Here is a 1138372-nt window from a genome sequence, read left to right on the forward strand (position 1 = left end):
TGCGACCCCATGAACTGCAGCATGCCAGGCTTCCCTGTCCTTCACCGTCTTCCAGAGTTTGCTCAAACTCATGTTCATTGAGTCAATGATGCCATCCAACCATCTCATCCTCTGTTGTCCCCTTCTCCTGCCTTCAGTGTTTCTCAGCATCAGGGTCTTTTCCAGTGAGTCAGCTCCTTGCATCAGGTGGCCAAATTATTAGAGCTTCAGCTTCACCTCAGTCTTTCCAATGAATATTCAGATTGATTTCCTTTAGGATTGACTTCTTTGATCTCCTTGCTGTCCAAGGGACTCTTCTCTAACACCACAGGTTGAAAGCATCAATTCTTCAGCGCTCAGCTTTCTTTATGGTCCAACTCTCACATCCATACATGACTATTGGAAAAACCACAGCTTTGACTATACAGACCTTTGTCAGCAAAGTAATGTCTGCTTTTTAATACGCTGTCTAGGTTTGTCATAGGTTTTCTTCCAAGGAGCTAGTGTCTATTAATTTCATGGCTGCAGCCATCATCGTCAGTGAATTTGGAGCCCAAGAAAATAAAATCTGTCATGTTTACATTGTTTCCCCATCTATTCACCATGAAGTGATAGGACTGGATGCCATGATCTTAGTTTTTTGAATGTTGAGTTTCAAGCCAGCTTTTTCACTCTCCTCTTTCAACTTCATCAAGAGGTTCTTTAGTTCCACTTGCTTTCTGCCATAAGTGTGGTGTCATCTGCATATCTGAGGTTACTGATATTTCTCCTGACAATAATGATTCCAACTTGTGCTTCACCCAGCCTGGCATTTCGCATGATGTACTCTGCATATAAGTTAAATAAGCAGGGTAACAATATACAGCCTTGACATACTCCTTTCCCAATTTTGAACTAGTCCATTGTTCCATCTCACTATAAATTAGTACTATATAGACTTTGAAATTGTTCATATTTTATACCTAAAGACAAGATTAAAAAGTAACTAAAATGAATGAAACCATTATTGTGTATTGCCATGTTTATGGCTATTGTGTATAGCAATCAGATTACCTTTAAGTAATTCACATAACTCTTCCTTAAAAATGAAAACTAAACAAAACAAAAAGGAAGCATACTCAGAAGAAATCACTCCCTTCTTTACACTTTGTATCTTGTGCACATTTTACCATTGCACTTGCAATATTCCAAAGATGTACAGTGATTGTTGATATATAATAAATATTCAATAAATATTCTTTGAAGAAAAGACTTGGAGAAAGAAAAGCATTCAAGCAAGGGTAGAATAGTCTACTGAAAATTAGTTCTTCTAAATACACAAGAGCTCCCTAGACAATGGGTAAGACATTTGTTCTTAATTGAGAGGAAGGGTATTAAGACAAAGGGATGTAAGATTATGCCTTCTGTCATTAAGAAGACTGACTTAGATTAGGGAGCTATGATTAAAAGTTTAAAAATGCCTTGTGTTCAGTATGTATGTATATGTGTGTGCTCAGTCGTGTCCTACTCTTTGCAACCTGATGGACAGTAGCCCACTGGGCTCCTCTGTCCATGGGATTTCCCGGGTAAGAATACTGGAGTGGGTTGCCATTTCCTTCTCGAGGAGATCTTCCCGACCTGAGGATCAAACCCTTGTATCCTGCATTGGCAGGCAGATTCTTTACCACTGTGCTCCCTGGGAAGTCCCTTGTGTTCAATACAAGTAGTACAAAACTCCAGGTAAGTAAAAGTCAAATGAATGATAAGGACAGTATACTCAGAGAGATGGCAAGATCACTGTGGCCCAGATTAGGGTAGGTGACGTCTTCACTTAGATTCACCTTCTACAGGAACCCTGGCCTGATGACCTAAGATTGAGTTGGATAGTCCTCTCAAGGTCTTGCTCTCATAGTATGGAGGTTTTGAAATTGCCTTTTCTGTTTCTGCCACTGGGCAAAATGTCTTTGAAGGTAGAAACTCTATTTTATTCACCATCACATCTTCAATAGCTTTCATTATGCTTGGCAAATAAAAGGCCAAAAAGAAATGGTTTCTGAAAGACTGAGTACATGAGTGAATAAAAAAATCTTTTGACTGAATATTAAAGCTTTTGGAAAAGGTATAGGGTTTGACATACAGAAAAAAGGAAAACAATGTGAGTAAAGGTGGAGAAACAGAAATGATGTGTTGACAAAACAGTGACTGGACTAGAAGTTCCAGGAAGGAGAATTTAGAATACAAAACTAGAAAGTAGGTTGGGTTTGAATATCAGAGTAGGAATTTTTGTAATTTTACTTATTTATGGCTGTGCTGGGTCTTCATTGCTGCACGAGCTTTTCTCTGGTTACAGCAAGCTGGGGTTGCTCTCTAGTTGCAATATGAGGGCTTCTCATTACAGAGGCTTCTCTTCTTGCAGGGCACTGGCTGTAACTGCTCGGGCTTCAGTAGTTGCAGCTCATGGGCTTGAGAGCACAAGCAGGCTCAATAGTTGTGCCTCATGGGCTTAGTTGCTCCATGGTATGTGGGATCTTCCGAGATCAGGAATCGAACCTGTGTCTCCTACATTGGCAAGTGGATTCTTTACCGCTTAGCCACCAGGGAAGACCCCAGAGTAAGGATTTTTCACTTGATGTTCTAAGCAACAGGAAGGCAATAAAGTTTTAAATTGGGAGATGATAAAATCAGTGAAATTCTCCAGGAAGTTCAGTGGCAAAGAATGGGATGGTTTAGTTGAATGAGGGGAGGGAAGATACAGAGGTCAATTAAAAGACAAATCCCAGTCAGACGCACAGTTCAACTTTCTGTTGTCTCATTCTTACATATGAAGAGATAACCAAGCATTTGATGAAAGCTACAGCCTTAAAGAAAAAGATAAAGACACATAAATAGAAAAAGTGGCCTGGCAAAAACAGCTAATGCAGGGAGTAGGATAGAACTTTTAAAACAAAAATGCAAATAAAATCAAATTGAAATGACATATTCCTAAAACATGAATGAGATGCCACAGAGAAGAAAAAGTCAGAGGACAAACCTCATTCTCAGGAAGCGAAAATACAACTGCCAAAAACATTTAAAAACTTGGAAGATAAAACAGGGAGATTTGGCAATATGGAATAAAAAAGATATAAAGGTAAAAAGCAAGAGAGAAAGTTAAGAAATAAGAGCTCATTCGAAGAAGCCCCAACTGACTAAAAAGCATTTTGGAAAGAAAGAACAACACAATAGAAAAGCTAAATAGAAAAACACTGTCTTCACATTGCAAAAGCCTATTGATTGCACAAATTCAAAGCTTTGTGTCTTTGAAGAGTGGGAAGAAGGCAACAGTAAGTAGCTAGAATGGTGGGCATGACGCAATATGTGGAAGGGGATGATGGGAGAGAGAGAAGCAGGGGCCAGTTCACGATGAATAGGGAAAATAAAGAGAAAGTAAAAACTCAGATACACCACTGGGGATGTGTAAAGATAAAATCCTAAAAGCTTCTAGAAAGAAATTTCACACACACACATACATGCACAATCTTTGTCATCAAAGCCATGAAAGGTAAGCATGCCTCAGACTTCTCATCAGCAGTAGTGCTGTCAAAATTCTAAGAGAAAATGAGTTTCCACCTAGAATTCTATGTCCAGCCTAACTACCAATTATGTGGAAGGCCAAATAGAAGACTTTTCAAATATGTAAGAATTTGGAAATTTTACTCCCAATGCATCTTTTCTTAGGAAGTATTTGAGTACAGCAAAATGGAAATAGAGATCCGTAAGGCTAATCGAGGAGAATGACGAAGGGAAGTACCATCATGGCATTTATTTAGCAGAAACTAAATAAAGAGAAACTCCTTCAATTATCCAGTAAACACTTATTGTGCTAGGCACTCTTCTAGGTGCTAGAAATTCATTGTTACTTCACAAAATCATCGTAATGCTTCCATTCTGACATGGGAGACAAAAGAAGTGAACAAATACGTATATAAGCTAACTGTTGGAAGTGATCAATGCTGTGATGAAATATAAAGCAGGGAAAGGAGAGGTATGCTGGTTCAGTCATGGTGGATAAGGATAGCTTCTCTTGTGGGGTGGCACTTGAGGGGAGTCTTGAAAGAAATGAGGAACTGGGTCTAGGAAAAGCTGGGGAAGGTTATTTCAGGAAGAAGAAACTGGAAGTGCAAGAATCCAGAGGCAGAAACGAGCTTTGTGTCTTTGAAGAGTGGGAAGAAGGCAACAGTAAGTAGCTAGAATGGTGGGCATGACACAATATTTGGAAGGGGATGATGGGAGAGAGAAAAGCAGGGGCCAGTTCAGGAGAGCCTTTTCTGTCTTGTTAACTGTGCCCATAAGTCATTGAAGGGTTTGGGGCAAGAGAACAAAGTGAACAAGAACATGGAGGAATACAGGAAAAGGAGAAATCCGTGTGCTTGATGGTGTGATTGAAATAATGGAAAACATTAAGGATTAAGCCAGAGAATGAAAGGAGGAAAAAAAAAAAAAGGAAGGTAATTTGAAACTATAGGGGGAAACAGTGATAGAAACAAATAAGTAGAATTATCACACATTATGTGCCTCTCCATGAAAGATATTTAACTCAATACAAAAATAGAAATATTTTTCAGTGACTTTCAATTTTTAGGATGGATTTGGGGAAGCATAAAACAGAGGAAGCAGAATAGCACAGTAGTTATAAGCATGCTATTCTAAAAGCAGACTGCCTGAATTTGAATCCCAGCTTTGCCATTTATTAGCTGTATGACCTTTGGAAAATTATTTAACTTCTGTTCTTCAGTTTCCTTACCTAGAAAACGGGAATAATAAAAGTACCTACCTCAGACGGCTGTAAGGAGAAAATGAGTTGATATTGTAATGCAGATAGAACAGTATTTGCACATAGTTGCCATTTCATTAGTGTTTTGTGGGACTTTCTCGGTGGTCCAGTGGCTAAGACTCCATGCTCCCACTGCAGGAGGCCCGGTCAGGAAACTAGATCACACGTGCTGCAACTAAGACCACGCATACCCAAATAAATAACTATTTCCTTACATTATAATTGTGGTATGATTAGAGGGTAGTAGAAAAGTGTTCCACCTGAATTTCCCTCCTACATGTATGAAATTCCAATATCAGAAATTTTGCCCAAGGCTCTACAATTTTTTAGAGTCCTCTGTGAAATAAAAATTCTCTTGAGAGGAATGGCATCTTAAACTCTCATTTGCTGCAAACGAGTTTGACTTAATCAAATCCTTTCCAACCTCAGTCCTTGTCTGAGCACAAAGGCAGCATGGTGGGCAGCCGAGATGGGGAGAAGGGTCCATTTGCCAGGAGAGTAAACAGCTTCAGAAAGGGAGGTTCAAAAGGCGACTAATGCGGACGACTAATGCGGACAACTCCAAGACAAACAACCTCCCCATGTGGACAACCAATGGAGTCCTGGCTCCTGTTTCTCCACCACCAGTCCTGGCTGTGTAACATTGACATGTTTGAACCAAGATAGACTCCAGCATGAATTCCAGGTTTGGCGCAGGCTCCCAGTTATTTATTAATGACTGGAAAACCATGTTATTTCTGGGTCTGCCATGGAGTCAAAACCAGGGACCACTTTCTTCACATTTATTTTTGTCCAAGGCTGACTGGCCCCTGTAGTGGACTTGATCCCAAAGGGTGGTCCCTGAATCAGCTCAGCCTCAAGGCTTTGGGATGGGCTGTTTATTCAGGCAGGAAATGGTTCCCAGAAATTCCACCCGCCTTTGGGAGTGGTTGCCTTGGGAGGCCTTTTGATCCCCTCAGACTGGGGCCTCTGGCTGGCCAAACTCCCCTACTATTTCCACAAAAACAGTGTCTGCATTTGAGTGGAAAGAAAATGTGGAAAAGTTAGGACTTGCCCCTTTTCAAGATGAGAATTTCGGATCCATAAGCAATCTGCTTTGAGAGTTGATGAAATCTGAAATATGGCCATTTACAGGTAACTTTTTTAGGTTTTCAGTTTTCATTTGGAGAGAAATGTGATACAGGAGGAAACTGTGCCGGCTTAAACCATTGCCATCTGTATCTGCATTTAAAGTATAGAAATCATAAAATTTTAAAGCTGGAAGAGACTTAACATCGCCTAGTCCCCCTCCCTTCTTTATGTGTATGAGGAAGCTAAAATATCAAGTAACTGAGAGTGACATTAAACTCAGGTGTGTTGACTTCCAGGCTAGCACTTCAATTCATCAGACACTATCTGCAACCTGGAGGGGATTGGAAATATACTCTATGAGCTTTGGTAAAAGCACTATATTTCTTTGTCTGATACCGTTATCTACCAAAATGTAAAAATAAGTTCAAATGTTGTAAAATTTTTAATAGTTCTTAAATGGCTGAAAAATTTTAACGACTACAAAAATTTAACACCATCTGCAACTCACAGATGCCTGTAACCTATGACATGTCCTCTGAGAAACTACAAATTAGCTCACCTTAGGAGTTGGTAAAGCCCTCTGAGGGGGAAGTAATTAATGGGGAAAAAAAAAAGTATTATATATCTCTTTTGCAGTCCCTCTCCTATCCAGTTGGCCCAGCTTAGGTGTCTAGGTATTTGTGAAGGAAAAAGAAACTAAGAAGCTGAGGGTTGGCAACAGCCAGGTAGGTCTAGCAGGACACAGCATGTCCCCTATATTATGGGCCCAAGGGTTCTGGATCGAGAGCACCGGGGAGCCAGAGACAGAAAGCAAGGATGGGAGAGAACAGGAAAGTTTGGAAGCATACAGGTAGGAATCAGACACACAAGACTGTTCTGTGCTCAGCTCTCAGACTTCCTGTGGTCTTTCTATGGCCTAGGCTGTAAAGTGTATCCACCCTGAAATATGGAAACACTAATATGTAATCAGACTGATAAAATGAGCAAATGTAGAAAAACAAAGTGAGTGCTGAAGAGGGTGGAGGTAGGGATGGAGTAGGGAATACAGGATGCCAGGGAAGAAAGCAAACTTTCCTCGGTAAGGCAATGTCAGTGAAAAATAGCCTCTGCTACTCAACACTTTATCCCTCTCTCACTGACTCATTGCTTAGACTCTTTAAAAAATGAACCTTATTTTTTAGAGCACTTTTAGGTTCACAGCAAAACTGAGTGGAGGTACAAAGAGTTCCTCTCCTGAGCACAACCCCTCACCCCCCATCACTTTCAAGATCCAGCACCAGAGTGGTACATTTGTTACAGTCGATGAACTTACATTGACAGGTCATTATCACCCAAGTCTATAATTTATACTAGAGTTCACTCCCAGTGTTTTAAATTCTTTGGGTTTTAAAAAGCAATGAATGTAATCCATTATTTACAGTATCATACAAAATAGTTTCACTGCCCTAAAATTCATCTGTACTCTGTCTATTCATCTGTCCCTCCCCTGTAACCCCTGGAACATACTGATCTTTTTATATGTTCAGAGTGTCATACTGTAGAAATCATAGAGTTTGTAGCCTTCTCAGATTGGCTTCTTAGCAGTAGGCATTTGAGGTTTCTCCACATCTTTTTTGGCTTAATAGATCATTTTCTTTTAGTGACAGAAAACATTTCATTGGATATACCACAGTTTATTTATCCATTCACTTACTAAAGAATGTCTTGATTGCTTCCTTTCCTAATGATGTATGATATTGAGCACTCTTTTATATGCTTACTTGCTATCTATACATCTTCCTTGTTGAGGTATTTATTTAAGTCTTTGACCAATTTTTTATTCATATTATTTTTTAATGTTGAGTTCTTTGTATATTTTGTACAAGTCCTTTCTCAGATATGTCTCTTGCAAATATTTTCTCCCATCTTGTGTCTTCTCATTCTCTTCATAGTGTCTTTCACAGTGCAGAGGTTTTTAATTTTAGTAGTTTCTAGTTTTTAATTTAAAATTAAAATTTTTAATTTTTAGTTTTTTAGCTTTTTTAAATTTAACTTTTGTTTTTAATTTTAGTTCAGTCATGTCCAGCTCTTTGTGACCCTATGGCTGGCAACCTGCCAGGCTCCTCAGTCCATGGGATTCTCCAGGCAAGAACACTGGCATGGATTGCCATTTCCTTCTCCAGGGGATCTTCCCAACCTAGGGATCAAAACTTTATCTCCCATGTCTCCTACACTGCAGGATGATTCTTTACTCCTGAGCCATCAGGGAAACCCCTGATTGAAGTATAGTTTATCAATTATTTCTTTCATGGATAATGCCTTTGGCATTGTATTTAAAAAGTCATTCCCACACCCAAGGTTATCTTGATTTCCTCTGACGTTATCTTCTAGAAGTTTTATAGTTTTGTATTTTACAATTATCTATGAACTACTTTGGAGAAGGCAATGGCACCCCACTCCAATACTCTTGCCTGGAAAATTCCATGGACAGAGGAGCCTGGTAGGCTGCAGTCCATGGGGCTGCTAAGAGTCAGACACGACTGAGCAACTTCACTTTCACTTTTCACTTTCATGCACTGGAGAAGGAAATGGCAACCCACTCCAGTGTTCTTTCCTGGAGAACCCCAGGGACGGGGGAGCCTGGTGGGCTGCCCTCTATGGGATCGCACAGAGTCTGACACGACTGAAGCGACTTAGCCGCAGCATGAACTACTTTAAGTTAATTTTTGTGAAGGAAGTATGGTCTGTGTCTGGATTCATTTTTACATATGAATGTCCAGTTGTTCCAGTACCATCTCTTGAAAAAACTATCTTCCTTCCATTATTGCCTTTGTTTCTTTGTCAAGGTTACTTGCTTGTATTTTTTATTGAGATTGCCTTGAATTTAGTTGGGAAGAACTGACATCATGACCAGATTTGGTCCTCCTATCCGTGAACATGGAATATCTCTTCATTTATTTATTTTGATTTTATTTCATCAGAGTTTTGTAGTTTACCTCAAATAGATATTGTATATGTTTTGTTCAATGTATACCTAAGTATTTCTTTAGTATTTCTTTTGGAAATATTAATGGAAATAGTACCGTATTTCAATTTTAGTATTTCAATTTTTACTTGTTCATTGCTGGTATAAGAAATTGACTGACTTTTGTATATTAACCTTACATCCAACCAACTTGCTATAATAGCTTATTAGTTCCAGAAGGTTTTTCATCTGTTCTTTCAGTTTTTCTACACGGACAGCTTATGCTCTTTTAAGTTTTGTTATACCTTGGTTTTGTTTCAGTTACTTCAAAGCAGTGAAGCAGCAGAGTTGGAGGAAGGGGTTTGTGAGCAGAGACAGTTTTCCCTCTGATTCCCCAGACTGAACTGAACAGAGCTGCAAGATCAGGTTTGTGTTTAGGTCAAAGCACTTGGAAGGATAGTGAAGGAATGAGATAGTGAGTGAATGAGGTAATTATTTCAGCAATTTTTCAGATCTTTTGTCTGATTTTTCAGAGAAGTTGGCTATTGTTTCTCCTAAGTGCTTTCTTTGCCTAAACAGCCATGGGTGGCTGGAGATGCCACCTTGTTCTTAGGACCTTGTACAATGCTTCTAAAATTTCTAACATGAAGCTGTCTTGTCCTCAAGTTTGCTCTTTTGCAACCCTGCCTACCCAGCTGGTCTCCAGAGAGACATCTCCTTAATGGAGCAATCTCAGAACTTAAAAAAAAAAAAAGAGAGATAACTTTGCTGCTTTATCCCATTCCCCTCTCCCAACCTCCTGGAAGTCCTGGGCCAAGTCAGGTGGCCTCTACCAGCAAATATTTACAAATGTTTGTTCAACATTGATTTGGTCAGGATATGGGTAAATTTTTTCGATCAATAAAAAAATGCATTTAGAAACATATTTACTGCTAATTCACTTCCACTAGCTGAAGAACAGGAAATGTTCTAAAAATTTTTTAACAGTCACTTCCCATTTTTCTGAAGCTCTCTTCTCTCGTGTTTTGTTTTGCTTGTAATTTTATGAACTAGAAAACATTTTGAGAGACATGAAAGGGTGAGTAAAACAAACCACTCACTCTCAAAGAGCCCTAGGTCATACATTAACTGATTCAGGAATTTCAGCTAACCACTAGTGCACATGTTCACCTCAAAAATACCCAAATTAGAGTGGCTGCTACTACTAAAGAGTGCTGTTTTCATTTCCTTTTGAAGGGAGTGTCCACCTCAGTAAGACTAGAACCAATTTTCATTTCCTTAGCTATATAAGGACTTGATAGAAAAACCAGAGTTAGAGTACATTACTTTTCAGTTAATTCCAGTGAAATATTGAAGTTGATTTGTTTTTGCCAATGTTATTTTACCATTCTTTGACTATCACCCTTCCCCCACCCACTTCCTTTCACAGCTGCCTATGGGCCTGCCTTTTTAATCTGGCTCTGAAACTTTCTGACCTAGTCCAGTCACATAATTTCTTTCTAAAATACTCTTCCTTGACTCCCTGACTTGAAGCTGACAATTTACTCCTGAATAATTTAACTCCTTTCTTGGAACCACCTCCCTTAAGATTTCTCCTCACCTTTGCTTCTGAGGATGGGAAGAGAGTAAACACGTTAGAGGTTCGCTGTGTAATTGGCTAAGAAATAACATGGACCTGACAGCAAGGACTTTTCCTCAGTCAGATGTAATATAACCTTGTTTGATCTGTATTCATCACAGTATCCACCTTTAGTGTGAACTAGTGTGGTGGTTTGACTAGGATACTCTCCTTTGATCAGGAGGTGATGGAGGTAGGAAAAGAAGAGACACAATTGATTCATACAGTAATTCTACCTAGACTGCTTTATAGCAATACCAACTGTACTTCAATTCAGAATTCCATATTTTACAAGTATATTTGGCAATACTGTACTGGGAGATAACTTGGAAATATGCATCAAACTATTAGAATACCTACATTAACCAAAAGTCTTGGTTGCCTAAGGACAAAAAAGTGAAATGTGCAAGTATTAGTTGCTCAGTCATGTCTGACTCTTTGTGATCGCATGGACTGTAGCCCTCCAGGCTCCTCTACCCATGGAATTCTCCAGGCAAGAATATTGGAGTCCATAGCCATTCTCTTCTCCAAGGGATCTTCCCAATTCAGGGCCTGAACCTGCGTCTCCTGCATTGCAGGCAGATTCTTTACCATCTGAGCCACCAGGGAAACAAACCAGCTCCAATTATTTTAAGCAAAAAGGAGAAGTTATTAGGTCAAATAACTGAAAAAGGCTATAGTTTTTCCAGTAGTCATGTATGGATGTGAGAGTTGGACTGTGAAGAAAGCTGAGCACCGAAGAATTGACGCTTTTGAACTGTGGTGTTGGAGAACACTCTTGAGAGTCCCTTGGACTGCAAGGAGATCCAACCAGTCCATCCTAAAGGAGATCAGTCCTGGGTGTTCTTTGGAAGGAATGATGCTAAAGCTGAAACTCCAGTACTTTGGCCACCTCATGCGAAGAGTTGACTCATTGGAAAAGACTTTGATGCTGGGAGGGATTGAGGGTAGGAGGAGAAGGGGATGACAGAGGATGAGATGGCTGGATGGCATCATGGACTCGATGGACGTGAGTTTGAGTGAACTCCAGGAGTTGGTGATGGACAGGGAGGCCTGGCATGCTGCAATTCATGGGGTTGCAAAGAGTCGGACACAACTGAGCAACTGAACTGAACTGAATTGAGAAAGTCTAGAGGAGCACCTTGCTTCTGGAACCAGGAAGTTGAATGTTGTCATCAGGAATCTTCCTTCTCTTCCACCTTTCAGCTGTGCTTTCTTCTATGTTGGCATCATTGTTGCAAAGATGTCTTTTGTCAGTTCCAATCTCAAATAGTCTGTGGTACCCATAATTTCAGAAGAAAAGAGATGTTTTTATCCAAGTATCATTATCAGATGTAGAAAAATTCTCCCTTATTGACCCAGCTTAGATCATATACCATTCCTGGACTAGTCACTTTGTCTGGAGTGGTAGGAAACAGGATACTGATTAATCCCAGCCATGTGACAAAACATTCTACCAGGTGGTTGAGAAGCAGTTCCTGAAAGGCAGTGCATGTGTGGCATGTGAGGTCAGTTCTGTCATGAAAAAGGGAAAGAATTCTAGGCAGGCAGAAATAGGGGATATCTATATCCAAGGTTCTTAATCTTCTATGTATTTACTTTTAGGAAATAATCAGGAATGTGAGAGAGTTTTAAGGTTATTCATGACAGAATTATTTAAAATAATGCAAAACTAGAAAGAATTGAAATATTCAATAATGAGGGATTAGCTGAATAAATTATGGTACGATGTATTCAAAGGAACACTACACAGCCTTTGAAAAATGTGCTGTCGAAAAAAAATGATATGAAAAAATTGTTCATGGCATGTTGTTAAGCATGACAATTGTGTGCAGTGTACCAATGTATACACATTTCTACATATGTGCACATTTTATCTAAAAAAACATATTGCATAAATGTTTTGAAAGATTGTAGGAATAGATGATGTTGATTACCTCTCGGTGAAATTAGGAGTAATTTTAAGCATTCTGATATTTTCTTTATTTTCTACAATAAATATGTATTTTTTAAAATTAAAAACATTACTGAAAAACTTTTAATTCTTCACTACCAATTAAAAACTGATCATGCTATTTCTTTCTGGGAAAGAAGGAGCTGAAATAGAGATCCTAATTACTGGTAAATAGCAAACTCTACTGCAAGGAAACTAATTAGGAGAATAAATTATTCACCAGTTTTCTAAGATTAGCTAAGACCCAAATGTATTCTCCATTATGTCACATTTCCGTATTTCGATGCTTTATTTGTGTGCATACCACTGAGTCTTTCAGAATTAATCAACCGGCCAGATCCATACTCAAAGCACCAGGCCAGATAGCCTCACAGAGGGACACTCACGGTTCCTTCCTAAATTTTACTCTTGAGTGTATTTGGAGAAAGTGAAATGTATTTCCTGCAGTTAGAGACCAAGACTTTTTCTTGATCGTATTAAAAACATTCAGATTGGAGGAAACGACTTCGGCAAAACAGACAGCGATAAGCATCCTAAGTGAACAAACCTTAGCTCCTGAATTGCTTATTCACTTGTTTCAGTTTTTCCTGGGGAACTCCCTTTTTGAATGAGACTTGGCATCATCCTGAGAGCTTCTGAGTTAACTGACCCAGGAGAGAGGATCAAATAATTGGTCCCTCCCCAGTCATGGCACCCCACTCCAGTACTCTTGCCTGGAAAATCCCATGGACGGAGGAGCCTGGTAGGCTGCAGTCCATGAGGTCGCTAAGAGTCGGACAGGACTGAGCGACTTCACTTTCACTTTTCACTTTCATGCACTGGAGAAGGAAATGGCAACCCACTCCCGTGTTCTTGCCTGGAGAATCCCAGGGATGGGGAAGCCTGGTGGGCTGCCGTTTGTGGGGTCGCACAGAGTCGGACACGACTGAAGCGACTTAGCAGCAGCAACAGCCCCAGTTTACAAATATCAATGAGCCAAATCTTTACAAGCCCAGAGGGAAAACTTTAATTATGCCAGTGACTGTTTAAAAAGAGCAAAATTAGGAGAAAGGATGAAAGCAACACTCACATTCACTGATTTCTGCCATTACTCGTGTACATCATTTCACCTGGAAACTAGCCCCATTCCTTTTTGAATTACCAAACCAGTGGCAGAAGCCCCTTTGTGGCTCTGACAGTAAAGAGTCTGCCTGCAATGCAGGAGACCCAGGTTCAATCCCTGAGTTGGGAAGATCCCCTGGAGAAGGAATTGGCAACCCACTCCAGTAATCTTGCCCGAAAAATCCCATGGATGGAGGAGGTATAGTCCCTGGGGTCGCAAAGAGCTGGACATGACTGATCGACTTCACTTTCACTTTCAAACCAGTGGCAGCTTGATGTCATGCGAAGATGGCTTATAGGGTGCTCGCTAATGCAGATGATGCTTCTGTTTCTTGTCACACTTGCACCACAAGACACAACTACTCGTAGAGGCTTTTTCAACAAAAAGTCCCCTTTATCTGGCAAAATTGTTGTTGTCACTGGAGAAGGAAACTTAACAAAGTTTATGCAATGAAACAAGGCCTATCCAGGGGTCCCCAAACTCTGGCATCTAATGCTTGATGATCTGAGGTGGAGCTGACATAAAAATAATAGAAATAAAGTGTACAATAAATGTAATGAGCTTGAATCATCCCCAAACCATCCCCCCACCCAACCTCTGGCCCATGGAAAAATTGTCTCCCATGAAACTGGTTCCTGGTGCCCAAGAAGCTGGGCAATATCCTTTCTTCTTCCTTATTAACAAAACTCCAAATTTCTCTGGGAGGACAACATGTTCAGCTAAAAACCTCCATTTCCCAGGTTGTCACACATGGGGATGTACCACTCAAATCCCCTCGTTTCTGTAAAGGATTTGCTACCCATGTCAAAGTTGCCAGTTACCTCCTGGCAACTTTCAAGCTGAGATCCTGCTCTCCTCCTGCTCTCTTCGGGCTCTCCTCAGCCCCCAGCCAATGTCTAGCAGGATGAGAATACAAAGCCTAGCCATTTCTACCCAACACAGGATTCCCCTAGTGGGCAACACTTGCTGTCACTGAGCTGGCAGACACTGTTAGATTTACATCAGGGCATGCTGACTCCCCCTGCCTAACTGGGCTGCCTGCTTCTTTCACAGGTGTTACTCCCCATTAAACCATTCTCACTCCTCACTGTCTCAGCACCTACTCCCTGAAGAACAAAACTGGCCACACCCAGCTTCCTTTGCGGTTTTGGGCAGCCACCTGACACAGTTCTGATCAGTGAGATCTAAGTGGAAGTTGATAGGTGGGAGTCTAGAAAACCACTGTAATCAGAAGCAGTTTCAACTGACACACACCTTTTGCTCTTTGCTGTTTTCTTCTTTTTTGCCTGGGACACAGATGTGTTTTAAACTGTGGAGCAGCCGTCTTGTGACGAGGTAACAAACACTAGGTCTAAAACCCCATACTAAAAATGGCAGAGTAGAAACCCAGAAAGAGCCTGGGTCCTAGAAGGCAGTGTGAAGAGATCATACAAGTCTTGTGTGCCTCTAGGTTTCTTATTTGTGTAACAGATAACTTCCTTACTTGTTTAAGACTTGGTATACAGGCTTTACAGTGGACTGCAAATCTATGACTTGAACATCTACGTTGCCCTGGGAAATGAAGGGTTTTAGCTGGACATGTTGCCCTCCCAAAGAAATCTGGAGTTCTACTAGGCCATCGTGCAGGCCATTGTTGTATCAGATACACTTAGTTAAGTTTCCTTCATAAGTGACAAGAACTGTTTTGCCAGATTCCAAGGACATAGGAAAATGCTCTTGATATTAAGCATGTTAAGCAATACCAGTAGGTTACAGAGCATGTGCAGAGCATGGTCCTCATCATCTTGTGCGAGTATACATACATGCACACATGCAGATATCTGTTATATACACATTTTACACACATTATAGACATTTCATCTATACAAAGCTAAAATATGTGCTTAAGAAGGGGAGGAGCGTGGTGATATCCAGCCAAATGAGCTAAGTCAGCCTCGTTCAGTGAGGGGACTGGGAATGGCATCACTTTACCTTCCCCTTCTCTAATGGCCTAACTCATGAGGAACTAAACCACCAGCATGTGAAATATTTTGTGTGCAGACATAAAGCAAATGCATATCAGTTGTATAATACCCATATTGATTTACCTAGGAAACTGTAAAGCCAAACACTGCATGTAATTTAAGCCAAGCATCTCTTTTCCTAGTAGAATACAAGAATTACAAATGTCTACCTTTTCATCATCTGGAAAATCTCAGTCAGTGACAAGAAAAGACACCCAATCTTTAAATTTCTGAAAAAGGAAAATCAAGCAGCCACCCATGCATGGGGGAGTGCAAAGGATTTTGAATTAGAAATTAGGAAATCTGGATTGCAGGCCTAGGGTACTGAATCACTTCATCTGCAAAGATGGTAATATGGCCTACCTTAACCTTTTTCACAGGGTGCTGTGAAAATCAAATGAGATGATTGTTATTGTTCAGGCACTCATTCATGTCCGACTCTTTGCAACCCCATAGACTGTAGCATGCCAGGCTTCCCTGTCTTTCACCATCTCCTGGAGTTTGCTCAAACTCATGTCCATTTGGTTGATGATGCCATCCAACCATCTCACCCTCTGTTGTCCTAAGTCAATAATAATAACTAAGGCTCTCTGTATGCCAGGCACTGTTTACATACTTTTATATATTTTAACTCATTTAATCCTTGCACCAGCCCAGTGATATTATGTGATGTGACTATGGGACCCAGAATGCCCAGAAGGCCATTCACCCAATTTATGGGTGGACACAAATGTGTATTTATTATGAAACGAATAGGCTTCAGCATAAGGCTGAATTTTGCAATAAGACATTCATGATCTTTAATGCAAAATGACAAACGTAGACGGTGTATTGGGGCTTCACAGGTGGCACTAAAGTTAAAGAATCCACCTTCCAATGCAGGAGACATAAGAGATGTGGGTTCAATCCCTGGGTTGGGAAGATTCCCCGGAGGAGGAAATGGCAACCCATTTCAGTATTCTTGCCTGAAGAATCCCATGAACAGAGGAGCCTGGTGGGCTACAGTCCATCTGGTTGCAAAGAGTCAGACATGACTGAAGTGACTTAGCACACACGCAGACAGTGTATTAAAAAGCAGTGACGTGACTTTGCTGACAAAGGTCCATATGGTCAAAGCTATGGTTTTTCCAGTAGTCATGTACAGATGTAAGAATTGAACCATAAAAAAGGCTAAGTGCTGAAGAATTAACGCTTTTGCATTGTGATGCTGGAGAAGGCTCTATAGAGTCCCTTGGATAGCAAGGAGAGCAAACCAGTCAATCCTAGAGGGAATCAACCCTGACTATTCATTGGAATGACTGATGCTGAAGCTTCAATACATTGGTCACCTGATGCACAAAACCAATTCACTGGAAAAGATCCTGATGTTGGGAAAGATTGAAGGCAGAAGGAGAAGGGGGCAACAGAGGATGAGATAGTTAGTTACCATCACTGACTCAATGGGCATGAATTTCCACAAACTCTGGGAGATAGTGGAGGACAGAGGAGCCTGACGTGCTGCAGTTCATGGGGTCACAAAGAGTTGGACACGACTGAACAACAACAACACATGCTTCACTGGTGTTTCACATTTCAGAAAATGTTTAATTTTGATTGAATTGAACATTGAGACACTTGTAGATTTTCGTGCTTCTAATTATTTCTAAGAAAAGAAGACACAGGTAAGGAAAACTGCTGAAGATGGAGGGATTTCTTTCACCTTTTCCTCACTTCTTTGCCTTATCTCAGAAAAGAAGGAAACTCACATGCTTCTTTCCTCTCTCACTTCACTCCTTTTTTTGTCTCTCCTCATAGGAGAGACTGAGATGCTTGGTCAGAGTTGGGAACATTTCTTGGACCAGTTTAACTGGTGGCTAGACCTGTTTTTGAGGCTAAAGGGGTGTGCCTGGGGTTTTCAGGGTCAGAGCTCATGACTGTCCTGTCATTTCATTCACTTCTGAGCCCAGATTTGGCCTTGCTTCCTGTCAGAGTGACAAGCACACGTGGGCAGGGCCTGGAGCCTACCTTTTAAAAAGGAACTTGTGGTCTTTGCTGTTTGCCCATTTGGCTAAGCGACCCAGGGGCTGTTCTAAAGGCCCCATCTGTGTTCATCCCAGCCACGTGCTTCAATATGCAGGTACCAAGTCTACTTACTAACCTGTGTGCAAAGGAGGAAACTCTAGCACAGCCTCAGCCAGACTCAAAATTCAGTCTCTAACTCTGCAGTTTATCACACCCTTGCCTTTGGGGGAAGGGACTATTGAGAGTCCCTTGGCCAGCAAGGAGATCAAAATGGTCAGTTGTAAAGGAAATCAATCCTGAATATTCATTGGAAGGACTGATGCTGAAGCTTTAGCTCCAACCCTTTGGCCATCTGATGTGAAGAACTGACTCATTGGAAAAGACCCTGATGCTGGGAGAGATTGAAGGCAGGAGGAGAAGGGGATGACAGAGGATGAGATGGCTGGATAGCATCACCAGCTTGATGGGCATGAGTTTGAGCAAGCTTCAGGAGTTGGTGATGGACAGGGAAGCCTGGTGTGCTGCAGTCCATAGGGTCACAAAGAATTGGACATGACTGAACGGCTGAATGGAACTGAACTGACGTAAGCAAAGATATAAAAGACATTGAGAATACTGGCTGGCATACCATAAGCCCTAGTTATTTTATGATATGCCAGGCAGTGTTCACTGACTTGTGCAGCTAAGACCAACTCATCTGTTCTTTTCTCCTCAGAGGCCAGGCCTGGTCTCAGGTAAGGACAACAGAAGTCAGCATATCTGTCACGGTAGTCCTGAGTGAAAATTGATCTCACTTCATGATCATATCCCTCAAGGAGGAAGTCTTTGCCTTCAGCCCCATTTTCCACAAGAGTTAAATGTCCTTGGTCTGAATTCCAGCTCTTTTGACCAGGTCTTTTGTGCTTGTCTCTAGACCTCTCTGATGCCAGTCATTTATCCATATGGGTCTTTGCTAATTCTCTCTGCTGCTCCCTCCTTCTACACTGCTTGGATAGAGATGATTTCTTAGACAATGGTTCTGACCTTTTACTAATAGAACATGACCATAAAATGTTTGGGTTAGTATTGAGTTCAATTGCATAAAATAGAAAACTAAAATAAAGAGTGTACACCAGTAAGAAATTTGTTTTTTCTCATGTAAAATAAATCCAGGCTCTAGAGTTGCTCTGTGACATCATGTGTTTACCAATCTCCTTTCTCATTCTGTAATACTGTCCATGGGCTTCTCCTGGTGGCTCAGTGGTAAAGAATCCTTCTGCAATGCAGGAGACACAGGTTCAATCCCTAGGTCGGGAAGATCCCCTGGAGAAGGAAATGACAACCCAATCCAGTATTCTTGCTTGGAGAATTCCAGGGACAGAGGAGCTTGCCAGGTTACAATGCATGGGGTGTCAAAAGAGTTGGACACGATTTAGCGACTAAACACACACACACACGCACAATCCTGTCCATAGTGGTCAGTTTTACCCTCATGTGGCCTACTGACTACCCGGCAACAGCTGCACACGAGAGTTCCAGGCAAGGAGAAGGAGGAAGAGAAAAGGAGAAGTGTGTGCCTGCTAGGTAAGTCAGTTCCCTTTTAAGAACTTCTGTAGATGCTTCACCCAAGGGCTTCTGACATCTCACTGACCACCCCAATCTACAATGGAGGTTCGTAAATATGCTTCTCAAGATTGCCAGATAAAATAGTTCCTGGGACATTCTTATACTAAGAAATTATTCATTGCTAACTGACAGTCTTATGTTTTTAATTTGTTAGGCTTGCAAACGTAATATTTTTATTTGACAGGACACACTGTCATACCCAACAAGATGGGCATCGAATGGGAAATAGAGCAGTCAACTAGCAGTCCTTGCCATGTTGAGCCTTCTGTTTACTTCTGTAGATTCATCTTTCCTATTTTAATTCAGATTTCCACTCCCTGCAGGCAATGCTAAGTCACTTCAGTCTTGTCCGACTCTGTGTGACCCTGTGGATTATAGCCCACCAGGCTCCTCTGTCCATGGGACTTTCCAGGCAAGAATACTGGAGTGGGTTGGCATGCCCTTCTCCAGGTTCCTCTCCCTATCCCTAGAGTGATTAACCAATTTTAGTTTTACTAGGGTTCCTCATCTACTACAATTCTAGTATCAATATAATAATATCTAATATCAATATAATAATAAAATTTTATTTGAAGTTTTCCTTGAGAGGTGATTAGAGGGAGAGGCATTTAGCTCAACTGAGTGTTAAAGAAAACCAAATGCTAATATAATGTTAATATAATTAGCATTAATTATAATGCTAATATAATTAATTTCATAGCCTAAATATTTAGGTCCATGTCCCTAAATAAAATGTCTTCTGTCTCACAGTTTTTATAGTACCTAACTCTGGTTTTTGGAGAAGGCAATGGCACCCCACTCCAGTACTCTTGCCTGGAAAATCCCATGGACGGAGGAGCCTGGTAGGCTGCAGTGCATGGGGTCGCTAAGAGTAGGACACGACTGAGCGACGAAAGAAATGGCAACCCATTCCAGTGTTCTTACCTGGAGAATCCCAGGGACGGGGGAGTCTGGTGGGCTGCCATCTCTGGGGTTGCACAGAGTCGGACACGACTGAAGTGACTTAGCAGCAGCAGCAGCAGCAGCAACTCTGGTTTTTAATCATTAATTTAAAGGTAACAAGTATAGGAACAAAAAATGGTGATGTAATTATGTTAAAAGGAAGGCAGAAGGAAAATTGAGGAAAGTGTGGAGAAGTGAGCTGTTTCATCATTCATTATAACAGGATGTCAGCACACCATGTTTAACACTGATAAATTATAAATAGTTAAATATATATATATTTAAAGATCCCTTTGGGTTTTTCTGGAGTAAAGCAGGAAGTTATTGTCTCTTTTTGCTGTACTTCTGCTTTTAATATTTTTTTATTACTGGAGAATAATTTAGTTTATAATGTTGTATTAGTTTCTGCTGTACAATGAAGTGAAGCAGCTATATGTGTGTGTGTATATATATATATATATACCCCCTTCCTCTTGGATGTCCCTCCCACCTCCCCCTCATCTCACTCCTCTAGGTCATCACAGTGCACTGAGCTGAGCTCCCTGTGCTTAAAGTAGGGAGCTACCTGTCTCTTTTACACATGGTAGTGTGTTTATGTCAGTGTTACTCACTCAGTTTGTCCTCCCCTCCCCTCCCCCACCCCACGTCTAAATGTCCATTCTCTTCATCTATGTCTCTTCCTGCCCTGCAGATAGGCTCATCTGTACTATTTTTCTAGATTTCATATATATATATGTGTTAATATACGATATGTTTTTCCTTTTCTTATTTATTTCACTCCATATGACAGACTCTAGGTACATCCGTTGCCTTACCATATAAATCATAGTATTCAACTTTTAAAAATTCTGTGATTTAATTAGTTCACTGAAAATTAAAATGTCGAGGTGAGCTCTGACTGTGTGTGGAATGTTATCTTCCTAGAATAAACAAGATGGTGTAGCAAGAGAACTGTTGGAATTAATCAACAATAGTGACCAACGGAGTGAGCCCTGGTAAATGAACCAGGTGAAAGGTGTGCTTGGTGTCCGTCAACCACCACGTTTTTCTTTTTACAGACTTCCTTCTTTTCTGTTCACCTGAGACCTAACATTTCCATTCTTCAAAAACCTCTCATCTGCAAGGGTCAGAAATTCATCGACTTCATTGTAAATGACCAAGAAGCTTAAAGAATTCCTTTCTTCATGGGTGGTTGTTAATGTCCAGTCACTAAGTCATATCTGACTCTTTGTGACCCCATGGAGCACAGCACACCAGGCTTCCCTGCCCTTCACTATCTCTCAGAGTTTGCTCAAACCCATGTCCGTCGAGTTGGTGATGCCATCTAACCATCTCATCTCCTCTGTTGTCCCCTTCTCCTGCCCTCAATCTTTCCCAGTATCAGGGTCTTTTCCAATGATTTGGCTCTTCGCATCAGGTGGCCAAAGTATTGCAGCTTCAGCTTCAGCATCCGTCCTTCCAATGAATATTCAAGGTTGATTTCCGTTAGGATTGACTGATTTGATCTTGCTGTCCAAGGGACTCTCAAGAGTCTTCTTAAGCACCACAGCTAATTCTTCATAGGTATTTTGATTAAAAAGAAGGTAAAAGAACAAAACTGGCCAGAACTCTGGGTCTCAGTTGTTAGAGAAAAGCTCTCTAGGGCAGCAGTTTTCCCTAAGACTCTTGATGTCAGGAGGAGGAAGTGGTGAGACAAGGTTTGCCTGTTGGTAAGGCTGTCACGCTAGGAATCTTTCTTCTGCTCTAGAACTTTGAGTGATATGATTATTCTATGGAATTACATCATTTCTCCAACTTATGTTTACAGTTAAAAAAAAAACAAAAACAAAAACAGTCTTGGGCAGAGTAGATAAACCTCTAATTCAGAGCCCTATTTCAAATCAAGCCACTGTAACACAAATGTAGGTTTAATAAGGGCTGCTTTGAAATAGATCACTTTGTAATAACTACAAGGTATATTATCCCCACTACTTCTAATAGAATTGCTCCAACTTAAACATGTTACTACAGTATAGGCAAGATTTAATGTAATTTGGGGTCTCCCATGGTGGCTCAGACTATAAAAGAATCTGCATGCAATGCAGGAGACCTGGGTTCAATCCCTGGATCAGGAAGATCCCCTGGAGAAGGGAATGGCAACCCACTCCAGTATTCTTGCTTAGAGAATTCCATGGACAGAGGAGCCCAGTGAATTACAGTCCATGGGGTCACAAAGAGTCAGACAGGACTGAGTGAGTAATACTTTAACTTTCAATGTGATTTTTAAACTTCTTTATATCGGTAGAATGGAAAGAATATTTTATTCCTTTTTAGTTATGCAGATTTAAAAACTGAAGTAACTTTCCATTGTTTTTTCTCATTCTAAAATAATACACATTCATTGTAAAAATGAAAACGATGCAAAAGTATACATAATATACTGTGGCAGATTGTATTTTCCAAAGGAGGCTTCACCAGTCACAGTGCATCCAACACACTTTTCTCATAATGAGATGCTGACACTTTTCCCTCAAGAACAAAGTCTAGAACTCACAGAAGCAGAGAACAGATTGGAGGGTTTTGCCAGGGGCTGAAGTTAGGGGTGGGGGAAACGGTAAATGTGGTCAAAAGAAACAAACTTCTGGTTTGTAAGATGAATAAGTTCTTGGGCTATAATGTACAGAATGAGGACTACAGTTCATAATACTGTGTTGTATATTTTAAAATTGCTAAGAGAGATTTTTAAAGCTCTTGCCACACACAGAAAACAATTGTAGCTATGTGTTAACTTATCCCATTGCAGTAATCATCTTGCAATATATACACATATAAAATCACATCACATACCTTTAAACTAATACAATGCCATGTGTCAGTTATATCTCATTAGCTGGCAAAAAAGAGAATAGGGTCAGATTCCTCACCTCGGACCTGATCAGTGCATTTGTGCTCAGTTGGGTCCGACTCTGCGACTGCAGCTCACCAAGCTCCTCTGTCCATGGAATTCTCCAGGCAAGAATACTGGAGTGGGTTGCCGTGTCCTCCTCCAGGGATCTTCCCAACCCAGGAACTGAACCCGTGTCTCCTTCATCTCCTTCGCTGCAGGCAGGTTCTTTACAGCTGAGCCATTGAGGAAGCTCCCTGGGCCTGGCCAGACCTTTGTAACTGCCTTCGACTAGTAGAAAGGTGGAAGCAACTTCCAAGGCTAGGTCATCAAAGGCAGTGTGGCTTCTGCCCTGCTTCTTGATCTTTCAGCCCGTATCTTTGGAGCCCTGAAAAGTCATGTAAGAAGTCCGACAAGGTAGTTGGACTATCACTCTGGAGAAACCACATGGAGAAACCACAAGGGGAGAGATGAATGAATGAACAAGCCTTTGGGTTGACCCCACCCCCTGATTATAATCTGAGTATAATAGAACCACCCTACTGAGCAACTTCAAAAATCCAGATCCACATAAGCAATGGGAGTTGATGAATAAATACTGTTGCTTCAAGCCACATGTTTTAGGGTGAATTGTGATGCAGTGCTAGATAAACAGAACAGCTTCATTTCTCATCCAAGATGTAACTGCAATTACTAGCTGAGTTATATCCATAAAGACATTTTGTTAAATTTTTAACAAACTTAAAAAATACTAATAAGCTCATAGTATGTGTATTATTATATAACCTTTCTCTCCACTTAACACTATATCAGTGTGGAAGCGTTCCCTTTTCTCCACATTCTTGCCAAGATTTGTCATTTGTAGACTTTTTGATGATAGTCATTCTGATAGGTGTGAGGTAATAGCTCATGGTGGTTTTGATTTGCATTTCTCTGATGATTAGCAATGTACATATGTGTATATATATCAGTTGTATTTGACTTTTTGCAACTCCATGGATTGTAGGCTGACAGGCTTCTCTGTCTATGGAATTCTCCAGGCAAGAATACTGGAGTGGGTTGCCGTTCCCTTCTCCAGGGGATCTTCCTGACACAGGACTGGAACCTGGGTCTCCTGCATTGCAGGCAGATTCTTTACCATCTGAGCCACATTTATCTCTCTATATGTATTATTACATAACCTTTTTATCCACTTACTATATCTTTGTCTATCAGCATTTGGATCAACATCATCCTTTTTTTCTAGCCAAGCCAAGCAGCATGTGGGATCTTAGTTCCGGAAACAGGGAAAGAACCCGTGTCCCCTGCATTAGGAGCTTGGAGGCTTAACCACTGGATCACCAGGGAAGTCCCATGTCATCCTTTAATATCCACATAATACTCCACTGTATGGATATCCCATAATTTATTTCCCAATCCCTTAGTGACATGTATATGTATATATTTCCAGTATTTTTAAAATAAATATTTATGTATTTCATAATAAAACTATAATCATATTATCATACTATTTGGTAAACTGTTTTTACATTCAACACATCATAGTTCTCATAATATTTATTTTAACTCTGGAATAATATATGTCATTTGAATGTACCGAATTTATTTAAATGAGTCTCTTGCTGGACATTTACACTGTTCTTGATTTTAAAAATGCTAAGTTAAACATCATCACATGTGAATTTGTATGTGTTTGTCCCATTATTTATCCTAAATGTTTAAAAATAAAAAAGCTAAACCAAACGGTACAAACATTTTAAAAACTTTATACAAATTGCAAAATCCATATGAAAAACATTGTTCTAATTCATTCTCCCAACAACGGGAAATGAGGAGGTATATTTCTCTATAATCTGTTAACTCTGATAATTTAAGAATAATTTACCGAGTTGTAAGTTGGTTTATAATATTACATCAGTTTCAGGTGATTCACAACACAGTGATCCAACATTTTTATAGATTATACTCCATTTAAAGTTATTATAAAATACGGTCTCTATTCCTTGTACTGTACAATGTATCTTTGTAGCTCATTTATTTCTTACATAGTAGTTTGTACCTCTTAATCTCCATCTCTATCTTGTCCCTCCACTTCCTTTTTCCCCTGGTAAGCACTAGTTTGTCCCCTTTATCTGTGAGTCTTTCTGTTTTGTTATATTCATTCATTTGTTTTAGTTTTAGATTCCGTGTATAAGTGAAATTATACAGTACTTTTCTTTCTCTGACTTCCCTGGTGGTTGGAGAAGACTCTTGAGAGTCCCTTGGACTGCAAGGAGATCCAACCAGTCCATTCTGAAGGAGATCAGCCCTGGGATTTCTTTGGAAGGAATGATGCTAAAGCTGAAACTCCAGTACTTTGGCCACTTCATGTGAAGAGTTGACTCATTGGAAAAGACTCTGACGCTGGGAGGGATTGGGGGCAGGAGGAGAAGGGGTCGAAGAGGATGAGATGGCTGGATGGCATCACCGATTCGATGAACATGAGTTTGGGTGAACTCCAGGAGTTGGTGATGGACAGGGAGGCCTGGCGTGCTGCGATTCATGGGGTCACAAAGAGTCGGACACGACTGAGCGACTGAACTGAACTGGTGGCTCAGACGGTAAAGCGTCTGCCTACAATGCGGGAGACCTGGATTCAATCCATGAGTCGGGAAGATTTCCTGGAGAAGGAAATGGCAACCCACTCCAGTATTCTTGCCTGGAAAATCCCATGGATAGAGGAGCCTGGTAAGCTACAGTCCATGGGGTCGCAAAGCGTCGGACACAACTGAGCGACTTCACTTTCACTTTTCTTTCTCTGACTTATTTCACTAAACATAATATTAATATCCTCCAGGTCCATTCAGGTTGTTACATACAACAAAATTTCCTTTTTTTTTTTAAATCTCTGAGTAGTATTCCATTGTATGTATATATCACATCTTCTTTATCCATTCATCTGTTGATAGACACTGAGGTTGCTTCCATATCTTGGCAATTGTAAATAATGCTCTATGAACACTGAGGTCCATGAATGTTTTCAAATTAGTGTTTTTGTTTTCTTTAGATATATACCTAGGTGTGAAATTGCCAGATCATATGGTAGTTTCATTTTTAGTTTTTTGAGGAACACCTATACTGTTTTCCACAATGGCTTCCACCAATATTCACATTTCCACAGCAGTGTATGAGTGTTTCCTTTTCTCCACATCCTTGCCAATGTTTGTTATTTTTATACTTTTTGAGGACTGTCATTCCTGGCAGGTGTGAGATGATATCTCATCATGGTTTTGATTTGCATTTCTCTGATGATTAGCAGTGTTGAGCCTCTTTTCATGTGTCTGTTGACCATCTGTATGTCTTCTTTGGGAAAATATCTATTCAGGATTCTGCTCATTTTTAAATTGGGTGTGTTTTTGTTTTTGTATGAGTTGTTTATATATTTTGGATATTAATCCATTATTGATCGTATCATTTGCAAATGTTTTCTCCCATTCAGTAGGCTGTCTTTCATTTCGTCAATGGTTTCCTTTGCTGTGCAAAAGCTTTTATGTTTGGTCAGGTCCTACTTCTCACTCTGTTCATCCATTCATCTCACAAGTTGTTTGACCATCTTTAGGATCATGACCCTGGATTCATTCTCCTGTAGATTGCCAGTCTCCACTTCAATTAGTTCTTCCAGGATTTTATCTTGTTCTTTCATTTAGAACATGTTCTACCTATTGCTTCATTTTGCCTAATTTGCTGGTTTTATTTCTCTGTATGTGGTGTATTGGTTATGTTTCCTGACCTTTAAAAGAGGCCTTTTGTGGGAGATATCATATTCATCCCAACAGCCCACTCCCCTCTGGTCACCAGGACTATACATTCTAGGGGTGTCTCTTATGTGGGTTGCAGGGGTCCTTCTCTTGGGGGCAAATTGGCTATATGGGTGGTCTGGTAGGTGTGGCTGGCCCTCTGTCTGATTGGTTGCCAGGCCCTGCCTTGTGCTGAGGCTGCTGGCTATTGGTTGGCAAGGCCAGGTCACAAGGTGGCTGGCTCCAGGAACCCTGGGAGCTCCCAGGGCTAGTGCTGCTCCTTTGTGGGCAGAGTCAGGTTCTGGGCTGGGTGATTGTAGGGTCAGGTTCCTAAATGTAGTGTCAGTCAGCCAACCTGCTGGTGAGTGGAGCTGGATCCCGGGGACCAAGGTCTCTCAGAGGTGGTATTGGCCTGCAGGTGGATGTGACTAGCCTGGGGGTAGTGGTGGGGGAGGGGGTGAGTTGAGAAGACAGCGGCAGGGGGTTGTTGCGGCATGGTGCAGGCTGACTGCAGAGATAGGGCCCAGGGGCTCTGGCGGCAGGCTCCTGGATGTCCTGAAGCTGATGTTGGCCATTGATGGGTGGGATTGGATCCCCAGGTTGCTGGCAGAAGGTCCCAGAGTGTCTCAGAGCTGGCGTTGACCTGCTGATGGGCAGGCTGCAGGGCCAAGGTGGTCCTGAGGCTGGTGTTTGCCCATTGATGGGTGGGGTCACGGCCCAGGGCATCCCAAATCTGGTGCCTGCCAATCGGTGGGTGCAATCAGGTCCTGGGTTAGAGACCCACTGGCAGAGACAGCTGGGTCTTGGAGGGGTAGTGTCAAGCTGCTGGTGGGTGAGGCCAAAGCCCTGGGTGTTCTGGGACCAGTGCTGGGTCCCTGGTGGGTGCAGCTGGGTCCTGGGATCTCTGGATGCAAGGCCCTGGGGGTCTTGGAACTGGTGTTGGCCTACTAGTGGGTGGGGTCAGTTCCTGACACAGCTGGCTGCAGGACTGTGGTGGCCCTGAGCTGGAGCCTGGCCATTCATGGGTAGAGCTGGTACCAGGGTCTCTGGCTGTAGGGTACAGGGCTCCCAGATCTGGTGTTGACTCAGATCATTTAAAAATGTTTTAATCTTTGCTGGTCTCAGTGGTTAAATTATTTCACTTTTGTTTTAATTTATGTGTTCAATTATTTTACATTATAAGATACAGCTGACCTTAGTTTGGGTGTGTACTGTCTTTGGAGATTACTGGAGTTAAAAACTTCAGCACCACAGTAAATCCTCTCTAGAGAATTCAGAGCTCTCCTGCCTCCTGGGCCATCCTACTATGGCCTTGCATAGCGATGATTGGATTTTTCATATAGTATCCTTTTGCTTTAGCATTTTTGGGATTTCAAGAATATTATTTTTTAATGCCTTTTAAATATCATGCATCTTCTAAAAAGAGCCAAGCCTGATTATAAAACACTCAATGTATTATATTAATTATAAGAATATATTTATATTTTTTAAAAATATTTTAATTTGGCCTTAAAATTTTGCATTTTCATATCTCTAGAAAATTAACCTCTCGCCAGTTTGAATGTTCGTGCCACTTGAGAGGTTATTTTCAGATTTTTCCTCTTTAACATTCCTATTGGGTCCATTTATTCTTGTTATCACTCTATCTAAAGCTTATACTGGATTTGAACGTGTCATTAATTTGGAAATTGGTCTTTTTCGGTCTGCAGGGAGTTGTTTTTTGTTTTGGTCTATAAGCATTGAAAAATCCTAGAAAATGTTAATGTTTCAGATTTATAATATATGTAAGATCATAACTGTTATCTGTATGATTTACAGTTTAAAATGCCTTCATGTATATAAAATCTCATTGTAATGTTGAGATACTAACAACTCTGGGAGTGGGAATTATCATCCATGTTGTTCAGAAAGGAATGGACATATGTGAGGGGCAATGATTTATTTGTCCAATAAACTACAGAACTGCAGAAAAAAAAAAAAAGAATCCATCTGCCAATTCAACAGACATGCGTTCGATCCCTGGTCTGGGAAGATCCCACATACCATGGGGCCGATAACCCATGCACCATAACTTCCAGGCCTGCACACCCTCGAGTCCTTGCTCCGCAACTAAAGAAGCCATTGTGATGAGAAGCCCACACACAGCAACTAGAGAAAACCCTCGCACAGCAATGAGGACACAGAGCAGCCAAAAATAAATAAATACATAAATAAAAATTTGAAAAAATAAAATGACGGTATTAGGTAGTTGTGACAGAAATCTTACAGCCTGCAAAGCTGAAAATACTTATTATCTGGCCCTTTACTAAAAAAAGCTTGTTAATCCTTGTCTATTTTTAGTAAGAAAAGAGATGTGCCCTTTGGACTTAATCCATTCAACCTCTCACCTCATAAAATCTGCAAGCATTAGAATTGTGAAAAGGAATATTCGTCATAAAATAGAATCTCAGTTCAGGAAGTGTCAGGTGTCAGCTAAGGGCCTTGTAGGAAATTCATGTACAACTTAAATGTCTAGGAAGTGTCTAGTTATCATTGAAAAATAATGACCTGACATTTGAGATTTGTAGATAATTTTCTCTGAACTTGAATAATAGGAGTCTGCCATTAGTGTCCAGCTCAGCTGGAATTAGTCTTTCCTCCCTCAGTGCTCCAGAATATTTCATTCTCTCTGTTACAACATCTATTTCAATTGGCCTTGCATTAATTTATTTTCATGAGTATACTTCCAGACTAGGGTTATATACACCATGTGTTAAGAAACTCTTTTGTCCAACCCTGGAGTCTCCATGAAGTTTTCCCAAAGCAAATATTGATAAATGGTGGTTGAATGAATGTCACTAATGCAAATGTGAAAAATAGGTTTATGATACACTGATCTTTTGAAACCATGGGCAAACCCTCAGCAGAGATTCTTGATACTATGCTTCACGCATACACATTTTCAATCCAGTTTATTCTGCTTATATCTGTTTCACTTGTTCATATATGTGTACAGAAAGGAAGTCATCTCAAGAATGCCTCCTAACAATAGCACTCTGTTGTTAAAAAAATAAAAAAAGACCAAGACAAAACAATTTTCTTGAAAAAGTAAATGCCTTGTCCGGGGTCAAGCAATTTTCTCAGGAAACTGACATTATTGTCAACCGGAACACCCTTCTGGACTTCATTTCCTTAACTCTTCACTGTTAAACTTCATCAGATAATGAATCTTATTTAGCAGTCCAAGTGACAGTTGATCCAGTAGGCCTCCAGTTTTCATCTACGTGAAGTCACAGTTGTAGTCCAGACCCACTACATTTAGACATGAAGCAACCTTAGGTACTTTATTTGCCTTTGAGGGAGTGGTGTGCTGCGTGCTAAGTCACTTCAGTTGTGTCTGACTCTTTGTGACCCCATGGACTGTAGCCTACCAGGCTCCTCTGTCCATGAGATTCTTTAGGCAAGAATACTGGAATGGGTTGCCATTTCCTTCTCCAAAGAGAGGGGGTGGGGAGGCAAGGACAGCTGTCTCACAAAATCCAAGAAGGAGGTGAATAACCTAATAAGGGGGAAATTGGGATGCAGCAGAGCCTCTGGAACCATGGGAACCAGGGACTGGAAAGCTGCCAGAATTCTCTCCTTCTCCATTTGGAATCTCTGCTTCCCTCCACATCACCCTCAGTCTCAGTGTAGATCAATCTTCTCTATCAAGAGGAAACCTAACGTTACACAGCTCCTTTCTCTCTCTCTTTCAAGTCTTACAGCTTTATTCCTAAAGAGGAGCAGTGTCTCGATTTTAATTAGAAAAATCCCAGGGAAAACCTGGGCCCAGGTTGGATCAAAGCTAACAGGAGATGTGTCGTATAAAAACGACACTCTTATCCTAGATGAGGGGGCGAAGAGGGAGATAGGGTGGAGAAGAGACTGCGCCTTTCCTAGGAGAAAGGGGCTAGAAAGGTATTGGGTTAACAACTCTGTCCATGTTCTTTGCTATGTTTGAGGGCATGGATTGTCCTATTTACAAACAAATCTCTAAGATTCTGGAAAGACAAAAAAATGGCTAGGAAAGAGCTGCCCACTGGATACTCAGAGAAGAGACTTCCAGCATAGTGGCTTCAGTGAAAGGTAGGGAGAGATGACATGTTTATTTGAAGCACAATTCCTTGATAACTCAGTTGGTAAAGAATCCGCCTGCAGTGCAGGAGACCCCGGTACGAGCCCTGAGTCGGGAAGATCCCCTGGAGAAGGGATAGGCTACCCACTATAGTATTCTTGGGCTTCTTTTGTGGCTCAGCTGGTAAAGAATCCGCCTGCAATTGGGGAGACCTGGGTTCGATCCCTGGGTTGGGAAGATCCCCTGGAGAAGGGAAAGGCTACCCACTCCGGTATTCTGGCCTGAAGAATTCCATGGACTGTATAGTCTATGGGGTCGCAAAGAGTCAGACACGATTGAGCAACTTTCACTTTCCGTGAAAGTAGGCTTCCCATCAAAGGACATCAAGAAAAATGGACAAGAAAGGACTTCCCTGGTGGTGTAGTGTTAAGACTCCACTGTAGGGGATGCAGATTCAATCCCTGTTTGGGGAACTAAGATCCTACATGCCTTGTGACATGGCCAAAAAAAGAGAGAGAGAGAGAAACTGACAAGAAGCACCTAACATGTAGCACCTGAAACAGAGCCTACTGGGAAGGTCTGGTCTGTTTTCCTCATATGAAAGACTATAACTCCACCGTGCCTTATGGCTTCTGCAAGCACTGCCCAGGACTGCCACCAAACCATGAGGGCCTTTGTGCAAATTAGAAAGGCATGCCTTCCTTGAGCTGACCCAACACCTGGCCACCTCCCTAGCACCCTGCCAGGATTCTTGTGTTGAGTGTTGGATTTCAGCCAACTTATACCCCTCAGCCTGGATCCTTCCAGCCCAGGGTCCCACCTGCACAAGCATCTCTGGCAGTCCAGGCCACCCAGAAGGAAGTGAGGCAGGCAGGCTATCCCTTGTTCAAAAGCAAAACTTCTAGCATCAGTAAAAGTAAGGCTCAGTGGTAGCTTTGGCTTGGTGATGGAAGACAGTAGAAGGAATGGCAACAATGGCTAAATTAGAAGGCCTCTAGGAACAGACAGCCCACTCCCGGGTACCAGAGCCATAGGGACATTTCTGGTAGTGGAGAGGCCAGCCACAAACTCCACGGACTGAGTGACAGCAGAAGCAACGTTAGCTTCTGAGGCTATTGGGCTGATTCAAGGAGGAGCAGTGATGAGGTTCTGTGCACACTTGTCTCTCCCACTTACAAACAGGGTTTTTTGTTTTAAACAGGAATTAATCAATTAACTAATGAAGAATTTATATAGCGAAATGCCTTGATAGAGATGAAACATTTTTATCTCCTTCAAAACCATATGATATCACTTCTATGTGGAGTCTAAAATATGACACAGGTGAACTTATCTATAAAACAGAAACAGACTCACGGCCATGGAGAACAGACTGGTGGTTGCTAAGAGGAAGGGGTGGGGGAGGGATGGATTGAGAGTTTGGGGTTAGCAGATGCAACCTAGTATACATAAGATGGATAAACAACAAGGTCTTACTGCCCAGAACAGGGAACTATATTCAATATCCTGTGATAAACCTAATGGAAGAACATGAAAAAGAATATATATATATGTGTGTGTGTGTGTGTGTGTGTGTGTGTGTGTATTTGAACATATGAATCACTTGGATGTACACCCAAAACTAACACAACATTGTAAATCAACTATACTTTGATAAAATGAATTTTAAAACTTTTTTGTCTCCTTTGATTTTACCTTTGAAACATCAAAAATAACTCCCCTTTGAAGGGCATGGTTGCGTAAGGATTTAGGGAAGCTGTACTTAAAAAAGGTAATGCAGGATTTAGGAAAGCCATTTTTATAAGATTGGATTCAACGTTGTAGGGTAGTTTGTCTTCAGAGAGAAGCCACACTCTCATCCTTCTCAAAGAGTGAGGAGTCAGTCCATTTAAGGTGCAAAAGAAAAGCACTGGCCCCCGGAAGCAGAAACAGGAGAAGGGAAAATGATCAAGGTTAGGGTCTGCGGGTGGGGGACACCAGAATTTGGGTGTGCCGCCTTCTGATAGCAGCTGGAGATCAGCTTCCACCCTGGAGGTCCTGAGCACCACGAGCCTGGGCGATCAGGGTACAGTTCTGCCACAAACGGGCATCAGGCCAGTGCCTGGAGCAATGGCCATAATAGCAGAGCCATCATCCTGGCGATGCAGTCCAGGGAATGAGGCAGCCTGCCACTATGCTGTTAGAGTCCCGTTTATTTTTGTCCTTCGAAGGAGCCGCCCATGAATGTTCCAGTCACAGCATGAGTCAGAGTCTTGTTCCCCAAGAGCTGCTGCAACGCTGCCTCCATTCCACCCTCTCCCCCACTTCCTGGACTCCATCTGAGAGCCGCTCACCAGGGCTGTGTATGAATTAGGTGCGAGCTGGCTCTCCAACTCTGACGCTTGCACGGAGCCACAAGGGGCGGGGAAGTGGGAAAGAACTGCACACTCTTTACGTGTGTCTGTGACAAAAGGTAGCACTCAAACCACTGAAGGAAAGAACGGATCATTTAAAGGTTTTGGGTAAACTGACTAGCAATTAGGGGAAAAATATTAGCTCATTACTTCACTCTATCTAACTAAATACAGGCTTTTATTTTATACTCGAGGACAGTTGATTAACAATGCTGTGTTGGTTTCAGGTGTACAACAACGTGCTTCAGTTACACATTTACATGTATCTGTTCTTTTTCCTGGAGAAGGAAATGGCAACCCACTCCAGTACTCTTGCCTGGAAAATCCCACGGATAGAGGAGCTTGGTAAGCTACAGTCCATGGGGTCGCAAAGTGTCGGACACAACTGAGCGACTTCACTTTCCACTTAGGTTGTTACAGAATATTGAACAGAGTCCCCTGGGTTATATAGTAGGTCCTTGTTGGTTATCCATTTTAAATATAGCAGTGTGTACATGTCAATCCCAAAGTCCCTAACTATCCCTTAATGTAAACATTTTAGACATAAAAATTATTTAAATAGGAAGAACGATGACAAGTAAACAATGTTAAGTACAAACAGTTGGAAACTTCTGTGTGGCAAAATTTTTAAATTACATGTAAGTTTCAAACATAAGTGACAAACAGGAAAATAATAATGCGAGGCAAAGGGTTGCTACTCATAATATTAACAGAGCTCATACAATGCATGAAAAATTGAAACCTCAATAGAAAAAATGGGCAAAAGTGACAAACAGGTAAGTAAAACACATTGGTCAAAAATATATGAAAAAATCTTCAACTTGGCTAATACTCAGAGGCAAATTGAAACAATAACAAGATAATTTTCACCTGTCAGATTAGCAAAGATTTTTAATTGCCTAAACACACACTAACAAGGTTGGAAGACATGTATACTTCATGTTTTTTCCATTGGAGTATAAAATGGCACAACTTTCCCTGAGGGAAATCTGATAAAAAGTATCAAAACATTAGATATACATTCTCTTTGGTGAAGCAATTCTGCATGTAGGACTTTAATCCAAAGAGATCATTACATTTCTGTCCTCAGTAAAAGACAGAAATGGTATGGACCTAACAGAAGCAGAAGATATTAAGAAGAGGTGGCAAGAATACACAGAAGAACTGTACAAAGAAGATCTTCATGACCCAGATAATCACGATGGTGTGATCACTCACATAGAGCCAGACATCCTGGAATGTGAAGTCAAGTGTACCTTAGAAAGCATCACTACGAACAAAGCTAGTGGAGGTGATGGAATTCCAGTTGAGCTATTCCAAATCCTGAAAGATGATGCTGTGAAAGTGCTGCACTCAATATGCCAGCAAATTTGGAAAACTCAGCAGTGGCCACAGGACTGGAAAAGGTCAGTTTTCATTCCAATCCCAAAGAAAGACAATGCCAAAGAATGCTCCAACTACCACACAATTGCACTCATCTCACACGCTAGTAAAGTAATGCTTAAAATTCTCCAAGTCAGGCTTCAGCAATACGTGAACCGTGAACTTCCTGATGTTCAAGCTGGTTTTAGAAAAGGCAGAGGAACCAGAGATCAAATTGCCAACATCCACTGGATCATCTAAAAGCAAGAGAGTTTCAGAAAAACATCTATTTCTGCTTTATTGACTATGCCAAAGCCTTTGACTGTATGGATCACAATAAACTGTGGACAATTCTGAAAGAGATGCGAATACCAGACCACCTGACCTGCCTCTTGAGAAATCTATATGCAGGTCAGGAAGCAACAGTTAGAACTGGACATGGAACAACAGACTGGTTCCAAATAGGAAAAGGAGTTCGTCAAGGCTGTATATTGTCACCCTGCTTATTTAACTTCTATGCAGAATATATCATGAGAAATGCTGGGCTGGAAGAAGCACATGCTGGAATCAAGATTGCCGGGAGAAATATCAATAACCTCAGATATGCAGATGACACCACCCTTATGGCAGAAAGTGAAGAGGAACTCAAAAGCCTCTTGATGAAAGTGAAAGAGGAGAGTAAAAAAGTTGGCTAAAGCTCAGCATTCAGAAAATTAAGATCAAGGCATCTGGTCCCATCACTTCATGGCAAATAGATGGGGAAACAGTGGAAGACTATTTTTCTGGGCTCCCAAATCACTGCAGATGGTGACTGCAGCCATGAAATTAAAAGACACTTACTCCTAGGAAGGAAAGTTATGACCAACCTAGATAGTATATTCAAAAGCAGAGACATTTCTTTGCCAACAAAGGTCCGTCTAGTCAAGGCTATGGTTTTTCCAGTAGTCATGTATGGATGTGAGAGTTGGACTGTGAAGAAAGCTGAGCACCAAAGAATTGATGCTTTTGAACTGTGGTGTTGGAGAAGACTCTTGAGTCCCTTGGACTGCAAGGAGATCCAACCAGTCCATTCTAAAGGAGATCAGTCCTGGGTGTTCTTTGAAAGGAATAATACTGAAGCTGAAACTCCAGTACTTTTGCCACCTCATGCGAAGAGTTGACTCATTGGAAAAGACTCTGATGCTAGGAGGGATTGGGGGCAGGAGGAGAAGGGGACGACAGAGGATGAGATGGCTGGACGGCATCACCAACTCGATGGACGTGAGTCTGAGTGAACTCCGGGAGTTGGTGATGGACAGGGAGGCCTGGCGTGCTGCAATTCATGGGATCACAAAGAGTTGGACACGACTGAGTGACTGAACTGAACTGGTAAAGCAATTGTGCATGTAGGACTTTAATCCAAAGAGATTATTACACATCTTGAAAAGATGTATTCAGACTTTATCAGTTTGAAAAATAAGAAATAACTTTAATGTTTCTTAGTAGGGGCTTCCCTGGTGGCTCAGATAGTAAAGAATCCGCCTGCGGAGCAAGAGATCTTCCTTGGGTTGGGAAGATGATCCCCTGGAGGAGGGCATGGCAACCCACTCCAGTATTCTTGCCTGGAGAATCCCATGGACAGAGGAGCCTGACAGGCTACAGTCCATGGGGTCGAAAAGAGTGGGACATGACTGAGCAACTAAGCACAGCACAGTACAGTAGGGGCTAGTTAAGTAATTGTGGTACTTGCATTTATGGACTGCTTTACAGCCCTTGAAAAGAATGATGTAGTCCTCCCCTGGTGGACCAATGGTTTAGAATCCACCTGCCAATGCAGAGGACATGGGGTCGATCCTTGGTCCAGGAAGATCCTGCCTGCCGCAGGGCATCACAATGAGAGAGTAGCCTCCATTTGCTGCAACTAGAGACAGTTCAAGCACACTAATGAAGACCCAGGGCAGCTAAAAATAAATAAATAAGAATGATGTGAATCTATATCAACACAGAAAGATGACTTCAATGATTGAATCTTTAAGGACTGTGCCATTCAGTCATATCAACTATTATCCTTCCTTATCAGCAGAGTTTTTGATAAATTACTCCTTATTAAATTGGCACTTGGTTCATAGCTTTGCAAATGACTATCATCCAAGGAGACTTAAATATCTGCATGAATAACCCATCATCCAAGGAGACTTAAATATCTGCATGAATAACCCCTACCCTTTCCAGTCTCAGGAATTCTTGAATTTCTCATTTACAATAAAATACAATAGATGTTACTGTGTCATCAACTGGTTTCTTGGCCACAGATGAGGCACAAATTGCCTCATCTCTAAAATTACTAAATCAGGCGTACTTCTCTCTGACCACATCCTCTTATCCTCTCAACTAGCCTGCTCAATTTTCATGATACATTTGTTTTTATTTTGCTTCAGATCTTCTAGTCCACCCCTCTATTCATTGAAGACTTAATGATCAACAATTTCAAGCATTCTCTTGCCAATATTTTAAATTCCTTCACCTCATTATTCACTGTGCACCTGTTGCAAAATCGCCTACCCTCTGTGATTAAATTATCTTTTCTTGTTGTTTTTTTCATACCCTGGCTACCAAGCAATACTAGAGTGTCACCTCCTGAAAGACAGGTACCACTATTCACTATTGTTCACTAATTTCAACTGGGCCCTTGCTTGAGTTCTGTTCCCACAAAGGTAAAGCCTGAATCACAGATCTGGATGCAAATGGTTTATTTTGAGATATTCCCAAGTAGAGGAATGAAGAGAAGAGAGAGAAGAGGAGAGAAAGAGGGAGAGAGGGGAATGTTAAGAGCAGATTACTACTGTGGCAACTGAAGCTCAAGTCCACCTGCACCTCAGAGAGACCAAAAGAGCTAGCCTTTCTTCTCTGCCATTGGTGGAGGTCTGCTCTCAGGGGCATTAACTCCCTCTCATTCCAGGCTACCTTGTGCACAGGTCACACAAGCTCCTAGCCAGAGGATGCCCCCAGGCAGTTGTGTTTGCAATAGAAAACCATCAGCATGTTTGCAGAACTGTGAGTGCCAGGGGATGTCAGTGGGCCACCCCTGCAGCCTCAATGTGGCCTAGCATCTTACCCTGTTACCCTGCTGCTGCTGCTGCTAAGTCGCTTCAGTCGTGTCCGACTCTGTGTGACCCCATAGACGGCAGCCCACCAGGCTTCCCCGTCCCTGGGATTCTCCAGGCAAGAACACTGGAGTGGGTTGCGATTTCCCTCTCCAATGCGTGAAAGTGAAAAGTGAAAGTGAAGTCGCTCAGTCGTGTCTGACTCTAGCAACCCCATGGACTGCAGCCTACCAGGCTCCTCCATCCATGGGATTTTCCAGGCAAAAGTACTGGAGTGGGGTGCCATTGCCTTCTCTGCCCTGTTACCCTAGCCACCTTCAAATCCCTCCCTACAACCATTTCAAAATTCCTTATCACTTCAAACCTCTGCAATTGATTTTGCCTCCTAATTCACAGAGAAACGTGGAAGTCCTCAAAAAGGAATTCATCGAATTTCTGCCAACAGTTCTACCACTCTGTCTACATCCACACCCATCACTTCTCCTTCTGCCTCTTCAGTAAAAGAGGAATCCCTCACCCATCAAAGGCCAACACCTGCCTCTCTTTGACTCTCCCTTCCACCTTCTATGGTGACTCTCCTCAACTGATTGCCTTTTCTCTCTCTTGAATCTTCAACCTCTCCCTTGCCTCCTCTCTTTAACCTTAAACAAACAACCCTCCCTAGAATTCATTTCCCCATTCCACCTATGGTCCTGTCTCTCCTCCTCTTCACATGAGATTTATTGAAAGAGCATCTTATGTACCTGGCCTCTAGTTTCTCTCCTCCTGTTCCTTTCTTCCTGTTCCATAGTAAGGGCTCTACCACGGTCACAAATAGCCTCCTTGTGGCAAAAGTCAGAGGATTCCGGTCCTTGTCTCTCTTGCCATTTCAGCACTCCATTTCAGCATTTGACTCTGAAGATTAGTTTCTCCCTGGGCTTCTAAGACATCTAATTCATTGGGTTTTGCTCCTTTCTCCCTGGTCACATTCCTTCAGTGTCTTTACCCATCTTCTAAAGGATGCTGTCCTCAGCTCTCTAGCACTCCACCAGTGCTCTCATCCACTTCCACACCTGTAATCACCACACTAAGGGGGATGACTCGTAGATCTACAGTAGATCTACAAAAAAACCCCAGACTTCTCTGCTGAACTCCAGACCTAAATTTGCATTTACTTAACGCACACACTTGGAGAAGGCAATGGCACCCCACTCCAGTACTTTTGCCTGGAAAATCCCATGGATGGAGGAGCCTGGTAGGCTGCAGTCCATGGGGTCGAGAGGAGTCGGACACGACTGAGCTACTTCACTTTCACTTTCATGCATTGGAGAAGGAAATGGCAACCCACTCCAGTGTTCTTGCCTGGAGAATCCCAGGGACGGGGGAGCCTGGCGGGCTGCCATCTATGGGGTTGCACAGAGTCGGACACGACTGAATCGACTTAGCAGCAGCAGCAGCAGCAACGCACACACTCAAATCCGTCACTTTGGCCAACTTATTAAACTTCCCTTAACCTACATTCTTGGGTGTAAAATGAAAATGAGATACCTATCTCTTGTGATCTTCAAACAGTTTTTTAATTTTGAAGTAACTATAGATTCATAGAAAGTTGCAAAGACACTATGGGGATGTCCCCAGTGCTCTTCCCCCAGTTTCCCTCAGTGGTTACATTTTACATAATAATTCAGTTCAGTTCAGTACAGTCGCTCAGTCGTGTCCGACTCTTAGCGACCCCATGAATCGCAGCATGCCAGGCCTCCCTGTCTATCACTAACTCCCGGAGTTCACTCAAACTCATGTTCATTGAGTTGGTGATGCCATCCAGCCATCTCATCCTCTGTCGTCCCCTTTTCCTCCTGCCCCCAATCCCTCCCAGCATCAAAGTCTTTTCCAATGAGTCAACTCTTCGCATGAGGTGGCCAAAGTACTGGAGTTTCAGCTTCAGCATCATTCCTTCCAAAGAACACCCAGGGCTGATCTCCTTTAGAATGGACTGGTTGGATCTCCTTGCAGTCCAAGGGACTCTCAAGAGTCTTCTCCAACACCCCAGTTGAAAAGCATCAATTCTTTGGTGCTCAGCTTTCTTCACAGTCCAACTCTCACATTCATACATGACCACTGGAAAAGCCATAGCCTTGACTAGATGGACCTTTGTTGACAAAGAAATGTCTCTGCTTTTGAATATACTACCTAGGTTGGTCATAACTTTCCTTCCCAGGAGTAAGCGTCTTTTAATTTCATGGCTGCAATCACCATCTGCAGTGATTTTGGAGCCCCAAAAAATAAAGTCTGACACTGTTTCCACTCTTTCCCCATCTAGTGCAACATTAAAACCAGGAAACTGACATGGGAATAATGTGTGCAGTTCTATACCATTTTATCACCAGTGTGGCTATGTGGAACCACCACTGCAATCGTGATACAAAACTATTCCATCACCACAAAGAGCTCCCTCATTTGCATCTCAGTGTTCCTTTTTTAAAGTCTCATCAGATCCTTGTGAGAATGGACATATATGTTATTTGGGTTTGTGTTCTCAGAGTCTCACACATGGTGCCCTGCTCTCAGAAAGTACAGCTAAATGTTTGTGAAAGCAAGGATGGAAGAATGGAAAGGGCATCTGGTCCATGGAGGCCAGGGAGAGTTGCCTGGGATCCAGGGCAGACTATGACAATGCTTAGCTCCAAGCCAGTGACCAGGGACCTGAGGACAGAGACCTCTTCCTTGTGAATAAGGAATCTCCTTTATCTCCTGGTGAATAACATGTTAGCAGATGCAGCAAGAGTCAGAATGGTGAGGCTCGTGCGTGCATGCGTGCTAAGTCGCTTTAGTTGTGCTGGACTCTTTGCAACCCTGTTGGACCAGAGCCCACGAGACTCCTCTGTCCATGGGATTCTCCAGGCAAGAATCCTGGAGTGGGTTGCCGTGCCCTCATCCAGGGGATCTTCTTGGCCCAGAGATTGAACCCACATCTCTTATGTCTCCTCCATTGGCAGCTGGGTTTTATACCACTAATGCCACCTGGGAAACCCTGGTGAGGCTCATCTCACATTAATTCTGACAGTTAATCATACTTCTGTCTGTCTGTAGCAGGGGCTTCCCTGATGGCTCAGACAGTAAAGAATCTGCCTCCTATGCAGGAGACCTGGGTTCAATCCCTGGGTCATGAAGATCCCTTAGAGAAGGCAAGGTCATGAAGATCCCTTAGAGAAGGCAACCCACTCCAATATTCTTGCCTGGGAAATCCCATGGACAGAGGAGTCTGATGGGCTACAGCCCATGGGGTCGAAAAGAGTTGGACACGACTGTGACTAACACTACACTGTCTGTAGCAGAGAGGAAGGACTTTCTCTATTCAGTCCCTTTTGTGGGAATCTCTGACATCACACCACATGGCCAGTTACTGTCTTCATTCTACCTAATGTCTGCCCTGCTCTCACATCACCAGCACTTCCTGTGCATACTGGAAGAATCAGGGAGACCATCTTGACTTCAGCTTGTCTACTACTAGGCTAGCAAGTGGGGCAACATTTGTCTCAAGGCTCAGCACTTTTGTTCAGTCCTAGGACATGATCTTAAAATTTTGCTTACTAGTAATTGCTCTCGATATATAAGTAATATTTTTGTTATCCAGTAATTATGATAGTCAGTAGGAGAACTCTAAAACTGGAAAGAGAGGAAAAGCCAGACAAAAATAGCTAGAAAAACTACATAGACAATTACACATACATTCATGGCTAAACTCGCCCCACATTAAACGTGCATGTATTTGTTTATCATCATATCATTATTCCTATTAGAAGGAAAAATAAGGAAATATTTATCCAACATGTTCCATGTTATTATAAGATTTTAATCAGAGCAAAAGTCAATTTGGGTTCCCTTAAATAGTGTGGTTAAATCTTCCAAAATGAGAAACACTAGCTTGGAATCTCTTTGTCAGCAATGAGCAATTTGTGTTGTCTAGTCTGCAAGTCTCAAAGGGCAGTTATTTGATTTCCAAGCCTTAAACTCATTTATCAGTGGTAATTTATAAACTTGGCGCAACAATTTGTGAGCTTCCAGCAGGGTGGTTTGGAAACAATCCATATGGGAATTCATTTTCTTTTTTTTTTTTTTTCAGCCTGGCTGCGGGGCATAGGGGATCTTAGTTCCCTGACCAGGGATCAAACCGGTGCCCTATGAAATGGAAGCCTGGAGTTTTAACCACTGGACCATCAGGGAAGTCCTAGAAATTTATTTATAATGGAGGAAATGAGAGGCAATACATGGGTCTCTTCATCTAGGAAATGGTTGGGGGCAGTGTCAGGAAGTACAGTGGGTCTTGTACATTAAGTGAAAGACCCATTGGTATCTGTCAGCGTGTGTTTGATGTTAAAGACTGTTGTTTGCAGAAAGCACACACACAGGATGGACGTGGTTAGAAAGACAGGGATCTTGTTTTACTTACTGGCATTTCCTCAGTGCTCAGGATAGTGCTTGGTGGTTGGTGGGCTCTCAGAAGATTTTGACTGAATGAATAGTCAACACTTATACCACATGCAAGGGAGAAAGAACAAATCAATAGGTGTTCAATTATCAACCAACCCAAGGCATCCTGGGTAATAATGTCACAACACAAGACTTAGCCACACAGCCTGTTGGGTCACAGCAAAATGAGAGAGGATTGAGAGAGAAACAAGGAGTCAGAAGAATAAGATCAGAGGAGACAACCAAAACAGCTCTGGAAAACTTCCGTGGTTCAGGGCCAGCTTCGGTTGGGTTTGGGCAAGTCAGTCCAGTCTGGAGAGTAGGGCATGACAGTGTGAGTCCCAGTAATAGGCTAGAATCAAAGTCAGGTGGATGGAGAACAGTCCAGTCCTAGCAGAACCTGAGTCACTGTGCTGTAGGGCAAAAATTGGCACAGCATTGTTAATCAAATAAATAAACATACAAAGCAAAAAAACAAAAGCAAAAAGACCACAAATTTAAAATAAACTAGCAAGGCAGCCAGGCTACATTTCCCCTTTTTTACTAAGTAGCCCCAGATTTTCTGTTGCAATTACATACTTTGCTCTCTGAAGAATGTATTTTCACCCCCAGTGTTTTCTGCTACTTTACAGATCTGTAAAGTAAGTATGAGCTTCAGGGAGAGGAAGGATGAGGAGTAGAAAGAGGAAACAGAGAAAGGAATGGGAGAAATTAAGACATCCCTGTACCACTTGTGCCAGGGCTGAAACAATGAGTGCTGATGCCCCACCTCCCAGTTACTGCCCAGTATCCTGCCCACTCCTGGCTTCCTGTCTGCCACAATGCTACAACTGCAACAAACCACAACCACTGGAGAGCCAGCCTAGGACAGAGAAGTCTTGCCCACTGCATCCCAACACAGCGGCCACCTTTGTTCTGAGAGCCTGGCTTCCCGCTCCATACACACTGAAGTTCCGCTCTCCTGCAGTTACTTGACCTTTTAGGGCTTTTTCCTTTGTAGCATGAGCATCTCAGTCAGTGAGACAGAGCTGGAAGGTCATCCAGTCTAGAATGCCTCTAAAGCCAAAGCTAATAAATAGCTGAAAAATGGGTCAATGGTGGGAAAGAAAGACTCTGTGTGTGTCTATGTGTGTTTTTAAACTAACAGGAAAATCATTGCAAATAGAATTCCAGCAGGACAAATTCATACCCAACAGGAAATTGTAAATGGTTCTAAGAAATAGCTAAGAACATAAACTGTTTGCAGGAAAAAAAAAAAAAAAAACTGAGGGATGACATCATTGCCTCTAAAAGGAATCAGTGTCTTAAAAAATAAATAAATAGACTGACCCATGAGGCGAAGGGATAACCAGAGCATATCTAGATTATTTGCCCTGTATTTTTACAGCAAGATTAAAAAAAAAAAGATTTCAAGCATGATTCTTAGAGAGTGAATCAGGGAGACCATCTTGATAAAACTGGGAAGAGAGGAAAAACATAGAAGAAAATAGCTAGACAAACTGTATAGACAATTACACGTGCATTCATGGCTAAACACGACCCACATAGAACGTGCATGTGTGTGTGTATCATCAAATTACTATCCCTATTAAAAGGAGAAAGAAGAAAATATTTATCCAACATGATCCATGTTATTGTAAGATTTTAATCAGAGCAAAAGTCAATTTCTGTCTACATCCACACCCATCACTTCTCTTTTCTCCTCTTCAGTAAAAGAGGAATCTCTCTTGCTGTCTCGTATACAGGGTTATCGTTACCATCTTTCTAAATTCCATATATATGCGTTAGTATACTGTATTGGTGAGACACTGATGTATAGAACAGGCTTATGGACTCTGTGGGAGAGGGAGAGAGTGGCAAGATTTGGGAGAATGGCATTGAAACATGTGAAATGTCATGTATGAAACGAGATGCCAGTCCAGGTTCAATGCACGATGCTGGATGCTTGGGACTGGTGCACTGGGACGACCCAGAGGGATGGTATGGGGAGGGAGGAGGGAGGAGGGTTCAGGATGGATTTTCTTTTAAAAATTTAGAAAAAAAAAATATATATATATACACTCCATGTTATAAGAGAAAAAGACTTAAATAAAAATGAATTTAAGTAAAATTAAAAAAAAATACTTTGCTTTTGATCATGTAAACACAGGTTTCTATGACACTGTCCAATAACTAGCATCTACTGAGAACCAACTATTTTTCAGAAATTTTACATTTAAAAAACCTCTTAGAACCCCCTGACAGGTAAATACTGTCATGCTGTGTTTACAGATTCTTTCAAACTCAGTTCAATAAAGACCAGCCTTCCTGGATGACTCTTCACGTAGGTCCCTCAACCAACATGATCCAATAAAATTCTCTGTTTATAGCATGTGAAAAAAAAAAAAAAAAGAATGAAACCCCCCCCCAAAAAAAAAAAGAGGAATCTCTCTTCCATCAAAAGCCAACGCCTCTGCCTCTCTTTGACCCTCCCTTCCATCTTCTTGGTAACTCTCCTCGATTAATTGCTTTTTATCTCTCTTGCAACTTGTCTCTTTCATCTGCCTGCAGCACAAGAGACCTGGGTTTGATCCTTGGGTTGGGAAGATCCCCACAAACAAATCAAATAACTTGGAACTAGCAGATGTAATTTCCAAAATGAGAGACTATTGCATATATGGGAGCAAGAATATCAGTATCTCACTCAGATGTGTTGATCTCTCAGAAAGGAAAGGCTTTGACTTCTCCTCATAATACTTTCTCTGGCCAAGTTAGTGTTAACCAGGGTCCAGATGGGAGGCGAAGCAGCTGGAGCTTCCTGAAAGGTTCACTCAGTGATAAAGGTGGTCTTGGAGTCGAGCCCAGGGATCTGTTAGCAGAAAATAGGATGCTAGTGAAAGGCTTGGGCAGAGAGCAGGAGAGATAAGTCTCAATGAGTTGAAATTGGTTTTAAGAAGTTCATAGGGCTTCCTGGTGGCTCAGTGGTAAGGAATCCATCTGCCAATGCAGGAGACTTGGGTTTGACCCCTGATCTGGGAGGATCCCACGTGCTGTGGAGCAATCTAGCCTATTTGTCACCACCACTGAGCTTGTGCTCTAGAGTGCTGGAGCTGCAGCTACTAAAGCCCTTGAGCCCTAGAGCCTGTGCTCCACAAGAGAAGCCACCACAATGGGAAGCCAAGGCACTGTAATGAAGAGTAGTCCCCACTCATCACAACTAGAGGAAGTTTGACCAAAGCAATGAAGACCAGGCATGGCCAAAAATAAATAAGTAAATAAATAAGGAGTAATAATAATAATACCTAATTTATGAAGTTATTAGGAAGATTGAAATAATTAACACTGTTAAAGCATGTATCTGGCACATGGAAGCTTTTTTTTTTTTATTAAAAACTTGTATCAAGTGCCAACCACTAATCAAATGCTGTTTTGGGTGCTGAAAATGCAATGGTGAACATGCAGCTTCTATTCTAGTGTAACAGCACTTAATAAACCAATAAACAACATAGTAAATAATACAGTGGCATGTAATAAGAAGCACTCTAAAAAAAATAACATGATGAGAATGCTTTTTTGCATAGGGTAGTAAAGAAAGCCCTCTATGAGGAGATGGTATTTGACATAGATCTGAACATGGTGAGGGCACACATCGTGAGGATATCTAGGTGGAAAAGTATTCTAGGCAAAGGAAATAGCATGTACAAAAGTCCTGAGGCAGGTATGTGCTTGGGAACTTCCCAAGAGAGCTGGAAGACCAGTGTGCCTTGAGAAGTGTGAATAAGGAAAAAGGGTAGGAAATGAGATCAGAGAAGCAGGCAGTGGCCAATCATAGAGTCTTATAGGCTGTAATTAGGACTGGATTTTGTTTAAGATTAGTCGTAAGCCACTGGAGAGGATTGAACAGTGAAGTTATCAGGCATATCTGTAGAAGGATTGTGAGGATGGGAATGAAAGCAAGGAGAGCTGTTAGGTAGGAATACTCCAGATATGAGATGATGCCTTAGACTGGGTGGTGTCTGTAGAGGGGTAGTATAGTTGTATTGGAACTAATAATATGCTGATTGTTAGGTTGGTCACAAGGTGTGACAGAAAAAGGAAGCACAAAAGTATCTGTTCTGAGGAACTTGCAAGAATGGTGTCACCATTCACTGAGATGAATATCATTCAGGAAGTAGCTTTTTGGGGGAGGGGAGGTGTTGAAAAGTTTGGTCTTGATTGGTTTAAGAAGATGTGAGAGATATGTGTGTGTGTGTGTCTGTGTGTGTATACATACATGTAATGGATTATTACTCAGCCATAAAAAAATGAAATGATGCCATTTGCTGCAACATGGTTGGACTTAGAGATTATTATACTAAGTGAAATAAGTCAGAGAAATACAAATATTATAAAATATCACTTATATGTGGAATCTAAAAAAGAATACAAATGAATCTACAGACAAAACAAAAACAAACTCACAGACATAGACAACAAATTAATGATTTCCAAAGAGGAAAGGCAGGGAGAGGGATAAAAAATATGAGATAAACAGATATAAATTACAATACATAAAATAGATAAGCAACAAGGATTCACTGTATAGCACAGTGAATAGTTAAAATAATTACTCAATATCTTACAATAAATTATAATGGAAAATAATCTGATACATATATATGAATACATATATATATATGTATACATCTGTAAACATATTACATATATGTATACATATATATGATTCTGTATGATAGGCTAAACTTTAACTCAGATGACCATTATATCTACTACTGCAGGCAGGAATCCCTCAGAAGAAATGGAGTGGCCATGATGGTCAACAAAAGAGTCTGAAATGCAGTACTTGGATGCAATCTCAAAAACGACAGAATGATCTCTGTTCGTTTCCAAGGCAAACCATTCAATATCACAGTAATCCAAGTCTATGCCCCAACCAGTAATGCTGAAGAAGCTGAAGTTGAATGGTTCTATGAAGACCTACAAGACCTTTTAGAACTAACATCCAAAAAAGATGTCCTTTTCATTACAGGGGACTGGAATGCAAAAGTACGAAGTCAAGAAACACCTGGAGTAACAGGCAAATTTGGCCTTGGAATACAGAATGAAGCAGGGCAAAGACTAATAGAGTTTTGCCAAGAAAATGCACTGGTCATAACACCCTCTTCCAACAACACAAGAGTAGACTCTACACACGGACATCACCAGTCAACACCGAAATCAGATTGATTATATTCTTTGCAGCCAAAGATGGAGAAGCTCTATACAGTCAGCAAAAACAAGACCAGGAGCTGACTGTGGCTCAGACCATGAACTCCTTAATGCCAAATTCAGACTTAAATTGAAGAAAGTAGGGAAAACCACTAGACCATTCAGGTATGACCTAAATCAAATCCCTTATGATTATACAGGAAGTGAGAAATAGATTTAAGGGCCTAGATCTGATAGAGTGCCTGATGAACTATGGAATGAGGTTTGTGACATTGTACAAGAGACAGGGATCAAGACCATCCCCATGGAAAAGAAATGCAAAAAAGCAAAATGGCTGTCTGGGGAGGCCTTACAAATAGCTGTGAAAAGAAGAGAAGTGAAAAGCAAAGGAGAAAAGGAAAGATATAAACATCTGAATGCAGAGTTCCAAAGAATAGCAAGAAGAGATAAGAAAGCCTTCTTCAGTGACCAATGCAAAGAAATAGAGGAAAACAACAGAATGGGAAAGACTAGGGATCTCTTCAAGAAAATCAGAGATACCAAAGGAACATTTCATGCAAAGATGAGCTCGATAAAGGACACAAATGGTATGGACCTAACAAAAGCAGAAGATATTAAGAAGAGATGGCAAGAATACACAGAAGAACTGTACAAAAAAGATCTTCATGACCCAGATAATCACGATGGTGTGATCACTGACCTAGAGCCAGACATCCTGGAATGTGAAGTCAAATGGGCCTTAGAAAGCATCACTACGAACAAAGCTAGTGAAGGTGATGGAATTCTAGTTGAGCTATTCCAAATCCTGAAAGATGATGCTGTGAAAATGCTGCACTCAATGTGCCAGCAAATTTGGAAAACTCATCAGTGGCCACAGGACTGGAAAAGGTCCGTTTTCATTCCAATCCCAAAGAAAGGCAATGCCAAAGAATGCTCAAACGACTGCACACTTGCACTCATCTCACACGCTAGTAAAGTCATGCTCAAAATTCTCCAAGCCAGGCTTCAGCAATATGTGAACCGTGAACTTCCTGATGTTCAAGCTGGTTTTAGAAAAGGCAGAGGAACCAGAGATCAAATTGCCAACATCTGCTGGATCATAGAAAAAGCAAGAGAGTTCCAGAAAAACATCTATTTCTGCTTTATTGACTATGCCAAAGCCTTTGACTCTGTGGATCACAATAAACTGTGGAAAATTCTTCAAGAGATGGGAATACCAGACCACCTGATCTGCCTCTTGAGAAATTTGTATGCAGGTCAGGAAGCAACAGTTAGAACTGGACATGGAACAACAGACTGGTTCCAAATAGGAAAAGGAGTTCGTCAAGGCTGTATATTGTCACCCTGCTTATCTAACTTGTATGCAGAGTACATCATGAGAAACGCTGGACTAGAAGAAACACAAGCTGGAATCAAGATTGCCAGGAGAAATATCAATAACCTCAGATATGCAGATGACACCACCCTTATGGCAGAAAGTGAAGAGGAACTAAAAAGCCTCTTGATGAAAGTGAAAGTGGAGAGTGAAAAAGTTGGCTTAAAGCTCAACATTCAGAAAACAAAGATCATAGCATCTGGTCCCACCACTTCATGGGAAATGGATGGGGAAACAGTGGAAACAGTGTCAGACTTTCTTTTTCTGGGCTCCAAAATCACTGCAGATGGTGACTGCAGCCATGAAATTAAAAGACGCTTACTCCTAGGAAGGAAAATTATGACCAACCTAGATAGCATATTCAAAAGCAGAGACATTACTTTGCCAACAAAGGTCCGTCTAGTCAAGGCTATGGTTTTTCTAGTGGTCATGTATGGATGTGAGAGTTGGACTGTGAGGAAGGCTGAGTGCTGAAGAATTGATGCTTTTGAACTGTGGTGTTGGAGAAGCCTCTTGAGAGTCCCTTGGACTGCAAGGAGATCCAACCAGTCCATTCTGAAGGAGATCAGCCCTGGGATTTCTTTGGAAGGAATGATGCTAAAGCTGAAACTCCAGTACTTTGGCCACCTCATGCGAAGAGTTGACTCATTGGAAAAGACTCTGATGCTGGGAGGGATTGGGAGCAGGAGGAGAAGGGGATGACAGAGGATGAGATGGCTGGATGGCATCACTGACTCGATGGACGTGAGTCTGAGTGAACTTCGGGTGTTGGTGATGGACAGGGAGGCCTGGCGTGCTGCAATTCATGGGGTCGCAAAGAGTCGGACACGACTGAGCGACTGATCTGATCTGATGAAATTTATAAAGATGGTAATGATGACCCTATATGCAAGACAGCAAAAGGGACATAGATATAAAGAATAGACTTTTGGACTCTGGGAAAAGGTGAGGGTGGGATGATTTGAGAGAAAAGGAATTGTGAAATATGTGAAATAGATGACCAGTCCAAGTTTGATGCATGAAACAGGGAACTCAAAGCTGCTGCACTGGGAAAACCCAGAGAGATGGATGGGGAGGGAGGTGATAGGGGAATTTGGGATGGGGGACACATGTACACCCATGGCCGATTCATGTTAATGTATGGCAAAAACCACTATAGTACTGTAAAGTAATTAGCATCCAATTAAAATAAATAAATTAAAAAAAATAAAGAATAGATACATGTACAGAAAAAAAAATTGTCCCTGATTTTCCTTCTGGACAATGTTACTCAGGAAACAAGAAACACATAGACATATTCACCCACACGTATACCTTTCTCAGAACTGGGACAGACACTTTCTCATTCTAGATTTCTAAACAAAGCCCTGGAGGGAAAATTTCTACCCAAACTTAAAGGATTAAAGAAAGTAATGACACATATCATTCTAAGGAAATTCATGCCATTTTTTCTCACATATATCCAGACTTATGAGCATTCCACCCAGAGAAGGAAAAAATGTCAGCATTAGTTAGAACAAGTTACCACTGTACCTGATTTATTTCTCATTCCAGGGTAACCGCAAACAGATGCCATAATAATTTCACTTTAATCAACCATTGTGTGACTAATCAAAATACCAAAACACTACCATTTTTAACAGGACTGTCTGAATTTCCTAAAGTTGTCCCCTGCAAAGGCTGCTTGCCAGAACACTGGAATACTGCTGACGTACTCCCAAGGAAAGCATCATGCACAGAATGACGTTATATCATTTCAGAACTCTGAGGTTTTAGAAAATTTCAAGTACTCTTGGTTTGAGTGACATTGAGTCAGAACCTAATGGGTTTTGGTACACAGTCATAAGAATTCACAAATTGAACACCAGATATGTCATTTTTATTATTAATTTTTTCCTGATTATTAAAAACAGTGCATGTCATTACAGAAAATTTAGGAATGCAGAAAAGTGCGTAATAGGAAAATATAAATGAAGTTGCTCAGTCATGTCCGACTCTTTGCGACCCCATAGACTGTAGACCACCAGGCTCCTCCATCCATGGAATTTTCTAGGCAAGAGTACTGGAGTGGGTTACCATCACCCATAAAGAATCACCTGGACATAGAACTATTAGTATCTTGTATTTTTTAGTTGAAGTAGAGCTGATAACATCTTACTGTATTTTTTAATGTATTTTATTTCCAGACAATTTTTAAATGTTTATAAATTGATGCGTGTGTGTTTTCTTTCTAAAACATTCAGAACATACTGAAAAGCTATAACCTGAGATTTTATTGTACCATAAACATTCTCCCAAGTCAATCAACATTCATGAAAAATCTGAGTTTACTGGTTGTGTCATATGGATTTACCATACTTATTAAGGATTTCACATTATTGGGCTTTATTTTTCTGAGATTAAAAAAAAGAAACCCTTGTATTTAAATGCTTATGAAAACTTGTAAAATTATTGTACTAGTAAATTCTTAGAATTAATGGGACAGAGGATAGTAATTTTTTTAACTTGTTATTTTATATTGGAGTATAGCCAATCAGCAATGTTGTGATAGCTTTAGATGGCAACAAAAGGACTCAGCCATACACATGCATGTATCCATTCTCCCCCAAACTCCCCTCCATTGAGGCTCCCGCATAACCATGAGTAGAGTTCCCTGTGCTGTACAGTAGGTCCATCTAGAGAGAGGATAGTAATTTTAAAGGTCCTGATAGAGAAAGGTAGTAACAGTCTACATTTCCACCAAACTTATACCTATTCTGAGTATTGTCTTGTTTATATTAAAGACTAAGACTCAGGAACAAACAGAAAGCCTCCAACAGTCATAATCAAGCACATGTCAGATTGTAGGTAAACCCACCTTTCCTGAATAGACAACTGAAATTTCTGCCATGGAATTTCTAGTTGAGTTTCACATTTACAGGCATATTTTAAAAAGCAATGCTTTCCTTCTTCCTTTCTGGTGTGTGTGTGTTTCCAGTGAACATCTATAAGTTTTATGATTAGGAAAACAAGACCTAAGTTAAAAACACAAGGATATGCCTTGAACTCAATAGTTCTACAGATAAAATCTTGCTGAATTAGTACACCTATTATACACATCATTCAGAATAAAACATAATAGAACACAACCAGAATACTTACTTTTCTTACATGTCAAATGGGATCCAAGGAAAGAAAGATTATTTGTTATTTTTGTTTGTTTAGTTTACAAAAAAAAATGTAGAAAACAACACAACCAGCATATTTAAAAGAAGCACTGCTTCAGTTTTTTGCTCAAAATGGAAATGATCCTTTTCTTCTAAAAATGTGTTAGAAATCCCAAAACCTTCCTTTGACCCTCCACCCACACCTATCTCTTCCACCATCTCTCTCCTCTACCCATAAGACTTTTTTTTAAATTAATTTATTTTAATTGGAGGCTAATTACTTTACAATATTGTCCCATAAGACTTTTGAAAGTCATCTACACTTGCTTGAAGCTGTCACTTCTTCAGTCTCCTTTCAGTTCATAGTTGCATCATATCTCTGTTCCAACTATTCCCCTAAAACATGGTGTGTAAATGCAATCAGTGACCTTCCGCTGAGAAATCCATTGATTACATGTTGTCCTTATTTTAGTGGATCTTTCTGCTGAATGTAGTGCTGGAGACTACTTCTTCCTTCTTGAAAATCTCAACCCTTGGCTTTATTGACTCTGTATACTCTTGAGGATCCTTAAGGCCTTCCAACCCTGTCTTCTTGCACTTTCCTAAGCTCCTCTTCCACCACTCACTCCACAGGTCTTGATATTCTCCCAGTTTCTCGCTGGCTCTTTTCTTTTTGCTCTGTGTGTCCTTCCTGGCAGACCTCACACACTCTCATAGTTGTAACAGTTCCCTGAATGCCAAGTCTCCCAAACCCATTCTCTGTCTAAGGTCTCAGACACACAAATCTGTCTGTTCAATATATGCTTTGAAATTTACCACCACAGACAACGCGAGTGAATGTGTCCCAAATTCTCCTCCTCTTTACAGGTTTCCCCACCATTCTTTGTTGGTGACACTACTTAAGGAGTAATGTCCAACTCTTTTTGACTCCATGGACTGCAGCACTCCAGGCTCCCCCGTCTCTTCCCCCGTCTTTCACTGTCTCTCGGAATTTGCTGATTCGTGTCCACTGAGTCAGTGATGCTGTCTAACCATCTCATCCTCTGCTGTCCCCTTCTCCTCTTACCCTCAGTCTTTCCCAGCATCAGGGTCTTTTCCAGTAAGTCTTCTCTTTGCATAAGGTAGTCAAAGTATTGGAGCTTAAGCTTTACCATCAGTCCTTCCAATGAATATTCAGGGTTGATTTCCTTTAAGATTGACTGGTTTGAATTCCTTGCAGTCCAAGGGACTCTCAAGAGTCTTCTCCAGCACTACAATTCAAAAGCATCAATTCTTCAGTTCTCAGCCTTCTTTATGGTCCAACTCTCATAATTTCATGTCTTAAATATCTCTTAAATCAGTCCTTTTCTCTTCAAACAGTGTCATTTAATCTAGATTCAGTTCTTTATCATCTCTCATATGAACCATTCCACCAGCCACAAAATTTGCCCTCTCCTTCCAGAATGGCTCTCTTCAAATCCATCCTCCAATAGCTTACCAGGGCTCTAATAGCAAAATCTAACTCTGTGACCCTCCACATAAACCTCGATGGTTTCTACAGCTGTTATAGCAAAGAATCCTCCCACCCCACAGACCAACTCCAATCATTCAATGGTAATTTCTAGACTTTTGTGTTGAGAAGGACTATGAAGCCGTGTCAGAGGTTCATAATGAACAGTGGCTGTCATTGGTAAGGGAAGAAAGAGTAGTGGCCCTTATTCTGTGTATTTGCTTTTTTCTGATGAACAGAACTAGAGTTGGTTCTGATGAACCCAACTCTTCCATCTTTACCATTTGGTACTTTCTCCTCTCTCTTTACACTGTACAGCTTCAAGTCCCATCCCTTATCACTCTGTTTCTGGAATCTGTGCTTTTGTGAAAGAGCTATCCCTACGTGGAACACCTCTCTCTACCTCCCATACTCCCCGCTCCTGACTAACTTTATCCCGTTGTTTGAGACTCAGGCCCGAATGCATATATCTAGTATACTTTGGAGCATTCCATATGGCTCAGTGGTAAAGAATCTGCCTGCCAAGGCAGGAGATGCAGGAGACGTGGGTTCAATCCCTGGGTCAAGAAGATCCCCTAGAAGAGGAAATGGCAAACTACTCCAGTATTTTGCTTGGAAGAACCCCATGGGCAGAGGAGCCCAATGGGCTACACTCCATAGGGTCACAAAGAGTCAGACATGACTGAGTGACTGAGCATGAGCACAAGTATATCTTCACTGACTCCCCATGTTTCCAGCCAAGTTTGGGTGAAGTGTTCTTTCTCTATGTTTCCTCCAAATTCCAAGTTTCCCTCTAGCACTACATATTGTCTAGTTATGCATCTATCCCCATCCCCAATATGCTGTCAACTACTTGAAATGTATGCAAATTCTTTGCAAATCAATGCAAAGTCTTTGTCATGTTCCATCCCCCAAAGGTGACATCTATTTCTTCACCTCCTTGAAGCTGGACAGGCCTGGGCCTAATCTTTAAGAAGACTGGCAACTTCTAATTTTTCCCTCTGTGACTCAGCTTCCAAACTGTGAGGAAGCCCAAGCAGCCATAGAAGGACAAAATGTGGAAGATAACCATCACCCTTGGCTGGCAGCCTTAGCTAGTAGCTTTATTCAGCACCAACTTGCCTGTCACATGAACAAACTGTCTTGAAAGTGGTCCTCCATCCTTCCGGAGCAGTTGAGCAACCCAGGTCACTCTGGTCAAAAGAAACAGAGATGACTTGTCCTTACAAGTCCTGACGAAATTACAAAATCATAGACAAAGGGATGAATGCTATTGCTTTAAACCACAAGATTTAGGGGTGGTCTATTTTACTGTATTAGATAAAACAAATGATGTGGTTCTATTGACTGAAATTGGTCTTTGATTGTGACTTTTCCTCCCTTGATAATCATATTGCTTTCTTTCACTTAACTTCATACTTTGATTTTCCCTTGTTTAATTCTGGATAATATTCTCAGGTAATTAGTTAGGATTATTTCTCAACATTATAAAATGCTATGGAAAAATGCACATATTTGATGTATGTCGTTTCCCAGTTTTCAGCAGTATGATAATAATTTTTCATTAGGAAGATATACTTTTTCAAAGACTTGTCCAAAAACATATCAGGTTGCCTTTTGGTAAAATAACCGAAAATTTATTAAACAGAAATATAAAGGCATGTAGTACTCCTGTGCCTCTGACCAATACATCTTACTCAGGTTGGGTAGAGTTCAGCTGTGTTGTCTAACTCAATGAATGGACTTCTTTGTGAAAGGTCATCTGCCTAATGCATGCAGCCACATTAACTAAAAGCACTAACCATCTTACTTCTGTCCATTTGAAGCACTCTAGTATACATAGCTCTAAGAGTAGATAAGATATTCCATGCTGTAAGACTCTAATAGGATAAAAACTTCCTTCTATTCCTAACTGCTTTAAAAATTCTGACTTTCAAAAAAAAAATTCTGACCTTCAAAAAAAGAAGAAATCCTGGACAAAAGTAAATTCAACATCACATCAGGCTTGAATGTTAATTCAGTTCAGTTCAGTTCAGTCGCTCAGTCGTGTCCGACTCTTTGCGACCCCATGAATCACAGCACGCCACGCCTCCCTGTCCAACACCAACTCCCAGAGTTCACTGAGACTCACGTCCATCGAGTCAGTGATGCCATCCAGCCATCTCATCCTCTGTTGTCCCCTTCTCCTCCTGCCCCCAATCCCTCCCAGCATCAGAGTCTTTTCCAATGAGTCAGCTCTTCGCATGAGGTGGCCAAAGTACTGGAGTTTCAGCTTTAGCATCATTCCCTCCAAAGAACACCCAGGACTGATCTTTAGAATGGATTGGTTGGATCTCCTTGCAGTCCAAGGGACTCTCAAGAGTCTTCTCCAACACCACAGTTCAAAAGCATCAATTCTTCAGTGTTCAGCCTTCTTCACAGTCCAACTCTCACATCCATATATGACTACTGGAAAAACCATAGCCTTGACTAGACGGACCCTTGTTGACAAAGTAATGTCTCTGCTTTTGAATATGCTATCTAGGTTGGTCGCAACTTTCTTTCCAAGGAATAAATGTCTTTTAATTTCATGGCTGCAGTCACCATCTGTAGTGATTTTGGAGCCCAAAAAAATAAAGTCTGACACTGTTTCCACTGTTTCCCCATCTATTGGCCATGAAGTGATGGGACCAGATGCCATGATCTTTGTTTTCTGAATGTTGAGCTTTAAGTCAACTTTTTCACCCTCCTCTTTCACTTTCATCAAGAGGCTTTTTAGTTCCTCTTCACTTTCTGCCATAAGAGTTCACTTTAATTATCTGCATATATTTAACACATCGTTTGACAACTTTCATGTGACAGCTACAAAACTCAGCATCCTTTTGCCTTAAAGCCAAGATATGTTTGGATGTTTATAGGTCTACTTTTCACTTTTAGGAGGAAGGAGATCTGTTTTGTTCATGTGTTTGTAGTAAACCATCTCTCCTAGTCTTCCCTATATAGCCTATTAGCGTAAGTGAACCCTACCCCTTAATATTGTCTTCCTTCTAGGGACAATGTAGACATTTCTCTCTTAAGTGACCATCCCCACTCTCAGTTGGGAATTGACATTACTATACATTTGGCAATGTTAGTCATTCATTCAATCAATAAAATTTTTTGCTGTTTCAGGCATTGTTCTGAGAACTTTATATTTGGCCATGAAACAGAGACAAGGTCTAGTCTCATGAACCTTAAATTTCAGGGGTAGGGTGTGATTTTAGCCAATTAAAAAAATTGAACAACTTCCCTGGTGGCCCAGTGGTTAAGACTCCATGCTTCTAATGCAGGGGGTTCCGGTTCCATGCCTGGTCAGGGAACTGAGATCCCACAGTGCTGTGCAATGTGGCCAAAAATGTTTTTAAATAACTTTTTTAGGAACTTTGGTTTTAAAAATAAATAAAAAATTAAGTGAACAAGATAATTTCAGGTAGTGTTATGAAGAATATATAGTTCTGTAATGTGGTAGAAGGGCTTCCCTGGTGGCTCAGCAGTAAAAGAATTCACCTGCAATGCAGGAGACACAGATTTGATCCCTGGGAGAGGAAGATCCCCTGGAGGAGGGCATGGCAACCCACTCCAACATTTTTGCCTTGGAGAATCCCATAGACAGAGGCACCTGGTGGGCTACAGTCCATGCAGTCACAATGACTTGGATATGACTGAAGCAACTTAGCACACATGCAGTGTGCTAGAGAGTGTCGGGGGTGGGGAGCTACTTCAAATTTGATGTCAAGAGAAATCTCTCTAAGCAGGGGACCTACAAACGTAAGCCACCCTTCCTATTCCCAGCCTGGTCTGACAATGAGGGATTGAGACAAGGAGAAAAGCTAGCTGAACTTCATTATGAAATACCTAAAAGCCTTCTTCAGAGGTAGTGGGGAATGGAAATAATCTTCAGGAGATACTTTTGATGTGAGCTGATTTTCTTTTCTTCTCCTCCCACTTCTTCTGGTTGGAGCTAAGAGAGATGACGTCGAAGTCCCAGATTTCAGGAAGCAGGCACAGTCTGTTTGTTTCCTAAGGCAGCCATCATAAACTACCACAAACTTAAACAACTGGAAATTTATTCTCTCGTGGTTCTGGAGGCTAGACATACAAGTTCAACTTGTGAGCAGGGCCCTCCAAAAGACTCTAGGGAAGGATTCTTCTTTGTTTATTCATAGCTTCTGGTGGTTGCCAGCAATCCTTGGTGTTCCTTGGTTTGTGGCATCATAACTTTAATCTCTGCCTCAGTTTTCACACACTGCCTGACTCCCTGTATCTCCTCTGTGTCTCTTTTTATTAAAAAAATCAGTATTTTTAATTAAAAAATTTCCCTCTTTTTATAGACACGTGTCATTGGATTTAGGAGGGCTTCCTTAGTGGCTCAGCTGGTAAAGAATCAGCCTGCAATGTGGGAGACATGGGTTCGATCCCTGAGTTGGGAAGATCCCCTGGAGAACAGAAAGGCTATCCATTCCAGTATTCTGGCCTGGAGAAATCCATGAACTGTATAGTCTATGAGGTCACATAAAGTCAGACACAACTGAGTGACTTTCACACACCCTAACCCAATATGACCTCATTTTAGCTTGATTGTATCTGCAAAACCCTATTTCAAATAATACCATACTCATAGGTTCTGGGTAGACATGAACTGGGAGGAATTATTCAACCAATAACAGAAAGTCAGCTGGAACTCTCATCAGTGGGAGGAAATAGACTGCAACAACTTGATGTCATCCAGAGACTAAAGAGGAAGGAAAAGTGTGAAGACCTACTGAGAGGCATGGTCTGTGGAGTCTTGCTGTCTAATTTTAACTTTGCTTCTAATGTCATCAATCTCATCTGTTATTCTCAAGAATTGAGTTGTTTGTCAAACTGCTAAAGCCTCTTAGGAAGTGCTTCAGGAGAAGGCCCAGAGTAGTTGAGTCCATGATTAAGCAAAGTGGGTGAGGAGATCACAGCAACCCAGAGAGGCAACTGCCACACAGCCAGGTGGATCAGCAGTCTTGTTCTGAGAAGACAACAAAAATCAGGACTACTTGGGTGTCCTCAGAACTGCTTGGTGACAAAATCTTTAATGTTACAGGATTCATTCACAAACAGCATTCCTCAAATACCTGCTATCTGCCAAGTACCTTGTTGATGCTGGGGAAAAAATGCTGAAGTAACAGAAGCTGGTCCCTGCTCTGGAGAATTTTATTGCCATCAAGGATGGTGAGAATTTGAAGGGTGATGTTCTTCAGATGTAAAGGAAAATGTGACTGCAGGAGCTGAGTTGAGGACATGACTTACACTGATTATAAAGTGATAGGACTTCCTTCATGGAGTGGTAGATTAGAATCTGCCTTGCAATGCAGAGAACACCATAGGTTTGATCCCTGGGCTGGGATGACTCCACATGCTGCAGAGCGACTAAGCCCATGTGCCACAACTACTGAGCCCATGTGCCGCAACTACTGAAGCCCACATGCCTAGAGCCTGTGCTCCATGGCAAGAGAAACCATCACAATGAGAATCCTGTGCACTGCAACAAAGATTAGCCCCTGCTCACTGCAACTAGGGAAAATCCATGCAAAGCAACGAAGACTCAGAACAGCCAAAAATAAATAAAATTATTTTAAAAAACTAAAGTGATGGCCAGCACAACCAATGTTTGTTGATTGCCTCTCACATGCCAGGCACTACGTTGGATACCAGCATTCAAAAGCAGCATCCACCCTATTCCCCGTCCTTTAGCTTCTCCTTCACTGTTTCATGGAATCTTTAGACAGAACAAATTCTAAGACATTGATGTCCCTACAACCTCCCTCAAAATAATCACTTTAAATGGTGTGCTTTGTTTAGAAATAGCCCCATAATAGTATCAAATATCAAACATTTGATCACTCAGCATTCCAGCCTGAAAAACACAAATCAATGCCTCAGTGTCCCTCTTCTTAACTTCTATTTAAATCCCTTAGTACTGGCACAGAGACACACAGCACAGTTTCTGGGACAAGGCAGACATTCATTCACATTCAAAATCACTCTGCACTGGGTACTAACCAAATGTTAGTTTCTGTTTCCTTCCTAAATAAATATCACAGGTCTGCTTGCTGGTCCTAGCAACGAGTACAGAATAAAAGAAATAAAATTCTGATGAGTGATCTCACTAAGATTTAGCCAAAGAAAGAATCACTGTAGTTCAAAATTTCAGAAAAGTTATGCCTTCTCAAGATCTTACAAGAACTCACCTCCAGGTTTTCTTTAATGTTGTATTTCCCTCTGGATCATAGTTTCTGTTGTGTAATCCTCTGGTCCTCTCTTCTTTCTTGGCTTCTCCTTGGATCCCCCATCCAAGATAGAGAGTCCTCACTATTAAGTTGGTTAACTACATTCAACTTGTATTACTTCTGTCTAAATAAAATTTAGATGGGCAACTTACATCTATTGTATAAGAGCTTGTAGAAATCAATGTCTAAGCTGTCACTTGTGAACATACCTCATCTGATGTGACTCACTTTTCTTTCACAATAATGCACACCATGATATTAGGGAGAAATATCAACAACCTCAGATATGCAGATAATACCACTTTAATGCCAGGAAGTGAAGAGGAACTAAAGAGCCTCTTGATGAAGGTGAAAGAGGAGAGTGAAAAAGCTGACTTAAAACTCAACATTCAAAAACCTAAGATCATGGCATCTGGTCCTATCACTTTAAGGCAAATAGATGGGAAAACGTGGAAACAGTGTCAGATTTCATTTCCTTGGCCTCCAAAATCAATGCGAACAGTGACTGCAGCCATGAAATCATGACATTTACTCCTTCAAAGAACAGCTATGTCAAACCTAGACAGTGTTTTAAAAAGCAGAGACATCACTTTGCCAACAAAGGTCTGTATAGTCAAAGTTATGGTTTTTCCAGTAGTCATGTATGGATGTGAGAGTTGGACCATAAAGAAAGCTGAGCACAAGACAATTGACACTTTCTAACTGCAGTGCTGAAAAAGACTCTTGAGAGTCCCTTGGACAGCAAGGATATCAAACCAGTCAATCCTAAAGGAAATCAACTCTGAATATTCATTGGAAGGTCTGACGCTGAAGCTGAAGCTCCAGTACTCTGGCCATCTGATGTGAAGAACTGACACATTGGAAAAGACCCTGATGCTGGGAAAGATTGAGGGCAGGAGGAGAAGCAGGCAGCAGAGGGTGAGACGGTTGGATGGCATCACTGACTCAATGGACATGGGTTTGAGAAAACTCAAGGAGATAGTGATGGACAAAGAAGCCTGGCATGCTGTAGTTCATGGGCTCGCAAAGAGTCAGACACAACTTAGCAACTGAACAACAGCAACAACAATGACATCAGAAGAGAAGGCAGTGTAATGAAAGACCAGGGCTTTGGGATCAGGTCTAGTTTTGAGTCCCTGTTCTTCCATCTGCGGCCTGAGTGGACATAGACAAGTTCCTTAATTTTTTTCAGCTGGAAATCATAGTATATTTTTGAGCTATAGTGAGAACTGGAAACAAACTATGAAAACTGTCTGGCAAGTGATAGGCAGTTAATTCCTGGAAGTTATTCCTATTATTCTAGTCATGCCCAGTAATCTACATAATCTCTTGGATCTATTTATGGTTGCTTCTGACATTTCTACTTTTGCCTTTTTTATATCGGTTATGAATGTACTTGTAAAAATAAACCTGGTGTATTCCAAATGCAAGGGGGGAAAAACCCAATTAAGATTACATTACATAAAATTGAGTACTGGAATTCAAGCTGTGAGATAAAGTTTAAACAGATTAACTACCACGAGCTGGTGGTGAGGTCATAGCTTAAAATAATTTGGCAGAGTTAAACCAGACTAGCACAAACAGACTTCTGAATTGGCACATATCACAAAAGGTGGTTCTCTTATGCCCAAATATAGAGGTTGACTCATGCAGTCTGGGTGAAACATCTGAGGAACCAAGTGATATCATTCAAGGAGGCAGGATGACATCATTCTGCAAATGTTTCTTGTCTGTCTGGTTTTGGCCTTGAGACTTCTGGGACTTTTGTGTCTCATGATTTCCAGCAGTTGCTCTTAAACTCTCCCCTCCTCGAGGGAGGCAACATTAGTCCTCGCCTATCTTTATATTTCCTGCATGTTATAAATATTTTTCCACGTCTGGCACAGTATCTGGTTTCTACTCTTCTCGTTCTAATCAAACTGGTCTCAAAATGGTTGCTAAAAATAGTCTAGTTGCCCAATCCAGTGGATCCTTTTTAGTTTCCTTCCCTCTGGAACTGTGGGCTGTGGTTGACATGTGGATCAACTCTTCTTCCTCACCCCTGTCTTTGCTTCCTTATTCCTGTCTCATGATTCTCTGGATTCTGAAGATAACTTCTTACGAGCCTTCTTCACTTGTTTCTCTTCTGTAACTCGCCCTTAGACGTTCTCCAGGGCTATCATTCCAGCTTCTTCTCTGGCCCCTGGGCCCCTTGGCAAGCTTATCTCCTGGCTCCCCTAGTCTCAATCACTGCTTCTGCAATGACCTTCTCCAAACCAAACCCGGACAGCTCACTGTCCCAGCTAAGAACCTTCCATTTTCACCGTTGCTTTCAAGTTGGATCCACACTCTAGGAAGAGTGTTGACTCCTTCATAACCTGGTCTCAGCAAATCCTCTGACCTTCCTCTCCCACCATGGAGCTTCTCTGCCTATGGTCATGCTACTTCTCTGTTTCTCCACCCTCTGCATCCAAAAATCTCACAGATCCTCTAAGATCCCATTCAAAGTCCATCTGTACAAAGTCTTCCTTAGGAGCTTCCTCCCTCCACCCTGGTGGAATTAGTGGCTGCCTCACCATATACCATGTTTGCCTACTTCTAGCAGAGCTCTTATCGTATTTTGTTACTGTCTGTCCTTCTCTTTTTTGTCTGTACCTGTAGACGATGATTTCTTGAAAGCAGAGATTTTACCTTCTTTGTCTTATTATTATTCGTACCCCCCCCAGCACAGGCCTTGCAGATAATTACATTCAAGAAATACTTCTCCATTTGAACTGAATCTATTTTTTCAAAATCAGTCTTCTAATCAGATTCAGTTGCTTTGCTACCTGCAACAGAGGAAAGAGAGAAACGCAAAGTATCTGCACTCAATGTATGTTAGGCCATTGGACTTTCTTGGCAAAACTCTTTTCCACACTCTCTATATAATTAAACTGTGGGCAAAGAAAGGCTTGTGTTACATGCTTTTTTATGCACAACCAGCTCCAAGGTCAGCTAAATTCCAGTGCAGAATCATCAGACAGATCCAGCATATCTAATCAACTCTATGTGAATCAAGGGCCTCTTCCACGAAGTTGAATAAGCCCTTCTAGGACATCAGGGTATCATTTAGTAAATTTCTTCTCCTAGCAGATTTAAATAGGGCTTGGATATATGTTATAATAGATGCACATAAGCTCTAATTTTGTTCAGCAAAATTAATGGTTACTTAAAATTAAGTCTGGATCAACTAAATTGTATCATGTATCACTCAGACAGAAATAAAGCTCATGATAATGGTTGTGGAGAGCACTGTTTTTCTACTTGCACCTGCTCCATTCAGTCAAGATCTGCTTCACCACCTATCTCTGTATAGGAATATCTAATGGAGTTCTTTAGCTCCGGATTTCATAAAGGCATCAGAAAAAGCCCACTGTGAATGACTGAATTTCTACTGCTTAATAAGGGTGCACACAACGTATAATATATGTTTCTATAAAACAATGGATAACATATATTAAGCAATACCATACATATGTCAAGCCCTGGCTGTATTTCTTACAAGGATTATATCATTTCCTCACAATAACCATATGGGGGAAATTGGTATTATCTCCATTTTATAAATGAGGAAACTGAAGGTCAGAAGGTCAGTAACTTCCAAATGTTACAAAACCACAGTGAAGTGAACTAGGAGTCAAAGACTGCCTCTTGCTCCAGTGAATTTAGAAGATAGAGAGATGTCAGTAACAAGCACCTGTTTATGAAGGGAAGGATGATGACTCATAGCCATGTTAATATGGAAACGTGGTCGGTCAGGTCTCAATCTTTATGCACTTTCTTCTGGCCCAATATTTTTCAATTACAGGTACAGAAGACTTTATTTCTTTTTGGAGTGGGAAAGAGAGAGATGTCGAGGAAGTTCAAGTATATGGATGCACGTTTTCTTGCTCAAACCTCAGCTTATGACTATGTTTGGATAAATGGAGGCTCTGCTCAGTATCCCTTAGGATCTTGATGGTGGGTCTGAGTGCACCTTAGCAGAAGCCACTCTGCCTTTGCGTGGATTTCTCTTCCCCCGCTCTAGGGGAGCTCTGTAGCATGGGCCCAGTGGGCTCTAGTACAAGATATCAAGCACTGTCATTCAATCGCTTCATTAAAGTGGACATTTCTTTTGTAAACTGACATTTGTCTTTCATATTTCTAGTGTCAACTGGAAAAATACTCCCATATCATTTTTGAAGTGTAAGAGCTATAATATTGAACTGTATCTCTAAGAATAATTGTTACTATCTCTCAAATAAATCACTTCAAGTCTATCATTTAAAATAGAATTGAAATTATTATGAAATGCAATGATTAATGCATTGCATTAGCTAAAATTGCATTTTAAAAAATCTTAAGTGGATTACCAACAATCATTAATAATAAAACCACAGAAAAATACAAAGCATTTGACAGCACACTGTATTACTGAGGGTGTGAGAAAACAGACATTCTTGTATATTGCCAGTAGGCGTAGCAATTGAATTTTTTCATAGACAGCAATTTGGAAATAACTATTGAAGTTAAAAATGCATTTACAGATGATTCACAGGTAATTCACTGTAGCTTTGTTTGTTTGTAGCAGCAAGAGACTACAGCCTAACTATCCATCAATAAGGTATATACAATGCAAACCTAAAAAGACTGAGGCAGCTCTGTTGGTGATAAGGAATGAGAGCTAAATTACACACGTGTGTGTTTGTACCATTGGTGTGCTGGCTAATGTTCAATCACCCACCTCCCCAAGTGTAGTTCCACGAATGCTGGTTGACAAGTAAGATGAAAGTGAACCACTGAAGATGTATGGAGCTTCATTGGTTCCTCAGTGATGCAAGTGACTTCTTTGTTGGAATGGACAATAATTTCAAATAACAGAAGAGCATTCCCTCAATTTTTTGTTATATTCACAATGACAAACACTTCGGTTTAATTTGTATTCTTAACATATTTACCATCTCCAGACAATCAATCAAACAAAAAATTAAGCCCTGATTTTTATGATTTGCTGATTTCTGGTGGAAATACTCCCACAATGGCCAATTTCAAGTCGCCAATGTGACATCACTGAATACAGAGTTGGGAAAAAATACACATGCCTACACGGAGGTCATTATATAGCATTTACCCCTTTCAAATACAGTAGATGCAAATAATCTCACAACAAACATATAATAGTAAAATATAGTAGATTAATTAGGATGTGATGAGTTTTTAGTATTTCTTATCTGTTATAACTCAATTGTAAGTTTATTTTGAAATAGTGGCTGTGTTCAATAACCAACACACAAAATTCCTGAAAGTTTAACAATCAGCTCTCATGAGTTGATATGAGCTGGCACCAACATACCACCACATATACAATGAGATAGTGTCCCACCAGGAAACAGAAAGCACACTTAGAGGAAAATCTGAAGAGAATCTGTTGAAGGGTATGATCGAGGTTGAGGAAACACAGAGAGAGGCTGACAGATGTGTGAATACACACAAAAAAATAATTGTACACTTAAAGTGAGTGATGTGTATGGTATGTGCATTATACTTCAACAAAGCTGTTTTGAAAACATGAGAGAGCTGCTGGGGCCCCCGGGGACTAACATTGACACCAAGTCGTTACCATCCCTAAATGTTATGGGGCAAGAGGAGGGAACAGTGTTAACAGAGCCTGTGTGAGATAAAGACCATGAGGAGGGGCTCCCCGCAAGAGCTGCAGTTGTGGGTGGATTGATCCACTGCCCCAACAGCAGCTCTGAAGCAAACAATGTTGTGGAGGAGGATAGTGCAGACTTTCTCCTCTCCTGCCCTTCAACCCACCATGCCTCACGTTGGCCAAACTCAGCTCCAAGTCAGAGGGCAAGGCAACCTCAGTGATGTTTGCATACAAGTCAACACCTTAGACTCCTTGGAAGGAAAGCTATGACAAACCTAGATAGTGTATTAAAAAGCAGAGATATCACTTTGCTGACAAGGGTTTGTACGGTCAAAGCTATGGTTTTTCCAGTAGTCATGTATGGATGTGAGAGTTGGACCAAAAAGAAGGCTGAGCGCTGAAGAACTGATGCTTTGGAACTGTGGTGCTGGAAAAGACTCTTGAGAGTCCCTTGGACAGCAAGGAGATCAAACCAATCAACCCTGATTATTCATTAGAAGGACTGATACTGAGGCTGAAGCTCCAATACTTTGGCCACCTGATGCAAAGAGCCAACTCATGGGAAAGACCCTGATCCTGGGAAAGATTGAAGGCAAAAGGAGAAGGGAGCGGCAGAGGATGAGATGGTTAGATAGTCTCATGGACTCAATGGACATGAATCTGAGCAAACTCCAGGAGATAGTGAAGGACAGGGAAGCCTAGCATGTTGCCGTCCATGGGGTTGCAAAGAGTCAGACATGACTTAACTGCTGAACAACAATAACCCCTTAGAGCACAGAGCAGATCCATAAAAGGTAGATAAGGAATCTGAGGACCAACAGAAAATGATCACACACACGCGTGTGCACACACACACAAGTATTTGCTAATAAAGTATATGTATAGAATATTTCTGGAAGAAACACAAGAAAATTGTTAGTACTGCTTGGCTCCAGGGAAGGAGACAGATGAAAGACATAGGCTTTTTCAGTCTATAATATTTTGTAGCTTTTGCATTTTGAACCTTGTGAATATACTACCTATTTCAAAAAATTAGTAACATTAACATTTAAAAAATAAATACAGAAACAATGAAATTTGTGGTAGTCGTTAAGGCTGGTCACGAATAGCCTGCTACTTTTCCCCCAAGTGCAGAGTAGGACTGTAATTCCCAGTGTCTGTTGAAGTTAGGTGTCACTACATGTCTTATTTGAAGGATAAAATATGAGAACTAATGTGCATCACGTCAGGCAGAAGCTTTAAGAGCCAGTGCATGTATTGCCATTTCCTCTTTTTGCCACCTCATGAGTCGTGGACGCATCGCGGAACCTTTGTCAGCCGGAGTCCAAGATATACAAGGAACAGACACCCTCCCTCCTACCCCACCACGCTAACACTGGACTTTTAGTACGACTGAGGAATAACCTGTGTTGTTTGAAATTATTGAAATTATAAGGTTGTTCGCTACTAGAGCATAAAATGGCCATAAATGTACATTTATTTTTGGCTGTGCTAGGTCTTCGTTGCTGCACATGGGCTTTCTCTAGTTGTGGTGAGTGGGGACTATTCACTACGGTGCTCGGGTTTCTCATTGCAGTGGCTTCTCTCGTTGCAGAACTCAGGCTCTAGGTACACGGGCTTCAGTAGTTGCAGCACGTGGGCTCAGTAGGTATGGCACATTGGCTTAGTTGCTCTGCAGCATGCAGTATCTTCCCAGACCAGGGATCGAACCCATGTCCCCTACATTGGCAGGCGGACTCTTATCCACTGCACCACCAGGCAAGTGCTAAACTGGTCTACTTTTGCTGATAAAAAATGGAGCCAGATGACTCCTGGCATTATTTTCAAAAAAAAAATATTTTATTTAAATGTACATAAAATAAAGAATATGTACATTTAGCCTCTTGTCTTAAAAACAATACATATATTTGGACCCATGGAAATACCATGGATTTTGACAATATGAATTTTATGAATGTCAATTCTAACTTTACATTCAGCAATTTATATCAATTGCCTCAAACAAAAATGCATTTTGACCAAATAATTCTGCGCTAAGTCAATTCAGTCATGTGTGACTCTGAGTGGCCCAATGGACTGTAGCCCACCAGGCTCCTCTGTCCGTGGGATTCTCCAGGCAAGGATGCTGAAGTGGGTTGCATTTCCTCCTCCAGGGAATCTTTCCAACCCAGGGATCGAACCAGCATCTCTCACGTCTCCTGCATTGGCAGGAAGGTTCTTTACCACTAGCACCACCTGGGAAGCCCTGAACAATTCTACTCCTAGGAATTAATCCTAATGAAATAACCAATAATAAGAGCTAAATTTTATTGAACAATTATTATGCAACAGACACTCTTCTAAGAGGTTCACACAAATTAATTTAGTATGCTTATAACAATCATATGATGCATGACATTATTACCTAACACTGTTACAGTTTTATACAAAGAGACTGAAGCTTAGAAAAGTTGAGCAACTTGTCAAAAATTATACAACTAATAGGCAGAGTAGCCAGGATTTAAATCAATCAACTCGATTCCCAAGCTTATGTAAAATTTCAGCCACTATGATATATTGCTACTTTTTTTCCTATTTCTTCTTTAACCTACAGACTTCTTAATTTTCAAAGGTATGGTCTTTTCCTAGTGATCTTGTTCTTCTCAAGTTTACTGAGGAATATCTGATAGATATAGTCATATATATTTAAAGTACATGACATGATGATTGTATATATTATTATTATTTCATTATATATATATTGAAATGAAATAATTGCCAAGATCAAGATAATTAATACATCCATCACTTAGTGGTGAGGATGCTTAAGATCTATTCTCAGCAGCTTTCAAGTGTACAGTACCTTATTATCAGCTGTAGTCACCATGCTGTACAGTAGACACTCAGAACTTGTTCTTCTGTAATCGAAAGTTTGTGCCCTTTGACCTACATCTCTCCATTTCCCGCTCCCATCCACCCCTGGTAACCATCATTCTATTTTCTGTTTCTATTAAATTGGCTTTTTTTTTTCTTTTTGGTTTAAGATTCCACATGTAAATGGTACCATAACTACTGCTACTTCTTAAATAGCTTTAAGGATATAAATCATAGGACTGCTTTAGAACCTTGAAGCTGGGAAGCAAATCAAGTGTCCAAATGTGAGACAATGTTGAATCAATTGCAGTCACACTGAGTGCTGGAATCCATACCACGGAGAGGCAGTTGCTTCCTACAGATCACAGAGAGGCACAGGGAAGATGATTGCAATATACAGAACAAGAATAAGTTTTAAAATTCTTGTCCTAATTTTCAAAAAGTATAAACATATACTTTGTTGGTTTCGAGCTTTGGAGTGGAGCCCAGAGCAAGACAAGGATCTGAGCAAGTCCAGTTTTCAGTCTGGAAAGCTTATTCTTGGATAGTGGATCTTGCATGAGTTTTTCTTCTAAGTATCTCCATGCATTTTTTGATTTTCTGTAATACCACATGTAAATCCTATATTTAATAGTGCTATGTGAGCTCAGTGTGGCACTGTTAAATATAGGATTTACATGTGGTATTACAGAAAATCAAAAAATGCATGGAGATACTTAGAAGAAAAACTCATGCAAGATCCACTATCCAAGAATAAGCTTTCCAGACTGAAAACTGGACTTGCTCAGATCCTTGTCTTGCTCTGGGCTCCACTCCAAGGCTCGAAACCAACAAAGTATATGTTTATACTTTTTGAAAATTAGGACAAGAATTTTAAAATTTATTCTTATACTATATATTGCAATCATCTTCCCTGTGCCTCTTTGTGATCTGTAGGAAGCAACTGCCTCTCAATAGGCTGCAGTCCGTGAGGTCACTAAGACTGAGCGACTTCACTTTCACTTTTCACTTTCATGCATTGGAGAAGAAAATGGCAGCCCACTCCAGTGTTCTTGCCTGGAGAATCCCAGGGACAGGGGTGCGGGGTGGGCTGCCGTCTGTGGGCTCGCACAGAGTCGGACACTACTGAAGTGACTTAGCAGCAGCAGAGCTCACATAGAAGATCCTGAAACAAGAGCTTGCCCACAATGACTGGTTTGGTCAACGATACCAGGGAACAGGAGTAAGAATGTGAAAGTGAAACTATTTCTGGTAAATTTAAGGTTCTTTCTTCATTGTGAAAGAACACAGAGATGAAATAACAGGTAACAAGTGGATTTATTTAGAGAGAAGCACATTCCACAGACAGAGTGTGGGCCATTACAGAAGGTGAGAGAGCTTTGAAATATGACATAGTTAGCTTTTATGGGCTGGGTAATTTCATAGGTTAATTAGTGGCAGGATTATTCCAAATATTGGGGGAAGGGGTGGTGATTTCCAGGGACTGGGTTGCCGCCCACTTTTTAGCCTTTTATGGTCAGCCTCAGAACTGTCATGGCACTGGTGGGTGCGTCATTTAGCATATATTGATGGTGTGATCACTCACCTAGAGTCAGACATCCTGGAATGTGAAGTCAAGTGGGCCTTAGGAAGCATCACTACGAACAAAGCTAGTGGAGGTGATGGAATTCCAACTGAGCTATTTCAAATCCTGAAAGATGATGCTGTAAAAGTGCTGCACTCAATATGCCAGCAAATTTGGAAAACTCAGCAGTGGCCACAAGACTGGAAAAGGTCAGTTTTCATTCCAATCCCAAAGAAAGGCAATGCCAAAGAATGCTCAAACTACCACACAATTGCACTCATCTCACACGCTAGTAAAGTCATGCTCAAAATTCTCCAAGCCAGGCTTCAGCAATATGTGAACCATGAACTTCCAGATGTTCAAGTTGGTTTTAGAAAAGGCAGAGGAACCAAAGATCAAATTGCCAACATCTGCTGGATCATGGAAAAAGCAAGAGAGTTCCAGAAAAACATCTATTTCTGCTTTATTGGCTATGCCAAAGCCTTTGACTGGGTGGATCACAATAAACTGTGGAAAATTCTGAAAGAGATGGGAATACCAGACCACCTGACCTGCCTCTTGAGAAACCTATATGCAAGTCAGGAATCAACAGTTGGAACTGGACATGGAACAACAGACTGGTTCCAAATAGGAAAAGGAGTACGTTAGGGCTGTATATTGTCACCCTGTTTATTTAACTTATATGCAGAGTACATCATGAGAAACGCTGGGCTGGAAGAAGCACAAGCTGGAATTATGATTGCCGGGAGAAATATCAATAACCTCAGATATGCAGATGACACCTCCCTTATGGCAGAAAGTGAAGAGGAACTAAAAAGCCTCTTGATGAAAGTGAAAGAGAAGAGTGAAAAAGTTGGCTTAAAGCTCAACATTCAGAAAATGAAGATCATGGCATCTGGTCCCATCACTTCATGGCAAATAGATGGGGAAACAGTGTCAAACTTTAAATTTGGGGGCTCCAAAATCACTACAGATGGTGACTGCCATGAAATTAAAAGACGCTTACTCCTGGAAAAGAAAGTTATGACCAACCTAGATAGCATATTAAAAAGCAGAGACATTACTTTTCCAACAAAGGTCCATCTAGTCAAGGCTATGGTTTTTCTAGTGGTCATGTATGGATGTGAGAGTTGGACTGTGAAGAAGGCTGAGTGCAGAATTGATGCTTTTGAACTGTGGTGTTGGAGAAGACTCTTGAGAGTCCGTTGGACTGCAAGGAAATCCAACCAGTCCCTTCTAAAGGAGATCGGTCCTAGGTGTTCTTTGGAAAGACTGATGCTGAAGCTGAAACTCCAACACTTTGGCCACCTCATGTGAAGAGTTGACTTATTGGAAAAGACTCTGATGCTGGGAGGGATTGGGGGCAGGAGGAGAAGGGGATGACAGAGGATGAGATGGCTGGATGGCATCACTGACTCAATGGACATGAGTTTGAGTGAACTCCAGGAGTTGGTGATCGACGGGGAGGCCTGGTATGCTGCGATTCATGGGGTCGCAGAGTCGGACACGACTGAGTGACTGAACTGAACTGAACTGAATGTATTACAATGAGCATACAGTGAGGCTCAAGGTTTACTGGAAGATGAATCTTCTCCATCTAGGTTCAAGTTATTTCTAACTAGTTTTTGTCATGGCCTATAAGCCATGTTTTTCTTTTAAAGGTTGTGCCCTGCCCCCTTCCCTCTTGTTTCAAAATCAAGGGTGTGACGTGTTACAAAACTGCTCACCACTATGGGAAATTGAGGTGTTCTTTCTAGAACCCTCTCTAAAGAGCCAAGTAGAATGGACCTCCCCACCATCTGTCTGAGGCACATAAGACAGGTCCTCAGCTCCTTCTCCATAGGTCAAGGGTTTTAAGTCCTTCCTATTTCCAAGTTTGCACGTTTGTCAGAAAAGCTAAGAAGTTTGCTGAAGATGACCCACTGCAGAGCAGAGAAGCCTTTGAGCAGCAAACTAGAGCTATGAAGGGCAGCTGACATGAGGTGTTGGAATGGAACTGAGGTGAACAAGTGAAATGAGAGGTGAGCCTTGAGACACAAGAGGTGCACCATATATAGCTTTATGAAGTTTAGGGATTGAAATTCCTGACTCTTCCAGTCATGACTCTCTTCTTAGTTAGACTGTGATAAGACCCATGTCTTATCTTGGTTTTCTTTTACAGTAGAGCTTCATTGTAGAATAAAATGTCAAGTGGGATTTCCTGAAACTATTAACTTCTGCATCCAGCCAAGATAGTAAATAAGAAACTAAGTTACATCTCAGAGGAGCATGACAGAGATCAGGGCCGTCCTCAAAGATTGAAAGGCTACCCTGCTGGCTCAGTGGTAAAGAATCCATCTGCCAATGCAGCAGACACAGGTTCAATCCCTGGGTCAGGAAGATCCCCTGGAGGAGGGTATGGCAAGCCACTCCACTATTCTTGCTTGGAGAATCCCATGGACAGAGGAACCTGGTGAGCTACAGTCCACAGGGTCACAAAGAGTCAGACACAACTTAGCAAATAAACAACAACAATAAAGATTTAAAGGGTGCAGAGGTGGTGGTGCCCATTTAATTATTGTTCTGGAATCTATGAAAACCAGATGGTGGATGATCATGCATTATGTAAATGTAACAAAGGAGTAGCCCAGTTGCAGCTGTTGGGCTGGATATGGGACCTCTACTGAAGCACATTAATAGAACCTCAAGTATGTAGTGTGTGGTTGATCTGGTGAGCATATTATTTTTCATATCAATCAAAAGAGGAACTGAAAGCAGTTTTCAATTGGCACAAAATGACAATAATACTGTTCATGGGGTTCTCAAGGCAAGAATGCTGATGTGGTGTGTCTAGTCAAAGCTATGGTTTTTCTAGTAGTCATATATGGATGTGAGAGTTGGACCATAAAGAAGGCTGAGCACCGAAGAATTGATGCTTTTGAACTGTGGTGTTGGAGAAGACTCTTGAGTGTTCACTGGACAGCAAGGAGATCAAACCAGTCAATCTTAAAGGAAATCAATCCTGAATGTTCATTGGAAGGACTGATGCTGAAGCTGAAGCTCCAATACTTTAGCCACCTGATGCAAAGAGCCGACTCATTGGAAAAGACCCTGACTCTGGGAAAAATTGAGGACAGGAGGAGAAGCAGGCAACAGAGGGTGAGATGGTTGGATAGCATCATTGGCTCAATGAATGTAAGTTCGAGCAAACTCTGGGAATAGTGAAGGACAGGGAAGCCTGGCATGCTGCAGTCCAGAGTCAGATATGACTGAGCAACTGAACAACAATATAGTCTCCAGACTGCCCCAGGACTATGTTAATTCTCCCATTTTCTCTCATAGGGATCCATGCTATTTGGACATTTCACAAAATTACATTGGTCTACTATTATGAGGAAATGTTAATGAACAAGAAGTGCCATGTACCCCTGGATTCGATATGCCTTGATGAGACACATCGAATCCAGAGGGTGAAAAGTCAGCCCTAGAAAGATCCAGAGGCCTGCCAGATTAGCAGACTACTTGTTTGTAGACTATTCCACACTGAGGTACACTCCTTCAGTGCATTTACAGGGTGACTTGGAAGGCTGCCAGCTTTGGAGTGGAGCCCAGAGAAAGACAGGGGTTTGTAGCATGTCCAGTTTTCAGTAAAAGCAGCCTTGCAGCTTGGGTCATATGCCTCAGCAGATCCCATGGTAGCAGGAGTACCAGTTGAAGAAAATATGCCATGTGAGTTCTTGGGCAAGTCCCAGTAGGAGGATCACAATGCAGATCTCTAGGGTTCTCAAAGAGATGCCATGCCACTTGCTGCAGAGAATAGGGAGAGAAAAACAAATACCATATATTAATGCCTATATGTGAGATCTAGAAAAATGGTTCAGATGAACTTATTTGCAGGGCAGAAATAGAAATACAAACATAGGCAATGCATGTGTGGACATGGTGAGGAGGACGGGTGTTGGGATGAATTGGGAAGTTAGGGCTGACTTTGTGCACTGTACATTGTGATGTGTAAAAGAGATAGCTAGTGGGAAGAAGCACAGGGAGCTCAGTTGGTGCTCCGTGATGACCTAGAGAGGTGGAATGGGGCGGAGATGGGGAGGAGCTCCAAGAGAAGGAGATACATGTAAACATCGAGCTGATTCATGTCTTTGTAGAGCAGAAACTAACACAACATTGTAAAGGAACTATACCTAAAATTTTTTAGAAATGCAGCTCCTGGCAGGCTACTGGGCCCTGATGTAGTCTAGCCTCTACCATGGGACATCAAGTGACTCTGTGTCCGGAATTGCTCATCATGAGCTGGATGCTCTCGGATCCCCAGGTCACAAGTTAGGCAGGCCTAGCAGCAACGCAGTATTGTAAGTGAGAAGCAGTACCCTGGAGACTGTGCTTGAGCAGGTGCAGAAGCCAAAGAAACTTTGTGAAAGATGACCCCAACCCCCAGAAAAGCTATTTAATCTCTCCTGACCTCAGTGTCCTTCTGAGGATGGATGTGCCAAGGTGGATGATACTTTAACTAGGCTCTTGAGAGGCCTGTCAAGTACCATTGTGCAGCCTGTGAACTGTGCAAATGCACTGAGTAGAGGAGGTGAGAAGAGGCTGACATTCCAGTTGGGCTCAAGTCCCTGGGCAGCATCTACCAAGCAGAGGTACCCATTTCTAATTTGCACAAGGCCCCGTATGGGCTACTTCAGGCCTGTCTGTTGTCAGTTTTAAATGAGATCACAGATGTAAGGCACCTATTAAGAGTAAGCGGTCATAAGTGGTAGTTGCTGCTGTATTCTGGTGTCTCCAAGTCCATCAGTTACTGAAAGCTTAAGTTAAAAGGGTGGTGCTAGTGGTAAAGATGGAGAAGGCAATGGCACCCCACTCCAGTACTCTTGCCTGGAAAATCCCATGGACAGAGGAGCCTGGTAGGCTGCAGTCCATGAGGTTGCCAAGAGTCGGACACAACTGAGCGACTTCACTTTCACTTTTCACTTTCATGCATTGGAGAAGGAAATGGCAACCCACTCCAGTGTTCTTGCCTGGAGAATCCCAGGGATGGGGGAGCCTGATGGGCTGCCGTCTATGGGGTCGCACAGAGTCGGACACAACTGAAGTGACTTAGCAGCAGCAGTGGTAAAGAATCTGCCTGCTGAAGCAGGAGACCCAGGAGATGCAGGTTTGATCCTTGGGTTGGGAAGATCCCCTGGAGGAGGAAATGGCAACCTACTCCAGTATTCTTGCCTGGAGAATCCCATGGACAGAAGAGCCTGGGGGGCTACAGTCCATAGGGTCACAAAGAGTCAGACATGACTGAAGCAACTTAGCATGCATGCATGCATGCTAGTTAAAAGTAGAAGTCAGCACTGAAGCCCCACATGACAAAAATGGTCACAGAGGAATGGCATGTCTCTGACAGAATCAGCTTCCCCACTGGACTCTAAAGACCATGAGGTGGGGATCTGCCTCACTCACTCCTGGATGCTCCTGGGACTTAGTAACACAATAAATACTAGTTGAATGATTGGGTAATTGAGAGGAAAGGATAATTTTACTTTTTGAAAAAAAAAAAAAAGTAACAGCATCTTTGAAAATATTTGCTTGGACCTCTTCTTGAGTATCTTTCCATATCTTGATTTCAGCTTGCCAGTTCTCAGAGTTTTCTGTAGTTTTGAGGCCACTTCTAGAATAAATCTAGGTCAATGTTCAGACTAACTTGCTTTAACTGTCTAGAATTTAGAGAGAGAATCTTCAATAAGGCAACCAAGCAAAAACAGTCCCACAGAATCTCCAAGTTCAGCTCTTTATCTTGTTTACTATGTAATCAAACTATATCTCTTGGCCCATTTATGTTACACTGATCAAGTTTTTAAAGACACCATGAAATTAAAAGATGCTTGCTCCTTGGAAGAAAAGCTATGACAAACCTAGACAGCATATTAAAAGCAGAGACATTACTTTGCTGACAAAGATCCATCTAGTCAAAGCCATGGTTTTTCCAGTAGTCATGTATGGATGTGAGAGTTGGACCATAAAGAAAGCTGATCGCCAAAGAATTGATGCTTTTGAACTGTGGTGTTGGAGAAGACTGAAGAACTGACTCATTGGAAAAGACCCTGATGCTGGGAAAGATTGAAGGCAGGAGGAGAAGGGGATGACAGAGGATGAGACGGTGGGATGGTATCAGCGACTTGACGGACATAGTTTGAGCAAGCTCCTGGAGTTGGTGATGGACAGAGAAGCCTGGCATGTAGAAGTCCATGGGGTCACAAAGAATCAGACACAACTGAGCGAATGAACTGAACTGAACTGATCAAGTTTAAGTTTGATTCATTTAGAGTTATCCAGCTGACCTTTGTTGTCACTTTTAGACTATGTAGAAAGAGTCTGATTACTTCCATTAAGCTTTAATTACTGAACTGTGTGATTGGTTGATGAGTTGAGAGATAAGTTTCCGATAGAATCTTCTCTGGTCCTATCTAGACTCTTCTCCTTTGCAATTGTGCAGTGGAGAATCAAACTTCCCTGGTGGCTTAGATGGTAAAGAATCTGCCTGCAATGCAGGAGACCCAGGTTCAAAGCCTGGGTCAGGAAGATCCTCTGGAGAAGGGAATAGCTATCCATTCCAGTATTCTTGCCTGGAGAATCCCATGGGCAGAGGAGTCTGGTGGGCTATAGTCCATGGAGTTGCAAAGAGTCAGACATGACTGAGCAACTAACACACTTTGGAGTCCAGCAAAAGAATGTTTTCAGTTCAGCAAATTTAATTTTCCTCTAGTTACCTCTGATTTAGTGTACGTGGTCTGAACTAGCTCTAAAATACAATATGATGCGATGAGATGCAATGTGATAAATTGTGATAAGCCTTACTCTTACTAGTCATTTATTCTGTGTGTGCTCCCTCTCTTCTGTTCCATTGCCTGGTTGAATTCCTCTGTTCCTCCTACCTCACCACTGACTGGGCTGATACACTTGTCAGAATTAAATTTTACATGTTGCACCAACAGTTTTAAACATCTCTGAGGCCTCCAGGCCCTGTGACAGAAAAAGCAAGAAGGAGCTTCACAAACTTCCCCATAGAAGGGCAACCTCATTGAGGATCAGAAGGGCAACCTCATTGAGGATCAGAAGGGCCTTTGTTCTTCCTCAGAACAGTTAATCTCTCTTGCTAAATTTGCCTTCCACACTGTCCCAGAGACTTCTGAAGAGTTCTGTTCTCGGAGCATTTCTTTAGTCGCTCCCAAGATGTTTTACTGTCACAGTAAGCCCTGTTTTTTGCTTGCTTTAGTTGCCTGTTTAAAGGTTGCTTTTAGAATAGTCTTCTTTCAAATTAATCTTTATATTCACTAACTTGGATGGTGAACAAGCAGTATTATGTTGTCATTTCTCTATGAGAACAGAATTTCCTAGAATTAATTATATTAAACACAAGATAGCAACATATTGGGAAATTTTAAGAGAGCCCATATCTGCAAATGCAGTTTAAAAATCTTTTCTCCTTAAGTAAATTTTATTAACTCTACTTACTTCGCAGAAAAATGGTAACAGGAAGGAGGAAAAAAATTACATTCTGCATAATAATTGTGTTTTAGAAAGCCACATTTTTAAAATCACAAAAATGTGAAGAGAGGACGATACAGATTTCTGTAGGTAAGGTTTGCCATTTTGGGTCTTAGCAGAATAATTGATGCCTGGCATTCTATTCCTGATCTAAGAAGTTCTAGATTCCTTTCTTTTCAAAAAGATTGGCTAAGACTCACTCCATTCCCAGAATCTTCTCAATGCTCACCAAATTCTCTTTCTCGGATACCCTAAGCTGTTCAATTAACACCTCAAGTCTCATTTCTCAGATAGCCCAGGAAAATGACAGCAGGGCTAATCCTTGTAAGGGAATGGCTAAGAGCATGAATCCTAACGCTAGACTAGCTCTACCACTTACTACCTGTGTAATATTGGGCAAGTTGACTAAGTTCTCTGTGCCTCGTTTTCCCATTTATAAAATGGGGATAGCTATATTACGTACCTCAAAGCATTATTAGGAGGAGTCAATGATTTTATCTACTTAAAATTCATAATAGTAGGGAGTAAGAACTGTAAGAATGTTGTTAAAAAGAATTTTATCTAACAACGTCTAATCCTGACTTTTTCTCTCTAAAATCTTTTGATTATACAAGATAAACCAACATTAAATATTAATTATCCACAACATAAAAACAGTATTTTTACCCCATAAATCCACTGGAAGAAATTGTTAGTAATTTTTAATGTCTGCTAAGTCACTTCAGTCATGTCCGACTTTGTGCAACCCCATGGACTGCAGCCTACCAGGCTTCTCCATCCATGGATTCTCCAGGCAAAAACACTGGAGTGGGTTGCCATTTCCTTCTCCAATGCATGAAAGTGGAAAGTGAAAATGAAGTCACTCAGTCGTGTCTGACTCTTAGCGACCCCATGGACTGCAGCCTACCAGGCTCCTCCATCCATGGGATTTTCCGGGCAACAGTACTGGAGTGGGGTGCCATTGCCTTCTCCCTTTAATGTCTATTATATTATAAACATATTGAATAAGTATCTTTATCACTGGTTATAAACAAACTAGATGTTTAACAATAAATGAAGATATCAAGATAATATATAATTTGTATATATATAATATATAATTTGTAAAATGAAGTACAAATTTATTTTCAATATATTTAAGTGAAAAAAAGCAGGTTACATGAAAATAGTATGTATATGATTCTGTTTTTTTCATTATTTATTTATATATTATCTTTTTACTTTTGGTTGCACTGGGTCTTCGTTGCTGTGAGCAGGGTGTACTCTTCATTGTCCATGTGGGTTTCTACTCTCAGTGGCTTCTCTTATTGCAGAGCATAGGCTCTAGGGTGGGTGGGCTTCAGTAGTTGTGGCACACAGGCTTAATTGTCCCATGGCATGTGGAATTTTCCCAGACCAGAGACTGAACTTCTGTCCCCTGCATTGGCAGGCTGATTCTTATTCACTGTACCACCAGGAAGTCCTGATTCTAATTTTTTATTGAAACAATATGTACCAAATAACAAGGTTAAAAAAAGCCTGAACAGATAGACACCAAAATGTTCATAGTAGTTATTTTTAAGTGATGAAATGATGAATGGCTTCTATTTTCTTTTTTTTCAAAGTCTGGATCTTCTAAATTGTCTTCAAGGCTATTAATTACTTTTGAATAAAATGTGTGTGTGTGAGTTGCTCAGCCATGTCTGACTCTTTTCAACCCCATAGATTGTAGCCCACCAGGCTCCTCTGCCCATGGAATTCTCCAGACAAGAATACTGCAGTGGGTTGCCATTCCCTTCTCCAAAAAAACTAATCATAAGAATATAGCTTAATTGTGGAAATTTATTTTCTCTCCATGGGAATCTCTAAAGAAAATGGCGAAATGCATTGAATTCCTCGAATTAGATATAATCACAACTTCCATAAACCTCAAATTTAGTAAGATTTCTTAAATCCCATTGCCTTTAAACGACTTAAGACACTAAAAGGTAAACAATCTTGCACTTATTAACTTGGATATTTTAGTCATTTGTTCTCACTTTCTTTTTACATTGTACATGTGCTTAGTCACTCAGTCATGTCCGATTCTGTGCCACCCCATGGACTGTAGCTCACCAGGCTCCTCTGTCCATGAGGATTCTCCAGGCAAGAGTACTGGAGTGGGTTGCCATGCCCTCCTCCAGGGGATCTTCCCAACCCATGGATTGAACCCAGGTTTCCCACATTACAGGCAATTCTCCACCATCTGAACCACCAAGCAAGCCCATGAATACCTATATTAGTTGTGGATAATTAATGTTTAATGTTGGTTTATTTTGTATAATCAAACCTTTAAAACAACTTACTACACTAAATTTGAGAACTGAAACAGATTTTCTGTGAATAAAATAATTTTAATTACTTCAATTTATAAAACAGCAGAAATAAAAAGTTTTAAGGTACTAATTATGAGACAAGATAGATGACTACTTAATTGAATACATTTTCCAAAAATCAGAGAGAAAAATTAAATATAGCATCTTATGGAACAGAATAGAGAGCCCAGAAATAAGCCCGCACACCTACAGCCAATTAATCTTCGACAAAGGAGGCAAGAATACACAATGGAGAAAAGACAGTCTCCTCAGCAAGTGGTTTTGGGAAAGTTGGACAGCAGCAGGTAAACCAATGAAGTTAGAACACACTTTCACATCATACACAAAAATTAAAATGGCTTAATGACCTAAACATAATACATGACATCATAAAACTCCTTGAAGAAATCATAGGCAAAACATTCCCTGATATAAATTGTACTAGTGTTTTCTTAGGGTTAGTCTCCCAAGGCAATAGAAATAAAACAATAATAAACAAATGAGATATAATCACACTTACAAGTTTTTGCACCACAAAGGAAACTATAAACAAAACAAAAAGATTACCTACATAATGGGAGAAAATATTTGCAAGTGATGCAAACAACAAGGGCTTAATTTCCAGAATATACAAACAGCTCATGCAACTCAAAAACAACAAAAAAAACCCAGTCACAAAGTGAGCAGAGGGCCTAAATAGACACTTCTCCAAAGAAGAAATACAGATGGCCAACAGACACATGAAAAGTTGCTTCAGATCAGATCAGATCAGTCGCTCAGTCGTGTCTGACTCTTTGCGACCCCATGAATCGCAGCACGCCAGGCCTCCCTGTCCATCACCAACTCCCGGAGTTCACTCAGACTCACGTCCATCGAGTCAGTGATGCCATCCAGCCATCTCATCCTCTGTCGTCCCCTTCTCCTCCTGCTCCCAATCCCTCCCAGCATCAGAGTCTTTTCCAATGAGTCAACTCTTCGCATGAGGTGGCCAAAGTACTGGAGTTTCAGCTTCAGCATCATTCCTTCCAAAGAAACTCCAGGGCTGATCTCCTTCAGAATGGACTGGTTGGATCTCCTTGCAGTCCAAGGGACTCTCAAGAGTCTTCTCCAACACCACAGATCAAAGGCATCAATTCTTCGGTGCTCAGCCTTCTTCACAGTCCAACTCTCACATCCATACATGACCACAGGAAAAACCATAGCCTTGACTAGACAGACCTTTGTTGGCAAAGGAATGTCTCTGCTTTTGAATATGCTATCTAGGTTGGTCATAACTTTCTTTCCAAGGAGTAAGCGTCTTTTAATTTCACGGCTGCAATCACCATCTGCAGTGATTTTGGAGCCCAGAAAAATAAAGTCTGACACTGTTTCCACTGTTTCCCCATCTATTTCCCATAAAGTTGCTTAACATTGCTAATTATTAGAGAAATGCATATCAAAACTGCACTGAGGTATCACCTCACACTGGTCAGAATGGCCATGATTTAAAAGTCTACAAATAACAAATGCTGGAGAGGGTGTGGAAAAAAGGGAAACTTCCTACCCTATTGGTGGGAACATAAGTTGGTTCAGCTGCAATGGAAAATAGTATGGAGGTACCTCAGAAAACTGAAAATAAAATTACCATATGATCCAGCAATCCCACTCCTGGGCATATAACCAGACAAAACTATAACTCAAATAGATACACACATCCCTATGTTCATTGCTAGTCTCCTCAGCAAGTGGTTTTGGGAAAGTTGGACAGCAGCAGTCCAACTGTCCTAGCACTATTCACAATAGCCAAGATACAGAAACAAGCTAAATGTCTGTCAGCAGATGAATGGATAAAGATGTAGCACATATATACAGTGGAACACTGCATGCGTGTGTGCTAGGTCGCTTCAGTTGTGTCCAACTCTGTGCAACTCTGTGGACTGCAGCCTGCCAGGCTCCTCTGTCCATGGCATTCTCTAGGCAAGAATACTGGAGTGGGTTGCTGTGCCCTCCTCCAGGAAATCTGCCTGATCCAGGGATTGAACCTGTGTCTATTATGTCTACGTACATTGGCAGGTGGGTTCTTTACCCACCTGGGAAGCCCCATAGTGGAATACAACTTAGCCGTAAAAAAATAGTGAAATAATACAACTTGAGATTGTCATACTAAGTGAAGTCAGAAAAAGAAAGCCAAGTACAGTATGATATCATGTATATGTGGAATCTAAAATATAACACAAATGAACCTATCTGAGAAACAGAATCATGGACATAAAGAACAGACCGGTGCTTGCCAAGCGGGAGGGGTTTGGGGGAGGAATGGAGTGGGAGGTTGAGATTAACAAATGTAAGCTATTATTAATATACAGAGAATGGATAAACAACAAGGTCCTACTGTATAACACAGGGAATTATCTTCAACATCCCGTAATAAACCATAATGGAAAAGAATATTCAAAAAAAAAAAAAAGAATGTGCACATATGTATGTATAACTAAATCACTTTGTTGTAAAAAAAAAAATCAAAAAGTAACATGGCATTGTAAATCAACTGTATATGTGTGTGTACATGCATCCATGAACAGTCATGTCTGACCCTTTGCATCCCCATGGACTGTAGGCCACAAGGTTCCTATGTCCATGGGATTTCCTGGGCAAGAATACTGGAGTGGGTTGCCATTTCCTCCTGCAGGGAATCTTCCTGACCCAGGGATCTAACTCTCATCTTCTGCATCTTTGGCAGTGGCAGGCAGTTTCTTTACCACTGAGTGACCAAGGAAGCTCAAATCAACTATACTTCAATTTTTAAAATGTGTAAAGGTTGCCATCTTAGCATTTAGGAGATTACACGTGTCACTTCTGGTTTTGCCTTTCTTCAAGTGTGACTTTGTTTCTCCTCAAGCTCAGTTGTAATATTTTTCCAGGCTCATCTGTGACCCTTGTGGTTCTTCCTTTAATCACCCTTTAAAGTGTTCAACAGATTAAGTAAATTCCTTGCAAAATTGCCAACTGCTCTTTTTCCTTTTTTTTTTTCTTTTTAAATTACATTGGGGATTATCTTTCTATATCATACTAAAAACCATAAACCTAAGAGCCACAATGAATCAATACATTGGGGAACTAATAAATCAATACATTTAAATTTGACAGAAGTCAGTTGATTTTTGTTCTCGTACAAAACTGAGAAACCAATTTCTGTCACTTATTAAATCAACAATTACAGTAATTTACATACTTTTTCCCCCCAATATTTATTTCAACCTTGCTAACTCCATGCAACCCTCCTCTCTAGCTAGTTTACTCATTTTTGTCTCTAAGAGGAATTCCCCACTGGATTGTTGAAAACCTGCTACCTTTGTTTCCCTTGAATTTGTTCTCTGACTTTTCTCTGAAAGAAAAAGTTCTGAAAAGATGACCCAGTTTTTCAGAGTGAATAAAAACTTTCTTCACCCACAGTAGAAATCTTATAGTATTTTTTCCCCCAGGGCTATAAGACAGTGGGAAAGGAATATTTTTTTCTTATTTAGAAGTACTGAATAAAAAGTTTAAAAAAGTTTAAAAGATTTTCTTACTTAGAAAATCTACTAACCAAGAATCAGTAGAAAACATCCAGAAAACTACAAAGAGGTTTAAAAAAAATTAAGTCAAAGACTCTTCTCTTAAAATATAATTTCTCTAACTACTGAAAGGTTCAATGAGTATTTCTATTCCAGATCTTATAGTATAAAGAAAGACATGGGTTCTTATTTGCAAAACTATTCCACAGATATTGCTTTTATATATTCAAAATATACTCCCTTTTGCTCCCTTTGGAAATCTGTAACTCTAGATAAAATTACTTTTCACTTAGGTTTTATTGAATGGAGCCACATTAGATAACTTTTATTTCCAATTGTTGCTTTATTATTTATTTTGAATCACTGTAAAGAAAACATTGCTTGGACTTCCCTGACTGTCCAGTGATTAAAACTCCAAGCTTCCACTCCATGGGTCACAGATTCGATCTCTGATCAGGGAACTAAGATCCTGCATGCTGCGTGGCCAAGGTGGGGTGGGGGGGTTGGAGGTGGGTGGGGGGGAATTTCTTCTATCAAAATTTTCCTAAAACTCCAAATATATTTGGTCACTTTTCATTGGGCTGTTCTTATTTGTTTTTTTAAAGTTTATTCTTATTTCAAAATAAATACATGTATATATAATAAGGAAAATATTACTATTTTAGTAGTAAAATAAAATGAAAGTTTACCAGCCCTGAGTCAGAGATAATCACCATTAATATTTTGTTGTATACCTACATACATATAATTCATTATATCTCTTCAGAATTTTCATGGGGTAATTAAGTAAGAAACAAACAAACAAAAAAATATTTCCCCTCAGCTATAATCAATGATCCATTTCCATGATCTTCTGTCAAATAGTAAATTATATAAACATTTATTGAGTCACTGCTGTCTGCTTCTTGCAAAATGGCACGATTCCTTAATGTTTCCACATAAGCAATATTGCCACCAGGTTCAATTATTTTACTTTAATTATCTCTTATCCTTATTTTAAATTCTATTGGATTTTTCCTTTATCTCATAGATTGTATCTGTGTGCTATTAACTCAGCATTTCCATCTATAGAAATCACTAGCAATCCTGATTTTATAATCTGTCATTTGAGCTAAACCTCCTACTTTTGTGTCCTCAACATACTTGAAAATAATTTCTTCTAAGCCTTCATTTAAATTGTTCGTTAAAAATGTCAAACCATTTGTAGAACAAGATAAAGCTGGCTAAAAAACAAATCAAAACAAGGAACTTCCCTGGCAATCCAGTGGTTAAGACTCCATACTTCTAAAGCAAGGGGTGCAGGTTCAGCCCCTAAATGGAGAACTAAGATCCCACATGCCACACAGCGCAGTTTAAAAAATAAATTTAAAAAGACAGACATAGAGAGAGAGGACAAGAACAAAGTAGCTCACTACACAATTCCAGTGTAAAGACACCTGGAGAACAATAAGAAAGTGCGCTGTGGATGCACAGCCGGAAGTCCAGTTTAAAAGAAGGCAAGGAACTGAATCTACACTGTGACCAGAAACAGTACCCACCCTGAGAAAAAGTGTTAGAATGAGGAACTGAATTCAAACAAAGGGAGGGTTATACACCTATATGATTGCAAAAAATTGCATGCTTATGCCATGTAAGTTTGCCTGGAATGTTACGATAAAAATGCTTTTTACAACCAGTTGGAGAATGGAAGGAAGATTTGATTGCTGAGGTTTCAGTCAGCAGTGTGTGGACTAGTGTACATGGCACCTGTGTGCAAATTAGAAAAAAAAGGCCTCTTCCCCAGGCTGCCAGAGCTCCGCACAGGGCTTGGCAAGAACAGTAGAGGTTGGACTTCTGCCCTCACTTGCCCCCTTGCCAGGAGTCCACGTGCATGGACACAGAGGAGTTTGCTGCGACTCTACAAACCACATCTCTGCTTTGCCAGCGGCTCCTTGTTAGGCTCTGACAATACGGGGCGCTAGAGGGAGCCGGAAGGGCTGGAGGAGGAAGAAGGGCCTGTGACCCTCCAGCTGGCTATGGTTATTGCCAGCAGCACCCCATTAACTCTTATTCCCCGTAGTAGCAGGTAGATCCAGTATGCAGTTTTCTCAACACTTGCAGGACAAGTTGCCTCAAATCCCCTCAAGGACACTAGGCAGCCGACTCTTCCTCAGAGTTGGGTCCCAGCTCAGCAGGGCTCCTCCTCTGACCCAGAGATGCCAGTGCAGCCTGAGAAGCACCCTCTTCCTCAGATGGCTGAATTTCAGCTCCTCAGGGCCCCTTCTCTAAGTTTCTCTGTTTTAATAATCATTCCAATCTCTTGTCAACCGTTTCCTTGATCCTGAAGGTAATTAACAGTTTCCTGTAGTTGCTATGTGGGCAGTACGTTCGATTTCTCTTTATACCTTTATGGTTACCAAGTTGACAATCTTATACCTAATTGACAGTTCATTATATTAAATTCTTTTTGCCAAATAACTGTGCAGTTCCTGTCTCTTGACTAGACTCTGACTGGTGCAAAGAGGAAGGTGCAGTGGAACAATAAAGGGTACAATCTGCATATGTGGTCTTTTTCAGACATTACTTGAACTGCCCTAACAGCCAGATTACTCAAAAAGGGCAAACTTTCCATCAGCCTCTTGAGCTGGGGATTATTGCCAGAATCAAAAAGCTAGCTGGCTTAATTGGCAAACTCTCCTTAGAGAATCCTGGTTGGGGAGTGATAAACCCAGCTTACATCTTTCCAAAGAGGTTGTATGAATCACAAACAAGTTATTCTACAATAACAAACAACTCTCCAATTAGCAATGGCTTAGAAGAGCAGTCCCCAACCTTTTTGGCACCAAGAATGGTTTCATGGAAGATAATTACCCACCCACCTGGGAGAAGGTTGGGGCGGGATGGTTTCCATATGATTCAAGTGTATTACATTGATTATGCACTTTATTTCTGTTGTTATTACATCAGCTCCACCTCAGATCATCTGGCATTAGGTCCCAGTCATTGGGGACCCCTGGATTAGAACATTTACCTATCTTAAAGGTTTCCTGGTGGCCAAGGATCTGCTGCAGCTCTGCCCCATGGTTCTGCTCCAACTATCTCCTTCATTTCAGGGCTTGAGCCAAAGATGATGCCCCTCCTTGTCTCTTAGCAGAGGGAAGAGGGTAGGAATGGAACCAGGCAATGGCTGCTGTGTCTATTAGTCAAAGCTAATCAGGTAGTCAAAGCCATTATCAATAGGGCAGGTTGGATAAATGATTAACAGAATCTTCCCTTGCTGTGTAAGAATTTGACCTTCAGTTAACGCACTAACTCGGTTCCCCTGGACCCAGAGGAGAGTAATGTGTTAACAGTGTTCTTCAACAACAATGCTCATAGTAAATATGATCTCAGATTGGAAACTGCATCTGTCCTGAGAGGAACTGGACTTCCATGGTGGCTCAGTTGGTAAAGAATCCTCCTGCAAATGCAAAAGATCCAAGTTCGATTCCTGGGTCAGGAAGATCCCCTGGAGAAGGAAATGGCAACCCACTCCAGTATGCTTACCTGGGAAATTCCATGGATGCCAGTCCGTGGAATTTCAAGAGTCAGACATGACTTAGCGACCAAACCAACCAATCAACAACTGGGAGGAAATATAAATGCATAATAGATCCCTGATGGAGGCTGTGTAGATTTAGCTTGCCTGAGTGTGGTGACAGTTTTCACTGAGCAGGTCCTTGTGGGGATGCTGAAAGCTGTGCTTCTGAAGTTTTAAAGGAGACATTGGCTCCTGTGGGGCGTGCGTGGGTCCTGCACCAGTCCCAGGTATGTCACATCTTGCACTCGAGCTGTCCCCAGGAAGCTGTGTGATTTGATGTCCCGTAGAAAAGCATCACTGGATGCTTCCCTGCTGGCAAATTGTGGTTCCTGTCCTATGTTCTTCTGCTGAATCTGATGCCAAAGTAATCGATGGTAGTTTTGTGCATCTAAATATTGAGTTGAATCTAAGAATATGCCATGGTGGGAAATGTAGATGGAAAATGTATCAATATAGTCTCCCACAGGGAAGCACTACAAGGCTGTAGGCTCTTCTTACAGGGAGAGGAGCAAATAATTAGGTGGTAATAAATTCTCCTGTCTAGCTCAGACGGTAAAGAATCCACCTCCAATAAGTTGGACATGACTGGACGACTAAGTACACATAATAAACTCTCCAAGGGAGATTCTCCTACAGGACCCTGGCACCTTTCAGCAAACAATTGATTGAGAACTACTGATCAATAGAGGCAAAATGGAAAGAGTAATGGGTTTGTGATCTCAAAGATCTCTGAAGCCTGCATCTCTTGCTTGCTGCTTATAACTTGAGTGATTGAGCATCAGAATCCTCACCTATGAATATATTATCATTCTGGCCTTGTGACTAAAGATAAAAAAGTTGAAACAAGCAAAAAAAAAAAAAAAGTGGAATTATTTGTCCATGTGATTGGAAGGGGCTGGGATGCAGTCATAATCTAATTAACTTGAGTTTCCAGGACTCACTTTGTCTCCCCATCTCCAATTTTTTTTCTCTTCTTGCTAACCTACTTCAGGGAGGATTTTTTTTCACATGACAGAGCTATTGGCAGTTCTTGATCACAGTCTTAAAATGAGCATATAAAAGTCTTTTTACATTTATGATTTCATTTTACTATGTGGCTGAGTTCTCTCATTACCGCACTGGTCTTAACTAGGTTGTCTATATTTAGGCAGATTGTTCTGCTGTTTGCAAACTAAAGGCAATCCTTCTTGCTAGAGAACCTGGAGCAAACGTAGAAATGACTAAGCTGATTATCATAAAGTACTATGAATGGTCAGGACCATGGAGATCATCTAGTCCATTCATTCTGTTGTTCATTTAACCTTTGTCTAACCTGTCCTCGTATAACTTTGATCTAACTTTCCCTGGTGGCTCAGATGGAAAGGAATCTGCCTGTAATGCAGGAGATCCAGGTTTGAGCCCTGGGTCTGAAAGATCCCCTGGAGAAGGGAATGGCAACCCACTCCAGTATTCCTGCCTGGAAAATCCCATGGACAGAGGAGCCTGGAGGGCTACAGTCCATGGGATAGCAAAGAGTTGGACACAATTAAGCAACTAACATTAACCGTCTAGCATCCTTCCCAAGATGCTGGCTTACCCATCTCTTGTTCTTGTTCAGATAATGCCTTAAAAATCTTTCCATTTTTATTAAGAATTTTCACAAACTTACTCTTATTCTGGACTTTAGTCTTTGCAGCCATCCTACTGTCTTTTTACATTTCTCCTACTTTTTCTTCTTTGGAATTTTTCACATTTATGCAATGAGATAATGTTTTAGAGTGTTCTCCTTTTTTTCCCTATTACATATGGTATTTCTTCGAATTTTTGTAAATCTGCTTTGTCAAACCTATTCATTCTGTTGGGATGTAATTGTTGTTGTTTAGTCACTAAGTCATGTCTGACTCTTTTTCAACCCCATGGACTATAGCCCACCAGGCTCCTCTGACCATGGAATTTCCATGGCAATCATACTGGAGTGGGCTGCCATTTCCTTCTTCAGGGGATCTTCCTGACCCAAGGATCAAACCTGCATCTCCTGCATTGGGAGGCAGATTTTATTTCATAGTAATTTCCCTGATATAATCAGTTTTTTCTTTCTTATCGGTGGGAAAAAAATTAGAATGTTGAGTTTCCCTTTGATTTTCTCTACTTTCTAAGAATGTTTCAGTTAGAGTTCTCGCAACAAAGAAAATAAATCTAATTTGCTTAAGGAGAAAAATAATTTGGGGAGGGGTTGAAAGTTACACAATAGGCAAGAAGACCAAATAAACAGACTCAGGCAGGAACATACATGGACAAAGTGCAGCTAAGACCCTGCCAATAGAGCCATCTGTGTAGGGTGCCCTATTGGCACTGGCCCTGCTGGAGAGTCACAGCTGTGCTGCTGGCATCTGCTCCCTCTGGACACTTAGCCTAATGCCTCTGAACTCACGGTGTCTCTGTAGATACAGTAAAATTTGTTCAGTCATGTCCGACTATTTACAACCCCATGGACTGTAGCCCACCAGGCTTCTCTGTCCTGAATTATCAGAATTAGCTATTAACTTGGACAGCCAGGAGATCAAACCAGTCAATTCTAAACGAAATCAGTCCTGAATATTCACGGGAAGAACTGATGCTGAAGTTGAAGCTCCAGTACTTTGGCCACCTGGTACAAAGAGCTGACTCACTGGAAAAAACCCTGATGCTGGGAACCATTGAGGCCAAGAGGAGAAGGGGCCCATAGAGGATGAGATGGTTGGATGGGATCATCAACACAATGGGCATGACTCTGAGCAAACTCCAGGAGATAGTGAAGGACAGGGAAGCCTGGTGTGCTGCAGTCCATGGGTCTGCAAAAAGTGAGACACAACTGAGCAACTTCAACAACTATTAACTAACCAGAAAGACTGTCCTTTCCTCCAGTTTCCATATCAATCAGAGCTCTTCATTTTTTATTTCTCCCCTTGTGATTCTCTCAAAGATGTTCATGTATTGGGCTACCAAAACAATAAGCGACCATTATAAAAATATCCAAGAAATGCAAGGATTTGTCAGTGTCATTTCTTTAACATAATTAGTTTTCAGGGTGTTGGTATGTTTGAATTCCTACATTACCACTCTAATCTGTCCTCTGTAGTTTTCAGAATTCATGAGGAAAACATCTTTTATATAATTTATTATCCTATGGCCTCATTATAATCTAACGAAAATAGCATTTTTGTTTGGCCCTGTTTTTATCCTAGTCTGAGGTCTTATGAAAGGTTAAAACTGTGTTTGGTGGGGAGAAAATTACCAAATAAAATTGAGAAGCACTACAAACTCAAAGTGTAGAAGCACTACAAACTCCCTTTTGAAAATTTTCAAACACAATAGCGTATTAAAGGTTTAGAGAAATCGTGAAGTAAATCAAATTTTTAAGGTTAATTAAAATCAATGGATTTTAATTTAAAATGAATTAAAATTAAATGAATTTAATTTTAACTCAATTTTTACCTTTCTTATTCGAGTACTGTTATAGTTACTTGACTGTTGGTCTTCAACTTCATACTATTCTCCTTCCTGCCTCTCAGGGGTTGGAAGCCTGAAAACCACATCTCCCAGACTCTCCCATCTGCTGGGTCTGATTAGGTTCTGGCACAGAAAGTCCTGGCAAGAGGTTAGAAAGCAGGAGGAGCCAAGGAACCCTAATTTCCTCCTCTGCTCTGGCTCCGGCAGCCAGCCAACTGGCCATGGCAGGTCATCACGGGCCACACAGGTTGCTGTAATGGTGGCATGGTCATAGCAACAGCGCCAGAGGACAAGTAGCAGCTCCAGCAGCAAGCCTATCAGCAAAAGCCAGAAAGCTGGTTTCCAGAATCCTGAACCATCACTTGGACTGCTGGCTTCACGTGAAGTAGCAGCTGTGGTGGTTCCAGCAGCAGTGCGGCAGAGATGCTCTCAAAGTCTCAATAGCACAGCACTCACAGGATTCAGGCAGCATCCTTTTCCCTTTCGCTCCTCCTGCCATGCAGGTTGACAGCTTCCTGGACTTACTGATATCTGGGGAGCGTCCTTTCACCTCTTTGAACCTTCAGCCCTTCTAACACTTTTGCAATCTCTATATTAAAGGCTAAAGGCTGAGTTGTTTCCACTGTTCTGGTTAGACACGGAAAGATACAAACAGTATTTCCCTCCCAGCAAACATAAGAACTTTCATAACTACAGTATTCTGCCTGACGTTCCAATACTTTGGCCATCTGATGCCAAGAGCCAACTCATTGGAAAAGACCTTGATGCTGGGAAAGATTGAAGGCAGGAGGAGAAAGGGATGACAAAGAATGAGATGGTTGGATGGTATCACCAATTCAATGGACATGAGTTTGAGCAAGCTCCAGGAGACGGTAAAGAACAGGGAAGCCTGGCGTGCTGCAGTCCGTGGTGGTGTAAAGAATCGGACGCCACTGAGTGACTGAACAACGAACAACATTCTGCTTGACATGGTTTAGGAAAGGCAAACATCCCAAATCATCTCTACCTTTCTTCTGTTCTCTAGTTGTTGATTTTTCTATACATAGGTACTTTGACTATTTACAATGAGTGAGAAAAAAATGGAAGAAATTAAAAGTGGAGTTACAGTAAGATCTTCTATTTTCTTTAGTGTGAATCATCATGTGTGCTTAAAGATCAGATTTATAAATAGGGATACCAAATTCCAAATCCTTGGTGAAGTTTACTAAGAGAAACTAACATTTCACAGATGAGCCAAATGCTCCTAAGTGTAAAAGTTTTGGTTCTCAAATATCTTAAGGAAAACCATACACATTTCAGCACTGTAATAAGAGTAAACAAGCTGGAACCAGTTTTGCCCTTTAAGGCACTTCAAAGGAAAGGTGTACCTCAGCCACTCCTATTCTTTTTTTCTAGAAGGTAAATAAAAGTGACTAAAGCAACTGGTAATCCCAAGCCTGTATTTTTCCTATGTGGACAAAAAAGACCTCATAAGGATTTTGAGTTTCATTATTCATAATGAGCCCCTCCTTTTATTCTTATAACATGCCAAGCTTGTTCCCAGTGCCTGAGCCCTGGCTCAGTTGGTTTTTTTTAATGATCAAAGTCCCAGCTAAAATTGCCACCCCCACAGATAGGTCTTCCCAGACAACTGCACTTGACTTCCCCACCACACCCCAGCATCTCTCCTATCAGCCTGTATCCATCACCCTGTTTTATTGTCTTCTTAGCTCCTACTTACACTATCTGAAATGACCATTCTGATGTATTTGCTTATTTGTTAATTGCTCATCTCCTCACTCTAGAATGTGATCTCTTTAAAAGTAAAGACCTGGTCTGGCTCACTCATCGCCGTATCCCAGAGCAGTCCCTGCACACACTGGGGATGCTACAAATATTTGCATCATGAATGAAAAACTAGCTGACCTCTTCTATTATACTCAGCTGTTTAGGCCACTCTGCTGGACTCTCTACCATGCTAAGACAGTCCCTGCTCTCCAGAATTTTGAGAAACTACCACATCCAGTGTGACCCAATTATCCTAAATATAAAGTTTGGGTCCATAAACAGCTACTGATAGAGATGGATCTTAGTACCATGTGAAAGTAATAAAACAATATATTTTTTGTTGTTCATTTGCTAAGTCGTATCTGACTCGTGGACGCCATGGTCCCTTGGGTCACAAAAGAGTCAGATATGACTTAGTGACTAAACCACCACCACCATGGACTGTAGCCCACCAGCCTCCTCTATCCATGGGATTTCCCAGTCAAGAATACTGGAGTGGGTTGCCATTTCCTACTTCCAGGGATCTCCCCAACCCAGGGATCGAACTCACAGCTCCTACATTGACAGGTGGATTCTTTACCTCTGAGATACCAGGGAAGCCCGAAAACAACAGTAAACAGAAAATTAAATAATTAATGTATGTTTGTTCACAAAGGTTCAAAGTTCAAATTTATATGCTTATCTAGATTCCATAAATTCTCTGCATTTATTAAATGAGGTATAAGATTATGTAAGAGTTCAAGGTTTTATGAGTCTTTTTCCTATACTTACAAGATTCAGGATGGAGTATTAGGAAGTGTCCTGAGTTTGGAATCAGAGGGCCATGGGCTCTGGGTCAATGGACAGTTAACTGCTGACCCTCAGTATTTCCTTAGAAGTAGTGATTTCTACCTCACAATAATCACGGAGCTGTGGGAGGTTCAAGAAATAAAAGAAAACCAATTATAAATAATGTTTATTGGTTACTTCATATCAGACCAAATACTTGACATTTATTATTCATATCAACAGCATAATCCTTTGAGGTTGGTCATTATATTTCTTATTTTAGGGATTCAATATCTGAGTGGTGATGTCACTTAACCAAGGTCACATGACTTGTAAGTGGTACGGCCAGGGCTCAGACCTGGAGCCTATATACTAAACTGTTACATCTTATGGCTTCTACAGAGAAAAGAGTTGTTCAACAGCTGATGTATCAATAATCTTTCAAGAAGTTCTTGCAACAGTAATCGGAAGCCTGCAAAGTAAGATCCTATTTTCCTAAGCTCAGCTTACATCTATTGACCCTGAAGCCGACGCTTCTGGTATTCTCAGTAGCTGCATCTAATTTCTAGCAAAATCAAGGGAGTAAACTTCAATTCAGAGTCACTATATAAGTCCTGGATTCTGTATAGCGTGCTTTATTGGCAACTATTCCTTTGTTTTGATTTACCAAAACCAAAAAAAAAAAAGGCTGACATTGAACTTGCATCTCAAATCTGAAAAAGCCTCTCTGAATTCCTATGTATCAACCATTGTTAGAAAGAACAAGTATAAATCAAGGGAATTAAGTTTAATCCCCCTAATAAATAAAGAGAGCCCCAGCCAGGGTTAGGGGGAAATCTATTCCAGCAGCACTCTCAGGAAAGATAGAGATTTACTATACTGTTTGGTGTTATTTGCTGAAGTATTTAGAATAAGCCACCATCTGAGAGAGTAGACTACGTCAGGAAGGAGCTTAACTCTTCCAAAATTAAACTGTGTATTCAATCACTTATTGGATTTTTTTTCCTCAAAAAGCACCTGTGTTTAATAAGTAATTTCTTCACTGTGGGTTGAGAAAAATAATTTTAAGATCACAAGTATGACCCTGGTGTCTAAGGATTTTCTTAAATTTTAGCTCTCGCAGAAGAGTGTACTTTAAGTAGAGTCTTCCAACTTTCCCCAATCTTGGGTCTGAGAAATAAACAACATTAATATAAACAGTCTAGAATCAACTGACAAGAAAATGCTTCATTGTCATGCTCATCAGGGTCATGTGACTTATGATGTACCTCCAGAGTATCAGAATTCTTCTTGCCATAATAAAACAACTAAAATAAAATACCAAGCTATACCAGACCTCAAAGGGGAAAGAGTAAGAAGAAAAAAATGTAACCACTGATGGTTACATCTGCCACCTCATTTCTCTCTCCTAGACCCTTAAGCAATCTTAGCAATGTAAAAGTACATTGTCTTATTTTTCTTTTGAGGCAGCAGTTCTCAAACTTTAGTTTCAAGAACATTTTATACTCTTAAAAATTATCAAGAACTCTGAAGAATTTGGGGTTGGATGATATCTAATAAATGGGAAATTGTTAACATTCAGGCACACCGCAGGGATATTGTACCTCAGAGATACTGTGGATTCTGTTCCATCACATAAAACTAAGCTCACAATAAATCAAGTCACACGAATATTTTGGCTTCCCACTGCACATAAAAAGTTACGCTTACACTATATTGTAGTCGCATTTTGTCTAAAATATGTACATACCTTCATTTAAAACTATGCTATTGCTAAAAAATGCTAACCATCATGTGAGCCTTCAGTGAGTCATAATCTTTTTGCTAGTGGAGGTTTTTGCATCGATGTTGATGGCTGCTGACTGATGGGGCAGTGTTTGCTGAAGGTTGGGGTGGCTGTGGCAATTTCTTAAAATAAGGCAATGAAGTTTTCTTTCACAAATATTTCTCTGTAGCATGTAGTGCTACTGAGATGACCTAATAATTAAGTATAAGGGTTGCTTTATTATCATATAGGCGTTATGATCCCCAATTTTTATTGGACACCCCATCCAAACAAATGTTGAGCTGCTATTCCTGATATATTCATATTTATTTTTTATAAACTATAGGCATAATACTGTGCTAATATATTTCAGTTGTCATACTTCTAAAGACAGAAATTTTGAAAGGATTTAAAACTATTCTTACGACTTCCCTGGTGGTCCATTGGTTAAGAATCCGCCTTGAAATGCAGGGCACACAGGTTCCATCCCTGGTCAGGGAATTAAGATCCCACATGCTGTGGAAGAACTAAGAGCAATGAAGATCTGTCATGCCAAAACTCAGACTGACACAGCCAAATAAATATTTTTAAAACAAATTTAAAATTACTCTTTAATATTTTTATTTTATGTTTTATAAAACTTTTCTTGGACTTCACCAAAGAAATTTTAGTGAGAGAAATATAATTGAATAGCTTTGTTTCTATAATATTTGGTTTGGGACTATGGGATAAAGTGATATAAAATTCTGGTTTCAAGTTTAGTTTATTCTAATATTTGGTAATAATGGCTCTGACAGCTAAAAAAGATCTTGCAAAATATTATGGATTCAAACATAAAGGTTAGCTGCATTTACTAAATCAGTTCATCCACCTATTATAAAAGTTTTGGTTTTTTTCCAGCATTTAAGTAGTAAATTTCCACCTGCCCAGATGTCAATACATTGTTCTTGCAAAGACTAAAACTTTTTCTATTTCCAAATTTTAAATAAATTCTTTCAAAACTAACATTTGGGAAACTTTTAAAATAGATCAGATAGTTTTATTTTAGAGATACTGTAAGTGTTTAGATAGGAGAGTTTTTATAGATGATGAAAATCATTTTTGGCCAAAAACACTGCATAATAACAAGGTCTACTGTCCAGAGAACTATATTTAGTATCCTGTGATAAACCGTAAGGAAAAGAATTTAAAAAGAAAAAAAGAATGTATATATGTGTATGACTGAACCACTTTGCTATACAGCAGTAATTAACACAACACTGTAAATCAGCTATGCGTGTCTGCTAAGTCACTTCAGTCATGTCCGACTATTTGCAACCCTACGGACTATAACCTGCCAGCTCCTCTCTCCATGAGATTCATCAGGCAAGAATACTGGAGTGGGTTGCCATGCCCTCCTCCAGGGAATCTTCCCAACCCAGGGATCAAATCTGGGTCAATCTTCAACAAAAAATAAAAACAAAACAGGAGAATGTGTCCAGGAGAATGATGCTAGACTACTGTACCTGTATAGTCATTTACCCTCCATAATAACCCCATGAGGTAATTAGCAATATTATTGCTATTTTTCAGCTCTGCATGGACATAGGTAACCTGCCCAAGGTCGTACAACTGATAAGTGGCAGGGTAGTGCATGCACCTATACTATTAATCACTTTTTACTTTGTCTCTCCTGCCTTCACCCAGAAAGTAGCAGGTCCCTGCTGTGTGACCTGTGCAATGAACGTGGACATAAAAGATCATTCACCATCCAGAAGAAGTGCTCAAGGAACTTCCTCTGTGGTCATCACTAGGACTTAACAACTTCTCTATGAAGAGCCATGTTATGTCCCTCTCCTTTTCAGACAAGAGTAGACATTTGGTCACTGTTGTTTATTTTAGTCTCTAAGTCTGTCTGACCCTGCAACTCCATGAACCACAGCACACCAGGCTTCCCTGTCCTTCACAGTCTCTCGGAGCTTGCTAAAACTCATGTCCATTGAGTCAGTGATGCCATCCAACCATCTCACCCTCTGCCATAATCTTCTCCTTCTGCCCTCAATCTTTCCCAGCATCAGGGTCTTTTCCAGTGAGTCAACTCTTTGCATCAGGCGGCCAAAGTATTAGAGCTTCAGCTTCAGCATCAATCCTTCCAATGAATATTCAGGGTTGATTTGCTTTACGATTGATGGGTTGGATCTCCTTGCTGTCCAAGGGATTCTCAAGATCTCCTCCAGCACAATTCAAAAGTATCAATTCTTCGTTGCTGTTTTCTTCACAGTCCAATTCTCACATCTGTACATGACTACCGGAAAAACCATAGATTTGACCATAAAACCTTTGTCGGCAAAGTGATGTTGTCTCTGCTTTTTAATATGCTGTCCTGGTCATAGATTCAAGTTGCTGGCTCCAGCAGGACACTAGTTCAAATCAGAATCACAACACCAGCTTTGAGTGGATTCCAGAGGACTTGTGATATCTGCTACCAAACCAGCTAGTCCTCAGAGAGGGCAGTGGCAACCCACTCCAGTACTCTTGCCTGGAAAGTCCCATGGACGGAGGAGCCTGGTGGGCTGCAGTCCATGGGGTCGCTAAGAGTCCGACACGACTGAGTGACTTCACTTTCACTTTTCACTTTCATGCATTGGAGAAGGAAATGGCAACCCACTCCAGTGTTCTTGCCTGGAGAATCCCAGGGACGGGGGAGCCTGGTGGGCTGCCGTCTATGGGGTCACACAGAATCGGACACAACTGAAGTGACTTAGCAGCAGCAGCAGCAACAGTCTTTAGGTTCCCTTCTAGGACACATCAGCTTCCCGAATAGAACCAAAGTTCAGGGTCAAGCTGCCCTCTTGTGGTAAAAGATTGTTGCCTGTTTGGTCTCAGAAGACCCAATCTGCATCATTAAAGCATCAGTGCCTTAAGGGAGTTTCTTTCCCTCCATCTAAGGCCTTTTTCAGGCAACCAGAAGAAGAAAAAAAATGCAACCCTCCATAGGCAGGGGCAAGGATGAAGAGACAGGACATGGCCGTAGGCAGTTCACCTTTCTAAATTCCACTTAGTGTTGAAGTTTTGAGGAGTTCAGGAGACAGAGTGAGAGTCAGTCTTGTGGAAACACATCAAAATTCCTTTTCCAACAATATCTGCAGTGGCTAATAGCAAGCCAGTTCTGCTGAACGGTTCTATGAAGACCTAGAAAACCTTCTAGAACTTACACTCAAAAAAGATGTCCTCTTGATTATAGCAGACTGGAATGCAAAAGTAGGAAGTCAAGAGACACGTGGAGTAACAGGCAAATTTGGCCTTGAGTACAAAACAAAGCAGGTCAAAGGCTAACAAGAGTTTTGCTAAGAGAACGCACTGGTTGTAGCAAACACCTTCTTCCAACAACACAAGAGAAGACTACACATGGACATCACCAGATGGTCAGTACTGAAATCAGATTGATTGTATTATTTGAAGCCAAAGACGGAGAAGCTCTATACAGTCAGCAAAAACAAGACCGGGAGCTGACTGTGGCTCAGATCGTGAACTCCTTATTGCCAAATTCAGACTTAAATTGAAGAAAGTAGGGAAAACCACTAGACCATTCAGGTATGACCTAAAGCAAATCCCTTATGATTATACAGTGGAAATGACAAATAGATTTAAGGGACTAGATCTGATAGAGTGCCTGAAGACTATGGACAGAGGTTCATGACATTGTACAGGACGCAGTGATCAAGACCAGCCCCAAGAAAAACTAATGCAAAAAGGCAAAATGGTTGTCTGAGGAGGCCTTACAAATAGCTGAGAAAAGAAGAGAAGCTAAAGGCAAAGGAGAAAAGGAAAGATAATACCTATTTGAATGCAGAGTTCCAAAGAATAGCAAGGAGAGATAAGAAAGCCTTCCTCCGCGATCAATGCAAAGAAATAGAGGAAAACAATAGAATGGGAAAGACTAGAGATACCTTCGAAAATTAGAGATACCAAGGGAACATTTTGTGCAAAGATAGGCACAATAATAGACAGAAACGGTATAGACTTAACAGAAGCAGAAGATAGTAAGAAGAGGTGGCAAGAATACACAGAAGAACTATACAAAAAAATCTTCATGACCCAGATAACCATGATGGTATGATCACTCACCTAGAACCAGACACTCTGGAATGCAAAGTCAAGTGGGCCTTAGGAAGCATCACTACAAAGTGCGTGGAAGTGATGGAATTCCAGTTGAGCTATTTCAAATCCTAAAAGATGATGCTGTGAAAGTGCTGCACTCAATATGCCAGCAAATCTGGAAAAGTCAGCAGTGGCCACAGGACTGGCAAAGGCCAACTTTCATTCCAATCCCAAAGAAAGGCAATGCCAAAGAATGCTCAAACTACCGCACAATTGCACTCATCTCACATGCTAGCAAAGTAATGCACAAAATCCTCCAAGAGAGGCTTCAATAGTACATGAACCGTGAACTTCCAAATGTTCAAGCTGGATTTAGAAAAGGCCGAGGACACAGAGATCAAATTGTCAACATCTGCTAGATCATAGAAAAAGTAAGAGAGTTCCAGAAAAAAATCTACTTCTGCTTTACTGACTATGCCAAAGCCTTTGAATGTGTGGATCACAACAAACTGTGGAAAATTCTTAGAGATAGGAATACCAGACCACCTGACCTGCCTTCTGTGAAATCTGTATATAGGTCAAGAAGCAACAGTCAGAACCAGACATGGAGCAACAGAGTGGTTCCAAATCAGGAAAGGAGTACATCAAGGCTGTATATTGTCACCCTGCTTAATAACTTATATGCAGAGTACATCATGTGAAATACTGGGCTGGATGAAGCACAAGCTGGAATCAAGACTGCCGGGAGAAATATCAAAAACCTCAGATATGCAGATGCTATCACCCTTATGGCAGAAAGCGAAGAAGAACTAAAAAGCCTCTTGATGAAAATGAAAGAGAGTGAAAAAGTTGGCTTAAAGCTCAACATTCAGAAAACTAAGATCATGGCATCCAGTCACATCATTTCATGGCAAATGGGAAACAATGGAAATAGTGACAGATTTCATTTTGGGGGGCTCCAAAATCACTGCAGATGGTGACTGCAGCCATGAAATTAAAAGATGCTTGCTCCTTGGAAGAGAAGCTATGACCAACCTAGACAGCATATTAAAAAGCAGAGACATTACTTTATCAACAAAGGTCCGTCTGGTCAAGGCTATGGTTTTTTCAGTAGTCATGTACGGATATGAGAGTTGGACTGTGAAGAAAGCTGAGCACCGAAGAACTGATGCTTTTGAACTGTGGTGCTGGAGAAGACTCTTGAGAGTCCCTTGGACTGCAAGGAGATCCAACCAGTCCATCCTAAAGGAAATCAGTCCTGAATATTCATTGGAAGGACTGATGTTGAAGCTGAAACTCCAGTTCTTTGGCTACCTGATGTGAAGAACTGTCTCACTAGAAAAGACCCCGATGCCAGGAAAGATTGAAGGTGAGAGGAGAAGGTGATGACAAAGGATGAGATGGTTGGATGGCATCACTGACGCAATGGACATGAGTTTGAGTAGGCTCTGGGAGTTGGTGATGGACAGAGAATCCTTGCGTGCTGCAGTCCATGGGGTTGCAGAGTCGGACACGACTGAGAGACTGAACTGAACTCTGCTGAACTCAGTCACAAGTAAAACAATGTGTTATGCTGCTTTAAAATGTGCCACCTTAAACCTTTTCATTGAAAACACAACCCTTAAATGTAGTTTACATAAAATGTTGAGTTGTATTAAATACATGCCTCTCTACTCAAGGAAAGAATATTATTACACTACATTAAAAGACCCTCTTTTAGCTTCTTTGATAGCACCAATTTCTTTCCATCAGAAAGGTAATCACTGCCTTGCATTTTCTTTGGAATCTCCTTGCTTTTCTTTAAGTTATATAAACATACATTTATAAGCCTGCCTGAACATATGCACCCCTGGCCAAGAAGACATGCAAGCCTAGGGATCATATACATAAATGTATGAAATTTATAAGTCAAGCTAGTAAAGTGTCAATTTAAAAAATAAGTTTTGTCCTCCTGCCCAGAAAAGTGAACCTTCCTGAAAACCTAGACAGCTAGATTCAAATTTCTGATTATCAGTAAGGTTGAGCATTTTTGCACCTTTATTGGCCATTCTTCTGCTGTGAAAAGATTAAGTGTCTTGCAATTTTTTAATGGGTTAGTTGTTTTTTTTTTTTTTTTTGACTGATTCATAGATGGGTTTTATATATTTTAGATCCTAACCCTTTGTCCAGTTACAAATGTTGCAAATATCTGCTCTGCCCCAAGTTGAGCTTGTACTTTCATTCTTCTCAGAGTATTTTTATAAACACGAAGTCTAAATTTTAATGCATACAATTAATGCCACACTGTGCTCAGTTGTGTCCAACTCTTTCCTGTCCCATGGACTATAGCCTGCCAGGCTCCTCTGCCCATGGAATTTGCCAGGCAAGAATAGTGGAGTGGGCCTTTTCTAAATTAGTTAATATATATAAAGGTTTGAAGCAGTATGATACACATTGCTTATTGCTCACTGTAATTTTTATATTTTCTTTTATAATGTGAACTTTTTAGTTTAAAAAAATCCTTTCCTGGCCTGAAGTTACACAGATATTTCCTTAAGAATGTCTTTTTAAAGTTTTAGATATTTGCCCTTCACCTGCCAAGAATTTTTTCTTTTTCATAACAGCTTTATTGAGAAAAATTAGCATAAGTCACCCTTTTACAGTATATCTTTTTTTTCATTAAATTCACATTTGTGCAAGAGTCACCACTATCTAACTCCAGAAAATTTTCATCACCCCAAAAAGAAACCCCAGAGGTACTTTATGACTTTAATATATAGCATGTATATAACCAATATTCTAGCACAATTTCTATTCTTTCCCCAGTGATTTGCAACCTCATCTCTGTCACAAGTCAAGTTTTCGTATCTGTGAGGATCTGTTAGAGCTCTGCCATTGGTCTGTTTATCTATCCTTGCACGAACAAATGCTGTCTTAATTAGTAAATACTATTAAAGCAAGCTGTCATTGTTATTTTTTCATGAGAATATTAATTTCTACTGACACTTTGTACTTCCGTATAAATTTTAGAAATAACTTGTCAACTTCCACAAGAATCTCAGTTGGAAACTTAAAATTCTGTTAATTCATGAGGAAAACTGATATATTTATAATATTGACTCCTGTTTCATAAAGATATTATTCTCCATTTATTCCAGCTCCAAAAATGCTTGAAAATAGTTCTACAATTTTTCAATTTTTGTTCTATTTCTCCTTAAATGTTTTACATTTTTACTGTAAACTTGAAAGGTTTTTTTGCTATTGAAAATGTTTTTTTAAAAGCTTTTTTTCCTACGATTTGTTGCCAATGCAGTGTACATTGTTTTTAATGTCTAACATGCAAAACCTCCTGACGTCTATTTATGTAATCTTTTCTCACTAAGCAATTATTTCATCTTTAAATAATAAGAAATTTTGTTTCCATTTTATAATTTTTCTTTTTAAAGCTTAAATAGGTTATTACTGTCAGCATAAAATGAATCAGTTCAGTTCAGTCGCTCAGTCGTGTCCGACTCTTTGCGACCCCATGAATCGCAGCACGCCAGGCCTCCCTGTCCATCACCAACTCCCGGAGTTCACCCAGACCCACGTCCATCGAGTCAGTGATGCCATCCAGCCATCTCATCCTCTGTCATCCCCTTCTCCTCCTGCCCCCAATCCCTCCCAGCATCAGTCTTTTCCAATGAGTCAACTCTTCGCATGAGGTGGCCAAAGTACTGGAGTTTCAGCTTTAGCATCATTCCTTCCAAAGAAATCCCTTCAAGATGTGGTTAATAGCAGGCATCCTTGTCTTGTTCCCAAACTTAAAGGGAATGCATTTGATATTTCAATATGTTTGCTGTATTTTGTAAGTCACTTGGCCGCATTAAAATTTTGTTTCTCCTTTGCTATTTTTTTCATAAATGTTGAATTTTATCATGTTTTTCCTGCACCAAGGTAAATGATTTTGATTTTAATCTGTTAATGTGACAAATTACATTACTATTTTAAATCAAAGATCCCATGAATTCTGACACATACCATGACTTTATGCTCCATTAAAGAATGAAACAACAGCTCCAGCTCCCCACTGAATATCCAATTTAAGATACAGTTAAGAAAATTTAGGCATTTTAGAATTGACAAAATACAAAGTAAATCATGAAGAAAAACTCCCATGCACTCTTGAGATTAGACACAGACTGTGATGCACACAATTTTTTCTTCTTTAGCATTTCACACTATTTAAGTCATCTCTCTTTTTTCCTTAATCAAACTCACCTAGGTTGTTCATTACCTTAGTCTTTTTGAATCCCAACTTTGGGCTTTTCTTATTCTCTCAAGGTATAGTTGCCTTCTTAGTTTTCTGTTATGATTTAGTATTTCCTTCTTTCAGTTCAAAGTTTAGCTGATTAATTTTCAGCTCCCTTTTTTCTAATATAAGCAAGGAATACAATATTGTACCTCCTAAATGCTGTCTTAGCAAATGCAACAAGTTTCTATATGTAGTTTGGTTTTATTTAATTCTGAATTATGTTCTAACCTCCACTATCATTTCCTCTGATCTCCAAGTTGTCTCTTAGTGTTAGTTTTTTAGCATTCATCTTAATTTTATCCTGAACATGCACACAAGATATTCTGAATCAGATAGATTTATTACTGGAAGTAAATGCCTCCACACCCTTTACCCCAGACTTAGACCTGGGGCTATGTGTTAAAGAGTCATGGGATTTCTTTTCCTACACAGTGAGTGGTGTTAAAACAAACTCAGACTTAAGTATAAGACTTTGGGACACCAAAGGAACTACTGTAAACAGGGGCAAGGAGGCTACAGCAACAGGATTCGCAGATTGGCTGGAGAATCCTGTTGCTATCGCCTCCTTGCCCATTTGCAATAGTTCCTCTGGTGTCCCAAAGTCTTGTACTTAAGTCTGCAAGCTGCTCAAAAACAGATCGTGTATGTGTGCTCAGTCATGTCTGACTCTCTGCGATCTCAAGGACTGTAGGCCACCAGGCTCCTCTGTCCATGGGATTTCCCAGGCAAGAACACTAGAGTGGGTTTGCCATTTCTTCCTCCAGAGGATCTTCCCAATCCAGAGATTGAACCTATGTCTCCTGCATTCTTTAGCAGGTGGATTTTTTTCCCACTGTGCCACCTGGAACGCTCAAAGACAGATCAGATCCTTTTAATAGGAACAAGTAAGCAAGGCTAGAAAGATCTGGGTGTGAGGGAGGGAACGGGAGCAGATGACAGAATGGGACAGTTGATCAGGGAAGGTCTTTTCTGTGGTCCATTTTCAGGAGGTGTGGCTGAGGACGGTCTCTTCCACATTCCAGGGCTGGCTCAGGCCGAGGGTGGATTCCAGTTCAGGGGAATGTGGGGGACAGCCTAAAGTGTAATCAAGTCAAGTTAGAGGGCATTTTGTACAGAGTGGTCTTTGGGAACAATCAGTTCAACAACCAATTCATAAGATCAAAAACAGGAATCTGGAGGGTCTAGGTCTGGCTGCGTCACAGGTAGTCAAAGGAGTCATCCACTCATGGTACCTTAGTCATATTGGAAAGGTGGTTCTCTGCAGGAAGCCATTTCCTGGAATACAGTAGGGGGATTTCTTCACTGTTCTGCCCATATATTTATTTCAGCTCTGAGGACCTCCTAATCCAATAGCCACAAAATGGTGCCTAAGAGAAGCTGCTGCAAACAATCTTTATGAATTATTTTCTACAATCTCTATGCATATTTCAGAATATGTACTGTCCTCTTTCTTTAACACTTTAAACTGGGGGTGGAGGTGGGGGTTGGCAATGCCAATTTCAAATATAAGAAGTTTCTTTCAGGGAAGAGTAATATTTTAACAGTAGTCAGTCTACCATTTAAGGCTGTAACTTATTTCTCTCTTGGGGTTAACTGCATTGAGTATGCTCAGTCATTCAGTTGTGTCTGCTTCTCTGCAACCCCATGGACTATAGCCCACTAGGCTCCATTCCAGACAAGAATACTGGAGCAGATTGCCATTTCCTACTCCAGGGGATCTTTCTGACCCAAGGATCAAAACCAAGTATCTTGTGTTTCCTGTGTTGGCAGGCAGATTTTTTACCACTGTGCCCTGGGAAGCCCAAATTGTTTTGAATAGGGTTCATTATTTTGAAGACTACTTTCTTTTGTGAGCTCCTTTACATCCTTCATTCTAGTGTTTAAAAATAAAATGAACTTTAAGTGATGTCAGAGAGAATAAGCTTAACATTTAAAATTATTTGTTAGGATGGATAACATTTAACAATTTAAAAAGTTAATGATTCTCTAAGTTCTCTTACTGGAGCTAAAATGTACTCTCTAAGCAGTATTTTTCAAAAACTGTAGAAGTGCTTCATTATGATGGAATTCAAGGAGATCCGAGAGTTGGATGCATAAGTATACTTGAAAAAGCAGACACAATGTCAGCAATAACAAAGGGCTGGACTTCGCTGGCGGCTCAGTGGTAAAGAAACTGCCTGCCAAAGCAGGAGACACGGCTGCCACCCCTGGTCCGGGAGGATCCCATATGCCTCGGAGCAACTACGCCCGTGGGTAACAACTACTGAGCCTGTGCTCTACAGCCCAGGAGCTGCACTACTGAGCCCACATGCTGCAATCACTGAAGCCCAAGTGCCCTAGATCACATGCTCTTCAACAAGAGAAGCCACTGCATTAAGAAGCCCGTGCACCACAACTAGAGAGTCGCCTCTACCCAACACAGCTAGAGAAAGGCCCACGCAACAACAGACCCGGCACAAGCAAACATAAACAAATACAATTTCTTAAAAAGGGCCAGTGGAGATAATGATATTGAAGTAGTAATAACTGAGGTAGTGGAAGCATGCTCTGGTCAAATAGAATGCAGCAATAAAGGCTGAGAGGTTTACAGTATCAGAAAACAAACTCTGGATAAATAAGAAGAATGAGAAGGAATCTATGACTCAGGAAACATACTTCACTATATTTCACTATGCAAATTAAGGAGAAAAACGGGGTGGGGAGGGGGGAACAGGCAAAGAAATAAGAGGGGAAAAGTTGAGAATGAAGAAAATTCTTCTCATAATAGCATGAGAATTACACAGAGACAATTTCTTATTAGAAACAAATGTGGAGATGAACTAGAATGGGGTTTGAGGTTCTAGGAAAAGAGGAAAAAGCCTCCAAAAGTGACCTAATATCTAGCCATATTAACTTTGTTTCTTAAAAAGCAACGTGGTTTCAGAGTCATTTCTTGCTCAAGTTCTAAATTTATACCATGTCACCATTAAAGACGTAGAGGGATGTCAACCTGAATTCAAAAGTCCATGCTCTCTGCGTTTACCACCTCTTGAGGGATGTTTTGATTTGTAAAGACTGCAGAAACATGACAAAAATAAAGACAGAGATTATGTCACAACAGAATTTTATAGTACAGCTGTTTATTAATTATATTATGAACATTAATGCAACACTGGCCTCAATAATTTCACTCAGATAATAAAAAATAGTTGTATAGTGACAGTTTTTTAAAGCTGGTTCATTCATGATTTTACAAGCTTATTTATTAAGAGTGAAAACAGAAAACTACTTAAAATAGCTGAAAAGATAACATGTGTCATAGTGCTCAATGTTTCTGGAACTGCTGGTAAGGTTTACACCTTAATCTGAGGCAGAATTCTTACTGGCATTGCAACAGTCCTTTCCTCACCTGCAGTATGTGCTCACTGGTGCTATGAGTCTGGAAGAGACTGGCTATGGGTGCCGCTTCTCGTCTTCAGCTGGGACTGTGCAATATCAGCAAGTGCGCTCTGTATCTTTTCCAGAAGCATGTCCCCTCGGTAGACAACATCCTCCAGACTGGTAGCAGCCTCGTGGTTTTCCTCTTCCAGCTTATATAAGCTAGCAGCCTTTGTGAGAAAACACAAATTTAAGAATAGTTTGAGAAATGAAAAACCTGGGAAACTGATAAATGTTGAGGAGGAAACAAATCGCAGCGCACGTATTTCCTTTTAAATCTGATGACTATGCGACCACTGTGATGAGATTTTTTTGCCAGTGGCAGAAATCCTAAGATCAGATATTACTTGAGCGTCCTCCCTGTATGAATTATTTAAAAGATGACTTTTCAATTAGAGATCTCTGGATGGCTACATGAGACTCCTTTCCACATTGCTTTCAGACACTGCTATTCTACTCCATATCCAGAATGGTCCCTGTCATGTCACTATTGGCAAGGAAAAGAATCCGACTGAGGAAAATGGCAAGTTTCCTTGTAAGTCAAAACTGGACAACTATATATTTTCAGCACAGTCTTAAATAGGCTGCAGTAATTTACAATAAAACTCCCATTTTAAAATTTAGAGTAACTTTGAATATTGTAATATAAGGTACTAAATCTATTTCCTTGAATTCAAAATTCTATTCGTAAAATTCTCAAAGGAAAAGAGATTTCTACCTGTAAAGCAGCTGTAGATTCTTCACTGGGTAAGGAATCTATCAGAACATCAATGTCTTTTGCTGTTCGTGCAATCAGCGCTGCAAAAAGCTGGGCATATTCTAGAAAAAGATAGCACTCACTGAGGACATTAGAGAATCTCAAGTTTTCAGAAAGAGAAATTAAAGTTTAATAAAACCTTGAAAACTTCATTACTTTTTCTGTATTAGGCTTCTAATGATAAAAGTATAATTTTAACACATCAATTCTATGTCTGATAATTAGCTTTAATGTTAACTCAAATTAAAACTTAAGCATAATGTATTATCATTTCATTATTATGGCAATATAGTGGTCCCTTGAATAAAGGAATTTGAAAATTGGATGCTATTTTTATTAAGGTCCCACAAGTAAAAATTCAGCTAAATTCACACAATTCCCCTTTAGAGGAGTAAAAAAATCTGTTATTTCACATGAAAAGAATTACGAGTTGTTATGTAAATTTACTGTAATGAATTCATTTCTTTTATGACAAACTTGTAATATTCTCAAACAATAACATTTTTAGAAAGCCAAAAGTAAGTTGAATCTTTCAATAAATCTGATTTTAAGGTATTACAGGTAATGTGAGAGTCAAACTAAGAGAAGCCAAGAAAATCTATTTACCTTCTGTAGGGTTAGCCGGCTGATCTTTGTTAATGGCTGTCTGAATATTACTAAAGGAGGCAGGAGGGCCACACTGCTGCAGCACTCCAATGGCATTACAAAACTGATCTGCAAGCTGGAGGCAAAGGAAAGGTGGCCAAGTTAGAATGGATTTATCCTCCTTAAGGATTTTATTGGTAACAGCGGCAGCAATGTTTCTATAATGTTCTCTGAGCAAAAATAAATAAAACAGAAAGGAGTCATTCTGGATAACAGAAACCAATTACTAACAATGATTAAACGTTTTTGTTTTTTTTTTTAATTAAAAAAATTTTTTTTTATTTTGTACTGGGGTATAGCTGATTCATAAACATTTTAACCATGCAAAGAAACTAAATTCTCAGTGGCTCAGTCATGTCCAACTCTTTGCAAACCCATGGCTCCTTTGTCCACGGGCTTTTCTCAGGCAGGAATACTGGAGTCAGTTGCCATTTCCTCCTCCCGGGGATCTTCCCTACCCTGGGATGGAACCCCAGTCTCCTGTGTCTCTTGCACTGGCAAGCAGATTCTTTACCGCTGTGCACCTGGGAAGCCCTAAAGAAACTATGTTTGGTATCAATTTAGTTTAGACAGTTAAAAAGAAAAACAAAATAATCTTTCTTTTCTTCCCAAGGTAACAGAATGATAAAAGAAATATATGCCAGTACTTTCTGCAAGCACAAGTAAATACTTTGGGGGAGCAGTGGTGGAAAAGAGCACATCTGACACCAGCTCGATGGACATGGGTTTGGGTGACTCCAGGAGTTGGTGATGGACGGGGAGGCCTGGAGTGCTGCGGTTCATGGGGTTGCAAAGAGTCAGACACGACTGAGCGACTGAACTGAACTGAACTGACAGGCAAACATCTCAGAATGGCCCCAGGCTAAATTTTTAAATGTGACTCATATACAAAGTATTATGACCCCTTTTCTGAAACCAGAGTAATTACAAGTAGAAAGAAACAGTGGTGGGAAAAGACTGCACCTTAAGTATGTCTGAAATGTTTTTCTCCAGGAATCAAAACTTCTAGTGCTCTAAAAGTATTTCTCAAGCAGTTCGAAGACTGAGAATACCAAGTCCTTACTTACTGAAACTGTGTCCCATGGGGTTAAATGGAAGCTGGCACCTTAAATGAAAGACTGGAGTACGTCTTACAGAATAGCAGGTAAGGAAACAGCTTGTGACAAAACCCTTTGTTTGTAACCTGCCTCTAATGATTATGTTTGCTTTAGCTTTCTTTCCCTAATTGCATACCTTCCAAGCTTCACACAGCCCGCGTAATACAGCGCCAGACTTCTTACCACCCCCAACAGATAATGCTCCTGATGTGTGGGTCACTATAGTAAAAGGGACTTAAGCTGTTTTTCAAAAATTTGAAAAATTTGGAGTAAAGTCCTGCCCAGTTCAGACCAGTTAAGAACAGTTGGGAACAATGACCCTACCTGGGTCTCCTGCATTGCAGGCAAATTCTTTACCATCTGAGCTACTACGGGAAGCCCCAAGAACTGCTCCTGTGCAGAATACTGATTACCTTCTCCCTACCTCCAATCATCTTACCCCATGCCTGAGGCCACCCTACTTCTTTATCCCATAAAATCTCAAGCTTCTTTATTTTCTATTTGTTTCCCACCTCCACCCCCCACCCCCGGCCAAGAGGCATGTGGGATCTTAGTTCCCTGACCAGGGATCAAACCCATACGCCCTGCATTGGAAGTGCAGAATCTTAACCACTGGACCACCAGGCAAGTCCTCCAAATCTCAAGTCTCTCGCCTTCTGGGAAGCAATCTGAGATCTGCCCTCCTATCTTGTCACTCGGCTACTTCCCGAATAAATAAACCCCTTCTCTGGCTGCAAAATGATGTCTCAGCCTTTGGCCAGATGTGGATCCAGCAAACAAACTTAACTTTGTTAACATTACCATCTCCAAACCTAAGACTCCTATCCTCCCCACCAACTTCTCTCCATAGTCCTGACCACTCAAACTGCAACTCTTTGTCTCCAATCAGTGAATCAGCGTTTCCACTAAGTTTCACTGCCATTATTTGAATGACAGAACTCAAAAGTCAACTATTTCCTTTAGTATCTAATTTGTATTGAGAATCTTCCAGTCAACCAGTATACCTTCAGACTCTTAACTTTCATCTTCAAATCCTGCTAATGTTATTACAAATCTTTTCCTTTTCCTTCTACTATCACTGATGCTGTTAGTGAAACTAATTACTTCACACAAGAACTGTTTACAGTAGCTCCTTATTATTTTCTAGGTTATTTTACTCTGCTCCAAAATTCTGAGCTCGCCCCAGCATGGTTTTCAAGATAAATCTCCAAATCTTCAGGCTATTTCAAAGCTTTCAATAATCGAACTCAACCCTATTTGTTCATTATCTACTGCTGCTACTAAGTCGCTTCAGTCATGTCTGACTCTGTGCGACCCCATAGACGGCAGCCCACCAGGCTCCCCCCTCCCTGGGATTCTCCAGGCAAGAACACTGGAGTGGGTTGCCATTTCCTTCTCCAATACATAAAAGTGAAAAGTGAGAGTGAAGTCACTCAGTTGTGTCTGACTCTTCACGACCCCATGGACTGTAGCCTACCAGGCTCCTCCATCCATGGGATTTTCCAGACAAGAGTACTGGAGTGGTCATTATCTACTACTCCTTTATATATGCCTGACTAGTGAAAATTCATTCCTGACTACACTGCTTTTGTTCACATTTTTGCAAAGGTATTGGGTGGCAGTAAGTGCTCTGAGCCTGTACAAATATAGATTCTGATTCTGGTAACTGGAGTTTGTTAACTGAGAACATTCTCACATTAGGTTAAATACAATGCCTGTTTGTTCTGTACATATGAAGCTCTCAAAGTCCATTTACTCAACAAATATTTATCAAAATAATTCTAGAGACTTCCCTGGTGGCTCAGTAGTAATGAATCCATCTGTCAATGCAGGGGACACAAGTTCAATCCCTGGTCTGAGAAGATTCCACATGCCACAGGGCAACTACACTCCTGCACCAAAACTACTGAGCCAGCACTCTAGAGTCCCTGACCCGCAACTACTGGGAAGCCCACTTACCTAAACAGCAAGAGAAACCACTGCAATGAGAAGCCCGGGCACCACGCCACACCCTGCCCACAGCCTCCACTCAGTGCATCAAGAGAAAGCCTGTGCACACTGGTAAAGACCTAGTGCAGCCATATGTAAATAAATAATAAATAAATCTTAAAGGAAAAAAAACTTAAAAAAAATCAGCTCTATAAGCAGCACTGTATATATAACTGTATTAACATTATAGTGATAAAGTGAACAAGACAGTTTGCTCTCATGGAGTTCTCAGAGGGTAAAATAACTTTATTTTAAAGATTTTACAAATAATTATGCTTCAGATAAATCCTAAAAAGATTCCCTCTACTTTAGTTAATATCACTCAACAGTCCACTTCAGCACTTACAGCCGAAAGTTCAGTTCAGTCGCTCAGTGGTATCTGATTCTTTTCAACCCCATGCACTGCGGCACACCAGGCCTCCCTGTTCATAACCAACTCCCGGAGTTTACTCAAACTCATGTTGGTGATGCCATCCAACAATCTCATCCTCTGTCATCCCCTTCTCCTCCCGCCTTCAATCTTGCCCAGAATCAGGGTCTTTTCTAGTGACTCAGTTCTTCACATCAGGTGGCCAAAGGACTGGAGCTTCAGCTTCAGCATCAGTCCTTCCAATGAATATTCAGGACTGATTTTCTTTAGGATGGACTGGTTGGATCTCCTCAGTCCAAGGGACTCTCAAGAGTCTTCTCCAACACCACAGTTCAAAATCATCAATTCTTCAGCACTCAGCTTTATTTACAGTCCAACTGTCACATCCGTACACGACTACTGGAAAAAAAAATGGTCCTTCACTAGATGGACCTTTGTTGGCAAAGTAATGTCTCTGCTTTTTAATATGCTGTCTAGGTTGGTCATAGCTTTTCTTGAAAGCAGCAACCACCTTTTAATTTCATGGTTTCAATCACCATATGCAGTGATTTTGGAGCTCAAGAAAATATTCTCTCACTGTTTCCACTGTTTCCCCTAAATGCCATAGTCTTAGTTTGTTGAATGTTAAGTTTTAAGCCAGCTTTTTCCTCTCCTCTTTCATTTTATCAAGAAGCTCTTTATTTTCTCTTCCTTTCTGCCATAAGGGTGGTGTCATCTGCATATCTGAGGTTATTGATAACCCAGCAATCTTGATTCCAGCTTGTGCTTCTTCCAGCCCAGCATTTCTCATGGTGTTCTCTGTATGTAAGTTAAATAAACAGGGTGACAATATACAGCCTTGACGTACTCCTTTCCCGATTTGGAACCAGTCTGTTGTTCCATGTCCAGTTCTAACTGCTGCTTCTTGATAAGCACACAGATTTCTCAGGAGGTAGGTCAGGTTGTCTGGTATTCCCACCTCTTGAAGAATTTTCCAGTTTGCTGTGATCCACACAGTCAAAGGCTTTGGTGTAGTCAATAAAGCAGAAGTAGATGTTTTCCTGGAACTCTCTTGCTTTTTCAGTGATTCAGCGAATGTTGGCAATTTGATCTTGGGTTCCTCTGCCTTTTCTAAATCCAGCTTGAACATTTGGAAGTTCACTGCTCACGTACTATTGAAGCCTGACTTGTAGAATTCTGAACATTACTTTGCTAGCATGTGAGATAAGTGCTACTGTGCAGTAGTCTGAACATTCTTTGGCATTGCCTTTCTTTGGGTTTGGAATGAAAACTGACCTTTCCTAGTCCTGTGGCCACTGCTGAGTTTTGCAGATTTGCTGGCATACTGAGTGCAGCACTTTCACAGCATCATCTTTTAGGATTTGAAATAGATCAACTGGAATTCTATCACCTCCACTAGCTTTTTTTGTAGTGATGCTTTCTAAGGCTCACTTGACTTTGCATTCCAGGATGTCTGGCTCTAGGTGAGTGATCACACCATCATGATTATCTGGGTCATAAAGATCTTTTTTGTATAGTTCTTCTGTGATTCTTGCCACCTCTTCTTACTATCTCTTGCTTCTGTTAGGTCCATATCATTTCTGTCCTTTATTGTGCCCATCTTTGCATGAAATGTTCCCTTGGTGTCTCTAATTTTCTTGAAGAGATCTCTAGTCTTTCCCATTCTATTGTTTTCCTCTATTTCTTTGCATTGATCGCTGAGGAAGGCTTTCTTATCTGTCTGTGCTATTCTTTGGGATGCTGCATTCAGATGGGTGTATCTTTCTTTTTCTCCTTTGCCTTTAGTTTCTCTTCTTTTCTCAGCTATTTGTAAGGCCTCCTCAGACAACCATTTTGCCTTTTTGCATTAGTTTTTCTTGGGGCTGGTCTTGATCACTGCATCCTGTACAATGTCATGAACCTCCATCCATAGTTCTTCAGGTACTCTATCAAATCTAATCCCTTGAATCTATGTCACTTCCACTGCATAATCATAAGGGGTTTAATTTAGGTCATACCTGAATGGTCTAGTGGTTTTCCCTACTTTCTTCAATTTAAGTCTGAATTTTACATAAGTTCATGACCTGAGCCACAGTCAGCTCCTTGTCTTATTTTTGCTGACTGTATAGAGCTTCTCCCTCTTTGGCTGCAAAGAATATCATCAAACTAATTTCAGTATTGACCATCTGGTGATGTCCATGTGTGGAGTCGTCTCTTATGTTGTAGGAAGAGGGAGCTTGCTATGACCAGCGTGTTCTCTTGGCAAAACTCTGTTTGCCTTTGCCCTACTTCATTTTGTACTCCAAGGCCAAACTTGCCTGTCACTCCAGGTGTCTCTTGACTTCCTACTTTTGCGTTCCAGTCCCCTATGATGAAAGGGACATCGTTTTTTGGTGTTAGTTCTACAAGGTCTTGTATGTCATCACAGAACCGTTCAGCTTCTTCGGCATTAACGGTTGCGGCACAGATTTGGTTTACTCTGTTATTGAATGGTTTGCCTTGGAAACGAACAGAGCTCATTCTGTTGTTTTTGAGACTGCACCCAAGTACTGCATTTCAGACTCTATTTAACCTAACATTCCAGGTTCCTATGCAATATTGTTCTTTACAGCATCAGACTATACTTCCATCACCAGTCACATCCACAACTGGGCATTGTTTTCGCTTTGGCTCCCTCTCTTCGTTCCTTTTGGAGTTATTTCTCCACTCTCTTCAGCAGCATATTGGGCATCTACCAACCTGGGGAGTTCTTCTTTCAGTGTTCTATTTTTTGTCTTTTCATACTGTTCATGGGGTTCTCAAGGCAAGAATACTGAAATAGTTTGCCATTCCCTTTTCCAGTGGGAACTCCACACCATGACCCATCCATCTTAGGTGGCCCTACATGGCATGGCTCATAGTTTCATTGAGTTAGACAAGGCTGTGATTCATGTGATCAGTTTGGTTAGTTTTGTGTGATTGTGGTTTTCAATCTGTTAAGATTAGGTAACCATGGGTTTTAAAAAAGAGGTGTCCTTATATGATGTTGGAAACTTACTGCTCTGATGTGGCTGGTGGGATGCTCAGACCCTGTAGAGAATGCAGTGGTATTTCTAGAGCCAGAAAATTCTGCCTACAGCTGAAAACACTAGATTAATTACAACTCCTAACCGCATACTGCTTTTGCAGTATTTAAATGTTTTGAGTATATGAAGTCTTTCTAACCAGACTGTAAACTCCTCAAGGAGTAACTCTATGTAACCATGACAGTGTTTATATATACCAGGCAACCATACCAGATAACCTAGAGGCTTTCCTCCAAAATCCAATAATCAACCATGGCGTTAAGGGCCATATTCACTTTGTCCTTACTATCCTTCTGGCTATGAAACATATATGAACATGCAACATTTCCCCTAAAATAATGTTTGTATCCAGCACACATTACAATTTAATTTTGTAAAGCCTCAAAGAAGTATCTCCCCAAGGGAGACTGGTTGGAAGCCCAGGCAAGTCACCAAAGGTAGAATTCATCTTGGTGAATTTATCAACATTTAGAGGCTGGCCCTTATACAAAATAGATCCATTTCTCACAGGCAGATTCACATTCTTCAAGTGTACAAACACTGAGTGATAACAAGAATACCAACTTATTAGCTTCCAGTGAGAAAAAACTGGCAAGAGCCTAGGGTCAAGAGACTAGTTTGACTTTCCAGCCAACATCTACAGGTATCTAACCTGGGACATCAAATTATAAACAGAATGACAGAAGTGTAACTACCAATGAAAAACAATTTAGCTCTTAATGGTAATAAGTATATGAATGCTTTGGTTTGCATATACTTTCCATGTAGACATAAACAACAGGAAAAATAACCAGAAAGATCGAAGTAAGGGGGGCTACTTACAATACCTGCCCTTTCATAGGGAGGAGACTCATTGGCAGATGTTTTAAAAATCTTAAAGATATACAAAGACCGTAAGATTCACTATTATAAAGATGTCAGTTTCCCTTAAACTGACTAGCTGGGGGTGCGGCCGAGAGATGGAACCAACTAGGATGAAACAAAACTTTTCACATTAGTATCACTACAGCCCCAATCTGAAAATTATAGCCAAAGAATACTCTCGGCTAACATGTAATGACAAAGATCCAATCATTAAGAACACGGATTTATCTCGGTGGGTTAAAATTCATAAGGGAAAAAAAGCTTCCGCTTCCTCTCTCCTCCCGGCAAAAAAAAAAAAAAAAGGAAAGATCCATAAGCACCACTGACAAGAAAATAAAACCGGCCCCAGAGAACAAGGCAAGCCGGTGAACCCTGACAGTCCACGCAGTGAGAGCCCCCACTTGGCAGGCGAAGAGGCCGCTGGCTCCCGCCCGGCCCCGCAGCCGCCTCAGACCTTCCAGACGGAGGCGCCGCCTCCAGCCAACCCCAGCGCTTGTTGCTGAAGCCCAGCCTCAGTCCACTTCCCACTTCCGAGTTTCGTCCCTCACACCTCTTTCTCCGCTATGCTTTCTCTCGGCAAGGAAGACGACGGAATTAATCGAGTGCAATTGCTCACCGAGTTCACAGCGTCCTGCAGCTGCGTGAGCCGATCCGCCATGTTCCTCCCGCAAACAAAGAGACGTGAAAGCCGCTTCTCCTACGCAATTGGACAGTCATGGCCAATCACACGGCTGCGTTCTTGGAGGGGGTGGAGTCAAGCCAAAACCCAAACCCCGTAGCGAAGGGGCGGGGCTTTCCCGAGCCTTAATTTTGTTCAGACTAACTCCACTTGAAATTAAGAGATGCAGCCTAGAAATTAAAAGACGCTTACTCCTGGGAAGAAAGTTATGACCAACCTATACAGCATATAAAAAAGCAGAAACATTACTTTGCCAACAAAGGTCCGTCTAGTTAAGGCTATGGGTTTTCCAGTGTATGGATTTGAGAGTTGGACTATAAAGCTGAGCGCCGATGAATTGATGCTTTTGAACTGTGGCATTGGAGAAGACTCTTGAGAGTCCCTTGGACTGCAAGGAGATCCAACCAGTCCGTCCTAAAGGAAATCAGTCCTGAATATTCATTGGACGGACTGATATTGAAGCTGAAACTCCAATACTTTGGCCACCTGATGTGAAGAGCTGAGTCACTAGAAAAGACCCTGATGCTGGGCAAGATTGAAGGCGGGAGGAGAAGGGGACGACAGAGGATGAGATGGTTGGATGGCATCACCGACTCAATGGACGTGAGTTTGGGTGAACTCTGGGAGTTGGTAATGAACAGGGGGACCTGGCGTGCTGCAGTCCATGGGGTCGCAAAGAGTCGGACATGACTAAGCTACTGAACTGAACTGAACTGAACTCCACTTAGGATAACCCTGCTGTGCCATTGTCTGTAGTCAGTGGGTTGTCTCGAGTCTCGGTTTTGGAGGCCACATGTTTTCTCATGACTTAAGTGTTAAACACTATACAGAGATTGTTCGATTGTGGGGTTTTTAAATGTAATTTTCCTTACCCTCCTTTGTATCCATTCTTAAACATTGCCTTAAATACTTTACCTATTTTATGTTGCTTTAGCTTTCTAGGTGACCACAAACATACACAGATCAGATCAGTCAGATCAGATCAGATCAGTCGCTCAGTCGTGTCCGACTCTTTGCGACCCCATGAATCACAGCACGCCAGGCCTCCCTGTCCATCACCAACTCCCGGAGTTCACCCAGACTCACGTCCATCGAGTCAGTGATGCCATCCAGCCATCTCATCCTCTGTCGTCCCCTTCTCCTCCTGCCCCCAATCCCTCCCAGCATCAGAGTCTTTTCCAATGAGTCAACTCTTCGCATGAGGTGGCCAAAGTACTGGAGTTTCAGCTTTAGCATCATTCCTTCCAAAGAAATCCCAGGGCTGATCTCCTTCAGAATGGACTGGTTGAATCTCCTTGCAGTCCAAGGGACTCTCAAGAGTCTTCTCCAACACCACACTTCAAAAGCATCAATTCTTCGGCACTCAGCCTTCCTCACAGTCCAACTCTCACATCCATACTTGACCACAGGAAAAACCATAGCCTTGACTAGATGAACCTTTGTTGGCAAAGTAATGTCTCTGCTTTTGAATATGCTATCTAGGTTGGTCATAACTTTGCTTCCAAGGAGTAAGCGTCTTTTAATTTCATGGCTGCAGTCACCATCTGCAGTGATTTTGGAGCCCAGAAAAATAAAGTCTGACATTGTTTCCACTGTTTCCCCATCTATTTCCCATACACAGCAAGCAGCTAAAGAATACTTGCGAGTCATGATACCGATTTTCATTTTAAGAAATATGAATTAAAATTCAGCAAGCGATCAGGACGGACTTGGTTCAGGTGCCCCTCTGTTGCATTTGGGTGCAGAGTGCCTTAGTCAAGTGGAGGCTGGAGGCGTATTTAACTATGGGTGTGCTGGGGAAGTTGACATACATGAGATGGAAAGCATCCAAAACAAGTACTAAAGGGAGCTGTAATGTCTGTGTTGAGAGTACGAACAAGAGAGGTCTTGTGGGCAAAAGCGAGAGGAGGAAGATGAGCTAGGTAACGGATAAGCAGTTTGTGTGTTAGCGACCTCTGTAAGGAACAGATCAGGCTTAGTGGAGAGGAGAGTGGAAGTCTCACTGTGTAGTTAGAAGAGAAGAGGTTCCTAGAAAATAAGCCAGGTGCAGAGGTGGGGCAAGTTCAATTTTAAAAATGATAAAAAATAAATAAATAAATAAAAATGATAAACTGTGCAATTTAAGCTTACACTCAGGCATCCTAAGGGTATCAGTCTGAAGAGTGATACTAGAAACTTGGTATTTAAGGGAAGTTAGCCTGGGGATAGTCTGGAAAGAAATGGGGCTGGAATCAGCTAATGACAAACTCCCAGATCCTGCTCCTCAGGCAGATTATCCCTGGGGATAATCTCCCAGGGCTGGGGGTGGGTTGAGAAAACTATCCACTGGGAGCTTGGCTTGTTGGATCTATTCCAACCTTCTGTTTCACCCCCACACCCACCCCCATCTCCAAACAATGGACAAACCTGCTGGGACCTAATTAGGAACCTCTCCTGGTTTCCCCAATTCATGGGATAAATGAGAGAGAATTCCAGTTTGTCTTAACTGCAATGTGGGTTAAGCTTGTGACCCTCTCCACTCGGCCACAGCTGAGAGTGTGCATTACTGAATGCCTGCCATGTGCCAGGAAGTATGTCAGGGGTGCTGAGTTTGCAAAGATGAATAAATCAGGGACTCACAAGGAGAAGGGGTTCGCAGTTAAACCTAAGCAGAAAGGGCTGAGTATCAACCTAAGATTTCTCTGGAGTTACTGGAAACCGTAAGAAAGAGATCTTAGGTTGCTGTCAAGCCCTTTCTGCCTGGGTTTCAAGGTCGACCATAACCTGGCTCTAGTAAACCGATCTCCTCATCTTGCAGTCATTTTCTGAATGAAATAATCACTTCAGATTTTTCAGCCACAGCTTCTGAAAACCCTTGTTTTTCCCAGGCTTCTTCAGCCTCTTCTGGCCACAGAACCCTTAAGAATTAGATGAAAACTGTGGCCTTTTCCCCAGATCAGGCTCTCAAAATTTTGCGTACATTTAAGGGATTTATGCCAGAGAAGGCAATGGCAACTCACTCCAGTCATCTTGCCTGGAAAATCCCATGGATGGAGGAGTCAGGTGGGCTGCAGTTGGACACGACTGAGCGACTTCACTTTCACTTTTCATTTTCATGCATTGGAGAAGGAAATGGCAACCCACTCCAGTGTTCTTGCCTGGAGAATCCCAGGGACGGGGGAGCCTGGTGGGCTGCCATCTATGGGGTTGCAGAGTCGGACACGACTGAAGCAACTTAGCAACAGCAGCAGCAAGGGATTTATGAATCTCTTGAAGCTGTGAACTTCAGGTAATAACTCCTCAGCCTAATACAGTCTTAGATATGTAGCTCAGGATGTCTCAACAACACCTCTATTGACATTTGGGGTTGATTATTCTTTGTCCTAGGGCTGCTGTCCTGGGCATTGTAGGATGTTTGCCAGCATCCCTGTCCTCTATGCTTGAGATGACGGTAGCAACGCCCTCCCCATTCCCCAGTCGTAACAACCCAGAATATCTCCAGATAGTCCCAAATATCTCCTGGGAAGTGTGGGGCAAAATTGCCTCCAGTTGACAACCATTCCTGGTGGCTCAGATGGTAAAGAATCTGCATGCAATGTGGGTGACTCAGATTCAACCCCTGGGTCAGGAAGGTTCCCCAGAGTAGGGTATGGCAACCCACTTTAGTACTCTTGCCTGGAGAATTCTGTGGTCAGAGGAACCTGGCGGGCTACAGTCCATGGGGTCCAAAGTGTTAGAAATTACTGAGCGACAAAGGTTTTATCAAAACAATTTCTTTGCTGTTATTTAATTCATACTCTATCTTTTAAAGTTTTGCTCAGTTCAGTTCAGTCGCTCAGTTGTGCCCGACTCTTTGAGACCCCATGGACTGCAGCACGCCAGGTTTCCCTGTCCATCACCAACTCCCAGGGCTTGCTCAAACTCATGTCCATTTAGTCAGTGATTCCATCAAACCATCTCATCCTCTGTCATCCCTTCTCCTCCTGCCTTCAATCTTTTCCAGCATCAGGGTCTTTTTAATGAGTCAGTTCTTCGCTTCAGCTGGCCAAAGTATTGGCGTTTCAGCTTCAGCATCAGTCCTTTCAATGCATAGTCAGGTTTCCTTTAGGAAACCTGATTTCCTTTAGCATTTTTTAGTAAAATGTTTTACTATTTTCATGCAAATTTTTTAAATTACTAGAGTCCACATGGACTCCCTTCTCTCTCTTTTTGTGATTTTGACATTTTTTTCACATGCTTTTTCATTGATTTTCTTGAATACCCAACTGGATTATATGGTTTTAAGAGGAGGAACCCAGTATTATGTTTCTCTTATTCCCAGGAGGCTCAAACAGTAAAGAGACTGCCTGCAATGCAGGAGACCTGGGTTTGATCCTTGGGTTGGGAAGATCCCCTGGAGAAAGAAATGGCAACCCACTCCAGTATTCTTGCCTGAAGAATCCCATGGACAGAGGAGCCTGATGGGCTACAGTCCATGGGATCACAAGAGTTGGACACAACTGAGCAACTAACATTGTATTTTAAACACAATTTTGGTATGTTCTGTTAAGCTTTATATTATTAAAAGTTTCAAATATACACAAAAGTAAAGAGAACAGTATAGGGAACACTCATGTACACATCATCCAGCTTCACTTTTTTTTTAATCAACTTATAGCCTATCTTGTACTATTTTAATTTGTTTAATCTGTAATGACATTTTTTCAGAAAAAGAAAACTTTAACAGTTCTTTAACTTGACATTCTAGACCCTTAACTACCTTTATTAACTATTCAGTCACAATTTATTTAACTTCTAAACTGTTTCAAGGACTCTGCTGAAATACTGTAAGCATTTGCTATAGTAGACTACTTGCAATTCCCTATAGATGCTCTGCTGTTTCACATGCCTGTGAACATCATATAAGACACATTAATTCTCTTTTCCTGTATGAAAAGCCCACACTTCATTCCTACCTTGATTTTGTTCCCTTGTTGATCACCCATTTAGCTTTAAACCTCAGTTTATTTTTTGATAATACATTTCCTGAAACCCTAGAGTAAGTTAATTGCTCCCAATCTTTACCACAATTGTTCCTTGTACTTCTGCTATTACACTTAACAAATTGAGGTTTAATTATCCATACATGACTCTCATTCACTCACCACCATTAGCTACTTGTGAGCAGGAAACATATTTTAATTGCTTCCATATTTCTAATACCTAGCACCTAGCATTTAGCCTGACACATAGAAGCCACTGAATGCATATTTATAGACTAAGTGAATGAATTTCCTAGCATAATGATTTCTGTATAAATTAGTAAATAACATTTATTGAATTTAATTTAATAAACAGAGTCCAAAGAATGTAACCAGCAGGAAAAACAAAAGTATTAAAAAATACAAACAAAAAAAAAATACAGAGCTAAGGTAAGTTTAGAATGAGATAGGATAGGAACTTCCCTGGTGGTCGAGCGGCCAAGACTCCATGCTTCCAACGCAGGGAGCCTGGGTTTGATCCCTGGTCAGTAAACTAGATCCCACAGCCACAGTGAAGATCCTGCATGCGGCAACTAAGACCTGGAGCAGTGAAATTTAAAAAAAAAAAAATTTTTTTTTAAAAGAATGAGATAGGATAAATGGGAGAGCTTCATATAGAACCTTTCCTGCCTTTCCCCTGAAACCCTATTCCCATCTCCATCCAAATGTCTTCAGTTCAGTTCAGTTCAGTCACTCAGTCGTTTCCAACTCTGTTCGACCCCATGGACTGCAGCAAGCCAGGCTTCCCTGTCCATCACCAACTCCCAGAGCTTGCTCAAACTCATGTGCATTGAGTCAGTGATGCCATCCAACCATCTCATCCTCTGTTGTCCCCTTCTCCTGCCTTCAATCTTCCCCAGCATCTTGCATTTTGTCAAAAATCTAGGATAAATTGACCACCTTCCTTTCTTTTCTAAACTTTAAGCAGTCCTTAAGGCTCTAGTTATCTATTTCTTGGATCTGTCTTTGGTTTCAATTCTTAGGAATAAAATCTCATCTGCAAAGCTTCTGGGCTCATTTGCTTCACAGATTGCCAGTGGAACTCTGACATGAGCAAGGAACCCCAGCCAATACTCTTCCCAAGCTGTTACAGTATTCCAGAGCCAAGGTAATGAGATCCTCTTCTGCTTACTGACATATTTGTTATCATCTGTCTTATGCAGGTACGGGGAACTGCAATGCAAAAATGTGGAGAAGGGAGAATAGGGTTAGTTCAGGGAAGTGAAACTAATTCAGCATGGCCAGCACACAGGAGTTGAGTTGCACCAAGAACCTGGAAAGCTGGATGGGCACTACGTCATGAAAAACATGTCATTCTCAGGAAGATGGACTGTTACCCTGAACGATTTTACCAGAAAACCTTCAGAACAGTATCTTTTAAAAAAAATTATTTTCTTAATCAAAAGCTATATACATTCATAGAACATTTTACAAAAGACAGAAAATCATTCTTTTTAAAAAAATTAATTAATTAATTTTGGTTGTGCTGGGTCTTTGTTGCTGTGCACAGGCTTTTTCTAGTTGTGGCTAGTGGAGGCAACTCTCTAGTTGCGGTGCATGGGCTTCTCATTGCAGTGGCTTCTCTTTGTAGCAGGGTCTAGGCTCTAGGGCTTGTGGATTTCAGTAGTTGTGGCACATGAGATTAGTAGTTGTGGCACACAGGCATAGTTGCCCTGAGGCATGCAGAATTTTCCCAGACCAGAGATAGAACCAGTGTCCGCTGCATTGGCGGGTAGATTCTTTACCACTGGACCACCAGGGAAGTCTGAGAAAATTATTTTTAATTCAATCACCTGGAGATAATCTATTTTAAACATTGTGATAATGTTCTTTCAAACTTTCTGACATATAAACATGAATGCATATCAAAAAGAAAACAAATAAAGCTTATACTATATATTTTTTTTATTGCTTTTTGTCTTTTCATAAACATTTCCTGATCAATCAGTTGCCTTTTAAAGCATGATTTTTGATGGGCTACACAGTATCCTATCACATGGATGCATTACAGGTTATTTAATTACTTCCTTATTGTTGAGGATTTAGGCTGTTTTAGTTCTTTTTGCTCGGAGAAGGCAATGGCACTCCACTCCAGCACTCTTGCCTGGAAAATCCCATGGACGGAGGAACCTGGTGGGCTACAGTCCATGGGGTCGCTAGGAGTCTGGACGCGACTGAGTGCTTTCACTTTCACTTTTCACTTTCATGCATTGGAGAGGGAAATGGCAACCCACTCCAGTGTTCTTGCCTGGAGAATCCCAAGGATGGGGGAGCCTAGTGGGCTGCCATCTATGGGGTCGCACAGAGTTGGACACGACTGAAGCGACTTAGCAGCAGCAGCAGCAGTTCTTTTTGCCATAGTAAATAGCACATTGAACAGTTTTGTACACTATATATATAAAATTTTTATACATATTTACATACTTAAATCTAAAAGTGTAATTATCACACTAAAGCTATGAGTATTTTTAAGATTTTTGATGCAGCTCATGCTATAAAAAGGTGTATGAAATTACACTGTCACTAGTTCCGTCATCGGAGAAGGCAATGGCACCCCACTCCAGTACTCTTGCCTGGAAAATCCCATGGATGGAGGAGCCTGGTGGGCTGCAGTCCATGGGGTTGCTAGGAGTCAGACACGACTGAGCAACTTCACTTTCACTTTTCACTTTCCTGCATTGGAGAAGGAAATGGCAACCCACTCCAGTGTTCTTGCCTGGAGAATCCCAGGGACGGGGGAGCCTGGTGGGCTGCCGTCTATGGGGTCGCACAGAGTTGGACACGACTGAAGTGACTTAGCAGTTCCATCATAGAATGTCTTCTCAAATCTTTCATCCTCACTCAAAGTTCTTGTTCTTTTAAAATATTTGCAGCTTAGTTTCTTGACTTGATTTTGTATGTATGTTTGTTACTAGTAAATTTGAACTTATTTTTCATGTGTTTATTGGGCATTTGTGTTTCTTTTTATTTTTTTAAGATTCCCTATTCATATTGTTTGCTAACTTTTATTTTTGGCTATCAACTTGATCATATTGCTTATGGTGTTTTTGACTTTAATATAATTAAAAATGTTAAGTAGCCAAATCTACCCATCTTTTTCTTTATGGCTTCCTCCTTTGCTTTTTTGCTTAGTAAGTTCCTCCACTTTCATGCTGCCAGATTCCAAGAGATTTTTGCTCAAATAAATTCTTAAAAGAGTGGGAGAGCTGAGATATATAATTTATTTTTTGGTTATGCTGGGTCATTACTTCTAGCCATCTTTTCCTAGAGTTGAAGAGTGGGAGCTACTCTTAGTTGTGGTGTGCAGGTTCCTCATTGTGGTGGCCTCGCCCCTTGTTGAGCACAGGTTTCAGTACTTGCAGCACCGTGAGCTCCAAAGTTCTGGCTCTCCGGCTCTAGAGCATGGACTCAGCAGTTGTGGTACATGGGCTTAGTCACAGCTTTAGAATCCTCCTGGCCCAGGGATTGAACCCATGTCTCCTGCATTGGCAGGCAGACTCTCATCCACTGTGCCATCAGAGAAGTCCCAATTTGTTTTTAACATGTATTTCCTCTAGCTCTTTTAAGATCTTGTGACAATGTGAGAGTTGTAATCCTCCCTCCCTGATACAGTTAATCAGTTATCAGACACAGTTTATTGCATGCTCCATCCGTGGATCCAGATGCTACCCTTATAATTGCTCCTATCATCCTCTTGGTATTTCATCTATTGAGAGTTACTGGAATGAGGACAGTAATAAAAACCATAGGAATAAACAGTAGTACTGCAGCTGTGAACATTTAGACCAGGCAGAGGAAGGACAGGAAAAGACTTGTGCCTGTTAATATTATGATGATTGCTATAGGTTTTTAGTTTGCTGCTGTGCTGCTAAGTCACTTCAGTCGTGTCTGACTCTGTGCAACCCCATAGACACCAGGCTCCCCCATCCCTGGGATTCTCCAGGCAAGAACACTGGAGTGGGTTGCCATTTCCTTCTCCAATGCATGAAAGTGAAAAGTGAAAGTGAAGTCGCTCAGTTGTTTCGGACTCTTTGTGACCCCATGGACTGCAGCCTACCAGGCTCCTCCGCCCATGGGATTTTCCAGGCAAGAGTACTGGAGTGGGGTGCCATTGCCTTCTCCGGGTTTTTAGTTTAGTAGTGGATTAACCAAATATGTAACTTTCAACATGATTGTTCATTGAAATACATAACTGAAAAAGTAAGAGAAGTCGCTCAGGAGTGGGTTGCCATTTCCTTCTCCAAGGGATCCTCCTGACCCCAGGATCGAAACCAGGTTTCCCGCTTTCTAGGCAGATGCTTTACCGTCTGAGCCACCAGGGAAATCCTCAAAAAAGTGAAAGAGCAGGAAAAATAAAGCAGGGCACTCTTCCCCAAATAACTTTAAATCTATAAACCTAATTCCACCATCGTCTCGCGAGCCATCTAATCACATGGACCACTGTTTTTTAACAGCCCTCGGGTATAAAATTTGAGAGAGGAAGTTCAGATGAAGGTCTTGAGTCTTCGCTTGGAGAAAACGAAACTTCAATTTTAAGCGTGGCGCTTATCACTATCGCAATAAGTACTACAGACACAGCATCGCCCCCATATTTTCATACTAACCTCTCCCTGGAGGCTAAGGTAATTGCGACAGGGAGAAACGATCATCTCTAGCGTTTTGATCACCAGATTCCTCTTTTTTTTCCCTTTTGCAAAGGACCGTTAAACGTGGTACCGGAGACGTTAGGCCGCAAAAGAAAGGGTTATTTTTTTTCCTCGAATGGTGGCTTTCGTAAGTGCAAAGATACCAAAGTTGAGAGACACAGGTTACACCAGAGAACTTCCTGAAGTCGCCGATGCTCCCGGGGTGGGAGTCTGAGAAGCTTGGCCAGCCGAAACAAGGCTCGCGCTGCCCGGACAAGCCCCTGGATCCCGCGCGGCTCCCGGCCCCGCCCCGGCCCGCCCTCGGCCCCGGTCGCCCCCGCCCAGGCCCGGCCCAGGCCCCGCCCCCGAGGCCCAGCCGCCTTGAAGTGAAGGTCTGGAGTGAGTGAGAGGCCGCCCAGCCGGGCTAATTGCCGGAACTGGAACGGTCTGCTGGGCCCCGGGCGCGCGGGCTCTTCGGGGCTGGCAGGTGTGCAGCGAGTGCATCTGAGAAGTGATGGCCCCAGGCGCGGGCGACCCAGGGTAGCGCTGGCGAGACGGCGGGGCCCGGCCCGGGCAGCGATGGGGCTCCTTCGGCTGCTTCTCATCGTGGTGCTGGCTTCGGTAACCCGGGGGGCCTGCGGAGCTGAGATCGTCGGAAACTCCAGCGAGGGTAAGGTCGGGGGCGCCTGACTTCTGCAACCCAAACTTGGTCTTGCATTTATTGCAGAGTCAAAATCCGCCCTTGGGGTCAGTCCACTACGCCGGGGAGGCGGTGCGTTCAGAACTGGCAGGAATGGATCGAGATCCTTTCCTGCAGGAGGCAAGTCCTATTGGCTAAGAAGGCCCTACTGTCAACCTCCTAATCTATACTGGGGAAATGGGAAGAGATAGGAAACCCGCTTGTTCAGACACATTATTCTCTCCCTTACGGCGTAGCCATGTTTGCAGGTTTAATTTAACACCGTAAAACACCCCCTTGCTCGCAAGTGGCTCATCTGAACCTCTGGACTGCGAAGCTTAATAAGGCCAAGCCGCCGCGGTTCTTGTACTCCCCCAATCTAGATGCTTTTCAAATTCGTTATCCTCGGCGGAGTTTCAGAGGAAAAGTGAACCCAGAATGGGACTTCAGTTCATAGGTCATGTGCTTGGTGAATGGATCTTAGCACTAGTTGGTGTTTTGTTAATGTAAACTGTAAAAAGCACTAATTGTACCAAGCTGATAATCATGTGCTTTTCCGTGTCGTGAGGTCAAGCGTATTTTGGTTATGTATTGAGCTTAAGAGACTAGTTGTAGTTCTGAAACATGACATTTTCTGAATAAATGTGATTGTGCTTCTAAATGCTTATCTGTGAAACGTTCTGTGCAAACTGAATCCTAGAATTTTTGCCTAGGACTTAAGACCAAAGCTGAAAAGGGCAGTTATACTTTTGAAGAAAAAGAAAAAAAAAGCCTTGTTTCTAACAGGGCACTCACATTCACTGCGTGCAGTGTGTGCCAGGTGCTTTTCATGGCAGTGTTGTTCACGCCTCACAACCCTATGAGATAATTACTGTCCCTCACTGGTGGAGGATGAAGCTGAGACCCAGGATGATGCTCACTACAGGAGTAAACAGCTCAGTGGGGCACAGGTAGCTATGAACCCGTGTGTCATGTAAATTTCATGGTCCTCCCCTTCTACAAAGCTGCCCTCCAATGAGAATGCTTTATCTAGTATGGTGCTCTACCCTTAATTCTTCTCTGAATTCTTATTCCTTGAAGTAGAATCTCTTCTCCCTTCCTCATCAGGCCAGCTCCATTCTTCCAAGGAGAAGAGTCTGAGAGATTAGAATGTGCAGATGATCAGACTCGTGAAGTAATTTGAGAAATTAATGTTTTTCAGATGCTGTTTCTCACCTCCTTTCTGTGATTACAGCACTAGCATTTCCTCAGCCACGTTATTCTTCTGTCCTTGCATCAGTATTGTTGTTCTGGGTAGGAGAAGGGCAGCATGTGGGAACTTGACTGCTGAGTGGTAATGAAACCTGATATTCTCCACATCTGTCAGGTAGAGATCAGAGTGGGAATTAACAGACACTTCAGCACTTGCATGATCCTCCTGGAAAACGGCTGGATTTCTATTGGAAGATTCTGATAACTTGAGTGAAGTGAGTGAGTGAAAGTCGCTCAGTCGTGTCCAACTCTTTGCGACCCCATGGACTATACAGTCCATGGAATTCTCCAGGCCAGAATACTGGAGTGGGTAGCCTTTCCCTTCTCCAGGGGATCTTCCCAACCCAGGGATCGAGCCCAGGTCTCCCGCGTTACAGGCGGATTCTTTACAGCTGAGCCACCAGGGAGCAAGTGCCATAAGTTAGAAGGATTTACCCATTTTATAGCAGGATAAGCTAACTTGATACCTTGTGTGGTGGTTTAGAAGCTAAGGGAAACTTTAAAGGTAGCAGATTGAGTTTCTAGGATGTCTGAGGATGGTGACCAGTGGGGCACAGGAGATGAATCATACATCTGAACAGTTTTCCCTTCTCTTGGAGTGCCGGTTCCCTGCTACCCTTAACACCTTTAATTCAGTATTATTTCAGGTTCATATCTAGTAACTCACATGGAACTTACCCAGTAATTGGAGTTTAGCATCGTGCCCTTTGAACCTTCTCAAGTGCCTTGCAGGCCACTTGTGTAGTTAGTTGCAAGTGTTCTCTTTCTCTCAAAAGTGTGTATATGTTTGTATTTCTTTTCATCTTTTAGGGCTAATGAAAATCCATAAGAAGATATCAGTGAGAAATTGGGAGGGCAGTTGAATGCCAGCCAGCTCAAGTGGCAGAACTATTTTTAATACTCCATCTGAAGAGAATTATGAAGTGTTGACAGATCTCTCCTACAATTTGTTGTGTTAAAGCACAAACGTAAAGAGATATGTTTTAGTAAAATAGTAAAAAGGAAGAGTTGGAAAATGTTAAGGTTGCACATTTAGGTTCTGATTGAGAAAGAAAAGGAAAATATTGGAATTAGGCAGCTCCTTTTAGAATGGTATTATTGGAAAGAAGGCATTCCCAGGTGGCTCAGTGGTAAAGAATCCACCTGCAATGCAGGGGACGTGAGTTTGATCGATCCCTGGGTTGGGAGGATCCCCTGGAAGAGGAAATGGCAAGCCAGTCCAGTGTTCTTGTCAGGGAAATCCCATGGACAGAGGAGCTTGGTGGGTTGCAGTCCATAGGGTTGCAAAGTCAGACATGATTGAGCCACTGAGCACGTGCACACACACACACACACATTTTTTTTTTTCCACACACACATATTAAAAACAAAAAATGACTCTGGGGTAGGAAAGGAAGAAGACTATGAAAATAGAAAAGGATCCCCTGCTGTGGGTTAGATGGCAAGAAATATTTTTGGCCGAAAAGGCAGAGGTACTGCCTTTTAGAGAAGAGCTACAACCTGAGTGCTCTGTCTCCTGATAGCCATTTGCCCTGTAATATCCTTTGATGTGCTGTCTTTCCCATCCACCCCCAAGTCATAAGACCTAAATATCCCTCATAAAATGTTTCTGATGCATCCTTTTCCAGATGACTTTGAGGTGCAGTTAAGTTCCTGTTAACCTCTTCAGGATGTGTTTTGTATGTGTGTCTTCTTTTGCCATGTATGTTTTTATGACTAGTGATTGAATGCAGTTTCTGCCAGGCGGGATTGTTAAAGTCGTCTTGACTTTCAGTGTTTTTCCCTGCCACTCTATGGAAGTCACTTTCTCAATGCTGTTTATAATGGATATGCTGAGCATTTATCCATGTTAGACCTCTTCTTTTCACTAGTGTATTTGTAACAGAACCATACTGACTGCCTTCATATTTTTTTATTGGTAACTACATGAACCTCTGAAACACTGGAAAGCCAATGGAAGTTAATAATGATGTTTTGTTGTGCAGTACTGGATAGTTTACAAATATTTTTCCCATTTGATACTTTTAGCAGCCATTTGATGTATGCAGTACAGTTGCCTGCATTTTACCACGAGGGAACTGAGGTCCAGAGGAAATAATTCCTTGCCCAAGGTCACAAAATTCAGCCATCATTTACCAAACACTTATCATGTGCCAGTCAGTTGCCTGGGACTGTTTGAGGCCCTGAAATATCAAATATGACAAAGCCCTGCAAGTCAGGACTCAAACCGTAACTGGTTTAACATGCAACCTTCTATAAAAATTGTGAAATGGCTCTTGGATTGCCTGTGTAATGCTGCCAAAGAATTTTCACACAGAAGTTAGATAAAGGTAACTAAGGATAGGAAAATATATAATTATCCTTCCCTGGTTCATCAAGCATTGTGTTAGGAGTTCTCACACCTGGAAGAACATTAGAATCACCTGGAGTGCCTTGAAAAAAGGCATGTTGATAAAGAGACAACTAGAAATTGAAATATAAAATAAAAAGCAAATTTATAATACCATCAAGAAACATTAAATATTTAGAGATGATTGTAATGGAATATGAAACAGTCTCTACACAGAAAACTATACAATGTTCTTGAGATAAATTAAGAAACTTAATAGAGGGATATCTCAAAATCACAGAAGACTCCCGTGTTATAAAAATATTATAAAGATATCATTTCTTCCTAAATTAATACTTTCAGTGCCATCCCAATCACATTTCTACAGGTTTTTGTTTTGTTTTGTGAAAATTGACAAGTTGCTTTCTAACATTTATGTGGAAATGAAAAAGGGCAAAAAATAGTCAAGACAGTCTTGAAGAACAAATTTGGGGCAGAAATTAAGACTGTGATATTGATGTTAGGATAGGCAAATAGACCAATGGTACAAAGTTAAGAGTTCAGAAACCCACACCTGGTCACTTGACCTATGTCAGAGGTGGAATTTCTAAGCAGTAGGAAAACTACTTTCAACAAAGTTGCTATGTCAGCAGGATATTCCTATGGGAAATGAACCTTGACTCTAGCCTCACACCCTATGTAAAAGTCAGTTTCAGGTTGATTTTAGACTTCAATGTGAAAGGTAGAACAAAGTTCTAGAGGTTAACATGGGGAATGTATCTTTATGATCTTGAATTATGCTGGCAGATAATTCTTTAAAATAATAAAGGAAAAACTTGAGAAACGGGACTACATGAAAACGAAAACTTCTCTTCATCTCAAGGTAACAGGAGAGTGAAAAGACAAGCTATAAGAGTGGAGAAGATATTTGTAACATATCTGACAGAATACTCATATCAGTGATGCCTACAGAGTTCCTAAAATTCAGTAAGGACAGATAATCCAGTTTTTCACATGGGCAGAAGGCTTAAATAGACTGTCTTATTGGAGAAGGAAATGGCAACCTACTCCAGTATTCTTGTCTGGGAAATCCCATGGACAGAAGAGCCTGGTGGGCTACAGTCGATGAAGTCACAAAGAGTCGCATACAACTGAGAGGCTAGACAACAAGACCCTTTCACAGAGAGGATATTTAAATAGCCAATAAGTAAAACAAACTATTCTTACCAAGTGTTGGTGAGCATCTTGGATTACTGAAATGCTCTTTCATGGATTGATAAGGGTCAAAATTGGCAAAACAATATTGGATAACTCGGAGAGTACCTACTAAAATTGAACATAAGTAAACCCTGTATCCTGATAATTCTACTCATAGGTTCTCCCAGTAGAAATGTGTACATGTACACCAAAAGATACATACAAGAATGCCTAAGTGGAGTGATTTATAATTACTCCAAACTAGAAATAATCCAAGTGTTCATTAACAGAATAGATAACTACATTGTGGTGCGTTTATTTCGGGACACATACAACCATGGAAGTGAGTGAATAGTGGTTACTACAGCAACTGGGATGAATCTCACAAATAAGCTGTTGATTTCTTAAAAACCAGCCATAAAAGAATTCATGACGTATGAGTCTGTTTAATTAAATTTCCCAAAGAGCCCATCTGTGGTTTTAGAAGTGAGGATCACGGTTACCTCTGGGAAGGAGGGAAGAGACAGTGACTGGAAGGAGAGGTTAGAATGCTGTTTCTTGACCTGGATGTGTAAACTTTGTGCCCTTATCTGCATGCATTTATTACAATAAATATGTGCTTTGTAATTGATACTTGGGCCCTAACCCCAAGGATTTTGATTTAACTGATCTGGAGAGGAATCCAGGCAATGATATCTTTAAAAAAGCACCTTCAGATAATTGTAATGTACAACTGAAAATTGCTTTCTAATAAGGACACCTCATGAGTACTATAGAAAATATGAAAAACAGGGAATGTGTAAAGAAAATATTATTTAAAGTATACCCCAGAGATACATGCTTTTAATACCCTTACTTATTTGTCAAGTGACTGGTTTGTTAAATATTTAACCAGTTTGTTAAATGCAGTGTCTCTCCCCTTTGTTCTCTGGCTTCTGCTTGGTTCTTGCCAGAGGCATTTGACTGGGGAAAGAGGGTTGGTGAGGCATCATCTTCCTTTTGGAAGCTTTTGGAAATCTGTAAAGTAATAGATGAAAGTTGTAATTGTTTCTGAAATGCTACATGTTTTTCTTGAAGAAGTCAGAAGCAAGGGCTGTCACTTACTGTTTTGGTGCTGGTCATTATATTTTCTTACAGAAGCTGTTTGTTTTCATTTCTCATTCTCTTAAGGAGAACAAGACTTCTTAGATATTTTAACCATTTAGGATCAAAGGTGATCTGCTACACTGTCACAGCAAAAACCTTCTCAAGTAGGTGTATTGCTGATATATACACATATATGTATATCTATATATTTTGGTAAGATATATATAGAATGATTTTATTTCTTGTGCTTCCCAGGTGGCTCAGCGGTAAAGTATCCATTTGCAACGCAGGAGATGCAGAAAACCTGGGTTCGATACCTGAGTCTGATTCCTGGGTTGGCAAGATTCCCTGGAGCGGGAAATGGCAACTCACTCCAGTTTTCTTGGCTGGAAAATCCCATGGACAGAGGAGCTTTGTGGGTCCATGCTGTTACAAAAGAGTCAGACACGACTTAGTGACTATACAACAGCAAAATTTTATTTCTTATTTATTATTCATGCTGGAATGGTAACAGCGTATATATTTATTAATAAGGGATTGGTTGGGGACTTCCTTGGCATTCCAGTGGTTAAGACTTTGCCTTCCAATGCAGAGTATGGGTTTGATCCTTGGTTGGGCAGCTAAGATCTCACATGCCTCTCGACCGTAAAAACCAAAACATAAAACAGAAGCAGTATTGTTATAAATTCAATAAAGACTTTAAAAATGGTTTACATCAAAAAATAATAAAAGATTGGTTGAATAATCATGGTGACATAGAATGTAATGTTATATAACCTTTAAACTGGTAAAACTAGGATTGTCTGTTGATGTGGAAAGATACCTAAGATCTAGAAGATGGGCTATACCAAGACATATTTGTGTTTTTCTTTTTCCCATTTACATGGAGATGCTTATGCTGATATCTCCTAAATCCTGGAAGATTATACCAATCTGTTAATAGTAAGTTTTTCTGCACAGTGTACTTGCTGGAGGAATTAACTTTCTCTACATTTCTTGCATTTTTGTTGTTGTTCAGTCGTGTCTGACTCTTTGCGACTCCATGGACTGCAGCACACCAGGCTTCCCTGTCCATCACCAACTCCTGGAGCTTGCTCAAACTCATGCACACTGAGTCGGTGATGCCATTCAATTATCTCATCCCCTGTTGTCCCTTTCTCCTTTTGCCGTCAGTCTTTCTCAGCATCAGGGTCTTTTCTAGTGAGTCAGTCCTTCTCATCAGGTGGCCAAAGTATTGGAGCTTCCGGTTCAGCAGCCATCCTTCCAATGAATATTCAGGGTTGATTTCCTTTAGAATTGACTGGTTTGATGTCCTTACATTCCAAGGGACTTTCAAGAGTCTTCTCCAGCACCACAGTTCAAAGGCATCAATTCTTTGGCGATCAGCCATTTTTATTATCTAACTCTCACATCCATACATTACTATTGAAAAAAATCATAGTTTTGACTATACACACCTTTGTTGGCAAAGTAATGTCTGTGCTTTTTAATACACTGTCTAGGTTTGTCAAAGCTTTTCTTCCAAAGAGCAAGCATCTTTTAATTTCATGGCTGCAGTCACCATCTGCAGTGATTTTGGAACCCAAGACAGTAAAGTCTCTCACTATTTCCATTCTTTCCCCATCTATTTGCCATGAAGTGATGGCATGATCTTATTTTTAAATATGATCAGCCTTTTTAAATATGGTTATATATGACCTGAAAAAAATGTTACCATTTTGAGGGAAGAACATAAGTGACAGAAGCGTTGAGAGTGTCGCCATTTTATCTAGGTTGGATGTGTCCATATTTTATAAGTTTCAGAAGAAGAGTTAAGGTAGAACTTGTGTTTTGAGTGCCATCAAAGAAGGAGATTTTCTCCAGATTGTGCATTTTCTTTCTGGTAAGAACACCTCATGATCACTGTAGAAATTTTATAAACAATGAAATGTGTAAAGAAAACTTGGGAGAATTCTCTGATGCTCTAGTGGTTAGAACTCTGCACTTTCAGTGGGGAGGGCCCATGTTCAGTCCCTGTTGTGGAACTAAGATCACATAGTCCAAAAAAAAAAAGAAAAGAAAAATCACTTAGCATACGTTCCCAGAAATACCTACTTTTATTACCTCTAGTTATTTTGTTAAGTTACCAGTTGTTTAGTAATATATTTTTATTTCTATGGTTGTGTCTTTCCCTTCTGTCTTTTAAATCACTGGAAGTTTTTGCTTCTTCAAGTATTTCTGAGTTGTGATAGATTAAGGAAATCTTAAGAAAACCAAGATTTCACTAGTTGATAGCATCAATCTCTTTTAGGGCTTGTAAAGGTTAGAAATGGTTTTTCCAGTAGTCATGTATGGATGTGAGAGTTGGACTGTAAAGAAAACTGAGCACTGAAGAATTGATGCTTTTGAACTGTGGTGTTGGAGAAGATTCTTGAGAGTCCCTTGGATTGCAAGAAGATCAAATCAGTCAATCCTAAAGGAAATCAGTCCTGAATACTCATTGGAAGGACAGATGCTGAAGCTGAAACTCCAATCCTTTGGCCACTTGATGCGAAGAATTGCCTCACTGGAAAAGACCCTGATGCTGGGAAAGATTGAAGGCAGGAGGAGAAGGGGACAACAGAGGATGGGATAGTTGGATGGCATCACCAACTCAATGGACATGAGTTTGTGCAAGCTCTGAGAGTTGGTGATGGACAGGGAAGCCTGGCGTGCTGCAGTCCATGGGGTCACAAGGAGCTGGACATGACTGAGTGACTGAACTGACTGAAAGGTTCTACAGAGCATTTTGATTCAAGGCCCATGTAATGGGAGACAGAGATAAAGATTATCAAAAGAGTTTCCAAGACAGGCTTAGGGGCAAATTTAAGTGTTAAGTGATAATAACCTTTATGAATTTGCTTACATCAGTTTTGGTCACAGTACCCAAGAGGCAGAGTGACTAGTTCAGCAGAATACTTAAATAAATATTTGTCAAATAGAGAAAATGGGGTGGGGAGGCTCTGAAAACACAAAAACTGAAAATGTAACTAGAAAATGCAGGCCAGTAAATGAACTGAGTGCTGTGGACAGTTCAAGGATGGAAATCTAATTGATTCCTAGGATAACAAATTGATCCTGCTCTGAGTTTTGCAGACTAGAATTTATGGATAATTTTAAGACTTGGAAGATGGCGGATGGATGATACCAAAATTAAAGTGCAAAACATGAAAGGTTTTTAGGGCCATTTCCTGAGATCCACTTAATTTTATATATAATTTTGGTTTCCTCGTAAAGTAATCTGGAGACGGAAATGGCAACCTGCTCCAGTGTTCTTGCCTGAGAAATCCCATGGATAGTGGGCTAACATCCATGGGGTCGCAAAGAGTTGGACATGACTTAGAGACTGAGCACAATAGAGTAATCATGGTGATGGGAAGGCCTAGGATATATTAAAGTGCTTTCCTTACTCCCTTTAAAAAAACAAAACAAGAAACTCACCACTTTTTCTGTTGATTCTATTAGTCACTTCTTAATATTTTTACCTCTATTTGGGCTGGAGTTTTGTTCCACATAAAAGATGAAATGTCTTTCTTGTTACATAAATAAAAAATACACCACATTCATTAAAATTTTCTCTGGATTTTTAGAAATTATAACCACAAATAACCTTTTGTCATCAGTTAAAAAATTAAGTTACAAAGGTACTCTAGAGAGTAACTTTTATTCTGGGCCTCTCTGGTGGCTCAGTGTCTGCCAAGCAGGAGACATGGGTTCTATTCCCAGGTCGGGAAGATCCTCTGAGGAAGGAAATGGCAGCCCACTCCCATATTTTTGCCTGGGAAATCCCATGGACAGAGGAATCTGATGGGCTACAGTCCAGGGGGTTGCAAAGAGTTGGATTCAACTTAGGAACTAAACAACAACAACAACAAAAACCTTTATTCTCATCCACTATTTATATGTTCTGTTTGGCTTTCTTGGTTAGCCTTTCTTAATAGTCTCTTTTTTTTTAATCATCCAGATGGAGTACTTGTTTTAACAACAAAAACAGCAGAAGTATTGAAAAAGTTAGTTTTCTTTGGAAATGGTATATAAGAATGAGTTAGGAAGTTATTTAGTGTCTAGAGTGTTTCATTCAGCTCCAACTGACTCAAATTTCTTTCTTTAAAAAAAAAATGATTAATCCACTCTAAGACTCTGGTGAATATAATCTTTACCTCATCGACTCCTTTTCATCTATATTAAATTGAAATCTTTTTGTTTATTTTTAGACTCCGACACCCAAGCCAGCTTATGTAATGCTTGTGAACTCTGCTGTTTATGCAGAGATACACTGACTCTAGGGCAGAGGGTGAGATGGGAACCCAGAACCACACAGAAGTCAAAGCAGCCATTTAGTGGATTCCTTGAGAATTAGGTTGGAAAAGAAGAGAAGTGGTGAGCAGCTACAAGGAAGACACACAGAGTGAATGAAATACATCCAGACAGTGGAGGCAGGTCAGCAGGTGGGAAAGCCTAGATGAGGTGTTGGAAAACTTGTTATAGCCTACCTTTTATGTGGACTCTGAACTCGATCCTTCAACAAACAAAAAACTCCTTGAAGACCTGTTTTTCATGAAGTACCTGGTGTGGACACTCAATATACATTTTTGCCCACATTGATGACACTTTCCTTTACAAGCTGAGTAATATAGTCCTATTAGACAGATGAAGACATTGAGGTTTAAGGGAATTAAGTAACTTTTCTGAGATCACATAGCTAGTAAAGGGTGGGATAAAACTGAAGCCAGATGTGTCTCTCTCAGTTCAGTTCAGTCACTCAGTCATGTCCGACTCTTTGTGACCCTATAAATTACAGCACGCCAGGCCTCCCTATCTATCACCAACTCCCGGAGTTCACTCAAACTCACGTCCATCAAGTCAGTGATGCCATCCAGCCATCTCATCCTCTATCGTCCCCTTCTCCTGCCCCCAATCCCTCCCAGCATCAGAGTCTTTTCCAATGAGTCAACTCTTCGCATGAGGTGGCCAAAGTACTGGAGTTTCAGCTTTAGCATCATTCCTCCCAAAGAGCACCCAGGGCTGATCTCCTTCAGAATGGACTGGTTGGATCTCCTTGCAGTCCAAGGGACTCTCAAGAGTCTTCTCCAACACCACAGTTCAAAGGCATCAATTCTTTGGCGCTCAGCCTTCTTCACAGTCCAACTCTCACATCCATACATGACCACTGGAAAAACCATAGCCTTGACTAGATGGACCTTTGTTGGCAAAGTAATGTCTCTGCTTTTGAATATGCTATCTAGGTTGGTCATAACTTTCCTTCCAAGGAGTAAGCGTCTTTTAATTTCTGGACTGATTTCAGAATATATTCTTTAGTACCAGTGCACTTACAATCGGTGGTAACTCATGAGGGCTGTTAATCCTTAAATTCAGGGATTCTGTTCTGAATAGAGCTGTTATTGCTGCTACCAAAAGAGGGATTTTCCTGGGCTCTGGAAGCCGAGCACCTTGAACATCCTGGTGTTTGCATCTTTGGAAATAACCTTTCTTCCCCTTCAGTTCTCAGTTCCACCCTTCCCAGATGAGTCACCTTGGGCGTGGGTGGGGGGAGGTTTATGAGGGGGTTGAGGGGTTGCTGCTTCTGCCTTTTAAGCTTCATTGTCCTCATTAGTGAATAGGGCTCAACAGTTTTTTCTGAGGATTAAATTAACCTTGCATGTGTGTTTAAGTATACAATTCCTACAAATTGGTTACAGAGAGGTATGAATGTTATAATGAAACATTTCTCCCCTTGTAGGTCTTCTGGAATTTTCTGTGGGGAAATTTAGATACCTGGAGCTCAAGAAGCCCTTTCCAGAGGAAGCTATTTTGCGTCATATTTCCAGCAATGTCACTTTTGTTATTTTCCAAATACACTCACAGTATCAGAATACAACAATTTCTTTTTCTGAGGTAAGTACAAAGAGTTACTTCCATAAAAGCCATTTCCACAGTTTGGTATCTTGTATTTAGTGTGAGCATTAGAAATTAACGCCTCTTTATGTGTTAAATTTTTAAAAGATCAAGATTGAGTCCTGTCATTAGGCTGGCTAGGAGGTGAATATTTCACGTCTTTCTTGAATAGTGACCTCTGACCTAAAAGGGGTGATGCTGCTGAGTTTGGGGGGAGGCCGGCTTGTACCAAATGTCTTCTGCCTGCAGTTAAGCTTTCCCCATATTTCCCACCTTTTCTTTTTCTTAATTCTACTGGGTCCTCAGTGATTTTTACCTCAGAATACATTTTAATGGATTTCTGTGGTCTTTTAGCCGTTTAGCCTTGAAGTTTACTAAGACACCTAATAGGATCAGCTTTATTCTTTAGAGTTTCATTGAAACAAAAGAATCGTAACTCTTAGTTTAACCAGAGCAGTGCTGTGCTCCCAGCAGCATTTGGGACCCTCTTACAGAGGTCCTCACTAAACCCCTGAGCCTCAACCTCGTCTCTGGGAAGTTTTCAAATATCCTGAATCAGCTGAAGCCATTAAGGCTTTGCCATTTCTGTTACCCTTTACAGATCTACTTATTTTTAGTCCATATGACCCCTTAGACTAATACATGAATTTCACTCTGTATGAAGTTGTACTGCATTTTTGTCTGTCCTCAGCCTACCTTTTGGCTTCCCTTGTAGCTCAGCTGGTAAAGAGTCCGCCTGCAGTGCAGGAGACCCTGGTTCGATTCCTGGGTTGGGAAGATCCCCCTGAAGGAGGGTATGGCAATGGACTCCAATATTCTTGCCTGGAGAATCCCCATGGACAGAGGAGCCTGGCGGGCTACAGTCCATGGGGGTCGCAAAGGGTCAGACACGACTGAGAAACTCAGCACAGCACAAGCCTACCTTCTATTATTCTGGAATTTGCTAAACGAAGCTGTCTTCATCCAGTCTCTATATATTTTATGGACATTCGTCGTTGTGTCTTTCACACTAAGTGTTTTATAATTTTTGTTCCTGCCTTCCTGCCCCTACCACAAACGTTTTGAAGATGTGTGTGTGTGTGTGTGTGTGTGTGTGTGGTGGTTTGATAGACTAGATATGGGGGCTTTCCTGCAGGCTCTGTGGTAAAGAGTCCTCCTGCCAATGCAAGAGACATGGGTTCAATCCCTGATTCAGGAAGATCCTACATGCCACGGAGCACAACTAAGCCCATGTGCCAGAACTGTTGAGCTGTGCTCTAGAGCCTGGGAGCCACAACTAGCGAGCCCATGTGCTGCATCTGCTGCAGCCTGAGCACCCTAGAGCTGGTGCTCTGCCACAAGGGAAGCCACCATCATGAGAAGCCTATGCCCTGCAACTAGAGAGTAGTCCCTGCTCGCCACAAGTAGAGAAAAGCCCATGCAGCAATTAAGACCCAGCACAGCCAAAAAGTAATAGACTAGAAGTAGAAGGGTTTGATCGAGGAAACGAGGAAAAAATAAATTATACTAGTTGAAGATATAATAGTGTATATGACCCATTCATTGATTTTGCGGGAGTTCTTTGCAGCCAGAGCAGAAATCAAAGCATGTTGAATTTCATAACTTTCTTAGAAGGAAAAAACATTCTCATTCTTCAGGGGGAAGCCAAGTTTTTTTATGGCACTAAATTCAAAGGGAAACTTTCTATTCAGGCACTTACCTAGAAGACACAGTAAAATGGCACATAGATGACTTCCTTCTTAATAACATCACAGCAAAGACGATTTCCTTCTTAATAACATCACAGCAAAGACAACGTTTGAAGGAAGAGACGGGATGGAGAAAAAAATGCAGTTATATTTATTGCATGCCCAGTGTGTGCTAGACCAGTGATCCTTGAGCTCCTGGGGCCAAAGACTTGGTGTCTGCTGAAATTGTGGACTCTCTACCTGGCAGAATGTATGACTACATCTGTATAATTACATGGGGGTCTCTGGAAATGCATTGAGCCTCCTAGTTAGGACCCCTTGCATTTGATTTTCCATGTAGTTAATTTAATTCTTGTAACAGTTCGTCCAAGCAGTCCTAATGTTTATCTTTACTTTGGAAGAAACGGTGAAGAAACCCCTCCACCTAAAGAAACCCTTTAGGTGACGGGGTACCTGCATGACTGATGTGACAAAAGTGGCCTGGATGAGCAGCATCTTGGGTCTCAGTTTTCATGCAGAAAGGATCTTGCTGCTGCTAAGTCGCTTCAGTCGTGTCCGACTCTATGCGACCCCATAGATGGCAGCCCACCAGGCTCCACCATCCCTGGGATTCTCCAGGCAAGAACGCTGGAGTGGGTTGCCATTTCCTTCTCCAGTGCATGAAAGTGAAAAGTGAAAGTGAAGTCGCTCAGTCCTGTCCGACTCTTTGTGACCCCATGGACTGCAGCCTACCAGGCTCCTCCGTCCATGGGATTTTCCAGGAAGAGTACTGGAGTGGGCTGCCACTTAGTTATCCTTAATGATAACCATGTTCCTTTCTTGGGCTGCCTTTAGTTCTCACTAAATTTATACTGCTGAGAAGATGATAACCAGAACTGTGCATAATTCTAGAAGGGAGTAGTCTGCATGAAGAGAGCTGTTTCTGTTGTAACTTCCTGATGACTTGTGGCATCTTGGAGTTTTGGGGTCATCTTGGCAGTGAGTTCTTTGAAACTTCTGACCCTTAAGTTCCTTGGTCATTCTCTCTTATGCTTGTCAAATTGAAACTCATGTGGCTCTTTTTTCTTCCCATTTCCTTCTTGTTCAGTTGCTCAGTTGTGTTTGAGTCTTTGTGATCCCATGGACTGCAGCCCACCAGGCTTCCCTGTCCTTCACTATCTGCCAAAGTTTGCTCAAACTCATGTCCATCGAGTCAGTGATGTCATCTAACCATCTCATCCTCTGTCACCCTCTTCTCCTCTTGCCCGCAATCTTTCGCAGCATCAGGGTCTTTTCCTTAACTTTAAGAAAACACTCTGAATCTACTACCTCTCAACTTTAGTACTTTGTTATTCAAGAAGCTTTCCCAGCAGATGGGGGAAGGGGATGAGAGAGTATGGGGGTGTAAGGAAGAGTAAGAACAGGGCATAAAGAAGATGATCTCTGTGTTCACTGTCTTGGTGATGGTTTCCCAGGTGCCTGCATTTATCAAAATGTATATTGGTATACTCTATGTGTAATTTATAATATGTAAATTATAACTCTGTTTTTTAAAAAACTTTTCAAGGACTGAACTCTTCGGGGGCAGAGCTTCTATTTTTTGTCTTGGTAGTGGTCAAGTTAATTTGTATATTGGGACCACGAATGGAGGCCACCCTAGTGACTTGGCCCACGTCACAAATCTAAACCTAAGACTGCACTTACAGGGAATGCCTGTCAAGGAAACCTAACTTACACTGATCACAATCCTCCAGCTCAGCCTAGCCAGCTCACTTTACCCTAGAAAATAGGACTTGCTCGTCTTCTGACTAAATCCCAACCTCCTAACCGAGCATGCTCTTCTAATGCTCTAAAAAGCTAGTTCATGCCCCACATCCCTTGGGAAGCATGCTCCACATCTAGTGAGGCCCTGTCCTCCCCCAATCCGTCAGTGGTGTTCCGCTGAATAAAGGACATCAGACTTGTTACTAAACTGTTTTAGTTTTGTCATGTCCATGGAAGTCCTTAACCCAGTAGTCTTAGTACTTGAAATGCGTGCGAAGTCAATTCAGTCTCGTCTGACTCTTTGTGACCCCATCGACGGTAGCCTGCTAGGCTCTTCTGTCTGTGGAATTCTCCAGACAAGAATACTGGAGTGGGTTGCCATCCCTTCCTCCAGGGTATCCTCCCAAACCAGGGATCGTACCCTCATCTCTTATGTCTCCTGCATTGGCAGGCAAGTTTTTACCACTAGTAACACCCATGAAGCCAAGAACTTGACATAGTGAATCCTAACTGAAGGGACTGAAAAGCTTGGGAATGTTATTGTGTATCTGCTATTCCTGATCAAAGAGTGTATATTTTAAATAATTCTTCCAGTGTATTTGTGGGTACACGCACATAGAAGTGAAAATAATTCTTTAATCATCTGAGGAAGGTCTTTTTTACCCCTTTTTGGTTTTGAGAAGCTTTAGAATAGGGCATGCACGCTAGATTCACTCTGGCATTGAAGCACTTTGTTCAACTGCTAATTCGCAATGACTCTTCTTTCCTTGTTGCAGACTCTCCTTCCTAATGCCTCGGAGACGGGCACTGACAAAGGACTGGTTTCCATTCTTAGACCAGAGCAGAGTATGTGCACTTGGCACTTGGAGACATTAGACCCTGAGCCTGTCCAAAATGTGGCCATTCCACTGTCCTACTCGGAAAGCGGTAACCTTTCTATCATCCACTCCTTATTACTGTCCAGAATGCAGGACTTGTGGGTGAGAATTTAGAGATAACTATAATCCTATTAAAAGTGTTTATTATAAGTATAGTACTTTGAATTAGGAAGGTTTTAACAGCAGGGGAGTCAGAGAATTAGCATGATGAGTGAAAGCCCAGGAAGGGACTAGGACTAGAAGAACACATGTCTTCATTTGGAAAACACTGAAGGAGCCCTTGGAGAAACTGTGACAGACATGTCAAGAGGAGGGGTTGATTCATGTTGATGTATGGCTGAGACCAATACAATATTGTAAAGCAATTATCCTTCAATTGAAAATTAAAAAAAAAAAAAAAAAAAAGGGCAAGACATGGTTCTCACACATTAGTTGATGGTTCTAGGCCAAGGAAGGTGTGGGAGAAGAATGGGGTATTTGGAGAATGGTGGACAGTGGATGTGGCTGGAGCCAGAGTGGGAAGGTCCTAGTTTATAATGTGAGGTCTTCACTCTTTGCTGAGGCAGCAGAGAGACTTTTGAAGCAGAGGAAATGACCTGATGCCTTTCCTCTCTCAAAAGGTTAACCCTAGAAGCAATGCGGGGAGTGGATTGGAGGGGGCATAACAAAGTCAAGACAATACAACTTTCAGGACTCAAAATGAGAAATGAAGATCTGAACAGAGGCCCTGAGAAGGGGATAGAGAGGACAGGCTGGATTTGAGAAATTTGGAATATGGAATCACAAGATACAATGACCAGTGGTTATGGATTATTAAAAGTGGGGAGCACAGACTTCCCATTTGGGCAGCTTGGAGATGATCAGAATAGTGATCAGATGGGGTATTTGTGGTGCTGGATGTCCTAGGTGGTTGGGATGGGGTTACATGGTGACTTCAGTTTGGCACGTTGACTCTGAGACACTTTTAGGACATCTGGATGGACTTGCATAGTAGGCAGCTGAAAATAAGGGCCTAGGGTGGAGGAGTGGGGTTAGATATCCAACTGAACAGCAGAATAGCTGTTAGTAAAGTCATGGAAGTGAGTGAGGTCATCCAGGCATGAACTTAGAGATTTAGGGAGGAAAATTATAGCAAATAATTTCCTAGTGCCTGCCACAGTTTTGCTGAAGAATAATTAGAAGACTAAGGAGTAGACAGGACAGTGAGAAAAGAGACTGGATGCCCAGCATTATAAGAAGTGGTAAATAGGACTTTGCAGAGAGGTCAAGAGAGTGACTGAAAATGTCCCTATGGTGGCACAATCCAGAGTCAGTGGTGGCCTTTAATGAGAGTCATTTTAGTGACACCATGAGGATGAAAACCAGATCGTAGTGATTGAGGAGTGAAGGTGAAGGGAGGAGATTTACATTCTCTTGAAGTTTGGTGGTAAAGGGAAGGCGAGGTTGCAATAACTAGAAAAGGAGGTAGAATTCCAAAAAGTGATGGGAGTTGAAGAAAAACAGATATATATAGCCAAAGGGTAATCACTTGATTTAAAAAAAATGATAGATGTCAAGCTTTCATCAAGGTCCGTATACAAAGAAAATTAATGAGCAGTGGAGTGTCAGTTACAGTACACATGCTTTTCTCGGGTGTGGTAAATGTTTGTAAATACAGGAAAAGAAGAGTGTGAAAGAAGAGCATAGAATTCTGGGGCAGAGTCCACTGGGAAGCGGTGCACACTGGGTGTCTCCATTGTGGAGCTGCAGAATTCCAGCAGTTGATGGAAATTAAGAACCAGCTGTGGGAGCGATTGAATGAGTTTATGAAGCTGAGATCTTAAAGTACTTTAAACTGGTTTACCTTCTTGTGTCTTAACTTCTCCTCTTGAGCCCACCACACACAGTTCTTTGCATGGAATTGAACTAATGTCAAGTGACTTCTTTAAGTTTTGTCTTGGTTAAAGGTTGTGAATAGGATTCCTAATAAGAGCTGTTTTAACCATATTATGAATGTAAATTAAATACCCTAAGGGGATTCCCAGGTGGTGTTAGTGGTAAAGAACCTGCCTACCAATGCAGGAGATGCAGGTTTGATCCCTGGGCTGGGAAAATCCCTTGAAGGAGGGCATAGCAACCCACTCCAGTATTCTTGCCTAGAGAATCCCATGGACAGAGGAGCCAGGTGGGCTATGGTCCATAGGGTCACAAAGAGTCAGACACAACTGAAGCGGCTTAGCATGCAGGCATGCAAATACCCCAAATTTATTTTGTGTTTAATTGTGCACATGCTGTGTCTAATACATGAACCTGGGGTTCTTGAGATCTTTTATTTTTTCCTCTTTTATGTATACACAAAGACTCTTCCAGCGAGGAGGAGAGGTTGACACCATCTTTCTTCCTGTTGAAAGAGTTAAGTGAAAAGTGGACACCCTTTTCCTATTTACCAGGATCTAATGAAACCTTCTCAGAATCTAAAGAAAATGTGTTTAGGAAATGCACATATTCAACAGTTGGCATACAATTTCCAGGTGTTCACGGGGCTCCTGAAACCCATTCTTGGACCCCAGCTTCAGAATCGCTGTCTCTTCTGATGTTTTCAACTCTAGAGCAGAGGTTGGCGAACTGCAGAGCACAAGGCAAAGCCAGCTCACGGCCTGTTTTGTGCATAAAGTCTTATTGGGACCCAGCCATTCACTTACATATCATCTGTTGTGATATGTAACATATCAGGTTGCAACATATCAGGTTGCTTTCCTGCCACGGGGCAGGGTTGAGTAGCTGCCACAGAGACCAGAGAGTCTGAACAGCTTCTAAAACATTTACTATCTGGCTCTGTACAGAAAAGGTCTTCCACAGCCCATTACCTCATATAACTTTACCCTCAGTCCATGAGGTAGTACAAAGCTAGAAGCTCTCCACTGAACTTCTGTGTTGGGTGTTCTTGTAAGAGTGGGGTTCTGTTTTTCTGAGTGTGCTTTGAATATATAAGAATCCTAAGTAACTTCCTGGTTTCCCATCCAGATCCTATCCCTGGTGGCTGTAATTTGGAGTTTGATGTAGATATCGATCCAAACATTTACTTGGAGTATAATTTCTTTGAAACAACTATCAAATTTGCTCCAGCAAACCTAGGCTATGCGAGGTATGTCTGTCTCCCAACTCCCAAAACTCTTTTTAGGATAAGCATGACTCACTGTTGTGTAGACTGAGTAAATTCTCTCAAAATCCATAGTTCTCCTTAGCAGACTTGAACTGCTTTTTTTTTCTCCCAAACAGAAGTAATTTAAGCTTTGTTGTTAATACGTAAAGTGTCGTTTACAGTTAGTATTGTTTCCCTCCTTTCTTATGAAGAGCCAAATGTTGTCTTTATTAGGAGCTTAGAAGTACATCTTAGTTTTTGTAAAGAATTTTAAATATAGAAAGCATTTTGGGGACTCCCCTGGTGGTCCAGTGGCTAAGACTCCGTGCTCCCAGTGCAGGAGGCTGGGGTTTGATCCCTGTTCAGGGAACTAGACCCACATGCCTCAACTAAGAGTTCACACGTTACAACCAAATATCCCATGTGTGGCAACAAAAACCGGATGTAGCCAAATAAATAAACATTAAAAAATAAAGCATTCTGCAGCTGTGAAACATGCCTATGTTTGTAAGGATTTATTCTTTTAATTAAAACTCTGCCCTAATTTCTACTGTAAGAGTAATGATAGATAACATTTGAATACTCTCTGTGTATCATTCACAGTGCTACCGAATACTCTATGTTCTTTGTCATTTAATCCTTAGAATTTTATGAAGAAGGGGCTGTTGTTCTTATTTTACCGAGTGGTGCCCTAAGGGTTGTTGAGATTCAGTGACTTGCCCACATACACACGGCCAACACGTAGCTAAGCTGGCAGCTGATGCAGCCTGACTGATACTCATATCTGGTTAATTAACCATACATACCGCTTCTCTTTCCTTAGTGATGCCAAACTGGGAATCGCTGTTGCAGAAGTTTGAAGTTTTGATTCCTTTTTACATTAGTAGATGAGATTTGTAGCATGAGAGATTAATGTTCAGCTTTGTTGGTTGATTTTAGAGGCGCAGATCCTCCGTCATGTGACGTCAAGATGGGCCCGGACTCCAGGTGGAGGTTGCAGTATGATGTCTATCAGTATTTTCTGCCCGAGAACGACCTCACTGAAGAGGTGTTGCTGAGACATCTGCAGAGGATGGCCGAGGTGCCTCAGGTGCAGGCCAATGCTGTCAAGGTAAGTCTGATGCCTGTAATTCCTGTAGCCAGACTGTGACACCTTTGTAAGAGCTGAGAAGGGGAGAAGCTACCAGGAGCTTATTATTATTACTATTTTTACTGTTTTCTTGGTCTTTCTAGGATTCTCATTTTATCCTCTTTGATTTCATTGTCATCTTGGGAGTCAATTCCAGTGACATCCCAGAGTAACATTGGCTTTTGAGGAGGTGCATGTAAATTTTGTTATGTTTTGTTGCAGCCATGACTGTGGCTGGTTATCTTGAACTATGGGTGGAAGTGGGTGGTCATTTTCTATGTACTCCCATAACTATTAGATTTAAAAAGTTGGGAAATATAAAGTGTATAGTGTTTTGAGAAGAAATAATGTGAAACTATTTAAAGATATATGCATTATCCTTACTATTTAAATGCAAGTACAAAGTTTGTAACTTGCAGCAAAAATTTTCTCTGAGCTTTTGAACCCCTGAAAACTCTTGCTACTCCTCAAGTGTGGGGGTATAGGCTGGCAGCACTGGCATCACGTGGGAATTTGTTAGAGTCATAGATTCTTAGGCTCCACCCCAGACCTACAGAATCAGTGTCTGTATTTTACGATCCCCAGGTGATTCCTCTGCACATTAAAGTTTGAGACTTATACTCTCGATCATTTCTGTGGAGGGCAGGATTTTGTCTTTATGTCTTAAAAGGTACCTGATATCAGTCTGATAAACAAGGACATCTGTCAGTCTGATAGTTAGTGAGGAGCATTTTTCCAGACTGTTATGATCTTCCCAGAAAGTTGCAGACTACCAGATTATATAGAAGGAAGCAATTGAAATAGGGCAGCTGTGGGCCTTCCCTGGTGATCCAGTAGCTAGGACTCTGTGCTTCTGATGCAGGGGATCTGGGTTTGATCCCTGGTCAGGGAACTAGATCCCATGTGCTGCAACTAAAGATTCCACATGCCGCAACAAAGAATGAAGGTCCTGGATGTCACAACTAACACCCGGCACAGCCAATATAATTAATTAAATTTAAAAATATTGTGATTATTCACATATTAGGAGCTCAATTCGAAAAGTTTGCCTTTGTACATAGGAAATTTCAAAGACCACTTTTATTCTCATGAAGCATATAAAACGTCATATAACAGAGTCTTTTTAGGTTGCTTTTTTTTAATTTTAGGCTGTACTGCACAGCTTAGCGCAGGACTAAGTTCCTAGTTCCCCAACTGGGATCAAACCCAGACCCTTGGCAGTGAGAACCCAGAGTCCTAACCACTGGACTGCCAGCTTCTAAGAAGCTTCTAATTATTCACCCCTGAAACTCTTAATATTATAGTTTTCTCTCTTCTGTTAGTAGGAACCTATCTGTGTGTGAGGGCTAAGTGGAGCTTTTGTTTTTATTACATGTATCCCCTATCTAAAAGAATGAAACTAGAACACCTCCTAACACCATACACGAAAATAAACTCAAAATGGATTAAAGACTTAAATGTAAGGCCAGAAACTATAAAGCTCTTAGAAGAAAACATAGGCAGTACACTCCTTGACATAAATCAAAGCAAGATCCTCTATGACCCACCTCCTAAAGTAATGGAAATTAAAAAAATAAATGGGACCTCATTAAACTTAAAAGCTTTTGCAGAGCAAAGGAAACTATAAACAAGGTGAAAAGACAACAACCCTCAGAATGGGAGAAAGTAATAGCAAATGAAAAAACTGACAAATAATTAATTTCCAAAATATATAAGCAGCTCAATACCAGAAAAACAGACAACCCCATCAAAAAGAGAGCAGAAGAGCTAAATAGACAGTTCTCCAAAGAGGACTTGCGGATGGCTAATAAACACAGAAAAACATGCTCAACATCTCTCATTATTAGAGAAATACAAATCAAAACTACAATGAGATCTCATGAGATACCACCTTACACTGGCCTGAATGACCATCATCCCAAAATTTACAAACAATAAATGCTGGAGAGTGTGTGGAGAAAAGGGAACCCTTTTGCATTGTTGGTGGGAATGTAAATTGATATAGCTCACCATATAACCCAACAATCCCACTACTGAGCATATACTCTGAGAAAACCAGAATTTAAAAAAAGATACATGTACCCCAGGGTTCATTGCAGCCCTATTTACAATACCTAGGGCATGAGTCAGTGCTAATGAGGTGGATGAACACCTATTACACAGAGTGTAAGTCAGTCAGAAAAACAAATATTATATATTAATGCATAGATATGGAATCTAGAAAGCTGGTGCTGATGGACCGATCTGCAGGGCAGCAGTGGAGATGCAGATATAGAAAACAGACTTGTGGACACAGTGGAGAAAGGAGAAGGTGGGACGACGAATTGAGAGAGTAGCATTCAAACATATACATTGCCATGTGTAAAATGGACAGCTAGTGAGACTTGGCTGTGTGATGCAGGGAGCTCAACCCTGTACTCTGTGACAACCTAAAGGGCTGGGAGGTGGGAAGGAGTTCCAGGATCGGGGGACACGTGTATAACTATGGCTGATTCATGTTAATGTCTGGTAGGAACCATCACAGTATTATAAAACAATTATCCTCCAATTAAAAATAAATACAATTTTTAAAAACCAACCTTTAAAAGGGAATTATTGAAGTGAAGGACTAGAAGATAACACGGCTATATGTAATTTTTCTTATGCCTGTTAGACAAAATAAGTGGGTGCTCTCTGTGAGCTGTTAACCCCCACGACCTTTGTTGGCGCTGGCTCTCAGTGATCACTAGTGTTTGTTGGGCCCTCACTCTGTTTGGAGTATTGACAGGAGACTAGTGAGCAGGATGTATAAGGTTTCTGCCCTTATGTCTTTTATAGTCTAGCAGTGGAGAAGGCAATGGCACCCCTCTCCAGTACTCTTGCCTGGAAAATCCCATGGACAGAAGAGCCTGGTGGGCTGCAGTCCATGGGGTTGCGAAGAGTTGGACACGACTGACCAACTTCACTTTCACTTTTCACTTCATGCATTGGAGAAGGAAATGGCAACCCACTCCAGTGTTCTTGCCTGGAGAATCCCAGGGATGGGGGAGCCTGGTGGGCTGCCATCTATGGGGTCGCACAGAGTCGGACACGACTGAAGCGACTTAGCAGCAGCAACAGATGGGAAAAATTCTTTTACTTCGTCCTAACTAGTACATTTTACTTAATCATTATATCACATTTTACTTCAATTATTAACATATGCAAAGTCTTTCGATGTTTTTGTGTAAGAGCTTGATCATGTCAGCACGAACAGACTGTGTAGGGTAATCTTTCGACCAAATGAGTTGGTAAACTATTATATATAGGATGGATAGATAACAAACTGCTATGTATAGCAAGTGCATGCCTGCTAAGTCACTTCGGTCTAGTCCGGCTCAGCGACCCTATGGACTGTAGCTTTCCAGGCTCCTCTGTCTATGGGGATTCTCCAGGCAAGAATAGTGGAGTGGGTTGCCATGCCCTCCTCCAGGGGATCTTCCTGACCCAGGGATCAAACCAATATCTCTTAAGTCTCCTGCATTGGCAGGCGAGTTCTTTACCACTAGCACCACCTGGGAAGCCCGAGGTATAGCACAGGGAACTATATTCAGTATCCTGTGATAAACCAGAATAGAAAAGAAGATGAAAAAAATATATGTGTGTATAACTGAGTGACTTTGCTTTATAGCAGAAATTAACACAACATTGTAAATCATCTGTACTTCAATACATTAAAAAAAAGTCAAATGGCCTGGTGTAGGATTTAAACAAGAACAATGCTTTCATACTAGAATTTAATAGCACATGTAGGTGGGGTTATAATAGAAAAGCTTGTGGGGTTTGATTTTTTTAAACACTAATCATGCATTATTTTTGGCTTCAGGTGGTCACCCTCACAGCTGACGATAAGACAAGTGTTTCCTTCTCCTCTCTCCGGGGACAGGGTGTCATTTACAACGTCATCGTTCGGGATCCATTTCTAAACACGTCCACAGCTTACGTGCCCACTCACACGTACGCTTGCAGCTTTGAGGCAGAGGAGGGTAATTGTTCTTCCCTTGGTGAGTATGTAGATTTCAATTGTGAACTTTCTTCTTTGGCCTTGAAGAGCTTTATCAACTAGTAAAGAACCTCAGGATATTTACAAGTGCTTTTGTCTCGTTTATTCATTCATGCATTAAGCACACGCCTCCTGAGCACCTGTGTTACTCTGCTCTGTGTTCTAGGCACTAGGATAGAGGAGTGAACAAAATGGACAAAATACCTGCCCTCCTGGAGCCTGCATTTTAGTGGTGGGGGAAGGAGGCAGGCAAAAGACATTTGTAAAATACACAGTACCTAAGATAAGTGATGAGGACTAAGGAGCAAGAATTAAGTAGGAAAGGGAGATAACCAGTGAGGGTGAGAGAATTTGAGAAGCTAGCTAGGGAAGTCCTTACTGAACTGGTAGCTTTAGGGGGAGACCCATGGCAAGGCGAGGAGCCATGCCCATGTCTGGGGTGGGGAGTGGGTTGCCAGGCCGAGGAGACAGCCAGCACAGAGCCCTCAACTGGGAGCCTGCTGGTGTGGCTGCAGGAGCGGGCAGCCTCACAGGTCTTCCTTTGAGCTACAGCTTTTATTCCGAGTGCAATGAAAAAGCATTGGAGGGCCTGAGCAAATAATACTATGATCAGTCTCATATTTTAATGGGATCACTCTGGTGCTTTTCTTGAGAAAAATCAGGGGCAAGAGCAGAAATAGGGAGATTGATGAGGAGGCCATCATAGTGTCCAGGAGAGAGAGGACAATGGCACTCAGGGTGTTGTAACATCATCCTGTGTGTGTGTATTTAGCATTTTATTCTGAAACAGTTTCACAGAAAAGATGTAAAAATAATTCAAAGAATTCTGTATAATCTTCACCAACATTCCTCAAATGTTAGTTAACATGTTTGCTGTTTGCTTTTCATGCTTTATCTAGACATACACACATATCTACATGTTTTCCCCCTGAAGCATTTGAGAGTAAGTTGCAGACATAAAGACCCTTTCACCCTAAAATATTTCTGTTCCTTATACAGCCATAGTGACATTATCAAAATAAAATGAACATTGATATACTACTGTTACTTAATCTATAGATGTCAAATTTCATTGTTTGTTCCACTAATGTCCTTTATAACCAAAGGAAAAAAATTTTTTCTGGTCTGGGGTCCACTTCAGTATTATATGGTGCTTTATCTTCTTTAATCTGAAATAATTTCTTAGTCTGTTTTTGTCTTTCAAAAAACTTTACCTTTTTGAGGCATACAGGTTAGTATTTATTTTTGTAGAAAGTCTTCAAATTGGGTTTATCTGATGTTTCCTCCTAACTAAGTTCAGATGATACATTTTTGGCAGGAATACAAAAGAAGTGATGGAGTGTCATTCTCTGCAGACACCTGATGTCTGTCTGTTCCATTCCTGGTGGTCATGATCCTGAGTACTTGGTTAGGGGTGTCTGCCAGGTTTCTCCACTGAGAAGTAACCATTTTTCCCTTTTGGAGAGATACTTCAAATGCAGGCAAATAACCGCTTCTCAAATTCTTCACTTGTTGGCTGGAGGATCCAGTGAACTTGCCTGAAATATTACCAGCGGGTTTGCCAAATGGCATTTTGCTCTATTTATCATTTCTTTCATGTTCATAGCTGTAGGAAAAAGGAGGGGGTCTCGGGACTGAGCTGATGGGCCAGCTAAGAAAGAGACTGGAAAAAGACCTTTGGATGTAGCAACAACTGGAGGCTGCTGGTGCCCTTGGGAGTGTTTCAGAAGAGCCTGATTGGAGTATGTTCAAGAACAAATAGGAGTAAAGAAATTGGAGAAAGAGTTCAAAGAGCTCTTTCAAGGAGTTCTCTATAAAGAATAAAGTCTGTTGGTTGTGGGAATTCCCTGGTGGCCCAGTGGCTAGGACTTGGCGCTTTCGCTACTGAGGCCCTAGTTCAATCCCTGGTTCGGGAACTAAGATCCTACGAGGTGCACAGTGTGGCCAAAAAATAAAATAAGTACGTAAATAAAGTCTTTTGGTTGTGTTCAAGCAGGGATTAATTTTTGCTCTTCTCTGCTAGAGCTGTATCCCACCCAGTTTTCCAGTGCCACGTGCAAGAGCCTTGAGAGATACAGTGCAAGAAACCAGGCAGATATAAGTTCTGTGGTTTGATGGCTAAGCTAGATCTTGTCTGGGTTTTTCTGTTCCTTTTCCCCTGAACTCTTTGCACCAGGGCCCCTCCTGATCAGAGCACTCTGGGCCCTGGCTTTCCACTTTAGATGGAGGAGAGGGAAAGGTCCCATCTGATTGTTCCTTCAACTCAGGGTGGAACCCTCCCGGTCATGTGAGTTCTATCACTTTCCTTTTCAACCTCGATGCACACTAGGATGACCTTCCTGAGCTTGGAGTAGGGAGGATGTATCCACGTTACCTCATTAAAAAAAAAAAAAAAAAATTTTATTGGCGTATAGTTGCTTTACAGTGTTGTGTTATTTTCTGCTGTAGAGCAAAGTGAATCAACTGTACATATATACATGGATCCCCTCTTTTTTGCCATTTAATTAAAACTGTTGCCTATGCCATTACCTATAGCGATGCTGTGATGACTAAAAACACTGGAAACGTTGGCTCTCCTCCATCCTCCCCTCCCACTCTCTATTTTACCTCTCAGTTCTACTTATGAAACCTTGTCTCCTCTCTGGTTTGCTTATATGTTTGACTTTCTCTCTCTCTCCTTCCTGGTGTTGTGATCGGAGATTCTTAGTTCCCCTCTGCTGTCTAATGTCCTGGAGGAACCTGGACATCTAAACTGGGTCAGTTTTTATCAGGCCACTTGCTGTCTCTGGCGATTGTACTTGTTGGAAACTTCCACTAGATTTTCACTAGAAAAAATTATCCCACTAAACTGCATGTTTTTGTTATAATGATTGAATTGTAGAGCAGCAGTCAATCACAGGGCAGGAGGAGAAGGGGGCGACAGAGGATTAGATGGTTGGATGGCATCACCAAATCAATGGACATAAGTTTGAGCAAGCTTCAGGAAATGGTGAAGGACAGGGAAGCTTGGTGTGCCGTAGTCCATGGGGTTGCCAGCAGTCGGATGTGAATTAGCAACTGCTGCTGCTGCTGCTGCTAAGTCTCGTCAGTCATGTCCGACTCTGTGCGACCCCATAGACGGCAGCCCACCAGGCTCCCCTGTCTCTGGGGTTCTCCAGGGAAGAACACTGGAGTGGGTTGCCATTTCCTTCTCCAACGCATGAAAGTGAAAAGTGAAAGTAAAGTCGCTCAGTCGTGTCTGACTCTTCGAGACCCCATGGACCACAGCCTACCAGGCTCCTCCGTCCATGGGATTTCCCAGGCAAGAGTACTGGAGTGGGGTGCCATTGCCTTCTCCGAACAACAACAAATAGGTCTGAAATAAGCAGGATGTGGCAGTAACTCTCATTTCATCTTTCCTTTCAGCTCTTCATTCACAGAGAAACTGATATGTAGCTATACTCTATGCCCTGCACGTTCTGGCCTTCTATCTTGTGTTCTTTATCTAAAAGATAAAGTCTATCTAGGTCTTCATGGTATCCACTGGAATGCTTGAGTATTTTGTGTGTTTTGGCTTGTAGTTGGTTTGTAAATACCTCACATAAGTTTGTGTAGGTGCTGGGTTTTTATTTTTAGTTCAGAAATTATTTTCTTGTGTTTATCTCAGAGGAGTCATGATGGTGGTGAATTTAGTGGGCCTATTTTTCCCTTCAGTAGGGTTTATCTTTTGAATTCTAGTTTTTGTATTTAAGTTTGCACTGCTTGAGGATCACAGGATTAGATTCTTCTGCTTCAGGGAGCATATTGTGCTTTATCATTTGTTATTAAGCTATATTTTTTTATGCAGAGCATAAATTGATAATGCGTAATTGATAAAATCGGTAGTGACTTGTTCACGCGTGACTTGTAGAATAATACATGTTCTTTTATTTTATTGTGAGTTTCGGTTAACTTCGTTTGTTAGGGAAAACTTCGGTGAACTTTCATATACCATTATCCAGCCTTAACAATTTTGATTCATGGCTGTTATCTTGTTTCAGTTATACACCCACCCATGTCTCTGCCCCTCCACCCTCCTTTATCCCTGGATTTTTTTAGAGCAGGTACCTAATGGTCATTTTGCTTATGGAATTTTGGTATGTGTGTCTTAAAGAAAAGGGCTATTAAAAAAAAATAGCCACAGTAGCATTAATACGAGTTTCAATGAAAAATATTGAAGGTAATTCCTTAATGGCATCAAATTAACAGCCAGTGTTTACCTCTTCCCAGTCTTGTTTTTCACCGTTCATTGGTTTGAGTCAGGTTTCACATGAGGTCTGTACGTTGCATGCAATTGGTGTGTCTTATTCCCTTGATGCCATAGTTCTCCCTCCCCACTCTCTCCTTTCTTTTTCTTCTAGTTTCTTTGTGAAGAAACAGAATTATTTGTTTTAGGCACACGCTCTTTCCTTCTCTTTTCCTCCATTCCCTTCCCCAAACGTGTCGCAGGTAGAATTGCAGACCCTTATCAGGAATCAGCTTTGTCTGATTTCTTTTTCTGTGGGACCTGCAGCCATTGGTATTCATCACCCACATAAAGTCACTAGAGGTGGCAAGAATGTTTCTAAAATAACTTATATACCTATGGAATAAATTATCACTTCACTCTACATTTTTTTCATGAAGCTTTTGTTCTGTACTAAATAGATACAAAGTGTCAAATTGGATGTATTATCCACTTAATTTTTACTCCTTTTAGGAAGAGTATCTACCAAAGTCTTCTTCACTCTTTTTGCCCTGCTTGGCCTCTTCATCTGTTTCTTTGGACACAGATTCTGGAAAACAGGTATTTTGTCTAAGATAGTTGCTACTTACATGCCTTGTGGTTTGTTTTTTTTTCCCCTGAAATGCTGCTGGGGAGTTTATGACCTGTAAGGAGAGTAAGCAACTGGTTATCTCCACTATTTTCATTGATTTGTAGCTGGGGTCTTTTAGTAAACATTTTACTGAATTACAGTGCATTTTAATTTTTTCTCTTTTCTCCACTAGGGAGTGCAAACTCCTCTTATTAAGCAGGGTATAAAGTTTGATTTGTGCATCCACCTTTATCAATTGCTAGAATGACTAGTTAACCAAAGATTACTAATTAGAAATCAGAATGTCTGTATACAAAATATATGTGGATTTTGGTGATGGTGATGGACGTGGTTTTGCACAAATCAGGCTGCAGATCAGTGAGGTTGAAATGTCTGTACAACCCTGGGAGGTTCAAACCGCAAGTGGGAACTCCACGATCTGCTCAGTGAAACCCAGTGAAGGGAGGAGAATATGAAATGTGCTTATTAAGTTGACTTGAATTCTTTGGATTACCTTTTGTATAACTAACGTTTGCATGAGTGCTTAGTCACTCAGTCATGTCCGACTCTTTGCAACCCCATCGACTGTAGCCCACCAGGCTTCTCTGTCCATGGGATTTCCAGGCAAGAACACTGGAGCACGTTGCCATTTCCTCCTCCAGGGGGTCTTAACTCTCCTGTGTTTCCTGCATTGCAGATGGATTCTTTACCCATTGAGCCTAATGTTTGTAGTTACTAAAAAATAAAAAATGAATCCTTCATGTAATTCATTAACAGGGGATATAATGTTATAACAAGGGGAGAGTGAACGTCATCCTCATCTTAGAAAACTGTTTGAACTGATAAGTTGTTTGAAACAGCAACTCCTTTCCTTCCATTGCTACCTTTTTTATCTTAATTGAGAAGAGGATATTGTGAAGAATATTTAATTGCTCAAAATGTAGAATGACCCTATAGTACAGAATTTAATTGTTAAGCTGTGTATGTAGAGTTTAAAAGATACTACTAGGTTTTATGGTTAAAGACAATAGTCGATGTTCATATTAAACAAGAGAGGATGAGTTAAAAGAAGACATAAAAGTCACATTTTGCTTTGGAATATATTTTTTAAGCCTTTCAAATTCTATTTTTGCTCATGTAATGAAGGGCTCCCAGGTGGCACTTCCACCTGCCAATGCAGAAGACACAAGAGATGTGGGTTCGATGCCTGGGTTGGGAAGATCCCCTGTGGTAGGAAATGGCACCCCACTCCGGTATTCTTGCCTGGAAGTTTTCATGGGCAGAGGAGTCTGGCAGGCTTCAGTCCATGGAGCCACAGAGTAGGATGTGGTTGAGTGAGCACAATGAACTGAAATCTAGTGTGTAATTTCAGATCAGACATAATAGCAAATGTACTATTTTTGTTTTAAATCAAGACTATAAATATATTAAACCAAGCTATGAAATTAACAATTAACTGATCAATCAAAACTGACCTATATACAAAAAATGTATCCAATAGTTAATACTTTAATTTGTACCCATTTAATAAAAATATTTACTCCCAATGACTTCTGAACTTTTCCTGCCTTTTAGATAATTATTTCTTTTCTTTGAATGCCTTCATGTATACATTCTGGGGACTGAAGAATGTATTTGTAGATTAGACATTTAAATTGCATTTACTAACTGTAGCTTTTTTTTTTTTTTTTTTGCTTTCTTGGTGGTCTGCTACTAGAACTATTCTTTATAGGCTTTATCTTCATGGGATTCTTCTTTTATATACTGATTACAAGACTGACACCTATGAAGTATGATGGTAAGTGAACATAATATAGTTTGATGGAGGTTCAGAAAGCAGGGTGCTATTTGCACCCAGCACCCCTTGTATAGGTTGACCAGTACTGAGTGTGCTGTTCGCCTATGTGTGTAAAATAACTGGCCACCTATGCTCTACACATCTTCTGAACTACTCCTTCAGACCTTCTCTCCAAGGTTTTTAATCTGCGTGGGGAATTCCTTGGTACTCAGGGAAATGAAGGGCCATGTGGATTATAAGCCTGTGTTCCAGCTATGTGGTATATTGACAATATGACATTTACAACAGAGTGTTAGGATTTTCTTTACCTCAAAACAAACACAACCCTCCTTCCTTGTCATGCTCAACAGAATGCTTGTCACCCCTTCTTCCACAGTCCCAGATAGAGGTTGTACCAGACCATGCCTGTCACTCATCCTCAGAGGCTTAGCTCCCGGCTGGTTTCCAGTCTCAGACGCTCCCTAGAGAGGGCCTCTCCATGTTGGTTTCATGGCACTGCTGATGCACACTTGGTGCCCGACCCAGAGAAAGGCTAGTCTAGGCTGGCTTTGGTAACGTTAGCACATCTGAGCATGCATCTGAGAAGCTCTGATTTAACTGTCCATCCACTCTCCTTGTGCAGTCCGCCTGATTGTGACAGCCATCGCCGGAAGCATCGGTGGAATTTTCTTGGTGGCTGCTTGGTGGCGATTTGGAGTCCTCACGCTCTGCATGCTGTGTGTCGGACTGGTGCTGGGCTTCCTCGTCGCGTCAGTGGCTTTCTTCACTCCCCTGGGTAGGAGATGTATAACTCATTTTATGTGTGTGCAGTTCATTGTCAGAGACTTTATTTCACCTTTCCAGTACACGTCCCTCCCCACTCCTCGTCAGGGATTTGGGGCCTCTCCTGAGAGTTCTGGAAACTTGCACTGACAGTGTGCCACTTTAGGGAAAGCCAGTACCACTAAGAATCCCCCTTTCCTCAAAGGCGCCCTATGTAGATGAATTCTAGAACATCTTCAGAGGTTGCCTTGGACCTACGTGTCATAAGGGGTCTGTGTGTATTTCTGTTGGTTGAAATTAATGGAGGTAAAAGGAATTCTTTATATATGGCAGAACAGTGGTTTTCAGTTTTTAAAACCCTGCAACTCTTTCTTCGAGTGAGTCTTAAGCAGAAGCCTGATACAACCCACAGATAAATTTGGCACTACTCTGATGGCAGCTGAGCCAGGGAGCCTGATGCTCTGTTGCCAGTCTTATCTTGTACCTCTAACCCCTGCTCCCACCCTTTGCAAGCCCTGAGTGTTCCTGAGGGACCTACTTGTAGTCATCCTAGCACGGTAGCACAGGGATGGTTTGGGGGATTTTAAATTATTCAGTTTCTATCCATTTAAAAAATCTAGGTAATGCGTAAGTTAACTCCCTTTTATAGGGGATGAAAGATTTTCCTTTTAACCTTCTAGGTTCTTTGGCTGCTCTAATAATTCAGTTGACATAAGACGGATTAATAGGAGAAAAACAAATTTAATTCTGTACCACAGGAGTCCCATAAAAATAGAAGACTCAAAGGCAGTCAGGCAGTTGAGGCTTCTCTGCCATCCTGAGCTAAGAATTCAGATGGAGTCTGAGGCTTCCGAGAGGTGGAGGGCACTTCACAGGAATGTAAGAAGGGCAGGTGTTTGGTAATCAGATGTCTGCCATTGCAGATGTAAAGCTGTCTCTGGTAATTGCTTTCATTCTGGGCCAGGCTTGTGATCTAAATTCTTTTAGGCAGTAAAGGGAGAGAAAAGTTTCCCCTGAATCTGCTGGGTCTTGATTGCCTTCAGCTCAAAATAATCCACATGCCAAAGGGACCCATTTTGGGGTGTCTGTTCTGCTCCCCTTCACTTTGTAGTTGTATGATAACTTACATTTCTTCAGTGGTAAAAAATCCTCCTGCCAGTGCAGGAGAGACAAAAGACGTCGGTTCAATGCCTGGGTCAGGAAGATCCCCTGGAGAAGGAAATGGCAACCCACTCCGATATTCCTGCCTGGAGAATCCCACGGACAGAGGAGCCTGGTGGGCTGCAGTTGATAGGGTCACGAAAGTCAGGCACAACTGAGCACACACACACTATGCATAAAATAGATAAATAACAAGGCCTTACTGTATAGCACAGGGAACTATATTCAGTATTTTGTAATAACCTATAATGGAAGATACTTCAAAAAAGAAACGTGTGTGTGTGTGTGTGAGAGAGAGAGTGAGAGTGGGTGGGTGGTATAGCCAAATCAGTTTGCTGTACCCCAGAAGCTAACATGACATTATTAATTAATTATATTTCAAGAAAAAATAAAATTTTATAAGAGGGTATCTATGGCCAGAAGTACTCTATTAGGCTATTTTCTACTTCGGATAATGTTTAGTTCTTATATTAAAAAATTTTTAAATCAGAAAGAATTGGTGACCTGTGTGTTTACTGACAATTCCAAGGCCCTTTGCTCTGATTTTAGCAAACCTATAGCCAAGTTCATTCCAGGCCCCCTTACAGGTAGCTCTTTATCTACCTGCAAAGTAGCATTGTTTAGATTTGGCTAAATCACAGACTCTCAGGGATGTTTATTGAAAATGTACATTCAGAGCTCTACTCTAGAAGCGCCAACCCAAATACTATTTAATAAGCTTCCTTTTTGTTAACGTTTAGAAGATGGAGGGATGGTGGATTAGTCTTTTGTAGTTAATGTGTTGAACCATCTTATTTTTAGTAGTTAATGTATGAACTATCTCATCCCTCAAGGACATTTAGGGTAAGTGTGACCTTAATTAGAGTGGGTGCAAACTCATATTTCTAAGCACTAAAATTTGGAAAAGATTTGGTTGACTTCTAGATTTAATGAAATTACTGTTTTCACTTTATTATGTGTCCTCTGAATGGGTCAGTCTTCTCATGCCTGGCATCATAACTACTATTGTTAATCTCTTGTATTCCTTTTTTTAAGTCACATGTGCATGTTGTGAAGGATAGCATAGGTGAACTGGAGATACGATCCATCCATTCACCTCACTGAAGCATGTTGCAGTTTGCTTTCTGAGAACATGGGGTCTCCAGGTCAGAGCCCTTCACTATGGACCTCCAACTCTTTCAGGATACGTGGGTCTCAAGATACAGGGACATCTCCAGTTGGACCAAGGGATGGTGCCAGTGTCAGTATTAAATAATTGTCAGATTTACATTTTTGTTATTTAAACATAATTTATAATAGGAGTTCTAATAGATCCGTCCTGGGTCACCCCAAGGTGCACTGCACTTTAGAGAAGGGTTTTTAGTAGGATGGATTAGCTCACGTCTTAGCTAAATGATTAGCTCACATCTTTCCTGATGCCTGAGAAAAAATCACATCTTCCAGTGTACAGTGGATAAACAGGAAATGCATTGATGGTCAAAATCTACTAAACAGAGTCTGCTCCTTATATGGGATTTCATATATCAAGACATGATTGAGCGACTGAACTGAACTGACTGATGATCACTCTGAATGCCACTTATATTTTTTACTTCACAGTACAAAATCAGGGAATTATATAAATTTATAGCTAAAAGGGATGATTTGAAGCTTGGAGATAAAGTGGTTCAACCTTTTCATTTTAAGGATCAGGAAACAGGCCCAGCATCACAGCTGGTGAATGATCGAGCTTGGGCTAGTCCAGCCTCTTCTAAGTTATCCTGTAATAAATGCAGAGCATAACCTGCTTGATTTTTCCTCCTACCCCTCTACTTTCTTAGGACACATCCTTCAAAGAGGATTGTATTGATAGTTAAGTGAAAAGAAATCAATTCATTTCATAGTGCCTGTTTGTTACTTTAAACCTTCAGGGTATGTCTGTGTTCATATGTTGAGAAAATGAAATTTCACTTGGCGAACCTGTTGTTTACTCCTGATTTCTTTCTGCTTTTCCAGGAAACCTAAAGATTTTCCGTGTTGACGCAGTATTCTGGGTGACCTTCTCTTGTATAGCCATTTTCATTCCAGTGGTTTTCATGGGCTGCTTAAGAATAGTAAGTGTTTCATCAGGTCAGGATATTCACCCTATTTTCCTGAGCCTTCCTTTGTTCACTTATTGCATCATTTTGCATTTCTGTTCACTAGAGAGAGCTGTCTGTCTGTATCAGAGGATTGATTTTGAATAGCCTTGTTACTGTGAAAGCAAGAGAAGTTCTTGTTACAATGATCACATTATTTTTTTCCAGTAAGTGGTGCAGGTCATCACACTTCTAACAGCAGGAGCAGAGAAGGTACGGTGATGCAGCCACCTGATGGATTGTACATTTCTGCTGTCTCTCCAGGAGATTCTTCATCTACTTAGAATTTATCATTGAAGCTATTTTAGCGGGAAGACCTTTTCTATGATGAGGGAAACTGTGTTTTATGAACCATAGATGTTGAAAGTTTTTTTCAGTTTATCTTCTTTTTTTCATAATTTTATTTATTTATTTTCCAGCCAAAATAAATTTTAAAAAGCACTGGGTCTTCATTGCTGCAAGTGGGTTTTCTCTAGTTGCGGTGAGCAGGGACTTGTTGCAGTGTGCAGGCTTCTCACCGCGGGGGCTACTCTTGTTGCTGAGCACAGGCTCTCAGACACTCGGGCTTCAGTAGATGTGGCATGTGGCTCTGTAGTTGAGGTTCCCAGACTCTAGAGCACAGGCTCCATAGTTATGGTGCACAGGCTTGGTTGCTCCAAGGTATACTGGATCGTCTCAAATCTGGGATTGAACCTGTGTCTCCTGCATTGGCAAGTGGATTCTTTATCACCAAGCCACCAAGAAAGCCCCCAGTTTATCTTTTCAGGTAACCTTTATTCAGTTCTAAGATTTGGTCCATTTTCATATGCCCTGAAGGAGCAGGAGTGATTCCCTGCTCCTCAGGGTTGAGGCCAGTGATGAAAGCTATAAAAACTATTATTGTCCTACCAGAGGTGATGCCTGAACACTTCTGCTTTTCCACAGCTGAACATACTGAGCTGTGGATTCATTGGCTCCTATTCGGTGGTCTTGGCCGTGGACAGTTACCTGTACACAAGCCTTTCTTACATCACTTTGAACATACTCAGGAGAGCACTCCATGTGGATTTCCGCAGAGCTTTTGTGAATGTGCCTTTTCAAACAAATGGTAAGACTCTAAATCCAAGAACCAAGTGATGGTCAGGTAGGGAATATTGGCTTACCTGTGCTAACAAGAGCTCTTATAACCAGATTGAAAGAAGGTTAACGGGACATAAGGAGGAAATTCACACTATCCAGATGGTATTAGAGCCCTATGTTAATGATTACTTATGATCATAGGAGCGAAGAATTTAAATTTGTAAGGTGGCTGAAATTCATACTTCTGAAAATCTAATAAATGAACTTATTAAGAAATTTCTAAACCAGGATTACTAAGGTTTATCTAGTCATTCCCGTTTGTCAGAAAAATGCTGAGAATAAAGCTGTTTGGCACCTTATGAATTGAGGGTAGTAGGGTGAGGGGTGAGAAGGACAACCTGATTTTTTTAGTTATTCCCTTGTTTCCTTCCTACAAAGAAGCACATAATTTGCTAATAAAAAGAGAAAGTGGTTTTCAGTCAGTAGTTGTGTTTTTCCTCAATTGTAAGAGTTGACCCATTAAAGATTTTCCATTAAGTTTTTGAAGGAAAAAAATGGCTACTAAATCAAATGTTCACAAAGATTGCAAGATATGTTGGTTTCAGAATGTTAAAATAGGGAGGATGGTAAAGCAAGACTTAGAATCGAAGGTATAGAAGCATGATTGCAATTGTTTTGAATGTTTAAGGTCAGCTTTTTCCCTCTGCTATCCTGAACCTGCCCTCATTGTTTAAGAGGTTGATGGTAGAGACCTTGAAATCCACGTGTTGTGGAAGTTTCAGTATTTGGCCAAACCTTTTACTGGAAGCTCAGTACAGTTTGTTGAATCTCTTCATGCATTTCTATATCTACTCTATATGAGTGGGGTGGGGTCCCATACAGGATGGAATGGGAAAAGAAGAGCATGGTGGTCTCTGATGTTCCATGTTGTGTGTCTGTGAGATCACTGCCTTTCCTCTCCACTCTGGAAAAACACAACAAACAACTCTGCCTTTGAACACTATGCCTGTAGTCATAAAATACTGGAATGCCAAGGCTCCAAACAACTGATTCCTTTATAACTCTGGACTTTCCAATGCCTGTAATAGGAAATTCCTATCTTGAAATGTAAGACTATAGTTTCCTTGCTTATTCCCTGGCTTGTAAGTGAGGAAATACACATATATTTGGACATCCTCACCATTAAGTGTAGTATTAACTGTGAAAAGACGATACAGATTGAAGCTATAAAATGTCTTAACATCTGTGCTTGGTTTTAAAATACAAGAGTTCAAACTGTGCTTTTCTACTGTTCTGTAGACTTTATTGTCCTGGCAGTATGGGGGATGCTGGCTGTAAGTGGAATTACGCTACAGATTCGAAGAGAAAGAGGGCGGCCGTTTTTCCCTCCCCACCCATACAAGTTATGGAAGCGAGAGCGTGAGCGCAGAGTAACGAACATTCTGGACCCCAGCTACCACATCCCTCCACTGCGAGAGCGACTCTTCAGCCGATTAGCCCAGATTGAAGGGCTCTTCCAGAAGGAGCAGCCAGCAGGAGAGAGAACGCCCCTGCTTCTGTAGATGCCAGAACGCTTGGTCAGGGCAATCTAGAAGTACAACCCAGGTACCTTTTCAGGTTCGGTGTTGCTGCCTGGCTGCTTCAGCAGTCTCTGGGGCAAGTCTGCTAAGAAACCGGCTCTGCATCTGTGCTTTGTACAGTACTGTGGTCTCTTTATTGAAAGAGGGTAAGGGCATGCCTGGGAGATGACAGTAATTCTAAGTGAGAGTGAGAAAGGTGGTCATAATGTTGGTGGTAAGGAGGTTTTTCTTTATTACCAAATTTTTAAGAAATTACATTTTTGGTTTATAAGTTATGTGTCAATTTACTCCGTTAAGTATACACTTAAAAAAAATTAAAAATTGTTGTTCTGTAAAGCCATGGTGGGTTTTTTTGCCTTCTTTTTTTTTTTGTAACTCCTTGAACAATTCTCTCACTTAAGTCTGTCTAAACTTGGGGACCAGGGCACGGAGGGCGGTTTTATTTAAATAAATTTTTATTTGCCACTGTGTTTGTAGTTTTGGAGATTTGGTATTGCATCTTTGAACTTCAGAGTACAAAGTGGGGAAAACTAACTTATTTTCTGACTACAAGCAATCTGATTACTTAGTTGCACATAAATATCATATATTATCAAAAATTACCCTTTTGTTTATCTTCATGATAAAATACATATTTACCCTATCGATCATTTTTAAGTGTATATATAGTTCAGTTGGTACCCCTCATCTTTGCCTTTTAGTGCTTAAAATAGTAATTTAAATAGCTGAAATATTTCAATTATTTGAAAAGAGGTCAATTTATATAGATAATGAAGCTCTTATATGGATGACTTATTTATATTCCAGATAAAAAAATGACTTTTTTCCTTTCAAAACCTTTTAACATAGTTTTGACAGCTGATTTCTAATTTAAACTGCATTCAATGACATATAAATTATTTTATTTGGGGGAGATAAATTGGCCCCTAGCTTCATCTATAGTCCCATTTATAAGGAAACCTTTAACATATTTGCATTTTGTAGTTCTTTCTGCTAAATTAAGTTGTTAGAGCATTGGTACAACTTCAAAAATATCAGTATGAAGTCTTTGTCCTATCTGTGTTGTAAATTGATGAGAGAGAAGGGATTTAGGTGTTGAATAAAGCTGCTTTCAGTGAGGCCCCTGGATTCTGTGAGACGAGTCCCTTCAGTTCCGACTTTGTTGCATCACAAGAAAGCACCCAGACGCCCGGGGCTGCATCCTTGCTCCTCATGGCCTTCTAACAACTGTCAGAGTCTCCGCCAGGGTTCTACCTTGTATCTGAAGCTCGTGACTGAGATGCCTGAGTAGCCGTGAGGTTGGTTATGGTTGCCCTACTTTGTGAGTTAACCACTATTTAAATGATGCTGCTTTTACAGGTTTTTCAATATACAATAGGTTTTGAGGCTTCCGGTAACTGGAAACTTTTCAGCTTTGCTCTTAAAAGTGTTATGGAAAGCCTGAGACAAAATGAAAAAAAAAATGTATAATAATTTCTTGCATTGAAAAATTGAAATTACACAGGTGTTCGTTTACTATTTATTTTGTAATCTTCACTGTTTATATAACTTCAAAAAACACTTGAATGTGAAGGAAAAAATTGTGGGCTTTTTTTTATGATTCACCATAGAGATTCTGTATTCTGCTATATCATAAATTCTAACAAAGTGACCTGGAATATTTGTGTTTTTTTTTCTATACCGTCAAAATGTCTGCCAGTAAAGATTATAAAGACAAAACATGCTTTCTTGGAGAGGGGAGACAAATTGTTTAAAGTTTTTCATGATAGTTTGTGAGTAATAAGCCAGTTTGTTTAATTTTTTAATAATAAATACCTATTTTGAAACAAATGCAAAAAAGTCTCATTATTATAAAATTCTTATAAAATTTTTTATCATCTGTATTTGTACAAAAGTAATAAGACATGAGGACAGTTTAATAGCTATAAACACAAGTATTTAATTTGGACAAATAATTTTTTATTTCAAAAAATCAGTTTAACAGAAACAGACTCACAGACTTAGAAAACAAATTTATGGTTGTAGGACGGTGTGGGGGTAGGGGGTGGGAAGGTTGAAGGGAGGGGATAGTTAGGGAGTTTGAGATATACATGTACACAGTGCTATATTTAAAATGGATAACCGGCAAGGACCTATTTTATAGCACAGGGAACTCTGCTCAACATTACATAACAACCTAATTGGGATAAGAATTTAAAAAAGGATACATGTGTATGTTAAAAAAAAAAATCAGTTTAAGCATAAATGGAATGATAGGAAATGAAGGAAATCTGGGATAATGCGTTAAAGGTTATATCCTTTAGTAGACGGAAAGCTGTTGTCTTTAATGCATTAGTTTGTGTTGATGTCATTAGTACTTTAGTTGAGTCAAACAGAAAAATAATAGTGTTGTCAGAAACTTGTTTCTACCATTTAAATGTTTTAGTTCTGATTAATCTATTATGGATTAGCTATTAGGTTGCCAAACCACAGCAGCTAACCAGTGCTATAAACCTGTTGAGTTCTATATAAAGTGGGATAGAAAACTGATTCTAACAAAGAAATTGCTACAATGTTAGAGCAGGAATGGACTTTAGATACAATGTTATCTGATCTTAACATGTAATCATGTTATTTTGTACTCGAGGAAATTCTTAGGGAGTAAATTATATAAAGTCACAGTTATCAAATAGTGCCCAGACCAAAATTTGAGAACTCCCTATCCAAATGTGCTTTACACTCTTATTGTGATGAAAATGTGAATCATTGATTTTTTTTTCAATTTTCTTCTGTTGTTAGTGAATTCTTAGGAAGCTCCTATGCTCCTAATATTGCCATGATCTCTTCTTCTAGGAAGGTGTTAATTTTGCACAGTGAAAACATGTTTTTTCCAAGTTACGGTCATGGACCATTTTATATTCATTATAAAGTATATAATAGATATTTAGTTTCCAACTCCATAAGTATTTCACCACAGCAGCATTTGTAGTGAATTTTTTGGTATCAAGTTCACTCCTTGATGATGTACTTGGTACCTGTTGTTAACCTTCATTAAAACCCTAGAATTCTTGGCTCTTGCCGGGAGCCAGCACGGGAGTCCCCACCCCATGACAAGTTCATGTGGGAGAGATCTGGTGGGCAAGGCAAGCCAGAACTCGAGGGGTGCCTCTCTGGGCCTGCCTGAGCATCTACCCCAAAACCTGAGCCTGTCTGTTTTACTGCTTCATGACTTTCACCAACTCCTTTGCCAGTCACAAGGGGCTATCCCCAACCACTCTTATCTGTAAGAAAAGCAACTTAGAGCTCTAGTTACTAAGTCTCCAGGGTATAATAAGGTGTGTTCCAATTGTGTTTCCCTCAGAAAGCCTTCTAACCTGCCTAACAGGTTTCCAGACTCCTACAGCCATGTATGTGATTGTAGTCTCCCAACCATATGAGACACAAGGAGACTCAGTTACTTTAACAATGCAGAGCCTCTCGGGAAATTGTTAAAACAGAACTGATAGAAGATTTCTTTGTGGAATTAATGCCTGCTGCCAAGTTTCCATATTTCCCACCCTCTGTGTCCCTGAGAGTGTATTGATTAATATAGTTGATATATAAGAAATATAAGTAGAAGCTTTAATGTTAATAATAACCTTGGACCCCTAAGCTAATAAATTCTTCCCTTATTACCCCCACTGCACCCTTGCCCCATAGGAATGCAACTCTGCCTAGTGCTTTTGGGGAGTGGTACTAAACTCTAAAGTCACCTTTGGAGAAAATAAGTTTTTCTGGTTGACTAATTCTTATCAGAATAAAAATGTTAGCAGGTCTCCTGACCAGAAGATGATGTAAATCATAAAACCTTTGTATCTGAAGAAAAGCCTGGTTTCAAGGTCTGCTGACCTTGCATGACTTTACATCCCCTATTATCTTCTATGTACAACTTTGGGTATAAAAGCCCCTGCTGGAAATAAAGCTACGGACCCTGCTCACTAAGCTCAGTCTCCCCGTGTCGTTCTTTCTCGTCTCCTTTTCTTTCCTTTTGTCTCTACTCTTTCTTCTGGCCAACGTAATTGGAGCGTGGGGGTATATTAATTTCCCATGTAAATCAATTATAATTAGGCCTCTGATTCTCTCCACTGATGCTATCCCATTTCGCCAACGCTGTCATCTGGAGGGAATCCCTGGATCCAACCGGGGCTGGACCCCAGTAGGCTCTCATTTCCTGAAAACTGTAAGCTTTCCCACTGTGATCCAGTCCTTAGGAGCAAGGCTGCCTGTGTTTTCCTTTTTGACATGCATTGAATTGTGCCATCCACCCAAAAATTATATGTTGAAGCCCTCACCTGCCAGTATTTCAGAGTGTGACTGTATTTGGAGAGAAGTGAAAAGTGAAAGTGTTCATTGCTTTGTCGTGTCTGACTCTTTGTAACTCCACGGACTGTAATCCATGAGGCTCCTCTATCCATGGGATTCTCCAGGCAAGAATCCTGGAGTGGGTTTCTATGCCCTCCTCCAGGGGATCTTCCTGACCCAGGGATCGAACCCAGGTCTCCTGCATTGCAGGATTCTCCCACATTGCAAGCAGATCTTTACTATCTGAGCCACGGGGGAAGCCCATTTGGAGAAAGGGCTTTATTAAAGAGTTAATTAATTAGGTAACCGAGCTTCCCAGGTGGCTCAGAAGATAAAGGATCTGCCCACAATGCAGGAGGCCCTGTTTGATCCCTGGGTCAGGAAGATCCCCTGTAGTAGGAAATGGCAACCCACTCCAGTATGCTTGTCTGGAGAATTCCGTGGACAGAGGAGCCTGGTGGGCTACCGTCCATGGGACTGCAAAAAGTCAGAAATGACTGAGTGACTAACACTTTCACTTAGGTGAAAATGAGGCCATCAGGGCGAGCCCTTAATCCTATCTGAAAAAGATTAGAACATACAAGGACTCTGGGACAAAGTAGGTGTGAGCACACAGTGAGATGGTGGCCACCAGCCAGCAGAGGAGAGTGGCCTCAGATGAAACATATCTTGATCTTGAACTTGCAGCCTCAGAACTGAGAAAGTTTCTGATGTGATGTCGCCCGGCCTGTGGTATTTTTGTTATGGCAACCCTGGCAAATTACTACACTTTACAAGTCCATTTAATCCTGCTTGTTGATTGGAAGACACCTGTGCAGTCTGGCTACTGCTTTTGCAAGGACCATTCTTTATGAAACTGAGGTAGAGAGGGGTTCAAGTTAGTGGATACTTGGACTCACTAGGGACCCTATAATCATGGCTCTGGGGAGGCTGGCAGTTCTGGATCAAGCTACATCAGCACCAGGGACAAAATTTAAAAAATTGTAATACCATAATACTCTGATTTGGACCTCACCTTCATTCATCCATGCAATATTTTGTTAAGTTCCTAAGTGCCAGGCATTGGCAAAAATCAGGCCCAGTCCCTGCTTCAGGGCTTAGCGTGTGATGAGGCAGACACTAAAATAGTTATACAAAAGAAATACAATACACAATGGAAATTTACCATGGAATTGGAGGTAAAATCTGGGATGCCAGGGAAGAATTCCTTGAGGAAATGACATTTAAGTGCAGACCTTGAGGAGGATCTTCGTTTTTTGAATGTTGAATTTTAAGCTAGCTCTTTCACTCTCCTCTTTCACCCTCATCAAGAGGCTCTTTAGTTCCTCTTTACTCTCTGCCATAAGGGTGGTGTCATCTGCGTATCTGAGGTTATTGATATTTCTCCCGTTAATCTTGATTCAAGCTTGTGCTTCATCCAGCTGGTATTTCACATGATGTAACCTGCGTGTAAGTTAAATAAGCAGGGTGACAACATACAGCCTTGACGTACTCCTTTTCCAATTTTGAACCAGTCCATGGAACAATGGATAGTTAGAACAATCGTTCTAACTATTGCTTCTTGACCTGCATACAGGTTTCTCAGGAGGTAGGTAAGGTAGTCCCATCACTTCACAGCAAATAGAAGGGTAAAAAATAGAGACAGTGACAGACATTATTTAATTGGGCTCCAAAATCACTGCGGATGGTGACTGCAGCCATGAAATTAAAAGACGCTTGTTCCTTAGAAGGAAAGCTATGCCGAACATAAACAGTGTATTGAAACACAGAGACATCACTTTGCCGACAAAGGTCCATATAGTCAAAGCTATAGTTTTTCCAGTAGTCATGTACGGTTGAGAAAGTTGCACCACTATAAAGAAGGCTGAGCACCAAAGAAGTGATGCTTTCAAACTGTGGTGTTGGAGAAGACTCTTGAGAGTCCCTTGGACAGCAAGGAGATCCAACCAGTCAATCCTAAAGGAAATCAGTCCTGAATACTCATTGGAAGGACTGATGCTGAAGCTGAAGCTCCAATACTTTGGCCACCTGATGTGAAGAGCTGACTCATTAGAAAAGACCGTGATGCTGGGAAAGATTGAAGGCAGGAGGAGAAGGGATGACAGAGGATGAGATAGCTGGATGGCATCACTGACTCGATGGACATGAGTTTGAGCAAACTCTGGGAGATAGTGAAGGACAGAGAAGCCTGGCTTCTCTGTCTGCAGTCCATGGGATCGTAAAGGGTCGGACACGACTTAGTGACTGAACAACAACAGCTGGAGGATGAGGGCTTCCCTGGTGGCTCAGATGGTAAAGAATCTGCCTGCAATGTGGGAGACTCGGGTTTGATCCCTGGGTTGGGAAGATCCCCTGGAGAAGGGAATGGGAACCCACTCCAGTATTCTTGTCTGGAGAATACTATGGACAGGGAAGCCTGGAGGGCTACAGTCCATGGGGTCACGAAGAGTCGGACATGGCTGAGCAACCAACAGTTTCACTTTCACTGGAAGATGAGTTAGGACCACAGGGAGGCATAGTGCATTCCATGCGGTAGAGGAAAACCATGAACAAAGCCTGGGGGACTTCCCTTCTCATTTTGGAGATGCCCCAGTGGAATCTCACTTGTATGCCCACCAGTCATTATAGCCCTTCATTTTGGTGCTTGGCAGAATCAGCTCTCCCAGTCTCAGCTCTTGTCATTTTGAGCAGTTGATCCAGACAGGATGTCATTTTTTTTTTTAATCAAGTTACAATTGATACATAACATTGTGTAAGTTGAAGGTGTACCATATGCTGATTTAATACATTTATATATTACTATATAATTATCATTAGAGCATTAACTAAATCTCTATCATGTCACATAATTCTTTTTTGTGGTGAGAAGAGTTAAGATTTCATTTATCAGCAACTTAGAGTATTGCTGACTGTAATCATTATGCTGTGAATTAGATGTCCAGAATGTATCTATTTACCTTCTCATTTTAAGTTTATATCTTTAAACATTCTCCCCAGCTCCCCTTGCCCCTACCCCTGGTAACCACCATTCGACTTCTGTTACTAGGAGTTTGGCTTCATTAGATTCCACAGATTAGTACCACAGTTGTTTGTCTTTCTCTGCTGACTTATTTCACTGAGCATAATGCTGTCAGGGGTCATCTGTGTTGTCACAAATGGCAGACCTTCCTTCTTTCCTATGGTTAAATAATATTTGATTACATACATATGCAACATCTTTGTCCATTCATCCACTGAGGGACACTTAGGTAGTTTCCCTACCTTGGCTATTGTGAATGATGCAATAAACACAGGCATAAAGATAATTTTTCAATATCCTGTTTTCCTTTTTGTGTGTGTATGTGTGTGTATATCTAGAAGTGGGATTGCTGGATTATATACTGGTTCTGTCTTGATTAATCATCAGTCTTCTGTTCCTCATTACATTTTAACTGTTTTACAAAACTGCACAGAGCACACCTTGACTTTTTTATTTACCTTTTTCCATTCCTCCCAAGACCCTAGAATTTATCGATCATTCCCTGGCAGAATCCCAGTGACTCACAAGCCGTGACCCTTGGAATCACTCCTTCTATTCCAGAGTCCTGTACACACAAGTATAATAATATATGACACTACTTCCCCTGGAAGGAGGTTAATAAATGGCCACATTTTTTTTGAAGTCTTTTCCCTTTGAAGTCTTTAAGGAGGAAAAAGCCTATTTCACATGAGGTTTCATGGCTCCTCCTCTAGTGGATTATCTTTTGCCCAGATTAGCTTCAATGTGCTCAGCCTGCCTATAGTCATGGTGCAGGATCTGGGAGCTTTGAGGACAGGGGCAGAGGATCAGAAGCAGCTGCAAACAGCAAGGAAGAAAATGTAGTAAGCTCCCTGCTTCTCCATGGGTGGTGTATATCACGTAAAACACACCAGTGATTTTCTTTCTACTGAATAGAGATGTTTTTCACCTCTTGCATAATATGTATGTCTAGAGTCCGCATGAGCTGGGAACAAAAACCTTACAATTATTGAGATAGGTCTTAAAATGAACATATTCTAGGGGAAGTTAATATTTGAGAAATTCATTCATGTTCTCTCACATCAGCTTTTGGTTTGACAGGACTGAGCACTTCATCCCTGCTGCTGCTGCTGCTGCTGCTAAGTCGCTTCAGTAGTGTCTGACTCTGTGCGACCCCATAGATGGCAGCCCATCAGGCTCCGCCGTCCATGGGATTTTCCAGGCAAGAGTACTGGAGTGGGGTGCCATTGCCTTCTCCGACTTCATCCCTGAGTGGTACTAAAATCTGAGATAAAAATCCTCTGGCACTGAAAGCAACCAAGGACGACTAGCCCTGTTCATCAGCTATTTATACAAATCAAAGCAATGTGCTGAGGTTCAGGGTTACATACAAACATAATAAGGACAAGCTCTTACGCTATGCTAAGTCACTTCAGTCGTGTCCGACTCTGTGCGACCCCATAGACGGCAGCCCACCAGGCTCCCCCGTCCCTGGGATTCTCCAGGCAAGAACACTGGAGTGGGTTGCCATTTCCTTCTCCAATGCATGAAAGTGAAAGTGAAGTCACTCAGTCGTGTCCGACTCTTAGGGACCCCATGGATTGCAGCCTAACAGGCTCCTCCGTCCATGGGATTTTCTAAGCAAGAGTACTGGAGTGGGGTGCCATTGCCTTCTCCGAAGGACAAGCTCTTAGGGAATGCCGATTCTAATGAGCTTTCTTCTTTGTTTCAGTTCAGTTCAGTTCAGTCATTTAGTCGTGTCCAATGCTTTGCAATCCCATGGAATGCAGCACACCATGTTACCTTGTCCATCACCAACTCCCGGGGCTCACTCAACCTCACGTCCATTGAGTTGGTGATGCCATCCAACCATCTCATTCTCTGTCATCCTCCGCCTTGGATCTTTCCCAGCATCAGGGTCTTTTCCAAAGAGTCAGCTCTCCGCATCAGGTGGCCAAAGTATTGGAGCTTCAGCTGCAACATCAGTCCTTCCAATGAATACTCAGGATTGATTTCCTTTAGGATGGACTAGTTGGGTCTCCTTGCTGTCCAAAGGACTCTCAAGAGTCTTCTTCAACACCACAGCTCAAAAGCATTAATTCTTTGGCACTTAGCTTTCTTTATAGTCCAACTCTCACATCCATACATGACCACTGGAAAAACCATAGCTTTGACTAGACGGACCTTTGTTGACAAAGTAATGTCTCTGCTTTTTAATATGCTGTCGGGTTGGTCATAACTTTTCTTCCAAGGAGTAAGCACCTTCCAATTTCATGGCTGCAGCCACCATCTGCAGTGATTTTGGAGCCCAAGAAAATAAAGTCAGCCACTGTTTCCATTGTTTCCCCATCTATTTGCCATGAAGTGATGGGATCAGATGTCATGATCTTCGTTTTCTGAATGTTGAGTTTTAAGCCTATTTTTTCACTCTCCTCTTTCACTTTTATCAAGAGGCTCTTTAGTTCTTCTTCACTTTCTGCCATAAGGGTGGTGTCATCTGCATATCTGAGGTTATTGATATTTCTCCCAGCAATCTTGATTCCAGCTTGTGTTTCATCCAGCTCGGCATTTTGCATGATGTACTCTGCATAGAAGTTAAATAAGCAGGGTGACAATATACAGCCTTGACGTACTCCTTTCCGGATTTGGAACCAGTCTGTTGTTCCATGTCTTGACCTGCATACAGATTTCTCAGGAGGCAGGCAAGGCGGTCTGGTATTCCCATCTCTTTCAGAATTTTCCACAGTTTGTTGTGATCCACACAGTCAAAGGCTCTGGCATTGTCAATAAAGCAGTAGATGTTTTTCTGGAACTCTCTTGCTTTTTCGATGATCCAGCGGATGTTGGCAATTTGATCTCTGGTTGCTCTGCCTTTTCTAAATCCACGGTTCACGTACTGTTGAAGCCTCTTGGAGAATTTTGAGCATTACCTTGCTAGCATGTGCTACTGCTGCTGCTAAGTCGCTTCAGTCGTGTCCGGCCCTGTGCGACCCCATAGACAGCAGCCCACTAGGCTTTTCTGTCCCTGGGATTCTCCAGGCAAGAATATTGGAGCGGGTTGCCATTTCCTTCTCCAATGCATGAGTGAAAAGTTAAAAGTGAAGTTGCTCAGTCATGTCCCACTCTTCGCAACCCCATGGACTGCAGCCTACCATGCTCCTCCATCCATGGGATTTTCCAGGCAAGAGTACTGGAGTGGGGTGCCATTGCCTTCTCCTGCTAGCAAGTGAGATGAATGCAATTGTGCAGTGGTTTGAACATTCTTTGGCATTGCCCTTCTTTGGGATTGGAAAGAAAGTTGACTTTTTCCAGTCCTATGGCCACTGCTGAGTTTTCCATATTTGCTGACATATTGAGTGCAGCACTTTCACGGCATCATCTTTCAGGATTTGAAATAGCTCAACTGGAATTCCATCACCTCCACTAGCTTTGTTTGTAGTGATGCTTCCTAAGGCCCATTTGACTTTACATTCTAGGATGTCTGGTCAAGGTGAGTCATCACACCATTGTGGTTATCTGGGTCATGAAGATATTTTTTTGTATAGTTCTTCTGTGTATTCTTGCCACCTCTTATCTTCTGCCTCTGTTAGTTCCATACCATTTTTGTCCTTTTTTGTGCTCATCCTTGCATGAAATGTTCCCTTGGTATCTCTAACTTTCTTGAAGAGATCTCTAGTTTTTCCCATTCTATTGTTTTCCATTCTTTGCATTGATCACTAAGGATTTCTGTTAGAAAACTCAAATGTAGCCTATTGATACGCAAGAAGTAGGTCCTGTGTTTCAAGATCAGTGCATTTTTATTTTAGGCACAATCCTATCCATTGATATTGATTTCAATATAGCGAATTTTCTGAAGGCTTTTGGTTACTCTAAAACAGTGGCCTTACTCTTTCCCTTTTACTCATGTGGAAAAAGACTTACAAGGGATATCATTAACTGAAAAGAAAAACCATGGTGAAAAAGCAAGGCAACTTACTAGACATGGGTTTTAGGACGAGGTTGACTACTCTGAATTGTATATTTTCCACATGTTGGATTTTTTACCACGTACAGTTCTTTTTCCTTTATGTGAAAAATAAATAACAAAAGTGAACATAATCTAACAAAGCTCTGGGAATTTATACACCAGACATTACAGTGCAAAAGCCTATACATATATGTTTATTTATATAAATGTTTAATGCAGCATTTAACAAAAACTGCAATCTGAATAAACACCAATAAGAGAAATAGTTGAAAAAATTATAATGTATTTATCCAATGATGGTTACAAAATACTGGTTTGTATGTTAAAGAATTTAGTTGGCTAGAGTATGTTAACAATAGAATAATTTGTTAGAATACTGATGTTGTTTGCTTCTGGACATTTCTCCCATGCATTTGATTCTTCAGTCAGTTCAGTTCAGTTGCTCAGTTGTGTCCGCCTCTTTGCAACCCCATGGACTTAGTCGTTTTATGTGCAACTTAGTATTACGGTTCTTATGCAAATTTAGGCACTTATTTTTTCCTTCCTGTTGTTAGAATCAAGCCACAGGATATAATAAACCTCACTGAATGGGTATCAATAATTTAGATTATTTAAAAAACTAAATTTAACTCTTTTCCTGTTGTATTTAGGTTGAATCCAGTTTAACTAAATCATTATCATAATGTGGCTTTAGCCAATGGAAGCAGTGGTGATGCTGAGAAATGCTAAGATTCTGATACACAGTTGACCCTTGAATAACAGGTTTGAATGGATTTTTTTTTCAATAGTAAATACTACAGCAGTACATCATCTATGGTTGGTTGATCCACAGATTCAGACCCTCACAATACAGAGGAACACCGGATATGTTATACTCAGATGTTCAACTGTGTAGAATCAGCACTACTAAACCCCGTTATGGTTCAAGGGTCAATGGTATTTAGAATGGAGATTCGACAGGATTTGCTGATGAACTTGGTGCAAGATTTAAGACGTGGAGTCAAAGATGCCATCAAGGATTTTGACTCTAGGAGTTGGAAAGATGGAGCAGTCATCAACTGAGATGGGGAAAAATACAGAGAGATTTGAGAGTCAGAAAGGAATTCAGCTTTGGACACCTTAAGTTTGATATTTCTCTTAGTCACAGTTGGAGGAGTCTAGAGTTAACGAGGTCTAATGAGAGCTGTAAATGTGAGAGTCATCTAGCATATAGGTGGTATTTAAAGTCCCAAGACTGGATGAGATCAGCAAGGAAGTGAGTGAGATTCAGAACAGGAATGAGAATCAAGCCCTGTGGTTCTCTGTTAAGAAATCACAAAGAAAAGAACAAAGGAGAATGAGCTGCAGCCAGTGAGTTAAAAAGGAAACATCTCCTCAAATACCAATTAGAAATTCTTCTTCCTCAACAGTTCACTAAAAATTGTACTCTTGTTTTACTCTGAAAGTCAAAAAAGGTAGTAGTCACCACAAATTAAGGACCTGTGATCTTCCATTCATTAGAGTCAGTTTAGGAACACAACACTTTGGAAGATATCTTGATGTTAATATCAATTTGAGCAGAAAACATTTTATCTGTGAGCATGTACATAAGTGGTTTTTCAGAATTGTATTCCTTTTATAAAATAAATAATATGGTAGATAGATGATAAATAATAGATGATATATTCATTTCCTAAGTCTGCAGTAACAAATTATTACAGACTGGTACAGGCTGGGTGGGAAGCTTAACAGAAATGTCTTCTCTCAGAGTTCTGAAAATCAAGAAGGCCATAAGCCTGGGATCAAGTGGAGCGGATCCTTTCTGGAGGCCTGAGGGAGACGAGGTCATTCCATGCCTCTTTCCAAGCTTCTGGAGGCATCTCATAAACCTTAGGGTTCCTTGATGTGCATAACCCTCTGCCTCTGTCTTCACGTGACTTTCTCCTTGTGAGTTTCAAATCTCTTCTTTTCCTATAAGGACACTAGTCATTGGATCTAGGATTCATACAATATCCAGGAGGATCTTATCCTGAGATCCTTAAACCTGTAAAGACTGTATCTGCAAATATGCTCACATCCATAGGTAGAGCAGTTAGTACCCGGACATATCACAAAAGACATTTTTAAACCCACTACAGATGATCCAAAGGTCTGCAGAATCAGCACTAAGTTGCTGGCCAGTTCCCAAGGAATACAGGTAGAAGCTGTTGCTAAGTACTAATTTTGTGGTAAGGATAAACAAACAGCCCTAAAAAAATACCTACAAGTAAAAATAAATGTAAGTATTGTTTTCAAATTAACTTGGAGACCATACCAATTTTAATTACTCATCTTTATTGATAAAATAGGTTCCTAGCAGTACATAGTCTCAGACATAAATTTAAGGGTTCTGCTTAAAAAAAAAATGTATGGGATAGAACACTGTTGCTATATAATAAAGTACATGTTTTTAAACACCAAGTTCTTAAAATAATATCCAAGTAAGAAGACCAAGAATAAATTAATTCAACCTATTTATTTATAAAAATAATTATTTGTCAAGTAATGTTTTATAATAGAGCTGCCCCAACAAATTGCCTCAGACTTAATTTCAATTGTGTAGCTTATTTTAATTCTGACTTGGGATAAAAACTCTATGAATGCGCCATCAAATTAAAGGATATTTTCCCAAAAACCAATAGAGAAGTTTAAAAATAAAATTTATTACTTGTTTATAAAATACCAATCAAGGCCTCTGAATGAGAAAATAAATCTGTTTAATGTTTGGGCCCATTGTCTATTCAATCAGTCTCCTCAACTATTCCAAACTTAAGATAAAAAAATTCTGAAGTGAAAAGCAGTTTTTAATTTTACCATATATGAAATTATACATAAAAGTTACCATGTGATTATTAACAAATTATACACTCCAAAGTAGAATGTTCTACCATGCATATTTTAATATATATTCAATATAAATGAGTACAGTATATTTAATAGTATTTGACATTCTTACCTTTTTTCTATAATCATCACGAAATATGAAAATTTTAGATTTTGATTGATGTCACCACATTTCTATTTCTAGTGGCTTTTAAAAACTTACATATTGGACATACATTTTGTAAAAAATAAAACAAATACTTATAAATCCAGATTTCCCCCTCTTCCCCTGGCACTCCCCAACCCTTTGACTGAAAGGTTACAAGAAATATCTTTTGCTTATGTTTATGAAAACCAGATGGAGCTTTAGACCTAGCAAAAAAATTTTTTATTTTAATTTACTGTTTCTGTATCTCTTAAGAGCAATTACTTAAAAAAAAAAAAAGGGTTCTGAGGCAGAGCAATTCCCAATTTACTGTGAAATTACCATACCTAGCTTGCTATATCAAACATTTCAACTGTTAGCTAAATGAGCTACATAATATCCTTAAAGATCAACCAGAGAAGAGAAAAATCTCATCTTCCTTACTGATTTAGAGCCAAAACTTATTCAAAGAAGTAGTTTAACCTACTAAATATGTCTCTTATAAGCTCTTCTTTCTTAGAAAGTAGTATTTCTTCTCTTTCATTCCTGAAATGATATCTCATGTACTTAAGCAAGTCATGGACAAGTGTCAGCTCATTATGATGATAAATGAGCTCAAATTAAATTATCTCTTTTATTTATGGTGCATATAAAACATTCCTAACAGCCTTTTAAACTGAACTTTGTTTGACAAAAATTTAAATTAATGAGAAGGTCGATAGGCAATCATTAAAGCTGAAGTCTCATGGTACATAAGCTATTTGTTAACTTTCACCAAATAGGAAGAAAATAATTCAGTATGATGATTTTTCCATTCACAATACTGTGGCAAAATTTGTATATTAAAATTGGGATATTTTTTTATGAATTCCAAGACATTTGTTGGGAATATTCATGTTTATCTAAATGTCAACTGAAAGCCAACAGCACTGCTGAAAGCTCGTTAGGTTCAGTAGTTGCTGTGAAAATCTTTAATTCTGCCAATTACATTTAATTGGCAGAATTACAAAATTCTTGTAATTCAAATTTTGTAATTTTGTAATTATAAAAATTACAAAAATCTTGTTCACCAATTAACAAAGGCTTAATTTCTACTTTTCAATTATATTTGGAATAAAGTCTATGACCATTAACTATGTATTTTCTCATTGCTATCTTTTAAATGTCCTTGCCAGTGCACTGTACATATTACAGAAAAACAAAACAAAACAAAGGGTAACTTGAGATGGATTTTGCTGTTAATTCATTCACTTAACAAGCCAGTCCCAGTGAGTGTGCTGGAACCTTGTAAGAAGTTCACAGATTTAAAAAGCTCTTCAGCTCTTCCTCAGACTGAGGTCACTACTGGTTACTAATGCTGACAAAGATGTACTTTCTGACACATCCTCTTTCCTAAGGTTCAAAAATGATTCTCGAGTTATTTGAAGAATCTCTCTCAAGCCTTTATTTTCTTGCTATAAGGAAGGAAACAAAAAGAAGCAGTCAGCACGGTGGCTATAATAGTAAAAACATATCTTAAGAAAAACCAAACATATGAAGGTATGATAAATAAAAGCAAGTACTGTAACTGGCAGAAATGTATTAAATCAGTGGGTCCCCAACCTTCTTGCCAACAGGGACCAGTCTCATGGAAGACAATTTTTCCATAGGCTGGAGGCGGTGGGTGGGAGGAGGGAAGGAGTTGGTTTCAGGATGATTCAAGTGCATTACATTTATTGGGCCCTTTATTTCTATTATTGTTATTACATCAGCTCCACCTCAGTTCATCAGGCAGTGGATCTTGGAGGTCAGGAAACCCTGTATTAAATGATATATGCCTTTACCAACTTGAATCCAGAGAACAGTTTTTTAAAGAGGTAGGGATTACGTGTTCAGTGTCTTCCACCACTGTGAAGGCTTTTTATTTATGCAGCTTCAATTACAGAACTTCAGAAACTGCCTTATTTTATAACACAGTATATATAGATGAAGAGGAGCTTTCCTGGTGGCTCAGTGGTAAAGAATCTGCCTGCAATGCAGGAAACGTGGGTTTTAACCCCTGGGTTGGGAAGATCCTCTGGAGTGGTAAATGGCAACCCACTCCAGTATTCTTGCCTGAAGAATTCCATGGATAAATGAGCCTGGTGGGCTACAGTCCATGGGGTCTCAAAAGCATCAGACACAACCGAGCACTTAAACAATGACATAGATGAAGAAAATAACATCTAGATTTTTATTTGTGTAAACTCAGAAAGTCTGTGAATAATACCCTGGGGCTAACACCTCTTAGTACTTTAATACTTTTATTATTTTCCATGATAGCATGGAATTCAGGGCAAGCCTGGTTTGCTTTCCTTGTGGGGATTTAACAGCAGCAGGCTGGCTGAATATATTGTGCTGTTTTTTAAGAAGGAAAGTAAGCGACCAAATTGAGCACTAGTAAATGACTTTGCCCTTATCTTCTAGATTAGCTACTGTAAGTCCATGGGGTTGCAAAGAGTTAGACATGACTGAGTAACCGAACTACTGTAAGAAATTTTTAGACATTTAAAAATAACTATCATAATTTATTCTCTACAGCCTTGTCTTTCTTTCTAAGTTTCAATGGTATAAAGCAGGCATCAGCAAACTATGGCCGGAATTGAGGCCTGTTATTGTACATTAAACTGTACTGGAACACAGTTGACTCCAATCTTATTTTGTGTGTGTATGGCTGGTTTTTCGTTTCAGTGGCAGAGCTGAGTACCTACAACAGAGACTGCCTGGTTTTCAAAGCTGAAAAGATTTATTATCTGGCCTTCTACTGAGAAAGTTTGTTTGCCTTAGTCACAAAGAATGAGAGAATTTTGTACGGTTATAAAAATCATTTTTGGTCCCCTATAACCAATTTCTCCACCATGATTTCAAAATGAAGGTTTTAAAATTATAAAGGGCACCTCTTCTACCAATTTGAGCTATTCAACAATGGTGCTTTTGCTACCACAGAATAAAGGACAGATGCGATAAAAGCTTTTATGTGAAGTGTTAGTTGCTCAGTTGTGTCTGATTGTTTGCGACCCCATGGACTGTAGCCCTCCAGGCTCTCTGTCCATGGGATTTTCCAGGCAAGAATACTGGAGTGGGTTGTCATTCCCTTTTCCAGTGGATCTTCCGACCCAGGGATTGAATTGAGGTCTCCTGCATTGCAGGCGGATTCTTTACCATCTGAGCCATCAGGTGGTAAGAAAGTTTTTATATCCCTAGAAAAATACAAGTGGCCAAAGAATATTATTTGTGGATTAAAAAAAATTTCCCCCTGCATCATTGTGATCTCTGATAAAAGAGACAGTTTAACAAATTACTAAGCTGAAGAATTATATTCACCTAATAACAGAAGCAACACAGGATCAAAAAGTCAATTTTCTCAGTGACTGGTATAAGTTTATTACTGATCTTTGACTCCTACATTACTATATAAATGGTCTTGCATTATACACCCAAATAACCAGTACCCAGATTAGGAAAAAGAACATTACTAGCATCCCAGAAAGTAAATATTTAAAAATGAGATATATTTTCTGGCATAGATCTTTGTACAAATAGTTTTCACCTACATGTGCTAACTTACTTCAAGTTGAAATATTCGTTCCTGTTCCTTGCAACCCTGTTGCTCATCAATTTCAATGGCTTTCCTCATTACTGCTGCCATTTCAGTTATCTGGTCAACATGTGCTTGTAATTCCTAAAAAAAAAGGAGATGGAAGCTGTAAATCAATGAAACGCTTAAAAAAAAAACCTCTTTTTATAAAATCTACATTACTACTTGATATGAATGTTAATACCTTTACACTGCCATTTAACATAAACTTAATATATCAAACAGGTATTTACAAGACTGTTGACTGAAGATAAATGTCCTTGTGAAGTCAGATTTCTGTTAGGACTAGATTAAGGATAAGCAGCACAAGATATCTAAACCCACGAACAGGAAAAATACTCATTTCACATTCCTCTCACCACAAATGATCAGCAACATTTTCTTTTTCGTACCTACATGCCCCATGACCAAACTAATGGGAAAGATACACATTCAATATCTATTCCTTCCTGAAGTCTTCATGATTTATAAATATATCCTATGTTATCCATCCCTAAAAACTGATCTCAATTCAATCTAGAATCTTTTCCAGACTATCATCTTCACTGACAGCAGGACCTATACATTGCTTGTGTTTCCCTATTATTTAATGTTAGGTATATAATAGATGATATCTTCTTCCCTTCGCTCAGTAGTGTCCGACTCTTTGTGACCCCATGGACAGTAGCCTACCAGGCTCCGCCGTCCATGGGATTTTCCAGGCAAGAATACTGGAGTGGGCTGCCATTTCCTTCTCCAGGGGATCTTACCAATCCAGGGATCAAACCCAGGTCTCCTGCATTGCAGACAGATGCTTTACCGTCTGAGCCACCAGGGAAGCCCAATAGATGATAAGTATTGAGTAAATAATAAGTACTGAATAAAATGAACAGAGTTCTGCTTTTTTTATTCTTTTTTGCACACCTATGGTGTGCAAGCACTATACTAGGTGAGAGGAATGGGAACATTTCTGTTAAGAGAAATGTTAACAGAAATGTTCCCTGATTCCAAAGAGCTTACAGTTAATGAAATGAGATGGACAAAAGGTTTTGTAATTTCTCTGTTGTTTATAATCAGCAGGGACACAAGACTAATACTTTTTTAAATGAATAACTTCTATAGACCATTGCTCACTGGCAACTGAGGCTTACTCTGTTATACTAAGGCCAAAACTTAAATATAGAAGTTGACAGTTTCCCACATAAACATGCAGTCTCTTAAACAGTTGTATATATTCTATTTGGAAAAAGGATTTGAACAAGACTCCTCAAAACCTACAATACTAGTAAACTGTGGAAGGAATATAAATATTCAAACAGACAACAAATAGGAATATCTTTAGCAAACCACACGTTTAATATCTTAAGTAACAAAAATACAGATCCTTATATATTATTTTAATATAATCTATACAAAGCTAGTACACAGGAAGAAGGCAAAATAAACTACACTGTATAGTGCGATGCTATTTAAATTGAAATTACTTGAAGTCAAATACATTTTAAGAAATTAACAATTCAGCCCCTCAGTTGCACTGCTGACATTTAATAGCCACATGTGGCTGGTGGCTTCCAATTTGAATAGCACAGATAAAGAACATTGCCATCACTGCAGAAAGTTCTATTAGACAGCTCTGGATTAGACTATGATGGTAAGAATGATATCAAGACAAGCAACTGTCATGTCCTATAACAATTAAAAAAATAATAATTACAATCCCTCCTACCATAAAGGGAGCCTAACGTTTAAAAGCAAGTCAAGTACAGGTAACTGCAGCAGCAAGTCGGATAAGGATAATGAGTAAAAATTTTTAATACCAACAGCTTTCTCAGTTTATGATTTGATGTCTTATATGGCAACTACAAGGAAACAAATAATCATTTGCTTCTAAAATGGAAGAAAACAAGAAACTACTTTTTTCAGGACAGTCTGTTCTAACAAAACCATCATAAGAAAAAAAACCTCAATACAAACAGGAGGGTATTTTTACAGGCTGGTTCCTGGATGATCCACTTATTACAATAAGATCTTTAGGGAAGTATCATAGATCTCTTAAAAGGCACAATAGGGCAAGACCTGTGCTTTCAAAATGTTTTAAAAGCAAGAAGTGCTAGCAACAAAATCTTTGCACTCTCTTGAAATAGCATTCGAGGAAAAAAAAGACAAAACACAACAGACACAATGGAGAGGCTGCTACTATACTTAATTGTAACACCTAAACAAAGGTAATTTTATTTTATTGTGAATGCAAATTAAAGGACTATAAACTATGGAAAATCTGAATTAAAACAGTTCATTTAATTGACTAAACAAAACTTTTACAAAGCCAGATTAAAATTACTGTCAAGAAAATGTCTTTGATGTCCAGAAAGAGGTAAACCATTTGAAGCTTCCTAAAATTTTGCAGCTACAGTTAACTAGAACAACAAAATGAAAGGCTGGCCTAAAGAACCTTCTAAAGCCTGCAATTACCTAACAGGCTATGTATAATGCAATATACAGCGAATTCATGACAGATTTAAAGTTTCTACACTGAGTATTTTTGCAAGGCTATCAAAAGCATAGTGTTTTTTAAAAGCAATTTCATTTATTTGCTGATTTAATTTGGGAGAATTCAATGTAAAGAACTTTTTAAATGCCCCCCCATCCACACCCCCAAAATTGACTGTTTTATTTAGTGTACATTCTGATTTGCTTCCAAGTGCCTCCTCTCCAGTCCATGTTGAGGTGCTTCAAGGATGTGTCGAGATGCACCAAGGAAGAATCCTTCGGAGCTGTTACGATGCACCATGTCAATCTGTAGTACAGAGTCATTATAATGTTAATACGGACAATATCCGTAATTTAAAAACTGAATGAGTGTTAGTTCATGCGAGTTAGCCAACTGTTGGAAATGTTTGTTTTTTTAAGATTTCCAAAAAGGTAGTAGTTCAAAAATAATGTAAAAATGAGTGTTTGAATGAAAATGAGTTCTCCTCAAACTTTTTATTGGCTTTTAAATGTGTGCTCAAAAACTTCTAGGTGAGGGCAGAATTCTGTTACGTAGTCTCAACAGAGCCTCTTACTCCAAAATGCTGTTAAGTGTAACTCTGTGTTTTACCCAAAAATGTGTTATAAAATTATTTTTGTGTTTAGGTGTATCAGAGCACTAGTACCTAAACATATCCTGGAAGCTCATATTTATCGTGCAAGTTTCTCTGCTCACCCATTTCTGCTTGTTAAGCCCCCAAATTAATTCGAGGCTAGATTTAGATGGATTTACTACCTTTCCTTGCCACTTTCCTAGATTCTCCTCGTGAGAACTAATCTTGCTTTCTCTAGTACTCCAGTAATAATCCAGATCTCTATTTAGGATTCATCACATCCTACCTTATGTTAGATAATCATGTTTGTATCTCTATCTCCCAATGCACTGAAAGGTCCTATGGTAGAATAATAAAACTTATTCATTCATCTCATTAGGATAACTAAGCCAGTGCAAGTGTTAATAAATATTTGTTTGAATCAAAGCATCTCCTTTTTGGGAAAAATCAAAATCACAAACATTAATATGTATTAGTTAGAATTAATAACAAGTAACTGAACTGTTATTTCATGGAAGGCAAGAATCAGCACTTAGAAGAAGAATTTCATCTGCATAATGAAAAAGGATGGCTTACAGCTATCTTAAGACATGTTTAACTTGCTAATTAATAAAACAGCTGTAATGAATGGTAAAATCTAATGTGTTTTAGAAAACATTTGCTTCTGACATAGCTGCTACCACAAGGGACTAGCTACCTTCAGTATCTTATTCTTAAGCACTTGCTTGCCAGAGTATTCTCTGTAGATCTTAAAAAATTTGTTAGGTCGTTAAACACAAGGGCTTTTTGGAATGTCTCAAGAACATACTTATTTTACCAATAATTTTAAGTCAGTTCATATTTGTACTTAAAAAAACCTCTTAAATTACATATTCAAAATAAAATGTTTTTATAATGATATTAACAATAGATACATTTTATACTCAAAAGATTGCCACTTAACAATCCAAGGTTCCTTTTGGTTAGGAGATAAATAGCATAATTACATAATATTAAAACCACATTTGTTAATTTATTATTATACTATTTGACACAAGAGCTATTACTAACTTCCTTAATATGGAAAGTTGAATTTACATGTTAAAGCAATTTACTAAATATTTGTTTTTAGTAGAATTAATAATAAAAAATACCTAAAAGCACCAAGATGGAATAAATATTTTAAAGAATCTAAAAAGTGTTTTAATAATTAAGATAAAAATACGTTGTAACAGTCAATACTTCTTAGATAACACTCGTTATAACTAATAAAAAACAGTTAGCTCATCATTATCCAATAGAGATAATGGCCTTGTAATCACAATCTATTCTAATATTTTTCACACCAGCAGTTAAAAATCAGTTTAAAATAAAATGTAAATGGTAAAGGACTATTCTATCTTTTCATAGCAGCTGCTAGCAAACACAGGAATCACAACTAGTAAGATGAACAGCAGAAACAATGTTGATTTCTAGCCAGTTCAGCTCTGTCTCTAAAAATGTTGTTGAGTGGTATGTGATGGAGGATGGGATGGGTGGGAAGGCAATATATAGCATATTGTTTCTTTTCCTCCCCCCACCCCTTGGTGCTTCCATTAATAATCAGGAGTATCTATAGTCTGGATGAATTAGCCTCATTCAGAAGACAGTCTTAAAAACAAATCTAACTTTAGCTGTTTTCGGATTTTTAAAAAGGTTTCTGGCATTTAATTTTCATTTTTGCAACATATACCAATTCACAAGTTAGAAAAAATATTTCTTTGAAGCAGGTAACATTATAATTTTGAATAATTTGAATTGAATAGACTTACCTTTATTTCCCAAATAATGTTTACTTTATGATACATATTATAAGCTACTAGGGAAGAATGGGAGTTTGAAGACTAAATCAAACAGAAAATGACACATAACATGAAAAAAATAAGGAGAAGAAGAAAATGTCAAAAAGAGAAGTATTCAATATCATGTAAGACACCTGTGATTTTTTAAAAATCTGAACACAAGTTAATTGATTGTCCTTTTTGCAAATTATATTTACAGAATGGGATTACCTTAGTGTGTTGCTCTTTTAACTTCATTATTATTCCTGGATCATCTTTTTTGCTAGCCATTAGCAATCTAAACATTTGCTCTCGATACTTGCTCATTATAAGTTCCAAGGCAGATTGATGTTCTTCCAGGGATGTACGTAATTCTATCAAGAGTAACAGCATCTTTTATTTAAACTTGAGTTTAAAATGCACAATGTATTCTCTTCTACATCACATTTTTTAAAACTTATAAAGGGGGTATTAGAATGTTTCATAAAGAAAACATGAGGTACAAAAATCTAGCCATATGGAAATAAAGGACACCAAATGGAGTCCTTTATTAGTTTTCAAAATAACCATTTTAAGCTCATTTTTTTGAGAATCACTGTAACAACTATTTACTGAACAACAACTGAGTGTCAGATCATGCTCTGTATTAGGAATACCAAAAGGCCATAGAGTTCAGAGTCTAGTGGAGAAAACAAAACATAAATAATTATAACGCAATGTGGTAAAGTGCAGAGTGGAGCTCTACCCTAATACATATAAAAAGTCTGTGAGGAAAAATTGGTGGAGGCTTCACAGAAGTATAGTAGTGAGATGAATGTACGTTCCTTCAGTTGAAAATAAAGGACAGGGCATTCTAAGCAGGGAGGCATGGAAGTGGATGGTATGTTCGGGACCTCGTTCAGGGTGGCAAGAGCAAAGGTCTCATGGAGAAGGGAGGTATGGGAAGAATACGAAAAAGGCGGCTTAAGAGTCAGCTCTGAAGGCCTCTGAATAAGGAAACAGCACACAGTGAGGGTTCTTAAGAGAAGGAACAACATGACCAGATATGTTTTTGTAAAATCAGTCTGATGATTGTGCTGAAGATGGACTGGAGCGGAAAGAGACTGAAATCAAGGAGACCAGTGAGAATACTTCAGGCCGGAGACTATAAACACCTAAGCTAGGGGCCAAAGCGGTGGGACTGCAGAATGAAACTGAGTTATTTCACAGGTAATAATTTCAGTGGTACAAATGGATATTGAAGGTGAGAGCCTAAGATGATTCCAAGTAAGGCAGACAGAAATATGTGTAATTGAAGCATAATGGACTAGAAAAAGTAACTTTAACTGGCTATTTTCCCATTTAAAAAATATTAACTGATCTGAATTCAATAGTGCAATTGGAGATTAAAGCTCACTTTTGATATGCTATAACAGTGATAATATAGCTTGCCTTTGTTCTCTTGTTGCAGTTCTCTGATTTGTCTGTTTTCTTGCTGGATTCCCATAACTAATGTGGACCGTGGCCGATGTCTTGCAACTTCATTAAGTTCTTGAATTTCTTCTTGATACTAATGAAAAGATTTTTTTTTCAAGATGTAAGAAAATATATTTGAAAATACGTATCTTACATATGTGTATATATGTGTGTACATTTCGTAAAGAATTTTTACAGCTCAACAATAAAAAGAAAAAGAACCCAATTTAAAAAATGGGCAAACGACTAATTTCTGAGGATGCAATGGACATCATGGTGTCTAAAGTTAACAATACTATATTATATATTTGGAATTTTCTCACCACATACAGTAATTACATACAGTAATTACGTGAGGTGACAGAAGTATTAACTAACCTCATGGTTAGTAGGTAATGTTCCACAATATATACATGTGTGTTGTATACCTTAAACTTACACAATGTTGTACATCAAGTATATCTCAATAAAGCTAAAAAAAATGGGCAAAGGATTTGAAGAGACATTTCTCTAAAGATGATACACAAACACATGTATATGTTTTTGTGGTCAATATAACACATGAAGATACTTAACATCTTTAGTCATTAAGGAGACACAGCTCAATATAACAAGGAGATAGCACATGACAGCCACCAGGATGACCTTAGTCAAAAAACAAGTAATAACGAGTTTAACAGAGGATGTGCAGAAATTGCTAACGCCTATATATTGTTGACAGGAATGTAAAATGACGTAGCTGTTTTGGAAAACAGACAGGCAGATCCTCAAAAAGTTAAACACAGAGGTATAAGACCCTTCTATTCTACAGCTAGGTATATACCCAAGAAAACTGAAAATAGATGTCCACATAGAAATGTATACACAAGTATTCACAGCAGTATTATACATAATTGCCCCAGAAGAAAAACAATCCAAATGTTCACCAACCAATGAATAGAAAAAGACAAGGTGCTATATCCTTACAATGTATTAATATTTAGCAATAAAAAGGAATGAAGTACTGATACATACTAGAACACAGATGAAACTTGAAAACTTTAAAAAACCAGTCACAATAAGCCACATACAGTACTATTCCATTCATACGACATGTTTAAAACAGGCAAACCTATAGACTGACAGATTCATGGTTGCCAGGAACCAGGGAAAGGGAGACTTAGGGAGCAGCTCTAGGGATAATGAAGTGTTCTAAAATTAACAGTGATTATGGTTGCAGAGCATGTGAATATACTAAAATTCAATCAACTGCACCCTTCAAAAGGGTAAACTGTAGGGGACCTCCTTGGTGGCCCAGTGGTTAAAACTCCACGCTTCCAGCAGATGTGGGTTTGTTTTGTGGTTGGGGAACTAAGATCCAGCATGCCATGTGGTGCAGCCAAGAAATTTAAAAATAGGGTAAATTTTATGGTATGATTCTTAACTCTGGTTGTCAACCTCCCCCCCCCGCCCTTTTTACAACTCAATACAAGATATGTATGTTCACTGGAATGCATGAGTCAAGCTAGACAGGGAGGTATGTAAAGTGTTTAGGGCAGAAGAGTTGCAAAACAAAATATGGGGCTGGCCAAAAAGTTCAGGCTTTCCCATAAGATGTCATGAACTTTTTGGCTAATCCAATAGGTAAACTTGCTTCACTTTTTCAGCAGCTTTGTTAAAATCAGTACCCCCAGGTTGCTGCTTCCTTTTACAAAAGAGATGTGCTTCACGAGAGTACGCTATAAATATATATTTTCCTACAGTGATTTCCATCATAGTTTCAGAGATTCTATAGTTCTCTTAAAGTTAAAATCTTAACTTAAAGTTAAAATCAAAAGAGGGCTTAAAATAGTAGTTCAACTTCACAGCCCACTGGAAAGTTCTTATACACAATGGTAAGGATAACAAGAAGTGAAGCCCTTTTCATTTCTTCCTTAATTGGCAGCAGTAAATGAAAAATAAGGTAGCAAGTATAAATGAATAGGGCTTCTCAGGTGGCTCAGTGGTAAAGAATCCATCTGCCAATGCAGGAAATGCAAGTTCAATTCCTGGGTTTGGAAGATCCCCTGGAGGAGGAAATGCAACCCACTCCAGTATTCTTGCCTAAAAAATCCCATGAACAGAAGAGCCTGGTGGGTTATATAGTCCATGGTGTTGCGAAGAGTTGGACACGACTGAGCATGCACACACACACAAATGCAGTAACTGCAAAAGGTGAAAACAAGATACTGCTTTGCATCATCTTCAAAAACTATTATTAAACAGCACCACCAAAATATTCTTATAAAAATATTTCTACATTATAAAAATAGCAGACAGAACAAAATATGAGTCACTATTAGTAAAATATATTATCTTGTCTTTGTCAAATGTATTTAGACCTAAAAAAATTCATGTATTTTCCAAACTCAAATCTGCATCACTGTAGGAAATTAAGTGATCAAATCTACAAGTTTTAGAAGATATATATATATAGACACATACATGTCAGTTGACCTTGACAAAATTATATTTCAATCTAAAGTAAACTAAAACACACAAGTCAAGCTACTTTTAAACTTCAGAAAACATTAAAAATAAAATACTAGTTAAGCAGAAGTTTGTACTAAAAGCAACACACAAATGTCAATGACTGTCTTTTAAAAATAGAATAAACAGGGGAAAAAAAAATCAAACCTGCTTCATAGCTTCTACTCGCTTGTTGAGAGCTGTGGTTTGCTCAATCAAAGATTCTGCTGCATCGTCGTGGTCTCTCAACCTTTCAACAAGGGCTTTAGCATCAGCAAGTGCCTTCTCAATGGTGCAACTCATTTCTAAAGGAATACATAGGATTAAAAATGAAAAACATTCAAAAGAAAGCTGGCATATCAATCTTATTTTTAGTTCCACTTTAACACACATTATGCTTAAGCTACATTTGTTAGCGAATCGTTCACTGTCTCAGCATGAAAAACATCTAAGAACACCTGTGGTTTTGATTCTGTTAAGATGGAACAAACTTAAAATTTATAACATTCAAAAAATTATACACAACATATATAAATATATAAAATTATATATTACATATATACACATATGTGTTTATATATATATATATAAAGTTTGAGAACAAAATCAGAATGTATTTAAAACACCTTAAATATACAGTGGGGACAAAAGTGTACATTCACCAAATACATTTTATGTTATATAGACTCCTCTATCCATAGGATTCTTCAGGCAAGAATAGTGGAGTGGGTTGCCATTTCCTTCTGCAAGGGATCTTCTCAACCCAGGGATCAAACCCATGTCTCCTGCGACTCCCACATTGTAGGCGGATTCTTTAGCGCACTGAAGAACTGATGCTTTTGAACTGTGATGTGGGAGAAGACTCTCGACTTGCACTGCAAGGTGATCAAATCAGTCAATCCCGAATATCCACTAGAAGGACTGATGCTGAAGTTGAAACTCCAATACTCTGGCCACCTGATGGGAAGAACTGACTCACTGGAAAAGACCCTGATGCTGGGAAACATTGAAGGCAGGAGGAGAAGGGGACGACAGAGGATGAGATGGCTGGATGGCATCACCGACTTGATGGACATGAGTTTGAGCAAGCTCCGGGAGTTGGTGATGAACAGGGAAGCCTGGCATGCTGCAGTCCATGGGGTTGCAAAGAGTTGGATAAGACTGAGCAACTGAACTGAATGTTATATAGAAACTGTGCTCTTCATGAGGGCAATCCCTATCTTGCCATTTGTGAAAAAAGGTCATTTTATTATTTCGTATTCTACAGTCAGTGACTGTCAGGTCTCTGACCATATGACCCTTCCTAGCCTCTGCTTGGTCAGGTGACCTCAGACACCACCGACAAACGTACACTACTAACCAGCCAAAGCGGCCTCTACGTGTCATGCTACGCTAAAGGATCAACCTCCTTCTGGAGGAACTTCAGCTTCTCATATAAAAATTCTTAATAATTCTAACTCTTGCACTTTCCTTAGTAAATGGCAAAGGAAGTGTTAACTTAGAACAACACTGGCCATTATGGAAAACTTCTGATATGTTAAAATCAATAACTAAAATGTATAAAAGGAGCTGAAAAACTAGGAGACAAAACATAACACAGCCAATAGTTAGCTTCTTCAACTGATATGCTGAGACCTCAAAACAAAATTTTTATTTTAAAATCTCTCAAAAACTTTTAACATTCTGACACTTATCACTCTTGAATTTTTCTCTTTCTACTGTTTTGCTTTATTTTCTGTTAATATATGAGCCACCCTTTAAGATTTTCTCAAAAAATAAAATTACCTTGTAATGTTTCTATGTCATAAGCCAAATCTATAGCAATTAAATTAAAACTCAGGTGTAGAACAAAGTTAAGGGCTCTAATTAAGGATTTTCACCAAGTTTAGGAAGACAGAATTTGCTACAGAATATAGGTCTTCTTAAGATACTACTACATGGGACTCGTTAGGTTAATTGTTAGCCCCTCAGATTCAGAAAAATGCAGCAAGAGATTTAAATAACCCAACTGTGTAACATTTTAAAAGAAATAAAATACAACACATCCCACCATTTTAGCAGGCTTTCATTAAGATTATATCTAGCAAAGATTCAAAATTGCAAACTAAATAAAGATGAAAAAAGATTCAAACAGCATTCGTGGTTGTACCCAACAGCTGAAGCAGAGAGTATGTTGTCCTGTTTTTATAAACAGGTTCAAAGCTGAATAAGAAGATTTAATCAAAATAAAACTGCCAATTTATAAAATGTTCACTATATGACCAGACATTTCCAGAGAGCTTTAAGAATTAAGTTGGAAATTAATACAACTTCTGTCTCTCTAGATAAAACAACCAAAAGATTTGTCTTCAAAGATTTAGGAGATTTAGATAAGGGCACTTCAAAATACAACAGCAAAAGGGCCACTAAAGGAACCAATTCTTACTATAGGTTAAAACATGAAAGGACAGTCATTAAAATCTAAGATGTCTTCCAACAAGGCCTTGCCCTTCTGGAATTACCTAAAATTAGAGCTAGGCAATAATACAGCTTTCTCATTTATATGGGGGTCACTAAATCTCCATGAGTGACGGAGTGTTAGTCGCTCAGTTGTGTCCGACTCTTTGTGACCCACAGACTGTTGCCCTCCAGGCTCCTCTGTCCATGGGATTCTTCAGGCAAGAATACTGGAGTGGTTAGCTACTTCCTGACCCAGGAACTGAACCCGGGTCTCCTGCATTGCATATTCTTTACCATCTGAGCCACCAGGGAAGCCCCCATATCTCCATATCTCCCATCAATTCCACTAACTACAGAACATCAGATTTTTTAGAGTAAAATTACATTTAAAAACAGAAAAAAAATGTCTTACAGTAAAAATAACTGGTTGCAACAGATGTTGAAAGAAAATAAAAAAGCAAAGTCTAGAGAAAGCTGTCACCCCACTCCAGTACTCTTGCCTGGAAAATCCCATGGACAGAGGAGCCTGGTAGGCTGCAGTCCATGGGGTCACGAAGAGTCAGACATGACTGAGTGACTTCACTTTCACTTTTCACTTTCATGCATTGGAAAAGGAAATGGCAACCCACTCCAGTGTTCTTGCCTGGAGAATCCCAGGGACGGGGGAGCTTGGTGGGCTGCCGTCTATGGGGTTGCACAGAGTCGGACACGACTGAAGCGACTTAGCAGCAGCAGCAGCAGAGAAAGCTGTAAAAGATTTGAGAGAAGTTTATCTTGATTTAACAGAAAAACTCAGGTATGAGGATCTTGACATGTAAATGTCCCAACATGTAAATGACATTATTGGGACTAATATCAGAAGAAACCTCTTTATGCTTTGTAATAACATGACATCTACAAACAATAGCTAGGATGTTTCCAAATAAAATGCACTGAAGTTCCCACACAGCATGAGGTGACAGGTGACCGAATACCTATACTGTAATTCAGTAAGCTGCCCTCTCCCCATAAGCTATGCTCTCAGAATTCTGTGGGCAAAGGAATCTGTAGATTAACTGAAACAGAGCCCTGATCTAGATGCAATCTTTTCAGATAATGACAAATCTTTCTTTCTGAAATATGAAAAAGTTAAGCTGTGTCTGGGGTTACCAACTTGACAACAGGTTAGACAGGGAGATATACGGGCTTCCCTGATGGATCAGACGGTAAAGAATCTTACCTATCCTCAACGTTTTGCCTTTATCTTTAGTTCATTTGCTGTTTATTTGCATGTGTGGAAGATATCTAATTATATTTTCCTTTTCTCATAGAGACAACCAATTGTCTCATTTCCCATTTTTTGGACAGTACATTTCACCCCCACTGAATTTTACTGCCACATCTGTTGTATGTTTTCTCAATAAATGTATTGGTATGTTTCTGAGCTCTCTATTTCTGGATCTATTTATCTATCAGTACGCTGCCTCAGCTGTTAGATTCCAACTGTTGGTAGCTTTCTGAACCTAAGGGATACAACCTTATACCGAATCTTGCTCACTGGGATAACTGTTATCCCCATTTTATCAATGAGGAAACAGACTCAGGACTTGAACAGAAAGGAGCAGACTGACAGCACCATGCAGCAAGGAAGGAGCCAAGAGACTACCAGAAATAGAACTTCTGATCCCAGTCTAGGGATGTTCATCAGCCAAGATGGCTCTCCAGGGCTCTGCCTGCCTCTACCTATATAAAAACTACCGTGGTGTCCTGGGTGGAAAAACAAAGCAAATTCCTTGATGCTACTCCACCAATGAGACTTCCAAAATATTATATAAACTGCATTTCAAACCAGCTGTAAAAAATAAATGGAAGTGTAAACGAAGATGAAAAAATAACAAATTCTAATATCCTCCCTCATAACCAATAAGAAGCCTAGCACTTATTTTAACCAGTCATCACAGTTAATCTGTAAGACTGTTAAAAAAAAGAAAACAGGCCCCAAATGGAGTCACTTATGCTAAGCCCCATATCATCAAACCAAGACTTAACTTACAGTTTTGGCCTCTTCCAGAAATGGAACCTTAAATCACTCAATCAGGAATCACTGTGAGGTCGCTTGCCTGACAGACCCCTGCCATCCCCTAAAGGAAAGTGACCTTGTCACATCCAACCTGCTTTTTGCTAGTATAACTTCCTTGTTCCTTTTCCTGTAACAGTGTCTCATTTTGTACAGCTCCTTGGAACTCCCTTCTGCTAGGTGGGGTGCTGCCTGATTCATGAACTGTTGAACAAAGCCAAAAAGATTTTTAAACTTTACTCAGTTGAATTTTGTTTTTTAACAAGACCAACTAGGCTTTTTAAAACTATAATTAACATCCACTTAAAAAAACATTCTCTAGATTGCATAATGAAATACTCCTATCAAAATGAACTACATTTAAAATCTGTTTTGTAACTATAAAAACTTATTTATTCAGGGGAAGTGTTAGCTACTCAGTCATGTCCAACTCTTTGTGACCCCATGGACTGTAGCCCACCAGGCTCCTCTGTCCATGGGATTCTCCAGGCAAGAATACTGGAGTTGGTGGCCATTCCCTTTTCCAGGGGATCTTCCCAACCTAGGGATGGAACCTGGGTCTCCTGCACTGCCAGCAGATTTTTTACCATCTGGGTCACCAGGTAAGCCCAATTCTATTCAGGGTAAAGAATTATAAAAAGCAGGTAATTAAAAGCATACTTTTATTAGCATTTTAGATAAGCAGTGACATAAAATTTCTAAGAATCTGCATGTTTATTTCCTGTATGTGAAACCACAGAGAAGTTTAAAATATTTTATAATATGCATTTACTTTGCCACATTTTTGGAAACCACTGTGCTTCTCTCCCTCCCCGAGTCCTCCCTTTTCGTTGGTAACTGCAGTGGGAGGAAGATTTGTTTTCCCATTCTCCAACAAGTTTTAAATTAAAAAAAAACAAACTCCAATTAAAAAAAAAAAGATATTCTCAATTTATGTTTTTAAGTGTGCATCTTAACTAGTCAAACTTAACTAGTGTACTTACTTACATTATCTTCTACAGGTAGGTTCAAATTGCAGGTAAAAATTTTTTAAAGCAGTTCCTGGTCCTACTCTCCTCCACCCTCCGCCCCCCTCCCCCATGTTAAGCACATTCTCGCCCACTCTACCAACCAAAGATATTTGCAGTCAGACTCCTGGCAGAGGGTTCAGAACATTCTGCTGCTGATAAAAACCACCACCCACCCAAGAAAGAAACTGCCAGCTGTTTACTTTTAGACTTTGGTTAAGAAAAATTTAAAGAAATTAAAATCATTCTTCTTTCTCCTTTATCCACAAATCCATTATCCTATACCTGGAACCACAGAGAAATACTGTGACCACTGACATACCACAGATGTGTCTATAAATGTCAACAATCTAGTTTAAAAATTTTTATTGTTCGGGCAGGTGCCTCTAAAGTTACTTTGTAGAAAATATTAACTGTCACCCATGGAGGTACAAAAATGAAAGGCATAGTCATGGTTTTCTTAGAAATTTACAGAGATCAAGGAGAAAACATGTAAATTATAAATTATGTACTTTTAAAAAGCACCTTACACACATGTCACTGTATTTGAAAGCACAAAAATTTTTCACTATCCTTGAAAATAATGGAATGAACACATTTAGAGTTTTATGAAGCAGCTTTTTGAAGAAGATGAATTTTTAAAGTTAGAAGAAACAGAATTTGAAAGCAAGGACACAGGTGAAGTTTTATTTTTTTTTAATTACATATTTCCTTGGAATTGTGACTAAATATAAGTTCATATACATATATGTTCAAACAAGTATGACAATTTAAGAAGAAACTAATCTAGCCTAAACCAGTTATTTCTAACCTATGGCCAAGGAATCACTGGAAGGGTGGCACAGATGTACATGCACTAAGCATGGTCTGTAGTCTAAATATTTCTCTCATACCTATATATCCCACCAGTTTTAATAGACAGAGACTGCTAATAATAAAATACAAAATCATGTAAAAGCATAATAGCTTCGTGCCACGATGCACAATCTCAACTAACAGATACTAAAAATACAATTACTTGTGTGTTAGTGGTACAGAATTCCTCATACTCAAAACTGGTCAGCGTTTTTTAAACTAATATATAAGGTTCCTCTGGCTCTAAAATTCTACATTTTTTGAGGATGCTAAGGACTCCTACTTGATGAATCTTCAGAACTATTATATTATAAATGGGGCTTCCCAGGTGGCTCAGTGGTAAAGAATACACTTGCCAATGCAGGGGACTTGGGTTAAATCCCTGGGTCAGGAAGATTCCTCTGGAGTAGGAAATGGCAATCTGCTCCAGTATTCTTGCCTGGAAAATTTCAGAAACAGAGGAGACTGGGGGACTATAAACCACAAGGCTACTAAGAGTTGGCCAGTGAACAACTAAGCACGCACACTCACATTATAAATAAGTATACACATGTATATATTAATACAAATAATGCCTGCTATGTGCCAAGCAATGAATTAACTTTTGCTACAAAGATGAGTAGGATGTGATTCCAGACTCAAGCTCAAATTGGCACGAGACAAGATACCTGAATAAATAATGTTATACAATCTAAAAGTTCTGTAGAAATACTGTTTCAAATGCTTTGGGAGAGCCAGTGGTACTATCAGTATCACCTGGGGGAGCCGGAGAAGACAATGGTCTATGAATTAGATTTTGATAGGTGGTTTTATAAAAAGGAAGAGGAAGCATTCAGGACAGATGGTACAGCACATACAAAGGCAGAGAGCTGTAAAAGTGCTTGGCGTGTTTGGACAACAGCAGTCTGGCGTGAACGAATATTGAGGTACTGGCAATATAAAACAGAAAAGGTAAAAATGGATTGGGACAGACAGTAAAAGGCGCTATGTGATACGCTTAACGAATAGGACTTAATTCTGTCAGCGGTAAGGTTATTGAAAAAGTTTCAAGAAAGGATTGACATAAACAGATTTGTATTTCAGAATGGTAACCAGGGGAGGAGGCTGGTGGGGAAATCATCTGGTTTTGAAAGAAGAAATAGCACAGTGCAGTACAAGCGGAAATACAGTCAAGGATGAGCCTTGGGTTTCTAGTGCAGACAACTGGATGGATACCAGTACTATTATCCGAGACCGGATACAGAAGAAAAGTAAGATGAAAACCAAGAAAAAGGTAGGATTCTTCAGAGGGCAGTTTAAAGACAGTTGGTTATCCGCGAAGAGAACTAGGAAGAGTAATATTTCTTGAAGGGTGGTTTCAAGAAAGGGAATGGTTCTTACGCAAAGAGGTAAATTGAAACCTGAAAAGGAACCCTCTTCCATCCCGGCAGACAACCCCCACCCCGCCCCGCCAACGGTGAGCTGCCAGGTGGGCTAGGCAGGGAGAAAACAGAGAACAGAGGTGTGTCCACACGGGTTAGGGCCAAGGCTTTTCATCGAACTTTCTGCACCTGAGTTCCGGAAAGAGGTGCTTAGAGCTGAGAACAGGAAGTACCGCGCCCAGGAACGGGCAGCCGGTGGTTCAAAAGGTGGTGCAAAAGGGGAAGGAAAGCCTACGACTCGCTACGCCCGCTCGCCTCCCAGGATTGATTCCACTTACTCTGGTCTCAATCCCTCGCAGCCGTCAGCTGTGGCGGTTAGGACTCAAAGCCTCTGCCAACAGGGACCTATGCACTCAAGGGAAGAGACTCCTCCCGCCTGTTCAGCTTCCTCAGCGAGCAGACGCAGAACCCAGAACAGGCAATGCAGGGCTGGCTGCGGGGATCCAGGGGTTCGTCCCCATCACTGGCAAGGAGAAAACCTCCGGCGACCGCCTCCGACCAGCGCTCTCAAAGCGCTTTAACCTCGCGAGACTTCCTTCCTCGCGTAACGGTGGGGGGTTGGGGGGTGGGGGCAGACCTCAGCGATTTATTTGAGGCCTCAAGCTAGGCATGCGCAAGTCGTAGGGGCGGGCCACTTTACGTCCCTCCCCGCTAGTCCACACTCGGGCTTTTGCTCGGCCTCTCGCAAAGTCTCGCGAGTTTTGCTAGGGGAAACGGGCTGGGTGGAGAGACGGAGCAGGGAGATCTAGTGGGAGCCCTTTGCTCTTAGGGGGCCGTGACTGGTTTAGCTGGTGCTGTGGTTGGTACTGCGCTCTTGGGGAGGCTCTCAGGTCGCCGGGATCAGTCTTCCCAATGGGTGATTGGGAAAATTAGCGGGTAGAAAATCTTGAGGGTCGGAGGCAATTTTTTTTCTTAGCTCCGCCCTCTTCCTGTTAGAGACCTGGGCGTCTGGCCCGCCGAGGGGGAAGGGCAGCTTGGCGGGGCTATCGAAGAGTGCTTTGCGCACGCGCCAGTCCGAGTGTGTGAGTGTTTGTGTTCACGCGCAGGCGCGCGCGCGCTCCTGCATTTAGGAAGCCTGGGAAGGACCGGTGTGCTAAGAGATGAACGGGGAAAGCATAGTCCCCTGTCTTTGGTACCAGTCACTCCTGACTGTGCGCTGACCCTCCCCACCCAGCCAGCAGCCTTTTCCAGAGAGGCTGTGGTCCATAGCCTCTGTTCGTTTTCACTGCAGGACCAGGCACGAAAGTAAGCGAACCTCGATCCTGAGGTCTTCCCTATCCACTCACCTTGTACTTTCTACCCCCCACCTTCCAGCAGAGTGTGTCTAGGTTTCTCAAAGAAGAGTTTTGCATGAAGGGGAAATACGTTTGAAAGCAGTAGAAGAAAATAGGTAGATTGTAAAAAGTCAGTTCGTTTTGATGAGCACTTTTGCTCTGTTTACCATGTGCTTTTCGAATGTGGATTTGTCTATTCAGTGTAAGATTTTCTTAGCGAAGCAAGGGAGTTGCTATAAGAAAAGTTCTTGAAGTTCCTCCTCCCCACCAGCGTGATGGTAGCACCTAAGTTTTTCTGTTCTACATGATAAATTTACCGTGGTGTTTCATAAGCTAAGGGGGAGAACGTGAATTTGAGGTCCTTATCCTAATGCGAAGACCTGATACACAGTTATCCTAGGAGATGTTTGTTATGTTTGGGACTTCCCTTTGTTGTCACTCCTCTTTCCAGTTCATTCTTTCTCCCCCTCTACCCTTCTTCAGAAGTCTTGGGATTTTTTTTGGAGGGAAGCCCCAAAATACTGACTGAATTAAGTTTAGAGATTTATATGTAATTGATGTCAATTAACAAGGATGATCAAACGTGTATTTGAAGAGTACTTGTCGTGTATTATGTTTGATATTGTGTAAGAGAAACAATTCGATTATTTGTAAAAATATTTCCTGCTGACAAGTTTAAGTGCATTCCAAAAGCGAAAAATGTATGCATGGATTGCAGTGTTCCCTGCCTCCGGTAGAATAACAGGTTAATATGGAGCAGCTCATCCCTTGAATTGATAGTTACTTTATTGTCATGACCTCATTAAATCTTGTCCTTTGTTGGATAAATTTCATTGAATCTTGATTATTTATGTTCCCTACCAAATCATCTTGAGGAAAAGAGACAGTCATTAGAAATAATTTAAGAGATTAAATGTTATATATAAGATGTTTGGCTAATATATTTTATCCTTTACAGGTTGAAACAAGATGAAGATTTTTTCTGAATCTCATAAAACGGTGTTTGTCGTGGATCACTGCCCTTACATGGCAGAGTCATGCAGACAGCATGTCGAGTTTGATATGCTGGTGAAGAATAGGACCCAAGGAATCATCCCATTGGCCCCCATATCTAAATCGTTGTGGACTTGCTCAGTAGAATCTTCCATGGAATATTGTAGGATAATGTATGACATATTTCCTTTCAAAAAGCTGGTGAGTGTGAAGTACAAGGAAAATCATGATTTTGGGGGTGTACTTAACTGCTTGTTACATTTTTAATATATGAATTTGCTATCAATTTGAGTTACTGTTTATTTGCTACTTTAAAAATGTGGTATATGGAACGCCCCTTTGGGATTAATATGTTACATATATTTAATCGGGGCCAACAATAATAATAACAGCTTACAGTTACAAAGCTCTTCTTACATGTGCTTCATATTTATTAACTCCTATGACTCTCACAACAGTCCTATGCGGTAATTACTGTAATTAATGGGACAATATTCAAACTATGTAATAACCAGAATGGAACAGACACTGACCACTGAGAACTGTTGCCAGCATAAGCAGAAGGGATGTTGGCTGAAAGCACTTTGTCAGAGTATGTTGGTGTGTTTCATGTGAATATTAGTCTTGTTTATTATTGCCTTGTTGGAGATGCAGAAACTGAGGTCAAAAGAAGCAATTGCTCTGAGTCATATAGCTAGTTAGAGGCAGAACCAGAATTCTCAGAACCAGGCTGCTTACAGTTTTAGTGAAAGTGTCCTAAACCGCCGCAGGGTTTGGCCATCTTGTAAAGAAATACTCTTAAGAATGCTAAGTGGAAATTGTTTTTATCAGTACGAAGAGAAATGTAAGATTGATAAAAATTTCTAGTATGAAAATGATCTTCAGGTTTCAGAATCTCAACTGTTGTATTTAAGGGAAGTCATTTGGTTAGCCACAGTGGATGATGTGTTTTCTGTCTCATTTGGAGCAGCGTAGGCTGGGACCTCTTGTTTAGTCACTTCAGTCATGTCCAGTTCTTTGCGACCCCATGGACTGTAGCCTGCCAGGCTCCTCTGTCCATGGGATTTCCTAGGCAAGAATACTGGAGTGAGTAGGCTGGGACCTAGCCAGTTCATAGACTGGCATAGGCAGAGGAGTAACAGTCAGGCTGAACATGGAAAGTCTAATATATATTACACATTCAGATGTATTCTAAATTAAATATAAATTGCTTTTAGTCCCTCTGTAAATTGTGTATCATGTAGGATAAAAAAAAAGTATGAGAGGAAGCATAATGTAGTGGTTGAGGGCATAGGTTTCGGTTCAAGTTCTGACATCATTAAGCAACCAGCAGTGTGACCTTGATCTTTTTGCTTCATCTCTTCAAGCCTCAGTTTCTTCCCTAGTCAGCATAACACCTCCTTCCTATGATTGTTGTAAGATTTCATTGCAGTAATGTGAATAAAAGGGCCAGTAAGACATGTTCCTGTCAGATAAACCTCAGGAGAAAAGGTTACTTATCAAACTTACTGGGAAATCAAAACTAGTATTTCACAGACAATAAGAAAAAAGATCATGAATTAGACCGTATAGTTCAGTGAAGAATAAATAATCTCACCCTCCTCCCAAAAGAGAACACAGCCATATTCTGATGTATTTTCTAATATGTCCTTACTGTCATCATCTTACCTGATAGTATTTTTTGGTTTGCATTTTACTTTAAAATTTAGAATGAAGTCCAAATCCATTCTTCTGGCCTCCACTGCCTTATGTGATACAACTCCAGCATATTTTTCTGACCTTGTGGTAGTACACAGAGGCTTTTGCATTTGCAGTTTGCTGTACCTAGTATTCTCTACCTCCATTTCTTTCCCTGGCTGTTTTCTTTTGGTCATTTTCGATTCCCCTCTTGCCTGGAGAATCCCAAGGACAGGGGAGCCTGGTGGGCTGCTGTCTATGGGGTCGCACAGAGTCGGACACTCCTGAAGCGACTTAGCAGCAGCAGCAGCAATTGCCACTTTTATAGAGAGCCCTTTTCTGATCAACTGATCTAAAAAAGCTAAACAATTTCTTTTTCATATCATTTATCATTCTCTGAAATCATCTTGTTAGTTTATTTTTGTTTGTATTCTTCCTGCCCTGCCCTCTGTCTTTCTACATCTGAGAACCCCGGATGTTCCCCACGTTGTGAGGGGCAGAACTGTTTTCCTGGTACTAGGTGTTCTGTGTATGTATGAATGAATCAGTCAGCAAACTAGTGCTAGAGACTGCACTTCAATTTGTGTTTGTATTACATATATTAAAAGATATTTATAATTAAATATTTTAAATATGTAATTGAGTGGAATTGGAGTTGAATACTAATTATTTCTTTGAACTCTATTAGGTGAATTTCATTGTAAGTGACTCTGGAGCACATGTTTTAAATTCTTGGACTCAAGAAGACCAAAATTTGCAGGAGGTATGCTTAGGTTTCTTTTGTTTTTTTGCTTAGGTTTTGAGTTGTGGCCATTTTTGAAAATATGTGAGTACAGTAATACTTCCTTAAAAATAATTTTTTTACTGGTGTAGTATTTGCATGTAATTATAAAATACCAACTAACACTAAAAGAAAAACAGCTATCTACCTTCCAGTCTTTCCCCACTTCCTAGAAGCAAGCTTTGAACTCTCTAGCTCATCTAGTATTTACTTCCATATTTCTAAATAACATTTTTACTTCTATTTATAGAGTTCCTAATTTAAATCTTATTTATCATTATTGTCAATGAAGATTTACCTTTTATACTTTCTCTTGCATATGCCACTATGACTGCCCAGTTCCATTCCCTGGTTTTCTCAGTACTGTTATATCAGAAGTTTTGGTTAATTGAAAATTCCATGTTTACATTATGTCTACGTAAAGGGTTATCCACTCCTAAGCCAAGTAGTGTATGTGATTGTTTCATTTGTTTTGTGTTTTGTTTAAGGTTTTATTAAAATATAGTTGATTTATAGCTCTGTATAAGTTCAAGATGTACAAGCACAATGATTTGACTTCTCTGTTATTTCCTTTCTTGTACAATTTTTTTATGTATTTCTGGAATTTATATTTACTTTTTTCGCTTTTAATATAGTTAGTTTTCTGAGAATATATTGCTGTTTTCCTCATGTCTCTACAAAAAAATTTCGATGTTTTTATTATTGGCGAATTAGAAATTAGGCGGTTTGATTTTTTTTTTTTTCCCCTTGAAAAACTTCGTGGAGCTCAGTCTTGGGCTGCAGCTGGAACTGGTTGCGTTTCTAGGCCTGTTGCTTGCTGTCGTCCTCCTTGCTCCCTGCCTTTCAGTTCCCAATTTTTTTCCTCTTTTTTTTGGTGTGTGTGTAATCTCTTGTTTTGGGAGGATATACTCTCCAGAATTTCTGTAATTTACCTTACAGTTTATTCGTACTAGAGATATAAAAATTGAAGTTTGGAAATAATTTTTTCTTCAAAATCCTGAGGGCCTTACTCTGCTGTTATATAGTTTCCAGTCTTGTCAAGAAGTCAAATATTTTTTCCTTTGTAAAATGGAAATATTTCTTTGTAACGTTTTAGAATATTTTCTTTCTCCCTTTTGTTCTGAAATTTCTCAAGTATTCGCCCCAGTGTGGGTCTTTTGTCATTCACTGAGCTAGGGTTTATTTTCTTCCAGAGAAATTTCCCTGTACTGTTTCTATGATAGTGTTCTTGTCTTTGTGTTCTGCATCTCTCTGGAATCCCTATCAGTGGGAAATTGGACTTCCTGAATTAATTCCCTTATTCTTTTTCTCCTTGGTCCTCATTGTTCTTTCTGAGCCTTTTACCTATCTCCTTTTAATCCTTATATGGAACTTTTTATTTGATCATATCTTTAATTTCCAAGAACTTTTACTTATGCTTTAATTATGTACATGTTTGTCATTTTCTTTTCTTGCTTTATGGGTGTAATTTTTTAATATGAAGGTACTAGTAATTTATTTGATGTTTTCTCTTGATCTCTTTGTGTTTTCCGTGTTCTTTTCATGTTGAGGCTTTTCTTAAATGCCTGCTAATACTTGGGTAATGCAGTCTTGTTTAAAAGAAAGGCACTCAGCAGCAGGTGAGAAGATCTGCATGTTATGAAGTAGGTATTGCTGACTGGTCTTTGTCATAGTTATCTAATTGTTCTCCCTGGGAGATCTCTGGGTGTCAGAATGGACAGATCACCTCTCTGGGACCACCCAGGGTCTCCAGGGAAGACCTTACACTCTTCTATCTCTATGCTGTAAACCTGATTATCAGCTTTCTGGGAACCAGGGGAGATGGTAGGTAAAATATCGAACTTCCACTCAGTCTTTCTGGTTTTGGTCTGGTACTGTGCTGTCCAATGTACCAGCCATATGTAGCTACTATTAGCTATTAAATAGCTACTATTTAAAATTAAATTTACTGGAAAAGACCTTGATCCTGGGAAAAACTGAGGGCAAAAGGAGAAGAGGATGACAGAGGATGAGATGGTTGGATGACATCACTGACTCATTGGACATGGATTTGAGCAAACTCAGGAAGATAGTGAAGGACAGAGGAGCCTGGTGGGCTGCAGGTGATGGAGTCGCAAAGAGTCGGACATGACTTAGTGACTGAACAAAATGCAGTTAAAAAGTTCAGTTTCTCTGTAGTACTGGCCATGTTTCAGATGCTCAAATAAAATACATGTGGATAGTGGCTACTGTACAGCACAGATATAGAATATTTCCATCATCACAGAAAATTCTTTTGGGCAGCACTGGTCTAGTGTCTTACCCTTATATTTTGCTGCACTTGGTGAAATCCTTGTTTGGTAACTTCCTGGTTCAGTTCCTCCAAGGGATGTGATTCTGTGTCTGGGGAGAGGTGGTCATTTGTATGGGTAGGGTGTAAGTTTGGGATTCAAGTTGTACTTTATACTGACGTCAACTTGTTCAGTTTTCAGTATCTTGCTCACTCTTGCTTTGTGTGGTACTTGATACCTCAGTTTCTGAACTTCTCCTAGATTCTGAAAAGCGTATCATCTTGCTTTTCCCCTGTAGGCGCTTAGATTCAGCTAATTCAGTGTTGCTAAGTCGATTACCTGTCCTCCATACATTCTTGCTGACATCTCTTGTTTATTCTCTTGTCTGCTCCTCCATTCTCTTCATATTTGTGAGTTTATTGGGGTTCCCCCCTCTGCCCCCCTGCCTTTGGTGTTTGCTTTTTAAAATTAAATTCCTTTACTACAGTTTTAGTGGGGTTTTAGGAGGAAGCAGAAATAAACCCATGCTCAATACATCAAGTTTATGCTTTTTAAACATGTGTCTAAGGATACTGAGTTTGTGGTAGATTGCATTCTTTGCTGTTGTTTAGTTGGATAGCAGACTTCAGTCTACAAAGTTCTTCACTGATGAATATGAGCAAGAGAGACAAGCATTAGTGAAATATTTTAATACATTATTTTGAACTATTTCATGTTAAAAATTCTCTGTTAATGGATATCCTTTAATGAAAATAGCTCAGTTGTGTCTGACTCTTTGCGACCCCATGGGCTATACAATCCATGGAATTCTCTAGGTCAGAATACTGGAGTGGGTGGCTATTCCCTTCTCCAGGGGATCTTCCCAACACAGGGCTCAAACCCAGGTCTCCCACATTGCAGGCAGATTCTTTATCAGCTGAGCCACCAGGGAAGCCTTTAATGGAATTAATCCCATATAAATGGGGGTTTTAAACTGAATACTTACGAGAAAATGTGTTTATCACAGTGTTTGGTCTTAAAATGTTGTGATTAACATAATATATAAACATTTCTAATCTTCTTTTCTTTTGAGGTAACTCACTGAAGGTGACAGGTGGGTAGGAGGGCTGTTCTTTGGCTTGTCTTTGCATTTATATCACTCCAGAATGATCTTTATTCTTTAATTGCTTGAAAAAAATATTAAAGATTGCATTCATTCCCCCTGTACAATCTCTTAGAAATAGCATGTATTCTGTTTTGTTCTTTCAAGAGGTACTGTGAAAGAAGGCTGAGGCTTCTCTAGTTGTATATGAATAAAAATAAGTACAAATATGTATAGATTTTCCTTACTGCACCTCTGCAGTGCAGTAAAAGGTATGCATTTGATAATGGTAGATATACTGATGATATGAGAATTACTGTAGTACTTCCTTCTGCTTTCTGAAGGTAAAGAAATATTATATCATACTATATCACAAGAGTTGCTTTTAGATTATGAACTGAAGGGAAACTAGTTGTGAATGCAACCATATAGCAAAGCATTGGTGTTCAGGATGATACAAAGTAATTGACATTTTGTATAAATTATGTATCATCATCTCCATGTTGACACATTTTATGTTTAGCTTTAGTTATCCATGTCACACCTTTCTCTAGTTATTTTGAATAATCATGAGAAAAAATTGAAGTAGATTGATTGAAGAATGTTTAGGCTGGAAGGATTGTAGACATTTTTTGCTTTGGCTCTTTCTTCGTGCTGGTGAAGGTACTGAAGTCCAGGGGGCCAGAGGTAGTTTGACTTACATGCTTAGATTCAGGGCTTCTTCTCTTACATCTCATAATGCTATCCTCTCTGTACATGGTAGATGTTACTTAAAAAATGTGTCAAATTTCAAGAGTCTTGTTTTTGTTAGCTAAATTTAAGTGAAGTCTACAAGTATCATACTAGTGTGGGGCAGGTTCTATTGGTTTCACTTTCAGCGACCCCATGAATCGCAGCATGCCAGGCCTCCCTGTCCATCACCAACTCTCGGAGTTCAGTCAGACTCACGTCCATCAAGTCAGTGATGCCATCCAGCCATCTCATCCTCTGTCGTCCCCTTCTCCTGCCCCCAATCCCTCCCAGCATCAGAGTCTTTTCCAGTGATTCAACTCTTCACATGAGGTGGCCAAAGTACTGGAGTTTCAGCTTCAGCATCATTCCTTCCAAAGAAATCCCAGGGCTGATCTCCTTCAGAATGGACTGGTTGGATCTCCTTGCAGTCCAAGGGACTCTCAAGAGTCTTCTCCAACACCACAGTTCAAAAGCATCAATTCTTTGGCGCTCAGCCTTCTAAACAGTCCAACTCTCACATCCATACATGACCACAGGAAAAACCATAGCCTTGACTAGACAGACCTTTGTTGGCAAAGTAATGTCTCTGCTTTTGAATATGCTATCTAGGTTGGTCATAACTTTCCTCCCAAGGAGTAAGCGTCTTTTAATTTCATGGCTGCAGTCACCATCTGCAGTGGTTTTGGAGCCCAGAAAAATAAAGTCTGACACTGTTTCCACTGTAAGGCAGAGCAAGGATTTAAGCCCATATTTATCTGACACCAAAAGTTATAAACTTTTCTTTATGCTGCTTTCCTGTGACCACAGCACTCCTCTCCTAAAAAGCAGTTTCTCCTGTGAACCAGGAACTTTTATAGTGATGTGTACACAGTATTTTTTCTTTTTGGATTATTGTTTATGAATAGGTAATACCTATGTAGTTTAAAAATAAAATTTGCATATATATTGGCCTGTGTACATATGTACATACATGTGTGTGTAAATAAAAGCTAGGCTTTGAAGAATTTCCCACTTGTCCCCTGCTCCAGTTAGTGGTATACTAGAGCCTGCTTATGTAGCTTGAGAGAGCTGAGTGTGTGAATCCCATCTCACCTTTGCACTCAGTGAAAGATTGAAATAAGCTATCATGGGAGTTTTTAACCATAGATACTGGCAAACACTACAAATTAGGAATTTTTTTTCGTTAAGAGAACTGGTTTACCGGCACATCGTTTATCCCCATCACTATTAGTTTTTAACTGGACCTTCGAATGTATCTTTATGCATACATAGAACAAAGTCCTCGCTCTTTCTTTTAAAGATTGTTTTAGTTATTTTGGATCCTTGCAGTTCCATATGAACTTTCAAATCTGCTTATCAGAAAAGTCACCTGAAATTCTGACAGGGCTTATATTTAATCCTAGTTCAGTTTGGGTAGTATTGTCATCTTAACAATAATAAATCTTCCAATCCAGAAATGTAGAGTGTTTTCTATTCATTTAGATCTTTAATTTATTTCAAGAATATTTCTTAGTCTCAGAGTATAAAATTTGCATTTCCTTTGTTAAATTTATTTCTAAGCATTTTATTCTTTTTGATGCTATTGTAAATGGAATTATTTTCTTAATTTCACTTTTGAATTTTTCTTTGCAAGTGCATAGCAGTGTAGTTGGTTTTGTCTTTTGATCATATACTTGCAACCTTGCTGAGTTTTATTATTTTTAGAAAATTTCTAATGGATTCCTTAGCATTTTCTCCATGCATGATTATTTCATCTGCAACATAGCGATAGTTTTACTTCTTCCTTTCCAATCTGAATTCCTTTTACATCTTTTTCTTTCCTAATTGCCCAGGAGAGAACCTCTAGTACAGTGTTGAATAGACATGGTGAGAGTGGATATCCTTCTGTTTCTAATCTTAGAGGGAATGCATCTATTAAGCATGATATTATGTGTAGGTTTTTCATAGATGCCTTTTATCTGCTTGAGAAAGTTCCCTTCTGTTTCTAGTTTGTTAACTGTTTTTATCATGAAAAGATTTTATTTTATTTTTTTACTTTGGCTCATTTAATCCTCTCTCAACCCATGAAAGGATTTTAGATTTTTGTCAAATGCTTTTTCTGGAGCTAATCATATGGTTTTTAAAAATTCTATTGATAGCATTTGCATTAATTAATTTTTAGATGTTAAATCAACTTTGCATTCCTGGGATAAGTCCCACTTGGTCATGGTATATAATTCTTTTGAAATGTTGCTGGATTCAGTTTGCTAGTATGTTGTTGAAGACACTTGTCTCCATGTTTATAACATACATTGGTCTATAGTTTCCATTTCTTGTGATGCCTTTGTCTGACTTGTGCTTATTCTTGTCAACGTAATTGTTTCCCCTTTTACTTAGCTGATGGCAGCATTAGCTGCTGTTGGGCCTCCTAATCCACGGGCAGATCCAGAATGCTGCAGTATTCTGCATGGTCTCGTTGCAGCAGTGGAAACCCTCTGTAAAATTACTGAATACCAACATGAGGCTCGTACTCTGCTGATGGAGAACGCAGAACGTGTTGGAAATAGAGGACGGATAATTTGCATTACTAATGCAAAAAGGTGAGATGTTAATCACAGTAATTCTTACTGAGGAATTTTTCATGTCCTACTATAGTTTTTAATTTAAAAAAGTAGAGGCAACATGTTAGCATTTAAGCATATCACATGTGGCCTTTCTAATATCACAGCTGTGTTCCCAGTTCTAAAATATCCAGTTCACCTCAGTGAAACTGTTTGAATTGTTATGATGTAGGTCAATTTGACTTTTTTCCCCTCTCTAGGTTTTCATTCAGTTGGTTGTTTGATATTGTGAATGAGCATGCTACAGACAATCCTTATCGCAGTAATTAAAGTGCCTGTAACATGATACCACAGCTGAATAGTGTGTTTAATTAATTTTTTTCTCTTATTGTTTATTTAACTTGTTTATATCTTTTTCTATCCCATAGTGATAGTCATGTGCGAATGCTTGAGGACTGTGTCCAAGAAACAATTCATGAGCATAACAAACTTGCTGCAAATTCAGATCAGTGAGTAAAATCCATAAATGGAATAAATATTCCATTTTTATGGTCCTGTTTATTTCATTATAATTATTCCAGTAATTTGATTAGTAATTGGTAGCATTCCCTTGACTTCTCTACTGGCTCTACAAATTAGTCAAAACATGTGTTTGATCAGCAACTTCTTGTCCCATTTTCCCTTTCACTATAAGATTTTACTTTTTGCTCACAGGAAAGGTGAGCAGAAGGATAATATAATAAATAAATTTATAATGCATATTTTTAATGGCTAGATCTCATACTCTGTTACAAATCTATAAAATGCCAAATCAAAACATTACAGCTAATTACATTGTATGAATTTTTTAAAAAGAAAAAAGCTACTAAAGACATGTTTGGGACAATTGTAGTGTGGAGTATATGTTAGATTGAGCTACTATTAAATTTCTAGGTGGAGTACTGGTATTATTGTTAACAAGTAGAATTATTCTCACTAGGAGAAGGAAGTATGCTCAGGTATGTAGGAGTGAAGTATCATTGCCTCTGCAACTTACTCTTAAATGACTTAGTGAAAAAAAGAAACTGTACATCTATTTAGTCATTTATAATGAAAATGAATGTAACTAACAGTGAATATAGGTTAAGGATATATGGGTGTTCATTGAATAGTTCCTTTCTTTTAATTTTTCTGTAGGTTTGGAAATTTTAAAATAAAAAGTTGGCTCACAGATACAGAGAACAAACTAGTAGTTAGTGGAAAGAGGGAAGGGTGGAGGGGCAAGTTAGGGGTAAGGATTAAGAGGTATAAACTACTGTATATAAATAACTAAGCTACAAGGATATAGTGTACAACACGGGGAATATAGCCAATATTTTGTAGTAACTATAAATGGAGTATAATTTTTTAAAATTGTGAATCACACTGTGTTGTAAACCTGCAACTTTTATTATTGTACATCAGCTGCACCTCAGTTTAAAAAATTAAATAAAATAAAATGGAGGGGCAAACACAGATAAAAAGTTGGGGTAACTTTTTAGTATTACAGATCCTGTATTCTTGGAAATAACCAATTATAGGTCATATAGTTGCCTGATTTTGCCCTTAAAAACGCTAGTATGTATGTGTATGCTCTCAGTTGCAGCCTACTGTATGTACTGTAGCCTGTCAAGCTCCTTGGAACATGGAATTTTCAAGGCAGGAATAGTGGAGAGGGTTGCCATTTAAATACTAGTGAAAGGGAAATTAATACACAATATATTCATTTTTCTCTGTGGCAGTTATCTTTTGAAAATTATACCAGAATGTAAGAATTTTTATCCTTCAAACACACAGAAAATGATCATTTTTGCATTTGAATTAAATTCATAAAAATTATTCGTTAAATGTTCATAGAAGGATAGCAATTATACAGTATTTCCGAATATTTAGCTTTTATGTTAACTGTACTAATCTGATTTATACACTGTTTTAGTATATTAAATGTTTATGGTTTACCTGCCTGAATTCTTTCCATAGTATGTGTTCTTATATTTTAAGTGAAAAGTTTTTCTTTAAGTCTCATGCAGATTCAGAAATGTGAGCTAGTCTTGATCCACACCTACCCTGTTGGTGAAGACAGCCTTGTATCTGATCGTACTAAGAAAGAGGTAAGTAGAGGTCATGGAAGAAGAGGTCATTGTTAGTTATTAATGATAAACACAAGGCTTAGCATAAGAATGATCAGATTGCCAACATTTTCTGCTAAGAAAATTTAGTTTTGAAATCTACCTGTATGGCAAAATACCTGGATTGGTGCTTTATGTTATAATTGTAGATTTTGAAAGTATTTTCTGTTTTGCTTGCCTCTTAATGTTTATTTCAAATAACTTCATTGTCAAACCACACATAATCTGTATTGTTTCTCAAATTTCAATTACTGTTTGTGTGTGTGAGTTGCTCAGTTGTGTCTGACTCTTTGTAACCCCATGGACTGTAGCCTGCCAGGCTCCTCCATCCATGGGAGTTTTCTAGGCAAGAATACTGGAGTAGGTTGCCATTTCCTTCTCCAGGGGATCTTCCTGACCCAGGGATTGAACCCAGGTCTCCCACATTGCAGTCAGACTCTTATCATCTGAGCCAAATTGCTTTAATGACTTCTTATTCTGGAAAACTTTCTTTTTTTTCCTCATTAGAAGAAAAATACACTCTTTAGTCAAAATATACTCCTATAGAAAAGAAATTAATTTTACCTGTCCAGAAGGGAAAAGACTAATTTCCAACCTTAGTTTTACTTTTCAAATAAATTGGCACAATTTTAAAGGAAAAGATGAGTCTGTTGATTATTAAATGGATTCACATAGCATAGACCATATCAGTGGTCTGTGTTTAGCAATACAGATATATGTGTTTATATAATGATATTAAATGTATATGTTCTTATTTCTGTTTTTTTTATTTAGCATTATTTATTATAAACATCTAAAGTATTAATGAATTTTTTTTATAACTTAAAAAAAATTTTTTTTATTACTATTATTTTTTAATTTTTTTTTTAGGTTATCTCTGTCATTGTATTTTAGGTGATTTCCAGTGTAAACCCATTTTTTTGTTAGCTTTTTTGTAACTCTTGATAACATGACAGTACTTTGACTTTATGATAAGTAAACAATTTACCTACGATACATATTACCCTGGAATGAATAAAATGTTACCTTGTTATAAGTGACTTTTGGCTGCCTTATTACATTTATTGGTGACAAAATATGACATTTGTAGTGATTTTCATTCTTTGTAATGAGCAGTGTTATCTGCAGAGGTTTGTCTTCTTCACAAAATTAATTATTCTACAGTATTTCTGTGGGTCACTTCAAATCAATTTTGCATATAGATAAATAGAAGTAAAACTTATAAATTAAAATATATATTTAAATCAAAGATTATTCTACTCTGAGTTTCAAGAGGACAGAGATTTTCCCTGTTCACTGCTGTATCCTCCAATAACTCACAATTTCTAGTAATCAATATAGTAAGTTCTCCTTACCTGTTGACTGAATGAATGAATAAATATGTATTACTAAGATAATGATTATGATTAACTTATGGATCTTTTGTTTCCTATCTCAAAAGTTTTAAAGTACTTAATTTTTATGGGTTGAAGTAAAATATTTAGCCCTAAGTTACAATGTATTAATGTTTTGTGTGTTATTTTTTTCATACTTCTCTATAGTTGTCCCCCGTTTTAACCAGTGAAGTTCATAGTGTTCGTGCAGGACGGCATCTTGCTACCAAATTAAATATTTTAGTACAGCAGCATTTCGACTTGGCTTCAACTACTATTACTAATATTCCAATGAAGGTAGGCAGTTCTTTTTCTTGTTATTTTGAAAACTGCTTTGCTTTTTAAATGTTTGCTTGATATGTATTATTTGTTTTAATGAACCTTAATTCTTTCTTCCCATATCATATTTTCTGTTTTGCTAGCCCACATTCAGTGTCTTTGACCAGGTTAGTAAATAATGAAAAGCAACATGAAAGGATCACAGAACAAAATGCACTATTTTTTTCCTAATTTGAACCTTCTGTATCAGCTTTTTTGTTTTTAATTTTGTTCTCATTATTTTCGTCAAAATATAATTTTCATCTGAAATGATTACTTTTTTCTGTGATTCTTTTCCTGACAGTTGTTATTAGATTTAACTCACTTCGTGTGTTCTAGTAGATCTGTTTCCTTTATTTTTGTTCTTCCATACACACTATAAAGGTGTTTATAACTGATAGGTCTAACTAGGGGAAAAAAGTTTATGATTTTAAACAAGTTTATTATTCTAGTTGAAAAACTACCATATGAGTCTTATGATTTTACTAAAGGATTTTCTTAGGAATCTATTACTAACTTTCATTTTCATTATGGGCTTACCTGATGACTCAGTGGTCAAGATTCTGCCTGCCAATGCAGGAGATGTGGGTTCAATCCCTGGGTCGGGAGGATCCCCCGGAGAAGGAAATGACAACCCACTCCAGTAGTCTTGCCTGGGACATACCACAGACAGAGGAGCCTGGAGCACTACAGTCCATGGGGTCACAAAAGAGTCAGACACAACTTAGTGACTAAATAACAGCAGCAACAGCGTTTTCATTATATTACTTAGTTGTCTTAAGACCAGTACGACGCCTGGCCTATAGAAAGCGTCACATGAATTTTTACTGAGTGGAGTTAAGTTTAATTGTATTGTTTATGTCTACAAACATAAAGTAGCCAGTATATCTAAACATTTAAATTCATTTCTTATAAGTCCAGTTGTATTTTTTTGCATATTATAAAAACAAATTTGCATGAGAAATGTAATATTTTCATTATTAATTCCTTCCTTATACCAGTGGGAGGCTCTTCAGTGGAAATCATAGCCTTAATAGATCAGTTTCGGTGAGGAAGCAATTAAGTAAAATAGCATAATAGATACACTTTATATAATTTCATGAGTTGTAAGCAAAATCCTCTGAGGATGATAGATACATTACTTTTAAAATCTGACCATATTTGTGTGTTACTGGTGTGACTCCTCAATCTCTGTCTCTTTCTTGTAAATAGATAATACTAAAGTTTCTATTTACTGTTTAGTGAAAACAAGTTGCTGAACTTGTTTATTAGTCTATATTTGCTATTTTATATAATTGGTGCTTGTTTAATTTACTATAGGAATTTAAAGATGCTATTTCCTCCTTTAAACAACTATTGTACAATTAGCAAACTATTTGAGTTATGTCATGTTTGCGTATAAAAAAGTATTGGCAGGACAATGCATTCAGAGTAAAAAAAAATCTGAATTTCTAGATTAGTCATCTACGTTAATTCTGACATAAAAACCATTACTTTATTGCTGAAATGTAGCCAGTAGTTTTTTTCATATAGTTTATATTGAATTGGAAAATTATTGCATCTTTAAATAGATTAATTACTGAGCACATTGTCCCATTATTATAGCTAATTACTGTTGAGTATATTTGATCTCACTTTAAGCAAAATGAATAATTAATTCATTTTTTAAAAATCAAAGCCAAGTTATTTTTAATTTTGCTTTAAGGAAGAACAACATGCTAACACATCTGCCAATTATGATGTGGAGCTGCTTCATCACAAAGATGCACATGTAGATTTCCTAAAAAGTGGTAAGTAAGAGACATTGGAAAGTATTATTTTATAAGATCTAACATAGGAAAACATACTAACAGCTTTGAGATGTTCTTGAGTAACTAATCTGATGACTTTAGTTCATCCCTTTGCAAACTTATCTGACAGTGTCACCCATTAATCGCCATGGAACCTAGTGTTCTATTGAGTATACTTTGGGAAAGATGAGGCTAATGGAACAAATACAGGTAAACCTTGTTTTATCATGCTTTGCTTTAGCAGATGTAGCTTTTTTTTTTTTTAACAAATTGCATGTTTGTTGAACAAATCTATTGTTGTCATTTTTTAATAGCACTTGCTCACTTCATGTCTCTGTGTCACATTTTGGTGATTCTCACAATATTTCAGACTTTTTCATCATCATTATATTTGTTACGGTCACCTGTGATCGATGGTCTTTGATGTTGCTGTTGTAGTTGTCTTGGGGTACCACAAACTGTACCCATATAAGACAGAGAACTTATCCATAAATGTTTCTGACTGCTCCACAAACTGGCTGTTCTCTGTCTCTTTCTTCTTGGGCCACCCTATTCCCTGAGACACAAAAATACTGATGTTATCAGATTAGATAATCTCCAGGTCCATCCGTGTTGCTGCAAATGGTGTTATTTCATGCTTTTTAATAGCTGAGTAATACTCCTTGGTATGTATGTATCATACCTTCTTTATCCATTCGTCTTCACTGGACATTTAGGTTCTTCTGTGTCTTGACTGTTGTAAACAGTGCTGCAGTGAAAATTGGGCTGCATGTATCTTTCTGAATTAGTTTTCTCTAGGTACATGCCCAAGAGTGGGCTTGCTGGATCATAAAGTAGCTCTATTTTTAGTTTTTTAAAGAACGTCAGTACTGTTCTCCATAATGGCTGTGTTAATTTACATTCTCATCAACAGTGTAAGAGGGTTCCTTTTTCTTGTCAACTTCACCAACATTTATTGTTCGCAGATTTTTTTTGATTATGGCCATTCTGATACCTCATTGCAGTTTTGATTTGCATTTCTCTAATAATTAACAATATTGAGCATCTTTTCATATGCCTCTTGGCCATGTGTATATCGTCTTTGAAGAAATGTCTCTTTAGGTCTTTTGCCCATTTTTTGATTGGATTGTTTTTTGATATTGAGCTGCATGAGCTGTTTGTAAATTTTGGAGACTAATCCCTTGTCCATCACATCATTTGCAAATATTTTCTCCCATTCTGTGGGTCATCACTTCATTTTGTTTATGATTTCCTTTGCTGTGAAAAAGCTTTTGAGTTTAATTATGTCCCATTTGTTTATTTTTGTTTTAATTTTCATTATCTGGACATCTCTCGCTTTAAATCAAAAACTCAAAATGATTAAGCTTAGTGAGGAAGGCATGTTGAAAGCCAAAATAGGCTGAAAGTGAGGCTTCTTGTGCCAAACAGTTAGCCAAGTTGTGAATGCAAAGGAAAAGTTCTTGAAGGAAATTAAAAGTGCTACTTCAGTGAACAGAGAAATAATAAGAAAGTGAAACAGCCTTATTGGTGGTGACATGCAGAAGGTTACAGTGGTCTAGATAGAAGATTAGCCACAATATTGCCAAAAGCCAAAACCTGATCCAGAGCAAGGCCTTCACTCTTCAATTCTGTGAAGGCTGAAAGAGATGAGGAAGATACAGAAGAAAAGTTTGAAGCTAGCAGAGGCTGGTTCATGAGATTTAAGCAAAGAAACTCTAAAACATACAAATGCACGGTGAAGCAGCAACTGCTGATGTGAAGCTGCAGCAAGTTATTCAGAAGATCAAGCTCAGTAATCACTGAAGTTGGTTGGCTATACTAAACAACAGATTTTCAGTGTAGATTAGACAGCCTTCTTTTGAAAGAAGATGCCATCTAGAACTCTCATGGCTAGAGAGAGGTCAGTGTCTGACTTCAAAGCTTCAGAGGAAAGGCAGACATTTTTATTAGGGTCTAATGCAGCTGGTGACTTTAAGTTTAAGGCAATGCTTATTTACCATTCTGAAAATCCTAGGGCCCTTAGGAATTATGCTAAATCTATTCCACCTGTGCTCTATCAGCGTAACAACAAAGCCCGGATAATAGCACATCAGTTGACATCATGGTTTACTGATTCTAAGTAACAACAGGGTCTTCTGGTTTTAAGCCCACTGTTGAAACCTACTGCTCAGACAAAAGGGTTTCTTTCAAAATGTTACTGCTCGTTGCACAGTACGTCTGATATCTCAAGAGCTCTGATGGAGACATCAGTGAGATTAATGTTTTCATGCCTACTAACACAACATCCATTCTGCAGCACATGGATGAAAGAGTAATTTTGACTTTCAAGCCTTGTGTTTAGCGACTCAGTCATGTCTGACTCTTTTCAACCCTATGGACTGAGACTTGTCTGTCCATGGGATTTTTCCAGGCAAGAATACTGGAGTGGGTTGCCATTTCCTCCTCCAGGGGATCTTTCTGACACAGGGATCAAACCCACATCTCCTTCCTGCCTCTCCTACACTGGCAGGTGAATTCTTTACCACTTGAGCCATATGGGAAGCCCTTCAGAAGCCTTACTATTTAAGAAATATATTTTGTAGAACTATAATTGCCTTTGATAGTGATTCCTCTGATTGAGCTCAGCTAAAAATACTGGATCATTGAAAAAGCAAGAGAGTTCCAGAAAAATGTCTATTTCTGCTTTATTGACTATGCTAAAGCCTTTGACTGTGTGGATCACAATAAACTGTGGACGATTCTTCAAGAGATGGGAATACCAGACCGTCTAACCTGTCTCTTGAGAAACCTATATGCATGTCAGGAAGCAACAGTTAGAACTGGACACAGAACAACAGACTGGTTCCAAATAGGAAAAGGAGTACGTCAAGGCTGTATATTGTCACCCTGCTTATTTAACTTCTATGCAGAGTACATCTGCATAGATGTTTCTCATGTTTCTTCATGAGAAACGCTGGGCTGGAAGAAGCACAAGCTGGAATCAAGATTGCCGGGAGAAATATCAATAACCTCAGATATGTAGATGACCCCACCCTTATGGCAGAAAGGGAAGAGGAACTCAAAAGCCTCTTGATGAAAGTGAAAGAGGAGAGTGACAAAGTTGGCTTAAAGCTCAACATTCAGAAAACTAAGATCATGGCATCTGGTCCCATCACTTCATGGGAAATAGATGGGGAAACAGTGGAAACAATGTCAAACTTTATTTTTTTGAGCTCCAAAATCACTGCAGATAGTGATTGCAGCCAGGAAATTAAAAGACATTTACTCCTTAGAAGGAAAGTCATGACCAACCTAGATAGCATATTCGAAAGCAGAGACATTACTTTGCCAACAAAGGTCCATCTAGTCAAGGCTATGGTTTTTCCAGTAGTCATGTATGGATGTGAGAGCTGGACTGTGAAGAAAGCTGAGCACCGAAGAATTGATGCTTTTGAACTGTGGTGTTGGAGAAGACTCTTGAGAGTCCCTTGGACTGCAAGGAGATCCAACCAGTCCATCCTAAAGATGATCAGTCCTGGGTGTTCATTGGAAGGACTGATGCTAAAGCTGAAACTCCAATACTTTGGCCACCTCATGTGAAGAGTTGACTCATTGGAAAAGACCCTGATGTTTGGAGGGATTGAGGGCAGGAGGAGAAGGGGACGACAGAGGATGAGATGGCTGGGTGGCATCACCGACTCGATGCACATGAGTTCGGGTAAACTCCGGGAGTTGGTGATGGACAGGGAGGCCTGGCATGCTGCAATTCATGGGGTTGCAAAGAGTCAGAGGACTGAGCGACTGAACTGAACTGAAAAATGTTGAAAACCTTCTGGAAAAGATTTACCATTCTAGATGTTGTTAACATTTATTGTTTGTGGGAAGAGGTCAAAACATCACCTTAACAGGAGTTTGGGAGAAGTTGATTTCAACCCTCTCAGATGACTTTGAGGAGTTTAAGACTTCAGTGTTGTCATTATTTTGACATCTGTTGACTAAACTCCATTCAGGCAAAAAGTGTTCACTTATATCTCATATATTTAACTTATAGACTCCTCATTTTATGTTTTTTCTAATAAATTTATTGGGATTCAGAACAATGAGTTATGTATTTTAGATTCCTGAAGGTTTAGTTATATAACTACATTATTTTATCATTTAATAGTGTCAGAGGGAAACAGTTGTAGATTCTTGAAATGTAAAAAATTTTGCTGTTGGTTTTTAGTGTAGTGAATAAAGTGATTTAAGTTATTAATAACAAATTTGGAGGAAAATAAAGTACCTATTTTAATAATAACTAATATCCAAACTCTGGTGTTTTTCTAATAGCCTTAGTAAAAAAGATGTTCTCCCAGACTTATTTTCTCTTATAAAGCTTAAACTCTTTCAGAAATCTTGGCACATGTTTGAAGTTTGTGATCTATTTAATAATGTTAATCAGTATTTCTCTAAATTATTTTTAAAGGTGATAACCATTTAAGTGGCAGCAGTAGAGAAGGCTCATTTAAAGAAACAATAACATTGAAATGGTGCACACCAAGGACAAATAACATTGGTAGGTACTTAAAAATAATTGAAAGTGAAAAGAATAAATCAAAAGGTTCTTTTTAAGTATTAGGTAGGGTTCATTTGTTTCTTTTTGAATTTTTGTTTTTCATTATTTTAGGGGCTCAAAGAACAAGTTTTTGTTTTTGCTAATTTTTCTCTTTTAATTGTAGAAATATTTCTTTATATTCTTTCAAATCAGTATTTTCTTCTATTTCAGAATTACACTATTGCACTGGCGCTTACCGAATTTCACCTGTAGATGTAAATAGCAGACCTTCCTCCTGCCTTACTAATTTTCTTCTAAATGGTAACTTTATTTGTTTTTACTGAGATCATTACAAGTGAATCATTAGAATATGTGAAAATGTGAATTTTGGAAAAGCTTAAATATAGTCTATAACCAGTTTATTTTCCAAAGCTGTTTGGCTTCGGTAGCTAAGTCACGTTCAACTCTTACAACCCCACGTACTGTAGCCTGCCAGGCTCCTCTGTCCATAGGATTCTCCAGGCAAGAATACTGGAGTGGGTCTCCATTTCCTTCTCCAGGGGATCTTCCCGACCTGGTCATCAAACCCAGGACTCCTGCATTGCAGGCAGATTCTTTACCAACTGAGCTACGAGGGAAGCCCAAAGCTGTTTTAAAATTGTATAAATACCCTTTAACAGTTTTTACTAATGTTTAAAAATAAGTTGACTTTATGTCTTTCAGACTGTTGTATCTAAGTAAATTTATTTAGTATATTTTTTGGTATTTTTATTTTAAAAAATTGACATTTAGAGTCTTAAGTTGATTTTTTTGGAAGATAGAATGATATAGATTATCATGGCCTATTGAATTTTAAATTATAAAATATAAATGAACTTATTTCTCTTTACTATTCCTTTATCATAAATAAATATTCTATTTTCAGTAATACGTGATGTGATTCTTAAGAGATATAACTTTAAAGCTGTGGTTTCTTCGAGTAAAAAAAAAAAAATTTTAGGCCAAATTATTGAATTCCATTTACTAAATCTAAATTCCATTGACTCTTTTGGTGATTCTTATAATAACTAGGTTTTGGAACCACCATAGTAAAGAGTTACTCTGCCTTTATCATAAAGTTAATTCAATTGTTCTATTAAACACAGTTTGATTATCAGATTAGGTAAAGTCCAGATTAAACAACATTTGGTCATGTAAAATAGAAAGTAGTAACAGTAACTGTGCTGATAGGGAGGTATTGTAGAAGTGAATTAAGACTTGCTTTCTCCCTAAAATGGTTTGTAGCTTTGATAATCTGAGGGTTGTATAAGAGTTGTCCCACTTTTGTCTTGATGTTTGGGAAGAAAATTTTTATATGAACTTGTAACTGAATGAAACCAAACATACCAGAGACCACTAAACTTATTCTGGAAAACTGTCGTACATACCTGTGTAAGCTTGGAGTAACCAAGAGAAGGCTAAGGCTAGCATTCAAATTTTTAGAACTTGACATGCAGAGAGACTGAATTAGCAATGCTAGTTAAAATATGAGGGGCAATAAGTAAAATGAAAAATCTAGATGTCAATCTTATGGGAAAAATTAAGAGCCACTTGAATTCCATCACTGATAAGAGTCATCTTGTTTTTAACAGGCCGTTCTGTTTTGTTGGAACAACCACGAAAATCAGGTTCCAAAGTCATTAGTCATATGCTTAGTAGCCATGGAGGAGAGATTTTTTTGCACGTCCTTAGTAGTTCTCGATCCATTCTAGAAGATCCACCTTCAATTAGTGAAGGATGTGGAGGAAGAGTTACCGACTACCGGATTACAGTAAGACACTAATATCTATAAATTTTGAGTCGATCATTCAGCGAACATGTAGAGGGCCTATTGCATGCTAAGACCTGTAGCAGAAAGAAGTTTAGAGAAGTTGATTTTTTATTACTTTTTTAATTAGATGAATTTCCTGCAGTACTTGCTCAAAAGAGCTATTTATTTATCACTATGTCATCTTCCCTGTGTACTCAGTGTATGCTGAGATGTATGTGGATAGCACTGACGTGATGGAATTAATAGGAAAGAATGGAAATTGATTTGAACAATACCTTAGGCTGAATTTTAATTTCTAGTAACTTAAGTGCCAAGCATAAACCTTTGATTTGGATTCTGCTACTTTGAAATAACACTGTCAATTTTTGTGTTATTGATAGGTACATACAGGGCAATTGGGTCTATTTTTGATAGAAACTGTATTGTTCTGATTTGAATTTTTCACTCCCTACCCATCTATTATATTGGATATTTCATGACTGTCTACTTTTTAAGGTGGTTATAACAATTAAATGTGAATGTGAACAATTAAATGTAAATTACCTATAATTCCATCATTAAAGATAAACACTGTTAACATTTTGATATTGTGTTAAGAAAATTTTTAAGTAGAATGGTATTTTAATGTGCTGAACTTAGTCTTTTATCTGCATATAATAGAAAAGAGATAAATTATAGATGTGAAGAAAAATCAGTGGTTTTAAAAAGTGGAAGGAACCATGAATGTATTTATGTTTGAGACTTTCTTCTCCATTGAGTAAAGGCTGGGTTTTATGTTCAAAAAGAAAAGAAAAAATTAGTGTGTGGAGGGTGGGCTGCTAGAGAAAATGCTTTGTTGTATATCACAGGACAGAAGACATCAGGGGAACAGACTGTTACATGTAATCCACACTGAAACACTAGAAAATAGTTTCTAATTTTATCTTATTTGGTTATCATTAGGATTTTGGTGAATTTATGAGGGAAAACAGATTAACTCCTTTTCTAGACCCCAGATATAAAATCGATGGAAGTCTTGAGATTCCTTTGGAACGAGCAAAAGATCAGTTAGAAAAGCACACCCGTTACTGGCCTATGATTATTTCACAAACCACCATTTTTAATATGCAAGCGGTAAGTGTGAAATAGTTTGTTTTTCTTTTGGATTAATGATATATCATTTATAAATAACATTTATCAAGCAAAGAATAAAATTATATGAGTTTGTTACAGTTAAACAATTACAGTTAAACAATAGAAAATGGAAATGATTAGCTCTCCATGGTGATGTTTAAAATCAATTCAAGTTCTGTCTAGATGCTTTGATACTCATTTTTCATGACAGATTTTCTTTTTCTCTCCTTTTTTTTTGAATCTGACAGGTAGTTCCATTAGCCAGTGTTATTGTGAAAGAGTCTTTGACAGAAGAAGATGTATTAAACTGTCAAAAAACAATATACAACTTAGTCGATATGGAAAGAAAAAACGATCCTCTGCCTATTTCCACAGTTGGTACAAGAGGAAAAGGCCCTAAAAGGTGGGTTTTTTTTCTTTCTTTCTCATATATCACACTTACTTGATGCTTGTTGTTTTTTTTTTCTTTTTTTTAGCTGACTTATTCCACATGTAAGTTATGTGTTTGGGAGTGTGTTTCTACACATACATAAGATTAAGGTGAAATGTAAAAAACACAATAATAGATGAATTAGACACATTATCAGTTAGAATTGTACCACTGGAAGAGAAAGGAAGCCCATGTTTAATTATCTCTTTTAACTTCATCATTAACAACTGAGACTTGGATATTATTTAAAGAGTATTTGTAAGGACATTATTTTTAAATCTTTACTTTAGAGATGAGCAGTACCGAATCATGTGGAATGAATTAGAAACCCTTGTCAGAGCCCATATCAACAATTCGGAGAAACATCAAAGAGTCTTGGAATGTCTAATGGCATGTAGAAGCAAACCCCCAGAAGAAGAAGAACGAAAGAAACGAGGAAGAAAGAGGGAGGACAAAGAGGACAAGTCAGAGAAAGCAGTGAAAGATTATGAACAGGAGAAATCCTGGCAAGATTCCGAGAGGTGATTTGTTGATATTAACATAGTCCGTGGTGCCTTCTGTCATACGACACTCTACATGTAACACATTTGAACATTCAGACCTTATTTATTAGTAATGCATTTAATGTGTTTATTGTACTTTATAGCTGTTATTTTATTATTCTTCAAATCTGGAAGGTCTTTCTTGGGCTTAAAGAGGTTTTGTTGTTTTGGTTTGGTTTTTTTGCTATTTAACAGCAAAGGTAGTGTTTAATTTTTCCTAATTAACTTCTGAAAATCATAATACATGATTTTTGTTATCAGCAATTGCTTTTATGTGTTATGCATATCAAAGGCATAGTTTTATTTATTTAGTGAATATTTTTTAAATGCCTATCATATGCCAGACATTTGGCATAAGATCCCTACCCTGGAAGGATGAACAGTATTTTGTAGAGGTTGACCAAGTAAGTGAGCAATTTATAGCAAAGTGTGAAAGACACTGCTATAAAAATAGGCATAGGAAAAACACTTGAAAGCATAGAAGATCATAGTCCCATCCTGGAAACCTTCCTCATTAGTACATTCTTTTTCCTCAGAAAGGTGTCAGGGTAAATTTGAAAAAAACAAAAAATAATAAACGTCTATAAATAAAAAAAATCATGACGTAGTAGTTGGATTCATCTTTTGTCTCCTTGCCAGAAATCAGGAAAGAGCCAGGTAACTATCGTAATGGCAATAGTTAAAAGCAGAACCTACATGGAAAGTTTCAGACATGTACAGCAGTAGAGCAGTCAGTCATCGATTATCTGCTTTCAATAGTTAATGAATTCGTAGCAGACCTCATTTCATATATATCCACATCCATTCCCCTCACCACCCTCCACTTTCCCCATGTGAATATTTTGAAGCTAATACTGAAAAGTGTTTTATTTCATTCATAAGTAGGCAGAACACTTTTATTCTCTTTGACCTTAGAAATTCACTTCTTCCTTAGGGCTGCTGAGTTTCTGACACAAAATTGTCTTGCTTTCAGAAGAGGAGGGAAGAGTATTCTCATTCCGATCCCATTGATCTTCAAGTACATGAAATTCAAGATAAGCTTAGAGTTAAGTTCCTAACTTATGGAACATAAATACATTTTCACAGTACATAAACTAGTGGGAACAAATTCTAGTAGATTTCTTAATCTTAGTTCAATTTGAAATAGTATTTTGTCCATATCTTTAGAAAAAATAAAATTGTAGATTATTTTCCAAAGATCACATTATTTCTGATCTTTTGCATTTTACCTTCCTAAATTCCCCCCCGCCTCCTTCTTTTTACAATTTTAGCACCATTTTCAGAGAAGGCGATGGCACCCCACTCCAGTACTCTTGCCTGGAAAATCCCATGGGCGGAGGAGCCTGGTAGGCTGCAGTCCATGGGGTCGCAAAGAGTCGGACATGACTGAGCAACTTCACTTTGACTTTTCACTTTCATGCATTGGAGAAGGAAATGGCAACCCACTCCAGTGTTCTTGCCTGGAGAATCCCAGGGACGGGGGAGCCTGGTGGGCTGCCGTCTGTGGGGTTGCACAGAGTCAGACACAAATGAAGCAACTTAGCAGTAGCAGCAGCAGCACCATTTTACAGCTAACAACATTACTGAATAATGACACTATGATGAAGAAAAAGGAAAAGTTGTATTTATATTCATTTAAGTTCTCTTACCTGATTGCAAATTGAGGGTTAGCTTCTGATTTGTTCCTGATTTGTTCCTAGGCTTATGTTGTGAGAGCACATATCTTAATAAGGCTGATTTGCAAAGTCTAGTTTAATTACTGAGCCATTTAGATTTCTAAGAATGTAAACTTGTTAAGTTTTTTTTTTTTTAATGTGTAAGTTTTTATTATTTGTCCCTCTAAAAGATTAAAAGGAATCTTAGAACGTGGGAAAGAAGAGCTGGCTGAAGCTGAAATTATAAAAGATTCACCTGATTCCCCAGAACCTCCAAATAAAAAGCCTCTTGTTGAGATGGATGAAACTCCACCGGTAGAAAAATCAAAAGGTAAGGCAGAACTGTGGTAACTATGTAAAAAGTTTTCCAATTTAGTTCTGTTGTACAGAGTCCTCTATGTTTTATGTGAGCAAGAGCTGCTCACGGCTCCTCATGTCACTTCAGTTCAGTTCAGTTCAGTTGCTCAGTGGTGTCTGACTCTTTGCGACCCCATGGACTGCAGCACGCCAGGCTTCCCTGTCCATCACCAACTCCCAGAGCTTGCTTAAACTCATGTCCATCAAGTTGGTGATGCCATCCAACCATCTCGTTCTGTGTTGTCCCTTTCTCCTCCTGCCTTCAATCTTTCCCAGCATCAGGGTCTTTTCTAAGGAGTCAGTTCTTCGCATCAGATGGCCCGAGGATTGGAGCTTCAACTTCAGCATCAGTCCTTCCAATGAATATTCTGGACTGATTTCCTTTAGGACTGACTGGTTGGATCTCCTTGCAGTCTAAGGGACTCTCAAGAGTCTTCTCCAACACCACAGTTCAAAAGCATCAATTCTTTGGCACTCAGCTTTCTTTATGGCCCAACTCTCACATCCTTACATGACTACTGGAAAAACAGTGGCTTCGACTAGATGGACCTTTGTCAGCAAAGTAATGTCTCTGCTTTTAAATATGCTGTCTAGGTTGGTCATAGCTTTTTATTGTAGGCCTTAGTTATCTTGAAGGTAAACTAAATTCAGTTCTTTCAGGGTGAATGGGAAATGATATGACAGAGGACTGGGTTTTTAACCACTGCACCCTTACTAATACAGAAAGAACTCAAGGCTGGCCAGGTTACAGTTATTGGTAGCTCATCCTAGGGAGGTTTGTTTGTTTTTTTATGTACTACTATTGTAGTATATATTGTAATACATCTTAATATCCTCCAGTTCACTAGTTTCTTTGAAATTAGAAATAGAGGCAATCTTAACAAATTTGTCTTTCAGGCATTTGCCAGGGTACCTGCAAAATAATAGGCTTTAAATAAATATCTCCTGGTAAATTATCCTGTTACTCATATGCCACTGCTGATTAGGATGCAGTTAATTTAGGTTTATTCTAAACAATGCTTCAACATTGTTTGGAAAATACAACTCTAAAAATTGTTAGTAGTAGCAAAATGTTGCAGGCAACTGAAACATGTATTAGTAAGAGAATGACTTAAATGATGGTGTGTCCATAGGGTGGAATTTATAAAGCCCCAGAATTACTATTGTCACAAATGTCTACTCTTCCCTCTCGCTAAGGAATATCATTTCAGATTTTAACTTAGATAACTCCTTTTTCAGGAAAGACTTCCCTCACCTCCTTTCACACTTATCTGTGTTCTTTTTGATGATAGCCATTCTGACAGCTGAGAGGAGATATCTTATTGTGGTTTTGATTTACCTTTCCCTGATGACTAAGAATATTGAACATCTTTTCATGTGCCTGTTGGCCATCTGCATTTCCTCTTTGGAAAAATGCATATTCAGGTCCTCTGCCCATTTTTAAATTGGGTTGTTTGTTTCTTTGATATTGAGTTGTAAGAGCTGTTTATATATTTTGGATATTAACCCATTATTGGTCATATCAATTGCAAGTATTATATAGCATTCAGTAGGTTTGGTTTTATTTTGTTGATGGTTTCCTTTGCTGTGCAATCTTTTAAGTTTAATTAGGTTCCATTTGTTTATTTTTCCTTTTGCTTAGGGGACAGATCAGAAAAAAATCATTGCTATGATTTATTTCAAAGAGTATTCTGTCTGTGTTTTCCTCTAGGAGTTTTATGATTAATGGTCTTACATTTAGGTCTTTAATCCATTTGTATTTTATTTTTGTATATGGTGTTAGGGAATGTTTTTTGCCTCTTCATATTGTGTAGAAAAGAGTTAACTGTAGCAGGCCTGAAGCTATATCATCATTAGAAAAGCCTGCTTGCATGTTTGGCCCTTGGCTGACATCTGGGAATATGGCTTTCAAAACATTCCCCAAATAATGAAGTTATGTCTGAATTAAACACCTGCTTTCCTTCTGGGAGTCTGGAATTTTGGTAGTTGTAGTTAGGAAGACAATGCATATGTGCCCAGCCTCTATAAAAACTTTGAACTCTTGAATCTTACTTTTCTGTGCTTTTCTGACAGAAATATTGTACACACATGGCTGCATTTTTGCCTCTGGAGGAAGTATGCACTCTGTATGAACCCTCATGGGAAGGAGAGAACATGGAAAGCCTGTAGATGGATTTCTCTAGTCTTTGCCTATTGTGTCTTTCTGCCACACTGGGCTGGCTATGTGTTCTTACTCTGCTGCTGTAATGATTCTTAGCTATGACTTTCACTTGATTTTAGTTATTTGAGTCCTTCTAGCAAATCACTGAACTCTAGCAGGTGGTGTTGGAGATCCCTAAACACATACAAATTTTAGAATAAAGAGAAGATGATATTGCTTAAATTCATATAAAGTGAACAAGAATTAGGGGTAAATTTGTAAACTTGTAATCTTTGAAGTCATGAATTGTTCTACTTTTTTTCTCTTCTTTCAAATATTACACCAGGGCCAGTGTCCTTATTATCTTTATGGAGTAATAGAATCAACACTGCCAATTCCAGAAAGCATCAGGAGTTTGCTGGACGTTTGAACTCTGTTAATAACAGAGCTGAGTTATATCAACATCTTAAAGAGGAAAATGGGTTTGTATTATTTATTGTAGAAATTAGTTTTATTAATTGCCTTATTATAATTTTAAAAAATAAACACTGCCTGTTTTTTGTGTTCAGCAGTTTTGATAATGTTACTTAAAAAGAGAAAAAAATCACTTTCTTAAATTTTTGGTGTTTGTAAAAGACCTGGTATTATTCATTGTAACCATGAATGTTCAATAAACATCATAGAGGGAAAAATCATAAAGAAAACTTAGTATGTAGCACTGACCCTTGTATAAAATGACAGGGAGAAAATATTTTCCTAGTAAGTAGTACGGTATTAGGAATATTGAGTTTAATTGAATAAATCCAAAGTCTACAAATAATTGAAGATTTATTAGGATAAATATAAAATAATTTAAATGGTTATTTTAATTGCTTTTTTAGAAGAAATTTTCTTAAAAATGTATTGATAAAGAAATTTCTTTAGTAGAAAAGGAAATAAATTCTTGTCTAAATGGTAAAGATTTTTTCCTTTAGTTTTACTTTGAGCAGTATAGTGAAAAAACCAGTGGCCTTTGAAATGAAAGCTTGGGAAAGTCACGTGATCTCTCTGGGCCTCCCTTGATTTTCACTCATTTGCAAAACAAGGAAGTTAAACTAACCATCAGGAACCCTCAAGTTAGTTATTTTCTAAAGTGCTTACATTCTTCTGTTCTGTGACTATATTAGATTTTAATTTCATTTAAAATTTAGATAAGGAGAAAAAATACGGGTAGTTAATATTTTATCTTACCAGCACTTTTTTTTTCCCTCCTATTTTTCAGAATGGAGACAACAGAAAATGGAAAAGCCAGCCGGCAGTAAAGAGTGACTTGAGCAACTGAATTTAGTATACTGCATAGATATTTTGGATGGAATTTGATATAAGAACTTTTACAGCAAGATTGTATAGTTATGTTGCCTGGACTGGTTTTTACATTTTTAAAATATTTCAACTAACTTTATCTTTTTTGTATTAATTGTAAAATTGGCACATATGTCAAAAATATACATTTGTCCTCCCAAATTAAACAAATTTATTTTATGGTAGAGGGTGTTCCCTCTGGAAATGTTTTTTAAAAAATTCTTAGGCTTCTCTTTGCCAAATAAAACTATTAAAATATCTAAAATGCAAAATATTGGAGTGTTCTTTTAAATTAAAAATTATATTCATATAATGGCTGAGAATTTTGAGAAATTTTTAAGACATTTTAACAATTTGGGTGATATTTACAGTATTTAATATAAAATATTGCCTATGAATCTGCAACATATGTGGTGCTTTTCCAAAAACTAATGTTTTTGTTTGCTTATTTTGTATTTTATTTTAGATTATTTTGTGTGTGTGTGTGTTGCCCTTTTAAAAGCAGAGTTTGCAGGTAGTTTTCAGTTTGGGGATGTTAACATTAATATGTTGGATGATGTTATTTATTCCTTTTCTGCCAAAGACTTACTGTCCATTAACTTTTCATATTGAAAAAGAAGCATGAAGGAGATTGCTTTGCAGACTTATTTACCTGTATTGGATGATGTTATAATTCTTTTTCTGCTAAAAACTTACTCATTAACTTTTCATATGGAAGGAGAAGGATGAAGGAGATTGCTTCTGTGGATTTAAAGAAAAGTTACCCTGTTGCTTATTTTAATCCCTGAATAGAATCTTGGTCTCCTCATCTCTCAGAAACGTCTGGGTTATATGGTATATGTTTGGTGAGTCTTATTCCTGTGCTGCTTTTGGAAGCTCATAACATGTTGCAAGAAACATGTTATTTCATTGTTAAATGCTAATTCTAGGCTTTTTATTTTTCTTTGAGTTTCTATTAGAGAATAGGAAAAGCTCTTGGTTTAAATATAGAAATTCAATATTTTCTATTTAAAAAAAAAATCACTTGTGCTTAAATAAGAGTTCACCAGGTTCTCTTGTCAATCCAGTGAAATTTGCAGTGTTCTTCTTTACCCATCCCTGTGTGATTCTGAGCCGTTGTATCTGCCCTCTCCCCTAAGCTCGTGCCACCTTAATCCCTACCGCTGTGTTTAGACACACACCACTCCAAAGCATGACCAGAACTAGCTAGCACCTAGACTTGCAAGACTTCAGGAGTTGTAACCCAGTGCTAAATTATTGCATCATATTTACTTGTTTCTGCCTTATCCGTGATACCCATTTAACTTGTACCAAGTTGAAGTCCCTAGTTTAGTTCTTTTTTTTTTTTCTAGTTTAGTTCTTAAATCAAAAATACTTTCTTTATAACCCATTTGAAAAAGACTCTTTTTTTACTCTCAATTTGTGCTTCTTCCTTTCCCATGTGCTAAGGCAATGCTCCTTTGTTGACAGACTTATCTACATTTCAGTCTTCATTTTTAAGTAGTATTTTTGCATATATACTGCTGTTACTGTGTTCTACTGACTGGGAGGATATTTCTGTGGCTGCATTTTGAACTACTGTAGGTATTCTATATATTATTGGGGTTAATATTCTCCAGTAGACACATTCTTCTCTGTCTAACTATATGCCTTTTGAGCACCTAAAATTGAGCTCCTCCTTCATCTCCCACAGAACATCAGGCTATGTATTATTGGTCTTATCCTGCAATACCTATTACAGCCTTTTGGTGGAAGTGACTGTTTTAGGACAAAAATAGAAGAATGATTGGTGAGTTTTTGGTTCTTCTAAAACAGGATCCATATTGAGGATTTAGTAGTCAAGAGAAGTGGACAAAATATAAATTTAAAAAATTATTACCCTTCCAATACTGGAATCTAAGCTTAAGTCCAGACTTAATGATCGTGGGAACCAAAGTTACCCTACAGAGAACAAGTACACTTTCAATTCTAAACATTTTGATGCCAGTATCTTGGGAGCAAAAGATGTCCCTTATTTTTGTCCCCTGACTCCCCAGCACCACCAATGAAAGTTTGACATCCATCCATGGACAAAAGTCCCTTTGAGGGAGCTGTGGAATTCTGCATCCTATGACAGCCTGAGAAGAGTCTCAGCCACCTGTGTGTTGAGGTAGACTCAGCTGTGGACCATGCAGTGGCTCATGAAGAGGCTCCAAACCCTCAGCTACACTGTGGGAGCCCCTGGAAAACACTATCTTAGGCAGTCACCCATGGACATGAGAGCCTTTGTGGAATTCCAAGTTTCTAGGTGAGAAGTTTCAGCACACCACTGAGTAAAAAAGAAAGTACATCTGGAGGTATTGGAGTAGATAAGAGAAACAGCTTGACCTTACCTGCATCACCCTTCTCCAACGTGACACAGCTTAGGGCCAAAAGAAATCTTAGTATGGAGAAAGAGTGTATGATCGCCCAACTTCCCCAGTGGTGTTAACTCTTAACAAAAGTTAAGGGACAAAAGTATTAAAAGTAACCATAGCTACAATCCCAAAGAAAGGCAATGCCAAAGAATGCTCGAACTACCGCACAATTGCACTCATCTCACACGATAGTAAAGTAATGCTCAACATTCTCCAAGCTAGGCTTCACCAATATGTGAACCGTGAACTTCCAGATGTTCAAGCTGGTTTTAGAAAAGGCAGAGGAACCAGAGATCAAATTGCCAACACCCACTGGATCATCAAAAAAGCAAGAGAGTTCCAGAAAAACATCTATTTCTGCTTTCTTGACTATGCCAAAGCCTTTGACTATGTGGATCACAATAAACTGTGGACAATTCTTCAAGAGATGGGAATACCAGACCACCTGACCTGCCTCTTGAGAAACCTATACGCAGGCCAGGAAACAACAGTTAGAACTGGACATGGAACAACAGACTGGTTCCAAATAGGAAAAGGAGTACGTCAAGGCTGTATATTGTCACCCTACTTATTTAACTTCTATGCAGAGTACATCATGAGAAACACTGGGCTGGAAGAAGCACAAGCTAGAATCAAGATTGCTGGGAGAAATATCAATCACCTCAGATATGCAGATGACACCACCCTTATGGCAGAAAGTGAAGAGGAACTCAAAAGCCTCTTGATGAAAGAGGAGAGTGACAAAGTTGGCTTAAAGCTCAACATTCAGAAAACTAAGATCATGGCACCTGGTCCCATCACTTCATGGGAAATAGATGGGGAAACAGTGTCAGACTTTATTTTGGGGGGCTCCAAAATCACTGCAGATGGTGACTGCAGCCATGAAATTAAAAGACGCTTACTCCTTGGAAGAAAAGTTACGATCAACCTAGATAGCATATTCAAAAGCAGAGACATTACTTTGCCAACAAAGGTCCGTCTAGTCAAGGCTATGGTTTTTCTGGCAGTCGTGTATGGATGTAAGAGTTGGACTGTGAAGAAAGCTGAGCGCCGGAGAATTGATGCTTTTGAACTGTGGTGTTGGAGAAGACTCTTGAGAGTCCCTTGGACTGCAAGGAGATCCAACTAGTCCATTCTAAAGGAGATCAGCCCTGGGTGTTTTTTGGAAAGAATGATGCTAAAGCTGACACTCCAGTACTTTGTCCACCTCATGCAAAGAGTTGACTCATTGGAAAATTGGGGACAGGAAGAAAAGGGGATGACAGAGGATGAGATGGCTGGATGGCATCACTGACTCGATGGACGTGAGTTTGAGTGAACTCTGGGAGTTGGTGATGGACAGGTAGGTCTGGCGTGCTGTGATTCATGGGGTCGCAAAGAGTTGGACACGACTGAGCAACTGAACTGAACTGAACTGATAGCTACAATAATTTGTTAATAAATATACAATATAAAAGATGATTGTGACATCAAAAGCATGAAGAGGGGAATAAGTATAGAGTACCTACAAACCAATATCTACAGTAGACTCACAAAACATAAGGAGCAGGGAATCAAAGCATACCACTCCAGAAAATCATCGATTCACAAAATAAGGTAGCAAAGAGAGGAAGAAAGGAACAAGAGAAATACAAAATAGCCAGGAATAAAGATGACATTACCAAGTCTTTACCTATCAATAAGTACTCAAAAAGTAAATAGATTGAATTCTCTAATTAATTGAAGACATACAGTGACTGGATGGATTTTGAAAAAATAAAAGACACAACTGTATACTGCCTGCAAGAGACTCCTTCAGCCTTAAGGACACATAGGCTCAAAATGAGAGGAAAGCAACATTCCATGCAAGTGAAAACCAAAAGAGAGCAGGGTAGATATACTTTATATCAGACAAAATAGACTTAAAGCCAAAAATGATGACAAGAGACAGTCATTATATAATGATAAAGGGGTCGATTCACCAAGAAAATATCAGAATCATATATTCACCCATAATTGAGCACCTTAAGCAAATGTTAACTGCTCTGAAAGGATAAATATTGTATTATAACAATACAGTAATGCCTGCCGAGGTCCAGCCCTGGCTGATCCAGGGTATTCGAAGGAGAGAAGGCTTAGGCAACCTATTCAAATGTTAATTAGAGATATAAAGAGTAAAAGAATGAGGATAGCTCAGTAGGAAAATTCAGTGGAGAAAAGAGGCCGAGTAGCTTGGTTTACGCGGAAAATCAATATAATCCGTGGCACCAGGTTAGCTCTGACCACGGAGGCCGCAGGCGCCCTCTCGAATAGCGGAAGGTGCCCCACCTTAGACACCTTCTCGAGTGGGTCTTAGAAGCCCAGGCAAATAAATGGTCGCAGAGGATATCCGTGCTCCAGATGGAGACTTCAGCCAGAATGTGAAAAGAATGACATGGGGAGACCAAGCGTTGGTGAGCAAGGCCCGTAGCTTTATTTTTAACAGGGGCTTATATACCCTAAGTTACACATAGAGGATAATAGGGGATGCAAAGTCTTTGATCCTTATCAAAAACCAGGGTTTCTTTCCTGCAAATTTATCGTATACAAATGGTTTAGGTGATTTACATCATCTTCTGGCCAGAAGGCCTATTAACATTTTATGGCTCTTGACAAAGACTTATCAATCGTAAGACTTATTTTCTCTAAGAGTAATTATTTTAAGGTTTGGCGCCATCTTCCGAAGATAAAATTGCATTCCTATAGGGCGGATGTGTAATGGGTTTACAACAAAGGAAAGAATTTATTACCTTAAGGATCTAAAGTTACTAACACCAAGGCCACTACTTATTTTTTCTACATACCAACTATTAATTAATACATATTCAAGGATACAATTCAGGGGATGTGAAAACTTGGCAACAAGCATTGGCTCATCAATGAAATCTTTTACTAGTTTTATTCTGACAGTTTCTAACTCTCTGAGAGGCTCTAAGCTATTTGAATATCTTAAGCTTCCCGTGCCTCTCGAGGCTGGGAGACTGTAAACAATCGTATGCATAGCTGTAGGACTCCGGGTAAACTTGTCAGGAGAGTTAGAGAGCCAGTTGAGGGGTTTGGATTTAAACACTCCTAATTGCCCAGGAACTTTATTAATTGGAGCTGTAAGTTAACTCTTTGACAGAGAGAGCGAGATGGTGGTGGGGGACAGCCCCCAGTAAAGTCAGAGGTGAGAGCACAAAGCAATAAAGTAGGCAGACTCTGGTTTTTGGGGGGTAGATGCTCGAGAATATCCGGGGGGACTCCTGAGGCTCGATCCCGCCATTGCGTATGCCGAGCCTCCTTCCTCATGACCTTTGTCACAAGTGGAATGTCTCTCACTGGCTCCCGGCACAGTAATAGCAGGGGACTTCAGTACCCTAATTTCAACAATGAATGAGTAATTCAGATAGAAAACTAATCGTTAACTGAACCAAGCAGTCACACAAAATATTTCATCCAACTGCAACAGAACACACATTGTCCTCAAGAACACACACAATATTCTCCAGGATAGTTCACATGATAGGTCACAAAGAAAATCTTTGCAAATTTAGGAAGAGTGAAGTGATACCAAATGTCTTTTATGCCCACAGTGGTATGAAACTGAAAGTTGATAACAGGAGGAAAGCTTAAAAATTTACAAAAATGTGAAAATTAAATAACGCTCTCTTGAACAATCAATAGGTCAAGGAAGAAATCAAAAGAGAAATTTTTAAATATCTTAAAAATGGAAATTCAGCATATCAAAACATATAGTATGATGCAAAAGAGAGGACTTTGTAGCGATAAACACCTCTATTGGAGAATAAAGATCTGAAGTAAACAACCTAACTTTACACCTCATGAAACCAGAAAAAGAAGAAGTCCAAAGTAAGAAGAAGGAAGGAAATAACAAAGATCAGAGCATAAGTAAATGAAATAGAGGTCAGAAGAACAGCAGAAGAAATAAAACCAAGAGGTGGATTTATTGAAAAGATAAAATTGACAAATATCTAACTAGACTAAAGAAAAAAGACTCAAAATGATAAATGAAAGTTGAGACATTATAACTGATAATACAGAAATACAAAAGATGTTGAGACTGCTCAGTTCAGTTCAGTTGCTCAGTCGTGTCCAACTCTTTGTGACCGCATGAATCGCAGCACGCCAGGCCTCCCTGTCCATCACCAACTCCTGGAGTTCACCCAGACTCACGTCCATCGAGTCAGTGATGCCATCCAGCCATCTCATCCTCTGTCGTCCCCTTCTCCTCCTGCCCCCAGTCCCTCCCAGCATCAGAGTCTTTTCCAATGAGTCAACTCTTCGCATGAGGTGGCCAAAGGACTGGAGTTTCAGCTTTAGCATCATTCCTTCCAAAGAAATCCCAGGGCTGATCTCCTTCAGAATGGACTGGTTGGATCTCCTTGCAGTCCAAGGGACTCTCAAGAGTCTTCTCCAACACCACAGTTCAAAAGCATCAATTCTCCAGTGCTCAGCCTTCTTCACAGCCCCACTCTCACATCCATACATGACCACAGGAAAAACCATAGCCTTGACTAGATGGACCTTTGTTGGCAAAGGAATGTCTCTGCTTTTCAATATGCTATCTAGGTTGGTCATAACTTTCCTTCCAAGGAGTAAGCATCTTTTAATTCCTAGCAGTTGAGACTGCTAGGAATAACTATATGCCAACAAACTGTATAACACAGAAAAAAAAGTGAATTCCTAGAAATATACAACCAGACTGAATCATGAAGAAATAGAATATCTGAGCAGACCAATCATAAGCAAGGAGATTGAATCAGTAATAAAAAACATTCGCCAAAGGATAAGCCCAGGACCAAATGATTTCACTGGTAAATTCTACAAAATTGTTAAAGAAGTAATGCCAACACTTCTCAAACTCTTTCACAAAACGGAAGAAGAGGAAACATTCTGAAATGCATTCTATTAGGCCAGCATTATCCTGATACCAAATCCAGACAAGAACACTACAAGAAGAGAAACTAGATTTTATGGATATAGATGCAAAAATTTTCAACAAAATGTTAGCCAAACCAAATTCAATGACAAATTAAAAAGTGTACATACACCATGATTAAGGGGAATTTAGCAAAGATGGCTCAACATATAAAAATCAGTAAATGTGATGCATCACATTACTCAAATTAAAAAAATCATAAAATCACCTCAATGGATGCAAAATAGCATTTAATAAAATACAACATTCTTTTATGATAAAAGTACTGAACTAATTGGAAATAGAAGTAACATATCTCAACACAATAAAGGCCTTATATAACAAGCTCACAGTTCACAACATACTCATTGATGAATGGTTGAAAACTTTTTCTCTAACATAAGGAACAAGACTAGTCTTATTCAGCATAATACTGGAAGTCAGAGTAATGAGGCAAGAAAAATAAAAAGCATTCAAATTGGAAAATGAGGTAAAACTGACTTTGTTTGCAGATGATATAATCTTAAATAGAAAATCCAAAGACTCTACCAAAAAAGAAAAAGAAAAACTGATAGAACTAATCAAAAAGCTCAGTAAAGTTGCAGCATAAAACATCAACATACAGAATTAAATTGCATTTATGTACACTAACAATGAAGTATCTGAAAAGAAATAAAATTTCATTTACCATAGTATCAAAAAGAGTAAAATACTAAAGAATAAATTTGACTGAGAAATGAAAGGTCTATATACATTGAAAACTATGACTCTGGTGAAAGAAACTGAAGAAGACACAAGCAAATGGAAACATATTCCATGTTTATGGATCAGAAAAATTAATATGGTTAAAATAGCCATACTACCAAAAGCTATCAATAGATTCAGTGCAACCCCTATCAAAATTCTAGTGGTATTTTCACTTTTTTTAAAAAAGCTTTTTTTTTTTTTTTAGAACAAGGGTTCTAAAATTTGTATGGAGTCATAAAAGAATCCTGAGAAGGAAGAACAAAGGTGGAGGCATCACAGTTGCTGATTTTAAACTATACTACAAAGCTATAGTAATCAAAGCAGTATGGTACTGGCATAAAAATATGTACATTGAAAAATGGAACAGAGTTGAGAGCCCATAAATAAATTCTCATATGTATGGTCAACTGATATTTGAAAAAGGAGCAAGAATACTCAATAAATGGTGTTGGGAAAACTGGATAACAACATGTGAAACTATATCCCTATCTCACAAAAATTAATTTGAAATGGATTTAAAACTTAAAAACAAGACATGAAGCCACAAAACTCCTAGAAAAAGATACAGAAGGGAAACTTACTGATAACGATTTTTTGGATATGAAACCAAAAGCACAAACAACAAAAGCAAAAATTATTAAGTGGGACTACCTCAAGCCCATGGTCGGGAAGATCCTTTGGAGAAGGAAATGGCAACCCACTCCAGGATCCTTGCCTGGAAAATCCCATGGACAGGGGAGCCTGGTGGCTACAGTCCAGGGATCTAAAAGAGTTGGACACAACTGAGCGACTGAGCATAGGACCTCAAGCTAAAGAGCACAGCAAAAGAAACAATCAATAGAATTCAAAAGCAGCCTTTGATATGGTGGAAAATTTTGCTAATTATGTATTTGATAAGGGGTTAATGTATAAAGAACTCATATAGCTCAATGGCAGAAGAGGGATTGAGTCAACATTTTTCCAAAGAGGATATACAAATCATCAGTTTAGTTGCTCAATTGTGTCCAACACTGCGACTCCATGCACTGCAGCATGCCAGGCTTCCCTGTCCATCACCAACTCCCAGAGTTTGCTCAACCTCATGTCCATCTAGTCAGTGATGCCGTCCAACCACCTCATCCTCTGTCGTCTACTTCTCCTCCTGCCTTCAATCTTTCCCAGCATCAGGGTCTTTTCTAAGGAGTCAGTTCTTCCCATCAGGTGGTCAAAGGATAGTTTCAGCTTCATCATCAGTCCTTCCAATGAATGAGTACTCAGGGCTGATGTCCTTTAGGATAGACTGGTTGGATCTCCTTGCAGACCAAAAGACTCTCAAGAGTCTTCTCCAACACCACAGTTCAAAAGCATCAGTTCTTCAGTGCTCAGCTTTCTTTATGGTCCAACTCTCACATCCATACATGACTACTGGAAAAACCATAGCTTTGACTAGATAGACCTTTGTTAGTAATGTCTCTGCTTTTTAATATGCTGTCTGGATTTGTCATTGCTTTTCTTGCAAGGAGCAAGTGTCTTTTAATTTCATGGCTGCAGTCACCGTCTGCAGTGATTTTGGAGCCCAAGAAAATAAAGACTGTCACTGTTTCCTTGTTTCCCCATCTATTTGCCATGAAGAGATGGGATTGGATGCCATGATCTTAGTTTTTAAATGTGGAGTTTTAAGCCAGCTTTTTCATTCTCCTCTTTCACTTTGATCAAGAGGCTTTTTAGTTCCTCTTTACTTTCTGAAACAAGGGTGGTGTCATCTGCATATCTGAGGTTATTGATATTTCTCCTGGCAATCTTGATTCCAGCTTGTGCTTCATCCAGTCTGGCATTTCACATCATGTACTCTGCATAAAAGTTAAACAGGGTGCTCATATACAGACCTGATGTACTCCTTTTCCAATTTGGAACCAGTCCATTGTTCCATGTCCAGTTCTAACTGATGCTTTTTGACCTGAATACAGATTTCTCAGAAGGCAGGTCAGGTGGTCTGGTATTCCCATCTCTTGAAGAATTTTCCACAGTTTGTTGTGATCCACACAGTCAAAGGCTTTGTCATAGTCAGTAAAGCAGAAGTAGATGTTTTCCTGGAACTCTCTTGAGTTTTTGATGATTCAACAGAGGTTGGCAATTTGATTTCTGGTTCCTCTGCCTTTTCTAAATCCAGCTTGAACATCTGGAAGTTCATGGTTCACATACTGTTGAAGCCTCTCTTGGAGAATTTTGAGCATTACTTTGCTAGCGTGTGAGATGAGTGCAGTTGTGTGGTAGTTTGAGCATTCTTCGGCATTGCCTTTGGGATTGGAATGAAAACTGAACTTTTCCAGTCCTGTGGCCACTGCTGAGTTTTCCAAATTTGCTGGCACATTGAGTGCAGCACTTTCATAGCATCATCTTTTAGGATTTGAAATAGCTCAACTGGAATTCCATCACCTCCACTAGCTTTGTTTGTAGTGATGCTTCCTAAGGCCCACTTGACTTTGCATTCCAGAATGTCTGGCTCTAGGTGAGTGATCACACCATAGTGGTTATCTGGGTCATGAAGATATTTTTTGTATAGTTCTTCTGTGTATTCTTGCCACCTTTTCTTGATATGTTCTGCTTCTGTTAGGTCCATACTGTTTCTGTCCTTTATTGTGCCCATCTTTGCATTGATCACTGAGGAAGGCTTTCTTACCTCTCTGTGCTATTCTTCAGGACTCTGCATTCAGATTGGTATATCTTTCGTTTCTCCCTTACCTTTAGCTTCTCTTCTGTTCTCAGCTATTTGTAAGGCCTCCTCAGACAACCATTTTTCCTTTTTGCATTTGTTTTTCTTGGGGATGTCCTTGATCACTGCATCTTGTACAATGTCATGAACCTCTATCCATAGTTCTTCAGGCACTCTATCAGATCTAATCTCTTGAATCTATTTGTCACTTCTACTGTATAATCATAAGGGATTTTATTTAGGTCATACCTGAATGGTCTAGTGGTTTTCCCTACTTCCTTCAATTTAAGTCTGAATTTGGCAATAAGGAGTTCATGATCTGAGCCATAGCAAGGTCCTGGTCTTGGTTTTGCTGACTGTATAGAGCTTCTCCATCTTCAGCTGCAAATAATATAGTCAATCTGATTTTGGTGTTGACCATCTGGTGATGTTCATCTGTACAGTCGTCTCTTGTGTTGTTGGAAGAGGGTGTTTGCTATGACCAGTGCGTTCTCTTGGCAAAACTCTGTTAGCCTTTGCTCTGCTTCATTTTGTACTCCAAGGCCAAACTTGCCTTTTACTCCAGGTATCTCTTGACTTCCTACTTCTGCATTTAAACCCCCTATGATGAAAAGAACATTCTGTTTTGATGTTCTAGAAAGTCTTACAGGTCTTCATAGAACTGTTTGACTTCAGCTTCTTCAGCATTAGAGGTTGGGGCATAGACTTGGATTGCTATGATATTGAACGGTTTTCCTTGGAAACAAATGGAGATCATTCTGTCATTTTTGAGATTAGACCCAAGTACTGCATTTTGGACTTTTGTTGACTATAAGGGCTATTCCATTTCTTCTAAGGGACTCTTGCCCATTGTAATAGATATAATGGTCATCTGAATTAAATTCATCCATTCCAGTCCATTTTCAGAGAAGGCAATGGCACCCCACTCCAGTACTCTTGCCTGGAAAATCCCATGGACGGGGGAGCCTGGTGGGCTGCAGTCTATGGGGTTGCACAGAGTCAGACATGACTGAAGCGATTTAGCAGCAGCAGCAGTCCATTTTAGTTCATTGACTCCTAAAATGTCAATTCTTGCTATCTTTGTTTGACCGCTATCAATTTACCTTGATTCATGGACCTAACATTCCAGGTTGCTATGCAATATTTTTCTTTATAACATTGGACTTTGCTTTCATCACCAGTCACATCCACAACTGGGCACTGTTTTTGCTTTGGCCTCTTCATTCTTTCTGGAGTTATTACTCCACTCTTTTCCAGTAGCATATTGGGCACCATTGACCTGGGGAGTTCATCTTTCAGTGTCCTATTTTTTTTTTTTTTTTGCCTTTTCATACTGTTCATGAGGTTCTCAAGGGAAGAATACTGAAGTGGTTTGTTATTCCCTTCTCCAGTGAACAACGTTTTGTCAGAACTCTCCCCCATGACCCATCTGTCTTGGGTGGCTCAAAATGGCATGGCTCATAGTTTCATTGAGTTAGACAAGGCTATGGTCAATGTGATCAGTTTGGTTGGTTTTCTCTGGTTGTTCAACAAGATGGCAGAGTAAAAGGACGTGCACTCACCTTCTCCTGCAAGAACTGCAAAATTGCAAATTACTGTGAGTGTCCATGAGTCTACAGTGGAGGCATGGGTTGACAGGATACAAATCATAGTGTATGGTAAAATTTTCACAGTCCTGTGATAATTGCATGGTTTGTTTGAGGAACTATTACAGTCATAAATAGTGTGATATTTTACTCCCAAAATTTCATGTTTATATGAATATTGTTCAAAATCACTGCGTGGACATGTGCAAACCTCGTTAATGCATATATCTGTTAACATGTGGATTGACATTTGTGTATCATGCAGTAAGACTGAAAAACACACAGCATAGTTTTAGAGGAAAGTTGCCAGTGTTTGAATTCTTGAATACTGCTCCTGTATCCTGACTTTACAGTACTAAGTGCTGTTAGTTGAGGGCAAAACAATCTACAGTAGTTTGTTCTCATTGTTTTACGAGGCACTGTGTTATTTGCTTTGTTATTTCTGTAACACTTCAATTAAAGTCACCAGCACAATTGCACATGTGTGGAGAACAAAACTGTCCAGATGTTAACTTTATTATGGAGGTGTTGCTAATGTGAGCAAATCTAGAAATGTCCATATTATTGTAAAGATTTGAAGTACTAGACTTAATCCTGAGAACTCTGAATTTATTCTTATTAGGTTTCATTTCATTGAGATATAGTTCTATTATTAAAGTGAGCATATTAGATTGAACCATATAAAATTGTCATTTTAAAAGTAAAAACAAAATTGAATATTGGCCATTTCATGTAGTTTGATTTATAGATTTGTTTTTATATTCTGACCAAATATTTGGTAGAAACTAAATTTAGTAGCTTGTGCATATTGAAACAAGTTCCTCCTCGTGAAAGGTACAAACTTAATTTAGGGCCTTATTTGTAACATTTTAAATTAATTCCACCACTGCCCTGAATCAATTTAAAAATTAAAAGCTTCAAAGGACCTATGGCTTATTCATGATGATGTTTGGTAGAAACCAATGTAATACTGTAAAGTAATTATCCTTCAATTAAAAATAAATAAAATTTTTTAAAAGCTTCAAAAGAGAAGCACATTTTGAATTTAAATGCCCCTGTAATTTCTTTCTTAGTAAGGAATGGGGTAATACTCAACTATTTAGATTTGAATATTAAAAGAAGAGAGAAATATTATCCTATTTAAAAGCAGACATCACATTAAATTTATGTACTTACCAGATTCAAGAACAGTCCTTCAGAATACGTTTTAAGTTGTAGAAGAGGAGGGAAAAATAAAGGTCAAAGAGGTTAGAATAAAAAAGTGCCACAAGAGTTACAGAGATGTTCAGAAGACTGAAGATTTAGACAAGGCCAACCAAAAGATATGCCAACCAAGATGTTGGCAGTTAACTTCCAAAAAGCCATTTCCATGGAGTGGTGGGAGTAGAAACTACACTTTAGTGATTAAAATGTTACTTGAATGAAGTTAGAAAGGGAGGATATGAATCAGCTCTTTCAGAAGTGTGGAGGCCAAAGTGCTCTTGCCAGGTATGGTAGCTCAATAAGAGAACAGAACTGAGGGAAGGTTTGTTGTTATTTTTTGGTAGTCTTTAAAAAAAAATCAATATCATGTGCTTGTTTGTGAACTAAGGGTAAGAATACAAAGGAGTCATTTTAACAATATTCTTCCCATCCACGAGCATGGTACGTCTATCTGTGTCACCTTCAGTTTCATCAGTGTCATAATTTTCTGAGTACAGGTGTTTTACCTCCTTAGTTAGATTTATTGGCAGGTTTTGGATTTGGGGTTTTTTGCCTTTTTTGTTTTTTGTCTCTTCCATATAGCTTGCAGGATCTCAGTTTCCTGACCAGGGATTGAAGCCAGGTCACAGCACTGAAAGTGCTGTATTCTAATCACTAGATCACTGGAACTCCCAATTCTCAGGTATTTAATTCTTTTGGTTGTTATTGTAAATGGGATTGTTTTCTTAGTTTCTCTTTCTGATAGCTTGTTGTTAGAATACAAAAATGCATCATATTTCTGTATATCAATTTTGTATCCTGCATTCATTGATGAGTTCTAGTAGCTATTATGTTGAAATCTTTAAAATCGTCTATGTAAAGTATCGTGTCAATGGCAGTCAGTGACAGTTTTATGGCTTCCTTTCCAATTTGGATCCTGTATTTCTTTCAGTTGTCTGATTGCTATGGCTAGAACTTTCAATACTATATTGAACTAAAATGGTGAGAGTGGGCATCCTTATCTTGTTCCTGATCTTAGAAGAAATGCTTTAAGCTATTCATCACTGAGTATGATGTTAAGTGTGGGTTTGTCATCAATGGTTCTTATTATGTTGGGGGAGGCTCCCTCTATTGGGCCCTGATGGCTCAGATGGTAAGGAATCTGCCTGCAATGCAAGAGACCCAATCCCTGGGTTGGGAAGATCCCCTGGAGAAGACAATGGCTACCAACTCCAGTATTCTCCATGCCTGGAGAATCCCATGGACAGAGAAGTCTGGTAGGCTACAGTCCATGGAATCTCAAAGAGTCAGACACGACTGAGTGACTTCCACTTTCACTTTCAGGTTCCCTCTGTGCTCACATCCTGGAGAGTTTTTAATCATAATGGATATTTAATGTTGTCAAAAAGCTTTTTATTCATCTATTAAGATGATCATATGATTTTCAATTCTTCAGTTTATTAATGTGGCATATCACATTGATTGATTCGCAGATATTGAACAATCCCTGCATCTCTGGGATAAATCCCAATTGATCAAGATGTATGATCCTTTTTTAGTGTATTTTTGAATTCAGTTTGCTAATACCTTGTTGAGGATTTTTGCATCTATGTTCATCAGTGATAATGACTTATAACTTTCTTTTAGTGTGTGTGATATCTTTGTCTGGTTTGGGTATCAGGGTGATGCTGGCCTGGTAAAATGAGCCTGGAAGCATTCCTTTCTCTGAAATTTTTTGAATAGTTTGGGGGCTTCCCTTGTAGCTCAGTTGGTAAAGAATCTGCCTGCAGTGCAGGAGACCCAGGTTTGATCCCTGGGTCAGAAAGATCCCCCGGAGAAGGAAATGGCAACCCAGTCCAGTATCCTTGCCTGGAAAATCCCCTGGACAGAGGAGCCTGGTGGGCTGCAGTCCACGGGGTGCAAAGAGTTGGGCACTACTGAGTAACTAACACTCACACTTACACTTTGAGAAGGATAGGTGTTAACTCTTCTCTAAATGCATGGTAGAATTCACCTGTGAAGCCATCTGGTCTAGGACTTTTGTTTATTAGGAGTTTTTAAATTACTGACTCAACTTCATTACTGATAAGTGTTTTATTCATATTTTCTATTTCCTCATGATTCAGTCTTGGGGAAAGAATTAGTATTGTTAAAAATAACCATACTACTCAGGTCTACAGATTCAATGCAATCCCTATCAAAATACCAATAGCATTTCTCACAGAGCTAGAACAAATAACTAAAATTTGTATGGAAGCACAACAGATCTTGAATAGCCAGAACAATCTTAAGAAGAAGAATGAAACAGATGTATCACCTCCCTGATTTAAAACTATACTACAAAGCTATAATTATCAAACAGCACGGTACTGACACAGAAACAGATGCTCAGATCAATGGAACAGAATAGAGACCCCAGAAATGAAATCATGCTTATATGGGGAATTGATCTACAACAAAGGAGGTGAGAATATACAATAGGGAAAATATAGCCTCTTCAATAAATAGTTTTGGGAAAACTGAACAGCTACATGCAAAAGAATCAAACTAGACTACTTTCTCACACCATATACAAAAATGAACCTAAAATGAATTAGGACTCTAAGACTTGAAGCCATAAAACTTCTAGAAGGAAATGCTGGCAGTATGTTCTTTGACATCAGTCTTAGCAATATTTTTGGGGGGGATATGTTTCCTTACACAGAGCAACAAAAGTAAAAATAGACAAATTAAACTATATCAATCTAAAAGGCTTTAGCACAGCAAAAGAAACCAACAACAAAATGAAAAGGCCACCTATTGAATGAGAGAAGATATTTCCAAATGATAAATCTGAAAAAGAGTTAATATTTAAAACATACAAACAACTTATATAACTCAACGTTCAAAAACCAAAAAACCTAATTTTAAAAATGAGCAGAGGGCCTGAATAGGCAATTTTCCAAAGCAGACCTATAGATGGTTAACAGACACATGAAAAGATATACAACACCACTAATCATCAGGTAAATGCAAATCAAAACCACAAGATATCATCTCAGACCTGTCAGAAGAGTATTATCAAAACATCAACAAATAACCAGTGTTGGCAAGGATGTGGAGAAAAGCAACCGTTGTGCACTGTGATGAGACTGTAGATTGGTGCAAACACTGTAGAAAACAGCATGGAGATTCTTCAAAACACTAGAAATATGATCCACCACTTTTACTTCTTTGCATTTACCCAAAGAAATTGAAAACACTAATTAGAAAAGATACATGCACCCCATATTCATTGCAGAATTATTTTTAATAGCCAAGATGTGGAAGCCGCCTAAGTAACCATAGTTGATGAATGGATAAAGAATATGTGGTTGTTGTTGAGTTGCTAAGCCATGGTCCAACTCTTTGGACCACCCCATGGATTTCACCATGCCAGGCTTAGAAAATCGGGCTTCCCTGGTGGCTCAGATGGTAAAGAATTACTCAGCTGTAATAATGAAATTTTGCCATTTGTGACAACATGGATGGACCTTGAGGGTATTATGCTAAGTGAAATTAAGTCTGATAATACTGCACAGTCTCACTTATATGTAGGATCTAAAAGCAAAACAGATGAACAACCATAATCAAACAGAGTTATAGATTCAGAGAACAAGCAGATGGCTGCTGGAAGGAGGTGGGTCCAGGGAGGACAGAGATAGGTAACATAGATTAAGAGGTACAGACTTTCAGTTCCAGTATAATGAGTGAAGGGTATGAACTGCACAGTGTCAGGAATGTAGTCAGTAACTATGTGATATCTTTGTATGGTGACAGATGACAAGTACACTTATTATGGTGACCTTTTGAAAAGTACAGAGATACTGAATCACTATATTGTGCACAAAGACCTAATATAGAATTGTAGGTCAATTATACTTCAAAAACAAACTAATAAACAAATACGAATAGAGGCTAGATTTGTAGCTACCAGAGGGGGAAATAAATGAAGGCGGTCAAAAGGTACCAACTTCCAGTTGTAAGATAGATAACAAGTACCAGGGATTTAAGATACAACATGATAAAGATAATTAACACTGCCATACATAATAAGTGAAAGTTATTAAGAGAATTAATCTTGAGTTCTCATAACAACAAATATTTTTTCTCTTTATTGTGTTGTATCTATAGGAGATGATGAATGTTCTCTAAATCTATCGTGGTAAATCATTTAATGATACATGTAAATGAAATCATTGCTTAAACAGTGCTGTATGTCAACTCCAGCACTTTTATTTCTATCTCAATAAAACTTGAAAAAAATTAAAAAATACATGGAGAGGTAAGCCTTTACTCATTCTTTCCTATTCATAGTCAAATCTTAACCTATTGCAGACTTTATTATTTATAGTTAAATTATGCCATCATGCTGAGGTTGTAAATAATGTCTTGTGTTGGCAGTTTATAGCATTTTGTACACTGGGAAATGCTGTTCCAGTGATCCAATTACTTTCCATAATGGATGAGTCTAGATGATTTGTTTAAGATAGTGGTGGCCTGGATGACATAAATTTATAATTGATCATCAGGCTTCTAAGGCGAGGCAAGTAATTAGAATTAATTGGTAGTATGTTAATACAATTAATGCAGAGGATGAAGTATTTATTGCTTTTTATTGTTCATTTTACCTGCTTTCTAGATCAGTCATCCCTCTTTGTTGCACAGTTGTTGGCACATCTGGCCTTCTCCCTTCTCCTCTGGCTAATGAGATCCACTTCATTATGAAAGCTGGTGTTTTGGAGGCTGGAAGACTGCCTACTCTTGTGTCTGTGGCAGAGATTGCATTTTCTCTGTAAGGTTGATGTTGAGAGGCAACCGTGCCCGTCTCTACAATCCAGGTGAGGGTGGAACTTCACACTCCAGGATAGGGGGCTTTCTCAGCCTTAGAACATACATTTCTTGGTCTGAATTATTTATTGTTTCTCCTTTGAAACATCAGGGACTGAGGAAAAAGAAAAGTCTTATAGTTTCTACAGAAATGGTGAGCAACACCTGCCACTCCTGCCACAGTCAGTATACACATACTTACTAACAAAGCCAAAGGCAGATTTTTAATCTAGGGGCTATTTTCTGTGTTAAATGAGGTAAGATGACTGTTCTCAATTAACACACCATTGTCTGGCTCCAGAATAAGGCAAATTCCACTCTATGTGATATTTTCAATTGTGCCAATTTTATATTCTGGGGACATAGCAGATGCAAAGTTTGGGTGGACGTTTCCATCAGACCTCCTAAGTTTAAACATCATTTCCTGAATTTTTCTGTTAGGACACCTTTTCAGAGAACTGCCATTGACTACACATAAGGTTCTGTTATTCCAGCATATAATAATAGATCCTGGTCTCAGGGTGGTTAATATAATTTGTTCAGTGCTGCTGGAGTTTAGGTAGTCAGTGAGTTTAGCAAAAAACAAACCAATTAAATTGCAGCCAGCTTTCGGGACCCAAAGGATAATCATTTACTGATCTCATTGCAAGTGTCAAGTGAGTTGAGCTCCCATCTTCCTGATCATGAAAAGTGTAAGGAGGAATTGGGAAATAGGATCCGTGCCCAACAGTTGCTGTTATCAATTGAACTGGATTAACAACTGTTGGAAACATGTTTGGTTGACCCAGAAGGAACAAACAAGAAACACATGTCAACAAATACCATTTTTATTTAAATATTTAACATTGTCTTGATGGTTGACTTATTTCTCCCTATATTCCTTTTTGGGGCTGATGCATGTGTGCATATGTGTGTGTGTGTGTGTCTGTGTGTGTGTCTGTGTGTATGCATGCTCAGTTGTGTTCTACTCTCTTTGACCCCATGGACTGTAGCCTGCCAGGCCATCTGTCTATGGAATTTTCCAGGTAAGAACACTGGAGTGGGTTACCATTTCCTCCTCCAGGGGATCGTCCCGACCCAGGGATTGAACCTGTATCTCTTGTGTCTCCTGCATTGGCAGGTGGATTCTTTACCACTAAGGCATCTGGTCCCATCACTTCATGGGAAATAGATGGGGAAACAGTGGAAACAGTGGCTGACTTTATTTTGGGGGGCTCCAAAATCACTGCAGATGGTGATTGCAGCCAGGAAATTAAAAGACGCTTACTCCTTGGAAGGAAAGTTATGACCAACCTAGATAGCATATTGAAAAGCAGAGACATTACTTTGCCAACAAAGGTCCATCTAGTCAAGGCTATGGTTTTTCCAATGGTCATGTATGGATGTGAGAGTTGGACTGAGCACCAAAGAATTGATGCTTTTGAACTGTGGTGTTGGAGAAGACTCTTGAGAATCCCTTGGACTGCAAGGAGATCCAACCAGCCCATCCTAAAAGAGATCAGTCCTGGATGTTCATTGGAAGGACTGATGCTGAAGCTGAAACTCCAGTACTTTAGCCACCTCATGCGAAGAGTTGACTCATTGGAAAAGACCCTGATGCTGCGAGGGATTGAGGGCAGGAGGAGAAGGGGACAACAGAAGATGAGATGGCTGGATGGCATCACTGATTCTATGGACATGAGTTTGAGTAAACTCCTAGAGTTGGTGATGGACAGGGAGGCCTGGTGTGCTGCGATTCATGGGGTCGCAAAGAGTCAGACACGACTGAGTGACTGAACTGAACTGAACTGAACTAGTAGCTCCAGGAAGGAATGAAAGGGTCTGACTTCTTTCTTTGTTTTCAGCCTTCCTCCTTCTACTCAAGGATCAGGCTCATCCATTATAAGCTATCTACTCTCTCTTCTGTTTTCTTTCTCCCACTTTTGTCTCCCTCTCCTCTACTTTTCTTCATTTTCTCCCTTATAAACAATTGGTAGATTTCACATCACAGCCTTGATGCTGCTTATTATATTTATGGAGTTAGTTTCTAAATTTCCTAATCTTCTCAGTCTTTTTATAGTATGGAAGAACATCTTGAGATTAGTTCATTAATAGTATCAAATAACTAAGTCTGGGTTGGAGGGCTTCAGAAACAATTCAGAAGTAATTTGGCAGTCAGTTCAAATTTCTAAACTGATTGTGTGTGTGTGTGTGTGTGTGTGACTTAAAAGCTCAACAGGGACATTTCTTAAAGTTTAGGATATAAGGGACTTCCCTGGTGGTCCAGTGGCTAAGACTCCACGTTCCGAATGCAGGGGGCCAGGGTTTGATCCCTGGTTAGGGAACCAGATCCCACATGCTGCTAACTAAGAGCGCTTAGGCCTCGACTAAAGGTCTCACATGCTGCATTGAAGATCAAAGATCCTGTGTGCTACAACTAAAACTGGTGCAGCTGAAAAAGAAAATATTAAAAAATAAAGTTCAGGACATGAAAGTTGTATAATTGAACAGAAACACAGTAATAGCTAGTATTCTAATTTCAATGAATACATTTAAATCTCAAAGAAGCTAGAAAACAATTTAAGTTTTGCACAGCAAAGGTTTGGTGTTGTTGGAGAAAGAAGATGAGGTGCCTGATTATTGCAAAAATGGAAATATGCTGAAATATAACAAAGGCAGGTGGCTTTAGATACTGCGAGTTGCATTAAGTTGGAAAGAAGAGCGTCATACTAGGGAAAAAGAATGAATCTAGAAGACAGAATGGGGCAACTACTTAATGAAGAGAAACACTATGTTGAAGTGAGATCTGAGCACTGTTGCATATTTCATGGGACAGCCTAGCTACTAAGGAGGTAAGTTCCAAACAGGCTCAAGTTCCATCAGCTTTCCCTCCTTGGTGATAGAATTGCTTACCTCGGGGTGACATGTCCTCAGGTTTCTGAGATTCAGAATGGAGAGCACATGTTTTCAGCATCTATGTTGCAAGAAGTAATTCATATTGAGTGAGAGACAAACTGGTTATATTTTGTCTAAATGATGTCTCTGAAAAGATGATGCTGTGAAAGTGCTGCACTCAATATGCCAGCAAATTTGGAAAGCTCAGCAGTGGCCACGGGACTGGAAAAGGTTGATTTTCATTCCAATTCCAAAAAAAGGCAATGCCAAAGAATGCTTAAAATACTGCACAACTGCCCTCATCTCACACACTAGTAAAGTAATGCTCAAAATTCTCCAAGCCAGGCTTCAGCAATACGTGAACCGTGAACTTCCAGATGTTCAAGCTGGTTTTAGAAAAAGCAGAGGAACCAGAGATCAAATTGCCAATATCCACTGGATCATCAAAAAAGCAAGAGAGTAGCATCTTCATGAGCATAGTTATGTGTCTTAGACTTTTGAAGTTTCTCAGAAGAATCATTCATTCTCCACTTGTGCAGAGACACTTTCACCTCTTAGCATGAATGTAAATACAAAATTTGTATGGGATAGCACATTTGACTCAACTCTTTGGCTGTGGCAAACTGCTTGTTTCACCAAGCTTGGAAAGAAAGTTATGACCAACCTAGACAGCATATTAAAAAGCAGAGACATTCCTTTGTCAACAAAAGTCTGTCTAGTCAAGGCTATGGTTTTTCCAGTAGTCATGTATGGATGTGAGAGTTGGACTATAAAGAAAGCTGAGCACCAAAGAATTGATGCTTTCGAATGTGGTGTTGGAGAAGACTCTTGAGAGTCCCTTGGACTGCAAGGAGATCCAACCAGTCCATCCTAAAGGAGATCAGTCCTGGGTGTTCATTGGAAGGACTCATGTTGAAGCTGAAACTCTAATACTTTGGCCATCTGATGCGAAGAGCTGACTCATTTGAAAAGACCCTGATGCTGGGAAAGATTGAAGGCAGGAGGAAAAGGGGATGACAGAGGATGAGATGGCTGGATGGCATCACCGATTCAATGGACATCAGTTTGAGTAAACTCCTGGAGTTGGTAATGGACAGGGAGGCCTGGTGTGCTGCGGTTCATGGGGTCACAAAGAGTTGGACACAACTCAGTGACTGAACTGAACTGAACTGAAAACTCTGGAGTGAATCCAAATAAAATGGTGAGCATCAATTTAAATTAAATTTTTAATTCAAATATAGGAATTCTCCCAGAATTAAAAATCATACATGAAAATTTCCATGAAGTTATCATACAAATATGCTTCAATATGAAACAGGTTCTAAGAAAATCACTCTGATATGAGTTACCTAGTTCACAAAAGAGAAGATGGGCAGAGATGATAACAGGTTACATTTAAAGAACATTCATCCAATGCCAGGCACTGTGCTAAGTGTATATTTCATTTTATCTTCACAACAAATATATGGGGATAATAATTATCCTCAATTTATAAATGACGAAAATGAAATAATAAAATTAAGTAGCTCCTCAAGGTCACACAATAGTATATTATAGAACTATATTTCAAACCCTTGTCTGACTGTAGATACTGGATTTTTAATCAATATTGCCTGTGTTTAGAGTATATGATGAGAGAGAAGATGGTCTTAGCTTTACCAATAGAGATTAAATTCGTTAGCAAGACTTTTTCTAATGATGAGGAACCACAAGGTTGCAACAGATGATTAGCGTCTTCTGAGATAATTTAAGAATAATAATAACTAGACAGCATGGCCTAAGTGATGGTTTAAAGTTCCTTCCAGTTTTGTTAATCTTTGGTAAATCTGAATTGTATTTAATGTGTAGAGGGTAGAAAATGGATATCACATCTTTTTTAATTTTTAAAAAAATTTATTTTTTAATTGAAGGAAAATTGCTTTACAGAATTTTGTTGGTTTCTGTCAAACCTCAGCATGAAATCAGCCATAATGGATACTGTATTTTGTTGAATTTTCTTACATAATATTTTATTACAAGTTTTTCCTCCTGAAAATCACTACGCTCCTTGTAGAAATATTGGAAAATACAGAAACCATAAAGAGAAGAAAACAAAAAACTTATAATGTCCCCACAGTTGACATCAGGCACTATATTTGAATCTTAACACTCTATTTTAATCTGAATATTTTAACCAACATTAGCTGATTACTACCTGTTAGTATAAAGATTCACTGAAAAATATAACAAATAGAAAACTAAGCAACTACCACAATCTTACTTTGCATGTTGTTAACATCAGAAACAGTGCCATATTTTGTCAATAAGTTTTGGGAGGTATGTGAGTGACTTATCACCATTTCAGTAGAATCAAGGTTAAACATTATGTTACCTGTTGAAGTCTGGCTAGTTCTGGAGAATTTGCCAAAAACTAAATATTCTATGCCTGAATACCAGTCACTAGGAAAATGCAGTACAGTCTTTGAGCCCATACTTTCAGGTAACTCAAATGTATTTACAAATTTGGGAAGCTCAGAAAGGGATAAATCTGATAAATGCATCAATGATGAGATCTCCTTAGATTAAGATCGAGTTCTCATAATCACATCAGATGATGAGTCTTCTTCTAATTGGTTGTTGGTGAAACAAGCAATTTGCCACAGCCAAAGAGCTGAGTCAAATGTACTGTCCCATACAAATTTTGTATTTACATTTATGCTAAGAGGTGAAAATGTCTCTGCAGGAGTGGAGAATGAATGATTCTTCTGAGAAACTTCATGAGTCTCAGACACATGACTATGGATGTGCTTCTATCCCAGCTGGCTTGACCAGAGCAACTACCTAAACTTAAGGGGAAGATGGGAGGCTGCCCTTGTTGAGTCTGAATATATCAGGAGGATATTCATTTCAGTTCAGTTCAGTCGCTCAGTCGTGTCCGACTCTTTGCGACCCCATGAATTGCAGCACGCCAGGCCTCCCTGTCCATCACCAACTCCCGGAGTTCACTCAGACTCAAGTCCATCGAGTCAGTGATGCCATCCAGCCATCTCATCCTCTGTTGTCCTCTTTTCCTCCTGCCCCCAATCCCTCCCAGCATCAGAGTCTTTTTCAATGAGTCAACTCTTTGCATAGGTGGCCAAAGTATTGGAGTTTCAGCTTTAGCATCATTCTTTCCAAAGAACACCCAGGACCAGTCTCCTTTAGAATGGACCGGTTGTATCTCCTTGCAGTCCAAGGGACTCTCAAGAGTCTTTTCCAAAACCACAGTTCAAAAGCATCAGTTCTTCAGCACTCAGATTTCTTTATAGTCCAACTCTCACATCCATACATGACTACTGGAAAAACCATAGCCTTGACTAGACGGACTTTGTTTGCAAAGTAATGTCTCTGCTTTCGAATATGCTATCTAGGTTGGTCATAACTTTTCTTCCAAGGAGTAAGCATCTTTTAATTTCATGGCTGCAATCACCATCTGCAGTGATTTTGGAGCCCAAGAAAATAAAGTCTGACACTGTTTCCACTGTTTCCCCATCTATTCCCCATAAAGTGATGGGACCAGATGCCATGATCTTAGTTTTCTGAATGTTGAGCTTTAGCCAACTTTTTCACTCTTCTCTTTCACTTTCATCAAGAGGCTTTTTAGTTCCTCTTCACTTTCTTCCATAAGGGTGGTGTCATCTGCATGTCTGAGGTTATTGATATTTGTCCCAGCAATCTTGATTCCGGCTTGTGTTTCTTCCAGCCCAGCATTTCTCATGATGTACTCTGCATAGAAGTTAAATAAGCAGGGTGACAATATACAGCCTTGACGTACTCCTTTTCCTATTTGGAACCAGTCTGTTATTCTATGTCCAGTTCTAACTGTTGCTTCCTGACCTGCATATAGGTTTCCCAAGAGGCAGGTCAGGTGGTCTGGTATTCCCATCTCTTGAAGAATTTTCCACAGTTTATTGTGATCCACACAGTCAAAGGCTTTGGCATAGTCAATAAAGCAGAAGTAGATGTTTTTCTGGAACTCTCTTGCTTTTTTGATGATCCAGTGGATGTTGGCAATTTGATCTCTGGTTTCTCTGCCTTTTCTAAAACCAGCTTGAACATCTGGAAGTTCACGGTTCATGTATTGCTAAAGGCTGGCTTGGAGAATTTTGAGCATTACTTTACTAGCGTGTGAGATGAGTGCAATTGTGCGGTACTTTGAGCATTCTTTGGCATTGCCTTTCTTTGGGATTGGAATGAAACTGACCTTTTCCAGTCCTGTGGCCACTGCCAAGTTTTCCAAATTTGCTGGCATATTGAGTGCTGCACTTTCACAGAATCATCTTTTAGGATTTGAAATAGCTCAACTGGAATTCCATCACCTCCACTAGCTTTGTTTGTAGTGATGCTTTCTAAGGCCCGTTTGACTTCACATTCCAGGATGTCTGGCTCTAGGTGAGTGATCACACCATCGTGATTATCTTGGTCGTGAAGATATTTTTTGTACAGTTCTTCTGCGTATTCTTGCCACCTCTTCTTAATATCTTCTGCTTCTGTTAGGTCCATAACATTTCTGTCCTTTATTGAGCCCATCTTTGCATGAAATGTTCCCTTGTTATCTCTAATTTTCTTGAAGAGATCTCTAGTCTTTCCCATTCTGTTGTTTTCCTCTATTTCTTTGCATTGATCGCTGAGGAATGCTTTCTCATCTCTTCTTGCTATTCTTTGGAACTCTGCATTCAGATGCTTATATTTTTCCCTTTCTCCTTTGCTTTTCACTTCTCTTCTTTTCACAGCTATTTCAAGGCCTCCCCAGACAGCCATTTTGCTTTTTTGCGTTTCTTTTCCATGGGGATGGTCTTGATCCCTGTCTCCTGTACAATGTCACGAACCTCATTCCATAGTTCATCAGGCACTCTATCTATCAGATCTAGTCCCTTAAATATATTTCTCACTTTCACTGTATAATCATAAGGGATTTGATTTAGGTCATACCTGAATGGTCTAATGGTTTTCCCTACTTTCTTCAATTTAAGTCTGACTTTGCCAATAAGGAGGTCATGATCTGAGCCACAGTCAGCTCCCAGTCTTGTTTTTGCTGACTGTATAGAGATTCTCCATCTTTGGCTGGAAAGAATTTAATCAATCTGATTTCAGTGTTGGCCATCTGGTAATGTCTATGTGTAGAGTCTTCTCTTGTGTTGTTGGAAGAGGATGTTTGCTATGACCAGTGTGTTCTCTTGACAAAACTCTATTAGTCTTTGCCCTGCTTCATCCCGTATTCCAAGGCCAAATTTGCCTGTTACTCCAGGTGTTTCTTGACTTCCCACTTTTGCATTCCAGTCCCCTATAATGAAAAGGACATCTTTTTTTGGGTGTTAGTTCTAAAAGATCTTGTAGGTCTTTATAGAACCATTCAACTTCAGCTTCTTCAGTGTTACTGGTTGGGGCATAGACTTGGATTACTGTGATATTGAATGGTTTGCCTTGGAAATGAACAGAGATCATTCTGTCGTTTTTGAGATTGCATCCAAGTACTGCATTTCGGACTCTTTTGTTGACCATGATGGCTACTCCATTTCTTTTAAGGGATTCCTGCCTGCAGTAGTAGTTATAATGGTCATCTGAGTTAAATTCACCCATTCCAGTCCATTTTAGTTCGCTGATTCCTAGAATTGATTCCTAAAATTCACTCTTGCCATCTCCTTTTGACCACTTCCAATTTGTCTTGATTCATGGACCTAACATTCCAGGTTCCTATGCAATATTGCTCTTTACAGCATCAGACCTCGCTTCTATCACCAGTCACATCCCCAACTGGGTATTGTTTTTGCTTTGGCTCCATCCCTTCATTCTTTCTGGAGTTATTTCTCCACTGATCTCCAGTAGCATATTGGGCACCTACCAACCTGTGGAGTTTTTCTTTCAGTATCCTATCATTTTGCCTTTTCATACTGTTCATGGGGTTCTCAAGGCAAGAATACTGAAGTGGTTTGCCATTCTCTTCTCCAGTGGACCACATCTGTCAGACCTCTCCCCCATGACCCGTCTGTCTTGGGTGGCCCCACACGGCATGGCTTAGTTTCATTGAGTTAGACAAGGCTGTGGTCCTGTGTGATTAGATTGACTAGTTTTCTGTGTGTCTGCCCTCTGATGCCCTCTCACAACACCTACCATCTTACTTGGGTTTCTCTTACCTTGGACATGGGGTATCTCTTCACGGCTGCTCCAGCAAAGCACAGCCACTGCTCCTTACCTTGGATGAGGGGTATCTCCTCACGGCCGCCCCTCCTGATCTTGAACGTGGAGTAGCTCCTCTTGGCCCTCCTGCACCCATGCAGCCACCGCTCCTTGGACGTCCAGGAGGATATTAGATGACTGTACAAAGCTTTCCAGGTAGACTGGGTCAAAGCCACTCCATTTGCAGAGCAACGTTGAAGATAGTCCCTCAGAAGGTGAGGCTTTATCTGACATTACTTCCTCTGAGACGGAGGACCCAGGAGAATGAGAGTACTGGGATGAAGCAAGCAAGGCTCTTGAATACCAAGCTTGACTGACTGACTCTGAGACAATGTCAAATAAAACAGGATGCCTTTGTCTTTTTGTCCTGTGGATCAAGCTGTGCCCCTTTATTCCCTACTCTGTTGAGTCTAGTTTTCCTAATAACATTGATATGGTAGTTCTACTCTGAAAGAAGTCAAAATCTGTGAATGAAGTAGTTGTTGATACCATAGAAGGAATGACCTCAGGCAAAGCAAAAGAATATTCAAGGTTTGTTGTCATGGAGAATTCTCTTTAATGAATTCTGTGTTGCTACTGTATGCAGCAGCCTTGTTGCCCTTGCACACCTTAGAGTACCTGGAATAAAGTCAGGGTCAAGGATAGGAGTGATCTGTCTTAAGCAATCAAATAAACCAGAAATTGACGAGGCCTCATCTTTAGGGGCCTTCCCAGGTGGCGAAGTGGTAAAGAATCTGCCTGTCAATGCAGGAGATGCAAGAGACGCGGGTTGGATCCCTGGGTCATGAAGATCCCCCTGGAGGAGGAAATAACAACCTGCTCTAGTATTCTTGCCTGGAAAATCCCATGAAGAGAGGAGTCCACGGAATCGCAGTCAGGCACGAATATGCGACTGAGCAGGCACAGGCACATCTTTAGGGATCCAAGATGTCACTAAGGTAGATAATGAAACAGAGAAGGGTTTGTTTGGTTTTCTTCTTTTCTAATTTGGCCCCATCGTTGTCACTGGGTAGCCCTTAACTGTCTGGGTCATCTCTGAGGTTTTTGAGGCAATCTCCAACCTGTAATCTTATACCCCCAAATCTGGGCAGGGCACTTAGAGGAAGCTGCTGTTGAAAACTTGCATTAGTTCTGGCGGTGTTGTAGAGACCTCATGGTCCACAGGCCAGTGGAATTGTACAAAGGGGCCTTGTAAAGGAATGACATACCTGGGATCTGCAGTCAACACTGGAAAGTTCCAAAGGTGCTTGTTTAACTTGCTTCTGAAGGAGTTCATAGTCACTCAAGACGGATCCAAGTGGAAATAGTCTGCCAGTGTGTGCACCAAAAAGAGACAGTTTCCAACACCAAGAATTTTGGCAGCTGCTTTAACAGTGATTTCAGCTACGTTGGTAGAAAACTTTGAGCCTCCTTGGACCCTAACACTGAAAATTTAAAAGAACAACACAGAGTAGATTACTGCCTAATTAACAACTTGTTACTTTTATGTGGGTCTTCAGAGTGTATTTAGAACGATATGGGCATATGGGCTTCCCATGTGGCGCTAATGGTAAAGAACCTGCCTGTAAAGGCAGGAGACCTGGGTTTGATCCCTGGGTCTAGAAGATTCCCTGAAGGAGTGTATATAATATTCTCACATAGTTTATTGCTACATCCAATAACTAGGAGAGGATGGAGGACAAATATTATAATCCCTAATAGATAGTTGAGGCTTCCAGCATAGCTCAGTTGGTAAAGAATCTGCCTGCAGTGCAGAAGACCTGGGTTCGATTCCTGGGTTGGGAAAATCCCCTGGAGAAGGATTTGGCAACTCACTCCAGTATTCTTGTCTGGAACATCCCATGGATAGAGGAGCCTGGCAGGCTACAGTCCATGGGGTCACAAGAGTTGGACATGACTTAGTGACTAAACCACCAATATATAGTTGAAGAAACTGAGATTCAAAGAGCTAAGTAAAATGTCCAAAGAAACAGAGTAAGTACTTGATCCAAACCCAGGTGTTTGATGACTTCAAGTCAGAAGATAAGAATTTCAGTGGGAAAGTCATTTTGGAGTTTGAAAGTTTTGAGTTATTTAACTGATCTGAGTTTCAGTTTCTTCAAATAGAAAATGCGTATAGTAATTTCTCTTTCAGAGATTTTTTTTTTTTGAATGTGGACCATTGTTAAAGCCTTCACTGGATTTGTTACAATACTGTCTCTGTTTTATGTTTTGCATTTTCATCCTCAAGGCACGTGGGATCTTAGTCCCTGACGAAGGATCGAACCTGTAGCCCCTGCAGTGGAAGGCAAAGTCTTTACCACTCACCACCAGGAAAGTCCCAGATATTTTGAATATGAACTGGCATAGGACACTTGGCGAGTCGTCTGGCACAAAAAAGGCCTTTCACTCCACTGCACCTGTCCTGTTCCTTTCCGTCCCTTCTCTTCTTTTCCTGTGACCTTTCCTCTCCTTCCCACCCCTGTGTTCTGCCCTGTGTCCTTCCTTTCATCCTGCCGCATGTCCCTTCCTTCCTTGCATCCTTCTTTCCTTTCACCCTCCTGTACCCCTCTTTTCCTTGCACCTTCCTTTTGCTTTGCTCTCTTATACTTCTTTATCTCACCTCTTTTTCATCTAAATGAACCATAGAGCTCCTCTTAAACGGAAGTACTGACTTGTAGTTCCCGCAATTACTAAATACACTCTTTTAAGTAATAGACCCTGATTTGACCTCAGTCCAGAGCTGGGGTCGTGAGGCTAGTGTCTCTAGGAGGTCCTGGCTTTACTGAATGAAATGTCAAGTAATAATCCTCACAGATCCAGAGAGGATCTGAGCATCATACAGCCCTCATTTACTGTTGAAATGATTAGGCATGCTAAACCCAAAATTATAAAAAAAAATTTTTTTTAGGTCTTTTAAGACAAGGAAAATAGATTTTATTTCCAGGGTGAAGTGATTAGATTCTGTTCTGAAGGCTTCTGTTTTTTTATTCCTTTATATCTAAGACCAAATATGCCAGGGAGCCCACAAGACTTTTCAAGATCCAGGGTTTGCTAACTTCCACAGCTTCATTTCCTGCCACTGGCCAACTTACCCTGTGTTCCAGCGATGCCAAATTTTGTGTGGTTTCCCACACATATCATTCTGTGTAATGCTTTTGTAACCATCAAAGAGGTCCTTCTTTGAGACTATAGTGCCTCCTTTTCTGACTAGCTAACTTCAGCTTTAAAAATCCATCATAGACATGATCTCATCCAAAAAGTTTTGCCAACATCCTACCCTCAGCTGGGTTAAGCTACTAATTTAGCCTCTATAACTTTTTCTTTTTTACTGGAGTACAGTTGATTTACAATGTTGTGTTAGTTTCAGATGTACAGTAATGTGAGTGTTTATATACTATATATACAAATACATACATGTTCTTTTTCATATTCCTGTCCATTATAAGTTATTGAAAGATATTGAATATAATTCCCTGTGCTGTACAGTAGAACCTTGTTTATTATCTATTTTATATATATGGTGTGTATTTGCTAATCCCAAACTCCTAATTTATCCCTCCCTTTCCCCATCATTAACCGTAACTTTGTCTTCTATGTTTTTGTTGTGTAAATAAGCTCATTTGTATTATTTTTTTGATTCCACATACAAATGGTATCATATGGTATTTGTCTTTCTCTGTCTGACATTTCGCTTAGTATGTTATTCTCTAGGTCATCAATGTTGCTGCAAATTAGCCTCTACATATTTCATATGGTTCTGTTATTGCATTCGTTATACTGTATCACAGTTTCTTTATTATATTCCTACATACCCTACTGCACTATTAGACTGAGTTCTTTGGCAACCATTTATTCCTATTATCTTCTGCTCCCGGCTTCGGGATGTGGCAAATAGTAAGCACTCACTAAATTCTTAATGAATGAATGAGTATATAAATGAGCAAAAAAATATGCCATGGTACATGCAAAGACACCTTATAAACTGTGAGTAATACACGAACACAATAAAAGTCACGAGGCACAAAAATGAAAATCATATAAAATATACAATGTTCCTTTTTACCCCTTCGTTCTTGCTGCCCAGTATCCCAGTTTTCCTCCCTTACTGTTACTATAATATTCTGATGTATTCTATGCTTACAAGGCACACGTGTATTCAGGTTGCTGCCTTTTGAAAGAGAAAAGGAGGACTGTTCTCAGCTAGTGTGTGGTCCATGAGTGTAAAATACAATGGTGTGAGAAATAAAAACTTAGTTCCCAAGAGTTCATTTATTTGGAGAGTTTGTCTTCCAATGCAAGGAATTATCATCAGCTTTGCTCTAAGAGCCTGTTTATTAGCAACATTGTGAAATGTGTCTACTTCCTTTTGTGGTGGTCTTCTGTTCCTTACTCTTTCTCTAGGGCAAGGTTTTACTTCTTCATATCCTGTCCTTGCTCTTGACTAAACTCATAGGCTGAGTAACTCACACAGCTGTCCTGGTACTTTTCAAAATGAGGACACTCACCCACTTGGAGAAGGAATCAAGCTTGCTTCCTTTACATCATCCCTGTCCAGCACATGAAGGGTAGAGGTGATGGTGACTGTTCGCGTTTGCTGGAAACAGAAATCCCCAGACACCAGCACCATGATTTGGAAATCTCTTCCTTCATCTTCTAAAGGCAATCCTTGCAAGGTCTTGATAGAAGGGTTATATTCTAGCCATCTTGGCAGTCTAACGTTATGAACCAGTGTAACCTGTTAAGTTACATGTGAAATAAAGAACTTGCCTTTAGGAAGATGTTTTACGCTTGTTTGCTTGCTCTGTTCCCATGACAGAGTACTGATAACAAGAGTTAAAGATCTCTGTTGAGATAGAAACATCAGTTTAATCATAAACCAGTATTTTTAAACCCTGCAAATAGACATTCTTTCATCTCAGGCTCGTAAAGTCCTTATGAAAAACAAACTTTGAGTAGAAATCATAGAACAAACACTAAACTTTATTAAACTACTTGGACAAGTATTATAATAATAAAAAAAAAGTTTACCAAAACCTAGCAGCTATTTAATGATTGACAATTAAGACTTGTGTCTAAAAGTGTTATATTCTATTAAATTCAAATACTGAATTGTTTTTCTTCTTGAACTAAGTTCCTTATAGGAAAATTTATTTATGAGCCTTTTAAAATAACTTCATTTCTTGGTTAGTGCTCTGAGACACCTACATATAAATTATTACATGGACAACTTGGAAAGCTTGAACCATTTATTTTTTTAATTAAAAAAATTTTTTTCCGTTGTGTTATACAGTAGGTCCTTGTTGGTTATCCATTTTATTTTATTTTTTTATTTTTATTTTTTTTTGGTTATCCATTTTAAATATAGCAGTGTGCACGTCTATACACCCCAAATTCCCTAGCTTTCCCTTCCCGGCTATGTTCCCCCCTGGGAATCATAAGTTCATTCTCTAAGTCTGTGAGTCTCTTTCTGTTTTGTACCATTTCTTTTTCGATTCTGCATATAAGGGATATCATACAATGTTTCTGCTTCTCTGTCTGACTTACTTCACTCAGTATGACAATCTCTAGGTCCTTCCATGTTGCTGTAAATGGCATGATTTCATTCTTTTTAATGATCCCTGTTTATTTTTAATAACTGTAAGAACACAGTGCTGAACAGATGGTTAAAGATACTTAAATGCTTACCTGAAACTGGGTTATTTTCCCTTGGAAAGCATATGGAGGAATTGGATAATAGGATGATTTACCAATGATAGCACCTGTGTCTGGCTTGCTATGAAGAGTTTGGATCTCTTCGCATAAATAGTGAGTTGTCACAGCCAGCACATTCACAGAGACAGGTGTTAGCACCAGTCCCAGACGTAATATTGTTGAAACTCTTCTGATCCAATTCAGGGACAAAGGGGTGCGGTGAGGTAGGCGCCTCTGTTTCTTACTCGTATCCAGGGCTCACTTGGGTAACTGGATATCACATTACTGAACCTCAAACTGCCTAAAGATAAAAGTAACAACATTTAAGCTCAGCCCATGAGCATTTCTAACTTTTCTTCAGAGCAATATTTAAGGGTTAGAAGCCTTTTGCTTTCACATATCATTTGCATCAACTAACAGAGAATGGAAGATTCCCACTATTTTAAAACATCGCTGCTCTATGGTGACAGTACAGTGAGTGAGAGAGGAAGACCACTTATGCAGTTTGACAGTCAGGCTTGTGTGGCTTCCTTCAGTGATTTCCATCCAGCTCCACCTAGAGTTAATATGGGGCTCACAAAAGGATGTTTATGTAATAATACAGTAAAAACAAATACAAAACAGCAACAAAAAGCCTTCTGCAAAGAAACAGACTTATCCCATTTTCATCTGTGCCCCCATAATAGAGGTCAGAGGCTTTTAGGCACCCCTGTCCCTCATTTTCATCATAACGATCTCCCTTTGGGAAAATTTCCTCCACCTATTTCGTGACCAAATGTAGTGACCCATCACAGTCACCCACCTGTCTGGCCAGGCAGGTGAGCAAATAATTATGGGTTGGTCAGTCAAAATCCTCAGTGCCTCTTGCTGTTGGGAAAGACCAGATTTAGGGAGGAGACCCAGGCTCGACTTCTACTGTGTTCTGGGGTTTTATATGGACGTGCTGGGACATAAAATCTCTCCCTTTCCTCTCAGGTTGGTTGAATGTTAACCTGCGGCTTCTTATCACTGCTCCTTCCTCTCCCCACTCCCCTTCTCTCAACGCCTCTGGTTTCTGGAACTTATAGAACGGCTCAGTCATGCACAAGCACTCTGAAAAAAGTCGAATAACCCACAGTGCGAGCTATGCTTTGTTCCTTTTCAACTCCCAATGGACTGGTGGTGTCTCCAGCATTTCTTCTTCAGGTTGAGCGCAATGTTAAGCTTAACCGGTAGAGAGCGCTGAAGAGACGCTGCAGGAAGAAGGAGGCGTCTGGTTTCCGGGCGCTGTTAACGCTTTTGCGGGTTCCTGCTGAAGGACTCAGCAAGATTGTGTGTGAAAGAGGACATCCAGTGCGCTCTGTACTCGCCACACAGTGTCCCCTGGTGACCTGGCAGCCCGGCCCAGGCCCAGCTGGCCACTAACCGTGACTCTCCCGCCTGGACGCTGGCACGTTCCAGACGTTCGTCAGCAGTGGCACCCAGACCCTCTCTATGCATCATCGGAGCATCTGTACCCCGGAAGATTGTTTCCGGCTGCCTGGTGACTATGGACCAGCTCTGCCTCAGACAACCCAGTAAACATCCCTGTCATCTCGGGGGTGGCAAGCATCCTTTTCTCTAAAGAGATCTAAACCCTGCTCTTGGAGAGTGGACCCTCTCCAGGTTTTCTCTCTCTTACGCACTGTCCAGCAGCCCTAGGTATACTTTAGAATCTTTCTTACATCTTTTTAAAGCTCTTCTCCTAAGTTAATAATTCTTTACATAAAACCTTCCCTTTTCAAATTCCTGTGTGTCCTGTTTCCTGATTGTCCAGACTGATTCAACCCCTTATTCTTAATATTACTTTTAATTTCTTTAATTGGCTTGGTTCTTTTCTTATCTTCAGGTTGGTAATGTTTTATTACTATTCCACCACTGAAGTCTATGTAAATGGGAGAAGTAATGCCATTCTTACCTGTTACTATGTATATGGAAGAGTTTGTAAATTATAAAGTGATATTTTATGTTTGTTGTTTTTATTATCTAACAGCCCTTCTATCTTATTTTATTTACCCTCACCCCTTCTCTGTTTCCAGGATATTGGTTCTTGACTTTTGCCTTCTCTCTATACCTTAGCTTTTCATACTTATGGGTTCACCTTGATCTCTTGCTGAAACTCTAGGCTTAATGTCTCCATGACTGTCTGCAGTTATTCTACACTGTCTAGATTATGGAAAATAATGTCCTTAATTTTTAATTTGACAATCAAGACTTCATTTATTCAACATTCATGAGGGCCTGTGATGTGCAAGACACTGTTGTGGGTGCTGGGCATCTAGAAATGGACAAGTTAGGCAAAGCCCCTATGTTTATGGAGTTTATAATCCACAATTTAATCCTAATCTATCCTTCCAGACTCATCTCCCTGCTTTAATGTGTGCTCCAAGGAAAGTAAACATCTCCTGGTCATTTTCCTGCCTGTCTCCTAATTATTAAAAAAAAAAAAAAAAACCTGAAATGATCTCCATCCTCTCTATCTGCACCCTATGTTTTAAGACCCAATTAAAAACCATCATGAATCTTCAGTAGACAACTCCCAAAGCACTTAGAGCAGTGATTCACAACTTTTCCCAAAGCTTGTCTGAGAGTTAAAATATGCCCTTTTTGTAACAGCGGCCAATATTACCCTCAATTGGAAACGGGAGGGTTTTTGCCAGAATTTCAGCATGTAGGGGTGTGTGTGTGTGTGTGTGTGTGTGTGTGTGTAGGTATATGTGCAGGGGCCAGGGGTGGGAAGCATGTATAATTTGAAAGTCTTTCCGGTGATTTCGATATATCTCCATAGAAGGACCTGGCTCCTTCCTTGTTGAGAATCACTGGTTCTGTACATTATGTTTCTCAGTGAAATATGTGTAGCTTTTACAACATTTTCTATTATCCAAATTTTCATGTTTCATCTTCTTAATTAAATGGAAACACATTAGGAAAAAGTCCAGTGGGTCTGCTACTTCTTGAGATTCTTCCCTGCCCACAATTCCTACTTGTGTGTATTACACACAGAATGTCGAGAAATATTGAAATTATTATTGGTTTTACTTGTAAATTGTAAAACCAAAGCAAAACAAAATAAAATACTATTTGCCTTAACAACTATTGACCAAGTTTACCCCCTCCCACCTTTTGTTTTTTTGCCAAGGGATTCTAAGTCCATTCCCTTGCTTGTGCCTCACACTTAATTTTAGATTAAAAAATCAAGGTAACATCTAAATATAAGAGTTAAAACTATAAAACTTCCTGAAGAGAACTTGGGGAAAAACTTTATGACCTTGGATTACACAAAAAATTCTTAGGCAATAAGAACCACATAATTACCAAAATTGTTAATTTCTTTTAAAGGTGACAATATAAAATGCTGGCAGTAATGTGGGGAAACGTTGTTAATAGTTTCAAAATGGCACAACTACTCTGAAAAACACACCGACCATTTCTTACAGAGCTAATCACATAAATACAGAACTTATGGAATATACAGTTTATTATTATTTCTGGTGACAATATAACATTTCAGAGACCCAAATTTGAAATTAAAGATTAGCATTTTGCTTTTTAATGAGGCAATTCCTCCTTAATGTATTTTTTCCTGCACTTAGCTGTCTCTTCTTTAGATAAACAGTCCCACCTCACTTAACTGCCGCAGAGAAACCACTTCCCATCCTTTGGGCTTTTCAGTTGCTTATCTTCGACCCTGTTTAAGTTCTCCAACAGTCTTTCACATGAGCAGAATGAAAGGAAACATCAAGGAAGAGTTTCATCTTGTCTAAATATAAAAGACCACTTCACTTAAATGACAGCTGGGAGAAAATGTGGCCAAGAGCCAGCAGCATTTGATGCTGGCTTTGGGAAATGAGCTGACAGTGTGAGTACGACCGCCAGCCCGGCAGGTTTCCGTGCCTGCTGGGATCTGCCTTCAAACTCCCCGTGGAGAGGATGGGGCTGTCAGGAGGGCGTGCTCCTGTGTCTCAGAAAGGGAATGTGGACCCGGACAAACTGCCATCTGTTTCACTGAGTTTAATGACCCAAAAAAGTTAGAATCCATCATTCTGATGAGTCCTGAAAATAGAAAGCTCCCTCCAGTCAACAGTTTGTATCCTTCTTATTAAGCATTTAAGGCTTTATCAACAGAATGATAAACGGAAAGTGAGGGAGGAGTGGAAAGCTCTGAATTGGAGGGAGTTAAGAAACATGGGTTCTTGTTTCTTTCCCAATTAACTAGCTAGTACACTTCCTTTCTTGGCATCTCAGATTTTGCAGTTGTTGAGTTAGAGACGATTGGACCAAAAGTTCCCTGTGGTCTCTTTCCAATGTGATTTCGTAGTGATAGGCGACAAGAACTTACTGAAGTGAGCCCTTCTCCCTGTGGCAATTGTAAGAGAGTTAGCAGAAGTAACTGCCCTTGCTTACTTGGCTGTCTTACTTGGAAGCATTTCAGTGACTCCTGAGGGTTGAAGAGACTGAGCACTTCAAATTCCATTTCATCATGTACACTGTTAAAGAAAACCGAAAACAGACTTATGAATAGCTTGAGAATATGTGTTTGAATGTTTTAGAGAGTCACTGTTCATTTAAATAGGTAGGAACTTAGTGGGCTCTTTCTATTCTCTGCGACATGTGATAACAGTTAGAAAATAAATAATAGGGTAACTCTGCCAGAGTGTTAGATTCTGGGTTCCTTTGGTTGATGAACAGGATGATCCAAGAAGTAAACAATAGACAATGATCTCATTCTTAAAATCTTGATTTTTAGGTACTTTTCCAAAAGAAAAGTATATTTCATGTGTGAGATCTAAAAACCATAACAATTAAAAAATCTTTGGCTAGAAAATTCATAAAGTTTTGAGCTTAAAAAGATTTGAGGTGGCTTTTTTTTTTTTCTTCCCTCAGAACTTCAGCAACACGTAGACAGACACACTGTTTGCAAGCGGTTGCCTAGTAACTGCTTATTTACAGTGACCATGGGGGCCACTTCCCTGTAGCCTGACTCTAAAACTAGAAAGTTCAGGGAAAACACAAACACCAAATGATTTATTTCGTTGATCATCAGTTTGATTTTCAGACATTCTGCAATTCTTATGTTTTAAAAGTACCAGCTTTAAATGGTGGATTAAAAAATACAGTGTGATATTTGCTTTGTTTTAGTGGGAAAATAATGCATTTTAATTTATTGTGGTTATTGAAATATTAGGATTGTAGTAATAAATCTTATTATGTCCTTTCTGTTTGTGCTGCCTTTTCTGCCTCCCTTCTTTAATATTGCTGTCTTTCAAATTCATTAAGTTTTCCCTTATTTGAGTCTTTCACATGTACTAATTAGTATATTGAAAAGCAGAGATATTACTTTGCCAACAAAGGTCTGTCTAGTCAAGGCTATGGTTTTTCCAGTGGTCATGTATGGATGTGAGAGTTGGACTGTGAAGAAAGCTGAGCACTGAAGAATTGATGCTTTTGAACTGTGGTGTTGGAGAAGACTTTTGAGAGTCCCTTGGACTGCAAGGAGATCCCACCAGTCCATCTTAAAGGAGACCAGCCCTGGATGTTCATTGGAAGGACTGATGCTAAAGTTGAAACTCCAATACTTTGGCTACCTCATGCGACTCATTGGAAAAGACCCTGATGCTGGGAGGGATTGGGGGCAGGAGGAGAAGGGGATGACAGAGGATGAGATGGCTGGATGGCATCACCAACTCGATGGACATGAGTTTGAGTGAACTCTAGGAGTTGATGATGGACAGGGAGGCCTGGTGTGCTGCGATTCATGGGGTTGCAAAGAGTCAGACACGACTGAGCGACTGAACTGAACTGAACTTAGAAATAATAAGCTCTGTGTCTTTTATTTTGGTGGTTATTCTGATTATTTTAATGTGAACACTTGTCAGAGTTTATAGTTGTTCAATAATTTTACCTTTCAAAAATTGCAAAGACTCTAGAGTTTTGTTATTGTTGTTTTTAGCCACGCAGCACGCAGAATCTTAAGTTCCCTGACCAGGGATTGAACCCACCCCGCCAGGTGGAAGCATGGAGTCTTAACCACTGGACTGTCAGGGAAGTGTCAACCTTAGAATGTTTTAATTCTGACCACCCTCCTCCCTCTCACTATTTGTAAGGTACTAAAATGGTGTTTTAGACTAATTATTCCCACTGATTTTTATAACATTACAAGCAATGTAATCAGTTATTATAAATAATCAATGTTGTTTATTTTATCCTTATATTACCAATGTCTTTGTTACCATTTCTTTTGAAGTAGAGTCCTTCCTTTAATCCTTTGGTGAGCTCTTTGGTGGTAAATTCTCAGTTTTTATTTGTCTGAAAAATATTTTCTTAAAGGTATTAGTAATAGGTTGTCAATTGTTTTATCTCAGCCTGTTTAAGATACTCTACTGTCTCTGGCTTCTCTCATTGCTGTTGAGAAGTCAGTTGTCAGCCTAATTGCTATTTCATTATAGGTGGTGCATCTTCTGTCTGTGCGCTGTTGAAGACATTTTGTCTTTTGGTGTTCTGTGGCTATGATTAGGTATAGAATACTTTTTTTTCCATCCTGCTTTTTGTTTTGTTTTCGTTTGGTTTTTCTGGATTTGTGCCTTTTAAGCATTCTGGGAAATTCCCAACCATTATCCTTACAAATAGTTTTTCTTAGGTATTCTAGTACCTCACTCTGGAATGATAGTTAGACCTCACTCTATACTCCATGCCTTTTAACTTCTATTTCATGTTTTTCATCTCTGTCTGGGATATTTCCTGAATTTTTTTTGTATGTTTCTTCCCATTCTCAAATTCTCTCCTCAGGTATAGCTAACTGATTATTCCTGTCCATTGATATTTTACAATTCAATTGTTGATCTCTAAAAATTCTGTTTGGTTCTCTTTATTTTATTTATTTATTTTCACTCTTGCATTTTATTTTATTTAAAATTTTAAAATTTTATATTGGAGTATAGTTGATTAACAAGGTTGTGTTACTTTCAGGTGTAGAGCAAAGTGATTCAGTTATAATGTACATGAATCTCTTCTTTTTCAATTCGTTTCCCAGTTAGGTTATTACTAACTATTAGAGTAGTTATTATTAGAGTATTGAACAGGGTTTCCTGTGCTACACAGTAGGTCCTTGTTGGTAATCTATTTTAAATACAGTAGGCTGCAGTCCATGGGGTCACTAAGGGTTGGACACGACTGAGCGACTTCACTTTCACTTTTCACTTTCATGCTTTGGAGAAGGAAATGGTAACCCACTTCAGTGTTCTTGCCTGGAGAATCCCAGGTCGGGGAGCCTGGTGGGCTGCCGTCTATGGGGTCGCACGGAGTCGGACGCGACTGAAGTGACTTAGCAGCAGCAGCAGCAGCAGTGTGTACATATCAATTGTTTGGTTCTCTTTAAAATCTGTTTGTTCATCTGTGGAGTTTGTTGTTCTTTACTTATATTTTGACCTTTCACATTTATTTATTTAACCATATTAAATATAATTATTTTATATCTGTGTCTAATAATTCCAACATCAGAAGTCTTTGGGAATCTTTTCCCCCTGTTGTTTCTGCTGTCTCCTATTCATGGTGCCTTGCTTCCTTGTGCAAGGAATTGTGCAAATTCATTTGTGAATTACTCCTTTTTCCTGGGTCTTTTTTTTTTTATTTAATTGAAGTGTAGTTGCTTTACAATGTTATGTCAATCTCTGCTGTACAACCAAGTGACTCAGTTATACACATATCAGTTCAGTTCAGTTCAGTCGCTCAGTCATGTCCGCACATATATGTTCTTTTTTTGTACTCTTTTCCATTATGGTTTATCACATGATATTGAATATAGTTTCCTTTGCTCTACACCTTGCTGTTTATCCATTCTAAATGTAAAGTTTCTTGGATCTTTATCTATGGGAATTTTTGTGTCCTAGATTTTATTCTCTTCTGCTAACCATTTAGAAGACAATATCACCATTTTAAATAAAATTGTTATCTTAAGAAAGTTTATTTATTTGCTTTATACAGTGGCAAACTGTAAATCACAATTCAGGCTGTAAATCTTTGTGAGAGTCAGGCTGTTATTTTCTGTCAGAGAGGGTTTTTATTTAGTTAGGAGACCTGAATATTTCTTTCTTTCCTGTTATTTTATCCATCATTTTATTTGTTTCTAGTAAGAGAGTCATTTAGGGCATCTAGTCTGCCATCCTGCTGGAAATGGAATAATCTTATGAAATTCCAAGTTGAATGCAACTCATTTTTGTTACTAGAATTTCTTTCTTGACACAAAGCACCAGTGACTAAAAAGTCACACAATTTGGATCAAGTTTAGCAGAAAGAGTAAATGAGAATTGTTACAACATAAATGGGAGTGTAGTTCTATTTTTTGTAACATCCATGGACATAGAACCTGACACTTGCCAAATTTCAGAATTTACTGTACTCAAGATCTGTGTCATTGACTTTAAAAAGTGAAATGTGAGGGTTTAAAAAAAATATTTATGTATTTGACTGTATCAGTTTTTCATTGGGTCATACAGGGTCTTTTGTTGAGACGCTTGGACTCTAGTTACGCCACATGGGCTTAAGTAGTTGTGGCACGCTGGCTTTGTTGCTCTGCTGCATGTGGGATCTTAGTTTCTGAACTGGTGATTGGACCCACGTCCCCTGCATTGCAAGGCAGATTCTTAACCACTGGACCACCAGGGATGTTCCTGATGTGTGAGTTTTGAAAGAGACTTGGATGCCTCCTGGTAACTTAATGTTAAGCAAATTATACTGATTTAAGTGCAAGATTCACTCTGGGAGTGGTTTATACTTGATACTGGATCTGAAGGTGTAAATTCCCACGATGGATACAGCCAGGTGTGTTGTGCTGACACCCAGGAAAACATTCCTCCTTGCCTTCCCTTTTTTCTTTTGATGCTCTGCTGCCCATGGTCAGAAATAGGTGTTACTTTCTGAAAACAATTCTGAAGAATAGTTCACCTCAGAAACTTATATGAACAAGCTATTCAATGCCAATAGCAAGTTGGTAAATACCATGTTCCCAGAAATAATGCAAATGGCTGTATACCTGTTTCAACCTCTATTGGGCTTGATGAAACCCGCTGTCATCTCAAAAGTTCCTCAACAAAATAACAAAATGATGGAGACTGCATATTCAGCTACTGCTTGCTGTAGCCTGCATAGACCCAAGATTTCCTCAAGCTTAAAAATGCTATCAGTTCTTTGAGTCACTGCAGACTATTAATAGAAGCTTCCACTATCTCTGGGAATCATTTAGCTGAATGCAGCTCTCGCTGTAGGGAGAGTGAGTGGTCAGTGATGAGACCACCCTTGTTCCCCAAGTCCTGTTCAAATAGGCCATCTAGAATGTTGGTCAAAAGAAGACAGATAAGCAGTTCAGAATCACAGAGGAAATGATCTCACGAATAATGGTTTATTCAATAATTAAAAAAATATTTACTGTGTATCTCCTGTGGTCTCTGGCATTGTTCTAAGTGCTAGAGATACAGTAGTGAGCAAAACAACCCCATTCTTACAGCTCACAGTCCTGGAGTGGAGGACAGATGAGAAAAAACAGATGAGTCCATTACTAGAGGTTTTTTTTTGCCTACACTCCACAGGATCCTAGTTCCCCAAGCGGGGATCAAATCCATACCCTCTGCATTGGAAGCACAGAGTCTCAACCCCTGGACCACGAGGAAAGTGCCCATTACTGGAGCTTAATGAAGGCTCTAATAGGGGAGGTAGAGGCTGCTCCCCAACCATCTTGGTGTGCACTCTGCTGGTCCCACACGGAGTTTCTCAGCCAAAACTTTACTGCATCACAGCACAGCATAGAAAACAGTCTGCCAGGAACTATCTCCCCAAAATGAAACAATGCAGAGGGTGGGGTGGGAAAAGGAACAAGAAACAATGATGAAAATATTATAATTATTTGACCTTTCAGGAGAAGTTTCAAACATATTAAGAAAGCTTGTTTAATAAGCAAAACATTGGCACATTGTTCTGGCACATGGCATTTGTAGACAAAACTGAGCAAAAGGAAGTAAAAAAATTTTTTAGTTTGGAATTGAAAAGCCAAATTTTAGTATTTTTCTATGTTCACAAAAAATAGCTTTAACGCATATATATGGAATTTAGAAAGAGGGTAACAATAACCCTGTGTACAAGACAGCAAAAGAGACACTGATGTATAGAACAGTCTTATGGACTCTGTGGGAGAGGGAGAGGGTGGGAAGATTTGGGAGAATGGCATTGAAACATGTAAAATATCATGTATGAAACGAGATGCCAGTCCAGGTTCGATGCACGATACTGGATGCTTGGGGCTAGTGCACTGGGACGACCCAGAGGGATGGTATGGGGAGGGAGGAGGGAGGAGGGTTCAGGATGGGTAACACAGGTATACCTGTGGTGGATTCATTTTGATATTTGGCAAAACTAATACAATTATGTAAAGTTTAAAAATAAAAAAAATTAAAAAAAAATTCTTATGTAAAGAATTTTTTAGGGCCATGAAAATACCATCATAATGATGGACACATGTCATTTACATTTGTCCAAACCCATATGGACTTTCCAGGTGGCATTGGTGATAAAGAACCCATCTGCCAGTGCAGGTAGGTATAAGAGACCTGGGTTCGATTCCTGGGTCGGGAAGATCCCCTGGAGGAGGGCATGGCAACCCACTCCAATATTCTTGCCTGGAGAATTCCCATGGGCAGAGGTTGGTGGGCTACAGTCCATAGGGTCACAAAGAGTTGGACACGACTGAAGTGACTCAGAGAGGGTAGCTGTTCCCTTCTCCAGGGGATCTTCCCAACACAGGGATTGAACCCAGGTCTCTTGCATTGCAGGCGGATTCTTTACCAGCTGAGCCACAAGGGAAGCCCAGGAATAACGGTTAGATAAAACTTAACACTCCCATAAGAACACTTTCTCTCCTTTTTCAGTTTTCAAACCCAAGAGCCGGCTTAATCACCAGCGCCCTCTTCCAAATGCTCCTTATCATTTGGTTGTTGCTGCTTGTCAGCACCTGGCTACTCTTTGTTCTCTCTGCTTGGGCTCTGGGCACAAAAGTGAAGTTGTTAGTTTTTTGCCAACTGTCTCCATGATGACTGGTAGGAAATAATTGATCCTTCCTTCATTGTTTGCAGTGAAAGCCTGTCTCCAGTTCTATAAGCTTTCCTCTGCATCTTGCCTAGAGAAGACAAGACAGACATACTTTCCCTGGGCCCTGGCCATCTGACCCACTCCCCAAGCCTTGTTTTCTCTAGATCAGGAGATTGGGGCAATCACCATTCACCCTGAGGGGTAGCAGATGAAGGGGCTGTGTGTGGGAGTGAAAAAGCCTAGTTTTAAAGAGAGAATATTGTGGGCACCATGCCTGCCAGGATAGCCTAGTCTAATGAGAAATCTTTATTTTTTTCATAGTTTCAACAATATTCTGATCAGCATGCCTTTCTCATCACTAGTCCTATCTGAGATTTTAACACTATTCTCTGTTCATGAGGGGAAAAAAAAATTTATATTTAGTTTAAAACCATTACATCAAGAGGGCAAAGTTTAAAGTACTTGACCTGTTTCTGAACATTGTTACAGAGCTGTCTTAAAAATGAGACAGAAGAATGTTTTCAAGAGTCCTAGGAAAATGTTATTTCTTAAGATATAGACTATACCTTTTCATGAAGATGGCACCGAAGACGAAGAAGGAAGCCCCTGCCCCTCCTAAAACTGAAGCCAAAGCAAAGGCTTTGAAGGCCAAGAAAGCAGTGTTGAAAGGTGTCCACAGCCACAAGAAAAAGAAGATCCGGACATCGCCCACCTTCCGGCGGCCCAAAACACTGCAGCTCAGGAGGCAGCACAAATATCCCCGGAAGAGCGCCCCAGGAGAAATAGACTTGACCGCTATGCCATCGTCAAACTCCCCTCACCACCGAGTCAGCCATGAAGTAAATAGAAGACAACACACTGGTATCCATTGTGGATGTCAAGGCCAACAAGCACCAAATTAAACAGGCTGTGAAGAAGCTCTGTGACACTGACATGGCTAAGGTCAATACTCTGATCAGGCCTGATGGAGAGAAGAAGGCATACGTTCGACTGGCTCCTGACTATGATGCTTTGGATGTTGCCAACAAAATTGGGATCATCTAAACTGAGTCCAGCTGGTTAATTCCAAATATAAAAGTTTTCACTATGTGGGAAAAAAAAGATATAGACTGTACATGGGGTGCTGTGGGGAGTCATGGATGCTGGTCATAGTCTTGATAGTCACATTTTATTCGTTGGTAATGAAATTCCAGGTAAGTGTGGGCTGCACAGCCTCTGTTCAGTCGTGCCGAATAGAAATGTGGAGTTTTGGGTGACGCAGAAAGAAGAGTAGCTTCTATTGCGTTGCTAGACAAAGGGGCCCACAGTGGGTGAATTCCCTGAAGACAGTGCCCTGGAGGGAGTAGTGAGAAGTTTTATAGTGATCAAGGCGCAGAGCATGATCAGCTCTTGGACTGATGGACATCAAGGTGAAGTTTCAAGCATCATCCATTTTCTGGTTTCAACCAGTGTAGGGTCTGTATTCTTGTGGTCAGCAGTTTTCATCTGAGTGGAGGGTAGAGAGGGCGGTCTGCCTCCAGTAAAATCAACTTAGGAATGTGTGTCAGGCCTTTATCTATGTCTTTCAGGGAACTGGGAATATGATGATTCTGTTATGTGGCAGAATTATCGTCTAAGTTGCTACCAGTTCCCTAGTCCAACAGCTCTTCTTTGTTTCTACATCTTGACATTTCCTAATCATTAACTCTTGAATCAGCATTTTACTTCAAAAGTCAAGGACAGAGGGGCTTGTACCCAGTTCCACAGGGATCAGACCTGACCTTCTTCTTTACCTCATACTCTATACCCAAATCCTGTTGATTCTGCTTTCAAAATATAGTGTGTTCCTATATCAATCATGTCTCAACGTTACATCTTAGTCCAAAACATCATTATCTATTTTCCAGGCCATTGAAATAGATTTTACTTCCATTACCTTTGACCACTTTCCCATCCACCCAGCTGTTGGGTTGGGCCACCGAGTCTCCAAAGGTTCAAATGACAAATTTTTTTCAAGGAAATTGGCTTGGTGGCTCCTCCCTCCCCTGGGTTGTTTTTGCCTTATCTGCATGGTTATCCCTGAGTCATCCTTGATGTATGGGATCCAGGTGATGTATGGGATACTAGAGATGACTACATAAGTAAGAGTATGGAGCTGCTGGGACTTTCCCTGTGGTCCACTGGTTAAGACTCTGTGCTTCCAATGCAGGGGCCACAGCGGGTTCCATTCCTGGTTGGTGAATTAAGATCCCACATGCCCTGTGGTGGGGCTTCCCAGGTGGCTTAGTGGTAAAGAATCTACCTGCAATGCTGGAGACACAGGATATGCGGGTTTGATCCCTGGGTCAGGAAGATCCCCTGCAGGAAGGCATGGCAACCCACTCTAGTAGTCTTGACTGGAGAATACCATGGACAGAGGAGCCTGGCGGGCTATAGTTCATAGGGTCCCAAAGAGTCGGACACGACTGAGCGACTGAACTGAACTGAACTGAACCACACTATTTGAAGAATGACGATCTAATGTGGACACAATTATAGTAAAGTGAATGCCACTTGGCAAACTGAACTGTATAAGAAGCCTGTTTTTCTACAGTCCTACACTCTACCTGCTGAGCTATGACAGGGAGTATAGCAGTCTATTCTTCTATAACCTAATTTGTGTTTGGAGCCCCCATTCTTCCAATGCAGCAGGAATTAATCTGTCAGTTCAGGGATTTCCTCCCACATTTCCCAGAGTTGCATCAAATTTCTGGAGAATGTTCAACGGACGAGAGGTTGGGAGTGGAAGTACAGTTTGAATTTGACCTCTGGTCACCATCTGTCCATGCTGGCGGGTATCACTGGGATGGCCAACACCAGGAATGGGAAAGACCTGCCACTCCAGCTCCCACAAGGACCACACCTTCAGTATCTATCCATTGGACACACCTCGAGGTCATTTTTCTAGGCTGTTTCGAGGAACCCAAAAACCTATCTGGAACTTTGGTAATGCCTCTTTCCCACCTGACTCTTGAATGAGTGAGGGAGAAGGGGAGGGGGTAGGCCCATCTCGAGGCCACATTAGCATCTATGTTCCAGCTTCTTCCTACACCAGGAAATCTTTGTCAGGGATCCCATCCTCTACATTACTGAGTAGATTTCTACATCTTATTTATGCCCTGCACACTTGCCATTCTCTTTGGGGTGTCAAAAGCCAAAAGATGCTCATTATTTTATGCTTTCTGTTAATTTATTCTGCCCGAGGGTGTGCATGCTCAGTCATTCAGTCTTGTCCGTCTCTTTGCAACCCTATGGACTGTAGCCCTTCAGGATCCTCTGTCCGTGGGATTCTCTAGGAAAGAATCCTGGGGTGAGTTGCCATACCCTTCTCCAGGAAGATCTCCCTGAGTCAAGGATCAAACCCAAGTCTTTTACATCTTCTGCATTGGCAGGCAGGTTCTTTACCACTAGCGCCACCTGGGAAGTACCTGGCCTGAGGATAATAGAATTCAAATAACCTATCTGCTGTTTGGAAGACATTAAGAGTGAAGAAGTAGAGAAAATAATAGAGGAAAGCAGTGGCTAGTACTTTAAAAATGTATCCTACCTCATAACTTTCTACTGATTAATTCCCTAACAAAGGTATGAAGCACAGATTGGAGTGGCGTCTGAAACAGACTAAACCTCTTGACGCATACTAAATGATGATTACGTGCTCTAATATGATACATGGGAGCTCTTAAAAATATTATTTGCAACAACTTAGAATGTAATTATATTATATGGGGTCCATTTCTACTATGATCAGACCATAGAATGCTAGGCTAATCAACCACTTAACTTTCTAAGCATAGATTTTCCTATTTGTAAAGTGGGGATAATAACCTCTACTTCACACAATTTTGTGGAAATTAAATCACGTTAAATAATCAAGGTGATGCATCACAACCAGTAAGTCAGCTCTTATTTGTTCATTCATCCATTTATCAACTCATGGGTTCACCCTTTCTGTCATCAGGTATGCATGCCTTTCTCCTGTACAGCAAGGCTACAGCCACTGTTTTTGTTTTTTTTTTTAATTAAGGTGGATGGCTCTTTCTTTCTTTCTGGCTGCATCAGATCTTAGTTGCAGTTAAAGCATGTGGGATCTTTGTTGCAGCATTTAGATCCTTTGTTGTGGTACATGGGCTTCTCTCTAGTTGGGGCACATCAGTAGTCGGAGTGTATGGGCTTAGTTGCCCTGGCACACATGGGTTCTTAATTCCCCGCCCAGGGATGTCCCCTGCATTGGAAGGCAGATTTGTAACCACTGGACCACCAGGAAAGTCCCCAGCTGCTGTTAATGAAGCCTTTGCCATATATATACAAACAGGTCTTTGGGTGGGTGTAACTGCCCTAGCCATTTATCAAGTCAGTTATAGATAGAAGCCCTAAGTAAGATCAGTGAAGATAAGCCCTGGATTCACCATTCCCAAGGATCCTATGAACAACACTCATGACTAGGGCCTCCCCATTGCCCTTACTGGTTTTCAGCAGATGAGTAGTTTAGAGCAAAAATAGTAACTTATGGACAACAATATCTCCCTCACCTTTTCTCTAAAGAAATATTGTCAATGATACTTTATATGCTTCACATAGAAACTTGGATGAGATAAATTCTTAAATCTAGAGCAGAGTTCATAACTATTCCTTCTCTTTTCATTGCAGTGTAATTTTTATACAATTACATGAACTGATCTTACATGTTCAAGTCAATGAATTTTTGACAACTCTATACACCACCCTGAACAAGAATTAAACATTTTAATCACCATCCCCACAATTTACCCTCATGGGCTTCCCTGGTGGCTCAGACGGTAAGGAATCTGCCTGCAATGCAGGAGACATGGGTTTGATTCCTGGGTCAGGAATATTCCCTGGAGAAGGAAACGGCAACCCGCTTCAGTATTCTTGCCTGGAGAATTCCATGGATAGAGGAGACTGACGGGCTATAGGCCATGGGGTTGCAAAGAGCCAGACACGAATGAGCATAAAGCTAGGAATTTACTTTCATGCCCCTTTCTAGTCAATTCTCCTACCAATATGGCTGAATTTGTTAAATTGTCAGAGTCCCCAAATGTTCTTAGGGATGCCTTCTATTTTAGTTATCATTTGAATTCTCACAACTTTCATCTGTTGGAAGTAAACTAATGAGAGACAAAGCTTGCTGCATCATCTCAAAATCCATAACTATTCTGAGAGGTTGGAACTATTCCTCCTTTCATTTTACAGATGAGAAAACTGAAGCTTAATGAGATAAAGTCAGTTATCCAAAGGTCAAAATTCTCTGAAGTGGCAGAGCTGGAATTTGAACTCAGATGGGTCTGATTATAGAACTTTTATTTTTTTAAAAGACACATTTATTCAGCATCATGATCAGACTATTACATTTAGCATGTAATGTACCAGTACCAGTACTGTGGGTACAAAATGTACTGGTACCATGTACCAGTAGCATGGGTACAAAAAAAACCCAACTAAAACACTTCGTTGGAAAGCTTTGCACTTTCCACAGGAGAGAAACTAAAATAACCTATTATACAATTAGTCGCAAACTCAGTCCTGGAGGTTTCTCATCCATACATGTGAGTATTGTCTAAAACATGTCTTCTTGGTTGCAGCTAGGCCCCGCCACCACTGTGCCTGGCTGAGTTCTCAAGTCTGTTGTAACCTGTGGCTTCTCTGTCACTTGTCTGACTATCCTTTCTTCCTAAGCTTTGTTTCCTGGCAGTAATGAAAACCTTCTGTCGCTGCCATAGCTACTGCTGGAACTGCCATAGCCACCTTGGTTTCATGGTTTGGCAAAGTATTGGCCTCCACCACCACTGAACTTCTGCCTCCAAAGTTTCCTCCTGTCATGGGTCCAAAATGTGAAGCTTGACTATTGTAACTGCCAAAACCATTGTAGCTTTTGCCACCTCCAAAATTGTTTTCGTCATCACCAAATCCGTTATGGGGCTTCCCTGGTAGCTCAGCTGGTAAAGAATCTGCCTGCGATGTGAGAGACCTGAGTTTGATCCCTAGGTTGGAAAGATCCCCTGGAGGAGGGCACAGCAACCCACTCCAGTATTCTTGCCTGGAGAATCCCCATGGACAGAGGAGCCTGGGGGCTTGAAGAGTCGGACACAACTGAGCAACTAAGCATAGCACAAATCCATTATAGCCGTCTCCACTGCCTCCGTATCTGCCACCACCACAGCTGCCACCAAAGCCACCTTGACCACTGAAGTCTCCTCCTCAACCAAAGGTGTCATTCCCACCGAAATCACTAGCCATCATTCATTCACCAGCCAGTGAAGTCCTAACCATCTCTTGCTCAGCTTAGGCTTTCCTTACTTCACAGTCGTGGTCATTCACAGGGTAGTTGATAGTCTTGGCTACAGAGTCATGGTATCAAAGGTTACGAAAGCAAAGTCTCTTTTTGCCACTGCCTCGGTCAGTCATGATTTCAAACACTTCAGCTTCCCTATATTGTTCAAAATAATCTCTCAGGTGATATTCTTCAGTGTCTTCTTTAGTGCCACCCATAAAAATCTTTTTTTCACAGTTAAGTGGGCACCAGATCTTTGAGAATCTTCTCCTGAGACAGCCCTCTTGGGCTCCACAACTCTTCCATCACCTTACGTGGCCTTGCCTTCCTGGCCGCATCCACCTCCTCCACAAGGCACATGTGACAAACCCGAAGCCTCTGGAGTGCTTGGTGTTTGGAGCCCTCATTACCATGCAGTCTGTGAGTGTTCCCCATTGCTCAGAATGGCTCCTTGGACTCTCCTCAGTTGTTTCAAAGCTCAAAAGTTTGACAAAGAGCTTCTGCAGCTGTTTGGTTTCTTTGGGAGACTCTGAGTTAGACAATCATGCAACAGCGAGGGTGGATGGACACTTTAATGATGCTTACTGGGCAGCGTCCATGGGCAGAAAGGCTGGAACTTGACTTTTAAATCACTGTACTAAAGAGCAGGTATATCTTGAGGTTTGGCTCATGACTGCAATTGTCCTGGGTCTGAATATTGGGCATCTGCTATTATGACATCTGCTATAGATAGCATTAGTAACTCAGTTGTGTCTGACTCTGCGACCCCATGGACTATAGATTGCCAGGCTCCTCCATCCATTAAATTCTTCAGGTGATAATACTGGAGTGGGTTGCCATTCCCTTCTCAAGGGGATCTTCCCGACCCAGGGATCGAACCTGGGTCTCCTGAATTGAAGGCAGATGATTTACCATCTGAGCATTGTAGGCAGATGATTTACCATCTGAGTTACATCTGAGCTACACATCCTTATGATGACAAAAGGAGAAAGAATAAGTTGGTTGACTTAATACCATCATACAGTATAACTTCCATGTCCTTTATAGTATCTTCACAAGCCTTGTTACCCTTTCATTAGCTTATGCCTGCAACATTTCTATCAGTTGGTGGTTAAGAACCATCATGGTGATCATGATAATGTTGAGAATTATGAAAACAAACATTTCTGAGCACTTACTATATTTAAGGCGCCATATGAGGCCCTGTACCTTAATGTCCTCATTTAGTTCTCATAACCACTTTCAGGGTAGAATCTGTCATTAACATTTTTACTGACTAAAATATTGAGACTTTAGAAAGCCTGAGTCACTTGCCCAGTGCTGTCCAGTTAAGAAGGTGGTAGAACTGATTTTGAATCTTGTCAGGCTGTCCCAAGAGCCTGCGTTTCAACCACCACCCTATACAGCCTCTTAATCCTCTATGCCCTCAGTCCTGTTAATAAAGAATGGTCTTGGTTCCTGCCTGAACTAGATTCCACCAGTATAAATATGTGAACATGAACTCTGCCAGCTGGCACTCTTTAAGGTAAGATCCTTTTAGTTCCAAACACTCAAGTCCACCTGGTCTTCAGAAACTTGGACAACAGCCAGCCTGGCCTTTGGCCAAGTTATGAAGTACAGGAAGTTGGTCTTTGGCATTTTATACTTCCCTGCACTCTGCCATACCCTCTAAATATCCAATCAATCAAAGACTCTTCTAATTTTCAGTTCCTGGAGACCAAATCTTGCCAAAAGGACTGAATTCTTCAGTCTCTGCCTGTTTACTTCTTGAGACTCTGAGCTCCTCAAGCTCCAGCTTGTTGATTTTCCATCTGTATCTGAGTCAGTTTCACTCTCGTTTCCCATCCAAGCCTGTGCTAATGTTCTCATGGAGGGAGGTTGGGGAGGCCCTCCAGACACTCAAGGCTTTCTAGAGATAGGACCGCTATCTATTGGGTTGGCCAAAAAGTTCATTTGGGTTTTTCCATAACATCTTATAGGAAAACTCAAACAAATTTTTTGGCTAACTCAGTATTTTGGCAACTGGAGTGCTCTGTGTTCCAGGACTGATAGGAAAGGAAGAGATGGCAGCCTTAGTGATAACAACAGCTAATCACAGAGTATTTAATCTGTGCCCTAAACTGTTCTAAGTGCTTTATATGTGCACGCATGCGAAATTGCTTCAGTCATGTCCAACTCTTTGTGACCCCACAGACTGTAGCCCACCAGGCTCCTCTGTCCATGGGGATTGTCCAGGCAAGAATACTGGAGTGGGTTGCCATGCCCTCCTCCAGGGGATCTTCCCCACCCAGGAATCAAACCCATGTCTCTTACATCTACCTGCATTGGCGGATAGGTTCTTTACCACTGGCACCACCTGGGAACCATTTTATACATATTAATTTATTTAATCCTTCCAACAGTCCTGTGAAGTATTTTAATCCAGCAAGAAATAGGAGATACACAGAGATGAAATTCTGAAGCAAATTCAAAGAAGGGACTATTTGCAGATGTGTAGGCAGATCTGAGGGAATCAATCAGGAATGCTGAGGCATCCAGGAAACTAGCCATAGTAGGAAGCCATTCCTACCCCTAGGCTGAAAGGGCAGTCAAGACAACGGTGTTAGAGCTGATGAAGAGCTTCTCCAGGACGAGCTGCTCTTGGTCATGGGATGAGTCAGAATTCCAGTGATCTGGGGACTGGGGGAGCAGGGGACATGACCATCGCAGGGGTTAGTGAGGTGTTGGGGAAACAAGTGCTCTTCCCCCTTCCGATTCTGTATCATCAGTAGTCATGCATGGATGTGAGAGTTGGACTATAAGGAAAGCTGAGGGCAGAATTGATGCTTTTGAACTGTGGTGTTGGAGAAGACTTTTGAGAGTCCCTTGGACTGCAAGGAGTCCAAGGGACTCTCAACCAGTCCATCCTAAAGGAGATCAGTCCTGGGTGTTCATTGGAAGACTGATGCTGAAGCTGAAACTCCAATAATTTGGCCACCTGATTCGAAGAGCTGACTTATTTGAAAAACCCTGACGCTGGGAAAGATTGAAGGCAGGACGAGAAGGGGACAACAGAGGATGAGATGGTGGATGGCATCACTGACTCAATGGACATGGGTTTGAGTAAACTCCAGGAGTTTGTGATGGACAGGGAGGCCTGGCATGCTGCAGTCCATGGTGTCGCAAAGAGTCAGACATGACTGAGCAACTGAACTGAATTGAACTGAAACAACTAGAAGCCTGAGGTCAGTCTGGGTGGTATAGGCTGGAGGTACCCATCACCATGGGGCTCAGTACATGGCTTGAAGACAGAGAAAAACCACAAAGCACAGAGAGGTTGAGCAATGGACCCAAAGTCCCAGAATTAGGAAGTGGAAGCGCTAGGATTGGAATGAAGGCTGATACACTCCTGCTAGCATTGAGGAGTCCTCCCACATTTCCATGGAGTCTGACAGCTTCCAAAAATGCCCTCGGGCTCCAGTCATCTGTTTAAAATGTCCTTGTCCACAGTAGACCCTGAACAGAAATTACTTCGTGACAGGTGTGGGTAACACTGGTAGGTCTTGGCCAATGGGGTGGGTTAATGACAACTAATACGGTTAAGCTTATGAAATGGAAAGATCATGAACTAGTAAGTTTGCCGGAAATCTGCTGAGAAGTTGGGGAGAACCATTTTGCCTCAGCAGAGGAGAAACTGAGACCTGTGGTTTCTGGGTGAGAGAAGTCAGTACGTCTTCATGTGAACAATTTCTGAAAAAAAAAAAAAAAGAAAAATCTACCCACCTGGGTTGAACCTGGTCATGGCAGAACAACTGCATTGCATGGAGACATTTCCTGTGGAAAGTGGTACATAAAAGCACTCTTACGAAAGAGAAAATTCACGAGAAATGAGATGATTAGAATAAGCCCTTTTTACATTAAAGAAGTGATGCTCTAATGATAGCCTTTTAGTATTTATTTATTTCTAATTAACTTTTTGTTTTCTTCTTGGAAAAATTGGGCAGCAAGCTAAAGTACACTACCCTCCCTCCTTTTTTTTTTTTGCTTGTTCTGGGTCTTCATTGCTGCAGGTTGTTCTCTAGTTGCAGAGAGCAGGGTCTACTCTCTAGCACTCAGGCTTCACATTGAGGTGGCTTCTCATTGCAGAGCATGGGCTCTAGCGAAGTGGACTTCAGGAGTTACGGGGCATGGGCTCAGTGTTTGTGACTACTGGGCTCTAGTGCCATGTGGAATCTTCCCGATCAGAGATCGAGTCCATGTCTCCTGCATTGGCAGGTAGATTCTTTACCACTGAGCCCCTTGGGGAGCCTCTAAAGTACACTTTTAATGTAAGCCAGACAATGGCTTCTATGAAGAAAAAGAATGAAGCTGGGAAAGAGGGAAGAGGCCCAGGGTGATGCATTAAGAGGCACAGAGTGTAAGAAAAATATCAGCTTTCCTTATGTAATTTAGCAACAGAATTGTATAGCCTGTAATGGGTCACAATGGTTTGGCGTTACCTCTGTAATTTAAGAAAGAAAAGCAGTCTTAAGCAGATGGAGCAGTTTGATGATAGAACACTGTGAAAAGTAAATCAAATGTACTCAGCTTATAATCAAACCAAATGTTACAGACCCAGAGAACACTCTTTCCCACTAGACATTTTTCTCTCCTACTATTTGTTCACAAGTTGTTCTGGTAAAATTCTATTCTATTAAGCTATTTGGAATGTGAAATTGGCTTTAGGTAAGCAATCTTTATTTATCATAAAGATGAAATATAATTGCCTTAATTTTTATTCTTTCCAGAATTTGGCTATTTCTGGCACCTGATCCCATCACTTCATGGCGAGTAGAAGGGGAAAAAGTGGAAACAGTGACAGATTTTATTTTCTTGGGCTCCAAAATCACTGTGGCCTGTGACTACAGCCATGAAAATCAAAGACACTTGCTTCTTGGAAGGAAAGCTATGAGAAACATAGACAGTGTATCAAAAGAGCAGAGACACCACTTTGCTGACAAAGGTCTATATAGTCAAAGCTATAGTTTTTCCAGTAGTCATGTATGGATGAGAGTTGGACCATAAAGAATGCTGAGCACTGAAGAATTGATGCTTTTGAACTGTGTTGCTGGAGAAGACTCTTGAGAGTCCCTTGGACTGCAAGGAGATCAAACCAGTCAATCCTTAAGGAAATCAACTCTGAATATTTCATTGGAAGGACTGATGGTAAAGCTGAAGCTCTAATCCTTTGGCTACCTAATGCGAAGAGCCGACTCATTGAAAAAGATTCTGATACTGGGAAAGATTGAGGGCAGGAGAAGAGGGTGACAGAGGATGAGATGGTTCGGTGACATCACTGACTCAATGGACTTGAGTTTGAGCAAATTCTGAGAAATGGTGATGGACAGGGAAGCCTGGCGTACTGCAGTTCATGGGGTCACGAAGAGTCTTCACGACTGAGCAACTGAACAACAAATGGAGAAAGAAGGCTGGGGGAGTATGCCATAGCTATCTTCCCTCTTGGTGACCACAGCATATGGAATAAACATTAGAGTTGTCGTGAAAATTTTTAATGGACAAACTCAGGAAAGAGCTGGACACATCAGGGAAATGTTTCAGTTCAATGGAAGGAAGATCCGTTCAACCTGAAACGGGTTCCCTTGAGAGTCATTGAGTTTTATTTAGCTGGAGACTCTCATGCATGGACTCTATGATTTATGTAAAGTCAAGGCAAGCATATGCAGAGTACTGAGCAAGATAAGTTTCAGTGTCCCTCCCGATGTGCCAGTATCCCGATGACTAAATGTCTGTCCCTTCTTGAGGAAAGGAAAAAGAAATATAGCCAGAGCATAAAAGTCCATGAGCAAATAAAGCCTTTGTAATGGTCTGAATGGGCTGTGTTGATGACTGACCGATTAATGGTGGAATAATTTCCGCTGTTTGTCCTGTAATGAGTGTTTGTACCTTGGGTTTACAACAAAATTCTCGCCCTGTGAACTTTTCCAGCTGGATTTCAAAGAAAGGAAATGGTTTGGCTTAAGTGACAATTAACAGAATTCCTTCTCATTAATTTTTTTATGTATTATTTTTATCACAGGCAAATAGGTAGCTATTTGTTTCAGTTATAAACCTAAAATCTTATAAGTTCAAGATAAGAGTTTACATCCAATTTATTTACACAGCATATGATTTCCTGAATGCTTAAACTTTGTATGGATCCTTTTCTTCTGAACACAGAAATATGAAATTTATTTCTACCTAGCAGCATCCTTACATCCCCTCAGAGAAAAGTATTTTTGTATTAATTTATTCATTTTCCATCTTATAAATGGGAATTTTTCTAAGCAGTTCCCCCTCTCTTTCTTTGATTAGTTAACATGTTTTCCTCTCTATTTTAACCTTTCACTCTCTCCCACTTCTTACCTCTTCTTCATTCCAGTTTATTGAGAAAAAAAAAAATTGGGTGGTGCTCTCTGCTCATCCCCTGGAAAATCCTATGAACGCATCTATTTCTGCACCCATCTTCTTCCTCTTTCCTTCCCTTTCAGTGAAAAAAATGTTCCTCCTTTTTAAAAAAATTAAAGGCAATGTTCAATGAAGCTAAAAGAAGGGCTAGATTCTATGTTGTGAGGAATCACATGTCATGGTGAAGAAAACCTGATCATTTACAGGCAATTAATGAGAATGAGGTTTATTTTTTTTTCCATAAAAAGAGGAAAATTAAATGATTTCAGAATTCCTAGTGAGCTACTAAAATTTGGTTGCATTTAGCTTATGACATTGAGACAATCAGTCCACAAACATTTATTGCCCTTTTCCTCATTGTACACGGTAAACAATTTTATGTTTGGAGGCAGATGTACTCAAGAATGTGCAGAGGACCTGAATAAACATTTTTCCATAGAAGACATGCAGATGGCCAACGGGCACATGAAAGGATGTTCTACATCATTAATCATCAAGGAAATGCAAATCAGAACCACAGTGAGATATCACTTCGCACCTGTCAGGATGGCTATTATCAAAAAGAATGCAAATAACAAGTGATAGCAAGGATGTGGAAAAAAGGAAATCTTTAACGCTGTTAGGGGGAATGTAAATTGGTGCAGCCGCTATAGAAAAAACAACATGGAGATTACTCAAAAAACTCAGAATAGAACTACCATATCATCCAGCAATTCCACTTCTGGGTATATATCAGAAGAAAACAAGACACTGGTCAGAAAAGATGTATGGACCTTTATGTTCATTGCAGCATTGTTTACAATAGCCAAGATACGGAACCAACCTAAGGGACCATTAAGAGATGAATGAATATAAAGTATGAATATAAACTATGTTGTAAAAAAAGAAAATGGGAAATTAGCAAGTTATACAATATTATTAACTAAAGTACAGATTTTGTTCAAATTTCACAAAATTTTATGCCAGTAGCCACTATATGTTTTCATACCTTAGTCAAGACTCCACATTGTATTTAATTACATTGAGCAGCTTCAGCTGTGTGCAAAAAATTCTGGTGAATTCTTTTTTCATTTTTATTCTATTACAAATATTTGCTAAATTTCCTTGTTATGGCTTCTTAGATACATCCATCATTTAAAAGTGGACATTTAATTTCCAAATACATGGGATTTTGTTTAAAGTATCTTTGATATTAATTTCTCACTTTTCATTTCATTTAAATGTTTTCTTCTCTGCAATCACCCTCTGTGCTTTTTTCAGTCTTCTAACTTTACTGAGGCTTTTAATGGCTAAGTCAAAGATCTCTCTTGGTAAATGTCATGTTGCACTTGATAATATATGGGCCTATTTTTAAATATCTTTTGATACAGTTTTCTAACATAATTCCACAGTGATAAGGGAACAGATTCTGTATGATTTCAGTAACTTTAGCCCATGATACTTTTGCACCTTGTTTTATGTCCTTGGATCTGTTCCAGCATCTCCTACTTTACAGTCTATAGGAACTTGAATAGAATTTGTATCCTACAATAGTGTGAAAATTAGACAGATTTTAATTATTTTGAATTGGTTCACAGTGCTTGTCAGGTCTACTATATCCTTCTACTTCTCTGTATATTCATTCTATTAATTTTTGAGAGTTTGATATTGAAACTCCAACTAAAAATCTAAATTTATCTACTTAAAAAATAATTGTGATATATAGTGGAACTATATGTAAACTTGTTCTGTATTTTCCAGTTATAGCGTCCTGTAAATGTGTTATTATACTTTCCTAATTTTTAAAAAAATATTAAAAAAGGAAAAAAGAGATGAATGAATAAAGAAGTGGTATATATAGATAATGGAATATTAGTCAGCCATAAAAAACAATGAAATATTTCCATTTGTGACAACATGGATGGAACTGCTGTGTCCAACTCTGTGTGACCCCATAGACCGCAGCCCACCAGGCTCCCCCGTCCCTGGGATTCTCCAGGCAAGAACACTGGAGTGGGTTGCCATTTCCTTCTCCAAAGCATGAAAATGAAAAGTGAAAGTGAAGTCGCTCAGTCGTGTCCGACTCTTAGCGACCCCATGGACTGCAGCCTACCAGGCTCCTCCGTCCATGGGATTTTCCAGGCAAGAGTACTGGAGTGGGGTGCCATTGCCTTCTCCAAATTAATACTCAGTGAAATAAGTTAGAGAAAGATAAATATTACATGATTTCACTTATATGTAAAATCTAAAAACAAATCGAATAACCAAACCAAACAAAAACAGAGCCTATAGCTATAGCCTCTAGTCTCTAGTAGTGAGAACAAACAGGGTGGTTGCCAGAGAGGAAAGGCAGTTGGGAGAGGAAAGAAAGAGGTGAGTGAGACCAAGAGGTACAGGCTTGCAGTTGGAAAAATAATTGAGTCACAGGTATGAAATATACAGTGTGGGAATATAGTCAAGGACTGCGTAATATCTTTTTATGGTGACATATTGTAACTAGACTTCATATGATCATTTTGAAATGTATAGAAATATATTGTGTGCCAGGAACTAACATAGTATTATTGGCCAATTATACTTCAAAAGAAGAGAAGCAGACAAACTCATAGAAAAAGAGATCAGGTCTGTGGTTACCAGAAGCAGATGTTGGCGGGGGAGGGCAAATTGGATGAAGGCAGTCAAAAAGGACAGACTTCTAGTTACAGGATAAATAAGTACTAGCAATGTGATGTACAACATGACCAAGGTAATCAACACTTCTCTACATTATAAATGAAAGTTGTTAAAGAGAATAAATCTTAATATTTCTCATCATAAGCAAAAATATTTTTATTTTCTCTAATTTTGTATTTATATGAAATAATAGATGTTCACTAAACTTATTGTAATCATTTCATGATATTTGTAAGTCAAATCATTATGCTATACACTTCAAACTTATACAGTGCTGCATGCCAATTATACCTCAATAAAACTGGCAAAAAAAAAAAAAAAAACCAAAAAACAAGAAAAGAAACTGTTAAGAAATGATTGGTGTTAGGAAGTCAATATCATTCTACTTCCCTTATGTCTGCTACCCACAGGACATTTGGTTCATTTTTGGGACAGTTTGTGATGACTCTGAACATGAAGAGATAAGGTCTTTTGTAAAAAATCTTTTAATTTCTCCACACCTTCATCCAATCCATTATCATGTCCTTTGATTCAAACTTTCAGACAATTTTAAATGAGCCCATTTATCTTCATCTCTACCACCCCCACTAGAGTTCACATTAATATTATTTCTTGCCTGGGCTACTACATGAAGCTTTCTCACTAGTGCCCCTACTTTATTTCTTGCTCCCCTTGAGTCTTTTCTTCATGCAGCAGCCAGAGCTGTCTTATTTTAAATGCTGCTGATCAGTAGGACTCAAACCTGTGTATTAGACAAAGAAGTATAAATGTCTAGGCAGGTAGATACAGAATTCAGAATTAAACTTGGGGTGGAAAACCTGTAAGTGAAGGTAGACTCAAAAGAGAAGAGACCCCTGGGACGCAATATTGTTTCGATGCGTCAGATATACTGAGGCACCAGCAGTCAGTGACATGTCAATACCAAGAAAACCATGAGAGGGTGGTATCCCTGAAGCCAACGGAAGCAAATAGATCAAAGAGGAGGGAGTCAACCACTGTGCAAAATGCCGATGATAGGAGAAGTAAGATGAGGATGGAGAACCACTGATTTAGCATCATGGAGGTCACAGGCGATGTGATGAGAGTAGTTTCAGTGCATTCATGGGGGCAAAGCCAAAGCACTCGAAAGAGAATGGGAGGAGGACTTGCCTGGTGGTCCAGGGGTTAAGAATCCACCGGCCAATGCAGAGGACATGGGTTCCCTCCCTGGTCTGGGAAGATCCCACATACCTCAGAGCAACCAAGCCTGTGCCCCACAACGACTGAGCCCACACTCTAGAGGCCACATGCTGCAACTAAACTACTGCACCCAGAGCCCATGAACATGCGCGACAGGAGAAGCCACTGCAGCGAGAACTCCACAAGCCACTGAGCTCCACAACAAACAGTAGCCCCCACTCACGGCAAGTAGAGAAAGACTGTGCAGCAACGAAGACCCAGTGCAACCATAAATAAATAAAATTTAAAAAGAGAGAGAGAGACTGGGAGGAGACAAATTGGAGAATGAGACTATGCACAACTCTGTTCAGGAGGTTTTCTGTAAGGGGACTAGCTGCCATCAGGGCGAGCTCATAACAATAGGGCAGGGGACACAGGAAATGGCAGAGGTGTGCCAGTGGGTGCTTGTGGAACTTCTGTCTCAATTGCTTCAATTTCCTCATGAGCTGGGAGACAAGGCTACTGTGAGGAAGAGAGTCAGAGCTGGGGAGCAGCTGTGGCATTTGAGGAGGGATGAGAAGGTGTGAGCAGTCATACAGAGGAGTGGAAGAGGGATGCAATTAAGAGAATGTGTTCTGACTGCCTCACTCCCTGGAAGTCCAGTAGTTAGGATTTTAACACCAAAAATATTTTGTATCTGGGGTATAGCCGATTAACAATGTTGTGATAGTTTCAGGTGAACAGTGAAGGGATTCAGCCATACATAGCCAGTAGTTGTGATTCTAGAATGGGACTGGTCGGTGTGGGTTTGCATTTTTCTCTAGTGATATTAGTTAGCAGTGCAGGTTGCAGCAAGTTGGGATATTGGATTTAGCCAGAGTCGCAGTTGTCTAGGTGAATAATACAGAGAGAGAAGACAAAGAAAATTGAAATAGTCATGTGTGATGATGACAACGGACCCTAAGCCAGCTGAGTAATGAAGGAAAATAGGGCCTGTGAGAGGCGGGTTCCCATGTAAAAGTGGTGGATCAGTGGGATCTTAGCAGGCTGGAAGATGGTAGAATTAGGGTAGTTACAAAAACAGGAAGCAGATGGTAGTGAAAGAGTAGCTGCTTGAGATTAAAGTTTATGTTTGTAATCACTATTGGTAATGATAAGGATCCACAACATGCTCATAGAGTGAGCAGATGAAGCAGAGAGGAAAAATTGGGGTTGATTAAGTTAGAGACCAGGATGTGAGAAAGATCTTTATGTAGATACTGCAAGTATTATGAGTTATGCCTGAAGTGTTGGCAAGAGTAATAGTGAGCCAGAAGGTAAATCTGCAGAAAATTGAAAAGGATGACTCAGTAGTCTATAGATGACTGTGATAAAGATTCCGTTCAGTTCAGTTCAGTCACTCATTTGTGTCCGGCTCTTTTCGATCCCATGGACTGCAGCATGCCAAGCCTCCCTGTCCATCATCAACTCCTAGAGTTTACTCAAACTCATGTCCATTGACGGTGATGCCATCCAACCATCCCATCCTCTGTCATCTCCTTCTCCTCCCACCTTCACTCTTTCCCAGCATCAGAGTCTTTTCAAATGCGTCAGCTCTTCACATCAGGTGGCCAAAGTATTGGAGTTTCAGCTTCAACATCAGTCCTTCCAATGGACACTCAGGACTGACCTCCTTTATGATGGACTGGTTGGATCTCCTTGCAGTCCAAGGGACTCTCAAGAGTCTTCTCCAACACCACACTTCAAAAGCATCAATTCTTCGGTGCTCAGCTTTCTTCACAGACCAACTCTCACATCCATACATGACTACAGGAAAAACCATAGGTCAGGAAGCAAGAGTTAGAACTGGACATGGAACAACAGACTGGTTCCAAATTGGAAAAGGAGTACGTCAAGGCTGTATATCGTCACCCTGCTAATTTAACTTATATGCAGAGTACATCATGAGAAATGCTGAGCTGGAAGAAGCACAAGCTGGAATCAAGATTGCCGGGAGAAATATCAAGAACCTCAGATATGCAGATGACACCACCCTTATGGCAGAAAGTGAAGAGGAACTCAAAAGCTTCTTGATAAAGGTGAAAGAGGAGAGTGAAAAAGTTGGCTTAAAACTCAACATTCAGAAAACAAAGATCATGGCATCTGGTCCCATCACTTCATGGGGAATAGATGGGGAAACAATGGAAACAGTGTCAGATTTTACTTTTTTGGGCTCCAAAATCACTGCAGATGGTGACTGCAGCCATGAAATTAAAAGATGCTTACTCCTTGGAAGGAAAGTTATGACCAACCTAGATAGCATATTCAAAAGCAGAGACATTACTTTGCCAACAAAGGTCCGTCTAGTCAAGGCTATGGTTTTTCCAGTGGTCATATATGATGTGAGAGTTGGACTGTGAAGAAAGCTGAGTGCCGAAGAATTGATGCTTTTGAAGTGTGGTGTTGGAGAAGACTCTTGAGAGTCCCTTGGACTGCAAGGAGATCCAACCAGTCCATTCTGAAGGAGATCAGCCCTGGGATTTCTTTGGAAGGAATGATGCTAAAGCTGAAACTCCAATACTTTGGCCACCTCATGCGAAGAGTTGACTCATTGGAAAAGACTCTGATGCTGGGAGGGATTGGGGGCAGGAGGAGAAGGGGACGATAGAGGATAAGATGGCTAGATGGCATCACTGACTCAATGGACGTGAGTCTGGGTGAACTCTGGGAGTTGGTGATGGACAGGGAGGCCTGGCGTGCTGCGATTCATGGGGTCACAGAGTCGGACACGACTGAGTGACTGAACTGAACTGACCTTTGTTGGCAAAGTAATGTCTCTGCTTTTTAATATGCTGTCTAGGTTGGTCATAACTTTCCTTCCAAGGAGTAAGCATCTTTTAATTTCATGACTGCAGTTACCATCTGCAGTGATTTTGGAGCCCAGAAAAATAAAGTCTGCCACATAGAATATTCAAACCTGGGTACCAAAGAACAGTAAAACCAAAACTATAATGCTGGAATGTAATAGAGCTCATAAAAGAAGCACAAAATGTTATGACCACAGTTGTCATATTTTAGCAAGCATCAGAATACTTAAATGATTTGTTAAAATACAGATTGCTGGGCCCCATCCCTCAGAGTTTCTCATATAATCTGGGGTGGGGTCCAGTGAGTTGCATTTCTAACACATTTCAAAAATGAACTTACTTGGTATGGAAATTTAGAATATGGAGGATTTCTTCTGGATGGAAAGATCAAGGATGATTCGTGAAGAATATTCTGTATTTCTTTGCATAATTTTAGAAACAACAGAGTTTGACATCATCAAATACCATATGTTTGGTATAAAGAAGAGAAGTCATAATTTTCAGTTACATATTTACCTACTCTGCATGTCAGAGGAGCTAGGAAACATGGTTCCTTCATTTGTCTACACTTTATCAACATTTTGCACACCACATGCTAAGTCTCTTCAGTCGTGTCTGACTCTTTGCCACCCTATGAACTGTAGCCCACCAGGCTCCTCTGTCCAGGGGATTCTCCAGGCAAGAATACTGGAGTAGGTTGCTGTGCTCTCCTCCAGGGAATCTTTCCAATCCAGGGATCAAACCTGACTCTCTTTATGTCTCCTATATTGGCAGGCAGGTTCTTTACCACTAGCGCCACTAGGGAAGCTCCCCAAATGTATGCAATGTTGTATGCCAATTATATCTCAAAAAACTAGAGAGAAAAATAAAACTGTGTTGTCCAAAGCGGATTTGATCCTCATCAAGACCCCATCTGATGGACAACCAGAAAAAAAACTGACTTCAGTCCAATCTGTTTAAACTTTGATATGTTGTTGATTAGTTGCTAAGTCGTGTCTGACTCTTTTGTGACCCCATGGACTGTAGCCCGCCAGGCTCCTCTGTCCATGGGATTTCCCAGGCAAGAATACTGGAGTGGGTTGCTATTCCCTTCTCCAGGGAATCTTCCTGATCCATGTCTCCTGAATTGGCAGGCAGATTCTTCTTCTTTCTTTCTTTCTTTTTTTATTTTAACTGGAGGCTAATTACTTTACAATATTGTGGTGGTTTTTGCCATACACCAACATGAATCAGCCATGGGGATATGTGTGTCCCCCATTCCAAACAACTCTCTCACCTCCCTCCCCATCCCATCCCTCTGGGTTGTGGCAGGCAGATTCTTTACCACTGAACCACCAGGGAAGCCCCAACTTTGAGTTAGTTACATAAATTCAAGCAATCCTTTTAAGACAGTATTTAATATCTTTGGGGTGAAATGTTTGGCCTTTTGGATTTCACCTGGTGGAATGTGTTTTTGTGACCTTGTGGCTGTGGGGGGATGGGGTCCCACTCTGTGCTCTGGCTTCTCTCCTCTCTGTGGTGAAACTTCTTGTCTGCCGGGCTGCTGCTCGCTCTGCTGACATTCTTGGCTGAGATCTGTGCTGGTGTAACCCATGGTCTGCTCACTGAGCCTGATCTGAGCCCAGTAATTCTCTTTCACCAAGTTGGCATTTGCTTACTTGCCATGGTCCCCTCTGAGTTTCTGCCCTGTCTCCTATCTGGCCACTGGCCTGATGGATTATGGATCATCTCACCCTTCACCAAAGTGGGGTAGGATGTGTGACAGTGGCCCTGTGGCAACCTCACTGGGTCTCCATTCATGTGACTTCACATTCTAACCCTTGGGATCCTCACTTTGGGTCCCGTCTCTACATTGGGCTTCCCTGGTGGCTCAGGAGGTAAAGAATCTGCCTGCAGTGCAGGAGACCTGAGTTAGATCCCTGGGTCAGGAAGATCCACTAGAGAAGGGAATGGCAACCCACTCCAATATTCTTGCCTAGAGAATCCCATGGACAGAGGAACCTGGTAGGCTACAGTCCGTGGGGTCACAAAGAGTTGGACACAACTGAGTGACTAACACTTTCACACTTTCTACCTCATGGGAGTAAAAGCAAATTTTGGGGATCTGCTGTCTCTCCTATCTGCCCAATGACACTGACTCACCACTTTTACTCTAATATGGCACTCTGCCTCCTTCGTTTAGCATGGGAATTGCCTGAGAGGCAGCCTCCTCCTGGAACTCTAACTGGAAGCAGAGCCTGACCCCGACTCTGCCCTCAGCATTGCCCTCCAACTAGCCTACGTGCCTCCCTCCATCCTCCCGTCTCTAACACCCCAGACTGAGGAGATCAGAGCATCTCACCCACCTCCCTAGTCCCCTTTCTTGTCTATTCCTTTGCTGTACTTAGGCATCAGAGAAGTGCTCTCTACCCCCTTCATATTCGAAATTGGGTCTTAGAATTCATATCATGTCCTTAGTTTAATTAGCAGAATTTTTTCTTTCTTGGTGGTGTAATGGTGCTCCTTACAATCAACGTTGTCTTAGATTCTAAAATACTGCCTCTCTTTATTTCTCCTGTATCACATTCTCCTATTTTCACTTTATTGTCACAACTGAGCACACTGGTGTCACTAAAGGTATTGTCCCTACTCTGTGGCAGGTATTATTTGTTGAAAGGGAAATAATGAATTTAATAAATTCCTCTCCACCATTCTGGATTTTTACCTCTTGTCTTGATCAAGAAACCCAAAACACACTCTTCTACCTCTGCTGCTGCTGCTGCTGCTCAGTCGCTTCAGTCGTGTCCAACTCTGTGCGACCCCATAGACAGCAGCCCACCAGGCTCCCCTGTCCCTGGGATTCTCCAGGCAAGAACACTGGAGTGGGTTGCCCTTTCCTTCTCCAATGCATGAAAGTGAAAAGTGAAAGTGAAGTCACCCAGTCATGTCTGACTCTTAGCGACCCCATGGACTGCAGCCCACCAGGCTCCTCCATCCATGGGATTTTCCAGGCAAGAGTACTGGAGTGGGGTGCCATTGCCTTCTCCCTAGTATGATTAAAATCCAGGGCTTGGTCTCTGAGATGAAGACAGCATTGAAATCTGATTATGGAGTGGGGAATAAAATGTATCTGTTTAAGAGTTGCAAAATAAATGTGATACCTGTTATACACATGAATATCAAAGCAAAAGTTACTTTTATAAAGGTATTGTTGATAATGATGGTAACAATTTGATGCTTATAGTAGTTTTTCAAGAGTTTAATTGCTAGTAGTGATAATTAATTTTCTATTATTGAAAAGTATTTGTTTAGGTTGGGCCCTCTTTAAATTCAATTTTTTATTGGAGTATAATTGATTTAAAATACTGTGTTAGTTTCTGCTGTATAGCAAAGTGATTCAATTATACATATATATATTCTTTTAATTTTCTTTATCATTATGGTTTATTACAGGATATTGAATGTAATATTCCTGTGCTATACAGTAGGGCCTTGCTGCTTATGTATTTTATATATAGTGGTTCGTATATGCTAATCCCAAACTCCTAATTTATTCCTCCCGCACTCCCTCTCCCTTTTGATAACCATAGGTTTGTTTTGTATGTCTGTTAGTATTTCTGTTTTGTGGATAAGTTCATTTGTGGCATATTTTAGATTCCACGTACAAGTGATATATGGTATTTGTCTTTCTGTTTCTGACTTATTTTGCTTAGTATGATAATCTCTAGATAAAGCATTTGAGAAACAAGGCAAGTAAAAATTTACTTATGATGGAAATATGATAATGATCTACTGTTTTGTAAGAAAATGTAGTTTCCAAATGGTTTGAATAGCATGATCTTTTCTATTGTTAATCTTATTTTCTGTGTTATACTATAAGCACGATTTATTTGTATATTCTTCTAAAAATCAAGCATAGTTTCTGTTACTACAAAAAAGGTTCTAATGTAATATGATAATGAGATGAGAGTAAGAAGGTTATTATTTAATTCCTGATTTATGAACAAATCACCTGATTCATCTGGCCCTTAGCTTTGTCACTTGCAAAACGAGAAAAAGATGATATTCATCTAGGTGTGGAGGGTTATCAAGTCTGGGAGTGTTCTGTTTGCAAAATCAATAGGAAAACTGAGCTCAAAAGAGAAAGCAAAAACAGAAACCTAAGCTTAAATTCAAGTATTTGACTATTTTATTATAGTGTGAATTATCCAGAGACTTGCATTAGTTCTCTGCCTCATTTTGCATTGTAGTAAACATCATCAGAAACACCTACAAATGTTTTAACTTCTTCACCTATAAAAGCTTAAGAAATTAAAAAATATTAACTGAAAAATATACATATGTGAATAGTCATCTTCTTAGCATTATCTTAGGTTTATTAAGATTTATTAACACTGATGATTCAGTCATTTCTCATAATGAGATAGAATGATATAAAGTTAGCAGTCATGGATCATGGATTCTTTTCTCTCAGGCACACCTTTTGCTTCTATGATACATTTGAATTATGTTGAACAAACTGACGAATATGGAATTTCCAGTTCTTCAAAATATGTAAGTATTACAGCAAAATAAAATAATTTTCATTTTAAGGTTAGTGGTGACATGTTACATATCTGCTGGGAATATAGATTTAATCCTTACACAATTGTCACAAATTAATACAGCATTTTTCTTCAGATTATATAAAGTTTAATACTACAGTCTTTGGGATTGTACTAAATGGAGAATAGACAGATGCTTTTTTGCTTATAAATCCAATTTGAGAATTTCTCTAACTCAGAATGAAGATGAAAAATCTAAAAGTGTGCTATTTGATACTTGTCATTACAAATTGAGGGACTGATAAAAAAATGAAAAAAATGCAACTTATTTTCCTGAAAATGTTACCAAATAAACAAGTTCTGGTGGTCTATTAATATACACCACAGTTTTTTCACATTTACTAATACCCTCCCTATTTTCAGACATAATTTTTACATTGTTTCCTTTTATTCACTGTATCTAGCTCAACTAGATAGAGAAATGATTTTGAAAATTGTAAAAAGTGTTAAAATACATGTTAAGTGATAAAGTTGTTCTAAGTAGTCATACAAATGGTTAGGCCAGGAGAATTTTGTTATGAGAATTCATATTAAATATTAATGTTTAGATGGTTAAATCTTTATTTTATAAGCAGATCATGTTATTGAGGGGAGAAGGAAATGGCAACCGACCCCCAGGAAAGTATTCTGTCCTGGGAAATCCCATGGACAGAGGAACCTGGAGGGTTGTAGTCTCTGCGGTTGCAAGTGCCTTAGTGACTAAAGCACCACCACCATCTTATCAAAGAGGAGCTGTGATATGGAGAGTTTTCTTTCCTGGCCTTCAGAAAGGTGCTGGTCCTGAGTCAATGAAAATTGCTAGTGAATAATGGGTAGCTTAGGCAAAGAGTCGGACGTGACTGAGTGACTGATCTGATCTGATAGCTATTTAATTATTACACATGAGAGGCAATTATTTTCAATCAAAATGTATCTTTTTATGCTTTGAGAACATTCATTCAAAGAAAGCATCTGTGGCACTGACATTCTAAAATCCAAACAAAGAATAAATGCATCCTAACAAGTAAGCTGATCCTAGAAAGGCTGGGTCTTGCTACCCCAGCCTGGCTACCTTGTTCTGTATCACATTGTGTGGAGGGTTGGGGAATAGTTTTCTTTTTTCTTAATTTAAAAAATTTATTCATTTATTTTTGGCTATGCTGGGTCTTTGTTGCTCTACTTGGGCTTTCCTAGTTGCGGTGCACCAGAGAAGGCAATGGCACTCCACTCCAGTACTTTTGCCTAGAAAATCCCATGGATGGAGGAGCCTGGTGGGCTGCAGTCCATGGGGTCGCTAGAGTCGGACACGACTGAGTGACTTCACTTTCACTTTTCACTTTCATGCATTGGAGAAGGAAACGGCAACCCACTCCCAGTGTTCTTGCCTGGAGAATCCCAGGGATGGGGAAGCCTGGTGGGCTGCCGTCTATGGGGTCGCACAAAGTCGGACACGACTGAAGCGACTTAGCAGCAGCAGCAGCAGCAGCAGTTGCGGTGCACAAGCTTCCCATTGCAGTGGCTTCTCTTTTTGCAGACCACAGGCTCTAGGGTGGGTGAGTTTCAATAGTTGTGGTGCCTGGGCTTAGTTGCCCCATAGCAGGGGAAATCTTCCTGGACCAGGGATTGAACCTGTGTCCCCTGCATTGGCAGGTGGATTCTTTACCACTGAGCCACCTGGGAATTCCAATAGTTCTTTTTTATTGATCCTTACTTACTATCTGCCTCCTCTCCCCTTCTACCCTCTCCATTCTTTTTGCTTTCCTTTACTTTTTCTTTCTATATGTTTTGTATAACTTGAAAAAATTCCTATTTTTGTCTTCTTTCCAAATGATAAAACACATTTGTGTCCTTATACTATTAAAGATACATTGCCGAAATACTATTTGATTATAGTAAATTCACACATACAGACAGACATTAAGAGTCTATTTCAATTTGGGATAAACTATGGAAACAAACAATAAAATGTGTTTGACTTATGTAAGTAGAAAACGCTATGCACACAGGTGCCGAACTTTATTAATCAGCTATTTCATTGAGCTAGTATTTTAATATATTTTGAATGTGAAAATATTTGACATTCTTTGTAACACGAACCACTCAAGTCTGTTTTTGTTTTTGTTTTTTTACCCTTGAGAGTCTCTATATAATAACCATCTTATAAATAGAAATGTTTGGAATTCTTTTTGCATGTATGCTTTGAAAGACATGTATCACTGGACTTACTGTTCATGGGTGACAGTGTATGGTTTTATTTCTTTTTCTTCAGAGCATCAGTTTCTAAATTCTCTTCCCTCACCAAATTCTTTCTTATTAATATACACGAAAAGACTTTCTTGGTGATCCAATGTAAAGTAATTAGCCTCCAATTAAAATTAAAAAAAAAAATAAAATAAATAAATAAAATAAAAAACTTTCAAGCATAAAAGGAGAAGGCAATGGCACCCCACTCCAGTACTCTTGCCTGGAAAATCCCATGGGTGGAGGAGCCTGGTAGGCTGCAGTCCATGGGGTCGCTAAGAGTCGGACACGACTGAGCGACTTCACTTTCACTTTTCACTTTCATGCATTGGAGAAGGAAATGGCAACCCACTCCAGTGTTCTTGCCTGGAGAATCCCAGGGACGGGGGAGCCTAGTGGGTTGCCGTCTACAGGGTCGCACAGAGTCGGACACGACTGAAGCGACTTAGCAGCAGCAGCAGCAGCAAGCATAAAAAAAAAAGAATCTGCTTGTCAATGCAAGGGACACGGGTTTGATTACTGCTGGGAAGATTCCACACGCCTTGGGGCAACTAAACCTGTGCACCACAATTACTGAAGATGACACACCCTAGAGCCTATGCTCTGCAACAAGAGAAGCCACCACACTAAGTCCCCACACCACAGCTAGAGAGTATTCTCCACTCGCTGCAACTAGAGAAAGCCTGCTCATAGCAATGAAGACCCAGCACAGTCACAAAAAAGGCTATAAAAAATATTACACACAATAATACATCCCTATCAGAGGAAAACGTCAGTCCAAAAATATAAGGAGCTTAATTTTTTTTCTTCCAGTTTTATTGAGATATAACTGACATGCAGCACTGTATGCATTTAAGATGTATAGCATAATGATTTGATTTACCTTCATCATGAAGGGATTATCACAGTAAGCTTAGTGAACATTTATCATCTCATATAAGTACAAAATTGAAGAACTAGAAAAAGATTGGTGTTTGTTGTATTGCAAACTCAGAATTTACTCTTAACAACTTTTATATATATAGCATTACAACAGTGTTAATTATATTTAATCACATCATATTATACATTACATTCCTCATACTTATTTATCCTATAACTGAAGATTTATACCTTTTGGCTGCTTTTATCCAGTTCCCCTACATACCACCCCGGTTCTGGTAGCCACAAATCTGATTTATTTTTCTATGAATGTGTTTGCTTTTGAAATATAATTGACCCATAGCACTATATTAGTTTCTGTTACACAACATAGTGATTTGATATTCCTGTACACTTCAAATTGATCACCATAATGAGTCTAATTACAATGTTGCCATACAAAGATATTACAGTTATTAACCATATTCTCCACACTGTACATTTCACATTCAGGAGCCTAATTTTTATTGTGATATTGAAATATACCCAAATTTAATTTAGATTTTAATGTCTTGTTAAAAAAAAGAGGAAAACAACCATTTTAGTAGAGGAGGGAATTTTGCTGCCTCGTACTGAATGTTGCTGCTGGGGTAGCAGGAGAAGGGAACTGCTTTTCTCTGTTTCAGTAGCATGAGACCCTTGGAAGCGTGAGCAGGTGACAGCTCTTTGTCGTTGTTCAGTCGCTAAGTCGTGTCTCACTATTTGCAATCCCATAGACTGCAGCACACCAGGCTTCTCTGTCCTCCACTATCTCCCGAAGTTTGTTCAAATTCATGTCCATTGAGTTGGTGATGCCATCCAACCATCTCGTCCTTTGCTACCCCATTCTCCTCCTGTCCTCAATCTTTCCCAGCATCAGGGTCTTTTCCAATGACTCGGCTCTTCGCATCAGGTGACCAAAGTATTGGAGCTTCTGCATCAGTCCTTCCAATGAATATTCAGGGTTGATTTTCTTTAGGATTGACTGGTTTGATCTCCTTGCTGTCCAATGGACTCTCAAGAGTCTTCTCCAGCACCACAGTGCGAAAGCATCAATTCTTTGGTGCACAGCCTTCTTTATGCTTCAACTCTCACATCGGTACATGACTATTGGAAAAACCATAGCTTTGACTACATAGATCTTTGTCATCAAAGTGATGTCTCTGCTTTTTAATACGTTGTCTAGGTTTGTTCATAGCTTTCCTTCCAAGGAGCAAGCGTCTTTGAATTTTATGGCTGCTGTCACCATCCACAATGATTTTGAAGGCCAAGAAAGTAAAATCTGCCACTGTTTCCATTGTTTCCCCATCTGTTTGCGATGAAGTGATGGGATTGGATGCCCTGATCTTGGTTTTTAAATGCTGAGTTTTAAGCCAACTTTTTCACTTTCCTCTTTCACCTTCATCAAGAGGTTCTTTAGTTCCTCTTCGCTTTCTGCCATTAGGGTGTTGTCATCTTTTCAGCTTGTGCTTCATCCAGTCTGGCATTTCGCATGATGTACTCTGCATATAAATTAAATAAGTAGGGTGACAATATACAGCCTTGACATACTGTTTTCCAACTTTGAACCCGTTCATTGTTCCATGTCTTGTGCTAACTGTTGCTTCTTGACCCAAGTACAGGTTTCTCAGGAGGCAGGTAAGGTGGTCTGGTATTCCCACCTCTTTAAGAGAGTCAAATGCTCAAAAGGTAACATTTTTCATTTTACTCAACTTTTCACCTTAATTCTGATTTTAGAACTCAGTCTTCAAGCAAGATGGAACTGCATAGTTCGTAAAATATTACTCTCAATTTTTTTTCTTTAATGCCTATCCAGTTTTACATAACTTACAAAAATAGGTTGGCATTTTCTAAATGATGTTTGGATCAAACTCCTTGAGGGCAGAAACACTTTTTTGTCACAGTTGTATAACTACCATGTAACATGATAGTGTAGGTGCTCCATGAATATTTGCTGATGAGTAAAATGACTCCCAGGATGTCCCATTAACTTTGAATAAACTGCTATATTTAAAGCATTTAAATGTTCATGTCTATTTGCTTTATAAGAACACTGTCAGGTGAATGACACACAATTAGTTTTATGTTTCCAGTGCCTGTGTACAAACTGACCTGGCCATGGAGGAAAAGAACACAGGGAGACTCAGCTTGGGGAAACAGGAAAGCTGAGACTTTCAACAAGTTAGTGGAAGAAGTGGATGAATATACAGAAGTGTAGAAACATGAACACATCTAAACCAACATAAACTTTATCAGAGCACTTGGCAAAGATCAAAAGATGTATCAGAAGTAAACATGAATGGTGCAGGTTAGACTATGTCACGTGGATTGGTGGGCTGTGTTGCAGTGATGGTGAAAGCAGAGACAATAAGTGCTCCCCTCTCTCTCTACCTCCTTGCCTTTTGGTCTAAGACTATGTCAACAATAAGAAAATCCGTGGGGAAAAAGATGAATATTAAATTGGAAGAAAATACTCATGACAAAAAGCAAATGATTACTTTTTCTTTTAAAAATTTTATTATAGTTGATTTACAATGTTGTGTTAATTTCTGCTGTACAGCAAAGTGCTTTAGTTATATACACATATATTCTTTTTCATACTCTGTTTAAAAATGTTTATTTGTTTATATGGCTGCACTGGGTCTTAGTTGTTGCACTCAAGACATTCGATCTTCATTGTATCATGCAGAATCTTTCGTTGCGGCATGAGAACTCTTAGTTACGGCACGTGGGATCTATCTAGTTCCCCAAGCAGGGATCGAACCTGGGCCTCTTGCATTAGGAGCATGGAGTCTTAGCCACTGGACCACCAGGGAAGTCCTGTCTTTTTCATATTCTTTTCGATTATGTTTTTTAAAATTTATTAGAGTATAGTTGATTTACAAAGTTGCGTTAATTTCTGCTGTACAGCAAAGTGATTCAGTTATACCTACATCCACTTTTTTTAGATTGTTTTCCCATATGGGTCATTGCAGAGTATTGAATAGTTTCTTTGCTATACAGTAGGTCCTTATTTGTTATTTATTTTTTATATAATAGTGTGTATACATCAATTCCAATCTCCCAGTTTATCCCTCCCTACCCCTTCCCCCACCCTGTAACAATAAGTTTGTTTTCTACATATGTGAATCTATTTCTGTTTTAAAGACAAATGATTTTTCAACTCTAAGAATACAAAGTATAGTTAATGTAGACTTGTAACATAGCTGCTAAGAAAACCAGTATGGTACAACTTTATATGGCATTGTGTACGGCTGCGCTGGGGGAGACGGCATACATTAAGAAATATTAACATTAGAGACATGAACCATTATGCAATGACTCTAGGGGAGAGTATTTCAAATGCTGTGAGAATGAAGGAATTGCATGTTCGTTAGAAGCAAATAGAACAGATGTTGCTAACAAGTTGTCTTAAAAGTTCTAGCATGTTCCCTTCTCATCCTCTAGTTCTACCCACTGCTGCTTACACCTTCTCTCAGAAATTGACAGACTAGAAGGAAGTGAGCATGTATTCAAAACCTGGTGTTATGTTATATCTTCATCCACACACAAACATGGACAGGAAATGACATTTGAGCCAGGTGTTCATCTCTTCAGGGAAATGAAAGTCTGTGTGAAGTGGCCGTGATGGTTGCAATATTTGAAGGAATGCTTTTGTCTAGTGTAAACCTACTTCCATATGAAAAATACTAGATTCGCTTTATACAATAGCCCTCAGGCATTCTTAAGAGAAGATGCAATATAATTTGGGAGAGTTTGGGGGAGCTGAGTTTAGGCCTGTTTATTTGAGTATCTCTCAAAATCTCTTATTCAGTTTAGAGTTTTATATAATGACAAAAAAAGAGAATATTTTTATGTCATTTATGGCAAGTTTTATTCAATATCAAGTCTGCTCCGGTTTGATAAGCAGAGATTGATTGTAATGGTGAGCCTAGCCAAATCCTGACTTAGCCCAAGGCCCAGAACTAAGGCAAAAATGGTCACAGGTTTAGTTGCAACACTTTCCTGTTACCTGGTACCCAGAAATAACCAGACTCCAAACACTGATAAGGTTGTCATAGAGAACTACATTCCAATCTTAAATCTGTTTTTGCCAAGAAGGGTGGATTTGAATTCTACAGGCTTCTTGGATTTCCACTTGGCATCTTTGTCTCCTGAGATGTTCTGAAAGATGCCAGGAGACACGTGTACATGCCTAGTTGCTCAGTTGTGTCCAACTCTTTGCAACCCCATAAATTATAACCCACCAGGCTCCTCTGTCCATGGGATTCTCTAGGCAAGAATATTGGAGTGGGTTGCCATGCCCTCCTCCAGGGGATCTTCCTGACCCAGGAATTGAACCCACGCCTCTTTTGTTTCCTGCAATGGCAGGCAGGTTCTTTACTACTCGTGCCCCTCCTAGGAGGCCCTCTAGGAGACACTGGGCCAGTCAAAAACGAATTACTGAAATGCCAGGCAGCTATATATCCTCTGCTTGTAATTTCACTACAAAGACTCTGATAAACACTTTCTTAAAAATATGCCTTAACAAGAAAAGGTTAAGTAAGAAACCAAAATCAAAAGCTGACGTCCTAGGCATGTCTTCTGCATGACTGAATCTGGTATTTCCATTTTCTCCTATTCTGCCTTCACTCTATTGTGTCAACTGAAACTTTGAAAAAATCTTTCTCAGAGTTTCTTTAGAAATTTTTCCATTTAAAAAGAAGTGTTATTTATTGCTGTGATTTTTATTTTTCATTTTAAAAAATACAAACTTTCTAAAACATTAGGAAAGTAGAGAAAATTAGTCCTAGTTTTACCATACAAGTCTTTTTTTCTAGTATGTTGTTTTCCCCTGACATTTTAGTGACCAAACTCAATATAGAACTTTGATCCTACTTGTAAATCTTGACATGAATCTTTTTATATATTTTACATATTCTTAATAAGAATCATTGGCATACACCATGTTAGCTACTACTTCTACATCATTGATTTGTTATTGCTCAATATTCGCTTTGCTTCCAATATTTATTATTATTAATACTATGACAAAAAATTGTGAGTAAAGTATTTTTCATATATAGAATTATTTCCTCAGGATATACTCCTTGGATCTATATTGTCATTGAAAATGGCTGTAAAGATATGAGATTGGCTCTTTCACTATTAGTATTGGTTATTATAATTAAAAAATATTTTTTGCTATTATGAGAAATGACATCTCACTATTATATTACTTTCATTTCTTGCCTACATCCAACATTTTGCCTATAACATTTGTTGCATATAGTTTGCCCATCTTGTTTTCTTTTAAATTTTATTAGAATTTTGACTGTAATATTATTTTACTGTAATAATATTTTACAGTTGTATGAATTGAATCTACTTGACATTATACTTTATGTTTTATATCAATGCACATGTAAATTCAGAAATCCCTTATACATACTTATAAACATTAAAATTTCATTTTTGAGTTTTTTATTGAATAACTACATTCTCCTGAATTTATTTTTATCTTAAGATGTCATGTGATGTTCTAAAAGCACTAAACTAAAATTTTCAGCCAACCACGGTTTGCGTATATGGTACAACTTTACACGGGTGTGTGTATATGCCTGGGTGTTGGTTAAAACTGCAGATGCAAAACCCACTAATAGGGAGGACCAGCTGTACCAACCCTCTCATGGGAACTTGAGCATCTTGGGATTTTGGTATCCATGGGTCCTCTTGGAACCAGTCCCCCAGATACTGAGAAATGACGATATGACAGTTTATATTACGGACACACGTGAGAGGAAGCCAAGGCAAATCTGGGAAAGGTCAGGTCAAAAAAGAGACTTCAGGAAGTTCTGCTTGAGTTTATTCTCCCTGTTTTTGCCCTTTTCTGAATTATGGTGCTGTTTTCTCTTTTCTCCCACTAGTTGGGTGCCCTTGGGTTGGTTCCTTAACTTCTCTTAGACTCAGTTTCTTCAGCTGTAAAATGGGGCTGATAGTAAGTGGTAATTATCTTTTGGAAGTTCTCAGATAATATATGAGAAGTGCTCTGTTCGGAGCCTCAAATACAGAAGTCATTAATATAATTACTTTCCCCCATCTCTTTGCTTTCTACTCACATTTGCTCTTACTTCTTTCATTCTCACTGACAGTTACCAGTTTGAAGAGTTTGGGCTTAGTAGTCTGTTTCCACTCATTAAGACAAGGTTAAAGTTCCTGAAGTAAACCTTTAAGAGCAAGTCAGAAATCCCGAGGGATCTGAAAATGGGATTACACGTTGAGAAATTGCTCCCAGTTTGCATTTTAGGACCTTAATTGCCCCAACTGCACTTCTGTACGGGAAGTCTGTAAGAGGTGAGGGATAGTCAGAGGTCTGCTTTATGTCTTCTCGTTATCAGGCTACGGACCATAAGCACAATAGCTTTTTCTTGTGTTAGATGGCAGTTTTCTCTCAGGGCTTTATCTGGTCCGCTTCTGTGAAGAGATAAAAACTTGTCGAAGGCAGAGTTCCCATGGGACATTGTGGGGTGGTTTTGTAGCACCAGGGTGGGAATTTAGCCACTTTGGTTTCAAAATTTATTTTCTCTACTATGTTTGAAATTTTCCCATTAAAAATCAGATTTCTTTCTTTTAAAGAAATTTTAAAGAATCAAATATCCCTGAGAGAGATTATCAGGCATTCCCTACTGTTTACTGAAGGGGCTGATGTGTAAATAAAGCAGCTATTGACTCAGACTCTCTGGAGACAGGTCTGGTGTTGACTTTGTCATTGATCTGTCTTCTTGCACAGGTCACAGTATCTCTGAGGCTTGATTTTATTATGACTTTTAATATTGCTTTTCTCTCAGACAATGGTAATCACAAAAATAACTAACACCATGTCAAACTTGTTAAGTGTATTTTCTAATTTAAATCTCACAAGGACTTTAGGAGGCAGGTACTATTGTTCTCATTTTACAGATAAAGAAAATAAGGCATCAGAGGCTGAATATTTGCATAAAGTCAGCAGAGAGTCAATCAGTGACTTAAACCAGGTTTCCCTGGTGGCTCAGACCATAAAGAATCCATCTGTAATGCAGGAGACCTGGATTTGATCACTAGGTTGGGATGATCCCCTGGAGAAGGAAATGGCAACCCAATCCAGTATTCTTGCCTGGAGAAGGCCATGGACAGAGGAGCCTGGTGGCTACAGTCCATGGGCTTGCAAAGAGTAGGACACGACTGAGTGGCTAACACACACACAAACCAGGTCTATGTGACGCTTTATTTTTAATTATTCTGGTATACAGTTATGACTGTTGTCCTGATATCTAGCTGAGAACATGAAATTATATTAGAGGAAGAATAGTTGCAAATTGAAGTAAGCAAGAACTGAAATATTTGAGCAGTTTAACAGCTGGTAGTGTAAATATCTCTAAGAGGTTGGAAGAATATTTTAATAGGATGTTAAATAGGGCTTTCAGTGGAGACATTGAAATATAATAATTAAGACCAAGATGCAAATTGTGAAGGGAAACATGAGCTAGGCTGTTGGAGATGATAAATGATTTTGAAGTGCTTTGGAGTGCGCTGCTGCTGTGTTATGAGTCCTGCCCCACCCCCATTGCATGGGCAAGATCCAAGTGTGTGTGTGTGTTTGTGTGTGTATTGGGAGGAGGGTGTGAAGGGATAACTGGCTCTCACATCTAGTTTACTGGGAAGAACTTCAAAGGCACCACTGGGGGAGATTGGAATTTGTCCCCTGCAGGTAGGGAAACACAGTAGACTGATGTCAAACTCTAGCTTTGGAAATAAGTTAAAGGTCAGGAGATGAGTTGGACACCATTCTTGGCAGGAAAATCAAACTTGCTGCTGCTTTGGGATTGGCCTACATTTGTGGAATTTTCCCAAGCTAAAAGGGTGTTTCTTGTGGATCAATCTTTAAAATGAGGCCTGGTTTGGGATTATTGCTAAACTCTTCTCCACTAGACAACACTTTGACAGTGATCAAAACTAAAGTCATAAACAAGGGGACAGATGGACACCACTTTCCTGAGGTCAAGTCACCTGAGGAAGTATACTTCATCACTTAATGTATTAATACTATTTTAGCTGGAAACACTTAACCTAATCTAGTTAGGAAGAAAGGCAAGACAAAACCAAACAGAGGACTATCCTATAAATAAATGGCCTGATTCTTCAGAACTGTCAATGTTGTTAAAGACAAAGGATGTCTGAAGAATTGGTACAGATCAAGACACTGAAGAGATATGACAGCTAAATGCTGTATGTGATCCTGCATGGGATTCTGTCCTGGAGGGAAAACAATGCCATCAAGCAGTGGTCCTCAACCTTTCTGGCATCAAGGACTGGTTCTGTAGAAGACAATTTTTCCATGGACTGGGGGTGGTGGGGATGGTTTTGAGATGATTCAAGTGCACTACATTTACTGTGCACTTTATATCTATTATTTTTACATCAGCTCCACCTCAGATGATCAGGCATTAGATCCTGAAGGCTAGGGCCCCTGCTATGAAGGACAGTTGACAACACTGGATTATGGACAGTAGATTATTTTAGATCAATGTTAACTTTTCTGAGCTGGATAGCTGTATTATAGATACAGAAGAGAATATCTTTGCTCTTAGGAACACATGAAGTCCTAGGTAAAGGGGCATGATATATGCAAGCTATAGACAGATGGTTCTAAAAATGAATTGTATGTGTGTATGTGTGTGTTTGTACAGAAAGACGAAACAAAGGTGGCAAATTATAAAAACCTGTGAATTTGGGTCAAAGTGATGTGCTCTTCATAAAAAGTTACTCTTTTGTAACTTTTCTGTAAGTTTGAGATTAGTTCAGAATAAAAATGAAAAAATTTTTTCAGCAATGCCTTCCCACTCACCAAGGTCTGTTTTACCCCACCTCCTTCCACCCGTTCCACACATGACCACCTCCTCCAGAAATGCTAGTAAACCTGACTATAGACCTGCTAAGTCAAAAATTTCATGGGATGGGGCCTAGGGAGCTGTGTTTTAAGATGGTTCTTACACGAAAGTTTGAGAAGCACTGGTTTAGACTAGTTAGAACCCATGCCTGGAGTTGTTGGGGGCGGGGTGGTGTTGACCCCACTCAAGCTGGAAGACATGGAGGAAAAGTAGACAGTTCTCTGGGATCTACCACTCAACAGTGGTAGATTCTCCTACAAATCCTATGAGAATCCTATCAGCTTCTCCTTCTACAATCTTCCGTATATCATCCTCTATTCTCATTCCAGCTTGCGCCTGGAGGCAAGTCACAGCATTTTTTTAGCCCAAAATTTCACAGCAGGCTGTATACATGACTAAAGCATATTTGTTAGAGGACAAATCCACAGAACTCTCCCTAGTGAATATAGAGATGGGGATTCAGAGGGGAGAGGCACTTTGCCCTGGCTGTACCTGGGACACTTTGCTGGGGAAATGGAGCTTGGGCTTGTAGAGGTGGGAGGAGGGAAGGAGGAAGGGGATTTTCTGGCAGAGGGACCATTGCAATCAAAAGCGTGAAGACTGGGACTTCCCTGTGGCCCAGTGCCCAAGACCCTGAGCTCCCAAGGCAGGGGGCTTGTGTTTGATCCTTGGTGAGCGAACTAGATCCCACATGCTGCAACTAAGAATTTGCATGCAACAACTAAAAGGCCTCACATGGCGCAATGAAGATTGAAGATTTCGCATGGCTCAACTAAGACCCTGTGCAGTCAACAAAAAGAAAAATCATGAGGCTAAAAGTACTAGATTATATGGGGGAAGTCTGGCTTCCCACGAGGCTATCAGGAGTGGAAGAGTAGAAACTAAAGTTATCAAAGGAGGAGACCAGATAATGACCACTGTGGAATGTTATGACATGGTGGTGTCATATTCTCAGCAGAGGAAATCCATTTAGACGGACTGATGCCCACAGTGTCTAATATTCATACCAGCAGGTTAAAGACTTTAAACTTTCTTCTGTAGACAGGGGAGTGTCACTGTAAGTTTGAGCAGTTTTGATCAGATCAGCCTTGTAAGGAGAGTGCTCTGGCTTGCTGTGAGGACTGTGAGTGGGGGAGACTGGAAGAGCAGAAACTTGGGAGCAGGCAACAGGTATAGGACGGAGCAAGTGGGGAAGGCAAAGAGGAGACATTTTTTGAGATAAAGGAAAGAAAGTAGGTAGAGAAAAGAAAAAAGAGTGACTCTAAGACCTTGTGCCTGATTACTTAAGAGGTTGCTGATGCCATTGATGACAAAAGTGATTTGATTGGAAGATGGGACATTTTGAGTTTGTGCATTCAGACAGTTAATGGGGAATTAAATAATGTGTTTTTGGAGAAGGCAATGGCACCCCACTCCAGTACTCTTGCCTGGAAAATCCCATGGATGGAGGAGCCTGGTAGGCTGCAGTCCATGGGGTCGCTGGGAGTCGGACATGACTGAGCAACTTCACTTTCACTTTTCACTCTCATGCATTGGAGAAGGAAATGGCAACCCACTCCAGTGTTCTTGCCTGGAGAATCCCAGGGACGGGGGAGCCTGGTGGGCTGCCGTCTACGGGGTCGCACAGAGTCGGACACGACTGAAGTGACTTAGCAGCAGCGGCAGCAGCAAGTAATGTGTTTTACCCCATCTACAGCTTCACTGAGTTCTTTTTAGTTGTAACCTACAACCTTTTCCCCAGTCTTGGCAGCTAAGTATGAGGCTACTGTTGCTCAAAGTAGGTGTCAGGTGAAACCAAGAACACAGAGGTCAAGGGAAAAATACAGTGAGCAAAAGTGTAAGTTTGAAAGCTTTCTCATCAGTCCCAAAAGGAACCCTGTGTCCTTTCTTATCCATTCCAGGCCATCAGTTCAGTTCAGTTCAGTCACCCAATTGTGTCCGACTCTTTGTGACCCCATGAATCAATTGCAGCACGCTAGGCCTCCCTGTCCATCACCAACTCCCGGAGTTCACCCAGACTCACGTCCATAGAGTCAGTGATGCCATCTAGCCATCTCATCCTCTGTCTTCCAGGCCATAGGTAACCACTAATTGGCTTAAAAAATATTTATTATTCATTTATTTGCCTGTACTGGGTCTTAGTTGCTGCATGTGGGATCTTTAGTTGCAGTATGTGGGATCTAGTTCCCTGACCAGGAATTGAACCCAGGGCCCCTGCATTGGGAGTGCAGTCTTAGCTACTGAATCACCAGGGACGTTGCCACGAATTGACTTTTCATCTACACGAATTTGCCCATTTTGCACATTTCATATAATCAGAATCATATAACATGCGATCTTTAGTGCCTGGTTTCTTTCACTTAGCATAATGTTTTCAAGGTTCATCTATGTTGTAATATGAACCAGTAGTTTTTATGGCCATGTACCATTCCACTGTGTATTTATCCATTCATCATGGATGCTGGACATTGGCTATTATGAATAAAGCTACTATGAATATTTTTGTACAAATTTTTTTTTGTGCACATATATGCTTTCATTTCTCTTGAATACATTTGTAGAGATGGAATTGCTGAAAGTGAAAGTGATGTCTCTCAGTTGTGTCCAACTCTTTGCGACCCTACGGACTGTAGCCCACCAGGCTCCTCTGTCCATGCGGACTCTCCAGGCAAGAATACTGGAGTGGGTTGCAATTTCCTTCTCCAGGGGATCTTCCTCACCCAGGGATTGAACCTGGGTCTCCCACATTGCAGGCAGACTCTACCCTCTGAGCCACCAGGGAATTGTTGTGTCAAATGTTAAGTTTGTTTAACTTTTTTTAAGGACTATCAAACTCTTTTTCCAAAATTTCTAATAGCAATAGAGCATTCCAATTTTTCCATCTTTGTCAACACTTGTTATTATCTTATCAGTCCCTTATCAGATATATGATTTGCAAATACTTTCTCCCATATGATTATTTTAACTGTCTTGATAGCACCCTTTGAGACACAAAATTTTTAACTTTGGTAAAGTCAAATTTATCTATCTTTTCTTTTGTTGCTTATGGCTTTGGTGCCATCTTTATGAGACCATTGATAAATTCAATATTATGAAGATTTACCCCTAAATTTTTTCTTATTTATTTTTAATTGAAGGATAATTACAATATTGTATTGGTTTCTGAATAGATCAACACCTCTATGTTTTCTTATAGGAGTTTTATAGCATTAGCTTATATGTTTAGGTCTGTTTTGAGTTAATTTTTGTGTATGATGTGAGGCCAAACTGTTCTTTAATAATTTGTTTCAACTGCCCATTTCTACTGGTGGTAAAAATCTAGTCAACTCTGGATACATTAAGTTTAGGTTTTCTCAATGACCACAGTTTTAGTCTCAGTAAATCTAGGACTCGGCGTTTTCCTTCATCCTCTTCTTATGTGGGATTTAGCCAAGTCATTAATGGTTAATGGTACCTGTTGAGAAGTAGTACGTATAGAGTGGATTAGAATTAGGATTAGGTTTAAATGGGGTTCTCTGTCCTACAATTAGCTTCAAAGAGAAGACAATGATAGATCCTGAAGAAAGTTTGGGAATCTGGGATTAGGGTGAACATTCATGCCAACTGAAGTACGGTTACTCTTGGAGGTAGCAAGTTTCACAGAGGTCCCTGAGACTCTATAACAATAGCTGTACTAGGGGATTTTTCTCCCACACATTTAACATGTATTTATTAATTGCTTATCTTGTGCCAAGAACTCTTATAATAGTGGAATAAAGCAGGAATGAAAACAGACAAATTCTCTGCCATCCTGGAACTCATATTCTAGTGGGAGGAGACAGGACAATAAATAAGCAAATAACATGTTGTGCTAAAAAAAAAAATCTAAGAAAAAATAGAATAGGGGAGACAGAACAAATGAAGCTGAGGACAGTATTTTTTACAGGGTGGTCAGGGAAAGTCTCCTGTGATACGGTGACATCAGAGCAGAGACCTGAAGCAGGAGAAGGACTGGACCCTGCAGATACACATGGGATAAACTCACAAGGCAGAGGGAACAGCAAGTGCAGTGCCCTCCTATGGCATATGTGAAGGTGAGTGAGGAGGCCAAGAGGCTGGAATGGAAGGGTTCAAGTCAGTGGTGGGAGATGAAGTCAGAGATGTGGTGGCGGGCTCTCAGAACGGTTGTGCAGGTGCGGACTGCTCACCACTCACTCGTCCGTAAGGTGCTGCTCACGTATGTGTACCTGCACAGCTGCACCACATCAGCCCAGGGGGAAGATCAATATAGGGCCTTAAAGGCCATGGAAGTGACTTTAGAATTCACTCTGAGATGGGAAGCCATTGCAATGTTTTGAGCAGAGGCTTGATCTAATTTCTATTGTAACAGCAAATGTCTGGCTTCTTGGTAGAGAATAAATCATAAAGGTGCAATGGTGGAAGAGGGGAAGTCAGTGAGCAGTCTGCTGTGATCCAGGAGAGAGATGATGGAGGCATTGACCAGGGTGGTAGGATTTTGTTTAAAGTTTGAAAGCTGAGTTGACAGGATTTGCTGGTAAATTGAATGTGGGACATGAGAGAGAGGAGTCAAAAATGATTCCGAGGTTTCCAAGCTGAGCAAATGAAGGATAGATTTGCCAGAATAGCTAAGGCACAGAAGACCCTTCGGTGGTTGACTGACCATCTATTTCATGTTAATGCAGAAGTGTGACTGGATTCAGGTCTCAGACTATACAGGACACCTCAGTGGATGGTGGGGGGTGGGGATGGGTGAGGAGGAAAAAAGACATGGATCTTGGTTATATGACTTGAGGTTTGTACCTGTTCATTAGTATGAACGCACTGGTTTTATAATGTCTGGTTCACTGGTAAGTTTGTACCTAGGGGAAACAAAGAAAAACATTCATGACTTCGGCTAATAACAGTGGAGCATCCATTTGGATATTTGGTACAGGATTGTGCAACATGGGAAACCATAGAATGTAATCCACGGGCTTCTTGGATAAATAGAAACCTCCATTTTCAGGGTCTTCATCAAGTTCCATTGCAAGCTTTTAAATAGTTCAATGCCTGGGAGGCTTCCAACATTAATATACTGTATCATGTGGACAGAAGAGAGTTTCTGTCACATAATAGGCATTTCTAAGTTGCTAAGTAATGATTTCCAAAGGAGAACCCAGAATTAAAGGGAGATCTGTCAGTTACATGGTAGGACAATGACTGGGTCCAGTTTATCTCAACACATACAGGCTTTGTGCTGACATTTCCTGGATTCTGTGTCTAACATTTTATTCTCCTCTATCTTGCATGCTTTCTAAATGTCTGAATATTAAGCTTATTCCTTCAGAATAGAAATCACCTGCCAAGCAGGAGACATAAAAGAGACACAGGTTCTATTCGTGGGTTGGGAAGATCCCCTGGAGAAGGAAATGGCAGCCCACTCTAGCATTCTTGCCTGTAGAATCCCATGGACACAGAAGCCTGGTGGGCTACAGACTATGGGGTCGTAAAGAAACCGACACGACTAAAGCAACTTTGCAGAACCAGCTTTACATTCCATTATATGATTATAAGTGTCAACCATCTTCAAAATGTAAGACAGCCTTGAACTCTAAATTTAATTTTCCATCAGTTGCACAATTTGGCACACACCTTTGTCCGCCCTGAGTCCCTTCACCTTTCAGCAAACCTTGCTCTGGGGGGATTACTTAGGTCGAAATTCTTTGATTGGGTGTCTAGAGTCCTAACTGCTGCCCAAGTTTGCCTTTTCCAGGTCTTCCGGAAGGACAGGACCAAAGTCTTTTAAAATGATAAGACGAGAGTTACAAAAACAACAAAGAAGGTGTGGAAACGTGTCCCGCTGCCAGTTTCATTCATGACCGTTGGTACTTTAAGAGTCAGAAGCTTTAAAAAGGAAACAAACCGAGGCTGTCAGTGAGAGAGTGACAGCGGGCTCCGGAGGTGGAAGATTAAACCTGGGTTTGGGATTAAGAGCAGGAGGCGCGGCCTCCGAGATTTAACAGAAGGTTCGCTGCCTATGGTTGGCTAAAAAATTGCTGGCTCGGCCCAGAGACTTTTCTCTCGCGTCTACCTGGACATCTGCTGACGGGTCAAGTTTCACTAACGCCTCACATTAATACTAGAGACAAAAACCTAAACTACTAACTCCACACGGAGACAAACCCTTCCCTCTCCCTCCCCACTGTCTCCCTCCTTTTCCCTCATATTTTCTTTCCTTACTGTGTATTTTGAAAAAGTTCTATTTTTTCCTTTACTTCAACACCCTCCTTTCTCTCCCTCTGTCAGCAGATTACCCATTCCACGCACCCACCCCACCCTGACTCCTCCTTTTCATCTTCAGGCGTGAGGCTGGCTGAGTCTGCTCGGGTCCAGCGCGCCCGCCCCATCGCCAATTCTCATGCTCCCCGCCCCCTTTAAGACGCGGGAACCGGTCTGGACCCCGCTGTCCTTCGCCTTCTCAGGCGGGAACTGTCGCATCCCAAGTCTAGCCACTCCAGGGCGGCTCTCGGGCGACAGCTTCTCGGCTCGGGGGCCACTCTGTCGCCCCTCCAGCGCCTCCCCGCGTTCGGTGCGCGCGCGCCGCGGCTTCCCGGGTGGCCGGGTCCCCCGCCCCCTAAAGTCGTCCCTCCCTGGCCGGGCTCCGCCCCCTGCCGCCGCTGCCTGATTGGCCTCCGCCTCCTTGTCCCCACGCTCCTCGGCTCCCCTTCGCCCAATGGGCACCACCACCTGGTCCAAAAATTTCCCCGAGGGGACCCAAAGGCTCTGCAAGCAGCAGCTCCGGCCAGGCGGTGGGGACCGCCGCGAAGGCGCGCGGAGCGCGGAGGGTTCGCGGAGGCGGGAGCGGAGGAGCAAGGAGGAGGAGCAAAGGTGTCGGAGAGAAAAGTTCTGAAAGGAACAGGAAACCTGCCGGAGAGGCGGCGGCTGCGGCTCTCCCGGCGTCCCGGCGGCTCGCGTCGTGGGGTCTCCGGAGCTGCGGCTCCGCTCCTGGCAGCTCTCCCGGCGCAGGTCTATCCCTCTGGCCGTGCCTACCGCCGCCGCCGCCGCCGCCGTTCTGGGCTGCAGGCGGGCGCTCCGTTCCGCCTCTGCCGCTGCGGCTCTCCGGAGAGGGCGGCGCGGGTGCTGAGAAGAGAAGGGGACGTCTTCTTCGGAGCATGAAGCAGCATGTCCGATAAAATGTCCAGCTTCCTCTATATAGGGGACATCGTGTCCCTGTACGCGGAGGGTTCGGTCAACGGTTTCATCAACACGCTGGGGTAAGCCAGGGCTCCGGGCGGGGAGCGCGGGCTGGGGAGCCCTGGCGCTTGGTCCCCTCGGAGCTCATCCCCTTCGCCTGGGGTAGCTGGGCAGGCTCTGTGCCCGCGGACAGCGCGGTGCGCTCGGCTCGCGCGCTCGCAGGAAGCTGCCGGTGGAGGCAGGACTTTCTCAGCAACTTCGTAATCTCGAGCTCAGACGCATCTGAAAAGGAGGAAGTGATTCAGAAGCCCGAACACAGGCCCGACGAAGTCCTCGTTGGCCTCTCCGTGGGTTGTTTTGATTAAAAAAAAAAAAAAAAAAAAATTTTTTTTTTTTTTTTTTTACCCTTACAGGTGGGGGGAAAAAAAGAGAAAACAACACAAACAACACGGCTCCTCTCCCCACCTTTGTTCGCTACGACTCTCGAGCCCCTGCCCCTCACGGCCGGGTTTGTAAGAGCAGTCGATAAAAGTCTGTGGCCTTGGACGTGAGACTCGGGCGATGAGGCGAGCGGGAGGAGTGTGGCTTTGCTCTGCGGGAGGAGCTCACTGTCCCCGCTACGCTGAAGTAATTTCCTTTTGGCCGTGCCAGACGGGAACTCGCCCCGCCTCGGGGGCGTCCTGGGGGCTTCTGGGTTCTAGAACTCACACCTGCTTTCTCCCCTCTCCGGGCCTGGGCCCATTGAAATGCTCAGCCTCTCCTGGGACGCAGCCAAGTGCAGGGCTCTTGAGATTGAAGTTGAGATTTTTGAATGGGGGAAGTAGGTATATAAACATAGCCTGTGCTAGCTGGGTAGAGGACTTCCTTGATAACTAGTATTTTCTCTCTGTCCTGATGGTGAATACCAGCCTGTAGTTTTAATGCGCACTGCATTGTCTTTTGATAGGCACGTTTTTGTTGCTGTTGCCGCCTAGTCTCAGTAGCTGGACTCCCCAGTCTTAGAGATTTTAGGCTGAGGAACTGGTGTTTCCACTTATGACTGGTCACTTTTTTTTTTTTTTTTTCTGCTGTTAGATTTTAGGGCACACGACTTAACATGCAGCGTCCTTGGACGGTGACTTTGAGCCATGCCATTAACAGGGTGGTGTCTACCCGACAGGGGACATGGGAGTCCCAACTTACACAGTTTCTGTTACTTGTGCATCTCCTCTAATGAGTGAAAGCAGGGAGGTAGATTTAATGTGATTCCTTTAAGATCAGTGTTAATTTATTGTGAAACTAAAGCCTGGAAGAAAAAAAAACAGCTGTAACACGTCCTTGGTGCTGAGTTTGTAAATCATAAGCTGCCATTTGTTTCTGGGAGAGTTCACAGTGCAAGGTCAGTGTTTGGGCCCCCAACAACATTTTGCAGATGGACTCTGCTGCACCTCACCCTTCTCCACAGTGGACTCTGTGGAGGTAACATGGTGCTTAAGCTGGAGGGGCCTGGGGTCAAATCTCTGCTTTTCCTATTATGAACCTGATGACCCTGGGCAAGTTGTATAATTGCATCTCAGTTTCCTCACCTCTGAAAATAGGAAAATCGTGGTTACTACCTCATAGGATTGTGCTAAGAAGTGAGTTAACCTAAAGTGTTTAGTATAGCACCAGGCACGGGAGCAGTTATATAAAATGTTCGCTATTGTAATTATCACTCCCTTGGTAACTGTGAGCAATAGTGACACTCTTGGACAAAATAATAAAAAGCATTAGGAATAAACTATAAAACCTAGTCAAATTAAAAGTCATGTTTTTGTGTGTCTTATTCAGCAAAAGAGGGCTTCCCTAGTGGCTCAGATGGTAATGAGTCTACCTGCCATGCGGGAGACTCAGGTTCAATCCCTGGGTTGGGAAGATCCTCTGGAGAAGGGAATGGCAACCCACTCCAGTATTCTTGTCTGGAGAATTCCATGGACAGAGGAGTCTGGCCAGCTACAGTCCATGGGGTTTCAAAGAGTCGGACACGGCTGAGCGACTAATACACACTTTCAGCAGAGGAATGTGTTTGGTAACTACCTACTTAAGCTCTTGTACTGTCTCTCCCGCTCAATTTGGAGGCGGAGAAACGGAGGGGAAGAGAAATGAAGTGACTTACCTACGAAGCAGAGGGCATTAATGTCAAAAGCTGGAACTGTAGCCCTGTCCCCAGATTCTCAGCCAAGTGTGTATTTCTTTGGTTACATATTGTTGTCTTTAAGCCTTGAGAGAAAGAAGCTTGACCTTTAATGTAGCATGTATATTTGTAGTCAACATTTCTTGCTGGTGTTGTGGAAGTTGAGTTGCTTTAGAGTGTGTTTGTGCAGTATTATTTTTCTGTTGACAAACGGGTTCTTTTTGAGGTTACTATGACAAGACCTCTCTGTAGCTCAATTCTAAGGTGAGGATGGATCTTTGGGTATGCTGCCGCCAGTGAAGCTTGGTGCTTTGATTGAGTGTTCTTTTTCTTTATGGAGTCCATGGAGTAATTGGAATACAACATGGTTCATGGAACTACATTGGCCTGAGAGTTTTAGGAGTTACAAAACTAGCAGGAGCCTATGTGCATGCGACATGAAATGTTCTCTAGGCAAAGTAGCATCATCTACTTCGTTAGTGTAGAAGACAACTGGTAGATATGTTACCTTGCATCTTTTTTTAGGGCCATAAATATCAAAGCAGCATTATAGTTTTTCATTATATTGTTGTAGGATCATAGTAATACACTTTTTCTATCAAAGACAGAGAGCATACTTTAGATTGAATCTCTCTACTCTTCTATAGTTGGAGGGAGATCTGTTGTCTGAGGGCTATTGCTAACCTTGTTCATATCATTTGTTCCCTTTTCATGTCAGCATGTCTTTGTGGAAAATAAAAGTATATGCTTCTCCCACCCCTAGCATATTATAAAAGTGAATGGAAGAGACAGAAAGGAAAGAGCCCCCCCCCCCTTTTTTTAGAAAGTTTGCAGGAAAATCCACATTATGCTTATATTCTGTGGCCCCTGCTGCTGCTGTTGCTGCTAAGTTGCTTCAGTCGTGTCCGACTCTGTGCGACCCCATACACGGCAGCCCACCAGGCTCCTCTGTCCCTGGAGTTCTCCAGGCAAGAACACTGGAATGGGTTGCCATTTCCTCCTCCAATGTATGAAAGTGAAAAGTGAAAGTGAAGTCGCTCAGTCGTGTCCGACTGTTCACGACCCGGTGGACTATAGCCTACTAGGCTCCTCTGTCCATGGGATTTCCCAGGCAAGAGTACTGGAGTGGGGTGCCATTGCCTTCTCCCTTGTGGCCCTTAAGTTTCTTCAAAGGTCTGTGAATTGTTAAAGTGAATCAGAGAGCTTGATTGGAGATGTATTGTATTGGCATTGTATTTAGTTAGCCAGCATAGTTTGTTCCACTGTAATATTAAAACTCAGCATAAGAGCTAAAAGTGAGGCTGAAAGTTTCTGACTTCTGTTTTCACTCTTTATCTATTGGACACTTTTGGTTGTGTGATGGTTTTTCAAGTTCAGCTTAATTATCACAAGATAATTCATAGATTTATTTGTCTGCAGATAAATCGTATCTGATTTTAGTATCTAGTGTGGAAATTTGAGAGGATACACGTTATTATTTGGTTTTGGGGAATTTTTTGCAATAAAGTCATGAATTTTTCAGCTGGAAAAAAAAATTACAGGTTTTCATTCTGTTAGAGTTCAGTAGGCCCTTTTAGAGGCCTTTCCAACTGGAAATGTGGTAAGATTTTTATAGGCTCTGTGACCTAGCTTTTAAGCTCAGTTTCTCAGTCTGAGAAATTAGACTGCTCCTGTTGCAAAGGTTTGCATTTCCCTCCCGCCCACCCACCTCCCCACAATTATCCTTTAACCAGGATTTACCTGATGTTTCTGAATCCTGAGTTGTCGCAAAATAAGGTAGGGTATTGTTCTTCCAGCTTGTATTGGTAACAAAGGGGCCTGGTTTATATTTTCTAACTTAATTTTTCATCTACATATCTATTTAGGAAACACTTATATTAAGGAAAACTGTTAAATCCTGTTGGATGAAGATGGTGAATATATTTTAAATAAACAATTTGTTTTGCTACTGTACACTTTAAGGTTATGGTTTTTATTTTTCTTTTAAAAGTGAAGGAGTTTGAGGACATGCTGTACAGTTTCAAATGTGGTATTGCTTTTGTTTTTATTTTAAAATTTTAAAATTGAGGTATAGTTGATTTATAATGTGTTAATTTCTGCTTTACAGCTAAGTGATTCAGTTATGCGTGTATATATATATATAGTTTTTAATATTCTTTTCCATTATGGTTTATCATAGGATAGTTCTCTGTCCTATATAGTAGAACCTTGTTGTTTATTCATTCTCTATATAATAGTTTACATCTGCTAACCCCAGCCTTCTGCTTTATCCCTCCCCCAACCCCTCTCCCTTGGCAACCACAAGTCAGTTCTCTATGCCCAAAAGACTGTTTCTGTTCATTTCTGTCACATTTTAGATTTTAGTTTCCACATATAAGTGATATCATATATGGTATTTACCTTTCTCTTTTTTAAAAATATTTTTTAATGTGGACCATCAAAAAAAACTTTGTTGAATTTGTTACAGTGTTGCTTTTGTTTTATGTTTTGGTTTTTTGGCTCTGAGGCATGTTAGATCTTAACTCCCTGACCAGGGATTGAACTGGCACCCCCTGCATTGGAAGGCAGAGTTTTAACCGCTGAATCACCAGGGAAGTCTGTATCTTTCTCTTTTTGATTTCTCTTAGTATGATCATCTCTAGATCCATCTATGTTGCTGCTACTGCTAAGTCATTTCAGTCGTGTCCAACTCTGTGCGACCCCAGAGACGGCAGCCCACCAGGCTCCCCCATCCCTGGGATTCTCCAGGCAAGAACACTGGAGTGGGTTGCCATTTCCTTCTCCAGTGCATGAAAGTGAAAAGTGAAAGGGAAGTTGCTCAGTCGTGTCTGACCCTCAGCGATCCCATGGACTGCAGCCTTCCAGGCTCCTTCATCCATGGGATAAATGGCATTATATGATTCTTTTTTATGGCTGAGTAATATTCCATTGAAGAGGAATTAAAAAGCCTCTTGATGAAAGTGGAAGAGGAGACTGAAAAAGTTGGCTTAAAGCTCAACATTCAGAAAACTAAGTCCATGGCATCGGGTCCCATCACTTCATGGGAAATAGATGGGGGAAACAGTGTCAGACTTTATTTTTTTGGGCTCCAAAATCACTGCAGATGGTGATTGCAGCCATGAAATTAAAAGACGCTTACTCCTTGGAAGGAAAGTTATGACTAACCTAGATAGCATATTGAAAAGCAGAGACATTACTTTGCCAACAAAGGTCCGTCTAGTCAAGGCTATGTTTTTTCCAGTGGTCATGTATGGATGTGAAAGTTGGACTGTGAAGAAGGCTGAGTGCTGAAGAACTGATGCTTTTGAACTGTGGTGTTGGAGAAGACTCTTGAGAGTCCCTTGGACTGCAAGGAGATCCAACCAGTCCATTCTAAAGGAGATCAGTCCTGGGTGTTCTTTGGAAGGAATGATGCTAAAGCTGAAACTCCAGTACTTTGGCCACCTCATGTGAAGGGTTGACTCATTGGAAAAGACTCTGATGATGGGAGGGATTGGGGGCAGGAGGAGAAGGGGACGACAGAGAATGAGATGGCTGATGGCATCACTGACTCGATGGACATGAGTTTGAGTGAACTCTGGAAGTTGGTGATGGACAGGGAGTCCTGGCGTGCTGCGATTCATGGGGTCACAAAGAGTCGGACACGACTGAGCGACTGAACTGAACTGAATATTCCATTGTATCTATGTACCACGTCTTCTTTATCAGTCCATCTATTGTTGGACATTTAGGTTGTTGCCATGTCTTGGCTATTGTGAATAGAGCTGCTATGAACATAGCTCATATATCTTTTTGAAATATATTTCGGTCTAGATATATGCCCAGGGGTGGGATTGCTGGATCACATGGTAATTTTTAGTTTTCTGAGGAATCTCCATACTGTTTTCCATATTGGCTGTACCAGCTTACATTCCCAACAGTGTAGGAGGGTTCCCTTTCCTCCACATCTTCTCCAGCATTTGTGATTTGTAGAGTTTTTGAGGATGGTGATTTTATTTGCACTAAATGCAGTGTTAATTGTCTCTTTCCCCTTCCTCTATTTTTTTTTATATTGAGATTTACTTCACTAGTCATTGATACTTGTTTTTTTTTTAAATTTTTGTTTTATGTTGGAGCCTAGTTGATTAATAATGTTGTGTTTCATATGTACAGCAAAGTGATTTAGTTATACATGTACATTTATCATTTTTTTTCAAATTCTTTTCCCATTTTAGGTTATTGCAGGATATTGAGCAGTGTTCCCTGTGCTGTACAGGGAACTGTGTATCCTTGTTGGTTATCCATTTTATATAGAGTAGTGTGTGTATGTCAATCCCAAACTCCGAGTCTGTCCCTCCCTCCCTTTCCTCCTGGTAACCATAAATTCATTCTCTAAGTAGGTGAGTCTGTTTCTGTTTTGTAAATAAGTGTATTGCTATCATTTTTTTTAGACTTCACATGTAAATGATATTGTGATACTTGGTTTTCTATTTCTGAATTACTTTACTTAGTATGATAATCTCCAAGCCCATCCATGTTGCTGCAGATGGCATTATTTCATTCTTTTTAATGGCTGAATAATATACCGTCGTTTGTATGTACCACATTTTCTTTATCCATTCTTCTTTCACTGGACATTTAGGTTGCTTCCACGTCTTGGCTATTGTAAATAATGCTGCACTGAACATTGTTGTGAATGTACCATTTCAAACCATGTTTTTCTCCAGGTATGTGCTCAGGAGTAGGATTGCGGGATCATATGGTAGCTCCATTTTTGTTTTTTAAGGAAACTCCATATGGCTCTCCATAGTGAATACACCAATTTTTATTCCCACCTACAGTGTAGGAGAGTTCCCATCTCTGCACATTCTCTCCAGCATTTATTGTTTGTAGGTTTTTTTTGATGTTTGTCAATCTGAGTGGTGTGAAGTGATATCTCGTGGTAGTTTTGATTTGTATTTCTCTAATAATTAGTGATTTTAGTCCCTGGTGGCTCAGATGGTAAAAGCGTCTGCTTACAATGCGGGAGACCTGGGTTTGATCCCTGTGTTGGGAAGATCCCTTGGAGAAGGAAATGGCAACCCACTCCAGTACTCTTGCCTGGAAAATCCCATGGACAGAGGAGCCTGGTAGGCTACAGTCTGTGGGGTTACAAAGAGTTGGACACGACTGAGTGACTTCACTAGTATCTTTTCATGTGCCTCTTGGCCATCTGTAGGTCTTCTTTGGGGAAATATCTACTTAGGTCTCCTGCCCATTTTTTGATTGGGTTGTTTGTTTTTTGGATATTGAGCCGCTTGGCCTCCTTGTAAATTTTGGAGCCTGATTCTTGTCGGTCACATCATTTGCAAATATTTTCTCCCATTCTGTGGGCTGTCATTTTGTTTTGCCTATGGTTTCGTTTGCTGTGCAAAAGCTTTTGAGTTAATAAGGTCCCATTTGTTTATTTTTGCTTTTATTTCCATTACTCTAGGAGATGGCTCAAAAAAGATATTGCTGCGATTTATGTCAAAGAGTTTTCTTTGTTTTCCACTAAAGTTTTATGATATCTGGTCTTACATTTAGGTCTTTAATCAGTTTTGAATTTATTTTTGTGTATGGTGTTAATTCAGCCTAGTTGGAAGTCCTAGCCTTGACACTTCTGACATTAGGTATTTTGGGTACATCACCTTGATCAACGGTCTGATACCACACTGTGGGAGTGAGCATACCAGAATTCCCAGGATGGGTGGGGCAGTAGAATCAGTGAAAAGTACGCCGTTGTTTCATTGTTCTGCTCTTAGTTCAGAGTTCAGTGAATGACAAGTGTGTGTGATCATGTACGTCTGTATACATATATTTAAGTGATTATTGCCTTTGGTTTGAGGGTTCTTCTCAGGACCTACCAAGAATCAACACCAGCTTGTTAAGGTTTGAGAAAACGCTCAGGTGATCACCCATTGAAGCAGTGACTGCCAAGTATCATAATAGTTGTTTAGCCAGAGTGGCTAAAGATCAGGACTCTTATTTTTAGTTCATGTTTGATTTTGCTCAGTTCAGTGAGTTTTGTTTCCATGTTCAATGATGGATATCAGGTAGGGGAATGGTGGGTCACAGAATTTATAATTCTGACTTAATACCTCAGATAAATGAACAAGACTGTGTAAAGTCCTATGTTTATTTTTCCCAATTATAGTCCCTTGCATTTCCCTTTCTGATCTTTTTTTCTGCTTAAAGTTTTTAATATTTAAATGTTTGCAAATTTGACTGTTAATTTTTTCTTCTTTTACTTATTTAATTTTTCTGTTCTTATCATAGTTTAGAAAATCTTCCCCTTAATAGGACTGTTTAATCAGTAGAGACTCAGATGAAACAAGGAATGGTTACAGCTGACATATATTTGCATTAATTTGTAATTTATCTTTAGTCTCTTCTAGATAAAACTCTTCCAAGTAACAGCCATTATTTTCTGCTATAACTAGGTGTATAAATTTAGCTCTGTTTTGGCTACAGCATTTGTTACTATGATAAAAGTATCTAAAAATCCATTGGATATTTGCATGTGTCTTTAAAGAGGAGGAAGAAGACAGTATAATCTTGAATACTGAGTTGTTTTGGAAAGCGTGAGGGTTAGTAGTGTCATGTTATGGAACTTGAAATTAGACGGAGCACAAAGACAGCTTCTGAAGTGGTGAACATAAAGTCTATTTTAAGCTGAAAGGTCGACCATTTCTTTAACTTTGAAGTCATTCCATAAACAACAGGGTAGCTTTTAGACCCTCTCCGGTGGAGAGCTCAGTCAGGTAAACAACCATGCTTCCTTAAGCGCCTTGACTTTGGGAGAAGAGAATTCAAAGGCAAATGATTGCCCTCATTCTTTATTTAACAGAGCTTTTTTGCTTAAAACATTTATTATTATTATTATTATTATTTTTTGCACAGGTAGTGCTTTTCACAATCATGTTTTCCCTTTGGAACTCCACATATAGATAGAATACTTTAAAAGTTAAATTCAAATTTTTAAAACAAATTCCGGACACAAGGTGTATCTTCATATATAAATATAAAGGAAGTAACAGTGGACTTCTATGACAAATTTCCAGCATAACAAGTGATTGAATTTTACTCCTTTTGTTTACGTCAGAACTTGGTAATAAATCACCGGATAGTAATCAGAGAAGTGAAATTTTAATGGTCATTCATCCATTCATTTATTTAATGAGTAAAATTGATTATGTTTTTCAAATGCACAGTGGTTTTCCACTCTCATGCAGATTTGGGTGGGAATGTTTTTAATATATGCTTTAGAAAACCATAATTCTGATGTAAAAATATAGAAAAAAATATCCACGAAAATAGTGAAAGTGAAGACCTTTCAGCATGTTTTTTCACAGTGGTGACACTGTATCATGGATGGGTGCATGATTTTCATTTTTATTTTCATTCTTAGGTCTCCTCTGTTTCCCAGATTGTACATATGTTTCTTTAATTAGACATTTCTTACTGTTACAGTCAGCACAGTTAACTAAAATGAAAATAATGTTTTTGAGGATCTTCAGTTTCTTAGTACTGTTCATCAACAATGTTTATTTTAAAAAGCATAAAGAAAGCATTTTCCTGGTCATTGTCAGTAGACAAAAACCACAAACCGGGAACTACATGTTGCTAAAATATATAGGTCATATGTTTACCATAAAATTTTTTGTTCCTAGTTATTTATTGTTGGTATTTTAAAATGTATTATGGAAAAATGTTTGGCCAGTAATGCCGATCCTTTATAAATGGTTGATTTAACTTTTGCTTCCCTTGTGGCTCAGATGGTAAAGAATCTGCCTGCAATGTAGGAGACCTGGGTTCGATCCCTGGGTTGGGAAGATCCCCTGGAGAAGGGAATGGCTACCCACTCCTGTATTCTTGCCTGGAGAATTCCATGAACACAGGAGCCTGGCAGGCAACAGTCCATGGGATCACAAAGAGTTGGACAGGACTGAGTGACTAACACTAACTTGTGCAGTAAATATATAGTCTGTTTTATTTTCGAAGTCTGTTTACACATGTAAGAAGTATGCCCTTCAGCATGACTGACTATCATTTTAATAATCTTAGTACCCACTATGGAACTTTTATTGTCTGTCAGTTTCTATTGGTATTATTTAGTGAGGGCTCTGTGTGTGTATGTGATTGAAATCATTTGATTAATTGTTTTTATTGAATATCTTTGAAATGGATGGATTAGCCCTTTCAAAATTCAAATCAATGATTGGTTAATAATAGCGATTTTATAGTTTATTCTGACACAAACCTACAGAACTCCAGCCCTGAATTAAGAATAAATTATCTGTTTATTCAGAAAAATTTAATCATAAAATTGAAAATGTGTCCCCAGCATGATCAAGTTTATGGACTGTTCTTGGTGATGTGGTTTATGGTGGAGGATGCTGCAGATGAATCACTGGTTCATTAGACACATAGTTAACAAACCCCGACCATGTGTTAGGGATCCAGCATGAAGAGATGCCAGATATTGTGCTATTTTAATTATTATCTCAGAAATTCAAACTTCCTCTGATAATTTGTAGTATGACATTTGACTAGGATCTATGGGAGTCTAAGGGCATTTGACACCTTTGCCCTCAGAGTTGTAAATGCCACAAGATCAGGAACTGACTCTGACTTTTAATCCTTGTATGCTCAGCAGCTCACATAATTCCTGCTACCTAGTAGGCATTTAATAAATATTTGTGAAATCAATGTAGTCATTATTTAGTCATGGAGATAAGATTGGTATTGAATAACTACAACATAAAGCAGTTCTTTTCAAATGAAGATGATTAAAAACAGAGATCACAGGGAAACCAAAGCGGATTCTTTGAGTAGTATGATCCGAAGAGGGTTCAAAGAGGAAGTGTATTTAGCTGAACTTTGTGGGATCATTAAGATGAATATTTGTCTCAAACCTGTGTCCATAATTTGATCATGTATGTGGAGCCCTATACCAAGGTCACAGTGTGGATCCCTGTACCAAGATCACAGAATAAAAATCTCTGTAACTGACCAAGGCCCATAGCAACTGTGGCATGAGCCTCTGGATCTAAATTGGCCAGTTCCTTGCCTGGTGATCGAACCCGGGCCGCAGTGGTGGGAGTGCTGAATCCTAACCACTAGACCCGACAATATATTCTTGGTACTTTTCTCTTTTTTATTTATTCAAAAAATTAGTGAAATTTTACTGTTCATATTAATAGCTCCAAAAAAGGAAGCAAAAATTTAATATTATTGAGATGTACAAAGATTGAAGAAATATCCTAAGAACATATTTTATGCTTATTTATTGAATGTAAGAGCTTTAAGTTTGATTCAGGCCCTCTGAATTTGTCATGTGCTGAGACATGTTTGGAGAAGGAAATGGCAACCCACTCCTGTGTTCTTGCCTGGAGAATCCCAGGGACAGGGGAGCCTGGTGGGCTGCCGTCTATGGGGTCACACAGAGTCGGACACGACTGAAGTGACTTAGCAGCAGCAGAGACATGTTTACTGAGTTTACTCAGTTTGCTGAGACAATAGATAAAGGGGGCAGGATATAAAGCCCATAAACTTGGCAATTATTTGGGGGAATTTTTATAGTATTTCCAGCTTCTTTGAATATTCTGTTTTCATTCCTTTCCCCCTTGTTTCTCCTCATCCCAGTGTTTCATCATTTTTCTTCCTTAATCATAGATTTCAGTTGACTTCTAGATTCCTGGAAGCTTTGCTAATAAAGAAAACTTTCCATCTAAAATAGTTATAATTTTTTTTGTTTGTTTCATAGTGCCTGAGACTGTTCAACACATGCACAAATGTACAGGCGCATGTGCGCATGCGTGCACACACACACACACACACACACACGCACACACTCCACTTTGCATAGAGTACTGGTATCTGTGGAGCCCACTCTGCCCTCATTTCCTTTTGGTGTTTAACAAGCAATAGAGGCCATAGATAGATTCCCATGATGTCCAGGAAAGGCTTAGGAAGTGAACAAAGCATAATCTAAATTCATATCTAAATTCTTAGAATTCAAGCATGTGTTATTAAGATTCTATCTAAAGTGTTTGAGTCATTGTTAAAATATCATCAGAAAAATCTCTTTGTGAAAATTGCAAATTGCTGGACTCTATTATGTATTTGTTATACAGAAAAACTCCTCAGTGGAATCTTAGAACAAACTTTTATGTTTGTAATTAAATAATTCCTAGATGTCTAGCTCTCTAAGATCTGTGGTAATGACTGATTATGAAATAGCCACTAGGAGCAGACACTACTACTCTCCACATATTATCTCTTATTGAAAAGAGGATTCTTCAAATTGTGTAAAGAACTTATGGATTATCAGAGCTAAATATAACATATCAAATAAACAAAAACCCAACCAAAAACGAAACTGGATTAAAAAAATTGTTGATTAACTTTTCCAGTGGCAAATCAAAGTGTATTATTTATAAAAATTAGAGAATGTTAAGTGCCCTCCAACTTACATTTAGTTAAATTATTTGCAAGCCTTATATTGTATTGTTTTGGAACTCCTGAAAAGCTGCCTGTAGGTATCTCTTGTTATTCTTTTTTTTAAATAAAATATTTATGTATTGCTGCATTGGGTCTTCATTGCTGTGTGTAGGCTTTCTCTAGTTGCAGCGAGTGGGGGGCTATTTATTCTCTAGTTGTGGTGCACGGGCTTCTGGTGCAGGCTTCAGTAGTTGTGGCTCTTGGATTCTGCAGCACAGGCTTAATGGTTGCAGTGCATGGGCTTTCTTGCTCTGCAGCTTGTGGGATCTTCTCAGACCAGGGATTGAACCCTAGTCTCCTGCACTGGCAGGTGGATTCTTTATCACTGAGCCATCTAGGAAGCCCCTCTCTTGCTGTTCTTACTATCTGATCACAAAAGCTCAAAAGATTTGGAAAGCAAAAGGTACTTGCATATCTATGCCCATATGGGTAAAGCTTAAGAACTGAATATTAGAAGTAAAGTTCCATTGTTAGTAAGGAATAGAAACCATCTTTGGCTAGCTTAAGCAAAGAAGGGAATTTATGAGTACAAGGATCCTGGAGGAGCTCCAGGAAATTGAATGATGAGCTCAACAAGTGAACATCAAGAAAGGCAGAAACTCAGAGCTGCTGTGGGTATCTCGGTAGCAGAACCTTCTGTCTGGTCCTGCCATTTACAGGACTAGAATACAGCAATTCCTATACCCTTTATCTTCTTACCATTCAAAATGCAGAGTGATAGAATTTGGCTCCACTTGGATTAATCACTTATGTCCATGAAGAAAAGTCACAAGGCCGGATCTGATTATCAGGGAAATCCCTGTTAGGGGGCTCTGATTTCTGCCTGCTTCCAGGGTGGTATGGTACGGCAGGAAGAGAGCGCGGAGGACCTGAGTGAACTGAGATCTCATCACTTAGTAGGTAAGTGAATAGTAACTTCTCAGCACCTTTTAAAATTATGGTCCTATTCATAAAATAAAATGTACTGTCTTATTTCTTTATTTTTTCATATTTATTTCTTTGTGCTGTGTCTTAGTTGTGGCACTCGCAATCTTCTCTCTGCGTTGTGGCGTGCAGTATTGAATCTGGGCCATCTGCATTGGGAGTGCAGACTCTTAGCTACTGGACCACCAGGGAAGTCCCCCATCTTACTCATCTTTAGGTGTAAAGTTCAGTGGCGTTAAATGCATTCACAATATTGGGCAACCATCACCATTATCCATTTTCAGTACTTTTTCATCATCTCAAAGAGAAACTCTTCACCCTTTTGAAAATAACTTCCCATCTCCCTCACCAGGCAACCCCCACCCCCACCCCACACACACTTTGGTGCGGTCCTTTTGCCTTTGGCTTATTTTACTTAGCATAATGCTTTCAAGAATCATCCATATTGTAGCATGTGTCAGGACTCTATGCCTTTTTATTGCTGAATAGTATATTATGATGAGGATACAGCCCATTGTGCTTACTCATTCATCAGTTGATTATCATTTGTGTGGCTCCTCCCTTTTGACTATTATGAGGAATGCTACAGTGAATATTTGCATGTAAGGTTCTCTGTGGACATATTCTTAATTCCTTTGGGTATACACCTAAGGAGGGGAATTGCCTGGTCACACGGTACTGTGTTTAACATTTTGCCTCAGCCTTTCCTGTTCTCTTTATCTTGCTTTACCTTTTTCTTTCATACCTTCTTATTACACACAATATAATTTACTATTTCTTGTGTTCAGTGTTTATCACCTGTCTGCCCCTGGTAGAATGTAAGCTCTTTGAAGGCCGAGATCTTTTGTTTTGTCACTGAGTATCTTAAGTGCTTGACTCCATAAATATTTGTTGAATGAATACATGTTGAATTAGGATATGAACATTCCCGAATCTCCAAGTAGATGTTAACATCAGCCCTGCTCTGGGAAAAAAGTCAATTTAATTGTGAAGTCAGCATAATTGTTCTTATTAAATACTTTGAGAATCCATAAGGGTAATTCTTTTAAAATGGATGAAAGTTGTCACTAGATTTGTAGTGCCATTAACTCTTGCTGTACTAGGAACTTTAATAAATCTCTTGGGTCATATCTCTGCACCTCCCTAGCCTAACATGTGATAAAACTTACAGGAAAAAGTAGTGTATATAGCCTTATTTAATGGTTTGAGTGTTATAGATACATTAAAGTTGTTATTTCTGAAAGTTCAGTTTTATTTTTGCACATGAAAAAAGTGAATTTGTAAGCATTTTTGTGAGACTGTTTCTTAATTTCAATCAGCCCTTTTCCTTAGTGCATAATATATAATACATTCAGGGAAATATTTTGTACTTTAACAGCTTTAAGCAAAAAAGTTTAGTTGAAAATAATTTGCTAAAATGAAACCAGAAAGTATTTGGGGAATTTATAATTTTATGTTACTAAATAGAAGAGGGCGTATAACAAGTTGTAATTTTTATTTCTGAAATTTAGGAATAAGTGTCTGGAAAAGGTTGGGTACTTAAATGTAGGTTGAGGAGAACAAGTGAATGGTATTTTTGTTCTTCATTACTTAATAATATTCTTTCTGTTGACTCAGTCTGTTATAATGTGCTCTGCCTCAGTCTTATTCCAAAAGACATGTTTGGTCCTTCTCTTTAAGAATTCAAAATTCTCCAGTGTTGTTATTCACTCTTATTCTTGGAATCCTTACTGGTAGCGATGTACAAATGAGAACTTCTTTGAGACCATATGTGCATATAGGACAGAGAAATAAAGGGGAAATGTAGATGTGTACAAATGATAGGATAATGTAGAAATGTAGAACAAGGTCATTCTGTTCCCTCTAGTCCTAACATGCTGTGATCCCCTGTGACAGAGGTTTAAAAATATGATATCTTTAGAAAAGTAATATTGAGATAAAAGGTGAATTAGGAATCCAAAGTAAGTTAATGATTCAAGGACTAGTTATTTGTGTTTGGCTAAAGTGTTCAAGGTCATTACTAATATCAGGGATATAACTACTTAGACATTTGCGTTTCAAGTAGACTTTTGGTTTCAGCCATGTTTGCAAAGAGGGTAATTTTAGTTTGGGTTTGTTAAAATTCACAGGGAAGAATTCACAACACACCTTGTTGTGTTGAAGACTCTACTTGTGGCTAGGAATGGTTAATACTATGACATTTTAAGTCAAATCAGGATTACTTGTCAATGAAAGTGTTAATTATTTAAAACTCTACTGAATGAATCCATTGCCAGGATTATAACAGATGATAAAAGCCCTTTATTTATCTTTCTTCCCTATTTACCTGGCAGGACACGATTTAGTAATTGAGTTCCAATTCTAAATCCATGTCCAGAATGAGCCTCCTTTCCTGGTCAGCACAAATGAAGTCATTGTTATCTGTCATAGTGAAACAAAGTACTTATTTCTGAAGTCTTAGCTGCTATAGAATCTCTCAGGTTCAATGCACGATGCTGGATGCTTGGGGCTGGTGCACTGGGACAACCCAGAGGGATGGTATGGGGAGGGAGGAGGGAGGAGGGTTCAGGATGGGGAACACATGTATACCTGTGGGGGGAAAAAATTTAAAAAGCAAAAACAAACAAACAAACAAAAAAATAATACTTTTACTCTATTTACTATTTTTACATGAATCTTGATCACCAAACTTGATACTTTGGAGAAGAGTTCACATTCTAAATTATCCCATGAATTATTTAATGTTACATAGCCTGAATTATACCAACTTTAGAATTTTTGAACATTATAAAAAAAAAAAAAAAGAGTCTCTCAGAACTAGCTTTTAAAAACTATCAAACTGCAAGTAGAAAAACATTTTGTTAATTATTGGAGAATCTGAAAAAAATAATTGTTAAAGTAAATTGACAGGTACAGGCTCTGGAGAGTTGATAATTACTTTGGCAACAAGATAGCCATAATTTTATACTATAAACCTTTTCAAAAGAATAGATCAACATTCATATTGTACTTTTTTTCAAAATTGAAGTTGTAATACATGCTCAAAGAATTAATATCAACTGCATTACTTAGTTTGAACCATATTTAATTTAGCAAAATGCACAATGATTTTAATTTTTGTATCAGAGTGTGCTAGTTAGTCCCCCAAATTAGTTTTTCACTCTTTCATGCTAATAGAAATATTTGAGTGTGTGGATGCTGAGGATAAAGACCACATTCCTAGCCTCTTCTGTAGCTAGGTATGGCTTCAGACTAGAATTTGTGGTCAGACCCTTATAGGAGATGTTAACTCCCCTCTTCTGAGCCCCCAGCCCACTCCCATTCAGCTGTTTGTAATGTGCGAGGGAAGAAGCCATCTCAAACCATGTGGATGAGGCCAATACTTTAGGAGTAACAGAATATCAAGAAATGAACCTGTTCTCTGGACATCTGCAAATCCTGGCTGTACTGTATTTGAACAGAAGATGAAACAAGATGGGCTGACAAGGGTCAGATCATGTATTCCCCATTAGGCAATGTGTAGCCCTCGATGAACTGTTAAGTGGAAGAATGAAATGATCAGGTTTTGCTCTAGGAAGATCAGACAGTGGTAAAGAGAAGTAGAAGAAAGCTGCAAATGGCAGGCATGGGAGGAACCAGGTGACTCATGAAAGCAGCCTGAACCCAGCAGCTAGAGTGGAGATGTAGGGTAGCTTCTCATCAGAATCGTTGAAGGGACATTATCTTTGTTTAGTGTCTGACTTTAGACCCAAATGCAACTAAAATATTCATTGTTGCATTTGAGGCTTTATTACTTTAAATAATTGAGTATATAGACTTGAAAGGTTTCCCTTCGTTGATTCCAGTTGGGTAGAGTGTCATTAAGTAGAACCTTTCCGTGGTTATGGGAGGAGGTACAAGTCTTGTCTGGTACAGTATTTTCATCCTGTAGCCCTGTTTTAGGCATAGGCGTTTTTTTAGTTCCACAGACATCCTGAGTTTCCTCTTAACATAGGGCCTTTTCACATGTTTGTTTCCTCTGTTGGGTTGATTTCCCTCCTTTGTGCGTGCTAAGTCGCTTCTGTCGTGTCCTACTCTTTGCGACCCTGTGGACTGTAGCCCACCAGGCTTCCCTGTCTGTGGGATTCTCCAGGCAAGAATGCTGGAGTGGGTTGCCATGCCCTCCTCCAGAGGATCTTGCCCACCCAGGGATCGAACCCACCTCTCTTGCATCTCCTGCATTGGCAGGCAGGTTCTTTACCGTTAGTGCTACCCAGAAAGCCCTTACCTTTCCTTAATTAAAGCCTGTTTATCATTCAGATTTCAGCTCTGTGATGCTTCTGTAGTGAGTTTTTCTGACCTTCCAGACTGTGAACTTTCTTAGCTATGTATATGCTTATACAGTACCACATTCTTTTCCTTCAGAAAGTTTATCCTCATTGTAGTTTTCATTGTACTACTTTTATAGTATTGTTGGATTATCTGTGGTTCTCCCAGGCTTCCTAGGTGGCTCAGTGGTAAAGAGTCTGCCTGCCAATGCAGGAGATGTGGGTTTGATCCCTGGGATGGGAAGATCCCCTGGAGAAGGAAATGGCAACCCACTCCAGCATTCAATCCAGTGTCCTCCTGCTTTGGCAGGTAGATTCTTTATCACTAAGCCACCTGGGAAGCTTGGGAGAAACACAGATAGTCCAATTGTTATAAAAGAAGTACAATTAAAACTACAACTGGGTAAACTTGCTGAAGGAAAAAAGTCCCATGGACACAATAGCCTAGCGGGCTGCAGTCCATGGTGTTGTAGGAGTTGGACATGACTGAGTGACTAAATAACAAATGTTTCTCCCACTAGGCTTTAAACTGTGTAAGGGCAGCAACTGTGTCGTTTACAGTTACATCCCCAATGCCTTGCACAGTATCTGTCATATAATAGGTTTTCAAGAAATATATATTGAACAAATGAATAACATTTTAGCATAATGGCTAAGAGGATGAGTTTTTGATCAGATAAACTTGTTTTCAAATTATGTCTTTACTCCTTCTCATGGTATGATGTTTGGAAGTTACTTAATACCGAAAACCTCAACTTTCTTATCTGTAAAGAGGGATTGTTACCCATAGTATTGCCATGGTGACTAATGGAAATTAACGTACGTAAAACCCTTAGATTCAGCCTCTTAGAATTAGGCACCTAAGTGTTAAATAGGTGGAAACCATTATTATTACTATTTTTCTATCTGAAAAAATCAGCAGGAGTCTCTCTGGAAGCTTGGCTAAGTTCGTACTGCATTGATTTGAAAGTTCTGCCATATTGTGTTTATAAAACTTTGCAGTAAACCAGTTTTTCAGTGGGTATTTGTTTAGTAGGCTGTTCAAAGGCACTCCGCCTTATCTCTTGTTTGCTTTGGTTTTGGCCCTTTTTTTTCTCCCTTCCTTACTTTGATAATGTGTACTACTAAACTGCAGGCACTTCTGTTTATCTTGTATTAGTGGTTTGATGCATGCTATCTTTTTGATGTAATGCAAACACCTAAAGTGTATCAACATTAGTCACAACCTTCGAATTGCTTGGCATACATTTTCCATATCTTCCTTGACTAGAATTTTCAAGTCTTGTTAAATTTTAAAGCCATCACGCTACTTCAGTGGCTAACATTTCTTCCCTACTGGAACACCATGGTGAAAGGAAACAGTTTTATTTATTGAGACAAAACAAATGTTTGCTTTGAAGCCATTAGAATGGAGGTTTTTCATAAGTTTCCACTGAGCAGCTGGTGTCACCGTCCCTTCTCTGAAATTTCCTATTGCCAAGAATTCCTTCTGAGCTTCTGTGACTGTTAGAGGGATTAGCAAAAACATTTATCTAATTTGGATAATTAATCAGTTTAGAAATAAACAAATTTGCCTAGGACAATCATGTCAGATTTTAAACAGTGACTAATCAAATTATAATGGTTACTTCTCTTTAGAATAATAATGATTTTTAGACAAAATCATAGGGATCTGAAAGGCATAGAGAGGGTATCTTACTCCTGCCACTTAGATGTACCTATGAACAAAAATGATCCAGGCTGTAGCCTTCTTTTGATTAAGACATGGAAGGAGATTTTGCTATTTGCCAGAATCTTACTGTGTATATACACTCTGACTATTGAAGCACTCTTAAAAATTAAAGCATTAAAACACTTAAACCTGCTTTGCAAACTCTTGTTAGAAAATTTCTCTGTGAGAAGGTATTTCCTTTTAGTTAAGAGCAATTCCTGATGGTGCAGTTTATGCCAGTTATCTCTAGTCTTACTGGACTAACTGCTAATGCTTAAAAGTGCTCCATTCCTTGTTCTGACAGTGAATTAGTCAATCTGAAGACTGTTTATTAGCCAGGATGTTTTTTAGTTGCAAGAAACAGAAAACTCAATTGGAACAATTGTTAGCAAAGAAGAGAACTTTTAAAAAACCTTTTATTTTATATTGGAGTATAGCCATTAACAACGTTGTGGTAGTTTTAGGTAGACAGCAGAGGGACTTGGCCATACATGTACATGTATTGATTCTCCCCTAAACCCCTCCCGTGCAGGCTGGCACATAACATGGAGCAGAGTTCTCTGTGCTATAAAACAGGTCCTTGTTGGTTGCCCATTTAAAATATAGCAGTGTGTACCTGTCCATCCCAAACTCCCTAACTATCCACGCCGTCCACCACCTCCGTCCACCACCCACCGCCCCCCCCCCCGGCCTCTGGCTCTGGCAACCAGCAACAATGTATTGTTTATGATCAGGGTAGCTAAAAAGTCTATGCATAACTTTGTTATAGGCTCTCTGGCTTTATCCTTGGTTCTGTTTTGTCATCAGTATTAGTCCATCCTCAGACAGGCCTTCTGCCTCTAGTGGCAGTGTGTCTGCTGGCAGCTTCATCGTTACCGTATCCTACCATCTTACATCCAGAGCTGAAAAGAGAGCGTCTCAGTTCCTTAAACTCCAGAACTGCTGCAGTCTTCACTGTTGCAATGACTGGGATAACAGTCCCATCTTCAGCTGAACACTGTGGCCAGGGGATGAGAGGCTCTGATGACAGAGGATATGCCATCATGCATTTTGTGGAAGAAGAGCCCTTCTCCATTCTCCTTTCAGGGCTCAGTGGCCAGAAGGAAGACAGTGGATGCTGGAAAGGCAAAGACAACACGTGTCTACTGCAGCCAGATGGGATTGCCCTGTGGGCATAACAAAGCCATGTTTTCTGTGTCCTTACCATCAGGTTTTAAAATGTGAAGCCATTAGTTTTTTTTTTTTTAATTTACTTTTTTATTGAAAGATAATTGCTTTACAGAATTTTGTTGTTTTCTGTCAAACCTCAGCATGAATCAGCCATAGGTATACATATATCCCCTCCCCTTTGAACCTCCCTCCCATCTCCTGCCCCATCCCACCCCTCTAGATTGATGCAGAGCCCCTGTTTGAGTTTCCAGAGCCATACAGCAAATTCCCATTGGCTATATAGTTTACATATGGTAATGTAAGTTTCCATGTTACTGTTTCCATACATCTCACTCTCTCCTCCCGTCTCCCCATGTCCATAAATCTATTCTTCATGTCTCTTTCTTCATTGCTGCCCTGAAAATAAATTCTTCAATACCATTTTCAAGATTCCATATATATATGCATTAATATACGATATTTATCATTCTTTTTCTGACTCACTTTACTCTGTATAATAGGTTCTAGGTTTGTCCACCTCATCAGAACTGACTCAAAGGTGTTCCTTTTTATGGCTGAGTAATATTCCTTCATGTATATGTACCACAACTTTATCCATTCATCTGTTGATGGACATCCAGGTTGCTTCCATGTTCTAGCTACTGTAAATAGTGCTGCAGTGAATACATATGTCTTTTTCAACCCTGGTTTCTTCAGGGTATATGCCTCGGAGTGGGATTGCTGGGTCATATGGTGGTTTTATTCCTAGTTTTTTAAGGAATCTCCATACCGTCTTCCATAGTGGCTGTATCAATTTACATTCCCGCCAGCAGTGCAAGAGCATTCCCTTTTCTCCATACCTTCTCCAGCATTTATTGTTTGTAGACTTTTTGATGAGGGCCATTCTGACCAGTGTGAGGTGATATCTCATTGTAGTTTTGATTTGCATTTCTTTAAATATGAGCGATGTTGAGGATCTTTTCATGTTTGTTAGCTGTCTATATGTCTTCTTCTGAGAAATGCCTGTTTAAGTCTTTTTACCACTTTTTGATTGGGTTGTTTGTTTTTCTGGCATTGAGTTGTATGAGCTGCTTTATATATTTTGGAAATCAATCCTTTGTCAGTTGTTTCATTTACTATTATTATTCTGAGGGTTGTCTTTTCACCTTGCTTATTGTTTCCTTTGCTGTGCAAAAGCTTTTGAGTTTAATCAGGTTCCACTTGTTTACTTTTGTTTTTATTTCTGTTACTCTAGGAGGTGGGTCATAGAGGATCTTGCTTTGATTTATGTCATCGAGTGTTCTGCCTATGTCTTCTTCTAAGAGTTTTATAGTGTCTGGTTTTACATTTAGGTCTTTAATCCATTTTGAGTTTATCTTTCTGTATGGTATTAGGAAGTGTTCTAATTTTGTTCTTTTAACATGTAGCTGTCCAGTTTTCCCAGCACCATTTATTGAAGAGGCTGTCTTTGCCCCATTGTATATTCTTGCCTTCTTTGTAAAAAATAAGGTACCCATAGGTGCATGGATTTATTTCTGGGCTTTCTATCTTGTTCCATTGGTCTATATTCCTGTTTTTGGGCCAGTACCATGCTGACTTAATGACTATAGCTTTGTTGTATAATCTGAAATCAGGCAGGTTGATTCCTCCAGCTCCATTCTTCTTTCTCAAGACTACTTTGGCTATTCGGGGTCTTTTGTGTTTCCATATGAATTGTGAAATTTTTTGTTCTAGTTCTGTGAAAAATGCCATTGGTAATTTGATAGGGATTGCATTGAATCTGTAGATTGCATTTGGTAGTATAGTCATTTTCACAATATTGATTCTTCCTACCCAGGAACATGGGATATCTCTCCATCTGTTTATGTCGTCCTTGATTTCTTTCATCAGTATCTTATAATTTAATGTGTATAGTTCTTTTGTCTCCTTAGGTAAGTTTATTCCTATATATTTAATTCTTTTTGTTGCAATGGTGAATGGGATTGATTCCTTAATTTCTTTTTCTGATTTTTCATTGTTAGTATATAGAAATGCAAATGATTTCTGTGTATTGATTTTGTATCCTGCAACTTTGCTAAATTCACTACTTAGCATCTTCAGGGTTTTCTATGTACAGTATCATGTCATCTGCAAACAGTGAGAGCTTTACTTCTTCTTTTCTAATCTGGATTCCTCTTATTTCTTTTTCTTCTCTGATTGCTGTAGCTAGGACTTCCAGAACTATGTTGAATAAGAGTGGTGAAAATGGGCACTTTTGTCTTGTTCCTGATCTTAGGGGGAATGCTTTCAGTTTTTCACCATTGAGAATAATGTTTGCTGTAGGCTCATCATATATGGGCTTTACTATGTTGAGGTAGGTTCCTTCTATGCCCATTTTTTGAAGAGTTTTAATCATAAATGGGTGCTGAATTTTGTCAAAGGCTTTTTCTGCACCTATTGAGATGATCATATGGTTTTTATCTTTCAATTTGTTAATATAGTATATCACATTGGTTGGTTTGTGTATATTGAAGAATCCTTGCCTTCCTGGAATAAACCCAACCTGATCATGCTGTATGACCTTTTTGATGTGTTGTTGAATTCTATTTGCTAAAATTTTGTTGAGGATTTTTGCATCTATGTTTATCAGTGATATTGGCCTGTAGTTTTTTTTTTTGCATTGTCTTTGTCTGGTTTTGTTATCAGGGTGGTGGTGGCCTTGTAGATTGAGTTTGGAAGTGTTCCTTCCTCTGCAATTTTTAGAGAGAATTTTATAAGGATAGGCATTAGCTCTTCTCTAAATGTTTGATAGAATTCTCCTGTTAAGCCATCTGGTCTTGGGCGTTTGTTTTGGGGAGATTTTTTTTTTATCACAGCTTCAATTTCAGTGCTTGTGATTGGCTTGTTCATAATTTCTATTTCTTCCTGGTTCAGTCTTGGAAGATTGAACTTTTCTAAGAATCTGTCCATTTCTTCCAGGTTATCCATTTTATTGCCATATTGTCTCTTGTAATCCTTTTATTTCTGCATTGTCTGTTAACCTCTCCTTTTTCATTTATAATTTTGTTGATTCTTCTCTCTTTTTTTCTTGATGAGTCTGGCTAAAGGCTTGTTAATTTTGTCTGTCTTCCCAAAGAACCAGCTTTTAGTTTTATTAATCTTTACTATTGTTTCTTTCATTTCTTTTTCATTTATTTTTGCTCAGATCTTTATGATTTCTTTCCTTCTACTAATTTTTTGTTGTTGTTGTTCTTTTTTTCTTTCCCAGTTGTTTGAGGTGTTAAGTAAGGCTGTCTATTTGATATTTTTCTTATATCTTGAGGTAGGGTTGTATTGCTATAAACTTCCCTCTTAGAACTGCTTTCTCTGCATCCTATAGGTTTTGAGTTATCGTGTTTTCATTGTCATTTGTTTCTAGAATTTTTTTGATTTCCCTTTTGATTTCTTCCGTAACCTATTGGTTATTTAGAAATATGTTGCTTAATCTCCGTGTGTTTGTGTTTCTTACAGTTTTTTTCTTGTAATTGATATCTGGTCTCATAGTGTGGTCAGAGAAGATGCTTGATACGATTTCAATTTTGTTAAATTTACTGAGGTTTGATTTGTGACCCAAGATGTGGTCTATCCTGGAGAATGTTCCATGTGCACTTGAGAAGAAGGTGTATTCTTCTGCATTTGGATGGAATGTCCTGAAGATATCAATGAGATCCATCTCATCTAATGTATTATTTGAGACTTGTGTTTCCTTTTAAATTTTCTATTTGATGATCTGTCCATTGATGTGAGTGGGGTGTTAGTCTCCTACTATTATTGTGTTATTATCTATTTCTCCTTTTATGTCTGTTGGTGTTTATCTTATATATTGAGGTGCTCCTATGTTGGGTGCATAGATATTTACAATTGTTATGTCTTCCTCTTGGATTGATCCCTGGATCATTATGTAGTATCCTTCCTTATCTCTTGTAATCTTCTTATTTTCAGGTCTATTTTGTCTGATATGAGGATTGGTATTCCAGCTTTCTTTTGCTTCCCATTTACATGGAATATATTTTTCCATTCTCTCATTTTCAGTTTATGTGTATCTTTAGGTCTGAAGTGGGTTTCTTCTAGACAGCATATATATGGGTCTTGTTTTTGTATCCATTCAGCCAGTCTGTGTCTTTTGGTTGGAGCATTTAATCCATTTACATTTAAAGTAATTATTGATATGTATGTTCCTATTGCCATTTTCTTAATTGTTGTAGTTGATTTTGGAGATCTTTTTTCTTTCTCTTCCAGCTTCTTTTCACCAGCTTCCCTGGTGGCTCAGAGGTTAAAGGGTCTGCCTGGAATGTGGGAGACCCAGGTTCGATCCCTGGGTTGGGAAGATCCCCTGGAGAAGGAAATGGCAACCCACTCCAGTACTCTTGCCTGGAGAATCCCATGGAGGGAGGAGCCTGGTAGGGTACAGTCCATGGGGTCGCAAAGAGTCGGACACGACTGAGTGACTTCACTTCACTTTCACTTTCTTCTCTTGTATTTCTTGACTATATAGATCCATTTAACATTTGTGGTAAAGCTGGTTTGGTGGTACTGAATTCTCTTAACTTTTGTTTGTCTGAAAAGCTTTTTATTTCTTCATCGATTTTGAATGAGATCCTTGCTGGGTACCGTAATCTTAGTTGTAGATTTTTCCCTTTCAGTACTTTAAATATATCCTGCCATTCCCTTCTGGCCTGCAGAGTTTCTGCTGAAAGATCAGCTGTTAAGCGTATGGAGTTTCCCTTGCAGGTTACTTGTTGCCTCTCCCTTGCTGCTTTACATATTCTTACTTTGTGTTTAGTCTTTGTTAGTTTGATTAGTATGTGTCTTGGCATGTTTCTCCTTGGGTCTATCCTGTATGGGACTCTTTGTGCCTCTTGGACTTGACTATTTCCTTTTCCCTGTTGGGGAAATTTTCAACTATAATCTCGTCAAAAATGTTCTCATACCCTTTCTTTTGCTCTTCTTCTGGGACCCCTATAATTTGAATGTTGGTGTGTTTGATATCGTCCCAAGAGGTCGCTGAAACTGTCCTCAGTTCTTTTCATTCTTTTTACTTTATTCTGCTCTTCAGAAGTTATTTCCACCATTTTATCTTCTAGCTCACTAATTCACTCTTATGCTTTAGATATTCTGCTATTGATTCCTTCTAGAGTATTTTTAATTTCAGTAATTGTGTTGTTTGTCTCTGTATGTTTATTCTTTAATTCTTCTAGGTCTTCGTTAATTGATTCTTGCATTTTCTCCATTTTGTTTTCAAGGTTTTTGATCATCTTTACTATCATTACTCTGAATTCTTCTTCAGGTAGTTTGCCTATTTCCTCTTCATTTATTTGGACTTCTGTGTTTCTTGTTTGTTCCTTCATTTGTGTAGTATTTTTCTGCCTTTTCATTATTTTTTTTTAACTTATTGTGTTTGAGGACTCCTTTTCCCAGGCTTTAATGTTGAATTCTTTCTTCCTTTTGGTTTCTGCCCTCTTAAGGTTGGTGCAGTGGTTTGTGGCTTCAAAAAGGGTGAGATTTGTGCTCAGTTTTGTTTGTTGTTTGTTTGTTTTTCCTCTGATGGGCAAGGCTGAGTCAGGTGGTAATCCTGTCTGCTGATGATTGGGTTTGTATTTTTGTTTTGTTTGTTGTTTAGCACAGGGTGCTACTGTTGGTTGGGTGATGCCGGGTCTTGTATTCAAGTGGTTTCCTCTGTGTGAGTTCTCACTATTTGATATTCCCTAGGGTTAGTTCTCTGGTAGTCTAGGGTCTTGGAGTCAGTGCTGCTACTCCAAAGGCCCAGGGCTTGATCTGTGGTCAAGAACAAAGATTCCACAAGTGGATTCTTATGGAATTAAGTGAGACTAAAGCAAATATCCAAAAATGAGAAACCAAAGATGAACCCCAGACAAATGGCAGTTACAAAGTCAGGCAAATAATAATTAAAATAATGGAATATACAAATATACATATACACCCACGAGGAAAGTGAGAACATTCCAACAAAAATATAGTAGATTGACCTGGTGAAGAAAGGAAATAAAAAATTATAAGAACAAAACTAACTAAAGCATAAACTGATAAACAAAACTAAAGCAAGGTGCCAAGTGGGGAATAAAGCAATGAAAATAAAAGTAGAAAATATGTTGAGAGGAAAGAAAAGAAAGAATAGATATGCAGAGTTAAATAGAGGCAGATGCAGAAGATTTATATACATTATAGATTAATTGCAAGGGGAAAATAACAATACAAAAGGTGACCAAAGGAATAAATATAGAAAAATATAGTATTTAAAAGCAATTAAAAATTAAAATTATAAAAAAGGGAAAAAAAACAGAAGAAGAAAGAGAAAGGAAAAAGAAAAAGGGAAACTTCATAGAACTGCAAAAGCTCAACGTAGAGGCAGAGGTTTATAACAACGATAAAAAATGTGACCGAATATACACATATACATATATACCCATAAGCAAAATCAAAATAGTCCAACAAAAATAAAGTACAATAGATTGACCTGGGAAACAAAGGAAACCAGGAATTATATCTACCAGATCAAAGCTAACCAAAGCTCAAACTGGAAAGCACAGCTAAAGCAAGGTTCCAATTGGGAAATAAAGCAATGAAAAGAAAACTAACATATACGTTGAGAGGAAAGGAAAGAAGGAAAAGAAAGTGAGACTAGATATGCAAAGTGAAATAGAGGTAGATAAAGAAGATTTATATATATTAAAGATTAACCGCAAGGGAAAGAGAACAGTAGGAAAAGCAAACAAAGGCATAAATGTAGAAAAATTAATAACTGGTTTAAAAAATTTAAAATTAAAATTAAAAAAAAAAGAAAAAACAAAAGAAAAAGAAAAAAGAAAACCCCATAGAACTGCAAAAGCCCAATGTAGAAGCAGAGGTTTTTAACAATAGTGAAAAATGTGACTGAGGAAAAAAAAAAAAAAGCTCAAAAGCTTAATAAGATTTCATAGTGCCAATAAAATTGACAACTACAACAGAGAGGGAAGAAAAAGGGAAAAAAAAGAAAAAAAATCCAAAAGAATCTACAGAACAAGTCAAAACATAAGAATAATAAATGTTTTTCTTGAGTCACTGCTGTCAGAGTCCTTTTCCTCACTGGGAGTCACAGTCTGCCTCACCTCCCTAAGATAATCTCCAGCACTGTGCTGATCTCTGGACCTGCTTGTGAGGGCAGCTCAGATTCTAACCTGGTCCTATTCCTGTGTGTTCTTGCCTCCAATATCCACAGTGTTCTTTTGTGGGAGATCTCAGTGACCTTTTACATATTTCATAGACTCAGAGTCTGCCTAGTTGATCGTGTAGATTTAATCTGCAGCTTGTACAGCTGTTGGGAGGGTTTTGGGTCTTCTTCCTTAACCACACTGTCCCTGGGTTTCAATTGTGGTTTTATTTCCATCTCTGCATGTGGGTCATCCACCAGGGTTTGCTCTTGAGGCTGCCCTGGAAGACTTGGGTTTGTCCCTGTGAGGGTCTGGTGTCGGGGTGGTGCAGCTGCTTGGGTTGCAGGGGTTCTGGCAGCACCAGGTACTCAGGGGGGTTGGTGGATAGGACAGCAGGAGCTATAGTGCTCTAGACAGGCATGGCAACCAGTATTGGCCAATACGCTCCAGTATTCTTGCCTGGAGAACCCCCTTCCTTGACAGAGGAGGAGGCCACAGTCTACAGGGTCACAAAGAGTCGGACACTACTGAAGCGACCCTGCATGCATAGACGCCAAGAGCTTTTGTGCCTGTGGCAGCTCTGCCCCAGTGAGAGTTGAGTGTGAAGGTGGTGCAGCTGCTTGGCTTGTGAGGACTTTGGAGGTGCCAAGTGTGCAGGGACATGGACTGCCTCCGCTGCAGGAGTTATGGCCCTATCAGAGTCTTTTTTCGAGCCTCTTGCAGCTGACAATCATAAGGTTTCTTTGACCAGTCTTTCTCTGTAGCTCCACCGGTTCAGGCACATAGAGGGGTCCCCCTGGCTTGGTTCCTACTCTGTAGGTCAGTGCGTCAGGCACCTAAAGGGGCACCCTGGGTGGGGTCCTACTCTGTAGTTCGGGGCATCAGTCACTTAAAGGAGCACCCTGGGTGGGGTCCTGCTCTGTAGTTCAGTGTGTTAGGCGTTTGATGGGCCAGCCTTTCTATTGTTCAGCTGCTGATGCTGGCATGTGGGGAGAGAGAGGCTACGGTGATGGCTCCACCCCTTACGCGTGACTCAGCAGTATCACCTTGCTTCCATGGCTGCCCAGCTTTCCTCCACAGGCATTTCCCACCACAATTTCCTCCTTTACCTCCCCTCCATCTGTCTCTCTGCAGTCAACAGCAGCCCTCCCCCTGCTATTGCTCCACAATCCCCAAACTCCAGCTCCCAGCCTCTGCGCTTTCCAGAGGACCCATGTCCCTGTCCAGGGTATGTATGGCTGTGGCAAGGACTGTTTGATTCTCATTCCATTTAGGCTGCCACAGATCAGCTCTTTCACTCTCATTCTTAAATGTTTCTCCTCTAACTCAGACAGTTGTCCTGATGTGGGGATTGGACCCCTGCTTCAGTTCCCCCACCCACTGAGGGCAGGTCCAGTCCTGCTGCTGCTGCTGCTGCTACTAACACTCCTGTTTTTCCCCCCTAGTTCCTTCTTCCTCCTGAGTCTGCGTGGTTCTATGTATTCTTTCCCTCTGGGCAGGTACTCCTGTCTGCTCTCAGCTGGTATTCTGCATGCACTTCTGTGTCTGAAGGTGTATTCCTAATGTACCTGTGGAGAGAGATGTGCTCCATATCCACCTACTCCTCTGCCATCGTGTTCTCTCTAGCCACCATTAGTTACTTTTGATGCTATAGAAGACTTTTGTCTTTCCAGTTTACTAGTTTTGGGTATTAAAGTAACACAATTTCAGGTGGAGTCTACTTCATGATGAAAAGGAAAATTATCTGAGTACTATGCATGGCGTGGTAAAGCCTGATTAGTCTGGTCTGGTCTAAACTTTTCGTTGGCATCATCTCCTGAAGGAAAGAATCCGAGACTGTCAAGGGTGCGGGTTATAGTGAGGGTCAAAAAAGGAAGGCAGCATTTTATTGTAATGTTGATGCAAAGTGAAAAAGGAAACAGGAGTTGAGGAAACAAGCTATTTCAAAATGTGTACATTTTTCATAAGTATATGAATAAACCTGCTTTGATAAATGAATCTCATCCTGAAGATATATGCATTTGAACCTCTTGCACACAGTAAATTTGATTATGAATTTATTTGCTTTTAGTATTCATAGCTTTTGTTTAGACATAAGTAGCTTATCAACTTTATAGAGTAATTGCAGCACCTTATATGTACACAGTGTACAAGAATTGGTTATTATGATGGAGATGTGTGTTAAGCAAGGTGTAACATAAGCAGGATTAAAAATACAAATTTTAAAACTGAAAATTGTTAATTTCGATATCAAAATTAGCAAATGTTGCTAAAATACTTTGCATTAAAAATTCCCTCTGTAAGACAAATATTTTTATGTCAGGGCTAGAAATGAATTATAATACCTAATTAATATGTAATATTTGAAATGTGATCTTTATGTAACATTTAGAGAACACATAGTAAATTTTTCTCTTAAGAGTCAGTGTCTTCAATTTTTTTTTTAGTCCTACCTTAAATATTTAAAACTGAGGTCCATCTTGAACTATTGAACAGATTGGTTGGTTATGAAATGACTATCTAGAAATCATATTTAATTTCAAGGTTGAAGTCAAACCATTGAATAGATAGATACTTGATTATGAATTTTTAAAAATATGAATCTTGTAAAAAGCTGTCTAAGTGCTTAGTTTGGAATTCTCGTCTATCCTGAAGTGGTTGAGAACTTGGACACATCATTTAATCTCTGAAGTCAGTTCCCCATCTTTAATTTGGGAGTACTACTAACACTTCCATTCTGTTCCTCAGTGGTCCTTTGAGGGTATGAAATGATGTTATACTTGTGTGAGTGTTTGGAAGACTATATTGGTATATGCTGGATATTTAAAAAGTTACTATATGAGCTTAAATTAAAAAAAAAATTCAGTTTATTTAAACAGAAAAAAAAAGTTAACACATTTCTCCTACCCACTACCCACTATCTCTTGTAACCACCAATCTTCCATCTGGGAGCTTGTATTTTTTTTTTTTTAAGAGACCCCATATAAGAGACATTGTATGTACCTGTGACTGATTCGTGTTGATACGTGGCAGAAACCAACACAATATTGTAAAGCAATTATCCTTCAATTAAAAATAAATAAATTTGAAAAAGAGACATTGTATGGCATTTATCTTTTTTTGTCTGACTTATTTCACTTAGCATATTTCACTTCAAGGTCCATTCATGTTGTTACAGTAGAAAGATTTCCTTTCTATTATATGGCTGAATAATATCCTATTGTATACATTCATTAATATTTTGTTTAAATAATATAAAGTTGTATGTGGTATATACCGTATTTTCTCAGTTTATCCATCAGTTCAGTTTAGTTCAGTTGCTCAGTCGTGTTCAACTCTTTGCAACCCCGTGGAGTGAAGCATGCTGGGCTTCTCTGTCTATCACCAACTCTAGAGCTTGCTCAGACTCATGTCCATTGAGTTGGTGATGCCATCCAGCCAATCTCATCCTCTGTTGTCCCCTTCTCCTCCTGTGTTCAGTCTTTTCCAGCATCAGGGTCTTTTTCAGTGAGTCAGTTCTTCGCAACAGGTGGCCAAGTATTGGATTTTCAGCTTCAGCATCAGTCTTTCCAATGAATATTCAGGACTGATTTCCTTTAGGATTGACTGGCTTGAACTCCTTGCAGTCCAAGGGACTGTCAAGAGTCTTCTCCAACACCACAGTTTGAAAGCATGAATTCTTCGGCACTCAGCCTTCTTTATGGTCTAACTCTCACATCCATACATGACTACTGGAAAAACCATAGCTTTGACTAGATGGACGTTTGCTGACAAAGTAATGTCTCTGCTTTTTAATATACTGCCTAGGTTGGTTATAGCTTTTCTTCCAAACAGCAAGCGTCTTTTAATTTCATGGCTACAGTAACCTTCTGCAGTGATTTCGGAGCCCAAGAAAATAAAGCCTGTCACTGTTTCCATTGTTTCCCTGTCTATTTCCCATGAAGTGGTGGGACTGGATACCATGAGCTTAATTTTTTGAATGTTGAATTTTAAGCCAGCTTTTTCACTCTTCTCTTTTACTTTCATCAAGAGGCCCTTTAGTTCCTCTTCACTTTCTGCCGTAAGAATGGTGTCATCTGCATATCTGAGTGCGGGGAGCCGGTGAGGCATTCCACTCATGACAAAGGTCATGAGGAAGGAGGCTCGGCATACGCAAAGGCGGGATCGAGCCTCAGGAGTCCCCCCGGATATTCTCGAGCATTTTCCCCCAAAAAACCAGAGTCTGCCTACTTTATTGCTTTGTGCTCTCACCTCTGACTTTACTGGGGGCTGTCCCCTACCACCATCTCTCTCTCTCTGTCAAAGAGTTAACTTACAGCTCCAATTAATAAAGTTCCTGGGCAATTAGGAGTGTTTAAATCCAAACCCCTCTGATGGCTCTCTAACTCGCCTGACAAGTTTACCCGGACTCCTGCAGCTATGCATACGATTGTTTACAGTCTCCTAGCCTCCAGAGGCACGGGAAGCTTAAGATATTCAAATAGCTTAGAGCCTCTCAGAGAGTTAAAAACTGTCAGAATAAACTAGTAAAGGATTTCATTGATGAGTCAATGCTTGTTGCCAAGTTTTCACATCCCCTGAATTGTATCCTTGAATATGTATCAATTAATAGTGGGTATGTAGAAAAAATAAGTAGTGGCCTTGGTGTTAGTAACTTTAGACCCTTAAGGTAATAAATTCTTTCTTTGTTGTAAACCCATTACACATCCGCCCTATAGGAATGCAATTTTATCTTTGGAAGATGGTGCCAAACCTTGAAATAATTACTCTTAGAGAAAGTAAGTCTTTGTTGATAAGTCCTTGTCAAGAGTCATAAAATGTTAGTAGGCCTTCTGGCCAGAAGATGATGTAAATCACCTAAACCATTTGTATACGATACATTTGCAGGAAAGAAACCTTGGTTTTTGATAAGAACCAAAGACTGCTGACTTTGCATCCCCTATTATCCTCTATGTGTAACTTAGGGTATAAAAGCCCCTGTTAAAAATAAAGCTACGGGCCTTGTTCACCAGCGCTTGGTCTCCCCATGTCATTCTTCCCTCTAACCTCCAGCTGAGTCTCCATCTGGAGCGCGGAACCCACCACGCTTACTAATTATGCCTGGGCTTCTAAGACCCACTCGAGAAGGAGTCTAGGGTGAGACACCTTCCGCTATTCGAGAGGGCGCCTGCGGCCTACGTAAGTGGTGCAAACTTCTTGTCTTGAAGTTTTATTGGTCTCCCGCGTAAACCAAGCTACTCAGCTTCTTTTCTCCACTGAATTTTCCTACTGAGCTATCCTCATTCTATTGTTCCCTATATCTCTAATTAGCATATAAATAGTCGCCTAGGCCGTCTCTCCTTCGAATACCCTGGATCAGCTGGGGCTGGTCCCCAGCATCTGAGGTTATTGATATTTCTCCTGACAATCTTGATTCGAGCCTGTGCTTCATCTAGCCTGGCATTTTCCATGATGTATTCTGCATATAAGTTAAGTAAGCGTGGTGACAATATACACTCTTGATGTACCCCTTTCCCAATTTGGAAGCAGTCCATTGTTCCACATCCGGTTCTAACTGTTGCTTTTTGACCTGCATACAGATTTCTCAGGAGGCAGGTAAGGTGGTCTGGTATTCCCATCTCTTTCAGAATTTTCCACAGTTTGTTGTGATCCACACAGTCAAAAGCTTTAGCGTAGTCAATGAAGTGTAAGTAGATGTTTTTCTGGAACTCTCTTGCTTTTTCTGTGATCCAGTGGGTATTGGCAATTTGATCTCTCGTTCCTCTGCCTTTTCTAAATCCAGCTTGAGCATTTGGAAGTTGATGGTTCACGTACTGTTGAAGCCTGGCTTGGAGAATTTTGATCATTACTTTGCTAGTGTGTGAGATGAGCAATTGTGCAGTAGTTTGAACATTCTTTGGCATTGCCTTTCTTTAGGATTGGAATGAAAACTGACCCTTTCCAGTCCCATGACCACTGCTGAGTTTTCCAAATTTGCTGGCATATTGAGTGCAACACCTTTAGCAGCATCATCTTTTAGAATTTGAAATAGCTCAACTAGAATTCCATCACCTCCACTTGTTTTGTTCCTAATGATGCTTCCTAAGGTTTATCCATCAGTGGACACTTAAGCTGATTCCATATCTTGGCTATTGTAAATATGCTGCAGTGAAATGGGATGTATATAGCTTTTCAAGGTAGTGTTTTCATTTTCTTCAGATACATACCCAGAAGTGGAATTTCTGGATCATATATGGTAGTTATATTTTTTAATTTTTGAGGAACCTCTATTGTTTTCCATAGTGGCACCAATGGTTAAGAGTCTCCCTGCCAGTATAGGAGACACAAGAGGTGCAAGTCAATCCCTGGGTTGGAAAGATCCCCTGGAGTAGGAAATGGCAACCCATTCTAGTATTCTTGCCTGGAAAATTCATGGACAGAGGAGCCTGCTGTGCTACAATCCATGGGCTCACAAATAGTCAGACACAACTGAGCGTGCATAGGCATGCACGCACACATGCACCGATTTACATTCCAACCAACAGTGCACAAGGATTCTCTTTTCTCTACATCCTTGCTAGCACTTGTTAATTGTTTGTCTTTTGTTAATACCATTCTAACAGGTGAGAGGTGGTATCTTATTTTGGTTTTAATCTGTATTTCCCAGATAATTAGTGATGTTGAGCACCTTTGCATATACCTGTTGTCCATCTGAATGTCTTATTTGGAAAAACCGTTTATTCAGGTCTGTTATCCACTTAAAAATTGGATTTTTCTTTTGCTGTTGAGTTGTATAAGTTCTTTATATATTTTGGATATTAACTCCTAAATATCTGTTATGCAAATATTTTTTCCTGCTCAGTGGATTGCCTTTCATTTTGGATACCTTCCTTTGCTATGCAGAAGCTTTTTAGTTTGACATAGTTCCACTGTTTATTTTTGCTTTTGTTGCTTTTGTTTTAGGTGTCAGATTAAAAAAATCATCATCAAGAGTGATCTCAAATAGCAGCTTACTGTCTTTGTTTTCTTCTAGGAGTTTTAAGGTTTCAGGTGTTACAGTCAGGTCTTTAATCCATCTTGAGTTAATGTCTGTATATTGTGTAAGATAGTGGTCCAGTTTTATTTGTTTGCATGTGGCTGTCCAATTTTCCCAACACCATTTACTGCAGATACTGTCCTTTCTTCATTGTATATTCTTGGCTCCTTTGCCAGAGTTAATTGAACATATATGTGTGGGTTTATTTTTGGGTTCTCTATTCTGTTCTGTTTATCTATGTGTCTGTCTCTACCCGCCCCTGCCATACCATACTGTTTTAGTTACTATAGCTTTGTGAAAGTGAAGTTGCTCAGTCGTGTCCGACTCTTTGTGACCTCATGGACAGAAGCCTACCAGGCTCCTCTGTCCATGGGGTTTTCCAGGCAAGCGTTCTGGAACAGTTTGCCATTTCCTTCTCCAGGGGATCTTCCCATCCCAAGGATCAAACCCAAGTCTCCTGCATTGTAGGCAGACGCTTTACTGTCTGAGCCACCAGGGGAGATTTTTTGTAATAGCATTTGAAATGAAGGGGCATAATGCCTCCAGCCTTGTTCTTTCTTAAAGTTGTTTTTGATATTCAGGTTTTTTTTGTGTGTGTGTGATTCCATATAAATTTTAGGAATGTTTGTTCTAATTCTGTGAAAAATACCATTGGAATTTTGATAAGGATTGCATTGAATCTGTATGTTGCTTTGAGTAGTATGAACATTTTAACAATATTATTTTTTTCTATCAATGAATATAGAATATCTTACCATTTATTCATGTCTTCAGTTTCTTTCATTAATGTGTTATAATGTTCACTATACAACTCTTTCACTGCCTTGCTTACATTTATTCCTAGGGTTTAAAAGCTGATTAACTCATAGAGAAGTCACTGAAACCTATTTGTTTTCAACAATTGAATCATATTACACATTTAATATCAGTGACTTACTTTTCCAGATTTTCTATAATTTTAAAACCAGGAAAATGTTTCCCCTTTAGCAGGGATGCAAATAATTGTTGAATTGGTTACATAACTCAGTATTTTCTTGATTACACTTTGTGTTTATTGATCAATAAACATATTTGGAAAATAGAAATAATTTATGTTAGTTGTGTACATCATTAAATACCTTGTTTTAGGCAGTGGTTTTAAAACTATACTCCAAATATCATCTGATTACAATTCAACAGATTAGTCATGACATTTGGTGTGTCATTAAGGTAACCTACCAGATTACTTTTTTTTAAACCTTGAAACATCAAAAAAGAGATGAGACATAAGTTTAAGATATGTTGATTGTTAGAAAGAAATCTAGTGAAGCTGTTTCTTAAAATTGCAGTGCTTACGGAAGCTTAAAGGACGAAATAGTAAACACAGTTACAAATCAAGTTACGTGTTTAATCAAGATATTCATAAATTAAAGGAAATGTAACATTAAATGAAGGAAAATAAAGCATTTCCTATCACATCCTTTCTTTTCCTGTTTTTAAATTCCAGGCTTTTTAGAGAAAACTTTAGCTACTTAACAATTCTTTAGCCATGGATGGAATACTTATGAGTCTGGCCCAGTAACAGCCCCTGTACTGCCAAGTTCTTGGAATTTAGATTTTCGACAGTCTGGGAAGAGGCTTTTGATTAGTTTGTGAGCAGAAGGGAGGACTGAACATCCCTGTGGCACTGCGCTGAGGATAGGGAAGAATTAGAAAGGGTGGACAGTGGGGAAGCAGCGAGTTCCTACTGTATAACTTTTTTACATTCAGAGAGAATTCAGTAGTTTAGAATGTTGAATTCAGCAGGTAGCTGAAAATGTCATTTCGCTAATTTAACACTGAAAAATAGGACTCTACAGGGGAAAAGCTATAAGGATTTTGGGCAATCCTTTACTATGGGGACTATGCATAGAATTACTTTGAGAGAGGAAACCAGAAAAGGCATGTGGTGATTCTACTGGTAATAGTAAATCTTGTCCACAGAGAATTATGTGCCTTTTTCATAGATTTTCTTTGGACAGGACAAAAGCAAGGGCCAAATGCCATGGTGAAGAATTTTTATTCTTTATATGTGTGTGTGTGTGTGTGTATGTATGTATGTGTGTGCTCAGTCATGTCCAACTGTTTGTGACTCCATGGACTGTAGTCCGCCAGACTCCTCTGTCTGTGAATTTTCCACAAGGATACTGGAGTGGGTTGCCATTTCCTCCTCCAGGGGATCTTCCCAACCCAGGGACTGAACCTCCATCTTCTGGGTCTCCTGCATTGGCAGGCATATTCTTTACCACTGCACCACCTAGGAAGCCATTTCTTCTCCTGGCAGCAGTTGTCAGCATCTGCATGGATGAGACCCTCCAGTGACGAAGCCCTTAGTGTCTATTCCAGAACCAACACACAGTTGCAGAATTTTGTCTCTTGACGGATGTATTTTTTCCATGTAATTTGTTGTTGTGAATGGTATTGTGACTTAATGTACGAAGTGAAAAACTTTAATAAAAAGCTGAAAGTTGTATTGGTTTGTGGGAGAAATTGAGTATGTTATGAAGTCTACATTTGTTTCTTAGAGGATGTCCAATAAGATGGGGTAATCGTGGATGTTTATCTTTTTCTTCTTGATTAGAAGTTTGGTTTGAAATCATCAGTTTGGCAAGATGACTGGGCCCTAAAAACAGTTGCTCTAAAAGGCAATTTAAAAAGTATTTTGAATAAACGTTACTTAATATCTTTTTAAAGCTTGTTGTTTATCCATCTTATATAAAATAGTTATCCTATTATATAGCACAGGGAAGGGGCTTCCGTGATAGCTCAGTTGGTAAAGAATCTGCCTGCGGTGCTGGAGACCCCATTTCGATTCCTGAGTCCGGAAGATCCACTGGAGAAGGGATAGGCTACCCACTCCAGAATTCTTGGGCTTCCTTTGTGGCTCAGCTGGTAAAGAATCCACTTACAATGTGGGAGGCCTGGGTTTGGTCCTTGGATTTGATCCCTGGGTTGGGAAGATCCCCTGGAGAAGGGAACAGTTACCCACTCCAGTATTCTGGCCTGGGAATCCTATGGACTGTATAGTCTGTGGGGTGGCAAAGAGTTGGACATGACTGAGCGACTTTCACTTTACTTCATAGCACAGGGAACTATATTCAGTATCTTGTGACAAACCGTAATGGAAAAGAATATGATAAAAGAATATTTTGGTGCATATATATCAGTTCAGTTCAGTTCAGTCGCTCAGTCGTGTCCTACTCTTTGCAACCCCATGAATCGCAGCACACCAGGCCTCCCTGTCTATCACCAACTCCCGGAGTTCACTCAGACTCACGTCCATCGAGTCAGTGATGCCATCCAGCCATCTCATCCTCTGTCGTCCCCTTCTCCTCCTGCCCCCAATCCCTCCCAGCATCAGAGTCTTTTCCAATGAGTCAGCTCTTCACATGAGGTGGCCAAAGTACTGGAGTTTCAGCTATACACATAAAAGGGTCACCTTGCTATACAGAAGAAACTAGCACAACATTGTGAATCAACTATAATTCAACAAAATAAAAAAATCTGTTTAAAGCTTGACATTATAAAAGAGAAAGAATGAGAAAGACAGATATAGAAGACTAAGGAGAGCATGAGTTACCTAAAGACTGTAACTGGTTTTTTTCATGGGGCAAAATGACTGCTGGTGACATTGTTTTTCTCTTGCCTCTCCACGGGGGCAAGAGAGTCATAGCATGTTGAGGAAACTGAGAAAATCTTAACCAAAATGTCAAATGTTGCTGTCTCTAGGGAGACATCTTTTATACCAACCATAGGTAAACTTTTGGCTGGTCTTATTAAGTCTACTCCCTAAATGTATGGTGTTAAAAATTATATCTTAGAGAAATTATATCTTTTCATAGATGGTTGGTATTTATATGTCTACTGTGCTGAATGAGGAAATGTAATTTTTATTTAGAGACTGCAAATCTAGAATTAGGAGGCCTAATTACTCCTTTAAGTTTTTCAGAATATCAGTTTGTGAGATTCCAAAGTTGTAACAATTATGTGGAAAACCTAGGATGAGAAAGAGAGTATGAGTGTTGGTAGACCAGTTGCTGCTTCCTGTGAATTCAGTGAAAAAGGCTGGTGAAACCTAACTTCTGTCCAGACATTTTTAGAGAAGAATGAAAGTAGTGGATCCCTCATGAATATGAATCAGTGAATTACTTGGGCAGGATAAAAAAATTCATTGTTTACCTTTGATTACTTGGTCTTCAGTTTCCCTCCATAGGATGGCAGAAGGTTGAGATATGAGTTATTTTGTCTGGAAAAAGAATCTGCTCTTGGTAACTTAGAAGTAGGAATAGCCAAAGCAGAAGCCACCAGAACACATTCTTAGAGACAGTTTTGATGAGAAAATAATTCTGATGCATCAGCTGGTGTTTAAACATCTCCAAAGATCTTTTTTTTTTTTTGAATAAGGGTAAGCAGTGACCCTGGTTCCTGTTTTTTTTTTGTTTTTTTTTTTTTACCAGATACTAGTCGGAAAGAGTCGGACACGACTGAGCGACTGAACTGAACTGAGCTGAATCTGATCAGTATCAATTTAGAAGGAAACCGTTTTGCAGGTGAAAGGAAGTTGCTTTTCTTTTGGGTCCAGGAAATGCAAATGTGAAGCATAAACAACCTGTATATAAAAGGGAGTTAGAAAGTAGGGCAGAATATCCGCATCCATTCTTATGAAGGGGAGAATGCAGACGATGGTACCTTTCTTGAGTTTGTCTTTGTACAATTAATTTTCCTCTCACTTAAAATTCTAAAGATGAGGCATAACTTCAAGAGAAACTTCTATAATGGTAATTTCCCCTTTGACTTTTGCTTGTTGCAACTTGATTGCTCTTTAGTTGTATTGAATTACAGCATGGAAACTTCCAAATACAAATTAAGTTGCTAAGGGAGAAGAAAAAAATTGCTTGTTAATAATAGCAGTATTTGTAAACTGGGCCCTTCAAAACTTAATGTGGATGGGTGTGGGGGTAGGGATGGAATTTTCCTTTTAAAAAGAGATGTGTAATTCCTTTGCATCCCATCAGTTTTAAAAAAGTTATTGAGCTATTTGTTGGCGAAGAACAGCTTCCTAGGAAGAGGAGACTACGTGATTTGAGGAGAGGATCTAAATATTTTATTCTCTGTTCCTTACAGCCCTTAATTGAGGTGCTATTATTTGAGGTACTTTCTAGGTTTGTAGGGTTTAAGGCAACCACTTTTTGGGCTTCCCTGGTGGCTCAGCAGTAAAGAATTCGCCTGTCAATGCAGGAGACTCGGGTTTGATCCCTGAGTCTAGAAGATCCGCTGGAGAAGGAAATGGTAACCCATTCCAGTATTGTTGCCTGGGAAATCCTGTGAACAGAGGAGCCTGGTGGGCTACAGTTCATGGGTTATCAGAAGACTTGGACACAACTTGTGACTAAACAACAACCACTTATTAGCTGTTAGTTTTATTTCTGTAGAAAAATAAAGTATGAAAGAAGTTAGCTTCCTAATAGATGTTCAAGGAGAACAATATTTATATAAAATCCCTGTTGAATAGAGTGTGTCTTCTTTGAACAAAACTATGCTAACATTATGATAGGAGAATTTCCATAAGAACTTAAGACTTCTTGATCTTAAGGTATGCTTATGTTCTAAGAGTTTTTCTAAATCTTTTGGCTGGGGCCTGGGGGAGGCCATGTTCCCTTTTGAGACTAAGAGAAAATTTATGGTTCAACTTGCCACGAATATACACAAACATAAAATTTTACATATATTGAGGGTGTTCAATGCTCCCTAAAGGTCCACCTTAGGTCCACCCACTCTGTGGACCTAAGCTTGTGAGCACTTGTATTAGTATGTAATTATGGTGCTTATATTAAGATGTAAGCTCTGGGTTTGGTCTGTCTTGTACTCTGCTTTTTACCTGGTGCCTAGGACCATGCCTTCACAGTCAGCCCTCAATGAATGTTTGTTGAATGAATGAGTCAGGGACAAAATGAATGTATGTTGTTTGTGATTACATGGCTACTCTGGATTTTCTGGTTGCTTATATTCAATACTTCACCAGTTCTTTACTAGCTCTGTGCCCTTCATGGGTACATTAACTTCTTTTGCAAGGAGTAGAGACCCAATCCGGTTAAATAAAATAAAGACTTTTGGGTTTGCGTTGCTGAGAAGTGCATGAGGAGGTCTCGCTTCAGGTACAGCTGGAACCAGGGGTTCAGTTGATGAGACCGGGATTTTGTCTTTTGCTTCATTTTTTCCCCTCCTTTTAGGCTTTCTGCTCTGGCACTTTTTCCACCCATGGTGGGGAAAAATGATTCCTGACAGTGTTAGACCTACACTTTCCATCACAATTCTTGATTCTAGAAGGAGATTGGGACAGCTTCCTTTCCCGTTGTTCATATCTGCTTCTGTAAAGGTGCTTTGGCCCTGCTGGGGTTGCATACTGTCCTCTGGATGAAGCACTGTGTCTGGGAGGATGTGACAAGAGGGGTCAGCCTAGGCCTCTTATCCTCCCTTGGGTGGCCGAGAGGTCTTCTTGGTTCTTAACTATGCTCTGTTGAGTTTTAAGTGGAAAATGGAAGCTTTGAAAGGTTAAGGAGCAGAATAAAATGTAACATATGTCTGAGGCACCTTTCCTATACAATTCATTTCAGGTTGATATGGTCTTGAGATGTCAATGGGTCCCTTACTGAGCAACTGGTTTTTTGGATGATATCACCAAACACACTTACATCCTCAATGGAATGACTCTATCTTTCTTGCAGAATTTTTGAGAATTAAGAGAATAAATGCCAACGTTAACTAAGTGAGCATAGTAATCTTGTGAAACCTGTTATAAATCAGAGAGAGCTTCTGTCTTCAGATTGAAGGCACAGTGATGTGGATTTTCTGTACATGTTCTAGCTTTGACTTACCAGCCTTGCAGTGACTCCTGTAGGGCATCAGCATGTGCTGAACACCCTGTGCTTGGCAGGGCTCATACACGGAACCAGTGCAGGATGGCTCTGGGTGGGGAAGGAAATACTTTAGAATATGTGGGTGTTGTTTGAAACACTCTGCTATGTATTTCAATTATAATTTCACTGTTCTTTCTTTGACATATATTTCATTCAACAATAATTTTCTAATGATGCATATATATATTTTTTAAAGACAAGAGGAGTGTTTTCTTTCTATACTTATTATGCAAGTTTGAGAATAACCCACTGAGGAAGGTTCAAATGCATTGAAAATCTTGAGATATATTTTGATAAGACAGCTTAATTTTGAAATGCATAATGTTCTTAATTTTCTGTTTGGTTCATTGTGGACCCGTGTTGAGCAGGAGACTATTAAGTCCTTGATGCAGTGCTGACTTTTGAAACTTAGATTAAAAATTTTTTTAAAAATTTATTTAATTGAAGGATAGTTACTTTACAATATTGTGATGCTTTTTGCCATACATCAACATGAATCAACTTCCCTGGTAGCTCAGTTGATAAAGAATCTGCTTGCAGTGCAGGAGACCAGGGTTCAATCTCTGGGTTGGGAAGATCCCCCAGAGAAGGAAATGGCAACCCACTCCAGTATTGCCTAGAAAATCTCATGGATAGAGGAGCCTGATGGGCTGCAGTCCATGAGGTTGTAAGAGTTGGACATGACTTAGGGACTAAATCATCATATACATGTGTCCCCCCTATCCTGAACCCCCCTCCCACCTCCCTCCCCACGCTATCCCTCTGGGTTGTCCCAGAGCGCCTGCTCTGGGTGCCCTGCTTCATGCATCAAACTTGCACTGGTCATCTATTTTATATGGTGGTATACCTGTTTCAGGAGAAGGCAATGGCAACCCACTCCAGTACTCTTGCCTGGAAAATCCCATGGACAGAGGAGCCTGGTAGGCTGCAGTCCATGGGGTCGCTAAGTCGGACACGGCTGAGGGACTTCACTTTCACTTTTTGCTTGCATGCATTGGAGAAGGAAATGGCAACCCACTCCAGTGTTCTTGCCTGGAGGATCCCAGGGACGGGGGAGTCTGGTGGGCTGCCATCTGTGGGGTCACACAGAGTCGGACACAACTGAAGTGACTTAGCAATACCTGTTTCATTGCTATTTTCTCAAATCGTCCCACCCTTGCCTTCTCCCACTATGTCCAAAAAGTCTGTTCCTTATGTCTGTTTCTCTTTTGCTACCCTGCATGTAGGATAGTCAGTACTGTCTTTCTAAATTCCATATATATATGTTAATATACAGTTATTTGTCTTTTTCTTTCTGACTTACTTCACTATTGTCAGTCCTCAAACACAGCAAACATGCTCTCACTGTGCTGTTTCCTCTGCCTGGAATGCAGTTCTCTTAGATAACTCCCTTACCTCCGTTATATCTTCTATCATGTTTTATGTTTCCTTTTTAAAGTAGTATTTATCCCTTAGTGCATCCCATGGATGGAGGAGCCTGGTGGGCTACAATCCATGGGGTGGCAAAGAGTCAGACACGACAGAGCGACTAACACAGTATGTAATTAATGGATTTATTGTGTTTAGTGTTTCTTATTTGTCTCTTTCCTGCTACTCCCTACTAGAGTGTTGGTTTTGTTTGCTCTTAGAACAATGCCTGGCACATCGTACTGCTCAGTCAATATTTGTGGAATGAATGAATTTCCTGATGAAGAGATTTCAATTCATTTTTTCTATAGTGATTGCCTTACTGCTGAAATTTTTTCAACAGCTATGTGTTAATAATAAATAACAGGAATGAAAATGATGAATCCTAATAATTATTGAGAATGTACTTTGTGCTGGGTATTTATAATAAATAACATTGATGATGATGGTGGCTATCCTTTATTGAATGTTAACTTTGTACTGGGTGTTTTGCATTGTCAAATCAGTTGTTTTTTCAGATCAACTGTATGAAGTTAGTACTAAGTTATCTCAGTTTCATAGGTAGGCCAGAGAAATAACTTCCCAACATCACACATTTATATGGAATCAGTACAATTGTGATATTAGAATATTAAAAGAAATATGTATTGTTAAGGGCTTTTTTTAAAAAAAAAAACAACAACCTTCTTTTTTTTGGGGGGGGGGCTGTGCTGGGTCTTTGTTGCTGCATGTGGTCTTTCTCTAGTTGTGCCAAGCAGGGCTCCTCTTTTTTGCGGTTCTTGAGCTACTCATTGCAGTGGCTTCTCTTGTTGCGGAGCACAGGCTCTAGGAGTTAGGGCTTCAGTACTTGCAGCTCCTGGGCTCTAAAACATAGGCTCAGTAGTTGTGGCTCGTGGGCTTAATTGCTCCTTGGCAGGTGGGATCTTCCTGGACCAGGGATCGAACCCATATCCCCCTCATTGGCAGGTGGATTCTTATCCACTGTGCCACCAGAGAAGTTCCAGAAACATGTGTTGTTAAATTTATATTATCCTGTTTTTGTCCTAATCTAGTAGAGCCAATATCTCTGTTTGGGAACATTTATTTGTGTTTTTTTAAGTTAAAAATTTTAAACGAGTATTTATTTATTTTTGGCAGTGCTGAGTGTTTGTCGCTGCACAGTGGACTTCCTCTAGTTGCAGCGAGTAGGGCCTACTCTGTATTTGTGGTGCTTGGGCTTCTCATTGTGGTGGCTTTTCTTGTTTTGGAGCACAGGCTCTAGAGTGCAGGCTCAACAGTTGTGGTGCACATGGTTAGTTGCCCTGCAGCATGTGGGATCTTCCCAGCCCGGGGATCGAACCCTTGTCTCCCGCATGGGCAGGCAGATTCTTAACCCTTAGACCACCAGAAATGTCCCTTATTTTTGATGATCACTGTCTGAAGGATTAGGGTTTAGAATTAGGAGTATCCTTCCGTTTGGTCTTCCCTGGTGGCTCAGTGGTAAAGAAGCTGCCTGCAATGCAGGAGACTCAGGTTTGATCCTGGGTGGAGAAGATCCCCTGGAAGAGGGCATGGCAGTTCACTCCAGTATTCTTGCCTGGATAATCCCATGGATAGAGGAGCCTGGTGAGCTATAGTCCATGGGATCTCTAAGAGCTGGATACGACTGAAGTGACTGAGCATGCACATCCTTCCATTTATAGGTAAATTCATTACCTAGGGTTAATTATAAATTCTACTTTAAGAGGACTAGTATTTCTGCTTCTCAGTTCACTTCAGTCACTCAGTTGTGTCCGACTCTTTGCGACCCCATGGACTGCAGCATGCCAGGCCTCCCTGTCCATCACCAACTCCTGGAGTTTACTCAAACTCATGTCCATTGAGTTGGTGATGCCATCCAACTGTCTCATCCTCTGCATCCCCTTCTCCTCCCGCCTTCCATCTTTCCCAGCACCAGGGTCTTTTCCAATGAGTCAGTTCTTCACATCAGGGGGCCAAAGTATTGGAGTTGCAGCTTTAGTATCAGTCCTTCCAGTGAATATTCAGGACCGATTTCCTTTAGGATGGACTGGTTGGATCTCCCTGCAGTCCAAGGGACACTCAAGAGTATTCTCCAACACCACATCTTCTAGGCATTGGGAAAAAATTTTTGTCCAACTTGGAAGCAAGAGAAATGATTTAGTACATACATTTGTGGCTCTTTTCAGCCATCAGATTTCTCTGCTTTTTTGTTTACCTTTGATTTTACTGTCAATTGGCTCTCTGTTTAGAGATTGTGTGGTTTGTTTCACTATTTTCAGGTAAGAATACTTTCACTCTATCCCAGAAAGACAGGTCTCTGCCCTTTAATTAAAACACTGCAGAAGAGGATATATTTGTCATTTCAGCTACAACTAGACCATTGACAGTAACACAAATAAGTTTGGAATTATTTTCTTTGTGCACAGAATGACTTAAAAGAGGGTATGTCCACTGATTCCATCCATACAAATTATATGTGTGACTTTAGAATGATGTCTGTTTTTTTAAACCTATATTTACTCACATTTAGCCACTGTTAATTAAATGTTGGAAGCTGTGTCTCTGAAGGATCTATGTGACAGTGTGAACTTTTTTTTTTCCATAAGAAGGATTTTTAAAGCTCCCCCCTTTTTCTGGCAATTCTTAGAAATGTCCCAGTTCTTGTTGACTCAGAAAGAGTCATCTGCTTGTAGCTTTAACACTGTAACTTTTATACCCTCCAACTTACTGGAAAAAAGAAGTTTAGTTTCTTATGCTAATCATTGTGAGAATTGGTTTATGGTTCCCAGAGGTTTTTCTGGTGAGGGAACTTCTCTTGCCAACTATTTCCTCCTAGGTATGTTTCTCTTTTATGTCTGATTAGCATGAGATTTGGTTCTCATATTCATCTCTTTTTGAAGAAGGTAGCATAGTTAAAAGACCAGGGAAGACACAGGTCCTAACAGCTTTAAAACTAATTGCTAGTTGCATTGTACTCTGGAGATTTCAAAGGAGAGAAATGTTTTTGGCTAAATTATGTTTGTTCTGCCTAGGAGCTCCTACTGACTGGGTTAGTTTTTGAGGTCTTTTTTAGCCACTCATTTCTGTAATATATGATTGTTACTTTATGTTTTGCTGCGGGCATGAGCCCGGGAGGAGCAATTCGATCACTGTTATGTATTTCATTCATCTTTTCTTCCTGTGTTCTTCCTGCTACCTCTTTATCAACCTTGTTTGTCTTTTGAGATTTGTTTTCTTTATCCTTGTGGTCCACTGAAGTATGTAAGTTCATTCATTCAGCAGTTATTTCTATGTACTGACTATATGCCAGTCACTATGCTAGGTATTGAGAATATGAAGATTAAATATATAGTGCTGCAGTCTGGAGAAGGAAATGGCAACCCACTCCAGTATTCTTGCCTGGAGAATCCCAGGGACAGGGGAGCCTGGTGGGCTGCTGTCTATGGGGTCGCACAGAGTCGGACACGACTGAAGCGACTTAGCAGTAGCAGTAGCTGCAGTCCCCAAGGATCTCAGTGTTTATTAGAGGCATGGAACTAAAAGTATTATACAATATATAGCAGCTTGAAAGGGTGCATATCAAATATGGTGGGATCATAGAAGGAGACCCTAAGCTTCTAGAGGATTGATGAGTATGGAGTTTTAAGCAAAATATGTGTACTATGAGCCAAGAGAATTTGTCAAAACCTTGTAAATTTAGGCTATACTGTCAAAATATAGTAGGGATACGAAAACCATATAATCTGAAAAGAGTTGAGGGCCCTGGTATATACTTTTTCCCTGGTATATACTTAGATGAAACTATTTGCAAAGCAGATATAGAGAACAAACATCTGGACACTAGGAGGGCAAAAGGAGAGTGCGATGTATTGGGAGATTGGGACTGACATAAATGTTTATTTACATTTATACACTGTTATGCATAAAATAGATGACTAACGAGAACCTATCATTTAGCACAGTGCTCTTTGGGTTCAGAGAGAGGGTATATGTATGTGTATAGCTGATTTACTTTGTGGTATAGCAGAAACCAACAAAAACATTGTAAAGCAAGCAAACTCCAGTAAAAAAAAAAAAAAAAAAACTTAAGAAAACAATGCCAATAGATTGCTGGATGCACCGCTGCCACACACTTTCAATTTATAAAAAGAATGCAGTATCTGTAAAGCACAATAAAGCAAAGCACCATGACACAGGTATGCTGCCTGTATTTCTGCTGCCTTTTATATCTCTTACCTGTTTTTTCCATTCTCTGCAAGATAAATTTCAGAGACAAGAAGAGGCCTTTTTGAGTTGCAGCCCAACACTGTAAAGCCATCGGTTCTGCTTTATCCATGGATGGTCTTGCTTTGTTGAAACATTTTTTCAGCAAGGCCTAATCTAAGAAGACTAAAGGAACAATCAGAATATTAGTGGGTATTGGATCTTGTTTGTTTTCTTATCAAATGAAGGTTGTGTCCCCACAGTAATTATCTGAGTGTGCATTCTTAACTAGATCTTTCATTTCCTAGAGGTGCAAACTTCAGAAAAAGATAAACATAATTTCGGAGATAATGTTATGCAAACACTACATGGCAAATAGCTTTCATAAGTGTCATAATACACTTACGTGGTAGGTTCTTTCAGTCAGTTCAGTTCAGTTGCTCAGTCATGTCCAACTCTGCGACCCCATGGACTGCAGCATGCCAGGCTTTGCTGTCTATCACCAACTCCTGGAGCTAACTCAAACTCATGTCCATCGAGTTGGTGATGCCGTCCAACCATTTCATCCTCTTTTGTCCCCTTCTCCTCTTGCCTTCAATCTTTCCCAGCATCAGGGTCTTTTCCAATGAGTCAGCTCTTCGCATGACCAAAGTATTGGAGTTTCAGCTTTAGCATCATTCCTTCCAAAGAAATCCCAGGGCTGATCTCCTTTAGGATGGACTGGTTGGATCTCCCTGCAGTCCAAGGGACTCTCAAGAGTCTTCTCCAACACCACAGTTCAAAAACATCAGTTTTTCGACACTCAGCCTTCTTATGGTTCAACTCTTACATCCATACATGACTACTGGAAAAATCATAGCCTTGACTGGACAGACGGACCTTTGTCGACAGAGTGATGTCTCTGCTTTTTAATATAGCTGTCTAAATTGGTCATAGCTTTTCTTCCAAGGAGCAAGTGTCTTTTAATTTCATGGCTGCAGTCATCATCTGCAGTGATTTTGGAGCCCAAGAAAATAAAGTCTGTCACTGTTTCCACTGTTTCCCCATCTATTTGCCATGAAGTGATAGGACTGGGTGCCATAATGTTTGTTTTTTTGAATGTTGAGCTTTAAGCCAACTCTTTCACTCTCCCCTTTCACTTTCATCAGGAGGCTCTTCAGTTCCTCTTCGCTTTCTGCCATAAGAGTGGTGTCATCTGCATATCTGAGGTTATTGATGTCTCCTGACAATCTTGATTCCAGACTGTGTTTCATCTAGCCCGGCATTTTGCATGATGTACTCTGCATATAAGTTAAATAAACAGGGTGACAATACACAGCCTGACAATATACAGGTTCTTTAGGTTCTTGTTATTAATCCTTCGTTTTACAGATGAGGAAACTGAAACTCAAAGAAGTTAAATAACTTTCCTAGTGTCACACAGCCAGTAAGTGGCAAGGTCAGAATTTGAATCCAAGCAGTCTGATGACACCAGAGTTGCAAATCTTGATCATTACACTATGTGTAACATTATTAATGCTAATTGGTTAACAATCATTTTTGCCCTGTGCTCATAATTTCTGTTATACTTCTTATTCTCAACTGTCCCCGTGTGGATTTTATTTATTGGTGGGAATACTAGGAGGATGGAAGGGAAAAGACAGCATATGAAGTAAATCAGTAAATTTGAGAGACCTGGAATATTAATGTTCTATATACTCTCAAAAAGAAAATATTTTCTTCACTTGTTGTTTTATATATTTCTATGAGAAGTTGCATATTTTACATATGGCCGTTAGATCAGGCTTGCTAATTATGGGTTTTAAAGCATATAACCTTGCTATATTTTGTCTGCTTGCCCTATCAGTAATTGAGAAATATGTTGAAATCTCCCACTGTGATAATATCTTTGTTAATTTCTCCTTGTAGTTCTAAAATTTTTTTTGCATAATTTGAGGCTGTTACATTAAAATTTAGAATTGTTATGTATTCTTAGAGAACTGAAACACTTCTTGTTATTTAATCACCTTATTTGTTTTGAATAATGCTTTTTTAAAAAAATTCTGAAGTCTATTTTTCTACCGTAGCTTTTTTTTGATCAGTATTTCTTTAATGTGCTTTTCTCTGTCCTTATGTTCTAGGTATAATTCTAGTAAATAACATATGGTTGGATTTTTTCATTCAGTCTGGACATCTTTTTTTTTTTTAGTCTGTCTTTGAAGTGGTATGTTAAAAATTAAATTTATTATGATTAATATTGACTCATTTCTACCTTCTTACTTTGTGCCTTATGTTAATCATGATTTTCCCAAATTTTTCTTCTCTCTTAATTCTTTTTTGGATCAATTGAATTTTTGCTTATTTTTCTTTTTGTTCTGTTCATCCTTCTCTGTTGGCTCTGTATTTACATATTAATACTAGTTCTGTTTCAGTATTTTAAAAATTATGCTATGCACACTCAGTAAAGTAGAAAGTTAATTGATATTTAGCTAATTCCTGTACAATTTAGAACCATGGTCACTCTCTTTTTACTTATATGCAGATATCTGATATGTAATGTTGTACTTTTAAAAAAATCATGTTAGTCATTATTATTCTCTTATACTAAAAATTTTATTTACATTTATTCACATGTTAGTTTTTTCCTTCCAATGTCTTCTTAGAACTGATATTTTTGTACTAAGATAATTTTCCTTCTACCTGAAGTATATCCTGGAAAGTTTTTTAGTGAAAATCTGTTAGTGGTAAATTTTAGTTTTTATCTATCTAAAAATACTTTGATATTACCCTGTTCTTAAAAGTTACTTTTGCTGGGCACACAGTTTCAACTAGATGATTACATTCAAAGAAGTGATTCCAAAATCTTCTGGCTTGTATTGACTCTGAGACGCTAGCAGCCCAGTGGGTTGTGTTTTCTGTATTTGTGGATTCATACCTTTCATTAGTTTAGGAAATTCTCAACCATTATCTCTTCAAATATTGCCTCTCTTCCATTTGTCTATTATTCCAAGGATGCTAAATGTAATACATTGATACTTTCTCATTCCATCCCTTGTGTTTCTTGGGTGTTAGTCATTCAGTTGTGTCTGACTCTTTGTGACCCCATGGACTGTAGCCCCCAGGCTCCTCTGTCAATGGGGTTTTCCAGGCAAGAATACTGGAGTGAGTTGCCAATCCTTTCTTCAGGGGATCTTTCTGAGCCAGGGACCGGACCCAGGTCTCTTGCATTTCAGGAGGATTCTTTAATGTGTAAGCCACCAGGGAAGGCCTGGTGTTTCTTAACCCCTATTTCATATTTTTTCTCTTTCCTGTCCTCTGTTTCATTTTGAGCGATTTCTTAAGATCTGTCTTCTAGGTTCTTAATTAGTTGTGTTTGATTTTCTATATTAAACCTACCTACTTAGTTTAACAATTATTTTTTGTTTCTGGAAATTTTTGTCAAGTCTGTCCGGCCATTTTTGATGGGCTCTTTCTCTTTTTTCATTTAAGAAAAGTATCTTTAATGTCTATAAATATTTATAATAGTTATAGTTTAAGTTGGTAATTAAATTGCCAATATCAGCTTGATCATTGAAAAAGCAAGAGTTCCAGAAAAACATCTATTTATGCTTTATTGACTATGCCAAAGCCTTTGACTGGGTGGATCACAATAAACTGTGGAAAATTCTGAAAGAGATGGGAATACCAGACCACCTGACCTGCCTCTTGAGAAACCTGTATGCAGGTCAGGAAGCAACAGTTAGAACTGGACACAGAACAACAGACTGGTTCCAAATAGGAAAAGGAGTACATCAAGGCTGTATATTATCACCCTGCTTATTTAACTTACATGCAGAGTACATCATGAGAAATGCTGGGCTGGAGGAAGCACAAGCTGGAATCAAGATTGCTGGTAGAAATATCAATTACCTCAGATATGCAGATGACACCACCCTTATGGCAGAAAGTGAAGAAGAACTAAAGAGCCTCTTGATGAAAGTGAAAGAGGAGAGTGAAAAAGTTGGCTTAAAGCTCAACATTCAGAAAACTAAGGTCATGGCATCCGATCCCATCACTTCATGGCAAATAGATGCGGAAACAGTGGCTGACTTTATTTTTCTGGGCTCCCAAATCACTGCAGATGGTGATTGCAGCCATGAAATTAAAAGACACTTACTCCTTGGAAGGAAAGTTATAACCAATCTAAACAGCATATTAAAAAGCAGAGACATTACTTTGTCAACAAAGGTCCGTTTAGTCAAGGCTATGGTTTTTCCAATAGTCATGTATGGATGTGAGAGTTGGACTATGAAGAAGGCTGAGCGCTGAAGAGTTGATGCTTTTGAACTGTGGTGTTGGAGAAGACTCTTGAGAGTCCCTTGGACTGCAAGGAGATCCAACCAGTCCATCCTAAAGGACATCAGTCCTGGGTATTCATTGGAAGGACTGATGTTGAAGCTGAAACTCCAATATTTTGGCCACCTGATGTGAAGAGCTCACTCCTTGGAAAAGACCCTGATGCTGGGAAAGATTGAGGGCAGGAGGAGAAGGGGACAACAGAGGATAAGATGGTTGAATGGCATCACCGACTCAATGAACATGGGTTTGGGTGGACTCTAGGAGTTGGTGATGGACAGGGAGGCTGGGTGTACTGTGGTTCATCAGGTCACAAAGAGTTGGACATGACTGAGCAACTGAACTGAACTGAAAGTAAATGTTAGTTATAGTTTAAGTTGGTAATTAAAGTGTATGTTTGTTGTTGTTTTTGCTGATGCAATAGCAGCTTGCTGCAGTAGAAACTTTGGAAATATTCGAACTCATATTTCTTGAGTACAATCTACAGTATAATTGCTATAGTTCTGGACAGAAAATAGTAAACAACTATGTGAAAGGGTGAGTGAGTGACCTAAACCAGGCAGAAACCTGGGGCAGGGGAGGTGTCTGTTCTTGGAATAAGAGAGTGTTATTAGATGAATTTCCCATTTTATAGCCTTTTTACTGGTAGCACCTTTAAGATGGTGCCAAACAGGTGGCAAAAACTCAGATAGGCATGACAATCTGGTATTAGTATTAACAAAGTTCTGGACCTGAACTTTGCCCAGTCTGTCACTTTTACCAGTGCCAAAGATTTTCTAGCTCTCTGCAGATGACTGAGAACTGGTAATAGTTAAGGTAACCTTAACCATCATTAAATAATTGATCTCAACTGATATCGATGACCATTTATATCCTGAGAAAGACACTTTGTAAATGCTTTGACTTTCATGAAAACAGTAATGGGCAAGCTAGAATAAAATGCTGCCTACACTGGCTTGCAATAGTATTGGGTTCAAAGACGTTGAGCAGACAGCATAGAGAGGATCAAGGAAAGAAAGTTATTAGATGGAGGAGGAAAATCTGAGAAGAAAATGATTGCTTTCTTTGGCTAGATTAAGACTTTAAGCTTTCAGATCAGATCAGATCAGTCGCTCAGTCGTGTCCAACTCTTTGCGACCCCATGAATCGCAGCACGCCAGGCCTCCCTGTCCATCACCAACTCCTGGAGTTCACTCAGACTCATGTCCATCGAGTCAGTGATGCCATCCAGCCATCTCATCCTCTGTCGTCCCCTTCTCCTCTTGCCCCCAATCCCTCCCAGCATCAGAGTCTTTTCCAGTGAGTCAACTCTTCACATGAGGTGGCCAAAGTACTGGAGTTTCAGCTTTAGCATCATTCCTTCCAAAGAAATCCCAGGGCTGATCTCCTTTAGAATGGACTGGTTGGATCTCCTTGCAGTCCAAGGGACTCTCAAGAGTCTTCTCCAACACCACAGTTCAACAGCATCAATTCTTTGGCACTCAGCCTTCTTCACAGTCCAACTCTCACATCCATACTTGGCCACAGGAAAAACCATAGCCTTGACTAGACGAACCTTTGTTGGCAAAGTAATGTCTCTGCTTTTGAATATGCTATCTAGGTTGGTCATAACTTTCCTTCCAAGGAGTAAGCGTCTTTTAATTTCATGGCTGCAGTCACCATCTGCAGTGATTTTGGAGCCCAGAAAAATAAAGTCTGGCACTGTTTCCCCATCTATTTCCCATGAAGTGGTGGGACCAGATGCCACGATCTTCGTTTTCTGAATGCTGAGCTTTAAGCCAACTTTTTCACTCTCCACTTTCACTTTCATCAAGAGGCTTTTTAGTTCCTCTTCACTTTCTGCCATAAGGGTGGTGTCATCTGTATATCTGAGGTGATTGATATTTCTCCCAGCAATCTTGATTCCAGCTTGTGTTTCTTCCAGTCCAGCGTTTCTCATGATGTACTCTGCATATACAGGCAAATCCTTTCTGAAGTCATGGTTAGGTAATACATGTTTCTCTTTGAGAGGCAATGTGTAATTCTTTTAGTTTTTTCCCACCAGTTCTTCCAACATCCATACTCTGAATATAATTGTTTCACTAAATGATGGCTTCTTGCAGTGATTTCTAAAAATGTTAATGTGTGAGCAACAGCATTGCCTGTGTAGTCCTCAGGATATGCATTTTGTTTAAAGGTCTTTAAGTCATTTGGCATAGATGATAGTGCAGATCAAAAAATTTAAGCATAAAGATTCACTCAGTATTTTTTGGGATTTCTATGTAGTATTGTTTGATAATTTAGTGTTTATGCTATAATTTATATGTGGTTTAGATTAGTTTTATCTTTCATGGAAGAACAACTGGAAACATTTGAAATACGTAAGAGCAAGCACAACTTCAACTTTGGAAGGAACCAATTTTAGAAATATTAGCAGCTTGAAAAACTTACATGTGGAATTAAATATACTTTTAATGTTTAAACTTAAAAGTATTTGTGTTAGTAAAAATATATTATTGAAATAGGAAACCTAATAAGAGAAAATAATGTTCAACTTAATTGATTTAACTTTTAAAAATCTCACATTTCCAATGGCAAAAGGGAATTTAATTCTACTTGTCAACGTAGGCAAAATATGAGTCCAGGTCATGAGTGAATTTTCTATGTTGCATCTGTTTTACATTTACAAGTTAGAACACTCTTTGGCAGAAAGTTTAGTAATGAAATTACTTCCCTTTTTGTGTGATTAGAATTGTTTATGGCGTTATACAGGGGTGTATGCACAGGACTTATCAGATCTAAGGTATGGAACTGGACATTTGTAGAACCTAGTATTTCATGTTAAGTTACTCTGAATTATGAGACAGATTAGTTGGCTTACAAACAAGAATCTATAGGCCTTGTTGCTGTTCAGTTGCTAAGTCACATCCGATTCTTTGTGATGCCACAGACTGCAGCACGCCAGGCTTCCCTGTCCTTCTCCATCTCCCAGAGTTTGTTCAAACTCATGTCCATTGAGTCGGTGATGCCATCCAACCATCTCCTCCTTTGTTGCCCCTTCTTCTCCTGTCTCAATCTTTCCCAGCATTAGGATCTTTTCCAGTGAATTGAGTTGGCTCTACAGGCCTGGAGGTTGGCTTTTTACTTAGGCAACTTGAGTATTGGTCAGTAAAAAAAATGTTCCTGTTACTAAATGGCAAGAGCTTAAGATGCTAAAACACTGCATTCTAAGACTGTGGTGAATGAATGGAACAAAGATCACACACTAGTACTTTGCTTGGTATGATAAAATAATAAATAAACTTCAAGCAATTTATTCTGAACAGTTAAACTTTCACACTACAATATATACAATATTTTAACCAATACAATATTGTAATTAGCCTCCAATTAAAATAAATAAATCTATATTAAAAAAAATAAAACCAGAATTTGCTACTGAAAGGTGATACCAAAGCGAACTTTGATTACAAAATAGAATCAGAGAAATGAGAAACCACAGAAATAGAAGGAATTTGTGAGATCACAGCTGCCCCATTTAGAAAATGAGGCAGAGAGAGGTTAAGTGGCTAGCATAAACACAGCTGGTTGTAAAGTGGCAGACCAAGGATTTGAGCTCAACATGTGTTTTTTCTCCTCTACTACTACTTCTAAGTGACAGTAAGGTAGGGTGATGTGCCAGGGGTGACTGATGGCGGGTGGCGGGGTTGTGTGGGTGGAGGGGCAGTTTTGCTAAAAGTCAGAAAATTGCAGCTAGAGGAGAAATTCATATGGCCATCAGGGTAAAACTCTTAACTCCCAGTTAAGGGTGAAATGGTTTGTTACAGAGTCCTGAGAGTTCTGTAAAGGTAATTCCATCATATTTGTGAACCTGGTCACAATATTAGCTCTCTTTCTTACTAATAGTTTTTAATGACACCTACTGTGGATTCCCCTTCTTCTCTCTCCCCTCAAATTCATTTTATTTAAATGTGCTTCAAAACCATTGTATTAGAAATAAACTATATCACTTAATTGCACAAGGATTGCATATGTGTGGTAGGCAAATATCAGGAAGATAACACACTTATTTTAAAAAGTATGATATTTCAAAGGTAGAAATATCAGTTATGGCTTCATGAGGAAAAAATATGACTAACATATTATATTTTACTTATTTTGTGGCAGTTTCTTTACAATTGGTGGAATAATAAGGGACTGGAGACTGACAGAGTAATTTGCTTTTTTTTGGAAGTCTACTTAAAAATTGGAGAGCCATGTATTTTTATACAATAATTTATTTACACTCCATGTGTATTCCTAAAATATATGCTGTTTAATTTTGCCTACCTATGCCTTCTATATAAATGGAATTATGTAACTTTTGAGACTTACTTGTTTTTAGCTCAATTTCATGTATTTGAGTGTTATTGCATGCAGCTGCAGTTTATTCACCTTTTCAAATAGTTCTCTTTTGCTTGAAATTACACACTTGTCATGGTATATTTATTCACATTACTATTACTGATGGACATTTGAGTTTTTCCAGTGTTTGCTATCATGAAGTGTTGCCTCAAAAACTGTGTCAACACATGTCTTCAGATGCACAAAATTTGCAAGATTTCTCTAGGGGGCATATCTGTCCAGTTAAATTTGATTCATGTATATTTTTCATTCATATTTATGTATAAAATCATTCAAAGTAGCTAATGAAATCTCCTTATAGATATCTTGGAAGGTCTAATTGTTGAATGAAATTTTTCTTATTAATTACAGTAAACAATTTACAGTTATGACCTTATGAAGAGAAGATAGGTATGAAGGATAACAGGTTTTATGTTAGCTGAGTTTCAGTGACAGATTGAGAATTTTTGGCTGTGGCTATAATTGCCCATTTGGCCTACTTGCTGGTTCAAACGGGGAGATTAATACATCCCTTTAAAAAGTGTACTGACAGATTGAAGTTGAAAGGTTCTATATAAGATATTTTTATTTAGAGCAGGCTGTCTTGGTCCTTATCAGGATTTGACATTTTTGATAACTTTCTGAGATATGTCACCCTTTCTTCCATCTACTATTAGTTAGCCATTTGTTAGTTCCAGTTATTTTTATTGATTTTGTAATCTATTAATACCAAAAATAACATTGATTTACTCAGTTGTTCAAAAAGTGACGCAGTCATTCACTCAGTCAATACTTAACATCTTGCATGTTTGAGGCCTAACGTTTAGATTTGGGCATATTATGGTGAGAGCTTCCCCAGTGATACTAGTGGTGAAGAACCCACCTGCCAGTGAGGGAGACATAAGAGACGTGGGTTCGATCCTTGGGTCAGAAGATCCTCTGGAGGAGGACGTGGCAACCACACCAGTGTTCTTGCCTGGAGAATCCCATGGACAGAGGAGCCTGGCAGACTACAGTCTATAGGGTTGCAAAGAGTTGGACATGACTGAAATGACTTAGCATGCATGCATGTATGCAGAGCAGAAATGTGCTGACTCTCCTGGAACTTATAATTTGTAGTGCTAGTAAAATATGCATGTAAAAGAAAGCTTGATGGAGTGTGAGAAGTTCTCTTATAGAGGACAGCCTCAGGTACTGTGGGAGTATAGATGCTACTAATCCATTCAAGAAAGATTGGAGACTGTTTAAAAAATACAGATTCTTAGACTGTATCCTCAGAAATTTTTGTTTGCTAGATAGGGACCAAAGAAAGGTATTATTATTATTACCTCATGTATATATGATTCAGCCAATGAGCCAGATTTGGGAAACACTGTTTATGAGTGAGAAAAATGGGAAGTAATCATGAGAAGGTATTTAAATGACTTCAGGAGGGTATAGATGGCTTTCAGATGATTTTCTGCTCATTGGCCAAAGGTTGATCTTTATATTTGTACCTATTCAATTGTAAATCCTTATTTGTAAGTTATAAAAGTTAACTGCTCCAGTGGTGGATGGGAAAGCCTGGTTTATCAGTAGTACACGCGAAAAAACCTGAAATTGTTCAGCTATAATGAATAGTGTCAGAAGTGGGCTTGACTTCCATGGAAGCTGATGTAATCTTAGGTAGCATAACTGTAACCTTAGTGTCATAAGGAAGGAGGTGAGAGACCCCTGACCCCTGCACTTGTTGGAGATGCACCTGGATTCGTGTGAATAGTCTCTGGGATCACATTTAGAGGGGTGTTAACACTTGGATGCATGAAAGGATGTTGAGCTCCTTGGTAAATATCCATATGAGGGAGAACTAGAGAGAAATAGACTCCTAGAAAAAGAAAACTTAGTCCAAAAGAAAGAACTGAGACCAAAAAGGGAAAGTTATTTGGGAAAGCCAGTCTTATTGTTTTTCATTGATTCATTTATTTATTTAACAAATATTTACTTAGTGGCCACTATAACTCATTCTAATGGGTGCCAAGGATATAATGGTAAACTAGATGGATTCACTTTCTGACTTCATGGAGTTACAATTTATTGAAAGACCAGACTAATAAGCAAGTAGTTAGAAAATGTAAGTACTATGATGGGAAAAAGACCTATAAAACAGAGCAGGAAGATGGTAAGTGGTGAAGAAGAGGCTCTTGGAGATATTGTAGAAGTTATTCAGTAAAGTCATCTTTAACAGTTAACATCTGTGATCATATATGTTTTTATAACATTCACACTGTTGTAAAATTCACACTTGTTTCACACTATTATAAAATTCACACTTGCTTCTTTATCCACCCATTTCATTGTAACCTTCCCTTTCTTCCATTCTCTCCAAACTCAGTTCCAGTTCATTCAGTCTGTATGATGAGATGACTGTCTTTGTAATTTTCACAGACTTTAGTTTGTAAGGAATAGGACAAATTCCTAGAACTGAAGTCACTCTTAACTACTAATGTTTTTATCTGGGCTATCAGATGATTGAGGATAGGCATAAATATTTACGTAAATATACTGTGACCTGACTGATGGCTTTAGTTTTTTCCCATTCCTCTTGGTGGCAAGCCACCACGCAGGTGGAGACTCCTTGGGCGATTCTAGGGGAGCCTATATTTCTGTGGGAATGGCAGACACAAAGAATAAGTAAAATATCAATGCCACTTTTAATACAAATTTTTTGTGCTCCAGATGAGTTGTTGTTCAGTTGCTAAGTCATGTCTGAGTCTTTGAGAACCCAGGCTTCTCCTGTCCTCCACCATCTCCTGGACTTGTTAACATTCATGTCCATTGAGTCAGTGATGTCATCCAACTGTCTCCTCTCCAGTGCCATCATCCTCTGCTGTCCCCTTCTCCTTTTGCCTTCAGTCTTTCTCAGCATCAGGGTCTTTTCCAGTGAGTTGGATGTTCTCATCAGGTGGCCAGAGTAGAGCTTGAGCTTCAGTCCTTCCAATGAATATTCAGGGTTGATTTCCTTTAGGATTGACTGGTTTGATCTCCCTGCAGTCCAAGGGACCCTCAAGAGTCTTCTCCAAATTTGAAAGCATCAATTCTTTGGCCCTCAGTCTTCTTTATGGTCTAACTCTCACATCTGTACATAACTACTGGAAACACCATAGCTTTGACTATACGGACCTTTGTCAGCAAAGTGATGTCTCTGTTTTTTAATGTGCTATCTTGATTGTCATAGCTTTCCTTCCAAGGAGCAAGCATATTTTAATTTCATGACTGCAGTCACCATCTGCAGTGATTTTGGAGCCCAAGAAAATAAAATGTGTCCGCTTTTTCCCTTCTGTTTGCCATGAAGTCTCTAAATTAGATTATGTGCTTTTTTTTTATTATTATGCCTTGAATTCTTAACTCATCTTTTTTTTTAATTGGAAGATAATTGTTATGTTGTTATGTTGATTTCCACTGTATATCAACGTGAATCAGGTATAAGTATACAGATAACCCCTCTCTCTTCAGCTTCCCTCCCACGCCTCCCCCCATCTCACATCCACCCCCGCTCCCCGCCCCAGTCATCACAGAGCCCTGAGCTGAGCTCCCTGTGCTCTAAAGCTGCTTCCCGCTGGCTCTCTATTTTACACATGGTGGTGTATACATGTCAGTGCTCCTCTCCCAATTCATCCTACCCTCTCCTTCCCCCACAACTTAACTAGTTAGAAAAGCTGAAGTTTCCCTCACAGCACTTTTTTAGATTTAAATATTATATTGTGACATCCTTAGGACTCTGAGCCTTTCACATTCAGTGTTACAGCCTGAAGTTGGATTTTGTGGAGGTTTGGGTTTGCTTTCTCTTGACCCATTGTGACTTCCTGTTTCTAAGAAAACAATTCTGAAGACTCTTAAAAGGAATTTCTTGCATGCTTGGCAGCTCTTGTAAAACCACATTTTAGCAAACCAGTTTGAATGAAGTGTACTAAAAAAAAATCAAACAAAGAACTATATGCTTGATCAAATTATTATTTTGTTTGGTGGAAATTAGATCTTATAGAGAAATCCAGTGATTTAGGAAGTGTCTGCTTTTGTAAACAGATAAACCAGGAACCAAAAGTTTCATTTTGATTTGATTAATTATTCTAGTTCAAGGGGACTGTTGATCACGAATTGGGGTTACTTTATGCTGGGGTTGATGCATACTAGTGAGTGGGGTTTACTTTTGTGCTGGGGTTAATGTGTGCTTTTTAACAAAGTTGCGACTGGGGCATCGTTCTTCAAATGAGCTCATAAATTTGCACTAATTCATGTGCATTCTCACAATATTCTGGAGAAAACCCTAATGGCTCTCATTACTTAGTCCATGGAGAAAATGACTATCAGTGAGTCTTTTGGTAGTTAGATATTACCCTAACACAAGAGATTCATGTCTCCTGGCTCTCACATCAGAGATTCAGCTTTTCTGGGAATTGTCCTTGAAATTGGCTTTTCATGGATATTTTAAGAGGGGCAAGTTTTTGTAACTAGAAAGGTACTCTGTTCATTTGAGTACATTTGTTGAGTGCTCATCACTAAGTGTCAGGCATCCTTTTCGAGGAAGATAGGAAAAAGGCAGGTGAAGTCCCTAATGTTATTATCTTAAACACTTAGTATTTAAGGGCCTACTCTATGCTAGAAACTGTGCTAGGTACGTTACAGCTATGAAGTTAGTCAGTCCTCCTGACAATACCACAAGGTGGGTACTCTTATCTGTGTTTGCAGATGTAGCGAAGGAGGTCCAAACCCCCACCTGGCTGAGAAGTGGCTGAGCCATAGTTGAACACAGGATGAGCGCTTTTTATTCTGTTGTGTCGTCACTCTGTGAGCCTGATCTCATAAGCTTACCCATTCCTTATAAAAATAAAACAAAACATGCTTGCATTCACACTGGATCATAAAAACGTGGGCAGTCTAATCCCTGTTAATGTTTTAGTGTCTGTGTTCCAGGCCTCATATGTGTCTCTGTAGAGGAGGGTGTGTGTGTGTTTAAATATATACAATATCTTATTGATTTGTTCCCACTTATTTTCACCACTATTATAAATGTTTCCCCCACCACTGCCTTTAAAAAACTAGAATTGTAAATGGCTCTGCAGTTTCATGGTTTGTCAGTATTGTGATTTCTCTAACGTTTCCTGCTGCTGCTGCCGCTGCCGCTGCTTGGTGCTTAGCCATGTCCAACTCTTTGCAGCCCCATGGACTGTAACCCACCAGGGTCTTCTGTCCATGGAGTTTTTCCAGACAAGAATACTGGAGTGGGTTGCTATTTCCTACTCCAGGGGATCTTCTCTACCTAGCAATTGAACCCTCATCTCTTACGTCTCCTGCATTGGCAGACGGATTCTTTACCCCTAGCGCCACCTGGGAAGTCCACCACTTAACAGTTTTTCAGTTTTGAGTTTTGTAAACCCTGCTTTAATTCATGCCTGTATAACCAGATCTTTTTACAAATCCATGACTATTCAAACATCTCTGAATGAAGAGTGGTATTAAAACTTTTTGTAAATATTGATGCAGTCTCCATGTGCATATTGTGCTCTATGAACACGACGATGTCAACAGTGTGAATGTTCTTTTCCTTCCAGACTGGTGGATGACCGATGTGTGGTGCACCCAGAAGCAGGGGACCTTGCCAACCCTCCCAAGAAGTTCCGAGGTAGGAAAGAAATACTTTATATTATATGACCTAAGTGGGGGTATTTTTGTGTCTTAAAAGAAGTAATATTAGAAATTTATTCAATGTAAAACTTTCAAATAGAAATATATCTGCTGAAAATTCTTTCAAAAGTTCCCCATTGTTTTTCTTCCTTGAAACATTGAAGGACTGATCTGAAAGAATAGCTTCAAGTTTTGTTTTGCTGGAGAGTAGTCTGTATGTTGAAAGGAAATCTTGGTAATAATTAAATAACCGTGAGAGGCCACTTTTCAAACCGATAAATATAGCTGAATGATATGTATTTATATATTTCCGTGACAGTTACACCATAAATATTAGCGTTTCCTTATCAGCTCTTTAATTTATCTTTGTAAAATCTCCAGCATGGTGACACTGATGTGTTAGTTTCACTTTTAAAAGGTCACTTTGGATGCTACATAATAACTAACAACTGTCTTAGAACTCCCTTCTAGGTATAATTTTAGAGGTAGTGTCATACTATCAACTGAGAAGTTGTTCATAGTAGCAAACTGATTATGACTGTTACAAGAGAAGGATTAATGGGACTTGTAGAGAGTCATAGACTACTAAGGCCAGTCATTAAGAGCTTGTGCAAATCAAATTAATACTTTATAGTGTATACTTATAATAAAAATATAATGATAACAACTTAAAAGCAGCATTCATTTTGAACACACTGTGTCAGTATTCCTCCTCACATTGGTGAAACAAAGCTTTAATAAGGGAGCCTGATCTGGACAGAGAGTCAGAGGGGTTCGCTGGAGCCCCAGACCCAGGTCAGGATGCTGTCCGTGTGCATGGGGGAGGAGGGAGCTTTCACATCTGGTGAGTGTTTCCCATGCTTCATGTTCTGTAACTTTTTTACACCATTTTTATTATAAGGATTTGCAGGAATATTGCATTTTCATCTCAGAGAGTGATGAGCACAGTAAATGTGGTTTGAGTGACATCAGTCACTTTGAATACGTGATCCACATGTCTCCCCATGTCGGGAAATTAGCGTGAAAGCAGACTGTGGGAGTGATAACCACCCATCAGTGCACCCGGAGCTGTGCTGAGTGGGGACACTCCCCCAGCCCTGGGCACGTAAGGTCTTCTCACGACACACAGTCCCCATGGAGGAGGGACTCACTATTGAACTGCTTGAAGGAGAGTCAGCGGTTGTGACAAACCAGACACAGAGTGCTCCAGGACAGCTTGCCAGAGACTGTGCACTAAGTGTGTGGAAATGATTTCAGAGGCAGAAGAGGCTAGAGGAGCCTGATGGAAGAACGGACACTGTGAAAAAGAACATACAGGTTCTAGAAAGTGTGAGCTAGCATATTATATGAGGAGATGAGGAGACCGTGGTATGGAAGAGAGAGCTGGGGAGATTACCCAGAATGCAGGGTAGAGGAAAGTGTGAACAAGTCATGAAAAGCCAGTGTTGAGGAGGAACCGAGAGGGTCTAGCAGCATCTAATCAGATTCTAGAAGGAGAGGCCAGAGCGCGTGAGAATGAGGCAACATGTAAAGAGATATGGGTGAGAACTTTCCTAAGTTGTAGAAAGCCACTGTTTCTCAGGTGGAAGAGATATGTTGAATTCAGAGAAGGGATGATAAACAAATTCAGATCCACAGACTCTCTTTTGTGAACTGTAAGATGTGGAAGATAAAAAGTTTTAAAAGCAAACTGGGACAACAGATCTGTATTTGTAGCAGAAAAAAGCGTGGAGTCTGGGTTTGACCGCATTTCTCGCCGACTGTCATCTTAAGTAGGTCACCCAACCACTTAGTGTCTCCGAGGACATCTGTCATTGCCTGGTGGGACCAGGGGTGGATAAAAACAAGAATAATCTTGCCACACAAGGCTCTGTGTGGCTTGGATTCTTTCCAGAGAATAAATGTAAAAGTGTTATAAGTCATTATACAAATGGTAGCTAACTTATGATAGAAAGACATAATGTATTTCCTTTAAACATAATTGGCTCTTCTCTTACATTATAACCTCTTCAAGGGCAGGCTTTTCTTTTTTTCTTTTTGTGTTTCCCAGGCATAGAACTTTGTTCATAGTAGATATCAGAAAAAAATAGCCATTAGATGTTTATGGGTGAGAGACCCACAGTTTCCCTGGGATTGTGTGATACAACTTGGTTCCCAGGCGTGCTTCATGCTTCATATTCATGAGTTTGTGTAGCCTTATTCCTCTGTCAGTCAGGGAAAGTTAATCTGTCAAAGATAAATCTTCAGGGTTTGTGGCTGTCTTTTTCCTTTAAATATTTCAGTGTGTCTGAGGGAACTGTGCAGTAACACCTCTGTGCCCAGGAGGTAATTATACACAGATACTTGGTGTTATATGATTCAGCGGGCATTGGTTCAAAGTATGAATCATGCAGGTGCTCCGTCCGCCCCTGGAAGGCTGGCTTTTCCTGTAATCTAATACATTAGGTCATTGTCGTTGCTGGTTTGCTCTCATTTTCTACCTCTTGTGTAAGACTAAGTCATTTGTCTCCACTCATCATTGAAGAAGGAGGGTATCTTGCTATTGAAGAGTAAAGATTCCTTTTTGTCTTAAAGCTCTGACTCTTCTCCTTGCATTCTTGGAGGCCCATCCTGACGAGGCCTCAGAGAATTCCATGAGATGGGTTTGCGTTGCTTTCCCTGGCCTTCACATTGCTTGGCAGACCTTGTTTTCCCAATTCTGTATCCTTTCTCATACCTTGTTCTTTTGCAGTTTCACCCTTCTCTTCCTGAATGTGTTCCTCCTGTTCCCTTTGGCTGTAAAAGCCCTCACTTTTGCATAGATTGACCTCCCAAGATCACCACCCCTGCCTTTCCAGACCCCTTTGCCAAGTTTCCAGAGCACCCTCTCTTATTGTTACTTTTTAGATAATATGAAGAAACAACAGTGTATCCCCAGTTCAGCTGCACCTCACTTCCTCTTGGCTCAGCCAGACAAATGGTGTCTGCAAATTAATTTGAAACAATTTTAATTTTTCATACTTACTGTATGGTTTGTTCAAGTGAATCATAAAATTTTAGAGCTTCTAGGCAATTAGCAGTCAGTTGAGGTCTTCCCTGGTGGTACAGTAGATAAGCATCTGCCTGGAATGCAGGGGACATGGGTTCAATTCCTGGCCCGGGAAGACTCCACATGGCCCAGGAAGACCTAAGCTCTTGTGGCAAAACTACTGAGCCCATGCTCTAGAGCCCATGAGCAGCAACTACTGAGCCCACATGCTGTACCCACTAAAATTTGTGCTTAGAGCCTGTGCTCCACAACAAGAGAAGCTGCCACCCTGGAGGCCCGTGTACTGCAATGAAGACTAGCCCCCGCTCGTCGAAACTAGAGAATGCTCATGCACAGTGATGAACACCCAGCACAACCAAGATAAATAAATAAAAAGTAAATCAAATATGGGTCTCCCAATGTTTTTAGTGAGGAACCAAAATTTTAAAGAGGTTAATACAATTATCCCCAATACACACAACTGTACAAGCAATATTCCTTTGACGGGTTCCCTCTGCTTTTCACATGAACAGAGGAAATGAAGCTTTAACAAACAAACAGCTTCCCAAGGGTTATTTAAAACCTGGCGGATGGACAGCTATTTTCAGTAACCACACCATCAGAATAGCTCTAACAGAAGCACATTGGCTTTCTCTTAAGTAAGTGCAGAAGTCTTTTCATGATCAAATATTCTTTCATTTTTAAAGATCAGCTATAAACTTTGGAATACATTTAAGTTATGAGGAGTTGTAAAGGGAGTATAGAGAGTTCCCTTCCACCCACTTGCCCCTGTGTTAGCATCTTATATAACTGTGGTACATTTGTCACAGTTAAGAAATTACCATTTGTACATTACTGTTGACTAAATTCCAGGCTTCCTGTGAATGTCACCAGTTTTCCATTATCCTTTCCGCAATCCTGATCCTGTTCAGGATCCCACGTGCCATTAGTCATCATGGCTGTTTAGTCTCCTCTGGTTTCTTCCACTTTCTCAGTCTTTCCTTGTTTTTTTTTTTTTTATGACCTTGATACTTTTGAAGAGTACTGGCCAGATATTTTGTAGAATGTCCCTTGATTTTGGTCTGGCTGATGTTTTCATCATGCTTAGACAGGGGCTAAGGTTTTGGGAAGGGTTATTAACTGCCTTTCTCCCTACATCATATCAGGGGCACATATTGTCAACATGATTTATCACTAATACTATTTTTTGATACATAGTTTTAAAGAAATATTTGCTTAGTTGTTTGGCTGTGCCCGGTGTTAGTTGCAGCATGTGGGATCTTTTAGCTATGGCATGCGAACTCTTAGTTGCGGCGCCTGGGATCTAGTTCCCTTACCAGGGATTGAACCCAGGCCTCCTGCATTGGGAATGCAGAGTCTCAGTGTGAAGATCCTCAGTTTAGCCATCCTCCTGCACACTAAATGATAGCAGGTATTTCTATTGACTTTACATTCTTCCCCTTTTCCTTTTCCCTGTCCTCATTCCTTTATGCGTGTCTCCCCCTATTCTCAAGAGAAGTTGGGTATAGATTTTTCCAAATGTTAAGACCTATTAATATGTGTGGATTTTCTATTAGGAGGAGAAGCAGACCTAAATCAAAACGAGAGAGGTGTGTGCGCCCTTTTCTTAACCATAAAGGTGATAAAACGCAGAAGTAGAACCCAGGGGCCACTCCCCAGGAGGGCTGAGGGAAGAGAAGACGGGCCTGTCTCTTAGGCCACAGGCTTTTTGGCTGTTTGCTCTAGAAATCTCTCTCTGTGACTCTGTGGTCATTTGACATGTGACTATTTCATAATTCACCAGCCCTATCAAAAGGCTGCTTCCGGCAAGCAAAAAAGTCATTCTGAGGCAATAATTTTGAATGCTTCAGGAACTAAAACAGAGACTTTCTCTGCTGTGCGATGCCACTTGAAAGCAGGTAGTGAGTATCAGGGACTTGGGAGAACACTGACAAGACATTTCTTTAACTCAGTTTCTTCTGGGCATGTAACTCAGAGTGCTATTTTCAGGCTGGCACTTTGACCTTTGGGCTTCCCTGGTGGCTCAGTCGTAAAGAACCTGCTTGCCAAGCAGAAGACATGGGTTCAATTCCCTGGGTTGGGAAGATTCCCTGGAGGAGGGCGTGGTAACCCACTCCAGTATTCTTGCCTGGAGAGTCCCATGGACAGAGGAGCCTGGTGGGCTGCGGTCCATGGGGTCGCAAAAGGGTTGGACGTGACTTAGTGACCAAATGAAAACAGCAGCAACAACAATACTCTCACCTTTTGGCTCTACTCATGGAGGTTGTAGGCTTCCCTGGTGGCCCAGATAGTTAAGAGTCTGCCTGCAATGCAGGAGACCCAGGTTTAATCCCTGGGTTGGGAAGATCCCTTGGAGAAGGGAATGGCTACCCACTCCAGTGGAATTAAGTTTGCTGGGAGAAATATCAATAACCTCAGATGTGCAGATGACACTAACCTTATGGCAGAAACTGAAGAACTAAACAGCCTCTTGATGAAAGCGAAAGAGGAGAGTGAAAAAGTTGGCTTAAAGGTCAACCTTCAGAAAACTAAGATCATGGCATCTGGTCCCATCACTTCATGGGAAATAGATGGGGAAACAGTGGAAACAGTGACAGACTTTATTTTTTTGGGCTCCTAAGTCACTGCAGATGGTGACTGCAGCCATGAAATTAAAAGATGTTTACTCCTTGGAAGAAAAGTTTTGGCCAACCTGGACAGCATATTAAAAAGCAGAGATGTTACTTTGCCAACAAAGGTCCATCTAGTCAAAGCTATGGTTTTTCCAGTGGTCATGTATGGATGTGAGAGTTGGACTGTAAAGAAAGCTGAGCTCAGAAGAATTGATGCTTTTGAACTGTGGTGTTGGAGAAGACTCTTGAGAGTCCCTTGGACTGCAAGGAGATCCAACCAGTCCATCCTAAAGGAGATCAGTCCTGAATGTTCATTGGAAGGACTGATGCTGAAGTTGAAACTCCAATACTTTGGCCACCTGATGCGAAGACCTGACTCCTTGGAAAAGACCCTGATGCTGGGAAAGATTGAAGGCAGGAGGAGAAGGGGGATGACAGAGGATGAGATGGTTGGGTGGCATCACCGACTCAATGAACATGAGTTTGAGTAAACTCTGGGAGTTGGTGATGGACAGGGAGGCCTGGCGTGCTGCAGTCCATGGAATCACAAAGAGTCAGACGCAACTGAACTGAACTGAACCCACTCCAGTCTTCTTGCCTGGGAATTCCATGGACAGAGGATCCTGGTGGGCTACCGTCCATGGGGTCACAAAGACATGACTGAGAGACTAACACTTTCATGGAGGTTATACACTTAAGAGCACTGGTGAAAAAGCTATCTGGCTAAGTAGTCGCTTTGACGTTTTATATAGTTGAATGTGTCAGTCTTGTCTAACATAGTAATTCTCTGGTATGAGCCAATTTATAAATATCTACTTCTTCTACCAGTTTCACAATTCCTTTATTGAGTTCCTTCAGAGTTGATGATCATGTAATTTTTGGGATGAAGACTGAAACTATTTCAGATTTGAAATCACTAACATTTATCGACCGAGTGCTTAATACATGCAACGTTGGGCTCAGGACTTCCTGTGCATTAATATTTATAGTCATCTCAATAACCCTATAAAGTAGAAATTGTTGCTGTCTGAATTTTGCAGTTGAGAGAGTTAAGTATAAAGAAATTATACAACCATTTTAAGGTCCCCAAGCTTATTAGTGGTGGAGTTGGGACTCAAAATGAATTTATCTGACTCTAGAGCTGCTTGTTTTTAACGACTGTACCCTGCTGTCTGTTGTATAATACCCTCCTGTAAATTCTATCTGTTGGCCCTGAAAAGCCACATAGATTCTATCTAATCCCTCTTCCACACAATGAAGCTTTAAAGTATTTGTTTGTTATTGTTCGGTTGCTCAGTCGTGTCTCTTTGTGACCTCAGGGACTGCGGCACGCCAGACTTCCCTGTCCTTCACCATCTCCTAGGGCTTGCTCAAACTTGTGTCCATTGAGTCGATGATGCCATCCAACCACGTCATCCTCTGTTGTCCCCTACTTCTCTTGCTGTTTTGTATTTGCTTAGAATGATTTTATTCTTTTTTTTTTTTTTTTACACCTGGCCACAGTGATTGATTGATTGATTTTTTTTTACACAAAATTTTATTTTTTTTAAATTTTATTTTATTTTTAAACTTTACAATATTGTATTGGTTCTGATTTTATTCTTGTACATCTTTTCTTCTACAGTCTTAATTTAAAAAATTCTTTCACCTGTTGCCAGCTAGATTATCTTCAGTGATTTCTCTAGTTGCTATGTTTGGATTCTGGTTAGGCTCCTATATGTCAATGTCATTCTTAGCAGCCTAGGAAGATCTGAATATTGTACATTTGGGTGTGTTGTGATGAGACCCTGCCTTGTTTTTGGATGCCACACTTGCAGCCCAAGTGTCCTGAGCAGGACTCCCCAACTCCCATATAGCTGTTAGTCAAGCCAGACTCCTGAAACTTTTTCATTTGCATCTCTGGACCCTTGCTTTCCTCCTCCTGTGCTCCATACCTGGTATTTTGGAGCCAGATGGGGGATCTGTTATGTTTCATCTTTTGAGCATTGATCATTGTTGTAGCCTGCCAAACTTCCTCTTTCTCTCTCATTCTCTCTTTTGCGATCTTAACTCTCATCCACATTATTTATTCAAAATCTCAGCCTCCTGACATCTTGAAGCTGAAGTGGATCACAGGGATATATGTGATAGTCTCCTTTCATGTGTTACTCCAGTGTGACTGAATACACCTGAAGAGAGCTAGATTAGGACTGTGTTGGTTGGAGCTGCTGTCACATCAGACCCTGGAAGATGTGGGTAGAGAGAATCAGTTTGGGAAGTGGTCCTGGCAAGTGTGAGGGAGTGAGGGAGAGTGAGCCTAATGCAATGAAAGGTGGTGAAGTGTGCATAGGGCTTCCTGATGGGTCTAATGGGAAAGAACCTGCCTGCCAATGCAGAAGATGTCAGAGATGCAAGTTTGATCACTGGGTCCGGAGGATCCCCTGGAGGAGGGCATGGTATCCCACTCCAGTATTCCTGCCTGGAGAATCCCGTGGACAGATGAGCCTGGCAGGCTGCACTCCATAGAGTTGCACACAGTTGGACAGGACTGAAGCTACTTAGCAAGCATGCACGCAAAGTGTGCATAAGACTCACCAGTGTGGCAACTGGAGCTCAGTCCTTTGAGGCCCTTTGAGAAACCACAAGGAACATGCCTAGAATCTCCTATCCAATGCTGCAGCCAAGTTTTATCCTCAGTGGGTTTGTGGATTGTGCTGTCATTCCTTCTACACAAACTTCTGGATTGCTCCTGCTTGCTAGCTGAGCAAGTTCTCCAAGTGTTGGGGAAGCGATCATGAGGACAAGAGGAGCGATGCGGGCGCTTGAGCGTGGAACCTGCCCGCATGCTGGGAACTCTCCACTGTGGTTGTCAGTGGATGTGGGCCTGAGGACACGTAGTTGCAGTACTTGTGTGTGCTTAGAATTTGCACTCGTTTCTTTATTTGAAAGATCTGTGATTAGACTACAAACTGTTTGAGGGTAAAAACTGTGCTCTGTCCAGTTACCTAGGTCAAGAACAGTGTTTTGTGTATCATTGGGGCTGAATTAATTTTTGTTGAACTGATGAGTAAAGTCCTAGAAAATTGTAATTCTGAAAGGCAATATAATTTCAGTTCTGTCATCACATGCTTTTTTTGAGGTCTTACTAGTACCCAGCATGTAACACAGATGTTAGGTGATTATTTCACTCATGAGAAAGCAAAGTATAGATCTATTATATTATTACAGCCTTATATTCTCCACCTCTGAATTTCAGTTCATTGGTGTTAAAAATATGTGTTCTAATATATAAATCTGTAGTGTGAATAGCAGAAGATGAAAACTTCTACATGAATTAAGTGAAGTTCTTTTAGGTTGTAGCATTTTGTAGTTTGCTGCTACACTGCAAAGTTTTAGAAAACTGCAATGAATTTCCAAGCCAGAAACTCCATGGTTTATTGAAAACCATCTTTAACATTCTCCAGTTGAATGTTTCTGCTGTGTTGATTCTGTGTATTTGTGGTAAGTCATCATATTAAGAACCTTCTATAGCTAATCCCCTATTATTAAACCCTTAAGTGGCAGTAGAAATTGGATAGTAAGTTTATTCTTTTCAGTGAGATTTCAGAGAAGGGCCAAAAGATGGAATGAAAACACATTGCTTTGTCTCTTTGCTTCTCTTGTTGAATCTAGTCAGGATTTTAAAATCCTGTAAAATATGTACTTTTAAAATATTTTAGTCTCTATTGGAAGGAAGTTGCTGTCCTTCTGAGTGGTTTTCTGTTTGGGGCTGCAACAACAAGAACAACACAATTAATTGTGTATCCGTCTCTCTGTGTATGCCGTATGAACTTTGATTCATACATACAAATGAACTTTGATTGATTTGTGGCTTTGACTTGTGAAATTTAATTTGCTCCATGAAGAGTAAAAGTAATGGGCAGAAAATGAACACTTGTGATGTCCATGGTTTAGTACTGTTAGAACAACTCCCTTGTTTACTGTTCTGTATCCATGGGCCAATTTTCTGAGTTGCGAGCTTGTTGTAAAAATCTCCCTTCGAGTGTTATGCATGATGTTAAATGTGTGTCTAAATATTTGGTAGGTAGAGAATAAATGCCTTTTGTCTGTGAACATTTTAACTTAATAACCAAGACTGCTCTTTCTAAGAATATAGAGTCCTACATATTGAAATTCTTAACTTTGAGTGCTTTGGATGGCCTTTGTCCACGTTCCCTTACTTAATTCGTGGTAGCCTCATTTTACAGATATAGAAATCACACTGTGAGGAAGTCAAATAATATGCTCAAGGTCACACGGCTGTTACGTGATGAGACTGCCTTATCTGAAGTTGATGTTTTGAACTCTATAAGATCTCGATATGTTTAGTAGAGATTTATTGATTATTCACTGTGTGCAGAGCAGTGTGTGAGCTAGTTACTAGGGTTCAAATGAGCCAGAAATTAATGCTGCTTTCAAGGAATTTATAATCTAATGAGGGAGATAAGATGTGTGTATAAATAATTGCAACCCAACATAGAAAGCACAGGTTCAGTTCAGTTCAGTCGCTCAGTCATGTCCGACTCTTTGCAACCCCATAGAATGCAGCACGCCAGGCTTCCCTGTCCATCATCAACTCCCAGAGCATGCTCACACTTATGTCCATCAATTCAGTGATGCCATCCAACCATCTCATTCTCTGTTGTCCCCTTCTCCTCTTGCCTTCAATCTTTCCCAGCATCAGGGTCTTTTCCAAGGAGTCAGTTCTTCGCATCACATGGCCAAAGTATTGGAGTTTCAGCTTCAGCATCAGTCCTTCCAATGAATATTCAGGACTGATTTCCTTTAGGACTGGCTGGTTTGATCCCCTTCCAGTCCAAGGGACTCTCAAGAGTCTTCTCCAACACCACACTTCAAAAGCATCAATGCTTTAGTGCTCAGCTTTCTTTATAGTCCAACTCTCACATTCATTGGAGAAGGCAATGGCAACCCACTTCGGTACTCTTGCCTGGAAAATCCCATGGATGGAGGAGCCTGGTAGCCTGCAGTCCATGGGGTTGCGAAGAGTTGGACACAACTGCACAACTTCACTTTCACTTTCATGCATTGGAGAAGGACATGGCAACCCACTCCAGTGTTCTTGCCTGGAGAATCCCAGGAATGGCGGAACCTGGTGGGCTCCCGTCTATGGGGTCGCACAGAGTCAGATACAACTGAAGCAACTTAGCAGCAGCAGCAACTCACATCCATACATGACTACTGGAAAAACCATAGCTTTGACTAGACAGATCTTTGTTGGAAATGTAATAATTCTGCTTTTTAATATGCTGTCTAGGTTGGCCATAACTTTTCTTCTAAGCAGCAAGCATCTTTTAATTTCATGGCTGCAGTCACCATCTGCAGTGACTTAGGAGCCCAAGAGAATAAAGTCTGTCACTGTTTCCACTCTTTCCCTGTCTACTTGCCATGAGGTGATGGGACCAGATGCCATGATCTTAGTTTTCTGAAGGTTGAGTTTTAGGTCAGTTTTTTCACTCTCCTCTTTCACTTTCATCAAGAGGCTCTTCAGTTCCTCTTCACTTTCTGCCATAAGGGTGGTGTCATCTGTGTATCTGAGGTTATTGATATTTCTCTCAGAAATCTTGATTCCAGCTTGTGCTTCATTCAGCACAGCATTTTGCATGATGTACTCTGCGTATAAGTTAAATAAACGGGGTGACAATATACAGCCTTGATGTACTCCTTTCCCAGTTTGTAACCAATCTGTTGTTACATGTCCAGTTCTAACTGTTGCTTCTTGACCTGCATACAGATTTCTCAGGAGGCAGGTAAGGTGGTCGGATATTCCAATCTCTTGAAGAATTTTCCAGTTTGTTGTGATCTACACAGTCAAAGGCTTTGGCATAATCAATGAAGCAGAAGTAGATGTTTTTTTTGGAATTCTCTTGCTTTTTCTATGATCCAAGGGATGTTGGTAATTTGATCTCTGGTTCTTCTGCCTTTTCTAAATCCAGCTTGAATATCTGGAAGTTCACAGTTCACGTACTGTTGAAGCCTGGCTTGGAGAATTTTGAGCATTACTTTGCTAGCATGTGTTGCTGCTGCTGCTAAGTCACTTCAGTCGTGTCCGACTCTGTGCAACCCCATAGACGGGAGCCCACCAGGCTCTGCTGTCCCTGGGATTCTCCAGGCAAGGACACTGGAGTGGGTTGCCATGTCCTTCTCCAGTGCATGAAAGTGAAAAGTGAAAGTGAAGTCGCTCAGTCGTGTCCAACTCTTTGCAACCCCATGGACTGCAGCCTACCAGGCTCCTCTGTCCATGGGGTTTTCTAGTCAAGAGTACTGGAGTGGGGTGCTAGCGTGTGAGATGAGTGCAATTGTGCAGTAGTGTGAACATTTTTTGACATTGTCCTTCTTTGGGACTGGAATGAAAATCGATCTTTTCCAGTCCTGTGGCCACTGCTGAGTTTTCCAAATTTGCTGGTGTATTGAGTACAGCACTTTCACAACATCATCTTTTAGAATTTGAAATAGCTCAGCTGGAATTCCATCACCTCCACTGGCTTTGTTCATAGTGATGCTTCCTAAGGCCCACTTGACTTTGCACTCTAGGATGTCTGGCTCTAGGTGAGTGATCGAACCATCTTGGTTATCTGGGTCATGAAAATCTTTTTTTGTATAGTTCTTCTGTATATTCTTGCCACCTCTTCTTAATATCTTCTGCTTCTGTTAGGCCCATACCATTTCTGTCCTTTATTGTGCCCATCTTTGCATGAAATGTTCCCTTGGTATGTCTAACTTTCTTGGAGAGATCTCTAGTCTTTCCTGTTCTATTGTTTTCCTCTGTTTCTTGAACTGATCACTGAGGAAGGCTTTCTTAACTCTCCTTGCTATTCTTTGGAATGCTGCATTCAGATGGGTATATCTTTCCTTTTCTCCTTTGCTTTTTACTTCTCTTCTTTTTTCTGCTATTTGTAAGGCCTCCTCAGACAACAAATTTGCCTTTTTGCATTTCTTTTTCTTGGGCATGGTCTTGATCCCTGCCTCCTGTACAGTGTCACAAACCTCTGTCCATAGTTCTTCGGGCACTCTGTCTATCAGATCTAATCCCTTGAATCTATTTGTCACTTACACTGTATAATCATAAGAGACTGGATTCAGGTCGTACCTGAATGGTCTAGTGGTTTTCCTTACTTTCTTCAATTTTAGTCTGAATCTGGCAATAAGGAGTTCATGATCTCAGTCATAGTCAGCTCCTGGTCTTGCTTTTGTTGACTGTGTAGAGCTTCTCCATCTTTGGTTTCAAAGAATATAATCAATCTGATTTTGGTATTGACTATCTGGTTAAGAAAGTAGAAAGGGCTGCATAAAAAGTTATAGTAATGGTATTGTGGAATGATGGGGTTTTTAAAATTTTTTACAATTTTATTGAGGTACAGTTGTTTAAAATGTACAATTTGATGAGTTTTGACATATACATATACCAGTGAAACCACCACCACAATAAAGGAGAAAATGAACTACTTTTCTATTAATAGTAAAACAAGTAAGTTCTAGTCAAGGAGTCCAACTGATAAACCATAGTATATATTCCATGCTGGTAAATTGGAAAAGACTCTGATGCTGGGAAAGATTAAGGGCAGGAGGAGAAGGGGCTGATAGAGGATGAGATGGTTGGATGGCATCATCAACTCAATGGACACGAGTTTGAGCAAACTCTGGGAGATGGTGAAAGAGAGGGAAGTCTGGCATACTGCAGTCCATGGGGTTGCAAAGAGTCAGACACGACTGAGTGACTGAACAACAACAATGCTAGTAGACTCATGAGTTGGAGCAGGTGTGACCCTGTGGAGCCTAGAGGTGTAGGAATGGAATGCATAAAGATATATGGTAGGACATTGGGGCCACTACGGCCTCCACCCCTTTGTTCCCAAGCCATCTACTCTTCCTCTTGGGCACATGGACCCGTAGCGGTCTCTGATTTAGTAAATGCACTGTGTGCTGAAGAATGGCACTTTATTCTTCCAGAGAATTGCCTGGTACATCGATTGTGTCTTTAGAAAAGCATTTCGGCATTCTGTGAGACTGGTCGTTCCTAGGCGTGTTATGCGATAAGCTATCCCACAACCATGGGTTATTCCCGTACCTCGTTTACTGGTCATGTGCTGTGCTTGGTGGATTCCATGCCTGTGAATCAGGTAATTCTCATAACCACAGGGGGTCAAAAGTAATAGGATGAAGATAATAGGAATCACATTGAGAAAATAGAGGGTGTCAGTGTACAGTAACAGGCAAGATGAGTGGTAAAGAAAAGGCTTCTGTGGAACCAGAAAGCTAATCTTGTTCTGTCATGTTGGATAGAAGCTGCTGCTGCTGCTGCTGAGTTGCTTCAGTCGTGTCCAACTCTGTGCGACCCCAGAGATGGCAGCCCTCCAGGCTCCGCCGTCCCTGGGATTCTCCAGGCAAGAACACTGCAGTGGGTTGCCTTTTCCTTCTCCAGTGCATGAAAGTGAAAAGTGAAAGTGAAGTCGCTCAGTCGTGTCTGACTCTTAGCGACCCCATGGACTGCAGCCTTCCAGGCTCCTCTATCCATGGGATTTTCCAGGCAAGAGGACTGGAGTGGGGTGCCACTGCTAGCCACTTCCAAAGTCTGCAAATTTTAGCCAGTTCTTCAGAGTTCTGTCTGAGGTTTAATGGCTTGTAGTCTGGATAAAAATGATGTATGTCTTTTCAGCTGACAGCCGTATCCATAGTTTCATGCTGTGCTAATTGTTTTTAATCATTATTTATTTTTGACTGTGCTGGGGCTTCCTGGCCACTTGCAGGCTTTCTCTCGTCGTGGTGAGGCTGCTTCTCTTGTTGGGGAGGGCAGGCGCAGTGGTTGTGGTGCACGGGCTTAGTTGCTCCCCGGCATGTGGGATCTTCCTGTACCAGGGATCGAATCTGTGTCTCTTGTATTGACAGGCAGATGTTTAACTCTTGGACCATCAGGGAAGTCTTGTCATGCTATGTTCATTGTTAAGAGTGGGTGATAAGACCCTTTCTATTGATGCTCAAGGGCAATTTTCCTCTGATGTCTTTTCTAGAAACCAAATGTCCATATTTCAAAAATGGAGATTTCAATTTCCTGTTTTGAGAGATGAGAATAGCTCCTTAATTAAGATAGCATTTTCCCTGTTAGTAGAAAGATTTGTGCCTATGGGGAAGAGACATTTTGGCTTTTTAGGCCTAATATTCACCTTTTCATGAAAGTAGTTCCTAGGGAAGTACTTGGTATGCAAAGCTAAATTGTATTTCCCTTTTAAATAGTAAGTACTTAATACTGAGATGAAAGTGCCAAGCCATTACCCAAATAAATTTGGCCTTCTGCAGGACATAGACAAGTAAACCAATGTTAAGGGCTACTCTACTACCACTGCTGCTAATCACTGACATTTATTTAGTCCTTACTATATATCAGGTGATATCTGCAATGCTCTATATTATCTTAATCCATTCAATCTTTCTGAATCCCTAAGAAGTATGCATTGTTATTAAAGTATTATTATTTGCATGTACTGTATAAGGTGATGAATTTCCCGTAAGGCTCAGCGGGTAAATAGTCTGCCTGCAATGCAGGAGACACAGGAGACTTGGGTTTGATTCCTGGGTCGGGAAGATCCCCTGGAGAAGGAAGTGGCAATCCACTCCAGTATTCCTGCCTGAAAAATCCCATGGACAGAGTGCTACCCAGTCCATGGGATTGCAGAGAGTCAGATACGACTGAGTGACTAAGTGCACAACACTGCAGACCTTGAAACAAACAAACAAACAAAAAATGTGCTAAAACAGAAATAAAACAACAACAAAAACCAAAGGCTTACAGAAGATAGAAGTTTATTTCTCTTTCACCTAATAGTTCCTAGGTGGGTGATACAGAACTGTCTTGTAACTGTGTTGTCTTTAACACGTGGCTTCCAAAATTGCTTCAGTAGTTACTATTCTGTAGTTGGTACAAAGAGGGCAAAGGGCAAGCAGATTCTTCTTTAAGGAGAACTTCTGGATTTGCATGTATTACTCCTACTCATGTGTAATAGTCATATAGTATATTGGGCTAAATCAGATCCTAGTTCCCGGACCAGGGATCGAACCCGTGTTCCCTGCATTGGCAGGTGGACTCCCAACCACTGGACCACCGGAGAAGTCCCAACACATCCCATTTTGTGGATGAGTAGATCAAGGTACAGAGAAGTTAAGTAACTCGTCCAAGGTCATATAACTAGTAAGAAACAAAAGACTGACTGAAATCCAGACTCTTAACCACTATCTATACTGCTTTTAGTCCTAAAGGGCTGTTGAAGTAAGAGAAAATTATAATTGCCTTGGGAATTCAGAGGACGAATGGAGGTAAGCTGGAGCTGTGGAAGGATGGGCAGTTGTTAACTAGGTGGAAAGGAGAGGGCTGGGGAGAAATAGGCACAGGGATGTGTAGTAGCGTGACTTATTTGTGGTTGTGGTTTTAGGAATGTTATGTGGAATAGTGACAGAAATGAGCTTGGAGGAGGGTCTGGGTGCTTTAGTTTTTAACACCCACCCTCCTCCCCCACCAAAAAACCCCAAAAATACGCAAAACAAAACTGAGTGGCTTTCTAAGCATTCATTTGCTTAACTCCTGAATCTCTGGGTTTGCTTGTGGCTTCTTCTGTTCTGAGCTGACTTGGCTGATCTCTGATGAACTTGTTCGTTTATATGTGGTCAGCTGATGGCTGCATGGTATGGGCTGGCTTCACTCACTCATCCGTCTGTGGATAGGTTGTTAACAGGCGTGGCTGGGCCATTCATCTCATTCTCTGTCAGGCTAGCTCAGATTCTTCCCATAAGGAGGGTGTGAGAACAGCCAGAAAGGGCAGTCCTTCTCCCCTAGTGCTCAAGTATTATTCAGACCTGTAATGTTATATGGCTAAGTTCAGAGGCAGAGAGTGGAGAAATTGACTTGTGTCTTTTGACAGAAGTACCTGCAAAGCCACTTGTAAAGAGACATGCAAACAGGGATGAGAAGAATTTATGACTGCTTGCCATTTACCACACTAATGGACTTGGTTCTGGCATCCTTTCTGCCAGAAAGTTAGATCTAGAAGATTGCTAGAGATGTCAATCTTGAGGTGCAGGAAAAAAAATCCAGATGCAAAATACAGATTTGAAATTTGATAGCATATAGATGGAATTTAAAGCTGTGAATGAGAAGAGTTCCCTAAATGGAATCCCTGAGAATACCAACATTTAAGGTACTTCTCCCAAAACAAGAATATCAAGAACCACAATGAAGTACTACTACAAAAATGACCAAAATAAAACTGCTGACAATATCAAGTGTTTACAAGGATGCAGATCAACTAGGACTCTCATGCATTTGTCAGTGGTGTGAAAAATGCTCCAGCCATTAAGGAAAAGAGTTTAGCAGTTTCTTATAAAGTTAAACACACATACCTATAAAAGCCCAAATCTCACTCTTAAATATTTACCAAGAGCAATTAAAACTTACTTTCATACAAAGATAACTATTCCTCAATGCTTATATTAAAAACTGGAAAAAATTAAAAACTCTCTTCTAATGAATGGATAAATAATACATTAAGTACATTACCATTCAACAGTAAAAAGGAGTGAACCAAGGATACCTCCAACCATATGGTGGCTCTCAAGTGCACGACACTCTGTGAAAGAAGTCAGTCTCAAAAATCTGCTATCCCATTCTGGAAAAGGCTGAGACAGGAGGGGTAAATTTAGTCAATTCAAGATAGAATAGTCTAGAGGGGAAAACTAGCTCTGAAATGGTTAGAAGTTCATGTGATCCAAAAATAATCTCACGACTTCACTGAAAAATAATGAAGTCTCCCCACTCTACACTTCTGTGAATCTTTTTCACCTTTAAGTCTAGCTGTGTTGAAACATGGAGAAAGCTCTTAAGCATTCAGGACTCTTTGCTTCTCTGGGCCCTCTCTGGAGGTCCTCGGTGAGGTCTTCACACATTTACATAATACAGTATTAATTTAGGGGAAAAGAACAATCCTTATGAAAGCACAACAAAGCACATTTTAATCACTTTTATAGGATGTTTGTTCTTCCAAATATATGGAAGATTAGAGTAGTTCTACCTGTGCTATATCCATTATTATTTTTGTATTTCTTAGGTAATTTCAAGTATATTATTCCAGTGGAATTTCCTATGAGAAATGCATTGCTTTTATAATATAGTTTTCAGAAGTACATTGTGGTAAGAAGCATGGACTGTTTGTAAAACTAAAGCTATGGCTCACTCAGAAACTCTTCAGTGAATTAAATTGTAGCTATTTTTAAAAATTTATTTAATTGGAGGAAAGTTGCTTTACAATGTTGTATTGATTTCTGCTGTACAGCAATGCAAATCAGCCGTAATTGTACATATAATCCCCTCCCTCTTTACCATCACTCCCATCCCCCATCTTACCCCTCTAGGTCATCACAGACCACCAGGATGGGCTCCTTGTGTTATTTCTAAATAAACTATTTCCCTATCCTCTCTTATTTTGTCATGTATTAGGCATATTAAAAACATATTACAAAGTCAGTCACTCTAGTTTTCACAAGCTGTATAGCATAAAATATCTCTAGTGGGAAGGAAAATATCTTAACCACATTTGATATTTTAAGTGAGAGTATGTGTGAATTAAGATTATACTTCTGTGGTTTATGGTAGATTGGCTTTACTTATTTTACTCTTTTGAGTATTAAATAAATTAATATATGTTTTGTTTATGAAAGTCTCCGTACATCTTATAAAACATTAATCATTAACTTACTCAAGCAACCACTAAGATAAAAGAGATTTGTACATTGTGTGCTCAAGTCCAAGTCAACTGCCTTTCTTCCCAGGTGTTGATTTAGTGAATGAGCAGTTTAAAGATCTTCTCTGATCAGGTGCCCTTGTTTACATTTTGTGGTTTTCAAGGTAAATACAGCAATTTCAGAATAAAGCAAACTGCTGGCGGGTGGCAGTGTTTGTTTTACAAATGCTTGGAAGTAGTTTGGAAACGTTGCCTTTTGAAGAATAAGAGGTAGAGACAGAACAAAGCAGCCCTCTGAGTAGAGATCCAGCCTCAACTGGTGGTTCTCCACCCTCTCACCTTGTTCTTCTCAAGCCCTGTCGTCTTTTGTTAGCGGCTGTGTGCTGGGCTTAGTCGCTCAGTCATGTACGGCTTTTTGCAACCCCATGGACTATAGCCCACCAGGTCCCTCTGTCCATGGGGATTCTCCAGGCAAGAATACTGGAGTGAGTTGCCATGCCCTCCTCCAGGGGATCTTCCCAACTCAGCGATCAAACCCAGGTCTTTCTCACTGCAGGCAGATTCTTTACCAACTGAACCACTAGGGAAGCCCAAGAATACTGGAGTGGGTAGCCTATCCCTTCTCTAGGGGATCTTTCTGACCCAGGAATTGAACCGGGGTGTCCTGCTTTGCAGGCACATTCCTTAGTTCGTTAGTTGAGGACCCCTGCAAAAAGAGATTTATGCCCTGAGTCTTGCTTCTTCTCTAATGTTTTGCTATATGACTGTGATTTTTGGTGATGGTGGTGGTGGTGTGTGTGTGTGTGACTCTTCCACTGGATGACTTCGAGCTGGTTAAAATTAAACTTCAAGGTCCATGAAAAACCAGAAGATAATAAGCACATCCATAAAGTGTTCTATCTTGAAATCACAGGTATAGCTAGGCTAAAAATGATTTTTAAGCTAGTACTTTCTAAACGACAGAAGCTTCAGCTCTGGTGAGAAATAGGGCCTTGGGATTTGTCCTTTTGGTTCCATTTAGATGTACTGCATGAAGCACAAGTCCAGGTATGATTATTCTAGAAAGCTTCATGGTTATGCAACTTGTACTCTGATTGTATCTGCATAATTAAAACCTCCATGTTGATAAATAATGGAAGGCAAAAAGAGTTAAAACAAGTTAATTATGTGGTTAGCTTGGGAGTTAGGTTTTGTGAAAAGTGAAACTCACTCAGTTGTGTCCGTCTGTTTGTGACCCCATGGAACTGTAACCTGCCAGGGTCCTCTGTCCATGGAATTCTCCAGGCAAGAATACTGGAGTTGGTTGCCATTTCTGTCTCCAAGGGATCTTCCCCGACTCAGGGATTGAACCCAGGTCTCTCCTGCATTAGGTTTTGTAATGTTACCACATAAAAGAAAAAAAAAAATACTTGAAATGTCATGTTAAAAAAACATGTGTGTGACCCTCCAGTGGGAAAATGTATAAAAAAGGAAAGAGCAGCTGATTGAGTGTAACTGATATTTTGACTTAAAGCAATAATTGGATGTTCTTTGATTCCTATTTCTTTGTCAACCCTTGTTTTTTAAAAAATATATATTTGGCCAGCATTGTTAATAAAACTAAAGGCAGGTACCTTCACTGGTTGGCTTCCATATAGGCAAGCCCAGACAGCAAGCAAGTTCCCTACTTTCACCTAACACAGAGATGGGTAGCATGTTCTAGTGGCTTTTTGGGATATTCTTCCTTGCCCTCCTAAATAAAATATCAAACAGCCTGGAATTCAAGGTTTCATCACTTAAATAGCCTAGAACAAAAGAAGCCTTGAAACAGCAACTTAGTTGCATAAAACCTTTTGGACTTAGAAACTGTGATCACTTTCTTCAGAGAAAACAAGGCAGTCAGGAGCCTTTGTTACATGTGTTCTCTGAGCCATGCTATGATGGTTGTATAGCAACCAAGCAATCTGAAGACAGCCCAGCCTTGGTTGCCAGAGGCCATGCTGTGCTATACCTAGTTGCTCAGTCATGTCTGACTCTTTACGACCCCATGGACTGTAGCCCGCCAGGCTCCTCTGTGCATGAGATTCTCCAGGCAAAAATACTGGAGCCGGTAGCCTGTCCCTTCTCCAGGGGATCTTTGCGACCCAGGAATTGAACAGGGTCTCCTGCATTGCAGGCAGATTCTTTATCAGCTGAGGAAAGCCCACCACAGGCCATAAGAGATGGTAAATGCAAAGTATGAATTACTTGTAGGGCAAAGACCTAGATGTAGTTCTCTAGCTTGGGCGTCCTCCAGACCCTATTGAGAGGGTCTTCAAGATCAAAGTATTTTCATAATGATACTCAAGTACTATTTGTCTTTTCCACTCTTGTTCTTTGTTGACTGTACAGTGGAGTTTTCCAGAGGCCCTGTGAAGTGTGATGCTGTCATCTCTCTCTTTGCTAATGGAACATATGCTTGTGTTTTATTGTGTTGCAAATTTCTAATTTTAATCTGTTGTATAGTAAACATCGATAGAAACAGCCCACAAAAGAAAGTCTCTTAGGGGTTTTCAATAATTTATAAGCCTGTGAAGAGGTCTTGATACCCCAAAATTTGAGAACAGTTTACTAGAGAAACAATCAAGTAGCAAGAGTTGGGAATCAGCTTAACTGAGCTATAGGAAAAAGCATGTGTTAAAAGCAGTGGATAGGCAGGAAACAGGTGAGAACTCTGGTCAGGGAGAGTGATTAGAAGTCAGACCAGCAGGTATACCTAAGGAGGCAGGACAAAATGAAGGGACAAGGTAGATAGTTATTTTCCGTGAAATTTTTCAGTTCAGCACTGTGCCTACAGCAGGATGGACCTTTGACAAATATTTATGAATGAATGAATTGACAAATATAAAGATTGTGGAATCACATAAAAGTATGAAAAACATGAGGTACAGTGTTTATCATAGTATTTTTTATAATGAAGGAAACTTAAATATACACAAGGAGAAAAAAGATATAGACATTGTGATTTGTCCTTAGTGGGAATTTAATATTTTCAAGTAAAGTTTAATAACTACAAAATATGAAATGGATATATATATATATCCATATATCTGGGCTTCCCAGGTGGCGGTAGTGGTAAAGAACCTGCCTGCCCATGCAGGAGATGTAAGAGGGATGAAACATGAGTTTGATCCCTGGAGGAGGATGTGGCAGTCCACTCCAGTATTCTTGCCTGGGAAATCCCATGGACGGAGGAACCTGGAGGGCTACAGTCCATGGGGTTGCAGAGTCGGATATGACTGAAGTGACAGCGCACACAGCACACACCCATATACATGTATACACTGCATCTTCTCTATCCATTCACCTATTGTGAGCACTCAGGTTGCTTCCATATCTTGGCTATTGTAAGTAATGCTATGAAGAACATAGGGGTGCATATAGCTTTACAAATTAGTATTTATATATACAATGGAATACTACTCAGCCATAATAAATAATTGAAATCTTACCATTTGTAGTAACAGAGATAGACCTAGAGGGTATTTTGCTAGGTGAAATAAGTCAGACAAAGACAAATACTGTAATATTTCACTTATATGTGGAATCTAAAAAACAAATGAACAAACTCAGCAAACTGAGTCATAGATACGGAGAACAAACATGTGGTTGTCAGAGAGGGAGGGGGGCATGGGGAAGAAAGAAATGGATGAGGGAGATGGAGCAGTACAAACTTTCATTTGCAAAATAATTGAGTCTCGAGTATGAAATGTACAGGGTGGGAAATAGAGGCAATAATGCATAATATCTTTGCATGGTGACAGACTTGTAACTAGACTTACAGTGGTGAGCATTTTGAAATGTATAGAAATATCGAATCGCTGTGTTGTACAGTAAGAACTAACATGTTGTAGGTTAATTATATACCTCAAAAGCAAACAAACAGACTCATAGAAAAAGATAATAAATTTATAGTTAGAAGAAGTGCGGGGTGGGGAGGAGATCGTGAATTGGAGGAAGACAGTCAAAAGGTACAAACTTCCAGTTATAAGATAAATAAGCACTAGGGGTGTACTATACAACATGACAAATACAATTAATACTGCTGTTAATTATGATTAACACCTAGGATTTAAGAGTTCTAAGAGTTCTCATCATGAAGAAAAAAATAGTTTTTTTCCCATTCTTTAATGTTGTATCTGCATGAGGTGATGGATGTTCACTAACCCTATTGTGACATTTAATAATGTATGTAAGTCAAATCTTTATGATGTACACTGTAAACTTATACAGTGCTATATGCTAATTTTGTCTTAGTAAAACTGGAAAAAAGAGATAATGTGAAGTGTGAAAAGAGCTCTAGTTAAAATTGTAAATATAATACATTTTCGGTTATCTAAAATACATAGGCATGTATAGTTGTATATTTTGGTTACTGTATCTGTTTGCCTTTCTAAGAGCATACATCAAAATAATAAATATGGTTAACCTTGGGGCATGAAAAAAGTTAGGACTTTGTTTTTTCTTTGTATTCTTTAGATTTTCCAAAGTATTTTGATCATATATCAGTTTTATATTAAGAGAAAAGTAGTTTTTTTTTTTTTTTTTTAACATACACACACACACTTAATTTAAGCCACTAGAAAAAATTTTGAGTTGTTTCAGATTGAGGTATTTTTCTGTCCTGGTCTCAGAATTTTTTAATTTCTTTACTGCTTGTGTGAAGCTGACTTGAATGTCTGGAGGAGGCAGAGAAAGAGGGAATTCCAGGCAGAGGAGGGAGTACTGGCAGCCAGTACTGCCCTTATCAGAAGGAAGACACAAACTCAAGAAGTCATTTTAATTTGTCCTGTAATACCAACTGCTCCTTGTGACGATCTTTACCAGAATCTGGGCGGAGAAGGAGGCCTGGCTGCTGCAAGGGTGTCAAGAAAAGGACAAGAAAGCTTGCAGCAGTGAGTAGAAGAAAATAAAGAACTTCTAGTTTATCTGCAGCTTTGCTTGCCCTTTGCCATTTAGAAGATATAAAAACTAGGCCTATATTAGGAGGTAAAATATAATAATTAAATATATATATCATGCACACATATTTCTACTTGCTGAAGTTTTTAGTGGTTTTTCTAGCTGTAGAACATAGATAGTCCTTTAGTGCTTCACTTTTTGTCTTTTTTCCTCTCTTTAGTAGAGGAAATTTTTGGACATTTAAAAGTGAAAAGACCATATACAAAAATTAGCTCAAAGAAGATTATAGACATAAATGTAAGAGTGAAAACTATTGAGATTATTAAAAACAAACATAGGAATAACTCTTTGTGATGTTAGGTTATGCAGTGATTTCTTAGATATGACATCAAAGGCACAAGTGATGAAAAAATAGACTGGACTTCATAAAAATTAAAGCTTTTATGCTTCAAAGTACAGCATCAAGAAAGTGTAAAGATAACCCATGGTCTGGGAGAAAATATTTGCAAAACATATATCTGATAAAGGGCTCATATCTCAAATGTATGAAGAGCTCCTACAACTCAATAATAAAAAGACAAATGATGTAATTGAAAAATGGGCAAAAGTCTGAACACGTATTTCTCAAAAAAAAGATTAAAATGGTCAATTAAGCACATTAAAATATGTTAAATATTAGTATTCATTGGGGAAATATAAATAAAATCCACAGTGACTATTATTTCACACATATTATGGCTGTACTAAAAAAGATTGGTAATAACAAGTGTTGGTGAGGATGTGAAATATTAGAACCTTATACATTGTTGATGGGAATGTAAAATGATGCATAATTTTGGAGAACAATCCAGGAGTTCCTCAAAAAGATAAAGTTATCATTTGACCTAGGAAATCATCTCTAGATACATACCTAAATGAGACGAAACATAATCCACACTAAAACTTACATACAGATGTTCATAGCAGGATTATTTATAATAGCCCAAAGTGAAAAAAGTCCCAAATGTTTATCAGCTGATACATGGATAAACAAAACATGATATATCCCCACAAGGGAACATTATTTACCCATAAAAGGTAAGGATGTACTGATACATGACATGGATGAACCTTGAAACCATTGTGCTAAGTTACAAAAGACTCCATATTATATGATACTATTTATATGAAATGTCCAGAGTAACACAAAGTAGATTAGTGATACGTAGAGATGAAGGAGGGATTGGCAACCCTCTTCAGTATGCTTGCCTGGAGAATCTCATGGACAGAGCATCCTGGCGGGCTATAGACCATGGGGTTGCAAAGAGTCAGACATGACTGAGTGACTAACACACACACACACACACACCCAGGTGAAGGAAGGGGACGTAGGGGAGTGGGTGCTGAGGACAAGATTTCTTTTTGAGGTGATGAATTGTCCTAAAGTTAATATATATTTGTACAGTTCTCTGAATATTTTGAAAAATTGAATTGTACCTTTAAAGTATGAACTTAATGGAATATAAATTATATATTAATCAAGCTTATGAAAAGCAAAAGGTCATGTAGCCAACATGTGATAAAATGTTAAAACTCGTAAGTTGTATCAACTTGCTGCTGCTGCTGCTGCTAAGTCATTTCAGTTGTGTCCGACTCTGTGTGACCCCAGAGACGACAGCCCACCAGGCTCCCCCATCCCTGGGATTCTCCAGGCAAGAACACTGGAGTACCAACTTGAGGTACTATTATTGTTGTCCAGTTAGCCAAAATATGTAAAAATTTTAAGCTTTAGAGAGGTTATAAACTTCCCCCTCTTAAAAAAGAGAGGCTATGTGGAAATAGGCACTCTTACACTCAAGGAGAAATTATAAATTAGCACAGACTGTCTGGAGAGCTGTCTGATGAACCAAGGCTACTTTACAAGGCTTTGGCTGAGAGAGGGAAATATAAAGTACCCAGCAAGGAAAGAATTCTGATCTTAAATGTTAAATAATAAAGTTCTGTCTCTGCCTACTTATGAGCATGCAAGTTCAGTGGTCAGTGGCTCATAAAACCTATTATTAGCTCATAAAATATATAATTAACATAGGCTGATGAATCAAAATAGGATGGGCAAAGCTCAAGGCAGACGAAGGTATCTTTAGTTGTTTTGTTGTTTTTGTTGTTTAGTCGCTAAGTCATGTCCGACTCTTTATGACCCCATGGACCATAGTCCTCCAGGCCCCTCTGTCCATGGGATTTCCCAGGCAAGAATACTGGAGTGAGTTGCCATTTCCTACTCCAGGGGATCTTCCCGACCCAGGGATTGAACCTGTGTTTCTAGCGTCTCATGCATTGGCAGGCAGATTCTTTATCAATGAGTCACCGCGGAAGCCCCGTTCTGATATATGTCACATGGAAAATACTATTTTGTTGGATTTTCACACAAAATTCTAGGGTGTTACTTATGTTTCATGGACAAAGAAATGTTCCAGTTTATATCAGTTAGACTTTTCCTTACCATTCTATCTGATAACAGATCTAGATAGAAGAGCCTGATAATCTTATAAGCCTTTGTTCTAGTTGAGTCTTAGGGTAGCTAGAAAGTGGACAAAGAACTTGCAGGACTTTTTTGTTTTGTTTATTTTAAAGCTGTGTTTTTCAAAATAGCTAAAAAAAGGAAACAATCAAAATATCCAACAATTTAAGAGTAAGTAAACCATGAAATATCGATGCCATTAAAAATAGGTGCACCTTTGCTGCATGTTCTTAGGTATACATTTCCGCTATGGAAGTAAGAACTCTACAAAGTATAACCCTCTTGTTTACTTTTTCATTCCCAGCAAATAGCATAGTGCTTGGCACATTCTATGTACTCACTAAATGTCTAACAAATGAGCCTGGACAATTTTATTTTTTGGTAGACTTTGCTTTTCTGTATATTGGAAGTAGTTCATAATTAAGACAGATTAAAACAGAACAAAACCATGTGCCTACCTCTATTGTTGCTATGTAACATTTTATTTATTAATAAGGATTCAAAGAGAATATGTTCCTTTATGCTTTGAAATATTTTCCTTTAAAAATGTAAGTATTATGAACAAATAAGAGCAACACACAACTTCTTGTCATTCTAGAACATTGGGAATTACTATTTGGTGCAGATTGTACTTTGTTCAAAGTGTCACAATCCACAATTCAGAGTCCATTATCAACCCTTCTGCTTTCTAGTGGAAGGACCTATAGGTGTTAGGATCATTGCAAAAGAAACAAAAAGCTTGAGGAATAAGAAAGAGAGGGGAGAGGGGAAGCTCACTGTTACATGTTAAATACCACTTGATGAAGAGGAGAAAGGGAAGAGGAAAGATGAAAACTGCCAATGTTAGGTCTGCTGAGACTGTGCATGCATGTAGTCACTCATTCGTGTCTGACTTTTGCGACCCCATAGACTGTAGCCTGCCAGGCTCCTGTGTTCATGGGATTCTCCAGGCAAGAATACCAGAGTGGGTTGCCATTTCCTTCTCCAACTGGGTAGAGCCTCAAACTAACATTGCTCTTTTTTTTATGAGACACTATTTTTAAGAGGAGTTTTAGCTTCACAGCAAAATTGATGGCAAAGTACAGAGATTTCCCAGGTCAACATCCCCCACTGGAGTAGGACATTTGTTAAAATCGATAACTTACAACGACATATCATTTCACTGAAAGTCTGTTGTTTGCACTAAGGTTTACTCTTGGTGGTGTACGTTCAGTGGAGGTTGACAAATTCATAATGATATGTCTCTACCATTACAGTAGCACACAGAGTTGGGTCACTGCATATGTGTGTTCCCTCTATTCATTTCACTCTCTCCACTAGACCTTGTCAACCCCTGAGCCCTTTTTTGCCAGTTTTTTTGTTATAATTGACATAAAATATTGTATTAGTTAAGATATACAACATAATGATTTGATATATGTATTCATCGTGAAACAACTGCTACGATAAATTTAGGTAACAGCCATCACTTCACTTACAGTTTTTCTCTTGTGATGAGAACTTTTAAGATTTACTCTTTTAGCAACTTTCAAATATACAGTATTGTTAACTATATTGTTAATATTGTAGTAGTGTTTAGTCACTCTGCCGAACTCCCCAGAACTTATTTATCTTTTAACCGGAAGTTTGTGCCTTTGGATCACCTTCACATCCCCATCCACTACCCTGCCTCATCACCCCACACCCTGCCCGCCCCTCCAGCCTCTGGCAACCATTAATCTGTTCTGTTTCTGTGAGTTTGTTTTTTTCTTTCTTTTTTTTAGATTTCTCTTATAAGTGATATCATACAGTATTTGTCTTTCTTTGCCTGACTCATTTCACTCAGCATAATGCCCTCAGGTTCCATCCATGCTGTCACAAATGGCAAGATTTTTCCTTCTTTATGGCTGAATAACATTCCTTATTGGATATTATTCCTTTATGGCTGAATAATGTTCAACTTCCCATTGAATATATTCCATTAATATTCCATTCCAATAATATTCCATTATATATGGTATGTACTTTATTTCCTTTTTCCATTCATCTGTTGATGGGCACTTAGGTTGTTTTCATGTTTTGGCTATTATAAATAATAATGCAGTGAACTTGAGAGTGCATATATTTCTTCGAGATAGCAATTTCATTTCCTTAAGATCCAAACATGGGATTGCTGGACTATGTATATAGTAGTTTAATCTCTAGTTTTTCATAGCTGCCACACCAATTTACATTCCACCAGTAGTGCATAAAGATTCCCTTTTCTCAACATCCTCACCAACTCTGTTATCTCTTATCTTTTTGATGATAGCCGTTCTAACAGCTGTGAGGTGGTGCCTCATTGTGTTTTATATTTGCATTTCCCTGATGATTAATGATGTTGAGCACTTTCTCATGTACCTGTTGACCATCTGTATATCTTCTTTGGAAAAATGTCTATTCATGTCTGTCCAGTTTTTAATCAGATTGTTTGGGTTTTTGCTGCTGAACTGTATGACTTCTTTATAGGTTTTGAATATTAGCTCCTTATCATATATATGATTTGCAAATATTTTCTCCCATTTAATAGGTTTCATTTTCATTTTGTTGATAGTTTCCTTTGTTGTACAGAAACTTTTTCGTTTGATGTAGTCCCACTTTTTTTTAATTTTGTTTTTCTTCCCTTTGTTATTGGTGCAAAATCCTGTCCATTTTTAAATTGGATTGTTTGTTATTTTGCTGTTGAGTTTTATGAATTCTTCATATATTTTGGGTATTAATCCCTTATCAACTTATCAGATATTTGTTTCACAAATATCTTCTCCCATTCTAATCTCTGATCCTTTTACTTTTTGCCTTGGTTTTGCTTTTTCCAGGACGTCATACGTTTGGAATCATATAGTATGTAGCCTTTTCAACCTGGCTTCTTTTACTTAAGTCTATGCATTTAAGGTTCCTCCTTGTCTTTTCATGACTTTGATAGCTCATTTCTTTTTAAAATATTAGTATATTCTGTCACCTGGATTCCCACAGTGAATTTATCCATTGACCTACTGAAGGACATCTTGGTTGCTTCCGAATTTTGCATATTAGGAATAAAGCTGCTATAAACATCTGAGTGCAGCTTTGTGTAGACATAAGCTCATGTGGATAAACACTAAGAAGCTTGCTGGATTGGATGTTAAGATTATATTTAGTTTTATAAGAAACCCCTAAATAGTTTTTCAAAGTTGATGTACTATTCTACATTCTCACTAGTAATGATTGAGAATTCTTGCCAATATTTGATGGTCTTAGTCTTTTGGGTTTAGGGCATTCTCACTGGTGTGTAGTTGTAGCTTATTATTTTAATTTGCAATTCCTTAATGATAAATGATGCGCATCTTTTCAATTGTTTCTATGCCATCTCTGTATCTTCTTTGGTGAAGTATCTGCTTAGATTTTTTTGCTCAGTTTTTAATTGGGCCATTGGTTTTCTTATCATTGAATTTTAAGACTTTATTGTATATTTTTGACAACAATCCTTTGTTAGGTAAGTTTTTTACAAATATTTTCTCTCCATTTGTAGCTTATCTTATTCTCTAGACAGTGTCTTTTGCAGAGTAGAGGTTTTTAATTTTGCTAAAGTCTAGCTTACCAATTATTTCTTTCATGGATTGAGCCTTTGCTACTGTATCTAAAAAGTCATCACCATACCCAAGGTCATCTCGGTTTTTGCCTATGTTATCTTCTAGGAGTTTTATAGTTTCACATTTTACATCTAGGTCTGTGATCCATTTTGAGTTAATTTTTGTGAAGAGTGTAAGGTCTTCAGTTTGTTTTTTGCATGTTGCTATCCAGTTGTTCCAGCGTCATTTGTTGAAAAGCTCATCTTTCTCCATTTTGTTGCTTTTGCTCCTTTGTCAAAGATCTGTTGGCTATAATTATGGGAGTCTACTTCTGGACTCTATTCTATTGATCTGTTTTTCTATTCTTTTGTTCTTAGCACGTTGTCTTGATTACTGTAGCTTCATCATTAATCTTGAAGTAGCCCTTTTCTTTTTCACTAAGGACAAATTGGGAAGTTGGTGGGGAAGATGGATACCAAAATTTCACCTTTTATAAGCTAAAGGCTAGGTTTGAAGATTTGACTTGAGGCATTTTGACCAAGTGGGTATGCTGATTGTGAATCTATTAATAGAGTCAAGTACAAGTCTTTACCCAGTCACAAGCAGCATTCAGGTATTCAGGTAAGCCCCTTTATTTCCTTAATGGGAGGAAGCCAAAGGGTGGGACATGTCTCAGTTTCACTCTTCAAGTCCCATCACTAGAAAGAAACAATGGAAGTGGAAAAGAACCTTCCCCCTACCACTAATAGTACTGTTAAAGCAACAGCAACATGAATGCTGATCAGCCAGCATAAAACTAGAACGTGCAAGCACCTCGAAAGCCCCCTGGGTGCCACTTACTCATATCCTGCCATTTCTTCCCCCACAGAGATAACTACTGTCCTGACTTTTGTGTTAACCAACTCTTTCTTTAGTTTTATCATTTACACTATATGTATGTATTTCTAAATTAAATATACAAATCTCATTGTTTTCTGGGTCCATGAAATTGGATGGAAAAAATTGCATCCTTGTTTTCATTTGCTTTTTTGTTTCACTATTTCTTATTAGTTGATTGCCTTTAATTACAAACGGAGCTAATAAAACATTATTCTGAGAAAGAGTCTGTTGGCTCCACTAGCTCACCGAAGGTCCATGGCACATTCTTGCTAGGGTATTTCCTGGGAGTGGCATTGCTAGGTCTGAGAACATGTTTTCCCACTCTTACCAGGAACCAGCAGATGCTCCATTCTAGCCCTTCTTGTCAGAATTAGTCCTTTAGCCCAGAGCATGGCCAATAATGTGAGGGACCGCTTTCTCAGTTCTCCAAAGAATGACACATAACCAGTCCATTCTGTGTGATAGGAGAGATGTTGATTTGTTAGTAAATTTCTTAGGCATTAGGGCTTATTTCTCTCCTGGAACCACAGAGCTGGCATGCAATTCTTGGTTGTCTTACTGGGAGCTGGGTTTGGAGTCAGACTGATGGAGGTTTAGACCCTGTCCTGGGCACTTACTAGGAGTGTGACTTTGAGGGGTTACTTCATCCCACTCTGTCTCAGTGTACACACTGTAAAATGATGGTGATATTGATGTCCTGGGATTCTTTGAAAATTACACCATTTGTGTAAATTTACAAGCACAGTTACTAGCTCAAGGTGGATCACTAAGGGTTGTTTTCTTCCTAATCCCCACCCATTCCCTTTATTATTAATACAAGGAATTAGAGAGATAGATGGAAGATATAGTTAAATTTCTATATCTTATATAAAATTTCTTCTTTCTTTCCCCTTTTCTTTGAAATGCTGGAAATTGATATATATATATATATATATATATATATATATATGCGCATACTCACTTCAGTTCAGTCGCTCAGTCATGTCCAGCTCTTTGTGATCCTGTGGACTGCAGCATGCCAGGCTTCCCTGTCCATCACCAACTCCTGGAGCTTGCTCAAACTCATGTCCACTGAGTCGGTGATGCCGTCCAACCATCTCATTCTCTGTCCTCCCCTTCTTCTCCAACCTTCAATCTTTCCCAGCAGCAGGGTCTTTTCTAAGAAGTCAGTTCTTCGCATCAGGTGGCCAAAGTATGGGAGCTTCAGCTTCAGCATCAGTCCTTCCAATGAATATTCAGGACTGATTTCCATTAGAATCAGCTGGTTTGATCTCCTTGCAGTCCAAGGGACGTTCAAGAGTCTTCTCCAACACCACAGTTCAAAAGCATCAATTCTTCAGCACTCAGCTTTCTTTATGGTCCAACTCTCACATCCATACATGCCTACTGGAAAAAACATAGCTTTGACTAGATGGACCTTTGTCGGTAAAGTAATGTCTATGCTTTTTAATATGCTGTCTAGGTTGGTCATAGGTTTTCTTCCAAACAGCAAGCATCTTTTAATTTCATGGCTGCCATCACCATCTGTGGTCATTTTGGAGCCCCCAAAAATAAAGTCTGACACTGTTTCCATTGTTTACCCATCTATTTGTCATGAAGTGATTGGACCAGATGCCATAATCTTAGTTTTCTGAATGTTGAATTTTAAGCCAGCTTTTTCACTTTCCTCTTTTGCTTTCATTAATAGTTTTTTTAGTTCCTCTTCGCTTTCTGCCATAAGAGTGGTGTCATTGCTTATCTGAGGTTATTGATATTTTTCCCAGCAATCTTGATTACAACTTGTGCTTCCTCCAGCCCAGCGTTTCTCATGATGTACTCTGCATATAAGTTAAATAAGCAGGGTGACCATATACAGCCTTGATGTACTCCTTTCCCAATTTGGAACCAGTCCATTGTTCCATGTCCGGTTCTAACTGTTGCTTCTTGACCTGCATAAAGAGTTCTCAGGAGGCAGGTAAGGTGGTCTGGTATTCTCGTCTCTTGGAGAATTTTCCAGTTTGTCATGATCGGCACAGTCAAAGGCTTTGGTGTGGTCAATAAAGCAGAAAGGAACTCTCTTGCTTTTTCTATGATCTAACAGATGTTGGGAATTTGATCTCTGTTTCCTCTGCCTTTTCTAAATCTAGCTTGAACATCTGGAAGTTCACGGTTCACGTACTGTTGAAGCCTGGCTTGGAGAATTTTGAGCATTATTTTGTTAGTGTGTGAGATGAGTGCAGTTGTGCGGTATTTTGAATATCCTTTGGCATTGCCTTTCTTTGGGATTGAATGAAAACTGACCTTTTCCAGTCCTGTGGCCACTGCTGAGTTTTCCCAAATTTGCTGGCATATTGAGTGTAGTACTTTCACAGCATCATCTTTTAGGACTTGAAATAGCTCAGCTGGAATTCCATCACCTCCACTAGCTTTGTTCATAGTGATGCTTCATAAGGCCCACTTGACTTTGCACTCCAGGATATCTGGCTCCAGGTAAGTGATCACACCATCGTGGTTATCTGGATCATGAGGATCTTTTTTATATAGTTGTGTGTATTCTTGCCACCTTTTCTTAATATCTTCTGCTTCTGTTTTATATATATACATTTTACTTATTTTTTATTTTATTTTTAACTTTACAATATTGTATTGGTTTTGCCAAATATCGAAATGAATCCGCCACAGGTATACATGTGTTCCCCATCCTGAACCTTCCTCCCTCCTCCCTCCCCGTACCATCCCTCTGGGTCGTCCCAGTGCACCAGCCTAGGTTCGATGCACAATATATATACATTTTAAAATGGAAATACAGTTGATTTACAGTGTTGTGTTAATTTCTGCTCTATAGCAAAGTGATTCAGTCATACATATACATACTTTTTTTTTCGTAGTCTTTTCCATTGTGATACTGAATATAGTTCCCTGTTCCTTACAGTAGGACCTTGTTGTTTATCCATTCTGTATATTCTTTTTGCATCCACTAACCCCAAACTCCCATTCCATCCCTCCCCTCCTTTTTCCCTTCACAAGCCCAAGTCTGTTGAGAATTGTTTTAATTTTCACCTCTGTTATTCCAGTACACTCATGTTTGATTCTGGTGACCTCCACATTGCTGTGACTTCAGTTCAGACTTTGGGCTCAGTGGAGGAGTCAGCACAAGTCACTGAAGCCCTAGAAAAGATTATGTGGACATCACATGCCTTGTTCCTGGCTTTGCCCACAGCTGCTACTTCAGTGTCTTGTCACTCCAGTTCCACCACCTCTGATTACTCTTCAGTCTTTGATGGCATCGTTCTCGCCTTTCATTAGGTGGTTTCTGTGTGTCAGCTCAAAGAATTAGTAATTTTGTGTTTAGTTTGTCTAGATTTGCATAGTGTTTTGCAAAGCTTGTGTAATTTCCTTAGGTAAGATACAGTTCATAACAGAATGATACCTTGCAATTTAAATAGCAGCTGTTGAGGGAAGACAGACAGTTACAAACTACTCTCTGCTCTTTTGCAAAACAGCTGTGCCCTGATGAAATGAATAATATGTTTTAGGGCATACCTGGATTTGCTACTGTAGTTTGATTTACAAAAACAAGGGAAAAACTCTAGTTATTTGAATTTGTTTCCAAGTGCAGCACAAGTCTATTCCTGTGAGAGAATTTTGAAAGAGTAACTGTCTTGTTCCTAAGAGAAGGAAATTCTTACCTGTTAGTTGTTACAGTGGATATGACACACCACCTACTTCTAGGAAGGGGTGTTTTACTTGAAAGGTGAGAATTTATGTGTGTATCATTCATTTATTTCTAAAGTATTTAATGAAGACTTTATATGTGCTTTATACTTTAAAAAGTTTTTTTTAATTTCCCCAGCTTTATGAAGGTTGATTGACAACTAAAATTATGTACATTTAAAGCATACAAGGTGATGATGTGATATATGTGTATGTTAGATACTTTGATAGATGTTGGAAATCTGAAGATGATTAATACATACACTGTTTCTGCTCTCATGGTGCGAATGGCCACTGATGCCCAGAACGTGTTTATCTTTTTTTTTTTGTCTGCATCGAGGGGCACATGGAACTTCCTTACCAAGGATCGAACTTGTGCTCCCTGCATTGAAGTGCAGAGTCTTAAACACTCTACCACCATGAAAATCCTTATGCCCAGAACATTCAAGTTTGACTTCTTGACTTTGGTCATAGCAGGTCAGAGGTGGTCTGTAGAGGATCAATAACTTGTTTGAAAAGCCATATGTTTTGTAAATATTTCATTTTATATCTATCTTGGCATTTAATAAGAAAATTTAAAAGAAAATGCTGTCTTATTTCCTTTGGATTAAGGAGAATAAAGAAAATCCCTGTTTCCACCCATGTGCCCAGTGCAGAAGGAGAAGCCATACACCATTGACAGATGGGCAGCAGGTGAAATATTAATACTTTGGTGGCCACTGAAACTCAGGAAGATAGTCTGGCTACTGAAGCAGGTGCCACATTCTACCTGGGGCTTCTCTTTTTGTGTCTAATCTATAATGACATGGACATTCTCTTTCCTAATAAGAGGCTTTGTATTACTGGACTTATGTCTTTGAACAATGACATTGGAAAGTTGGGCTTTTTTGGGAGCTGTTGTGGCACTATTATGGGGAAAGGCTAGTTTTAAGGTGGGAAAGCCTTTTTTCTTCCTTAGGGAACCTTAATCCTCACAAAGTTAATCAAGTAAGGGTCAGTTGCCAAGCAAAAACATATAGTAAACAAAGAGGAAAGACTAACATCAATAATCATCTGTTACATATTATGCTGCTGCTAAGTCGCTTCAGTCATGTCCAACTCTGTGTGACCCCATAGACGGCAGCCCACCAGGCTCCCCTGTCCCTGGGATTCTCCAGGCAACAACACTGGAGTGGGTTGCCATTTCCTTCTCCAATGCAAGAAAGTGAAAAGTGAAAGTGAAGTCGCTCAGTCGTGTCCGACCCTCAGCAACCCCATGAACTGCAGCTTTCCAGGCTCCTCTGTCCATGGGATTTTCCAGGCAAGAGTACTGGAGTGGGGTGTCATTGCCTTCTCCAGTTACATATTATAGTAGGTAGTAATTGGTTATTTCTCAGTTTTCTTTTTCAACAAATCTTTTAAAACTGAGAAAAGGAGACATCGGTGCATATTAAATAGGTACTTAAAATATACTTTTATATTATCTGTCTAGTTAATGAATAGAGAAGATTAGAAGGGGGAGATGGAGAGTGAGAAGGGTGGAAGTGGAGAGAGGATGTGGAAGAGATGGCTCCAGGTGATTGAAGAGATGGAGACCGAGAAGCCAGCCATGAGGAGGGAGGAGGAGCCAGGAGGAAAGTTACTTACCCTGGACTCTTAATTTGGGTAGTTTTTTTTTTTTTTTTTAGACTCAAGCGTTATTGAATCTTACGTTCTTTGGAATCCTAATTAGTGCATAAACAATTGCTCTTTTTTTAAAATCTGTTTTATTTATTTATTTTACTTTACAATATTGTATTGGTTTTGCCATACATTGACATGAATCCACCATGGGTGGACATGTGCTCCCCATCCTGAACCCCCCCTCCCACCTCCCTCCCCATCCCATCCCTCTGGGTCATCCCAGTGCACCAGCCCCGAGCACCCTGTATCATGCATCGAACCTGGACTGGCGATTCGTTTCACATGTGATAATTTACATGTTTCAATGCCATTCTCCCATATCATCCCACTCTCGCCCTCTCCCATAGAGTCCAAAAGACTGTTCTATACATCTGTGTCTCTTTTGCTGTCTCGCATACAGGATTCTCATTACCATCTTTCTAAATTCCATATATATGCATTAGTGTGCTATATTGGTGTTTTTCTTTCTGGCTTACTTCACTCTGTATAATAGGCTCCAGTTTCATCCACCTCATTAGAACTGATTCAAATGTATTCTTTTTAATGGCTGAGTAAACAATTACTCTTAATGCTTCCAGAGCTGGCTTTGACTTTCTACAAGTTCTCAAGTAGGAGAGTCATAGCAGTCACCTCCTAGCCTCACTTCCCCATTGTCTACCTCCTGAAGAGGGTATTTTTCTAAGGATTCTGGCTCAAGAATCCTCACTACATAGGGTGCACTTCCTGAGAGTCCAATACAGTCAAACAGATATGAATGTATATCAGATAGAGAAAGAAGAAGAGTTGAATTAAATGAATGGGTTTTCACTTATTCAAAAATTTATGCCTATATGAAAACTAGTCATTATCTCATCTGAGGATGTAATAGGAGAAACTGGCTTAAGCAGTCTGAGGAAAGTAGCATAGACAAGAAGAGCTGTATCACTAACCAAGAGGGCTGTTGAAATTAAGATGAGTTTTTAGATGTCTGAAGTGAAATTTTTAAAGGATTTCTTTACTCTTGAAAACTTATTATTAATCCTGCATATGCATTTGCCCTTTCATAATTGTTGAAAGGTAAACTGAGGCACATTAACATTTTTTTTGAAGGGTTTGTGAACAAACACAATTCTAATGGGACCATGCCAAAGCAGAAGTGGTTAGGAGCTTTCTAAGGACAGGAGCTAAGGGCAAGATTTTTACAGACAAGATGCAGAAACAAAGCAAAGCAATTACTTGATCGGTTATAGCTTATTCAGTTGCTTTGGGAAAGCCTCGTTGGCTGTTTGTGGTCGGTTGTTCTTAAGTCTCACTTTCTCAGATTTGATTCTGGCTTAGGTGTTGGTTTGCTTACTAAGGCTACTAGGGCATTAGATGCTGCCAGCACCGGCCCCTCCACCCAACCCTCCCCCATATGATGGCCTCCTGTTTAAATACTTTAGCCAGAGTATACACACATAGTTATATAATTCTGTGGGTTAGGTCAGTTGTGTGGGAAAAATATTTTGTGGGTGGGTTTAAACTCGTGTTGATCAGTGTTGTTTGTTTAGGACCTTTAAAACTTCTAGTACGAAATGATGATTTGAGTTGAGGGTAGGGTATTGTTGGAAGTAGTAGAGAAGCAAACCTCTGTCCCCATAACTCATGCTCGCAACAAGGGCTCTACAGTGTGAGATGAGCACTGACGATGTCACGTGACTATAGCACTGTCTCCTCAGGAGTGGCCATCAGTTGCTTTGACCCTGAAGGCAGTGGTCTTTCAACCTTTTGATCATATGTTCCAACAGAAACAAAGTGGGAATAATAGATGTTTACTTATAGATTATATATATTACATATATATTACTGTAATACTGAGTAGTATGCATTATTGAACATACACAGAAATAAGTTAAAACATAGGGGATAAATATGAATATATATTCAGTTTTTAGACATTTCTTCCACACCCTAGTAGACTGGGCACTCCCGGAGAATGTGCACACCTTTGTGGAAACCTTCTGCCCTGGTATTTTGCCTTTTTGATGACTCAGCTGTTTTCATGGCCTGACTGGTGTTAACTAGCTACCTGATTTTGGGCAGATAATCCCACTTAACTCATGTGTAAATTTGGGAGTAATTACAGCTATCTCATGGAATTGCACTAAGACATCACAAGTCGCAGTCTGAAATGTCAGCGCTTTTCCTCATGCCATTTCTATCTCATCTCTACTGTTCATTCATGATACATACTTCCTTCTCTTCTACCTTGGGATTTTAGTTTACTAATTTCACTTTGTGTGTTTCTCCTGACTTCCCCCACATGCCCAGTCTTGTGTACTGAGAGAGTATTGGTTTAGGCTAATTTGTTATAATGCTATGTTCAGTTTTACTGAGTCAGTCCTGTTTTCATCTGTTGTTCTAGTGTCATTACAGTTCTTTTAACTTTTAAAGGTGTCCTGGTTTAGAATACAGGGCATGCCCCACCCACCCTCCCGTTAATCAGTCACCAGCAAGTATAGAGGACCTTGATGGGAGCAGACCTCTTGAGTGAAGGTCAGCACCTTGGCACTACACAGATGAGAGATGGTTATTTTCAGATGAGCTGTTAGTCTCTAGTTTATCCCAGCTGTTATCAGAAGAGAGGGAGGGGTCTTATAACTTACTGTCTACAAGGAAATGACCAAGGGAGTGGTAAGAATGGCATGCCCGTAGAGAGATGTTGAGTGTATAGAGAGATGTTGAGTGTATCTATTGTCTATGCAGATTGCAGAATGAAAATCAAATTTTTTTGGATATTGAAGTTAGAAATCTACATCTGCGACCTGAAACTTGACATCATGGTGAACATTTTCCAAACTGAGAAAAAGTTCTTTCAATGTGGAATGAAGTGTTATGCTATTATGTAAGGTTGCATTCATGTTCATAACAGGAGTTTAGAAATAAGTCTTCTTGTTCTTCCCCAGGCTCTCAAGAAGCAGCAGAATTGTTTCTTGTTCTCCTAATGGCTTACTCAGGACTGTGGCTCCTTGTCCTGTGCTTTGTTTTGTTTTGTTTTTTTCTATTTCTGGCTCCGTGCTTCACCCCTGTTGGACACTCAGCAAATATTAATTAGCAATGGTGAAGCTTATTCTACCAGTGCTGGGGGAGGAAGAAACCATACATGATTAATAAATCATGCATGTCTTTTTCCCTTTCAAAGATCCTATAACTGTGTCCTAAGACATAGTATTTAAAATTACTAGACTTGTTAGGGAATTATAGGTAGAGGGCTTATGTTATAGTAAACAAAATGAGTTTTTTGGTTTTTATTTTTGCTTTTTTGACATTTATGGGGATTGATCACATAAGAAGCTATTGGACAAGTTAGCTTTTGCATTCCTTGAGATCTATAGGCTTCGTTTCCTACAAAGAACATTGATATTTGGTTGTGATCCTTAGCACTGAAATGTTAACAGCCGTGACACAAGACTTGAAAACAAAGGTCTTTATTTCCTCTAGTAGAAGCAGGAACAGGTGATGAATGTGGTGGAACATATGAGCTTTTCGTTGTTTCTCCAGGAGAAAAAAAGGAGGGATTCAAACTGTTTGATGTGTACATTTAGAAAATCAGTTATGACTTAAATGTGAATACAATTCAGATTTTCCCACAAAAGCTTGACATTTTATATTATATTAGAATAAGCAGTGACTTTCCCCTTAGAAATTTATATGAGTAATATGTCTGAAAGCTGCGTTGGATCACAGTCCGTTTTTCATTTTCCGACCTGACGTTTTATAAGTCAATGCTAACCTTCTTGAGTTCTGTTTGTGTTTTAGTTTCCGTATTGGACTCACTGAACTGTAGGAGTGATAACCCATGAGAACTTAGTAGGGAATCCAGATAATACTTTTGGAGAAAGGCTGCAGGTATTTGGGTACCATATGGTACCATACAGTCAAATCCCTGTCAAATCAAATTCATGCAGTAATGAATCTCACTTCTTTTAGTCATTCAGCACATACTTAAGGGTACAGATTTCCTATACCTAAGGGTACAGATTTCCTCAGATTTTACCCTTTTCCCTTCTCAATTCTTATACTTCCATTTAAAAATTTCATTGATTCTTACAGTTTAAATTGCCATCTTTGTGCTGATGGACTCTAAAATTTGTATTTCAAGTGCCTTATAATTTTCTTTTCCAGTGACTCATCACCTTGGTTTCCTGGAGGAAGTGGTATTTTAGAATCCCATCTACTATTTTACAATTTAAAAATGAGTTTATTTAAATGTCAAGAAGTAATCCTGGTAATTCTTATTAAGACTAAAAGGAAGGTCTTATTTCATGTGGAAAACGAGACACCCAGTGGACTTGTCCTCAGGCAACTGGGAAACCATGACCCTGATGACAAAAGGATGGTTTAGAGATACATGTTTGAAATTCAGAGAGGAGCAGCTGCCAAAGGGAAATTTGCTGTGTGTCTCTGGAAACTCAAACAGGGGCTCTGTATCAACCCAGAAGGGTGGGATGGGGAGGGAGATGGGAGGGAGGTTCAAGAGGGAGGGGATATATGTATGCCTATGGCTGATTCATGTTGTGGTTTGACAGAAAACAACAAAATTCTGTAAAGCAATTATCCTTCAATTAAAAAATAAATAATTTTTTAAAAAAGAAATAAAAACAGTGAGAAAGAATGATTTTTTGGGTAATATTATAGGATTAGTTGAGTGTTACAAAATTAATTAGGGAAGCCTTCCTGGAGAAAGTGATTCTTCAGGGTTTTGAAGTTAGAAGGGATTTGACTTGGTGGGAAGTTGACAGGCCGAATTATTTAGATGATAGAACAACACACATAGGTCTCCTTGGAAGGAAAAACAAGCTATGGGTTTGGGGCAGGGACTTTTTTTGTGTGTTTGAAACAGAGAATCTGTTGAGGAATAATGAGGAAAGGTCAATGAAGTAGTGATATGAGATAGGAGACTGGTGGAGCACACTCAAGATGGGGTAAATGAATTTGCACTTGATGCAAAAGAATTCTTAAACAAGAAACTATGCTAAAAGCAGTGTTGGAGGGACTTCCTTGTGGACCAGTGGTTAAGACGTCGTTTTCCCAATGCAGGGGGCCTGGGTTCAGTCCCTGGTCAGGGAACTAGGCCCTGCATGCTACAGCTAATAATCAGTGCATCCCAGAAAAAAAAAAGCAATGTTGGAAGAAATTGAGCCAGTAGACTCAAGACTGAATTGAAAGGGGAGATATTCATGATGGAGACTCAAGCAAGGACATATAGTTGTCTTGATGTAAGGTGATGAGCTGTGAGCTTAGGTGAAGCTGTGCAAATAGAGAATGGTAGTTGTTAAAAAAAAAAGCAACAGGGTTATTGGAAAAACTATATTGGATTAGGTAAAAATTTATATTTGAGTCAGTAAATATTAAGAGGAGTTGAAGATGTTTTTAATCTTATGTTTTGTTTGAATTATATGAAATTACCAATATTTGACTTTTTAAATCTTCCGAAGTGGTAGCTTTATAGGATTCCTGGTTGTACACACCTGGTTGGGTGATAACCACTCTCAGAAACGGGTAGCAGCACTAATAAAGAACCAGGAATTCCAAGGGTAGCAATGCTACCAGCTAACCGAAGACAGTGTTTTTAAGTGATGGTGGATTTTTTTCAGAGCTCTGAGCTGGGAGCTGAGTAAATTACAGAATTGAGAACAAAATAAATAAAGACAAATTTCACAAATAATCTTTGAAGTTTTAAACATGTACATATTTATGCTAACTCAGAGTGCAGATAAAACAATATGGCCTTTGAAACTGGATTAAGTAGTCTTTAACTAGTGTAGAGAAACTCTGGAAGATTGATTACCTGTCCAGACAGCTTTGCTCTGACCTGGGCAATTGCTCACTTCTGATTTACTTGGATATTTAGCAAGCAAAAGGAGTTTCGTGAATCTGGAAGAGAGTTGAAGCATGTTTGCCTCAGTCTTACAGTCACTTTGATGTAGCTTATAGGAGAATTAGGCTCAAGTTAATTAAGAAACTAAACAAAATACAACACACATACACAACTAATAAGAGAGCACTTGAAACCTTTGAAGGAACAGGTGTGTATACACAATGGTTTTGGACTGAATTACTTTGGTAACCATCTCTTTTTCTTTATGTGCATCTTATTGGTGGGTATAAATTAATTAATCATAAGTGGCCCACATGTGCTTCAGTAATGAAGAAAACAGTGTCGCCAGATTAAATTTGTGACCCTCGGAGCAGACCAGGGGTGTTCTGAGTTTCCAGAGAAAACCTCCTAAGACTTCTTTGAAAAAGACATGAATCACCAGACCCCATCTCCCAGGAGGCAGGCCGCACCAAGTAGGACGGAACAGCAGCCGAGGAAAGACGTGTTCCTGGTTTAGAGTGGCAGATTGTTAGGCTGTTTCCGCTCATTTCCTATTCAAACTCACGTCCAGTGCTTCCTGAACACCACAGAGAACACTAGCCCTGTCTTCTCTGGCTCAGTAGATGGGGAACATGGGCAAAATAGAATGGGCTCATTCTCCAGGTGGCCTCCATTTGCATGCAGATTTTACTGGGTCTTCAAAGAAGCAGCTCATGAACAGCCATGCAAGGACTTGTGTGTGTGTGTGTGTTGTAGGAATATTATATTTCAAGCTGTTTGTGCTCCCTTAGGATGAATGGGGTGAGATGTTTTATATTTAATCCCACTCTGTGTCCCCTAGGTTAGGTACTGCTGGGTTATTCAAAAGAAATTTAATGTTTAGGCTCTGAATTTGAGGGAGTTGGGAAATAAGTTGGAGAGATAAGCCTCTTTGTATAAAATAACTAAAGAACAACAAAAAACTATTCATAATCATTGTTGGATAGTAAATACTGGAGGGATCTGAGAAAGGGGTTTCTTATGAGCTGCTACAATCAGGGATGGCTTTTTGGAAGACTGAGGTATATGTTTTAAAATTAAATTGGCATGTACTGAACATATACTAGGTCAGCCTCTGTTCGCAGCAAGGACTAACATTTGAGTTACAAATAATTCTATTTTTTATCCATTAAGTAGAGCCACTTTTTGATAATTGGGTTCCACAAAATAACTTTGTGACCATGACATTTTTTAAGTCAAATGTTTAAACCAAATGTTTCCTGGTTTTTGCTTCATGAGATTTGATTACCCTACAGATTTCTGTGGGCTTCCTAGGTGGTGCAGTGGTAAAGAATCTGCCTGCCAGTGCAGGAGATGTAAGATACAGGAGTTCCATCACTGGGTCAGGAAGTTCCCCTGGAGAAGGAAATGGCAACCCACTCCAGTATTCTTTGCAGGAAAATCCATGGACAGAGGAGCCTGGTGGGCTTGTCCGTGGGGTTGCAAAGAGTCAGACACGTCTGAGCAACTGAGCACCCCCTGCCCCCACCATCCCCTACCCCCTACACACACAGACATCTGTAACAGAGAATTTTCAGGCATTTCTTCTTTCTTAAAACAGTGATTCTGGGAAGGCATTCACGGACGCTTCTTCAAACAATGTGAGTTTGCTTTCTCTGTAGCAATTGTTCTAACAAGCTGACAGTTCAACTCTGCTGTTTGGACTATTGAAACATAATCCTGTACCATTTACCGGATTGTTAGAGCATCCAGAGTTTATGCCTCAAATAAACTTTTATGTTGGTTGCACAGAGGGTGGCTGCCGTCCTCTGCCAGGGTTCAGGCACACAGAGCCGGGAGCCTCACGACGTGTCATCATTAGAAGTGCAATTGAAACTGTGCCTCCGCTGGACCCGCTTACATTTGGCCAAGTCACAGCTGCTTTATGTCTGTGTGTGTTCAAGGATAAAAGGCAAAAACACCTGGGCTCCTTTCTGTTTCCATGTTTTCATCTGGCAGGCAAGGAACACGGGAGGTTTGTTGTTCACCATTCCTGGCTCACATCAAAGCCTGCCTGTTCGAGCAGAACCACAGCTAATCTGTGGGCAGGACAGGCCCCCGCGACCCATGAGAACGTTAAGAGTGCTGCTGCTTCGGAAGGATTCTATCGCTTTCACAGAAACATTTTAGCTCAGAAAAGTGGCACCTATCATCGTTTGTCGAACTTTGTTTCACAAAGAACTTCTCCAGACAGTCTAAAATGAATAATCACATCTTGACTGCAAATTTATTTTCCTCTGTGCTCACACCTTTTCCTTTTAAAAGATCCCAGGAACCACTTTCAAGAAAAGACAGCACATTTCCTAGTGCTTTATTTTGTTATTTTTTGGGGGGGCGGGGAATCATGGGTGGAATCCCGTTAAGTTGCAGGCTCCTGTAGTTCTTCCTGATGTCTCTTGTTTATGATCAAAGTGATCCATACTTATGATGAAAAATTCAGATGGTACCAAAGGTTGTGGGATTTATTCAACATCTGGAAAGTAATATCACTAATATTGATTCATTTCTTTCACTCCTTTATCCATGTGTGTATGTTCATTCATTCAGGAAACATTCACTGAGCATGTAGTAAGTGCCAGACATTTATCAGGTGGTGACATTTTTCTACATGAGGTAGAAAAATAAAGCAGGGTGGCTGAGAGTACAGGCTGGAAAGGGGGTGCTTGCTGTTTTCACTGTGCTGGGGCTGGGGTGTCACTGATACTTGAGCAGAGGCCTGAAGAAGGAGTCAAGAGTTGGCCATGCAGAAATGCTGGGGAAAAGGCAAAAGGCAGAGACAGCAGCAAGGCCTAAGGCCCTGAAGTGGGGGGTCCTGGCTAAGTGTCAGCAGTAGTGAATGAGGGGGCTGGGGGCCTCAAGAATGGCCTGAGGCTGGAGTGGGGAAGTCAAGACAGCCCCTGGGGGTGCTGGAGCTGGAAGAGTGAAACCGCTGCGGGGTTTTGAGCAGAGGCTGATGGGACCTAACTGTCTTTCAGTGGGTCCACTTCCCCCGCCTTGTGGAGACTCGATAGTCAGAGGGGCAGAAAGAGGGAGCTTTGTCAGGAGACTGTTGCTGTATCCAGGAGAGACGTAGTGATTTGGGTCAGAGCAGTGAGTTGGTAAGAAAGTGGATTCTAGGGGTATTTCAAAGGTAGAACCTATAGTGTAGGTTGTCTTTTGTTTTTGTTTATGGTTTCCTTTTGGCTTCTCTGGTGGCTCTGTGGTTAAGAATCCACCTGCCAATGCAGGAGACCTGGGTTCGATCCCTGGCTTGGGAAAATCTCCTAGAGAAGGGAATGGCTACCCACTCCAGTATTCTTGCCTGGAGGGTTCCATGGACAGAGGAGCCTGGTGGGCTATAGTCCATGTGTTCGCAAGAAGTTGACTGAGACCCAGTTCAGTTCAGACATGACTGAGCAACAGACACTTTCACTTTCATGGTGTTAAAGAATGAAATAATGCCATTTGCAGCAACATCGATAGACCTAGACATTATCCTACGAAGTGAAGTAAGTAGGATAAAGACAAGTATCATATAATATTGCACATATGTGGAATCTAAAATATGATACAAGTGAATTTATATACGAAACAAATAGACCCACAGACATAGAAAACAAATTTATGGTTACTGAAGAGAAAGAGGGGGAGGGATAAATTAGAGTCTGGGGTTAACATGCACACTACTATATATAAAATATTATTAGATAACCAACAAGGACCTACTGTATAACACAGGGAACTCTACTCAATATTTTGTCATAACCTATAAGGAGAAAGAATCTGGAAAAGAATAGATGATATATATGTATAACTGAATCACTTTGCTGTATACCTGAAAATGATGTAACATGGTAAATCAACTGTACTTTAACAACAACAAAAGTAAATCAAAAAATAAAATTTATCTGTTCCAGTGGATAAAAAAAGAACCTGTAGATGTTTTATTATTTTGGATATGAGGTACAAGAGATGGGAATCAAGAATGGCTCTAGGGTTTTTAGTCTAGGCAACTGAAAAGGTGAAATTGCTTCCCTCAGCACATTCTGTGTGCTGTGGGGCTTACAAGCGACAATGTTAAGGACTGTAAAAGGATTTTTTTCTTCACACAATTCTCTGCTGAAATTTAGCTTACATTCAATAAAACACATAAACATTCAGTAAGCTTAGTGTATCAAGTGTTAGTTTAATATATTTTTACGTATATATTCATGTAATTATAAATCAGTTTCCTTATGCCCTTTCCCACTCCTTGTCAGTTCTTCTGGTTAAAGTAACCACTATTTTTACCCTCATCATACACTAGTTTCCTCTGTTTTTGAACTTTATGTAAATAGAACCATATCATACATCTTATTTTTTAATTAAGCTTTAAAATGGAGATATAATGTACATACCATAAAATTCACATTTTAAAGTGCACAATGCAGTGTTGTTGAGTACACTTGCAAATCTATGCAACTCTCCCACTCTGTAACTCCAGAACTTTTTCAACATTCCCCAAACGCTGGCCATTAACAGTCACTCTCCAATCTCCCTAACTTCTACCCTGGCAACCACGAATCTACTTCCTGTCCCTTTGGACTTGTATATTCTGGACATTTCATATAAATGGAAACATAATATATGACCTTTTGTGGCTGGCTTCTTTCACTTAGTATAATATTTTCAAGGTTTATTCATGTTGTATTGTGAATCAACAGATCATTCCTGTTTATTGCTGAATAGTATCCCATTGTGGGAATATGCCTTATTTTATCTATCCTCAGTTGATGGAAATTTGGGTTGTTTCCCATTTTAGGCTATTATGCTTGCTGTTGCTATAAACACTCATGTACAAGTTTTTGTGTGGATATACATTTTCAGTTATCTTGGGTATAGACCTAGTCTTGAAAAGCACATCTTCTTGGTGGCTGGTTTCTTCTGATCAGCATTATGTCTGTGTAGTTAATTCATTTGTGGTATTGTGTGTTTCAGCAGTTCATTCTTTTTCACTACTCTTTAGGATTCTGTTCTATGAATGTACCACAATTTATTTATCCAAATATGATTGATGGACATTTGGACTATTTCCAGTTTGGGGCTATGGTAAATAATACTGCTGTGAACATTCTTTATATGACTTTTGGTGGAAAAAGCACTCATTTCTCTGGGATAAACACACAAAAGTGATGTTGCTAGGTCATCCGTCTTCATCTGTCTTTCCACATTGTTCTGGCGTGCTTATTCACGCTGGTGCTGGGCACACCCTTGGCTTCTTGCCAACTTGCTGCAAGAGTCCATCCCTTCCTGGGCACACATTTAGGACTGACTTTTATCTGGTCTCTCTGAAACATCTTGTAACAATCCTGTCCTTCCTTAATAAACCTTCTCCACCCCCCACCACCCCCCCACCCCCGGTGATTAACAAAGCCAAGTTTAGCACATTTGTGGATTTGTGGACCTCCGTGAGTCCCATCCAGCTGTTTGTTCATGGTTCCCAGGGCAAGAATCTCCTCAATTTTGTGATGCTTTCAAACATATCAGTCCTCTTCAACCTTCCCCCTATTCTTTAAGATCTTCTGTTGCAAGATGTCACTGTACAAGTAGGAAGGACCATATGTGTGACTCTTTGCAACCCCATGAACGCCTGCCAGGCTCCTCCTCTGTCCATGGGTATTCTCCAGGCAAGAATACTGGAGTGGGTTACCATGCCCTCCTCCAGGGATCTTCCCAACCCAAGGATCGAACCCACGTCTCCTGCATTGCAGGGAGATTCTTTACTGTCTGAGCTACCAGGGAAGCCCTGAAGGACCATATATTCACATATATAAAACTGGCTAATACAGAGACCCTGACCTTGCTGGGAAAAGAGGTTAGAAATATTAGCACTTAGAAAAGTCACTGTCTTGTTGGGAAACTCTCATTGTTTCAATTCTGCTAACCTTTGAGAAATTTTCTAATTTCTTCTAATTAATAGAAGTGGTATCCTTCACCACTTCTGTTAAATAAACTCCTTAACTGGAGACTAAAAGGGATACACTGCAATTGAACTGGACTCTCCCCAGCTGAGAAAGCATCGCCCTGGCCTCAGACACAGCCAGCCTCCGAGTGGTATATGCTGCCTTGAGCTTTGTCCCTCACCGGGAGCTTTCCCCTCCTTAGCCTGGGCAGGTTTCCTGCCTCAGATTTTTCTTTATGGGGAATAATTGGGTGCTATTTAATCACAGAGTTCCATGGAAAAGAATATGAGTGGACTAAACAAAGTAGACAGTTAAGTAGTTCATAGTAAGTTAGATCTTTTTCTTGGGAAAATGAAAAATTCTTGTTTAAACAGTTTTTGTTAAAAAATTTGTTAAAAATTTTTTTGTAGAGAGTTTTATAAAGCACAGAGTGAAAATTACTTTTCCTTCCTCTGCAATGCTCACTTCCATTCCTCAAGGCGAATAGTCTATCTTCCTTGTGTTTTTATCAAGCATATAATAGCGTGGTGTAGCTTAGTTTGTTTTTATAACACCGAGATCACATTATGCATGTGGTGTAGCTTACTTCTTCCACTTGGCAGGGCAGCACAGACGTGTTTCTGTGGATGTACTTTAAAGTGCTGATGTACCTTCCTTTTTTCTTGTCTTTTTTAATGCTTAGTTTTCTTTACTCGTGTTTAGAGTAATGAGTTGATACCTTGACCTCCAAAGAAGACTAATAAGTATTTTTTCTTATAATTGTGAACTCATGGATTTTAACGTATTTGCTGTGCTTTAGTCCACTTTAGTCATTAACCTTTAGGCACAGATAGCCTCATCCTTGTTGGGTAGGAGCCTCTTTTGACGTGACTCAGTCGGTGTCACTCACTTTCAGGTAGGACAAGGTATTCCAGGCTGTTATTTCCTCCAAATTAGAATTAAAATTTGGGTTAAGCCTCAGTTTTATTGTGTGCTGTGTTTAGGAAAATGTGTCTCACTAGGTTTAATCAGATCTCCCTGCTGCACCCCTGGGTGTGCCTTATCAGTCCATCGCCAGGTATGTGTGAGAGCCTCCAGGTGCAGAGAAGGGCAGCTAGAGCCTGATCTGTAGCCAGCAAGTCACCTCTTCCTCCCAAACCAAGCAAACTACAACCCAAACAGCAAAAAATAAAATAAAATAAAATAAAAATCCTTATTATGTCCTCAGAGTTCTATTTTTTATCTTAAGACTATTTATGGGATACCACTGATACATCGAAAAGAAAGCAGTTTAGTGCTATATACAAATCTAGTGATTTTTTTTTTCAGTTTTATTTTACAGTAACTTACATATAATAACACTCACCCATTTTAAGTGCCTAGTTCAATAAGTTTTGGAAAATGCAGTTTTGCAGCCAGCACGTGATCATATTTCCATTACCCCCGACTCAAAAATTCTTTTGCCCCCTTGCAGTCAAGCCTTGTCCCCAGCCCAATACTAGGTGAACCACTAACTGTTTTGGATGCTTTAGTTTGGCCTTTTCTAGAATTTCATATAAATGGCATCATTATGCTGTATAGTTTTTTTGGTGTCTGGCTTCCATGGGCTTCCCTGGTAGCTCAGATGGCAAAGAATCGACCTGCAATGTGAAAGATCTGTGTTCGATCCCTGAGTCAGGAAGATCTCCTGGGGAAGGGAATGGCAATCCACTCAGGATTCTTGTCTAGGAAATCCCTGGACAGAGGAGCCTGGCAGGCTACAGTCCAGAGGGTGGCAAAGAGTTGGACATGATTGAGCAACTAACACTTTCACACTTTCTTCCACTTTGTGTATATTTTTGAGATTTATCCATGCTGTTTTGTGTATGAGTAGTTCAGTCTTTTTTTTTTTTTTGACTCTGTAATATTCCATTCTGTGGATATACTAATACATTTGAAGTTGGGTTGTTTCCCTTTCTTGTTTTTGGCTATTATGAATAATGCTGATATAAACACTTGTGGACCGGGAAGTCTGACGTGCTGCATTTCACGGAGGTTGCAAAGAGTAGGACAAGACTTAGCAACTGAACAACAAACATTTGTGTATGAGGCTTTGTGTGGACATGTGTTTTGATTTTCTTGAGTAGATACCTTGAAACGAGGATTCCTGAATTGTATATTCAGTGTATATTTAATTTTTCAAGAAATTGCCAAAATGCCCTGTCTCCTGCAGAAGCTACTCTGTCACCCTATCTTCTAATTTTCTAACTTCTCATGTCCAGCCTGCTTTCTGGAAGTCTTCCCTTTCCTGCCATTTCCTAGTTCTTCAGTATCTTACTGCCCTGCCTTCCCAACATGCAAAATAGCTGGTTTATGTGTGTCCTTTCCACCTTTAGTGTATAAAAGCACAGACTCTGATGGCAGTTACGAGGGTTTGACTCCTAGCTCCACTGCTTGTTTAATTCTGTGACCCTGGGCAAAACCTAACCTTCTACCTCCACTTTCACCATCTGTGAAATGGGAATGAGAGTAGGACCCTTCTCTCATTTTTCTTTTTTTGATTTATTTACATTTATTTTAACTTTTTTAAAATTAAAATGAAATTTAGTTGACTTACAATATTAGTTTCTGATGTGCAATATAGTAATTTGATATTTTTATAGATTATACATCATACAAAGTTATTATAAAATATTGACTGTATTCCATGTGCTATACAGTATGTCCTTGTAATTTATTTTTTTAAATTTTTATTGGAGTATGATAGAATTGATGTGAAGCTCATAGTGCTTGGTGCATAGTGTCTGACCATTCATTGTTAGCTGTTATTAGAGTGTGTGTGAGTGTGTGTGTGTTCTGCAGAGAGGGTGTTTCTTAGTTTTCATTCTTTAAACTTCAATTCTCTGTTCACCTTCTTTTCATCTGAAAGGATCTTATGAAATTAAGCAACTTAAGTGACAAAATATCACAGCAAGCATGCTTCTGAAACTCTGAGGTATAATCGAACAACTGTATTTGCTCATCTGGAATGTAAAGTTGGAAGTAATAATAATGGATATTTATGTAATGCTTTAACTTTGAGTATTTTACCCTTTGCTGACAGATATTTCATAGTGAAAGACTTAGAAGGTCTAGGGCTGCCATTTCTTGGTCTTTGTAATAGTGAGATGCCAGACCAGTCCATGATGTGATAAACACAGATGGGGCAGGTGAGCTGTCTGAGCTTTTTATCAGGAAATCGTAAACATGAACTCTGTAACCTCTCATGCCAGTCATCTCTGCCATGGGTCCCGTCGTAACACAGAAGGCAGTAGGTAGTATATAGAAAGGGCCTTCCTCCTAACACAAGATCCCTTTGACAGCATTTCTCATCTGCCTCTGCCTGAACGCTATTGTGAAAGCTAACTCGCCTGTGGTTAATTTGATATTGTTCTTCAAATAGCATGATCTCTATGTTATACCGGCTTCCCTGTGTGCCCAACTTTGGAGATAGGCTATTTTGTCAGGGTGCCACTTAAACTGTTGCAGCTATAATTGAGCCCAGCATTCTGAGTGTGCATCATTGAGCCTAATATTCTGAATGTGTCCCAGTTCTGTGGTTGAAGCTCCATTCTTCCGTGAGTCAGCCTGAAATGTCTCCATCACCTTTCCAGTCGCAATATCATGGTATTCATTTGTTATATTTGGGGTGAACATATACTTTATCGTCTAAATAGGATACTTTTGAGAGTAAAAAAGGACACAGTAATTAAACTCAGGCACCAGGCATAAAACCAGAATTGGCCTGGACACATAAAATTATATGAAGTTGAACTCAAATCTGTCAGATACTCAAGCAGCTGCATTTTTCTGAATTTAAATTCAGAACTGTACTTTTGTTAAAGTTTCATTGTGTTGATGTTTGTCCTGTAGAGATTATTTAAAATCCAGATTTTTGTCTGTCAAATTAATTATTCATCCCCATTCTATGCCATGTGAAAATTTGATACACACCTTTCTTGCACATCCTTCCCAGTGGTTGGTAATATAAAAGTTACCTCCCCAGATCCACAGCACCAGCTCATCTCCACTTTTAAACTGAGGCCCAGGATCTTAGAGTGTTCCCGTCTCAAATATTTGCATTTTAACAGGAGACAAAAATGAGTAAAACCTTTTGGAGCAGAAAGAACAGAAATCTAACAATTGTTTCTCAGGCCATTTGGCAGGTGTTTCCTCTGCAAATTTTGAGCATCTTCCATATACTAGGTAGTAGGTGCTGAATGCAGTGCCGTGCTCTGTGCTTAGTTGCTCAGTTGTGTCTGACTCTTTGTGACCCCGTGGACTGTAGCCCGCCAGGCTCCTCTGTCCACGGGGATTCTCCAGGCAAGAATACTGGTGTGGGTTGCCATGCTCTCCTCCAGGGGATCTTCCCAACCCAGGGATCAAACCCAGGGGGATTCTTTACCATCTGAGCCACCAGGGAAGCCCAAGAATACTGGAGTGGGTAGCCTAATTCCTCCTCCAGGGGAACTTCCTGACCCAGGAATTGAACCAGGGTCTCCTGCATTGCAGGTGGATTCTTTACCAGCTGAGCTACCAGGGAAGCTGAATGTAGAGTTACATGCAAATATGTTAGTTATCAAAAATGCCATCTGATGGATAGGCAAGGTTGTAAAGGTAGAGGAGGTGTTTCCTCTACAGATTCTGAGCGTCTTCCATATGCCAGATAATAGGTGGTGAATGTAGAGTTACATGCAAATGTTACTTAGCAAAAGGTGCTGTCTGATGGATAGATAAGGTAATAAAGGTAGAGGTCAACTAGAGTGGAAGTGAAAAAGAGGAAGATATATTTCAAAGGATATCTTCCTGTTCTATTGTAATTGCCTATATAGAAACTTCATGGGGCAATTAATAGAAGGATAATTTTTATTTCAAAGTAAAAACTGGATTTCAAAAGTCTATAAATCAAGAAAAATTTCCTTTGATCATGTCAGTTTTCACTCCTCTTGACAACAGAATTCCTTCCTTCTTTTGTTTCCTTTCCTTCCCCTCCTTTTCTCCTCTCTTTATGTAGATTTGTTTTTTAAAAATTTCATTTCCTTTAACCCTAACCTGTATTCATGTGTAATCCTGTAGAATAGTCACTTTCAAACACTTTGTATTGCAACTGTCAGTGTGGAATACTGAATACTGTATGTTTCACATCGTAATCCAGCATGTAACACACACACGTGTGCATGCACACACACACACACACACAGACACACGAAGCAAGTTTCTTGAATAGAATACTTGCTAGTGCAGTGACTTCTGTTTACCTTCTCTTCTCTTCCCATTCCATTTCATTCCATCTCTCTTGAAGCTCCATGCTGATGTAGGGTAGAAACCATCACAATATTATAAAACAATTATCCTCCAATTAAAAAGAAAATAAGATTAAAAAGTCAAATGCCATTTCATTCCATCCCATTTCATTTCAGTCCATTCAAAAAGGGCTGACTGAAACCAAGTATATTGACTTCAAACTTGGTTTGCACAATTATAGTTTTTAAAACAATTATTGTTGTTCAGTTGCTAAGCCATGTCTGACTGTTTGTGACCCCAGGGATTGCAGCATACCAGGCTTCCCTGTCCTTCACTCTTTCCCAGAGCTTGTTCAAACTCATGTCCATTGAATTATTGTCCATTTACTTATAAATTATCTATAGAGAGAGATACTTTATGATCATAATCAACAAAAAGTAGTTTTACTTGGGCACAACTCTGCAGTAATAGTGATGATTAGGACTTTGTCATCTTTTTTTTTTTTTCCTATGGGTAAATATCTGCTCACAGAGGACCTAGCATGAGACAGGGATTTTGTTTTGGTTCTCCTGTATGGGTATAACAATGAATTCAACAGCTAGATAATGAACAGCAAGAAATTCTTCAATCTAAATATTACATAACTCTCCATTACATAATTATAACTTGGCATAAAATATTTTGTGTTCAACTTTAAAAAAGTTTAAGCCAGGAGTTATTATTGCCATCCTGCAATTGGTTTAAAAAGCTCATCACTATAAAGTTATTTTACCTGTCTTAAAAGTTTATTCAGCTATTTGAAAATTACTACTTTTAAAGTGGAGGCCTTGAGACCATGAAATATCCTGCCTAATTGTTTCTAGGTTGCTACTTTGTTACTTCTATTAAGTCAGAGTTGCAGATACTCAGCCCTTTTTAAAATACATTTTTGGGTCCTTGTAGGAGACATTTGCCAAGAAGGCAATGGCACCCCACTCCAGTACTCTTGCCTGGAAAATCCCATGGATGGAGGAGCCTGGTGGGCTGCAGTCCATGAGGTCGCTAAGAGTAGGACACGACTGAGCGACTTCAGTTTCACTTTCATGCACTGGAGAAGGAAATGGCAACCCACTCCAGTGTTCTTGCCTGGAGAATCCCAGGGATGGGAGAGCCTGGTGGGCTGCCATCTATGGGGTCGCACAGAGTCAGACACGACTGAAGTGACTTAGAAGCAGCAGCAGCAGGAGCAGCAGCAGGAGAGGTTTGAGCTTCCCAGGTGTAGTTAGTGATGAAGAACCCACCTGCCAAAGCAGGAGACATAAGAGATGTGGGTTCAATCCCTGGTTTGGGAAGATCCCCTGGAGGAGGGAATGACAACCCACTCTAGTATTCTTGCATGGAGAATCCCAGGGACAAAGGAGCCTAAAGAGCCGGACGTGACTGAAGCAACTTGGCACGTATGCACAGGAGAAGTTAAGCATCTCTAGGAATATGAAACCAGGAAAAGCTAGACTATCATGTTGTGTTTTGATTTCAGTAAATGTACCTAAATGTATCTTGTAGCATGTATCAGAATTTTATTCTTTTTATGGCAGAGCTATAGTCCATTGTAAGTGTATACCACATTTTGTTTGTCTATTCATCTCTTGATGGATGTTTGGATTTCTTTTACTTCTTATAAAAACAGAGATTGATCTGGAGTACATCTAAAAACTATTGTTGAAAATTTAGGATAGATCTTCAGTTTCAGTTTCTTCATTTATCAAACTAGTGCTGACCTCAAAGGGTTTTTAGAAGAATTAAGTTAGGGAATGTGACAAGCTCTAATACATAGGAGACACTATAAAAGTGTATTATATAGTTATAAATGAAAATACAAGTAAACACATATAAAATATATATAAGCATTGTGTATGTGTGTCTATGTCTACATGCATGGTGTTGGTAGTGGTTTAGTTGCTCAGTGGTGTCCATCTCGTTTGTGATCCCATGGACTGTAGCCCACCGGGTTCCTCTGTCCATGGAATTCTCCAGGCAAGAATAGTGGGGTGGGTTGCCATTTCCTTTTCCAGGGGATCTTCCTAACCCAGAAATCAAACCCACATCTCCTGCTTGGCAGGTAGATTCTTTATCACTGAGCCACCCTGGGAAGCCCTATGTCTGTATGTATATACACACACATTTATGTATGTATAAATTTGCTTCAGTTTCTTTCAGACTTGATATTTGTGTATTGTGACTTGAAGACTTGTGTTTTGATTTTGGAACTAGCCTGCTTATTACACATTTTTTGATTGTCAGTGTTAATATGAAACTTTAAGAATGGGAAATTAATTGAAAATGATAAATTATGATGTTTTGGTAGTGAATTCTGCTTAGGCCTAGTGTTTGCTTAGTGCTAAAATTAAAACCTTGACAGAAATGAAAATAAGCATTGGTACATTTGAATTTTATTTTCTGTCTCATTCCAGAGGAAGCAGAATATAACATTTCATTTGTTTTTGAGAATTTAGCCATTAATGTAGGAATCAGGTAATAAATGTTTTTGAGACTAAGATGTTGTAACATTCCTATTGATGTCTTAACATTTAATTAATTATGTATGCATATGTGGTACACTGGGCTTCCTGTGTGGCTCAGCTGGTAAAGAACCTGCCTGCAATGCAGGAGACCTGGGTTCAATCCCTGGGTTGGGAAGATCCCCTGGAGAAGGGAAAGGCTACTCACTCCAGTACTCTGGTCTGGAGAATTCCATGGACTGTATAGTCCATGGGCTCACAAGAGTCAGATAGGACTGCATGACTTTCACTTCACTTTCATGTGGCATACTTCCCATGATAAAACATAAATGTTCCTTTGAAGTATTATAATTGTTTTATATCTGTCTATCTAGATATCAGAAATCTATATATTTATAGATGTAGATAGATATCTATGGGGTTGCAAAGAGTCGGACTCGACTGAGCGACTTTCACTCACTCACTCGGATAGATATATTTCAGAGGATTTCAGTTCACATTCTGACTTAATTCCTTACCAACTTTTTGGATTTGAGAGAAGTATCAATTTCTTTCTCTGGAATATAGAGAAAATTATCCTCACTAACTCTCAGTGTTGTTGTGAAGATCAGATGTTCTTCATTATGAATATGCAGTGCTCTCTATAGTTTATAAGGTGCTCCAAGGCAGTTAACTGTATCGAGCAAACCAAGTATGGTATCAACATCTGTCACTGCGGGGCCAGACAGTCACTTCACAGGGCTTTCAAGCATCCTGTGTGTGATTGAACTTGTGTATATTTGTAAGTTATTTCAATCTATAGATTCTATCTTGAATGACTAAGGCAACTTACTTTGAGCTTTTACTCCCTATGTCAGAGAAGGGAAAGGTTAGATTTTATCTGGAGCCCCTTTGAATTGTAACATTTTCATAATCTACAGGCCGTTTCTCTCCTTCTTCAGTAGTAAAATAGCTGACTTTTGCTTAGAAAAAGCTATCCTGCAGTCTTCATGCTGGAAGCCATGTATTGTGATAAATTTTAACGTGTGCTAACACCTGCAGTAAATTTTCTTTGGCCTTTGTAACATTCTAGAGGACGCTTCCCCTCTTAGACATCCTCTGTCCTTGCCTTTGATTATGATCAGGGAGTAGATGTTTGGTTTGAAATTTCCACGCATAAACAAAACAAAACAGACTCCTTCAAAAAAAACATACTCTAAACTTAAAGAGTTCTTTAAACACACTGTATTTCAGGATACATTTCTTAGAGAAACTGAAAAACAAGAAGAGAGCTACAATTATATTTTTGGCCAGTGAATGTGTACCTCTCTCTGACCAACTGTTAATTCTAATTGCTGGCATCCAGTCACCCCTCATCTGCCTGTCCCTGGCCCTGGGGAGAGTTTTGTTACCACTTTCCATTTTATCATTGGGAAGGGCCTGTTGTCTTCATGGAACTCTGCTCCATCCGGTTTATATTAAAAACAGGAGAAGCTCAGAGGCTCTCCCTCCCCACCTTTCTCCATGTGGAGATAATAAAGCCCTTGGCAGCCACATTCCCTGTAATCAGCATGAGGTAATTTTACAGGCTTCCATGAAAGAGCCATTTGTTGAATGCCTGCTTTGTGACACCCATTTGCTGATGGTTTAATGTCTTGCCTCATTTAAATCTTACGACATCTCTTGGAGGGAGAAGAAATGAAACAAAGTTTTCTTTCCACCATTACCAAGGGAAATTGTTGGCTACTACATAACTTGAACTTCATGTATAATAACCTAGAATAGAGTCCTACAGACAGTTTCTGGGGTGCAAAAGCTGCCTTGTATTTTAGGAAGCACTTGTAGCTGTACAAAGCAAAACATTTGAGAACTATTTAGTGAGGTATTGCGAGTAGAAATTTAGACTGGTTTCCTTCCAGATGCACATGGAGTCACTTGGGAAGGTTAGTTCTTTGATTTACAGTGTTACATACTGAGGAATTGGAGAAGGCAATGGCACCCCACTCCAGTACTCTTGCCTGGAAAATCCCATGAACAGAGGAGCCTGGTGGGCTGCAGTCCATGGGGTCGCGAAGAGTCGGACATGACTGAGTGACTTCACTTTCACTTTTCACTTTTGTGCATTGGAGAAGGAAATGGCAACCCACTCCAGTGTTCTTGCCTGGAGAATCCCAGGGATAGGGGAGCCTGGTGGGCTGCCGTTATGGGGTCACACAGAGTCGGACACGACTGAAGCGACTTAGCAGCAGCAGCAGCAGCATACTGAGGAATACATGCTCCACACCATTTGAATGGCTTTTATATTTCTTCCCTCCATGAGCACTTATTAGAAGGTTTAAGATGCCAGCAGATCTTTCAGTTTAACATGAACACTTCTGGGAGGTTTGATTTCCTTCTGTGGTTTTAAAATAAATATTCCAATTTTAAGACTTTTTTTTTTTACAATATTGCTTGACTGAACATAGCCTGTTTAGTCAGATTTCTAGCATTTCCTAACCTTCTATAGTTCTGCAAAATTGCTGGCCTTAGATCTTAAGGTTAAGTTTTTTTTTTTTTTTAAATTTAACTCGAATTACTTGCGTGTAATTACTTGTTTGTGCTTTTGATGTTTGCTCTTTGAAGCAAACCTTGCCTTTTTTTTTTTTTTAATTATTCTTTGAGGCTTGAAATGCTAGAGATTGTTGCTACCTAGTTAATAAATGACACTAAGTAGCTTTGTAATTAGAAAACTCCCTGAGATCTTTTTTCTTAGCAGTATATACATCTTTAAATTTAGAGAATGAGCAGACAAAGGGGTTCCAGAGTTCTGGAAGCAGAGTGAGGAGGGTGGTGAGAGTGGATAGATAGGTCTGGGTTCCTGCATGCCAAAGGAAGTGTTAGTTGCTCAGTCATGTCCGACTCTTTGTGAGCCCACGTAGCCCCACCAGGCTCCTTTGTCCATGGAATTCTCCAGGCAAGAATATTGGAGTGGGTGGCCATCCTCTTCTCCAGGGGATCTTCCCAACCCAGGAATTGAAACCTGGGTTTCCTGCATTGCAGGTGGATTCTTTACCAGCTGAGCCATCAGCGAAGAGAAAGGAAGGCTTTCTGTCAAGGCTGTACCCATGCTGGTGCTAGTTATTGCTTCTGCATATTGTAAACGATACTAAGGCTATGGTTTTCCCAGTGATCATGTATGGATTTGAGAGTTGGACTGTGAAGAAAGCTGAGTGCCAAAGAATTGATGCTTTTGAACTGTGGTGTTGGAGAAGACTCTTGAGAGTCCCTTGGACTGCAAGGAGATCCAACCAGTCCATCCTAAAGGATGGATCAGTCCTGGGTGTTCATTGGAAGGACTGATGCTGAAGCTAAAACTCCAGTACTTTGGCCACCTCATGCAAAGAGTTGACTCATTGGAAAAGACTCTGATGCTGGGAGGGATTGGGGGCAGGAGGAGAAGGGGACGACAGAAGATGAGATAGCTGGATGGCATCACCGACTCGATGGACGTGAGTTTGGGTAAACTCCAGGAGTTGGTGATGGACAGAGAGGCCTGGCGTGCTGCGATTCATGGGGTTGCAAAGAGTTGGACACGACTGAACGACTGAACTGGACTGAACTGAACTGAACATGGTAGTGGAGACTTCACCCTCTACTTCTTGCTGTGCTTTTTCAGGGAATTCAAGAACTGTATACAAAGACACATTGTGGCATCTGAGACTGTGGCATCAATGAAGGGAACACCTTGTCATGAATTTGACATTTTGGGGTTACGTTTGGGTTTAATCTGAGAGCTCTACTTTTTGAAGCTCTTTGCTGAGAGCTCTGTAAGTGTTTAGTCACTTCTTTATCTTAGTAAAGCTACTGCTGAATGAATGGAGCAATATTAAGAATAATACCTTACATTTGATGCTTATTATAGGGCTTTAAAGTTCACAGAGTAATTTCACAGATTTTCTATGTTTTTTTTTTGCTTATTTCAGCAGCCCTGTGAATTAGGTGTAGCAAGTATTATTACCACCTTTATTGTGCCGTAAATTTAAAATCAGACAGAATACGTGACTAGCCCAAAAACAGATTTTTAAAAATGTTTTCTAAAGGAGGTAGAGGGAGAGTCACACACACACACACACACACACACACACACACACACACATCACTGTTACCACCAACAACATTTTTACAGAGGTCTGAATGCCCTGGGTTTCTTCCTGTCAACCAAAATAGTCCTGTGATGATGGTACCCACAGAAACACTTCAATTATTTACAAAATGAGATGCCTCCTGGGGAGGTGGCTGAGGAGAACTAAACAGCTGAGGCTCTGAAAATGGAAAGGGCTTTGAAAATCTAAGCCTTAGTGTCTCAACCAGGGTGGGAGGATGTCAGCTAGACTCCCCTCACTTTCCCTCTCCCTCACCCTTCCCCACCCCACACTGATAGGTAAGACTAAGCCTGTTGGTTCTGCTGCTTTCTTTTTAAATCTGCAGCTACCCTAAAACTCCCATATGCCTAGACCCTCCCTATCTCTGATCACACTGGCAGTGGACTTTCATGCTGGGCTTCTCCTCTTGTTTATGTCATCCTCCACGTGCTGTAAGAGCTGAAAACCCTAGGAATAGGGTGTTTTCCCTGGGGTAAAGAACATACTCCTAACCTAGAACATGGCACTCTGTAGACCCGGATTTCAGCCAGTGTTGCTGATTTCATTTCACAGCCTGGAATGTCATTTTCTTGACCGGTTGGTAGGTCCCTGGACATTGTGCTTCTCTGCCCTTGTACCAGCCATGGACTCTGTTTGAGATACCCCCGTGCTGCAACCCCTGAGCATTCGAACCTTCTTGCCAACCTGCTGAATTAGTATAGATTCTTTAACACTTGACTTGTGTCTTCTCTGGAAGATTTTCTGGATCCCCCTAAACAAGGTGAATGGGCTCTTGCATCTTTGAGGCCCACAGCACCTTCTCCAGAGCCTCATTGTGAAAATTCATCACACAGTCGATGTCTGTTTCACCCACTAGACTGAGAGCTTTCTGAGGACAGGGTCTGAGTCTTCACACCCAGAGGCACAGCCTACTAGTCAACCCTAGTTGGCTGGATGTTTGACTGGATGCTTCACAATCGCTTTGGCTATGACGATGAGGACTGTGACAGTTTCTTTGCTAGCTACCCAAGGATACCATTCATTAAGAGTGCTCCTGGGGTGCTCTAGAATTTAGGAAAAAAATATTTTCTTTGTCAAAAGACTATTTCCTAATGGACTTAACTAGGGATTTGAAGTAATGGAGAACCCATTTTTTTTTTTTTTCTTTCTTCATAGATGAAGGTAATCAGAAGTAGAGATTGCAGATTATGGAGTTGAGTTCTACTTAAATATAGACTTGTATTTTTGCTGCACTAAACAGTGTAGGGAGAAGGGAATGGCACCCTATTCCAGTACTCTTGCCTGGAAAATCCCATGGAAGGAGGAGCCTGGTAGGCTGCAGTCCATGGGGTCGCTAAGAGTCAGACAGGACTGAGCGACTTCACTTTCACTTTTCACTTTCATTGAAAGTGAAAGGAGAAGGACGTGGCAACCCACTCCAGTGTTCTTGCCTGGAGAATACCAGGGACGGGGAGCCTGGTGGGCTGCCATCTCTGGGGTCGCACAGAGTCGGACACGACTGAAGCAACTTAGCAGCAGCAGCAAACAATGTAGGGTTTGGCTATTTGCCTAATATAGGACAGTTAAAGCAGTCCGCTGTATTACTTTGGGAGTACTCTTTTGGAGATATCACTAAACAACCTTCATATGCGTGCTTGTAAAACTTGTATATTCTCTTTGTAGATACTAACACATAGGAATAGTTTCTAGGGGTTATCAACTATGTTGCCAAGGAAAACGGTTTTTAAATCTAGTTATTTGGGTTTCACACACTTGTGCCTGGTGAGGATTCCTGTCTCCTGCTCTAATTATGACAGTCTTTCGACCTACTTTGAGCAGTTAGAAGGTGTCTGTTTTCTGCTACCTACAAACTATTTACTCATCCACATCAATAACTTTTAGACCAGAAGTTAATAATGTTTTCTATAGGTGTATATGTGTAGAGGGGAAGCAATCAATAGAATTTGTATTATTTCTAATTGCAAGCTATAGAAAAAAGTCATTATTTCTTCTGAGGTTTAAAACTTCCTTAAGTAATTTACAGTAATATTTCTTGATCATGTGTGCGATTAGAACCAAAAGTAAGTGAGATTTGAAAAGAGATTGTCTTGGACTTCCCTGGTGGTGCAGTGGATAGGCATCCACCTGCCAATGCAGGGGACAGGGGTTCGACCCCTGGTCCGGGAAGATCCCACACGCCACGGAACAACTAAACCCCTGTAACACAAATACTGAGCCCGTGCTCTGCAACTAGCGAACCCATGTGTTGCAACCACTGAAGCCTGTGAGCCTAGAGCCTGTGCTCCACAAGAGAAGCCACTGTAATGAGGAGCCTGTGTACAACAGTGAAGAGTAGTCCCTGCTCACCACAACTAGGGAATAGAGTGCAGCAACAAAAATGCAGTGCAGCCAAAAATAAATGAATAAACAAAAGTATATAAAAAAAGAAGAGATCACCTCATTTAATTCTACACTTAATTTTAAAGAGAATAATAGAACAAGCATATATATATATTTATAATATAGTCAATAATGTGCCTAAAATTGACATTTGAGTTGACTGAATTGTATCTTTGGAAATGTATTTGAAAAATGAAAATGAATGTGAACATTAACACATCAGCCAAAGCAAGGTTAATTTATTATATAGAATTTTTACAAATTTTTGTGAGATAAATGAAAATAATGTTTGAATCTTGTGTAACAATACTCCTTTACTATAGAATATTGGGAATTGACCTATATTCTAGATTGTAATCCATTCCACAAACATACAGAATCATTAACAAATAAAAGCAGTGTTCAGTCAAACTTCCATTTTCCTCTTTAAACAGAAAAAAATTGTTTTTTCACTTAGAGATGTCACTACATTATTCCACTATGATTTTCTAACTTAATATTTAGTAGTAGAGTATAATCTTAGTTTTTTGTTTTGCTTTGTTTTTCCCTTATAACAATGCAGTACAATCATTATAACATACTGCATCTCACATTTCCACACTGTGTTCACCCTGGGTATGTGTAACCTTGGGGAACAGATGACTGAAATGTGATTGCTTGATTGCTGTGATTGTTTCTACTTCTTTCATCACTTTTGACTGTCAAAGATACATACCGTGTATAAGTAATTGATTGTGCAAAGTCAGATAAGGCAAAGAAAGACCCTAACCTGGTTCTCCTGACTTTCTAAAGCCAGGCACCCCATTATAATTAAGAAGTGCTTAGTAATGTTTACGTTGGTTTGGTTTCTTTGTAAATCACATTAGCTATGGTTTCTTTAAAAAAAAACCCTAAACTAATGAAAAAGGTGGTATTTTAACAGACTAAATAATTATTTGAAAAGAAATGTTGTGGGTAGAATTTAAGAATTCACCTGAGTATGGGCTAGATGATGTTGAAATGTTATTTATACTCAGACATTCAGGATTCTAATACTCAGCTATAAGGGAAATCTAAACAATGCTGGTCTCCCTAGTTACAGTGTTTTCGTTTGTTGATTTGTCACAGACTGCCTCTTTAAGGTGTGCCCTATGAACCGATATTCTGCTCAGAAGCAATATTGGAAAGCCAAGCAAGCTAAACAAGGGAACCACACAGAGGCAGCCTTGCTGAAGAAATTACAGGTAAGGACTAGCCTTCCATCTCTCTGGCTTAACATAGAGCAAGTACAACAATAACAAAAGATCTATTCCATAGCTTAGTGATTTCCCTCAATACACTGAGATCCAGAATAGATGTGGCAACATGCTGAAAGTGGAAAGGACTTTTAAGTCTTTTTAATCAGTGTATGACTACTGATTTCCTGGTGTGTGGGTATTGTATTTCTTGCTATTTATCCGGGTGTGCCAGACCAATTCAGATATTCACATCACATTGAAAACCAATTCAGAATCTCTGCAGGAATATCAAATCCAGTTATATTTTACTTGATAGAGTACCCTTTTTTTTTTGGAAGACTATCAGAAAAAATTTGAAAGTCTGTTGTTTCTGATTTGGACTCTGTGTAAATTTCATAGGACTTATTTGTCATTAAAATTCCTGTTACTTTTAGAATTGAAACTGTATTTTGAAGCTTTTGAAATGTATTTGTTTGGCTTCTCTAGCAATATTCCTTCTGAAAATAATTTTTTAAGACCAAACTGCTTAGTCCTTTTTCTGAAATTTCTAACATAAGAGCATATCAATATAATTTAGGCTACATTTCAGCATTAAACTGAGAGAATTGTCACACATTATAATCATATATTTAGTTACTGCCCCACTTCTCCCTAAGCACCAAGTTTAAAGTAATCCACCTATTTTAGTCTTGATTGTATTCTTTGTTCCTAGAATAAACCTTTTTTTCTGTGTCAGCTATTGTGCTCTATTTGTTATGGTTTCACAGTAAATATTTGATAATCACTTTATAGCATGCTGCAGAACTGGAACAAAAACAAAATGAATCAGAGAATAAGAAGCTATTGGGAGAAATTGTGAAATACAGTAATGTTATACAAGTAAGTGTCTATTTATTTTCGTATAAAAGAGATGAATAGTTTATCGATAATTTGCCTTTGGTAGGAATGCCAACCTGCATTAAAATTGGGGGCTACAATAGTTTGTTCTTTGGTCAGAATTATACAGTGTGATATTTTCAGTTGATATTCAGCACGTCATTCTATATGAATAAATCCGGTATGTACACATAAAGAAATGAGCTTATCTAGATGAATTACACAAATTATTAAATCAAAAGGAAGAAGATGGGGAAAGCTTGTAATAAAATAGTCTTTTAGAATTAATGAGACTAAACTTGTAGCATATGAAGCTTTATCTTTTCATTTTGTAGGGAGGAAAGTTTTCAAATTGTACTTTTAGATGAGAACTGTCCTTGAGTTATTATATCTTCTATTTCAATTAGTATGCACACTGATTTATTTCATCAGCATTTTTTTCTTGTGCTTCACTTAGATCTTTTACTTTTTTACTTGGATAGTTGTTAATATATGCCCCACCTTGTTCCCAAAGGAATGTAAGACATTTTCAAAAATACCTTTCACATAACAAGATGAAATAAATAAGGTAACTGGATCAAAGGGAAAATACTGATTGCATGAATAAATTGAAGTCAAAGGTGAGGCATGTTTATCATATCCATGTTGTAAAGACTGGTAAACTTTGAGTTGAAGCCTTTTTGTTGCTTGTCTAGGTATAAGACCATGTGAAATATTGCGATATTCACATATTAGTAGAAGGCTTGTACAAAGAACTAAGTCAGAAGTTTGGAAGCACAAACATTCTCAGGAAGAGGACCAGAGAACTGTTTCTCCAATGAGCTCTCATAAAGAGGACACTGTTTAATATAGTAAACAATGGCCCTAACAACTTCCTTACCATAAATGCTACAATGAGGTGTTTCTTAGAGCTGTTTCAAAAAATAACATCCTCTGATGTTTTGTTATTGGCCAGTGGCCAAGTGCCAGAGCACGGGACCAGCAGAGCAATTCTCTGGTGGGGCAAGAGGAGAGCCCTGGGTCTGTGACTCCCCGGTTGTTACAAGTTAATCCCATAATAGACTGTGTGTTACCTGTGGCTGAATGTCCCTTGGGTGGTCCTCCATAACTAGAGTTTCTCTTAACCAAGTCTTGCTTCATATTAAGTGCCAGCAAGCAGAGCTTATGTTTCTTGTCTAGAATCTGACATGCAAATGTTTCCCAAAGTGTTAAGGGCTGAGCCATGCCCTCTTAACAGGGTGGATTCCAAAAGCACTGGAGTTGGCCCCTGAGGGTTTTCACTGGAAATTTCTGAGATAATTTCCTTCTTATTTTGTAGATGTTAAAATGACCATTCTTTATTTTTTTTGAAACGATTGGAATAATAGACGGGAAGGTTATTTGTTTCAGTTTTTCTAGTCAGAATAATGTGTCGGAAAGGTTTTGCCCATGGGATCCAAATATCCCCAGCAGAGGCGCTCCTGCCTTCATCTGAGAAGGAGCAGGATCATGTCCTCCTGTGGGAGTGGCAGAGGTTGTTTAGGACAAGCAGCTGGTCTCACACAGGGGGATGAGGGCCGGTTTTAGGCAGGGGTGATTAATAATATGAAGTGGGTTGATGCCTTATTCCAGTTCCTTGGTTATCCTTTAATATAGTTTGCTTTTGTGGCCGGGCAGGAATTGAGAAAGAATATATTGGGTTGGTCAAAAAGTTCACTCAGGCTTTTCTGTAATATCTTATGAAAACCTGAATAAACATTTTGGCCAACCCAGTAGTTGGGAGTAACATCCTGGTCTGTTTTGGAAAGCCTGGGTTTATCCTATTATTTATCAGTAGATGAAAATCGTTCAGGGACGTGTCCTTAGTTTTTTTCCCTTATGTGCTCACTTCATATGAAACAGCACTGGGGGTGGAGGTGAGGAGGAACCCAGAGAAAGTCAACTTGGAAAGATGGTGAGTCTGCAAGGAGCTGCTTCGTTTACTGTCTCCCCTGAGTCGTGTTATGTGGGTATGTGATACAAATATAAACACATATGTGTAATGAACAGAGGAGATCAAAGAATGAAGGCAGTAATCCCTAACTTTTTCCTACAGCTACTGCATATAAAAAGCAACAAGTATCTGACTGTCAACAAGAGATTACCTGCTTTACTGGAGAAGAATGCCATGCGCGTGTCCTTGGATGCTGCGGGAAATGAAGGGTCTTGGTTTTATATTCATCCCTTCTGGAAGCTGAGAAGCGAGGGTGACAATGTATGTAGCTCTAAGATGAAGAGAAAAACGTGCGTTCTTGAAGATGTTAGTTCTTAATAATGGAGAATCCAAAAAATGCAAGGAAAGGAAAGATAGTTTTCAAGCTTCAACATATTATTTTATGTTAATTTCTTTAATAGGTTGAAAGCATTTATTTATAGTACAGATTATGCTCTGGAATCATAAAAAGACTACGATCAGATTGATTTAAAATCATCTTCCAGCCAGAATTTTGTGAAAGAATTTAAGTAACATTAAAATATTGGCTGAGACTTTCAAGGGAGAGAAAAGCAGAGTTTGTTTCTCGGCCTTATTCAGGAGGGAGTGTGGCTGTATAGAAGAAGCTGTGTTTAGGAGATGGAGTTTATTCCTTTGAATTAATAGAGTAACACAGCAAATCATGACAATATGTCATTTATTGGCTCAGTGGCCGGTTGTTTACAATCTGTACAACTTAGTAGATGTGTAATGTATGAGGAGATGCGTAATGTAATGATTGGCAGTGGCTCATTGATGACAATACTTAAATATGTTGTATGATTTGAATTTTAGTAGTTGCAAAATATTTTTCTGCTGCTTTATGAAGCAGAGAAAATAAAAATTATGTGTGATGATTCAATAGGATCAATAGTTAGATATTTTTGTGTGTAATAGATGAAGTAGCAAGCGACAGTCCTGGCATGTGGGAGATGCTTAATAAATTCTGGTTGACACCAAGTACTCAATAAATTTTGTAAATAGAATACAAATATTGGGTCAGGTGATCAATAAAAATAGTTGAGATTTTAAAAAATTAATATTAAAAATTGAAAGCAATGTTAAAGTCTTATTATTCTGACAATTTTCTCAATCAATACTGTTATGATATTTTAAAATGTATTGGCTGTTTCTTGTCTTAGAAATGTCTTATATTGTAATAAATCTATTTTTCCAGTGAATTTTGAAGTCCAAATTCAACTCCACAGGTTACAAGCTTCATGGTTTAATTTGGTTAATAGATTAGCTGATGATATCCTCCTTCGGTAAGGTTTGGGAGAAGCATGGCATGCAGGAATGTAATGCACTTTAAACTTGTTTTGAAAATAAGTTATTTTCTTTTTCCTTTTGGTATCAAGTGATGTTTGCTGTGAGCATGACATATATTTTAATTTCAGTAGGTGGTTAATTACAGTCAACTCTCAATTATTCAGGGACTGGTCATGCAGCTTAAGAACAACCTGTGTCTTTGGATGCCCTGTTTTAAAATACTTCTCCAGCCCCCCTCACTGAGTAGGGTCCCTGTTTGCAGGTAGTCAATGAAAATTAAGCATGAAAACAAACAAAAGCTGAGCTCAAGCTCTGAAGGAATGGGATGAAATCATTGGATAAATTGGGGCCTTGAGATTAGCGTGGATTTTATTAATTCATGCCATCTAATTTTTCATCCTATCTATTCCTTTCCCTACTCCCAAATGCCTTTATGGACTTCCCTCATGGTTCAGATGGTAAAGAATCTACCTTCAATGTGGGAGACCCGGGTTTGATCCCTGGGTCGGGAAGATCCCCTGGAGAAGGCAGTGGCAACCCACTCCAGTATTCTTGCCTGGAGAATCCCCATAGACAGAGGAGCCTGGTGGGCTACAGTTCATGGGGTCACAAAGAGTTGGGCATGACGGAATGACGAACAGTAAGCTCCAAATGGTCCTTGTCAATAAGCTATAATAAGGATGGTTATATTAATTCATCCTATCTAATTTTTCATCTTATATTCCTTTCCCTACTCCCAAATGTCTTTACAGGATCAAAGAGAGTTGACTGTAATGAACTATTTCAAATAATTAGTTGAATTGGATTGCAGGATGGGGAAGAACCTACCACCCAAGCACTCCATCTTGGTTAAAGTGGATAGTATAATTGTTATGTGCAAAATAGAGATCCTCCTTACATAGATGTGCTCCATAAAGCATGGCTAAAACAACCTTACACATTGCTTTTTGCTGAAATAGCTCACTGTTTTTGCTCACCACTGTAGCTTTTGTGCATAATTAAGGTTGCTGTGAAAGCACAAGCATATCCATAGACCTTTATTTCCATGAAAATAATTGTATCATAATGTTCATTTTCCTCCTTAGGAATAGGTAGCATTTTTCTAAAATACAAGCATACTGTATTTTATTGAAGGCAGTTGGAAACCCTGTCATTTCATAACAAGTGGTTTAATTACTATTGATTTTTTGAAGCAGTTTTTAATAAAATTTTTTAAATTATGAAAGTATGATAACATTTACTGGAGACTTGGAAAATACAGAACCAAACTACATTTATTTCTACTATATGTTACAATTATTTTTTAAGTGGATAAATTAAGATTTTTTGGTTGGAGTTTCAGTATCACACTCTCAGAAATTAGTATAATGAATAAACAGAAAAGTAGAAGGGATATAGTAGACCTGAAGAGCACTGTGAACCGATTCAACATAATTAAGATTTATACGATTTTCACACAACCACAGGATAAAAATTATATTCGTTTCCATGACTGTATAAGACTGTAGATTTTTCAAAAAAACATTAAACTAAAAGGAAGAAATTGCAAGATTTAAAAGACTTTTAAATTTCCGTTTTATTATTTACTAATTAGTTAAGTTGCGATTTAGGTTATAACTACCCAAAAGATGTTCAGTGACTGAAAGCTAATGTAAGACTGAGGCTGATGATAGGCTGGAGAGAAAAGTGCTCATATCCTCAAAAAATAAGTAGTTTCTACTGTTTAAGTTCATCTCTGTCATATATCTTATAGAATTTCAGGGTAGATAATTTTTGGAGAAAAATAGTTTCATGTTTCCCTCAACTTTGAGCTGTGTAGATGTCCATGCTTGTTGCTGCTCAGAAAGTCACTGGGGACAGCTTTGAGCAGAGTACATACATATTTTATTTTCGTTTATCTTCCCTTGATTGAGTAGTTAATTTTTCATCTTCAACTTTGATCTAAGAAGACATTGGTTCTTTACCTTGATAGTAGATCTTAAAAGGGAGAAAAGGTCAGATATTTCTTTCAATCAAGAAAAAGAAAAACAACCCTTAGGGAAAGAGCCTCTTTAAATAGCAAGTAGATTTCACCCTTTTGAAAACCTAGGCTCCTTGGAATTTCAGAGAAGGTGGCACTCGATCCCTGGTGTTTTGATTTCTACTGTAGTGTTCTTTTCACACCAGGTGCCACTTCAAAAGAAGGGTGGCTGCTGGTGGTATTGTGTTCCTCTTTATTTTCAGTAAAATCCCAGCATGAATCTTGCATGGCTGTTACATAAAATCAGCAGAAATGCTTTTGGAATTGCAGTTTTTTAAAATGTGTGTGCACTAGGGTGAATGTGATATGGCAGAAAATGATGTCATCCTCAAGTTCTGTATTAAATATATGGCTTCTTAGAGGACATCTCTCCCTGTCAGTGGATCAGGCTCCATGCCTGCACTCTTCTGAAAATACTACCAAATTTACCAAGTTATCTAAACAGATAAGAATTCCTCAAGAATAGAGACTACTTCTTATACACCTTTGTGTTATTCCTAGCACTTCTTACTGTTCTTTTTATATCTTATGATTAGCATCTTGTCCATTTCATTTGTCAGTTTTATTCATCCTGTGTGATCAAAGTAACCATTTGTCAACAACAAGACCTAGGACCTGGAAATTAGGGAGATAATGTTAGATTCTCCTTATGAATACCACACTTATGAATCCTTGAAGTTGGTGACATTTTGGCTATATGACTAGTCTCTTAAAGTTATAGAAGACTTTACAGCTATTGTTTTGAAGTAAAACTAATATAGGGATTGAGCCAAAGCTTACAGCAAGCTATCGTAAAATAGTGAGACCTAGAGCACTGACCATAGGTGCAACCAAAAGTATTCTTTTAATTAGAAAGATATAGCTAAAATATGTCATTATATTTAGCAACTTATTGGCTAATATTTATATATACAGACAGGAATGATAGTGAACCAAATCTGACTGTTCTTTAGGAAATCGGAAGACCAGATGTAGTATGGGCAGAGTGTAGTGTCAAGTCCCAGTGTCTGTAGAATGGAAGACCACTCAAGCTTCTACGTGATTTTGAGACTTGGACTTGGCTTGGTGTCATGTGCAAGAACATATGTTCTTGTTTTTTGAGGGAGGTATTGAAAATATATCTGTCATGTTGATTTTTGTTTATTTTGTTTATAATTTAATTGCTTAAAATAGATACCAATTCGTGATTCAAAGACAGAAAACAATATAAAGATAAATGGGTAGAAGTCTCTTTTTAATCCTTTTTTCCATGTTCCCAGTTCCCACTTCTCTTTTTCACAGTTAACCACTGGGATGATTTCTTATGCGTATACTCCTACTCTCCCTGTTTTACACAAACATAGCCCAGTTCTGCCCTCTCATCCTCTCACGTAGCACAGTTTCTAAATGATTTTTTCTTTATCTGGACATAATAAAGAGCTTCTGTAATGGTCCTTTCTGAATCGCAGCCTCCACCTGATTATGGACTTGAAAGGCAGGATGGTGAATAGAGACTAGTCCCGTAAATAACAGAAGCAATTCCTGCAAACCAAAGAATAATCTTCTTTTGCTCGATTAATGAGCTTAGGGCTTCTCTATCATATTTGAATCTCCAGGTATAGTTTGTGACAGCAGTACTGTAGGTGAATGTAGACTCTTGTATGTAATTTATTGACATTGAAAATGTGAAATTATGTTCCTTTAAGTCTTAGTCTAGATTCAGATCCAGGGAGGAGATGTTTTATCTGTTTTTATTGTCTCAGTCCTAATTTGTTTTTCAGTTATCTACTAATCTATTCTAATATTTAGTTGATATGAAATATGCAAAGGGAAGGTATTGGTTTTCATTTCTGAAGTGGTGAGCAATTCTGTGAAGAAGAGTGAAGGTACTATACAGTAGTAGATCTTCTAGTGGAACTTGACAAAAGTAACTCTAATAACTATAAGATAACTGTTCACTATTATCCTTAAGAAAAGCACAACTTCTTTCCCCCACAATTTGAGTGATGAATAAAAAGACTTAAAGATCAAACAGACATTGTTAATAAAAAGATCAACTTTGACTTATTTCTTTAAAGCACTTTTCCCATAATTAATTTTAATTTTTATTTACAAATGAGCACCAGGTTTAAGGAACACTGTTAGTATTAGATATTTAAGATAAAAGCGAACCGTTGCCCAAGACCCAAACTATAAACGTGTTCCTACAGGGTCATACCAGATTCTTCATTTTCTGAATCCAGATGATATTAGAACATTTATTAAATTTCTGAGACTATGGGGACGATCAAATATAGTAGATTTGTTTTTAATTTAGAGCAAATACAAATGTATAAGATTCCCTGCTTGCACTTGAAGTGGTTTTAATGTTTAGGCAGATTCTTGTTTTGTGGCAGATGCATTTATTCTTGATAGCTCCTGTGTATGTGGCGTCAGACCTCTGTGGAGGGATGCTGACCTAATTACTGACATTAAGAAAGCTCTAACTGAAATGGCAGACCAATAAGACAAGAATCTAGGGACTTCCTTGGCAGTCCAGTGGTTAAGATTCCACGCTTCTACCACAAGCGGCATGGATCTGATCCCTGGTCAGGGAGCTAAGATCCCACATATCAAGCAAAAGAAAAAAATCTACAAAACCAGCTTTATGAATCCACACTAGGCCCTGTGGGACATGATTATATAGTCATTTATCAGAAGGTATTTTACCTTAAAGAGAAAAGAATTGATCTAAAATTTGATAAACAGGTCAAATATTAGGTCAATAATGAAGACTCTTTACAGTTATTTTTAGCATCAAATATATCATCACAGATCCATGTAGTGTCTCAGTTGCAACTTAATTCTGATTTCCAGATTGTTGTTGGAGATAAAGTTGTTTTGATGCCCGTGAATGCAGGACAGCCACTACATGCCAGCAACATTGAACTACTCGATAATCCAGGGTGTAAAGAGGTAAGTTTGGGGGGAAAGTGAATTTGTTGATTTTTATCACGAGAAGAAAAAGAAATCTTATAGGTTCTTTCATTGTTTTCATAAGCATAAGCCCAGTTTATGCGAGTTATTATTACTAAGATACCTATAGATTTTGAATGGTCCTTTGAAGATATTTTTTGACATACATACCCCATTGTCCAAAGTTGTTCTTTTTTCTCCTTCCTCTAGTTGAAGTAGTAATTCATGGAACCTGCAATCTTATAACTTAACATCTCTTCATTAATAGGTGAATGCTGTTAATTGCAACACTAGCTGGAAAATCACTTTATTCATGAAATACAGTTCCTATCGAGAAGATGTACTAAAAGGAGTAAGTATGTTACGTAGAACATTTGCTGGAAGAATTGAAGGTTGTCTTTGTGTTTGAAGTTTAGAATGTGACTGTAAACCTTAAAACTCATGTTGAGTTTTCCCTCCTATATTTGGAAATGTATACATAATCTTTAAAAGCCAAGTGTTAGCAGAAGGGCCCAGAGTGTCAAAAACCTGCAGAGTCACCTACTTCTTACATTTCTTTGTTCAAACTTTTGTTGAAAATAGTTTTTAATTTATTTATTTTTAATTGAAGGATACTTGCTTTATAATAATGGTTTCATTTCTGCCATGCATTAGCATGAATTAGCCATAGGGATACATAGGTCCCCATACATACCTCCCTCCCATCTCCTACCCTTTCCCACTCCTCTAGGTGGTCACAGAGCCCTGGTTTGAGTTCCCTGAGACATACAGCAAAGGAGATAGCAGGTTTTTTTGGCCTCTTTTTCTAGGGTGATGTTGTTCGCTTGTTCCATGCGGAACAAGAGAAGTTTCTGACTTGTGATGAATATGAGAAAAAGCAGCACATTTTCCTTCGTACAACCTTGCGTCAATCAGCCACTTCTGCAACCAGCTCTAAAGCACTCTGGGAAATAGAGGTGCGTAAATAATTTTTGGCTTTTAATAAATGCTTATATCTAAAAGACAAGGTCACTTGTATGGTTTATCGTTGCAAGCATCACTTGTGTGTGCGTGCACACTCGGTTGCTTCCGTTGTGTCCGACTCTTTTCGACCTCATCGCTCTAGCCCACCAGGCTCCTCTGTCCATGGGATTCTGCAGGCAGGAATACTGAAGTGGGTTGCCGTGCCCTCCTCCAGGGCATCTTCCCGACCCAGGGACTGAACCTGCTTCTCTTATGTCTTCTACACTGGTAGGCAGATTCTTTACCATTAGCGGTACCTGGAAAGCCCAAGCATCACTTGTGATAGATCTGTAAAACAATAATTTTTGTGAAGCCTCTTGTACCTCTTGACTGCTGTGACCACTCTGAAATGTTGCTATTTCCTTTATTTATCTTCTTAGAGGCATCTTTCTCTTTCTCTTGAATTTAATAAGGGCATATATATAATTTTGCTTTTAAAAACTCCATTGTAAAGTGTTGACTTCAGGCCAATGTCAGGCCTCGTGCCTTGAATGCCAATGGTGTTGAGATGGAGCAGGAGGACTCACCGTAAGTGAGCATCAGAAATACAGTCACTGAAAAGAGCATTTGTGTCTTCTGGGGATGCTCTTCCTATTGGAGTCAGGAGAACCATAGTTAAGAATCCATTCACCTTTAAGACATATTTTCTTAAGTGTGCCAATGTGATAGAGTAATTAAGAAAATGTAAGGTATGGGTTTTTCTTTAAAGGAACTTTCTATATACTGGAAGAGATAAGATATACCTGTGCTGTGCTTAGTCACTCGGTTGTGTCTGACTCTGCAGCCCCATGGACTGTAGCCCGCCAGGCTCCTCTATCCGTGGAGATTCTCCAGGCAAGAAAGATATACCTGAGTGACTACACACAACCCGATAAGTTCCATCTGGATTTAATGTATCATCTCCAGCCACTATAGCAGTGGTTCTCAATCATTTCAAACCCATCACCCCCTCTTTTACAGCAATATATTTTGTTATACTTCCTTTATGTACAAAAATGAAATTCATGGTTAATATTATTATTATATATTCTCATGATGAAAAAAATCAATAAAATGCCCAAATTCTAATATAAAGAAGATACAAAAGGAAAATAATTTATAATAAAATAATATTCATTTCAACATATAAATACATACTCTAGAAACTATAACATTTATACCCATCTTGGGGCTTCCCTAATAGCTCAGTTGATAAAGAATCCACCTGCAATGCAGGAGACCCCAGTTCGATCCCTGGGTTGGGAAGATCCCTGGAGACGGGAAAGGCTACCCACTTCAGTATTCTGGCCTGGAGAATTCCATGGACTGTAAAGTCCTTGGGGTCGCAAAGAGTTGGACACGATTGAATGACTTTGACTTTCATTTCACTTTCACTCTGATGGATTCATTTAGATTTGGGAGAAGTGATGATAGAAGAGGGTAAGAATACATTCTATACAAGTACAGGAAAATGAAATAGCAGAGCTAAATGTGGGCCCTTGGGTAATATCTAGTATTAGGAGAAGTAATAACAGAACAGACTTATTTGTACATGATTTTAAAAAGAAATCACCATAATTGAAATAAGGATAATGAGGCAAATTATAAGCTATTGAAACAGAGAAAATGAGGAAGTATAATATTTATGTAAATGAGCTGAGCCTTAATTATAAATGTTACATAAAGACAATTCTCTAAGTTATGACATGGTTTAGAATAGAGATGAAATAGCACAAAAGCATGTTGAGGCATATTTTCAGTCTCTTGCATTCAGAAGGGACCATATCCTTCAATGATTTGGATACACTGGTCTTTAGTAGGTGACAGGGAATTAAGTTGGAGGGAAACAACTACCGCCAAAACTACATAATCCTCTTCCCAGTAGCCAATCTCACAAATTCTCTTATTAGGATAAGAGAAAGATAACAGGCAACTGGGAAATAAATACATAGTTAAAATAAACATTTTTTCATACCATAGATTTCTTATCATTGTGCTCCAAAAATTTTCAAAATATAGGGGATAGGGCTTCCCTGATGGCTCAGTTGGTAATGGATCTTGCCTGCAATGCAGGAGACCCAGGTTTGATCCTTGGATTGGGAAGATCCCCTGGAGAAGGGAATGGCTACCCACTCTAGTATTCTTGCCTGGAGAATTCCATGGAGAGGGCAGCCTAGTGGGCTATAGTCCATGGGATCGCATAGAGTCAGACATGACTCAGTGGCTAATAAACACTTTCACCTTTCACTTTCTTTCAGCAGTACTGTTAAATGCTATTTTAAAATTTTGTTAGCAAAATACAGTGATGGAAAAGTTATATAGCAAATTCCTTACACAGTGAGTTTGGTTCCAACTCTGTTAAAAGAAGTTTTGTATCTTCCCTCTTATATATTTGCTGTTAGTTTTATAGCTCTTGATATAATTTTGCCACTGCACCAAAATCCTTCCCAACAAAATGCGTAGTTGGAAATGTTATGATCCATTGAGCAGTCAGAATGGAGAGAGTGAATACATTATTCAGTAATTTTGACATAATGTCTTGGTTTCACGTAAGCTTCCTTATCCACAGTGAATTTCTCTAAAATGATTGGCCTTTTCATGTAACTTGATGTAAAAGCTTTTCCGTATGATTCCATGTTACAGCACTAGCAGTTTATATCTGTGGTAGGTTTTATTTCTGTTGGAGATTTGAAAGTGATGCCAGGGGACGTTTCTGTATGGTGTACTACATCACCAGGCTTCAGTTCAGGAAGCCTGAGCATCAGGTGTTTCAAGCAGACAGATATTTAAAATCGGAAATTGGTTTCAATGTTGTTGGAAGGACTAGATGGGAAAAAGTGTGAAGAATATGGTTTTATGTAAAGATCTGGTAGGGCTGGAAGCCCGGGCTGCCTCTTCCTGTGCTCCAGTGGTGCTCCCTCACGCCTCCTGTGGGAGGCCCTGCAAGGCAGCCGCTGCCACCTTTATTAGAGCCCTTAGCGGATTCTCTCTTTCACTCTCCTTTGCTTCCTGTCCTGGTGATAACAGCAGGGCACTTAGAAGGACGGGGATGGTCCTGAGTGTCACACACGGTATCTAGCCTATGCTTGAACTCTTCTGTGAATTGCAGGATAGTTAATATCTTGGCCGCTGTTCATTCATTCCAATAGTATCCCTCAAAAATCACTGTGATACATGAAAACGTCCTCCCTTCCCTGACTCCAAATTGTCCTTTAGGGAGCTGTATGTATTGCTATTGCTAGACCCGCTAATGTATAGGGCAGGAGTTCTGAGTCTGTGATCCCTGATGAGTGTCAAGTTATTTATTAACCTCCAGCAGTTGTATACAAAAGTTGTGTGAGAGTATGTATGTATGTGAGACAACTCATGGATTTTATCGGATTCTCAGAGATATCTGTGTCTCTCCCAAAGGAGTAAGAGTTCATATATTGACAAGATCATGGTAGGGGGTGGGATTAGCAAAGGATTGGTGGAAGAAGGTTGATTTGAGAACTGAACTTTGAAGGATAAGCAGGTGTTTGGCCATAGGGGGAGTATTTTTGTAAGACTTTATCCACTTTGAAGTATTTTCATAGGTATCTCATCTGAGCTTTTGGAGTATGGGAAGAAATAGGGGCTGGAGTCTAGCAAAAGGCATTGGGAAGTTCTATACATTTGTTTGCCTGGTGACTCAGATGGTAAAGAATCTGCCTGCAGTATAGGAGGTCTAGGTTTGATCCCTCATGGGCAAGATTCCCTGGAGAAGGGAATGGCAACCCACTCCAGTATTCTTTCCTGGAGAATTCCATGGACAGAAGAACCTGGAGGGCAGTAATCCATAGGATCACAAAGAGTCCGACATCACCAAATGACTAACACTTTCACTTTCACTTCGTACATTAGCACACAGAATTGAGGCTGGGGCAGGAGGCAGAGGATATCAAAAAGAAGAAGGCGATCTGCTGAAGAACAGTGGAAAGTTATCTGAACACTCTAATATGCCTTGTGATATTTACTCTTCACAACAATCCTATGAATTAAACCTACTTAGTATATGAAGAAACAGGCTTCTGAGATGTTACATTCCTTGCTGTGATCAGACCATAGTCATTAACGTCAAGAATGTGTATGCTCAGTTGTAGCTGACTCACTGTGACCCCGTGGACTGTAGCCCATCGGGCTTCTCTGTCATGGGATTATCCAGGCAAGAATACTGGAGTGGGTCATTGGTGGGACCCAAAACCAGTTGTCTCTGAAACTGGAGAACTTGAACTTTGCTTCAGCACTGAGCCACTTGTCATAAGTGACAGTTTCAGACCTTCTACCATTTTCATTTTCAGGGCACCTAATGGCTCAGCATCTAGGGCAGGTATCAAGGGACATGGTGTTAGTAAACAAGCAACACATGGAAAGAGCCAGGAATTAAATTAGTCCAGACTTCCAGGCCTTGGCTTTGTGGTCTCTCTCCCTGGAATGATCTCTTCCAGTCTCTCTGCATCACCATCTCATTCTTATCCATCAGAGTGCCCATGCTGACTGCCGTATTGATCCAAAGTAGTCTTCTGTAGGGAGCTCCCCTGATGACTCAGTGGTAAAGAATCCACCTGCCAATGCAGGAGTCGTGGGTCTGACCCCTGGGTAGGGAAGATAACCCTGGAGAAGGCAGTGGCTACCCACTCCAGTATACTTGTCTAGAGAATTCCATGGACAGGGAAGCCTGGCAGGCTACAGTCCATGTGGTCGCAGAGTAGGACGTGAGTGAGCAACTGAGCACAAGCACAAGCCTTCTCTAGGTGTTCAATCATGCACTCTATTTATTTCCTCCTGGTATTGCCAAATCTTATTCACTGAAAGCCTAGTCTTATTCATTGCTCTGGCCCCTATTGCCTAGAAGAATACCAGGCACCTGGTAGACTCTTAACATAATCTGTTGAATGAATGAATAACAAATGTGGGGAAGCCCCACAGTATTTCCAGTTTGGGCCTGGAAACATGTCCTTTGGAGTAAGGGTGTATTTGCAGATATGAGACATGAGAATCATGCAAGCCCAGTGAGGTAACTGTTCTCTTACTTATTTATGGGGAATCTTGTTTTTTGCTACATTGGACTCCTAAAAAGGTATATTAGGTTTGACAAGTTTAATGTGAACATGCGGGTACCCCGTGTAACCTGTTGAGATTTGCTTGCCAGGAACATGCATGTCTTTTAGCCATTATTTTTGTTTCTCTTTTTGTCTGTAGGTAGTTCATCATGATCCATGCCGTGGGGGTGCAGGACAGTGGAACAGCTTGTTCAGATTTAAACATCTTGCAACTGGGAACTATTTAGCTGCGGAGGTAAGATTAATGGATATAGTGTTGTAAAATCTGATTCGGAAATACTGAAACAGGCAATAGAGAAGAGGTATTTGTAGGAACCGTTATTGTGCACATTCGATTATTGCTAATCAAGTACTGCATTGGCATGTCCGCTATTCTCAAAATGTAAATATTAATTGAAATCTTAAAATAATCTTTGTTTTGAAAATACAAACAGCAGCAGCCACCACAACAGAACCTTGTGGTTGGTTTGCTGGAAGGGTATTTGGAAGAGGGTATCTGATTTGCATCTGTGTGGGATTCATCCTGAGACTTCCTGTTTGACTTCACTCTTTCAGAATGTCTGATTTGGCACCCTGATGAGCTCGTAGTTGGTGTGGTGTAGTCTAGATAGTTTCAGATTGATCTTCTGTGGCTATTCTTTCACTGGTGTGTGGCTTTCATTGTTCAAACCATTGGAAAGAAAAGGATTTTTCCACCCCCCTCTGAGATATCGCACTGTCCTAAAACTGTCAATAAAAATTGACAGGTAAAAACGTAGAAAGGTCTTTTCTTTCTCCACTAAATGCATGTTGACAGTCAGAGTGAAAAGTGGTAGAAATAACAGCACTGAAGTTGTAGGAATGATCTAATTAAAGTTTAGTTATCTGGTTATATCGAAAATATTTGAAAATATTTGTTTTAATTTTTAACTTATTTTTTCTTAAATCTTTTTAAAATTGAAGCATGGTTGATTTACAATATTGTGTTAGTTTCACATTTACAGCAAAGTGATTCAGTTATACATACATAATATACATGTTGTGTATCTATATATATGTATTTATATTCTTTTTAAAATTCTTTTCCATTATAGGTTATTGTAAGATATTGAATATAGTTTCTTGTGAAAGTGAAAGTCACTTAGTTGTCCTACTGTTTGTGACCCCTGGACTGTACTAGTCCATGGAATTCTCTAGGCCAGAATACAGGAGTGGGTAAGCTTTTCCTTTTCCAGGCCCCAGGTCTCCCTCATTGCAGGCGGATTCTTTACCAGCTGAGCCACGAGGGAAACCCATAGTTCCCTGTACTATACAGTAAATCTTTGTTGTATATTTTACATATGGTATTATGTAGAAAATCTTTGTTTTCAGATATATGAAATATCCATTCATTTTACTCTTAACTCTGTTTTTCAACTTAAGAGTTTCTTCTGGAATTCTAAACCAGAATTTTGTCTTGGAATGTCTAGTATTAATTATCTAACTTTTGCTTTTGGATGTTTCAGAGGGTAAGTAGGTGGGGCTGGAAAGCTGATGAGGAAAAGGTGGTGCAAACAGGAAGTTTCTATAAATATGCTGACCCCAGTCTAAAGTAGAACTCAAACCCATTACCCTCTCCGTCATGTTAATCTGTGATGGTTTTCCTTATAGTATTTCCCACGTTCTCACCTTTTATATGTCTTTTGGCTTTCTCTGTCAAAATGAATACTCTCTGAAGGCAGGAATTTTTTTTTTTTTTTTGCTAACATCACCACTGCATGCCCGGTACCTGGGAAAGTGCCTGGTACTTTGAAAGCATTTGGTGAATACATTTTGAATGAATGAATGAATATGAAGAAGCTATTCAGGCTTCCCTAAGCTTGGAGAATGGAAAAAAAGAAAATTACAGAATTTGTATCTGAGACACATTTGAGACCATATTTGGGCAAATTAATCTCTCTAAACTCCCGTTTCCTCTGCTAGAAAATGGGGATAATCACAATATTTATATAAGTTTATCAAGAGAATGAAATGATATAAAGTGCTTGGTGTAATGTGTAACCATGGTAAGCTTCCAGGAAGGAGTGCTGGCATGATTAATTGTATTATATGGTGAGTAGAAAACATTCTTAATTTTATAAATATCTGACACAATTTTAATGAATTGGCTCACTTAAATGAAATAGAGCTTCACAATTTATGGACTGCTTATACCATAAATGTTTTGAAGTAACTTTTTTTGGGAAAGTAAAGCTTTGGAAAAGTTAAGCAGTAAGGTAAAAGAATCTTGTCTAAAATAAGAATTAGAAAAGTCTACTGGGTGTCCTATCGACGATTAGAAATTAGGATTAAAGTTGTCTTAGAAATGGGGAAACACTCAAGTACAACACACCTTGGTAGAGGATGGTGGGGGACACGAGGAAGGGCAGCTGCCTGGTGGATGAGTAAGGCAGATGGGGCAGAGAGAGAAGCGTGTTCAGGCAGAGGAGATGTGTTTATTTTACAAACTAGTTTCATGTGGGTAATTCGTGTGTGTATCACACATAAGATGTATGTGAGTTAAGAAGTGATGCTAGAAGGTGGGAGGGGAGTGATGGGGCTAGAAATGTAGGGTAGCTGCTATTTTCAGGCCATATATATTAAGCTATGCAGAATGTGTTTAATCTTTTGCTTAAAGAGCAGTGTTCTAAATAATCTGTGTTCAAAACAGACCGCTCCAGAGTGGCATTGTCGAATATGGTAGTCACCAGCCGCATGTCGGCTATTTAAACTCTATGTTTTTAAAATTAAGTAAAATTAGAAAGACTGGCAGCCTGGGAAGTCACACAAGCAACAGGAAAATCAAATGGGCTGAGTCACAGATGCCAAGCAAGAGAAGATAGGGTTTCAACAAGTAGGGAGTGCTACAGAAAAGGTCAGGAACAAAATGTCTTCACAGCATTTGGCAAGAATATGGTCATCTGTGACTTTGCTGAGAGCATTTTTAGTAAGACCAGAATGCAGGGGGCAGAGGAAGAGACGAGGAAGCCAGCAATCAGAAGGAGGCGTAGACTGAGATTTGGTTGTGAAGGGGGAGAAACAAAGTCATAAAAAGAAGGGAAGAGTTCTATTAGACTTTTATAATGTGTTTTTAAACAGTAAGATGGATGAGCTGTTCTAGGGAATGATCCATCAGAGGGCAGGATTTGGAGGCATGTTACTCTTTTCCTCAAACTTTTCCACTTTCAACACACCTATTTATAGTTTGAAATATTAATTTAGTATGCTTAGGCACCCCTGATCAATTGGATGATATAATTAAATTGCCTTTGAGTTCATGGTATTTATATTGGCCAGTGCAGCAAAGAGAGCCTGGAGTAGCGAGGAGAAAAGTCCCAGGTAGACTGCTCACAATCTCTCTGCCTTTAAGCAAATATTTGACCTCTCTGAACCTCAGTTCCCTTGTGTGTGAAAAAGGGGATAATATATATTATATGGGATTTTTTGGAATTAAAGAATATCTTGTGAATTTTCAACACCTTGTACATAAAGGGTATTTAGTAAGTATTAAGTCCCTTTGCTTCCATTGGGAGAAAGGGGAAAGGAAATGTGTAGTTGTGTTTATTATTATTTTAAAATTTATCTTTAATACTTTTATTATTCATAACTGACATTTCTTTGTCAGTCAGATAACTTAAGGGGGAAAATGTTTCAGGAATCACCACTGGCTACCTTGTATCTAGAACAGTCTCTGATAATTTATATTCAGTAAGTATTGAATAGTCTAATGAATAAATCATAGAGAGAATGAAGTTTTAAATCCAGTCATTTCGCTTGGCAAAACAGGAAACCCAGAGTCAGAGAAGTGATTTATTTTGTCCAAAGTTAAGAAACAAGGTTAATGACAGTATTCAGGCTGAATGCTACACTTGCATTGCTTCATCCCTATCAGCGAGTCTCAATGGAGGATGGCCTTCTTCCCAGGGGGTGTTTGACAAAGTCTGGAGACATTTTTATTGTCACAGCTGGGGAGAGGGAGCTACTGGCATCTAGTGGGTAGAGGCTAGGGATGCAGCTAAACATCCTATAAAGTGCAGGACAGATCCCACAGCAAAGAATGATCTGGGCCCAATGCCACCAGTGCCAGTGTTGAGAAGCTGATGTGTGTTATGCTGAAATCACATAATCATTTTAGTGACTGCCTCCTAGGTGAAAGCACTGTTCTGTTATTGCGAAGAAAACAAAGATGACTAACATTTTGTCCTTGTCCTTCAAGAGTGTGCGATCTGGAGGGGAATTATATTAACTCATCACTGGGACGTCTATTTGTCAGTTGTTTCCAGCATACATAAATATCTGAGATAACAGGTTATGTGTCAGGTTTAAATTATTTAAAGATGACCATGACAAATCTCTCAGTAAGTTTAAAGGGCTGCCACCTTAAATCTAAGCACATATGAGAAAAAACACCTAAAATTTTTACTTATACTTTTGTAATCTGATATTCTATTTAACCAGTGCTTTCTGGGTGGCTAAGTTATTCAGATAAATGTAATAAGCTTATTTGTTTAGAAAGGAAGGGGAAACTAAAGAAAATTAGACTATTTCATGTGCTGAATATTCTGTAGTCTTAACTGTGGAGACAAAACAGGTAAATTACAAGCTATTCAAGAATAGCACCATGTTTTGTGTGTGTGTGTGTGTGAATTGTAGAAAACATCTAGGAATTAGGATGGTGATATGATATAACACTGTTTAGACTTTATTCTGTAAATTACTAAAGTGAACTAAGGTTTAGAAATGAACCCTTACTCAGTTTGAATATCTCCAACAGTGTTGTCTTAGCAAATTAAGGGTTTATTTTTGAATAATATACAGTGCTACTAACTCATGACAAAATGTGGAACAAAATATTTAGTTGTGAATTGCGTAACAGGGCATTTGTGACTGTATTGTTAGGCTTTCTTCTATAATGTCAGTTTCTGTGGGCCAGGCAAGAAATAAGGTGACATGAACGGAAGTAAACGCTCATATATTTTTTTTCCTTTTTAGAAATTTATTTATCTTTTAATTGAAGAATAATTTTTACAGAATTTTGTTGTTTTCAGTCAAACCTCAACATGAATCAGCCATCTGTATACATATATCCCATCCCTTTTGAACCTTGCTTTTAATGCACAGCACGGTTGTCAGCACACTCCTTGCCATTTTGCCATAGATCTTTTTCTTGTATCACCTTATTGGCGCAGGAGTGTTCACAATCCTGTCTGTGGTTCAGAAAGTAATTTTATCATAATTTGAATAGGGACAATATGAAAGCCTTAATAAATAGTTCTTCCATAGCTGTGAGAAGAATTATAACTCAAATATCTCAGTTTCTAATCTGCTGCATTTTCTTTCTTTGGATGTTATTAAAGGACTCACTTTTGATGATCATTTCCCAAGAGCAACAGTGAAAAATAATTTTGTTAAAGATTTTGTAATTACCTGTTTTAAGACAACTAGCTTATTTATCTGTAGATAGGCCAGACTTCCACCAGATGGCAGTAAACACTTATTTCCTAACTCTAGCGTAGTCTTTGGATTTTAGTTAATTAAAAACTTAGTACTCAAGAACTTGTACATTAGCATAGAATCTTATGTATATTAGGGCTGTAGTTTTAAATACCTCAATGTTTGTATTCTCTTTCAAATATACATTCTCTTTCAAATATATCAGCCATAGTATATGAAAAGGGTCTTTATATATATGTGTGTGTATGTATATGTATATATATGTATGCAAAATTTATATGCAATAGAGGAACATACATACCAGATTCTTTATATACAATAAATATATATCAAAATATAAATGATGCCTGGTACATGTCAGCATCCTGTAAATGTTATTTTTCCATTCTTTTCTGGCCCTAACAATAATAGCTTGGCTCTGAAATGCCTTGTCATTGGAAAGAGGAACATATAATTATTTAAAATTATACGTGTGTTGATTTTATGATTTCAGTGTTATATATAATAAAAATTGATCAAAAGACATTTCATTATAAAAAAGTAATATTTTTTTTTTACGAAAATGAACATAAATTTTGGACTTACAGCTTACCATCTGCTGCTTGCTGTTCTTTAGAGAGACAGTTGCAGCTGTCTTTAATTTGATAAGTGGTACAGCCATGACTTTCACTGTCTCGGTGCTTATGATATTAATCTGTCTCTCTGCCACTTTTCTATTCTAACTTGTCGTATGCTCTGCCTGACTTCATTCTAGTCCTCTTTGGCCACTTAAATGAATATTCCCTTCAAAGCTTAATTTCAGGACTTCCCTGGTGATCCAGTGACTAAAACTCTGCACTTCCAATTCAGGGGGCCTGAGTTCTATCCCTGGTCAGGGAACTAGACTCCACATACCACACCTAAGAGAGCTCATACTAAGACCCAATACAGCCAAATAAATAAAGACATAATTTTTAAAAATTAAAAAAAAAAAGTTTAGTGCCTATTTGCTCTTTCTCTTCTCTTTCTGTTACTTATTCTCCTGGCTGCAGTGGGCCATGACTTTGATCTTAGATATTTCACTGCCATTGAAACTCGATAATCATGCTCCTGCTGCTGCTAAGTTGCTTCAGTCGTGTCCAACTCTGTGTGACCCCATAGACAGCAGCCCACGAGGCTCCCCCGTCCCTGGGATTCTCCAGACAAGAACACTGGAGTAGGTTGCCATTTCCTTCTCCAATGCATGAAAGTGAAAAGTGAAAGTAAAGTCGCTCAGTCATGTCCGACTCCTAGTGACCCCATGGACTGCAGCCTACCAGGCTCCTCTGTCCATTCAATTTTCCAGGCAAGAGTGCTGGAGTGGGTTGCTGTTGCCTTCTCCAATAATCATATCTAAGATGAAATTGTTTCCCCAGAGAGACTAAGTTTTCTTAGCTCTGGGTGAAAAACTTGGGAGTCATGATAAACACTTTTTCTCCCTCAGTTTTCTCCCTCAACCTTCGATTCTCTTGACTCTATCTCTGTAGAATCTTTCCCATCTACTTTCTCCTTTCTATTTCAGCATCTTTATTGATGCTGGGACTCTACCACCAATTATTCCAACCCTGCACTTGGTTACATTGTCCCTTTTATCATCTGTCTCTGTCTCCTGCTAACGATGGCCAAGGGAGGGTTTTTAGTGCACTATTTCTGCAAACATTTTCCCAGTGATATATGCAAAATCTTCCTGAAGATGCAAACCCTTTAGCATGTGGCAAAAAAAGCCCCATTGGTTAGGCCTTCCTTCTCACCTTGGATCATACCAGTCCTCATTATGGGGGTGAGAGGGAAGTCATTGGCTGTCAGAACTAAAAGATGGAGCTTTGGAACCGTCAGACCGGTGCTTGTGAATAACCTGCTGCTCTTCAGTGGTTTGATTTTGTATGGAGTACTTCACTTAGTGTGCCCCGGGTGTCTCACCTGGAAAATGGGGTTAAGGGTTGCTTCTAATAGGATAATTGTATGGGGAGAATTAACCTTGAAAAGCATATAAGAAGAATTCTATAAATGACATTTATGGGCCTTCTCTGATCAAGGCTCATTTTCTCAGATATTTGGCAGTAGTTCCCCTTGTACTGCCTGTCTTCTTCATTCCAGCCTTCTGTCTGTCTTTTTTTTTTTTTCAGTTTTAATTTAAAATTTTATTTTTTAACTTTTAATTTTATATTGGAGTATAGTTGATTTGCAATGTTGTGTTAGTTTCAAGTGTAAAGCAAAGGGATTCAGTTATAAATGTACATATATCTGTTCTTTTTCAGATTCTTTGCCCATAGGTTATTACAAGAGTATTGAGTAGAGGTCGCTGTGCCATACAGCATTTCCTTTCTGAGAACCTATTTTATATAGAAAATATTTCCTTCTCTCCCAGTTGTAATTCTACCTATCCTTCAAGGCTTCACTCATGTGCTATCTTATCCAAGAATAATTCTTTTTTTTTTTTTAATTGTTTGCTTATTTTTTGGCTGTGCTGGGTCTCTGTGGTGCACTTGGGCTTTCTCTAGTTGTGGTAAGCTGGGGCTACCCATCCTTGCAGTGTGTGATCTTCTCATTCCGGTGACTTCTCTTGTTGCAGAGCAGAGGCTCTAGGTGCGTGGGCTTTGGGAGTTGTGGAGCACAGGCTTATTTGCTCTGTTGCATGTGAAATCTTCCTGGACCAGGGTTCGAACCCTTGTGTTCTGCATTGGCAGGCAAGTTCTTATCTACTGTACCACCAGCGAAGTCCCTTCATGAATAATTCCTGAATAAATTTGCCCACCACAGATCCCGCCTTCTTCTGACCTATTATTATTTATAAATTATTCATTCCTGTCTTGCATCTCTTGTCACATTCTATTTTGTATTACTACTAACTGTATTTATGTCTTATTTTCCCTCCTAGATTGTAAGGTCCTGTGGTCAGGGACCATATTCTCTTTGTCTTTGTGAAAATACCTAATGCCACCATTCTTTGTTTATTATAGATGCTCTATTAATATTTATTGAGTAAATGATTGAATAACATATTAGATCTCTCTCTCTAATGCCAGATTTATAATTCATCTTTTAACTTAAGGAAATACTTCCTTTAAAGTCCTAAAAGATTCAGGAAGCTTCATATCACTGTGTCTTTTTTCCCCTTCTTTAGAAATATATTTTTTGATTCATCCTTAGTCTAATTGCTGAATTACTGTTATGGTTATAGTTAGAGAAGGAGATCAGCAGAATAATTAAAACATATAGTAAAGCATATATTTATTTGATCTTTGGTTAATGTTGGTGAATTTATGTAGCCATAGATTTACCTGGGTACTCTTTCCTTCTCCTTTTTTCTTTCTCTTCTTCTCCTCCTCTTTACTATTATTATTATTATATTACTTTAATGAATTTACTGAAGCAATAATTCTTTATAAAAAAGGCCACATTGCAGTCTGTGAGACACAAGATGGGACGAAATCTAACTGATGAGCACCATCTTTAGTACTGCTACCAAAGACATTAGTATGTAAAATTTAATGATGTGGAATAAGTATGATTAGGCTTTAGTCATAGACTTCTTTCTTTTACAGATAGGATCCTCAGTTCTTTCAGGGTTAGGTGACCTCTCCTAAGACCCATGGTATTTCCTTCCAGACCAGAGTCTGGAATCCAGTTCCCCACCCATCTGTCAGGGACTTGACTGGGTGATGCTAAAAGGGTGAAATGTGTGAAGACAATTTTAGAAAGTAACATTGACTTTAAGGTAGAATGTGACCTGTGTCTTAAAGGGCGTATGTGAATCTGTGTTTGACTTTGGTATGTTAATTCCTATTTTAATACACATTTTTGTGATGGATATGTCATGGCTTCTAGCATGAATATGATTTACTTTACAGTTTCTGTAACCAGCTACTCCAAATGCTTATTGGATGAAAACTTTGACCATATGATATATCCTGGTTAAACTTGCTGCATACCTTTTGAATATAGTTTAACTATATTTTAGTATATATATATATATATTAATTTAAAAGAAAATTCTGAATTCTTCAAACTGAAAAAAAATAAAACAATGATCCTCTCTTTGTTAAAGGCATTTTATTTTATTTTTAATTTGGCTACACCACACAGCATGCAGGATCTTAGTTCCCTGACCAGGGATTGAACCCGGTTCCAAGTAGTGAAAACAGCCAATTCCTACCATTGAACCTCCACGAAATTCCCTAAAACACTGCTACTTGAGTAAGAAAGCTGAATGAACACCTTCCGTGCCCTTTGTTGGAACTTTCATTACTACTGGGTAAAAGTGTGTCTTTTTGAGTTTGATTAATCAATACACTGTCTTTTCACTTTCTACCTTTCACTGCTGCATTCCAAAAGCAAGAATAGTACTGTTCTGGAACTGACTCATTTAATCATAATTCAGGGGAATTTAAGGAGCTTGAGGTACACATCTCCATAGAAAAATAAAGTTCAGCCTCAGATCTCCCCAGTTACTGGCCTGGCACCAAGAGGCAACTTGTAACTGGATTCCTATTTTATAACCCCTCCCCCACCCCATTGTCTGTCTGCTCTGAAAATTGGAGGACTGCTGTCCAGTGGCTCTTGGACTGGCAACCCCTCTCCCTTATACCCCCCCACTCACCTTCTGGTTTGTTTAACCATAGTTTAGCTTTTTGTCTGTTCTTAGATTTCATATGAATGGAGTCATACCATGTGTGTCTTCTCCCACTTTAAAATTGAAATATAGTTGACATAGTTGTAGCTACAATATAATGACTTGGTGTGTGTTGTATAGACCTTGAACTCCTTATTGCCAAATTCAGACTTAAATTGAAGAAAGTAGGGAAAACTACTAGACCATTCAGGTATGACCTAAATCAAATCCCTTATGATTATACAGTGGAAGTGAGAAATAGATTTAAGGGCCTAGATCTGATAGATAGAGTGCCTGATGAACTATGGAATGAGGTTCATGACATTGTAAAGGAGATAGGGATCAAGACCATCCCCATGGAAAAGAAATGCAAAAAAGCAAAATGGCTGTCTGGGGAAGCCTTACAAATAGCTGTGAAAAGAAGAGAAGCGAAAAGCAAAGGAGAAAAGGAAAGATATAAACATCTGAATGCAGAGTTCCAAAGAATAGCAAGAAGAGATAAGAAAGCCTTCTTCAGCGATCAATGCAAAGAAATAGAGGAAAACAACAGAATGGGAAAGACTAGAGATCTCTTCAAGAAAATCAGAGATACCAAAGGAATATTTCATGCAAAGATGGGCTCGATAAAGGACAGAAATGGTATGGACCTAACAGAAGCAGAAGATATTAAGAAGAGATGGCAAGAATACACAGAAGAACTGTACAAAAAAGATCTTCGTGACCCAGATAATCATGATGGTGTGATCACTGACCTAGAGCCAGACATCCTGGAATGTGAAGTCAAGTGGGCCTTAGAAAGCATCACTACGAACAAAGCTAGTGGAGGCGATGGAATTCCAGTTGAGCTATTCCAAATCCTGAAAGATGATGCTGTGAAAATGCTGCACTCAATATGCCAGCAAATTTGGAAAACTCGGCAGTGGCCACAGGACTGGAAAAGGTCAGTTTTCATTCCAATCCCAAAGAAAGGCAATGCCAAAGAATGCTCAAACTACTGCACAATTGCACTCATCTCACATGCTAGTAAAGTAATGCTCAAAATTCTCCAAGCCAGGCTTCAGCAATATGTGAACCGTGAACTTCCTGATGTTCAAGCTGGTTTTAGAAAAGGAAGAGGAACCAGAGATCAAATTGCCAACATCTGCTGGATCATGGAAAAAGCAAGAGAGTTCCAGGAAGACATCTATTTCTGCTTTATTGACTATGCCAAAGCCTTTGCCTGTGTGGATCACAATAAACTGTGGAAAATTCTGAAAGAGACGGGAATACCAAACCACCTGATCTGCCTCTTGAGAAATTTGTATGCAGGTCAGGAAGCAACAGTTAGAACTAGACATGGAACAACAGACTGGTTCCAAATAGGAAAAGGAGTATGTCAAAGCTGTATATTGTCACCCTATTTAACTTATATGCAGAGTACATCATGAGAAACGCTGGACTGGAGGAAACACAAGCTGGAATCAAGATTGCTGGGAGAAATATCAATAACCTCAGATATGCAGATGACACCACCCTTATGGCAGAAAGTGAAGAGGAACTCAAAAGCCTCTTGATGAAAGTGAAAGTGGAGAGTGAAAACGTTGGCTTAAAGCTCAACATTCAGAAAACGAAGATCGTGGCATCTGGTCCCATCACTTCATGGAAAATAGATGGGGAAACAGTGGAAACAGTGTCAGACTTTATTTTTCTGGGCTCCAAAATCACTGCAGATGGTGACTGCAGCCATGAAATTAAAAGACGCTTACTCCTTGAAAGGAAAGTTATGACCAACCTAGATAGCATATTCAAAAGCAGAGACATTACTTTGTTCTCTAAGTTCATTTTCTGCTTTTTTATTTCTTTGTCTTGGATGCCACATACAGGTGAGCTCATACAGCATTTGCTTGTGCTGTGCTTAGTCCCTCAGTCATGTCCGACTCTTTGCGACCCCGTTGACTGCAGCCTGCAGTATTTGCCAATCTCTGTCCAACTTATTGCACCTAGCATAATGCCCTCAAGGTCCATCCATGACGTTGCAGATGGCAGGATTTCATTTTTTTTTTTTTTTTTACGATTGAGTAATAGTCCATGGTATGTACTTTTGAGATCCTTTTTTGTTATGTACATCAGCAGCTCTATGTTTTATTGCTGACTAGTATGCCATTGCTTGAATACGCCATGTTTTGCTAATCCAGTCTCCTGTTACATGATATACATTTTTGTCTAAGCCTAATTTCTAGCTCAGTTTTATATCCCTACCATTGTTCCTCCCCACCTTTCCCATCATCTTCAAATCAGTGTGTCTTTTTAGTTGATTTTCCTCGAATATGGTCTGCAGGAAACTCCTGGAATTTGAACTCAGCATACACTGTTCTTTCTTCATCTGAGGAAAGCTTTATTTTCCACTATCTTTGATTATTGCCTATGTTTCACTTATTTTCTCTTCCTTTTAGTACTCTGAAGGTCCATTAGTTGATACCCCATTCTCTGGTCCTCTATGACTATTTCCTTTTTCCTAATTTTCATTTATTTACATGTTTCCTCTGTGTTGAAAGATAGCTGTTCGAGGAAGAAGAGGAAAGGCTAGGGGGCGGAGCAAGGCGGGGAAGCGGAAGCCGCAGCGGCGGAGCCGGGACCCGCGCCTGCCAGGGCCACACGTAAAAAAAAAAAAGAAAGATAGCTGTTCAATTTTTGTTCTTTGCATCAGTCATTTCCTATAACATCAACTATGCTCATTTCTGCTGCTGACATGGACTTTAATTTTGTATTTATGTATGTTTTCATTATTATTGAAATTCCCCTTAATTTAGCTTCTTTTTATATTGTGATTCTTTACTTTTTAATTATGTTATTATTTATCTTATTATTTTATATTACATTTTTAGCCGTTCATATTTTGCTATCTTCATATAGAGGCAGTGTTTACTTGTACTCTCTTGAATGTGCCAAGCCATCTCCTGAAAACTTATTTTGAATCATATTGGGCTTCCCAGGTGGCTCAGTGGGTAAAGAATCCACCTGCCAGTGCAGGAAATGCGGGAGATGCAGGTTCGATCCCTGGGTGGGGAAAATCCCCTGGAGAAGGAAATGGCAACCCACCCCAGTATTCTTGCCTGGAGAATCCCGTGGACGAAGGAGACTGGTGGGCAGTCCATGGGGTTGGAAAGAGTCGGACATGACTGAGCACGCTTGCAGGCATACCATAGACAATACTCAGAAAGACTCTGAGAACAAATTCCCCATGTTTTAACATACTTTGTAATCTGTCCCATATTGTTTTTTTCATGCTTTCCTCCCTTATTATCCTCAGAAGCAGAAGGGTTGAGTGGATGGTCTTTTTGTTCCTCTTCCTTTTTCTCAATCCTCTTGCTGAATCTTTAGCTGCAGGACAGCTTACAGGGTCCCTGCCTACTTCCCAGTTCCAGCAGGTGTCAACTCTGCATCCCTGGGATCTCTTGCGGTTGTATCTCTTCCTGGCTCCTCTGCTATTTCTCCGTTATCTCCATCATCACTCAGTGCCATTCCAGATTGCAGCAGCTACAGTTTTTTCTCTTCTCGCTGATTGTTCAGGCAGAGCTCCTTAGAAAACCCTCTGCCATCATCTGACCCCTCTGCTTTCTGCCCATTTGCTTTCTGAGCTTTGTTATATCTCTTTGATCATGAGAAACAGAAAGAGGTATTGGAGAGTGGATGGAAGGATGTTCTCAGATACTCAGTTGTGTCTGACTCTTTGTGACGCCATGGACTGTATGTAGCCTGCCAGACTCCTCTGTCCATGGGATTCTTCTGGCAAGAATACTGGAGTGGGGTGCCATTTCATCTTCCAAGGGATCTTCCCGACTGAGGGATCAAACTTGATTCTCTTGTGTCTCCTGCGTTGGCAGGCAGATTCTTTACCACTAGTGCCACCTGAGAAGCCGAGATGAAGGATGGGGGGAAAATTTTCTGCCATTCCATAGCAGCTTTTCAGGGATGGAGAAGCACCTCTGTATGGGTCTTTGGTTGGTGAATACTTAGGTTCTGTGGGTCAGCAGGCAAATCATGGAACCGCGGCCAGTATCTTCTAAACTGTGTTCACTTGGCCACTAGCCTGAAGTGAGGTTGAGATTTGCCGTGAGATGACAACTGGGGAGGTATTGCCTCTCCTCCAGCTTTATAATTACTGTCAATTCACTGAAGATTTAAGGTTTAGGTTGTTTTCAGTCTAAGTCTTAAATGTTATTGAGAGTATTTTGCTTTTTGATCTTTTTCCAGCACCTTCATTAATATTTAGCAATTAATTGGCAGGGGCATTCGTCAGAGCTACTAACCAAGTATCATATTGAAAAAGACCTCTAGCCTTATGTCTTAAGTGGTGACTTTAATTACCTGGTGTTGCATAATGTATACACAAACTGACTCATATTAATAGGATTACATTCAACTGGACAGCTTGTTATTTTGAGAAAACAGCCTGTAAACCAAGTGATCAACAAGGACGTCTTTTTGAAACTGTGTGGCCTGGTGGAAAGATTGAAGGCAGGAGGAGAAGGGGACAAAAGAGGATGAGATGGTTGGATGGTATCACTGACTCGATGGATATAAGTTTGAGCAAGCTCCGGGAGTTGGTGATGGATGGGGAAGCCTGGCGTGCTGCAGTCCATGGGTTTGCAAAGAGCTGGACATGACTGGGCAACTGAACTGAAGTCCATTGGGAGTCAGGAGTTATGAATTCTAGCCAGCTGGAAATGTGTGGGCCAACACACAGCATATCCGGATCTCATGCTTCTCATTGGAATGACCCCCAAACTACTCCACAGCCCAACCCAGAGACATGAGTTCTTTTTTGTTAAATAATCCTCATGCATTAGCTGACATAGGTGATACATGTATGTGTGTGTGTGCGTGTGTGTATATGTATGTATATAGTTCCTCTTTTGCTTGACTTTCTTTTCTTGTGTGTATAGCATGTGCAACAGGATCTTGAATCACACTTAAAACTTGCCTTTGGTCTACTTTTAAAACTTGGTGTCTGCATTATTGGTCAATGGCAGGTTTTGTGGTGGGCAAAATGAAGTTTCTCGAATGCTTCCTAGGAGGTGAGATTGTCAGCTCTCCTTGTTCAAAAATGTCAACTGTTTGATACAAACAAAGGCCATAGCTTTGGTATTTTACCTTTAGTTTCCTGCCACTCGGATTTGAAGGTATTTGATAATACGTTTTTTCTTATCCTCTTTTTATGTGAAATTTAGTTAAGTATACGTGGTGTGTGTGCATGCGTGTGCTCAGTTGTGTCCAAGTCTTTGTGACCCCGTGGACTGTAGCCTGTCCACCAGGCTCCTCTGTCCATGGAATTTTCCAAGCAAGAATCCTGTAGTGGCCTGCCATTTCCTCCTCCAAGAGATCTTCCCAACCCAGGGATCGAACCCATGTCTCCTGCATTGGCAGGCAGATCACTTCGCCACCTGTGAGTATTAGGTCAGTTCAGTTCAGTTCAGGTCAGTTTGAACTGACTGTGTGACCGCATGGACTGCAACACACCAGGCTTCCCTGGGAATATAGTGAACTGGAATTAAAGATCACTGTTCTTGTTAATGTACTTTTAATAGCAATTCAAAACCAGTTTTGTTTTTTTGATTTTTAGCTTAACCCTGATTATCGAGATGCCCAAAATGAAGGAAAAAATGTGGTGAGTAGAACTATTTTTTTTCTCCGTAAAATACAAGCATATTATTTACATTTTATATGAACAAATTGAAAAGTTAGTAGACAATATGAAGACTAGGGACTCTGAGAGAGAGACTCTGAGTAGAGTTTGTGGATCAAAGATAAAAGTAAATGATGAGGTGGCTTAGAGTATCAGAAGATGATCAGTAGTGGGTATTTAAGGAGATTTCTAGCAATTTGGAGGCTATTTATGATAGAGTGCTGAAGGCAGCTGGGTCTCAGAGGTATGTTGGGTCTAGGTTTAGTTTTCAGAAGTGCATAGAAATTAGGAAAGAGGAGTGGAATTGTGACCTAATATTAAAATAGGACAACGGAAAAATCATTTTTGATTCAAAATAACTTGGGTTTTATTTATGCAGAGAAATTGAACTATTCAGAAAGTAGATAATTTTTGTTTCTAATATTCTACCCTGTGCTACTCAAAAAGATCTCATTTTTCATTAAAAGTACTTATTATTATTCATCCTGCTCATCTCATCTCCACTTGTAAAGCAAATGACTTAATGATGACAACATGATTTAATTCAATAAACTTTTAGAGAGGAAGGGATGTGCCAGAGGGAATGGGTTTGGGGTACAAGTGAAACTGTGTGGTGATAGATGGTAACTAGGCTTCTGGTAGTCATCACTGTGTACTATAGGATGTTGAATTATGATGCTGTATACCTGAAACTTATTAACAATTCAGAAATTCAGGACACTTTGATGTGATATAAATAAAGCCCAGATGATGGGCTAGATTTCCTTTTTTTTTTTGGTATGTCTAATTATCATTTATATTATTGTTGTTATACTTTTAAGTTACTTCTGCAACTGCTGTCCTTAGAAACAACTAAGGACAAGACCAAAAAATCAAACTCCTGTTTCTCAGTTTCCTACAGGAAAAGACTGTGAACTATTTTTTAAACTGATTCAGTTTCCCCTCTTTTAGTAGAAAACTGGCAACCCTGACTCCTGTTTTCCATGACACACAAAAGCTAGTAAACATCTAGAAGTGGTTCAAAATGTATAAGTAAACTGATTTTATATGACCAGATAGAAAGTTTAAATAATTTTTATGATCTGAAAACATACTTAAGAGAACAAAACTTCTCAACATTTTCATGCCTAATCGTAAACATTCTAGCGAATAATTTCGATTGTCTGAAATTAGTTGCACAAAAAAGATATAACTAAATGTTTTAACTCATCAAACTGATCACATAGAACAGCCTTGTCTAATTCAGTGAAACTATGAGCCATGCCCTGTGGGGCCACCCAAGACAGATGTGTCAAGGTGGAGAGTTCTGACAAAATGTGGTCTACTGGAGAAGGGAATGGCAAACTACTTCAGTATTCTTGCCTTGAGAACCCCATGAAAAGAATGAAAAGACAAAAAGATATGACACGGAAAGATGAACTCCCCAGGTTGGTAGGTGTCCAATATGCTACTGGAGAGGAGTGGAGATATAACTCCAGAAAGAATGAAGAGGCTGAGCCAAAGCAAAAACAACGCCCAGTTGTGGATGTGACTGGTGATGGAAGTAAAGTCTGATGCTGTAAAGAACAATATTGCATAGGAACCTGGAATGTTGGGTCCATGAATCAAGGTAAAATGGAAGTGGTCAAATAGGAGATGGCAAGAGTGAACATTGACATTTTAGGAATCAGCGAACTAAAATGGACTGGAATGGGTGAATTTAACTCAGATGACCATTATATCTACTACTGTGGGTAAGAATCCCTTAGAATAAATGGAATAGCCTTCATAGTCAACAAAAGAGTCCGAAATGCAGTTCTTATGTGCAATCTCAAAAGTGACAGAATGATCTCTGTTTGTTTCCAAGGCAAACCATTCAATATCACAGTAATCCAAGTCTATACTCCAACCGGTAATGTGGAAGAAGTTGAATGGTTCTATGAAGGCCTACAAGATCTTCTAGAATTAACACCCGACTGGAATGCAAAAGTAGGAAGTCAAGAGATAACTGCAGTAACAGGCAAATTTGTCCATTTAGTACAGAATGAAGCAGGACAAAGGCTAAAAGAGTTTTGCCAAGAGAATGCACTGGTCATCCAACAACACAAGAGAAGATTCTACATGTGGACATCACTGGATAATCAATTCCAGATTCAGATTGATAATATTCTTTACAGCCGAAGATGGAGAAGCTATACACAGTCAGCAAAAACAAGACCAGGAGCTGACTGTGGCTCAGATCAGGAACTTATGTAAAATTCAGACTTAAATTTCAGAAAGTAGGGAAAACCACTCAACCATTCAGGTATGACCTAAATCAAACCCCTTATGATTATACAGTAGGAAGTGACAAAATAGATTCAAGGGATTAGATCTGATAGAGTGTCTGAAGAACTGTAGATGGAAGTGGCATTGTATAGGAGGATCAAGATCATCCCCAAGAAAAAGACATGCAAAAAGGCAAAATGGTTGTCTGAAGAGGATTTACAAATAGCTGATAAAAGAAGAGAAGCGAAAAACAAAGGAGAAAAGGAAAGATATACCCTTTTGAATGCAGAGTTCCAAAGAATAGCAAGGAGAGATAAGAAAGCCTTCTCAGCGATTAATGCAGAGAAATAGAGGAAAATAGTAGACTGGGAAAGACTAGAGATCTCTTCAAGAAAATCAGAGATACCAAGGTGACATTTCAACATTTCATGCAAAAATGGGCACAATAAAGGACAGAAATGCTATGGACTTAACAAAAGCAAAATATATTAAAAAGAGGTGGAAAGAGTACACAGAAGAACTATACAAAAAAGATCTTCATGACCCAGATAACCATGATGGTGTGGTCACTCACCTAGAGCCAGACAACCTGGAATGCGAAGTCAAGTGGGCCTTAGGAAGCATCACTACGAACAAATCTAGTGGAGGCGATGGAATTCCAGTTGAGCTATTTTGAATCCTAAAAGATGATGCTCGGAAAGTGCTGCACTCAATATGCCAGCAAATTTGGAAAACTCAGCAGTGGCCACAGGACTGGAAAAGGTCAGTTTTCATTCCAATCCCAAAGAGGGCAATGCTAAAGAATGTTCAAACTACTGCACAATTGCACTCATCTCACACGCTAGGAATGTAATGCTCAAAATTCTCCAAGCCAGGCTTCAAGAGTACGTGAACTGTGAACTTTCAGATGTTCAAGCTGGATTTAGAAAAAGCAGAGGAACCAGAGATCAAATTGCCAACATCCACTGATTCACAGAAAAAGCAAGAGAGTTCCAGAAAAATATCTACTTCTGCTTTATTGACTACACCAAAGCCTTTGTGTGGATCACAACAAACTGTGGAAAATTCTGAAAGAGATGGGAATACCAGACCACCTGACCTGCCTCTTGAGAAACCTGTATGCAGGCCAAGAAGCACCAGTTAGAACTGGACATGGAACAACGGACTAGTTCCAAATTGGGAAAGGAGTACGTCAAGGCTGTATATCGTCACCCTGCTTATTTAACTTATATGCAGAGTACATCATGTGAAATGCTGGGTTGGATGAAGTGCAAACTGGAATCAAGATTGCCGGGAGAAATATCAATAACCTCAGATACGCAGATGACACTGCCCTTATGGCAGAAAGCGAAGAAGAACTAAAGAGCCTCTTGATAAAAGTGAAAGAGGAAAGTGAAAAAGTTGGTTTAGAACTCAACTTTCGGAAAACTAAGATCATGGCATCAGGTCCCATTACTTCACGGCAAATAGATGGGGAAACGAAACAGTGAGAGACTTTATTTTTGGGGGCTCCATAATCACTGCTGATGGTGATTGCAGCCATGAAATTACAAGACACTTGCTCCTTGGAAGGAAAGCTATGACCAACCTAGACTGCATGTTAAAAAGCAGAGACATTACTTTGCCAACAAAAGTTAGTCAAGGATAAGGTTTTTCCAGTGGTCATATATAGATGTGAGATTTGGACTATAAAGAAAGCTGAATGCCGAAGAATTGATGCTTTTGAACTGTGGTGTTGGAGATGTCTCTTGAGAGTCCCTTGGACTGCAAGGAGATCCAACCAGTCCATCCTAAAGTAAATCAGTCCTAAATATTCATTGGAAGGACTGATGCTAAAGCTGAAGCTCCAATCCTTTGGCCACCTGATGTGAAGAACCGACTCATTGGAAACAACTGTGATGCTGGGAAAAATTGAAGGCAGAAGGAGAAGGGAACGACAGAGGATGAGATGGTTGGATCACATCACTGGCTTGATGGACATGGGTTTGAGCAAGCTCCGGGAGTTGGTGATGGACAGGGAAGCCTGGCATGCTGCATCCTATGGGTTTGCAAAGAGCTCAACATGACTGAGCAAATGAAGTGAATTGTACTGAACTGTTTTAAACTGAGTACAACTTGCTGTTGCCCCATGGTGTCTACTGCTTCATATATCTGATTACCTCCTTTTCTATATGTGACTCTCAGTAGGGCTGGATTTCTTTAAAAGCAATTTGTATGCGTGTTAAGTCACTTCAGTTGTGTCCTATTCTTTGTGACCCTATGGACTGTAGCCTACCCGCGGGGCTCCTCTGTCTATGGGATTCTCTGGGCAAGAATACTGGAGTGGGTTGCCATTTCCTTCTTCAGGAAATCTTCCCCACTCAGGGATCGAACCAGTGTCTCTTATGTCTCCTGTATTGCAGGCAGATTCTTTACCACTAATGCCACCTGGGAAGCCCTAAAAGCAATTTAGTCATATATTTTGATATAAAATAGACAAAGTCTATAATACAATTTGGTAGGAATTTAGCCATCCCTTTTGGAATGAGCAGGTATTATTACTGCATCACCCAAAATTCTGCTGTTTGATGGAAACCATTGGAATAAAGTGATTACTGTTGTATATTGGTATGCAGATTTATGTTTTGTGAGGATAATGATTATGGTGGTGATGAATCAAATCGGAATTTCTGGACCTGAGTCAGTCCTGTTTGACTCCTCTCTGCAAAATGATTATCATGTTTACAATAGAAATAAACGGAAGTATCAGGTCACTGATCCAGTAAAAACTTTAATTCGTGTCAAAATATCTTTAAATAGAGAAGTAGTTTTTTTTTTTTTTTTAAGATAAATTGGATCTTTTGTTTGTAATTCAATTTTATCCCCTGGTATGGGCTTTTCTTGCCTCGATTTTCAAGTAGCTGTACCAGGATTGTTGGGCTCTTACCTTCTGATGACTTAGGAACACGCCATCAGTAGCCATGTTTAAAAAGCACAGTGTGTTCTTGTAAGCTTGTTTGTGCTCACAATGGTTCTAATCAGAGACCACCAGGAAAATATGCCTTCTTGAATAAATGGGGTTCATTACTCTTTGTACTCACACTGTGGGGAACTGTGGGGTATCTCAGTGAGCACGTGTTAGGAAGAACCTATTTTAGGGTTTGGGCTTATGCAGTTGATTTTGGGGATGACTTAAACAGGTAAAGCTTTGCTGTGTATAGGAATGCTGTGAGGATGAAGAGGTGTCTTAATACATTTTATCTATGGGCAGGGTAGGTGAGCTCCATGTCCTTGCTAAAGAGGCAGTAGTTGCTCATACTTGGTAGAGGAGAACAGGATCATCATTTTTTTTGTGGCTCGTACAATATTCACAATCTGTTGGTGTTCAGACATGGTTATGAAGTGGTGGTGTTTTGTCTTGATCCACTCCAGTCATTAAGTGGCCTTATCTAGTGTTGCTGTTTTGTGAAATTGTCCATATTCACCAGGCCCAGCTCGAGTGTCAGGCCAGCTCCTAGCAACTCCAAGGCCTGGCTCATATACCAGGCCAGCTGTTGGATGTCAAGGACTGTTTTTCTCCTTGTCAAGGTTTATTTCTGTGATATTCTGTATGGCTTCTTGAGCGTGGTGTAGAGACAAGAGAGCTCTGCTTTAGCACCACCATAAATTTGCGTAGCCTCAGACAAGTCAGGTAGCTTTCCTGAGACTCAGTTTCTTCACCGGTTTGATAGAATGAAGATGTTTGCCCTACATCCCTCACTTGCATGTCATGCGGATAAAAATCAAAGCAGGCGGATGGACAACTCATTGTGTAAAAGATGTCAGTAGGTTAAAAAAGTGTAAGTTGTTTCTCTTAAGAGGGCCTCATATCAAAGCTTCAAATTGTGTAGTTAAATTAAATCTTCTGTGCACATCTTTTTTACACTCCATACCATTTGGAGATGCTATTGATGCTTCTGGGCAGAGATGAGGGGAAGAATATAGTGTGTGAAGGCTTATGGAGCCGCACAGAGCGTATAAATAAGTAATCGATCCATGGTGAAGTTCACTCTTTGTGTTAATCAAGCCTTAGACTTGTTAGATTTTGTTTCTTTGTATTCTGAAGTACAGTTTCTCTCCACCTCCTAAGCACCCTTCTGTTTAAGCAGTGTTACTAGTGATTCTTTAATTGCATACCACACAGGTGGATTTGCTTTTGCTGTAGAATTTTATGATTGGCTCTCATCTGTCATCAGAAGCACATCCAACTGGGACACTTGATTTCATTTTCTTTTCTGTCTAAAACCACTAGCTTGAGAGTAAATAAACCTGAGAATATGGAGCAGTAAAGCGAACAATATGGCTGCTCATTTTATACACCATTTACCACCTAGCAATAATGACGTTTCTGTCTAAGAAAGGAAACAGAGGAACATTTGGAGTGTAGCCTGTGAAAAATGATATCTGTTTCCCAAAACAATGCTATCTCACCTCAGATCTAGGTTCCAGTAACACTGAATTCACTGTGACCATGCTAATTATTTTCTTTTCTAATTTTCCTTATGTTGCCTATTTAATATCCAGTTAATATTTTTCCTGTAATTCAGAAACCTTTATCAAGTGTTGCCTTCCATTTTTGAAGTTTCAAAGGTTAATGGATGGTGCCGCTGAAATGAGGCAGAGTGTGTCAGAGCTCCCATTAAGACCCAAATTGCTGTATTTATTCTACAAAGAAGCCTATTATTTCCAATCTTACAAATGTACAGCATCCACAGGGACCCTGTAAATATTGGAACTGTATCAAGCCCAGCTGGGAACCTGACAGTCATTAGTTTTTTTCTCCGTGAAAGCCTGCATCTTTTCAGATGGCTCTTTGAAGGGGACTTTTTGGAGGATAACACCACCCATTTTCACTTACTTTATTTCTGTGGAATGTGATCTGATTTTTTGAGGGAATGTCTTTTGTCTCTGCTGGGGATTCTCAACCCCAGAAATCCTGATATATTAATATTTGGGTTAGATCATTCTTTGGTGTAGAGGCTGTCCTTTGCATTGTAGGATTTTTAGCAGTGTCCATGGACTCTTCTCACTAGATTCCAGGAGTGGCCTTCCTGTTCTCTCCCCACCCAAGTGTGGCAACTAAAAGTATTTCTGTAAATGACCAAGTATCTCCTAGGAGCCAGATTGTCTTCCTTTGAGAACCATCAAAAACATACATGAAACAGAAATGTTCTAGGAAGCATGAAACTTTGCTGAAATAGACTTGAAACTTCTATAGATTTTTTCTTTAGGGGGACAGATTCTGAAAGAAGACCCCCTCCCAGTTCTTTGAATATTACTATATATATTCATCAGTGGTAAGATGATAAGGAAAAGAAAGAAAAAAGGGGTCGTATTAGGAATTCGTTTGAGAGCACTTGATTGCGAAGGAACCCTGGCAAGAGAAGCAGTGTTTGCAGCTTTAACTGGCAGGGTTGTGTCTGTTACATAAAGTCTGCAGTGAGAGCCCCAGAGGGTCTGGACCCAGACACAGATGCCTGCACATCTTAGGCTGCAGTGGCTGCGCACAGGTCTGAATCAGCCCTGAAAACGCATACATTATTTCTTACCGAATGTCTCTGGCTCCTCACAGCAGAATCCCTACGTGATGTCTCTGCTAAAAATTCGATGACTCACAAATGAGTCAACAGAGAAGGTGTTACAGGAGGCTGCCTGCTGTTAAGCCCCGGCAGGGCCCCCGGGAGCTGGAGAAGCCAACGAGCCATTAGTATCCTCTCTGGCTTCCCATACGGGATTTTCGACTTACATAGTCTGAGAGACGGTGTGCCTTTCCTTCCAAGTGTAAATGCTAGTTTTCTAAAAGCCCAGCAGACTAGGTTAACATTCTGAGGCCCTGCATGCCCTAAATTGAGAGAGTTTGGGAGAACGAGCTGATGTTAAATTTAACACCTGTTTAAGCTCTGTTGTACCGTAATGTATTTTCATGATGCAAAGAGGGAGAGAAGTGTGCTTCTGTAATTCTCAACAGGGAACTAGTGTTTTGGGGTCTTTTTTTTTTCCTTTAAAGAGATGTGGGTTTATAAACAAAAGCCACAAGCACACGATTTTGAACAAAACTGTTTTTGTATTATGGGAATAAAGCTTTAATTTTCTTGTATATTGAAACTCAATCCATTCATTTCTAAATTGTATACTATAACTCATTATTCACATTTCATTGTTTAAAAAATTCCAAAGGGCTAGCTTGAAGTTTGCTATCAAACTGCTTATGACAGCTTGTTAAGCAAATTAACAGAGTACAAGAGATTAATAACAGAAAGGTTTAGACTACAGCACTGTTTTAAAAAAACTTCTAAATGTGTTAGAAGCTCCTATTCCCAAATAAACAACTGTCATGCTTTTATAAATGGCACTTATCTGTTCAGTAAAGCTTTTTATCCCCAAGGACCTAAGCAGATGATTTGGGGGTACAATATACATTCCATTTATCCTGTGTAATTAAAGTTAAACCACAGGTCTTAAATAGTATGAGTAATTTAAAGTGAGCTTTTGGTTAATCCTAATAAGTGAGGTTTCTGTATGGCAAGGATTTTTATTGTTCACTGTAAGAGTGTCAAACTAGAGAGGTCTCTGATCACTCTTACCAGGATTCCACAGGGAAATATTACCAAGTGGGATATAATAGAAAGTGGGGTTCAGCTGCTCATTGCTCAGAAGCCATTAAAGAGGCCAGGTTGGTAGAAACTGCTTTATTTCGGAGGCTGGCAACTGGTGGGGGATAGGGGGAGAGGACAGATGCCTGTCCAAAGCCAACTCCTCCCCGCCCCCAACCCTGTCCCCTTCCTCTCCCCGCCTCAACAGTCTGGAGGCAAGAGCTTTTATAGACAGAGGGAGGGGGCTACATGCAGAAACAGCACAGTCAGTCCTGACAGTCATCTTAAAATCGGTCATTGGTGGTCTGATCAATATCATCTTAATTGTTTTAAGTACAGTTAATCTTCATTTCCAAGGTTGCTTTGTTTCCATTTCTTTGAGGCCAGTTCTCTGAATTGTGGCAGCTTATGTCATGGCTACAGTTTGGTCATCATGTAGTTAACTTCTTCCACTCTGTGTGAGTTTCAGTATCTGCAAAACAGCTCATAGACTATGGCTCAGAATATTATCTGTAGCCCTTGAGGAGGAACTAAAGGTCCTTGACTCTGCTTAATGGCTAAACTATTATTATTTGGTCTCCTTTGACTGGTTTCCTTTGTTTCTGCATTCTGTTCTCACTTCAGTGATTAAACCTATTCTTTGGCTAAAGTTTTTCCATGGACAAAAGGCAGGCTGAGGACATGGGGGACAAGGACCATAGGGTCCTGCTCCATTTCAGTAGGAGGGCAGTCTCTAGGATCCTGGACCTGCTCTCCCTTTATATGTCCAGAAAATTCATTTTATTAGCTTTTCAAAAGAGGAAAAAGAGTGTAGACAGGAGGATTGGCTCCACTAAATGAATTCACAAATGACTGATGTATAATCACAAAGTCCTCTCTCAGCTCCCCGTGCTTGTGCTCAGTCGCTTATTCATAGCCTACTCTTTGCAACCCTATGGACTGTAGCCCACCAGGCTCCTCTGTCCATGGGATTTTTCTGGCAAGAATACTGGAGTGGGTTGCAATTTCCTACTCCGGGGCATCTTCCCAACCCAGGGACTGAACCTGCATCCCTGCACTGCAGGCAGATTCTTTACACTGAGCTACTGGGGAAGCCCTCTCAGTTGCTGAGTAGACATGAAGCCTTGGGGCAGTTAGTGCATTTTCCCTGAAGGAAAGTCTCCATCAAAAGCTAAATTATGATGAGAAGATTGGTGTGCAGATAGCACAGATACCTTTTAGGGATATGGAATGCCTCCAGAAAGACTGGAATACTAATTTGTTGCATCTACATTGGCCTACAGTGAGAGAAACTGTCAAATACGTGTTCATTGATTCTCCAATATTTAGGGTACATGCTTATCTTCTGTTAATAAAACATTTCTTCAAATACGAAAGTGAAGTGTATGAAAGTTCATTGCTCAGACACGTCTGACTTTTTGCAGTGCCGTTGACTCTAGCCCACCAGGCTCATCTATCCGTGGACTTCTCTGGGCAAGAATTCTGGAGTGGGTTGCCTTTTCCTCCTCCAGGGGATCTTCCCAACACAGGGATCAAACCTGGGTCTTCTGCATTGCAGGTGGATTCTTTACCATCTGAGCTACCAGAGAAGCCCTTCTTCAAATATGGTTCAATATAATTGATTAGATTTTATTTTCCTTAGCTAAAATTGTGTTTTAATTGTGCCTTTTTGATACTACATTTAAGCCACTTGTGTCAAAAATCCTTTGAGTTTTTTTTTCCTACAACTGCCTGATCTCATCCTTTATTTCTGCATTCTTCCATTCTGAGGCAGTCTTCCCTCATGTGTATTAATAACACTCATTATGTTGGTGGTTCTTTCTTTTGGCTGCAATAGCATTGCCAAGTACAAAAAAGAGCTCTTTTATAATATTTCTTTGTGATTGTAATTCTCCTGATCTATTTCTCCCCAAGTTTTCATGTTATAATAAAAAAAGAATTTCCTTTTTTTCCTTTCAGAATTAGCATTTTCTCTTCTTAAATCTCCCCATTCCTCTTTCTCTGCCTTCTTCATTGTAGTGATTTTTATCTTCAATATCAGATGTCACCACCATTTTTACTATTGAGAAGGAGTTCCTGGTCGCATATGGTACATTCTACTGGGCCCTGTATAAGAGGATTGTGTAGATCTTCTTGAGACCTCGACTCAGTTATTTGGAGGCGGACAGAAGTGTGATTCCTGTGTCACCAGTACATTTCAGAGCCGCCAGGGAAAGCTACTTCCTTCATCCATATCTTAGTATAATATTTGGATTTTCATGTTGAGTTGGATGGCAGAGATAATGAAACAGTGTACTTTTGGGTTGGTTAGTTGGTTCTTTTATTCTTCCCTCCCTCCCTCCCTCTCTCCCTTCCTCCTCCTCTACCTCCCTGTCTCTTCCATCTTCCCTCCCTCCCCACTCTTTCCTTTCCTTTCTTCCTTCAACAGCTTTACTAAGTTATTATTCACATACCATAAGAATTATCCTAGAAGGTACAGTGTTGTGAATCTGCAACCACTATCTAATTTTAGAACATTTTTTAAATCACCCCCCACCAAAGAAAGTCTATATCTACTAGCAGCCCCTATCAACCCAGATCTACTGTCTCTCTGAATTTGCCTTTTCTGAATATTTCATATATGGAATTATACAATATATGGCCTTTAAGTGTCTGGCTTCTCTCACTTAACATAATAAAATGCATACATGTAGCATGTATCTGTATGTCATTCCTTTTCATGTCCAAATAATATTCCATTTGGTACATGTACCATATTTTGTTTATCATTTGATGGGCTTTTGGCTTATTTCTGCTTTTCAGCTATTATAAATGAAGCTGTTATGAACGTTCATGTGCAAGTTTTTGCATGGTCGTATACTTTCATTTCTTTTGGGTAGATACCTAGAATTAGAATTGCTGGTTCCGTCTGTGCTAAGTCTCTTTAGTCATGTCCACCTCTGTGCGACCCTATGGACTGTAGCCTGCCAGGCTCCTCTGTCCATGGGCTGCTCCAGGCAAGAATACTAGAGTGGGTTGCCATGCCCTCCTCCAGGGGATCTTTCCGACCCAGGGATTGAGTCCATGTCTCTTACATCCCCTGCATTGGCAGGCAGGTTCTTTACCACTAGTGCCACCTGGGAAGCCTAGAATTGCTGGTTATATGTTTAATATTTTGAAGAACTACCAAACTCTTCCTAAGCGGCTGCACCGTTGTGTGTTCCTCAGCAATATGGGGGGAGACTGAGTGTTACAGTCTCTCCACATCCTAACAGTTGTTATTGTCTGTGCTTTGACAATAACCATCCTAATACATTTTCCTATTTAGTAATGAGATTGAGCACTTTTGCAAGTATTTCTTGGCCATTTTTCTGTCTTCTGTGGAGAAATGTTGGGTCTCATCATTTGTTCAATTTTTAATTGGGTTATTTGTCTTTACAACTGTTGAATTGTAAATGTTCTTTTTATATTCTGGATACAAGTCCCTTATCAGATATATAACTTACAAATATTTCCTCTCAGACTGTGTACTTTTTAATAGTTTTACTTATTTATTTTCAGTTGTCCTGAGTCTTCATCGCTGTGTGGGCTTTTCTCTGGCTTCAGTGAGCTGGGGCTCCTCTCTAGTTGCGGCGTGCAGGCTTCTCACTGCTGCGGCTTCTCTTGTTGCAGAGCATGGGCTCTAGGGTGCTTGGGCTTCAGTAGATTCAGCTCCCGGGCTCTAGAGGGTACGCTCTATAGTTGTGGCACACACAGACTGGGTTTTTTTAAAACAGGCATTTGTAAAGAGCATTTTAGATGCATAGCAAAATTCAGTGGAAGATACAGAAGGTTCCCATATACCGCTGCCCACACGAAAGTACAGCGTCCCCTACCATGAGCATCCTTTACCAGAGAGGTACGTTTATTACACTGGTTAACCTGCCTTGGCGCATCATTATCACCCAAAGTCCATAGTTTACGTTAGGGTTCACTCTTGGTGTAGAACTTTCTATCTCTCTGATTAAAGTAGAATGACATGTATCCATTATAAAAGTATCATACAGAATAATTACATTGCTTTAAAAATCCTCTGTGTTTTTCCTACTCATTCCCCTCCCATCCCTGGCAGCCCTGATCTTTTTACTGTGCCATCATTTTGCTTTTTCCAGAATATCATACTGCCATATGTTTGAAGTCACACAGTATGTAGCTTTTTCACATTGGCTTTTTTCATTTTAACTATGCCTTTAAGGTTTCTTCATGTCTTTTCATGGCTTGATAGTTCATTTCTTTTTAGTGCTGAATAACATGCGATTGTTTGAATGTCCCACAGTTTATTATTCACTCACCTACTGAAAGGTGTTTTGTTTGCTTTTATGTTTTGGTAGGTATAAATAAAGCTGTGATGCAAGTTTTTGTGTGGACATAGCTTTTCAGCTCCTATGGGTAAATGACAAGGAGCATGATTGCCGAATCATATGGTATAGAGTGTGTTTCATTTTGTGTAAAACCATTGGAATGTCTTCCAAAGTGACTGTACCATTTTGCATTCCCACCAGTGATGAATGGGAGTTCATGTTGTTCTACAACACCTTTGGTGTTGTCAGTGTTTTGGACGTTGGCCATTCAGTAGGTGTATATGGGATATCATTGCTGCAAGTGAGATCTAATTAGAGACTTTGCTGTTCCCTAATGACATTTGATATTGATCATCTTTTCATATATGTATTTACCACCTGTATGTCATCTTTGGTGAGGTATCTGTTCAGGTTTTTTGCCCTTTTAAGAATTCGATTGTTTTCATATTATTGAATTTTAAGAGTTCTTTGTATATTTTGGATACCAGTCCTTTATTAAATATGTCTTTTGCAAGTATTTTCTCCCAGTCTGTGGTTTATCTTCTCAGTCTTTTGACTGTGTCTTTCACAGAGCAGGAGAAATTCATTTTCATGGAAGCTTGATTATCAATCATTATTTTTCATTGAAAGTGCTTTTGGTGTCATATTTTTCTCACACATTCCTATTTTCCTTCTAGTGTCCACACTTCCCATTCCTTCCCTTATTTTGACCTCCTCATTCCAACTATTTTTCTTTCTTTAGACTCTTTCCCTCAACTGTCTTGAGAGTTGAAATACAGGAAATAAATGAAAGTGTAGAAAGGCACAAAGGCTGCCTACATTTCAGTAGGGAATAATTAAAGACCAATGTTTTCATGATGCAAAGGAACACATTTCAAGTAATAGAATTTCACTTGACTAGCTGCTGCCAGAGATTTATTTGGGAAGTAGTCTTTTTAGCTCACAGATGATCTATGAAGATCTTTCCCAAGCTTGAGATTTCATGAGCCTAAGCTATTGTGTTACCCAGGCTGCCTTCTTTCCTAACTTGCTTGTCTGGCAAGGCCATTTTTATTGGGTTATTTAAAGACATTTAGGTTTTCTTCTCTCAAGATGGGATGGTGTTTTGCCCTTCAAAGACTTTTGTTTTCAGTTCACAGATTTCCATGCCCTCACTGCAGATGACTGTGAATTGGGTCTTCTGACCCATGAGAATTTTTTCAGAAACCTTAAAAGAAGGTTGTTCTTTGAAGAGTGACTCATTCAATGTCTAAGGGCTGCAGATCAGGCCTCTGGCTTTGGGTGATATGGATTGAGATGTCTAGTTAAATTTGGAGTTGAGCATTCACTGCTGCTCTCACTGCTCCCTTCTCCTTCCTTTTCCCCTCTCCTTTCCCCCTTTTTATTCCCTCCTCCCCATCTCGTTCCCTTCTTTCTCCTCTCCTTTCTCTTTCCTCCCCCTCTTTCTCCTCTGGTCCTCCCCTTCTCCATCTTCTTTCTTTCTCTCCTTCCCTCATCTTTCATCTCCTGCAGGTAACTGCACTCATCTCTTTGTTTAAATGAAATAATGTTCTTCCTCTTTCTCAAATTTTTGTTGTAAGATTAGCAAGAACAACCAAGGAATGGTTTGGGTACCCTGAGAAGCTTTGTGTAAATTCACAAGTGTAATTTGCTTACTGTTTTTGCATTTCCTTCTTTCCTATTTCCCTAAACTTCCTTCTAATGTGTAGTAAGTTACCTGTTTTCTGATGAATACACATAGTTCATACTTACTGATAAGAAACAACTGTTATGGGGATTAAACTACCTGGGGAGAGTTTGCCAGACTCCTATCTTCATTTAAGTTTGAACTTGAATCTTTGTGGAGGGCCTAGAAGTGAAAGATGCCAAGAGCTACCAGGAACTGCTAGGCTGTGTGAGATTTAGCAGATAGCAATCCTGCTTCTACTTCAGACCCTGGCAGTTCCTCTGCCCATTTGTAGGTCAGTGGTGCTGCCAATTTGTGCACCATTTACAGAAAACACCAGCAAGAAATGGTAAGGATTTTCTGATCCAAGGACAATGATGCTCACAGCCTTGGGATGGTGCTTTAGGTGAACATTTTGGAATGATCAGGTGTAGTACTACATTGCCATGGCGACCTTGAAAGCAAAGCTTGTCTTTGGATATGAACTGCTCTCATTTACCTTCAAGCATCCCTTCCCTCCTATATTTTCTTTCAACTTCCTTTGATGGTACAATGACAGCCATCCTCTCTTATATTCAAATTTAGTTGATTTAATAAATATGTAGAAGTATTACCAAGCTTATAATTGCTGTATCCTGTTTTGGTTTTCTTATACATCGATCCTTCCATGGGACATAGGAACTTGGGGAAGTTCAAGAGAAAATGCATAATCATCAGTCTTGTGTTATTCTCTGCTTAAAATGGTAGGGATGTAGTGGAAATATTGGCTGAGTTTCATCATAAAGGCTTCTATTCCATTTGACTTCACTTTATTTGACATTATAGTATCTTCTGGGATCTTCTAGAATAGCCAGTGAACTGAATGGGAATCCTGCTGTTGATTCTCCTTCACTCTAAGTTAATATCCCAATGGTGTTTTAGGGATTAGGCAGGAACTCTGAAACACGTCCACGCTTCCAGTTTATGACATCTAGATGATTCGGCAGTTTCTTCTGTGTTTTTGTTTGCTTTGTTTGGCTGAGCTGTCTTCATTGTGGTGTGTAGGTTTTCTCTAGTTGTGGAGCACGGGCTCTAGAGTTTTCAGGCTCAGTCAGTGCAGTGCAAGGGTTTAGTTGCCCTCAGGCGTGTGCAATCTTAGTTTCCAGACCAGGGATTGAAACCCACGTCATCTACATTGGAAGGCGGATTCTTAACCTCTGGACCACTAGGGAAGTCCCTTTGTGTTTGTTTTAAATGTGGAATGCTCAAAATTACTGCTGTGAAAATAGGTTTAATATCAGGGAAGGGCCCTAACTATTTTGACTGTTGCTGCTTTGATAATTTGCCCAGCTGAAGTCCTCTGGAGTGTGTGAACTAGGCATCACTATAATCCAATGAAGAAATACATGCAAATTTAAACTTCTCTCCCAGTTTAGTAACAAATCTAATAAAAGTAAAAAACATTCTACCACCTCAACAGAGAGATGGGGATCTTCCAGCTTCAAAGAAGAAACGCCAGGCAGGGGAGAAGATCATGTACACTTTGGTCTCAGTCCCGCATGGAAATGACATTGCATCGCTTTTCGAACTGGATGCCACGACTCTTCAGAGAGCAGACTGCCTGGTTCCAAGGTAAAAAAAAAAAAAAACACAAAAAAACAGGTTAAACAATAATGTCCCTTTGAATAATTTTACTGGTTGGTAAGAAATTAAAACCATATTAAAATTTTAATATAATTTTTGTGACAGCAAGAGAGCAAGTGTAAGTGAAAAACAAGTGTAAAAAATCATGCCTCTTTTATGAGTAGATTAACATGGTTGTTCTATTCTTAAAAATAAGTAAGAAATTCTGAAAAGTTCATAAGAATTATTTATTTCTACTACTTGGATGTCCCGTGGTTACTAAAATGAAAAACAGTCTAGAAGCATTTCCGTTAATACTTACGGCATTTTTATACTCCAGTAAAAATTAATTTTAAAATACTTATGACATTTTTATTATGTCAAATTCCAGATTTCATTCATTTATTTATTTATTTGTCCATTTGTTCATTTATTTAGTCATTGAGTCAACAAATCTTTACTGAACATTGATTGCCTCCCAGGCATTGCCCTTGGCATTGGGAGGACAACTTTGAGCAAGCTGGTGATGAACTTAAATTCAAATGGGAGAGAGGGGTAATAAACAAATAAGCACAAACTATAAGGTCAGGTAATAAAAATGTTTTGAAGGAAAATTGAAGCATATGGAGAGTTCTATTATTAGGTATGAGACCTCTCTGATTTAGGACATTTGAGAAAAGATCTGAATGATTTGAAAGATCAAGCCCTCTCCATCTGGGATGGAAGTGTTTCAAGTAGCAGGAACATGAAATGGAAAAATATTGAAATTTGCTAGCTGTGCTGAAGGCCCAGCTAGGAGACAAGTAGACCTAAATGAAGAGGGGGAAGGAGGATTGTTAATGAGGTAATTGGTAACTTAGAATATTTTACATTCTTTTGTTTGGATTTGATGGTTTTTTTTTTTTTTGGCTCACAGCTGTCTACCTTCCAACAATAGCACTAGGATGCAATCTGTAGATGGATAAAATTTTGCCTTTATTATTAAGTTTAATGGGATTGTTCTAAATTGTCCTTGATCCAGCATGCTTGTCCTTGGCCTTGGGCAGATCGCAGTGGTTAGATTGAATGTACATGCTCAAAATGCAGACGTTATTGTGCAGGTTACTTTCAGAGAAGGGAAAACGCTGCTCTACTAACACTGCCGGAAATCACTGCTCCTTGGGCTTCCTGGGCTGTTTCACAGCTGTTCTCACTCATGAGATATGTAGCTGAGTCTGTGGTCACACCACCCAGAACATGCCTGATCTTGGAAGCTAAGCAGGGTCAGACCTGTTTGGTACTTGGATGGGCGAAATGTAGCTGAATCTTGGCCTTGCATGAGCCATTTCTCTTTGGGCTACCAAAAGAGATCTGTAAAGAGATCCACACTGAAGGTTTGACTTGATGCAAGTCTCTGACCTTCTTTTCTGAGTATGGCATCTTAATAAATCCTTGCTCTGACTACTCACTTTAGATTTTAACTCAGCAAACATAGAGCCCTTCTTGAACTCTAACCAAGAAAATTTGCTTAAGGAAAAGGTAGAAAGATCTCACTATATAGACAAGCCCCAGAGCCTTGCTGGGGCTCTGAACCCTCTATATGGCAGGGTTCATCTATTATTATTCAGAGCCGCTGAAGCCCTTCTCATTATAGAACAGATTTTTGTATTAACATATTCTTTGTCATTAGTTGTTTTAAAGCTTCTGCTAATGAACACTTAGTAATAACTACTATTGTAATATAACTCTGGAGCTCTTGCTGTGTGCTGAGCACTCTGTCAAGTTCTTTATAAATATCCTGGCAGCAATTCTAACAGATCAGAACTAAAGACTAGCTGTGCTGTGTGTGCTTAATCGCTCAGTAGTATCTGACTCTTTGCGACCCCATAGCCCACCAGGCTCCTCTGTCCATGGGATTTCCCAGACAAGAATACTGTAGTGGGTTGCCATTTCCTTCTCCAGGCGATCTTCCTGACCTAGGGATCGAACCCAGGTCTTCCACATTGCAGGCGAATTCTGAGCCACCTGGGATGAACTAGTTAATGCCTTGCTTTTCATGTCAGCTTTAAATTGGAATCACCTGTGCAGCATTTCGCCCTTTATGCTCTGGCCACGGGAAGATAAGTGAAATCACTTGGAGATCTTTAAAAAGTACTGATGCCTTCTCTGAGTCCCAGACATTCTGATTTAAATTATGTGCAGTGCAGCCTGGGCAACAGGCTGTAGAAGCTTTTCTGGTGACTCTAATGTGCAGCCAGGTTAGGGAACTACGGGCTTAGTGTGACTAGGTTGATCAATCAATGTCTAGCTCATGAGGTGGAATTTGATCCTGAAGAGTGTGAATTTGCAGTCTATACTCTTAACCACTATGACGCATACCTTCGTCTTTTATTTTTATTTATTTAAAAGATTTTTTTGATGTGGATCATTTTTAAAATCTTTATTGAATTTGTTACAATATTGCTTCTGTTTTATGTTGTTTTTTTTTTTTGGCCTTGAGACATGTGGGATCTTAGCTTCCCAACCAGGGATCAAACCCATACTCCTGCATTGGAAGACTAAGTCTTAAGCCCTGGACTGCCAGGAAGTCCTCCCAATGTCTTCATATTTTAGACATTCAAATTACATAAAGATTCTAAGAAAGGATTTTTGTGGTGTAGGTCCTAAGGAGTTATTCATTTCTAGAATTGTTAGAAACTGCAAGTTGTTATGGCTCAAATGTGGCCTCATTAGTTTGGAACTCAGCCATCTAGGTTGACTCCATAAGCATCTATAGGAAGAGTGCAGGGGTAAGAACGACCATGGAGCTGGTCGTTCTCCAGCTATGGCCCCACTTTCCAGATGCTTAAAATACAATGGTGAGGATAATTGAGTCCAAATGACATCTCCTGTGTAATTCCATGCAGAAGATAAGTGGTATCACAGAGGTATTACAGCACCACCTTGCTGATTATTTGGACAATGACCGGACCTTTGCTGTTCTAGATTTTTGAAACTCAGTCTCTATCTACTTTTATGAATGAGCCGAACCATGGTGTTTGAGACTAAATCTCTTTCCCTGAAGCCTTTTTTTTTTTTTTTTTGGTTTCTGTTATTGGCCTTAATGCTTTCTGCCTTGTATTATAGGGATTTATCTTATCTTTCCTTCTGAACTTCTTGCAACTTGAAGCAGAGAACTTACCACAATGGTTTTCTTTTAATGGACACTTTATTCATTTTGTTTAACAAATGATAATAAAAGTTTCACTGAAAATGATAATATTTGAGCTGGAGGAAGCTCTAGCTGTTCTTTCTCATACACTCTCTCATAATTCACCTATCATTGGTTCTTACTATTGCTGGAACGTGAATTAGCAAATATGGGACCATTGCTCCTAAGGGAAATACAGAGTTAGGTTCCTGCAAGCTTCTGGACACAGTATTTTTGTCAATCAGTTAATACTCAACCTTGTTTTTTATGTGTTTTTGGTTAAAGACACCTCACTTAATATATACTTTTGGTTCGTGAGCACTGAATTCATGACCAGCAGCACTATAACTCATGCCTGGATGAAGCTTCTCTGTCGTTAGTATTTTCTCTGTAATGCACGTCACAGCTTTGCTCTACAGGAACACAAGACCGCACTTCAGCACTACACTTGGGGCTGTTTTCAACAGTGAATTCCCCAATGACAGTGAAATCATGGTAATATACAGGCCACGAAAAGACACTTGGTGACGGTTCAAGAGCAGAAACGAGAAGGCAGAGCGTCACCTTGTTCAGCCTCACTGGGGATGTGAATGGCAGGGAATCACATTTTTTGCCACTGTATGCATGTCTGAGAAAGACTGCCAAAGTTCCCCCAAGAATTGATTTTGGGGGTAGAGATAATTTGTCACAAGTACATAATCTGCAATTACTGAGGATCGACTACACTGTATACTTTCATGTGCAAATGGTTAAACCACAGAAGGGACTACAGTGAGACAGCCATTATAACTGAGATGGTTACAGGCAGTGCTTCTTACCTTTGTATACATCAGAATTTCCTGGAGACGCTGGTAAAATACTCACTGTTGGACCTCACGCTCAGATTCTCTGATTCAGTGGACTGGGATAAAACCTTGGAATTTGTATTTCTAGCTAGTGTCCAGGTGATGCTGATGGTGCTGGTCCAAGGTCTAGATTTTGAGAACCACCGGCCTAGGTAATAATACTGCATGCTTTGAAATAGTCTGTAGTCAGATTTTCCCTTAAAATGTGACTTGTCTATACTCATTAATTGCCTAAAATATATTTATATTCATATCATGTATGAAACTGTTAAATATGTTGATGTTAAGTGTGTTAATTTTTTATAAACCATTTTTTAAATATTATTTTTCTTTTAGGAACTCATATGTGCGGTTAAGACATCTATGTACAAACACATGGGTAACCAGTACTAGCATCCCCATAGACACGGATGAAGAGAGGCCTGTTATGTTGAAGGTAAATGTTTCTGAGAATGGTTTACTTTTCATCCAGATGTTGTATGAATAGGATTAGGGGACGACTGACATGTTCTTACAACTGCACTTTGTCAATATTAGAGATTGTTGCACTGGATTTCATCAAGGACTCATGCCCACCAGTCAGGTCACTGCAGGGCTGTGATTCAAGAAGATGCAGCAGAGATACCAAGAGAATGGGAGCAGCATGTAGGAAGGGAGGAAGATTCCAGAAGGGCATTTCCTCTCCTCTGTTGAAACTGAAGCAAAGGGCAAGGGTAAAAGGGAAACATTGCCAGTCGGGCTTTGAGAACAAGGCAGGAAACGGGCAGGAGAGATCTGTGTCTCTACAGCTTTTCATAGTGGGCGATGCTTGTAGGAATTGTTGTGTTTGGATCATCTACTTCTGTTTTGTACCTCTTCTGCAGTACTAAGATGTGTTAGTACTTTAGGAGTATTGCATCATTTTTTAATAAAGCAACTAATCTTAATGGAAACACACATTGCAGATTGGAACTTGCCAGACAAAAGAAGATAAAGAAGCATTTGCCATTGTGTCTGTCCCACTGTCCGAGGTCCGAGACTTAGACTTTGCCAATGATGCAAATAAAGTGCTGGCGACTACAGTTAAAAAGCTGGAAAATGGCACAATAACCCAGAATGAAAGGAGGTTAGTACCTTTCTAGTATGACTTTTACTTATTTATTTATCATTCATATTTTTAAATTAATTTATTTAATTAGAAGCTAATTACTTTACAGTATTGTGGTGGGTTTTGCCATACATTGATATGAATCAGTCACGGGTGTATATGTGTCCCCCATCCTGAACCCCCCTCCCACCTCCCTTCCCATCCCATTCCATCCCTCTGGGTTGTTCCAGTGCTCTGAGTGCCCTGTTTTATGCACTGAACTTGGACTGTCATCTCTTTCACATATGGTAATACATATGTTTCAATGCTATTCTCTCAAATCATCCCACCCTCGCCTTCTCCACTGAGTCCAAAAATCTATTCTTTATATTTGTGTCTCTTTGGCCGTCTCACATATAGGGTCATCGTTACCATCTTTTTAAATCCCATATATATGCGTTAATATATTGTATTGATGTTTTTCTTTCTGACTTACTTTGCTCTGTATAATAGGCTCCAGTTTCATCCACCTCATTAGAACGGATTCAAATATGTTCTTTTTAAAGCTGAGTAATATTCCATCATGTATATGTACCACAACTTTCTTATCCATTCATCAGCCAGTGGACATCTAGGTTGCTTCCATGTCTTGGCTATTGAGAACAGTGCTGGGATGAACATTGGGGTACATACTTCTCTTTCAGTTCTGGTTTCCTCAGTGTGTATGCCCAGCAGTGGGATAGCTGGGTCATATGGCAGTTCTGTTTCCAGTTTTTTAAGGAATCTCTACACTCTTCTCCATAGTGGCTGTCCTGTTTTGCATTCCCTTTTTTCCATACCCTCTCCAGCATTTATTGCTTGTAGACTTTTGGATAGCAGCCATTCTGACTGGTGTGAAATGGTACCTCGTTGTGGTTTTGATTTGCATTTCTCTAATAATGAGTGACGTTGAGCTTCTTTTCATGTGTTTGTTAGCCATCTGTATGTCTTCTTTGGAGAAATGTCTTTTTAGTTCTTTGGCCTGTTTTTTGATTGGGTCGTTTATTTTTCTGGTATTGAGCTGCATGAGCTAGAATAACTTTTAAATCATCAAGAGTCAGTTGTGAACTCTTGCAATAGCTCTCAGGTGAATGAATGACTCTAAGGAAATACATAGAATGGTCTCCATGGCGGCACACCTGCTTCTCAATGAGCAGATCCTGGTGCCTAAATGAACATAGTAACATTAAAATCTGGGGAATGTTTACATTTTTCTATTTTAGTTTGGCTTGAACACAGTTGTTTGGGTTACTTTCTGACCTTTCCTTTTGAATGTTTCCTAAGAGATGCCTTTTGATGCACTTGATTTGATATTTGGGTTTGGAGTTTTAGAAGCCCTAAAAGTTTTATGCTTTTTTGTTCTTATTTATTCAAGATACATTTCTCTGCTCAAGTCCCACAAAGCAAACATGTTATATAATACCAGCAAACAGTCTGCAAAAGTGTAGCTTTCTGCCCTTGTAACTCGCTCAGAGACACTCGAAGAAACTGGATCTTTGATTCCTCCACTCATTCTGTTTTGGAAATGAGTAAGAAAGAGTGATACTGATAGCCATCAGTCATTTCATCCTTACTTTATTTGGTACTATGTTAGGTACTGTAAATATATTTCTCTAGTCCTTCAAACAACCTTGATATGGACATTATTCCCATTCTACATAAAGGATAATTGAAAGTTTAAGCCAATCAGGTAAGGTCACACTGTAAATGGGGGATTTAATCATGTGTGTTTTTAAAGTCCATAGGTTTCCAATACACCAGAGCGCAAGCATTCTCTGTATTTATCCACTTCATGGTCTGCTACATACCTTTCAATTTGAATAAGAAAAATAAGAAATTACCAATTTCCCAGGCATTCACACACTGAAATTCTCATGACAGCTGGTGAAATGATAATTGGTATCAGTTCAGTTCAGTTGCTCAGTCGTGTCCGACTCTGTGAACCCATGGACTGTGGCACGCCAGGCATCCTTGTCCATCACCAACTCCCAGAGCTTGCTGAAACTCATGTCCATTGAGTCAGTGATGCCATCCAACCATCTCATCTCTGTCATCCTCTTTTCCTCATGCCTTCAATCTTTCCCAGCATCAGGGTCTTTTCCACTGAGTTAGTTCTTCACATCAGGTGGCCAACATATTGGAAGCTTTCAGCATCAGTCCTTCTGATGAATATTTACGACTGATTTCCTTTAGGATTGACTGGTTTGATCTCCTTGCTTTCCAGGAGATAACTGATATAAGCATTTTGAAACATAGTTTGACAGTAAGGAGCAAAGTTTAAGGAAGCAGTCACTCCTCGTGTAAGTGGAATCATGCAGTGTTTGTCCTTCTATGACTGGTTTATTTCACAAAGCAGGTTCACTCATATTGTCATATGTGACAGGATTTCCTTGTTTGTTAAAATTGTGTAGTATTCTTAGGACAGTTTGCTCACGGTGGCAATGCAGCCATGAACAGCACAGGCTCCATTCACATCTTCATGCAATTTACGGGCTTGAGTATTGGTTCCAGTTCCCTGAGATAGGAGCTCAGAATCTAGAGCAGGGGCCATCCAACATGTGATCACCAGATCAGATGTCCTTCTGATACAGAGTTAATATCTTCCTATAGCAGTCTCATTTCCCTTTGAATTTTTTTTCCTTTTTATTTTTTTAAATTTTATTTTATTTTTAAACTTTACAATATTGTATTGGTTTTGCCAAATATCGAAATGAATCCGCCACAGGTATACACGTGTTCCCCATCCTGAACCCTCCTCCCTCCTCCCTCCCCATACCATCCCTCTGGGTCGTCCCAGTGCACCAGCCCCAAGCATCCAGTATCGTGCATCAAACCTGGACTGGCGACTCGTTTCATACATGATATTATACATGTTTCAATGCCATTCTCCCAAATCTTCCCACCCTCTCCCTCTCCCACAGAGTCCATAAGACTGTTCTATACATCAGTGTCTCTTTTGCTGTCTCATACACAGGGTTATTGTTACCATCTTTCTAAATTCCATATATATGTGTTAGTATACTGTATTGGTGTTTTTCTTTCTGGCTTACTTCACTCTGTATAATAGGCTACAGTTTCATCCACCTCATTAGAACTGATTCAAATGTATTCTTTTTAATGGCTGAGTAATACTCCATTGTGTTTATGTACCACAGCTTTCTTATCCATTCATCTGCTGATGGGCATCTAGGTTGCTTCCACATCCTGGCTATTATAAACAGTGCTGCGATGAACATTGGGGTAACGTGTCTCTTTCCCTTCTGGTTTCCTCAGTGTGTATGCCCAGCAGTGGGATTGCTGGATCACAGGCATTTTACTTGCTTGATATTCCTGTCTTGACACCAGCTATCCTTTGTTTGTGTTTGAGTAGATGCCTTTTTTCGATATCCATTTGTTTCAGATTTGCCAGTCATTTTGCTTTGTTAATGTCTTGTGAGCAGGCAAGAGCTGGATTTTAAAAATATAATCTGATAGTCTATTTGAATTCGCTAACGTTTAATTACCTTGATTTGTTAAATAATGTGTTTGGACTTATTTGAATACCAATGGGTATCATATTTTGTTATTTTCTTTCTCCTGTATAGCTTTTTTTCTTTTCCCTCTTCTTCTTTCTTCCTTTCTGTTGGAGTGGTTAAGTTTGTATTTTCTCCCCATTTTTACTTTTCTTCTGGTTTAGAAGCTATAGATCCTGTTCCTATTCTTTTGCAAGTGCCCATATGGTCTTGTCATACATTTCAGCTATATCTTCTTTTTTACACAACTTGAAAATATTTCTTTCTCTCATGGGAGAAAAATACTTCAGAATGCTTTGATTATTCTCTGCTATTCTACTTCCCATCTTTTTTTTTAGGGGGCAATAGTTGTCTAGACCCATAGTTCTGAGTTTATTCTTTAAATTACTTATGTCATCTAAGTTATGATGTATCACTTTTTTCCTGAAAATTTAGTTCCTAAAATTATTTTTCAGTTATTAATTATATTAATGTATTTTACCTTTTGTTCTACTTGCTTTTATTTCTTGCATTTCACTCCTCTCTGGGTTCACTTTTCTTTTTGCTGAAATTTTTTCTTTAGTCTGTTCAATGAGGTTATAAATCTTATTAATCTTTATATGGGGATGTCTTCATTTTACCTCCTTTTTTAACTGATACTTTATGTATGAAATGCCAGCTTGACAATTCTTTTTCTTTAGTATTTTAAAGTTATAACAATTATTTTCTGTTGTATCTTGCCGTTAAGAATTATTATTCTTTATTGGCCTTTTTTGCTTACTTTCTGATAATTTTGTAGATTTTTTTCTTTTGTCTTTGATGTCCTAAAGTTTCACTACAATGTGTTTACAAGTAATTTTTAATTTTATTTTTCCCACTTGACACTTAGGGTATACTTTTAATCAGAATACTTATATTTTTCTTCAATTCTGGAAAATTTTCAGCCATCTTCCTTCAAATATTTATCTTTTCCTCTTACCTCTCTTCTGGAACTCCTATTAGATGGGTGTCGAATCCTCTTAATTCATCTCCCTTATCTCTTAACTTTCCTTTTATAACTTGCCTTTTGAAATCTGTCCTGCTTCCTAGATTGATTTTTTTGGTACTGTCTATAAGTCACCACATTTTCTTAGAATGTGTGTGTAGTATTTTACCTTCATGAATTATATTTTTATTTAAATGATTATAATTTTGTTTCTCAGATTTCTATTGATTCTTTTGCATGGCCACATTTTCTTCATTTGTATCTGCCCTCTTTTATGTATAGTGTCTTCTTTGGTATATAATTGTTTTCTTAACTCTTTGAGGATCGGAAACACACTGATTTAAAAGTTATTTTGAAATTGTACTGCTACTTGCATTTTTTTGGTGATGAAGTGCCTCCTGGCTTTTCAGTATGATGGATGGTTTTCTTAATGTCAGTTTTTCTCTTGTGCTTTGAAATTTAAATATGCAGGTTCTTCTTGAGTGGAAATATTTTTCTTATTCTCTCTCTGCATTCTCTCATTTTCTTTATTAGTTTTATGGTTGCTTCCACCTTGCTCATCTCAACAAGTCCAGAGCCAGATCTGATAGTGAGGGCTGAGAATTTGTGTCCTCCGCTAATTTGAGGCTTTGGCCATGGAGATTGCAGGTGGTTGAGTCCAGTTCTGTCTGTGTGCTTCCTCTCTTTCCTCCTATCACTCACTCACTGCACAGCCGGGGCTGGAACAGGGGTCACAATATGTTTAAGGTTCCTTTAAGAGATGGAGACACCTTGCTTTAGTCTCTGCTTTTGTGTCTTTAGTTTAGTTCCCTGCCATATGCTTTCGGTCCCCATTGTCTTGCCAGTACTGAATATTATCCTTGCTTATCACTGTGCTTCTTATTTCGTTCCTGGTTTTTGTTATGTTTTAGGTATGTCTTTTTTAAATATATATTTTGTTTATCATGGGTGCATATGATAAAATTCACACAAAAAGTTTTTAATAAAGGGAAATTAATAAGTTTGAGTGATTAAAGGACCTGCGTCTGCCTACAATGCAGGAGACCCGGTTTCAGTCCCTGGGTTGGAAAGCTCTCCTGGAGGAGGAAATGGCAACCCACTCCAGTACTCTTGCCTGGAAAATCCCATGGACGGAGGAGCCTGGTAGGCTGCAGTCCATGGGGTCACAAAGAGTCGGACACAACTGAGCGACTTCACTTTCACTTTCACCCATCTCCCAGTACAGAATTGTAATTTGGTCTAAACTGAAAAAATCAGTTTTATTTGCCACAGATGGGATGCTTGAGGTGAAAAGACAACAATAAGGTTTCAACAGTTTTGGAGGTCAAAAGAGAAGACTCATTTTCTTGACTATCATTGCCTCATCATTAGGGGAGGTGGGCTCTGCAAATAAGGTTAATGTATAGTCATTCTCAGTCAAGACTGTTAATTTTCTTCATCATCATTCCATTAGCTATCACCAGTTTTTAATTTATTTTTAATTGGAAGATAATTGCTTTACAATATTGTGTTGGTCTCTGCTGTACAACATTGAGAATCGGTCATAACTATCTATGTATATATATATCCCCTTTCCTCGTGAGCCTCCCTCGCAGCCCCCCATCCTTCCCCTCTAGGTCATCACAGAGCACCAAGCAGGGCTCCCTGTGTTATGGAGCAACTTCCCACTCTATCCGTTTTACATATGGTAGTGTATATATGTCAAAGCTACTTTCTCAATGTGTCCTACCCTCTCCTTCCCCTGCTGTGTCCACAAGATCATTCTCTACATCTGCATCTCCACCATCATTCATTTGTAAGCCATCTGGAAGAGTTTGAAGCAGAGGCATTTGTAGTTGCTCCCAGAGTTGCACTTTCTTAAATAACTAAACACCTGAATACAATATCCTCTAAACAGCAAGAGAAAAAAAAACAAAACCCAATACTTCTAAAAAGAAAATGCAGATATATTTATGCTTGGACTGGACTTGTAAATTGAGCCCTTGAAGCTCAACTCAATTTTAGTTTGCTGAAGAAGTCTGAGCTCAAAATAAATATTTTATTATTGCTGTTAAGGACAACAGAATAATTTAGAAGATGTTGAGTCACAATTTGGAAAGAAATTCACACCACATTTTGATGTGTAGAAATCATGTTTTACATTTCTGTGGGTGCCCCTAGAAGCTATGTCAGTGAATCCTATTCCTAAGACATTTTGTCGAAAAGAAACAGATGGGGTTAGAATTTAAAATAGGCACACAAGAAAACATATCTCTGGAATTTGGAGTAAGTTTATGAACTTTGGAGGTGCGCTGAATTTGGATGTGGTGGCTAAATTCTGGATTATAGGTTTATCCACTTGGCTCCACTCCCTTGCAAGAGTTGAATCTGGAGGTAAGATCAAGGTGCTTCATAACGGAATACATTCCGCACTTTTCTAGAGTCACTGAATCTCTTAAATTGTAGTTCTTTTGTTGATGTGGTCTTGATTGATCATACTAATAACAGTGAATAATTATGCTGATGTATATGGATAAAGCTTATTTATTGAAATATAGTTGATTTACAATGTTGTGTTAGATTCTAGTGTAAAGTGATCCAGTTATATATAAATATATTCGTTTTCATTATGGTTTATTATAGAATGTTGAATATGGTTCCCTGTGTTTTTCAGTAGGACTTTGTTGTTTATCTGTTTTATATATGGTAGTTTTTATCTGCTAATCTCAAACTCCTAATTTATTCCTCCCCCACCCTGTGCCTGTTTTTGTAACCATAAGTTTGTTTTCCATGTCTGTGTTTCTGTTAAAACATTGTAAATAAATTCATTTGTGTCATATTTTAGATTCCACATACAAATGATATCATATGGTATTTGTCTTTTTCTGTCGGACTTGAACTTCACTTAGTAATGGTAATCTCTAGGTCCATTCATGTTGTGGCAGATGATACTATTTCATTCTTTTCTGTCTGAGTAGCATTCCATCATGCATCTATATGACATCTTCTTGGATAAAGTTTACTTAAATATTTGTTGGATAGTTTTTGTAGTATTAAAAAATTCATATATGATGCAGTTCCCTGGTGGTGTAGTGCCTGTATGAATTTTACAAAAAAGAGTCACACAGGAAATGATAAACCGCAGGAAGGAGGAAGAAGAAAGCTAAGGGAGGAAGGTGCCAGATGCCACTAATGTTCAAGTAATAGTTAAAAAAAATAGCCAAAATGTAGAATTAAAGGTAAACATTAGTGTATGATTTTAGGGTGCTATGATTTGTATAGATCAGTTAATACTTTCAGAACAATTTAGAGATATGATGGCTTGCTCTTGTCTCTCTTTGCAGGTCATTTAAGTTTTTCCTATTCTGTACAGAGAGAAATTGTAATGTGGTAAAGATTAGAAAATGTAGTTGATAATAAAAAAGAACAAATTTGAGTTTAAGAATTTAGTTTAGCTGTTCTCTCATAAAGCCAAAATACCCTTCTTTGTGAGTCAGTCATGAAAAAGCATCTGCTGATGGGTGTTATCCTCTCAACACCTCTGATTTTGGGACTCATGGGGTTTTATTTCATAATTGTCTTTGCAAATACTTGATTAGAGTTGGAGGTAGGAGTAGGGGTTGGTGGAACTGAAGAAGGGATGCTCTTTGCAAAGATTTAAGTAAATGGGAAAAGGCAATGGCACCCCACTCCAGTACTCTTGCCTGGAAAATCCCATGGATGGAGGAGCCTGGTGGGCTGCAGTCCATGGAGTCGCCAAGAGTCGGACATGACTGAGCGACTTCACTTTCACTTTTCACTTTCATGCATTGGAGAAGGAAATGGCAACCCACTCCAGTGTTCTTGCCTGGAGAATCCCAGGGACCGGGGAGCCTGGTGGGCTGCCATCTATGGGGTCGCACAGAGTCGGACACGACTGAAGTGACTCAGCAGCTAATTTAAGTAAATATTTACTGTATTAGTTATTTCATTAAATGATTTTATTATAAAATACTTTTACTTTTTAATGTTTTAGTGCTTATTTACAAATATTTCCAAGATTAAGCACACCATAATATTTCCCTTTCTTTTTATGATAGGTTTGTAACCAAGTTACTGGAAGACCTTATCTTCTTTGTTGCTGATGTACCTAACAACGGACAAGACGTTCTAGACGTGCTTATCACCAAGCCAAACCGAGAACGTCAGAAGTTAATGAGGGAACAGAACATATTGGCACAGGTGACTTTGCATATTGTATCTTTTGAATTATAGTATCAGGAAAGTTCTTGTATTAGTTACCTATTGATGTATAACAAATTACCCCTAAACTTAGTGTCAAAAGCCAGCAGATACTTAGGTTTTCTGTGGACTAGGAATCTGGGGGTGGTTTAGGTGGGCAGTTCTTGCTCACGGTGTTTCACAGGCTGCAGTCAAGGTCTTGGCTGGGTTGTGGTCATCTCGAGGCTCAAACAGGGGAGGATTTATTACTCAGCTCACTCACTTGGGCCTCTCCACAGGGCTGCCTCAAGACCAGGCAGGTTGTGTTCCTTAGAAGTGAGGGATCCAAGACAGAAGAAGAGAGGGCCTCCAGGTGGAGGTCATAGTCTTTTTGTAACCTCATCTTAGAAATTCTAATATCTCATCATTTCTACCTTGTTCTCTTAGTTAGAAGTGAGCCAATAATTCCAACTCACAGTCAGTAAGACAGGATTCCATAAGAGAGTAATTCCAGGAGGCAGGGTTCACTGAGAGCTATCTTGGAGACAGCCTGCCACAGACCTCTGAAAAACCTACATGGTCAAACTGTTTCCAGAAAACATGCTGTAATAATGTTCTAAGTAGAATTTCCAGGGGAGCTTGGAAGCTGCCATTTCCATCTGCTTCCTCCTCTTCCCCCATTTTCCCCTCAAAAAGTAGGGCAGTCTATTCATTAGTCACAAGTGCTCTTTACAGTATTCTAGTTTTTTCCCTGGAAGTCTAGAAATGCTCCTATGCTATGTCTTCCTGAAGTTGTTCATCATGTGCCGGCAAATTAATTTACTCCCTAATACTATGCACGTTTGGACATGCCTACCTTCGTGCATTCTTTTTATTCTGTTAATTGCTATATAAGTAATGGGCTTCTGCCTTAACTGTGGACTGTAGGAAGATCCTTAAAAAATAAAATTTATGTTATTAATATACCTGCTATTGTAGAGTTGGGAAAGGAAAATAGTAGACATTATCAGTTAATATTCTGTAGCTGATTGTCAGAATATATAAAATCAACAGTTTTCTCAAATAAAATAAAGGTTGCAAATCTAATGAGACAAAGTCTTTTCTAACATTAGCATTTCTTTTGTATAAAACATTTGATTTCAAGGACTATTAGAACCTTGAATGATTTATTATTTCAACCAATATATGTCAAATATTTTACTTCAGTATAATAAATAGAAAATTCACAGTTTAGTGAATATAGAATTATTGAAGAAACTTTAATTCATATTTTATTTCATGGACTACAGAGGATAATTCTGCTTTCTTGTATGACTCCTCATGTCTTTGCCTAGGTGCTCTTTTATAAATAATTTACTCATCCTGCCAGTTCATCTCCAGGTGATCCTACCTGCTGTCTTCTTGCCTAAAAAGAGTCATGCTCCTCAATGCTTTTTAAATACTTCCCAACTGCTAATTTTCTTACAAGAAGAATCTGAGTCACTGGGTATCACCAGGTGCCCATATGGCTCCTTATTTGTTTTGAATGCTGATACATTCATTGATTTGGTCACATCTTTATGTATACAAATAATAAGTTAATTCTTTTACTAAGAGGTTTGAAAGCAATATTTGGAGGTAGTCAGTTTTAGATGAAAAGTAAATTTCCTTATAGTGTTTTGATTTTCCTTATAGTGTTTTGATTTTTAGAAATTTATAGGGAATAACAGAAGTAGTTGTTTGACTTCAAAGCCCATTGAAGTCAAACTATATTTTAGTGCATCTGAATATGTTCATGTAACTTGGTAAAACTTAAAATCTTTAAAATTTTATTATTTTTAACCAAATATTTATTTATTTACGTTAAGTCCTTATTGGTTACTTTAAATATAGCAGTATGTACGTGTCAGTTCCAAACCCCCAATTTAGCCCTCCCTCCCACCTTCCACCAGGTAACCATAGTTCATTTTCTAGTCTGTGAGTCTGTTTCTGTTTTGAAAATAAATTCACTTGTATAATTTTTTTTAGGTTCTGCATATAAGTGATATCATATGATTTTTTTCTTTTTCTGTCTGACTTATTAGGGAAGTTGAACACTTCCCAAATATTTTTTATTTTAATAAAATAGAATTTCTAAACAAAATGAAGCATTTTATTTAAATATTGTTTTGTCATTTAATTTAGGGAATATTTTTAGCAGTATTTTTCTGTCCCTTAATATGTTGGTCTTATATCCCCCCCAAAAATCTTTCTTTTATTTTTTTACTTTACACTGCTGCTGCTGCTGCTAAGTCGCTTCAGTCGTGTCCGACTCTGTGCAACCCCATAGATGGCAGCCCACCAGGCTCCCCCATCCCTGGGATTCTCCAGGCAAGAACACTGGAGTGGGTTGCCGTTTCCTTCTCCAATGTGTGAAAGTGAAAAGTGAAAGTGAAGTCGCTCAGTTGTGCCCAACTCTTAGCGAGCCCATGGACTACAGCCTACCAGGCTCCTCCGTACCTGGGATTTTCCAGGCAAGAGTACTGGAGTGGGGTGCCATTGCCTTCTCCACTAATTCTACTCAAATATTACAAAAGCCTTTTTGAGTCAACGTTTTTTGTTATAAAAAAATTAAAAAGTTCTAAACATGCACCTCCATTCATCAGAATAAGTCATAGTTGTTGTTGTTTTCTTAATAGGTATTTGGGATTCTTAAAGCACCCTTTAAGGAGAAAGCAGGAGAAGGCTCAATGTTGAGACTGGAAGATCTGGGGGATCAAAGATACGCCCCCTATAAGTACATGCTGAGGCTGTGCTACCGTGTGCTGAGACATTCGCAGCAGGACTACCGGAAAAATCAGGTTCAAGGATGGCCCGCCTTTTTATCTTTTTAACATCTAAAGTATGGGCGAAGTTGTTTGGTTACAGTTCCAAGACATATAAATTAGGAATGGGAAATTCTTCTTTGCAGTGAAATGCTCTTGGTCATTTGTGTGTGTTCCAAAACGTTTCTTTTATAATTGAAATATTTTATAACACACAAAAATGACCTGTAAATGTATTTAAAATGACATACATATTTATTATTCCTTGTAAAATTAGAATTGTTGGGGGAAGATGTCTGAGTCCTCATGTGTGCATGGTATTAGCTCCTGATGGGAAGGAGGCATGCTGGATATATTATGTAAAGAGGAATGAGACATTTCTTGGCATTTCTAGAAACACGTGACATACCCCATCATGTGTAGGCTAAAGAGTTCATTGTCTGGTGGAAAAAATATGATGTGCATCTGAAATGTAAGGCAGAGTCATGGAGTGGGTAGGGGAGATAAAACAGTATTGTGGGAATTCAGGAGAGAGAGGAGCTCAGCTCAGGTAACCCAGGAAGGGTGCTTGGAGAAGGAAGCATTTGAATACAATAAGAATCATTAAAAAAAAAAAAAAAAAACAGAATCATTTTCAGAAATTGTATGGGAACTGGCATTTTAGTGAACAAATTTCTGAAAAGAGAATAATGGATCCTAGAAGGGCAGTTTCATCGCAAGATACACCTAACCATGGAGGACAGGGAACCCAGGTGTATCCAGGGATATAGCTTAAAGTTGCCAACTCATGTAGAATTTCATCTCATTTTTGTCTTAAAATATAATATAATATACAGTGGGCTCAGTAATATATGTGTGCTTAATACAAAATTGTTTTCAATTAATTAGCATTTGGTAAGTTAGTGTCCTATGTTTCTCTTACATAGTTGGAGAGATGAGTGCATAGTCAGGAAACTTCGGTGATGAGTTTAGTCCATCTGGAAGGATGGTTGTGGGAGTGAGCTGGAAAGGCATGTGGGCTGAGCTGTGGAGGGCTGAGGATGTCTGACCCGGAGGCTGGATGCTATTTGGGAATCAGTTCAATTCAGTCGCTCAGTCGTGTCTGAGTCTTTGTGACCCCACAGACTGCAGCACACCAGGCCTCCCTGTCCATCACCAACTCCGGGAATTTACTCAAACTCATGTTCATCGAGCTGGTAATGCCATCCAACCATCTCAAACTCTGTCATCCCTTCCTCCATCCACCTTGAATCTTTCCCATCATCAAGATCTTTTCAAATGAGTCAGTTTTTCACATCAGGTGGCCAAAGTATTGGAGTTTCAGCTTTAACATTAGTCCTTCCAATGAATATTCAGGACTGATTTCCTTTAGGATGGACTGGTTGGATCTCCTTGCCGTGCAAGGGACTCTCAAGAATCTTCTCCAATACTACAGTTCAAAAGCGTCAATTCTTTGGTGCTCAGCAAAGTAATCTCTGCTTTTTAATATGCTGTTTAGGTTGCTCATAACTTTTCTTCCAAGGAGTAAGCATCTTTTAATTTCATGGCTGCAGTCACCATCTGCAGTGATTTTGGAGCCCCCCAAAATAAAGTCTGTCACTGTTTGCAGTGTTTCCCATCTATTTGGCATGAAGTGATGGGAAAAGATGCCATGATCTTAGTTTTCTGAATGTTGAACTTTAAGCCAACTTTTCACTCTCCTCATTCACTTTCATCAAGAGGTTCTTTAGTTTTTTTTTTTCACTTTCTGCCATAAGGGTGGTGTCATCTGCATATCTGAGATTGTTGATATTTCTCCCGGTAATCTTGATTCCAGCTTGTGCTTCTTCCAGCCCAGAATTTCTCATGATGTACTCTGCTTGTAAGTTAAATAAGCAGGGTGACAATATATAGCCTTGACGTATTCCTTTTCCTATTTGGAACCAGTCTGTTGTTCCATGTCCAGTTCTAACTGTTGCTTCCTGACCTGCATACAGATTTCTCAGGAAGTACATCAGGTGGTCTGGTATTCCCATCTCTTGAAGAATTTTCCACAGTTTGTTGTGATACATACAGTCAAAGGCTTCGGCATAGTCAATAAAGCAGAAGTAGATGTTTTTTTCTGGAACTCTCTTGCTTTTTCTGTGAACCAGTGGATATTGGCAATTTGATCTCTGGTTGCTCTGCCTTTTCTAAATCCAGCTTGAATATCTGGAAGTTCACAGTTCACGTACTGTTGAAGCCTGGCTTGAAGAATTTTGAGCATTACTTTGCCAGTGTGTGAGATGAGTACAATTGTGCGGTAGTTTGAGCATTCTTTGGCATTGCTTTTGTTTGGGATTGGAATGAAAACTGATCTTTTCCAGTCCTGTGGCCACTGCTGAGTTTTCCAAATTTGCTGACATATTGAGTGCATCATCTTTTAGGATTTGAAATAGCTCAACTGTAATTCCATCACCTCTACTAGCTAAGACCCACTTGACTTCACATTCCAGGATGTCTGGTTCTAGGTGAGTGATCACACCTTCATGGTTATCTGGGTCATGAAGATCTTTATTTGTATAGTTCTTCTGTGTGTTCTTGCCACCTCTTCTTAATATCTTCTGCTTCTGTTAGGTCCATACCTTTTCTGTCCTTTATTGTGCCCATCTTTGTATGAAATGTTCTCTTAGTATCAGTAAGTTTTACTTAAGTCAGGAACACATTCTAGTCAGTAAATTTTCCCAGCATAGAAAACATCCCCAAGGAGAATCCCCAAGAAACTGAAGTGAACACTTTGGACTGTGGAGAAGGTTAAGCTTACCAGTTCTGAGATGTGGCTTGGAATAGAGAGGCAGGCTAGTGGGAAGGAGAAAAAGCAGGTAGAATCATACATGGGGGAAACGCCCTGGTGGCTCTCTCTTGCTCTAAGATTGGACCTTTCTGTTTCACATGGCTCTCCAGGACCTCACCTCCCATGTCAGCTCTTGTTTTCTCCTCACTGACGACTTTCCTGCTGCAACGGGCACTCTGTGATTACAGAACTCAGAAGACTGGGTTCCACCACCACGGAACCTTCCACTTGCTACTCCCATTGCTTCGATGACTTCTCTCCCCATGATTGCCTCATTTTTAAAAAAAATCATTTCCATTATTTCATCATTTTCATCATTTCTATCCCAGGTCAAATGTCACCTTTTCAGCACCTACCCCATCTAAATTTGTCAGCTTTTCCCATGCTTCTGCTTGTTTCATTTCACTTATCAATACCTAAAATGATCCTGTTTGTTAGCTCAATGACTGCCCTTTATCACTAGACATGAGCTCCATGGGAGCTTGTCTGTCTTGTTTACTGCCATACCCCTAGCTCTCAATTCTGTAACATGTGTTTGCTAAAAACAAGCACATCCTCTTATATAACCATACTATACAGCTGGAATGGCCTTCCAGAAATATCTATTGGATGAATCGGTGTGAGCAATAAAGTGACTAATCATATTACCTTACTGGACTTTTTTCCTGTTTACCTTTTTATTTGTGAGTTTTTTCACTGATTTTTTTTAAAGATGAAAAGTGCTAGGTAATTTTATCATCATTTTAAAAAGAAGATTTAATAGATCATTGTAGTATGTGTAAAAAAAAAGAAATAGCCTAGGTTCACCTGGGATCTTCATATAACAGTATGAAGCTCGTGCTTCATGAACAAAATGTCAGAGGGTCATTTTCCTTTCTGTAATTATGCCAAAATCCTGGGTTATGACTTTTAGTGAGTGTTTGAAGAGGGCCATCTGTTATACTGGTGAGATACTTAGTTATCATGTCATAAAAAATTGTGATTTTAATTAGGTTTATTTTTTTCTAATTTGTAAGTGTTAAGTACCATATTAAAAATTACTTCTAGACATGTAATTTTCTGTTATAATTAAAATGAGGTCTATATTAATATATTGGCAATTCCTTCCTCAAAAATTCTATTTATTTAAGAATTACTTATTTGCTTTTCTTTGGACAATAATTTTTAGTGCATTTCTCTTATGAATAAATTAATCATTGTTGCTGACCCTAATAGAACCTGTTATTTCTAAGCTGTTTGGCAGTGCATTCTGACAGTCCTTCTCCTTTGCAGGAATACATTGCTAAGAATTTCTGTGTCATGCAGTCCCAGATTGGCTATGATATTTTGGCAGAAGATACCATCACAGCTTTGTTGCACAACAACAGAAAACTACTAGAGAAACACATTACAGCAAAAGAAATAGAAACATTTGTTAGTTTACTCAGGAGAAATCGAGAGCCAAGGTTTGAAGTAGTTCATGCAGTCTTTTCTTGTGGGGATTATGGCTTATTGCTGTATTTTCAGAACTTTTGTACAGTTAGAATTCTTTCATGGACAAAACAATGTTGGACTTATTGCTATGATAATTATGTATCATCGTGAGTTATTATCTCATAGGACATCAAAGCCCTTTATAGATAATGTATTTAAATGTGGTTGATTTTCACTCTGATAACTTGTGTTTTTATAGTTCGCCATAGTTTTTTAGAATATGTCCATATATATATTAATACACTGTTTCATTTAAATCCTTGCACATTCTCCTGAAGTACACTGGTCATGAAATATTATCCATATATTAGAGATGCGAAAATAGAAGCCTACAAACCAACTAGAAAGAGAAGTTAGGGTTTCTGACTCCATGGCAAGTCGCCTTTCTCTTATACCATGCTGCCTTATCTGGGAGAAATGATTGCAGAGAAGTCAAGCAGCTTGACAAAATCTTCTTAATTAGCATGGCAAATAAGTGTTAGAAGATAGAATTAGGCCTCTGACTTGACCAGACCGAATTCATGTGCTGTCTGGCTGTTTTACTGAGTACAGTGTTAACTTTGATCTGGCTTTGTTTTGATACTGTACATATAACAAGTCACAGTGCTGTGGGATGAATATCAGCAAATAAGTAGAAGCAAGCTTATATCATTTTTGGAAACAAGATTTGTACTAAATACAAATAATTGGACATTTAATTTGTCTCTAATGATGCAGTAGGTAAGCAACACATTAGAAAACTGTTGCATGGAAATAATATTAAAAATATATCTAGACAGTTTCATTATATCCCAAAGTATATTATGGGTGGTGATTTTATAAGATGCTTTTTGCTAATGTTCAATTTAATTTTTTTTCTCTTGTCAGGTTTTTGGATTATTTATCAGATCTGTGTGTGTCTAATACCACCGCGATACCCGTAACTCAAGAACTCATCTGCAAATTTATGTTGAGCCCAGGCAATGCAGACATTCTCATTCAAACCAAGTAAGCCCAAATGATGGAGGCATCCTTTAATGTTCATTATTTGTAAGCAGGACAGTTCCTTGTCTTGTTTCTGAATGAACTTTTTCATAGATTTTTGTGTGTGTTATTTATTTCAAGACTGGTCTCAATGCAAGGAGACAACCCCATGGAGAGTGCCATCCTTTCAGATGACATTGATGAGGAAGAAGTTTGGCTCTACTGGATTGACAGCAACAAGGAACCTCATGGCAAAGCCATCAGGCACCTTGCCCAGGAGGCAAAGGAGGGCACCAAGGCTGATTTGGAAGTCCTTACCTATTACAGGTTAAGTATCATGGAGAACCATAATTCTCAGTCTCACATATTGAGAGGTGATTCTCAGAAATCTGTAAATCTGTGAAGTCAGATGTATGTGAAGAAACTTAAGAAGTTATATCAGAACTAAGGTAGCTGAAATACTTAGTATTATTTAAAATATTCACAATAAATGTAAACATCTGTGTTTTCTACATATATCACTTGCTATTTTCTCATTTTCTCCTAGTTTGGAACTGTTGTGCAGCAATGGAGTTTTTCCTCTTGTTGATTGGTGTGGGTGCAGATAATTGAGTTGAGAGGGAGATAGAACTGGGGCCAGGGAAACTGATTTGGTTGTAGAGGTGGCCTCAGAGAAGGTTAGCCAGTAGTTATGTATATACTGCTTATGGTCATGTAGAGACCTAGGACCTTGGACAAACTGGTGTCTATAGTTGTAAAAGTTCAGTGGTGGCATATAGTAGTTGAAGTTTCAGTGGTGGTTGATGTAGTCAGTATAGTGAGAGCAAGAACCGAGTTGGTGTTTTTTGAGTCTAAGGCATGGAAACCCAAAGCAGAAACCAAGACTGGGCCTAAATCACAAAATCTGAGAAAGACAGAGAATTCCTTGTGTCCCCTGATCTCTACAGCTACAGAATCAAAGGCTACTTTCTGTATCTTGGCGGCTGATGAGTCAAAGTGTACTGATGCCATTTGGACTGCTCACTTGAATAATCATTGATCATTTGGGGACTGAATAAGTCTGCACTTGGAATGTAGACATGAGAGCCTGGAACTGAGTGAGCCTGGGCAAGGCAGAAGAGATGGTTTCACGAGAGCTGTTATCCGTAGCCTTTGGGCTTAGTGTATTTGTAATCCTAGGAAACCAAGAACCTAGAGCCTGATGGCAGTCTCCACCAGAAACTTGTTGCTAGAACAAGTGAGAGAAATTGCAACTGCATGGCCATAGAAGTGACCTCATCTACGTGCCATTCAATCACTTAACCCACTACCACAATGTCCAGTATCACATACACTTGGAAATATTAGAAACATAAAAGTAGATGTGGATTGATACTAATACGTAGACTTTATCCGGATAAGACAAATAATGTAATACATTTACTATTTTTAAGGTACCAGCTAAATCTCTTTGCAAGAATGTGCTTGGATCGCCAGTATCTGGCCATAAACCAGATTTCTACACAGCTCTCTGTTGATTTGATCCTGCGATGTATGTCAGATGAGAGCCTGCCTTTTGACCTCCGAGCATCTTTTTGTCGCCTCATGCTCCACATGCATGTTGACCGGGATCCCCAGGAGTCCGTAGTGCCTGTTCGCTATGCCCGGCTCTGGACAGAAATCCCCACGAAGATCACAATTCATGAGTATGTTTGGGAGCATTTCTCGATGACTTTAAATTCAGCTGATGAACTCAAAATCAAATGTCTTCAATTTCTTAAAAAATTTATTTTATTGAAGTATGATGGTTGATTTACAATGTTGTATTAATTTCTACTATACAGAAAACTGATTCAGTTACACACACACACACACACATATATATATATATATGTATTCTTTTTCATACTTTTTTCATATGGTTTGTCACAGGATATTGGATATCGTTCCCTGTACTATACAGTAGGATCTAGTTTTTTTTAATCCATTTTATATATAATAGTTTGCATCTGTTAATCCTAAACTCCTAATCCATCCCTCCCCCAAATGTCTTCAATTTTGAAATGGAATATAAGGAAAAGCATTTCTGTGTTCAAATTTGGCTTCTTTAACCTTCCAAATGCAAATGAGATACTCTTTTTGGAAAGTAAAATGACAGCTTTTGATAATAGAAATGTTATTCTGGAAACCAGTAAACACAAAACGTGTTAATAATAGGAGCAAAAATTTGTTAAGTCTTTAATATTATGGTAGACTTTGATTTAAGTGCTTTACATGTAGTAACTCATTTCAAAACAGGCCCATTTTACAGATGTTCAGCTCAGTTCAGTCGCTCAGTCGTGTCCAACTCTTTGCGACTCCATGAATCGTAGCACACCAGGCCTCCCTGTCCATCACCAACTCCCGGAGTTCACTCAGACTCACGTCCATCGAGTCAGTGATGCCATCCAGCCATCTCATCCTCTGTCGTCCCCTTCTCCTCCTGCCCCTAATCCCTCCCAGCATCAGAGTCTTTTCCAATGAGTCAACTCTTCGCATGAGGTGGCCAAAGTACTGGAGTTTCAGCTTTAGCATCATTCCTTCCAAAGAAATCCCAGGGCTGATCTCCTTCAGAATGGACTGGTTGGATCTCCTTGCAGTCCAAGGGACTCTTAAGAGTCTTCTTCAACACCACAGTTCAAAAGCATCAATTCTTCGGCACTCAGCTTTCTTCACAGTCCAACTCTCACATCTATACATGACCACAGGAAAAACCATAGCCTTGACTAGACAGACCTTTGTTGGCAAAGTAATGTCTCTGCTTTTCAACATGCTATCTATGTTGGTCATAATTTTCCTTCCAAGGAGTAAGTGTCTTCTAATTTCATGGCTGCAATCACCATCTGCAGTGATTTTGGTGCCCCAAAAATAAAGTCTGACACTGTTTCCACTGTTTCCCCATCTATTTCCCATGAAGTGATGGGACCAGATGCCATGATCTTCGTTTTCTGAATGTTGAACTTTAAGTCAACTTTTTCACTCTCCTCTTTCACTTTCATCAAAAGGCTTTTTAGTTCCTCTTCACTTTCTGCCATAAGGGTGGTGTCATCTGCATATCTGAGGTTATTGATATTTCTCTCGGCAGTCTTGATTCCAGCTTGTGCTTCTTCCAGCCCAGCGTTTCTCATGATGTACTCTGCATATAAGTTAAATAAGCAGAGTGACAATATACAGCCTTGACGTACTCCTTTTCCTATTTGGAACCAGTCTGTTGTTCCATGTCCAGTTCTAACTGTTGCTTCCTGACCTGTATATAGGTTTCTCAAGAGGCAGGTCAGGTGGTCTGGTATTCCCATCTCTTTCAGAATTTTCTACAGTTTATTGTGATCCACACAGTCAGAGGACACAGCATCTAGAAAGGTTGATTAATTTAACCAAACTTAGAAATCAGGAGGTTAAAGTATATATATTTTGCAATTTAAATGACTACAATCAATTTAACTTCCTTCAAATTCTTTCTGTGTTCCCAGATATGATTCTATAACAGACTCTTCCAGAAATGATATGAAGAGGAAATTTGCACTGACAATGGAATTTGTTGAAGAATACTTGAAAGAAGTTGTAAATCAGCCTTTTCCTTTTGGAGATAAAGAAAAAAACAAACTGACATTTGAGGTAATTTCTTTTAAACAATCTGTAAAGTTATTCACTTTACACTGTCTAAAATTAGGTACATTGAACATCAAAGATTTTTTTCCCTCTAATACTTAGGATGTTTTGATAATTCGGTAGTTAAATTCCTGAAGGTATGATTTCCTCTGCCATTGATTAAAAGATAGATTTGATACTTTAATTATACCTGATATACAAAATATTTTATTTATAATTACGTTATATACTTTTTTCTTTGATTTTTTGATTTATTTGTGTAAACTTTATTGCATTTAATGGACAGAGAGTTTTGCATATTTATAATATATTTTGCATAAAAAAAATCTCCATTAAAGTGATGTTTTTAGCCTCATTAAACTAAATTGAAATTATAATATCACTTTGAGTGGATAGTGACAAAACTAGAGAGAAGATGCCATACCTGATACCTGGGGTATTAGGTACCTACTGCTGATGTGTAACAGATCACCCCCAAACCTAGCAGCCCAAAGCAACAAGCATGATTATCTCATGTTCTGTGGATCAGAAATCTGGTGGTTCTGGATCAGGGTCCCTCAGGAGGTGGTAAATCAAGCTGTTGCTGGGGTTACCGTCATCCGGGGTTAGATGATCTGCTTCTACGTTCACTTGTGTGGTTGTACTTCCTTGCTGGCTGTTGTCTGGACACCTCATTCTTCTTGCCATGTGGGCCTTTCCATAGGCTGCCTCAGTGTCCTCACAACCTGGTGCCTCGCTTCCCCTGGGGTAACTATTTGAAAGAGAGAAAGGGCCCAAGATGGAAGTTGCAGTCTTCTGTAACCTGAGGTTAGAAGTGTCTTGTCATCATTCTGCTGTATTTTGTTGGTGACACCGACTAAGCCTGGGGCAGTGTGGAAGGAGACCCTATGCTGGGGACCATTTTGGAAGCTGGCTGCCATGCCTAGTATATCCTGTAGCATCCAGAAGACCACAAAGTGGCATAAGGAACATGTGTTTGTAGACAAATTTCATGGATAATATTCAGTTGTTAAAGTAATTCATTAATGTGACTGTTTATTCAGTGATATCCTACTGACTAATAACTTAATATTTAAGCAAGAGGTCAATCATTCTAATGTAAACTTCATTTAACCACCCTGATACATCTAAAATCTGTCTTCTTGCTTCCCGTGTGGACTGTTCACCAGATACCTCATATTCCTGTCACATGGGCCTGTGATGGGGTTGATGAACTGGTCTTATTTGGATTTAATTCTAAACTTGATTAAATCAGAGTTCAGTGGTTACTTCTGTAGGTATTAAATTCCTAGGTATTAATGAATTAGAAGAGAACTGCTGAAGGATATATTTCCTGTTGATTAGATAGAATTCTTTTTAAAATTTTTGAAGTATAGTTGATTTACAATATTATATGAGTTTCAGGTATACAACAGAATGAGTCAATATTTTTGTAGATTATACTCCACTGAAAGTTATTACAAAATAATGGCCATATTCCCCTGTGCTGTAAAGTATATCATTTTTGCTTATGTATTTTATACATAATGGCTTGTACCTCTCAGTTTCCTATACCTATATTGCTCCTCTGCCCACTGGTAAGCACTAGTTTGTTCTCCATATTTAGGAGGGGTTCTTTAAAATCTACCTTTCTATTAAATCAGACCAGCTGAAATTAAAAAAAAAAAAAAAGAATTAGACATAATTAGACATGTCTGCACAAATTTAGATAATAAAAATTCAGTGCTTGTTTTTGTTCCTAATGTTTCTCTTTTCTACCCTTTTTCTTCTTTTTCTAAATTAGGTGGTTCACTTGGCTCGGAATCTTATATACTTTGGATTTTACAGTTTCAGTGAATTGTTACGGCTAACAAGGACTCTTCTGGCTATCTTAGATATTGTCCAGGCCCCCATGTCATCGTATTTTGAAAGATTAAGCAAATTTCAAGATGGAGGTAAGAACTTTGGAGAACAGTTATAAGGTTTTGGCATTACTTTGAGGTGAGATAAAGAACAAATCTGTTGAGAGTGGTTGTGAACATGTACCTGGTAATATATATGTGCAAGTGGACCTTCATCCTGATAGGACTGAATGCCAAGAGGCTAGAAGTGCTAACATGCTTCTCTTTTTAATGAAAAACTTTAAACGACAACTTCATAAGATCAAGGAATTCCATCATGCTATGGTCAGTTCACGAGTGAAAATATTACGTGTTAAAAAATAAACATTTGTGGCTTCACTGGTGGTCCAGAGGCTAAGACTCCATGTTCCCAGTGCAAGGGGCCCAGACTTGATCCCTGGTAGGGGAACTAGCACCCCACTCCAGTACTCTTGCCTGGAAAATCCCATGGACGGAGGAGCCTGGTAGGCTGCAGTCCATGGGGTCGCGAAGAGTTGGACACGACTGAGCGACTTGACTTTCACTTTTCACTTTCATGCATTGGAGAAGGAAATGGCAACCCACTCCAGTGTTCTTGCCTGGAGAATCCCAGGGACGGCGGAGCCTGCTGGGCTGCCATCTATGGGGTCGCACAGAGTCGGACACGACTGAAGCGACTTAGCAGCAGCAGCAGCAGGGAACTAGATCCTGTATGCTACAACTAAGAGTTCGCATGCCACAGCTGGAGGAACCCCATACTGCAACGAAGACTGAAGATCTCGAGAGCTGCAACTAAGAGCTGGTGCAGCCAAATTGAAAAAAAAAATTAATATTTGAGATCATCCTGGTGTGTGTCATGTGCTGGCTACCCTTCATAGCACGGCAATAGAAAAATGCAGAGAATGGGTACATGCAGGGTCATGCCAAAGAGGCAATGGGTGCAAAGCCATTACAGAGGCAGTACAGTACAGTGGGCAAGAGAGCATGTGCTTTTGAGTCAGAGTGCCTATGTACCAGAGAAGGCAGTGGCACCCCACTCCAGTACTCTTGCCTGGAAAATCCCATGGACGGAGGAGCCTGGTAGGCTGCAGTCCATGGGGTCGCGAAGAGTTGGACATGACTGAGCGACTTGACTTTCACTTTTCACTTCCATGCACTGGAGAAGGAAATGGCAACCCACTCCAGTGTTCTTGCCTGGAGAATCCCAGGGATGGGGGAGCCTGGTGGGCTGCTGTCTATGGGGTCGCACAGAGTCGGACACGACTGAAGCAACCTGGCGGCAGCAGCAGCAGCGGCAGCAGCAGCATATGTTCCAATTCTGGATTGACCACTTTTTATTAATTTAGGCAAGGTACTTCTCCTCTCTAAGAGTTTCTTTTCTATTTGAGATATGGTGATAAGGTCAGTTTTCATTCCAATCCCAAAGAAAGGCAGTGCCAAAGAATGCTCAAACTACCCCACAATTGCACTCATCTCACACACTAGTAAAGTAACGCTTAAAATTCTCCAAGCCAGGCTTCAGCAATACGTGAACTGTGAACTTCCAGATGTTCAAGATGGTTTTAGAAAAGGCAGAGGAACCAGAGATCAAATTGCCAACATCCGCTGGACCATCAAAAAAGCAAAAGAGTTCCAGAAAAACATCTATTTCTGCTTAATTGACTATGCCAAAGCCTTTGACTGTGTGGATAATGATAAACTGTGGAAAATTCTGAAAGAGATGGGCATACCAGACCGCCTGACTTGCCTCTTGAGAAATTTGTATGCAGGTCAGGAAGCAACAGTTAGAACTGGACATGGAACAACAGACTGGTTCCAAATAAGAAAAGGTGTACATCAAGGCTGTATGTTGTCACCCTGCTTATTTAATTTATACGCAGAGTACATCATGAGAAATGCTGGGCTGGAAGAAGCACAAGCTGGAATCAAGATTGCCGGGAGAAATATCAATAACCTCAGATATGCAGATGACACCACCCTTATGGCAGAAAGTGAAGAGGAACTAAAGAGCCTCTTGATGAAGGTGAAAAAGGAGAATGAAAAAGATGGCTTAAAACTCAACATTCAGAAAATAAAGATCATGGCATCTGGTCCCATCACTTCATGGCAAATAGATGGGGAAACAGTGGAAACAGTGTCAGACTTTATTTTTCTGGGCTCCAAAATCACTGCAGATGGTGACTGCAGCCATGAAATTAAAAGACGCTTACTCCTTTGAAGGAAAGTTATGACCAAACTAGACAGCATATTGAAAAGCAGAGACATTACTTTGCCAACAAAGGTCCATCTAGTCAAGGCTATGGTTTTTCCAGTGGTCATGTATGGATGTGATAGTTGGATTATAAAGAGAGCTGAGCTCAGAAGAATTGATGCTTTTGAACTGTGGTGTTGGAGAAGACTCTTGTGAGTCCCTTGGACTTCAAGGAGATCCAACCAGTCCATCCTAAAGGCAATCAGTCCTGAATTATTCATTGGAAGGACTGATGCTGAAGCTAAAACTCCATTACTTTGGCCAAAATGCAAAGAGCTGACTCATTTGAAAGGACCCTGATGCTGGGAAAGATTGAGGGCAGGATGAGAAGGGGAAGACAGAGGATGAGATGGTTGGATGGCATCACTGACTCCGTGGACATGTGTTTGGGTGAACTCCGGGAGTTGGAGATGGACAGGGAGGCCTGGCGTGCTGCGGTTCATGGGGTTGCAAAGAGTCAGACATGACTGAGTGATTGAACTGAACTGAACTGAATGATAGAAACCTCATGGTTTCCTTGTGAGAATTAAGTGAATGTATACACATATTGAAAGCACTTATAACAGTGCATGCCTCATAATTCGATAGTTTGTTTCAGATGGTGATTGTCTTCAGGTTGGATGCCCTGAAAATACCCTGTGGTATAGAATTGTTTGCAGAATGTATATTGAAGAGTGCATTTGGATAAATTACCTGTAAGGAAGTCGGGAAGGTAGGATTGGCATTTAGGATATACACCTGTAAGGAAGTGGAGAAGCCGAGCCACAGTGTGGTTACAATTGAGGTCTTTGCCAATCCTACAGGGATCTCTGGAGCTGCGATGGTCCCTCACAGTGGTCACAAATTAAGGCAGAGAGCCTGGGCTTTTGTCCTCATATTAGCCAGCACTGATTGCTGGCTTCACATAGAGAGGATGCGCAGCCTTCAATAAGGCAGTTCCTTTTGGATGGTGGTCTCTCTTAGTGAGAAGCATGGGTACGAGAAGGCAGCAGCCATGACTGGCCAGCAACTGAGGAAATAGATACCTCAGCTCTGAATAGGTGATGAGTGTGAAGCACAATGTATCCACTACAGTATCCACTAAGGATTAAACAGTGAAGCCAGAAATCTGACTTCAAATATAGAGAAGAAATATCTGACAGAGAATGATAAAGTAGCTGAAGTAATTAATTGCTGCAGCTTAAATCTCAGTTCCTTCTACATCTGCCAAAAATGTGTACATGTCAATAAGAAGCAAATGAAACTTTATATATCCCTCAGCCTCAGCCGAACTAGAAGACACAGGACAGTACGAAGTTATTGTAAGTAGAAAAATGACGTCAGTTTTTAGTGGCGCTGCCTCATTATTCCCACTGAGAGCTTATGTGGATAGTTAGGGGGTTCTATCCCTAGGGAAAAACCATGTTAAAGAGACTGTGTAAAAATCATCTATAGACGGAATTCCCTGGCGGTTCTGGTGGTTACAACTCTACACCTTCCACTGTGGTGGGGAGGGAGGGTACTGATCCCTGGTCAGAGAACTAAGATCCTGAAAGCCGTGCGGTGCACCACACCCCCCGCCCCAAACTCCCCCCAAAAAGGAAATCACCCTTAGAAAGAGAAGGTCTAGCCTAAGGATGAAAAATACTGAAAGAGAATCCAGAATCCAGATAGATAAGAACTCTGAATAAAGAGGAAGGAACTTGAAAGGACACAGGGAGCAGTTGTGGAAAACTAGAGGTGAACAGGTTAAAAGTAAGACAGAGGTGCCCTTTGGACTCTTGTTGGTGAAAGGGAAAAGAAACAAGGTGGGGAAATCTGGAATACCATAACATAAAATAAAATTGAAGAAAACTGTTTCTCTCCAGCCTCCCAACAAAGGCCAACCTTTAAAGAGACTGCATTACATGACTCGGACAGGAGAGGGTGCCCTTGAGCTAAAGATCATGTAAATCAGCCCACGTCACCTTGTCCATGAAATGCAGCTGCTAAGTCAGAGATGTAGTCAATTGTCATCTGTATGAAAGGACTATAAGATCAAAACAGAATGGAGAATCAAAACATTTCAGTTGATGGAAATTTCTCTCTGAACATCAACCGTGAAAGAGAAGAGAATTCCAACACGATACTTTCAACTGAGTTAAATACCTTCAAATATGAAAACATAAACATATGATAAACACCTTGAATCATAAATCCAAGAACTAAGGTTCAGATCAGATCAGATCAGATCAGTTGCTCAGTCGTGTCTGACTCTTTGTGACCCCATGAACTGCAGCACACCAGGCCTCCCTGTCCATCACCAACTCCCGGAGTTCACTCAGACTCACGTCCATCGAGTCAGTGATGCCATCCAGCCATCTCATCCTCTGTCGTCCCCTTCTCCTCCTGCCCCCAATCCCTCCCAGCATCAGAGTTTTTTCTAATGAGTCAACTCTTCCCATGAGGTGGCCAAAGTACTGGAGTTTCAGCTTTAGCATCATTCCTTTGGGGAAACAGTGGAAACAGTGTCAGACTTTATTTTTCTGGGCTCCAAAATCACTGCAGATGGTGATTGCAGCCATGAAATTAAAAGACGCTTACTCCTTGGAAGGAAAGTTATGACCAACCTAGATAGCATATTCAAAAGCAGAGACATTACTTTGCCAACAAAGGTCCGTCTAGTCAAGGCTATGGTTTTTCCTGTGGTCATGTATGGATGTGAGAGTTGGACTGTGAAGAAGGCTGAACACTGTAGAATTGATGCTTTTGAACTGTGGTGTTGGAGAAGACTCTTGAGAGTCCCTTGGACTGCAAGGAGATCCAACCAGTCCATTCTGAAGGAGATCAGCCCTGGGATTTCTTTGGAAGGAATGATGCTAAAGCTGAAACTCCAGTACTTTGGCCACCTCATGCGAAGAGTTGACTCATTGGAAAAGACTGTGATGCTGGGAGAGATTGGGGGCAGGAGGAGAAGGGGACGACAGAGGATGAGATGGCTGGATGGCATCACTGACTCGATGGACGTGAGTCTGAGTGAACTCCGGGAGTTGGTGATGGACAGGGAGGCCTGGCGTGCTGAGATTCATGGGGTTGCAAAGAGTCGGACACGACTGAGCGACTGATTTGATCTGAATGAACTTAGGGTGTAGTCATGGTAAGAAATAGGAATGTGAGAATCAGTGCACAAGAGACATTCAGAATAGCAGACTGAATATAATCACCTAAGGAGTGACTGTTGATTGGGAAGAAATGATGTCCAAAGATTGAATCATGGATGTGCCAACATTGAATAATGAGATAGCGGAGAAGCCAGCAAAAGAGACTGGGACAGAGTGCCAGCAAGTAAAGAGGAAGACCAGGAGACTACAATGTCTTAGAAGCCAAATAAAAAGTAATTTTAATTGTTTGTTGGCTTATATAATGTACTTCCTAGATAGCACCTGTTCATTGTGTAGTTTATGTGCTGAGTGGTTTTATGGGATTACCTTTCATGTAATGTGACTTGGGCTTAACCTTGTGTTATTCCATTAATGAAATATGAAACACCATAATTCTATTATAGTATAAAAAAGTAATTCATGATAGTTTTTATCAGCCAATTATAGTTTTCTAAGAAACTTTTTGTTGTGTTAGTAAGAAATACCTATATGTGTTCTACATGAACTGAGATTCAGAGGTCTTCCTTTTGAGACTCATGTGGTGTGTAGAATGGTGTCTCTTCATTAGGGAAACACATTTTCTTAATTTGTGGTAAGGGTTTGTGCATTTTGCCTAGATTTTTGGAATCTGAAACAATGTGTTTATCCCCCTATTTAGTAGTTAAGTATTCTAGAAATGTTATTCTAGTTCTTGGTGTATTAAAATTAATTTGCATTAAGGATGATAGTTTGATTTCTTCTCTTGATATTTGCAAATCAGAAGGTAAATTATTTCTTTTATGCATTCCTATTATTGGATACGTAATGTAAGCTGTAGGAAAATATAGTTTGTTGTTAAGCTTCTTTTGATAATAGTGACAATTTTACTTACTACACACAATACCTCTGAGAGAATTTATTATGATTAGCTTTCTTCATTTCTCTCAACTCAAAAAGTCCTTCTCAGGGAATTATTTTTGCTTTTAGTAACATTAACTGTTTATTTAATATCATTATCTTGCATACATATGGAAGGACAATGCTTTCATAGTCTGATGTGCTCAGTCACTTCAGTTGTGTCTGACTCTTTGCGACCTCATGGACTGTAGCCCATCAGGTTCCTCTGTCCATGGGATTTAATGAGCAAGAATACTGGAGTGTGTTGTCATTTCCTCCTCTAGGGGATCTTCCTGACTCAGGGATTGAACCCACGTCTCCTAGTTCTCCTGCATTGGCAGATGAGTTCTTTACCACTAGCAACACCTAGTTTAGATCTCTTTGGAGCTTATCTATATTTGTAAGACAAAAAAAGATACTAAACTTTTGTCAATATTGCCTTGAGATACATTTGAAAAAGTGCATATGTGGCTTTCACTTACAGTACGTGAAATAAGAAAGAATGTACCTCACAGGGATACATCATTTGCTCATAAATGTTGCCAATATGCAAATATAATGGAATTGTGCCTGGAGTCCACAGTTTTGTAAAAGAAAAATTTTTTAAAGTACCAATATAGGAAAGCATAATCAGGGAGATTAATTAACTTGCCTAAGATTCATTAGTAAATTAGTAGCATTGCTAAGAATTAAAGTGCAAGATATTAGTCTTCTTATCCTTTGCAATGCTCCATTATTTATTAGTCTAATGAGCTAATACTTTAGAAAAATTCTTATTGAGGTTAGAATTGTGTTCCATAATTTTTTTAAAGTTAGCATTTCTGTAGGGACTCAGTCTTAAGTTAAGTAAACAAAATAGAGATTAAAGGTAATTTTTAAAATAAAAATAAAATCAGGACAAAGCAACATCGTGTGCTTCTAGGTGTGATGTCCTGAGAAGGGCACAGCATTTCCTATTTCAAATTTCTGATAAACATTCATCATCTCCATCTGATCATGAAGAAATATGAGGCAGATACAAATGGTGGGGTATTTTATAGAATAACTGGCTTGAATATTTCAAAAATGGCAGTGTTACAAAAGATGAAGGTTGAAAAACTTTCAGAATAAAAGAGATTAAAGAAATATGACAACTAAATAGAATATGTGGTATTGCATCAAGATAATTATTATCTACAGAAGACATTATTGACACAGTCGGTAAAATTTGAATATGGATTGTATATTAGGTTGTAGTGTTCTATCAGATTTTCTCATTTTTCTAATTATACTGTACTGTGGTTATGTAAGAGAATGTAGTTGTTTTTAGCAAATAGCTGAAGAATTGAGAGTTTAAAAGGTTATGATGTCTGGAACTAACTCTCAAATAGTGCAGGAAAGATTGTGTGTGTGTGTTTGTGTGTGTGACAGAGAGAGAGAAGAACGAAAGAGAGGATGCAAATGTGGCAGAATTTGTGAATCTGATAAATTTGATCAGAGGGTATTATGGGAGTTCTTTGTACTATTCTTGCAACTCTTTTAATAAATTTGAGAGTATTTCAAAACAGAGAAGTTAATGACTTAGATAATTAGCCAAGTAGGAAAATGATTTATTATATGTAAGATGACACTTCAAACTTAACAGCATTATCCTGCAGCTTTTCTGGGAGCTGTGTTATTATAGCTGAATTCTATTAGGCTATAAATTCCTTAAAAAGTCTTCTTAGACTCTATAAATTCTTAGCAAAAGAAGCAAGAGAGAACACATTTCTGGAATTTCCAAAGGTGGAGACAGGATTGTCAGGCCTGGGAAAAATTCCTGTGGTACAGAGTGAGACTGAGGTTGATGCCAGAGAGGAAATCCCAGATTACGGGAAGTACCTGGGGAAAAAAAGGGTTGTTATTCTAAAGGAAAAGTCAGGGAGCCATAGAAGTGTTACCACATTACAGTACCCGGTGTAGCATCGGGTACAAGAGGTGTAGCATCCTCTTGTCTCTTTTATATTAGAATGATTTGGATTCTGTTTTCTTATTTTTAATGAAACTATTTTTCATTGGAAATCATTTGCAAAGCAGTTTTTTAAAAGTAGGAGACAATTTTTGTAAGCACGGTGACTAGACAAACCAGCTCTTTCAAGTAAGAGATAACAGATTTCTTTTTTCATAATGTGTCTGGAAAATTCTTTGCAATAGAAATATGTCTTTTTTTTTTTTTAATCCTTTTGATCTACTTACCACTTAGAAATTCTGCTCCAGCGCAGTTAGGGTTATACATTCAGAGACACGTGTCTCATCATTGTTTGGCAGGTCAGACCCAGGGGAGCGGAAGAAGAGGCGTGTCGAGAAGGTGAAGGTTTCCGGTTCCGGATTTCCAGTCCTTGCTGGCCTCAGTGGTGCCTGTCTTAAATAGGGTGTGCGCACCGCACTCTTGTGTTTTTCTGGGAAATCCTGTAGGCTTGGATGCCAGTGATTAGTGTTTGAGGTGATGGGGTTGGCTGCCTTGTATTACAGACGTTTTCCTCTTCTGGGTCCCTGGTTACAGTTCAGCCCTTCTTATCGCTGGGAGTTGCCTTCTCCCTTGAGCTGGTCGGGGGTCTGAATCTAGCTCCCAGGCTGTGACAACGCACCATCACAGTGGCTTTTAGTTGGCATGCGCAGCAGCTTCGCATTTTGGTGCCCTAGAGGTGGTCCATTCAGAAAATTATGGAGGCATACTCACATGGAGACAGAGGGCTGGCACTTCCCTGCCCTTTCCTGTGGTGAGGAAGAAGACTCTCATCTTCAGAACTATCAACTAGCAACCTTTTAGCCATTATGTACTCACTTAGGAAAAGAAATATTGTTTTCAAACAAATGTATTCTCTCCCAGCAGGCTATGTTGTTCATTCAGTTTGCTTTGCCTAATACCTATCATTTACTCTCAGTGATTTAAAATGCACAGGCACCATTTGGTGTAATTGATCTTTTGGGTCGAAGGATGATGTCAAACAGTGCTCTTCTTTGCCATGTCCAGAAGTTGAAAGCAAATCCTTAGACAGGCTGATAAACTGGGTATTTTCAGTATGCTTGTGAAAGACAGTTCGTTTAAAAAATTATTCATCTCTCTTTCTGCTTGCTGAAGGATATACAGTCCAAAGATTGGTACTGCCACAGGCATGCCTGCTTTTAGTGTACTTAGCTTTACTGAGCTTTACAGGTAGTACGTTTCTTTATAAATCGAAGGTTTGTGGCAACCTGGAGTCCAGCAAGTGCTGGAGCCATTTGCCCCACAGCAGTTGTCACTTTGACTCTCTGTGTCACATTTTGATAATTCTCCCAATACTTCAAAATTTTAAAATTATTAGTATTTTTGTTGTGATGATCTGTGATCTTTGATGCTCTCTTGTAATTGTTTTGAGCCACTACTAGCTGTACCCATGTAAGCTGGCCAACTTAATCAATAAATGTTGTGTGTTCTAACTGCTCCACCAACTTGCCATTCCCCATCTCTCTTCCCCTCCGTGGGCCCTCCTTTTCCCCTGAGACACATAAATATTGAAATTAGGCCAAATTAACCATAAAGTGGCCTTTATGTGTTCAAGTGAATGTAGGAGTTGCACATCTCTCACTTTAAATCAAAAGCTAGAAATGATTGCACTCAGTGAGGAAGTCATGTTGAAAAGCCGAGACAGACTGAAAACTAGACCTCTTGCACCAGTTATTCAAGTTGCAAATGTAAAGGGAAAGTTCTTGAAGGAAATTAAAAGTGTTAACTTCAGTGAACACCTGAATGGTAAGCCTTATTGCTGATATGGAGAAAGTTGTGTAATGGTCTGGTTAGAAGATCAGACCAGCCATAATATTTCTTTAAGCCAAATCCTAATCCAGAGCAAAGCCCTAACTCTCTCCAATTCTCTGGAGGCTGAAAGAGGTGAGGAACGTGCAAAAGAAAAGTTTAAAGCTAGACAACTCTGGTTCATAATGAGGTTTAAGGGAAGAGGCTGTCTGTATAACATAAAGTACAAGATGAAGCAGCAGATGCTAATGTAGAAGCTGCAGCAAGTTATCCAGAAGATCTAGCTCAGATAACTCATCAAAGTGGCTACGCTGAACAACAGATTTTCAATGTAGGTAAAACAGCCATCTGTTGGGAGATGTTATCTTCGACTTTCATACTGGAGAGGAAAAGTCAATGCCTGTCTTCAGAGCTTCAAAGGACAGGCTGACTCTCTTGGTGGCTAATGCAGCTAGTGACTTTAAGTTGAAACCAGTGCTTTCTTACCATTCTGAAAATCCTAGAATCCTTCCGAATTTTGCGGTCTCTACTTTGCTTGTACTCTATAAATGCAGTAAAAAGGCCTGGATGATAGCACATCTGTTTACACCATGGTTTACTGAATATTTTAAGCCCATTGCTGTTCAGAATAAAAAAAAAATTTCTTCCAAAATATTACAGCTCATTGACAGTGCACCTTGTCACACAAGAGGTGTGATTGGGATGTACAACCAGATTAATGTTGTTTTCATGCTGCTAACACAACATCCATTCTGCAGCCCATGGATCAGGGAATAATTTTGACTTTCAAGTCTTATTATTTAAGAAATACATTTTATAAGACTATAGCTGCCTTAGATAGTGATTCTCCTGATGAATCTTGGCAAAGTAAAATGAAAATCTTCTGGAAAGACTTCTTATTCTAGATTTCGTTAAGAACATTTGTGATTCATGAGAAGAGGTCAAAAAACAGGAGTTTGGAAGACGTTGATTCCAGCCCTCAGAAATGACTTTTAGGGGTTCAGAACTTCAGTGGAGAAAGTCACTGCAGATGTGGTATAAGTAACAAGAGAACTGGAAATGGAAATGGCATCTGAGGATGTCACCAAATTGCTATAATCTCACGTTAAAATTTGAACAATCGAGGAGGTGTTTGTTACGAGCAAAGAAAGTGGTTTCCTGAGATGGAATCCACCTCTGGTGGAGATGCTCTGAAGACTGTTGGCATGACAACAGAAGATTTAGAGTCTTACATGAACTGAGTTGGTAAAGCAGTGGCAGGTGTGAGGACTGAACCCAAGTTTGAAAGAAGTTCTACTGTGGTTAAAACGCTGTCTAACAACTACAGAGAAATTGTTCATGAAAAGAAGTCAACTGATGCAGCAAACTTTGTTGTCTTATTTTAAGACATTGCCACAGCCACCCCAACCTTTAGCGATTCTGATCACTCAGCAGCCATCATCTCATTGTGACAAGACTCCACCAGTACAAACATTACAACACCTGAAGGCTCAGGTGACAGCAGTTTTTAGCAATTAACTGTTTTTAAATGAAGCTATGCATGTTGTGTTTTTAGACGTAGTGCTGCTGTACACTGAATAGACTAAACCATGGTGGAAACATAACTTTTACATGCAGTAGGAAACCAAAGAAATTTCCTGTGACTCACTTTTAGTACACTGTGTGATTTATGGTGGAGGTCTGGAATGGAACCTGCAACATCTCTGAGGTCTGCCTGTACTGATGTGATTAATTAAGATCACTGATTACAGGTGGTTCTACTCGAGAGTCATTTAAATAGTTGGGGCAAATGTGAATCCTACTTACACATTCTTCTAAGAGCAACATAGCATGTTAACTCGGAAAATTCTGTAATCTGTTCAAATAGAACTTCACACAGTCTGGAAATGGTTTAGGTCTAATTTATTGTTTGGTTATCCTGTTAATATCCTTTAATTTGTCTGTTTGTTGTTTGACTGGAAATAGGATTCAAATTTAAACCTCCAAAATGAGCAATAAAGTCTAACCACTGAGTAAACGCTGGGCCCATGCGGGTATCCAGGCCACCACTGTCGTTTCTTTCACAGTTGTCTTCCTGTCCTTGAACTCATCATAGTGGGAGAGGGAGAGGGTGGGGTGATTTGGGAGAATGACATTGAGACATGTATAATATCATATATGAAACGAATTGCCAGTCCAGGTTCGATGCATGATACAGGATGCTTGGGGCTGGTGCACTGAGACGATCCAGAGGGATGGTACGGGGAAGGAGGAGGGAGGGGCGTTCAGGATGGGGAACACGTATATACCTGTGGCGGATTCATGTTGATGTATGGCAAAACCAATACAATATTGTAAAGTAATTAACCTCCAATTAAAATAAATAAATTTATATTAAAAAAAAAAGACAATAGATAGAAAACTACCAAAAGACCAAATGAGAGCTGAATAGTTTCTTTCTTTTTTTCTTTTAAACCTCCTATCGTTTTGCTTTTTCACAACTCCACATTCTTGGGAGTTCCCATAATCAAACCCTGACATGTGGGCCTGTTCCCAGTCAGTAATCTCTTTTGGGGGCATATATGTTATAATATTGAAAAGAGTAAATCACACCCACCCCCAAATCAATGAAGAATTCCATTTTCTTTGAGGATTTCCTTTCCTTTGAGGTTTCAGGGTTGGAGCAGAAGTGCCTTTGGTCTTAGGGAAATAGGATACAGGTAACCACAGCAGCCTGGAATGATCCTCTTTCTCTAAAAGGATCCCAGCCGTACTCAGTGTAGCCCTGTGGGCCCAGCCCAGGGCACGGAAGGGGGAGGGAGGGGTGGGAGAGCGACCTTGGAGACTCAAGTGTCTAGTAGCAGTTTCCTTGCTCCAGGAGATTGGGGGCGGAGAGTAAGAGTATGCTACCTTCCCATCTGGTGGCAAAAAACCAGCTGCTTCTTCAATTTAACTTTTTTTTTTTCCCTTGCCTTGGCTGGGACTTCACGTGATCCACCTTGAAATGCTTTTCCTGGCAGCCTCGTTGCTTTTTAAAAGGAGAAGGGAAATTGAGATGGGAGGTGGAGCAGAAACATTTTTTAATAGTGTTCTAAGGGTGGGAAAGGAAGAAAATATTTGCAGCAAAAAAAGATCTTCCAGAAAATAGTTTCTTCCTTTATAAAACCAGGAGGTTAGTCCAAATGTGATTTTTGCGGTCTGTTCCAGTTCAAAACCGGGGCTCTTCGAAGATTAGTGTGTAATTCTCATTCCCTCACTGAATGCTGTTCTTCTTAATGTGAGTTGCAAAACACTCCTTTTAGCAAATATCCGTGAAGCATGTCTCCTGGTTAAGAGCTGTGATTGCTCTTTGTAAAGACATCAGCTACAATGCTTTGAAACCAGGGGCTTTAGTTCACTTAAAGTATGGAGTGTGTCACCAAAAAAGCAAGCAAGGGGACTTCCCCAGTGGTCCAGTGGTTAAGATTCTGAACTTCCTCTGCAGAAGCTTGGGTGCGATCTGGGTTGATCCTTGGTCAGGGAACTACCATCTCACATGCTGTGTAGTGCAGCCAAAAAAAAAAAAACCAAGCAGGCAAGTAAGTTAGTAAGAAGGTATGACTGGGTGCAAAGTAGGACTCCGAGGAAGTGTGTGGGTGGAGATGAAGGATGATACAGAACAGAAATGAGGCTTAGTTCCATGACCATAACCAACGAGCAGGTAGTGAAGGTCCTTTTTAGGTCTTGTTCTAGTGTCCCTTCAGCTTCTGTTAATGTTTCATCGGACTAAGCTCCTTCCAGTTCTGTATAAAGGACATACGTTCACAGTGGAGCTCGCAGTGCTCAGAAGTGTCAGGCAGATTGACTTGCCGGATTACCCATCATCATTTGAGCATCCGTTTCATGGACTTCTGGACTTAATTTTTCCAACCACCATTCTGCTTCTTAAGATGCTGCTTTCAGTTGGTCCTGCCTCATCTCAGCTTCAAGCCTGTCCCTTGCCCTTAGATCTGTCTCATCCTCTCCAGGTCTCCTTGTTCACACCTGGCTGCTCCCCATTTGCTTCTCCCTTCTATCTACGACCTTCTCTCCATCCACATTGTAGGCTTATGGTAAAGGGAGCTGGAGCCTTGAAGAGGAAGCAAGGGCACATATGTAATCTTGTCCACAGTGATAAGTGTGTCTTGTCCTTTGTGTTGCACACTGTGTCAGATGAGTGTGTTCTCATCATGCCTTGAGACTCTTCCACTGACAGCAACTTCCCTCGAGACAGAACAGGTTGTGTTCCCCAGGGAGCAGAGATTAGCTCTTAGGAGGTATATTAGGGGGAGCTCTTAGGACAGCACCAGTGGAATGGAAGGGCATGATAGAATGGAAGCAGGACTGGGCCAAGGAAGAAACTGGATTGTGATGCGGTCTTAGGGGGAGCCTCAGGGTTGTCTGAAATTGGATGTCCTTTCAGAGTTGTCTCTCACTGGATGAGGGGGCTGAATTTTTATGCCCCTCTGGGTGACTCTGGAATGGCGTGGGCGCTTGCTTGACGCAGCTCTCTTCAGATCAGTCAGTCCCCATAGGGCTGACTTTTGAGGACTGTCCCCCAGGTGGCACTGCCAGCAGCTGAGACAGTAGTCCTTCATTCCTGAAGGTGAATTCTGGGCAGGACCATCACAGCATCCACCATAGATATTTTCTAGAAAAGTACCATGATTGGAAAAAATTTAGGTCAAGATTAAGCTCTCACAGGAAATACAGAATAGGAGGAACCATAAAAGTGATTCATATCTTACAGAAGATAGAGATTTAGGAACTCCAAAACAACATTAAAACATTTAAATGCACAGCAAAGTTCTAGACATGAAAGAAATTTCTAGATGCTACCTGCTTTCAAATGCCCCAGAATCACAGGCAAGAAAAACCTACTCTAGGCAGCAAGTCTGTTATGAAATCCTTTTCTTCAGATATGAAGGAAGTTTTCTGTGACATTCTGGTCTCGTGAGTCTGGTTCTTCTGTCAGCTTTGTGCTATGCTGACTGCACCGCTAAATCCTTTCTGACTTGATATATAATGTCTTTTACACTTTTATACATGTATTTTTTTTCTCCTTTAGCTTTTATAAGTTTTAGAAAAAATGCCTGTAATTGTCAGGCTTTCTCTTAGTTACCAATGGTGCCTGGGAGGACTTGTTTCCTCCCCTTAAGTGTTAAGGTTTAAGTGTTCTCTATATAAAGAGGTTCTCAGAAACATGATCTATACTAGATCATGTCCCTTTAAAAAGTGGGATGGGTTGGAAGGTGGGAGAGAGTTTAAACAGGGTGGGGACATATGTATATCTGTGGCTGATTCATGTTGATATATGGCAGAAATCAGCACAATATTGTAATTATCCTCCAATTTAAAATTTAAAAATCACACACACACACACATAGTAGGCAGAGAATAATTATGTAATATGTCTCCTTCACACTGAGTTTCCACCATTGGCCAGGCCACACATTTAGCAGGGTATCTATTTATATTTAACACCTAGCACTCATATCAGAGAAGGCGATGGCACCCCACTCCAGTACACTTGCCTGGAAAATCCCATGGACGGAGAAGCCTGGTAGGCTGCAGTCCATGTGGTCGCGAAAAGTCGGACCCGACTGAGCGACTTCACTTTCACTTTTCACTTTCATGCATTGGAGAAGGAAATGGCATCCCACTCCAGTGTTCTTGCCTGGAGAATCCCAGGGACGGGGGAGCCTGGTGGGCTGCCGTCTATGGGGTCGCAGAGTCGGACACGACTGAAGCGACTTAGCAGCAGCAGCGCTCATATAGTTCCTGCATATTTTTATCTGCAGTCCTTGTCATAATCCAGCTTGTTAGATGTTCTTGTCACATTTTGCCCAGGAAATAGGCTCTTTCAGAGGTTAAGTACTTACCTTGAGACCACACAGCTTATAGCTTGCTGAGCCAAATTTTGAATTCAGGTTTCTGTCTCTTTTTCTCTAGTTCTTCACAAAACCTGACAGCCTTGCCAGTGATGTGCTTTCTGCTGCTCCACTACTTTCTGTGCTGATGACTTCTTCATCTGCAGGGATCCTGCTTTCTACCTTTTCCCAATTTCCCGAGAAAGTTTAGTACAGAACAGTAGGTGTTTATTAAGGAGTTTTGATATAACTTAAGGTGATTTCACAGGTCAGATCCAAAAAAATTTTTAAGCCAAATATCTCGCCTTCATGAACCATTGCTGGACTTGTCTCAGAAACAAAGTTTCAGTCACAAGTCTTAAAACTTTTACCAGCTTAAATATCTTGAAGTTGGATGTTTCTCTTCACTCCCTGCTGGTCTCTTTGTCTTTGTTTTTGGCTGTTTCTCCACATTCCTACATAAGGATCCTTCTGAGTGACTCGTTCTCGTAATCTCTAGAGAGTAACCACACAGTACCTTAAGTTGATGCCTGCAGGTCTTTATCTGCGTTAGATCTCTCTAGGTCTGTCTCTTGCTGATTCCCAGTAATATGAAACAATTTTATCCTTCAGGATCAAATACTACTGTATTTCATGTACACTTTTATAACTCACTTATCTCTAGGATGAATGTATGTGACATGCTTTATAAAGATATGCATGCATTTGAAGGACAAAAATATTGAGACCCTAATATTCCAAGTGTATGCTTTTGCCTTTTTGTTAACGTGGAAATTTTTTTAATGTCTGTTTTTTCTAGTAGACTCACAAAAGACTCCATGACTTTTACAATTACTACCTGGATAATTCAATAATAAAGATTGAAATTTATTGGCTGAGGGAACTAAAGTGGGGAGAAGAACTTTGAAAATACATTCTGTTTCTGGTTCTAGAGTTGGCTTGGACCATGCCTAACATGCTTTTTTATGCATACTTGGCTTTCAGAATTATCCATTGAGTGACATGCATTTGAGGAATGTATGTAAATTATGTGTTTTGTATATTTGAATGATAAAAATATTTTTGAGACCATAACATTTCAGATTTATCATTTTTTCTTTTATTACTCATGAACTTTTAATTTGGCTGCCCAAATTGACAGTGAATGGGAGATACCAAGACAAATGCCAGTTGATATTAAAATGCTTCCTGATATTTTGTTTCTACAATGTTAGCGATTACTTAAGCTAAACCTTTTCAGGGATCTCTCATGCACCATCTCTTGTTTTCTTTATTTTCATGATGCTGACCTTTTTTTTTTTTTTTTACAATTTTGTTTATTAATTTTTTTGGGGTTGTGTTGGGTCTTTGTTGTGTGGGCTTTTTCTGGCTATAGGCAGTGGGGGCTACTCTCTAGTTGCGATGCATAGCCTTCTTATTGTGGTAGCTTCTCTTGTTGCAGAGCACTGGCTCTAGGGTGAGTGGCCTTCAGTAGTTGGGGCATGTGGGCTCAGTAGTTTTGACTTCTGGGCTCTAAAGCACAGCTCAGTAGTTGTGGTGCACAGGCTTAGTTGCTCTGCAGTGTGGGATCTTCCTGGATCAAGGATGGAACCCATGTCTCCTGCACTGGCAGGTGGATCCTTTACCACTGAGCCACCAGGGAAGCCCCCATCTCTTTTTTAAATTGAAAGTATAGTTGATTCATACTGTTTTGTTAGTTTCTGATATACAGCAAAGCAATTAAGTTTTATACATATATATATATATATATATATATGAGCTATTTTAAATCCTGAAAGATGATGCTGTTAAAGTGCTGCACTCAATATGCCAGCAAATTTGGAAAACTCAGCAGTGGCCACAAGACTGGAAAAGGTCAGTTTTCATTCCAATCTCAAAGAAAGGCAATGCCAAAGAATGCTCAAACTACCGCACAATTGCACTCATCTCACACACTAGTAAAGTAATGCTCAAAATTCTCCAAGCCAGGCTTCAGCAATACATGAACCATGAACATCCAGATGTTCAAGATGGTTTTAGAAAAGGTGGAGGAACCAGAGATCAAATTGCCAACATCTGCTGGATCATCGAAAAAGCAAGAGAGTTCCAGAAAAACATCTATTTCTGCTTTATTGACTATGCCAAAGCCTTTGACTGTGGGGATCACAATAAACTGTGGAAAATTCTTCAAGAGATGGGCATACCAGACCACCTGACCTGCCTCTTGAGAAAGCTGTATGCAGGTCAGGAAGCAACAGTTAGAACTGGACATGGAACAACAGACTGGTTCCAAACAGGAAAAGGAGTACATCAAGGCTGTTTATTGTCATCCTGCTTATTTAACTTATATGCAGAGTACATCATGAGAAACGCTGGACTGGAAGAAGCACAAGCTGGAATCAAGATTGCCGGGAGAAATATCAACAATCTCAGATATGCAGATGACACCACCCTTATGGCAGAAAGTGACGAGGAACTAAAAAGCCTCTTGATGAAAGTGAAAGAGGAGAATGAAAAAGTTGGCTTAAAGCTCAACATTCAGAAAATAAAGATCATGGCATCCGTTCCCATCACTTCACGGGAAATAGATGGGGAAACAGTGTCAGACTTTATTTTTGGGGACTCCAAAATCACTGCAGATGGTGATTGCAGCCATGAAATTAAAAGATGCTTACTCCTTGGAAGCAAAGTTATGACCAACCTGGATAGTATATTGAAAAGCAGAGATATTAATTTGCCAACAAAGGTCCATCTAGTCAAGGCTATGGTTTTTCCAGTGGTCACATATGGATGTGAGAGTTGGACTGTGAAGAAAGCTGAGCGCTGAAGAATTGATGCTTTTGAACTGTGGTGTTGGAGAAGACTCTTGAGAGTCCCTTGGACAGCAAGGAGATGCAACCAGTCCATCCTAAAGGAGATCAGTCCTGGGTGTTCATTGGAAAGACTGATGTTAAGGCTGAAACTCCAATATTTTGGCCACCTCATGTGAAGAGTTGACTCATTGGAAAAGACCCTGATGCTGGGAGGGAGGCAGGAGGAAAAGGGGACGACAGAGGATGAGATGGCTGGATGGCATCACCGACTTGATGGACATGAGTCTGGGTGGACTGTGGGAGTTGGTGATGGACAGGGAGGCCTGGCGTGCCGTGATTCATGGGGTCGCAAAGAATCAGAGACGACTGAGTGACTGAACTGAATCCCGAACTCTAATTTACCCCTCCTTCCCTGTTTCCTCTTTGGTAACTGTAAGTTTGTTTTCTGTGTCTGCCAGTCTGTTCCTGTTTTGTAAATCGGTTCATTTGTGTCACATTTTAGGTTCCACATGTAAGTGATACCATGTGGTATTAGTTGCTCTCTTTCTGACTTAATCTTAGTATAATAATCTCTATGCCTGTCCACATTGCTGCAAATGGCATTGTTTCATTCTATTTTTATGGCTGAGTAACATTCCATTGTATGTGTGTACCACATCTTCTCTATCCATTCCTCTGTCAATGGACATTTAGGTTTAGTACACCGTCTTAACAAAATAATATGGTTGAAATATTCCCTTACTAACCATGTGGGTTAGATTTCAGAAGGATTTAATGGGTATGATGCATGCCTAATTTCCATACTATACTAAGTCATGTATAACTTCCTTATAGTTCTCTCAGTCAGGGGTTGCTCACATAAAGTTATGATATATAAAAATATTTTTTGTTATACTTTGTAAGTTATTTATCTTGGTAGAAGCAGAAGACTGATTCTAGGTTTATCTGTGTTTCTCTGGGATGTGTTGGAAGCAAAAGAACTGTCTGTAGTTTTGAGGTTTGGGTTTTGCAAAGGTATCTGCCCCACAATGGATGAAGCACCTTTCAGTTTAGTGTGGAGTTTGTTCTCATTCTTTAAGCTCTAAAGTGACTGAAATCTCTGAAGTTCCCTAGGAGTAATATGAATGATTCCTGGAAGCCAGAAAGAGCTACTGACATGACCAAATTCAGTTAATAAGGCAAAATCAATACTTAGATGACCTCCCAAGTGATGAGAATGACTAAAGAGGACCAGGTTGTCCTTACCTTCTCTCTACTCAGTTATTTCCTCCATCTTAAGTTCTCTTTGAGCCTCAATCTCTGGTCAAGAGCATCCACCGATGACTTACAATGAAGGACCTTATTGGAACATAAATAGAGATGATAGACCATTAGTGCATAAAGGGACTGAATAAATACATTGTATGATCTGTAGATCTTTGTAATACCCATTGCAAATGGTCATCTAGGATCTCTTGGAACACTTGAGTGACCAAGATTTTACTGCTGCAAAAGGCAGCTGTAAACATCAGGTCTCCTTTGTTAGGTTATCCTAAAGATACCTCCCTCCCACTTCCAAAACGCAGCTCTACTTTTGTTCTCTGGAGCCATGCTGAAATCTAGCTTAACTCCCACACATCAGTTTTTTCTGTTTGAAAATGGCCAGCCTGTCACCTTTGTGTCTCCTCCTCACTGTGTCATCACCTGCAGTTCCTTTAACAGTTCCCTTTATGATTCAAATATTTTTGATCACTGCTTGGCAAGGACAGTTATTTTCTCATTTATTCTGAACACTTTACTTTTGTAATACAGTCTAGGTGAAAATGAGTGTTTTGGGTAATGATGAGCGAGTATTGATTTCTGCGTGTGCTCTGCTGTGTGCTCAGTTGTTGAGTTTTGTCTGACTCTTTGCGACCCTTTGGACTGTAGCCCACCAGGTTCCTCTGTCCATGGGATTTTTCAGGCAAGAATACTGGAATGGGTGACCATTTCCTTCTGCCAGGGATTTTCCCCACCTAGGGATTGAATCCGCATCTCTGGTGTCTCCTGCCTTGCAGGCAATTTCTTTACCTGCTGAGCCACTGGAACTCAAGTTCTAGTTTGTATTCTGTTTACATCACATTTTCCCCATCATATACTTGAGTTGGTTTTATTTGTATCTAAATGGCAGGGAATTTTATATTTTCATTTTACCTTGTTGGATTTAACCCATTAGTTTTCTTTTCTCTCATTAATGTGGTATATTATATTGATGGATTTGTGAATGTTGAACCATTCTTGTGAATTTGGGATGAAGCCCATTTGTTGGTATAGGGACTCCCGTGGTGGCTTAGTTAGTAAAGAATCTTCCTGCAGTGTAGGAGACCTGGGTTCGATCTCTGGGTCAGGAAGATCCCCTGGAGAAAGGAATGGCAGCCCACTCCAGTATTCTTGCCTGAAGAATTGCATGGACAGAGCAGCCTGGTGAGCTATTGTCCATGGGGTCCCAAAGAGTCAGATGTGACTGAGCGACTAACAGGTCATGATGTATGATCTTTTCTATGTGCTTTGCATTCAGTTTGCAACTATTTTGTTGAGAATTGTTGCATCTATACTTATCAAAGATATTGGCCTGTAATTTTCTTTTTTGGTGTTGTCCCTGTCTTGTTTTGGTATCAGGGTAATGGTGCCTTCATAGAATGTCTTTGGGAGTATTCCTGCCTCTTCAGTCTTCTGGAAGAGTTTGAGAAGGATCAGTATAAGTTCTTCTTTTTATGTTTGGTAGAATTCACTTGTGGAGTCCTCTGGTGCTGGACTTTTGTTTGTAGGGAGTTTTTTCTTTTTCAATTTATTACAGATTCTGTTTCACTTCTAGTGATTGGTCTATTCAAATCATCTATTTCTTCTTGATTCAGTTTTGGTGTGCTGTATGTTTCTAGAAAGTTGTCCATTTCTTCTAACTTGTCAGATTTGTTGGCACATAATTAACAGTTCATAATATTCTTTTATGGTTCTTTGTGTTTCTGGGATATCAGTTGATTCTCCTTTTTCATTTCTTATTTTGTTTATTTGGGTTGTCTCTCCTTTCTTCTTGGTGAGCCTGGCTAGAGGTTTTGGCTATTTTGTTTAGCCTTTCAAAGAAGCAGCTCTTGGTTTTATTGATTTTAACACCTTAGTTTTCAACCTGTTCACGTAGTTTTGGGATTTGATGCAATCATTTACTATATTAGTTATCTTTCCTTGTTTCATATTATCTTTGCATTTGCAAAATATGCTCTTTCTGGGATTCCCTGGTGGCTCAGTAGTGGAGAATCCGCCTGCCAATACAGAGGACATGAGTTCGATCCCTAGTCTCTTAATATCCCACATGCTGTGGAGCAGCTAAGCTGGTGCACCAAGTTACTGAGCCTGCACTCTGCAACAAGAGAAGCCACCACAGTGAGAAGCCCATGCAGCACAACTCGAGAGGAGCCCCCATTCGCTGCAACTAGGGAAAGCCTGTGCCCAGCAACGAAGACCTAAAACAGCCGTAAATAAATAAATACTTTTTAAAAAGCGTGCTCTTTCTGACTTCACCCGTCACTGACAAAAATACTTACCTGGTGGAGGCAACAACAGAGCAGCAAGGAACTAGAGGCCCTTCAGTACTTTAACAATGATTGATTTAATAGTATTCTGGCTAAAATCAGCTTCTAAAATCATACCTATGAAACTGTACATTATTCAGTGTATATCTCTACAGTGTGATAAATCAGAGAAGTGGTTGTTTTTTTGTGGTGGTGGTGAGGGGAAATGTGGAGGGGATTAACTGGGAAAGGGCACAAAAGAGCTTTCTGGATAATAGAAATGTCTGACTATCTGGAGGCTTTGTGGTTTATTTTTTTATTCTTTTTTTACCTATGCTACTGTTTTTTTGTGTTTTTTTTTGACTTTTTAAAAAATTTTATTTTATTTTTAAATTTTACATAATTGTATTAGTTTTGCCAAATATCAAAATGAATCCGCCACAGGTATACATGTGTTCCCCATCCTGAACCCTCCTCCCTCCTCCCTCCCCATACCATCCCTCTGGGTCGTCCCAGGCTTTGTGGTTTATATGGGTCCTCCCTTGTCCAAACTACTACAGCCTTTCATTTAAGGGCTGTGTATTGCACTGTATTTAATTTACATCTCAATTATAAAAATAGTAAATCCACTTAACAGCATTACTAGCTGTTAAGAATTAAAGATCAGTCTGGCAAATTAAAATGAAACCTTGAGTTTGGAATAACTGAAATGACTTTGTCAGTATTTGACAGTGATGAAATTCAAAATAAGATGTAGAACTCCACCACTGTTTTGTATGAATTGCTTTTTCAATTCATCCTTTGTGTAAGTCTTCTTTAAGGTGTGGGATGGGAAATAATTTTCTTCTAAGCAGTCTACTTTATATTCCAAAAAAAAGATGGATAATAACATTACTAGACCTTAGTAACATGCTTTCAGTAGGTTTTGCTTTGCTCTATTTCTAACGGGAAAGTTGGTATCTGTCAATGGCTTATCAACATACTGTATTCACTGAGTGTTTATTCAGAATGAAAAAGATCAGGTGTCATATCATATCCTCTGTCCATTGAGTATTCTTTACAAACCACTCCTCTGCAAGACTCCTTCTTTTAGAGGTGATACTTTGTGTCAACCCCACGGGTGTGTTAGTGATTATGAGCTATGATTATGTGATGGATCACATACTCATTAGTGAGGTGGTGACCGCTGTAATAGAATATAATGCAACAGACAAGAGCTGTTTTTCAGAAGTTTAGTGAAAGCATGTACGAATCCTCTGCTTTTCATTTTGAGATAATACCTCACAATTATACTATATTTTTCATAACTTTTGGGGCACATATTATATAATTTTATTCTCACAAGAAATTGGAAACTTTTTAATTAGGATTAAGATTCTGAACATCAGCTGGTGAAATGGTTTGTGAAAGATTTACACTAATTTAAATCCTTCACCCCATTAAAAGCCTAGTTCAAAATTGTATTTCTTCAGTGAAGCTGCCTTTCAGTCTCCTTACCCTAAGATAATTTTCCCAATGGAAAAAAAATGTCCTAAGCAATTTTGTATACTGCCCATGTTGTGTTATTACTATCTCATGTGTTTTGTATCTGTTCTTAAATTTGGGATGAGGGGCATGTTTTCTGTTTTCTTAGCTGTACTGTAAATTTTCTGGGCATCTTTGGTGGACAAGTGGTAAAGAACCTACCTGCCAATGCAAGAGATGTGGGTTTGATCCCTGAGCTGGAAAGATCTCCTGGAGAAGGAAATGGCAACCCACTCCAGTATTCTCGCCTGGGAAATCCCATGGACAGAGAGAGGAGCCTGGCAGACTAGCCACTAAACAATAGCAACAAGTTTTCTACTTCTCTTATGTCCTTCCACACCTCATGTCCCTAGTAGAAAGCCAGGTGAACATTGACTGCTTAATAGATACTTTCTGAACAGAGACTGCCCTTAGAGTTAAATTGTGTAATGTAAACAGAATCCCACAAGTAGTGTGTGGACAATTATTTAATATTAACTAGTTGGACAGAGGAGCCAGGTAGGCTGCAGTCCATGGGGTTGCGAAGATTCGGACAGGACTGAGCGACTTCACTTTCACTTTTCACTTGTATGCATTGGAGAAGGAAATGGCAACCCACTCCAGTGTTCTTGCCTGGAGAATCCCAGGGACGGCAGAGCCTGGTGGGCTGCCATCTATGGGATCCCACAGAGTCAGACATGACTGAAGCGACTTAGCAGCAGCAGCAGCAGTTGGATAAGATCACTTGAGAATAATGTGAGCAGATTCATGATATGATTAATAGTCATCCCACATTTTCAGTACAGTTTTACTTAAGATATTTTCTCTCTGCATTTGGTAGGTTTTCTGAGTTCTAGTATAAAATCTTTGTACACTTGGAAGGTGATAGCCTTTAGTGTAGCAATGTGGTGTGGAGAAAAGATGCACATTGATGTTAAGTAACCTGAATCTATGACTTTGCCACTTGCTGCTGTATAAAATGGGATGGGTTCCCCACCTCCGAACCCTGCTGTGAATGGTGTGTGTGGCCTAGCACAGTATTAATACATGCAATGTGATATGCCCTTGATAAAGTCAGTTTCCATGATTTTGCCTTATCTCATTCTTATCTATTATACTTTTTAACAAATATGTTTTTAAGTAACATGAAATTATATATGCTTTTTGAAAAAATTTAGAAAATTAAGAAAGTGTAAAAGAAAGCAAAAAAAAACAAAAACCCACTCACCTTGATGAAACTTACCCTCTAGTTTAATAATACCTTTTTTTTTTTTTTACTTTACAATATTGCATTGGTTTTGCCATACATGAACATGAATCTGCCACGGGTGTACACATGTTCCCCATCCTGAACCCCCCTCCCACCTCCCTCCCCGTACCATCCCTCTGGGTCATCCCAGTGCACCAGCCCCAAGCATCCTGTATCCTGCATTGAACCTGGACTGGCGATTCGTTTCTTATATGATATTATACATGTTCAATGCCATTTTCCCAAATCATCACCCCCCCTCCCTCTCCCAGAGTCCAAAAAACTGTTCTCTACATCTGTGTATCTTTTGCTGTCTCGCATACAGGGTTACCGTTACCATCTTTCTAAATTCCATATATATGCGTTTGTATACTGTATTGGTGTTTTTCTTTCTGGCTTACTTCACTCTGTATAATCAGCTCCAGTTTCATCCACCTCATTAGAACTGATTCAAATGTATTCTTTTTAATGGCTGAGTAATATGCCATTGTGTATATGTACCACAGCTTTACCTATTTTTTAATATAAGCCGTATAACAATTGGGCTTCTCTGGTGGCTCATTGGTAAAGAATCCACTTGCAATGCAGGAGACAAGGGAGATGTGGGGTTCAATCTCTGGTTCGAGAAGAACCCCTGGAGCAGGGAATGGCAATCCACTCCAGTATTCTTGCCTTGGAAATCCCATGGACTCAGGAGCCTGGTGGGCTACATGACTGTAGCATGTCAAACACTGTACCTGGTGCCGGAGATAGAGTAGTAAACCAGGCAGAACCTCTGTCTTCATGGAGCTTATGTTCTTTTTTGGAGGGAGGGAAACAATAACCACATACACAAGTATAAAATATGATGTGAGACAGTGATAATGCCTTGACTGAAATGTAAGGCAGGATCCAGGATCCAGAATGATGGCAATTCTTCCTTAAAAGTGTGATCATAAGAGGTTTGAAGAGGTGACATTGCACCAGAAATCAGAAAGGATTTTGAGGGAGAGAGCCAAGTGACCATCTGGGGACCTCCAGGCAGAGGAATACCAAGTTCTATCCAGTTTCAGCACATGGATTAAAACCTCGTGTGATTGACAGAGGAATGGGTGAAGCAGATGTGGTATATAGGAGGCATATACACAAAGGAATGCTACTCAGCCATAAAAATAGTGAAATAATGCCATTTGCATCAGAGAGTCCACGGGATTGCAGAGTCAAACATGGCTGAGTGACTGAACAACAACAATGCCATTTGTATCAATACGGATGGACCTAGAGATTATCATACTAAGTGAAGTAAGTCAGAAAGAGAAAGGCAAATACCATATGATAGCACTTATATGTGGAGTCTAAAATCCGACACAAATAAGCTTATCTACAATCATCTATGAGAAAACAGACTCACATAGAGAACAGACTGGTGATTGCCAAGGAGAAGAGGGGATAAGGAAGGGATGGAATTAGTAGATACAAACCATTATTTATGAAATGGAAAAACCACAAGGTCCTACTGTACAGCACTGGGAACTATATTCAATATCCTGTAATAAATGATAAATGGAAAAGAATATGAAAAAATATATTTATGTATAACTGAATCACTTTGCTGTACTCTGGAAACTAATACAACATTGTAAGTTTCAACTATAATAAAATAAAATTTAAAACTATCATTGAGCAATTAAAAAAAAACCTATGTTGACTGTATATGTAGCTCTTATTCTTATCTGACTTTGAACTGGGAGTGCTGGTTACTTGTCTATTGGGTTGCTAAATCTTAATCTTTTTTTAATTTAGATTGATACCATGTTCCCTGTTAGTCTGATTATACCACTATCTGAACTAAGGTTTTGATCTTGTGTTAGTGCTTTCTTTGTGTGTGTGTGCATACAGAAAAGTCCCTTTAGAACCCAGCCCCTAACCACTGGGAGGAAGCACTGCTCCAGGGAATGGTCAAAATAGAAAACTGCTCTAGTTCTAGAGAGTGTAGGCGTTTTCCAGCAAGAGGAGGTTTATAAGGAGCTGCTAAGCAGGGAGGGCAAGTAGGAAGATGTCTGAAACATGTCTTTATGGTTGAACATCATTCTGTTTCAAATGAATTATGAAAACAGCAGATATATTTTTCCAAGTCCAACTATGAAAATATGTTTCAGGGGAATAAGAATGGTTTTGGTGTTACCCATTTTTTGGCTTCCATTACTCTAAAGCATCGAGAGTTGCCTTTGGTAGGCACAAAACGAGAAAATTGCTGTGAGCAGTTATTCACAGAACTCTTATCAGCTATATCTATTTCTCTTATAAATGCTTAGAGGATTTCAGAAATGTCTATCTGAAATCTGAACAACTAGAAAACCCAGATGATCAATTTCATGTGTTCCTAGGTGAGAAGTATTTCTTTTTTAAAAAATCTTTATATGTTCGTTTGACTGTGTCAAGTCTTAGCTGTGGCATGTGGACTCTTCCTTGCGTCACGTGGCATCTTTTGTTGAGGTGCGGGACTCTGTAGTTGTAGCGTGTGGGCTCAGTAGTTGTGACACTGGAGCTTGGTTGTTCCACAGCATGTGAGACCTTAGTTCCCCAACTAGGGATCCAACCTGCATCGCCTATATTGCAAGGTGGACTCTTAACCACGGGACCACCAGGGAAGTCCCCAGAGAAAAGTATTTCTAACAGAAAGAGATAGCAGGTCAAGAATGACTTTAAATAAAACACCAGAGGACTACCGTAAATTTCAATCAAGTAAGATTCTACTAAATCCCTTACACTCTCTGTAAATCCACAAAAATGTTAAAGATTGTTGAATCCCATAGTGTGGCCAGTAATAAAATGACTTTGGAATAAGGAAAAATTCAGTTATGGTCAGCACAGTTTTAGTGTTATCTCTGGAACTGGTCATGGAAACTTGACTCATAAAAACCATCAAAGAAACAAAGCAATGAACTCTCAACCCATTTCCAGTCACCATTTCTAGTATGCATTTACTGTACTTGTCTTGCTTTGGGGGGTTTTCTCTTGAGGGGATTAGGATTAGCATGCATGCTAAATTGCTTCAGTCGTGTCCGACTCTGTGCAACCCTATGCATTTGTAGCCTGCCAGGCTCCTCTGTCCGTAGGATTCTCCAGGCAAGAATACTGGAGTGGATTGCCATGCCCTCCTCCAGGGGATCTTCCCCACCCAGGGATCAGACCTGTGTCTCTATGTCTCCTGCATTGGCTGGCAGGCAAGTTCTTTACCACTAGCACCACCTGGGAAGCCCCAAAATACCTATACAATCATATAAGGAAAGAACCTGTAAAGTCTGTCTGCTTTTATTTCTGAGAAATTCCTTCCTTTGTAGTTTTACGTAACAAAGGTGACTTCCTTTTTCAAACCATCTCAATACACTTTGTACATAAATCAAAATTCTAGCTTCTGGGTTAATATAAAGGATATTGAAAACTTGAATTTATCCAGAGGATTTATATTATAGTATAGTAGCCTTTTCACTGAAAACTTTTCAGTAGTATTAACTAATCATGGTTGAGAAGAGACATCCTAAGATTTCTTCTTTTGCATTGTTGAAGACTAATCACCTCTGGCTTCTCTGGTAGCTCAGCTGGTAAAGAATCCACCTTTAATGCAGGAGACCCCACTTTGATTCCTGGGTTGGGAGGATCCCCTGGAGAAGGGATAGGCTACCCACTCCAGTATTCTTGGGTATGTCTGCTGGCTCAGATGGGAAAGAATCCGCTGGCAATGTTGGAGACCTGGGTTCGAACCCTGGGTTGGGAAGATCCCCTGGAGAAGGGGATCTGTAATTATCAGGATCAGAGAGTTGGACACGACTGAGTGATTTTCACTTTCAATCACCTCTGAGTTATCTCAACAGTCTTAGAATTAAAAAAAAAATTTTGTGGAAAAAATGGAGCCTTGCTTCTCTGTGATTTATGTGGTGTTTGATTTATGTTTTCCAAGCTGTAGTAGTTCATAATTGAAGCACTTCTCATCACCACCCAAAAACTCTGGAAGACATAGCATCTTTTAATTTGCAAACTCAGCATTGGCCGTACACAGAGATGTTAGGAGAGTTTTGTGGCCACCAAGTGCCACAGGCATCTAATGATGTGTTGCCACTGGGATGAGCCTTCCCATTTCATTGACAACATGTTTTATCTATTATGACAGACCTGGCTACTAGATTTTAATTGCTTGATGACAAGATCTATATTTGGGGGGGCGGTAAGAATTGTCTGGGCAAATGTTTTGTGTTTAACAGTCATTTGGATTAAATGGTTATTTTCCTTGAAATTCTAAATAAGGTGCAGACAATGTGGGTGCCTAGGATTTTTGTGCGAATCAAGGGTAAGAATAGCGGAAGAGCCTGTTCTGTGTTGGTGGTAAGCAAGCATTATTTGGAGGCTACTACGTATACATACTGGAATCGAGCCTCGGATGAATGTACTGGTTGAACATTGATGATCCGAAACTGTTGCCAGCAACCAGATCGCATGCCTGCAGTTGGTGGGGAGATGTAGGAATGCTCAGTTGTTAGGATTATTTGGGAACCACAGACAATGAAGCATTCTGCCTCGAGGTTTTTCTGATAGAAAATGAGGCTGTCTCGAATCCTTTGTCTCAAGCTTGTCCAAACTTGACAATTATCTTTCATATATTTTTTCTTATCCCTGTTTTTGGATTTATGCTAGCAGCAGTGTAATAAAAGGTCCTAGACTCTCAGAATGAAAACCCTAATTAATTTCTGCCTGGAAGATGCCACTCTAGATAAAAATATTCCTTCACTGCATTCTCAAAAATGTATTATTTCAGTACCACCCTCTTTTATGTATACTGATTTAATCTGTGGATAAGATAATGAATTTTAAAAGGCATTTCACCTTTCACAGTGTGCAAATAATATCAGTTACCACTGGCTTGATGTTAATTGTGGTCTGTGCACAGGACCATGAAGATTCTCTTGAGTCATCCTTTAAATATTTTCCCTTTCTTTATTTGTTTGCCTTTCAATCCTGTAGGTATTCCCACAGTTTAGGGTCTTTGCTTGGAGCTGAGGGTTTAATCTCATCCCATCTTATTTCCATTTCCCTTTCTCTTGGTTTATACCCTGAGACACTTGGGGAAAGGAAAATTCTTTGCCAGATTCTTCGGTCTTTGCTTGAGGCAAAGCTCCATGAACACCCACGAAGCAAAGACCACTGTTCAGAAAAGAAATTAGAGAGTTGTTCTTTCAAATTCTCATTTCTTGTTGTAGGGATTTAGAAGTGAGAAATAGCAGAGGAGAGGGTAAATCATAGCAGTGACAGGAGGCTCCTTTGGTACAGCTGCTTGTGGTCAGTGAGAGGAATGAATGTGTGGGCAGTTTTGTTTGTGCTTCGTGCTCAGTTGTGTCTGACTCTTTTGCGACTCCATGGACTGCAGCCTGCTGGGCTCCTCTGTCTGTGGGATTCTCCAGGCAAGAAGACTGGAGTGAGTTGCCATTCCCTTCTGCAGGGGATCTTCCCAACTGAGGGACTGAACCCACATCTCCTTCGTTAACAGGCAGATTCTTTCCCGCTGAGCCACCAGTGAAGCCTGTGGGCAGTTTTATTGGGAGGACAAATTAAATGAGGAGCCAAACTCAAGATGCAGGAGAGGCAGGATGCCTCGTTGAAAATGACGATTAGTAATTTGTTTCTGTAATTATCTCAAACGCAATTGCTTTTTGTGGATTTAGAATTATGATTTTTAAATTCAAATTGATGAAGAAATGGGTAAAATTTGCTTCTTCTCTAGAAAAGAGTTTTTCTTAAAATGAAGCTGTAAAAATCCTCCTCCCAAGCTTTTTTCTCAAGCATTATGAAAGCCAAGCTAAAAAGTCCTAGGCTTGAAGGTAGGATTAGGACAGTAGTCACCATTTAAGTGTTTTCCTGTAGTCTTTGTATCCTCACTTGCAATGTACTTTATGGTAGAGATTGAAAACCTTTCCTCCTCGTGACTGTAAGAGTTAGTGCCTCTTGGTGTGATGGATGGTAGGACTTCCTATGCTCCAGAAGGACCTGCTTTGGATATTGTTAGAGCCAGCAACAACTCACCTGCCGTGTGTCATTTGAAAGCATTTTCTGAGAAAAGTAAACTTGTATTTCTAAAATCTGTCATTCTGAAATGTGCCTGCACTATTTTAACTTGATCTGCAAGGAAAGATCCGGAGCAGGGCTGATGCTCTTCTTTCTCATCCTTAGTGCTCTCCCTGCCACATTTTCAGTCTGGTTGCAGCCAACGGCTATAACAGCTGTCTCCCAACGTGGCATGTGTGTTGACCTGTGGGCTTTTCTTGTGCCAGGAAACAATGTCATGAGAACCATCCATGGGGTGGGAGAGATGATGACCCAGATGGTGCTCAGCAGAGGCTCTATCTTCCCCATGAGTGTGCCTGACATTCAGCCCAGCCTGCACCCCAGCAAGCAGGGGAGCCCCACTGACCACGAGGACGTCACCGTCATGGACACCAAGCTGAAGATCATTGAGATTTTACAGGTGAGGGCCTACTGGGAGGGAAGCAATAGGCACCTACCTGTGCCTGTGGGCTTAATGTCTTAACTTTTTGTTCCAGATCACTGTGTAAATAGTCTGAAATACTGTTGTTCTAATTTTGTTTCATTTAAGATAATGATAAGCCTGGTAAGAAATCTCACACTGACACTATTTAACATATTCATTACATGTGTGCATGCACATTAACTAGTTTAACGATGATACCTAACAAATGTGGAGTGCTTTGCGGTTGGCATAACTTCTTTCATATATATTTTGTCATTTAACATTGACCTTGATTTAATTTTACCTTAATTTAAGAAGGGTTTCAGAGTAGGTGAAGTTAAGATTGAATTCCAACTCTTTTTTTACTTTTAATTGAATTGGACATTTGATTCTATGTATACAGATTTATCGTAGTAAGAGACTTTTTATTTTTATTAGCTTAAAAGCTAATTACTGTTTTTAGCATTTTATGTAAGTGACTGTCCTGATGTTTTTGTTTCCAAAAGGCTAGGAATAATAAATGTAAATATGTTTATTTATCTATGTACTTATTTTTAATTTTGGCTGTGTGGGCTCTTAGTTGCTGTGTGTGGGCTTTCTCTAGTTGCAGTGAGTAGCGGTTCCTCTCCATTGCTGTTCTTGGGCTTTGGTGGTTATGGTGCATGGGCTAAGTTGCCCCACAGCATGTGGAATCATCCCGGACCAGAGATTGAACCCGCTGTGTCCCCTGCATTGGCAGAAGGATCCTTAACCACTAGACCACCAGGGAAGATCAATAATATATACATTTAAAAACTAACCTAGTCTAATACCTATGTCTCTGAAGTTAAAGGAATAAACTGGTATTTTGTGACCAGTGGTTTAGTATGGGATAGTAAATAAAATCTCATTACTATAGCTATGGATTCTTAGCACTTTTTTTTAAGTTTGGAAAGTAGTTTTATGATACTTTAATTATAGTATTTATTCCATATTTGAAAATTGGAGCCTGGAGTTTTTGAGGATCTATTAAAGTTCTGGTTACAATTTACTAAGTCTTTCATCCTAATTTAATGTAGACTAGCTACCAGAAGTGGGTTAGTTGTCCTAGAAGGATCTGTACATTTTTATTTAAAGTAATTAGATTTATAATCATAAAATGTTTCACAGTTCCTCCATGAATTCCAAAGGCTAAGTCCTGAGAAATTATTGGCAGGCATCCCAACCCCGTGTTCACTACCCTGAGAAATCACTCAGTTGTCCTGTTCTTAACCCAGGGAAGGTGTTGATCACCTGACCCGTGGGCCTAAAGGGCTCCCAGCTTAGTGTCATCCTCCTCATGGGACAGACTCTGAAATACATGTCCTGATTTTAGCCCAATAACAGTTACAGATATTCTGCATTTACAAAACAGTCCATTATAGCTAAAAAATGATGATATGGCGGAACCATGGCAGGGCAGAGCAGGACTGGCTTACTTTTGCTGCTGCTTTTGGGTTCTTCATGTATTTCTGGTTGAACCTCTGTTCTTGCTCCAGTTTTTGTGTGTCTGTGTCTGACTCTGATTCCCTGTGTCTGTGTTCCCCTGTGCTCCTCTTGAATGTTTCTTTTTTAGAATGTCTCTTCAAGAATTTCTTTGTAGCCACGTTCCTTAAGCAAGTCTCCTGCTTTCTTGCCAGCTCCTCTTCCTCTCCAGCCCTTCCTTTCTTTTCCCGTCATTTTGTGTATTTTCTTTTCATCTTTATGTTTCTCGCTCATTCTCTCCCTCTGTCTGTCTTCAGCCCTTTGTTAACTCTTTCTCTGCCTTTCTTTTTGTTCTTCCCTTTCCCCCTTCCCTTCTACCTTCGATTATTTTTCACAATTAACTATATTAGAGATGAAAGTTTGAATTTTGGCTCTATTTATAAAATGTAATTCCTTGAATATTAATCATCAACTAAAAGCCAATGAGTGTTTCATTAATTTATGTTTTCATTCTTTGTTCTTTACATGAAAGTGAAGTGTTAGTCGCCTAGTTGTGTTTGACTCTTTGTGACCCCATGGACTGTACCTGCCAGGCTCCTCTGTCCATGGGATATTCCAGTCAAGAATCCTGGGTTAGCTTTCTATTTCCTTCTTCAGGGGATCTTCCCAACCCAGGGATCAAACTCAGGCAGGCAGATTCTTAAGCGTCTGAGCCACCAGAGAAATGAATTCGCTTAAAAAACCAACTCTTCATTTTATGCATCTGCAGTCTAGCTTCTGCTCCTGTCATTCTGCTCACCAAACCCACTGGTCCTTTCTCAGCCCTCTTGTCCCACAATCTGTCTCCAGCTTTGAAAATCCCCTTAGTAACTGGAATCAGTTCAACAAATAGCTGTAGTGGTGCTCAGTGCATGCTAATAAGAGTTTCTTTGGTGTTTGCTTTTCTCTCTGGATTATATGCTGTTCAGAGGCAGGTTTTATACCCTTGGCACCTTTTCCGCACTCTTGGTACCTACCTCGGTATCTGGCTCAACAAGTTTGTGGAACTTGACTGAACATAGCTGACACGGAGCATGGCTGTGACCCAGGAGGAACATAAGGGTCTAACAGAAGAGGAATAGGGAGAAGGAAGAGAGAGAGGCATTCAACTTTGGACCCGTAGCTGTAAATAATGTGTTGGGTGAGCAGAAAGGAGAAAAATTGATTTGGACTGGGGAACCAGGGAAAGCTTCATTTCAAAAGGGATTCAAACCTTGGAGGATATCTCAAAAGCTAGTAATTATGGGGTAGAGGAGAAGAATATTCCAGGTAAAGTGAACAATGGAAATAAATGTGAGGAGGCAAGAGAGACACTGCAGGCATTCCAGCCTGTGCTGTTGGGATGGAGAGAGAGGAAGGGGGCGGGAGGGTGGGAGGAGGGAGATGGGGGTCTGACACTGACTGTGGCATAGATAGTGAGAACTGGGTTTGGAGGGTACCACCAAACCCCAAGTTTTCTGAAACTTGCATGACCATTACTGTTTGCTGTCTCAATGAGCATCTCTTAAGAGAGTGTAGGGGACACAGATAATAATTGTACTGGGAGCAAAGGCTGTCCCAGGACTCTCCGAGGCAACCTGAGATGGCAGGCTGCCCCGTGCAAGTCTGCCTCTCTGTTGTTTCCCATCTCCACTCAGGTAGCAACATATACCTTTTCCTTCTTGATCTCCATTATATTTATATCACATGGGTAGCCCTCGATCATTTCCCAAGTATGTTAACAATGCTGTGCCAGGGACTGACAGCCCTGTAGTTGAGACTCCATGCTTCTGCTGCGGGGGTGAGGGTTTGATTCCTGAGTGGGGAACTAAGATTCCATATGCTGTGCAGTGAAGCAAAAAGCAAGTAACAACAACAAACAGCACTATGGCAAAATAGATTTAGTTTTTCCAATTCAATCACTCTTCTTGAGGACCCTGGGCTCCAGGCACTTGCATCCTTCTCAGTACTGAGCACAGATGGGAACCTTGTTGGTACTTAGTCTCTGTCAATATGTCCATTAAAGAGAACAAGGACAGCAACACAGGGCCAAGGAGAGCCAGGCAGCAGTGAGGCATATCCCTGGTATACCGGATGCTGTTGCTTAAGCTGCCCCTCTGAAGCCTAGCTCCAGGACTCCTGTTGTTATAGTCAGAATCCACACTATTGTAGCTAAAATCTTGGCCTTTCTGTTGTGAACGAGGGTCTCAGCTCCAGCACTTTTCTTATGGAGCCGGTGGAAACTCTGCTCAGGGCTCAGGAAATTATGTCATCATAACGTCTTCATCCATGTCTACTGGATACCCCCACCTGGAATATTCCAAGAGTGATCGTGGGAAGTCAAGTCGTCTTCTTTTCAAAAGCTGTTGAGGGATTTTACTGACATTGGCTCCTGCAAATGCCTCACTGTGCTTAGTGTTATGCTGTTTATCATGTGTGTGATGGAAGTGTTGATTTTCCAGTAAAGTTTCGAAGTAGTTCATGTGACATGTTGATAGTTAGGTTGTTCTTGCTGTCCTGTAATGAAATGAATTTTTAAACACCATGCTGACGAAAGGAACTTATGTTGTTTTTAATGTTTCTTATAGTTTATCTTGAGTGTCAGACTAGATTATAGGATCTCCTATATGCTGTCAATATATAAGAAGGAATTCGGGGAGAACAACGGAAATGCCGAAATGTCCACCAACGGCTCTCCTGATACACTGCTGCCATCAGGTATTACCTTTGTGACAATATTTGCTCTCTGGATGATGGTTCCATGAGAACTTGAAAGTTCCTTTTGATGTTTTAAGACAAGAAGCATTTGTATGAGACAAAAATGTCTAAATAATCTCTACCAATGAAATGAAGGAGCTGAGACAGAAATTAAATAACTTGTCAAGAATGGCAGGGAGGATGTTTGCTGCTTCTGGTGCTCGGTCCTTTGAATGCAGTTTCTCTTGTTATCTTCACAACTCCACAAGTTTGAGTACTCTTTATTGTGCCAGTTTACTGGTAAGAAGACCGAGGTTAGAGCAGTTAAGTTACTTGCTTAAAGTTATGAAGTAGTGGAAAAGGGATTTTCTCTGAGCTCTCTCCAACTCGAGGTCTGAATCTTCTAAGAATTATGCTGTTTTGGTGAAAATCCAAGGGGATTATTTTTTTGGCTTGATCACAGAGCATGTGAAATGCATCTATCAGGAAGAAAGGTATTTTGTAGGAATTACCCAACTCAAGAATAAAGACGTGGCATTCTCATAAAGGTCTGGATGTGGATGTTGGTTTTACCGTGTATGTATGTGTGTTGGTTCTTTATTATCTTGTACAGTTGTAAACTGGTACTGTTTTCCAGTTTTTCACATTTAAAGTGTGTAAGAATGAAGCTACTCTCTCTGTGAGTATAGGAGCATAATGACATAAGAGCATAAAAATTATTGTAAAAATATTGTGACTCTAGAAAGTACCTTATGAAACCCAAGAAATATTAAATCACCATTTTTTTTCTGGCTAGATCAGGCCAGCTGTGACAAGCTGGAAACTGTATCATATTGAAGATGGAATCTTTATCATTGACTATTTAGCCAGTTCACAGAACTCTTTTGCTGGGGTAGGATGTATATACAGATATGAAAATTCTTGGGAACTACAACCACTGTGATAACATCAGGGAGCCTCTTCTTTGTGCATCAGTCAGTTTGATAGGAAAGTCAGAGTAGTTAACATGGGTGCTAAGCCAAACGTCCTGCTCCCTGACTCATCGGTACCGTCCAAAGGCGGTGTGCTCTACAGATGGAGTTCAGCTCTCCTGAGCTAGAAGTCTCCCTGGCACATTTACAGCTGTGTTGTTTTTATGCTTCCCAGAAGTGTAGAACCCCAAGGGGCTAGTTCCAGGAATGAGGAGGCAGAACCAGAAAGTCTTGCTGGCGTCTGCATTGACACTAGCATAACAATTATTGGCTCTCAGAAGCCAGACTTCTGGAAAAAGGAGCTCTGTCAGTAAAAGTGTGGGAGAGGAAGTCTAGGGGCATCCCCAGAAAACCAGTCTTCTTTGATTTATCTGACCTTTTAAATTGGTTGTATTTGTATGAGGTAGCTTTCTGGGAATAATTTTTTCCCTTTTTATATCTTGCTCCTTTTTCTTTTCATGCTTTGGAGATGAGAAATAAATTGTGTACCTATCATAGACATCTTCAAAATGTTAGTGGTGGGAATGGGTGAGGAATCAAGACTGGTTCACATTAAAAAAAAAAAAAAAAGCACTCTGTCCCACAAGAGGAAGGTATGGAATTGCAAAAGTAAGCTTAGGTTAAAAGATCATATTGTTTAGAACAACCATGTAATAACAAGGTTCCTTATAGGTATATTGTGATTCTTTAAAAAAATATTATCTTTCCATATCATTATCCATTTAAATTATATGTATGTATATAGGTACGAGTGTATGTAGTTTATATATATATATATATACACACACACACACGTGCTTATATAGATGAAGAAACTTTGTAAATAGTTCTTTGTGATCTTTTCAATGTATCTTTGAGCATAATGATTTTAAAATGTAAACTTCAATTTAAAATATTGATGAATGAGAGACATTGTATTGTGACTTTTTAAAGTGTTAATTGACTTTTGGTGGCATAAAGAAATTAAGACAAAAATATTTTTAGGTATGCTACATTAATATAAATATTGGGACTCCTAATTATAAAAATATAAAGAATGGATTTTTTACCATTTATCTTTGCAGCTATTGTTCCTGATATAGATGAAATTGCAGCTCAGGCAGAAACTATGTTTGCTGGAAGGTATAGTAGCATTTATGTATCATTATTTTATTAATAAGATTTTACTTAGAATTTTACAATACTTTGTCATTCCCTATATCTATTTAATTTTATATCCTTTATGGTTGCCAACATAATTCCTGCCAGAAATGAAGCTGCGAATTTACTAGAGAAGAGAAAGCATATCTTTTCTTTAGGTCAGGTTAAAAAAAAAAAAAAAAAAAGACAGTCGAGATGAGATCAGTGTATTGAACTTTCCCCTGAATTCTTTGCTTTTCTTTCCTCAAATAATGACAGCACACGAATGCCCTTTAAGTCCCCTGGCAAAAATATCGCTGGATCTTGCAAAACACTGCTTCCCAAAATCTGAGAAATTTGAGGCGAGAAAGTAACTTCTTTCAATGTTATCATTAACTATATATGTGAGAACTAATGCTTATTATCTGCCAGTTGAAATATCCATATGATTGAAGAAAATGAAGTATCTCTGCCATGGCTACCCTGCTTTGCTGTCAGAAGCCCTACTATTCATTGTTTTTAGGTGGTTTCTTTGGTTTCCCCAGAAATGAAACTAATAGTCAAAAGGAAAAGAAAAAAAACTGTACGATGTCTGAGCTGCAAATACTGAGTTTCTAGCATCCATTTTTATTGCAGATTTGCTGTATGTACCTAACGGATTTCTGTACCTAGCCTTGTGTTGCATTTTCTTTGATTAGCAAGAGAGAGAAGAAGAAAGACTCAGGGAAGCCCAAAAAGGATTTTTATCTCTAGTGAACTTTTGGTTTAGGTTTGTTTTTATATTGTTTTGCCAGTTTCTGCTGTTGTTATTGTTACTGTGTTTTCCTATTCAAGTATTTCATTATTCCTGAGAAGAGGATAAACCAGTGTATGATTTTCACCGTAAAATAAACCAACTTTTCATCCGGGTAATCTAGCCCAGAGTCCGAATACCGGAGACTCGCAGAGTTGCCCTGGCTATGGCCTTGCCTGTGTGCGTGCGCATGCGCGTGCTGTGCCTCACTACTTCCCCGCCTGTCCTGAGGAGGTTTTGGGCCTTGTGGGGAAGTGGGGGGGTGGGGGGTGGTAAATTGGCCCTTGCTGCTGCTGCTGCTGCTGCTAAGTTGCTTCAGTAGTGTCTGACTCTGTGCGACCCCAGAGACGGCAGCCCACCAGGCTCCCCCATCCCTGGGATTCTCCAGGCAAGAACACTGGAGTGGGTTGCCATTTCCTTCTCCAATGCGTGAAAGTGAAAAGTGAAAGGGAAGTCGCTCAGTCGTGTCCGACTCCTAGCGACCCCACGGACTGCAGCCTACCAGGCTACTGCGTCCATGGGATCTATCCAACTGATATGCCTTCTCAATAAGCGCTTCTGGATTGATTCAGATTCTGTCTTTTGTCTGTACCTAGATTACCAGATCATCCCAGTTTGCCTGCGGCTTTCCTAGTGCAATCACTGAGCGTCCTGCATCTTAGGAACCTTCTCAGTCTTGGACAGACTGGGAATTTGGTCACCCCTCCTTTCATGGACAGTCACAAGCTTTTCTTTATGTTCCGTTTCCTCATTCGTTGTGCCTGCAAGCTAAGTCGCTTCAGTCGTGTCCGAATCTTTGTGACCCTATGGATTGTAGCCCTCCAGGCTCCTCTGTTTCTGGGGATTCTCCAGACAAGAATAATGGAGTGGGTTGCCATGCCCTTCTCCAGGGGATCTCCCCAACCCAGGAATCAAACCCACGTCTCTTATGTCTCCTGCATTGGCAGGTAGATTCTTTACTACTAGCGCCACCCTGGGAAGCCCCCTTATTAGTAACATGAGGCCAAAGAAAGTAAAAATCTCCTTGGCAATTTCCAATTTTTTGTGGAGGGGTGATGGTGGAAATGGTGTAAGTCTGAGAATGTATACACAATATTAGCCACTTATGACTAGATTTTATGTAAATACAAGTCTTTTAGAATGATTTTTTGGTTTTACAGAAAGGAGAAAAATCCAGTTCAACTTGATGACGAAGGAGGCAGGACGTTTTTACGGGTTCTTATTCATCTGATCATGCATGACTACCCGCCTCTGCTATCAGGAGCCCTGCAGCTGCTGTTCAAGCACTTCAGCCAGAGAGCGGAAGTTTTACAGGCATTTAAACAGGTGAGATTGAGTAGCCTTCAGTGCTTCCACCCACAGAGGCTCTGAAATGTTGTTTATAGCATCCAACCTGACTTAATGGTTGCAGAGTTAATGAGACTGCAGCTTTTCCTGGGGACACTTTCTATTTTTAAAGATAGATATGGCCTTGTCTGCAGCTAAGACATGATCTATTTTAGAAGGTGATTTTTCAGTTAATATCTTTAATGTGGATGATAGGCACTAAGATTTAGGAAGGCACTGAGGGATAATAACATATTAGGAATTTTGTTGCCCCTGCTGTTATTCTGACCCTAAATTTTACTGAACAGTATGGGTATTGAACCGAAATCAATGTTTTGTGATTGAAAAATATATGAATCCAAAAGAGGAGAATTGTGATGGAGCTAATCTTTTTCTTTGTCATCTTTGAATGATACCAATTTTGAGACCATGAATGAGGACTATCTCCAGGCTTATATATATTTCACTAATAGTTCCTTAATAGAGCATTGATCTTCATTAGGAAATTTTACAGGAATATGTTAAAATATGAAATAATTAAAAGTAATTATATAAGTAGATAAAACTATTCATATATTCTGGAGAAGGCAGTGGCAACCCACTCCAGTACTCTTGCCTGGAAAATCCCATGGACAGAGGAGCCTGGTAGGCTGCAGTCCATGGGGTTGCAAAGAGTCGGGCACGACTGAGCAACTTCACTTTCACTTTGCACTTTCACGCATTGGTGAAGGAAATGGCAACCCACTCCAGTGTTCTTGCCTGGAGAATCCCGGGGACAGGGGAGCCTGGTGGGCTGCCGTCTATGGGGTCGCACAGAGTCGGACACGACTGAAGAGACTTAGCAGCAGCAGCATTCATATACTCACATAATATATACAAATTAAGCTTCAGACTGTATGGGTATTTTCTTCCACTTATTTTTATGTTTCTACCTGTTTCAAACAGGGGGTCTCAGAAGAATTAACTTTATCAGTAAAATTACAGTTGGGGTATCTTTTACTTTAAATTACTCTTTAACATTTTGAAAAGCATTGTTAGGGCTCACTTTTTTATACGTATAATTCCTTATAACATGCGAATATATTAAGTGGAATTTACAGATACTTTCAGGTAAATTTTCATGATCAATATACATGTAAAATATCCATAAATAGCCTAGAAATACTAAACTTCAACTGAAGGACACATATGTTGAAAGACTTGGGGTTCTTGACATAAATGAAATTCCGTAAGTAAATCGAGGATTGAAATTCTGTTTCCAGGTGCAGTTGCTGGTGTCTAATCAGGATGTAGATAACTACAAGCAGATCAAGGCAGATTTAGACCAGCTTCGACTTACTGTAGAGAAATCGGAGTTATGGGTTGAGAAGAGCAGCAGCTATGAGAATGGAGAAATGGGTGAAAATCAAGTAAAAGGTGGTGAAGAGCCAATTGAGGTTTGTTTTCAAGATCTAAATTGAAATCATCCGAACAATATCTTTTAAACCAGCATAAAATTTCCATTTACCAAGTTGATAATCCACATAAACTTGTACTTTGGTTAATTCTTGTTAATTGTTCTCATTATATCATCTGCCTCCTTTTTCACTCTTTCTCTTTCCCACTCTCAGTCTTATAATCCAAGAATCAAGACAACAGGATGGAGTGAGGTGGAGAGAAAAGGAGTAGGTTGTAAGCCTAAACCTATGAAGAGAGGGGAATTTTCATTTTTAACATTCATGTTGGCTTTTTTATCGCCAACCTATAAATCATTCATTATTGAATATCCTTATAAATAAGTAAAAATACCCAAATGAAAGGACATTGCCAACATGAAAATCCCCCAAATTTGTTTGATCTGAAAAATGGTAAAATGGTGTTCATAAGTCTTTTGTTATATTGGTTTTAGTTTTCACTGGGCTAATTTCATTGCTGTTTCTGCATTTTGCTAAATGCTAAATAAACCATTAAAATTTTTTAAGCATTTTTTAGATCAGTGCCGACACCATAATTGATAATATATTGAGTTTCTTAAATACCTGTCCAGTGTTTTATTTAGTTATTATTTTTTAATTTGGCTGTATTAAGTTTTAGTTTCAACATGTGAGATGTTCGATCTTAGTTTTGTCATGCAGAATCTTTAGTTGTGGCTGTTGACTCTTAGTTGTGGCATGTGGAATCTAGTTCTCTGACCATGATCCAAATGGTCAAAGCTGGGTTCCCTGCTTTGAGAGTACCAGATTTTAGCCACTGGACCACAGGGAAGTCCCTATTTAGTTATTATTTTAATCTATAGGAATGTAAACTGTTTAGAGGGGTTTACCTGCTCCGACTTTTCTGTTTGTTGCAATACCCGAAGTATTTTGTAGTGTAGGGTGTTGAGTAGGAGGTAATTAGTGGGAATGGAAAATAATAAGATGCTGAAAAATTCCAAAGGGAAGTTCAGTGGTAGGTAACTACTTTCTACTTGTCTCAGGACTAATCACCACTGATCTGCACAATATTTTTGACTTAATTCTTTAGAAACTTTTCTGTGATTTTATGATATAAGTTGGCTCAATGGTAAAGAATCTGGCTGCCAGTGCAGGAGACGCAGGAGACATGGGTTCAATTTGTGGGTCGGGAAGATCCCTTGGAGGTGGAAATGGCAACCCACTCCAGTATTGTTGCCGGGAGAATCCCCATGGACAGAGGAGCTTGGTGGGCAATAGTCTATGGCGTCGCAAAGAGTCAGACATGACTTAGCAACTAAGTACATACACGCATGTGATATAAGTTAGTGGCATGCAGAATTTCTACAGCCTTTTTGTTGTTGTTGAAATGGAGTTCTTCCATAGCATTTAAGATATAAGAGAAAATTCAACACTTATATAGTATTTGCTATATTACCAACTCTTACAGCAGAAACTGTCATGCAAGGTATATTTTTTTAAAATGTTACAGTAGACTTTGGAGATAGTTACAAAGATCACATTTCTGAATCAGCTGAATTAACTGAAATTCAGAAAACCCAAGGATTTTCTCACTATCAAGCAGCTCTATGTGATTTTTAACTCAGGTCTTTTTAATGATAAACTCCAGGCTCTTTAAAGTGTAAAATTGCACTTTCTGATACAATATTTAAAGTTATTAAGAGATGTATTATGCTTTCATGAAGTTAGAATACCTCTTCCTTTTACAAATACATATTTTGTAAATATTCTAGAGGATAAATGTAATGTTTCTTTCCTTTTCAGAACTTTTCATTATTTTATTTTAATAGAGAACAACTCTAAACCTTAGGAAAAATGCATTATGCTTCTTTGTAAAAGTTTGCCCAGAAAATCACTTAAGAGTAGAAGTGAGATGTTCTGTGAGGGATGTCAGTCGCTAGTCTACAGTTTAAGTTCCCAGTCATGAGGAAAAGTGGAGAAAGAATCTGTCTTAAGTGTGTATCCACAACATCCTCATAGTAGTTTAATAAAAGTTTGTGTTGATGTGAGAAAGATGAATAAGTCATCTGATGATAGTCATTTTATTAAAAATAAAATTGCATTACATATAGGCTATAAAACTTTTTCTAGGGACTTCAGATGAATATAAATCAATAAAGTTGAAATATATTATTTATTTGTTGAGGTTGGGATTTATCAGTTCAGCACATGTTAATAATTTTAGGTACTTAAAGCAGGAAGTGATTTAATACAAGGAATCAAATTTTAGGACAGTCTAGAGGAATACAGTTTTAGAGGCTGCCTTTGGACTATAGAGTTCAGGGTCAAACAATCAACCATGATTCAGAGGCCAAGAATCTGCATCAGCTGCTGTATAAATACTACAGCCACCAGCACTGACTCGTACCTTAGACACGTATGGACCCCTCAGATCTGTTGGGATTTTCTTTTCACCCCGTACACCCTCAGGAAGATGTATGGGCCTTGAATGGACAGGGCATTCAGAGGATAGGTTTTGGTGTCAGACACCCTAGAATTTGCCACTCACTATATGTGTGACTTTGGGCAACTGATTTGAATTCTTTCAGTTTTGTTTTCATTGTCCATTCAGTGAACTTAGTAATGATACTTAGCTCATAGTGTTACCATGAAGATTAAATGAGTGAACTCTGTGCATATGGTGTGTCAGTTGATATGACTTCAGTGGGAGAATATAGACAATACGGTGACATTTTAGTTACCAACAAGTCAAGAAGTAAGTCTTCAGCTTTAGTTAATGTATTGTCTCAGTGCAGTCATTATGGACCAGTGGCCTTACACTGAGACTGATCTTCCTCATGGTTGCATCAGGATATCCTCATCCTAGCGTCACAACACCCCAAGAAAGAATGTCTGTGCTTGTCTGGGTCTCCTGCTCAACAGCAAGTAGACCTTTCCCAGGTGCCCCTCAGTAGATTCTATCTCATGTCTCCTTGGCTGAAGCAGGACCACATGTTTACCTCTAAACCAAGGGGCTGTGAGTTTAGACTAAATAAAAGATGCTCTACAGGCTACTAGAATACTCTCCCCTGAGTTATGTGGGGGAAGGATAAACAAAATCAGAATCTGCTTGTGGGGCTTCCCTGGTGTTCAGTGGCTAAGACTCCATGCTATCAATGTGTGGGGCCTGAATTCAATCCCTGACTGGGCAACTAGGTCCCACATGTTGCAAGTAAGAGTTTACATGCTGCAGCTAAAGCCTGAATGCCTCAACTAAAGATCCTGCGTGCTGCAACTAACACCCGAGGCAACCAAATAAGTAAATAAATATTTTAAAAAATCTGCTGGCAAGGGAGAAGGAAGTAAGGATGTAGGTTAGCAACCAACAGTGTCTGCCAAAAATCTGTAGTCAGTGAATGCTTGTTATAATTATTGTTGGTTTTTATGTGTAGCATATTGTGCTGTTTGTTATGATCCATATGGAATTATGAAATCTTAAAGGATACTTGTAGAGTTATCAAGTCCATTTCCTATGTGGTATTTGTCTGTCTCTAAATATCTCACCTAAGTGAGATATTTCTTAAAACAAACTTCTGTGATGGGAAATTCAATACCTCCTGAGGTAGAACAGTCTGTTGAAATTAGTGTATTGCTTGAGAAATAGAATATTACTAATAAAATGTCCCCATGGTCCATCCCTATATTCCAGAGGAAACCATTTTCATGAGTTTATGTTAATAATTTCCTTACTTATCATACTGGTTTTACTATGTGTATCTGTGTTTCTAAAACATTTAACAAATGAAAAGAATTTCATTTAGTTTTTTTTTTTATTGGAGTCCAGTTGCTTTATAATGTGTTAGTTTCTACTGTACAGCACAATAAACCAGCTGTACCTGTACATACATTCCTTCCTTTCTGGGCTTCCTTCCTATGCATGTTACCACAGTGCATTAAGTAGAGTTCTTTGTGCTAGACAGTGTGTTCTCATTAGTTATCTGTTTTATACACAGTGTCAATAGTGTTCCTGTGTCAATCCCAGTCTCCCAATTCCTCCCATCTTCTTGCTTTCCCCCTTGGTGTTCTCTATCTCTGTGTCTCTATTTCTGCTTTTCAAATAGGATCATCTACACCATTTTTCCCTCTGATAGCTCAGATGGTAAAGAAACTGCTTGCAGTATAGGAGGCCAGAGTTCGATCCCTGGGTTGGGAAGATCCCCTAGAGAAGGAAATGGCAACCCACTCTAGTATTCTTGACTGGAGAATCCCATGGACAGAGGAGCCTGATGAGCTATGGTCCATGGGATCACAAAGAGTCGGACACAACTGAGCAACTAACACACACACACAAACATATGATTTTTTTAGCTTCCACATATATATATATTAATATACAATATTTATTTTTCTCTTTCTGACTTATTTCACTTTGTATGACACTCTCTAGGCCCATCCATGTCTCAACAGATGACCCAATTCATTCATTTTTATGACTGAGTAATATTTCATTGTATTAAACTCTTAGAGTAAAACTTAGGCAGAAGTTTTTTTTTTCCCTCAACATAAATTTCAGCAAGATCTTTTTTGACCAGCCTCCTCGAGTAATGAAAATAAAAACCAAAATAAACAAATGGGACCTAATTAAACTTAAAAGCTTTTGCACAACAAAGGAGACCATAAACAAAATAAAAAGATAGTCATCAGAATGGGAGAAAATATTTGCAAATGAAGCAACTGACAGGAATAATCTCTAAAGTATATAAACAGTTCATGAAGCTCATTATCAAAGGAGGGTTCAGGATGGGGAACGCAGGTATACCTGTGGCGGATTCATTTCGATATTTGGCAAAACTAATACAATATTGTAAAGTTTAAAAATAAAATAAAAAACAAACAAACAAACAATCCAATCAAAAAATGAGCAGAAGACCTAAATAATTATTTAGTCTGTTTTAGGTATATTTTTGTTCTCTGTCTTTGTTGTTGTGTAGCAGTGACTTATTTTATTTTCTCTAATATACATTATTACATTTCATGCAGATGTTTATCTAATAAACTCTTGATGGACATTTTTATTCTTTACAGTTGTAGTGTGTTGAAAGGAAATTTGCTACCAAAAGGAGCTTTAAAAACTTTGAAATGTCACCTGATGCACATGTTTAAGAGACCCTTCAGGATCTATATTTAGGTGTAAACATCTAGTATGATTACCAAATAATGTCCGTTGCTTTCCAAATGCCAAATGATACTCCTGGGGTATGTAAGAATTTCTGTAATTGCCCATCATGAAGACTACTGGTTTTCTCACTTTTTCATTTTTGATAATTGGATGTGTTTGGTATATTATCCCTGTATGATTTTCATTTTGCTGGGTTTTTATGAAGTTGAGCATGTTTTTATATGTTTATTGGACATTTCACTTCTTCCAGTTTCAGTTTAGTTCAGTTCAGTCGCTCAGTCGTGTCCGACTCTTTGCGGCCCAATGAATCGCAGCACACCAGGCCTTCTTGTCCATCACCAACTCCCAGAGTTCACTCAGACTCACGTCTATCGAGTCAGTGATGCCATCCAGCCATCTCATCCTCTGTCGTCCCCTTCTCCTCCTGCCCCCAATCCCTCACAGCATCAGAGTCTTTTCCAATGAGTCAGCTCTTCACATGAGGTGGCCAAAGTACTGGAGTTTCAGCTTTAGCATCATTCCTTCCAAAGAAATGCCAGGGCTGATCTCCTTCAGAATGGACTGGTTGGATCTCCTTGCAGTCCAAGGGACTCTCAAGAGTCTTCTCCAACACCACAGTTCAAAAGCATCAATTCTTCGGTGCTCAGCCTTCTTCACAGTCCAACTCTCACATTCTGTGTGGGCAGGTAGTTAGATCCTACCAATTCATGTGTACCTACTACTGAGTTAAAAAATATTTTTTATATCAAGTCATGGTGATGCTCTAAGTTTAAAATTGAGTATTGTCTTTTCATCTGTTATTTCTTCTTTACTTGTTTTAGTGGGTGTTGGTAAGATTTTCTGGTACAGTATTGAGCAGATGTGGTGATAATGGCATTTTTGTTTTGCTTCTGATTTTAAAGGGAGTAATTTTAATATTTCACTATTGAACATGATGGTTATTATACTTTTTTGTAGATACCTTTTATCAATTGAGGAAATTCTCTTCTGTTTTTCATTTGCTACTTTTTACCATGAATAGTTATGATTTTAATTTAATGCAGTGTGTGCATCTATCAAGATGATGTTTTCTTTAATTTTTATATGCTAATTTTAATAACATGAATCATCAATAGACTTCTATAGTAACCTTGTATTCTAGAATAAATATGTCTTGATGATATTTTATACAGTACTGCATCTAGCTTCCGAGGATTTTGTTTACCATTTTACATCTATGTTATCAGTGAGGTTGGTCTCTAATCTTGCTTTCTTGTACTGTTCCTGTCAGTTGTTGGTATCAAGGTTAGACTAGTTCCATAATGAAGTGAGTTATAGATTCTTACCCTTTCTTTGGGTAAGATTTGAATTGTCTCTTCTGTCAGTGTTTGGTAGAACTTGTCTAAGTTTGCACGGGCCTTGGATTTAGTTTGGGTAGATTTTAACTAGTAATTAATATTGTAGAGATTATAGATTCATTAAACTTTTCTCTTATGGGTCAACTTATTTATTATTCTAGTTGTATACTTTAGTTTTCAAATTTATTCATCTTTCACTATCTTTAAAATTTCTGTTACATCTGTAGCTTCATACCCCCTTTTCATTCTCTTCTTTTTCCCTTTAGATTTCACTCTTTGGGTTGTACAATTCTATGAGTTTTGACAAATGTATGATATCAGGTACAATCTCACCAGAGCTGTACGTATTTTATTCATCTTTTTAAATGAATTTATTTTTGGCTTGTTAAGCTCCTGGGCTTGTTTGCTATTTCATTATATTTATCGTATTATACTCTAGCCTTTTATGTTGACATACTTTGCAGACTTAAAAAAAATGGATGGTATAATTTCTAAGGAGCTGCATCCCACAGATTTTGACAAATGGTATTCCACAGGATGGGAAAAGGTCAGTTTTCATTACGATCTCCAAGAAGAACAATGCTAAAGAATGTTCAAATTACCATACAACTGCTCTTATTACACATGCTGGCAAGACTGTGCTCGAAATCCCTCAAGTTAGACTTCAGCAGTACATGAACAAAGAACTTCCAGATGTAGAAGCTGAGTTTAGAAAAGGCAGAGGAACCAGAGATCAAATTGCCAATATTTCACTGAATCATGGAGAAAGAAAGGGAGTTCCAGAAAAACATCTACTTCTGCTTCATTCAGTACGCTCAAGCCTTTGACTATGTGGATCACAATAAACTGCAGAAAATTCTTGAAGAGACGAGAGTACCCGACCACCTTACCTGTCTCCTGAGAAACTTGTTTGTGGGTCACAACTGGATGTGAAACAATGGACTGGTTCAAAACAGGGAAAGGAGTGCAACAAGGCTGTATATTGTCACCCTGCTTATTTGACTTACATGCAGAGTACATCATGAGAAATGGGTGTGTTGGATGAATCGCAAGCTGAAATCAAGATTACTGGGAGCAGTGTCAACAACCTCAGATATGCAGATGATACCACTCTAATGGCAGAAAGTGAAGGGGAACTAAAGAGCCTCTTGATGAGAGTGAAAGAAGAGAGTGAAATAACTGGCTTGATGCTCAACATTAAAAAAACCTTAAGATCATGGCATCTGGTCCCATCACTTCATGGCAAATAGAAGGGGGAAAAGTAGAAGCAGTGATAGATTTTATTTTCTTGGGCTCCAAAATCCCTATGGACAGTGACTGCAGCCATGAAATTAAAAGATGCTTGTTCCATGGAAGAAAAGCTATGACAAACCTAGACAGTGTTTTCCAAAGCAGAGACATCACTTTGCTGACAAAGGTCCATATAATCAAAGCTGTGTTTTTGCCAGTAGTCCTGTACAGATGTGAGAGTTGGCAAATAAAGAAGGCTGAGCTCCAAGAAATTGATGCTTTTGAACTGTGGTGTTGGAAAAGACTCTTGAGAGTCCCTTGGACTGCAAGGAGATCTAACCAGTCAATCCTAAAGGAAATCAACCTTGAATATTCTTTGGAAGGACTGTTGCTGAAGCTGAAGTTCTAATACTTTGGCTGCCTGATGCAAAGAGCTGACTCACTGGAAATGACCCTGATGCTGGGAAAGATTGAAGGCAACAGGAGAAGGAAACAACAGAGGATGAGATGGTTAGGTAGTATGCACATGAATTTGAGCAAATTCTGGGAGATAGTGGAGGACAGAAGAGCCTGGTCTGCTCTAGTCCATGGGGTCACAAAGAGTGAACATGACTTAGTGACTGAACAGCAACAATTTTTATTATTGTTCAATATTAGATATTAAAATTTTTCATTATGATTTCTTCTTTGGCCCAGAATAGTTACTTAGAAATGAACTTTTAAATTTCCAAATACACTTGCAAAATTTAAACACTTCTTTGGCTGTTGAACCTTTAATTAACACACAACAAGAGAATGTGGTTATGATGATACCAGTTCTCCCAAGATTTGTTGGGACTGCTTTATGGTCTATTATATCTTCAGGTTTTAGAACTATCTTCTCATGCTCGAATAGAATGTGAATGGGTACAGGATTCCTTATATGTGACTAGCAAATAGAGCTTATTGTATTTAAATCATCCATCTACTCACTGATAATTTTGTTTTCTCTCTTTTTTCATGGTCACAATTTTATTTATGAAGTTCATTTGTTCAACTTTTTAAAAATTATTTTTAGTGGAGTATAGTTGCTTTACAGTGTTCAATTAGTTTCGACTGTGCAACAAAATGAATCAGCCATACATATACATATATCCCCTCCCTTTTGGACTTCTTTCCTGTTCAGGTCACTAGAGTGCATTAAGTAGAGTTCCTTGCTATATAGTATGTTCTCATTAGTCAATGTTCTGCTGACAAAGGTCTGTATGGTCAAGGCCATGGTCTTCCCAGTGGTCATGTGCAGTCGTGAGAGTTGGACCGTAGAGAAGATGGAGCGTTGAAGAATTGATGCCTTTGAACTGTGGTGCTGGAGGGGACTCCTGAGAGTCCCTTGGACAGCAAGGAGATAAGACCAGTCAATCTGAAGGGAAATCAGCCCTGAATATACTCGTTGGAGGGACGAGTATATTTCAACTGATGCTGAAGTTGAAACTCCAGTATTTTGGTCATCTGATAAGAATGGCTGACTCATTGGAAAAGTCACTGATGATGAGAAAGATTGAGGGCAGAAGGAGAAGAGGGCATTAGTGGATGAGATGGCTGGATGGCATCACCGATGCAATAGACATGAACTTGGGCAAACTTTGGGAGATGATGAAGGACAGAGAGGCCTGGCGTGCTGCAGTCCACAGGGTCACAAAGACTTGGACAAGACTGAGCAACTGAACAACAACATGAGTTATGTATTTTATGCACAGTATCAATAGTGTATATGTGTCAATCCCAGTCTCCCAGTTCCTCCCCTATTCCCCCCAACTAGGTATCCATACATTTGTTCACAATGTCTTTGTTTTCTTGATGTAGCCATAATTGAGAGAGATTTGCTTACATTTCTCACTGTAGTGGTAAACTTATCAGTTTCCCCTGTAGTTCTATTAACCTTTATATGTTTTAAGTCTATTTTATTAGATACATATAAATTTTAAACTGTTTTTAACTAGAAACAAAAGCGTTTTATCATTTGCCAGTTATTTTCTTCCACTTGTATTGATATTGTTCCGTGTCTTCTGGCAGCATTACTGCTGTTGAGAAGTTTATTGTGTATTGAACGTGGTGGTTTAGTCACTAGGTCGTGTCCGACTCTTGTGACCCCATGGACTGTAGCCTGCCAGGCTCCATGGGATTCTCCAGGCAAGAATACTGGAATGGGTGGCCATTTCCTTCTCCAGAGGATCTTCCCGACCCAGAGATCGAACCCTGGTCTCCTGCATTGCAGGCAGATTCTTTCTCAACTTAGATATGAGGGAAACCTCGTATTGAATAGTGGTGCTTTGATTCTGATCTTACAACTGCTCAGTCTTTTCATTCGTATCTGACTCTTCGCATGTTACTTAAACCTTATTATTTTTTTCATATCAATTAGTTTCTTTTTTATATTTCCCATACCTGAGACTTTGTGCTGAATTTGAATAATTTCTTTAGACTTGTCTAAGTTGCTTTTCAGGTATGTCTTATTTGTAGTTAACTTCACTTCTTTTAAAAATTTCAGCCATTATACTTTATCACACCTGTGACTTGATTAAAAAATCTTTTTGGTCATTTTTATTATCTGTTGTCACTTGCTGATTCTTGTGATTCCACGTGGCTATTTTATGGCCTTGTATGTAGTGCTAATTCCAGGATCTGAAGTACTTGTGAATTTCTTATGTTTTTTACACTTGTTTCATTATCTATTTGGTCATCTTTGATTATGAGCTCATATCTTCATTTAATAGACTGTTTTTAGAGCAGTTTTAGGTTTAGAGAAACATTGCACAGAAAGTATAGTGAATGTCTATACATCCGCTCCTTCCTTCCCTTCATTTTTCTATTATTAGCGTGCATGCAAGAAAAGTTGCTTCAGCCGTGTCCCACTCTTTGAGACCCTATGAACTGTAACCTGCCAGGCTCCTCTGCCCATGGGATTCTCTAGGCAAGAATACTGGAGTGGATTGCCGTGCCCTCCTCCAGGGGATCTTCCTGACCCAGGGACCAACACTGAGTCTCCTGTGTCTCCTTCATTGGCAGGCAGGTTCTTTACCACTCGTGCCACCATTAATTAATATGGTACATTTGGTGCAACTGATAAGACAATACTGATACATTATTATTAACTGAAGGTCATAGTTTATTTCAGGTTTTGCTCTTTGTTGGAAAGGCTACCCACCCACTCCAGTATTCTGGCCTGGAGAATTCCATGGACTATACAGTCCATGGTGTCGCAAAGAGTTGGACACGACTGAAGGACTTTCACTTTCACTTCACACACACAGAACAGAAAGGAAACAAAGCCTGGCTCCCAAGGAAGATGGAAGGTCTGACCAGAAACCCGTGTTAGAACCAGGGGTACCTAAAGGAAACACTCAGTGATAAACCAGGGAAACGCATGGCCCATGGAAGAGCAAAGGGGTACCTGTTTTGTCTTGGTAAAAGCCAAAATGGGGAGAAAAACTCTCCTGAGCTCAAGACAAGTGCACTTGCACTCAAGATTTGGGACTAGAATTCCCACTAGTAAAAGGCCCCAAAAGTTCCAAGTCAAAAACTCTGATTAACATATTCACAAAATGTCATATCCCAAAGTGGCTCTGTAAGGCAAATGAAATCTTCTCTGGGTTAAACAAACCCCAGAGGAATTCACATATTCCAAGGAATCTAAGTTCATAATACACTTTTAAAATTACGAAATATCTAAATAAACACATTCCCAAGGACTTCTACAAAAGTAGCCAAGTTAAAATTCAAATGGCCCTCCTGTTACAAAACCACTCGATCCTAGATACAAAGCCTATTTTAAGTATATTTCTGGGCTCACTGGAAATGGAGGGCAACTCTAAAGACCCCACCTTCCCTCTGTTATTGCTGTTGTTGTTTAGTCGCTCAGTCATGTCCGATTCTTTGTGACCCCATGAACCACAACATGCCAGTTTTCCCTGTCCTTCACTGTTTCCCAGAGCTTGCTCAAACTCATGTCCATTGAGTCAGTGATGCCATCCAACCAGGGCATCCTTTGTCTCACCCTCCATCTACCAAGTTAGAAAAGTAACCTCAAACCTGATCAGAGAGTTCTAAGCTTCTGGGCAACATGGTAAGTTTCCCTGAAGACAAATGCCAGTAACTCTGCAACTCAGAAAGACAAGTTAACTCTAAGCAAATACCAAGATTGGGGCGCTAAATCAGACTCCTGCCTTCAGACGTCTCAGGCTCACAGTGCCCTCTGGCCACAGGTTGAGGTAATCCCACATACTGTAAGGAGCAAAACATGCCATCTTTCGGTCTCCAAGATACCAACTCGAAACCTACACCCAAATGTTTACAGCAGCTTTACGCAAAATGGCCCCAAATTGGAAGCAATCAGAGGTCTTTTAATAGATGAATTAGGATAAATAAACTTTAGTATATCCAGATAATGGAGTAGTATTCAGCGATAGAAAGTGCTTACAGGTTACAAAAAGAACGAAAGAACCTCAAATGTATATTGCTAAATGAAAGAGGCTAGTCTGAAAAAGAAGGCTGAGTGCCAAAGAACTGATGCTTTAGAATTGTGGTGCTGGAGAAGACTCTTGAGAGTCCTTTGGACAGCGAGGAGATCAAATCAGTCAGTCCTGAAAGAAATCAACCCTGAATATTCATAAGGACTGATGCTGAAGCTCCAATACTTTGGTCACCTGATGCAAAGAGCTGACTCATTAGAAAAGACACTGATGCTGGGAAAGATTGAAGGCAGGAGGAAAAGGGGTCAACAGAGGATGAGATGGTTGGATGTCATCACCAACTCAATGGACTTGAATTTGAGCAAGCTCCAGGAAATGGTGAAGGACAGGGAAGCCTGGCGTGCTGCAGTTCATGGGGTTGCAAAGAATCAGACACAAGTAAACAATTGAACAACAACAAAGTCTGAGAAAGCTACATACTGTATGAGTCCAACTGTATTCTGGAGAAGGAAAAACTATACCTGAGACAGTACAATGATCATGGGTCCTCAGAGGTTCTGGGGTGTAGAGATTAAAAAGAGAGGAACAAACAGGTGGAGCAGAGAGGAATTTTAGGATGATGAAACTCTTCTATATGATACTATACGTAGCATTACACATTTGTCAAAACCCGTAGAGTCTAACAACACACAAAGTGAAAGTGAAAGTCACTCAGTCGTGCCCAGCTCTTTGAGTTGTGTGTATGTGTGTGTGTGTGTGTGTGTGTGTGACAAGTTAAAACTCAGTTGTTGGTTATCAACTCTGGCTGATACCCTTAAAGGCCAACAAATGGGTCAGTGCTTGATTATTACTTGGAAATGTCATGTATTTTTCTGGTTTCTGGCCTCCATTTGTTTCTTTCTCTTTACTAGTAGGAAATAGTTTAGGACTTCCCTGGTGGTCCAGTGGTTAAGAATTCGCCAGCCAGTACAGGGGACATGGGTTCGATCCTTGGCCTAGAAAGCTTCCACATGCTGTGGGGCAGCTAAGCCTGTGTGCCACAGCTACTGAGCACACACACTGCAACTATTGAAGCACTGGTGCTCCAGAGCCCATGCTCTGCAACAGGAGGAGCCACCATAGTGAGAAGCCCACGCACTGCAAAGAAGAGTAGCCACCACTCGCTGCATTGCTCGCAGCAGTGAAGACACAGTGCAGTCAAAAACAGAGAGAGAGAGATCGTTTAAATGTTGTTTTTATCTATCACTTCTTCTGCTGCTGCTGCTAATTCGCTTCAGTCACGTCTGACTCTGTGCATCCCCATAGACGGCAGCCCACCAGGCTCTGCCATCCCTGGGATTTTCCAGACAAGAACACTGGAGTGGGTTGCTATTTCCTTCTCCATTACATGAAAGTGAAAAGTGAAAGTGAAGTCGCTCAGTCGTGTCCGACTCTTAACGACCCCACGGACTGCAGCCCACCAGGCTCCTCTGTCCATGGGATTTTCCAGGCAAGAGTACTGGAGTGGGGTGCCATTGCCTTCTCCAATCTATCACTTCTGGATGTTGTGTAATCAGAGGGATTTCTCTTTATTTCTGCTTTAGATAGTTCTTAAAAGTAGAAAACTCTTCTGTATTTTGAACCCATATATTTATCCTTGTAAGATCTTTTTGCTGATGCTAGATTTGAGCCAGTGTGAACCATATCTGGGGCTTCCCCTGAGGCTCAGTGGTAAAGAACCCACCTGCAGTGCAGGCAACATAGAAGACTCAGGTTCGATCTGATCCATGGGTTGGGAAGATCCCCTGGAGGAGCGCGTGGCAACCCACTCCAGTACTCTTGCCTGGAGAATCCCATGGACAGAGGAGCCTGGTGGGCTGCAGTCCATTGGGTCACAGCAAGCTGGACATGACTTAAGTGACTGAACACACATGCATGATCAGACCATATCTGAACCTGCTCTACTTGATTGCTTTCATGTTTCTCCAGAGCACCACTCTTCTTTTGAACATTCTGCTAAAGGTACAACTTTATACCTTCACCGTCATGCTTCCATATCTTTGTACACACCTGAATTTCTCGTTTCCTTTCTTAATGTTTGATATGTAGAATCAAATCTAATATTTGAGATATGATGCTTGCTCTCAAAGATAACACAAACAGAATAACACCCACAAAACAGTATGACAAATGTATGATTAAATATTGAACTGTAGTATCACAGAAAAGAGAGATCAGTGTGGGCGTGACTGTGTGGAGAAGACTTCACTGTTTTATTTATTTATGGCTGAGCTGGGTCTTTAGTGCTGGGTCTTTGGCTTTTCTATAGTTGTGGCAAACGGGGGCCACTCTCCAGCTGTGGTGCAGTGGATTCTCATTGCATCGCTTCTCGTGTTGCTGAGCATGGGCTCTAGGGCAGATGGGCTTCAGTAGTTGTGGCTCGAGGGCTCAGTAGTTGCAGCTCCCAGGCTCTAAAGCACAGGCTCAATAGCTACGGCGCACGAGGGCTCAGTTGCTGTGTGGCAAGTGGGCTCCTCCCCCGACCAGGGATCAAACCCGCCTCTGCTGCATTGGCAGGTGAATTCTTTACCAGTGAGGTGCCAGGGAAGCCCAGCTTCACTGTTTTAAAAGGTTGGGAGGATTTCCTTAGCTACTAATTCAGGAATAATCACAAGAGAAGCAGAATTCAACAGAAATAAGTGGTTTGTATTTGAAGTGGCTGGACATTGGGAGCCCTTGAACATCTGGGGGAAGGATGGCTCAGCAAAAAGAGCCTAAAGGTGGGGACCAGTTAGAAGCCTCCTGTTCAAATTCAGGTGTGAGGTTAGGTGAGCATGAGCTCAGGAGGCAAAAGTAGAAATGGACACAAGAAGAGAAGCCAAGAGAATGGTACATTTCTAATGGATTAATATACGGAGAAAAAAAAGTGAGAGACTACAGAGTTACTAACTTGTACACAGCCAAATAATCTATGTTATGCAGTGAACCAACTGCCAGAGATAGTGACAATTTATTGTAAACAGGATGAAATATATCACAATATCAATGGAAACAGCCAGTAGCAGGCAGCACGCACTCTGGCAAGCCAGTACAGATAATAATCCTTTGTTGTGTAGTAAATCTTTACAAAGGCTCTAAACACAGGATGATTGCCATTGTTTTAAAACAGCTCATAATGTTCTAACTTTGTGCCTGCTTAGACATCAGAAAACCAGATAACAGTACAGTGAGTCTTCATTTTGGTAATAAGAAATATTTCCAATAGCATAAAAGTATTTTTCTTTCCCTCAGTGATAAATTTTGTTTATCTGGGTCAATTACTGAACTGAACTGCTGTGCCTTTCTTAGTCGCTTCAGACATGTCCGACTCTTTGCGACCCCATGGACTGCAGCCTGCCAGGCTCCTCTGTCCATGGAATTCTCCAGGCAAGAATACTGGAGTGGGTTGCCATTTCTTCCTCTAGGGGATCTTCCTGATCCAGGGATGGAACCCACATCTCTTGCATTGGTAGGTGAATTCTTTACCATTGAGTCACCTGGGAAGCTCTGATAATCCACCTACTAACACTATCAAATCTCGATGTAACCAAAATTATCCTAGTATTGTAGTCGATCTCATATAAACACGGTGGAGGATGGGGTAGATTGGGTCTTCTAGTAAGCTCACTGCATCCCTAGTACATATGAGCTTTATTACCTATTATATCTTACAGGGTTTCTCTGTTAACTTACTTTCAAGGGCATTAAAAAGGGCATCGTTGCTGAAAACCTAAAGGTTGGGGTATATATAACAAGTTGACAGTCTCTGTAGCATTACTAGTTCATTACATTCAAATGCATGTTGGCTTCTAAATATAAGAAGGAGGGATTAACTCAGGAAATTAGATCTGAGTGGGTTAAATCAGGATTGCCCTTTATGCTCATCCATCTCTTTATAAAGAGTTGAAAAGCAAGCCATGGAGGCATCACAGGACTTCTAACAGAAGTTCCCACTTGTGTTAAGATATTTTGGTTGTTAATTTTCCTTCACAATGGTTGTGCTTCTGTGTCTGTGTATGTATATAGATTTATCTCTACAAATGGTTGCCTGCTCCTTTAAAAAAAAAAGGCGGGGGTGCTGCGGGGAGCTTCTCTCCTGGCTCAGATGGTAAAGAATCTTCCTGCAGTGCAGGAGACCCAAGCTCAGTCCCTGGGTCCAGTAGATCACCTGGAGAAGGAAATGGCAACCTGCTCCAGTATTCTTACCTGGAAAATTCCATCAATAGAGGATCCTAGTGGGCTGTAGTCCATGGGGTCTCAAAGAGTTGGACACAACTGAGTGACTAACATTAAAAAAAAAAACAAAAAAAATTACAGTCTTCACAATCTAAAGTCTGATGTTTAAACTGTCTAGTTTTTTTTTCCATCAAGGACTATTTTTTCTTTGGGGGTTTCTAATTGATTTTTTTCATATCTCTGCATTCAAGATTCCTATCTGTGTGTTTTCACTTCATTTTTTTTTTGTCCTTTTAATAAGTGTGTGATGTAAGGGGCAGAATTAACTAGAAAATGTCCCTGGGGGCTTACTCTGGGTTGCCTAGGCAGCAAGCTGGCTGGCTGTTTGCTGGAGTTGGGGTGGGGGGTGGGGTGGGACAGGAGCTTCTCTCCCAGGAGGCCCTGCACTGATCTGACTTCTCATGCAGACCCCTGGCTCTTGCCTCTCAGCAGAAGGACTCTCATTTGTATGGGCCCCATAGCTGGTGATCCTGATCAGTTCCTGCAAATAGCAGGCACCTAAATCCAGACTGCTTGGTGCCCAGGATGTTTTATGTACCTTCAGAGACCCCTTATTCTCCAACTTGCCCTGTGAGAAGTTGTGCTGAGATGGGGCGGAGGTTGTTAGTCAGAAATGTAGACCCGGGATGGCGTCCAGCAGGACAGTCACAACTCTCTAGGGTGATTGAAGGCTGGGGGACACATGCCTTCCCTTCTCTGCCGACCCTTGGCTTGCGTCTCCCCCGCTCCCCCCAACCCCACCACCCTTTCCCAGTAAGACTCTCCCTAATCCCTGCCAAGTGATGCTGTGAGTCCTCCTGACCATGCGGCAGCCACACAGGGGTCCATCTAGGGTGAGAGAGGTTATTCCTCACTTTATTTCTATGATTATTTTAAACATGTGCTTCTGTATGCCAAGTTGCTACAGTCGTTTCTGACTCTTTGCGACCCCATGGACTGTAGCCGCCAGGGTTCTCTGTGCATGGGATTCCCCAGGCAAGAACACTGGAGTGGGTTGCCATTTTCTCCTCCAGGGGATCTTCCCGACCCAGGGATCAAACCTCAGTCTCTTAGGTCTCTTGCATTGGAAGGCAGGTTCTTTACCATTAGCATCATCTGGGAAGCCCATTTTTAAAACATACATAAAGGTCTTTTCAGAAGGTTTCTTAATTGTTTCATTTCCATGGGAATGACGGAGTCTCATTATTGAGTTTCTTGTTATCTACCTTAGCATTCGCTTTCCTCACAGGTATTTAAATTTTAGTTTGCAGATTTACCTTTCTGAGAGAATGAACTGAGTTCCTTCCTTCCTTCCCTCCCGCCCCTTTTCTTTCCCTCCTTTTCTTTCCCTCTGCTTTTCTGTCGACAGCCCTTCCTTGTCTGATGGTTTCTGTCTTACCTCACATCCCTGTACTCTTTAAAAGCGAAGCCCAGTTTACATTCTTTGCCGACCACTTCTGATCTTTTTTCTTTGATGAGGCAAACAGGCAAGGAGGCTGTTCCCTCTAGAAAGATATCTTGAAAGAAAGCTATGCTTTCCCAAGTGTTAGGACTTTTGATTCTGCACCGCAGGGAAATAGTTTTACATAAACTTCGTTTCTCTGGCAAAACTTGTGATTGACCAACTAACTCTTGGCAAAAGTAACTGATTGGATGTCTAACCTTCATGGCTGGGTACAGAAAGTGTCCATGAGTTTCCGACAGAATCTTCCTAGATGATCTGACTTATGTGGGACTCTATGGTAACTGGATAGAGAACTTTTATCCATTTATTTGGGAGAGTGCTTGCGTGAATTTTCTTTTTATGGAATTTGTTTTCTTCATTTTCTGTTTTTGCCCTTAACCTCCTTGTATGTTTATTTTACTTGTTTATATCAGATTACGTATTTCTGTCCTTTATGTCTGAGCTGATGTTACTGAAGGTGATTTCTGCATATGAGTATCACTTTAATAAGTCCTTTCACAAGACATGCAGCTGAAAACTAATTTTTAGTCTTGAGCCAAATGCTACTTATACGCATCTTCATTCTATTTGTTTGTAATGCAGATTCTTAAATGTAGTGCTTTTATCTCCTGAATTGGTTTCTTTGAATTATTTCCAGGATAAGAAACTTTTTCTCCCTCTTGTCTTCTGGCCTGCATTTAAAATTAACGCTGTTTTATTATTTCCCTTCATGTTGTAGAGAAAGTTACCATTTTATTCGTTTTTTCTACTTTGCCATTTGTTCTCAATTTTATTTGAATTTGGTGATCTCAGGTGGCTTTGGCCTGCAACAGCTTGAAGCAGGGTTTCGATTGCTCCTAGAGATTGAGGTCAATCCTTGACACTGAGAGCACTGAAGCCACGCAGCTAGACCTCAAGGGACCAGTGGCCAGTGACAAGGCCCTGGCCCGTCAGCTATGTAGAAATGAATTTCCACAGAGAGATGGAAAGTAGTGAAAGAAGTGAAGTGTTTTAATAAACCCCCCTCCTAATGGAAGAGAAAGAATACTTGTGGATAGACACACGGGTGGTCTCAGAGAGAAAGTCGTGTCCTCATGGAGGTTTGAATCCCTTTTATGGGGCATTTATTCTGGGTTTCCTTTGGCCAGTCATCTTGCTTTGCCTGGTTCCGAGTCCATGTTTGCTGTGTATCAGGATCCTCCCGTATGTGTGCACACAGCTCTTAGCCAAGATGGATTCTAGTAAAGGGGCCTGTGGGTAGGTTGATATCACTTACTAAAATGTGATGTCCCCTCTCTTTTGATCTCCAAGGAGCCTTTCTGTGCATATGTAGTCAGGGAGTTCTCCTTGACTTCGAGAATGAGAAATATGTGGTCCCTATCTCTTACCTGGACAGGGCTCATCTCCTCACTTGCTCCTGCTATTTTAGAGTATCTGTCCACAGGGGAGAAACCAGCTGTTCACCCTGAGGCCCATCTAGCTCCTGCCTCATTGGTAGTGAGGAGTCTAACTTCCTATGTTTTTTTCCCTCAGCAAGTGGCTTACAAGGACATTATAGAAGTTGATTCATTCAAATCAGAGCACACCTATGGCACTGGGCCAAAAAGCAACATTTCTGTAATGACTGCTTGCTAAAGAGGGAGTTGAAGAGAAGGTGCTGGTTTCTTCCCCCCGCTTCTGTCCATGCAGCCCTCTTCTCACAGCCGCATCGGGTTTGCTCTGAGGTGACTGCGACTAGGGTTGCTTCCCTCACATATGTCAGGTACTAGGCATGTTCTCTAAGGGCTCTGTTGCGTTGCTGTTTTCACTTCCTGCACAGTGCTGTGTTATTCTTGGTCACCCTGCTAACTAAAGGGTTGCCTTTCCTTTCTACATTTTGTATAACACTGCTGAGGATCATATTAAAAAGTATTATAGTTTCCCTGGTGGCTCAAAGAATCTGCCTGCAATGCAGGAGACCCGGGTTCAATCCCTGGGTCAGGAAGATCTCCTGGAGAAGGAAATGCCAACCCACTCCAGTGTTCTTGCCTGGAAAATTCCATGGACAGAGGAGCCATGACTGAGCGACTAAACCACCAAAGTATTATAGAAGGTGTTATGTAAAAAGTACTGTACATGACTGTGCCAGAGGTGCTATAGTGGGTTCTTATCGCACGCCTATGGAAACAGCTCTTAGTTTACTTTGAACATACCTATCATCAGTACAGTCCCTATTTTTCTGAGTATCACTTTAAGCAACAAGAAAGCACTCCAGTGGCACACACTTTTTTGTTACTTAATCAGAGATACTGATAGTCAAAGAGATTTGCGGTGTTTTCTAGGACATCTGATTAAGCATCATCAAATACTAATAAAAATGACATCAAATGAATAAAAAAATGTCAATATTTGTATTATCTTGGGACAAAGGAAAAGCAAACAGGTTTGGAGTAAGACTGAGAGTATGGTTTACCCTCTAGAAGGGTAGAAATTTGTGCCCAGGTTGAGGGAAATCTGGAGAAAGATTATCTGCCTGTATTAATGTCTTCACCAAGTCTTAGAGCAGCCTTAGGTGTCAACCAGGGAAGCCGAAACTGTCAATCATGACCCCATGATGGTATGTATTAGCTTTACTGCCAAGGTCAGATAATTAGATTCAGGATGATGTAAGAGTTTCTGTAACCCCTTGAATATCATCATAAATGGCTGGTATGTGATGTAACTTTTAGATGGATGGGAGAAAAACATACCTCATCCTCCCACGGCAGGGCTATCATTCAGTTGTCTGAAGGAGGTGATATTTAATATGAAGAGCTTCAATTAAATTATAATCTGGTTGGTCACTCAAGCATCAAAGTCTGATTATTAGATTTTTTTAGTGTGTTTTGGAGGGAGGTGAGAAGGAGAAAGGGTGGCATTTGACATCTGAAGTTGGGAGGAGGGTGACTGGTAAATGATGCCACTGATTCGGTTGAGTAGTAGATACAAGAAGAGAAGGCTAGGGATCCAGATGGTGAATAGAATGCTTTCCAGTCTTGCTAACTTGATAGCATTGCTGAAGAAGGACATCCTTTCACTTCACTGGGATTGGGACAAAGCAAAGAAATGCACTGAGCTATTTTAATCACAGCTGTGGTGGATGTAGGCGTTTCTACATTGTAGGATTTGGAAAGTTCTTTTTTAAAAGCATGATTGACCTTGTTTAAGTTAAGGAGCTAGATCCTCATTAACTTGTGCCCATGTTTAGTTTGCCATATGATTCATACAATATTATTTTCTTATATCATTTTTGCTGTTTATCTAAAAAGAGTTTCTTTACCTGATGCAAAATAAGTGTGGGAGCAACGTGATGTTCAGAGCCAGTATTTGCTTAGGTATTCACTCTGAGCATATCTATGCTGACCATCTAATTTCTAGACTCTTTCAGAAATTTCTAGACCCTTCTAAACTACCCTTGCTATGGTGTTTCAGAATATACTGCTTTATATTACTGTTGTTGTTGTTCAGTCACTAAGTCATGTCTGATTCTTTGCGGCCCCATGGACTGCCACACACCAGGCTTCCCTGCCCTTCACTATCTCCCTGAGTTTGCTCAAACTAATGTCCATTGAGTTGGTAACACTGTCCAACCATCTCATCCTCTGTTGTACCCTTCTCTTCCTGCCTTTGATCTTTCCTAGCATCAGGGTCTTTTCCAATGAGTTGGCTCTTCACATCAGGTGGCCAAAGTATGTTACAGTATATACTATGCAATTAAAAATCTAGCTGCCTCAATAAAATCACTTGACTAAGTGGTTCCCATATTCCATTAGAGGAAATAAATTCAAATTCTTCCAGATGATAGGAAACAATTACAGTAAACTACAAGTATCTTTGCAGTGCCTTTCTTCATCACTGTTGTCAAAAGCATAATTTAGGTATTTAGCATAAGCATGGCACTGCTCTCAGTGTTACACATTTTTTTTCCTGAGCCTCCTCAGCTCTAGGATTCTGCATAAATTACACTTCTACATTTTACACCTTACTAATATGTCGTCATTAGCATAAAGCCAGGACTTTGTAGATTTGGCCACTAACCTCGGGACAAAGAGGTATAGGATATAAAAAAAATATAATCAATTTCTTTCCTTTCTGGAGGAAGACAGGGCAACTTTACTCGGAGCATCTTGGCATTAATAAGAAAATAAAGCCTAACTGTAGTTATATAGTTTACATATTTCTTAAATTCCCCTGATCACTGCTTTGGGATCATCCAGATGTTCTATGAGTTAATATTTTTGTTCGGTTTAATTACATTGAATTATTTTCTGAAATTAAAAGGGGCCGTTCATTGAATTCTCCAGCATTGCCTCCTTTGTTGACTGCTGGCAATTTTAAATTAAAATAATTTTTCTTTATAATTCCCATACTTAGGAAGTTTAGCATTGTCTACATCCTCCCTTGGGCAGAACTAAAGAGCATAACTTTTGTAATGTAGTACATCTTCCCTGAGATTACTTTTCTTAAAACAAGACAGTTGCTTTTTCTGCAGGCCGTTGCTTGAAAAATAGACTTAAATATATCTGCCAAAGCTTTGCCTGTATATTTGACTGATTTTTTAAAAAGTTGAAATATATCAGAAAGATCTCCTTTCCACCTTAGGAGCTTTGTCAGTCTTTAGACTTGGTAACATCTTAATCTTGGACTGGAATACAAACTTAGTTTTCTTTAATATTTTTTCTCTCCCAGAAAAAAATGAATATGGCCTTTTTAAATTCAACCTTCACCTTTGTGATCAGAAAAAGGAAATTTAATTATATTTCTACCTTTGCAATGTCTACTTCTCATCAATAAATTATTTTTCTATCAAGTAGAAACCCTGTTTCTCTCATGCTGTGACCTCCAACCTCTTCCATCCAAATAGCTTCCATTCATATGAGGCACAGGGGCCCTTTCCCTCTTCTATTAATACGTTGGCCTCGCTTACGTATATATTTTTACATTTTCTTCTGTAACTTTTTTGGATTTGCTTAGTGTTTATTGTCTTGTAGATACTATCTCCCATTCTTTTTTCTCTTTTGTTTACCTAGGCTGGAAATTGGCTTGCTTTCATTTCCTTCCTAGGATTTATTAGCATAGATGACACAACCCTGGAAGGTAACAGGAACAGTGTTAATGCTTTCTGTGTTTTTATTTGTGACTTTTTGTGGTTCCAGTTCCATTCAGTGAAAGTGACAAGGTGGTCAGAAAATCTTGGACAATATCCTGTCATAATAAAACAAAGTGGAATTTAAAGACAGTGGTAGTGAACCAGAGAATCAGATGCTGAAGACAATTTTAGTAATTGAGTCATTGACACATAAAACAATTTTAGTACAATAGATTATTCTTTCAGGAAACTTAGTGGGGGTAATAATCCAAGATGCAAGATGACTTCCCAGAACGCACGGTGTCATGGAAAGTGCTGTTAGCCTCCACTTGGGTTGTAGTTTCAGAGTTCAGAAAGAATCAGTAGAGGATAGAAAATTTTCACCTGCAGAAACAGGGATGAATCAGAGAGAAAAGGTGGGGGAGATGGAATTTAAAAATCTGAGTTTCAAAAGTTCTGTTTCTCTGAGACACAGCAGGGAATGCAGACAGTTTTGTGGATGATACTGGATGTTTTCAAATGCAGAAGAGACAGCATCATGTAGGGGAGTTTTCTTATGCTCAGTAAAATGAGAGGAGTTACTTGCTAAGATGGAGTTCAGATGGAGAGCCTCCATCTTGGATGATGTTTGCCTGGAGAAAAGTCAAAGAGAAACATGGAGCTTCCTGAGCAGTGGTGGTAACTCCATACCTGACCAAGTCACTCTCTTGCTTGAAACCTTGGATCAGAAATTTTTGACTAGCAAGGAAAACACAATGATTTTTCTTTCTTGGTTTGAGTTTATTTTGTGATTTGTCATGGAATGCAGTAGGAAAAATAGGGACAAATAAAATTGTGTCAATTAACTTCATTTTTTTTTTTTTTTTTTTTTTACTTTCTCCTAAGCTTAAATTACCTGGAGAAGGGAATGGCAACCCACTCCAGTATTCTTGCCTGGAGAACCTCAGGGACAGAGGGCCTGGTGGGCTGCTGTCTATGGGGTCGCACAGGGTCAGACATGACTGAAGTGACTTAGCAGCAGCAGCAAGCTTAGACTGGCGTCCCATTTAACTGTGAGAGCTCAGCACCTTCAATGTAGTCAGGAATACAGGGGGTTTTTTAAACTACCCTTGATATTCATCCCAAGTGCAATTTTGTACTAGTTGTAAATCAGGGAGGTGGTCAGGCCCCACTCCACCTAATTGCCTCCTTTTGTAGCATGCTTTGTCAGTTCTTGTCAGTTTCTCTACACCATTGTGCTTTCCTTTCTCCAGCACCTTTGGGTAAGGTGACTTCACCTAACCAGTGTCCCCTGCCTTTCGTGTGTCTCTCGTACTTAACTGAACTGTTTTCATCTTTCAAGACCTTGGCTTAAACTTGCCCTCCTTCATAAAGCTGTCTAAAATTGTATCTAGTCTCCTTCTCTCTGTCTCTTTGAATAGTAAATTCTGCTCAGTTCAGATCTTTGTTTTCATGTTTCTGCCTGCTTTCTTAGGTAGACTGTAATTTCTTGTGGAAAGAACCATATCTTCTATTTCTTTTATGTCCACTCACCATTGTTTAGTATGAGGCATGCATTAAGGATTAGTAAATGTTTGGAGATTGTATTATAACTGGTGTTTTATTTTCATATGATGACTCCAGTAATTAGTATTTAAAATATGTACATTCCTTAATATTTGTCTTTTATTGTGCTACTGCAGATAATGGTTGTTATAATAAAATATTTCTGGTGTTCTAGGTCCTATTAATATACTTTGTTAATTTAAAATATTTTTAATTTACATTTTCTTTTTTTTTTTAATTTTCATGGTCTATATGTGGTTGTTCGCCCCCCAGTCATGACTCTTAAGAATGTCATGGTAACCTGTCAGAGAATTCTTGGTTTGAGGTGTTTTTACCTCCCATCTCTGAAATTTTGCTTCATTATGATATGCTCCTTCAGTCTTTTTTTTTTTTCCAGCAGTTTATCCCTGATAATAAAATTTTGCCTGCTGTGCCCTGAAATTTTACCATTCCTTTTTCTATAGGCCATATAAGATCTGATACATTTAGCATAAGGAAATGCACTGAGAATGTTACCTGTTATTCCTTTCCTTTCTAACTTACTCATTAATTATTAGTAATGCCATAGATCGTGTAATGTCTTCTCTTTCGGCTGCACTGGGACTCCCCTGAGGCATGTGGGGGCTTTGCTAGTTGAGGCACATGAACTTAGTTGCCCCATGGCATCTGAGATCTTAGTTCCCCAACCAGGGATTGAACCCACATCCCCTGCATTGGAAGGCAGATTCCACTGGACAACCAGGGAAGTCCTAGATCTTGTAATTTGGTTGTTATTGGGAAGTGGTCATTTGCATGACTCCTTGCAGCCAAGAAGCTTTTGATGAGATAAAAAAGTACCAAAGAAACATTTAAGTTGAATAATAAATTCATCACAAAATAACTTCAAAATGTATTTGTTATTTATTGCAAAAGAACCAAATGTATTATGAAGCTATACAGAACATAAAATACATCTTTGTGTTTATTTTAGGACTCAAACATTTTAAGTCCAGTGCAAGATGGAACAAAGAAACCTCAGATTGACAGCAATAAGAGCAACAACTATCGGATTGTAAAGGAGGTCAGCAACTAGTTTTATGTGGGTTTATTTTTGCATGGCAAAAGAGTTTTGCCTGTTGATTATATTTAATATTGTATTTTCTATGGTTAATGATTTTCTTCTTGTTTGGAAAGATTTTGATTAGGCTTAGTAAACTCTGCGTCCAGAACAAAAAGTGTCGCAATCAACATCAACGATTATTGAAAAATATGGGAGCCCATTCGGTGGTGTTGGATCTGCTGCAGATACCCTATGAAAAGGTGAGTTTTTAGGTTCTGTTTTCCTTTTTTAATTTTGAGGCAATTTCAGTATAGCAAAGTTGCAATTAATATTTTCCCCAAACCCTTTGCAAGTAAGTTGCCAACCTGATGCCCTACTTCCCCTGGGTCCTTTAGTGTGTATTCCCTATGAACATCACCCCATAATACCCTTCCAGATTGAGAAAGAACATGGCACTCTGCTGCCATCTCATCCTCACGAGCCATTCACATGCTACCATCATCCTAATCACGTCCTGTTTGACAAAAAGATCCACTTCAGAAACAGGTGCTGTTTGGTGTCATGTCCATTTAAACCTCCTCATGCTGGACCTCTCATGACCTGGACACTTTTGAAGACAGACCAGCCGTTCTGAAGACTGCCTCTTAATTTGGATCATCTGACTTTGCCTCATGATTCAATTCAGTTATGCATCTTTGGCAGGAACGTTACAGGAGTAACAATTAAGGTTTTCCCACCGCTTCCTATCAGACAGCGTGCAATTTTGATTTGCCTCATGACCGGTGATGTTTACTTGGGTCACTTGATAAAGATGGTGTCTGCCAGAATTCTCACTGTGAGCCGCTCAGTTTTCCTCTGTAATAAATATTTTGTGGCACAATTCTTTGAAACTAAGTAACTATTCCATTTTTGATCAAAATTTCTTTTTTTTTAATCTTTTAAGTAATTTTTTTAACCTTTTAAGTAATTTTTTTTAATTGGAAGACAGTAGCTTTACAATGTTGTGTTGATTTTTGCTGTATCAGCTATAAGTATACACATATCCCCTCCTGTTTGAGCTTCCTTCCCCATGTATCCCATCCCGTAGGTCATCACAGAACACTGAGCTGAGCTCCCTGTGCTATACCGCAGCTTCCGTTAGCTGTCTATTGTTATTAAACCTTTGATTGATTGATTGATTGATTTTAGTATGGACTCATGGATGCTCATTTCATGTAATAGGTTATATTAGGTTTCCATCATTATTTATTTTGATTGTCCCAAATTGGGGTTAGTTGCCTGTCCTCTAACATGGCCTCATCAGTCTTCGAGTGATTCATCACTTAATTGCACATTAAAATGTTCCAGGCTCACCTTGCATTTTTCTTGTTCCACCTGGAATTAGCTATTTCTTCATGAAGCTCCAGATCCATTTGGGGGAGAATGGTATTTGGGAGAAAAATTCTGAGAACTTAATGTACTTATTTCTGTGGAGTTTTGCTTCTTCAGGTCCTCTAAGTAGACAGATCTAGAGAATATATGTGTGTGTGAATATAATTACTCACTTATTAATATACTGTTTATAACTCATCTTCCACCATCACTGCTCCCTTTTCTTCCTAATGAATGCCCTCTGCACTTCACTTAGGCTCTGACCTCCGTCTGCGAGTAGATGCCTTGTTTATCTCTCTTGGAAACCAACCATGCCAGGCCATATACCCTTCCCACTTGGACTTTTCACTTCTCTTATTGAATTGCCCCCTGTCTGACTTAGTTGCATTTTAATATGTATAAGGTGGTATAATTCGAACTATGTTAGAGAATACAGTAAAAGAATTATTGAAAAGCAGCCAAATGTATTAACTTCTAAGTATTTATAATACAAATTATTATATCTTTGATATTGTAACACAGGCATATGGCATGTAATGAAGTCCCTTTTTCTAAAAATATAACTATAGTGTTGAGTGTTTTACTACTACTTTATGTTTGTGGGTTTTCTATTTTATTATTATATTTTTATTGAAATATTACTCATTTACAATATTATATTAGTTTCAGGTGTCCAGCAGAGTGATTTGAAATATTTTTATAATCACAAAATGATGTCAACATACAAAGTTATTACAATATTATTGGCTATATTCCCTATGCTGTACATTACAACCTTTGTTTATTTTATAACTAGTCTATTTTATAAGTGAAAGTCTGTAACTCTTAATCTTCCCCACCTATTCATCCGCTCATCCCACTCCACTCTGGCAACCATCAGTTTGTTCTCTGTGTCTATAAATCTGTTTCTGTTTTGTTTGCTTGTTTATTTTCTCTTTTAGACTCCACATATAGGTGAACTCATGTAGTGTTTGTCTTTCTCTGATTTATTTCAGTTACATAATACCCTCAAGGTTCATCAGTGTTGTCACACATGACAAGATTCTGTTCTTTTCGGCTATGTATTATTCCATTGTGTGTATATCTATCTGTCTGTATGTGTGTGTGTATATACATATATATATATATATCTCACATCTTCTTGACCCATTCATGGAGACTTAGTTTGCTTTTGTATCTTGACCATTGTAAACAATGCTCCATGTAAACAATATGGGTCCATGTAAACAATATGGGTGCATACATCTTTTTGAATTAGTGTTTTTGTTTTCTTCAGAAAAATACTCAAAGTGGAACTGCTGGATCATATGATAGTTCTATTTTTAATTTTTGAGGAAACTTTATACTGTTTCTATAGTGGCTATACCAATTTATGTCTCCATTAACAGTGCACAAGGGTTCTCCTTTCTCTAAATTTTCACCAACACTTGTTACTGTTTTTAATCATAGTCTTTCTAACAGGTGTGAGTTGATACCTCACTGTGGTTTTGATTTGCACTTCCTTGATAACTGGACCTCCCTGGTGGTTCAGCTGGTAAAGAATCCCCCTTCAGTGCAGGAGACATGGGTTTGATCTCTGGGTTGGGAAGATTCCCTGGAGAAGGGAATGACTACCCACTCCAATATTCTGGCCTGGAGAATTCCATGGACTGTATAGTCCATGGAGTCACAGAGAGTCAGACACAACTGAGTGACTTTCACTTTCACTTCCTTGATAGTTAGTGATGTTGAGCATCTTTTCATGTGTTTGATAGCCATCTGTGTGTCTTCTTTGGAAAAAAATGTCTGTTCAGTGCCTCTGCCCATTTCTTTCTTTCTTTTTTTTTTTTTGATGTTGAGGTGTATGAGTTTTTGCGTATTAACCCCTTGTTAGATACATCATTTGCAAATATCCTGTCCCATTCAGTATTTTGCTTTTTTTGTTTTGTTGATAGTTTCCTTTGCTGTGCCAAAACTTTTTAATTTGATTAGGTCCCATTTGTTTATTTTTGCTTTTATTTCCCTTGCCTGAAGAGACATCCAAAAAATATTGCTGAGACCAATGTCAAAAAGTATACAGCCTGTATTTTCTTCTAGGATTTTTATAGATTTCAGGTCTTAGATTTAAGTCTTGAATCCATTTGGAGTCTGTTTTTGTATATGGTATAAGATAGTAGATTCTTTTGCATGTAGCTGTCCAATTTCACCAACACTAAGAAGTTCTCTTTCCCCCAAGGTTTATTTTTGTCTTCTTTTTCATTCTTTCCTGATACATTTTATCCAGTTTCTTCATCAGCCTAGAATATCTAAACCAAGTGATTTTTAACTTGCATCACCTAAAATTTGAATAAAAGGTTGAAGAATTTTCCTACACATCACTGAAAAGCACATGCAATGTGGTGTCGTCTCTCTCAGAGCTCATTCCTAGGTTAATTGGCCACATGTTTTGGGGTTCATCTCTGGGCTGTCTCTTCTGCTCCATTGATATATGTGTCTGTTTTTGTGCCACCATCATACTGTTTGAATCACTGTAGTATTGTAGTATAGTTTAAAATCAGGAAGCATGGTATGTCCAGCTTTGCTCTTCTTTCTCAAGATTGTTTTGGATATTAAGGGTCTTTTGTGGTTCCATATAAATCTTAGAATTATTTCTGTGAAAAACGCCACTGGGGTTTGCTCAGTTTTAATAACTAGATTGTTCATAAACAAGCAAAAAAAAAGCTTAAGGTGACAGCTTTAAAGAAATACCAATTCTAGTAGAATTGTCCCTGCCATTCTTCTGTACTGCCTGGCTTTTCTGTGTGAATTGAGTGTTCTGTAGCTGAAGTTGCTTTGATGTTTTTTCACTATGCCTGGACTACAAACATAAAAGAAAATACTAGTATATTTTGAAATAAAAACTTCCTATTTTCAAGATGGGAATGGAGTTTTTGGACATAATTATTAGTCTAGTTAGTTCATCCCTATTTTAAATATGAGGAAATGAGTCTATTAATGATCTTAGGCTGTTGGTTTAGTTATATATGGCATAAAATTTAGACTCTCAGATTAGGAAAAAAGAAAACAATAAAACATTGAATTATTTTAATATAAACTGTGACTCAAAACATTAATCCATTTTGTGTATCTGACACTGACCACATGACCTAGCCTAAAAAACTTTTTAGATTGTTTCAGTGATATTTTAAAAGATAACTTTTAAGAAGAAAACTTTGCATTCTTTGTGAGTTTTGAAACTCAAGTTTCTTATTGAAATTCTTATTAGCAATGAAGTACTTTATCATAGGACTTTGGGAAAGGACAGTGAATAAGGAAACAACTTAAGAGTATGTGTGCTAAGAAAGAGGAGACAAAGAGCATGGGGGAAGAGGAGGGCAGAAAGCAAAGAGATAAAGGAAAAGGATAAGATGGAAAAAAGAGGCAAAGTAAGTAGCGAAAGAAGCAGGCACAGAGAAAGGGAGAGTGGAGAATAGAGGGAATGTCAGAAATACTGGGTTGGCCAGAGTTTGTTCGAGATTATCATAAGCCACTATGCAACAACCTGAATGAACTTTTTGACCAACTCAAATATGTTTATTTACAGAGTGGGGAAGAGAGGGCAGGTGAGTGGAGAGAAGACAGTGGGGGCAAATCAGCGGGATAAGGGAATGAGAGCAGGAGAGAAGGAGCAGAAGGAGCCAGAGGAGGAGGGATAAATGCCTGGAGAAGAAAGGGAGGAGCTGGAGAAACAGGGGGATAGAGATGATACAGAATGAGGAAAAACAGAAAGCAGAAGGATCAGGAAGCTCCAGGTACACTGAAACACTGGAAGAAGGTAAATCAAAGAGAGGGAAGGAAAGAGAGAGATTGGAGGATGCAAGGCAGAGGGAACAGAACTGGGGAGAGTGAGGAGGCCAGAGAGAAAGGAACAGGGGGACAGAGGAGGTGTGGGGACAGATGCAGGGGACAAGGGGCAGCTTTGTACAGCGATGGGAAATTGTAGTGGACAAGTAGGAAGATTGGGGAGAATGAGAAGTGGACTGTGAAACAAAAAGGGGAGCAGAACAGATAATAGAATGAAGATGAGGGGAGAGACATCTGCAAAATGGGGGAGAGGTGTAGACACAGAAAAGAGACCATAAAACAGTGAAGAAAACAGGAAAAAAAATGCATGTGTAAAAAAACATATTCTTTGATAGTATTTTTGCTCTGTGTGTTTCTCTGTATCACGTCCTACTTTTTAACTTCCAGAATGATGAGAAGATGAACGAAGTAATGAATCTGGCTCACACATTCCTGCAGAATTTCTGTCGGGGGAATCCACAGAATCAAGTTCTCCTCCATAAACATCTGAATTTGTTCTTAACCCCTGGTGTAAGTATTTGAGTGACTTCTAATACTTACAGTATTTATGTAAAGTGTCCATGTCATTTCTTATAGCAACATTAATGGATAGAATTTTATTCATCTTTGTGCATGTGAGCGTGCTAAGTCACTTCAGTTGTGTCCAACTCTTTGCGACCCCATGGGCTGTAGTCCGCCAGGCTCCTCTGTCCATGGAATTCTTGAGACAAGAATACTATAGTGGGTTGCGATGCCCTCCTCTAGGGGATTTTCCCTACCCAGGGATTGAACCCGTATCTCTTAAGTTTCCTGCATCGGTGGACAGGTTTGTTGTCACTGGTGCCACCTGGGAGGCCCCATATTCATCTTCGTCACCTCATTTTATTCCTTGTAGGGGCTTCTCCTTAAAGTGAGTATCTTTCCATTAAGGGAACATTTAAAGAAACTTGAAAAATCACACATATCTTACCTGCAGATGGCAACTTCATTTTTATGTACACAGTTAGGAAAAAGACAAGGTACAGCAAAGACTAAGTGTGATGCCACGAGTAAGTAAATATGAAAAACTCGAAGGTGGAGTTACCTCTGCTCTGTAAAACGTGTCAGCGAATACTAAGGAAGAGCCATGTTTGAATCGTACATGATTAATCTCAAGAATACTGTTGCCAACATGAGGACCTTTATAATAAGCTCCCTTTTCCAAGTAAATTCCTTTGTGAGCTCAGTCTTTTTATTGTTATTTTTTAAATGCTGAATAATCTCATTGCATTTTGTGGAAGAGAAAACTCACTACAATTTTGCATGAAATAGAAAACTGATCACAAGCCGGGTAATATGGTCTAAGTATTATTGTAAAATAGAAAACTGATCTTGTCAGAATTACAAGGGCACATTCCTCTGTGTGTAGCTCCTTGAAGCAGAAACCATGCGGCACATCTTCATGAACAATTACCATCTGTGCAATGAAATTAGTGAGAGAGTTGTCCAGCACTTCGTGCACTGCATTGAGACACACGGCCGCCACGTGGAGTACCTGAGGTTTCTGCAGACAATTGTCAAAGCAGATGGTAAATACGTGAAGAAATGCCAGGATATGGTAATGACCGAGGTATGTTCGCAGTTTGCATTTTACCAGCTTCACATAAACATTATGCTCAACTACGTGTTTTCTGTTAATTTTGAGTGAAAAAAATCCCCCAACAACATAGGTTTGGAAAATAATTTGAGTACAACTCTTAAGCATCAATGTATTTTGCTTAGGTCTAGGGAAGTGACATATCATAAGGTGATGTTATAATTTTCTAGGAGTTTATTTTTCTTTTTGAGCCTTAATAAATTTGTGTATTTTAAATAGTGGGTAAAATCCTATGAAATGTTATAGATTATTTAAAAGGAAAGTCATTAAATTTTATATTTCTAAGTTTCAAAATATAACAAAAATAGATTAAACTCTGCTTTTCGAGTGCCTTTATTACTGTGTTCCTGTAATCATAAAATGGATGTTCTTTGCTACTATTTACAGAGGGCTTTGAAGGAAATGAAATTAATAGAAATTATCTGTCAGTGATTTTTTTACATTTGAAAGTTTAGCTTTCCAGAGTCAGTTAAAAATTTAAGAAAAGCAAATGGATGATGTACTCCATTTATTTTGCCCTCTTCATGATGATATTTCTCACTGAGCCAGATTTATACAGTGAATGAGTTACTTAATAGGAACCAAGTGATACTTTGGAGAATGCATGTGTGTGTGCTCTAAGTCACTACAGTTGTGTCCGACTCTTTGCAACCCTATGGACTGTAGGCTGCCAGGTTCCTAGCAGGATAGATCCATGCTATTCTCAAGGCAAGAATGCTGGAGTGGCTTGCGATGCCCTCCTCCAGGGGATCTTCCTGACTCAGCATTGAACCCATATCTCTATGTCTCCTGCATTGGCAGGCGGGTTCTTTACCACTAGCACCACCTCGGAAGCCCACTTTGGAGAATACTTTGAGCCTATGTGGGTAGATCATTGCTGTGTGACCTAATGGTTTTCTAAAGGCCTGGATGGATTAAAGCAGCTTTCAACCATCTACAAACAGTTACCTAGTGGATTATATTGATCTGGGGGAATTTTCATAATTATACACTTTAAATTTGGGATGGGAGTAATTTCTGTATTGTTACAATGGGAGTCCCTCTTGCCCCACAGAAATTTCAAAGTTAATTCAGTGTAAAGTCCTAAATTTTTAATGTAAATTATTGTTATTAAACATTTAAGGAGCATTTTTAATTTGTAAAATTTACCTATCTGTATTTGCATTCATAATAGTTCTCCTTTGCCTAGAAATGTGGCAATTAATTAGATTTTGGAAAATCATCATGGGAAGAATTAAAATGGGAAAGCAGCAAATAGTTAAGCGAGTCCAATGGTATTTACTAGGTGATGTGTTTCTATATGTAAAGAAATATTTATAATTTTATGTTAATATATACATTTTTGACACTAATACATTCTCTTTCAACAGAACTTTCAGTGTAAGCCAGTTAATTGTCTTATCAATTTAAGTATGTTATCAATTCAAATAAAATAGAGAAAAAATTATGTAATCTGTGTTACCTTCCAAAATATTTCCCACTGGGGGTAGAAAATTGGTACTAGAATAGACAAAAAGAATTGAGGCCAGCGCAGGTCCTGACCTGTCTGTGGTTTGGGGTTGCTATCTGCCTCATAAAGCAAAGTAGAGGGTTTGTCTCCTGGGAAGACAAAAGTTGTCTTCTCTGCAGAAGCCTCTTACATAACTAGCCTGGGCATCTTCCAGGAACAGGAGGGTGAGAATTGAGACTTCATGAGGCTGGGTTTTCAGTTGAGGGAGAGAGAGAAGATAGCAGTGATAGTCTGGAGTTCTGAGTCTACCTCCAGAACTCATCACTGTTAACTCAGCCTGGGCTTCACAGCAAAGTGGATTCCTTAATAAAATACTACTGTTTCCCCCCCAAATAGACAATAAGACATTATGGTGATTTAGCAATAAAATTACATCCTGCTGGAAACTCCACTATAGTTTGTTATACAAACAAAACAGGAAGGAAAATTTATTTCCTAGAAGCCCCTGCTTACTCATTCTTTGTCTCTCCCTCTCTCTTTTTTTAAGCTTGTATTTTTCTTTTTATTTTTCTGCTTTTACCTCCATCCCCTACTGATATCCACAACAAATGGAATCTGCAAATTCTTGTAGAGTTACATTTGGTTATGTGTACTTGCTTACTTATTCCATCACTATTGAAGGGGATGGGGATATTTTAATTCATAGTAAAATGAGACTTAGGAGATTTCTCATACTTGGCAATGGCATCTACCATTTGAAGTTAAAGAAAGTAACTTTACTGGAATATTTTGCAGGTTTAATTTCAGTGGCTAACTCATTGAACAGCTTCCAATCATCTGTGTCATTTATTCTCAATGCCATGTAACTCTCCCATATCTCCTCAACTGGTTTTGATGACTTTCATAATTAATCACTTCACACATGAATACAATCTTTTTGCCATCCTGCTTTTGTATAGTTCTACGTTTGCAATGTTATCTCTGTTTTTACAAAGATATGCATGTGTTTCCATATAGACCAAGTCTTTAGAAATAACTGCAAAGATGAACATTTGGACTGCTATATAGACTCTCTTATTATCATTTCAGTTGATAAATGGGGGTGAAGATGTGCTGATATTTTACAATGATAGAGCATCATTTCCCATCCTTCTCCATATGATGTGTTCAGAGAGAGACCGAGGGGATGAGAGTGGCCCCTTAGCCTACCACATCACCCTCGTGGAGTTGCTGGCAGCATGCACAGAGGGGAAGAACGTCTACACTGAAATCAAGTGCAATTCCCTTCTGCCCCTGGACGACATAGTGAGGGTGGTGACCCATGATGACTGCATCCCTGAGGTAAGCCTGGCAAAAGCTTAGCAGCTATAGAATTGTTTTCAGTTTCTAGTAAGTGCCAGAAGTCCTCCTATGGTTATTTATAATGAAATAACACACTTAGTCACAGAATAGTACCTAGGTATATAATTAGGGAATTTGAAAATCATTAAAACTTACTTTTTTGTTCTACAAGGGACTATGAAAGTTGATAGACCTTTTAAGAGTATAGCCACTGTTAGTTTTCTAGAAATTCCACTATAGAAATTTCTAGGTATGGTATTGTGATCAGACTTAAACATTTACTTGTAACTTCTAGTATGTTTTAAGCATGAAACAGATCTTCATAAATAATGCACAGTCATCCGTAGAGGCTAGAATGGTGCTGCAGGACCACTATTAGGTTCTCTAGGTTTACCTTTGCTTTATGGAATAGATGGTTTCTTGGAAACATGGACACATATTTTGCTTTATTCATACATCGTCTTTTACCCTCCATCCTAGTTTGGTGTGACAGGCAGGGAAAAAACTCATTAGAGACTGGTTGTCTGCCAGATGCATTAATGAAACTTCCAGGAATGTACATGACAATAATTTCTTTTTTTTCTACTGTTCTAGTGTATTGTTGCAAAGTTTATAAATGTGTGATATGCTAAATCCAAACATTTTAAATCACAGTAACTTTAAAAGATACCAGGTTAGGTTCATTTTCCTATTTCCAAATAGTCCTGCATAGTGATGGACTTGAAAGTATATTTTTTATGAAATTTTTTAGGATTGCTAACACCTCAAACCAAGAGTACTTCATGCCTTGATTGTTTTGAAGTAGGGTAGCAAAGAAAGGAAGCATAGTGTTGTGGTTAAATTGTGGGTTCTGTCTTTCTTTGAAGTCCTGATTCTGGCCAGTCAGTTCTCTCTGCCGTAGCACTCTAACCTCTCATACTCACCTGCTTCACCCCTCTTCATCCTTTAGATCCTGATTCAAGTATTACTTCTTCAAAGAAGACCCTCCTGGCTTCTAGTGTTAGAGCCTATAAGAGTCTACAATTTGAAATTTGACATTTGAATTTTATTGATTAACAAATGTCATTCTTTACCAAGATTATAAGCTCAGTGAGAGTAACAGCTGGGTCTGTTTATAGTTACCATTATATTCTCTGAGCCTGGACCTACGTTTAATAAATATGTTTTGAGTGAATGAGTGAATGGGTTGAAGAATGAGTCAGAATCTTGGATCGGTTACTTTCTACCTGTGTGACTGATTCCAGCAGCTTACTTAACCTTTCTCATTGTCAGTTTACACAATTTTGAGTATAATAACTATAGTCTATATCTGGTAGAATTGCTGGGGAATTAAATTAAGATAAATTAAATTAGGATATTGCAGGATATGCTGGAGATTCTGACGCCTCCTTACCCTGTAATGTAGCCTTGACACAGGCACCCTGTGGTTGAAGGTTTTAGACCTCAGTCAAGTATTGATAACTTCTAAGGCCATAAAAGCTGGCCTTGTATTCCTGTTGGTTCTAACTTGGATTCTATGAATCCTCTGAAACTGTTTACCTGATTTTTTTATATATGTGATTTTTACTGGGGAGATTTATAGCCTTCATCACATTTTCATAAAGAGAAAGAGGAAAGACGAGGTGAGAGAAAAAAGAGAAAAGAAAAGAAAAGAACAAAAACTATTGTCCTATGCACTTTAGTAATGGTATATGTTGGTGAGACTCATCCCAGTCTCTTATGAAGAGTTTTGCTAAATCTGGAAAAAAAACTTTAATACGTCTTAAAATAATATCATTTTTTTGTAAACTGTGAGCCTGCTTCTTCTCAGAAATAGCAGTTTAATTGTTTTTGAATGGCAGTATAGTATTAGTCAACATATTTAAGTGTCGTATTAGATCTCTCTTGGTTGCAATGGACAGAAACCTAATTTAGACTCATTTAAATTTTAAAGGGGAATTTTATATATTGGCTCCAGTATTTGGAAATTTGAAGGATGGTTGTTCAGATGAGTCAAGAGGTTCAAGCAGTGTCAGAGTGCCATCTGTCTCTTGTTCCCTTTTCCTTTGTGGTTTTGCCTCAATTCCCTTTTTTTTCTGAGCAAAAAATAAATAAATAAATAAAATAATTTTCCTCTACACACCCGGAGAAGAGGCTTTTTGGAGTTCAGGTTTACCTTGTTCCATTTGACAATGAGAGAGAGGAAGAGAGAGAGAGAGGATGAATATGAATGAATGAATGACAGAGATAGAGAAGGGAAAAGGAGGTGGGGAGATGCGAGAGAGTAGAGGGAAGGAGAGAGAGAAAGGGACATTTGTCTCAAATATGTCATGTAAACTTGGTTTACATGAAGTTCACATTTTCACACCAATCACTGGGCCTGGGGGAACAGAGTACTAAGTCATGTGTTTACCCTGGGTCAGGGGATGAAATATCTTGGTAAAAGAAAGGAGATAGGCATGCTCTCTGGGTAGACACAAATCATACTATAATTTACTATAGGAAATAAGAGTTTTATTTAACCGTTCCTAATAGATATTTGAAAATGGAGAATGTAGAAAAAACTAAAAGAAAAAACTTACTTTCTTTTATATTTGAAACTTGGCACAGGTTAAAATTGCTTATGTGAATTTTGTTAATCACTGTTACGTGGACACAGAAGTGGAAATGAAAGAAATCTACACAAGTAACCACATTTGGAAATTATTTGAGAACTTCTTGGTGGATATGGCAAGGGTAAGTTATGCTTTGACCATTAAATGCTGCTTCGTGTTTAGTAAGGTTGTTGATGTAGCTTTTGACTAAACAGTATCAAGCAGCTATTAATAGATGAAAACTTAAAATTAAACCCGCTATGTTTGGATGTCATCCTTTACATTCAAAAAGTTGTGACTGAGTTTCACAAGACTGTGCGTGAGATTTAATGAGTTAATGTACACAAAATGCCAGTACAGTGTATATGGCAACAAGGTGTTCATTTTCGTTTTTACTGCTGATTATATTGGTCTACTGGTAAACAGAATTTTAGTAGCCATCTTACATTGGTTAGAGAAGATATTTGGCAGAGATCAATATATTCAGCCTCATGTCAATTACAAACTGTAGGTGGAAGGAATCTCACAAGATCTTGACTGTGGCTTTCAGGCAGGTAGGTACTTGACCATACTGTTTGGGACCTAACACTGCCCACTGTTGCCTATGAGAGTGTGTTCCAGTAATTGAATCATCTGGTGTTTTTACTCATGTCAGCCAAAATGCAGTCTGCTTTTTACTTTGAGTCCATTTTCTCATGTTTGGCTTTTTTTTGAGGGTTGGGAAGGACACAGGTAGCTGGTTGGCATTTTCTGGATATTGTCTAGCATATGTTTTTCTGTTAATATTGACTGAATGAATGAAGAAAGGAAGGAAGGAATTTTTGATAGCACTTAATTTTAGTTAGTATATTTTATGCCCCTTTTAAGCATACTGAATTATCAAAATGTCCAAACTCTATTATTTTAGGTTTTTCTTTTTCTTTTTTTTTTTTACAGGGGGCTGGGGACCTTCTTCAGTTTCTCCTTTAAAATTATGGGACGTACTGTTCAATTAAGGGTTTCACTAATAGAAGATAATGTATAGCTAACTCCTTAGACCTGTTATGACTTACGGTGGCCTGTCCCAGTCCTTTGGCTTCCTACATTCCTGTAGTTTACATGGGTCTCACTAAGATGTACTGAAGATGTAGTGAAGGAGGGGGAATAATGAAGTCCACATGGATGGATGCTGATTTTATCCATTATCTCACTGCCTCCTTACAGTTCTTTCTGGAAGGAGGAAGGACAGAGGGGTTATAATGAAACAACTGCAGACCCAGACACCCAGGACCAATCTTAGATAATAGAATAAATCACATATTCTAGTCCAGGCACTCTTCTGTTTAGTCAGGGTTAGCAGGTGGAATGTATTCATTTCGACTTTGGTGTGGGGGAGTATGCTTGAGCTCCGCTGTGTTCACACGTGCGTGAAGTAAAGCAGTTCCCGTTTTACTTTATTTCTGTAGACCTTCAAAGCAGCTCGTTACCTTCCTCAGGTGGACCTGCACCTGTGGAGGAGTCATCCTGTTTTACACAGCACTGACATACCTCTTGCATTTACCCTTGTGACCTTGTGAAAGCACTTCTAAATGACTAGCCACAAGTATTTCCAGAGACCTTGGAATGAACAACGGTTTACATGCTGATGGCTGAGTTTTAAAATTACATGTGCGGGAAGATAGTAAAAATATTGCAGACTGATTTGCAGATTTGCACAGTGCTCCAGACTAAAGATAAGGTTGAAAAGACCAGAGTCACACTCTAGACAGCATGAGCTGCAAAGCTAACAGGATTTTTATTTTTAAACCAAAGAAAGCTAATGATAACTGTCATTGATCATGCTGCCTTGGAAACGGTCTTTCCATTGATGTGTTTATTCATAAGGCTAAGGGGTACATTTTTGTTTTAAAGTGTGTGTGTAGGCAGGATTTTTATTTTATTCTGATTAAGTAGATATAGTGTTATTAGTATTAAGGGCTCTAAGGGAATTTCAGAATCTTCTTGGTCTGTTCAGTCCTTATGTCTAACCACAATAGCTTAACTATACTGCAGAAAGCATTTTTTCTTTCCTTCTTGTTTCCCTCCCTCTTGTTTATATGTCAGGCAGGAACTCTCTTATCCCCTCATTGAGAAAGACAAGGAATCAACCTTCTTATGTCAGGGAAGGGACAGGAAACCTGGCTTTCCATATCCAGGATTTGTCCTTTTCCCCTTGAACAAAGTTTAAGGAGCTACCACACACTTTCAAATTCAAATGCAAAAAAAAAATATATATATATATATATGTATGTATATGGGTAAGCAAGTATAATGTGGCGTTTTAGGCAAATTTTCAGTTCAGTAGAGCAGTAATTCTCAAACTTTAGTAAGCAGCAGAATTACGTGGAGGGTTTGATACAGCACAGATTGCTGGACCCCACCCCCATAGTTTCTGATTCAGTAAGTGAAAGTCTTTGCATTTTTAACAAGTTTTCAGGTGGTCCTGAAGATGCTGGTTTAGGGACCACACTTTGATAATCACTGAAGTAGGGCAGGATTGTTAAGACTAGGCATTTTAGAGGCATTAGCCAGACCAGCGTTAAAATTTAGATTCTGCCTCTTTTTTTTCTTTTTATTTATTTATATTTATTTATTTTAATTGGAGGCTAATTACTTTAGATTCTGCCTCTTAATAGCTCAGTTATCTTGTGGGGCAAGACACCTACCCCTCTAATGCTGAATTTCCTTATTTGTAAAATCAATACAATAATAATGCATTCTTTATAGTGTTACTGGGAGGATTCAATGAGATAATGGGTATACAGGTCTTAACACAGGCATGGCACTTAGTAAGAGAGTTGGTACTACCATCCATTTTATCCATATCATGGTAACTTCACTGGTATTATTAAAAGGTTATATGTAGCCTTTAAAGCAATTTCAAGTAGTTTTCCCAAGACCCAATAATAATATGGAGGATGACCTGAATGAGGACCATCCAACACAGGCAAGACCCAGAAGCCATGTTGGTGAAGCTGGATGCAGGCAACAGCAACCTGATGTAGAGATGTACTAAATTCAGGTGTTATAACAAAGTTTTGAAATCCTGGGGCAACTGATTTCCATCACTGAGACAAGGTGAAGGTAATCTGGAGGAAAGGTATTTGGTAAATTGGACCTGAAGAACCATAGAATCTCAGGGTTGCAGTTCAGAGTTCAGTACCTGCCTGTATATTTCCATTAACAGTGACCTCAGTCTTCTTTTTTGGGGGGAGACAACTGGTTTCATTACTAGAAAACTTTAGTTGTTAAAAGGTCTTATATTAATCCAAATTTTTATGTTATAATTTTTTACCTATTTTTCCTTTTGTAGCAACACAGGATGATTCATTTCAGAAAAGATGTGGGTGTTTGCTAGTCTCCTTGTTAGTGATCTAGTTTGAAATGATAAAGGTATACAACTTAAAGGAACTTAAGATTGTCTAGGTTGACCTGATAATTTTGCTCCCAAGTTCCGGAGAGATTAATTTGCTCGCATAGGATATTTGGCCTGGCTGGTAACAGAACTGGAAGGCCTGCGGGTGCTGAATCCAGGGCTCTTCACACAGTTACTTCTCAAGTATGTCGTGATAGCCCTCATGTCTCCTATTGTTTTCTCCATGACTTTCAGTGGTTCCTCTTCCGTTAAGATTTCTGGGCTTGTTTGCAGTACACTTTTGGATTCTCTCTAATTTGTTAGTGTTTTAAACATGGCATTCAGGATGGAACCCAGTGCTTCAGGCGGGGTTCAACTAGCCCAACTATGTATGTGTGTGCACGTGTGCACAGGCTCAGTCGCTCAGTTGTGTCTGACTGTTTGCAACCCCATAGACTGTATAGCCTGCCAGACTCCTCTCTCCATGGAATTTCTTCAGGCAAGAATGTCGGAGTGGGTTGCCATTTCCTCCTCTAGGGGATCTTCCTGACCCAGGGAACAAACCTGTGTCTCTGTGTCTCTTGCATTAGCAGGCAGATTCTTTACCACTAGTGCCACTTGGGAAGTGCAAGCCAGCACGAGGCTGATGGTTAAAAATTTGGAGAGCAATCCTGTTTAAAAGGCAAATGAAATATTAATGTGTGGTGGTCCTCATAGCACCCGCCACCTTTGTCTTCACGTTTCGCAGGAATCAGCACCACCAAGTTTCTTTTGTTTGCTCTTGGTAAAGTTCTCTAGAGAGCCCCTTAATTAGTATCTTTCATGCTCCTGTTTGTACTCCCTTGTCTTTTATCTTGTTAAGACCCAAGAAAGACAGTTTTTACTAAACCAAATTTGTTTAAATTTTTATTATTTTTCTAATATTTATTTGCACTGGCCTGTTTCATATACTTATTCTATTCTGATTTTCTGACAGAACCAGCATCCACGTCCTATAAATACACCAGATTTAGACAGACAGCAAAGCTGTTAGGCCTATGAAAAGTTGTCTTACTGTCTTTTACAGAGAGCATTTAACAACAGCCCACTTTGACCTCTGTGTCAGTGCAGCTAAAATCGGTGTTTGTAAGGCAGAAATGCTTTTCTTTGCTTCATAACTGATTGTTGTTGCAAAGTCAGGAGATTTGAGTCATATTAGAAGGCACATGGCGGAGAAGGCAATGGCACCCCACTCCAGTACTCTTGCCTGGAAAATCCCATGGACGGGGGAGCCTGGTAGGCTGCAGTCCATGGGGTCGCTAAGAGTCGGACACGACTGAGCCACTTCACTCTCACTTTTCACTTTCATGCATTGGAGAAGGAAATGGCAACCCACTCCAGTGTTCTTGCCTGGAGAATCCCAGGGATGGCGGAGCCTGGTGAGCTGCTGTCTATGGGGTCGCACAGAGTCGGACACGACTGAAGTGACTTAGTAGTAGTAGTAGTAGTAGTAGTAGTAGTAGTATTAGTAGTAGAAGGCACATGGAGAGGGGTGAGCTGTGGTCAGTGTTAGCCTCAGACTATTTTTCCTTTTGAAGATGTTCCTAATTTTGCTATCAATTCCAAGGTTCTCTAATGGTCAACAGTACTCTAAGTGATGTACTGGCATCACTGGCATGAAGTTAGACTGAGGAGTAACTTAGAGGCACACCTGCCACAGTGTCATGTCATTGTCTCATCAAACACTGCTTAACAAGACAAATCAGAGTATTTCATTTCCAAGTAGATCACTTGAGCATTTTCTCCCTTTGGCTTACCAAATAGGTAAGAAATAACAGTAAAGATAAAATGTATATGTACTTTTAAACACACTTTCTAGGTTCTCTAATTTGATAGAATTGAATAGATTTTCTTTGCTTGATGAATTGATTCCATAACTTTCATTTTTTTAAGTTGAATGAGCCATTGAAAAGTCTCATTCTAAGGCCTTCTTTTTAAAATTTATTTATTTTTGGTTTGGCTGTGGGCCACTCTAGTTGTGGTGTGTGGGCTTCTCTCATTGCTGTGGCTTCTCTTGTTGCAGGGCATGGGCTCAAGGTCACATGGGCTTCAGTAGTTGTGACTCTCAGGCTCTAGGTGTGCGGGCTCAGTAGTTGTGACACATGGGCTCAGTTACCCCGTGGCATGTAGGATCTTCCCGGATCAGGGATCAAACTCAAGTGCCCTGTATTAGCAGGCCGATTCTTAACCACTGGACCACCAGGGAAGTCCCTTCTAAAAAGCCTGTTGGATAGCATCACTGACTCAATGGATATGAGTCTGAGCAAAATCCAAAAGATAGTGAAGGACAGGGAAGCCTGGCATGCTATAGTCCATGGGGTTACAGGATGTCAAACATGAATTAGCAATTGAACAACAGCTAGCACGGCAGGCAAGTGAAGAATGTTAAGTATTCGATAAGTATTATTTTGTGTGTAGCACCATTCCCTCAGCTGTAATTCTGCTTTTCTTTTCATCTTTCATGATGAATTTATAATGGTGGTGCCCGTGTGGAGCAAACACTTGTTTGACTCTTCTTCACTGATTATTGGTTGGCCCCAGTCCTGCACAGCACTTTCTACTCTTCAGGTCATCATTAGCATTTATCATAGTTGATCGCTTGCTCCTTGAAACATGACCTCACTTGGCCCCCAGGATATCAGTCCTACTCTCAGCCTTCCACTTCACCAGGCCACTCCTTCTCAGTCTCCTTTGCTATTTCCTCTGAATCTTCCTAGCTTCTAAATATTGAAGTGTGCCAGGCTCAAACCTTAAACTAGCTCCCTCCTCTCTCCACAATCACTTGCTTGCTGTTTTCATCTGCTCTCCTAACTTTAATCCCAGGCTGGTCGAAGCTTGGGTCATTCCTCTTATAGTCTCACATATCTCACTGCCCACGTGACATCTCCAGTTGTCAATTGAACCTCAAACTCTTCACTCACTTTCATGTCCCACTAAAAATTAATTCCTTTTCAAGTCTTTTGCATCTCAGTAAATGGCAATGCCATCATTCATTCTAGGCATTCAGGCATAAACATCTGGATGTCATCTGTAAATCTTATTTTCTTGCTCTTAAATTTAATCCTTTAGCAAACTCTGCAAGCTCTAACCTTAAAATATTCAAAATCTGACTACCTCTGAATACTTTGATCATTGCCACCCTGCACCAAAGTACCATTAAGTCTCATCTGGATAATTGCTGTAGCTGTTTTTCCGGGCTTCTACTCTTGCCCCCTCCCTTCATCTTTTCTCTATGCAGCAGCCATAATGATTAAAAAAGAGGAAGAACATTGGTTCAGGTTCCTCCTCTGCTCGGACTCCTCACAGAGTAAAATCAGTATATGATTGGACTCTCCTCTGTTCAATGACCACCCCAACCCCACCCTGGCTTCCCACTGTCCTCTTGTCCCCTTGGCTAGCTCTCTTTTGCTTCTGATGGCCTCCTTGCTGCTCCTCACATATGGCAAACTCACTCCCTTCTCAGCATCTCTGCATCTGCCTGGGATGTACTCATTTCCAGGTACGCTCCATCCTCATGACTCCTTTGAGGTCCCTCCCTTACTTAAAGTCTTCAGAGAGGCTTTGGTTGACTTCCTGATGTTAAGGAACAATCTCTTCCTTCTGTACCCTCTTCTTGAGCTTAATTTTTCTTTTAAAAAATTTTATCTATGTATTTTTGGCTGCACTGGGTCTTTGTTGCTGCAAGTGGCCTTTCTCTAGTTGCGGCGAGTGCAGGTTACTCTTACTTTTGGTGCACAGACTTCTCATTGTGGTGGCTTCTCTTGTTGCCGAGCATTTGCTCTACGTGCTGGGGCTTGAGTAGTTGCCGCTCTCGGCTTTAGTTGCTCCGTGGCACATGGGATCTTTCTGGACCAGGGATCGCCCCATGTCCTCTGTATTGGCAGGCACATTCTCAACCACTGGTCCACCAGGGAAGTACTGCTTCATTTTTCTTTATACAACTTATCCTTACCTGATTTTTTTTTTTTTAATGTATTTGTGTTTCTGCTGCAACAAAAGAAGAACAGAGATTTTGTTTGGTTCACTGCTGCATATCTGACCTGGAACAGTGTCTTACACATAATAGATATTCAGTATTTGTGTTATTATTTATTTAGACTGCACTGCATACCTTGTGGAATCCCAGTTCCTCAGCCAGGGACTGAACCTGGCCAGGGCAATGAAAGCATCAAGTGCTGACCACTAGACTGCCAGGACCTCCCGATATTTGTGGGATGGATAGATGAATCTCATATGAAGTTGAAAATATTTAAAAAGTGAATCTGAAAAAAGTGTGGTTTTAGCACAGAATTAAATGGGCATATCAATGCAATTAAATAAATAGCCAGAAAATGATTTTTATTTATATAAGATATTATGATATCATAACTAATCACCTATTAGTAGGGAAGTGATGGGTAATTTTCCGTGATTTTCAGTGATTAGCAAACTATTTTTGGTCAAGAGAGAGATAGTTAATATTTTAGCTTTTCAGGCTCCTATCACAACTCTTGTAACAATTACTGAAGGGAAAGGAGCCATAGACAAATATAAATGAATAGATATGGTTAGATTTGACCCATGGTAGTTTGCCCACCCCTGGATTATTAAATTAGTAATAATAAACTTCATCAGGTTAGTGATTTTTATATATTTTGTTGTTCACTGATAGATCCCAGGTACACAGAACGTCCTTGGCATAAAATAAGGGCATTGAATAAAAATTGTTGATTTGAACTAAATCAAAATGACATTTGAAGACCTGGCTATTTGGGATGAAATGAACTTAGTTCCTCTCCGTACATCATATAATTGTATAAATTGCAATAGATAAATGTAAAATGATGAAAATGGTTGGATGTGTAGGTGTATATTTATCTGTCTTTGGATTGAGAGTGTTATTTCTAAGCATAAATGCAGTAGATGAAATTAGCTATGAAAAAAGCATTTCCCTATTTGAAAATGTAAAACATATATATATATATATATATCTCAACATCATAAAAATAAAAGAACATAAAAATAGAAAAAGTTACCATACATTAAAAAAAGGCTCATAACCTTTACGCAGAAAACATATATATGTATTGATAAGAAAAATACGAACAATCTGATGATAAAAAGGGCCAAATCCAGGCATTTCCTCGGTTACATACAAGTAAATCCCTGAAAAAATAGTCAACTGTTAATAACTTTAAAAAAATACAAAGGAAAATAAGATCTAATTTATAACTGCTGCTGCTAAGTTGCTTCAGTCGTGTCTGACTCTGTGACCCCATAGACGGCAGCCCACCAGGCTCCCCTGTCCCTGGGATTCTCCACGCAAGAACAGTGGAGTGGGTTGCCATTTCCTTCTCCAATGTATGAAAGTGAAAAGTGAAAGTGAAGTCGCTCAGTCATGTCCGACTCTTCGAGACCCCATGGACTGAGGCCCACCAGGCTCCTCCCCCCATGGGATTTTCCAGGCAAGAGTACAGGAGTGGGTTGCCATTGCCTTCTCCGAATTTATAACTATCAAAGTATAAAAATAAAAAGATAAAAGGATAATACTAAATATTGGTTCACATATCTTGCTGATGAGAGTAAATTTATGCCATCTTTTAAAAACACATTTTTGTAGTACATTAAAAAAAAAAAGCCTTTATATCTTTTTAATGTGTGAAGTAATTTACCTTCCAAGAATCTGTCCTCAGGAAATAATTAACAATGATATCAAGGATTTATGGTCCAAAAAGTTCAACATACTTTCATAATAAAATACAGTAGGAAATAGTTTACATATTTAATTAATAGAGAAATGGTTCAACAAATTATGATATATCTGCAAGATTGAAGATATAGTGTCACTGTGACTATTTTTTGAAGATTTTTAATGATATGAGAGTGCTAATGATTGAGTAATGAGTATAAGAAGGAGAATAAAAAGCTGATTACCCAGGAATATTTCAGTTATGTAAAATACATAGGGCAGAGCAAGAAGATTAGAAGAAAAGATTCCAAGATGTTAACCATGGTTTTGTCTGGATTTTAGGATTGTGGATAGTTTTTGTTTTCCATTTTGTATTTTTCTATTTTGTTACAGGGCTCCTACATTTGCTATCTTAACATCAATATATATTGTCTTTTTAAATTTATTTTTTATTTTTTTTAATTTTATTTTATTTTTAAACTTTACAATATTGTATTAGTTTTGCCAAATATAAATGAATTTAAAATTCTAAGAAAGCCAATCGAGTGTAGGCACAGATGACTCACATGAAAAGGAAGTATAAAAAGCAAATGTTTGAAAAAGTTTTGGCCTCATAAGTAAAAGAATGCAAGTTAAAATAAATATGAGATATTACCTCAGATATTTATAAAAACATTTTTACTGCCTATGAGGAATAAAAAATGACTTTAAAATTTGTATTCCTTGGTCTGTATCATCAAAGGTATGTTACTGGTGTGAGCTGCCCTATCTGACAGGTTAATAATTTGCCACATTTAAATTTTAATTTTAGCTAGATAAAATAGAATAAAAGGAAATTTTCTGGCAGTCTAGTGGTCAGGACTGAGCCTTCCAATACAGGGGGTGTGGGTTTGATCCCTGGTTAGGGAGTTAAGATTCCACATGCCTTGTGGCCCAAAAGCCAAAAAACATAAAACAGAAGCAATATTGTAACAAATTCAATAAAAACTTAAAAAAATAGAATAAAAAATCCATTTCAAGGGCTCAGTAAGCACATGCCTAGTTACTATCTTGAACATGCCAGATATAGTTTTCTATCATTGCAGACAATCCTATGGACAGGGCTGCTCCAGCATATATATGATAACTTATTTAGCTCAGTCTGTCATCTTTGAAAGATATCAATCACTTTTAGAGCACAAGAGAGAAGGGACATCATATATAAAAGAGGAGAAGTTTCAGAAATAATTATATCTAGAAATTACACTTAATATTAATTTGTTTAACCAACAGTTTTAAATGCCTACTGTGTGTCTGTCTGTGGAGGCAGATTTTTATTTGCTCTTCCCCCAGAAACTTCCATGGCTATTTCCTCAGTTCTTTGTTAAAATGTGGCCTTATACAGAGAAGTTCTCCAAGCAATGTATTAATAGATAAAATAGTAATCCTTCCCTATACCTACTCCTCCTGCTGCATTTCCTGTACTACTTGCTCTTTATTTTTCTCAGGAGCCTATTTGTTTTCTCTATTTTTACCACTTATATGTTTGTTAATTTATTTATGGTGTATCTCTTGATTAGAATTAGAATTCTAATAGAGTATAGACTTTTCTTTTCTTTTTTTGGTTCACTGTTCTAATTCCTAGTCTAATAGTTAGTTTTAATTTAATAGTTCATGTCCCTAAGTGATAGTCCGTGAAACTTGACTGATATAAGGTAAAATTCATCTGAAAGTAGATGAGAACAGATATTTCAAAAGATGGATTTTTTTCTTGGAAAGGATAACAAAGGTGGATTTTTTTCCCCAGTGTAAAGCACATTACAAATCGAGAATCATTCTTATAGAATTAAATTAAAATATTAAAAAAATAATGATATATACCAGAGATTTGGGGAGACATTTAAACTGCGATTGGGCTTCCCTGGTGGCTCAGACAGTAAAGATATGCCTGTAATGCAAGATGCCTGGGTTTGATCCTTAGGTTGGGAAGATCCCCTGGAGACGGGAATGTCTACCCACTCTAGTATTCTTGCCTGGAGAATTCTATGGGCACAGGAACCTAGCAGGCAATAGTACATGGGGTTGCAAAGAGTCAGACACAACTGAGCAATTAACACACTTCAACTTCCTCCAAAAACAGATTAAAGCATAATGGTGCATTAGAGTGGAATCTATGCAATAACCTTTTGAAATAAGTGTTTAGATATTGATGGTACATAGGAATATTTGATAGGAAATAATAGTATATGAATAATGTCTGCAAACAGAAACTTTAAAAACACATGTATTATATATATAATTAATTTAATGTGATTTTTTTTTTTTTGAGCTATTTCTAATCTTTATGGGAAAGAGACTGCCCGCCCTTAACGTCACAATGTAAGATGCAGGCTCTGGAGGTGAAAAAGTTGGCATTCATCTGTGGCAGAAAAAGTGTCTTGAATGATTTATGTGAATTTCTTGTCCAAATAAATTGAGAAATAGGTTCCACACAGTTGTAAACCTAGAATTTCCACAACCAGGATTTTGAGGAAAGCCTTCATCTAGAAGTAGGTTCCTTTCATTTGTCCACAGACTAAAGCAAATCTGGGGGATTCTTTAGCAAATGTTCAGCTGCAGATAATGCAATGTGATTCTATGGTAGCTCCAAATACCCCCATTCAATTGGTGAAATGTCAGCTGTTCTTCCTTGATGAGGAAGAAGCATCCGTGGGGTGGTTATGGTGGAATTTTTAACCACCTACCCGAATTTAATGTATTTTTATCCTGTGTATCAGAAAAAATCACCATAAGAGCCAGTGCTGTAAAGATATTAAGTGAAATAAATCCTACTTTATATCCATCATGGGAAAATCAATTTTATATTAGTTCAGTGATCACATTAAATTTTAATCCAAGGTTAGATGTTCCACAAATAAAATCTAAGCCTTAGTTAACCTAAGATAAAATGAATCCTTTCTTATTCTCTATTATTCTTTCATTTAAAAATTAATTGGTCATTCATTTCATAAACATTTATTGATCATTTTGTATTTATCAGGCATTGCATTTTGTGCTAAAACAATAACTAAAAGATGATATAACAGCATGATTTATTGCCATTAATTGCATCATTCCCTACATAGCTATGAGACTGTGTGTGTGTGCTTGATTGTGTTCGACTCTGTGACCCCATGGACTGTGGCCAACCAGGCGCCTCCGTCTATGGGATTCTTCAGGCAAGAATACTGGAGTAGGTTGCCATTTCCTCCTCCAGGGGATCTTCCCAACCTAGGGATCAAACCCGTGTCTCTTGTGTCTCCTGCATTGGCAGGCGATTTCTTTACCACTAAGCTACGTGGGAACGCACTGAAAACCTTTTAGTTCTGTTAACACCCCTGTCAGGCAGGTGTCATTTAATAGATGGAAAAAAAGTGAGATGCCCTGACTGGAGGGAAAGTGATGTAGCAAAACAAACCCTGTACCCTTTCTTCTCTCTCCTTTTAGTGAAGACTTATTTTCCAAACCAAAACACTGGGACACACAGTTTGAGAAGGGAGTTTTTCTCTTTGGTGATTTTACTTGTGTGTAGGGTATTAAAGGACTATCTGATTAAATTATATTTCCTTACTCTTTTGATTAATCACCTTATTGAAAAAATAAATTATGTAAAAATTGGGAACTGTCTAAGAACATCTGGAACATCTGGCCACCATACTGACCCATTGTAATCTTGTGAATATTTAAATGTTCTCTCTGCCTAGTCCTTGAGTCTTTTCTCACAGCCTATGTTCCCTTGCTCACTTCTTTTTATTTTTTTAACTCCATTTTTTTTCCTACCACCCAACTCATTTAGTTTCAATTGTGTATCTTAGCTTTTGCAATTTGTCTACTCTGACATGCTTGGAAATTTACAGTTTGTTTAGCAGGATAACCAACTTTGGCCTCATTTACTCCCACATGAAGGTCAGAGCCCGCAGTCTTTGTTGATATTCCCTTTGCTTTAGAATCGTCTCTTGTCGCTTAGCCGATTCGGAGAAGGCGGCACGAGCACAGATCCTCTGAGCTTACCAGATAATCTGTGGACGAACAAGTCAAAATTGCTGGCAAGGGTTTGACTTTTTCTTATGTTTCTGTTTTCCTCTCCAGGTATTTTCTGTGTTCGCGTCCTCCCATATGGGCCAGTTATTAGAGGTGAAAATGTATAGAGATGTGAGCCATCAGTAATCACCTTCACCACTTTCTTGTACTTATAATGGCTGTTTCCTCTTTATTTTCCTCACATCAAGTGGAAAAGTATTTTCCAGCAAGTCAGGCTTGAGGATGGAGGGAGAAGGCTGTGTGCAGGAGGAAAGAGAAGCAGATCAGGAAGAAGGGGCGGTGGTCTGTGAAATAACAACCAAACTTAAAGGCGAAGCTACTACTGATAATAAACTTGGAATGGATTTAGGCAGGAATATTTTTATTCAAAGCAACTTTCAAAAGCAGAAGAAATATTATCAATTACCATTTCAGGACGATTTTTTGAAGGTTCCAATATTGAGTTATAAAGAACACACTGAGTTGTTTGGCTTCTCTTTCCAGGTTTGCAACACAACCACAGACAGGAAGCATGCAGACACCTTTTTGGAGAAGTGTGTTACTGAGTCAATAATGAACATTGTGAGCGGCTTCTTTAATTCACCCTTTTCAGACAACAGTACCAGCCTCCAGGTAACATTACCAAAAAGTAAAAAGCATCCTGTCACACAGAATTTCTGTACCTTATTAGAGTGAAAAAAAATTTAATATGGCCATAAAGTCCTTTTCTACCCTTCTAAAGATCAGTCTTCTTTCATAGTATTCACTGTTATACCCCTTTCTGAGTTTCCCAATCTTTATTTTCAATAAATGAAACTTCAAGCTGAATTCTTTTTGCTCTAAGCAAAATAGGAACTTTCACAACTGTTGATTGACTCTTTACCATGTGTCAAAATAACTGGTATGATTCCTTAAATGGGTAGACATTTTGACTCAATAATTCCAATTTAGTAAATCTTGAAAGAATTAGCATGGATTTATATACTAAGATTTGCACTGAAATATTTATAATACTTAAAAATTGATGTCAACTTTAAATGTTCACAAGCAGGAAATTAACTACTTTGGTGGCTCAGATGGAAAAGAAAATGCCTGCAGTGTGGGAGACCTGGGTTCCATCTATGGTTTGGGAAAATTCCCTGGAAAAGGAAATAGCAACCCACTCCGTTATTCTTGTCTGGAGAATTTCATGGACGGAGGAGCCTGGTGGCGTACAGTCCATGACACGACTGAGTGACTAACACTTTCACTTTCGTTTATAAATACTTAAAATTTGATGTCAACCTCAAATGTCCTCAAGCAGGAGATTAGCTAAATATATTGTGGTATATCTATAGATGGCTTATTATATCGCAATTAAAAGTTAGGGTTTAAAAGAAAAATTGATGACTAAGGAAAATAATCACAAAGCAGTATAAAGTGAAATAGGCCACAAAATTGCATTATAGTATCCTCCAGGTTTGTGTGTGTAAAGAATATATGTGCATATATACATAGAAAAACTCAGTAAGTAATTACTGTAAAAATGTTGATACTAGCCCCAAGCATCCAGTATCGTGCATTGAACCTGGACTGGCAACTCGTTTCATACATGATATTTTACATGTGCACTGGGACGACCCAGAGGGATGGTATGGGGAGGGAGGAGGGAGGAGGGTTCAGGATGGGGAACACATGTAAACCTGTGGCGGATTCATTTTGATATTTGGCAAAACTAATACAATTATGTAAATATTAAAAATAAAATAAAATTTAAAAAATAAAATAAAAATAACACTACAAAAAAAAATGTTGATACTGATTATCTTTACTTGTTAGGATTATTGGTGATTTTCATTTGTTTGGTTACCAAATATTCTACAGTGATTGTATATTGCTCTTATAAAAATGCTATTTCAGTTACACCTTTTTAGAGAAAACTTTTGGACTGTTAAAATCATGTAAAATTGTTTTTGTAGGTCAAAATTGCTGTCTTCTCTACTTGCTCATCATATGAAACTTAAACATACAATCAATAAAACAAACAAATAAACCCAAAGCACCTGTTCTATTTATGCATGCTTGGTTGCTCAGTCGTGTCTGACTCTCTGTGACCCCATGAACTGTGCCCAATAGGCTACTCTGTCCATGTAATTTTCCAGGCAAGAATACTGGCATGGGTTGCCATTTTCTAATCCATGTTCTGTTTATACTTGGAAATAAACCAGAAATTATAAAAGTATACTTAAATTCATATCATTGGCTTCAAGAAATGTCATATTTTCCAGATTAAGAATATAGGTAAAATAATGAATTTTCTATAGTGTCTAATGTGGTTCTTGTCATGAAATGAGTACATAATAAATATCTGCTGAATGAGATGTTCATTAAATAGCACTGAAACTTAAAAGACAAGATTGTATTTTATTTTGATGGACCTGTTTTCATAATGAGTAGATATCACATCAGGAGGGTTAATGGTCTGATGACCTGTTTGCCTCTTTGTGTTTTCAGACACATCAGCCAGTTTTTATTCAGCTGCTCCAGTCTGCCTTCAGAATTTATAATTGCACCTGGCCAAATCCAGCCCAGAAAGCCTCAGTGGAGTCCTGTATCAGAACTTTGGCTGAAGTGGGTAAGTTGGAGTGTCAGATTTTACTTACTTCACATTATGTAAAAGAAATCAGGCTTTTGTCTAAAAGGCAGTATAAAGTAGCTTGTGTGACTTCTATAAAGGTGAAGAACAGAGATGAGCAAACGATTCTGAACATCGCATCCTTTTAGGGAGGAGATTATAATTATTAAATTTCTTCATTTTAAATATTTTAAAATACTTATTTTTAAATTATATTTCTAACCTTAAATTAATATTTTATATAGTGCTTTAATATAGCTCAGTAGAATATTACACAAATGAGTTTGTTTTTGTTATCTGAGATTTTATTATGGAACTGTCTGTTAAGTAGCCTAATATATTAATATTTGTAGTAGGACCTCTTGAGGGGTTTTTAGTTTGCTAATTTTGTGTGAAATCTATCCATATTTATTTGAGCCTCTATTATCTATAGGAGGCTTCAGAAATTACAGATAAAATGGAATTCCAAAGAATAACACTTAAGGGAAGGTTAGTGCATTCTAGACAGTATTTTTTAGAGTTCTCTCCTTTTTTTTTTTTTTTGAAGTAAATTTGGACTGTTCTAGATGGCAGAAAGGAGGAGGGAAAAGAAATATAGACTGGACTGGACTTCAGAAAACAAACAGGAGCTGAATCATTCTTCTCAGCTAATGGTGGTTCTGCAGGCATTGCAGGCATTGGAAAGGGCAGCTTATAGTGTGTTTCATTATTCTGATCATCATCACTGCTGACATATTTCAGCATACACCATTTGCCATGCTAAGCAATTTACATGTATTATCTCATTTAATCCTTAAATAGGCTCATGGCTTATTTACATTTTACAGCTGGGGAAGCAGAATTATCTAGATCAGTTAACTTGGCCAGGGTTATAGTATGTGCTCAGTAAATATTTGATAAATGAATAAATGGTTTAACTAATTAATGGCCACTTGAAGTATTTTAGTCTCTTCTCCCCATGTGCAATTTGGTTTAAGTAATTTAATATTGACAAAATGTAATGATGGCCCAATTTTATTTGAATACATTCAAAGGATTTATAACCTAAGAGGATCAATTGAAAATTATTAGAATAAGAGATGAATAGAGTTCATCTAGGTGATTGTAAATTGTTAATAAGTGTTAAACTTGGTAGATCTTCTGTATATCCCAAAGAGAGAATACATTTGAAAAAATATGTCACCACAATAAAAATAATATTTTAGGCAAAGTAAGAAACATGAGAGTAAAATTATATTGCTATTTTGAGGGCTATAAAAGATTTTAATAAATGATTTGTTTGAATTTTTAATAAATGATTTTAACTTAATTTTTAATTTAGCAAATGGATTTTATTTAAATTTAATCAATGGATTTATTTAAATTATGTTAAATTTATAAGATTTAATAAAAATTACTATTTGGGGATTATAAAATTCAACTTGTAAGGATGCCAGTTCTCCACAGTTTATAATTTTACTGCTTTCAAATGGGACTCCTTTGCATACACTCTCTACCCGCTCTGCTTGGGCCTAGACACCCTCTGCAGGGCCACACCCCACAAGGCTGTGTCCTCTGACAGCTTAGCCTCTGCCTCCTTCTTGTGGAAGCTTTCTCCTCACATCCCACTCGTTGCCACAGCCCCCATCAGGCTATTGCTGTCTTGCCCATGGCCTCTGACTCTGTGCTGGGTCGCTCGTTAGCACGGATACTCTTATCACATTTGTCACTGTGCCAGGCTGTCCACCAGTGTGGACAGCTTCCTTACCTAAGTCTGATTCTCCGTTCCAGGGCGCCTCCTAGGCCCATGCCTTCCACTCCTTCCTGAGTTCAAACACTCTGGACCACCTCAGCCCCTAATGCCTCCTTGCCCAGCATTGGCACTTGACTTTGCTCTGCTCCCCCTCCTGGTTTTAAGATAGAATGTGTGTGAAAATAGCTCAGTCGTGTCTGACTCTTTGCAGCCCATGGACTGTACAGTCCAAGGAATTTTCCAGGCCCGGATACTGGAGTGGATAGCCTTTCCCTTCTCTAGGGGATCTTCCCAACCCAGGGACTGAACCCAGGTCTCCCACATTGCAGGCAGATTCTTTACCAGCTGAGCCACAAGGGAAGGCCTAGGACAGAATTGTTCCAGAAGAAAAGGAAGAGGCCATCATGAAAGTGAAAGGGTTAGTCTCTCAGTCATGTCTGACTCTTTGTGACCCCATGGACTGTAGCTCGCCAGGCTCCTCTGTCCCTGGAATTCTCCAGGCAAGAATACTGGAGTGGGTTGCCGTTCCCTTCTCCAGAGGATCTTCCTGATTCAGGGATCAAACCCAGGTCTCTTGCAATGTAGGCGATCCTTTACCATCTGAGCCACAGTGAAGCCCAGGCTATCCTACGTACTATCAAAAGTAAAGAACACAAAAGAGAACCTAAATTTTGTTTTGAAAAGATGCACAGGGCAAAGGGTCCAGCAGGATATAAATAAAGTATTAACACAGGTTATTGCTTGGGGGTAGAATGGTTCTATTGTCCATGCTTTCCTGTAACTTGTGAGTTTTTAATAATAGATCTCAAATTGTAATAAAACAATATTAAAAGCATTTTCATTTTGACCCAGTCAGCTGGGAAATATACTAACCATCAAAAGATAATCTAAAGGAAAGGCAAAGAAATATGATGATTTGTTTTTACAAAGGAATTTTTTTTTGCATTGTCTTTGCTGGGTATATTTCTGTATTTTACATTTTAAGGCAGTCTCCCTTTTTCCTCCTCATCTTCCTGCTTCTTCTCTCCCCTTTCCTCTTTCTCCTCCCCCCCTTTTTTTTCACTTCCTTTTTGTCTCCTCCTCTTCTTCCCTAAGCATTGATATTCAGCAAATACAATGGGGGAAAACATGGGGCATGGAGGGTATGCTGTTCATACCACTTACAAATTGAGAGATGAAGAGCTCTGAGCCACAAGTGAGATGCCATGCTGTATTTTCCATCTGAGTTGCAATTCTAGTGTTGTTCCCCATGTAGTCAGGCCAGTTCCTGCAGAGCAGGGTGGCACAACTTTGGAAGTTTAAAACAGTCACTGAAACTCTACAGTTTAAGAATAGAATTTATTTCAATGTTACAGGACTTCTTTTTCTACCATTTCCTTTACTCTTTATGATTTAACAGGAAATTTTAGTCTCTTTTTGTATGCTATAGAGACACATGTGAAAGGAAGTCCAAAAAATATCTTAAGTCAATAATCAAAGTAGGTTTGGAAGGATGCTTTGGTATAAAATCTCAGTTTTATCTTTGTGTGAAAGCGTGTTTTTTTTTTAAATTGAAATATACCTGATTTGCAGTGTTTCAGGTGCCCAGCCAAGTGGTTCGGTTGTGCGTGCACACACACAGACACACTTTTTCAGGTTCTTTTCCATTATAGGTTATTGCAGTTTATTGAATACAGTTCCTTGTGCTATATAGTAGAATCTTTGGTTATCTATTAAGGTTTTATGTGCAGTAGTATGTATATGTTAATCCCAAACTCCCTAGTTTATCACTCCCCCTGCCCCTGCCACTTTTCTCCTTTATGACCATTAATTTGTTTTCTTTTTTAAAAAATATATTATCTTTATTTTTTTTAAAAATTTATTTGTTTTAATTGTAGGCTGATTACGATATTATAGTGGCTTTTGCCATACATTGACATGAATCAGCCATGGGTGTATATGTGTCCCCTCGTCCCGAACCTCCCCTCCGCCCCCCCCACATCCCATCCCTCTGGGTTGTCCCAGTGCACCAGCTTTGAGTGCCCTGTTTCATGCTTCGAAGTTAGACTGGTCATAGTAATATACATGTTTCAGTGCTATTCTCTCAAATCATCCCACCCTCAGCTTCTCCCACAGAGTCCAGAAGTCTGTTCTCCTTGCATCCCTGGGATAAAGCCCACTTGGTCATGATGTATGATCTTTTTAATATGTTGTTGGATTCTGTTTGCTAGAATTTTGTTGAGGATTTTTACATCTATGTTCATCAGTGATAACTGACCTGCAGTTTTCTTTTTTTGTGGCATGTTTGTCTGGTTTTGATATTAGGGTGATGGTGGCCTCATAGAATGAGTTTGGGAGTTTACTTTCCTCTGCAATTTTTTGAAAGAGTTTGAGTAGGATAGGTGTTAGCTCTTCTCTAAATTTTTGGTAGAATTCACCTGTGAATCCATCTGGTCCTAGACTTTTGTTTGTTGGAAGATTTTTGATTACAGTTTCGATTTCCATGCTTGTGATGGGTCTGTTAAGATTTTCTATTTCTTCCTGGTTCGGTTTTGGAAGGTTGTATTTTTCTAAGAATTCGTTAATTTCTTCCAAGTTGTCCATTTTATTGCGTATAGTTGCTCATAGTCTCATGATCCTTTGTATTTCCGTGTTGTCATGATTTCTCCATTTTCATTTCTAATTTTATTGATTTGATTCTTCTCCCTTTTTTCATGATGAATCTGGCTAATGGTTTGCCTATTTTATAATCTTCTCAAAGAACCAGCATTAAGTTCTGTTGATTTTGCTGTAGTCTCCTTTGTTTCTTTTTCATTTATTTCTGCTCTGATTTTTTATGATTTATTTCCTTCTACTAACTTTGGGATTCTTAATTTCTTCTTATTCTAGTTGCTTTAGGTGTAAAGTTAGGTTATTTGATGTTTTTCTTGTTTCTTGAGGTAAACTTGTATTGCTGTGATCCTTCCTCTTACCACTGCTTTTACTGAATTGAATCCCGTAGGTTTTGGGTTGTTTTCATTTGTTTCTATGCGTATTTTGATTTCCTTTTTGATTTCTTCTGTGATCTGTTGGGAGAACCATTAATTTTTTTTTTTCTGTGTCTGTGAGTCTGTTTCTGTTTTGTTAAGAAGTTCATTTACATCATTTTCTAGAATTTCACATATAAGTGATATCATATGATATTTGTCTTTCCCTGTCTGACTCACTTCACTTAGTATGATAATTTCTAGGTTCATCCACGGCACTGCAAATGGCGAGCATATTTCCTTCCACTTCCTCATTTGTTGTTTCCAACTGAACAGTTAGGAAACTGTCTGTCTGCATTTATCCCCTTCTCCTACTCCATAATGGCCTAGTTTGACCCCTCTTTGCATCCTTTCTGGACCATATAGGCATTCTGTGTTCTTTCCTTGCTTAAAAAAATATGCTACCAGAATAATCTTGATGTGAAATTCTGTTGTTTTAAAAATGTCAACAACAAAATTCTCAGCCTTCAGCAGCATCCCTTTGTCCAGTAAACTAGGATGGATTCCTCATTGCACATTTGTGGCCTTGCCAGCACAGCCCTGCCTCCTCTTTTGACTTGTTGCTTACTGCTTCTCACCCCCACACAGAGAACTGGATATCCTGCCCCAGATATTTCTCACATAATAAGTCTCTTTTTCTCTCCAGTTTCCACCATTGCCAGTTGTCAGTATCTTTTCCATTACTTGAAAATTTTTATTGTTCAAATTCCTCCATTAAAGCCATTTCTGACTTACAGGTCCGGATCTGAACTCATCCCCATTTGACCATTTATACTTTTCTTACAGTCTTAACTTTATCCTAGCTTACACCATCGCTAAGTATTAATCTACTAGATTTTGAGGGACAACAACTATGAAATGTCTGTGAAAAATACATTAATAAAAGCTATTGTCTAAGATGAAAAAGTAAAAAGCAAATTCTGCTTTGTGATGGGTTTTTGTTGTTCAGTCACCAAGTCATGTCCAACTCAGTGCAAGCCCGTGGACTACAGCATGCCAGGCTTCCCTGTCCTTCATTGTCTCCCGGAGCTTCCTCAAACTCACGTCTGTTGAGTTGATGATGCCATCCAACCATCTCATCCTCTTTCATTCTCTTCTCCTCCTGCCTTTGATCTTTCCCAGCATCAGGGTCTTTTCCAATGAGTGCTGGGTCGACCGCATCTTTTTTTTTGTTTGTTGGTGGATATGCTTCATGGAAAAACACATCATCAAAATGAAAGCATTCAGAAGTAAGCATCTGTGGTACTAAAGGGATCTAAACTTCCCTTACTTGTGTAATGATGTTGCAGGAAGGGGGACCCCTTTCTGGGCCCGAAACTGGGCTCTTGTCTAACACTTGAAATGAATTGTCCGAGGAGACAAATGTGCTGACAAAGCAAGAGATTTTATTGGGAAAGGGTGCCCAGATGGAGAGCAGTAGGGTAAGGGAAACCAGAAGAACTGCTCAGCCATGTGGCTCGTGGCTCGCAGTTTTATGGTGATGGGGTTAGTTTCCAGGTTGTCTTCAGCCAATCATTCTGACTCAGAGTCCTTCCTGGTGGTGCACACCTTGTTCAGCCAAGAAGGATGCCAGTGAGAAGGATGCTGGGAGGTGGTTGCACAGGCAGTGTCTCCTTTTGACCTTTCCCAAACTCTTCCGGTTGGTGGTGGCTTTTTAGTTCCATGTTCCTTACCAGGACCTCCTGTTGTAAAACAACGCATGCAAATGGTTACTATGGTGCCTGGCCTGGATGGGTGGTTTCAGTCAGTGTGCTTCCCCTAACAGTGTTTGAAAACATTTGAAATATTTAGGCAAATAAAAAAGAAGTCTTATCTTGCAACACTTGAAGGTGTGAATGGATTTTGTTTACAGGTTCCCAGGAATAGATTATAATTAATATATGGCAACTGCAAGAAGCAGATTAAAAAAATTTTTTTTTCTTTTTTTTGATCATGCCACACAACTTACGGGATCTCAGTTCCCTGACCAGGGATTGAACCTTGGCAGTGGGAGCACCAAGTCCTTACCATTGGACTGCCAGGAAACTCCCTAAGAGGCAGATTTTTGTCCCACTTCAAAGAATAACTATTTACAGTTAGTACATTTTTAAAACCTTAGGAGTCACATGTGACTCTTCCCTTTTGTCACTTCTGTTAAATACAGTAGTAGGTTCTATTGGTTCCACTTCCAAAATCCATCAGTTTTTTTGTTCTCTTGTCAGACACTCTTGTCAAATGCACCATGATATGACATGGATTACAGAAGAGTCTCATTACTGAATACCCTACCTCTACCTGAGTCTCGCTACAACCCATTCTCTATATAGTAGTTATAGTGATCTTAAAATGTAAATCAAGTCATATCAGTCATTTATGTAAAACTTTCCATTGCACTAAAAGTTCCTGTTCCTTGTCATGACCTAGAAAGACCTTCATCATCTGAGTTCCATCTACTACTACTTTCCCTCATTTCCCTACCCCCGTCTCTGATCCACCCACACTGGCCTACATTCCGTTTCTCATCTGTAAACCTTTTTCTCATCCCAGGGCTTTTGCGTGTACTATTCCCGTTATTTGAATCCTTCTCTCCCATATGATGACATGTCCAAACGTTAAATGCTCAGTGAAGTGTTCCAGATATAGTTTTCCATATGTAGTTTTCCAGCTTCTTCCTACCCCTCGTCCTGTCTTGCTGTTTCATTTTCGTCTTAGCCCTTACCACTGTTTGGAAGCACCTTGTTTGTTTGTTTACCTCTTTGTTGTCTGCTTCTCCCTTTAGAATATAAACTACAACATCAGGGATTTTGCTTTATTCACTGGTTGCTTCTGCTTAAATGTGCCTGGTTCTGACCTAGCTGGTTTTTGAATGTTGTTGACTGACAGTAATCCATGAGCTAGATATTTTTGCAGATGGTGAACTTTAGGCATAGAAAGGTTAAATAACTTACCTGATTAATAAGTAGAGCTGGATTTGAAATCCAAGTTTCTCTGAGTATGAAGTTGATGCTGTTCCAGATTGCTCCAGAGTCCTTTCTTAGGAAACCTCAACATACAAACTAGGACTATGGCAGTTTGGCTCACCAGGCAGGGATCTGTCTAACATGTTATAGCTCAGGTGCAAAGTCATTTTTGTGTTTCAACACCTCTTTAAGGTGGCATTTATTACAATTGAAATATATATGAATTTATATTAAAGAAAACAAAGAATATATGTATTTAAGAAAAATGTTACAAAGTCAAAGAGAATACCTAATTTTTTTAAAGCAAAATTTCAGTGCATTTACAAACTGGTAAACACATTCTTATAAATGCAGATAATTATTATATTGTCTATTCTAGTTATATTTACATAACTTTTTGTCATTTGTAAAGTGCTCTCAAGTATGTTGGCTGAACTCATCTATCATCAAAAATATTTCATTCTCTTTCATATTTATACATTAGATATAAAAGGTAGTAAAAACAGAAAAAACATTTACTAGGTCAGAACTTACCTTACTGGGAGCGGGGAGCATTGATTAGTGTTATTGCGTGTGTATATGATCAGTAAACTCAGTTGTGTCTGACTCTTTGTGACCCCATGAACTGTAATCCACCAGGCTCCTCCGTCCGTGAGATTTCCCAAGCAAGAATACTGGAGTGGGTTGCCATTTCTTTCCCCAGGGGATCTTCCCAATCCAGGGATCAAACCTGCGTCTCCTGCAGCTCCTTGCTTTGGCAGGCAGATTCTTTACCACTGAGCCACCTGGGAAGCCTTGTTATTAGTTTTAGACAGTGTGGTAAACCCTGTGATGTAGACATAATCCATAGGCCCATTTTAAAGATGAGGTCTTGAGGTTAGCAAGGTTAGGTAGCTTGTTTGGTCACACAGGCAGGTGTGAACCCCTTCTAGACTGACATACTAGCAGGCATTTGTGATGCTCTGCTATCAGAAATCAGTGTGAATAACATTGTATCATACCTTTAAAGTATAAAATATTGATCAGGATGTTAATTTCATTAGTCAGTTACTGTTCTTCAATTTATTCATTTGTATAAAATACAATAGCACATGTTAGAAGTACTTTGAGAAAAAAGCATCCAAGGATCACTCCCATTTTATTTCTTTCAAAAAAGAATTTTGTTCCATGTGTTTCATAAGCTTCAAATGATTTGAGGGCATTAATATTGGGTACTTTGTTAAAAATATAATCATTTTTCCAAATGGAAATTTTGCAAAATATCTTTTACAAATGGTTTTAATAATGAACATCAATCTTCAAGCCAGTCGTGCCCCCAAAATTTGAATGTGTATAAAACATTAACCCTTTGAGAAGAGAAATTCAGTCTCTCTTAAATCAATGTGTCTATTTTCATCTCTCTAGATGTTATGACTGATTGTATAAAGCATTTGACATGATGTATCTCTATAATTATGGTTTTAAAGTAATAATGGAAATTTTAAAACTCCATTATTACTTAAAAAATTAAATCTGAAGGAGAAGCTAGGACAAATTTTATAAGTTTTTTCACATATTTATTAATTCAGCTAATAAGCCCTCTTTATCTGAAAAACATTACTCTAGTTGTTAGGGATATGCAGTCTGAGAAACCGTATTTCTTGACCTCAGTGAATTTCTAGTACATTGAGGGTAAATGTTACATGTACAGGAATCACAAAGCAGAATAAAACTAGATAAGTGGGATGGGGTAGAGTAGGAGGGAGGTGCGAGAGGGAGATGATACCTGTCTACATATAGCTGATTTATTTCCTTGTACAGCAGAAACTAATGCAACATTGTAAAGCAATCATACTTCAGTAAAAAACAAAGCTAAGTGCTTTATCTGTTACAAAGTTCGAGAATCTGACACTGGCTAGAGCATGGTAGATCGATGAATATTTATTATATGAATAAAATACCTGAGTGAATACAAATGAATGAATATTCTACTCTTGTCATTGGCTGCATAATATCCTATTGTGTACCTATATTCTAATTTATTTAACCCCATTATTATTTATGTTGTTTCCAATCATTTTACTCATGAGGAAGAATAAGATAAATACCTAGGGGTAGAATTTCTGGATATTCTACTTTTGACAGATACTGTAGTCTGTAGAGATTGTTCAATTTATATGCCACAAACAATGCAGGAGATAATTTATCTCCTTGATAATATGGTGTGCTTTGGATTCTTAGATCTTTGCAAATCTTTTAACTAAAAGTATCCATATAGATTTAATTTGTGTCTCTCTTCTTACAAGTAAGGGAAAAAAAAACCTTTCCATGTGATTGAGTCACTGGTATTTCCTTTTCTGTGAACTGTCACTTTTTATTTACTCTTTTTAAGTTTTTTGTTTGTTTGTTTGTTTGTTTTTTTCCCGAAAAAAAAAATGAGCTCTTTGCCTGAAAGTAGCCAATATTTTTTTTCTCAGTTTTTCATTTGTCATTTGAATTTTGGGGGGCATGTAGAAATTACTTTCTTGTAGGCTTTTTAGGTTTTGTTTCATCTTCCGGAATGGCCTTGATAAGCCTAAGAGGTTGTTTTTAATTCCCATTGAGAATGTTCATGGTTTTAGTTTGCCTGGTCTGTTTGTTTTTTGGTGTGGCTGTTAACAATTTTGAGTTATCTGGAATATATTTAGTTGTAAGATAGAGGATGTGAAATCAACTTAATTTTTTCCAGATGAATAGTCAGGTGTGTGTGCCAATACTAGTTCTTACATAACCCATAAAATTATATATTCTTTTTTCATTTAGGTAAAATTGGTATATAACAGTACACTAGTTTCAGGCTTAGAACACAATAATTTGATATTTTTACACACGATGAAGTGATCACCACAATAAGTATAGTTTCCGTCCTTCAGCATGTGTTTGGACTGCCTTGACTCTACGTGCACTTCCTAAGCCCCTTCTCCTCTGAGCTGTTCTCTGTATCTGTGAGTTTTGTTTTGATTTGTGTGTTCATTTGCTTTGTTTTTTAGCTTCCACATGTAAGTGAAATCGTGTGGTATTTGTGTTTCTCTCTGATTTATTTCACTTAGCACAGTAACCTCCAGATGCGTCCATGCTGTCCCAAATGGCAAGATTTCCTTCCTTTTTTATGGTTGAATGGTTTCCAGTTTGTGTGTGTTTGTATGTGATATCTTCTTTATCCATGCATCATACATTGACAGACACTTTGGGTGCTCCCATTTCTTGGCTGTTGTAAATAATGCTGTGGTGAACACAGGGGTGTATATACCTTTGGGGGTTAATGTTTTCATTTTCTTTGGATAAATACCTGGAAGTAGAATATGTGGATCGTGGCAGTTCTATTTTTAATTAGTGGAGGAACCTCCACACTGTTTTCCCCTTCATCAAATTTATATGCCCACCAATAGTGCACAAGGGTTCCTTTTTCTCCACATCCTCTCCAGTGTTGCTGCTGCTGCTGCTGCTAAGTCGCCTCAGTCGTGTCTGACTCTGTGCGACCCTATAGACGGCAGCCCACCAGGCTCCTCTGTCCCTGGGATTCTCCAGGCAAGAACACCAGAGTGGTTTGCCATTTCCTTCTCCAGTGCATGAAAGTGAAAAGTGAAAAGTGAAAGTGAAGATGCTCAGTGGTGTCCGACTCTTAGCTACCCCATGGACTGCAGCCTACCAGGCTCCTCTGTCCATGGGATTTTCCAGGCAAGAGTACTGGAGTGGGTTGCCATTGTCTTCTCCGCTCCAATACTTGTAATAAAATTTTATTTAATTGAGGGGTCAGTTAAGTGTAGATTGAGTACCAAACAGGAAAGATACAATTTGTGTATTTAGTGTTCTTCATATTTAAGAATGCTAGTGTTTCAGTGGTGATTTATCCTGGATATTTTGACCTGATTCAGAAAAGGTACCACTCTGCTCACTTATCTTTCTTGTGCACTAGCCATTCTTATTTTTCTGAGCCTGTACAGGGGTGCTTGACAACAAACCAAGTGTTATTAATAAATGCTTACACTTTCTGTTGCGTTTTCCCCCAACCTGTCAATTTATCTATCTAAACATTTTTTTTCCTGTCGTACTTATCACTGTAATACGTGTATTCTCAGAGATTTTCATTTGCCATTTGCCACCAGTAATTTGGTCTAATTTAAAAATATCACAGACTATGCAATATTTAATGAATAATAATTAAAAATAGATTTCAATTACATCTTAAAGTAATTTTGTCATATCTAGAGAATTTTCAGGATTTGTAAGCCTAATTAGTCAGTTAGCCCAGTAATCACAATACCTATAAATAAAGATAATGCATTTTAGAGAACTAGCCATCTCTGGGCAGAACACTGTAAAAGATAAATTGTTAATAGCAACCCATCTTCTCTCTTATTTGATTTTAAAGAACTCCATATGCTTATTCTCTGACAAAATACCCTTAATGAGATAGTATCTTAGTTGTATTCTAGCTTAGGGTGAAATAGGAACATTTATTTTTTAAATACTTTAAACTTTTATATGACCACTAAAGCACAGTTGGAGTTAATGACACATGCTGAAAGAATGATTGGCTGTTGGTAATTCTTTAGTTTTTTCTGATTGAAGATAGGAGGTGTAGAAACCATTAACCCCAAAATACATCCTAGTTCACATTTCAATTCACATTTCAATTCACATTCTGATATTTATATCAGAATGTTTTCTACCTTAATAAATGGAAGTTAAATGTGGATCATATTTTTGGTTACATGAGAAAAATATTATTGTAGTTATTAATGTTCTTGTAAAGTGAGATCATGAATTAATTCCTTTTTTTTCCTAGCCACAAATTTCTGCTTTAATTGTTAAACTATATATAGAAAACTAAATTAGCATTGTCACTTTTTCTTTCAACTTAATCTTTTGTAATATTTTGACAGTGCCGAGAATCTATTTCAGGCCACGTCTTAAAGGTATTAACATTTTACAATTGCTTGAAAAAGTTTTATCATTATCTACACAGCTCACTTATTTTAACTCAAATTCTCCTTTCCCCAGTTGCTTAATTGATTTTCTTTTATTGCTTAGAAATTGTGATTTAGCATTTGACCAGAGTTTACCTCTGGGCATGAGAAAGTAGGGTTTATTTTAGCCAGTTAATGTATATTGTGCAATTTGTGCCAAGACAGAAGACTAAAAAAAAACCAGCTAGAGTGGTTCAGTTTGGGGGACAGAAACACCCTTTCAACAAAGTTTGGGACAGTGGTGTCTCCTTGCTGCTGGCCATAGTGGAATAGTGGTAGCAGCTCATGGGATGTATGAGGAGGGGTAGGGATGAGATTTTCTTGACCACACTGATATGGGGGCTTCATATGCTGGGGTGGCACTGGTGGTAAAGAACCTGCCTGCCAGTGCAGGAGACGGAAGAGATGCGGGTTCGATCCCTGGATTGGGAAGATATCCTGAACGAGGGCACAGCAACCCACTCCAGGATTCTTACCTGGAGAATCCCATGAACAGAGGAGCCTGGCGGGCTACAGTCCATAGGGTTGCAAAGAGTCAGACACGACTGAACCAATGTAGCATGCACTCACATACCGTTGGATTACATCTTCACTGGTGTCATTAGAAAAATACTTCTTAGGTACATCTTCGTGTAAGTTGTATTCATAGCAGCACACACTCACTTGACGGTCAGTTGTATCTAACATATCTGGTTACTAAAGGGGAGGTAAATCTATCCCCTTTGTTTAAACAATTGTGAAAACTGGGTTGCAATATGTTTTGAGCAATTTTAAGTTTTATGTTGTTTTTGTTCAGCTGCTAAGTTGCGTCTGACTCTTTGTGTCCCCAACTGCAGCACGCCAGGCTTCCCTGTCCTTCACTATCTCCCGGAGTTTGTGCAAACTAGTGCCCATTGAGTCAGTGAGGCCATCCAACCATCTCATCCTCTGTCGCCTCTTTATCCTCCTGCCCTCAATTTTTCCCAGCATCAGAGTCTTTTTCCAGTGAGGTGACTCTTCACATCAGGTGGCGAAAGTGTTAAAGCTTCAGCATCAGTCCTTCCAATGAATATTCAGGGTGGATTTTCTTTAGGATTGACTGGTTTGATCTCCTTGCTGCCCGAGGGGCTCTCAAGAGTCTTTTCCAGCACAGCAGTTCAAAAGCATGTATTAACCATGGACAGAGGAGCCTGGCAGGCTACAGTCCATGGGCTTGCAAAGAGTCAAGACACGACTGAGCAACTAACACTTTAAGTTCTATAATTTTTCTTATTTTCTGTTGCTTAGAAAATAACATATAAGGAATATTGCCTTCTGTTTGACTTTTGAATGTTTAGAGCAAACCTAGCATATGTGTGAAGCAGTCATTATGGGTGAGTCAGTCAAGTAAAAATTAAGTATTTAAAAAATATGTGCAGTTTGGCCATTTTGAGGCTGTTGGTCCTTCAGATGGGACTAGAGTGCATTTGCTTTGCTGTATGTGATGGACAGAAGCAGAGACATTGTATGCTGTGGAAAAGGGAAATTTATAAGGAATATTAGGAAAATATTCACTTGGGAAATTTGGACAGTGGTACAATTGATCATTTAGGGTTGGCTTAGAGCTGTTATTGTTTCCTTAAAACTTTAGCTCGAGCTCCTGTCTAAATTGGGAACTTTTTGTGTTGGCAGCTAAAATTATATATTTTCAAAGAAGTTTTTAAGTATCTCTGAGCATCACAGAGTTTTCACCAACAGGAAGAGCACTGCCACTGCTGTTACTTTCCTTCCATTATATGAAGCAAGCCAGATCCTCTCATTCTCACTCACTGTCATTTCTTTTTATTCCTTCCCTCCTATTTCCATTAATTAAAGAAATCTTCTAGTGACTATCATTATAACTTTAAAGAATATCTTTTTATCCCTATCCCTTGAATAACAGGTCTAAATAATGTCTTTATCTTCACACTGTGAAAAATCAGGAAATTAACACATCTTCAATTTTCACCTTTTCTTTCCCACTTTGTGTTCCAATGATTGCTTTATAGATGACTGGTTTGCATTGTTATGACTTGTGATGATTGTATTCTATTCTGAAATACAATGAAATCTCTTATAGGTTGATAATGTTTAAAAATCAGTTTTTTTCTGAATAGAAAAATTTATGAGCCTTGCTTGTTCTGAAATGTTTTTATTTAGGCATCACTGTTGATTTTTAGTTTAGATGGTTTATAAACACCTAAAAAAATCTGGTTTTGTCCATTGGTCTTTTTTTGCCTCTTTATCACTTTTAAAATGGAAGTATATTTGATTTACAATATTGTTTTGGTTTCAGGTGTACAAATAATGATTCAGTATTCTTGTAGACTAGACTCCATTTATATCATCATACAATATGGGCTTATATTCCTTGTGTTTACAGTATAGCCTTGTAGCTTATTTATTTTCTACACAGTCGTTTGTACCTCTTAACTGCAGGTACATATAATCCTCTGCTCTACCCCTGCCTTTCCCCACTTCCCTTTTCCCAGTGGCAGCTACTAATTGGTTTGCTCAGCAGTCGGTCTATAAAAATATTATTCTACTGACTTCTAGCATCCAGTATTGATGATGAAAAGTCTGATGCCAGTCTGAATTTCTGTAGAAACCCTCTTTTCTCTCTGAAAATTCTTGCAGTTTTCTTTCTGCTATTGGCATTTACAGTGATTTCATAGGGGAGCCAAATAAATGACCACACCAAGGAGCCTTAAAACAACAGAAATGTATTGTCTCCCAGTGCTGGGTAAAAGGCAGAAATCAAGGTGTCAGCAGTGCCATACTCTCTCTGAAGACTTTAGGGAAGGATCTGTTCATGCCCTTCTCGTAGCCTGTGGTCCAGCTGGTAGCCCTTGGTGTTCCTGGCTTGGAAATGCATAAATCTAGTCTCCCTCCGTCTTCACATGGTGTCTAGCTCTGTTTTCCTTCTCCCCTTCTTATGAGGACACAAGCCCACCCTTATCGGGCGTCAACTTAACTTGATTCCATCTGCAAAGACCCTATTTCCCAGTATGGTCACCTTTCCAAGTACTTGGGATTAGCACTTCAACACATATTTTCTGGCAGACACAATTCAACCGATAATAGCATTATACATGTTGATTAGGATATGAACAATATGCTTATTTAATCCTATTTAACACACACAGTAGACCGTTTCAGTTAAGACTTGCATTTTTTTCAACTCAAAGTAATTAATTGTCTTCTGTATTTTCTTAATCATTTTTTCTCTTCCATTGTCTTGGATGTTTCTTTCTGGAGCTTACACTTATTAGATATTTGACTTCCTGGGTGACCCTCCCTATTTCATTTTCTCTCTGTTTTAGTTTCCCTTGGACTCATTTTTATGCATAGTTATTTTATTTAATGGAGAAGGAAATGGCAACCCACTCCAGTATTCTTGTCTGGAGAATCCCATGGACCAAGGAGCCTGGTGGGCCACAGTCCAGGGGGTCGCAAAACAGTCAGACACGACTGAGCGACTAACACTCACACAGTTTATTTAAAATATGGTCTATTATAATACTTCATCTATATTATGAGTCTTCAAGTCTTTTCACATGAGTGAATTTTCTAGATAACAGATACTCCATTAGCACCACAGTAATTCTAGATGTATTATTTCTTTTTTTACAAAGTATTTCTATCTTTTCATCTTCTGTATATTGTCCCTTTGACTCTTTTATGCTTTGTATTGTGGAAAATTCCTTCACTTTCCCAGTTATCAAAGTGTTATTTAGTTGCTCCGTCGTGTCTGACTTTTTGCAATGCCATGGACTGTAGCATGCCAGGCTACTGTGTCCATGGAATTCTCCAGGCAAGAATATTGGAGTGGATAGCCATTCCATTCTCTAGGGAATCTTTCCAACCCAAGGATCAAACCTGGGTCTCCTGCACTGCAGGTGGATTCTTTACCACCTGAGCCACCAGGGGGTCCTTATTCCTTTCTTTTACAGCCAATTTTGAAATTTCTTTTGTACAATCTATACAATCATTTTAATTTCCAAGATTGCTTTATTTTTATTTTCTATTTTTTTGAATGTGGTGTGTGCTCACATTTTCTGAGGACAATAACTATAATTATTTGAATGTTTTTTTTGTGTGTGATTCCCTGAATCATTTCTGTTTTCACTGGGGCTAGTTATTCTTTGTTTTAATTAGTTTTTATTGGAGTATTCTTGCGTTACAGTGTTGTGTAAGTTTCTACTGTACAGCAGAGTGAATCAGCTGTACGTATATAAATACCCTCTCTTTTTTGAATTTCCTTTCCGTTTAGGTAACCAGAGAGCCCTGAGTAGAGTTCCCTGAGCTGTACAGTAGGTTCTCATTAGATAGTCTGTTTTATTCCTAGAAGTGAATATGTATCAATCCCAGTCTCCCGATTCATCTCACTCCCTTTCCCATTTGGTGTCCATACGTTTGTTCTCTACATCTGTGCCTCTATTTCTGTTTTACAAACAGGATCAGTTACCAGTTTTCTAGATTCCACATGTACACATTAATATGTCATATTTGTTTTTCTCTTTTAAAAAATATTTATTTACGTGTTGGCTGTTGTGGGTTTTTGTTGCTTCTCACCAGTTTCCTCTAGTGCACAGCTCGAGGCGAGCAGGCTCAGTAGCTGTGGCACATGGGCTTAGTTGCTCCGAGTCACGTGGAATCTTCCTGGACCAGGGATCAGACTGGTGTCCCCCACACTGCAAGGCAGACCCTTAACCAATGGAGCGTCAGGGAAGTCCCAGGGCTGTCCTCAGTGTTCTTGCTTTTCCCTGTGACTCGTGGTGGTATGTCATAGTTACAGAGATCCATAAATGACCTGCACGGGCTTCCACTGCAGTTTTGAGAGTCTGTTTCTCTAATAGCTTTCTCATGTAAATGACAAGGCTTACGCTGAATTCTGGGTGAGGGAAGAATACAGGAGTGGGTAGCCATTCCCTTCTCCAGGGTATCTTCCTCACTCAGGAAATGAACCTGGGTGTCCTGCATTTTATAAGCAGATTCTTTACCATCTGAGCCACCAGGGAAGCCCCCCCGCAAAATGATACACAGGCTTTCTTGGAGTGTACGTGTGTGTGTGTGTGAGAGAGAGAGAGAGGAAGAGAAAACAAGCTGGAAGTACTAACAAGTGTTAAAATCAGGAGGTTTTTCCTCATGGGTTGAAATCTTTAATATATTTTCTCTTTTTACTGGGGTAACCCCCCTCTCCCCTGCATTCTTCTTCTTATTTGATCAGGATCTTTGAAGTTACTTCCAGCCCTATTCAGCTTCTCTGTCAATCTCTAACACCTTCATTTGGCATCTTCTCCACGCAGGTATTCTTGTTTCTTGGGAGAACATTTCTGCATTTCTCTAACTTTATCCTCTGGGTAAAAGCCTCTGCTGCTTGTCACTCTGTTTATACTTGTCAGAGAGAGGAGGGCCTAAACTTCCCAGCTATTCAGATGTTCTTTCTGGAGTTGCCAGCTGATTATCCCACCTCCCATCTCCACTCTATGTACTGTTTGGCTGGGAACCTAGGAAGGCCTGTTCTAACTCTAATCTCTTGCAGAGCAATTTCTTCTCTTCTTTCTCTGATGGATGAATCTCATCTTCATTCTGTTTGCAAAAATACTTCAACATTTCTGTATTTTTTTCTGGCAAGCAATCTTGTTTTTCAGTATTGTGATATGAAATGAAAGTGAAAGTGTTAGTTCCTTAGCCATGTCTGACTCTTTGCGACCCCATGGACTGTAGCCCACCAGACTCCTCTGTCCATGGAATTCTCCATGCGAGAATACTGGAATGGGTAGCCATTCCCTTCTCCAGAGGATCTTCCCAACCCAGGGATTGAACCTGGGTCTCCTCCATTGCAGGGAGATTCTTTACCAGCTGAGCCACCAGGGAAGACTATGTCTATTAAAATACAAATTTCAGTGGATCTTGGAAAGAAGAACATGTACTGTGTACTATTTTCCAATGCATATTTTCTCATACTTTTCAATTTTTTAATTTCTTGTCTAAGATGTTTTACCATATGCAGTTTTGTGCATTTTACATGGGTGTGCATACACATATACAGAAGAATTATATTTATAAAATGGACTGTCAGGATTTTGTCATGTATTTTCTGCCTGCTTTTTAATTGTCTTCTGCATCTAGGAAGGTACAAATATATATGATTGTTATACAGTGTTTTCCCATATTGATGATGTATAAAGTATATTTTAAACATTAATCATCAAGAAATCAAATAAGTTCTTGAATATTTAATGAGTCTATTTTAGTCATTGGTCTTAAGAACTGAGACACTTTCAAGTTAAACACTTTTGTAGTTGTGTAAAATAATTTAATGGCAGAACTTGAAGTTTTGATAGTTTTCTTTTTTTCCCCATTTCATTGAGATATAATTGGCATATAATATTGTCAGTGATATATGTATATATTGTGAAATGATTACTACAATAAATTTAGTTAACAATCTCACAGTCATAATTTTTTTTCTTAAAATGGGAACATTTAAGATCTACTCTCTTAGGAACTTTCAAATATATGCTCTAGTATGGCTAACTATAATCAGCATGCTTTACATTACATATCAGAATTTGTCTCATTTTTTTCTTTTGTATTTGTTCTATCTTAATTGTTTTGATACCAGTCGAGTAACTTTAGTCAAATTAAGAGGAAAGTGTTTAAATCTTTCTTTTTCAGCAAAGAATCGTGGAATTGCCATTCCAGTGGATTTGGACAGCCAAGTGAATACTCTTTTCTTGAAGAGTCATTCAAATATGGTGCAGAGAGCGGCCATGGGCTGGAGACTATCAGCTCGCTCTGGACCACGCTTTAAGGAAGCTCTTGGAGGGCCTTCTTGGGACTACAGAAATATTATTGAAAAGTTACAGGTACAATAAGAGCATGAAATGACATTAATATTTTCTAAATTATAATTTTAATATATGTGACCACATAAATAAACTATGGTTAAAACTATTAAATTCTAGTTGGGTACAAGGCTTTGCTTTCCAATGTCCAACCAACATTATCCTTTTTAAAACATTGCTTTCAGATAGAAGTTGTTGGGAGTCTTTTTCTTTTTTTCTTTTTGAGTAGGTATTATTTAATGTGTTCTGACAGTGAGGTTGGAGAAGGCAATGGCACCCCACTCCAGTACTCTTGCCTGGAAAATCCCATGGACGGAGGAGCCTGGTAGGCTATAGTCCATGGGGTCGCTAGAGTCGGACACGACTGAGCGACTTCCCTTTCACTTTTCACTTTCATGCATTGGAGAAGGAAATGGCAACCCACTCCAGTGTTCTTGCCTGGAGAATCCCAGGGACAGGGGAACCTGGTAGGCTGCCATCTCTGGGGTCGCACAGAGTCGGACACGACTGAAGCGACTTAGCAGCAGCAAACAGTGAGGTAATGGGTCTTAATATCAAAATAATAACTGTAATACATTTGGTGGAATAATTTACTGTAAAGACCCATGTAATAAGTATTTCACAACCTTGCTTCAGTTCATGTCTCAATATCCTTTTATACTTCTTTGATGAGAATGGTGTGAGCACCTTTACTCCCAAATTATTTGCATAGTATCCCACTCCTGTGTTTGGCTGGACATTCTGGGACACTGAGTAAAGAGAGGCATTATATTAATCTACCCAGACTGCCATCATGAAATACCACAGCCTGGGTGGTTTAACCGACAGAAATTTCTTTCTCACAGCTCTGGAGCTAGAAATTCAAGATCAAGGCGCTGGCAGCTTTGTTTTCTTGGGAGGTCTCTCTCCTTGGCTTGCAGGTGGCATGCGTGCCACTGTACCCTCCCGTGGTCTTCCCTCTGTGCACACACTTCTCTGACCTAATTGCTTCTTGTAAGGCCACCGGTCATTTCGAAGTAGAGCCCCTCAATATGAATTCATTTTACTTGAATTACCTCTTTAAAGGCCCTGACTCCAAATATAGTCACATTCTGAAGCATTGCTGTGTATGTGCTGTGTGCTCAGCCACTCAGTCGTGTCCGTCTTTGCGGCCCTGTGGGCTGCAGCCCTGCCAGGCTCCTCTGCCCATGGAATTTCCCAGGCAAGAATACTGGAGTGGGTTGCCATTCCCTTCTCCAGGGTATCTTCCTGGTGCAGGGATTGAACCCACGTCTCTTGCATCTCCTGCATTGTCAGGTAGATTTTTTTTTTTTTACCACTAACACCATCTGGGAAGCGTCAAAGCACCAGGATTAGGGCTTTATCATATGAATTTTGAAAGGGACATAATTCGGCCCATAGGAGATACCTTCCCACTCACATAACCAGTGAAAGATGTCATGGCACAAACTGGAGTATGGCTTGAGGAAAGTTTTTGGCATGGAGAATGGTCACAACATGAACTGGAATAAATATTATAAGAGGTAATGAGTAGATTACTTGGTGAAGATTCAGAGTTTTAATAGATGAATGTAGTCGCCCCCATTTGACACAACCTAGAGAAAGCCCATGCACAGCAATGAAGACCCAGCAAAGCCAAAAATAACTAACTAAATAAATAAAATTATAAAAAAAATGAAGGCAAGGTCAACAGACCTGTTGCTTCTTAGATGGAGATAGAGAGGGAGCATGAGGGACATTGAAGAGGCATGATGATTGGAGACTAGGTAACATTATAGACCCTGGACTGTCGGAAGGAGAGAATACAGTAATAGGATGTTGGCTGTGCTCATTGAACACACAGTGAATTAGATTTATTGGCTACTGAATGTACTGGAAAGCAGGTCTATATTTGGAGGTAAGAGTTGGTTGGTGTTGCTAAAAGAAAGAGTATGCTGCTGCTGCTGCTAAGTCACTTCAGTTGTGTCCAACTCTGTGCAACCCCATAGACGGCAGCCCACTAGGCTCCTCTGTCCCTGGAATTCTCCAGGCAAGAATACTAGAGTGGGTTGCCATTTCCTTCTCCAATGCATGAAAGTGAAAAGTGAAAGTGAAGTCGCTCAGTCGTGTCCTACTCTAGCGATCCCATGGACTGCAGCCTACCAGGCTCCTCTGTCCATGGGATTTTCCAGGCAAGAGTACTGGAGAGGGGTGCCATTGCCTTCTCTGAAAAGAGAGAGTATAGTGATAGGAAAAACAAAGAACATTTTTTTAGGCTGCCAGAAGTTGCAGAATGGCCAAATAAAATGAGGAAAAAAAAGGCACAGTCAGAAAGGAGGCAAGCAGGTTTATGAGAGACAGGGGAGCAGACATTTCAGAGGAGAGATTGTCGTGTCAACCAGCATAGAGAGGGCATGCTTTCAACTTATTTCAGCATAGTCAGTTACATTCACTGGATAAATATATATTTGATGAACACTGTACCAGCCACTGTGTTAAGTATTGGAGATAGAACCATGAGGTCTGTGTCCTCATGGAAAATGCATTGTAACCCATTAAGTAAATGATATAATGTTAGATAATTAAAACTGCTGTGAATAAATCATGATAACAGTATGATGGAGAGTCACTGGGAGAGTGATTCTGTAGTGAGGGAGTGCTTCTCCATTGAGGAGACGTTGACACCCAAATGAGGAGGAAGAGTCTGGAGCTTTATGGGAAAGGAAGAGTAAGTGCAGTGATGCTTTGGCAGGAATGAGGTTAGGGATTTGAGAAACCAAGAGAATCCCATTGGAGCAGATGGGAGCAAAGGAAGACAGTATTATGAAATAAGTAGCCAAATCACGTAGAGACTGCCATGCATGATAAAGTGTTTGGCTTTATTCTAAATGTGATGGAAAATCATTGGGGATTTTTAGCAGAAAATAGGCATGACTTGGTTTACCTTTAAAAAAAACACTGTGGATTTTGAGTGGTGAATTGACTATCGGGTCCAGACAGAAGCAATGAGTCTAGTTCATTAGTCATTGCATTAATTCAGGTAAAAGGTAATGGTGGCTTGGCTTAAAGGGGTAGTGATAGCAATGAAGATAATAAATTTTGGATACAGTTGGTCCTAGAGCCATTGGGGCTTGGTGGATGGATGGGAGAGTTGTGGGATGTTGGAAAGAGAAATCAAGGATGAGCCTTGGTATAATATGATTAGATCATTTGCTAAGGTAAGGAAGGATGGGAGAGTTGGAATCAAGAGATTCTGTATGGAGAATCTTAAGTGTGAGATGCCTATGTAAGTATCTATATGGATGTGTCAAACAGACTGATGGATGTATGGGTCTTGGGTGGTTTGGAAAGATACCAATGCAGGAAGTATAAATGTGGGAATTTTCAGCATATATATGATGTCAAAACCATGCAATTTCATGAGGTTCCTCACAAGAAACTGTAGATGTAGAAGAGAAAGGACCAGGAATTTGGTAAAGGAGTAGTCAGGACACAGATGGAAAGCAAGGAAAAATGTGATGTTACAGAACCAAGAGTAGAAGGTGTTTGACGAATCAGGAACAGTGTGTAAAATGCTTAGGTAAGATGAGGACAGAAAAGTAACCACTGAATTTAGCAACATGGTGGTGATTGCAGCTAACTGGTATTCAATGATTACTAACATTAAGGAGTGTTACATGTTACACCAGTACATGTTAGAGGCTGTTTCTTCTTTTTTAGTTTTTTTAAGCCATTTTTAAAATGAAGCATAGTTAATTTGGGGGATAGTGAGAGCTTCCCTGGTGGCTCAGACGGTAAAGAATCTGCCTGCAATGCAGGAGAACTGGTTTCCATCCCTGGGTCCAGAAGATCCCCTGGAGAAGGGAATGGCAACCCACCCCGGTATTCTTGCCTGGAGATTTCCATGGACAGAGGTGTCTGTTGGGCTACAGTCCATGGGGTCCCAAAGTGCTAACTGGACATGACTAAGCAACTATTTGGCATAGTTAATTTGCAGTGTTGTATTAGCTTCAGGTGTATATCAGTGATCATTTTTCAGATTATTTTCCATTATAGGGTTATTACAAAACATTGTAGAGGCTACTGTATGTATTTACTTTTAATCCTCACAGCAAGCCTGTGTAATTGCTAGTATCATTATCCTGGGTTTTCACATTGGGGAAACAATGAATTAAAGAGATTATGTAGTTGATCCATGATCGAAATAGGAGATAAAGACTCACATCATAGATGCCTGGACACAGTTTGTTTAGAGAATGAAATGAAGTCGAGAGGTAATCTGAAAGAGAGGTATGTTTTAGTGATGTTTTCTTAACTACGGTAACTGTGGTCACATTTGATAACCATATTCTCTTCCCGCCTTTGTATAATATCTAGTTTCCGTTTATGTGATTTTTTTTTTCCTCCCTGGTAGTCTCTCTCAACTATTATGAGGAATTTCTCAGAAAACTTATTTAGTAATTGAAGGAGAAATGATCACTTTTGCTAAAAGGGAAGGAAAGAGTTAAACAAAAGTTAACTCCTGAAATCTAGTCATAAGAAATCAAGAGACTACCAGGAAGAAAATAACTTAAAAGTATATGCTGAGAGTAACAATAAGCAATTGGCAGTTAGTTTTCTGCTTAACAGAATAAAGCTACAGTTATGGGCAAATAAAGTTTTGCGTTATGTGAGTGTTTGCTTTTTTTTTTGTTTGTTTTCTTAGTTAATTTTAAAACAAAAAGGGGAGGCTTTCATCATTAAATAATCTTAGTTAATTTTAAAACAAAAAGGGGAGGCTTTCATCATTAAATAATGTTCAATAAATTATCATTGCTTATACTTAATTTAAGAAACATGTCACTTGACTGCTTTCAGCTATAATTAACAGCGAAAAGTGGCTTAAATAATAAAAAATATATTTTTTCACACGCAAGAAGTCTGAAACTAGGGCTCTTCCTGAGGTGTTTAATTCAGTAGCTTCATTGGTCAGGTTCTCAACCACCATTAGTCTGTTGACTTTCAGCTTAAGGCTGGTTTTCAAAGGTCCTTTGAGGTCTGCCTTGTATTTTGAATTTTCACACTCTGAGGCTATCTTAGAAGCCATAGATAGTTTCTAAAGAATCTGCCCTGCCCACTCCCCAACTCCATACACACCCTCACACTCAGCAGACTTCACTTGATGTCTTATTGGCCAAGATTGTGTCACAGAATCACTCCTAACCAGTTGTTGGCAGGGGAAATGGAATGACCAAGACTGGCTTAAACCAATCAACCTTGAACCTAGGGGAGGCGGGCAGGGGCTCCTCTCCCTGACAGTGTTATTGCCTGACTGAGAAAAAACATGGAGATTCTGTTAGCAAGGAAAAGGATAAGGAAAGGCTACTGGTAGATGATCAATAGTGTCTGTCAAAAAGTATAATTTGAAATACTACTAAATGTCATCGAACCCTTGTGTAGTACTAATACTGCTTCAGGTAATATATCAGGGAATTTCCCCCACTGGAAAAAAATGGTCAGTTTCAGGTGACCAGTGACACATATGAAGTCTTTTTTAGCTGTTCCCTGAGCATACTCTAACTCCAATTTGATGAATACCTGTACTGTCTGTGGGCTTCCCTGGTTGCTCAGTTGGTAAAGAATCCGCCTGCAATGCAGGAGACCCAGGTTCAATTCCTGGGTCTGGAAGATCCGCTGGAGAAGGGAATGGCTACCTATTCCAGTATTCTGGCCTGGAAAATTCCATGGACTGTTTAGTCCATGGGGTCTCAAAGAGTTGGACATGACAGAGACTTTCACTTTCACTTTTGCACTATCTGTATTACAGTCCCAGACACTGCAGTACTTGTAGCAGTGGCTTTACTGACTTTTTATCTTTCCTGTATATTCTTAGAAAGCTATACCTACCCACTCCTCCTTTATCATATAAATGAAAAAGGAGATCCAGGAAGTGTTCAGACAGAAAGCCAGGCTCTGCTTAAAGCACACGCATCCAGTGCTTTGGCAAGTAGGATACCTCTTCTCTGAAAGTCCCATATCTCATTTCTAGTTAGTATTCATAAGCTTGTCGTATTTTTAAAGGATGAAATCTGAGTCAGGTCTTCACATGTCTTCTCTTGTGCTTTATTCCTTAGGATGTAGTGGCCTCCTTGGAGCAACAGTTCAGCCCGATGATGCAGGCTGAATTCTCAGTGTTGGTTGATGTGTTGTACAGCCCAGAACTGCTGTTTCCCGAGGGAAGCGATGCGAGAATAAGATGTGGCGCTTTCATGTCGAAGTAAGTGGGTACAGCCGAGATGCTGCAGGTGCTGCCGCGCTGAGCCTGCCTCTGACGTGCCTGCTTTCTGATGCTGATGGTGCCTCACGACAGTCCACAGAGCATGCGAAGCGTCTAAAATCCCTGCAAGTGTACTTCCAAAATCATTAGTGTGATTCAATGGAAATTTGGTTTTTGGTGATTTTCAGGTTATCATACTTATTAACATTTACTGAAAATGAAGTGTATCATTGGGCACAAAAATATCACATAAAAGAATATCTTGATTCTGAGTCCTTTCTATAGCTCTGTGGTGTGAACTTTTAAAAGATTTCAGTTTAAGGTCACTGATTTTCCTTAAGAGAAAGAGGAGGGAAAGGGAACTAGCGTTTATTGAGGTCTTACTATGTGGGCTATTGTCCTGTGTATGCTTACCCATGTTATCTGTACAAATGCTCTGAGAGATTGGGCCTCATTTTATTTACTTATTTTTTTTTGTATGTTACTATTTATTTAATGAAAGAAATGAGGATATATAACACATATTCATATATTTATCTGCTATCATTAAAAAACAATGATGGAAGCCTAAACAATAAAGGCCACTGTGATAATTACTTCATATGAGGATGGAAGGTAGATGTGATTAGGATGAAAGTTAAACTTATCTGAATATATTTTGTTTAAGAGCTGAGATCTTTCAATATACTTTCATTACAGACTTGATTTTACATAACTTTAAAATAAAATGAAAATAAAATGCATACAGTTAGTAGTATAACAACAAAGAGAATAAATATGTCAAATGACTTTAAACACAGTAAATTGAATTCAAAGTCTTCAGATCAGATCAGTTGCTCAGTCGTGTCCGACTCTCTGCGACCCCATGAATCGCAGCACGTGAGGCCTCCCTGTCCATCGCCAACTCCCAGAGTTCACTCAGACTCAGGTCCATCGAGTCAGTGATGCCATCCAGCCATCTCATCCTCTGTCGTCCCCTTCTCCTCTTGCCCCCAATCCCTCCCAGTATCAGAGTGGCCCAGGTGTGCTTCAGTAACCAGCTGTTAAGTCTCGACCCGGCACTCAGCCATGCTGCTTTGATGATGCTCATCTAAAGCTCTTTCATGTATGTATTTCTCTTAGCATTTTTGTGGTATTGTCAGGTCTACTGCAGTGGGTGTGTTATCCTAGAATATTTTCATTTTAATGGTAAAGGAGAAATTCTCAAGGAAATATAAGCAGTTGTGAGAGAAAGTTTTAGGTAGCTCCAGAAAGATGCATCTTAATGTTGAGGACCCTTCACTGAATGATTTGTGCAAGTAACCGCATGTTGACTCAAGATGGCCAGGCAGAGGTACATGGTCTCCTTGGGGAGAGAACCTGGATGAAGGTTCAGAAGAAGCTGCAACCCCCTTGACCATTATTTGTCACAGCCTCTTCTGTATGGTTGAGAATATGGCTAAAATGATCTCAAAGCCTCCTCTATTGACTGTAATGTAGTGAGGCAGAAATTGATGAGGGGACACAGGAAGTGTGTTTCTTTCTTTTACCAGTTAAAGTTGGGATTTGGGGAGAGAAAATGAGGTATGGGGTGAGAAGAACTGACTAGAGGGGTCATGTTGAAGAGCAGGTGGAGTTTCTCCATTATGGCCAGAATTAGGAATTCTTTACTCTTGATCACTGTATCTCAAGAAGCCTGGGAAGAATGGACTTGTCTGGGCACTAACCAGCCTTCTAATAAGCGTTTTTAAATGAAGGGTCTGGAGTGTCTGCAAACTGCTGACTGTGGAAGCCACTGGAAAAAAAAAGTAGAGGTGTTGTCTAGTATAAAAATAGGGTCTTTGTCAAATATACTTTATCTCCCATGAATATGCTGCTGCTGCTGCTAAGTCGCTTTAGTCGTGTCCGACTCTGTGCGACCCCATAGATGGCAGCCCACCAGGCTCCCTATCAACGTACATATAACATAGGTTAAAAAGTAGGCAATAAACGTGAGAATTTTAACTCTAGGATATTCATATGATGCTACAGCTATATCCCAGAGGCTTGATAGTCTAGACAAGTGATTGGCAAATTCTGGCCCACAGGCCATTGATAATTTTTGCAACTAAAGTTTTATTGAAACACAGCCACACACATTCATTTACGTATTGTCATCAGTGGCTACTTTCATACTGTTACAGCAGAACTGACTAGTGGCCTAGTCTGCATGGCCTCCAGAGCCTAAGCTATTTACTGTTTTGCCCTAGAGAGAAGAGTTTGCTGATTCAGTGTCAAGAATTAGTGTCAATATGATAACTATACATGGCTATTAATATGAACATTTAAATTCATTACAACACAGATAAAATATTTAGTCCCTCAGTCGACATTTGCCACATGTTAAATACTCAGTAGCCCTAGGTAGCTACTGGCCAACAACTAAGACAGCACAGTTATAGAACATTTCAACGATCTCAAATAAAATTTTGGTCTAGAACTTAAGGATATAGGTGTGTGAGAAGGTGATGTAAAGTAACTCAAAATGTCAAGAAAATATTGACCTGTGCTGAAGATGAAGCAAGTCTATTGCAATATTAGGTAAATTCAAAGGAGAGAGGGGCTTCCCTGGTGGCTCAGAGGTTAAAGCGTCTGCCTGCAATGCGGGAGACCTGGGTTCGATCCCTGGATTGGGAAGATCCCCTGGAGAAGGAAATGGCAACCCGCTCCAGTATTCTTGCCTGGAGAATCCCATGGACGTAGGAGCCTGGTCGGCTATAGTCCACGGGGTCGCAAAGAGTCGGACACGACTGAGCCACTTCACTTCACTTCACTTCAAAGGAGAGAAGCAGAATGCCATGATACTGAGAATGTATCACAGGTCCTACATTTGGATGGAGGAAGAGAAAGTCACACGTAGTTTAGTGGTTAGAGAAAGGATTTTTATGCAGTTGTATGCGAGTGATTGTAGCATGGCTTGAGGCTCGGGGATATCTGTTTACTTCTTGCATAATTCTGGGAAGAGCCAAGAGTTTTATTTGTAAGGATATCTATTATAATAAAATTAGAATCCAACATCATTAATTGCTGTAGGTCTTAAGTGGGGCTTCTGACTTCCTCAGATGAATTGAATTATTGGAACTTGTTGAGTCAGATGCGTCTGCTGGAGAATGTCAGGGCTAACCCCCAGGAAAGGACCAGATTTCACATTAGTCACATGCAGTGAGGGAGAAGAAAATAGGTCATTGTGAGTATTGGCTTTTATGGTGGGTGCATGTAGTTCATTAATATCCACACTTAATCCTCCCTTATGAAGGAGAAGCTTAATGTTTCCCAAATTATGGGATGTGACTTATGAAGAGGAAACCATTGATTTGTAAAAAAATTTGGGAAAGAATATAAAATATCAGCATGCATCTCATATAATAAAGGTAACTTTTTGCAATCATTGTATAAATACACTCACATTCATGTATTTGTATGGTGAATTGTTTTGTGAAACTTACTCTTTACTTAGATACAGAAAAAATTTGAAAGCCAAATGATCTAATTCAACCAAACATTATTTGATAGATGAATGCTTTGTATAAATACCAAGCAAGTGTTCATTTATTCCCACCAATATTTTCAAATCAGTTCAGTTCAGTTCAGTCGCTCAGTCGTGTCTGACTCTTTGCGACCCCATGAATCGCAGCACGCCAGGCCAGTGAATTAAATATTTTATCTAAAGAATTAAAGAAAATAGAAATAGCCTAAGAGAGAAAAATGTCAAAAGAAATTTACAGTGTCTACCAAATGATTTTCATGAGCTTCCCTGGTAGCTCAGTTGGTAAAGAATCCGCCTACAATGCAGGAGACCCTGGTTCGATTCCTGGGTCAGGAAGATCCCCTGGAAAACAGATAGGCTACCCACTCCAGTATTCTTGGGTTTCCCTGGTGGCTCAGATGGTAAAGAATTTGCCCACAATGCAGGATACCTGGGTTCAATCTCTGGGTCAGGAAGATCCCCCAGAGGAGGACATGGCAACCCACTCCAGTATTCTTGCCTGGAGAATCCCCATGTCCGGAGGATCCTGGCGGGCTACGGTCCCTGGGGTCATAAAGAGTAAGACATGACTGAGCAGCTATGGATAGTACAGTCTGTAAAAAAAAGACTGAATAACTCTCTTTCAGAGAGGCAGGTTTTTGTTTCTTGCCAGAATGCAATGGCACCCCACTCCAGTACTCTTGCCTGGAAAATCCCATGGACAGAGGAGCCTGGTAGGCTGCAGTCTATGGGGTCGCTAAGAGTCGGACACGACTGAGCGACTTCACTTTCACTTTTCACTTTCATGCATTGGAGAAAGAAATGGCAACCCACTCCAGTGTTCTTGCCTGGAGAATCCCAGGGATGGAGGAGCCTAGTGGGCTGCCGTCTATGGGGTCGCACAGAGTCGGACACGACTGACGTGATTTAGCAGCAGCAGCAGCAGCAGCAGGAGAACTTTCGACCAACAAATGTGCCTGACCACATGAACATATAGTGCCCTGCCCAGATGTAACATGTCTAAGAGGAAATCACTATTCCTTCCCAACATGAAATAGGTGTCATTTAAAACTATCATTGCCTATCTACTAACCCAACTCATACATTTTAGGCATCTGTGCTCTCCCTTCCTTTTGTTTTTCCACTTCCTGTATGCCATTGTTTGCCAGGTCTTGGCTATTTTATTTCTGTATTGCTTCTTATGCCCTTTCCCCATCTTGTGCCCTGTTCATCTCTTACTTGTTCTCACGCTTCCATGCCCTTGTTCCCACTGCCATCTTTTTAACAGGTAGGGACGATCATACAGCTCCTTTAACACAGTGGTTCTCTATTTTCTATAAATTCCAGACTCTTTAGCATAATATTCCCAGTTCTTTCTTTTCAGACTGCACTTTTTACAGTCTCCTTTTCCATGTCTTTAACTGTCAGCTGGCAGCTAGAGTATACTTATTTCCTGGACATGACATCAGCTTTTCTGCCTCTGCCCTTTTTTCCATTCCCTTTGAAATCACTTCTCTCCACTGTTTCCTGCCAGGTGAAATCTTCATAGTTAAATGTTACATTGTTTCTGAAACCTTCTCTGGTCAGCCCTAGGCAGCTCCCCAACAAAATGTAATGGCTTCTTAGTCCAGTTTATGACTTTTGCCTTTCTCTCTGCTCTAACTTCTTGTAAGACACGGCTGTGTATAACCTAGGACTCCCTTCATCAGTGGAGGGATGTCCTGTCTCCACAGAGTGGTGCTTCAGAATTTTGACTCTGAAGTCAGGTTCAGTTCAGTTCAGTTCAGTCACTCAGTCATGTCCAACTCTTTGCGAACCCATGGACTGCAGCAAGCCAGGCTTCCCTGTCCATCACCAGCTCTGGAGCTTGCACAAACTCATGTCCATCGAGTCAGTGATGCCATCCAACCATCTCATCCTCTATTGTCCCCTTCTCCTCCTGCCTTCAATCTTTCCGAGCATCAGGGTCTTTTCCAATGAGTCAGTTCTTTGCATGGTGGCCAAAGTATTGGTGTTTCAGCTTTAGCATCAGTCTTCCCAATGAATATTCAGGACTGATTTCCTTTAGGATGGACTGGTTTGATCTCCTTGCATTCCAAGGGACTCTCAAAAGTCTTCTCCAACACCACAGTTCAAAAGCATCAATTCTTTGGTGCTCAGCTTTCTTTATAGTCTAGCTCTCACATCCATACATGAGTACTGGAAGTCAGATAGACCTGGTCTATTTCCAGATCCCACAACTTAACACTTGTGTAACCGGAGGAAAGTTGCTTTACCTCTTTGGGTCTCTGTTTTCTCATTAGCAAAATTAGCCTGTTAACAGAACCTCACATATGACTTTGGCTTGCTGTGAGGATAAGTGGAGAAAATTCATGGAAAGTGCTCATGCTTCATGCTGACACTTGATAAGCACTGACTAGCTGCTATCTAGTGAAAGCTCACTTTTCCTCGGGGCTCTGTCCCATAGGATTCCCGTTATGTCACTGAAATCAGATCATTCCATTATATTCTACATGGTTTTGTTTTCTTCTAGGAGGACATATCTCATGGGGTTGTTTTGAGAACCAGCTTTTTAACAACATGAGTTGTGTATGCTAAGCTGTAAATTATGATTCTCAGCATCTTATTTGATTCTGAGTTCTTGGAGATGTTATATAACTGTGACCTCAAATATTTCTCTTGACAGAACTCCACTGCAGAGGTCACCAATTAATTAGAATCTTTGCCCAAATTATAGCAAAAATAGTAAATGGATAGGCTATCTTGAATTTACTTTTTTTTTTTTTGCTTCTAATCACTAAAACTGCCAATTTCTACCAAGCCCTAGCAGTGAAAAATAGCAGTTATTATTAGCGGAAACTGGAAGCATCCCATTAGTGCTAAGGCTCCAGTGTTGTATGCTGCAATTATATAGTTACTGTGATATACTACATGGAAAATAATATAGTATGGTATAATATAATAAAGTGTACTATACTGCAGATATTCGTATTTCTTTCCTAATAAACTTGTTTTAGTTCACACGATAGACTTGAAGATAATCAGCATTTCATTGGTCTTTTTAGAGTATTGTGTCCCACTAAAAGTATGTTACCTGAATAAACTTGAGAAGCACTGGGGTATACTGACTATAAAGCAAAAGTTTTATAATACAAAGTTTATAAGCTGAAATGTAATTTTAAAACTTTGATGACATGTATCTAGTTGCTTTATACTCTAAAATAATGGTGTGATTATTTTTTCCCTCTGGTATATGATGCTATTATATTAACTTAAAGAGAAATTACTGTCCTATTAAGGCTTAATGTTTTGTTTTAAGGTTGATTAATCATACAAAGAAACTGATGGAAAAAGAAGAAAAATTGTGCATTAAAATTCTTCAGACTTTACGAGAAATGCTAGAGAAGAAAGACAGCTTTGTGGAAGAGGTATTTAAATTTTTTTCTTGCTATTTGAAAATAAAATAGAATTTCTAGAATACTATAATGAATAAGTTACAATAGGCTATTATATGATTATTTGTATTACATATTAATAGTGTGTGTACTTAGATGAATTAGATAATTTGAGTTTTTATGTTATTCATCTCTTAATGTTTACTTTTGATTTGAGAAGTAACTAAGATTAGAATGGCCCAAGTGTTTGGTTTATTTGTTATTATTATATTTTGTCATGAATATGTATTTTTTCTCATACAGTGTCAATGGACCAAATGATCTTTCTTAAGCATTATTAAGATTTTGTACCAAGTTCTGCTGTGAATTTAAATGCTCTGTGCATTTTGGAATATGTTGATTTTTCATTGTACATATATGTTCATGTCATTTTCTATAATATTATACCCAGTATTATAAAATAATACTTTTTTAAATAAATGGAACTGTAAGTTTCTATTCTTAACTATACTAAATATTGCACAGATGATTTTCAGGGAATATCAACTTATAGATAATAATTGTCAGTCTGTTATTAAAAATGACAGCTCAGATGCTCATTAAGAGATAGCTGGCAGCATGTTTAATACCCAAGGTGATAGATACACTTAAATATAAAATATAAATCTAATGTAGGTTTTTTTAGCTAGCTACCTTTACTGTTTACTTTTATGTTAGGTATCAAACATAATTTATAACATGCTCCTTAATAATTTTTTGTTGTGTTTCTGTAAATATTAATTATCTGGTATGTTTAAGGAAAGATTTTATTTTTGTTTATGTATATGCTATCTAATTCCAAAAAGATCGTAGTGGTAGATTTTTTCTTAACATATTTTGGTAGAAAAGAATTGCAGTGGAATCTTGGATATTAATAGAAGGGGGGATAGCTTCAAAATACAGCATTTGAGTCAGTTGTTTGCTTCAGTAATCAAAATGACTTTTGCATTGCATTAGTTCTCATCATCCTTTAAACTATATTTGGGAAACATTAATAAAATACAGGTGGTCAATACAGTTTTAATAAATGTTGCTGTAGCATAGGACTCAAGAAATATGCTTATAACTTTGACTATATGATATGTTCTTAAAAACAATACATAGAATTCCTTGGGACTTTGTGTTTCTTTCTCCTTTGGTACTTCAAACTATTGCTATAGATTGATATTGGCTGAAGTATCAGATCCTAAAGTGGAAAAAATGAGGTCATATGAATTTTTTACAGATGAGTGAAGTTTATGATAACAGTTATTTGTGCTTAACAGAAGATATGTGATAAGCCTTTCAATTTTATATAATAGATGATTATTGAATTACTATAAAGGAAACTAGGAAAGAAGTCAGGCAAGATTTTACTGTGACTAGTCAGGAGAATTTCAGCACATCTCCCAAACCACTGTACAATAATTCATGCTGCTGTCTGGGTCTCCTTAACACTCCTAGGGCCATCACTAACTAGCTCAGGCTTTCATCTTCTCTTGTCTAGAAAATACCAGTGCCCAGTTCCCTGAGACCTCCTTGAAGGGAGGCAGGGCTGCTGTTTTCAGAGCTCCAGGGACACTATTCCCATTAAGTATGATGTGAACGGCGCCCCCAGGACACGGTCCTCAGGGAAGGGGTCAGCTGAGGCTCTTTAGGCTCATTCACTCAGGCAGTTCACACACACTGTGAGCAACTATTAAGTGGTGGCCCTAGTGTCTGGGCACTGGGGAGATGGAGACCAATGGCACAGCTTACTCAGGGCCACCACGGAGTGCATTTCACATGCTTCTGGGGTCCTGTCAGTGTCTGCGGAGATCACAAGAGCCTTTCAGGAACCTTCAGGGGCTCTGCACACTGGGTATTACAGGACCGCCTCTGCCTACCCCGCTACCCTTCCTCATCCATTAGCCTCCAAAAACCTGTCCTTCTCAGGGTGCCTGCAGTGTCCCGCAGGCTTTTTCAGCACTGAGCCTTCCCAATCTGGAATTGGGATTGTTAAAATACAAATAAGCCTCAATACCCCCAGTGTTATCTTTGTGAAGGAGCTAATGAGGAATACTTATCAACTGTTTTTTCCAAAAGTGATACTTTCTCAATAGAATTAACAAAATACTATGTACCTCTCTCTCTTTTTTTAATTAATTTATTTTTTATTGAAGGATAATTGCTTTAAAGAACTTTGTTGTTTTCTGTCAAACCTCAACATGAATCAGCCATAGATACACATGTATCCCCTCCTTTTTGAAACTCCCTCCCATCTCCCTCACCACCTCACCCCTCTAGGTTGATACGGAGCCCCTGTTTGAGTTTCCTGAGCCACATAGCAAATTCCCATTGGCTCTCTATTTTACATATGGTAATGTAAGTTTCCATGTTACTCTTCCCATACATTTCCCCTCTCCCCATGTCCGTAAGTCTATTTTCTATGTCTGTTTCTCCACTGTTGCCCTGTAAATAAAGTCTTCAGTGCCATTTTTCTAGATTCTGTATATATGCATTAGAATATATTTATCTTTCTCTTTCTGATTGACTTCACTCTGTATAATAGGTTCTAGGTTCATCCACCTCATTAGAACTGACTGAGGTGCTTTCCTTTTTATGGCTGAGTAATATTCCATTATGTATGTGTACCACAACTGCTTTATCCATTCATCTGTTAATGGACATCTAGGTTGCTTCCATGGTGCCTCTCTTTTTAAGATATTGTATCTGGGTATTTAGTCCAAGCTGGTTTATAGATGATGTCACTGAGACCCAGAGGGGTAGTGTGATTTACCCAAGGTCACACAGCAGGGCCAGAACCAGAACCAGCCAAAACCAGAGCTCCTTCCTCTCTGCCTAAACTTATTTATCAGATCACAGACAACTTTTACAAATGATGTATATCACTATTAAGAAAGATTAGTATATTTTGTCCAACATGTTTGGGGGAGCTGGATTTTAAGTCATAAGCAGATAGAATATAGTAGAATGCAATATCCAAAATAGATAAAAGTTTAGAAATGTAGAATTAAACATTAAGGAATATGGAAATGTAGTCATTAACTTAGAAAGAAAAACCTAAAAGAGACTTACATAAATATCATTTCTTAATTTGTGTCTATTAAAGATGGAATAAGAAAACTGTAGCTGAAAGAATTCTAGATCTTAGTCAATATTTGAATTATAATGTTGTAGAGTGAGAAGCGTTTCTCCTAGTGGAAGGAGAAGACTTTTCTCCCTATGTGAAATTTTTAGAAAGCATATTAGATCCAGAGTGATTCAAATACCTCCGCTGGGAAAGAGACAGCAATGGACAATCTCTGCATGTTGTCAGTTGGCCCGTGTTATGTGGCTGGTGGTCCCTTTTCTGTGCCAGTGGAGGGGACCTAAAGAGCCCACCAGTCTGGATGAAATGGCCTTGGGTAACAGATTCAGAAGCTGGTCAAATCCATTATTTTACAACTTACTATGTATTTTCAGGAAAAAATCCTGATTATCTGTCCTGGGATAACAGGTGGTTGTGTTTTCGTTACTATGTTAGTTTCCGACTTGTTATTGCTGTTCAGTCAAAGTCATGTCCGACTCTGCAACCCCATGAACTGCAGCACGCTAGGCTTCCCTGTCCATCACTATCTCCTGGAATTTTCTCAAATTCATGTTCACTGAGTCAGTGATTCCACCCAACCATCTCATCTTCTGTTGTCCCCTTCTCCTCTTTCCCTCAGTCTTTCCCAGTATCAGGGTCTTTTCCAGTGAGTCAGCTCTTCACATCACATGGCTGAAGTTTTGGAGCTTCAGCATCAGTCCTTCTGATTAATATTCAGGGTTGAGTTCCTTTAGGATTGGCTGGTTTGATTTTTTTGCTGTCCAAGGGACTCTCAAGAGTCTTCTCAATCACCACAGTTCGAAAGCATCAATTCTTCGGTGCTCAATCTTGTTTATGGTCCAACTCTCACATCCATACATGACTACTAGAAAAGCCATGCTCCTGCTGCTGCTGTCCGACTCTGTGTGACCCCATAGACGGCAGCCCACTAGGCTCCCCCATCCCTGGGATTCTCCAGACTAGACGGACTTTTTTGTTGGCAAGGTGATGTCTCTGCTTTTTATATACTGTCTAGGTTTGTCATAGCTTTTTTCCAAGGAGCAAACATCTTTTAATTTCATGGCTGCAGTCACTGTCTGCAGTGGTTTGTAGCCCAAGAAAATAAAATCTGTCATTGTTTCTACTTTTTCCCCTTCTATTTGCCATGAAGTGATGGGACCGGATGCCATGATCTTTGTTTTTTTGAATGTTGAGTTTTAAGCCAGCTTTTCACTCTCCTCTTTCATCCTTATCAAGTGGCTCATTAGTTTACAACCCACATGTTTATTATCTTACAGTTTTAAGGTTGAAGTTTAAAATCAAAATGTCAATTGAATTCTTTTTGGAGGCTCCAGGAGACAATTCATTTTATTTGCCTTTTTTAGCTTCTAGGGGCCTCCTGCATTCCTTGGCTCATGGCTTCTCCTTCTGTCTTCAAAGCCAGCAGCTGTCGTGTCTTCAACACCCTCCCTCCCCACCCCTGGCCTTATTTGTCTCTTTCTCTCTCTTTCTCTCTCTCTCTCACATACACACACACACCCACACACACAGACATATACACAGAGAAAGACTCCATTGTTATACCCCCCACTCTTATTCTTGCCCTCCTGCCTTCCTCTTACAAGGACACTGTGATTACATTGGAATCAGCTAGATAATCCTGTGTAATCTTCCCATCCCAAGATCCTTAATCACACCTGCAAAATTCCTTTACCAAGTAAGGTGACAGTCCCAGGTTTTTGTTGCTAGGGCATAGACATCTTTGGGAGGGCCGTTACCCAATCCATCACAATGATCTTTTTACTGGAGAGCTTACCTGTGGCTGATTAAAATGTAGGACAGTTTAAATGTGAATGAATATGACAAAAATTGCTTTGAATTTATAGCATTTTTCTGTTTTCAAAGTACTGTAAAATATTTTGCTACCTTTCAGCAGGTCTAGGAAGGATATAGAACAGGAAGCAGTACCTCCAGGTTTGTAACGTGGAGAGACTCAGAGAACTGAATTGCATTGTCACATAGTTTACCTAGTACCTGGCTGCCTGACAATCAGCTGGATGTCTACTGTCTGTATATTGAAGCATTCCCAAGAGGTCTCTCAGAATTAAATCAAACAGAAAACTCACACCAGGGTTTTTCACACTAGCTATCTTAATGTTGCTCCACATTCCTGGTGGCTCAGTAGTAAAGAACCCATCTGCCAAGTTCGATCCCTGGGTTGGGAAGATCCCCTGGAGAAGGAATGGCAACCCACTCCATCTAGTATTCTTACCTGGGAAATCCCATGGACAGAGGAGCCTGGTGGGCTCTAGTCTGTGGAGTTGCAAAAGAGTCAGAAATAACTTAACAACTAAACAACAGTAACATCATAATGTTACATTTGAGACTTCATTGATTTAAATTTAATACCGTAAAAAAAATCTCCATTTTCATTTTTGTTTTTTTCATCTCTGGTACTAGAAGTGTGTGTGTCTGTGTGTGTGCATAGAGGTGAAAATTTAAAAATAGAGCAGTGAAGTAGATTTGCTTCATGGTTGAAACAGATGTCCTTAAAGCAATTTTCGACTTCGAGACCATAGTTTTCTGATTTTATTAGCCCTCTCTGTATGAAATATTAAGGAAAAATTCATGTAACTATATTTTTCTGGTATTTAGTTGATTTTAAAAATGTATTCAATTTATAATCCTTTGATCATAGTTCCTGAATGAATTTTATGTAATATTTTTCCTTGCTTTATGTTCCTTTGTGCCAAAGGCTGAGAGAGATGTGGGTGGTAATATCCTGAAGATTTCAAATAGAATAATACAAGTAAATGAAAATTTAATTTTCTATTAGGCAAGCCTCTCTGAAACCCACTGATCATCTGTGTACCATTTGTTACAAGTGACAATGCTTATTTTTATTGAAGGTTAAAACATGGAAATTGTATATTAAAATCCCTGAAGTAGGGAGTTAGCTGAGTTTTATAAAAATTTTATAAAGTTTTATTTGTTTAGACCATTCTGGTAGAAAAGCAAAAAGTTACAAAGGATATATATAAGTACCCTGAAAGCTCAGTGTTCCTTTGTGATGGGTTCCATTTGAAAGGATCCTTTTAGGTAACAACAGCAGGCATGTTTATTTGCACTTTAAAAAATATGTATGTTGGAAAATGTGTGTAGGGAAAGAAAAGAGAAGGAATGTTTTTTAAAATGTCTTGAGGGCAGTGTGATTTCTAATATTCTCCACCCTCAGTGCCATGTTCTTCTACTCTTATTCCTGTGGAAGTGGAAGTGTTAGTCACTGAGTCATGTTTAGCTCCTTGCGACCCGTGGACTGTGTCCCACCAGGCTCCTCTGTCTGTGGAATTGTCCAGGCAGGAATACTGGAGTGGGCTGCCATTTTCTTCTCTAGGGGATGTTCCCAATCCAGGGATCAAACTGGGGTCTCTTTCATTACAGGCAGATTCTTTACCATCTGAGCCACCAGAGAAACCCTTTTATTTCTGCAACTCCACCACAAAATAGAAGTACCTGTTAGGATGTGTGTGCTTTGGAACAGCAAAGCTTAATTTAGCACCGCACCTGAGTTTTGTGTACTTCAGGGTGTTTTAGGTCCAGGTCTGAGTAAGGTTTACCTGAGGTGGTCAGGAGATAGAGCTGTTCGGGTTGGATGGAGGTGGATGGTTGAGATGCCGAGCAGGAAATAGTAAGAACTGTGTTCAGAGGATCGATTTGGCTTGAAGGACGTTTTTTTTTTTTTTGGTTGGTTTTCTTCATCTTATGCTCTTCAGTATATATTTTCATTAAGATTTATAGAGCATTAGAAATTATTTCTCTCATAAAAGGGAGAAATATATAAACAATAAATAGTAAAGATGTTTATAAGATCTGATCCTAAATGTATAAAATTCGTAGCTTCTGTCCTGTAGAATTGGAAGAGATAAGGAGCCCTGAAAATATCCCCTGATAGCCTGTGGATCTGGTAATTTACAGTCTCTTTCCTTACATTGTAGTCAAAGAAACTGACCTATTTAGAATGCCAATCATAATTTCCTCTGTGAGTATATTCATATCCACTTGTAAGTTATACTGACAATACATAAAATCTACAGGACAACAAAGATGTTTAGTCAAGTTCAATATTCTTCAAATTTTCAGGTTTGAAATGCTATATATTCTTGGAATATTTTTGCAAAGGGATCTAGAAACCACTTCTACTCTGGTGGAGTTTTAGATGCTTGTTTTTATAAAGTGATGATTGCTAGCATTTATTTGGGAGCTCACTAAAAATCAGATACTGTTCCTGATCCTTTGTATGTATTATCTCATTTAATCTTTAACTCTTTGTCATCCATAGTATTAAGTATTTTATCTCTCTTTAATAAATAAAGAATAGTGAACCCATGGACTATACCCCCAGGTTCCTCTGTCCATAGAATTCTCCAGGCAAGAATACTGGAGTGGTAGCCATTCCCTTCTCCAGGGGATCTTCCCAACCCAGGGATCGAACCCAGGTCTCCTGCCTTGCAGGCAGACTCCTTATCATCTGAGCCACTAGGGAAACCTTATTAAAAAATCAGATATTATTCCTGACCCTTCGTATGTATTATCTTATTTAATCTTTAACTCTTTGTCATCGGACTTCCCTGGTGGCTCAGTTAGGTAAGGATCTGCCTGCAATGTGGGAGACCCAGGTTTGATCCCTGGGTTGGGAAGATCCCCTGGAGAAGGGCATGGCAGCTCATTCCAGTATTCTTGCCTGGAGAACTCTGTGGAGAGAGGAGCCTGGTGGGCTACAGTCCATTGGGTCACAAAGAGTTGGACATGACTGAGCAACTAATACTTTCACTTACTTTGTCATCGGTAGTATCACACCTCTCTTACTGATGTGGAAACCAACGTATATAGTGTAAGTAGGTGAAGAGAGCTTGTACTCCACCCAAACATTTTGGCTTCTGAGGTCTTAACAAGATGTTAGAACTGAACAGATGATACAATTTACAATCACAGCTCTTCTGTTTTCTCAGATATTCACCTAAATAAAATGAAAAGCTTTTTAGTTTTGTTCTTGATAAAAATCTGTATGCATGTGTGCTGGAAAGCATAAGGCATGGATTCAGTGAGCTGCTGAGGAAGCACTTGAAGATTTTAGATTGAGCTGTTTGGGAACAATGTGATGCAAGAGCTGTGCAGATTTTTAAGAGTATTTTTTACAGACCTACAGATCAATACCAGAGCTTCCCAAGTCCCACCTTGTGATCATGTCTGAGTTGCTAGTAGCCTGAATATTATATATAAAAGTCCCAAGCAATGCTTATTAAGATGACATGGTAGATAGCCTCTTGTGGAAATGTGGCATTCAGCAAACAACATAGCATCTAATTGCGAGCTGTGAGCTTTATGAATGCCCAGGTGGGACAGGTGATATTTACACACTGTACAATGATGACAGACAGAGCTTCTTGGTTTGAAAGTTGGTATCTGGATTGATATGGAATAAAGATCTTTAAGAAAGGATGCTTTGAGTTATTTTTAAGATACCTTCCAAAGATACCTTTAACTCAGAAATTTATGGAGTTAACTAGGTTTTATTTTTTTCTTCAGGAAAAAGAATCATTGTAATTAATCTTTTGTTTCTGATTTTGAAAAGCAGCAAAAAGAATGTCAGAAAAATACCGAGGAACTTCACTCCTACACCAAATAGCAGACTTGTCAGTCCCAGCAGTAATTACATTGTTGCAAATTTATAAATTGTATCAAACTCCTCTTATTGTAAGAGTCTGCAGAATTATTCACCTTCTTATGCATATGCTTATTTCACTTTTAGGAGGCAGATAAACAAATTATGTAGAATTGTTACATAAAGTGCACTGTAACTTAAGAATTGTTTTGCTAAGGAAAAATAAATTGCAGTTTTAGCATCAGATGTATTTTATAGAACTTTAAAAACATACATTTTAGAGGTGAGTGAAGTTTTCCCCCTATATTCTAATATTTTTTAAAGCTAGATACAGTGCTAAAGCTGAAACTCCAATACTTTGGCCACCTCATGCGAAGAGTTGACTCATTGGAAAAGACTCTCATGCTGGGAGGGATTGGGGGCAGGAGGAGAAGGGGACAACAGAGGATGAGATGGCTGGATGGCATTACTGACTCGATGGACGTGAGTTTGAGTCAACTCCGGGAGTTGGTGATGGACAGGGAGGCCTGGTGTGCTGCAATTCATGGGGTCACAAAGAGTCAAACACAACTGAGCAACTGAACTGAACTGAACAGTAAATGATGTTATAAACCTTTTGTACCGCCATTCCTGTATTGTGAGGGTGTGTGTATTGTGTTTTCACTAGGTAACTAAATGGTTGGAATGTGAAAATATGTTGATGTCTCCTTACTGTAAGAGATCTGTTTTAGAAATATAATTAGTATACTCTTACCCTTTGGAGTTTTTGTTTTATATTTTTATAGGGGCAGAAAGATGTTTAGCATTAAGGTGGGCACAAAGGAAGCAGTTACTTTTAGAAATTTACTCGTCAGTTGCTGGGCTGGCTTGGCCACTTGTTTTAAGCCATCAAAATGATATGTTTATCAGATTTATTCATCACTGTACCCTTATTACAAAAATTATAAAGTTCTGAAATACATCTTGACTTTACTCTCCCACTTAAAAATCTGACAATAACACCACTGCCTCAATGACTTTTGAGTTAAGCTCTGATTCTGTCAGAGAAGGCAATGGCAACCCACTCCAGTACTCTTGCCTGGAAAATCCCATGGACGGAAAAGCCTGGAAGGCTGCAGTCCATGGGGTTGCTGAGGGTCAGACACGACTGAGCAACTTCACTTTCACTTTTCACTTTCATGCATTGGAGAAGGAAATGGCAACCCACTCCAGTGTTCTTGTCTGGAGAATCCCAGGGATGGGGGAGCCCAGTGGGCTGCCGTCTGTGGGGTCGCACAGAGTCAGACACAACTGAAATGACTTATCAGTTTGATTCTTGAGAGATCAGTGACTGAAAGATCATGTTGAAAATATTATCAATACTCAAAAATTAGCCAATTATTTGTAGTTAATGATTGTATGTGAAAAATGATATTGTGATTAAAAAATAAACATGGGTTACATAAAAAGTTTAAAAAAAAAGAACAAAAGAAAAAGCTAAAATTAATGTATTACTAAATTATTGTTAATTATTTCCAATTACATCTAACCTAAACTCTTTTTCAGGATGCACACCATGATTAGTTTCTTTTAACTCCATATTATTCTAGTTTATAATCATTTAATTACTTATAAAATCATCTTGGTCTTGTTACATCCTTCCTAAATCATTTCAGTTGTGTCTGCCTCTTTGTGACCCTATGGACTATAGCCCACCAGGCTCCTGTCTGCATGGGATTCTCCAGGCAAGAATTCTGGAGTGGGTTGCTATGTCCTTATCCAGGGGATCTTCCCGACCCAGGGATTGAATCTGCATCTCCTATGTCTCCTGTGCTGGTAGGCAGGTTCTTCAGTGTAGACCTTTTATTATCTTGCCATTTGAAGGATGTGTGTTGTTACTTTTAAATAAATTAGGAACTCCTTGAGGACAGGTCTGATAGTTGTGAAGAAGAAATGCCCTGAAGACCTTTCAGAGAGTCTCTAAGGGTCTAGTTCTGTATTTATCCCCAGTCCCACTCCGCATGTCATAAGCATTGTGCTGCTATTGAGTACAGAGATGGGTGATCTTATTCCCTGAAGTCTTCCCAGTGGTGCACAATCATTGCTCAGTGTTTGTGAACTGACATTTATACACAGTAGATATAAATGTTAGTGACTGTCTGCTTGTACAACACATTGCCCTTCGCTAGTCATATCCAAGAAGTGGGTTCTAGAAATATCAGTTCACATTCTAATTTGCATCTCTTTGTCACCCAGGAAGGTTTCTTGGTACCTGACACAGCTGCAGAGTTGGGCCAGCTGCAAGGAGATCTCCATACATTCTTGAGGGCTGGTGAAGCAGATTATCTTACTGTAGCAAAGGCTTTGTCTGATGTGCCGTGTGGTGTTTACTTGTGGTCTGCCTTGGAAGGGGAAGAAGTGGGGGATCCGCTGACGTGGTAGCGTGGGTGCTCAGCTCAGGGAAACTGCGGCAGAAGAAGGATGACCGGATCTGAAGGCAGGCAGCTGGGAGGAAGGATCCAGCCCCTGGGCTTTGCTCTCAGGAAGGGCCCCCTTCCCTTGAGAAGGAATTTGAGAACAAGTAGGGACCTCAGGCCACACAAGAAGTGGGAAGAGCCCACTGTAGAACCTAGAACCTGAGAGCAATTCAGGCTCTGGAGAGAGGCCGCGACCCAGTCAGCTGAACTGATCACTGCATTTGTCAGGTTAACTAGTGTTACTAGCTGCGGTTGTTGTTTAGTTGCTAAGTTGTGTCTGACTGTTTTGTGACCCCCTGAACTGTAGCCCATAGGGCATCTCTGTCCATGGGATTTCCCAGGCACGAATACTGGAGTTGATTGCTACTTCCTTCTCCAGGGCATCTTCCCAACCCAGGGATCAAACCTGTGTCTCCTGCATTGGAGGGTGGATTCTTTACCACTGAGCCACCTGTACAGTTACAGGGAAGCCTGTAACTAGCTTTTCGGCTCATTAACCAATTGCTCTCAAGCAGCATCAGGATCTCCTGCCATGAGACAAAATTGGTGTTTGAAACTGTCCTGCTATTACCACAGTAACGAGAAAGCGGGATGTAAAGGTTGAAGCAGATTGGAACTGAGACATTTTACTTTTTCTGTCTGATGCTTTCATCTGCAGACAGATGCTCACAGAGGAAATATCTGACTTAGTATATGAGACACTAAAACCACATTATCGCTGTTGCTGTTATTTAACTATCATTGATTGTGCATCTCTAGAGAAACTATTTGCAAAATAACAATGTGTCTGTGGGCATTTGGAGCCTCACAGTAACTCCCTGAGGTAGGCAAATATTTTTTAATTTCCATTGTTATAGATAAGACTGAGGCCCCGGTGGGGAAATGATCTGGTCACAATCATAGATTTGTCAGTGACAGAGCTAGGGAATCAAGGAGTTCTGATTCTACTCTGTATGTGATGCTTCTCCACATGGTAAGAAATCAGATAATGATGGAGAAAATAAATGGCCATTTAAATGTGATTTTGCCTTTTGAAACCCTCTTTCAGGCTTTCAGTTCTTTCACTGCCTCTAGAAACCTGAGGAGTTGAAGCAATCTTAAAAAAAATAAAAAGGGAAAATGTATTTTCATTCTTTTTTAGGTACATGCTCTAAATGATAGTAACATAAATCACTTCTGTGACGTCTGTTGTTTTTGTTGTTGTTTAGTCACTAATCATGTTCTACTCTTTTGTGACCCCATGGACAGTAGTAGCCTTCCAGGGTCCTCTGTTCATGGAGTTTCCCAGGAAAGAGTACTGGAACAGATTGCCATTTCCTTCTCTGGGCATCTTCCCAATCCAGTGATCAAACCCCCATCTCCTGCATTGGCAGGTGGGATTTTTATCACTCAGTTGCCAGGGAAGCCCTCTATGGTGTTTACTGTATAATGAAAGTCAGGTGCTTGTATAAATGCCCCACAATGTTAATTCGCTTAACCCTCATAACAACACACTGAGGAAACTATAGCCCAGAAAGGTTGCAGAGCTTGCCCAAGGTCACAAGTGAAAAAATGGTGGAGCCAGGATGAAAACTCAGGTCTTCTGGCTCCAGAGCCCAGGTTTGCAATCATTGTGGGAGACTGCCTTTCATTCTAGTCTGGCATCAACTTACAAAGCCCTAAGAATGTCACTCATGGCTGTCGGAGGAAAACTGTTTTCTTGTTTCAAGTAACACAGACTACCTTAAGATATTTCTTCTCGTGTTTAATGATTCTGAACAGCTACCATTTGCTGATTTCTTCAGGGTAGGCTCCGTTTCTGTGCATTCCATCTGGTGCTTGAAAATCTTAAGCATTTTTGGATACGTCTTGGTTACTTAAAACAGAGCAGCATACAACATTTAGAATATTTGCAGATTGCTCAGTGTGATGTCAGGTTTATCTTTTCTCAGTTGTTCGTAGCCTTTGGCTGAGTTTTTAATTAAAACTCAAATTACAGACTATACTAGTTCTATAGTCATGAAATGGGGAAAACAGACGTGACGTGTTAATGAACTCAACCTGGCAGTTTGGTTTAATGAGTTGGTGGCACAAAAAAAAAATCTGTATGAGGGCACGTGACAGTTAAAGTCGAATGCTTATAGTTAATATCAGATACAAGGAATAATATTGATGTTCTTGTAAATTCCCGTCCCAGGAATTGAGTCTGTTTCCTCTTCTCACAAAATGCCAGAGTACATTCATATAGTAACCAGAGATATACATACCAGCAGGTATGTGGTAAACAGAAGTAATCTCATACTTGAGCATACCTTTGAGAAGCATGCTTTCTTTAGGCTTCCCACCATCTTCAACGATGGAGCATGCACTTATTTATTCATTTACCATATGTAGAGTCAGCTGAGATTCCCTGTCCCCTTGGCAGAGTTAGATATGACTTCTGGCTATTGGCCGATTGCCCACTCTCTTGAAAGAGATCTTTGATATCAGTTCCACATGCTTTTGCCATTCAGGGCACAAAGTGTAAACACTAAGCCATTCTCCCAGTCCTGTTCCCACTGCTGTCTCCATGGTATTGCCTGTCTCCTTGCCCTGAACCTGCTATTCCTCTCCTCCTCGGGCCCAGGCTCTTCCTCTCTTCTGTCCCTCTCAGCAGATGCTCATGTGTCCTTATCTTCTCATATAAGTGTTCCCTCCATCTCCTTTTAAAAAAATTTTTTATTGATTTATTTGTTCATTTATTTCTTTATTATGGAAGTTTAGTTGATTTACAATGTCATGTTAATTTCTTCTGTATGGCACAGTGATAAAGTTATACATACATTTTTTTCATATACTTTTCCATCATGGTTTGTCCCAGGATAGTGAATATAGCTCCCTGTGCAACACAGTAGGACCTTGTTGTTTATCCATCCTATATATAATAGTTTTCATCTGATAACCCCAAATTCCCAATCCATCTCCCACCTTCTTGCTTTGTTTATTTATTTTTCATTTTACTTACTTGACTGCACTGGGTCTTTGCGGCAGCACGCAGTATCTTGTTTCTTGACCAGGGATTGACTCCAGGCACCCTGCATTGGGAGCCCAGAATCCTAACCACTGGGCTACCAGGGGAGTCCCCCACCTTCTTGCTTTAATCAAGAGTCTCTTTCCCTGAGGCCACCTCTCTTTCTCAGCAGCTCTGTGGATTAGAGCTTTTCTCTCATACCCAGTATGTGAAGAGGCTCTGTGGTCTTGCTATTTCTCTTGATTATTTCTAGACTGATTCTTCTGCCATCTTTTAAAATCTATAGCTCTTTGAGGTTCAGATCCTCCGACTCAATCACCCTGGCTTTGTCAGCATTCCAGTACCACGGCCCCCCACCTTCCCTGCCTTTCATCTCTCCAATATTTTGGAACCTAGCTCTCATTCCATGTCTCTAGCCCCAGACCTGCTATCATTGTGTTGCAGGAAGGGACACCCCTTCTTGGGCCCGAAAGTGGCCTCTTATCTAACACTAGAAAATGAATTGTCCGAGGAGACACATGTGCTGACAATGGAAGAGACGTTATTGGTGCCCTGGAAGAGAGCAAGAGGGTAAGGGAACCCAGGTGAACTGCTCTGCCATGTGACTTGCAGTCTCGGGTTTTATGGTGATGGGATTAGTTTCCCAGTTGTCTCTGGCCAGTCATTCTGATTCAGGGTCCTTCCTGGTGGAGGACCCTGGATCAGGGTCCATTGACATTGCTCAGCCAAGATGGATTCCAGCGAGGATTCTGGGAGTTTGGTAGGATGCATGACGTCTCCTTTCGACTTTTCTGGAACTCTTCTGATTGGTGGTGGCTTGTTAGCTCTGTGTTACTTACTAGGACCTCCTGTCATAAAATAACTCACACACGTGGTTACTCTAGTGCCTGGTCAGGGTGGGCAGCTTCAGACAGTGTGTTTCCCCTAACAATTGGGGTGACCAGTCCACATGGGCAGCATATTCAGCACTTCGGCCTCTGAGGCCTTTGAGCCCTGCATCTGCACTGACATTCTCCTGTCCACGTCCATCACCCACTTCTTTAGCAATATTTTGGACATTTTCATCACCAGGAACTGCTTCTTCCCCATGATAGCAAATTCAGACGTCTCGCTGGCTGCCCTGTCCTCTTTCGCGTTTAGCTCGTTTATTTAACTGCAGCCGTTATGACTGTCCTTTGACTTAATCAAAACCACTGACCCCTCCAATTTCCCAGTTGCCCAGCTTGGTCTCTTTGTCTGCTTATTATTTCACGGTCATAAGCCCAACTGCTGAGCAGCTGTTGAAGGCGGGCCACTAACATGGAAGATGGGAGGGTGGTTCCCCAGGAGAGAATTGAAATATTGTTGCCAAAAGGTTAGGGAGAAGAATGTCCAGGAAAACCAAAACAACCAGAAGGCCATTCTAGTTTCTTCTGCAATTTGTTTCTTGACAGATTGAGTAATTTAGATTATTTAAGTTTTTTGCCTGATTTTGTATTAACGTTCCACTGAACGTGTATGCCACGTTTTTCCAAATGAAACCGGAATTCCTGGCTCTAAGTTCCCTGACAGAAAAACATCTACTTCACTGTGTACACAGGCACTGTGTGTTCTCCAGAACTGAAAAACGGCTGAGGATCTCTTTTCTCAGACTGAGAAAACATATGGACGAGAGTATGCTACATCTCGTCATCTGTAGCCTTTTGACAAGACATCTGCTGCAACATTTTTTGCTCTTGGATCACACGCTGTTGTTTGCCAATTGTTTTTGTAAATATTAATCTTTGAAATCTTGACTGACATCTGAGTTGTTCTTTTTGGATTCTTCTTTATATGCACCATCTTTAAATAATTGTTACAATATAATGAAAAAAAGATTTTTCTCAAGAAAAATTCCTATATTCGAATCAAGGGCTAAAATTTCTAATTTAGTAGCATATATGCTTTTTCTTACATTTGAATTCTCCCTTCTTTTCCTGTACTTAACTAAATGTATGACCATTGAAATAATGCTTCTGCTCTACTTTTGTGAAAAGTTATCTTTCACATCAGCCCTTGAACACCCCTCAGGGAGACTTTGAAGCTCAGATCCACCCACCTTCCCGCCCCCCTGTGTTTGGCTGAGTCCCAAGGTTGATAACTACACTCTCTTTGTCTGAAACTATGAACTTGAGAACCAGATCGCATTCTTGAACTGGACTTTGAATAGCCTGTTCAAGATGTTCACTAATAGTTTTAATTTCTGTTCACACCTTTGCATGAGAAGATCATTGACAAGGCTGTGATGGAAGATACAGTGAGCACACGTTTCAGCCCAGAGTCTTATCTGTTGATTGTCAGTACACTTTTCCTGGACTTGGGTGGTCTCTTCTGTGCTCTGTTAGTATATGGAAAGCAGTGTACATGTTCCACATAGCTTTTTAGGCTCATTTTTATTATGCATGATATTCATGACATGTTGTACTGTTAACTCTGGAGATCATTAATTCAGTCCACTTTAAGTTGATTCTGTGTTATTCAATCAATAAAACAATGTAAAAATTTGATTAAAGTATAGTTATTTACAATGTTATGTTGTGCTATATACAAAGTGATTCATATGTATGTGTCATATGTATATATGATACATATATATTCTTTTTCATATATATATATATTCTTTTCCATTATGGTCTATCACAGGATACTCAATATAGTTCCCTGTGTTATACAGTAGGACCTTGTTGTTCATCTTTTCTGTATTTAACAGTTTGTATCTACTAATCTCAAGCTCCAATTCACACCTCCCCACCGCCCCTCCCCCTTGGCAACCATAAGCCTATTCTCTATGTCTATGAGTTTGTTTCTGTTTAGTAGATAAGTTCGTTTGTATCATATTTTAGATTCCACATATAAGTGATATCATATGGTATTTGTCTTTCTCTTTCTGACTTACTTCACTTTCTCTGAGTCCATCCACGTTTCTGCAGATGGCATTATTTCATCCTTTTTAAAGGCTGAGTAGTATTCCATCATAGACTTATACCACATCTTCTGTATTTGTTTATCTGTCAATGGACATTTAGGTTGTTTCCGTGTCTTGGCTATTGTGAATAGTGCCGTGATGAACACTGGGCTGCGTATATCTTTTCAAATTATAGTTTTCTCCAGATATATGCCCAGGAGTGGGATTGCTAGATCATATGGCCACTCTGTTTTAGTTCTTTGAGGAACCTCCATACTGAATAAAATGTTTTTTAATCATAAGACTGGAAATTGCTTCATATAGATAACCTAATCTTGAGGTCTGTTAGCAAAGAGTTATCTGTGTGTTAAGCCAGTATGCCAAACACAGCATGGGCCTCATTTGGAAGGGAATTTATTTGTTTGCAATACCATGGGATCATCTCTTCCTTAGTAAACTGCCTGTGTAATATTGAATTTAGTTTGTTTTATAAAATGGCTTGCAAGATCTCATTACAAGATCTTGAGAAGGATACTGCTTCCTCAGATTTTCATGTGAGATTTCCTTTTTCTTATTGTTTAAGCCAAAATGCTCTATTATTAAAGCAGAGTTAATAAATTGAAAGATACTGTAACTCACTGATGTGTGATGAAATTGTTATTTCTTCAGCTCTATCTACAGTTATGTAAAAATTAGAGTAGAAGAGATTTTTAGATTTGGTGTTCTAAAGGGTGTGTCAGGGTCTGGGAATATATTTCACAGTTGAGATCAAGCATGGTTCCCTTTAAAGCCTGTTGGCAAGAGTCAACTGTCCTCGGTTGTGTTTAAAGACACACAGCTGGGGAATTCCATGGTGGTCCAGTGGTTAGGACTCTGTGCTTTCACTGTTCAGGGCATGAGTTTGATCCCTGGTCAAGGGGCTAGGATCCCAAAGGCTTCGTGGTAGGGCTAAGGAAAAAGAGAAAAAAGTCCGCTGTCCTTGATGTCTCCCATTTCCTGAAAGTAAAGAGATTCACATGTTCGCCTGCCATCCTGCTGATTCTTGCCAGGGTTACTCTCTGGAAAGAGCATACTAAATATCTCTGCTGTGCCTCTGTTTTAGGGAGAAAAGAGAATCTCACACAACTTGGGAACCATTCCAGGGTTGGGCCAGAAATTGAGGAGTAGATAAAGGATCCGCCCCAGGGAGGCCTCTGCCGTGGCAGCCAGTGATTCCATGCTATCGAGGAATGGCTGTGTTGATCGTTATTCCTCTGGGTCATGGATTAGGCACCAGAGAGAAGATTGTCTGGAGCAAAGCCTGGCCTCACTTATACTGTTTGAGTCAGAGCACCACACCTCCTGAGAACTTGTCATGAGTTGTCATTCTCTGTGGTTTTAAGAAACTAAGAATTGATGTGATACCACCAGCATTGGTTTTTGTGGGCTGCCGGCATGGCACAAAGTACCACCAACTGGTGAATAGCAGGAATTTATTTTTCCACAGTTCTGGAGATGAAATGTCTGACATCAGGTGTTGGGGAATTTGTTTCTCTTTGAGACCGTGAGGGAAGAGCTGTCCAGGTCTGTGTCCTTGCTTTAGATTGCTGTCTTCTCCCTGTCTTTCTGTGGTCTTCCCTCTGTATACATGTCTATCTCCGGATTTCCTCTCTGTATAAAGATACCAGGCATGTTGTATTAAGGCCAGCCCTTGTGACCTTGTGTTTTTAAATAAATATTATTTGTTTATTTATTTGCAGCTGCACTTGGTCTTCATTGCTGTACACAGGCTTCCCCTAGTTGTGGCAAGTGGGCACCACGCTCCAGTTGCAGTGTGTGTGTGCAGGCTTCTCATTGCAGTGGCTTCTCTTGTGGTGCATGGGCTCTAGATCTTGGGCTCAGTAGTTTTGGCACATGAGTTTAGATGCTCTGTGGCATACGGAGTCTTTACGGACCAGGGATCAAACCTGTGTCCCCTGCATTAGTAAGCAGATTCTCAATCACTGGACCAATAGGGGAGTCCATGACCTTGTTTCAGTTCACTTACTTTTTAAAAACCCATACATCCAAGTATGGTCCTGTTCTAAGGTAATAGGACTTAAATTGGAAATTTTAGGGGTTACAATGTGAAGTGAACAGTGCAAAGAAATAGAGGAAAACAGTAAAACAGTGAAACAAGAAAGACTCAGTTCAGTTCAGTTCAGTTCAGTCGCTCAGTCGTGTCCGACTCTTTGTGACCCCATGAATCGCAGCACTCCAGGCCTCCCTGTCCATCACCAACTCCCGGAGTTCACTCAGACTCATGTCCATCGAGTCGGTGATGCCATCCAGCCATCTCATCCTCTGTGGTTCCCTTCTCCTCCTGCCCCCAATCCCTCCCAGCATCAGAGTCTTTTCCAATGAGTCAGCTCTTCACATGAGGTGGCCAAAGTACTGGAGCTTCAGCTTTAGCATCATTCCCTCCAAAGAACACCCAGGGCTGATCTCCTTCAGAATGGACTGGTTGGATCTCCTTGCAGTCCAAGGGACTCTCAAGAGTCTTCTCCAACACCACAGTTCAAAAGCATCAATTCTTCGTCACTCAGCTTTCTTCACAGTCCAACTCTCACATCCATACATGACCACTGGAAAAACCATAGCCTTGACTAGACGGACCTTTGTTGGCAAAGTAATGTCTCTGCTTTTCAATCTGCTATCTAGGTTGGTCATAACTTTTCTTCCAAGGAGTAAGCGTCTTTTAATTTCATGGCTGCAGTCACCATCTGCAGTGATTTTGGAGCCCCCCAAAATAAAGTCTGACACTGTTTCCACTGTTTCCCCATCTATTTCCCATGAAGTGATGGGACCAGATGCCATGATCTTCGTTTTCTGAATGTTGAGCTTTAAGCCAACTTTTTTACTCTCCTCTTTCACTTTCATCCAGAGGCTTTTTAGTTCCTCTTCACTTTCTGCCATAAGGGTGGTGTCATCTGCATTTCTGAGGTTATTGATATTACTCCCAGCAATCTTGATTCCAGCTTGTGCTTCTTCCAGCCCAGCGTTTCTCATGATGTATACTAGAGATCTCTTTAAGAAAACTGAGATACCATGGGAACATTACACACATTGCCTGTGTGTAAGATAGGCACAACAAAGGACAGATAGCAAGGACCTAATAGAAGTACAAGAGATTAAGAAGAGGTGACATGAATACACAGAGGAACTGTACTAAAAAGCTCTTAATAACCCAGATAACCATGATGGTGTGATCTCTCACCTAGAGCCAGATATCCTGGAGTGTGAAGTCAAGTGGGCCTAAGGAAGCATCACTATGAACAAAGTTAGTGGAGGTGATGGAATTCCAGCTGAGCTATTTCAAATCCTAAAAGATGATGCTGTGGAAGTGCTGTACTCAATATGCCAGCAAATTTGGAAAGCTCAGCAGTGGCCACAGGACTAGAAAATGTCAGTTTTCATTCTAATCCCAAAGAAAGGCAATGCCAAAGAATGTTCAAATTACCATACAATTGCACTCATTTCACATGCTAGCAAGATTATGCTCAAAATCCTTCAGGCTAGGCTTCAGCAGTACATGAGCAGAAAACTTCCAGATATTCAAGCTGGATTTAGAAAAGGCAGAGGCACCAGAGATTAAATTGCCAACATCTGTTGGATCACAGAAAAAGCAAGGAAATTCCAAAAAAAATCTACTTCTGCTTCATTGACTATGCTAAAGCCTTTGACTGTGTGGATCACAACAAGTTGTGGAATATTCTTGAAGAAATGGGAATACCAGACCAACTTACCTGCCTCCTGAGAAACCTGTGTGCAGGGCAGGAAGCAACAGTTAAAACTGGACATGGAACAACAGACTGGTTCCAAATTGGGAAAGGAGTACGTCAAGGCTGTATATTGTCACCCTGCTTATTTAACTTATATGCAGAGTACATCATGTGAAATGCTGGGCTGGAGGACTCACAAGCTGGAATCAAGATTGCTGGGAGAAATATCAACAACCTCAAATATGCAGATGATACCACTTTAATGGCAGAGAGTGAAGAGGAATTAAAGAGCCTGTTAATGAAGGTGAAAGAGGAGAGTGATAAAGCTGGCTTAAAACTCAACATACAAAAAACAAAGAACATGGCACTGGATCTGATCACTTCATGGCAAATAGCTGGGGAGAAGGTAGAAACAGTGTTACATTTCATTTTCTTGGGCTCAAAAATCACTGTGGATGGTGGCTGTAGCCATGAAATTAAAAGACACTCCTTAGAAGAAAAGCTGTGACAAACCTAAACAGTGTATTAAAAAGTGGAGACATCACTTTGCCAACAAATGTCCGTATAGTCACAGTGTGTTTTTTCCAGTTGTCATGTATGGATGTGAGAGTTGGACCATAAAGAAGGCTGAGTGCCAAAGAATCGATGTTTTCAAATTGTGGTTCTGGAGAAGACTCTTGAGAGTCCCTTGAATAGCAAAGAGATTAAACCAGTCAATCCTAAAGGAAGTCAACTCAATATTCACTGGAAGGACTGATGCTGAAGCTGAAGCTCCAATACTTTGGCCACCTGATGCGAAGAACCAACTCCTTGGAAAAGACCCCGAGGATGAGATTGTTGAATGGCATCACTGACTCAATGGACATGAGTTTGAGCAAATTCAGGGAGTTGTTGATGGACAGGGAAGCCTGGTATGCTGCAGTTCATGGGGTGGCACAGAGTCTAACTCGACTTAGTGAATGAATAACAACAACCTCAGTCTTTAATCTACACATAGATAAGATGTGCTCATATGTTTTCTATGCTTGATTCTCATTTGCTCATTTGGTTGAGGGCAGCCAAAATGCACTGAGCAGATTGCTGGTATACAAGCAGAGATTTAGGAAGTTATTTCTAAACATTTTTATTTAAGTCAGTCTACACCAACAAAGAAACAGAAAAAGGGGTTTACTTTCCTCTTGTTTCATATCTTGGATTAATGTTGAAAGAAAACTGTTGATTGGCATAAAAATTCCAGTGATGCTGGGAATTACATGGATAAATGTTTGAGCATAAAATTCGAACACTATGTAGATCTGACTAGTTCTGAAAAGAGAAAATGGGAAAATTTGAAAATTGGATAGAATTTAATTTTTGTGTTATTATTGTTTAGCCTTAGCCTGACATAGTCCATTTTTTTTCTTGGGTACTTTGACAGTGTTTCAGCCCAATCTCAAAAAGTTGGAAGTTTCAGATATGATCTTTTGGAGTTTATTTATTCCAAATTAAAGAGTTATTCTGGAATATCATTTTAGCAGTTTATCAGTCTGGTCTTCTCATAAAAATTAAGCACTTAAAATCCTTCATTGAAAAGTATACTTTGGGGGCTTCCCTAGTCGTACAGTCGTTAAAAATTCGCCTGCCAATGCAAGGACATGAGTTCAATCCCTGGTTCAGGAAGATCCCACACGCTGGAGGGCAGCTAAGCCCATGTACCGCACTACTGAGCCTGATCTGTAGAGCTCGGGAGTTGCAGCTACTGAGCCTAAGTGTCACAACTGCTGCAGCCCTCGCACCCTAGAGCCAATCTCCGTAACACAAGAAGCCACGGTGATGAAAGGGCGGCAAACCACAGCTAGGGAAAAGCCCATGCAGCAGTGAAGACCCAGTACAGCCAAAAATAAATAGTTTTTTTTTTTTTTAAGAAAAGTTTGCTTTATCTAGAGGAGGGCTTCCTATTATTTGTAAAATTCACATACACATTTTTATTTATTTTGTTAGGTACCTGTTTTTTTTTTTTTTTAATGGTTATTTCTAATACTCACGTAAAGTAAAATTTAAAAAACAAAACACAGCCAGGAACACTACTTTTATCCTAGCCTCTGTACCTTGTCCCTTGTGTCTGTCTGTGGGATGAAGTGGCAAGTTCTCCTTATTTTAAGGAAGAAAATGACTCATGTCATAGTATTGCTTTTGTAAATATCCTGGCTTATAGAACATTTTTCTGATATTTTAAAGCAGTGTTACTTTATTTTCTTAGGAGTGAAGTTCTACTTTTTGTATATTTAAAATCAAGTCTCTCCTACTAACAAATGTAAATAAATAGTACCAGGAAAATATTTTAAGATCCAGTCACACAGTAATTCCTTCTGCTCTTACAAAGGTAACTATATAGCTAAATTAAGATTAGTTATACAGTTTTTGTTTTGATTTTGGTATTATCTTTCCTATGAGATTCTAAATGGTCACTTCGATAACTGCACAAGAAAAGAATATTCGGGGATCATTCAGATAAACATTTATATACGTATGTAAAGAAGTAAACATGGGATATAGAATATGGTATTTGCAAATCATAGGTGTGTGTGAGAAAATATCACCTAGAAATAAAAACTAAAGTACAGGATCCTGGAAGTGGAGAGCCAGTCTGAGCTACATAAGAACAGGCATCGTCAGAGTATTTCTTAATGGATGTATCCTTTTTTGAAAAAAAAGAAACAAAAACACAAACCCCAGATGCATTTTTAAAAACCGCTATTTATACCTGTCCACTGCAGAATTTCTCTAAGCTTAGTTTTTTTACTCCCATTTAATGTACATGACTTGTACTCCATTTAATGTACATGTACTCCCATTTAATATACATGAATTGTATAGTAAATGAACAACCTAGATAGCGTATTCAAAAGCAGAGACATTACTTTGCCAACAAAGGTTTGTCTAGTCAAGGCTATGGTTTTTCCTGTGGTCATGTATGGATGTGAGAGTTGGACTGTGAAGAAAGCTGAGCGCTGAAGAATTGATGCTTTTGAACTGTGGTGTTGGAGAAGACTCTTGAGAGTCCCTTGGACAGCAAGGAGATCCAACCAGTCCATTCTGAAGGAGATCAGCCCTGGGATTTCTTGGGAAGGAATGATGCTAAAGCTGAAACTGCAGTACTTTGGCCACCTCATGCGAAGAGTTGACTCTTTGGAAAAGACCCTGATGCTGGGAGGGATTGGGGGCAGGAGGAGAAGGGGAAGACAGAGGATGAGATGGCTGGATGGCATCACTGACTCGATGGACGTGAGTCTGAGTGAACTCCGGGAGTTGGTGATGGACAGGGAGGCCTGGTGTGCTGCGATTCATGGGGTCGCAAAGAGTCAGACATGACTGAGCGACTGATCTGATCTGATAGACTTTACTGTGAAAAAAAATTTTTTTTGTCTGATTTGTTTGTTCATTGCTGATATTTTCAGTGCATTTATTGACATGTCTTCCACACGTAATGCTGAAGTGTGTTATGCTGGTCTGCACTTGACATTTGCCTGAGATATTTCAGTTGGCAGAATACAATCAGCTGCGTCAGGAAAGTGCAGTGAATATTGTTAGTGCTCTGAGGGAACCACATACAGAAGTGAACTTGCTCAGCTCCCAGCCATTTATTTTCTTTCTTACTTTTAAGGATATTTGTGATAAAAACCATTTGCTGTAATTGATTGATTTTCTTCCCTGGTGGCTCAGTTGGTAGAGAATCTGCCTGCAATGCGGGAGACCTGGGTTTGATCCCTGGGTTGGGAAGTTTCCCCTGGAGAAGGAGAGGGCAACCCACTCCAGTATTCTTGCCTGGAAAATCCCAAGCACAGAGGAGCGTGGCAGGCTACAGTCCATGGGGTCACCAAGAGTTGGACACAACTGAGCGACTAAGCACGGCACAGCACAGTACCAAAGACACTAGATATACTAGATAGAGTTCAGTGACCTGAGAAGAAGTGCTATTCCAGTTGGCTTATCCCTGCAGGTTGTCATAAGGATGGGTATTGCTATAACAAATAACTAAGGAAGAATATGAGAGAAGATAATAAGATAGATGATATTCTCCTGGGGGATAGATACAATGTTCCTAGATGATGTAAGTGTGTTGGATTTCATGTTCAGCTCTATAGCCCACCCCACAGGAAAATTCATCACTGTGTATTTCTAAATGTCAGTAACCTTAGAAATAGGTTCTAATTCAAACTGTCTGTTACTGTAAGGGTTTGAGGTAAACCACTTAAACAGCATCCTTCTCCCAGGATTTGGAAGTATTGAGAGACATAGAAGTCACTCAGATTGAGGTCAAAATGCCAGCTTACTGACTGGAATATCCAAGTGAAAAATGTGCTTCCAATTTGTGGATGTGTTTGCTAATATTTTGCCCCAACCTAATAACAACCCCAGATCAGATCAGTCGCTCAGTCGTGTCCGACTCTGTGACCCCATGAATCGCAGCACGCCAGGCCTCCCTGTCCATCACCAACTCCCGGAGTTCACTCAGACTCATGTCCATTGAATCAGTGATGCCATCCAGCCACCTCATCCTCTGTCGTCCCCTTCTCCTCTTGCCCCCAATCCCTCCCAGCATCAGAGTCTTTTCCAAAGACTCAACTCTTTGCATGAGGTGGCCAAAGTACTGGAGCTTCAGCTTTAGCATCATTCCCTCCAAAGAACACCCAGGGCTCATCTCCTTCAGAATGGACTAGTTGGATCTGCTTGCAGTCCAAGGGACTCTCAAGAGTCTTCTCCAACACCACAGTTCAAAAGCATCAAAGGCGCTCAGCCTTCTTCACAGTCCAACTCTCACATCCATACGTGACCACAGGAAAAACCATAGCCTTGACTAGACAGACCTTTGTTGGCAAAGTAATGTCTCTGCTTTTGAACATACTATCTAGGTTGGTCATAACTTTCCTTCCAAGGAGTAAGCGTCTTTTAATTTCATGGCTGCAGTCACCATCTGCAGTGATTTTGGAGCCCAAAAAAATAAAGTCTGACACTGTTTCCTCATCTATTTCCCATGAAGTGATGGGACCGGATGCCATGATCTTCCTTTTCTGAATGTTGAGCTTTAAGCCAACATTTTCACTCTCCACTTTCACTTTCATCAAGAGGCTTTTTAGTTCCTCTTCACCTTGTGCCATAAGGGTGGTGTCATCTGCATATCTGGGGTTATTGATATTTTCCCAGCAATCTTGATTCCAGCTTGTGTTTCTTCCAGTCCAGCGTTTCTCATGATGTACTCTGCATATAAGTTAAATAAGCAGAGTGACAATATACAGCCTTGACGTACTCCTTTTCCTATTTGGAACCAATCTGTTGTTCCATGTCCAGTTCTAACTGTTGTTTCCTGACCTGCATACAAATTTCTCAAGAGGCAGATCAGGTGGTCTGGTATTCCCATCTCTTTCAGAATTTTCCACAGTTTATTGTGATCCACACAGTCAAAGGCTTTGGCATAGTCAATAAAGCAGAAATAGATGTTTTCCTGGAACTCTCTTGCTTTTTCCATGATCCAGCAGGTGTTGGCAATTTGATCTCTGGTTCCTCTACCTTTTCTAAAACCAGCTTGAACATCAGGAAGTTCGCAGTTCACATATTGCTGAAGCCTGGCTTGGAGAATTTTGAGCATTACTTTACTAGCGTTTGAGATGAGTGCAATTGTGTGGTAGTTTGAGCATTCTTTGGCATTGCCTTTCTTTGGGATTGGAATGAAAACTGATCTTTTCCAGTCCTGTGGCCACTGCTGAGTTTTCCAAATTTGCTGGCATATTGAGTGCAGCACTTTCACAGCATCATCTTTTAGCATTTGGAATAGCTCAACTGGAATTCCATCCCCTCCTCTAGCTTTGTTCGTAGTGATGCTTTCTAAGGCCCACTTGACTTCACATTCCAGGATGTCTAGCTCTAGGTCAGTGATCACACCATCATGATTATCTGGGTCGTGAAGCTCTTTTTTGTACAGTTCTTCTGTGTATTCTTGCCATCTCTTCTTAATATCTTCTGCTTCTGTTAGGTCCATACCATTTCTGTGCTTTATCGAGCCCATCTTTGCATGAAATGTTCCTTTGGTATCTCTGATTTTCTTGAAGAGAACTCTAGTTTTTCCCATTCTGTTGTTTTCCTCTATTTCTTTGCATTGATCGCTGAGGAAGGCTTTCTTATCTCTTCTTGCTGTTCTTTGGAACTCTGCATTCAGATGCTTATATCTTTCCTTTTCTCCTTTGCTTTTCACTTCTCTTCTTTTCACAGCTACTTGTAAGGCCTCCCCAGAGAGCCGTTTTGCTTTTTTGCATTTCTCTTCCATGGGGATGGTCTTGATCCCTGTCTTCTGTACAGTGTCACGAACCTCATTCCATAGTTCATCAGGCACTCTTATCTATCAGATCTAGGCCCTTAAATCTATTTCTCACTTCCACTGTATAATCATAAGGGATTTGATTTAGGTCATACCTGAATGGTCTAGTGGTTTTCCCTACTTTCTTCAACTTAAGTCTGAATTTGGCAATAAGGAGTTCATGGTCTGAGCCACAGTCAGCTCCTGGTCTTGTTTTTGCTGACTATATAGAGCTTCTCCATCTTTGGCTGCAAAGAATATAATCAATCTGATTTTGGTGTTGACCATCTGGTGATGCCCATGTGTAGAGTCTTCTCTTGTGTTGTTGGAAGAGGGTGTTTGTTATGACCAGTGCATTTTCTTGGCAAAACTCTATTAGTCTTTGCCCTGCTTCATTCCGTATTCCAAGGCCAAATTTGCCTGTTATTCCAGGTGTTTCTTGACTTCCTACTTTTGCATTCCAGTCCCCTATAATGAAAAGGACATCTTTTTTGGATGTTCATTCTAAAAGGCCTTGTAGGCCTTCATAGAACCGTTCAACTTCAGCTTCTTCAGTGTTACTGGTTGGGGCATAGAGTTGGATTACTGTGATATTGAATGATTTGCCTTGGAAACGAACAGAGATCATTCTGTCGTTTTTGAGATTGCATCCAAGTACTGCATTTCGGACTCTTTTGTTGACCATGATGGCTACTCCATTTCTTCTGAGGGATTCCTGTCCGCAGTAGTAGATATAATGGTCGTCTGAGTTAAATTCACCCATTCCAGTCCATTTCAGTTCGCTGATTCCTAGAATGTTGACATTCACTCTTGCCATCTCTTGTTTGACCACTTCCAATTTGCCTTGATTCATGGACCTGACATTCCAGGTTCCTATGCAATATTGCTCTTTACAGCATCGGATCTTGCTTCTATCACCAGTCACATCCACAGCTGGGTATTGTTTTTGCTTTGGCTCCATCCCTTCATTCTTTGTGGAGTTACTTCTCCACTGATTTCCAGTAGCATATTGGGCACCTACTGACCTGGGGAGTTTCTCTTTCAGTATCCTATCATGTTGCCTTTTCAAACTGTTCATGGGGTTCTCAAGGCAAGAATACTGAAGTGGTTTGCCATTCCCTTCTCCAGTGGACCACATTCTGTCAGATCCCTCCACCATGTCCCGCCCATCTTGGGTTGCCCCACGAGCATGGCTTAGTTTCATTGAGTTAGACAAGGCTTTGGTCCTAGTGTGATTAGATTGACTAGTTTTCTGTGAGTATGGTTTCAGTGTGTTTGCCCTCTGATGCCCTCTTGCAACACCTACCGTCTTACTTGGGTTTCTCTTACCTTGGGCGTGGGGGTATCTCTTCACGGCTGCTCCAGCACAGCACAGCCATTGCTCCTTACCTTGGACGAGGGGTATCTCCTCACCGCCGCCCTTCCTGACCTTCAACGTGGGATACCTCCTCTAGGCCCTCCTGCGCCCCGCAGCCACGGCTCCTTGGATGTGGGGTTGGTCCTCCCGGCCACCGCCCCTGGCCTCGGGCGTGGGGGTGTGGGATATCTCCTCCTGGCCGCCGCCCCTGACCTCGGACACAGGGTAACTCCTCTCATCACTGCCCCTGACCTTGGGCGCTGGGTGTCTCCTCTCGGCCGCCCCCCCTGACCTCGGATGCAGGGTAGCTCCTCTCAGCCGTTCCTGCGTCGTCGCAGTCTGGTACTCCTGGCCGCCCCCGCTGACCTCGGACGTGGGGTAACTCCTCTTGGCTGCCGCCCTTTGGGCATGGGGTCCTCCTGGCTTCTGCCCTTGACCTCAGATGTGCGGTGGCTCCCCCAAAGGGCAGGCCTCTTAGAATGTGGCAGAGAGCAGCCCAGAATTCACCTGCTCTCATGGTCAAGAAGAACTCGGGAGAAGCTCTGCTAAGCATCTTCCTAGTCCTTCTTTACAACTCACCAATCAGATAAGGTGCTCCCATTTTTACAGGGGAAGTGAGTTGGCAGTGACAGGTCAAAAGTGGCACTAATAGGAATTCTTCCACCCAGGGCACAGGAGGTGAGGGAAAAGGAACTTCTCCACTGACCTTTCTCCATTTATTGTTGTTTTTTCTCCATTGGGAATTTTATTTCATTACATAATGAATTTTAATTGCCTTTATCCATGCTAAGTTCACGTTCTCATAAATACTGTATACTTATGTGCTCAGTCACTCAGTCATGTCCGACTCTTTGTGACCCAATGGACTGTAGCCCTCCAGGCTCCTCTGTCCATGGGATTCTCTGGAAAAGAATACTGGAATGGGTTGCCATTTCCTTTTCCAGGGGTATATGTATCCTTGCTTTATAGATTGGGAATACTAGGTTTTAACTTTTTTCTTTTTTCATAGAAACATTGATTAATAACATGCCATCAGTACTGGTACCTCAATCTGTGCTACTGCTAAGCTGTATATAATTGCTAATTTTGATGTTACATCCTTTCTTTGTGAGCTTGAGAACCCCTAGTATAGGTCTGTGTTAGTGTAGACTGACTAAAGAAAATTTCTCTAGAATGAATGTTTGGAACTGATTTTCTCTGGACGTTTACCCGTAAACCTGAATTGAAAGATACTGGTTTCATTTCCATTGCTCAAAATGCTGAGTGTTCCACCGTATCAGAACCATTCTGATTGGTTGAACATTGTTTAATAGAATTCTCAGGATGTGACGCCACTGTTAGCCACTTCATCGTTGATGACACACACTTATCAAAAGCCTCCTTCCTACAAAGTACAACACTGCCATGTTCTGAGGCACCAGGAAGTATCAATTATCTGCTCACAGGAAGTTTGTGCCCTAGGGTAGAGTGCATGCCAGGCAAGTCCACGTGAAAAGTAAATAACGTAAATTAAGTCTGTGCTACCTGCTAAGTGAATTATATAGACGTTAGAGGCAGAATGTGAAGTCATGAACCAAAGTCATTTTTGACAGGTTTGGGATGGCTACAAGCCATTTCCTAGGAATTATTCATAAAGTTCGAGACACTAAAAATGAGTGTCACTGCAAACTTTGCAGGAATAGATTATAATGAGATTTTTTTGGTCCTAGGAAATTTCAGGAGGGAGGTAGAATTTTAGCTGGTCCTTCAATATCCCAAGGAGCAAGTCATTCTCACACTATGTGCTGTGCATAGTCTCTCAGTCGTGTCTGACTCTTTGCGACCCCGTGGAATGTAGCCCACCAGGCTCCTCTGTCAATGGGGATTCTCCAGGCAAGAATACTGGAGAGGGTTGCCATTTCCTTCTCCAGGGGATCTTAGAAACCCAGGGATCGAACCCAGGTCTCCAGCGTTGCAGGTGGACTCTTTGCCATCTGAGCCACCAGGGAAGCCCCATTCTCACACTTCATTCCACCGCATTCCACTTATTAATAAGCAGTATCACCATCTACCAAGCTCTTCAACCAAAACCTTAAGTGTCATTCTTGATCCTCTTTCCTCTCATTCACACAGCCATGCATCAACAAGTTGATTCTACCTATAATGTTTCTTCAACACACCCAGCTCTCTATTTGCCCTGCAGGTCCCTGGTTTGGGCGCATTTCCTGACGACATTATCATCTCCTGCCTGGACTACCCCATGATCACCTAATTCATCTCTGTGCTTCCCATGTTTGTAACCCCCAGTCCATTTTTTTCTATAGAATAATAGTTGTAATCAGATGATGCCATTCTTCTGTTAAAATCCTTTGATGTTTTTCTGTTGCTCTTTAAAAGAAAAGTTACATTTCTTACCTGAATAAATAAGACTCTACATGACCTAGCTTGTGCCATCTTTTTCATCTTTCTTTTACTTTACTATAAAGATAGCCACATAATGTCCTTTATGTTCCTCAAAAAAAGGATCTCTTACTATTTAGAGGTTTTGCATTTGCTATTCCTTCTGCCCAGCATGCTGATCCTCTGGCTGTTACCACACCTGTTTCCTTTCATCCTTTAGGTCTCAGCTCAGATGTCACATTCTTAGCTCAAATACCTTTGTGTGGTTTTTTTTTTTTATGACCCCATCTAAAATAATTTCCCTCAATTGTCTCCTATTATATTATCCTGTTAATTGTGTCTCCCTCTATAGTCCTATAACTCCATAAGAATAAAACTCTTGTGTTTTGTGTTCATTACTGTATCTGCAGTACACATCACTGTGTTTTGGATTATCCAGTAAACATTTGTAAAATGAATAGAGAATGCAGTTCATACAAGCAGAGCAGAAAGACAGTGGTCTTGCAGTCTGGGTGAGAGTGCGAGCAAAGTGCCAGATAGTTCAGAACATGGTTTGTAAACAGATTATCCAGAGCAGCACTGTTCCTGTTAGGGCTTCTATATAATTCAGCTGGTGAAGAAAAGTGAAAGTGAAAGTCGCTCTGCCGTGTTCTAATCTTTGCAACCCCATGGACTATACACTCTGTGGAATTCTCCAGGCCGGAATACTGGAGTGGGTAGCTCTTCCCTTCGCCAGAGGATCTTCCTAATCCAGGGATCGAACCCAGGTCTCCCGCATTACAGGTGGATTCTTTACCAGCTGAGCCACCAGCTGAGAATACTGGAGTGAATAGCCTATTCCTTCTCCAGGGGATCTTCCTGACCGAGGAATCGAAGCTGGTAAAGAATCCACCTCCAATGCAGGGGACTCCAGTTCAATTCCTGGATTGAGAAGATCCCCTGGAGAAGGAAATGGCTACCCACTCCAGTATTCTGGTCTGGAGAATTCCATGGATGGAGGACCCTGGCAGGCTGCAGTCATATGGTGCCAAGTTTTCTTTTAATTGTACTTGGATATAAATTTGAAAGTAAAACTAATTTATAGAAGGTCTTAAAGCTGTAGGAATAGAATTCACATTGCAGTGCATCAACTTGAAGCTACTGAATGAAGGTTTTTGATCAAGGAATGACTGTAAGATTAATGCTTCTGTGATACTATTGGTGAGAAATGCTTGTCATATAGGAGAGTACTGTAATTGTCCATCTGAGATTTTATGAAATATGTTTCTGTGGTTCTTTCAGTTGAAAAGGGTAGACTTTATATGTCTGTCATAAATCCCAAACTGAAAGCTATTAAAAGGGAGTTATCATGCAATCAAGGGCTTCAAAACTTGGACCCTGGGAAACTTTAAAACTGAAAAGGTTGACAGGGACATATGTATCACGTCTTTTCCATTCCTTGACCCCCTTGTCCGCATGGTAGTGATACTCACGTTTTGTATTGAGATCTTTTGAAATTTTCTGTCTGTCTCTTCACCGTGATAAATGGACCTATAGAGCTGGGCTGCAGTGTCACAACTCATCAGTAGGTGTCACCATCTCACAAGTGATTTATTCCACTTTGAGACTCTGTCAAGTCTAATTTAAAGGTGCTGCTGATGCTGCTAAGTCGCGTCAGTCATGTCTGACTCTGTGCAACCCAATAGACGGCAGCCCACCAGGCTCCTCTGTCCCTGGGATTCTCCAGGCAAGAACACTGGAGTGGGTTGCCGTGTCCTTCTCCAGTGCGTGAAAGTGAAAAGTGAAAGTGAAGTCGCTCAGTTGTGTCCAGCTCTTCACGACCCCATGGATTGTAGCCCACCAGGCTCCTCCGTCTTCAGGGTTTCTCCAGGCAAGAGTACTGGAGTGGGTTGCCATTGCCTTCTCCAAACTTAACGCTAGCGTATTGTATATAAAATAAATTACTGGGTTTTTTTTCATCTCATATCTTTTGAGTTATCAGTTCATAGTTATAAATATTTATTCAGATCACATGAAATCAACAAATTTTGTCTGAATTTAGTTGCATATTTAATACCATGATCACATTTTGTTGACAGTTTTGCTGTTTTGTGATTGTTTTTAACAATTGATAGTCTGTTTAGTTTTAGCTACTGTAGTATTATGTTACTTATTTTGATAATATTTTAATGTTTGATGGACCTATAGACATATCTTGGAGCAAGAAAAAAATATGGTTTGTGTACTTGGTTTTCATTTTCCAGTTTCCTTTTTTTACCCTTTCCATCTAATATTTCCACCATCACAGAAAGTTCAATTAGACATCCCTGGTACAAACTAAACTGCTTTCTTTTGTTAAAGAAAAAAGTCTGGAGATATCACCAGGAGCCTGGTTTCAGGATCTTGAATGGAGATACGTTTTAGGAATGGAATTTTATTCTTTGTTTGAAGGTTTTGTTTAGTGTGTATTATATTTCACTCTCAGTTTTAGAATTTTTTAAGATTAGGGCATAATACTAGTCAAATGGAAGAAAGGCAAAGGTTAAATGTCTAGGCTTATATGATAGCTCAGTATTTTCAAATCTAATAATATTACTTTAAAACTAGATATACTTAATATGTTTAAATTGTGCATATTCTAATCAATCCATGGAAATCAACTAATGAGTATAAAGTGTATGAGGGTGGGGCTTTATTGGAGGCCCTGTAGCTCTTTTTCAGGAATACCCATCTCATGTCTGACACTTGGTTGTACTCCGTGTAGCTAGTTGTAAATATAATGTAAATGCCATGTAGACAGTTGCCAGCCTGTGGCAGATTTAAGCTTTGCTTTTTGGAACTTTCTGAAGCTTTTTCCAGATATTTTTAATCTTTGGTTGGTTGAATTGGCAGATGCAGAACCTGCAGATAAGGGCTGACTATTACTCTCATACTTCATTTCCACCACCAAATGTAGAAGTCTCCCTGCCCCCTGCCCTTTACTAATTTTCCGTCCCCAGCTGGGCATGATTTAACCCAATCCTGGCACTTTCTGCCTGGAGACAGCATCAGATTCCGAAGGTTCATGGCTTAGTCCCACAAGCTTGCTTCCTCCTTTACATGCCAAAGCAAGTCCAGGTTTTTACCTGTGCTTCTGAGTGTGCAGGACTTCCCTGGTGGCTCAGACAGTAAAGTGTCTGCCTACAGTGCGGGAGATCCGGGTTTCATCCCTGGGTCGGGAAGATCCCTTGGAGAAGGAAATGCAACCAACTCCAGTATTCTTGCCTGGAGAATCCCATGGACAGAGGAGCGTGGCAGGCTACAGTCCATGGGATCGCAAAGACTCTGACATGACTGAGCGACTTTACGTTCACTTTCTGAGTGTGCATGTGTACATGTGTGTGCTCAGTCATGTCTGACTCTTTGTGATCCCATGAACTGTAGCCCACTGGGCTCCTCTGTCCAAGGGGTTTTCCTGGCAAGAATACTGGAATGGGTTGCCATTTCCTCCTCTAGGGGATCTTACCACCCTAGGGATTGCACCCATGTCTCTTGCCTCTCCGGCATTGGCAGGTGAACTCTTTACCACTTGATCCACCTGGGGAGCCCTGACCAGCTGTAAATTTGAGATTCCCAGGACTCCCTCCTCAGGTTTGATAATTTGCTAGAGTGGCTTACATAATTCAGGAAAGCAGTTTGCTGACTAAATTACAAATTTGTCGTAAAAGGATAGAACTCAGGAGCAGTGGGATGGAAGAGTGTGAAGGGCAAGTATGTGAAAAGGGGGAATGGTGCTCTCCTGCCCTCTTCCAGCACCTCCATGTGTTCAGCAACCCGGAAGCCTCAATACTGTCCTTCAGGGTTTTTTATGGACCCTTCATCATGCAGGCATGATAGATGGCTAATGCTGTTTCCAGCCCCTCTCCCTTTCCAGGGAATGGAGGTGGGGACTGAAAGTTACAGACTTCTAATTGTGACTTGGTCTTTCTGGTGACCAGCCCCCAAGCAGGAGTCCACCGGGAGTTACCTCATTGGAACAAAAGATGCTCCTGTCCCCCAGGAATTCTAAGAGATTTAGATGCTCTGTGTTAGATCACCCTATTACTCGGGAAATTACAAGGGTTTTAGGGGCTTTTTGCTGGAAACCAGGGTCAAAGACCAAACATTAGCAGAAACCGTGGGCGGAGACTATTATTATCTCACACTTACTATTTACACTTAATTATATGAAAAGTAGAATATTTCACATTTGCTTTCTCTGTTGCTTGCTGAGAAACTGCAGTGTTGTATCTTCTGTCCTGGTATAATCTTGTGTGCTGTGCTACTGATTTTAATGAACTGTTGTTACTTACCAGTAGGGAAATGGTCCCTGTGTTGTTATTCACTGCTATGAAAGTTTCAAAACATGTGACCATCCATGTGAACAGCCTGTGCAGATTAAAGCTGCAGGGCATGATTGGAGGAGGCATGGACTGCCAAGCCACGAGGCAGCTAAGGAGGCGTCCTCTGCCAACGACGGCATGGGATTATGTAACGCCTGCAGTGTCTGGCACCGTGCTCCACTGGAGACACATCACGTGTTGTACAATGCTCTTGGCCCTGAAATTCAATTAGATTGCTTTGAATGATCCGTGAGTCTGCATGAGATAAGCTTTTACTGCTCTCCAGTAGAAAGCAAATGGGTTGATTAGCCCCACATAAATTGAGAAATTGCCATCATAATTCCAGCAAGGATATTTGCATTATATATATATATCATTGTGCCACAGAAGAGCAGAGTGTAAGCATTATGTAACCTGGATAAATAATGGGGAGAAAACACCCAACCCTCACGACTAAAAAAAATAGATTTTCTTACAGACACTTAGGAATAGATTTTCTTTAAAATATATTTTGCTATTGTTTTGAGGAATCAGTTTAAAGACTGCCTGTGTGGTGTTTATTTTTTTCTTTATGTTTTGTTTGTTTGTTTACACTATGATCTGTAAGAATAAAGAAATGGATAGAGTGATAATTTGGTGGGGGTGGGCAAAGGAATTTTGATTAGGAAGAATTTCGAATTATAAATTCAGTGGCCTTTTTATACTGAGTGAGTTTATTTTCTTTGTGAATTGTAGATGATCAATTTAAGGAGTTGGGATCTGTCTGAAATTAACCCCATATTGTTTGGCTGAAACTTCTGATATCTTTTCACAAAAGAAGATCTGGGATGGAGGAGGGAAGGTCAGAGTAGATGTTGAGAAATTGAAAACTGGGAAGGAAGGTCAGGAATATCATAGTACTAAGGGCTTAAAGGGCCAATGGGAAACCACCAAAATCAGCGGTGTGAGCTTAACTTTCCCACTTTCTTTTACCCTTATTTTCCTCCAAATGGGATTTAAGGTTTCAACCAAAAGCTCTGGTAAGAACTTAAAGTTCTTTAGAATTGTTTGGGACACTGAATTGAAACAAAAGGTGCCAAAATGCTATGCAGAGAGCTTCCATTTTGTTCTATCAAACGGGGATTAAAGAGTACAGTTCCTTTGTGGTTTTAGGCAAGGTGGTCTTCAAGTGATGGCAGCAAAACCACCATCATTGTAGCTTTTTCCCTGTTGGTAAAGCTTTTATTTCTCTCCTAACCTTTGAAATCCTTAGGACACAGATTTGCTCACTGCAACTTAATATTCTGCCTTTTAGTGTAAGTTGATATTTGTTAAGAGTTGTTTTCTAACATGTCATAGTAAAACCCAGATTTTAACAATTTTTCTTTTTGATAGATTATCTAAATTTTGTGAGATTTAACAGGCATAGGTATTTCTACTGGTTTAATTTTTCAAACCATTGGCAGCAGGTATTGCTACTGTTATTTTTATTAAGCAAAGGGAAAATTGATGGGTAGAGGAGTACAATGAGCTGCCCAGGCTGACACTACAAGGAGGTGACTGGATAGATGTTCCAAAACAGATCGTAAGCATTCTCATCCCACTGTGTATTAATGGTCCTCAAATGCCGTTCCATGGACTAGGGCTAGACTGGCCCATATTTCAAAGAAATCCTATTTTATTATGCCTAGAATGAAGGTCTCAGATTTTGTCATTTTAAAATAGCTTCCCAGGTGCTTCTGATGTAAGATAAGAGTTGGTAGCTACTTCTTGTTTAATGTTCTGAACTATAGAGATAGCATTAGAACATCTCTATGCTCTATTTCAAATATATTTTTTCTCTGTTTATCCTTCTGATATGTGTGCATGTACTTATTGTTGTTGTTTAGTCAGTAAGTCATGTCCAACTCTTTTTCTGCCCAATGGACTGTAGTCCACTAGGCTCCTCTGTCCATGGGATTTCCCAGGCAGGAATACCGGAGTGGGTTGCCATTGCCTACTCCAGAGGATCTTCCCGACCCAGGGATCTCCTAAATTGCAGGTGGATTCTTACCACTGAGCCACCAGGGAAGCCCATATATTTGAATATATCTATACAAACCAAATTGTAAAAACATAGTTCTTTTTTTTGTTTGTTTCTTGGTAAAATTTTAATAGAAAATATATCTTTTCAAAATGGACACAAAATATTTTGTGGTTAACAGTAGTATTTTATAATAGTCAAAAGAAAATAGTGGGAAATATAATTCAATAAATGGCATCCGTTATTAAAAGGCTAGCTAGCCTCCGGGTCTTAAATTGACGCTAGGGTTTAACTTTGTTAATGAGTGAATTCAGAGTTGGTTTAATGAGTTGGTGTTGGAAGGATGGCTCATTTTCATCAGTGGATATAACTTGCTGCTGCATCTTTGCAAAATAATAAAAAGGGACTAATGCATCCCCTGGCCCTACCATAATTGTCCTTTTCTTCCTTTCCCTGTGGCATCTTTAAAAGATGATGTGTGACTCATCATTGCAGGGGCTGGGGCTCCATGAGCATCTTTCCTTTCTTTATCTCATTCCTTCCTCCATCCCCCACCTTGCCTTTTTGCAAAGATCATCTGGTTTTGTACCACAAATATTTGTCTTAAAGGCAGATGTTTGCAAAAGTCAAATTAAGTATGTGAACCTATACCTGCTTCATGACCAGACATCATGGTTTGGGCTTTGGATAGACGCAGAATGGGGCTCTGAATGCCTTCAATGAATCTGAAAAATTTTGACAGTTCTAACTTAATAGCCAGCATACAGACAACTTTGCAGAATATGTACTTTCTAGAAACACATTTTTAATGATTCAGCTGTCACAATGGGTTTACCAAGTATATGATTGGCAGATATATTAGGCATTTTTAATTAAACTTTACATAATACTAGTATTACATAATTAATAGACATAATTTTCCATGTGTTATACTTAAAAAGTAAATAATAATAAAGTATGATATGGTTTTCTGAACTTCAGTTGTGCACAAATAAACTTTTCTTGGCAAATGAACCACATATTGTCAGTTTTTCATGGTTGAAAATGCACCATCTCACAAAAATGTCTTCAGGTAAGAAATGAAATCAGCATTATGAAAGCTGGTTAGCTGGAGTTTCTTTCTGAGGATTTATACCATGGAAAGGAAACTACTTAAGGGCAGCATCTGGGTCTCTAATGTCCATTCTTTCACAGTGACTCATATTGTTATATTAATGTGATGGTGTTTGGTCCAGGAAATAATTTATTCAGGTTTTCTAAAAGGAAATTGTACTTCTTACCTAAATGAATTCTCCCCAGTGCCTGACTTGACTTGTATAGTTTTGCAAAGTTGTATCAACCTATAGAAGATCCATTTCCACAAATACCTAATCAAGTTCATAAGTAGTATGTGCTTTAAAATTTGTTTTAAAAATTTGCTTGGTGTATTAATTGGGTTTGAGTCAGGAAAAAGGCACAGGTTATTTTAATAGATTAATACGAAGAATTGTTAATTAGGAATTGAAGAAGTAAAAGGCTAAAATAAAAACACACTTCAAGTATGGTATGGAAAGCAACTTCTAGAAGCAGCTATCACCCCTAGGGCAGGAGCAAGGGGAAGTGATTGGGAATCACTAAAACTTAAAAACTTAGCAGAGGGGACTGATGTGGCTGGATCAGATTTGTGAGTCCTGTGGAAAAGACTAGGAGCAGATTTTTGGGGTGGAAAGGCATGATGAAAAAACTACAGACTGGGTTAGGTGTGTATGAGTGCTAAGTCCCTTCAGTCATGTCCAATTCTTAGCAACCCTATGGACTGAAGCCTGCCAGGCTCCTCTGTCCATGGGATTCTCCAGGCAAAAATACTGTGGATTGCCATACCCACTTCCAGGGGATCTTCTTGACTCAGGGGTCAAACCCAGGTTTCCTACATCTACTTGCATTGGCAGGTGGGTTCTTTACCACTAGTGCCAGCTGGGAAGCCCAGATTAGGTATAGCTGTGGGCAGGAATCACCCCCGTCAGAATAATGTGTGACTGGAAGGCCACATACAAGAACAGGAAGCAAAACCAGGAAGTCTGCCGGAAGCCAACAGGAAAGAAGGAGCCTCTTCCTTCAGCCCTGTACACTCTCTCCTGCCTCCTATTGGCAGAGCCTTGTTTGAATTCAGCCAGCAAAGCAGAAATGAGGTTTATTAGGTCCCAGCCCCTGCATCACAAGAGCTGATCTGGAGCTGAGAATCAATAACTTAATAACTGGCATTGTTAGTGTTGTTTAGTCGCTCAGTTGTGTCTGACTGTTTGCAATCCCATGGACTGTAGCCCACCAGGCTCCTCTATCTGTGGGATTCTCCAGCCAAGAATACTGGAGTGGGTTGCTATTTCCTTCTCCAGGGGATCTTCCCGACCCAGGGATGAAACCTGTGTCTCTTGTGTCTCCTTCATTGGCAGGTGGGTTCTTTACCACAGAGCCACCAGGGAAGTTCAGTAACTGGCATGCTCGACTTTTAAGTAACTTAGGAAAATTCTCTCAATTAAAAATTATTTGAAGTTTAGTTTTTTTAACAGTTAATATACCATGTGGTACAAAAATATAAACAGAATGATATTCCTCTCACCTTCAAACCCTCCCATCCAACCAGATAATCACTGTTATTTGTTTCTTATTCAGGGCTTCCTTGGTGGCTCAGAGGTAAAGAATCTGCCCATAATGCAGGAGACCCAGGTTTGATACCTGGGTTGGGAAGATCCCCTGGAGAAGGAAATGGCAACCCACTCCAGTATTCTTGCCTGGGAAATCCCATGGACAGAGGAACCTGGTGGACTTCAGTCCATTGGGGTCGCAAAGAGTCGAACACAACTGAGCAGTTGAGCAGGCATATACACATTCAGCCTTTATTCATTCACAAGCAAATGCAAATACATATTCATTCTTTTTTATTGAAGTGTAATTGATTTACAATGTTGTGTTAATTACTGATGTACAGAAAAGTGATTCAGTTATTCATACATATGTGTGTATATCTATATCTATACATATTGTTTTTTAAACATTCTTTTCCGTTATAGCTTATCATAGGGTATTGAATATAGTTCTCTATGCTATATAGTGGGGCTTCCTGGGTGGCTCGGAGGGTAAAGTGTCTGTCTGCAATGCGGGAGACCTGGATTCGATTCCTGGGTCAGGATGACGCCCTGGAGAAGGAAATAGCAACCCATTCCAGTACTCCTGCCTGGAGAATCCCATGGATGGAGGAGCCTGGTGGGCTGCAGTCCATGGGGTCGCAAAAAGTCGGACATGACTGAGCGACTTCAGTATATAGTAGAACCTTGTTGTTTATCCATTCTACATGTAAAAGCTTACCTCTGCTAACCCCACCCTCCCACTTCATCCCTCCCCCAACCCCCTCCCCCTTGGCAACCACCTGTCTGATCTCTGTGTCCCTGATTCTGTTCCAGAGATAGATTCATTTTTGTCATCTTTTACACTCTACATATAAGTGATACCATATGGTGTGCAAATACTTATGCTTATCTTTGTTATCATATTACTTCTCATACCACTTTTTGGCACCTTGGTCTTTTTACTTAACAGTATATCTTGTTGATTTTACTGTATTCATACATAAAAAGCTTCATCATGTTTTAGAATCTCATTACCTTAATGGCTTCTCTTACTGTTTTCAGTAGTTTTAAATTTTATTCTCTTTGGCGTTCTCAGGATAAAATGACATCATCTGCAAATACTGATAGTTTCCAAATTTTCTATCTCTAAAATCATTTCTCTCTGATAATTGTTTTGGCTTGTACATTCAGCACAGTGTTAAATATTAATGGTAGTAGTGAACATCTTTGTCTGCTTCTGGCTTTAATGGCAGTGTTTCTAATATTTCCTATGTAGCATGATGTTGAATTTGGGGATAAGTATATTACTTTGTTAAAAGAATTAACCATTTATTGAGCTTATTTTTTAAGATCAGAAATGAGGTTAAATTTTACTAAGTGGGTTTTTACCATCTATAGGGCATTACCAACCATATGACTTTTCTTTTTAAACTTAATATAGTAAATATATTTCCTTTAATTTCCTATGTTGTTAATAGTTTTCTTAGTATTCTTAATATTGAGCCATCTTGGTATTCCTGGAACAGAGTCCACTGAGTCATAGAATTGTTAACACACCCACATATACACACAAAAAAATGATACTTCTAAAAAATTGTAGATATTTATTATTGTTGATCACTATTCTTCAAGTTTTTATATCACTTTTACTGCTTCATAAGAAGAATTTAGAAGTTGTTCTTGTTTTCCTCTCCTGAAACAGATAGCACTGGAATAATCTCTTCTTTATAAAGTTTGGTAGAGTTTTCTGCTCAATGTTATGTGCCAGCCTGGATGGGGGAGAGGCTTGAGGGAGAATGGGTACAGGTATACGTATGGCTAAAGAGTCCTTTCACTCTTTACCTGAAAGTATCACAACATTGTTAATCAGCTATACCTCAGTATACAAAATAAAAAGTTCAAAAAGAAAAGTTTGGTAGAATTTTCCTGTGAAACTCTCTGGAGTTGGTACTTTTTGGGTGTTTAGCTCCTTTGATGCTTTTCTCTATTTCTTTTATGGAAATGGACCTTTTAGATTTTTTTTTGTTTGTTTCATTTTGGCTCAACTCTGTTGAATTATATTTTACTAGAATATTATTTTATTCAGGTTTTGAAGAAAAATGTTAGAGATGGAAAATTATGCTGATCATAGAAAAACTTATGATCATTAAATTTTTTCTTTATTTCCCCTTTGCAGTTTATTACTTAGTGTTTTATATTATTTCTTTACTATGTCAGATGATTAATCTTTTCATTTTTCCCAAGCAATTTTTAAAGGTTTATTAGTGCTGTTTGTATTTCTAATGCATTACATTATACTTCTATATTTAAAATTTTATCTGGCTTAAATTTTGCTAGTTCTTATTTTGGGATATGACATTTATTTTTATTTTTTCTAATTTTATTTTTAAACTTTACATAATTGTATTAGTTTTGCCAAATATCAAAATGAATCCGCCACAGGTATACATGTGTTCCCCATCCCAAACCCTCCTGCTTCCTCCCTCCCCATACCATCCCTCTGGGCCGTCCCAGTGCACCAGCCCCAAGCATCCAGCATCGTGCATCGAACCTGGACTGGCAACTCGTTTCCTACATGATATTTTACATGTTTCATTGCCATTCTCCCAAATCTTCCCATCCTCTCCCTCTCCCACAGAGTCCATAAGACTGTTCTATACATCAGTGTCTCTTTTGCTGTCTCGTACACCGGGTTATTGTTACCATCTTTCTAAATTCCATATATATGCATTAGTATACTGTATTTTTGTTTTTCCTTCTGGCTTACTTCACTCTGTATAATAGGCTCCAGTTTCATCCACCTCATTAGAACTGATTCAAATGTATTCTTTTTAATGGCTGAGTAATACTCCATTGTGTATATGTACCACAGCTTTCTTATCCATATGACATTTAATTTACTTTCATTGGTACCAAGGTTTCAGTTCAGTTCAGTCACTCAGTTGTGTCCAACTCTTGGCGACCCAATGGACCACAGCATGCCAGGCTTCCCTGTCCACCAACCAACTCCCAGAGCTTACTCAAACTCATGTCCATTGAGTTGGTGATGCCATCCAACCATCTCATCCTGTTGTCCCCTTCACCTCCCTTCAATCTTTCGCAGCATCAGGGTCTTTTCCAATGAGTCAGTTCTTTGCATCAGGTGGCCAAAGTATTGGGGTTTCAGCTTCAGCATCAGTCCTTTAGGACTGACTGGTTTAGGACTATGAATTTTTTTTTCCTAATACCGCTTTACTTATATCCTATAGCATCTCTCTCAGTATAGGAATTTACTTGTTGTTTTCTAGAAATTCTTCAATTTTCTTTGAATTCTCTCTCTGGCCCAAATGTTTAAGGAGAGTGTATTATTTACCAGATGCAGGAGGTCTTTTGTTTTCAGAGTTTAAAAACTAATCTCTAGTTTCTTTTTTGTTATCGTTATAGTCTTAAAGTTTTCTTTACATTTAGGAAAATTCTGTTTTGTCTTTAAGTATTTATTCTCTTTTGCTTCTATGATTTGCTTCCTTATACTTCTAGATTATGTATGTGTTGTTTTCATTCCCTATCTTCTGTTTTTTTCACTTTTGCTTTTAATTTTGAAGAAATTACTTAATGTCCATTTTGTTTTCTTTTTCTTGTCTGTCTTCTGTGTCTGATTTCTGTAGTGTCCCTTTAAATTATTTACTCATTTCTGAAGAAATAGTTTAATCTCCTATTATATTGTCCATAGTCTCTTTATGAATTATTTCTTTTTGCTCTGCTATGTTCATTTATAGATGTGATGTCATTATAATTTAAAAGAATGTGTGTTGAAATATTTTGTTAGCAATTTTAATCTGTATGTATAATTCATACGGGTGACATATATTGATTTGTTTTGCTGTTGCATTTCGCCTTTTCCATCCTTTCATGTCCCTTTTTATATGTTCTTTCTATTGATACAATCAAATACTTTACAGGAAGTCTTAGAGGTCCAAAAGCTCTTTCCTGCCACCACAAAGACAGAACCATCTTATAAATACGGCGACTCCAGCTCCTTGGCACATCTCACGCTGCTTTTCCTCACTCTCATCCTGAAATCCAACGATAAATGTGGAATGTAGCTTTTGTAGATTGGAGGGGGTGTTTGGTCCATCACTTCAGGGGGTATATTTTTGCCTTTCCTTTTTGGCCTTAGCACTTTTAATGCATCTTCCTGATACTTTATCCTGAGTGGCTTCTGCCAGACAACAGTCCTTTGTAGCCTTGAGACTGTATCTGTCTCCTCCTCCTGCTGAAAATGGAGTTTTCAGGGTTTTGTTTCTTTCGTTGTTGTGTTCGTTGATTTCCACAGAAGTATAATGATGTTAGATTAATTAGTCAGACGTAGACTGAAAGACAGGCTTCCCTGATGTCTCAGGTGGTAAAGAATGTAGGAGACCCAGATTTGATCCACGGATCAGGAAGATCCCCTGGAGAAGGAAATGGCTACCCATTCAAGTATTCTTGCCTGGGAAATCCCATAGACAGAGGAGCCTGGAAGGCTACAGTCCATGGGGTCGCAAAGAGTCAGACACAACAGAGCGACTAACACTTTCATATAGTATTGGAAGTCAGTATGTGCTTTTAAAGACTAGCATTTTAATATTGGGCTTTGATGGTTTACCCAGGTAATACAGTAGTTCTAACAGGTGCTGTTCATATTTGAAAGTAATGTTCAAATTGCCCCCCACAAGTCACTGTAAACAATGAGAGAGATGTTGCTTTTCAGTTTCTTGACTTTCACTTCTTTAAAAAATTGGTTTTAGTATTGGAACTTGGTGCTAGTATTTTTATAGTCCAGGAAAATTATATTCTTTAATAAATGATATGAAGCTTCTGTTGTGTGTGTGTGTGTGTTTTTCCCCTAGAGTTTTCCCTTTTTTAACTTGTAGGTTCTTTTGTCTATTTCTCTTCTTCTCTTGCTAGTATCAGACCAAATTGGCTCAATCTGAGTAAGATTTTATGGACCTTGCTTTTTTTGCTGTTTTTTTAGGTCTCTTGTTTTTTTTTTTTTTTTTTTTCGATAGTGCAAAATATGTTAGTGAGTACTGAAGTAGAAATTACTTTTTGTATTTGTTAAACTGTCCAGAATTTAGGAGAATAATTTTCTAACTTAAGGATAATTGTCTAACTTAAGGATACAGTTTTAGCCAGTTATTATAAATACAGACAGCAGTAGATAATTATGTTTTGTATGAAGAGTTGGTCATAGTTTAAGTGCAAATTTTAATTGATAAAATAAGAAAAGTTGAGATCAGCTGTTCATTGAATCTTATTCCTTTTTGATTATCATTGGTTACCAAACCTAAATGGCTTGAATTAAGATTAAAGGTGAATCAGTGTTATGTGTCAGCCTGGATTGGAGGGTGAGGGGGGAGAATGGATACATGTATATGTATGGCTGAGTCCCTTCGCTGTTCACCATGTATATGTATGGCTGAGTCCCTTCGCTGTTCACCCGAAACAACCACAACATTGTTAATCGACTGTACCCCAGTGAAAAAAAGCTTAAAGTTTGAAAAAAAAAAAAAGACGAAAGGTTAAGTTTTAGAATTAATTTGCCTTGTAAAATAACAATTCTCCATGACAGAAAATAAATGAACTGAATCAGTGTTCCAACACTGTAACTATGCATGCAGTAGCAAGGTACTGGGGCTGACAATTTTCAAATGATAGTAGTTGGTTATGTAAGTCACCCAAGATGGCTTGATGTACTGTTATTTCCAGACGAAATTAGAAATAACATGTGCCAAGGTAACAGGCAGTCAGACGAAAACATAACAATTTACTTTCCAGTAATTATCATCACTTCTAGCCAGGCTGGAACTTGATTGATCTAGTACAAAAGAATATCTTTTGTGTGGATTTATTTCAAGACCAGAAACATCGTAACTGTAGTAAATATTCTTGTAAATCATTTTTTGGGACTTCATTAGAAGACATAGCAATAATCACTTCATTCTTTGCTATTGAATTAAATTGATACAAATTCCAGCTGGTACAATTCCTCAATTCATTTGTCCCTATTTCCATTCCCTCACTCTTGCTTTTTTCCTATCTCTTTTTAAAAGTGAAGTTAATTGGAAGCTTTTCACGTGAAAACTGATTGTTCTCAGAAATTTAGCTCATACTTTTTCCATAGTTGGTAAAATAATGAAAAAATGAAGACAAATCTTGGTTTATGTTGTTTGGAAGTATCATATTGTTCTTGGAATACATATTTAATTGAGGAATTTCTAATACTTTCTGAGTCTTATTAAGCCTTCAGTTATCACTATGAAAGGGGAGATGTTTTCAGAGGTTCAAAGATGGGACAAATGAAAGCAGACAGGTAACAAAGTTGGTGGAAACATAGCTGAATACTAGATAGTTTGAAATAGTTGATGATGTGTGTGCGGCCTGAAGTTAGTTGACTTTCCTTTTGTATTTCCCTTTTTTCAGGATCAACCACATGGGAAAAAAGTGTGTGTGTGTGTGTGTGTGTATGTAAGAGAGAGAGAGAGAGAATTGTAGTAATGGCTATTGGAGACAATGGAAAAGTTGGATAAGAGAGAGAAGGCAGAGATGGTGGAAAGAGGGAAAGCTGTGATAAGTTAAGGGAAACCGGGAATCACTCTGATGTGGATGAAATTTTATTCCCAGATGACTTTTCATGGCAGCTTCACGACTAGCTTGTGCTCAGAGTCAGTTTCTCCAGACAGAGGTGAGTCTGGATAAAATGCCTTAGGAAGAGTCACAATTGGGGCTTCCAGGGACAAGACCAGTTATTCTCCATGCAGGCTAACCCATGCTGGCCTGTATTGGTTAAGATAGCCCTAGCTGTTGAAACAGATAAACCCCAAAGCTTCCCTAGCTTAGTATAGTAATTGTTTGCTTATTCTTTTGCATAATGAAAGTTAAAATCCCAATGTGATGTTCTGGCTGGGCGGCTCCCAAGCAATATAGAGCCTTAGATTCCATCCTTCTCCTGACCCTGCATCTTCTTTGGCTGCTATAACTTTTTGCTTTAGGCTACAGATATGGATTTGATCCCTGGGGTGGGAAGATTCCCTGGAAGAGGGTATGGCAACCCGGTCCAGTATTCCTGCCTGGAGAATGCTGTGGACAGAGGACCCTGGCAGGGTACAGTCCATAGGGTTACAAAGAGTCCAACACGACTGGAGCAACTGAGCACACCGTAGAGGAAAGATGCAAGATTCCAGCGTGGGCCCAACACCTCTTCCTTCTGTTCCCTTTCATTTGGCTCAGGCTCAGTCACGTGGCCCCACCTGACTGCACAGAAAGCTGGGCAACATAGTCAAGTTGTATGTCCAGAAGAAAAGGAAGAGGATTGGTGAAAGCCGGCCAATCTCTGCCTCTCCTACCAGTAAACCAGAATGTCTGTGTTTTCCTCTTGAGCTGGTAATGTCACACTTTCAGGGCAGGGATCAGTTCAGTTCAGTCGCACAGTCATTTCTGACTCTTTGCAACCCCATGGACTGCAGCACACCAAGCTTCCCTGTCCTTCACCAACTCCTGGAGCTTGCTCAAACTCATGTCCTTTGAGTTGGTGATTCCATTCAACCATCTCATCCACTGTTGTCCCCTTCTCCTCCTGTCTTCAATCCTTCCCACCATCAAGGTCTTTTCCAGTGAGTCAGTTCTTCACATCAGGTGGCCAAAGGATTGGAGTTTCAGTTTCAGCATCAGTCCTTCCAATGAATATTCAGGACTGATTTCCTTTAGAATGGACTGGTTGGATCTCCTTGCAGTCCAAGGGTCTCTCAAGAGTCTTCTTCAACACCACAGTTCAAAAGCATCAATTCTTCAGTGCCCAGCTTTCTTTATAGTCCAACTGTCATATCCATACATGATTACTGGAAAAACCATAGCTTTGACTAGACAGACCTTTGTTGGCAAAGTAATGTCTCCCTCTGCTTTTTAATATGCTGTCTAGGTTGGTCATAGTTTTTCTTCCAAGGAGCAAAAATCTTTTAATTTCATGGCTGCAGTCTCCATATGCAGTGATTTTGGAGCCCCCCAAAATAAAGTTTCTCACTGTTTCCTTTGTTTCCCCATCTGTTTGCCATGAAGTGGTGAGACCAGATGACGTGATCTTAGTTTTCTGATCAGGGCAGGGATGGCTGCTGCTATCTTTTTAAAAACTTTTATTTATTTATTTTTATTTATTATTAATTTTTTTACTTTTGCCTGTGCTGGGTCTTTGGGGGCTACTTTCCAGTTGCTGTGCACTGGCTTCTCATTGCTGTGACTTCTCTTGTTGTGGAGCATGGGCTCTAGGACATGCCGGCTTCAGTAGCTGTGGCTTCTGGGCTCTGGAGCACAGGCTCAATAGTTCTGGCACACGGGCTTAGTTGCTCCGGAGCATGTGCGGTCTTCCCAGATCAGGGATTGAACCAGTGTCTCCTGCTTTGGCAGACAGATTCTTTACCACTGAGCCACCAGGGAAGCCCTTTACTTTATTTTTCATTGGAAGATAATTGCTTAACAATGTTGTGTTGATTTCCGCCATACAGCCACACGAACCAGCCGTGGGTATACATATGTCCTCTCCCTCCTCACCCTCCTTTCCACATATCCCACCCCCCAGGTCATCACAGAGCACCAGACTGAGCTCCCTATGTTATACAGCAACTTCCCACTCTATTTTACACTTGATAATGTATATGTTTCAATGCTACTCTCTCAATTTGCCCCACCCTCTGCTGCTGCTATCTTTGCCAGTGGATTTTTATAAAATGTTTTATGTTTTCCAGAAGGAACAACTATATTAATTTATTTTCAAAGGACAAAAATATTAACATCATGACAATACCATAGTGAATCAATTCTGACTTAAGCTTGGGCTTTTAAAATGCAGGGTGAAAATGCCTTTCCCAGACCTAAGAGATCCCCTGGGTGAAAATGCAGTATACTCTGCTTCATGACGATACTGTAGAGTGTCTTCCTGTAAAGTGTGTGCTAGAGTGCTTTAGAGTTAAAAATTGGTGTCCTTCTATGTTCACTGAGAGGTGAAATATGGGCAGAGGGCCGTTTGCGGCTGAACTTTGAAATGAGGTGAAGAGTAAATGAGGTAGAGAGGCACCAGGAGGTCGTTCCAGGTGACAGAAGCTGCAGAGCACGAGATTTTAGTGCCGTGAATGGTAAGATCGTGTGGCAAGGTGTCGAGGGGTCAGAGCTAAAGAAACTAATGCGGGCTGAAGGATGAAAGTGGAAGACAGAAATGGCTTTGGTTTCAAGTCTTCATTTTCAGCTAAAGTGGATGTATGGAAATTCCCTTCTGCCTTACCATTCTCCAGTTGTGTGCATTCGTCCCACACATGTCCCAGACATGGTCACACAGGTGTTTATGCCTTGGTCCCATGTTCTTGAGAGTGATTGTTTTCTATTCACCCTAGGATGAAGAATATTTATTTCACAGTATGGCTGTTTAGGTCATTTTGAAAAACAATCTGATTCTAAGGACAATTTTTTATTAGGAAATCAGGAAAATGACAGAATGCAGAGGTATTTGGAAATAGAAAAAGAAATGGATGACACGGTATATATTTACAAAAATTTACTGAGTGTCTGCTAAGCCCTGAGAATGCCTTGAACAATCTGTTACACTCTCATAGAATTTAAAGTTTAGCGAGAGACAGATTCCAACCATGAGGTTGGGCAGGGATTAATTACTTTCTTAATGACTCTGAGGAGGATCTGAATGCTCTTTAAGAGTGTGTAACTGGAGGTGTGTAACTACAGGTTAGGTGAGGAGCATCCAGAAGATGGTTTTTCTGAGAAAGTGATATTTAAGCTGAGACCGGAAGGGTGACAGGTGCTAGTGAAGGTAGGGAGCAGTGGAATGCTGCAGGGTGGGAGGAGCAGCAGGTTCAAAGGCTCCTGTTCCTGCACCACAGATGGGGTGATAATACTGTGCAGATCTTGTCTCCTGATGAAAACAGATATCCAGAAGCAAAGGGGACTGCAAGGAAGGAATTGATTACAGCTCAGGTGAAGCAAAGTAAGAACACAGGAAGAACTGAGGGGAATCAAGATGATGCTGCTGTTTGGTTGCTAAGTTGCGTGGGAATCCTTTACAACCTCATGGACTGTAGCCTGCCAGTCTCCTCTGTCCATAAGATTTCCTAGGCAAGAATACTGGAGTGGGTTGCCAGTCCCTTCTCCAGGGGATCTTTCTGTCCCAGGGATCAAACCCACGTCTTCTGCATTGGCAAGTGCGTTCTTCACCACTGAGTCACCAGGGAAGCCCCATAGTAAATAAGAAATAAGGGAATAGAGTTGGCAACAATCAAGAAAACTTGATTCGAGCTGAGTTCTATTTAATATGAGTGTTTTTCTGGGTAGAGTTCTTTTTTGTTTTCTTTGACCATCAGCTTCTGCCCCAACACTTTTATTGAATATTTTCTAATTTTTCAAAACATTGTCTTTATTTTAAAATAAATTAGATGCATGTTTTCCAGAAATATTGGGGAAGAGCATATGCATCCGAGTTGATTCTTGCTGCTAAATGAGGTGTTGTGTCAGTTTGTTATCAGCATCGAATGAGGTATTTGTGAAACTGTCCTGTTATAGAAATTAAATATTTGGTGTACTTTGATTAAAATGTACTGATTCATTTGTCTCCTTTATTAAAACACTCATGCTGTATCTCATGTAATAACAGGACTAAGTGGTCCAAAGAAAACATCCATGTTTTCATGCTGGTTCTCTCTTGAGTTCTGGGACTGATTTGATTGCTTAATAAGGGAAGTGCTTTGGGGACATGGAAAAAGCTGATGCTATGACTTCGTCATTCTTCTTCTCCAAATTTTAAAGGTGTGAACAAACAGGTGCATAGTCAGGTCTTCTCAGCAAAGTGGACTGGGAAATATCTCTTTTGAAAGCTTCATGTGTTCTGTTTTTTTCTTCTTTTAAAAAAATGTATTATTTTTTAAATAATTATTTAAAAAATTAAAAATAATTAAAAAATAATGATACATATTAAAATAATAAAATAATAACCAATAATACACATTTTAAAAATAAAACAATAAATTATAATAAAATAAAAACATTATCAATTTTTTATTTTTTCTCTCTTTTGAGCTTTTTCTTTTGTATTGGAGTAGAGCACATTTAACAATGTTGTAGTAGTTTCAGGTGGACATCAAAGGGACTCAGTCATACACATACAGATACATGTGTTCTTCTCATGCTTTATTTTGTTTCATTCTGAAATGATTGTTGAATAACATTGTGGCTTTCATGTTACATCTGGAAAATGTGTAGTCTTATTCCATGGGAAGGAGCAAAAGGATGGTGGGTGGAGTACCCTGGTTGTAATTACCGTTATTGGGAAAGATCAGCATATTAGTATGCAGTGGCCAGATTAATTAAAGTCAGCTGGAATAATTCAATAGAGTTGGTTTCTATAAAAGCTAAATATCTTTAAAACTCTTGAGGTTTGCTGAAAACCTTATGATGTAAAGCCTTTTGAATATGTCTCTCCCTCTACTGTGAATTCTAACTCAACTTAAAAGCTGTCCTCTTAAAACCCTCCCTCATGCCCCCCCAAAACCTTATCCACTTATCAACAAAATTAATTCTAGCATCTTCAAGAAGATCATTATTTTTAAACTAATATATTTTGTGAAGCATGCTTTTCCTGAGGTTGTTTATAAATTTTAGTTTCTTACACCTCAAATGGTGTGAGGTATCCATGGAAACTGTCCAGCCTATATTCAGTGCGCTGGGCCGCCTTCCCACACAGGTCAAGACAAGCAGTCTTAGATGGTAGTTCAATTTATTGTGCCTTAAACATTAGATAGTTTTAACAAGAAATTGGCTCCTAATTGATACATGCAATTTTATATTTAATTAGCAGTTTGAGCTGCTCTGTATTTTACTAACAGATGTAACATTCAAAACATGTGCTGTTTTTGATACATCTGTTGTACAAATGTACTTAAATGCAAGAACTTTGTGGCAAATGGCAGTGATGGCTCAGCTGCTTATTAGCAAAAATTTGGACAGAATTGACATTATTTTCTTTAAGATAAGCATTTTAAAATAATTGATAGAGTGAAGTTCTTTAATATAATGTATATATTTTATATTTTTAATGGCCTTACTAAAATTTTCATACATTGTAAAATTCACCCTGCTGAAGTATACAGTTCAGTGGTTTTTAGCATATTCACAGATTTGCAAACAACACTCACTGTCTACTTTTAGAACATTTTCATTACCCCCAAAAGAAACCCCATACCCTTAGCAGTTTCTCTCCATTCCCCACCCCACCCCCTGTCAACCCCTAATCTGCTTTCTCTCTCAGTGGATTTGCGTCTTCTAGACTTTCATATAAATGCAATCTTAAACTATGTGGTCTTATGCTTTCTTTCACTTAGCATAATGTTGTCAAGGCCAATCCATGTTTACCTGTATCAGTACTTCATCCCCTTTTTATGGCCAAATAATATTCCATTGTATGTATTTTGTCTATCCATTTATCGTGGATGGACATTTGGGTTTTGCTTCTTAGCTATTATGAATAATGCTGCTGTCAACATTCAGGTACAGCTGTTTGTGTGGACATATGTGTTTATTTTTCTTTTACACATGACTAGGAGTGGAATTTGGGGTTATATGAAACTATATGTTTAATTTCTAGGAACTGCAAAACAGTTTTCCAGAGTGGTTGTACAATTTTATTATGGTCAACAATGTATAAGAGGCCCAGTTTTTCTGCATTCACAGACTTGTTATCATCTCTCTTTTTTTATTTTAGCCATCCTAGTGGAGGTGAAGTGGGGTCTAAGGGTGAATATTTTAAAGGAGAGCAATTTAATATTGTCCATGCTTCATAAATTATTTTAAATGCATCTCCTTTACTTACTTTTCTATTGCTCTTAGAGGTGTGCTCTAAGTAAAGCATACCTCATCTCTGTCAATATTTTCATTTTGTATACTGATCTTAATGTAGGCCCAATTCAGAGCATATGACATCAAAATGTAAGATGATGGTGAATTGAAGTATTGCATAGAACAGGTAGCAGTAAAAAAGGGAAAACACTAAAGACAACTACTTTGATTATAAGATTAAGTCCCTAAATTTCTGGTATATTTTCATCCTGCTTTATATGAACTGGAAAGTAGGTGTAATAGTGAGTGATACCAGATACTATGAGGCTTTGTTGAATTTCAATTAAAAGATATTTTTTCTTTCTTGTCAATTTTAATGTGCCATGAGTTGTATCTCTGGGGGAAAAAGGAAATGTTGCCAACTGAGGTATGGTATACCATTAATTTTAGATTGACCTGTAATTCAGGAATCCTAAAGTTTGGGTGAAAATGTGTGTGCTAGAATCATTGAAATGTTTTTCAATTCTTCCTAAAAATATGGTTTCAATAAGTACATCCTTGTGAAAAAAAAAAAAATCATTCCATGTAATACGAGGGACTTCTTGGTGGTTCAGTGGCTAAGACCCTGAGCTCCCCGTGCAGGGGGCCTGGGTTTGATCCCTGGTAGGGGAACTGGATTCCACATGCTGCGACTAAGACCTAGTGCAGCCAATAAATAAATAAATATATATACATCTATATTTTTTTCTTTTTTTAAGAAATGTAGCAGGAGATGTGTTTATGCCCTTTTTATTTTTTGAAGGCAACTCAATAATCTATGCTGCCAATACCCACAGGAGAAACAAGACTTTTAATACCTCAAAGATTGATCAATACCTTTTATACATACTAATGGGCTTCTCCAGTAACTCAGAGGTAAAAAATCCTCCTGCAGTGTAGGTGATGCAGGAGATGTGGGTTCGATCCTTGGGTTGGGAAGATCCTCTGGAGGAAGGCATGGCAACCCACCCCAGTATTCTTGCTTGGAAAATCCCATGGACAGAAGTGCCTAATGGGCTATAGTCCATAGAATCTCAAAGAGTTGGACACATGTACATGTTAATATCCATGAGTATAAAAATGATATTTTGCACACTCTCATGCACACACATACAGATTAAGAAGACAGAAAGAGTCATCAACTTACTGTTTCCGATTTTGGGAGTGTGAAATTAGCAACCTATTGTTGTTGATCAGTCATTCAGTCATGTCTGACTCTTTGCAACCCCATGGACTGCAGCACGCCAGGCTTCACTGTCCTTCACCAACTTCCAGAGCTTGCTCAAACTCAAACCCATTAAGTTGGTGATGCCATGCAACCATCTCCTGCTCTGTCATCCCCTTCTGCTCTTACCTTCAGTCTTTTCTAGCATCAGGGTCTTTTCCAATGAGTTGGGTCTTTGCATCAGGTTGCCAAAGTACTGGAGCTTCAACTTTAGCATCAGTTCTTCCAGTGAATATTCAGGATTGATTTCCTTTAGAATTGACTGGTTTGATCTCCTTGCAGTCCAGGGGACTCTCAATAGTCTTCTCCAACACCAGAGCTTGAGAGCATCAATTCTTTGGTGCTCAGCCTTCTTTATGGTCCAACTCTCACATCCATACATGACTACTAGATAAACCATAGCTTAGACTATATGGACCTTTGTTGGCAAAGTGATGTCTCTGCTTTTCAATATACTGTCTAGCAACCTATAGTTGACTGAAATTTTTCTTTTCCATGTCCTATTTAAGTTACTAATTGAAAGTAGCTGATTTACCTCAAGTCAAAATTTTGAAGATTGCGTTTTCACCATGAAAATATTTTGCTTTGTTCTTTTCCAAAACTAACTGGACAGGTGATTCACAAGCCTGTGTAAGTGTCTATAACGCAGATCCTTACACCCCAGCCCTGCCAAGCAGCTCGGCTTCCATAACAGCAGAAGTACTTTGCATGTTACTAGACACCCTGGTGGCTCAGATGGTAAATAATCTGCCTTCAGTTCAGTAGACCTGGGTTTGATCCCTGGGTTGAAAAGATCCCCTGGAGAAGAGAATGGCTATATACTCCAGTATTCTTGCCTGGAAAATTCCATGGACAGAGGAGCCTGGCAGGCTGAAGTCCATGGGATGGACAGAGGAGCCTGGTGGCCTACAGACCATGGGGTTGCAAAGAGTGGGGACACAACTGAGTGACTAACACTTCACTTCAGACATAAAGTGTTACTTTCTTAGTGGCTTGAATTCCAGTTAACAGTTTGGGATGTATAAGATAGTGAATTTTCTGCCATAGTATATGCCAGAGGGAATAAATGACTTTCAAAATAGTGTTCAAAAGACTGTAATAAGCTGAGTCAAAGACTGAAAAAGTCTCTTCCTAAAGTAGGCATTTGACACTTTGTCTTTTAATCAGCTCAGGCATGTTTAGGTTTGTTTGAACTGAAATCTCTTTTCTTTTGGTAATAATTGTATTGGTACTTTAAAATCTTGTTGAATATTTATGGAATTCCTAGTTTCTACCAGTTCTAAATCATTGTCTCATAGTGTTTCATTGTGGAATTCTTTGAAAATTATGGTTAACTTCTAGAACATAGTTGGGACATATAAGCAGATGCTTGCTTATATTAAAATAGGCAAGATATATGGTCTCATGGACACTTAGATGCAGGAAACTATCAAAATTAGACCTGCATAATTTTTATTGTCATAACAGTAAACACTAAGAAAAAATGGTTTTAATTTGATAAGGGGAAAATGAGTTAGAAAAAATTATTTTTGATTTTATCTTTTATAAATTATGGCACACCAAATATAATATTTTTAAAAGAAAATAGTATCTTTTTAAGGGACATGCTTACATAATATTAAGAATTATGTTACTCAGTCAGATCCTTGCAATGATGTATTCAGTTCAGTTCAGTTGAGTCACTCAGTCGTGTCCGACTCTCTGCGACCCCATGGACCGCAGCACGCCAGGCCTCCCTGTCCATCACCAACTCCCAGAGTTTACCCAAACTCATGTCGATTGAGTTGGTGATGCCATCCAACCATCTCATCCTCCGTTGTCCCCTTCTCCTCCTGCCCTCAATCTTTCCCAGCATCAGGGTGACTCATTTTCAAATGAGTCAGCTCTTCGCATCAAGTGGCCAAAGTATTGGAGTTTCAGCTTCAACATCAGTCCTTCCAATGAACACTCAGGGCTGATCTCTTTTATGTTGGAGTGGTTGGATCTCCTTGGCAGTCCAAGGGGCTCTCCAGTCTTCTCAAACACCATATTTCAAAAGCATCAATTCTTCGGTGCTCAGCTTTCTTTATAGTCCAACTCTCACATCTGTACATGACTACTGGAAAAACCATAGCCTTGACTGGATATAGCATCAAGGTTTTTCAGTAAATACGAATGTTTTTCACTAAATACAAATGTTTTTCAGTAAATACAAAAATCCTATTTCATTAGATGTATGGTGACAAGGGAATAATTTGGACTAGACTTTTAGCACATTAGTGTATTTTCTTGCATTAGACCATATCACAATCATTGATCAACATTTTACCTTCAAATTTTTCAGACTGAATGTTAGAATTGTTCACCTTTTCTTTTTGGTAGGCTAATATTTTGCTTCTTGGATTCCAACATAACTTCCTTCTTTCTGACCTGGAAGCACAGTTAATGAGTTTGTGTATTGAAAATATTTAATATGTAAGTAATTTTAAATATAATTCAAATATCTTCCAAAGTTGTAAGGCATGACAGACATCAAATATTGCAGTCCTTAAAAAGACTGCACTCAGTGTGACTATTTTTTGGTAAATAGTGCTCTCTCATTCAGAATCAGTGGTTTATACAGTCATTCAAAAGTTTTTATTGAGTATTTAGTATGCCAGCTTTTGCACTAGATGTTGGAGTTGATGATCAGCCAAAAGGAGAAAATAAAAAAGGCAAGTCCTTGTCCTTGTGGTTTTCATAATCTAGTAGAAAGTGATAACAAACATGCATGACAGAACATGACATGCAAACTATCATGATATTTAACATGTATTGAATTTTTTCTTTAAATATAGTATTGACTTTGTATGAGATAATATATACACCATCACTTTAAATTATAAAGCACAATAATGTAATGAAGACGTGTGAATCCCCCAGCAAACTGAAGAAGAGCATGTATCTACGTATGTGTTTTGGCTTCATCTTCCAGAGGCCACTGGTAAACTGGTACCTCTCATTTTTAATACTGCATTTCATGTCTTCTAGGACATTTTTTTTCCCTCTCAACATCATGTTTCTGAAATTCCTCAAGGCTGTTGGGTATTGCTGTGAGGCTCTAGTTCTTTCATATTTATTCCATTTATTTTATTCCATTCTGGGAATGTACGACAGTTTACTGATCCATTTTCTTGTCAGTGGATATTTGGATTGATTGCAGTGTTTTTGTTTAATTTTTGCCTGTTTGTTTTGCTATCAGTGCTAATATAAATGGCTAGGGTGTGGTACTGTGTATCTTTTGGAGCACATTTCCTTGGGAATGTAACTACCAGGTGAGAATACGTTTTCTAAACTGGTTGTACCAATATTCATTTCCATAACTGATTCACATCCTCTTCAGCACTCATTTTTTCAGACTTGCTAATTTTTGCCAATCTAATGGTTGTAAAATGGGGGCTTATGATAGTCTTTTTGGTATTTCTCTTTTTAAATAAAGTATAAATGATTTAAAATGCTGTGTTAGTTCCAGGTGTGCAGAACAGTGATTCATATATATATATATACACACATGTATATGTATATATGTATTCTTTTTCAACACAGACTTAGTTTATATTCCCTAATTACTAATAAAGGTGAGCATTTTTTCATGCTTATTGGCCATATGTATTTTCTGACATGAAATGCCAGTTCAATTCTTTGTCACTTTTTATGAGATCTTTTCTCATTAATTTGTAGGCATTTTTATGTGTTCGTGTATATTCACTATAGCCCTCTGTTGTTTCACAGCCCTCTGAATATCAGAGAATGAATTACAGGGGCACCAAGTGCGTGTGGGGAGACTAGTTAGCAAGCAGTCTTTCCTAATGGACATTGTGTGATAATTTTTTTTTAATTTAATTTAATTTTTTAATTTTATTTTATTTTTAAACTTTACACAATTGTATTAGTTTTGCCAAATATCAAAATGAATCCGCCACAGGTATACATGTGTTCCCCATCCTGAGCCCTCCTCCCTCCCTATACCATCCCTCTGGGTCGTCCCAGTGCACTAGCCCCAAGCATCCAGTATCGTGCATAGAACCTGGACTGGCATCTCATTTCATACATGATATTTTACATGTTTCAATGCCATTCTCCCAAATCTTCCCACCCTCTCCCTCTCCCATAGAGTCCATAAGACTGTTCTATACATCAGTGTCTCTTTTGCTGTCTCGTACACAGGGTTATTGTTACCATCTTTCTAAATTCCATATATATGTGTTAGTATACTGTATTGGTGTTTTTCCTTCTGGCTTACTTCACTCTGTATAATAGGCTCCAGTTTCATCCACCTCATTAGAACTGATTCAAATGTTTTCTTTTTAATGGCTGAGTAATACTCCATTGTGTATATGTATCACAGCTTTCTTATCCATTCATCTGCTGATGGGCATCTAGGTTGCTTCCATGTCCTGGCTATTATAAACAGTGCTGCGATGAACATTGGGGTACACGTGTCTCTTTCCCTTCTGGTTTCCTCAGTGTGTATGCCCAGCAGTGGGATTGCTGGATCATAAGGCAGTTCTATTTCCAGTTTTTTAAGGAATCTCCACACTGTTCTCCATAGTGGCTGTACTAGTTTGCATTCCCACCAACAGTGTAAGAGGGTTCCCTTTTCTCCACACCCTCTCCAGCATTTATTGCTTGTAGACTTTTGGATCGCAGCCATTCTGACTGGTGTGAAATGGTACCTCATAGTGGTTTTGATTTGCATTTCTCTGATAATGAGTGATGTTGAGCATCTTGTATTGGTTTTGCCATATATCAAAATGATAATTTTATGTTTAAAATATTTTTCTTACATTTCTTATGTTAAAAACAAATACGAGGATGAAATACTGTTCTTTTTTTTTTCCCCTAATGGGACATTAGACCGCTGGCTTTTGGAAGAGTTCTGCTTTGTACATGCACTAGGGACACTTGAAACTTATGCATGTTAATGTATTGTTTCATGAAACCGTAACACACTGATCAAGTGGGCTTCAAAGTGATCTTCTACAAAATGAATGCTGTTTTTCATTTGCCTTCTCTTAATCATTTATAGAAAGTTGGAGCTGGATACTTAGGTCAGCAGTTAAAACTGTGGGTATCTTTGTGGAGCTGCTGCTGCTGCTGCTAAGTCACTTCAGTCGTGTCCGACTCTGTGTGACCCTATAGACGGCAGCTCACCAGGCTCCCCCGTCCCTGGGATTCTCCAGGCAAGAACACTGGAGTGGGTTGCCATTTCCTTCTCCAATGCATGAAAGTGAAAAGTGAAAGTGAAGTCACTCGGTCGGGTCTGACTCTTCGCGACCTCATGGACTGCAGCCTACCAGGCTCCTCCGTCCCTGGGATTTTCCAGGCAAGAGTACTGGAGTGGGGTGCCATTGCCTTATATGCTATTTGTGCAAATCTTTCTCAATTGAAGCTTATTTTTTAATGTTAAACACAATATTATAATAACTGTCTATTTAGCACTTGGCTGGAGAATCCCAGAGATGGGGGAGCCTGGTGGGCTGTCGTCTATGGGGTCGCACAGAGTCGGACACGACTGAAGTGACTTAGCAGCAGCAGCAGCATGGGCTAAGAATTGCAGCAGCATGGGCTAAGAACATACGCTTTCCATATACAATCTTTAATTCTTAAAATAGCCCTGCAGCATAGATATTATTATTCAAAGATGGGGAAACTGAGTCCAGGGCCAGGAAAATAAAATTCTTGAGATCACAAAGCCAGTGGCAGAACCCAGATCCAAACTAATTATGTTGGTTTCCACAACATTATCATTTTCAGTAAGTGTCCAGCTTTCCAATGCTGAGCACTTTCTAAATTTCATTATTATGTGTTAGACTGTGTGTTGATAGATATCTCTTTTAATTTTTAAGAGCTTACCTTGACATTGTGGCTTTGTAGAGCTCCTCTTCATTCCACTGACTCCATAAATCTAAGGAACTTATAAATATATTCTGAACTTATAAAACGTTGCCTTCATACTTCTTTTGTCAAAGTATTTGCACTGATTGGTAAGTAATGCAAGTGGTAGTTTTCTCCTTCCCTTTTAAGGCTAATTCCATTCCAGTATTTTTGGGGGAAAGGGGTGAGGATTCTCTCTCTCTTTTTCTCTGAAGGGGTTGGTTCTTCTACCATCTTGTTCCCTCAACAACTCTGCCAAGTTCTGTGCCCCTCTCACTGCCCAGTGAGCCAAACCCTCTTGGTTGTAGATAGGTAGATCACAGCTTGCAACTCACCAACTTCATTGACAACATAATATCCATAGAAACAGGAAGGTGAGGATAGGGCTGGAACATGCTGGTCTTTCCTCTCTCTCTTTTCTCTTTTTGTTTTGCTTTGTTTTGTTTTTTGTTGTTATTGTTTTTCATCTGTACATCATTAGCTTCACTGAAAATATCAAATTATTTTTCGAAGTAGCTACACCAATTGCTCAATTCCCAGTATTCTTTTTGCTCACATCTTTGTAGACAGTTGATGTTGAAAGAATTTTAAAATTTTGCCAGTCTTGTGAATGAGAAGTCTCTTATTGCAGTTTAATTTTTCATTTCTCTAATTCCTTGTGAGGTTGGTTGTTTATTTGTGTATGCTTTTTGGGGGGCTATTTGGCTTCTGTCTTCTATAACGTGCCTGTTTGAGTTTTTTATTTTCTTTTGGATGGTTTTTGCTTTTTTCCTAGTGTGCAAGAATTCTTTAGATATTATATATATATATATATATTATCTTTTCTGAGTGGTTTTAATGAAGTCTTTTAATAATTGGAAGCTCTTAATTTTACTGTAGTCTTTTATAGTTTGCAGATTTTGGTTCTTGTTTAAGAAGTCCTCTCCTACCCCTTTGTCATAAATATACTTTCTCCTACATAGACCTCTGAAAGTGTTAAGTGTTATAGTTTTTTCATTCACATTTAAATCTTGAATCCACCTGAAATTGATTTTTTGTGGATTGTGTGAGATAGAGGTTGATTTTCAATAACTTGTATATTGTTCCTTACCACTTGGTACTCCGTCTTGCAAAGTTGTACCTATGTAACAATCTTCACCAAGTGATTGTGGGAATATGAGAGGAATCACAGCACTGGAGGATCTAAAACAGATATGATTCTTCCCATTGTCCAAGAGGGAAACTCTTCACTTGTACTTCATGTTCAGATCAAGTTCAAGTCTCTCAATTATTTCCATCTCCTCTCCCATCTTGCTTTGTTCTCTTGTGTTCTCTGAGACCTCCATAGGCTGAATCTTTATTGATCTATACTTGGCCATGTCATCCTTCAGGTATACAAAGCTTTTACAGGAGCTTTGAAATTAACCATAAGAAATTCCATTTTTCCCGGTCTTCACTGTGAGTGCTCATGCTTGCATCGGCAGCGTATTGATTCCATTTTCTCAGTAACAGGTAGTTTCTGCACTCTTTACCAGGGGATTGTGGGCTTAACTTCAGTGGTTGTATGCACTGCCATTTGAGTGTAATTTTATGAGGTAGTGATTTATGATGTGTGAATCTAGGAGTTTTGCTTCAATAGGGAAATGGTATCTAAGGCTCCTCTGCTTGTCACTTGCTTATTTATTCTTCTCTCAGCTCTTTATGTTCTGGAGATGAGAAGAAGACTTCTCCCAGAAAAGTGAACAATTATAAGCAGAAAGATCCATTTTCAGTACTGTGAGTGAAGGATTGAATAAGTTCTCAACCCTTAGAATTTAAACAGACCCTGTATTAAAATGGGTGAGGAGGTGTACGATGCTGTTGAGTTTCATGTCAGTCTGTGTACTTCCTGGAAACCAAATACTGAGAGGCTTTTATTAAACCTCAGAGAAGATAAATAGTTTCCTTTACTTCTCACTAGTTATGGGGCACAAACTCATTCTCTAAAACAGTGTTCTTAGCAACCTTGTTTTTCTAGAGCCGGTTGATAGTTGATAAACCCAGAATGATGACTTGCCACTCTTACCTCCAGTATCATCATTAAATGTTTAAATATCATCCTTTACTGTTTAAATGTTCAAATTTCACAAAGGAATCAAATGGTCTAGTGACATTTATTTTGAAAAACAGGGCCATATGTTTCAGCTGTACATATTGAAAATTATTTTAGCATATGCTGCCGAATTGCTCTTCACAGCCCCTTTCCTAGTGCCTGACACATGGTAGAAATACAATATGTCTTAACAAGGAGTAAAAAAGGGAAGAAAGGAGATGGAAATAAACTGTCATTCTGGTGTATGAATAATTGGTTTAAAAATTTTTCTACATTCTTTTATTTTTCATAACCTCCTTTACTAGATTTATTGAAACATCAGTATGTTTTCAAGGTTATCATGATTGTGTCATCGTGTTGATAAAGAGTATCTGTGAATGTATATAATAACTATTCCTGTTGAAGTTTGTATTTCTTATCTTAAGAAAGTGGGGGGAAATTATCAGCGGAAAGAACTGGCTTACATTCCTTGGAGTCAGTGACCCAGAAATTTAAACCATCAGACAACTAGATTATAGGAGTTTGGCCACATTTTCCCAAAGGAGTTCCTTGAAGATGTAGTTGATTATAATGCCACATTTAATGTAATTCCATTAGGATACAGCTGTTGCAATAATTTATTTGAAATTAGAAATATGCCTTTTAACCTCTTGGAATTCAAATGAGGAAAACTATCTAATCAGAGAGACTGTCATTAAACAGAAAGGTTAGGAGAGCACCAGTTAGACTGATACCGAGTGTAATGTTAAAATAAAACTATGCGGAGGGTACAGAAACATACAATCACTTTCTTGTAGATCTTATCCAAGCTGATTAGAAGCTAATTGTTAGTCCTGGAGGAGAAACCATAAATTAAGCATCTTTAGTTTGCAATTTTCATTGCTTTTTAAATTTCTACTTGAGGACTTAGTTTTCTAGGATTCTGGTTGTGGGGCATATTTTGATGGTATGTTAAGGATACTACACACAGTAGAAAAACGTTACTTCAGTGTCTGATTTTTCCAAGGAAATGGGAACAAATGTGGATTTGGTCCCTCAGATATCACATCCTTGAACCCTTCACTCCGAATGCTTCTAACTCCTAATGAGACAGTGCTGGGCTTCCTTGAAAATCAAAGAAAATCTTTAGTCCTTTTTTAAGACTAATACATACTTGGTATCCTTTCTATCTGTGAAAGGCAGTCATTTCTAAGCTTCTTAGTTTTTGATCCATTAGAGTTGATGCAACAGGAAGTGGCGGGGCAAAACCCATCCTCTCAGATTTTCACAAACTTGTGGCTTCTCTTTTTATGGAGATGTTTTGTTGCAATTTCAGAAGGTGGTTGTTAGTTATGTTGGCTACATTATCTTTAGCACATCTGGGATGTGTTCACATGAAGGCATTGGCTAAAAACTGTGTCTTGTGGCCTGGAATTGACTCTGATATTGAAAAGAGAGGGAAGGACATTCCTTGCTACTTGGCCTAACCCAATAAAGACACCTTCCATGGCGAGCTCAGTCAGGAATTCATTTTGGAAGCTGAAGAGCAAGTACAGAAGTTGAGCTTCTCAGTTTTAGGATGCTTTTCAAAATATGCTTTTAGTTCTTTCCCAAATTTCTGCTGTGGCAATTATAGCTCTGAGACTATTATTTATAACCCTGGCACCATAATTTCTGACCTTGATTCTACAGTTACTTTGAGTTAAAGGAATATGTGGAAATGACTTGCCTCCAAGCTGTCAACACTGTAAGGCCACCAAGAATGCCCCAAGACAGGTTTGAGGCGAAATACTTGCCTCCCATCCTTCAAGTCAGAACTCAGTACTGGACAACAGAAATGTCTGTCGTCTGCTAAACTTGTGATGTAGCGATATCTGAAGTTTTCCCGTCTTAAATGAGGGTAGTTAAGACAAACAGAATCCTGTTCCATCTCTGCCTATCCTTCATTCATGTTTAGCCCCATGCGTGCGTGCTAAATCACTTCAGTCATGTCTGACTCTTTGTGACCTTATGGACCTTAGCTTGTGAGGTTCCTCTGTCCATGTGATTCTCTAGGCAGAATACCGGAGTGGGTGGCTGTGCCCTCTTTCAGGGGATCATCCCCACTCAGGGATCGAATCCATGTCTGTTACGTCTACCTACATTGGCAGGTGGATTATTTACCACAAGCGTCACCTGGGAAGCCCTGTTTAGTTCCAAGGTTTGCTTCTTTTGAAAACTGTGGAATTGGAACCAGTATAGAATTTTTTCCATTTAGTTCAAGTTGGGAGGTCCATTTTAAATGGCAAAGTAATGTGCAGATTAGCTCACAGGTATGTAATTTCAAGGACTGACTAATAGTGGATGAATGAGGATTTTCACTTAGTTTACCATTTATTATTTTTGCCATTTTCTTAGTATATGGGACGGTTTGGTATACAGTGAGAGACTATGTACAAAATCACCTTGTCATTTGTAAACTGTTCTGTGATCTGGTATTAATACCAGCGACAGCATCAATTATAAACAACTTACAGAGCACTTACTATGTGCTGGAAACTGTTCTAAGTACTTTACATATTTTCCACATCGCAGAAGCCCCCTGAAGGGTGTTATGATCATTTCATTTGACAGTTGTAGGACTGAGTGCTGGATAGTATAGTGAAGTAACTTGCTTAAAACATACCATTAGCATGCGGCATAGAGGGGACTGAAGCATGGATGGTGTAGCTCCAGAGTAGAAATACAGGGAGCCATGTCCCCTTTCTGTGGCATTTTGAATTCACATAGTTAGAAAACATATGCTTCTAACTTGGCTGGAATTAGATAACAAAAGTGTGGCTCATTGGATTTTGATGTTTATGAATCTGGTAAGTACCTGCAATTTCATTTTATCTGCCTGAAAATAATTTAGAAATAATGACAGGTAGGGTGCATATTTTAATCTGCCGTGAAACTCTTCCACTCTCTGATTGGTTTTGAATAGCTTCCTTCTTCTAGCAACATAAAGGGCATTTTTTAAAACAGAGGGTAAAATGTAGCTTTCTCAGTTCAGTTCAGTCACTCAGTCATGTCTGACTCTTGCGACCCCATGAATCGCAGCATGCCAGGCCTCCCTGTCCATCACCAACTCCCAGAGTTCACTCAGACTCACATCCATTGAGTCGGTGATGCCCTCTAACCATCTCATCCTCTGTCATCCCCTTCTCCTCCTGCCTTCAGTCTTTCCCAACATCAGGGTCTTTCCAAATGAATCAGCTCTTTGCATCAGGTGGCCAAAGTACTGGAGCTTCAGCTTTAGCATCATTCCTTCCAAAGAAATCCCAGGGCTGATCTCCTTCAGTATGGACCGGTTGGATCTCCTTGCAGTCCAAGGGACCCTCAAGAGTCTTCTCCAACACCACACTTCAAAAGCATCAATTCTTTGGTGCTCAGCCTTCTTCCCAGTCCAACTCTCACATCCATACGTGACCACTGGAAAAACCATAGCCTTGACTAGAGGGACCTTTGTTAATAAAGTAATATCTCTGTTTTTAAATATGTTGTCTAGGTTGGTCATAACTTTCCTTCCAAGGAGTAAGTGTCTTTTAATTTCATGGCTGCAGTCACCATCTGCAGTGAGTTTGGAGTCCCCCAAAATAGTCAGCCACTGTTTTCACTGTTTCCCCATCTATTTGCCATGAAGTGATGGGACCGGATGCCATGATCTTCGTTTTCTGAGTGTTGAGCTTTAAGCCAACTTTTTCACTCTCCTCTTTCACTTTCGTCAAGAGGCTCTTTAGTTCTTCCTCACTTTCTGCCATAAGGGTGGTATCATCTGCATGTTTGAGGTTATTGATATTTCTCCTGGCCATCTTGATTCCAGCTTGTGCTTCCTCCAGCCCAGCATTTCTCATGATGTACTCTGCATGTAAGTTAAATAAGCAGGGTGATAATATACAGCCTTGATGAACTCCTTTTCCTATTTGGAACCAGTCTGTTGTTCCATGTCCACTTCTAACTGTTGCTTCCTGACCTGCATATAGGTTTCTCAAGAGGCAGGTAGGTGGTCTGGTATTCCCATCTCTTTCAGAATTTTCCACAGTTTACTGTGAACCACATAGTCAAAGGTTTTGGTATAGTCAGTAAAGCAGAAATAGATGTTTTTCTGGAGCTCTCTTGCTTCTTCAATGATCCAGCGGATGTTAGCAATTTGATGTCTGGTTCCTCTGCCTTTTCTAAAACCAGCTTGAACATCTGGAAGTTCACGGTTCACATATTGCTGAAGCCTGGCTTGGAGAATTTTGAGCATTACTTTACTAGCGTGTGAAATGAGTGCAACTGTGCAGGAGTCTGAGCATTCTTTGGCATAGCCTTTCTTTGGGATTGGAATGAAAACTGACCTTTTCCAGTCCTGTGGCCACTGCTGAGTTTTCCAAATTTGCTGGCATTTTGAGTATAGCACTTTCACAGCATCATCTTTTAGGATTTGAAATAGCTCAACTGGAATTCCATCACCTCCACTAGCTTTGTTCGTAGTTATGCTTCCTAAGGCCCACTTGACTTCACATTCCAGGATGTCTGGCTCTAGGTGAGTGATCACACCACCGTGATCACTCTAGTTCTTCTTTAAAAAACTATTGTTTCTCTGTCTCTTGGTTGAGTTCTTGGAGTAATGGGGTTAAAAGACTCTTACAGAGAATAAAATGGAAGCTCATTCATGTAGACCTGGGGCTTCATTCACAACAGTTTCTCTTCTAGGAGGTGACTGTGACTTGTGCCATATCAAGAATAACAGTCCTAGGGCTTCCCTAGTAGTCAGTGGTTAAAACTCTGCACTTCATCTGCCAGGGAGCACCTTTGATCCCTGTTTGGGGAACTAAGATCCTGCCTGCCACAGCCAAAAAAAATAATTATTAGCCATACCATAAAAAAAGAAAAACAGTCCTGTGTTTTCACTTTTGTCAGTTTTATTTATTACAGCTAGGCCAACTGTATGTTACAGAGTTTGAGTGAGAAGCAATCCATTCATGTGTAGAGGTGAGAACCATGATTAGTACGACAAACTGAGCTGCCCTTTAAAGAAATTACTTCAGTTAATGTGTTCTCACATCTTTCTCCCCAGGTTACAACTTGAACCGTATAATTTATGGGTCTAAAAAGGTCTTTTGTAGCATCTCCTTCTGCTGTAATGAGATACATGATAAAAAGTCCATTTGACTCCAAAGAAATGTCTTATTTTGTTTTTCCTACCCTTTTGGAAGCATCATTCTTTGGCCAGATGAAGTTATTTCAACTCAAAAGGCTTTCTTTTCAACATAAAAAGAGAAGTTTTAGTTTCTTGTGTCTTTTGTAAGTGCCCCACTTTGGTTTGACAGGGGAGAGTCGAGTCTCTTCACTGGTGGCATAAGCTCTTAACACCTCACTTTCTCTTCTAAGACTAGTCACCACCTTTACTCATAGCACCCCGGTATGAAAAAATCTTAGATGAAGAAAGCATGAAATAGGGAGGAATACTAGATGTGTTCTAAAATTTTAAGTGTCAGTAAATAAAAGTCACTGTAATGCTCTGAGTGTCTGTTGGAATTCTTGGCACTGTGACCTTTAGGACATTTGTTCCACACTGTGCACAAGACAGCTTTGCTGGGATGATCATCTGGGTTAGCAGGGGAGGTTTGCCATGTGAAACCTCTTCTGAGTCAGCCATTCCCCCTTAAGCACTTCCATAGGTCTTAGTATGGACCTCTCATATGGAACTGATTTTATTGTAAATTCTTTGAGAGGAGGGTTATATTTTTAAAAAATTATTTGTATTTTTTCATGTATTTCAATTGGAGGATTATTACTTTACAGTATTTTGATGGTTTTTGCCATACATCAGTGTGAATCAGCCATAGGTATACATGTGTCCCTCCATCCTGAATCCCCCTCCCACCCCCCTCCCCACTCTGTCCCTCAGGGTTGTCACAGAGAGAGCACCGACTTTGGGTGCCCTGCATCATACATCAAACTGTCACTGGTTATCTATTTTACATATGGTAATACATATGTTTCAATGTTATTCTCTCAAATCATCCCACACTCTCCTTCTCCCACTGAGTCTAAAAGTCTGTTCTTTACACCTGTGTCTAAGAGGAGGGTTATATCTTATTAAGTTAAGATAGTACCTAAAATACAGTTGATTCTTAATGAATATTTGTAGAGTGAAGAGGGAAGATAGGATATGTCCGTGCCTGTGTGATAAGTCACTTCAGTTGTGTCTGACTCTGTGATTCCATGGACTGTGGCCCGCCAGGCTCCTCTGTCCACAGGACTCTCCAGGCAAGAATACTAGAGTGGGTTGCCCTGTCCTCCTCCAAGGATATGTCCATAAGTAAGACGAAAGAAGAGCTTTCAAACTGAGAATACGATATGAACAAAGAGAAAGACTAGAAAACTGTGGTTGAGGAATCATCACAGAGTTCAGTTGGGTTACAGTATAATGTGTGAAGACACTCTTGGAACCAACGGTTGAACAAAGTAGAATGGATAGGTTTTCACAAGTCATTTTCAAGTTGGGGGGATATTGGAGCGTAAAAGACCAGAATGATGTGATCGCCTTGAAACCAGTTGAATTTCTTCCACTTAAGAGAGAAACACATTGAAGAGAGAAGAATTAATCCATTGTGAAAAGCTGAGTTTAGTTGCCAGTAGAACCTGCAGCTGTAGATAAGGAAATGTGGATGGAAAGAGAAGGAGAGGCTCTGGAGAACCAGGTCAAGGATGGAGGAGACACATTTGACAGTGAGACCTGCCCAAGGGATTGTACAAGCAAGGGCTGGAAGAAGTTGCTGATGGGGAGTGGGGAGCCAAGAGTTAGAGAACTGAGGACAAAGCCTGAAGGGCTGGAGAAACAGGGACAACCAAAGCGTGGGAGAGAGAAGGTGCAGTGGAGTCACGTGTCACAGCAGGAAAGGGAGGCATGCGAAGCAGACATGCGGCTTGGCCTGGGGCGATGGCCACATTTTGCCATCAGGAGTTGAATTCAGGTCTTAGTCTATCACCTGTTAGCTGCATGATCTGCAGCCAACGCATAAGCTTTTGGACCACAGTGCCCTTACCGTTGCAGTTGTGCTGTTAATGTCAATAGTTTAAATCTATAGACCTTACATGATACTTTAAAAAGTACTCTTGTCTATTCAAATCATAACCAATAAAATGGAAGATTTGGAGTTATCTATATTTCTTCTGTTCATGCAAGCAACTATATTGCAAAATATACTATTTTAAAAATCTCTTGTAATCTGTACAAAATTGAAGACAGAAAAAATTTGGTATATGATAGAAGTTTATTGATGATAAATGGTAAAAATGATTTTTGCAGTAAATTATGTGGGAACAATTGATGTCAATATGGAAAAAATTAAATTAAGATCTTACCTTTCACCTGGCACAAAATTCAATTCAAATTGGAGTATAGATCTAAATGTGAAAGGCAAAATTTTCAACTTTTGAAAGAGTGTATTTGAAAATGTCTTTCTGAACCACAGTTGGAAAGAATTTCTAACAAAAACGCAAAAACGCAAGACTAGTGGAAAACACTGATAAATGTGCCTACATTAAAATTAAACAGCTCTTTTCGTTAAAGAAAAGTGGTGAAAGGGGAGTAATAAACAAGAAGACTGTACAACATATATAACTGACAAATGACTAGAAATTAGTATATATAAGGAACTTCTTTTTGTCGATAGTGAAAGAAATAATCTAATTGAAAAAAATCAGGTAAACAAAGTCTTTCTGAAAGAGGAAATCCAAACAACCAACTACTTTATGACTATCTGTCAACCTCATTAGCAATCAACAGTAGAAAGCAGGAATTTTTGAATTGTGTGTTTGATAGACTATCTTTTGCCCGCTATCTTCTGAATAAAGCTCTTAGAATTTAAATATAATTCACTCTGTCTTATCAAGCTTAATTTTTTTTCAAGCTTAGTTTTTTAAGCACCTTCTGTATACCTAGGACTTGTCTAGCTCTTTTTACTGAGCCTATTTAAGTGAAGGCTTTTCCTTTCCAATTCTTAGGTTATTTATTAACCCGTGTTTTCTTTAGACACCATGAATATTCTTACCGACACTGGAACCCTCAGCTTTTGAAGCAATTTTAAATTTATAGAGTTTGTGACTGTATTGTTCTATTGAAAATACTGTATATTTATTCTTTATTTCTGGGAGAGGCAACATTTTTGTTATTTTCATGGGAAATATTGGCAGATTTTTGCCTTAGAAAATATTATACAATATTAGTTTTTCCATATTCAACATCATCAATAAAATGCATTATAAGTGGCATTTTAATGTATTGATAACCTTCCCTTTTACTAGAAAAAGGAACAATAAAGTTTTTCTTATCCTTTTTATTATTAGGGTAATACATTAAGAAAAATCCTCCTGAATCGATACTTTAAAGGTGATTACGGAGTCTCTATAAATGGACACCTCTCTGGAACCTACTGCAAAACTGCACAAGGAGGAGGCAAGATATCATTTTTCCCTTTATTTTCAAATTCTAATAACATCTCTGTGTACCAGTGTTGTTCTAGTGTTTTTCTTAAAAATAGCACAAATATGAAAAGGTTCATTTAAAAAGCACCATCAGCCATAGCAAAGAGAAAACCCTGCCACTTGTGTCATCTAGGATGGACCTCAGGGCATGATGCTAAGTGCAAGAATCAGTTGTATACGTGATCTAAAACTCCAAACTCAGCGAAACAGAGATCAGATTTGTGGTTGCCGGATGCGGAGAGTGGGGAGTAGAGAAATTAAGTGAAAGTGGTCAAAAGGAACAAAGTTTCAGTTAAATAAAGCAATCTTGGGACTGTAATATACAACATGATGACCGTTGGTAACAGTACTGTATTGCATATTTGAAAGTTGCTAAGAAAATAGGTGCTAAAAGTTCGCATCACAAGGAATACAAATTAACTTTATGAGATGATAATTTAATCTTATTGTAGTCATCATTTTGCAGTATATACATCTATCAAATTATTAATGTTGTACACCTTAAACTTGTACAATGTTATATAGCAATTATATCTCAATAAAACTGGAAAAATAAGTATAAAGCACATTAAAAACCCTTTGTATGATTTTGGGTTCATGAAACAAATTTGAGCCTTTCGACAACGGTTTACTTATTTATTTTTCCTAATCACAGGAAGCTTTTCTGGGCAAGATTCAGATAAGATGGGGATATCCATGTCAGATATTCAGTGTCTCCTGGATAAAGAAGGTGCATCTGAACTTGTCATCGATGTTATAGTGAATACCAAAAATGACAGAATTTTCTCAGAAGGCATCTTACTTGGCATTGCCTCGCTGGAAGGAGGAAACACACAAACTCAGGTACCTGCTTACAATCATTGTCGTTGGTTACATTTGGTATTTTGTATTTCTTACTTCTTTGTCTTGGAAAGTAATGATTTTTCTTTAAGTTTCTCATGACTATCTCAAAAAGAAAAAAATCCCACAACAACTTTGTATCACATTTTCCTTATAAATGTTTTGATTTGCTGTAGTAAGTACCTTGTTGTTGTTTAGTCACAAAGTCTCGTTAGACTCTTCTGCAACTCCGTGGACTGTACCCTGCCAGTCTCCTCTGTCCATGGGAGTTGTCAGGCAAGAATACTGGCATGAGTTGCCTTTTCCTTCTCCAGGGGATCTTCCTGATCCAGAGATTGAACCCAAGTCTCTTGGCATTGGCAGATGGGTTCTTTACCACTGAACCACCTGGGAAGCAGAACTTTGCAAATTACTCAGTGAAGCAGAACATTCCAGAAATTCTCATTTGCTTAGGGAAATTTTAGGCTGACTAAGCAGATAAGGACATTTTGACTTATCCAAGAATTATATGTAAAAAAAGGAATTAAGTGCATTTGTTAAATGAGGCAATATATATATAAATTCCTCATACAGTATTTGACATTAAAACAAGTTCTGATAATATTCACCATGCATCTCAGTTACTTTTTTAGAAACTGAGAACTCTTCTGTTCCTTCTTCCCCAAATCTGCCGGTACTTGTTACCCTGCTGCCGCTGAGTAGGTGAAGCTTTCCCTGTTGTGGGGAGAGAAGAACCATTCCTTCTTTTCTTGTTCTGTTTACTCATTCAGCTCAGGAGGGGTGACTTGAGAGTCATTGTTCATCTATTCAGTGCTCCACTCCAGTGAGCAGTGTGCTCACCTCATGTAGGATCACACCACTATTTCCCGAAGGCACACACGTGACTTAGAAACTCCTGCCAAGTTGCCCCTGAACTTCCCCACACCTAAAGGCAGAGCTCACTGTGTGATCCTGAGAGCTGGGACGTGTTCCCAGGGAACAGGCTTCCTCCTCCCAGCCCTGCCACTCACTAACCAGGTATTTCCAGGTTTGCCTTGGTCAGGAAGGCAAATAACTAATTGAAATTACAAAATCTATTTTCCGTATTCATGGCAAGTAGACACCACGTCTTATTAAGCATGAAAAAAAAAAATCATGTTGTTTCTAAAGATATCTTTCCAAAACACATATTATTCTCCTGCTTAAAGTTAGTCACTTTCCTCTATAAAGGCAAATGCTCCTTCATGATCTAGTCTCTTCAAGTTTTCTAACTTTCCGTTCTTACTCCATCTCTCCCCGCCTCCATCCTTTCTCTTGTGCACCAGCTGTACTAAGCTCTTTATAGCTCCTCAGATGTGCTGTGCCATTTCTCATGTCACTTTCTCCTCTTTGAGGACTCAGCTCATGAACTTCTCTGGGAAGCCTTCTGTCCACTAGTGACTCTATGCTTCTGCTGTATCCTGCAGATATCTGCAGTAGCATTTCTTCATTTTTGTGTGTGTGTGCCTCTTCATGAGTACAGCAGGCTCTGTCTAGTGAATTATGAATCCTTAGAGGTTGAGACCACATGTTTTCCATCTTCACATCCCTTGTTTCTGGCACCATGTCTGGCCCAGCCTAGGGATTCAGTAAATAATCGGAAGTGAACATCCCTATGAATGAGTGGTCCAAGTCCATTTCTATTCACAAAGTCTTCACTATTTGGCTGTGGCCTTTGGGACCACTTCTTTATCTGAGCTCCCATGACATTTGCTTCTTGGATGCTCACTTGGCATTTTTCCTATGCTGCTTTGCTTGGTTGTTACCGATATGATATTCTGTTTCTCCAGTTAAATGTCATCTTCTTTAAAGTAAGGGGATCATGTCTTGTTCTTTGTATCTACAGCTTATAGCCATTTGACAAATACTTGATGAAATAGAATTTGGTGATTTTTGTTTATGAAAATCTTTTAAATGGGTTATGACAGTCTTGTTTACCAGCCTTACACTATCCAGATTTCTCGCTTATCTACATCATTGTGTAACCCAGATGTCAACTGTGTGCTCCTGGCCCTAAGAGGTCTAACTGAGGTCAGCTGGAATGCTTACCCTCCCCAAGACTTCTATCAAAATCCAGGGGGATTTATATTCTAATTGTCTCATTGGCCACTGTTGTCTTGCTTACTTAGTTCAGGGATGGTCTTGACACCCAGCTTCTGTAGTCCTGAATTAGGGATCTGATGCCCTTTCTTAAGTTTTACCCTCTTAGCTACATAAATCAATTTATATGTTTAAATGTACTTAATTAAAAATTGGTTGAGGGGAGGAAAAAGAAGATGGTTAAATTATAATTTCAAATTGTACACTAATAATAGCAACCATGAGAATCAGTTCAGTTCAGTTCAGTTCAGTCACTCAGTTGTGTCCGACTCTTTGCAACCCCATGAATCGCAGCACGCCAGGCCTCCCTGTCCATCACCAACTCCCGGAGTTCACTCAGACTCACGTCCATCGAGTCAGTGATGCCATCCAGCCATCTCATTTCTGTCGTCCCCTTCTCCTCCTGCCCCCAATCCCTCCCAGCATCAGAGTCTTTTCCAGTGAGTCAACTCTTCACATGAGGTAGCCAAAGTATTGGAGTTTCAGCTTTAGCATCATTCCTTCCAAAGAAATCCCAGGGCTGATCTCCTTCAGAATGGACTGGTTGGATCTCCTTGCAGTCCAAGGGACTCTCAAGAGTCTTCTCCAACACCACAGTTCAAAAGCATCAATTCTTCAGCGCTCAGCCTTCTTCACAGTCCAACTCTCACATCCATACATGACCACAGGAAAAACAATAGCCGTGACTAGATGGACCTTTGTTGGCAAAGTAATGTCTCTGCTTTTGAATATGCCATCTAGATTGGTCAAAACTTTCCTTAATGCCTCCTAACTACTGGGCACTCTTCTTAGTGCTTTCTGTGTATTAGCTTGATTTATCCTCACAACAACCTGTGCAGGAACTTGAGTCCTATCTCATCTTACCAAAGAAGAATCTGAGATACACATAAGCTCACATGGCTGGTTAGAAATCAAGCTAGGATTGGAGCCCATGCAGACAGGCTCCAGTTTCTGTGCTCTTAACCGCTATAAACATCTCCTTTCAGGACTTTCTTGGTGGTCCTCTGGTTAAGAATCCAACTTGCAATGCAGAGGTCATGCAACCACCAGAGATTTCTGGTGGTTGAACTAAGATCCTACATGCTGCGAAGCGACTAAGCCTGCACGCCACAACAGAAGACCCCATATGGTGCAGCTAATAAATAATAAATATTTTTAAATGTCCGTTCTAAAATATCCTTCTGTCTACTCACTCCTGGGAAGTTTCACTGACTGATCACCCTGTATTACACCCTAGTATTACTTCACTTCTCTGGGTCCTCACTTCGTTTCGTTTCTCTGCCCTCTCATTTCTAGTCACCCTCCATCCTTCTTGGGTGAAAGTCCTTCCTCTACTATATGGAACTGTTTATCTATCACCTTGGCTCCTGAAAAAAACCAAGGAGTTTCCCCTTATACTCTGAAGCTTATGGAGGTGGTTTCCTAACCAAAACCTGTACCTTTGTGAGGGATTGAATTGTTATGCTAGCTCTTGAGATTATATATATATTATAAAAGCATACTATTTATCTTTATTAAAATCATAGTGTTCAGCTTTGTTGTTGTTTTGTTCAGTCACTCAGTTGTGTCTAATTCTTTGCGACCCCAGGGACTGCAGCATGCCAGGCTTCCCTGTCCTTCACCATCTCACAAAGCTTCAAACTCATGAGTCAGAGATACCATTCAACTATCTCATCCTCTGTTACCCACTTCTCCTCCTGCCCTCAATCTTTCCCAGCATCAGGGTCTTTTCTAATGAGTCAGTTCTTCACATAAGGTGGCTAAAGTATTGGAGCCTCAGCCTCAGCATCAGTCCCTCCAGTGAGAATATTCGGGATTGATTTCCTTTCTAGTTTTTAAAAGTCCATGTAAATCATTTGTTATTTTGAGCTTAAAGGGTCATTTTATATAGTGATTTAGAGTCAGAGAATCTAGATTTAAATCCTATCTCTATTACTGTTATATAATATTGGGAAAGTCATTTACATTCACCAAACTTTATTTTATTGATATATAAAATGAAATAAGCACGTTCTGTTCATCACACAGTTGTCCTGAAAGAATCAATGAGATAATACATGTCAAGGAACAATAAAAATTATAAAACTTTGTGTTAATAGAACTACAAAGTTCTATAACTTCTTCATTAATATATAGGAATCCCTTTCTGCTTTCTAATGCCATTATATTGAAAATATTAGGGTTCAAGCATAAGAGTAATTTATGGGACCACAGAGGTCTCTGAAATCTGCCTTTATCCTCTGAATTAATAGGTCCAGCTTGATGGTTTCACTGTGGTTGCTATGGTTACTGTGGCTTTTTGGCCTGCTTTCTTGAATTGTTGCTAGCCCTCTGCCTAGTGCTTCCCCCTTGTAGGTATGAAACCGACTTGTAAGACTTTATGAAAACGCTTTGAGAATGTGCATCACCCACAGTAGAAATTTCAAGACAGGTATCCATTTCCAGGCCTGATGTCATTAGACAGACTCATACCTGCAGGTCCCAGGACCTGTGAGTCATGGTTTCAGGCACTCTTTCAGAAGGGGTATCCTCTGCAAGAACCAAACTCCCCCAAATTGTCTACTCTATTGGATTATAGTCAATTCTACTTGATCTGGAAGTCATTATTTCTTCAGATGTTTTCTATCCATTGTCTCTTATCAAGTTTATATAACTCTTCTCATATCAGTACAGTGACTGGAATTACTATCTTTATTAATTATTTTTACTGTATTTCTCTTGTTTGTGTTGTGTCTGTCCCGTGGTTTTAGTCTTAATAACTTAAATTTTCTTGTCCAGAGCATATCACGTTTCCTAACTCATACCTCTTCTCGATACTTCTCCAAGCAGACAATGATTAGGGCAAATGATCTCAAGGTTCGTTATTTCCAGAGATGTGTTTTTATCATACTTTGACTGTTGAATCCTTTCCACATCATTATTGATTGTGAAAGAGTTCACTTCATGCATTTTATGGTGGGCTTGTCCTAGATCCTGTGGCAAAGCAATGTAGCTAATAAAATACCCAAGGGACTTAGTGCCTACTTATCAGTGGGTTCCTGTGAGTGAGGCTGCCATGGTAACACAGTCTAAATTAAATATACAATAATTTAGGTAAAGAGAAAAATAACTTTGTAGGCTCACATTTACCAGGATGATCACAGAATTAGTGGTGGTTTTCCAATCTAGATTACAGAGTCGTGAAGGCAGGAACTGTAGCTATTTTTCCTGAGTGTTCTGTCACTTCACAGCATGGGGCCTGGAACACAGTAGGACCTCAATACATAGTACTGCACAAAACATGACTTCATAATAATATAAAAATCAAAGAGCTCTTTGCATACCACTCTTAGAGTGTTCTTATGAGATTTTAAAACAAATAATCACTAAAGGTGACTTCAATAACATAAAATTATGTTGAATTTTAGTGGAAAGTACTAAGCAAATATAAGCTATTATTAGGACACAGTAAATAGTATAGGAGACTGGTAAAGCTGTCAGTTTATGAAATAATCATGAGCAGCACATTAAATACGGGCTTTTATCCATAATGCTTATGTTTATTTGAAACACCCTTGGGGGCCGGTGTCTTAAAATACGTTTTCTTGCAGTATTCCTTCTACCAGCAGTTACATGAACAAAAAAAATCAGAAAAATTCTTCAAAGTTCTCTACGACCGAATGAAGGCTGCTCAGAAAGAGATAAGATCAACAGTGACAGTTAACACCATCGACTTAGGTAACAAGAAAAGGGATGATGACACAGAACTGATGACATCTGGCCCACGGATGAGAGGTAAAGGACTAGTTGAGTATTTGGGAGAATGAGTAAGAGAAAAGAGGGTAACACAATTTTTAGAGCTCATTTATCTTGTCATCTCACTTACCTTAGTCTAATTATGCCACTTGTGCCTCTGTGTATGGAACACTGTCCTTGAATTATTGTGGTCATGGTATTGACCTTCAAACAGCTCTGTGGGGTCAGCCTCAAACAAAGAATTATCAGTGCAAAGCAACTAGTGACATGAAAATATTTGATTTCATCGTGAAATTCTTGGTAAAGAACAGCTACCCATCCCTTCTGAATGCTCATGAAATGTAAACTGTAAGAACCAGAATTATAGCACTAAACTCTATGAAAGATTCTTGGAATTTGAAATAACAAAGTCATCAGGATAGTAAAAACAAATTGTATAAATATTTTGAACTTTGTACTATTTTATCACTTTCTTGTATTTAGGAGCTCTTAATTTTATATTTATCAAAAAGACAGGAGCCCTTCTAAAATGGACTAAGCATTAAGATCTTTTTTAAAAAATATCCCAGTGCATATTTAATTTTTTGGTTGCTCCTTCAGAATCTTTTGGGAAAAGTTGTTGCACCTCTTGTCAGGTGATTTGAAATCCAATTGTTAGAGAATTTGGGTAACTGTCTTTTTTTAATTAGCAAATGGAAGTTAATTCATAAATGTAAGAGTACTGCTTTATTTTCAGTAAGGGATTCATCATTACATTTAAAAGAGGGAATGAAAGGGCAGTTAACAGAAGCTTCTTCGGCCACATCCAAAGCATACTGTGTATACAGAAGAGAAATGGATCCAGAAATAGACATCATGTGTGCAGGACCTGAAGCGGGAAATGCCGAGGACAGGTCCACCGAGGAAGTCACAATGAGCCCTGCCATTGCCATCATGCAGCCGATTTTGAGGTTTCTGCAGTTACTCTGTGAGAATCATAACCGGGAGCTGCAGGTACTTGTTCTGTTTTGTGTGAGAGCTGAGCATCCACCCTATGATGTTAGTGATTAAATTCAGATAAAACTAATAAGTCGTTTTGGAGAGAGAATAAGAACAATAGTGCTTTTCTGAAATGGGAAGAAATTTTGGTATCTGGGTGAAGAAAAATGAGAAGAAAATTCCTTTATGCATTCCTACAGTATCATTCTTTGCATCCTCAACTCACATCTCTTCAGTCTCAGTGGGTATCATCTAACCTTAGGACTCTCAGATTTGTTCAATAAAGTCAGTTTTGCTTCATCTGTACCTTTCAGGGTTTTGTAAGACTTGGAGGGCCTTCATCATTGCCAGCTCAGTTCATATTTCTTGAATGAGGATACAGAGTATATTTTATTATAAACAGAGTTAATATATGTCTATTATAAACATATATGTTTTTATTATAAACAGATTAATATAGAAGAGGATTTTCTTGCTTTTGAAGTTTAATTGATTTACAATATTGTGTTAGTATCAGGACTACAGCAAAATGATTCCGTTTTTTTAATATATATATATATACATACACACATATCTTTAAAAATTATTTTCCATTAAAGATTATTACAAGATATTGTATAGTTTCCAGTGCTATACAGTAAATCCTTAATGTTTATCTATTTTATATGTGGAAGTGAAAGTGTTAGTTGCCCAGTCATGTCCGACTCTTTGTGACTCCTTGGACTGTTGCCCAGCAGGCTCGTCTTCCATGGAATTCTCCAGGCAAGAATACTGGAGAGGGTACCCATTCCCTTCTCCAGAGCATCTTCCTGACCCAAGGATCAAACCTGGGTCTTCCACATTTCAGGCAGATTCTTTACCACCTGAACCACCAGGGAAGCCCTATTTTATATATGGTAGTGTATGTTTGTTAATCCCGTGTGTGTGTGCTCAGTTGCCAACTTGTATCTGACTCTTTGTGGCCCGATGGACTGTAGCCCAACAGGCTCCTCTGCCCATGGAATTTTCCAAGCAAGAATACTGGAGTGGGGTGACATTTCCTCCTCCAGGGAATCTTCCTGACCCAAGGACTGAACCCATGTCTCTTGCGTCTCCTGCATTGGCAGGTGGACTCTTTACCACTAGCGTTACCTGGGAAGCCCTTTAGTAGTTACCTTACCAAATTGCAAACATCTGTTAGATCATAGGAAAAGCAAGGGAATTCCAAAAAAACAACATCTACTTCTGCTTTATTGACTGCGCTAAAGCCTTTGACTCTGTGGATCACAGCAAACTGTGGAAAATTGTTTAAAAGGTGGGAATATGAGACCATTTTACCTGCCTCCTGAGAAACCTGCATGCACGTCAAGAAGCAACAGATAGAACCTTCCATGGGACAACAGATTGGTTCAGAATTGGGAAAGGAATACGTCAAGGCTGTATATTGTCACCCTACTTATTTAACTTACATGTAGGACACATCATGTGACATGCTGGGCTAGGTAACTCACAAGCTGAAATCAAGATTGCCAGGAGAAATATCAACTACCTCAGATATGCACATGATACCACACTAATGGCAGAAAGCAAAGAGGAACTAAAGAACGTCTTGATGAGAGTGATAGAAGAGAGTGACAAAGCTGGCTTAAAACTCAACAATCAAAAAAGTAAGATCATGGCATTGGGTCTCATCATTTCATGGCAAACAGATGGGGGAAAAATGAAACAGTGACATACTTCATTTTCTTGGACTCCAAAATCACTGAACAGTGACTGCAGCCATGAAATTAAAAGATGCTTTCACCTTGGAAGAAAAGCTATGACAAACCTAGAGAGTATCTTAAAAAGCAGAGACATCCCTTTGCCAACAAAGGTCCAAAAAGCAGAGACATCCCTTTGCTAACAAAGGTCCATCTAGTCAAAGATACGGTTTTTCCAGTAGTCATGTATGGATATGAGAGTTGGACCATAAAGAAAGCTGAGTGCCAAAGAATTGATGCTTTTGCACTGTGGTGTTGGAGAAGACTCTTGAGAGTCCCTTGGACAGCAAGGAAATCAAAACAATCAATCCTAAAGAAAATCAACCCTGAATATTCATGGGAAGGACTGGTGCTGAAATGCTAGTTCTTTGGCCACCTGGTGGGAAGAGCCAACTCATTGGAAAAGACCCCAGTGCTGGGAAAGATTGAAGGCAGGAGAAGGGGACGACAGAGGATGACATGGTTGGATGGCATCACCAACTCAACAGACATGAGTTTGAGCAAGCTCTGGAAGATGATGAAGGCAGTGAAGCCCACCACTTGTAGTCCATGGTGTCTCAAAGAGTTGGACATGACCTAGTGACTAAATAACAACAGTTACTAGGTTAATTATTACTAAGTTTATACTAAACTATTACTAAATTATATTTATGTCAGTACATATTGAAGTACGTCATTTTTCTTTAAGTAGTTGTTTATTTATTTGGCTGCATTGAGGCTTAGTTGCACACAGGATCTTCACTGTATCATGAAATCTTTTAGTTGTGGTGGGCAGGCTCTGGAGCATACAGGCAATGCGGGCTTCGTTACTCCACTGCATGTGGGATCTTACTTCCCTGACCAGGAATCAAACCTGCATCTCTTGCACTGCAAGGAAGATTCCCAATGATTGAATCACCAGGAAAGCCCCCTGAAGTACCTCATTCTTACAGCTTCTAAGTATTCCAGTGTTTGGATATACAATTATTCATTAAATTGGTCCCATTGTGATTGGTATGGTGTGATTTTCAGTTGGGGCTGTTACAAGCGGTGTGCTCTGGATCTCTTTGTAGTTGTCTGTTACTCAAAATATTGACAGGTCCTCCAAGTTGCCCTTCGCAGCGGTTGTATCATTTGAAGCTGCACTATGTATAAGGGATTGCTTAGTTGACTATTCAATTGCTTCTTTCCCTAATTAACTTCTGGTTTCCTTTTTCTTTTCTCCTTACCTGCTGCTTAATTATTTTTGCCCTTTGTATATAGTTTTAAGATAATGACATTGAGAAATGTTTTTTATGAACTGTATTGATAAATATAGATGCTTGAAAAATATATCTCTCTTTTCTTAACCCCAAGAGAAATGTAATAAATGTGAATACTTCGTTATAAAGGGCAGGTCCATTCCACATTGCCATGGGGATCCTCTTGGGTTGAAAAAACACCCATAGAGAGAAAACGGAAAACATTTAGCATAGTGATTTTTTTTTTAATGCCTTGGGTATATTTTTTTTCTGTTTAGCACTTCCTGAGGAATCAAAACAACAAAACCAATTACAACCTTGTCTGTGAGACCCTTCAGTTTTTGGATTGCATTTGTGGAAGTACAACAGGAGGCCTGGGACTCTTGGGTCTCTACATCAACGAGAAGAATGTAGTGCTGGTCAACCAGACTCTGGAGAGCTTGACTGAGTATTGCCAAGGTCCATGCCATGAAAATCAGGTAACTGAAAGCAGTCCTTCATGAAAATTATTCCGACCAGTTAGCCAAAGGATCAACTTGGTGAAAGAGCCAAGCTTTGTGTGCATTTGAAAGATCTTTCTTTTACTTTGCCAGATATTTTTACTTTCCTAACAAAGCATACAAAGACTGAATTATGGACTAGCAAATACTATGCCATATTTTAATTTAATTTCACTGTAAAAGGAAATTCCCGTGAAAACATCCCAGATAAAAATCAGAGTACAATATATTTTTTCATCACTGATCAGTTTTCGTCTTTGGTCAGTCTCTCCAGGATTTGTGGCATTGGCTCCCTTTGGCTTCTTGGGCTCCACTGCAGTGGGTTGTGTATATTACCATCTTTATATTGACAGTAAATGTAGCAAATAGGTCATATTGCTCCCATTTTGCTTATAGCTAGATTGTGACTCAGACATTAAGTGATATTCAGGGTCCCAGAGTAATGGAATCTCTTAAGTTGTAGGGCCATCCTTAAAACTCAGGACTTGTGGTTGAGTCTAAACAGTGCACTTTTGACTGTATAACATTTTCCAGGGCAAAGTTTCGACTCCCTCTTCCAGAGTGTTTGTCTCTGATTCCATTTTCTTGGATATCACAGACACAGAGAGGGAGTAGAAGATGGAATACTTGGGTTGGTAAAGGGCGGAGGGCAGCCTGGAGTTTATTGACTCCGCATCCACACAGGTGTTATGGAGCTACCATCACAAGCATGGATCCACCCCGGAAGGAACAATTTTCAAATCACAAACATTTCTGGATATAAATTTTAAAGAAGCCACTGAGACCAAATGTCAGTGCTTGATACAGAAAAGAAATGTTGAAAAGTAATTGCTTTTCTATTGCATATTATATGACATACATGTGCAAAGTACACACACATATATGTACATACATAGGTATGTAGAACAAAAACATGACAATTATTGGCGTAAATAATTTGTTATAGGGATCTTTACCCCCTGTAATATGCATGTGATATGGTGAAAGAGTTTGTGGATTTTGCTCTGTCTTATATTTCACTCTTCCAGGGCAATAATATAAGAAAACCTAACTATTGATTTTAAGTTAAGGAAATATATGCAGATTCAAAGACTTCATTTTGTTGTTGGTTAAAATAAAGTAAATCTATAATAGAAAGCATGTTTCCACTCTTGGTTTTTTAAGAAAATGAAACTAAGTTTTGAAAGTTACTAAATCAAGTTAGCTAAAAACAGAAATTAATAATAATACAGCATGAATCCCATATACTCTAAAAATAAGCTTACTGTGAACCTCGTGCTCTGGAAATATGTGGAAGGAAGGAAAAATGCTAGCAAATTTCAGAAATGATCCACAAATTGATTTCCTCTAAGTCAAGCAACCATTGTCATGATCAGAAGAACCTCAGGAAATGTAGATGAACGGAAGATACCTCTCCTTCGTGTCAGGGGAGTAAAAATTTCCTTGTGTAAAAAGAGAAATGAAGCCCATCCTGAAAAATAACAATCCTTTCAGAATTACCTTGATTTTATTCTTTCTCGTTTATCTTACCTGGGTTTCAATTTTTCAAACCCCTTTGACTCTGGGTCCTGCATGGTAAGATGTAGTTCCACAAATTCCAACCCACGAGTTTCCAATTTTCAAGTTGTATAAAATGAATTAAATTCAGAGTCCTAGCACGGTAGGCCCTAACCTTCAAAATACTGACATTTATCTCTCAGGGTACTTTATAAACTTTTCCCAAGTCAGATTCCTCTATAAATTGCTTAAGTTTAAGGAATCTGCTGACCTTTTCTCTCAACCAGCATAATTGACATGATGTCTGAAATATCAGGAGGTGACTGTATTCCCAGCACAGTCAACAGCATAGATTGTTACTCATTTAGCATTAAATAGCAGAGAAATGAAGATGCCACATCATTACAGATAAAGTTGACTTACCAACCTTGGGCCTAAGGTTTTTATAAATAGGAATATTCTCTTAAAATTGATCCGATCTTAAAATTCTAAATTTAAAGAATTTCTCTAATGAAGGACATATAAAAATTTATAGACTGAGTGTTTTACTTAACCATTGTTTTTTGAAATTCTACAAAAATGGTTCGCCTGAAAAGATACCTGTTTCATACAATGTCTTTCTCTGTGTTCTTCATACAAGTCATTTAATTAACACTAATCAAATAATAGACTCTATGTAAAAGAATATATAAAATTAAATCTTTGACTTATATTAGACTTAATCTCAAGGTTAAATCTTAATTGCATTTTAAAGGGCAAAAAGCTGAGGTGATTCTGTTATTTTATGTCATGGCCTCTAGTGCTCTTGTGTTGTAAATAGACTTATTTTAAAAATACTTTGTTTTCTAGACATGTATTGCTACTCATGAATCTAATGGAATTGATATCATCATTGCTTTGATTCTAAATGACATAAACCCTCTTGGTAAATATCGAATGGACCTGGTGCTCCAACTAAAGGTAAAGTAAACCCACTGTGGGGACGGGGAAAGTGACATTCTCTATATAAAACTCACTTACAGAGTTGACTTTAAATGTTCAAGTAGGTCTTCTAAAAAGCAAGGTATCATCATATTTTCAAGTAATGAATTGACAGAAAGGGATAGTAAAAGCACAGTGAGCACTGAATTGCTGATAAAGTGTCAAATAAGATTTGAGGATATCTTACTGGAAGTGTTTTTAAGCAGTCACTTTGTTTCACTGCTTTTCTTTTCTATTTTTCATTATATAGAGGAACATAAGATGCTGAACATTCACTATGCCATATGTTTTTAATTCATCTTGACTATAGAATTCTATCTAACAAGTCACAATTAATGAAACTATGGTAGAAGAGGACTCCGTTTTGGCTTTATATCTATTTTCTAAAAGTTGTTTTCTTTTATATTAAAATTTTAATTTTTTCCCCAATACGGTAAGCCATTTTCAAGCTTCCTTTGAGAAGTTTTTGGGTAGTTGCTAAGTCGTGTCCAGCTCTTTTGCAATCCCATGTTCTCTGTCCATGGGATTTTCCAGACAAGAATACTGGAATGGGTTGCTATTTCCTTCTCCCTGGGGTCTTCCTGACCCAGGGTCTGAACCAGTATCTCCTGCATTGCAGGCGGATTCTTTACCGCTGAGCCACCAGGGAAGCCCCCTTTGAGAAGTTGCTTTAGCTTAAATCATGTGCATACTTTATAGCAGTTCCATTTATCAGAAGTCAGGAGCACAATGGCATTTTGAAAAAAATTTCTTCAACTTTTTGTTCAAATGGAAATAGATAAGTGAATATACACAAGAAACTATATAGTTTCAAATAAAAAGACATGATATTCAATTGAGATGAATTTTTAAAGACTGCGTATGTTAGGTGTTAGAACTAAAAACATTGCTTATTTAAAAGTTTTCCATAAACGTAGGGTTGATCCAATATCACAGAGGATAAAGTTTACCTTTTATAGGTAAATTTATGGCCAAGAAAGATAGAAATGGTATTTTTATAGTTGTTTCTAAATATAGATTTAGATTACATAATGGAATGCATATGTGTCCTGCCTATGTGGAGATTATACTAATGGCTCTTAGTAAGCAAACAGAGTTATGTTTCTGTGTTTTCACTATTTTTATTTGCAATAGGTATCTTGGATCTTTCTCTTCATAAATGAGAAAGAAGGTGATTCTCGGGTAGATTGCACTTGTGTCCTTTTCCTCATTAACTTCATTCTTCAGTTAGCAAAGTCAGCCTGGCCTATATTATAGCTTAATTTGAGTTACTAGAGAAAAAATGATTTTATCTTGAATTCATCTTTAACCATATTTCATAAAGAAACAGCATTTTGAAGCCTTAGATTTTTTTTTAATCTTTCATTTATCGAAAGACTTACACCTTGAAATCTCATTTTTAATAGATCTAACTTTACTGGGAGAAATACTGAAGGATTCATCAACTTAAACAAAGTGTAGGGGACTTCCCTGGCAGTCTAGTAGTTAAGACTTCACCTTCCAATGCAGGGGTTGTGGGTCGAATCCCTAGTTGGGGAGCTAAGATCGCACATGTCATGGCCAAAAAGAAAAACATAACACAGAAACCATATAGTGACAAATGCAGTAAGGACTTTAAAAACGGTCCACATCAAAAAACAAAAAATCTAAAAAATAAACTAAAAGTATAAACATATAGATTATTTACAGATTCAGAACTATGGGGGGGAACTCTAAATGATAGGGTATGACTTACTTGTATGAAAATATTCTTAGCTATTCAAATGAAAATCTGTTTTGAAAAAAGGGTCATTTAAAATTTCATTTATGTTACCTTTTCAAAATATGACAGTTGGATAGGTCAAGGTATGTGTAAAATAGAAAATGAATGAATTTGAATTGAAATATTTATAATATTTTATTAAGAGAGACAAGTGTATGTTTCTAAATAATCCATGAGGCTTTGTACATAATGGCCAATATGAGAACAACGTTTGTAAGACAGAATGATATAGTATACTGGCAAATTTTAGAAGGTGTAGGTAGGATGCTTTTAATTATAAATTCCCTGGAACATTATAGAGATGCCATATGAAAAAAATGTTAAGGTTTTATTATATATCATTTACTCTTTAATTACTTAAACAAGTATATTTTTAAGTGTATTTAACTATACTCATCTACTATATAATTTCATGAATTTTTTCATATATATATCTTGTCCCTTTTAATTTATGTTTCATAACTGACCTGGACTATAAATTGCTGAATTTTTAAAATAAGTAGGTTTTTTGTTGTTATTGTTACTGTTGTTGTTGGTTTTGTTTTGTTTTGTTTTTTGTCTAAGGACTCTAGCTTCTTTTGGAAGAGAATCCTTTATTAACACATAAAAATTGGATTTCTTAGCATATATAATCTCTTGAACTTCCAAATTGCTTCAGCTTTCAGTAGGCCATTTACAAGATTTCTGTTCCCCCAAGATAGTACGAAAAAGATTGGTTAGGAAAAACACCATATTGCCAATATTCTGAAATTGGATGCATTTTTAAGTTACTTTGTATTGGGCCTGCTGAGTGAAATTCATTAGAGCATACTGCTAGTGTTGCCAGGGTTTTAGCTTTTGATTATATTGGGTCAGTTCAGATTGCTCTAAAGGTGTAAGCTCTTCACTAACTCTAGAACCTTACTTTTTAAAAGACATGTTGTTTGTGTGGGATGCTGGATTATAAAAAGGGAATTTTAGGATTTGTGCAAATCTGTAGAAATTAAAAATGGAACATCATTCCAAACGTTGAGGATATTGTATTTTATGCTATAAGACTTTCTGTAACTGTGTGGTATCCATTTTGGATAATAAATTGGCTGAATCAGAAACATTTAAGATTTCTTCTATAGGTAAACATGTTTGAGATAATATATTTTTAAAACCAAATTAGGAAGCACCAAAGACAACATGAACTGTTTTTATTTCCTTTTAAACAAAAAATAGAAAATATTCTACAATCCGACTTGTTAAAATGTTATATTACCATGTAGGGAGTCTAAACTGTTATTAATAAATTTATATTTTGTTTCTAACTCATGAATTTAGAATTTTGTAAATTAATTCTCACTAAAAATTATTGATCAAATTTATTTAAGATTTTGATTTGCTATGAATTGATCTTTCATATTAAAAACAATTGTGTTAAATTCTAATGAACTATGTGCCATTTTTGTAAAATATGTCATTGATACTGGTTCACCTTACTGTCTTGTTAGGTTGTCTTTATAGAAAGGCCTACTTAGGAAATAGTGAAGGAAGATATGATTATATTTTAATGTATCATATATAAAGTCAATTTTGTGTTTAAAATGCCTTTATAGCAATATTTAAAATTTCCTTTGTAACATATCTCAAATGATTCATTGCTTTTATTTTGTGTTGACAATAAAATAAAACATTCTCTTTTAAAATGTTAATAAGCTAACTGATGAAAAGTAGGAGTTTACAATTGTGCTTGATTTAAAAAATAGTCCTGATAATCTCAATTAAAACACATGCAGGGGATCCTTAATCCATGAAATAGACTTTTCATGTGCATCAACTCAATGTGTATCTTTAGAACAATGCCTCCAAGCTTTTGCTGGCCATCATGGAAAGCAGACACGACAGCGAGAATGCAGAAAGGATTCTTTTCAACATGAGACCCAGAGAACTGGTAAGAAAACTTTTCAAAGTCATGTCAATAATGTGTAACCCAAAAGAGACAGTGGGTAGTATACATGTCAGGGGGCTTTCCCTGGTCTACCAAGACATGCTGGCACATCGCAACCTGCCATTACTGATACCTCAGAGGGCTTATGGACACAAAGGCCTGTGTGATTTGGGTCCTTATGACTTCATTGGTTTATCCACTGTAAATACTTTTCTTAACCGGCTTGTTACACTTGACTGAACTATCTGCAAATTATTTTTGCCCCCCAAAAAACGTTTGCTTTAGTTTGTGTATTAGGATACATGTGAGGAAGATAAATAAAAATGTTTGTAACCCTCAAAAATTATATTCACACCTCTTTCTGAAAATAAAAGCAAAATAAATATCTTTTGCAGTTGTCGTTAGTGAAACATGACACAGTGTTCAGCCTGGAGAAAATTGCATGGAGGCCTGATGGAAAATCCCCAGAGATCATTAGTGTTGTCTTCCTATTGGAGAGGTTGTATTTTCCTCCTCACTGTGACATGGGAATTATGAAGAAATATCAGCATGCTTTAACAGCATCGAGTTTCAAAAGCATTGAGAACATTCTCAAACTGTATAGCCAGTCCCCTAATAACTAAGTCCTAGTTGTTTGAGTACCCCTGTTGGTGCTACGGGCAACTCTATGAAGACACTTTTAATGTGCAAGCAGGATAAGTTCATTGATGTGAAAGAGCATTTGCTACACATTAGAACAAACTGTGGGCCCAGGAGGTACAAGGAAGGGATAGGGAAGCAATGTGTAATGTTAACAGGAAACATGGAAGGTTGGGAGGAGAGCAGAGAGGTAGGGAGGGAAGGGAAATATGACGTATGAAGGACCTCTTTTGCTCTTTTTAATAGTAAGGAACAGAGTGGAAGAATGCAGATAAAGAGAAAGATAATGTGCAATTTGATTTAACATATATTTAATGACAGCATAGTATCTGCAAGGCAGTGGGCTAGGAAGAGCAAGCCACTTCCTCATCCTCATAGTTAAATGCGGGTGGTGAGTTACGTTTTCATTCAACAGCAACTCTGCACAATGTCCTTTGAAAATACCATTTCCTTTATCTACAACACTATTGTCCCATCATCCACTTCCTCCCTGTGGCCCATCCTCAACCTCCTGCCTGAATTAACGCCCCTGCCCTGTGCTCACTGAGCGCTTCACACTTATTCCTGCTGCAGGCAGGACTGTTATGCTGGCCTCTTGCTGACTCTTTCACTGGATGGTAAGCTCCCTGTGGGCAGGAACTCTGTCATATCCACCATTGGGTCCTCAGGCAGAGGACGGTGTCTGTCCAACACCATGTATTCTTGTTCTTAGTGGACCCTTGATAAATAATGGATGCTTATCAGGGTTCCAAAGTCTAATTCATGGGAACTTTAGCACTGTCAGCGTTCAAAAATCAAGCCAAAATTTCCAAGGAAAACAGAGAATTTTGTAGGAAAATAATTCCATAATCATTTAAATAAAGGTTTCCAATGCCATTTTCATTTAGAATTCTTATATATTTTTCAAGTCTTAGGGGGCGTTCCAGTTTTTAATTATACCCCATAAACGAGGCAAATGCACGTTGTTTGTGGCATTTCAAATCTTGATGTTCCTTTTGGTTTTTTGATAGGTGGATGTGATGAAGAATGCCTATAATCAAGGATTGGAATGCGATCATGGGGATGATGAGGGCGGAGATGATGATGTTTCCCCAAAGGATGTTGGACACAATATCTATATCCTGGCCCATCAGGTATCACATTTTTTAATCTTTGTATTGTTTTGCTAATCTTATCAATCTCGTCTTATGTCATGACTTGCTGTCAATACTTTCAAGATCTGGTCCTTCCATTTATTCAGCGCTTGTGTCCCTTGCTGAATCAAGAGAAGGAAAAGCTCCCAGAATGCCCCTAGGGCTCTGGTCAGAGCTAGTCCGCAAGAAAACAGTACTTGGTACCAAAAACTGGGCCAGCAAGGAGGAGAGAATCCCATGTCAGAGCCTGAGGAATAGGTATCCATGGCAACAGATGGAAGTCTGGAAGCAGAGAGGACAGAGGCTCCTGAGAAGACAGAGAGTGTAAAGGAAGGGATGCAATCAGGTCGAAACAGACTTCTGGCCTCTTTAAATTATAGGCTAGCGTATTTCCTGCAGAACCTGTAAAGTGACAGCCTCTAACTGTTTTTTACTGGACTTCTAAAAAATATGAAGCTAAATTCACATTCTTTCAAAGGAAAACCATTTCTATTTTGTGTTAGTATGAAAACAGGTGCTTGGTTAGTGTTATTTGACACATTTAGTTCTTTTAACCTGAGGATCTACTTTAAACTTGCATCTTCTAATGCAGAGTTGTTTTAGAAATTAAAAAGTTGAGATGTATGTATGTCCATTTGATTCTATCTATATCAATTCGGTTCAGTTGTTCAGTCATGTTCAGCTGTTTGCAACTCCATGGGATGCAGCATGCCAGGCTTCCCTGTCCATCACCAACTCCCGGAGCATGCTCAAACTCATGTCCATTGAGTTGGTGATGCCATCCAACCATCTCATCCTCTGTTGTCCCCTTCTCCTCCTGCCTTCAGTCTTTCCCAGCGTCAGGGTCTTTTCCAAGGAGTCAGTTCTTCACATCATATAGTGATTATCTATATAGCTCTCACTTTTTTACAGAACAAAGTCTAAACTTCTAGACTGTCTTGCTAGTCATTTTCCCCCATTGACAATCTCTACCTTTTCTTGCTTCCCTGTATATCTTATCAGGTAATTGAACAAACATTGGTAGATATAAATAAGACTCTGAATAGATTAACTTTCTATTTAAAAATTTTTTTCCAGTTTTATTGAGATGTAATAGACATACAGCACTGTGTAAGTTTAAGGTATTAAAAATTTCCTCTTTAGACGATTCTTACCCATCTCTCTCCTCATACATAACTGCCTAATGTATGTAACCTTGAGTATAATTTTTATAAAAAATTCAGAAAGGAGTCAAATTCTAAAAGATATTAATACAAGAAGCTGCAATAATTTTATAGTATAGGTGCACCATTGAGAAGATTTTTAGGTCTCTCACAGTATGTTCTCAGCCACATCCAACTCTTGGAACTCTATGGACTGTAGTCCATCAGGCTTCTCTGTTGGTGGGATTTTTCAGGCAAGAATACTGTAGTGGGTTGTTGTTCCCTTCTCCAGGGGATCTTTCCAACCCAGGGATCAAACCAGCATCACATCTCCTGCACATCTCCTGCACTGTTTGTGGATTCTTTACCTGCTGAGCCATCAGGGAACCTTCTCACAGTATAGCAAAATTCATATATAGAACAGAATAGGTCAGGGCAAATGGGTTATAGCTAGGAAGACGAGAGAATTTTAAGTATTGAGGAACTGAAAGCCAAGATGAAGAGATACACTGAAGAAAGTACAACACAGAGATTTAAGATGCGGAAGAGGTATAGTTTTAGAGAGAAAGAAATTGGGTGACAGCAATTGAGTCAAGCCAGAGAAGGACTGTCCAGAGATTGAATGAGAGTAGAGAGGGAAAAAAATCACAAACTGAGAATTAAAGTCATATTGGCTTCTACAACAAAGATGGAAATAGAGTGACACAACACGTGTACATGAGCAAGAAGTTATTTCAGAAGCTGCAGCATTGTGGAAGGAAAACAACTAAAAAAGAGAAGAGCAGAGTGAGCAGTAATAAGGTTTAGAAGGAAGTCAGGGAGTACAGCCACCCATTGTGTTCTTTTGACTGAAAGCTAGCCTCGCTCTGCCTTTAAAGGTTATTCCGCTGCCTGAGCAAGCAACTACACGAGCAAGATCTAACCATGTGTCTTTCTAGTTGGAAGTGAACAACCTGACCAGCCAAGTAAGCCCTGAGAAAAATAGAAGAGTAGATGTTTGAGCCAGATTACCTCGAACCCATTGAGAAGACACTTAAAAATGTAATCTCATGTTACCAGTTTTGAGTAACAATAAAAATATTGTCAGGAAAGACCCATGTTAGGTCAGGGTCAGTTCAGTTTTAAGCAGATTAAATACAAGAGTAGAGATGAGGTGTGTTTTTTTTGTTTTTTTGTTTTGTTTTTCCGGCCATGCCACATGACATGTGGGATGTGGGATCTCAGTTCCCTAACCCAGGAATCAAACCTGTGTCCCCTGCATTGGAGCTCAGAGTTCTAACCACTGGACTTTCAGGGAAGTCTGAAGAATGCAGATTTTTTAGACAAGTTAAGGTAAATGTTGAAAAGAGTGGAGAATAAGAATAAAGAATACAAAAGCTACTCTTAGGTTGAAAGATAATGATTTAAATTATGAAAGAGGTTAAAAAAGAAGACAGCATAATATCAGTGGTTTTGATGGATTTGAGTTTATGAAAGTGCTCAGAGAGAAACAGGTTCAACGATGATGGTGGACTTGTCCAACCAGTGGGAATTCAGAACTACCTGTTAAAAAAAAGTAACGAAGAGCTAAAAACTACTTACTGAAACGAAGAGATAATGGATATGAAAATGGCCTGAATGGATATCTAGAGGTTTCTGAATCTCCCCCAAACCAACATGTTAGAAAATCAGTAGTATGCAGAGTGCGATGGTACAATATCTAGGCACATAGATAAAGCCAGACTTCAGGAAGAGGGAGACTGTCAGACTGAGTGAGGGAAGGAGATCTGGAATCCTTAAGGCCTTGTGATTAAATTAAGAGTGTAAACATGAAACGGGAGTTCACAGGAGTCTAGGACAGGAATGCAAGCTGTATGGAACAGTGTATGTAACCAACAGGGTAGTTAAGCAGCAGCCTGCTCACTTTCTTACAATGACACCGGAAGTTGCTCCCTTGCCACTTTATCCATGAGTGCTCTATGGGGTGGCTCCTCCCACTAGATTTAATGAAAAATTCAGTTTTCACTCAGAAGAGAGCCAACCCGTGCTCTTTTGATCTTTCCTCAAGTGACTTCCTTGTCTTTCTCTAGGCCAGGATATTGTACTGGTTTCTTAGGAGGCAGAGATGGTTGCTGAATTCCTTCCTTATGAATCTGTTGTACAAATAGCCTCCACACTGAGGCACAAATGCCACAGACAGTGGTTGTAAGCCTTGCTTCAGAAGTAGCCATGTAGCTGAGCTCCAGGAGTCTTCTGGGGTCCAGGTTCGGCTGTATCCATTGTGAATGTGGAGTTGTTTGGGTCTGTCATGCTGATGACCGTGCAGATTGGTTTCTGCCTTTGCACAGTTCAGTGATTCCAAAACTGAGGTTCAGCTTCCTCCTTGTTTTACTATAATCATCTTTTGCACAGACAGTCTATTTTGGTGCCCTCAGACTTTCAATTTTTGTTGTTATTCTTTTCATGGTAGTTGGGTAGTTCTGCTTTTTCTACCATGACATCCTTTTTGGCCCTTCCTGTGGTTGGTGTTACCAGAAACAAATAATGCTTCTTGTAAGTGTCTTGTCTGATCTACATAGAACTATCAATACCTGAAAAAGGGAATTTCTTAAGTTCTAATACCATAGTGTCATGCAGAGTAATTTCCTTAAAATTCAGCTCTGTGTCCTTTTACATTTTCTGTCCTTCACATGCTCTTCTCGTGCATCTCTGCCTCCTCTCTCTGCTCTAGCTTTGGTCTTTTATATTCTACTTTCTTCATATTCCTTCTCTTTATTCCTGTCTTTCTATAAAACAGGCATTGCATGAAATCTAGAACAATGTTCAGTACTTTAGATAAGTTTAACATATATGAAGTCCTATTGTTTCTTTAGGGCTTCCCTGATGGCTCAGATGGTAAAGAGTCTGCCTGCAGTGCAGGAGATCTGGGTTCAAATCCTGGGTTGGGAAGATCCCCTAGAGAAGGGAATGGCTACCCACTCCAGTATTCTTGCCTAAAAAAAAATCCCATGGACAGAGGAGCCTGGAGGCCTGCAGTCCATGGGGTCACACAGAGTCAGACACGACTGAGCGACTAACACACACATTGTTTCTTTGATTCCATGTGGCAGTTCTGTTTTTATGAGACTTTATTTTACATTAATTTTATTTTCTTACCCAGTTTTATTAAGATATAATTGACACATATTGTGTAAGTTTAAGGTGTGAAGACGGAGAAGGCAGTGGCACCCCACTCCAGTACTCTTGCCTGGAAAATCCCATGGACGGAGGAGCCTGGTGGGCTGTAGTCCATGGGGTCGTGAAGAGTCGGACACGACTGAGCGACTTCACTTTCACTTTTCACTTTCCTGCACTGGAGAAGGAAATGGCAACCTACTCCAGTGTTCTTACCTGGAGAATCCCAGGGACCGGGGAGCCTGGTGGGCTGCCGTCTATGGGGTCACACAGAGTCAGACACGACTGAAGTGACTTAGCAGCTTAGCAGCAAGGTGTGAAGTATGTTGATTTGATACATTAGTTAATACCCAGTTTAGTCACATGATTGCGATTTTTCTTTTGTGTTGAGAACATTTAAGATCAACTCTTTTTGCAACTTTCAAGTTTATGATACAGTATCACTAACTCTAATGACTGGGCTATACATTAGATCCTCAGAATTTGTTAATCTTTCAACTGGGAGTTTGACTCCCATACTTCCCTTTTCCCTCACCTCCCAAACCCTGGTAAACACCACTTTGTCTCTGCTTCTCTGAGTTTGTCATGTGAGATTCCACATCTAAGTGATCTCATGCAGCATTTGTCCTTTTCTGTCTTACTTATTTCATTAAACATAGTGCTCTCAGAGTTCATCCAGGTTGTTGCAAAGAGAAAGATCTCCTTCTTGCTCGTGGTTGAATAAGATTCCATTGTATATCTATATTGGATCTTCTTTATCCATTCATTGATTGAAAGACAACTACATTGCTTCCATGTCTTGGCTATTGTGAATAATGCTGCAGTGAACACGTGAGACAGTTTCTTTCTGTACCTACTAGAATTGAGAAGCATATGGAGAAATGTGAAATGTTATGTGCCTTGCAGGATGCGGAGAAGTATTAGATAGCTTGCCTGTGGAAAGCAAAAATAACTCCTGGCTCTTAAGGCAAGAAAGAATGGATCACTTTAATTGGATATATGAAATTATTTTTAAATATAGGCTTTAAATATTTTCCTCATCATTTCCCCATGTCATTAAATAGTCTTTGAAAACACAGTTTTAATGTCTGCATAATTGTTCACCATTTTATTGCACCATAATTTATTTAATCACTTTTTATTGTTAGACATTTAGGCTTCTAATGTTTTTGATATTATAAATTATGCTATGATTAACATCCTCATACATTAATGTTTTTCTGCTGCACTATTTCCCTAGGATAAATTCCAAGAAGTTTAATTACTAGGTTTCATGGTAGTAACTATTTTATGATTCTTGGTGCACATTATAAAATTGTTTTTCACCATGTGATGGTAATCAACTTACTGAATCCTAAAATTATTACCATTTAAATAAAGATTCACCAAGTTGAATAGTGTCAGGAACACAGTGGCCACTCAACACATTTGTTGAATAAATTAATGAGGTAGATGAAAAGGAATTTCACTTTAATCCACATCTTTTGGATTCCTAATAAAATGAATTATCTTTTAATATGTTACTTGGTCATTTCTATTTATTCTCTGAATTGCTTGAAAATGTGTCTGTCCATTCTTCAGTTGGGTTTCATTTTTTTCTTTGTGAATTTTAATTAAGGGTCAACAAATCTTACTCATAGTAGTTACATCTACTCCATCCTAGTTCATTTGCTTTCTAATGTTTTAATGATAATTTTTTCCACTACCTTGATATCTTTAAACACTCACCTAGATTTTCTTCTGGTATCTAGGAAATTCAGTTTTTGCTCTTAATTGTTTAATTTTTCCATGTCATAATGCAAGAATAATATAAAGCTACGTTCTTGTGCTAATTTATCTGTAAAGACATAGTCCAAGATTTAGTAATAACAGCAGTCTGGGAGGGCAGGGCTTCTAGTAATTACGTGACCATGATGTATGTAGGACATTAGAGACCAGGGCCAAAACCCAAACCACCTTTAGGGCCAAGAAAAATGGGTGATGTCGGGGCAGGTGAGGCTGGGACTATCTGGTTATCTGGTAAGCTATTACTTACCTCTGTTGACTTTCCAGTTGGGATTGCAGGCACTAAATTTCCTATTCCTCCACTACTTCAAAATGTCTGAATTTTTAAATTTAAAACATTGTGAAATCTAATTTTAAAAAATTGACAACTCATTCAAAAATTTTAAAACCATCAAGCATGCCAACCAGAATTTACCAGCAGGCAGAATGCAACTGACGAACCATAGTTTGCCACTTGTGGGTTTGTTTAGTCACTCAGTCGTGTCCAACTCTTCGACCCCATGGACTGCAGCCTGCCAGGCTCCTCTGTCCGTGGGATTTTCCATGTGAGAATACCGGAATGGGTTACCACTTCCTTCTGCAGGGGATCTTCCTGGCCCAAGGATCAAACCCACATCTCCTGCATTAGTAGGTGGATTCTTTACCACTGAGCCACCAAGGAAGCCCACTTGTGGACTAAGGGATCTGAATTTCTCATTCAGTTTTTAATTCAATTATATGGTCTTTTTGAATGCTTTACCAGATGTCAGGCACTGTACTGGATACTAGGAATACAGCAGTGAGGGAAAGCAGCAAGAAATCAGCTCTCAAGGGACTTAGATTCTGACTGGTAGCAGTGATGAGTAGACAAACCAGAGAGAGCAGATAGTCATACAAGCTATGCAGTGAATGAGAAGAGAGTGGGATGAAAGACACTCAAAGGTCTATTGCAGAATGACTAATCAGGAGAGTTTTCTCTAGGGAGGTGAAATTGAAGCTAGATCTAGGTGAAAAAAGCAGAAGTCAGCAGTATGTAGTGGGGCAGTGTGGGGCGCATCCCAGAGATGTCTGGAAAGTGGCAATAAGCTTGGCATGTTTCCAGGAGTAGAAGACCTGTGTAGCTGGACCCTCACCCAGCTCCCAGCATTTAAACACTATACTGATTACAAACACTGCACCTGAGGCTCATTTATTATAAGATTATCATTCAGGAACATTTATTAATTAAGCACCTCTTTTTTTTTTTTTTTTTTGGCTTTGCTGGATCTTCATTGCTGTGTGGACTTTTCTTTAGTGGCAGTGAGCAGGGGCTACTCTTGGTTGTGGTGCATGGACTTCTCATTGTGGTGGCTTCTCTCGTTGCAGAGCACAGGCTCTCGGTTGCACAGGCTGCAGGAGTTGTGGCACGTGGGCTTGGTTGCCCTGCGGCATGTGGGATCTTCATGGACCAGAGATCAAACCTGTGTCCCCTGCATTGGCAGGCAGAGTCTTAACTACTGGACCACCATGGGCATCCCTTGGCCTTGCTTTTTCCCTCCTACTGAACATCTCGTATATCAGGCATCATTTTAGTTGCTAAGGTAGAACATGAATAAAGTTGCCATTAAAAAGCTCACAGTTAAGTGTGTGTTGGAGCGGGGAGAGCTAAGTTGCTTCAGTTATCTCCGACTCTGTGTGACCCTATGAATTGCAGACTGCCAAGCTCTTCTATCCATGGGATTCTGCAGGCAAGAATACTGGAGCAGATTGCCATGCCCTCCTCCAGGGGATCTTCCCAACTCAGGGATCAAACCTGTGTCTCTTACATCTATCTACATTGGCAGGCAGGTTCTTTACCACTAGCGCCACCTGGGAAGCCCTGGAGTGGAGAGAGGGAGACAGATAAATGATGATAATCTAACATACTTTTGTTAAAATGGAGGTATGTACAAGACACACTTCTCTTAAGTCAGGAGAGAATTCATGGAAGTGACATTTGAACTGAGTCTTGAGAAATAGGGGAATTGGAGAGAACATTCCAGCAGAGGCAACAACTTCTGCAAAAATATACCATAGACATTTTAGAGAAAGGAACTCCTTTGGGGAATATTGGTAAGGATTTGGTATGGTATCTACTTATGTCTTTATTTGAAATGAATTACAATAATTTGAATTGAGTCAACATCTTTCATAACTGTAATGACCCTGATTGTAAGCATTTAACAAATGTTGCATGATTGAATGAATGAATGAATAGGACATGATATACTCTAAAACTTTAATATTTTTAATGTAAGTATTGTAATTAAAAAACAAAGATATTTTCCTGTTCTCATTACCACAATCAAAATTAATGGTATTGCCCCCCACTGGAGAATAAATCCTGTGCACAAACAGTTATTGTTTCTGTTCCTATGCTAAGTATTGTACCTAGCTATAGTAGATACTCAACAAGAGTTTGGGAGAATAATGTTCTGCAAAAATTCATGCATGCTGATAGTGTTTTTATATAATACAGGTACTCTAATATTTATAGAATCCTGCAAAATTGACATTAGCATTCTCACAGTCAAGGATATTACTCAGCTGCTGTGGACTTTCTTTTTAATTTTGTAGTTTATTCTTTACCAGTCATATCAGCAAACTGTACATAGACAGGACTCTATAATATCTTCCCTCATATCAGGAACTTTTCTTACTTTCATTCAGGATACCATCTTTCCTCTGAACTAGCAAAATATCTCTTCTTGTTTTTAAAATTCATTAATTATTACCTTAGTTCCTCTAAAGCTCAAATTGAAACCTGGTTACCCCATTTCCAGTGAACAGTGGTCTTTGTTTTGAGTTATGTCCACCGCCCCACCCCCATACTGCTTACATTCTTTCTCACTAGCTTATGCCGTGTATAATTCTGGAATTGTTCTTTATTTCATGTATGTAGGTCTTCGCTACATTATTAGTAGCAGATTCGCAAAATCTGGGCACCCATGAAGCCTCATTTTAAAACTTTTTTTTCAATGAAGACAACTATCTCAGGGAAAAACGCTTAGGTATTTAACCCCTCAAATAGGCTCCTGCATATCTTTCAACAAGCACCAAAGAATCTTTGGATTACTGCCTTTCATATGACCTCTCAGAGTTATAGTTAGTAGGAGCAGTGAAAAAAAAAAAAAAAAGTGTACTCCAGGAAGTGGATTGTAATTGGACTTCTAATTGTTAGTTTAGTGTAAGGATCATCAGGTCAAGTTCAGTTGAAGCAATTATTTCTCTGCTTAAAATTTCATGGCTGGTAAACTTATATTTATTTCTGAGTTACATTATTAGAGCATCAGTCTGAATTCTAGGAATGTAGAAGCCCTTCGCTGTGTCTTCAGCCCCTCTTTAAAAATTTTTTATTATTATTATTATTATGTACCTGTTTTTTGGCTGTGCTGTTTTCATTGCCCTTCCTTGGTAGCTCAGACAGTAAAGTGTCTGCCTGTAATGCCGGAGACCTGGGTTCAACCCTGGGACAGGAAGATCTCCTGGAGAAGGGAATGGCAACCCACTTCAGTATCCTTGCCTAGAGAATTAGGTGGACAGAGGAGTCTGGCGGGCTACAGTCCATGGGGTGGCAAGCGTTTCTCTAGTTGTAGCAAGCGGGGGCCACTATTTCATTGTGATGTGTGGCCTTCTCACTGCAGTGGCTTCTCTTATTCTGGAGCACGGGCTCTAGGGCACATGGACTTCAGTATTTGTGGCTCCCGGGCTCTCGAGCACAGGTCCAAATGCTGTGCTGCACGGGCATAGCTGCTCTGCAGCACATGGGATCCTCCTGGGTCAGGAATCAAACCTGCATCTCCTGCACTGGTAGGCGGATTCTTTCCCTCTGAGCCACCAGGGAAGCCCTCTTTGGCTCCTCTTTAGGTCTGCTCTGATTTCAACTATATTCTTGAATTCAAAGTCTATTAGTAGAGCTAGAGATACCAGGCAGGGCTGTTTCTATATATTTTTTCTCCATGCAGGGAAATACATACATCCCCTAGCATATTTTAACCTTTGAGTTATTACCTTGTCCCCAAGCAAAGCCAGTATCTCTTTTTTTTCCCTTCAGGGGTTAGAGGATTGTGGGAACTGCCATCCTGTTTCAAGGACTAGGGTGCTTTCTGTCATGCTGATGAAGTTTGTTATTAATTTGTCATTAATGAGTTGTTATTGCTCATTAATCTGTTTTTTTCCCTTAAAATTCTAATCTCACAGCTTGAGCTATATTCATTTTAAGGGATATGCATATACATAACTCTTAAGTAACTAAATTTTAATTTATACCAAAGTCATATGAAATGTATATATTGCTCAGATTACTTAAAATGTTTTCCCTAGAGATCTAGGCTGCTTCACCTCTCTGACACTTCTATTTTCTTATGCTAATATGTAGTCATCAGCATTGCTTCATTTTATTCATAGAAATAGAAGGATGGGCCTGTAATTGGATACATGACTTCCATCCTTAATATCTTTGAAGGAGTTTAACTAACTTAACAATTACTTCATCTTTATTATTGCCTGTAGTGCAGAGAGTAGAAAACACGGCTGGGTTTTCAACTCACAGTCATATGTTGGCTAGAATATGGTACAAACTGCTTAACTCGTATTCACCCTAAACTCTGTGTTCTCTCCATTTGCTGATTATGTCACTCAACTTCTCTGACTTCAGCTTTCTCTGGGGGGAAACAAAAAACAACAACATGAGTATCCATGAGCTATGTTTGCAAAGCAAACTTCCAGAGATTTATTGGACACTAATCAGTACAACAGAATGGGAAAGACTAGAGATCTCTTCAAGAAAATTAGCATACCAAGGGAACATCTCATGCAAAGATGGGCTCGATAAAGGACAGAAATGGGATGGACCTAACAGAAGCAGAAGATATTAAGAAGAAGAGGCAAGAATACAATGAAGAACTGTACAAAAAAGATCTTCATGACCCAGATAATCACGATGGTGTGATCACTGACCTAGAGCCAGACATCCTGGAATGTGAAGTCAAGTGGGCCTCAGAAAGCATCACTATGAACAAAGCTAGTGGATGGAGGTGATGGAATTCCAGTTGAGCTATTTCAAATCCTGAAAGATGATGCTGTGAAAGTGCTGCACTCAATATGCCATCAAATTTGGAAAACTCAGCAGTGGCCACAGGACTGGATAAGGTCAGTTTTCATTCCAATCCCAAAGAAAGGCAATGCCAAAGAATGCTCAAACTCCTGCGCAGTTGCATTCATCTCACATGCTAGTAAAGTAATGCTCAAAATTCTCCAAGCCAGGCTTCAGCAATACATGAACTGTGAACTTCCAGATGTTCAAGCTGGTTTTAGAAAAGGCAGAGGAACCAGAGATCAAATAGCCAACATCTGCTGGATCATCGAAAAAGCAAGAGAGTTCCAGAAAAACATCTATTTCTGCTTTATTGACTATGCCAAAGCCTTTGACTGTATGGATCACAATAAACTGTGGAAAATTCTTCAAGAGATGGGAATACCAGACCACCTGACCTGCCTCTTGAGAAACCTATATGCAGGTCAGGAAGCAACAGTTAGAACTGGACATGGACCAACAGACTGGTTCCAAATCAGAAAAGGAGTACATCAAGGCTGTATATTGTCATCCTGCTTATTTAACTTCTATGCAGAATACATCATGAGAAACACTGGGCTGGAGGAAGCACAAGCTGGAATCAAGATTGCTGGGAGAAATATCGATAACCTCAGATATGCAGATGACACCACCCTTATGGCAGAAAGTGAAGAGAACTAAAAAGCCTCTTGATGAAAGTGAAAGAGGAGAGTGGAAAAAGTTGGCTTAGAGCTCAACATTCAGAAAATGAAGATCATGGCATCCGGTCCCATCACTTCATGGGAAATAGATGGGGAAACAGTGGAAACAGTGTCAGACTTTATTTTTTGGGGCTCCAAAATCACTGCAGATGGTGATTTCAGCCATGAAATTAAAAGACGCATACTCCTTGGAAGGAAAGTTATGACCAAACTAGACAGCATATTAAAAAGCAGAGACATTACTTTGCCAACAAGGGTCTGTCTACTCAAGGCTATGGTTTTTCCAGTGGTCACATATGGATGTGAGAGTTGGACTGTGAAGAAAGCTGAGCGCTGAAGAATTGATGCTTTTGAACTGTGGTGTTGGAGAAGACTCTTGAGAGTCCCTTGGACTGCAAGGAGATGCAACCAGTCCATCCTAAAGGAGATCAGTCCTGGGTGTTCATTGGAAAGACTGATGTTAAGGCTGAAACTCCAATATTTTGGCCACCTCATGTGAAGAGTTGACTCATTGGAAAAGACCCTGATGCTGGGAGGGTTTGGGGGCAGGGGGAGAAGGGGATGACAGAAGATGAGGTGGCTGGATGGCATCACCAACTCGATGGACATGAGTTTGGGTAAACTCTCGGAGTTGGTGATGGACAGGGAGGCCTGGCATGCTGCAATTAATGGGGTTGCAAAGAGTCGGACACGACTGAGCGACTGAACTGAACTGAACTGAACTAGAAGTAGTTGGACCGTAAAGACTCTTTTACTGAGTTATATTACGTTTTAAGTAATGTAACAAAGTAACTAACTAGACAGCAAGGAGATCAAACCAGTCAATCCTAAAGGAAATCAACGCTGAATATTCCTTGGAAGGACTGATGCTGAAGCTGAAGCTCCAATGCTTTTGCCACCTGATGTGAAGGACCGACTCATTAGAAAAGACCCTGATGCTGGGAAAGATTGAGGGCAGGAGGAGAAGGGGACGACAGAGGATGAGATGGTTGAATGGCATCATCAGCTCAATGGACATGAGTTTGAGCAAACTCTGGGAGACGATGAAAGATGGGGAAATCAGGCGTGCTGCAGTCCATGGAGTCACAGAGTTGGACATGACTTAGCATCTGAACAAGAACAAAAATAAGCAGCTACTAGATATTTATGTATTTATTTTTACCTTACCTACTTATAAAAGGAATTTGAGGTTGAATAAGAAATGCACTTGTATAATTAGACTGTTAGAATATAAGATCAAAAGGCTTGAAAAGGAAAAGAATCAAAGTATGCTAAGTATCTTACCCAATATCCTTCTTGTCTATCAGTGGTAGCGCTGAGCTTCTTGGTAATAACCAAGAGTGAAAAATAATGGGCAATACAAGTCATATCTATACTATTCATTTATGACCAACTTATTACTGTTATTTAATTCTAAAAGAAACATATACAAGGGCAGAAGACAGCATGGTAAACAATGTTTTCTAAACTGTTCTGCAGAACACACCAGAAAAAAAATGAACATAGCTGTTTTTAGTCTTGAGGGATAAATAATGATCTGTATTTTTGAGTTATAATCAAGAGTTGAATATAAATAAATGTAAAGCATGTACAACAGTCATTCTGAAAATAGGTATGTAAGGTCACTTCATAGAGAGACTTTCATATTGTAGAAACTTTCCAATATGTGAATTTAGTTGAAAATAGCTTTTTTAAATATCAAGAGGTTATTTTATCAAATAACAGAAAATACGCTTATCCTAATTGCCCAGCTACGTGAAAAACCTGCTGTTAGTCTTGGCAGATAGATATGTAGAAATGTAAGCAATTAAAGGAACTTTTTCTGAAAACTGAACATAATTGCAAGTTTTCTTGTCTCAAAGAAATAGGAAAACCAGGATCAGCTATTTTCTCACTACAGTAAAGATGTTTTTCTATGCTGCTATCATATGGCAGTTTGACATAAGAAAAAATATGTTGTTGTTGTTCAGTTGCTGTTGTGTCTGACGCTTTGCAATGTCTTGGACCATAGTCCTTGAGGCTCCTCTGTCCTCCACTTTATCCCTGTGTTTGCTCAGATTCACGCCTGTTGAGTTGGTGATGCTATCTAACCATCTCATCCTCTGCTACCCCCCTTTCCTTTTGCCTTCGATCTTTCCTAGCATCAGGGGAAAATATTACTAACTAATATTATTTTAAGCATTAATTTTTCAATGTTTCTTGGCAACCAAGGCATAGAAAGAAATATTTAAGTTACATGATAATATATAATGTAAAATAACACCCCACCCAGACCCAGACCCCCCCCCCAAAAAAAAACAAAGCCATATGATTTGATCATTAGTGAAGTACAACACTTCGATGTACCTGAGGCATATAGAAATTGATTGAGGGAACCTTCACTAATAGTATTAATTACTGGTCATATGATAGAAGTTTAGATTAATACAACTTTGCAATTTAAAAAGGCCTGTCAGATTCTAAATTTTAAAAAGTATTTAGCTGTATCCTATTGCCATACAGCAAAGTAATAGAAGGCAATTGTATTTTCAGTAACAACTTTAACATTATATAAAGACTGGCAATTGTCTTCACAAATATTCCTACGTACACATCTAGCACCTGGACAGAGCCTGGTGCATCAGAAGTGCTCCATCAACTTTAAGGCTCATCAGATTTATTTTCATGACTTTAAATTCATTCTCAGTTCATTCTTAAGTCAATGTAAATTTATCGATCACATATTATCACCTGGTTATGTTCTCACCAAACAGATGCAGATTCCATGCTCAATGAGCCTGATCCCTGAGATCACATCACCAGTTCCTTTTGGGGAAGCTATTCTAGAGACACCAACTGTGCCACAGATGGATATATCTGAGGGCATGACAGTGAGATGTAGTCTCTGCTCTCATGGAATTTACCCTTTATTACTGGGAGACATAAAGACAATCAAGGACTTCCCTGGTGGCAGCAAAGAATACACCTGCCAATGCAGGAGATGCAGGTTCAATCCCTGGGTTGGGAAGATCCTCTAGAGAAGGAAATGGCAATCTACAACAGTATTCCTGCCTGGGAGATCCCACAGAGGATCCTGGCGAGCTACAGTCCATGGAGTCACGAAAGAGTCAGACATGGCTGAGTGACTTAACAACAACCACATAAAGACGATCACAGCATAGCAGCCCTGTGGACAGTATGTCCCTGGGATGCTCTGGGATCTCAGGTTAGGAGTGTGCACAGGAAAGTGAATGTGTGGCTGAGACAGAGAGGGAGAGAAAGTCAGAGGAACAGAGACAGCGCTTTCCCCCTGCTCGATCATTTGCTCAGCATTCAAGCAGGCAAATCAGCTTCTCTAAAAAAAACCCCTAGCCCACTGACCCGTAGCTCTGCTCCCTTTTTTAGCAAAACGATCAGAAGTTGTATACAATTGCTACCTCCATTTCCTCTTTCTATTCTCTCTGAAATCCCTCCCTGCCAGGCTTTCCTCCTGACCGTGCCACCAGGACAGCTCCTAACGAGGTCACCAGTGACTGCCACCTGAATAATTGAATGGTTTGTCCTCAGTCTCCATCATATTTCTCCTGTCACTAACATTTGACACACTGGGATGCTGTCTTCTTGAAATACTTAGCTTTCTTGCTGCACAGTTTTCTACTCTTTCTGCCTTCTTCCCAGCACTGGTTCCTATTCCTCTCCCATTTCTATCAGAAGGAGAGTTCCAGGACCCATTCCATGGCTCTGGTTTTCTCAGCGGACACTCAGATGGTCTCATTCTGTCACGTGACTTTAAACACCAGATGCACCATAATCAACTCCCAGTTTATATCTTCAACCTGAATCTCTCCTCTCAACACCAGATTTGTACATCCAGCTGCTTAAGATCTTCATTTGAATGTCTTTTTAGGCATCTTGTGCGTGTGTCCTCGGTCACTCAGTTTTCTCCGACTCTTAGCCACTCCATGGACTGTAGCCCACCAGGCTCCTCTGCCCATGTAGTTTTCCACTAAGAATACTGGAGTGGGTTGCCATTTCCTTCTCCAGGGGATCTTCCTGACCCAGATATCAAAACCTTGTCTTTTACATCTCCTGCATTGACAGGTGGGTTCTTTACCACTGTGCCACCCAGGAAGTCTGCATCTGAATGTCTTTTTAGGCATCTCACACTTAACATATTTGTAATGAAACTCTTGATTCTGCCACAGTCTTTTTAACTTAGACACAGACCCAGACCGTAAAAACATTAGTTTTATTTTATTCTTGAATGCGTTGCCCAGTGCACAGGACTATGATACAGTAAATACTTTGATTGAGTGATTAAATGAGTGACTATTACAGTTAACAAATGCCACAGATGACTAGAAAGGGAAGCGCTTAGCATTGGTGTTACTGAGGAGGGCTTTGTGGAGGGACTAACATTTTATTTTACTTTTAAAAATAATTATTTATTTAGCTGTATGGGATCTTCAATTGTGTCATGGAAACTCTTAGATGTGGCATGTGGGATCTAGTTCCCTGACCAGGGATTGAACCCAAGGCCCCTCCAAATCGGGAGCTCGGAGTCTTAGCCAGTGGACCATCAGGGATTCCCAAGGGGGCTAACATATTAGATAAACCTTGTGTATTGACAAGATTTGTTTTCTTCAGTCGCTAAGTTACGTCCGACTCTTTGAGACTCCATAGTAGACTACAGCACGCCAGTCTTCCCTGTCCTTCACCATTTCCCAGAGTTGGTCAGACTCATGTCCGTTGAGTTGATGATGCCATCCAACCATCTCTTCCTCTGTTTCCCCCTTCTTCTCCTGCCTTCAGTCTTTCCCAGAATCAGGATCTTTTCTACTGAATTGGCTCTTCACATCAGATGGCCAAAGTACTGGGACTTCAGCTTCAGCATCCGTCCTTTCAATGAATATTCAAGGTTAATTTCCTTTAGGATTGACTGGTTTGATCTTGTTTTCCAAGGGACTTTCAAGAGTGTTCTCCAGAACCACACTTCAAAAGCATCAATTCTTTGGTGCTCAGCCTCCCTTATGGTCCGACTCTCACATCCATACATGACTACTGGAAAAACCATAGCTTTGACTGTATGGACCTTTATAGGCAAAATGATCTCTCTGCATTTTAATACTGTCTAGATTTGTCATAGCTTTTCTTCCAAGGAGCAAGTGTCTTTTAATTTCATGGCTTCAGTCACTGTCCCCAGTGACAGGATGCCATGATCTTAGTTTTTTGAATGTTGAGTTTTAAGCCAGCTTTTCACCCTCATCTTTAACCTTCATCAAGAGGCTCTGATAAGATTTAGATAAGCAGAGAAAAGAGAGGAAGGCATTTCCATCACAGGGAAGAAATGAGCAGAGGAACCAGAAGTAGTCATCATGATATGTGTATGGAAGTGAGGAGCTCTGGGACATTAGGAGATAGAGCAGCACTGTACAGATGTAGAGGTAGCAGTTGAGGGACATACCTTACGAAATTCTGGAGGGTTTTTAAGTGCCAGAAAATAATTCCGTTGATATTGAAATCAACTGAAATTGATTTGTTGATTCAGTTGATTATTGAAATATAGTGTAAGTGTCTACTGAATTCTTCCTTAGGATACTTAGTTCTTATTTATGTTGCCATAAAATTAATGAGACGTTAAGGATTTTGTTGAATGCTAAACACAATAACACAGAGACAAATGGCACAGAACTTGGCTTTAAATATATCCACCAACTCAAAAGCATTATTACAAGTCTCCAAAAGATATTTTAATGACTGTACTTTTATTTCACGTGCTAATTTATACCCTGAGAGTATTAAGCAAGTATTTAAAGACAGATCAATTAGATACAAACCCATGAGAAAATATAATTAGTAAACACAGAAGCCAATATAAAAACACGAATGTCCTAGCACAAGGAGTATCCTGAATGTATGTGTTGGTGTGTATGTACTTTCATGTATCTGCCTATGTTTATTGGTTAACTTGTTTTTCCAGCTCAAACGTAAGTGAAGAAAGGTTAACATATAGCTGACACTTTATTCCCAGGACACATTGTAGAAGTATGAGATGGGATGGGCTGTCAGGACAGAAGGATCTACTTTAGGCTTTTAATCTATAGATCCAGTGGTAGAATATTAAGGTGGAATATGAGAATAGTTCTTTTCTGATTTAGTAGCCGAGAGGCTTCTGTAGGTATGTTGAATATTACTAGTAATGCCTTTGTGTTTTGTGGCTGTTGGTGCATTTGGAGTTTTAGAATTACTTACAGAGGCACAGAAAAGTGAAAGACTACAGTCACAAAATAATGCTAGAAGATAAACTGTTGAACTAAAATGTCAAGTTTCAGAAAGGAAAGTAGTTACCCTCAGCCAGACCGAAAAAGTCCCCCTTCTACATCACAACCAAGTAGTTGTTTGAGATTATAAGAAGGGGAAACTTCTGTAAAGTCCCCTGTTGGGATTTATGTAATCAATGAAGTAATATCAACTCTAGAGGTATAAAGCTCTTTGGTTCCAAAGATACCTTTTCAGCTGGTAAAGAATCCTCCTGCAATGCAGGAGACCTGGGTTCGATCCCTGGGTTGGGAAGATGCCCTGGAGGAGGGAACGGCTACCCACCCCAGTATTCTGGCCTGGAGAATTCCATGGACTGTATAGTCCATAGGATCTCAAAGAGTCGGACACGACTGAGCAACTCTCACTTCACTATGTGTCTATCTCTGTCTCTGATTTTGTCTGCTCTATGAGACCTGCAAAGTATTGGCAAGTTTTTTGGTTTTGTTTTTTTACTTTTATAGGTAACTTTTGGCAAAGGGCTACCTAGTAAATAGTTTAGGCTGGTTTTCAGTTATACAGTTTCTACTGGAAACATTAACTTACCAGTCTAGTGCCAAACCAGCCTGTGTTAAAATGAGACTTCATTGATGAAAACAAATGTTAGGCCAGATTTGACCCACAAACCAGAGTTTGCCAAACTCTGCTTTAGAGGATCTGTAGAACCTTCACAGTCTGAAGTTTCTCACATTTGAAAAATCTCTATGAGTCAGAAGTGATAGGTCATTTATTTTTCATCTCTATATTTATAACATTTAATTCACTTTGTTTATGAGTGTAACACACAGGCATACATATACCACAGAGAGACATACACTTAGAATCTGCCTGGATAAAAGTGAAGTCACTCTGCATTGCTGAGATCCACATTTCAGCCTTCTATGAACAGTGGAAGCCTGATGCTACTAACCCATTGCCTGGGCAGTGTGTGCTGAATCATTAGATTGAGAGTATGAATGAATCAAGTTATGAATGAATGAATGAAACAGGGGTGTGGATGAATCAAGTAGAACAGAAGCAGAAGAGCGGAGCGTGGGGGCACAGTACTTGGAATGACACAGACCTAGGGGTAGAGGTGAGAGGGCAAACTAAAGAAACTGCTAGCTGGGGGAAAGGTAATATTTCCATCTCCAAACTGGGGAAACATTGTGTATGGTACTGATGAACCAGGGTAGGAATAGAGACAGAGACAGAGAAAATGGTCTTGTGGACACAAGAGGGGAAGGGCAGGGTGGGACAGATCGAGAGAGTAGCATTGACGTATTTAAAACAGATCGCTAGTGGGAAGTTGCTGTGTAGCATAGGGAGATTGAGCTCAGGGCTCTGTGATGATCTAGAGATGTGGGATGGGACTGGCCGGGAGGGAGGTAGGAGAGGGAGGGGAAACACACATACATATAGCAGCTTCATTTTGTTGTACAACAGAAACTTAACACAACACTGTGAAGGTGTTATATTCTAATTAAATTTAAAAAGTGGAGGTCAGAGCTTTGGTTATCACACTGTAGTGTGCATCAGCTCCTTGACCCTGTCCCCAGAGACTTTGATTGACTAAGTCTGGGGTGGAGCCCGCAACTGCCTCTTATCCTGGGTATTTTTATTCAAGTTGTCCACAGGCTAGACATTCGCCCTCGCCAGCTTCCTTCCCTAATTGTCCCAGAGCCTGGTCACCTGACCCAGATCCAGCCTCTTCTAATCTGTTTCCTGTCCCTCTCCTTTTGAAATTTCTACCTTTGTGCTATCAAACTAATCTGATTATCACCTAATTTTCTTTTACGTGAAATTAAAAGAATTAACCTGGGTGATTTATCCACAGAAAGAATCTTTTTTAAAAAATTTACATCAGAACAAAAACCGTAACTTTCTCCTCCTGGGCATGGATTCTTAGATCCCCCATGGCTATGTGAGAATCCTAAGCCTCACCGTGCTTTGCATATAAAATTCCTAAGGACCAAACAAGAAGAGAAGGCCGGACAGCTTGGGCACAACATGGGAGAGGGCTGGGGATGAGGCTGGGGACATAGGCAGGGTCAGTCAAGGACACCTGGAGAGCTTCCCAAGGGGGTTGACCTTTAGCATCACCTATATGCAGACTCCACTCCGTTTCTGGGAATGGCGTGAGGAGAGCAGGATGATGGGAGATAACTGCGAGGTGTAGAGTTGGTGGCTGGGTAAGATGGGATATAGAGACGACTAGGGGGTAGGATGGGGGGGAAAGAAGCTTGGTTCTGGACCTCTGGTATTTGAGGAATTTGTGAGACATTGGGTCACAGGTATATAACCTGCAGTTTATTATATGTACCTGATTCTTAGGAAAGAGACCTGGGCTTGGAACATGGACGGACAGAGATAGTAGTATATAGATGCTATTTGAATTGGTGGGCACAGATGAGATTTCTCAGGAAAAACAGTTGGAATGAGAGGAGAAAAAGATTAGGAATGAAATGCTTTATTTAAAAAAATTTTTTTTAATTAATTTGGCTGTGGTAGGTCTTAGTTGTGGCACAGTGGATCTTCTTTTATGCAAACTCTCTAGTTATGGTGTGTGCGGGCTCAGCAGTTACAGCATGCAGGCTAGTTGCCTCAAGGCATGTGGGATCTTTGTTCCCGGACCAGGGATCAAACCTGCATCTCTGCACAGGAAGGTGAATTCTTAACCACTGGACCACGAGGGAAGCCCCAACAATGGAGCACTTTACAGGAAAGGAGGAGAAGGAGAAACATGTAGGTTGAGAATGAGAGGTCTGAGCAAATGGGGCATGAAAGCAAAATAGGAGAGAGACTCACAAAGGAGCAGGGGACCAGGGACTCCAGCGAACTCAGTATGTAAGTGTTAATCGATCAGTCGTGTCTGACTCTTTTCGACCCCATGGACTGTTGCCCACCAGGCTTCTCTGTCCATGAAATTCTCTAGGCAAGAATACTGGATTGGGTAGGCATTCTCTTATCCAGGAGATCTTCCCAACTAAGGGATCGAACCCAGGTCTCCTGCATTGCAGGCAGAGTCTTAACCATCTGAACCCAAGTGCAGCCCTAAATCCCGACAGGGTTTGGCACTTAGATAACCAACAGCCTCACTAAGGGCAATCCATACTGAGTGGTGGGGGCCCCCAACAGACAGCAGTGAGCAGAGAGGGCTATAAGGTTAGTACTAAAAAGTGGATTCATTCTGGGTGCATATTAGAGAAGGAGTGGTTCAGAGCCGCTTAGCCAGTATATCCTCTTCTGATCCCTGTCTTAAGCATAATGAAAGTGAAATATCCATTCTAAATCTTTGAGGGGAGGGAGGATGAGATAAACACTGGTGGCATTACAACTCAAATTTTCTCATTGTCACTGAGCAGCTTTTATACCCTCAACACACGGTAGTTGCTCTTTAGATGAAGTGGGTGTGTATGTGTGTGTGTGTTTTGTTTAACATGCCCATCTCAGATTTCCGAAGCCTCCTCAAATAGGTTTGTCTCTGCTCTTAGCACAGTGGCATTATCCAGAAGCACTGCCAGGAAAGGGCTAAGAGGAAATACGGATTCCTGTTTGCAAAAGCAGATCTTTAGCTGCCAGACAAGGCATTTATTTCAACTGGTACCCACCCTGCGTGGTGCACTGCGGTTCCCAGATGGTAACTCACGTGATGAGATAGCAGCGACAGTGCTAATTAAATGTCAGTGAGCTCGGGAGCTGCAGCAAGGCCTTCAGGCTCAGATTGCTGAGACAGAAGTAGGAAGGAGAAGTGCATCAGCCTTCCTGAGGCTCATTAGAGTTGGGGAGGGCTCAAATTCAGACAGTTGCTGGATTCAGATCCTAAATGGACACTGCAAGAGGGCCCACAAATGAACTCCAAAAGGAATAAACAAACATTAGTCTACATTGTTTTAACAGAAAACACATCCTTTGGCAGGTTTTCCTTGACATCATCCATCACCCCCATTTGATTGACTTGAAATTGAATTTAGCTTGTTCTTTTTTAAAAAAAACATTTTTTTTTTAATTGTGAAAGGCTATGCTTCATTTAATAGGTCTTTGTTGGTTATCCATTTTAAATATAGCAGTGTATACATGATCTTCCTAAAGTCCCTATCCCAACCCCCCAACAACCATAAGTTTGTTTTCTGTAAGTCTCTTTCTATTTTGTAAGTAAGTTCATCTATATCATTTCTTTTTAGATTCCACATAAAAAGGATGTCATATGATATTTCTCCTTCTGTCTGACTTACTTCACTCAGTATGACACTGTTTAGGTCCATCCATGTGGCTGCAAATGGCATTATTTCATTCTTTTTAATGGCTGAGTAATATTCCATTGTATATATGTGCTACATGTTCTTTATTCCTCTGTCAATGGACATTTAGATTGCTTCCATGTCTTGGCTATTGTAAACAGTGCTGCAATGAACACTGGAGCGCATATATCCTTCTGGTTCATGTTTTTCTCTGGATATATGCCCAGGAGTGAGATTGGAGGGTTATATTGAGGGCAGGAGAAGGGGGCGACAGAGGATGAGATGCTTGGATAGCATCATCAACTCAATGGACATGAGTCTGAGCAAACTCCAGGAGATAGTGAAGGACAGGGAAGCCTGGCGTGCTGCAGTCCATGGGGTCGCAAAAAGTTGCACACACCTGAGCGACCGAACAACAACATGGTAGCTCTACTTTCAGTCTTTCAAGAACCTCCATACTGTTCTCCATAGCGACTGTACCAGTGTACATTCTCGCCAACAGTACAGGAGGGACCCCTTCTTTTCACACCCTCTCCATCATTTATTGTTGTGCATTTTTTGAGGATAGCCATTCTGACCGGTATGAGATGATGTCTCATTGTAGTTTTGATTTGCATTTATGTACTAACTTGCGATGTTAAACATCTTTTCATGTGCCCATTGCCCATCTCTATGTCCTCTTTGGAGAAATGTCTGTTCAGGTCTTCTGCCCATTTTTTGAGTGAGTTGTTTGTTTTGATGCTGTTAAACGTCATGAACTGTTTGTAAATTTTGGAGAGTAATCCCTTATCGGTCACATCATTTGCAAATATTTTTTCCGATCTGTGGGTTTTCTTTTCATTTTGTTTATTGTTTCCTTTGCTATGCAAAGACATTTAAGCTGATCCAATTTGTATATTTTTGCTTTTATTTTGCTTTTATTTCCATTGTTCTGGGAGATGAATGGAAAGTTGACCACTTCCACAGTTCAGCATTGATGCAGAGGAAGGGAGAAGTCTTCCAAAGTAATAAACACTCAGCATATCCAGGAAAGATGAGTGCTGAGGCTGCAGGTGGTGACAGGCAACCAGGCTCTATCCTGCTTCTGGGGGCTCAGACGTTTTCTTTTCTTGTGTGTCATGGTCTGCATTGCAGTTCGTGGCACAGAGAAATAGCCACCTTAAAGTCATTACCAGCCTCTACCCAGAACTACACCGAGCCCCCTTTCTTAGTGATGGCATGGTTCTCTAACCAGTTCCCCAGCTGGAAAGCTGGCGTTCATCTCCACCCTTCCCACCCCCCAACCCAGACAGCATGGCTCACCATTTCCTCCCTCTGACATCTCTCAGACCTGCTCAGGCTTCTTCCTCTTCTTGCCGGTTTCCTCCTTCTGCCCAGGCAGCTGTAACAGCCTCCTTCCTTTGCCTCCAGTGAAGTCCCTTTTTAATCCACTTTCCACCGAAGGGTCAGAGGGATTGTTCTAAAATACCCACTGCTTGTGTCTGTCTCCTCGCCAAACTTTTCAGTCATTTTCAATAGAACAGAGCAGGTGGTCAAAAACAGGCTTGGGAGACCTTTGATGCTCACGTGCCTGATTACTTAAAAAAAAAAAAAATTGACTCATAGTTATCAAGTACTGAGTGCTGTATCTCATGAAAGCATTACCATTCTGAGATAAATAGGAATAAAGTACTGTTACTGGAGGGCTTCCCTGGTGGCTCAGTGGTAAAGAATCTGCCTGCAAGAGACACAGGAGACGTGGGTTCGATCCCTGGGTCAGGAAGATCCCCTAGAAAAGGAAATGGCAACTTACTCCAGTATTCTTGCCTGGGGAATCCCATGAACAGAGGAGCCTGGCAGGCTCCAGTCCATGATTTGCACAGAGTCGAACATGACTGAAGCAACTTAACATTCGTGGCGCACTGTTAGAGAAGACACTGAGGTGAGTGGAAGTAGGAAAGCTAGTGTGTTGTGTTAGCCACTCAGTCACGTCCAACTCCTTGCAACCCTGTGAACTGCAGCCCGCCAGGCTCCTCTGTCCATGGAATTCTCCAAACAAGAAGACTGGAGTGGGTTGCCATTTCCTCCTCCAGGGGATCTTCCCAACCCAGGGATCAAACTCATGTCTCTCCCGTCTCCTGCATTGGCAGGTGGGTTCTTTACCTGCTAGGGCCACCTGGGAAGCCTAGCAGCTTCTCTAACAGCACTGCCCTGAGCCCTTAGGAATACAATACAGATTATGTCGTCTTTCTGCTCAAAACCTTCTGATAATTCTAGTTTCTAAACAAACATCAAATCTATGTCGTCTTTCTGCTCACAACCTTCTGATAATTCTAGTTTCTAAACAAACATCAAATCATTGGCTTCAAAGGCTCCCCAATATGACCTGACCCCTGCACCCCCTCTACCTGCCTCTGTGGCCACCTTCTTCCTCCCCTACTTAAGTGACCCTGGTCTTAAGGCTGTGTTTTGAAACCAGCAAACCAACTCCTACTTTCTATCATTGAATTTACTGTTTCTTTAGTTATTAAGTTTCTGTTACAATGTTCTATTTCATTTGAAATAGCAACCTCCAGCCACTCCCAGTGTTCATTACTCCCATCCTCTGCTGCTTCTCAGCATTTTCCCCTTTTGATTGACCATAGATTTGTTTGTATATGTTTCCGCCATGACTGGAAAATCCATAAGGGCAGGAATTTTGTCTGTTGTGTTCACTGTTATGCATGCTCCCTATGCTTAAAGAATTACTGGACACACATCACAATTTCATGAAGCATTTTAGAATGAACACAGAAAGCATACACCAGTCATAGTATTTAGCTCATGATTGCTTACATGATGAACAGAATTTTGTTGTTGTTGTCCTGGATTGAGATAAGTGGCGTTTTTGTTATGTTAAAATTGCGTATGCTGCTGCTGCTGCTACTACTACTGAGCGACTTCACTTTCACTTTTCACTTTCATGCATTGGAGAAGGAGACGGCAACCCACTCCAGTATTCTTGCCTGGAGAATCCCAGGCACAGAGGAGCCTGGTGGGCTGCAGTCTATGGGGTCGCATAGAGTCGGACACGCCTGATGCGACTTAGCAGCAGCAGCAGCAGTGCTTTATAGATCAAACAGAATGTTTCTTTTATGGATAACTCATGACCTTATCATGTAATACCAAAGAAGCATAAATTGCAGAATATAGCATTGTCTGTAGTATCTATACGTTTGTGTTTGATGCCTATATCCTTAGATATCGACCAGTTAGCCATGTATTTTTTTTAATTTTATTTTATTTAACTTTACAATATTGTATTGGTTTTGCCATATATCAAAATGAATCTGCAACAGGTATACATGTGTTCCCCATCCTGAACCCTCCTCCCTCCTTCCTCCCCATATCATCCCTCTGGGTCGTCCCAGTGCACCAGCCCCAAGCATCCAGTATCGTGCATCGAACCTGGACTGGCGACTCGTTTCATATATGATATTATACATATTTCAATGCCATTCTCCCAAATCGTCCCACCCTCTCTCTCTCCCACAGAGTCCAAAAGACTGTTCTGTACATCAGTGTCTCTTTTGCTGTCTCGTACACCGGGTTATTGTTACCATCTTTCTAAATTCCATATATATGCGTTAGTATACTGTATTTTTTAAGAAAGGAGAACAAGTCTTTCTAATTGAGTTTGTCTCTGAATTTTCTTTCCTCCTTTTCTCTTTTCATTGCATGCCTTCTCTTTGTCTCTTCATTTGCAACCTGGGTAATTTAACTTCTGAATTACTGTATAACTTTTAAAAGGTGTTGGGTGTCACAGAATGAACAAGCAACAAAATCTGTCTGTTTGAAATTCTTTGTTTCTTTTCAGTTCGATTCAACTTATCTGAATCCTAACTTAGAGTTGAAATTCACCTTGCCACCTCATTTCCCCCTTTATTAGGTTTCCTTTGAATGCAGAAGTTCACTTGAGCAGTAATTCTCTCACTTTTGAGAACCACTCTGTCTAACAAAGGCCCACCTTTTTTTTTGTTTAAAGCAGCTGTTGATTAGACAGTTAAACATAGAGAGGCACTACCATGGTAAATTTCTCAGTCTGATGTAACTCAAAAATAGAAAGCTGCAGAAACCTGAGGTTGAAATGCTTTCAAGCAATTGATCTTAAAGTTCCTGAAAATTATCTCATGGTGCTTCTGCTCAATTCCCCACATTCCTCCCCCGGTTTTACATCTGACTCATTTGTGCACTTCAGATTAGATTCCTGAGCATGCTGGCAGCGGCAGCACTGTTGTGGAACTCATCATTAGGATTCCAAGCCTTTAATTAGGCCACTTTGAAGTGGCTTTGTCAAGACTATGAGCAAGAGAAAAGCAATTGACTCATTCTTAGACAAGGTTTATCATAATGGAGAGTAGAACAGTAATACTGTGCTCTTCACTAAGCCTGGTTGGTTGAGGAATGTCAGGAGTCTTAGAAGCATAGGTTCTCCAGTAATTCTCTTAGATAGGGTATTGTAGGTATTATTTCACAGCCAGGTAAATTAGACATAAAAAGGTCAAGTAATTGTACATGTCCTGTGAAAGGTCAGGGGCAGAACCAGAGATAATCCCTCAATGTGGATAATAAGCCCCCTCACTCCAACAATTATTTTGAGAGCAAGTGTTCTCTAAGTTTTCCCAGACAACCTTAAGACCCATTTTAATATGTTCAAAGACTTCAGAAAGATGACTGTCTTCATCTCTTAATGCCCTCCTTAAGGGGGGAAAAAAGAATCACTAGAAACGGTGAAAGAATCAGAATACTTTTGAACAGATAAGCAATACTCTAATTCATCAATTCTTTATTTTGTAAGTAAACATTTGCTTTCTTCCATAAAATTGAATTAAACCATCTTTCACGTTTACAAACTATGATTCAATATTTTCTAAAAATCAATCTCTTTTGGAAAATTAAGCACATTTACCATTAAAAATCGAACAAACAAAAACTCTTTATGCCTGCCATCAACCCACCCATCCATCCATCCATCCAATTAATATTTATTAAGGAGTCTTTGTATGCTGGACTCTGTTGATACATGGGACACAATCATGAACAAAATAAAATTCCTGTCCTCCCAGGACCTTACTGTAGGTGGGGGAGATACACTAACATCAGATAAATGATAATTGATAATTCACAGTCATGTTTCATTATTTTAATTACTGTGGAGAAAGATCCTTTTGTTCTGCTAGTGTTTCCCAAACTACATTTGAAAGATCATTAGGGAGGGGACATGATTGTAAATTTCCAGCTAATTTATTTCTAGATGCTTGAAGAAGCTACTAAAGTATTATTATCCTCTTATCTCTGGGTCTGAAGAAATGCATTACTTCCTTTATGGGAATGGTGGTGGTTCTGGTGGTGAAGTCACTAAGTTGTGTCCAACTCTTGCGATCCTATGGACTATAGCCCGCCAGACTCCTCTGTCCATGGGATTCTCCAAGCAAGAATAACTGAAGTGGATTGATATTTCCTTCTTCAGGGGATCTTCCTGACCCAGGGATCGAACCCGGGTCTCTTGCACTGCAGGCAGGTTCTTTACCAACTGAGCTACCAGAGAAGCCCTATAGGAATAGTAAAACCTGGAAATTTCCAAGACTTGTCTTTATTTACAGCAAAAAGAAATAGAGTCTGAAGCAATGTCTGTCTTTCATCAATTCTACAAAGCAAAAGAAAAACTCCTAGGGTATATCATTTGGGTGTTTCCTGGTGATCACTTACTAATGTTAATCTGTATTTTGAACAACTCCACTAAACAAGTAGAATTAATTTTTTTGTGTACTTCTAGCCATGAAAATATTTTATTTGTTTTGAGTAGAACACTGCCAACAATAATTAATATAGAATATTTTTGTGAAATGCTGATTTCAGAGAATATAATCTACTTACATACAATTTGTTTTCATGGACAGTAGTTTTAGTCACTCAGAAAATATTCTTATATTAATATCAGGAGCAGTTCAGCATTATATTGTACTTTTTAAAATTTTCCATGAAAAATGCAAAATGACCGATATTTTCCTTCAAAATTATAAAATTTTAATAAAATACTAACATACATAACTTCTACAGTATTAAATATGAGAAAGTGTGACCTGTTTTAATTGAATAAATGAAACTAAAGAATAAATATGACAAGCAATTCTAGGGAAAAATCTAGCTTTTAGAAGGTAATTTTGTTCATCTATTCATGAAAATACATCTATAAACTAATTTTATAAACTACTATGCTTATATAATTATGTAAACCTTCTAATAAACATTTTTTACTTGGATGGGATTTTGGTACAGAAATCTTTTATTTATTTTATTTTTATTGGAGTATAGTTAATTTACAATGTTGTGTTACTTTCTGGTGTACGGAGAAGTGAATCAGTTTTATATATACATATAGCTACTCTTTTTTAGATTCTTTTCCCATATTGGTCATTACAGAGTACTGAGCAGAGCTCACCATGCTATACAGTAGGTTCTTATCAGTTATCTGTTTTATATATAGTAGTGTATATGTGTCAATCCCATTCTCCCTATTTATTCCTGCCTTCTTTCACCCCTGGTAACTCTATTCTGTTTTCTACACCCGTAACTCTTTTTCTATGTTGTAAATAAGTTCATTGATAACATTTTTTTAGATTGCACATAGAAGTGATATCATACGATACTTGTGTTTGTGTCTGACTTACTTCACTCAGTATGACAGTCTCTAGGTCCATGTTGCTACAAATGGCATTGTGTCATTCTGTTTTATGGCTGAGTAATATTCTATTGTATATATGTACCAGATCTTCTTAATCCATTCCTCTGTCAATAGACATTGAGGTTGCTTCCATGCTGCCCTGGCTGTTGTAAATAGTGAGTACAGAAATCTTTTTAAAAGAGCAAAGTGAACTCAGAAATTGGAATCTGTGAGTGATAGGTGACCAATTTTTTTTAATTAAATGGAATACTTTTTATATGTCTGATCCCAATTTCAGATTTTTTTTTTTTTTTGAAAAATGGATTCAGTTGCTACTGTTTTTAAGAGTTTTTAAATGTTTACACTTTTCTCATGTGTGCTCAGTCACTTCAGTCTTGTCTGACTCTTTGTGACCCTATGGACTGTATCCCTCCAGGCTTCTCTGCCCAACGGATTCTCCTGGCAAGAATACTGGAGTGGGTTGTCATGCCCTCTTCCATGAGATCTTCCTGACCCAGGGATCAAACCTGTATCTCCTGCATTGCAGTTGGATTATTTATCCACTGAGTCACCTCCTTTAAAAACAGAATTGCTTCTTATAAGTTTAATTTTAGATTACAAAAGGGGATTTCCCATCAAGAATATAAGTTGGTCCTGGTGATAAAAATGTATTAAGGACAAGGATTCTCAACTCTTAGCAGCATTGAAATCACCTGGAGGGCTGGTTAAACCAGGTTGCTGGACCCCAACTGCAGGGTTTCTGATTCTGAAGGTGAAGTGGGGCCCTAGAATTTGCCTTTCTAACAAGTTCTCGGGTAATGCTAATGTCACCGGTTGTGGGCCATATTCTGAGAATCTTTGTATTAGCGTAAGTATTAGCAGTCAGCAGGAAAGCTAGATTCTTCATCACAACAATTTGTAATGCTTTATGGCAAAACTCTAGTACAAAGACAACTTATTACCTTCAGTCGTTTTAAAGTGCATTGTCTCTTGCCCTTTTCCTCCCTCTCCTTTTTGCCTTGCTTCAAGGGTTTAGCTGTCAAATATTTATTATGATCACTAAAGGTCTTTTATTGGTTTTACTATCATTTTAGAAAGACCCTCATGAATAGGAGTCTAGATCATTTGGAAATTAGGAGTTTTAAAAATTTTGGCAAATTTCTTGTTATTTCCCATTATCTTTAGATTGGCTACCATTGTAAGATGGAAATAATAAACTGATCTCTAAGAAATATAAAGGATTTATTTTAGATATTAGATAAGTAAAAGCTATGTTTCTTTAATACCTTAGATAACAATGCTGTAACAGAGTAATACTGGCTTTGCAGGGTCCCTCCCTCAGTCCTGCACTGAAGGGAAAGGACCAGCTTTACTTCCTTTTGGATGTGTACATGTGCCATGATGAGAGAAAACAGTTTGAGACCTCATGCTTTCCTAGGTCTGGGATCCTTTGGGCTGGTGGTCCACGAATCCTTCACAGCTGCCTGGCAAGGTACTAAGAAATTTGCCCCATCTCTTTCCCAGGGTGCCAAACTGTATTTCTCTGAATGAACGCCCAATCTATTCTCTCCCCTGTTCATTGCCAGCTTTCCTCTTGATTACACTTTCTTAAGGGCTTTCTCTTTGGATTCTTAGGAGCCTATTTGGAAATCCAGAAAAACAAATATTGCCTTTTTCCTCTTTCATTCTGGTTACAGTCCAAATACTGCTCAAGGTAATATGGACAACTGTGTTTGACTGAGTAACAGGAAACCTGAGAAGGAGAAAAAGGGACTTGTGAATTAACTTTTTAAGAAAGACTGAGATTTGTTACTTTTCCCAGCTGATCGATCCCATTATACTATTTGGTGGTGAATCCATACTTCCCTCTGCTTCCCATGGTCCCTCTCTAGTACTCTTCCCGCTTTGTCTCATTCTTACCTGACTTCTCCCCCAGTCTCTAATGTTGTCACCTCCTTCCTTTGCGAAAAAAGCCATCATGTTCTCCTTGTGAAAGGAGCCCTTCACTCCTTAACCTCAAACATGAGCCGAATATTAATGGGGATTTCCTGTGGCCTGGGCTGTACTGCCTGAGGTGGGAGGGGTGTTCTCCTGTCTACCTGGAGGGCCTAAAGCCAGTTCTCCTTTGACGTATCTTAGTACAAACAACTCCTGCCATGGTGACGTGATTGTTCTCTTGCCAAGACCACACTGCTGAACTACCTCATGTGAGAAAACCTTTTCTTCTTCTTGTCATGGCTTTGACCCTATTCTAATAATAATAATTCTGGCATCCATATGCTGGAAGAAGAGTTATTTCTTCTTTGGTCTACTTTCTTTATAAAGGACCTCACAGTCCTGGGAGTGGATCTGGGCAGATGACACCAATCCCAAACGGCTTCCCTCTAATCTCCTGACTCCTTTTCTAATAGAAGCAAAAAGAATAGATAAGGATCTCAATTTATCTTGCCACATTAAGAGAAAAATTCCTTTATGGTTTGTATTTGTGTTAGCTTCTTCTATAGATTGAATGAGTGTGAAACTTATTTCTCCTTGGCAAAAAAGTGTTGATTGTAACGGTTCCTATTTTGATTGATAAAGATGTGTTTGAACTTAGTTATAATGATTTAAAATTCATGGTCCTAAACTGCAATTGTTTGTACCAGCCTAATATCTGTTGCTAAAAATTTTGTTATAATTGCTTCCAAGCTTAAATGGTATAAGAAAAATAATGATAAAGTTTCTGATGACCCCATGCCCAGTCCCCAGATGCGCCCTTTGTCTTGCTTTCTAAAGTCTAGTTTGTCTCTCTTCTTTTAGTGTGTATTTATGTACCTTCCCCCCAGCTTCTTATGTTGAATCCTAATGCCTAATGTGGGGACTTCCCTGGTGGCTCAGATCATAAAGAATCTGCCTGCAATGCGGGAGATGCAGGTTCTATCCCTGGCTCAGGAAGATCCCCTGGAGGAAGGCATAGCAACCCACTCCAGGATTCATGTCTGGGAAAGCTCATGGAGAGGTGCCTGGCAGGCTACAGTCCATAGGATTGCAAAGAATCAACTGAGCAACTACTTTCAATGCCTAATGTGATGGTATTAGGAGGCAGGACCTTTGGGAGGTAATTAGGTCATGATGGTGGAGCCCTTATGAATGGGATTAGTGCCCTTATATAGAAAAGAGGCCTGAGAGAGATCTTTTGCCCTGTCTACCAGTAGAGTTATAATGAGAAGACATCTGACTATGAGAAAGTGAGCTCTCCTTAGACATTGAACCTGCTGGTCCTTGTCCTTAGACTTCCCAGCAGCCAGGAATGTAAGAAATCAGTTTCTGTTTGTAAGCCACCAGTCTATGATATTTTTGTTATAGTAGCCTGAACAGACTAAGACAGCTTCCTCAGGCTGTAGTAATAAGTTACCACAAACTTGATGGCTTAAAACAGCAGGTTTTTACTATCTCACAGTTTCGGGGGCTGGAGGTCCTAAATCAAAGTGCTGGCAGGGCCAGGCTCTTTCTCTGGGTTCTAGCGAAAGATCCTGCCCTCCTGCTGTTATTAGTTTCTGGTGGTTCTTGGCAGTCCTTGGTATTCCTTGGCTTGTCTCACTCCCATCTCTCGTATCATCAGATGGCATTCTGTGTGTGTGTGTGTGTGTGTGTGTGCGTGTGTGTGTTTTTGTCCAAATTTCCTTCTTCTTATAAGGCCACTAGTCAGTGGATTAGGGCCCACCAATATCTGGTATGACTTATCTTAATATCATTATGTCTGCAAAGATCTTACAGTAAGTCCACTACATACAGACCTTCAAGTTGTGAACTTTCAAAGATGCAAATATGCATTCGCATGTCCAGTCACGTAAATTCTTAATGATTCATGTGTCTGGCGTACATTGTCAAGTGCATGTATCCCCTACAAGTGTGTGTAGGGGATGTGTGTACTTTACTGTATGGTACTGTAGCACAGTAGTGCAGTGTCTTTATTTCAAGCCTGAGATGTCCAGGAGCAAGCATAAAAGCATCAGTGATGTAGCTGATACTACTGTACTGTACTGTGAAATTTGAAATGTTTTCTTTATTTTTGTGTATTTGTTTTTTATGTATTATTTGTGTGAAAAATATTATAAACCTACTATAGTATTGCACTATATAGCTGATTGTGTTAGTTGGGTACCTAGGCTAACTTTGTTGGGCTTATGAACAATTGGACATGCTCTGGAAATTGAACAGAACTTGCTGTATTTCCAAATAGGTCAATTTCACAGGTCCCGGGGGTTAGAACTTGAATGTATCATTTTGGTGGATATAATTCAATCTACAGCCATATTCTGGAGAAGGCAATGGCACCCCGCTCCAGTACTCTTGCCTGGAAAATCCCATGGACGGAGGAGCCTGGTAGGCTGCAGTCCATGGGGTCGCTAAGAGTCGGACACGACTGACTGACTTCACTTTCACTTTTCACTTTCATGCATTGGAGAGGGAAATGGCAACCCACTCCAGTATTCTTGCCTGGAGAATCCCAGGGACGGAGGAGCACGGTGGGCTGCCGTCTGTGGGGTCGCACAGAGTCGGACACGACTGAAGCGACTTAGCAGCAGCAGGAGCAGCAGCACAGCCATATTCTCTATTCACACTCCTCATGTGGGCATTTAGTCTGGCTCCAAATTCTAGTCTTGTCTCCTGCTACCCATTCTTTGTGACTTTGTTCATGTGGATCCCTCTCTACACAGAATAACTTCTTTGTGCCATCCTCTCCATCCCCTTCTTCATTTTCTCTATTCTTTAAAAACCTTTATCAGATGCATTTCATGTGTGATTCCTTTCCTAGGATCACCACCCAAATGTGACTCCTTGTATTTCTGCCCTTGTGTTCCCTCTTTGAATTACATTCCTGTAATCATTTTAATTCCTCCAACTAAAAAGTAAGTTGTTTAAAAGAATAAAGTATCTCACTTATCTCTGTAATCCCACACTAGTTCTGTGCTTTGCATATAGTAGAATCACAAAATCAGAGAAAAACAGATAATTTGAAAATATAGGCCTTGTATATTTTAAGCATGTTACAATAGGTAAAACTTTAGTTTATACCATCTTCTGCTGATTTCTAGCTCAAATAAGAAGAGTATTTGGTATAAAAGCAGTGTACCAAACCTGAGCAGATAAGGTAATTATTCTGACTTCAGGCTTCAGCTCACTTTGTGATTTTTGGATAGCTGTGTCAGTTTTACCAATTAATAAAAATGGAGACTACATGAAAAAGTTCACAGATGAGAGGTGCCAAAGAATAATTATTGTTGAATAACATTCAAATGCAATTGCTTGATGTTTTTTTTTTTTTTTACCTCATCCTTACTTGGCTCCAAACTAAAATGAACACTAAAATCCTAATGATAAAAATGCAAATGTGAAATGGTTTAACAAGTTCAGGTCAGTTCAGTCGATCAGTCATGTCCAACTCTGCGACTCTATGAATCACAGCACGCCAGGCCTCCCTGTCCATCACCAACTCCCGGAGTTCACTCAAACTCATGTCCATCGAGTCGGTGATGCCATCCAACCATCTCACCTTCTGTCATCCCCTTCTCTTCCTGCCCCCAATCCCTCCCAGCATCAGGGTCTTTTCCAATGAGTCAACTCTTCGCATGAGGTGGCCAAAGTATTGGAGTTTCAGCTTCAGCATCAGTCCTTCTGGTGAACACCCAGGGCTGATCTTCAGAATGGACTGGTTGGATCTCCTTGCAGTCCAAGGGACTCTTAAGAGTCTTCTCCAACACCACAGTTCAAAAGCATCAATTCTTCTGCCCTCAGCTTTCTTCACAGTCCAACTCTCACATCCATACATGACCACAGGAAAAACCATAGCCTTGACTAGACGGACCTTTGTTAGCAAAGTAATATCTCTGCTTTTCAATATACTATCTAGGTTGGTCATAACTTTCCTTCCAAGGAGTAAGCGTCTTTTAATTTCATGGCTGCAATCACCATCTGCAGTGATTTTGGAACCCCCAAAAATAAAGTCTGACACTGTTTCACTGTTTCCCCAAGAGTTGCTGCTAAAAGTGAAAAGCCCAGGTCCATCATCTTTATTTCCCAATCTTGGACTTTAAAACTGCCCAGTGTTAGTCAAAGACCCTACTGTAGGTTTATGTATAAGGTTTGTATTTAAAGTATGTGTACATACATATACATATTTTAAATTCCATTCAGTGTTGCATATGTATTTAACTAAATTACAAATGCCATAATTAATAATAAGGTACATGACTTTCATTTTTTCTTTTCCACATATAGTGAAAGAACCCTAGCTCTTCTTGGAAGTCTTTTGCTATGAGGGATCTGATTTTTTTATAAGGCTGCTGCTGCTGCTTAGTTGCTGCAGTCATGTCCAACTCTCTGCAACACTATGGACCGCAGCCTGCCAGGCCTCTCTCTCTATCCATGGGATTCTCTAGGCAACAGTACAGGAGTGGGTTGCCATGCCCTCCTCCAGGGTATCTTCCCGACCCAGGGATCAAACTCAGGTCTCCTGCACTGCAGACAAATTCTTTACTGTGAGCCACTGGGAAGTCCTTTTATACGGGTAACTATCCACCAAAGCTTTTGATCCTTTCCTCACTAATATATCTCCCCATGATTGCATTGCAATTTGTTTTAAAGCTTTATTATTGTTATAGACAACAGATTATCTCAGGACTAATTTTTCTGTTTGTGTTAATGAGCTAATAGGAGTTGTTTATTGGTAAAATTATTTGGCCATCACTTACTAAGCAGATATGACAAGTGTAAATCCCATGTCCATATCATATATAAAACAATTGCTACTATTTTGTCTCACATTTATTGCTGTGGATTACAAGTTTTTCTGTTCTCAGAGGTTTCCCACCTATGACGTTATCCCTTTTAGCATTCAGTGTTGTTGCCCATGTTCAGCTTCTCATGATTACTACTATTGATTGTTGGCTGGTTTTCCAGACTGTGGTGTGTCGTGACATCATATGATTTTGAGTGCTGTGGTGAGGGTCTCTGTCAAGTCAAGTTGGATATTGTAAGACGGCTGTCCTTGATTATTTAAATTAGCTGTTTTCAGTTTTTCATTAGGATTTAAATTATATTTCTTACTGTGATGACTCTTGACAGACATACCATACTTGTCCAGAAACTTAGTGAGTGTTTGCACCTTTGGTTTCCAGAGCACATTATACTAAATGATGCCATTGCATCTTCGGATGCTGGGGTCATTTTTCTTTATTTGCATCATAGGAAAAGGTACATGGCTGGTAGAGTGGACAAGATGTGGCTGGAGTAAGAGCCCATTTCTGAGGAAACCCTGATGTCTCTGGTTGTCAGTGTGGCCATTCTGCAGAATATTTTTGATAGAATTGCATAAATAGGGGACTAAATCTTTATTTTAAAAAATTAGGTGTGTGTTCATTGGTCTCTGAGAATTTGTACTGTGCTTTTAGTAAACTATAAATTTGGACCAAGAGAGCTCTAAACTGACACATTTTCACACATTTCAGAATCACTGAGAGAGTCTGCTTTTTTGTATTTTGCCTATGTGATAGGAATGCTATCCTTGCTTCATAAAGGATTCAGTTCAACAGTTTTTGAGTACCCAGTTCCTTCTTCTTCAAATAGTTTACAATCTAGCAGAAGAAATAGAAGTATGTGAACAGCTATGAGATAAGAAAAAATATTAAAATATTTTATTTCTACCAATGCTGGGAATTCTGTCATCTGATATCTAATCATATTTCTTTGTCTTCGGCCTTTCTCATTTATTGAGGAGAAAACTGAGACAATTTACTGAAACTTATACGTGTCTTTGCTCATTTAAATGCATAATGACTGTCACTTATTAACCCATTTCTTTATTTATACAACAGATATTTATTTTTGTCTATTTGGTGTACCAAGTTCTGCTTTTGGCTCTGAGAATGTAGAAGTGAATAAGCCCAAGCACTTTTTCTCAAGGTTGTTCGCAGCCCATTGAAGAAAAATAATAGTTACTAAGAGGCAATATGGAAAATTATACTCTCTAGAAATGTAAAGGGCAATATCTGAACACAGAATAGTGAAGAAGAAACTAGGTGACTTTAGTCAGGAAAGGCCATCAGTTATAAAGAATGTAAAAGATGTCCAGGTTTTAAACAATGGCAATTACTTCTAATTTGTTTTTATTTTAAAGAATTCTATATTTCAGGGCTTCCCTGGTAGGCTCAGTGTTAAAGAATCTGCCTGCCAATGCTAGAGACACAGGTTCATTCCCTAGTCAAAGAGGATCCCACATGCCATGGAGCAGCTAAGCCCATGGAGCAACTAAGCCGTTAGGCCACAGCTACTGAGCCCACATGCTGCGGCCCTGAACGCCAAAGCCCAAGCGCCCTAGAGCCCGTGCTCCACAAGAGAAACCACTGCAGTGAGAAGCCCGCGCACTGCAACTAGAGTAGCACCTGCTGGCTACAACTAGAGAAAAGCCCATGCGGCAACAAAGACCCAGCTCAGCCATAAATGTAACTAAATCAGTCTTTTAAATATATATATATATATATTTCAAAATTTCCAGGAGTTATATAGATTACTTACATATCATGAATGAAGATAAAATAAATGTTTGAACATGTGAAAGGAGGCCTAAGCATTTTCTTAAAGTGTCTTTTTAATGTTCTTATTTATTTGACTGCGCTGGGTCCTAGTTGCAGCACGTGGGATTTTCAGTCTGCACTAAGGCATGCAGGATCTTTAGCTGCAGCTTGCAAACTCTTAGTTGCAACATGCAACATCTGGTTCCCTGACCAGGGATCAAACCTAGGCTCCCTGCATTGGAAGCGCTGGTGTCTTAACCACTAGACCATCAGGGAAGCCTCTAATGTGCCTTTTAGGGTGCCCCTTATCTGCAACCAAACAAGACAAATGAAACAAAGCATTTCATTAAGACTGAAGGAGAGAGCGGCCCTACCACGTTTCTGTTTATTTCTGGATGAAATAAAAATTATTTGTATAGATTTGTACTATTGATTATATCATATAAAATAGCATTAGTGGTTTCTTAAAATAATTGTAGCAGTTTTGACACTATAAAGTGACTATAAAGACGTAAAAGCTTTTTATTTCTTTTACAAATGAGCTTATTTACAAAAAAGAAATAGACTTTCAGACAGAGAAAATAAATTTATGGTTATCAAAGGGGATAGCAAGGGTTGGGGGGAAAGACAAATGAGGAATTGGGAATTAAGAGCTGCACAGTACTATATATAAAATGGATTAAAAAAAAAAATAAGAACTTACTGCATAGCACAGGTCAAAATAACTCAGTATCTTGTAATAACCTATAATGGAAAAGACTCTATAAAAGAATATACATTTATATGTATACACATAATTGAATCACTTTCCTGTACACTTGAAAGTAACATAACATTGTAAATTAACTCTATGGCAATTTAAAAATAGAAAGACCAGAGAAGAAAAAAAAGTGAAGCATTTTAATAAATTGAAAACAAATCATTCATGTTAATGTCTCACCTTGGGAAGCTATCCATAATTTAAGATTTAAAGACTGACATTCAGTTGATTTTTAAAATGTATGTACTGAGCATATACTATGTACCAGACACTGTTCTAAGCCTTGAAACTACAGCCATGAACAAAACAGATGAAAAACCATTTCCTCTGAGAGCATGTGCTTACATTCTTTGCGGGGAGATAGCTAATAGATCAGTGATAAAATATGGTACGTCATAGTATGTGCTATGGAGAAAAACAAAGCAGAAAATGGGGTTAGATGTGTTGAGGGAGGTGAATAAATCGTTCTCTGAAAGCATAGTTATTGATAAGATAGTATTTGAAAGGAGTCCTGATGTAGGTGAGGGAGCAAGCCATGTCGGAATCCAGAGGAAGAGCATCTAGGCAAAGGGAACCACACCTGCCAAAACCCTGCGATGGGAACACACTTCTCAGGCTGAAGGGACAGACCGGAGCCCAGCGTGGCTGGCGCTGTGGGGAGGGTGGCAGAGAGGAGTCCACAGAGGGAGCAGGGCCACGTTCTGTCGTCCTTCGTGGCCTCAGTGAGGACTGGGCTCTGACTCTAGATGAGACCACAGCCATCAGAGGATTTGGGACAGGAAAGAGGCATGATCTGATCAAAAGGACTCTGGCCTTGGATTAAGGTGTTATCTAGAAGACAAAGGTGGAGCCAGGAGACAGTTACGGGGCTGTTGTAGAATTCCAGGCGAGAGGAGATGGAGCCTGGGACCAGGGTGGTGTGGAGGTGCGAGAGGTAGGAGATAGAGATTAGATGGCAGACACTCCTGAGACCTGGTCCTGGCTGATCCCTGCTCCCTGCTCTCTGTCAGTCAGCTCCATTCAAGGATCTCACTCTGGTGAGATCCTACCTCACACCAAACTCCCAACACATTTTAAAAACCACATTGGAAGCTACAATTTGTTCATCCTGTCACTTTTTCATCATTCCTCCTGGCTTCATTTCCTTCCTTATTCAGCTGAGATTCCATGATCCTATATACATTCATTGCACAGACTCTTAAATTCCACCTCTCTCTGTCTCTCTCTCTCTTTTTTTTTTTTTGCGCATGTTGTTAACCCAGCAAAACCACAGTCTCATTAATGGCAACTCTCATGGTAATTCCCTTTCTCTAGCTACCACCCTATTTCTTGGCTCCCCTAACAGCTGCAGTCTTCAAGATCTGCCTACACTCGTCGTTTGTACTTCCTCTCCTCTCATTCTCATCTAAACTCACGACGACTAGACATCGGTGTGCACTACTGCCTGAACTGCCACTCTGTAGGTTACCACGACTTCCAAGTTGGTAACCCCAGTGACCAATTCCCCCGTCCTCATCTGATGTGATGCAGATGATCATGCCCTCTGTTTTTGAAGTTCTTTCTTCCTTTGGCTGCCAGGAGACCTGACTTCACTGGCTTTGTTCCTACTTCACTGGCCCAACTTTCCCAGTCTCCTTTGTTGGTGCCTCTCATCTTTCTAACCTCTATCAGAGTTCCTTAGGTCTCCTTTCTCTGGCTAAGCTTATGGCAGCTGGTCTCTTTAAGGGTCATAGTTTTAAATATCAGCCATATAAAACGCCTACCATATAGCTCCATCCCCAACCCCTGCCTAGAATTCCTGACAAACATCAAGAGCCTGCTCAGTCTTTCCTTTTGAATGATATCTGAAGCTTTCTGTGTCCAAAACCAAAGTCCAGATACTGACCCCCTAAATTATGCTCCTCCTGCATTTTTCCTTAGTAAAGGGCATTTCTAGACTTTCACTTGCTCAGGTCAATAATTTTGGAGTCATCCTTAACTTCTCTCTTTCTCGCATACCTCATATCCAATCGATAAACAAATCATGCCGGTTCATGCCTTCAAGAACTGGCCATTTCCTAGAACATATGCTAATGTGCCTAAATGATTACCATAATTTTATCTTTTGAAACTCAGAGTTTTAGAAACACCTGCAAGTCACAACAAGTTTTATGACTATGGTTTGTAATAAAATCTGTATAATTCACATTTCAGTCAAAAATTAAATATAAATATAAAACAGGAATGGATTTCTTGAGTGATTTATAAATGTCCCTGAAAGCCAATTCTAAAATAATAGTTTAATAAAAATGAGGAGCAGCATCAATGGAATGAATGTATAACTTACCTTATTATCACTAACAAGGATGATATTTATTTAGTTTCATAGATTCAGGATTATTGTTTAAAATTTATTACTATTCTTCATACCCATAATTTATAATAGCATTTAATGAATAATACAAACACTTATCTATTGCTCTTTCATGTTGATGAGAGTATTGATTCTGGAACCATCCTGCTTGAGTTCAATACTGGATCTATCATTAGCTCGAAAGCTATGTTCTCATAGACAAGTTCCTTAAATATTCAGTACCTCAGTTTTCCTGTCTGTAAAATGGGGATAATAGTGCTTACCCCAGGATTTCTTACTAGGTTCACTTGCATTCATGTACCTAAATGTTTAGGATAGTGTCTGGCACAGAGTAAGAGATAGGAATGGTGCTAGGAATAAAATAATTTTATGTCAGAGTTTTTGTTACCAGAAGCCCTCAGGCAACTTAGGGCTTAATAGAAAATCTGAAAGGTTAAAGACATTATGAGGTTTTTAGAGATTGTTCAAGACAACCATAAAAGAGCTATCTGAAGGCAGTGTGTATTAGTTATCTACAAAGTGAGAGAACTGGCTAACAAATGCCATAGACATTCAAATGAGAGAAAAACATTAGTTCTGTTGACAACCATTTAAGATAATTTGTAATGAAATTTTTGTGTTCTAAATGTTCGGTTTCAATTTTAATAAAACTGAGCTCTGTACTCATAAAACAGCAATTTTGACATCTGACTATGCAGAAGCATAGGATTTTAGTACAAACTGCTAATTGTAGAGCTTTGATTAGATGCTATAGGAAATATAAATACCTATTTATGTGCATATAAGAAGCTGCCATTTATATTGGTACCACTACCCATTGAACTATCACAGTATTCATCAAGTTATTTTATGTGTACATGTAGTCTAAATTTATTATAAGGAATATCAATTATATATCATTGTGGGCTTTTCTTCTTGGCACAATTGTACATTTATTGAAGATATATATTTAATCAACAATAGTAACTGAATACCTACTCTGGGCAAGACATGGTCATCTGCTAAAAACATGCACACATGCATGCATTCTCAGTTGTGTCTGACTCCTTGCAGCCCCATGGATTATAGCCCACCAGGCTCCTCTGTCCATGGAATTTTCCAGGCAAGAACACTGGAGTGGGTTGTCATTTCCTACTCCAGGAGGTTTTCCCACCCAGGGATGAAACCTGTGTCTCCTGCATTTGCAGGTGGATTCTTTACCACTGTGCCACATGGGAAGCCCTTGCTAAGAACCTATATCACCAAATAACAATGCAAGATTGCTATAGTGATGTCATTGTTTATACCTTTCAGATAGACATGCTTTCCTGAAATGGAATTAATTGCCATTAGTCCCAGAACTGTGAAGCTCTGTATTAAAGTGGATAAAGTACTTTCAAAGCCTGTCCTCAGTAAAGGAGGGAAAAAAGAACTAAAACATTTTTCTCACTTTTCCCTTTAGTTGGCCCGCCACAACAAACTTTTACAGCAGATGCTCAAACCAGGATCCGATCCAGATGATGGCGATGAAGCCTTGAAGTATTATGCCAACCATACTGCACAGATCGAGGTAACCATCAATGGGTCCAACCGTGAAAAGATATGTTTATTTTCTCTTTCAGACCATTTTCATAATTGTTTCCTAGAACAATGACGTAGAATTGGGTGATGTAAACTGTCAAAGTGTCAACATATATACCAAAAGAGGAGATGTGAGGGGTGGTCTATAAGAAATCAATGTGCACATCTTTCAAAATTGTCTTTCTTTTTTGACCAGAACTATATGCAAATTCTCCTTTGTAATTAATAAAGTTGTTTTTGTTTTCTTTTGGTTCTGGAAGATATTTTAGAGACAGGATTATTATAATAGATTCTATCATTCAAGAAATTTTATCTTTTAAAAAAACTGTGGAAGGCTTATTAAAGAAGAGCTCTCTGTGTAAGAAAGTGTACGGAAGGGTGGGGAAAATGGAAGGCACTAGTAAAGTTTTCATATTGATAGCATGGACTTGAAATGGTTTAACAGTTTCCATTTCAGTCTGCAGCAGTTGAGCCCCACCCCCATAAATGAGCCCTTATTTAAGGGCTGGTGGCAGTTCAAGAGGTGTGGATCAACATGGCCTTAATCATTATGTGTTGTGAGACCCATCTGGCTGTCATTTCCTAGCTATGGTATCATTTTGACACTGGTTGGCAGAGATGATCAGGCAGAAGTGAGTAGAATAGTTGACGCCTGTCAAGGTAATTTACATTCATGCATTCATCCATTTCAGCAGATATTTTTTAGTTTTTAGCAGAGTGCACAATGGCATTACTGCTGTTAACTCTCAGGGTACATAATCTCTGTACCTTCTTGTTTACTGTTGCCAAACCTTTGCAGTAAGGATCATTATTACCTTGTGTTACATTGCTCACATTTATGAACATTAATAGCTTTGGTGGGAGACTTGACCTAGTGCAGCCCACGAGCTGGGGTTTTTGCACCCACAGCAAGAACATTGCTCACTATCTCAGGTGCTTAGGGGCTGAGAAGCTGGCAAAGTTAGGAAGCCAGAGAAATTGATACAAATAGATCATCAAACCACCAAGGTTCTATGGAAGGTCCCAGAGGCCAAAGAACAAGGTTAGTAATTAGAAGAGAATATCAGGAATAGATGGAATAGCAGGTGGGCCAGAGGTAGGGATTGAATTAATACCTCTCTGTGAGAACTGGGGACTGCGGTTGGAGTTGGACTTCTGTGGGTTCTCAGTGGTGAGGAGAGATTTAGCTGTGAATACATACATTCTGTAAATGTTTACTGAGCCTTTACTCTCTACCAGTTACCTACACATAGAGAATATCATTCTGTGTAGTAATTGTATAAACAAAGGCCAAGGATATTTAGAGCATACAGTAGTTAACTATGCCTGGGGTATTTCAGGGTAGATTTCACAAAGAAGGTTGTCATAAAATATATATTAAAGGATTGAGTAGAGATTTGTTTCTACTAAAATTTGGGCATGGAATTCCAGGTAGAATTGAATGAAGGGAGAGAGAAAGAACATAGGAAAGGGAATGATTCTTTTCAAAGATTATTCAAATTGCTATTTGGAGAAAGGACCGGAAAAGGGAATGAAGCCAGGAAAGCAAGTAGATGAGATAGGAAGATAGAAAAGAGAGAGACAGTGGTATTGAAGATGACAGATTGGAGGAAATAGAGACACTGTATGTTATATCACTGGAAAAGGCAATGACACCCCATTCCAGTACTCTTGCCTGGAAAATCCCATGGGCGGAGGAGCCTGGTAGGCTGCAGTCCGTGGGGTTGCTAAGAGTCAGACACGACTGAGCGACTTCACTTTCACTTTTCACTTTCATGCATTGGAGAAGGAAATGGCAACCCACTCCAGTGTTCTTGCCTGGAGAATCCCAGGGACGGGGAAGCCTGGTGGGCTGCCGTCTATGGGGTCACACAGAGTCGGACCCTACTGAAGTGACTTAGCAGCATGTTATATCACACACATATACGTATACACAGGGCTTGATGCTTGATGTTGGATTCTGCATGTAAGGTGAGGGAAACACTGGGGAAAAGGATGCCCCCTGGGCTTCTGCTTTGAACAAATGGACGGAAATTGGTGTTATGCACAAGGATCCTAACTTTGGCAGTTAAAATGTTCTGGAAGGTCATTTGTTGATTCTTGGATAAATTGAATTTGAGGTGACTTGAGGAATGCATGAAGCTGGATATAGAAATTAAGGGTTCAAAGGAATAATCTGGACTGATGATCTAAATTCTTCATGTTGACCAACCTCATGCTCGTTCAAAGACCAGCTTATATCACCTCCGCATTCATTTATTTTATCCCACTATACTCCCACAGGCATTTTGATCATTCTGTTCTTTTAAGGTATCATGTTGGAATACTGTTAACTTCTTCTGAGTCACTGGCCCCCTACTTGAGGCAGGGGCTGCTCTTAATCACCCCTTTGTTTCCAATACTGAACACTGGTTTTGAAGCATAGCCTCAGAATAATGAATATTGTTGCAAATAATAGTTTGTCTATATGTTATAGGCTCAAAGACCCTGGGAAATAGGAAGGACCTTACAGGTTACCTAATCTGTTCACCAGTCCAAGGATGAATTGCTTTGCAATGATCCTGTTTCTGCTTTAAATTCTTCCTGTGATAGCCATCTCACTACTTCAGGAGGAAACATCTGATTTGGAATAGCTAATAATTAGAAAGTTATTTTTTGATAACACATGCAATCCAGCCCACTTTCATGTTTGCCTACTGTTCAGAATGTTTGCTACCCTGTCATCATGATAGCTTGGTTCAGACATTTGAGGTGCCATCGTAATTACAAAATTGCAAGCCTTTATAGATTGGGGTTCATGCTTTTTCATTTTGAATTTCCCAGGACTCCTCACCTAAGGCCTGAATAAGCATGTGTGGTATAAGTGTATTGAAAAGTATCCCTTTTTTGGCTTTTTGCTGTTAACACATCCCCATCTCTTTCAGACACTCCAGTCTGCCAGTGTCCCTTGTGAAATGTAACGACCAGGATCAAACATCACATGTCACAAAGGGGCTGGAAAGCTTGGCTTATAGTCATCAGGACATTATTTCTTAAATGCATCTGGAGTTTTTTTTTTTTTTTAATGTTTGGCACTGTTGGAACCGGTAAACCATTTTTTCCCATGTAGTTGCTTACCATACCAAATACTTCCAATTTTTATTTTGTATGATTGATTTTTTTAACCTATGTTCTAAGAATTTTTATCTACTGCTACAGATTTCATCTTTGTTTTATGATAGTATGTGGTTTGTGTATATAACATATCATTTAGGATAGTTTCAATTATAAGTAACAAAATACCAGGCTGCTGCTGCTGCTGCTAAGTCGCTTCAGTCGTGTCCGACTCTGTGCAACCCCATAGACGGCAGCCCACCAGGCTCCCCGTCCCTGGGATTCTCCAGGCAAGAACACTAGAGTGGGTTGCCATTTCCTTCTCCAATGCATGAAAGTGAAAAGGGAAAGTGAAGTCGCTCAGTCGTGTCTGACTCTTTGCGACCCCATGGACTGCAGCCCACCAGGCTCCTCTGTCCATGGGATTTTCCAGGCAAGAGTACTGGAGTGGGGTGCCATTGCCTTCTCCAAATACCAGGCTAACAGTTTTTAAACAATAAAAATATTTGATTTTCCCTCATAATGGGAAGTCTGGAGGTACCAGTAGTTCTATAATTGATTCAGTGACGCAGTGATGTCTTCAAACACTCCGACCTTTTCCATATTCTCAGCTAAGTCTTTCTTATTATGTGGGTGCTGTCTCACCTCACGGTTGCAAAATGGCTGCCAGAATTTCAAGTAGCATTATCAGCTTTTTTTCTAAGCAGGGAGAAAGAGGGTACTGATGAAAAAGGGCTGTTGTGTTGTATATTTGATCTTTTGTTTGTCTCACATGGCTTCTGTCTTTTCTAGAGGGAAAATCTCCCTTGAGAACACCTCCAGCCCCAGGATATTTCTCCTTATGCCTCATTTTCCAGAAATAGGTCAAGTGCTCATCACCATACCAGTCAGTAGCACAGGGAGATAGAATGACTCTTTTAGCTTAGACTAATTTCTGATTAATTTTTGAGGGCTAAATAGAGTATATAAATATGAACCTTGACAGGTAGTCTGCACGAACCCTTGTGACATAGGGACTCTATATTAAATCATTTAACTTGTTTTTCTGTCTAAAGCTAAACTGTGATCAGGGCTTCCCAGGCGGCCTAGTGCTCCTGCCAGCGCAGGAGATGCAGGTTTCATCCCTGGTCTAAGAAGATCCCCTGGAGAAGGAAATGGCAACCCACTCCTGAATTCTTGCTTGAGAACTCCATGGACAGAGTCCAGGGGGTCACAAAGAGTCAGATATGACTCAGCAACTAAACACAAACTGTAACCAATACCAAATTAGAGAAGTTCAAAAACAACAAATATTCACATCTGAGTGTATGCTTGAATGAATATTACACATAAAAATATGTTTGCCATTATCAGGAAAACATTTTAATGACATAAAACATTTTTCTCTGTAGAACACAGGGAACATTATGTTGAATATGTCATTTGTTCCCCAGTAGCCATTTTTAGGAAGAATAGGCTAAGAGCAGGATGAAAATATAACAAGTGCTCTGCTTAAGGTTAAATAGCCAGCCACTTCCCAGTGAAGACCCTCTCAGTTCTCTGATGTACTTCATGAAGATCAAAATGGGTGGCAAGAGTTTAATGTTAATTGAGAAAGAATAGAGATTTTGGTTTTTGTTATTTACAGTGAAGTATAATACTTATGATACATTAGTCTGATTAATTTCTCTCATTTAAGAGAATAATATACAGGACTATTTCAGATATTTCAAGTTGGCATATTTTTTCATAGCTGCATTCATAAAGTATCATTATTGAAGTCATGCTAAAAGCAGAAAGTAGTCTAAGATTCTCCAAAGCTTAAAACAAATGCAAATTAATGTTTTTCAGATTGTTCGACATGACAGGACAATGGAACAAATAGTATTTCCTGTCCCCAACATATGTGAATACCTCACGCGAGAATCCAAGTGTCGCGTATTCAACACCACGGAGAGGGATGAACAGGGAAGTAAAGTGAATGACTTTTTCCAGCAAACTGAAGATCTCTACAATGAGATGAAGTGGCAGAAGAAAATCAGGAGTAAGTACAATGAACTGAAATGATCTGAGCATAATGAAAATGTTTTGAGCATAATGATAGATACACTAGTACTTTGGGATACATGACAGTGTTCGTTTCAATTGGCTCTTAATTTCTTGCTGTCTGATGTTACTGAAATCACTTATAAGCTTAAGCATGTAAGCTCTGTCTACAGTTGGAGCCAAGACACCTGTGGCTTAAAGAACATAGAAGGTTCTGACTAATTAGATCATCTTTTAGTACTGATCCTATAGTTTTACAAATATTATGACATCCAAGTTTGCAGCTGTGGGTTTCAGCTGTGGAGCAGCTGCAGGTTTGAAGTCCATGAATAGGCCTTGACCGGCCTTAACAATCAGTGAATGGAGTGGAGAGATCCTGGCATAGGCATGCCTGTCCTCTTGTATCTGTGATCTTATAATCAGGTAGACTGTTGAGTGTTTTTTCTGAGACTCATTCCTTTTTTCAACATATCTGAATCTTGCCAAGTGGAAGTAAAAATTGTGTGACACTTGTATTCAAATCGGGCAAGGTTATAATGTAACACTTAAAAGTTACCGTCTTATAGTTCCTGTTGCATATCTCTCAGGTTTAAGTCTATTTGGAAATATTATGTAACAACCAAAATGGGAAAACAATCTGAAAAAGAATAGATACGTGTATATGTATAACTGAATCACTTTGCTGTGGACCTGAAATCAACACAACCTTGTTAATCAACTACACTCCAATAAGTTTTAAAAAGTTTTTAATCAGACTGTGAAAGGATTGAAAATTTTTCAATTCTAAAATAAACTTTACTTTCCCAGATGAAAAATATCATGAGTTTTTAATAAAAATCGTTGGGGTAAAACTTTTGATTAGGTCTTTTCTGACTATTGGAGAGATTTTCCAGACAACAGGCGTATGTTCTCAATACTTCTGTTCAACAGTGTTGCATCATTTTAGTATCCTGGGAATGTCAGTGATTATGGTTTATGAATTTGGTTGAGCTTGAGACATAACATCCTTGAATAAAGACTGTAGCATGCATTTTCAGACTTTCTTAGCAGGATATTTGAAAAAAAATAAAGCAATTACTCTCCCTTAGCACTTTCCTATGAAGAACCTTACGGAATTCAGAGAAACTTAGGTATTCATAGTACATAACAGAAACTCAATTTGAAAATCATTCATTTTATTCCTGACAAAAAGTAAATTGGATAATGAGCTAGTGCTTGTGGGGTCTGTGTTTTTGAGGTAAATATTTTGTCATTTGTAAAGAAAAAAAAAAACCCTTAAAATAATTTCCAATATACAGTTTACTTTTAAAATTTGGAAGTAGCTTATGATGAGGTTTTAGACAGAATCTAATTCAGTTGATGGATTTGTTGTTACAAATGTATGTATCAACATCTTCTAATTTTGTCTTAATATTCTGCTTTTTAAAATGAGGACTCCTAATTCAGGAGCGATGAGAATGCAAATGCTTACAATTTATGATACATTAGTCAACTAAATGCCGCAGCTAATCATGGCCTACTCCAGTGTTGTTGGAGTGCTCTATTCCAAGAGAAAGAAAACAAGATGTACTGAAGGGAAGTCTAGTTTATAAGTGAGCAGCAGACTTGAGATTGGAATTCACAGAACATACTTTGAAAAGCTTAAAATTTCTATTTGAAAATTGAGATGGCTTTTCTCCTCAATTGACTCTTAATATTTTAAATCTAATGTTAAACGATTAAAAGTTAGACAGTGGACAAGACCTGAATATGTTGTGTGACAAACTTGTATGCATGACGCGTCTGTTCAGTTTTTTAGGAGAGGTGAAAGAAACTGAGTTTTGGCTTATGTAAATTTTATTCGGTAGATGCATCTATCAATTCATTTCTGGTGGCAGATACAGAATCCCATTTCTGAAAATATTCAGCAAAACCTCTCCCACTTATTGGTAGTTTTTGTTGTATCTTTCACTTACTTTTGCTGTTGCAAACCCAACAACTTCTTGGGAAGCATAAAGGTTTAAATCTTAGGTAATATTATAAATCACTAGTTCCCAGTAAGCAGTGCTGTGCCATGCTATTAAGTTTCAGAGTTTCAGGTAACTGTGACTGTGATTTGAAACTTTCACCAGAGATACATCTGTGCAAAGGGTAAGGGTGTTATTTTACTTTAAGACAGGGGAGTGAGACCAGTTAATTGATATTACTAAATTACACAACAATGTATACCATTCCATTAAAAGGGGCTCCAGGTGACTGCTAAACTGCCTTCCCTCAACCTGCTCTAGGGATATAGTAAAGAGAATTAACCCAGAGTCATCTTTTCTGGCCAGAATTAGCAGTTGCAGAATTACTCACCCTTCTACAATAGCTTAGGTGTAAACTGGCTAAAGAAAAGAAGGAATCAAATGGAAAACTCCTTTATGGTATTGATGATAAATATTCTAAAATAAGTTGCATTAAATGTTTGTTTATATATGCTTTTATAGTAGTTTGCAAAAATGCACTTAGAAAGATGTTATTTCAGTAGGGCTCTGGTATTGAAATCAAAATTCATTTTCTGTTCTGTCCCACCGTGCCTCTTTCTTACTAGGTAATCCTGCCCTGTTCTGGTTCTCAAGGCATATTTCTCTTTGGGGGAGCATCTCCTTCAACCTGGCTGTGTTCATCAACTTAGCTGTGGCTCTCTTCTACCCATTTGGGGACGATGGAGATGAAGGCAAGTGCTTGTCTGTCTTTAAATGATAAGTATCTTAGAGTCTAAAAACAATACTTTTGATGCATGCCTCAACTATTTAGACCTTCCCAGTTACAACAATTTCATTCTTGTTAAATAGCTTTTCTCTATTCACTGGAAACAGAATTATTGTAAGTAGAATAGGCAGAAAATGATGGTCAATATAAATATTTTTCAAGAAGTTCATATACAGCAGAGCTGTATTGATAAATAAGGCAAGAAAAATATTTCTACCTTACTTTGTGAGCAAAAGCATTTTATGTATCATCTCAATCTTATAAATACATGGGAAAGTGAGAGATGTATGCCAAAATGTTGATTGTGATTATCTTAAGTAGTAGAATCTCTATTTTACTCTCTTTTCTTTGCTTTTGGTATTGTCTAAGGATTCTACAGTGAGCATGCAGATAATTTGAAAAATAATTTTAAATGTATAGCATAAGGCAGATTATAATAATAGAGCACAAAGGATATTGACCATGAAGTTAATATTATCAAACTGCTGATACATGCGAAAGCAAAGACAAGAAAAATTATCCCATGTTAAGTGAAACGGAAAATAGGAGGAGGATACACTAAAGGCTGTGGAAATTAAGTTTTCTTTAAATCTGGCAAAAGAACGTGGGAGAATATGTCACAATCTGTATCCTGATTGGGATACAATCAGGTAGATAACTTTGGAAGGGGCATTGAAAGAATGGCTCAGAGGACAGGATGAGAGATAGCAGCAAATAATAACTACAAGATGCTTTTGTATCTCATCAGTTTATAGGATTATGTGAGAATTTAATGAGATGTTGTAGGTAAAGCATTAAGAATAGCAACTAGTAATAATATACCAAAAAATAAAACTTGAATTTGCCACTCATCTTCAACTATTTACATAGCACTTACATTTTATCTGGGCTTCCCTGGTGGCTCAGACAGTAAAGAATCTGCTTGTAATGCAGGAAACACAGGTTCAATTGAGGTTGGGAGATCCCCTGGAGAAGGAAATGGCAACCCACTCCAGTATTGTTGCCTGGAGAACTTCCTGGACAGAGGAGCCTGGTGACCTGTAGTCCATGGGGTCACAAAGAGTCAGACACGACTGAGCGATTAACACTACTACTACTAATCATTTGATAAAGCTTAGCTGTTGTTACAAGATGAATATTAATACTACAAAGGGAAGCTCAGTGGAAATGAGGGTAAGAGAAGAGCACGAGATATTTAAACCTATTTCAGATGTGAGTAGGAAGAGGAGTGAGCAGGAAGGGAAATGGGAGTGCAGAAGTAATTTGCTATTTCTAAGGTCTGTTACAGATGGCAGATAGTAAAGTTCTAGCCTTTGGGTATAATCTGAGTAGTTATAGAAAGGTTTGATTTTTTTTAGAAGGTACGCCAGTGCTAATAAAAGGATATTTGACAAGGAAGTAGATGTGTGAGTTAAAAAAGCAATGAAAACATAGCAAATATTTGGCCGTCCATTGTGGGGAAGTTGTAAATACAGCAGGAAGTGGAAACAGCTCTCTTCACTGTGTTTAGTCTCATTTAGTGATGATAGCCCTCTTGGCACAAAAGAACCTAACTTTCCTAAGGAGAGAAGTCCAGCCTGAAATGATAAATTAGTATCATCTGCATAAGGAATGCTAACTAGATTGTAGCATCCGGGTAAATAGAGCATAAAGTCTTAGATATAGAAGCAGTTCTGGAAATTATCTAATATCAAATCATCATTGACACATAAAGAGATGGAAGCCCAGAGAACGGCAGATCTAAGACTAGATGGTTAAAGCATTTGTTTGTGCTCTCAGACTTTTCTGCAGGATGATTAGGTTAGAAGCGTGTCAATAACAGCTGCCCCTTTATACAGGGGCATCATCTTCCCTAAGTTCTATTCCATCATATACCTTACAAGACCACCAGAGCCAAAGTATATAGCCTGTTCTGCTACCTATTATACGTTAAATATGATGGCGATGGGCACAGGTACCCCTCTGTACATCTACACTTTACTCATTCAGGAGAAAGTAAAGCATCTGATATATTTTTTCATATTTGCCTAATAACAGTTGTAACAGTATTGCTAATGATGATAATAGCAACTGTTATTGTTTACTGTTTAAATTGGATCAGGCAAAGTGCTAAGCACAATGCATACATAATTCCATGTAATCTTCCTGACAGTTCTATAAAGTAAGTACTTCATCCTTCTGGATGAAGAACTTGAGGCTTTGGAAGATTTGACCAGTAATTCGGGAGTCTGGAAATACATACTTTTTAACAAGTTTCTGGAGGTGTTACTAATACAACTGGTCCTTGAACAAGAACTTGAAACCACATATATTGGTAAAACTGGGAATGAGGCTCCAGCCTCAGAAAGAAATAGACCCCATAGACTTAGCCTGCCAGGCTCCTCTGTCCATGCAATTCACCAGGCAAGAATACTGGAGTGGGTTGCCATTTCCTTCTCCAGAAGATCTTCCCGACCCAGGAGTTGAACCCAGGTCTCCTGCATTGCAGGCAGACACTTTAACCTCTGAGCCACCAGGGAAGCAGAAAGAAATAAGACCAACAAAGACAAGGCAGGAAGATGAGGTATGTCCTCTTCAGGTGCAGGTGTCCACTGTACTCTTCAGATGGGACTGAATAGAGGTGAACAGCAGTAACCAAGGTGGAGGCTCACTCCTAAGTATCTGGGTGTGGGTATGGCACTAAGGGGGAAGGGAAAGCATGAGCTGCCATTTTGGCAGTATGGAACCCCAAGGTTATATTTGGATAATCTGATTACAGTTCTAGATGAGTTATTTAATTATAGCTCCATGAATAAGGTTACAGTTTTGATCAGGATTAGCTGAGCCTCTAACCTTCAGTTACATGCTGTGCATAGCTGGGAAGGCTGAGAAAGCAAAGTTAAGACTGATTACTATACTTGGCCATCAGAACTGGCTGGAGAAGGTAAATTCTGTGCTGGACATGCAAGTCTCTAACGGTGGATTTTGTCAAGCACAGACTGGATGACTCCTTGGCTGGGATGCTTTGAGATGATTTAAAGATGAATTAGTTGATCATTAAGATTCCTTCTAAAAAGTGCTACAGAAAATAATGGGAATGTGTCAAAGAACACAGGATTCAACTTGAAAGGTCTCCCAGTGGCCAAGTCTGTGGAAATTTTGAGATAAAAATGGTTACAGTAATACATAATAACCCACAGAATAAAATAAGAATCCGGGAATCCTCCTGGTAGAGGAGAAAGCTCTTCCTTACAATAGTATTCCTGTTAATCAGTGTAGGAAGAGTAATAGAAATAGAATGTTGCTGTTTGGCAAATACCATATAATAGCAATAACCATCACTGGATGCTAAAATTAATAGAGAAGTGTTAGATGAGAAAGTATAATGAGAAACAGGATATTGATGTAGTCAAAGTATTTCCCCATAATATACTTATTATGAAAGAGAGTGACTTTAAAGTGGAGAAATCACTTTAATTATGTGATCAATGTTAATGTCACCAGTGAAGAGACAGCAACATCAGATGCCTCTTGACATGATGTGCTGATAAGGATATGGCATCTTGGACAAAAACGCGTAAAGTGAGGAAATTTCAGACAAATCCAGAATGAGAAATATTCTACAAAATAATTGGCCAGTACTCTTGAAGCTTGTGAAGTCAAAGGAGTGCTGAGGAATTAAAAGAGACTAAGAGACATGACAGCTAAATGTGATGTGTGATCCTGGTTCAGAAAAGAAGACATATTTGTGCAGTTCATGAACTTGGAATAAAGGTCTGTAGATTAAAGCGGTTGCTGTTCAGTCACTAAGTGTCCAACTCTGTGACTCCATGGACTGCAGCACTCCAGGCTCCTCTGTCCTCCACTATCTTCTGGGGTTTATTCAAATTCATGTCCATAGAGTCAGTGATGGTATCTAACCATCCCATCCTCTGCTGTCCCCTTCTCCTGTTGTCTTCAATCTTTTCCATCATCAGAGTCTTTTCCGTGAGTCAGCTCTTGACATCAAGTAGCCAAAGTATTGGAGCTTCAGCTTCAGCATCAGTCCTTCCAATGAATATTCAGGGTTGATTTCCTTTTGGATTGACTGGTTTGATCTCCTTGCAGTCCAGGGACTCTGAACAGTCTTCTCCAGCACCACAATTTGAAAACATCAGTTCTGTGGTGCTCAGCCTTCTTTATGGTCTAACTCTATTGATGTAATATATCATATTAATTTCTGGACATTGATCATTGTTGTGTGATTATGTAAGGTGTCAATATTTGGGGAAGCCAGGTAAAGAGACAATGAGAATTTTGTATTATATTTGCAACTGTAACATTAGTCAGAAAAAGTTCTAAAATAAAAAGTTAAAAAAGAAAAAATAAGTAAATATGAGGATTCCATCCAGCTCTGAGGTTCCTGGATTCTGGGTAGAAGTTGATCACAAAATCACCTGGTGAATCCTGAGCCAGAAAAAAAGACCTGTGGTCCAAACAGGCCACCTTTTCCAACCCCAGATCCTAATACAAGCTGCTCTGGAGTCACTTTGGCTTATGTGTCAGGTGAGGACAGAGAGGCTGGCAGCGGGGGGAATGGGCTGTGTATGCTGTCTCCAAGGGTATTTTCCAGCCTGAACACACAGTGAGTTTGTGGGAATCACTTGTGTCCAGATATCTGGTTCATGCTTAGGTTATAATATTAACTGAGGGAACAGTGTCTGCCTTCAACCAGGGTAGTAGCGTACGATAATAAAAGGGAGATACTTAGTGGAAGGTGATTCTCAGAGTACCAGCTTGTAATACGTCCACCCTCCCAACCCCTACTGCAAATAATCTCCTTCCGTAGTCAGGCTTTGCAGAGCTTTCTTTGAATGCCTTCAAGAATCCAGGGCCTATTGGTGTGGGTTTTGGTGTGGGTTTCCTTGTTTGGTTGATTAGTTTATATGCTTAAAATGTGCTTCTCTAAAAATGAAACTTTTGCCAAAGTTAGGGAATGAGGTCATGCTGGTTGTGGCTGAAGCCACAGCTATCGATGCTAGGGAATCTCCTAGATGTCCACTCAGAAGTTGAACATTGCCATGCCAACCATCCCTGCCCAGTTTGGCAAAGGCAGAGGGGTTAGCAGAGAACTGTGCCTTCTTTAATCCATTTAGCCGAAGAAGGCAATGGCACCCCACTCCAGTACTCTTGCCTGGAAAATCCAATGGACGGAGGAGCCTGGTAGACTGCAGTCCATGGGGTCTCTAGGAGTCAGACACGACTGAGCGACTTCACTTTCACTTTTCACTTTCATGCATTGGAGAAGGAAATGGCAACCCACTCCAGTGTTCTTGCCTGGAGAATCCCAGGGACGGGGAGCCTGGTGGGCTGCCGTCTATGGAGTTGCACAGAGTCGGACACGACTGAAGAGACTTAGCAGCAGCAGCAGCAGCATATCCATTTAGCATGTGATTTTTTAAAAATACTGTGTTCAAATTTGGAATGTCATTCTTTTTCCCTCAAGTGCTTTGTGTTAAAGGAAATAAATCTTCAAGGTGATTTTAATTCATTCACCTTAATAGCAACCACTGATAGAGTGTGGCTGGATGCCAGACACTGTGGTCGACCCTAGAGATACAAACACTGGGAAAACTGACCTTGTCCTCAAGGAGCTTATAGTCTAGTTAAAGGATGAAGAAGGGAATGAGACACAGTAGTAAAGAACACCCATAGATTTGTCTAATTTGCATTAGCCAGATTGAGAAGGGGGAAATAGGAAATTCTTACAAGTCTCTGCTGGAGGCTGAGGAGTGGAGAGAGGGGAGTAAGATGCAGCGTGTTTTATAAGTTAGCAGTACCCAACCTTTTTGGCTTCCCTGATGCCTCACAGCTAAGGAATCTTCCTGCAGTTCAGGAGAAATAGTTTGATTCCCAAGTTGGGAAGATTCCCTGGAGGAAAGCATGGCAACCCACTCCAGTATTCCTGCCTGGAGAATCCCATGGACAGAGGAACCTAGTGGGCTACAGTCCTTGGGGTTGCAAAGATTTGGACATGACTGAAGCAACTTAGCATGCACACACAACTTTTTGGCACCAGGGACCAGTTTCATAGAAGACAGTTTTTCCCTAGACCATGGCATGTGAGCTATGGAGAGTGGCTGTAAATACAGATGAAGCTTCACTCGCTCAGTACTGGTTTGTGGCCCAGGGATTGGGAACCCCTGCTATAAGTAAACTTAAAACAAGTCACTGTGAAGTAGATAGGAGAGTAGAATTGAAGTCTCCAGTGTTTCTGTTTGAATTTTCTTTTATTACGGACAAGTGTTATACTCTAATATTTTAAAATGTATAAAGTGAATTCTTAAATTTTTTTCTATTATAAAATAAGGCACGATCATTATAGAAAATTAATACAAACATCAAGAAGACAGTCCCCTCTTTCCACCATTAATGGATTAAAAAATGGCTTTGACAGTCTACTGTTTTCTAAAGTTTGTCAGAGGATTTCAGTTTATTTTTCTAGCTGAAGATCAAATCTTCAGCTAAAAACCAATATGATCATTCTTACAAAATATAATTACAAATTGTTGTCAATTGAAAATAGTGTAAATAGCCATTTAAGTAACTTTTAAATTTATTTACCCTTCACAAATACATACTTAACATTAAACTATATGCAGGAGCCTGGTGGGCTGCCATCTATGGGGTCGCACAGAGTCAGACACAACTGAAGCGACTTAGCAGCAGCAGCAGCAGCAGCAGGGTACTAAGCTAGACACTGTTTGAGTTCTCTCTACAAAGGGATCAAATGTCCAGTTTTAAGTTCATGGTTATAATTTCTCATTGGATCAAAAGGAAATCTCAGCAAGCCAGGTCCTGTCAGAGAAAGGGTGGTCAAGTTGTGGTTAGCTTCTCAGGCATTAGTGACCATGCACAGCGTGACTGTCAGTGCCAAAGTTGGGACTTTTAAAATAAGAATGTCACACCAAGACGTTGCTTATGAATTATACCGAAGAATCTAGCGATTGGATGAGAGTTAAGTGTGCAAAGATGTTGGCAGTTTTACTAAACTTAAGAGTGAAGCTCCACAACTTGGGGAATTTATAACTAGAGATGGACTTACTCAAAACGAGCTCACAGGTTATGTTTCTATTTGTAGTCAACAAATAATTGGTGCTTCCCAGGTGGCACTAAAGAACCTGCCTGCCAACGCAGGAGATGGAAGAGACTTGGGTTTGATCCCTGGGTCAGGAAGATCCCCCAGAGGAGGGAATGGCTACCCACTTCAGTATTCTTGTCTGGAGAATTCCATGAACAGAGGAGCCTGCCATGCCCACGGGGTTGCAGAGTCGGACACGACTAAGCAACTAACACTTTTACTTTCACACACACATATATATAAATACACTTATGTGTTTTAACAGTGAAAGTTTAGGTGTGTTTCATTAAAAAATGGATATTTTACATTCTGAATCTATAACTTAAAAACACTTTTTAAACTTTATTTATTTATTTTTGGCTGTGCTGGGCCTCCGTTGCTGCTCACAGGCTTTCTCTAGTTGTGGCGAGCAGGGGCTACTCTTCACTGCAGTGAGAGAGCTTCTCACTGTGGTGGCTTCTGCTCTTGCAGAGCACACAGGTTGCAAAGAGTCCTTCAGTGGTTGCAGCACTTGGACTCCCAGACTCTAGAGCACAGACTCAATAGTTGAGGCACAAGGGCCTAGTAGCTCAGAGGCACGTGGGATCTTCCTGCATCAGGAATTGAACCCGTGTCTCCTGCATTGGCAGGCAGATTCTTTACCCCTAAGCCACCTTAAGAACTTGATAATAATTTAACAGGACAAGACATGAGTTCAGTGCTTGATTCCAAATGACTTACCTGAACGAGTGGAAAATCCCTGTTTTGTCATCTCCCCTCTGACTTCATCAGCCTAAATCAGGCCAAGAGTGTTCCCCCTTAATTTACTTCTGCAAATATAGCATCGCTTGACCATCAGAGGGGGATTCCTTGAATACACATGTCAGTGCAAACATTAATAAATTGTCCTTTTTAAAAAAGGAAATGTATTTATAAACCCCTTCTGGGGCCATTTCTAAAGAAACTTTTGTTGCAATGGAGTTTAGTTTTGAAACATTTGGAGTTTTGTTTTCTGATGAAGTAAATAGCTGAACATTATTTTTAGAAGTTGAAAAACACACACATATACCTATGCATTCATACACATAAACGCACTTGTGTGTTTTAACAGTTAAAGCTTAGGTCTGTTTCATTAAAAAGTAGAGAGTGTGCATTCTGAATTCTTTAATATAATATAAAAACTTGATTATAATAAAACAGGACAAGGTACGAGTTCAGGGCCTGATTCCATTTGATTTAGCTGAATAGTTGATGGCCATTAATCATGCATTTTGAATTAAGATTTCCAAAATGAGAAATCCCTATCCAAAGCATCTAGCATGACTCCCTCTGGAAAGAAAGACACACAAGTTTCAGAACTAATGTAAGGAGCATTGACTAGTGAGTATTTTAGCAGCCTGGGATTCATCACAAGCTTTCTGGAAATGTAGGTGGTGCTTGTGGTAAAGAATCCACCTCCCAACTCAGGAGACTTAAGAGATGGTGGTTCAATCCCTAAGTCCAGAAGATCCCCTGGAGGAGGAAATGGCAATCTACTCCAGTATTCTTGCCTGGAAAATCCCATGGACAGAGGAGCTGGGGGTGGGAGGGGGCTACATTCTATAAGATCATGAAGAGTCAGACACCACTGAGTGTCTGAGTACAACAAATAATGAATAATGTGTACAAAGACATCTCCTCTAAATATACAGTGTGTTCAGTTCAGTCACTCAGTTGTGTCCAACTCTGTGAACCCATGGACTGCAGCACACCAGGCTTCCATGTCCATCACCAACTCCCAGAGCCTACTCAAACTCATGTCCATCGCGTCGGTGATGCCATCCAACCATCTCATCCTCTGTTGTTCCCTTCTCTTTGCGCCTTCAATCTTTCCCAGCAACAGGGTCTTTTTCAATGAGTCAGTTCTTCGCATCGGGTGGCCAAAGTATTGGAGTTTCAGCTTCAGCATCAGTCCTTCCAATGAATATTCAGGACTGATCTCCTTTAGGATGGACTGGTTGGATCTCCTTGCAATCCAAGGGACTCTCATGAGTCTTCTCCAACACCACAGTTCAAAAGCATCAATTCTTCAGTGCTCAACTTTCTTTATAGTCCAACTCTCAGATCCATACTGACTACTGGAAAAACCATAGCTTTGACTAGACGGACCTTTTTTGAAGTAATGTCTCTGCTCTTTAATATGCTGTCTAGGTTGATCATAGCTTTTCTTCCAAAGAGCAAGCATCTTTTAATTTCATGGCTGCAGTCACCATCTGCAGTGATTTTGGAGCCCCCCAAAATAGTCTGTCACTGTTTCCATTGTTTCCCCATCTATTTTCCATGAAGCGATGGGACCGGATGCCATGATCTTAGTTTTCTGAATGTAGAGTGGGTTACTTTGAAATTCAGTGTTTTACAACTTGTCTTGCTCTATTATATAAAATTGGTTCCGTTCTGTCCCTCAGTCATGTCCAACTCTTTGTGACCCCGTGAACTGCACCAGATCAGGCTTCCCTGTCCATCACCAACTCCTGGAGCTTGCTCAGACTCATGTCCATCAAGTTGCTGATGCCATCCAACCATCTCATCCTCTGTTGTCCCCTTCTTCTCCTGCCTTCAATCTTTCCCTGAATCAGGGTCTTTTCCAATGAGTCAGTTTTTCACATCAGGTGGCCAAAGTATTGGAGTTTCATATATATATATAATATATAAAATAGAGTGGCAAATGATTTAACATGTTCCAGTTCTGTTCTTAGTAAAAATAAACTCCTTCCACATTTTACAGGTACTCTTTCACCGATGTTCTCAATTCTGCTTTGGATAGCAGTGGCAATCTGCACATCTATGCTGTTTTTCTTCTCCAAGCCTGTGGGTATTCGGCCATTTCTTGTGTCAGTAATGCTCAGATCAATATATACAATAGGTCTTGGGCCTACATTAATACTTCTTGGTGCAGCAAATGTAAGTACTTTATTTAGTTTTGTACTGTTTTAGATTAATTAAAAGTGTACTAAATATAAAAGCATAACTCTATGCTTTAACTCTGTAAATAAATTCTAATTTATTGTGAATCCAAATTAAGTTGAGTTTAATGTGTACCTTCTTCACTGACTTTTTAGAGAAAGAAAAAATGGCAAGTGAAAATTTTATATATTTAGGATGGTAGCATTTGGGGCATGACCCAGTTCTGCACTCAATTTAACCCAATCCAATTTTAATGCTTTCGGCATCCTATATGGGCAGCTATTGACAAAAATGACTCCGAATGACTGTTAACATTCTAAAGTAACTTCTAAATCATCCAAGAAAGATTAAATTATATTCAGTAGAATTTTAGAAGTGAGTATCTTTTATAAAATGACCAAAGGAAAAGGATCGCTACAAGAGAAAATAGGAAATTGGGCTTTTTTAATGTGAACACCACCTATTAACTTGTGAAAGACATAGATGAGATTAAGTGTTTTTTTTCGCTGTATTTTAAAATATTAGAACAAGGGAGCACATTTCACAACCTTACTAGGTAAGTTTAGGATAAGTAAGCCAGACTACTATTGCAGATAGCAGTAATTTTGCCCAAGTGATAAAATTTTAAAGGGACGAAACAACTTTCTGTGTGGCACAGATGAAAAGGGATATTAAGAAACAATAAATCACCAGGTTGATGAAAGAACAAGTTGCCATGTAGGCAAATAAATCTTGCTAATATGTCCACTGCATGCCTAAGCACTTTCTATACTTTTAACTGCATTTCTAGCATAATGTCCTATATTCTGGTGTCTGTGTATCTGTATCTGGTATCTCCCCTTCTACGTAAGTTCTTAAGAAGAATGAGTAATCATTCAAAGTCTGGAACATGATTGGTACTCAACAAATGTTTCTTAAGTAAATTAAGTAATGAGTGAGTAGATGAATGGGTGAAAGATTATCTTTGTATTCTTACACAATTACAGTGCCTCGCCATAAAAAATGTGGCAAATATATATTGAAAATGAATAAATGAAATAATCAACTGAAGTTTTGAGAATTATAAAGCTGAGCTAGTATGGCCAAATCTATGTTTGTGATCTCTATTATAATTCTTCAAAAATTGAACGTGATATATATGACAGATACGTACATATATATGTGGTGGATACATATATACATATATGTATATGACAGATATACTTTCTGTCTGACCTGGCATGCTATAGTCCATGGGGTCGCAAAGAGTCAGACAGGACAGAATGACTGAACTAAACTGAACTGATATGACAGATATATTTATATGTTTATATATATTAAACTAGAACATTCAGGTCACCATATTACCAATTATTCTGCAATCATTGTGAATAAAGTGAAGTATACTATACATACAAAGAGTTTATCAGTAAAAATTCTGTAAAGTACCAAATATATTTTTCTATAAGTTTCTTGAGGGCAGAGGTTGTCACATTCATAGATATAATCCTGTCCACCTCAATCCTTGCCCCATTTTACTTTACCTTAATACCTAGTACTTAAATATTCAAAAATGGTTTACATGAATTGAACTTGTACTTTTTGTGCTTTGGAAATAAGCTAATTTTGCAATATTTCTAGCAGGTGAGTTAAGGAATCTTCATGGCTTTGTCTGATTTTTTCTAAGCCTATTACTACTTCCAGCTTATTATTTTTTCTTTAAAAAACACAGTGACTATTGAACCCTATTATTTGAAGAAGCAAATAATATGCATAAAGTAATAGCTGATTCTCAATAAGACATTAATCCAAGTGAGAAAATTCAAATTTGATCAGTGAAATAATAGCTAGACAGAGTTTGACCCAAAATAACAGCATATATTGGGTCTCCAATAGAGGGTTTATGTTCTTGTCATCCAGAAGTTTCACGAATATATAAAGAAATAGGAATAACATTTTATAGTCTATTGGTAAAACCGAAACCATTAGGAATATTTTCCCCCTCGGGAGACAGGATAAAAAGATAACTTCTGCCTAGTTTGGTGAAAATAGTTCCAATATAAGAAATGACTGTTTGTTTGACTGACAAGTTTTATACTTTAATTTCTTCATGAGAAGAAATCTACCTGGAGATAAAACTTTCTTATTAACTTTGTCAATCTGTGGGTACTCTGAAGCATTCAGAGCATAAAACACTTATTTGCACAACCCCTAAATAATGCATTATTATCTGCCTATCTAGAGCATGTTGACTGAAAAAAAAATAATCAGCTTTCATTTGGGACAAATTAAATGGAATAATTATAATTTTGATATGATAAATATTGATAGAGTTTTTATCTATAGTTTTGATATTATACAGTTAAATAGAAATGTTTTAGTGAATATCATTTATTTTAACATTTAACGTACAGGATCATTACAGGAACTATCTGTGGTTTACCATTTCCTAGGAGGTAGGGGGAAAAAAAAAAAACAAATCAATCGTGTTTGTACCTTAGATCTTAACATATTTAGTAACTTAATTTGCACTTAAAACGTTGCGTTGTATAACACGTGGAACTGTAATTACTAAAGTTATAGGTATGAGAAACAGGAAAAAAATGTCTACCTGAGAGTCAAGACTTAGTGAGAATCAGAATTTCAGACCTTAGGCAAATAGCATGCCTCAGAATTTCATTCTTTTCATCAGTAAAATGGGTTTTTGAGAAGATCAGTTCAGGAGATTAGTGTGAAGATTTAAAAAAGAACAGCAGCAGTAATAATGATAAAACAGCAATAAAGGCTAGTGTTTACTGGGTACCTAATATGTGAAGTAGCATTTAATTGTAGAATGTTGCTGTCATGATCCTTAAAGTGTTTGTGTTTTGGTTCGCAGGAACTTGTTTGTTTCTGACTCAGTGTCTTTCACAGTTTTAAGCAAATACAGAAAGTTCCTTTTTTTGGAAAACGAATCAAGTGGGAGGAAAAGCCTCGATCTGTGTTGTGAGCGCTTCATATTATCAGTTTCTGCTTATTATGATGCTTCATCTTTACTAGGTTCTAAAAAATGTTTTATTTAGTTTGCAGATAGCTTCTCTTGTCTTGTCACAGGGGTTAGTTATCTCACTAGTTGAGATGCTTAAAAAATTCAAATGTTTTTCTCTGTTATAAAAGCCTATCTTATAACCCAATACAGTTTTCTTCCCACCCTCTGCATTACACTTTTAGCTATGGGTACTGGAAATTAACATTAGTTTGGCAAATATAAACAGTTTTTAACAATTTGGGATAACTTAATATTTTTTCATACCATTAAACTTATTTGTAAATCTCATTTTAGTAATGATAATATTTCCAGTTGTATGGATATCATATAATTTATTTACTGCTACTGCTGCTAAGTTGCTTTAGTCGTGTCCGACTCTGTACGACCCCATAGACAGCAGCCCACCAGGCTCCCCTGTCCCTGGGATTCTCCAGGCAAGAATACTGGAGTGGGTTGCCATTTCCTTCTCCAATGCATGAAGGTGAAAAGTGAAAGTGAAGTCGCTCAGTCCTGTCCGACTCTGAGCGACCCCATGTACTGCAGCCTACCAGGCTCCTCCATCCATGGGATTTTCCAGGCAAGAGTACTGGAGTGGGGTGCCATCGCCTTCTCCGATTTAACCATCCAATTAATTTATTTAACCATCCCATTAATTCTTATTATTCATATTTTTGGATCATTTTTATAATAATAATACAGTATATATCTGTGAAATATGTATTCTGAGTCAAAACATTCCTATTCTCTTCGTTTTTCTCTCTCTTTGTCTCACACACACACACACACACTCTCACACTCTGTGTGTTTTTCTTGTAGTATACTCACTGAGGAACCTACTTCTGATATTCAGTTGCAGAGACAGAAAACTGCTCCAGTGCTGGGAGAATACTATGAATCGCATGTGTTGAATTTAGTAAGAGACACTACTGTTTATACCACCCTTGTTTACTGTACTGCTTTGTTGACAATTTAAAAGTTTTCTTGGGTGATTTTGACTACATAACAATTTTGCCTTAGGCTTTGACAAATGGGCAACCTTATCCTGCCCATGTAACATCACTGAAATGGAAATTTTTGAATCAAATAATCTCATATTTGAGTTAGAAAGTTGATGGTTGATGAATATATGGTAAAATAGCTATATTACCATAAGCCCAGTTATCAACTGGGCTATAAGCCCAGTTGTCAAAGTCAAAATTATTATGTAGTCAAAATCGCCCAAGAAAACTTTTAAATCGTCAACAAAACAATACAGTAAACAAGGGTGGTATAAACAGTAGTGTCTCTTACTCAATTCAACCCATGCTATTAATAGTATTCTCCCAGCACTGGTGCAGTTTTCTGTCTATGCAACTGAATATCAGACGACGAAGAATTGATGCTTTGGAACTGTGGTGTTGGAGAAGACTCTTGAGAGTCCCTTGGACTGCAAGGAGATCCAACCAGTCCATTCAAAAGGAGATCAGCCCTGGGATTTCTTTGGAAGGAATGATGCTAAAGCTGAAACTCCAGTACTTTGGCCACCTCATGCAAAGAGTTGACTCATTGGAAAAGACCCTGATGCTGGGAAGGATTGGGGGCAGGAGGAGAAGGGGTCGACAGAGGATGAGATGGCTGGATGGCATCACCGACTCGATGGACATGAGTTTGAGTGAACTCCAGGAGTTGGTAATGGACAGGGAGGCCTGGCGTGCTGCAATTCATGAAGTCGCAAAGAGTCAGACACAACTGAGTGACTGAACTGAACTGAACTGATAGTTCAAGACAATAAGTTTAGTTTTGCTTTTCAATAAACAGTAGACAGTCTTCTTTTACTATAATTTATTCCTAGGATATAAATAGGAACAATGTAAGATGGGGATGGAATTACCGATCAGGAATACACAGTCAAATAACAAATAGGGTAATATAAAGGCAGCCGGAAATTTCTGGGATCACATAAAATAGCAAAATTTAAAGAACACCACTTTGAATTCTAGAGCTATGAGGCACGTTCAGGCTTATTCCCTTCTAGTCATTTCATTTTAGAAATAAGTATATACATATCCTATAGAGACCAGGAGGATTTACCAAAGTAATTAATGACAGAGACTGGAACCCAGATGGCCCAATTTCTAAGCCAGGGTCTTTCCACTATACTGTGCTGTTAAAAGTTTTGCAAAGACATATCAATTAAATGTAATGTATCTGTGAAACTATTGCTATACTGTATAATTAATTTACTTAGTTAAAATTAATGAACTTATTTTAGTGTACATTAATTAACAAATGAGCATTAATTTTGCTGTTGTAGAAGACATTCATAAATCATTTGGATGATGTGCCACTTTTAAAAGGCTGTACAGAGAGCTTACATTACTACTCTCTCTCTCCCTCACCCACCACTTTTTCTTCCCAATCTTCACATAATTTACCCCATTCTTAATTGAAAATATTGTTGTTGTTATTCAGTCACTAAGTTGTGTCTGACTCTTTGTGACCCCATACACTGCAGCACGCTAGGCTTCCCTGTCATTCACTATCTCCTGGAGTTTGTTCAAAGTCATGTCCATTGAGTTGATGATGACATCCAACCATCTCATCCTCTATCACCCCCTTCTCCTCCTGCCCTCAATCTTTCCCAGCATCAGGGTCTTTTCCAGTGAATCAGCTCTTCACATCAGGTGGCTGAATTACTGGAGCTTAAGCTTCAGCATCAGTCCTTCCAATGAAAAATGTTGGGTTAGCTAAAAAGTTTGTTTGGGTTTTTCCATAAGATCTTACAGGAAAACCCAAACAAAACTTTTCAGTCAACCCAATATATCAAGGGCAGCTTTGAAGAATAGAGAACAAAAAAATACATGGGATATTTATGATCATTTATATTGGCATTTGTGTGCTGACTGAAAGGTCCTTTCAACAGCAGTTCAAAAGAGGATGACCTTTTTAAAATTAATTTTTATTGGAGTATAGTTGCTTTGCAGAGTTGTGTTAGTTTCTGCTGTACGCAAAGTGAATCAGCTATGTGTTCATGTATATGCCCTCTGTTTTGGATTTCCTTCCCATTTAGGTCACTGCAGATTGAGCTAAACAGTAGGTCCTCATTAGTTATCTGTTTTATGCAGCGTCAGTAGTGTATGCACGTCAGTCCCAGTCTCCCAATTCATCCCACTCCCCCTTTCCCTCCTTGGTGTCCATATGTTTGTTCTCTATCTCTGTGTTTCTGTTTTGCAAATAAGATCATCTATACCATTCTTCTAGATTCCACATAGATGTGTTAATATACAATGTTTGTTTTTCTCAGGATGGCCTTTTAACCGCCTTGCCCAGTTCCCATACTCCCCATTTATTGTTGCCCACATGGACCCTTGCCATAGAAGCAATGATTGCCTACATAATGGTATTGATAAATGAAGGACTAGTTAGTGTCCAGTAAGTCATGACATGAAGAAGGAGAGTGTTTTTGTAACTTCTTTATTTCCCAGCTTTCCCTAATATTCCTAATATCCTAATATTAGGGAATTCCTAATTCCCTAATATTCCCAGGGAATTCCTAATTCCCTAATATTCCCAGCTTTCATGGAAAATGCTCAGTAAGACTAGTTCACAAATTTCAAGGTTATGGGCAAGAAAAACCAGCGTTCAAGTTCTTTCCTACCCAAATCATTTATACTTGTACTTATTTCTTCATGGTATAAACACTTAAAAAGACCTCAAATTCCTTGTTTCTGTTCTGTGCAGAAATAGGTGGCTGTCATTACCAGTACCAATTCCATCAAGAGAACAGGAGCATGTCCATCAACATCAAACTTTAGGTCAAAGTTCAGAAGAATTAACTTGAAACCAATAAGGCTACTCTTTATTTTTCATGCAAAAATGGCAGAGGCCCTTTCAGGCAGAAGTGTGTCCTTGCTTTTGCATCATTTGAGAAGTGAAATATGTTGCTCTTTTTGAGAACTTGAATTCAGTATATCCCTTTTACTTCGTATAAAGGATGTGTACATAGTTTTCGTGCCTGACTTTTTATGACTCAGTTTAAAGACACAATATATAAATAATTTGTGTGCAGCATATCATTCATCCTTATGAAAAGTCATAATTTAAATCTTTAATTTCATTTTTATTGAACTCCTTATTTCTGTTTCATATTAATGATTTGGGTGAGTGAATTAAACTTGCTCTTGGATAGTAAGCATAAAGACATCCATTAATACTGTAGCTATATTTAATAGTAATGTCAAGATATGATGATGTAACACCAGTAAAGTAAAACTTCATTTGACACTATTCAGGTTGTTAGCAAGATGATGAAATTGATAAAGTTGATTGTTGAGAGGATATTTAATTAACATGGAGCACACTTAGGAAAGGTTTGAAACTTTTACTTGCCATGCTGTTGGTTTGGTTAACTTCACAAGGTGCAATGATAAGCCTTTTCTCATTTTATCTGTATTGATTTGGACTTCAGAAAGTTGAAGGGAAGGTTTTTCAACTTCTCAAATTTTACTTCTGTCCAAAATGTTGTTTATTCTCCTTCTTATGTTATTCATAATCATTCCATAAGACAATTTTTTTCATATACATTGAGAAATTTATGATGTTGCAAAGAGCAAGCTGTCTTCCTAAAGTTAGGTCTGGACACATAAAGACAAATATGGTGCCATTAGAAAATTTTTAAGGACTCAAGAAATGATCTGAAAGAACTAACTGAAATTTTGAAACCTGTAATTCTTTCCTTGATAACTAAATGGGAAAATTAGTCTTTCCATTGATAAATAATGCAGTGATTCTAGAACCAAAGAGATGGCACCAAGTTTATGATAGCCGTGTTCTTTGGAAATCATTGCATGGGTCATTGTTATTGCCCCAAAACCTCAGTATAAATTTCTATATTCTAAAATTATGCCACAGAAGGCAATTTTAAATGTAGTTTTAACTTAAATATTAAATATTCTGTATGATACAAAGCATAATACACACTCCAAAATGCTTACTGAGTAATTACCATACATACAGCTTAGAAGATACATGCAAGTATTATATTTATTTTAATATAGATAGATAAAAATATTTATTTTTTATGAATGCAGAGTAAATTTTTAAAAATAATTTTTAATTGCTTACTTGTTTAAAATAATATTCAGTGGAGAAAATCCAGGATAAAAAAATCCAGGACAAATCTCTGGTTGCTTTCTGGAAATGTATTTTTCTGTTTCATTTACAGTATGATTAAAACATTGCATGTATTACTTTTAATATGGAAGATATAATAAGTAATATTTCAAAAGTCATTGTACTAAGGACTTCATATGCGTTACGTATTATTTAATTCTTTGAAGAGTTCTCTGAGGTGGGAATTCCTTTATTCTGATTTTTGAGAAGAAACAAGCAAGGCCTACGGTTGCATGGCCTGGATCAGATAATAGTAGTGGGAAAGCTAGGATTTAAATTCAGGTCTGTCTTGATTGCAGAGCTGCGTCTCTTAATCACTCTTGCTCCCTTTTCCTGGAATTGCAGAGAATACAGGGTTTGTCTGTCTGGTGTTTACATGTAGATTTGTAAGCAGTGTTGAAAAATTGCAAAATGAGAAAATCATCAAAGAAAACCACAGACTTTGCAAATAATAGGTTTTGTCAATGACCTGCTGTTTTTGTGAGCTTCACCAGTATGAATAAGACAATAAAATCGAATCTTTTCCTCCCTTTAGCTTTGTAATAAAATAGTGTTTCTGGTGAGTTTTGTTGGAAATCGGGGTACGTTCACCCGAGGCTACCGAGCGGTCATCCTGGATATGGCCTTTCTCTACCACGTGGCGTATGTCCTGGTTTGCATGCTGGGCCTCTTTGTCCATGAATTCTTCTATAGCTTCCTGGTGAGTACATCTCTATGTGGACAGTCACTGCTGAAAAACATACACAATGCTGCTGCTTCTTATGCTTCTTTCTTTGGTTTTTTTTAAGCAGAGTCTGGCATTGAGGACAAATTATGTTATTTTTAGACTTGCCTAGGAAAATCATGCATTATTATTATTTTTAGTCTTTTTCTCTGAGATACTACATAGGTGGTGCGATTCTTTATGTACTCTCTGAGACCCAGCTCTTGACCCAGGCTGCTTTGGGTTTTAGCCACATCATATTAGCTTAGAGATTCTTGACCAAGAAGAGGGATTTATTTTCTTGATACTGAATTCATTGTATTTATTTATAATCCCAAGTATTTTGTTTATCTTTAGAATGGCATATAAATAAACTGAGAGGGAAAGCTAACAGTTAGCAAAAAGACAGTGAGTTGTTTTAAGGACAGTCTTACAGTTTCAGATTTAACATGGCATTGTTGTTAAACTTATTTACATATGTCTATTCATTGGATGGACTTGCAGATTTTTTCTAAAGTTGGATTTTGGTTTTGGTTTTGTTTTTTTGTTGATTATCAGTTTTCCTTCCTATGTATATGCTCTCTAGCCATAAGCCAGGAGAGGAGTCAATACAAGTATATGATGTTTTGAACAGTAGAGCATTACCAGGTTAGCATCATGATGCCATAAGAGCAATTTCTTTATATCTTTAGCTCACAACTGATGTACAGAGGAGAGCACTACCCAGTAAAATAATTCCTAATGAACAAGCTGAAGATCTAAAAACATTATCTTGACTGGTTTGCTTCCATCATGAGAGGCAAATCCATAGTCCCCTGCTGCCCTGTTATCCAGAACAGCCATGTAGGAGGATTCAATAAGATGCTACATTTTCATTTACCCTAAAGCAATGGAAAGAGCCGCAGTGAAGAGTGGATTTGTCCCTTATCAACATAAGGATACAAAATTACATTCAAGGCAGTTAAGTTAGATTAGTATTCAGCAATCAAAGTAGATTTTTTTTTTCTAATCCAGGGATGCAAATGAATATCTTCTCTGCTCTGATTCACCATAAAACTTCCATTTAAAAAAATCTGCCTATGATATTTAATAAACAAGTTATATCATGTATTATATATGATATAATAGGTTATACCCAGAACCTTTTCCTGACTGTAATATGTAAAATTTATGACAGTGTTTTTATAAAAAACACCTCCCTGTTTATAAAATGGATAGTATGAGAGACTAATAATATCAAGACCCATTAAAGAAATAATATGAAAAGCATGTGAAATGATGTATGTAACTCTGCATTATTGAAGGAAAGGTTTTTGACAAAATAAGGGTATATTTGAATTATTATATGAGTTGTTAGTAGTAATGTTACTTTTAATTTGTGTTAACTTATTTTCTTTTTGCATTTTCCTCATCTTTCATCTTTCAAATTGTACAACACTGATGCTAATTTGTCTTCATTGGGTTGATTATAAAAGGATATATTTCATTTTCATGTTTAGAGTACTAGAAGGACATTTTATTGAATATAGTGCTAAAATAGTATTTCAATGTATTTTTAAATATTTTTATATTTAAAAAATATATGAATATGCACTCTCAGTTATGTCCACAAATGCCCGGGCATCCTTTAACCAGTAATAAAAACCACACTCTAGATTTTCCTTTCAGAAATAGAAGGAACCATTCATCTGTCTAATGTCAATACCTTTGCCTTCTCAAACTTCTGATTCCATACATATGGAATGGGGTCCCAAAATATGTATTTTTTAGCAAGCATCCCATCGGCTTCTGAAAACTAGAAACTTTCAGAAACTATCCAGAAATGAACTGGATATTTTGCCAGACCTTTTCTTTCAGCCACTGTTCAACTGAGGAAAAAATCTCCTTTCTGTCAACTAAATGTTTCAATCAGTTAAATAAGCTGGGTCAATAATTTGGAAGCTGAATAAGCATTGCTTAATTTGTCTTTATGGAAGAATATGGACTTTATTTCTAAATGTTGTAGCTCCCTCTTGAGATAAACAGATAGCAAATAGTTAAACATATGTTTTTATATTTGACCATCATAAAATATCAGTGTCTTAAAGTGAGCAAACAAGTTAATATCTTTACAGCAATTATTTGCACAGCTGCAGTTAAATTGGTAAGTCACCATATGAGCCTCAGCACTTAGAAAAACAGTGTACAAAACCCTGGTGTTTCTGAAAGGATGAGTGACACTGATAATCTAAACCAGTTCAGAAATTCTAATCATTGCCCACAGGTAGTAGAAGACAAAGCCAATTATTCCAGTGTTAAAAATACTATTCATTTCTATACTGCTATTAATGCCTTCTTTAAAGTAACTGTTAATTTATTGCTTTTAACTAGCTTTTGATAATAAACAGGTACTTTCTGATGTTTAATTTCAACATTATAACAATAAGTAAAATTTTCCTTAATGTTGACAACAGATAGCAAACACATACCTAGGTTCTTAATTAGAGCATAGATTTTCTACTACTAAATACAAAATAGATAGTAACTCATTAGAGGAAATGAATTAGCACTGTGTATTAGACTTTTGTTTCCACAAGTATATACTAAAGTAATAGATTTTGCCCTCATTCTACCTGTTTAACTAAGAAAGATGTTTACACATCTCAAATATTTTTAAATTGCATACTTTTTCTATTAATATTATAGTGGGCTCATAAAATTGAATTCTTGTCATCTCACCTCTAATCCCTTAATTAAACAATACATTGAATGAATCTGTCAATTATTCATCACATAGGTGAACATAATTCAGCATTTTCACATTAGCTATTTTACTTATTCCAGAGGCAACTGCAGAATATTAGAAAGATTAAAAAGAGGGAATAAGCAGCTAAGTTGATTACTTATAATATTATAATTCTAAATTCAAATTTGAATTTTCTGTGCTATTTCCATGTCTTAAAAAATTGATATTGGTTAGGAAATCAACAGATGCACATTATATATTATGTTAGAGTTATCTTTATTGAAAAGCAGTTTATTAATACATTCCAACTAGAGAAGAAATGCCTATCTTGGTTCATTTTTAAGGTCTTATTTATATTGTTATTCTCTCATGGATAAACTGAAATGGCTGCATTTGTATTTGTGATTACCCTGGTATTTGTTGCTTCATTGTATTTTTTTCCCTGCTTTTGTTTTCTTTTCTTTTTTTTTCCTGTAGCTTTTTGATTTGGTATATAGAGAAGAGACCCTGCTCAATGTCATAAAAAGTGTCACACGGAACGGCCGGTCCATTATTCTAACTGCAGTTCTTGCCCTCATCCTTGTCTACCTGTTTTCCATTATTGGGTTCCTTTTTCTGAAGGATGACTTCACTATGGAGGTGGATAGGCTGAAAAACAGAACTCCCGTCACAGGTAATGCAGTTAATATCCTTACAGAACTCGCAGGTTTGATCCCTGGGTTGCAATGATCCCTAGAGAAAGAAATGACAACCAACTCCAGCATTCTTGCCTAGGAAACCCCATGGACAGAGGATCCTGGTGGGCTGCAATCCATGGGATGGCAAAGAGTTGGACATAGTGACTGAACACGCACAGCTTGTACATAGCTTGTTAAGAGGATCACAGATAAACACTAATGGAGGCAATGTTTTCTTTCATTGCTTTGAAAACATTTTCTTATTCACTAAGAGCTCATGAGTGTGAAATACCCATAGGCTGTATGTTAGCTGACAGTGTATACTATTTAGGAAAATCTTTGTACAAGAAGCATCACATAAGCTCAGTCTCAGAACAGAAGTTTCAACAGTTGTTGGCTGTACTCCAGGAGACAGTTGACAATTTCAATTCAGGGTAACTGCTTTGAGATTCTTTTCCTTCTTTCCTCCTCTTTTTCCCATTGTGGGCTATCTCTCCCAAGAATATCCAGCATCATTCACAACCATTATTTCATACATTTTTCTTACAGTACATTATATTATACTTGAATAATTGGAAAGTATAAATGCTCAAAGTATTGTCATTAATACTGTCAGAATTAAGACTGTCCATGAGTCTGTGGCTGTCAGAATTTCTGTGTGATATTTATTTTTGTTGTCTGACTGGTTAGCCATGCCCCATTTATACTCACTGTGATTCTTGAGATGTGAGGGGTGATTCTTTCTGTCTTATTTTGGATTTTTTATTTATTATTTTCCCTGATGATTTCTTTTTTCCCTTTTGCCTACATTTGTTGTTTTGGTTAAATTTCATTCTTACTCTCACACTCTCCTGTTTTGCTAGATGGACGTCATAGTTACTGCACTTTGCTAACAGTTTCTCTGGGTGATTCCACTGCCTGTGGATTGCAGGGAAGGGAAGCCACAAAATAACACTCTCTTTCTTCAAACCATCAAATTTAAAAGCAGGATTGAATTAGTGGTGCTTTTAAAATATGGGATAATTAAGTGGCATTTAAATCTATTAGAGTCTAAGTGATCAAAGCGTAGAATAGAAACATCATATACATAAGTTGAAAGTTATTAAACTTGAGACAATTTCAGACCTAGGTAGTAGTCTTTGTTCACAGCCACATTGTACATTTTCTGCTATGACCTTTCTTGTTCTTCCTTAAATGTTTCTTTATCCAGAGATTTACAGGTATAAATATTTATAGGAAAACCTCATCTGTACAAATACACCCAAAACTCCACTTGTACTAAACTGTGAATTCGTATTCTCAAAAATCTTTGTCTTAAGTATTTACTAGGCTTAATCATATTGATTTATTCAATACAGAGTAAGTCTGACCCTTGAGTGAAGTTGTTCAGTTGTGTCCGACTCTTTGTGACCCCGTGGACTGTAGCCCAGCAGGCTCCTCTGTCCATGGGATTCTCCAGGCAAGAATACTAGAGTGGGTAGCCATTTCCTTCTCCAGGGGATCTTCCCAACCGAGGGATCGAACCCAGGTCTCCTGCTTTGCAGGCAGATGCTTTAACCTCTGAGCCACCAGGGAAGTCCAGGAAGCCTGACCCTTGGGCATCATAATTTCTGGATTCAAATGTATATAGTCATTATTGTTTTATGAATCTTGTAGTAAATAATTTTAATTGTGTTGTTTTAAAAGTAGGTTAGTGTCATTATATTATGGATATATTTTCCTTAGAAATATTATATTTTAAAGTCTTTTATGTCTTTTTTTAACAAAATAAGTAGCACTGAAACTAAAATGTCAAGATCATCACTAAAAATAATTATACGTTTATATGAAAACTGTTAAATAAAGCATTTGTAAATGCTATACAAATCTAGCACTCAAAACCAGCTAACTAAGTTAAACTTTTGATTCTTCAAAGACTGAGAGCTTTTTGTTTCATAGAGAGTGTGTGTATGTGATACCATTTCTTTGGAAAATCACTCATATTTACGTTGTTCATTGTTCAGTCACTCTGTCATGTCCAACTCTTTGCGACCCCATGGACTGCAGCACGCCAGGCTTCCCTGTCCTTCACTAACTCCCAAAGTTTGCTCAAAATCATGTCCATTGAGTTGGTGATGACATCCAACCATCTTATCCTCTGTCTCCCCCTTCTCCTGCCCGTAATCTTTCCCAGCACCAGGGTCTTTTCCAATGAGTCAGTTCTTCGCATCAGGTGGCCGAAATAATGGAGCTTTGGCTTAATTTCTAATTCTGTATATTATGGCTGTTGATACATAGCATAAAGTTTATCTTTCAGTTATTAAACACTATTTTCTCCCAGAGTTGAGTGAAATTGTCAAAGATACACATCTGGAGAGCAAGTGAAATTGGGAGTATATAAATACACAACCCTTCAGGGAATGTGAAGAGTCAGGGAGCAAAGAGGAGGTTGAGATTCTAGAGTGAATGACAGGAGCATCACAGGCACGTGGGAGAACAGGGGACCGATAATTTGCCAATGGCCTTGGGAATTCAGCACAATGCAGATCCCACCTTTGGCACCAGTAGAATCTGACTCTCTAGGTGCAGGAGGCGCCATCTGACAGTGTTCAGGGGAATCCACATGTTAGGTGAGCCCAAGGAGTTGGAGAGAAAGTGGTGTTGCCAGGTGGAGGGTCCGGAGTCTCCCCTGCTATCCCTCTTCCCTCTCCTCAGCGCTGGCCTCCTATCTCTCAACCTCCTTTCCTCTTCCCAGAAAACTGTAGAAACTTCCCAGATGGCTTCAGATGGCATCCTCTCTTCTGCTCGTCCATGTCATTCATTGCAACCATGGCTCTGGTTCTGTGTCTTATGCATTCAGAACCTTGCTGGATCCTGGGCTGGCTGTGGAATGCTTTGTTTAAAATCCTTAGCCTGGAAGCTCTGCCTCGTCTGTGCCTTTGCGGTGCCCCTTTTCATAACAGCTTGTTCCCGGAACTGCAACCTTTGCTCTCTACCTATGTAAATCCTATCTCCTCGAGATGGATCTTTTTCTGAAAAGCTTTGTAGTTTCCTTTTTAGAATTCCCTTCTCCCTCTCCTGATGTACTCCTTCACTTCACCTGTACTTCACTTCCTTTATTCAGCTATAACTATGTCTGTATGTCTCTGTGTTCCCTAATGTGGGTTCTTCAAGGCCCCAACTCTGAGCCCTCAGAGCCTAGCACAAAGTGAGTAAATATTTACTAATTTAAGGGAATGGCTATAAGGGACACTCAGGAACCTCACCTCTCTTTCTCTGACCACCTGACTCACACTACACCAGTGATATACCTGCCAAGCTGCCCCAGTCAGGGTGCGGGGAGAGACAGAGGTGAAATCGGCGACCTCCTTCCTCATAGACCCCAGCTCTCTCATCTCCAGGGCTTGTGTCAGCAGCAGACCCAGGCCTAGTCCCTCTCCTCATCACATGACCGAACTCCAGCCACCATTCTCCATTTCTACCCTCTCCTCATTAAACAACCAGGCTAACCTTGTGGGGGTGCTGCCCTGAAATGCACTTGAATATTTTTTCAGTGTATGAAAATGAACGGATGGAAGAGGAAATGGCAGCCCACTCCAGCATTCTTGCCTGGGAAATCCCCTGGACAGAGGAGCCTGGCAGGCTACAGTCCATGGGGTCACAAAGAGTTAGATACAACTTAATGGTTAAACAACCAAGAAGACAATAAACAAAATGTGCTTAAAGGGGAAAAAAAAAAAAAAGTGAACCAAATCCTCTCCCTGTATCTTCTGGACTTTCCTTGATGGCTTCATCAAGGAAAATAAATGGGTTTGAGAGGAATGAACCTCTTCACTTTGTTACTAACAGCAAACTATGTGAAACTTTTTTATGTGGAGAAGAAGGTTGCTATTTTCTGTTACATCTGGGCCAGGGAGGTAGGTGGTAAGCCAGCAAGCAGATGGATCCTTGGGGACTAAGGACAAAAACGAAGATCCGGAAAGGGATCTGGCAGATGATTCTCACTTCCTTGAGATACTTTATGCCCTGTGCCCAGGAGCCCACATTTTACAGTTGGAGCTGCCACCTCCAGCCATGGGCATCAGTGGCTGAGAGCTCATGGGGGTGCCAATGACCCTGGGGGACCGTGTTGCTGGCATTTCCAAGTCACAGCCCTGAATGCATTTGGCCGTGGGAAACTTGTTATACAGGGTGGTTAGCGCCTACAGAATTATTAATACTTTATCTCAGCCACTTTAAAAAGACAGAAAAGGCTTTTAGTGGGTTGGTCCAAGAACCTATTCTCTATTTATAAAATTGCTTCAGTAGGCAAAACTGTATTCAGAGTTCCACACTAACTTAACCAAAACCTTTAGGAAGGCAGCTAATTTGGAGTAATAGTGCCTTTTATGTGTGTGCCTTTGTAATTTATGCTCACTTCTTGTCACTTGTATATTCACCTCTTTACCCTGTCTCTGCTATGTGTTCTCAGGTAGCAATGCAGTTCCTACGATGACTTTAACTTCAATCCTGAGTACGTGCGAAAAGGACAACTGCTCACCTACAATACCAGCTTCAAATACAGGTTTGTAAAAGGGGCTCCAGGACAGCATGAACTCAATGATTCTGAAGTTATGTTTAGTTGATTAAAGTTATTACAGCTTGAGGCTTCCCTGATGGCTCATTCGATAAAGAATCCACCTGCAATGCAGGAGACCAGGGTTCAACCCCAGGGTTGGGAAGATTCCCCTGAAGTTAGAAAGTTGCTCTGAAAATTTCATGGTGAGTTGAAATAGAATGGAGGGTAAAAGAACCTAAAAGTTTCAAACTAGAGAAAGGATTCTCATATCCAACATTTTGTATTCTCACCCTGTTCTTTATATAATTTCTAATCATGAGAATTTTTCAGATTTACTCTGTGGTACATACTGCTAAAAATGCTGTTACTATATTGCAAAACCATACTGCACTAAGCAAGACCCTTTCCACTGTTTAGCCTTTCACTAAGAGTGTATTACCTTTAACAAAAGAATCCATCCATTAACAAAGAATGGAAAAGCATGGGTTTAGAACTCAAAAGGCTTGGTTATAATTCCTGACCTGTCGCTTTCTAGATTTAGGTCTTGTATATATTATGTAAATTTCCTAGATTTTGTTCAGATGGCTTGTCCTAAAAGAGAGGAAGGAAGGAAGGGAGGCAGGCAGGGAGATAAGGAGGTAATAGATAGATATATAGATAGATAGATAGATAAGGCTTATGATATTTTCTTGCCTGCAAGGAACAAATGTAACCATACATACAAAAAATTTTTTAAACTGTACATTGTCCTCTTAGGATGTGGCAGGAATTTGGAAACTAGGGCATATGTGAAATTTAATGAATTGTAGAAGGAATTAGTGATCTATTTCCAGAAGCAGCAGAGATTTAGGAAGTGTTTAGATATTTCAAGAGTTCTATATATAAAAAAGGAATGGATTTAATCTCTGTGATATATACAAAAGGCAAAATTGGACTCAGAGAAAGTGAGGGAAGCAAGAGTTAAACACAGCATAAGGATGGATTTCCTCCCTTCCATCCAGAAGGACATTGTTTAGTCATAACAATAGAGGATTTTTCCCCAAGTTGCTTCTTACCATATGATGTCGCACTATTGCTTGAAGCCCAACAAAAACGAACAATCCCTTCTACTGACTGAATGTTTCATTCTCTATGACCTAAAGGGCGAGTTAAACACATTCATATGTTCCATTGTGCTTTGAAGGTGGCTCAGTCGTAAAGAATCCGCCTGCCAGTGCAGGAGATACAGGAGATGCAGGTTTGATCCCTGGGATGGGAAGATCCCCTGAAGGAGGGCAGGTCCCTGGGTTGGGAAGATCCCCTGGAGGAAAGCATGTCAACTCACTCTAGTATTTGTGCCTGGAAAATCCCATGAACACAGAAGCCTGGTGGGCTACAGTCCATAGTGTCGTAAAGAGTCAGACATGGCTGAGCAAGCACGCACGTGTATGTTCCATTCCCATGTGCCAGCAGCTCTAGGCACTGTGAGCAGAGACCACTCGGACTTCTTTTCTCCCTGACCTCCTGGGTACCCAGTTCAGGCCTATAAACCACAAACCAGTTTGTTCTCTCTTTGTGTAGCTTTACTGTGCTCTGCAGTTGCTGAAATCCCATTACATGCCTCCTCAGGCTTGTACACCTCCAATCTCTTCATTCTTGCCTATGTATTATGGCCATGACTCGTCATGTAACACTCCAAGGCAAGAGGTTGAATGGGGTGATGATTTTCAGGATAGTGCAATTTGCAGTCACACCACACTCTTGACCCATATTTGACTGACTCTCAGTTAAAATGCTGTTCTTCAGTGGTTCAGCTATCAAGCCATAAATGCCTATTCTGTGGTCACGTAATTGGGAGTTTGGGATTTCAAGTATAAAACCATGCATTTATATTTATATATTTCTGCCAACCCATAGCCCCAGGCTGTCCCAGTTTTCCCTGTGAATAGAGGAGGGGCGTCTTGACCAGATGGTCTCTAGGTTTCAGGTCCCTTCCAGTGCTCACGTGCCATGAGCTCATGGTGTCCTAATGAATCGTGATTCTGTTAAGCAGTATATTCATTCTCTCTCGTGTCATCGTCAAGTCTGATAAGCTCTAAAACAGGGGTTAGCAAACTTGGCCCATGGGGAAATCTGAGAAAAAAACATGTCAAATGTCACTTGTTTCTGTACAGCTCTCAGGCTAAGAATGTTTGCAACTGAATTCATTGACTTTATTTATAGTCTCAAATATTGTTATGTGTCTTTAGAATGGCATATAAATAAAATAAGAGGGAAAGTTAACTCAGCAAAAAGAGAATGAGTATTTTTAACGACAGTCTTAAAGTTTCATATTTAATATGTAGCTTTTGTTAAACTTATTTGCATTAAAGTTTTTTTTTTCCTTTAAAGAAAAAGATGCATTGGAGACTATATGTAACCCACAAGGCCTAAAATATTTGTCTTGTGGCTCTTAACAGAATAAATTTTGCCAGCCTCTAGAAGATTTTCACAGAAGGTGCTAGAAATGTTACATGGAGACAATGCTAAGAACAGAGTCCTTGGCATGCAGCCACTGAAAACAAACTTTCAGATTGTTGTAGGCACGTTTTGTGCATCATTCACCCACAAAGAAATCTGTCTTAAATAAACTACCATTTAGCCCATGTTCCTCTGTCTTTAAAAAAAAATATATGACATGAGGCTACTTCTTAATGCCTCCTTGCCAAAGCCTGGATACGTAAAATCTGCCAGTATTCTCAATTTGAGGTTAGTCAGAACCCATATTGTCTTTCTTTTGATCCTGACTCCTTCCCACATTATCCTTTAAATGACATCCCTTATCTGGGGGAATCAGCATTAATCTTACTTGTCATAGTTTGCAGAGTTTATCATAATATCAAGTTCAGGTCTGTAGATGTTTCTCTTCTCTTGCCATTATCCATGATTCAAAAAAATCACAGACAGCTATTTCAAAGATGTAGACCTAGTTTAAGTAGCTGGCTAAATTTAAATCGCTCTTGGGATCTTTCGGCTACCTTGAACATCAATTTATTGTCTTAAGTACTTGTTACTTCTTCAATTCAACGTTCTTTCTCCTTGACCGAATACGAAAACAAGTATGTTAAAAAATTTACTTTCTTGTTAGCAAAAGTATTTTAACAACATGATCTCAAGTAGAGTGGCCAGGCAAGAAAGAATACTGGCTTGGGTTGCCATTTCCTCTTCTAGAGGATCTTCCTGACCCAGGGATCGAACCCACTTCTGCTGCATCTTCTGCACTGGCAGATGGATTGTTTACCACTGTACATTGGCACAGGGGGCTGGAAAATTCTTTGCTGTGGGGACTGTCTTGCGCATTGCAGGATACTTAGTAGCATCTCTGGTCCCTACCCTCTAAATGCCAGTAGTATTCCTGCCTTGTTACTGTTGCTATTCAGTTGCCAAGTCGTGTCCAGCTCTTTGTGACCTCATGGACTGCAGCAGGCCACATCTCTCTATCCCTCACCATTTCTCAGAGTTTGCCCAAGTTCATGTCCATAGAATGTGATGCCATCCAACCATCTCATCCTCTGTTGCCCTCTTCTCCTTCTGCCTTCAATCTTTCCCAGCATCAGGGTCTTTTCCAATGATTGGGCTGTTTGCATCAGATAGCCTAATTATTAGAACTTCAGTTTCAGTATCAGTCCTTCCAGTGAGTATTCAAGGTTAATTCCCTTTATGAAAAGGAAAAAAAAAATTTTTTTTTCCTTTTTTAAAAAACAAATATACTGAAACAGTGGTTTGATTTTAAGAGGAAAATATTGGTTTGTCAGTAAACCAACAAAGAAACTGGTGTTCCTCCTGCCAGAGTTTATAAGGGAGGCTGACCCAGCACAGCAGCTGAGCATCAGTGGTGCTTGTCCACCACTCAGCATCCAGAAGCTCTAAGGTGCAGTGTGAGAGCCGTGGGAGCCCACTTGCCAAGAATGAGGTCCTCCAGGTCATACATGGGCGCACACATCCCAGGATGTGGCTGTCCAGCTCTGTGCAAGTCTGCGAATTTCAGGCTTTTGTCAGTTCCCCAGGCCTTGTTGTAGATGCTCAGCCAGGTATTCTGGTGTCATTGTTTCACATATTCTCACTAAATGTGATATTTTGACCTTAACATTTAACACAATGAAGTGTTTTTGTAAATTAGAAATTAAGCCAAATCAGTACAGATCCTCTGTGATGACAGTGATATATTAATAATTATGAAAACCTTGTGTATTCATTCATTTATCCATACAACAACATTTGTTGAGTCTCTATTATGGGCCAGCCATTGAATAAAAGATAATCCTGGACATTATGGAATTTATAAAATAGTGAGGGAAGCAAAGTTGCAAAATATGGAACTATGTATGGTGCTATGATAGGTAATCACAAGAGAGCCTGGCTGTTGACAATCAGAGAAGCCCTTCTGAGGAGGGATTATTTACACTGAGATTTGGAGGATAAAGGGGGCCAGTCAGGCCAAGAGGAAGAAAAAGCCATCTAGACTCAGGGAACTGCATAAATGAAGGCCTTGAGGCATGTTCAAGGATAGAAAAATGCTACTAACTATCCTCATATTATAGGTAGAAACACTGAAGGACAGAGCCATTCAGTAAGATCACAGCTAGTAAATCAATTTAGATCTCTGATTCAAGGCCTATGTTCCAGCCTTCTAAATTTTATCACCTCCTAATTAAAGGATTAATCTCTACAAATTATTTATTTCCTAGCCAAAATTTAGAGATTGTTATAATTCTGCCTACCATATTGCCTTTCCCCTAAGAGTGCTTAGATTTTCTTTATGCATATTGTCTTCTGAGGCAATTTCTTAAAAAATAAATCTTCTCTCTTATGTGTTTATCAACTGGAGTTAATGCTCTCACCTGTCCCCCTGGCCTGAGGATGCTTGGCAATGTCTGGAGACATTTCTGGTGGCCATGACTCTGGGAAGAGTCCTACTGGCATTTAGAGGGTAGGGACCAGAGATGCTACTAAGTATCCTGCAATGCGCAAGACAGTCCCCACAGCAAAGAATTTTCCAGCCCCCTGTGCCAATGTACAGTGGTAAACAATCCATCTGCCAGTGCAGAAGATGCAGCAGAAGTGGGTTCGATCCCTGGGTCAGGAAGATCCTCTAGAAGAGGAAATGGCAACCCAATCCAGTATTCTTTCTTGCCTGGAAAATTCCATGGACAGAGGAGCCTGGTAGCTCCAATCCATGTGGTCGCAAAGAGTTGGGCACAACTGAACACAGCACAAATGTCAATAGTATTAAGACTGAGAAACCCTGTTCTGTCATAAATCCTGTTTGGATACTGGTTTATATTATAGCTCTGAATGCACATGAATAAAAGATTTCCCACAATACCACTATAACCCGTCACTTTTACCTACTACATTATACAGAGAACAGAACTTCCTGTTTCCCTATGGACAGATGGGGACAGTTCTTCCAGGCATAGCACCCCAGGGGCAGAGTCTCCATTTTTTTAGGCTGGACCTGAGCTAGAAGTTGTAGGGAAAGCAGGGTATGATTTTGCAAGGGAAGCTCCCAGAGTAGGGAGGAAAGAATCCTGCAGGGATTTCAGCACTGGAGGTGTGATAGAGAGGCTGGTGGGAGATAGAGTTGGTGGCCATAGCTGTTCATCATTAGGGATCATTCCTAAATGAGTATTAAAAGCTACAGGAAAGCTTGTATTAATCTCCTTTTCCTTCTGTGCCCTTTTTACATTTGACATGGTAAGTGATGAAATCCATTTGATTGAAAATGGATTTGATCTTGGAGCCCTGGCCACCTTGAAATTTTGGCCACATGTGTTTAACTGCAAAAGTAGAATGAAAGCTAGAACCTGGGGTTTGTTGTCCAGCATGTGTCACTTAGATTTAAAAATAACTTTGCTATGTGTTTAAGACCAGGATGAAATTTTAATTTGCAAGCCCTAGTGTGCATTTGTGAAGGTTTTGGTTTGTCACCTAGTGGACAGCAGGTCCACATTACAAAAGACCCGGACACACACAGAAGCATGATAACAAGCCTCGCGGGGAGTGGGAGGCTGAGCTGCCAGCTCCTGGGGAAGCTCCACGAACGTGGGTAGGGTCATTGTCCCAGAGGCAGCAAATCCTTGTGGCAGCTGGCAACCAACTGTGGTTGAATAAAGAAACAAAAAACCTTTTATTTGCTGCAGACCTCCCTGACTTCCTGGAAAAAAAAATATTCTCTTTAAAAAAAAAAAAAAACTGATTTTCTAAAAAAGTAAGATTTTTTTGAGGCAAGAGCTGGACATGACTGAGCATGTGCATATGCATATTATATATATAATATGCGTGTGTGGGTGTTAAAGCCTCTTCAGTAATGTCCAACTCTGTGCAACCTATGGACTGTGGCCTGCCAGTCCCCTCTGTCCATGAAATTTTCCAGGCAAGAATACTGGAGTGGGTTGCCATGCTCTCCTCCAGGGAATCCTCCTGACCTAGGAAACGACTCACATCTCCTGCAGCTCCTGCATTGCAGGCAGATTCCTTACTCCTGAGCCACCAAGGAAGCCCTATATATGACATATATTGTAATTATTTTCTAAGTTCAAATCATTTGAATAGACAGGAAAAAGAGGAAGTTAACAGATGTCCAACATCTATGGGTTATTCACATTGAATATATTCTGGTATTTTACTGTAATAAAAAAGACTGATGAATAGCAGAAACCAGTCAGTCTTTATATTGCTTTACATTTTGTCTTCCTACTGGGTGTCCAATGTTTTCATTTTTTTTTCCCTAATAGTTTTTTTAAATCAGCAATTCCATATTGAGTTGATTGTGATTAAAGTTCAAGGCCAACACACATGAAGTTCTCAATTGTACTCATAGTTTCAAATATATCTCAATGGCAATCTGTTGCTTTCCAAGAAACCATAAAAAAGAAATAATTGTTACAGCAGAAAAATGGCATTAGTAAACACTCTTATTCAAGCATGTCCAGTATTAAAAAAATTTACAGACTAACACCTCAGATCAGGGGAATTATTTCAGAGTCAATAGGATATATTTTTATTTCTTTTCTCATATGAAACATTCCTATTAGGAATTTTAAAAAATCCTTCATAATACTACTAAACTGAAAATGAGGATAATTTAACCTCATATTATTCAAGTACAGAATTTGTTGATTGTATTAAAAGTATAGCTTTGCATGAGATTTGACAGCCATCTATCAATAAGATTGCTAATTATGATACCTAGAATTTATTACACCCTAAATACACGCCAAGCAGTGTTCTAAGTTACTTACATGAATATACTTAGTTCTTAAAATGTATCCACGTGAAAGTCTATTTCCATTAAGTTTTCCTTTCTGCATGTAAACAACTATGTCCTCTCACTTCCTTTAGAACCATCTCTGTTTTTCATCATTCCCCCTTTGCCATCATTAGTTCGATCATTGTTCTTATAACTGGAATCTTTTCCTTATTACCATCTAGTCTCTTTTTTCTTATAAACACTTTTGGGTCTTAATTGAATCTTCTTTAGCATTCGCTTATTCCCCTCCCCCCAAACTAGTATCCTGTTAATCTCTTCCCTTGCAGTACCAACTTTTTCTCTAAAAACAATTGATGTACACTCTCTCCTTCAATTTCTGAATCAACTCTCTTCTCTTCCACTATTTGCCATCTTCCTATTGTTTCCTGATGACCTAATTGTTAAATCCAGTGACCTTTTCTTCTTTCTCCTTGCCTTTGACCCTTGTGTAATTTTGATGTTTTTTGTTATTCTCTTCATCTTTAAATTAGTGTCTTCCTTAATTTTGAATCACAGTACATCATAGCTCTCTTGTCCTCTCTAGCCTTTTAAAATGTTTTCTCATTTTCATATCCCATAAACAAAGATCCTCTTAGATTCTTCCCTTGTCTTCATCAAAACACAAGCATCCAATTCCTCCTCCCAAAGTTTCTGTTTCTGTGTTTAATGAGACCATCCTTTCCCAAGTGACCGCTGGCTGGAAGCTTCAGTCTGGTGCTTAGCATTGCCATCTCCTTCCTATCAAGTCCCCCTAGTTCCTGTTCTTTCATCCTGTTTATTCTCACAGCCATTACTCCAATTCAGACTCATAGCACTTCATGCCTGAATTATTGCAACTGCCTCCTAAGTGGTCTTCCTACATCTAGTCATTCTCTCCTCTTCAGTTCACCCACTATATCACTGCTAAGACCACTTGTCAGAAATCACTGCTTTGAATATTTTCTCCCCTACCCCAACTTAAGATCGCCACAATCCTCCATTGCCTGCCAGCTAAAATCCAAACTCCTTAGAGCTTTCAGAGAGCTCCCAGTTTATCTCCAGCCATATCTTACACTCCTCTACATACTGCTATTCATTTTTAAGCAAATTTTTTTTTTCTTAACTCTGGGGCTCTCTGTCCATGCCTTGTGAAATGCCAATCTCCTGCTGTCTTACTCTATTGAATAGTCACGGCAAACTCAGTATCTGCATTAATTAAAAGGGCTCCCCTCTCATTATCCTTATTATTAAAAGTTCTCACTCTGTTTTGATCTCTTTGTGCCACTCGTGTAGCTTTTATCATGTGTTAATTTGTCTGGTTATTTAAGTCCATGTTTTATCTCATACTATTTTGCCAACTAGATGGTAAATCACCTTCCTTCTGTATGAAATTCTCCAGTGCCTCCTCATAGCTTTCTGGATAAAGTTTAAACTCTTCACCTGGGTGTATGATTCTTGCAGTAATCTGGCCCCTACCTGCTTCTCTTCTTACAGCTCCCATATTCATCTGTATACCCCAAAGGCCCAGCCATTCCTGGTCTACTATGTTTTTTGGGGGGTGGGCTGCACTAGCAGCATGTTAATCTTAGCTCTGCAATCAGGAATGGAAACCACATCCCTTCCATTGACCGTACGGAGTCTTAACCACTGAACCACTAGGGCAGTCCCAAAGCCCAGCCATCCCAATCCATGTGTCATTCCGCAAACACTCCAGATACTTTCATGCCTGTTTGCCTTTGCTCATCCCATTTTATGTGCCTGGTATGTCTTCATTCATCTTATTGACGAAGGATGCCCCTCTTTCAGTAGTCAACCCAGGTGCCACCTTCTCCAGGATGCTGTCCCTGACGCCCCCGCCCATGAGATGCATATCTATCCTGCTTCCTTGGTACCCAGGCCTTGCCTTTGTTCGTATGCTGACCTGTGTTTCCTAGAGGACCATGAGTTTCCTGGGGGTTGCAACACTTTCATCTTCTCACCTATATTTCCAGTGCCTAGCCCAGGGGCTCTTGATGAAGTGAAATGAGGCAGGCTTGGCATGGGGAAAGCCAGCTGGTTATGTAGGTAAGTCTCCACCAGGTGGCATTTACTTAGGTGAGTTCACCATGACTCAGGGCCTGGCTCTCAGCCTGAATGCCTGGGAGCTTGGCTCAACAAATCGTGAAAAGATCCATCTCATAAAGGTAGAAACTTATTATCCACACTCACAGAGCCTGCTATGTGAAATCAGCATGCTTATGCACTAGTTATGAAGTGAGTGGACTGGGCTTTTGCTGGCATTGACCCTGACCTGGGCACTCTGCCTTTGTTTGCATGTCACACAGGAAGCCAGTTCTCCTCATGTGTTGGCGGCCAATCTATTTTACTTCACAATGGCTAATCACGTGAGTTGCGTGTGGATTGTACTGGCTCACCTCCCAAAGAACAAACAACCTCACTTCTCAATTATTGGGGAGAAATGGGCGCACTTTCCTGTAGCTTCTGTGAACTGATTAACCTACATGTAATAAGTCTTTAGTAAACACTGGTGTCGTATGATCAGGCAGTTGCTGATTAGATAAATAAATGCCACTAGATAGAAAATTATTTGAAAGTCTAACCGTGGCAAAGTAGCATAAGACATACTACACAAGATGGCACTGCTGGAAAACCATATTTCTCTTCAAAATTTCCTTTACCTCTTTTACATGTTTCTAACTGTTTTCTTCACATGCCTCTTGCCATCACCACCACCAGGCACCGGGACCTAGCCAAGCACTTCGCACACTGAGCTTTCTCTCTGTCTTCTCTGCCTTGCTTGTCTCTTCTGCTGCTCTGACGGCTGTCACCACAAGCTTCCCCTCCTCCACATCTAGTCTGTCTCCAAAAGCAGTTTCATTTCTTCTACTTTCTAAGTCAGAATATGCCTTGATGCTCACCTCTGAGGTTCACGGTCCAGCGCAGGCTCTGCCAGTATCTTCAATGCCGCATTTAGTGCTTGCCCACCTCTGACTTCCGCCCTTCTCTCAAGGTGTATGTTCTGCTTTTTTTATTTTTATTTTTTGCTGTTCAAAGCAAATTTATTTATTGTTCCTAATCAACACTATTAATAAATCCGGGATTCTGTATGTTATGGATTTTTCTTAACCACTAGATAGGTCAGAATTAGAATAAATGGTGAGCAGTGGGGTATGAAAACATTTGATTTTTCAAGGGAGTCATATTTTTCCATCAGTTCCACTTCAGAATATTTTACTATGTATTTTTCCCCTCATCTTTCTGATTTTGAATTTCACTATGTAACTGATTTAAAAAAACAAATGAACTGGTATTCCACTATGGAGAACAGTATGGAGGTTCCTTAAAAAACTAGGAATAAAACTATCATATGACCCAGCAATCCTGCTACTGGGCATATACCCTGAGGTGCATGTTTTAGAAAGAAACAACTCTGAGTAAAGGGAAAATACCAGATCCGCCATCCATGTGATGTTAAAGTCAGCTTACAAGAAGAAAGCCAGCCTTTCATAACAAAGTACCAAAGAAACTATAATGGATCATGTACACAAAATTAGAAGGATTCTTTTCCCTTTGGTAGTGGTGATTTTTACACTCACACCATAACATGCAGACTGGCTACATAATTCCAAAATTCAGCACCATTATGGTTTTTTAATCTAACAAGAAAAATACATTTCTTCTCACTTCTCAATTTAAGACATCTTGATTCTAATTCCCAACTTGTGTGAACTTTTTATTATTTTAAGTGACTGAGAGATTACTACCAATTTTAGTAATTTTATCTTTAAAAAAATAAAACTAGGAATTTTTCTGTCACATAGTAATTTTTTTCCTCTCTCTATTTGTCCCTAAATATTTTCACATCTGGAGGAGGACTTGGCAACCCACTCCCATATTCATACCTGAAGAGTCCCATGGACAGAGGAGCCTGGCGGGCTATGGTCTCCATAGAGTCACAAAGAGTCAGACACGTCTGAAGTGACTTAGCATGCACATGTTCACATAAACACATTCACATAAAGTAAATTATTCACATGAAACAAATTGTTCACATCAATGCGTTGTAGCACTGTGCTAGCCATTCAGAAAGTGTAGTCACTTACCAAAGAAATGAAATAATATCTGCCCTCAACTTGCAAGCACTTACTATGGGTATGCCAATCTCTGTGCCAAGTCTTTTACATACCTTAAATAAAATCCTTAAACAACCCTCCAAAGAGTTTAATCCTTAAACGATTTCCCCATTTTACAGATGAGTACACTGAGGTTAATAACTTGCCCAAGTCCCAGTTCTGGAACAGAGTAGAGTTTGAAGCTGGGCTCGCCTAGCTTTCTTTTACACATTCTTTCCCCTGGGTGAGTTGATTGTTTTCAGAAGGTTTTATGGAAGTCCCCCCACACCACGACAATGCCCAATGAACAGTAACTTTCTTATATTTCATCCTTTTCATTCTGTCATTTTCCACGGATGGAAGAAAAAGTGATTTGGGGATATTACACATGTGGCTTTATCAGTCTATGTCAGTCTTGGGATGCCATATAGAATGTGTATTATTAATATATGACTTCAAGAAAGTGTGTCCTGGCACAGTTATGAAGAAATAGATCTTTAGATGTCAAAAAGAGTGTTCAAAGACGTGAGTTTGCTGTACAGTTTGACTTTGTGTTTTTATAGCTGATGAGGAATATGAAGATGGGATTGAAAGGACATGTGACACTCTTCTAATGTGCATTGTGACCGTCCTGAACCAGGGCCTCAGGAATGGTGGAGGCGTGGGCGACGTGCTGAGAAGACCATCAAAAGATGTAAGCTGGAGAAAAATAGTTTTTCACGGAGCACATGATCTTTTTGTTAGCCTTTCTTAACAGCATTTACAACCCAGTTTTTGTTTATAGGGTACTCCATTTTATGTTGTTTGCTATAAAAATATAATGGTAGCTCTTGAAAGCAACCCATTGTATAATAGAATTCCATAGAAATAGCAAATGTCCTAAAAATCTATATATGTTAGTAGGTCATGACATCTTACCAACTTTGAACTGTATATTGTATGACAGCAACAAAATCATGACTTCTGACTTTATGGAGGAGTTTGATTGTTACATAAATAACAGAAACCAGGCTGTCTCTTGTCTCTCAGTTTTTGCAAGCATGGAGATTTACTCTTTGCCTCTGAATAGGGACAACCTCCATTATTTGTCCACAAGGAATATCCAATCTGAATGGATTCTAACAGGATTTCATATATTAAAACGGCAAGGCTGAAAAACTTCTCGTTGGTGGCAGCATCTCAAGTCCCCCACTGGGAGCTTGAACAAGTTCAATCCTCTAACTGGCCAGCCACATCACGTTGTCCATCCATCTCATGTTTCTTCATCTATTAAACACCTAGATTATCTGATCTCTAATGTATATTTTAATAACATTTATCAAGTAGAAATATGCTTGAGTTGAATGTACTTGACCCTATAAGGCCAAGAGCAAAATCTCCTTCAGAAATGGACAGACCGTTAGATGATACTCAAATTTCCAGTCTCTTTGACCTTTGGAAATGGCATTTGTTTACCTTCTGGGTAGCTCCTGGGATAGGAGCCTACTGCACCAAAATGCATGTAGCATAATTACATGTAAAGTGATTTTTAATACATGATAAATCCTTCCTTTGGAGAAGAAGAGTAAAAGTGCATGGAAGGAGTCTAGGGACAGACTGGAAAGTTTTCCTCACAAAACTTATAAAGTAAATGAAGATAAAAAGTGGGTCTTATTTTTTTCTAACTTGGAATACTATTTATAGTCATTGAGCAAACAGTTATTGAATATATACTTTCTGCTAGACAATATGCTAAATCAACATGCATTGAAAATGTGAGTTTGTATACATACATGATAGAAGGTTTTTTTTAATGTTTTTAAAATGTTTGATTTCAGGAGCCCTTGTTTGCTGCTCGTGTGGTTTATGACCTTCTTTTTTATTTCATTGTCATCATTATCGTTCTGAACTTGATTTTTGGGGTTATCATTGATACTTTTGCTGATCTCAGAAGTGAAAAACAGAAAAAAGAAGAAATTCTAAAGACCACCTGCTTCATCTGTGGTAAGTGTTCTCAAGATACTAAAATAAGATTGAAAGAAACTGCCCAGTAGAAAGGAGGGGATGGAAGGATTTTTTGTTTGTCATGCCTTGGGAAAAATTATTTCAAAATGAAAGCTGGACAAAATTCAGATTATGTAACTGAGCATTGGACCGGGATACTCTGCTTCCAGAAATAGAAGAATCACACCCCAAAGCTCTCTTGTCATTATTTCTGCCATTTGTATGATTCTCTAACTATAGCATGTGTTGCAAAATGCCAGAAGGTTCCACCAACTGGCAAACAGATTTTTCATCACAATAACATATTGATTAAACAATAGAATGATTTTTATTTTATTCTGTTAGATTATGAATCCACAGATGAGTTTTCCAGCAGCTTGAACTTCTTACTCCCTGGCAGCACTTTGTCTTCGATTCTGAGTTGTGCTTTCTCCCAGTTTCTGTCTCTCTCTCCCCATCTCTCACACCCTGTGCTTTTCCTCTTCCTCTCTCAGACCCACCCAACCTTGCTTTCATCCTCATTATGTCCTTTGGCTGTACCCTCTGCTTCATAGACCTCAGCCCTTTCTGGTTTTAGTTGTCTCTATAGCTGGCTTAGTCACCCTAGGATCCTTTCCCCTCCTTTTCTTTTATAGAAGCTATAACATGGATGTAGTTTTGCTTTCTTTCTTTTTTTCTTTTTTTTTTTGGCCTGCTGCACCATGTGACATGCGGAATATTATTCCCCAACCAATGGTTGGATCCAAGCCCCCTGAAGTGGAAACACAGTCTTAACCACTGGACTGCCAGAGAAGTCCCCCTTTCCCCTCCTTGAATAACCACCAACTCCTGGTGATACTCAACATCTATTTTTCCATATTGAGCTGAAGTCACAAAATAAGTATAAGGGCTTCAACATTCATTATATAGTAGATAACCTTTATTCTATGTAACTTAAACTGCACCCTCAATAATCCCTTTCCTTCCTCAATTCACCTTCTGTCACCTGTCTCTTTTCCCTGAATGGCTCATCCAAGCGTTCCCAACATCACTCCAACAGGTGGAAGTGTGCCAGATGTTAACCTGTAATAATGAGCTGTCTTCCAAGGAAACAAGCACAAATTCAACATGCCCGTCTCCAGGGTATCCACAATCTATTGTGAAATACAGAAAAGAAAAAAAAAAAACCATTGCTGTCTAATGCATTAAGGGAAATGATAGATAAGTTTAAAGGTTGTTAACATTTCATTGGTCTTTAGTAGAGGGCAGATGAGAAAGTTAGGAAAAGTTTCCTGGAAGAGATGGTGATGGAGCTGATGGTAAAAGATGGAAAGGAGAGAGCCATATGAAAGTGGGTAGAAGCAGAGTGGCTAGCATAAGGAAAGGCGTGGAGAGGAGAACAGATGAAAAGAATCTTCATTTCCTATAAACAGATGAAAAGAATCTTCATTTTATAGTTTGGTGTTGCTAAAGTGAAAGTTTCAGAGCAGGGTATGCCAGCAAAAGAGACTGCCCAGGCTATGCGTGACCTCTTATATTAAAAAGTTTGGACTTTATCCTTATGCTTTTATTATAGGTGGTGAAGATGGTGAATCATTATAGAATTTTAAGTAGAAGATACAGGGTGTAATTATTATTTTCAATCACTGGGCAGCTATGGGAAGTTGTTCATTGGGAAACAATTGGGAGGCAGAGGAACCAGGTAGAAGTTTATTGCCATTGTCCATAAGAGGTAAAGAAACCTTGATTCAGGATAGGTACCGATGGCAGTATTCAGGGTAATGGACAGAGTAAATATTGGAGAGGTAGACTCTGCCTGCCAGTGCAGGAGATGCAAGAGATGCAAGTTCAGTCCTTGGGTTGGAATATGCCCTGGAGGAGGAAATGACAACCCACTCCAGTATTCTTCCTGGAAAATCCCATGGACAGAGGAGCCTGGTGGGCTACAGTCCATGGGGTCACAAAGAGTAGAACATGATTGAGCGTGCATAAGCACACACAGAATCCTTAAATCTCAGTGGTTTGTAATGGATATGAAAAAATGTGAGTGCCTGGGTAGATGGTAGTACCAAAAGTTGAGTCTGAGAATGGAAGAAGAAAAACAATTTTAGGTAGGCATAGGCTGAATTTGGCTTTGAAAGTACTGAAAATGAGGTGTGTACTAAGTTGGACCATAAAGAAGGCTGAGTGCTGAAGAAATGATTCTTTCAAACTGTGGTGTTGGAGAAGGCTCTTGAGAGTCCCTTGGACTGCAAGGAGATTAAACCAGTCAATCCTAAAGGAAATCAACCCTGAATATCCATTGGAAGGACTGATGCTGAAGCTCTAATACTTTGGCCACCTGATGGGAAGAGCCGATGGTCTTTTCATTGGAAAAGACCCTGATGCTGGGAAAGATTGCAGGCAGGAGGAGAAGGGGACGACAGAGGATGAGATGGTTGGATGACGTCACTGACTCAAGGGACATGAGTTTGAGCAGGCCCTGGGAGATGGTGAAGGACAAGGAACCCTGGCATGCTGCAGTCCACGGGGTCGCAAAAAGTTGGACGTGACTGAGTGACTGAACAACAACTGAACACCCCAGTGGGATACACCCAGCACAGAGGTGAAGATATATGCCTGAGCCTCAGAAAAGGAGACAGTATTGGGGAGTCCTCAGCCTGAATGGGATAGAAAAAGCTGGAGTGTGGAGAAAGGCTTGTAAGTAAGAAGAGGAGACAATGGGATTCAAGTGGAAAACATCGGCATTGAAAAGCTGAAAGAGAAAGGGGATCACGTACACACAAGAACTATCCAGTATGAACGGTGTGAGCACAGCCAGGCACAGGTGGCATGTGAAGGTGAAAGGAGAATGTAGCCTTGGGGGGAATATAATAGATTGTCAACTGTGCCCAAGCAGAGAAGGCCAGTAACATGAACTGAAACACAGCCTTTGAATTTCTTGTTTAGGAGGTTTTGGAATCTTAGGAGTTTCCACGCGGATAAGGGCAGGGACCAGATTGCACAGTGCTGGGGAGGGACTTGCTGGAAGGAAATGACACGAAAAAGAGTCTTCTCTTTATATGTCTAGATTAGATGGAGGAATGCAAGATTGACATGGCATCAGGAAGATGTCGTACAATAATTGGGGGATTTGAGAAGAGAGTTATTATATATTAACAGAAGGGTGAGCCTCACAGAGGAAGAAAGATAACTGCCTTTGAAGAGTTTCCTGTGTCTCGTGGTCTTGCATTCACCCTGCTTCCTCAAAGCCTTTTTCTTCACAATCACAATGACTGTTGTGTCAGAACCCTGCCTCCGAAACATGGGCTCTTTGGGAAAAACCTGTCAGTAGAATGTGAACCTCATTCTAAGGCATGATCCTGTCTCCCCTATTCTAACAAGAACAAGCATGAACAGCAAAATAAGTGCATCACTTCACCCCCATTCCTGCTCCTCTGAGCTTTTCCTTCAATATCAAAGTCCTCTCTGGCTTTTCAAAGTGATCAAAAAGCGTGTAACCTATAAATTCCTTAAAATATCACATTAAGCTTCTTCCCCAAATTGAAGTGTTTGTCTCAAACCTCATCATGAATTTCCTGCTGACCTTTTCTTCTAGCTCAGGTTGCACATTCTCTGGGTCCATCACAAGGTCTCAGACTTTCTCCCAGCCCATGATTTTATCATTGACTCCTTGTGTCTTCCCTGTGCTGACCTCTTTAACACTGCTCTATGCAGTTTATTGCCAAATATGTAGCCAAGGCTCCAGCCTCTCTCCAAACTTTCATCCTTTGTTTTCCATGGTTGATTGACATTTTAAAAGGTATGACTTCCTGGCAGCCAATTTTACCATGTCTGTGAACCAGTACATCACGCCTCTCCATCTCCTTCCTCTAACCCAGCAGCTTATCCTGACTTCCATATTGCAATTAATGACAGCCTACTGGGCTGGCAACTTCTCCATCATTCTAAGCATCTCCTTTTTCCTCTTTCAGATGCACTACTTACCACGTGCTAATGAATCTGTTTTCACAATCTCACTCACTTCCTTCCACATATTCCCACAGCCACACCTTGGTTTTTCAGGCTTACCCTGGCTCATACCCCCAAATGACCTATTCAGTGCTGCCAGACAAAATTTTCCACATTGAGCTCATCATTTCCTTATTCAAAAGACCATCAATAGCATTGTACAGACTATAACTCAAAAACTCTGATTTTCCTGGCATGTAGGATGCTCACAATTGGGCCTCTTCTTTTTTTGCCTGTCTTTCCTTCCACTGTTCTCCCATTTATAGCTCTAGGTCTGGTTCAACTGATTACTCATCTTTAACTCTTTCTTTCCCTGTGTTCTCAGTTATGGTGTTTCTGTTTAGAATGCCCAAACTCCTAGGCTATTGAACAACCACCCTCTCTCTGAGACCCAGATGTAAAATCGTTATTGCATGAGTTCAGCTTTCTCTGGTCTTACTAATCAGACCAGAGAACTAATCAGACCAGACCAGCAAACACATTCACTCCTAAATTTTTCAATCACGATTAGCTCTAGGGTACTATGCACGTTTTCCATAGTCTTATCTCCTCTGTTGGATACTATGCATTGCCATATTATTGAAACTAAATGAACTTTACAGTCAGATATATGTGGGTCTACAGTGGTTCCCCATCCTGGCTTTGTGATCTTAGCCAAGTCTTCTTTCACCTTGAAAGTGAAGAATATGCTGCCATGTTTGGGGGTTGTGGTGGCTATAAATGAAATCTTGTATATAAAAATCCCTAAGTCAGTGCTTAGCTGAAAGTAAGCTTTCAATACATGATAACTTCTCTTCTTTAGGAGATCAACATCTACATCTTATCCATTTTTATGATTCCAGTTATTGGGTTGGCCAAAAAGTTCATTCAAGTTTTTCTGTAAGATGTAATGGAAAACTCCCAACGAACTTTTTGGCCAACTCAGTATGTATTGGGAATTATTCATAAATATTTGCTTGATGAATGACTATCCAATTAGTCACCTCCAAATTAACATTGTCTCTATACTTATGTGGCTTATTGCTTATAAAGGAAAATAAAGCAAGTAGGTCCTAAGTTATTATATACTGTAGACAAAAACCTTAATTTCACTGATTCCAAGTTATTCCAAATTTTGTTACATGTAGGGTATAGTTTCTGTGGCATACACATATCCACAGGGATATATAGTGTGAGATATCAAGAAGTATTGGCTTCCCTGGCTCAAATGGTAAAGAATCTGCCTGCAGTGTGGGAGACCCAGGTTCAATCCTTGGGTTGGGAAGTTCCCCTGGAGGAAGGAACTGGCAACCCACTCCAGTATTCTTCTCTAGAGAATTCCATGGACAGAGGAGCCTGGCAGGCTACAGTCCATGGGGTCACAAAGAGTCGAACACAACTGAGCAACTAACACACACACACATCAAGAAGTATTAGATCAATGTAATGTATTTTTCAGAAACTTCATATTTATTCAAATATTTGAGAGGCCATTTAGGTAAGTTAACCAGACAGCAAATTTAAATAGTATTTTTTTATATCGGAACAACTGTTTTGTAAAGTAGAACAAATTTAGTGTGAACATTTAAACTAGAAACTTAAATATTGAAAAGTGTTTCCAAGTTCTTATAGCTGCTAATCCCTGTGACCTCAGTAGCTTAAGGGTTCTTTATCCTCTGCCCTCAAAAGGCAGAAATATGTATAAAGTGTTATGATCATGTATATCTAGATATGTATTCATTCCTGGAATCACTTATTACATATAAGATCTAATATATACCACTGAAAGTGAGAGTGGCTCAGTCATGTCTGATTCTTTTCGACCCCATGAACTATACAGTCCATGGCATTCTCCAGGCCAGAAGACTGGGGTGGGCAGCCGTTCCCTTCTCCAGGGGATCTTCCCAACCCAGGAATCAAACCGAGGTCTCCTGCATTGCAGGCAGATTCTTTACCAACTGAGCTATCAGGGAAGCCCAAATATATACCATATATATTATAATAATATATCTTCAAGAGTGATTTAAACATATGGGATATTTGGGGGTTGTATTAGCAGGCTATAAAATAGTTGTGTTTAATCTAGAAATGGTTCTTGGAACAGTCTGGTATTAAATTGTGATCCAGAGGGGAATATGGTATCAAATAACAGAAAAGGGATTTTCCACAGTAGGAATTGGCTCTAGGAATATTCCAAGGATACTCATAGTAGCGTTTGCAGAAGAGGTAGGTACTGTGACAGGCAGTGAGAGCAGATGGGACTTCTAAGCCTTGAAGACATGACCAGGTGTATCAGTTATGATTCAGAAAACAATTGCTAGGGATCCAGAAGGCAGTCATGATAGGGTGGTGATGAACACGTGACAGAACTGAAGCAGCAAGCATGGAAACAGTTTGGCTCTGTTGTCCACGTTAACTTAATTTTGAATTACTAGAGGCTGAAGAGCAACATAATAACAAAAAGGAGGAAGGTCAGAATTCCTATCATAAGGAGAGTCAGATTCCTGGAATTAAACGTCTGTCTAGATGCTTTAATAGGAAATAAAGGTTATTTTGTTAGGAAAGCATCTGTGTTCTTCTCTTGGTGTGTTAATTCCTTCTCTGTACCTTATGCGTGATTTTATTCTCTTATATGTTAGGCATTGTTTTATTCTCTTATTCTCTATACTTATGCATGAAAGTCATTCATTCACCTATTTGTTCAATACTTATATCCACAGTGTAGTAGGATCTTGCAGTGAACAAAACCAGACAAAAAGCACTGTCATCATGGAGCTTATTTTCTAACATACATAGACTGTCAAATTATGACAAGGTCTAGGAGAAAAATAGAGCAGAGAAGAGGAATAGGAATGCCTGGCTACTGAGTGGATATGTGCCCTTACCGTAGTCGTACTGGGTGGGAAACACAGCATAAGTGTAGTCTTCTCCTTTTTTCCCGAAAAGTTTGTATTGGGCACACAGAACTCTTCTTACCCATCCTTTCTTTCTTTTTTAGTCATCTCATCCAGTGCTCTGGCTTTCATTGTTGTTTTATGTCATTGATCCTTGAACTAGTAGAGTTACATCTTGAATGCTTTTTTGGAGTTCCCAGCTTCCTACCTAGCATCCCAACATTAATTTTTCTATAGGCATCTTAAGTGCCACCCATCCCATATCAAACATATCCTCCCTTTAAAATCTCTTCCTTCTATTTTTTTCCTCTTGATTTGTTGATATTACCTTAAACTCACTCATCCAAGTCAGAAAAGTCAGAGTCATACTTCATTCCTACTAAATCTATACCTCTAATTGGACATCAGGCCCTCTTCAGTTTTCATTTGTGAGTCCTCTTCAATCTCTTATTCATATATTCAATTATTCTGTCAACTTTAGTTGAATGTCAACTGTTTTCCAATTGCTATGCCAGGTGCCGGTAATACAAAGCATAAATCAGACAATAAAGTAGTAGAGCCTAAGGAATCAGTAGAAACAGACAAGTTTTGCAGAAAGACACTGAAAGGATCAACCAAGGGAGTCAGAGTGGTGCCAGTGGTTGAGCTGGCTCTTGGAAAAGGAATTCCTATAAAGTGGGAAAGAGACTAGATAGAGGCATAGGGTTTTCAAAGGATTTGGTGTGTTTGGAGAATAGTAAGGAAGTCAGGGTGACCACAGGACGTGTGCAGAGTTAGTACATGAGTCTGAGGGCAGCGTCAGGTTCCTTGGTGGACAGGGACTTCATTAACAGAAGAGACGAAGGGCTAGAAACATAAATCTTTGATGAGTTGAGTTTGACATGCCTATAAAGTTATCCAAGAGGCAGCTGGAAATAAAATCTAAAGTTGAGAAAAAAGGTCGGTACTGGGAATAAAGATTGAGAAATCATCAGCGTGATGCTGGTTGAAACCACACGAATGGACTATAATGCTTAGAGAGTAGGATCTAATGGTGATGAAAGACAACCAATTTCCCTCCGTTACATGCCTCCTCCCGTGCCCTGACCCCCTGGACTCCCACCCTCTCCTCTTCTCTCACAGTCTTCCTCTAAATCCTGCCACCAGAAATTACTTAAAGAACAGCACCCAGTATGCTAGGCTCCACTCAGAAGCCTTCAGAATAAACTGCAGACTCCTTAGCTTTGTGTGTAAAACTTTTCAGGGTTTGTGCCAAGCGTACTATTTCATGTTCGTTTCCGAGTGTTCCCTCCTGACCATACCAGAAGAATTGACAGTTCCCCAGCAGGGCATTGCTTTCATCTCTAGTTTTGCTGTGCTGTTTCCTCTGCCCAGAGGCAAAAGAACATAGATTTGGAGTCAGGAATATTTTTATTTAAATATTGGCTGACTTTTCCGCTAAGTAGAGGTATTAACGTGAGCAATCAATGAAATCCCTCTGAATCTCTTTTTTCACATGCTGAAAGGTCAGATTGATTATTGTTGTTATTATAGCATATTTAAACATCTTTATAGTTCTTAGCATAAATAGGTGCTCAGTAAAAATTAAGTACCCTTTCTTACTGGTCATCTCTTCTGTACTTGCCCTGGTCATGTTTCATAGGTCAGACGTTTATTATGCCTCGTTGAAACCTTTCAAAATGTATCTGGTCAAAACTCGTTTTGCCTTCCTTTATGTTTCCTTGATAGTTTATACCACTTAGAATATAATACAATTTGTCTGTTTCCTTTACCCTATTATGGATTGATTGATGGTAGACATTATCTTTTTATCTTTATAGTTCTATGTACCTTGCAATAGGTACATAGGTAGGTAATTGTTTGAATTGGATTCTAGGAGAAAGCTACTTAAAATTTTTCTCCATTTTTCTGTAATGGCTCTGTTGAGATATAATTTATATACCTTATGATAGACTCATTTAAAGTATACATTTTCAGTGGGTTTAGTATGTTCAGAGTTGTGTATCTAGCATCATAATTTTATTTTTTTAATTTATTTATTTCTTTACAATATTGTGGTAGTTTTTGCCATACATTGACATGTACAGCCATGGGTGTACATGTGTCACCGTAATTTTAGAACATCTTCATTGACCTCTAAAGAAACCTCCTACCCTTTGGCCATCACTGTTCCCTTCCTTCCCATCAAACTGACCATCCTCCTGAGCCCTAGGCCACCACTGATCTACTTTCTGTCGCTATAGATTTGCCTGTCCTAAGCATTTCGTATAAATGGAATCGTATCATATGTGGTCATCTGTGACTTGCTTCTTTCACTTAGTATGTTTTCAAGGTTCATATTAGCATGCATCAGTACTTTCTTATTGCAGAAAAATATCCATTGTACGGATATACCATACTTTGTTTATCTTTTTATCAGTTGATGAACATTTGGGTTTCTACTTTTTAGCCATTATGAATAATGCTGCTACAGATACTCATGTATATGCTTTTATGTGGACATACATTTTTTTCTGTTATGAATGTACCTGAGTGGAATTGTTGGTAACATGGTAACTCTGTGTTCAACTTTTGAGAAACTGCTAAACTATTTTTGAAGTGTAGGAGGGTTCCAATTTATCCATGTCATCAATACTGCTGTTATCTGTTTTTGATTATATGCATCCTAGTGGAACATCCTAGGATTATATGAATCCTAGTGACATATTCCTTTTTTATTCTTTTTTTGTTGTTGTTGTTGTTTCTTAATTTTATTTTATTTTTAAACTTTACAATATTGTATTGATAAGTATTTATTGAAAGAATACATGAACAATTTAAGATAACAAATACAGTAAGCAAAAGAGCCATCATGGAGAGCCAGATGCTTGAATTTAGCAAGATCTGCAGCCCCACCATACGCTATTACCCAACTTTTTTCTCGGCTTCCCCCTTTCTCTCTTTTCTAGGGCCATTCTAATTCCCTCTCTCTACTTGCGGATCCATCCCCTGATTTCTGCCAGTTTACAACTTCTACTGCTTCATTGCTTTCTACTTATATTCTACTCTTTCCTGCATCTCTTCAATTCTGTTTTGTTCTTAGTGATATACTCCTAATTCACTCAATTAACATTTTATTCAGTGCTGACTACATGCCAGGCAATGTTCTAAACTACAGGGACCATTATTGAAGAAAAGAGACACATATATCTGCCCATGGATATGCAGTAAATAATCAACATAATTAGGTCATATCTAAGTTCCCAGATAAAACGTTATGCCTTTCTTTTGTGCTAATTAGCAGCCTGGATTTTTCTTTATTTTTTTTTTCAGTTTGGATTCCTTTTATTTCCTTTTTTTTTTTAATTTATTTTTTTAAACTTTACAATATTGTATTAGTTTTGCCAAACATCGAAATGAATCCGCTGGATTTTTCTTGCACACCAGTTTTTACCTATATACCTGAGACTTGTGGTCCAGTTTAATTAAACACCTTTGATATGGCTATTTTCAGTCTGTTTGGAGATGAAAAACACTGTAAGACAAAGGAAAGAGTGATCAAAAGTATCAGTAGAAAGTGAAAGTGAAGTTGTTCAGTCATGTCCAACTCTTTGCAACCTCATGGACTGTAGCCTACCAGGCTTCTCAGTCCATGGGGTTTTCCAGGCAAGAGTATTAAAGTGGGTTGCCATTGCCTTCTCCAGGGGATCTTCCCGACCCAGGGATCGAACCCTGGTCTCCCGCATTGTAGGCAGATGCTTTACCCTCTGAGCCACCAGGGAAGCCCAGTAGAAAGGGAGGGACAGACTAAATAAAGCAATAAAATTAAGCCACATTGAGAAAGTGAGGTTTAACACTAGAAGGTAAGTGAGTTAGTCCAAGAGATATCAGAGAGAAGAGAGCTGTAGAGAGAGGAAACAGTCAGTTCAAAGGCCCTGAGGCAGGGATCTGGGTGCCAGGAAGAGCGGAGAAGCCCTTGGTGGCTGGATGAGAGTTAGCCAGGGAGAGGAGGTGGGAGATAAGATTAGAAAGGCTTCAGGGCCACATCACATAGGGTTTAGCAAGGTGCTATTGCATGGGGTATATTTAAGCTCAACCATTATTCATTGTTTTTTCAATTTTTGAGCTTAACTGGGGATCCTGTATTTTCCCTGGCAACCCTATTCATGGGCCATTGTAAGAATGTTGACCTTTTTTCTGAGGAGAGGAACCACTGCAGGGTTTAAAACAGAGGAGAGACACCATCCTACTCAGGTTTTTAAAGTGTCACTCTGGCTGCTGTGTTGAGAATAGGCCTTAGAGAGGAAATATGGAAGCAAGGAGGCCTGGGCGTTATTTGGGTAAACCAGATGAAGGACAATAATGGCTCAAACCAGAGTGGTAGCCTTGGAGGTGGTGAGAGGTGATCAGATTCTGGGTATATGTTGAAGATACAGCCAAACTAATTTCTTTTTTAAATTTTTAAAAAATATTTTAATTGGTAGAAAATTGCTTTACAATTTTATGTTGGTTTCTGCCATTCAACCATGTGAATCAGTCATAAATTATATATATCCCTTTCAACCCTCCTCTCCCTTCACCCCACCCCTCTAGGTCATCACAGGGCTCCAGGTTGGGCTCTCTATGTTATTTAGTAATTTCCCACTATCTATTTTATATACGATCATGTATATATGGGCTTCCCTGGTGGCTCTGATGGTAAAGAATCTGCCCACAATTCAGAAGACCTGGGTTCAATCCCTGGGTCAGGAATGGCAACCCACTCCAGTATTCTTGCTTGAGGAATTCCATGGTGAGCTATAGTCCATGGGATCACAAAGACTCAGACAAGACTGAGCCACTAACCCACACATACACACACACACACACACACACACACACACACACAGTGTATATATGTCAGAGCTACCTTCTCAATTATTAGAGAAAGGCAAATCAAAACTACAATGAGGTATCACTTCATACCAGTCAGAACGGCCATCACCAGAAAATCTACAAACAATACTTGCTGGAGAGGATGTGGAGAAAAGGGAACCATCCTGAACTGTTAGTGGGAATGTAAACTGATTACAGCCATTATGGAAAACAGTATGGGGATTCCTTAAAAAACTAGGAACAAATCTAACATATGACCCAAAAATCCCACTCCTGGGCATATACCGTGAGAAAACCACAATTCTAAAAGATACTTGTACCCCAGTGTTCATTGCAGCAATATTTACAGTAACCAGGACATGGAAGCAACCTAGATGTCCCTCAACAGATGAAAGGATAAAGAAGTTGTGGTACATATATACAATGGAATATTATTCAGCCATAAAAAGGAATGAATTTGAGTCAGTTGTAGTGAGGTGGATGAACCTAGAGCCTCTTATAGAGTGAAGTAAGCCAGAAAGAGAAAAACAAGTATTGTATAGTTAAAGCATATATATGGAATCTAGAAAAAATGGTATTCATGAGCCTAGTAGAGAACAGATTTGTGGACCCAGCAGAGGAAGGTGAAGGTGGGGCGAATTGTAAAAGTACCAAATGAATTTCAACATGAATTGGATGTGACATGTGAGACAGAGGATTCAAGGATGACTCTAGACTTTTGGCGTGAAAACTGAAAGACTGGAGTTGCCATGGAATGAAAAGAGGACGTGGGTGGAGCTCGTTTGGGGGAGAGGATTGGATTTTTATTTGAAGCATGCTAAGCTGACGATAGGTCAAGTAAGACGAGGCATGATCATCAGCCAGCTAAATTTTATGGTATTTCCCATAAAAGTATCCAATAATATAATTTAAAAGGTCACACCTTCATTGGGGACAGACTTTTTGTGATTTATGTATTTTGTATCTTATTGTTTAAAGGGTCTTCTTCATGCCTAAAGGGCCAGATGACTTTAAAAAAAAAAAAATGTTTAGGAAGAAAGTAGCCAGTTTTGGAATTCAGTTTCCAGATTTCTTCTCCAGTATCCGAACTGCAAAACCAGACTGAATCCCAACATCCCATTTTACTTGGCAGCCTAATTCATTTTTCCATAGACGTTTTTCTTCATCTCCATTCATTTCCTTTCATCTACCCTTCAACCTTTGAGAGAAAAGCATCTTACTACCCAGATCCTCTCCTCAGTGTCCTTCCAGAAGCTAAAAAAATATTCCCTGGAAATTGATCAGACCTTCCCCTCCCCAAAATGCCTGGAACATGGTAGTCTAAGGGTGGGACAAGCCTGTGAATCCTTATTGCATTCGGAACACAGATCTCTGTGGACATTCTTTTGCCTTCACTGATTACAAGTGGTTTTGAAGAGAGATGACTGTTAACTGCTTTTTTTTCTCTTTTTACCCAAGTTCCTGGATAAAATGGCATTTTTTTTTCTGCCCTGATTATTAGCAAGCGTGCTTTTTCTTGCACAGTCATTTTGACTTCTTTTTCTTAGACTTGAGGTCCAATTTATTATAATTTGACAATTTTTATTTGGTTATGTTTTAAATTGTCTGCAAATTTTGCATCTATAATAGGACTTCACTTTTCCCGGGATCCACAGGGGATAATGTTAGTTGGGAAGAAATGAAAAACTCTGGCATTTTTTCTGGAGGTCTTGTGTACCACGTTTTTAATCATAACATTTAAAATCGTCACGCTCTTTCAGAAAATGTTTCTTCCCAATAATGATTATGTTTTTATGCCCAAAGTGAGTGCTGATTAAATGACACATTACACACATTGTCTCTCCTGGTTTTTTTGCAGGACTCGAGAGGGACAAGTTTGATAATAAAACGGTTTCTTTTGAGGAACACATCAAGTCAGAACACAATATGTGGCATTATTTGTACTTCCTAGTCCTGGTGAAGGTGAAAGACCCAACTGAATATACCGGACCTGAAAGTTACGTGGCTCAAATGATTGTGGTGAGTGAGGAGAGGGCTTGGATCTATGCCTGTACTGCATTCTGTATGCTTCCAATTCCATACCCTACCTTTCTTCCAGAATGCAAAGGTTCTAGCAGTCATTTTGTTAACTTTTAAATAGGACTGTCAATCATTGAAGAACCTCTGTCCTGGCTAAATCATTGGTTCTTAGTGGACATCTTGGTTATACAAACCAAATCTAAGCTTCAGATGTACAGATGGTATTTCCTGGAGAATTCTCTGTGCAGTGAATTCAGTCCTTTCTGTCATCTTCTGACCTCATGCTTCCTGTCATCACTAATGTCTCAGTTCCCCAAATCTGGAACTCTCACTTTGGTACATGATTCATACTTCAAGAAAAGCCTTGAATTTCAGAAATCAAGCATTTAAGCAATTAAAGAGTGTTTGGGGAGGGGATAATGTTCAACCCCAGTGGGAGAGCATTGACTTTTTGTCAGTGTACATTTTGGGTCGATTGACTAGTGTTGGTGATGGATTTGCCCTGATCCTGCTGTGTCCAGTTGCTTGTGACTCCTCCTTATGATCAGTAGCATTGCATAGAGAGTACGGTTGTCCATGATTCAAAGTTTCTTCTGTTTCATAGAAAATTAAAATGAACTGGCTTAAAGAGAAGTCAGAGTTGCAACTTTCATGTATCTATGATACGCATTTTGTTGTTCAGTCACTAAGTCATGTCCAACTCTTTGCGACCCCATAGACTGCAGCACACCAGGCTTCACTGTCCTTCACTGTCTCCCAGAGTTTGCTCAAACCCATTGTCCATTGAGTTAGTGTGTATCATTGCATCTGATGCTGAAGCTGAAGCTCCAGTACTTTGGCCACCTAATTCAAAGAGCTGACTCATTGGAAAAGCCCCCGATTCTGGGAAAGATTGAAGGCAGGAGGAGAAGGGGATGACAGAGGATGAGATGGTTGGATGGCATCAGTGACTCGATGGACATGAATTTGAGCAAACTCTGGGAGATAGTGAAGGACAGGGAAGCCTGGTCTTCTGCAAGTCCATGAGGTCACAAAGAGTCAGACATGACTTAGTAATTGAATAATGACAAATCTTTGTATCTGCTATAAATTCTTGTATTCTTACAATAAATGTGGCCATGTGTTGGATTTTGCCTCAAAAACCATCCTCCAAAGTTGTGTTAATTATTTGAGAATGAGGCCTTCAAAGAACCAAGACCCTCTTTAATGCTGAATCCCAAGAATGTGTGTATGCTCAGTCACTTCAGTCATGTTTGACTCCTTGTGACCCTGTAGACTGTAGCCTGCCAGGCGCCTCTGTCCATGGGATTCTCTAGGGAGGAGTACTGGAGTGGGTTGCTATGCCCTCTTCCAGAGGATCTTCCTGACCCAAGTATTGAACCCTCATCTCTTGGATCTGCTGCATTGGCAGGTGGATTCCTTACCACTAGCACCACCTGGGAAGCCCCATCCCAAGGATAACATTTTAAACACCAGAGTGTCAGGAGAGCCAGGTAACAGCGGGTCTGTATCTTCCCCTCTGGGAGCTTACATCCACTTAGGAAGGCATAAGCTGCAATACAATGAACAACCAAAGAACATGTTCAGAGGCTAACATCTTACTAAGTTACTAACATCTTAACATCACACTGTTTTACCTTACCTGAAAATATTTATGTGTCACAGGAGAGCTCCATGTAAATTGAGTTTTTTTAATTCAGCATTTTTCATCCTATTTTATTATGGACATGCATCCTACTGTAAGTTATTTTCTCTCCATTTTTATATGACAGTGGGCAGAACCTAATATTGTTTCTTTTTTTTCCATGTAGCCTTTTCTGCCCTCTCTTCCTTCTAAATTAGGAAACAGGTTATCATTTTGAGAATAGACACTCACAGTCATCATTTATTCTTGATCTCACGATGCTCAGAGACTATTTATGTGAAACATTTTGTTTCTGCTTACCAGGGGAAAATCATGTAAGCATTCATTTAACGTGTGACCTCAGGACTTGCCTAGTGGTCCAGTGGTTAAAGCTCCGAGCTCCTAATGCAGGGCTCGTGGGTTCCATCCCTGGTTGGAGAACTACGATCCCATATGCCTTGAAGTGTGGCCAAATTTTTTTTTAATTTAGAAAAGTAAGTGAATACAATGTGACCTCACACTGCTGTATTTTATCAAAGTTTGAGTTACATTTAATTAATATATATTTATCAGTCATCTATTATGTCCCTTGGACTAAAGATTTTGGAGAATACACTGAAGTCTGAAACATTCCTTTTCTTAAAGCCAAAGAATTTAGAGCTTCCTAAGAAGAGGAGGTGAATAATAAACCTAAAGTACAACAAACCAAGTTCCCTAAGAGTGGAAAAGAGAAAAGTCTGAAGGCTTAACGATGTAGAGTGATAATTAACTGGAAGGTGGTGGAAGGGATGTGAGGGGTGTGTGTGTCTGTATGTCTGTGTGTATGTGTAATACATGAAACAGGGTAGAGTTTGTGCAGATGAGGAGTGTCTACTGGATTAAGAGTGAGTTCCTATAAGAGGGAGCAGCCTAAAGAAAAGCCTCAGAATGGGACATTCAAACACTCAGGGGATAGTTACTTGCCTGGTTTCACCAGCACATGGTTTACTTCTAAGGAAGTTCTGCAAGTTACAACCCGCAAGTTATGACCCAAAAAGTCAACTGGACTTTTGAGTAAGAGGTGTAGGTTTTGGTCATTATTTTGTTTCAGCGAAGGGAAGCCACAGAGGTTTTTACCTAAGGGAATAATATGGCCCAGTAGAGTGTTCAGGCAGAGGTGCGTGGGCTGGTTTGGGGAAAGGAAAGACGAAGTGAGAGGTGGTACTTGGCAGTCGACAGGATCAGGAGGGGGCTGTGAAGGAGCAGGGGAAAGGCTGAGAGCTGAGCCAGGGACACCTGACACTGTGAGCCTGGTCACTGGGAGAAAGGCAGCGAGTGGGTTTCAGAAAGTCTCCATGAGGAGGAGAAACTAGTCAGAGAAGAAGACTTGTTGATTTTGAAACAAGACAGGAGGCTGAGTCATTGGGAGACATGCTATAGTGATAACAGCAGGAGTCTTCCACCGGAAAGATCTGGACCCAAACCCTGACTCTAGCATGGGTCTGCTGTGTGGTCTTGGTATCTTGGGTGAGTCTTTGAACCTCCCTGAGACCCTGCCTCCTCACCTGAGAGGCAGAAAATGGGTGTGAGATCAGTGAGATGATGTGTAAAAAGTGACTTGCTTCTGGTGGGTACTCAGTAATTGGCAGTTTTCCCTGGGGTCATCCACATGGAAAGACAGCTGGCACCATCAGGTTAGCGAGTGGCAGGAGAAAGAAATATAAAGAGAGGAGAAGAGAAAGCCAGAGACAAAACCTGGGGAATCTCATCTTGAGGAAAAAGGAAGAAGACAAATAAAATAAGTAGAAAAGAAGACAATAAAAAAGGGTAGAAGAAGCACCAGGAAGTGGAGTGTGTCAGAAGCCTAGAGATGAGCATTTTCAGTGTCAGAGTTCACAGCATCAGTTGTTGCAAAGAAAAGACAGGTCCAAGCCTTTGGATCTTGGGTAAGGAAATTCCCAGGTGACTGCCAAGAAACTGTTGACCCATCTTTAGCCTTCATATTAAAATCACCATTTTGCTGGGCTCTTGTCCTTGAATGTTTAAGACTTACATTTCCGTGTGTCTGTCCATCCTCTCCTCTCTCAAGAACCAGGACAAGAGGGAGGAGAACCACAAACTTATTCGAGCATGAAATGTCTCATTCTCATCCAAGTGGAGCACATCCAAGAGAATAGGCACTGGTCCTGAATTTTAATGGTCAGGAGAAGGAAGACTGATATTAAGCTTAGGAAGGATGGAAACAAAAAGTCATTTGACTCTTAAGAGTGTTCATTTACTGAAATAGCCCTTTTGGAAAACTTCTGAAAATCTGTAGCTGACAAACCCAGTTTGGAAAAGTGTTACTCCAAGCTCCATGGAGATTATGGTCTCCTAATCTTGATCCACCAAGAGGGAGAAGATTTTAGAGCTCATAGCAAGTCAACACACGTCTGTAGCTCATTTCAAAGACTGTATTTTTCTCTTCCTCCAGGTCAAAGGTAATCACTCTTACCAGCTTGGTAGGAAACCTTCTATTTTCCTACCATTTCAATTTCTGGTCTTTAAAATTAGGTACATTTACCAGTTTGATTTAAATGCTTGTTTATCAATAGAGCTTTAGAAGAAGTTTTCATTTCTTCATGGTGGACATAGGTTTTACCCTCAAGGATTTATGCAAAATAAAATAAGGAAGTTCCTCATGTTTGTTCATGAAACAACTCATCTGAATTCTACTACACTTTAAGTAAGCCCAATTTGGACCTACGGGCCCTTAGCAAATGCTTCCTGTCTTCTGGTGAAATGAGAAAAATAAGAATATACCAAGTTTGGGGCTGTTTCTCCCCTCTGTGTATTTTCCACCTCCAACCCATCCATTTTATGTTCAGGTAAAGTGAGTACTTGGCAGCTTCCCAGGTGGCACTAGGGGTAAAGAACCCACCTACAAGTGCAGGAGACAAAAAACACAGGTTCGATCCCTGCATTGGGAAGATCCCCCGGAGGAGTGCATAGCAACGCACTCTAGTATAATTGCCTGGAAAACCCCATGGACAGAGGAGCCTTCCGTCCAAAAGGTCACAGAGAGTCAGAAAGGACTGAGGCAACTTGGCACGCACACAACACACATAAAGAATATTTATACTCATATGCAGGCACCCCACTCCAGTACTCTTGCCTGGAAAATCCCATGGACGGAGGAGCCTGGTGGGCTGCAGTCCATGGGGTCGCTAAGAGTCAGACACGACTGAGTGACTTCACTTTCACTTTCATGCACTGGAGAAGGAAATGGCAACCCACTTCAGTGTTCTTGCCTGGAGAATCCCAGGGACTGGGGAGCCTGGTGGGCTGCCGTCTGTGGGGTCACACAGAGTCGGACATGACTGAAGTGACTTAGCAGCAGCAGCAGCATACATAATAAATAAATTGATACATTGTTTCTAAGGGTTAGATTCTTAGAAAATACATTTGTGCCTCTACGTCCACCCAGTGACAGGGTCAAACCTCTAAAATATTCATAGGAACTTAAAACTTCCTCACTCCTGCCTTCAGACCCTGCCTCAAGCTGTTTAACTATCCACTGTCTGAGTCTTTGAATTAACACAAAACTCTTTTGGGATATTGTTATGGGAGATGTGAGTAGATCAAGGTATTTTGGGAATATATTTTCTTCTGGCAAACAAGTTCTCATTTTTTATAAGAGGATTGATATTTTGAGCTAGTGTTTCTTGGGGACACAAAGTGGGAGACAGAAAAGGAAGTACCGCGCAGGAGAGTAAAAATAATGAAAAAGAACCCAGTAAACTAGGAGGAGAGGGCCTAAGAGGGTGAGTCCTGTAGCCTGTGCTAGTAATGGCCTGTGAGCATCACTAATCCCCTTCGCTTCTGCCATCACCCAAAGGATGATACTGAAGAGGAACAAACAAAATAGAGATCATTAGAAAAAATGCCCAAGGCTTTTAGAGGTTTCTGTAACGTTTTGGAGACATTTTCAGATTTTCAGTTGCTCATTTGCCAAGGTACGTTAGGGACCTTTGGGAATATTTAGTACTTAGTTTGACAAACAGTGAGAATGAACTCAGAGATACCGGAACGGCCGGCAGGTACCCTGCTTGTTCAGAGAACTGCCCACGTGTTCTGGTGTACTGGGTGGCAACCCAGACCCTGGCTGGCCATGCCCCATGACCTTGGCTTTGGAGGGGACCAGTTCCTCATTTTAGTGTATGGCCCTTTTAAGCTCTTATGCTTATTTGACTCTTGACTAATAATTATTTGTGGACATCGTGGTGATGTCAGCTGGGACAGTTTCACTTGTTCTTTTTTGGGGGGCTGGAGTTGTATGGGGGTTTTTTTGTTTTCTTAATTTTTATTGGAATACAGTTGATTTACAATATTATGTTAATTTCTGCTGTACAGCAAAGTGAATCAGTTTTACACACATACACACACACACACACCCACACACCCACACATACACTCTTAAAAAATTTTTTTCCATATAAGTCATTGCAGAGTATTGAGTAGAATTCTCTGTACTATACCATAGGTTCTTGTTGGTTATCCATTTTATATAGTTTGTATCTGCTAATCCCAGTCTCCCAATTTATCCTGTCCCCCCTTTCCCCTTCTGGTAACCATAAATTTGTTTTCTACATATGTGACTCTATTTCTGTTTGGTAAGTTCATTTGTATCATTTCTTTTTAGATTCCATGTATTAAGTGATATCACAGAGTATTTGTCTTTCTCTGTCTGACTTACTTTACTCAGTATGATAATCTCTAGTTGCATCCATTTTGCTGCAAATGGTTTTATTTCATTCTTTTTATGGCTGAATAATATTCCACTGTGTATATGTAACACACCTTCTTTGCCCATTCATTGCCAATGGACATTTAGGTTACTTCCATGTCTTAGCTATTGAAATGGTGCTGCTATGAACACTGGGGCACATGTATCTTTTCAGATTAGTTTTCTCTGGATATATGCCCAGGGGTGGGATTGCTTGATCATATGATAGTATTTTTAGTTTTTTAAGGAATCTTCATGTTGTTTTCCATAGTAATTGTGCCAATTAACTCATGTTTTTGTTAACATAATAGTTGTCTTGACACAAAAACTATTTAAAGTTTCTTGAAGGCCACAGCTAGGACTAGAGTAGCTTTTGTTCTGTGTAAGACCAGAGCAGGTGATATCTGTAATATACATTAAAAGTAACTCGATAGACATTTAGTGTTTCTTCTATGCTAGCAGCTATTCTGTGGTTTTGATACATAAGACTAAACAAGAAGTAATCTGTTCCCTTGGGCTTCCCACGTGGCACTAGCGGTAAAGAACCCGCCTATCAATGCAGGAGATATAAGAGATGTGTGTTTCATCCTGGGTCGTGAAGCTCCTCTGGAGGAGAACATGGCAACCCACTCCAATATTCTTGCCTGGAAAATCCCATGGACAGAATAAGCTGGTGGGCTACAGTCCATGGAGTCGCAAAAGAGTTGGACACAACTGAAGCAACTTAGCGCACACAGTCTCTACCCTCAAGAAGCTCAAAACTTTTATTGAATGAATATATAGAATAATGAGTGAATTAACAAATGAACAGTTTCTTCTTAGCCCTCTGGTAGCTGGACGTAATTTACAGAAAGATACACCAAAATAGCTGCACGAGTTTAGACTATGAATTTCTCATTAGACAAATGTCATCTTTTCCCCTCTTTTAAAATCAAAAGGTAAAGACAAAGCAGGAAGGTTATGCCACCTGAACCAAGTATAATGGATGCAGTATTAAAAATCAGATGGCTGATTTGAGAGACTGGTGATTTAATCCCTCTGTCGTCTAAGTATTTCTCAAGACCAGCTCCTCCCATACATGCAAAGCACTCAGGAGTGCACCTAAAGTTGCTGGGCTGGCAGAGGGGCAGGCATGCACAATGGTGGGTTGTTTGGCATGATTCACCCATTAGAATGAATTCTTCCATGATCTGTGAAGACTTCAGAAAGAGAAAGGTCATCCTTTAATGAGATAGAAAAGCAATCTAGTCACCCAGAAGGAAGGAAAAGAACTAAGAATTTACCAGATGTTGTTTTTCTGTGTCTGGAACTCAAAATCAATCTCATTTAGTTCAACGGTATTTTTGAGCAGTAACTATTTCAGGAGGGAGGTGGGCTCATGAAAGACATCAGGTCTTCTAAGATTTATATGCACCCCTTCTGCATCAGCAGCATTTGCTGACTTAATTGCTGCTTTATTGTCATGTGTTACAATTATGAAATTACACATTCTGATTCTATTATTTCCAATTTACACTAATTGTGTAATTGGATCTAATTAAGCCAATTATGAAACTGCTCAATCTTCAAAACCTATTTTAAAGACGTTGGAACATAATAAGACACTTTTAAAATGTTTACATTTCCAGGGAAGCGGGAGGCTAGAGGTTGTAGCTTCAGAATGCACAATTAAGAAGTAAATGTCTACCTTCAAGGGAATGCCATCTCTACTGTCCACATTTTAAATCCAGACATGTGTCTTCAATTTAAGAGGCATCTTTTTTTCAGTTCCCAACTCTGGATTTCATTCTTGTGGTAGGCTCTATCCTCTAATTATCCTAATTTCCTGTTTAGTATTCATATATATGATCCATGAGTTACCACATTTTTGTGTACATCTTAACATCTTTCTAATCCTCATCTTATTTTGAAATACAGAGATAGAAAAGGTAAATATTTCACAGTGTGGATGTACACAGAGTCTTCATCTTAAAGACCAGAAATGAGGGTGAAAGGATTGGGCCAAATTGTTTTAAACGAGATTCAGGGATGGAAGTGGGATGAGTAAGAAGGACCAGGGCAGGCACATGACGTGTGGGCTCTCAGTTGTCATTGACTGGTTTCCTGAACTAATCAGAAACTGAATCTGCTGGAATTCAGGTGCGTGCTTAGTCACTTCAGTTATGCCTGACTTTTTGCAACCTCATGGACTGTAAGCCCACCAGGCTTCTCAGTTCATGGGAGTCTCCAGGCAAGAATACTGGAATGGGTTGCCATACCCTCCTCCAGGGGTGTCTTCCAGACCCAGGGATCGAAACCACACCTCTTGCATCACAGGCAGATTCTTTACCGCTGAGCCACCGGGAAAGCCCCTGGTGTCCAGGTAATAGTCCTCAAAGTTCAAGAAGCCAAAATGGCTCTTGTTAGTTTTTCTAATCAGTTTCTAAGGAGAAGCTCAATGTCATAGAAGGAACCTGGGCCTCAGATTCTGAAGTTTGATTTGCTAGGATTCCCTTATGCAAGACCCATGTTTTTTCCTGATTCCTTCTGCACTTCACGTTACCTGTCGATGAAGAAAGCATAGTCAGCCAGCCAACGCTCAGAGTTGAGTGAGCTGAATTGTGCCTGGATCTCAGAGGCCTCCTGCTTTGCGGAATCCTGTTCCATTAGCTGCCAGATCACGAGGTGAAGAAGCGGACAGGGATCCCAAGGAAAGAAGCTGGGCAGAGAAAGCTGCAGGGTCGTGGGGAGGGGAGCAGGGCTTGGAGGGCTTGAGAGAGTGGGTAATCTGGAAACTAGGGAATATTGCAATAGTTTTAGCAACTAGTAAGGCCGTATCTATGCAAACCAGCTAAATATTAACCCTGTCTATAGTAAGTAATATGCTATGAGGATTAAATGAAATCCTGCATACTAGCATTAATGTGACTCATAGAAACTGACATTTGATGAGTGCTGTGTGCTCAGTGCTGTACTAAGTGAGTGACACGCATGATCTTAAAGGCCTTGGATCAGCCCTAGGTGGCAGTCTGTTATGATTATCCCAACTCTCCACAGGATTAAACTAAGGCTTAGAGAGGACTGGTAACTAACTCCCAAATGGCACGGCCAGCAGGAAGGGATGCTGTGTCCGTTACATGCAGTGGCCAGTATGCGTGCTATTGTGCTGTGATGCTGTTCATTATATAAAGCTACCAGCAGTGCTTTCTCTGAGGGCGGGATTCCAGCACAGACCTCACGCTCTACAGAAGAGGAACCACGAATGTGCCCTGCAGGCCGGGCCCAGGAGTAACTGAGCCAGAAGACAGGAAGTCAGCGGACAAGCCTACAATGGCAGGAAGGCCTGAGAGAAATACAAATAGGACTGTCCTTCCTTGTTCAGAGCTGGCTGCCAATGGCATGCTTCCTGCAAAGATTAGAAGGGTTGCAACTACAATTATTACAGTGGTAGGCAAGAAAGAAGCTACGGGACATTGTCATTTAATTTGACAAGCATTTTACTGGGAAGACTGTGCATGAGGCACTGATGAAAACAAGAATAAAACATCATTACTGCCATTACAAAACTACCGGGTAATAGAACAGCTGTATTCACCGGAAAGTGTAGTGTTAGTTGCTCAGTAGTGTCTGACTGTTTTTGATCCCGTGGATTGTAGCCTGCCAGGCTCCTCTGTCCACAGAATTCTCCAGACAAGCATATCAGAGTGGGTTGCCATTTCCTACTCCGGGGCATCTTCCCGACCCAGGGGTTGAACCCAGGTCTCCCACATTGCAGGCAGGTAGTTTACCATCTGAGCCACCAGGGAATCCAATCACCAGAAAACTATAGTGCAAATCAGAACTCCTGTGAGAGAGATAGTAGATGTTCAGACATACTGCAGCTGGAGAAATCTTAGAACAAAGTATACCAGTGCACCCCTGATTTATTTACTTAATTATTTATTTTTATCTTTTGGCCACAATGCACAGTATATAGGATCTTAGTTCCCTGACTAGGGATCAAACCCACGTCCCCTGCATTGGAAGTGCAGAGTCTTAACCATTGGACCACCAGGGAAGTCCCTGACCCCTGATTTATTAAAGCTGTTCAGTGGTACTTAGAATAAAATGCAGGCTATCTTCCTCGCCCCCCTTATATCTACTTCACCAGTCCTATTCTATCCACTTTCCTTAGCCCAGGACAGTTCTATTACATTGACCCTATTCTTTTCCTTGAGAATGCCACACTTTTGCTGGGTCAGAGCCTTGGTACGTGGGTGCCTTCCACTTGCAGTTGTTGTCCCCCAGCTCTTTCCATGCCTGGCACCGTCTCTGACATCCCTGTTCCAGGTACTTCCTTTCCTATTACCCGTGAGAGCACTTACACTCATCTGACCGAATATTGTTTTTATACTTGTTAGCAAGTTTATTCCTCTCCACTACAACTCAGACTTTTCCACATCTGTTTTTTTCACTACTGATTCCCAGCCCCGAAATTAATGCCCAGTACATAGTGGGCATTTGGCATAGATCTGTTGAACAAAGGGAATAAGATATTGAGACACTGGAGCCCCAGTGACAGGACAGCCCTTTCTGGCTGAAGGCTCCAGGGACAACTGCACAGAGAAGATTTGGAGGAGAGTTGGACCTTAAAAATGAGGAGGATGTGGTCAGGAGGGATGGAGGAAGATATATTCCAGGTGAAGTGTGTATCTTTAAAGGGAAAGGATAAGCAGAGAAAAAGAAGATGAATTCTATGTATGCTGTGTGCCAGCAGCTTTGCATGTTATTTAATTATACTCATTTTCTGTACACTGAGACTCAGAGAAGCTCATTACTTATCCATGGTACTCAGTCAATAAGACTTGAACCAGAATCCAAACACTCATTTTCTGGGACTTGTGTATATGATTTTACTTTAGCTTTGCTATCTCTTAGTGAAGAATCAGGTAGAACAACCAAGATCAAATATATATTAAATTCAGTGTTGAAGAAAAGGTAGGGTAACAAACCCAAACACCAACCAAAAAGCATCCTTTGGAAGGAAAAAAGCACTTCCTGCTTTTCCAATATGTATGTCAGGTCAGGAGTCCTCAACCTCCAGAACCTAATGCTTGATCATCTTAGGTGGAGCTGATGTAATAGAAATAAAGTGCACCATGAATGTAATGCTCTTGAATCATCCTGAAACCACCCCCCACCACACCCCCAGTCCGTGGAAAAATTGTCTTCTGCAAAACTGATCCCTGGTGCCAAAAAGGTTGGGGACTGCTGTTTTAAGGAATTAGAATCCTTAGTTTTTAAGCTGTAGTAGTTGAGGCATAACCCAAAATGTCTTGAAAATGCAGACCAACAAATCTTTTTTCATCATTTCAAGATTTGTTCATCCAATAAAAACAGGCTCACAGGCTGAATGCTTAGTAGGCTGCCTGGGGAGTCAGGGTTGAGGCAGAGACCGTAACTTCCTTCCAGAAGCACTGGTGAAATACAGCAGACAGAGGAATCTAATAAAAAAGTGATAATGATGCAAGACATCAGCAGAGCCTGCGGTGGAGCAGACGGCCTGGGCAAGGAGGCTTCACGAGGTCATGCCTGGATGCTCGAGTGAGTCAGGAAATTAGGAGAGAGCAGGTGGAGAGAGCAAGTCGGCCTGTCTAGGGAAAGAGTGAAGTTGTCCAGGAGGAAATGTAACCAGGAGCCAGATCACAAGGTCCTTGTGTGCTTGGAAGTCTTTGCTGCTGCTACTACTGCTAAGTTGCTTCAGTCGTGTCCGACTCTGTGTGACCCCAGAGACGACAGCCCACCAGGCTACCCCGTCCCTGGGATTCTCCAGGCAAGAACACTGGAGTGGGTTGCCATTTCCTGCTCCAAGAATACTGGAGTGGGTTGCCATTTCCTTTCTCCAAGATCTCCCTGACCCAGGGATTGAACCCGGGTCTCCCACATTGTAGGCAGATGAGCTTTACCTTCTGAACCACCAGGGAAGTCTTTACCTCACCCTAAAAGCTAAGGGAAGCCCTTCAGAGTTATTAAGCCAAAGAGACAAGGTCAGTTGTGCGTTTTAGAAAGTATGTTCCATGACAGCGTGGGAAATGTATTCAAGGGGCCGTCATAGAGCAAGGAAACAATTACCTAGCAGCAGTGATGGGAGTTGGTATGAAATGCCACTGGGGACTGAGAAGAAATGATGAGGATGAAAAGATTCAGGCAGAAGACTTTCTGAAGGCAAGAGGAAGGAGCTCTCAGTCTTGGGTAGTTGTGGGTAGCAGTGGGGCCCAACCCAACTCCCACCAGTTCATCGGGGGCCAGCTGAGGAGGTGTGATAAGCTCAGTTTGCCTCATGGTATCCAAGGGTACAGGAACAATTTGGGTTTCTAAGTGCATGTGTCCAGTAAGAAACAGAATAGACGGGTCTCCAGTTCCCACAAGGAGTTAGGAAAGATCAACTATCACAGCGGGGAGATTTCCAGAGCACAGAACAATGCCTGGTATAGGGTAGGTACTCCATAAAGATCTGTTAAATGACCATAAAGCTTATGCCTCATGGAATATACTCGATAGCTGAATTTGGATAAAGTTTTCCAAGGGAGACTACACAGAGTGCGTAATTGACAGGCACGTGCTTTTAGACACAGAACTGTAACCTACTTAATACTGATAACAACTAACAATAATAAAAATGTCTAGAACCTGCCACCCAGATTTTACTCATCAAAAAGTGAACCCAGAAAAGAGAAAAACAATTTTGCTAGGAGGGCACCAAAAAACAAAGTTAATTTTTCATTGGCCAGCAAACTGAGCAGTGTTTTGGTCAGTCTGTGCATATCTTATAACCCAACACTGATCAGTAAGTTTCAGGATAGAATTATGCTGCAAACCCAAATGTTTAGAGCAAAGCTATTTGGGTTTCATTCAATCTAAGCCTCTTTGAAACCTCTTAGAATTATGACCCATCCCAAGGTATTTATTTGAACCTTATAAAGGGATGTTCACATCTCTGATTCTCTTAACCTTAATAAAAAGACTTCTTCCCGCTGTGCTGAAGAAAATTCTTGTTTCCCAGTTCTGGTCATTACCGTAAGATCTTGTTCAATTCTCAATTGGCTTTCTGGAATAATAATGTCCACATTGTTAGGACTGATACATTTTACTCAGAAATTCTGGCTTTCTTCCAGAGAGTAACAGATGCCATCAAAATGTAAGTTGTGGGAATGAGAACTATATACCGTAAAGCCACACAGCTTCTATCTAATGGTTTTTAATAGACCGGCATAGCCTATGCCCCATATGAGTAATTAGTCAAGACAGCAATTAAGCTGAAACACTACATTTATTTTAGGTAAGGTTATCAGGCAAGCTAATTTCCATAGGATTTTGGACTAGTTTTATCTAAGGGAATTCCTGAAAAATAATGGCTGAATTTTACAAAAATGATTCAGCACTTGGATTTCAAAGATGAGTCACTTAATGTCATGTCTATGCAATCAGTTACTTTTATGAGGATTTAGAGATCAAGGTGTTCTGAAACAATAGCATCTGAGATAATTTGCCCCAGCTCTGAATCTTGTTTCCTCACCTATAAATGGGGATCCTACTCCTCTTTACCATGATTCCTGTATATATTCAACAAAATCACATCCATCCTTGTACCTAACATGGTGTCTGACTCCTAGTCACTGGTCAACAAATATTTGATCATTCCACTTCTACTTAAAACATTGGCCTCTTAAAATAATACTGTTGTTCAGTCACTAAGTCATGTCCGACTCTTTGCAACCCTGTGGACTGCAACACTCCAGGCTCCCTGTCCTTCATTATCTCCCAGAGTTTGCTCAAATTCATGTCCATTGAGTTGGTGATGCTGTCTAACCATCTCATCCTCTCTTGCCCCCTTCTCCTTTTGCCCTCATCTTTCCCAGCATCAGGGTCTTTTCCAATGAGTCATTTCTTCACATCGGGTGGCCAAAGTATTGGAGCTTCAGCTTCAGCATAAGTTCTTCCAATGAATATTCAGGGTTGACTTCTTTTAGGATTGACTGGTTTGACCTCCTTGCAGTCCAAGGTCAAGAGTCTTCTCCAACACCACAAATCAAAAGCATCAATTCTTTGGCATTCAGCCTTCCTTATGGACCAACTCTCACATCCATACATGACTACAAGAAAAACCATAGCTTTGATTATAGGGACCTTTGTCAGCATAGTGATGTCTCTGCTTTTTAATATGCTGTCTAGCTTTGTCATAGCTTTTCTTCTAAGGAGAAAGTGTCATTTAATTTCATGGCTGCAGTCACTGTCTGCAGTGATTTTGGAGCCTAAGAAAAGAAAATCTATCACTGTTTCCACTTGTTCCCCTCTATTTGCCATGATACGATGGGACCAGATGCTATGATCTTAATTTTTTGAATGTTGAGTTTTAAGCCAGATTTTTTACTCTTCTCTTTCACCCTCATCAAGAGGCTCTTTAGTTCCTTTTCGCTCTCTGCCATTAGAGTGGTATTATCTGCATATATGAGGTTGTTGATACTTCTCTCAGCAATCTTGATTCTAGCTTGTGATTCATCCAGCCTGGCATTTCACATGATGTACTCTACATGTAAGTTAAATAAGTAGGGTGACAATATACAGCCTTGTCATACTCCTTTCCCAATTTGGAACCAGTTCATTGTTCCATGTCCAATTCTAACTGTTGCTTCTAAATCTGCATACAGGTTTCTCAGGAGACAGGTAAGATGGTCTGGTAATCGCATCTCTTTTAAAAATTTTCCACAGTTTGTTGTGACCACACAAAGGCTTTAGTGTAGTCAATGAAGCAGAAATAGATGTTTTTCAAATAATGTGACTATTTAAATACTGTTTTGCAGATTCATAGCATTAAGAGTTTTAACGTTCAAACTCTTTTCGCATTCAGCACCACGTTCCTCTTAGAGATCAGGCAATAGTCAATTTATTTGTTCAATAACTACTACCTACCATGTCCTCTTGATGAAAGTAAAAGGAGAGTGAAAAAGCTGGCTTAAAACTTAGCATTCAGAAAATGAAGATCATGACATCCAGTCCCATCACTTTATGGCAAAAAAATGGGGAAACAATGGAAACAGTAACAGACTTTATTTTCTTGGGCTCTAAAATCACTGCAGATGGTGACTACAGCCATGAAATTGAAAGACACTTGCTCCTTGGAAGAAAAGCTATGACCAACCTAGACAGCCTATTAAAAAGCAGAGACATTACTTTGCCAACAAAGGTTCATCTAGTCAAAGCTATGGTTTTTCTAGTAGTCATGTATGGATGTGAGAGTTAGACCATAAAGAAAGCTGAGCACTGATTGATGCTTTTGAGCTGTGGTATTAAAGATGACTCTTGAGAGTCCCTTGGACAGCAAGGAGACCAAACCAGTCAATCCTAAAGGAAATCAGTCCTCACTATTCATTGGAAAGACTGAATATTCCAATTTTCAATTTTCCAGTATTCCAATTTCCAGTATTCTTTGGAAAGCTGAAACCCCAATGCTTTGCCCACCCGATGTGAAAAACTGACTCATTGGAAAAGATACTGGGAAAGCTTGAAGGCAGGAGGAGAAGGGGATAATAGAGCATGAGAAGATTGGATGGCATCACCGACTGGACAGACATGAGTTTAGGCAAGTTCTGGGAGTTGGTGATTGACAGGGAAGCCTGGCACGCTGCAGTCCATGGGGTCACAAAGAGTCGGACATGACTGAGTGACTGAACTGAACTGAACCATGTCCTAGGCACTACGATGTCTCCTGGAAAGGTGGACAGAGGAGAGCAGGACAGATGTGTCCTGTCATGGAATTTCCTGTTTAAAGCAGAAGGCAGATCCTAAACAAGTCAGGATGGTTTTTACAAAATGAATGTTATCTTCAGAACAGGCTGGGCAGAGGGACTTTCCTATCTTGTGACCTGACCCAAACTCAAGTCCTTCTGCCATTTGTTCCTTTTTGTTAAGCTGAAAGTCAGGAACTCACTCAATATTGCTTGAACCATTGAATTCATTTGAGTCTAATAAGTGATTTTAGTGTTGGTTGCTCAATCTTGTCCAATTCTTTGTGATCCCATGGACTTAAGCCCTCCAGGCTCCTCTGTCCATGGAAATCTCCAGGCAAGAATACTGGAGTGGGTTGCCATTTCCTACTCCAGGGGATCTTCCCAACCCAGGGTTCAAGCCTGAGTCTTCTTCATTGCAAACAGTTTCTTTACTATCTGAGCCACTGGGAAAGCCAGATCTTTCCACAAAGAGCTGTGGTGTGATGCTAATAGGAGAGGCTCCTACTAGCAGGACCTGGGGGCTGGGCTGTTTGGAAAGAGAGCTAGGAGCTGCCACTGAGTCAGAACAAAGCACTGGGAAAACAGATTTTGTCTGGATTACTTCAAGTTCCCCCTGGGGGAAAGGGTGGGGCGAGTGAAAACTTTGCCTTTATCTTGGCTCTGTGGTGGGAGCCATAGGAAGGTCTGTTTCATTTCCAAAGAGCACCTTTTAGGCTTCTTCAAGTGAAGAATTTACAGCATTTTTCAGTCATGTAATCACTTTTTAAATTTTTTCTCAGCATTTGATAAAGTTCTAATATAAAGCACACATTTCCCTTTAGAAAGAATATCCTGAGTTTCACTTTCCTTCTGCATTGGGGCTCTACTGTCATTATTAACTCTTAAGAAAGGATTCCTAGTGTTATTCTGTGAGATTATTGATTAGGATTTCAAACACAACTGACTTAAAAAGAAAACACCAGTTCATCTGAAATCAAAAAATGGCCAAATTCATGTGTTAGTCACTCAGTCATGTCCAACTCTTTGAAGCCCTAAGGATGATAGCCTGCCAGGCTCCTCTGTCCATGAATTCTCCAGGCAAGAATGCTGGAGTGGGTATTTCCTTCTCCAGGGAATCTTCCTGAAACAGGGATTGAAGCTGGGTCTCATGCACTGCAATCAGATTCTTTACCATCTGAGCCACCAGGGAAGCCTGATTTATTTGCAGAGGTACTTGTAACTTGACAAAGAGACAATTACCCAGGAATTCTCTCTAGCCAGCTGGGTACCATGCTGTGGTATAAAGGCCCTTGGCCCTGGTTCTACCTGTGACCTGGAGGCTCAACTGCCATGCACATCAATTTCTCACTCAGAGTGAGAATGGAAGTGGTTTCTAAAGTCTCTTCTAAAGTGGTTTCTAGTTCTAAAATTCTGACAACTCTAATATTTAAAATTTTCTTTTCATCAGATTTTGAGTATGTTAATGTTTGTTTTCTATTACAAACTGAAAGCAGTTGGGATGGAAGGTAGTTTGGAGTGGTCCAAATTTGTTTCTAGGACTGACCTCTCCCCCAACCCTTCCTGGAGTCTGGGTCTTAGATGGTAGATGGTCTGCTGTCCACAGGATTATACATCCATGCCGCTGGAGTTCCCTGGAGGACCACATTGGTCAGTATCAGACCATGAATTACCCTCTAAGACCTGGAGCCTCACCTCTGAGAAACCTCTGTGGTTTTGGTGGGGGTCCCTGTACTGCGGGGCCTCAGAGACTTCCTGTTTCCTGAGCTCAGGTTCTAGAACAATTTGGAAGCACTCAACCCAGGAGACAAGGACATAGTGCCAACAGATATGTACAAAGATCATTCACATTACTGGGAATGATAAAATGTACGGTTACTTGAGAGGATCATGGTTTTCTCACTTGGTCCTCTAGTACATAACTCACTTGTGTGCAAGTATCTGAGGATGAAGTAAGAGCGGGGAGTGTTGCAAGGGAGCTACTGAAGGCTACTGTATGTGAGAATGACACAGCATCGCATGGTGTGTAGACACAGACCAGGGGGCTCATGCAGATACTTTTATCTTCCTGTGTCTCAGTTTCTTCATCTGAAAAATAGGTAAACATCTCTACCTCTATGATTTTTATGATAATTAAACAAATTAACATTTATACAGTATCTGACACATAGTAAATGTTACATTAAAATTTAAAATATGTATCAGAAGCTGCTATATAACACAGGGAGCTCAGCTTGGTGCTCTTTGATCACCTAGACTAGTTGGATGTGGGCTGGGAGAGAAGCTCAAGAGAGGACATATATATATATATAAAACACACACACACTTAGAGCTGGTCCACGTTGTACAGCAGAAACTAACACAACACAGTAAAGCAATTATCCTCCAATTAAAAAAATTATACAAACCACACTCAGGAAAATAAACTTTTATATGATGAAAAATAAAATCAAGTATATCAGAATAGCATTTCAAGGCTCAAGAAATAATTATTTATTCAACAACTTTTATATTTAGTGTCTGCCATGTCTGTAACAATGGATTAGATCATGTAGGAGAGCACAGATAAAGGACAGATGAATTCCCAGCTATCAAGAAGCCTGTGCCTAATACAGAGAGCATAATATATGGTCACAAAGATTGGTTAATAACACCAGGTAGCAACATATGATGAGATGCAGATAAGCAACTTTCCTATAGGTTGGGGAGAGCTGGCTGTGTGTAAAGGAAAGAAGCAGATCTGAGGAGTGATATCAACGCATAAGGGGACCTACCCCTGGATTAGATGAGGGCTAAATGGTTGGAGAAGGCAATGGCAACCCACTCCAGAGTTCTTGCCTGGAGAATCCCAGGGATGGGGGAGCCTGGTGGGGTGCCGTCTATGGGTCTCGCAGAGTCGGACACGACTGAAGCGACTTAGCAGCAGCAGCAGTGAAAGGGCAAAAGGCTGGAGGAAGGGAATCCGATGAGCATCACTCTGATGGAAAATGTGATGGAAGGAATCTGGAATGGAAAGGAAGGCTGTGGTGGGACGAAGACTGGACCAAGAGCGAGGACGGGCTGTTGCCCTTTTCTCCCACCTAGGAACCGGGCACTTTTGTCCCTGTGCCCAACTTTCCTGGCTTTTCTTTCTGAGGTTTCGCGTTCTTCCAACTTTGTCTCTTGCTTTCCCTCCACTGGGAATGCCACTGTTCAGGAACTAAAATCCCCATTCCTGGCCAAGCCCCCAGGCCCTTGATAAGAGCACCTGGTCATATTTTTACAAAATCCTCAGCACTGTCTGAAATGATATGCGAATGAGTGTGCTAACTTACTTTTGAGTCTTTGTTTCCCTGGAAACTGAACTCTTGAATGTCCTGTTCACTGTTTCCCCAGTCCCTAGAACAGCATCTGGAATAAAAAGCCTCTCAAACAAGTATCTATTAAAGAAGTGTATAAATAACTCATCTCTGAGGTCCTTCCAGACCTGATTTTTGACTCCCTAATTCCACCTGAGAATAAAACTCTTAGCTGACCATGGATTCAAGAGAAAATAAGATTAAGGTTTTCAGGTTTGGGTGACTAGAAGAATACCTTTTTGCCTGACATACTAACAATTAACCCCTCCCCAAAACATGCAGGGAAACAGTAATTTTGGTTGCCAGCTCACTCCCCATATGATGACAATGGGATATCAATCCAGAGGCTAATGATTGCATGGTTCCTGGCAATAACAAAACTGGAGTCCAGGAGAGTGGATTGACAAAACTTAAGATGTTATGAAACTCAGAGATGAAATTCATGCTTGCTAACTGGTGGTAATAACAAAGGTTGATTTATTTAAAACTATTAGTGTTGCTATTGATATTTGAATGAAAATCCTATATTTTCATTCAAATAACTTAAAATGTTAAGAACTTTTATCCTGGTAAATCAATGTTAACATGTAATAGTTACATGAATTTGTTCAGTGTTTAGGGCAGAGTGGTGGTGGAACTAAAGGACTCCCTTGTCATTAGGACCTGGCTGTGGATAAGTCATTCTCCCCAGGTCCATGCTGTCCTGTACAGCCGTGGTGATCTGGGATACTATTCTCAAACCAGTGGTTATACTGCACTATATCTTTGATGGTAACCACCAGAGCTAGCCCAGACCCCAAAGGTTACAGGTCATGGTCCCCAGCAAGACCTCCCTGACTTCAGATGCCAGCTGCACTTTGGTTGTTCTCAGGACACCTACACTTCTGACCAACTGACTATAAATTCAGAGTTTCCCATGAGCCCTTTGGTTTGATCATTCACTAGAGTGACACACAAAACTCAGAGACACACCATACTTACCCTTACAGTTCTATTTAAAGTATAGAGATTGAGAATAGCCAAATGAGATCTGGGTGGGTTTCGAACACAGCACTCCACTGCCCTCCCTCTGTGGAGGTGCCAGGGTGCTTCCTCCTCCTGGCCCAGAGATGTGTTCACTACCCAGGACGCTTCACTGAGCTTTGGTGTCCAGAGTTTTATCAGAGTTTCATTATATAGGCATGGTTGACTTTTTGTGGCATTTGCCAGATGATTGAACTCAATCTTCAGCCCCCTTCCCCTCCCTAAAGTTTGAACTGACTCAAAACTCCAACTCTCTAATCACATAGTTGGTGTTTCTGATGACCAGCCCCCATCCTGAGGCATCTTATCTCTTAACACTGAGGGACTTATGAATAACAAAGACACTTTTGTCAAATTAGAATCTCCCTCTCTAGAAGCAGGGATAAAGACCAGTCACATTCCTTTTTGTATAGTAGATACATTTCCCATTTCCTATATATGTGTCTTTTGCTTTTATTTAAAGTGGCTAATAAAGTGGAAAGGAGCTTTAAAAATTAATTAGAAGTTAGGAATCCTACTTCCTGTCTCTCTTATATAGACCCCATGGACTGTAGCCCACCAGGCTCCTCTGTCCATGAAATTCTCTAGGCAAGAATACTGGAGTGGAGAAAAATAAGCGACCCAATCAAAAATGGGCCAAAGAACTAAATAGACGTTTCTCCAAAGAAGACATACAGGTGGCTAATAAACACATGAAAAGATGCTCAACATCACTCATTATCAGAGAAATGCAAATCAAAATCACAGTGAGGTACCATCTCATGATGATCAGAATCACTGCTATCACAAAGTCCACAAACAATAAATGCTGGAGAGGGTGCGGACAAAAAGGAACCCTCTTACACTGTTGGTGGGAATGCAAACTAGTACAGCCACTATGGAGAACAGTGTGGAGATTCCTTAAAAAACTGGAAATAGAACTGCCATATGACCCAGAAATCCCACTGTTGGGCATACTCACCGAGGAAACCAGAATTGAAAGAGACACATGTACCCCATTGTTCATCGCAGCACTGTTTACAATAACCAGGACACGGAAGCAACCTAGATGTCCATCAGCAGATGAATAGATAAGAAAGCTGTGATACATATACACAGTGGAATATTACTCAGCTATTAAAAAGAATGCATTTGAATCCGTTCTAATGAGGTGGATGAAACTGGAGCCTGTTATACAGAGCAAAGTAAGCCAGAAAGAAAAACACCAATACAGTATTAACGCATATATATGAAATTTAGTAAGACGGTAATGATGACCCTATATGCGAGACAGCAAAAGAGACACAGATGTAAAGAACAGACTTTTGGACTCTGTGGGAGAAGGTGAGGGTGGGATGATTTGAGAGAATAGAATTGAAACGTGTGTATTATCATATGTGAAATAGATCACCAGTCCAGGTTTGATGCATGAGACAGGGTGCTCAGGGCTGGTGCACTTGGATGACCCTGAGGGATGGGATGGGGAGGGAGGTGGGAGGGGGGTTCAGGATGGGGAACACGTGTACACCCGTGGCTGATTCATGTGAATGTATGGCAAAAACCACCACAATATTGTAAAGTAATTAGCCTCCAATTAGAATAAATAAATAAATTAAAAATAAAATAAAATATACCTGTTAACCCCACCCCACCCCCCAAAAAAAAGAATTCTGGAGTGGGTTGCCATTCGTTTCTCCACGCTCCATCAAAATATTTCATCTACTCTCTCTGGTGAAATAGATACGAATCTACTATTGCCAAAGCTCTAACCCTCAGCTGCCACTTAGACTATTGCAGGTGCCTCTGAACTTCTGCTTCCACACTTGCCCCTTTACTGATTATTCCTTGGAGAGCAAGGTGATGATTTTTAAACTGTAAATCAGAGTATGTCACTCACCTGCTCAGAACCATCCACTGGCTTTCTAAAGTACACAGAATGCAATTCAAACTTGTTTTCAGGCCCATACCCTCTGACACCTGCCATCCACTGCCTCTCTCTCATCCCTTGGCTCCAGCCTGTCTGACCTTGCTCTTCCCACAATACGCCAAGCCTGTTTCTACCTGAGGCCTTTTGTATTCGTTTTTTTCCTTGGCCTGCAGCATGCCACTTGTTCTTTCATATCCTGCATGTTTCTGCTTAAATGTCAGCATCTCAGAGAGTCTGTCTTTGGTCACCTTTTCAAAAAGAGTCACTTCTCCTGACTAAATCATTCTTAATCCTCGTACCCTTCTTACTGACTCCTCTCAAACACTATTACAACCTGACATTGTATTGTATGTTTATTTTTTAACTGCATGACTTCCTTGTACATACATAAATAACATAATCTGCACTAAGGCGACAACGTTTTTGGTCATTGCTATATTAACAGGACTCAAAGCCATGGCTAGCACATAGTAGGTGCTCAGTGAGTACTTGCTGAATGAATGGATGACTGAATGAACAAACAAATGAATAAGAAATAAATGATGATATATCTCTAGTGGCTTAGCTTAGCTTCCTAATAGTGCAGATGATGGTTGGTGAGCAAAATGGGACAGTAAGAAGTGTATAGGGATTAGACTGAGTTCACATCCTAGTTTGGCTGCTTCCTAGCTGTGTGACTTTGGACAGTTTGCTTAGCCCCTCTGCCTCAGTGTCCTCATCTGTTAAAAAAAAAAAAAGGAAAAAAAAAACACAAACTATTATCTACCTTAACACTTAAAACTGTGTTTGAAGACCTTTCATAATTAGGAAACTACTCTCTCCTAGTACTTCCCAGTATACACACATTCAAGTGGAACCTTGGATCAGAGGGTTCAACAAGTCTAAAATACACCAAGTAGACACAGAAGACTGAATTGGAAACTAAGAGACATGAGAGATCTTGGCCATTTTGCTTGACCTCCTCTTGCTTCCCTGTATGAAAATCAAGAGGGTGATAGAGTGCTGATGAACTATGGACAGAGGTGCATGACGTTGTACAGGAGACAGGGAGCAAGACCGTCCCCAAGAAAAAGAAATGCGAAAGAGCAAAATGGTTGTCTGAGGAGGCCTTACAAATAGCTGTGAAAAGAAGAGAAGCAAAAAGCAAAGGAGAAAAGGAAAGATACAAGCATCTGAATGCAGAGTTCCAAAGAATAGCAAGGAGAGATAAGAAAGGCTTCTTCAGGGATCAATGCAAAGAAATAGAGGAAAACACTAGAATGGGAAAGACTAGAGACCTCTTCATGGAGAAGGCAATGGCAAGCCACTCCAGTATTCTTACCTGGAAAATCTCGTGGACGGAGGAGCATGGTAGGCTGCACTCCATAGGGTCGCTAAGAGTCGGACACGACTGAGCGACTTCACTTTCACTTTCCACTTTCATACATTGAAGAAGGAAATGGCAACCCACTCCAGTGTTCTTGCCTGGAGAATCCCAGGGACGGGAGAGCCTGGTGGGCTGCCCTCTATGGGATTGTACAGCGTTGGACACAACTGAAGCGACTTAGCAGCAGCAGCAGCAGAGATCTCTTCAAGAAAATTAGAGATACCAAGGGAACATTTCATGCAAAGATGGGCTCAATAAAGGATAGAAATGGTATGGACCTAACAGAAACAGAAGATATTAAGAAGAGGTGGCAAGAATACACAGAAGAACTGTACAAAAAAGATCTTCATGACCCAGATAATCACGAAAGTGTGACCACTCACACTCACCGAGAGCCGGACATCCTGGAATGTGGAGTCAGGTGGGCCTTAGGAAGCATAACTATGAACAAAGCTAGTGGAGGTGATAGTGATAGAATTCCAGTTGAGCTATTCCAAATCCTGAAAGATGATGCTGTGAAAGTGCTGTACTCAATATGTCAGCAAATTTGGAAAACTCAGCAGTGGCCACAGGACTGGAAAAGGTCAGTTTTCATTCCAATCCCAAAGAAAGGCAATGCCAAAGAATGCTCAAACTACTGCATAATTGCACTCATCTCACAGGCTAGTAAAGTAATGCTCAAAATTCTCCAAGCCAGGCTTCAGCAATATGTGAACCGTGAACTTCCTGATGTTTAAGCTGGTTTTAGAAAAGGCAGAGGAACCAGAGATCAAATTGCCAACATCCGCTGGATCATGGAAAAAGCAAGAGAGTTCCAGAAAAACATCTATTTCTGCTTTATTGACTATGCCAAAGCCTTTGACTGTGTGGATCACAATAAACTGTGGAAAATTCTGAAGAGATGGGAATACCAGACCACCTGACCTGCCTCTTGAGAAACCTATATGCAGGTCAAGAAGCAACAGTTAGAACTGGACATGGCTGTATATTGTCACCCTGCTTATTTAACTTATATGCAGAGTACATCATGAGAAACGCTGGACTGGAAGAAGCACAAGCTGCAATCAAGATGCCGGGAGAAATATCAATCACCTCAGATATGCAGATGACACCACCCTTATGGCAGAAAGTGAAGAAGAACTAAAGAGCCTCTTGATGAAAGTGAAAGAGGAGAGTGAAAAAGTTGGCTTAAAAATCAACATTCAGAAAACTAAGATCATGGCATCTGGTCCCATCACTTCATGGCAAATAGATGGGGAAACGGTAGAAACAGTGGCTGACATTATTTTTCTGGGCTCCAAAATCACTGCAGATGGTGATTGAGCCATGAAATTAAAAGATGCTTACTCCTTGGAAGGAAAGTTATGACCAACCTAGATAGCAGATTGAAAAGCAGAGACATTACTTTGCCAACAAAGGTCAGTCTAGTCAAGGCTGTGGTTTTTCCAGTGGTCATTTATGGATGTGAGAGTTGGACTGTGAAGAAAGCTGAGCACCGAAGAATTGATGCTTTTGAACTGTGGTGTTGGAGAAGACTCTTGAGAGTCCCTTGGACTGCAAGGAGATCCAACCAGTCCATCCTAAAGGAGATCAGTCCCGGGTGTTCATTGGAGAGACTGATGTGAAGCTGAAACTCCAATATTTGTCCACTGGATGCGAAGAGCTGACTCATTTGAAAAGACCCTGATGCTGGGAGGGATTGAGGGCAGGAGGAGAAGGGGATGACAGAGGATGAGATGGTTGGATGGCATCACTGACGCAATGGACATGGGTTTGTAGTTGAGTGGATCCGGGAGTTGGTGATGGACAGGGAGGCCTGGCATGCTGCCTGTGGGGTCGCAAAGAGTCGGACACGACTGAGCGACTGAACTGAACTGAACTGAATTAAGTCTATCAGAAAAGCTTCAAGCCCTGATATGCTTTGGTTTTATAAACAAAGCCACAGGTCTTGAGAGACGTGGACTCCAGAGGTGGATCAGTGAATCATACAGCAAACATGGAAGAAAAGCAGTGGTGCTCTCTTTCTCATTAGGGTCTGCTCATTCAGACAGTCACCAAGCAGTCCTATAGCCCCAACTAAATTTTCTTTGTAGTTTGTAAACAGTCACTTAAAAGCTTAATTTCTAATCATGGTTATGATTATCATGGATAATTCTGGTCTGTGCAGAGAAATGGCAGCAAAAATGTAGCTGAAGGTGGAGTCAGATTTAGCTCAGTGCCCATGTCAGCATCTGTTTTCTCTCTTACTGTTTCTCAGATGAAGCACTGCCTAAGAAGGAATAGAAATTAGTTTATATCATCAGAGAAAGACAAGGCACTGTCTAGATATAAACAGTGATAGAAACATGGGCTAACACATGTGAATGCAATTTCTCCATCTGGCAGTACATAAATTATTTGATCTGATCAAATCATACTACATTATCTTTTCAGAATAAATAATTGATTTCCTACTGCTCATTCATAATTTTTTCCAGGTATGTGTCTTAGTTTGGTTCAGATTTCTTCTTTTTTTATAATATTGTTTTATCACTCTTCTGCATCTGCATTATGAGTTTTTATCAGATTTTTATATTTGGTTGCAAACCTGCTTTGTGAGATCCTCCCCTTTCCCATCTTCATCTTTGCATCTCTCTCAGTAGGCTTTGTGGATGTAAATGTGATAGAAGCTAAGATTACATCATCTTTAATAAAGGAGAAAATATATAATATGTAGAAGCCAGGTGAGCTACACAGAAGGAAATCAATCAGTTGGCAAATTGCATCTATGGCACAAAGTGTGAAATGCTATTTTTGTGCAGTGTTTATTGAAGATATTTATTGAAGAAGTTTGTGAAGAAGATGGTTAAAATGTATATGCAAAAGTAAGGGACCATTTTGTTAAATTTAAAATGACATTGATGTCATTTTTACAGTATGAAATCTTTCAATATTTCCAACAATCCTTGTTATAGTATTTTACACAATTGCCTCAAAAGGCCTTCAGATATAAAAGTATATATCTAGTGTTGTAAATTAGGTACAACCTGTCTGTGTATAATAGATGCCTCTACAGCCATTCCACAAAGCAGATCAAGAATTGCATTATAGTTTGGGGATTTGGAGGAGATTTTGAAGTTGATATTTTTAATAATTTTTAATGCCCACAGTTAACTATCCATGTTTTTAATGTTTTAATCAGTTCTAGTTTAAAATGATATATGGATAAGTTTCCATTGCTATTTTGTATTCACTGTGAGAAAATAGTCAGAGTGTTGACTTTATAGAGCTAGAAAATGCATTCTTGCAAAATGACTTTTCTTTCCTTATGGTTATGGCAACTGTCAATATGGGTATCCTTTCCAGAAGTGACTATTCAATAGATTGTTTTTATTGCTGGTTCTCAAAAGGAAACATTCAAGTAAAGTACACCCTCCCAGATAAATGCATGCTTCCCTCCTGCCATGAATGTAAATAGGGGTGTGCAAAAGAGGAGGGACAGTCTTGTAGAAACTTGCATTTTTCTTTAGTATTCTTAGCCGAAGAAATTCTGAAACAATAGTGGAGAAGAACACCGTAGATAGTATTTGAATTAGTCCAACACCAGAAGAAGAATGCATCTTATTTTGGAGATAGAGCAGAGATAGGACTGTAGTTGAGTGGATCCTGATAAAGACATCCTTGCTAACGAAAAGCATAAGCACAATCCAAAGCCACTTTCTGTGAAACCCTGGTACCTAATAAACATAGAAATATCAAACTAAAATTAACAAAAAGAATCGTCGGCAAAGGCTTTATTTAAAAACAGAGTGTAAAACATTTGCAACCGGGTGTGAAATTGTAGTTAGCGCTCACAAAGCCTTTCATGACTTATTTGCAGTTTAGTTTGATTTTCCTGTTTCCTTGCTTGTTGCTGTAATTAGCCATTAAACCAGCAGAAACTACATTTTCTGCATCACACAGACAATGTCTTTAAAGTTTGCAAAGAGAACAAGGAAAGCAGACTAAAGCATTACATAAAAGTCCAACGAATGTAGGAAAATAAGAACAACTGTTGCATGAATACTGAAAACTTGTCAGCAGGCAGAAAGAAGATATTTAACTGGTAATTAATTTAAAATAGATTTCTCTTCTGATGTCTTTTTAAAGAAATCCTCTATTATTTTTATTTTCTAGTTTAATATAATTTGTAGTTTTCATGGTACATTGGATAACGTGCAAGAATAATGCAATATTACCTAAAAACACTCCACTCCGAAATGGTTTCTATGCAGGCAACAGCATGGGCCCAGTGTCTGTGGAAGATTTCCTCTTGCCCGCTCACTCCTGTACCTGTACTCCTTGTTGCGGTTGTCCAGTTGCCAAGTCGTGTCCAACTATTTGCTACCCCATGGACTGCATCACACCAGGCCTCCCTGTCCCTCACCATCTCGCAGAGTTGGCCCAGATTCATGTCCATTGATTGGTGATGCCATCCAGCCGTCTTATACTGTGTCACCCTCATCTCCTTTTGCCTTCAGTCTTTCCCAGCATCAGGGTCTTTTCCAATGAGTTGGCCATTTGCATCAGGTGACCAAAGTACTGAAGGTTCAGCTTCAGCATCAATCCTTCCAATGAGTATTCAGGGTTGATTTTTTTTTTTTCCCAGGGTTGATTTTCTTTAAGATTGACTGGTTTCAGATCTTGCTGTCCAAGGAACTCTTGTGCCTTCTCCAGCACAATTCAAAAGCATCAGTCCTTCAGTGCTCTGTCTTCATCTGCCCTCATCACTTAACATCATCTGAATCAGACGAAGTGTTTTTTAAGTTTATTTATTAAACTCTTTAGGTGATAGATTTCCCTTTTAATTAAAACGATTTTTTCCTTTAAGTAGTAGGTAAATATTTTTCGCAATTTATTTTCCCTAGAGAACTTCTTTTTTTTTTTTTCTAATTTTATTTTATTTTTAAACTTTACATAATTGTATTAGTTTTGCCAAATATCAAAATGAATCCGCCACAGGTATACAAGTGTTCCCCATCCTGAACCCTCCTCCCTCCCCATACCATCCCTCTGGGTCGTCCCAGTGCACTAGCCCCAAGCATCCAGTATCGTGCATCGAACCTGGACTGGCTGCTTCTCACTTTCTAGAATAAATGCACAGATGAACTCATTTATTTTAGGGTTTAAAGCTGCAACTCATATATGTATATAATGGTAAACAGGCATGAACAGTCTTATGTTTCAAGAATGTCATATGTGCTTAATGAAAATTCTTATCTATTACCTCTGAATTCCCATATCTTAAGTCTGGGGATGCAGTATGTCAAGAAAAATGAAACAGATTCATTTTAAAAAATGGTTCCTGTAATTAAAGTTGTAGGAGTCGTTACCTGAATCCTTGCATGATTGGGGAATGTACAATGTCTTACTCTTATAATAAAAATATTGTTAGGTACTCAGGCTACGGGAATTACTGAGCTTTAAATTTAATTTACATTCTATATATAGTGACATTGTTCATTTTCCTTTCCTGAAGTCCTTTGTGTTTAAGCATGAAAATTGTATGACTTCCTTAGAGTTTCCAGTTTAACCTTGCTGTTAACTGTTTCTGCTGTTAAGTCGCTTCAGCGTGTCCGACGCTGTGCGACCCCATAGACGGCAGCCCACCAGTCTACCCCGTCCCTGGGATTCTCCAGGCAAGAACACTGGAGTGGGTTGCCATTTCCTTCTCCAGTGCCTGAAAATGAAAAGTGAAAGTGAAGTTACTCAGTTGTTTCCGACTCTTAGCGACCCCATGGACTGCAGCCCACCAGGCTCCTCCGTCCATGGGATTTTCCAGGCAAGAGTACTGGAGTGGGTTGCCATTGCCTTACCCTTGCTAAGAAACTGCAGTAAAGTTGTGGCTTGCTTTTGTACTCTTAGCTTGAGATCAGTAAGCGTCCTTTCATGATTCCTGTTCATTGCTGTCATTCCCAAATTATATCAGATAACTGTAGATAGACTACTTCTTTGCTGAAAATGCTTTATCCCAGATCAAATGTGAATGCAGTGATGTGGGGCCACCACCTGGAGAGGTTGACCTACAGCAGGTCACCAGATGGTGTCTCAGGGACAGAGCTCCACACAGGTCCTTTCCCATGTGATAAAAGTTCTAGATCCTGTGCTCAACTTCCCAGCCTCAGATCCTCAATGCCATCAGGACACACAGAATGAATTGGGCTGGGAATGCACTAATCAGAGTCCAAAGACAGAGCTGTAGAGAAATCAGAACATCTAGGCATTGATTTAACAAGATAAATTATAATTTCCAAACAGAACAGGTACACATACTAGCCGGTCAGTGTATTTTTTTTTTTTTCTCCCTGAGAAGTCAGATTGTAATCTGAAGGTTGCTTAATGAGCAGAGGTTCAGAGCAAAGGGAGCTAGTTGGATGCATGATTTGAATGTTTAGTGGGTCAGACTGAGATAAACTGATCCAGCCTCATCGCTGCATGCAGCTGTAGACTGGATTGTAAATGAGAGCTGGAGTCCCACGGGTGAGTCCTGGCTTTACCACCTACTCGCTCTGTGACCTTGGGAAGTAATTACTCTGTGTAAGAGTCTGCTTCTCTGTGAAATGAGAGAGAACCAGTGCCTACCTTAGGGTTATCAAAGTCATTCATTCGTTTATTCATTACCAAGTATTTGTTAGTACTTATAAGGAACTGAGCATTATTTTAGGCACTGGGGAAGCAGCAGTAAACGAAACAGAGGAAAACCCCTACGTTCATGAAATGTATGCTCTAACAGCAGGCCATCAACAACATCAATAAATATCACAGTATGCTAGATGGTGATGGATGCCACAGGGAAAAAGTAAGCAGAGAAGGGAAAAGAGCGAGGGCAGCGGAGTTCCTTTTATTTATTTATCTATCTGTGTCTGCTCTGGGTCTTTGTTGCTGCACGTGGACTTCCTCTGGCTGCAGTGAGTGAGAGCTTCTCTCTAGTTGTGGTGCAGCGGCTTCTCACTGAGGTGGCTTCTTTTGTTTCGGGTCTCAGGCTCTAGGGTGCCCGGGCTTCAGTAGTTGCAGCACATGGGCTCAGTTGCTCCAAGGCATGTGAAATCTTCCCATACCAGGGATTGCACCCATGTCTCCTGCATTGGCAGACAGATTCTCAACCAGTGGACCACCAGGGGAGTGCTGGAGTTGCTTTTAACTGCAGTGAAATAATGAATGTAAATGTGACAGGACCCAGACCATCACATTTTTCATTCTAAGTTATTATTATTCCTGCTCCTCTCGTTTCCTCTTCCATGGACCACATGGAGCCTAGGTGAGTGAGTGGCACACAAGCCAACTGTGATGCTTTCTGCCCACTTTGTCCCAAGCTAACTTTTTTCCTGGCAGTAGACAAAGTTGCCTTTAGATGAGTTAATTTCATTGATTCATTAACAGTGGGTCTTAACTTTGTTCTGGAGGACATGTTATCCTTAAGTTGTCAGAGTACAAATTTCATTTATTGCAACTTAGTTTTTAAGTCTGACTTCAAGCATTTGAGAGGCACCTGCATACTTAGAGCAATTTGTAGGATAAGATCATGAAAAGGATTCTAATATCTCATGATCCCCAGAGAAAGGGTCTTGGGGCCCTGAGAATCAAAAGTCTATATTCTAGTTCTGACTTATTCATCATTCGTGTGACACTGGTTAAGCAATGACAATGGTGAGCCTTAGTTTCCTTTTAGTTTTGTCTTGGGGTGCCCTTCACAGAGTTCATGTGAACTATTTAAAACAACTATTTAAAGCAGTGAACTATGTAAAGTATTATGTGATTGAAGTAGTACCAATTTTAATAATGTTTTTAGTGGTTTCCCCTTCACTTTTCCTTTCAGATCTGTACCAATATTTTGCCCACAATCCTAAGTAGGAGTTGATATGATAAAGCATAAGCTTAGAGAATCTAAGGTCTGCGATAACTAGTCCAACTTTCCAGGCCAACTCAGGAGTTCCTCTTCCAAGAGAGGATCAGCAAACAAAAGTATTCACCCAAGATTGGCTGCCAGTATGTTCCCTATCTTTTGTTTCCCACTTATGCCTTCTTTCGACTATAGTATGGTGCTGACTAGGACCAGGAAAAATAGCTGCCTAGTAGTTGGGTTCTTTTTTTTTTTTTGCTCCACTGGGTCTTCACTTGCATTGCAGGGCAGGGCTTTCTCTAGAGGCTGTAGAGTACAGGCTCTCTAGTTTTGGTGCATGGGCTTAGCTACTCTGAGCCATGTGGGGTCTTAGTTCCCAATCAGCCATGTCCTCTGCATCGGAAGACAGGTTTTTAACCACTGGACCACCAGGGACATCTTTAGTAGTTGAGCTTTAATGTTACATCAAGAAACCAAAAAGTTTCACTGCAATAGGTTAGAAAATGATGGTGTTTAAGCAGGAGAAGAATTTATTATGATGGTTTAAAGGAGTCCTGGCAGTACTGTAGTAGAGAAAAAGGGTCTGATGAGACACCAAGTAAAAATATAAATAATCAGCGACTAAGTAAAAATAGCAAGTAGAGTTGTTGTTGTTCAGTTGCCAAGTCGTGTCTGACATTTTGCAGCCCCATGGACTGCAGCACACCAGGCTCCTCTGTTGTTCACTGTCTCCCGAAGTTTGTTCAAATTCATGTATGCCATATTGTTCTTACAGCATCCGGTTTTACTTTCACCACCAGACGCATCCACGATTGAGCGTCGTTTCCGCTTTGGCCCAAACGCTTCATTCTTTCTGGAGCTATTAGTAATTGCTCTCTGCTCTTCCCCAGTAGCATATTGGACACCTTCTGACCTGGGGGGCTCATCTTCTGGTGTCATATCTTTTTGCATGTTCATACTGTTCATGGGGTTCTCGTAGCAAGAATACTGGAGTAATTTGCATTTCTTCCTCCTGCGGACCACGTTTTGTCAGAACTCTCCACCATGACCCGTCTGTCTTGGGTTGCCCTGCACAGCCTGGCTCATAGCTTCATCGAGTTACATAAGCCCCTTCACCACAACAAGACTATGATCTGTGAAGGTGAGGGAGTGATGATAGTCAGACTTCTTCCCACATTCTTCACGTGTGTATCTAGCCCCAAATATCTGAATGCCTGTTGGGCTTGTGTGCCAGACACTAACCAGAGAAATGCCTGAGGGGTCATCAGGTGCAGGTGACATCAGGAAAGGATGAGAAAACTTGTTCTCTAAAATGTTGTGTTGACATTTAGGCTACGAAAGCACTATATAAGTTGCTTTGTTTTTGAGAGAGAGAGACCACATCCTTGTGAGCTCTGGGTTTGACCTCCAGCTCAGGCTGGAGATATATTCCCAGTGACCAGCTCTGAGAGAGAGCCTGTCCAGGGCTGTTGAACTGGAGCAGGTGACAGGCACCCCGCTCTATCCACTGTCGCGCAAGGCTGCATGGGACTCAGCCTGTGTGATGGTGCTTCAGCACTCTGACCGCAGCCGAGAGCCTTGCTGGAAATGCAATGCCTTCATCTGCAGGATCCCAGGCCACTTGGAAGTGGGGCGTATTAGAAACATCTCACTGCCTTGTTCCACCCATCACAAGCTTATTTATTATAATGGGATTCTGTGTGATAAGATGGGGATGCTATGACTCAGGCAGCAAATAGCACAGGAGATGCTGTATTTAAAAAGGGATTTGTAACGCTTAGAGGTGGTTGAACAAATTCATATCCAAAAATCATTTCCAGAAGACAGGCATTCCTATGAATTTCAACACAAAGTGTGCAAAAATGTGCTAATTTTACTAACTACTTTGTCATATACTGGCAACCTCTTTAACATCTGGAGACTACATGGCACAAAATTAGGACTCATTTGTCCATTATATACACTATATACACAACAAAACAAAATGCACATAACATACAAAAATGGTTTTGTCTGAAAATGTCCAGGTGCAAATGTACTAGCATATTACCTTTTGCAATTCTTCCCCCGCCCCCACCTCCTCCAAACCACTAAACAAGTATAGACAATAGTATACTACTCACAGAGATAGTTTAACATTTAACATTCCCAAAGACAGTACTTCCTATAAAGTTAAGCAAAAAGATATTTACAAAGTGATATTTCACTACCTCTACATTTGACATACTTCGGACACTTCTAAACGTCTATAGATGGACTAGATGTTTCAAATAAGGACTTAATTTTTCCACTATATACAGAGCTTAAAGCTCGACATTCAGAAAACGAAGATCATGGCATCCGGTCCCACCACTTCATGGGAAATAGATGGGGAAACAGTGGAAACAGTGTCATACTTTATTTTTCTGGGCTCCAAAATCACTACAGATGGTGACTGCAGCCATGAAATTAAAAGACGCTTACTCCTTGGAAGGAAAGTTATGACCAACCTAGATAGCAGATTGAAAAGCAGAGACATTACTTTGCCAACAAAGTTTCATCTAGTCAAGGCCATGGTTTTTCCTGTAGTCATGTATGGATGTGAGAGTTGGACTGTGAAGAAGGCTCAGCACCGAAGAATTGATGCTTTTGAACTGTGGTGTTGGAGAAGACTCTTGAGAGTCCCTTGGACTGCAAGGAGATCCAGCCAGTCCATTCTGAAGGAGATCAGCCCTGGGATTTCTTTGGAAGGAATGATGCTAAAGCTGAAACTTCAGTACTTTGGCCACCTCATGTGAAGAGTTGACTCATTGGAAAAGACTCTGATGCTGGGAGGGATTGGGGGCAGGAGGAGAAGAGGACGACAGAGGATGAGATGGCTAGATTGCATCACTGACTCGATGGACGTGAGTCTCAGTGAACTCCGGGAGTTGGTGATGGACAGGGAGGCCTGACGTGCTGTGATTCATGGGGTCGCAAAGAGTCGGACACAGCTGAACAACTGATCTGATCTGATCTGATATACAGAGCAATCTTGAATAAACTGCACACATGTACCAATTATAATCTGAAAGTGTCTTCATAGCCTAAGACTCTTCTCTTCTGTCCCCCCCTCCACCAACCCAGAGGACTATAATGCTCAAATTTTCAGAAGACAGTCTTTCCTAGAAACTGTTAACACAAAATGTACAAGATGTATTATTTACTAACTCTGTTTTTGTCACTCCGGCAACCTCTTTAACATATAGACAGACTAGCTGTTGTAAATTAGGACTCATTTGTCCATTATATACACTTTATACACAGCAAAGTAGATTGGTGGTGGCTACAAGGAAGCAAGGGAGGAAATGGTTCAGGCCAAAATGTTCGTATTTAGAAGATGCCTCAGATTATAGCCATTGTTACACTGTACAATTTTATTTAACAGTGCTGTGTACATGTTGTTCATTCGCTCAGTCATGTTCAAGTCTTGGTGACCTCATGGACTGCAGCATGCCAAACTTCCCTGTCCCTCACCATCTCCCAGAGCTTACTCGAACTCATGTCCTTCGAGTCAGTAATGCCATTTTGTCCTCTGTCATCCCCTCTCCTCCTGCCTTCCATCTTTCCCAGCATCAGGGTCTTTTCTAATGTGTCAGCTCTTTGCATAAGGTGGCCAAAGTATTAGAGCTTCAGCTTTAGCATCAGTCCTTCCAATGCATATTCAGGATTGATTTCCTTTAGAATTTATTAATTTGATCTCCTTGCAATCCAAGGGACTCTCAAGAGTCTTCTCAACACCACAATTCAAAAGCATCAATTCTTTGGTGCTCAGCTTTCTTTATGGTCCAGTCCTCACATCCATCCTCACATCTCACATCTCATCTCATATCACTTCCCTGGTGGCTCAACTGGTAAAGAATCCACCCACAATGTGGGAGACCTGGGTTTGATCCCTGGGTTGAGAAGATGCTCTGGAGAAGGGACTGGTACCCACTCCAGTATTCTAGCCTGGAGAATTCCATGGACTGTATAGTCCATGGGGTCACAAAGAGCTGGACACACCTGAGCAACTTTTACTTTCTCACATCCATACATGACTACTGGGAAAACCATACCCTTGACTATATGGACCTTTGCTGGCAAAGTAATGTCTCTGATTTTTAATAGGCTGTCTAGGTTGGTCATAGCTTTTCTTCCAAGGAGCAAGTGTCTTTTAATTTCATGGCTGCAGTCACCATCTGCAGTAATTTTGGAGCCCCCCAAAATAAAGTCTGTCACTGTTTCCATTGTTTCCATCTATTTTCCATGAAGTGATGGGACCAGATACCATGATCTTTGTTTTTTGAATGTTGAATTTTAAGCCAGCTTCTCACTCTCCTCTTTCACTTTCATCAAGAGGCTCTTTAGTTCCTATGTACATAGTGGACAAGTAAATTCTTGTATGAAACATCTAGTCTTTCTAGGTATTTAGAAGTGCTTGATACATGTAAAAGTAGAAGGGGTAGAATAATGCTTCTTGTAAATAGCCTTAAAAACCTGATGGGAAATACCGTCATTGGAAATGAAATTGTTAAACCCCTCTGAACAGTGTACTCTGTGCTTTTTCATTGGGTTGAGGGAGGTGGGAGGGAAGATTGCAAAAGAGGTTTTGCTGGCGTGCTAGAACATTTCAGCTTACCATATGTTAAATGTGCTTCATTTAACTTTCCTGTATACATATATGTATATACTTTACAAATGGGTCCCAATTTTATAGTATCTAGTCTCTAGATATTAAAGAGGTTGCCAGTGTATGACAAAAGTAGGGTTAGTAAACTAACACATTTTGTTTCAAAAAAAAAAGTGGGATTTGGCTGGTAGAAAGTTTCTGCTGCACATTGCACTGACTGCTTTCATCCTGTAAAATTTCATTTTGCAGTACAGTGGCTGTCATTATAAATAAGCATTTGCTAAATTAGCTGCTTAACCTGATGGTGCACATCAAAAAAAATCTCTCCATCATTTTTGACCCTAGACACGTCATTTGAATGTCACATATAAGTGAAATATTTTGTGTTGAAAGTGGAAACATACTTCCAGTGTACTTGGGGAGGTTGTTACCTAAAGAAATCCTGGGATTATTCCTTTAGGAAAGAAGCCTTATGAAATGAATAGCAAATAATCTATTTTGTTTGGTTTTATTAATTTGGTCTTATATATCATATTATCTGAAGACACCTACCTGTCTTGGGTCAGAACAGATTATCTTTTTTTCAGTAGTTGGTCATTGTGTACAATCTAAACCAATACTATCTGCATTGTACAGTTGTATTACCAAATCATTCCCCACATTTTCTCCAAAAATTAAAAAGAAGAGTTAAGAGACAGTGGCTTGGGGTACAAAGATTACCCTGAGGGACAGAAATGTGGGGGAATTATGCTCAATTTTATAAGATACATAGACCATGACCAAGGATATAAATGATAACCAAATATCTTAAATAATGTTGAATAGGTGTTGCTATAATTCCAACAGATAATGTAATTTTCAACCTAGCACAACATAATTAAATGTGAGGCTCTTTGGTAACATTCTTTTATATTCTAAGTAAGTACCCCAAGTTCCAAAAAATGTATTATTTGGACAACTATAATGTCTTATAAAAGTATTTGTAATTGTCACACAAAGATGTATAATCAAATTACATTGAAGTTGTCATAGAAAGAAAATATATATATTTATATCTACCTGGTGTAATGTATAGGATATAGCAGATCATCTGTTGGAGAACTAAGGATAAATGTAAGTTCAGCAGGACCTTGGAAGTCTTGGCTGTTAACACTGGCAAAACTATCAGTTTTCCATTCCTAGTGATAAATTTTAATCCAAATAAATCCTGTTTGTTAGGGCACTAAAAAGCCTTGTCAGCTCAGAAGTTGAGAAGGCATGCATTGACTGGCAGTGTATTGATGCCACAAACCAGGCCAAAGTGCCAACATCTCATGTAATCTCATTTTCAAGCACAAAGTTAAGGCAAAGCCAAGTATGGCTCCAAGGGCCAGGCTTCTTCAACATAATTCATAGCATGGCCCTGGGCTTTGTGACCAGGCAAAGCCAAAGGTCAACATCACTTCTTTCTCCAGTGAGCCTTGAAGAGAGATGACAAGGAGGTCAGAATGGGAAAGGGAAGAGATAAACTTGATCAGAAGGGTTTCTTTGTGCCTTGGGTGAGACAAATAAAGAAGCAGAAAGTGGAAGAGAATTAATAGTGTGTTTAGTAAAAAGTGGAAAGGCTAAAATACCCTGGAACAGAGTCTTACCACTTTCTTTCCGAGTAACAGTCTGGATACACCAGTGTTATGGGCTCTGACTGTTTACGCACCACCCCTGGAAGCCTGACCACAAGTTGCCCTTGCAAAGAAACAGAAACAAAAAATAGAATTCTTCCACTCTGAGGTGGCCTTCCTCTTCTCTTTGTGTGTCACTGAGTCTCAAACAGTAGATTTTGAAATCCATGGTTACTTGAGGAATTTACATTTTTAAAAGTGGGCAGATACAGGCAAAGTTGTAAGTGGGAATTTGGAAACAAATGAGTAGATTCTTCTTTCCCACAAGGTTACTCATGGTGGGGTGGGGCAGAATGGAGGGAAAACCTTCTGAAACTCCCAAGTAGCATTTGACATGGGGAAATGTTAAAACTCAATGTCAGAGTGACTCCTTGTTCTTGTCCCTTAAAATCTGTTGATTTCAGTGATGTCATAATCTCATGAGGCCAGTCACAGGTCAGTCTTCCCACTCTCTCCATCCTCTTTGCCCCAACCATATGTTGCCCCATCCTACACCTACACCGCCCTGCCTGGCTCCCATTCCACTCTCCTCCCACCAGAAACGTGTTATACATATTAGTTCTTATTCCCCACAAGACAAAATCATTGCACTAGTTCTTCTACATCATTTCTTCAAATCCTGACACAAGTCCTAAAGGATAGGTATTATTATCCCCATTTTCAGAGAGAGGAAAAGCTGGAATTCAGAAAGAAAATGGACTGCCTCCAAAACCCCTGCCTTTTCAGTCACAGCCTGCTTTACTGGGTCGCTGCTCATCTAAGTGTTCTCTCATTTGGGAAATGTCTTGAGTGGTTTCTCCTTAGTAAGTGTTAACATGAAGTCTAGGATGGCAGAAGCCACTTCACCTTTTACCTGAATATTCCTTACCTGACATTGCAAAAATTGACACAATGGCAGAAAACTTTTTTTTCGTCTGCATCCTCATTGTAGCCTCTACATTTATTCAGCTAGCAGCTATTGAAAGCCTGCTGTGTGCCAGATACTGTTCTGGGCTCTAAGAACAAGTCAGACAATCTTTGCTCTCCTAGAATTTGCATTTTATCACTGGAAACTGACAAATAACTATGTCAGGGAAGCCATATTAGGGAATGATGAGGAAAACCACATGATCATCTTAGTAGAGGCAAAAAAAAAGCATTTGACAGAATTCAACATTCATGATAAAAACTGACATCAAAGTGGGTATAGAGGGAACATATCTCAACATAATAAAGGCCACTTACAGCCAACCCACAGCCAACATTATACTCAATAATGAAAAGCTGAATGCTTTCCTGCTAAATTCAGGAACATGACAAGAATGCCCACTCTCACTGCTTCTATTTAACATAGTGATGGAAGTCCTAGCCACGGCGGTCAGGCAAGAAAAAGAAATAAAAGCTATCCAAATTGGAAAGCAACGGCAAAACTGTCATTATTTGCAGGTGACATGATCCTCTATATAAACAACCCTAAAGCCTCCATCCCCAAACTATTAGAACTAATAAATGAATTCAGCAAGGTTGCAAGATACAAGATTAATATACAGAAATATGTTGCATTTCTATCACTAAAAATTAAATATCAGAACAAGAAAGTTTTAAAAAACATGTTTACAATTGCATCAAAAAAAAAAAATTGCTATACCTAGGAATAAACTAACCAAAGAGGTGAAAGACCTACACTCTGAAAACTATAAAACCCCGATGAAGGAAACTGAAGATGATTCCACAGTCATGGAAGGATATCCTGTGCTCTTGGATTGGAAGAATTAATATTATTAAAATGGCCATACTACCCAAAGCAGTCTACAGATTTAACACATTCCATATCAAAATACCCAGGACATTTTTCACAGAACTAGAACAAATAATCCTAAAATTTATATGGGACCACAAAACCCACATACCTCCAAAGCTGAAGATATGACCCTCCCAGTTCTCAGACTATAGTACAAAATTAAAAATGAAAGTACAGTAATTAAAACAGCATGGTATTAGTACAAAACCAGACATATAGACCAGTGTAACAAAGTGCCCAGAAATAAAATCATGTACCTATGGTCAACTGATCTATGACAAAGGATATAAGAACATATAATGGAGAAAAGTCAGTCTCTTCAGCACGTGGTGCCATGAAAACTGGACCACTACATGTGAAACAATGAGATTAGAACATTCCTTTACACCATATACAAAAAACACTCAAAATGGTTTACCTAAATGTAAGATCTGAAATCACAAAAGTCCTAGGAGAGAACATAGGCGGAACACTCTTGGACATAAATTGTAGCAATATTTTCTTGGATCAGTCTCCTAAGGCAAAAGAAATAAATTCAAAAATAAAGAAATGAGACTTAATTAAACCGATGGGGAAAAGCAAAGAAAGCTGAAGTAGTAGAGGGATGGAGGTATATTCTACCGGAGTGAGTGAGCAAGCCGTGGAGAGAGCTGGGAATCCGCAAGTCCCTGACAGCTATGGACTGAGCATGAGGGAGGAACACCAGGGTGGCCCACTTGACGAGAGCTAATGAGGAAAGCGGATGACTGTCAAGGGTATAGGAGAGGAGAGGGCAGAGATTGGATCATGCTGGGAAAGGAGTTTATGTTTTTGCTAGGAAATTTTATCCTAAAAAATTATCAATGATTTCACTTTCTGCTTCAACATTGTCAATTATCTCATGCACCAAATTCACTCCTGACAAGGAAATGGGGAGCACACACTAGAGTTAATAGTTCAATTCATAGAACATTCACAGGCTGGTTGGTAGGTTCAAACTGTTCCTAACCACTCAGGCAGAACGTAGGGAGTAAAGAGAGAACTTAAGATCATAATCCAAAAGAATCCTTTTCGCTTTATTCTTTATCCATAAACACACCCTGGATAAATCTTTCTGCCTTGTGTGGTTATACCCTAAGTATGTGCATGCTTGGTTGCTCAGTCGTGTCCAAGTCTTTGCAACTCTGTGGACTATAGCTCACCAGGCTCCTCTGGCCATGGAATTCTCCAGGCAAGAATACTGGAGTGGGTTGCCATGCCCTCCTCCAGGGGATCTTCTCGACCCAGGGATTGAACTCTTAGATCTTCTGCATTAGAAGGTGGGGTCTTTACCACTACTAGCACCGCCTGGGAAGCCCAGTTATATATGTAGCTGCACGTTTCTGGGTGTATTCTGTCCTTCTGTAACTCTTTTTAAAACAGTCCCATTAAATATCCCCTCTGTATGGGTCTCAGATCAGCAACAGTTAGCAAAAACCGATGCCAAGCTAGCCCACTTTACCTGGACTTCTTGTCCTGTAGCTTCTTTGCCATCGTTTCTAGGGCATCCTGCCCCTCTGGCCACCTCCAGCAGGCAATGGCCTCATGGCCCGTAACCGGAGGCAATGAACAGGATTGGTACCTACTCCAACACCAGTTATCCCATCTGAGGGCACTGCGATCCAATTTTTGGCAGTACCCACCCAGAGCTAGCACAAACCCCCTAAGTTAGAGAGCACGGTCCCCATCAAGACTGCCCGGACTTCAGATGCCAACTGTACTTTGGGTGTCCCCAGGACCCACACTTCCAACAGCCTACATATAAGTTCAAGGGTACCCATGACCCCCTCAGGCTCAATAACTGAACTAAAACAATGCACAGCATTCAGGAAAACACTGTATTCATGATTAGTTTTATTACAAAGGGTACAAATCAGGAGAGCCAACAAAATGACGAAATCTGGACAAGGTCTGGGAGGGAACGCAGGGCTTCCGTGCCCTCTCCTCATAGACTGGAGTGCATTATCTAACCAGTACATCAGTGTGTTCACCAGCCAGGAGGCCTCAGTGCGCAGTGTTTTTAGTAGGCTTTCGTAACATGGGCCTGATAGACTGAATCATGGCCACATATGGATACTTGAACTTGGTCTGCAGCCTCCCTCCCCTCTCCAGAGATCGGGCTGACTCAGAGTCCCAGCCCTCCAATTAGGAGTGCTTGGGCTTTCTGGTGCCTTGCCCCTGTCTTGAGGCTTTGTAGGGGCCCCTGGGAGTCAACTCATTACCGTAAACTCAGGATTGATTCAGGGATCTTGTGAATAACAAAGACCTTCCCATGATTTGGGAAATTCCAAGAAAGTAGACTCTGGAGCTCTAGCCCTCCAGGCTCCTCTGTCCATGGGATTCTCCAGGCAAGGATACTGGAGTAGGTTGCCATTTCCTCCTCCAGGGAATCTTCCCAACCTAGGAATTGAACCCACATCTCTTACAACTCCTGCATTGGCAGGCAGGTTGTTCACCACTGTGCCACCTGGGAAGCAAAGAGTCAAACACGACTGAGCAATTGAGCATGCACACAGATTATACAAGAGAGTAGACTCTCCCATTAGGAATCAACCAGAAGCAGTCTTTTTCTTTGGTATGTAACTTGGCCCTAGCCAAGGAGAGGGACAGGCCTGAGAGTGGTCAGTGAGGAGGAAGGCAGTAGGGGTAGAAGCAAGTCAGAGGAGAGATGTGAGCTCAGAAATTGCCTTTACTGCTGGGGACAGGGGTGGGAGGCACATATATAGCCGCATCCAAGATTTCAACTCTTAAGATGTGCACCACCTGAATGAGGAGACAGTTTAAAGTGAAAGTTGCTCGGTCATGTCCAACTCTTTGAGACCCCATGGCCTCTACAGTCCATGGACTTCTCCAGGCCAGAATACTGTAGTGGATAGCCTTTCCCTTCTCCAGGGGATCTTCCCAACCCAGGGACTGAACCCAGGTCTCCCTCATTGCGGGTGGATTCTTTACCAGCTGAGCCACAAGGGAAGCCCGACAGTTTAAAAGTCAGCCAGTATTCGGTATAAAACAGGACAGCATGTGAGTTCTCACCAACACAGAGCACCTGTGTGCAGCAGCCAGTCACCACCAGGCATCACAGTGCTTCATCCACAGGCTCCATCATGTGACAGAAATGATTTTTACATGTAGGCGTTGCTTCAGCATCTGTTTCAGTTTAAGTCTTGTGTCAGATTGATGTTCCATAAAAACAAATAATTAGGGAAATGTTTCAAAAGTGGAAACATGGGGACTTTCCTGGCAGCTCAGTGGTTAAGACTCCACACTTCCACTGCAGGGGTCACAGGTGTTATCACTGGTTGGGGAACTAGGATCCTGCATACTGCATGGTACAGCCAAGAAATTTAAAAAAAGGCGGGGGGAATGCATGAAGATGAATAAAACCTGAATAGCCTCAGTTGGGAAAATGGGGAGTGTATTTGTGAAAGTGTACAGAAATCAGACATACAATACCTGCTGTATGATCAATGATTGTTTCCACATGGCCTTGTGTCCAACTGCTCTGTAACTATGGCTGCAGTTCCTGTTCACCAAGACCTGTGCCTTTTGTGACTGGGCATCTTATCATTGCAGCCAGCCGGGAGTCACTACTGAAAAAGAGCTGCCGCCCCCTGGAATTCCAGTACACTCTACTCTTCTGCCAGCCTCACTTGTGTCCTGGGCAGCCCATAGCTCGGCTATGTCATTTGAAGTTTCCCTTGTTCATCGCACTTGAGATTATCTTGTTTCTTGTCACACTTAACAGCAGCTGCCTGGCAGACTTATGTGTCATCACCTGCCGCCGTTAGGCTCCCTACATTCAGGGCTATGTTGTCTTGGACCCAGTGGCCAGCTGTTGATGCTTTGACAGTCGAAGTCAAGCTGTGCGCCATCCTGCATGCGTGCATGAAGTTAAGTCACTTCAGTCATGCCGGACTCTTTGTGACCCTGTGGACTGTAGCCTGCCAGGTTCCTCTGTCCATGGGATTCTCCAGTCAAGAATGCTAGAGTGAGTTGCCATGCCCTCCTGCAGGGGATCTTCCCAACCCAGGTCTCTTGTATCTCTTGCATTTGGCCAGTGGGTTCTTTACCACTAGTGCCACCTGGAAGCCTATGCACCATCCTGCAGTTCTTCTAAGTCCCTGAGCCCGGTAGACGGTGGTCAGTGCTATACTCTTCAAGCTATCATCAAACTTAGAGTTCAGTCTCACGTTGATATCACATCCTGCTTGCCCCTATCCCAGAAAAACGTGTTGGTTTTGACCCAAGAGTTTTTTATTCAGCCTCCTTCAATCCATATAATGCCCTTTGCAAAAAATTTAGTGAAAATATATTAGCTCATTGATGCTAATGAAAATGATCCAAGTGTAAGGTTTCTTTGGTACAACCTGGCACATCACCTTGGCCCAACTCTGAATTTGTTTTTAGGTCTCAGTGTTGTGCTATCCCCAAATAGACACTCCAGATCTTTTTTATTTTCTGTTTTTTTATTGAAGTGTAGTTGATTTACAATTTTGTTCTAATTTCTGTATTACAACAAAGTGACTCAACTGTACACATATATACATTCTTTTTTATGTTCTTTTCCATTATGGTTTGTCCCAGGAGTCTGAATATACTTCCCTGTGCTGTTACAATAGGACCTTGTTGTTTATCCGTTCTAAATGTAATAGTTTGCACCTACCAACCCCAAACTCCAGTCCATCCCTCTCCCTCTTCCTTGGCAACCACAGCCTGATCTGTGTCTGTGAATCTGTTTCTGTTCTCTAGATAGTTTCATTTGTACCGTATTTTAGATTCCATATAAAAGTGGTATCATATGATGTTGTCTTTCTCTTTTTGACTTTCTTCTCTCAGTATGAGAATCTCTAGTTGCATCTAGCTGTAAATGACATTAGTTTTATGGTTGAGCAAGATTCCATTTTATATAGGTACCACATCTTCTTTATCCATGTATTTGTTGATGGACATTGAAGTTGTTTCTATATCTTGGCTATTGTAAATGGTGCTGCTGTGAACATAGGGGTACATGTATCTTTTTGAATTATAGGTTTTTCTCATGCCCGTAAGTGGAGTTGCTGGATCATTTGCTAGTTCTATTTTTAGTTTTCTGAGGAACTTTCACACTGTTTATCATAGTGGCTGTACCAACTTACATTCCCACCACAGTGTAGGAGGGTTCCCTTTTCTCAACATTTGTTATTTGTAGATTTTTTTAATGATGGTCATTCTGATTGGTGTGAGATGGTACCTCATTATAGTTTTAATCTGTAATCTCTCTAATAATTAGTAATGTTGACCATCTTGTGATGTGCCTATTGGACATCTGTATGTCTTCTTTGGAAAAATGTCTATTAAGGTCTTCTGCCCATCTTTCAGTTGGGTTGTTTGTTTTTTTGTTGTTGAGTTGTATGAGCTGTTTATGTATTTTGGAGACTAAGCTCTTGTCTGTTGCATCATTGGTAAATATTTCTCCCATTCCATAGGTTGTCTTTTCATTTTGCTATGGTTTCCTTTGCTGTGCAAAAGCTTGTACGTTTGATTAGGTCCCATTTGTTTGTTTTTGTTTTTAATTCTATTGTGCTTAGAGACTTACCTATGAAAAGCCACTCCAGATCTTGATTGCGACCATGCTGAAGCTCTTCATGATAGATTTTTTAAACAATTCAGGGACTGATAGGCCAATGATGATGAAAACTAAAGGAACAAATTTGGATTTTTTTAGAAGTTCATTGGCATTGAAGAGAGATTTCAGGGACTTATTAATATCCATCCACTTTAAAAAAAGAAAGAGAATGGGAAATAATGAAATGAGCCAGGCAGGCATGGACAACTCCCATGAGAATGTATCAAAACCCACTTTTATAGGCAATTTACAAGCGACCTAAATATGACTTCATGGTAGATAATATCTCACAAGTATCCTTTCAGCAACTTGTATACATAAATGCAATTGTCTTTTTATATGTAATTCTGTTTATTTAAGCTGAGCTGGGTCTTCGTCGCTCCATGCAGGCTTTCTCTAGTTTCAGTGTGCAGGGGCTGCTCTTCGTTGCAGTGTGTGGGCTTCTCATGCGGTCTCTTGTTGCCGAGCACAGGCTCTAGATGCGTGGGCTTCGGTAGCTGTGGTGCACAGGCTCAGTTGCTCTGGGGCATGTGGAATCTTCCCCGACCAGGGATCAAACCCGTGTCTCCTGTTAGCAGGCAGATCCTTCACCATTGAGCCGCCAGGGAAGCCTCATAAATGCAATTTTCTTATCTCCAGGCTGCCCAGATATGGAACTCTTTCATTCTCCTAACGGATTGGTCCAGATACTGTAAATGATAGTCTGCGTTTTCATGGAAACAAGAGGGACCATAGTTTTGATGGGAACAATTCTGGTTATGCCATTGTCTCTGCAGAATTTTTAATAACACTCCTTTCAAGCCCAAATGTGTCCCTATTTGGCCTACAAATTGTTTGATTACTCAATATGTACAGGAATACAGTTAAGGATTTTTGTTAAGGTTCATCCAGTACTTAGTGATGATATTACTGGTTAGGTCTTGAATTATTTAAAGTGGTTATTCTCAGACTATAGTATACATTGGCATCACCCAGAGGGCTTGTTAAAGCATAGATTACTGGGCCCCAACCTTAGAGCACCTGATTCTGCAGGTCTGGGTTGTGGCCTGAGAATCTGCACTTCTGTTTCCCATTCGATGTTAATGCTGCTAGCCCAGGACAGACACACTTAAGGACCACTAACTCTTTTCCTTTGCTTTGGTAGTATTTTGAAGACAAGGAAAAAGACTTTACAATAAACCAAGCAAGTTAAAAGCACAATTTGATAAAATGTCTTAATATTAGAGGCTAGTATAAGAACGTCAGCAGGTGAGCTGGCCAACTGCAGACTCAGTCTGATCAGATTATGACAGGTGAAGCCCTGCAGGGATACCCATGTGCTGGATGATTATTGCTTTTGTGTGTGATTTTGAGATTTGGTGACAATTCATTATATAGCTTACTTTAGTGGGGGGAAAAAGGACATTTTTTTTTTTATTCCAGAGGAGGAATTTAAGTGGTCTTTTCAAAGATTTACTCATTTTTTTGTTTGTTTCAGACAAAGCCTATATGTGCTGTGTATATACATATGTGGTGCTCAGTCACTGCAGTTGCGTCTGACTCTTTTTGACCCCGTGGACTGTAGCCCACCAGGCTCTCTGTCCAGGGGGTTCTCCAGGCAGAAATACTAGAGTGGGTTGCTGTACCCTCCTTCAGGGGATCTTCCTGACCCAGGGATCGAACCCACATCTGCTACATTGCAGGCGGATTCTTTACCGCTGAGCCACTGGGGAAGCCCATATATATATATATACATACGTGATACATGTATATGAGGAATGAAAGACAGTGAAGTTCAAACAGTAACAGATGGAGTTACTAAAACAGATTTTAATTCCATTTTTTATTATGTTGCCTTTGACTCTTGTGTAAAAGAATTTCTGGGAGTGTTTTTTCTCTAGGTTTTCTGTATAGACATTTTATATGTGTGTCTCCATAAAACTTCCCCTGAGCTCTACTTATAAATTGACTATTATTTTTTAAAATAAATGTATTATTCTTAATTCATATTAAATCATGTACAGTGGAAATGAGATGATATTTGAGCAAAGTTTCTGGAGCGTCCTGTCAAAATATCAGAAAAAGGTGCTTTGATCTACATTTTACTGCTTATGTCACTACTTTCTATTCAGCATTTTTCTGTAACATTGTACAAAACCCCAGACTTTTTAACCAACACATCAAAGAAATCCCTGACCTTAAAAGTCTCTTGGCTTAAGGAGATGTCACCAACTGAATTTTTAGTTTACAGCGTTCATAGGTTAAGCTTTTTTCCTGAATCTTTGTTGTTCTGTATTTATGTATGTACTCTGGATATTACTCTCCTCAATTATGGCAAGAGAAGTATGTTTAGATTCAGATCATCCGGTTCTTTAAAATCAAAAAAGAAAAGTCAGTAATGAAAAAAAAAAATGGCACCTATATAAACCCTGTAAACTAAGAATTCAGTTGGTGACATCTCCTGAAGTTGATATAGTGGGTTGGCCAAAAAGTTTTTTGGGGAATTTTATATGATGTTACAGAAAAATCCAAACAAAATTTTTGGCCAACTCAGTATCAGGAGTTGTCACCTTGGTTCTGGCATGATCTTCTGGTTTGTGACTTTGGAATTAGTGGTTTAATTTAAACTATCTTTAAGGCTTCCTCCATCTCTGTTAGTAAGAGACGTTCTAGTAGTATACTAATGTTTTCTAGTAGTATACTAATGTTTAACAACCGTTTGGGGGTACCAGGAGTGCCATGGTAGTAGCATTGCCCATTTCCCTGGTGTAATTACTCCCGCCATGGCTGATTTCAGGCTGCCAATGTGGTGTCACTGATCTCAGAGACGGGCACAATGGCACAACACAGCTCTCTCCTGTGGGAGAACAGCTGTGAGGTTCCGACCCAATAATCCATGTAGGGGCTGAACTGTCCAGCCTACCTATCACATTAATCATGCAAACCAAATATTGTGAGCTCTTTGAATGAAGTCTTATCCTCCAGGAAAGGTGTTGCCTGTCAAGTATGCATTTCCAAACACTCAGTGGCTGCCTTCAAAGCCCCCCTGGGGGCTGACAGTATTGTGGAAGCACTTCCCTGTGCTCTACTCCTGCCCACCCCCTTGCCAAAGCCCCCAAGAATGCCCACCTGGAGATGGTGCTCTCTGAATGGAAGTCTCGTATGTCTGTTCTTCATGCAGCAGCCAAAATGTTCTGTTTAACTTGATTTGTGTGTGTGTATGTGTGTGTGTGTGTTGAATGCATGTGTATGTGTGTATGTGTTTGCTGCAAACCAGGAAATGCCATTCCACTGTTGGGAGTCGAAATTCTCCTTGACTCCCACTGCTCCAGGCCTCTCCGTACTGATCCCTGTCTACCTCTGGCACCTTCTCTCCTACTTCTCTCTCTCTCCCTTGGTAGCACACTCTAGTTTTGTTTGTTTGTTTTTGTTCTCCAGATATGCCAGCCTCATTTCGAGCCTTGGGGCCTTTGCATGACTGTTCCTTCTACCTGAAACTCTGTCCCTTTAGTTCAGAGCACCCTTGACAGCCAGTTCAATCCACAGTACCCCCTCCTCTCTAAAGATAACGCTTCAAACCACGATTTTATTCATAGTACTTAACCTTTATCTGAAATTATTTTCATTTGTTATCTTCTTCATCCCCTTATTCACCTTTCATTAGAATGGAAATGGGTCCTTTCTGAGCTGCTTATTTGCTTTACCCAGAGCTTGGAACCGTATTGACTACGTGGCTGCTGCTGCTGCTGCTAAGTCACCTCAGTCGTGTCCAACTCTGTGCGACCCCATAGACGGCAGCCCACCAGGCTCCTCCATCCCTGGGATTCTCCAGGCAAGAACGCTGGAGTGGCAACACTGGGTTGCCATTTCCTTCTCCAGTGCATGAAAGTGAAAAGTGAAAGTGAAATCGCTCAGTCCTGTCCAACTCTAGCGACCCCATGGACTGCAGCCTACGAGGCTCCTCCATCCATGGGATTTTCCAGGCAAGAGTACTGGAGTGGGGTGTCATTGCCTTCTCCGTGACTACGTGGCAGGTGCTCATTAAAACATTTGAAGAAAGAGAGGAAGGAAGTCTTTTTGCTTTGGATTAATAAAGAACAAAAAGGAAGGGGAACCATTCATAATAATAATATCTTATTGAAAAATTCAGGTTACTATGTTTACTTATGTTCATTTGCACTGTATACAGGAACTCCTTATCATCCATCTGTTTTACCCACAATAGATATCAAGTGCCAAGGACATAGAAATGGAAGATGCAAGAAGACATCAGAAAGAAATACTGCCCTCTAAAGGGCTTATAAACTAAACACTTTATGAATTTCTTCTCTGTTTGATGATCCCATAACTAATCAGTAATATTAATTATATATGACATGATATTATGATATGATTATATTTTATTTATGGTATGATGATAATTCTCCCATAGCTATGATATTATTAAATACAATTATTATATAATAACTAGTTAGCTGTATGACTTAGATAGGGTTTCCCTGGTAGCTCAGCTGGTAAAGAATTCACCTGCAATGCAGGAGACCCCGGTTCAATTCCTGGGTTGGGAAGATCCCCTAGAGAAGGGATAGGCTACCCACTCCAGCAGTATTCTTGGGCTTCCCTGGTAGCTCAACTGGTAAATAATCCTCCTGCAATGCAGGAGACCTGGGTTCAATCCTGAGTTGGGGAGATCCCTTGGAGGAGGGCATGGCAACCCCCCACCCCCCACAGTATTCTTGCCTGGAGAATTCCATGGACAGAGGAGCCTGGCGGACATGACTAAGCAACTGATTTCATTTTTTTTTTTAAACCAGCACCTAGATAGCTTTTTTTTTTTTTTTAACCAATCTGGAAATGTTTAAGAACAGAAGTCTCAACCCATGAGTCTGAAACTTGAGTCCAGCACTTTTTCTGACATTTCTGTAAACATTGGTTGAACTGTTTTAACCCTCTTTGCAGCCGATGAGGTCCACACTCATCTGCTTTGCTCTGGCTCTGAAGATGAGGAAGCCACAGAAGGCGGGCATTCAGGCTTTCATTGCTACAGAAACTGAGCCTGCCAGGCCATGAGCAGTGCCTTCCTGCACCCCCTGTGCTGGGCACGGGCCAGCCGCTCCCACCACGGTGGGGCTGCATATAAAACAAGGGGACTGTGAAACTGGACCGGTGTCCAGTCCCTCCCAGCTGAGACTTTTTGACTACCAGCCTGGGGCCCTGCCGAGATCAGTAGCCTGTTAAGTCATTTTCATTCCACCATCCCTCTTTCGGTGGTACTTCTGCTGGACCTACTTCTTTCACTGACCTTGGGAGCAGGGACTGGATAAAGTAGGCCTTGTCCCTGGAGGGCTCCCACGCCAGCAGCCCCCTGGAGGCCGGGCCATGGAAAGGGGTCAGGCAGGAGCCCCGCAGGGATGTCAAGGTCTCTTGCTTTTCAGCCTTTGTTAAATGCCTCTAAGGGACAGATTCCTGCCTCTGTGCAGTCTGTTCAGCAGTCCAGGGATCTTTGACGTTTGTACCTTGCTTTGTAAGGTTCGGGGCTTCCCAGGTGGTGCTAGTGGTAAAGAATCCTCCTGCAAAAGCCAGGAGATGCAAGAGACGCGAGTTCGATCCCTGGGTTGGGAAGATCCTCTGGAGAAGGAAGTGGCAACCCACTCCAGTATTCTTGCTTGGAAAATCCCATGGACAGAGGAGCCTGGCGGGCTACAGTCCATGAGGTCGCAAAGAGTCAGACGTGACTGAGCACACATACATCTACATCTCCACCTTCTAAGATTCAAAGCACTTTCACATACATAATGCAAACATGATGTCCACACATTTAGATTTGTAAAATATTTCAGAGTTTGAACATGACACCATAAAGGAGTTTGTTGCTTTACAAAAACTTTCAGTACAGATTTGCCTTGAATAACTAACATATTTTAAATTTCTCAAGCCACCCAAGTAGGGTACTCTGCCACAGTTTCAGGAACTCAGTTGCAGAACGAAGATACAGAACAGAATAAACAGAGACAGAAGGAAGATACAGTTAATAAAGGGTGGCAAATGAATCTTCCAGTCCTGGAATGTGCTATTTTTCTAACACAGCAAAAATTTTACTCTTATTCTCTCCCTTTTTTTTAGAATTAGTTGACAAGGTTCTCATTTATTTATCAATCCAAGAATAGCGTTTTAGCTTCAAAGGACACAGCTGGATCCTTTCTTTCACCGACAGTCCCTGGTGTTTGTCAGACAAGAGTGTGTTTCCCAGCTCATCCTTCCTTCCTTTTAACCCAGGGTCTATGTGCAAACCCCTGTGAGAATCAGCCTTTTTGTTGTCCAGATTAAGCAACTCTGGTCACATACAAATGGGGTGTTCACTAGGAACAAAGCTAGAAGTCCAAATGCCAGTGTTGTGGGTGTTCCTTAAGGGTTTGAGACAACGTCTCACCTGCCAGCAAGGCCACCATATTGGTCGGAGGGTGGGAGGCCCGCCACGCCCCTCCTTCGTGGAGCAGAGGCTGGGATGGGCTATATGACGCATTTGCCATTAACCCACATGATTACTTTGACTTCAGAAGTAATCATATGATTATTTTGACTTTCAGAAAGAATCCTTGTTCCAGATTATTGGCCTTGGTCTGTGAAGTTCCAGGAAAGCAGGAATAGTGTCTTTCCCTCAGGGACCTTCCAGTGAGTAGATAGTATTAGCGTTGCTGGTGTTCCTTTTGAGAGCCATTTCTGCCGACATCTTCAAACCGGAAGTGCCAAGAGAGGAATGTAGTGGGTCACACTGAGGTTTTGGGCAGATGGTTACGCTCCTCAGCCTAGGAAGCATCACATACGGTTTTAGAATAGAAAGTGCAGTGTAAATTTAAGGCTTAGGAGAGGATGGTAACCAAGAAAAACCTTTGCAAATGGTCTTGTGACAGCATGTTTTACGCATAGAGAGCCTGGAAGTGGAGGTGAAGATACGCGTACAATGGTTCATCAATATTCCAGTACAACACAGTACAATGGTACGTTCAGCGTGGTACCTCTCATTAGCAATATTTCAGAGCACTCTGCAAAATTGCAGCGAATGTCAAGGGTCAGTCAATGTATTTCCACAGTATCTGCATCTACATTTCTGATTCAATGCCTAAAGCTTTTATTTCTGATTTTCAATAAATAAATCTTTAGCCTACCCGAGAAGAAATATCAGAGGAATTCAGGTTATAAAATGTATTCTCACTGTGCTGCATGCTTAGTCGCTCAGTCGTGTGTGACTCTTTGTGACCCTTTGGACTGTAGCCTGCCAGGCTCCTCTGTCCATGGGATTCTCCAGGGAAGAATACTGGAGTGGGTTGCCATTTTCTTCCTCCAGGAGATCTTCCCAATCCAGGGATCAAACCCATGTTTCCTGTGTCTCCTGCTTTGTAGGTGGATTCTTTACCCACTGAGCCTTTGGGTAGTCTCTGTTTTCTGTGGCAAGTTCAGAAGCTAAGCATTGGCATCTCTATTGGACATGGAGAAGTAGTCCAGGGTAGTGAAAAGAGTACAAGATTTCCAGTCACCTAGGGTGGAGGCCAAAGCGTGGCCCAGCCGTTTACCACCAGTCTGTGGCCTTGGCCAGTAACTAATCCTCTTCCTGTCTCAGTGCTGTCTTCTGTAAAATGGGGCTGGCAACAGTCTCAACCTTATGGAATTTTTGTGGGTATTGGCCATAGCATGACTTAAGTGGCTGACACTTGCCAAGCAGCTAAAAATGGGATTATTACCATGATACAGAACTACAGTGCTTGTATTCTCTTTAACTTACATGCAGGCAACTTTTTTTTTCACATTTTTTTGAAAGTGAAGTATAGTTGATGAGATGGCTGGATGGTATCACTGACTTGATGGACCTGAGTTTGAATGAACTCCAGGAGTTAGTGATGATCCAGGAGGCCTGGCGTGCTGCAATTCCTGGGGTCACAAAGAGTCGGACATGACTGAGCAACTGAACTGAACTGAACTGATTTACAGTGTTTCAGTTATACAGCAAAGTGATTCAGTTATATGTATATATATAGAGAGAGGAGAAGGCAATGGCAACCCACTCCAGTGTTCTTGCCTGGAGAATCCCAGGGACAGGGGAGCCTGGTGGGCTGCCGTCTCTGGGGTCGCACAGAGTCGGACACGACTGAAGCGACTTAGCAGCATAGAGAGAGAGATGTATGTATGTATTGTTTTCAGATTCTTTTCCATTATAGATTATTGTAAGGTATCAAATACAGTTCCCTGTGCTATACAGTAGGTCCTTATTGTTTATCTGTCTTATATATAGCAGCACATATTTGTTAATTCAAAACTCCCAATTTGTCCCAGGCAACATTTAATGTGTACCTAATACACATTAAAGAGACATAAGACAGTTTCTCCAATGCTTGGCTCACTGAACTCAATCTTATTCTACTTTTCAATCTCATTGTGATACGGAGAGAAATCATTACAGTCTTTATGTTTTCTTGAGCCTGTCATCGATTAAACATCAGCAGGGCTAGGTTACATTATGTAAGAGCTGTTCCACTACATTAAGTGGAAGGACTTGTCCAGAGGTGGAAATCAAGTACAGAGGAACAGCTGTGAGACCTCAAGGAAACCTAAACTTTCTAGGATTCAGACTGGGCATATGTAACATGCTGAGCTTGGCTTATGTGGTTTCGAGGTTGCTTCTAGCCTAAATGCTGTGTTTCTGTTTGCTCAGTTGGCAAGCTTAGGTCTTGTCTCAGCAATTTGATTTTTAAAGTTTTGAATTCATAACTCATGGAATGATGAGTTGGAAGAGACATAGAGACCACCCAGGGTAACATTCTGGTTTTACAGATGAGGAAACTTGGATTCAGAGACTAAGGCTCCCCACCCTCCTTCTATCACATAGTTCATTTTTGGTTGAACTGAAATCAGAACTCAGGTGTCCTGACTCCCAAATCAGTGCTCTTTCCTTGATATTGTGTGGCCTCTTTCCTGAAAATGGGGTATCACATTTAAGAACAAATTATAAAGACAGCACAGATAAGCTCTGACTGACTCTGACAACCCAATCATTTACTGAATAACTACAAAATTAAATAAAGCAAATTGATCTGACTGTTAAAAGGACTATTTGAAAGGTTTTCACGCTCCTATCTATCCATCTTCTGGTCTTCTAGGAAGATGCATTATTATGAAAATTTAGGGATAGCAGGAGGATCATGGCTGCCATGCTCTCTGTCCCTTCATCTCTGGGAGTTGCATTTTGGTACCTTTGAAAAGCGTTGGCTTTCCACTCACCAAGTTTCTAGGATCGTACATTGTAACCTCAGAATCTAACAATCTGTAGCTTCCCAATTTTATACTACCCTGCGGTCAAACATATTCATTCCTGGTGAATCAAAGAAATGATGTCATATTGACTAACCACAGTCACCATTGGAATCTACTAATCATGAGCATGATCACAGGATGGACATAACCTACGTGAGTAACCAAGAAATAACAAATCAAATCACACTGCTTTGTTAGATGGCGGACACAGCCAACACGGCAAATGAGTGGTGTCTTGTTAACCAGCCAGTGTTCTGGGTGTCTGTCCTGTGGTTCTGGCTCAGATTAAAGTCCAGGGTTTCCTTTCTCACCCTGCTCAGGCTGAGCCTCCTGTGGAAGCTGCTCCTTGTGACACTGGAGCAGAGAGAGGAAGCTTGGGGTATTTCATTGGAAACCACTCTCAGTGAAAAGCCACGTGCAGCATTTATTCTAAGAACTTGTTTGGATTTGAGTTACTTTTGGTGAAAAGAATACACTTTCTGTACTAGGAGAAATCAGTTGTGAACATTTATTTTTAAAAGGCTGGCTTTTTTTGTAGAAAGAGGACAAACGATAATCAATTTAGGGTGCTTATTTTTTGCTGTTTTAGTGAGATGCAAGGCATTCAAGTCAGGTTCCTAAAAATTAAGAAAAGGAAAGAAAGCATTCAATATTGAAAAAAAAGCTTAATGACACATTATATTTTAGTTTTAGATTATAGTCAGTTGGTATACAGAGAAAAAGAGGACTGAAACAGGATAAAATGAGTAGAGAAAAGGCTGAGAACCAAGCAAACATACACAAAGAAAGAGGCAGTGAAAGGAAGAAAGATGAGAGAAACCAGACAGTTAGAAGAGAGAATGATTTTGGGGAACTTAGGAGAAAGGACAGTGGAGCCAGGTGACTTTCCTCCCCAGCACTTTAGTCCGATTTGTCGTTATTTTCACCATCTTTGATTGAAGTCTTATCCTCCACCTAGACTATCACTATCAATTCCACCAGCGTAAGAATCACACTGGGTTTGGCTCCCTATTGTTCTCCCAGTGCCTAGCACAGACAGGGTCAACAGGGAAGAATTAGTCAATGAATGCATGAACAAAGGAACAAGTGAAGAAAGAATGTGTAAGGAAAAGAGTCCCGTGGCCCAACCGGCTGGGGCAGCAGTCCCCTGAGAACTGCTTTTGTTTCCTCAAAAGCAAGAGCCTGTGGACTGAGCTGACCTGGCCCCTGAGATACCTATGATAGCAATTTCTTTGGAGGCAGTTTCCATCTCACCCATGTTGTCTTTGCTAAGGATTGTTGTTCAGTCACTCAGTCGTTTCCAACCCTTTGCAATCCCATGGACTGCAACATGCCAGGCTTCCCTGTCTTCCACTATGTCCTGGAGTTTGCTCAAACTCATGTCATTGAGTTGATGATGCCATCTATCCATCTCATCCTCTATTGCCAACTTCTCCTGCACTCAATCTTTCCCACCATCGGGGTCTTTTCCAGGGAGCTAAGTATTAGAACAGTGTTTTGTCTCTGTTTATCTAGGAAATGTTCTAAAAGCTGAGGTTTTTGCCATCTCCATCATGTCTCCTGGTACCTCCTCAGCCCAGATCCAGCCAGCCATCTGAGGCTGTCAAACCTTTGTGTTCCATCCTGAGCTTCCTAGGTGGCACTAGTGGTAAAGAATCCGCCTGCCAATGCAGGAGACGCAAGAGACTCGGGTTTGATCCCTGGATCTGGAAGATCCCCTGGAGAAGGAAATGGCAACTCACTCCAGTATTCTTGCCTGGGAAATCCCATGGGCAGAAGAGCCTGGTGGGCTACAGTCCATGGTGTCACAAAGAGTAGGACATGGCTGAGTGACTGAGCATACACATGCATACCATTTTAACTTTGATTTTTTTTTTTGGCTGCACTGGATCTTACTTGTAGCATGCGGGATCTTCAGTGTTCATTGTGGCATACAGACTCTTTTTTTAGTTAAGGCATTTGGGAGCTTTTATTTGCAGTATCTGGGATCTAGTTCCCTGATCAGGGATTGAACCAGGGCCCTCTGCATTGTAAACATGGAGTCTTAGCCACTGAACCACCAGGGAAGCCCCATTTAATCCATTTTATGTGTAGAGTTTTGTGGCATTCAGTACATTCACATCATTATGCAAACATTCCTACTGTCTTATCTCCAGAAATTTTTCATCTTCTCCAATTAAAGTTCTCCAACTATACCCATGATATACTAACTCCCCAAATTCACTGATATTTTATCAGATTTCAAACTTTTTTACTCTAGTATTTTTATTTCCTGAAGTTATCCTACTTTATTATTATTCAACTTTCTGTCCACAGTCTCCTTTCTGGCCAGAAGGCCTAGATACAGACAGGTCTGGGTTGGGCTTCCAGCAAAATAATTTGCTAGCCTCAGTTCAGTTCAGTTCAGTCGCTCAGTCATGTCCGACTCTTTGCAACCCCATGGACTGCAGCACACCAGGCCTCCCTGTCCATCAGCAACTCCCAGCATCTACTCAAACACATGTCCATTGAATCATGGATGCCATCCAACCATCTCATCCTCTCTTGTCCCCTTCTCCTCCCACCTTCAGTCTTTCCCAGCGTCAGGGTCTTTTCCAGTGAGTCAGTTCTTTGTATCAGGTGGCCAAAGGATTGGAGTTTCAGCTTCAGCTTCAGTCCTTCCAATGAGTATTCAGGACTGATTTCCTTTAGGATGGACTGGTTGGATCTCCTTGCAGTCCAACTGACTCTCAAGAATCTTCTCCAACACCACAGTTCAAAAACATCAATTCTTCAGCACTCAGCTTTCCTTATAGACAAACTCTCCCATCCATACATGACTACTAGAAAAGCCATAGCTTTGACTATATGGACCTTGCCAGCAAAGTAATGTCTCTGCTTTTTAATATGCTGTCTAGGTTGGTCATAACTTTTCTTTCAAGGAGCAAGTGTCTTTTAATTTCATGGCTTCAGTCACCATCTGCAGTAATTTTGGAGCCCAAAAAATAAAGTCTCTCACTGTTTCCTCATCTATTTGCCATGAAGTGATGGGACCAGATGCCATGATCTCAATTTTCTGCAAGTTGAGTTTTAAGCCAACTTTTTCACTCTTCTCTTTCACTTTCATCAAGAGGCTCTTTAGTTCTTCTTTGCTTTCTGCCACAAGGGTGGTGTCATCTGCATATCTGAGGTTATTGATATTTCTCCCGGCAATCTTGATTCCAGCTTGTGCTTGCTAGCCTCAGTTTCTGCATTTGTAAAATTCAGATAAGAGATAGTACAGTAGATAATACAGATTCTAAATAGATAAGAGAACTGGAGTTCACTGGATTGTCTGTTTATTAGCCATCCCTCCTACCAGTCCACACATTAGTGTTCCTCACACCAGCCACTGCTCTGCTGACATACCTAGCTTCCTGATACCTTTGTCATTCTGATGCCCTTTCCGGGGGACACACCATCTTGTATCAGTCCAGCTCCTGGCCTCAGCTGCACACCCACCTGGGCTGTTGGTGAGCCCTGATCTCTGATGGAGTCATTCCAAGGTAGGGTCTCCCACTCCACCCAGCAAGCATTCAGTGATCCCTATTTGGCTTCTCTTCCCCAGTGGCTCAGGTGGTAAAGAATCAGCCTGCAAGACAGGATACCTGGGTTCGATCCTGGGTCAGGAAGATCTCCTGTTGAAGGAAACGGCAACCCACTCCAGTATTCTTGCCTAGAGAATCCAATGGACAGAGGAGCCTGTTCATGGGGTTGCAAAGAATTGGACACAACTGAGCGACTAACACTTTCATTTTTCACTTTTCCCATTCCTTATGCCAGCCACTTCAGATCTTTCCTCTTCACTCCATCTCCCTACCCTGCCACTACCCTAGTGGTTCCCGTTAATCTTCTATGTCTCCATAGATCAGACTTCTTAAACTTTAGTGCACCTACAAATCATCCAGGCCCCCTAGGAGGTTCTGATTTCATAAGAGGTGGTGGGGTTGAAATCTGCTATTTTTACAAGCAACCCCAGGGAATTTTGATACGCAGACTACCCAGTCCACTTTTCATGGAGGGCTGTCCTAAGCCACAAGCTCCTTGAGAGCAGACATTTGTCTTACCTGATTTTCATCTTTAAATACTTGGCAATAGATGTTGAAGCACTAATCGAATGAATCTGGCTGTCTCTCTGCACTTCAGAACAAGTTACCATTCGCCTTTGAAATGCTAATTAGCTACAGCTGTTTAAATGCAGCTTAACTCTCTTGAATATTTTATCCTATCCTTTATCAGCCCTTTCCACTGCCATTGGGGGTCAGGAACCATAAAGAATGTGTTGTTCTCTGACTAACAACTACCAAAGAAACCAGCCAAAGGGCCAGATGAGATTTAGACAGAAGTGCCAAGGTGCGGAGGTTGGACGTTTCCCCTTTCCCTTTAGGGGGAGAAAGAACTCTTCTGGCTCTTGTTCTAGGCATCAGCTAGGCAGAGGTCTTTGCAGCCACTGCAGTGGGCTTTTCTGGAGTGGAAAGAATCTTAAGCAGGAAGGTCACTGCTAGGGATACTGGGAGAAGGTGATTTAAGGAAATAGGTAAATATAGACTGGGATTCCTGATCAGTGGCTAAAAGGCTTGTGTGCATGCTCAGTCACGTCTGACTCTGCAACCCCATGGACTGTAGCCTGTCAGGTTCCTCTTTCCATGGGATTCTCCAGGAAAAAATACAGGAGTGGGTTGCCATCCCCTTCTGTGTTGGATTCCGACCCAGGGATCAAACCTGGGTCTCTTGTATTCCAGGTGGATTCTTTACTGCTGAGCCACCACGGAAACCCAGACAAAAAGCTAACCTGCCTTCAAACCCTAGCTCTGCCAATTCCTAGTTTGTGATAAGGGTAATTAAACTCTTGGGACCACTCGATTCCTCATCTGTAAAATGGGAAACTTTCTTGAGGATTGAAAGATGGGATACAAGTAATTCACAGGGATTCTATGATGTTGGGCAATCAGGAAGAATTTTCAAGAGATGTGAGTATCTTGGTAACCATCTGTTTTTACCACAATGGAGGGAACACACACACACACACACACGTGCACTTACACACACACACCCCTACACTCTCAGTCAGCCTGGAAAAACAGAAGTGGCACCCACTGTTGCCCTCTGGGGAAGTCTAACTCTAAAACCCCATCCCCAGCTGTAATAAAATGTTTCCAAAAGGAGCAGACAGGGTAACCCAGGGCCATGCCCTCCCACTTCCCTCTTCCCCAGAGCCTGTCTTGGGGAAGTGGGAGGTAAATGGGCGTGGGCATCTGGAACTGAAACATGTCTTTTATCACCTTCTATTCTGCCACCCCTTTCTCCTCTGCGCCAGGGCAGGGATCGGGTAGGGAGGATAAACAGCTCAGGCCTTTACTGTTCCCACACACATTTGGATCTGCTCTTCTCAGCCTCCAAAGCCTAGCTATCATTCATCAAGATTCACTAATTGCCTACAGGGTGCAGGATGCTGTCCTAAATGCTTTACCTGGGACCTCCCAGGGTAGACCATAGGAAATTCGTTCCAATATTTAAAATCTTCCCTCACCTCATGAAGACTAATGTGGAACCCTCACTTCATTCCCACCTTCAACCTCTCCCCACCCCTGGCCAGAAAAAGTACCTTTTGCTTTGAAAGTGCTAAGAAGGTTAATAATGTATTCAGTTGCTCAATCATGTCTGACTGTGTGCAACCCCATGAACTGTAGCCCACCAGGCTCCTCTGTCCATGGGATTTTCCAGGCAAGAATACTGGAGTGGCTTGCCATTTTCTTCTCCAGAATGTTAATAATAATGAACCCATCTAAACATTCTTTACATAACTTCAGGCTCCCTTCCATATGTATTCCCTTTAGGAGAAGAATTTGGACTGGTTTCCTCGGATGCGAGCCATGTCCCTTGTTAGCAGTGAAGGTGACAGCGAGCAAAATGAGGTTCGGAACCTGCAGGAGAAGCTGGAGTCAACCATGAGTCTGGTCAAACAGCTGTCCAGTCAGCTGGCAGAGCTCAAGGAGCAGGTGGGTGCCCTTCGGAGATGGAGCTGGGTGGTGGTGGCGGCGGGGGGCGGTGATGTGAAATCTTTCACCACTGTGAGTGGGAGAGACTGGAGAATCCTGGCAGTGAGATTGTTATCCATGGGATTGTAAATCACAGTAAAGAAACCCCACGCTGTTGTAAGAACCACCTCTTGGCAAGCAGAGGCTGCTTCTGCTTATCACACGCATCTTGTGTGACACTTCTTCTGTGGAACAGGGAAGGAAGGAACAAATACTGAAAGACAGGGGCCGCTTTGAACTTTTTGATAGAAAATCGTATATTCTGCCATCACAGCAATTATTAAGTTCATCAGAAAAGTAGATCGTCATCAGTATCTATCATTTCAGTGCTACACTCAACCCCTTCATCACGTAAGATTGTTAGCCTTAGTAAAAATAGTATCAAAAGTAACTGTGGTCGCTTTTAAAATGACTAAGGTGATGGCAGTGATGATATGTGACAAGCAGGGGCTGCTTTAAAAGAACCATGGTTCCTCTTTCTTAACCACAGAGAGGGGTTTGCTGTGTTTCTCTGCCTATGGAAATTCACTTTTAAAGATATTTTCCCTTTTTCAATAAATATTCACTGGGAAATAGTCACCCAACACTGTGTGTTCTACCAGCGCTGGGAAGGGGTGAGAAAAATCAGCTTAATACACTGTCTCTTTTCCCCCCAGATGACGGAACAAAGGAAGAATAAGCAGAGACTGGGCTTTCTCGGATCAAACGCACCCCATGTGAATCATCACATGCCACCACACTGATACCATGCGGGCAGCCGTGCCTAGCCTTTCATCAGTGTGCTGCCTGATCACTGAAAAAAGAACTGAGACCGAGGGGAGTGAACAGTGCCGATTGTTGAAAAGTTAAAAACAACCAAGTGCCAAGATGTTGAGTGGTTTAGCTCTGAGAACAATTTTTAACTGTGTTTTCATGGTTGAGAAGACCAAACTTAAAATGCAGCCGCTAGAAAGCACACAGCACGCATTCTTAATGCAAAGTGAAGCCGCTTGCTCAAATGGACAGAGAGAAGAGGGGGGAGGCAGGGGGGAAAGAGGTGCAGGGCAGAGAGAACTACCTTTGGCTGAATCGATAAGGGTCTGTTTTGTCTTTAATGCTCACTGAGACCTTTGTCATGGTTGACTGGAATGTCTTTCTTTTAATTACGGCATCTGAGTCAGTGATACAGGAAGTCATATTTTGGTGGCTAAGTTTTACTAAGGGAAATAACTAAAAAGATTCAAAATGAGAGCTGAAAAGAAAAAATGTTAATGCTTCCAAATCGTAGCCATCACAGGCAATTTCCTTATTTATAACATGGAACACAATGGATTTATGGCCCTAGGAACTAGTGCTTTGGAGCTTATGTCCCTCAGCTGACAACACAACTGGAATATGCCTGCTTTCTCCCAGATTCAGAGGGACTCTTGTCAATACGGAGCACAAAAAGAGGCTTTCATATGACTTGTTAACATCATGTTTCAAATCATGTAGAGACTAAGACTATCAAAGATTTGGGAACAAAAAAGCTGACAGTAAGCCCCAGAGAAGAATTTTTTGAGAACGTATGTGTGCTATTGAAATACATGGGGATTAACAAATGAAAATGCTTAAAGGTGACAGGAAACACAGAGAAACTTACGATGGTGGCATTGCCTTTTATAAATATGGAGTAAAAGCTGTTTGATTCATGTTTGCTGTGCTTAAGAACTGAGTGGTTTTATTTATTCTATTCCTGCAGTTAGGGAAAAAATCCAAGAAATGTATTGAATACTCCAGAAAATGCAGCGTTTCAATTGCATATTTTAAACTCTATCAGTAAGAGCTTTGCAAAACGTAAAAAGATAATAATCTCTTTCTCAAATTGTTTTTATGTTAAATTATGCAACCAGAATTTGTAGAGGGAGAAAATAACCTGCCATGCCTGTGTTAGTCTCAGAGACTATGCCTTTAGAATGCTAAAGCAAAATTCACATCCTGAACGTGTTAGGAGAACCGCCATGTGGTGAGAGAGCAAGGCACTGACACCAGACTCTGGGAGGTGCTCAGCAAGCTGACCTTTTCTGGTTGCTGCCCCCAAAAGAACAAAATACCGCCTCTTAAGCTCTCGTGTCATTACCACCAAGGTTTAAGGTCTGGACAGGATTTGCTATGCCCCTTTTTAAAGCTTTTGGATTATTTGAATGTAGTTTAAGCTATTGGCTCCTAAAATTCTCTAATCACGGTCTAGGAAGATGATAAAGGATGCCCAAAACTATCCTTCTTCCACACCCCATTAAAATGTAGACTTGGAGGAAAGCTGTGGAAACCCAGAGCAGTGAATTTTTGAACTGAATCTGCCCCCCTCCAAATAATTCCCCAAGTTAAAAATTCCTTACTCTGATGTGATAGTATTTTTCTGGACCAGTCCCTGAAGGATCACAATCAAGTGATACTCAGAAACTGAGCTATATGCAACACAGAGCCTAGGACCCAGTGGGCGTTCGGTGAATATATGAGGAATTCTACTGTCATTCAGTCCTAATGCTTCACTAAAACTTTAAACCATATCACATTTTGATTTTTAAATGGCTTCACCAAAACTGAAGTAGACCAAAGCAGCCATTAAAAAACACACACACACACACACACACAAAATAAGGCCCTTTTTGTTATTAGCAGTATTAGATGAAAAGTACCCTTTTAAAGTATTTTAACTAGGCAGGCAGAGAGTTTCACAGGCAGGGTAAAGCGGTAAATACTGGCTATATTGCAATGTCAGAACCTATCTCTGTTTAGCACAAACTAACATGTTTCTGATGGATGTCCCAGCATCAAGAAAAGAAATTAGTTTGTACAGATGAGAGCAACCTCTCAGATGAACTACCTACTTTTTTCTTACACATTTTTTTTAGGGAGAATGAGTCATTGGATATGTACCTGCTATCAAGAAATGGCCTAACCTCTCCAACCACTGTGGAGTGGCGAGTCACCACATCACAGTGTGTTTTCTCCTCTGAGAAGTATTCAGAAGGGATTGCAACTAACCAGACTCTTATTTAATCAAAATTGAAATATTGCTCAGTTGTGTTTCTCTTCTTTCCTTCCTCAATACTTTGAGATTATTAAAGTAAAATAAACAAAAGCAAACAAAAGAGGCAGCTTTCAGGCTATTAAATTCATGATGAAGCAGATGATCATGACATTCACTATAAATTTATATTTGTTTTATATATGTTTGTTAATGTAACTGGAATATTTGACCTAGACAAGTGTCAATTAACATTCTCATATTTATATAGTGATATTAAAATAAGTACAATCATCTTTGATTTTGATGTTAAGAGAAATGTTTTACTGTTTAGTTATTAAAACCCATATTGGCTTAAAAGTATCAGTTTCTGCGGAACATAATTTTTAATTTCAAAAGGATTTGATTCCCCTACATAGTCCACTCTGAAGCCCAAGAGTTTCATGCAGGTATGTTTTAAGACTATAATACTAAAAAATAAATTTTATACGTGTAAAATTAACATATTTTACCTTGTAAAAGTTTGTTTAGACAAGGGCTTATTTTCTTGCATACTGAAACTTTTTTATTGGTGATGAGGATGCATTTTCTAGTGGATTATTGATAAATCAGGAAGATATTCTGCTCAAGTCGGAACTGTTTGCTTTTTTCCATATTCTCAGCTCACAACTCGTTGTTGTGGTTGTTCTTTTTAGTTTATAGTTGTTTTATTTTATTAGAAGCAGTAATGCCGAAGGGTCCGCCCTTGTCCCCATGCCCCAGGGCTGAGAATAAGCAGAGAAATTGGGGATCTAGAGACTTGGGGTGGGAAAGTGCACGTTGGGACTTCACTGTGATTAGGGGAAGGGCTTCCCTGGTGCCTCAGTGGTGAAGATCCCACCTCCCCAAAGCAGGAGACTCGGATTTAATCCCTGGGGATGGAAGATCTCCAGGAGGAGGAAATGGCAACCCACTCCAGTATTCTTGCCTGGGAAATTCCATGAACAAAGGAGCCTGGCAGGCTACAGTCCAGGGGTCGCCAAAGGTCAGACACAACTGAGCTAGTAGTAACGTAGTATGATTAGGGGAAAGACAGAGTAAAGGGTAGACAGTAGGATGAACAGGGCTTACCCTCCAGGGACCCAGTAGACTGGGACATAAGTAAGTAAATATTGCACAGGTATAATGATTTAACAGATTACAATCTCAAGAGATAACCCTTAAACATGCAAAGAACAGGGCTTTGTGGAGATCATCCGTAAGAGGTGTGTTCTCTCCAGCGGTCCTTAAATCTTTACAGAATCACAAATCAGCATATTCTGACCCACAGACCTGTTCCGGGAAGCCCTGATACTCAATGCAATGCTAAAAGGGGGTGCAGCAGGCATCTTAAACACAAGCACAGGTGCCCATAGGAACCAGAAAAGTGACTAGAATGAGTGCAGTTGTGAGGGGCACATGTATGTAGGGAAGGGGAAACCTATGGGGAGCTTTCTTTTTTTTAGTTTATTTTATTGAAGTATAGTTGACTTACAATGTTATGTTAATTTCTGCTGTCCAGCAAAGTGAGTGTTATATATAAACGTACATTTTTTCATATTCTTTTCATCATGGTTTATCCCAGGATATTAAATATAGGTCTCTGTGCTGTACAGTAAGGCCTTGTTTATCCATTCTGTATATACTAGTTTGCGTCTGCTACTGTGGGGAGCTTTCTGTTTACAAATTTGATACCTAATTCCACTCTGAAGAAAATGCCTGAGGCCAGTTGAGGCTCTCTAGTCATTGGTGGCTCAGCTGGTAAAGAATCCCAATGCAGGAGACCCTGGTTCAATTCCTGGGTTCGGAAGATCTCCTGGAGGAGGGCATGGCAACCTACTCCAGTATTCTTGCCTAGAGAATCCCCCTAGACAGAGGAGCCTGGCAGGCTACAGTCCATGGGGTCGCAAAGAGTTGGACACGACTGAGCAGCTAAGCACAGTCACTCATGTGTTATCTTTAAAAGAATTGTTGGTAAATTTACACCATTTAGTAGAAGAAAGTACACTACACCAAAATGGAGCAGAGGAGCTAAAATGCATGTGCAAGTCAAGAAATCTGAAAACAAAGCCAGATTTCACCTCTGAACTGAGTGTTTCCACAGACTTGAGTAATGTATAAAAGTATCATACCAGTTTTTCTCATTTCACCAGAAGCCTTTTTTTCCCCTGCAGTAGAAGATTGCTGTATTTGCCTCAAAAAGTATGATTCTAATATATGTCAAGACCAGATAAGTATAACTTATAAATTATTATTAATAAAGTTGAGTTTGTAAAACTTTTTTTGTGTGTGATACTTCAAGTGCTTTGTCATTTTTTAATGTTTCTAAATAATGTATTGGTATGAAAATCATTACTATTACTATTTTACATGGTGACTTGGGGGACAAAACTTTGGCAACTTGAACCACACTGGTGAAATGGTTCAGGTGGGCCATTGTGCCCAACACTTACTAGGAATTGGCCTGACTCCCAATTGGCCAGCACTTCCTAGTATATTGACATTGTGCTGACACCCAGCAGGGGCTCCGTGGGCACAGATCATATGGGTCACCCAGAATTTCCTGGTTCTTAACCCCCAGAGCATGGCACAGCTGAAATCAAAATGACTTGCAAGAATCACGTGCAAACCACGAAGAGAATTCTCTGCTCACATGGACATTTAGCAGTGTCCTTGAAGCTGGGTGACAAGAATTGTTGTTTTGTTTGAGATCTGAGGAAAGGCTTTGGGAGGGAAACTGAACAATGAGTTCCTCTTCCAGTGAGAGAAATTGGCACAAACGGAGGATACACGTGGTGGGGAGCGTTATGGACAATGGAAAGTGACCCTGCATTTGACTGTCAACCGCGGTGCTATGAGGAAGTCTTAGGAAGGCAAGTCTTCAGAGCACAAAAATTTGCAGGCCAGAAATCTGTGTACTCGAACCACTCCTATGTCCCTCCCTGAAAGCAGAGGCACTGGCATATCTCAGGGAAACTGCCACATGGAACACAGAAACACAGAGACCAAACTTGATGAAGGTAGAAAACTGATAAGAACAGAAATGAATTGTTGAACACAGTTTGGCTCGATCTAACAGAAAATTCTGGTCTTTGCACTTCAGTGTGGATTTCTGCCTTGATTAGCCTGTTTCCTTTTCACTCTGGTCCTTGGAGTGAAATCAGCTCCAGGTAGAACTGTCCTCATAGCTGTGGAAATGTGGATACAGGTGTGAATTTCCCCTATAATCCACCACAGTGCTTCCTCCCCAAGTCTTCTCCCCTCAAATCTGCACGGGGAAAAGTTGCTACTGACTGCTGCCTGTTCTAACAACTGTGCTTTTTCGTTCTGTTTTTATAATTGTCTTCACTGTGGACAGTTGTATCTGCCTTTTTGTCTGCCATAACCTGTTCCTTATCTTTCGACATAGATCAGATTTTTTTGTGTGATCCTGATCTTTTCAGCAGTATCTTCTAATAGAAAAAATTGTGAACACAATACCTTAAAATTTGACCCGGTTTTATTAAATATATTAATGTATTTTAGAACTTTTAGGGTTTTATGGGAAAAGAAAAATCAGGTAAGGTGACATGGACTGAGAGATCTATTTTAAGGATTTGACCTCATGCAGTTATAGGAAAGGGGACTTCCTAGGTGGCGCTAGTGGTAAAGAACCTGCCTGCCATGCAAGAGACTAAAGAAACACTGGTTCGATCCCTGATCAGGAAGATTTTCTGGAGGAGGGCATGGCAACCCACTCCAGTATTCCTGCCTGGACAGTCCCATGGAAAGAGGAGCCTGGAGGGCTACAGTCCACGGGGTCACAAAGAGTTGGACACGACTGAAGTGACTAAGCACGCACTCAAGCATGCACACACAGTTGTAGTGAAGAGCTGGTGAAGAATTCAGCAGAAGCCTGCTGCAATGGCATCGGCCGTTGAGTCTGAAATCACTAAGTCAGTGGGGCTGGCGGTCAGAAAAAAAACTTGGGTGTGAGGCATGGACGGGCAAGGGCAAGTTACAACCCAGGAGGACAAACTTAAGATTTGCATCTGGCTCTCACAACCTCCAAACTCAATGGCATAAAAAGCTGGTGGCCTTCACCATGGAACGGAATGCATCTGACCCAGGACTCAGAGAAGCTGAAGGAGGTCTGATGGGAGCTGGAAAATGGAAGACTGTTGTGTCTAGCCACTGTTCACACCAGTATCATGAGCAGGAGATCAGGTTTCGGTGGTAGCTATTGTCTACTCCTTCTGAACTTAATAACTCTTGTTTCATTCCCACCTTCCATATCTCAGGAAAATACTTCCTGTGGTCAAAAGTAACCTCCAATCCTCTGAGAGAGGGGATTCTGGGAAATGTAGTTCTAGTAAGCTAAATTGAGGTAGTGCAAAGCCACTCCACTGGAGTAGAACTTGATGCTCCTCAATAGTGATGCTTTCCTTGTTCTGGACACACAAAGGACACATTTCCCAGCACCCACTGCAGCTGGGGGGAGACACACTACTAGGTTGGTTTTTTGGGGTTTTTTTCCAGATTTTTTTAAGGGTTGTTTTTGTTTTGTTTTGTTGGCCACATTGCACAGCATATGGGATCTCAGTTTTCTTGATCCAACCAGGGATCAAACCTATGCCCCCTGCAGTGGAAGCACAGAATCTTGACTCCTGGACTGCCAGGGTTGTCCCGAGATTTATTTTTCATTGGGGTAACTTTGGTTTATAACATTATACATGTTTCATGTATAGAACATTATATTTCCATTTCTGTAGGCCCTACAGCTTGCCCACCACCGAAAATTTAGTTTCTATCATCACCATATAGTTGATCCCTTTTACCCATTTCTCCCCTCTGGTAACCACTATTCTGTTCACTGTATCTACATGTTTGTTTTTATTTGGTTTAGTTTGTTCATTTATTTTATCTATTTGATTTTTATATTCCACATCTGAATGAAATCCTATGATATTTGTCTTTTTGCATCTGACTTATTTCACTTAGAACTGTCAAGGTGCATCCATGTTGTCACACGTGGCAAGATTTTGTCTTTTTTTATGATTCATCAGTATTCCATTGTGTGTCTATATATACCACATCTTCTTTATCCATTCATCCATTGATGGGTTCTTAGGTTGTTTCCATATCTTGGCTATTGTAAATAATGCAATGATGAACATAAAGGTGCCTGTATCTTTTCAAATTAGTGAATTCACATTCTTTGGATAAATGCCCAGAAGTATCATGGCTGGATCATATGGTAATTTTAGTCTTAACTTTTTGAGGAATCTCCATACTGCTTTCCATGGTAGCTACACCAACTACAGTCCCACCGATATACCAGGGTTCCCTTTCCTCCACATTGTTTGCAACATTTGTTATTCCCAGCATTTTTATAACACCCATTCTGACAGGTGTGAGGTGATACCTCATTGTGGTTTTGATTTGCATTTCCTAACTAGTGATATTGAACATCTTTTTAGCTGACTCATTTGAAAAGACCCTGATGCTGGGAAAGATTGAGGGCAGGAGGAGAAGAGGATGACGGAGGATGAGATGGTTGGATGGCATCACCAACTCAATGGACATGAGTTTGGGTGAATTCCGGGAGTTGGTGATGGACCGGGAGGCCTGGAGTGCTGTGGTTCATGAAGTTACAAAGATTTGGATATGACTGAGCAACTGAACTGAACTTTTATGTGCCCATTGGCCCTTTGTATTTCTTTGGAAACATTTTTAATTGGGTTATTTGTGTTTTGTTGTTGAGTTATAAGTGTTCTTTATATATTTCAGATCTTACTCCCTTATCAGATATAGAATCTGGATATAGATATAGGATATATAATGTTTTCTCCCATTCTGTAAGTTGTCTTTTCATTTTGATGATGGTTTCCTTTGCTGTGCAGAAAATTTCAGGATTGATATAATCACATTTGTTTGTTTTTGCTCTTGCTTTTCTTGCCTAAGTAGACATATCTAGAAAGACATTGCGGAGGAGGAGCCAAGATGGCGGAGGAGTAGGACAGGGAGAACACTTTCTCCCCCACAAATTCATCAAAAGAGCATTTAAACGTCGAGTAAATTCCACAAAACAACTTCTGAATGCCGGCAGAGGACATCAGGCACCCAGAAAAGCAATCCAACTCTTCGAAAGGAGGTAGGAAAAAAAAATATAAAAGACAAAAAAAGAGACAAAAGAGGGAGGGACGGAGCTCCGTCCCGGGAAGGGAGTCTTAAAAAGAGAGAAGTTTCCAAACACCAGGAAACCTTCTCACTGCCGAATCTGTGCCGAGCTTTGGAAGCACAGAGGGCAACGTAACAGGAAGAAAAAATAAATAAACAATTAAAACTCGAAGATTGCGAGTCCTACGGTAACTCCCCCAGTGGAGAAGCAGCGCAGACGCCTGCAGGCGCCATTAACAAGCGGGGGCTGGGCAGGGAGGCGCAGCGCGGGCTGCATCGCTTAGAGTAAGAATCTGGCCTGAATACCCTGAGCACTATCTGAGCGAAATAATTTGGGCTAACAAACCAGACTGTGGGATATCTACTACGCGAAAAGCCAGCCCCAACCTAAGACCGCCAGGCCCGTGCACGGAACAAAGAATTGAACAGAGATAGCCGGCTGCAGACCTTCCCCCTCCGGTGATAGGCAGCCAGAGCCGGAAGGGGGCAATCGCAGCCCCAGAGAGACATTATCTATAAAACTGTAAGCAGGCTTCTTTGCTAACTAAAACTTCTTGGGGGTCTGGACGGTTAACATCTGCCTAAGAAGGTGCGCCGGTTTTGCGCCCAGATAACCGAGTGGCGGGGAGGCGATAAGTCGCAGCATTGGCGCTCGCCAAACACCTCATCACTTGAGCTGCTCGGACCTGGGAAGAGCACAATACTCAGGCCCAACTGAGTCTGCGCCTCTGAGGACTATCCGAGTGCCTGAACCTGAGCGGCTTGGACCTGGGAGGTACATGCAACCCAGGGCCAGCCTTGGATTGTTCCCGGCGGAACAACCTAGAGCCCGAGCAGTGTGGGCAGGGAGGCTACACGCGCAGTGAGCGGGGGCAGACCCAGTGTGGCTGAGGCACTGCGAGCGCACGCCAGTGTTATTTGCTTGCAGCATCCCTCCCTCCCTCCCCACAGCGCGACTGAACAAAGAGAAGAAATACAGTTCCACCCATCAGAACACTGACACAAGCTTCCCTAACCAGGAAACCTTGACAAGTCACCTGTACAAACCCACACACAGTGAGGAATAGCCACAATAAAGAGAACTCCACAAACTGCCAGAATACAGAAAGGACACCCCATACTCAGCAATTTAAACAAGATGAAGAGACAGAGGAATAGCCAGCAAATAAAGGAACAGGATAAATGCCCACCAAACCAAACAAAAGAGGAAGAGATAGGGAATCTACCTGATAAAGAATTCCGAATAATGATAGTGAAATTGATCCAAAATCTAGAAATTAAAATGGAATCACAGATAAATAGCTTGGAGACAAGGATTGAGAAGATGCAAGAAAGGTTTAACAAGGACCTAGAAGAAATAAAAAAGAGTCAATATACAATGAATAATGCAATAAATGAAATTAAAAACACTCTGGAGGCAACAAATAGTAGAATAACAGAGGCAGAAGATAGGATTAGTGAATTAGAAGATAGAATGGTAGAAATAAATGAATCAGAGAGAATAAAAGAAAAACGAATTAAAAGAAATGAGGACAATCTCAGAGACCTCCAGGACAATATTAAACGCTACAACATTCGAATCATAGGGGTTCCAGAAGAAGAAGACAAAAAGAAAGACCATGAGAAAATACTTGAGGAGATAATAGTTGAAAACTTCCCTAAACTGGGGAAGGAAATAATCACCCAAGTCCAAGAAACCCAGAGAATCCCAAACAGGATAAACCCAAGGCGAAACACCCCAAGACACATATTACTCAAATTAACAAAGATCAAACACAAAGAACAAATATTAAAAGCAGCAAGGGAAAAACAACAAATAACACACAAGGGAATTCCCATAAGGATAACAGCTGATCTTTCAATAGAAACTCTTCAAGCCAGGAGGGAATGGCAAGACATACTTAAAATGATGAAAGAAAATAACCTACAGCCCAGATTATTGTACCCAGCAAGGATTTCATTCAAGTATGAAGGAGAAATCAAAAGCTTCTCAGATAAGCAAAAGCTGAGAGAATTCTGCACCACCAAACCAGCTCTACAACAAATACTAAAGGATATTCTCTAGACAGGAAACACAAAAATGGTGTATAAATTCGAACCCCAAACAATAAAGTAAATGGCAACGGGATCATACTTATCAGTAATTACCTTAAACGTAAATGGGTTGAATGCCCCAACCAAAAGACAAAGACTGGCTGAATGGATACAAAAACAAGACCCCTACATATGTTGTCTACAGGAGACCCACCTCAAAACAGGGGACACATACAGACTGAAAGTGAAGGGCTGGAAAAAGATTTTCCATGCAAATAGGGACCAAAAGAAAGCAGGAGTAGCAATACTCATATCAGATAAAATAGACTTTAAAACAAAGGCTGTGAAAAGAGACAAAGAAGGTCACTACATAATGATCAAAGGATCAATCCAAGAAGAAGATATAACAATTATAAATATATATGCACCCAACACGGGAGCACCGCAGTATGTAAGACAAATGCTAACAAGTATGAAAGGAGAAATTAACAATAACACAATAATAGTGGGAGACTTTAATACCCCACTCACACCTATGGATAGATCAACTAAACAGAAAATTAATAAGGAAACACAAACTTTAAATGATACAATAGACCAGTTAGACCTAATTGATATCTATAGGACATTTCATCCCAAAACAATGAATTTCACCTTTTTCTCAAGCGCACATGGAACCTTCTCCAGGATAGATCACATCCTGGGCCATAAAGCTAGCCTTGGTAAATTCAAAAAAATAGAAATCATTCCAAGTATCTTTTCTGACCACAATGCAGTAAGATTAGATCTCAATTACAGGAGAAAAACTATTAAAAATTCCAACATATGGAGGCTGAACAACACGCTGCTGAATAACAAACAAATCACAGAAGAAATCAAAAAAGAAATCAAAATTTGCATAGAAACGAATGAAAATGAAAACACAACAACCCAAAACCTGTGGGACACAGTAAAAGCAGTCCTAAGGGGAAAGTTCATAGCAATACAGGCACACCTCAAGAAACAAGAAAAAAGTCAAATAAATAACCTAACTCTACACCTCAAACAACTAGAAAAGGAAGAAATGAAGAACCCCAGGGTTAGTAGAAGGAAAGAAATCTTAAAAATTAGAGCAGAAATAAATGCAAAAGAAACAAAAGAGACCATAGCAAAAATCAACAAAGCCAAAAGCTGGTTCTTTGAAAGGATAAATAAAATTGACAAACCATTAGCCAGACTCATCAAGAAACAAAGGGAGAAAAATCAAATCAATAAAATTAGAAATGACAGTGGAGAGATCACAACAGACAACATAGAAATACAAAGGATCATAAGAGACTATTATCAACAATTATATGTCAATAAAATGGACAACGAGGAAGAAATGGACAAATTCTTAGAAAAGTACAACTTTCCAAAACTCGACCAGGAAGAAATAGAAAACCTTAACAGACCCATCACAAGCATGGAAATTGAAACTGTAATCAAAAATCTTCCAGCAAACAAAAGCCCAGGTCCAGACGGCTTCACAGCTGAATTCTACCAAAAATTTAGAGAAGAGCTAACACCTATCCTGCTCAAACTCTTCCAGAAAATTGCAGAGGAAGGTAAACTTCCAAACTCATTCTATGAGGCCACCATCACCCTAATACCAAAACCTGACAAAGATGCCACAAAAAAAGAAAACTATAGGCCAATATCACTGATGAACATAGATGCAAAAATCCTAAACAAAATTCTAGCAATCAGAATCCAACAACACATTAAAAAGATCATACACCATGACCAAGTGGGCTTTATCCCAGGGATGCAAGGATTCTTCAATATCCGCAAATCAATCAATGTAATACACCACATTAACAAATTGAAAAACAAAAACCATATGATTATCTCAATAGATGCAGAGAAAGCCTTTGACAAAATTCAACACCCATTTATGATAAAAACTCTCCAGAAAGCAGGAATAGAAGGAACATACCTCAACATAATAAAAGCTATATATGACAGACCCACAGCAAACATTATCCTCAATGGTGAAAAATTGAAAGCATTTCCTCTAAAGTCAGGAACAAAACAAGGGTGCCCACTTTCACCATTACTATTCAACATAGTTTTGGAAGTTTTGGCTACAGCAATCAGAGCAGAAAAAGAAATAAAAGGAATCCAAATTGGAAAAGAAGAAGTAAAACTCTCACTATTTGCAGATGACATGATCCTCTACATAGAAAACCCTAAAGACTCCACCAGAAAATTACTAGAACTAATCAATGATTATAGTAAAGTTGCAGGATATAAAATCAACACACAGAAATCCCTTGCATTCCTATACACTAATAATGAGAAAACAGAAAGAGAAATTAAGGAAACAATTCCATTCACCATTGCAACGAAGAGAATAAAATACTTAGGAATATATCTACCTAAAGAAACTAAAGACCTATATATAGAAAACTATAAAACACTGGTGAAAGAAATCAAAGAGGACACTAATAGATGGAGAAATATACCATGTTCATGGATTGGAAGAATCAATATAGTGAAAATGAGTATACTACCCAAAGCAATTTATAGATTCAACGCAATCCCTATCAAGCTACCAACAGTATTCTTCACAGAGCTAGAACAAATAATTTCACAATTTGTATGGAAATACAAAAAACCTCGAATAGCCAAAGCGATCTTGAGAAAGAAAAATGGAACTGGAGGAATCAACCTACCTGACTTCAGGCTCTACTACAAAGCCACAGTTATCAAGACAGTATGGTACTGGCACAAAGACAGAAATATAGATCAATGGAACAAAATAGAAAGCCCAGAGATAAATCCACGCACATATGGACACCTTATCTTTGACAAAGGAGGCAAGAATATACAGTGGATTAAAGACAATCTCTTTAACAAGTGGTGCTGGGAAATCTGGTCAACCACTTGTAAAAGAATGAAACTAGAACACTTTCTAACACCATATACAAAAATAAACTCAAAATGGATTAAAGATCTCAACATAAGACCAGAAACTATAAAACTCCTAGAGGAGAACATAGGCAAAACACTCTCTGACATACATCACAGCAGGATCCTCTATGACCCACCTCCCAGAATATTGGAAATAAAAGCAAAAATAAACAAATGGGACCTAATTAAACTTAAAAGCTTCTGCACATCAAAGGAAACTATTAGCAAGGTGAAAAGACAGCCTTCAGAATGGGAGAAAATAATAGCAAATGAAGCAACCGACAAACAACTAATCTCAAAAATATACAAGCAACTCCTACAGCTCAACTCCAGAAAAATAAATGACCCAATCAAAAAATGGGCCAAAGATCTAAATAGACATTTCTCCAAAGAAGACATACAGATGGCTAACAAACACTTGAAAAGATGTTCAACATCACTCTTTATCAGAGAAATGCAAATTAAAACCACTATGAGGTACCATTTCACACCAGTCAGAATGGCTGCGATCCAAAAGTCTACAAATAATAAATGCTGGAGAGGGTGTGGAGAAAAGGGAACCCTCTTACACTGTTGGTGGGAATGCAAATTAGTACAGCCACTATGGAGAACAGTGTGGAGATTCCTTAAAAAACTGGAAATAGAATTGCCTTATGATCCAGCAATCCCACTGCTGGGCATACACACTGAGGAAACCAGAAGGGAAAGAGACACGTGTACCCCAATGTTCATCGCAGCACTGTTTATAATAGCCAAGACATGGAAGCAACCTAGATGTCCATCAGCAGATGAATGGATAAGAAAGCTGTGGTACATATACACAATGGAGTATTACTCAGCCATTAAAAAGAATACACTTGAATCAGTTCTAATGAGGTGGATGAAACTGGAGCCTATTATACAGAGTGAAGTAAGCCAGAAGGAAAAATATAAATACAGTATACTAACGCATGTATATGGAATTTAGAAAGATGGTAACGATAACCCTGTGTACGAGACAGCAAAAGAGACACTGATGTATAGAACAGTCTTATGGACTCTGTGGGAGAGGGTGGGAAGATTTGGGAGAATGTCATTGAAACATGTGAAATGTCATGTATGAAACGAGATGCCAGTCCAGGTTCAGTGCACGATGCTGGATGCTTGGGGCTGGTGCGCTGGGAAGGCCCAGGGGGATGGTATGGGGAGGTTGGGAGGGAGGAGGGTTCAGGATGGGGAGCATGTGATTTTTTTTAAAAAAATAAAATTAAAAAAAAAAAAAAAAAAAAAAAAAAAAAAAAAAAAGAAAGACATTGCTAACACCAATGTCAGAGTGCATACTGCCTATGTTTTCTTCTAGGACCTTTATAGTTTCAGGCCTTACATTCAAGTCTTTAATCCGTTTGGAGTTGATTTCTCTGTATGATGTGAGACAGTGGTTCTGTTTTATTTATTTATTTTTTGTGCATGTGGCTGATATAACTAGTTCTGAACAGTGAATTGTGAGTGCAATTGACAAGTGGAGGCAATAAAAAAAGTCTCTGCACAACCTCAAGTTCTTTTCCCACCACTTTAATCATGGAGGCCAAGATGGAACCATCCTGAAACCCTGAGTCAGCTCTTTGAAGAGAACTACCCTGGAGATCCTTGATACACACAGCAAAATGTATATGAGTAAAAAACTTAACTGTGGTAAGTCATTGACATTTAAAAGTTTAGTTTCCTGTTAAATAAATGAGATATGTATGCAATGGTATATGCAATGGTTACTATAGCATAACACAAGTCTACCTGACTAGTACAGACATTTGTATTAGGGACCAGAAAACTGACCCAAATGTACAGCTTCTGAGATGTATCCAAGAAAAAGATGAAGAAAAAAATCTATGTTTACAAACTCTATTTATAATTTAAAAAATTGAATGCAGTACAAAGGCCCAGTAATTTGGGTGTGTTTTAAAATTTATGATTCAATCATGGAATGGACTGTTGTGTGTGTGTGTGTGCATGTGTTAGTCACTCAGTCATGTCCAACTCTTTGCAACCCCATGGACTTGTAGATGGCCAGGATCCTGTCTATGGGACTCCACAGGCAGGAATACTGGAGTGAGTTGCCATGGCCTTCTCCAGGTAATCTTCCCAGCCCAGTGATCGAACCAGGGTCTCCTGCATGGCAGGCAGATTCTTTACCGTCTGAGCCACCAAAAGTATGTAAACTGAGGCTACACTGGAAAACAGGCAGAATAAACTTTAAAAATGCCTACAAATTTTATGTACACTATTAACTATAGAAGAGCATGTTTCTCAAAAAGACTTGAACAAAATCCACTATAATGCTATTTATTTTAAAATAACTATGGGATTATATATTATTTTCCTTTTTCATTTTCTAAGTTGTTTTTGGTTTAAACATCTTTAAAAGGAAATGAAAGTTGTATTAAATCCAACAAGTGTTTTCTAAGAATAAGTTTTCCCAAATTCATTTACATTTTATACGATCATTGAAATTATGGATTAAGTAAATACTATAGCCACAGTTTATATTGATTTCAACAAGACGTTAAAGAAAAGTTGAATGATTTTTAAAGACAAGATACAAAACATGTCCTTGATGAGAATAGAGTTCTACAAATAGGTATGCAAGTAAACTTGAGGGAATTTTACTTGACGTGAGATTTGAGTAAAATATCCTTGTGTATGTGTGTGTGCTCAGTCATTCAGTCATGTCCAGCTCTTTGTGAACTCATATAGACTATAGCCTACCAAGCTCCTCTGTCCATGAAATTTTCCAGACAAGAGTACTGGAATGGCTTACCATTTGCTCCTCCAGGGGATCTTCCCAACCCAGTGACCAAAGCTGCGTCTTGAATCTCTTGCACTGGCAGGCAAATTCTTTACCATTCGCACCACCTCCGAGGCCCCAAATATCCTTGGCCTATTGTTAAATCTCTGTCCTTTGCCTTTTCCTGATCAACATTTATGTCAATGTCTAAAATAAAGAAATTGCCAAATTTTTTAATGTGGAGATGATATAAAGTTGGGAAGTAAACAAGATGCATGACAAAGTTAACAATATGGTCAGAAAACTAGAATGATGAACAAAGATATTGTGATGGAGTTTAACTGGGACAAATATAAAGTTTAGCTCCAAACAGCTCAGTTGCATAAATATAGGATATAGAAGACAATGACTCATGTAAAAAGCAAACAAACCTTGAGATTTTCAATAACCTCTAGCTCTGTATTGATAGATTCATTTACTTCAACATGTTTCTCATCTTATGCATGCTCAGTCGCATCTGACTCTTTGCAACCCCATGGACTGTGGCCCACCAGGCTCCTCTGTCCATGAAATTTTCCAGACAAGGATACCAGAGTGGGTTGCTGTTTCCTCCTCCAGGAGATCTTCCTGACCCAGGGATCGAACCTGAGTCTCTTGTGTCTCCTGCATTGCAGGAGGATCTTTTACTGCTTGAGCAATTGGGGAAGCCCCTCAACATGTGTGTATTTAGTGTTTATTTTATTTAAGAAATATTAAAGAAGTCCAGGCAAGATATGATAAGGGTTTTATCTTAAAGAGTAAGCACTGAGGATAGAAAGATGGGTTGGTTACGATAAATATTCTGAAGGGAGAATCTGCAGAACTTGGTGCTCAATTGGGTGCTCAAGAAGAAGGATTCCAGAATGATTCTTGGGCTTTGAGTTTGCTGAATAGGGAAAGAGTGATGCTGTTTATTGAGCTAGGGCATGCTGGAGAAGTGGGCTCAAGGGGGAAATAAAAGATGAGTTTATTCTTGGACATACTCAGTTTTAGTTCTTTAAGACATATCCAGGAAGGAATATCTGTTCGATAGAGTTTATAAGGGTCTGAAGTCTATGAAAGAAGTCAGGGCTAGAGATAAAAGTTGTAAGAGTCATTGAGACATACATGACAGTGAGACTAAAGAAGTAAATAAATGCTGAAAGACAGAGATTAGACCTTGAGAAGAGAAGATCAAGGACAGAGCCCCAAAGAACAACTAGCAAGAGAAGAAAAAAAAAAAAAAAAAAAAGTGAGAAAAATCAGAGAGCTAATGTGAGAACAAAAAGAAGAATGTTTCAGAAGTCAAGGGAGGAGTTCCAAAAATACATGAAATTTCCTATCAAATGTACTAGTAGAGTGTCAGAGCCTCATAACTTTCTCCTAAATTTCTATTCTAAGCATATTAGGTAATACCATACCTAATAATATGATATAGAAGCAAAATTCCATCATCACACATCAACTAGGTAATATAATTATTAAAGCAAGTCTATTTAAGAGTTAAAGGAATTTTTCTAACTACATCGGGGCCACTCCCTTGACATTCCATTCTCTGAATTAATTTGTGGACAGTCTAAGGTAAGAAGGTAGGGAAGGATTTCCCTGGTGGTCCAGTGATCAAGAATCTATCTGCCAATGCAGGGGACATGGATTTGATCCCTAGTCTGGGAAGATCCTACATGCCATGGAGCAACTAAGCCCAAGCACCACAACTACGGAGCCCCCAGGCCCAGAGCCAGTGCTCCGCAAAAAGAGAAGCCACCACAGTGAGAAGGCTGCACACCACAAGGAAAAACAGCCCCTACTCACCACAACGACAGAAAGCCTGAATGCAGCAATGAAGACCCAGCGTAGCCTTAAAGAAACAATTTTTTTGTTAAAAAAAAAAAACAAAAAAGAAAAAAAACTAGAAGAAAACTTTGAGTCACTCTCACAATTTATCCCTTACCCAAGATATGGGCTCCTCTCTTCCAAAAAAAAAAAATAGGTGGCCATCTCCTTTTACATGGGAACTACGCTCTGAGTCCATCAGTCCCCACCTCACACTTCCCCTTCTCCCTTCTGTTCCCATCAAATCTTCTCATTCAACCTCTAGAGATAAATTTCCTGTGTATAACTCTACAGAAAGTAGAATGAGACAGGTGAGAAGCCAGGTTCATCTTGGCATACCTACACAATGGAGTCTATGGAGTCACAGAGTTGGACACAACTGAGCTACTGAACAGCAGCACAATGGAGGAAAACTGTTGTGACCGGATAGGAAGGCTGCTGGGAGTAATGCTTACATATATTTAATGAATAATAACTGTGCTGCATCTACAGAATCCAGAATCAAGACTCAGTGTAGAAAAGAAACATATTTTCTATGAAAAGTGCTAGCTAGGTTTGAGCTGCAAGCATGCATACAACCTGCTCAAGCAAGAGAAGTGAAGTGGGAGTAAAGAAAATGGTCTTCTTCTACCACAGGGAATTCCATGCTCTCCTTCCTCCTTCAATTGCTGATTGAAGGATCCTAGGAAGGTAGCAATACTTTGGCCATCTGATGTGACGAGTCTTCATTGGAAAAGACCCTGAAGCTGGAAAAGACTGAAGGCAGGAGGAGAAGGGGGTGACAGAAGACAAGATGGTTGAATGACTCACTGACTCAATGGACATGAGCTTGAGCAAGCTCCAGAAAATGGTGAAGGAGCCTGGCGTGGTGCAGTCCATGGGGTCTCAAAGAGTCAAACATGACTGAGCGACTGAACAACAAGGAAGGTAGCATGAAGTAGGCTCAGTGTGGCACAGGACATCCTGAGGAACCAACTCCTAGCCTTCATTTCAAGTCATCTTTCACATGGTAGGGCTTCCCTGGTGGCTCAGACAGTAAAGCGTCTGTCTGCAATGCGGGAGACCCGGTTTTGATCCCTGGGTCGGGAAGATCCCCTGGAGAAGGAAATGGCAACCCACTCCAGTACTATTGCCTGGAAAATCCCATGGATGGAGGAGCCTGGTAGGCTGCAGTCCGTGGGATCACAAAGAGTTGGACACGACTGAGCAACTTCACTTCACTTCACATGGTAGAGATGTAACTGAATGCTAAACTAAAAAGGAAGTGGCAGAAGAGCCTTCTCTACAACTGAATTTTTTTATTGAAGGGTAGTTGATTTATAATGCTGTGTTAATTTCTGCTGTACAGCAGGGTGATTCAGTTATACATATATATATTCTTTTCCTAATATTCTTTTTCATTATGATTTATCATAGGACATTTAATATACTTCTCTATGCTATACAGTAGGACCTGTTGTTTTTCCATCCTGTATATAAAAGCTTACCTCTGCCAACCCCAACCTCCCACTCCCATCATTCCCCCAAATCCTTCCTTTGTTTGGTTACATAAAGCATTACAGACAAGTATAAACTCAGGAAATTTTAAATGATAAGCATATTACTATCACCAGTTCAAACTCACTTCATAATTGCAGAGCCCAATTTTCTGGCTTCAAGAATCACAGCACATGACAAGTGACCTGTTTTTCAGTAGTTTCAGCATTGTTTTATTGGTTTGACTTGTACCTTGTCGTATATGACTTCTCTTCAGAAAGAAGAAAAAAATAATAATCTGGCAGTACTGTGCATGACATGCATATAGACTAGCACACAAATATTGGGTGTACTATACTACAAGGTTGAGACTGACTTGTCTGTGCCCCCACAATCTTCTTCCCCTAGTGTTAGTCACTCAGTCGTGTCCCGTAGACTTTGCCATCCCACGGACTGTATGTAGTCCACCAGTCTCCTCTGGCCATGGAATTCTCCAGGCAAGAATACTAGAGTGAGTTGCCATTGTCTTCTCCAGGGGATAGTCCTGACCCAGGGATCAAGCCTGGGTCTCCCACATCACAGGCAGATTCTTTACCATCTGAGCCACGTGGCAAGCCCTTGAGGGTCACCTTTAAAGACCCTGAGCTGGCTCAGTGAATGAGCTATAAGGGCAGCCAATCCAGCACAGAGCAGTAGCTGATTTTGTGAAATGCAGGCCCATGCCTACTTGTCCAGAGTCACTGTCTATCTGATATAAACTATTACTCAACAGGCACATCTTTAAAAATAATTGTTAAAAAATAAAAGCAAAATGAAAATTGTAAAAACAATTTTAATTTTTAAAAATAATTGTTCTTGTATAGAGGATGAGGGATAAAGTGGAACATGCTCTGTGAAAAAGAACTCATGGGAGGAGAAGGAGTGACTGAGAGAGGTGGACTATGGAGCCCAGAAGGAGCCTGGAGGAGAAAAGAGAGGAGTCCACACTTGGAGCACGCACACCTGACGCTGCTAGTACCAACCAGCATTCCCTGACTGTGCACCAAGAAACAATACATGCTGCACATATGTCTCTGTATTTCCATTTAATTCTTCTGTGACCCTGTGATGTATTACAATTGCCTCTAGCTTAAAAATGAGAAAACCAAAGCATGGGGAAATTAAGCAATTTGCCCAAAGTCCTACAACTTGTACAGTCTGAGCCAACACAGTCTGACTCCAAAATCCGTCCTCTCAACCCATGTGCTATCCCACGCACTGAAAAACAAACAAGAAGTGAAGGACAAGTCGTGCTGGAGAAGAGATGGGAATACAGCAGTGTAGTTAAATCATTAAAGAAAAGTAGAAGAGACAGAGGTGGGAGGAAAGCTTGGCAGCTCTCAGAAGACGGAGATGCAGGACAAATGCCTGAGGGAGGGGAGAAAATGAAGACAAGCTCTGCCTTTTCCTACATTTATTTATCCATCAAACATCCTTCAAAGTCACACACTGTTCCAGGCACTGATCTGGGCACTGGAAATACAGAGACAAATAAAACATAACCACTATACTTCAGGAGCTTGTGTTTCCAGAGTGAGAAGGGCCAACGTATACTGCAACACGCAGTAGTAAATACTATCACTGAAGTATGGAAGGTGCCACGTCCAATGTCGGGAGAGAGGTTGCCAAGACGAAACGACATTGAAGAATTGAATGGGAAGTTAAAAGTGGCCAAAGAAAGGCTTGGGAAGAAGAGGCATTTGAAGTGTCAGGAAGAATGAAGGCAAACAAAGACAAGAAAAAGGAGCTGTATTTACAGAATGGCCCAAGTCACAATGGCTATCATGTCGGGGAGGAGTACTAAGAGCCAGGCCATGAAATTGTCCATGATATTATCCTAAGGAGCAAGGGGAGAAGGGCCAGTGGAAGCTTTTATATAGGAAGCAGAATGTGATTGTGTTTAGTTTTAGAAAAGTAATTAGAGGCAGAGTGAGGGCTGGATTGGAGAGGAAGAAGTTATCAACAGGAAGGCCAGTTCAGCTGGATTGCTGCAAAGATCACCCAAGGGACGGCCTGTGCCAGGGCACTGGTGTTCTACAGAGAAGCGTGGACAGATCCAAGAGACACCGACGAGGCAGAGGTCGAGGATCTTGGATCAATAGCGGGCTAGTTGTTGAGGGTTATCTTAAGATTCTAATTTGGGAGAAAGAATAGACTTCTGTTAGTGGAGAGAGAAAATTCTTCACAGTGGGCATGTTTGTGATCTATGGAATTTGAGGAATCTACCAGGCATCTGGATAAATATTATAATAGACGCTATCATTGTTGAGGCAATGACCTGACACCTTCTTTTCAATGCCAGATAGTTTCCCTATAAAAACATTAGTAACAGGTTATAGATGGAAACTGAATCAGTGTCCTTAATGCTATACATAAACCTAGACAGCATGTTTAAAAGCAGAGACATCACTTTGATGACAAAGGTCCAGATAGTCAAAACTATGGTTTTGCCAGTAGTCATGTACGGATGTGAGAGCTGGACCTTAAAGAAGGCTGAGCACCGAAGAATTGATGCTTTCAAACTGTGGTGCTAGAGAAGACTCTTGAGAGTCCGTTGGACAGCAAGGAAATCAAATCAGTCAATCCTAAGGGAAATCAACCCTAAATATTCATTGGAAGGACTGATGCTGAAGCTCCAATACTTTGGCCACCTGATTCAAAAAGCCGACTCATTGGAAAAGACCCTGATGCTGAGAAAGATTGAGGGCAAGAGGAGAAGAGGGCAACAGAGTTTGAGATGTGTGGATGGCATCGTTGACTCAATGGACATGAGTTTGAGCAAACTCCAGGAGATAGTGAGGGACAGGGAAGCTTGGCGTGCTGCAGTCCATAAGGTCATGAAGAGTTGGATACGACTGAGTGACAAAACAATAAATAGATACAGAGGAATTAATTGACTGTATTTTGAGTTCAGTTAAGAAGAATCAAGTTACATCGTTTTACAATATTTTAACATATGGCATTACTTTTAATCCCCCCAATAATCCTAGGAGTAGGTACTTAATATTCTTCCAAGATAATATTTAATATCCTTCCAATTTTGAGGAATCAAAGTCCGTTGTGTTAGTTATCACACAGTTATTAGTGGAGCTACAACTGAACCACATCCTTCCACCTTTGCCTGAAGAGGGATAATCCTCACAAGACTGCAAAGCCATGGAGATCAGACCCAATCTTGTTAGTTCTTGTGATTCTGATGTTCATCACAATGCCTGGTGTATGGCAGCACCAAATTACTGGATTTATTCAGTTGTATGGATAACATTTTTCAAGTCTTTACTTTGTTAAATAACATGATTACACTTCTGAGTAACTATTTTCATGGAAATGAAAAATTAAAGGGACATCCCTGGTGGTCCAGTGGTTGAAAATCCACCTGCCAATTCAGGGGACACAGGTTCCACTCCTTGTCTGGGAAGATTCCACATGCCCAGGATCAATTAAGCTTGTGCACCACAACTTCTGAGCCAGCACGTCCTTGAGCCTGCGCTCAGGAACAAGAGAAGCCATCACAGTAAGAAGCCCCCGCATCGCAGCTGGAGAGAGAGTAGGCCCCACTCGCCGCAGCTAGAGAATGTCTGAGCAGAACAATGAAGACCCAGTGCAGCCAATAAATAAATTTATTTTAAAAGAAAAGTTAATATTAGTCAGAAAGGTGTTACTTCTTGTGAAAAAGCTTGGGAGAGAGGGTAGATTCCATTAGCTAAAACAACATGTGTGGGGGAATTCGTGTTGTAAAGAGAATATATAATAAGAAGTGTGTATGTGTATTACTGGCTCAGTCATGCTTGACCCTTTGCGGCCCCATGGACTGTAGCCTGCCTGGCTCCTCAGTCCATGGAATTCTCCAGGCAAGAATACTGGAGTGGGTTGCCATTCCCTTCTCCAGAGGATCTTTGCAACCCAGGGATTGAACCTGGGTCTCCCAAATTACAGGCAGATTTTTTACCCATCTGAGACACCAAAGAGGCCTACAAAAAGAGGTATTTCTGTGTAATCAAATTAATTTCTCATGCTGTTGGCAAGAAGACCCTTTCCTGAATCCCACCTGAACAAGCCTTTTCATTGCTCACTTTTCAAGGTTGTGTCTATACACCAACTCCTCGCCTTCTCTCTCTGCCTCTCTCTGTTTTATTATAGGACATTTTCATTGAGCTATCGAAATTGGATGTGTCAGACACATTAAAAGCAATGGCAGTTGTGGCAAGTTAGTTGATATATTTTAAAATAAACCAAGAGGGCCATGTAGCTGTCAGGGGAATAAATTGCTCTGTTTAGCAACAAGTGATTTATTTAACGGCAGTAGACAGGGTCCGAGGGATGCCAAGCTGCATACATTTGGGGGAAAGCTGAGCAATTTTCTCAGAAATCTCTCATATGGGACCAAGGTAAGAGTTGGAGGAGTTTATGAGAAGATTAATTAAATTCTTGACTTGGGAATGACCCCAAGGAATGAATTTTATTTCCCATGTGCTGCAAGGTGAGACACATTCCAGAAGCATCAAGTATGAGCAGTGACCCAAACTTCATGGGTTTCCCCCAAACTGCCACAGCAGCATTTTCCTTGCTCACCTGTGAGGACAAAGTGTGATGTTTCCAAAAGAGTGCTGAGCAGAGAAGCTCACGTCTTGGATTTCACTCCTTCTTCCTCTCTGCACTCAGCTTTGTTTGGTGCCAGCTTGATATATGTAATCAGTGTATGTGAACTGATTTGAAATCTAAAGTTGCACAGAGGCTGAAAACCTCTGGGGCCCCCATTCTAGAAGGGTCCACCTGCCAATGCAAGAACCATAGGAGACTCAGTTTGAATCCCTGAGTTGGGAAGATCCCCTGGAGGAGGGCATGGCAACCCACTCCAGTATTCTTGCCTGGGAAACTCCATGGACAGAGGATCCTGGCAGGCTATAGTCCGTGGCATCACCAAGAGTTGGACATGACTGAGGATGCACATGCACCATTCTAGAAGGCCCTCGTTGGCATCCTCCTTCTACCTCTTACTCACTGTGTGACCGTGAACAAGTAACTGGCCTTCCTGTACCTCATTTTTCTCATCTGTAGCTGAAGACAGTAATAGTAAGGACCACAATTAATGTGACGTTAAATGAGTTACAGACTGGTTCCAAATAGGAAAAGGAGTACGTCAAGGCTGTATATTGTCACCCTGCTTATTTAACTTATATGCAGAGTACATCATGAGAAACGCTGGACTGGAAGAAGCACAAGCTGGAATCAAGATTGCTGGGAGAAATATCAATAACCTCAGATATGCAAAAGACACCACCCTTATGGCAGAAAGTGAAGAGGAACTCAAAAGCCTCTTGATGAAAGTGAAAGTGGAGAGTGAAAAAGTTGGCTTAAAGCTCAACATGCAGAAAACGAAGATCATGGCATCTGGTTCCATCACTTCATGGGAAATAGATGGGGAAACAGTGGAAACAGTGTCAGATTTTATTTTGGGGGGCTTCAAAATCACTGCAGATGGTGATTGCAGCCATGAAATTAAAAGATGCTTACTCCTCGGAAGGAAAGTTATGACCAATCTAGATAGCATATTAAAAAGCAGAGACATTACTTTGTCAACAAAGGTCCGTCTAGTCAAGGCTATGGTTTTTCCAGTAGTCATGTATGGATGTGAGAATTAGACTGTGAAGAAAGCTGAGTGCTGAAGAATTGATGCTTTAGAACTGTGGTGTTGGAGAAGACTCTTGAGAGTCCCTTGGACTGCAAGGAGATCCAACCAGTCCATTCTGAAGGAGATCAGCCCTGGGATTTCTTTGGAGGGAATGATGCTAAAGCTGAAACTCCAATACTTTGGCCACCTCATGTGAAGAGTTGACTCATTGGAAAAGACCCTGATGCTGGGAGGGATTGGGGGCAGGAGGAGAAGGGGACGACAGAGGATGAGATGGCTGGATGGCAGCACCAACTCAATAGACGTGAGTTTGAGTGAACTCCGGGAGTTGTTGATGGACAGGGAGGTCTGGTGTGCTGCAATTCATGGGGTTGCAAAGAGTCAGATGCGACTGAGCGACTGAACTGAACTGAGCTGAAATGAGTTACTACAGTTACAGAGAGGACCACATGGGATTGTCCTTTCTCTTATTTTCTGATCAACCATTCCCTCTCCATTGATTGATTCCCGTCAGTGTACACATTTTACTGTAATATCTCCCTTGAAAAAGAATCCTTGATCTTACATCCTTCTCCAGTATAAACTTTATTTCTTTTCTCTACTATTCCAATGAAATTTTTCATCAGAATCACGAGTGAACTCCATCTTGCCTAGTCTGAAGGTCTGTTCTAAAGGTCCTCGAGTGGGACACATTTCAGCAGCATTTGACTCATCCTGGATTCCCTTGTTCTGAAACACAACTCTTTCTTGTTTCTTTTCTTTCACCACTGGCCACTCTTCCTTCATCCCCTTTACAGACACTTCCTCACTGGACTGTCCCAGGGGTTAGTCTCTGGAACTTTTCTGTCCTTTTTTCTGTGCTCCCTTGATGATTTCATTCAGTCTCATGAAAGCTACAGATATAAATAGATGACAATGGCTCTCAAGTCAGTACCTCCTGCCCTAATGTTTCCCCTGGAATCCCCCAGAATCTGACTCTTTTTTCATATCTTCACTTGGATGAATAATAGGCCTCTTAATCTTAATGCAGTCAGTCTTCATTATTTGAGGATTTGTCTATTTGCTGACATTTATCTGTGACCCCCCAAATCAATACTCATGGTGCCTTCTCAATCATTTGCACACATGTGCAAAGCTGCAAAAATTTGAGTTATTCAACATGCACATTCCAACTAAGGTCAAACATGGCAACACTTTGCCTTCTTATATCAACTCCCATAATGTAAATAAGCATCCTCTAGTAATCTCTTTAATACAACATTAAAATAATTGTGTACTTTCCTTGTGATTTCACTGTTTAAAATGATTCCTAAGCATTGTGCTAAGCACTATCTAGCATTCCTCAGTGCAAAAAGGCTGTGATGCGCCTTATAGAGAAAATGCATGTGTTACATGAGCTTCACTCAGGAATGAGTTATCATGCTGTTGGCAATGAATTCAATGACAGTGAGTAAACAACAATATTAAGTAATAGGTCTTTAAACAGAAGCGTACATAAAAGAAGGTCATGTATTGATCAGCTGACAAAAACATTGTTATCAGGGGACCTCTGGAAGTTATCCCTATATTTCCCCTAGGTGCAAAGGTTCAGTATTAGCTAATTCAGGGTTCATGGTGACTTTGTAGAATATAACTATTGTGAATAAGCAGAATTGACTGTATATCCAAACCTTAACTGTGAATTCCTCCCACCCCATTCTTAATCTCAGAAAATAACTTTATTGCTCTAGTAGCTTGGCCCAATCTTTGTTCATCTTTTCCTCTCACCTCCCACCTGCAATCAACCAGCCCTTTTATAGATTCCTTTGAAATTGCTCCACTTTTTACACCTTCATTCTTTCAAGCCTGGTTCAAATCGTGATCACCATGATGATGGTAATGACATCCTAATTGGTTACCCTGCTTTTATCCATGACCGTGCCCACCCTTCACATTCAGATAAGTGACAGTGTGACACTCCTCCCCTGGGAACCTTCTCCAGTGACTTATAGTATTCAGAGCAAAGGCCAGAGTCTTACCATGGCTTTCAGCTACGCTGTCCTCCCTGCTGATCCTCTAACACATCATGAACTGCTCACCCCTTGACCTTTCACTTTCTTTTCTTCAAACATTAATCCTGCAAGGGTTCATGTGTCTCTCGCCTTTGTGTCTCTCCTCAAATGTCAGCTTATCAGAGACAGCCCCCCTTGGTAGTGCTCTATGTAGAATTGCAGCTCCCCCAATCTCTCTCCCTTTCCCTGCCCTATTTTTCTTTTTTAAAAACATTTTCTTTATTTATTTATGTCTGCGCTAGGGCTTTATTGCTGGGCACAGACTTTCTCCAGTTGCGGTGGCTTCTCTTGTTGAAGAGCACAGGCTCCAGGGTGCACAGACCTCAGTAGTTGTGGCTCTTGGGCTTTAGAGCACAGGCTTAGTAGTTATGGTACACTGGCTTAGTCTCCCTGCAACATGCGGAATCTTCCCAGACCAGGGATGGAATCTGTGTCCCCTGCATCGGCAGGCACAGTCTTAACCATTGGACCACCAGGGAAGGCCCCTGCTTTATTTTCCTTTGTATCAGTTTTCATTCAATGTATTATCCATCTGTTTAATGTTTAATGAAATCTCAATAGAATGTAAGTGTTTGAGGGCCAGAACTTCACCCAGTATGTTCACTGCTGTTTCCCCAGTGCCTAAAACAGTACCTGCCACAAAGTAGATACTGAATAAATTAGGATTCTGGTTGATTCTTGGATTTCTGTTATGTGAAACAGAGATACTATCATTCTTATTCCACACTGTGATTTATCCATGTACGCTTGCATGCTCAGTTGCTTCAGTCATGTCCGACTCTTTGTGACCCCCACGGGGTCACCAGGCTCCTCTGTCCAAGAGATTTTCCAGGCAAGAATACGGAACTGGGTTACCCTGTCCTCCTCCAGGGGATCTTTCAGACCAAGAATCCAGCCCAAGTCTGCATTGCAGGCTGATTCTTTACTGACTGAGCCACCAGGGAAGACTCGATTTATCCAGAACGATATTAAAATACACTTCTGCCTGCCATCCCTTTTTGCTGGGCATGCCCCCGGGCCATCTTCAACAAGTTTGCTTAGAAAGGACTTCCCTGGCAGACCAGTGGTTAAGACTTTGCGCTTCCAGTGCGGGGGTACAGGTTCAATCCCTGACTGGGGGCTAAGATACCACATGCCTCAAGGCGAAAAAGCCAAAACATAAAATAGAAACAATATTGTAATAAATTCAATGTGTTCAGTCATTTCAGTCTTGTCCGACTCTTTGTGACTCCATGGACTGTAGGCTGCCAGGCTCCAAGGGATTTCCCAGGCAAGAACACTGGAGTAGGTTGCCATTCCCTTTTCCAGGGAATCTTCCCAACCCAGGGATTGAACCCGCATCTCCTGTGTCTCTTGCATTGCAGGCAGATTCATTACCTGCTGAGCCATTGGGGAAGCCCTAACAAATTCAATGAAGACTTTTAAAGTAGTCCACATCAAAAAAATCTGAAAAAAAAAAAAATGGTAGAATTCATCTATGAAGCCATCTGGCCCTGGGTTTTTTGGAAGATTTTTATTACAGTTTCAATCTCCATGATTGTGATTGGTCTGTTCTTATTTTCTATTTCTTCCTAAATCAGTTTCAGTTCAGTTCAGTTCAGTCGCTCAGTCGTATCCCACTCTTTATGACCCCACGAACCGCAGCACACCAGGCCTCCCTGTCCATCACCAACACCCAGAGTTCACCCAAACTCATGTGCATTGAGTCAGTGATGCCATCCAGCCATCTCATCCTCTGTCATCCCCTTCTCCTCCTGCCTTCAATCCCTCCCAGCATCAGGGTCTTTTCCAGTGAGTCAACTCTTCACATGAGATGGCCAAAGTATTGGAGTTTCAGCCTCAGCATCAGTCCTTCCAATGAATACCCAGGACTGGTCTCCTTTAGGATGGACTGGTTGGATCTCCTTGCAGTCCAAGGGACTTGCAAGAGTCTTCTCCAGCACCACAGTTCAAAGCATCAATTTTTTGGTGCTCAGCTTTCTTCACAGTCCAACTCTCACATCCATACATGACCACTGGAAAAACCATAGCCCATTTAGAAAGGTTATAGTTTCTAAGAATTTGTCTGTTTCTTCCAAGTTGTTCATTTCATTGGCATATAGTTGCTCAGTGTCATAATCCTTGGTATTTCTGTGTTATCTATTGTAATTTCTCCTTTTTAATTTCTAATTTTACTGATTTTCATCTTCTTTTTTCCTTGATGAGTCTGGCTAGTGGTTTGTCAATTTTATCTTCTCAAAGAACCAGCTTTTAGTTTTATTGGTCTTTGCTATAGTTACCTTCATTTATTTTTCATTTATTTCTGCTCTGATCTTTATGATTTCTTTACTTCTACTAAATTTGGTGTGTTTTTTGTTGTTGTAGTTGTTCTCTTTCTAGTTGCTTTAGATGTAAGGTTAGGTTGTTTATTTGATGTTCCCCTTGTTTCTTAAGGTAGGCTGTATTGCTATAAACTTCCCTCCTAAGCACTGTTTTTACTGCACCCCTTAGACTTTGAGTTGTGTTTTCATTGTCAACTGTTTCTATGCATATTTTTATTTTCTTTTTGATTTCTTTAGTGATCTATTGGTTATTCAGAAGTGTATTATTTAGCCTCCGTGTGTTGATGTTTTTCATAATTTTTTTCCTGCAGTTGATATCTTACAGCATTGTGATCAGAAAAGATGTTTGAAATGATTTCACATTTTTAAAATTTACCAAGGCTTGATTTGTGGAATCTAATTGAACTTTAAAGCTTTTTCACAACAAAGGAAACTATATGCAAGGTGAAAAGACAATCCTCGGAATGGGAGAAAACAATAGCAAATGAAGCAACTGACAAAGGATTAGTTTCCAAAATATACAAGCAGCTCAATACCAGAAAAACAAGCAACCCAATCAAAACTTGGGCAGAAGACCTAAACACACATTTTGCCAAAGAAGACTTGCAGATGGCTAATAAACACATAAAAATATGCTCAACATCACTCATTATTTGAGATATGCAAATCAAAACTACAACGAGATATCATCTCACACATGTCAGAAGAGCCATCACCAAAAAGTCCACAAACAATAAATGCTAGACAGGGTGTGGAGAAAAGGAAACCCTCTTACATTGTTGGTAGGAATGCAAATTTATACAGCCACTACAGAGAACAGTATGGAGATTCCTAAAAAACTAGGAATAAAACTGCCATATGACCCAGCAATCCCACTACTGGGCATATGCCCTGAGGAAACCGTAATTGAAAAAGACACATGTACCCCAATGTTCATTGCAACACTATTTACAATAGCTAGGACACTGAAGCAACCTAGATGTCCATCAACAGATGAATGGAGAGAGAAGCTGTGGTACACATATACAATGTACTTTTGCTCAGCTAAAAAAAGGAAGATATTTGAGTCGATTCTAATGAGGTGGATGAACCTAGAGCCTAATATACCGAGCAAAGTAAGTCAGAAAGAGAAAGACAAATATCATGTATTAATGCATATATATGGAATCTAGAAAGATAATACAAATGATCCTATGTGCAAGGCAGTAAAGCAAACACAGACATAAAGAACAGACTTTTAGACACAATGGGGGAAGGAGAGAGTGGGATGATTTGAGAGAATAGCATTGAAACACATGCATTACCAGACATAAAATAGATAGCCAGTGGGAGTTTACTGTGTGACACAGGAAACCCAAAGCCAGTGCTCTGCGACAACCTAGATGAGTGGGAGGGGGAAGGAGGTGGAAGGGGCCTACAAGAGGAAGAGGACATATGTATACCTATGGCCGATTCATGTCAATGTATGGCAAAAATCATCACAATAGTATAAAGCAATTATCCTACAATTAAAAATAAAATATAAAAAAATAATTTAAATTAAAAAAAAATTTGCTTAGGAAAGACACATGTTCACTGTGGCCCTAAGCAAGCTATCCCAAGCTAGATATCAAGAATTCTGAGCTCTACTACCCCTGCCTCTCAGCTTTGGTAAGAGGAATTAAGAATGACTGTGTTACTTCAGAATATTATCTTGGAAGCTCTATGCGTGATGGAATTTTACTGTCCCATAAATTGCCTATTTTCTTCCCAGTATGAATTATGATGGGTACAGCTTTCTCCTCAAAGGAAGATGTGCCGTTTGAAAAGTTTTGTTCCCACACAGGGCGCATCACAGTGAGATTACCATCCAGTCAGCTATGGAACTGTGACCCAGGATGCTCATGTAGACTTGATGTTTAAGAAGTTAACTGCATGATTCCCAGCTGTTAGGGCCCCTGACCAAGGCTGTTTGCTTAACTTTAAAAGAAAGCTTTCCTTTGGAACATACTTCCTAGTGAGCAGGATCAAGTGTTGCTTAATAGATATTAAATATATACAGAGTAAACCCCGGGCTTAGGCAGGGCAATTAGCCTAGGCAAACTCACTGTTCAGTTTTGGTCAGCAAACCAGAATTTTAGGGCAGAGTCAGGTCTGGAAGCCACGTGCATTGAGGATCTATGAAACCACCCACAGAGTCATCATTCTTCCAGGCTCAGGCTTCTCAAATAAAAATCCCACTCTGTTCCCTGGCCAGAGAGCCTCCAGGGCTGGTATTGCTCAAGCCTTAGTTCACAGACATGTCACTGTATTCATTTGCTCCATAGGTATGTGTGCAGGTTGGCCTCATACACGAGAGTCCCAGTTAACAGAAACTTGATGTTTATGGCAAAAAGAACACATGTTCATTGTGAAAATTTGGAGCTTCAGGAAACATCATGAATAAAAAAAGGATTCAAAATTCTAAGGCCCAGAAACTGAACACTTAACAGTTCAGTGTATATCCTTCCAGCTGTTTATTATATGCATTGGAGTATATATAGTTTTAAATAAGTTAGATTATTCTCACCTTGTTTTATAATCCTTTTCTACTTACTATTGTGGACATTTTCCCACATCTGCTAGGAAATTATTAATTGTTCTGCTATAGTGATTTTTTTCAATAGCTGTCCACTATTCCGAAATACAGAGGTCCTATATTTTACTTATTAATGCTTTGCAGTTTAACATTTAGGTAATTTCCAGTTCTCCATCATTAAAGACAATGCTACGATGAACACTGTTGAACATTAATGTTTGTATATAATACTGATGATTTTCTAAGAATAAATATCATTGAGGGAAAATCATATGTTCAAAATACGTGAAGTTTTGGCCAGCGTATACTCCCTCCCACAGAATAGGGAAGGGTCACCTTTCCAGAGCTGGCTTTTAGAATGAGGCTCCTCTGGGAGTCCCTCTTAGGATCCTCCTAACAGATATAACCTGCACCCCTAGAAGCTGCCCCAGGGCAGTTGTGTGCAAAAGGCTGTCTCTCGCGTCAGGGCCTTCTGGGCCACATTTACTCATCTCTGCAGCCGGGCCAGCCGAAGCATGTGGAGGTCAGGTGATGTGCGTGGGGTCATGCAGCCAGCGGTGACTCAGCCAAAACCGTTCCAGCTCCTGAACCTTGCTCCGATCACAAGGTTGAGAGCACTCATTTCCCTGAGGCCCATTATTCCCAAATAATTAAAAGCCCGCTTGCCTTTGAGTTGGTGGATATTCAGTTTTGAAATGACTGATTCAGCCCCATGACTTTGCTAATTGGTGACACTAAATGCTGTACAATCCTGTTTTCCTCGTCGTTTTTGGAACCAGTCAGAGAATGATTTGTAGAGTTCTCCCTCTGCGACAGAATTTGCAATCTAACTGTGTCTGGGTGCCTCCAAGTGTCCACCTGAGCCTCTCAGAGACATAACTGCTGAACTGGATCAAAACAAAAATTCTGATTCATTATGACTCATACATAAAACCCAAGCTGCCTGGTAAGGCACCAGAACATCCTTATCAACAGAAGAAAAACTCTGGTGACACAGATTGGCCCTAAGATGAAGGCCAATTGCCTACATGATCCTCCACCCATTAAAGTGAATTCAATTCAGGTGACCCATCGCCAGCAAACCTAGTAAGACTAAGAATTCACAGGTGAGTAGACCAGTATGGGAAATGACTGCGTGGGATGCAAGCTGGTTCTTTGCTTTCATTGGTTTGCCATCCCTGGATTACTCCCTGAAATGATGCCTATGAATTCAGGGTTCTCCATGGTCATTGTACTTTGTTCTGACACTTAGCCATAGACAGAGGGTGTCAAAGCCCAGATGTTCCCCAAGTTGTGGACACCAACTGCACAGGGTAAGAGAAAGTGAAAAAATACTGATTTAATATTTATAGTAGATATAAGCCTATTCAGATTGTCTGTTTCTTTTTGTGTGTTTTGGCATATTGTAAAGTTCAAGGAATTGTTCCATTTCACCTAGGTTATCAAACTTGTGGTCATAGTATTGTTCATGGTGTTCTTTTTTTTCCCCATGGTATTCCTTAATTAACCCTTTTAAGGTCCATGAGATCATGATGACATCCTTTTTTTCATTTCTGTGATGAGTAATGTGTGTCTTCTACAAATTGGAGTCTAGCTACAAGGTTATTGATTTTAGTAATCTTTCCAAAGAACCAGCTTTTGATTTCATTGTTTTTCTTTATGGATTCCCCCTTTTCAATTTCATTGGTTTTTGCTTCACTCTTGACCATTTCTTTTCTTCTGTTTCTTTGGATTTAATTTTCTCTTTCCCTAGCTTCTTAAGATAGAATCCTAGATGGTTGATTTTATATATTTCTTCTTTACCATGAATAAATATTCATATTATAGTGTTATTTTACATCTTATATAATTAAATATTTCTTTTTTGCTATATTTTTCATTCAATGCTATAAATTTCACTCTAAGTAGCACTTTCACTACCTCCCACAAATTTTGATAAATTGAGGTTTCACTTTCATTTAGTTAAAAATATTTTAAAAATCCCGTTGAGAATTCTTCTTTCACCCATGTGTTGTTCAGAAATGTGTTGTTTAATCATTTGGGAGTATTTTGGGGTTTTCAGTTATTTTTCAGTTATTGATTTCTAGTTTTAATTCTGTTGCGGTCTGAGAACAGACTTGTATGATTTCTAATCCTGTAAATTTGTTAAGGTGTGGCTTCTGGCCCAGAATGTAGTCTATCTTAGTCAATGCTGCATGTGACCTTGAGAAGAATGTGTGTTCTGCTGTCATTGGATGAAGTACTCTACAGTTCAGCTCAGCTCAGGAGCTCAGTCGGGTCTGACTCTTTGTGGCCCCATGGACTGTAACATGACAGGCTTCCCTGTCTATCACCAACTCCCAGAGCTTGCTGAATACTTAATATTGTGCTCATCCACTTAAAAACAAATTTATCATAAGTTGTATATTAGTAGTCATATATAAGTATACAATTTGATAACTTTTCATAAATATATACACCATGTAACAACCTGCCCAGTCAGAAAATTCACTTGTGCTACTTTGCAATCTCCTCTCCCCGCCTCATGACTCTCTGACAATCACTGATGTGATTTCTACCACCATATATCAATCTTGCCAATTCTACAACTTCATAGAAATGGAATCAGACAGTATGTAATCTTTTGTACCTGGATGATGTCACATTCTGAAGGAGATCAGCCCTGGGATTTCTTTGGAAGGAATGATGCTAAAGCTGAAACTCCAGTACTTTGGCCACCTCATGCAAAGAGTTGACTCATTGGAAAAGACTCTGATGCTGGGAGGGATTGGGGGCAGGAGGAGAAGGGGATGACAGAGGATGAGGTGGCTGGATGGCATCACTGACTTGATAGACGTGAGTTTGAGTGAACTCCAGGAGTTGGTGATGGACAGGGAGGCCTGGCATGCTGCGATTCATGGGGTCACAAAGAGTCGGACACGACTGAGCGACTGATCTGAACTGAACTGATGTCACTTAATGTATTTGAGATTTACTCATGTTGTCTGTATCAGTTTGTTCCTTTCCATTGCTAAGATTCTACTTTTTGAATATGCTCAAATATATTTACTAATTTTATTGTAGATGAAAATTGGGGTTGTTCTCCAAGCTTTTACAAATAAAGCTGCTGTGATTATTTCAACACAAATCTTTTTATAGACATGCACTTTGTTTCTCTTGAATAGATACCTAGGAGTGAAATTTCTAGATGGTTTCCTAAGTTTATGTTTAAATAAGAAACTGTCAAACTTTTTTTCCAAGTTGCCATACCATTTCTTTCACTCCAGCTACCAAGAGTTCCTGTTGTTCTACATTTTCACTAACACTTAGAATTTTTAGTTCTTTAAATTTTAGCCATTCTAATGGTTTGAGATGTTATTGTAGTGTTAATTTACATATCCCAATGGCTACTGGTAAGTACTTTTTCATGTACTTTTTGGCTATTTAGAGAGCTTTTTAAAAATTATTAAAACTTTCAGATGTATGACATTATAGTTCAACATCTGTATACCCTGCAGTGTGATCAGCATGCAAGTCTAGTTACCATCCATCACCATACACTGACCCCAGTCACCCATTTTGTCCGTACCTCAACCCTCTTCCCTTTTGGGAACCACTAATTTGTTCTCTGTATCTATGAATTTGCTTTTATGTGTTGATTGGTTTTGTTTATTTTTTTAATTCCACATACAAGTGAAATCATACAGTACTTGTCTTTCTCCACCTGACTTATTTCATTTAGTGTGCTACACTCAAGGTCCATTCCTGTTGTCACAAATGACCGAATTTCATTCTTTTTTTATGGCTGATCACATTTCATCATGTACAGATATACTACATCTTATGTATCCTTTCATCTGTCAGTGGACACCGAGGGTGTCTACAAATTTTACCTATTGTAAATAATGCTGCAATGGACATAAAAGTACATGTGCATGCATGCATGCTAAATCACTTCAATTGTGTCTGACTCTGTGACCCTATGGACTATAGCTCGCCAGGCTCCTCTGTCCATGGGATTTTCTAGGCAAGAATGTTGGAGAGGGTTGCCATTTCCTCCTCCAGGAGATCTTCCCAATTCAGGGATCTAAACTACGTCTCTTGCATCTCCTGCTTTGACAGGTGAATTCTTTACCACTAGCACCACCTTGGTGTTGAGTCACCTGTCATGTCTGACGCTTTGCAACCCCATGGACTGCAGCACGCCAGGCCTCCCTGTCCCTCACCATCTCCCAGAGTCTGCCCAAGTTCATGTTTGTTGCATCAGTGATTCCATCTAGCCATCTCATCCTCTGACACCCTCTTCTCCTTCTGCCCTCAATCTTTCGCAGCATCAGGGACTATTTCAATGAATCGCCTGCTTGCCTCAGATGACCAAAATACTGGAGTTTCAGCTTCAGCATCAGTCCTTCCAGTGAGTATTCAGGGTTTATCTCCCTTAAGATTGACTGGTTTGATCTCCTTGTTGTCCAAGGGATTTTCAGGAGTCTTTTCCAGCACCACAGTTTGAAGGCATCAATTCTTTGGCATTCTGCCTTCTTATTGATCCAGCTCTCACAACTGTATGTGACCACTGGGAAGACCATAGCCTTGACTATACGAACCTTTGTCAGCAGAGTAATGTGTCTGCTTTTCAACACAGTCTGGGTTTGTCATTGCTTTCCTGCCAAGAAGCAAATGTCTTCTGATTTAATGGCTGCACTCACCATCTGCAGTGATTTTGGAGCCCAAGAAGAGGAAATCAGTCGCTACTTCCACCTTTCCCCCTTCTATTTGCCATGCGGTAATTGGAAAAGACCCTGATGCTGGGAGGGATTGGAGGCAGGAGGAGGAGGGGACGACAGAGGATGAGATGGCTGGATGGCATCACTGACTCTATGGGCATGAATTTGGGTAAACTCCGGGAGTTGGTGACGGACAGGGAGGCCTGGTGTGCTGCGATTCGTGGGGTCGTGAAGAGTCAGACACGACTGAGCAACTGAACTGAATTGAACTGAACTGAATGGAGCCAAATGCCTGATCTTAGCTTTTTTTTTTTTTAAATATTTAGTCTTAAGCTGGTTCTTTCACTCTGCTCTTTCACCCTCATCAAGAGACTCTTTAGTTCCTCTTTGCTTTCTGCCCTTAGAGTGGTATCATCTACATATCTGAGGTTTTTTATGTTTCTCCCACCTATCTTGATTCTGGCTTATAACTCATCCAGTCCAGCATGTCTCATGATGTGCTCCATGTGTAGGTTAAACAAACAGGCTGACAGCAGACAGCCCTGTCCTACTCCTTTCTCCATCTTGAACCAATCAGTTACACCACCAATTGCCATTATATTAATTATTTTCTGGCTGCTTTTGTGGTTCCCCTCTGCTCCTTTATTTTCTTACCTTTTACCTCATGTTTTGGTGGTGTTTGGTAGTATTATGCTTAGATTTATTTCTCATTTCCTTTTGTGTATTTATTAAATTTTTTCCTGTGGCTATTGTTAGGTTGAAATAGCCACAGGAAAATTGAAGAAATGAAGAAAGTAGGGAAAACCACTAGACCATTCAGGTAGGCCTAAATCAAATCCCTTACAATTATACAGTGTAAGTGACAAATAGATTCAAGGGATTAAATCTGATAGACAGAGCGCCTTAAGAACTATGGATGGTGGTTCGTGACATTGTACAGGAGGCAGGGATCAAGACCATCTCCAAGAAAAAGAAATGCAAAAAGGCAAAATGATTGACTTAGGAGGCCTTACAAATAGCTGAGAAAGAAGAGAAGTGAAAGACAAAGGAGAAAAGGAAAGATATATCCATTTGAATGCAGAGTTCCAAAGAATAGCAAGGAGAAATAAGAAAGCCTTCCTCAGTGATCAGTGCAAAGAAATAGAGGAAAACAATACGACAGGAAGGTCTAGAGATCTCTTCAAGAAAATTAGAGATACCAGGGGAATATTTCATGCAAAGATGGGCATAATAAAGGACAGAAACAGTATGAACCTAACAGAAGCAGAAGATATTAAGAAGAGATGGCAAGAATACATAGAATTATTATACAAAAAAGATCTTCATGACCCAGATAACCACAGTGGTGCGATCACTCACCTAGAGCCAGACATCCTGGAATACGAAGTCAAGTGGGCCTTAGGAAGCATCACTACAAAGTTAGTGGAGGTGATGGAATTCCAGTTGAGCTATTTCAAATCCTAAAAGATGATGCTGTGAAAGTGCTGCACTCAATATGCCAGCAAATTTAGAAAACTCATCAGTGGTCACAGGACTGAAAAAGGTCAGTTTTCATTCCAATCCCAAAGAAAGGCAATGCCAAAGAATGCTCAAATGACCACACAATTGCACTCATCTCACACACTAGCAAAGTAATGCTCAAAATTCTCCAAGCCAGGCTCCAACAGTACATGAACCATGAGCTTCCAGATATTCAAGCTGGTTTTAGAAAAGGCAGAGGAGCCAGAGATCAAATTGGCAATATCCGTTGGATCATCAAAAAAGCAAGAGAGTTCCAGAAAAACATCTACTTCTGCTTTGTTGATTACACCAAAGCCTTTGACTGTGTAGATCACAACAAACTTGAAAATTCTTCAAGAGATGGGAATACCAGATCACCTTACCTGCCTACTAAGAAATCTGTATACAGGCCAAGAAGCAATATTTAGAACCGGACATGGAACAACAGACTGGTTCCAAACTGGGAAAGGAGTACGTCAAGGCTGTATATTGAAACCCAGTTTATTTAACTTATATGCAGAGATTTCATGTGAAATGCTGGGCTGAATGAGGCACAAGCTGGAATCAAAATTGCTGGGAGAAATATCAGTAACCTCAGATATGCAGATGACACCACCCTTATGGCAGAAAGTGAAGAGGAACTAAAGAGTCTTTTGATGAAAGTGAAAGAGGAGAGTGAAAAAGCTGGCTTAAAACTCAACATTCAGAAAATGAAGATCACGGAATCCAGTCCCATCACTTCATGGGAAATAGATGGAGAAACAATGGAACAGTGATAGACTTTATTTTCTTGGGCTCCAAACTCACCGCAGATGGTGACTGCAGCCATGAAATTAAAAAACACTTTCTCCTTGGAAGAAAAGCTATGACTAACCTAGACAGCACATTAAAAAGCAGAGACATTACTTTGCCAACAAAGGTCCATCTAGTCAAAAGCTATGGTTTTTCCAGTAGACAAGTATGGGTGTGAGAGTTGGACCATAAAGAAAGTTGAGCGCTGAAGAATTGATGCTTTTGAACTGTGGTGTTGGAGAAGACTCTTGAGAGTCCCTTGGACTGCAAGGAGATCCAACCAGTCCATCCTAAAGGAAATCAGTTCTGGATATTCATTGGAAGGACTGATGATGAAGCTGAAACTCCAGTCCTTTGGCCACCTGATGCAAAGAACTGACTCATTGGAAAAGACCCTGATGCTGGGAAAGATTGAAGGCAGGAGAAGAAGGGGACAACAGAAGATGAAGTGGTTGGATGGCATCATGTACTCAATGGACATGAGTTTGAGCAAGCTCTGGGAGTTGGTATGGACAGGGAAGCCTGGTGTGCTGCAGTCCATGGAGTTGCAAAGAGTTGGATGCAACTGAGCAACTGAACTGAACTGTTAGGTTCACATGCAACATCCTATGTAAATAAGTTAGTTTTAAGTTGGTACCAACTTAAATTGAACACACCCGCAATTCTTACCTTTTTACACCCCACCCCACATTTTAACTTCTGATGAGATGCTCCATCTTTTTATTTTATATCCCTTAACTAATTACTGCAAGATTAGTTACTTTTACTAGTTTTGTCTTTTAACCTTCATGTTTCCTTTTTGAGTAATTGTTTCACTACCTTTTACAATACATTTACCATTTGCTATGAGATTTTACTTTTGCAGATTTTCTTAATATTAATTAATGTCATTTCTTTATATTTTAAAGAAGTCCTTTTAACATTTTTTACAGGTTTAGTGTTGGTGAATTCCTTTAACTTTTGCTTATCTGGGAAACTCTCATTCTTTCCTTCCATTCTAAATGATAACTTTGTTGGGTAGAGAATTCTTTGGAAGTTTTATTTCTTTCATTGCTTTGAATATGTCTTCCTACTCCATTCTGGCCTATGAGGTTCCTGCTAGAAAATCTGATAGACTTTTGCAGTTTCTCTTGTGTATAATGAGTTGCTGTTATTTTTCTTGCTACTTTTATGATTCTTTCTTTATCCTTAACTTTTACTGTTTTAATTATAATGTGTCTTGATATGTGTCTCTTTGACTTCATCTTTTTTTAAATCTTTGGACTTTCTGAACCTGGATTTCTGCCTCCCCAGATTAGGAGGAATTTTCAGCCAGTATTCAAAAAATTTCTGGTCCTTTCTACTCTCATCTCTAGTATTCAGCCAGTATTCAAAAAGTTTTCTGGACCTTTCTCGCTCTCATCTTCTTCTTGGACCCTTATAATGTGAGTGTTATTTCACTTAATGTTGCCCCAAATATCTCTTAAGGTATCTTCACTTTTTCTTTTTTATTTTGCCATTCTAAGTTTCATTGCTTTTTCTTTCAGCTCACTCATTCTTTCTTCTGTCTCATCTAATGTGCTCTTGAATCCTTCTAGTGTACTTTTCAGTTCTGTTATAACTTCTGTTTGGTATTTTCTGTCATTTTTTGGACGTTCTCTCTGTTCTCATACACTTTTCTCCCAAGTTCAGTGAACATCTTTATGACCATTATTTTTAACTCTATCAGGTAGACCACTTATCTCATTTTCTTTAGTTCTTTTTCTGAGGTTTGGACTTTTTCTTTTAATTAGAATATTTTCCTCTGACTCTTCATTTTGCCTAATTCCCTATATCTGTTTCCATGTATTAGGTAAATCATCTACCTCTCCCAGCCTGGATGGAGTGATCTTATTTAGGAGATGTCTTGGGGTGCTCAGAAGCACAATCCCCTCTGACTACCAGAGCCAGGTGTTCAAAAGATATCCCTTGTGTATACTGCATACATTGTCTAGCTGTGGCAGGGCCATGGCCACTACTAAAGCATGCTGGTGGGCACAGCTGGCCCTCAAAATGCCAACAGAGACTAGATGTGGCAGCGGCTCTAGGCTGGTGTGGCTACAGGACCTGGCCATAGTGGTTGCTAGGTGCTGGAGGGCAGGGTTATTGCCCAGCCTGCTGTGAGACCCAGCTCATGTGCAGGGTTAATGTATGCCCACTGAAACTAACAGATTAGATGCAAAATTTCAAAATGGTGCCCACCAGCACCAGTATTAGCAAGGACACAAAAATGACTCTGTCTAGTATCTCAGTCCTCAAAGAGCATCCAAACTGGTCCCTGCCTCTCCAGCAGATGCTTCAGGATAAGTACATGCATCTCCTACACCTATTGTCCATGAGATTTTCAATCTGGTATTTTTGTGCTGATTTTCAGATCAACTGAGCCTGCACATGTGACTTTGCCAGTGGATTTTTCTGTACTCTCTAGGTCTATAGCATTTCTTAGATGTATTCCTCACTGGTTCTCAAAACCAGGTGTCTTGGGGTCTCATTTTCCCTGTGCAGGATTTAAGGGTTGGGGCACCAAATGTGGAAATCTCATCCCTCCTTCTTCGGGGAAAGATCTACACCTTTATAATCCTTCCGATTGTGGATCACTGCAGCTGCAGTGAGGCCTTTTTCCTTGGCATGACCACATCTCTGCATCTCAGTTTCTCCTGTCTGTCTCAGCACTGTCCCTTTACCCTTTGTTGTGAAGATTTTTCAGTTTTCAGAGGGAATTATTCTATATGTCATTCCATACGTAGATTTGTTGTGTCCACAGGAGGAGGGACTTCAGGAATTTCTTATGCAGCTATCTGTAACTCTCTCTTATACATTGTGTTTCTGTGAACTTTCTGTTCCCATCTCACCCATATTTATTTGTGTAACCTCTTACTCTTGAGTTATAAGAGTTTTGCTATTCTGGATTCAAGTTATTTTCCAGGTACATGTATTGATAATATTTTTCCCAGCTTACTTTTTATTTTCTTTCTCTGGAAAGCAGCTTTTAACTTTATAAAGTCCAATTTATCAATTTGGAAATGGCTAATAAAATTAATATTTTGTATGAAATTAGGGAAAAGTATCCATTTATTTTTAACACTGTAAATAGGCTAAGGTTTACAGTTGATCAGGTTCTATATGCTAATGAGCAATAGACAAAGCAAGTAAACCAGCAAACAAACTTTCTTTCAAAAACTTAACTACAAAGCAACTTATCTTAATCCAAGAAATCTGAGTTTTAGTAAAAGAATCAGAGATACTTATTAATCATTTTTCAAAGCAGAAGATAGCACAGTAGTATCCACCTGATGGATACATGTTGTCATTCATGTACAGTCATGAAAAGGACTCGCTTGTTTAGTTTTCTTTTTCTTATGCCCATTGATTCCCTCAAAGGAGGGACTTTGGAACCCCATGCTGCTTCCAGAGTCTATTCCCTTGTGACTGAAGCTATAGAAAAATAAAGTAACTACAGGTTTTGTTTGCATTTATTTGAAAATACAAGTGAATGGCAGTTTCACAAATAACGTAGAAACACATAGAAAAACAATCTTCTACCTCTTTTGTGTTAGACAAAAACATGGTGTTCACCTAGGTGTTGCTGTTACACAGACAGCCTAAGGACAAACAGAGTAAGGATTGCCACGCGTTCCACTGCTTAGAGAAGTCGCACTTACCCAGATGCTGAAAGCCTTCAATTAGAGAGTGGACAGGACACTTCCCTAGGGTTTCAATTCAGCTTTCTTTGACTTTCAGCAAATAAATTACTTTTTCTGAGGCTCTGTTTTTTTCCTTTTTAAAGTAGGGATGCTATCTTTCATAGCTATTATAATTGTTAAATGATATCGTTTAATGGGAACATCTAAGACAAGGCTGTGTATTATCTAACAGGAAAAATACTCAATAGAGTAAATTTTATATAAATGAGTTGCATGTTCAAGGTTGCAATTGAAACCAAAGGGTTCTATTAAGCTACCATGGGCCATTAGCAACTTATTGCAAGGTAGCTTTTCAGATTTTCCTGTTTCCTAGCAAGGACCTTATAGGAATGCACCACTAGACAGTCACTTTTGAGCAAGGGAAGAAAGTCATATCAAAGAATGAAGAAAAAAATATCAAAGACGTAAGGTATTTCCCAAAGTGGTTTTCATCTCTCGGGTGGGGTTTCACCTTTTGACTGAGGTTTCACACTAGGGCAACCAGAGTGGGTTATGTTATGTTGATTGGTTGCCCTGGGAGGGAGAAAAGCAAGAAAGTAGAAAGAAGCAGAGTGTAAGATCACCAAGTCAGTGTTTTCTCATTTTATATTTAACCCTTGTCTTAAATCATTTATTGTTTCAACAGATTTTTTTTTTCAAATCACAATGGACCTAGCATTCTGCTGAATACTATATAGATAGTTCAAACCTAGTGCCCATATTCTCCAGTAAGTAAGCCATATAGATATAAAATGGTGATTCAGGGCCAAAATTACTGGCATAGCCAGTGATGGTAAATTTTAATGTATCAACTTCACTAGTCCATGGAATGATCATATATTTCATCAAACATTATTTTGGATATATTCATGGGGGTGTTTTGGTTGTCATTAACACTTAACAATTAAAAATCTACTTTACTTTAGTTTGTACAAAGTAGATTGCCCTTTCTCATGTAGATAGGCCTTGTTCAATTCATTGAAAGCCTGAATAGAACAAAAAGATTGACCTTCCCCTGAACAAGAAAGAATTCTTCCTATCTATGGGCCTTCAAACAGGAACATCAACTTTTTTCTGACTCTAACTGAAACATGGGTTCTTGCTGGGTCAATGTTTAACATGACTTAGACAAAGAACCTGGACACCCCCACCCCTGCCATCTTGCAGGGATAGCTAGTTAGTAGCAAGGAACACACAGTCACCAACTCCTTAAATATCCGTCTAGTGATATCAAGGTAGAGGTTGTAGTGGAGTCATAAGGGGATTAGAACATACGCTTGTATCATCACCACCTTCTGCCAGGGGCTCTCTATGATTCACCTTCCACCAGCAATGGTCTCCTTGCTGTCAGCCAGGAGTCAAAATCTAATTTCTGCCTATTTTATAGGACCACTCCTAGATGGGCTTCTCCAGAAGGAGATACTGAGACAGAGTTTGGAGCCAATGTATTTACTAGAGATGAAGACCTATAAAGGATGGCAAGAAGCAAGATTAGGTAGAGAAATTTGAATGTGATGGAAAGCCCAAGAGCTAAGATTGCTCATCAGTCATCCTACAGTGTGGAGAAGGCAATGGCACCCGACTCCAGTACTCTTGACTGAAAAATCTCATGGACGGAGGAGCCTGGTAGGCTGCAGTTCATGGGATCGCTAAGAGTGGGGCACGACTGAGCGACTTCACTTTGACTTTTCAGTTTCATGCATTGGAGAAGGAAATGGCAACCCACTCCAGCGTTCTTGCCTGGAGAATCCCAGGGACGGCAGATCCTGGTGGGCTGCCGTCTATGGGGTCGCACAGGGTCGGACACCACTGAAGCGACTTAGCAGCAGCAATAGCAGCAGCAGCAGTAGCATCCTGAAATGGAGGGTGGTGGGTGGTGAAATAGCTTGGACTTTGATTTTGCCTTCCTCAGTCATAGATGTGGATCACTCTTATAAGAATGTGAGATCAGGCAAGGCAACTCTGGCAGCTGAAGTAGACCCTGAAGAAGCTGACACAGAATTGTTAACAGATCACATTGCCCACAGCTGGGCAACAAGTCATTCCTTCAAGGGGAATCTGGACAATGTATCTCCAAGGCTACCACGAGGCCTGAGCCAAGATGGATACTGTAAGGAGTTTTAGATAGATGGAGAGAGAGAATGAGAGGTGGAGAGAGAGAGATGTTTATTCAGATATACACACAGATGGAGAGAGAGAGAAGAAGGAAGAAGGTGAAAAGTTATGAAATGGCATCAGTATTTTCTATAAATTAAGAAGGCAAATTAATTTGTGAAGGTCAAGGACAACATGACTGAAGATTAAAGAAGATGGGGCATTTGGAAATACTGACTGGGAGAAATGTTTGAAGTCTTCTGACAGAATTTTTAAACTGCTCTGCAGGTCAGGTGAAATTTCTAGTGTAAACTTGAAGACAAATCCCATAAGATTTTGAATCTTTATTCCACAGTCTCTGGTGGACAAGGGCAGCTCCAGAGTACATAGTGAGTGCAGACTAGAGTTTGATGGACTTGGCAAAATGCCAAATGGATAGAGGAGTCTACTATGGTAGGGACAATGTTAGAATAGTTGACTATGAGCCCAAGCTGAATGAAGTATCAGGAGGAGTTGGAAGGTGCTGGTGTTGTAGAAAAAATAATAAGTACTTGAAGGTAGCATAAGGGTAAAAGAGGACCTTTATTTCTTGTGAGTGAACAGAAGAGAGACTAGATGAGGAGGTTGCAATCAAGAAATGAAAGGACGAATTTGAGATCTTGGTTGGGAAATTTCTCATGAAGAGACTCAGGATATAGCTACAGGTAGAAACAGGTATGCACTGGAGATGAGTGCCCATAAAGTCCTAGGAGGTAGGTGAACGTGTGGTCAACAAGTTGTCATCATCCTCGTCACGAAGAAGGTTTCAGTAAAGGCTGGAATCTGATAGATTTGGATCTTAGGTGCCGCACAAGGCACAATAGTGGATGATATGTCTGGCCACTAAGATTTATCATCCAAAACCCTTGAAAGGAGATGAAAGCCAGTTTCCCCATTCCTGGAGGCAAGTCCTCAATTGCTGTTTCCAAACTGAGAGGGAACAGAAGAATGTTTTGCTAACAAGTATTAGGTCTAAAATGTGAAAATATGTCGAAAACTCCTTTGGTGAAGAGAGGATCAGATCACACTTTTTTTAAAGAACAGACACTGAGTGGCTTCTTCTTTCACTTTCTCCCACAGTGTCTGCTAGGCAAGGAAAATGACTCATTAATATGTTTAGCACCAGAGGCCTGACTCATTCAGAAATCTCGTAACAACCACCTCACCCCATCTCACTATACTTTAGCTAATGATATTCTCCAGCTCAGGCTGTCAGATTTATGCCTCACACGTGGGTAATGGATTTTATAGCTTGTACCAGAAGTAGACTAGTAGTATTAATTCCTATTTTAGTGATAGAGATGCCGAGCTAAGTGAATCACTTTAGGCTAAACATTGAACAGAGGCTGAAACTGTACTTCTTCTTACCACCAAAATTAGTAAAATGTCCACAGTGAGACACTGACTTCTAGAGTAGACACTCCAGGTGATGGTGTGAAGTCTAAACCCAGTGGCTGCACGGAATACCACATTTGAAGAAGTGATAGCATATCTATGAATGAGCAGGTCAAAGGCAGCAATGATTTCTTACCCAACTTTCTATTTCCTGGGCCTAACACAAAGCTTGGTAATATATATTCAAAAAATAAGTTAAATGAATGAATGAAATATCTTAAGTATCAATCTTGTGATTACTGTCTTCCAAAAAAGAAATACAATAGGGGCTTCCCTGATGGTTCAGTGGGAAAGAATCCACTTGCCAATGCAGGAGACATGGGTTCCATCCCTGATCCAGGAGGATCCCACTTGCCTCAGAGCAAGTAAGCCCATGCGCCACAACTACTGAGCCTGTGCTCTAGAGCCTGGGAGCCCACGCAGCGTAACTACTGAAGCCCACTCACCCTACAGCACATGCCCCACAGCGAGAGAAACAACTGCGATGGGAAGCCTTGGCACGACAACTAGAGAGCAGCCCCTGCTCTCCGCAGCTAGAGAAGAGCCAAGCAGCAACAAAGACCCAGCACAGTCAAAAATAGATAAATAAATTAAATTATATTAAAAGAAGGAATACAATAAAATGAATGCTTTGTCACTTAGAGAAATTCCATAATTCTCAGCAGTGGATTATACTCAGATACAAGTATCAAAGATAAAAAGATCTATTGCATTACAGAATTTTCTCTTTCCTTGGTTTACTTTTTTGATCAGAGTTTGATGCTAATACACATGTAGTCCTGAGGCAGAGGTGGAGAAGGAGCCCAAACAGATCTCCAGCTTTCTGAGTCCGGAGTTGCCAAAGCTTTTTATTTTTACATTTATCATTTGAACCTTAGAAGCTTCTGTGCTCATGGGTTAGAGAACGTAGGTGACTCTAAGAGAAGTCAAATCTGAGCAATACTTACTGACATCTACAAAAATGTCATTTGAGGGTTACAGGATGGAAGATACAGGCTTTCTCTCAAAGTGTTTGCCATCTACTTGGGGAGAGAAGACATCAAACTATGAAAAAGTGACAATAAAAGGGATAAATAGTCAATTTAAGATCTTGAACATGGTCACAGGACAGCCTATGACTATGTAGCATTCATCTCCCCACTTCTGGATTTCTATCGGCAGCTCAACTGTATTCAAGTATTCACCCCTCCTAGCCAGAGGGGAAGATGACTCTCTCCCAGAGCAGGTTTAGATCCTAATTGTTGTTGTTGTTGCTTAGTTGCTAACTTGTGTCTGACTCTTTGTGACCCCATGGACTGTAGCCCTCCAGGCTCCTCTGTCTATGGGATTTTCCAGGCAAGAATACTGGAGTGGGTTGCCATTTCCTTCTCCAGGGGATCTTCCTGACTTAGGGATCAAACCTGCATCCTCCATTGCAGGTGGATTCCTTACAGCTGAGCCACCCAGGAAGCCCTTAGATTCTGATTAGTAAAGACAATTTACACATGGTATTCCCTGCGCTACTGTTATTGGTCCAGCAATGGACATGTGACTAAGGCTGGCTCGAGCTGATTGGAGGAAAACAGTTACCGCTTGAGGAGAGGGTTGCTACTCTCTGTCACTAGAAGTGAACAGAATAGAGCATAGCCCTAGTCACATTTGACAGCCCTCTTATGACCACGAAGAAGAAACCAGACATTGGATGGCACTGTGGAGAAAATTTGCATCTCCAATGATGCATTTGAGTCCCTGAATCAACCTTGGAGCCTCTCCTAACTCAAGGCTTCCTGCTACATGAGACAATAAATTTCCTTATTGCTTAAGCTGGCTTGGTGGGGAATTTGTTTCCAAAGGGATCTCAAGGAGACAACGATCAATTGCCAAATGCGTGGGCAGATAATAATTACTGCGAGAGTTCAGCATGGAGAGAGTTCACATCAGGCCAGAGTGGTCAGGATAGCATTCAGAGAAACAGAGCCTTTAAAAATGAATAGAATTTGTACAGGAGAGGCCAGACATTCCAGGCAAAAACCAGCAGATGAAAGGAATTTGAGGAGCAATAAAGGAACAGAGGGTGCAAAGTGAGAAAGGAAAGGTCAGATCAGACTTTAGAAGACCTTGAAGATCAAATTAAAGTATCAGGGACTCTGATATTTAGGCACCGAGGCTACAATAAAGATTTCTGAACAAGCAAATTGTCTGTGCCTGCCTGAGCATTTGAAGCTGGGTCCACCCACCACCACATTATACTCCTGCTGGTCCATAAAAACAGTTCAAACTTTAATGGGTGTTTTAAGCAAATGGCTCACCCCACCCCACTGCCCCGTCACCCTGACCTTCCCACACTTTGGTCTCATCTCTCTCCACACTCATGGCTCTGAGATTCTGACTTTGATCCTGTGTCTTCAGCTTCTTCAGATTAATCTCTCATCCTGCTTGTCCCATCAATTAATCCTTGTTTCTTCTCTCTCATGAGCTCTGGGATAATGTGTCCTTTGCCGTGGAGCCCCACTGTGTGCTTCTGGGATGCTTCACTTCCTCTCAGACCAATCTCCATCCCAGGTACTCAAGAGAGAAAGAGAGAAGGAAGATTCAGGTAGAAAGGACAGTGCAGAAGTGAGCCAAATAGTGTTGTGCCCATGGTTAGAACCAAGGTTGTTTTAAGGGAAATCACATAGGAGTTAATATTTTTGCTATACAAATAGCTCTTAGAAATTGACAAGAAAGATACAAGAAACTCAGTAGAAAAATGAGTAGATGGCTAACCAGCATGAAAGGGTGCTTGAATTCCTTAAGATGATGGGAGTTCAAATTAAAGAAAATGATGAAATATCACTTTACTAATATCTATTAATTTGGCAAAAGTAAAAAAGAACTCTACTACCTATTGTCATTGGCAATGTAGGGGAAAATGCACTCATACATTATTGGAAGAAATATGAAGACTCAAAGTTTTATTCATGAGAAAAAAATGGCATCATCTCTTGCAATTAAAAATACACATATCCTTCAATCCAGCAATCTGTTCCTATTTTAAACTCATAGAAGTAAAAGCAGCAATACAAAAGACTTAAGTACACATACATACATATTGCAATGCTATTTGTATGAGGGAAAACTGGAAAAAAAGAGAATACTCACCAAAAGGAGAGGAACTGAGTAAATGATAGAATATTATGTAGCCCTTACAGTCAATTAGTGCTCTGCCGGTTGACATGGATGGAATGACATGAGGAGTAAAAATGGCTCTGGTTTATCTGGTACTTCCTAAATGCTAGGCATGGTTCTACTGCTCCACATGTATTGACTTATCAATCCTCATAATAAAGCTATCAGCCAGGTATTACTACAGAGAAATTGAGTAACTTGTCCAAGGATACACAGTACATGGCAGAGCTGAGGTTTGAACCGTCAGGGGTGCAAAGCTGCTGAACTGAGTGGAATAGGGAGAATAAGAGGGGAAAATCTAAGTTTGAAAATGGAAAAGAAGCACGTTGGACTTTACTTTTATAAAAAACAGCAGGTATGACATAATAGCATTTATGTATTATAGTACCATATAGTTGTATGTATAAAGAAAATTGACTTAAAAAAAAGAGTGAATTCATGGAATCATAGAACCTTACAGTTTGAGAGGAATATAGAAATCATGTAACACAATCACCCACTCGAAGCTTGAAGTACTTCCATAATATCTGTGCTTAGTAGTGGACAAACATACCAGGATGAGAAACTTAATATATTTTTCAGATAGTCCCTGTTTTTAAGTATATTTTTATTTATTTTTAATTATTGTTGGCTGCCCTGGGTCTTCATTGCTGCATGCGGGCTTTCTCTAGTTGCTGCGAGCGAGGTGGGCGCCCACTCTCTAGCTGTGGTGCAGAGTCTTCTCATTGCAGCGGCCTCTCTTGTTGCAGAGCATGGGCTCTAAAGCGCAGGCTCAGTAGTTGTGGTTGCCTGAGCTTAGTTGCTCTGTGGCATGCGGGATCTTTCCAGATCAGGGATGAACCCATGTTCCCTGCATTGCAAGGTGGATTCTTAACCACTGGACCAACAGGGAAGCCCTCCCCTATTCTATTTGAATCTCTGAGTCTTAGTGTCAATTAGCTCTTGTTCTATCACTTGGCTGTCATATAGAATAAGCCTGTTTTCTCTTCCACAAAGGAGCACACCAAGCGTTTCAGGAACCATCGTATCACCTCTAGGTATTCTTTTTTCCAAGGGCTGAATTTCTTCACTGAGCCTTCAACATGGTTTTGAGTTTCCATTAAATTGATCATTCCTTTACAAATATAATCTCATTTGTCTGTATCTCTTTTTCAAGGATGGTACTCACAGTTGGACACAATAGTACAGTTATAGCTGAGACACATTTGATTTGACAATCTACTATTCTAGATCCTCATACTCTGCTGGTGTGAACTAAAACCATTTTAGTTTTTGTGAGCACTGAACCATGCTGTTGGTTCTAAGTGGGCTGTTGCTGTTGAGTCTTTGAGTTGTATCCCAGTCTTTGTGATCCCCATGGACTGTAGCCCACCAGGCTCCTCTGTCCATGGGATTTCCCAGGCAAGAATACTGGAGTGGGTTGCTATTTCCTCCTCCCAGGGATCTTCTCAACTCAGGAATCAAACCCAAGACTCCTGCATTGCAGGTGGATTCTTTACAGTTTAGCCACTAGGAATCACTCTAAATGGGCCCCTGTCAACTAAAAGCACTGTCTTCATCATTACAAAGCTCTCTCGCATACACTTTATGTGGAGTTGTTTTTCAGAGGCAAGTGACATCAAGGGAGGATCTTTGTAGAGAGACTGACCTGATTTGAATCTTGGCTCTATCGTATTCCCAAGAGACTTCAGGAAAGTCAATTACTTTATTCTATTTCAGTTACCACAACAGTAAGAGTTCCACTACAAAGTTGCTTTAGGATTAGAAACAGCTTGAAGCTGGGGCTTCCCTGGTGGCTCAGTGGTAAAGAATCTGCTTGCAATGCAGTAGACTGAGGTTCGATCCCTGGATGGGGAAGATCCCCTGGAGAAGAGAATGGCAACCCACTCCAGTATTCTTGCCTGGAGAATTCCATAGACTGAGGAGCCTGGCGGGCTATACAGTCCACAGGGTCACAAGAGTTGGACATGACTTAGTGACTAAACCACCACCACCACTGTAGTGAAGCTAGTCCATATAAGTACAGAATTAAAAGACAGCTTTTTTCAACCAGTTTATTGGCATTAGTAGATTTAGCTCACTATAAACAATATCTGGGGGCCATTTACAGTTGGGCTTTTGCTTGCTTGCATCGCTTAAGTCATGTCCGACCCTGTGCGACCCCATGGACTATAGCCCACCAGGCTTTTCTGTCCATGGAATTTTCCAGGCAAGAATACTGGAGTGGGTTGCCATTTCCTACTCCAGAGGATCTCCCAGACCCAGGGATCGAACCTACGTCTCTTGTGTCTCCTGCGGTGGCAGGCAGGTTCTTTACCACTAGCGCCACCTGGGAAGCTTCTTTGTATTAACTCTTCACCCCTGCTTTCTGTCAGGTGTCATCGAAAATATCTTCTGATTAATCTTCATCCTTTGGGTAAGGTCAGAAACTACTTATTTTTACATCTACTTATCCTTTTCCCCAATAATCCTTCAGCTATTTTGCAGAGAAAGTAGGCAGAACCTTTTACCTATTGCCAACATTATTTTATTTTTTCGCAATTCCACAGGAAGCCACCAATATTTAATTCAGTGATCTCATGAACCAGGAGAACTGGGCTCATCTAGCGCAATTAAGGGAATCAGACCACTTTCTCTCTAAATTCCCATCAATTGCACTTTTGCCAAGACATTCTTCCTTGTTAAAGTAGGAGCTTTTCCTGTCTCTCCCTCCTCTTACTGATTGATGACTCTGTCAGTAGAGTAAAACAGGAATTTGTCAGATGTTCTACTTTTAGCCAAGTGAGGCTCCCTGCAGGTGCCCTCTTGGTTAGAGTAGGCTTCTAAGCCATGTTGAGATCTGGGTCAGGAAATTATCCCCTCTGCCAGCTGGCCCCATGTGTGTTCTCCTTCCTGAAACCACCCATATTCCTGTCTAATGTTCTCACTCTCAAATTTATGTTTCTGCACTTTTATGGAGATGTACACTTCTTGACAGGGAGCTAAACTGCATCCCCTCCTACCGTTTTTTTTTTTAGTCTACTGAACTTGGAAAAGTGTCACTATCCATCATCTCTCCTTCATGTCCCCACATCCCTCCTTTATTATTGTTGTTTTTTAGTCATCAAATCATGTCTAACTCTTTGCAACCTCATGGACTGTAGCCCACCAGGTTCCTCTGTCCATGGGATTTCCCAGGCAAGAATACTGGAGTAGGTTGTCATTTCCTTCTCCAGGGGTTCTTCCCAACCCAGGGATTGAAACTGCATCTCCTGCTTTGGCAGATGGGTTCTTTACCACTGACCTGCCAGGAAAGTGCTATTTCACTCCTTAGTGAGCTTAAATTCCATCATTAAAATAACTGAACAAACATCTCAGATATCTTCCTCTTTTTTGTGTATCATACTCACCTAATTAAACTCTGATTCTGATTACATCCTGTATTGTGCCTACACCCTTAAATCTTAACAGTGCTGGAAAAAAAATCACAGGATCATGCTGAACTGAATGAAGTGAAGTCGTTCAGTCGTGTCCGACTCTTTGTGACCCCATGGACTGTAGCCTACCAGCCTCCTCCATCCGTGGGATTTTCCAGGCAGGAATACTGGAGTGGGTTGCCAGTTCAGTTCGGTTCAGTTCAGTCGCTCAGTCATATCCGACTCTTTTCGACCCCATGAATCACAGCACGCCAGGCCTCCCTGTCCATCGCCAACTCCTGGAGTTCACTCAGACTCACGTCCATCGAGTCAGTGATGCCATCCAGCCATCTCATCCTCTGTCGTCCCCTTCTCCTCCTGCCCCCAATCCCTCCCCGCATCAGAGTCTTTTCCAATGAGTCAACTCTTCCCATGAGGTGGCCAAAGTATTGGAGTTTCAGTTTTAGCATCATTCCCTCCAAAGAAATCCCAGGGCTGATCTCCTTCAGAATGGACTGGTTGGATCTCCTTGCAGTCCAAGGGACTCTCAAGAGTCTTCTCCAACACCACAGTTCAAAAGCATCAATTCTTCGGCGCTCAGCTTTCTTCACAGTCCAACTCTCACATCCATCCATGACCACAGGAAAAACAATAGCCGTGACTAGATGGATCTTTGTTGGCAAAGTAATGTCTCTGCTTTTCAATATGCTATCTAGGTTGGTCATAACTTTCCTTCCAAGGAGTAAGCGTCTTTTAATTTCATGGCTGCAGTCACCATCTGTAGTGATTTTGGAGCCCCCCAAAATAAAGTCTGACACTGTTTCCACTGTTTCCCCATCTATTTGCCATGAACTGATGGGACCAGATTCTATGATCTTAGTTTTCTGAATGTTGAGCTTTAAGCCAACTTTTTCACTCTCCACTTTCACTTTCATCAAGAGGCTTTTGAGTTCCTCTTCACTTTCTGCCATAAGGGTGGTGTCATCTGCCAGTAGTCTTGCTTAAATTCCTGACCACAGACCTCAGATGGGCACACAACACTGCCTGGCATACCACATCATTTTTGTACCAGTGGATTTGTTACTCTCCTAATTGACTTTTTTTTCACACATCTCTTTACTCCCCAAATACTCAACATCCATTCCTCCTCCTTTCCACTGATCTATATACTAATGCCCTTTCTGTTACTTGTATTTGTTGTTAGCTTCAATGCTTCTCCCCCTGACTCTCTTAACTTTGTGACTTATTCCTTCATTTTATTCATGTCTTTATTTGGGTCTTCCCTAGATAACTCAGCTAGGGAGGACATTCTATCAGCAACTCTCTTTCCCCTTCATACGTATTTCTCAGGTACTTATTTCTACCTGAGTTGTTCTATATATATATATATTTTTTCCTACTATTAGCTGAAATTTAAAAAATTTTTGCTTTCGTAATTTACATCTGCATATTCTCAATTCTTTTTGGGTGCTCCATCACATTACCATCTATAGTATCTACATTATTGAGTTTGGATACCTGTCTCCTAAGCACCCAATCCTGCTGTTTCAAACTTTACAGATTGTTTTCAATGTAGGTTGTATAGTTACTATTCTAAATCTTCACCCTCTCCTAAGTTGAATCCACTCTTTTCCAGATAACATTTTTTTCCCTTTCACAGGTTACTCTTTCTTTGTATTGAAGCACATCTTCTGGGAGCTAGGGCCTCTAGACTCACAGAACCCAGAGCTGTAGGGACAGGGAGCACACATTTCCCAAATGGGTCACTGATGATGGTAAGAAGGACCACTCCCCCTTCTCCTCCTATTTTCTAGACCCATTTATTTTATCTGTTGGAGGCACAGCACAATATAGTGGTCATTGATTTATGGCAGCTATTCTTAACAAGGATTCTTCATGATAATCAAGCCTTAATGCCATAACATATCCATTATATACAATGAATTAACTTTCCTCCTTAGAATCTAGAATAGTATTTATTAGCTGTGGATCAGCCTTGTGAAAATTGAGAAAATAGTCCCTCCAATAATTTGGGGTGTGGCTTAAATCTCTCATGGAATTCTGATTGAGAAAGACTGAGGGTATATCCTCTACCTCAGAGGATGACATATCTACACTGTGGTTTCTGCAAGCAAGCATATTCAAAAGACCATTTCTTCTTGGTGGTACAGTATGTGATACAATCAGTAGATATTATAGTCAAATGTCCAAAGTCACATATTCTTTGTTATAAAAAATGCAGTTCTCAAACATTAGTGTGCATTAGAATCATTTGAAGGGCTTGTTAAAACACAGACTTCTGGGCCCTACCACAGTCATGAAAATTCTTTGGTGGGATCCAGAAATTTGCATTTCTAATATCTTTCCAGTAGATGATGATGCTATTGGTCCAGGAACCACACTTTGAGAACCACTGCTGTAAAGTGAGTTTGTAGATCCAGTGTGTTGTTATCAGTTCAGTTCAGTTCAGTTGCTCAGTCATGTCTGACTCTTTGCGACCCCATGAATCGCAGCATGCCAGGCCTCCCTGTCCATCACCAACTCCTGGAGTTCACTCAGACTCACGTCCATCGAGTCAGTGATGCCATCCAGCCATCTCATCCTCTGTCGTCCCCTTCTCCTCCTGCCCCCAATCCCTCCCAGCATCAGAGTCTTTTCCAATCAGTCAACTCTTTGCATGAGGTGGCCAAAGTACTGGAGTTTCAGTGTGTTGTTATACAAGATCCCAATTCAGTGGATCAAACACTCTATAAACTTTTTGATAGCAGTGCAGGCTGAAGTCCTGGGAATAAGAAAACCACACCCAGAATATATGCCACTGTTCTATTCAGGTGGAGAGGGTCCAATATAATCAGCTTGTCAAGTGTCTGGTTGATTCCTTGAGGGATGAGATCATATCAGGGCCTTATAATTGGTTTCTGTTGGTAGCAGACTGGACATTTGGTGGTAGGAATAGCTATATCAGCCTTGGTGATTGGAAGTCCATGTTACTGAACCCATGAATAGACTCCAACTATGCTATGATGGTGCCCCATTCATATGCACATTGTGCCAGCACTGGACTGACTGATGACAGAGGTTTGCTAATGTCAGCTAGCTAAGTTATTCTGTCTACTTGATGTTTTATGCTTTGTTTGTGGTTGATGCTATCTGGGTGTTCTTTGGAAGGTATGATGCTTAAAGCTGAAACTCTAGTACTTTGGCCACCTCATGCAACGAGTTAACTCATTGGAAAAGACTCTCATGCTGGGAGGGATTGGGGGCAGGAGGAGAAGGGGACGACAGAGGATGAGATGGCTGGATGGCATCACTGACTCAATGGATGTGAGTTTGAGTGAACTCTGGGAGTTGGTGATGGACAGGGAGGCCTGGCGTGCTGATACAAAGATTTTTATACCTGTGAAAATCTGTCGCCCACAGATCCATCCAAGTCATCTTGAATTTTTGAGACTTGTTTTGTGGCTCAAAATACGATCTATCCTACAAAATGTTCTATGTGTGCTTGAGAAGAATGTGTGTTCAACTGCTGTTTTGTGGAATATTTTGTTTATGTCTGTTAGGTACCTTTGGTCTCTAGTGTGATTCAGATCCACTGCTTCCTTATTTATTCTCAGTAGGGATGAGCTGTCCATTGTTGAGAATGGGGTAGTAAAATCACCAACTATTATTGCATTGTCATTTATTTATCTTCTCAGTTTTGTTAGTATTTGCTTTATATATTTAGGTGCTCAATATAGATTTGCAATTGTTGTATCTTATTGATGAATTGACCTCTAAATCATAATATAATGACCTTTGTCTCTCCTGACAATTTTTAGCTTCAAATCTATTTTGACTGATACAAGTATAGCTACCTCTGCTTTCATTTGGTTATCATTTGCTTGGAATAGCTTTCTCATTCCTTAAATTTCAGTCCATATGTGTCTTTAAGGCTAAAGAGTAGGCAGCATATTGTTGTATCTTGGAGTTTTCTGCTTCCTTCTTATTCATTCAGCCTCTATATGATCAGGTAATTTAACTGATCAGGTAATTTAACTGATTTACATTTAAAGTAATTATTTATAGGTAAGGACTTACTGTTGCCATTTTGTTCATTGTTTTCTGACTGTTTTGTGGTTCCTTTGTTACTTTCTTCTTTTTTGCTCTCTTCCTTTATGATTTGGTGACTTTTTGTGGCAACATGTTTGGATGCCCTTATCTTAATCCTTTGTGTATCTACTACAGGCTTTACCTTTTTGGGTATGGTGAAACTTATGTAAAATATCTCAGAGTTATAACATCCTATTTTAAGCTGAAAATGCCTTAAGTTTGATAGCATATTGAAACCCTATACTTCTACTTTTTTTCCCCCTCACATTTTAGGTTGCTGATGTTACAATTGAAATCATTTCTACATTGTGTATCTACTAACAAATTATTATAGTTATATTTATTTAAATATGTCTCTTTTTAACTTTTAAATTAAAATTGAACTGATTTGCATATCACCATTACAATACTAGAAAATCTCTGAAAATCTATTTACTTTCACTGGTGAGTTGTGAACACATATGTTTTTATGATGTTAAATAGCATCCTTTAATTTCAGCTTGAAAAATGCCCTTAGCATTTTTTTGTAAGGCAGGTCTAATGGTGATGAACTCCCTCACTTTTTGTGTGTTTGGGAAAATTGTTATGTTTTCTTCACTTCTGCAGGACAACTTTGCCAAGTTTAGTATTAGTTCAGTTCAGTTCGGTTGTTCAATTGTGTCTGACTCTTTGAGACTCCATGGACTGAAGCCTGCCAGGCTTCCCTGTCCATCACCAACTCCCAGAGCTTACTCAAACTCATGTCCATTGAGTCGATGATGCCATCCAACCAAGTATAGTATTTTTGGTTCACAATTTTTTTTTTCTTTCAATATTTTGAGTATGTCACCCAACTGTCTTCTGACCTGCAAAAGTTCTGCTGAGAAATCCACTGATAGTCTTGTAGAGATCCAATGGCTTCCTATTATACTTAGAAAAAATCCAAATTCCTCACCATTACTCTCAAATATCTGTATGATGAGGCCCTGTCTACTTTTCCAACCTCATTTCTTCCTACTTTCCCCTCATTTGCAATCCTCCAGCTACTCTGGCTTATTTTCTGTTTGAAACTTTCCAGGTGGGGTTCTTCCTCAGGGCAACTGTGAATGTGGTTCCCTTGGCTTAGATTATTCAGTCTCTATTCCCTCACATTGGGAATCCAACTCATAATTTAGGACTTCATTCAAATAGTATATCCTCAGACATGCTACGCTGACCATCTCCCTTTTCATGTTGACTGCCCATCTCTCTACATCTCTACTGGCAGTCTCTCAATCTTATCACTTTTCTTCTCATAGGACAAATCACTATGTACACTACTCATTAATTGAATTGCTATCCTGTTTATCTTTTGTCTCGTTCCCTCTCATTTTTTAGTTAGGCTCCATCATTGAATGGCTCTCATCTCTTTCATTCAGTGCTCTATCCTCAGCACCCCAACAAAATAGGCACCCAATTCATATTTGTTGAATAAATAAATATGTCAGTAAGAAAGTCTATCCAGTTTTATTCATATGTATGAAATCAAGCCCAAAGATGTACTTTTGGCCCTGCCATAGGCCTCTAAACAAGCCCAACCTCCACTTGTCACCTCCTAAGTACATATATTAGTCTGAATAACCCTTGGCAACTTGGAAAAGATCCAGTCTTCTTCTTCTTGATCTTTTTAAACAAGGTATTTTTTAAATTTTTAATTGAAGAATAATTGCTTTACAATGTTGTGTTGGTTTCTGCCATACATCAACATGAATCAGCCATAGGTATACATATATCCCCTCCCTCTTGAACATCCCTCCCACCTCCCACCACATTTCACCCTTCTGTATTGTCACAGAGCACTAGGTTGAGCTCCCTAAGCAAGGTATTATATCTCTTAAAATTTAAGGGTAAGGTACACCTTAATAAACATGTTTATCTAAAGCATGGATTCAGCCTACTTCCTGTACCCAGTCATTGCAACCCATTCTGGGCTCAAATTCTCAAACAGTTTCTGCCTCTCTGCCTCTTGCCATCTTGCCTTATTTCCCACCTAAGCTGTGCCCTTGAAGTTTCCTCAGAACTTTGTGACAGAGGACCAGATCCCTTCATCATCACCTACAGTTCCCCTTGTGAATTCCCCACTCTTGATGCACTGATATTGAAGGCTGCTCTCCATCACAGGTATGACTCACATGCCTTTTCCTTCTCGATTTCTTCTTTCCATGTTTCTACCTGCCCCTCTCCATGGTAACTGTTTTCCCAGGTTTATCTGATTGCTTTCCTCCTTCATCCACTATATTGAGTTAAAAGCCTTTGGGGTCTGTCAGTCTAGCCTCTAGGCAGACACATTATTTCTGTGCCTGTGAAAAGTGAACCACTTGTGGCCAAGAACCCAGTATTCCAGTATCTTAAGCCAGTGGGCCCCAAATCTAAATCCAGGTTATCAACACTCTCTGGACAGGCAATCATTGATCTCTTAGCTCTTTCTCTTTCATCTCAAATCCATACTTTCAGTAGAATTAAGTGATAAAAACAGCACCTGTATCCCAAGTAGTTCTTTGTTGTTATTCAAGAGTTTATACTCTCTAAAGTTTCTGTCCTGACAGCCTCTGATTTTCTCTGTTTTCAGACTCAAATGCTGCCTCTCTGTTTTTTCTCTGCTGCAGCAGCCAGGTTTCCTGTGGGCAGGTCTGGGCTTTGAGCATCTCTTTACAATCAGTTTTGACACAGGCCAACAATTTCTTTGTCCCCATACTTTCATATACCTCAGACATCTTTCCACAGTCATATCAGAACGATTCATGCTTTAAAATGTAGTTTCTTATAGAGCTGAAATCCCAGAATCAGGAGATCTGCAGGAGAGCTGAGAGAGAATGAGCAGGTGAACACAAAAAAGAAATGATAGAGGAAAATGAGCCCAGTTTCTAGTCAAGAATTATGATGCCCGTGGATTATCTGAAAACTTTAAAAACATACAAGTGAAAATGGACAAATCAATAAGGTCAGCTCAGGCTGTACTTTTTTGCCTTTTATCACATACCATAAACTTTACAGAATAATCTGCCTCTGAATCAAAATATTGTTGAAATATCTGCACCATTTAAGTTATAGATACAATATTAAAAAATAATAACTACAGTACTGGGAAGACAGAACATCAAGCTCTTTTCCAAATTGACTAGTCAGTTTATTTATCTAATTGTGAATGCAGCTAATGTGTCAAGCTACAAAACTATAGCATAAAGTGTCTGAAGAAGCAAGTAGTTCAAAATAATCACCATCAAAAGAATAGAATCCAGGAGCACCATGGGGTTTACAATCAGATTCAAATGTCAGGTCTACCAATTATTAGTCTGTAGCGCTCAATCTATCTGAACTGCCCTATACTTATATATAACAATGGAAGCAAAGACTCCTTTCTGGGTTGTTCTAAAGATTTAATGACACAATCTGTAGGAAAAAGCTCCAGCATAGTGCTTGATACCTGGTTACTCAATGTTTGTCTACTTTTCTCCTTATCAGACTGCCAGCACAAACTCTAAGATTTTAAACCCTATATAAATATTAGACACTCATAGCTCTGCTCATTTAAAAAGTAGGAGGAAAGAGCTTGTTCCACCTCCCTAAGAGGTCATTAGGTAGAACAATCCTTCTATGCCCACTCAATAGTGTTTAGAAAAGAGAATGTCAAGTTTTTCTGCCAGTGATGTTCAATGTTGGAATATAGGGAGTGTCAGGGAATCAATGTTTCAGTTCAGTGGGAATTTCAATTCAGACTTCAAACCAGAAAAATCTTAATTCCTATCCAATAAATGTGTACATAAAAGAGGAACAATGAACTAGATCAATCAAAACTGGATGAGAACAAAATAATCAAATACACTGATATTGTTTATTTGTTTAGTGATGAAGGCCTGGAGTTTCATGTCAAATCTCATTCTACATCCTTAATTTGCTATGTACAATTTTGTTTAAATTAATGTAAAGCATAATGTAAAACTATGGTTCTCATTTCAAATTGTGGGCTCAGTCATTCTCAACAAAACGTTTGTTTGTGTTTGTTCATAAAGTTGTTGTTGTTCAGTTGCTCAGTCGTGTCCGACTCTTTGCGACCTCATGAACTGCAGCACACCAGACTCCACTGTTTCCTGGAGTGTTTGCTCAAACTCATGTCCATTGAGTCAATGATGCCATCCATCTATTGCATCCTCTCTCACCCCCTTCTGTTCGTGCTCTCAATCTTTCCCAGCATCAGGGTCTTTTCCAATGAAGTCAACTCTTCGCAGTTCAGTTAAGTCCAGTTCAGTTGCTGAGTCGTGTTCGACTCTTTGCAACCCCATGGACTGCAGCATGCCAGGTTTCCCAGTCCTTCACCAACTCCAGGAAAGCATCAGATGGCCAAAGCATTGGAGCTTCAACTTCAGCATCAGTCCTTCCAATGAATATTCAGGGTTGATTTCCTTTAAGATTAACTGGTTTGATCTCTTTGCTGTCCAAGGGATTCTCAAGAGTCTTCTCCAGCAGCACAGATTGAAAGCATCAGTTCTTCGGTGCTCAGCCTTCTTTATGGTCCAACTCTCACATCAATACATGACTACTGGAAAAGCCATAGCTTTGACTATATGGATCTTTGCCAGCAAAGTAATGTCTCTGCTTTTTAATATGCTGTCTGGGTTGGTCATAACTTTTCTTCCAAGGAGCAAGTGGGCTTTGTCAGCAAAGGTATGTCTCTGCTATTTAATACTCTGTCTAGCTTATCTTTGTCATAGGTTTTCTTCCAAGGAGCAAATGTTTTTTAATTTCATGGGTGCAGTCATCTTCTGCAGTGATTTTGGAGCCCAAGAAAATAAAATCTGTCATTGTTTCCATTCATGAAGTTAATGAAGCAAAAACTCAGGAAGGAAAACCATAGCCATGACCACTGCACCTTCAGTCTCTCCTCCTGTTTCCACAGCAGGCTTCACACCGCATCAGTCACTCCCACTCACCTTGGATGTGGTCTCAGAATTGCAGCCAAGGTTGCAGAGCCAGAACAAGTGAAGGCAGGTAAGCAGTATTGGGTACAAGTCTCCTGTCTGTCTAGGTAGGCTGCATACCACGTTGGTCACAGGTGGAGTTGCCATCATGAAGATGAGGAAAACCAGGCTCTATCAGAGAATGCCAATCCATATTTGCACCTGATTGACCCCAAAGAGCTTGCTACTCTGTTTCTACCCACTTGGCTTGGACTTTTGACCTCCCCTCCTTGGATATCACTGCCCTTGTTCCTCTCTTCTGAAAGCCAAGCCTACGCCTATGGCCATGCCCCTCTGAACATGCCCAACCCTGTCTGGAGGCCAGGCCTGCCCCTATGTGGCACACAGCTCTGCTTCTTCCCCGGCATCCATTTAGCTCCAGACCTTACTTCAGATGCTCAGTGCTGTTTTTGCTCACTGAACACAGGTCTCAGGACTTCCCAGCAACCCACTGCTTTCTGCTACTCCTCCCGGGCAGAACCTGCTGTGACCTTCATGGGCGGCCACTCTCTGTTGTCCTCACCTTGTCCGATTAGCCCAGTTCTGGGAAGCTGCTCTGTGGGGTCCAGCCTGGCCCGTCCTGGCCTTGTATGGCCTTGGCACTGAGGGGGTCTTCACAGCCCACATCTTTCCTCAAGGGACGGCTTGTACCTGAGTCAGCCCACGCCAAAAAGGCAGCCTCCTCTTCCTTTTCTGGATTTGTGGTTCACTTGCTATTCCTCAAGCCTACCACAGTTGCCTTGGCAGCAACATACCCTGGGGCCTGCTGGGAAAATTCCACACTCTGATTTGGCACCTGTTCCTGATGGCAGGCAGGCCTGAACTGCTGGGGAGAAACATAGGCATGATGAATTAGATACTGAACTGACAGGGGCAACATGGAGTCCCTTGATATGACAGTGGCCTGGAAAGCAGTGTTAGAGAGATGCCTTCTTTTCTTTCTTCTGTTAGCAATAAATCCTTCTGCCCCAGGATGGCCTCAGCTTGGCAGGTTGACACCCCAATGATTTCTGATGGCCTACGTGCCGACCGCAAGGCAAGCTTGAACGCTGCCAACTCAGCCCCCACAGAGAATCCCTTCTCTGGGGATGAGAGGTGCTGTTCCAAACCCCAGCAAGCTGGAAGGTGTCCACTCCTCCCCCTTGCCTGCAGCTGCAGTGAACGGTGGTCAGCCGAGGCAGAAGAGCAGAGGCCCGGCCTGTCTGTGTGGGAAATGTTATTCTATGCTTGGAAATCTGAGACATGAAGGGAAATTTGGCCACGGAAGAGCTGCAGTTCCAAAACTGATAAAAATGGTCCAAAATCTCGCTCTATCATATGCTTGATTGCACCAATGGTCGGGATGACAAATGAGCTTCCACCTTAATCATAGCTCAGGAAAGGATGCATAGACCGTTTTCTGACTTCTGTTCTCTTCTGTCCATTCCAAATAGCTGCTTTAAAAAGGAGGAGTGAAGAAGAAGAGACGTAAATAGCGTGCCACGGACGGTCTCATTTGCTCTGGAAAATCCCCTAAAAGGTTAGTGTTGCGTCTCATGCTTCCGGGCATGTGTGGCACCCATGCTGGGAACTGAGAGGCAGCTCCAGACTCCTGCTGTGGTGATGTCCAGCCATGCAGATAGGGAAAAAAAGACACCAGGCAGCACAGACATAGGCTCTAGTAAACCCGTGTTGACTTCAGGATTTTGTCCATGACTAGAAATCACATGAGGAGAGAACGTGCAGTTTCCTTCCCTGGGAGAAGGATGGAGCAGGAGAGGAAAGGGCGCAACAGTGATTTAACACTTCCAAGTGTTAAAAGGAGGAAACCCCTCAGACAATGTGGAGACGAAGGCCACCCTGCCGCAGATGATGTAAAAGCATCCTGATCCCCGAGGAAAAGGGACACATAAGTTTCTTGTTGGCACATGATGAGTTTCTGGTGCCAAGTATCCTGAGCAAAGCATTTTGTGGCAAGGAGAAAGGAGAGGAGGAAACAGATCAAATCCCACTGGAGACTGTCTCAGGGGAAAAAGCCAAATAGCTGCTACTCAGTTTTCCTGTAGTCTAATAAGAGTCTCATACTTAAGGCAGAGGGCCCAAGCCTCACACAACTTCATAGGCAATAAGATGCCGGGCGACCTGTCCTGAGTTGATTTTCTGTCGGGGGTGAAAGTGGCTACATCCTTCTAGAAGGTATGGGATTCTTTTGGTATGTCCGTGAAGAAGGTACAAAAGTGTAGTTGTTTCAGTCATGTCTCACTCTTTGCCACCCCATGAACCACAGCCTGCCAGGCTCTGCTGTTCATGGGATTCTCCTAGCAAGAATACTGCAATGGGTTGCCATACCCTCCTCCAGGGGATCTTCACCCAGGGATCGATCCCGCATCTCCTGCATCTCCTGCATTATAGACGGATTATTTACTGCTAAGCCACTGGGGAAGCCCCAAAGACTTAGAGATTCAGGATGCCTGTGAAAGTAAAACAGGGAATGCAGCTGGAGCAGGTTGAAGGCAAGCTGTGCACACGTGCTCACTTGAGTCCGCCTCTCTGTGACCTCATGGACTACAGCCTGCCAGGCTCCTCTGTCCATGAGATTTTCCAGGTAACAATACTGGAGTAGGTTGCCATTTCCTTCTCTAGGAGATCTTCCTGACCCAGGGATTGAACCCGCGCAGATTCTTTACCGCTTGAGCCATCTGGGAAGCCCAGGTGTCCTAAGCAGGCTAATGGAGAAATGGACAGAAGCCTCTGACGGCAAGAAAAGCAAGAAGACACAGTGAGTTCGGCACCAGGGTGGTCTGGACTGTGAGAACTCACATCAGCACCACCACACACCCCCTCCACCCCCCAGGCTACCTCCGCAACTTCCCAGCTTCATGTGGTTCTTACGTGCCAGCAGAGGCTCTTGGATCTGTACGGAATATGCTCCCACTGGTGTCAGAGCTGGACCCCGCACCCGGATGCCCTATGAATCACCAGCAGCAGGAGATCATGGCTCTCCCATTTGCCATCCCCACTTTCAGCCTCCAAGTCCAGCAGGCAGTTGGGAAAGGGTTGCAGACCTCAGCCTGCTTCTGCTGTCCGCCCACCCACTGGAAGTGGTGGGCCCGGACGAGAGCTTACGGTTCTCTGGCTGTTCTGAGTGGGTTCATTGTTGCTGCTGAAGATCCCCAGCAAATGCAACTGCTTGTGAATGACTTTAGAATGGGTCTCTGGAAATAAGGAAGTAAATGGTCTGTTTGGGGACTTCTGGGACTAGCCCCTGAGCCATGGGTGCAGTGCCCTGGGAGGATGTAGCACAGTCAGTGGTCACCTGAAGTAGTCTGTTTTTGTCTGTTTATTTTTAGCCCTTTGGGAGGGACAGGCTATGGCAAATTCTTGTTGTGCTTTTGCTTCTACTAATATTCTTCAACCTGACCACGTTTATTTAGGGAATCAGGGACCTCTAGGAGGGGTGGTCTTCTGTCCTGATCTCTTGCTTCCAGGGAGGTCTGTGCCATTAAATCAAAAGAGGAATGAATTTTAACCACAAAGATTTATCCCCTCCACCCCCAGCATCTGTCAGATGCCCTGAAAATTTCACAGATCAAAGAGTCTCTGTATTAACAAAAATATGTACTCGAATGAAATAAAATTTATCATGGAAGCTTGGATTGATTTCTTTAAAGAAAGTTATTGATTGCTTAGTATGTACCAGTCACCAATGAAACTAGGCTTAGAGAGATTTATTAACTTAAGTGTAGACACAGTTGGAGAAGGAAATAGCAACCCACTCCAGTATTCTTGCCTGGAGAATCCCGTGGTCAGAGGAGCCTGGTGGGCTGCTGTCCATGGGGTTGCACAGAGTCGGACACGATTAAAGCAACTTGACAGCAGCAGCAGCAGACATAGCTAGTATGAAAGAGGATCAGAGTTGGAACCCACATCTTCTCAACTCCCAGTCCAGTGCTCTTACCATAATGCCATAAAGAAGGAAATATGATGTCTGATCTTTAACATTTTAAATGTGGAGTTTCTTTTAAACAATGCAGTTCACACACAAAAAAATGTTTGCAGAAACATTTTTTCTGGTAAAATTCAAGAAACCTAAATCATATATAACCAGTGCTTCTCAAACATAAGAAAGCAACATTTCCACAAACAAGGACCAAGTCTTATCCTGATGATTTGTTCTTCTGATGCTATGCTTAGCAAAACACTTTTTCTTGACCACTTGCCTCTTAAAGAGAATGAAGTCAAAATGACTGGGATCCCGACATGCTCAGGGCCTCTTCTATGGCGAGGTAGACTTGCTATATGCCCATGTCATTCACTGACACATTTTCTTTAAGCATAAAGTGTGTGTTCCCTGGCAGTCCAGTGGTTAGGACTCTGAGCTTTCACTTCCAAGGGCCAGATCAGAAGCTAAGATCCCACAAGCCATGCAAGCACAGAAAGAAAAAAATCAGAAAGGACTTATAATTTTCCCGGCTGCAGCTTTTGAGAGATGAGATCGAAGGCTTTTTCCCAGTTGGTCCTTCTCAGCACATTTCCTACCTCAGAGCTGACAGACTTGGGAAGGTGGTCTGGCACTCTCCCATCTCTCAGCCAGGACAATCATAGCTAATTTGGCATGGCTCTCCTTCCCACTGACCTTTGGGGTGACTCAGAATCCTTCTCAACACAGCACTCAAGACAGCAGCTGTCAACAGAGAGAAGTGACATGTGAGCTGACGCACAATTGCCAGCATGGTTTTACCTGCTTCTTTTTACTCAGAGAATTAGCAGAAGCTCCCACTTTTCTCCGCAGTTTGCTCTTTGCCTCTATTCAACTGTAGTAGGGTCACAAATTTACTTAGGGTGCGCTGAGATGTGTAGGGAAAAAAGTGTTTTCATATTGTGCTATAGCTGCTCAAGTTGAACTTACCGGACAATGAGGAAGGGGCAGAGAAAGACCCTGTATTTTAGACCAGTGCATCTCAAACTTTTATGTGCATCTGAATGAATCATCTAGGGATCTGCTGAAGAATTCAGAATTCATTAGTTCTGGAGAGGGTCCTGGGTTCTACACTTCTAATGAGTTGCCAGATGTAGCTGTTGATTTGGGGTCCACACTTTAAGTAGGGAGGCTTTTAGACACTACAGCAAACTTCTCCAATGGCTCAGAATCTGCCTGCAAATGCTGGAGAAGAGCCTGGTGGGCTCTTCTGTCCATGGGGTCGCAAAGAGTCGGACGTGACTGAGCACACGTGCTGCTCATTTTTATGGCCTTCCCTAGTGGCTCAGATGGTAAAGAATCTGCTTGCAGTGCAGGAGACCTGGGTCCCATCCTGGGTCAGGAAGAGCCCTTGGGGAAGGGCATGGCTGCCCATTCCAGTATTCTTGCCTCGAAAATTCCACTGGACCGAGGAACCTGGTGGGCTGCAGTCCTTGGGGTTGCAAAGAGCTGGAAACGACCGAGCAACTAACACAATAAACTTAGTCTGGTATTAAATTTTAACAGTCTTTTTAGGAAGCTCTTCAGTCTGTCTTACATTAAATACTTAGTCCATCAGAGGTTCATTAGACCTCATGGTGGAATGGGAAAATGGTACCCATGAACCACATGGAGTCTTCTGGATCATCCCTAGCTTCTATTAGGAAGTGACTGGTCTGGGCCGCTCTACAGACTGGTGACCACTAAGGTTGAACTAGTCTCTTCTCTGGGCCTGATTGTGTTCAGACTCTCAGAAGCAAATCTGATAAATTGATCTTGTGAAGATATTGGGAATGGCATAGAATTCCTGTCCTGGTATTGAGAATCTAGGAGCATTTAGAGAAGTGTGAGCAAGATGGCCGACTACAGTTTGGGGTGGGGGATTTTCAATGCACTTAAACCACAAGTGGTTACTTAGGAATAAGACCATACTTACTACATGCTCAATGTCTCCGAGACTTGGTTTCTATTTCTGTAAGTCAAGCCCATACACAAACTGTACTTTTTTTCCCTACACAAACTGTACTTTTTAGTGTTTTCCCACAGCTGCAAAGAAGCGTAGTGAATCTGTTTTTGGTTTCACCTCAATCCAAGCGAAACTTGAACTCTGCTGAAGTAAGAGGCTGGAAGTTAACATCAGGATCCTGATGTTGAGGATCCTAAACACCAAATCTTGAGAATTCCAGAGTGAGGGTGAAACTTACTGGTAGGTGACTTTTGACTAATCAAGATTTAGTCATCCATGCCTCCATCTCTCTGGCCAGAAACATTTGTTAAGCATTTAAATGTGACACACACAGAGCCATGCACTAGACTATGAGTCAATCTTTTGAGGTCACTGAACATATCAAGTTCAAGGCCACAATGCAAAGAAACAAAGTTTGAGTTGCCTTAATTTAAAGAAGGAATATAACAAACTTTCATTTTCACATAAATCTTGCTCCAAAATGGTCTTGACTTGAGTCTTATTGAAAGCCATTCTAAGTAACACTCTAAAGGGTCCTTGATATTTTCTCTGGAAGCTGGAAACCAGAGGCTTTTAGAAACCTCTGCAGATTGCTAATAAGAGCTTGCATTTACTTGCAAATACACTTGACTATCAAAAGTGAAGTGAGAAGAGGAGCCAAAGTCTTGCAAAGAGAAAGAGGTCATTATCGCACTGATGAAACCAAGTTGCTCAAACCTTTCTACTCAACTATTGAATTCTCCTTGCTGCTTTTTGGGTTGTTTCACATTTTGGAAAGGAGCAGATAGATTGGATGACTTGCCCAAGGCCAGAGAATGTGCCACTGCTGGGCTTTGGAATGAGATATATCGTTACTGCTTCTCAGGGCCTTTCCCTGACAGCCTTACAGGGAGACTAGGGTTGCTATGAAGACAAAAAAAAAAAAAGGAATTACAGAGAGTCAGGCAGCTGTATTATTTTTATAGCCCTATTGTATGTGACATCTGCCCTTTGGGAATTTGCTCAGTTAGATGAGGAACGCTAAGGATTTCATTATTTAGACATCAAATAAGACCTGGTCACCAGTCCTCAAGTTGATGGGAGGGCTGCCAGTCCTTGAGTGTTTGAAAACTGAAAGCTGATGAGCTGAGCCTGCAACCCTGTCTTGACTTGAGCCAACTAGGTCAAAGGTAGGTGGCTTAGCCCTCTGTTATGAAGCAGAAAATTAACTCATGATGTCAGTGGTCCCAATATTGGAGGAGTGAGTGCGTGACACACTGTAAATGAGCAAATGCATCTCAACCTTGGCACCCCGCCTCTCCCAAAACGTTGACCCAGTTCACAGAGTAGAATGAACTGTCTTGTACAGCACCTTCATAAGCCACTAAAAAGGGAATACAGTCCCAAGGCTCACAGTTAGAAAGCTGGCTCTTGCTAACTCCCAGCCCTTGGGGTCCAAGGGCATTGAATGAATCCTGTTCTTTAGCCAGTCAACACTTTGCTGGATCTGGGACTGGAGTGGACAGTCCAGCAGAAACCATGCTGTTCTTCACCTCCTGAATGTCACTCAGGGCTTGGAACTCCCATAGTGGGCACAACCTGAAGGGTGGTCTCTCCCTGCTATCTCATTGGACCACGCTTGATGCTCCAGTGTCCATTGAATGTCCAGGACCCTGTGCATTGGGCCGCTGATGCACCTGGCTGAGGTCAGGCTCTGTAGCTGCCTTGCTTCCCTTTTGCCCACACCTTCATCTTAGAATCTTCATCTTCATCATTTCCCTCCTTCCCACCAATAGAAGTCTTGACAAGTTTAGAAGCCTGCTCATTGCTACTGTGACTAGGTCAGTATGGATCAAGGTGGGAGGCTGTGTAGCAAAAGCCATAGAAGTAGTCCAGGAGTTGGCAGAGTGAGTTATGCAGGTTCCCTTCCCAGGGATATTGCATAAGTTGCCTGGAGAAATGGCCCTAGGAGTATAACATACACAGAACCAGCCTTAGATCTGGCATCTGGGCCCTTGCCCTGGTATCCTGTGCTTTAGTGGTCCCTGCTCTGACCCTTATCCAGATGAATGAGGGTCCACAGGTCCTGCCCACCATACATGCTTCCCTTCTGACCACTCCTCCAGGACACTGGAATGCCTTCCAAACAACTCAAGGCCCATTTTCAGGGCCCACCTAGAGCCTTTTCCCCAAGTTCATCCCTGACTTGTGGATAGTAACTGGACTAGTGGTGGAGATTGTGAGTTGTACACAAGCGGCTGGGGTCTCCACACACACGTACACAAGGCCCCTTCTGATGTGGTTGTAGAGCCTCTGTCTGTGTTCCTGCCCAGGGGCCTGTGCGGGCCAGGACTGAAGAAATCCCTAAATATTCTCTTCTGGGGTAATTTTCTACTCCGCATCTACTTAGTTGGTTCATCATTCCCCATGAGTTATACCAGCTTCGTGCTAATGGCATCTTAATTCATATTTTTTCTTTGCTAAACTCTAGAATCTCTATTTGGTATTCCAAGTTAAATATATCAGATGTCTCAAACTTAGCAAGGTTAAGACAGATTTCTTGATCGCTCCCACCAATAATGGTGCTCCCACTGTGCTTTGACATTTCACTAACTGGTGTCACTATCTACCCAGTTGCTCAAGCTAAAGACCTGGGAGCATCCTTACTGAATCTCCCCCTTTCCCCTCCAGTGTCAAATCCATTGGAAAATTGGTTCTACCTTTGATCTCTTTCTTGTCTCTCTTTCCATTTCCTTCTATTTGGCCCAAGCCACCATCACCTCTCTCCTGGACAACTGAAATAACTTCTTGTTTTTCTACTTCCATTCTTGTCCTCCTACGATTCATTCTCCTGAATGACAAAAATACTCTTCTTCCATGTAAGCTAGATCATGCCTTCCCGCCTGTGCAAAAGGGGGAAATGGCTTCTTGTTCTGTTTTATGAATCCCTTCTTCTTGCCTGTCTTCTCAGGTCCCTCAGTTCCTCTAGCACTCTCAGCTTTCCCACACCTTGCCTGACCAGCAACATCTCATCATGAGAGTCTCAGCTTAAATGTCACCTCCTCTGAGAGCCCTCCCTGAGCGACCTGGCTAAAAATGGTCTTGACCCCTCAACCTCCTACACTGATTCTCCTTCTCAGCCCCTGTTTTGTCCACAGCACAGCAATTAGTATATTTGAAAGTATTACTTTAAATGATTAGAAATGTTTTCTAATCCTTCTATCCTACTAGATGCTAAGCTCTTTAAAGGCAGGATCACGTCTGTCTAGTTCACAATGTGGTCCCTGTGACACAGGCAGTTTGAGGCACATAGTCAGCACTGGGGAAATGTTTGTTGTATGTATAATGAAGGTGGGGACAGGACTGGTGGGTGTGGCAGACACATAAGAATAGAATCTTTTACATCTCTCAGGGACCTAGGCCTACTCATTTTTCTGTACTTCAAAGGTCAACCACTGATGGCTGAATTTCCCTTTTCTCCTGATCACTCATGTTGGTTTCTAGATCCTCTGTATGTGATCTCAGAGGGCCCCTTCTAATCTATATAGAAAGAATGCAAGGCTTTGGCTAAAGCTGAGGCTGAGAAATTCCACTGAGCCTCAGCGATCAAGAGGAAGCTGTTCCCACCTGGAGAGTGACAGGTTATAGCTCTGCTCATAGGGCAGCCCCATCCTGAGAGCCTGGTTGGGGTTGTTTTGGTGCAGAGATTACAGAAAGCCTCTCTGTTTGGGGTGGGTTTTCTTCGCTTTGTTTTCTTGTGTGCTCCGTGGCTTGTTCCTAACTCGTGGCCAATCACCACACTGCCAGATGGTGCGAAAGATTTACCGGAATTTCATTTTCAAATAAACCACAAGCTTGGATGAGCTAATGTTGTTCCACATAAGAAAGCCACAAAAAACTGGACAAATTAGCTTTGTTTCAAGAAAAGAAACTTGTCCAAGCCATCAGCTCTGCCCTTCTCAAAGGGCTCTGATAGCCGCATGAAGACACTGGGGGTGGGAGTCATTCTCGTGTGAGGCCACCACCCCAAAGGACAGGAGGTGGTCCCCTTCCTTCTACCGCTGGCTCTGCAGAATGACTTGGCAGTGCTGTGGGGAATTTCATTCTCCCGTGGAACTGGATCATTTTTGGTCAAGTTCGTCTCAGTTACACCAAGGATGGCAATGGCTTCTTGCAGCCTGTCGGCAATGGCTGCAGTGCCCCCTCAAACACAGACTGGCCATGAGCTTTCCTGGACAGCAGGTCACCTTTCCTGCTCAACAGAGATGTGAAGACAGATGATTTATATGCCACGGCTGCAGAGGGTGTTCCAGGTAGCAACCCACACTCCATCCCCCACCCTACCCTGGCCCCACACCACACACCCAGTAGTAATGGCAATATAGCCTGGTATTAATAGATGATGCTTCCAGAATCAGAATCCTAGATTCCACCCCCAGCTGCACCACTTACAGCTGTGGGGTCATGGGCAGGTTTCAAGTCTCCAAGGAACACTGTTTTCTTGTCCTTTAGATAGAGATAATAATACTAAAACAGCAGGGTCATGTTAAGAATAAAGTTGAGATAAAAGTCCTTTGTGCTGTGCCTGACATATAGTAAGAGCTCCCTAAATGTGGGAGCTGTATGGCAGGGGGGAGATGATGGTGGTGGTGGCGGTGGTGGTTATGTGGCTGCCCTTCCCCTCCTCCATCCTACAGCACTCGGAGAGGCTACAGGATGACACACCCACAGAGGAGGTGTGTCATCTGCTTCCTGTGGTCAAAATACCATGAAGTAAATCAAACCAAGAAAGCAATCAATATAACTCAGCTGAAAGAGCCCTTCTTAAAGAATCCAAAAAATTGCCTTGTCCCTATTCCTCAACCACACATCAGATTGGTCCCTTATGACCTCTGTGTTACATTAGAATTCTACGTGTTTGCCTCCCCTTGGAAAATTTTTATCATAAATATACATAGAAATACTCTAAAGGGAGGCCTGTGATCTGGTCTTGGAACTTCATTTTGTTACAGGGGATAAAGCAATCTGGAACTTATTTGAGCAGAAATTCAGGTTCATGAACTCGATAATAATAACCAAAATAGCTACCATGGACTGAGTACTTTCCAAACTAAAAAACTTTCTATCCTTTATTCTATTGAATCTCCACTATAAATTTGCAACATTTCCCCCATTTTACAGACAAAAATACTAGAGAAAAAGTGTACTCATTGTACAAAGGCTGGATCTGCTTCACCATAAGGCCTACTCCTGCTGTTCTACTTATGTTTGGGGGTAGAAGTCCTAGAGAGGAACAAAATAACAATGATAATAATGGTAATGTTAATATCACTGTCATTATCATTACTGAATGTTCAGAAACCATTTACAGTGCCTTAGAAGTATTGCCTCAGACCTCATAAACCTATAAGGTGCGCCTATAAGGTGCAGTCTCTCACTGACTCCATTTTACAGATGAGGGAACCAAGCAGAGAAGCTAATGGCACATCAAAGTCACTTGGCTGGTGGTGGGATCCCAGCAGTGCTGGGATTCAAGCTGAGGCACTTTAACCTTGACCTCTGTGCCTATGTGACTTCTCAAGGGCAGAGCTCGAAGCTTTGTGCATTGAGGCAAATTTCCCTACACCATCCATCAAGACAGACTCCCTGAAACTTTTGCCGCACCTCCGCAAAGTAAGGTAGACACACCGACTCTAAGAGAGAGATCCTGGTACAAGGACACAGATTTAGGGTGTGACTGGCTGAAGTGAAAGTGTTAGTCACTCAGTAGTGTCTGACTCTTTGTGAACCCATGGACTGTATAGCCCTTCAGGCTCCTCTGTCCATGGGATTCTCCAATCAAGAATACTGGAGTGGGTTGCCATTTCCTTCTCCATGGGATCTTCCCGACCCAGGGATCGAACCCTGGTCTCCTGTATTGCAGGCATATTCTTAACCTTCTGAGCCAACAGGGAAGCCCTATGACTTGCTGCTGCTGCTGCTGCTAAGTCGCTTCAGTCGTGTCCGACTCTGTGCGACCCCATAGACAGCAGCCCACCAGGCACAACCGTCCCTTATGACTTGCTAACAAAGCACAATAAAGCCTGTAACAAAGCACAATAAACTCTTCTTGGGCATGTTGAAAAAACATATCTGGGGGCAAGGAAGGGGGGGTGGGGGTTATGAGAAATAATTTCATAATGTGAAAATCTACAAGTGTGACTGCATTTCTTAGAAATATGCAAAGGGACAAATAATGTTTGGTTCATTTTCTTACAGAGCTTAATTTCTTTTCCTTGGGGGTTTGTTTGTTTTACCTCAGAATGTGATAAACAGTAGCATATCTTAATTTCTTTCTTCTTTCTGGATGAAAGCAAACTTTTTAGTTTCTCGGTTCCCACCTCTCAGATTTGTTTCATTTCTCGGGGTTCAGATGAGGTTTGGAGAAAACTCTGTTCATTTTGGAGCTTCGTGTCTAGGGCCTGGAAGAAAGCTGCAACTGCAGCCTTTCCAAGATAGGAAAGCCCCTGTCAGGTCAGCCACAGGCCTAAATAAACAGTGACTCTCCTCACAGAGTGCCCAGCTCCTGAAGTTCCTTCAGCAGTTCGGCATGAAGGTCTGGGGAGGGGGGTGCTCATTTCAGGGCCCTCTGTGGTACTTTCCCTTCCCAGGGCTGACCCCACCAGCCACTGACTCACAGTTTAACATCCTTTACTAGAAGTTCCGGATGAAGCAGTGCAGGGGGGAAATCCACTGTTTCTACTCCCTAAATCTGACCATGACTCATTATTCAGCAAACACCAAATGGTTCCACGTCCTCCTCCTAAGAAGGAGGCACGGGGTGGTTACATAAGCAGCCGTCTACAGCTGCTCTTGGGTAATTGAAAGTGAAGCCCTTCTGACTGGAAGCTTGGCTGGGAGCAACGTGACTCTTTCCTCACCTGGTGATATCCATCTTTACAAGGGGAGGAAACTGTCCGGGAGAGGGTCCCCAAAGCCAGAGTGTGTTGCGGGGGGTAGTTTTTGCACAGTAGGCTTGAGGGTTGGAATAGCCCGGTATTTTCGGCCTTGTTAAAACAGGGCCCTTCTGCAGTGTCTCTGATCTTATCTCTTGACAAGCTGGAGCTGAGCTTCCTGAGGTACAATCTGCTTAGCACGCTGAGCAGAGGAGGAGGCGTGGTGTGGGATTCCTGCGCCTGGGGAACCCACCCAAGAAGGACCACCCAGGAATGATCCATCTGAGGGAGAGGATTCACGAGGGCTGTTTCTGTATAATAAACTGAGCACTATGATCATAGAAAATAGAGTTGAATTGCAGAGCCCAGAGTATAGGAAACAGTTGTTTTTTCTGGTTCAGGGAGAGGAGAAGTGATTTTAAATTGCTCTAGGAAAGAAACTGAGGCGCTAGTTGCATCTTTGCTGGGCTCAGTAATCCTGTCTTCCTTCCCAGCATACATGACTAGGGCATCACTTTTTGAGGAGTGGTGGGAAGCAAGCCAGATTCTGAACATCCATTTCTGGAACCTGCTTCATGCACTGAAGGCCTGCTTATGGACACCACAGGAAGTACCAGCTGATGAAGGGAACACTGTCTTTTCAAATGCCACCCTGAGGGGCTTGGGGGAGTGGGTGTATATACCTGGCTTCTTGGGCAAGATCACAGTTCTCCTTAACTGGGCCTGGTGGTCTGCTTGAGCAGAACTGGGAAGGGTCTGCAGGGGAGGAGTGGTGGGTGAGGGAACAGTGGCCTCCATCTCGGCAAGGCAGCCATCCTCAAGAGGAATGTTCCAGGAAACATCCCTGACACCAGAAGAAATGAGATCCTGGAGAAGACTGGCCTAATGAGCTCAGAAAGACTGTAAAACTGGAATACTTTGTAAGAAACGGAAGAGCACTGTTGGGTTATCTAAATGTGTGTATGGCCATGAGTAGGGGGGCTGTCTGGAGTTCCCAGCCTTCCTGAAGGTCACAGACATGATATCATAGCTGAATTATGTGTCCTCCTTCCCAGCACCAAACTGATCTGTTGAAGTTCTAACCTACACCCCCACCCCAACCCAGTATCACAGGATGTGACTGTACTTGAGACGGGGGCTTGAAAGAGATAATTCAGTTAAATTGAGGTCATGGGTGGGTGCCCCTCTAATACCACCAGTCTCCTCAAAAGAAGAGATGATCAGGGCACAGACAGGCAGCAGGGAGGCCATGTGAAGACACAGGGAGAGATAACCTGTGCTACCCTGCCAGCACCTTCATCTTAGACTTTCGGCTCCTAGAACTGCAAGATGATATATTCATTTCTGCTGTTTAAGCCACCCAGCCTGTGAAACTTTCTTGTGGCAGCCCTAGCAGACTAATATACATGGTGACTCTGCAACTGCCCTAAATCTGGTGAAAGGGTCAGTTGTGTCCAACTCTTTGTCCATGGACTGTAGCCCACCAGGCTCCTCTGTCCATGGGATTCTCCAGGCAAGAATTCTAGAGTGGGTACTCCTTTCTCCAGGGGATCTTCCCAGTCCAGGGATCAAACTCCGGTTTCTAGCATTGCAGGCAGACCTTGGCTTTTCTTTAGAACTCAAAACCTGTCCCTTCCATGGATGGTTCTCAGAAGAAAAGCTAAGGCACACAGAGAGAGAGGCCTTCCTCCCCATATTATAGTCCTGAGTACAAATGGATCTTGGAGACTGGGTTCCTGAGTGTTTTAAGAAAAATTCTGAAGGCTCCTATGCCCTGGTGCAGAAAAGGATGCAGAGACCCAGTAAGGAAATGCAGTTCTATGGGCCTTCTTCTCCAGGATGTTCTAACCAACACTTTCTCAACAGTGTGCTCAACCCAGGCACATTCTCCTCCAGCCCCTCTTGACAATCCCTTTTCCTGGAGCCCAGTCAGGCCCTCCAGCAGTCCCTTCTCAGTTAAGAACCTGCCAAAGGAATGGTTTATACATGTGCTTCATGCATATCAAGGGAAACTAGTCCTAGGTTTTGGATGAGAGGGTCTTAGGGGAACTTCAGGAAGGAAGCCTACATGATACACAGCATTAGATAGAAGGCTATTAGCCTTGCTAGGGCTTAGTTTTGTTTTCTGTCTCCTGTGAGGCAGGGTTTGGACATCAACATGAACAGGATAAAAACGCTGAAGGATTAATGGTTGGGTCCCTCCCACCACCACCATCTCAATTACTTCAGTTTTAATCTTTTCTAACCTTTCCCTAAATCTGATATTTTAATGAAATATTCTGGTTTTGCCTTTTTTCCTTTATTTCTTTTTTTAAAAGTCTGTTTGAATTCAATGCTGTCTGGCTCTCAGCAAAGCTAAGCTCCACTGTGAGCACCCCTGGAGTGTGCAGGAAAGGTTGAGTTCTAGCTGCCTTTCAAGGCCGCCCCCATCCCTCCCCATCCGCACTGCCCACCCTATGTGAGGACAAGGACAATGGGGCGCCACAGGCCAGCATCCAGGACAGCTCCTCAGAGCCACTTCCCCTAACACTGCTCTCCCCTCAGGGCGGGCAAATGTGGGTGGGACCTGAGAGAAGCTTCCAGCCTCATCATTTTCTTCGAGACAGAATTTAGAGAAGTGTTAAGAAGAAAACAGGGCATAAACCAGTGTGGTAACATGCGCTGCGATTCAGAGACAAAGTGCATTTTCGAGGAAAATTCCCTTTTCCTGGACCCATAGGTAAGAGCTAAATCCTGAAATAAATGTCCCATAAACTTGGAACTTCCAACCCAGCCCTGAGAATGCTGCACGCTCTCCCACGCGCTGATGGCAGACCTGGCCCTCCGCCAGGGAGTTCAGTTGCAAAGCTGGAAATTCCCTGACTTAAAACAATGTCTGGGTGTTTTCTGCTTCCTAGGAGCTTGAAAGGAGGGGAAAAAGTTTAATGAAAGTGTTGCTTAATTTGACTTCTCCTGCCCTGCGTACCTATGTGCTTCATCTGCCTTCATTAGATGTGCCAGCCATAAAAAGCGGCTATAAAATACTCCGTGAGCCACACAAGGAGATTACTTCATGGTTCTCGTCCAGCAAATAGCAGTGCGCTCAGGTATTGTATAAGACAAACACCTCCCCCCTCAAAAAAAAAAAAAAAAAAAAACTGGACACAGTCCCTGCTTTCTTGGAGTCAATAAACCAAGAAGTCCAGATAGAAGGGTAATTAATACTTCAGATATGTATTTCTTTAAACAAATTCTTTTTTCCATTATGGTTTATTGCACTTCCCAGGTGGCACAGTGGTTAAGAATCCGCCTGCCAATGCAGGTCCTGCGAAGACCCAGGTTTGATCTCTGGATTGGGAAGATCCCTTGGAAGAAGAAATGGCAACCCATTGCAGTATTTTTACCTGGGAAACCTCATGGACAGAGGAGCCTTGTGGGTTACAGTCCATGGGGTTGCAAAGAGCTAGACACAACTGAAAGTGTGCACCCATGCGCACGGCACACACACACACACACACACGGTTTATTACAGGATATTGAATATAGTTCCTATCCTAGGACCTTGTTTATCCATTCTCTATCTGCTGGTCCCCAATTCCCAATCCGCCCCTTCCTTCTCCCTCACCTTGGCAAATACAAATCTATTCTCTACGTCTGTGAATTTGTTTCTGTTTTATAGTTCTGTTCATTTGTGTCGTATTTGAGATTCTATATATAAGTAATATCATATAGTATTTGTCTTTCTCTTTCTGACTTACTTTGCTTAGTATGGTAATCTCTAGATCCATCCACGTTGCTGCAAGAGGCATCATTTCATTCTTTACTATGGCTGAGTAGTTTTTATTTAAATATGTGTCACATCTTCCTTATCCACCCGACTGTTGATGGACATTTAGGTTGTTCCCATATTTTGGCTACTGTGGATAGTGCTGCTATGAACATACGGGTGTGTGAAGATTTCCTTTTCTGCTTCACCTGCTTCTTCCTATTCTTATTTCCCCTATCCTTTCACCTCCCCTTCCCCTTCATCCATTCCTTGCCCTTTCCTCCTTCAGGCCCTCCTTTCTGTGACAGAGGTTAAGGGCACGACAGCTCTTTCATTGCTCTCAGGGTTAAGGGTAAAAGTAAGTGATTTAGAGCTCACTTGCCTTCTCAACCCACTTCTCTTGGCTGAAGTTCACTTTTAGGAGGAGTAAAAGACAAAGGGAAGAGAAATAGATGGAGGAACACCTCATCAAAAAGCTTCTTCTGGCAGTGAAGAATATAAGTGAATACGTAACAGTAAATCACAGAATTCCAGGAAATGAAGAAGACTTTGAGCCTTGAAAACTTACTCTCTCACTTTATAGATAAGGAAAATGAGATCCAGAAGTCTGATGACCTACACAAAAAGGGAGCATCATCATCAAAGGGTCTAAGACTCAGGCCTTCTTGTTTCTAAATCAATGCTCCTTCCCTGGGTATATTAGATGCCAGATAAATATATGTGCCTGGGAAGGCAATCTGTGGGCCTAATCCTATCCCACCACTGCAAGTTCTCTCTTATCCCATCATATTAAATGAAACTGCCCAGGGATGTCATGTTAAGGGCTTGTCTATTGACTGTGTCTCCAGGTAAATGAGTAATGTGAGAATGGTTAGGACAGCAAGTCCCGACCTGCCTCCAATGATCTGGGCAGAACAATCTGGATCAGTGCTCTCCAATAGTTATAATGTAAGCCATGAGGGAGAACCACTTGTATAATTTTGAATTTTCTAGTAGTCATGTTAAAAAAGAAAAGTAAAACGAAACAAGTGAGATGGATTTTAATATATTTTACTGGACCTAATCTATCTAAAATATAATACCAATGGACCGTCAGTTTTACAACTATATCAATGAGATATTTTTTATTCTTTGGTTTTGGTACTGAATGTTTGACATTGAGTGTGTGTGTTGCACTTACAGTATCTTCGGTTCAGACTAGCCATTTCAAATGCTCTGTGGCTACACATTCCTAGCGGACCACACTGGAATGTTCTGGACCCTAGCACACATTGGGCAGGGAAGATCTAGATGTCTTATCTCATCTGTAAAAAGGAGAAATTAAGACCATCAGGGATTTTCAAACTTCTCTGCTTCAAGTCCTAGGAATTCTTTAGAGGTGCCTCAAGGAAAAAGAGAGAGAGAAAGTGTGTGTGTGTGTGTGTGTGTGTGTGATGGGATAAGTAGAGATCATCTCCTTCCACTTCAAGCCAGATACTTCCTGCATTAACTGTTGCAAATATTGGACTTTTGTGTGATGTTTTGTTGGGAGAAGACATTCTACAGCTAAATAAAGATGCTTTAAAAACCTTTGAACAGCATAATCTTTTAAATTTCACCGAGTACTACAGCCTAGCTTCTGGAGGAATGGAAAAGGAGTAAATAGATATCTTCCAGAAAAAAAAAAAAGGGCCAGGTGACAAGCATGGGAGTGGCCCCACACTCCAGCTTGTTGTAAAACATGTGCCTGTGACCTGTAGACTAGTCTGTCAGGCACAGACTGACTCTCTCCCACCTGGGCAGGTTAATGGGTAACAGTTTGAGCTCTCAACCAGGATTTTGTCTAGTAGGACTGTCCTGGGGCCCTAGCCTTTTCCACAGGCCAGACTGTCTGTAATCTGGGCTGATGGATGCACAGAGGTCACAGAAGGACAGGCTTTTGTGGAACACAGGACCTCAGCTTTCTTATTCCCTAAGCATCCCAGCTTGAGGACACACAGCACCCGGGGCTCCATGTGTGGCCCCGAAGACTTTATCCTGCCCTCTTCATTTTAAACTGTAATATACAAGAAAACACACAACAGCTGCAAGGTTCAAACAGCTATATCAGCAAAGGATGCAGTGTTGGAGGATATCATTAAATCCAGGTTCACGGCCAGCAGCCAGCACACCCACTCACTTCCCAGGGCCAGGCCAGTGTGAGATGGAGATTGTGGCCACAGTCCTTTGAAACTCAACTGCTCAGGAAATTCATATATATTTGTTAGACTGTCATTCTTTATTTAAGGAGTTATTAAGTAGCCCCACTGCATTCAGTTAGACATATGGTCACCACCCTTCTGGAATTTCTCAAATATTCTGGTAAAATGAAGATGTCCTCTTCAGTGTGGCTAAAAATTCTCAGAATCTTAAGCAAGCTAGAGATGAAAATATATACAGCAGTCCATGACATGTTTATATTACCAAGGAGACAATTAAAAACATAGCCTGAATAGGCTATTTCCTCAAAAAATTAAAAATAGAGCTACCACGCGTATATATATGCTCAGTTGCTCAGTCATGTCCAACTCTTTGCAACCCCATGGACTATAGTCTGCCAGGCTCCTCTGGCCATGGGATTCTCCAGGCAAGAATACTCGAGTGGGTTGTCATTTCTTCCCCCAGGGGCTCTTCTCAGCCCAGGGATTGAACCCTGGTCTCCTGCATCTTCTGCGTTGGCAGGTGGGTTCTTTACCACTGAGCCATCTGGGACTCGCAGAGCTACCGTGTGCTGTGCTTAGTTGCTCAATCGTGTCTCACTCTTCACAAACCCTGGACTGTAGCCCTCCCGGCACTTCTGTCCATGAGGACTCTCCAGGCAAGAGCTATCATATGATCTAACAATTCGACTTATCCAAAGGAAATGAAAACTCCAGCACAAAAAGATATGTGCACCCCCATGTTCACTGCAGCATTTTTACAATAGCCAAGATATGGAAAATGACTTAAGTGTTCATTGATGGATGAACATTACTGATAAAGTAATGTGAGATACACACATGTGCGCACGCACACACACACACACAATGGAGCATCATTCAGCCATAACAAAAGAAGGAAGTCTTGCCATTTGCACCGACATGGATGGACCTTGAAGGTATTATGCTAAACGAAATAAGTCAGACAAAGAAAGACAAATACTGAATGATCTCACTTGTATGTGGAATCTTAGAAAAAATAGTACAAATAATAAATTCATGGATTCAAAGAACAGATTGGTGGTTGCCAGAGGTGGAGAATGGGTAAAATGAATGTGGTTAAAAGCTACAAACTTCCAGTTATAAGATAAATAAATAAGCTCCGGGGATGTGATGCACAGCATGGTAACTATGGTCAATAATGCTGTGTGGTACGTTTGGAAGTTCTTAAGAGAGTAGATTCTGAAAGTTCTCATCACCAGAAAAAAGTTTTTTTAAATTTGTGTGGTGATAGATGTTAACTAGACTTACGGTTATCATCATTTTGCAATATGTACATATATTGAATTATTACTTTCTGCATATAAAACTAATGTGTCAATTATATCTCAATTTTTTGAAAAGCAAGGTCTAGTCCCAGATCTATCCCTTAAAAGAAGAACACTCATAATGAAGATATTTCTAAGGAAAAAAAAAAAAAAGAAACAGCCAGTATATTCCCTACTTTCCCAACTCTTCTCCATTTACTTACCTCTGTTTAGGGATATCTGCATCTTTAGATTGAGTGTAAACAGAAATCCTCTAGAAAAGACTCCCCAAACTTTGGACTGTGGGAAAGGTACCTCCTTTCAGAGCAGTGGTATCATTAGATTAGAAATAAAGTATATAATAATTGTATTACATTTGAATCATCCCCAAACCACTCCCTACTCTCTGGTCTGTGGAAAAATTGTCTTCCACAAAACCAGTCTCTGGTGCAGAAAAGGTTTGGGACTGCTGCTCCAGATGTTCTTTCAGGTACAAGGGAAAATACTGCCATAAGTGTATGAGTTCAGTTCAGTTCAGTTCAGTCGCTCAGTCGTGTCCGACTCTTTGCAACCCCATGAATCGCAGCATGCCAGGCCTCCCTGTCCATCACCAACTCCTGGAGTTCACTCAGACTCACGTCCATAGAGTCAGTGATGCTATCCAGCCATCTCATCCTCTGTCATCCCCTTCTCCTCCTGCCCCCAATCCCTCCCAGCATCAGAATCTTTTCCAATGAGTCAACTCTTCCCATGAGGTGGCCAAAGTACTGCAGTTTCAGCTTTAGCATCATTCCCTCCAAAGAAATCCCAGGGCTGATCTCCTTCAGAATGGACTGGTTGGATCTCCTTGCAGTCCAAGGGACTCTCAAGAGTCTTCTCCAACACCACAGTTCAAAAGCATCAATGCTTCGGCGCTCAGCCTTCTTCACAGTCCAACTCTCACATCCATACATGACCACAGGAAAAACCATAGCCTTGACTAGACGGACCTTTGTTGGCAAAGTAACGTTTCTGCTTTTGAGTATGCTATCTAGGTTGATCATAACTTTCCTTCCAAGGAGTAAGCGTCTTTTAATTTCATGGATGCAATCACCATCTGCAGTGATTTTGGAGCCCAAAAAAATAAAGTCTGACACTGTTTCCCCATCTATTTCCCATGAAGTGGTGGGACCAGATGCCATGATCTTCGTTTTCTGAATGTTGAGCTTTAAGCCAACTTTTTCACTCTCCACTTTCACTTTCATCAAGAGGCTTTTGAGTTCCTCTTCACTTTCTGCCATAAGGGTGGTGTCATCTGCATATCTGAGGTTATTGATATTTCTCCTGGCAATCTTGATTCCAGCTTGTGCTTCTTTCAGCCCAGCGTTTCTCATGATGTACTCTGCATATAAGTTAAATAAGCAGAGTGACAATATACAGCCTTGACGTACTCCTTTTCCTATTTGGAACCAGTCTGTTGTTCCATGTCCAGTTCTAACTGTTGCTTCCTGACCTGCATACAGATTTCTCAAGAGGCAGGTCAGGTGGTTTGGTATTCACATCTCTTGAAGAATTTTCCACAGTTTATTGTGATCCACACAGTCAAAGGCTTTGGCATAGTCAATAAAGCAGAAATAGATGTTTTTCTGTATCTCTCTTGCTTTTCCATGATCCAGTGGATGTTGGCAATTTGATCTCTGGTTCCTCTGCCTTTTCTAAAACCAGCTTGAACATCAGGAAGTTCACGGTTCACATATTGCTGAAGCCTGGCTTGGAGAATTTTGAGCATTACTTTACTAGCGTGTGAGATGAGGGCAATTGTGCGGTAGTTTGAGCATTCCTTGACATTGCCTTTCTTTGGGATTGGAATGAAAACTGACCTTTTCCAGTCCTGTGGCCACTGCTGAGTTTTCCAAATGCTGGCAGACTGAATGCAGCACTTTCACAGCATCATCTTTCAGGATTTGAAATAGCTCCACTGGAATTCCATCCCCTCCACTAGCTTTGTTCGTAGTGATGCTTTCTAAGGCCCACTTGACTTCACATTCCAGGATGTCTTGCTCTAGGTCAGTGATCACATCATCGTGATTATCTGGGTCATAAAGATCTTTTTTGTACAGTTCTTCTGTGTATTCTTGCCACCTCTTCTTAATATCTTCTGCTTCTGTTAGGTCCATACCATTTCTGTCCTTTATCGAGCCCATCTTTGTATGAAATGTTCCCTTGGTATCTCTAATTTTCTTGAAGAGATCTCTAGTCTGTCCCATTCTGTTGTTTTCCTCTATTTCTTTGCATTGATCGCTGAGGAAGGCTTTCTTTTCTCTTCTTGCTATTCAAACAATCACTCAGTTCAGTCGCTCAGTCGTGTCCGACTCTTTGTGACCCCATGAATCGCAGCATGCCAGGCCTTCCTGTCCATCACCAACTCCCGGAGTCCACCCAAACCCATGTCCATTGAGTTGGTGCTGCCATCGAACCATATCATCTTCTGTTGTCCCCTTCTCTTCCTGCCCTCAATCTTTCCCAGCATCGGGGTCTTTTCAAATGAGTCAGCTCTTCTCATCAGGTGGCCAAAGTATTGGAGTTTTAGCCTCAACATCAGTCCTTCCAATGAACACCCAGGACTGATCTCCTTTAGGATGGACTGGTTGGATCTCCTTGCATCCAAGGAACTCTCAAGAGTCTTCTCCAACATCACAGTTCAAAAGCATCAATTCTTAGGCACTCAACTTTCTTTATAGTCCAACTCTCACATCCATACATGACCACTTGAAAAACCATAGCCTTGACCAGATGGACCTTTGTTGACAAAGTAATGTCTCTGCTTTTCAATATGCTGTGTAGGTTGGTAATAACTTTCCTTACAAGGAGTAAGCATCTTTTAATTCAATGACTGCAATCACCATCTGCAGTGATTTTGGAGCCCCCCAAAATAAAGTCTGACACTGTTTCCACTGTCTCCTCATCTATTTGCCATGAAGTGATGGGACTGGATGCCATGATCTTAGTTTTCTGACTGTTGAACTTTAAGCCAACTTTTTCACTCTCCTCTTTCACTTTCATCAAGAGGCTTTTTAGTTCCTCTTCACCTTCTGCCATAAGGGTGGTGTCATCTGCATTTCTGAGGTTATCAATATTTCTCCCAGAAATCTTGATTCCAGTTTGTGCTTCTCCCAGCCCAGCGTTTCTCATGCTGTACTCTGCATATAAGTTAAATAAGCAAGATGACAATATACAGGCTTGACGTACTCTTTTTCCTACTTGGAGCCAATCTGTTGTTCCATGTCCAGTTCTAACTGTTGCTTCCTGACCTGCATACAGATTTCTCAAGAGGCAGGTCAGGTGGTCTGGTATTCCATCTCTTGAAGAATTTTCCACAGTTAATTGTGATCCACACAGTCAAAGGCTTTGACATAGTCAATAAAGCAGAAATCGATGTTTTTCTGGAACACAAACAATAGTAGTAGCCATTTGTGTGCCGGACACTGTGTTGCACATTTATTTGGACAGGTTGCTTCTTTTAATTTTGTAGCAACTTTTATCAGTAGCCCATGATTTATGAAAGATAGGTTGGCTCAGCGAGGATCAGAGGCTTCCTCAGCATCACAAAGTCAGGGTGTAGTAGAACTGGAATGCTAACTCAAGCTTAAAGAATATGCCAGAGCCTCTGTGTCTTAACTAACAACATTCTCTTGCTGTCTTATCTGTGGACCAATCTGTGCATTTTTAAAAAAGACAATTCTATAGAAATTTATTAGACCATAGTTGTACAGAAAAGGACAACTCAGTATGTTCCTGCTCAGTATTTATTAATTTGGGAGGGGATATTAACTAAATGGGGCTTCCCTGGTGGTAAAGCTAGTGGTTAAGAATCTGCCTGCCAATGCAGGGGATGATACAAGATGCAGGTTTTATCCCTGGATTAGGAGGATCCCTTGGAGCGGGGCATGGCAACCCACTCCAGTAGTCTTCCCTGGAGAATCTCATGGACAAAGAAGCCTGGCAGGCTACAGTGCATAGTGTCACAGAGTTGGACACGACTGAAGTGGCTTAGCACACGCGCGCGCACACACACACACACATTACCTAAATGATATATACTTAGGTTTGACAGACACAAAGAAGGTCCCCACAGTTGTTAAGCATTATTATTGGTCTGGAATAATAATACTTAATTCCAGTAGGAAGCCACTTTCCTCCATTCGGAAAACAAATCAAGTCTTTCCTTTACTCTGATTCCTACCAAGAGCCTGGACTTATGTTACATTTCTATAGGGCAGAAAATGGGACAAGCGGGTCGAGGAATTTTTTCTTATATGTGGATTTAATTATATCAAATCTTGCAAAGCTTTTCAAATGAATTACACTCAGTTCTACACTAATAACTTTTCTTGAAAAAAAAAAAATGAAGTAAAATGTAGACTGCCCAGGAAAAAGAGAGCAAAAGCATCATGCTCTGAGGGTCTTACTTCCAGCAGTCTGACAACTCAGACATTTTCTGATGTGAATGTGTTACAAGAGAAAGCCTGCTGAACAGCGCTTGAGCTTCTAAGTATCTGCATTTTAACAGAGTCCACTTGAAAATCAGACTTTTCTGGACCCCAATAATGGGACTGTAATCATGGGCTGGCCTGCGGTTGAGCTAATGTTTTGGATAATAGTCCTCATTTTCCTAGATGATCTTGTCATGGCTGTGGTCTCCTCAAAACCCCAATACTTCTTCTGATCTCTTTTGGCTTATGACTTTTTCCCTGTTTCACTGAGAAAAAGAGAAGGAATCAGATGAGAACGGCCACAAATGTCAACCCCCAACTCCCCACGTTACTGCATCTATCACTATTTATCCTGCCTTCCCTCCATTTATCAGAGACGAACGGTCTCTGCTTCCATCTAAGTCCAAGCTCCATACTTTATCATCCTCTTTCATCAGCTCACTAACATCATTTAACCTCCTCTCTCCTGTATCAACATTTCTTTCCTTATCTACTGGACCATGTCCATCTGCATACAACTCTGCTGCAATTTCACCCATTTTTAAAACAAAAGAAAACAACAACCACAAAAAATAAGACACCCTCTGTTGACTTTACCTATACTATTCTCTGATTATTGCCATATTCCTCTATTCCTCTTTATAGAAAATGTCTCAAAAGAGTTCTCTTTATTCATCATTTCCTCCTCTTCTTTTCTGTTGCCTCATTTGCACACCAAGTTTCATCCCTACCACTCAATGAAATAGCTCTTTTCAAAGTAACCAATAAATTCTGAGCTCTGTCTTCCTGGATGAAGCTGAGGCATTTAACATGGTTCCTCACCATCTTCTCCTTCACTTTCTTCTCTTGGCTGCCAGGATGCCAAGCTCTTTGGCCATTGCCTGTCTTCTTTGATTCTTCATCTTCATGTCCTCATTAATATTGGATGGCCCCAAGCTTGGTGCTTCACCCTCTGCTGAATCTCTACTCTCCTAGAGATGTCATCTAGTTTCCTGTTTTTAAATAACATCTTTTCACTGCATGTGTATCACCAAACCAGATCACTCTCCTGAACTCCAGTCTTGCATAACCAACCACCTGCTTGGCATCTTCACACAGTTATTTCAGTCTTCTCGACCTTAACATATCACCTTGAACCTGCTCTTCATATAGCTTTCCCTCTCTCAGTAGATGTCAGCTTTATCCTTCCAGCTTCTCAGAGCCAAAACCTTGAAGGCAGGAAAAGGAGGACAAAAATAGTACCTATCTCATGGGCCTATTGCGTAGATTAAACGAGTCAATATTTGTCAAGAACTTAGAACAGTGCCTTGTAATATAATTAGCACTATATATACTTCTCTTAAATAATTAAAATAAATCATCTTCTTTGGCTCTTCTCTTTTTCTCACACTCTTTATCCCAAATGGCTCAGATGGTAAAGACTCTGTGTGCAGTAGAGGAGACTGGGGATTGATCCCTGGGTAGGGAAGATCCCCTGGAGAAGGAAATTGCAACCCACTCCAGTATTCTTGCCTGGAGAATTCTATGGCAGAGGAGCCTGGCAGACTACAGTCCATGGGGTTGCAAAGAATCAGACATGACTGAGCAACTAACAGTTTCACACTTTCAAATTTCTGTTAAATAATTAAAATAAATTGTCATCTTTGGCTCTTCTCCTTCTCTCACACCCATTAGCTAATCATTAGCTAATCATGTCAGCTCTTCTTTAGAAATAAAATGTATAAAGCATGTTGTTCTTGTCTCTCCCATGGCTTACACCCTGATCTAAGCCACCATCACCTCTTGCCTGGATTATTGCAATAATCCCAGCTTCTGTTCCCCAGCTTCTACCTCTGTCCTACTGAAGTCAGCCTCAACACAGCAACCAGAGTAATCTTGTTAAAACAGAAGTCAGATTGTATTACTTCTTTGCTCAAAACCCTTCACTCAGAGTGAAATCACAGGTCTTAAAATGCCCTGCAAGGCCCTTCATGCTCTACAAGCCACACCAAGTCTACGCCTCTGAACTAATCTCCACCATGTACCCTCTCCACTCCATGCCACACCCACTCACATGCCCTTTCTCCTCTTAAATGAATATACCGAGAGTGCTCCTGCCTACAATCCTTTGTACACTGTGTTTTCTCTCTGCCTGGGTTGCTTTTCCCCAAAGGAGCTGCATGATCCCCTCCCCTGCTTCCTGCAGATGTTGCTGTTGTTTAGTCATTCGGTCGTGTCCGACTCTTTGCGACCCCATAGACTATAGCCCGCCAGGCTCCTCTGTTCATGGGATTTTCCAGGCAAGAAAACTGGAATTTCCTTCTCCAGAGGATCTTCCTGAGCCAGGGACTGAACCTGAATCTCCTGCATTGGTAGGTGGATTCTTTACCAATGAGCCGCCTGGGAAGTCTAAATGACACAATGCCTGCATTTTAATATAGCATTTGTACTAAACCTCATCTTGTTAGAAAAGCTCTGGGCCTCCACTCCACATACAATGGTGACTGCTATCATTCCAATTTCTCCTTTTCCTGCTTTGCAAGTTTTTCCAAAGTCCTAACAGACCAAACATCAACAATTATTTGTTTTGTGATTCTCTCTCCTGCAACTGCAGATCCCATGAGGGCAAGAACTTTTGAATACAGCTGTGCCTCCAATACCTAGAACAGTGCTTGGCACAGAGCAGTTGTTCGATACATATTGGCTGAAGAATTAACAAATGAAGCCTTATTACTAGGGCAGCTGCTCACTTGCTCCCTCATAAGACTGGCTTTCATGTGCATATAGCCCAAGGAACCCATATTTTGGGAACATTCTGAAACATGAAATCCTTCATATTCCACTTGTGCTAAAGAAAAGAAAAAGATGTATTCCATGAGTGTGTTAAAGTTGTCTAAGTACATCTGATAAAGGCTCTCTTCAGCTTGTGAATATCCCACTAACAAATGGCCTGTTTATATAATGCATTTGCCTCTCCCAAACTACCCTGAGGTCTTTTGATTAGCAACGAAGCTACAAATGCCAAAAGTACCACCTAGTGGATAAAGGGTTCAGAATCAGAAAACGGTCAGAAATGAGTAATGGGTACAAGAAGCTGCTTTGAGTAGATAGAATGAGTTATAGTGAAGTCATGTAATAACTTAAATGCTAGGCTTTAGGTTGTATAGTTCATGGAATACGATTAGTTTTTTAAATCTCAATTGAGTAAACCACTAAAGATTGAGCAATCTTAATGAGCTGTGCTCCAAAGAGAACATAGTAAAGGTTCACTTCTTGCTTATAGCATCTTCTACTGATGAGAATTCAATACTATAGGCATTATGTTTAATAATAGCTACACTGAGATATAATTTTTGTGTAATAAAATTTATCTATTGTAATTACACAATTAAACACCTTGCAGCAAATTTAGAGTATTGAGAAAGCATCACTACATTCATAGGTTGGAGAAATTCCCTTCTATTGTTTGTGTGGTTACATTTTTAATTGTGAAGACTGTGATGTTTTGTCAAATGCTTTTACTGCTTCTATTGAGATGATCATGTGGTGCTTGTTCTTCATATTTTAAGTTGATTTTCAGATGTTGAACCAACTTTGCATTCTTGTGATAAATCTTACCTTGTCTTCATTTTTTATGTCACTGGATTCAGTTACACTAAAATTGTCTTAATTATTATTTTGTCCATAATTATAAAGGTCATTGGTCTGTAGTTTTCTTTTCTTGTGAGTTATTTGTTTGACTTTGGTATCAGAGTAATACTGGCCTCATAAAATGAGTTGGGTAGTGTTCGCACTTCTACTTTCTGGAAGAGTTTGTGAAGGATTGTATTACTTCTGTAAATATTAGATAGAATATTAGAATTCACCAGTGAAAATCTCTGGACTTGAGTTTGTCTTTGTGGGAAGATTTTTAATTACTAATTTAGTTTCTTTATTTATTATAGATCTATTTCAATTTTCTATCTCTTCCTGAGTCAGTTTTGGTAATTTGAAACTTTCTCAAAATTTGTCCATCTAACCTAAGTTGTTGAAATAATGGGCATACAGTTATTCATAAAATTCCCTTTTAATCCTTTTAATTTCTCAAGGAAGAAAATTAGCTTTCAGCCTAAACTCTGCACAATTTTTTATTATGTGCATGTATTATGTTGATATAAAAATGTTTAAGAGTTTATAGTTTTTTCAACAAGTGAAGCATCAGTGCTTTCTACATGCCTAGTACTAAAATTGTACCAGTCAATATGACCTAGATATTTATCCATTTTTCTTTGAAGAAGTCATGTGTACTAAACAATGAAATAGGTACTGTACTTTACTCCTCTGATATAGAAATAAAATAATTTTCAATGCTGCCTCATTAAAAAACATTCTCCTGCTCCCCACAGCTATTTTTACTCCTTTTAAGATGCCAGTGAGTATTAATTCAGAATACCTTTTTTGTCCTGCTGCTGCTACTGCTAAGTTGCTTCAGTCGTGTCTGACTCTCTGCGACCCCATAGATGGCAGCCTACCAGGCTCCCCGTCCCTGGGATTCTCCAGGCAAGAACACCAGAGTGGGTTGCCATTTCCTTCTCCAATGCATGAAAGTGAAAAGTGAAAGTGAAGCCACTTAGTCATGTCCGACTCCTAGCGACTCCATGGACTGCAGCCTACCAGGCCCCTCTGTCCATGGGATTTTCCAGTCAAGAGTACTGGAGTGGGTTGCCATGGCTTCCTGTAATTGCTGAGTCAGTTTCACCAAACCAAGGTATCAACAGAGCTGCCCCTCTCCAGAGGTTGTCAGGAAGAGCCCATTCCTTGCCTCTTTCAGCTCCAATGGCTGCCAGCACCCCTTAGCTTGTGGCCACATCACACCAACTGCTGACTCAGTGCTCAGACTGTCTTCTTCTCCTCTGTGTCAAATGTCCTCCTCTTGTCTCTTATAAGAATGCATGTGATTATGTTTAGGGCCTATCCAGATAATCCAGGATGATCACTCAAGGTTCTTCACCTAATCACATTTGCAAAATCCTTTTTTGCCATGTAAAATAACATTCATGGGATCTGGGGATTAGAAAATGGATATCTACTGGGGGTCAGTGATCCATCTCCCAAACTTCAGTTCTTTAGATTTTTAGTCATTGAGTTAACTTCCAATGTCTGTTTAAATGAAGGAACTATCTCTGAGGTGAAAATGAAATTTAAAAATCTAAGTTATTTAGGGCTCAGAATCACTGTGAAATGGAGGAGGAAATGGCAACCCACTTCACTGTTCTTGCTGGGAAGATACCATGGACAGAGGAGGCTGGCGGGCTATAGTCCATGAAGTTGTGAAGAGTTGGACATGACTGAGCTACTGAGCGCACCACTGTGAAATTGAAGTATGTGATGGCAGAAAGTGTCCACATTTTTCAGAGCTAAGTATTTTGCTTAATTAGAGCAATTTCTTCTCCTACTCTTTATACTGTCCCTATCTTATGTAATGTTCAACTTCTTTTTACTCATTTAAAATATTTTGTATTTCATTAAAGTCTTTAAGTTGGCAAAGGATTAATATAATGAACTGAATAAGAATATATCTACAAGAAATTCATGTTTTCATTTATTCTTTGTTAATAAGTACATTGCTTGAGTCCATCACAGTCTTTCTTCAAATGTTAACTTTGTTTTATAAAAAGGTATGTGTTTGACTTTTGTACATATTTGCTTTAAACAACAAGAAATTCTGTGGATATGGAGTCTCTGTTTACCTATAGTCTGAAAAATGCCTCTAATCACTAGGTGTTTAAAACTTCATCTTTTTACAAGAATAGCATTATGTAATTTTAGCTTTATTAGACACAATCACAGTTCATAATAAAAAATATTTTCTGTCAGATTTTCCTTTCAGTAAAAGTTTTGAAAGAAAGGAAAGAAGGAGGAAGGAAATAAAGAAAAGAAAGAAAGTGACATAGAAAAAGGAGTATTTAAAGAAGTTTCATAGGTCAACACCCCCAAAACATTTACTTGTTCAAGTCCTTTCATTGACTGGATCTTCCAGCTTGGTGCCAATGTCCTGGAACAAAGAGAAACCATTGTGGTTAAACAAGTGAGTAAAACTGAAGGTTCTTGTCTGGATCTCAGAGGGAGACCTGGTACTCTCTGCAAATATGGAGAAACCAAGCCACTTGTAAATTACTGGTTACTGGTTTCTTAAACCAAGTCGTGCCTTCTCTTAATGGATATCTAAGCCCTGGGGACTTAGTGAGAAAACGATCTAGCTTTCTCTTCCCTGTTGTGTCCCTGTTCTAGCCATAACAAAATATCTTAACAGTTGGCTTTGAAAGATTAATGTCCCCCCTGAGTTGTGTATGGATGGCGCTATTCCATTTCAGGTATTAATTTTATAAAAGGGCTTCAAGGAAACATTTGCTTTATTTTGCAACATAGCCCTTCTTGCCTTTCTGAGAAAGAGTTCAACCTTCTAAATATCAAATCTAAAGTAACATGCAATTATAAAAAGTATTGTCATAACCCAAGCTCAGTTTCTACTCTATGTATCTTCCTTATGTGTGTGTGTGTATGTACACATGTCATATGTGGGAATGAGAAACAGAGCGGCAGACCTCCTATAACCGCACTGCTTACAAACACTCCAGTATCTCCCAAACTCTTTTCCCTGGTCAGATCCCTTTGGGAGCTGACCTCAACTTACCTCCTCACTCCTATCTGGTAGCAGCCTGCCCCTACGGCATTCTGATCAAGATTCCTTCATCTTCTTTCTCTGATTGCCTAACCTCACTGTTGGGTATGAACTCTTGCTGTTCCTCCTGCCTGGAATGCTTTCCCTCAAAAAAAAGCATTGCGTGGCTCATTTCTTCTCATTACTAAGGTCCCAGATCAAATGGTATGTCCCCAAAGAGGTCTTCCCTCATTATCTCAATGTGGCCCTGTCCCTTCACTCTCTCCCAAAAGACTCTGCTCTTCATAATACTTGTCTGTTTCTCCTGCATGAATGTAAATTTTGTTACTCTCTATACAACCAGCTCCTAGAATGATAACTAACACAAAGTAAGTATTCAATAAGCATGTATTAGAGTGTTAAATCTTTTACATTTCCTTTTCCTCTTGCTCTTGTTTCCCCCACCCCCCACCACAGTGGCTCAGCAGTAAAGAATCTACCTGCAATTCAGGAGACGTGGCAGGAGACTCAGATTTGACCCCTGGATCCGGAAGATCCCCTAAAGGAGGAAATGGCAACCTACTCCAGTATTCTTGCCTGGAAAATCCCGTGGACAGAGGAGCCTGGTGGGATACAGCCCATGAGGTTGCAAAGACTTGGACACGACTGAGCCGCTAAACAACAAAGAGGCACAATTATTCTGGAAAACTTCAGAGCATTCAAAGACCTGTGGATCCAGTTATAATAAAAGGCACCTCGGGGCTAAGATCAGTTAAGGGCATGGAAGGCTAATACCTTGAACACTTGGGGATCTGGCAAGGAGAGATAATACCCACCCTTCCACCTACCACATTCCCATCCATCCACCCCAATCTTTGCTGGCTTAGTATAGCCAAGAAACAGCTTCCTAGTCACCTCTTCCCTAAAAGATGCTTGGATAATGGAGTACAAAAATAATTTAATGATCCAGGCGCTACTGGCCATGTCTGGTAGATGAGCTTTGGGACAGCATGAATAGGCAAGCTGAAATGATGGCTCCAGGTAGGGGCAAGGCTGGGCAGAAGAGCCAGCTGTGGGGACTGCCTCCTTCTGGAGCTGTGTTTTTCTTGTCTTGGAGGAGGAGAGCTGAAATGGAAACTTCTAGCTAAATAAAATTGAAAGGTGGGTAGCAAGGATACTGGTGGTCCTGTCTTTCTGCACCAGGCTGAATCACTTTCATTATTGCTCAATTTGAGTTAGGTTAAAAGCAGACAGCTTGTCTCTTCAGTGTTTTTTTTCTCCTTTCTGTAGGTATCCAAAAGTCTAGAAATTGATATAATTTAAAGTTAATGAAAAGAAAGTTCAGCAGCTGCATCGTATTTCATGCCATTCTTTCCTTGTCCTCGGTCAGGCCTCTCCCAGCTCCCCCCAGCCTTCTGTTGTGTTGCCAAGGGCACCACACAGAGCAGAGGAGCCTGTTCTGAGACCGTGGCAGGCTTCCCCATGGCTGATTTCACATTACTCACTTGCTCAGCAGGAGATAAGCAGGAACCCGGTCCTCTTTTCATGTTGAACAGGTGAAGAATGTTTCTGTTTTGGTGGCATTGACAGATGATGGTGCTGGTTTGTTTTACCTACTAACTCCAAAGTCTGATGTGTTTTAGCTTTAAGTTGCATGTTTGATTTATCTGTCAAATGCAGTGGGGAGAGACAATCCCAACCGCTTTGGAAAGAGTTTATGCAATTCACCAGCTTACCCAGTCATTGTGGGTGTCGCCTGTTTGCACTGGTGGTTGTACACAAGACAAAGATAAAAAAGCAGAAGCAGTGGAAGTTTCTCCTGTGGAATGGTTCCATTAGCATCACAGAGATACCTAGATCACTGTTTTTCTTCCTAGCATAAGATGGCCTTCAGCATCTGCTGATGTCAAGCCCATTAACTGCCACTAGAAATTTTCTTTAGCTCCTCTCCTGAATTTTTTGTGTTATGTGATACTTCCTGAGAGATCTACAACAACCCTTCTAAAGGCAAAAAAACTGACACAATGGTAGAAAGAGTGATGACTTGATGAGGGGGAGAAGTATCTCATTATTTGCATACCAAACCTCTTCATGCATCAAAAAGGGCCGGCTCTGAAATCCTGGTGATCTTTAGAAGTATCAGGATGTAACTCTGCAGAGGACAAGCCCAGGTTTGAAAAGGGAATCACCAAAGGGACAGGAAGATGACTGGGAAGAAATAACTACTGCTTACTGACAAGGAGCATTTGGAGCTTACTGTTCGTCATTCAGTCGTGTCCAACTCTTTGTGACCCCATGGACTGTAGCCCACCAGGAGAATTCTGTCCATGGAATTCTCCATGCAAGAAAGGCACAGTGGGTTGCCATTCCCTTCTCCAGGGGATCTTCCCCACCCAGGAATCAAACCCAGGTCTCCACTCTGCAGGCAGAGTCTTTACCATCTGAGCCACAAAGGAAGCCCAGCATTTGGAGCAGGAACCCCAAATAGGAAGACCTGAGGTTGGTGGGACTGTCACTCCTGCTGTAGTTCTCATGTCACACTGAGAAAACCCGGTGCATATTAGGTACACAGAGGCTTGTTATATTAACCAGAGGCCAGACTTGCATCTCAAAGTTTGAAGTCTACCAGAAAATTCTCTAAGAAAGCATGCTTTGGAAACTGTTCTCTGTTTTGAATGTTAACTGTGAACAAGTATGCCTTGATAGTTAAAGTTGGGCGTAGGGTTAGGAGAAAGGGTAATTACAGGTAATGATAATAATTAGCACAGATTGATCCTTTAGAATGTTCTAGGCACCATTTCCAGGACATTACAGATACAAATTCTTACAATCTTCACAACGACTCTATGGGGTAAGTGCTCTTATTAATTTTATGGATGAAGGGACTTGGGTATAGAGTAGTTAAGGAATTTTTCCTAAGAGTCTGTAGTTGGTTGCTGTTGTTTAGTCACTAAGGAAGATGCCCTGGAGAAGGAAATGGCAACCCACTCCAGTATTCTCGCCTAGGAATTTCCATGGATAGAGGAGCCTGGTGGACTACAGTCCAGGGGTGGCAAAAGAGTTAGATGTGACTTAGTGACTAAACCATATGTCCTGATAAATGGTAGCAAAACCTACACTTAGACCCTTAGCAATCCAACTGGTTCTGGAGTCTGTGATTTTAAGTGAGGGCAGCGGCAGCTCCCTGGAGGATTCTAGTCCCCAGCGTCATCTCATCAGCACCAAATGCACATTGTCCAAGGGCTGTTTATTCTGCCCCTCAGTGTTCCCCAGCCACTTAGAGCTGCTCCTCTTCAAGCAGGTTCTTGGGTTCCCCTGAATCACTCTTTCCTTTCCCCTGCTTACTCGGGGTCATTGAGGTTGGGAGCACATGAGTAACTTTTATTTTATTACTTTATTTTATTCTACCAAAAAAAAAAAAAAGTGTAGAAGAAATGTCCTGGAATATATTAGCAAAATGAATGTGGGGTTTTCACCTTGTTCCAGAAAAATAAAAGAAACACACTTACTCTCCTTGAGAATATGGAGTGGGGATTTCCAATTTGTTGAAGTCAGAAAGTGTGTCATTGCAGATTCCAATCAAACAGCAAATATGGCAAAGAGTAAAGAAACAAAATAAAACAAAATAGAAAGAACTTATGCCAAAGACGAGTTAAATAGAGAAACAAGAGAGAAGTTGAGTAACCTTGAGCAAGTCACTTACCCTCATGTGGCCTCAGCTTGCTTTTCTGTAAAAGGAAACAAGTTGGACAAGAGGCTTCCTTCCAGCTAAAAGGCAATGATGTTAAGATAAAGAAGCAAATGCTAAGGAGAAAGGTTTGGGAGTGAAATACAGAAAGGGTAAAACACTTTCTTTTCCCTTTTCATATTTTTTCCTTATTACAGTAAAACAAATGTACTGAATAACTGATCCTGTAAATAACAAGCCTCAATAGTTAAAACCCAAGAGCAGACAAACATTTCTCCTTTTGGATTTATGTCAAGGGCCCTGACTGTACTTTGAAAAAAATGCAAGGTTGTAGAGTGTAGAAGGGAGTATAATCTGGGGGTCAGAGAACAGAAATACTATTTCTAAAAAAAAATTTTTTAATCTGATAATTTCATTAAAACAACAACAACAAAAAACCCACCTGAAATCTACTCTCACGAAAGGGTACACGAACCTTCAGTAAATCCTAGGTTTCCATAGAACATAAGTTCAGTTCAGTCGCTCAGTCATGTCCGACTCTTTGTGACCCCATGAATCCCAGCATGCCAGGCCTCCCTGTCCATCACCAACTCCCGGAGTTCACTCAGACTCACGTCCATCGAGTCAGTGATGCCATTCAGCCATCTCATCCTCTGTCATCCCCTTCTCCTCCTGCCCCCAATCCCTCCCAGCATCAGAGTCTTTTCCAATGAGTCAACTCTTTGCATGAGGTGGCCAAAGTATTGGAGTTTCAGCTTTAGCATCATTCTTTCCAAAGAAATCCCAGGGCTGATCTCCTTCAGAATGGACTGGTTGGATCTCCTTGCAGTCCAAGGGACTCTCAAGAGTCTTCTCCAACACCATAGTTCAAAAGCATCAATTCTTTGTCACTCAGCCTTCTTCACAGTCCAACTCTCACATCCATACATGACCACAGGAAAAACCATAGCCTTGACTAGACGGACCTTTGTTGGCAAAGTAATGTCTCTGCTTTTGAGTATGCTATCTAGGTTGGTCATAACTTTCCTTCCAAGGAGTAAGCATCTTTTAATTTCATGGATGCAATCACCATCTGCAGTGATTTTGGAGCCCAGAAAAATAAAGTCTGACACTGTTTCCACTGTTTCCCCATCTACTTCCCATAAAGTGATGGGACCAGATGCCATGATCTTCGTTTTCTGAATGTTGAGCTTGAAGCCAACTTTTTCACTCTCCACTTTCACTTTCATCAAGAGGCTTTTGAGTTCCTCTTCACTTTCTGCCATAAGGGTGGTGTCATCTGCATATCTGAGGTGATTGATATTTCTCCTGGCAGTCTTGATTCCAGCTTGTGCTTCTTCCAGCTCAGCATTTCTCATGATGTACTCTGCATATAAGTTAAATAAGCAGGGTGACAACATACAGCCTTGACGTACTCCTTTTCCTATTTGGAACCAGTCTGTTGTTCCATGTCCAGTTCTAACTGTTGCTTCCTCACCTGCATACAGATTTCTCAAGAGGCAGGTCAGGTGGTCTGGTATTCACATCTCTTGAAGAATTTTCCACAGTTTATTGTGATCCACACAGTCAAAGGCTTTGGCATAGTCAATAAAGCAGAAATAGATGTTTTTCTGAAACTCTCTTGCTTTTTCCATGATCCAGAGGATGTTGGCAATTTGATCTCTGGTTCCTCTGCCTTTTCTAAAACCAGCTTGAACATCAGGAAGTTCACGGTTCACATATTGCTGAAGCCTGGCTTGGAGAATTTTGAGCATTACTTTACTAGCATGTGAGATGAGTGCAATTGTGCAGTAGTTTGAGTATTCTTTGGCATTGCCTTTCTTTGGGATTGGAATGAAAACTGACTGAATGTGGTCCACTGGAGAAGGGAATGGCAAACCACTTCAGTATTCTTGCCTTGAGAACCCCATGAACAGTATGAAAACACAAAATGATAGGATACTGACAGAGGAACTCTCCAGGTCAGTAGGTGCCCAATATGCTACTGGAGATCAGTGGAGAAATAACTCCAGAAAGAATGAAGGGATGGAGCCAAAGCAAAAACAATACCCAGCTGTGGATGTGACTGGTGATAGAAGCAAGATCTGATGCTGTAAAGAGCAATATTGCATAGGAACCTGGAATGTCAGGTCCATGAATCAAGGCAAATTGGAAGTGGTCAAACAAGAGATGGCAAGAGTGAATGTCGACATTCCAGAAATCAGTGAACTGAAATGGACTGGAATGGGTGAATTTAACTCAGATGACCATTATATCTACTACTGCGGACAGGAATCCCTCAGAAGAAATGGAGTAGCCATCATGGTCAACAAAAGAGTCCATAATGCAATACTTGGATGCAATCTCAAAAATGACAGAATGATCTCTGTTCGTTTCCAAGGCAAACCATTCAATATCACAGTAATCCAAGTCTATGCTCCAACCAGTAATGATGAAGAAGCTGAAGTTGAACAGTTCTATGAAGACCTACAAGACCTTTTAGAACTAACACCCAAAAAAGATGTCCTTTTCATTATAGGGGACTGGAATGCAAAAGTAGGAAGTCAAGAAACACCTGGAGTAACAGGCAAATTTGGCCTTGGAGTACGGAATGAAGCAGGGCAAAGACTAATAGAGTTTTGCCAAGAAAATGCACTGGTCATAACAAACACCCTCTTCCAACAACACAAGAGAAGACTCTATACATGGACATCACCAGACGGTCAACACCGAAATCAGATTGATTATATTCTTTGCAGTCAAAGATGGAGAAGCTCTATACAGTCAGCAAAAACAAGACCAGGAGCTGACTGTGGCTCAGATCATGAACTCCTTATTGCCAAATTCAGACTGAAATGGAAGAAAGTAGGGAAAACCACTAGACCATTCAGGTATGACCTAAATCAAATCCCTTATGATTATACAGTGGGAGTGAGAAATAGATTTAAGGGCCTAGATCTGATAGATAGAGTGCCTGATGAACTATGGAATGAGGTTCATGACATTGTACAGGAGACAGGGATCAAGACCATCCCCATGGAAAAGAAATGCAAAAAAGCAAAATGGCTGTCTGAGGAGGCCTTACAAGTAGCTGTGAAAAGAAGAGAAGCGAAAAGCAAAGGAGGAAAGGAAAGATATAAGCATCTGAATGCAGAGTTCCATAGAACAGCAAGGAGAGATAAGAAAGCCTTCCTCAGTGATCAGTGCAAAGAATTAGAGGAAAACAACAGAATGGGAAAGACTAGAGATCTCTTCAAGAAAATTAGAGATACCAAGGGAACATTTCATGCAAAGATGGGCTTGATAAAGGACAGAAATGGTATGGACCTAACAGAAGCAGAAGGTATTAAGAAGTGGCAAGACTACACAGAAGAACTATACAAGAAAGATCTTCACAACCCAGATAATCATGATGGTGTGATCACTGACCTAGAGCCAGACATCCTGGAATGTGAAGTCAAGTGGGCCTTAGAAAGCATTACTATGAACAAAGCTAGTGGAGGGGATGGAATTCCAGGTGAGCTATTTCCATAGAACATAGTGTAGAAAAACCCTGGTGCTGCCCTTTGAGCCCCTCACATGTGTATTCAGTCTGACCTTCCAAGTCTTCTTCGTCCAGAACTGCTTTGTGAGGAAAGAATACAAAATACACAGTACGAAAGTCTGCGGGCACATATCCTGTTCCCACTCTGAGCCCTGCCTCATTGTACATCTTCCTCTACATGAAAGGAAAGCCGGGAAAGAGAGTGAACTTGGGGTAGAAGGGGAGGCGGTTTAGGGTCAGGGTTAGTCCTGGGTGGTGGTGATGTAGTCACTAAGTCGTATGGGACTCTTGTGACCCCATGGACTGTAGCCTGCTGGGCTCCTCTGTCCATGGGATTCTCCAGGCAAGAATACTGGAGTGGGTGGCCATTTCCTTCTCCAAGGGGTAGTCCTAGCTATACCCTATTTCTACAATTATCGAGGTCATGGGTGTGGTTTGGAGTGTCTGCTGGTGGTCAGATGAGATCTCAGTACATTTCTCGTAAATAAAAGGAAGGAACCGCCCCCTAATCAAATAGTTCTCTTCTTGTCTGTATTTAATTTCTATTTTTAATGCACAGGCATGCTGTGAATCTAAATCTCATCTATCTCAGCTCTTCAGAGAGCCCAAGATATCAATTTATAGAACTCTGCATTTATAAGCCCATTTATAAGCCTGCAAGGAGGCTTGCATCTTAAGCCCACTCTGGCACCTGCCCATGGGGCCTCTGGGACCAGCAACATGACCTGGTAAGAACAGCTTTGAAAAAGTCCTCTGCAGATTTTCTCTTGGCTTCTAGGGCTGACCTTGGCTATCAAGACATGGATCCAAAAAGTTCAAAGATCCCAGTTTCCTTTGAGCCATCTTGCTGTCACACAGAGGTCCCTCCTAGGGCTTTGCCAAGGTCCTGTCCCTGTGTGGAGCCTGGTGCTGGGCACAGACTCAGAGCTGATGGATGGGGAGGAAGAAAGCAGTTCTTCCAGCTGGGTTTGAAAGAAGAAAGAAGTCACATGTAACTGTGCAAACACTTAATTCATAAACCATCCAGCATCTCCAAAGCAGAAATGGTGGTTTTCCTTCCCAGTGTGTACTGCCCACGATTGGAAGTTCTTTATGACTTTTTTACTCCCTCAAAGCCTACACGAGGCTTTTTTTTTTTTTTTAATAACCTGGAGTCCTTTATATCTATGGGAGTAGAGGAGTGGCCCACGGGGTGGCTCTGGGCTCTAAAAATCTTCCTCTGGCCCTGGTACATCATTTCCCAGGTGAGTGAGCCTCAGGCTTCCCAGATGCCAGGACTGCAAACCCCTGCGTAGAGATAGTGGCTTGGAAATAAACACAACAATATCATCTGAATTGCACTTTCAATGTTTGTAAGGGGCAGAGGGATCACCGATTCGTACTTAGGCTCCAGAGTATTCTTGTTGTTCAGTCGCTAAGTCATATCTGACTCTTTGTGACCCTATGAACTGCAGCACGCCAGGCTTCCCTGCCATTTATCATCTCCCAGAGTTTGCTCAAGCTCATGTCCATTGAGTCCATGATGTCATCCAACCATCTCATCCTGTGTTGTCCCCTTCTCCTCCTGCTTTCCATCTTTCCTAGCTTCAGGGTCTTTTCCAATGAGTCGGCTCTCCGCATCAGGTAGCCAGAGTATTGGCACTTCAGCTTTAGCATCAGTCCTTCCAATGAATATTCAAGATTGATTTCCTTTAGGATTGACTGGCTTGATATCCTTGGTGTTCAAGGGACTCTCAAGAGTCTTCTTCAGCACCACAGTTCAAAAGCATCAATTCTTCGGTGCTCAGCCTTTTTTTTGATCCGACTCTCATCATCTGAATTGCATTTCCAATGTTTGCAACGGGCAGAGGGATCACTGTTTTGTACTTAGGTTCCAGAGGACAGAAACTGTTAATTTGTGTGTTGCTGCACCATGATTTGTTATAGGAATTACACGTGCTACCACTGCTTTCCTGTTCCCTGATATTTCCCTAAATTTCAGTTTCTTGTAGTTTATACTCATCAATGGGTTTCCCAGGTGGCGCTAGTGATAAAGATCCCTCCTGCCAATGCAGGACACATAAGAGACGCAGTTTTGATCCCTGCATTGGGAAGATCCCCTGGAAGAGGGCATGGTAACCCACTCCAGTATTCTTGCCTGGAGAATACCATGGACAGAGGAGCCTGGTGGGCTACAGTCCATAGGATCATAAAGAGTCAGACATGACTGAAGCAACTTGGAGCACATGTACACACTCACCAACTTTATCATCATCAGTTACATAACATTGACCATAGGCTCCATTCTAAACCTATTACAGACAATCATTTGTTCATTCACTCATTGGTTTAGTCTTCACAAAAACCTTATAATTACCCTTCAGATGAGGAAACAGAGTCAGAGAGGCACAGCAAGGGTATTTGGCTTGCCCAAGGCCACACACTGGAATTCAAACCCAGGCAGCCTAATTTTAGAACTGTAGGGAAAACCACTAGACCATTCAGGTATGACCTAAATCAAATCCCTTATGATTATACAGTGGGAGTGAGAAATAGATTTAAGGGCCTAGATCTGATAGATAGAGTGCCTGATGAACTATGGAATGAGGTTCGTGACATTGTACAGGAGACAGGGATCAAGACCATCCCCATGGAAAAGAAATGCAAAAAAGCAAAATGGCTGTCTGAGGAGGCCTTACAAGTAGCTGTGAAAAGAAGAGAAGTGAAAAGCAAAGGAGGAAAGGAAAGATATAAGCATCTGAATGCAGAGTTCCAAAGAACAGCAAGAAGAGATAAGAAAGCCTTCCTCAGCGACCAATGCAAAGAAATAGAGGAAAACAACAGAATGGGAAAGACTAGAGATCTCTTCAAGAAAATCAGAGATACCAAAGGAATATTTCATGCAAAGATGGGCTCGATAAAGGACAGAAATGGTATGGACCTAATAGAAGCAGAAGGTATTAAGAAGAGATGGCAAGAATACACAGAAGAACTGTACAAAAAAGATCTTCACAACCCAGATAATCACGATGGTGTGATCACTGACCTAGAGCCAGACATCCTGGAATGTGAAGTCAAGTGGGCCTTAGAAAGCATAACTATGAACACAGCTAGTGGAGGTGATGGAATTCCAGTTGAGCTATTTCAACTCCTGAAAGATGATGCTGTGAAAGTGCTGCACTCAATATGCCAGCAAATTTGGAAAACTCAGCAGTGGCCACAGGACTGGAAAAGGTCAGTTTTCATTCCAATCCCAAAGAAAGCTCAAACTACCACACAATTGCACTCATCTCACACACTAGTAAAGTAATGCTCAAAATTCTCCAAGCCAGGGTTCAGCAATATGTGAACTGTGAACTTCCTGATGTTCAAGCTGGTTTTAGAAAAGGCAGAGGAACCAGAGATCAAATTGCCAACATCCTCTGGATCATGGAAAAAGCAAGAGAGATACAGAAAAACATCTATTTCTGCTTTATTGACTATGCCAAAGCCTTTGACTGTGTGGATCACAATAAACTGTGGAAAATTCTTCAAGAGATAGGAATACCAGACCACCTGACCTGCCTCTTGAGAAACCTGTATGCAGGTCAGGAAGCAACAGTTAGAACTGGACATGGAACAACAGACTGGTTCCAAATAGAGAAAGGAGTATGTCAAAGCTGTATATTGTCACCCTGCTTATTTAACTTATATGCAGAGTACATCATGAGAAACGCTGGGCTGGAAGAGGCATAAGCTGGAATCAAGATTACTGGGAGAAATATCAATCACCTCAGATATGCAGATGACACCACCCTTATGGCAGAAAGTGAAGAGGAGCTAAAGAGCCACTTGATGAAAGTGAAAAAGGAGAGTGAAAAGCTTGGCTTAAAGCTCAACATTCAGAAAACTAAAATCATGCATCTGGTCCCATCACTTTATGGGAAGTAGATGGGGAAACAGTGGAAACAGTGTCAGACTTTATATTTTGGGGCTTCAAAATCACTGCAGATGGTGATTGCAGCCATGAAATTAAAAGACGCTTACTCCTTGGAAGAAAAGTTATGACCAACCTAGATAGCATATTCAAAAGCAGAGACATTACTTTGCCAACAAAGGTCCATTTAGTCAAGGCTATGGTTTTTCCTGTGGTCATGTATGGATGTGAGAGTTGGCCTGTGAAAAGCTGAGCACTGAAGAATTGATGCTTTTGAACTGTGGTGTTGGAGAAGACTCTTGAGAGTCCCTTGGACTGCACGGAGATCCAACCAGTCCATTCTAAAGGAGATCAGTACTGGGTGTTCATTGGAAGGACTGACGCTAAAGCTGAAACTCCAATACTTTGGCCACCTCATGCGAAGAGTTGACTCATTGGAAAAGACTCTGATGCTGGGAGGGATTGGGGGCAGGAGGAGAAGGGGACGACAGAGGATGAGATGGCTGGATGGCATCACTGACTCGATGGACGTGAGTCTGAGTGAACTCCGGGAGTTGGTGATGGACAGGGAGGCCTGGTGTGCTGTGGTTCATGGGCTCGCAGAGTCAGACACAACTGAGCGACTGAACTGAATTGACACACACATATGGCCTCTCAAATGCATATAAACACTGAAATCAAAGTGTCCTTAAAATAGCTTTCTGGGATTTCTCAAATCTACTCAAACAGGACTGTGTTTTTGCATATTACTTTTATGCATATACTTAAAATATGTAGTCCAAGCTTAAGAATTTTTTTCATTTGGTTTCATTTTTATTGTTACCTTAAAACAACAGGGCTTCCCTGGTGGGTTAGAGGTTAAAGCGTCTGCCTCCAATGCGGGAGACCTGGGTTCCATCCCTCGGTCGGGAAGATCCCCTGGAGAAGGAAATGGTAAACCACTCCAGTATTCTTGCCTTGAGAATCCCACGGGCCTAGAAGCCTTGTAGGCTACAGTCCACGGGGTTGCAGAGAGTCGGACATGACTGAGCGACTTCACCTTCACCTTAAAACAATAATTTTATATTTCAAATCCACTCCTATCTACTGTTCCTTAACTTCCCTACTTTTGACTCTGTCTCCAAAATACCCCAAGCTGAAAGTATTTTCAGCGATAGAAGAGACCAGGAGACAAATAAAAAGGGGCGGTGACAACATTAGAAATCTGTTGGTTTGGTAAATTTCCATGATTTACGGTTGAAAGAATTTTTTTTCTTATAGTTGAGATAAGATTATTTAATATTCTGGAAAGATTGGGATTCTACAATTGCCTTTGGTAATCTCTTCCATATCTTGCACATTGATAGTTAGGAATGCCATTCTAATATGTATTTTCATTCCTTCCTAGGCAGCACGTTAGCATTAGAAAAGAAAATGGATTTATAATGACACTTCCATTAGCTATGATGAGTTGCCTTTTGAGTTGTTCTTGCAGTACAAGTAGCCCTCATCCACTTCTGGCTGCAGGTTGTATTCAAATAAAACAGAAACAATCTGAAGTTCTCAGTTAAGGTAGACTTGAACTCCGCTGTGTCTCCTGGAAATCGGAAACCACAAGAAGCTAAACTTTTTTTCTTATTATTTCAAGGTTGGTTGCGATTTTCAAATTACATGCCCTAAAATTTTTCACTGTAATGCAGGCATGTAGCTCCTGGTTCTTGTAGGGGCTTAGGCTTCAGAGATCCTCGTTAAATCACTCTTGTGAAGCCAGAATGGAAGCGCTGTTCTGCTCTCAGCTTTTTCTAACTCAGTGAGCTGATATGATGAGACCTGGAGGCATATTTGGGCTTCCCAGGCGGCACTGGTGGTAAAGAACCTGCATGCTAATGCAGGAAACATAAGAAATGTGGGTTTGATCCCTGGGTTGGGAAGATCCCCTGGAGGAGGGCATGGCAACCCACTCCACTATTCTTGCTTGGAGAATCCCATGGACAGAGAAACCTAGTGAGCCACAGTCCATAGGGTCGCAAAGAGCTGGACACGACTGAAGTGACTTAGCATGCACATGGAGGCGCATTTGCACACAAGACTTGGCACAGCACAGTTTCTTACACATTTAGTTTGGTTGCTGCTGTCCAGAGACACACACACACTGCACTTGGTGGACTGGTATCTGGTACAAAGACTTCGAGTAAATGGCAGAGGGTAGCAGGCACAGGGGGAGGCAGCCCCTCACCTCTTCTCTCTAGGCTGCCGGGGGACACTTCATGAGGCTGTTGGAGTTGGAGCCATGTCACCAAGTTTAGGGAGGGGTCCTTTCTGAAAGCTTTGCTGAGGGCTCCCATGTCACCAAGCAGGGACAGAAATGTACCTCTAACTGAAACTAATCACATATTCATCTCAGACAAGAAAACATCTGCTGCAGAAAGAAATGAGTAAGAGCCTTGAGGGATCCTTGAAAGAAGAGGTCCGTGGGGAAGAACGAGCAGGCTGAAGCAGGCTGTCCCCTCTCTCTCTCCCTCTCTCTCTCTCTCTCTCTCTCTCTCTAGCACCTCTCCCCCGGGCAGCTCTGGCAGCAGAACCAGATGTCACCTAATGCAGAGTGTTTTATTCGTCCTGGTCTATACCCCTGCCTTATATAGCAAAAGCTCCTTGGCAACACCCTGCAGAGGTTCTTCTCATTTTTAATTGAATCCAACGAAGTTTTTTTTCTAGAGATACCAGCTTAAACTAATTCCCAACAGGGCTAATCAGGGGTTCATAGACAATAAAGATGGAGAAGACCTTACCAATGGGTTTCTGTCATTCTGCTCAGAGGGTTCTCCAGTCTGGGGCAGTGATCACAGTTCTTGGTATCGTGGGCTATTAACAGGAGCCTTGAAATAAATCCGGCTCAGTGAGATAAGAGCAACTGATTTCACTGCCTAGGTATCTCTCCTCTGGTGACCAGGCACACACACACCTTCCATTTTCATCAGTTGTTTATCAAAATCAGATTAGTAAGAGAATCATCCGATGGAGTTGTTTATGCCTGTCTCAGTCTTGAATTACAAATGATTTTCTTGTGCTGTTTGAGCAAAACACCGTGACCTATAGATGAACCAGGATTTGTATTTCCTGCACCTTGTCCTGAACTTATAATTCCCCAAAGACCACAGTTGTTAAGTCTCACTGGAATTGGGATCATTGATCCGAGTAAGATAGGTGAGACTCAATCCTTGGGGGCTGTGGCTAGGTGGGTAATAGATTCCATCTTTGTGATAAGTCATAAGTCACGAATGGGTTATTTTGAGTTCTCCCAAGTGGAAGACAATGGAGCATTTAGTAGGTTGTGTGGTTACGTAAGACATCTCTTTCCAAACAAAGAGGAGGCAAGACACCCAGCCAAAGGATTGAGCCCAGGAGGCTGTGTGGTCTGGTGGTTCCAGGGAGAGACGTGGGGCCAGAGCTTCCTGGGTTCAGCTACCAGCCGAGACTCTGACTCAGGGGGAGTGGAGCCAAGTCTCTTGGCTTGAGGCAGAAAGACTGTAAAACCCAAGAGAGAAAACCACAGGTCTGTGCTCAAGGACTCTGGGGGGAAAGCACATTTTGGAAGTAAAAATTTAGAAAGAAGATCATCCTGTTAAGTTACAATTTGGGCCTTTTTCAATAAGACATGAGCATTTTTTTCCTGCTTATTGCCTGACACGTTCTCCCCTGGGCATCAGGCTGAAGCCAAGCCAGGCTCCGAGGGTGTTCTGTGTGGGATGAATAGAGGAGCCTGGGGTCTGAGCGAAAGCAGTCAACCTTGGTGAGTTGTCACAGGCAATGCTCAGGGAGCCTGGCACTAGGGGTAGTGAGGTTCCACATGGATTCTTCCCTTTGCCTCCCCATTCTGTCTTCCACAATAAAAAGCCCTCTGAGATGGTGGGAGGAGAGAGTCCTTCCCACAGACTCTGCATGCTTCCCTTCCATGAGTCTGAGCTGGCGTTTGCTCAGCTGTAACCAGCGGCCACAGCCTCCACAAACCTACGCGGGTTCCCAAGCCATAGCCGGAGTCAGGGCCCAGGGCAAATGTTCTCCACATCCCGCAAGCTCTGAAGCTCTGCTTCCTCTGCCCAGACAGAGTAGGTGGCTGCCCACAGGGTTGGGTTGGAAGGACAACCGGGCAGGTCTCCCCTCTTTGGCATCATGCCTCCTTTCCATGGACCTGAGACATTTTCTGATCTTTAGAAATAGTCTATGAAAATGAAAACCATACTTTCAAGCATCTCTGTGTTTAAAGGAAATCAAACCTGAATATCAACCCTTAATATTCATTGGACGGACTGTTGCTGAAGCTGAAGCTCCAATACTCTGGCCACCTGATGTCAAGAGTCGACTCATTGGGAAAGACCCTGATGCTGGGAAAGATGTAGGGCAGGAAGAGAAGGGGGCGACAGAGGATGAGATGGTTGGATGGCATCACTGACTCAACGGTCATGAGTTTGAGCAAACTCTGGGAGATGATAAAGGATAGGGAAACCTGGTGAGCTGCAGTCCATGAGGTCACTGAACAACAACTGTATTCAAGGCCTTTACCCAACCCTGCACCCCGCACCAGAGTGAACAACACCTTAGTTGAGTCTCATGGGCATGGGCCAGGACATGAAGGAGGGGCAGGTTTTGCTGTGGGATGGGGTGGGGGTGGGGAGCGGTCTCTTCTCTGGAAGAGTAGAGAGCCCAGGAGAGAGATATACATCTCAGAAGTAGAAGTGGTCGTCCTGGACATTTGACCTAGAGTCGTCAGGTCAACTTCAAAATCTTCAAAATCTGGCAGTGTGAGGGTTTGTACCAGGACGGCTGCTCTTACTCTAAGTCAAGCCAGGCCAAGTAGAACCCAGTTTCTCTCTCACAGCCCCCTCATCCAGGGCCCAGATACACTCAAGATGTCTCTCCTCTCTACGTCTGTCCAAGGACATGCTCCCAGCTGCTGGATACATAGCCAAGCTCAATGTCCACAGTGTAAACTTCTCTATAGTAAAATGCATAAGTGCGCTCTCTCTTTTCAGTTGTATAACCATCCTTTGGTCACTTTTGTTGCAACCTAAGAAAAAAATTTAATAAAAAATTGGAAATCCACTCTTGCCTGTAAAATTATCTGAGGGAACATTGCTTACTTTGTAAGAGTATGTGAATTCTATCCTGAGGGAAAGAGAAGTAAAAATAACCCACTGAGGCTGGTGTGAACTTTAATCCCATAATGTTCAGACTCCGGGTCCTCTACTTCCGACAGTTCGCTCTGCGGGCACACCACTTCCACACCCTCCCTAGGTGCTAACAGTCTATTCAACACGGGCCTTGGAAGACGTGGGCTTCCCGGGTGATGCTAATGGTTAAGAACCCGTCTGCCAATGCAAGAGCCATAAGACATGTGGGTTCAATCCCTGGGTCAGGAAGATCCTTTGGAGGAGAGCATAGCAACCCACTCCAGTATTCTTGCCTGGAGAATCCCATGGACTGAGGAGTCTGGCAGGCTATGGTCCATAGGGTCACAAAGAGTTAGACATTACTGAAACAACTTAGCAGCAGCAGCAGCTAGGAAGATATTGGGAGACGAATCATAAGATTACAGTCATCTTCTCCAGTCACAAGAACCATTGCTTCTTTGGCCCTTGAGAGTAATCCTCTTGCTCTCTACAAACACACCCGGTTGGGAAGACAATACACTAAGTTTCTGGGGAGAAGGGTCTGAGTAGAAAGACAGAGTAGTCAGAGCACCCCCTGCAGAGAGAGGTGTCTTCAATGTGTCCTTGTTCAGAGACCACAAAGTGCCCCTGGCCTCTCACTGTTCAGCCTCTCTTTGGACACTGTCCAAGCCTCCTCTGTAATTCCTGGCAGCAGCATTTCAGGGACCCCTATCTCCCCCTCCAGCAGGACTCACATGGAAGAGGAAGGACCAGCACATGTCCCACAAGTCATCCCATCTTCCTCCCTTGTCCCAGTCAGAGGGTCTTGTTAAACACAAGGCTTCATTCTCAGTTGAAATCAATTCAATTGAATTGAAATAATTTAATAATTTGAATTATTGTCCTAATATCTGCTTTTCCCCCAAAATAAAGCTGAGTGTATATCCCTCATCTCTTTGATTAAAGGATCTTTCTGATGACCTTTCCAAACAGAAAAAGGCTTCCTCTAAGAACCCAGGCTTTGGGAATAATCAATAAACATGCTCAGCTGTGTGCTTAGTTGCTGTCATGTCTGACTCTCTGCAACCCCAGGGACTATAGCCCACCAGGGTCCTTTGTCCATGGAGCTCTCCAGGCAAGAATACTGGAGAGGGTAGCCATGCCCTCCACCAGGGGATCTTCCGAACCTAGGTCTCCCTCATTGCAGGCAGATTCTATACTGTCTGAGCCACCAGGGAAGCCCAATACTTCTGGAGTGGGCAGCCTATCCCTTCTCCAGGGGATCTTCCCTATCCAGGAATTAAACTGGGGTTTCCTGCATTGCAGGCAGATTCTTTACCAGCTGAGCTACCAGGGAAACCTGAATAAACATATATGTGTGTGTGTGTATATATATATATGTATATTTGTTGGAAAGAAATAGAAGAATGAAATATTGTCTCCAAGCTGGCATCCCCACACATTAGTTTTATTTTCATTCACTTACAATCTGAATTTTCAATGTGCAGTAGCTGACATTAGTCCTGTACTTCATAAACACTAACTTATAAAAGATGAATTTGTCAAGTAAAAAAACAATTTATAATAATTTGTCCTGAAGTACAAAGATAGACTGTATCAAGGGAAAAAGTAGATTTTTGGCTGTAGGGTTTTAATAATTAAATTCACCACAAGTATAAAGATTTATACATATGTTTTCCTATCCAGCCTGGAGATTCGCTGATATTTTCTGACTGTACATAAAAATAAAACCTTTTGTGATCCTTGAATGAGAATCAGTGATCCACAGAATCAAGCATATTAAAGGTGTTCAATGGTTGGTTTTTAAATAAATGAGGGATTGTTCGTTACAACCTAATAAGCAGTAGAGTGATAATGTATAATACCAATGGTTGATAAAGTTACACTTTAAGAGTTGGAGTTAAACATGCTTCTGTTACATAAAATTCCAAGGGCTATAAAAATCAGGAGAAATGTCTCAGTTTCTACTTCTGCCAGAGAGAAGTCTTGAGAGAAGATGACACATCCAGGTGTGTATACCAACAAATAGGGATCCCACCAGCAAATGATTCCATGCACATCATCAGTAAGAACTGGTACTATCTTATTTTAAAAGCAGAATTTCTGTTTGATGCCCATTTGATATTGTTCCTGGCTTATTAATAAAAGGAAGTGTTAAAAAGAACCCACCTGCCAATGCAGGAGATGTAAGAGATTCAGGCTCAATCCCTGAGTTAGGAAGATACAGTAGGGGAGGAAATGGCAACCCACTCCAGTATTCACACTTGGAAAATTCCGTGAACAAAGAAGCCTGGCAGGCTACAGTCGTGCATGCTAAGTTGCTTCAGTCGTGTTTGACTCTTTGACACCACATGGACTGCAGCCCATCAGGCTTTTCTGTCCATGGGATTCTCCAGGCAAGAACACTGGAGTGTGTTGCCATTTCCTCCTCCAGGGAATCTTCACAACCCAGGGATCAAACCCATGTCTTTACCACTAGTGCCACCTGGGATGATGCAATCAATCGATGGGGTTGCAAAGAGTTGGATATGACTGAAATGACTTAGCAAGCATGCATGCAAGGAAGGAGGAAACCCAATATTCATCAAGCCTCTTCTATGAGCCACTTTGCAAAGTGCTATTTCATCTAACTTTCCCATGACTCTGTGAGGCAGTTATGTTTTTCTCCACTTTACAGATGAAGAAACAAAACTAAATGGTTTGTCCAAAGTCACACAGCCAGAAAGAGAGTCAGATTCCTAACCCTCAGACTAGCAGTCTTAGGACTAAGGATAGTAAGTCCAGCTCAGAGCATAATTGTTACCCTTTTCCTTTGGCATTCTACAAGCTGAACTAGCATTTTACAATTTAATCAACTATTTAAATTGCCTCCAAGTTGGTAAGAAGGAGCCCTTGTTTTCAGGTTTGAAATGGAATAGGCTGTCTGTTTTTATGTATAATTCAGTGTTGAATATGATTGAGCATATAATACTCGACATGTATCCCATTCTTTTAGGCCAAATTTGGGGCTTCCTAGATGACTCAGTGGTAAAGAATCTGCCTGGCAATGCAAAGAATCTGCCTGCCAATACAGAAGCAGCAGGAGATGTGGGTTCGATCCCTGGGTCAGGAAGATTCTCTGGAGGAAGAAAAGGTAACCCATTGCAGTATTCTTGCTGGAATCCCATAGTTAGAGGAGCCTGGCAGGCTACAGTTCATGGGGTTGGAAAGAGTTGGACACAACCGAGCATGCATGTTACTTAACATTTATATGTATAAATGAAGATCAGCATTCCAAGTATCTTTTGCAAAAATTTTTTTTCAATTCTCTTTACCTGGAGAGAATTTACAACCTTGACTTTGACAATGGATGTAGCATACCAAAAGAACACTGGAACAAAGGAGTCAAAATTCATATTGGTGCTTGTCTACTCTAAACCCAGATTTTTGATGTAAACACTAAGTTGAGAGATTTTATGTAGACTAGTTCATGTGCAACGTACCATCACTTTAAAACACATTCAAACATGGCATTTTCAGAGATTATGAAAATTTTATTAACAAAGGAAATCTACATTATACACACCCTCTCAAAAACAACCACCTCAAACATGTAAGATACACTTTGTTTTCTACTCACTCTACCCTCAACGCCAGAAGAACAAAACCGCAGCACCAAAGTACAGACCAATATTTTCAAAGGGACTAATTCTTTGAGATAATAAAATACTAGACAATTAGAAGAACCCATCACAGGCTCATTTCACAGGCTGAGCCACCGAGGCTTTCTCCAAATGAATGTTTCCACTGTGAGTCAATATATGTGGCCATCCGCACTTTGTAACACTACCCTGAATACATGTACATGTAAACACATGATCGAGTTCTTTGGAGTACAGTGAGAACTGAGTCAGCAGGATTTATAGAAATGTACGGCTACCCAGCAACAGTTCAGCGACAGGAGCTAGAAAACGTAAAGGTATGCGTCCTGATAGGATGTGACTGGTTTTTCAAGGCAACTTTTAAGTTCATTTCTGACTATCGTTAACTGATCCATCTCTGTCCCTTGGAAACTCCCTTGGTATCCTCTATCCCACCCTTTACTAAACAGACTTATAAACATAGTCCAGAAATACTGCATGCCAGAGAGGAAGTACAAGAAGATGAACTGTATCCTGATGCCCTGGATCCAAATAGAAAACACACACATAACGTGTTTCGCTGTCAGAACACACTGATGTCTGCAGCTGAAAGGTCCCTCAAAAGAGATCTAATGGAGGTTTAACTCAAGGAGGGAAAACACTTAAGCCTGTTACTTGACTACAGTTTCCAGGGCCTGGTGTAGCTATATTTTTAGGAATGGCTCCAAGGAGCTGCCTACACAAATTTGGATGGAGCGAGGGAGGCACAGATGGTGGTCACGTGAAAGCACAGACCGATCTCGGGTGGGCTTGGTTACAAAGTCTGCACATTTAGGCTGCTGTATTCCTCCTATTTCAAGTGCTGCCAAGTCCTGGCTGTTCCCCCTCTTTTCAAAGTCTTGATTCATTTAATTCCCCTGAAGGAGGTGGGAGAGGAGGAGGATTGCGCAAATCTTACTGTTCCATGGTTTAGAAGAGACAGTCACCATCTTGGCTCCTTGTCAGATTTTAAATGTAACATTTTGCTAAGTGTAAAGCTCTGTATCTGTTCCTTTTCTGTTGCCATTACTGTAACTTCAATATTTGCAAAACACAACCTCAAAATACTTCAAGTTCAGCCCAAAGCAGTTTGTTATTCATGCAACACAATTCTCACATGTATCAATACACAGTGAGTAGGCAGCACAGAAATCTCCCCTTTCTTTCCTTTTAAATTTTTTTCATTTTATTTTTAATTCTTGAAAGTAATTAAATTTTTTCTTTTTTTAGGGGTTTCAGAATGATTCAGTCACACAATTGCAAAATCCTCATTATATATACAACATATATGTGGTGTGTGCTCAGTCACTCAGTCGTGTCCGATGCTTTGTGACCCCATGGACTGTGGCTCGCCAGGCTCCTCTATCCACGGAATTCTCCAGGCAAGAATACTGGAGTGGGTTACCATTTCCTTCTCCAAAGAATCTTCCCAACCCCAGGATTGAACCTACGTCTCCTGTGTCTCCTGAATTGGCAAGCAGATTCTTCACCACTGAGCCACCTGGGAAGCCCTACATCATATATACGTATATATATGTCTCCTGATTATTATCAAGTTCATCATTATGTCAGTTCTTACTGGTTGCATTATTTTAAAAAAAGGAAGCACATAACCTAGAGTTATTCTACCATTTGAAATACCCTGTGAGTTGCTTGTAAAGCATGGAGCACCTTAGTGTTGTGTAGGATTTAATTTTCTGATAGAAAAATTTGTAGTGTTTGCCATTAAAAAAAAAGTTTTTTAAGGTATTCAGAGTGTGCTTCTAAGGGTGCTTTATTCATAGTAATTAGCATTAAAGCACTGGTTTCTTACTCTTTAAAAAAGAGCCCACAGAGTATCAATCATTTTCTTTTGTAGGAAACTATTAAAATAAAAAGTGGACTCAGTTATTGGAATTTTTTAAAAACAGGGCACAAAGTATTTTTCAGGCTGTCACCAAGAGGCTTGGTGTTGTGTTGATGTAATTTTTGTGCATGATCAAACCTCTGCTCTCGAGTCATCCACTAAGCCCCCAAATGTGCATTTTTGGCCTGAGCTAGTATGTAGGAAGGTCATTTTTAAAGCAAGTCAATACATTAAAAGGTTTTAACATCTGTTAATCAAGTGTTTTATCTGGAGGGCATAAACTGTATTTATAATCCTCCAACTAACTTAATATTTCCTGGTTTTTTTTTTTATATTTATAGTATGTAATAATTGACACTTGTGTCACAATCAATGGAATTATTCAAATGCCTTATAAGGCAAACACAGAAATTATTTTTTAAGGGTAGGACTTAATTATTAGTAAAATATATCTATAGGCAATGTGGAGAAGAAAGCACATTTAAGCTCAATTATTATCTTGAGTTCCTGCTTTCAACACAGCAGCCTAATAAAGAAAGTTCTTGGTAACATTTATGCTACATGAATTTGCATCTGAGCTCCTTCCTTAAAACATTGATATTGTTCCAAATTCAATGATAACAATAATTAGGGAGGAAAGTCTCCCAACATAGTGTACTTGTACTCTTAAGTCAGTCACTTCAAAACAAAACAAAACCGAAAACTACCCTCCAAGTCAATGGCCCGGTGTTCAAACAAGGACCTCAAAATATTAGTTTAAGGCTCTAGTCGACTGTGCATACAAATCAACAATAGGATTACATATCAAATAGAGTTTCATGAATGGAACACATCAGCATTACCCAATCTTCCTCAAAAGTACTTAGCTGCCAAGAGAGAAACTTTATAAAACATCACAAATGTGCTATTTGTATAAACATTTCCCATTACAAATGCTCTTGTTTTTATTTAAATGAGTATTTTTAACCTGAGCTATTAATAAAAAAAATTTTTTTTTCTCCCTTGTAAAGCTTAGCTTTCAGAAGGAAGAATCATTGAGCCTCCTCTCTTGTGAGTAATTTCTCCTAATACCGATGGTGCTACGTAAGTACAGCCAGAGCTCATTAAATAGACTTCTGAGCATCGTTATAATTAACAATTAGCTAGAAATTAGTTTTAATGATTTGTTTTAGATGACAGAATAGAAGCATAATGTAATTATTTTTAAGCCTTCTCCATCAGGGAAGCCCCATTAAGAATATAGCTACCACCAACTTTCAATTATTGAGAAGCAGACAATCATCCAAAGCATTCACTAAGTGATCTGCTTACGGACCCAAACCATGGCAGTAGAGGAGAAAGGCCACCCCAGCCCAGGCGTTTGTAATTATTTAGCCTTTTTACAAAGTCTCTTCCCTTTCTACTCTGCTCTTTTAGGCTGTTTTTATGCCTTGGAGACATCTCTACCAAGGAAAATAGAACAGAGAGAGTCACCCTGGCTGTTCAGTTCTCCCCTAGGTCCTGCCTCCTGCCTTCCTCTGAAGTGTAGTGACAATCATGGCAGGAAGGATGAGGGGCTGGAGGAAGATTCTAGAAAATTTAGCAAGTGGGCCTGAAACTGTCCTAATCAAGCTGGACTAACAGGAAAGAAGATTATATAAGTAATAGATACAAGAGTATTAAGAATAGACTCCAGACTCTAAAGGTAGATCTATACCTTTCTCTCTCTGTTCTGTGGGTTTGTTTTTTTTTTTAACATCTCAAAGTCAATTTAGATCTTAAGAATTTATTTAAAAAAATACTATGGAAACTTGAAAAAATGCTCTTTCATTTCCTGAAAAATAGAAAAATATTCCTTTAGAATGGTGAATACTGATGATTGTCAAAAGTTTTTCTTCCTTCTCTTTCTCTTCTTTAAAAAAAAACAAAAACCTCTCAGTCAGGCTGCTGTTTTCTCTTCCACCTTTGAGCAAGCATGTTAGACCTTCTGCTGCTGACCTTCGGAAGGTGTCCCGGAGCTCATCCTGACACCCACATAAAAGACCTGGTACCTGTGTTTCCACATCACAAAGCAGGCCAACAAGCACACCAAGCCACAGACCAAGTTCAGAATCATCTGGATGAGTAGGAACAGTTTGAAAGTGCCAGTGATGCTGGTACAGTCGGTCACATCCCGGTACACAAAGGTCCTGCTGAGGGGCTCGGAGGAGGGCAGTTTGCACTGGCAGGAGTCGAGCGCGGTTCCGCAGGTAAACTGTGCGAGCTGGGCATAGTGGTGAGCGGCGAACGCCACGGCCAACACACAGACTGTCAGGCCAAGGGCACTCAGCACAAAGTACAAGAGCTGCAAGAAAGCAGAGGAAAGGCTTTCCAGTTACAGAGAATGCTGGATGACTACCGCCAAAGCTAATACAGAACACTTCTTCTCTGCTAGGAAGCTCCCCCTCTCTCCTCAGAAACATGGTGCCCAAGATGTGACAATGGCTCCTTATGGACTGCTAGTGAGCCTTCCTGAAACTCTGATGGTCTTTTCATTTGTCGTACAGATGGAGGGTGTTTTCATGAATCGAGCCAACAATTTGAGCTTAATCTGGGGATGTTTGTGTGTGGGTATAGCAGGCAGCTTACATGAATCCCAAACACAAGAGCCATCCCTGAAGGACAGACTGTGCTTATTTTGACCTTAATGATTGCTGATATAAAGACTGCAACAACACTACAAGTGGAAAACATGTTTCTGCAAGGTAAACACTGTGTTGGCCCAAACTGGCAATGATTGGTCAACTAGCAACATGTGTTAATAAAAAAACAAGAAACTATGTTCAGTGGCTTGTGTATGTGCAAAGTTACTTCAGTTGTGTCTGACTCTTTGCGACCCCATGGACTGTAGCATGCCAGACGCTTCTGTCCATGGGATCCTCCAGGCAAGAATACTGGAGTGGGTTGCCATTTCCTTCTCCAGGAGATCTGCCTGACCCAGGGATCGAACCCGGGTCTCTTACATCTCCTGCACTGGCAAGCGGGTTCTTTACCACTAGCATCACCTGGGAAGCATGCTCAATGGAGTGGTTGCCAAACTATGTCCAGGAATGCCAATATCCCCAGTCAGAAGTTGCTGGGAGAAAAAAACATATAGCTCCAGAAAGTAGGTTACTTAATGTTAGCTTCATCATCTGTAAGTCTCATCTCAAGATGACCTATAACCATGTAGTTTCTGAGCACAAAAATAAGCTGTAAATTGCCCCTTGGTCACCAAGGTTCTAAGCACCATTAGCCTGCATGTTAGCCTTAGAATGGAAAAGTCTGGTGAAAGTTCTAACTCTGCTGTTAGAGAACCATGGAATCCCTGAACAACTCAGACATTTACCCTAAACCTGAAATATTTTGATCATGAAATTGTGAATGCTTGTTGATGTGACCGCTATATAAACCATTTTATAGAACAAGAAATCTTCTTGTGATTGGACTTCCCTACTGGAATCCTTCCTCTTGATGGTCCAGCCTCTGAGGATCTCGATAAGGAACAGAGTCCCCAGCTGTTGGCAGTGGTGTACTGAATAAGTTCTTAGTGTAAGAGTTGCACGCCTATAGTCAAAAGGTGCTCATAGAGCAGTTCTGGTGAATGTGAACTCCTCAAAGGAAAATCAGGCACATCCAGTCCAGGTTCAGGTTAAAGTTGATCTGAGGGAGGGGGAGGGAATCTCAAGAGGGAGGGGATTTATATATATATATATATATATATATCTTTGAAAGTGTTAGTTGCTTGGTCAAGTCCGAATCTTTGGACTCTTTGTGACCCCATGGACTGTAGCCCGCCAGGCTCCTCTGTCCGTGGAATTCTCCAGGCAAGAGTATATATATATATATATATATATATATATTATATAATATGGTATTATATATTATATATATAGTATATATAGTATGACTGATTTCCGTTGTATGGCAGAAACCAACACAACATTGTAAAGCAATTATCCTCCAATTAAAAAATTGCTCTGAAAAGATTATGCCCTCCCCCCACGTCCAAGTAAATGCAACTCAAAATAAAAACATACATGTAAAATTATAAAATACATGCACATAAGTCTTACAGATTAGTGATTTTCCACACAGGGACAATTTCAAGTCTTAAATATAGAATACTTCAAAATTTATTTTTTCCTTCTTGAGTGGGCAATGTGGTGTGGTGTGTGTGTGTGTGTGTGTGTGTTGGGGCTCTGTGCATGGATCTGGTTTGCTTGGAAACTTCACTATAGACACAAGAAGAGAATGCTGCTGCTGCTAAGTCCCTTCAGTCGTGCCCGACTCTGTGCGACCCCATAGATGGCAGCCCACCAGGCTGCCCCGTCCCTGGGATTCTCCAGGCAAGAACACTGGAGGCAGTTGCCATTTCCTTCTCCAAAGCATGAAAGTGAAAAGTGAAAGTGAAGTCGCTCAGTCGTGTCCGACTCTTAGCAACCCCATGGACTGCAGCCTACCAGGCTCCTCCGTCCATGGGAGTTTCCAGGCAAGAGTACTGGAGTGGGGTGCCATTGCCTTCTCCCAAGAAGGTAATAGACCCTGGTTAAAGCCACTTGGACTTCACGTGGCTGCAAGAGCAAAGAATGCAGGGGTTCTTCGGATCTGCTCAACAAAAACATCTTAAACACACACTCCCTTTTTCATTTTCAAATCATATGAAGGATTGTCACATATAACCCACGTTTCTTCACATGTGACGCAGTTTATGGAAACCTCTATCTCAGGGACATAACAAGGATAACCTATGCATAACATGTTTATTCTCTCTTGGAGGAGGGGAACCGCAAACACACAAAGTGGCACTATCTTAATAAAAATTAAGAGGAACTATTTGATTTGTAATATTGAATGCACAGCCTTGGTTCTGCCTGTCCCCCAAATTTTCAGTGGGCATATTTTCTACAAAAATAGGCTAAAAAGTATGGATTTATTTTGTGGGCTCATTGAGGCAGAGTATCTGAAACATTTTGGGTTGTTTTTGAAATATTCAGGCTTGACAACTGACTTCAAACCCTTGATGCCAAGGACCAGACTAAACTGTGCTGGCCACGTGGTTCATGCCTGCTGCTGGAAGCTGCGTCTCCAGTGCAGACGCAGGGGACTGGGAACAAATTGCTCTGGGAACACGGATACAGCAGAGACTCTACCAGCAGAGAAGTCTTAAAGTAAAGGGATAATTTCCCACCGGAGAGTCATCTGCTTCTTTAGAAAGGCCCCAACTAGAGTATTCTTTACACATTTTATTGTCATCAATGGATGGCGCTAAGGAAGTCTTGTCATACACCCCCCCACACACACACACTCACATATATATCCTTAGAGAATTTCTAGAGCACCCACTGATTCATTATCTTGAAACAATGACAATAATCCCTTAATCTTGATGTGTAAATTAGTCAAATTGTTGAAAAAAAATTTTTTTTTCTCATAACCATTATGAAAATCCATTTGCTGAAATGAGAGTTTTGTCTCTTTTTAAAAGAGAACTTTTTGGCCTAAAGATCAAAAGACTTGCCAAGACATTTACCAAGTGCACAGCAGGGCTGGATGAGGATTACAGGCATGTGCTGGGGAGCCAGACAGCCTGGGTTAGAATCCTGGTTCTCCCCCCTTAACTATGAACCTTGGGCAAATTAATCAATCCCATGTGTCCCTCTGTGTCTTCATCTAACACTGGCTTCACAGCATTATTCTCAGGATCCAAAGAGTTGATATATGTACAGGGCTTAGAACAGTGGCTGGTACGCAGTAGCACTATTTAAGTATGTGTGAAATAAACACATTAGTAGACGTGGAAAGAGCTGCCTGTTCTCAGGACTTTTAGGATATCAATCTTTGTCTTCTATGTCAGGTGAGAGTAACAAAACATACTTGGCTTGTATAAAAGATGTAAATATTTACACAAATACGGAGAGATTACTCAGTTTTAACCGAGTATCTTAAATATGCTAAAAGCCTCAAAAGCACCAATGAAAGCCATGCCCCTCCGCTCCTTTAAATACGAATACATTTTCATTGGTGCACTAGCTCACACATGATGATTCTGCTTCTCCCACTGCAGAAAAGCATCGGGCCAAGTAAACAAGAGTGAGCCACAGCATCAAGTTTCTTCTCCATTTCAAGACATAAATATAGACTTGATCGGCCAAAGCCTATGGGCCACTTCTGCAGCGCTATAGCATTTTTCCTTCGCGGCTTTCAACTCAGCCGATAGCAACAAGCTTCTGGGTCAGAATCTGTAATTTAAAATCAAGTGGCTGGTTTTGCCTACAAGGCACAAATAAACTATCAATGTAAGTGTTTACGATGACCTTGGGAATGCCAGCAAATATATCTTGCTAGCAGCGCGGCTCCGGCCTCATCTGTCTTGCGGGTGACACGCCGGCGGCCGGCGCAGGACAGCGGGCAGAGGCGGGCGCCCCCTGCACTTATGTAACCGCGGCCCCGCGCTCGCCGCCTCTAATTGGTACCCGGCCGCCGCTTCAGCATTCAGTTACTTCGTGAGGAGGGCGGTTCGGCTTCAATTTAATTATCTTCCCAGTGGCAGGCAGGGTAAGACCCCTCTGCTCCTCGATGGGCAGGGGGAAGCGGCGGCAGCCCGGGGGCCTCCCGGAGGGCGGTGGGTACCGGGCCATTGCGCCTCCAATACAGGGAATGTGACTCCCGATTGTTTCCGCAAGCACATGAACCGGACACGGTTCTGAAAACCATCAAGGTGAGCCCCGAGAAAATAGAGCCACGAGAATAGGCAGGAGGCCCAATCCGCGGCCAGATGGCCCCCCAAGCTCAGGAGCAGAGTCCAAGGAGAAGAATGGAAGGATGCTTACAGGGCCTGCCAAAGGGCCGCCGGAAAGATTGTGCTAGTTTGAGATGAAAAGACAAGCTGCCGTGGCTATTTCTGTAAGGAAAAGGGGAGGGGTGTGTGTGTGTGTGTGTGTGGTGTGTGTGTGTGTGCGCGCGCGCGCGCTCACTAGCACAGGCTGCAGTGAGGCACTGTCATCACCCTCGGAGGATGGCTTGTGCTGGCCATCTGGGCGTTCAACACAAGGAAATTCTCTCCAAAGTGTGGCCAGGATATCAAGCACTAAAATGGTTCTGCTAGTAAGAAACCCCACAGGAAGGTGCATTTCATCCCCTCTCCTTTAAACGATGAGAGAAGCACAAGGGTAGAGTGGCTGTAGACTTTGGAAAACCCTGAGATTGACTGAAGCTTATTTTCGACCTGAAGATAATACAGCGGGCACCTTAGAGAGCTGGAAACTAGCATCATGAAAGGTCACATTCAGGAGAAGAGAAAGTGTTTCTGTAGTTGTCAATGTCTGTCACAGGTGGAAAAAAAAAGATAGCTAATGAGATCTTCCTAGTGGGGACTTCTCAACCTGGCTGACATTAGCAATGCCTTTTTTATTTTATTTATTTGTCCTTACTCCTTAAGTGAAGACGTTTGGGCTTTAGGGGCCTCTGTGAAGATGATACTGTCTCCTGGGATCATGGGGGAGAGGGAGAGGGAGATGAGGGCGTTTCATAGAAATTGATGAGCCCTTTTAACCTGATGAATGAAGTTCACATGGTTTAACATATCATTTCTTACTAGGCTTTCTGGCTTTGAAAAAAAAACCATTACTAAGCCTTGCAGTTTATTCAGACTTCTACTCAAAAAGTAAACAGGGATGATGTCTGCTTAGTCTGGCCTTCTTTAAGGAACACCCTCAGACAGAAAAAGTAAAATTTCCAAGTGAGGCACATCCACAAAAATTCTAACTCTATCAATTTTTAAAATAGCATCCATTCAATTTTTAAATTAGAAAAGTTACATCTAACTATTGGAGAACACCTCAAAATTGAATAGAAAAACCTACCAGAATGTATCTATAATCCCACCACTCAGAGAAACTATTTTTTTCTTCTCTGTACATAAGAGCTATTTTTTTATTTTTGTATGATCATACCATATATTTTGTGTAGCCAGTTTTTTTGTGAGTCAAAATAATTTGAATATTTCTTCACTAGTTACTCTTTTACAGTGACTTAAATATGTATACATAGATGTACGTATCAGCACATTGTTTTTTATGTCAATATACTGACATTTTATTTTCTTCATTTTTGTAATTTCCAAATGATATAGTTAATTTACTCTTATGCCCTATGCTTTCTTATTTTAGTGAAATAAAGAGTATCCAGTTTTTGTGTGTTTTCTTGTAGAAGAAAAGTAAACAATGTGAGTGGATACACATCCCCGCCCCCCCCCCAAAAAAACACCACCAACATTACAGAAAGCTTTTTGTTCTCTGCTGCAGGAGTCGAAAGAGAATGTACGAATTGAATTTCTACTAACTCTGATGGCTGAGTGGGGTGTTTATCTCCCTAAACTTCTAAAGGGTGTGTCTGTGTTTCCCTTTAGAGCAGATTCTACTGTGCAGTGAAAATGCTGTGTACTTGAATTGGCTCCAACCAAACACACCATCTCTAACAGGAAAAAGACACACACAGGAAAGACACACACTTGCTACACCAAGCATATCTCAATCTCCCACCTTTGCCCTCACACTCTTGGCACAGATCATTTGGGTGTACCCAATATACTTTTCTCTGCCTCAGTGATCCCACCTACAAGGGGAAATGCACTTAGACTGCTTTGTTATTAAAGTATTCTAAAAAAAAAAAATTCAAAATAGGAAAGTGGGCACTGATCTAAGACACCTTTTTCTTAGCCAAGTGTTTTGTTGAACTGACAAATTTTCGATATTCCTTTTAAGGGCATTGGAGGACAGACTTCATATGCTCCGTGCAAATCCAGTTCGTGGAAATTAAGACTTACCAAAAAAAAAGTCTGCATTACCTCTGGGGGCTGGATGAATACCCTCCTAAAACATTTTTTGGCCTGCCTAAAAATCCAATTTCTAGAATAATCAGATATGCAACCCCTTAAAAAGTCCTCCTTGATTTTGTACTCATGTTTCTTTGTATGTGACGATAAAAGAGAAAGAAAAATGACAACTTACTTTCATGGCAAACTGGATACATGTCCGTTCGTCAACTTGATAGGAGACACAAAGCATAAACAAACCGAGATAGGCCACTAAGCAGACCTGCAAGCAAGAACAAGGATGAAAGGATGTTATCGGGGCAAGCTTTCCAATGACATCAATCTCTGTGTCTTTCACCAGTAACATTCTTGTTATCAAGGTGTTCATTTCATTTGCTTATCTTTATGGGATATTTTTCCTCAGCTTGTGGAACGGAGTTTTAAAAATAGGAAAGTCAATTTATTTCAATTTAGCCAGTATTTATTAAGCCCTTTTGATGTGCCAGGTGCTATGCAAGGTCCTTCAGTGCATACGATGATGAACAAAACTTCCTCAACCTCAGTAACTGTATAGTCCAGGCCAGGCCACAGTAAGTGCACACACTATTCTAAGGCAGGGCATTCTGTGTCAAATGCTATTCAGAGAAGTACAAAAAGAGGAAAAAAACAACATTGAGTTGGGCAATTAAAAAAGCCTTTGCTAAAGAGGTGGATTTGAAATGGTTCTTGAAAGGGATGATGATAATAGTAATGATCACTAACAGTCACTGGATACTTTGTGGCTGGGGCTCTTCTAAGTTTTGTGTGGATTTCTTCATGTAATCAGGACAAAACCCTATGAAGTAGGTGCTATTATGATCCCTGTATTATAAATGAGGAAACAGAAGCACAAAGCTAGTAAATGCTGGAGCCAGCCCTTAAATCAGGTAGCTTGGGTGAATCAGTATGGGCAATAGCACAGACACAGGAGTGTGTGTGGAAAGAGGGATAAACATGTATCCACTGTGGAAATAACAAAATATAGAGCAGGAAAGGTAGGTGGAAAATCTGGGGAGGTAGAACTGATTTAGCAAAGAGTGGGGCTCCCTTGAGCACTTTTGATCAGGGGAATGACATTTTTCAAGACATGTTTCAGGAAAATGAGCAGTGGGTGTTGGGTGGTTTGGCAGTGAAAACATCAGAATCTTGTTTTACTCATCTAAAAGCAGGATTAATCCATCCAGTGGGCCAGAGCTCAGAGGGTGGTGGACAGCGGCAGAGAAAGAGGTGAGAGGAAAGGTGAAGTAAAAGTAAAATCTATACATCTTGACTATTGTGTGACTGATGGGTGGACAGTGGAATGGGAGAAATAGAAAGCTATCTTCAAGCTCTTGAGTGTCAGTGACGGAAAAAGCGGGGCTGCGCCTGACAGAAAGAAGGCTGCAAGAGGCATGGCAGCTTATAAAACATAATCTATGTTTAAAACAATTTTTAAAATCAAAGCACAGTTAATTTATAATGTTGTGTTAGCTTCAGGTGTACAACAAGGTGATTCAGATACACACACACACGCATGCATATATATATATATATATATTTCTTTTTTAGGTTCTTTTCTATTATAGGTTATTATTAGATATTGAATATAGTTCTTTGTGCTATACAGTTGGTCCTTCTTGTTTACCTATTTTATATATAGTGTTTATCTGCTAATCCCAAACTCCTAATTTATCTCCCTCCTCAGACAGTAAAGAATCTGCCTGCAATGCGGGAGACCCAGGTGCAATCCCTAGGTCAGGAAGATCCCCTGGAGAAGGAAATGGCAATCCACTCCAGGATTCTTGCCTGGAAAATCCCATGGGCAAAGAAACCTGGCAGGCTACCATTCATGGGGTCACAAAGAGTCGGACATGACTGAGCAAGTAACACTTTCACTATATATATATATATTTTTTTTTAAGGTTCTTTTCCATTATAGGTTATTACAAGACACTGTATATAGTTCCCTGTGCTATACAGTAGGTCTTTGTTGTTTATCTATTTTATATATAGTAGTTTGTATCTGCTATGTTTATCTGTTTTATATATAGTAGGAAATGGCAACCCACTCCAGTATTCTTGCCTGGAGAATCCCAGGGATGGCAGAGCCTGGGGGCCTGCCATCTACGGGGTCGCAGAGAGTCAGACACGACTGAAGAGACTTAGCAGCAGCAGCAGTTTGTATCTGCTAATCCCAAACTCCCCCTCCACCCCCACTATCCCCTCTGGTAACTATAAGTTTGTTTCCTATGTCTGTGAATTTATTTCTGATTTGTAAATAAGGTCATTTATATCATTTCTTAAGAGCCCATATATAAGTGATATCATATGATATTTTGCTTTTTCTGACTTCACTTAATGTGATCATCTCCAGGTCCATTCATTTGTTGCAAATGGCATTATTTAATTCGTTTCTATGGCTGAATAATGTTCTGGAGAAGAGACTAATTTGAAAAGGTATGAACTCCAGAGTTCATGGCAGCACTATTTACAGTGGCCAAGACATGGAAGCAACCTCAGTGTCCATCAACAGATGAATGGATAAAGCAGATGTGGCACATTAAACACGTGTGTGGATAGTGCTCAGTTGTGTCTGACTCCACGGACCAGCAGGCTCCACTGTCCATGTAATTTTCCAGGCAAGAAGACTGGAGTGGGTTGCCATTTCCTACTCCAGGGGCTCTTCCCAATCCAGGGATCGAAACCACATCTCTTGTGTCTCCTGCACTGGCAGCAGACTCTTTACCACTGTGCCACCTGAGCTTCCCGACATAAAACATACTCGATCTGATTTCCTTTTTAGTGCATTAGTTTCTTAAACTCTGATTTAGAGTTTCTAATCAAAGCATACCTATTCACACTCAACTTTGGAAACCTTAAAATGTTGCTAAGTTCTACTTTAGGATGGAAAACATAAGCAACCAAACTGCGTTTTCCAATAAGCACAGTTTTCCTAGAGACAAAGTTGGAAGTGTGGCTGAGAGTCGCCCAGCAAGTCAATGAATGGCTGGTTTGGTGATATCATAACTCCTACCCTCCAGGGCCAGCTTTGAACCTTGGACCAGCTCTGCTAGAGCAGTAGATCTATTTATTTACAAAGCCCACATAGCATTTTAAGGTAGCACCTCTATTCCATTCTCCCTTTGATTACAAAATCAGTAAGTATCTTGTGCCCTCACAGGTTCCCAAGTTGAGAGTTGGTCAGGTTTCCACTGGGCTGTGAAGCCAAAGCCAAGCCTTCTTTGAGTGCAAGCTGTTTTCAGGGTTTTCTGCCATTAGAACAGGCTGATGGTTAAAGAACATAGATGACATTTCTGGTGGAGAGCCAGAGTGTGGGTTGGAGAGGTTTGGGTAGAAAATACAGCAGATAGAACCCAGAAAGGCAGCTTTTCAGCAGAGCATTGACAAATGTGCAGGTAATGATACAGAAATTATTTGTGTAGTCCACAATGTGGCTGTATTTTCAAGTGAGGCATGAAGTTCTTTTTCAAAGTTTGTTTTAAAAATATATCTAGAGAGGGGGATTCAAGAGAGAGGGAACATACGTACATGTATGGCTAATTCATGTTGATGTATGGCAGAAATCAAACCAATATTATAAAGCAATTATCCTTCCATCAAAAATAAATAAATTTTTAAAATATATAAATATATCTAATTGAAGTGTAAATTTGATAAGGCCTACTGAACGACCTCACTTTCACTTTTCACTTTCATGCATTGGGGAAGGAAATGGCAACCCACTCCAGTGTTCTTGCCTGGAGAATCCCAGGGACAGGGGAGCCTGGTGGGCTGCCGTCTCTGGGGTTGCACAGAGTCGGACACGACTGAAGCGACTTAGCAGCAGCAGCAGCAGCAGCATAGGGGCTTACTGTGTATTTTTCAAATTAAGAATCTACAGAACTGAAACAATGGAAGAAAGACCTTTTTTTGTTTATTGGCCACAAGCCCAATGGAGACTTTTAAACTTGCTTCCGTGGGGACTGTCAGACCCTAAGCATGTGTCTGGGGTCCTTTGTTAACATCTGTCCACAGGTGCACAGAGTCAGGCTCTCTTCCACGTGACTGCTTTTGTCCCTGGCGGCTGCTGGGAAGTTGGCAACTGCCAAGACTCTCCCCTTTGTCTTTAGGAGAGACACGTTCCAACAATCAAGCCTAACCGACCAGTATCTTAAAAATCTAACTCTGCCTTCCTTGCACAATTTTTTTGACTTCAGTAATATCTACTACTGTGAAGCCTTAATTTAGCTTGTTTCCAGCAAGAAGTAGCACAGAAACATATACTCTTACTCTAGAGTATTTCATTTAGTCATTAGATAGAATTTTTTTTTTTTTTTTTGAGGCCAGACTTTTTTCAACATCTCCAGGAACTGAGTGATAAGAAAGTTTCAGCCTTCAAGGAGCTCTCAGTCCAGTGGGGATGAGAGTGAAGTTACAATACCATGTAAGTACTAGACTATGTCTGCTGTAATACATGGAAAGGGTGATTTAATCTGAAGGTAACTTGAAGACACTTCCTGAAAGATGGATTTTAAAAGGTAAGCAGGAATCAAGCAGAAGAATGTGAGGAAGAGTAGAGAGAGTACTAGCAGGTACAAAAGCATGGAGAAATGCCCAGTAAACATCCTTTCCCGTAGTTCCGGTGCAGAGGATGCAAGAAGAAAAAGTAAAAGACGAGCTTGCAGAGATGGACAGGAAGTAGGTCCCAAAGGACTCATTTCAGTCTAGGACATTTGAAGAAAGGAGTTATGTGATTGACTTTGCCTTTTAGAATGGTCTTTCTGGCTGTGAAGAATGGATTAGGGGAGGAAGACCAGCTAGAAAGTTCTTCTTATCTACAGAGAAACGGAGCATGCCTGAGCTCAGGTAACTGAGAGAAAGGAGGTGTGTCTGAGTGATGTGAAGGAAGCAGATCTAAGGCTCTGAGAACTAATTAGATGTGAAGGCTGAAGGAGAGGGCGGGATCCGTGTGATGCTCAGTTACTGCCATGAGGTGCCAGGTGGATGGAGTTCACATTTAATAAGTCACGCTTAATAAGAGGAAAAGCAGAATGGGAACTGAAACCAGTGAAGCCCACATGAACTCAAAGGTCAGTCACATGGGCCTAGAACTCAGGAAAGAGGTCTGAGCTGAAGATAAGCCCTTGAGGCAATGGAAACCATCAGAAATGCTGTTTCACCCAGAGACAGTCTAGAGAAAACAAAAAAGAGCCAAAGAAGTTACCCAGTTATGAAGAATCTTTGGATGGTTTGAACAGAAAGCACCTCAAATACACTTCTTATAACTTTGGTTGTACCCCATGACATGTCTAAATACTATGAAAATGATAATCCTTTTGGATTTTTGAAGGTTTCAGCTTCTATGTCCTGCTGTTGCTGCTGCTAAATCACTTCAGTCGTGTCCGACTCTGTGCGACCCCATAGACGGAAGCCCACCAGGCTCCCCCGTCCCTGGGATTCTCCAGGCAAGAACACTGGAGTGGGTTTCCATTTCCTTCTCCAATGCATGAAAGTGAAAAGTGAAAGTGAAGTCGCTCAGTTGTGTCCGACTCTTAGCGACCCCATGGACTGCAGCCCACCAGGCTTCTCCATCCATGGGATTTTCCAGGCAAGAGTACTGGAGTGGGGTGCCATTGCCTTCTCAGGCTTCTATGTCCTAGTGTAGGTTATTTGCTATAAAGCCTGGATCAATCCAACATATTTTAACTTCTTGGCTCAATTGGCTCTGGAAGGAGAGTGAGGGAGTTCATTTTCTCACCTACAGCTCTGCATATTAGAACAATATTTTTTTTAAATGTTTGTCCAAATTGTTTTAGATAAATGTTAAAACACAAAATATTATAGATACAATTGAAAGCATTATTACCCTCCCAGTCCCAAAGATGAACACTATCCTGAGGTTGATCTGCAACTTTCCTAATAATTTTTCCCATTACCCTTAATTACATACATCTCCATAACAAAACATAGTATCATATTATTTCTTATATTTGTGTAAGTCTTACCATACTACAGTATGCTTTTGTAACTTGCTTTTATTCATTTTTAATTTAAGGATAATTGCTTCACAGTATTATGTTGGTTTCTACCAAACATCAGTATGAATCAGTCATAGAGAACAATACTTTCTTATCAGAGAGTTTATTGGAATTTAGAATGCAAGCACCTTATAGAAAAGTAGTATTTATTGAATTGTTGTTGTTCAGTCACCAAGTCGTGTCCGACTCTTTGTGACCCCATAGACTGCAGTACTCCAGGCTTCCCTGTCCTTCAACATCTCCTGGAGTTTGCTTAGATTCATGTCCATGAGTAAGTGAAGCTATCTAACCATCTTATCCCCTCACTGTCCTCTTCTCCTTTTAGCTTCAATCTTTCCCAGCATCAGGGTCTTTCCTAATGGGTTGGCTCTTCCCAACAGGCAGCCAAAGTATTGGAGCTTCAGCTTCACCATCAGTCCTTCCAGTGAATATTCAGGGTTGATTTCCTTTAGGATTTATTGAATAGTTAAAGCTGAAGGCTTTATGACCACAGGGAGCAAAGCAGATTTCTCATACCAGACCAAGGGTCTTGTTTCCTGAGCTGGCAGGACCTGGGCATGCCAGGAAGACAGGGTGTTCTGGCTTCCCCAGGCAGGAAAGGGCAAGTTCTTGTTCATGAGCAGTGACACTTGCCAGGACTCTCTGGAACAACATTCTTGGATTCTGGGCAAGGGCTTCCATTAGATATGGGGAGGTGAAGCCCATGGAATAGGAAAAAGGCAGTTATATAAGATTTTCAAGAAGGCATCCATTGGACCAGGGGCAGACAGGTGGAATCACTGAACAAAATCAGACAGGACCTGGGTGGCAATGAGAAAACTAGTGCTGAGGGGTTAGCCTCGAAGAGCTTGTTAAGATCTAGTTCATATACAGATGGATAATTACGTTGATAGCAAAAGCTTGAAAGAAGTTTTTAATGAATAAAGAAAAAAGCCATCATTTAAAACCTATTCTTGGATGCGTGTTTCTGCAGTCTGTTCAGCAAGAAGGGAAAACCTAAGTGGTGAATTTCACATTCTAAAGAGCTTCTTTGTCTGCTCAGAGTGAAGACTGCATCATCTCTTGTGAGTTAGAAAGTTAGGCAGAGTCGAAATGTTCTCTGAATCTTAAGTCCATGTCCTGAGTCTTGTCACTCTTGGTTGTTATGTTATTTGGCCTGTTGTATGTGCAGTGGTGCATTTTGAGGGTTGGCTTATTATGAATAAAGACTGAATCTTGCACCCAGGGTCTTGCAGATTTACCTGCATATCATTTTTTTCCCCTTTTCATTCTGACATAGCAAGAAGGTATCACCCTAAAACATTTTGTGAGAATGTGAATTATTGGTATTTACTTCGCTCCACGTCATATTTATATTCTGGTCTTGTGACATTCACACAACCTCCAATTTATTTGTTTTCTTCTTTTTGTTGTCGACAGAGCTGCCTGACAGGGCTATCTGGGGAATATAACCTCCCCTGTCAAATGCCTTTCAAGGTTTCTCTCCTCCTTTCATCTTCCCTTTCATTTGTGTACCTGAAATGTGATTCTATTTCTGTAAGTTAATCAACGTTCACCCTTGTATTTAAAGTACTTTAATTCAGTCAATAGAGTAACGAAATGAACTCTCTTCTCATGTTTGCACAGCCAAAATGATCAACATGAAATGGAGCAGAACTATAAATGTTTCTCTGGATATTTCTTAAGAAAATTTCTATGGATTTTCACCTATTTAGTAGAATTTAAGGTAGTGTATCAGAAATAATTTGCAACAAATGATAGGTAGATTGCAATCTGTCAAATGAAGCAGTCTCAAAAGAATTGCTTATGAATACATAGCTTATCAGAGACTTAAAAATATACAAGAGGACATTTCATGAGACTCTATTAAAAGATGTCTATTGGATCAAGATTTCTGAAGAATGGGATAGAATATTTTAGTACAGCTTAAGCATTTTTACTAGATTCTCATTACAACTGCCTCTGGTAAGAGGTAACCACAAGTCTAAACTAGTGGTTCAGAGTTACTTGGAGGACTTGGTGAAAACTCCTTTATCTCCAGGATTTCTGATCCAATAGGTCTAGGGCAGAGAGAACTTGCGTTTCTAACAAATAAGACCACACTTTGAGAACACTTGGCACCCCACTCCAGTACTGTTGCCTGGAAAATCCCATGGACGGAGGAGCCTGGTAGGCTGTAGTCCATGGGGTCGCTAGGAGTCGGACATGACTGAGCGACTTCACTTTCACTTTTCACTTTCATGCATTGGAGAAGGAAATGGCAACCCACTTCAGTGGGTTAGCCTGCCTGCTAAGTCGAGTCAGTTGTCTGACTCTTTGCAACCCTATGGACTGGAGCCCACCAGGCTCCTCTGTCCATGGGATTCTCCAGGCAAGAACACTGAAATGGGTTGCCACTCCCTCCCCCAGAGGATCTTTCCAACCCAGGGATCAAAAACCCCGTCTCCTGCATTGAAGGAGGATTCTTTACTGCTGCACCACCAGGGAAGCCCTGAGAACCACTAGTCTAAGTTAAAAATGTACTCTTCTAAATGCTGATGCCCAGTATGGGGTTTATCTGAACGGTTAGGGGTTAGAAGTGATACACTGACTTGTGGAGTTTCCTACAGAAGAGTTGTTTATTACCAGTAGTAATGAAATGTGACAATAGTTTCCCCATAAATTCAGTCATGGCTATTGTAGCAAAATTCCTTAAAATTGGAGGGAAAAACACTTTGTCTTCATTACCACTTGAATATGACCTCATTCTAGAGCCTGTAGCCTTAGTGTGTGTGGTCGATGATTGGGGAGCATCTCTAAGTCACAGTGTGATGTGGCACTCCGCTACTGTTGACAGGCACTGCCTACGGCACTCCAAGCCAGAGTAGAGCAAACATCCAATACTGGATCATCTCTTTAGCAGGGTGCTGGTAAACGATGACCAGCTACAGGGGTGGGAGCTGCTAGTTGCAGCATTTGCTAATTTCCATGGTGGAAATACTGCTACCAGTGCCGATTTAAAGCTACTAATGTGAAGTCACTGAGCACAGAGTTGGGAAGAGATGTACACAATTAGTTTTCACTAGCCCATCAGCTGTACCCTAGCGCACCCCACACCCCTACTGCACTGTCTGTCCATCAGAGGTGCCCTAGAGCATCCTGCACTTCCTACCACATTGTATGCCTTCTCTTTGGAAGCATCTGGTTACCAAGTGGCATTAGTTTGTAACTAAAGAGCAAAGTTTGGCACCTGATGCAAAAAGCTGACTCACTGGAAAAGACGCTGATGCTGGGAAAGATTGAAGGCAGGAGGAGAAGGGGACAACAGAGGATGAGATGGTTGGATGGCACCAGACTCAATGGACATGAGTTTGAGCAAGTCTTAGAAGATGGTGAAGGACAGGGAAGCCTGGTGTGCTGCAGTCCATGGGTTCACAGAGTCGACATGACTGAGCAACTGAACAGCAATAACAAAGAGTAAAGTTTGACACGTTACTTTTTATTAGTTGTTTGGAATCACTGAAACTAGCCTACAGAATCAGTATAAAGGTGCAATAGTATAAAGGTGCAGGGGAATAAGCTAGCGAGAAATCCTAGTACTCATTTCCTAATTTGTGAAAATGGAGTAAGAATTGTGGCAGCACAATCTCTGAGCTCTTGTTACTCATGACCATGCCAATGTAGGCATCAATCCCCAATTGAGTTGAGCTCAGAAGCTTTATTGTGGTAGGCACTAGGAAGAAGTGTAAGACAGGGTCTTTGTTTTTTAGAAGTTGTTTAATCTCTACTTTGCAGAGAAATTGAGGCATGGGAAAATTAATCGCCATGGAGAATGTCATTGACCAGGATAGATCCAGTGTTAAGAATAAGCAGCCCATAGCAACTCATTTAAACTGTTATTTCCTGACTGCTCATCAAAACCTCTCATGCTGGGACTTCCCTGGTGGTCCAGTGGTTAAGAATCTGCCTGACAATGCACAGGACCCAAGTTCCATCCCAGATCTGGGAAGATCCCACATGCCGTGGGACAAATAAGCCCGTGTGCCACAACTACTGAACCCAAGCTCTAGACCCCACGAACCACGACTACGAGCCCATGTGCCATAACTCCTGAAGTCTACATACCTACAACCTGTGCCCCACAATAAAAGAAGCCACCAAAATGAGAAGCCCACGCACTGCAACTACAGAGTAAGCCCCTGCTTCTTGCAACTAAAGCCCATGCACAGCAACAAAGACCCAGTGTAGCCAAAAATTAATCAATTAACTAATTAACTAAAAAACTCTCATGCATTCATAATGTAAGGAACATTGAATCAACTGTGATTTTTTTTTTCCTGCTGTGCCTTAGTTTTTAAAGACAACAAAGTGTTTTCTGTTAATCAGATAGGCTGTAAATATGGTAGAATGATGAAGTTATCCACTCTCCACAATTGTTATTATATTTTTTTAAGTTGTATTTTAAGGTAAAAACAAGATAAAAGGACTAAAAACTACTCTAATCAGATAAGATGAGAAAGGTAAAAATAACTCAGAAGCATGAAACATCAAGTTACAGTTCATTCAACAAGTGATTACTGCTTCTTTAGTTTTGTCAAAATCAAGTCTGGAACTATAATCAAGGAGACAGTGCTGCATAGTGGAACAAACGTGGACTTTAGAGTCCGAATCTTGACCTTGCCACTTTGCACCTAAAAGATCTTGAACAAAATTATAGCTTCTCAGCCTTGGTTTTGTTATCTGTGAGATGCAAACAATACTGCCTTCTTTTGACAGTCAATTAAAGAATTAATGATAATGTAAGTAAGGGGCCTAGGATAATATCTTATCAAATGGATAATAACTTCTAGTGGTTACTACCATAATTATTATTGCAATTAGAGTCATTCATATATTTATTACAGTAAGCCAAATTTAGAGTATATTTCAGGGGTCAGAAATGTATTACCAACTTAAGCAGGTTTAGAACTGAAAACACATGTACTGTCTTGGTTACAAATATCACACTATTTTTTATTAGCACCAGTGGATACTTGGTGCAATCTTTATGTAAGAAAAACTAATTAACAAGTCTAGATTGTTTGACATTTTAATGCTAATATTGAGCAGTTTTATGTGCCAGGCATTAAACTAAGAACTCTTTGTAAATTATCTTCTTTGGTCTTCATAAAATATCCTTGAGATAGTTGCTGTTATTATCCCGTTTTTATAGATGAGGAAACTAAAGTTCAGAATGGTTTTATGCTCAAGGTCATATAGCAAATACAGAGCTCAAGGCTGTATGTGGTCAGGAGTACAGAGCCTGACTCTTAACCATTACACATCCTGGCTGCCTCTCTCTGGAGGACTCTAGACAGCCCTATAAGAGAAGCAGAGCTGCAGAGATTTAGAAAACATTCCATCATCTGCCCCTCTCCTTGTGGGAGGGCAGGAAGCTCTGCTCCTGAGGCAGGGCTTGTGTAAAGATCAGTCTTTGAGATCTAGACTCTGTCTAGGCTGGGGGATGGGGACACAGTCGTTGAGACTCAATCTCATCATGTATAAAACAGAGAAAATAAAACTTACTTTATAATTTAAGGATCATAAATAATGCGCTCAGAAGGGTAGTAGGCACTATTTTTTTCCATCTCATATGACCTCAAACTGTGCCAGTGTAACTTACTCTGAAATTTGAGCTGAAATGAATGATATAAATAGATGTAGCCCTCTATCGCATCTTAGAAATAATCTCATTCTCTTCATTTAATAAGTGTTCACTGTGTATCTACCATGTGCTAGAAAGTCTTTGAGGCTCTGGCGATACTAGAGGCTCCAGAGGCTCTGGAGAGTTATGAGAAGAGGCAAAAATTGCTGCTTTGATAGAGCCAATGCTTTAAAGTGGAGAGGCAGAACTTAACAAGTGAATTAAATAGAAATATAATGTGTTGGGGCTTCCCTGATGGTCCAGTGGCTGAGACTCTGTGCTCCCAATGCAGGGGGCGGGGCCTGGGTTCAATCCCTGATCAGGGAAGTATATCCCACATGCCACAACTAAGGATCCTACATGCTGCAAATAAGATCTGGTGTAGCCAAATAAATAAGTATATATTTTTTAAAGAAATGTAATGTGTCAGTCATTGAGAAGAGCTATGGAGAGCATAGCACTTAACATCATGGCTTCTTTTTCACACAAACATGACATATAGTAATCAGCAAAACATAAATTAATCCTTAAAGTGGTATGTTTTCCCTAAAAATGAATTGGTAATACCCAGAAATTCCTTAAGACAAGATGGTAGACTCTAGATTGTTTCTTATGAGACTCTCATTGATTATTATTCCAAGAACATGTATCCACTCTAAGTTAGCTAAGACCTCACAGGCTCCCAGAGAATGGACAACAGAGGATAACTACATAAAGGTTTAGAGCAAAATGGGCTGCACCTAAACGGCAGAAACTGGGTCAGTATATCTTAGCTCTGGATCTGACAGATCGGGATTCAAAAGCCACCTCCATCACTTTTTAGCTTTCAGTCTCAGACAAGGTAACCTCTTTGAGCCTCAGCTGCATCATCTTGGGATGATAACCACAGTACCTACTTCATAAATTGCTATGAAGATTATATAAGACAGCATGTGTAAAAGGTTTATTATAGTACCAGCACACATGAAGCAGTCAATAGTTGTTTGTCAAATACATAAATGAATAAATGAATCCATTCATTGAGAGATTTGGGCTACTTTTGCTTTCATAGCAAAGACCTACTTTTCAAAAATCTTTCTAATAATGTGACCTAAATAGCTTGCAAACACCTAAGAATTATAAAACCTCTTTCTCTATTTCTTTTCTTTTGTGCTACAAATCTAAATATTTATTATGTACTACTCAGGAAGTGCCAATCCTGGTAACCATGCTGAGCTGTATGTGTTTCTCTGATTACACTATTATGGTTTTACAAAGATAAGCATTTAATTTCTGAAAAAAAAATGCCATGCAGTTAAAAATATTTTCTATCCATAACAGATCCAAAATTAATGTTACTTTTTTTAAAAAGCAAAATTGTTTCAGCCTAACTTAGTGTGCAGATATTAATAGGAAGTTCCAAAAGTGATAGGCATGTAAAAGTAAAGGTTCCAAATTAACCAGAATTTATGGCAGAATCGAACACCAGGACGAGAGGAGAACACACTTATGGTCAATTAGTGTACAACAGAGGTGAATATACAGTGGAGAAAAGACAGTCTCTTCAGTAAGTGGTGCAAGGAAAACTGGACAGTTCCATGTAAAAGAATCAAATTAGAATACCCTCTAACACTGCATACAAAAATAAACTGAAAATGGATTAAAGACCTAAATGTAAGACCAGAAACCATAAAATTCCTAGAGGAAAACATAGGCAGAACACTTTGACATAAATCATAGCAATATTTTTTTGGATCTGTCTTCTAAAGCAAAAAAAAAAAAATAAACAAAAATAAACAAATGGCGCCTAATTAAACTTCAAAGCTTTTGCACAGCAAGGAAACCATTGACAAAATGAAAAGGCAACCTGCTTAATGGGAGAAAATACTTGCAAATGATATGACCAATAAGGGGTTAATATCCAAAATGTATAAACAGCTCATGCAACTTAACATAAAAAAAAAAATTTAAACATGGGCAGAAGACCTAAATAGATATTTTTCCAAAGAGGAAATGCAGATGGCCAACAGGGACATTAAAAGATGCTCAACGTGGCTAGTCATCAGGGGAATGCAAATCAAAACCACAATGATGTATCACCTCATACCTGTCAGAATGGTTGTCGTCAATGAGAACACAGATACAAATGTTAGCAAGGATATGGAATAAACGGAACTCTCCTACACTGTTGGTAGGAATGTAAATTGATGCAGTCATTATGGGAAAGAGTTTGTAGGTTCCTAAAAATAGAACTCCCATATGATAAAGCAATTCCACTCCCAGGTATATACACATGAAAAAAAGAAAAACATAATTTGAAAAGATACATGAACCCCAATGTTCACAGCAGCAATATTTTCAAAACAGGCAAGAGATGGAAGCAACCTAAGTGTCCATCAACAGATAAATGGATAAAGCAGATGTGATATAAATATATGATATATGTGACATATATGATAGTGATATATATATGGTCTATATATGAAGATGTGCTATATATATCATACACACATATATAATATGTGTATAATATATATAATATATATATAATATAATATAATACTCAGCCATAAAAAAGAATGAAATTTTGCCATCTGCAGTAATATGGATGGTCTTGGAGGGCATTATACTAAGTGAATTAAGTCAGACAGAGAAAGACAAATACTATAAGCACTTATATGTGGAATCTAAATACAATAAACAAGTGAATACAACAAAAAGGAAGCAAACCTACAGATACAGAGAACAAACTACTGGTTACGAGTGGTGAGATGTGGAGAGGGCAATATAGGAGTAGGAGATTAAAATGTGCACACTATTTTGTATAAAATAACATACAAGGATCTATTGTACAACACAGGAAATACAGCCATTATTTTATAATAACCATAAATGGAGTATAACCTTTAAAAATTGTGAATCACTATATTTTACACCTATAACATATAATCACCTATACTTCAATTAAAAAATTCCAACAAGAATAAAAAAAGATGAGGGGGCAAACTGCAACAATCTGTCTCTAAACACTACAAATATAACTGTATAAGCATTAAAATATAGCACACTAATTATAATTTTGAAAAAAAAATTTTCTTAGGTTTTATTAAACTAAGCTGGGGGCTCTAGAGGTAAAGAACCTGCCTGCCAATGCAGAAGACATAAGAGACCTGTGTTCGATCTCTGGGTTGGGAAGATCCCTGGAGGAGGATATGGCAGCTCACTCCAGTATTCTTGCCTTGGAATCCCATGGACAGAGGAGCCTGGCAGGCTGTGGTCCACAGAGTTGCACAGAGTCAGACATGACTGAAGCAACTTAGCACGCAAAATAGCAGCTTCTTTTCTACCACAAATAAAGCTATAGCTAGCAACAACTTTTTATAGCTAGTAAGTTTTGCTAAGGAGTGTTTTATTTGGCTGACATATATTAGGAAGATGCTCAATGCCTTTCCTCTTGCCTTAGGAATCTACAACCCCAGAACTTCATTGCTCTGCTCTTGTTATTTTCATTTTTCCATTACACTAAAAGTTGTCAATGAAGAGATGTAGTACAGAAATACTCTCTTCATCTAAGGATTAAGTTCCACCTGCTCCAGGAAGAGTTTGGGTTATGACACACATCCCCATCTGTGCATATCTATGTATTTTCTTGGAGGGAACAATGTGTAATTTTTAGTTTGCAAGTCAGATTATTTTTACAAGGAGCTGATAAAGATCCAGGTCAAAATTTCTCAGCAAAGAGATAATTCTAGATGATGAATTCTCTCAGAGAAAATTATTTCTTTGCAGAGTCTAAAGAGAGAAGACACTTGCTGAACCACACCCAAGCTGAGCTCACCTGTAACATCTCAGTCATTTGCTTCCCCTTTGTTACTATCATTGTCTTCTTGCCTGAGGAGTTGTTACCTGACAGATCTATGTCTGAATTGCTGTAATTCTATGGACTTTTCATCTATGAGTTTGCAAAGACATTCCCATCGAAGCAAAATGAACGATTTATGTGCTAATAAATTGAAAAAAGCAGGTCTATCATCACCTAGAACTTTCTTTAATCTAGATCGATTTGGCAAATAAATTGTAGAAGTAAAATTTCTAAGAATTTATGAGACAATTCTTCAGGAAATTATTGCTCTTGCCATTGCCGGCAATGAGAGTGGATTCAACTGATTTGTTGTGATAAAAGATCTGATTGCCTGGCCAAGAAATATGAAGTGTTAAGAAGCACATACCAGACTGAAGTCCTTTGTTTGGTAAAATATATCCTTTCTAATTCCAAGTAATGGGTTTTATCATGATTTGAAGCTATCCAATAACCAGAATTTTATATCTATATCTGTGTTTATTTTGATATTAATATAGCTATATATCTTTATAAATCTTATACAGAAAGATTTTATATATATATGTATAATTCATGATAGGTAGATTTTATACATGTGTTTAAAAAAATTTTTAACCAATGTTACATTATATTTTGCACTGCTGTGGAGGTTAGCCAGATCTGTTGAATCAACACAGAAAGAGTGGGGAGGACAATGTACTGTTAGGTGATTATCCTGTTTCTTAGCACACATTGTGCTTTGCAGATGTTTGCTTATATCTCCTATGTTGCTTTAGAAGATGTTAGAAAACTATCCTGATGGGACTGATAAAGATGAGTTGGAACCTGTGACCAGCAGCTGGATGAAGGGAGCCTGAATCCTCCAAATCCTATGGATATAGTGTGCTTTCCTTGATGTTCCTGCCAAAATAAGGTTGGAAAGCTAGGGAGATCTGCAAGAGATGTGTCAGAACAAAGCCGCTACAATTTCTAAGTTTCAAAAACCTTGCTTGCAAATGACTGCAAATTAGCTCACAATTTTAAACCAATGAATCTCACAACTGTTTCATCAAATTACTTGCAGAAAACTGAGAGAAAAATCCGACAACTATCCTGTGCATGACTTGCCAAGCAGACATTCAAGTACAGTCCGTTTCGTTTGGGTCCTATTTTAATACTGCAGTGCAGATCTGCACATCTATGCCAAGATACATATTTTATAGGAACTGCTGAGAGCTTTGCAATTTCACCCTCAAAAAACTGAATAAGCACAGGGGACTTCCCTGGTGGTCCAGTGTCTAGGACTCTGCACTCCCATGCAGAGGATTTGAGTTTGATCCTTGGTCGAGGAACTAGATCCCACATGTTGCGGGGCAACAAAGCCCATAAGCTGCAACTAGAGAGGCGCACGCACTGCAGCTACTGAGCCCACGTGCTCTACAGCCCGCATGCCACAACTACAGAGAAGCTCCTACATGCTGCAACAAGACCCAACACAGCCAAAGATAAACAAACAAAAGTCTGTAAATGACATTAAAACCTTAAAAAAAAAAAAAAAAGACTGAGTAAGCATGAACAACAAAATTGTTGAGCAATAAAGTTACTTCTTTATCATCCTGGTATAGTACTCCTCCTTCAATCATTTTGAATCTAGTATATTCATTCTTCAAACTCTGTTCAAAGATCCTCTATATCATGGCCCACTTTATACACTTTAGCTCATTTATTCCCCCAAACAAGGTAATAAGAAAAAAAAATTACCCCATTTTATAGAATATTGTAACTTAGGTTAAGAAACTTGCAGAAAAAAAAATCCAAAGAAGACTTTTTTAAAGCATTAAGAGGTTTCACTTTTACACAGTATTAAGGACAAAATGATAAGAAACTTCTTTCTATAAAACACTTTCAAATGGATTGAGCTTCTATAGGCTAAGAGATGGATCTAAGACCATGGCATAAAGGTAGGCCCCTAAATGGCTATACCCTTATAGGACTACAAAACAATTAACCCAGTAGCACTGAAATTCATCAAAAAAATTGTTTTGTCTCAGTCGATAGTGTGGGGTAGAGATTTTGAGGGATTTTAATACTTGCAGAGTCCTGGAACCCATGAAGGTGAGAAAGAAGAAAGTAACATGAAAGTGATCCTGAATTTTCTTTTTCAACAAATAAATTGTAAGAGGGAGAGAGAGGGAGAGAAGAAAGAAAGGAAAAAGGCAAAGAAAGAAGACAAAGGAGAGAGAAAAGGTAAATCTTTGAGTAAAGGGGATGTAAAAAAATACATGAACCAATTGCTGTTCATGAATTTTGTTGGGATCCTGATTTCAACAAACTGTGAAGAAATGTTCATGAGTTAATCATGAATGTTCAAATTCCGATTTCATTTTGTTAACTTGTTAGGTGTGACTGCTATTTTGATTATTTTTTAGTCTTCATCTTTGACTTAGTGGAATATTTATGGATGAAATTACATAATATCCAAGATTTACTTCAAAATTATCCAGTGTGTGATGTGTCAGTGTGGAGAAAGTGCCAGAATAGGCAAATGAAGTAACATTGATCGTCTTGTAATAATTACTGAAACTGGATAATGGAATCATAGGAATTCATTATACTATTTTATCTACTTCTGAGTATGTTTGAACATTTTCCACCATAAATAGGTAAAATTTTTTTTTTTTTTGGTGAATTTTTTTAAAAAGGCAATTCTTGGATCATGATACCATTGGGACACTTGGCAAGGCAAACTGTTTGGAAAGGTTACACCACACCAAATTATCACATATAAAGCCTCTTAGAAAATACACCAAACATATGAAGAACCAATTCATTAGTAAAGGTCAGCAACCACACGCATATAAATGTGTATGCATGCACACACACACATTCTCTTTCTCTCCTCTCTCTTTTCCTCTTTCTCAGAATTAAAGCCACATGAATTTCAAATAGCAGAACTAACAAATAGAGCTTATAAAAAAAGTACATTCAATATATAACTATACTATTGGTTTACAAAATAATTTTATATTATATATGTGATTTGTAACTTTTTTACATAACCATCTACTGTGAACATATTTGAATAAATAAACATTTTTCAAAGTAAATTCAAAGTAAACAGATGTAAAATAAGGAATTGAAAATACAAACAAACAACAGGGCACTTTTGAAAATTCCAGGAATATATTAAAAAATCAATAAAAGCAAAATAAGAGCTCTAGAAATGAAAAATAAAATTATTGGAATTAAAAGCTCCTGGAAAAGCAAGAGGCAGATTAAATTCAACTGAAAAAGGGAATATTGAACTAGAGATTAGATATGAAGAAATAACCCAAAAGATGGCACAGAGGATACAAGGAGATGAAACTTAACAGAGAGGTTGAGAAATATGGAAAATAAAACAAGAACGTCCAAATACATCTAACAGCATTTCCAGCAAAGCGACTAAAGAGAAAAGGGAGATAATATTTGGAAAAAATAAATAATGGCTCAATTTTTTTAATTGATGAAAGACACAAAAGTCTTAGATTCAGGAAGCATACAATAGAACCCACAGATAGGCATATTGTAGTTAAACTACAAAACCCCAAAGAGAGAAAATCAGAAAAGCAACCAGGGGAAAGGGGCATGTTATTTATAAAGGAAAAACAATTCTATACCAAACTGCTTAGCAGCAATAACTGCAGTCAGAAGACAATGAAATGGTATATTTTTAAATGGGAAAAAATAGCTGTTAACCTCGGACTAGTGAAATATTTTATAATCATTATCTTGTATGTGGTTATTAAGTAGACTAAAAATGTTTAATGAGCATGGGAAAACCAGGAGAAACATATTCATCTAACGTTGGGAAATTTGAATATACATCTCTCAGCGTGATATCCATATCAAGCTGAAAAATATTAGTAAAGATGTAGAAAATTAAACAACATGATTAAAAAGCTTGATTGTCAAATGAAATACAGAACCCTAATTTTAAACTGAGAGAATTCACATTTTTTCCAAGCTAAATGGAACATTTATAAAAAAAAAACTTAGTCACATACTAGATCACAAAGTGGGAGAAGGCGATGGCACCCCACTCCAGTACTGTTGCTTGGAAAATCCCATGGATGGAGGAGCCTGGTAGGCTGCAGTCCAAGGGGTCGCACAGAGTCGGACACAACTGAGCGACGTCACTTTCACTTTCCACTTTCATGCATTGGAGAAGGAAATGGCAACCCACTCCAGTGTTCTTGCCTGGAGAATCCCAGGGACGGGGGAGCCCGGTGGGCTGCCGTCTATGGGGCCGCACAGAGTCGGACATGACTGAAGCGACTTAGCAGGTAGCAGATCACAAAGTAAGTCTCATATGTCAAAGGACTGATAGTATGAAAAACACATGAACTGAGCACAAAGCAATTAATTTTAAATTAATAATCAAAAGATAACCAAAAAGGATATTAGAGAAAATTCAAATAAACGGTGAGATATTCTTTGCTCACACAGAAAGTACAAACTGAATGAAAATACAAAAGTATTTTTCTTGGAACATGAGAAGCCAAATCTAAAATATATACAGAAGAAAATATAGCTAAAACTCAGGACAATTTTGAAGGAGAATAAGATAGGGGTAGGGATTCCCAGGTGGTGCAGTGGTAAAGAATTTGCCTGCCAATGCAGGAAACACAGGAGACACACGTTTGATCCCTGTGTCAACAAGGTCCCCTGGAGTAGGAAATGGCAACCCACTCCAGTATTCTTGCCCGGGAAATCCCATGGAGAGAGGAGCCTAGTGGGCTATAGTTTATGGAGTCACACAGAGCTCAACACTTCTGAGTGACTGAGCAAACATGCAGGGAAGAGTAGGGGTGGATTTGCTGATGCCATCATCTTTATAACAAGATGCATTATAGTGCTACTTTAATTTAGATAGTGTGATATCGACACAGTGACAGACAAATAAAACAACAAGATTGAAGAGAATCATAGATACACTCCTCAAATCTAATATGGAAACTTGGTAGATGATAAACGGAAACTGCAGATCAGTATGAAAGGACTGATTACTGATGGTACTAAGATAATTAACACTCCAAAAATAAAATATGAACACTACCTCACATCCATATGCAAAAAGTTAGACCACTTAAAGATATAAATACAAAAGCACACTTTCAATATTTTCAGAAAACACTAGAGAAAAATACCTTTTGACCTTGAAGTAGGGGGAGATTTCCTTAAAATATATCAAAGCATATACCATAAAAAGCTTAATATATGTAAATGCATTAAAATTATTTTCCACAACAAAACCATCATAAACAAAAGAAAGAGATGATACCAACTAGGAGAAGATATTTGCAGCACCTAAAACCACAAACATTAAGTCACAATGATAATAAATCTTATAAAACAATAAGAGAAAAACAACTCACAGAAAATATTCATTGAATAAATAAAGGATAGAAAACACAATTAAGCAGTCAATAAACATATATGTTTAACACCAGTAGTAATCAGAAAAATATAAATTAAAATAAGAAATCATTGCACACAAATAAGATAGGCAAAAACTAAAATTATCTGCTATTTGGCCATAAAAAGTAATGAAATTTTGCCACTTGCAACCAAATAAATGAACTTGAACAGCGTTATGCAAAGTGAAATAATTCAAACAGGAAAAGACAAAGGACAAATACTGTATGATATTGCTTATATGCGGAATCTAACAAATACAACAAACTACTGCACTGGTCATAACCAACACCCTCTTCCAACAACACAAGAGAAGAGTCTACACATGGACATCACCAGATGGTCAGCACTGAAATCAGACTGATTATATTCTTTGCAGCTAAAGATGGAGAAGCTCTATACAGTCAACAAAAACAAGACCAGGAGCTGACTGTGGCTCAGATTATGAACTCCTCCTCATTGCAAAATTCAGACTTAAATTGAAGAAAGTAGGGAAAACCACTAGACCATTCAGGTATGACCTAAATCAAATCCCTTATGATTATGCAGTGGAAGTGAGAAATAGATTTAAGGGCCTAGATCTGATACATAGAGTGCCTGATGAACTATGGACTGAGGTTCGTGACATTGTACAGGAGACAGGGATCAAGACCACCCCCATGGAAAAGAAATGCAAAAAAGCAAAATGGCTGTCTGGGGAGGCCTTACAAGTAGCTGTGAAAAGAAGAGAAGCGAAAAGCAAAGGAGAAAAGGACAGACATAAGCATCTGAATGCAGAGTTCCAAAGAATAGCAAGAAGAGAAAAGAAAGCCTTCCTCAGCGATCAATGCAAAGAAATAGAGGAAAACAACAGAATGGGAAAGACTAGGGATCTCTTCAAGAAAATTAGAGATACCAAGGGAACATTTCATGCAAAGATGGGCTCGATAAAGGACAGAAACGGTATGGACCTAACAGAAGCAGAAGATATTAAGAAGAGGTGGCAAGAATACACAGAAGAACTGTACAAAAAAGATCTTCATGACCCAGATAATCACGATGGTGTGATCACTGACCTAGAGCCAGACATCCTGGAATGTGAAGTCAAGTGGGCCTTAGAAAGCATAACTGCGAACAAAGCTAGTGGAGATGATGGAATTCCAGTTGAGCTATTTCAAATCCTGAAAGATGATGCTGTGAAAGTGCTGCACCCAATATGCCAGCAAATTTGGAAAACTCAGCAGTGGCCACAGGACTGGAAAAGGTCAGTTTTCATTCCAATCCCAAAGAAAGGCAAAGCCAAAGAATGCTCAAACTACCGCACAATTGCACTCATCTCACATGCTAGTAAAGTAATGCTCAAAATTCTCCAAGCCAGGATTCAGCAATACATGAACCGTGAACTTCCTGATGTTCAAGCTGGTTTTAGAAAAGGCAGAGGAACCAGAGATCAAATTGCCAACATCCACTGGATCATGGAAAAAGCAAGAGAATTTCAGAAAATCATCTATTTCTGCTTTATTGACTATGCCAAAGCCTTTGACTGTGTGGATCACAATAAACTGTGGAAAATTCTTCAAGAGATGTGAATACCAGACCACCTGACCTGCCTCTTGAGAAATTTGTATGCAGGTGAGGAAGCAACAGTTAGAACTGGACATCGAACAACAGACTGGTTCCAAATAGCAAAAGGAGTACGTCAAGGCTGTATATTGTCACCCTGCTTATTTAACTTATATGCAGAGTACATCATGAGAAACGCTGGACTGGAAGAAACACAAGCTGGAATCAAGACTGCCGGGAGAAATATCAATAACCTCAGATATGCAGATGACACCACCCTTATGGCAGAAAGCGAAGAAGAACTAAAAAGCCTCTTGATGAAAGTGAAAGTGGAGAGTGAAAAAGTTGGCTTCAAGCTCAACATTCAGAAAACGAAGATCATGGCATCTGGTCCCATCACTTCATGGGAAATACATGGGGAAACAGTGGAAACAGTGTCAGACTTTATTTTTTGGGGCTCCAAAATCACTGCAGATGGTGACTGCATCCATGAAATTAAAAGACGCTTACTCCTTGGAAGGAAAGTTATGACCAACCTAGATAGCATACTCAAAAGCAGAGACATTACTTTGCCAACAAAGGTCCGTCTAGTCAAGGCTATGGTTTTTCCAGTGGTCATGTATGGATGTGAGAGTTGGACTGTGAAGAAAGCTGAGCGCCGAAGAAATGATGCTTTTGAACTGTGGTGTTGGAGAAGACTCTTGAGAGTCCCTTGGACTGCAAGGAGATCCAACCAGTCCATTCTGAAGGAGATCAGCCCTGGGATTTCTTTGGAAGGAATGATGCTAAAGCTGAAACTCCAGTACTTTGGCCACCTCATGCAAAGAGCTGACTCATTGGAAAAGACTCTGGTGCTGGGAGGGATTGGGGGCAGGAGGAGAAGAGGACGACAGAGGATGAGATGGCTAGATGGCATCACTGACTCGATTCACATGAGTTTGGGTGAACTCCGGGAGTTGGTGATGGACAGGGAGGCCTGGCGTGCTGCGATTCATGGGGTGGCAAAGAGTCGGACACGACTGAGCGACTGAACTGAACTGAATGAATATAACAAAAAAGAAGCAGACTCATAGAACAAACTAGTGTTTACCAGTGTTCAGGGAGGAGCAATATAAGATGAGGGGCAATGTTCACTGCAGCACTGTTTACAAAAGCTAGGACACGGAAGCAACGTAAACGTCCATTGACATTAATAAATAAAGAAGCTATGGTACACATATACAATGGAATATTACTCAGCCATAAAAAGAAATATATTTGATTCATTTCTAATCAGGTGGATGAACCTAGAGCCTATTATACAGAGTGAAGTAAGTCAGAAAGAGAAAAACAAATAAAGAGGGGATGAGAAGCCCAAATATTGGATGTACGATAGGCTCAAGGATGTTGCACAATCCGGGCAATATAGCCAATATTTTGTAATAACTGCAAATGGAAAGAAACTTTTTAAAACTGCACTAAAGTTTGTTAATTAAAAATATAAGTATTTTTTAAGTTAAAATTGTCTGGAAGTAACAAAAGTTGGCACGTATATAGAACAGTGGGTGGGACTTCTGACTTACTGGGAGTGTAAATCTATACAACTTTAGGTTTGCAGTACTGATTTGGCAATATCTAAAAAGTTGAAAATGTCTGCATCTGAAGACCCAATAATTCAATTTCTAGGAATATTCTTTAAAAACTTTGAAATGTATGTGTAAAGAGCCATGGAACAGAACGTCCACTATGTCACTGTATGTAATTGTGAGAAAAAAATTCTCTTTTGAAAGCAACTTAAATTTTCACTAACAGGAGAATGAGTAAATAAATTAATTGCTGCATACTTGTATAATGAAATATAGTATGGCAAAAATGAATGAATGATATCCATGAATTATTATAAATAAATCCCAAAAACAATATTTAAAAATGATATTTTGCTATCATTTATATAAAATTTAAAACAGGAAATAATTGTTGGTTATTGATCTCTACATAAAAAGTATGAAAACATGCATAGGCATGATAAATACCAAATTCAAGATATAATCAATAGATACCTCTGGAGAAGGAGAGTAAGGTAAGAGAGTATGATTAAGAAAGGAAAGAGGCAATTTCAATGTATTGCAGTGTTTTCTTTCTTAACAAAATGAAAACAATTATGATAAAATATTAAAACTTGAGGAATCTGGATAGGAAGTTGCTTTATTATTCTGTCTATGCTATTATATGGGATTCCCAGGTAGCACTGGTGGTAAAGAACCGTCCTGCCAATGCAAGAGACATAAAGTGGTGAGGGTTTGATCCCTGGGTTGGAAATATCCCCTGGAGAAGGGCATGGTAACCCATTCCAGTATTCTTGCCTTGAGGATCCCATGGACAGAGGAGTCTGGTGGGCTACAGTCCATAGGGTCGCAAAGAGTCTGACATGACTGAAGCGGCTTACCATACATACATGCATGCTATTATACAGTTATACCTTTTTATAGTTAAACTCATAGGATTGTATAGAACTGGCCATACTTGTTCAAACCTGCATGAAAATAAAAATAACCTAAATTTATTTGAAAATGATAGAGCTGGGATTGTACCCACATTTGTTTTACTCCAAAACTAGAGCACCTCCTGCAATCTCTGGCCCCTCTCCTTGTCTTTTCTGATTCTTCTCAGACAGGATTAATCACACCTTCTTCTGTGCCACTTTCTTCAAACACTTGGTTTTAAACCTACTGCAGTTGATTGTGTGTGTGTGTGTACATGTGTGTGTGTATTCCTCCATACACAGCTCCTGGTGGCAACCTGTATGGCATATGGAAAGACATGGGGAGAATGGCTAAATGTGAAAGGTTTCTGTTTTACAAGTCAGTAATCTTTCTCTAGGGCTTTCCAGGTGCCTCAGTGGTAAAGAACCCAAATGCAGTGCAGGAGATGCAAGTTCAATTCCTAGGTGGGAAAGATCCCGTGGAGGAGGACATGGAAACCCACTCCAGTATTCTTGCCTGAAGAATCCCATGGACAGAGGAGCCTGGCAGGATACAGTCCATGGAGTTGGACATGACTTAGTGACTAAACAACAATCTTTCTTTTATAGGCTTCTGTTCTGTTGCTTTTCAACCACCTACCTCACTGTTACGGTGCCTTACCAGAAGCTAATCATCAATAGGTTCTACAAATACATACTTTTGCAAAGTAATCTATTTTCAAAGAATATAAGACAAACTAAAATCGTGTTTTAGCATTTCTCATGAATCAACACAAGGGTTAGAAGTGCTACATATTTGTGGAAAAAATAAAGTACAGTTCATTTGTTCCATTTCAGGATTTTTCAAGTCCTCAGAAGCAAAAGGAATCTTATAAATGTGGAGTTAGCCTACTCCAGAGGTAGAGAGAGGCTTCCCAAGTGGTACTAGTGGTAAAGAAGCCATCTGCCAATGCAGGAGACATCAGAGACATGGGTTCAATCCCTGGGTTGGGAAGATGCCCTGGAGGAGGGCATGGCAATCTACTCCAGTATTCTTGCTTGGAGAATCCCATGGACAGAGGAGCCTGGCACGCTATGCTCCACAGGGTTGCAAAGAATGGGACCTGACCGAAATGACTTGCACACACATGCAGAGGTGCAGAGTTCAGCTGTATTTTATGATACAGGCATAATTAAGTAGGTTCTCAAATTAGGTCCCACTTTAGAAATGATTGCACAGATGATTCTACATTAATATTCCTGGGCCCATCTCTCTGAAACAGCACAGTAAATGAAATTTGATGAAATGGTCTAGTCTATAGGAATTATACAGTAAATCAATACAAAGTCAATCATAACTGAAGCGTAAATGAGAGAACCATCCTGTACAGCCTTTAAAAAAACATTATCAGGTGGCTTTTCTAATGAAGAGCAATTTTTACCAAAACAACAACAAAACAGGATATAATGGAACGCCAAGTAATATATAGTAACATTATTTCTTTAAAATGTGCTTTGTCCTCTTCATCATGAAGAGGTCAGTGTCCCCAGGCAGCCTGTAGCCTCTCCCGCATTTCCTCTCTTTCCTTCCATGGCAACATGGGTTAGCAAGACACTGAGCTTTTTGTGATGTGTGTCTGAGGACAGGGAGAAGGGGGAGCGAGCCTTCAGGGAGGTCTCCAGGTGGAAAAGTTTGTGACGCACTAGATTCAGTCACTGAATGAGAATTGTTTACCAAGGGTTCTCGAACACAATAGTTACAGTTACCTTATGTTCATTTAAAATTTTTTTGCTTGGTCTCAGGGCCCTTAACTCTGAAACCCTCTCATCGTAGGCATCCCAGACAACTTATTCATGAAAGGTTATGTGACAAAGCCAGCCGGAGCGGTTTGACCCATCTGTTTCAGCACCTGAGTAGCCAGGCGCACGACAGACATGCATAAACTTCCCGAATGTGGAACATGTATACTAAAACGGTCAAATTCTGCCTTTCATTTGTAGGCAGTCACGGAGAGGTTATTCTGCTTCAATTATGAAGTGTCCACCTTCCAGAGACCTAGCTTGCCCTTTCACTGCCTCTGAAACTGCACCCCTCCACTGAGACAGAAGGGATGTTCCTCCTGTGTTCTTCTCCCTACAGGCTGAAATGCTATTTCCCTTATCTGAGAAAATGCCTCCCTCATACTTTTCATGGCACGGCTAAAAGCCTGATATGTGTGCCACACCTGATACTTTAGAAGGAAGCTGGTAAGTGTTATTTTTTTCCTTAGTAATAAAGCAAAAATCCATTCCTTAGTCAGGGTCTCGTTAACATATTAGCGATTCCTTCTTTTTTTCTTGTCATCTGTCATTATCTTCTACACAAGAGAGAGGCCTTGATAACAATCTATCTTAAAGGGATTTTAATGGCTCGTTACAGAAAATGCCGAATTAAACACTTTGAAAACAACAGTTGAGTGGGATGCCGCTAAAAGAGCCTCCTTGAGGTTTCCACAGCCTCTCCCAGCCGGGGAGAAGTTGCTCATTTCTGCAACAACAGAAGCAGGCCCAGCGAGCTTCTTCAGCAGAATGTGGGAATGCGATCTGTGAACAAACCATTTGCTTTCTAACAGCCACTTACCGGCCTCATGTCAGAGCGCAGGAAAGACAGCACTGCAACACTCAGATTCATGACTGTGTTAGGCTGTGGATGTGACTCTAGCAACCTTAGATCAGAGAGCATCGACTTTAAATAAGCTCAAAAATCAAACCAGCGACATTCCAGGATGTCTCTGGAACCATGGCCCTGCCTTTGTTTACTACTCGTTTTGGACTGGGATTGGACCAAAAGGCGGCGTATCAGATGGTTTCAGTCACTCCTCTAGTCTTTCTCTCTGGGATGGTTGGGGCTTATGCAGCACAGTTCAGGATTTCTAAGCTGGACAAACAGGATCAGATGAGAAGCCCTGTGCGTGAGTGCTCAGTCGCTTCAGTCTTGTGCAACTCTTTGAGACCCTAAGGACTGCAGCCTGCCAGGCTCCTCTGTCCATGGGATTCTCCAGGTAAGACTACTGGAGAGAGTTGCCACGCCCTCCTCCAGGGGATCTTCCCTACCAGGGATGGAACTCACATTTCTTGTGTTTCCTGGATTACAGGTGGATTCTTAAGCACTGAGCCACCGGGCAACCGGGGAGAAGCCCTGATGGCAGACCAAAGCGGGGATCCACCAGGGGCTTCAGGCTGGAGGCTGTGACAGCATGAGCCCCCAGGTGGGAGCATCCCTCAGGCTTTATTTTGACCCATTCAACAAAACAAAGACTGTTCACCTAATTTTCAAAAGCATCATCATAAAATAAAAGCATCAGCTGCATTATTATAAAGAAATAATCAGCTACATATTAAAAAGCATCAGCTGTATATTATTCGGGGAAGAGAGCTGACTTCCCTGAATTCTAGAAAGACCAAGCCTGAGATCACTGCTCCCAGAGGCCAGAGGGCTCATTCAATTGCTGAAAATCTGAGCATACCCCTAAGGCCAAGCTCAGTCTACCATCCTCATTTCCTTGCCTCAGAAGCCAGGGTGTCATGTAGCTAGATTCTGACAGTGACTCACTCTTGGAGCAATAAGAAAAGTTAGAGATTTACTAAACAGTGAGTACTAAGCTTTAAAAAACTGAGGGGACAAATGAAATGCCTAAGCTACTCTTAGAATTGTATGTACCACCTTAATCTACTTGATTTTATTTTTTCTGAAATTTGACACACACAATTAGTACAATGCCTTGAAAATACCTTCCTCCATATGTTTCACTACTGGCATGAACCTTAGTCATGCCACCTCACAGCGTTGCCAAGTGTCAGCTTACTAGCTCAAACTTCTAGATGTTCCATGAAAGCCACGGGATCTTCATGAAAAAGATGAGAAAACACATTTATGAATCACTGAGGTGACTGTACAAGTGGGTATTCCTCACTGAAAGGACTATGGATTGAATTATGCCCCCCTCCACCCAATTCCTGTGTTTAAGCCTTAATCCTCAAGGTGACTGTATCTGGAGATAGGGCTTTTAGGAAGTAATTAGGGTAAAAGAAGTTGTAAGGTGAGGTCCTAATCCTACAAGACTGGTGATCTTAGAAGAAGAGGAAGAGAAAGATCCCCTGTTCTCTCTTCATACATGCATCAAGGAAGGACCACCTGAGCACATAGCGAGAAAGAGGCCATCTGCAAGCTAGGAAGAGAGCTCCTCACCAGAACCCCACCGTGCTGGAGCAGACTGAGACAGAAAGGAAAATGTATTTCAGTTATTGCTGTACGTGTAAGTTCACATATATCAATTTTAAAATCCATCAGGGTGATCAAGCGAGTTGCCTTGTTCAGGCTTCTGACGTTACTCCTGCCAAGTTTTATCTCATACAGAGATCCGAGGCAGCATCCAAACCATTTGAAAGAGGACATGCCTCTAAGATACACTTTTATACAGTTGCAAATACCGTTCCCAACGTCCATAAGAAGTTCCCCTTTAGCTTATAAACTCATTGTATTAAACCTAGACTTGAATATTTACAGCAAGTAGTAACTAGAGGATTAAATACGTCATCACAAGGTCTCATCCAACTCTGGATTTTGATGGGCTCTTTTGAGCAACATTTCTCTGGTTTGCCAGGACCTAAGTCCTAAAAGTGAACTATGCTTTGCAGCGAAATGGTGTCTAATTAAAATTTAATGAGTGGATTCCACCCTTATTCTACAGTAACACAGAGACATGCACACTGAACTCTCCACATACCGTTGTGTGTATCCTTTAATGTCAATGGCAGTCCCTCAGGGTGCAACACAGGCAAGTGGACCCAGGTAAAGAACACCCTTAATAGAAATGTCATGGGCAAGGCTAATTGCAAGAAAAAATCTAGAAAACATCCATTTCCTCAGACCAAATTGAGAGTAGACATCATAATGGCAATCTATGAAACTATTAGACCAAATATTAGGAAAACCTATACCACTGCTCTCTTTGTAAAAAGGTAAGGTTGCAAATGTTGACATCTACCATTCAGCCACATCAATCCCAATTTGTCCTAATTTATTCAAGTTAGGGGAATACAAAATAAATCATGTGACTTCTTGTTTCTTTTTTAAACCCTGCAGTCATCTTATAATCTGAAATAAAATATCTCAATAATGCTAAGTTAACATATTCTGAATAATTTTGAAACTCAAGAGCCCAAAATGGAGTAATAACACACTCCTTATTACTACCTCTCAGTGTTTTTCAGCATTATCAATAAACTTAAAATTCTCTATTTTGGAAAATACATTTGTAAGTCGTTTTTTCAAACCATAGTTTAAAGTGGATTTATACAAGTTAAAACAGAAACTCTAATAATAAGTATGGAATACAGTTCAATTCAACACACATTGGATACCAACATGTGTCAGAATACATAATGGCCCCATGGACACCTAATAGACTTAAAGAGAATTACCTGCTTTACTTTTTATTTGATCATCCCCAAAGTCTACGCAGGGCTTTCCAGGTGGCACAGTGGTAAAGAATCCACCTGCCAAAGTAGGAGACACAAGAGACATGGGTTCCATCCCTGGGTCAGGAAGATCCCCTGGAGTAGGAAATGGCAACTGCAGTGTTCTTGCCTTGAGAATCCCAGGGACAGGGGAACCTGTTGGGCTGCCGTCCATGGGGTCGCACAGAGTCGGACACAACTGAAGCGACGGAGCAGCAGCAGCAAGACTCTCAATTATTACAATTCATAAGTTTTATGAATGATATTAAAGAAAAACAACATTCTTCCCTAAAAGCCCTTTTCTTAAATCTTCTAAAGTGATTCATGTAGTATATATCTCAGGGATTTTATTCCAGGTAGACAGGGGTAGGAGGTGGGGTATGTGAGCAATGGAGCAAGAGTGAGGAAAACTAAAACCACAGTAAGGCAAATAAGTTCCCACTTTTCATGGGAATATTCCCTACAAGGGCCAAGAGACTAACAAATACTAAACATTCCCATTGGGATGAGAAGCAAGAGATTGCTCTTAAATTGACTTCAGAGTAAAGATGCCAAAGCAAATAAATCACTGTAAGTGAAATACTCTGAAAGGTAAGTGGACTTTAAACATATTTGCGTAGGCTAAATTTTTTAATCGGAAGTATTCATTACTGTCAGATATGATAAGGCCACATGTCCATCACGATCTCTGGAGACCTCCTCCTAGTATATGATTCATTATTTTTAAACCAATACCTAGCTGAGCAGACATCCCCAACAAATGTTACTGAGTGAAGAAAAATAAGCAAAGATTCAAACATGTTATGCTTCACCTAAACCAAAACTGTATTAAGTAAAATGGAAGTAAAGGCCCCAAAGTTCTCAGATTTCTTCAATCCACACACAGCTTTTCATCAAGAATAATTCTGGAATGACGACAAACTCGAATGCCTATTCAACCCAGCTACTCAAGCCATTAATAGAATAAAATGCTGCGCAAACTTGTGTTTCCTAGGATCCCCTTTCTCTAGCCAAATGCATCCTCAAAGACCCTGGTTGACTTTGCATTGTCTCTGTGAAGTGACTTGCAACCCTCAAGCTATGTAGAAAAAAATGTAGGAGAAGAATGGCACTCTTACAGGTTACATAGCCTCCATAGTGGCTCCATTCTTTTTTTTCTTTCCTTTATGAGAATCTTTTGTAATTGAAGTAAAAAGACTTCAGTCATCTCTCTGATGGAGAGTGAGAGGTAAGTAAGAAATAAGTTGTTTTTCTAAAATTCCTCAACATAAATCTCAGATCAGAGAACACCAATGTCTTTTTTTTTTATAACTAGAATTTCACTGCATATTCCTCAAGTCACCCAGATACTGGTCACGAAGAAGTTGCTTAAGTGAGTTCATCTGTATACTTAGATTCTATCACGGGAATGGTGATACCCAAATCCCAAAGGAATGGGATAGCAAGCCTTGTACAGTGAAGGAAGTACCATGGTCAGAGGCAACCAATACAAACAGAAATAGAGGAGTGAAGCAGGTCAGGCTGTGGATGAGGACGGTGCTCAGTCTAGGTGCCCTGCTTGAATTCAGCGTACATTCCAGAAGCAGGTTTGACTCTGCCCTATTCGCAGGGAATGTTGACCTGTACTTTGGTCTAGCATGTCTGCTCAACAGGGCAAACTTTCCAGTATTCCTTGGCGGATATACCAGGCCAGAATCACTCCGTGTCCCTAGGGAAAAATGACCCTGAGGAGGCCCTTTCCCCCCACCCCGCCCCCCAAGTTAGTTTTTAGAAACCTCCAGAGAGATTCAGAAAGTTTTTTCAGTTTTTCAGTTCAGTCGCTCAGTCGTGTCATTCAGAAAGTACTGGACTCAACTAATACCGCTAAGACTGCTAACAGTAACTTGGCTGAGATCAGAGAAAGGTGAGATGGCCGACCTGATACCTCCTTTAGGGTTCAAACTGGTCTTGGAAATGGAGCAAGTCCAAAGTGACTGTTCTTCATGATTAGAGATAAAACAGAGCCACTGCTGCTAGCCAGTGCTGCTACCAGTGACTGCTCCACTCTTTGCTAATAAAAGGCGCAAACTCACTGAACATGTACCCCAAGTCAGGACTCTAAGTGTAAGAACACGTATTCACTTACCCATTCCTCAGGACAACCCTAAGAGGTAGGAATTATTATTAACATTTGGATTTCATCAATGAAGACACAGAAGCCTGGAGAAGTTAAAGGAACTTGCCTTAACTGAGTTATTCACTTAGACTTACTCAGCGAATAACAGCGGGAGGTGGGGGTGGGGGGCCAGGTTCGTCTCCAGGCAGAGTTCTGCTTCTGTACTTTACCATCCTGCCTCCCTGCCTTTTCTCTTCCCTGAAAACTTGGAAGAGCGCCCCAGGACCAAACACAGACAGCGTGACAACAAGCATGGTGTCTGTGGGAAACAGGGACATGTTGCCTGCAGCCTTCCTCCAGCTGGGTTGAATTTTTCCTCACCAGGCTCCTCAGGGTCCCTCCTCACTTGTCTCAGGCCAACTCCACTAACTGCTCTGCTCTGCATATGCTCTCCGTTGAAAGAGAAGACTACAGATATCACCACACAAATATCACTACCAGAAAACTCCAAGTGGATCCCAGATCATAACCTAGAAAACTGGAAAAAAAAAAAAAAAAAAAAAACAGAACTGGCTGTAGATAACACTCTTTGCAACACACCCAAGGAGCTTCCTGGGCAACTAGGAACACGTGATGCTCCTACAAGCTGCTCATGAAATTTCAGAGTTGCAAGGTTTGTACGCTCCTGTCTTGAACATTAAGACAATTTTTTTCCAAGCTAATCTGCTTTTTTGGTACTGGACTTTTTTAAAGTTGGAGTAAAGAATGGATAGAAAACACATTTGCAAATAATATTCAAAACCACCACCATATGAGAAGTTTCATTCCTTTCTTCTATGAATTCGCCTAGCCTTAAAGAACAGACATATTTTCCCTCTGAGTCTGTTGACAGTCACTGAAGTGACTAAAATACCCAGTATATCTTAGTGAAAAGCTATTTTTAAAATCACTTGATTTAGAAAACTCCAATCATGATAATTTCATGGGACTTCTTAGTACACAAATTAAAAGTTTTAAATTACTCTGCAAGAATTTGAGAGTTCAAATACTCTTAATTAGAAAATATCTGCATCAATGCATATTTAATCAGGTGTTTTTAACATCTGCCCCTGATACAAAATTATTTTGAGGGTTGTTTTGTGAGTGATGGTTCTTCTGGTCAGTAATTACGGTGAGGATGCCATGTGAGACTGGGAGTCAGAAATGTGGATCCTGGTCCCTCCTGGCTCTCCCATGCCTCACCTCTGGACTTTGAGAACGTCACTTAACTTCTCTTAGCCTGTTTCCTCATGTCCACAGATAAATAACAGTTCCCACCTCAAAGCGTTGTTCCATAGACCAAACGAAATGATGCAGGTGGAAGGGATTTTTAGTGACTCCGAGGCAATATCATATAATATTAAAATTACAAACTAAAGGTAGGAGTGGCATGGCTTAGTGAGGAAAGCGCAGATGTATTCTGGAGCAAAAAGGCATCAACTTGGCTGATTTACCAACCTTGGTTCTCTCAGTTGAGAAATGGAAGGATAAGAACTATCCCATAAGACTGATGTGAGGGTTAGAAATAATATGTAGGGCCTCTAGCAGGACAGGCCCAAGTAGGTGCTCAATAAATGGCACCCCTTTCGTATCAGAGAAAACGTTTAATTAAGCTAAGTATGCTGTGTACAAACACAACAGCTGAGCGGCGTTCTGCTTGGAACAGTACATCCATTAGCTGGGTCCCAAATAGACTCCCGCCTCGGCCAGCGCCCTGGGTTTATCCCACTTTAGACTCCAGTGGATTAAGGCTGTGCTTGCTGTATTCGCATTTCCTGCCTTCCACCACTGTTTTCTAAAACTTCCTAATGGAACCTCCGACTTAAAAAATAAAATCAATTCTACCCAATGGGGCCACTCCACGCACAGGATTTTTCCTAACTTGCTTTCACAAGATGAACTTATTCACTTTTTTGCTAGTCCTGGAGGGAGGAGGGTGGGGTCTGTGGCGCTAGGAGAAGGAAAGAGCCGAAGTGGATCTGCTGTTGTTACTGAGAATGTTCAAAGTGACCAGAATAAGCAGCCTGGGCCTCGCCTCCCCAGCTCCAGCGCCCGAGGGTCAGGAGTGTCGGAGGCGTTCGGAGCTGCAAGCAGGACAAGGGCACGAGCCCCGCCGCGCCAGGCCTGAGCAGACCCGGTCCGGCGGGCATCGGTCACTGAGCCGCCGCGAGTTAAGAGGCTTGTTGCCGGGGAAGGGCGCATGCAGGTGGGTTAGTGGTAACTCGACCATGCGGCGTGGCATTCCTGTCTGGCAAACGCGCTCAGGCAAAACAGACTCGATGCTTACAATGATCCCAGCCCAAAATGGAGTGTCTCTGACTAGCAGGGAGGAGCTGATGCCGGCCATGAGGAAGCCCACCACGGTCACGGCGATGCCCAGCGCCAGCTGCAGCAGCGCGAGCAGCAGCGGGAACCGGCAGCCGCAGCACTTCCGGGCCTCCTCCCCGCTCTCCTTGGGGGCCCCCGCGCCCCTCTTCGGCCCCATGTCGTCGGGCCCCGCGGCGTCGGCGGCTGGCGGTCCCCCTTGGCTCCGCGCGCCGCGGCCGGGCCGCTCCCTGCCCATGGCGGCTGCGGGGGCGGCAGCGGCGGGGGCGGCGCGGGGCGGGTCGCGCCGGCCCGGCTCGGCGAGTTACGGAGGCTGAACAAATATGGAAAACATTTGGAGCGACTGGCCGAGCCTCCGAAGGCCACGGGGAGCCCGCGGCGGAGGGGGAGTCGAGGGGGGTCGCCAACTGCCAACGCGCCGGGCAGGACGCAGCGCCCGCAGACTCCTGCAGGGTGGCCAGGCGCCTCCCAAACCCCGCGCTCTTTGGACAGGCTGCGTGTGCGCGCGCGTGCGTGTGTATGTGTGCGCACGTGGGGGGTGTGCGTGCATCTGCGCGTCTGTGTTTGGTGTCTGTTTTCCCCACTTCAAAGCCCAGGATTTTTTCGCTTGTGTTTTTGTTTTTGTTTTCTGAGAGGTGCAATGCAAGGTGACGAATGTTTAAATCACTTGAGTTTAATTAGTAGACAATTTAATCCAAAAGAGGCGTTACTAGGCTCCAAGCTGTGAAATCGTTTCCAGAAGTTAAATTGTTCCTTATTTTCCAACCAAGGCCTGGGCTCTTTCTTTTTAAAGTTCTGCGATCCAGCTGACAAATCAAGAAGTTTTTCCCACTGAGGTATTTGCTTTTGAAATGACTGTTTATAGAGATTCTCGGCTAATTGGGAATTCTCTCACGTGTATTTGTTTTTAAAAGCTCCTTTAATCGTTTATGCAAAGTCCCCAGCCAGTCTTTGCCAATCTCCACAACGGTGCCTAGGGGGATTATTATACACCTTGAAAGCTGAGGATTTAATAACTCTGTCCATATTTGAGATATGTTTAACTCACCTACAGTGTGCTAGAAAAGAAGGATGCCCAAGGTAGATTTGGTCCCTGCCTTAAGTCACCAAACAAATCAATAAAACCAATTATTCTTATTCCCACATAGCTCTCCTCAGTAGCACTTAGAGCAAACTTCAGTAAAACCACTAAGAAATGATCCCATCACTTTGAAGTATTTATATCTACTTTGGTATGGTCATTTTAGCGTTCAGAGAGCTTTATTAAAAACTAAGTGATGTTGCCAGGATGCTAGGATAAAGGCTCCTCCTAGATTGTTTGCTATCAGCTAATTTAAAGAAAAATCTAACTCCTTGCTTTGTCTCCAAATAAGAAACTAATTGTCATCAGCTTTTCCTTGGGCACCTTTGACGGTATTAAATATATTCTTATTTTATGAACTGCAATGTTTTCCTTATACCTTCTTTCTGGATCAGGCTTCCCAGACTGCTCAGTGCTACGTGGCAATGCAGGAGACGTGGGTTCAGTCCCTCGGTCTAGAAGATCCCCTGGAGGAGGAGATGGCAACCCACTCCAGTATTCTTGCCTGGAAAATGCCATGGACAGAGGAGCCTGAGGGGCTTCAGTCCCTGGGGTCACAAAGAGTTGGACTCGACTTAGGGACACGGGAGTCCTTCTGGATCAGTGAGAAAGATATGGTCCATGGAACAAATGCAGTAACTTAAAAAGCAGAAACCAAACTGCACATCCCAGTGCTCCACCTAGAAGCCATAGAAGCAGCACTCACTCTCACAAGAGGAGCAGTGTCAGCTCTGGCTCCCTTATGCCATTAGGATTTTTAATGAGAACAAATGAAAGCTCTTGCTACACCAAGGTACCCACGTGACTTGTGCCTGATTGAGAATAACCCAAAAGACCAAGTTTTTCTACATAAACCTAGAAAACATTTTCAGGGAACTAACTACCTGGAATTAATTATTTGTTCTTAGGGATGATCCAGCTACCAGTTGCTGCTAAGTCACTTCAGACTTTGTGCGACCCCAGAGACGGCAGCCCACCAGGCTCCCCCGTCCCTGGCACTCTCCAGGCAAGAACACTGGAGTGGGTTGCCATTTCCTTCTCCAATGCATGAAAGTGAAAAGTGAAAGGGAAGTCGCTCAGTCGTGTCCGACTCCTAGCGACCCCATGGACTGCAGCCCACCAGGCTCCTCCATCCATGGGATTTTCCAAGCAAGAGTACTGGAGTGGGATGCCATTGCCATCTCCCCAGCTACCAGTTACTGAGTATCTATTCTGTAACAACCACATGCTGCTGCTGCTAAGTTGCTTCAGCCGTGTCCGACTTCATGCAACCGCATAGACAGCAGCCCACCAGGGTCCTCCGTCCATGGGATTTTTCAGGCTACTTTTTTTCCTGACCAGTACTCCTTACAAACACCTTGTAATTACAGTTTCTTCTTTTAACAATGAAAAAATTGAGTATCGGAGTTATTCACTAACCAGATTATTGAGTGAAACATCTAGTTAGGGATAAGTGAGGGGAACCAAATATGAACCCTTGTAGATTATCTGTTTTATTCATTATTTCCTGTAAACAAACAAGTGGGAGAACTGTTTAAATCATTTGTGATGTGAAACAATTTAATGATCATTGTTGTTTGTCGCCCAGTTGTGTCTGACTCTGCGACCCCATGGACTGCAGCACGCTAGGCCTCTCTTTCCCTCACCATCTCCCAAAGTTTGCCCAAGTTCGTTGCTTCTGTGATGCCATCCAGCCATCTTGTCCTCTGATGGGCCCTCTTCTGTCCTCAATCTTTCCCAGGATCAGGGACTTTCCCAATGAGTCAGCTGTTCATATCAGATGACCCAAATACTGGAGTCTCAGCTTCAGCATCAGTCCTTCCACTGAGTATTCAGAGTTGATTTCCCTGAAGATTGACTTGTTTGATCTCCTTGCTGTCCAAGGGACTCTCAGGAGTCCTTTAATGATCACAGGTAGTATTTTGTCTATCACAGAATTCACTATTAGCCTTGAACCTAAGAGTATTTGAGTACATTACAAAAAATATGTTGATCTACCACCATAATATATATGAGAGTTGATTGAGACCCTTATTTTTATTACTGACTTATAGCTAGATACAAGCTTTATTTGCCGACCATTCTGCTGGGTTATCAGTTAGCTAAGAATATTCTTAACCTTTTCCTCAATACCTTAAATTGGAATAGGTAAACAAAATAATAGGATATTCCTGTAGGTTGGTCTTCTGAGTTTCAGAACTAGTGTGGCTTACGGTGGCACATGAATTATTATAATGAAGGCTTACTTTTAATTGCCTAGCTGAGACAAGTTACAAGTAGCGGTGAACAACAGCCCAGATAAATTGCAATCCTTCTAGTCTGATTAAAACAGCCAACTTCAGTTTTCAGCTTCCAGTGGAGGAAGGAGGCAGTAGCGTGGGGAGCCTTACACTTGCTCAGATTCTCAACCACATTCTTGAATCTGTGTCCAATGGGGGCCTGGTCTTTGGCAATACCACAAGGGAGTAGTGATGAGGATGATATTTTCACTTCATTGATGTTACGTAGTAGAAACAAAGGAGAGGGTGAGCAAAGTTGTCAGAAGGTTAGTGGCTTCCCTGGTGGCTCAGTAGTAAAGAACACACTTCCAGTGTAGAAGACATAGATTTGATCCCTGGGTCAGGAAGATCCCCTAAAGAAGGCAATGGCAACCCACTCCAATATTCTTGCCTGGGAAATCCCATGGACAGAGTAGCCTGGCAGGGTATAATCCATAGGGTTACAAAGAGTCATGACTTAGTGACTAAACAACAGCGACAAAAGTTATAGAGAGCAATCAAGGCTAAAATGGGATCAAAGGGTCTTTAAAGACAACAACAAGAAAGCTCTTCCTTGAATGTGTCCTTCCCATGAGAAAAATCACCATTTCCAGTTCATCATATAGTTTAACAGAAATGAACAGGATTTTTTTAGTATTCATAAATTATAATGTCTCTGTTTTATAGGTTAAGCAATAACCTCTTCAGATATTTATATTACTGGGGAAAAAAGGCAAAGTAGAAAGAAATTGTCTTCAGATACTCTATTAGCTGCTTCCATTATTCAAAACTGACAGAGATTATAAATTAGAAATTGCAGGAGGGTAGGTAATATAAGGCTTGAGATTATTTTGATCCTCTGGGGAAAATAACAAAAATAAGCTTAGTATTTCTGTTTGCTGTATTTCAATATTATTTAGACATATTTATGCTTCAGGATTTCAGAACTGGGGAAAAAACTAATGTCATTATAGGAAGTCCTTAGGAAATATTAATACAACTAGAAATAATCCAAATCAAAATGATCTTAGATTCACCGAGAACAAAAAGGTTTCATAGGAGAAATTATTACATTTTCAAGATCTGTGTCAAGTTTCTTTAGTATATAATGAACTCTATTTTAAATGTTCAATTAGATTTGATTTAAAGAAGTATCAGATATTCTACCAGAGAAGGCAATGGCACCCCACTCCAGTACACCTGCCTGGAAAATCCCATGGATGGAGGAGCCTGGTAGGCTGCAGTCCATGGGATTGCTGAGGGTCCGACACGACTGAGCGACTTCACTTTCACTTTTCACTTTCATGCATTGGAGAAGGAAATGGCAACCCACTCCAATGTTCTTGCCTGGAGAATCCCAGGGACGGGGGAGCCTGGTGGGCTGCGGTCTATGGGGTCACACAGAGTCGGACACGACTGAAGTGACTTAGCAGCAGCAGCAGCAGCAGCAGCAGATATTCTACAGAGAACAATTGAGAGCCCATTTATGATTCGAAGCACCGTTGACTTCTCTGTCTTATCTAAAATGACATGAGATATTGCCGATGTGTGTGTGCACACAACAAATAAAATCTAATTTTTTGTGTTTTCTTTATTTAGATATCAGTAATTCTAATGATATCTTCTGGCTCAATTTTTCTCTAAAGAATCGACCCATTTATGATCTTTGCATGGCAATTTGTGTTCTCAAGTTAAACATCATATATGCAGCGTACTCTCTGTGGTACACAGAAGTCTTATAACTTTATTATTCTAGAGAATTGATAGTGATAACTATCAATTTTTTTCTAATGTATTCCACCTCTTTATATGATGTTATTTATAATACCAAATTGTTCTATATGTAATTTTGTAAATATCTTTGTCTATACAATTTTGATGTGTCCACTGCATATAAGGCAGAAGTAACTATTTATTATAATTAAGAAATACAGGGAGAAGAATGGACAAATTGTGGTGCAATCATACCATGAATACTACTTGCTAATAAGAAGGAATGAACCACTGATACAGGCGATGACTTGAATGAATCTCACTAAGAGTTTGTTGAGTGAAAGAAACTAGACAGAGAAGACTATACATAGCATAATTCCATTTATATAAAAATTAAAAAGGCAAAATCTATGATAATTGCATTTTAAAAGTATTTGTGGAGTTGGGATGAGAGAATTGACCAGAAGGGAACAGGAGGGGATGCTCTGGGGTGCTGGAAGTCTTTTATATCCTGGTTTGGGTAGTAGTTACATGGGTGTTAACAACTGTGAAAAACTCACTGAACAACACTTAAGATCTATGCATATTATTATTTGTAATGACATCTCAATTTTTGAAATGTAATAAAAGGAGAAATATGGGAAGTGATTGTATATCCATTGGTTATTAACAATAGAAAAAGTAAAGGTTTTTTTTATCTGAATTATCTTACGAAATTCATTTTTCCCATGCCATTCTGATTCTTCTATTGCTGTATAATAAATCACTCAAAACTTAAAAACTTACTAGTTTGGAATAACAGTAGTTCTTGTGGGTTAAATATTCAAATAGGGTATAGCAGGGATCATTTGTTTTTCACATTTTCTGGGATCTCAGCTGAAAGACTTAAAGACTGGGGCCTGGAACTATTGGAAGTATTGACTGAGGCAGAAAGACTTATTTTCCAGGTGGCTCCTTCATCTGGCTACAGGTTGGCTCCTTTCCATGAGGCCTCTCCCTGCATTGGCCATTCCACTGGGTTGGTTGAGTGTCCTCAAAACATGGTGGCTGACTTCAACAAGAACAAGAGATTCAGAGATTGAAAGAACAAGACAAAAGCTATCCTTTTTATGGCGCAGCCTCAGAAGTCACTTAGCAACAATCAAGCCACTTTCTCTTCTTTAAAAGGGATTCATTCAATCCAGATCACATATAAGGGGAAAAGAATTAAGATCTGTCTATTCAAAGAAAGAGCAGTAAAGAATTAGAGTATTAATAATGAGAACCCACTGTATAGCACAGGGACCTCTACTCAGTGCTCTGTGGTGACCTAAATGGGAAGGAAATCCAAAAGAGAGGGGATACATGTATGTGGGCTTTCCAGATGGTGCTAGTGGTAAAGAACCAGTCTGCCAATGCAGGGGACATAAGAGAGGTGAGTTCAGTCCCTGGGTCAGACAGATCTGGAGGAGGGCATGGCAACCCATATTCTTGCCTGGAGAATCCGATGGACAGTCCATAGGGCCGCAAAGAGTCAGATACGACTGAAGCGACTTAACACATACACGTGAAGGGGAAGAAAGAGGAAAAGCTGTAGCAAAGGGGATAATTTAAAGTTGAGGAAAAGTCTGCCTCTCTTTTTATCGACAATTGATCAGATAAGTTCCTTGAGGTGGGAGAATTAGTCAAAAGGAAAGTCCCTTCACAGGCTGAGATAGAAGGAAAGAATGTAAGATTAGATAAAACACAGGTTAGTGAGCAGGTGTGGGAGGAAGGCGGTTGATGGAATTTCTATCTTCTGGCCTTGTCTAGAATATTCAGACAATGAATGTAGTCTCAATATTCTTCTAAATGATACAGAGCAATTCTACTTCCAAAGCCATCCCATAGCACATTTTACTGCTGTATCTCATGGATAAGTTCTAATGAAACTACATTATTTTCTGAAATATTCCTCTGAAAGAACAAAACCCATCGTTTTCTATAAAGTACAATAATAATGATGTCTGGGATGTATATACATATATAGATATATACACACACATACTTACATATATTTTATAGGTTGCAAAGTACTCAAATGATTACTCTAAATCTAACCAAAACCCTATGAAGTTGAAATTTCTTCAGGGGTTTAGTGACTTGTTCAAGGCTACATTTTTTAAACCATTCTTAAAAATTATAATTACAATGTTTACAATGTTGTGTTAGTTTCAGGTGTGCAGCAAAGTGATTCATACATATACAGTATTTTTGCAGATTCTTTTCCATTAAAGATTATTACAGGATATTGAATATAGTTCCCTGTGCTATAGAGTAGGTCCTTGCTGTTTGTTTTATATATAGTAGTGTATATATAGATATACACTTCCCAGATAGCTCAGCTGGTAAAGAATCCTCCTGCAATTTGTGAGACCCCAGTTCGATCCCTGGGACAGGAAGTTCCCCTGGAGAAAGGATAGACTACCCACTCCAGTATTCTTGGGTGTCCCTGGTGTCTCAGATGGTAAAGAATCTACCTGCAATGAGGGTGACCTGGGTTTGATCCTTAGGTCAGGAAGATCCCCTGGAGGAGCGCATGGCAACCCACTCCAGTATTCTTGCCTAGAGAATCCCCATGGACAGGGGAGTCTGGCAGGATACAGTCCATGGGATCGCAAAGAGTTGGACATGACTGAGCAACTAAACACAGCACAGTGTGTATATGTTAATCCCAAACTCCTAATTTATCTCCCCCAACTCTTGCTATCCCCTTTGAAGGCTACAAGTCCTAAGCGCCAACTCCACTGCTCTTGCCACTTATATTGTAGCTGAATGACATGGAATTTTTTTCAGCTTTATTGAGATTTGATTGGTACACAAAAAAATTGAACAAAATTACTGTATATATCTTGATGGATTTTTATTGTTTTTATTGAGAAATGGCATTAATACATTGCACACACAGGCAGTCATGCATGGGAAAGGCAAATGTGTGCTAACATATATGTTAAATATGCTCACATATATGTTAAACATATATATTTAGGGCTATGCTCTCAATTCTACTGTGTGAGTTTTCCCACCAAGCAATTCTCCAATACCAGTTGGCTGTCCCACAATTCAACTCAGTTCTGACACTGTCTACCCAGGTACACCATCAGAGTCTACAGGTTAGGGTGGTCCCACAAGACTGCTCCCACTTCATATGCAAATTGAAAGTACAGATGGTAATCTGTACTCCTGACCCACTGATGATAAATCAGAGGTTTCCACAACTCCTTCCTTGGGGTCCATGAATTTAGAACTCAGGAAACGAGTTTACTCACTAAATTCCCTGTTTATTACAAAGGATATTAACAGACACAAATCAATAACCAGATGAAGAGATACAGCGTCAGGTTCCTAACAAAGGAGCTTCTGTCCACCTGGAGTTGGGGCCATTCAGTGTGGTACATGGAAGTGTTCTGGTTCACCAACCTGGAAGCTCTCCCAATTCTTTTCTTTTCTGTTTGATTTTTTATGGAGTCTTCCATCAGGAAAGCCCCAGAGACATAGGCCTGATTGATTAAATCAGTGGCTGGTGGCTCAGACAGCATAGAATCCTCCTGCAATGTGGGAGACCTGGGTTTGATTCCTGGGTTGGGGAGTCCCTGGAGGACGGCATGGCAACCCACTCCAGTATTCTTGCCTGAAGAATACCCATGGACAGAGGAGCCTGGTGGGCTATAGTCCATGGGGATGCAAAGAGTCAGACAAGACTGAGTGACTAAGCACATTGGTGATTGGTTCAACCTCCATGGTGGGAGGGGGTGGTGGAGGGGGCAGGGCCGTCTTCCCTGGGGATCTTGGGATCGGGACTGAGATTCCAACCCTCTAATCACATGGCTGTGAAAGCTGATGCTGTGAAAGTGCTGCACTCAATATGTCAGCAAATTTGGAAAACTCAGCAGTGGCCACAGGACTGGAAAAGGTCAGTTTTCATTCCAATCCCAAAGAAATGCTATGCCAAATATGTTCAAACTATGGCAAAATTGCACTCATCTCACACGCTAGCAAAGTAATGCTCAAAATTCTCCAAGCCAGGCTTCAACAATAAGTGAACAGTGAACTTCCAGATGTTCAAGCTGGGTTTAGAAAAAGCAGAGGAACCAGAGATCAAATTGCTAACATCCGTTGGATCATCAAAAAAGCAAAAGAGTTCCAGAAAAACATCTACTTCTGTTTTGCTGACTATGCCAAAGCCTTTGACTGTGTAGATCACAACAAACTGTGGAAAATTCTGAAAGAGATGGGAATACCAGACCACTTGATCTGCCACTTGAGAAATCTGTATGCAGGTCAAGAAGCAACAGTTAGAACTGGACATGGAACAACAGACTGGTTCCAAATTTGGAAAGGAATACATCAAAGCTGTATATTGTCACTCTGCTTATTTAACTTATATGCAGAGTACATCATGCGAAATGCTGGGTTGGATGAAACACAAGCAGGAATCAAGATTGCTGGGAGAAATATCAATAACCTCCGATATGCAGATGACACCACCCTTATGGCAGAAAGTGAAGACGAACTAAAAAGCCTCTTGATGAAAGTGAAAGTGGAGAGTGAAAAAGTTGGCTTCAAGCTCAACATTCAGAAAACTAAGATCATGGCATCTGGTTCCATCACTTCATGGCAAATAGATGGGGAAACAATGGAAACAGTGAGAGGCTTCATTTTTGAGGGCTCCAAAATCACTGCAGATGGTGATTGCAGCCATAAAATTAAAAGATGTTTGCTCCTTGGAAGGAAACTTATGACCAACCTAGACAGCATATTAAAAAGCCGAGACATTACTTTACCAACAAAGGTCCATCTAGTCAAAGCTATGGTTTTACCAATAGTCATGTATGGATGGGAGAGTTGGACTATGAAGAAAGACGAGTGTCAAAGAATTGATGCTTTTGAACTGTGGTGTTGGAGAAGACTCCTGAGAGTCCCTTGGACTGCAAGGAGATCCAACAAATCCCTCCTAAAGGAAATCAGTCCTGAATATTCATTGGAAGGACTGATGCTGAAACTGAAACTCCAATCCTTTGGCCACCTGATGCAAAGAACTGACTCATTTGAAAAGACCCTGATGCTGGGAAATATTGAAGGTGGGAGGAGAAGGGGACAATAGAGGATGAGATGATTGGATGGCATCACCAATTCAATGGACATGAGTTTGAGTAAGCTCCAGGAGTGGGTGATGGACAGGCAGGCCTGCAGCTGTGCTGCAGTCCATGGGGTCGCAGAGAGTCAGACAGGACTTAGCGACTGAACTGAACTGAACTGAATCATGTGACTGGTTCTCCTGGTAACCAGCCCACACCTTTAGGTGTGTTCCAAAAGTCGTCTCATTAACATAACAGAACACAACTTTGTAGCTTTTTCACTTAGGAAATTCCAGGGATTTTAGGAGCTCTGTGCCAGAAACAGTGATGAAGACAAAATATATATCTTTTGTTATAAATCACAAGATCATAAGTGCTTTGTGCATAGATATTCCTACCAGGTCCCAGGGTAGTAAGAACAGAAGTGGTGTAGAGTCTGTACCATAAACATGGTGTGGGCAGATATCTTGGTTTTTAGTCTCTATTGTTTCCACAGTACCCAGCTCAGTGCCAAGAACACTGTATGGTTTTAATAAATATTTATAGATCCTAAATAGTCATACAATTTACACACAAGATTCATCTTGATTCAGATATTTTATATATATAAAATATATCTTTAAAATCCTTGAACTGCATATTTTGTCCATTTTTCTTTTTCTTTTAAGAGTTGTCTTTAAGAATAACTCAACCAAGACAGTTTGGTTGAATTCTAATCAGGTTTTCGAAATAATAACATTAAAAACACCATGAAGTCATTTTAAATATCCTATGTGTTATAAACAAACCATATGATTTTCACTTTGACTGCTAATCTTCCTCTTTAGAGTAACTGAGTCACTGTCTGACTTTAAGCCAGACTGACATCCTTTCTCATTTTTATAATATGCAGAGTTCCATAGACTTTACAACTCCCTGCATTTGGTTCTATACGCAGTCATCACTCTCTCTAAGGACATTTTTGGCCCTAAGACAACCCTTTGTAGTCTGTTCTTTTCCCCCTACCATTCCTCTTTGAATTCTCTCTCATATTTATGTGGCAGTGAGTGCAAACACTGGACTCAGACAGCCTGAGTTCCAACTGAGGCTCTAATTCTTACCAGCTGCGTTCCTTCACCTCTCTAGGCCTCGATTTCCTATCTACGAAATGTGAATATTAAAAGTACTTACCTCATTTATACTATGTAGTGTAAATATAATAGTTCATGCAAACACAGAGGACGTTTCCTGACACAGATAACTAATCAGCAGGTGTTAGCTGTTATCCTAGCCCCGCTCTCTCTTCTAATTCACTTTCCTTCCTCTGCATTATCTTCCTTTGCTCCTTGGTAAGTCTGTCTTTGTTTCTCCTGCTACACTCCCCACAGAATGTTTAACTCTCCCCATTGTTCTCTTATACTCAGTATCTGATAACACTGAAATTTCAACTTTTGAATTAGAGATTTGCTTCACAATGTAATTTTATTTTTCCTCATCACCACACTCTCTACTCAGTCCCTTTTCCAGAATGACCTCTAGAGAAAGATGAGCCATCCTCCTTTCTTCTAGTGTTCTATTTCTTTAGAGTGCCCCCTCATCTGAGCTTTGACCCCACCCCCTGCTTCAGGGAAGTGTATGTGGTCAGTTGCTAAGTCCCATCCAACTCTTTTGTGACCCCATGGACTGAAACCCACCAGGCTCCTCTGTCCATGGGATTCTCCGGGCAAGAATACTGCAGTGGGTTGCCATTTCATCTTCCAGTGAGACCTTCCCAACTCGTCTCCTGTATTGGCAAGTGGATTCTTTACCACTGAGCCACCTGGGAAGCCTTTCAGAGAAGTGACCAAACTGAAATACTGTCTGTCATCCACCCCAGCCGATCAGAAAAGGATTGCCATTTTATTTATAATCTTTTGCTATGCCCTTTGTGAAGGTAACATAAAAATAAATAGGAAATTCTCACTTGATTTCTCCAAATGAGTTCAGATTATTTCACAGAATTACTGATACTGCTGATACTTCAAAAACAAAGTTTTGATCATCTCACATTAAGCTAGATTAGTGAAATCTTGACAGAAAGTTCACATTTCTCAAGTGTTATATTCCCTAAAAGAGCATACATGGTATAGTATTTGTCAATGATTTTGGCCTAATATCTGTCTTTATGTTGGGGAATGACTCCTTACACATGCCAACTGCTGCCCACCCCATGATCACAAGAGTGGGCCTTTGGACATGGTCTGGCCAATTGTAGTACCCCTGCCCCCTGCCCTGTAGCTAAAGGCCAAGGACATGAAGGACTAATTCAGTGCATGATTAATCAGAATTCTCCGACTGACATGAGATAAGGATGCTGGGATGGGGTGTGGTCCTCTCCTCTTTCAGAAGGAAGGCTGCCAGTTGTCGGGTTTCTTTCTCATAACCTGGAGGGGTTATTCCTGTGATAGGTGAGAATAAGGCCAATGAGCAAAGAGGAACAGAGGCTAGAGGAGCCCAAAAGATTGGGGGGTTTATGGAGGAGGTGAAGAGTAGAGAGGTTTTTTGACATTTGAGCCTCAGAAAACAACTGTACCTAAAACAGCTCATTGATGTTCTGACATCCCAAGGCAGGAGGTGGTCTTGCTCACACTGCACCATCACTCTTGACCTGCACAAGGGGCTCTATCAGTATTTGCTGAATGGTTAAATAAGTAAACAAGAAAACAAATATTCCTTTTGCTTAATTATTTTTATCCCTCGAAACTGAAGGTACCCTAAATAATGCACCCGCCCAGGTGAATCTCAGTTCTGCTGTGAGCATCCTCGCCTCAGCAACACAGGAGTAACAAGTGAGCAGTAAGTTCATTTCCAAAGACAGGAATGTTAAAATATCGGGGTGGGGTTTTCTCTGTCAAATTATATCAGAAGATACAAATTATATCAGAAGATATGAAGCCTTTGTAGGGCAGGGTAGATATTTTATTAAGTGTCTATTTACAATATGTTTGCAATGTGGCAGATAAGGAAATGCCAAGTGCTATTTTATAATCTATACCACTTTCATCTTAGGTGTATTTGTATGAGTATTATGCTCAACTAGCTAATTATACTTGGAATTTTTGTTGCTCTTTTATTAGCCTAAATCATAAAATTAAGTACTAGGTTAACAGATACTTGAATGCACTGCTTTTAAGCCAGAGGTGTTGGTGGGAATCACCTATAGAATACTAAAGACATGTTTTTGATTTGAATGTCTGATTTAGTTATATTTTAGGTGGAGTCTAGGTAGTTAGTCCATTTGGGTTGCACCTGATCCCTGGGTCAGGAAGACCCCCTGGAGGAGGAAATGGAAAACCACTCCAATATTCTTGCCTGGAAAATCCCATGGACAGAGGAGCCTGGTGGGAAACAGCCCGTGGGGTCGAAAAGAGTCAGACACAACTGAGTATGCATGCTTGTGATGAAGTACCACTCTGAAAACCTGCCCAGAACACACTCCAAGCTAACTCAACACTCTAGCCATCACCTAAGGCAATAAGAAACATTCCTTTTTCAAAGATCAACTGTAACTTTATAATTTTATTTCTTCTTGGTACTTCTTTCTCAAGAGTGAGCAATGTACAATGTTCTTTATTGAGTTCATTCAGTAAACATTTATTGACTGCTTAATATGGCCAAGTAAGCCAGTAGGCACTGATGGTAAAAAGGCAGCAGGTTCCTGCTCAGGAGCTCACATTCAACTGGAGGGAGACAAACACATAAATAGGGAAGCGCAATAAAGTGTTACACGTGCATGGACAGACGTGTGTGTAAGGTACAGCAAGGCATAAGGGCACAGGAACTCTACCAGAGTGCATCACAATCTAAGGCACACAGCCGGTGTACCTGGGAAATGTGTGGCAGAGCAGAGGGATCATTCAACCTTGGGGATTTTTATCCATGGGTTGATGCTTGGATGTGAGATGTTGGACCTACTGGTTCAAACTTACCACATCATGGCACCCAGTGAACAACTCCTGCCTTATGCCTGGTCCTTGAAGACAAACCTTCCAAGTTTCAGTTTGGTGGTCCTCTACTTCAGGATAGTGAAGATATAATCAGACCAGAACACAGTGGGCGGAGCTGATTGATTCAATGTGTGCGTGCATGCTAAGTCGTTTCAGTTGTGTCTGACGTTTTGTGCCAGGCTCCTCTGTCCATGGGATTCTCCAGGCAAGAATACTGGAGTGGGTAGCCATTCCCTTCTCCGGGGATCTTCCTGACCCAAGGATTGAACCCAGGTCTCCTATGTCTCCTGCTTTGGCAAACAGGTTATTTACCACTAGTGCCACCTGGGAAGCCCCTCAACCATATGGCTGGGCCCTCGGAGGACAGCCCTCTCTCAGCTCTCCTGAGTACTGAAGAACCAAAGTCTTGCTGGAGTTCATGAACCCCATGCCTGTCAATCATTTGCAACTTTCTTCAGCATCTGTTTTTCACTTAATCATAGTTTTTTATGCCTAAGTCATCTGTACTAAACATGTAATACATCATGCAGGTTTTGGGAAGGGGCATTGTTTTCAATATCATGCATTATTTTTTTTTCTGTTCCTAAAAGCCTAAACAATACATATTTTAAATCAAAATAATCTTCTTGTGCATCTTGTTTAGAGAGAGCTGAGAAAGCATGTGAAATGCTTATTGAAGGAAGCTGCTTGAAGTTTAATAAGAATGAAACTAGCACCTAGAAAAAAATTCATCAAGATGCTCAAAGTTGTTGCTTGGGGACAGTGGGACATGCATGATTTTTTCCTCTTCTTCCTATTTTTCTATTGTTCATGAATGGGCACATTATATTGTGATGTAACCAAAACAAAACACAAACCAAACCAAACACCCCCTTATACCCTTAGTTTTTAAAAGAAACTCACTTCAGAAGAGATTGAGTCTTACATTTATTTTAGAGTCACCTAAATAATGGAGAATTAGGTACAGAACAGATGCTCAGTTAAAAAGATATTACACTTGGTAGATAAAGAAATTCTCTCTGGATTGAATCTTCATATATTAATTGAATTTAGTTTCAATAATGAGATTCTGTCAAGGTTATATGTTTAATAGAAAAGATAGGTATAATATAATAAGATAAAAGCAAAAATTTCTGAAAGTATGAGGGATTATAGTAAGCCAATGGTTCTTATCCTTGACTGTGTATCAGAATCACTCATAATATTCTTTTTAAATGTTTGTGACCAAGACCTTCCTCTGCTACTGCTGCTGCTGCTGCTAAGTCGAGTTAGTCGTGTCCGACTCTGTGCGACCCCATAGACGGCAGCCCACCAGGTTCCCCTGTCCCTGGGATTCTCCAGGCAAGAACACTGGAGTAGGTTGCCATTTCCTTCTGTAGACCTTCCTCTAGAGATTCTAATTCAGGAAGTGGGTTGACATACAGCATCTGCACTTTTCAGAGGTTCCATAGATAATCTTGATGGATAGCTGGGGTTGTAAGCCATTATCCCAAATGAAATTCATCAATCAATCCAGGCACCAACTAATGCATCTCAAATGACCTGGGTCCTCCAACTTTGTCAATGAAAAGAAGGTAAACTTTTACTTAGTAAAGCTCTAATTGCTCAAACATTTGGAACTTTTCTTTGGGAAATTTAGTAAAAAGATGATTGAAGAGCCAACCAATAATCATCCTTATTACTTAAGGCTTGTGTAAATGTAGCCTGCTAATTTTATTCTATTAAAGATTGATTGCTAATTTGGGACAGAAATGTAAAGTCAGGTAATCACCTTATCTCTCCATTCCCATTATCTGCTCCACATAGTGAATGCTGGGTTAGCTTCTATTGAATGAAGTGAGTGAGTGAGTGAGTGAAATGAATGATTCTGCTTCCTCATTTTCACTGAGGGCCTCAGGTTAGCTGTGCCGTTTGCCCACGGACTCACTACTAGTCGATGGCAGTGCTGTGTCTCAAAATCAGAAGGGCACATTCTCAGTGCTCCATTCCCCTCAACCAGCCACATGCTTTACTCATCTCCAACAAGTGTTGATTGTCCCAAAAGATTAATCCATCCTTCCAAAATACTGTTAGCTTCCATGGAGAGTATTTAAAATAATGTGCCACACAGAGCTTAAATGCAATTCTACAACCTTAATTTAAAAAACTACTTACAGCAACAATAACACCATGTGAGTGGAACACCTTCCAAAGTGACTACTGTGAAAGAAATAAGTTGATCTCTACCTATAAATTCTGGTTTCTTAAAACTCAGTCTTTGATTTCTAAGTTGCACACTGTATCTTTCACTTATAAGTATTCCAATGAGGGGCATCAATGTGCCAGGTTTAGCTACTGATTTCCATCAGGCCAGTATCTCACTGGACAAATTTGGCTCAGATCACCCTACAAATAATAATAATAAAAAGATAGCTAAACTTTGATCTGTGATTAATGGGCATCTCTGTTTTCACAACTATACAGTTTCAGATATGGTTGCCAGATTGCCTACCTAATTGCCTTGTGTAAACTGTCCTGTTGAATCCAGAGAAACTAGTTTTTTTTTTTTTTTTAATGCATTCTCACCACACCCCTTTTATAAGCCACCTTTGGGGGAAAAATTATAAGAAAAATGTATCACAAGAAGGCTACCATTGTTTTCCAATCTCCCTTCATCAATAAGAAAGTTGGAGTAGGACTTTGGTCTTAAATAATAACTTTTGTTTAACAACATAATTTTTGCTGTGATCATTTCTTCAAATAGAAGATAACACAGAATTTGGATAAACAAAGAAATGGATAAAATGCCTCAACTATACCGAGAACAGCTTCTTGAGATACAAAGGGAGAAATGAGTATTAAACTCTAGGAAAAGAAAAAGATTTTCACAGATACCATAGTTTTGTACTGATGTGACCAAAATGAGAGAGAAAAAAAAGTGTGTGTATGTTTAGTAAGGTCCAACTTTTTGTGAGCCTATGGACTGTAGCCCTCCTGGCTCCTCTGTCCATGGGATTCTCCAGGCAAGAATACTGGAGTGGGCTGCCATTTCCTACTCTAGGGGATCTTCTCAACCCAGGGATCGAACCCACATCTCTTGCATCTCCTGCACTTGTAGGTAGATTCTTTTAAAACTGTACCACCTGGGAAGCCCAAGAAAGAAAATAGATCCCTTTTAAGCAAAAGTAAAACTTGTATGAGATTCTGCGCAGTGTAAGAGAACCATTCTGGTTTTGTTAAGCCTGCTTCTCATTCTCAAACAGTATCTTCTCTGGAGCACAGCCAAACCAGCAAGGATTATGGAGGGTGTATCAGTGCAAACATCTGAATGAACTGGCAGACAATAGGGCTTCATTCTCCCTTGTTGTTGTTGTTTAGTCACTAAGCCATGTCTGACTCTTTTGGGATCACATGGACTAAAGCTCACCAGCCTCCTTGTCATGGAATTGACATGGGATTTCCCAGGCAAGAATACTGGAGTGGGTTGTGATTTCCTTCTCCAGGGATCTTCCTGACCCAGGTATAGAACCTGGGTCCCCTGCATTGCAGGCAGATTCTTTACTGCTGAGCCACTGGGGCAAACCTATTTCCCCCTTAGATAATTTTAATTCTTCTATCCAGACCTATAAATTCTGCTGCAAATCCTTCCACTTTTATTCTTGCCCTCAGGATGCTCTATGCGTGCAAACAATCCTTGATAGATGTTTAGCTTAGAGTTGAACTCAGCATTTGAGTCCCTTACTTGTGTGAGATGCTGTATGATTAGGAGAAAATGAAAAGACAAAAAAAAAAAAAAATCAAATTTCCTCCCCATTCCTCTGAAAAGATCTCAAGCACCTTTCAAGTTTTCTTGTATCTTAAAGTAATGCTTCTTTTACCCTGGAATATCTCTCTGGACTCAAATTGTTTTGTTATTAAACCATGAACTCGAAAGTTAAATTTCAGATTTGGGAAAAATATGCTATTGTGTTCAGAACACCCAGGGGACAGTTAAATGGGAGAAATCAAATTTATTAAACTCAGCGGTGCAGTTTATATTTTGTAGCCTGAGCTTATGTATGCCAGGTAGGTCATGGGATGGTGGGGCTTTCTGAGCTGGTGTGGGAGGTGAAGTAAAAAGTCCCTTCCCTTCCTGTTACCTCTGACCAGGTTCCGCCAGCATCCTGTGTCTAAAGGTGTTAGGACACTCTGTTCGTTGTGTCAAGAAAAGAAAGTTCACTGCTCGGTGCACAATCGTGTGAATGAATATTCAGCACCTCCAACTCAGATTCTCGGCTAACGGTCAAGATGCTGAATTTTCAAGGGCCAACTCTGTGGCCTTCTTCTTGCAAGCTGCCTTTCCTTTTTAGCAGTTTCATTATTTGTTCACACCTCCAGTAGAAGAAGTGGAGAAAAAAGATGGAAATATAAACTCACTAACTCTTTTTCAACTACATCCAAAGTTCTTCAACTACTTGCCAAAGTACTGTAGTTCCGAGAGGACTTGTGGGAGAGCACAGAACAGTCAGGGGGCGCTAGCCTTTGCTGTGCCAACAAAAATGCCACACGGGGCACACTTCTTCACATCAGGACCAGCTGAGTCTCTTCATACAAAAAGACAGCGTCTGAAGTAAATATTTGACTATGGCACTGAAAGAAAGAAAATAAAAGAGCCTGGCTAAACCCAGGATCCAAGTCTCTGAAGGTTCCAATTACCCAAGTGCTGCCCTGAGCAAAGAGACTGCAGCACTGTGTGTGCGTGCGTGTGTGTGTGTGTGTGTGTGTGTGTGTGTGTGTGAGGGAGACACACACAGAGTGCACACAGCTGAAAACGGATCGGTTCTGTTGCCACTTTCAACAGGTAGTCTTAAACTGGGGCATGAACTTGAGTTTGTTTGTTCTTGATGACTTTCACATAGTTTGCTAACGCCATTTTGCAAGGCCTCTTAGAAGGCATTTGGAACTAAAATCATAAGCAGTACAGCCAGTGTTTCTGATGCTGTTATGGGTAGTCATGAGAAACTGAACACAACGCCCATGCAGAGCTTTTGTTTATCAGTGATAGATTAAGGAATACAGAGTCCCCAGGTGAAACTGTAAGGTAGAGGGGATTTCTCTTGACATGGGCCTGCATTGCTTTTGAACCCTCCTGTGCCCCGATGGTACCGTGTTCCCACCTCCCTTCCCCACCTCATGTCCTAGTGCCTGGCTTCTACACCCGACAAAAGAAGAGAAGGTAATCCATCAGTATGCATGCAAACCAGTCCATAAGTGACAAGTTTAATCTCTTCCACCCTTTCCCATTACCCTCTGCAGAAAAGTGCAAACCTCTTAGCCAGACTCCCTTGCTGTTCACTCTGCCCTCACCTTCTCCTCTCTGTCTCTTCTCCAGGTACATGAGAATCCTTCCCTCCCTCAAGATCTGCTACCTTCTTGTCGCTGGGCCTTTGAGCACTCTGTTCTCCGTGCCCAGAACACTCTTCTTTGCCCTCCCCCGCTAGCCATCTCCCAGGAAGCCTGCCTGGACCTCACAGCCTTGGTCAGCTCTGCCCTTCAAGCCCCTTTGCAGAGCACCCGTGCTTCTCCTGTGAAAGTCCACCTGTCATGGTTAGTCCTTTGTGTCTTGTCGTGATTCTTCCTCTGCTGTCAGCCTGTGAGTGTCTGAGCACTTACATGTTTATTGCTACAGTCGCAGCACAGAGCCTGGCCTACAGCAAGTGCTGAATAAATACTTACCATGCTCTTAATTGGGAGACTTCCCTAATGGCTCAGATGGTCAAGAATCTGCCTACAATGAAGGGGACTTCAGTTCAATCCCTGGGTTGGGAGGATGGTTCAGTTCATTTCAGTTTAGTCATTCAGTCCCGTCCGACTCTTTGCGACTCCATGGACTGCAGCACACCAGGCCTCCCTGTCCATCACCAACTCCCAGAGTTTACTCAAATTCATGTCCATTGAGTCGGTGATGCCATGCAATCATCTCATCCTCTGTCATCCCCTTCTCCTCCTGCCTTCAACCTTTCCCAGCATCAAAGTCTTTTCAAATGAGTCAGTTCTTCCCATCAGGTGACCAAAGTATTGGAGTTTCAGCTTCAGCATCAGTCCTTCCAATGAATATTCAGGACTGATTTAGTTTAGGTTGGACTGGTTGGATATCCTTGCAGTCCAAGGGACTTTCAAGAGTCTTCTCCAACATCGCAGTTCAAAAGCACCAATTCCTCTATGCTCAGCTTTCTTTATAGTCCAACTCTCACATCCATGCATGACTACTGGAAAAACCATTGCTTTGACTACATGGACCTTTGTTGGCAAAGTAGTCTCTGCTTTTTAATATGTTGTCTAGGTTGGCCATAACTTTTCTTCCAAGGAGTAAGCGTCTTTTAATTTCATGGCTGCATTCACAATCTGCAGTGATTTTGGAGCCTAAAAAAATAAAGTTAGCCACTGTTTCCACTGTTCTCCCATCTATTTGCCATTAAGTGATGGGGCCAGATGCCATGATCTTATATTCAGTTTTCTGAATATTGAGTTTTAAGCCAACTTTTTCACTCTCCTCTTTCACTTTCATCAAGAGGCTCTTTAGTTCTTCACTTTCTGCCATAAGGGTGGTGTCATCTGCATATCTGAGGTTATTGATATTTCTCCCAGCAATCTTGATTCCAGCTTGTGCTTCATCCAGCCCAATGTTTCTCATGATATACTCTGCATATAAGTTAAATAAGCAGGGTGACAACATACAGCCTTGACGTACTCCTTTTCCTATTTGGAACCAGTCTGTTGTTCCATGTCCAGTTCTAACTGTTGCTTCCTGACCTGCATACAGAGGCAGGTCCTCAAGAGGCAGGTCAGGTGGTCTGGTATTCCCATCTCTTGAAGAATTTTCCAGAGTTTGTTGGGTCCACACAGTCAAAGGCTTTGGCATAGTCAGTAAAGCAGAAGTAGATGTTTTTCTGGAACTCTCTTGCTTTTTCAATGATCCAACAGATGTTGGCAATTTGATCTCTGGTTCCTCTACCTTTTCTAAATCCAGCTTGAACATCTGGAAGTTCATGGTTCATGTATTGCTGAAGCCTGGCTTGGAGAATTTTGAGCATTACTTTACTAGCGTGTGAGATGAGTACAATTGTGCAATAGTTTGAGCATTCTTTGGCATTGCCTTTCTTTGGGATTGGAATGAAAACTGACCTTTTCCAGTCCTGTGGCCACTGCTGAGTTTTCCAAATTTGCTGGCATATCAAGTGCAGCACTTTCACAGGATCATCTTTTAGGATTTGAAATAGCTCAACTGGAATTCCATCACCTGCACTACCTTTGTTCATAGTGATGCCTCCTAAGGCCCACTTGACTTCACATTCCAGGATGTCTGGCTCTAGGTTGGTGATCAGACCATTGTGATTATCTGGGTCGTAAAGATCTTTTTTGTATAGCTCTTCTGTGTATTCTTGCCACCTCTTCTTAATATCTTCTGCTTCTCTTAGGTCCATAGCATTTCTGTCCTAAATTGTGCCCATCTTTGCATGAAATGTTCCCTTGGTATCTCTAATTTTCTTAAAGAGATCTCTAGACTTTCCCATTCTATCATTTTCCTCTATTTCTTCGCATTGATATCTGAGGAAGGTTTTTTTTCTCTCTCCTTGCTATTCTTTGGAACTCTGCATTCAGATGGGTATATCTTTCCTTTTCTCCTTTGCCTTTTGCTTCTCTTCTATTCACAGCTATTTGTAAGGCCTCATGAACCATTTTGCCTTTTTGCATTTTTTTTTCCTTAGGGATGGTCTTGCTCCCGACCTCCTGTACAGTGTTATGAACCTCTGTCCATAGTTCTTCAGGTATTCTGTCTATTAGATCTAATCCCTGAATCTATTTCTCACTTCCACTGTATAAGTATAAGGGATTTTATTTAGGTCATACCTGAATGGTCTAGTGGTTTTCCCTACTTTCTTCAATTTAAGTCTGAATTTTGCAATGAGGAGGAGTTCATAATCTGAGCCACAGTCAGCTCCAAGTCTTGTTTTTGCTGACTGTATAGAAATTTTCCATCTTTGGCTGCAAAGAATATAATCAATCTAATTTTGGTATTGACCATCTGGTGATGTCCATGTGTAGAGTCTTCTCTTCTGTTTTTGGAAGGGGGTGTTTGCTATGACCAGTGTGTTCTCTTGGCAAAATTCTATTAGCCTTTGCCCTGGTTCATTCTGTACTCCAAGGCCAAATTTGCCTGTTACTCCAGGTATTTCTTGACTTCCTACTTTTGCATTCCAGTCCCCTATAATGAAAGGGACATCTTTCTTGGGTGTTAGTTCTAGAAGGTCTTGTATGTCTGAGCCACACACATCAAAGAATGTGGCCTTGCACTTCATGGCCTCAAGTAGTTAGGTAACTGTTAAATAGCTGACACAGGAGAGTTGATCCATAGGCCAACAGTGAACTGAGACTTGGGGCCTTATTCAAATGACAATATCCTCTCTGGACAGTATTGAATTGGGAACTGAGCAGCTAGTCCTGTTGTTAGTGGATGTCAGAGACAGCCAATCCTGATACACATGGTAGATAGAGAACTGGATGAGGCCATGTTGGGTCTTGTGCGCTTACTGAAGTAAGGAGCTGGTTGCCCCAGAAGAGTGAGCATATAGTCAGAAACAGATGAGAGAGAGACCATGTATTACTTAAGACTGAGAGATACTAACTCCAGTTCCTGATTTTTCTGGTTTCCAGTTTCTAGGATTTCTGTTGCTAGTAACCAAAGGATTTATGCTTAGAACTCAAATACCTCAAGATTTCTGGTCCCCAAGAAACCCAGCTGGTCCTTCCAGGTGAGCCTAAGAAGTAAAAAGGTGTTCTTTATGGGAGGTGAAGCAACAGGTGGTGCTGATCCCTGGGGGGCTTCCGTTACCTCCACAGTCCCTCCCCTGGGATGATCCTGACTGAGTAGCCACGAGGCAGCTTGACTGCTCAAAGCTGAGAACCTCTAAGGACTGTGCATGCAAACAAAGGTCCCCAGTGGAACAGTTTTTATCTGAGTTCAGAGCCATAGGAACAAACCCTCTATGCCAGGGTTTCACAAGTCTAGGCTGGAATAGCAAGCCACTCAACAGTGAAATTCTTGTATTCAGTAATGCCAGTGATGTATTGAGAGACAGAAAGGAATAATACTAATAGGATAACAGCATTAAAATAATGTTTTGTGTTTCACAAAGCCGTTTTACTTAAATCACCTCATTGGATTCTTGCCACGACCCTCTATCTACTTGCTCACTGAGACTTGCTAATTTTATATTTTGAACTTCTTTTGATTCCATCTCCCTCTGTTCTTCTATTCATTCAACATGAACAGCTTGGCAAAGTCACACTAAGAAAATTGGACTTTATGCTTAAGATAATAGAAAACTATGGCCAAGATTTGAGCAGGAGAGTAGTAATGTGTTTAGATTTATATTCGGAAAGCATCATTGGGCTGTAGTGTGGATAACGGACTCAGGGAGGAAAAGAATGGAGGCAGGGATATCAAAAGGGAGGCTGCTGTAAGGACCCAGATGAGAAATAATGGGGGCCTGGACATGGTAGAGAACTGGGGGTGAGGGTGGAAAGAAAATGGTGCCCAAGTATCTGACTTAAGAAAGGTGGGGATGGTGTTTCTATATTAGAGGATTAAGTTACTTCCGAAGAATATGCAGATCATGCAACTTCAACTACTCTGTTTTTTTGACCACATCACATAGGATGTCTGGAGTTTTAACCACTGGACCATCAGGGAAGGCCCAACAAGTTCAATTACTTTTGAAGGGATGTGTACTTTTACTCTGAACAAGCACCAAGAATATAAAAATAGGAGTGATAAAGATTTTTAATATAGAAGTTTCTGAGAAGAGATGTTCAGTAATGTTCAGCTTCCCATTGCCTACAGAAAGGTCCAAGTCTAAGGAGGCTGACTTTAAAATATACTGCTTTAACATCCTTATCTAAAATTTGTCTAAATTCCAGGATTAAATATATCAAAATCTTTATACCACTTTAAGAATACAGAAAGCCTTGTAGTATTAAGGAGTAGGGTCATCATTCATAGTCTCCCTTTCATTTGTTACTGAATGTGGTTCACATAGCCCAGTAGTCTATGGCCAATTTAATGATTATCAGTCTTCTATCTATAAAAAGGATGAAAGATGGAGAGACTAAATAAATTATTTAATTGGAACAATTCAGGTTAAAATATCTAAATGAAAACAGAGAGAAAGAGACCAACAAACCAAAAAGAATTCCTACATCTGAAATTTTTTGTAGTTTAAGAAATTAAAAATTCTATACTCAGAATATATTCCCTTTTAAAACCATGAAAATATGGCTTTGTAATTTTTTTTAATTTTAAGAAACAATATCTGTTTATTACATAAAATTACACTACCCATAGTAACTAACAGCTTTAGTAAACTATCTCTGAAATGTAATTTTGAAAGGATGAAGTATCACCTTGGATTTTCTGTATAGCTAAGAAACTGAACTGGGTGTGATTGTCTAGATATGATTATCATCATTGTAAAATTTCTAGGTGGTAAGAGAAAGAAAAGACAAACCATAGACTGGGATAAAATGTTTGCACACCACACAAAAGACATACCCAGAATAAATAAAGAACTCTCAAATTCAGTAACAAAAAACAAATAATTCAATTTAAAAAAATGGGCAAGAGATTTGGATAGACACTTCACAAAAGAAGTATATGGATGGCTAATAAGTACCTGAAAAGATGTATAATATCATTAATAATTATGGAAATGCAGATTAAATGCAGATATCACTACACACTCATTAGAATGGCTAAATTTAAAAGACTGCACATTCCAAGTGTTGACAGGAATGTGGGGAAACTGGAATTTTCATTCACTACTGGTAGGCATGCAAAATAGTACAAGCACTATAGAAGAGTTTGATAGATTCTTTAAAAGTTAAATATGCATGTGAACCAGCCTAAGAAAAATGAAAGCTTATGTCCACACAAAGATGTGTACACAAATGTTCATAGCAACCATTATTTGCAGTAGCCCTAAGGTGGAAACAACCACATTGAAGAATTAAAAATAATTATTCCAAGAGAAGAAAGCAAGGCAAAAAAAGTACATATAGTGCTACGAAAGCCTAAAAAATCCAAACTTATCTACAGTGGCAGAAAGCTAATCAGTGGTTTCCTGGAGATGGTAAGGGAGATGGGGAGGACAAGGGGAGATAGATTACAAAACTTTTGGAGGGTGATGGATTTGTTCATTATCTTGATTGTGGTCATGATTTTATAGGTGCATATGTCAAAATTTCAAATCCTGAAAGATGATGCTGTGAAAATGTTGCACTCAATATGCCAGCAAATTTGGAAAACTCAGCAGTGGCCACAGGACTGGAAAAGGTCAGTTTTCATTCCAATCCCAAAGAAAGGCAATGCCAAAGAATGCTCAAACTACCACATAATTGCACTCATCTCACACGCTAGTAAAGTAATGCTCAAAATTCTCCAAGCCAGGCTTCAGCAATACGTGAACCGTGAACTTCCTGATGTTCAAGCTGGTTTTAGAAAAGGTAGAGGAACCAGAGATCAAATTGCCAACATCCACTGGATCATGGAAAAAGCAAGAGAGTTCCAGAAAAACATCTATTTCTGCTTTATTGACTATGCCAAAGCCTTTGACTGTGTGGATCACAATAAACTGTGGAAAATTCTTCAAGAGATGGGAATACCAGACCACCTGATCTGCCTGTTGAGAAACCTGTATGCCGGTCAGGAAGCAACAGTTAGAACTGGACATGGAACAACAGACTGGTTCCAAATAGGAAAAGGAGTACGTCAAGGCCGTATATTGTCACCCTGTTTATTTAACTTATATGCAGAGTACATCATGAGAAACGCTGGACTGGAAGAAACACAAGCTGGAATCAAGATTGCTGGGAGAAACATCAATAACCTCAGATATGCAGATGACACCACCCTTATGGCAGCAAGTGAAGAGGAACTAAAAAACCTCTTGATGAAAGTGGAGAGTGAAAAAGTTGGCTTAAAGCTTGACATTCAGAAAACGAAGATCATGGCATCCGGTCCCATCACTTCATGGGAAATAGATGAGGAAACAGTGGAAACAGTGTCAGACTTTATTTTTCTGGGCTCCAAAATCACTGCAGATGGTGACTGCAGCCATGAAATTAAAAGACGCTTACTCCTTGGAAGGAAAGTTATGACCAACCTAGATAGCATATTCAAAAGCAGAGACATTACTTTGCCAACAAAGGTTCGTCTAGTCAAGGCTATGGTTTTTCCTGTGGTCATATATGGATGTGAGAGTTGGACTGTGAAGAAGGCTGAGCACTAAAGAATTGATGCTTTAGAACTGTGGTGTTGGAGAAGACTCTTGAGAGTCCCTTGGACTGCAAGGAGATCCAACTAGTCCATTCTGAAGGAGATCAGTCCTGGGATTTCTTTGGAAGGAATGATGCTAAAGCTGAAACTCCAGTACTTTGGCCACCTCATGTGAAGAGTTGACTCATTGGAAAAGACTCTGATGCTGGGAGGGATTGGGGGCAGGAGGAGAAGGGGACGACAGAGGATGAGATGGCTGGATAGCATCACTGACTCGATGGACGTGAGTCTGGGTGAACTCCTGGAGTTGGTGATGGACAGGGAGGCCTGGCATGCTGCGATTTATGGGGTCGCAAAGAGTCGAACACGACTGAGCGACTGAACTGAACTGAACTGATGTCAAAATGTATTAAATTGTACTTTTTAAATATGTGCAATTTATTACATGTCAATTAAACTTCAATAAAGCTGTTAAAAGTGAAAAAACTCAGATGTGATCAGTATTAGTGGTCTAAGCTGAGCCTGAAGAAAAATCAATATTTAACCAAGGTAGTATTTAAAGATCAGGTATGTAAATAAGTTAGTGATGATGCCCTGCAAGTGTATTTGACCTTCAAATGTCTAACATTTTTTATGGCTACGATGAGGAAGTTTCCTGATTTATTTTTACTTCATCTTTACTAGGTTATAAACAAGGTGTATTTGTTTTCTTGGTGACCAGTGAAATACTGGCCACTTCCTCCCTAGGATACTTTTAACCATGAGAGCTCTGCTTTCCACATCTTAGGATGTTCCACTAAAAGAAATTTATGAATTTAATACAGAAATCACATGTACCATATATTTCATCTGAGTTTTTGAAATGGTTGCAAATGAATTTTTCCTTGTCTATCAGTTTTATGATATTAAATAAATCTCCATTTCTTCATTCATCCTCAAAGACATTATTTAAGCTTAATCATCCACATGCATGGGCCATGGTCAACAGAATAACAAAAAGAAATAAGAAAAATGATCAGGGTAATATATTTTAATGTACTGGGATTTAGCCCCCAAATTTCTTGAAACATAAAATTTGAAGATATAATGGCTGGTCCATCAGTCTTTAGCTTTTTAAGAAAATACCATGGGCTTCTGATAGAAGATAATGATTGAGCATATGTATCTGCCTATCCTCTTTCCCAAGACCCTATTTAAATGGCCATAAAGAAGGAAAAGAAGGAGGAGGAGGAGGAGAAAGATGAGGTAGAAGAGGAAGGGAGAGGGGAGGGGAGAAGAAAGGCATAAGCTTGCAAGAGTACAGAGAAGGAAAGGGAAAGAATCATCAGCATTTCAAGGAAATCAGAAAACATCTGGACATTGGGAAGAGGAAGGGAGCACGTTGACAGAAGCAGCATCCCTGATTATCCCCTAAAAGAAGGGGTACAGAGACAGGGTCCTGAGGAGAGCCCTAGGGAGGCTCTGGGTTCTGGATCTGCAGGAATAGAGGGCAAAGGTCAGAAGGGGGCCTGAAAACTTAGGATTTAATTAAAACGCTCTTTGGAGAACAGTGGCACCTGTCATCCCCATCTCCACCTTTGCTTTTCAGTGCTGAATAGCACCCTTCCAGACCACCCTGACATTTACCTCCACACTCTTTCTAAATGAAATAGCTGAGATTTCTAGCTAGCAGGTCATGCCTCAGAGTAAACGTCCCAAATTCTGAAAGTTGGAAAACACTAGAAGCCTGCCAGTCATTCTATCCTGCCTCCCCAAAACAGAATGATCAAAATGAATGACCCTCAAAAGGAACATGGAGAATTGGGGATACAGAAGAGGACTAATTAACATTTTTAATGAGTCTTCTCAGGCTATCAATGAAGATATTGCATCCATAAAATAAAAATTTGAAGTCATCAAAACAGTGTATTGAAACAAGAGGTCAGATGATTCAGAGAGAAAATGAGAAAGATCTCTGTAGAGGAAGAAGATTCCTTGTATTTAGTGATCATATTAATGTAATCAACGATCAAAAATCAGGATATTTTTGAGTATATGCTGAAAACACATTTGACTTTCAGGCTGGAAATTTTCTCCAGATCTTCAGCTGTTCAGTGGTATTTCAGTCAACCTGTAGATATAATATAGGAAAAATAACTTGATACAGGATAAAAATGCTATCAGCTTTGAATCTTCTTCCTTAGGGTAGAGACAAGAGATTGTCTAAAACTGTAATGTAATAAAAAAGGAAAAAGAGGTGGTGGGGCAGCAAGTAGTGTTCTAATTATTTTATTTAAAAAGATATATTAGCATCTATTTAGGGATAAATACACTGAGCTGTATCCCCATCTTTCACAGCAGGGACCTTTTAGACACTGCAAAATTTCCAGTCAAAGTAGAGGAGTAAGCCTGTTATTTAGAGCTGTGATGGGAATTACACCTGGAACTGAAAATAGCCATGGATAAGAGAAGATATTTACCTCTGGAGAGTGGAAGTGACGCACTAAAGACCAGGAGATATTTTTCCCACCCAAAAGCATTCTGGAATATTTGGATTTTCTTACCATGTTCTTGAATTATTTTAAAATTTTTAAAATTCTAAAGTGTCTATGAATTAAGCACTGAAAATAAGCACTGAAATAAGCAGGATCTGCTACTGCTGCTGCTAAGTCGCTTCAGTCATGTCTGACTCTGTGCGACCCCATAGACGGCAGCCCACCAGGCTCCCCTGTCCCTGAGATTCTCCAGGCAAGAACACTGGAGTGGGTTGCCATTTCCTTCTCCAATGCATGAAAGTGAAAAGCAAAAGTGAAGTCGCTCAGTTGTCTCCGACTCTTTGCAACCCCATGGACTGCAGCCTACCAGGCTCCTCCGCCCATGGGATTTTCCCAGGCAAGAGTACTGGAGTGGGTTGCCATTGCCTTCTCCGAAGCAGGATCTATTGCCCATCAAATACTATGAAGGACTCTTGTGACTTGGGGCAGTTTCACTTGATCTACACCTTGGGGCAGTATCTTATGTGGTCTACACTTAGGGGGCAACGAGGTGCTGCTTTCTTGTATTGGGGAGAACCAAGATTTGGTGCCTTTAGATGGTCCCCCCATGCACAGAGGTGAGAGCTGGCACAGGTAAAGCCTGAGCTGGAGCCCTCTGATGCCAACTTCAGTATTCTTTCTTCTGTACCAGCGGTCCTCAAAAGTTTGATTTCCTATTCTTTTATACTCTTAAAAATTATTAAGAAGCCCAAAGACATTTTATTTAAGTGGATCACACCTATGGATGTTTACTGTATCAACAGTTCAAACTGAGATCTTTAAAAATATTTATTCATAAATGCATTTAAAAACAAAATAAATATTCATGTACTTATATAAATATTTTAATAAGTATAATTCCCAAAGCAAGAAAAGAGTGAAAACAGGGACATTGTTTTAAATATTTGTACATCTCTGGGTTGATGGAAGACAGCTGGTAACTGTCTTGTAACTGCTCTGCACTTGTTGTATTGTAAGAGCACACATCCAGTAAGCTCTAGGAAGACTTCACTGTACACATAAGAAGGGCAAATAATATCTTAGTATAATTAAGAAAATAGTTTGGACTTTATAACTCCCCTGAAAGGGCTTCAGGGACCTCCAGGGGACTCCAGACTCTACTTTAGATTCCACTTTTTTAGGAACCTTTCCATGGTTTCCCCAGGAAGAATTCAGTAACTTTCCATGTCATCCCCACAGTTCATTCCTTGAACCTCGTCAGTCCTGATGTTTGTATAATCAGATCAGATCAGATCAGTCGCTCAGTCGTGTCCGACTCTTTGCGACCCCATGAATCGAAGCACGCCAGGCCTCCCTGTCCATCAACTCCCGGAGTTCACTGAGACTCAGGTCCATCGAGTCAGTGATGCCATCCAGCCATCTCATCCTCTGTCGTCCCCTTTTCCTCCTGCCCCCAATCCCTCCCAGAATCAGAGTCTTTTCCAATGAGTCAACTCTTCGCATGAGGTTTGTATAATAGCTGTTGACAAATCCATGTGCTCCACTAAGCTGTGAAATCATCTGTGGTTCAGCCCCAACCTAGTGCCTAATACTGGATATTAGGATATATACTAGGATATATACTACGAAATAATATACTATACCCTATAAATACTAAAATAATATACCCCAAACTATAATATAATATAATAATACACTATATCCTATAATATAATAATATACTATACTATACCCTATAATATAATATTATACTATATATATATAGTATAAATGTATACTATACCCTATAAATACTAAAATAATATACCCCAAACTAGTGCCTAATACTGGATATTAGGATATATACTAGGATATATACTGGGAAATAATATATAATAATAAAATATATACTTGGATATATACTAGGAAATAATCACTGTAGGATACATCAAATAAACAAAGCTCAACACAGTGTACCACAATACCACAACAGAATGAGCTCCAGTGCTCCAGTGGGCTTCCCAGATGGCGCTAGTGGTAAAGAATCCACCTGACAATGAAAGAGACGTGGGTTGAATCCCTGGGTCAGGAAGACCTCCTAGAATAGGAAATGGCAACCCACTACAGTATGCTTGCGTAGAAAATTCCATGGGCAGAGAAGCCTGGTGGGCTACAATCCAGGGGGCCACAAAGAGTTGGACACTACTGAGTACACACACACACACACACACACACACACACACACACACACAGTGCTGCAGTATAGAAATGGAGCAACCAAGCTAGAGTACAGAGGCATTGTTAAGAAAAGCTAGCAAGTTAAAAATGAATGGGTTTTGTTTGCACCTCTGCCACTTACTAGCAGTCTGACTTTTGAGCAAGATCAGTTCCGTTCAGTTGCTCATTCGTGTCGGACTCTTTGTGACCCTATGAACCGCAGCACTTCAGGCCTCCCTGTCCATCACCAACTCCCGGAGCTTTCTCAGACTCACGTCCATAGAGTCCATGATGCCATCCAACCATCTCATCCTCTGTCATCCCCTTCTCCTCCTGCCCTCAATCTTTCCCAGCATCAGGGTCTTTTCAAATGAGTCAGTTCTTCGCATCAGATGGCCAAAGGATTGGAGCTTCAGCTTCAGCATCAGTCCATCCAATGAATATTCAGGACTGATTTCCTTTAGGATGGACTGGTTGGATCTCCTTGCAGTCCAAGGGACTCTCAGGAGTCTTCTCCAACACCATAGTTCAAAGGCATCAATTCTTTGTTGCTCAGTTTTCTTTATGATCCAACTCTCACATCCATATATGACTCCTGGAAAAACCATAGCTTTGACTAGATGGACCTTTGTCAGCAAAGTAATGTCTCTGCTTTTTAATATGCTGTCTAGGTTGGTCATAGCTTTTCTTCAAAGGAGCAAGCGTCTTTTGATTTCATGGCTGCAGTCACCATCTGCAGTGATTTTGGAGCCCAGAAAATAAAGTCTGTCACTGTTTCCATCGTTTCCCCAACTATTTGCCATGAAGTGATGGGACCAGATGCCATGATCTTATTTTCTTGAATGTTGAGTTTTAAGCTAGCTTTTTCACTCTCCTCTTTCACTTTCATCAAGAGGCTCTTTAGTTCCTCTTCGCTTTCTGCCATATGGGTGGTATCATCTGCGTATCTAAGGATATTGATATTTCTCCTGGCAATCTTGATTCCAGCTTGTGCTTCCTCCAGTCCAGCATCTCACATGATATACTACTCTGCATAGAAGTTAAATAAGCGAGGTGACAATATACAGCCTTGACATACTCCTTTCCCAATTTGGAACCAGTCCGTTGTTCCATGTCCAGTTCTAATGGTTGCTTCTTGACCTGCATACAGATTTCTTAAGAGGCAGGTAAGATGGTCTGGTATTCCTGTCTCTTTAGGAATTGTCCACAGTTTGTTGTGGTCGCCACAAAGGCCTAGAGCAAGATACTATATCTCAGTTCCCTCATCTATAAAATAAGGATAAAAGTAGTCCAGACTTGTAAAGTTACTGTGATGGTGAAATGTGATAATTTATATAAAGTAATTATTTTTTATCACTATTAGAATATAGTTGCTTCACAATGCTAATTTCTACTGTATAGCAAAGTGAATCAGTTATATGTATATGTATTATACAGTTATACATATACATATATCCCTACTTTTTTGGATTTCCTTTCCATTTAGTTCATAGAGCATTGAATAGAGTTCCCTGTGCTATATGGTAGGACCTCATTAGTTACCTGTTTTATACATAGCATCAATAGTGTATATATATCAATCCCAATCTTTTAATTCATACCACTGGCTTTCCCCCCTTGGTATCCATACACTTTTCTCTATGTCTGTATCCCTATTTCTGCTTTGTAAATAAGATTATCTATACCAATTTTTTCAGATTCCACATATATGTGTTAATATACGATATTTGTTTTTCTCTTTCTGACTTATTTCACTCTGCATGACAATCTCTAGGTCCATCCATGTCTCTACAGATGAACCAATTTCATTCCTTTTATGTCTGAGTTAATATTCCACTGTACCTACGTTCCACGTCTTCTTTATCCATTCCTCTGTTGATGGACATTTATGTTGTTTCCTTGTCCTGGCTATTGTGAATAGTGTTGCAACGAACATTAAGGTGCATGTATCTTTTGAACTATGGTTTTCTCATGATATATGCCCAGTAGTGGGATTGCTGGTCATGTGGTAGTTCAGTTTTTAGTTTTTTAAGGAATCTCCATGCTGTTCTCCATAGTGGCTGTATCAATTTACATTCCCATCAACAGTGCAAGAGGGTTCCCTTTTCTCCACACCCACTCCAGCAGTTATTGTTTGTAGATTTGTGATTATGGCCATTCTGACCCATGTGAGGTGATACCGCATTGTAGTTTTGATAATGCTTGACAAATGATGAGCACTTTTACATTTACTATTACTTCTGTAACCAAATGGACAAAGCTGTGTCTCTCCATCTCCGCCCTTAGACTAATAAGTGAGACCAAAACGGGAGGTAATATCTCACTCGGAAGAGGGACTTGCTCAATAACTATTTATTCAATAAATTTCAGAATATAAAATGTCAGATTCTGAACCGAAGCAAATTTCCTCTAACATACTTGGAATTAGCAAATCACGGATCACAGAGTAATGACAATAGATGATTAGAGAAGAAGAGGTGAAGCATACAATTCAAAAATGGGTATATAGATTTTTCACAGTGCTTTGTTACTTTGAAAGGATTTCAAAAGTGATAATTAATCCACTTGTTTGGATCTCAGTAAATACATAGAGACTCTTAAATTAGCTCTATATTTGAAGTTGGTTTTAATATCATTGGAGGAAGATGGTTTGATAATGGCTTAGAACAGTTCTTACTCAGAGCAATTGGAAATAATTCTGCACATTTTGAAGACAAGTTTCTTAGTTCAGCTTTATCCTATACTTATTGCATTACACTGAAAATAAGTTATTGCTGTTAGTCCTCATTTAATTCCTAATTTTAATAATATGTAGTAGCACTGAATATTCACTTACATGGTATACATTCAGATGTACCCCAAAATACAATTTCTTTATTACATTACAACTTTTCAGATTTAAGTCTGCACATTGTTGGAGGATTGGAAAGTGGGAGGGTGGTCAAAGGGTATATAGTTTCTTTACTCTACACATGGTAAGCCTATCCGGTCATTTGCACTATCTCTTCAGATAACAGCTTCTGCTTAGATGACTTCAGAGAAATGCTTAGCCATTTAGAAGCTGCCTCCCTCCTCTGTTCCTCTCTTTGAAAGCTTCTGGGTGTAGAACAGGGGCTGAGGCTCTGCGTCCTCCTAGGAGAAGCTTGGGGAGATGTGGGGTGTGCCACTCCTTGGACTGACCTCTGAGATGTGACAAAAATCTGTCTAGCTTTTTTCTGATTAGATTTTAAAACTCAGTCTTTTTTTTTTTTTTTTCCTTATTGAAGTGGAAGAAAAGCTATAACAAACCTATACAGCATATTAAAAACAGAGACATCACTTTGCTGAGAAAGGTGTGTATAGTCAAAGTTATGATTTTTTTCAGTAGTCCTGTACTGATGAGAAGAGTTGAGCCATATAGAAGGCTGAGTACAGAAGAATTGATGCTTTTGAACTGTGGTGCTGGAGAAGACTCTTGACAGTCCCTTAGACAGCAAGGAGATCCAACCAGTCCATCCTAAAGGAGATCAGTCCTGAATATTCATTGGAAGGACTGATGCTGAAGCTGAAGCACCAATACTTTGGTCACCTGATGCAAAGAACCAACTCATTGGAAAAGACCCCGATGCTGGGAAAGATTGAAGGCGGGAGGAGAAGGGGATGACACAGAATGAGATGGTTGGATGGCATCACCAACTCAATGGACATGAGTTTGAGTAAGCTCTGGGAGTTGGTGATGGACAGGGAGGCCTGGCATGCTGCAGTCCATGGGGTCGCAGAGAGTTGGACATGACTGAGCACCTGAACTGAACTGAACTGATGCTGGGAAAGACTGAGGGCAGGAGGAGAGGGGATGGCAGAGAATGAGATGATTAGATAGCACCACCTACTCTGATGAATTTGAGCAGACTCTGTGAGATAGTGGAGGACAGAGGAGCCTGGCATGCTGCAGTCCATGGAGTTGCAAAGACTCAGACACAAATTAGTGAGTGAACAATAACAACAACAAATAGTTGACTTACAACGTTGTGTTCATTTTTTATGTACAGCAAAATGATTGTTATACACACACACATTCTTTTCCATTATAGGATGTTAAATATAGTTCTCTGTGCAATATAATAGAACCTTGTTTATTGTTTAGCTTTTTGAAACTTAAAGCCTAGTCTCCAACACTAGAATCTGTGGTTCAGGTCACTTGCCTCTAAGTCTTCAACTCTTCAGTGTCCTCTCTCCATTCCTAAGCCTCTGCTGGTCTACAGCCTCTTTCTGCACCCCTGGCACCTTTCTGGGAGGGTCCCCTTTAAGGGTACATATGTGAGCAGGAGGAACCAGTTGCTCACCTCTTGAACCGTGTTGTCCTCTACCCTGATGCCGTCTTCTTCATGCCATCTTGGATGTGTATAAAGTCAAAGGCTGGAGCTTTTTCTAGGAGCCATAACTTCTCCTACAACACTAGCCTCAGAAAAGTTAAGACATCAGTCCAAATGTCCTCAGCTTCCACATACCTATCTGGATGTTTCTAAAACCTTACTAACTGAGCTTTCAGTTTCACACAGGAGGTAGGAGTGAGGGGTTGATTATCTGACCTCCTCAAAATTCTTGTCTTCCTTCCCTTGGACCAGAAGGCACAGGATTCAATTTTTCTGCTTCCTCTGTGTCATATCCTTTTTTCTCCTCAGTCAGCCACCTTCATAGCTTAACTCTCTTAAGGGGTAAGAGCTCTCCTCTCTGAATTATGGAAGCACATCTATGATTTAAGTTATCATGGCTTAGTCTTTATAGTTAAAGAAATTTAGAAAAATCTTTCTTTCTGGGAGAAATCTAGCTAAATGACTATAGTCATTTTGAAAATCATATTTTAATGTCTGAGGATAAATACTAACCCCACAAAAGCCCTTCGTATTCATTCTTTCTATAACATTCCTAAATTCTCTCAAGGCAAATGGATGCTCTGGAAAAAAAGAGAAAAATATATGAGAAAACCTTACAAATATATTTCAAAAACCTCCCCCATCATGAGTGATTGTCATTACTCAGAATCCAAGCAATATCATTCAGGTCAGTTCAATTCAGTCACTCACTCATGTCCGACTCACTGCGACCCCATGGACTGCAGCTCGCCAGGCTTCCCTGTCCATCACCAACTCCCTGAGCCTGCTCAAACTCATGTCCATCGAGTCAGTGATGCCATCTAACCATCTCATCCTCAGGCAATATTACTGGACAACATTAATTTGCACATTAACGGAAACCCTTCCAACTACTTTTGAAAGGCTGAAAAAAAAGAGCCAAAATTGTGATTAGAAAGCAGAATCAGTTTTTTCTTTGGGAGTTTCAAAACTAAAGAAATGCTTGCTGACCACAGAAATAGTTTCCAAAAGTTCCCCTGCTGCTGCTGCTGCTGCTGCTAAGTCGCTTCAGTCGTGTCCGACTCTGTGCGACCCCAGAGACGGCAGCCCACCAGGCTCCCCCATCCCTGGGATTCTCCAGGCAATAACACTGGAGTGTATTGCCATTTCCTTCTCCAACGCATAAAAGTGAAAAGTGAAACTGAAGACGCTCAGTCGTGTCTGACTACTAGCGACCGCATGGACTGCAGCCTACCAGGCTCCTCTGTCCATGGGATTTTCCAAGTTCCCCTAGAATTCCATAATCCCAATCAGCTAACAAGATATTTGATGTTGGATAATCCACCATTATATTAAATTATTTTTCCAAAACTATGCTCAGAATCTTTCTTTTTAAAAAAATTTAGGGCTTCCTTGGTGGCTCAGTTGTAAAGAATCCACCTGCCAATGCAAGAGATGCGGGTTCAATCCCTGGTCTGGGAAGATCCCACACATAGAGAAGCAACTAAGCCCATTCACCACAACTATTGAGCCTATGCTCTAGAGCCCGGGAGCCATAACTACTGAAGCCCTCATGCTCTAAAGCCCATGCTGTGCAAGACAAGCCACCGCAATGAGAAGCCTGTGCACCACAACTAGAGTAGCCCCTAGAGAAAAGCTCAAGCAGCAACAAAGACCCAGTACAGCTAAAGATAATTTTTAAAAATAAATAAATTTTTAAAAAACCCTTAAGTAAATCTAGCTTGCTTTCTTTATCTTTTAATCTTGTTAATGGCACCAGATTTCTCCCAGCCTAACAATCATCTTCAGCCCATTTCATTCAAAGCACATTTGATTGGCAGGTACCATGTTAGCCACTGTGGCTTGTCTAGGGCACAAATACTGTCCTCAAGGAAACTTCTATATAGAGCTCCATATCTCATCAATCACTAAGCCATACAGATCTTGCCTTTGAAATGTGTCTCATGTCTCCTTTTGTTCTTTGCTACTGTTACCATGTCCTCATGTCTGAATCACAGCCATGGCAGTTTGATGCCCACCCTCTCCACACCACATTCCTCCTGGCAACCAGAGTACACCATCTTCTGATACTTTTTAACCTCAATGTTGCTGAGGTTAGATTAGATTTAATTCCACTTTCCAAAGCTCCCATAGATGATTCTGACTAGCGTAAGAACTGTATCCAGAGGTAGAGAGAGGATCGTCTGCAAGGTCAGTATGGTTTCATTCATGGAGAGGAACAATCCATGCTCGCCGCCTACTCCCACTGGGTGGCCCACAACTGCCTCGGAATACTGGATCAGATAGACAGACCCTTCCTTCTTTGCATCATCCTGGCATTTTTTGAACTTCTTTTCTTCATCTTTCTGTGGATGCCTTACGCGCAGAATAATTTCTTAGTGCCCCTTCTTTCAGTGTTTTGTGTCAGTCACAAATTTGATCCTATGAATGTTTTCTTTGCTATTTATTTTCATTCTTACTGTCTCAAAATATTGAACCAGCAATATTAAGGAATGATGATACTATTATCTTAAGGACTGCAATTAATGGCCGTTTCCTCACTGGGAAAGGAAAGGAAGGAGCTGGGTGTTTCATATCTAAGCTCCAGAACCACTTCTATTTCAGAAAAACTCCCACTTCGCCTTGCTCCCATGTGAGTCCTTAGATCATTGTGAAGAACGTGCGTGCTAAATGGTTTCAGCCGTGTTCGACTTTTTGAGACCCTATGAACTGTAGCCTACCAGGCTCCTCTGTCCATGGGATTCTTCAAGAGAGAATACTGGAATGGGTACCCATGCCCTCCTCCAGGGGATCTTGCTGACCCAGGGATCAAAACTGCTTCTCTTACATCTTTTGTAAAAACTGGCATGCAGGTTCTTTACACCTACCACCACCTGGGAACACAGAATATCATTAAATCTTTTCAGAGAAAAACTCGAAGTTTCCTCACATGGTACAACTATTGGTAAATAATCTTATCTATCTTTTTTGAATGGAGGGAAAGTCTTTTAAGCCTACTGGCTCCTTGGGTTGATGTGGGTAGAAAGCAGAGAAGATTTTTTAGAAGAAAGCCTGTTTTTTTCCTTTTATAGAGAGGAATATGCTAACTGAGGGGATAAAGACTGAGAAGTTGCTGGAGCAGAACAAGCCACAGACACCAAAGTCAAGGGTCCTCTGCAAACCCCACCAGGCAGTTTCAGGCTAATAGAGAGCTGTTCATTGTCCTTTTGTGCATTCTGATGCTTTTTCCAACGTTTTTCCACAAGGTTTTTAATATGTAAGTAACATAAACATCATACAAAAAAGTAAAAAGAGATGAGAAAAAAAATCAACAAAATCCAAAACTTTTTCCCAGTTACTATGTATAAATGTTTGCAGGGTTTTTTTTCCTCTCATGTGTATATCAATAATATTCTAGATTCCAGTAAATTTTTGTTGGATAACTAAATTAATTTTTTAATTAAAGGATAATTACTTCACAATACTGTGATAGTTTCTGCCATGCATCAACATGAACCGGCCATAGGTATACTTATATCCTGTTCCCCTTGGACCCCTTCTCCTACATCCCTCCCCATCCCACCCCTCTAGGTTGTCACAGAGCACCAATTTGGGGTGCTGGATAACTAAATTAATTGAATGATGAAAGGCTATAATTATATAGTTACACAACTTGGTGCTCTGATTTTTTCCACTTTACTTAACATAACCATTTTATATTTCAATATTGTTAATGATGCTGAAGCTGAAACTCCAATACTTTGGCCACCTGATGCGAAGAATTGACTTATTGGACAAGCCCCTGATGCTGGGAAAGATTGAAGGCGGGAGGAGAAGGGGACAACAGAGGATGAGATGGTTGGATGGCATCACTGACTCAATGGACATGAGTGTGAGTAAACTCCGGGAGTTGGTGATGGACAGGGAGGCCTGGTGTGCTGCAGTCCATGGGGTCGCAAAGAGTCGGACATGATTGAGTGACTGAACTGAACTGAATTGATTGTTAAATTGTCACTGTGTTCTTTTTTTCATGGTTTTGAAACATTCCACTGAGTGGATGTGACACAGTTTACTTAATAATTTTTATATACTTGGGGAACCTTTACTATTTTTCCCAATTTTTCTATGTAACACTATGATGACAAGCATATTCTGTTCTTCTGGATAGATTCTCTAGATCAGGAATAAGCAAACTGTTCTTGTAAAGGGCCAGATATAAATCTGTTTGGCTTTGCAGGCCATATGGTCTCTGTCTCAGCCACTCAGCTCTGCTGATGTAATGCAAAAGCAGTCACAAATAATATGTAAATGAATAAGCATATCTGTGTTCAGAGAAAATTTTATACATGTACAATGAAATTTAAATTTATTTAGCTTTTAATGGGTCATTAAATATTAGTCTTTTAAAATTTTGCTCCAATCAGGTGAAAACCATTCTTAGTTCACAAGCTGTACAAAAATAGGCGGCAGGCCTATGACCAGATGGCTTATAGTTTGCTCCAGAGTCTAAAGATTCCTGAATCAAAGAATACACAATCAACCAGGGCCTGGCTGGTAATTTTGACAGTTTCCTTCAACCATATTTCTTGGTCGTTAATTTTCTAGGTTTAGGTATTTAAATAATCAATGTTTTTATCCTAGAGTACATAATTATTAAGAGACTGTGCAAAAGAGCTCCCATTGCAGTTTGTTACCTCTAAAACATAAGTTTCCTGAAACTGACTTAAGAGTGATGAGATTGTATGAGATCATCCGATCCAACCTTCTGCAGTGGCCATCTGAAGCAAGAAAGCCCAGTTAAAAGGTGTCCAGCAGGAGCATTCCAGAATTTCACCATTTAACCTTAATCTTCCCAGTTCCAACACATTTCATTCTAATTCTTCAGTTGAGTCTGAGAACACCTGGCCAGCTGCCACCTTAAAGCACAAAGGCAATTATTAACTTAATCCCTTTGCATTTCTTTTTCTATCCTGGATTGATAATGATGAATAAAAACTATTTCCTTTTGTGGGTTGTGAAACTGAAGTATAAAAGTACCTTTTCTCTGATTGCATGGTGACTCAGAGAAAAGGAAAACCACGTACCCTGCCTCTAGGGCTAACTGTCGTGGGCATAAATTAATATTTATTAACCATCTACTGCTTATATTACACTGTGTGGGGCAAAACGGCTATTAGTCCCATTCATTACTGTACATTAAAATTTTTTTTTCAATTTATTAAAATTGTATACCGATTGATTAGATTGCTTCAGGCCATAAGTACAAAATTAAAAATATTCAATTAGGATGCATATAACAAAGCAGCAGTAGTTAAAACATGGTGCATTAAAATATCAGCTTGACAGCCACTATTCTTAAAATCTAGAAGGGGCAGATTTATAAGATGTCCTGAAGGCCAAAGGACTGGGTCAGACCAAGAAAGACAGTGAACTCTTTACAAAGAGGAAATCCTTTCTTTTCCCTTCTTTCTATAGATGCTATCTGGGGCTCAAGATTTGTGGTGACTTATCTTCTAGAGCTTTTCTCAGTTATTTCTTAATTTTAAAATATGAAGATGGTATAAACCTTTATTCTTATTCCAACTTGAAGTTAATTTCAAATAAATATACTCATTCAAGAACTCTTCTTCCTATAACCACCGCTACCCCTATCCCACCCCCACAATCCTCTAAGTATTTTTGTATGGGATGTTTGTATAAACCAGGCAATATACTATGTACAAAGAAAACACTCATTTATCTTTATGGGAATGACATGAAAGTTAAGGCCAAAGTTGCTCATGGTTGAGGACCACTAATGGGTAAAGTGATATTCCACAAAAATCAGTGTGAAGAGAAGAGTTAGGAGGGGGTTTGCCTATCTGCATCTTTACAAATAAAAGAAGAAATCAAACGCGGGCTTGTAAATATGTCACTCGTTCTAACTTATATTGAACTGTTGAAAAATACTATAGAGAAAAAGACAAATTCACAGTAGCTTTGACTAGATTATTAAAGATCAGAATGATGAAACTTAATAGGGACATTTAATAGCATGAAATCTAATAGGAACAAATATAAAAAGATATACCATCTGGGAAATAAAAGTGAACCAAGAATACAAATGCAATATAGGAAAAGAACTGGTTAGGTCTCCATATGATAGAAAAAAAACTTGGGGTCATATTTGACAATGAAGCTCATATTGACAAATCAATAATATAGTGTCATTAGGAGATAAGCTAATATAAATTTAGGATATTTTGATGTTTGTCATCCTGTCATAGGTTCAGATGTGTAAAAATCATTCTGTGTTAAACCCAAACAGCATGACTCTGAAACAGTGCCGGAGAACTACCTGGAGATTCTTTAAAACAAAGACTCCAGCACCCAACACTGCAAATATGATATAGTAAGTTCTTGAGAAGGAATCTCAAGAATCTGTATTTTAAACAAGTTTGAAACATAATTTATATACAAGTTTGTCTCTGGACAAGGCTTTGAAAAACATTATTCTAGAGGGTGATCAATTCTTTTTTAGTCACTGTTTTAGTTCAGGTATCTACCCTTGGTACATGGTGCTGCTGTAACTTTCAGTTGAGTGATCTGCTTACTGGCCTTTGTACAGACCTGAGAATTAAGAGTAGCTATAATACATTCATGCAGGCAATCCACTTCTGCTTTTTATTTCTTTTAAAATAACTCTTCATTAAAACAATTGCTCAAGAGATACACAGTATGGACAGAATTTCCTCTGTCTCTAAGCTTCTTGAAAGCAGGAACTCTTTTTGTTCACCCTGGTGACCTTAGTACTTAGCACCCTGGAGTTCCATTATATTTTTTGCTCTATGTTAGGCACAATGCTATTGATGTTTAATGTTTTAAGATATGCCATATGATATATAACATATCTGTGCCTCAGTTCAGTTCAGTTCAGTTGCTCAGTCATGTCCAACTCTTTGTGACCCCATGAATTGCAGCACGCCAGGCCTCCCTGTCCATCACCATCTCCCAGAGTTCACTCAAACTTACGTCCATCGAGTCGGTGATGCCATCTAGCCATCTCATCCTCTGTCATCCCCTTCTCCTCCTGCCCGCAATCCCTCCCAGAATCAGAGTCTTTTCCAATGAGTCAACTCTTCGCATGAGGTGGCCAAAGTACTGGAGTTTCAGCTTTAGCATCATTCCTTCCAAAGAACACCCAAGGCTGATCTCCTTTAGAGTGGACTGGTTGGATCTCTTTGCAGTCCAAGGGACTCTCAAGAGTCTTCTGTTCCTAAAGAAATAGAAATCTTCATTGGAGTAACAGAGGTTCCCACTGATAAGTAAGTAAGTGTTGGTCACTCATTTGTGTTTGACTCTTTGTGACCCCATGGACTGTACCCTCTGGGCTCTTCTGTCCATGGAATTCTCTAGGCAAGAATACTGGAGTGGAGTGCATTCCCTTCTCCAAGGGATCTTCCCCACCCAGGGATCAAACCCAGGTCTCCTGCATTGCAGGCAGATTCTTTATTGTCTGAGCCACCAGGGAAGCCCTTCCACTTATATTCAAGCTTTATCACTATGAATAGAAAAATTTTCTCACTTATTCTTATGTTCCACATTCACTTATTTCTCTTGCTCCGGCTGAGGGCTTCAGAGTCATTTCATATTATCTTAACAATTGATTACAACTTGTCATAGAAAAGGTATTGATTGGCTTTTTAAGTCTAGTGTGTCTCACTAGACTCCCTGCATTTTACTGTCAGTACATTCAAGTCTAAATCTGCCCTCACTCAAGAAAAACTGCTTTTCGTGTCCTTCCAAACTTGGCAGGTAGGTTTGGCCCAGGCTGATACTCCCTCACAACCTCACCCTGCCAAACCCAGCAGGAGTGCAGTGCATATAGGGGACACATTTTGGCATTGGTGGTCAGGGAATTTGCATTTCAGGGCCCCATGGGACTGAAACAATCAGAAAGATGAGTCTTGGCAGGCTGACTCACCCAGGGCACTTCACAGACAGTAGACTAAAATGCAACCACAGTGTTCCTATGACCACTCCTTCAAGACTGGAAGAGGTATTTTTTTCATGTTATACACAGAAACAAACACGGAGAGTCAAGAAAAATGAAGTAGCAGGGGACTGTGTTCCAAAGGAATGAATAAGACAAAATCCCAGGGAAAAAAAACAAAAGCTTAGTGAAACAGAGATAACTAATTTACCTTATAAAGGGTTCAAAGTAATGGTCACTAAGATAACTTCCCAATCTCAGGAGAAGAATGGGTGATCACAGAATTCAATAAAGAGGCAGAAAATATAAGAAAGTACCAAACAGAAGTCACAGAGCTGAAGAATATAATAACTGAACTGAAAAATATACTAGAGAGCTCAACAGAAGACTAGATGAAATTGGAGAAAGGATTAGAGATCTGAAAGACAGGGCAGTGGAACTCATCCAAACAGAGCACCAAGAAGAAAAAGGATTTATTAAAATGAAGATAGCTTAAGGGATCTCAAGCTATATATATCAAACAGAATAATATTTGTATTACAGGATCTCAGAAAGAGAAGATAGAGAAAAGGGACCTAAAAGCTATTTGAAGAAATAATGGCTATAAACTTCCTGGAGAAGGAAACAGATATTCAGATCAGATTCAGAAAGCTCACAGAGTACCAAATAAGTTGAACACAAAGAGATCCTCACCAAGACATATTACCGTTAAAATGCCAAAAGTTAAAAGAGAGTATCATAAAACCAGCAAGAAAAAACAACTTGTTATATACAAGGGAACCCCTATAAAACCAGTGGCAGATTTTTCAGCAGATACCAGAAGGGAGTAACATGATATATTCAAAGTGCTGAAAGCAAAAAATTCCAACCAAGAATACTCTACCTAGCAAGGTTATCATTGAGAACTGAAGGAGAAATAAGAGTCCTCCAGCTAAGCAAAAACTAAAGGAAGTCACCAGCACTAAACTGGTCTTACAAGAAATAGTAAAGGAACTTCCTTAAGCTCAAAAGAAAGGGCTCTAGTTAGTAACAAGAACACACATAAAAGAGAAAAAAACTCACTAGTAAAAGTAAGTATATAGTAAAGGTAATGAAGTAATCACTTGTAGAACATGAAGGTTAAAAGACAAAAGTATATTGTACCTTGCTTATTTAACTTATATGAAACATTAAGTAGAATAATATTTGTATTACAGGATCTCAGAAAGAGAAGAGAGAGAAAAGGGACAGAAAAGCTATATAAAGAAATAACGGCTATAAAATTCCTTAACCTGGAGAAGGAAACAGATATTCAGATCAGATTCATAACGCTGAGCACATCATGTGAGATGCAGGGTTCAGTGAAGCACAAGCTGGAATCAAGATTGTAGGGAGAAATATCAATAACCTCATATATGCAGATGACACCACCTTAGGGCAGAAACTGAAAAGGAACTAAAGAGCTTCTTGATGAAACTGAAAGAAGAGAGTGAAAAAACTGGCTTAAAACTCAACATTTAAAAAACTAAGATCATGGTATGTGGTCCCATCACCACATGGCAAATAGATGGGGAAACAATGTATAGTGAAAATCACTGAAAATGGTGACTGCAGCCATGAAATTAAAAGACGCTTGCTCCTTAGAAGAAAAGCTATGACCAACCTACACAACATATTAAAAAGCAGAGACATTACTTTGCTGACAAAGGTCTGTCTAGTCAAAGCTATGGCTCTTCCAGTAGTCATGTATGGATATGAGAGTTGGACCATAAAGAAAGCTGAGCACCAAAGAACTGATGCTTTGAACTGTGGTGTTGGAGAAGACTTTTGAGAGTCCCTTGGACTGCAAGGAGATCCAACCAGTCCATCCTAAAGGAAATCAGTCCTGAATATTCATTGGAAGGACTGATGTTGAAACTGAAACTCCAATCCTTTGGCCACCTGATGCAAAGAACTGATTCATTTGAAAAAACCCTGATTCTGGGAAAAATTGAAGGCAGGAGGAAAAGGGGATGACAGAGGATGAGATGGTTGAATGGCATCCCCAACTCAATGTATATGAGTTTGAGCAAGCTCCAGGAGTTGGTAATGGAAAGGGAAACCTGACATGCTGCAGTTCACAGGGTTGCAAAGAGTCAGACATGACTGAGTGACTGAACTGAACTGAAAAGACAAAGTAGTAAAAATAAATAAATAAATAATAACCACAATTACAATTGTTAAAGGATCCACAAAATAGATGCAAAATGTGACATCAAAAACTTGTAATATGTGGAGGGAGTAAAAATGTAGTTTTAGAATGCATTCACATGTAACAATTTCAACTTAAAACTAAAGTTATATATATATGTATATAAACATATATATATATATATATATATATATATATATCTTTTGGTAATCACAAAGCAAAAACCTATAGAAGATACAAAAAAAGATAATGATAATGGAATCTAAACACAACACTAAAGAAAATCATCAAATCACAAGAAAAGAGAACAAGAGAAGAAGAAAAGCACATAGAGGAACTGTGAAACAACCCAAAAACAATTAACAAAATGGTAACAAATATATAATTATCTATAGTTACTTTATGTAAATAGTAATAACTATACACCTATCTATAATTATTTTAAATGTAAACAGACTAAATTCTCAAAAGACATAGAATCAGTCAGTTCAGTCACTCAGTTGTGTCTGACTCTTTGCGACCTCATGTACTACATCACACCAGGCTTCCCTGTCCATTACCAACTCTCAGAGTCTACTCAAACTCATGTACATCGCATTGGTGATGCCATCCAATGATCTCATCCTCTGTCCCCCCCTTCTCCTCCTGCCTTCAATCTGTCCCAGCATCAGGGTCTTTTGCAATGAGTTGGTTCTTCTCATCAGGTGGCCAAAGGATTGGAGTTTCAGCTTCAGCATCAGTCCTTCCAATGAATATTCAGGACTGATTTCCTTTAGGATGGACTGGTTGGATCTCCTTGCAGTCCCAGGGATTCTCAAGAGTCTTCTCCAACATCACAGTGCAAAAGCATCAATTCTTCAGCGCTCAGCTTTCTTTCTTTTTTTTCTTATTTATTTATTTGTTTATTTTAATTGGAGGCTAATTACTTTATAATATTGTGGTGGTTTTTGCCATACATTCACATGAATCAGCCATAGGTGTACACGTGTTCCCCATCCCAAACCCCCTCCCACCTCCTTCCCTATTCCATCCCTCAGGGTCATCCCAGAGCACCAGCCCTGAGCACCCTGTCTCATGCATCAAACCTGGACTGGTGATCTATTTCACATATGATAATATACGTTTCAATGCTATTCTCTCAAATCATCCCACCCTTGCCTTCTCTCACAGAGTCCAAAAGTCTGTTCCTTACATCTGAATCTCTTATGCTCTCTCACATATACAGTCATCATTACCATTTTCTAAATTCCATATATATGTGTTAATATATTGTATTGGTGTTTTTCTTTCTGATTTACTTCGCTCTGTATAATAGGCTCCAGTTTCATCCACCTTATTAGAACTGATTCAAATGCATTCTTTTTAATAGCTGGGTAATATTATTTTGTGCATATATACCACAGCTTTCTTATCCATTCATCTGCTGATGGACATCTAGGTTGCTTCCATGTCCTGGCTATCGTAAACAGTGCTGCGATGAACACTGGGGTACACATGTCTCTTTCAATTCTGGTTTCCTTGGTGTGTATGCCCAGCAGTGGGATTGCTGGGTCATATGGCAGTTCTATTTCCAGTTTTTTAAGGAATCTCCACACTATTCTCCATAGTGGCTGTACTAGTTTGCATTCCCACCAACAGTGTAAGAGGGTTCCTTTTTCTCCACACCCTCTCCAGCATTTATTATTTGTAGACTTTTTGATAGCAGCCATTCTGACCAGCGTGAGATAGTACCTCGTTGCAGTTTTGATTTGCATTTCTCTGATAATGAGTGATGTTGAGCATCTTTTCACATGTTTGTTAGCCATCTGTATGTCTTCTTTGGAGAAATGTCTTTTTAGTTCTTTGGCCCATTTTTTGATTGGGTAGCTTATTTTTCTGGAATTGAGCTGCAGGAGTTGCTTGTATATTTTTGAGATTAATTCTTTGTCAGTTGCTTCATTTGCTATTATTTGCTCCCATTCTGAAGGCTGTCTTTTCACCTTGCTTAAGCTTCCTTAGTTGTGTAAAAGCTTTTAAGTTTAATTAGGTCCCATTTGTTTACTTTTGCTTTTATTTCCATTATTCTGGGAGGTGGATCATAGAGGATCCTGCTATGATTTATGTCAGAGAGTGTTTTGCCTATGTTTTCCTCTAGGAGTTTTATAGTTTCTGGTCTTACATTTAGATCTTTAATCCATTTTGAGTTCATTTTTGTGTATGGTGTTAGAAAGTGTTCTAGTTTCTTTCTTTTACAAGTGGTTGACCAGTTTTCCCAGCACCACTTATTAAAGAGATTGTCTTTCTCCATTGTATATTCTTGCCTCCTTTGTCAAAGATAAGGTGTCCATGGGTGTGTGGATTTATCTCTGGACTTTCTATTTTGTTCCACTGATCTATATTTCTTCTTTGTGCCAGTACCATACTGTCTTGATGACTGTAGCTTTGTAGTATAGTCTGAAGTCAGGCAGGTTGATTCCTCCAGTTCCATCTTCTTTCTCAAGATTGCTTTGGCTATTCGAGATTTCTTGTATTTCCATACAAATTGTGAAATTATTTGTTCTAGTTCTCTGAAAAATACCGTTGGTAGCTTAATAGGGATTACATTGAACCTATAGATTGCTTTGGGTAGTATACTCATTTTCACTATATTGATTCTTCCGATCCATGAACATGATATATTTCTCCATCTATTTGTGTCCTCTTTGATTTCTTTCATCAGTGTTTTATAGTTTTCTATATATAGGTCTTTTGTTTCTTTAGGTAGCTTTATTCCTAAGTATTTTATTCTTTTCGTTGTAATGGTGAATGGAATTGTTTCTTTAATTTCTCGTTCTGTTTTCTCATTTTTAGTGTATAGGAATGCAAGGGATTTCTCTGTGTTAATTTTATATCCTGCAACTTTACTATATTCATTGATTAGCTCTAGCTAGTTTCTGGTGGAGTCTTTAGGGTTTTCTAGAGGATCATGTCATCTGCAAACAGTGAGAGTTTTACTTCTTTTCAAATCTGGATTCTTTTATTCCTTTTCCTTCTCTGATTGCTGTGGCTAAAACTTCCAAACTATGTTGAACAGCAGTGGTGAGAGTGGGTACCCTTGTCTTATTCCTGACTTTAGGGGAAATGCTTTCAATTTTTCACCGTTGAAAATGGTGGATAATGGAGGATAATGTTTTGCTGTGGGTTTATCATATATGGCTTTTATCATGTTGAGGTTTGTTCCTTCTATGCCTGATTTCTGGATTTTTTTAATCATAAATGGATGTTGAATTTTGACAAAGGCTTTCTCTGCATCTATTGAGATAATCATATGGTTTTTATCTTTCAATTTGTTAATGTGGTATATAACATTGATTGAATTGCAGCGCTCAGCTTTCTTTATGATCTAACTCTCATATCCATACATGACTACTGGAACAACCATAGCTTTGATTGGAAGAACGTTTGTTAGTAAAGTAACATCTCTGCTTTTTAATATGCTGTCTAGGTTGGTCATAGCTTTTCTTCCAAGGAGAAAGAAGCATCTTTTAATTTCATGGCTGCAGTCATCATTTGCAGTGATTTTGGAGCCCCTCAAAATAAAATCTCTCACTGTTTCCATTGTTTCCCCAACTATTTGCCATGGAGTGACAGGACTGGATGCCATGATCTTAGTCTTCTGAATGTTGAATTTTAAGCTGACTTTTTCACTCTCCTCTTCAATTTTGATCAAGAGACTCGGTAGTGCTTCGCTTTCTGCCGTAAGGGTGGTGTCATCTACATATCTGAGGTTATTGATATTTCTCCTGGAAATCTTGATTCCAGCTTGTGCTTCACCCAGACCAGCATTTCACATGATGTTAAGTGAAGTCACTCAGTCGTGTCTGACTCTTTGCGACCCCATGGACCGTAGTGCACCAGGCTCCTCCCTCCATGGGATTCTCCAGGCAAGAGCACCGGAGTGGGTTGCCATTTCCTTCTCCAGGGGCTCTTCCTGACCCAGGGATCGAACCTGGGTCTTCTGCATTCCAGGTAGACACTTTAACCTCTGAGCAACCAGAGAAGCCCCGATGTACTCTGCACATAAGTTAAATAAGCAGGGTGACAATATACAGCCTTGACGTACTCCTTTTCCTATTTAGAACCAGTCTGTTGTTCCATGTCCAGTTTTCACTGTTGCTTCTTGACCTGCATACAGATTTCCCAGGAAGCAAGTCAGGTGGTTTGGTATTCCCACCTCTTTAAGAATTTTCCACAGTTTGTTGTGATCCACACACTCAAAGGCTCTAGCACAGTCAATAAAACAAAGGTAAATGTTTTTCTGGAATTCTTTTGATGATCCAGCAAATGTTGGCAATTTGATCTCTGGTTCCTCTGCCTTTTCTAAACCCAGGTTGAACATCTGGAAGTTCACTGGTTCACATACTGTTGAAGCCTGGCTTGGAGAATTTTGAGCATTACTTTGCTAGTGTGTGAGATGAGTGCAGTTGTGAGGTAGTTTGAACATTCTTTGGCATTGCCTTTCTTGGGGATTGGAATGAAAACTGAATTTTTCCAGTCCTGTGGCCACTGATGAGTTTTCCAAATTTTCCAGCATATTGAGTGCAGCATTCTCACAGCATCATCTTTTAGGATCATCTCAAAAGACACAGAATAGCTGAATGGATAAAAATATGCTGTCTAAAGAGATTTGATTCAGATGTAAGAAAACACACATGCAAAAAATGAAAAGATGGAAAGACATGTTTCATGCAAAAGGAAACCAAAAATAGCTGGAGTAGGTATACTTACATCTGACAAAATGAATAAAAGACAAAGATGAACACTATATAAATGATAAAAGGTCAATCCAACAAGATGGATACAACATTTGTAAATATTCATGCACCCAACACAAAATCACCTAAACATGTAAAGGAAATATTAACAGACCTTAAAAAAAAAAGATTTACAAAAATCTAGTAGTAGTATATGTTGTTGTTATTGTTATGTAGTCACTAAGCCATGTCTGACTCTTTTGTGACCCCATGGCCTGTAGCCTGTCAGGCCCCTCTGTCTATGGGATTTCCCAGACAAAGTAGGGGACTTCAATACTCCACTTACATCAATAGATAGACAATCCAAACAGAAAATCAATAAGGAAAAATTGGCCTTAAATAATACATTAGACCAAATGGACTTTTTATATAAACACACACATAGAGAATATTACAAATCATATATGTGATAAGGGGTAAATATCCAAAATATATAAAGAATTCATACAAGTCAGTAACAAAATATACAATTAAATATTACTCAGTCCTAAAAAAGAATGAAATCTTGCCATTTCCAACAACATGGATGGACCTTGAGGGCATTATACTGTCAGATAATGAAAGACAAATACTGTATGATTTCACTTATATGGGAAATCTAAAAACACAAAACAGTCAAAATAAGACTCATAGACATGGAGAAAAGACTGGTAGTTGTCAGAAGGAAGTTTTGCTGGTAGGCAAAATTGGGGGAGGGTGTCAAGAGATACAAACCTTCAGTCTTTAAGAAAAAGTAAGTCAGGATATAATGTACAGTATGCTGACTATAGTCAATAATATTGCATTATATATTTTGTAACTTTGATGGTGACAGGAGGAAACTAGACTTATGATCACTTCTTAATGTATACAAATTGTTATGTTGTACACCTGAAACTAATATAATGTTGTATTTATAATATTATACCTCAATTTTAAAAAAAGAAAGAGAGAGAAAGAGAAAAAGAAAACACTGCTTTCAATTTCTTCATGCTGTGATGCTATGGTCATATTTGTATTCTACATTCCTAAGTCCCAGGCCTCATGCTTTTTGTTCTGTTGGTTAGCACTCTCTCTGTCACTCTACCCCCAGCCGCCCCCCCCACCGCCCCCCCCCCCCACACACACATTGAAACATACAATGTTTGGTTCTGATTAATCCTCTATATCAAACCTTTCTTGTCCACTCTAGTTAAACTTCCTCCTACCCAGTTATCAACTTCATTTGGGTGTCATTCTGTATAATTTGTTTTCAGATAACATATTAACTCATCTTCACAAGTTTTCAGGTCATTTTGAAGTTGTACCTTAGTGGGATTTTCCCTACCATGAACATTTTAGTGTTTAAACCAAGCAAAACTCTTTTAAGACAAGTTTATGTGGTTTCCTCATAAAGGCCATTCTTGCTCCCACTAAAGTCTGAACTTTAGTCAACTGATGCAGTCAGTAAACTGCTGTGAAATATATTTTTTAAAGTGGCATCTTTTCAGAAAAAAATTATGTCTCCTGGAGAAAGATTAATGATATTGGTCTATAGACTAGAATGCTGAGGGTTAGATTTATTTTCTTCAGCTACATGGAGGGCTTCATGGGAAGATATGTCTGGTGACTAGTTATCCAGGTTTAAAGAGAATAAAAGAGAAATTCAAGGCTTCAGTTAAAGCAAGAGAGCCATAAGTTTAACAGCAGGAGGAACTCAGCTGCAACAGTCAACTGATAACAGCAAACTCATTGGATTTTCATTTGCCTAAAAGTAGGACTGGCTGAGAGGCTCTCTTGCAGTCTTACAGATCTAGATGAATGACAGAAAGCACAATTACATGGGTAAATGTGGAAGTGATTTTTCTCAAGTTAAAAAATGGAGGATTTGATACCATTGCATGCAAGATGATCAAATGAGATAGCAACAGGTACCCAAAAGGCAAATGAGGTGATGACTAAAAGGACTGGCCAGCGATACAGCATACAAAAGAAGGACAAAGGTTCAAACAAACTGACATGTACCACAGATATTTGTTTGTTCACTCACTCATTCAATAATATGTACTGGGTTGCTACTACATGCCAAATATTGTTCTAGGTACTTGAACAAAATACAGATCCTTGTCTTTGTGGAGTTTACATGCTATTAGAGGGACAGTAAAAACAAGTACTGAACATAAGTGAAAGTGTTAGTCACTCAGTCATGTCTGACTCTTTGCAACCCCATGGGACTGTAGCCCACCAGACTCCTCTGTCCATGGAATTCTCCAGGCAAGAATAGTGGAGTGGGTTGCCATTACCTTCTCCAGGGGATCTTCCCAACCCAGGGATGGAACCTGGGTCTCCCGCATTGTCAGCAGATTCTTTACTGTCTGAGCTACCAGGGAAGCCCCATAAATAAACATAAAATGTAAGTAAATCATAAAGTATTTTAAGGCAAGAAAGAAAAGAAAAAATAGAGCAGGTTAAGGGCGGCTCTTGCAGAACCAAACTTTGGTTCGCTTGCCTGTGCACAATAAAGCCAGTCTACCGACACCAGGTTGTGGTAAGAGAAAGTGCAGCATTTACTATAGAGCACCAGGCAAGAAGTCCAGACAAAAGTGAAGGTGACCGTTGCTCAGTCATGTCTGACTCTTGGCAACTCTATGGACTGTAGCCCACCAGGCTTCTCTGTCCAGGGAATTCTCCAGGCAAGAATACTGGAGTGGGTAGCCATTCCTTTCTCCAGGGCATCTTCCCAATCCAGGGGTCAAACTTGGGTGTCTTGCATTGCAGGGAGATTCTTTACCACTGAGCCATCAGGTAAGCCTGGAGTCCAGATAGCTAGTGCTCAAAACTCTCAAACTCCCTGATGGATTTCATCAAAGTATTTTTAAAAGCTAGGTGAGGGAGAGGGAGTCCCAGGGCATGTGATCAACTCATGCACAGTTCTCTAATTGGCTGACAATGAGGTAACAAAGTGGTGTCACAGGGGTTAACATTATTAATCCCTAGGTGCCAGTCAGTCTGGGGGCTATGTACACATTGGCATCAAGTAGTTAATTTCTTCCATTTGGTGGTGGTTTTAGCATTTGTAGAGAAACACAGGAAATGTGCATCAGATACTGTTATCTAGGTACTTCAGAGAAGAGCTAAAGCAGAGGATTTGGGGGAGCAGACTGTCCCAGGAAGGCCCCATACCCACTTAGGTACAGGATTAGGAGCACAGGGATGCACACTGAGCTGCAGATTTAGAGTGGTCAGGGCAGGCCTCACTGAGAACAAAGATTTGATCAAAGACTTACAGAAGACAGGGAGTGAGCCTGATGGCTGTCATTGGGGAAGACTGTTCCAGGATGATGGAAGAGCTAATGCAAGGGTTCTAAGACCCAAAGCACTTGATAGGTTCCAGGAACAGTGTGGAAGCCACGTGGCTGGGAGTGAGGGAAGAGAAAAAGGAGGAGATTGAAGTTAACAAGGGTGAAAATAGATCATGAAGGGCTCTGTAGACCTTGCTAAAATACTCTGAATTTTAACTGCAAGTGAAACAAGAGCCATAGCAAGGGTTTAAGCAGAAGAGTGATGGGATATGACTTTATTTTAAAATGCTCTCTCAGACTGCTGTGTTGAGAATAGGCTGAAGACGGGAAGAGCAGAAGCAGAGCTATCTTCCCGAGGCACTTGCCGTAAGACTATAGATGGGGGGCTTCCTTGGTGGCTCAGTGGTGGAGAGTCCACCTGAGTGCAGGAGACACAGGGTTCAATCCCTGTTCCAGGAGGATCCCGCATGCCGTGGAGCACCTAAGCCTGTGTGCCACAACTACTGAGCCTGTGCTCTTGAGCCTGGGAGCCGCCACTACTGAGCCCATGCGAGGCAACTATAGAAGCCTGTGCACACTAGAGCCTGTGCTCACAAGAGAAGTCACTGCATCGAGAAGCCCATGCACCACAACTAGAGAGTAGTCCCCCAACTCCACAACTAAACAGGCTTCACAGCAAAGAAGACCCAGCACACCCAAAAATAATAAACAAATAAAGACTAGAGATGGCAGAGGCTCTGACCAGGGTGGCAACAGTAGAGGCAATAAGTGAGGAAGACCCAAGCAGGTTCTAAAGAAGGAAGAAAAATGGTGAAAGAGCTGCCATTGACAAGCTCTACTTATACAGAAAAAATTCACACATCCCTTTCTCTTACCAAGGAAGACAAACCACGGTATGTTTATGTTGAATGTTGCTGCTTGCATAAATTCTCAAAATGACTGACAGCACTTGATGGGCTTGCTCTGACAGTAACTGTAGAATAGCAGAGTAATTTCTCATACCACCTAACACAATGATGTCATCTGTGTTTAGAAGGCAGTGATTAGTTGGGTCTGCAAACAAAGTAAATTGACTTCAAATTGGAAATAAAAATAAAGAGTAAACTTGAAAGTATAAAAAAAAAAAAAAAACATGAAGGGGCAGGGGGGAATTAGAAATATAAAACAAGCGTCCATGTATACACTATATTGGGAGGACAGGGCAGTCAATGTCATGTCCGTGGTATGAGAACAATCTTTCAACAGCATTCAACTAGGACTCGCAGCACCTGGCTTTCAAGGGCCACTATGTGACAGCGGGCAAGTCAGAGTATCCTAAACATAACAACTAATTGGGATCCTAGTGGTCTTCTTTGGGAACAGCCCTTCCTTCTGGGCTCCTCAGCTCTATGTGTTTAGCAATCTTCTGTCCAACTTCTCTCGGTGAGGACCTTATCTGCCTCTTCTGGTTACAGAAAGAATTGCTAGCGCCTGTTAGAGTCAATGAGCATTGTCAGAGGGACTTCCTGCCAGTCTGTGGTGCAGATGTAAGAAGCTGTCATTCAGAGCTTAAAGGCGCTAAAACTAAGCCATTAAGCGGTCTCCATCCTGGCCAGTTTGTTGCCCAGGAATGTTAGATGTGGCCAGAAAGGTTATGTGTCTGTTTAGACAACCCGGGCAGGGTAGGCTCCTATATGGGGAAGAGGAGGTCTAGAACAGGAAGTAGGTAAGGATGTACAAATACAGAAGCTCAGTCACTCAGTCGTGTCCAACTCTTTGCGACCCCATAGACCATAGCCTACGGAGAAGGCGATGGCACCCCACTCCAGTACTCTTGCCTGGAGAATTCCATGGACAGAGGAGCCTGGTGGGCTGCAGTCCATGGGGTTGTGAAGAGTCGGACACGACTGAGCGACTTCCCTTTCACTTTTCACTTTCATGCATTGGAGAAAGAAATGGCAACCTACTCCAGTGTTCTTGCCTGGAGAATCCCAGGGTCGGGGGAGCCTGGTGGGCTTCCATCTATGGGGTCACACAGAGTCGGACACGACTGAAGTGACTTAGCAGCAGCAGCAGTAGCAGCAGACTATAGCCCACCAGGCCCCTCTGTCCATGGGATTCTCCAGGCAAGAATACTGGAGTGGGTTGTCATTTCTTCCTCCAGGGGATCTTCCTGACCCAGGGATCAAACTCACATCTCCTGCAACTCCTGCCCTGGCAGACAGATTCTTTACTACTAGCACCACCTGGGAAGCCCCACAAATAGAGAAATTAAAAACAAAAGGAAGGAAGAAAGACAGAGTGAGAGGAAGAAAAGGAAGAGAGGAGGTGGGGGAGGAGAGAGACAGGAAGGAAAGGAGAGAAAGAAAAAAGAAAGAAGAAATGAAATGACAAAAGTGAGGGAGGGAAGGAGGAAATACAGTGAGGTGGGGAAGAGACTGAATGGTGAACAGGGGTGAGCAGTTAAGATTCTAGAGATCTCTCTCATCAAGCTACACTGATTAATATCCCACTTCTGTCTTCTGTTATGTTAAAACAAACAAGCTTTCTACCATCTACAACAAAACTTCTTCTCCAATTCTAATTGCCTTGGATTTGAGATTTTGAGCAAAGAAAAAAGATTAAGTATCCCTTTATCACAGCTCAGAAGGTAGATAATGAGATTTGTGTGCTTTTTCTTGTAAAAATATTTTGAATCCTGAACAAACCATGTCAAAAGGAGAAATGATCAAGCACATCACCCATCTGGACTCAGGAAATAGCTAATTCTTCATGAAGAGCCTGGATAGTGGTCAAGGCATTGATTTTTGTCCTGTACTTTGGGGTTGCCATGCTCTTAATGAGTCACTTAGTCTTACTGATACCAGGGAATATTTATTTTATCCAAGTGGGATGAATCAGGGAAGCAGAATATAACCACAGAGTGTCTACAGACATTCAACAGAAAACTTTAAAATCACTTGGACCATAATTTCTAGTGTCTTCTACTCATCCTAGTTCAGAAATTGGGAAAAGAGAGCTGGGCATTTTGACTTCCTTAAAGAAGAACAAAATTGGTTATCTGAACAGTACAAGAGTGTCAGCATGAATTGGTAAATATGAATATATCCAACATAAAGTTTTGTGGTCTGAAATGAGTTGATTCTATTCTGAATGGGTCAGAGTTAATTCAGTCCATTGTACTCAGACAAGTTTAAGAGTGAAACAAAGACTTCAGGGTCAGGGTGAGGGGTGGGGGTTGGGGGCGGCTGTGGTGTGCATTTTCCAGCTGTCAGTTTACATCTGTGAATGACCTTTAGCTGGCCATCAAAGAGTTGCTTTCCAGAGGATAACTGTATCCTGGATGGCTGCAAACAAAAGGATCTGCTGTCAAATCTCCAATCATTTTGTGAAGTCAGCGTCCACCTTTGTTAATTATTAGCCCATACAGGGTTAAGGTTCTATATGCATCCGCACCTGGAAAATACTACCGCAACCAAACACAGCATGAACAAGACTGAACTGAATGTCATTTTCATCTAGAAACCAAGGTTGCTTTTATTAAAAACTAGGTAAGTTTTTAAAAAGTGCTACCTGTATGGCACAAAGAGCTCAGCTCAAAAATATTTCCCGCATAATCTGAATCTCCAAATTCATCATTAGAAACATATTGCTTTATATGACAACTGGTTCATGGACTAATCACACTTGATTTAGGGTCTGACACCTAGAGTCTAAAACTTAGGCACCACGGGCAAGTCCTCAAACTCTTTGGGCCACAGTTTCCTTCTATGCAAAGTGGTGATAATTAAACCTAACCCACCAGCTTTGCAGGGTTGTTTTTCCTCCACAGCTATGTGGCTCCTGATCCTATCTATACAGTAACCACACTTCCTGTCAAGCACCTCTAGAGAATGCATCTTTCTGAGCTCGTCTCTGTTTATCCCTTTTTCAAATGATTGTTTTCTGTGACATATCTGTTGCAGTCAGCAGCAGTATGTCAATTGTTTGGGATCTCTTTCTTGTCACAGTTTGGGGTTTCTTGAAATCACATGTTTAGCATCTCTGAACATCGCATGCGATGACCCATGTTGGCCTTTCTGAGCCTCTCCGTTGCTTTGTTTGTCACTCAGAGCCTTGAAGAGAGACCTCTTTGGCCAAAGGAAAAAACAGGTGGTGTGAGCCTAATTATCACCTTGTGGTCCTCCCTTTCTCATTTCCTTTTTTTGTCTTTCTAGTCATGCTTTATTTGCATGTTTGGCCCACCATTCGAAGGAGATGCCATTTCTGCTCTCTCACACCCAGCCTCAGTACTTCCTTTCCCAAGGCAGCTGTTCAAATGGAAATACTGTGGGCTTTCTAATGCAGTCGACAGTGGTTCTAATCCTGGCTCTGGTATTTACGAACTCAGTGATTAACGGTGACTTCTGCACTTCGATCTCCTCATCTGTGTGAACGGAAATCACGTCTATTTCAAGAGTTCTTGGGTGATGAAGGAACATTATATATGTGCTCCTGAGTTTGCAAGATGATCAATAAATATGAATTCCTTTACTCCTTTAGAAACATTTTCCTCTTTGCTGTGTCTTACTTTCATTTTAAAATTCTTTAACATCAAAGTTGTTTGTATTCCCCCTTCCCAGTCCTTTCTGGGGCTTCATCATCTTCTCTCAGCTGGGCAGAACAGTTAAGCACCTGAGTCATTGGCTCAGAGAGCCTAGATGTGAAACTCAGATCTCCTGCCTCCAAGACCCATCTCCACAAAGTTACCAAGTTACCCCGTTAAGTGGGGTTAAAGAAGGACTCATCTTATGGGTGGCTGTCATTCAATGTGGCCATACATGTAAAAAGCTTGCCATGGTGGGCTTCACATATCATAAGTACATGGTTCCTATTGTTAGTGCTAATCTTTGTCCAGCTTCCCTGGTGGCTCTGCTGGTAAAGAATCTGCCTACAATGAGGGAGACCTGGGTTCGATCCCTGGCTTGGGAAGATCTTTGTCCCCCTGATTCATTATTAAATCTTGCTCTTTCCTTTACATTCATCATGAATGATCTGCTTTCATGTTCTCCTAACCTCAGATTTCCTCTTAAAGATGAACTCTTCTCCTTTCTGCCAAATCACTCTCTCGCCTACACACCTATTTCAAAGCCATTTAAGGGGCATCAGTCTATTACTGATGGGCCAGGAGATACTTTCTTAAACGTTAAGGTATTTTTCCTTTGAGGTCTTAAAGTTGTATGCTATAGCCGTTTAGGGATAAAGTCTGGGTCATTTTTACATTGTTAAGTCTTGTTTATCTCTCATTTTTTTCTCTACCCCAAACCATCCCCTTCTATTTCAGACACCTGCTCCTATTCCCCACATCTGTGGCCCTTTCGTCCCTGTTCACAATTATTTCTTCTTTTTCTCCACTTATCTGGTGATTCACCTCTCCCTGGTCAATCTGAACTAGTAACTTTAATTCATGATTCTCTATTATTTGACCTACCCAATATAAGAATGAACAGAGGTTACCCAGGGACCTGGCCTCATACGATGAACCGTCATTCGTTTAAAATGAGCCCACAGCCAAGTTGTTCTGCTTCAATGGTCTTAGAACATGGTTTTGCTTTTTTTCTCTAAAAAACTGATATTCAGAAGTGAAGAATAGAGATTCTCCAATATTTTGATAAATATCCAGATATCATTCCTAATAAAATTTTCCATCTATGAAAACTGATTTATTCCTCTGTCACTCCACTGTCATGAGCAACCATCTCATTACACACTTACCATCGTGGTGCCCAACCTCCAGGCCCAAACTCCACTTCTTCCTAAGGCCCAGGATCTGCTATGACTCTGTGTTACTGGTTCCAGTTCTACTGTGCTCTACTCTCCTGCTCTTTAATCTGCTTGCTGATAATATGCAAACAAACAGCACTCTATAGCTTCTAGTCCTTGAAATCATACTAGGTACCATATTCTGAGCTAAAATGTTTCCTTCAGTTCAGTTCAGTTCAGTTCAGTTGCTCAGTCATGTCCGACTCTTTGCGACCCCATGAATCGCAGCACGCCAGGCCTCCCTGTCCATCACCAACTCCCGGAGTTCACTCAGACTCACGTCCATCGAGTCAGTGATGCCATCCAGCCATCTCATCCTCTGTCGTCCCCTTCTCCTCCTGCCCCCAATCCCTCCCATAATCAGAGTCTTTTCCAATGAGTCAACTCTTCGCATGAGGTGGCCAAAGTACTGGAGTTTCAGCTTTAGCATCATTCCTTCCAAAGAAATCCCAGGGCTGATCTCCTTCAGAATGGACTGGTTGGATCTCCTTGCAGTCCAAGGGACTCTCAAGAGTCTTCTCCAACACCATAGTTCAAAAGCATCAATTCTTCGGCACTCAGCCTTCTTCACAGTCCAACTCTCACATCCATACATGACCACAGGAAAAACCATAGCCTTAACTAGATGGACCTTAATTGGTAAAGTAATGTCTCTGCTTTTGAATATGCTATCTAGGTTGGTCATAACTTTCCTTCCAAGGAGTAAGCGTCTTTTAATTTCATGGCTGCAGTCACCATCTGCAGTGATTTTGGAGCCCCCCAAAATAAAGTCTGACACTGTTTCCACTGTTTCCCCATCTATTTCCCATGAAGTGATGGGACCAGATGCCATGATCTTCGTTTTCTGAATGTTTCCTTACTCTATCTCAATTAATTCTCATAGGTACCATTTTTATTCTTATTTTACAGATTATAAAACTCAGAGTTTAACATCCACTGAGGAAAACATTACAGTTCCTCCCATTTAACATATTGCAAACTTGAGACATAAAAAAGGCTAAGTAATTTGCATGAGTTCATGGGAATAAGGTAATAAGACAGACAGTGGTAACGTGGAGAGTGGGGGCTACTTTAGATAAAATCATCAGGGAAGACTCTCTTAGGACATTATATTAGTTAGAGTTTTCCAAAGAAACAAGAACAATACAGGAGAAAGATAGATAGACAAACAGACAGATGATAAAGAGATTTATTATAAGGTATTGATTCATGTATGGGCTTCCCTGGTGGCTCAGATGGTAAATAATCCACCTGCAATGTGGGAGACCTGGGTTCAATCCCTGGGTTGGGTTGATCCTCTGGAGGAGGGCATGGCAATCCACTCCAGTATTCTTGCCTGGAGAATCCCCATGGACAGAGGAACCTGGCGGGCTAGAGTCCATGGGATCACAAAGAGTCAGACACAACTGTGTGACTAAGGATGTACATACACATTAAGCCATACTTAATCTCCAAATATAGACAATAATGAAGTCAACTCCACCTACCACGATCTACCTATCCTGCATGCAACCTGTAACATCCTGATCTCTTCCTCTGAAGAAGAGGTGAAGTTCTGAGTATTGTTGATTCTCTCTTTGATTTCTCATAACTGAAATACTATGATATATATTGTCACCCTGCTTATTTAATTTATATGCAGAGTACATCATGAGAAATGCTGGGCTGGAAGAAGCACAAGCTGGAATCAAGTTTGCCGGGAGAAATATCAATAACCTCAGATATGCAGATAACACCACCCTTATGGCAGAAAGTAAAGAAGAACTCAAAAGCCTCTTGATGAAAGTGAAAGAGGAGAGTGAAAAAGTTGGCTTAAAGCTCACCATTCAGAAAATAAAGATCATGGGATCTGGTCCCATCACTTCATGGGAAATAGATGGGGAAACAGTGGAAACAGTGTCAGACTTTATTTTGGGGGGCTCCAAAATCACTGCAAATGGTGATTGCAGCCATGAAATTAAAAGATGCTTACTCCTTGGAAGGAAAGTTATGACCAACCTAGATAGCATATTCAAAAGCAGAGACATTACTTTGCCAACAAAGGTCCATCTAGTCAAGGCTATGGTTTCTCCAGTGGTCATGTATGGATGTGAGAGTTGGACTGTAAAGAAAGCTGAGTGCCGAAGAATTGATGCTTTGAACTGTGGTGCTGGAGAAGACTCTTGCAAGTCCCTTGGACTGCAAGGAGATCCAACCAGTCCATCCTAAAGGAGACCAGTCCTGGGTGTTCATTGGAAGGACTGATGCTGAAGCTAAAGCTCCAATACTTTGGCCACCTCATGCGAAAAGTTGACTCATTAGAAAAGACCCTGATGCTGGGAGGGATTGAGGGCAGGAGGAGAAGGAGACGACAGAGGATGAGATGGCTGGATGGCATCACCGACTTGATCCACATGAGTTTGGGTGAACTCCGGGAGTTGGTGATGGACAGGGAGGCCTGTTGTGCTGCAATTCATGGGGTCACAAATAGTCAGACAAGACTGAGTGACTGGACTGAACTGAACTGATGATATAAATTAACAATACTTAAAAAGACTATGATATAAAACCAATATATCTTATGTTACATGATAAGGAAATGAGAAGGAAATAAAGATATTTTATACACACATCTATTCATAACTAATTAAGGAGGAAATACTCTTTATAAAATAGTCCTCATTTCTGTGACTGGTCACAGGGTATTTATAACTACTACCTTCTTCCATTACCCACTCCATATTCCCGTTGCCTTCAGTAAACACCAAGCAAAGTGAACAGCTAGGAGCACTGCTCAAAGTTCTGCTCCCTGAGAAGATTTCTCATCACCACTCTCCTTCAGGGATGGCCCAGAAAGGAGCTGTAGTGCCCTAGCTACCCACCTTTGGGTTCTAGCTGCATAGCATGCAAAACCATCTATACACCAAGCCTGAGTCTTCTCTCTTCCTCTATGAACTGATTTTCAGGAAGGCCCTATCAAGCCTCACGTACAGTCTAGGAAAGAGAAGCCAGTACAGCAGGAGTGGGGACCGAGGGCAGTTGGGCCACTTCTTCATGCAACTTACTGATGTCTCCAGAGCCTGGTTAGACCTGATCAGAGATACTAACCTTCTAACTGAGGATGCAGTGCCGCTGTGCATGTCTGATTTTATGACTTGGTGGATCAGACAACACCCTGTTCATGATGGGCAGCTCAGGTTGCCTGGTAACTTGGTGGCCCATGGTTAACTGTTCAGTCTTTACTAAGAACCAGTAGCAAGTTGAAAACTGTTTCTCAAAAGGAGAGTAATTATCTACAGAGAGTGGAAAGGCTTTGTTCTAAAGTCGCAAGGGCCCACACTATGATTCTCCTATGTGAAAGCGAAAGTTACATATGACTCTTTGTGATCCCATGGACAGTAGCTGCCAGGCTTTCCTATCCATGGAATTCTCCAGGCAAGAATACTGGAGTGGGCTGCCATGCCTTTCTCCAGGGGATCTTCCCGACCCAGGGATTGAACGTGGGTCTCCCACATTGTGGGCAGATTCTTTACTATCTGAGACTCCTACAAAGGCTGCCAAATGCTCCAACAGCATCCGTCTCCGGTTCTGACACCTGAAGGACCACTAGATCTCCTGGGTCACATGGCCCAAGTGGCAGAGCAGCTTGCACAAGAGCCCGGACCTGTGGCAGAGTCTTCTCTTGTTCTGAGTCCCATCAAAACTCTCAGCTATTTGATCCCTGGATTGGGAAGATCCCCTGGAGAAGGGAAAGGCTACCCACTCCAGTATTCTGGCCGGGAGAATTCCATGGACTGAATAGTCCATGGGATTGCCAAGAGTTGGACATGACTGAGTGACTTTCACTTTCTTTCAGATCACTCAGTAAATGGGCCATGGTAACACACCCCAAATGAGGACTATGTTGCCCCCCAAATCCAAAGAGACTCAATAGGCGCCATGCCTCTTTCTTGGTGGTAGGAGGGCCTGGGTGCAACAATTTATCCTCCCTCCACGCCCCACCCCACCAGACCCCTGGAAATCTCACCGAGGTAGATGTCTGAATTTTTGTCAGATTTATTTTTGTCTGAAATTTTGTTAAATTTCCCACCCTCTGGCATGCAAACATCATTATTGATAAGTCTAGAGTAGTTGCTAGTTCTTTCTCATTAGGTTCAACTAACATAAAGTCCTCAATTTAATGGATCAGAGTGATAACTTGTGGAAGAAAAAGGTGATGCAGATCCACATAAACTATCTTGTATCTCATCTTATAAGGACACTAATGCCATTCATGGGGGCTAATTATTTCCTAAAGGCCCCATCTCAAAATACCATTACGATAGAAATTAGGCTCCAACATGCGTTAACCGTGAACTTCCAGATGTTCAAGCTGGTTTTAGAAAAGGCAGAGGAACCAGAGATCAAATTGCCAACATCCGCTGGATCAGGGAAAAAGCAAGAGAGTTCCAGAAAAACATCTACTTCTGCTTTATCGACTATGCCAAAGCCTTTGACTATGTGGATCACAATTAACTGTGGAAAATACTGAAAGAGATGGGAATACCAGACCACCTGACCTGCCTCTTGAGAAACCTGTATGCAGGTCAGGAAGCAACAGTTAGAACTGGACATGGAACAACAGACTGGTTCCAAATAGGAAAAGGAGTACATCAAGGCTGTATATTGTCACCCTGCTTATTTAATTTATATGCAGAGTACATCATGAGAAACACTGGGCTGGAGGAAGCACAAGCTGGAATCAAGATTGCCGGGAGAAATATCAATAACCTCAGATACAAAGATGACACCACCCTTATGGCAGAAAGTGAAGAAGAACTAAAGAACCTCTTGATGAGAGTGAAAGAGGAGAGTGAAAAGGTTGGCTTAAAGCCCAACATTCAGAAAACTAAGATCATGGCATCCGATCCCATCACTTCATGGCAAATAGATGGGGAAACAGTGGAAATAATGGCTGACTTTATTTTTCTGGGCTCCAAAATCACTGTAAATGGTGACTGAAGCCATGAAATTAAAAGTTGCTTACTCCTTGGAAGGAAAGTTATGACCAACCTAGATAGCATATTGAAAAGCAGAGACATTACTTTGTCAACAAAGGTCTGTCTAGTAAGGCTATGGTTTTTTGGATCATAAATAAAGTTGAGCACCGAATTGATGCTTTTGAAATGTGGTGCTGGAGAAGACTCTTGAGAGTCCCTTGGACTGCAAGGAGATCCAACCAGTCCATCCTAAAGGAAATCAGTCCTGAATATTCATTGGAAGGACTGATGTTGAAGCTGACACTCCAATCCTTTGGCCACCTGATGAGAAGAAGATGACTCATTTGAAAAGACCCTGATGCTGGGAAAGATTGAGGGCAGGAGGAGAAGGGGACGACAGAGGATGAGATGGTTGGATGGCTCACCGACTCAATGGACATGGGTTTGGGTGGACTCTGGGAGTTGGTGACGGACAGGGAGGCCTGGTGTGCTGGCGGTTCGTGGGGTTGCAGAGTCGGACACGACTGAGCAAATGAACTGAACTGAAACTATGGTGGAGGTAATGAAGATAATGGTGACCTCCTTCAAAAGATACCATGCATGTACTGCTACACCCAGTGTCCCCACCCCTGTGGTAGGCCACCACCGACCCATGCCTCTACTAGAGACTGCAGGACACTCACAGGCAAGTCTGGGTCAGTCTTTTGTGGGGTCGCTGCTCTTTTCTCCTGGGTCCTGGTACACAAGGTTCTGTTTGTGCCCTCCAAGAGCCTGTTTCCCCAGTCCTATGTAAGTCTGGCAGCTCTATGGTGGGGTTAATGGCAATCTCCTCCAAGAGGGCTTATGCCATACCCAAGTCTGCTGCACCCAGAGCCCCTATGCCTGAGTGGCAGTCCACTGCTGACCCATACCACCACAGGAGATGCTCAAATACAGTTCTGTCTCAGTCTCTGTGGGGTCCCTGGGTCCTGGTGCACACAAGTTTTGTTTGAGCCCTCTGAACATCTCTGGCAGGAATGGGGTTTGATTCTAAACGTGAATTCATCCCTCCTGCTGTCTTCCTGGGGCTTCTCTTTTGCCCGTGGACATGGGGTATCTCCTCATAGCTACTCTAGTGCCTACTGTCTTACTGGGGTTTCTCTGATCTTGGATGTAGGGTATCTCCTCACGGACAGTCCAGTGAAGTACAGCCACCACTCCTGACCTTGGACGTGGGGTATCTCTTCTCAGCCTACCCATTACCCACTTGAATGCAGAGTTCCAAAGAATAGCAAGGAGAGAAAAGAAAGCCTTCCTCAGTGAGCAGTGCAAAGAAATAGAGGAAAACAATAGAATGGGAAAGACTAGAGATCTGTTCAAGAAAAATTAGAGATAAGGGAACATTTCAAGCAAAGATGGGCTCAATAAAGGACAGAAATGGTATGGACCCAACAAAGCAGAAGATATTAAGGAGTGGCAAGAAAACACAGAAGAACTATACAAAAAAGATTTTCATGACCCAGATAACCAAGATGGTGTGATCACTCATATAGAGCCAGAGAGCCTGGAGTGCAAAGTTAAGTGGGCCTTAGGAAGCATCACTACAAACAAAGCTAGTGAAGGTGATGGAATTCCAGTTGAGATATTTCAAATCCTAAAAGATGACGCTGTGAAAGTGCTGCACTCAATATGCCAGCAAATTTGGAAAACTCAGCAGTGGCCACAGGACTGGAAAAGGTCAGTTTTCATTCCAATCCCAAAGAAAGACAATACCAAAAAATGCTCAAATTACCATACAGTTCCACTCATCTCACACGCTAGTAAAATGCTCAAAATTTTCCAAGCCAGGCTTCAGCAATACGTGAACCATGAACTTCCAGATGTTCAACCTGGTTTTAGAAACGACAGAGGAGCCAGAGATCAAATTGCCAACATCCACTGGATCGTGGAAAAAGCAAGAGAGTTCCAGAAAAACATCTATTTCTGCTTTATTGACTATGCCAAAGCCTTTGACTGTGTGAAAAGTGAAAGTGAAAATAAAGTCGCACGGTCGTGTCTTTGCAACCCCATGGACTGTAGCCCACCAGGCTCCTTCGTCCATGGGATTTTCCAGTCAAGAATTCTGGACTGGGTTGCCATTTCCTTCTCCAGGAGATCTTCCCCACCCAGGGATCAAACCTGGGTCTCCCGCATCGTAGACAGACGCTTTACTGTCTGAGTGTGGATCAAATAAACGGTGGAAAATTCTGAAAGAGATGGGAATACCAGACCACCTGACCTGCCTCTTGAGAAATCTGTATGCAGGTCAGGAAGCAACAGTTAGAACTAGACATGGAACAACAGACTGGTTCCAAATAGGAAAAGGAGTACATCAAGGCTGTTACCCTAGTTATTTAACTTATACGCAGAGTACATCATGAGAAACGCTGGGTTGGATGAAGCACAAGCTGGAATCAAGATTGCCAGGAGAAATATCAATAACCTCAGATATGCAGATGACACCACCCTTATGGCAGAAAGTGAAGAAGAACTAAAGAGCCTCTTGATGAAAGTGAAAGAGGAGAGTGAAAAAGTTGGCTTAAAGCCCAACATTCAGAAAACTAAGATCATGGCATCCAGTCCCATCACTTCATGGCAAATAGATGGGGAAACAGTGGAAATTGTGGCTGACTTTATTTTTGGGGGCTCAAAATTACTGCAGATGGTGATTGCAGCCATGAAATTAAAAGATGCTTACTCCTTGGAAGGGAAGTTATGACCAACCTAGATAGCATATTCAAAAGCAGAGACATTACTTTGTCAACAAAGATCTGTCTAGTCAAGGCTATGGTTTTTCCAGTAGTCATGTATGGATGTGAGAGTTGGACTATAAAGAAAGCTGGGCACTGAAGAATTGATGCTTTTGAACTGTGGTGTTGGAGAAGACTCTTGCAAGTCCTTTGGACTGCAAGGAGATCCAACCAGTCCATCTTAAAGGAGACCAGTCCTGGGTGTTCATTGGAAGGCCTGATGTTTAAGCTGAAACTCCAATACACTGGCCACCTGATGCAAAGAGCTGAGTCATTTGAAAAAACGCTGATGCTGGGAAAGATTCAGGGCAGGAGGAGGAGGGGACGACAGAGGATGAGATGGTTGGATAGCATCACCGACTCAATGGACATGGGTTTGGGTGGACTCCGGGAGTTGGTGACGGACAGGGAGGCTTATCGTGCTGTGGTTCATGGGGTCGCAAAGAGTTGAACACGACTGAGTGAATGAACTGAACTGAACTGAACTGAGTGACTTCACAGAAACCTAATGAGAAGGAATCAGGCCTAGAATTCTGTGAAGGAAGAAATAGCATTTCCAGCAGAGGGAACAAGTGCCAAGGCCCCAAGATCAACTATGTTTTAGAAAAAGAAAGGCCAGTGTGGCTGGAATGTAGCGCTTGAGTAGGCCAATGGGCAAGATGAAGTTGTAAGGGAGGCTGTAGCCAGATGATGTAGGGTGTTATTCGGCATAATAAGAGCTTGGGTTTTCTTCTAAGGACAATGAGAGTGTTGAGGATGGGAAGTGATACTGCTATGATGTGATACATTTTAACAGTATGCGTCTGGCTACTGTATGGAGAATGAACTGCAGATAAAAGTGGAGGCAGAGAGAGCAGAGAAGAGGACATTGTGGGAACATAGGTGAGACATGCTGGTGATGAGAAGTATGATTGGAAAAGGGAAGGAAGTGATTCAAGGTGTGTTTCAGGAGAGTCAATATGATTTGCTATTGGACTAAAGGAGAATGATAAAAGAATTAGAGGAATCATTTATGATTTACTCTGATTTTGACCTGACACAGTGACTTGTGAGAGTCAATTCTTAAATTTTTAGGAATTCTATAAGCCAGTTGTTAAACATAGCCACTACTAAAAATTATATTGTATAAATTTATAATTATATTAACATTTTAATGTTTTGAACTCTCAGAAATTCACCACTTCCCAAATATTTTACTTGCACTACATGTTTACTCTATCTAGGATCTTGAAGTCATCTCTGGCTACACATCTGTTTGGTGGAAACAGTACATCATGATGAACGGTGGCACTTCTTGTCTACATTCACTGACGTCACATCGGTGGCTTGAAATCAGCCACGATCAAAGTATTTACACCATGGAAACTGTAAATGCTATAATCAGGGCTTGACATTGTTCTGTTGATTGTCTAGACTTAAAAAAAGGACGGGAGAAATGTAAACCATGCCAATTAGACAAGCGTGTTGTGTCTATAGTCACTGAATTATGAATAGCACAAAATATTGAGAAAATGGTCTTCCAGCATACAGAAGTACCTGTATGCTGCACTTCTTTCAATTCAGAGACTAAGTATTACCCAAAAGCAATACATTGTTGCATTGGATGAGAAAACATCTAGAAAATATTTGTTTTTATTTTCTTCCAGGCAGGGTACATAAGGAAGATTAGATCAGATGTGGACAAAATTTTTAAAAATATGTATTTTCTTCATGTCTGAGTATAATATGTTAGTGAATTTGCAGTCACACTACAAGCAATTTGTAATAGACTCCTTTGGGCCATGTGGACACTTTAAGCAAGCTAAAGTCTGGATCTTGTCATTCATAGATGTTAGATGCTCTGTGTGAGCTAAATGGCAAGGTCCATGAGAACAGGGAGATTGTTCTGTTCACCAATGTAGCCTGAGAACTTTGAACAACTCCCAATACACACAGGGCATTTAATAAATATGTGTTGAATTTTCTAAATGTTGACAGTGAAAGTTTATATGAAAAGTATAAACTTTATTGTATATATAGATAGTGATAGTGAAGTCGCTCAGTGGTGTCCGACTCTTTGCAACCCCATGGACTGTAGCCCAGCAGGCTCCTATGTCCATGGGATTCTCCAGGCAAGAATACCGGAGTGGGTTGCCATTTCCTTCTCCAGATTAAAATCCTCAATTGAGTCTCTAAAGTTCTGTTTGGGGAAGTTTATATTTTATATATATTTTATATATATATATATATATAAATTTTAAGAAGCAGTTGTGTTGGGTAACAGCAAGAGAAAAATTAACACAATGTATATGACTATTTTGCCATGGTCAAGAAAAGAGCTAAATAGGAAAATAATGTAAATACAAATCTAAATATCCCAGATTGAACTTTTTTCCCTTCACTTTCTCTCTGGGCTCTCTTCTAACACCTCCAAAAGGATTTAGTAATGGTTTTACTTGGGTATTCTTACAAAAGCTGATCTCATGCTGGCATTACAGTACGATTGTTTTATTCAACAGACCTGTTTAAAAGACAAACAGCGCTTAAAAGTTCTCTGAGAGAACTGTCCTGGAGATTTTTAAATGTATAATAGCCCCTTTATTTCTAAGTCCCACCTGAAAACCCCACCAAGATTTGTCTTTCCGGTGCCTGAAACACAATGAAGATGAATTTCTGTATCTTCACAAATGGTGGAAATGACTGCTACAGCAAATCATTTCTTAACCACTTTTCACATTGGCCGATGAATAGCATTCTTGAGTCCTCTAGTAACAGAGCCAAACAAGTGACTTCAGACTTCAAATCCCAGGGGTGATTTTGGCCTGGCTCTGACTTTCCCAGAGGCAAAACTATCCTCATGCAGAACACATCACAAATCCCAATGATGCCTCTCTTTCCAGGTTTTAAGAAGGGTCTGAGGAAACAAAGGCCATACTTCCTTCCAAAATCCACTTGCATTCACAGCTCTGGGCCTTATGCTCATTCATTACAAAATGTCCTCGGCTCAGGGTCTCAAGAATCTCCCTTAAGACTCTTTTTTTTCAGTAGGTAAGTAGGTTATAATAATTTTGATGACTCCCCAAATTAAAAATGTACAGGGATTTGCACAAAAAGAAAATATGTAGCTTTTCTCTTGACTTTTTTTTTTTAAACTAGGACACTTATAAACAACTCTTTATGAAGCATATTTAAACTCTATGCATAGGACAAAGAAACAACTTAGTCATTCCTGGGAAGATAAAATCATTAGCTTAAAATCAGTTTTATAGCATCACTATGTAAAACTATAACTGGTTAATAGACTCAACTGTGAGGGTGCCTTTTGGGGGCGACTGTCACATAGACATAAAAAAAAAAAAAAAACTTTTGCTAAAATGTGCTGTTTAGGGTTATCTGAGAGATGTGGCCACAGCGCTTTGTATGAAGTGGAATGTGTGAGACTACGGGTAGGACAATCACAGCACCCTTGCGCTGCCCCAGAGTCAAATCTACTTTTTGATCTCTGCAGAGTGCTTTTCTTTCTTCGGGCTAAAGCAAGCTTGGCCTTGAGCCCTCCTGACACAATCAAGAGGGAGCTATAAACCATGGGTGCCCTAGGTTAAGATGGTGTTCAGTCAGCCGGAATTATCTTCAAATTTGAGACAGTGCACCGTATAGCATAGTTATGTGCCCATGTTTCTTCCTGCATCTGAGAAGACATGAGATAGTATTGACCTTGAGGATATATGTATCCCAACATAGGAGGATTTAAATTCTAGGACCTCTCCTTCAAAACTTCAGGTGCAGACTTGTGGACACAACGGGGAAAGGAGAGAGTGAGACGAGTAGAGAAAGTAGCAGCGACATATATACACGATCATGGGTCAAATAGATGGCTGGTGAGAAGTTTCTGTATAACACAGGGAGCCCAGCCTGGAGCTCTGTGAGGATGCAGAGGGGTGGTGTAAGGGGAGGACAGGGAAGCTCAAGAGGGAGGTCATATATGTATAGTTATGGTTGATTTCTATTGTCGTATAGCAGAAAATAACACAAAATTGTGAAGCTATTTCCCCCAATTAAAAATAAATTAAAAAACCTTCAGGTGCAGGTGTGTATGGACTTGTGTGTGTGTGAGCACACATGTTTATACATGTGTGCACAGCTACATATATTACCTACATAATAAAAGGTGTAGTAATTGAGTCATAGGGTATCACACTATTTGATTAATAAAGATTACAACACAGGTCCCACATAGAATAACACATATTTCCAAAGGAGTAGTATTGTTGCCATTGCTGTTGTTGACAATAGCAAGAGGCAACACGTACTGAAGACAAATTATGTGCCAGATAAGTATATGCATTGGCTTGCTTAATTCTCACAAGAAACTTATGAGCTATATGTGATTATCAATGAGAGAGAGGTGAGGAAAAGGAGGCTAAGAGAGGTGAGATAACTTGCCCATAGACAAAGATGAAGCTGGGCTTCAAGTCTGATGTTTGGCTTCTCTGAGGCCGATTTTTTATGCTAAAATAAAATGAATTAAATATCGAAATCATTAGGGACAAAATTTGTTATTTCTTTGATGATTTTTTAAAAATCCCCATTGTCCCAGTGCCTCTCAATCACCAATCTGGTCACTAATTACTACATATGGTAAATGTATAAAAAGTAGAAAGTATTACGATTTCCAATCCTGAGAGTTACAAATGAGTAAACTTTCATGGATGCTTACAAATGCAGCAACACAAGCAAATAGACACAGTACTTTTGAGGTGGAATTTATAAACTGCATCACATCTAAGCCAATTTAAAAATAGTTTTTATACACCAAGTAAAGGGAGTAAGCCCTACATTGATCAATTTATACTAAGTGCTTCTTCACAATAGATAAATGTTTCAGAAGGAAAATCTACCATTACTTTAAAATACAAGATCGTTTGATGCTTTTCTAATTGCAAACCTTAAACAGGAATAATGCCTGATGGGGGACAAAGAGAATTTCTGATTAAAAAAAAAAAATCCAGGAATTTGCATGGGTCACCCAGTAGGTCTGAGTATGTAACAGTATAGATGAGAATGGTAATTGCACTAAGATTAGCCAGTAATGATAGGGCAGACAGAGCATTTTGTCCACTATGATTCTGGAAAGTCTTCATTTATTTTTAAGACATTTCTGAATGGCAATGTCGCTTAAGAGCACCACTGAGGGAATCTCATAAGATAAAGAAAGCTTTTTTAAGAAAAAAAATTCACCATGTTACAATCCTTTGAGCTCATGGTGTTCACCTGATGTAGACATAGTTTTAGAAAGCCATGATGAAACAAGATGGAATTGAATGAAAATATTATAGAATACAAGATGCAAAAATCATAAAACCTGAAGCAGAGGAATTCTGACTTGTTCCAACCCCTCAAATTTTTACTTACATCCACTCTATAAAGCTGCACATCAAGTTGGTCTATATTTTATCATTACACAAGCCTACAGCATTCACTTATTTATCTTGCAAAATCAGAACTAGAGCATTCAACTGCCTGGGTTTTATTCAGATCAGTCAGGGTTTCCTACCAGCAGCGCCCAAAACAAAAATACAAACTAGGCAGTATCCTACTTTATTTACTCCACAATAGCATTAACTTGGGCCATGCCACCTATTAGAATCTGAGGAAGAAGCTAAGTGACTCCTCAAAGTAAGGTTGAGGTACACAAAGCCACGGAGATAACCTGACTCTCGGTGCGTAAAAGGAAGCTTGGTAGGAGGATGGAAAAGGAGCCAGGGCTGGATCACACAGGTCCTTGAAAAGTGGACTGTGTTAATGTCCAGGTCTTCATCCACAGGCAAGATCTCTGAGTCCCTCCCATAACAGAAATTCACATAATAGAATTCCAAATCACAAAATAAATGTGCTAATTATTTTATAATCTCGTGGTCATTTCTATTTACGAGGCTTTTACTTCATTATATAAATATTAAGATGTATTCTAAACTCTGAAAAGTTCTCTTAGATACAATGTAGATATGTATTTTAAACACTACTTCTTAGGTTGAATAAAGCAAATCTTAAAAATTTTAAGCTATTTGCACTTATTGCCAGTAAATAAGGGAGATCATGACTTCACATGCCTCACTTTGACATTTGTCATGCCATCTAATACTTATAATGTGGAGAAATTCATATCCTCCTATACTTCCGGTGGGCGTGAATGGTGCAGCCATTTTGGAAACCCGTCTGGCAGTTCAGTTACCATATGACCCAGCAATTCAACTCCTAGTTCTATACCCAAGAGAACTGAAAGCATGTGTCTACACAAAAACTTGTACATGAGTGTTTACAGCAGATTATTCATAATAGCTAAAAGTGGAAATAGCCTAAAGGTCCATCAACTGATAAATAAAGTGTGATATATCTTTGCAACCCCATGGACTGTAGCCTGCCAGGTTCTTCTGTCCATGGGATTTCCAGGCAAGAATACTGGAGTGGGTTGCCATTTCCTTCTCCAGGGGATCTTCCGGACCCAGGGATCAAACCCAGGTCTCCTGCATTGTAGGCAGATTCTTTACTGTCTGAGCTACCAGGGAAGCCCCATATCTATAAGATGGAATGTTATTCAGCCATAAAAGGGAATGAAGAATTGATACATGGTACAACATCAAGGAACCTTGAAAACATTGCCTAAGTGAAAGAAGCCAGTGACAAAGGAAAACAAGTTACATGATTCCATTTATATGAGATGTCCAGAACAGGCAAATCCATAAAGACAAAGTACATGAATGGTTGCATAAGGCTGGGGGGGAGGGGGAAATGGGGAGTGACCAATAAAGAATAAGGGGTTATTTGGGGGGTGATGAAAACGGTCTCAAGTTGATGGTGGTAAAGGCTGCACAACTCTGCAAATATACTAAAAACTAGTACATTTTGTGTGCATATATGCTAAGCTGCTTCAGTCACGTCTGACTCTGCGCGACCCTGCCAGGCTCCTCTGTCCATGGGATTCTCCAGGCAAGAATACTAGAGTGGGTTGCCATGCCCTCCTCCAGGGGATCTTCCCAATCCAGGGATCAAACCCGCATCTTTTATGTCTCCTGCATTGGCAGGCAGGTTCTTTACCACTGGTGCTACCTGGGAAGCCCCATTATACACTTTAAATAGGTGGATTTTGTAGTATGTGAATTATACTTCAATAAAACTGTTATTTAAAAAATTTACAAACAGTAAGTTTCCCTTAATTCACTCTCTGCATGGTTTAAAAGGTTAATAGTTGTGTGTGGAGGGGGTCAGGTTCCTATTACTACTAAAGTTAGGATGAATTTGTATTTTAAGAAATTATGCAGATAATTAAATCAACTGATATCAGAGAATCACTCCTGGGGGATACAATTCAACAGCATAAAGGTTCCTTACACCTCTTAACCCGAAATGGTCCCAACAGAGGTCAGAATGAGGATGAGACTGAGGATGCTCCAAAACTCACCCTAAGAGTGAGGTAACTAACGCAGTCATACCTCTGTCCATCCCAGCACATACACCAAAGTAGATTATGTTTCTGGAAGAGGAACGTTATTTAGAGGCAACTATCTCAAGGCAAGTGCGAGAATTGCAGACTCCTGGTGGAAGGCCACTGGGCAGCATTCCAATTCTATCCTCGTGGAGCACGTAGTCATCACCACCAGTACCCAACCCAAGGCTGTGACCCCATTTCTGTATGAAGACTGTCGGGAACATGTTTAGGACCGTGGGAGCAATAGGGAGTGAAAGCTGAGCTTGAGTCTTGGATACTTGGAGGCATTCCGAGGAGTCCCAGAAGTATTAGTGGACAGAGGCTCTGTACACATCAGAATTCCCTGCTGTCCCCAGTGTGGGAGCCCACAGCCATCGGGGAAAGAACGCTGATGTCCCAGGTGTAGGGGACACCACTGTTTTTCCTGCCCTGTGCCCCAGCCCCTTTGATATAGATCCCACCTCACTCCCAACCATAAGGGCAAACCTGTCACTGAGGCTAATGGATCAGAGCCCCTTCCCAGCCCTTCTAGGACATACAGATGATCAACTCCCAAGAGGAGCCAGTCAGAATCCTTGAGCTAAAACTGGAAAATCCTTCTCACTGATTACAAATCTGTGAAGATGTGTCTTAAAGCCGCAGCCCCACCTCCCCCACCCCCAACCCCGGTCCCCCACCTCTGGTTTAGCCTGGGGAAGAAACTGGCTTGAGAAGATAAAGCTAATTTGCCGAGAGAACTCAGATGAGAGCTGGAGAGAAGGCCACCTGGCGATGTTCTCATCTGTAGTTCTGTCGCCTTGCCCTCTGCTCAGGTGGTTCCAGTCACCATTTATCTCCTTCACAGCTTTGGCTAATTTGAACCTGGTTTCAGCCACTTGCATGGGGTGAATCCTAAAGAGTACAATGGTGTTATCTGACCAGTGAAGTCTGAGATATTCTGATTCCACAAATATAGATGTGACAGGAGTTTGACAGACATGTCAATTCTAGTTTTTATTAATACCTGGCAAAAACACAGAGTATATACAATTCATAGACCATGGATTTGAGTGGGTGGGTTTGACAGTATTAGAATTCTTTCTTGCTCCAACATATAATAAAAGAGTCAATCATTTAAATTTGCTGTTATTGAATTAATTGAAATAATGGTTGAAAACATACTATATGGGGCTATAGAAGTACTTACATACTAGCAAATTTATCATTATGTTGAAGAATCTGGAAAAGTAAACTGAAAATAATAGTTTGTATGGCTTTGGCAGAGAAAAAAGGTGACCAACTGCTAATTTTTCAATAGGATTTTAGACTGAATAATATAATCACAGACTTTGAAATGGAAAGATTTAGTATATAATCCATTTCACCTGTCAGACAGTTATCCCATTCTATAAAACCATTCTTTCAACAAATATTCGCTTCCTTCAGGATCTGTCTTGAAGGTCAGTAGTCAACAAAAATGGCAGAGCCCCTACCTCCTATAGTTTGTACCTGCCTCATATTGCAAAATTGCTACAGGTTGTGTTCTACCCATTGACAGATCTTGTTTTGTATTTGTTACAGAATAATGGGGAAACTGAGCTCTGCTTGAGAGGTTCAAAGTCTGAGAAAGCACAATTTATATATTATAGGTTACAGTTTCAACAGGCAGCAGGAACAAAGACCATCCCCCAACTTACTGTTAAACAGTAAAGAACCAGGAGGACTGGCTACTAGGACTAAGGCTGAAGTAACAATCTCTCTTAAAGCTCATCTACTTCGGGCACTAAACTGTCTTTAGGTCTTTCACTCCATGAGATTCACTTGTTCCTACCTTAGAGTATTTGGCCAGGATTTGATTTTCGTGCTTTGTATACTATGGCAAAATTCTGCAGCCTACATCTCTAACTAAACAAATTGATCTTATTCTAGTATTTGTTTCAATCAGCAAGTCTTTTGTTTCACCAAAGAAATGCAACTATTTGTTTCACACGCAAATATATTTTTATTTCTAACCATTCAAAATGCATACCTGCTTATGGGCAATTAATTACAAAATCCTTTTGTAGGTCTCTGAATACCCGCTCTTGTATTCTACTTGCCTTGGTTCAAGATTGCCTACAAAGTCACCTGAAAGGCACTAGAGAAATAGGAGCTCTGGAGACAGGCTGCTAGCTTTAAATCTTAGCCTTTCACTGACTGTGTGGTCTTGAGCAAGTTACTCAACCTCTCCGAGATTCCTATCTTCCACTTGTGAAATGGGAATAATAACACCAACCCTATAGGTTATCATGAAGATTAAAAGAAACCATATGTATAAAGTTCTTGTAGAATGTCTGTGACAGTAAGCATTCAGTAAATAATACTCTATTATGACTACTTGGGAACTCATAATGATCAAGTGTCTCAACATGATACACTCCAGTCATCTTGAAGAAATACTTGGCTTAGCTGTTTGGTGTCACCTATATTTATTCAAATGATTACTGTTTTCTTTAAAATGTGAGTAAATGTTCAGTTCAGTTCAGTCGCTCAGTCATGTCCGACTCTTTGTGACCCCATGAATCGCAGCACACCAGGCCTCCCTGTCCATCACCAACTCCCGGAGTTCACTCATACTCACGTCCATCGAGTCAGTGATGCCATCCAGCCATCTCATCCTCTGTCGTCCTCTTCTCCTCCTGCCCCCAATCCCTCCCATAATCAGAGTCTTTTCCAATGAGTCAACTCTTTGCATGAGGTGGCCAAAGTACTGGAGTTTCAGCTTTAGCATCAGTCCTTCCAAAGAAATCCCAGGGCTGATCTCCTTCAGAATGGACTGGTTGAATCTCCTTGCAGTCCAAGGGACTCTCAAGAGTCTTCTCCAGCACCACAGTTCAAAAGCATCAATTCTTCGGCGCTCAGCCTTCTTCACAGTCCAACTCTCACATCCATACATGACCACAGGAAAAACCATAGCCTTGACTAGACGGACCTTTGTTGGCAAAGTAATGTCTCTGCTTTTGAATATGCTATCTAGGTTGGTCATAACTTTCCTTCCAAGGAGTAAGTGTCTTTTAATTTCATGGCTGCAGTCACCATCTGTAGTGATTTTGGAGCCCCCAAAAATAAAGTCTGACACTGTTTCCACTGTTTCCCCATCTATTTCCCATGAAGTGATGGGATCGGATGCCATGATCTTCGTTTTCTGAATGTTGAGCTTTAAGCCAACTTTTTCACTCTCCACTTTCACTTTCATCAAGAGGCTTTTGAGTTCCTCTTCACTTTCTGCCATAAGGGTGGTGTCATCTGCGTATCTGAGGTTATTGATATTTCTCCCAGCAATCTTGATTCCAGCTTGTGTTTCTTCCAGTCCAGCATTTCTCATGATGTACTCTGCATATAAATTAAATAAGCAGGGTGACAATATACAGCCTTGATGTACTCCTTTTCCTATTTGGAACCAGTCTGTTGTTCCATGTCCAGTTCTAACTGTTGCTTCCTGACCTACATACTGATTTCTCAAGAGGCAGGTCAGGTGGTCTGGTATTCCCATCTTTTGAAGAATTTTCCACAGTTTATTGTGATCCACACAGAAAAAGGCTTTGACATAGTCAATGAAGCAGAAATAGATGTTTTTCTGGAACTCTCTTGCTTTTTCCATGATCCAGCGGATGTTGGCAATGTGATCTCTGGTTCCTCTGCCTTTTCTAAAACCAGCTTGAACATCAGGAAGTTCACAGTTCACATATTGCTGAAGCCTGGCTTGGAGAATTTTGAGGACTATATTACTAGCATGTGAGATGAGTGCAATTGTGCGGTAGTTTGAGCATTCTTTGGCATTGCCTTTCTTTGGGATTGGAATGAAAACTGACATTTTCCAGTCCTGTGGCCACTGCTGAGTTTTCCAAATTTGCTGGCATATTGACTGTGGCTCAGATCATGAACTCCTTATTACCAAATTCAGACTTAAATTGAAGAAAGTAGGGAAAACCACTAGACCATTCAGGTATGACCTAAATCAAATCCCTTATGATTATACAGTGGAAGTGAGAAATAGATTTAAGGGCCTAGATCCCATAGAGTGCCTGATGAACTATGGAATGAGGTTCGTGACATTGTACAGGAGACAGGGATCAAGACCATCCCCATGGAAAAGAAATGCAAAAAAGCACAATGGCTGTCTGGGGAGGCCTTACAAATAGCTGTGAAAAGAAGAGAAGTGAAAAGCAAAGGAGAAAAGGAAATACATAAACATCTGAATGCAGAGTTCCAAAGAATAGCAAGAAGAGATAAGAAAGCCTTCCTCAGCGATCAATGCAAAGAAATAGAGGAAAACAACAGAATGGGAAAGACTAGAGATCTCTTCAAGAAAATTAGAGATACCAAGGGAACATTTCATGCAAAGATGGGCTCGATAAAGGATAGAAATGGTATGGACCTAACAGAAGCAGAAGATATCAAGAAAAGGTGGCAAGAATACACAGAAGAACTGTACAAAAAAGATCTTCATGACCCAGATAATCACGATGGTGTGATCACTGACCTAGAGCCAGATATCCTGGAATGTGAAGTCAAGTGGGCCTTAGAAAGCATCACTACGAACAAAGCTAGTGGAGGTGATGGAATTCCAGTTGAGCTCTTTCAAATCCTGAAAGATGATGCTGTGAAAGTGCTGCACTCAATATGCCAGCAAATTTGGAGTAAATGTTGGTCTCCAAAATATTTGGTACATTCAGTGGTCATATTCATATAAGCATGACATGTGTGAGATATTCTACTGAGAACTGCAAGCCATGAAAACTAAGTAAATTATTGTTTCTGCTTTCAAGAAATTTACCAGCTAGGAGAAAGATAATTCGACCAAAGTACAAAAAAATACAATATAACAATCATCATAAAATTGGCACAGGTAAAGTAGTAATTCGAGAAAAGTGATGGCATTCATCTGAGATGACCTGAAAGAGGCAACACTTGAAACAGGTGCTAAATCACAGGTGCAGATGAAGAAGCCAGGCAACTCTGGGCAAGAGAGTTTATTCCTGATTCTTTTCCTTCCTCTCTGACTATTCCACCTTGGTCCCATTCTTGGATTAATCTTCTTCCTTCCAATGCTAAAAATTGCTATTTGACAGCGTTCCACCCTTGACCCACTTCTCTCTAGCCTCTATGTCTGTGGAATTCTCTCAGACACTCACATCATGTATGCAGTTGACTCTCAAATGTAAACCTCACATCCTATCCTTCCCACAAGCTTCAGATCCAATTATCCAAGGGTGTCTCAGGTGTTTCCTCCACCCTCCTGGCACCTCAAACATGTCATAGTGAAATCTGTCTCACATTCTCCTCCTGTATTCTCTATTCTTGTTGGTGGTATCACTCTCTGCCCAGTCACCCAAGCTAAAGACCTGAGAGTCATTCCTATTCTTTCTTCTCCCTTATTTAATGCAACAAATTGGTCTTCAATCCCATAAAATATACTTCTAAACTACTTCTCCCTATCATTCTCTATCTTCATTGCTACTTCCCTAGGGTCTTTTATCTTGACAATGGCCATATCCACCCAACTAATATCCTACTTCAGCATCCCTCCCCTTCAATCTATTCTCCAGAATATCATCAAAATAAATGTTTTACAATGCAAAAGTGACACAAATTATAACCCTTCAAGGACCCCTAACTGCCACCTGTACAAATTTAAATCTCTCTGTAGGTCATACAAAGTCATCTGTGATGAGGCATTTTCTTACTTTCCACTTTAGGCTCCCAGGTAGCCAAACCACCTGCAATGCCCCTAATACCTTTCTAATTCACACCACTGTGCCCTTGCCCCACCAACCTCCTCTGACTGAAAATCCACCTGCTCTTTTTCTTTTTAACCTGGCTTTACTTTCCTGTTTTTGTGTCAAGATTCTTCCCAGTAGTCATTCCTCTGGAAAGACTGCCAAGGTACTTTTCCTATAGATGCCTAGAATACCCCATATGAACCCCTTTCATAGCATCATTACACTGTTCCATGAACCCCTTTCATAACACTTATTATGCTGCTTCATTTATCTTCTTGTCCATCTACTGTGTACATCCTGGGGCAAAATGCCTGTTTTCATTCATTTTTTTCAACAAATACTCACTGAGTGCTTACTGGGTGAACGTGGTACATTAGATTTCTGATTTCATGAAGTTTCTATTTTAATGATGTGTCTGGTAAAGGGTTACAAAGACAATAAACATATTATTAAGACAATTTTGAACTCTGATTAAGGCTATAAAGAAAATAAAATGCAAATGCAGACATAGAGAACAAACATGGATGCACTTGAGAAAGGAGAGAGTGGGACAAATTGAGAGAATAGCCCTGAAACATATACATTACCATATGTAAAATAGACATCTAATGGAAAGTTGCTATTTAACACAGGGAGCTCAAGCTGGTACTCTGTGACAACCTAGAGGGGTGGGATGAGGTGGGAGTGGGAGGGAGGTTCAAATGAGTCTCTTCCTAGTCCCAAAAGATGAGACCAGGCTGATAGCACTGAAGATGGTGATGATTGTCCACATTCAGGAAATATTTTAGAACAGAACTTGCTATTGGACTGGATACAGAGAGCAATGAGAGTGGAGGACCAAGGATATGTCTTAAATTTGGGGTTCAATCAACTGGTGTACCGTAGTGTCATTGACTGAGAATTGTGAAAAATAGAAGAGCGTTTTTGGGGCAGGTGGACATTAAGATGTATCAGACTGAAACAATCAAGTTTAAGACAAATAGTTTAAGATATCCAAGGGGAGTCATCAATTAGGCAGCTGGATTTATGAGTCTGGAGCTTGCGATGAGAATGAAGGTGGCAACATAAATTTGGAAGTCATCAACATAAACACGATATTAAAGCCATAAGCTTAGATGAGATCATCAAGGGAGAAAAAGTAGGTAGAGAGAGGGCAAGCACGTGTTTTGGGCAGGCTGTGTTCATATTTATAGTCCTAGCACTTAGTCTTGGCAAAGAGCAGCCCCTCAATAAAATGCTGATGAGTACAAGACTAATTCTGGGCTAGACATTATTAGAAATTAAATTATATAAACAGAAACTAAATAAATCATATTAACAACAAAAGTAATAAATACTCAAAACTCATCACTTCCTAATTGTTTTACTACATTTTTCTATTCTCTGTGCTCTTGAGATTAATTATGTCTGTTGTAGCTTCCCAACTCCGTGTTCAGTGATGTTGCATCAGTAGCTTAAAATTGGTGGTGGTGGGAGTGTGTATGCCGTGGAAATTGGCAAGCGCTGCAGATTAGGGCAGAGAAGGCAATGGCACCCCACTCCAGTACTCTTGCCTGGAAAATCCCATGGATGGAGGAGCCTGGTAGGCTGTAGTCCATGGGGTCGCTCAGAGTTGGACACGACTGAGCGACTTCCCTTTCACTTTTCACTGTCATGCATTGGAGAAGGAAATGGCAACCCACTCCAGTGTTCTTGCCTGGAGAATCCCAGGGACGGGGGAGCCTGGTGGGCTTCCATCAATGGGGTCGCGCAGAGTCGGACACGACTGAAGCGACTCAGCAGCAGCAGCAGCAGCAGATTAGGGCTTGGTTTACTACTTTGTCAACTCTTAGACTCAAGACAGTGATAGAGAAAACGTTAATCATGCAGATTAAATGTGTCATGTCTATA

General features: G+C 40.0%; 6 protein-coding genes, 4 long non-coding RNA genes and 1 pseudogene across 30 annotated transcripts; 5 read left to right on the top strand and 6 right to left on the bottom strand.

Moving 5' to 3' along the window:
- Positions 1-69306: 69306 nt before the first annotated feature.
- On the bottom strand, positions 69307-115501 carry MED21 (mediator complex subunit 21). 6 transcript variants are annotated; one of them, XR_015164156.1, is made up of 6 exons: positions 115445-115501; positions 107426-107540; positions 106781-106881; positions 106034-106232; positions 105635-105699; positions 69307-73358 (listed from the first exon to the last, which is right to left on the bottom strand). XR_015164156.1 is itself a non-coding variant. In XM_086401639.1 (5 exons), the coding sequence occupies exons 1-4, from the start codon at positions 115484-115486 to the stop codon at positions 106056-106058; spliced, it is 435 nt and encodes a 144-aa protein (XP_086257765.1). In that variant the 5' UTR covers positions 115487-115501; the 3' UTR covers positions 69307-73358; positions 106034-106055. The 6 variants fall into 6 exon arrangements, 3 of the variants coding, with proteins under 3 accessions (XP_086257765.1, XP_086257763.1, XP_086257762.1); XR_015164154.1 differs by lacking the exon at positions 69307-73358 and adding an exon at positions 103501-103719; XR_015164155.1 differs by lacking the exon at positions 69307-73358 and adding an exon at positions 103501-103920.
- Positions 115502-125499: 9998 nt separating this feature from the next.
- On the top strand, positions 125500-167418 carry TM7SF3 (transmembrane 7 superfamily member 3). Of its 6 annotated transcripts, XR_015164157.1 has the most exons (13): positions 125500-125802; positions 137433-137587; positions 141795-141945; positions 144900-145020; positions 145957-146128; positions 149991-150168; positions 154885-154971; positions 156699-156779; positions 157402-157554; positions 160698-160795; positions 160988-161585; positions 161744-161906; positions 163178-165297. XR_015164157.1 is itself a non-coding variant. In XM_086401640.1 (12 exons), the coding sequence occupies exons 1-12, from the start codon at positions 125712-125714 to the stop codon at positions 163438-163440; spliced, it is 1713 nt and encodes a 570-aa protein (XP_086257766.1). In that variant the 5' UTR covers positions 125500-125711; the 3' UTR covers positions 163441-167418. The 6 variants fall into 6 exon arrangements, 5 of the variants coding, with proteins under 5 accessions (XP_086257766.1, XP_086257768.1, XP_086257767.1 ...); XM_086401640.1 differs by lacking the exon at positions 160988-161585 and having other exon boundaries at positions 163178-167418; XM_086401642.1 differs by lacking the exons at positions 160988-161585; positions 161744-161906 and having other exon boundaries at positions 163178-167418.
- A 9617-nt stretch (positions 167419-177035) lies between these two features.
- On the bottom strand, positions 177036-198477 carry FGFR1OP2 (FGFR1 oncogene partner 2). Of its 2 annotated transcripts, XM_086401650.1 has the most exons (7): positions 198205-198477; positions 190317-190453; positions 187638-187755; positions 186438-186580; positions 184008-184121; positions 181316-181429; positions 177036-179183 (listed from the first exon to the last, which is right to left on the bottom strand). In XM_086401650.1, exons 2-7 carry the CDS (start codon positions 190449-190451, stop codon positions 179046-179048), a joined length of 762 nt encoding a protein of 253 aa, XP_086257776.1. In that variant the 5' UTR covers positions 190452-190453; positions 198205-198477; the 3' UTR covers positions 177036-179045. The 2 variants fall into 2 exon arrangements, with proteins under 2 accessions (XP_086257776.1, XP_086257777.1); XM_086401651.1 differs by lacking the exon at positions 184008-184121.
- On the top strand, positions 197661-229075 carry INTS13 (integrator complex subunit 13). Of its 4 annotated transcripts, none has more exons than XM_086401649.1 (17): positions 197661-197778; positions 200159-200394; positions 202559-202633; positions 209111-209313; positions 209703-209783; positions 211313-211403; positions 212963-213091; positions 214818-214902; positions 219347-219436; positions 219647-219736; positions 221047-221225; positions 222168-222338; positions 222587-222741; positions 223059-223289; positions 225157-225296; positions 227809-227944; positions 228724-229075. In XM_086401649.1, exons 2-17 carry the CDS (start codon positions 200170-200172, stop codon positions 228761-228763), a joined length of 2121 nt encoding a protein of 706 aa, XP_086257775.1. In that variant the 5' UTR covers positions 197661-197778; positions 200159-200169; the 3' UTR covers positions 228764-229075. The 4 variants fall into 4 exon arrangements, with proteins under 4 accessions (XP_086257775.1, XP_086257772.1, XP_086257771.1 ...); XM_086401646.1 differs by having other exon boundaries at positions 197759-197778; positions 219629-219736; XM_086401645.1 differs by lacking the exon at positions 197661-197778 and adding an exon at positions 198637-199171 and having other exon boundaries at positions 219629-219736.
- A 27719-nt stretch (positions 229076-256794) lies between these two features.
- LOC147372546 (uncharacterized) lies at positions 256795-263352 on the bottom strand. Its single transcript, XR_015164160.1, has 3 exons — positions 260750-263352; positions 257471-257686; positions 256795-257195 (listed from the first exon to the last, which is right to left on the bottom strand). It is a non-coding gene; the product is annotated as an uncharacterized LOC147372546 (long non-coding RNA).
- A 10246-nt stretch (positions 263353-273598) lies between these two features.
- On the top strand, positions 273599-274114 carry LOC147372547 (large ribosomal subunit protein uL23 pseudogene; annotated as a pseudogene).
- Positions 274115-300001: 25887 nt separating this feature from the next.
- Positions 300002-316174, bottom strand: LOC147372548 (uncharacterized). Of its 2 annotated transcripts, XR_015164159.1 has the most exons (3): positions 315929-316174; positions 313822-313880; positions 300002-301617 (listed from the first exon to the last, which is right to left on the bottom strand). It is a non-coding gene; the product is annotated as an uncharacterized LOC147372548 (long non-coding RNA). The 2 variants fall into 2 exon arrangements; XR_015164158.1 differs by lacking the exon at positions 300002-301617 and having other exon boundaries at positions 313727-313880.
- On the top strand, positions 315786-902227 carry ITPR2 (inositol 1,4,5-trisphosphate receptor type 2). Of its 3 annotated transcripts, none has more exons than XM_086401652.1 (57): positions 315786-316274; positions 377931-378001; positions 440767-440882; positions 441669-441755; positions 443827-443985; positions 449867-449965; positions 450234-450317; positions 450775-450921; positions 456167-456262; positions 471711-471755; positions 488076-488227; positions 492569-492668; positions 493177-493337; positions 501872-502013; positions 504650-504811; positions 508860-509032; positions 509928-510047; positions 510165-510350; positions 511457-511708; positions 513512-513656; positions 515434-515584; positions 546747-546940; positions 550993-551122; positions 553137-553194; positions 555145-555310; positions 556573-556746; positions 582195-582284; positions 582398-582523; positions 587844-587966; positions 588844-589044; positions 591611-591862; positions 594452-594577; positions 608058-608186; positions 610047-610167; positions 629513-629703; positions 635775-635917; positions 642721-642829; positions 713080-713188; positions 713873-714060; positions 719766-719949; positions 720647-720903; positions 724126-724326; positions 726694-726804; positions 730410-730505; positions 732152-732274; positions 774435-774542; positions 779477-779669; positions 782244-782369; positions 792247-792422; positions 801119-801283; positions 804489-804684; positions 809139-809231; positions 821150-821280; positions 822404-822569; positions 836145-836305; positions 896739-896900; positions 897596-902227. In XM_086401652.1, exons 1-57 carry the CDS (start codon positions 316183-316185, stop codon positions 897680-897682), a joined length of 8106 nt encoding a protein of 2701 aa, XP_086257778.1. In that variant the 5' UTR covers positions 315786-316182; the 3' UTR covers positions 897683-902227. The 3 variants fall into 3 exon arrangements, with proteins under 3 accessions (XP_086257778.1, XP_086257779.1, XP_086257780.1); XM_086401653.1 differs by lacking the exon at positions 315786-316274 and adding an exon at positions 355596-355689; XM_086401654.1 differs by lacking the exons at positions 315786-316274; positions 377931-378001; positions 440767-440882; positions 441669-441755; positions 443827-443985 and adding an exon at positions 444956-445007.
- A 28121-nt stretch (positions 902228-930348) lies between these two features.
- LOC147372550 (uncharacterized) lies at positions 930349-963217 on the top strand. Of its 3 annotated transcripts, XR_015164162.1 has the most exons (5): positions 930349-931074; positions 934072-934154; positions 959532-959620; positions 961023-961108; positions 962212-963217. It is a non-coding gene; the product is annotated as an uncharacterized LOC147372550 (long non-coding RNA). The 3 variants fall into 3 exon arrangements; XR_015164161.1 differs by lacking the exon at positions 934072-934154 and having other exon boundaries at positions 959529-959620; XR_015164163.1 differs by lacking the exons at positions 934072-934154; positions 962212-963217 and adding an exon at positions 961856-961983 and having other exon boundaries at positions 959529-959620.
- Positions 963218-963641: 424 nt separating this feature from the next.
- On the bottom strand, positions 963642-996742 carry LOC147372551 (uncharacterized). 2 transcript variants are annotated; one of them, XR_015164165.1, is made up of 3 exons: positions 991206-996742; positions 990051-990099; positions 963642-964252 (listed from the first exon to the last, which is right to left on the bottom strand). It is a non-coding gene; the product is annotated as an uncharacterized LOC147372551 (long non-coding RNA). The 2 variants fall into 2 exon arrangements; XR_015164164.1 differs by lacking the exon at positions 963642-964252 and having other exon boundaries at positions 985465-990099.
- A 13728-nt stretch (positions 996743-1010470) lies between these two features.
- On the bottom strand, positions 1010471-1056436 carry SSPN (sarcospan). The gene is made up of 3 exons (XM_086401656.1): positions 1056152-1056436; positions 1021472-1021558; positions 1010471-1014786 (listed from the first exon to the last, which is right to left on the bottom strand). The coding sequence occupies exons 1-3, from the start codon at positions 1056425-1056427 to the stop codon at positions 1014421-1014423; spliced, it is 729 nt and encodes a 242-aa protein (XP_086257782.1). The 5' UTR covers positions 1056428-1056436; the 3' UTR covers positions 1010471-1014420.
- Between the last annotated feature and the right edge of the window lie 81936 nt (positions 1056437-1138372).

This window comes from Bos grunniens, chromosome 5, assembly GCF_055505025.1.
Source record: "Bos grunniens cultivar Pamir isolate PY7600 chromosome 5, Bosgru_T2T1.0, whole genome shotgun sequence".
Classification (NCBI taxonomy): domain Eukaryota; kingdom Metazoa; phylum Chordata; class Mammalia; order Artiodactyla; family Bovidae; genus Bos; species Bos grunniens.

What these genes read in the sequence shown, in the direction of transcription:
- INTS13 (XM_086401646.1), top strand. Translation starts at nt 200,170, where the DNA reads ATGAAGATTTTTTCTGAATCTCATAAAACGGTGTTTGTCGTGGATCAC. An exon ending in TGCATTACTAATGCAAAAAG is followed by an intron (nt 209,314 to 209,702) that starts GTGAGATGTTAA and finishes TCTATCCCATAG; the next exon opens with TGATAGTCATGTGCGAATGC. An exon ending in TTACTAATATTCCAATGAAG is followed by an intron (nt 213,092 to 214,817) that starts GTAGGCAGTTCT and finishes TTTTGCTTTAAG; the next exon opens with GAAGAACAACATGCTAACAC.
- SSPN (XM_086401656.1), bottom strand. Translation starts at nt 1,056,427, where the DNA reads ATGGGCAGGGAGCGGCCCGGCCGCGGCGCGCGGAGCCAAGGGGGACCG. An exon ending in CATTTTGGGCTGGGATCATT is followed by an intron (nt 1,021,559 to 1,056,151) that starts GTAAGCATCGAG and finishes TCTTGCTTGCAG; the next exon opens with GTCTGCTTAGTGGCCTATCT. An exon ending in GTATCCAGTTTGCCATGAAA is followed by an intron (nt 1,014,787 to 1,021,471) that starts GTAAGTTGTCAT and finishes GCTTTCTTGCAG; the next exon opens with CTCTTGTACTTTGTGCTGAG.
- ITPR2 (XM_086401652.1), top strand. Translation starts at nt 316,183, where the DNA reads ATGTCCGATAAAATGTCCAGCTTCCTCTATATAGGGGACATCGTGTCC. An exon ending in GAAACTATGTTTGCTGGAAG is followed by an intron (nt 553,195 to 555,144) that starts GTATAGTAGCAT and finishes TTGGTTTTACAG; the next exon opens with AAAGGAGAAAAATCCAGTTC. An exon ending in TGAGAAGACCATCAAAAGAT is followed by an intron (nt 821,281 to 822,403) that starts GTAAGCTGGAGA and finishes GTTTGATTTCAG; the next exon opens with GAGCCCTTGTTTGCTGCTCG.
- MED21 (XM_086401639.1), bottom strand. Translation starts at nt 115,486, where the DNA reads ATGGCGGATCGGCTCACGCAGCTGCAGGACGCTGTGAACTCG. An exon ending in TGCAGGACGCTGTGAACTCG is followed by an intron (nt 107,541 to 115,444) that starts GTGAGCAATTGC and finishes CTTTGCCTCCAG; the next exon opens with CTTGCAGATCAGTTTTGTAA. An exon ending in GCCGGCTAACCCTACAGAAG is followed by an intron (nt 106,882 to 107,425) that starts GTAAATAGATTT and finishes ATCTTTTTCTAG; the next exon opens with AATATGCCCAGCTTTTTGCA.
- FGFR1OP2 (XM_086401650.1), bottom strand. Translation starts at nt 190,451, where the DNA reads ATGAGTTGCACCATTGAGAAGGCACTTGCTGATGCTAAAGCCCTTGTT. An exon ending in ACTGCAACAAGAGAACAAAG is followed by an intron (nt 186,581 to 187,637) that starts GCAAGCTATATT and finishes TACTCTTGATAG; the next exon opens with AATTACGTACATCCCTGGAA. An exon ending in TAAAAGAGCAACACACTAAG is followed by an intron (nt 184,122 to 186,437) that starts GTAATCCCATTC and finishes TCTGTACTACAG; the next exon opens with ATTGACATGGTGCATCGTAA.
- TM7SF3 (XM_086401640.1), top strand. Translation starts at nt 125,712, where the DNA reads ATGGGGCTCCTTCGGCTGCTTCTCATCGTGGTGCTGGCTTCGGTAACC. An exon ending in ACTGTCCTACTCGGAAAGCG is followed by an intron (nt 141,946 to 144,899) that starts GTAACCTTTCTA and finishes TTTCCCATCCAG; the next exon opens with ATCCTATCCCTGGTGGCTGT. An exon ending in TCATGGGCTGCTTAAGAATA is followed by an intron (nt 160,796 to 161,743) that starts GTAAGTGTTTCA and finishes GCTTTTCCACAG; the next exon opens with CTGAACATACTGAGCTGTGG.